The sequence below is a fragment of the Toxorhynchites rutilus genome, chromosome 1 (assembly GCF_029784135.1).
Source record: "Toxorhynchites rutilus septentrionalis strain SRP chromosome 1, ASM2978413v1, whole genome shotgun sequence".
Taxonomy (NCBI): domain Eukaryota; kingdom Metazoa; phylum Arthropoda; class Insecta; order Diptera; family Culicidae; genus Toxorhynchites; species Toxorhynchites rutilus.
This window is the reverse complement of record NC_073744.1, coordinates 11,328,852-12,356,928: the sequence shown is the minus strand read 5'-3', so window position 1 is coordinate 12,356,928 and position 1,028,077 is coordinate 11,328,852. Positions and strand designations below refer to the sequence as shown.

The 1,028,077-nt window shown below is 38.8% G+C and overlaps 20 protein-coding genes, 4 long non-coding RNA genes and 1 other non-coding gene across 46 annotated transcripts in view; 9 read left to right on the top strand and 16 right to left on the bottom strand.

Annotated features, from left to right (window-relative positions):
- LOC129779127 (uncharacterized) overlaps positions 1 to 9,240 on the bottom strand; it is an 87,640-nt gene extending 78,400 nt beyond the window's left edge. Inside the window, exon 1 of the mRNA XM_055786406.1 lies at positions 8,219 to 9,240. Within this exon, the coding sequence (XP_055642381.1) occupies positions 8,219 to 8,309 (91 nt within the window). The 5' untranslated portion in view covers positions 8,310 to 9,240. The remainder of the gene's footprint in view (positions 1 to 8,218) is intronic.
- Positions 9,241 to 77,492: 68,252 nt separating this feature from the next.
- LOC129763669 (5S ribosomal RNA) lies at positions 77,493 to 77,611 on the top strand. Its single transcript, XR_008741006.1, has one exon. It is a non-coding gene; the product is annotated as a 5S ribosomal RNA (ribosomal RNA).
- A 24,141-nt stretch (positions 77,612 to 101,752) lies between these two features.
- Positions 101,753 to 622,610, bottom strand: LOC129766673 (collagen alpha chain CG42342). Of its 10 annotated transcripts, none has more exons than XM_055767263.1 (18): positions 622,455 to 622,610; positions 620,703 to 621,572; positions 370,522 to 370,601; positions 347,770 to 347,805; positions 346,031 to 346,066; positions 238,537 to 238,572; positions 238,291 to 238,362; positions 221,803 to 221,871; positions 206,214 to 206,393; positions 206,047 to 206,152; positions 205,900 to 205,988; positions 164,000 to 164,186; positions 163,776 to 163,936; positions 163,503 to 163,712; positions 159,612 to 159,674; positions 112,533 to 112,613; positions 111,771 to 111,971; positions 101,753 to 102,730 (listed from the first exon to the last, which is right to left on the bottom strand). In XM_055767263.1, exons 2-18 carry the CDS (start codon positions 621,307 to 621,309, stop codon positions 102,569 to 102,571), a joined length of 2,376 nt encoding a protein of 791 aa, XP_055623238.1. In that variant the 5' UTR covers positions 621,310 to 621,572; positions 622,455 to 622,610; the 3' UTR covers positions 101,753 to 102,568. The 10 variants fall into 10 exon arrangements, with proteins under 10 accessions (XP_055623238.1, XP_055623251.1, XP_055623246.1 ...); XM_055767276.1 differs by having other exon boundaries at positions 620,703 to 621,593; positions 622,455 to 622,609; XM_055767271.1 differs by lacking the exon at positions 622,455 to 622,610 and adding an exon at positions 621,890 to 622,068.
- LOC129766765 (tigger transposable element-derived protein 6-like) lies at positions 240,874 to 241,962 on the top strand. The gene is made up of 2 exons (XM_055767366.1): positions 240,874 to 241,242; positions 241,301 to 241,962. Exons 1-2 carry the CDS (start codon positions 241,212 to 241,214, stop codon positions 241,876 to 241,878), a joined length of 609 nt encoding a protein of 202 aa, XP_055623341.1. The 5' UTR covers positions 240,874 to 241,211; the 3' UTR covers positions 241,879 to 241,962.
- On the bottom strand, positions 241,972 to 242,939 carry LOC129766796 (uncharacterized). Its single transcript, XR_008741477.1, has 3 exons — positions 242,546 to 242,939; positions 242,361 to 242,485; positions 241,972 to 242,302 (listed from the first exon to the last, which is right to left on the bottom strand). It is a non-coding gene; the product is annotated as an uncharacterized LOC129766796 (long non-coding RNA).
- Positions 483,491 to 483,868, top strand: LOC129766792 (uncharacterized). Its single transcript, XR_008741476.1, has 2 exons — positions 483,491 to 483,721; positions 483,788 to 483,868. It is a non-coding gene; the product is annotated as an uncharacterized LOC129766792 (long non-coding RNA).
- On the top strand, positions 490,698 to 492,885 carry LOC129766734 (putative nuclease HARBI1). The gene is made up of 5 exons (XM_055767337.1): positions 490,698 to 490,950; positions 491,544 to 491,732; positions 491,798 to 492,233; positions 492,302 to 492,446; positions 492,508 to 492,885. The coding sequence occupies exons 2-5, from the start codon at positions 491,617 to 491,619 to the stop codon at positions 492,786 to 492,788; spliced, it is 978 nt and encodes a 325-aa protein (XP_055623312.1). The 5' UTR covers positions 490,698 to 490,950; positions 491,544 to 491,616; the 3' UTR covers positions 492,789 to 492,885.
- On the bottom strand, positions 492,717 to 495,817 carry LOC129766742 (uncharacterized). 2 transcript variants are annotated; one of them, XM_055767347.1, is made up of 4 exons: positions 495,570 to 495,817; positions 495,400 to 495,491; positions 495,137 to 495,323; positions 492,717 to 495,078 (listed from the first exon to the last, which is right to left on the bottom strand). In XM_055767347.1, coding segments are annotated over exons 2-4 (765 nt in total). In that variant the 5' UTR covers positions 495,402 to 495,491; positions 495,570 to 495,817; the 3' UTR covers positions 492,717 to 494,502. The 2 variants fall into 2 exon arrangements, with proteins under 2 accessions (XP_055623322.1, XP_055623318.1); XM_055767343.1 differs by having other exon boundaries at positions 495,400 to 495,817.
- A 59,951-nt stretch (positions 622,611 to 682,561) lies between the features above and the next one.
- LOC129766652 (cadherin-89D-like) lies at positions 682,562 to 846,897 on the top strand. 4 transcript variants are annotated; one of them, XM_055767250.1, is made up of 11 exons: positions 708,390 to 708,571; positions 708,726 to 708,825; positions 757,432 to 757,745; positions 764,329 to 764,778; positions 764,843 to 765,096; positions 772,345 to 776,239; positions 786,846 to 787,216; positions 787,278 to 787,346; positions 787,400 to 787,603; positions 846,225 to 846,518; positions 846,580 to 846,897. In XM_055767250.1, the coding sequence occupies exons 2-11, from the start codon at positions 708,801 to 708,803 to the stop codon at positions 846,632 to 846,634; spliced, it is 5,931 nt and encodes a 1,976-aa protein (XP_055623225.1). In that variant the 5' UTR covers positions 708,390 to 708,571; positions 708,726 to 708,800; the 3' UTR covers positions 846,635 to 846,897. The 4 variants fall into 4 exon arrangements, 3 of the variants coding, with proteins under 3 accessions (XP_055623219.1, XP_055623209.1, XP_055623225.1); XR_008741469.1 differs by lacking the exons at positions 708,390 to 708,571; positions 708,726 to 708,825; positions 846,580 to 846,897 and adding exons at positions 682,562 to 683,234; positions 787,797 to 787,909 and having other exon boundaries at positions 846,225 to 846,339; XM_055767244.1 differs by lacking the exons at positions 708,390 to 708,571; positions 708,726 to 708,825 and adding an exon at positions 682,563 to 683,234 and having other exon boundaries at positions 764,332 to 764,778.
- LOC129766724 (uncharacterized) lies at positions 706,466 to 708,253 on the bottom strand. Its single transcript, XM_055767327.1, has 3 exons — positions 707,888 to 708,253; positions 706,889 to 707,818; positions 706,466 to 706,823 (listed from the first exon to the last, which is right to left on the bottom strand). The coding sequence occupies exons 1-3, from the start codon at positions 707,927 to 707,929 to the stop codon at positions 706,650 to 706,652; spliced, it is 1,146 nt and encodes a 381-aa protein (XP_055623302.1). The 5' UTR covers positions 707,930 to 708,253; the 3' UTR covers positions 706,466 to 706,649.
- On the bottom strand, positions 742,064 to 744,683 carry LOC129766714 (uncharacterized). Its single transcript, XM_055767315.1, has 3 exons — positions 744,471 to 744,683; positions 743,789 to 744,337; positions 742,064 to 743,721 (listed from the first exon to the last, which is right to left on the bottom strand). The coding sequence occupies exons 2-3, from the start codon at positions 744,335 to 744,337 to the stop codon at positions 742,618 to 742,620; spliced, it is 1,653 nt and encodes a 550-aa protein (XP_055623290.1). The 5' UTR covers positions 744,471 to 744,683; the 3' UTR covers positions 742,064 to 742,617.
- On the bottom strand, positions 813,294 to 814,633 carry LOC129766776 (uncharacterized). Of its 2 annotated transcripts, none has more exons than XR_008741472.1 (3): positions 813,844 to 814,633; positions 813,501 to 813,783; positions 813,294 to 813,422 (listed from the first exon to the last, which is right to left on the bottom strand). It is a non-coding gene; the product is annotated as an uncharacterized LOC129766776 (long non-coding RNA). The 2 variants fall into 2 exon arrangements; XR_008741473.1 differs by having other exon boundaries at positions 813,868 to 814,633.
- Positions 814,658 to 815,667, bottom strand: LOC129766785 (uncharacterized). Its single transcript, XR_008741474.1, has 3 exons — positions 815,521 to 815,667; positions 815,068 to 815,454; positions 814,658 to 815,008 (listed from the first exon to the last, which is right to left on the bottom strand). It is a non-coding gene; the product is annotated as an uncharacterized LOC129766785 (long non-coding RNA).
- LOC129766732 (uncharacterized) lies at positions 836,550 to 838,742 on the top strand. Of its 2 annotated transcripts, none has more exons than XM_055767332.1 (2): positions 836,550 to 837,764; positions 837,828 to 838,742. In XM_055767332.1, the coding sequence occupies exons 1-2, from the start codon at positions 837,750 to 837,752 to the stop codon at positions 838,326 to 838,328; spliced, it is 516 nt and encodes a 171-aa protein (XP_055623307.1). In that variant the 5' UTR covers positions 836,550 to 837,749; the 3' UTR covers positions 838,329 to 838,742. Both variants share the same exon structure in this region; 1 of them encodes a protein (XP_055623307.1).
- Positions 846,872 to 847,864, bottom strand: LOC129766752 (glutathione S-transferase 1-like). 2 transcript variants are annotated; one of them, XM_055767352.1, is made up of 2 exons: positions 847,705 to 847,864; positions 846,872 to 847,556 (listed from the first exon to the last, which is right to left on the bottom strand). In XM_055767352.1, exons 1-2 carry the CDS (start codon positions 847,718 to 847,720, stop codon positions 846,916 to 846,918), a joined length of 657 nt encoding a protein of 218 aa, XP_055623327.1. In that variant the 5' UTR covers positions 847,721 to 847,864; the 3' UTR covers positions 846,872 to 846,915. The 2 variants fall into 2 exon arrangements, with proteins under 2 accessions (XP_055623327.1, XP_055623331.1); XM_055767356.1 differs by having other exon boundaries at positions 847,617 to 847,860.
- Positions 847,865 to 868,250: 20,386 nt separating this feature from the next.
- Positions 868,251 to 871,292, top strand: LOC129764777 (uncharacterized). Its single transcript, XM_055764255.1, has one exon. It carries the CDS (start codon positions 868,251 to 868,253, stop codon positions 871,290 to 871,292), a length of 3,042 nt encoding a protein of 1,013 aa, XP_055620230.1.
- A 12,849-nt stretch (positions 871,293 to 884,141) lies between these two features.
- LOC129765703 (glutathione S-transferase 1) lies at positions 884,142 to 889,959 on the bottom strand. Of its 3 annotated transcripts, none has more exons than XM_055766129.1 (3): positions 889,800 to 889,959; positions 889,571 to 889,707; positions 884,142 to 884,715 (listed from the first exon to the last, which is right to left on the bottom strand). In XM_055766129.1, exons 2-3 carry the CDS (start codon positions 889,703 to 889,705, stop codon positions 884,215 to 884,217), a joined length of 636 nt encoding a protein of 211 aa, XP_055622104.1. In that variant the 5' UTR covers positions 889,706 to 889,707; positions 889,800 to 889,959; the 3' UTR covers positions 884,142 to 884,214. The 3 variants fall into 3 exon arrangements, with proteins under 3 accessions (XP_055622104.1, XP_055622098.1, XP_055622111.1); XM_055766123.1 differs by lacking the exon at positions 884,142 to 884,715 and adding an exon at positions 884,791 to 885,384; XM_055766136.1 differs by lacking the exon at positions 884,142 to 884,715 and adding an exon at positions 885,458 to 886,041.
- Positions 889,960 to 915,328: 25,369 nt separating this feature from the next.
- On the bottom strand, positions 915,329 to 930,533 carry LOC129770181 (glutathione S-transferase D7-like). The gene is made up of 5 exons (XM_055772850.1): positions 930,231 to 930,533; positions 929,934 to 930,137; positions 916,129 to 916,270; positions 915,799 to 916,050; positions 915,329 to 915,745 (listed from the first exon to the last, which is right to left on the bottom strand). The coding sequence occupies exons 1-5, from the start codon at positions 930,443 to 930,445 to the stop codon at positions 915,683 to 915,685; spliced, it is 876 nt and encodes a 291-aa protein (XP_055628825.1). The 5' UTR covers positions 930,446 to 930,533; the 3' UTR covers positions 915,329 to 915,682.
- A 12,847-nt stretch (positions 930,534 to 943,380) lies between these two features.
- On the bottom strand, positions 943,381 to 944,164 carry LOC129770205 (uncharacterized). Its single transcript, XM_055772902.1, has one exon. It carries the CDS (start codon positions 944,085 to 944,087, stop codon positions 943,428 to 943,430), a length of 660 nt encoding a protein of 219 aa, XP_055628877.1. The 5' UTR covers positions 944,088 to 944,164; the 3' UTR covers positions 943,381 to 943,427.
- A 724-nt stretch (positions 944,165 to 944,888) lies between these two features.
- LOC129770188 (glutathione S-transferase D7) lies at positions 944,889 to 954,919 on the top strand. 4 transcript variants are annotated; one of them, XM_055772882.1, is made up of 6 exons: positions 944,889 to 945,122; positions 945,209 to 945,308; positions 945,443 to 945,648; positions 951,181 to 951,322; positions 951,401 to 951,652; positions 954,738 to 954,918. In XM_055772882.1, exons 3-6 carry the CDS (start codon positions 945,449 to 945,451, stop codon positions 954,798 to 954,800), a joined length of 657 nt encoding a protein of 218 aa, XP_055628857.1. In that variant the 5' UTR covers positions 944,889 to 945,122; positions 945,209 to 945,308; positions 945,443 to 945,448; the 3' UTR covers positions 954,801 to 954,918. The 4 variants fall into 4 exon arrangements, with proteins under 4 accessions (XP_055628857.1, XP_055628847.1, XP_055628837.1 ...); XM_055772872.1 differs by having other exon boundaries at positions 944,893 to 945,122; positions 945,439 to 945,648; positions 954,738 to 954,917; XM_055772862.1 differs by lacking the exon at positions 944,889 to 945,122 and having other exon boundaries at positions 945,140 to 945,308; positions 945,439 to 945,648; positions 954,738 to 954,919.
- Positions 954,405 to 956,434, bottom strand: LOC129770214 (myosin regulatory light chain, smooth muscle). The gene is made up of 3 exons (XM_055772913.1): positions 956,104 to 956,434; positions 955,284 to 955,420; positions 954,405 to 955,214 (listed from the first exon to the last, which is right to left on the bottom strand). The coding sequence occupies exons 1-3, from the start codon at positions 956,287 to 956,289 to the stop codon at positions 955,031 to 955,033; spliced, it is 507 nt and encodes a 168-aa protein (XP_055628888.1). The 5' UTR covers positions 956,290 to 956,434; the 3' UTR covers positions 954,405 to 955,030.
- Positions 956,435 to 967,416: 10,982 nt separating this feature from the next.
- LOC129772841 (phenoloxidase-activating factor 1-like) lies at positions 967,417 to 969,831 on the bottom strand. The gene is made up of 5 exons (XM_055776357.1): positions 969,008 to 969,831; positions 968,732 to 968,947; positions 968,248 to 968,671; positions 967,971 to 968,185; positions 967,417 to 967,903 (listed from the first exon to the last, which is right to left on the bottom strand). The coding sequence occupies exons 1-5, from the start codon at positions 969,672 to 969,674 to the stop codon at positions 967,476 to 967,478; spliced, it is 1,950 nt and encodes a 649-aa protein (XP_055632332.1). The 5' UTR covers positions 969,675 to 969,831; the 3' UTR covers positions 967,417 to 967,475.
- A 12,602-nt stretch (positions 969,832 to 982,433) lies between these two features.
- On the top strand, positions 982,434 to 983,738 carry LOC129762962 (phenoloxidase-activating factor 3-like). Its single transcript, XM_055761602.1, has 2 exons — positions 982,434 to 982,986; positions 983,057 to 983,738. The coding sequence occupies exons 1-2, from the start codon at positions 982,685 to 982,687 to the stop codon at positions 983,694 to 983,696; spliced, it is 942 nt and encodes a 313-aa protein (XP_055617577.1). The 5' UTR covers positions 982,434 to 982,684; the 3' UTR covers positions 983,697 to 983,738.
- LOC129768711 (serine protease easter-like) lies at positions 983,730 to 989,019 on the bottom strand. The gene is made up of 4 exons (XM_055770519.1): positions 987,515 to 989,019; positions 987,024 to 987,447; positions 986,762 to 986,958; positions 983,730 to 984,211 (listed from the first exon to the last, which is right to left on the bottom strand). Exons 1-4 carry the CDS (start codon positions 988,401 to 988,403, stop codon positions 983,763 to 983,765), a joined length of 1,959 nt encoding a protein of 652 aa, XP_055626494.1. The 5' UTR covers positions 988,404 to 989,019; the 3' UTR covers positions 983,730 to 983,762.
- Positions 989,020 to 1,018,110: 29,091 nt separating this feature from the next.
- Positions 1,018,111 to 1,024,092, bottom strand: LOC129764715 (uncharacterized). The gene has a single exon (XM_055764106.1). It carries the CDS (start codon positions 1,024,090 to 1,024,092, stop codon positions 1,018,111 to 1,018,113), a length of 5,982 nt encoding a protein of 1,993 aa, XP_055620081.1.
- Between the last annotated feature and the right edge of the window lie 3,985 nt (positions 1,024,093 to 1,028,077).

Genomic DNA, 1,028,077 nt, shown 5'->3' with positions numbered 1-1,028,077 from the left:
GAGAGAAACAAGAGTGCGTTCATCAATTGTTGGTGACGTCTAATGAAGACATTCCGGAGGTTTTTGTGTGTAATTTTTGGCTTGTTTCATCATATTTGGCAGGGCTCGACAAAGTCATATTCAACTGAGGATAGCCAGTGAACTATGAAGAAATTCCACCTAAAATTAATTCGATTCTTTCTCTCTTGTATCCCGTATACACGAAAATATAAATCAATGTGCAGTGTTGTGTTCAGAAACACTGACAAATTTGTGAATATTGTTGATATAAACCCATTTTTCTGGATGTTTTCGACGTGACGTCTTTCAGGAAGGGTGCCAAATCAGAAAACAGGTTACGTTTTTATGAAATAATGTAGACGTTAATAACTATTTCCACTGTGAACGAATTCTCATGATTTGCATACCAATCGAATTGGAAATTTTCTAAGATTTGTTAGATATACTATACATTACAATTCGCTAATCTCTAAACGGTTTAAATTCATGAAAACTGGAAGAACTTCCTTTTTTTCATACATTTGTTCCGCTGAACTCTACCCGTAATTCGAATGCTTATAAATCGAACATTTCTTAACAGATCGGAAAGATGTTTGCATCAGTTGAGAGGAAATATTTCTACGCGTCAATCATGTTATTTTTCATTAGATGAACAATTGAATAACTGTAAAATGTCAAGCGTTATCTAAACGCCCCAACTGCCAAGTTTTGATTGGCCCGATTTACGGTTTCCCCAACACAGACTTCAAAATCGATGTACCTGTGGAAATCCACATGTATTTTGCAAGTCGGGGTGTATTTGTTCCCACCGAGCTGTGTTTCTCTAACACGGGCTTCAAAATCAATGTGCCGGGGGGAATACGCTTTGCAAATACAAGCAAGTCGGGGGTATTTGTTGGTGTTGAGTACTTTTGTACTCGCTTGTCGTTGTGCAGACCGGAATATGTTTCCCCAAAACGTACTTTTAAACTGAGAACCCTGGGAAAATCGTCATTTCAGATACTGAAGGTGAATGAACTTTCGCGGTTTGAAAACTACGTAAACATGTGCAATAATTTCAGAGGTAAATGTAAAATACGGTAATATGCAAATTTTTCCGTTCACATATTTTGGAAGTCCTAGCCATCATACCAAACGTAAAAGGGCGTTTATCACATTTATTTGTAACGAAGAACATAATATATTACAAAAATTTCGATGCATTCTAAAATAATATTTGAAGTGGTAAACAAGTGATTTGCATAATATAATTGCGTAGTTCTACGTCGAAAATATGCGGTCGTGTCCTAGATACAACCGCTTACAATTTTATGTTTTTCGAAAAAATGTAAGTCAAAATCCAGATGTCTGATTAAAATAAGATGTTTGACAAAGTTGTTGGAAAATTAATAAACTATTAAGAGAAAATATCCCGTGTCGGGCACACGTACAGAGCATTGGAGACAGCAACATCCCAATTACGAAAACACTTGTAATACTAACCTCGAGCCAACCGCGAGTAATCGGTTACATATTACTAACATAGATAATAAGAAAAATTGTCAAAGTATTGAACTCCAGGCCCCGTGAGGCTAACGCCATATGAGCCTTTATAAAAATATTTATTTTGGAAAAAAAAGAGAAAATAACATTTTAACTGCACTTTTTTTAAATCTAACTCAAAATTTTTATTAAATAATAGAAACTTTTATATCTCAAAACACCCCGCTTCAATATTTTTTTTTGGATATTTTTATTGGAAAATCCTTCCAATTTAACACAGTTCGACATACAGCCATGGTAAGCTCACCAGAATGGAGATATGAATTTTTGAAAATTTATGAAATTTCAATACTTTGTGAAATCGTAACCATTCGAGAACAGTAACTTTAAAAAAAATAGTTTACATGCGATTCTACGTGAAAAACTAAATATAACGCTTTATCCTAGAGAACTAACCGTTCTCGAGATATAACAAATTTAATATATTTAAAATAATGTTCGTGAAATAAGAGAAAACGCATACTGCTACTGCTAAGGTTCCGATATCTTATGGAAATTTCACTAGCATTATGTTCACTTTGAAAACAATGGTTATATCTCGAGAACGGTTAGCCATAGGATAAAACGTTATATATAGCTTTCCATATAGAATCGGATGTAGATTTCATTTTATATGTTACATTTCTAGTATGGTTACGATTTCACAAAGTATTGTAATATCATAAATTTTGAAAAATTAATATCTCCATTTTGGTGAGCTTACCACGGCACCACTGTATGTCAAACTTTGTTAAATTGGAAGGGTTTTCAAATGAAAATATATATAAAAAATATCGTGTTTTGAGATATAAAAATCTTTGATATTAAATCCAATAATTTGAATAAGATTTTTTAGCAGTGACTTGAAAATGTTATTTTCCCTAAATAGTTCATGAGGCTTTCAACAACTTTTTCTAACATCATATTTTAATCAGACATCTAGATTTTGATTTGAGTTTTTTAAAAGAAGGATCGATGATTTTGAATACACCCTTTTCAAAAATCGGTCGTTATTTAAATTGGTCATATGATAATGAAAACTGTGATTTGAGGTAATTTCCATCATATGTACAAAGTTTAAAAAAAAATAGAGATGATTAGGTCGGATTTGATTTGGGGTGGAATTATTCTATGTATAAATTAAAAACTAGTAGTAGGCTGGGAATAATTTTCGCATACCATTTTTGAGGTAGGACTACGTTTTTCATTTATATACTGGGGTGTTAGTTCAAAGTTTCGAAAACGAGAGCATTACGCAAGAGCACAAGATTTTGAGCGTTAATACCTCCTAAACAACTGAACGAAATGGTATGATAAACACTGCATTGAAAAGATAAAATAACACTCCGTTGAAAGAATAAAATAAAACATCGATACATGCATACGTGATACATGAGAGTGAGAAACGAATTCATTTTGAGGGAGTCACTTCAATATGCATTGAAGTAAAGTGAGATAGCAACTAAACGCCCGAATGACTGTTGAGTCATGTTGACGGGGAAGCTGCTGGAAGAAGCCAAAACTCATTTCCATTTGAATATGAAGGAGAATTTCTTCATAGTTCTCTGACTATGCCCAGTTGACTATGACTTTGCCGAGCCCTAATGAAATACGGTTACTAAATTTTATTTATCAAGAGACTATGGGACCTATTCCCGTACACACTTCACACTGAAAACGAAATGAACAGCACATCATTGAACTTCATTCTACGAGTTAGTGAAGCGTTAGTAGTTTTTTAGGCAGAATGAACACTTTTCAAATAAAAATTATAAATGGACGTGACGTGATAGAAAAGAAAATATATAGAGTATCGATAAACGAAATTTTCACTATATTGAAATGTGAATGCAACTATTCAATTTTGAATATATTTGGCAACACTGTAAAAATGTTGGAAATCCCATTCTTGTATATTTATCTTTCTTGATTATTTTCTTCCTCAACGAATCAGGAGCCAAGTTCCGAGTGGTTTTACTCAGGGTTTACCCAACAATTAGAACGCATCATATTAGTTTATTTTCCGGAATAACCTTCGTATCAAAATCCTTCCCCAATATTCATTTAGGTGTGTATCAATCAAAAACTAGTAGTAGGCTGAGAATTTTTTTTCCATACCATTTTTTATCATCGAACAAAACGCGAATAAAAACAAAACTACCTAGATTACAGTTTAGTGTCTCCTGATTTTGCAAGTTATTTTCTGCACCCAACAAGTTATCGTTCGTTGTTCAAAAATGAATATCACCATCTAACATGACGTCAACGTCTCCTTCAACCGGCAAAAGTCACAATGGGCTTACCGGATTCGAATCAGGTTAGTGCAATCAAATGAATGTCACGAAAACAAAAGGTATCTTATCATGATAGATATGAATTAAAGGCGACCTCGATGAGTCATCTGCTGAGACCACCTTCGCAACAATGTTTCTTTGAGCGATCGAAGCAAAGTTTATTCAACGCATTCATCCGCACTTACATAATGAATAATTTACAACTTGTATTCAGGGCCATCATTTACACGATCTCCTTCCAATAGCCCCACCAAAAAGTGGTAACCATTGAAAACAAGAACGCCGCAAAAATACGAGAAAGGCAAACAAATTCCTCCCATTTACACATCGCTCAAAAACCATCAATTCGATTGTTCGCTTCGTTCCTCCCATATATTGATGGGGAGGGGGCGGAAAGTGAAAACGAAACAGTTTGCAAACTTTAACCAACAATACCAACCCCCGCCATTTAGTGCGCCAGCTGCGTTGTTTGTTTGATTGCAAATGCTGTTTTTTTTCTCTTCTCCCGGCAGGTCGGTTAATCAAACAGTTGCCATTCAACTTCATAAGTTTGCGAAGCTCAAACTTGATCGACCAAAAGGAACTAATCAATGTCTAACGGGATGCAATCGATGGTCAAAATTCCGCTATACACACAGCCAAATCAACAAACGCGTGCTTCGTTCATCGACCGTTAAAAAAGCGAGCGAGCTTGATTGGAAAACCCTTTCGCGGAACGCGAAAAAAAAAGCGGAATGGATGTGAAAATGTGAAAAAAGTAATACCATCGACACGAATTCAGTCAAACCATCCCCAAGTTGGGCTCGGTTTCGGTTTCAGCTGATTGAAGCTAATTTGGCGGCAGGCAGAATCCGTTTCACTGCCGCCGCCTGCTGCGAGCGAATCACGCAACTTTTGCTGAAAGGCATAGGGGAACTGGGGGTAAGACAGACAACCCTTCAGTTTTGCTAGAAAACTCTAATTTTTGAACACTGTACATGTTAGTATTTATTATTTCAGACGTTTTACCGTGATTCGTCAAATGTTAAAATATCAATCAAAACAAACGCGAGTGCCGATGATGTGCAACCAGATGTAATTTTTCGGTAGTGCAATTTAAGCTTTTATTCTTGAACGAGGTTTCAAATCCTTTTTCGTTGTTCTACAGTTTGTTCCCTGGAACAATCCAGAGAACAAACAGGGATCCAGGGAACAATAACTATCACTGGGATTCGAGTTGAGTTAAGTTAAAGCAATAAATTAATAGAGATAGTCTTCTTATAAAATGTATGCTGTTGGGGTAATACCGTAAAACCCTTTGAGTGGAGTAAGCCCGGCATGGTTTCCGGTTAGTTGAAGGTTATTGGGACATAGATTTCCATATATTTCAGATGCCTCGCAGCTCCCGAGGAAATCGAATTGCGAGAGTGGATCCCAGGAGAACCTCACACTTGCAAAAGAGGTTATCGTTGGTGGAGTTTCTGTCAAACGTGCTTCCAAGACTTTGGATTCCCCAGGTCTACATTACAGGATCACGGTGGTAAGCTCAAAACTAGGACCTAGATTCCATCGAACTAGTAATTGAATTGTGGTGTGGTTTGAGGTGCCACATGATAGATTTGCCTAATATCAAATAACTTTCTTTTCATAACTCCATGTTCATCGGAGTTTGTTCCGACCATATCTCCGGAATCAGTAGAGTGATTCGACATCTAGAATTAGAATATCTTCCATTTGGCGGTTGTCACATTCAAACTGGTTCAGCCAGGGTTGCCAAAAATATTTTTCAAAAAACTGGTAGATTTCTCTTAAAAAAACTGGATCCTGTGAAAAGTTTTTATTAAGAAGTTCGGCTTTGATTTATCTAAAATAATTTTTTTTAACTTATTCAAAGCATTTCAGTTTAGCAATACACCGGGTTTTTTTTTATGAGCAGTAAATTATTGTCTAATGAAATGTGAAAAGTTCCCCTCACTTGAATCAATTATGCTTGATTAGAAGTATAAAAATTCATGGTAGGACAGCTATGCCCTAGAACAATAACAACTTGATGAACTTGATGTTGTTTTTTGAAATACTGGGAACAAACAATAAGTTTTTGAGTGTTTTCCGAAAGATTATGCATGGAAACATCGTTTTATGAAGAAGGGAGTGATCTGCAACACCTTAGCAGAATATAAATCTCATTGTTATTAGGCATTTACTAACAAGATGTACACGTGTTCTATTAAACTTTTTTTAAATTTTTTTTTTGAGAATTAGTTCGTTCTTCCAAACTAGAAATGAGTGCATTAGCCCTGCTGACAGCGTGGCATCAAATTATTGTACTTGAACCGACTTATTTATTGTGGATCTACAAAAAACATGGCGAGACAGTTATGTCTGGAATATCAACATGGGACAATTGAGCTTGGTGTTGTTTTTTTAAAAGCTGGGAACAAATAATAACGTTTTTTTTTGCGTTTTTCCAGAAGATTAGAGATATATACATTGTTTTATGGAGACAAGGGGGAATTGTCAAAAAGTAACATGGGACAACCATGCGTAGAACGGCAGTATAACGTCTGATGTTTATATAAACTCAAAGCCAGCATAGTACGCGAGCTCTATGAACCGTTTTGGGTAAGATTCCTCGTTATGAGCATTGCACCAGTCGTGGTTGAAATGGTAGATCAATTGATCTGAACTTCAGAATGTTTTGTAGGACCTAAAATACATAATGTTTATATAAACCCAAAGACATTGTAGCACGTTGCTGCTTAGGTAGGCACCATACGCATTGCGCGCTCAACGTACTTAGACGGTGACCAGGTATTCTATAGGAGTCCTCGCGTTAGTGTTAGTAAATAGCGTGCAAAATTGCCTGAATTTGCATGGATTTTTTAAAACTTTTTTTGTAAATTGAAGCCAAAAAGCCTCATATTTGATGTAGAAATATGTGTTTTAAACGATTTCATGTATTTTTTCTATATATTCACAATGGAAAATGAGATTTATCAACGTTTCTCTACTGCAGTCTGACATGGCTGACTTAAAACCCAGCATCGTATGCCTTGTTGACAGCGTGTTACTATGAGGACCCAATGCAACGTTGAGCTTCCAATCATATTCGTACAGTTCACATCTTTGGTGTTCCAACTCACTCTCTTTTTGACACCTAACAGCATGCAACTCGAAATGTTTTTGTTTAAATTCGAGGAACACTTTTCGCAAGTTATATCAATAAAATGTTCTGTCCCGTACATATTCCTCTATATCCTTAATGGGCACTTCCATATCATACTAGAAATCATCAGCAGCGATTGATAAACTTGAATCGTCCATGTGACCTTATGTTAATCAATTTCTAGGAGGAGCATCTCTTTGTTCGACATTTTTGATGAGCAAAATTCAAGCGTTTTCTAAACTGAAACGCGGTAGAAGTTATGACTTTACGGTTAGTTTTTTCCTCGAGTTCAATTCTGTGAGAAAATATAACCGGAAAAACGGGTTTGAAACAACGAAATTTATGAATTTGTTAGATTTTATGAACAAAATGTCGTGGTTCTGCACGCTATTTTATCTGTGTGAGTAATTTTCGTGTGATGATACAAAAAATATGATACATATACACCTGTAGTATATGTTAAACAGCGTTGCTACGCGCTAACCGTATTAAAATTCGGAAGAGTAAACAGGAGAAAAATAAGAGAGTGTGTAAGAAAAGATAGATCGATCCAAGGTAAATACACTTTGGATCGATCGAACGAAATATGTCAAAAACATTTGATTGGTCAAGGAATAGAAAGGGTGAGGGAGTGATAATTTTGATGCATTGTGAATTTAAAAAAAAACTGGATAAAACTGGACAATATTTTTAAAAACTGGAAGATTTTAAAGTTTATCTGTTTGACTGGATCGAGGAAAAAAAAACTGGAAGAATCCAGTTTAAATTGAAACTTTGACAACGCTGTGTTCTGCTGGTGTCAAGTATATTCATTGGCAAATTCAGGGTGCCGGTGTTACCCCCATGGGGCGCCGGTGTTACTCTCACTCATTGGTCAACTCTGCTTTTATGTCTGCTTTGAAAATTGACTATTACTTGCAAAATTGCCGTTTAGAAGCACTGATATTTCTTATATCTCATGGAAAATAATCTAGACAATGATTCTGTGAGGGAAACATAACAATATGTGCCCTCAGATCTCGCAAAACAATACTTTCCCTTGTGGGGCCGAGCTTACCCCCAGTTCCCCTACATACCATCGCATGCAACAAACATCACATGCGTTCGACGCGGCATGTGTTGGCTGAGGGCCCTGAGGGCATATGAAATCGAGGGAAAAATCTTGGGTTGGCACAGGAAATGGACAATTTGTTTTTCGGTTGACAGAATCAGACCGTTGGGTGCTTGGGGTTGGGGAAAAGCGAAGTGCGGTACTCACTTTGTTTGATTACTATCAGCAGCAGTGTCAGTATGGGCAGCGGCACAGGTGATACCATAGCCCATCTTAGGGTCCCACGGAGGGAAGCCATCGTAGTGGTGATGATGATGATGATGATGATAATGATGATGTTACTCTTCTATCTGTTTATTCCGATGAACGGCTGCGAGATTGCTCGTTACCGGAGCTTTTGTTTCGATTTTCGAGGTTTTTATGACTGTTTCACTATTTCAACAGCGCGGCATTCACTTCACCAACTCTTTTCACCGTTGCTTTTTTTTCGAGCTTAGAAATTAATGTTTTCCATTAGCTTCTTCCAATGGAACCGACTGTGAGCCGAACAACACAATTTTTCTCACAGTGCTCCGGAGAGATATTTACGACTGACTCAAACAATCGGTTTTCCTAATACATAAATTAAGTAAACCTTAATAAATGATACATTTTGTCTTCCTCGCGAGGTCTACGATGAGTCAATTTTTTCACTCGTTCTCCTCTCAAATGTCCGGTAGAGATTTATCTATTTATCTCCTCGTTTCGTGATCACAATGGCGCTTCAAAGCTCCAATTAATAACTGTCTGACCTCCAAATAGCGTTTCGTGCAATTGCACAACCACCTTCGAGTGGTTCTCCCGTATCGATCGATCGCGATCTGTGATAAACTACCGATCAGTTTACATCTCGGAAGCTGTTTACAGTCCGTTCCGATTCCTCCAACACAAAAACAAACACAGAAAATCACTTGGCACTTACGGCCTTACGACATCCGACAACTTCAGGACACAATCCAATCAATGAACAACACCACGCACAAATGCCCAAAAAACGAAAACAAGAACCGGCGATTCACAGATTCCGAAAAACGAAACAATTGCTCGCCGCCGCGTGAAACGTGTTCAAACACGATCTTCAGCTCCGTTGTTATCTTTGCGTAGCGTAAGTTCACAACCTATGCGCACACCTCTCGTCCGCGTCTACCTTACGAGACGAACTGTTTCGAACTAAACCATATCAAGTAAAGTGACTTCTCCTCCGGTGGTGGCTTTCCTTCGCTGTTATTGCCTCTTCTCTCATTCTCCGCCATTCTCGTGTTTGTGTGTGAATCGGTTTCTCTTCGGAAAGGGGCTCTGTTTTAAGAATGAAAATGTTCCACACAGAAATGAATGAAAGGTGATTTTACCCCGTCTCCTAGGTTTTCTTTCTTTCTTCCCACTCTGCTTTTTAGTGTGTTTATGATTGCTAATGTTGTCAGGCGTCGTGGGCAGCAGCAGCAGAGACGGGGGTGGCGACGGGGACAGGACAGGCTGGTTGTATTTACATGCTCTTTCGCGTTAGCAAGTCTCTCCTGCTTCTCGTGGTTCCGATTTTCTGCTTCTCCGGAACTCTCCTTGTGGCGTATGCTTTGTGTCGTTATTCATTCAATTCACATATTACTTACTGTTTGATGATTTATTTTCCTGTTTGATGCATGTATTTGCCAAAAGCTAGAGGGGCAGGGGAATGCGGGGGAGGGGAATTGATCACTGCATACCGACAGGTTGTGGCCTACTGCGACGAGGTGCGCTATGGGCGTAAAGCCCGCTCTGTCTCTTTGAGTCACGATTGCGAAGCCTTTGGAGTTGCCCAAGAATGGAATGCCGATGATGGTTATCAGGTAGAAATCGAAGTGCGTAATTGCTGCTGGAATTGGTTGGAAATTGTTTTGGTGTTTTCGGATCGTGTTGATCGATTTGTGCTTGTTTTTCATCAATTTGATTCACTGATGAAATCTACAAGCCGAAGACGAGATGCGTGAACAAGATGAATCAGAGCGTTATACATCATGAGAGGGATATTAAAAGTGTCATGAGCAGTATGTGGAATGTAACTTCATGGTAAAGTGTATGAACCGTTCTGAATCATATTTCGGACACTTTGTTCTAATATCTGGAAATACTTAATGCACCGATGATATAACTATAAAATTAATATCACAATTGCTTCTTTAGAGTAATACATTGGTTCCACTATCATTTCATATGAGAACTACATTTGCATTATAACATAATCGGCAAAAATATGACAACACTACTCATTGGGCCTGATCACGAACATCACTGCCACGTACGCTTTCACGTCACTTACACTTCACTTAATCTTTTTGTGTCTATCATCATTGTCACGGACAGTTGCGTGTAAAAATGAACTCCTTGAAGCGAAAGTGTTCATTCCCGTTTATAAGAGACATGTTGGTTGCATAATGTCGGGTGTTTGAACGTTGTGTCGGTTGTATAATTTCGAACGTTTGAACGTTATGCAGGTAAAATTAATACATCATATGAGATAATATCCCATTTAATTAATCGTATGTTTTCGAATGACAAGTTTGCGATTATACCTCGATGATTAGTTTGCTGAATCAAATGCTGGCTCAAAGATGAGGAGGCATACTTGGCTCGGGAATAATGTAGTTGTTGAACATATAGAAATGTAATTTTTCGCCAGAGATAAAACATGACTATTATGTTTAATAATCGAAATCTCGCATACTTTTGTACTTAGCTCTGTCTTACTCGTTTGAATAGTGAGAAATATTTAGAATCATTTTTTATGAACCGTCTCTACAATTTTGATGAATAATAATATCTTCTATATCTCAGAACAAACCCGAATTTATCCACCTCACGATCAGTATAATCTTAGCTACTCCCATACGGGATTCTGAAGTTTAATCCTCTTATCCTTTCCATTCTCGTGTAATTTGATACACGGGACACGAGGTTTGATTTAATTATTTAAACAGAAACTGGTCAGCATGTTTTTAATACTCTTTCATTCAAAGTATGTCTTCAAAATAATATCGTTGAAAATATCTATAACGTAAAAGGTATAACTATCGTCCTGATTCAGGTCTGGTCCGCCAATTGTGAATCTTTGAATTACAAAAACTAAAACTGTTGGAAAAACTTTACAGTTATTATTTTATATTCAAAATGTCAACAAATCAATATTATACATAATCAATCATAATGATCGTATTTGGGCCAGTGGCCTTCATTGCCATTTCATGGTATTGCTACTCTCTCTGTGGGTTATATCTATGGTATAACCGCAAGGGTGACGTAGGACTATCGTTGATTTAGAGATCATTTGTTTGAAGTTGAATCTAAATCCATTCTGAATGAATGAATAAATGAATATTTGGGGGACTTCGAAAACGAGAGCGTTACGTTGGAGGCACAAGGTTTTATGCATCCAATATAGGATACGAAAAACCTTGTTCTGAAGAATAATCTTCAGAAGCTTTCCTGCTAACTGTACTTGATTGACAAATCACAAACCCAAATGTATTATATGGATATTTTATGGATAGAAAACATTAAAATAAACTCTTTCGCTTGAATGTAATTTTCAATTCCAAGGGGAACTGGCAGATTATTTTCCAGCAATGATTAGATATTTCCACATTTTCCTCGATACTGGAAGCCTACCAGTGGTTAATACTAACTCGATAACCACCTGTTAATAGTACTTGATTGAAAAATTTTTGGTCACAGTGTTACATGGATAGAAAACATTCAAATAAACTCTTTCACATGAATGTATTTTTAAATTCCCAGAGGAACTGGCAGATTATTTTCCAGCAATGATTAGATCGTTCCGGAACTTTCTCGATGCTGAATGGCATCCAAACGGAAAGAATTCTGCGCGTGTATGTGTCGATCCTTCGCCGTCCACCTCCTCCAGCACGTTAGGCAACGATGTTGTCTTGTCGATGTCCTCACGAAAAATGAATGTGTCTCACCACCAGAATATCGCTTAAGTATGCTTTTTGTGTGTGATTGAATCGAGAGAAGGTGTGGTTTACGATGGCAATTTGGATGGCAAACTAGAGGGGAATGAACTCCCTGAGCTCGGAACTTTCGGCGACTGAGCAATAATCGATTGCGGGCGCATACAATATTGGATACGGAAATATCCTACTGATGGGGAAGAATAATCTTCAGAAGCTATCCTGTTAATTGCGTTTGATTGTAAAATCACAAAACCAAATGTATTTGGTCACAGTGTTACAAGGATAGAAAACATTAAAATAAACTCTTTCGCTTGAATGTAATTTTCAATTCCAAGGGGAACTGGCAGATTATTTTCCAGCAACGATTAGATATTTCCACATTTTCCTCGATACTGGAAGCCCACCAGTGGTTAATACTAACTCGATAACCACATGTTAATAGTACTTGATTGAAAAATATTTGGTCACAGTGTTACATGGATAGAAAACATTCAAATAAACTCTTTCACATGAACGTATTTTTAAATTCCCAGATTATTTTCCAGAAATGATTAGATCTTTCCGGAACTTTCTCGATGCTGAATGGCACCCAAACGGAAAGAATTCCGCGCGTGTATGTGTGTGTAGCGATGTCTTCCCGGGGAACCGTTTGTGGCATCACTCTCCTCTTGATGGATTCCTTTCTGGCCTAGGGTGCACAAACAGGCTCTTGGTGACACCGTTCATCCGCGCTTTTATGATAAACGAAGAGCTTCACCACAACAGCGACAACATGCTCCAATCGCTGTTCAATTAGAACTGAGTGGATTTCCGAGCGGCGCTCGCTTATATACCGATTGGTGATTTCAATAGCCTGTTTTGGAAGCAATTTTAAGACTATTGAAACAAGTTTTTGGATCAAAAAGTAACAAGTATAGAACGCGTAGATATTTTATCTTTCGAATGAAGTGTTTATCATACCATTTCGTTCAGCTGTTTAGGAGCTATTAACGCTCAAAATCTCGGTCTCCGGCGTAACGCTTTCGTTTTCGAAACTTTGATTTTACACCCCGGTATAGAAATGAAAGACGTAGTCCTACGTCAATAGAAACAAAAAATTTCTGTTCATTCAGGACGATTCAAGATCTTCGTCATGCTTCAATGGGCCTACGGGAGATACATTTTTAATCCTTAATTACATCCCATAGCGCATCTTCTTCTTCTTCAATGGCACTAACGTTCCTAGAGGAACTTCGCCGTCTCAACGTAGTATTACTTGCGTCATTTTTATTAGTACTTAGTTGAGATTTCTATGCCAAATAACACGCCTTGCATGCATTCTGAGTGGCAAGCTCTAGAATACGCGTTATCACAGTGCAAGTCGGAGGAAATTTCTTTGACGAAAAATTCCCCCGACCAGAACCGGAATCGAACCCGAACACCCGGCATGTTAGTTATGACGCTAACCACTCGGCCAATGGAGCACATAGCGCATCTACCGAATTCAAATAAACGAATTTACGTCCTCTGGATACGTCAGAATTTCGTTCTAAACAGGCCACTAGGCGGGTAAATTGATGTTTGTTCATCTTTTGTTTCTTAAACAAGAGAAGACAATATTCAAAATATTAGCAAAAAAGTTAAATAAATGCGAAATTAAACTTACTCCATTCCGCGTGACTAGCTTTCACTATCTAAAACACAAGTGACAAATATACCAGCTTTTCTCCGTGACATGACAGTATAGTGGTACAGGGAAACTTCGATATAACGTACCCTCGTTATAACGTACCCTCGATATAACGTCACTCGATATAACGTACATTTTACCTCGATATAACGTACACATTTCCAAAGTGTGAAGGAAAATTTTTTTCAATATTTTTTTCTGATAGAACAATGAATTATCTGTATTGTGATGCTAAAACAAGTTTTGTGCCTTCAATCAATTCCGAAATACAGATGATTTTGTGATTCCAGATTCTGAATGAATCAAGCTTTCATCAACAGTATGAAGAGAAACATCATGAGAAAGGCTGGCTTCGTCTTCTGATTGAAGTTATTCATTAACTTTATTAAAACAGCAACACAATAATGTATTATAGACTACGTTTGTGAGTACTTTATTATGCTTCGATATAACGTACAATTCGATACAACGTACAATTTTGAAAGTGAAATGTACGTGAAATGTACGTATTCATAATAACACCGAGTTCATCAAAGTTGTCACGACGGATGAACTCTTCTGGATTCTACACACACGGTGACAGCCGTAATAAGGTTGTATACAATTCATTTCGTTTTTACCGTGAAGTGACGTTCGTGATCAGGCCCATTATCGTTTGTGTTTGACGTTTGCTTAGCATGAGCACGTCGAATTTATCCGTTCATCAATATTTAAATTTCTCCCGTGTTTCATCAGTTTTCATCATCGTTAACAGTTTACTGTGATTGCTTGGTAAGTGTTTCACAGTTCACTATAAAATATAATCAAGTGTAATGTAATTTTCGTTCAAAACATTACAAAATAAAGTGTCCGAAATTTGAATTCAATCTGTCTGAAATTTGATTTTTTTATAAATAGTGTCCGAAGTTTGATTCTTATTCTCTTGATTTGAAAAGCATTTTATCCGATGATTTTTTTATGTTTTCAATCAAATAGGTACCAAAGTAGAAAGCTTAAAAGCATATTGAACTAATTTATTGAAAATATCAACCAAATAATTCCTGTGCAAAAAGTGTAGATCTGTTTTCTGCATCATATGCCTTAAGCGTCCGAAATTAGATTCAGAACGGTACTTCTTGCCAACATTTTCAACAGATGTATGGTGATTCATTACTATCCATCTGCCTGGAAAGTGGTGAAAATAATACCTGTGGTCAAATCGGAAAAAGATCCTACATCCTTCTCCAGCTATAGACCAATAAGCTTGCTCTTAGCAACCAGTAAACTGTTCGAGAAACTTATTCCCAACCGTTTGTTAGCATTCGTTAACACTTCGCGGACCGCTCACGAGATTTCTCGTTTTCGCGTTCCTTCTTTACGGACTTTTGTGAAATTAGCAGATGAAAGATGTTGCTGCGTGCAAGTTTCTGTTCAACGTCTTGCTGGATTTAATGAACAATGAATTATTTCAACTGAAATAACTTGATTGTTTACCAAGTGACAACCTTCAAAATCATACTCATTAGATAGAGAATTGAATCATTCATCTTTCCACATAATTCTTTTATTTTCTTGTTCGTGACAGAGAAAAGTTATAGACTGAAACGTGAGCATGGGTCAATATAGGAAAATATACAGAATTTTGTATATCAAAAAAAGTTGTTCGAATAGAGTCATCGAAGTTATTTAATAGAGAAATATTTTACCTATCTTCCAGTCACAATTTTATTAATCGAAAAAGGGTATGAGAAAAGTTATAAGCCAAGTTGTGTGGAATAAATTATTAATGTTAAAGAAAATTGAAAAAAAGTTATTTGAAAGGACCCAAAACACTTTGACGAGATAGTAGTTATTCGATATAGAATATTTTTATCTATCTTCAGCAAAATTTCCATTGGTCGGAAAAGGGTCTAAGAAAAGTTATAGCCCAAAACCTATACAACATGTATGGGGGAAATTAATTAATTTAAAGAAAATCGAAAAAAAATATTTGAAATGTCCCAAAACACATTTTTTTCCGCGGAAGGCTCATCCGCTATCTTTACACATAGAGGCGAATGAACTGTAAAGTTTAAAGCCTCTTAAAAACTTGCAAGCAAAGCAAGCCAAAACGTGCGGTCCCTGCCGTATGTATTACAGATTTCTTCCCGGCCCTTGAAGTGTTAATGAAAATAATATTATTCCCCCAGAGCAGTTTGGATTCCGAAGGTGTCACAGCACAATCCATCAACTGCTACGATTCAAAAATAAAATTCTTGAACATAAAGCAGTATCTTAGTCTACAGCTATGGCATTGTTGGAGGTTAAAAAAGCATTAGACAAAGTCTGGTACGATGGGCTTCTTCACAAGCTTTGCCTTCTCAATACTCCAGTTTATCTGGTGAAAATAATCCGTAATTAACTTCAAGATCGAACATCCAGAGTTTCTCTGGGTGTTGAGTCAGAAAACTGTCTCTGCAATGCTGTACCCAAACTAGCGTTGGCTGAAAATATTTCATCTTTGGCAGAAATAATGCCATTTCGTGTGTTGGAGGGTCAATTGCGCAAATAATGAGACTTTTCTTTCTGTTTTTTTGTTTTTCTCATTGCATTTGGGATTGCGCAAAAAAAAGTCCATACGACGTTAACGGGGATTGAACCAAGGCCGGCTGGAATGCAAAGCTATTGCACACGATCACGCTATCCATATAGCTGCCAGTGCTGTTATATAAAAGCGCGATAATATTACACCTCATCATAAGATGAAGTTGTGAAGTGTTTTCTAAGAGGATAAAAAAGAACATGAACGAGAATATATCTTTCTCTGTCTGCGCCGTGTATTTGGCAAACTATACGAAAAGCTTTTATATGCTTTCATTTAAATGTGTCTCCTGTTTCGCTCGCTCATATTAGCTCTAGCATATAAATGTTCTGATCGTTTGTGTACGCGTCAAAAACTCCAAAAGTACGGAACCGGAGCTCAAAGTTGGACACAATATACAATCCACATCAAGGAGTGTTGCTACGGCATAAAAAATTGGAAAATTGGAAGAAAAATGATTTTATATATGACCAGAGTGCGTTTCTGAAATTGAGCTTCTAATGAAAATCGCCTATTCCGTAATGAATATGTGTTCTATGTGATACTATGTGATACATCAATATATCTTTGGCACCGCATGTAAACAACAACAATGACAACACTATATAGCACATATAGCAAGTATCAAATATCATGCTATATGTTATTTAGTATTGCCTCAAAGGAATCGTACCTCTAGATATCGTTCGTACAAAACTAAGCGTAAACCAAGCGCCAAACAAGCGTTCACCATAACATGCATACAGAGCCATACATTGGTGGCTTGAAACTACTAGCAATATAATAATTTTTCATCATTTTACGCTATTCTCAAAAGACACGCTTCTGTTAATAGTACTGGCCTCGAAAAGAGTTGCATTACTTTCTCATGATCGAGAGAAGCGCTGTTGTCACCCTTAGTGGAGGAAGTTTTGCTACTGACAAGCAAAACCTAATCACATACAAAATTCCAGAACATTTACTTTCTTGATGACTAAACAAGAGAAATAAACACTTTTTGTTAATAACAACCTCGAAAACAGTAGCAATGCTTCATTATGATCAATATTAGCGCAAATGCAATCCTAGTTGAAGGCAGTTTTGCGACTGGCACGCGAACCAAAATAACTTATAACATTCCAGTAAGACATTCAAGATGCTTGGTATTCTCAAATAATTTTTTGGTGCACAACCTTAACGTCTGCTTCGCCATAACGTCAGTTTAATGCATTGATGCATTCTCAAAGGCACAAACGAAGCCCTTATGAAGACGGAAAATAAACAATGTTAACTGCTTGGAATGCCACATTATGCCACACAGCTTGTACTCTTCTGTAACACCCATCGATGCGAATTCGCTGATGAGTTTGTCAAGAGCGACCGCCTTCACCACCAGCGGGGTGAGCTTGATTTTGGTTGCTGCCCTGGCGTTTACATTTTTGACCGACGCGCTGAAATCGTCTACTTCGCTGTTGTTCGGTGCGGTGTCACATTCGCGAAGGATCGGTTCTGTGCGAGCGCTTTTCACTGCACCAACACCGCGTGCATCATTAGATGACGCTTACCTCGAAATTTTATTGCCCCTGGCAATGCGTTTGTTTTTTGCAGGGCTCGAGCCTACCTTCCTTTTCTTCTTGCTCATCGCACACTACGCGAAGCGTCCAATTTATGACGCGGAAAGAAGAACACACGATACGAATAACGCGAAAAACGAACATAAAAATCAAACGACGATTTCCAAGTTGGATTACCACTGGTGGGGTCCAATCTTAGATCGAAGCGCAGCGAAAGCAAAGTGAACTGGATTACTCAACAGTCCGATGCCGAATGAAAGTTTGCCTCAGCGAGATCCTCTGTTTATATTCTAGGCAAGTATTCCCCTTCATTCTTCTACTTTTCCTTTGTTCACGGAGACTTTAAATCCTACGATTTCCCCTCCGTTGGTTGTCGATAAGTTGCTCGTTATTGATAGCTCTGTTAGGGACAGCATTCAAATGGACAGAACAAATGTATGGGAAAATAGAAACACTCAAAGTTTTCATGAATTTTAACCATTTACTAACCAGGGGATTCTAATGTATGGCATATTAAACAAATCTTACGGAATTTCCGATTCGTTTAGTATGTAAATCGCCAAAATCCGTTCGCGGCAAAAATTGTTATTAACGTTATCTTTATTTCATAAAAACGTGACCTGTTTTCTGATTTGACACCCTTAATGAAAGACGTAGTTCTACGTCAAAAATGTTCTGTTCGTTTGTGTACGCGTCAATGAACTCGAAAAGTACGAACCGATTGAGCTTAAACTATGATACAATATATAAAACAATCAAACACATCTAAGATTGTTGTTACAACATAAAAAACAGAAAGTGGGTTATATCTATGGTATAACCGCAATGGTGACGTAGGACTATCGTTGATTCAGTGATCATTTGTTTGAAGTTGAATATGAATCCATTCTGAATGAATGAATAAATGAATATTTTGGGGACTTCGAAAACGAGAGCGTTACGTTGAAGATACAAGGTTTTATCCATCCATTATTGGATATGAAAATATCGTACTGATGGGGAAGAATAATCTTCAGAAGCTTTCCTGCTAATTGCTCTTGATTGAAGAATCACAAAACCAAATGTATTTGGTCGCAGTGTTATATGGTTAGAAAACATTAAAATAAACTCTTTCGCATGAATGTATTTTTCAATTCCCAGGGGAACAGGCAGATTATTTTTCAGCAACAATATCATCTTCCCAGACTCTCTTCGATACTCTTCGATAGAGTTCCGCGCGTGTATGTGTGCGTGTGGCGGCTGCTCCGATCTCTCCCCGGGGAATCGTTTGTGGCAGCACTCTCCTCCTGATGGATTAAACAGGCTCTTGGTGACACCGTTCATCAGCGCTTTCATGATAAACGAAGAGCTTCACCACAACAGCGACAACATGCTCCAATCTCTGTTCAATTATAACTGAGTGGATTTCCGAGCGGCGCTCGCTTATATACCGATTGGTGATTTCAATAGCCTGTTTTGAAAGCAATTTTAAGACTATTGAAACAAGTTTTTGGATCAAAAAGTAACAAGTATATAACGCGTAGACATTTTATCTTTCGAATGAAGTGTTTATTATACCATTTCATTCAGTTGTTTAGGAGCTATTAACGCTCAAAATCTCGGTCTCCGGCGTAACGTTTTCGTTTTCGAAACTTTGATTTTACACCCCGGTATAGAAATGAAAGACGTAGTCCTACGTCAAAAAGAAACATTCAACTCAATCATGCAACCACTATGTGTCACAGCAAAGCGTGGCAGGGCACAGCTAGTGTGATATAAAAAGTGCGTCAAAAAGTACCAGTTAAATACGCATATTTTACATTTCATTATGAACCGTAGAAAGAAAAAAAAGGTACTTTCGTATTAGCGTCACCGGAACCGAAATACAATAGATAGCAATTACTTAACCGGGCAAACGTATACCGTTGACCTAACTAAAGGATCGTCTCCTATGTTTCAAACTGACCGGGCAATCGGTGGAACACAGGTTTGTTTGCGAAAGGCCGCCGCTTCCGACGGCGGGTCGGCGGCCGACTCGGATTGCGTCACCTCGGCGGCTTAGGGCAGTCTCTGTTTCTTATCCTCGATTGATGGGGACTACGTCCCCATTACGTTGACCTCAGAATAAACTTAACTAAGAAAAACCAATTCATAATGAAAATTGCGCTCCGGTGGCGTTTAACCTTAAATACCCCAAATACGCATTTTCGTAGCACTAAAAAATGAAAAAACACTGCATACAACAAGGCAACAACAATACAAATAATATTTGAATGTCAGTGCGAACAATAAAAATGCTATCTATTATATTAGGCTGTCAAAAAAGTCCTGCGGTATTTTTTTTGAATTTTCATTTGTTCATAAAATTAGATACAATCATCTGTTTTAAGTCAAATATGCACCGTTTTGTTCGATGACTTGTTCCCAACGAGATGCCAACTTCATAATACCCCTGTTATAGAAGCTCGCTTCCTTATTGGCAAAAAAATCGGATAGCCAATTTTCACAGGCCTCTTTTGTGGCTAACTTCTGACTACCTAGCTCGTTCGCCATGGACAAAAACAGGTGGTAGTCACTTGGTGCAAGGTCCGGACTATACGGCGGATGCAAAAGAACCTCCCATCCGAGCTCCCGGAGCTTCTGGCGCGTCACCAAAGAAGTGTGTGGCCTGGCGTTGTCCTGATGGAAGACAATGCGGCCTCTGTTTATCAAAGATGGCCTCTTCTTCATGAGTGCTACCTTCAAGTGGTCCAGTTGTTGGCAGTACAGGCCTGAATTGAGCGTTTGGCCATAGGGAAGCAGCTTATAATAGATTATTCTTTGATAATCCCACCAAACACACCGCAGAACCTTCCTGGCCGTTAATGAGGGCTTGGCCACCATCTGAGCCGCTTCAGCGGGCTTCGACCACGACCGTTTGCGCTTCACGTTGTCGTAAGTGACCCACTTTTTATCGCCAGTCACCATCCGCTTCAGAAACCGGTCGATTTTGTTGCGATTCAGCAGCGATTCACATGCGTCGATACGGTCAAAGATGTTTTTTTGCGTCAACGTGTGTGGCACCCATACATCGAGCTTCTTTGTGAATCCAAGCTTCTTCAAATGGTTAATAACGGTTTGTTGACTTATCCCCAGCTCTTGGCCGATGCTACGGCTGCTACTATGCCGGTCTTTCTCGGCTAATTCAGCGATTTTGTCGCAATTTTCGACGACAGGCCTTCCGGAGCGTGGCGCATCTTCGACGACCTCTACACCAGAACGAAAACGTTGAAACCATCGTTGTGCGGTGGAAATGGAAACTGTATCGGGTCCATAAACTGCACAAATTTTATTGGCAGCTTGAGATGCATTTTTGCCTTTGTCATAGTAGTACTGTAAAATATGTCGGATTTTCTCTTTATTTTGCTCCATATTTGCGACACTATAACTCACGAACGACTTAACCAAACAAAACACTGTCAAGGACTATAATACCTTTCCAACAAGCTATAGTATGACTCGATACAATGAATACAACTAGAACTACGCGCATACAACGACATCTCGCGGAAATACCGCAAGACTTTTTTGACAGCCTAATATTTCGGCTCCGGTGACGCTAATACGAAAGTACCGAAAAAATAATAATTGTGACTCGCGGCTATAATGAAAATTCTAATGCGACCCGCATCATGTCTATATCTGGCCATCATTGCCGTATGATATCTTTCAAAATAGCACAAATTGTTTCGGTATTCAATATGAAGCTTCAATAACAATTTACAAAAACAAAAGATTGGAAACTGTAATGTACTCATGGCCAATGGTACATATCACCCTGGCAGCAGCGAACGAATTAAGTTGAATTTCAGCCCCGACATTGTTCGATTGTACCGACCATTCCCAAACGAGAGTAAAAAACAGGCGGACGAAAAATCGTCACAATCGATTGAGCCGAAGCCTCCGGACACAGAAGGAATGCTTCAAAACGGAACGAAACCTACGGTAATCTGAACAACGAGAGAATAATAGAGAGCGAGGCAGGATAGAAAAAAGCAGCATTAAACGTGGAGTAAGCCAGAGGATGGAATCTGTCTTGGGAAGAGATTTAGAATGGGATAAAAAAGATGAATGTCTTTGTCTATATGGATTACGGAACAAACAATCTGATTTCGTAGGAACGTCAAGCGACGGTAGCGCAAGCAGTAGATCTGGGAGAAGAATGAGGGAGTTATACCCCATGGGTTAACAGTTATTACTGTCGTTTATTATGGAAATTTGCCTCCGAACAAAAAAGGTGAATCCTTCTGAGATGGAGATTTTTGATAATTATCTAGCCGAAAAAGGACTCAATATCAAGAAATCCGGAGTAATCCAAAACATCGAGAAATATTATTAAATAAACTTATTGAGCCATCCGAAATCCATGCGAAACGATAAAACAAACTTCAGTTAATCTATCTTAGATGAACATTTGGCGTAAGTAACTGTCAAAACGGTTCTCTTCTCTTGCATCTCCTTCCCATAATAGGCTTAACCAGGGCGATTACAACCCGGACTATCAGCCGTTTACTACGAATCACACGAATAATCGAAACCATGATCTCGCCCAAACATGACGGAATGCTCTCATCCCGAACACAACTCCAATTGTGACAGTAATCCTCTTTTCCAGATCGACGCGGTTTACACTCCCCGATTTCATCCGAAATAAAAGCACAATGGAGGGACGGAATGGAAAACAATTACGTTCTTATGCACATTTATCCGTTTGGACCACTCCCCGTGCTCTGGCCCCAGCATCGCAACGCGACGAGAAGACCGGATTGTGCCGTTCCCCTGCCGCCGATGACAAACTTCGCGCGCGATGCTCACTCATAACGGCTCACAAGGTACCGAAAGGTACCAACAACTGCTGGGTAAGTCTTGAATGTTTCAAAATCGATCGGCAGTGCCCAGAAAACGAAGCCAAACGATAGAGTCATCAGATTGCGTGCGCTTGGTCCTGAAAATGTCGCCCAGGAGCGTCCCACCGAGTCGGTCGTTACTGTGGAAGCAGATAATGCCTATGGCGGAGAATGGTTTTGGTCGAGAGCCTCAATGTAGAGAGTGTATTTCAGCCATCCATCATTCTCTGTGGTGAGGCTCTCTAGCGCACAATGGACCATTTAACCAGGTATCGGCGCGAGAAGAAGAAGGCGAAAACAGAACAGATATTTGATCACTTGGTGTGTGGTTTCCGATGCCCCGGGAGTTAGCTGCCGATGGTTCGATACGTTCGAAAGCCACAAGAAGGCACAAGACACACTAGAGGGAGACGAGTTTCGATATTTGGCATCTCCGGAGGTGGAAGAGTCTGTGGAGGCGAAAAAATACATACCAACCCAAAGCTGGTTTGCAAAATTACACCGCTCCAGAGCAGGCAGAGGAGATGAACTCAGAGACACGGGGACTCGGTCGCATTCCAATCGCAGTTTGTCCACACAGCACACAGCTCAATAGCCACTTAAACTTGATCGAATTCCTTGAACTCGGGGCCTCAACCGAAGGCGCGCTCTGTGTGTGTGTGTGATCAGAATCAGAAGGTTGAACACAAGACACCCAAGAGCACGAGAGAAGTAGAGCGCACTCGTACAAAGTGCATCTTTTCGACCAGGTTGTAAAATGAATTGAACTGGAAATCTTATCTAATCTGGACCGGGAAAGGAAGTGCGCTCAAAATAGAAAGCCATCCTCTTCCCATCGAACCTATTTGTCGTGTTGACTCAAGACTAACTCGATCAACAACTTCGGTCGGACATGAGTATGAAAAGTTGATGATCGCAGTCATAACACTGTCATATTTATCGACATCGACCGGTGTCTTACTCATTCAATTTGCATAAACTCACTGCTATCGATTAGTGCCTCAATTGAGTCGGTAATATTTACACTGCTCGATTGAAGCTCCGGGCGCGCATTCGCTATCACATTCCGTTTGTGCCGTCGTAAAGTGATAAGTTGCCTTTTTCTATTAAACATTTATCGCTCATCCGCCGGAGACCCCCCTTCATTACCCATGCCCTCCGTCAACCGTGATCGAAGTTCATTCAGTAAAAAAAACAATTCTTCAATCTCCAGCTCTATTCAACCGCTCACGTTCCGCTCTTCCCACCAACCACAATGCCGGATGTACCATAAAAATGAGTTTGCGAAATTGGATGCATTTTAGAAACACATTAAGAAATCCATCTCACTTGAAAAGTAATTCAACTCCAATCCATTCATTCAATCCTTCTTCGCTAAATTTTCCATTCTCACTCCCGCCCACAAACCAAACTCGCTTCACTTCCTCTCTCTCTAGCCCCGGAAAAGAGGGAAGAAAAACGCCGCAATGTTTTGTTTTCGTTCCGTCGTTCCAGGGTTTTTTTTTCGGGCAATAAACCAATCGTCATCGACGTCATCGTAGTTGTTGCCGGAGCGGAAGAACGGAATGCCGGACTGCCGAGATTGAGGGAAAAACAATGTCATCATGGCTCGGGACGAAGGCGAGAGCCGAGAGGTCCACACAATGGTCCAAGACATTGTTGAATGATGATGGTTGGGATGAAGGGGAGACGGACTGCTACTCCGCCCCGGGTCTATCCGAGGGAAGCGTCATAAAAGCGGATTGTTTGTGAAACCATCCCAGTGGCGGGAGGTACAATAATGGGAATTGCTTTAAGTAGTAATAGAAAATTTTACAGCGCTAACCGCACCGATTAATTTTCCGTTGAATCATCTTCGAGCTGAGTCCATTTTCACTGTGTGACAGCTAATCGAAGCTCGTTGAGATCTTGCACCTTGCACGCTAACTAGCATGACATCACTGCCCATGTTTGTATAGGAGACGTAAACGACAAAATGAACAAAATCGACTTTTTCGCTGTTTCGCATTCTACACAATGCAATATGTTTGCTTAACATGTAAACGAACATTTTTTTTTTCGAAAACATTTGAGCAATTTTGAAAAAACGTTTCCAAAAAATCACTGTTTGTCAGCATAACAGACGTAGTTCCACACAGCTTTCATACATCATTCTAAAATCAACAATTGTCAATATTATGTGCTATAAGCTAAATCTACATTCTAAATCTACAGAGTCCAAACATGTCTGTCACTATAGTGTCTTATTACTTAGTGTTTCCTAATAGATGAATATCAAAAACCATTGAAACGCTGCTCATATAATTACTATTTTCTGTACACGATAAACAAAGAGAAGCAATTGCGTTTTTTAATGTTATAATTACCTAAATTTTTGCATTTGAATCTTCCAGTAGATAATGCAACAATCAGATCAGATTGGTTCTTAGCATTATAACTCCTCGGATTCAACATTGAATTATTCCACATTCTCAGCATTTACTCATTCCGTTGGAGTAAGTCACTCCACCATCTTTATGTGATTGATCGTGATATCGGTAAATCTTGTTGCTAAAATTGCCAACATTGCAGATTGCCTTTACAAATTCAATTAATTGAAAAAAACACGAACCTGCTGTTTTTATCATATCCAAGAGTAATCTTCAGGAAAAAAGTACTAACATAGACTTGCAACAAATCAAGAGCATCTTTTCCAGACATTTCACTAAATTTCTTCCAAACCTTTTTGATTTTATCCGATAACAACTGAAACTACCGACGGGGACTTTTTGGCTATTATCGGAAATGTAAATACACTGAAGTCGCTTTTTACGCGGTTTAGTTTCACGCGGATTTCGGAATTTACGCGGTTTTTTTTACGCGGCACGCATTAACCACGTAAAAATTCAATATGCTAATTGATGTGACATTTCACGAAATAAGTTTGTATTGTATCACTGATTAGTAGGTGAGAAATAAAAGAAAATACAGATAGCATGATTGTAGCATGCAAAAAAAGAGACAATCAATCAATTGTATGGGTTGCATTTTAAACTACTAATTCACTGTTTGTTAGATTTTTACACGGATTTTGAAAATTACCCAGTTTATTTTTACGCGGATTTTTGAATTTACGCGGTTTTTTTACGCGGATTTTGGAATTTACGGGTTTTTTTCTACGCGGATTTTGGAATTTACGCAGTTTTCTTTTACGCGGTTTTTGTTTACGCAGGATGTATCCCCCGCGTAAAAAGCAACTCCAGTGTACTAATGCTAGAAACAGAGCAACCTGGTGATTACGTCTAGCTATGCGGACAAATGTTCATTGAAACGATTGATTGTCCGCATAAATAGACGCAAACGTTTTCCAAATGGAAAAAAATGCTATAATCCGCAAAATCACCTAGGCCCTCTTTTGCCGATAAAATACTTTAACTGGACAGATCATTTCATCGGAAATTTGCATGGTTATGCTTGTAGGCAAAAAAAAAACAACAAAAATGCTTTTGCCCAACACTAATTGTCGATTACGTCTCCTATGCAATCATGGGCAGATCATCTGAACACAGAGAATGCACCACTGGCACTGCTTTATCAGTAGGGTGATTAAGAAAGACTGATATTTTGAACAATGCTAGTAATCTAGACGAGAGAATCACAGGTCCACGAATCTCCAGCAACAGACCCATTACAGCGTGACGTGACAACGTTTAGACTCACTAAAAACAGTTTTTTTTCCGAATAGTAAACAATGTTAAAGAAAAATTGCGAAAATTTCCTACAAGAATCTTCATTTGGAGAATGTTTTACAGTTGAATTCATTTATTGCCAGCCCAATACATTTGTAATGTGACCACACCTGTCTTTTTGCGATTTCTGACGTTTGAACATTAGTGTTGTACTTTCAGTTCCGTTTCAAAACATACAAATAGGCTTTGTCCTATGATTTGTCAACTAGAGATGAACTTGGATTCTTGTATGTTTAGTTTTTCAAAAAATTCGCAAAAACTTTGCAAAAATCGGCATGCATTCTATGACGTGACAACGCGCTCTGTGCGAAAAAAATGTCTCCACAAAGCGTTGTCACGTCACACAATCAATAAGTTGTATTAAATGACAATTTCACCGTATTGTAGCAAGCTACAGTGTCGGACAAAACATTAAGACCACTCTAATGCAATTAGAGTGTTTAATGCAAATTAATGCAAATTAATTTTAAATACCAATTCAAATAAAGTATACCAGCTGACCCGGCAAACTTCGTCTCGCCCAAAATTCATTTTTCGTTATCACATCCACGTTTTCTTAGCACGTTCACGGATATAATCGCAGAACTTTTCATTGATTGATCTTCTAATCTACCCTTTTAAATTGTTTTTTACTATAACATTTCAGTACTTCTACTAAAACTCGACATTATAATATCGAATTATTTTCAGACACAATTCTCGTGCAAGATTTTTCATCCACTTGTAAATAACATATTTTTTTCGTTACATGGAATAAATGTTTGATACATAAAATATGATAGAACGAAGACAGCTCTAAATCGGACAATTCCTATCTCGAGTTTCGCTCTTATCAACAAATTCGGCGATCCATTTTTATTTATATAGATAGAAGACGATATAGCAGTGCGTTTTATCACATTAAAATCCATTTCCACTTTCGAACGAAGGTCAATTTCGTTACCGCAAACATCAAATAGACTAACAACGCTTGGCAATATGTAATTGTAGAACACATGCGAATTGAATTGTTCGAATTTTCCCATTTCCTTCAGAGTTTTCCGAAAATTTTCAATTGTAATGTTTGGTTGGAATATGTTTGGTTGAAATATGTGCATTGTTTTTACGGGACCCCCTCTCCCATCATAGAAACATTTCTAGTATCCAAAAACCCTCACATCCCACATTTGGTTCCATTTGCTTGACTAGTTCTTGAGTTATGGAGAAATTTCTTTTATTTTATTTTATTGACGTGGGACTACGTCTAACCGGAATATATGGAGGGTAAAATGAAAACCTAAACACAGAACCTGCAGGAAAAAATGAAAGATTTCGAATGCTTATAGCTCGAACATTTCGTACTGGATAGGAGAGATGTTTGCATCACTTGATAGGGAATATTTCTACGCATCTATCGCAACTAACAAAATGTTGTTTTTCATTAGATAAACAATTGAATAACTGTAAAATATTAGGCGTTATCTAAACGCCCTAACTGCATCGTTTTGATTTGCCCGATTTACGGTTTCCCTAACACAGCCATCAAAACCAAGCAGCCTTGGGGAAATCGGCATTGCAAATACATGAAAGTAGGGGGACTTTTGTTCTCATCGAAAAATGTTCCCTAACACAGACTTTAAAACCAAGCAGCGAAATCGGCATTGCAAACACACGAAAGAGCCTAGAGGCGAGTGAACTGAAAAGTTTAAACCCTCTTAAAGCCAAAAAGAATAAGAAGAACACACGAAAGTAGGGGGAGCTTTTGTTCCCACCGAAATGTGTTCCCTAATAGAGATTTCTAAACCAAGGTGCCTGGAGAAATCGGTATTTCAAATTCATGCAAGTCGGGGGTATTTTTGTTCCGACTGGAATGTGTTTCCCTAACACAGACTTCAAATCCATGGAGCGTGGGGAAATCGGCATTGCGCATTCATACAAATCGGGGGTATTTTTGTTCCGATTGAAATGTGTCTCCCTAACACAGACTTCAAAACCGAGGTTTCTGGGGAAATCGGCTCTGCAATTAAATGCAAACTGCGAGTACTTTTGTCCTCGCTTGCCTTTGTGCAGAATGGAATATGTCTGTCCTAACATGATCTTCTAAACTTAGGAACCTGGGAAAATCGTGCAGACACTAGAAGCGAATGAACTTCCCAGTTTCAAGCAAATTCGAGATTCGAGAAGTATGTACACTTTTGGGATGTAAACTTCAGGGGGAAATGTAAAATAAAATAATCGTTTGATAATATTTTTTTGTCTTTATTGGAAAGATTTTCAGCCTTAGGCTGGTTCATCAAACGTTTGATAATTCTTCCGTACATATATTTTGTTCTAGTCATCATACCAAACGTAAAAGGTCCGTCATTAAATTTACTTGTAACGAAGAACAATCAATCACAATAAATGAATTGACTTTACACGGCATTTGTTCATTTTTTTCACTCACAGAGCAAATATATTGAACTCAATTGAATTTGGAAACTGTTTCATTCAATCAAGAATTTATTCAATACAAACGAATGATTGCTAAGCTAAGGTAGTTCCACGTCAACCTTGCGGTTATATCATAGATATAACCCACTCATTTTTTATTTATCATTACAGTGTAAGGTGGAACCTTTTAATTTACTGCAACCAGTTACTAATTCGAGTTCAATAGTACATATCCTTAATCACATTAATTATCTATTTTTCTAATTTATCTATTTACTAATTTGATTTTTCTTTATAGTTGCTGATTTTCCCCATTAATCCAAGCCATGCTATCTCGCCGAAATCCACTGATTGAATAATTGTTTTTTACGAAATTAGGAAGGAGATTCCAATAAGTTATGCCCCTGACAAACAGTGTGTTGCCATAATGCGACGTGTTGAACTGAGGGATTATAAAATTTCTCATTCTAGAACTTCGGAAACTTTGCAATTTTTGTTTTAGATATGGAGGAGATGAATAGTTAAGTATCTTAAAAATTATTAAGCATGCACGCAACTTCAAAAATTCATTGAATGGACATCCCAGTAATTGCTTTTGAAGGTGGCTGACTCTGGAATATCTATTAAGGTTGAAAACGTACCTGACACAACAATTTAAAGCAATTCGCAATCTATCTAAAGCTCTGACTGAAACATTCAGTATAAACTCTGCGCCACATAAGAAATGAGGTAATACTAGCGATTTGAAAAGATTTATTTTAACTTCAGTTCTGATCATGTTAGATGTTAGCCAAAGATGTCGAAGTACGTTGTATATTTTTGAACACATAAAGTATACATGTCTATCAGGATCAATATCAGATGTAATAATAAAACCAAGATTGGTACAATGGTCAACATATTCGATTACATTCCGACCAAGGAGAATATGCGGAAATGGCAAACGACTTCGATTTCGAGATATGAGCATCGCCTTAGTTTTCTCAATGTTAACAGGAAGAAGGTTTCGACAAGACCAAATGTGAACTCTTCTTAAATCATCATTTAGAATGTTAACCATCACTTCAATAGACAGATTAGTAGAGCGTAGATATATTTGGACATCGTCAGCAAACATATGAATTTGGCACGCTTTCAAAATCGTTGTAAGATCATTTATATATAGTGAAAATAGTAAAGGACCTAGAATGGAGCCCTGAGGCACACCAGATACTATATTCACAGAATTGGATTTTTCTTCATTTATCGAAACAATTTGAGATCTGTTAGATAAGTACGATTGTACAAGATTGTACAATCACTACTAGAACTGGATCCATTCAATCGAGATGAAATATAATTCATCTTTGCAACGTGAATCAGCTGTGTTACTTTGTTACGTAAACGCTTGTATTGAATGAAATTCAAAGGATCTCTGGTGGTAATCCATAAGCGATACGCAATATTTCTTTCGACCATGGCATTTTGGATTGCATTGTTGAACCATGGATTTTTCTTTGGCCTTGAGATTTTAATTGGTATAAATGAATTATAAAGTTCAATGAATATTTGATTTAGAAAATCCAAGGCAATATCAGGGTCAGAAATGCTGTACAATAAAGACCAATCGATAAATTCTGTAGCACGGCCTAGACCGATCAAATCAACATTATTATAATCTCTATAACATTGAAATTGATTTGTAGTGTCAGTACGATTGAAATACAACGATGCAAAAATAATGTCATGTTTAGAAAAACCGGGAGCTGATACCTGATTGAAACTTAAGATGAATTCCGTTCTATTGGTTAACATTGGATCAATCAACGAGCATCCTCCGGGATAGTAATGAGTAGGCTCGAAATTGACACATGCTATACCTAAAGAATTCAAATTGCTATCTAATCTCGTCGCTAGAGGTGAAGAGGATCTCAAATCAGTATTAAAATCTCCAACTACAACAATATTTGTATAATTTAGAGATAAAGTACCAAGTTTTTTTTTATCTTCGCTTATTTTTCGTCGGCCTATTTCCGCCACTTCAGTGCCAATCACCGACATCAGGGAGGCGACTCCACCTGTTCCTACCTATCAGACTCAACAACTCATGAGCCGGGCCAACTTATTTTACTTCCCCTCCGAAGGAAGACGTAACCAGAGATTTTTCGCCTCAGAAAATCCCAACGACGCCAGCTGGGATTGAACCGAGGCCGATCGGATTGTGAGGCTGTTACGCTAACCACACAACCACTGGCGCCGTCAAAGTACCAAGTTGATTGAATAATATTTCAGAGCAGTCGTTTCTGGGAGGGTTGTAAATAGTACCAAGAAGAAATTTATTATGATTCATTTGAACATCGAGAAACAGAAATTCAGTGCGATTTCCATTTTCTACACCATTAGAGAAATCAGAATGAGACAAAACTTTGCACAGCAAACATTTTTTATAGTAAATACAGAATCCACCATCTTGGCTGTAAATTCTGTCAATCCTGATCAGGTTAAAATCTTCAATAGCGATCACGTCATCGGACACGCTATCAGAGAGCCATGTTTCGGAAATACAAACTATATCCAACTTAATATCAATAAGCATCATTTTCAATTCACTAAATTTACTCAAATTGCGAGCACACAAACTTTGAATGCTAATGTGGCAAATATTCAGTTTACTGAAAAGTAAAGCACAATTCATAACAACTCGTGGTATACAGGCAAAACTCGTATTTGAGAGGGCATTATCTACATTAGCTAACATCTAACATCATTGAATAACTGCGAAGTAGCATAACCCCAACCCATGAGTGGAAATCGGGAACAAATTTAAATATTGAATGAAACTTCATGTGCATAATATTACAATTATTTCGACACAATTTGTTTATAATATTATCTATATATGTTGTTCGGATTTCTTCCACCAATTCGATGCAAATCAGCTAGTTTTTAGCCTGATCAAAGCTGAAATTATATTTGTCTTTTTACAGTTCAAACTTGAATCATTTTTAAACCATACAAATTTAGTTTCTGAATCCGTGTGGCACCTCTTGCAAATATGATTCGGTTTTGCTGATACAATTATAATGTTTCCTATAGGAAATTTCACAGTTAAACATATTTTCAAGTAATCAACTCATTTACTACTTACAAATAGCAATGGAAATAATCCCTAATTCAATCTATTTTTTTATAATTCTTGTATCTTGTATTTTCACCTCTAACTTTGATTCTGTTCGCTTTGTGATGTTTTCATTTACACCTTATCTTTGTTTTCTCGCCGTCTGTCAAGACAAAATAACTGCCTCACATTGCGACAGGGACATCTTTATCTGCCCTGCGGTTTTGACCACAACATATGTGATTCGTTCATTGTGTAGCGAGAAGAAAAAAGTTCACTCATTTTGAATATCAGTCGTTGCTAGTTTCGAACAACAGCAGCAGATACAGCAACAGCAACAACAACATCAACCAGAAGGCAGCAATCCAGGTCCAAACGATGGCATCATGACTTTCAGGAAGGAATGATTCAAAGGAGAAATGAGGAAGGGAGTCAAGGAAAAAACTTGGGAGGAATATACCCAAACTTATCGGATAAGGTTAAATTTCATTCGACTTTCAGGAGTGGAATAAACAAGGATTAACATGATTGGATACATGGACGTCAGGGCAGGAAATGATAAATAAATAGGGAAAGGTTCGATTTTACTTCAGTTGATCCACGGAATTTATTTGATTTGCAGCAGCATTCGCAGTGGATTTCACGAAAACTGTACCGTCCCTTGTAAAGTCAGAATACAGCTCGCCTGCCTTCTTCAGTTTAACTGCAAGCGCCTTGATCCTACGTGCCTCCATTGTTAAGTTTTCGTTTATGAAAATCCTTTTATTGACAGAAAATCCCAAGTGCGTCAACGAGAGGATGCGAGAAGATAGATAACGGTTGTAAAAGTCATCACGAGCAAATTTCAAACAAAACTGAAACGCTATCAGAGGAGTAACAGAGAAACGGCAGCGATTGGATGTTTAGCTAATCGTTTAGCATAGATGAGCGAAATATTTCTATCGTCGTATCCGAGGTTATTCGCAATTTTCGCGAAATAATGTTGTAGATCTTCCGAAGACTGGGAAGGCACACCAGAAAGTAGCAAATCGTTTCTTTTTTCAGCAACCAATATGCGTGGTGGTAGGCTGCCATACAAATGAAACACAAATTTCTACATTACTCGAGAGTTAATCAAGCAAATGCAACTAAATTAGGCATATGGAGGTTTTATGGTGCAAAAAAAAGTTTCCATGGGGTAGTAAGGCTGCCATACGAATGAAAAACAAATTTCTGCATAACTCGAAAACCAATCAAGCAAATGGAGCCAAATTTGGCATGTGAAGATTTTAGGGGGCACGAACCGTTTCTATGGTGAATGGAATGGGGAGAAGAGGGTAAGGGTCTGTCTTTTTTCTATAATATTTTCTGTATCAAACATTTATTCCACGTAACGGAGAAACATGTTATTTGCAAGTGGTTGAAAAATCTTGAACGAAAATTGTGTCTGAAAATAATCTGATATTATAATGATGAGTTTTGGTAGAAGTACTAGAAATTTTTCAGTAAAAGGTAAATTCAACGGGATCGATTAAAAGATCAATCAATGAACACTTCTGCGATTGGACTCATGATCTTGCGCTAAGTAAGAAAACGTGAATGTTTGAAGGTATTGATAACGAAAAACAAATTTTGGGCGAGACGAAGTTTGCCGGGTCAGCTAGTGTAATATAAGATAATTACCAACGCCGAACACAATTATCATTTTTTCTCATCAGTACAAACATATTACTTTAGTATAGAGAAAACATATTTGAAAAGGAAAAGGTCAGTTTATTTAATAATTTTTACTTTCTGAGTGTTTATTCAAACCAATGCGAATTTTAATTGGACTAACAACACCTAATACTATGTGTAGAGCAATTACGTTTTTACTATGTGTAGAGCAATTACTTTTTCTTAATATTTCTTTCTCGCTGTATAAACTTTCCTCGGGTCAAAATGAACACAACAAAACAGACAACTTAAACCAAACGACCCGTTCTCGAGCAGGAACACACCTTGGTGTACTTATTTATGAAAATTGAAATGAATCGTTTCATATATCAACTGCTACCATATACAATTTTACACTAACACTAACACAAATTTTTCACAATGCACGATCGGTCATTGATATGAAATTTCACGAAGCAACTAACATTAAAGTTCCAAATTTGAATTTTATTTGCTAGAATTAATCGTACCACTCACCTTACATGCAATATAAAAATGCCCCCGACTTTCATGTATTTGCAATGTCGGTTTCCCCCAGGCAGCTTGGTTTTGATGCCTTTGTTAGGGAATACATTCCGGTAGGAACAAAAGTTTCCCCTACTTTTATTTATTTGCAATGCCGAATTCCCCCAGACAGCTTGGTTTTGATGTCTCTGTTAGAGACCCGCCGCATGTGTCGTCAGTTTAGACCAATCAGAAGTGGGTATTTCCGTTAGGATAGGGGTTGAGATTTTTCAATTGTTCAATAGTTAGTTTCATGACAAATGTTATTTTCTTCAATATAAAAAATTGTTATGGAGTGCCGAAATCGATTGACGCAAAAAAATCATCAGTCCACCATGAAATGACTGAGCAATAAGCGTTTGAAATTGGACAATTTTCACGATGTGCTCGATTTTCGATTTTCAATTTGTACCCCAATATGTTCCCGAAAGACGTAATCCTACATCAAAACATTTACTGCATCCTAAAACCTCCACATGCCAAATTTGGTTGCGTTTCCTGGATTAATTCTCGAGTAATGTAGAAATTTGTGTTTCAATTGTATGTCGATGTTCGATGTGTTGAGTATAGAAGGAGACTGATTTTTTTTTCAGAAGATATGCAATATTTATACGCTAGCGACAGCGTACATATTGTGCAAGGGTGAAGTTTATGTCGCAAAAACTCTCTTTTTGTTATCCCATCCGCTGTTTCTATCCTCGCGGCTGCATAAGTTGCCCGTTATTAATAGCACGGTTAGGCAAGCACACAAATGAACAGAACAAATGTATGGAGAAGAGGGAAGTGCTTCCAATTTTCATCCATTTAAACCATTCACGGACTATGATATTGTAATGATAGCATATCAAACAAATCTTAGAGAATTCCCGTTCGATTAATATGCACAATTTTCGAGTTCGAATTCGATTTCACTTTTTTTTTTGTCAAAGTGAATAAACACTTCCAGCTGAATGTCTCCCTCAGGAATGCCATAATTCACCTCTTCCGAGTACGCATCAGAGCCGGGACTAATCTCTTTAGCACTTCCTCCCGATAGTGCTGCACGTCTGAATGAAGTTTCTTTGCTTTTTTTTCTCTCGCTCCTGATTTCTACCTGAGACACGGACTCCACAAGTGGTGCGAGGTGGCAGAGTGAAAGGTAAACAGAGCCATAAAATGCCGAAAATAAACAAAAATATGAAAATTAAAAAATAACACCATGTACCTGCCACGCTGAGGTTCCTCTATTTCGAATGCACTGGCATTCGACCTAAGGAGGACAGGTATTTGCGTTTGTTGGCTTTATTACATTGGGTTGGCATTTGCTAGTGGGATGCTAGTAGGATGAGGGAGAACCAAGTTGAAACGCACATATCCACACACGCACACACCCACAACGGTCCATTGTCTTCGCAGGAACCCTGAAAAAGATCCTACAGAATTGTGTCGCAAGTCTTATCAACACAAACGGCGGTACTCGAAAAGCTAAGGATACTTTTGTTGACAATATCGTTGCTCTGAGGAGAATTCCGGTGAAAAATAACATTTATAATCAGGTTCGTGTATGACTGAATACAACGGATTCAGGTTACAACAGCTTGTTTGCTTGGGAACGGTTGATCGGTGCAGAAGAATGAGGAACTACTAGATAATAGGATATTCGTGCAAAAAGATAGACTTTGAATTAGTTTTACGTAAACCGCATTTTTTTTTTCGGAATTATAGGAGTTTTGTTTCAGATGATTAAGCGAACGGAAATACTTCTTCATTAGAAATTTCAGGGGAGCTCCTAGAACCATTCACCATAATTTTCTGCCTCGCAGGCTAGAGCAAGACGAACGCTTCAAAATAATTGCCACGAATTCGTTTGTCGAAACGAATCCATATCCAAATTAACCTCCCTGTGTTCGTACTAATGGTTAATCTTAAGTAACGGTATTGCGCGCAACGAACTGCCCTAAAACGTTCCATCAGTGGTCTAAATTGGCCAATTTTCGTGTAATAGTTGAATTTTAATCCCACTCTCTTGGAAGAGCGGCGGCGGCGGCGGCAGGAAGGTATGGAATTCCCCTTATCCCATCAAATCGAATCATGCGAGAACGCGTCTTCATCCGGCAGCACTAATTCAGCGGTTGATTTGGCATTCCTGGTACGAACAAAAAAAAAACAAATCCCATGTTTGTGCTGTCTCATCATCATCTACTGCAATCTCCCGACGTTTTGGGGGTTGATGATTGGTTGGCGAAATTTGTAGAAGGTTTGTCGAATTTCCTGCGTTCTGAAGATCAAGCGTAATGGAATCCGGAAGTAGTTGGGCAGCAGAAAATTAGGAATTCAAGTTTCGTTACTGATCGCAACCTAGCTTAAGAAGGTGTATAAAGGGTGTGTCACATCAAATTGCATCAAGGAAAAAACGCTGTAGAAATTCGCCCAGTAGACCGATCCTTTTGAAAATTTTAGACAGTAAAATAAAAACTATTAAACAATTTTTGGCATTTTCTTCTTATTCATACTTCGAGCCCAAGCCCGTATGCTCGCACCTTCCTCTTCACCCCGTTCATAAGGTTCTGTACAACGTCAGGTTGTAGTTTTTTTGAACAGAAATCCATTTTCTCTTGAAGTCCGCCTCCGATTTGACAACTTTTGGGTTCTTCCGGAGGGCCTGCTTCATAATCGCCCAATATTTCTCTATTGGGCGAAGCTACGGCGCGTTGGGCGGGTTCATTTCCTTTTGCACGAAGGTGACCCCGTTGGCTTCGTACCACTCCAACACGTCCTTTGAATAGTGGCACGAAGCGAGATCCGACCAGAAGATGGTCAGGCCCTCGTGCTGCTTCAATAGTGGTAGTAAGGGCTTCTGTAGGCACTCCTTAAGGTAAACCTGCCCGTTTACCGTGCCGGTCATCACGAAGGGGGCGCTCCGCTTTCCGCAAGAGCAGATCGCTTGCCACACTATGTACTTTTTGGCAAACTTGGATAGTTTCTGCTTGCGAATCTCCTCCGGAACGCTGAATTTGTCCTCTGCGGAGAAGAACAACAGGCCCGGCAGCTGACGAAAGTCCGCTTTGACGTAGGTTTCGTCGTCCATTACCAGGCAATGCTGCTTCGTTAGCATTTCGGTGTACAGCTTCCGGGCTCGCGGCTTCCCCACCATGTTTTGCCTTTCGTCGCGGTTAGGAGCCTTCTGAACCTTGTATGTACGCAGGCCCTCCCGCTGCTTGGTCCGCTGGACGAATGAACTTGACAAATTCAGCTTATTGGCGACATCCCGGACCGAACTTCTCGGATCACGTCTAAACTGCTTAACTACGCGCTTGTGATCTTTTTCATTGACGGATCATCCATTTTTGCCGTTCTTCACCTTCCGGTCGATGGTTAGGTTCTCGAAGTATCGTTTTAGTACTCTGCTGACCGTGGATTGGACGATTCCCAGCATCTTACCGATGTCCCGATGTGACAACTCCGGATTCTCGAAATGAGTGCACAGGATTAATTCACGACGCTCTTTTTCGTTCGACGACATTTTTCCAAATTTATGAAAAATTGACAGTGAAGCATGGCCAACGTGATCTATACACTCTTATCTGATTATAAGCGAAAGCTGAAGATATAATTCCTAAAAATTAAATTTCTACAGCGTTTTTTCCGTGATGCAATTTGATGTGACACACCCTTTAATTGGGATTGAATCTGTATTCGACGTTTCAGTTTTAATCAAAACAGTAATCCGTGGGACCGATTCCTAATTGGCCGTCACAAAATCGGTTAATGTATTCTTCGACTCGTACCTTTCCGGTGGACTCCAGAGCTCGACCTGAAAAAAGCGTTCAAATTGTCAGCTGAAAGAGTGGAAGAAAACACCTCATCACCACCATCACATTGGGATCATTTGGAACGGGAAACAAGGAAGAAATTCCTCGATAATCACACACTGTGAGCGTTGCATTGTTACGGAGCACGTTCGATGTCTTGCAAATCCGTGCTGGCTGGCTAATGGTTGACTGAGTGTTGTGATGTTTGGAACGAAACCATTCTCACACCCCAAAAAAAACCGAATGCTGTAATCCATTTTGAACTGAAAACGATTGTGGCATAACGATAAGCCTATTTTCGGCTGTCATGGTTCTCTCTGGTCGAACCCGATGATGAGGGCGCGATAGTTTTGATTTATGATTTGAATGCGTGTGATCCGCCATTGGCAATTAATTGTAGCTGACAATTGGAAGACAAAAAACGGAGTTAGCATGAACATTTTAGGTTTGTTCAGTCAACCAACCGTTGTTGGCATTCCATTGCTGTGATCTCATTTTTGTTTTATTGGAATTACGCCAGTTTTACACAAACAACTAAATGTTTTGTTTGAGCCAAACAATCACCTCTTTCGTTACGCATCCCCAAAATGAAGTACTTGATAAACACACCGTAAAACACGGAAAAACAAAAACAACCCATCAATGCAACGGTAAAAAAGTACCCTCCTGTGTGTGTCTGTCTGTCTGTCTTTCTTTGAACAATCCCGTGCGTTGTCCATTTTTACATTTCCCCATTTCCCCAACAACTCCGGTCTAAGTTGTTTGAGATCACCTCATTACGCGCGGTGTCATCGCCGCCATCATTATCAAAGCAAGCGGTGGCGTATCGTTTACACAAGTTCTCACCTTAAAACGACTTCGCTGACAGACGTGAGCTACTTAAATGGAGATGACCAGTTGTGTGCGCCATCGCCGTCTGGGCTGGGAAAGTCAAACACAATTGTCCATTGGTGTTTGTTTGTATTAGGCAGCGGTGGAAAAAAGTGTGGTAACGGTCAGTACACATTGTTTTGACGTAGGATTAAGTCTTTCGGGAACATATTTGGAGTACCAATTGAAAAACGAAAATCGATCGCATCGTGAAAAGTGTCCAATTTAAAAAGCTTATTGTTCAGTCATTTCATGATGGATTGATGAGATTTTTGCGTTAATCGATTTCGGCACTCTGTCACGGTTTTTTCAATTAAATAAAATACTATATGTAATGAAACTAAGGGTGGGTTTAGACTAGTGATATATTCATGTGAAGAAATATGATGAGATTTATAGAAATCGCATCAACCGTTTACACTAGCGTGAACTTCTATAATGAATATATTCATATTTTCGGTGAATTTATTCACCTGAAGTAGAACTGCATCCAACTTTAATGATTTCTCACCAGTGAGAAATTCACAAGCGTTTACATATGCTGAATTTATTCAAGTTATATATACCTTGAATAAGTATATCATATTTATTCTCACCCGTTTACACCTATTTTCACGTGAATAAATCCATCTATAGCTATGGATCTCCCTAATGTAAACCCGCCATAACGATCGAACAATTGAAAAATCTCAACCGTTATCCAAACGGGAATACCTCGTTCTGATTGATCTAAATTGAAGATACAAGCTTCCTCTCGTAGGGTAGGGAGGGGCTAGTTGGTCATTTTTGAATAAATTCCGTTGTAACTTTGTAGTGCGTAGTTTTGCGTTAGATTGTTATGTAGCACAATGAAGCTTATCTTTTACCCTTCCAATTAAAGCAAACCAGAGCATCATTTATTTGACATTTTTCTTTTATTTAACGTATTTATATTTTAGAATAAATTGACCAACCAACTCCACACATGGGGTAAGTTGGTCAATATATAAGTCATGTCTATCATATAATAGGCATGTCCTTTTTGGTCAAATAATAAGCGTTTTTTCCATTAGAGGTTTCCTTCATTATTAATTAATTAAGTAAATCAAAACAAAAACAGCTAACAAATATCATGTTGACAAGAGAAAAAAAACAAATTAATCAAAATTTCAAATTCTCATCTGAAAACTACATAAAAATCTTCAAAAGTCTGGCTCGGCTTAGAATAGTAGCTTCCGGCTTTTTAATCGATAGCGTTCAGTTCCGTTGGTGGAAATTAGTTAGGCAATCTTTTCCAGCCATTTCGTCGCTCTTCCATGTATCTGGCTAGTGCTCCTCGATAATCGTTCGATTTATCGATTAATCAAATACTTCCTAAAGAAATCGACTATTAATCGAACGAATACTGCACAACCAATAATCGATGCGAACGAATAATTTACGTCGATTAATCGATCCAAACCCAAAGAAAAAAAAAACTACGCTCGCTGCAGTTTTATCCTGAAATTCAATCATTATCTTTGACGCTCCCCTAAACTCAATTCGCGCTGACTGCATTGAGTGTAAAAAAATAATAATTTATTTTCAGGCGGAATGAACACTTTTTTGATACTAGATGGCTTTCGAGCAAATGAGAAATATTAGTCTAACTAATTATTTCTCTCAGTGTGACGATTAATCGGTTAATCGATTATTTGGAGCGATTAATCGCGATTAATCGGAATAGGTACAGTATAAGTATAAGTATAAGTATAAGTATAAGTATAAGTATAAGTATAAGTATAAGTATAAGTATAAGTATAAGTATAAGTATAAGTATAAGTATAAGTATAAGTATAAGTATAAGTATAAGTATAAGTATAAGTATAAGTATAAGTATAAGTATAAGTATAAGTATAAGTATAAGTATAAGTATAAGTATAAGTATAAGTATAAGTATAAGTATAAGTATAAGTATAAGTATAAGTATAAGTATAAGTATAAGTATAAGTATAAGTATAAGTATAAGTATAAGTATAAGTATAAGTATAAGTATAAGTATAAGTATAAGTATAAGTATAAGTATAAGTATAAGTATAAGTATAAGTATAAGTATAAGTATAAGTATAAGTATAAGTATAAGTATAAGTATAAGTATAAGTATAAGTATAAGTATAAGTATAAGTATAAGTATAAGTATAAGTATAAGTATAAGTATAAGTATAAGTATAAGTATAAGTATAAGTATAAGTATAAGTATAAGTATAAGTATAAGTATAAGTATAAGTATAAGTATAAGTATAAGTATAAGTATAAGTATAAGTATAAGTATAAGTATAAGTATAAGTATAAGTATAAGTATAAGTATAAGTATAAGTATAAGTATAAGTATAAGTATAAGTATAAGTATAAGTATAAGTATAAGTATAAGTATAAGTATAAGTATAAGTATAAGTATAAGTATAAGTATAAGTATAAGTATAAGTATAAGTATAAGTATAAGTATAAGTATAAGTATAAGTATAAGTATAAGTATAAGTATAAGTATAAGTATAAGTATAAGTATAAGTATAAGTATAAGTATAAGTATAAGTATAAGTATAAGTATAAGTATAAGTATAAGTATAAGTATAAGTATAAGTATAAGTATAAGTATAAGTATAAGTATAAGTATAAGTATAAGTATAAGTATAAGTATAAGTATAAGCCGCTCTCATCTTCTCGCTGAATATTCGACATGGTTGGAAATTTCGGCTCCACATTTCCGCAGAGAACTCTTCCACATACTTCCGGATGCTATAATAAGTTACCTCATAATACAGCCATTCCATGTCAAACCGTGGTCCGAAAAACCAATTTTTTCCACTTTTTCCCAAAAATGACTTTTTCTAAAAACTCATAACTTTTACACTACCGAACCGATTTAGATAATCGACATATCAAATTGAAGCCAATGAACTAGCCTTTCATAAAAAACAATGAACCTGCAAAAACAATGGATTTAATTTTCGTGATTATTGATTGTAGTCGTTTTTTATTTTTTTCATGGCTTTGGACTAGAGGGCGCCAAATTTTTTTTTAATTTTTTTTTTTGAAAGCTGAGGATCTTTTACATAACATATCTTGATATCAGAGATGTTAATTTTTTCGTTTTTGAGATATGATTTTTCAAAATTAACCGGTGGTCTGAAAAATTATTTTTTTCTCCTTTCATCCAAAAATAACTTTTTAAAAAATTCATAACATTTGAACTATTGAATCGATTGTTGAAGATGGTTGGCATATCCAATTGAAGCCAATAAGCTAGCCTTCACATTTGTCAAGTCACATAGAAATATTCAACGATAAAGCGATAAAGAACAAAATTACCACTTTTGATGAAAATCTGAGAACCACTATATCGGGTTGGCATGGAATGGCTGAATATGCGGTTGATCAATATAAACGGAGTCATAATAAAGGGATTATACTAATAATTATCTTATATTACCTTGGGGAGTTTTTTCCTTCACATCATTCATGCATAACACAGGAACCATCTCATCCAGGGCCACAGAGGGCGGCTTTCGTCATATTTCATTCCACTTCGGCGTCTTCTATCTTGACACGCACCATCCAACGACTGTTCGCCATCCTTCTGTCATCATCACTCGGCTGTAAACACTGGTGGAGTGAACAAACAATACCCAACAGCCAAACAAATCGGTCCTTTTCAGGGCCACCAAATCATCATCGAAGAGATTAACGATGTAATTCTTCAAATTTATCCTAAATCAGCATTCAACAGATAACCTAACGGAATCTTAAGTCAACTATGCGATCGTGTCTCGGACACAACCCTTCTGTGACTTTTTCTTGTATTTCTGGTTTTTTTGAAAAACAAAAATTGATTTTGTATCATCAAATAAACTCAAGAACCTCATCTCATTATTCATTAGCACTGTTGTTTGAACGGGGGGCCAAAAGGGGAGCCGAAAATTGTGTTTATTGACTTCGAATTCCCGGAGAGGGAAAATTACTACCTAGACGCACGTAAATAGGTACATTTGCGTGGAAGAATCGAAATGCGCAGATCTAGAAGTGAACTTTTAACCTTGCTTTCCGCGTGTGAAATCAGGAGGAACAGATGCTGAACCTATAGCAACGTAAGGCTCCCGGCTCTCTATTAGGTTGCTAGATAAACTATATGTTGTTCACATAACAAAGAGGTTTTTTTCCCCCCCGATCTGGCAACGGTTGTTTGAGAAGTGAAACAAAAACAGAAAAAAATCGAAAGGAAACGAACAATTTGGCGTTGCTTTTCCCACTTTTAACTCCACTCGAAGCTCGGGGTGGAAATTTGGCTCTTGTCGGATGATGGAATTTTCGACCGCCGTGTTTACCACAATGCAGGAATAAAGCATAGAAGCAAAGAAATAAAAAAAACAACACTTCTAAAATAAAATATCGCGATAGTCGTCTCAAATGCGTGCTCCCCGTTTCTGTTGTTTGAACGTTTTGATGTTCAAATTCAATTGAAAAGTTTTGCCCTGTTCGTTTTGTCACGGGTACGAACAAAACACATTGGTGGAATTTATTTCATCCACTTCTAGCTTCCTGCTCAGGAAAGTCGAAGGGGTTGACGATTTCGTGTTTGTGCAGAATCGAATAAAGAGGGAAGATCATAGCCAAGAATCGGTTAATAGGGTCACAAAAGAATGGTGATTCTAAAGACGCGTTCGAAAGTCACGAATCAAAGTAGAGTGGTAAACCTTTTTCACATTGAATTAATTCCCTCCGAGGGTTGAGGCACTCATATGTGTACCTTAGGGTGGCAATGGATGTATGGAAAAAATTTCATCATCGAATTTCAAAAACCGACCATATACATTTTGTTTATTGGCCTAAAAAAAATAATCTGTGCAAAGTTTCAGCTCAATCGGACAAGATTTAGGGGTGCCTTAAAGCACTTCAGTTGTAGATAGTTCGAGAAGTAAAACCGCACATTAAACTCATGATGGTTCCGCGTTTCAACTTACCCTGCTCTACGGACGAGTTGAAACAATGCATATGAAAACTAAACATTTTCAAAATTGATATTATTCGAAACATCCAGTGTGAATCCCTATTTTTTAATCGAAAGTCATCTGTCATACCTGGTATATGCTGCAAACAGATTTCAATTTAGTGATTTAGTGATTCTATTCCCGTTCTGGCCGGGGGATTTTTCGTCAAAGAAATTTCCTTCGACTTGGACTGTGGTCACGCGTATTCAAAAGCTTGCTCCTCGGAATACATTCAAGGCGTGTTATTTGGCTTAAGAAATCTCAACTTAGTATTAGCAAATGACGCTAGTTAGTAAATACGTTGAGACGGCAAAACGTTCCACAGGGAACGTTAACGCCATTCAAGAAGAAGAAGAAGAAGAAGAAGAAGAAGAAGATTTAGTGATTTTAAAAGATAACTTTATAGTCGAACTTCGAAAAAATCGTTTTAACCTGCCCCGGTGTACCTTATTTCAGTTCGAGCTGATCGTAATAAGATTGCTACAAAATTTTTTTCTCTCTCTCATGTATCGTATGCATGTATCGATGTTTGAGTTCAACGTGGTTTGACAGGTAACGAGACTCGTCTTAGAGGGAGTAGTACTGGGGATTGAAGTCAGGTTGAATGAAGAGGCAGATTTGTATTCATTAGTCACGTCAATTAGAATAACCATTTGCTAGAACAGTTCATCAGTCATCCTCGTTTCTAGCGCTCATCAATTCATTTCTAATCAATTCAAGGCATGTTGACGGCGAATGCCGAAGTAGTCCAAGTCGAAGAGTAGTTACTGAGGGGAGAGTCGATTTTCATTTTTTATCTTCGAAAATTTCGGGCCCTGTTAGAAAGACTGGTACAAAATTCGTTTCGAATCCGTGACAATCTTGGATATCATTATACTCAACAATTCCGATCACTCCAGATGATCTCAGCAATCGAGAGTTAGTTTCAATGAAACCAAATTTGTTGTTATCACTGTTTCAACTGTCGACAAAGTACAAGCTAATGATAAGAAAAACGACTCGCAGTAGTGGAATAAAAATATCATCATTTTCATTCCAGTGAGAATTTCCAAGCCGGAAGTGTACACGATGAAGGCAGCCGAGGTAGAGGCAGCCCACCGTCGCACCTCGAAGTATACTTCAAGATTATATCTCATCTCCGGACGGACGGAACGATGAAAAGCACAACTGAAAGGAATTTCCGAGCAACATTTTAAGTCCGCTGAAAAACAACGATCAAAACTTCTCCACGTCGGAAACATCTGGCGAGTCTGGTTCTGTTCCTGGGGTCTGCTTGCTTCGGTCTGCGAAAACTGCATCACAAGTGGAAAATCAGCAGAAATCGCTCTCCTGATGGGCTCTCGTCGATAGCTGGCTTTTCGTCCGTCGTCGGCACTCGTTATTGCCATGGACCGACTGTGGAACGAGAAAGGGGGTGGCGTGCTCCTTGCGTGCCAAAGGGACGTTGAAAATGAGGAGACCGACCACTCGAGAGCAGAGCAGCTGCTAGGTTTTATTCGAGTCGTAGCGAGCCGTGGAGTCAAGAAGCTGCAAAGTCGTTTAACCAAACAACAGCAAATTTTATATTATTTTCATCGTCTTTCTTGCAGTTCCTCGTTCGCCGGGGATTTTTTTTTTCATTCGATTATTTTTATTGGATCTTTCCTTTCGACCAGATTACAGTGCTCAAGCCCCGGTTCTGTTGGCTGTTGGCACCGCTTCGCTCTACTTTTGTCCGTTCGCTGCTGACTATCCGACGGCTTGTCGAAAATGCTGCAGGACGAAGTTTATGTGAACTGCGCTCGGAAGCGGAATATTCGGAGGACCATGTGCTCGCTTTCTTGTCCTTGTCCGATGCTGTCATCGTTGGTCGGATAAGACTTTTTTTTCTCGTCACTGTCACCCAGGCTAGGAATGCACGGACTTTGCACGGACAGCTCAAGATGAATTTCGCTTTCTGCTGCCATCCATCACAAGTGCGACAATAAGACAACGGAGCTGGTGAAGTTTTCGAGCGAATACGAAGGTATTCATGTGGCTATTTTGGGCGCATTGCAATTGGCGTATTTTGTTCCGTTTTTTGCCAATTAAAATTTCAACCAAGCGTCGATTGGAAAACCCTAGATCACTTGAAGTAGATCATCTCTAAAGCACGTATCCAAAAATGGAAAAACTTTGCTGAAGAGTTGCATTACGTGTTTGTCTTCGCTTGCTGTCGAATTCCTCCCACTGTGTTAAATCCAATGTTTTCAATTTTAGTCTTGTGTTTTTTGGAATAAACTTCTTGCTTCAATTGCTTGAATTTAGGTGTTCCGGACGCGCGTGAGTGCGAAAAGTTCGAATGTGTATTTTTTCGCCTTCGGCTGCCGGTGGTATTCTGGTTCTTCTGAGGTGCGTCGGTATTTTCATTTCAATTTCCAAGATCAAGATTATTTATTACGCGTCAGTACACTTCATTTCTCCCCCGAGTGAGACTCACCTTCGCCCTTCTTTCATTGGTTTGGAGATATTATTTTCAATCTTTTTCCACAAATTGAAGCACTCTCGAAGCACGGCGGCAAATCCCGATTGATGGAGGCTTCCTCTGCTCCACTTTCCGCTAACCAGCTTTTGCACAGAGTTGATTGACAGTGACAAAGCTTCCAGACAGAGGCAGTAAATTTCGGTCCCATCCGATCCGTTGTCATTCCGCTCTTCTTGTTTTCGGGGGACGATAAAACAAAGACGATTTTTTTTCGCCCAATCGATTATTTCAGGAAAATTTGGAAGAAACATGCATGCATATCCGATGTGTATATGTTCGCGAATGTTACTCATTTCAACCGAATGGGATTCGCTTCGCGTGGGATCCTCGAGGATGAGAATACTTTTGTTTCTCTTTCCCCGAGGCATTTCCGCTCGACGAGGGGAGATTGCTGAACAGAACCCAATTATAACAGATCAAGCGAAGGATGGAGTGAAGATAAGTCATTCGAATAAGATGGGTATCCAGAGGGGATGGGAGAAGTAGGCCGGTGATTGGCGAAAGATCGAAATACATCTGCTTGGGAGGAATAACGTTTCTGGCAAATTTAATCTGATTCTTCATTTGAATTCAATTTTATAGTGCATCTCGTTGATTGTTGGTTTTATTGTTATGAGATTTGGGTTATTTTCGACGATGTTGTTGATACTTACATTTAGTTTGATTACTCCCTCCAAGGGTTCTTGGGGTTTTATTCTTTACTTTATTTTTTAGTACATGAGAAAGTTTAGAGATTTTGTACCAAGATGATGTATTGTCCTTCTTTTTAAATTCGTTTATTTTTACAGGCTCAGTTACATAAGTTTAAAGGAGTCGAATTCTTACATGTATTGCAAAGTTTTTTTTAAATTTATTACTAACTGACCCGGCAAATTTTGTCCCGCCCAAAATGGATTTTTTGTTATCAATACCTTCAAACATTCACGTTTTTTTACTAAGCGTTCATGAGTCCAATCGTAGAACCGTTCATTGGTTGATCTTCTAATCGAACCTTTACTATTTATTTTTACTATAAGTTTCCTAGTACTCCTACCAAAACTCGTCAAAATAATATCAAATTATTTTTAGACACGATTCTCGTTCAAGATTTTTCAATCACTTGCAAATAACATGGCTCTCCGTTACATGGAATACATGTTTGATACTGAAAATATAATAAAACGAAGGCATTTCAAATCGAACGATTCATTCCTCGAGCTTTGTTTACACATTACACAACACATTTGACGATCCGTTTTCATTTATATAGTTATAAGGTATATGAGTGCATTTCTTCACCTGAAAATCCAAATGGACTAACAAGCTTGTCATGTACACCGTTCGTAGAACATATAGGAATTCAATTTTCCGAAAATTTTCAATTGTCTTGTTTGTTGGAATATGGTTGATTGAAATATGTGTAATATTTTATGGGACTCCCTGCTCCTTCCAAAGGAGGAATGAACCATCACATAAATATTTCTCGTACCCAAAGAACCTCACATGCCAAATTTGGCTCCAATTGCTTGATTAGCTTTCGAGTTATGCAGCATACGCTCCACATAAACGCCCCCACCCAAACCCCGGTAGAAGGGAGGGGTGTCGAGCCACCACAGAAACATTCGTTGCCTCTTAAAACCTCCACATGTCAAATTTGGTTCCATTTGCTTTATTAGTTTTCGAGTTATACGCCCCCTCCGAAAAGAGGGGGAAGAGTATGGAACCATCATAGAAAAATTTATTGTCCCCTAAAACCTCCACAAGCCGAATTTGATTCGATTTGCTTGTTTAGTTCTCGAGTAATGCAGCAACAGTTGGGACAACAGGCGTTGCTACGATTTCATCGTTGGCATGACCGTATTTTCGATCGTAATAATCCAACATAAAGTTCGTTACGTGATGGTTCCTTGGTTCCCCACTCGTAGCACTCCGTTGTCGTGTAAGTGTAAGTTTCACGATAGTACTATTGGATCTTCTCCACTTCCTCTGAAAAACCTTGAGATTGTGCAGTTCGCCACAAGATATTTTCCGCCAGTTGCAGTTCTTCACTAGTAATCCCAATCGAGTTAATTGATTTCAATTTGGAAGAGCGTAATTTGTTGATAAAATGACAAACGAACGTCATACAGCGTAGTAGCCTCTCGAATTTCGAGAATATCGCGGTGTTTACTACTGGGTGTACCATATAGTGATTGCAAATAAACCCAGCTCGGAGTTTCATATCGCTTTCATTTGCACACTCTTCTTCACCAGAATCTGCCGTCCATTGTACGTCTTGTTTATACAGAAATTCTGGTCCCTGGAACCATCGACCATCTACATTGCAAGTAGGACCTTTTCCCCACTTGGTTGCTTCGTCATCAACGTTGAACTTGGTTGAAATCCATCTCCGTTCTTGAATATTCAATAAACTGAGTATTTCGTCGACTCCGAAGGCCACGAACTGACGATACCTGCATACGTCAGACTTTATCCATGAACAAACTGTTGAAGAATCAGTCCAAAAATAAGTTTTTTGAGTTTTCAGGGAGTGATTTTGTTCTATGGACTTCCGCAAGCGAGCTCCCAGCAACGCTGCCATTAATTCCAATCGTGGAATTGAAAGCCCTCGAAGGGATGCAACTTTAGTTTTCAATGATACAAGCAGTGTTGCCACATTTTAATTTGTACCAGAGGAGTTACAAATCTTTCTCATCCGTACTTTTAACGTAGAACTACGTCTTTTATTAAGGGTGCCAAATCAGAAAACAGGTCACGTTTTTATGAAATAAAGTTAACGTTAATAACTATTTTTACCGTGAACGGATTTAGACGATTTACATACTAAACGAATCAGAAATTCCCTAAGATTTGTTTAATATGCTATGCATTAGAATCTCCTGGTTTGTAAATGGTTAAAATACATGAAATCTTCAAGCGTTTCCATTTTCCCATACATTTGTTATGTCCATTTGTGTGCTTTCCCGAACAGAGCTGTCAATAACGAGCAACTTATCGACGAGCAACGAAGGGGAAATCGTAGGATTCAAAGTCTCCGTGTGGGAGGCGATCTGGCGTAGTGGTAACATCGATACCTCTCACGCAGAGATCACGAGTTCAATTCTCACTCTCGACATTCTTCCAAAAATGGAAGTAAAAGTGACGAACCAGCCGAAATGTGTTGAAAGTCACTATAATAAAGAAAAAAAAAAGTCTCCGTGAACAAAGGAAAGGAAGAAGAATGAAGGGGAATACTTGCCTAGAGTATAAACAGTGGATCTGGCTGAGGCAAACTTTCATTCGGCATCGGACTATTGAGCAATCCAGTTCACTTTGCTTTCGCTGCGCTTCGATCCAAGATTGGACCCCACCAGTGGTAATTCAACTTGGATATCGTCATGTAGTTTTTCCAGTTCGTTTTTCGCGTTATTCGTATCGTGTGTTTTTCTTTTCGCGTTATAAATTGGACGAAGAAGAAGGCTGGCTCGAGCCCTGCAAAAAACGAAGCGTCATCCAATGATGCACGCGATGTTGGTGCAGTGAAAAGCGCTCGCACTGAACCGAGCCTTCGCGAGTGTGACAATTCAACGCGGGAACAACAGCGAAGTAGGCGACTTCGGCGCGTCGGTCGAAAATATAAATGCCATTACCCAGGCAGCAAGCTTTGTGGCATAATTCAGTCTTTTTTCCAAGCAGTTAACATTGTTTGTTTTTCGGCATCATAAGGGCTTCGTTGGTGCCTTTGACATTGCATGAATGCATTAAACTGACGTTATGGCGAAGCAGGCATCAAGGTTGTACGCCAAAAATCCATTGGGGAATACCAATCATCTTGAATGTCGTACTGGAATGTTATAAGTTATTTGGGTTCGCGAGCCAGTCGGAAAACTGCCTTTAACTAGCATTGCATTTGCGCTAATCTTAATCATAATGAAGCAATGCTACTGTTTTCGAGGTTGTTGATATTAACAAAAAGAGTTTATTTCTCTTGTTTAGTCACCAAGAAAGTAAATGTCGATCTGGAATTTTGTATGTGATTAGGTTTCGCTTGCCAGTAGCAAAACTTCCTCCACTAAGAGATCAGTTCAGTTGCATCCCAATAGGAAGTATCCCGTGTCGAGCACACATACAGAGTACTGGAGACTGCAACATCCCAATTATGAGAATCTTTGTAATACTAACCTCGAGCCAACCTCGAGTAATCGGTTACATATTACTAACATATTCGTAAGACAAAAATTGTCAAAATATTGAACTCCCGGCCCCGTCAGGCTAACGCCATATGTGTCTTAATAAAATATATATTTTGGAAAAAAAGGGTGACAGCTGCGCTTATCTCGAGCATGAGAAAGTAACTTTTTTCGAGGCCAGTAATATAGAGTTGGGGAAAAAGAAATGTCGCATTTCTGATCGAAATTTGACGCTTTATTTAACATACTTAAAATTATCCAATTCAGTCAAATATGCGCCGTTTTATTCGCAAACTTGTTGCCATTCAGAAGGCAACTTCATTATCCTCCCCTTATGAAACCCTCCTTATTTGCAAAAAACTCAGACAGCCAGTTTTCGCAAGCCTCTTTTGAGGCCAACTTAGTATCACCAAGAGCGTTTTGCATGGACCGGATGAGATGATAATCACTTGGAGCCAGGTCCGGACTATACGGTGGCTGCAATAGGACATCCCATCCGAGCTCCCGTAGCTTCTGGCGGGTCATCAAAGATGTGTGAGGCCGAGCGTTGTCCTGGTGGAAAACAACACCATTCCTATTGATCATTTCTGGCCGCTTCTGGTCAATCGCCTGCTTCAAACGGTCAAGCTACTCACAGTAGAGAACCGAGTTGAGGGTCTGGTTATAGTTGAGCAGCTCATAGTGGATGATTCCCTTCCAATCCCACCAAACACACAGCAAAACCTTTCTGGCCGTCAATCCGGGCTTGGCGATGGTTTGGGCCGGCTCACCGCGCTTCGACCACAACTTTTTTCGCTTTAGGTTGTCGTACGTGATCCACTTTTCATCACCAGTCACCATCTTCTTCAAAAATGGGTCGAGTTCGTTCCGTTTCAGCATTGCATCGCAGGCGTTGATTCGGTCTTAAAGATTTTTTAGCGTCAACTCGTGTGGCACCCATACATTCAGTTTTTTTTTGGAATCCAATCTTCTGCAAATGGTTCCAAACGGTTTTATGGTCTATACCCAGTTCCTGGTCAATCGAGCGAGTGCTCACATGCCGGTCTACTTGGATGATTTCAACGATTTTATCGGTTTCCACGACGATTGGCCTACCAGTACGGGATGTATCTTCGACAGCCACTACACCAGAACGAAATCGATCAAACCAACGCTGTGCTGTGCGAATCGTTACAGTATCGGGTCCATAAACTACACGAATTTTTACGGCCGCCTTCGTTGCAGTTTTACCTCGCAGGTAATAAAAATGTAAAATATGGCGAATTTCTTGCTTGGTGGACTGAAAAGGACAATCATAACACTGTCAAAACGACACTTGTAGCACAGATTGTCGTCTTTAAATAGCCGTATGCGATAAGTACAACACAAGATATGTTTAAGTGTTGCCGACATTTCTTTTTTCCCAACCCAATATAAACAGAAGCGTTTCTTTTGAGAATAGCGCAAGAGAAGTGTTTATATCCCTAGTAGTTTCAAGCCACCAATGTATGGCTATGTATGCATGCCGACTGACAGTTCCTTGGTGACAATATGTTTAATTGCTAATTGCTGAGAAGATGACCCTGTATACCTAACTGTTGGATTCGGAACATCACCTTGGTTTGGGAACAACTCAGGATGAATGCGCGAAACCCTCGTATCCCCTATAATCTTCTGTGGTTTATTAAAAAAAAAATGGGTGGGTTATATCTATGATATAACCGCAAGGTTAGCGTGGGACTTCCGTACTCTTAGTAAGCATTTGTATTGTATTCATTAAACTATCGATTGAATGAAACAATTTTTGAATTCAATTGAATTCAACATTTTTGCTTTGTAAGTAAAAAGTTCGAACAAAGCGGATTCCCACAGGTACATTGATTTTGAAGTCTGTGTTGGGGAAACCGTAAATCGGGCCAATCAAAACGAGGCATTTAGGGCGTTTAGATAACGCTCAACATTTTACAGTTATTCAATTGTTTATCTAATTAAAAATAACATTTTATTAAATGTGATAGATGCGTTGAAATATTCCCTATCAATTGATGCAAACATCTTTCCGATCCAATAAGAAATGTTCGAGTTGTAAGCATTCGAAATCTTTCATTTTTTCCTGCATGTTTTGTGTTTAGGTTATCATTTAATCCCCCGCCCCCCATATATTCCGGTTAGACGTAGTCCCTCGTCAAAAACCGAAGGAATGATACTGTCAATAGTAGTGTTCGCCGAAACAGCCCCTCGAAAACGATACTTACGCACCATCACCCACTAACGGCTGAACCATAAACTTTGATTATTATAATCGGATACTAAATTATAAGTAGCTTCGATGCATCATTGTGAACCTTTATTCAATGTAACAAATTGTAGCTTAAAGGTGATAAACACTCGGAAAAGAGCTGACTTTATTCGCTTTATTGATAAAACGTTTTTTTTCATTTGATAACCAATTGAATAACTGTAAAATATTAAGCGTTATCTAAACGCCCTAACTGCCTCGTTTTGGTTGGTCCGATTTACGATTTCCCCAAACACAGCTATCAAAACCAATCAGCCTTAGGGAAATCGGCATTGCAAACACATGAAAGTAAGGGGACTTTTGTTCTCAACGAAATGTGTTCCCTAACACAGACTTTAAAATCAAGCAGCGTTCGGGAAATTGACATTGCAAATTCATGCAGACACTAGAGGCGAATGAACTCTCAAGTTTAAAGCCTCTATAGTATGAAAAGCAGAAGTTGAAGTTGTTGATTCATGCAAGCCGGGGGCGCTTCTGCACCTGCATTTTTTTTTTGCACTTTGAAAAGTGTTTTACTAACACGGATTACAAAAGCGAGTATGAAAACAACGCTTTGGCTCGGTTATTTAAGATTGCATTGAAGGACATGCCTTCATATTATCTGCTCACTGAGTTTCTACGCATACCATTTGATGATTAGACAAATTGTTGATAACCATTTGCTGCGGTAACGCCTATTAATTAAACAATATGTGTTCGACGTACATGTCAAAATCGAAACTGAGTACCTGAAGTTAATAAAATCAAGCAAAATCGCGCTCCGAGAAGTACGTATACATGAGATGAAAACTTCAGAGGGAAATATAAAATAAAATAATCGTTCGATAATTCTTCCGTTCACATATTTTGTCCTAGGCACTAGGCCTAGGCACGTAAAAGGACTGTCATTAAATTTACTTGTAACGAAGAACATAATCTATCACAATGCATGAATTGACCTTACATGGCATTTATTCAACCTTTTTACTCACAAAGCAAATATATTTGATTCAATTTAACTCGTAAATTGTTCCATTCAATCAAAAATTTAATCAATACAAACAAATGATTGCTAAGCTAAGGTAGTCCCACGTCAACCTTGCGGTTATATCATAGATATAACCCAGTCATTTTTTGGGCCTATCGGTTGAAATCATTGAAGGAGGATGCATTTTTACCTGCCGACACCAGCTCCATTTGTCTGTGTCTAGATGCACGGGCGTGTTCTTAACGTAGGACTGTGATTTTTGGAAACAATTGCATTTGGATTAAGCTCTTTCATGATACTTAAAATGGTGCAGGATCAGCAGATATTTCGCATGTTTTACCATAAGAATGATTTACGTACCGCGAAACTCTGGTTGATGTTACTATATAGACTACGGTGTCAACTCCTCATGATCCCTTTAATCGATCGAAGACATACTCGTAACCGATTGACTAGATGAATGATAAATAACATATCGAATTATGGTTTGGCACAGAGACAGCCATGAAGTCTCATGATTATTTCATGTAATTGTATTGCAATTGTGGCAAGTTTTTGCACGTTGAAACCAACAGCCCTGCCTATTTATGCTTCCAACGTGTAAGCCCGGAAAATCGTATCAATTCATATATAGCTTCCATTTTTTTCAATTATCTTACATATAAGATCGCATTGTTAATTCGATGATCATTCATCTTCAAACTCTATCAAAAAACAAACAAAAACTCATCTTTGAGGTGAACCTTTGGCCTGAAATGAGCTGAAGCAAGCAATTGTTATGCCGAAAAATAAAGTAAACTGCTCAAAATTCTTCTACAATTAATTAGCGAGGCCTAATAGAACAAATTCCGCATCCCTTCCGATTTCAGCTCTCCTCTTACCTATTACACGTTCTTCTCCGCCGCATTGTTGCAATTCCAGAGAGCGTCCATTATTTTTGTGGTTCTGTTTTACCATCCCGCCTCGAGAGCATCAATTGTAGACTATTCCATCCGATATCCGCGCGCGCCTCCGAATGGTTTTTATTGTGCCTTTTATTACGGCGAAGAAGACCACGATGATTATGATGATGATGAAGATGAGGATGGTGATGGTGGTGGTACTTTTCTGGTGGATTGGTACTTGTATATTTCTAATTTCGTTACCGCCGCCGCGCAGCAGATCGTCATGAAGATCATATCTTTCGAAGCAGAACTTTTTTGTCACTCCAGCCGATTCGATGGAGATGTTAAATGTGTGACCGAAGCTGCTAACCCACCAATTACTTTAATTGGAGTCGTTTTGGGGTGACATGATTACCCCGTCAAAACTTGTGTCAACTACAACAATAGATGTAATCATTACGTCCAGCAGATAACATGATCTGATTCGAGGCGCAGGAAGTGACCTCTTTGAATTGTCGTTTCACACGCCGGCCGCGCCGGGGGAACATCAGATAAGCAACAGGAATTGCCTCATTTCATAGGGCGTCAAAAATCAAACGTCTCCCCCAATTTCCGAACGAACAAAGTGAACTGTGGTCACTTGTGACGTGTGAAGTGCAGGGCACCGAAATCATGGCTTCATGATCTCAGTTGGCGGCTTCCTTTTACGAGCCTCCGAAAGTATGCGGCGCACAGCTTTTGCATATATTAAAATTGCAGGAGAACAGTGCGCGTGGTTCTGAAGAAAAATGCATTTTCCCTGCCAACACCTCCTCTGCCAGGAAGTTTGACACGACGAGGTAATACGGGCGCACACTTGGCGAATAATAAATTTTAGCGCAGAGTGGCGCAGTTTTCCTTTCTCCACGTTCATTTTTCGGCAGCCAAAAGCAGCCGTTCCAAAGTGATTGAATCCCGGCGGCTTGTTGGGACGAAGATATTGTCCAGTACGCTTGTCGCATTTATAAGAAGGATCGTGAACCTTCATAAAGATACTTTGAAAAATGTGCGATGAGCAAACTCATGGCAGAGACGACGACACGGAGAGGCAAAAAGTCATGAATCTTATTAACATGAAAGACGCGTATCGGAACGTAAAAAGTGCATATCCCCCGATCGACACCGGGACGGGGACGATGCGAATAAATTGGGAAGCATTGCTTCACTCCCCACATTTTTGACACATTTTGTTGCGTCGCTACACTTTTCATCATTAGAAAAAAAGGTGAAAAATCGAACTTTGTTTTTGCTTGGAAATAAAGTGGTCACCCAGTGGGGGCAAAGTGGTCACCCGCACATATCAAGTTAAATAGGTTAGATTTATGCGTTTTTTTCGTCCAAATTTGTTCAAATCATATTTGATATAGTAGGTACATGTATGAAATAAGCTTGGCCTATTTACCTAGAGTCTCAATTTAAATTTTCTCAAGCATACAAAAACGTAGTTAGAAACACATAACGTTCCGCATGATGAGGCTTGGTTAATTTGGAGTGGCATATTTAAAGGGCGAACACGAAATTATTGCGACACAGAAAATGTCATGCCAATTTTCTTATAATGTTTAGAATTAAACCAAAATTTTAGGGTATTTTTATACATGTATTTACTTCAAAAATCAAGAGAAAAGTTAATCGATGGAGCCTTGAGTGTAAAATTGAACACATTTTCGCTTGATGCCATCCATCAAAGTCTTTACAGTGTCATCCGGTACCGGTTTCTCAGTTTTTTTTTCCATTTTCTTAACATGTCCTTCTCGTCTTTGACTGTCTTCTTGCTCTTCCGAAGTTCCCGCTTCATTATTGCCCAGTACTGCTCAACCGGGCGCAGCTCCGGACAGTTTGGCGGGTTCATGTCCTTTGGAACAAAATGAACAGAATTGGCCGCATACCACTCCAGGACACTTTTAGAATAGTGGCATGATGCCAAATCTGGCCAAAATAGCGGAGCTTCGTCGTGCTGCTGCAATAACGACAAAAGGCGCTTCTCGAGGCACTCAGATTTGTAGATCTCGCCATTTACTGTGCCCTTTGTCACGAAAGGCTCACTTCTCAATCCGCAAGAGCAGATGGCCTGCCAAACGAGATATTTGGAGGCGACCTTCGACATTTACTTCTTCTTCTTAAATTTATCGTCCACATCGAACTTGTTCTTGCCGGTGAAAAACTCCAACCCCGGAATTTGCTTAAAATCGGCTTTTATATACGTTTCGTCGTCCATCACACAGCAGCCATATTTTGTCAGCATCTTCTCGTAGAGCTTCCGTGCCCGAGTTTTAGCCGTCGATTGTTGCCGCTCATTGCGGCTTGGGAAGTTCTGTATCTTGTATGTATGTAGTCCAGCTCTCTTCTTTGCACTCTGGACGTAGCTCTGCGACATGCCGATCTTTTTAGCCAAATCACGGCTTGAGACGTTGGGATATGCTTTAATCATCCGCTTCACCTTTCCCTCCGTCTTTTTGTTCTCCGGTCCCGGTTTTCTTCCAGCTTCTTTGCCGTGGTCCAACGTCAACCGCTCCTATAACCGCTTCAACACTCTGGAGACGGTTGAATGGTGAATGTTCAACATTTTTCCCAACTGCCGGTGCGACAGGTCAGGAAATTCCAGGTGTTTTCTCGACTCGCGTTGGTTCACCTCCATTTTCGTTGAATCGAAAAACACGACTTCGAGTTTGACAGCATGTAGACAATACACATCAATGAGAAAGTGTGCAAAATTTGTTTGATTTTTACCCAATGGTAAAAAAGTTATGCCCTGTTTAATGTGTCGCAATAATTTCGTGTTCGCCCTTTATACAGGGTCAAAGCCACAAAAGGATCTTCTTCAAGAATGTGATAAGGTATATCAGCTTTAGTAAATAGAACATTGTATGTTGTTATTCACCTATGATCGCTGAGATTAAACAAAATATATTTTCACCTCTACTAGAATATGTCACACAGTCGTTCAAACTGATGATTTGTTATACATATCGGATTGAATAAACTAAATTTTACGAGAAATTCCTCAGATACCATGCGCACAGAACTACGGCTGAATGGCTATCGAGAGAGTAATTTCTGTTTTTATTTGTATTTTGACATGCGACAGATCTACTGAAGTACAGGGTGAATCAGAAGCCATTAAATTCTTCAAACATAAGGTGACTATCAATACGGCATCTATAGTCAATAGTTATACTATCAAACAAGCAGGTGACCACTTTGCCCCCCCTGACTAATTTGTCCCCACTACCCCTATAGAATTCTTGACGTTGACGTGTAAGAAATATGTATTCGCATTAGTTCATACGATAGTCGATGGACGAAGCGAACGTCACACTTCAATGTTTTGATGAGTTCCTCAGAACACAGCTAGCAAGGAAACATCAATCAATTCGATTTATGCTATTTGCAGGCAGGCTATACCATAGCATACGATGTCATAGAGCAAACGTCTGCTACCAACGCACAGCTGAACATGTCTCCCAATTAGTTGATTACTTTCCGGAAAGGCAAACCTGCACTGACCAAAAAGGGAAATCGATCATTTGGAGTTAATTTGCCTTCCGCCTCATATCCAGCCAGTAGGAACGAACGGATGCTGTACGATCATGAAAACAGGATAATTTACATACGACCATCCGCCAGATACCCAAAACTCATCATTATCGGTCACAATAATTAGTGTTTTGTGCGGAATTCCTTTCGCTCGCATCTTTCCAGATGCGAGCCCTGCATCCCTCATCTCTTTCATCGTCAGTCATCATTATTGGGATGAGCAGTTCCGCAAAGGATTGAACTTTTTCCGTTTGCATGGTGCATTTGTGCAAAGAAAATTTGCATCGCCTGCTGCTGCCAAGGTGTTCCCTGTTTTCCCGCCAAGGTGCATTTTTTGTCCAATAAGGAGTCGGACGCATGATCGCAGCAGTCTGTAATTTTCGGCAGGACCAAGCAGCATCTTCGCGCAGTTGCGAATTTCGGACTGGCTCATTCGGTTCACGGCGACACTGTAATTACGGATTTCGGATGCCAAACACCTTGCCAGTGTTTTGTTAGTGTTCTGTCGATTTTTCTCTGCCCGCAGGCTTTCCGCTTTGGAATGTAATTATCCCAGGAATCTCACAGCAATTAACCACAATTGCCATAAATTTCCACTTCCAGCCGGGACCAATCATCCGCGATTCCGTCATGAATATAGAAGAGCGCCATAATTGGTTCGGAAAATGTTCGCCAATCCGGCGCACTAAATCAAAAACTCCTGTCAGGATGTAACCACACCGCGCTCCACCAAATTCCGCAGGTTTTCGATCTTTGATTGAATCCGGCGTCGGCAAACACTCACACACACACACACACACACATACACACACGTGTATATGTACACACACACAGATACCACAAAACTTATTAAATCCAGCCCAACCCCATTGTCAATTTTGCGTCTAATTTATGTGCATCATCAGCTCTTCCCCCGGTGAACATGTTCCGTTCTTGGCAGCACACCAACAACAAAAAAATAAACAGTAGAATAAACAGAAATTTACTCACAACCTCACATTCCTTCCAACAACAACAACGAGAGGCAGCACAGGAAAAAAAACCCAAATCAATTCCAACGACTACTTCCACCGAGTTTAATCTCAAGCCACAATCTTCGCTCGAGCTTGGATTTGTGCTCTTGATTCGCGTTCGCGCTTTTTGAGTCGTCCGGTTGACGAGAGAAAAAAATGCCGGGTGCTTGGATCGATTCACCCAACTAACAGTGCATGCATGGAGCATCCATGCCTTGTTCGTTTGGATGCGTCCAGATCGGGAGGATGTTTTTCCCCATCTCAAAACCAAAAAATGTGTGCTCGCTTCGATACAATACATCGCAAGGCAAACATGAAAAGCCAATCATCTCGTTCTGTCGAGCCGTGCATAATATCACTGTTTATGTTTGGTTTATGGTGCCCTTTTTGCGCCTTCCAGAGGCAGTTATCGAACGGAAGGATTCGGTATCCGATAGAAAATACCGCGAAATTGCTAAGTAATCACGATAGAGATGATGGGGTGCAATGTGCGCAATCTCCGGTGGCCGATGGCCGATGGTGACGATGCAAAAAGTAATGTTCATTATTTTGGTATCGGTGAAAAATCGTAAAATAGCGGCAGATTTATGGAGATCGAAAATCTCGATGCGTAGTATTGAGTAAAAGTGAAAAGTCAATCGCAATAATCAGGCCAATTTGTTTGAATCTCCCATTGGCCTAAATTTTGAAAACAACTTTACAACTTTACAAACTTTACAACGTCAATATGAAGAAGTTATTATGGATATATCAATATGGATAATCTTATTGGTCAAAGACATTGGGCCCTATTATAGAAATCGAGGCGATAAGAATTTTGCTCGTTAGACCTATTTTACTATTATAGAAATCGAGCAATTCGATAGCACCGAGCGAGTGATAGCTATCGATGCAAGTGTCGGAACTTTTCGAGTTGTTTGGTTCACTTGTTGCATATCTTCAGAGAATTATTTTGTTTTGGTTTGCGTCCCTGATATTTTCCTTTAGGAAACATTTCTGAAACGCTTGAATATATGCAATTTTCAACACATGTTCGTTTGTTTTGATCAGTATTTGTTTTACGGTGCTGCCAGAATAGTCTATACAAGGTAAGTGTTCAATCCAACATTATTCATATTAATTATGTTATAATTTACGATGCAGAACTTACTTCCAGCACATATTTCAGTGGCTGAAAACGAGTGGACAGACAAATTTGAACGACTCGTTGAACCAATGGAAGCGAATGTAAACATAGCTCGAGGTATTTGTGGAGGCAGTTCAAATAAAATTCCGGTTAAGGAAACGTGGGAGGAATTCAGTGAGGAGCTTAATGTGCTGAGACCATCAATGCGTCTTGGTTAAGAATGCCAGAAAGTAAGTGTTTCTTCTACGATACATACAACTTCATAAGTAAATTTTATCATATTATTTGAATTACTATCAAACGAATTTCCTACCTAAAAATGTCTTATTCCTGCTAGCGTATGTTAGTACGTGTTACTTTTGTCAGCAATTTTCTTTTTTATTGCAATACTATACCAAACTTTCTATACCATATGCTAAAGCTGAAATGTCTTGCAAAACAATAATGATTTTTTTAAAATTACAGATTTGGATTGACATGAGGTGAAAAGTAAATAAACACTAGCACACAACAAGCAAGAATTCAGGGCCAAACGTGGTGGCCCAATACAATAAAGCTATTGACGCCGCTACAACAAGAAATCGACGCTAAAAGAGAATTACATAAAAAAAATGTTTTCCTTAAAAAAGTGGAATTTATGTGTGACTCCTTACGGAATTCCATAGATTGCAATTGTGAAAATAAATGAAAAGATTCATTTTCTAATAATTATATTTTGAGGGAATTGAGGGAATATCAGTTTTCTCCAAAACATAACCATATTAACACTTTTGGAAATACATTTTCATAGCAGATGCTTCGAAAAAAGATTTGGCATCCTTTCTATAGTGCTTCGTGAAACATTTCAAGCTTGTTTCAAAATATTTCATCACAACCGCTAACATTCGAGCTTGCTAACGAATCGAGCAGTTTTCCTCGATTTCTATAATTCCAGATTTTACTCGGTGTGATAGTGATAGTGATTGTATGGAATTCTCGATTCGATTTCTATAATAGGACCCATTGTCTGAAATTTAGTGTTGCATTTGGTGACTTAACTATGTCGAAAACACGGATTTGTGAATGCTATAGGGCATTCTGATACGGCCGAAATTAGATGAGCGATTTGCCACGTCATTCATCTCTTCAACTGATGAAAACATAAACAAAACAAAATAAAAGGAATGGTGCTCTGAAATCGTCTTTTTGGCTTGAGAGAGCTAGACCGCGAATTAAATACCTCTCACACGAGACAGATCACCATATTGTGGTTGATGATTTGGGCGTGAGAAAGTCGCAGCACGACTAGTATTAAATGAGCTAAATTTTTTACAAAAATCTAATAGCGATCAAGTGCCTGAAGTGGCTGCTCGAACGATCAAATTCTGATACCACGTTCATCCAACGCATAATTACTAGCGATATGACACCTTTTTTGACGTAGGACTACGTCTAACCGGAGTATATGGGGGTGAAATGTAAACCTAAGAACATAACATGCAGGAAGAAATGGAAGATTCCGAATGCTTATAACTCGAACATTCCGTAAATAGATCGAAAAGATGTTTGCATAAATTGATAGGAAATATTTCTACGCGTCTATCGCAATTCATAAAATGTAATTTTCCATGAGGTAAACAGTTGAATAACTGTAAAATGTCAAGCGTTATCTAAAAGCCTTAACTGCCTAGCTTTGATTAGCCCGATTTGCGGTTGCCCAACACAGACTTCAAAATCAATGTACCAGTGGGATCCGCTTCGCAAATACAAACAAGAAGAAGGTATTTTTGTTTCCACCGAAATGTGTTTCCCTCAGATGGATTTCAAAACAAAGATGCCTGGGGGAATCCGCATTGCAAATATATGTCAGCTGCGAGTACTTTTGTACTCGCTTGTCTTTCTAGACTTCTAGACTGAGAAGTCTGGGAAAATCGTAATTTTAGATACTAGAGGTGAATGCAATTTTGTGATTCGAGAACTACGCAAACATGAGAGCTGCAATAGTTTCAGAGGGAACTATAAAATACAATGATCGTTTGACAATTCTTCCGTTCACATATTTTGGTAGTCCTAGGCATCATATTAAACGTAAAAAGACGGCCATCAAATTTACTTGTAACGAAGAACACAATCTACTATAATGGATGAATTGATCTTACATGGCAACTGTTCAAACTTTTCACCTACAAGGCAAATATGTTGAATTCAATTGAATTCGAAAATTGTTTTATTCAATCGATTATTTAATCAATACAATTCGAATGCAATACACTGAAGAACGTCTGAACGCCTCGTGTTGCACAATCAAAACACTGGCAGTTCTTAAAATAGAATTGAAATACACCTCATTGATTCAACCGGACGTTATGGGCCCAAAAATATTTAACTTATTTACATTATGCTTAGATTGTACCTTAAGTCAGGTATCTTTAAGGTACCTCTGTATATGTATATAAAGTTACTCAGTTACAATACCACAATGGACTGCAACAAAATTTTTAAGTTTCTCAATCACTGAGACGGTTAAGAAACGTTTTTCAGATGAACGTTTCTTACCGTTTTTCGGAAACGGTCTACAACACGAGAAAATTTTGTTGCAGTCCATTGTGGTATACTGTTATTCACTCTATAAGGAATATTATTCGACTGATGAACGATGTTTGAATCTGAGTAACTTTATAGGGAAAAATGATCTTGGTTTGTCCAATTTGGGATGTTTTTACGCAACTAGTAAATGCAAATCGATTTTTCTTCATGAAAATACACATAATCGATACGAGTTTGGGTTTGTTGAAAAGCCCCAAGTCTCTAGTTGCTAATACCACCATAAGGTGTTGAAATTATTCAAGTTTTTATGTTTTTTAACGATTTTCCTTGAAGAAGAATTATGATCATGGTTTGACCACCTCTGATCATGGTTTGTCCAAAAAAATGATCATGGTTTGTCCGGTTTTAGAAATCTCCATTTTTGAATGAAAACATTCGAATTCACAATTAGATGTTGCATTTATCATTGCTTGAGTTTACTGTCATCATATTGATTCATTCATAATTTAGGCTTTCTTCAGAATAAAGGGTGTGTCACATCAAACTGCATCACGGAAAAAACGCTGTAGAAATTTAATTTTTAGGAATTATATCTTCAGCTTTCGCTTATAATCAGATAACAGTGTATAGACCACGTTGGCCTTGCTTCACTGTCAATTTTTCGTAAATTTGGAAAAATGTCGTCGAACGAAAAAGAGCGTCGTGAATTAATCCTGTGCACTCAGTTCGAGAATCCGGAGTTGTCACATCGGGACATCGGTAAGATGCTGGGAATCGTCCAATCCACGGTCAACAGAGTACTAAAACGATACTTCGAGAACCTAGCCATCGACCGGAAGGTGAAGAACGGCAAAAATGGATGCTCCGTCAGTGAAAAAGATCACAAGCGCGTAGTTAAGCAGTTTAGACGTGATCCGAGAAGTTCGGTCCGGGATGTCGCCAATAAGCTGAATTTGTCAAGTTCATTCGTCCAGCGGACCAAGCAGCGGGAGGGCCTGCGTACATACAAGGTTCAGAAGGCTGCTAACCGCGACGGAAGGCAAAACATGGTGGGGAAGACGCGAGCCCGGAAGCTTTACACCGAAATGCTGACGAAGCCGCATTGCCTGGTAATGGACGACGAAACCTACGTCAAAGCGGACTTTCGTCAGCTGCCGGGCCTGTTGTTCTTCTCCGCAGAGGACAAATTCAGCGTTCCGGAGGAGATTCGCAAGCAGAAACTATCCAAGTTTGCCAAAAAGTACATGGTGTGGCAAGCGATCTGCTCTAGCGGAAAGCGGAGCGCCCCCTTCGTGATGACCGGCACGGTAAACGGGCAGGTTTACCTTAAGGAGTGCCTACAGAAGCGCTTACTACCACTATTGAAGCAGCACGAGGGCCCGACCATCTTCTGGCCGGATCTCGCTTCGTGCCACTATTCAAAGAACGTGTTGGAGTGGTACGAAGCCAACGGGGTCACCTTCGTGCCAAAGGAAATGAACCCGCCCAACGCGCCGGAGCTTCGCCCAATAGAGAAATATTGGGCGATTATGAAGCAGGCCATCCGGAAGAACCCAAAAGTTGTCAAATCGGAGGCAGACTTCAAGAGAAAATGGATTTCTGTTCAAAAAAAACTACAAACTGACGTTGTACAGAACCTTATGGACGGGATAAAGAGGGAGGTGCGAGCATAGGGGCTTGGGCTCGAAGTATGAATAAAAAGAAAATGCCAAAAGTTGTTTAATAGTTTTTATTTTACTGTCTAAAATTTTCAAAAGGATCGGTCTACTGGGCGAATTTCTACAGCGTTTTTTCCGTGATGCAATTTGATGTGACACACCCTTTATTGCCTTTTCTTGGGCATTTTAGAAGTGTTCACCTCAACACAATCAACACAGAAAAACCATACTTCTGCTATGCGCGAAGCACACCATAAACAAACATAAACAAACTGCAGCGCGCCAAGCGGTTGCCATAGAAATCATGTGGACAAAACAACATTATTGAATTGGACAACTCATGATCAGAATTGAGTTCATCAAAATGCGTTAGTTTAATGATTTAGCTATGTAAATCCGATACAAATGGTGAGCAAGCATGATGTTTACAATATTTATAAGTGTTGTAATCCAGAAAAGGTGTGAAAACGTGCCAAATAATCATCTGGTGATCGATTAAAAGTTAGCTCGAATGAGGGGCGCATTGACACAAATAGAAGGTGTATTTTATAATCCTTTAAAACATGTGATTTCGTAAAAATATACTATCAAACTACTATAACTCATGTAAAAGGCAATTTCATTTATATGTTTCGAAACATTCGAAGGCCTTATTTGACACAGGAGCGCTGAATTAGAGCATTCAAAAAAGTGGGCAAACCATGATCATATTTTCGACTGGACAAACTAAAATCATTTACCTTATACATATACAGAAGCACCTTAAAGATACCTAACAATCTAGGCATAACGAAAACAAGATAATTATTTTTGTACCCATAACGTCCGATTGAATCAACGAGGTGTATTTGTGTTGTTGGGATTCCAATTCTACTTTGAGAACTGTTCCTGTTTCGATTGTGCAACACGAATAATAAGTTGAAAGTTTGTATTGAGATAGAATTTTTGACGTAGGATTACGTCTTTCGGGAACATATTGGGGTACAAATCGAAAATCGAAAATCGAGCACATCGTGAAAATTGTCTAATTTCAAACGCCCATTGCTCAGTCATTTCTTGATGGATTGATGAAATTTTTGCGTCAATAGATTTCAGCACTCCATAACAATTTTTTGTTTTGAAGAAAATGATATATGTCATGAAACTAACTATCGAACAATTGAAAAATCTCAGCCCCTATCCTAACGGTAATACCCACTTCGGATTGGTCGAAATTGACGACACATGCGGCGGGTCCCTAACAGAGACATCAAAACCAAGCTGCCTGGGGGAAAACGACATTGAAAATAAATAATAAAGCCTGATAACCAATTATTATCTTTTACGCTAAACTCGTAAACGAAGCTCAATTCGCGTTGACGGCATTGAGCTCCCTCGACGAGTTCAGGGGAGCGTCAAAGATAATAATTGAAGTTCAGGATGGAACTGCAGCGGCCGTAGGTTTTTTTTCTCTGGATCGATTAATCGACGAAAATTATTCGTTCGCTTCGATTATTGGTTGCGCAGTATTCGTTCGATTAATAATCGATTTCTGTAGGTATTCGATTAATCGATTAATCGAACGATTATCGGGAATCACTAGTAGGGGAAACTTTTGTTCCTACCACAATGTGTTCCCTAACAGAGACATTAAAACCAAATCATTATCAAAGAGTTTAACGATGTAATTCTTAAAACATATCTGAAATCAACAGATAGCCTAACGGAATCCTACGTCAACTATGCGGTCGTGTCTCAGACACAACCCTCCTGTGACTTTTATTAATATCGCTACGTTTTGTATTAATCTACATGTCTTCAAATGCTTTTCAACGTAACTCCTAAACATATATTGACGTAGGACTACGTCTTTGATTTTTATATAGGGGGGTCACTCTACGAAAAATGTAACGTTTATTAAGAGTTTTCAAATGCATACTACGTAGAATCGTTCTTACGATATATGTTATAATATATACCATTAGACGGCAAATTTATCCACAATTTTTTTCGTCTGAGACATCAACAGTGCAAATAATAAAACAAGTGAACAATTTAACAAATAAAAGAGGTATGTTTTGCGAGCGGGTGCGTAGGTAAATCATGTGTTATGCATTCTTTCTTCCAACTTCGCTCCCATGAATGTTGTATGTAACACAAAATTGCGTGCAATGATTCGTTCTATCTAACAAATTAGCAAGGTGTTAAAGTAATCAGATGCAATATTTCATGCATCACTCAAACTTCATGCGAGATTTCATCAAAGCTACGAGGGAAGTGTCACCGATACAGTGATCGTTCATTAATTAGGAGGAGGCAGCGATTATCATGCGAAGATTTTTTGAGATAATAATATTCTTCATGACTCATATTCATAATTCTCAATGATTCAATTCCTTTTATGATAGATTGAGCAGTAGAACCAATACGACATGATTCTGATAGTCTGCAAACGAATATTATTTCACAGAAAAAGCTACTGCTTTAGACGCCTAATAATAAGAATAAGACAATGGAAAGAAATCACAATACTATAGCTATCCAAATAAAGCAATTTCATGATTTCATGTGTATTTTACCTCAAAATATCACGAAATCGTGAGTATTTTCAACTTGTTTTTTCGTTTCTTCCCCATAAATTTCATATTCAATGTAATCAATGACGATATAATTGTTTACCGATTCACATATACTTCATATACCATTCCAAACTGTTATGTGTCCCACTGATATTCATTAATCATTTTCAATTAGACAGTTGAACAACCTGGCAATAAATTAGAAATATTATTTTAAATACCTCGAGAACGGCTGCATTTAGAAGGAGAAGGATAATGAGCTTTTTTGATTTAAATCACATCAGGATTCATAATTTGTGGCTTAAATTGATTGTTAACATACAAAAATTCCAAGTTTTGAATCCGATGTTCCACAAATTCGACAAAAATAGTTTTACCATCTTGGACTCATTTTTTGAAATTTTCTACATGACTACTATTTTATATGAAAAAAAAATCAAAGAATACATATTTTACCTATTGCAAATTGATGTTTTTTTCCGTAAATAAAAAAAATAGTACTATTTTTTTTTCAATGTTTGTTCGCGACTGACAGCGCGAAAGAGGAGCAAGTGTTCCCTATTTCCAAATTCCATGTCCATCCCTATTCTTTTCTCATACAAACCACACCCTTCCTTCTGAAATGCAGTGTGTGGTACATAACACTACTACAAACAGCCGCAAAACTCGATGCACAGCATAAAATGTAACGAGTACCAAACGAAGTGTAAAGTGCATACTAATCGATACCTACCAACGCCAAGCATGCCATTCCAAATCAACCATTAAATGTGAACCATCGCAATAAATTTCCAAAGTGTTTAGATAGTATTCCAAAGTGTGTTTTTTCACTTCTCCAGTGCAAGTTATTCCGAAATTTCTGAGTTATCATCCAGGCCTCCTTCAGCCGAAGGAACCGCCATCTTCCTCAATGGTGTGATCCACCAGTATTTTTTTCACGATTAAACATCAATACTCTATAACACTTTCTAAGACACTATTTCGGTACGACTCATAGTTTTTTAGATATATGTTATCAAAGATTTCTCTTACTAAAAATCTCTATATACAGCCATTCCATGTCAAAACGATATAGTAGTTCTCAGATTTTCGTCAAAAGTGGTAGTTTCGTTTCTTATCGCAAACTATTAGACCCATATTTTTTTATTTTTTTATTAGGGTGCACATTTTCATTTTAGGGTGATCCGAAATATCGACTTTTTCCCCTGAACCGACTTAGACGGTCGACATATCAAATTAAAGCTTATAAGCTAGTCATTCTTGGATAAATGCTACGCTTGCAAAAATTTCAGGTTTTGGTTTTGTCATTATTGATTGTATTTGTTTTTTATAGTTTTCATGACCAATGGCGCTGTATTTTTTTATATTTTTTATGGAAAGCTGAGGATTTTTCACATAACATATGTTGAAACAAGGGACGCGTTTGTTTTAGTTGTCGAGTTATGATTTTTCAAAGTTACCCGATGGCTCATGAAATCATTTTTCCCAAAAATTACATTTTTCAAAAATTTATTACTTTTGAACTACTGGACCGATTTAGATGAACAACATATCAAATTAAAGCCTACTAACTAGCTTTTCTTGAAAAAATAACACACTTGCCAATTAATTGGATTATAGTCACATACATCCAGTCTAGTCGCATAGAAATCTTGAACGTAAACTGAAAACATGTTAACTTTGAAACATCATAACTTAAAAAACGAAAAATAATACCTCTCTGGTATTCGGATATATTATGTGAAAAAACCAGTTATGATTTTTCAAAGTTACCCGATGGCTCATGAAATCATTTTTCCCAAAAATTACATTTTTCAAAAATTTATTACTTTTGAACTACTGGACCGATTCAGATGAACAACATATCAAATTAAAGCCTACTAACTAGCTTTTCTTGAAAAATAACACACTTGCCAATTAATTGGATTATAGTCACATACATCCAGTCTAGTCGCATAGAAATCTTGAACGTAAACTGAAAACATGTTAACTTTGAAACATCATAACTTAAAAAACGAAAAATAACACCTCTCTGGTATTCGGATATATTATGTGAAAAAACCAGTTATGATTTTTCAAAGTTACCCGATGGCTCATGAAATCATTTTTCCCAAAAATTACATTTTTCAAAAATTTATTACTTTTGAACTACTGGACCGATTCAGATGAACAACATATCAAATTAAAGCCTACTAACTAGCTTTTCTTGAAAAAATAACACACTTGCCAATTAATTGGATTATAGTCACATACATCCAGTCTAGTCGCATAGAAATCTTGAACGTAAACTGAAAACATGTTAACTTTGAAACATCATAACTTAAAAAACGAAAAATAACACCTCTCTGGTATTCGGATATATTATGTGAAAAAACCAGCAGCTATGGAGCACTTGGTCCCGAAACGATGTAAGCTATAGAAAACAAATTTAATCAATAATTACGAAAACAAAATCCATTTCTATCCAGAGTTTAATATTTTTTAAAACTAACTTATTGGCTTTAATTTAATATGTCGATCATCTCAATCGGTCCAGTAGATCAAAAGTTATGATTTTTTTAGGGGAAAAATGGAAAAAAAATTATTTTTCGAACCATCGGTTATCTTTGAAAAATAATAACTCAAAAACGAATAAAAACGCCTCCCTGGTTTCGAGATATGTTATGTGAAAAATTCTCAGCTTTCCAGAAAAAATATAAAAGAATATAGCGCCTTTGGTCCCGAGACCATGACAACTATAAAAGACAAATACAATCAATAATAACGAGAACATAATTCAAATTTTTTGCAACTGTAGTATTTTTTCAAAAAAGGCCAGCTAATTGGCTTTAATTGAATATGTCTTACGTCTGAATTGGTACAGTGGTTCAAAACTTATGAATTTTTTTAAATGTCATTTTTGGCAAAAATGCGAAAAAGAATGATTTTTCGGACCACCCAAAAATGGAAATGGTCACCCTAACAAACAAATAAAAAAAATACGACTCTTATAATTTACGATAAAGAACAAAACTACCACTTTTGACGAAAACCTTAAAACCGCTATATCGGTTTGGCATGGAATGGCTGTATATATAAAAATGTTCTGTTTGTTTGTGTACGCGTCAAAAACTCGAAAAGTACGGAACCGATTGAGCTCAAAGTTGGACACACTATACAATTCACTCCAAGGAATGTTGCTACGGCATAAAAATTGAAAATTTTGGTGGAAAATTATTTTTTAAATGTCCATAGTGCGTTTCTGAAATTAAGTTTCTAATGAAAATCGACCATTTCGTATTAAATATGTGTTCCTGCTATACAAATGAAACACAAATTTCTGCATTACTCGGGAACTAATCAAGCAAATGAAACGAAATTTGGCATGAGGAGGTTTTAGGGTACAATAAATGATTCTATTGTGGTTAGATACTCCTATCCCCTCGCTTAGACTGCCATACAAATGGAACACAAATTTCTGCATTACTCGAGAATTAATCAAGCAAATGAAACCAAATTATGCATATGGAGGTTTTAGAGTGCAATAATTCTATGATGGTTAGCCACTCTAACCCCCTCGCTTAGGGAGGGTTGCCATACAAATATAACACAAATTTCTGCATTACTCGAGAACTAATCAAGCAAATTAAACGAAATTTGGCATGTGGAGTTTTTAGGGCGCAATAAATGATTCTATGGTGATTAGATATTCCTCCCCCCTCTCTTAGGGGAGAGGAGGTCTGCCATGCAAATGAAACACTAATTTGATAAGAGCAAAACTCGAGAAAGGAATTGTCCGATTTAGGGTTGTCTTCATTCTATCATATTTTCTGTATCAAACATTTATTCCATGTAACGGAGAAACATGTTATTTGCAAGTGGATGAAAAATCTTACACGAGAATTGTGTCTGAAAATAATCTAATATTATAATGTCTAGTTTTGGTAGAATTACTGAAATTTTGTAGTAAAAATAATTTTAAAGCGTAGATTAGAAGATCTTCCAATGAACAGTTCTGCGATTGGACCCATGAACGTGCGCTTAGTAAGAAAGCGTGGATGTGATAACGAAAAATAATTTTTGGGCGAGACGAAGTTTGCCGGGTCAGCTAGTTGTTCTATATAAATAAAATATTTATCTGAATTAATTATATTATTAATTATAAATGTTGGTTTTTTATTTTTAATTATTATTATTAATTACAAATGTTAGTTTGGGGAAAAAGTAATCCATTATGGGTGAAATTAAAACCCTTTTCTAATATGCTTCGGATTGTCAGATTTGGGTCAAGTATGACCCTTTTTTTGTGCTCCCTTGGCCGAGTGGTTAGCGTCATAACTAACATGCCGGGTGTTCGGGTTCGATTCCCGTTCTGGTCGGGGGAATTTTTCGTCAAAGAAATTTCCTCCGACTTGCACTGTGATCACGCGTATTCTAGAGCTTGCCACTCAGAATGCATTCAAGGCGTGTTATTTGGCATAGAAATCTCAACTAAGTACTAATAAAAATGACGCAAGTAATACTACGTTGAGACGGCGAAGTTCTTCTAGGAACGTTAGTGCCATTGAAGAAGAAGAAGAAGAAGATGACCCTTTTTTGTTGTAAAATTTGTTGCCATTCTAAAGATAGCTATTATGCAGCCTCTCTCATAGAAGTCTTGGTTCTTATTGAAAAAAACTCTAGCAATAGATTTTAATAATCTTTTTTTAATCCCAATTTCTTATCACTTAGGAATTTTTTACAATGCGAGAAAAAGTTGGTAATTGCTTGGTGCCAGGTCCGATGCATTCAAACATCCCAATGAAGCTCCCGGAGTTGTGTAGCCTTACGTGGTCCTGATGGAACACATCGCCTCCACTTTTGGCCAATTCTGGACGTTTTTGGTCATTCGTTAGCTTCAGACGGTCTATTTGTTGACTGTAGAGATCTGAATTTAGTATATTGCGCTACAAATAAGAATTTTAAAAAATTATAGGAGGTTGTGTCCAAGATACGACTGCATTGTTGACGTAGAACTACACTGTTATGTTATATAAGTCGCTTGTTTATACCTTCGGATATTATTCTATAATGCTTTGGCGCACCTTAACGTCTGCTTCGCCATAATGTCAGTTTAATGCATTGATAAATTCTCAAAGGCACCAACGAAGCCCTTATGATGACGGAAAACAAACAGTGTTAACTGCTTGGAAAAAGACTGAATTGTGCCACACAGCTTGTACTCTGCTGAAAGACCCATCGATGCGAATTCGCTGATGAGTTTGTCAAGAGCGACCGCCTTCACCACCAGCGGGGGGAGCTTGATTTTTGTTGCTGCCTGGGTAACGGCGTTTACATTTATGACCGACGCGCCGAAATCGCCTACTTCGCTGTTGTTCGATGCGGTGTCACACTGGCGAAGGTTCGGTTCAGTGCGAGCGCTCTTCACTGCACCAACATCGCGTGCATCATTAGATGACGCTTGCCTCGAAATTTTATTGCCCCTGGCAATGCGTTCGTTTTTTGCAGGGCTCGAGCCTGCCTTCCTCTTCTTCTTGTTCATCACACACTCCGCGAAGCGTCCAATTTATTACGCGGAAAGAAAAACACGATACGAATAACGCGAAAAACGAACAGAAAAACCAAACGACGATATCCAAGTTGGATTACCACTGGTGGGGTCCAATCTTAGATCGAAGCGCAGCGAAAGCAAAGTGAACTGGATTACTCAACAGTCCGATGCCGAATGAAAGTTTGCCTCAGCGAGATCCACTGTTTATACTCTAGGCAAGTATTCCCCTTCATTCTTCTACTTTTCCTTTGTTCATGGGGACTTTGAATCCTACGATTTCCCCTCCGTTGGTCGTCGATAAGTTGCTCTTTATTGACAGGTCTGTTCGGGAAAGCACACAAATGGACAGAACGAATGTATGGGAAAATGGAAACGCCTCAAGTTTTCATGAATTTTAACCATTTACAAACCGGGGGATTCTAATGTATAGCATATTAAACAAATCTTACGTAATTTCCGATTCGTTTAGTATGTGAATCGCCAAAATCCGTTCGCGGCAAAAATAGTTATTAACGTTAACTTTATTTCATAAAAACGTGACCTGTTTTCTGATTTGGCACCCTTAATGAAAGACGTAGTTCTACGTCAAAAAATTAAAAATTATTAAAATTAAAAAACATAAATTGCACGTATTTTACCCTCCCTCGATTTACACTGGAGATAGGTTCCCGCGAAAACCGTGTAGAATGAAATCTCCGATTTTGTTATGTAAAACCGTGTAAAACGAAATGAGCCCTCAATTTATACTCAACTCAATCATTTATTTAAGTAAAACAATTATAAAAATCTACTTATGGAATTCATTATAGATTCTGGATACAAATAAACAAAGAATTCTTCGAGAAGCTAAATTGCAATAAGTTTATTCGCTATCGCCACTTTAAGGAACTTTCAGTATTTTATTCTATTTAGAGCATCCCCACCGGTGAGTTGCTATAAGCGTTGGCAATTTGACAACTTTAATCGTTACTATTTTGGATAGCAACCCATTTTCGCACCGATCGTTGCTATCATAGTTGCCATTTTACTACTTTCTTTTTCGCACCGGTGGTTATCAAACGACGAAGTCGTGTCGTCAAAATGAAAGCAGAAATGGAGAGTGCGAATGTTTATTCCAAATATCTTTCTGATTCAAGTAACGAAGAAAGTGATTTTACCGATTTCGCAGAACAAATGCTACTATTCGCGAGTGGAACGATGTTTACCGATGGCTCCGCTATATACCGATGATCAGTGTCGACGAAGATTCCGTATGCGCCGCAGGTTGTTTTTAAGGATTAAAACAGCGGTTGAGGAGAGAAACGAATATTTTATTCAGCGACCAGATACCACACGAAAACAGGGATTAGCAGGTTATCAAAAGTGCACGGCTGCCCTTCGTCAGTTAGCCTACGGATCTCCATCGGATGCAATAGACGCATACGTTCGGATTAGTGCATCCACGGCTCGAAAGAGCCAGTTTCAAAATTATCTGATTGAGAACTTGTGGAATGTTAAATGCAATGAAAACCAAGAATTAACTGACTACATATATATTTTCCATGTTACTTTTTAAAAAAAACTCCCACATCTAGCCATCCTTCATCATCTGAATGACTCGAGTAGATGTAGGCTTAGCACCAGTCATGCTTGTATCACTTAGGGCCGACTCAGCAGTTTCCCAAAGTCCTCGTTCTTGGGTAGCCTGTTCCTAAAATAGAATTTTTTTAAATATGTGTTTATTTTAATAAAAATGATATGCGTACCTTCACGGAGTGATACTGCTGCCACTTCGGAACATTTTGTAGTAGCACGTAAAAGTGTATTAACATGAAGAATGATTTCTCCGTCAATGGAAAAAGTTTAACAGCTTGTTTAATAAAACCTTCAGACGAAGCTTCGCTTTGACATCGGTTTTCAATTTGCGCCAGACAACCAACGACTGGTCAGCAATTTTGCTTATATGATGCCACCTGGCTTTAATTCCACTCGGGGCACAAAGTTCTGGGTTCCCTGGTACTGATTTGTCCGTACATATTTCAAGGAAACATCCGCAAACGCGGTACATGATTTGCGCCCGCTGGTTCATGCCAACACTTGCGTCTTGTGATGTATTTAACCATGCTAGGCATAACGGCTCGTCCTCAGGAATCGTCCAGTTGCTTCCTCTTTTCGATGCACTTATTTTGAAGTAATATTATCACGTGAAAATCACAATTTCATAAAACAACTTAATCACAACGGAGAATCAAAACAACATTTCGACGTTTGCTGCGAACCTTGCGATGAGTTGCTACTGTGCTGCCAAATTTCCGAACAGGCTGCTACCGGGGGTGCGTTATTATTTTACTCAAGGCGCGTAGAAGTATATCCTAAGGTGGGCCAACTTGCTAAAACCACTCTTCAGCCATCTTGGAAGTCTACTGTGTTTTGTTTGTAAACAAAACACAATACGCTAGTGCCGAAGCTCGTTCCTGATCAGTCTGTCTCTTTCACGCTTCAAGCAAATAATTCCCCTTCTGCTTTCTTCCGTACTGTTTTCATATACCGCTCCCCTAACCAACTTAGTGACGAAACGGCCTCACCTAGTACCTTAGACCCGTCTTGATTTTACTAACCAGAATGACAACTCCCGGTGTGGTTGCCAAGTTATGGTGGAGGGTTGTCTAATTGTGTTTAGCAACCGAATTTAGCAATTGGTGGGGATACTCTTAGTATAAAGTCATCCTTATCACTTGAGCATTCCTGATGCGATTCTGGTTCAACAGTCGACGATTTGACTTCAGACTAAGTGATACAAGATTCAATTAACAGCTGCGTAGATTTGTTTTGCTTTATTTATCGTTAAATTTAATAAAGAGATTTCCACTCGAAACCCGGAGATATAACTTCTCTTTATTTTTCATTTTTGTCGATATTCTTGGCATTCTAAGGGCTTGAAAAATTGACACAAATTACACATCAAGACTCCAAAAATGCTGGTAAATTGATAACTTGCCAGCTCTGGAACATAAAATCGTACTCGCAGTCGAAACTATGATCCTATTTTACTTTCTTACATATGAACTACAAATATACATTTTTCAAGTTTTTGAAAATTTGTTATTTCATAAACCGTGTAAAACAGGTACCGTGTAAATAGGGGGATAAGTGTATAATCAATATTCATTAAAATAAATTTCAACAATAATACTGTCCGCTAAATTAATAGTCATTCTTATGCGAAGTCGGTTCACATCGTTGCGACCCCTGGAAAATTGCTGTCGACCCAAAGGGGACTACTCTGACAATATTTTGTTTTAGATTTTTTATGAGCGTCTATACAGCGATTTTTCCTGAAAAATAGCTCACTTTTCACAGAAATGACCATCATTTTGGCAATTTTTCGAATTTTGAAAAACTCCTATGTAACGCTTTAGCTATTGTTTCAAAATATTCATTGGAATTTGTTCTGCGACACTCCGATTTTCAGACATCATCTAGGGGAGATGGGGGTAAGACGGACATGTTAAGGAAAACTTCAATTGTATCTTTGGACACTCATGTTTTCCCAGCCTTAAAAGCAGTTTCTTACAGTTCAATATACTGGTTTTCGAAATAATTGCCCAAATGTCTTATAAAAATGTGTGTTTTTTCATGTTTTTTTTTTACTGAACAAGCGGCCCAATTCTATGTTTTAATAAGTTTACCGCAAAGTCATTGGAATAGCTTTGCTGTTGCACTCAAACAGACTCTCGCAACTTATTTTCTTTTCTTTTATTCAATGTTTCTTTTTTAGTCCAAATATCTCTATGTCTCGAACACTACTCTTTCTCTGCGATCAATTGTTGCTCTTCCAATTTTGACTTTGAATTTCAACTCTCTACTCTTCATTTCCTACTATCTACTCTATACTTTGTTCTCTCTTCTCTCTACTCTCTGCTCTTTATTTTAAACTTTCCACTTTCTCTCCACTCTCACTACTCTCTACTCTCTACTCTTTCTACTCTCTACTTTCTCTAATCTCTTTACTCTCTACTCTCTCTATTATCTACTCTCTACTCTCTCTACTCTATCTACTCTATCTACTGTCTACTCTATCTACTTTCTACTCTCTCTACTCTCTCTATTCTCCTTACTCTCTACTCTCTCTACTCTCTACTCTCTACTCTCTACTCTCTCAACCCTTCACTCTCTTTACTCTCTTTACTTTCTACTCTCTACTATCTCTACTCTCTACTCTGTGCTCTCTCTACTCTCCCTACTCTCTCATCTCTCTACTCTCTCTATTTTCTACTCTCTCTACTATCTATTCTCTCTACTTTCTACTCATTCTACTCTCCTTACTCTCTACTCTCTCCACTCTCTCTACTCTCTCTTCACTCCTCATACTCTCCCTAATCTCTACTCTCTACTCTTTACTCTCTCTACTCTCTTTACTTTCTACTCTCTACTATCACTACTCTCTACTATCAGGTCAATCACGGAGAGCAACTACGAATTGTACAGTCTACCCAAGCTCAAGCTCAAGTTCTACTATCTCTACTCTCTACTCTGTGCTCTCTCTACTCTCCCTACTCTCTCATCTCTCTACTCTCTCTTCACTCCTCATACTCTCCCTACTCTCTACTCTCTCTACTCTCTACTCTCTACTCTCTACTCTCTCTACTCTCCACTCTCTCTACTCTCCCTATTTTCTACTCTCTCTACTCTCTACTTTCTACTCATTCTACTCTCCTTACTCTCTACTCTCTCTTCACTCCTCATACTCTCCCTACTCTCTACTCTCTATACTCTCTACTCTCTGCTCTCTACTCTCTACTCTCTACTCTCTACTCTCTACTCTCTACTCTCTCCTCCCTACTCTCTCTACTCTCTACTGTCTCTACTGTCTCTACTCTCTCCTCTCTCCTTTCCACTCTCTCTACTCTCTACTCGCTGCTCTAAAAAAACGCACACACAAACACATACACGCACATGCACGCACAAATGAACTCATGTACACACGCAGACGCGCACAGTCTCACACAACGATCATACCATGTTGAAAACACCGGTTCTCGTCCGATCACCAAAGTTAAGCAACATCGGGCGCGATCAGTACTTAGATGGGTGACCGCTTGGGAACGTCGCGTGTCGTTGGCATTTTTTTTTTTTAGGCCGTGGAGTTGCCGGCCTAGAATAGCACTTCGGGTCTTGGTCCCTGTCCCTGTCGTATGAGGCGACTAATCGGGTGACAACGCGAGTAAGGGCGCGGTAAAGCCTATTGGAGATTGCACGGGGGAAATACCGTGTACAGGAGCCACGAAAGGAGTGCCAAGCACATCAGGATTGACGCCAGTAAGATCCTGATTACGACATACTGGTTACGACATAGAAAACGGACACGATACGGAAACGATTTCAACACGACGCTAAAGGCTGACAGTCGTGCTATCCTGTTCCCTGAGTAAGGAAGGGTGACACCTTCCTGAAACGGCGTGTAGGCTAATAGTGCGATTGCCCCCGTCCCGGTAATAACTTGGCAAGTCTTCGGGTACGTTCAATGCTCGTCTAGGCTCAGGCACTAGGTACTAGGCGTCAGATGTCACATTCCTGACTTGCGCTGATCTGGCTCTGAACACGGTCCCTATGAAGGACCGTGTCAACCCCTGCATGGCCTCACTGCTTGCATAGACAACCATGGGATCACTGATAGCGACTATGTACAACGAGCGGAGATAGCGGCCCGAAGTTGGGACCCAACAGACATGAATATCATCGAACAATTCAACAGACGAAACGACGGTAATGAAGACACACCAACGGGAGAGGCGAGCGTGTTCGCAAGGAGCGGTAAGCTCCAGAGATCACCAATTCGCAACCAGACAACCATAGCGAATCCTATAGGACACCAACAGCATCCACAACAAGGAGAGACTAGCCTGATACAAGTGCATAAAGCCAACACCACCACTTCTTTAGAAGGGCTGCAGGTCGGGAGGTCAAGCTTGATGGAGGTCAAGAAAAAAGTGAACGAGCTCTACGAGTTCATTAAGGACAAAAACAATGTCCATACTAAGATCAAACATTTAGTCACAAGCATCAAATCCGCCGTTACGGCTGCTGACCGCGAACAGAAGGAGATGATCACGCGAGCAGAGGTTGTTGAAAAAGCACTCGCTGAAGCAAGGGAGAAGATGTCCGTCGAGATACAGGAGACGCCTAAGACGCCACGAAACCCACGATCGGACAAAAGGAAGAGGGATACCCCAGGGGATGAAGAAGACCTGAAGAAGGTTAAAAATGACAACCTGGAAAACAAAAAGGAAGGTGAAGGCAGTGGATGGCGAACTGTCGAAAAACAGACGGAGAAACGGAAGAAGAAATAAGAAAAGAAGAAAGGTGTGCAGGAGACAAAAAAAACCAGGCCCAGACGCGAGCGAAGTAAGGGAGATGCTCTGATCGTCGAGGTGAAGGAAGGAGTGACTTACGCATCACTCCTGCGGAAAGTGAGAGACGATCCGGAGTTGAAAGAACTGGGAGAGAATGTGGTGAAAACCAGGCGCACCCAGAAAGGAGAGATGCTCTTCGAGCTCAAGAGGGATCCGGCGGTCAAAAGTTCAGCCTTCAAGGAACTGGTTGCGAAGTCGCTCGGTGAGGAGGCGAAGGTGAGGGCTCTATCCCAGGAATCAGTGGTCGAATGCAGAAATCTCGACGAAATCACGACAGACGAGGAGTTAAGGCGCGAGTTAATAGAACAGTGTAAGCTGGACAATACACCAATGACGATCCGTATGAGGAAGGCGTATGGTGGCACGCAGACGGCGTCGATACGGCTCTCAACAGTCGCAGCCAATAAGATGGTAGAAACGACCAAAATAAAAGTTGGCTGGTCGGTTTGCTCGCTGAAGATGGTGCCCCGGGTGGCCAAGCGGATGGAGAGATGCTTCCAGTGCATGGGCTTTGGACATCAGGCAAGAAGCTGCACAGGCCCCGACAGGTCTGAACTGTGCAGGAGATGCGGTGAGAAAGGGCATGTTGCGAGAGACTGCACGAAGCAACCGAAATGCTTGCTCTGCAAACCAGAGAACGGCAGCGACCATGCGACAGGAAGCTTCAAGTGTCCCTCGTATAAGAAGGCGTTAGCAGAATCGCAGTAACGGAGATAATTCAGATCAATCTGAACCATTGCAACACAGCTCAGCAACTGTTGTGGCAGTCGACAACAGAGACAAAATGCGACGTTGCAATCATAGCGGAGCCGTACCGAGTACCCCGTGATAATGGCAGCTGGGCGACGGATAGCTTAGGGATTGCTGCAATACAGGTGATGGGCAGATATCCTATCCAGGAAGTGGTTGGAGGTTCACATGAAGGTTTCGTAATCGCCAAAATTAATGGAATCTTCATGTGTAGTTGCTACGCACCCCCGAGATGGACAACTGAGCAATTCCACCAGATGCTAGACGCAATGACCGAGGAACTAATCGGCAGAACACCGATTGTCATTGGAGGCGACTTCAACGCGTGGGCGGTGGAGTGGGGAAGTAGATGCACCAACATCAGAGGGTACAGTCTACTGGAAGCTCTAGCAAAGCTGGAAGTAACGTTACTAAACGAAGGTACCACTAGCACTTTCCGGAAAGATGGGCGCGAATCCATCATAGACGTTACTTTTTGCAGTCCGTCGCTGTTGGCGAGTACGGAGTGGAAAGTGTGCGAGTCGTATACGCACAGTGATCACCAGGCGATCCGGTACAGAATCGGTCAACGAAACCACGTGCTAGTTCGGAGGACAACAAGCGGTGAGCGGAAGTGGAAGACGAATGCTTTCGACAATGACCTTTTCGTCGAAGCACTTCGTCTAGCTGGCGGAGCTTCAGATTGGAACGCAGAAAAGTTGACAGATCTACTGGTGAGAGCATGCGACACTACCATGCCGAGGAAAGTTGTACCAAAAAATGGAAGACGCCCAGCTTACTGGTGGAACGACTCTCTTCGCAACCTTCGCGCTAGCTGTCTTCAAGCCAGAAGACGCGTTCAGAGAGCACGAAATAGCGCTGATAGAGAGGAACGAAATACGGTGTACCGAGCAGCTAGAGCCGCCTTGAAACGGGGAATTACACTGAGCAAAGCGAACTGTTTCAAGGAGCTGTGCCGAGATGCAGATGCCAACCCATGGGGCAACGCGTATCGAGTCGTGATGGCGAAGATCAGAGGACCTGTGACGCCCGTCGAATCGTGTCCCGAGAAGCTGAAGGTCATTGTGGAGGGTTTATTTCCGATGCATGATCCTACGATATGGCCACCGACACCGTACGCCGAAATAGCTACCGAACGTTCTCAAGTTTCCAGTGAAGAACTGGTAGCAGTGGCGAAGAGACTGCAGGTAAACAAAGCGCCCGGCCCCGACGGAATCCCCAACGCGGCCTTGAAAACGGCGATTCAGGCGTTCCCGGACATTTTCAGGATAGTGCTACAGAAATGCTTGGATGATGGTCACTTTCCTAAGAAATGGAAGATCCAAAAGTTAGTGTTGCTGCCAAAACCAGGAAAGCCCCCGGGGGTACCAACATCCTATAGGCCTATATGCCTGCTGGATACTCTTGGGAAACTCTTGGAAAGGATTATCCTCAACAGACTGACGAAATGTACGGAGAGTGACCATGGTCTGTCAAAGATGCAGTTTGGATTCCGGAAAGGTAGGTCCACCGTTGATGCTATCCGGACAGTGGTTGAAAAGGCAGAGAAGGCGTCACAGCAAAAGCGGAGGGGCGACCGACATTGTGCTATAGTAACGATCGACGTGAGGAATGCTTTCAACAGCGCTAGCTGGGAAGCCATTGCCGAGTCCCTACACCGTATGAAGGTTCCTGGGTACCTGTGCAGAATTCTAGGAAGCTACTTCCAGAACCGCGTCCTAGTCTACGAGACGAGCACGGGGCAGACAACGTTGAATATAACGGCCGGAGTACCACAAGGCTCTATCCTGGGCCCAACGCTCTGGAACGTAATGTATAACGGAGTACTGAATCTGAAGCTTCCCAAAGGCGTGGAGATCGTGGGCTTCGCGGATGATATCGCTCTCACAGTGGCAGGCGAGACACTCGAAGAGGTGAAGATGCTTGCAATCGAGTCCATCGTCTCAGTAGAGAACTGGATGCAAGCAGCGAAACTGCAGATTGCTCATAATAAAACGGAAGTATTGTTGGTGAGTAACTGCAAAGCCGTGCAGCGAGCGGAAATCACAGTCGGGGAACACGTGATAACTTCTAAGCGTAGGTTGAAATACTTGGGAGTTATGATCGACGACCGGCTGAATTTCAACAACCACGTCGACTACGTCTGCGAGAAAGCAGAGAAGTCCATTAGCGCGATAGCGAGAATAATGCCGAATAACGCAGGACCTTGCAGTAGCAAAAGGCGTCTCCTGGCTGCTGTATCCTCGTCCATACTGCGGTACGGAGCACCAGCCTGGTCGGCGGCTCTCGAAACCCACCGGAATCGTAGAAAACTGGACCGTACGTTTCGGCTCATGGCGATGAGAGTTGCGAGCGCGTATAGGACGATCTCGTTGGAGGCAGTCTGCGTTATCGCCGGCATGATCCCTATTGGCATCACTCTGGCGGAAGACAGAGAGTGCTACAGACGAAAGGAAATCAGGGGTATCCGGAAAACAGCGAGAGTAGAATCACTCTTGAAGTGGCAGCAGGAATGGGACACGGCGGAGAAAGGCAGGTGGACGTATGGGCTCATACCGGTACTATCGACCTGGCTGAACAGGAAGCACGGGGAGGTGAATTTTCATCTGACACAGTTCCTGTCTGGACATGGCTGCTTCAGGCAATATTTGCACCGGTTCGGGCACGCAACGTCGCCACTCTGTCCGGAGTGTGAAGATGTGGAGGAAACACCAGAACACGTGGTATTTGTGTGTCCCAGGTTCACCGCAAGACGCGAGGGGCTGCCTGCCCTTCATGCCGGGAACATAGTAGAGAAAATGTGTCGCGACGAGGGCACCTGGAACGCTGTGAACAGTGTAATCATACACATCATGTCCGAGCTACAGCGGAAGTGGAGGGCCGACCAGCGTAGTAATAACCCCTGACCATAGAAGAGGAACAAATGCGAGGGCTGTTGCAAAGTGTAGTACCCCACGAGAGTCGTTGTGACGGAGTGCGCGTTATGTTGGAGGGCACTGCCTAATCGGCGCTCCGTTGGGAAGAGAAATCCTGCGAGGGTGGCTGTGACGGGGCGCGCGTCAAGTTGGAGGGCGCTTCCTAATCGGTTCACGTCTCGACAGGTGAGAAACCCCGCGAGGGTGACTGTGACGGGTTGCGCGTCAAGCTGGAGGGCAATTCCTAATCGGTACACGTCTCGACGGATAAGCGGAATCTGGAGAGCAGGGTCAAGAAAATGCTGGCAATGCCTGTTGGTGGATTGAGAGAGGAACATTGCGAGGGTCGTTTCGGCGGAGCGAGAGCCTAGGAGAGCATCATCAAATCGGTGGGTACCCCCACGAGAGTTGCTGTGACGGAGTGCGCGTTATGTTAGAGGGCACTGCCTAATCGGCGCTCCGTTGGGAAGAGAAATCCTGCGAGGGTGGCTGTGACGGGGCGCGCGTCAAGATGGAGGGCGCTTCCTAATCGGTTCACGTCTCGACAGGTGAGAAACCCCGCGAGGGTGACTGTGACGGGTTGCGCGTCAAGTTGGAGGGCAATTCCTAATCGGTACACGTCTCGACGGGTAAAAGGAAGCCTGTGCTGCGGATGTGCGTGGCGGAGTACAACGGAAACGTAAATGAGAGGTATAGAGAAAAAGGGAAGGATCAACGCTAGTTAGCGTTGAAAACTCGTGAAGTGCATGAGCACAGCCGCCCCCTGAAGTAGTCGCCTAGATGTGGTCCCGGGGGGAATGAGGCTACGAGTAGAGGGCTTGGTTTTTGTGGGTGCGATCCCCACTCGACGTCTGGGTTATCCCTTCCCAGATAAGGCTGGAAGAGCGTTCCTCACCTCTATAAAAAACAGGAAGTGGGTTATATCTATGGTATAATCGCAAGGGTGACGTAGGACTATCGTTGATTTAGAGATCATTTGTTTGAAGTTGAATCTAAATCCATTCTGAATGAATGAATGAATGAATATTTGGGAGACTTCGAAAACGAGAGCGTTACGTTGGAGGCACAAGGTTTTATGCATCCAATATAGGATACGAAAAACCTGGTTCTGAAGAATAATCTTCAGAAGCTAACATGCTAACTGTACTTGATTGACAAATCACAAACCCAAATGTATTTGATCACAGTGTTACATGGAAAGAAAACATTCAAATAAACTCTTTAACATGAATATATTTTGAAAATTCCCAAAGGAACTGGCAGATTATTTTCAGTAACGATTAGATATTTCCACATTTTCCTCGATACTGGAAGCCCACCAGTGGTTAATGCCAACTCGATAACCACCTGTTAATAGCACTTGATTGAAACATATTTGGTCACAGTGTAACATGGATAGAAAACATTCAATTAAACTCTTTCACATGAATATATTTTGAAAATTCCCAGAGGAACTGGCAGATTATTTTCAGTAACGATTAGTTATTTCCACATTTTCCTCGATACTGGAAGCCCACCAGTGGTTAATGTCAACTCGATAACCACCTGTTAATAGCACTTGATTGAAACATATTTGGTCACAGTGTAACATGGATAGAAAACATTCAATTAAACTCTTTCACATGAATATATTTTGAAAATTCCCAAAGGAACTGGCAGATTATTTTCAGTAACGATTAGATATTTCCACATTTTCCTCGATACTGGAAGCCCACCAGTGGTTAATGCCAACTCGATAACCACCTGTTAATAGCCGCGCGTGTATGTGTGTGTAGCGATGTCTTCCCAGGGAACCGTTTGTGGCATCACTCTCCTCCTGATAGATTCCCTTCTGGCCTAGGGTGCACAAACAGGCTCTTGGTGACACCGTTCATCCGCGCTTTCATGATAAATAAAGAGCTTCACCGCAACAGCGACAACATGCTCCAATCGCTGTTCAATTAGAACTGAGTGGATTTCCGAGCGCCGCTCGCTTATATACCGATTGGTGATTTCAATAGCCTGTTTTGAAAGCAATTTTAAGACTATTGAAACAAGTTTTTGGATCAAAAAGTAACAAGTATATAACGCGTAGACATTTTATCCTTCGAATGAAGTGTTTATCATACCATTTCGTTCAGTTGTTTAGGAGCTATTAACGCTCAATATCTCGGTCTCCGGCGTAACGCTTTCGTTTTCGAAACTTTGATTTTACACCCCGGTATAGAAATGAAAGACGTAGTCCTACGTCAAAAAAAAAAAAAAAAAAAAAAAAAAACAGTCTCACACACAAAAAAACGCATCGCAGCTGCTGACTGCTCACTCTCTCACACTGTTTTTGATTACATCAACCATTCAACTAACCAAAACACACACTCCCGCAAACGCACACGCACACGTACATGCAAACACAAACACACGCACACACAAACACATACACGCAAATGTACACGCAAACGAACACACGCAGACGCACACACTCTCTCACACAAAAAAAAGTCACAGGAGGGTTGTATCCAAGACACGACCGCATAGTTGACGTAGGATTCCGTTAGGCTATCTGCTACATGCTGATTTTGGATAAATTGTAAAACTCTTCGATAATGATTTGGGTCCGTTTTGTCTGGTTGTTAGGTACTGTTTGTTCACTCCACCAGTGTCCATAACCGAGTGATAATGATAAAAGGATGGTGATTAGTCATTAGATAGTGCGTATCACGTACCAAAGCCGCCCTCTGTATTCCTGGACGAGATGGCTCCTGTGTGATGTATGGATGAAATAAAGAAAAAAAAGCTCATCAATCAGCATCGAACACAAGTTTTCTCACCAGAAAAAAAGTGTTACTTTAGTATAGAGAAAATATATATGAAATGGAAAGGGTAATTTCATTTATAATTTTTTCTGAGTGTTTATTCAACCCATTTCCTTTTTGCTTTAAACCCAACGGAACACGATGCTACATTCCTCAAGGCGAATTTCAATTGAGCTAACAGCACCCAATACGATATATAGAGCATATGTGAAATCACTTTTTCGAATACTCCTTCATTTTTCCAATTTTGCTCGTCGCATGAACTTTCCTTGGGAAAAAAAAATCGTTTCATATTTCAAGTAATTTTAACACAATAGCTACCATTCATAATTTTACGCTTACAGTTCTGCTAAAAGTTTCAAAATACATGATCGGTCATTGATATGAAATTTCACGAAGCAACCAACATAAAAGTTCCAAATTTTAATTTTATTTATATTCCATCTAGCATAAGTTCTATTCAGCTCATTGAAACATCATTCTTCAATCTACCCATCGAAAGATTCTTATTGGAACGAAAATAACAAAAAAAAACACTCGTTCATCGCTCCCAACTTATCCGCCAGCACGTATGCAATCAGCAATGCCCACGCTAGTTACAATGAGCATTATTCATTTGTGCGCGTCGTTAGTTAAACTATCGACCACGAGGGTATTTACATGCTGATTTCCCCCAGACACCTTGGATTTGAAATCTCTGTTAGGGAATACATGTCGGTGAGAATAAAAGCTCCCCCTACTTTCATGTATCTGCGATGCCGATTTCCCCCAGACAGCTTGGTTTTGATGTCTCTGTTAGGGCCCCGCCGCATGTGTCGTCAATTTCGACCTATCAGAAGTGGGTATTTCCGTTAGGATAGGGGTTGAGATTTTTCAATTGTTCGATAGTTAGTTTCATGACATATATTGTTTTAGTCAATGTAAAGAATTGTTATGGAGTGCCGAAATTGAATGACGCAAAAATCTCATCAATCCATCATAAAATGACTGAGCAATAAGCATTTGAAATTGGACAATTTTCACGGTGCGCTCGATTTTCGATTTTCAATTTGTACCCCAATATGTTCCCGAAAGACGTAATCCTACGTCAAAACGCATCGCAGCTGCTCACTGCTCACTCTCTCACTATGTTTGTGTTTACGTCAAGAATACGAACATTTACGACCGTTTACGACTGTTCACGACGACCGCGCTTTATTTTTTAGCGATTTAATTTATAGTAAGAATTAAAACAAGCCGAAAAGTACAACATTTTTATCGATGCGGGTATCATGGTCATGTAGTGGGGGGAATAAGGACAGGTCAATAATATACGAAACGTAGAAGTTTATCGCTCGCTAGAGGAATAATTTCGCTCTCTCTCAGTGTTTGTGCGTACAGTAACTGAAATAGAACAAAAAGAGAAAGCAATATAAAAATGAGTTGAATATTCTTCTCTTCACCTTCCATCATGCATCGGATGTGATTATGGACGTGACTGTCCATTTCAGCCAATTATGTGCAATTATTTCAATAATTTAAATTTACCACTTACAAATGAATTTACTTTTCCGTACATACCTGATGTCGCTACTCTGTCAACTCAAAACCGAAATACCCCAGCAAACATTAAATCGCATAACAAGCGTATATATAACATCATATGCCCTAAAATTTGGTTGGCATATAATGCGCCTAACTGGCATATGCATTCAAAAGTGGAGGCCATATACATCATGGCAAATGCTTACCGAATTTGTTTGGATGAATATGCAACTTTGACCGGATAAAATAGCGATTATGTTGAAATTGAATTGCGATCTAATATGAATATATTCATGAATTGTCAAAGCACCAAATACGACTTTTGCCATACTCATATACGATTTATTACAGACATAGAAAAAAAAACAAATGGCGCAAAATATTTTCGTGAAATATTTATTATAGCCTCACGAATCGCCATTTTTATATATGAGTATTTATGTTTGTAGAAATAATAATTGTTTGATTGATTTGTGTTGGGAGTGGAATATGTTTAAAATGGCACAGATTGATGTTTGGTGAAAACTGCTCCGATGTAGGTTCAAACTTCGGTCGTCTGGATTATCATCCACATCTCGCGCGGCTATCTGAAATTTAATTCAAAGGCGGTTAAAACTTTCGAGTGCATCAGCATTTCATTGACATTTCAGTATGATGTAATATGCTCTTTATTAGGATCTAATATGATTTACTGTTTCATGATTTTCTTCAGCATGCAACACGATTTACTACAGTACTTAATCGATTTAAATTATACGCCTATACGACACACAAACTGCATCAGCGTAATATACGCATATGAGGCTGATTAAATATATTTTACGACAATGTACATCATAAAATTGAAGTTCATTATACCGAATTGCGACTTAATTTGTTAATGGTATATAAAATCGAGTTTTTACATTTTATGCGATTGCAAATATACACGACACATACTTTGATTGATATTATATGCGATTATGATTTATTCGGATTTCTTATAAGACTTGGCACGTGCAAAATTATACGATTTAATGTTTGCTGGGACATCCTCACATCCTCACGCGGAATCATGATTGATTTTCGGTTTTTGTTTCCCAATTCCAATTTTGATCAGCATTCATCGTCATGGGATGGTATAAATATTACAGAATAGCATGTAGAAGGGGTTCCCATCAACAGAAATTTGAAATTCATAATGCAACTATGCAAATCGACCACCTGTCCATCATAACCCCACTGTTCGTCTTACCCGCGGTTCCCCTACGCATCCACCTGTCAACAGCGCAATAATCCAGGGGTTAGACATCAATCGAAATATAGGCTACCCAAAATCAATATCAATATGGCGTCATTTGTTTACCAACATATCATTCGCGAGGATTGAAATCGTTGAAATCACGGAGATAGTATGCTTTATTTTTAACTGCATGAGCGATTTTCATATTTCGGTTTCACATGGAGGTGTTTACATTTAACATGGAGTTTAAAGTTAGCCACTATTCGACTATATAACCGGACCGAGTTGTGAACAACAGTAATTGACAGAACCAAAATGTCAGTGAACCGCAGCAATATTGGGTACACTGGCAATATGGGGGATTTGACGTTTTAGTCATACCCCTGCAATAATCATGACTCGTGCACTTTTCACATTCATATTTGGCATTAGTCCTATCCTGGTATCTTTACCCTATAATGCGCTAAGTGATACATGTGTATACCCCATTGCCTATCGGTCAGGCGCATGGTGAGAATACATGTGTTGGGTTCAAATAATGCTTTCAATACATTGCGTTACTTGAGTAGTACTACTGGTTGCCTGCATGTTGGCGTATATATTGGATTCAAAACAACGACAGGTGAATGATGGTATCGGCGTTTTCGAAAGAAAAAGGAATTTTTCCTTACACCGAAAAGCCCACAATTCCCCCTATTCTGCAAGGGTGATGACATATGGTTCGAACCACAGCATTAACGAAAGCAGCGAATGGCGGTACAAAATTTGTCATTGGATGAACTTGTCAGTCGTGTTTCTGTGTTCGACTATGGTATGAAGCAGAAGCTAAAGAGTAGGATGAACTCCAAAATAAGCGAGTGATTTTGTTATCTCACGTTATTCGTGGTGTGGAATAGGGAGGATGTACGCCGCTAATCCATTCTGTGAACACGTTTTTCTGTTATATTGGTTCAATTCTTTATAAGACAGTGGCAACTACGAGGGTCGTTCAAAAAATAAGTTTCAGTGCCTCAGAAATCGCGGAAAAATTAAGTTAGGACAAAAAACAAGGTGATTTTCGTAGTCTACGTTTTATTCTCTATTTTTGTACATAGTCGCCGTAACGTTCGAGGCATTTTTCATAGCGTGGCACCAGTTTTTCTATTTCGAGCGCGAAGTGCATAGCGTCCAACTTTTTGAAGTACGATGTAACTGCGTCACGCATTTCTTCAGTGTTATCGAATCGTTGACCGCCAAACGCCTGTTTCATCACCGAACTATTGTGAAGTTTTGGACCGATTAAGAACCGCGATTAAAAACAAAAGGCCAGGTTTATTGACGAAAGGAGTGTTCCTCATGTAGCGTTGCTTGAACGGTCTTGGCTTTCTTTCATACAACTAAAACACGACCAATCCTGTTAGTTAACAGTGTTAGCGTGCAACTCTCGACTCTTTATTTTATGTCAACTAAATATAAAATTAACCTAACACTATACATACTTAATCCTACAAGCTCATTCGGAATTCAAATTCCTACGGGAGGTGCTTGGAGTCGCTTTCAGAGGGGGGAAAAACATTAACCAATTGCAATCGAATTGGCTATATATAATCGTAAACATTAATTTGGTTACGCGGAATTTGAGTCGCGCGGATATTGAACTGGCCGGCCACGAGTTACATAGAAACCCGAGCTTATTTTTTTTTATTCGCGGTACTGAAGTTAGTGTCAGTAAAAATGATTAAACCTGGTCAGCGACACTGACTACTTCCAAGCACCTTTACAGAATGTTTGATGACTAGGGGCGCTTCACTCATCCACGATAATGCGCGGCCCCGTTCTGCTCGCGTAACTCAAGAGCAATTGGAAAAATTCAAATGGACTGTGTTCGAGCATCCTCGTTACTCCCCAGACCTCGCCCCTAGCGACTGTCACTTAATCCCGGTGGTGAAACAGACGTTCGGCACGACGACGTAAACACTGAAGAAATTCGCGACGCAGTTACATCGTAAGGTAAATGATTTTGGTTTGTCCAGTCGAAAATATGATCATGGTTTGTCCACGTTTTTAAATGCTCTAGTTCAACACACGTTTGTCAAATAAGGTATTCGAATGTTTCAAAACATATAAATAATATTGTCTTCTCCATGATTCACGGTAGTTTTATAGTATATGTTTACGGATTCACATGTTTTGAAGGATTATAAAAACCACATTCTATTGGTGTCGATGCGCGCCTCACTTGAGCTAACTTTTATTGAATCACTAGAAAAGGTATTGGGCGATCTCGGATCGATTCTCAGAAGATCAATCTTTTCCATTCCGATTTCCGATTTTGACGTGGGACTACGTCTAACCGGAATATATGGAGGGTAAAATGAAAACCTAAACACAGAACATGCAGGAAAAAATGAAAGATTTCGAGTGCTTATAGCTCGAACATTTCGTACTGGATAGGAGAGATGTTTGCATCACTTGATAGGGAATATTTCTACGCATCTATCGCAACTAACAAAATGTTGTTTTTCATTAGATAAACAATTGAATAACTGTAAAATATTAGGCGTTATCTAAACGCCCTAACTGCATCGTTTTGATTGGCCCGATTTGCGGTTTCCCTAACACAGCCATCAAAACCAAGCAGACTTGGGGAAATCGGCATTGCAAATACATGAAAGTAGGGGGACTTTTGTTCTCATCGAAAAATGTTCCCTAACACAGACTTTAAAACCAAGCAGCGAAATCGGCATTGCAAACACACGAAAGAGCCTAGAGGCGAGTGAACTGAAAAGTTTAAACCCTCTTAAAGCCAAAAAGAAGAAAAAGAACACACGAAAGTAGGGGGAGCTTTTGTTCCCACCGAAATGTGTTCCCTAATAGAGATTTCTAAACCAAGGTGCCTCGAGAAATCGGTATTTCAAATTCATGCAAGTCGGGGGTATTTTTGTTCCGACTGGAATGTGTTTCCCTAACACAGACTTCAAATCCATGAAGCGTGGGGAAATCGGCATTGCGAATTCATACAAATCGGGGGTATTTTTGTTCCGATTGAAATGTGTTTCCCTAACACAGACTTCAAAACCGAGGTTTCTGGGGAAATCGGCTCTGCAAATAAATGCAAACTGCGAGTACTTTTGTCCTCGCTTGCCTTTGTGCAGAGTGGAATATGTCTGTCCTAACATGATCTTCTAAACTTAGGAACCTGGGAAAGTCGTACAGACACTAGAAGCGAATGAACTTCCCAGTTTCAAGCAAATTCGAGATTCGAGAAGTATGTACACTTTTGGGATGTAAACTTCAGAGGGAAATGTAAAATAAAATAATCGTTTGATAATTTTTTTTGTCTTTATTGGAAAGATTTTCAGCCTTAGGCTGGTTCATCAAACGTTTGATAATTCTTCCGTACATATATTTTGTTCTAGTCATCATACCAAACGTAAAAGGTCCGTCATTAAATTTACTTGTAACGAAGAACAATCAATCACAATAAATGAATTGACTTTACACGGCATTTGTTCATTTTTTTCACTCACAGAGCAAATATATTGAACTCAATTGAATTTGGAAACTGTTTCATTCAATCAAGAATTTAATCAATACAAACGAATGATTGCTAAGCTAAGGTAGTTCCACGTGAACCTTGCGGTTATATCATAGATATAACCCACTCATTTTTTTTTGGATCGATCTTTTGTGCTCGAGAAAATCGATTTTTTGCTTTCGATCTTTTCGATCTTTTTGTAGATTTGTTTTTCAGTGTACATCGATTTTTTATCTCACCAAAGGCCAACTAACATTTCTTTTAAACATAATGTTAACATTCGGATTGCTTCTTCTACGATTTACTTCAGTACAAATGCTGACAGAGACAGAACTAACGGCAGCAAACTGAGGGGATGAACTGTAACAGGCTGCGCATAGGATCAATGAACCTGATGTAATTACTGGTGGAGGGTTGTTTTCTAGATCTGGCTCCAAAATCGAGAATCAGTTTCGCCTAAATGGCAGATGTATGGCACGATTGGCTTTTATAGGATCATTGTTAGCTGAGTTCTGGGCTGTTGTTCAATTTCTAATAATACTTTTTCGATTAATTCATCAAATAAAACGAATACCTGACGGCACAAGATGAATGCCCTGTGGCTGTGGCCTTCATGCTGTGGAACAAGAGAAAATGCTTTTGATATTTGAAAAGAAATATGAAATGTGTATTCCATGTTCAAAGAAACGACAGCTTTTAATTTTTCGAAAATCGATTCGGCAAAGATCGATTCAGCAAAGATCGATTCTTTGGTACCGATTTAATCAGTGGATCGATCCCTACGCCGTTTGGAAAATCGATTCTCGATCTTTCTATAAAGATCGCCCAATCCTACACCAGATAATTATTTGGCACGTATTCAGACCTATTCAGACCATTTCTAGATTATAACACTAACACTAACAGTATTGTAAACATTATGGTTGCACACCATTTGTATTAGATTTACTTGGCTAAACCATGTAATTAACGCATTTCGATGACCTCAATTCTGATCATGAGTTGTCCAATCCACTAATGCTGTTTTGTCCACATGATTTCTATGGCAACCGCTTGGCGCGCTGCAGTTTGTTTATGTTTGTTTATGGTGTGCTCCGCGCATAGCAGAAGTAAGGTTTTTCTGTGTTGATTGTGTTGAGGTGAACACTTCTAAAATGCCCAAGAAAAGGCAATATTCTGAAGAAAGTCTAAATTATGAATGGATCAATATGATGACAGTAAACTCAAGCAATGATAAATGCAACATTTACTTGAAAATTCGAATTTTTCACGTGGAACTACGTCTTTCAGGAAGGGTGCCAAATCAGAAAACAGGTCACGTTTTTGTGAAATAAAGTTAACGTTAATAACTATTTTCACAGAGAACAAATCCTGATGCGGAAACCAAAAAAAGAATAGAATGAAAACACAGATGCGAGTGAGCGAGCATAACACAACGAGTAGATATCATTCATGCTTAATGCCGATTTCACACACATACACACACAGCTCGATACAAGGAGAGGAAACCCTCTGAGGTGTGCTACGACAAAGAAGAGCAGAATACGAGATTTTTTTGTGCTAGTGTGGATATGGAAGAGTATCCAGATTTTTGGAATATAGATATACACTGCATTAATTTAGACAAACGTATATTCCATGAAAGTATACTTACAAATTCCTGCAGGGTAACCTTACTGTTGCATGTTGTGGGGTTCGATCACATCTCAAGCAGAATATAGGAGCAAAAGGGTTCATAGTTTGAGATCGATATCTGAGTGGGAAGGATTAAGTCTTTCGACTCTACTCGACTCTTTCGAGTCTACTGAAGTAATACAAAATTAAATAGCTAAACAGACATTACAAAAAAATCGATGCATTCTAAAATAATATCCGAAGTGATAAACAAGTGGATTGAATAATATAATTCCGCAGTTCTACGTCGAAAACTGCGGTCGTGTCCTAGATACAACCCATTACAATTTTTCATTCGAAAATAGTGATTTCTAAAACTGGACAAACCATGATCATTTTCTGGACAATCCATGATCAGAGGTGGTCAATCCATGATCATAATCTCTCTTTGAGGAAAATTGTTAAAAAACATGAATATTTGAATAATTTCAACGCCTTATAGTAGAATTAGAAACTAGAGACTTAGGGGCTTTTCAACAAACCCAAACTCGTCTTGATTATATGTGATTTTCATGAAGAAAAATCGATTTGCATTTACTAGTTGCGTGAAAACACCCTAAATTGGACAAACCAAGATCATTTACCCTACATCAAAAAGTTGGACGCTACGCACTTCGCGCTCGGAATAGAAAAACTCCTGCCACGCTATGAAAAATGCCTCGAACGTTACGGCGCCTATATAGAAAAATAGAAAATAGAACGAAGATTGCGAAAATCACCTTGTTTTGACGTAGGACTACGTCTAACCGGAAGATATAGGGGGTGAAATGGAAATCTAGGCACTGAACAAGTAGGAAAAAATGCAAGATTTGGAACGCTTATAACTCGAGCATTTCTCAATAGATCGCAAAGGTTTTTGCATCAATTGATAGAAAATATATCTACGCATCTATCATAACGAATAACATTTCATTTTTCTTGAGATAAATAATTGAATAATTGTGAAATATCAAGCATTGTCAAAATGCACTTTGTGCCCATTTTTGATTGGTCTATTTTGTGCTCCTCAAATCGAACCGACCAAAACGGGCAACCAGAGCAGCAGCGAAATAGAATGAAGCACGATTGGGAAGGAAAAACAAAAAAAAATGAACGAAACATTGGTCGCAGTCTCACACATGCGTAATTCTCGAGCCAGCCAGTCAGCTTAAAAATCCCCGCTCCGCTGCCGTAACGATCATTCTCATTCAAACCGTGATCGAGTTAGCCGGCAAAGCTGCTCGCGACGATAAGAAAACTCGCATTCGGAACAGAACACATTCGGTTCGGTGGACATCATGACAACAACAGGCAGTTGCAACGAGTGGCGAGTGGCAAACGCAATCGCAAAACGGCAGCTGGTAGCAGAAGAAAAAAGTTTGATCTTTATACAAACTGCTTTGGTGGCAAATCCAGAACAAGGCGGCATCGAGGGCGTTCGAAATGGCTTTTTTCAAAACCACGAGTACTAAGTTTTCTAAATTGGAACCATTCCATAAAGCAAGGCGCTTTTCAGGGCCATTAAACCTTTCAAGAAAGAGTTTAGGAAATACAGTTCAATGCTTTCTAAAACATTATCCAAAATAATAATAAAACACAAATTGATTTTTTCATAATTTGTTTGCCAGGATATGATGAGTATGTGAATTTGTCAGTTGTTCTGAGCTTATTGATAGTTGGGGACTTTCCTGATTATACAATTTTCATCAATTCTTAAATTGTTTCCAGATTGAAAGTACAGTAATTTACAATTAGTTCGACATTTAGCTAATTGGACGGACATGTAATGCGACTTATTTAGTTGGACATTTTTGTAAACATAGAGATCCAAATTATGACCCCACATTGAAAGTCGACACTGTACCACTGTCATCGCAAATGTTCAATTACAGGTTAAAATCGCCTCCAATGCGACACTGAGTGGCGCTTCGGCACGTCGCATTGAATGTAATTTACTGTACAACATGTCACAAAGCTGGATGGGAAGAAATTTTCCAACTGTGAAAGCTGTGGCGAGTGGCAACAAATCGCTAAACAGGAAGGTTTAGCCGAACTAGATGGGGATATCGAGTGATACCAAAACAATAAAGTCTTTAGATTGAAGATAATTTTGTGATCCTGAAAAGGACCCTTTTTAGCCTGCATGTGAATCCAACGAGCGAACAAATCGTAATGAATGTATTTTTTTGCCATCGCTCCCTTTTAACGCTCATTCGTTCGTCTCGTTGGACTCGCCCCTCTGGCTGAGTCTGCCGATTTGTCTCTATCCTGTGAGTGTGTACCGCTAGAGTATAAAGCACGCGGACCCCAAAAAAATATCTTATTTTCTTTCAAACCGTAAACCCGTGTGGTTGTACGGCATCGGCATCGTGGACGTAACAAAGGAGGACAAGTTAAGGGAAAGGCAAAGTCTCACTCGAACCGTGCAGGTCTCCAGTTCCCTGTTGATCGCATTCACTGATTGCTCCGCAAGGGTAACTAGGCCGAACGGATTGGTGCCGGAGCACCAGTATACCTAACAGCGATTATAGAGTTTCGGCCGTCGGAGTGCTGGAGTTCGCTTGCAAAGCTGTTCACGATAATCAGAAAACCCGCATCAAGAACAGAGCAGCTTCGGTTCGGCGCTCATCAAGGCAACAATTAGTTTCAGTGAGTGGCAAAGTGTTTCACCGGCACGTCCCATTAAATGTAATTTACTGAACAACATGTCACAAGCTGGATGGGAAGAAATTTTCAACTGTGAAAGCTGTGGCGAGTGGCAAACGCAATAGCTAAACAGGAAGGTTTAACCGAACAAGATGGGGATATCGAGTGATTAAACAGTAAACTAATCCATTTTTCAGGTAGATAGGTAGGTATTCACGTAGGAGAAGAAAATAAAACAATATATTTAAAATATATATTTAACAAAAGCTGTCCCCTTTGTATAGTCCTACGTCACTCCGGTTATGTCCCCGACATTACCCACCCGTCTTTTTTGTCCTAACTTTATTTTTCCGCGATTTATGAGGCACTGAAACTTATTGTTTGAACGACCCTCGTATATTGCCACCCACAAAAAATATTTTCTCTCTCTGCACTAGAAATCTCGCGTAACTTTTAAAAAGGTCCAATGTACCAAATGTAAACTATTCGAGCTAATGGATGCACACGATCGTTCCAGTATCTATTCTCTTCATATATTCAAATTCTTGTCGTGCAACGTAATTTGTCCAATGTACAAACGCGATGAGTCAAAACGTCCAATGTAACATTTTTCGCTCACTTTAAACTAGAATCATGAATAATTGAAGCTCTTGCCAATCAATTAGTTTTTCTTTTTTTTTCACGTTTCATGTGAGACAACCTACATTTTTCGACCGAATGATTCACTCATTTCATGATTTTTCATGTGATGAACATATGCATCGTTTTGGCGCACTTTGCGAAAGCGTCGCACGCGATCGGCCGGCGGAACACAGCTTTCCAATAGCTGTTCTCGAAGTACCATTATCCAGCATCAACACGGCCATTGATCACGTCTAGACCCGAAGCGTCGGGAACAGATTCTATTTGTGTACACACATTCAATTGCCGCTTCGACACCCTTTCCCTTCGACACAAAACCCCTTTCGGGAGTATGTGCGCGAGCACCCATTAGCAAGAGAAAACAGAGCACTCCCGAGCACGCGAGAGTTTAATCTAGCCGGTCGCGATCTCTGACGACTTAGGTGCCTTAGGAGCCAGCAGTCAACGCGAGCGATCGAGCCAACGAACGATCATTTCCAGATCCGAGCGAGCATCTGGTGAAAAAGACACCGCACGTGGCGCATTCGTGGCGTGGCGTTCGCAGGAGTCAGCGCTGAGTGCGCGCCTTTCGGCGGGATCAATGTTGGGATATGCAAATTCAACAGTCGCTTGATTGTGCTTCTTCACACCATTCCTCACACATACACACACACACACACACACAGAATACAGAACAGGTCAGCGGAGCAGTTTCACGAGATGTTGGACGTACTCACGGATAAGGTCAGCGGCCGCAAACCAGTCATCATCGGAGGAGACTTCAACGCCTGGGCTGAGGAGTGGGGAAGCAGATGCACCAACGCCAGGGGGTACAGCCTACTAGAAGCCTTCGCAAAACTAGACGTCACACTTCTGAACGAAGGCACTAGCAGCACCTTTCGAAGGGACGGCCGCGAATCCATCATCGATGTAACTTTCTGCAGTCCATCACTGGCGGCTAATACGAAGTGGAGAGTGTCGGAGGGATACACACACAGCGACCACCAGGCAATCCTGTATAGTGTCGGCCAACGGAATCCCGCAGCGGTACGGAATACAAAAACCTTTGAGCGGAAGTGGAGGACAAAGGTTTTTGACAAGGAGCTTTTCGTCGAAGCACTACGCATAGACAGCAGAACTCTTAATCTGAGCGCCGACGGGCTGACAGGAACATTGGTGAGGGCATGCGATACAGCGATGCCGAGAAGACTGAACCCGACGAATGAACGACGTCCAGCCTACTGGTGGAACGAGACACTCAGCATCCTCCGCGCTAACTGTCTACGAGCCAGAAGAAGAGTCCAGAGGGCACGAACCGATGTAGAGAGAGAGGAGCACCGCGCGTCTTTCCGAGCGACCAGAGCCGCCTTGAAACGAGAGATACGTAGGAGCAAATCGAACTGCTATAGGGAGCTGTGTCGTGACGTCGACGCAAATCCTTGGGGTGAAGCATATCGAATCGTGATGGCGAAATTCCGTAGTTCAACGACTCCCATGGAATTATGTCCGGAAAAACTCGAGGTCATTGTGAATGGACTCTTTCCGCAGCACGACCCACCGACGTGGCCACCCACACTGTACGGTGAGGACGAAGCAGAGAACGCACAAGTCACCAACGAAGAACTCATCGCGGTGGCAAAAGGTCTAAAGTTGAAAAAAGCACCCGGCCCCGACGGAATCCCCAATGTGGCCCTGAAATCGGCGATCCTTGCTTTCCCCGACATGTTCAGGGTGGTGCTGCAGAAATGCCTGGATGACGGTCTCTTCCCTGCGGAATGGAAGATACAAAAGTTGGTGCTGCTCCCGAAACCAGGAAAGCCACCTGGAGATCCAGCGTCGTATAGGCCTATTTGTTTGTTGGATACTTTGGGAAAGCTCTTGGAAAGGGTTATTCTCAACAGACTGGTGAAATGCACGGAGGATGACCACGGATTGTCGAAAATGCAGTTCGGGTTCCGGAAAGGAAAGTCGACAGTGGACGCTATTCGGACAGTTATCGAGAAAGCTCAGGTCTCGCTTAAACAAAAACGAAGAGGCGACCGTTACTGCGCGGTGATTTTGATTGACGTGAAGAACGCCTTCAATAGTGCCAGCTGGGAGGCCATCGCCGAGGCGCTACACAGATTGAAGGTCCCTAGCTACCTGTACAGGATACTGAGGAGTTATTTCCAGAATCGGATCCTGGTATACAACACAGACAGGGGACAGATAGTGAAGAATATCTCGGCGGGAGTTCCACAAGGCTCCATCCTAGGTCCTACGCTTTGGAACACGATGTACGACGGTGTTCTAAGGCTGAAGCTACCCAGAGGTGTGGAGATCGTGGGCTTCGCGGACGACATCGTAACAACGGTAATCGGCGAGACGCTTCAGGAGGTGGAAATGTTGGCGACTGAGGCTGTAGACATGATCGGTAGTTGGATGGACAGCGTAAAGCTCCAGATGGCACATCACAAAACCGAGGTGCTGTTAGTGAGCAATTGTAAGGCAGTGCTGCGGGCAGAGGTATCGGTCGGAGGACATACCATCGTTTCGAAGCGGGCGGTGAAGTACCTCGGAGTCATGATCGACGACCGGCTGAACTTCAACCAGCACGTCGACTATGCATGTGGGAAGGCGTCAAAGGCCATCAACGTGGTGGCGAGGATCATGCCAAATAGCTTTGGCCCAAGCAGCAGCAAGAGGCGTCTCTTGGCAAGTGTATCTTCGTCGATACTGAGGTATGGTGGCCCTGCCTGGTTGGCGGCTCTGGAAACCCACCGAAATCGGAGGAAGCTGAACAGCACATTCCGACTCATGGCCATGCGAGTCGTAAGTGCTTATAGGACCATTTCGACAGAAGCTGTGTGTGTAATCGCCGGAATGATTCCCATCTGCATCACTCTGGCGGAAGATAGCGAGTGCTACAAGCGACGGGAAAGCAGAGGTATCCGGAAATTGATGAGAGCGGAGTCGTTGGACAAATGGCAGTATGAATGGGATACGGCAGAAAATGGTAGATGGACGTACAGGCTGATACCGGTACTTTCGACCTGGTTGAACAGGAAACACGGTGAAGTTAACTTTTACTTGACGCAGTTTCTGTCTGGGCATGGCTGTTTCAGGCAATATCTACACCGGTTCGGGCACGCAGTTTCACCCCTCTGTCCGGACTGTGGAGATATGGAGGAAACACCGGAGCACGTCGTTTTTGTCTGTCCCAGGTTCATCGAAAGGCGCGAGGGGCTGCCTGCACTTCATGTCGAGAATATTGTGGAGGAGATGTGTCGCGACGAGATGATCTGGAATGCCGTGAGCAGTGCAATCACACAAATCATGTCGGAGCTGCAGCGAAGGTGGAGGGCTGACCAAAGTGCTGACAACGTCCGACGGTGAAAGGTGAACAACGGCGACGGCTGTTGCAAGAGATGGTACCTCACGAGAGTAGCTGTGACGGGGTGCGCGTTGTGTTGGAGGGCACCACCTAATCGGCTCTCCGCTGGGAAGAGAAATCCTGCGAGGGTGACTGTGACGGGGCGCGCGTCAAGTTGGAGGGCGCTTCCTAATCGGTGCACGTCTCGACAGGTAAACGGATACTGCCGCGGAGAACAGCAAAAGGCCTACCTGACAACGCCTGATCGTGGCCTGGATGGAGGAACACCGCGAACATTTCGAAGGAACGAGCATCAAGGATGAAGCCACGACCAAAATGGTGAATACCCCACGAGAGTAGCTGTGACGGAGTGCGCGTCAGGTTGGAGGGCACTGCCTAATCGGCGCTCCGTTGGGAAGAGAAATCCTGCGAGGGTGACTGTGACGGGGCGCGCGTCAAGTTGGAGGGCGCTTCCTAATCGGTTCACGTCTCGACAGGTGAGAAACCCCGCGAGGGTGGCTGTGACGGGTTGCGCGTCAAGTTGGAGGGCAATTCCTAATCGGTTCACGTCTCGACGGGTAAATTCAAAATGCCTGCGAAGAGGACATCAGCGCAGTGGAATTAATAACGAATGGAAAGAAAAAAATATTGAGAAAAAGGGAAGGACAACGCTAGTTTGCGTTGAAAACTCGAGAAGTGCATGAGCACAGCCGCCCCCTGAAGTAGTCGCCTAGATGTGGTCCCAGGGGGAATAAGGCAACGAGTAGAGGGCTTGGTTTTTGTGGGTGCGATCCCCACTCGACGTCTGGGTTAACCCTTCCCAGGTAAGGCTGGTAGAGCGTTCCTCACCTCTTTAAAAAAAAAAAAAAAAAAAAAAAAAAAAAAAAAACAGAATACAGAACACAGAATTGAAAGAATGATGCGGAAAATGTGGAATTTATAACGCCTGGAAATAAATACGGCATAGCGCACGGGAAATAAATTACACTGCTTCGATACCGAACATTCGATTGGCTGTGGAACGAGAGAAGTGGGTTTGGGAGGGGAGGGAGGTGGAAAAACAACAGAGCATGGAACGGAGAAAAGCGAATGAAAAGGCAACATATCGATGAAATAAATTGTTGTTTTCGAGCCCGATGACATAAATTACTGTCATTAATAGCGCTTGTTAAATTGGAGCGCTATTGAATCAATTCGTTCTTTTTTTTTTTGTTGTTGTTTGGAAAGGGGATTCGGATCGGATTTGAGTGACGTTTGCGAAAAGGATGGCGGTGGGGGAGGGCGATGAAGTGGGTTTAAATTGGATGTCGTTTTGGTGCAATGAGCAAATGATTTAAATTTTCAATGACACTTAATTCGACCCGAACTCGATAAATCAATAGGCACTCGTTTGGCTTGATATTGGGTTCGATTGTCCACCCGTTGAAAGGCCGAAAGACTGGTCTGTGGCCCGAGCTCAAGTGCGGATGATTCGGTACTGTTAATGCGGTTCACTGGATTGTTTATTTACCGAACAGCAAGCGTCCCCATCATTGGTTTGCGGAGTACTTGGGATGGAACTTGAGTAGTTTAAAGTATGCTGTGTCATCTCCGCACAATCTTCCACCACAGTGTTGGACAATAAATCTCTCTGTAACGGTCGTAAACAGCCCATTTGAATCGTTAATATTTCACAACGAAAACAATTCAAACAACTTTTGCTAATGGAATACCACGCTTCGAAATGCGTTCGGTGACGAATAAATTGCACATTTTTGAGGGTTATCGTTCATTTAACGAATGTTTTATTGACTAATGTGTAAATGAATCAAAGTGCTGATGGGAATACTGCTGGCCAGAATGAATAATTTACAAGCTAGCTTAAACAGAACATAAAAATAACGCTCATACTCTCGTATTTCATTATTTTCTACCGTAGGAACTAAATTACTCTCTCCGCGCTCTGGCTTCACTGATTTATGCAGCGCAGATGTATTTTTGTGTTTACAATCGTCACTCACATTTATCGCATTTTGGGGTTGTACACAAAATCTCGGCCACATACAAAAATTCGTTTCATTCATACAATTGACGCTGCATTTCCGCCGTCGCCGCCGCCGTTCGCAGTTATAATTGGCTCCGGAGGCGGAAATTGCGCAAACTCATTCCATTCGCTCGATTTCCGAAAAAAATAAGAGAACTAAAAAAAACATTACGCGAAAAAGCCCTGTGTATGTCCATGAAATAAATAAGAATCGCCTTTTTTTGTTGGTTGGCTGGTCACACTTTTGTGATTGTGTTTTTTCGAGAAACCGCTCGATCCTACGTTCGCACTTTCGTTGCTTTAGTTGCTCGCTTTATTTTTTTTTGCTCGGGGTGTTCCTTTATGTCATAATTTATTATTCCTACAAATCTAGATAGCCATGATTAATACCTATTTTCAATTTGAAGTGGCAGTGCGCGTTTTGAAGTCTAATTTCAGTTTACTTGCGAAACGATCCCAAATTTCTTCTCGGAAGGAAACATTTGTTGAAAGTGCTTTTTCCCAGTGCTCATTTGTGCAACGATTCGGTTTGTGTGTCGAAAGTGAAAATTTACGGTCAGTTTTTTTCTTCTCTCTTATTCAGAGCAAACTGTAAGCAACCAGTGGAGTGGACATCAGACCAGCAGCTGTCCTCTTGCGGTCTGTGCTTACTTTCAGTTTCCGTTTTCGTTTTCCGCATACTCATCCTCGTAGTCCTCGCCCTCTCCGCCGGCGCCGTCGTCTTCCTCTTCCGCGTACTCGCTTTCGTTTTCCGTTCCGGTCACATCGGGCAGATAGTCCTTGTGGGGTGGCGATGGCAGCACTGGCTCTTGGTACTGAGTGAAATAATAGAACAATGTAGAAAAAAATAGAATGTGGGTTATATCTGTGGTAATACCGCAAGGTTCACGTAGGACTATCGTTGGTTCAGTGATCATTTGTTTGAAGTTGAATCTGAATAAATTCTCAATTAATGGGTGAATTACCATTTCGGGGAATTCGAAAAGGAGAGCGTTACGTTGGAGGCACAAGGTTTTGAGCCTCATTACCTCTTTGTCGACTGAACGAAGTGACATGATTACCATATTATTCGAAAGATAAAATGTCCACGTGTTACGGGGCGGACTCGATTATATACAGTCTCGGGTTTGTTTCCACTGTTACTAATTGAATCAAAAAATTTTTGTTTTCATTCGGTTCTCATGCACATATATTCCGTTTTTCGAGCTTGAGCATCAGCTTCAGCTTGGGTAGACTGTACAATTCGTAGTTGCTCTCCGTGATTGACTTGAATCAGCGAAATTGCATAAAGAGCACACTGAATGACACATGGAAGTAGCAAACCATTCTCATTGTGCATGTTTCGGTGATTCGAGCTTTTAATAGTCGATAACGAAGCCGGCCACGTTCTTACAGTCACCAGGGGAAGGGAAAGAATGTTAGTATGAGCCGCCCGAAGGCCAGAAGGGTCGCCTCTAGAGCGTGATTTCCTAGCGATTAACATGGGAGGGATAGTTGTTAGTGGGAGGAATTAAGAATGGGGATTCACTGCGGTAAGTGATGTGATTCGGAGGTATCCATCGGAACCTGAGAAGGTAACCGGAAAAACACATCTAAAGTGAAAGCGATATAGTCGTAATACATCTCGTCGTGAGTTATTTGAGACTTATGATATTAAATTCCGAACTTTTTGAATTTTTAGATCTCAGAATTCAGATTTTCAGATTTGGTGGTTAGTGGTTAGATTTTTTTCGGTTTTTAAATTTTACAATCATACTAGATGACCCGACGAACTTCGTTCCGCCCAAAATAGATTTTTTGATTTGAATACTTTCAAACATCCACGTTTTCTTACTAAGTGAACGTTAGTGAGTCCAATCACTGAACTCTTCATTAATTGATTACCCTTTGACCCTTTACAATTTTCTTTTACTATAAATTGTCTAGTACTTCTACAAAAATTCGTAATATTAATATAAAATTATTTTCAGACACAATTCTCGTTCAAGATTCTTCAAGCATTTGGAAATAACATGTTTCTCCGTTGCATGGAATACATGTTTGATACAGAGAATATTACAAAATAAAGACAGCTCAAATCGGACCATTCCTTCCTCGGGTTTAGGGCACACCAACACATTTGGCCTTCCATTTTTGTTTATATAGATAGAAGATATAGGAATGCGTTGTTCCGTCTGAAAATCCTTTTCACCTTTGAACAAAAATCAATTTCATTAGTGCCAACATCAAATGGACTAACAACGCTTAGCTAATTGTAGAACATATGGGAACTCAATTTTCCGATTTTTCTTTCCGCTATATTGATCTACGGGAAGAGACGAATACAACGAAATATAGATGACTCAAATTGAACCATTCCTTCCTTGGGTTTTGCGCTTACCAACACATTTGGCCTCCCATTTTTATTTATAGATACAGTCAACTCTCCCTAACTCGATATCCAAAGGGACCATCGAGTTAGGGAGGTATCGAGATACAGAACATTTTTTCCTAATTTTTTTGACGTAGGATTACGTCTTTTGGGAACATATTGGGGTACAAATTGAAAATCGAAAATCGAGTACATCGTGAAAATTGTCCAATTTCAAACGCTTATTACTCAGTCATTTCATGATGGATTGATGAGATTTTTGCGTCAATCGATTTCGGCACTCCATAACAATTTTTTATATTGAAGAAAATAATATATGTCATGAAACTAACTATCGAACAATTGAAAAATCTCAACCCCTATCCTAACGGAAATACCCACTTCTGATTGGTCGAAATTGACAACACATGCGGCGGTTCCCTAACAGAGACTTCAAAACCAAGCTGCCTGGGGGAAATTGGCATTGCAAATACATAAAAGTAGGGGGAGCTTTTGTTCCCACCGAAATGTGTTCCCTAACAGAGACATCAAAACCAAGCTGCCTGGGGGAAATCGGCATTGCAAATACATGAAAATAAGGGGAACTTTTATTCCTACCGATAGGTATTCCCTAACAGAGACATCAAAACCAAGCTACATGGGGGAAATCGACATTGCAAATATATGCAAGTCGGGGGCATATATTGCTGCAAGTAAGGTGAGTGATACGATTAATTCTAGCAAATAAAGGGCCTGATCACGAACGTAACTTCACGGTGAAAACGGATTGATTGTAAGCAATTTGTAGGCACTTAATTTAAAATTTTAGATTTGGAATTTCAATGTTGGTTGCCTTCTGAAATTTCATGTCTATGACCGTTCGTGTGTTGTGAAAAATTTAGTGAAAAATGTATGAAACGATTCGTTTCAATTTTCATAAATGAAAACCAAGGTATGTTCCCGCTCGGAAATGGGTCGTTACGTTTAAGCTGTCTGTGTTGTTGTGTTCATTTTCATCCAAAGAAAGTTTATACGACGAGAAAAATTGGAAAAGTGGAAAAAATATTGGAAAAAGTGATTTCTCATATGCTTTAAATATAGTATTAGGTGTTGTTAGTCCAATTAAAATTCGCATTGGGTTGAATAAACACTCAGAAAGTAAAAATTATAAAAGAAAATCACCTTTTCCATTTCAAATATTTGTTGCTTTCATTTGAAAAAATTTTGTTGCTTTCATTTGAAAGATGAGAAAATTTAGTACAGGATATAGTAGTGGAACATCTAAATTAGTGGATTAAACATTTTTGAAGTGGAAAATTTAAGTTTTTTTTTATTTGTAATTATTAATTTTATTTTTTTTTCTTGAAATTATTCATATTTGAATTATAAAAAAAACTTTTTTTTTCAAACTGTATACAATCGAGTCCTAAATTTTACATAATCGAATCATATATAATCGAGTTTGTATATAATCGAGTCCGACTTGCACGAGGCACTAGGTTAACAAAGAAAATATTGATTAAGTATGTTACTCAAACTGAATTGTAACGATCACGCAGGAACTGTTCAATCACAAAGAAATGTTCGAATAGTTTCACAGGAACATTTTCAGTTGATTTCAATATTCCGGACATATTCTTCAGGTTTGATTAAACGTTCGAATTAACATCTCAATAGAACTACTATCTTCAGCGTTTTTCTCAGGTTTTTCAACACTTTCCAGTATATCGGTATCTGGCATCAGATCACAGCAAATCACGTTTTGGTCCTTTTTGCACTAATTATTAAAAGACATTGAGCAATCAAGCGGTATTGTACCATCGACATCGCTCACGACACATTAATTATGCCAGCGGAATATCACTCCCGTCCATGTTGGTTGTGCTTTAACTTTAGGATTTCCCAGTTTCTGGACAAATTCTCAAGCCATATCCCGAAGAATAGAAGAGGGGTAAATTATTTTGTCTAGCTTGACAAGACAAAAATTCATTGACCGCTCCAGCTTCTCGATTCTGACCAACCTTTTATGCTTTTGGTCTAGATACAATTTTCCATTCCGATTCCATTTTTACTTTAGTTTGAGTAGTGTTGATACCGCACTTTGTGCAATACTGAAATTATTTGCAGCTTCAGACCCCTTCCGTCCATATTTTTCGACCTGCTCGATGATGCCCAAACCTTGCGCAATGGTTGGCGTTTTGATTGTTCGCTTGAAAGGTTTCTCGTGGTTTTCCATACTTGAAAAGAAATTGTTTGATGACACGAACACTCCGTCTTCACTTTCAAGGGCAATTGAAATCTGAGGTAATAACGCACAAAAACATGTACGCGAAAATCAATCGAGTTAGGGAGGTGAAAATCCATGGAAAAATGAATCAAAACACATCGAGTAAGAGAGGCATCGAGTTAGGGAGGTATCGTGTTATGGGGAGAAGAATGCTTGTAAAATCGAAGGTGCCATGAAATCCATCGAGTTAGGGAAAATATCGAGATACAGAACATCGAGTTAGGGAGAGTTGACTGTATAAGATATGGAAATGCGTTATTTCGCCAGAAAATCCATTTCCACTTACGAACAAAGATCAATTTCGATAGCGTAAACATCGAATGGACTAACAACGCTTATTATGATGTAATTTTCGAACATGTGGGAATTCAATTTTTCGACCTTCCTTTAGGATTTTCCTAAAATTTTCCGATTTTTCTCTCCACTATATCGATCTACGGGAAGATACGAATACTACAAAATACAGGAGGCTAAAATCGGATCATCCCTTTTTCGGGTTTTCCGCTTATCAACAGATTTTGCCTTACATTTTTATTTATATAGTTTTTTTTTTATTTTTCGATTTCCAAAATTTTTGAATTTTTGATTTTCCAATTTTGAAATTTTCATTTTCTTGGATGGATTTTTATTTTTTAGATCTCGAATCACTTCTCACTCTATTCTCTCCGGGAAGGCAGCCAAATGGCGATTCCTACACCGATCAGCCTAACAAACGTCCCTTCAACAGTACCAACTCCAGGATTGCTATATCAGTGAATTCCATAAAACACCCCATTACACACCCTCAGCAATGCCACCATTAGCGATCAGCAAACATTAACAATCCACATAACAATCCGTTTATGAGAGAACAGCCTCAACAGATTTTCAAATTATAAACAAGTTTAGCCAAGTGATAAGTTTAAGTAATGATGGAGTGAAAGAAGGAAACTTCAAAACAAAAAATTTCAAAATGTTGTACTCGTTGTATAAAACATAGGAACCAACACTTGAACGTTGTCGAGCGAACCGTTCACACACGCGTCGACAAGGGAAATACCATATACAGCGCGGAATCGATTATATACAGTTTCTGATTTCTTTTCACTGTATATAATCGAGTCAAAAAAAAATTTACTTTTCATTCGTTTTTTTGCATGTATCTTTCTTTTTTTTTAATATTAAAGAATAATTTGATTTTTGATCCATCCCCTTGAAGTCAGAAAATACCTTTCTCACATGAAAAAAATAAATTTATCCAGATTCTGTCAGGAGGTGACAGACGATCATATTTAATGAAAGAAATCCTTCTACGCATATGTTCGAATTTCAACAATGACAGTGTTATAGAACTTCTTTTTTGTTTCGGGCTCTGTTGCCTTAAACTGGCTCTACATTGCGAAGTATGCTACGGAAGACGATTATGTTGCTTTCATTCGAAAGATGAGAAAATTTAGTACAGGATATAGTAGTGAAACATCTGAATCAAAGGATTTTAATGACATTTTGGAAGAGGAAAACTTAAAAGTTAGTAATTTTGAATGTGTTATTATTAATGTCATCCTAATTTTTTTTTTATTAAACTAGATTGTTCCTATCAAATAAATTTACGCTTTCTAACCGCTCTACAATTTGTTCTTTGACACCCAACCAACAATTTTTCGTAATTTGGCTGCAATATCGATATAAACAATTTCTGGTGAAAATCTTCAAAAATCACGACTTTCACTCCACTGTACATGAATTAGCCTCTTAAATTATATCTTAACGTTGAAAGGTTACATTTCTTCTTGAAATAAGTCATATTTGAAATATAAAAAAAAAAATTTTTTCAAACTGTATATAATTGAGTCCAAAATTGTATATAATCGAATCACATATAATCGAGTCCGACCTGTAAAGGGTATTTCATTTACGCTACAGAAGTAGATCGATAGGGACAGCAAACGACGCCTTTTTTTCCCGCTCTCTTGATATTTCTCTTCAGTAAGGTTCGCCATTCCACAATGGGAAGATGTACGATCCAGCAACAAGTCGAGATTATAAAAATTTACCTCCGAAATTCGGACTTTAAGAGCGCTACGTCCAATTTATGGTCATCATAATCGTCCTGCTAGATCAACAATTGAGCGTCTAGTGGAAAAATTAGAATCCACAGGCACAGTACAAAATGTTCTCGTGCCAGTGAGACAAAGAAGTGCTCGTAGTGTTGAGAATAGAATCAATCGAGGAAGACCCAAAACAGTCTCTCGCATGTCGTTCTCAGGCGTTGAGCATCTCAGCGACGTCGTTGTGGCGAATTTTGCGAAAAGATCTTCGGCTACATCCTTACAAGATCAAATTGACGCAAGAACTGAACCCGCTTGACCACCAGAAACGCCAAATGTTCGTGAATTGGGCTGAATAATAACTTGAAAACGATCCGGATTTTCCGGATTTCTGGCTGAATGCTCCGCCAATAAGCAAAATATGCGCTATTGGTCAGGCAGCAATCCACACGTACTCCATGAGTCACCATTGCATCCCGAAAAAATACGGTTTGGTGCGGTTTATGGTTCGGCGTCGTCATTGGGCCGTACTTCTTCCGTGATGATAAAGCCCGACACGTTACTGTGAATGGGAATTACTACCGCTCAATGATAACCGAATATTTTTGGCCCGAATCGGATTATATGTACTTGGACAAAATGTGGTTCCAGCAGAACGGCGCCACAAGCCACACAGCGAATTTAACAATCGATTTATTGAAAACCAAGTTTGGCGAGCGTGTTATCTCACGAAATGGCCCAATCAATTGGCCGCCTCGGTCGTGTGATTTGACGCGGTTAGTCGATTTCCAGTGGGGCTACGTTAAGTCTATGGTCTATGCCAACAAGCCAGCGACGATTGATGAACTTCGTACGAATATCGAACGTGAAATTGTAGCAGTATCGGCCGATTTATGCTTGAAAACCGTCTAAAATTGGGTTCAGCATCTGGACTTCTGCAAGCGTACCCGTGGTGGCCATGTAAAAGAAATCGAGTTCCATACATAATGGCATCAAATGTACTTTCACATGAATAAAGAATTTCATTAATATCCAAAACCGTTCCGTTCCATTCTTTGTTTTTGAGAGCCATTAAACTTTGCAGTTCATTCGCCTCTAAGTATCCAAAACTGTTTTTTGTTTTATTTAAAAAACAATCTTTTGTAGCGCTCTTATTGAAAAACCCGATATCAATCATCTAAATCGGTCTAGTTGTCGCTGCGAATCCCAGTATTGATGGGCACCCTGATGACTGGTAGAAACCATTTCGGCCTGCTAAAGAGTAGACTATCTAGGTGACAGGAAAGTTGAAGGAAGAAGATGACAGACAATAAAGGAGGAGAATGTGGTGGTCAAAAGTAAACATAAACAACAAAAAAATATAAAGATAAAAGAAAGGATCGTGAACTATTGTGAGTTTTGAAAATTAAAATTATCTATAGTTGTAGTTAGAAAGTATAATTTAAATTATGAGTTTTTGAAAAAAGTCATTTTAGGAAAAAAAAGTGAAAAAAAATTGAAATTTTTCGGACCACTCTAAAACGGAAATGGTCACCCTAACAAAAAAAAACGGGTCTAATTGTATGCGATAAAGAACTAATCTACCACTTTTCTCGAAAATCTGAGAACCACTATATCGGTTTGGCATGGAATGGCTGAATATGGGTAGGGGAAGACGGGGTAAGACCGCCCGGCGATCTTCAGTATTTTGGTAAATATGCTATGCAAGAAGCATTAATTGCATATTTTTGTCATCTCGAAACACCTTGCAACACTTGAGCGCACGAAATATAAAAATTGTAAACAAAACAAAATTTTCATCCATTGTGGTTGCAAACTATCTAATTTTCAAAGTAACCAAAATAAGGATTTCTCCAGCAAAAACTGTATATTCCATTAGTAGCCAGTATCCCACTCCTTCAGTAGACTGTTCCGGTTCTGCCTGCGTGAAAAGGTATGTGAAATATAATATAAAATGCGTGTTAAGTGCAAAATAATGCAAAAGGTGCTCTGGGGGGAATACGAACCATTTTCGCCGGGTTAAAGGCGCCACACATTGTGATATTGAATGATTTTCATATCAATAAATGCAATGGACGTTGGATAAACTGAATATGGCTAAAGCGGCAGTGGATAACGGCATGTCCATCAGGACAGCATCAGTCAGTTTTGGAATTCCTAGAACCACCAACAAATCAAAGGCAATAAATCATCGACGATGAAGCTCGGATTCTGACGGACATTTAACTAAAATTTAGTTTTCTTAGGAGAGCGGTCTTACCCCGTATTCCCCTACCTGCTTGAAACTTCATCTCAGCCATGATTTATACGCGGGTGATGCAAAACACGGCTAGCAAAGCAAGATTCGTCGTCGAGCAATTTGTATGTAGCGAAGGCAAAATATTCAGCAAAAGAAGCAATCACGCAAAATTGGTGCAAAATTTATTTCTTCGCTGTCTATATGTCTGCCCTATACATAATAAATAATACATTGCTTGTCACTTTTTTTTCAAACATAAATTACAAAAAATGTGTTTGCTCGCAGTATTATTTTTTGAACTAATATCGTTGACTTAGTAAACATTTGTATTGATTAAATTATTGTTTGAATGAAACTATTTTCGACTTCAATTGAACTCAACATATTTGCTTTGTAAGTAAAGAATTTGAATAAACGCCATGCAATGTAAGGCACATTGATTTTGATGGCTGTGTTGGGGAAACCGTAAATCGGACCGATCAGATCGTGGCAGGGAAGGCGTTTAGATAGCGCTTACCATTTCACGATTGTTCAATTGTTTTTCTAATGAAAAATTACATTTTATGCATTGTGATAGATGCCTAAAAATATTTGCTATCAATTGATGCAAACATCTTTCCGATCTATTGGGAAATGTCCGATTCGAAATCTTTCATTTTTTTCCTGCATGTTCTGTGATTAGGTTTGCATTTTACCCCCCATATATTCCGGTTAGACGTAGTTCCATGTCAAAAAGAACAAACATACAACGCGTAGACATTTTATCTTTCGAATAAAGTGTTTATCATACCATTTCGTTCAGTTGCTTAGGAGGTACAAACGCTCAAAATCTTATTGATCCGGTGTAACGCTCTCGTTTTCGAGACTTTAAACTTACACACCAGTATGGAAATGAAAGACGTAGTCCTACACCAAAAATGAAAAAAAAACCCAAAATGAGCATTACGCTTACCACCTTCGGTGCTCGCCAGCCACATCCGGGCAGGGGTAATCCATCCATTCCCAGCGGACAGGGAGCATCCAGTCCGGGCACTCCCTGATCGCCCTTGTCACCACGATCACCCTTGCGGCCGCGTTTCCCAATCGGACCCGGGTCACCTTTGCTTCCTTTCTCACCGCGGGGTCCTTCCTGGCCGGGGATTCCGTCCGTTCCCTGAGGATGAGCAGAACGAGGGAGGGAGAGAGTGCTAGAAAAGCAGCTTGCTCTTTTACGTAGATGTGTGGGAGGGGAAGGAGTTGGTTTTCGAATGGACACTTTCATGCTGCCGGGAAATTAAACACGGGCACACGGATTGAGATGATGCTGTATTGTTTGTACATGATTTGGGGGTTGGTTTCGCAAGGTTGCAATCTGTATTTACAAAAGAGACTACAAGGTTTTAAATAATACAATAGATGCGTGTTGATAAAACAGGCTTTTTATATACAGTGTAAGTAACTTCTGCACGCCCCTCGACGATCCTTTCGCCGTTGACTATGAACCGGATTCTGCCTCTCTGATCTGTTCGATAAATGCTGCAACGGGGGGTCGATCGAATATCGTCGTTCGTTCAGTTCGTTTGTGGATGTGGGAGAAAGTGGGGACAGTGGATGATGATGGAGAAACAAATCATTCAACGCCATTCCTAAGGTCGAGATGATGATAGAAATGTTGTGACAACACTCAGAGCTCTGGTTTCTCGCAAATCGTGCTTAGACAAGAGAGGATATTTACAGGCAGTCCGGGATCACCTCTTTCTCCTTTGATGCCGGTTTCGCCCTGAGCGCCCTTCATCCCGTCCAGTCCGGGGGGTCCCTGCATGAGGATCGAGATGTAAATGAAATATTTATAATTTTTATAATTTTTGATCACATTTCGGATCGGTAGTGCGCTGTGAAATTAGTTTGTTCGGGCTTTCGTTCATGTTGTCCGTTCGTCCGTAGTCGGGTTTGAGTTAGCGGGAGTTAGTTGGATTCATCGTGCTTCGCTGTTAATAGGAGGTTATGGATTAGTGTTGTGATTAGTGATAAGTTATAGGTTTATGAAAGAACATTCCATCGCGGCGATAAGGCATCTTTTCATAAGAGAACTGAACTTCCGTTCGATCGAATGTGCAAGGTGCATGGTCTTGCCATATATTTCATGCATCATGAAATTATTATTTCTACACTTACAAATTATAATCGTTGACATTTTTCACAGCACTAACGTAAGTATCTCGGTGTAGAGTGAATCATTATTACATCAATTTGAACAATTTTTACTGACACTTTTGAGTACAAATGAATAGTGATTACTTCTGAAACTGTTGTACTGTGTTCAATCTATCCAAGCTCAAGCTCATTTGAATTCAACACCTTTTATATGCCTTTTGAGTGAAGAATGAAATGAATCACATGTTAGTTCAATGCAATGTATTGTGGTTGATTACGCTCCTCGTTGTAAGCAATTGTGGAGCTCCGGCATATGTGAGCAGAAGAATTGTTAAACGATCATACCACTTTCTCCATCAATATTTACACCGAATGAAGTTATTTTAATGTAATCATTTGGCACTCGCCAAGAAATGTCTTGATTCTGATGAGTGATAGTTACACAAAGAACAAAAAAAGTTTCGGTCATCGGTGGCCATTTGACTCTGCCACCTTTACAACACAATACTGGCAATCCTAATGCCTCTGCGAGTCGTGATTGCGCTGCTATCTCAATCGTTCACTAGCTGCATCTACTTCTCGTTCCTCCTGCGTTCTTCCTTCACGAAGCTGTTCATTCGCTTCGGTGCGGTGCGACGGATTTATGTGTTCAAAGATCCTTGTGGTCACATTCAACAAAAGCGGCGGAAGGAAGAATACATTACCTTGCGATGCGCTGTCATAAGCAAAGTCGACACAGTCTTTGCTAATACCAGAGCAAAGCGCAATGCATTGTCATGACATAATAGCGTGTGTGTTCAAACTAAAAATGAAGTCTGGTCGGATTCGGTTCCACCTATCATTGAATGTATTCGGTTGAATGAAAGAAGCGAGGATTCCCTTTTACACACATTTTCAGTTTGGGTGTCCACAAAATACGCCCAAAGGATACCGATAGTGTAATTTCCTCACAAATTCCACATCTGTATACTCGATCGACAATTCGACATTGACAACATTGAGCTCCGTATTCCATTTCTGTAAAGCAAAAATGGTAATGGATATTCGGGTAGAAACAAAACGCTTTTAAAACAAAAATTTCAAAAGAAAACTAGCGCTACATCAAATCGAATATGTGTTCTATGTAAAAAAGTAACACATTTTCAGTGGAGACAAATCTTGAACGAAAATTGTGTCTGATGATGATTTTATATTATGGATAAAGCTTTGGTGGGAATGCAAGGAAGTTTATAGAAAAAAGTGAAGTTAGGGTCAGGACTATGTCTTCTATGTACACTCGACAAAAAATTTAGCGGAACAGAGTGTAAAGTCGGAAATTTTAAGAGATTTTTGACATGCTGTAACTTCGTGAAAAATCAACGCATTTCGATGCGATGCGATGTGCATCATTTTGAAGCTACAACTTTCAGGTATTAGAATATTTTACGTACATATTTTTATCTTGGTGTGTGTAAGTGTAGTGGGCAACAATTTCGAGAGGAAATGAACAATCGATTTTTCTTTGTTTTTTCAAGAATATTCTGGACCAACACAATTTTTTACTAATCAACTCAATAGCAAATCCAATTAATCTTATCAACCAGCTTTCATTTGGTTCTTAGATCGTTCCTGTAGGACCTTCCCACACAGAGATATTTCAGTTTGAATGAAAAATTACCCCTTCGTCTTTGATAATGAATAGTTCAATAAACAACCATCGCACCGCAAACCAAAACGCAGTTTTGAAAACTTCAATAAATTTTGCACAAGGATATTTTTTTACTTTGACGAAAAAAAAAATTATTGAAATTTTTTGCATCGATTTAAAAAAAAATGCCAAAAGAGAATTTTTATAGTGCTTTACAAAATTTACTGTAATTCTGCAAAAATCGCAGTAAGTTCTAATGGTTGCAGGCAAATTTTTAGCCTAGTGTATTCCCTAAACATCTGTAAACGTTTCATATTGATACGTTAAGCCGTTTTTTCTAGAAGATTCTTCGAAGTTTGGAGTAAATTAGAGGAGCATTTAATCGCAAATCGTATCAGAAGTACAAAATTCTACGCGACTCTCAGAATGAACGATTCGAATGAAGATGTTAAATCTCCGTGAACAAAGACAAAGAAAAAATTATAGGAGGTTGTGTTCAAGACACGACCGCATTGTTGACGAATAATTATGCTGTAGTTTAATTCAAGTCACTTGTTTATAACCGCGGATATTATTTTATAACACTACGAAAATTTTGAAATAGCTATTCTACCAGTTTGATCGTCCTGAAATGTTTTTTTTATTGTAGAATCGTTTGACGATAATTGTTTGATGATTCATTCTTGTGCTCGCAGAACAATACATGCTCGAGATAAGCGCAGCTGTCATCCTTAGCGGAGAAAGAGCAAGCGAAATCAAATCACATACAAAATTCCAGAACGACATTTACTTTCTTGGTGACTAAATAAGCGAAATAAACTCTATCTACACGCGAATCCAAATGAATGAATGACTTATTATAACTTATTGAATAATTTTTTTTTTTTATCCAAAATATATATTTTTATTAAGGCTCATATGGCGTCTACCTGACGGGGCCGGGAGTTCAATATTTCGACAATGTTTGCCTTATAACTATGTTAGTAATATGTAACCGATTACTCGCGGTTGGCTCGAGGTTAGTATTACAAGTGTTTTCGTAATTGTGATGTTGCTGTCTTCAATGATCTGTACCTGTGCCCGACACGGGATACTTCCTATTGGGATGCAGCTGACCATTAATCAGAAACGCCCCCCAAGTCTGACCCCATATCTAGCGTGGTGCGTCTTCTCGAGGAATCCAGGATAGAATGGTCACTAGCCGGCGCAATCATCAGCTCGTGTAGAGTTGTCATGAGCGGTACAACCTTTGGCTCTTGTTGAATGATCAGTGGACTGCACAACCTTTGGCCCGTTTATCTGTAAAGAGTGTGTGTATGTATTGCCGCGACTAAGTAAAAGTTTATAGATCGGATAGGAGGGATACGAAACAGGGACACAACGAAGGAAACATCATTAAACGTTGACATCGGCGTTTCTGAGGAACAGGTCTAGATGAAGCAGAAGATCAGGATCCCGGCTACCTAAGATATCCCGGACGGGGATATCCGATTGTCTGCCTTGTGCTCTCAGTGCTCTAGAGAGTTGAGAGCGAGCAGCATGGAACCGGATACACGACCAGACAACATGCTCGATGTCGTGGTAGCCATCGCCACAATCACAAAGATTGTTTGCTGCGAGCCCAATGCGATAGAGATGCGCGTTTAGGTTGTAGTGATTGGACATAAGCCGAGATATCACGCGAATGAAATCACGACCTACATTCAATCCCTTGAACCATGCACTCTTCGAGACCTTAGGGATAATCGTGTGTAACCAACGACCGAACTCATCTTCACTCCACATGCGCTGCCAACTAACGAGTGTGTCCTGACGAGGAATGTGAAAAAATTCATTATAGGCAATTTGCCTTTCAAAAAGTGTGCCTTCTAAAGCGCCCACCTTAGCTAGCGAGTCCGCTTTCTCATTCCCCGGAATCGAGCAATGAGAGGGAACCCATGCTAAGGTAATCTTGAATAATTTTTCGACCAAAACACTCAATAGTTGTCTTATTCTTGTTAGGAAATAAGATGAGCGTTTATCAACTTTCATTGAGCGGATTGCCTCTATTGAGCTGAGACTGTCTGAATAAATAAAATAATGGTCGATGGGCAATGTTTCAATGATCCCTAAAGCGTAGTATATCGCACCCAGTTCAGCGACATACACGGAACAAGGATCTTTGAGTTTGAAAGAGGCTCTGGAATTTTCATTGAAGATGCCGAAGCCAGTGGACCCGTTTATGAATGAACCGTCAGTAAAGAACATTTTATCAGATCCAACTTTCCCATATTCTGCCGAAAATATCGGCGGAATAGAATCGGAGCGTAGGTGATCTGGTATTCCATGGATTTTTTGTCGCATGGACAGATCAAAAATGACAGAGGAATTGCAAAAGTATGGGAATCAAACTTGGTTGGAGCTGCCTGGTGAAGGGTGCACGTCGTGGGTAAGGTACTCATGGTATAAAGACATAAATCTTGACTGAGGAGTCAGTTGGAGTAGATTTTCGAAGTTATCAATCACCAATGGATTCATGATCTTGCAACGGATGAGAAATCTGTAGGATAATTCTGTGAACCGAAGAGTAAGCGGGGGTACTCCTGCCAAAACTTCGAGACTCATCGTATGTGTCGAATGCAAACACCCCAGGGCTATACGCAAGCAACGATATTGTATTCTCTCCAGCTTGAGAATATGAATCCTGGCAGCTGATCGGAAGCAAAAGCTGCCATATTCTAACACTGATAATATCGTTGTTTTGTACAACTGAATGAGGTCTCCTGGATGGGCACCCCACCATGTTCCGGTTATTGTTTGGAGAAAATTGATTCTTTGCTGGCATTTCTGTTTCAAATACGCAATGTGTATTCCCCAGGTACATTTAGAGTCAAAATATACTCCAAGGTATTTGAAAAACATCGAGTGCCTGATCGCTTTGCCGGATAGGTGAAGCTGGAATTGGGCGGGTTCGTGCTTCCTAGAAAAAACAACCATTTCGGTTTTCTCCGTAGAGAATTCGATACCCAGCTTGAGAGCCCACGTGAACAGGTTGTTCAGGGTATCTTGCAAGGATTTTTGCAGAACGGCGGGATTAGTACCCGTGATGGAAATAACTCCATCGTCTGCAAGTTGTCTCAACGTGCAATCTCTAGTTAGACAATCATCTATATCATTGACGTAAAAACTGTACAAGAGGGGGCTTAGGCAGAAGCCTTGTGGCAGGCCCATAAAACTGTATCGAGAAGATTTCAAGCTGCCATGATTGAAAAACATGTGCTTTTCTGAGAGTAAATTGTACAGAAAATTATTCAGAATTGGCGAAAGTCCACGATTATGAAGTTTCTCTGAGAGAATTTCCATGGAAACTGAATCAAATGCGCCTTTGATATCGAGAAAAACGGAAGCCATTTGTTCTTTGCGAGCAAATGCGATTTGGATTTCAGGAGATAGCAGCGCGAGACAATCATTTGTCCCTTTACCTCGGCGGAAGCCAAACTGCGTATTTGACAGCAAATTGTTCGTTTCGACCCACTTGTCCAAACGAAGTAGAATCATTTTCTCTAACAATTTACGAATACAGGATAACATTGCAATCGGCCTATACGAGTTGTGATCGCTAGCCGGCTTGTTGGGTTTCCGTATGGCTATCACTCTCACTTGTCTCCAGTCATGCGGGACAATATTCAGCTCCAGAAACTTGTTGAACAAGTCCAGCAAACGCTGTTTTGCCAAGTCGGGAAGATTCTTCAACAAGTTGAATTTAATCTTGTCCGACCCCGGAGCTGAATTGTTACATGAGAGAAGGGCAATTGAGAATTCCACCATCGAAAAATTCTCATAATCGCTTTGAAGTGGAATGTCGCGTACGACGTTTTGTGCAGGAACGGTGTCGGGGCAAACCTTCCTTGCAAAGTTAAAAATCCAACGGTCAGAGTATTCCTCACTTTCGTTTGTATGGTTCCAGCCACGCATTCTCCTAGCCGTATTCCAAAGAGTGCTCATAGCGGTCTCCCTTGACAAACCATTGACGAACTTCCGCCAATATCCACGCTTTTTTGCTTTAATCAAACCTTTTAGTTTGGCTTCTAGAGCTTGGTACTTTCAAAACCATTCCACTAATCCAGTTTTCCTGAATTTTTTGAAAGCGGATGATTTTTCAAGGTAGACCTTTGAACACTCCTTGTCCCACCAAAGTGATGGAGGACGACGTCGGAAAGTGGTAGCAGGAACACGTTTCTTTTGAGCTTGAAGTGCGCTTTCGTAAATCAAATTCGATATAAAGTTATACTCTTCGAGTGGAGGAAGTTCATGCATTGAAACAAGTGCTTCAGATATTATTTCTGCAAATTTTCTCCAGTCAATATTTTTCGTGAGGTCATACGCAATATCGACTGACTCACGAGAACCTGATTCATTGGCGATCGATAAAATTATTGGCAGGTGATCACTACCGTGGGGATCTTGGATTACCTTCCACGTGCAATCCAGGGATAATGAAGAAGAGCAAAGTGATATGTCTAGCATACTTGCCCGTGCAGGAGGGTTGGCTATCCTAGTTGCTTCCCCTGTATTTAAAACTGTCAATTTGAAGTTGTCGCACAGATCATAAATCAACGTGGCACGGCTGTCATCATAGTGTGACCCCCATGCTGTTCCATGGGAGTTGAGGTCACCTAAGATTAGCCGCGGCTCTGGCAATGCCGCGATGATATCAAAAAACTGATGGCGGCCGACCATGGTTCTTGGAGGAATATATATCGAGGCAATGCAGAAGTCTTTGCCATTGATTTGTGTCTGGCAAGCGACAACTTCAATGCCTGTCATCGATGGGAGAGTGACTCTATAGAAGGAGTGACGTTTTTTGATCCCCAATAGTACGCCACCAAACGAGTCATTTCGATCGAGGCGAATAATGTTGAAATCGTGGAAATTCAGCTCATCGGCTGAAGAAAGCCATGTTTCACAGAGGGAAAATACATCACAATTAGAACTATGAACTAAAAATTTAAATTGATCTAGTTTAGGGATGATGCTTCTGCAATTCCACTGTATTACAGTGGTCAAATCCTTGACCTCTTGCACTGAATCAGGCATCGAGGGAAATGAACGCTGCTAAAAAACCACATTTTTCTTTCAAAAATGTTCTCACAATCGGAAGCAAACATAATACTATGCTTTTAAGGGGGTCATTTATATTTAGAGCATTTAAAATGTTGTCCACCAGGTCAGAAAGCGCAAGCAAACCAGATTGTGGCTGTTACCTCGACCGCGAAAATGGAACAGACGGGGTGGGTGCTGGTCCGGGCAGTGCTGAGGACCCCTGGTGCGTAGAAGAACCGCTTAAACCAGGAGGTACTTGCTTCGTTTTATTCTCAGCACGTTCAATTCGAGTTTTCATTCCAACTTGGAAAGTTTCGGTCGTCTTTCTGGGGAGTGAAGGAAAAGAAGTAATTTTTCTTTTCCTGACGGCACCCTGCGATGTACCGGAACTTCCTGCATTGGGAGCGTCAGCAACAGACTCGTCGTTCTGCAGAATGGAGTAGGGATTGTCCTGAGTCGTTGGAACGGAACTCTTAAGCATTTCTGCATAAGTCCGCTTGGAACGTTCCTTTAAGGAACGCTTGATTTTTTCCCCTCGTTGTTTGTTCACCGGGCATTGAATAATATCATAAGGAGTCCCGCCGCAATGAAGACACTTGTGCTCTTTCGTGCAAGGATTCTCATCATGGCTCTCTCCACAATCTGCGCAACGTTTTTTATTGCAACAATAGGCGGCCGTGTGACCGAGTTGCATACATTTGTTGCATTTCATTACCCGGGGTACAAACAACCGAACAGGTAAACGAAGTGCACCTATTGCAACGTAGTTTGGAAGGGCGGAACCCTCAAAAGTCACACGAAAAGAGTTTGTCCGATTGAGAACCCTTTTGTCATTTTTTTGTGACACAGATTTCAGTCGATCGCATGCAAGAATCTTTACAGTTTTTAGTGAAGAGTTCTTGAAGCGACCTACACCATCGATAATCTCTTTTCGAGTCAAACCCTTTTCGGTTATTACGCCTTCTATTTCGACGTTGCAACAGGGCACGTATACGCGATACTCAATCGCAAAGAGGTCGCAGCGCGTGATTTCGTTCGCTTGGGTCCTGCTTGAGACGACAACTCGTAGTTTGTCTGGCCCCATCCGTGTAATCTCGGTAACTTCGGAAAACTTCTGAGTAAGTTCCTTCGAGATACGAATGACATTGGGAGGTTTAGATTTTCGTCTAAAGTATACAATGAATGGGCCTTTGGAGCCTCTAGGGTATTCTTTTGGACGAAAATCCTGTTTTTCTTCAATGTCCTCATCTTCGGAACTTCCAACTTCATATACAGAAGTTTCTTCCTCAATTTCTGCTTCATCTTCCTGCTCTTCAGGAGGAGGATCGGTATCGGAAATATTCAATGGCGTCGATGGGGGATCCTTCCCGCCCTCAGCCATATCAAAAAAAATCGGTCAACTGTTCGATATGAACAGAATATAATGATAATTAAAATAAATAAATAAGTGAAAAAAATTTTTTTTAAAAGGTTATGATGCGAATATTAAATTCAATTTATTTTATGTTAAATAAAATGATAAAATGAAAAAAAAAAATCCAATAAAAGTTCAACGGTATATAAGAAATAATGATCACCCCTAATGCCAACGTTTGCCGATTTGGTTAACACAAAGTTGAACAATGGTGTAAAGTTGAACAATGGTGCACAGAAGGTAGAAGGAATGATAGGGAAACAAAAGAAAAATAGATTTCTACTTGCCGCGGCTGTGTGGCGTGTGTGATGAATGTGTCTGATTTGGATCCTCAGCGCGCACCACTTTAAACTTCGCTCCACTCGCAAGCGCAACCGGTGAAAAAGAACACTATTATTCGATGTGAAGAAAACACCTTTGTTGGATGGATTAAAAACTTGTCCGATCTGCTTGCGAGTTGTCGAACCAATGATTTGGTATTCCCCAAATAATGTTTTGGTGCACAACCTTAACACCTGCTTCACCATAGCGTCAGTTCAATGTATTGATGCAATGTCAAAGGCACCAACGAAGCCTTTATGATGACAGAAAACAAACAATGTTAACTGCTTGGAAAAAGGCTGAATATTTGCCTCAGCAGAGATTCTCTACTAATACCCTAGCGTAAATAATTCCCTCCCGCTATCTCCCCTCCTTGTTTATATTCATCATTATAAATGGGGTTTCAGCTAAGCGAAGATGCACTATTTTTACATACGGGTTATGAAGCACGCACGTACGCACACAAATATCCATGTATCCATGACTTGAAGCATTTAAATATACACACACTTATCTCTGTAGAAGTCCTTCCTGTTAACATTGCCAGTTTAGATTAGCTTATCCGTCATCCTTTGTGGAGGGAATTTCCCTACCGTCACGCGAAACCAAATCACTATAATGTTTTGAGCTGACGATAGCCCCACACAATTGTGTAGCTCAAAACATTAATGCAATGGCGTCAGTTTGATGCAATGATTGCAATAAGCGAAGGGGAATATTTGCCTAGAGTATAAACAGAGGATCTTGCTGAGGCAAACTTCATTCTTCGTGAGGACACCGACTGGACAACACCTTTGCAACTGGACGGCGAGGGATTGAATGGTTTTCTCAAGGCAATGGCAAGGCAAGGGAATTATTTACGCTAGGGTATTAGTTATGAATCTCTGCTGAGGCAAATATTCAGCCTTTTTCCAAGCAGTTAACATTGTTTGTTTTCTGTCATCATAAAGTTGGTGCCTTTGACATTGCATCAATGCAATGAACTGACGCTATGGTGAAAAATTATTTGGGGAATACCAAGTTGTTCAATAAGTAACAATAAGTCATTAAGTTATCTGGGTTCGCGTGCAGATAGAGTTTATTTCACTTATTTAGTTACCAAGAAAGTAAATGTCGCTCTGGAATTTTGTATGTGATTTGGTTTCGCTTGCCAGTAGCAAAAGTTTCTCCACTAAGGATGACAGCTGCGCTTATCTCGAGCATGTATGGTTATGCGAGCCTAAGAATGAATCATCAAACAATTATCGTCAAATGATTCTATAGTAAAAAAAAACATTTCAGGGCGACTAAACTGGTAGAATGGATTTTTCAAAATTTTCGTAGCATTATAAAATAATATCCGCAGTTATAAACAAGCGACTTGAATTAAACTACAGCGTAGCGCTACGTCAACAATGCGGTCGTGCCATGAACACAACCTCCTATAATTTTTTTTGAAAGACAACTTTTGAAAGACAAATAAAAAGCAAGCATAGATGCGTTTCTCCTTCGGAAGAAAATATGAGCGCAATTCGTCAAAAATACTTCTCTCGATAAAAAAAATCCAAGAGAAAGAAATCCTGTGTTAGCTCACGTAGTCTAGCATACTGTTTACAGTTCAACTCTTCAATTGTTCTACACGAACCGTGTAGATATGAAAATGCTGGTAAACTTTCACAACGAAGCGTTCAATGTCGATTGCCAAAAAATAATTTTATGTCGATGACAACTGTGTAAAATTTCTGCGAAAACAGTTTTAAATCCAAATACAAATTCAAAATCGAAAAAAATTGCACGGTGCAACATATTTTTCCCTTTGGCTTCTTTTAATGATATTTTATTTGTATTTGGCTCAAAACTAAACGTCGCTATGTAGTCGTCGCTATCCATCGGTTCTGCTCACCGTTTTTCTAAAGGTTTCTAAAGGTATCTGGAAAGAATTAAGGAAATCACGATGAGATGACTTAGGAAAAAGCACTGTTTAAGGTGCAATTCTTGGCCGATTTCGAATCAGCTTGTAGCAATGCATTGGTAAAACATATGACTGATACCCTTTTTAGCCTTTTGATATCTTGCTCCTAAATATTCTAGAAATAAAGGGTGTGTCACATCAAATTGCAAAATTTGAAAAAATTTTAGACAGTAAAATAAAAACTATTAAACAACTTTTGGCATTTTCTTTTTATTCATACTTCGAGCCCAAGCCCGTATGCTCGCACCTTCCTCTTTACCCCGTCCATAAGGTTCTGTACAACGTCAGGTTGTAGTTTTTTTTTGAACAGAAATCCATTTTCTCTTGAAGTCCGCCTCCGATTTGACAACTTTTGGGTTCTCCCGGAGGGCCTGCTTCATAATCGCCCAATATTTCTCTATTGGGCGAAGCTCCGGCGCGTTGGGCGGGTTCATTTCCTTTGGCACGAAGGTGACCCCGTTGGCTTCGTACCACTCCAACACGTCCTTTGAATAGTGGCACGAAGCGAGATCCGGCCAGAAGATGGTCGGGCCCTCGTGCTGCTTCAATAGTGGTAGTAAGCGCTTCTGTAGGCACTCCTTAAGGTAAACCTGCCCGTTTACCGTGCCGGTCATCACGAAGGGGGCGCTCCGCTTTCCGCAAGAGCAGATCGCTTGCCACACCATGTACTTTTTGGCAAACTTGGATAGTTTCTGCTTGCGAAACTCCTCCGGAACGCTGAATTTGTCCTCTGCGGAGAAGAACAACAGGCCCGGCAGCTGACGAAAGTCCGCTTTGACATAGGTTTCGTCGTCCATTACCAGGCAATGCGGCTTCGTCAGCATTTCGGTGTACAGCTTCCGGGCTCGCGTCTTCCCCACCATGTTTTGCCTTTCGTCGCGGTTAGGAGCCTTCTGAACCTTGTATGTACGCAGGCCCTCCCGCTGCTTGGTCCGCTGGACGAATGAACTTGACAAATTCAGCTTATTGGCGACATCCCGGACCGAACTTCTCGGATCACGTCTAAACTGCTTAACTACGCGCTTGTGATCTTTTTCACTGACGGAGCATCCATTTTGCCGTTCTTCACCTTCCGGTCGATGGTTTAGTTCTCGAAGTATCGTTTTAGTACTCTGCTGACCGTGGATTGGTCGATTCCCAGCATCTTACCGATGTCCCGATGTGACAACTCCGGATTTTCGAAATGAGTGCACAGGATTAATTCACGACGCTCTTTTTCGTTCGACGACATTTTTCCAAATTTACGAAAAATTGACAGTGAAGCATGGCCGACGTGATCTATACACTTTTATCTGATTATAAGCGAAAGCTGAGGATATAATTCCTAAAAATTAAATTTCTACAGCGTTTTTTCCGTGATGCAATTTGATGTGACACACCCTTTATTTAGAAATAAAGGGCAACCTAAAACCGTAAAAAAAATCAGATTTTCAAAAATTCAAAGTGATGTATCGCTTTCCATTAGGGCCAAGGATGGAAAACAAGGGAGCATTATGAGATTTACGATTAATCGCAAACTGCATAGATCGTAATCTGTGCAAACTGCGACTAACTATTAATCCTCTCCCATCATAACCAAATGATTTTCTCTTGGTAACTCTGAGTTGACCAAAGCATTGCTAGACTGAAACTAGTCCGAATAATTGAGTTACTCTCCTTTCTCGTTCTGTTTACAACTCCTAACAAGAATTTGCTCCATGGGAATGAGTATCTCTAAAAAAAATGCGCTACAGCAGATAGGACGACATGATGGTTAATGTTTCACAGAGGATTCCTCAGATGGTGTTTAAATTCATCTACAAGAGACTACAAATAATAACCCTCCTCAAATCGCTAATTTTATGAGTTAATGTAAATGCGTTATTGGCCAAGGCTATTACGATATCGAACACGTGGTCTTGCGAGATATATTTTTCCGCCAGCACAAATACAGAACATTCCTTTTGGGGCCCAGTAAACTTGTGGCTAGAAAAGACCTTAATTATCTTGAATTAATCAAAAACATAAATTAGCGCAAATATGTCAACAAGTGTTTTATGTGTAAGCACGTACATATTTACTCATAACATTTAAGGATTGTGGAACTCTACATAATTTGTGTGCAGATAGACTATCCACAATTTGTGGGGGGAATACTCATACAACTCAAATAGGTAATGATTATCTGCTATCACAAAGCTGAGAAATTTTTTGACGTTTTGTTTTACGTTTATTTTTTTATCCATTTTCGGCGAATAAGTAATAGAGTGTCGTGTTATGAAACATCAGAACAATGGCAAAAACAACATCATGATCATAAGGTGTTGGTTCGGTTATTCCAGAAGGCATTGGAATATATTCCATCTGATCATGTTTAGGAAGGTTAACGACCTTCAAAGGATAAATTTATCTTGGGAACATTAAATTGATGTTCATGACTTCCAGTCGGACGTTTATCCGCTCTGATAATAATTGTGTGGTCCTCACAAAGCATATATTCCAAAGCCGTTAGTTCAGTTAAATTCTTCGCATACCGTTTGATGATTAGGTAGGATGTTGATAAGCATTTTCTGCGATACCCCGATTGTTCCAATAGTATTTATTCGACAATATGGAGATTGATACCTGAAATTAACTAGATTCAACCAAAAAAATCAGCGAACAAAGCAGTATGTACACTCAGGATATGCAACAAGTTTGAAGGGATATGAAAAAAAAAAACATTGGTCGTTCAATAAATCTACTGCCACATATGTCGGAAGTTCACGATATATGAATAACATATGTCCATACTAATTCATTACATTTATTTGCAACGAAAAACGTAACGACACAGAATTGAATTAATCAAATATGTGATTCGTTTTATCTACAAAAGAAAAGGATCTTAAATTCCATTGAATTCGAAAAGTGTTTCGTGAAATCACTAATTGAATTATTATTAGAAAAAAATATTTGAAGAGAAATGTAAATGTTCAGAATTATTGGAATCAAAAAAACGATTTTGGGCGGGATGAAATTCGCTCAAATCTGCTGGTAATATAATTAATCAATTGCATCGATTACCCGTCTGCTGGCTGTCGGACGGGAAACAACAGTAAAATAAAATCGACACGAGACTGAGTCAGCCACTCACTGCGGTCAGTGCTATAGAGAATTAAAAATCCCTCGACGAGTGTCGTAAGATTTCAGTTGATCGTCTCTTGTACACTTTCCGATCAAGAACTCATCATGATAATACTCGTGTTCAAACTGGTTGCAGCACAAGGCCGAACATAGCTTCTCTGAAGGTTGCCAGAAAGGATCTGACTGACAACGACATGGTGTCTTTCTACGTGACCCCCTTCGCCCCGGAACAAAACGAAAACGATTTGAAGCGACACGTTCATGACATCGTTAATATTGATTCATCTCTACTGAAAATAACCAAATTAGTACCACGTGGGAAGAGGCTGGAAGATCTCTCTTTCGTCTCCTTCAAAGTTACCGTATCCAAATCCGTATCCAAAGTAGTCGGCGATGCATGGTATTGGCCTGATGGGATCACCGTTCGCATGTTCGAGACAAATAAAAAAAAACGGGCCGGTGACAACTCACCTAACTTCAACATAGCTACTCATCAAGATGAACTCGATCGCATTGCTCATGTTACTGAGCTTGTTTTCTCAGGTAATTGCTGGAATAGTGTATGTCCTGCCGAAGCAGGAAATGATCACTACACCGTCGTACAAAGTTCTCCCACCTTTCCAGCTACATATCACGATGAACCCGATTGTAATGCTCAAGCTACTGAGCTTGTTTTCTCAGGTAATTGCTGGAACAGTATATGTCCTGCCGAAGAAGGAAATGATCACTGCACCATCGTACAAAGTTCCCCACCTTTCCAGCCGCTTCTCTCCACGACGGAAACACTTGCATCGCATCTTTGATCCAGGAGGAGGAAGTATTGCTCTACTACCAAAACGTCGGAGGCATGAACACAACTGTAGCTCGGTACAAACTAGCGTGCTCTGATGCCTGCTACGATATATACGCCTTCACTGAAACCTGGCTCAACGACAATACGCTTTCTAAGCAAATCTTCGGTACGGATTACACAATTTATCGAACTGATCGTTCTCGGTCTACCAGTACTAAAATTACTGGAGGTGGAGTTTTGCTAGCAGTTCGTTCGACATTTACCTCTCGTTTAATCCACCCTCCCAATTGTACGGGTGTCGAGCAACTGTGGGTGGCTGTTACCCTACTAACAAAAAAAATGTTTATCTGTGTGTTATATCTTCCTCCGGATCGACTTCGGGATACTGAGCTGGTTAATCAACACATCGATTCAATTTTTTGGGTCCTGTCGACGATGAATCCTAACGACGATATATTTGTTGTCGGTGATTCTAACCTGGCTTCAATCAACTGGACCAAAAACGATAGAGCATTCTTACACTCTCACATCAATGGCTCGTGTACTACACCTCTAGTAACATCTCTTTTGGACTGCTACTACACCGCTGATCTTCTGCAACTGAATGGGGCCTTCAATGACAACAACAGGTTACTTGATCTCTGTTTCGTCAGTCGCGAGCTTGCTTCTAAGTGTTCGGTTCTTGAGGCACCTGAGCCGTTAGTCAAACGATGCAGACATCATCCACCGCTGCACATAACATTACGTCTCCGTCAGGCTTGTTCGTTTCGTAGTACTGTAGACACGGTTTCATATGATTATCGTAGAGCTGACTTCAATGGTATGATCACCTTTTTCGATTATATCAACTGGGACGATGAACTCCGGGATTGTGATGCGAATGCAGCAACATCTGTTTTTTTCCAATATTGTCGTTTATGCGATCGATCAATTCGTTCCGAAGAAAATTCCGTCCCCACCTATTAACCCACCTTGGTCCAACCATCGACTGATGCGACTGAAGTCTTACAAACGTGCTGCTTTAAAGAGATTTTGCAAACATCGTACGATCGTGACGAAACGAAAATATAACATCGCCAACAAACGGTATAAGCAACTCAACAAACGGCTTTATCAAGCCCATCAACGTAAATTACAAAACAAGCTGAAAGCGAATCCCACAAGTTTCTGGAGCCATGTGAATGATGAACGTAAAGAGTCAGGTTTACCTTCCACTATGTTCAATGCAGATCGAGAGGCAACTGACACAGTGGAAATTGCTGATCTGTTCCGGTCACAGTTCAGCAGTGTTTTCGTGAACGAACTTTTATCTAGAGACCATATCTCAGCCGCCGCGCGTCAGGTCCCTATGCATCGTGCTATAAGACCGCATCCGTCAATCTCAGGTGAAGACGTACGAAAAGCTAGCCTACGTCTCAAAAACTCTATCTCCGATGGACCAGACGGAATACCTTCGCTCGTCATTAAGAAATGCATTGTTGTTCTGTTCGCCCCATTAGCAACCATCTTCAACCTATCGTTGAATTCTGGAATTTTTCCCGAGATCTGGAAGTTCTCGTTCGTTTTTCCAATCTTCAAGAAGGGCGATAAACAGTCGGTTTCGAACTATCGCGGCATCGCTGCTTTATGTGCAGCTTCCAAACTATTTGAACTGTTGGTGCTGGATTACCTTAAGTACAATTGTTCCAGCTACATTGCCTCCGAACAGCATGGGTTTATGCCGAAAAGATCTACTGCTACAAATCTCGTACAATACACCTCATCAATTATACGCGAGATGGCGAAAGGACATCAAGTCGACGCTATTTACACCGATCTTTCGGCTGCTTTTGATAAAATCAATCATAATATTGCGATTGCCAAATTAGAGCTACTTGGCTTCCACGGTTCTCTCCTCAACTGGCTACGCTCATACCTTACCGGTCGATATATGGCTGTAAAAATTGGTGATCATATTTCTGAATCGTTTTCTGTATCTTCTGGCGTACCTCAAGGAAGTCACCTTGGTCCTTTCATCTTTTTACTATATTTGAACGACGTTCATTTTTCTATTAAGTGCATGAAGCTATCATACGCCGACGATTTTAAACTTTATTTTGTTATAAAGGACCAAGGCGACACATTATTTCTTCAGCAGCAGTTGGACGTTTTTGCTGATTGGTGTCATAGAAATAGAATGGTGCTAAACGCCTCAAAATGTTCAGTTATCACGTTCTGTAGGAAAAAATCACCAATCTGTTTTACATACTGCTTGCAGGATCATATCCTAAACCGCGAGTCGAATATTAAAGACTTGGGGGTCATACTTGACTCTAAACTGGCCTTCAAGGATCAGGTTGCTTACGTTTCCGCTAAGGCGTCAAAACAACTCGGCTTCATATTTCGGTTCGCCGGAGAATTCAGAGATGTTTCTTGCTTGAAGGCGCTCTACTCGTCTTTGGTTCGATCAACTTTAGAATACTGTTCTGTAGTATGGGCACCTTTCTACAGCAACGGTGTGAATCGCATCGAATCTATCCAACGGAGATTCGTACGCTTTGCTCTTCGTTGGTTACCATGGAGGGATCGTTTCAATCTGCCAGAATATAAATGTAGATGCATCTTGATGAGCCTACAATTATTAAGTGTTCGCCGTGACGTTTCCAAATCGATATTTATTGTTGATCTGTTGCGACATCAACATCAGACGCGTGAACTTACGTTCTCATTATTTTTTTACCGTCCCGGCCTCTCGAACGAACTACGGCGCAAATGAACCGTTAATTAGCATGTGCAGAACGTTCAATAGATGTTATCGTTGTTTTGATTTCAATGTGTCCCGTGTTAGACTTAAGAATTTGTTTTATGATAATCTTCTAGTTACTTGATTGTTTCTGTAATGGTCTAAACAAGTTTGAATGTGTTCATGTGTAAGTTTAGATTAGTTTAGATATATATGTATCTGTAGGATTTAATGTAATCTGTTTGATACTTAAAAGATGAGGTTTTACGCCCACTTGTGTGGGCTTTTCCCTCCAAATAAATAAATAAATAAATAAATAAATAAATAAATAAATAAATCCGCTCTATGGGATGGGATTAATCGTTTGTGGCTTGCACTCACGAGTAGCCTTGAGTAGTAGAAGTAATGCTTCAAGAGTGCATACAGTGGGGATTCCTCTTTCATATTGCTTTTTTGAGATCTTGGTAGCTCACCGTTCCAAGTATTCTCTCTGTGTACATATGCAGGATAAAAGAGCATCGCCTGCTGGGGGTGATTTAAAAACATCCGACTAGAGGGATATACTTATTTATTGATCGTTGGATGTGATTTTTTACCATCACTGATTAGGGCTTTGAAAATGGCTCAAACTCAAGGACATCCAGATTTGTGCCGAAGCCCATGAAAAGCCATAGATACAACAAATGGCAGGAGAAAAGTTAATTTTTTATAGCACTGTGTTATTGAAAATAATTTCAAAGAAATAAGTATGTTTGTTTTATACTGTTATTATACAAGTTGATAAAAAGACGAGACAGTCTAAAAGGGTCGAAAAAACGGCACTGTCCCGTTAAAAACGGAACGTTTGGTCAGCCTATCTAAGAGTTCTGGGAGCAACAGATCGGAAAACATATCTGTTTCCACTTCGTGGGGAAGAAAGCAATTGCTATTAACAAACTACGTTCTGAATCATCGTAACCCGCAGAAACAACAAGTCGTTATGTGTTAATGTATACTCATCCGATAAAGTTCGACGTTAATTTGCGGTTAATTACCATTCGTTTGCCGTCCTTCAATACGGTTCATTAAACTCGTTATGTATTGAGGTTTCGGGTAAAGAAGCCATCTCAATTCAATCCGGGCCGAAGTACGCGATTGATGAATCGTTGGATTATTTGATCTGGCAGTAAACAACATACCAGGGCCATATATATATATATATATATATATATATATATGTCTGTGTGTGTGTGTGTTTTTTTTTATCACAGCCATACATCAAGCGATACGTAAATTCAATAACCAATAGATGGCTGATTTACTGCACTTTGTCACTGAGCCTGCCAGCATCGAGCGCGCGCGCTTTCACACAACACCGATTGATTACAGACCTTAAACCTTTTAGGCTAATTGAGCCATTCATCATCACCCCGCTATGGTGAACACGAGAAACAGAGGGATGGAGAGGAACGAAATTCAAAAGACAACAAACACGAGTGATGAAGGAGGGATAAACGGGGAGTAAACATGTTTAACGGCACACCCACCCGCAGCTGCTGCGGGTGGATGGATGGTGGCCACAAAAAGAGCTACAGATCGATGGGATTCTCGTCGAGCCGACTCAATCAGACGAAAATCTCTGAATCACTCCGAGAGCCCGCTTGTTGTGTGTTTGGCATGCCTCCCGTGCCGTACAACGATGTGAACACAGTTCTCAAATTCCAAAGTGTGTTCGGGTTAATTCGATTATTGTCTTGCTAGAGGAAGAAACGACGGAATTATGGAGTGATTACCATCGCACGTTTAACCTCCGTGGATGGAGGCTATTATCATAATAATCATCAACATCATGTATTGTTTTCCCCTGCACCCGAACCGCCTTGTGAACTGCCCAACGCCAGATGTTGCAGAAGATGTGACGCCTTTTTTCCTACATGGGACCAAATTTTACGCGATTGAAAATTGATAGGAAATGAAATATACTTTAAAGCAAAGCCCACGGTTTCCGGGAAGAGTGATATAAATGGTCGCCATTGTGATAGTTGGCCAGGGTTCCTTTTTTTATTCCTCGAATTCTCCGACCCGCAAAATACCAATCTAAATCAAACACAGATGAATGATGGCAATCCAATCGACCCTCGTCTCGACCTTTCACCCTCATAATTCATACGCATTCGGTCGGAATTGCTAGACAACAACGGCAACAATCAAAGCCGGAAGTCGGGTGCGGACAGGCGGAAAATAATACGGGAAACGGGAAGCAAACGGCGGCGAAATCTCTGCACAAGGTGGGGGGGTAGTAGGCTATCGGAATGGATTATCCGGGTTTACCCTCCCAACGCGCTCCACTATCGCACTTCATCAGACTCTGCTGGAGTGACGCTTCGTTATGATAGGAAAAGGTTTTTACTTACCCCACAAAACACCCACAAACAAGTGCACAACTTTTCACTTCGAATATGCATTTCGCAAACAAACAAAAAACGAAAAGGGACAAGACAGCGAGCCACAGACAATGGAAACGAATGCCAGCAGCCACAAACCGCCAGCGCTTGCTTTGATCCTTGGGGAAGTGTGCGAACGGCATAGCGATGGTGGCGGTGCGCAGTGGTGGCCAAGGAGAGGCGTCGTCGTTAATTCTAGAAACAGACACAGAACAAATATAAATTTTGTATCATCACCATGACAGCGATTTGCTTTTGCGAGGCTGCAAAGTTGTAGAGCATCGCGTCTCCTTCCTCTCCCACTGACTGCGTCCGGATTCGAGAATGGGAAGCGATGATGATATCGCTTTAAAATTTAATTCCGATATTTATTAGTTTTCGGCACGCTGTTTCCTTGCTAGTCTTGATCCGGAGGTCGATATGAGGCGGTTTTCTGAGATTTCCCCTCCGCCCCCTCCTCTCTCACTCTCTGCTGGCTCTTCTTCCGGTTCGGAAGGGAAATTGGGACACAAGTTTACGATGGTTGGGAAATATATGGCACATGTGTACCCGGGCAAAAGTTTGCGCTTCCCTTTGCGGGCGAAAAGGAAGAAGAAAAAAAAACTGGTCGACCCTTCGGAGGATTACGTGATTGGGAACATGTGGTTGGAGGAATAAAAATGTGTAACATATTGATTAGCATTTTCGCAGGGAATTCCGTAGATGAAGGTATAATATTCTGCCCTTATTGGCTCTTCGACGGAAGTTAGTAAGCTGTCAAGGACAGCCGGACAGTCGAAACCTTATTGGACCATGTGACTGTGCAGAGTTCTTCGTGTGTCTAGTTTTAAGCACCTGTCTTGTTTTTGGGCAAAATTTTGATAAGTATACACTGCGTTTCACAACTATAGAACTACAATTTTTTTAAAAAGTCGGTTGAATAGAACTATGTTCATTTCTAAGAATGGCCGTTTCAACTTTATTGTTGTGTTCAGGCGCGAATCATTCAAACAAAACTAAAATTCCAGTGTTTCATAACTATAGAACCACATGGATAAACTCTCACTCCTTTACAAAATTAACGTCAATTTAACATGAATTACCATAAGTTTCTAATTCGTAGGTCATCTTTAGTTCTCAATCAGTTCAAATAACCCATTCGGGGTGGTTACGACCAAGTTGCGCCATGTTGTAGTGTTTATCTCGTTATACGCAGAGAATACAACTCGTTTAAGCTCTTCAAATCACTCATACTGCTGGTAAGCTGTATCTACTATTCGTCCGATCACTCCTCATAAGTTCCTGACAGGGTTTTGATTTGGTAAACACGCTGACCTGTCCAGAATCTGAAGCCCCTATTCATTAGACCATGCCATGACCTTCCAGAGTTTATGCATTGATGCCAAATTGTAAATGATTCTGAAGTACTTCGTTGCACTTCTGATTGCTCATTCGTCTTGATGGTAAGATATCTAAACCAGGCCTTTTAGAGAAAATTCTCCCTGACATTCAACAAAAGAAATATTCTTACGCCGAAAAAGTTGACGTAAGAGCAAGGATGGAAATTATGCGATCATGATTCGATCCATGATTAATCGCAAACTGCACAGATCGTGATCTGTACAAGTTGCGATCAACTATTACTCCTCCCCCTTCCCAACAGAATGATGTTCTCTTGGTTACTCTGAGTTTATTAAGAGATCGCATCAACGGATCTAGATAGAAGAAACGAAAGACTCTTTTCACTCGGTTTGTGTGCAAATCGCAGCTATAATTTGCTCCAAGTGTTTCTACAGTATTCGATTCTCAGTATCTCGCCTCTCCGCTCAGTTTAGCTTGCCACAACCCGAATGTTACCGAATGTAAAATTGACTCTCCGAGTGCGTCTTTGCAGGCGAGAACGGAGACGGGTTTGAAGCAAAACCGCACTCGTCATCAGCCACTCGTTTCGGCAACTGAAAATCAGAGCGATGTAATGCTCAGATCATAAATGTTCGTCAGTAGTAAACAGTCCGAACAATATCTGATCGCCAGCTGAGATTAATCGTTTGTAGCATGCCCTCACGATAAACCTTCAATCGTATGAGCAAAGCTTTGGGAGCACAGTAATGATTCCACTGCCATATCGCTTTTGTGAGATTTTGGCAGATCTCCGTTTATAGTGTTCTCTATGTGTAACCATGAAGAAAACGAAAGCATCGCTCGTTGCTGGTGACGTCAATACATCTGACTAGAGGTATATACCTATTCTTGATCGCTCGAGGCGACTTTTTCCATCACTGCGTAAGAGTATTCCTATCTTATCGATACACATCGATAAGACAGGAATACTCTTACGCTCCAATGGCTACTGCGTAATATACAAGAAAGTTATCGTAAGATAAAAATGTACACGAATAAATTCGGATTTGTTACAGCTGAATTGCTAAATGAGACTTAAAAAATAAACAGATGGAATAAATAAATATTTTCGAAGACGCATTAAATTCTCGAGATTTGAAAAAACGTAAAACGATTTGTTAAATGAAAAAACAGGAAGTGTGTTATATCTATGGTATAACCGCAAGGGTGACGTAGGACTATCGTTGATTTAGAGATCATTTGTATGAAGTTGAATCTGAATTCATTCTGAATGAATGAATATTTGGAAAACTTCGAAAACGAGAGCGTTACGTTGGAGGCACAAGGTTTTATGCATCCAATATTGGATACGGAAATATCCTACTGATGGGGAAGAATAATCTTCAGAAGCTATCCTGTTGATTGCGATTGATTGAAAAACCACAAAACCAAATGTATTTGGTCACAGTGTTACATGGATAGAAAACATTCAATTAAACTCTTTCACATGAATATATTTTGAAAATTCCCAAAGGAACTGGTAGATTATTTTCAGTAACGATTAGTTATTTCCACATTTTCCTCGATACTGGAAGCCCACCAGTGGTTAATGCCAACTCGATAACCACCTGTTAATAGCACTTGATTGAAACATATTTGGTCACAGTGTTACATGGATAGAAAACATTCAATAAAACTCTTTCACATGAATATATTTTGAAAATTCCCAAAGGAACTGGCAGATTATTTTCAGTAACGATTAGTTATTTCCACATTTTCCTCGATACTGGAAGCCCACCAGTGGTTAATACCAACTCGATAACCACCTGTTAATAGCACTTGATTGAAACATTTTTGGTCACAGTGTTACATGGATAGAAAACATTCAATTAAACTCTTTCACATGAATATATTTTGAAAATTCCCAAAGGAACTGGCAGATTATTTTCCAGCAATGATTAGATCTTTCCGGAACTTTCTCGATGCTGAATGGCATCCTAACGGAAAGAGTTCGGCGCGTGTATGTGTCGATCCTTTGCCGTCCACCTCCTCCAGCACGTTAGGCAACGATGTTGTCTTGTCGATGTCCTCACGAAAAATGAATGTGTCTCACCACCAGAATATCGCTTAAGTATGCTTTTTGTGTGTGATTGAATCGAGAGAAGGTGTGGTTTACGATGGCAATTTGGAAGGCAAACTAGAGGGGAATGAACTCTCTGAGCTCGGAACTTTCGGCGACTGAGCAATAATCGATTGCGGGCGCATACAATATTGGATACGGAAATATCCTACTGATGGGGAAGAATAATCTTCTGAAGCTATCCTGTTAATTGCGATTGATTGAAAAACCACAAAACCAAATGTATTTGGTCACAGTGTTACATGGATAGAAAACATTCAATTAAACTCTTTCACATGAATATATTTTGAAAATTCCCAGAGGAACTGGCAGATTATTTTCAGTAACGATTAGTTATTTCCACATTTTCCTCGATACTGGAAGCCCACCAGTGGTTAATGCCAACTCGATAACCACCTGTTAATAGCACTTGATTGAAACATATTTGGTCACAGTGTTACATGGATAGAAAACATTCAATTAAACTCTTTCACATGAATATATTTTGAAAATTCCCAAAGGAACTGGCAGATTATTTTCCAGCAATGATTAGATCTTTCCGGACCTTTCTCGATGCTGAATGGCATCCTAACGGAAAGAGTTCTGCGCGTGTATGTGTCGATCCTTTGCCGTCCACCTCCTCCAGCACGTTAGGCAACGATGTTGTCTTGTCGATGTCCTCACGAAAAATGAATGTGTCTCACCACCAGAATATCGCTTAAGTATGCTTTTTGTGTGTGATTGAATCGAGAGAAGGTGTGGTTTACGATGGCAATTTGGAAGGCAAACTAGAGGGGAATGAATCTCTGAGCTCGGAACTTTCGGCGACTGAGTAATAATCGATTGCGGGCGCATACAATATTGGATACGGAAATATCCTACTGATGGGGAAGAATAATCTTCTGAAGCTATCCTGTTAATTGCGATTGATTGAAAAACCACAAAACCAAATGTATTTGGTCACAGTGTTACATGGATAGAAAACATTCAATTAAACTCTTTCACATGAATATATTTTGAAAATTCCCAGAGGAACTGGCAGATTATTTTCAGTAACGATTAGATATTTCCACATTTTCCTCGATACTGGAAGCCCACCAGTGGTTAATGCCAACTCGATAACCACCTGTTAATAGCCGCGCGTGTATGTGTGTGTAGCGATGTCTTCCCAGGGAACCGTTTGTGGCATCACTCTCCTCCTGATAGATTCCCTTCTGGCCTAAGGTGCACAAACAGGCTCTTGGTGACACCGTTCATCCGCGCTTTCATGATAAATAAAGAGCTTCACCGCAACAGCGACAACATGCTCCAATCGCTGTTCAATTAGAACTGAGTGGATTTCCGAGCGCCGCTCGCTTATATACCGATTGGTGATTTCAATAGCCTGTTTTGAAAGCAATTTTAAGACTATTGAAACAAGTTTTTGGATCAAAAAGTAACAAGTATATAACGCGTAGACATTTTATCTTTCGAATGAAGTGTTTATCATACCATTTCGTTCAGTTGTTTAGGAGCTATTAACGCTCAAAATCTCGGTCTCCGGCGTAACGCTTTCGTTTTCGAAACTTTGATTTTACACCCCGGTATAGAAATGAAAGACGTAGTCCTACGTCAAAAACAGAAAACATCTTTGCTTCTCAAAATTAGAACAATTACAGAAAAGCAAAAAAATAAATAAAATACAAATAAAATAAACGTGTAGAAGAAGAAGAAGAAGAAGAAGAAGAAGAAGAAGAAGAAGAAGAAGAAGAAGAAGAAGAAGAAGAAGAAGAAGAAGAAGAAGAAGAAGAAGAAGAAGAAGAAGAAGAAGAAGAAGATCTAATGTTTGTTCTAAAGGATGTGAAAGTATTTCTGATAATAGAAAAGTAAAAAAAATATATATTTTTAAAATTCACAATTTCATAAAAATTTGTAAACAACATTTCAAAAGTTTATAAGACAAGAAAATTACAATTAGAACAAAAATAAAAATTCTAAAAATTTAAATTGAGGGATCAAAATAATGAAATGCTTTCGAAAATTAAAAAACATAAAAAAATTAACAGTTGAGATAATCGAAAAGATATAGAAAATTTAAAATATTTTCAATGATTTATTCGTTATTTTTGAATTCATAAGTTTGCTCATCGATTTCCTAAATTTCATCGAGTTATTCTATTCTATAACACTTGAATCGTCAAAAAGGAAAAGCTACACCATCATAGCCAAGGATAGCGACATGGAATAGGATACTTTAAATCCCACATTATTTTAAAGTTTTGAATGATTTAGGAAAATTGAAAAAAAAAAAGATTTATTGAAAAAAAAGGAACTTTGGAAGAAGTTAAGGATACAAAATATTTGAAACTTGAAAAAAGATTCTAAAGTATTCAAAAAGTCGACAAACTCATGTGATTTGAAGGATGTAAAAAATGATTGAAATGGTATTGAAATGAAGGGCAAATTGGATTTGAAAGCTAAAAGAAATAGAAAAGTTTGGTCTCCTAAAAAGTAAATTTTAAGAACTTGAAAACGCAGCCAAAAGAAAAGAACAATTTCAGAAATTTGAAAAAATAAACTCTTTATCTATTTATCTGTGAGATTTCCAAAAGTTGAAAAAAAATGGAAAGATATACAGGGCGGAATCGTTTATATGCAGTCTCCGATTTCTTTTCACTGTATATAATCGAGTCAAAAAACTATTTTTTATTCGTTTTTTATACACACATTTCCCGTTTTCTGAATATAAAAGAAGAATTTAATTTTTGATTCATCCTCTTAAAGTCATGAAATACGTTTCTCATATAACAAATTCGAATTCTCTCAGGAGGTGATAGAGGATCTTATATTATGAAAAAAAATTATTCTACGCATATGTTCGAATTTCAACAATGACAGAGTTTTTCAATTTTTTTTCTGTTTCGGGCTCTGTTCGCCTAAAACTGGTTCTAAATCAAAAATTACGCTACGTAGCACAATTCTGTTGAATTGTCCTATCAACAAAATTGAAGCTCTCTAACCGCTCTACAATTCGTTCTTTGACATCCAAATTCTATCTTTTTTAATTCCGCTGCAATATCATTTCAAACAATTCCTGGTGAATCTTCAAAAATCACGAGCCAATTAACTTTCACTTCAACGTTGAAATATTTCTATTTCGCCTGAAATAAGTCATATTTGAAATATATAAAACAACTAGCTGACCCGGCAAACGTTGTGCTGCCATATACATTATTCGGCTCAAATTGAAACGTTAATGCAAATGAGGCAACATTGCTTTGATAAAAAAAACAATGTCGAAATAATTCATCCGTATTTGTGGAGCAGATCTGCGAACAATTTAAAATTTTCAACATTAGAATTATGACTCGATGTTATTTGAATACTTAGAGATATAGCCCTGCCACTAACTTTACTATTTTTCTATATTCTGCCCGAACTTTATCCATTATTTAAAAACTATATCAGACACAACTTTCGTTCAAGATATTTACTAACTTGCAAAAAATGTGTTACTCTGTTACACAGCCTATACATATATTTAATACGGTATAACCAATCTCCATTTATATTTTCCGTTTAAAAAAAATATGTTTCTTCGATCCGAACATCCGTTACCATTTTGGGACCGAATACGTGTAATGTTATAACGAAACTCATTAAAAACTTCATTTTTGTTTGAACACACGTGCTGTAATGTCAGGAAAGTGTATTGCACTTTAGCAATAGCAAAAGCTGTGTCAGCGTAGCTCATGATAGCATCAGACTATGCGCGTCTCTGTAATATTGCTATTGTGTATTTTTAGGCGTTATTGGTATTTATTCAAAGAAAAGGATATGATTGAATGAAAAAACACCAGAAAATATTTTTTCTTTAACTTCATTCAGTTTTAACAGTTATTCAATTCAGCCACCTCATTCATTCTCGGTCTGTCAGACCTATGCGCGAGTATGGAGGTTAATCACATATTCATAAATTAATTCGAAATAAGTGATGATTTTTTTGATCCCATTTGTTTATTATATTAGGCTCATTGCTGATTTGCTAAGCTGTAACAGAGCCGGATTTACTCGTGGACATTCATTCATCGATAATCGATAGTGTTGTAAATTATATAATAGACATTTAGGCGTAAGAGTATTCTTATCGATAAACATGTTGTTAATTACACAATGTCGTCTTTTTCGGTTTATGAGTATTCATATTAAAGGGTGTGTCACATCAAATTGCATCACAGAAAAAACGCTGTAGAAATTCGCCCAGTTGACCGATCCTTTTGAAAATTTTAGACAGTAAAATAAAAACTATTAAACAACTTTTGGCATTTTCTATTTATTCATACTTCGAGCCCAAGCCCGTATGCTCGCACCTTCCTCTTTACCCCGTCCATAAGGTTCTGTACAACGTCAGGTTGTAGTTTTTTTTTGAACAGAAATCCATTTTCTCTTGAAGTCCGCCTCCGATTTGACAACTTTTGGGTTCTTCCGGAGGGCCTGCTTCATAATCGCCCAATATTTCTCTATTGGGTGAAGCTCTGGCGCGTTGGGCGGGTTCATTTCCTTTGGCACGAAGGTGACCCCGTTGGCTTCGTACCACTCCAACACGTCCTTTGAATAGTGGCACGAAGCGAGATCCGGCCAGAAGATGGTCGGGCCCTCGTGCTGCTTCAATAGTGGTAGTAAGCGCTTCTGTAGGCACTCCTTAAGGTAAACCTGCCCGTTTACCGTGCCGGTCATCACGAAGGGGGCGCTCCGCTTTCCGCAAGAGCAGATCGCTTGCCACACCATGTACTTTTTGGCAAACTTGGATAGTTTCTGCTTGCGAAACTCCTCCGGAACGCTGAATTTGTCCTCTGCGGAGAAGAACAACAGGCCCGGCAGCTGACGAAAGTCCGCTTTGACGTAGGTTTCGTCGTCCATTACCAGGCTATGCGGCTTCGTCAGCATTTCGGTGTACAACTTCCGGGCTCGCGTCTTCCCCACCATGATTTGCCTTTCGTCGCGGTCAGGAGCCTTCTGAACCTTGTATGTACGCAGGCCCTCCCGCTGCTTGGTCCGCTGGACGAATGAACTTGACAAATTCAGCTTATTGGCGACATCCCGGACCGAACTTCTCGGATCACGTCTAGACTGCTTAACTACGCGCTTGTGATCTTTTTCACTGACGAAGCATCCATTTTTGCCGTTCTTCACCTTCCGGTCGATGGTTAGGTTCTCGAAGTATCGTTTTAGTACTCTGCTGACCGTGGATTGGACGATTTCCATCATCTTACCGATGTCCCGATGTGACAACTCCGGATTCTCGAAATGAGTGCACAGGATTAATTCACGACGCTCTTTTTCGTTCGAAGACATTTTTCCAAATTTAGGAAAAATTGACAGTGAAGCATGGCCAACGTGATCTATACACTCTTGTCTGATTATAAAACCAAAGCTGAAGATATAATTCCTAAAAATTAAATTTCTACAGCGTTTTTTCCGTGATGCAATTTGATGTGACACACCCTTTATTCGAAAGTTCACAGTTTGACCGTTCACAGCGAGACAGTTGATATGAGGCTTCCAATGTAGTGTTATTAATAGAACCAATTAGCGATACAGCTGCAGTTAAGTGGTGACGTTCATAATGAATGAAGTATCTGTGGTAGGATCTCGTTGTTTACCGAATAAGTGTGAATTTCAATTATTCATTGTGCTCATTTGGTAAGGCTTTGAGGTTGCCGGCGATGCACCTGGATTCAACAAAATTTAGGTAACTTGCACATGTGTGGATGAAAGTTCGATGAAGCGGACGTTACGCTATTTGTCATTGAACAACGTAAATAAATTCGTTCTGTTTGAAAAATGAGTGGCGGTTGATTTTTCTATAATTATATATTTTGTTTTTTGGGTATTGTGTATACAAAAATGCTAAAATCGCGAAATGAAAAGTAAAAAAAATGGGATAATATTGAGTGTATAAAAAATAGGGTTTTTATGTTTTTTGAAGACAAATTGAAAAAAAGAATACAAATGAATGATTATTCAGAAAAAAAAATTTTTCTTGCATAGGACCACTCTAATCGATAGAAATTATTCAGTAATCGGTATCCTAGTGGTATGTGATGTAGTTTACGGCCTATTTCATGCCTAACAAATTTTTTGTGTGTATAATTTCATTAAAATCGGGCAAGCCGTTTCGGAGGAGTTCGACCATGAACATCGTGACACCAGATTTTCGTATATAAAGATTATTTTTTTAACTATATATAATCGAGTCCGACCTGTATTTGAAAGATTTAAATGATATGATGTTCCAAAGGATTAAATGAAAAGATTTCGGTATGTTGAGAATACAAAGTATTTGAAACATTAGAAAAATTAAATGATTAGAACATTTTGAAAGATTTAAAATACTTAAATCATTAAAAAATAAGATTCAAAGAAGCTGAAAATATAATGTTTTTGAGACCTTTGGAGGTTCTAACGATTTGGATGTTATGAAAAATAAAAAAAAATTCAAAAAAGATTTGAAGAGAATGAGAATATTTCAGGAATTAAGGGAAAAATTAAGAAGCTAAGAATATATACTATTCAAACTATGAAAAGATTTAAAAGGTTTGAAAGTTTTGAAAGGTTTCGATCGTTGAAGATAACATCATTACATCATTACATCACAGACAATGATAGCGACTTCAAATAGAATCATTAGAAGATTTAAAAAATTGGAACAAAAAAATAAAGGTTAAATGTTCACATCATTACATCATCGTAGATAATGATAGTGACTTCAAATAGGATCAATAAAAATACGAAATATTTGAAAATTATAAATAGTATGAGCTACAAAAAAAAACAATTAAAGTTTTAAAAGATTTAAAAAGAAAAAATAAGAACTTGAGAATTTGACAATTTCAAAAGATTGAAACGATATAAGAGCTATACAAAATCTAAAAAATTTCAGAGGTTTTGAAAAGAAGATGAGAATATGAATATTTGAAACATTTAGAAGATTTAGGAAATTCGAAGTGCACCCGTGGCCGAGTGGTTAGCGTCTCACATTATCATGCCGGGTGTTCGGGTTCGATTCTCGTTCTGGCCGGGGAAATTTTTCGTCAAAGAAATTTTCTCCGACTTGCACTGTGGTCACGCGTATTCTAGAGCTTGCCCCTCAGAATACATTTAAGGCGTGTTATTCGGCTTAAGAAATCTCAACTAAAGTATTAATAAATGACGCTAATTAATGCATACGTTGAGACGGCAAAAGTTTCACAGGGAACGTTAACGCCATTCAAGAAGAAGGAAATTCGAAGTATATAAAAGATTTTGGAGATTAAAAAAATTGGAAGGTGTTGAGAAGAGAAACTGTTTGAACTTTTGAAAAATTTTAAAGGTTTGAATGTTTTGAAAGATTCAAAATATTTGAATGATTCAAAATATTTAAAAGATCTCGAAAATTTAGAAGATTCAAAAGATTGGAATGAGAAAATTAAATGTTAAATGTTCACAGACTATCCCGCGGGTAATAGGGGTTCTACTGTATTTGAAAACTTTTAAATGAATTAAATGAGTTGAAAGTTGTGAAAGACTTAAAATATTGAAATCATTAGAAAAGAAGATTTGAATTAGTTGAGAACATTAAATATTTGAAACCTTTGAAAGATTTAGAAGATTTGAATGTGTGAAAGATTTAGAAAAAAATGAAAAATAAATTGAAGAAGATTAGAATACAAAATATTTAAAAGATATGAAACATATCAAAGATTTTGGAAACAAAAAAATGTCCTGAGAATATTACCTTTTTGAACTTTGAAAAGATTTGAAAGGTGTGAATGTTTTGAAAAATTTCTTAACAATTTGATCGTTGAAGTGAAGCATTACATCATCGTAGACAATGATAGCGACTTTAAATAAAATGATTAAAAAAACATAAACGAAACGAAAGAAAAATAAAGAAATGAGTTACAACAAATTTAAAAGTTTTAAAAGATTTGAAAAACAATTATTTCGAACATGAGAATATAAAATATTGGACACAATCAAAAGATTTCAAAGATATAAGAGTTATACAAAATATTAAAAAAATCAGAGGTTTTGGAAAGAAGATGAAAATATGAATATTTGAAACATCAAGAAAATTTCGGATATTTCAAAGATATAAAACACTTTAGAGATAAAAAAGCTTTTTTTAAAAGATCAAACGTGTTAATTCTTTTAAATATTTTAAAAATTCAAAATATTTGAAAGAATTAACAGATTTAGAAGATTTAGAAGATTTTAAAGATTAGAAAAAAATAATTAAATGTTGTGTATGACGAATTTCATGCCAACTCGACTGGCCGACTTGAAATATTAAAAAAAAAATTATACTGCTTTTTGGAAAGGGCCAAAAATTTTTGCTACATTTTTTGACAGAAATTATAACTCAAAAACTATTATAATACCTAAAAAATTCTGGTCAAAGGACGAAATGTAGGAAATTGTTTAAATTTTCATTGAAACATACCAACATTTTGTATTGGCATCTATTTTTTCAAAATTTAAAAAAAAATATGGCTTCGATGAAATGAATTTTAATTTTCAAAATATATTGAAGGATTTTTTTCTCTTTAAAAAATTGTTTGCTATTTTTTAATGAAAACATAAAAAATTATATACTTTTCATTCTGTGACAAAAAAATTGTGGGTCTGATAATTTTTTTGTGGATAATTTTTTAATATCAAGTTTTTTTTTCAACATTTTTTTGAAAAATTTTAATTTAAAAACCATAAAATCTACATAATGCTGGTTGAAGAATGAAATGTAGAGAATTATTTAGGGTTTCATAAAAAAATAGCAAACCAATTTTTGAGAAAACAAAATAAATGGGGAAAAAATACATGAAGTCGCTATTTACGCGGTTTTTTTTATACGCGGTTTTATTTTACGCGGTTTTTTTCTACGCGGATTTCGGAATTTACGTGGTTTTTTACGCGGATTTCGAATTTTACGCGGTTTTTCACGTGGCACTTATCAACCACGTAAAAACTCAATATGCTAATTGATATGACTTTTCACGAAATAATTTTGTATTGTATCACTGATAAGTAGCTGAGAAATAAAAGGAGATACAGATATGATGATTGTAGCATGCAAAAAAATCCGTTAATCCATTGTTAGAATATGGGTTGCATTTTATGCTAATAATTTACTGTTTGTTAGATTTTTTCATGGATTTCGAAAATTACCCGCATTATTTTTACGCGGATTTTGGAATTTAGGCGGTTTGTTTTTACACGGATTTTGGAATTTACGCGGTTTTCTTTTACGCGGCACGTATCCCCCGTGTGAAAGGCGACTCCAGTGTATTTTGAAAACAAAAAAAATTTTTTTTTAATTCCGAAAAAATAGATATAAATAGCCTTTACAATTTCCACTAAATTATCCCATTACCCATTAAATTACTTTGCAGAGAATAAGTTTTATATATATATATATATATATATATATATATATATATATATATATATATATATATATATATATATAAATGGATTTCTGTCTGTCTGTCTGATTCTTATGGACTCGGAAACAACTGAACCGATCAACATGAAAATTGGTATGTTGCGGTTTTTGGGCCCGGGGAAGGTTTTCGTGATAGTTTGAGACCCCTCCCCCTCTCTAATGGGGGGTCTGCCATACAAATTAAACACAAATTTCTGCATTACTCGGGAATTGATCAAGCAAATGAAACCAAATTAAGCATATTGAGGTTTTAGGGTGCAATAAATGTTTCTATGGTGGTTGGATTCTCCACCCTCCTCTCTAAGGGGGGGGGGGGCTGCCATAGAAATGAAACACAAATTTCTGCATAACTCGAGAACTAATCAAGCAAATGGAACCAAATTAAACATATGGAGGTTTTAGGGTACAATAAATGTTTCTATGATAGTTTGACTCTCCACACCCCCCCCCTCCCCCTCTCTAAGGGGGCTGCCATACAAATGAAACACAAATTTCTGCATTACTCGCAAATTAATCAACAAATGAAACCAAATTTGGCATGTGGAGGTTGTGGAGGCAACTGAAAATTTTCAGAGAACTCTGAAGGAAAAAGGGAAAATTCAGAAAATTTAATTTCCATATGTTCTACAATTATATAGTGACAAGTGCTGTTAGTCCATTTGATGTTTGCGCTAGCGAAATTGATCTTCGTTCTAAACTGGAAATGGATTTTAATGTGATGAAGCGCACTCCTATATCTTCTTCTATCTATACAAAAAGAAGGATCGCCAGATGTGTTGAGCAGAAGTAGAGGAAGGCATTGTCCGATATAGGACTGTCTTTATCCTATCATATTTTCTATATAAAACATTTATTCCATGTAACGTTATTTACATGGCAGTTTCTGTTTTCAATCAGCTGCCAAAACACACCTCATTAAACTCGAGCGAATTCAGTATCTTTGTCTCCGTATCGCGTTGGGATGTATGCCCTCAACGCATACCCTGAGTCTCGAGGTTTTGGCAGGCGTAATCCCACTAAAAGATCGCTTCAATTTATTATCTCTTCGGTTCTTCATCCGGTGTAAGGTCATGAACCCATTGGTGATCGGAAATTTTGAGCAGCTGATCGAGCTAAATTTTCACTCCGGATTCATGAGTTCATATCATGAATTCATCTCCATGCAGGTTGATCCTTCTTCGTATATTCCCAACCGTGTTTGTTTCCCTGACTACATCAATTCCTCTGTGCATTTTGATCTGTCCATGAAGCAAGATATCCATGGATATTCAGATTACCAACGATCGAGGATCGCTCCAACGATCTTCGATGAAAAGTATGGGGGTATCAATTGTGATAATATGTACTTTACTGATGGGTCCACTATAAACGAGTCCACAGGATTTGGAGTGTTCAACGAATTTTTTAGCACCTCACACAGTCTTCAGAATCCTTGCTCAGTGTATATTGCTGAATTGGCAGCAATTCATTGGGCGCTGGACAGCGTCGCCTCACGACCTGTTGAACACTATTACATTGTAACGGATAGTCTTAGCTCTGTCGAAGCTATCCGTTCAGTGAGGCCGGAAAAGCACTCGCCGTACTTCCTTGAGAGAATACGAGAAATTTTGAGTGCTTTATCCAGACGCTGTTATGTCATTACCTTTGTCTGGGTCCCTTCACATTGCTCAATTCTGGGTAATGAGAGGGCTGACTCATTGGCAAAGGTAGGTGCAATTGAAGGCGATATTTATCAGCGTCAAATCGCCTTCAATGAATTTTATTCTTTAGTCCGCAAAAATACCATAGTTAACTGGCAACGCAAATGGAACGAAGATGAATTGGGCCGGTGGCTCCACTCGATAATCCCTAAGGTTAGCCTCAAACCATGGTCTGGACTTGAGTCGGGACTTTATTCGCACCTTCTCCCGACTCATGTCCAATCACTGTTCGTTAGATGCGCTACTCTTTCGTATTAATCTTGCCGACAACAATCTTTGTGTTTGTGGCCAAGGTTACCACGACATCGAGCACGTTGTTTGGTCGTGCGAGCTGTATCTTGTCGCCAGATCGAATTTAGTAGTCACCCTTCGGGCCCGAGGAAGGCAGCCCATGGTGCCGGTGAGAGACGTGTTGGCTCGGTTAGACCTTGATTACATGTCCCAAATATATGTATTCCTTAAAGCTATCGATCTTCGTGTGTGATTGTCCTTATACCCTTAGTTTTTCCTTTTCCTTTTCCTTTGTGAGAGATCGGATCCCTTCTTAAGAATAAGATGAAATGTAAATACATATTAGATATAAGATAGGTTTAAGAATTGAGTGTGATGAGTGTGATTGAGAGTGTGAGTGTGATCAATGTCAACATATCCTCATATCCCCTCCTTTTCCTGAAGAAAATATGTCACCCTTCTAAACTCGAGTTGACCGCGAGTAATCGGTTTCCTATATTATTAACATTAGAATTAAGGAAAAATGTATATATACTAGTAACAATACAGTAAGGAGTTCGGCTCCTTTAAACCTATGTAACTGAGCCTGTAAAAATAAACGATTTAAATAAAAAAAAATAAACGTTATTTACAAGTGGTTGAAAAATCTTGAACGGGAATTGTGTCTGAAAATAATCTGATACTATAATGATGCGTTTTGTTAGAAATACTAGGAATTTTCTAGTAAAAAATAAATTCAACGGAGACGAATAGAAGATCAATCAATGAACAGTTCTGCGATTGGACCCATAAACTTGCTCATAGTAAGTAAACGTGATAACAAAAAACACATTTTTGGCGGGACGAAGTTTGCCGGGTCAGCTAGTCTTTACTATAAATGTTCAACTCTTAACGTTTTTATGTACAAATTATCGTGATTTATACGTTCTGAAAACTTTTTTCTATTCAGAAACATGTCAAGACATATAAAACGCAAGAATTTACACACAAATGTTACGAGTAAAACATTATTTTTTTCAGGAGTATGAACAAAAATGTCTTATTTTTTCCGAAATTATAAAGGATAGAGAGTTGAAGTCTTCGACAGAAGTTCATATTTTAATAAAATCTGAAACTTTTCCGTATGCACTTTATCGCTATCTTGACTTTAAACAAACTTAGGATTGGTTGTATTTTTTCCAATGAAAACATGAAAAAGTTGTAGTTAGAAAACCTTTTTCTCTGCAAAAGTGCCCATCTTCCGAAGTATGGACGACTTGTTGGAAATGGTAAGGGCGATTCATATAATTTCAAGGGCTCTTCATATAATTTTGAGACTATAAAAAAATACGTGTTCGAGAAAAAGGAGTTTTAATTTTGAAAATATTTTTTCATCGACTTTTTTAAATTTGTTGTTGCTATATTTTTATGAAAGTTCAAACAATTTTCTAAAAATTTTGTATTTATCATACTTTTTGAAAAAACATGTTTGGCCCCTCTTTTCTGATTTTTTTTCAAGATTTCAAGCATGCAAACTTGCTTGAATGATTCATGTCTTTATATCCACAACGTTTCACTGCTGTCTGAGATGGTGCTGCCAACTCCTAACACGGGTTTCAAAACCTTTGAAAAACCATTAAATTCCATGGAATTCTTCGTATATAAAATATTTGAAATTTTTTAAAGATTTAAAATATTTGAAAGATTCGAAGGTATGAATGAATGAACGAATGAATAAAGAAATATTCAAATGATATAAACATTTTAAAAAATCAAACAAAACATTTGAAAAGTCGAAGGGTTCGAAAAGATTTTTACAATTTGGGTGCTGATTTGGAAGATTCCAAAGGTTTTGAAATAATTAAATGATATTAAAAAAGATTTAGGAGATTCATAATATTGAAAATATTTAAAATTTTACAGATTTGAGGGATGATAAAACTTTAAAGATTTGAAAGAAAAGATTAAAAGATTTGAAGAATTCAGAAGAACTAAAAAATTGGTTTGATTTCGTCACGCATTTTGCCATTGATTTTTTAGATTTCTACAATTGAATAGATTTCAGAAGATGAAGAAATTCTAAATGAAACAAGCTGTTACTTACACTGAAAAAAAAAAGTGACAAGAAGAGATCCCTGGCTCTAATTCCGAATCGAAAGGTGGATGGGAATCGTCGTAGACGTGATCAAAGCGAAAAGAGAAAACGATAAACGAAATTAGTAATGAGATAAGCAGCAAAACGAAGCACTCGAAACATAGAAAAATTTGATAATTAAGAAATGAATTTCATGGAGTGAGAGAAAAGATTGAAATCAACTCAAGCCCAATCGGTCCCATCAAGCGCTGACATCATTAAAAGGATTTGATTGTGCAGCAGAGAAAAGAACAACATAAGAGGGTAAGAACGCGTTTCGGAAGATATTTTCAAAATGTCATCAATTATGTAAACTTAGCTAAGCTAGGCTGTCCGAAATAAAACGGGTTTTAATGCTTCATCGAATAATCATCATCAGGTTTCAATCTTAAAGTCTATACTGAATGGAACAATTGATTCAATCGATGATCGATGAGTCTACAGATTATGGATGTCGATTGTTCGGTTTGGAAGTTCAACAAACACACAAACAAAGCATAAATGATCTAAGGTTGAACGTAATTCCCGTCTCTTTTAATGGAATTACGGAGCGATTATCCATCTGATTGCTTTTAAACTGTAACTATTTTGATACAAAACAATGACGACTTCCAACTCTCTTGTTGACCCATATGAATTCGACCAATTTCAAATCGATTCCAAATTTAAATGAGCAAGAGCGACGATAGAACACAACGTAAATTGCCATCCCATCCTCCCTTGCTGATGGTGTCTTATCCGATTTGTAAGATTCCGATCTCCTGTGCACGATTATAGGTTAGGTAAGTGTGCTCTGGTTTCTACTTGCAGCACTTATGTGGGTGTGGGTGTTTGCTTGTTCGGATCATCCACTTTCAGGATGTTTCCGAACGATTGTGATTGTGATGCATTTGCCAGCATCAAGTTCATCGATTGTTTTCTGCGCCGAGAAGCAACTGGGATGAAGAGGATGCCTCAAATAGGATTTCACTGAGTGGTGAAAATGGATCCACAATAGTCGAGTTCACCTTGGTTTGCATGAGCTTCTTCCTCAAACAGAATGCACTTTGCATTTGTCTACGCTTGATTTGATTTGGCACCGAGAGAAAATTTACAATCGCAATCTTGGTCCCTTCGTTTCGCTTCAACCTTCTTACGATTCTCGATCGATATCGGAACAGATCAATTGACAATCGAATTAAATTCAATCTCTCCGTTCTCGCCCACACGAAACGTTTATCCAGAGCGACACTGTTCAAGTGCTACCGATATTGAATTTCTTCGGTTCGCATTCCCGGAAACTCTTCCCACTAATTTGCGCATCATTAATTCACGCACTCCAACGTAATCAAAATGCTAATTTCGATTACGGCCCTCAACAAATCGTCGGCCGAAAAGTTCCACATTTTACATCGGCGTCAATGAATAAATTGCGCCTATCATTTCACTAAACCAACATCCATTCCGTGCCATTCCATTCCACAGAACAACAATGCAATCAGCGCTCGCTGCGTGGGTGGGCAAGAAGCCGATTTTAAAATTCCATTTCATTTCATTAATTATTTAATTTCAATTAAATGAGTTAGCAGAGGATGATGATGGCGCTGGTGGCTGATGGTAATGGTGGTGGAGGTGGTGGAGATGCTCCCCCACCTCCATCGGCAGCTAGCTAACTTCGTATCCGAACTACGAGGATAACACCGGAATTGGCTATAGAGCGAGTGTCGAAGAAGAACAAGACGAAGATATCGGAATTTTTCCACTACAATTTGCTTTTAAAAAAGTTCCACTCATTCCTTCGACGCGGCGAATGGAAACAGAGTTGAAGGGAGTGGTTGGTGGAGGAGGAGAAGGTTGTTTTCCATTTGTGCGTCCGAAAAATTAGCCGGAAAATTTCATCCGCAATCTTCTCCTCTGATAATGGGTTTCCTGGGGAAGGAGGAAGAGGAGGAGTAATGAGACAAACCGTGGATGCTGGAAGAATGCTGGATGCGCTTCTCGGTCGTTTTGGAGGAGCGGAAAGCACTTCGGACGATGAGGCTAATCCCGCCCGCGCAGGATTAGGCATTTGACAGTGTAGGACCAATTGAGGGTGCATTTTTAATTATTTCTTCGTAGTTAGCCTTTTATTCTTGAATCACCTTTTGAGATCAAGACCTTTCAAATGGAAGGACACGTTGGGTTTGGTTATTACAAACCATTTCACTACTGTGTGAATTGATAAGGAGCTGCGGAAAATTTCAAATTAGTCTCTACAAATTATGACATATGACAAAAAAAAGAGGGATAGCTGAATTCTGTTTTTGTCGTTTGATGGGAAACATTGATCCAATGTTTGAGTGTTCGTGTTCGCAAAAATGGAAAAAAACGAGTGGAAATGAAATAAATGTAGAAATTAACATAATGCACTAAATGAAAAAAAGGTATAATAAAAAATGTGAAATATTAAAAAAATGAGAAAATATGAAAATGATAGAAAAGAAAAATTAATGAAATAAAAAATAAAAATTAGCAAACTGTAAAGTCAAAAACTGAATAATTGAAAACTAAAAAACTTAAACTCTGGAAAACCAAAAATTTGAAATAATATTAAATTTGAAAATTTTGAAAACGAAAAAAATAACAAAACTAAAATTAAACAATGGAGAAATGAAAAAAATGTAAAAATAAAAATTGAAAAATTTTAAATTGAAGTATGAGCAAAATAGAAAATGTAACAAATGAAAAAAGCGAAAAAAATGAAAATAGTAAAATTGAAATAATGTAAAAATAAAAAAAAATGGAAAATTTTCAAATGCCTAATCCTGCGTTAATTTTAAATTTAAAAATGGAAATATAAAAAATGTGCACGTGAAAAAAAGTAAGAAATTAAAAAAAGTGAACCTGAAAAACACATTCTAATTACATCAAATTAAAAAAAAAATAAAAGTTAAAAATAAGTTAAAGGGGAAAATGAAAAAAGGGAAAAATAACAAAACTAAAAATGTGAATGAAATGAAAATTAAAAAATTAGAGTAGAAAAATAAAAAAAGGAAAAACTGAAAAATAAAAAAAACCGTAAAATTTTAAATTTCAAATTTTTCTACATTTAACAAAATTTAAAAAAAATGAATTTAAAACATGCAAAAAATTCAAAAAAAAATAAAAAAACACTTCTAACTGGAGGCTAAATACTTCTGGTGTTCAGTGACCCGGGAGGCATTCTAGATAGGAAGGCATGAGATAGGAACAGTTGAGACCAACGGGCAGGTTCATACCCTTGCTGATTCCCATTTGAGAACCATTCTGGAATGGAATAATGATAAAAATCCAGATATGAAATACCTTCTTGAATAATACAACAAATAATAACTTCTGGAAGAGCCTAAGGTTTTGAATATGGAGAAGGAATTGGTCGGCATCCAAAAGTCGGCCATCCTTAGCACCTGCGAGATATATAATAGAAAATGTTTCTTTTTTAATCGGAGAATGAAACAATGCAAAATTGAATATAGTTAAAAGGAAAGGAGAAAAAAGCAAATGAGAAATGGGAGAATATAAAAATAGAAAAAAATAAAAATAAAACAAACGAAAATTGAAAAGCAGTAAAATCGAAAAAAAAAACATAAAAAAACTGGAAAAAGTTTAAATTTAAAAATGGAAGTATAAAAGGAAAATAAAAACATAAAAAAAAGCAAACGAAAAAAAAAAATAAATGAATAGAAACAAAATAAAAAAAGGGAAAAACGAAAAATTTTAAAATCTAAGGACAGTTTGAAATTTGAAAATGAGAAAATGAAAAATAAAAAAGGGAAAATTGTAAAATTAAAAAATGTGAATATGAAGAAAATTTAAAAAATGAAAAAAAATCCCGGAATTAAGAAAAAAACAATGGACAAAGGAAACAAAAAACAAATAAAAACTGAATATGCAAAAATGGAAAAACGGAAGAATGGGAAATTGAAGCAATAGAAAATGGGGAAAAAAATAGAAATTGAAGAATGGCAAAATTTTAAAATGAATAATGGATAAATGAAAGTAAAAAAAAATAAAAACTCTAAAAATGAAGAAATATGAAAAATTGGCAAACGAGTCAAACGTAACAAATGGAAAATGTAAAAAAACTTAGGAATTAAAAAAATTGAAAAATAGAAAAAAAAATTAAATTTTCTGAATTGAAAATACGAAAAAATAGAAAATGGAGAATATGGAAAAAAGGATCGAATGAAATGAATGGAAAAATTGAACAAATTGAAAACCAGAAAAGCGAAAAATTGAAAAAAAGGAAAAATATTTAGAGTTAAAAAAAATTGTAAAATGGATGAACGAAAAAATGGAAACATGGCAAAAAGGGAAAAATGAAAATATTGAAAATGAAAAAAGGAACAAAGGAACAGTAAAGGAAAAATGAAAAAAATAAACAATGGAGAAGTGGAAAAATTGTAAAAATAAAAATTGAAAAATGTCAAATGAAAGTATGAGCAAAATAGAAAATGTAACAATTGGAAAAAGCGGAAAAAATTAAAACAGAAAAATTGAAATAATGTAAAAACGAACAAAAATATGTTGTTTAAAAAAATTTAACATTAAAAATGGAAGTATGAAAAATTCAAAATAGGAAAATGAAAAATAAATAAACGAAAAATTTTAAAATGAAAAAAAATGTGAAAATGAAAAAAAGTAAGAAATTAAAAAAAGTGAACCCAAAACAAATTCTAAATACATCAAATTCAAAAAAATATAAAAATTAAATAAAGCTAAAAGGGGAAACGAAAAAAGGGAAAATTATGGGAATTATGAAATTCAATAAAAAAAAGTTCAAAAAATGAAATTGAGTGTGAAAAAATGGAAAAATACTGAGATGAATGGAAAAATAAAAAAATTGAAATGGAAAAACGGAAAAATTGAAAAAAGAAATGGAAAAACGGAAAAATTGAAAAAAGAAATGGAAAAGGGAAATTTTAAAATTGAAGATGGTTTAATGAAAAAATAAACACAATTAAAAAAATTTTAAAAATCAAAAAGTGGAAAAAAATCATAATAATATAAATAAAGATTGGAAAAATAAAAGAATATATAAGTGGAAAAAGTGGAAATTAAAAAAAAAAGAAAATGGAAGTATGAGCAAAATATAAAACGCAACAAATGAGATAACAGAAAAAAAGAAAATTTAAAAATTCAATTAATGTGAAAACGACAAAATCATAGAAAAAGTAAATAAGGCAAATTTTAAATTTAGAAAAGAAAGTATAAAAAATATCTAAAACGGAAAAATGAAAAATAAATGGAGGAAAAATTGTAAAATGAAAAAAATAAGTGAACATAGAAAAAGGAAAAAATAGAAAAGAGTGAACCTGAAAAAAATGGAAAAATTCACCAAATTCAAAACAATATAAAAGTTTAAAAAAGGTAAATGGAAACAAATGAAATTAAAAAAAATTATTGAGCAAAATTATAAATGGAAAAATGTAGCACAAAAAAAAACAAGAATAAAAAAATGGAAAAACGGAAAATAGGGAAATGAAAAAAAAATTAAAATGCGGAAATAAATGTGGAAAATTACAAAATTGAAAAAAAAGGAAATGGAAAAAAATAAAACGTGGGAACGGAAAATTGAGGAATAAAAAAAAAAGTAAAACGTGGAAGGAAGAAAGAAGGTAAAATGAAGAAAAAGAAATTAATATATAAATTAATAAATTAAACCTGAAATTAATGAAAAGAATGAAAAATAAATGAAAAAGATTAAAAAAGGGAAAACGTAAATTGAGTGAAAAAGAGTGAAACAGAAAAAAAATTAAAATGAAACAAATGGAAAGAATGTTTAAAAACTGGTAAACTGAAACATTGTAAAACTAAAAAAACTGAATATTCAAAAAACTAAAACCTTGGAAAACTGAAAATATTTGCATTGGAAATAAAAAACTAAAATGTGAAAGAAAGAAAAATTGAGCAATTATAAACGAAAAATGGAAAATGAAAAATCCAGAAATCAGAAAACTAAAAAACTGAAAAATTGATAAAATTTTCAAACTTGTGAGTTTGAAAAATTAAATTGGAAAAAAATGAAAAATTAAAATCTAAAATTTCAAAAAAATTAGTTTAAAATGGGAAATGAAAAATGGAATATTCCAAAATGGAAAAGGGTAAATTGGAAGAATGGAAAAAATATCAAACGTGAAATTTGAAAATTAAAGAATAAAAAAATTAATTGAAAATATAAAAAATAGTAAAACTTGGAAGAAGTAAAGAATGGAAAATGGAGAAAATGAAAAACAAATGGAAAAACGGAAATTAATGAGAAAAATGAAAAAAATTATAAAAATTTGAAATACGTAGAAAATGTAGATAGAGTGAAAACGAGCGAAAGCAATAAATGAAATAAAAAAATGGAATTAGAAATGAAACAAAAGGATAGAATGTAATTTTTACATGTTTTAAAACTGTAAAATGGAACATTTGTAAAAATGAAAAAAAAATTAAATAAATGAAACAAGAAAAATGTGAAAAAATTGGAAAAAATTAATCATGGGGAAACAAACACATCTGGCTACCGCTCAAAAAAAGAAAAAAAAAATAGGAATGCGTGAAAATGATTCCTGAGAAAATAAGAGAATTAGCCCTGGAAAAAAATGGAAAAATAGAAGAACCAACAAATTCAAAAATGGGAAAATTGATAAAAATGAAATTATAATTAATAATTAAAAATTATTGATTATTTAATATTGTTATATATTGTTTATTATTTATTATTTACTATTCAGAATTTATTTATAATTTAATACCTCATGTTTATTATTTATAATTCACGTATGGAATTAATTGGAATAAAAAATCAAGAATAAAGAGTGAAGAGAAAATTGCGGCTGATTTCAAATTGTTTTATTATTTTTCGTATAAAATTCAATCAGTGGGTAAATATCCTTAATTCCGGGTTTGTATTGTATTCAACTTTGTAGTTCATTCGTCTGTAAGGTAAAAATCAACAGAAATTCCTCTCATATCAGTCGATATTCGGTTTTATATTCTAAACGAACGATATCTGTAATGTCTGTGAGTTTTCATTCCTATTGTATTTAAAAAAAATTGCGTTGAAGTAAACTTCAGAGTAGTTGACTGCCGAGAGAATTTTTTCTACTACATTTTCAAATAAACTATGCTGATCACTGAATTCAATTACTTCTTTACGGAAACAAATCATCCCTTATATAGTTGGATGAACATTTTTGGACAAGAACATACTAAATCCTGCATACATCACATGTTCAACAAACAAATATCGAACAAGTTGTATTGATTATGATAAATAACTTGTTGAACTCTGCAACAAGTAGTCATACAAAAAAAAAACATTTATCTCCTTCACCCTCAGCCAGACCGAGTTGGTCCGAGACATCTCAACCCAATTCATAATTCCATCACGAAAACGTCATTCTTAAAACTTTTGACCGAAAGAGCAACCCCGACGGGTGGCGCCCTCCTTCTTCCAGTGGGTGGGCTGCATAGATATAAGTGATATACGCTTCGGTTCCCCCCATGAAGTTAATTCTGAGCCCTACCACCAAGCACCAAGCAGCTCGGACCGGAATCCTTCACGGCGCTCGCCTTGCAACAGACATTTATGAGGCGTTCTATTCACATAGTCACATAGCGTCGGATCTCTTCTCCGTGACTCCGTGGGATGGAAACAACTCTGCCTCGGCACTGCTGCTGCTGCTGCTGCTACTGAAAATGATGATGATGAAGATGATGATGACTATGGTCTGCCGTAGAGCGTGACGAGACGGGAGTTTGGGGGTGGTTTGGGATGCTTGATATAGCACCGATAATAGCATTTTTGCTGAAGCACTCGTTCTCGGATTGGAGGTCACATGTGTGTAAGACATCGGCAGGCGTTGACTTTGGTACGTGCGGAACTTCCAAAGTGGGTCTCAGGTGTTCGGAACGACCACTTGCCGAATCGAATCCCCTTTGGGGGTTGGGGGTGGGGTGAATGCAGGTGCCATCGATAGCATTGCAATTCGATCATCATTCGTGTCGATGAAGTGGAATATTTATTTATTCATTTGGCGCCCTTGATGCGGAAAGTTTGAAGCGAGTTCGATACGGGCAATGCTTCCCGTTGAGGGTATGCATAATGCTGTAATGAATAGACGCGTGCAAAACTTCAAAGATCGCACGTAATTTCACAAAAGTAACTTTTCCACAACCGGAGTACATCTGTTTTATGGGAAAAGTTTCAGTGTCTTCTGCCGGTGCGTGGGGTTAAAAACTTGGAATCCTACTGAACCCCAAGAGGCACATTAAATTCAACACTTTCGAACATAATTTCCAATTTGAGTCCAAGTTTTAAACGACTTTTCCGATAAATGTAGCCAATTCGATCCTCCCGGTTGATTGATGATGATTGACGTGGGGTTAACTTTTCCACTGCCACGAATCCCACCACGGTTGGCCGGGCAGCAAATCTTCCTTCGTCCGGAATTCCCCAACTCAGCGAAACAAAAAAAAAAAAACAACGAACAAATACGTTCGTTCCGGGAAAACAAAAATTGACGGATCCGGTGTGAGTGTATGAGCGCAAGGGGATGGAATGTTGCTTGGGTCAATTGCTTTCAATTTGCTCAATTAATTTAGATGATTTGAGCCAGCCCGAAATCCTCCCTGTGCTGCCTTATCGGAATCGTAACATACACACACTCGGACCAGATGGGAAAATGCTGCTGGCCGCTCCTAACGAAGTTCAAATCCGGTCGGCCGAAGCGACGAGAAAAAAGGAGGAATGGACGAAAGTGATTTCTGGGGAAATCAGGGAATTAGCTGGCCCTGGCCGCCACGCGGGCCACCGAGAGGCTAATGGATGTTTCTCTGTTTGCAATTGGGCAGCTTTAGGTTCTTGATTCATTTTTCCCTCTTTTCTTACCTCTCTTGTTTATTTGTTGATTTTTTTTTCTTCTTGTTCTTCTATAATGACTCTTTACAATATTTAACAAACATTTTTCTCTCTCTCTGTGTGTGTGTGTGTGAGTTGGGGGGTGGATGGCGCGTATGGATGGATGAACGGCTTAAATCAAATGGACAGCTATTAAGAAGAGGTTATGATGATTAAGATTCGTGTATGCTTTCGTTTGCCTTATTTTCCTTGCTAGCATCGAAAGATAGTAGAATAACTTACAACACGATAGAGTTTAGTTTAGTAGTAGTTTGTTGGTAAGGAAGTTATGATACTTTTTTCTCGATAGATGTTGGTTTTATGTTCCATAAAGAGATATGTTTGCTGGGTGAGTGTATAAAATTTGTTTTCCTATCCTAATGGGGGCTTCGATGGAAAATCTTTAATACAAGGATTGAAACCAGATTCAAAATGTCTTAAAGAAAAGTATTCAACGAAACATTTGTAGTATTTAGATTTGCCTTACTTAACATCTAGCTGTTTGTTGATTCTCATTTTTTGTTTCTTTTTTTATTTTTTTTATTTTGAGTCTTGATGTGACGCTGAATAACTCGAAAAAGCGAAAAAATACACTGAAACAAGAGCAGATCTCGATTACTAACAACAATTTTTGTTTTTTTTTTTTAACTTCTGAGATTTTACATCGCACTTTCTTCGATCTCGTTTTCGCATTTACATCTCTCGTTTACTACTTTTTTTTTATAAACACTTATAAAAATATTTTGTGAGTGTGTTTACCTAATCCTCGTACTTTTTAGACTTCAATTTTTTCCACGTTAATTTCGTTCCCATTCTATACTCGAATACCTAATCAAAGTCTTAGCAAGTTATTTTTTTCACCATCTCTTCTGGTTACTCTGGACGATTAGCTTTAAAAAAACAAATATATCCTCAATACACTATCACCTATATTTGGAAGGGATGAAAATGGTTGCTTTCTGCCCAAGACAAGATCCGTAAATAATACATTTGGAACATTAACTTTTGAATAATACTTTTTTTGGCGCGAGTTTCTCGATTGCTGGTTAACTTATGTCGACAGAAAAGGAAAAACAAACCAGTTGAAGAACAAATAGAACAATAAAATATTTCCCCGAACCGCATCGATTTTGGTATTGGGTTAACAGAAATGGCATTAAGCGAACGGCGTCCTTAAATTAGTACTCCCAACCCTGTGGTCATCACGAAGTCCGGTGTGAGCAATTCAGAGGAAAGAAAAAAAAAAGATTACACCAAACATTAAAGCCCAATAGTTGAGATTTCACACACCCACAAACTGTTAGGCATTGTATACGGGGTGAAAATGCTCGAAATTAGTGAAGCATTTTGTAGGCCCACATAGGAAAAATCAATTGCCAATTCACTTACCGTGTGACCCGGTTTTCCTACTGGACCGACTGGACCGGAATCGCCGCGTATTCCTATTGGACCCTGGAGGTTAAACGAATGATTTGTTCTCAGTATCAGTATCAGTTTTTCACAAGGCATACACTTTGTCCAACTTCTATAAGACCACCTTGAGTATATTTCGTTGTAACACAAACAGTTAGAATTTCAACGGGATATTTTCATACATTGTTGAACGCTTAGAATAAAGTATATTTCACGTTCAAAAGAGTCGTTCGTTTATTTATTAGGCTTAAACATGATAATTTCAGCTGTCCAGTTTTTATATTACCATTTCAAAATTCATAAGTATTTTCAACGAAAAATTCAAAACAATCGGCAGATGTACATGTCAATAATTGGATACCTTGCTAATTCGGTTATTAACCTGGAAAACTCGTATTGGCATACTAGTTACCAAATTCTGCAGATCGGATTTCTCGATATTTTTCCGTATCACCGAAATTGTGGCATTGAGTACATCAACCGTGATGTGCCGCTTTCCCTCAGCTTAGATTCTGCGTGCTAGGATCCCCCGAAGATTTTCAACAAAATTTATGTCTGGTGAGCTGGCAAGTCCAATAAGTCATGTTTTTGGTCCTTAATCGATTACGACGATATCCATTTTGCGACGATATCTACGCAGAAACGGTAGGAGAGGATTCTTGAACATTTAGTCCTTGCTATTTATTTTGATGGATGTGAAAGCAATCTTGAGTTTTCCGGTTGCACAGAATCCCGAGAAAACCATGCACAAGCTTCCACCAAAGTTCCTGGTTGTAAAATACTGTTCAATCCACATTGACCAAAGTCAAAAGTGAAAAAAAATTGCCGTCTTATATTGAAGAACTGTTCGTTATGGTATATAGCAAAATGTATCCTTTCGAAAACATTCCTTGTCATAACACACCTCTCGTACTTCTCATCAACTTCTCGCATGCCGATAATTTTCACGTGTTTTTGCACCAAAGATCGTACACTGTATGACATGAGTAGCGATGTCAGTTAATTGCTCGATTAATTCAAATAATCGAAATAATCAAAATGTATCACGCAAGGGATTCACGTACTGATATCGTGTTTGTCTTGGATCGATCTTCACTTCACGATCACCATTTGATTTCTCCTTGACATCAAATACCATACGATCGTCGCCCTCGCAATTCTCGTGGCACTGGCCAAGGTCTTGGTGTTCCTCGATGATGGTTAGGTCCATCTCTTTCATCTTCGTGTCGTTGGATGGGCGTTTCTCATTTGATAGAAATCTCTTCATCGCTAAAGTTCGAGAATTTCCTAGTTGATGGTTGGGCACGCGGCACGGTAATTGGACCACAAATATTATACACATCATTTATCGCCCGCTCTCTACAATCACGTTTGCAAATTGACGCTGTGTATACGGATTTCTCGGCCGCGTTCGACAAAATCAATCATGCTATCGCAGTAGCTAAACTTAAACGTCTCGGATTTCACGGCTCTTTTTTGAGCTGGTTACATTCATACTTGACAGATCGCATGATGGCAGTAAAAATCAGTGACACTATATCATCTCCTTTCGAAGTGACATCTGGCGTACCTCAAAGTTGTCACCTTGGTCCTTACATATTCTTACTTTATATCCACGATGTTAACTCTTGCGTGGAGTGTCAGAAACTCGCATATGCTGATGATTTTAAGCTATTTACATCCGTAAATTGCACTAACGACGCAGTATACTTACAAAATCAACTCGATCTTTTCTCTGAATTGTGCAATATCAACAGAATGGTTTTGAATCCATCGAAATGCTCAGTCATATCATCCTCGCGGAAGCGTTCACCTGTTGTCTTTTCGTATAAACTACGCAATGAGCATTTAAATCGCGTTGAGATCATCAAGGATCTTGGCGTCATCCTTGATTCAAAACTTACATTCAGAGAGCACATCTCGTATATCACCACTAAAGCACCCAGACTCCTGGGTTTCATATTCCGCATCACAAAACACTTCAAGGACATTCACTGTATCAAGGCTCTCTACTGTGCACAGGTTCGCTCAATCATTGAGTATGCTTGTGTTGTATGGTCGCCTTACTACCAGAATGGTGTCCGGCGCATCGAGGCAATTCAGCATAAATTTGTTCGTTTCGCTCTACGTAATTTACCCTGGAACGATCCTTCTAATCTTCCTAGCTATGAAGATCGTTGTAGGTTGATTGGGCTCGATTTATTGAGTTTACGAAGGGACGTCGCTAAGGCGACCTTCATATCTGACCTAATTCTCTCTAATATAGACTGTTCAGATCTTCTCGAATCCATTAATTTCAATATAACATCACGAAATTTGCGCACTCGCACATTTATTCGTATACCCTCCTCACGTACCAATAACGGGTATAATGAGCCCGTTTCAAGCATGTGTCGCGTCTTCGACCGTTGCTTCACCTTCTTCGATTTCAACCTAACTCCTTCTAATTTGAAGAAGTCTTTTTATTCGCTCTTAGACAATAAGTATATAGTATATATTAAATTTATCATTAGGGCACTAATGTTCAGGCCTGTTGGTAATTGTAATAATAAATAAAATAAACAAATCAACCATCTTCATTACGTCGATACTTTCTGCATAAATGATCCTCTATCTGTTGTTCGTCGCTGGTCGGCACTTTCTCTTCAGCAAGCTCTTCTGGCTCGAAATACTTTGGAATTTCTTTTCCACAACGGATCCTCATTGGTGACACACAACACGCAAAAGTTTCAGTTTCGAACTCATTGAAAACACCTGCAAATACCCATCCAAATTGTGTCTCATACAATGTGGGTAGACCTTCAGCTAATTTCTGTTGAGTTTGCTTTTGGAGAAATTTGGAGAAATAGTTCAGCTTCAATCAGTAGGTCCACTCGTTGAATTTGGGATCGGCTAACACAATGCCTGGCGGAATGTTCCATTCCTAGATGTCAACAGGAACGAAAGGAGCTTTGCCTGTCACCTTCCTTGTCATCAACCAGTTCACGTCACTTTGGAATCCATTGTAATCGGAACATTGTCTCATTATCACACGATGTAGAATTCGAGATTTTGCACCCTACACCAACAACTTTGGAAGTGCCAATAAGTTGACAGCAAACTCAGATATAAGGTTATCTTGAGATCCAGAATCGAGGAGGACACGCAGCTTAAATTTTCTTCCACCTTTCGATGCTACGTTCATCGAAGCAGTCATCAAAAGAACTTGTTTTGCAGGTCGTTTAATGCTGGAACACGCTGTAGACAGTGGACTTTCGGGAATGGCCGATACTGATGCTGTTTTCACTGCGACTCTGCGCACACTTCACACGCACTCACGGATGAAACGGATGTCACAGGATGACATGCTGAGAAACTTTATGGATTCATCAGTTCCCCATGTTCCAATGTTTGCTCCCACTGCTTTCGCGTTTCTCCATCGAGGCATGATGTCAGTGTGAAGTTACTGACATGATCAGCTGCCCCATCAATGTTTTGCTCCATAAATCGCAGCCCCTCTACATGACGATTGCAACTGTCAATTAAGTTTCTTAGTTCTTTCCAGCACTGATCAAAACAATCAAAACGGAAACTCGTTAGAGGCGAATGAACTACAAAGTTTAAAGCCTCTCAAAAACAAAGAAAGAAGAAGAAGAAAACGGAAAATGTAGCTGGACTTATAAAAACTTGACACTTGAAAAATACAAAAACATTTGTTTACGCTCAGCGCTTGCACACACACATATGAACATCATGCAGTGTATGGTAGTTACCAATACCAATACACTAGAAAGGAAATTGAAGCGTTGTTTGTTTGCAATGACAAAATGCAGCTAGATCATCACCTGATCTCATAGAAATTGGACAGAGTGTAGAGTGTATACTCACTGGCAGTCCCATTGGTCCGTAATCTCCTTTCTGACCCTTCTCGCCTCGGTCACCCTTCTTTCCGTCGAAGCCTCGTGGTCCAGGGGGCCCATGGTGTCCAATAGGGCCCGGCAATCCTGGAGGTCCCGGTGGGCCATACAACACTTCTCGATATGGCTCGTCAGCCATTCCTCCTTCCGTGTCCTGTCGCCGTCGCATTTTCCTAAACTTCTGGGAAGATTCTATCAGTTATTTCACGATGGGAAAAAAAATCTCACAACAGAGCGCGCTTACGGAATCTCCTCGATCGCCCTTGTCACCTTTGACACCCGGATAGCCTGGAGGCCCCGGAAGACCGGGTGGCCCCATCAGCCCGGGCGGACCAATATCACCCGGATCACCCTTCTCCCCTTGTGCGCCCTGATACCCTGGAAGACCGGGAGGTCCCTCAATTCCTGAAATCAACCCAATCAAAAATCGTAATAAGAAAGAAACAAAAATCACGGTCTCCAAATTACCTGGTTCACCGGGCATTCCATCCAGCCCTCGTGGTCCGAGCGACCCGGGAGCACCGACCTCTCCCGCATCACCCTTCTGTCCTGGTATACCGTCTCGCCCCGGCAGTCCCGGAGGACCCTGTGGCCCTGGTGGACCCCGGAACTGAGCCAGCATGGCCTCGTCGTAATCGTCATCTTTGCCGGGGCCCTGAATGAGAACAATCATGGACAGACATTACTGAAGACGTTAAAACAGCACTTTCGGAAAAGCTTCTTTCCAGATGAATGGATTCAAAGTGAAGGTCTGTGTGTTGTTTTTTTTCCTAACAGTCAGAGTTTCATTTCACTGGCTGGCGTGGGCGCAAACGATGGCGCGCCTCCAGTTGTCTACTGTCGAGAAACTTTAAAATAATAAAACATTGTGCCAACAGCAAACTATTCAATGAATAAACGATTTCCACAACAATAAGCAAAATAATTAACAATTCTGTGGGATTAAACTGACGGGAAATTTATATGCACAGATTTTCGCACTGTTTCGCGAGCGTAAACCGCCTACTCTCTGAGCTGCACGATGCAGTTTAGAGCCTGTCAGTGGGCCTCCGAAAGCATGGCAGTTTGCGGCGCGGCGGCGTGTGTGAGTTGGTGATTTATTGTTGCCAAATCGCTTGTTGTGTGTTAGCAGGCGGAGGCATGGTTTTCCGCGGATTACTACGATGATGATGACGATGAGTAATTGTGGCAATATGAGAGAGGGAGAGGGAGAGACAGAGACAGAACATATCGTTCCTTCTTGCTGTCGGATTTATTCGTTTTGACATATGTGCTTGAGAGAGAGTGAGTGGATTTATGGCAAAAATAACTTTAACATTCCGTTTGTTATTTATATGTCTAGTCTCATAATTTTATGAAGACTTCTTCTTGCCAACATGTTCTAATGTCAACATGATTCTGCTGTCATCAATCGTGGCATAATCGTTCAAAATGATTTGCATCTTTGCAATATCTAATCGTTTAGAATACTGCTGGCACTGAAACTTGATAAGATGGGGCCACCTTTTACGGGAAGGTATAGGGTTTAAAATGATAATCTAAAAGATGAACATTTTACGAAAAAAATCAACTCTATCATTTCTGGCTGGATTGCAGTGATTTTGGATCTATTTAAAAATAAAATCAGAATGGTGCATTACGTTTGCCCGGTTGATTTTTGTTTTGAAATACAATACCGTGCCACAATATAGCCTACTACACTTTTTCTGAGTGGTTGTTTCTGTTGCAGTCGTTTTCTGCGACAATTTATCCAGGGAACCGATTCGAATAGTTGACTGTTGGATTTCATGTTTATGTTGATAAGCACCCCTCCTACATGTTTTTTATGATATTTGAACAACCCTATAATATGTACGACCTGTCAAAAGTGGGAAAAGTAAACAAAAATAGAAAATCATATGTTTTCTACATGCGGATGTAATTTTTGCGGCCTTGATATTAGGCATTTTCAGTGGTTTAACTTCAAATTTTGATTCACTGGAGCTTATCTTTCGGTAGGTAAGTTTACACTGAAGCGATTTTGATATGTACCAAACAGAAAAATTTATTTATGGGTGAAAAATTCTAATGATCCAAAAAATCGTATTAGTGGAGCGAAACAGAAAGCTGCCAGTGGGGGTGAAATGAACAGTGAAATAGTATTTATGCATTTGATATTTATTCTATTCCCAAGGAGTGCCTCGCGTGTTCAAGCGGAAATCAAATCGCCAAACTTGGGCGTCGAATCAGGTGGCTGCAACCAGAAGAGAAGTACATGATGGTACGTCCGTTAATGGTGTTGCGATTAAATACCAAATCCCTGGAAGTACACTGATCAGACGTTTGGCAGCACCTGAAATGTCTATGCGTATGTGACCAAGAGGGAGAATTTTCACTGCGGAACAGGGACGACATTTGTTGGACTTGGAATGTCGGTTTTATGGCTTTAGGCAAAAAGATGTGTTAAAACCAACATATGAGTTAACTGAACGAAACTCCACTGTCCATCCTTTGAAAACATTATTAGAAAAATGGCAGGATGAGACTGGCTTTTCGGATTTCTACAGCGAAATTCAGAAATATTCCGAAAAGCAGAAGGTACATCGTACTACGCGTGCTCGAGGAATTCATAAACCAGCAGTACATTCCTTCTTCGATCGCTATGAAAAAATATTGAAGAATAAGCGCCTTTCATAATCATCCCACGGGCAAGGATGAACGAAGAATTAAAAAAGGAACCCCGACTGGGATGAAATTCCGATGTAATTCGTTAGGGTAAAGTCTGCTTCATTTAATATTGGAACAAATTCTTTTGCTCATTGTGGCGCTCCTAGTGGACGGATTTGGAAACTTTTTTCACCCACGTGTCGGGAAATTCATTACCTTTCACCATGTATTTATGTCATAACACCAAACGATAGCATTTTGTAAACAACCGCCATGGAAGCCGAACGGAGAGATAAAATTGTGCACAGTTTTCTTGAAAATCAATTGTTGTCGGCATCTAAGCTAGCTAAACAGCTTAAAATGCCCAGAAATACCGTATGACGTGTTATCAAGCAGTACAAGGAAACATTGACGACGGCTCGGAAGCCGCATTCGAAGCGTCGGAGTGGAACTGTCGACCGGAAACTGCGTGGGAAAGTCATCAAGGCCGTCAAGAGGAATCCCAATCTTTCAGACCGCGATTTGGCCAATAAGTTCCAGGCCGCTCACAGTACGGTGCGACGAATTCGTCTCCGGGAAGGAATAAGGTCATTCCGAGCCAGCAAACAGCCAAATCGGACGCTGAAGCAGAACAATGTGGCCAGAATCCGTGCTCGAAAGCTGTACGACCAAGTGCTGACCAAGTTCGACGGATGTATTCTGATGGACGATGAGACCTACGTGAAGGCGGACTTTGGGCAAATCCCAGGTAAAAAATTTTATTTGGCGACGGCTCAGGGGGATGTACCTGCAAAATTTAAGTTCGTGTTTGCGGATAAATTCGCCCGCAAGTACATGATTTGGCAGGGGATATGCAGTTTAGGACAGAAAACCAAAGTCTTTCTCACTGACAAGACAATGACATCAGAAGTCTACAAAAAAGAGTGCCTACAGAAACGGATTCTGCCGTTTATTCGTGCCCACGACCGTCCAGTAATGTTTTGGCCGGACCTCGCAAGCTGCCATTACAGCAAAACGGTTATGGAATGGTACGCAACGAACGGGGTCAGCGTAATACCGAAGGACCTCAACCCCCCAAACTGCCCCCAGTTCCAGCCGATAGAGAAATACTGGGCAATCACGAAGCGGAGGCTTAAGGCAAAGGGAAAACTTGTTAGGAACATGACTCAAATGAAGAACTGGTGGAATCAAATCGCCAAAACGATGGACGAAAAGGGTGTGCGTCGCCTAATGTGCGTATTACGGGAAAAGTACGAGAATTTCTTCGAAACAGCAATGAATAATTTTTTTATAGTAAAGAAAATGCTACATTTGTATGAAAAACAAATTATGAATTCGTTAATAAATGACTGAACTACACGCAATTGTTTGTGTTCCAATATTAAATGAAGCAGATTTACATGCCGACAGAAGTATTTTTCGAATAGTTTGATCATTTCTTGAAATACACCAGGCCAAGTGACGATGTACCAGCTTTGCTTATCGAGGATGGACACAGCAGTCATACAAAGAACCTTGCATTTGCTGAAAAGGCGCAAATAAACTTTGTAACATTTCTTGTGCTACCCTTCCATTGCAGCAATAAAATGCAGTCCCTTGAAGTTACATTCATGGGGCCATTTAAGCGTCAGTATGCAAATACCTCTAAAGTTTTCTTGCTCTAAAGACCAGGCAGAGTGATTGGTATAGGAGATGTTGCTGAATTGATGGGAACGGCATTTTTCAAAACAGCTTGCACGAGTATCGCTGTATCAGGATTCAGAGCATCTGGAATATGGCCCCTCATGTGTTTCCGGATGATTCGTATGCACCATCAGAGGTCACGAATATAACTGAGTTGCAGCCCGTTGAAAAACCAGAAGCGATGCAATCATTTCCCATCATCCCGGAAGCACAGATGGTCGGTAAACAATCACTGCAGGTAAACACATCTCTACTCGAGTACACTAACATCAGCGTCCAAGAATCTAGTTTCAATGTCACACCAGAAGACATTTGTCCACTTCCGAAAATCAAAGGGTCAAGGTATTCCAAGACAAAACGAAAGGGCGAAAACTCAGTCGAAATTACGTCTGACTCCTACTATGAAGAATTAGCGGCAGCGGATGCTCAAAACATGACACAAAAGAGAACGAGATTTCTCTGCTTCGGTTGCACTTCATGATATACGAGAGAGCAAACTAAAACCGTCATGAACGGTTTCGGTGCAGAAAGTTTACATTCTTATTTGCCTCTAACTCATTACATGTCGAACCTCTCCATGCATCATGAAACAGTAGAATCATATGCTACGCAAAGCGAATGATTCATATGCAATTACTGCAACAAATCCTGAACTATAAATGTCAGAGAGTGCAAACTATGTGAATATTTGGCTAGCTAGATAGATCAATATATTTCAAATAGACCACAAAGTTTTACTAGCAGCGCCGCTCCAGCGAGAAACAAAAACTCTCTCGTTATAGCTCTTCTCCCATTCGCCGCTCTCCGCAAATGGTAACCGAATGATGACGTAATTATTCATGTATCATTTATCACTCTGCACTTGTCTGTGCAGCGCTTATTCGCTATAGCTATTCAATATAGCAATTCAATAAATAACAAGGCATTCTTATATCAGAAGATGGGCTTTTAGACACGGAAAGAGTTTTTTTTTTCTAACAACAACAATTTTTTCATGTATTCTTCGAAAAAATTTCTAATCCAAAGGCTAGATAGCGATATGGTGTATTCGGCAAAGTTTAAGACAATCTTAATACTTAAGATAATTAGATTAATGATTATTGTATGGGCTGCTTATTTATAATTTTTCAGAATTTGAAAAAACATGAATTTAAATTTTTTAAATAATTTTTTCAATGTTATTTTTGTTAAATTTGAATGGTATTTTTTGATGAAAATTAAAACAATTTCGTAGAGTTCATTAGTTGGCCACAATTATTGAGGTTTAACAGTTTTTGGGTTAGATTTTTTTTGTTAATATGTAAAAAATCTCAAAATTAAACTGAAAAAAATATTGAAATGTAAGTTGGGTTAACGTTACGAGTAAAACGTTGGTTTTTCAGGAGTTCCCATGCTAAAATGTCATATATTTCAGAAGCTACACCCAAAATTAATTTTAAGCAAAATGACGGAAAATGTGCCACTCCCGAATCTTGGTATAGCATTTTTACAATATATATGCTGCAGCGATATAAGGGCAATATGAGCGAGCGAAACGAGAGACACATTGCAGATAAGCACGCATTAAAGCTTTTCACATAATTTGCTACATACACGGCCGAGACCGAGAAGGATACAAATTCACGATTATACTCTCCTATTTATTCTTAGAAAACACTTTCCAACATCATTTTGTAATGAGGTGTAATATTACCACGCATTTGTACAACAGCACCAGTGGCTATGTGGATAGCTTAGTCGTGTAAAACAGCCTTGCATTCCAGCCGGTCTTGGTCCGATTCCCGTTGACATCGTATGGATTCTTTTGTTTTGTGTACAGTCCCAAGCTGACGTTCAGTCTGAGAGGATGATACCATAAAAACAAATTTTTTGAAACTTTTGAAAAAGAAGCTTTTATTTGCTTCCTTGCACCCTTCAGCATACGAAAAAGCCTTTTTTTCTGTCGAAGATGGATTTTTTCTGCCAACGCTAGTAGTATTATCTACTATTTTTCTGAATACACTATATCACTATCTAGACTTTGAGCAAAATTAGGAATAGTTGCAATCAGAGATTCTCGTTCAGCTGCTAGATAAGTATTCAGTCAATCAATCTAGTTTTCGATGAGTTGTTCAATGTTCAAATTTTCGTCTCTTCCTTTTCACCAAAAGTTCATTTTCTGAGAGAGGAATGTGGGGAAATATCTCTCTGTCTCTCTGAAGTCCAATGAAAATGATTCTTCGTATCTCATTTAGTGCTGAGAATATGGAAAATGAAACAAGGAATGAAAAATCAAAGCTAGCTTGACCAACGTTTTTTTTGGCTAATCATAACTCGCCGAAAAAGAAAATAGGCATCGCGTTTCACGCGGAAATCGAAGCGAGCGTAGAACATCATCCTCGCTTCGCATGTTCTCAACTGTGAGTGAAAACGGATGTTTTTCTTCTCACGTAGGTGAACATTTCGATCTCTAGTTGTAATTTTTTTAGAGAACATGAAATAAGTTGCTGTTCGAAAACTCTTTTCTTGTAGAAGTACCTTTCTTCCGATGTATGGATGACTTGTTGTTTATTGTCTGCGCTATTCACAAATTTTTTTCAGAATTTCGAAAAGTATGTTTTTGAGAAAAATGAATCATAATTTTAAAAACATATTTTTTAGCGTAAAAAAATAAACAATGTCCTATATTTCATTCTTCGACGAAAATAAAATATTTTAGGTTTTATAGTTTTTGAGTCTTCTAGCAAAACGTGTTCTAGTTTGTTTTTTTTTTAAATTTCAAGTATGCAATGTTGTTTAAATGGCTGTACTTCACAAAATGAATCTTTTCCCAACGTATCTCAACTTGCGATTTTGCATACCATTGCCATTAAATCTGGTTAATGTAGTTTTGCATCCCTAGCCTGAAGTCACAACACAGCTCCTGTAGAACTCGGTTGAAGCTCGCATATAGTTTTAATCCACATTTCGTAATCGTTTTCAACTCTTGAAAACCGCTATTAGTTTGCTATCATCTCTTTTCGGAATCTCAGTAAAAGAAAAAGAAAATCTCTTCCACTCTCTCAGTCTCTCGCTCAAATGCCATATTCTGCGCTGAACGGCATCATATATGGACGATTCTATTTTTGGACAATTTGTTGGAAATCTTTTCCATCTGTTTCTGTCCCTGATTGCATGGGCCATACGGAACGCCATTGGGATAGGTTTTCCGCCCATGTCGTCCCCTCCCCTTCACCATACCAAGAAATCTATTTCGATACACAACAATTTAGCACCATAGTTTTCTGTCGCACCTTGTTTCGTGTCAGGTTGCTTATAATCGTAGGAGACATATGGCCAACGTTCAACCCGACTCGACTCGAGTCGTCTCATCGTGGTGCATCGTTTTTCGTTTTCCATCTCATCCCTCCACCCATCTGCCACTCGAGCATCACAACATCGCTCATTTAGTTAGAGACTCAACACATCTTGCGTCGGTGTCGAAAAAAAAAGACGAAATATTTCCGCCTACTGTCGTCAAGTGGTGAGAGTAAATGTGGGAATGCAGCTCATGTGTGACAATTAGAATAACGCTGTACTTACCTTCCCGATTGGTTCCGGCTCCCGTCTCCAAAGCCCCACCACCCAGGCGTTAGTGCGATCAAAGCTGTTTACGAGTGAGGGAAAAAAGTGCTACGATTTCTACTGCAAAAGTGCGTACATTTTGGTGGGCGGGTTTGCGGGGTGTCGTTAAAATAAACAACGATTAGGCTACAAACGAAATTAGAACAAAACACAAAACGGGTTAGAAGAAGCAGTTTTTCAATTAAACACCAAAACCCTATGACAACAGTAATCTACGGTTGTAGCAAAGGACATACCTGCGCACACATACTTACCCTTGTACACGCATCTGTAAAGGGGGGAATTTAATTGGGGGGGTGGGGAGTGGGGGTGAGCAATTCGCTTTTTAATTGTCATTTTGTGGGAGGCGATTTGGGTCCCAATCGAAACCGGATTACTCTTCGGAGAATTGGATTTTATTTTGGCTTTCCTTGCATTCAGGGGGAGTTTTCCGAATGACAGGGAGATTAAATTCAATTTTGAGGCTTCCAGTCAGCTTAACAAAAATAAACGGGTTACGGGAGAGGAATGCTTGTAACGAGAGGTATGATCAAAATTATCGTTAGGTTACGTGTTACGTTTATAACATTTTTTATTACAAATCGAATGTTATTATTTTTGATGTTGGTATTTCTAGTTGAAAACATGATCTAGGTTAGTCCACTTTTTTTGAATGCTCCGGTTTAACTCACCCGTGTCAAATTCTAAAAACCGGACAAACCATGATCAGAGGTGAGCAAACCGCGATCATAATTTCTTTTTGAAGAAAATAATTGAAAACCATAAGCAAATTTATAATTTTAACGCTTCATGGTATTATTTGCAACTAGAGACTTAGGGCTTTTCAACAAACCCGAACTCGTTTTAATAACATGTGATTTTCTTAATGACATGTAAGTTCTAATAATAAATATGCAAATTATGCTCTGTTGAGAGGTTTCAATTTAATTAATTAAATCGACAAATCAGAACATTCACTTTATGGATGCCGTGGCATTCTAGAGATATGATGGTTCTTCATAATTTCTCAATTAAATGGTTAGTGCGTAACACTTTTCTCCAGAGTACCGATTCTTATTTCAGAAACCAAATCCCACGCACCAACATTCTGTTTTGGAACTGTTTGAACTTGAATACATCATTTTTCTGTGGACATCCCTAGCCCCAAACACGCTTGTTGCGCGTTCAAGCAAATGTTTGCTCCAACCAGTGTTGCCACATTTAAATCTGTACCGGAGGGGTTAAACAATCTTACTCATCTGTACTTTTTTCCGAAAATCTGTGCCATCGATAATATATGAGAATGATCAAATGAAAATCTTTCAGCTCTTTATGTTGCATCGTGAATTCAAGTTTTTCAGCCCGGAACAAACGATTCAATCTGTTGATCTGGGGCAAAACATACGTCGCACCGTCCGACGCGAATCCATCCAGACGATCCTTGTAGGGAATTTCGTTCTTATGAAACTGATCAATCATTGCATTGTAAATGCTTTTAAGATCAGCAGCACCAAGCGATACTGCGGCGTAAAGTTGGTATGTACCTAAATGTTGCTTTATTCAAATGTAAAAAATATCACAATTGGAAAAAAATCTGTAGCAATCTGTACATTTTGACGAAAATCTGTACTCTATACCGTACAGAATCTGTACCAAAAATAACGAAAAAATCTGCATCATTCCAGATAAATCTGTACGTGTGGCAACACTTGCGAAGAGGCGAAAAGATTGCCCGTTAATGTGAGCGCGTTTTCCAACAGCTACTGCGATGTGGTTGCAGTAACGCAACGAGTTGCAATTGACACCAAGAAGGACATCACTGTCGGATGAGTGCGTGATCGGGATGAGCTATTGGAAGCTCATTGTCAACATTATCAACAAGGGCGTATGTTGTCAATTGTCGACAGCTGATTCACACTCACTTCTCTGGGAGTCGAGGGGGGAAATTGATGACGACAGCGATGATGGTGATCAACTGGCGCCATATGAAGAAGTTATGGCGAAGATTGAACGAAAACATCTCGAAGTGAAGTCGATGTGAACATGACATGTGTGAGGAATTTCGAGTAAATATGTTCGCGGTGTTCATCTGTCGGTTGAACTGACAGTCGCTGTTTGTTGTTGTTGCCCGAGAGTTATTTTTGCATGATTACATGTGTAATAACGATGAAAAGCCGTTGTTAATCCTCCTGTACTCGCGTGCAATATCATAACTCGTATACTCGCGTACGGTGTCAAAGACCGAGAGTTGAGTTTCTCTGTAATATTGCTTATGTGTATTTTTTAAGCTCTATTGGTATTTATTTGGAGAAGAGGGTGTAATTGAAGGAAAAAACTACAGAAAATATGTTTTCTCAGTCTGCATTCAGTTTTAATAGTCATCTGATTCAACCTCCCCAAAACGGAGTATATTTTTGTACTCCAACACAAATAACGAAATTTGATTTTCTTTCCTGTTATTAACAAAAAGCAAGCAACCGAATATAGTTCATGAAAGTATTAGAGCTTGAGCTTGGGTAGACTGTACAATTCGTAGTTGCTCTCCGTGATTGACCTGAACCAACCAAATTGCACAAAGAACACACAGAATGACGCTTGGGACTAGCAAATCATTCTCGTTGTGCAATTTTCGGTGATTGGAGCTTTCAATGATCAATAACGACGCCGGCCACGTCCTTACAGTCACCAGGGGAAGGGTAGGAATGTTAGTATGATATTCGCCGCCCGAAGGCCAGAAGGGTCGCCTCTATAGCGTGGTTCCCTAGCGTTTATCATGGAAGGGATAGTTTGTTAGTGGGAAGGGGTAATAATCAGGATTCACTGTGGTAAGTGATGTGATTATGCTAACGCAAACTAGAGATCACTTGACGAAACGAAAACTTGAAAACCAAATGCATTTCGTAGCCGTGAAGATATTAAAGGGTGACCTGAAAAGGTCTCTGCAAAAGGATCATAACTCTGGTAAGTGAATTAATTTTGTAAGCGTTGACCCAATTACTCGTTGAAACGAAAACTCGAACATCAAATGCATTTCGTAGCAGCTGAACGGTAACCTGAAAAGTCTCCTCTGTTCAACGGAGCAAAAACTCGAAAATCAAATGCATTTGAAGATTGAATATATTGAAGGGTCACCTGATAAGGTCTTATCAGACTCGGATCGGACTTAATACTTGTGCCTAGTCGCACGTCATGCTCTTCCATTGTAATACACGGAAATCACGGAAGTTTTCCGAATTGGGACTCTAGTCTTGCAATTTATATAGTTCATGAAAGTATTAGAACTATAAAATAAAATAAAAACGTATCAATCGATTGTGGTTTCGTTGGAGTAAGAATCAGAACATAACATAACTGCATGCTCGAAACAAACATATTTTTTGACGTAGAACTACGTCTTTCATTAAGGGTGCCAAATCAGAAAACAGGTCACGTTTTTATGAAATAAAGTTAACGTTAATAACGCGAACGGATTTTGGCGATTTACATACTAAACGAATCGGAAATTCCGTAAGATTTGTTTAATATGCTATACATTAGATTCCCCTGGTTTGTAGATGGTTAAAATTCATGAAAACTTTAAGCGTCTGCATTTTCCCATACATTTGTTCTGTCCATTTGTGTGCTTTCCCGAACAGAGCTGTCAATAACGAGCAACTTATCGACGACCAACGGAGGGGAAATCGTAGGATTCAATGTCTCCGTGAACAAAGGAAAAGTAGAAGAATGAAGGGGAATACTTGCCTAGAGTATAAACAGTGGATCTCGCTGAGGCAAACTTTCATTCGACATCGGACTGTTGAGCAATCCAGTTCACTTTGCTTTCGCTGCGCTTCGATCTTAGATTGGACCCCACCAGTGGTAATCCAACTTGGATATCGTCGTTTGGTTTTTCTGTTCGTTTTTTGCGTTATTCGTATCGTGTGTTTTTCTTTCCGCGTCATAAATTGGACGCTTTGATAGTGTGTGATGAGCAAAAAGAAGAAGAAGACAGGCTCGAGTCCTGCAAAAAACCAACGCATTGCCAGGGGCAATAAAATTTCGAGGGAAGCGTCATCTAATGCTGCGCGCGATGTTGGTGCAGTGAAAAGCGCCCGCACTGAACGCACTGAGCCTTCACGAGTGTGACACCGCATCGAACAACAGCGAAGTAGGCAATTTCGGCGCGTCGGTCGATAATGTAAACGCCGTTACCCAGGCAGTAACTAAAATCAAGCTCCCCCCGCTGGTGGTGAAGGCGGTCGCTCTTGACAAACTCATCAGCGAATTCGCATCGATGGATGTTACAGCAGAGAACAAGCTGTGTGGTATAATTCAGTCTTTCTCCAAGCTGTTAACATTGTTTGTTTTCCGTCATCATAAGAGCTTCGTTGGTGCCTTTGAGAATGCATCAATGCATTAAACTGACGTTATGGCGAAGCAGGCCGTAAGGTTGAGCGCCACAAAATCATTTGGGAAATACCAAGCATCTTGAATGTCTTACTGGAATGTTATAAGACATTTGGGTTCGCGTGCCAATCGCAAAACTGATCATAATGAAGCATTGTTACTGTTTTCGAGGTTGTTGTTATTAAAAAGAGTTTATTTCGCTTGTTTAGTCACCAAGAAAGTAAATGACGTTCTGGAATTTTGTATGTGATTAGGTTTCGCTTGCCAGTAGCAAAACCTATTCCACTAAGGGTGATAGCTGCGCGTCGAGCATGAGAAAGTAATGCAACTTTTTTCGAGGCCAGTAATATTAACATAAGCGTTTCTTTTGAGAATAGCGCAAAATGATGAGAAGTGTTTATATTCGTAGTAGTTTCAAGCCACCAATGTATGGCGATTTATTGAAAATAACAGTGTAGTTCTACGTCAACAATGCGGTCGTATCTTGGACACAACCTCCTATAATTTTTTACATTTCATGCCGTTCTATCGTGTTGTTGGGGTCTTTTTATCGAAAAGAAGAATGTATAACCTTCTAGATAATTACCAGATGATAAAGGTTCTGGAATATAAAGTTTGTCTATTTCTAATATTCTTTGTCTCTGTATTCTTGGTTGAAAAATTGCACACAATTTATTACACATTTTCAGTAATTGTGGAAAGAAACAAGAAGCAATGTAAGTACCAAAACTAGGTCGTCCCATCTACATAGTTTCATGGTGAAATCAATTTTTATCAGCGTTTTTCTCGACTTGCTGTGGCGATTGATATGCCTCTATGTGCAGTATACCTGTCATTGAAGCTAATATTCCCTCCAACACCCACTTAGAAACGTATAAACATATTAGGGAGACCAGCATTTGTATACTGTCGCCCGCTGTGCAGTCGGTTCCCCAGACTTCAATTGACAACATGCACGGAAAAACAAATTCCCATAGAAAGCTTCTTTATATTCAGAGACTGTTTTCTTTTCACGGAAAAAACTATGGATTGTTTAACCAGACTTGCATAATGTGCTGAACTTATAGTTTCTAACTTTCTAGTAAGTGTCTGTGAAAAAGTATTCTGCAAAGAAATGTATTAGGAGGAATAATTTTTGCCGTGCATGAAGGAAATGAAGAGCATTGAATACTGCGACAATGGGTGACATGTTTTGTACATGATGTGTTAATTATTATAACACATCATGTACAAATATAGAATTATGTCAATGATGCAGGACGTGTTTGGAATGGACATTGAACACTAGCGAAATGCATGTTCGTGTACAACAAAAACATGAAATTTGAACAACGCGTGCACATGTGTAAGTGTTTTTCTGAAGACTGAACGAAAATATTGAAATACGGTTTCAATTTAGAGGGTGCTCTAATGTAGAAATCCGGGATAAAAAATAGAAGTAGTTTCTTCATTTTCTGATGTTTGGACATTCATGAATATTGTCCTTGGAAGATTTTTTTTTCGGAATTCTCATTATTTCCCCAGGGATATTCTAGTGATCTAGAACGTCCTTGACTCAATACTTCTTCTAGAAAGGAAGTTTAGAAACTGTTCATAGTGCCTAAAGCTTATAGTAGAATATATATACGCGTAACGATAAATGGAATATTTTTTCAAAAACGGTAAAATATGTACTCAAAACTAGTGAATTATAACCTAATAGTAATATTTTACCTAAGCTATATATACAGCGCGGCGTCTAAGTGTAAATCCTAATGCTACTTAATTCTAATGAATCTTAAAGAGTGGAATAATCATAGAGGTGAAAATTTGCCTTAACTGGTGAAAATTATATCTAATAAAAAATACTTATAAATGTACCCTAGAAAATGCTCATCAGGTCAGGATACAGTATATTCTGATCGGGTGAAGATAGCAAACGTGAGTTACAACAAACTAAGTTCCATCAGAAAATAATCATAACAAATTGTTTTTAATAGGAATTTTATAATTTTTCCAATCTGTGTGGAATAAAGAGAAAAGTTATAAAAACGGAAACCACATTAATTTCGGTACGCCAACTCTCTCTCTTTCTCTCTCTCTCTCTCTCTCTCTCTCTCTTTCTCGCCAACTTTCTCTCTCTTTCTCGCATGAACCAATAAAAAATATATTCATATTTTGAGCTTTTTTTTCGATTTTACGCGATTTTACTTGTTTTTATTTTAAAAAAAACTATGGATGGGTTATACCTATGATACAACCGCAAAGTTGACGTAGGACTGCCGTTGGCTTAATAATCATTTGTGTTTCTTCAATTAGTAATAATCGCACCCGGATGTTTTTTTAATGGGTACGATGTCGTCGCTGCGCAGAGCTATCTTTTATGTGTATTGATTAAATTAGTGAATGAAACGAATTCAATTGCAAACAAATCCCAATCTGTATTGGGGAAACGTTATCGCAGCAAGTAGTTATCAACACTAAAGAAAAAACTTTTGCCTAATCATCAAACGAAATGCGTAGAGGTTCAGTGAGCTGGCAACATGAAGGGATATCTTCCAATGCAGTAACTTGAATAACCGAACCAAAGCGATGCATTTGTACCCGCTTTTGTAGACCGTGTTAGCAAAACGAATTCCAGAGTGAAAAAATGAATGGGGTATAACAGTACTGCTGACTTGCATGTATCTGCAATGCCGATTTTCCCAACTTCTTGGTGTCGGAGTTACGGAAAACGCAAACCGCTGCTTGCATCTAGTTTGCAATGCCAATTTCCTCAGGCCCCATTGTTTTGAAGTCTGTGTTAGGGAAACATTCCGAATTGCAGAAACGCAAGCGAGTACAAAAGTATCCGCTGCTTGTATCTATTTTGCCATGCCGATTTCCCCAGACTACATGGTTTGAAGTCTGTGTCAGGGAAACATCCATTCATTCCAGCGGTTGTACCTCAATCGTTGCGCAATCATAACTGAGTGGATTTTCGAGCGACACTCGCTTATATACCGATTGGTGTGATTTCAATAGCCTATTTGAAAGCAATTTTAGGGCTATTGAAACAAGTTTTCGGATCAAAAAGTAACAAGCATATAACGCGTAGACATTTTATCCTTCGAATGAAGTGCTTGTCATACCATTTCGTTCAGTTGTTTAGGAGCTATGAACGCTCAAAATTTCGTTCTCCAGCGTAACGCTTTCGTTTTCAAAACTTTGGACTTACATCCCAATATAGAAATGAAAGACGTAGTCCTTCGTCAAAAAACTGCCACCATTCCAGAAGGGCTGATATCGTGTACGCCACGGGACTTGGGATTTTTGTTGACCATCCCCACTTTACACGTTTGTAACTTTTTGAACTTAGAATATTTTTTTCCTTTAATAATTTTGTATTTTTAATGATTGCTAAACAGAAAAATAAGATAATGGATATTCAAACTATTATTTAATTTCTGAGCAAAACTAAAAAAAAACGTCCATAAATCATGCCTTTCCCTCTCAGTTATAGTTATGATTCTAGTTGAGTTGAGTTGAGTTTGAGTTCTAGATTCTTGTTTATTGAAGAGAGCACACTTGTATGTAATATCTTGCCCAGTATAAACGTAATCCGAGGAATGTTACTACCGAAGTGATGAGGGTTTGTACACCTTTATTCTTTAAACGGATTCTACATAATGAACACCGAGAAGGTAAAAGTACCTCTTGATGAAGGTAAAGTAAACCCAGAAGGGACTTCTATTCACATACTGTTCTCGACAGTGGCAGGGTGATAAACTGTAAGTATTATGTCCCAACGTTGCTTGCAATAGACATGGAGGAGTACATGGACGATTAGATTGACCCGAAAATAAAGTATTTAATTTCCAGTTCTAGAACATCATTTTTAGGATTCTTCAGGCTATTCGGTTGAAAGATGAGCTGGTGTGAAAAAACTCTTGCCTGTCATGCTATATAACTCAGAATATCAGGTTTTTAATGTGAAACAATAAAAAACATCTTTGCGTCTTTACATCTTTGTTCACTCCAGCAGATTAACCCCCTGGGGAAATCCTTAGCATATATTGAAATCATAAATCCTTCATTTTAAAGTAACGGTTCAATATGACCTGCAAGCCCAACGCGGTCAACATCGTTGATCTTCCCAATAGAATTCCAAATATTGATTCGATATGACTGCTGCAAGCTTATGCATTCTAAACAAATCCATATCCACCTATCCACTCGAACTCCCTAGCGAATCTAAACCGCAAATAAACGCAACCAATTTCAATTAGAGCGCACACGAGCGAACTCCACATCCGCACTCATTCGACCGGATGACCAACATCGACGATAATCGATCCATTTTATTTAAACGCTACGCGCGCTGTGAGAAATTTTCCCCAGAAATCAACGGGGGGGCTTCAAGCCCCCTAAAATCCAAACAATTATGTACCCATCAGCCACGTTAAACGCAGGCGGGCAGGCGACCAAGTACTTCAACGGGGGGCGCCAATCACCAATCAAGCTGAAAATAATATTTCGATATCTAAACGACTCCGATTCGATTTGGCACCGATTTGGTTTGCTCCGAATGAAACTGCTGACAACGGTTTGCGCGCGGTTTTCGGTACTAATTTGAACTTTAATTAAACGCGGTTCGGTTCGAGGGGCTCAGAGCAGGACGCGCTGGCAAACACTGCAGCACTGGGAGCGAACAAAAAAAAAGGTACCACTGAGTGGGCGTTGTGGAAATGGGGAGGAGGAGGAGGACACAAACCATAATTGTGTTCCAATCGAATCGTTCACCCGTGACTTGAATTATTGGCGAGCGCGCGCGTTTTCCATTCCAGTGTTCACTTGCTGTAAACTCTGCGCCAATGGCATTATCAAACCGCAGCTGCCGCCGCCCTTTGCTGAGTAGCAGCAGGCCATTCAGGTTCTGACGCGTGTTCCAAGAACCCGTACAACGTTAGAATTTTAGCCGCCATTATAGGAGAAGTGTGTAATACGCACCCTCTAAGCGAGAATGGATTTATCTTGACCGTGCTCTCAAAATTTAAGGTAACAACTGCGTCAGTACGTAAATTAGTTAACCCTCAGTCATCTGTTCTGTGTTTTAGATACTGAATAACAAAAGTGCTACTAATTTTATTTTGTAAGGCGCCCAAATTCTAAATTTCCAATCATATGGTGTTAAATGGCCCAGCAGAAGTATAATATGCCCATGAGTTGTTTCTCTCAGAGACTATGGGGCTGTCCACATACCACGTGGACAACTGTAGGGGGGGTAGGGGTTACGAGAATGTCCACGCTTGTCCACTGTGAGGGAAGAGGGGGTTCAGATAATGTCCACGTGGACACGTTAAATGAATATTTAGAAAACAATCCCTTATGTATTCAACAATACGTGAAACCTATTCTGCATTTCCTAGAAAAGCCATATTTATCAATAAAAGGGTCTGAACTGTCTGATAGTCGAACATCCATTTTTTTTTTCATATCGTTGAACTTTTTTTTTTCTTAAATGTGTATTCTGAGAATAACGTATCAGAACTGAACGCGTTCGATTTACTTTCATTTAGTTTAGAGAGTCATTGATGAAAGGAAAGGGATGGAAAAGAGAAAACAATAAATACAAGGGAAAGTATGGTAACTATTGAAAATAGATTTCAAAAGGAATAGAAGATCAAAAAGGTTTTAAAGGAGGCGCCCATTACCCAATAGAAAACCCCGATCATTACAATTTCGGAAGGATAGGAGGACAAACCTATTATAAAACCCAAAACCGATTTTTATACCCAAGTACCAAGAACTCATCGTAAATTCGAATATAAATTAGTGAATTGTAGTTGTATTGTGAAATAAAGTAAATTTGTGTGATTAGTCGTTTTTACAAAACGTAGTGGTTCCAAAATTAAATTTACCATCCGAGTGATTGCGAGGGAGAAACCCATCCACAGGGCAAGGGTCCAATACCTAGAGGAAACAACGCCACCAATGTAAAAACTACTTCTTTGAAAGTTTTTAGAATTCCCAAGTTTTGCAAACATGAAGCACGGAAAACAATTCTTTTTCAATGGTGCACAGACCGGATCTCTGGATAAGTGTACCTAGTAACGAAGACAATCTTCGTTGAAATGTAATATTTTCTGAAATACACCTCTATTGGGTTATCTAGGAAGTTTGTGCCACTCTTGATGATGATCAAATCGAGACGCAGATCAAGAATAATCCTCAGTACACGACTCAAGAAACAGCAGACTCATTACAAATATTTATATTTATTGCAATGTATGGCTCTACACTGTTTGCCGGGAAACACGCTTTATAAATGCAACGGAAACTCGCAGTTTCCAACTACCAATGCTATTGGCAAATGAGCTTTCGAACGAGGTTTCCGACTTTAGGGGCAAAAGAGTGGCCACATGGTGGTCAAAATTTACAACGAGGATGTATCTCCTGCCTTAAAACCTTGAAAATACTGAGAGTAGTGATCAACTGCAACCTGAATTTCCAGCACCATGTCGACGAGGTGATGAAAAGTGTTCCGATTATTTTTTGATTTTTTTCAAACTAAACCTCACCGGAGTAATAACCGAATGACAACGGGTGGCCAAAACACTAACTGACGTGCCAACCTCCCACCGATAGCTAAACAACTTTGGTTTGGGGCCAATGGATGATGCTGGTGGTCCGAGTGAAAAATACCACCAGGAACAACTGAGGCGAGGTTAGTGGGCTTGAAGCAAACTTTGTCAAATTTATCTCACTCAAATACCACCAAAATTGTCCGTTGATGCGGCTTGAAGTGGTCCGAAAAATCAAGGGCTCCATAATCATGATCGAAAACGTGAAAGCGATGAGGGAGCAGCGAATCTTGTCCAGATTAAGACCGGCCACTGCAAAATATCACATAACTTTAACAGGAGATTCTTTCGCCCTTTGCGATCTTTGCGAGAACCGCTATTCGGTCGAACACATCGTTTGTGTTTTTGTCTGAAATACCTGAAATACGAGAACCTCCGGAACTTTTACGGGATCAGCGGAAGCATTTGTGGTCATCCTTGAAGATAAGCCTTTATAAACTGCTACATTGCTTTGTTTCCGAAAAGATGCCAAATGGTATTTCAGAATTTAAATAAGAAATTGTGATCCAATGATCCTTGTTTCTTCCCTCTGTGATTCACCAGCATTGGCCTGGGTTTTTGGTAATCGGACATCATCGCCAAATTACCAGGAAAAAGAGTTCAATGTGTAAATGTGTTGAAATTTCCGTGATATATAAATTTGAAACTGTTTATCCGTATCTGTATGTAAAATCGAGTAAACACACTTATTAGGTCGTTTTTGCTGAGACGAACCAGTTTAGCAGAATAGGAGAGGATAGCTTAAAGTCTCAAAAAATAAAGAATAAAAAACATAATATAACGTAATAACTACGTCAATGGGATTTGGAAGAAACTAAACAGCTATACAAATAACGTCACGGGAAATGTTGGGAAACAAATTGAGGACAAACCGTTACTATTTTTAAAGCTAACATTTCTATCAATGTCCAGCCATAGAAAAGAAAATAGGAACAAATTAAAAAATAAATTGAAGCGCAGTTCAATTATTTTATACTTTTTTTATAAAATGGAGAAATGTCCACGTGGACTACAGGGGGAGGGATATAGATAAAGTCCACGCTTGTCCACGCTAGGGGGAGGGGGGTGTCTAAAATTGTGCTTTTTCTGTCCACCTGGTATGTGGACAGCCCCTATAAAGCTCAGAGAAACAGCTTGTATGAATGAGAGGGTGACCGGAATAAATCGCCACAGTAAACAACTGCAACAGAAACAACCGCTTAGAAAAAGTGTAGTAGGCTAGAAATATTTGGCGCGGGAAAAACATCATGTGCCTCACATTTCTATTATAAATTTATTCTCTTGTTCTCGTTTTTCGAAATTTATTCTGAGGACAATGTAATGGGGACGAAGTCCCCATTTGGCGAGGATAAGGAATCGAGGCGGCCCATGCCGCCAAGATGACGCAATCCGAGTCCACCGCCGACCCGCCGTCGGAAGCGGCGGTGTCTCGCACGCAAACCTGGGATCCACTGATTGCCCGGTTAGTTTGAAACATAGGATACGATCCTTTAGCAATGTCCGACCGAGCTCTAGCGAGCGTCGGACGGTATACGTCTGCCCGGGGCGTTACGTTTGCCTGGGGCGATACGTTTGCCCGGTTAATTCTTGTTTTGAAATACAATACCGCGCCACAATATTTATAGCCTACTACACATTTTATAAGCGGTGGTTTCTGTTGCAGTCGTTTTCTGTGGCGATTTATTCCGGGAACCGAATGAGAGATTCCATCAATCTATTCCCTTCATGCCCACCAGCGAAGAGAAGAAACCGTTCCTCCGGTGAGCGTATTCTCCCAGTATGGGACTATCCACATACCACGTGGACAGAATAAGCACGATTTTGGACTCCCCCTCCCCCTCCTCGGACAAGCGTGGACATTTTCATACCCCTCCCCCTGTTGTCCACGTGGACATTTTTCTTCATTTTAGTAGAATAATTCAGGAAATAACTGAATTGCGCATAAATTAAATTTTAATTCCATTTATGTTTATTTTGTTTGAAACTTTACTTGCTGAACCCTGCCACGTTTGCTGTGGCTCATTGATGTTTTATGACAGAGAAATAAGTAGTAAAACAAAGCAAATATTCCATATGAGTTCAATTTTAAAAAATATTTGTAATACTTTTGACGTGGGACTACGTCTAACCGGAGTATATGGGGGGTAAAATGAAAACCTAAATACAGAACATGCAGGAAAAAATGAAAGATTCCGAATGCTTATAACTCGAACATTTCTTACTGGTTCGGAACGATGTTTGCATCAATTGATAGGGAATATTTCTACGCATCTATCACAATTAATAAAAAGTTATTTTTCATTAGATAAACAATTGAATAACTGTAAAATATTAAGCGTTGTCTAAACTCCCTAACTACCTCGTTTTGATTGGCCCGATTTACGGTTTCCCCAACACAGCCATCATAACCAAGCAGCCTTGGGGAAATCGGCAATGCAAATACACGAAAGTATGGTGATTTTTGTTCTCATCGAAATGTGTTCCCTAACACAGACTTCAAAACCAAGCAGTGTTGGAGAAATCGGCATTGCAAATACATGAAAGTTGGGAGTATTTTTGATCCGACTGAAATGTGTTTCCCTAACACAGACTTCAAATCCGTGGAACGTGGGGAAATTGACATTGCAAATTAATGCAAGTCGGGGGTATTTTTGTTCAGACTGAAATGTGTTTCCCCAACACAGACTTCAGAACCAAGGTGTTTGAGGAAATTGGCATGGCAAATAAATTCAAACTGCGAGTACTTTCGAACTCGCTTGCCTTTGTACAGACTAGAATATGTTTCCTTAACATGGTCTTCTAAACTTAGGAACCTGGGAAAATCTTGCAGACATTAGAGGCGAATGACCTTTAAATTTAAAGGCTATATAAGGACCGTATCGTTAATTATGGGTACGCTCAAAACACAGCTTTATTTCAAATATTGCATTTATTTTTCAGTTCTGATATCAAAATATTGTATCTTATGAATGAAAGAAAGGAGTAACAGTAAAAAATAATCAAGATTCTGATTTTCGCGCCAATGATCGCACCTGCTTCTTGATGTCCCTCATTAGGTTCTGGACAACCGTCTCATCGACTTGTTTGCTCACATTTATCCAATCCTTTTTGAACTGCTCAAGGTCATCGGCTGCCTTGTCCTTCTTCCGCAGTCGTCCCTTCATCAAAGCCCAAAATTTTTCAATAGGTCTTATTTGCGGACAATTTGGAGGATTCATCTCCTTTTCCACAAAATCGACATTATTCTCGCGATACCAATCCAAGGTCAAACGTGCATAGTGGCATGATGCCAAATCAGGCCAAAATAGTGTCGGACCAGTGTGCTTTCGGATGAGCGGTAACACACGCTTTTGGAGACATTCTTTCCGGTAAATTTCACCATTCATATTCCCGAGAGTGAAGAAAGGAGATGATTTCATGCCACATTGACAAACAGCTTGCCAAACCAGCACTTTCTTACCGAATTTTTCGCAAAAAATTGACTTCTCCGCGTTCGGGACATCTGTTCCTTGCTTTACAGTGTAAAACTGTGCCCCAGGAAGAGTTTTGTAGTCCAGTTTGACGTAGGTTTCATCATCCATGACGATGCACAGTTCGCGTTTGCTTAAAATCCCATCGTAAAGCTTACGGGCACGGGTTTTCACGGAACTTGCCTGAATTTGGCTGCGTTTGGGACATTTTTGCTTTCTATATGCCTTCAGTGAGTTACGTTCTTTGGCACGTTGAACCATACCGATTGATGTTCCACACTTTTTTGCGCAATCCCGTATCGATAATTCCTTTTTTCTTTCAAATTGCCTGCAAATCTTTTTATCCAAGTTTGGCTTGGATGGCCCAGGTTTTCTGCCGCGACCGGGTAGATCCTTCAATGTATTATACATACCAAATCGCTTGATAGCGTTTTGGACCGCATGGACGCTTACTCCTTCCGCCTTCGCCAATTTTCCCATTGATATTTTCGGAGCAGTATCTGGTCACAATGGATTTTCGTTTTTCTTCTGTTAGCCCTCTCATGATTGCACTTTTAGGAAAAAACGATCTTTTAACAATGCTAACTGAACGCTAACTGTGTCAACAACAGGAGAAAAATAAACAGCTGTCAAAACAAGCTATAGTATTTTTCAGACGGAGACTCTAAGGCGTACCCATAAATAACGATACGGTCCTTAATATAAAAAAGTATAAGTTGAAGTTGTTGGTACATGCAAGCCTGGGGTACTTTTGCACCCGCATGATTTTTCGCACTCCGAAAAGTGTTTTCCTAACACGGATTACAAAAACGGGTACGAACACAACGCTTTGGTTCGGTTATTCAAGATTGCATTGAAGGATATGCCTTCATATCTTCTGCTCACTGAATTTCTGGCACTGAGTGCCTGAAGTTCATCAAATCAAGCAAATTCGTGGTTCGAGAAGTACGTGCGCTTGAGAGATGCAAACTTCAGATGGAAGTGTAAAATAAAATGATCGTTTGATAATTCTTCCGTTCACATATTTTGTTCTAGACATCATAACAAGCGTAAAAGGACTGTCATTAAATTTACTTGTAACGAAGAACATAATCCATCACAATGCATGAATTGACCTTACATGACATTTATTCAATCTCTTTACTTACAAAGCAAATATATTGTATTCGATTAAATCCGGAAATTGTTTCATTCAATCAAAATTTTTATCAATACAAACAAGTGATTAAGCTAAGCTAGTCCCTCGTCAACTTTGCGGTTATATCATAGATATAACCCACCGATTTTTCAATTATCTACGAAGATATAAAGGCTATCTGGTTTGTCAACACGGAAACGCTCAATATCCAGTTGAACAATCCGCATCCGAATATACATAACAAAATTCCAAGGATTGATCTTGAGCAAAGCCAATCGAACAAAGATGAATGGGTTTAAAATCATTATCATATACAATTTAAGCTCACGATTTTTAAACACATGCAAAGAATTTTGTTGCTATCACATAGAATACATATTCAATACTAGAAAATTAATTTATTTTCACAGCTTTATTTCAGAAGTGTGCTTATTTCATCTGGAAATCTTAAACCTTCTTGAGGCGTTGGCAGTAGCAACAACAATTTTTGAAGTGACTCGTATGTTGTGTTATAATATGAGCTCCATCAGAGCTCGAGTTTTCGAAGCGCACAAAAACGAACAGCACAATTTTACATACATAGATTTTGTTTCTATCAATTAAAAAGAATTTCAAAAAAAGGAAATATAAAGTAGGAAGCATGCACTGATATCTATGGATCTTCACTTGACAAAGGATTGAGGAGTAAAGGGTCAAACATTTTCAGCAATTTCGGAACGCCTGTATCTTCGATATAAATGATGACACTATGATAAAAAATACAGCATTTTCAAGCTACAAATTTCTAGTGTGTGATATATACGTTGTAGACAAAATACATGGCAAGAAAAGATAAAGCGTTTATGGTTTGTTTTCAAAGTTTCTCTAGATTTTGAAGATACATTCTCAAAAGCAATCCAACCAACATGATTATATCACTTCCATTTGATTCATAGAGAGTTTCAGTAGAACTATTTACTACAGAGGTATTCTCTATCGAATGAAAAATTATCCTTTGATTTAGAATTAAGAATATTTCATGAAATAATGAACACACAGCGCGACGATGATTAAATCTACTCATCGCAATCTTGGAAATATTCAATACATGGTCCAGTTGTTGCTTTGGCGAATGCATTATTTTATAACAGAGTTACAGCTTTTCATAGATCACTCAAAACTTTCGTTGTCGCATTTTTCTCCTCTATTTTTTTGTCGAGTGTAGTTCTTCGCCGACTTCGGAATACGATCGCCACAGGAAATGTCGGTCCATTTATACAATCAATTCACTTTTAGTCATCAGCGCAATAGAAACCTTTTTCGCAATAGTTCGGGAAATTTTCGAAGGGTACTAATACCTTATTAAAAATATTTTCAATATATATATATATATATATATATATATATATATATATATATATATATATATATTTATTTATTTTTCAACTGCTTATTGATCATTCTGCATTGAGTGTCTAGATAGCTTCCAAAATGCTCGTGGGGAAGAAAAACTCACGACTCACTAATCTTTTACTAACCTTGCACGAAAAGTTTTATGTATTGCTTTTTAGTTTTCCTCCGCTTAAATCCTTATCAAAACGTCACTAACGTCACAGTTTACCAGAGAGCAATTCAACGCCAAATTAATCCTCCGCTGCCGCGATCCTCCCCATTTTATTAATATTTTGTTCATTTTTTCCAAAAATAGCCTTGAAGCCTGTTGCCCGATTCAAACATTTTTTTGGAGAAATCTATTAACCTTCTATTGTTTTTTTTTATAAATGTTTCAACTATTGAGAAAACTTTCTCATAAATTTAATAAAATATCGAAAACTATTATATCTGTTTAAAATATTGTTATATATAGGTTGTTAGGTAGCTGATCAGGTATATTTTAGGAGATAGGGAATCATAAAAAATCTTCCACGCTTATGATCAAATCTTAACTACGAAGAAATTATTGAACTTTTCTTTGAGACCGGTTTTTTGCCTTAAACTGACTTTAATTCAAAAAGTGCCTTATTTTGCACGAAATCAATTGCTTTCATTTGAGGAAATTTTGCATAAAATTCTGTTGTAAACACATTTAAATTAGTGGAAGATAGCAGGAAGGATAATAGTGAGGTGTCAAGGAAGGATGAATGTAGAATGGTTGGAGAGCTTCAATGCTGATAGAAACAATCCAGTTTATCATGCATTTTTGGAAAATTAATTAAAAACACAAAATTTGAAGTTTCTTCTTTACATTTAAAAGTTGATTCTGGGTTCCATTAATTTGAAAGGTTTACAACTGCATTCTATGCAAAATTTTCTTATCTTTCAAATGAACAGTATAATTATTCTAAGAAGCGTACTTTCTAAATAAGAGTCTGTTCAAGACATACAATTAGACTTAAGAAAAGTTCAACAATGTCCTAGTTGAGAATTGACCACAGGCGTAGGATTTTTTCATCAAATATGCTCCTCTATCACCTCCTGAAATATTCTATAATTTATCAGAACACTGGCTCAATTGTTTTAAGTTGACGACTATTGATGCATAGACAAAATATTGATTTCTAGAAATTGATGGAATGAAAATACTTTGGAAAAATGATTTTACACGCCGTTCTGTATGAAAAACTATACAGACATTATTATCATATAGTGTTCTCGAGATATAACAAAATGTATAGAAAATTATATTTGATGAAAAATCATTTACGCATATCATGGAATCCCAACCATTATGGAATCGTTTATTTTTTATAGTTTTGGCTATGAGGGCTATGTATACCCCGTAACTATGAAGGTTCGATCATAGGAAATAGTTGGTCATTCACAATTTACGTGAGATATTTTTATAATACAGACTTCACTGAAGAAGATCCATGATATGAGAAAAAATATATGAAGGTTTGACTGGGCAGCACTCTCAGGCGGCGCAAACCCTTTATTGATAAATACGGGGAGAAAATTCTTCCTGTCCACGTGGACTCAGTCTATACCCCTTCCCCCCTCTCCGTGGACAAGAGTGGACATTTTCTTACCCCCTACCCCCCCTAAAGTTGTCCACGTGGTATGTGGACAGCTCCTATTCGTGCATTAATGCTCCAGTCCGCGATCTTGTTTTCCTGCACTCTCTGAGCACATAATATAGATCCCAGATGTGCAGATATGTTTTTAATTTTGTGAAAACATACTGAGGTTATTTCAAAGTATGTGAAAACAATTGTTTGTGTGATTTATCGAACATGATTTAGAAATATCATGATGGTTTGCTCATTTTTGATAATTATGATTACATTTGAAGACATTTAGGCCTTGTTCTCACTGCAGCGGGGCGTCAGCGTGGATTGGGTGGGGCGTTTGATGCTTACGATTAATCGTGTGTGCTCTTATCGATGTGTTCACACCAGGATGACGTGTCGTAAGCGTGGTTTTGACGTGTGGCTGAAAACACTTCACGCCGGCGAGATTTGTGCTTCTCCGCTTCTCTCTTGCATATGTTTGTTTGTAGTAGTGACATAATTTTATTTTTTTTTTCGTTTTTTTTAATTTATACGTTTTTCACCATCCGATTTTTATCCCGGATACGTCCAACGATGTTGGAATATTGAAAAATAAACCAATTGTCATTCTTTCATTCAAAAACACACATTGACAATTTGTATAAAACACACCGAAGACACGCCGCTGGCACGGTGCAATGTGAGTGAATTAAGATATCGTGGCGAGAAGTAAACACGCCCCGCTCACGCCACGTTGACGCCCCGCTGCAGTGAGAACATGGCCTTATTCGTGCCATGCAGAGATATTTGAAAAAATCATCTGGCATCCCTCACATCCAAGCTATTTCTTTCGTGAGAATGTTTACGGCCGAAAGCGAGCAAATTGCCCCGATCGAGGGTATGCCATACTGCCCGGTGGTAGGCTGTGCGGAAAATATCAAATTGAGAAAGAAAATAATCCTTTCTTACCATTTTCTTCATCTGAGATATTCACTGGGAACTCGACCCAATAAATATGACCCACAGTTATCGCCTCTGAATCGGTTTCAAGCAACAAAAATCTTATAGAAATGATGTAGAAAATTACATCGAAAATCGCTTCCAAAGAAAATTATTTTCCTTATTTTTTTAAAGCATGTTACAAATGTAAAACTTGCATGGTAGGATTCTATCATTGACTAGCACGATTGCCTGTATCCATGGCATTTCTATTCTTGCTGGTTTCCGAGAAAATCAGGCGGGTCAAATTGCCCGGCAGGCGCGTTTTAGACACATCTCCTCTATATGTTGCTGCGGTTTGGGCGAATGTGTGAATCTAAGACAAGACGTGACAACTGGCTTCTTACTCTTTCTCTTCGACCAAGTGCGAGCAACAGGGATGCCGAACCACTCGAGATGTCAAGTTTCCAAATGAGATAAAGTTTCTGAAGACTATTTTTTCACGTTCCTAAAGACGCGTCCACATTACGCCAATCGGCCTTGGCCGTTCGGTAAAGCCGACTCAATGTGGACGTACCGCCCGGGCTTGCCGACGTGCCGAAAACCGACTCGAATCAAACCGAACCCAACCCGAAACAAGTGGGTCCGGTTCGAGAAAGTCGAACCAAAACAAAACGAAGTAAATTAGCGTTGACGACATTGTGCTTCGTGTGTTCGTGGTGGCTTCGTGCATCTGATGGGACTTCGGCTTCGTGCACCCTATGGTGCGTCCACATTACATAACGAACCAAATATGCCGCCTGGTATAGGCCGATCGGCATCGTTCGGCATAATGTGGACGCGCCTTAACATATGTTTTCGTATCTTACATTTTATGAATTGGATACATTTGGATGATGTGAAGCAAAATTGTTGCGTATGTTGCGTATTTCTGTGATGCATTATCATGAAAACTAGTATGAGAGTACATACCATGAATACATTATGTCGAAGTGTATTTTCAAATATTATTGGCAACACTTTAGAATTGACCAATCAGCAGCTGGTCCGAAAACTGGTCCGAAATCGACCCCCTATTGTCTGGTCTTGTCTTAGCGTAGGAACACACTGGACGGCTCTCCCGCGCGGATTTTGCAATGACAGACCGCCGCGGAGCATCGATAATGGAATGTGTATGATATGAAACACACAAGGCTGGGCGGGTGTGTACGGTTCCAAAATCACTGTTGTACGGTTCCCCATTCGCTGCGGTGGCTCGATGGAGATGATGTGCCGCAACGGTTTTGTGAGAGTATTGGTGTTTATGCGCTTTTGAAAGGTGAAAATAAAGCAAGCCAATAATAAATGTACTCTCAGGTGAGCCAATACGTGAAATCCACTCTGCGGTCATGTAGCTGCGGATAATCGTATTCCATCTAAATTGTCGAGAAATGCAATATTTCAGACGTTTGTGATCAAGTTCTCTCTCCCTCTCTCTCAGGTAAACATCCCCTCTTCCGTTTCCCATCATTCTGTCTTTATATACCGCCCCTCTAATCCACTTACTGTCCAAACAGTTGTACCTTGTACCATAGAATCGTCTTGCATCCGTCTATAAACATATAATAATGGCAGATAGTGAAACCGTCGAAAGCCGCTGAATGTGTTTTACATCGAGCTCCTGCTGCGACTTGTCATTGTGAAAATCGCGCGGTAGAGCCGTCTAGTGTGTTTCCACGCTTAGGTGTGAATGAAAACGAATGCATGGACTACTATTTGAATTCCGATGGATAGATTGACAAATCGATATTCCCACAAGGCGTAGGGGAAAGTAGGTAAAGACGGACACTGCGGGTAAGATGGACACTTTTAATATTTCATTAACTAAAATTTTTTGAAATATTTTAGTTATGCAAATACTTTCAATAAAGTGTATCAATACTTTCGAGACACACTGTTGATTTCCAGCGAGCGAACTGTCAAGCTTGTAAACAATACAAAAATTATCTTCGCGGGTGCACCATTCGATGTAATTTTTACTCCGTAGAAAATAGCGAAAAGTTCGTGATTTTTTGTTTTTTACGTGTTCCTCCAACGGGTAAGTGTTTATTTAGTCCATCATTAACTATCCTGTGATAAATCAGAGGTTTTTCAACGCTTATAGGAAGAGCTACGGTCATTCGGACAAAAAAGCTGCCAGTTCGGGCAAGACGGACACATTAAGGTAAGGAAAGACGGACACTAGTATTTTCCTAGGGTATTTAACAAAACTTTTTGGTTTTACTATAAAGATGCCTACAAATTACAAGCGCAAGAGTAACCGGCAGTCATGGACCGCTCAGCAGTTGGAACAAGCCATTAAGGCTGTAAAAAGTGGATCGCCGGTGAAGACAGCAGCAAGAAGTTACGCAATTCCAAGATCCACACTGATTCGCCACCTCACAAGTCCAACTGTATCAACTCGGCTAGGACCTCTTGATTCCGTATTCAATTCTCAACAAGAAGACGAGCTGGTACAATGGCCGAAAAAAATGGATTGCCACACCCGTTCAACAAGTCTACCAAGATGGCTGGAAAAGCTTGGCTAAGCAATTTTCTGAAACGAAATCCCAAATTGTCGCTCCGTAAACCTGAAGCTACCTCTGCCGCCCGAGCCAGAGGCTTCAATAAGCCAGCAGTATCTGCGTTTTACGATTTGCTGGAAGAAGCGCTGAAAGATCCCAAATTGACGCCAGATCGTGTTTTGAACGCCGATGAGACTAGTGTTTGTACCGTTAGTATTTGTTTTGGCATTGTAGTTAGTTTAAAAATCAGTTTAATTTTTTATTCATTCTTTCTTAGAGGTTCCTCCGAAGAAGTCTAAGGTAGCGGCGTTGAAAGGCAAAAAACAGGTTGGTGGTATTACATCTGCGGAACGCGGAGACACAGCTACTGCAATAATGTGTATGTCCGCAACAGCAGCTTCCGCCGTTCTTCATTTTTCTTCGCATGCGGATGAGCGAAGCTTTGAAGAAAGAGGTATCACGTGGAAGCAAATTTGCCTGTAATGCATCGGGTTACATGACGGTCGAAATATTCAATGAGTGGTTCGATCACTTTTTGGAGCGTGTAAAACCTTCTGAAGACAGTCCTGCCTTGCTCATAATTGATGGCCACTCGTCGCACACGAAGAAGCTAGCTTTTACCGAGAAAGCTAGAGCTAACTTTGTTAAGGTTCTAGTTTTACCACCTCACACTAGCAACAAACTTCAATCGCTTGATGTATCCTTTATGGCACCTTTCAAGACGTACTACGCACAGGAAGTAGAGCGTTTCCTACAACAGAATCCAGGTAAAGTCGTCAGCCAATATGACGTTGCCGAGCTCATGAAACCTGCATTCATCAAGGCGGCTACAACGGAAATTGCTGAGAATGGGTTCGAAAAAACAGGAATTTGGCCATTTGATCGCAATATTTTTTCCGATGATGACTTTGCCCCGGCCACGGTGACTGATCAACCCGATCCTGAGATTCTTCGTGAAGAAGAGACGTTTCGATTGCATCTTGAAGGTGCGCCTAGTCAATCGACCGTAAATCGCATTTCCTGTGAGGATAAAGAAATTCAAGTGCTTCCCGAAGACATCATGGCTGATTTCACAGAACCGGACAGCATCTCAACGGCCAATAACCCGGTGTTTGAAATATCTCCGTCGATCATACTTCCGTTACCGAAAATGGTCACCCCGAGAGTCACGAAGAGAAAACGCCAAGCAGAAAAAGCAGCTGACATAACGTCTGCTCAATACGCTGACACTTTGAAGAAGGCGAAAGCATCGAAAGACATTAAATCCATCAAAAAAGAACAAAAACAACGCTCTTCGAAGAAGCCTAAGCAAAATAAGGGCAAAGAGGACACCACATCTGATAATCTATGCGAGAAATGCGGAAGCCAGTTTTCTGATTCAGATTTCGGGACAGGTTGGACAATATGCTTACAATGCCTTTCATGGTTCCACGCTGAATGCTTTACTTCTGCTGCAACTATTTGTCAGAACTGCTCTTGATTCTTCTTTTTTTTCTAGTTTTTTTTTATTCCCACTGAAAATTGAATTAATTTAAATACTCAAATGAACTTAAACCATCGATGAATTGTTTTTAATGCTTTATAAATAAACTTTCGTTTTGGAATATTTTTAAGTGTATCATTAAGCTTTACAAATGTGTTTTACACAGATGGGTCAAAAATTGGAAAATCTACAGGAGCTGGGATTACTGGACCAGGGATAGATGTCTCAATTCCAATGGGACAGTGGCCTACAGTTTTTCAAGCAGAAATACATGCTATTCTAACATGTACAAACATTTGTTTGGCTAGGAAACACAGGTATGCCAGTATCTGTATTTTCTCAGATAGCCAAGCAGCTCTAAATGCATTGAAAGCATATACTTGTCAGTCAAAGCTAGTTTGGGAATGTATTCTTTCTTTAAAAAAACTAGCTGTAACTAATGACGTTAATCTATACTGGGTGCCTGGTCACTGCGGTATAGAAGGTAATGAAAAAGCTGATCTTCTAGCAAGATTAGGATCTTCAACTAAATTCGTCGGACCTGAGCCATTTTGCGGATTATCTACATCCTGTCTGAAATCCGAGCTCAAATCCTGGAAAATATCGATGATTGAAGCCAACTGGAGAGCTCTATCAACATCACGACAATCAAGATCATTCATTACACCTTGTAATAGAATAACACGCAGCCTACTCAGCTTGAATAAAGCCGATCTGAGTATGTTGACTGGGCTATTGACCGGACATTGTCCGAGCAGGTATCATCTCAAAAAAATTGGGAAAATAACGGATGATAAATGTCGTTTCTGCAATTTTGATGCTGAAACTTCGGAACATTTACTGTGTCAATGCAGTGTATTGATTCAGCAAAGACTGCGGATTCTTGGAAAGGGCATTCTTATGCCTAACGAGATATGGTCTGCTGAACCAAAAAAGGTAAGAAACTTCTTAAAAGAAGTCATACCTTCTTGGGGGGAGATGCAAAGTCCTAGTGCGACTATCACTTATTCCTTGAGTGATGGAACGAACTGACAGCGCATATATAGTAAACTGGAGTGCACCACAATAGATCAAACTAATGGTCGCAGTGGTTCAATGCTCCTACAGAAGAAGAAGCTTTACAAATTATTATTGGAGGTCATTTAAAATATGCGTGGACAGGTTGTTGGCTATTTCAGATCCTTTTGCTTCCTTTGCGAGGACAATGGCCCGCAAAAATCCAGAAATTTTTGCATGGAGTGTATGTATTTGACCTCTTCTGTCGTTCCCTTCCAAGGATGAAACTGTCCACGAACAACATGAGTAGCCTTTCGAATCGTAGCGTAATTCAAGAACACTCCCCAATGCTGAAAACACTAAAATACGTACAAAAACTACAACTTTTCCGTAAGTATCCATCTTTCCCACCTTAGTGTCCGTCTTACCCATTCCAGATGTCCGTCTTTCCCGACCATGTGAAGAAATAGTATTTCGATGCACATTTTTCAATGACCCAGAATACATCAATGTTGGAATAAATTTACTAGTATCAACGGAAATTATGATAGAAAAGGACCTGAAGTTTCAATTTGTACAACAACTGCGATCATGAAAGCTATATATGTGTAAAAATTTAGATTACACCTTAGGGTGTCCGTCTTTACCTACTTTCCCCTATGTGGTATTGACGGTTTAAGGAACGGTGTGATCTTCAATTGAACACGAGAAAGACAAAATATCTAAAGTAATTTGAATGACAATACATGTTTGTTTTAACAAAAGTGGAATTTGTGAGGCACAAATGTTGCGGCGACGAGTCGTTCATACTGCAGTGAGCGTTTTATAAAATATTCAAAATGCAGCACTCGTCGGCTGTTTTGGGCAAGTGGCGAAGACCACATGGGATAATACGTTTTTCACAGCGGTTGCAGCAGTGCAGCGGAATCGTTGTCCGTAGACAATAAAATTGAAACCCGCAAACAGCGCGCTTTCTGTTAGGAAATTCCCACCGAACACAATAACTGTCACACCCTTATCCGCCCCTTTCTGCACCATATGTGAATTTGTGTGCACATAAAATTTATATTACCAATAGCTTTTGACCAATTTGTATAATGCGAGATCGATACCTCGCTTCCAATGGTCCCGCCGCTTGCGAGCCCGATCCCATATGGGTGTCTCACACCACCACTGAAATTTGATCCCGACAGCCAGCATTGGTCGAAGGGCGCAGAGAAGCCCCTGGGTTCGGACAATAAATCTACACACAGCGAGCGGCCAATGATTTATGCAAAGTTTTTTTCTCTCTCCCCATTTTGCGCGCATTTTGTCCACCCAAACACGGTGGGGAAAATCGGATGCAAATTTGTCTAAACTGGTGGAACGATGGGCGCGATGGACTGCCCCACCGGCGGCCGTTGGGGCCGTAAATTCCATCGCCGTAACGCCCCGGATGAACGCGCATTCACACCGCCGGAATTGAATTCAATCCCCGGTTCGTTCGGTTGGCCGTTGTTATCATGTTTGCTCATATCCACGGGATTACCTCCGCTTGTAAGGTATAATCTCCCCGCTTGTCGTTTTTTTTTTTATTATTTTTGTGTTCCCAGCGGGGACACTCCGGTGGTGTTGTGTGCGGACAGGAGTCAAATTATTTTCCGGGAAAATATACGCGAGCTATTGGTGTGTCCGGAGATTGAGTGCAACATATTTGTGCGAACAGGGGAAAAAATGTCGTTCTGGTATTATCAACCGTGTATCGAGATGTGCTCTGGCACGAGGCCCGGGGACCGATGCTCAATATCTAATCCACTGCATTGACTGGGTAACAATCTCTAGCTGACCCATGTTATGCCCCGTTTTTATGGGTGTTTGATTTTGTGCTCACTAAAAAAAAGAGCTTTTCAATTGAAGCTCTTTTGTGAAAATGTTTGCCATCGTTTGCACGGTCACCACATTTTTCCCCCAACGGATTCACGCTCCCAAGCGTGGTCCAACCACGTTCCCCGGGGCGAAGTTGAGCGCTCATCGGTTGCAGTGGAAAATCAACAACGAAATGAATAAAATAAATATGTAAACATGTAAACATAATACGCCTAACCGTCAAAATGAATAACATCTAAATTATTTATGAACCCACTTCATTCCACACGGCCATCACGACACCATGTTTGACAGCAATTCCTGTGGGGTGGTTGCGAGGGGGGGGGGTGTGTGCGAGCAGTGCTGCCATCGTCTCGGCTGCCCCGCTTTTATGAGTGGTGCTTGTGTTTGCTACAGGCGATCATCGATGCTGCTCTGTGTACACCTTCTTCTGGATGATGATGAATGCATGAGCGCAACATAATTTATGCACAATACGGTGCAGCGGCAGCAGCAGCATCAGCAGCCGGATGCTTTGCGGTTTTCGTGGTCCCTAACAGCAAACCCTAATCTTCCTCCGCTTCTCCCATGGAGCCTTCCATCGATGGTGTCCGACTGACTGTGGTGTCAAACAGTCTCAACTTGAGAGAAGATACATCGAACTAAACGTGGCGGAAGCAACGCAAAAATGTGTGATATATTTTATCGCGCAAAATATCACAGCTTAGCTCCTCGCCCTCGGCCCCAACTTGGCTTGGTTGCTTCCTTGGTCGCCCGCGCTCCAAAGTTTGACACAGCTCTGCTGTGGTGGCGATGATGGGACAAAGTGCACAAAACTCGCTGATGTTATTGCGACATTCGTGATGACAAATGGACTGCAAAGCTGCTGAAGACTTTGGCCCGGAGACGATCGGAATTGGGGGTACCGAGAATTTTTATTTTATTTCGTGGATGGTTTTCACGAACCTGTTTGATTGTTTGAATTACGATGGTGGGTATAGAAGGGGGGCGAGACGGCGTGTCGGATGATCGATTTTTATTACATAAATATTGGGTTGCAATTTAATTTGTTCCTTTTTTTTGTTGGAACAACACATTTATTTGAATAATGAAATGAATTAAAACATTATTTTGATGCATTGGCCATCGTGAGCCACCATTGCGATAGAAATGATCATCTTTTTAAGCCAATAATGAATCCAAACAATTTTGATGCCCTGTTCTGAAGAAGGGCGTATTCCACTCATAGAAACACGTTTACCCGAAGCACATTTTCCCGAACGACTATATATCTTTTCACAACTTAGAAAAATATGGTATGTTACGTCTCCCTATAATATTATATTATATTATATTATAATTAATATTATCATTTTAATAACCCTTATCAGCAGTCTTCCGAAAAACACTTACACATGTCCACGCGATGTGAAAATTCCATGTTTTTGTTTGAATTCGAACACGATTCTCGCTAGTGTTGAGTGTCTATCCCCAACACGAACAATGATACACAAACATAGACATGTGAAAACAAACACGATATTTATAATTCAAGAGCATCATGTACAAACATATCACCCGATGTCGCAGTATTCATTGCTTTCGTTTCGTTTCTTTTCATACACGGAAAGAAATTATTCATCCCAAAACATTTCTTCGTAGAATACTTTTTCACAGAAACGAACTTGAAATTTAGTTCGCATTTCAAAAATTGCACGAACTAAGAGGCTGTAAGTTCATGCACCAAAATATATATTTTTATTAAGGCTCATATGGCGTCAGCCTAACGGGGCCGGGAGTTCAATATTTTGACAATGTTTGCTTACAACTATGTTAGTAATACAGGGTGGGCCATTTAAAGTGGAAGGATTTGTTTTTGCAATAGCAAAGTAAAGAAGTGGAATTTAAATTTTTTTTTTGGAAATTCATTTATTTTGGTCCAAGGAGATTTGTTCTAACCACTTTTTGATTATGATATCTCGTAAATGACCGCCTCTGGCCTTGACCGCAAAATGTGCCCTTTTTTCGGCATTTTCCATCACTTTGCCCAATGTTTCGGCCGATATGGCAGCAATTTCTTGTCGGATATTGTCTTTCAGCGCAGCCAGGGTCCTTGGTTTACCAGTGTATACCTTGGATTTTAAATATCCCCATAAAAAAAAGTCAGGAGGCGTCAAATCAGGTGATCTCGGTGGCCAGTCATAATCGCCGTTTTTCGATATTAATCTTCCGGGGAACATTTCGCGCAATAATTTGGTCGTGGCAGCCGCTGTATGGCATGTAGCGCCGTCCTGTTGGAACCAGTATTTGTCTAATTCATTTTCACGAACAAATGGCAATAAAAAGATGCCTAACTCTTGCGAACGATGGCGACCTGATTGCGATGGAGTCTCTGCAACACTGGCTCGAACGGCATCAATATTCTCGTCGAAACGTCTTGTTCGTTGTCTGGACAGATGACTGGCATTACCAACACTACCAGACTATATAAATTTGGCATATAATCGACGTATAGTGTTGTCTCCAGGCGATGTTTTAACTTTATTTTTATTTTTCCATGCACGTTTAGTTAACACAATTGAGAAGTTATTTTGAATGTACAGCTGAACAATTTCAGCGCGTTGTTTAGGTGTGTATTGTTCCATGGTTAAAATTGTACTGAAATGACGCTTCCAACGCGGTATGACATTTGTTAATCTGAAATCTCTGTCAAAAGTTATGGGGTTGCCAGATGCTTCCACTTTAAATGGCCCACCCTGTATGTAACCGATTACTCGCGGTTGGCTCGAGGTTAGTATTACAAGTGTTCTCATAATTGGGATGTTGCAGTCTTCAGTGCTTTGTACGTGTGCCCGACATGGGATACTTCCTATTGGGATGCAGCTGACCGTTAATCAGCAACGACCCCCTAGTCTGTACCCCATATCTAGCGTGGTGCGTTTTTTTCGACTCGAGGAATCCAGGATAGAATGATCACTAGCCGGCGCAATCATCAGCTCGTGTAGAGTTGTCATGAGCGGTACAACCTTTGGCTCTTGTTGAATCATCAGTGGACTGTACAACCTTCGGCCCGTGTATCTGTAAAGAGTGTGTGTATGTATTGCCGCGACTAAAGGGTGTGTCACATCAAATTGCATCACGGAAAAAACGCTGTAGAAATTCGCCCAGTAGACCGATCCTTTTGAAAATTTTAGACAGTAAAATAAAAACTATTAAACAACTTTTAGCATTTTCTTTTTATTCATACTTCGAGCCCAAGCCCGTATGCTCGCACCTTCCTCTTTACCCCGTCCATAAGGTTCTGTACAACGTCAGGTTGTAGTTTTTTTTTAACAGAAATCCATTTTCTCTTGAAGACTCCGATTTGACAACTTTTGGGTTCTTCCGGAGGGCCTGCTTCATAATCGCCCAATATTTCTCTATTGGGCGAAGCTCCGGCGCGTTGGGCGGGTTCATTTCCTTTGGCACGAAGGTGACCCCGTTGGCTTCGTACCACTCCAACACGTCCTTTGAATAGTGTCATGAAGCGAGATCCGGCCAGAAGATGGTCGGGCCCTCGTGCTGCTTCAATAGTGGTAGTAAGCGCTTCTGTAGGCACTCCTTAAGGTAAACCTGCCCGTTTACCGTGCCGGTCATCACGAAGGGGGCGCTCCACTTTCCGCAAGAGCAGATCGCTTGCCACACCATGTACTTTTTGGCAAACTTGGATAGTTTCTGCTTGCGAATCTCCTCCGGAACGCTGAATTTGTCCTCTGCGGAGAAGAACAACAGGCCCGGCAGCTGACGAAAGTCCGCTTTGACGTAGGTTTCGTCGTCCATTACCAGGCAATGCGGCTTCGTCAGCATTTCGGTGTACAGCTTCCGGGCTCGCGTCTTCCCCACCATGTTTTGTCTTTCGTCGCGGTTAGGAGCCTTCTGAACCTTGTATGTACGCAGGCCCTCCCGCTGCTTAGTCCGCTGGATGAATGAACTTGACAAATTTAGCTTATTGGCGACATCCCGGACCGAACTTCTCGGATCACGTCTAAACTGCTTAACTACGCGCTTGTGATCTTTTTCACTGACGGAGCATCCATTTTTGCCGTTCTTCACCTTCTGGACGATGGTTAGGTTCTCGAAGTATCGTTTTAGTACTCTGCTGACCGTGGATTGGACGATTCCCAGCATCTTACCGATGTCCCGATGTGACAACTCCGGATTCTCGAAATGAGTGCACAGGATTAATTCACGACGCTCTTTTTCGTTCGACATTTTTCCAAATTTATGAAAAATTGACAGTGAAGCATGGCCAACGTGATCTATACACTCTTATCTGATTATAAGCGAAAGCTGAAGATATAATTCCTAAAAATTGAATTTCTACAGCGTTTTTTCCGTGATGCAATTTGATGTGACACACCCTTTAAGTAAAAGTTTATAGATCGTTCATGCACATTATGCAAGTTTGATTAAATAATCCTTGGTTTCGTTCAAAGAAAACATTCTCTGAATAGAAAGAAGCTTTCTATTTTTTTTTGCGTGCATGTTGGCAATTAAAGTCTGGGGAGCCGACTGCATAGCGGGTGACGTCGTACAAATGCTGACCAAAAAAATAAATACCCAAAATTTAGTTTTAGATGCAACCTTCAGCGGCACACAGCAGAACCAGCAGAGAAATTTCAGCGGCTAAAACACACCATTAATTTCTCGATGTTATCACAAACTGAATGAAGGAAAAAATTAAAAGCTACATTTACACTGCACTACATATGCTATGTGTGCATGCGATTGCATCATCCTTTCTTCTCCTCTTCTCTGCTCGTTTTATAGCTCGGGTCGCGATCGTTGCGAACAAGCAGTATTGGCCATTTGTATTCAAAGATCCAGCCAAAATTGTTGCTCCCGTGGTCGAGAGGTTAGCGTCACGCTTAACATGTAACTGCTGAATAATTCAATTTTAGTACTTGTTCAAATAGCTAATAATAGCGAATGTTACATGAATTCAATATATAAATTGATGCGTGCACTAAATAATGATATCAAATGTGGAAAACTCTCATATCAATCGATGTTTATTTTGGTCAGAACAGAAAAAGAGGTTTATTTTATTTGCCCAATATTTTTGATGAAGCACCCATTGTCATGAAAGGAAAGCATTTTTTCCATGTCAACATACCAACACACCACGCGTTGAGTGGTGGTGGTGTGGTGTCCGATTCGCTTCTTCTACTCTACGCACTGCCGGTGCTTGGGGTGAAAATACAAGAGAAACTGTACACAATGCTCGAACATCATGTGAAACATTGGGATTAAACATCGCATGTCCAAACATACCACGAATACAAACATGTCACATTTTCTAACATAGGTACGAAAAAAACATGTTTGTACTCAAACACAAAACTGTGAACAGCAGCGTGGACATGTTTATTCCGGACGCAGTGTTTTTTGTGAAACATGGAAGACTGCTTATCAGGATTAAATATGAAAATCGTTTCTAATTAAATACACCGTCGATGGGGGTGAGATTGGGTCAAAAACGGAGAAAGTTACTCTTAGACAAATGTGGCGAATATTTTCGAAAGCCGTGAACCGTTTAGCAGGAGACATATTTTCACTGCTTCCAATGCATTATACCTAACTGTAGTACAAGTAATCATTGTTTAATAATTCATCAAAGTTAGATGTGTAAATAGCCAGTAAATAACCCCCCAGAAAAATCTCATGCTTATCATTATACAGCCATTCCATGCCAAAACGATATAGTGTGGAAAAACCTCAGCTTTCAGGAAAAAATATAGAAAATAGAAAAAAAAATGGCTAATTGGCCTTAATTTAATATGACATCTGAATTGGTCCAGTGGTTCAAAAGTTATGAATTTTTGAAAAAAGTCATTTTTGGCAAAAATGCGAAAAAATTGATTTTTCGGACCACCCTAAAATGGAAATGGTCACCCTAACAAAAAAATAAAAAAATAATTTGCGATAAAACACAAAACCACCACTTTTGACGAAAATCTGAGAACCACTATATCGGTTTGGCATGGAATGGCTGTATACAGAACTACAGGTCGGACTCGATTATCCGGGATTCGATTATCCGGAGTTTTTTTTATTTTTGATTTTCGGAAATTTTGAATAATTTGTATAATAATTCTATATTGAATAGCTTATATGGGTATCACAAGAAAGGGCTTCACTAGTAGAATGCAGTTATTTATGAAAAATGCAAGTCCAAGATGGCGGCCACTACAAAATGGCGGATTGCATATTTCCTCACAACCCCATCAATATGGGTATCAAATGAGTGGCTTGGCTAGTAGAACAAAGTTATTTATGAAAAATGCAAATCCAAAATTGCCGCCACCGCAAGATGGCGTCATATATATTTTTTTCACAACTCCATCAATATGGATATCGAATGAAAGTGCTTGACTAGTACAATACAGTTATTCATGAAAAATGCAAATCTAAGATGGCGGCCACTACAAAATGGCGGATTACATATTTTCTCAGAACCCCATCAATATGGGTATCTAATGAAAGGGCTTGACTAGTAGAACACAGTTATTAATGAAAAATGCCCAAAAATGTATCAAAAGAAAGTTCTCGACTAGTAGAACATAGCAGATAATGAAAAATCCAATTTCAAGATGGCCGCAGTCCCCAAACAACTAATTACTTTTTGAATAGTTTCATTCAGCTAGACCTGTTTCTATATATGTTTGAATGTTTGTTGGGTTGTCCCACATTAATAGAAAATTGACCCCGTTCCTATTGAATGATTGATCTGAAATTTGGGACATACATTTAATTCTACTGTCATTATAAAACTGCGTATCCCTTGATCTTGGAAAATTCAATTTGGCCGCCGCAAAAAAATGGCTGAATGGCTTGGTTTGGAGAATACACTACACTATGAACAACATAAACTCAAAAAGGTCGCCGCCACAAAATGGTCGACTATGTATTTTTTATGAGTTTTTTCTTACCACTGCGCGCCCTAGCGGTGATATTGTGAACTAATCTATTGTCTCTCCATCCTAAGATCAACTTTGCTGAAGACACCATGCTTCTAGAAAGCATCTCATAGGAGCTACTTCCTACTTACCCCGTGTTTCAACTTGACCCGGTGTCCCTTATTGAAATCTATTAATTGAAAACTTTGTACTTACCTCAGCAACATTTTTGTTTCGCAAATCCTCCATTCGAACCATCGCATAAACAAAGCATCTCCTCGTTGCCACACAAATAGAACTTACGTCGGTTGGGTTCATGAGGAAGCAATAGCGGGCGAGTCGCCTTTTCACTGTTGATTTCGTAGTCGCGCTCTCTGTCCTAGAGGACAGGATCGACCGACCAACCATCGAAAGCTAAATGCAGTGCAGAGTGCATACCGAACGAAACACGCGCCATCATAACAATTTGTCGCGTGGCGTGCAAAAAAAAAACTAAAAAAAAATCGGGAGCCTCCCATTTGTCACTATCAAAACAAGCAAGCATCAGAGAGAGAGAGAGGATTGCGTTCTCGTCCCGATTTTCATTATTTATATCTATCCAATTAAAATGTATACAATTTTCCTTTGTGTTTTTTGCATGCTGACGAAAAAATAAACAGAGTTCAACAAGCGCGGATGAAACCGAAAAAAAACTGAATGAATGCACTCTCTTTTGATCTCTATAGCTGATGATGGGATGGGGGTGATTAAAAGACTTCTAAAAGCTTTTTTTCTCGATTTCTCGATGACAAAAAACGGTGCTATGCAGGTAATTCAATAGAGATAGACCAGGATTTGTTTTGATAGATTTGAGTGTGTACCACGATTTTTTTTGTTGGCAATCCGTTTAGATGATATGTATATGGGATGGGGGAGAAGCAATTTCAATGAAACAATACTGTGACCGGATTTCATCATGCAAATTGGCAAGCTATCTCGTTCTCGTTTTCAATGCTGGGTGCACATTCCCGTCGTCAGTCACTCAATCATCGGAGTCAATCTGTACAAAATAGTGGTGTTGTCGTCATCGTCACTTATTTCCGCCATCCGCACGATGGAATTTTCCAGATTTAATTGTTTTTTTCTGTAACCGGACAAATTGTACTCACCCTTTTGCCGCGTTTTCCCCGAGGACCTTTTTCGCCTTGCGGACCGGGGGGTCCCTCCGGGCCTATGTCGCCCTTTTCACCCGGTGGACCTGTGTGGAAGGGTAAATTGTACGTTTCAGAATTGGAACCCAATTTATAGCCACTTACCAGGCGGCCCGGGAGGGCCAGGCGGCCCTTCGATGATACCCGCCGGGAACTGATCCCCCTTGAAGTGCGTCGTTAGCCCTCGGTCACCTTTGTCACCGCGGTCACCCTGTTATGGACAAAAATGCTCTCAATCAAACACTCAAGTTCATGATGACATTCAGTCTCACCTTCGCTCCCGGCAGTCCTGGCGTTCCAGGATTACCCACAGGACCTTTCTCGCCTGCCAATCCAGCGTCTCCCTTGGGTCCCGGATCACCTGGCGGACCGGGCCGTCCGTCGAGTCCTATCGGGCCGGAGGGCCCAACAGGTCCCGGTGGTCCTGGTGGTCCAGGTTCACCAGGTTCACCCTGCGGAGCGGTATACGAAAACGATATCAATACGTGTTTTGAGTTACGCATTTTGGTTACGCGACATGCACCGATAATCAAACCGAAACCATCGAGAGCTCCCACACTTAACTGTCACCTTTGCCACCGTTTTTTTTCTGAGAGGTGGTTCCCATTTCAAGTAAATAATTTACTCCGGTTGGTAGTCGCGCAGCGAAAGCTGGATCCATCCATCTTGTTCACGAGCGACAAAAAATGGAAAACACGATGCTCCGGAACGGGCTGTTTTGTTTTGATTCGACAGAAAGTGGGCGGTCGGGCGTTCGTTGGTTTCGGTTTGAGATTAAAGCAAACAACAAGTGGCTGCGAGCAAAGAAATGTACACACTCAAAAACCAGGCTACTTTGGTTAGGTACACATGAAAGTGCAAATAAACGCATGCATGCATGCCGCAGCAGTATGGCTGCAGGGTCGTGTTACGTGGCGCATGTTGCGCAGGGGTGAAACGTGTTAGTGTCGAGTATTTTGTTAGTATATTTGTACGAATTAATTAAGTGTGGTTAGTTGCATATAGAGAGAACAATGAGAAATTTACAATGTCTTTTCATTATTTTTTGTGAGTTCTGTAGAGAACCGATTTCCTGCTAGCGGAATATCCCCGGTTCTCAAAAGATATTTCAGTAAGAAAACTATGCTTTATCAATATTGAAATCAGCAAACTATCTATCTATAAAGTCGTGTACACCAGTGCACTATGGTCCAGGAGGTGCATTTAAGTGGAAATTAGCATCTAGAGCTCGACAGTGATTCTCTAGACAAAAACTGTCTTCGACAAAGTTGTTACATATAATAGAGCGCTCATTTTTATGTTATCAAAAATAGGGTGACCAAAATTGTCGATGAAATGAAAAATCTAACTTTCTTATCTTTATAGATAGATGTAAACATAGTTCGACAATATTGTAGCCCTGGTTATTTTAAGTAACTTTGTGGAACAATATTTCTTTCTATCTCTTCAAATAACCGATATAGCGCTTTTTCTCTAGGTTGAGTTAGGGTTACCATGAAAAAAAAAGGTTTTTTTGCTCTAACTTTTATATGTAAAATTCTACATCAAAACTGTCTTCGAATGACTTTTAGAGCTTTCCAATCCACGCATTTTACGGTGCATAACTTGTATGTATCTTAATTCTACTCAAAGTTATTGATGTTTTTTCCCCGAAAACACGACCTTTTCATTTGCTTGTCGTTCTTTTTGGGGCAAACATAAAAAAAAATTATTGATGGCATTTTAAAGAGCACATTTGACTCTACATAAGGTGAAACTTTCAAAAGAGTGTTATTTTTTGTATTTGAGTAAATTAAATTTGAAATTATGAGTTTTTGCATACAAATGAACAAGTTGCAATTTTTAAATGCATATAGTAAGCGTAGACTTTAAAGCAGCATCACTTCGGTTCTGTCTTATAGCCACTCAACATGGAGGTTCAGAGAAGACACATTGTTGATTTTTTTTTTCGGTGGACGAAATATAGAAGACGTTATACATTTATTACGAGAAAAATGCCAAGATATCTGTGTTTTGAGTGCCAGAAAGTGCCTGAAATTTGAGAAGTTAAAGTTCTCACCACGGTGGTCGAAATGTGCTCGTACACGCTCTCGATTTGAACGGCAAAATGCCACGTGGCTCGAAGAAGTCTTGGTTTTCTCAAAAAATACCTTTTCTAATACTGCTAGAAGGCAAGAAAGGAAATGTTCCTCTGAGCTGAGCCAAAGGATGAAGCGTAACCGTGTTCGAGAGATTACAGAAAAATTTTCTGCTGAAGAACTGGGCTTCGCAACAGCTTCCAGTATCAGGGTTGGTTGGTCCCGTCATTCGGCTATGATTGTAGAAAATTTGGTGAAAACGCCTAATAAGAAAAATAGACGTTCTAAAAGAAGCTCGCATAGAACAGCTCTCACCTCAGAAGAAGCAATTGGATTTATTTGCCGGAATGATTTCAGCAAATCACAATACTTGAACGTGCGAATGACGACAAAACGACAGGGGCTAGATGTATACCCTGAATATAATTCGATTGTGAAAGCTAAAAAGCTGTGTTATCCGTCAAGTTGGTATGATTTGGACATAGTTAAACATAATACAATTCTTTTCAATTTCTTCAGGCATATGTATAAAAACGTCACATGCTAGCATTGCTTTACAGAGTTTGATCGACCATACTATTCAACGTATTCTCGAGTATTTGAGATACGATACCAAAACAAGTATCGAAAAACTGAGTCTAATTGTTAAGTGGGGTTGTGATGGAAGCTCAAATCACAGCAGGTTTGTTTCGGTTATATATGTAATTGTATATGTCTCTTAATCAATTCAGTTGTAATTTAGTACAGTCAATATTCTAAAGTAGATCTTTTTTATTGAATAGCTCTTTATTAGACCCGTGAATTGTTTTGGCCCTTAGAGTACCTTTTCCTTAATTAGAGTGAATAAAATCGTCATTTTTTATTTTCAAAAAAATATATATCTTTTGAGCAGTATGACTGATTGAAAATTTTTCTTCGTCGAATTGAAGGTAAATGATAGGGCTGCAACAAGTAACAAATCCTACCTAAAATAACTCAAACTATGCGAAAATTATGAACAAAATATGTTTTTGCTATTTTTTTGAGTTTAGTTTAGTTTCGTTTTTTATTGCTAATAAAATTTAATATAGAATATCAGAACACTTTTTTTATATTCTTTATTTTCAATGCATATAATTTTAAAAATAAAAAAACTCACATGATAACACTTTTGCTGTTAGGTATCATCAAGTTTTCCTGGATGAAGATGATGATGGTTACCTTCGGGAGTATCAAGACTCGCATATATTTGCTGTATCAATAGTCCCTTTGCGATTGACAAAAGCATCAAATGGTTTCGAAACAATCGTTTGGAACAATGATTACCCTTCGTCGGTTTCGCTGTGCCGACCGAAAACGTTAATTTTCGCTAAGGAGACTGATGAACTCACAAAGGAAGTAGTTTCAAAAATTAATGCGGAAATTGAAGAACTGCTTCCAACTGAAATTGGCAAAGTGTCTATTACAACGAAAATGTGCTTCACAATGGTTGACAACAAAGTTGTCAATGCCTTGACAAAGACACATTCGACAAAATGTTATTTTTGCAGGAGATCCGGTAAAAAACTCAACTTGCCGCTAACTGTAGCAGATACAGACGATCCAGAAAAATACCAGTATGGAATTTCACCGCTTCACGCAATTATTCGAACTATGGAAATGTTTATTAAGATTTCTTCCCGTTTGACCATGGAGGAGCCAGCTTGGAATGTGTCCAAAACAAATCAAATTGTCAAAGAACGAGAAGAAACCGTTTGCAAAGAATTGAAGGAGCAGTTGGGATTATATATAAATGAACCACGCCCAGGTGGAGGAAACTCGAATTGCGGCAACGTTGCTCGTCGATTTTTCGAGAATAGAGAAGCGGTTGCGGAAATTACGGGGTTGGATAAGAAGTTATTGGAGAAATTTTATGTAATTTTGACATTAATCAATTGTAAGGCGCAAATCGATGTAAATGCTTATCAAGCGTATGTAGAGGAAACTCGTATACTCTACAATAATTTATACGGATGGTACGCCCTCTCTCCGACAGTACACAAACTACTCGTGCACTGTGCAGCATTAATCAAACATGCGCTACTTCCAATCGGTATGTTTTCCGAAGAAGCTGCTGAATCCCGTAATAAAAGTATCCGCCAGTTTAGAGAGCGACACGCCAGGAAGTTCAACAGAGAAGTAAACATGGAGGACGTCTTCAAGAGGCTCCTCTTGACGTCGGATCCAGTATTATCTCTTAGTAATAGGCAAACACCAGAGTATTCCGATCTTCTGATTCCAGAAAATGCTAAGCATTTGATTTTGTAGTTTTTTATTTGTATGATTTTTAATCATTACTATGAATTTAATTTCCATTATAACAACTAAAATAGGTTAATATGTATATACGGAAGATTATAAAAATAAATTTGAATAAAACAATAGGAACAACAAAAGTTTGGTAAAATAATGTCATCAATCAACTCATCGCCAGTAAAATATGTCAATACATTACTAAAAAATAACACGTCGAGCCCCGAGTTGTTCTTTATAGGGTTTCCATTCAGGAAGCATTTGACAATTTGTCGGTCCCCGCTTTTCTTTTTATACAATAAATATATTTTATTGTATAAAAAGAAAATAGTCAGACATTTTTCTCGTAGTAATTGTATAACGTCTTCTATATTTCGTCCATTAAAATAGGAAATCAACGAAGACATTCTTTGAACCTCCATGTTGAGTGGCTATAAGACTGAACCGAAGTGATGCTGCTTTAAAGTCTACGCTTACTATATGCATTTAAAAATTGCAACTTGTTCATTTGTATGCAAAAACTCATAATTTCAAATTTAATTTACTCAAATACAAAAAATAACACTGTTTTGAAACCTTATGTAGAGTCAAATGTGCTCTTTAAAATGCCATCAATAATTTTTTTTATGTTTGCCCCAAAAAGAACGACAAGCAAATGAAAAGGTCGTGTTTTCGGAGAAAAAACATCAATAACTTTGAGTAGAATTAAGATACATACAAGTTATGCACCGTAAAATGCGTGGATTGGAGAGCTCTAAAAGTCATTCGAAGACAGTTTTGTTGTAGAATTTTACATATAAAAGTTAGAGCAAAAAAAAATTTTTTTTCATGGTAACCCTAACTCAACCTAGAGAAAAAGCGCTATATCGGTTATTTGAAGAGATAGAAAGAAATATTGTTCCACAAAGTTACTTAAAATAACCAGGGCTACAATATTGTCGAACTATGTTTACATCTATCTATAAATATAAGAAAGTTAGATTTTTCATTTCATCGACAATTTTGGTCACCCTATTTTTGATAACATAAAAATGAGCGCTCTATTATATGTAACAACTTTGTCGAAGACAGTTTTTGTCTAGAGAATCACTGTCGAGCTCTAGATGCTAATTTCCACTTAAATGCACCTCCTGGACCATAGTGCAGTGGTCAGATAAATTGGAAGCCATGACCAAAGTTGATTTTTAGTTTATAGATAGTGTAGAGTAGTGAGAATAGAATATAACCAAATTATGAAATCAACAAACGGCAACAGAAAGATCTGCCGAAAGAACTTCTATATTTGCTCTGACATTGCTCAAGCCTCATTAACCTCATTTTTTCATTAGTCTGATCCGCTGGACTGATTTCCTGGACTCAAGCAAGCGAAAGTTATTAAGGTGAGGTTTTAGGAACATGTTGGACTGACTGAAAATATTTGCTTTCAAAAGATAAGTTTTTTTTTACATAAAATGTAAACATTTTTCTCTTTTTAAGATACATGTTTTTCCATTATTTTGCTGATTTGGATTAATACGCTCATACACAGTCAAATCTAATTTTTTTTATGTGCTAGACCGGTTTACAGCTATTTTACAACCAATACCTTCCATTGGTTGTAAAATAGCTGTAATGTTGTAATCGATGAATTTATCGAGTAAAATGGTAATCCGCGTCTAAAATGCTTTCTCGAAGTTTTGTTTTTTTTTTGAGACCAATGACAGCTTATTTTTTATTTTAAAAAGGTGCTTTTTTATTTGTATGATTCTTTTTCTGAATTTTCAGATTATTGAGTGGTACCAAATAATTTTTTTTCACCACCAAATGTTTAAAAATTCGAAATCTTTTTTCTCACTTTGAAGTCCCAGTACTTCTCTAGTATATATTTAATTATGTTCATACATATTTTTTAAAATTTATGACTTTTGCCAAATTATTTTGAGCATAATATTTTTCGAATCATCGATTTTTTGTGAAATCGATAATTTTATTATATTTTTGAATTTAAATTCGAGAAAATAACAAATGACGAATTTCATGCCAATTCGTCTCAGGAGTTGGCAGCATCATCTCAGATAGTAGTAAAACGTTGTGGGTGTAAAGACATGGGTCATTTAAGCAACTTTGCAGACTTGAAATATTCGAAAAAGAATTAGACTACGTTTTGGAAAAAGCCAATTTTTTCTCATTTTTTACAAATATTTATAACTTAAAAACTATGATACCTACAAAATTCTTGTCAAAGGATGAAATGTAGAAAATAGTTTATATTTTCACAAAAACATATCAAAATTTTTTTGGAATAAAATTTCGTTGACAAAAAAAGTTCTTATAAAAATTGAAATTCATTTTTCTCAAAAACGTATTTTATTGAAATTCCCGAAAATATATATACGAATAGCCCTTACAATTTCCAACAAGTCGTCCATACATCGAAAGATGGGCACTTTTACAGGGAAAAAGGTTTTCGAAAAACAACTTTTTCATGTTTGCTTTGAAAAAAATACAACTTATTCTAATTTTGTTTAAAGTCAAGATAGCGATATAGTGTATTCGAAAAAGTTTTAGATCTTGTTAAAATATAAACTTTTGTCGAAGACATCAACTTTCTACCTTATATAGTTTTTGGAATAAAAGTCATTTTTGTATGTCCTAAAAAAAATAATGTTTTGCTTGTAACATTTTTGTGCGTGAATTCTCACGTTTGAAATGTTCTCGACACGTTTCTAAATAGAGAAAAGTAAGCAGAGCATTTAAAATGCGAAAATTTATACATAAAATGTAACAAATTGAACATCAATAGCATTTTTTTAGAGAAAAACATGAAAAAGTAGTTGTTCGAAAAACTTTTTCAATTAAAATGTGCCCATCGTCCGATGTATGGATAACTTGTTGGAAATTTTAATTGCTATATATATATATATATATATATATATATATATATATATATATATATTGAAAGTATATGTTTTCGAGAAATTTTAATTTTCAAAATATTTTTTTTTCAATGAAATTTTTTTTCCAAAAAATTCTTTGATAATTTCTAATGAAAACCAGAATAATTTTATACATTCCATTCTTTGACTAAAATTTTGTAGGTCTGATAGTTTTTTTGTAGGTTTTTTTTTAAGATTTTGAGTTTTTCAACTTTTTTTCGAAAAATCTCAATTTAAAAACTATAAGACCTACAAAAAGTTAGTCAGAGAATGTGTTCTGTTCCCGAAACGAACGGAAGAGGGTTTATTTCGTATCAATATCACCGCCCCTTTTTCATTATTCGCGATGCACTAACCGAAAGCAAGAACAGCATAAAAAAAGCTTCCAGACTGCACGGAGAGATATAGAGGCGAATGAACTGCAAAGTTTAAAGCCTCTTAAAAACAAAGAAGAAGAAGAAGAAGAAGAAGCACGGAGAGAACAGTCTCCATCCAACCACCCAGCTAGCAACAAGTGCAAGAGTGAAAAAAGTCTACTATCAACCGTGGTGCCAACAACAAAGAAGCAGCAATCAAATCAACGAGAGTAGCAGCAAAAGTAGCTACAACAGAATCGCAAGTGGCGATGACTGTACAAGAGCAGCAAATTCATTTCCACACCAATAGCAGCAGTATCGCAAGACAGTAGCAGCAATAACAACAAGAATAACCGCATCATCATAACCACATCAGCGTTGGCACCAATACAACGGCAGGAGAAATTCAACAGAGACGCAATCAGAGCATTCAAGTGAAAGTACTTTGCATATGCACACATTCAGTGAATTCAGTGTGAAGAGAATAAAAAGTATATAGTCTAGATACCACAAGCAACCATGTTTCCACTCTCTGCAACTCTGCCCCAAGACCAAAGCATTTCCGAAAGAGTAAAAATGCTCTTTTCAGAGCATGGAGCGCGGAACCACGAGGGGCTCCCACCCAGAAAAGTAAGGCGTGAGGAACACGAGGGTTTCTTCCACGCACCCCGTTGTCTTCAAGAGTGGAGCAACGAACTATATACAGTCCATCCCCTAGTTCCCAGCAGACGGAACAGAATGAAATGTAGGAAACCTAAGTATTTCATTAAAAATTATCAGATAGTTTTTTGGAAAAAAATTTCATTGAAAAAAAATATTTTGAAAATTAAAATTCATTTTTCTCGAACACATATGCTTTTGAAATTCTGAAAAAAATATATATAAATAGCCCTTGAAATTTCCAACAAGTTTTCCATACATCGGACGATGAGCATATTTACATGGAAAAAGTTTTTCGAATAACAACTTTTTCATTTTGACCATTGAAAAAATACTATTAATGTTTAATTCGTAACATTTTTGTGTATAAATTATCGCAATTTACATGCTCTGCTAACTTTTCTCTATTTAGAAACATGTCAAACGTGAGAATTTACACACAAAAATGTTACGAGCAAAACATTATTTTTTTCAGGAGTCTTCATACAAAAATGACTTATATTCCAAAAACTATAACAGATAGAAAGTTGACGTCTTCGACAAAAGTTCATATATTCAATAAGATCTTAAACTTTGTTGAATACACTATATCGCTATCTTGACTTTAAACAAAATTAGGATTAGTTGTATTTTTTTCAAAGACAATATAAAAAAAGTGTTGTTAGAAAAACCTTTTTCCCTGTAAAAGTGCCCATCTTCCAATGTATGGAAAACTTGTTGGAAATTTTAAGGGCTATTCATATATATATATATATATATATATATATATATATATATATATATATATATATATATATATATATATATATATATTTTTGGGAATTTAAAAAAATACGTTTTTGAGAAAAATGAATTTTAATTTGTAAAAGAACTTTTCTTGTCAGCGAATTTGTTTCCAAAAAATTTTTGATGAAAATTCAAACAAATTCCTACATGTTATTCTTTGACATGAATTTTGTAGGTATCAACGGCCAGTCGAGTTGGCATGAAATTCGTCAAATATAAAAAAAAACGAATACATCTGAATAAAAAGAATATTACCGGATATTGTTCTGCTGTGCAATGATTGAAAAATTCTGAAAAAAATATATGAAAAATATAAAAAATACGTTTGAAATGAAGGTTTGGAAGTTTCGAAATATAAAAAAAAAATGTTTTTTGTTGAAACGCGCATGTTTCCAAAACTTCTGATAAAATCACAAATATAAATCAATTGCCCAGTCTTAAAATTCATTTTTTTTTTAAATTTCGAAATGCCGAAAAATATATTTTTTTCGTACCTCGCAATTCTCTGAAAGTTTTGAAAAATCACAAATACGAAAAAAACACCCGATCAGACTAGGATTGGGCGATCTTGGATCGATATTTAGAAGATCGATCTTTTCCTTTCCGATTTCCGATTGCTTGAATCGCTTCTTTGCACTCCGAAAAATTGCGAAAATCGGTCTTTCCTTTTCGATCTTTCCGATCTTCTTGATCGTAGAATTTTTGTTTTGTAGATTTGTTTTTCAGTGAACATTGATTTTCACCAAAAACCACCTGACAAAGTTCATAAACATTACCCAATTCTGTCAAATAAGTGATAGTAAATTTAGGAGAAGAAGTTTTGACAAAAATGACTTATATTCCAAAAACTATAAAAGATAGAAAGTTGATGTCTTCGACAAAAGTTTATATTTTAACAAGATCTAAAACTTTGTCGAAAACACTATATCGCTATCATTACTTTAAACAAAATTAGGATTAGTTGTATTTTTTTCACAGAAAATATAAAAAAAAAGTGTTGTTACAAAAACTTTTTCCCTGTAAAAGTTGTTGGAAATTTTCATGGCTATTCATATATATATTTTTGAGAATTTAAAAAAATACGTTTTTGAGAAAAAACATTTTTTTAAATAATTTTTTTTTCAGCGAGTTTTTTCCAAAAAATGTTTGGTATATTTTTGTGAAAATTAAAACAATTTCCTATAGTTTTTACTTTGATATGAATTTGTAGGTATCATAGTTTTTATGTTATAAATTTTTGTAAAAAAATAGGAAAAAAATTGGCTTTTTCCAAAAAGTAGTCTAATTCTTTTTCGAATTTTTCAAGTATGCAAAGTTGCTTAAATGACCCATGTCTTTACACTCACAACGTTTTACTACTATCTGAGATGGTGCTGCCAACTCCTAAGACGAATTGGCATGAAATTCGTCAGTATCTGGTTGAAATTTCTATGCCGAATAACACGCCTTGAATGTGTTCTGAAGTGGCAAACTCTAGAATACGCGTGACCACAGTGTAAGTCGGAAGAAATTTCTTTGACGAAAAATCTCCCGGCCAGATCTTATTTGGTGCTCTATACAATATTTTCCATGAAGTTGGTGATTCGGTTTGGGGGCACTTTTCTAATTTCCCAACAATCTCTTAAACTATGATTTTTATTTCTGGACAGTATCCTGGATTGGTTGTTATCCTCAAAGAACGAAATAGTTTTTTGGAGATTTTATTACGTCCGAGTTGAAATACTGTATACCAAATGCGAAGTAAGGCACACTTGTCTCAGTGTAACTCACTGTTCCGTATAAAACACATAAAAACTTTATCCCTTTTATTCGCGGAGCCAACAGCAAGGGGAGGGGGCGGGAGAAGTGTTAAGCGGAGACAAAACAAGTGATGATAAAGTGGTTACAAATGTTCTACATTACAGTGAGATGAGGACAAAAACTGGGATGGGGGTTGGGGGATGGACATGTTGGTATACCAAATCCTCAGTCAGCCACCCGAGACGGAAGTGACAGAAGTGTATAGCTGTAAGAGCGAAAGGACATTGTAACAAACAATGCAAAAAGCGCGCATGGTTTCCCTTCTCTCCCTCTCGAATGAGACAGCTTGTCAGCAGACAGAGAAAAACCGTGCAACTGCAACATTGGCATGCATGCGATGCATTTGTTCCAAGTGTGCTCCTACACACACACACACACACATACACACCCCCAGAAGCTCACTAGATTTAATTTGCGGGCGCATATGTAGAATGGATTTGAGAGGAAAAAAAAGAAAAACAAATGTGGTGATGACGGAAGGGTGACACATTCGCGACAAGGTGGCGAAGAATATGCGAAGGGATATGAATCTTGGCAGGCCATGACGGATGGGAAGCGCAGTGTTTGTGGTTCGCGCGGCCAAACTTACCTTCAGCTGGATAATATTTGCTGCGGACACATTGTGGCCGGCCGCTTGGAGATCCTGTCCGCCGCCAGCAGGACGAGGGGCAGATCGATTGGGTTGGCGGGGAAGGTGGAGAAGTGGTGCGGTGCAGTGCGGAGAAAGTAAAGCACAGTGGCGGGAAAAAACAAGTGCGCGCCGTCAACGGTTGTGTCGGTTGGTGGGACGAGTAAGGTGGGTGCGAGGTAAAACGTAAAAAGGGTTAAAATCATAGAACTAAGAAGAAAAAAAAAACAAAATGGATAAAGCAGAGTTTCAGCAGGACAAAGCACAAGGAAAACTGATTCCAGGCGAGGATTCGTCGACGAGATTACCGGCCAAAGCGGGATGAAACTTTTCTGAGAAATCCCTTTGGTTACAAAGGGAAGAAATATCTTGACAGCGACATCATGTTTTTTATGGCAGATTTAAAGTAGCCGCGTGGTCATTCACTGCGGGATGAAAGCCAGAAATTTTCTACCCAAACAAACATCGCAACCTGAGAGAGGAGCCAGCTGAATGACAGATAGTTTGTTTTCTTCTTATTCTTCTTACGCTTTTCTATCATGAAAATCGGGCAATTTCAATCAAGCAAATTGTTGTCATTCGTCATCATAAGGGCTTCGTTGGTGCCTTTGAGAATGCATTAATGCATTAAGCTGACGTTATGGCGAATCAGGCGTAAAGGTTGTGCGCCAAAAAATTATTCGGGGAATATCAAGCATCTTGAATGTCTTACTGGAATGTTATAAGTTATTTTGGTTCGCGTGCCAGTCGCAAAACTGCCTTCAACTAGAATTTGCGCTAATATTGATCATAATGAAGCATTGCTACAGTTTTCGAGGTGGTTATTAACAAAAAGAGTTTGTTTCGCTTGTTTAGTCACCAAAAAAGTAGATGTCGTTCTGGAATTTTGTATGTGATTAGGTTTCGCTTGCCAGTGGCAAAACTTCCTCCACTAAGGGTGACAGTTGCGCTTCTCTCGAGCAAGGGAAAGTAATGCAACTTTTTTCGAGACCAGTAATATTAACAGAAGCGTTTCTTTTGAGAATAGCGGAAAATGATGAGAAGTGTTTATATTACTAGTAGTTTCAAGCCACCAATGTATGGCTCTGTATGCATGATATGGCGAACGCTTGTTTGGTGCTTGGTTTACGTTGTACGAACGATGCCTAGAGGTTCGATTCCTTTGAGGAAATTTAATAATATTTCATAGATTATTCTACTAAGCAGATATTTCTAAAAATTTCACAGCATTATAGAATAATATCCGAAGGTATAAACAAGCGACTTATACGAGTGTCACTATTTATATTTCGGGAATAGGAACAAAAACAAATAGTTAAGCTGCGAATATATTTTTATTGTTTTTCAAAGTACTCGCCACGATGATCGATACACTTTTGCATGCGCTTAAACCAATTTTCAAAGCATTTATTTCAATCGACACGAGCCTTTTTTTTTTGAGCGATTGTCAAATTATGTGGGATCCAACGTGAACATAATTTTCGCACAACTAAGTGTTCATGTAAAATCGCAGCTTCATCGCCAAAAGTCAAATTAAGTTGATTGACGCACTCTTGTTGTGATAATCCACGTCGAAAGTCGTAAAAAATCATCGCACGAAAATGTTCACGATTCAGTTCAATTTTTTTGCCGAGACCAAATTTTCAACTAAATATAAAATAAACAAATAGCGTCCGTATGACAAAATGTTCTGGGTACGTATATCGTCAAAAATGTCAAACTTTACGATGGAACCGTCAGATGGACTCACATGACATCAGTGTTGCCAATTCCCGAAATATAAATAGTGACCCTCGTATAAAATAACAGCGTAGTTCTACGTCAACAATTGTTTCGTATCTTGGACACAACCTCCTATAATTTTTTGAATTTCATGGATTCGATCGTTGGTTTATTACTATTTTTGCTTTTTTTTCTTTGCCTACCACTACTTGAACAAAGCAGGGAGTAGACTACCTTGTTATTCTACGTACTTTGCCATATGTCAACCGCTAACGAACGGCAAAGTACGTAGAATAGAAGGTAAGTGATATTACCTGTGTATACACACGGAGCGCGTACACAAAGAAGATAGTAATAAACAATCCTCAATTTGTTCGATGTTCGGAAGATTTTGCAATATTTCTTGTTTTGAAAAGTTCAAAAAATCGTAAAAAGTGACCAAATCGTTGGTCGAGCAGACGATAATCACGATAGTGTACCGCATTTTCACTGCAGATAAGGTTTGATGTGATTTTTTATCGATTCCATACTGAACAGTGTTTGTTTACTCCAGCAATATGTCGAAGTGCAACGTCCCGCGATGCCGGAGCTGAAAAATTTTGAAGAAAATCGGATAACTTTCCACCATTTTCCGACCAACAAATTGTTGAGACGGAAATGGTTAAACTTTTTCGAATACAAAAGCTAGTTCGATACGCGAAACATATTTGATTGTTCGCTTCATTTTTCGCCGGATTCTTTTGGGGATACTGTTTTAACCTATAATCAGCAAAGAAGACGTCTTCGTACTGGAGGTAAGTGTGTTTTTTATATAAATTGTGATGAGATAAACTAATCGGAGATGTTTTCAGCTGTTCCATGCATTTGCTTCTTGGATCTTCCAAAACGTTCCGTTTCAATGGTTTCACACGATATTCCAAATTTATGCATTCACTTCTTGCGAAAGTGCAAAATATTTATTTGCAATCACTTCGGAAGATGATCCGGGATGGAGAAAATGTTTTTCTCGTTTTCCAGAAACGCCAATTTGTTCCCTTAAGTGGCCCCACTACGGCTGAACACTCCAAACTGAGACCAATGAAAGCGTCGCGATGATTCATGATGGATGCTTCAATGAAAGACAAAAAAATCAGCAGTGTTCATCTTTCATCATATTATCAAATTGTGGGAACGACACTGCTTCGATAGAACCTCTCCACACATTTGTTCATCGTTTTTTGCGTTATTTTTATAATACAGATGCGATAATTTCACTGTTTTTAATTTTAAAATGATTAACTGTTGTTTCATCCCCTGGAAACATATTTTAAGACAGTTCTTTTGGTACAATTTAAAAAAATTCTAAAATGTTCGAATTTATATGAATTCAATCGATGGTTTATTACAATTTTTTGCTTTTTTTCTTTGCCTACCACTACTTGAACAAAGCAGGGAGGAGACTACCTTCTATTCTACGTACTTTGAACGAACGGATACTTTGCTAATCGCATCACTGCAGAATCCATTTGACGAATCCGGTGAAGTAAACACAAACACTCCAAGCTCGGAGACACTCGGAGAAAAACTTGCTAAAATATAGCTTTTAATTAAAATCACACTATAAAACATGATGCGGGAAGGAATGTGACCGGAGAGATCCGTCCGGTTGCTCTTTATTAAAACCCACAAATATTGCCATACGTTCGGAACCCCTCGATCCATCCCGTCCGCGTTTTCCCTCTCCCCTCGGGGTTTTACCACTTGGTCGGGAAACAAATTGTTTCCTATTTTCCATCTTGATCCTGCGGACTGTTCCACCCATTTTATGTTATGAATGGGGAAAGGCAGAGGAAAAAAAAAAGCGAGGCGGAGAAGACCTTCCGAACAGAATCCAGGGTACGAGTCTTCCTCCGGGCGGTCCTGCTGTCGGTCAGTGAGACGATTTTTCCATATCTTGTGCGAGAGTGGTTTGTTTCAATTTGGAACATTGTGTGAGGTTAGGTGCGCGTGGCGAGGGGAGGTTAAATGTGTTCATTGTTGTGCAGATTACTTTGTGGTGCTTATTCTCTCTCTTTTTCTCTTTCTCTATGAAAAGTGGTTAATATAAGACTACTTTATCTTGAATATCGGTGCAATAAACTCGAAAGCTTCCGCCAGCCGTTGCCATTTCAACATGGGTTTATGGGTGGCCTCTCACTCCGTGGAATGAGCTGGGGGAAGCCTTCTGCATATGGTTCAACAGATGAGCCCACACACACACACACACACACACACACACAGTGGGAACATGGGAACTATTCCAAGAATTGTTAGCCTTTCGTTAGTGAGAAATCCCCTCACCAATTAGTGTGTGCATCCCTATCGTTTGAGCACAAGTTTTTAATAAAAAAACGAAACAAACAACAAAAGCCTACAGTGTGGGTTACAATGGAATTTCACCATAACAACATCTACTAGGAACTGTGTGCACAAAACGAGTACGAAACGAAACTATGGGAGCCTGGAAAATAAAGCCAAACAACATCAAACTACCACTGCACAGGAGCGCTCCCCTCCTCTCCCCCAACTAAAGTATCATCCGATCCGGGGGAGAGGACAGGAGACAGACCCTTGCTGTTTTTTTTTTTGCTCGCTATCGAAATGACACCGAGGGGGTGGGTGGGTACCTTAACGGCTACAATCTCCGCATATCCCAGTGAGCCGCCCCGCAGTGTCGTAACGGATCGCTTTAATCCCTTCGGAGAGATGCGTTTTTTCGTTCGTCGTTCGGTCGATCCATTATCATCATCCAGCAGGGGGAAGTTGAGATGTGGGCGGGAAAAAAAAAACCAGAGAGAGAATAGAAGATAGGAAACAAGGCAAAAGTTACTGCATGGTGGCTACCAGTGGGAACGGATGATAGTGGTGGGATCTAATGACAAAAGTTGCCATCGACGAGTCGTTGCCTCGCGTGTAATTCGAAGATCCTCCTCTCGTGGTCCTCCGATCCCGTGCACAGAGCAGCAGCAGCGAGAGCGAGGGCGGAAGGAAACAGCAATTCTGAGTTTAATTTTACGTAAATGACCTGCCTGCCATCGTTCGCCATTCGCCAGTGTGACATTATTCTGCTGCGCTCTTAGGGATGTTATTTTTGTTCTCGTTGCCGCCATTCGGTTTTACATACAGCGTTCCGGTCGGAATGACAGACGTATCAACGGTATCAGCCCATATCAGCTGTCGGAAGAGAGAGTGGGCCGTCGGCCGGTCGGTCGGTCGGTCGGTTGGTTCGTTGGTTGGTTGGCTAGTTATCTTGGCCATTATCTCGTGCTAATCGCCCCCTATCGACGGCGCGAAATGACAAGGGCTTCCGTGTCACATTCATGGTGGTCCGATTGATGTGAGAGAATGGTGACTGTCAGTAATGGGTAATGTCATGGTTACCGACGGAGCGGGGGCGGCGGCGGCGGCGGCTCGGTTTGGTTGACGACAACAGGTCGAGTGTGAAAATATGTGACAATAGGCTATAACGCTTCCACATCTCTTCAACACTGTTGTCGCTTGGGATATGGTTACCGTTCGTACGGTGTTCGTGCGATGGTGCGCTCTCACGCTGACGGACGGTCTTTGACGCTGGCCCAGCATTAGCGCCTCAACTCCGACCGCTTGATGATGATGATACGAGGACGATGTGAGATGTGATAGTGTTGACCCCTTCGGAGCCGAGTTTCGGCGTGGAGGAATTTAAGCTGGTTTCAGTTTAGTCCTTCAATAGAATGTTTTTTTTGTGTTCGTGTATTCAGATGTTCAAGAGTAATTGGGAAGAAATGTAGAATTTTGAATTGAATAGAATTTAAAATTGGTTCATATGCTGATTTCGATTTTCGGATTTAAAAACCAACTCTAGATTCATGATTTATCATCCAGTTTAGCAAATTTTGGAATAAGAATTGATTTCAGATTCGGATTACAGATTATATTTTCGAACACACATATTTATTATATACTAGCTAACCCGGCAAACTTCGTCCCGCCCATTTACTTGATTAATTCTCGAGTAATGCAGAAATTTGTGTTTTATTTGTATGGCAGCCACCCCTAAGAGAGGGGGGAGGGGTATCTAACCACCATAGAAACATTCATTGCACCCTAAAGTTTCCATATGTCTAATTTGGTTTAATTTGCTTGATTAATTCTCGGGTAATGCAAAAATTTGTGTTTCATTTGTACGGCAGCCCCCTCTAAGAGAGGGGGAAGGAGTATCTTAACACTATAGAAACATTTATTGCATCCTAAAACCTCCACATGCCAAATTTGGTTTCATTTGCTTGATTAATTCTCGAGTAATGCAGAATTTTTTTTTTCCCCCCTTTGAGTGGGGGAAGGACTTTCTAACCATCATAGAAACATTTATTGCACCCTAAAACTTTCACATGCCAACTTTGGTTTCGTTTGCTTGGTTAATTTCCGAGTAATGCAGATATTTGTGTTTCATTTGTATGGCAACCCCCCCTTAGAGAGGGGGGAGGGGTCTCAAAATATCACGAAAACCTTCCCCGGCCCCAAAAACCCCTACATACCAATTTTCATGTCGATCGGTTCAGTAGTTTATATATATATATATATATATATATATATATATATATATATATATATATATATATATATATATATATAGATATAGATATAGATTTTTATATTTTTTTATTCATATTTTTCAGATTTTTATTATATTTTTCAGATCTAAAACGAAAATCTTAGTTCATATCCAGATTCCAGATTCGTATTCTAGATCCGGATTCCAAATAATATATTCCAGGACGCTGAATATGTGATTCATAAATGTCGGTGGCTAATAGTGGTACAGGGAAACTTCGATATAACATACCCTCGATATAACGTACACATTTACAAAGTGTAAAGGAAATTTTTTTTCAATATTTTTTTTCTGATAGAACAATGAATTATCTGTATTGTGATGCTAAAACAAGTTTTGTACCTTAAATCAATCCCGAAATACAGCTGGTTTTGTGATTCCGGATTCTAAATAAATCAAGCTTTAATCAATAGTACGAAGGAAAACATCATGAGAAAGGCTGGTTTTGTCTTTTGATTGAAGTTATTCATTAACTTTACTAAAACAGCAACACAAGAATGTATTATAGACTACGTTTGTGAGTACTTTATTATGCTTCGATATAACGTACAATTCGATACAACATACAATTTTGAAAGTGGAATGTACGTTATATCGAAGTTTACCTGTATTAAGATTTAGCCATTTTATTGAAACAGAAGTTTGAAATCATCTATGGAACATTACAGGTAGATCTGATTAAGAAAAGCATATCCAAACACCAAAACATTGCCAGAATTTTCGATTGGCATCCACTTTCAAATCCATGCTGGACTAGGTGGTGCAGAAATCCAGTCGCTAAGAAAATTTGGGTTGCAGAAGGAGTTCTTGCGTTTCATACATGTTACTTGTACTTCGGCACTATTGCACTTGATGTTTGATGACTCTGAAACCGCCAAAATTATGAATACATGAATTTCGCATGTTTTTATTTATTTATACCAAATTCAAAATGGTTTGGTCATAATAGTCAGAAACACAAGACATCTGAATGCAAGTCAACTGTGTTCAAATGTGTTAATTGTTTGAAAATGAATAAAGAACGGAAACTGGATTTGGACGTCAATCATGCCGCATTTAGCTCTGAATGTTTAGTATATCAGAGACTTTTGACGTAGGACTACGTCTTTCATTTCTGTACCGGGGTGTAAGTTCAAAGTTTCGAAAACGAGAGTGTGACACGGGAATGCAAGGTTTCGCACGTTAATACCTCTTTACCGGCTGAATGGAGCGGTATAATAATCACTTCATCCGAAAGATGAAATGTCAGCGAGTTATATGATTGTCACTTATTAGTCCAAAAAATCGTTTCAATAGCCTAAAAGTTGCTTTGAAGGCAAGCTATTGAAATCATCATTGCTCATTGATGATGATTGGTGATCGCAATGTGTTCCCGAACACGGACGCAAAATCTAGGCCCCTGGAGAAACCGTCATACCGAATACATGCAAGCTGCGGCTTCTTTTGCTCGCTTGCATTAGTGTTTGGGAAACCACAGCGGACACATGCAAGGCGTGAGTACTTTTACTCGCATCAGTTTCTGTTCTGCTTTCGCATGGAACAGTCATGAAAAATAGTTTGCGTGTGAATGCGTCCAAGCGAAGGAATATTCGCATTTACGCATTCAACTTGGTGTTCCCGTGATGCAATCCAATTGACGAATTTACGCAAAGCTGAATCAGCTCATGCGACACCTACATTAGAGTTCAGAACCACAAAAGTGATGATGTTTGTTTGTTCTACGCACTGAAAAGCAAGATTCGGTCGTGATTATTCATTTTATTTCTATTTAGATTCATTTCAACCATTGAATGTCTTCAGTATATGGGAAGAAAGTTAGGGCTTTGTGTATTTACGATGATTTCAACACGCGATTGGACCAAAATCATTGATAATCTTCGAAAATTTTGTGTTTGATGATGCATACAGGTTATGAATACTGTGGATAATGGTGATGAAATCGATATCATATTGAGTCGGATTATTTCATTGATAATGTAAGGGCCGATACAGGAAGGATTTGCAGTATTTTTAGCGCAACACATGCTACTCATCGTTTATTTAGTTGGAAAAAAATTAAGTTACAACACTTATACCAAGCCATTTTTCAAAATATACAAAAAGAAATTGCGATTTTCTAACGTTTTTAGCGTAGGAAGAATACGTGAAACCGAAAAATTTGAAGATAAGTTCTGATTTTTCTAAAAAATTTGAGTCACCAAAAAAACAAAACATCATCATTTTATTCGTTGCGCCATCTGATTGTATATCTAACGTAAATTCGTCAATAGCATCAGTTTCTGTTCTTCTGCTTTCGCATGGAACAATCATGAAAAATTGACACATCACTATAAAAACGAAATGAATTTTATGCAAGATTTTATAGACTTTATTTCGTTTTCATCGTGAAGTGGCGCCCTCAGTTTCTATTTTGCGCATGGAGTGATTCTGAAAAATCTGAAAACAAAAATGAATAAGGTATCAAACATCTTCAGTTGCTTTTACAAGGCCACTCAAATTCCATCGGTTCGTTTCGGGACCACCAACAAGTTCGACAGAGTTGAATTTTATGTTAATAACAATTCCATACTTATACTCATAAAACCACACACTAACAAGAAAAACTTTCAGCAATCTTTCAAAATATTCATTCATTCATTCATTTAGAATTGATTCAGATGCAATTTCAAATAAATGATTACCGAGCCAAAGGTAGTCCTACGTTTACCTTGCGGTTATATCACAGATATAACCCACTTGTTGTTTTTGATTTGAAAAAAGCAGCTTGCATTTCAATAAACAGCAACCAGGTCCCAGAATAATTGTGAACCAATATTATATTTTGTATTTGAATATTGCGGGACTGTCAACAAACTACGTAGCTTTACGTCAGATTGTTGAAGAAAAGCGTCCACTTTTGGTCCTCTTGTCGGAAACACATATTATTGAACTAGAATCATTTGATCAGTATAGTATTCCGGGTGTTTTTCACATTCTAGACACACTGGCGGTGTTGCTATTTATGTCAGAGAATCAGTTCAATTCAATCTTCGCCTCAACGAAATTATTGATGGTAACTGGTTATTGGGCATTACAGTTGAATTTTTAGTGTTTTGTATCATAGTCCCAGCTCAAGCGACTTGCGTTTTGTTGATATTTTAGAAAACTGGCTTGAAATGTTCCTTGACTCTAGCATATTGAATATATTTGCTGGTGATTTCACTATTAATTGGCGTGATGACTACAATTTGAACCATTTGAAGCGTGTATCCGATATCTTCAATTTGAAACAAACAGTACATGAATTTACGCGCATTTCCAGGCACAGTAAAACTTTAATTGATCATGTTCATTCCAATTTTGATACTATTTACACAGTCACGGATACCAATTTGAAAATAACCGATCATGAGACTTTAATTGTCAATATTGTAGATAATCTCGTGGTAAATGAAGATGTTGTGAAATTAAAGTGCTGGAGGAAATATTCGAAGCATGCTGTTTCGAATCTTGTAGTGAGAAACCTGGATTGTCCATTCGAGGTCGGTAATTTAGATGAATCATCAGCTGTTCTAACTAATACCTTGAAAGAGTGTACAAATCGGCTTGTTACGCAAAAATTTGTTCCTATGAAAAACTCGAACAGCTGGTACAATTTGGATCTTTTACGCCTTAAACGTGAGAGAGACAGATGGTACAAGAAATTTTGTAGAACAAATGATGGAAATCATTGGAATATGTACACAAACGCGCGCAATATATATTCACAGTCGATTAAGAAAACTCGTTGTGAATATATTCAGAGGAAGATTGATCTGCATCAAAGCAACAGCAAGGAGTTATGGAAAATTTTGAAATCTTTATTAAAACCTAGTAATAGCAAACCGCGGTCCATAACTTTTAATGGCACACTTGAACAGTCTGAACAGGTTATAGCATCTAAGTTTAACGATTATTTTGTCAATAGTGTTTCATTGATCAATCAGTCCATTGAATTGGTTGATGAACCTGATGAAATAAAACAGCCGGTTAACAGTAGTTTCACCCAATTACATTAAATGAACTTAGAACTATTTGCTTTTCTTTAGGAAAAACGGCTGGAGTGGATAATGTCAATGCTAGAGTTATTCAAGATTGCTTTCATGTCATCGATCACATCTTGCTGGACCTTATTAATAAATCTTTGCTAACTGGGCATGTGACTAAGATGTGGAAGGAATCTTTAATAGTTCCAATTCAAAAGGTTGCTGGAACGATTAAAGCCGAAGAGTTTCGTCCCATCAATATGTTGCACACGCTAGAGAAAATATTAGAAGGAGTCGTTAAAGGCCAGCTGCTGGAATATTTAAATTGCAATGCTTTGCTAATACCAGAACAATCGGGATATCGGGAAGGTCATTCCTGTGAAACCGCATTGAACTTGGTATTAGCAAAATGGAAAGAGAAACTAGAGTGCAAAGAGAATATCATTGCTGTTTTTTTGGATCTAAAACGCGCTTTCGAAACAATTTCTAGGCCCTTGTTGTTGTACACGATTAAGCGCTTTGGATTTACGAGTACTGCATATAAATGGTTTGAAAGCTATTCAAATGACAGAGCTCAACGGACTATTTTTAATGATTCAATTTCCAATCCCCTAGGGAATAATCTTGGAGTACCTCAGGGAAGTGTATTAGGGCCCCTTTTATTTATTCTGTATATCAATGACATGCGAAGAGTTTCACGATTTTGTGATATCAATCTTTTTGCAGATGATACTGTGTTATTTATTGCAGCTAATGATTTAGATCAGGTCGTTTTACATTTGAATGGAGATTTACATTCTTTAAGTAGATGGTTGAAGTATAAGCAATTGTAATTGAACATAAGTAAAACTAAATATATGGTTATCTCGCGAAATCGTTCAAAAGAAAACGTCTCCATCGTTATTGCTAATGAGACTATTGATCGAGTTCGGGACATTAAATATCTTGGCGTGATTATTGATGACAAACTCAAGTTCAACACTCACATTGACAATGTCATCAAGAAAATTGCTAAGAAGTATGGAATCTTATGTCGATTGAAAAACGATTTAACTATTTGCAGCAAAATACAGCTATACAAATCAATCATCTCTCCTCATTTAGACTTTTGCTCTTCCATTTTATTTTTAGCCAATGACACACAAATATCGAGATTACAGCGCTTGCAAAACAAAATAATGCGGTTGATACTAAAATGTAACAGATTCACTTCCTCATCTTTAATGTTGGACGCTCTGCAATAGTTATCCGTGAAGCAAAGAATTGTTTATTTAACTATGGTGTTCATTTTTAAAGTAATTAACGGTTTGCTGCCTCGATATTTGTGTGATCGAGTTGAAGGAGGAAGTGACTTTCATAGTTATAACACTAGAAACGCGAATGAAATAAGAACACCTAATTTCTTGTCATGTGCTTCACAAAATTCGTTGTACTTCAAAGGAATACATGTGTTCAACTCGATGCCAAGACATATTAAATGCGCAACAACACTTACAGAATTTAAGAGGCACTGTATTTCACATGTAAAAGCTGTGTTCTCTTAACAGCTGAACGAGTTTTTGTTTATTTTTATGACGAAGATCTTTATTGACGAAGTTTTATACGAACGGATAATTTAATGTGGACAATTTTTTTGCAGTTTGTTTTCAATATTTTCAATGAATCTGACGAAGTTTTGACGTAGGACTACGTCTTTCATTTCTATACCGGGGTGTAACATCAAAGTTTCGAAAACGAAAGCGTTACGCCGGAGACCGAGATTTTGAGTGTTAATAGCTCCTAAACAACTGAACGAAATGGTATGATAAACACTTCATTCGAAAGATAAAATGTCTACGCGTTCTATACTTGTTACTTTCTGATCCAAAAACTTGTTTCAATAGTCTTAAATTTGCTTTCAAAATAGGCTATTGAAATCACCAATCGGTATATAAGCGAGCGCCGCTCGGAAATCCACTCAGTTCTAATTGAACAGCGATTGGAGCATGTTGTCGCTGTTGTGGTGAAGCTCTTCATTTATCATGAAAGCGCGGATGAACGGTGTCACCAAGAGCCTGTTTGTGCACCTTAGGCCAGAAGGGAATCCATCAGGAGGAGAGTGATGCCACAAACGGTTCCCCGGGAAGATCTCGAAGCAGCCGCTACACACACACACACATACACGCACGGAATTCTTTCCGTTTGGATCGAGAAAGATCCGGAAAATAATCTGCCAGTTCCTTTAGGAATTTAAAAATACATTCATGTGAAAGAGTTTATTTGAATGTTTTCTATCCATGTAACACTGTGACCAAATATGTTTCAATCAAGTGCTATTAACAGATGGTTATCGAGTTAGCATTAACCACTGGTGGGCTTCCAGTATCGAGGAAAATGTGGAAATATCTAATCGTTACTGAAAATAATCTGCCAGTTCCTCTGGGAATTTAAAATTACATTCATATGAAAGAGTTTATTTTACTGTTTTCTATCCATGTAACACTGTGACCAAATACATTAGGTTTTGTGATTTTTCAATCAATCGCAATCAACAGGATAGCTTCTGAAGATTATTCTTCCCCATCAGTAGGATATTTCCGTATTCAATATTGGATGCATAAAACCTTGTGCCTCCAACGTAACGCTCTCGTTTTCGAAGTTCTCCAAATATTCATTCGTTCAGAATGAATTCAGATTCAACTTCATACAAATGATCTCTAAATCAACGATAGTCCTACGTCACCCTTGCGGTTATACCATAGATATAACCCACTTCCTGTTTTTTTTGAACGGATTATATTATGTAGATTATTTAATTTTTTTTTAAATCATCTTTTTTTAAATTTGTATTGATCTCTATTATGTCTGTCATGATCTTGGTGATGATGGACTATTTTTATTTTTATTTTGTCGTTCTTATAGTTGTATTAGTTTAAAAAAAAAAATAAAAGTAGTCTACAAAAGTTTGAGCGTCGCGCGCGAGACACAGATATAAAGGATATTAAATTGAAAGATTTTTAAGTGCCGGTCTAGGAATTTTACGTAAAGGAAATTTGCTCGATTTCTCTGAATGAGGGTATTCATAGTCAATCCAAAACAAGGCTGGCGGTTGGACTTGTGCTTTGGTGGACCACTTGGCTGCAAGGGCTTCCTCGGGACCGTATCGGCTCTGTGGCGGACATGACTGAGTATTGGCTTGTCTTTTGACATTGAAAATTTTGGAACTTATATCTGTAAATAAAATCAGTTTGTTTTTTATGTTTGCTAAACTGATTTCATTGTTGAGCAAAAATAAATAAATTATCTTTTAGATAACTAGTCTTGCTCAAACCTCTGTAGGGGAAGGAGGCGGGACCATCATCATCATTTATAATATCATAAAAATCGTAACTGTGACAGATGTCCTGATTTTCAACTCTGACCAAATGGTATCCCTAGATCTGGACTCCATATGACAGGTACAGATATAAGTTTTAGGAACGTTAGTGCCATTCAAGTCAAGTCAATGACAGGTTTTATATGCAGACCCATTCACTGCCAGTGTTTTGGTCAGGGTTCTCATAACCAAATCTGTGTTTTCGACCTAAAAAAATCTTTTTATCTTAGTTCTCTTCCAGAAAATGTGTATGAAAATCTGTATTAAATTAATAAGTCCAATTTTAAGCCATAATTTGAGCCTTATTATCGTTGTTTGGCATAGTTATTATACGATGTTGGAGGTATCCACGTAGCTCTAGTAAAATATACATTGTAGTAAAAACACCATGCTTCATTGAGGTGTAACGAAAGTTAAAACAGTTGCATTTTCAAGCTTATTGGCATTGTGCTATGTAAATACTCTTATTATAACTTATTCTTGAGCACACACAGCAATGTAAGGCTTGTAATGGTAGGATACGAAATAACTGCCAACGAATGAAAACGTAGATTTAAAAACTGGATAGCTGGATAATCGTTCAGTGTCATGTGACTATTCGAATTTCATGAATTATTCAACGGCCTCATAAGACACGAGTCTTTGAGATCCTTAGGCGTTATAAGAAATGTTGCATCCGACGAACTATTAATAGGAAGTTTGAAACTCCCTATGAGAGAAAAACTCACATACAAACTGAAATATGTTTTCAAATCAATAGTTTCAATATCGGAGAACTACCAATACCAAGTGGAAGTGAAGCTTCTTCCAGTTATCATGACGCTCAATTCGATTCAAACGTTTTAGTTGAATCAGAAAAATGTACTGCTGCTTGGAAAACTCTAGGTTCATTAACCAACTCGAGTAACAATCATTCAAGAAACAAATTAAAACATTTAACGAATTATTGAGAATTCAAAAAGTTATTCTAAATAAACAAGAACAAAATATTATGACACAAAAAATTCAAGGAACATTTTGTCATAATTACAATTGACAAAAATAAAAACATAAGTACACCTATCCCCCTATTTACACGGTGCCTGTTTTACGCGATTTCGCTTTTACACGGTTTGTGAAATAATACATTTTGAAGAACTTGAAAAGTGTATATTTGTAGTTCATATGTAAGCAAGTAAAATAGGATCACAGTTTTGACTACGAGGGCGATTTTATGTTTCAGAGCTGGCAAATCATCACTTTACCAGCATTTTTTACACATGTGTAATTTGTGTCAATTTCTCAAGCTCTTAGAATGCCAAGAATATCGACAAAAATGAAAAGTAAAGGAAAATTATATCGCCGGCTTTCGACTGGAAATCTCTTTATTAAATTTAACGATAAATAAAGCAAAACAAACCAGAATCGCATCAGGAATGTTCAAGTGATAAGGATGACTTTATACTAATCAGAATAAAAATACTGGTAGTTCCTTAAAGTGGCGATAGCGAATAAACTTATTGCAATTTAGCTTCTTGAAGAATTCTTTGCTTATTTGTATCCAGAATCTGTAATGAATTCCATAAGTAGATTTTTATAATTTTTTTAATTAAATAAATGATTAAATATATTGTATATTCAGGGCTTATTTCGTTTTACACGGTTTTACATAGCAAAATCAGATATTTCATTCTACACGGTTTTATCGGGAACCTATCTCCAGTGTAAATCGAGGGATAGGTGTAATATAAAGTTTGAAATGTATCGCACAACGAGCAGCGAAATATCTCGTTGGAAAAGAACCAAGTTCAGAAATTAAAAACGGAGGAAATGTCTTTGAAACCATCTATATAATATAGTAGTACACTATTATCTTCCACAGATTACAAGCAGGTGGCACTATGGCATAAAGCACATAAAGTGACAAAAATCATCCAACTCGAAATTTCTCGAATGCCGAAACGAGTTCGATACAAAGCTATGATGAAAAAGTCTATGTATATTGGGGTGGCAGCGAAAATGATCATGTCAAATTTCAAAAACCGACCATGTACATTTTGTTTATTGGCTCAAAAAAATTATCTGTGCAAAGTTTCAGCTCCATCGGACATGGTTTAGGGGTGCCTCAAAGCGTTCAAAGTTTTGATTTGTTGATCCTCGAAAATTTTCCAAGGGGGAAGAAAAGGAAATTTGAAAAATCGAAATTTCATTTTCGATGCCGAATGTCTTAAAAATGCATGAATCTGGTGCCTCATTTCGAAAAAAATATTTTGGCCGAAAATCGACTTTTTGGGACTCGAATTCGAATTTGTCGAAGTTTCAGCCCAATCGCACATGACTTAGGGGTGCCTCAAAGCACTAAAATTTTTGATTTTTTCATCCTCGAAAATCTTCCAAGGGAAATTTAGAAAATCGAATTTTTTTTTTCGACGCCAAATGACTTAAAACCCAAAAAACGTCGAGATCTGGTGTTATCACGAAAAAAAATTTTTGGCCGAAAATCGACTTTTTGGGAAAATCAAAACTTTGAGTGCTTTGAGGCACCACTAAATCATGTCCGATTGAGCTGAAATTTTGCACAGGTCATATTTTTGGACCAATAAACAAAATGTTCCTTCAACCCTTTCTTTCCGATTCCACCAGTCTGATCCCTACAAATCAAATGAAAATTTTTGACCTACTAACATTGAAAAAAATGTCCCATTGTAATCTGTTGTAATGAGCCTCATCGGAGACATTCATATGAAAAAAAATAATATTTTTGTAAATATAGAAATTATATCAGATATGAGATTTGGAGTTTTATATTTAAGTAAATAATTTGTTAACTCCGAGAGGTGATCTGGCAATGACTACTCCAAGGTGCTAGAAAGACCCGATATAGATCTGACAGAACTCTCGAAATTTATTTGACAGAAACAATACATTTAAGAGTTTGGTTCCTCAAAATCTATGTAACTGAGTCTGTAAAAATAAATTAATTTCTAAAAAAAATATTTCAAGTCAATTCTTAATCTTAAGAATGCTTAACGCTCGCAAGCTGAAAATTAAAAAGTAATATCTCTTTCATAATCTCATTCAAACTTAAGCTTGTACACGTCCTCTCCTGCTCTGAACTGTTTTTGGCATTAGTGCAAGATCTGCATACTCCTAGCATATTCGGAGAATGCAATCAGAATCAAACGACTTCACGGGACCGATCCGCACAGTAGCAGAGCAACAACGGACGGTTTGTCGCAGCGAAGGCACAGCTTCCTCACCTTCTACTGTTTTTCTCTTGAGTATGAAAATTTTCATTCGGTTCATTGCTCAAGTGCCAAGGTACGATTTGTTTTGCAATGGTATTCATATGTTCAAACTGTGCCTCGCCGTAACGTTTGGTGTTCGAAGCCCAGAACAAAAGTGTGGTGAAATGGAATTGCTTCCATTTTTGGAACCCGCTCGATTAGCGGATGTCGCCATGAACCCCACAATATCGACATTTTTAGAAACGTATCAATGGAAGTTGAATATAGTTTTCTGAGGTCATTCCGGTTTGCTAAAAAATAGAAAATCAACCGGAGACTACCAAAAGACCTGACAGCGATAGTTTTTTTCGAAATAGGTCAGACCAGCGATTTGGAATCCAAAATGGCCACTTTCGGTTAGCTAAGCCGAACAGATTATTATTCGTAAATTGCTGAAATGCCCTACATACAGTATGAAAAAAAAGTTTATCTTCACATGATTTACTCCACCCGCCAACCCCCGTTCCCCACTTCCAATTTACATTTTTTTTTTGTTTTTCTGGTGAAAATTACGTTAATTTGATAAGTGTTCCTCCACGATTTATCAATTTATGTTTGTTTATCACATTGCCATTGAAAATATGGCGCTTTTATCTTTTCTTGAGATTTTATGTTATGAATTATGAAGAAGGGTGAAAGAATACGCAAAAAATGTTAATTTTTGTGGGGATCTAAGGCTACATCCAGCATTGGAGAACTTGAGTTCATCGATGGAATCACGACCAAGGAGGTTTATTTGGACATTTTGAAACGAAAACTACCAGCGTCTACACGAATGCTAATATTGAGGGGCAGTTAACGGGTGTTAAACAAAAAATGAGAATTTTTTCAATACCTTTCAGTAACTCAAATAAAGAGCGTAAAATTTTCTTTCTCCAAGAAAACTGCTCTTTTGGCTCCCTAGAAACAGTAGGCGTGTTTGGTTTTGCTAGTTTGGATTTAGTCAAAGCAAAGATGGCGTCGAAACAGCACGTGCTCCGCGAACGCATTGTACGGTTCTACGAAACGCATTTCCAGCAAGGAAAAAAGTTCACGGTGGCACATTTTAAGGAAGAAAATGTACCTGTCAGTACGGTATATCGTATGCTGGGTTCCCTGAACGTAGAGCGGAAGGTCGGAAGTGGTCGTCCGGTGACGATAATGACGAAGCAGAGAAAGACATCGTTAAAGAAGCTGTTTGACAACAAGGACGCAACCAGCCTGCGAGACGCCGGTCGGAAATATGGCTGCTCCCACGTATTGATCCATCGGACCCTCAAGATGGAAGGAATCGTCTGCGGGAAGAAGACGAGGTCGCCGGAGTACACGGAGGAGCAGATTGAGACGGTTAAATCACAGTGTCGGTGGATGACCAAAAAATACCCCGGGACGTCTTTCGTTCTGGACGACGAAAGCTATTTTCCGCTGTCCAAAACGCATATTCCAGGAAATGATAATTACTACTCCAGCGACAAGTCATCCACACCGCCTGAAGTGAAATACAAGTTCAAGCACAAGTTTGAAAAAAAGGTTATGTTGTACATCGCCATTTCCGACCGGGGCATTTCAAAGCCTTGGTTTAAGCCGAGCGGCCTGGCAATCAACCAACAAATCTATCGAGAAGAGTGCCTCGATAAAATCCTGCTGCCGTTCCTGAACGAGCATCACGCGGATGGGAAGTACGTCTTCTGGCCGGACAAGGCGTCTTCCCATTACGCCAAGAAGACGCTGGCGTATCTTGAGAAGAAAAGGATACCGTTCGTGCCGAAAGATCGTAACCCAACAAACTTGCCCCAGTGCCGCCCAATAGAGGATTTCTTTGGCTCAGTCAGTGCCCAAGTGTATAAAAACAATTGGAGGGCCAAGGACACGAAGCAACTGACTACAAGAATCCGGAATTGTATCCGGAAAATGGACGTAAGTGCCGTACAACGTTCTTGTGAGAGCATCGCGACAAAGTTGCGTCGAACAGCAGACCTTACTCAAATATTCACTGACATTTTTTTGAAGAAAATACATTATGTTTTTAAAAAAAAATACTGAAATCGATGAAAAAAAAAATTATATGTGATTGAAAAAATTCTCATTTTTGATTTAACACCCGTTATACGTTCCAACAAGATGGAAATCTGAAGCACACCTCAAAGCTGGTTTTGCAGTGATTCAAGGAAAAGCGTATCAAGGTTATGGAGTTGGGATTATGTGTCAACAGTACCATATATTGTATATTGTTTATTTGACATCTTATTTTTTTTTCATTTGGACCAGTTATTCAAATGTTGGTTCAACTTTACGCAGCAATTTCGCAATGTCTCAGCTAAAATCAACATTACTGTGTCGTCAGCAAAAAAATTCAAGTTGCTGCTAATCAAGACCTGTTTGATGTCATTGACATAAAGCAAGAAAGGTACCGCCAAGAACACTTCCTAGATGCACACCTACCTCAGTACAGTACAGGTAGTTTAGTTTGGTACAGGTACAGTCATATCGTAACTGGAAAGTAAATTTATTAATTCGTTTCGCTTCAATAGTCTATTTCAAATCAATACATACGACCAGTGTCTTAGAATATCAACAAATATTCACTTAGAATACCAACAAATATTCACGATCCATGCCTCAGGTTGAAAGTAAACAACAGCTGAAATTCATTTGGCTAAATGATATTCAATTCTGGCATCTTGAATAATCAAGATGAAAATGAAACTAGGTGTAAAAATGAACTTCAAAACATATTGAAGAACAAAAGTTCATTTGCTCATATTCACTGGTTGTCTGGATCTGTCATTTTGATTTTCGTTTGGAATTTATAGGTTTTCGATGCAACCTAGCCCGAAAATCTATGCATTTGAGCTTAGCGAAGATGATTTTTTTCAACGACCAAGATATTTTTTTCCTGTTATGCCTGTTTCCAAACAAATTGAGATCCATTTCGCAAGAGCGTTATTTTGAGCCCCACTTAATCATATTTTCTGTTATATGATCCAGCGGTTGATATCTGACAACTATTTCATGGCTCCTCCGTTCATTAGTAACATTTCAAAACAGAATTCGAAAAATGGATTGTAAATTTGAAGTTTTGGATAAGACTTTATATTCTGAACTTTGTTTGGAAATTCGGATTTCAGATTACATTTCTATTCTTCACCATCGCCGAAGGGGTCAGCTAAAATTGTTGAACGAAACCATCCAATTTCACAGCTCAGTCAATTCATTTGACCTCGCCGCGAGAGTTGACTTTTTCCCATCAACTCATCCCATCGCCATCATCGCTATCATCATCATCATCGTTGTAGATGTCACCGCGAAATAGAATCTCTCATCTAGCATAGCTGCAACCGCTCTCTGGCATAGCCGACCGAAACGACCCACGGGAATCCGTGCGTTCATCTCTGCGTTCCTCTTCCTAGGCTCGTGCGACACAGGCCGCAACCTCATATCCCTCCGTACCGTTGTGTGGCGCTTCATCACGCCGGTGGTCCCCCTCTCTCTCGCATCCGTTTCATGGTTAATTAGGCTCCGATTCGTTGAGTGCGCAATACAGGAAGCTCCTCGTGTACCAATTGTCCGCAAACACATCAAAGCAGGCTCGATGAAATTTGTTGAATTGATTAATCACAGTTATTACAGCAGTGCCCTTCACTGGCGCGTTTCATCCAAGTGACCCGAGAATGCTCTTGAAGTTTGCGGCATACCGCGTGCCGACGGTGAAATGCGCGGTTTGCTGCGTTATTATGTCTTTGTGGCACGCGAATCGCATAATCGAACGCTAATTTCAAGGCGGTCTCCATCGGTCTCATATCGACTTAATAGCCGGCTCAGGTGCATACTCAGTTTGATTGATCCCATACCAAAAATAGCAGTAAAACAGGGAAACGAAAAAAACGCAAAAAAGAGTACACATAAACAACGCTTACCTTCACTGTCTGGAACACGTCTATCGGTGGCATTCCAACCTCACCTTTCGAGCCCTTGTCACCGGGTCGTCCCTGGGGCGAAAGAAGAGAGAGATAAAGAAGATCAGCGGTTAATTGAAACATGTCTGCCCACACAAGATTCGAATGAACGCGGTAATACACACACTTAGATTGAGTGTAAATCCAAAGCGCAAAAACTTAAACAACTTGGTACTACTTCTACTGCTGCTGCCAGCAAAAACTTACCGGCTCTCCTTTGGGACCGTCCAGTCCGATTGGCCCCTGGACACGCACAGGCGGGGGTGGGTGGCCGGGAACAGTGTTTTCGATGTTGATTGTTTGAGCAGACAATGGATCGCCGTAACCGTCGTCGCCGTCGGGACATCCATCCAGAGCAATCAAGGCAGTAGCAAGTGTGGGAGGGGGGGAGAGAGAGAAGCAAAACACAATCCGATTAGTTAGTCGGTAAAGATGGATGTGCTCTTGTTATTGTTGTTATTATTGCTCAACACATCGATCCCCGTGAAACATGCACTAGAAAATAGAATAGTTAAAGATTACGGTTTCAAGACAAGGCATGGCTGGTGATGAGATGGGATGCGAATGTATCTAGTGATGTCCGCTAATTGTTCGATTAATCGAATACTTTCTGCAAAAAACTATTATTAGTCGAACGAATACGATTAATCGACCCAAGTTCAAATAAAAAACTCCGGTACGGCCTCTGCAGTTTTAACTGTTTTAACTGTTTTTTACACTATGAACACTATAAAAAGTGTGTGATTTTCACGATTTTTCTCAACGAAAACATAAATTACTATATTTAATCTGATATTACAGTTTTATTAGATACTAGCTAACCCGGCAAACTTCGTCCCGCCCATTTACTTGATTAATTCTCGAGTAATGCAGAAATTTGTGTTTTATTTGTATGGCAGCCACCCCTAAGAGAGGGGGGAGGGGTATCTAACCACCATAGAAATATTCATTGCACCCTAAAGTTTCCATATGCGTAATTTGGTTTAATTTGCTTGATTAATTCTCGGGTAATGCAAAAATTTGTGTTTCATTTGTACGGCAGCCCCCTCTAAGAGAGGGGAAAGGAGTATCTTAACACCATAGAAACATTTATTGCATCCTAAAACCTCCACATGCCAAATTTGGTTTCATTTGCTTGATTAATTCTCGAGTAATGCAGAAATTTGTGTTTCATTTGTATGGCAGCCCCCCCTTTGAGTGGGGGAAGGACTGTCTAACCATCATAGAAACATTTATTGTACCCTAAAACTTTCACATGCCAACTTTGGTTTCGTTTGATTGATTAATTTCCGAGTAATGCAAAAAATTGTGTTACATTTGTATGGCAGCCCCCTCTAAGAGAGGGGGAAGGACTGTCTAACCATCATAGAAACATTTATTGCACCCTAAAACTTTCACATGCCAACTTTGGTTTCGTTTGCTTGGTTAATTTCCGAATAATGCAGAAATTTGTGTTTCATTTGTATGGCAGTCCCCCCTTAGAGAGGGGGGAGGGGTCTCAAAATATCACGAAAACCTTCCCCGGCCCCAAAAACCCCTACATACCAATTTTCATGTCGATCGGTTCAGTAGTTTCCGAGTCTATAAGAATCAGACAGACAGACAGACATCACTCCATTTTTATATATACAGTAATTTACATTTAATGCGACATGTCGAGGCACCACTCAGTGTCGCATTAGAGGAGATTGTGACCTGTAATTGGACATTCACGCTGACAGTGGTCAGTGTCGACGTCTGGTGGCGACTTTCAATTCGGGCTCCGAACTAGATAGTATAATCTCTATTAGATTAGAAGGCACGAATGCAGTTTTAAAATGTTAAAATTTGAATGAAAATTTCTACATTATGTTATTCAATTACTTGAAACAGGTATTTTTTACTCTTATTGAACCGTTTGTCCATACATTTCTGATATTTTGACTGAAACTTTTCATTAAAATTGAAATTGTCTTCAAACACAATTTTCGTATGAGATATTTTCACCACCTGTAAAAAAAAGTGTATTTTATTTAAATAGAATGCTAATTCGATACGGATAGGTTAACTTTTATTCATAATTTTAATTTTGAAAACGTGTTCATTCCGCCTGAAAATTATTTACTATCTTCGACGCTCCCGAAATCGTGGAACAAAGCTCAGTGCCGTCAACGCGAATATCAACAAACACAGCACAAACGAAAAACAGAATGTGAAAAACAAGTTAGAACCAGAAAAGAAAAACAGCAAAATGGACTCAATTTTCGTAGACATTGGTGAAGGATACATGCAAGGAGAATATTTAGATGAACATTTAGAAGATCTACTACCGGCCAACATTCATTCGAGCTGTTCTATTGCTTTAGAACAAATCACCGTCAGCGAAGCTAACAGCAAGCCTGATCAAAATGACCGTCCAGTGGAATTCAAGAGACGACAGTATAATGTCCTCACCATCAAAGATAAGAACATAGTCTGTGAAAGCCTTGCCTACAAAGTCATTGGTTAGTTCTAGCGAAAAAACTGCACCCGGACGCAAGTCGTTGAAGGAGAGACTGACAATTACACCTTGCAGCAATGCAAGTGGTAGCCACAAATTACCCTTACAAGTGCTTGGCCGCGCATCAAATCCTAGGTGCTTGAAAACGCAAGGCGTGCCTGATGGGATACACTATTTTTCAAATAAGAAAGCGTGGCAAACTAGTGCGACGTTTACTGATTGGTCCTACTCCGTTTTCGTTCCTGAGATCAAACGGAAGGCAGCTGCACAGAATAGACCGACTAATGCGCTTCTAATTCTAGATAATTGCACCGCACATTGCAGTAAAGATAAGTTTCAAGTGGATGACGCAGAAATTCAGGTGATCTTTCTTCCTCCAAATGTGACAAGCTTTCTTCAGCCTATGGATCAAGGAATCATCAATGCTTTTAAGGGTAATAATGTCATTACATTTTCAAGTCCAAGTTAGTGAATATTATTTTTATTTTTTAGTTATCTATAAATCGAATTTTCTGCGCCGTGTTCTGTTAGAAACTGACAGCGATCGCCCAGTTACAGAAGTTATCAAATCATTTAGCCTTTATGATGCTATTCAACTAGCGACTGATGCGTGGGCCACTGTAACTCCAGAAACGATTGCTAACTGTTGGCGCAATCTCTTAAGTCAAGATCAAAACTATAACTCGTTCAACGATTTCACAATTTCTTCACCAACAAGTGACCCCCGTGTGTTGCTTTCTAAAGTAGTGCAACTCGTTGATCCAAACTACGAACTGACCGAAGAAGAAGTTCAAGAGTGGCTAAGCAACTCAGACAACATAGATGTAGCGCAAATATATACCGACGAGCAATTGGCCAAGTATATTGCCTCTGGTGGTGACTTTTTCGAGGCCGACCATGAAGAGCAAGATTGCGATACTAACGAAAGTGCTGAGTGTGATCTTAGTACTTCGGTTATATGTACTCTTGGAGCAGTCAATCCGAAAAACGCAATGATTATAAGTAGGCTATCAGCATCATGGATGTACTCAAAAATGTTCTTATTGCTGTTGGTGATGACCGTAAATTAGTGGAAGCCGAAAAATGAAAAACGAATATGAAAATGAAATTATTCGCCTTCTTGACGAATAACAATAGTGAATTTTAATTAAGTATATGGCATGATAACAAAAATACAAAATGATTGGTTGTAACACCATAAATTGTTTTGATTGGAAAAATGGTTGAAAATACTCCTAAAAATTTATCGTGTTGTAAAAACTCGCACAATGGTATATTCGTGTTGACGGCATTGATTCTTCACTTTTAGTTTATCGAACTGTTCCTGATAATTGGGCTGCTCTCGGATTAGTATTGCGACTGTGCCTCATTTCACACCCACTGCTGCTCCCAAGTCTTCCGACTCGGCGTATAGCAATATGGGATATTGCGTTTCTCACAAACAGATGGCAAGTGACACATGATTTCCACTTTTCTGCAGCGAAAATGACAATCCTGTAAAAATTGAGATGCGAATTAGAGACTTCCGATTAGATATTTGACTTTATTCAACTTTTTTATAAATTGCAACCTCCATTTCAACACACAATATACACATTGCTTTCCCTGTTTCATTATTCCGCGGACGCACTTGAACATCCTTTAATCCATATCGTAAATGAGATTTGTGTTTTGAGGCTGCAATTAATTAATATAGATAAGAACATGCGGAAATAACGTTAAAATATCCATCTAAACCTTTTTTGATAAGTTTATGAATGTTCTTGGTTAATTTCTTCGGCGCCATGGGCTGAGTGATTGCATTCGTATTTTTAAGTTTCACATCATATTCTTCCTTAACGATAGTTGTGTCGATTTCGGCATCTGGTTTCTCTACCTTTATATTTCCTATTATTATCTCGAAATCAGGGGATAGTTTAGTTGACCAACGCCTTGCAATACCGCAATGCTATTTCTTGCTTCTCGATTCCGTAAACTATCGACCGTGGAAGGCCCGTTTCGTCAGCCACTTGTAGAACACTCTCACCACGATTTATCAAAATGTTATTCTGAGTCCATTTTGATGTTTTTCTTCTCTGGTTCTAACTTGTTTTTCACATTCTGTTTTTCGTTTGTGCTGTGTTTGTTGATATTCGCGTTGACGGCACTGAGCTTCGTTTCATGATTTTGGGAGCGTCCAAGATAGTAATTAATTTTCAGGCGGAATGAACACGTTTTCAAAATTAAAATTATGAATAAAAATTATCTTATTCGTATCAAATTAGTATTCTATTTAAATGAAATACACTTTTTTACATGGGGTAAAAAAAACCTCATACGAAAATCGTGTTTGAGAACAATTTTATATTATATATAATGAAAGGCTTCAGTCAAAATATCAGAAGTGTATAGACAATCGATTAAATAAGAATCAAAAATACGTGTTTCAAGTAATTAATTAACATGGTGTACAAATTTTCATTCAAATTTTATTATTTCAAAACTGGCTACGTGCCTTCTAATCTGATATAGATTACACTATCGAGTTTTGTCCCAAATTGAAAGTCGCCACCAGACGTCGACACTAACCACTGTCAGTGCGGATTCACCTCTGTCCAATTAGATGTAAACATGTCCAATTAAACGTGTCGCATTACAGGTATGTCCAATTAAAAAAATGTCGCATTAAATGTAAATTACTGTATATATATATATATATATATATATATATATATATATATATATATATATATATATAAATATATATAAGATAAGATATATCACTTAACAAACAAAGCAAAACTGGTGTCAATTGGATTGTGCCCTAAATAGCTGCAACCCTTGCAGCCAAAACCTTGTAAACTGGTGGGAGCTCTACAAGTTTTTCTAGTGGACCGATTTCAACCGATCGAGATAAAAACATTCAGCAAAATTGTAATTTTCAAAATATAAAAAAAAAGTCCGTCGTACGATGACAATAAATTGAGTGGAGAATCTGGGAAACAAATTTCGTTAAAATCGGATGGACCGTTCCGAAGGTAGAATTCCCACCAGTTTGCAAAACATGGTTTCGAGAAAAACGCATCTTAATTTTTTTCCGTTGAAATCTTTTCTACGTTGTGTTCTTTCTAATTCTTTTCTATCGCGTCACTTTTCTACCTTTTCTACTGTTTAATTTCCTTTTACCTTTATTACCACTTTTCAAAATATTCACGTTCTATCCGTTTGAATTGCGAATAATCTGTCAGTTAGATAGACTATTTCAATTCGCGTTGACGGCGGAATGGTGTCGACATCTAGATACGACATTAGTTTGTATGAGGTCAACTCTTCTCTATCAGATTAGTCGGCCCTGAGGCAGTTTTAAATTACTAAAATTTGTATGATATTTTTTTTCTTGGCGTTATTTACCTACTAGAAGTACGTTGTTCTGATCCTAATTTAAACTATTTTCTACGAATTTACAGATATTCTCACCAAAACATACCATTATAATATAAAATTATATTTAAACATAATTTTTGTATGATATTTTTTCACTACTTGCAAGAAAAAGTGATTTTCATTTACATAGAGTACTAATTTGATTTGGAAAAATAAATTTCATTCATAATTTTTATTTTGAAAGTGTGTTCATTTCTTCTGCAAACCCTTATCGTCATGCCCACTCCCCCATTTCGTAATACGAAGCTCAATACCGTCAACACGGATAGACATCAGCGGCGAAAATACACGGTTGCCAGACAGGGTAGCCTTTTATCCCTAACTTGGGCGAAATTAATTTTGCCGCATGGATACGCAAACGTTTTGCATAGTGTGTTATCAACAGATACATTTGTTCCGTTTATTATACGACGTAATATCTTCAGTCTGCAATCCCGGAAGCATAAAACTGTCTTTCAACGCTTAAAAGGTGATCTTCCTGTCGCTTTTTTGTTGCCGAATTGAAATTGCGGGCTTCTCTAGCTGCTTCTGACATCCGCATCTCTGCTCGTTCGATTCGCTCCTCATCCGATTTTCCGCAGAAATTGTTACACTCCGGTCCACTTTCAAGCAGAAGTTCTTTCATTTCCTCCAAAACGTTTCTAGACCACCATTGAAGTTACAAGTTGCTATATTTGCTGCAATTTCCAATATTTTCTTTCAACAATGAATGGTTTTTGAAGACATTGTCCAAATACAAGCATTGACACGTTCGTCGCCCCGTCACCCTGATATGGCTGACTCTTTCCTCGTTCAAATTGAATTAGATTTTCTAACGGAATTTGATAAAATAGGCATCTAAGTATAAACATAGAATATGTTATAGGATATGAATAATAATAAAATTATTACCATATCATTTTGATGTTTATACTATACTTTTTATTGTTATTTTATTTTATTTTATGGAAAGCAAAACATATCTCGATATCAGAGATGCTTCACATGCTTCAAATTTAACATGTTTTAAGTCTTCGTTCAATATTCCTATGTGACTATGTGACCTATGCGACTACAATCCAATTTTCCCACACGTGTGATATTTTTTCAAAGAAGGTCTATGCTTCAATTTAGTATGTCCATCATCTAAATCGGTTCAGTAGTTCAAATGTTATGAATTTTTGCAAAAAGTCATTTATCATAAAAGGGGAAAATGATTTTTTGGATCACCTTAAAATGGAAATGGTCACCCCAACGAAAAAATACGGGTCTAATATTTTGAAATGTGTTATTGTTGTCAATTCGTCTTCAAATTAGAAAAAATATTGCTGAAACACGTAAACTATGTCTACATACTAAGTTGATGACATTTGTTCACAAATCTATTGCGCTTCGATTTTTTTATGTGCTTGTTTGCGCTTCATATTTGATAATTTTATTATTCTATTACCGGCCCTGCTATCTAAGCTGTATTCGTAACACATTTTATCTTCGGCAGAAAAAAATGATTTTTTGTACACTGAAGGGTGAAATGAACAAATGAAAGTATCTCTTTCAAGAGTTTCAGAATGTTTGTACATATGGGAGTAGACATCTGTTATTCTCAGTCAGCTCAGGATTGTACCCCAAAAAAAAAAATCCATACGATGTCTACGGGGATCGAACCAAGGCCGGCTGGAATGCAAAGTTGTTTTACACGACCACGCTATACACATAGCTACTGGTGCTGTCGTATAAATGCGTAATCATATTACACCTTATTATGAATTGAAGCTAGAAAGTGTTTTCTAAGAGTAAAAAGATAAGCATAAACTTGAATCTATAGTTTTCTCGGCCTGTGCCGTGTATGTGGCAAAGTATGCGGAATGCTTTAATGCGTGCTAATTTGCAATCTGTCTCTTGTTTCGCTCGTTCATATTGATCTTATATTGCTCTACCATATTATTCAAATGGTATACCAGTATTTGAGAGTAGCAGATTTTCTGTTATATTTAGACTCATCTAATATATTAAATCGGGATGCCAAAACATGTGCTGAAAATTAATTTCAGGTGTAGTTGCATATAAAACGGAATAGATGATTGTGACCAGTGTTGCCACATTTAAATCTGTACCAAAGGGGCCAAAAATCTTTCTCATCTGCACTTTTTTTTCCAAAAATCTGTACCATCGAAAATACTCGTTGTAGAGAAAAAAAAAATCTATTAGCATGAAAAAAATACTCATTTATTTACTACAAATACTACATTTACATTTGCAAGTCATTCGTGTGTTTGATGATGCTTATACATAGCTTTTTTGAATCTAGATTGGATACTATCATTTATTAAAATGTTCGAGCTGCCGCCACGATGTTTGACTAAATCCTATGATCTCAAAATAGTGTTCATCGTATCGTTGCTGAACCGGTTTCAAAGCTTATTCGCTCAACAGTTGCCGAGGAGTGAGGCACAGTGAGAACGTTACAAACAAGGCATCGAAGCGCCGAAAAGGCGAGCGAACCGTCAATTCTTCTAAGGCATCCCATTTTTGCTTGTTTTCTGAAGTTGTGATTTCCTTACAGAGTGATTTCATCTTTAGGGTACGGAATTAGTTCTCCACATCTTGTACAGGGCTTCCGAAAGTATACAGCCCTGCGCTGACAACCGTTTGACATAGCTGTCAACCAAAGCGTCATATCGTTAGTTGAATGTCTGCCATTTTACAATATGGATCGTTTTAGCATCGCACAACGTGTTAATTTTGTTAAATTATACTATAAAAATGATGAAAAACCGGCAAAAGCATTACGGACGGATTTTGGTCGTCATGGACGGCCTACAGAGCACACAATCGCTAATGTAGTGCGTAAATTCGAACAAACTGGATCCGTAGCGGGTATTGTGAAACCTGTGCATCATCGTAATGTGCGTTCGGCCGAAATTATTGCTGATGTTGCTGCCAGTGTGGAGGATGACCCGAATGTTTCGATTTCACTGCGTGCTCAGCAATTGGGCATGTCAAACACATCATTGTGGCGAATTTTGCATTTGGACTTGCACCTACATCCATATAAAGTCCAACTGGTACAAAAATTAGGGCGTGGTGACCATGGAATGCGTCGGGCATACGTCGATTGGGTGAACGAACAACAGCAGCAAAATGCTGAATTTTCGCATCAAATTTTCTTCAGCTATGAGGCACATTTCGAGCTCGGTGGCTATGTGAACACCCAAAATTTCCGTATATGTGGCTCAGAAAATCCACACGTGATTGTTGAGAGGCCATTGCATCCGCCAAAAGTTACTGTTTGGTGCGCATTATGGTCTGGTGGAGTCATGGGGCCGTATTTCTTTAGAAATGCGGACGGCGAGACGGTAACTGTGAATGGTGAGCGCTATGGCCGCATGTTAACCGATTTTTTTTGCCACAAATTGAAGATATGGATACGGATGACATGTGGTTTCAGCAGGACGGCGCCACGTGCCACACAACACGACCGAACATGGCCATATTGCGAACGAAATTTGAAGGACGCATAATTTCGCGTTTTGGTGATGCCAATTGGCCGTCCAGATCATGCAATTTGAACCCGCTGGACTTTTTTTGTGGGGTTATGCGAAAGACCGTGTCTATGCCAACCCTCCGCAAGCTCTTGAACATTTGAAAGACAACATTTAACATTACCGCAGACTTGAACGTCGAATCATTAAAATCGAATCTTTTTCTCATTTGTTTGATCAGCTCCACGAAAAAACTGCGACAAAAATCCTCTTAGATGATCTGCCTTTCGCTGTCCATTGTTCTGATAATTTCTTCGGCTGTAATTCCAACCTAAAATGCTTGTCGCTTTTCGAATCATCTTCATATTTAATAGCATTGAACATTGAAACAACGTGAGATTCCTCGCAGATATCAGCTCTTCATGTCGCATCGTGAATTCAGGTTTTTCAGCTTGGAACAAACGATTCAATCTGTTGATCTAGGGCAAAACATACGTCGCACCGTCTGATGCGAATCTTTTCAGACGATCCTTGTAAGGGATTTCGTCCTTACAAAACTGATCAATCATTGCATTGTAACCGTTTTCATGATCAGCAGCACCAAGCGATACTGCGGCGTAAAAGTCGTCATGTACCTCAATGTTGCTTTGTTCAAATGTGAGAAATTTCACAAATGGAAAAAATCTGTACCACTCTGTACTTTTTGACGAAAATCTGTACTCTGTACCGTACAGAATTTGTACCATTCCAGATAAATCTGTACGTGTGGCAACACTGATTGTGACAACTTTGCTGTTGGAAGATGGTTCGTTGTTTATTTCATAATAAATAATAGAAAATCCATATCGCAGCTGGACATTAGGGCTGTAGTTTCGAAATTGTGTTAAGCTACCGGTTATTTGACATGGTATTACTATATCATCCACTGATTATAATATTTCGGTGATTTCAGCATCCTGGTGGAATGAATGATTTTCTACTATCAATAGCAATAGCTTGATCGTTCCCAGCATATGTCTTGATGAATATCAAATATATATAATAAGACGAAATAATACTTTAATTATAAAAACTAGGATTTTCTCTCCAACTGGTCCAAAAGGTTACAACAACAAAATAAATATAAATAATATGCAGAATAAAATAATAAACAGAATAAAATAGTATACGGAACAAAAGTGTTTCTGTTTTCAATATTTTAATCGATAGAAATACAGGGTAACTTCGATATAACGTACATTTTACTTTCAAAATTGTACGTTATATCGAAGCATAATAAAGAACTCTGAAACGTAGCTTATATTACTTTATTGTGTTGCTGTTTTAGTAAGGTTGATGAATAAAATCAATAAGAAGACGAAGCCAACTTTTGTCATGATTTTTCCCTTCGTTCTGTTGATTGATGTTAGATTCATTTAGAATCCGGAATCACAAAACAGTTGTATTTCGGGATCGGTTAAAGTTACAATACAAGCTTTAGTATCAAAATACAGATAACTTATTGTTCTTTCAGAAAAAAAAAATATTATAAAATATTTTTTTGGACTTTGATAATGTGTACGTTATATCGAGGTAAAATGTACGTTATATCGAGTGACGTTATATCGTGGGTACGTTATAACGAGGGTACGTTTAATCGAAGTTTCCCTGTACCTCTTTTATCAATGGAAAAATCTGCACTAAAAGGAAACATGATGTAACCATTTTTCTATAAATTTTGTGATATTCATGATTTTTTCATAAATTGCAAAGAATCGTGTTATCCTATCACATAGAAAATATGTTCAATACGGAAGAAGTAACTTTAATTCATACATACATTTAAATTTCAATATTAATTAACATTGTTCCGGATAGAGTTTGTTGCACAATGCACAATGCATAGTATCACTATTAACTGAGAGGCTCAGAATGCAAGGGGTGTAAGTGACTTGATCGATTTCTCTTCATCAACTTTTTATTTAGTTAATAACTCAACTGCAAAAACTTTCCAATTTAAGTTTGCTATAGAATCCGATAGATGATGATCCGACCTATTTTCCACATTGGTAAATATAGCTAGGAATGTATTTGCAGCTAAGTTATGATCCAAAGAGAGAGTCGATGTAGACAAATCGATCAAATCACTTACACCACTTTCATTCTAAGCCCCTCAACTAAAATAATTACAAACATAATTATTTATAACCATGAAGAAATACTAGCAAATGAGTTGAATAAGTCTAGATTATTTCTCTCAGTGTGGCGATTGATCGACTAATCGATTATTTCGAGGCGATCAAATCTAGAGTAACACGTCAAAAGGGCCTATTTTTTTTGTCGATTCTCTTCAGCGTCTTTCTCTGTCGATAACCACGGCCTTTCAGACTGATTTTGCTCCAATTTTGCCACGTGGCTTGATAAACGAGATTACCTCTTACACTTCTTATCGTTGAATACATTAGGAAATACTTTTACCGAAGCGGGACTAATGAAAGAGAATGTAGATGAAGAGAATCGATCAAAGAAGATAGACCCTTTTGACATGTTGCTCTAGAAATGTATCGAATAACGAACAGCTGAAAAATATTCGATTAGTTGATGAACGATTAATTTCAAAAATTGGGGATCACTAAATGTACCCCCCTCCCGATGTCAGAACATTTTAATAAAGAAGATTTCATCAAAAACCGCGTCGAATTCTGGCAAGAGTTTCCTGTTATGTTCAGGCCTAAGATAAGATCAGACAATAGGGGGTCTTTTACGGACCAAATTTCTGTCAGTCGTTCTGATTTCTGATTGGTCGATTTCGATAAATTTTGTAAACAAAGTCGATTTTTCCAGTGTTGCCAATAAAAATAAATTACGTTGGGTTTGTATTGAATTTAGAAAAAAAATGAATTTAATTTATATTACGATACTTAGTTTAGAGGAAATGTGAAGGAATTGTATACACGTTTTACCTAATTATTTTGTTACTATATTTTGATTGAATTGAAAAATTTATATATATATATATATATATATACATCCATTTCATGTCAAACCGATATAGTGCTCCTCAGATTTCCATGAAAAGTGGTAGTTTCTTTCTTTATTGTAAAATATAAGACCCGTATTTTTTATTTTTTCGTTAGGGTGACCTTTTCTTATTTTAGGGTGGTCCGAAAAATCATTTTTTTCAACTTTTTCCTAAAAGTGCCTTTTTTAAAAATTCATAACTTTTGAATCACTGAACCGATTTAGATGATCGATATATCAAATTGAAGCCAATTAATCTTTTTTGGAAAAATATTAGGCTTGCCAAGAAATCGAATTTTGTTTTCGTAACTATTGATTGTAGTTGTTTTTTGTTATTTTTATGTTTTTTGTTTTTATGTTTTTATATTTTATGTTTTTTCTTGAAAGCTGAGGATTTATTACATAACATATCTCGATATCAGATAGGCTTTTTTGTGTTTTTGAGTGACTTTTCAAAGTTAACCGGTCGTCCGTAAAATCATTTTTCCACTCTTATCCAAAAATAATTTTTTGCAAAAATTTATTACATTTGAACTACTGAACTGATTGAGATGATCGACATATTAAATTGAAGCCAATAAGCCAATCTTTTTTGAAAAAATATCACACTTACCGGAAAGATAGGATTCTAGTCGCATAGGTCTAGTCTAGTCACATAAGAATATTGAACGAAGACTTAAAACATGTTAAATTTACAAAATAATGACTCTAAAACGAAAAAAACACCTCTCTAGAACCCTCTTTCCAAGTTCAATACTTTTTTCAATATTTTTTCTATTAAAAATCTACCTCATTGGCTTCAATTAGATTTATTGATCATCTGAATCGGTTCAGAGGTTCAAAAGTTATGATTTTTTGAAAAAGTCATTTTTGGGAAAAAGTGGAAAAAATGATTTTTCGGACAACACTAAAATGGAAATGGACATAAGTTTAGTTTAATAATAATCTATTTGGTTTCTGATACTAATATATTTTATTTCTACCATGCCATGCTCCTGCTATCAAATTTTCGTTTCCTTGTTTTTTTGTTTTCTCCGCTTTTTAAACGAAAAGATATAATTTTTTTTATAATGTCATTCCTTGTTTTTTCACAATGGAATAAAGTGGATGGCAAAACATACATTTCTCCTGCCATTTTCTTCGGCAAATCAGCTTCGTTAGGTTCCAAATGCGATTTCATATTTCGGAATAGAATTTCCATTGCTAAGAAGAAATTAAAAGTCTCATCATTCACTATGCAGATGGGAGAGTTAGAAGCTGTAGCTCGCAAATATGAAAAAAGAGACGGTTGATACAATCTAGGTTGTGTTTTACTGACTACCAATCTCTTGTTACACTGCTGACATGTTCTTTCCCGCTGAATAATTTTTTTGATGATGAAACCAGCTATATAGAACAACGAATTTTGTTCTGTTCTGTCGAGAAAAGTTTTCGCTTCATCGACGGTGTACTCATAGTCGAATTCAATATTCATATCATCCACATTATCACTAGAATTAGATGAAGCTGAAATTCGATATGATGTCGATGCTGCTTCATTGTCCATCAATTTCTGGGCTGAACATTCTTCACGCCGCTTTGATAGCAAATCTATCAATCCAGTAAGATGTTGTTGTGTATCGGCTGTATACGAAGCATTCGGTACTACGGTCATGTATTGCGAAAGAGTCACAATTTTCAAGTTATTGCTGAATTGCAATGGAGTTGGGCGTCGTTGCTTTGCACGAATCAATGAGAAAAGACTCTCCAGACAATCTTGGACGAACCGCGATGTAAATATTTGTGGGTGTCCTTCATGCAAAAGCCGATCTGTCAACCTCACAATTGCATTCGTGCAAACGATTACACTTGTTTGCCATGGTTTCCAATGTCCGTGTCCTACTTGGAGATCATACATTAACCGCACCATGGTCTTCAGATGAGCGATATCCTCGTCATATTTCATAGGATCATTCAAACAAAATACTTTTTCTTCTGCCCTATTATTGATAAGCTCGAACCATCGAGCAAAGTCTTCTATGAAGCATGCGGTAGTAAGAAGCTCCGGTAATTCTCGTATTTCCGCATGAAACTTCAATGCTGCAGCCACCGTCCTGTTGCAATATTTTGTTGCGTTGCATACTTTCATTTTATCTATTGAAGATGTTCTGTTGTCAAAGCACACATCCGAGGCCGTTAGTCTGTGACAAAGCCGCAACGTGTTGTTTATTTCGGAGTTCACGATTGTGGTTAAATGGTCTCGATGAACAATATTGGATGTTAGCTTTTTTTCACGAACATACCAATCCGGAACTTTCAGGTAGACATTGTTCAACCAGCCATGTACTGTATTTTTAAATACGTGTACGGGATCGGGTATGATCTCTAGCATTCTGTTCTCAGCGTTTGGATGAGGTATCGCAGCATTTAATGTCTCATTTTTGCGACGAATATCGATCCCCAAATCCTTCCACATGCGCTGGTTTTCGGACCCGGAATCTGTTGTTATAAAATGGACACGCAAACTGATTCCCTCTGCTCTTGAAACTGCAGACAATACAGCATTCTTCAAAAACTCTTTTTGTATAGAGTTGCCGGTGTACTCGAAAGCAACCACCTGTTTCCAGCGCGCTGCGATTCCAACTAGCATGAATACCAAAGCTTTACAGGCTAAAGTTTGGGACATAGGAAGCGTTGTTGTTCCAACAAACTGCTTCGTATTTTGGCATAACTCATTTGCCTCGTCTATGCTCATTTCGTCTAGAACCAATCCGCAGTCCTTTTCTTCAACCGACATTGTGGAGACTTTATGTTGTAGCAGCTCGAATATATCTTCAAGAATACCTACAAAATATCATTTCATATATTAACATGCGATGAGACATATGATTATAATTACATACCAGGACTGAAACGAACTCCTTCAATTTGGCGTAGTAGAGTCCTCGTGGATGGGAACGGGAAGCCTTTTTGAATAAGCTTGTCGTATCCACCTTGACATGCAAACCGAATTTGTAAATTTTCCGTAATCGTTTCATTGGACCAACGTTTCACTTTTTTAACCTCTCCTGTTAATAGCTTAATTTGATCTTCTCTGAAAAGCTTCTTCAAGGGTTGTTTTCCACGAATTCTCGAGGTCAGATATCCGCATTTTTTCTTCCATTGTTTTACAATTCTATTAACGGTTACATCAATATAAAATATTAGAAAATAACATATTTTTTGACACACTACCTTTTCAGCTTGGAAATTTGATGTTTCAAACGAAATATTTCTTCCTGTAGTTGTTTATCTCCTTCATATACGTCAACCAAATCATAATTGTTCTCAATACTTTGTATCTCTTCCCATTCCTCATTCGCGGATGCAGCTAAGGTCGGAATTTTCGTAACTCAATTTTCATTGTATTTCCCATCAACAAAATGAGCCTGTATATATACTAGTATTAGGATATGTTTTAGAATTAGTTTTTAATACTTACGCTACATATTCTTGTGCTTGATTTGATTTCAAAGAATGGAACTTCTAATTCACTGTTCACGCAAAATCGAATCCATTCTTTCCGAATATTTTTGTCTTGAGGGAACCGATAAAATTTATACTCAGGATGAGTATCCGTCCTTCGCTCACAATTTAAGGCTTTACACTTCATTTTTATTTTTGAATTACGTTTTGTATGAATAAAATGGCTTCCTAACGTTGTTTTGGTTGTATTCCTGCTCATATAATAAGATAGAATGTTTTGGTTCAGACAATGAGAATCTGCATAACGCTGTAACGGTTGTCAGATTAGATTTATTTGCTAAAAAAAAATCCCAAATTTGTTTTGGAAACGATTATATTATAGATATGGGTATTTAAAAGACTTATTTTATCCTTTTAAAGCATATTTTTGAGATTGTCTATTTGAAAATATGCAATAATCATTGAATTCGCACCAACCAAATGTTACGATTCATTAAAATAGAAATTTGAAAAATCCGATATTTTATAATATTTGGCAGCTCTGGCATCTTCATGTCATGGCTTCGTTTTTGGACGACGAAGAAGAGTAAGAAGCCAGTTGTCTGGTCTTGTCTTAGGTTCAGGCAAATTATGCGCTCACTGCACGCTTCGCAGCTAAAGAAATGAGACCGACTTCAGGCGCTCGCGCCAACCAGCATTTGCTGTACAACAGAGGATAACAATCTGTCGCTGAAGCCACAAGCAGCCCTTTTCCTCCGAAACCCTGCGCGCTCTTTACGAGCACATTAAACGTTATCCAAACATTGCGATCTAATTTATATTAATTTAATTCAATTTAATTCAGCTCGGAGATCATACTTTTCCATCTTTCGAAGAGTTTCTTCAAAGTTCACCGTCGCACTGGTAAATTTATTTACTGATCTAGTAGCGTAGGTCTAGGCGGCGAACGACGTTTCCTCATTGGAACAAGTCGACAGCGGGCGAAGAACCACTTTGGCACTGCACAAACCATCATCCTGTCTTCCACCCATTGGCGAAACCAAAGTAGGCGGAGACGGTGGAAAGTTCATTCAATTGTTCCGACTCGTACACCGCGCGCTGCCAGCGATGATGATCAAACTTTTCTCCTTTTTTTTTTGCTCTCTCTCTCTCTCTCTCTCTCTCTCTCGTATCCGCGATGCATTTTTCGCATCTTCTTAAGGTTCTGGGTTGAGGAGCGCCGTAACATGTGTTCCACCGCTGATCCGCTCGCTTCCATCGTAATCGTTATCAACTTCTGGTTTCACCTGGTTCACTCACGCGAACGAAACGAACGAAACGAACGGAACGGGAACAATGCACCATCACTCATCGCATCCGAGACCGGAATTCCAGGGGAAGTAGGTGTTTATGGTGAAAACGCTTCCTACGATTGGCGTGAATTTTTATTTAGGTGGTCGAGACGGATGAGCCGATCTGTTATAGAAAAAAAAAAGGTATGAGACCGGGAACAATGTTTTCTACTGCTTCCCGACGGCAACAATCTGCTGCTGTTGCAGCTTCTGCCTGACTCCGAAATCGACCGCAAGGGAATCGATGTTGATGATGGATGAATGGCGTCCTGCAAGCCGTTGGGTTGCTTTGATGGACATTTAATTGACTTTCATGGGGTGAAGAGTGTTTATTTGCGTGCTATTTGCCGTATTTCGAAGGGTAAAGGTGGCCGTACACTGTTTGCCCGGAGGTCAAATATTTGATATTTTTTTACAGATAAGGTTTGTTTTGATATTTGTACAAACACTATTTTGTTTGCCACTCTCAATTTTCAACAGTAGTAAACAACATCAAACACCGAACATGGAAAAAATCAACTGAAATATTCAAGGTAACCTAACCATATACCGACAGGTTCGAAGAACAGACTGAAAAAATATTTTAGGCATCCAATAATTGAATATTTGCTTGTCGTGTTTTGTGTAGAATATATTTGATCAGTACACGTTGGACAAAATTTATCTGTCAAAAAGAGTCAAATATTTGGCTTCGGTCAAACAGTGTATGAGCACCCTAAGGTAAATGATTTTGGTTTGTCCAGACGGAAATATGAAAGTATGATGTCCACTTTTTTGAATGCTCACCTTTGCCAAATCAGGTATTCGAATGTTTAAAAACATATAAATACAATTGTCTTTTGGGTGATTTACAGTAGTTTTATAGTATATTTTTACGGAATTACATGTTTGAAGGATTATAAAATACACCTTCTATTGGTGTCAATGCACCCCACATTCGAGCTAACTTTTGATCGATCACCAGATGATTATTTTGCACGTATTCAGACCTTTTCTGGATTATAACACTTACAAATATTGTAAACATCATGCTTGCAACCATTTGTATAAGATTTACATAGCTAAACCATTAAATTAATGCATTTTGGTGAAGTCAATTCTGATCATGAGTTGTCTAATTCAATAATGTTGTTTTGTCAACATGATTTCTATGGCAACCGCTTGGCGCGCTGCAGTTTGTTTATTGTGTCCTTCCGCATAGCAGAAATAAAGTTTCTCTGTGTTGAGTGTGTTGAGGATGATACTATTAAAATGCCCAAGAAAAGGCAATATTCTGAAGAAAGCCTAAATTCAAAATGAATATATGATGACAGTAAACTCAAGCAATAATAAATGCAACTGCTACTTGAGAATTCGAATGTTTTCATTCAAAAATTGTGATTTCTAGAACCGGACAAATCATGATCATTTTTTGGACAAACCATGATCAGTTCAATTATTGCAGTTCATTCGCCTCTAAGGCAAACCTAGAAAACTAAACTTCAACCTTTAGCCTTGAGAAAGACAATTATGGACGATTTTTCCGCCGACTGTTTGCTATGTGGTCGACTGCCGAATCGTGATTGCCACTAAAAATTAAAACAACAGGGCAAAACAGTTCGGACCTTTCGCTCGATAAAACGTGACATGTGCGGAATCGATTCTCAATTCTCTCTCTCTCTCTCTCTCTCTCTTTCTTTCTCTCTCTCACTTTCTCTCTTTCTCTCTCTCTCTTTCTCTCTTTCTCTCTCCCTCTCTCTGTCTCTTTCTCGCTCTCGATGCAACGTGGCATCGAGGAAAGAACCCATTCAATGAGAGCTAACACACGAATTGCATTTAATAGTGATACTTGTTGCATTGTGGGAGAATGTGAGTGGCGAGAAAAATCGGTAAAGCTTACCTATTTTACTCGTTTATTTGTTTTGTTGTTCTACTACTATTTCCACCCTCTATACCACCCTCTATTTTTAGTTTTTAGTTTTTAGTTTTTAGTTTTTAGTTTTTAGTTTTTAGTTTTTAGTTTTTAGTTTTTAGTTTTTAGTTTTTAGTTTTTAGTTTTTAGTTTTTAGTTTTTAGTTTTTAGTTTTTAGTTTTTAGTTTTTAGTTTTTAGTTTTTAGTTTTTAGTTTTTAGTTTTTAGTTTTTAGTTTTTAGTTTTTAGTTTTTAGTTTTTAGTTTTTAGTTTTTAGTTTTTAGTTTTTAGTTTTTAGTTTTTAGTTTTTAGTTTTTAGTTTTTAGTTTTTAGTTTTTAGTTTTTAGTTTTTAGTTTTTAGTTTTTAGTTTTTAGTTTTTAGTTTTTAGTTTTTAGTTTTTAGTTTTTAGTTTTTAGTTTTTAGTTTTTAGTTTTTAGTTTTTAGTTTTTAGTTTTTAGTTTTTAGTTTTTAGTTTTTAGTTTTTAGTTTTTAGTTTTTAGTTTTTAGTTTTTAGTTTTTAGTTTTTAGTTTTTAGTTTTTAGTTTTTAGTTTTTAGTTTTTAGTTTTTAGTTTTTAGTTTTTAGTTTTTAGTTTTTAGTTTTTAGTTTTTAGTTTTTAGTTTTTAGTTTTTAGTTTTTAGTTTTTAGTTTTTAGTTTTTAGTTTTTAGTTTTTAGTTTTTAGTTTTTAGTTTTTAGTTTTTAGTTTTTAGTTTTTAGTTTTTAGTTTTTAGTTTTTAGTTTTTAGTTTTTAGTTTTTAGTTTTTAGTTTTTAGTTTTTAGTTTTTAGTTTTTAGTTTTTAGTTTTTAGTTTTTAGTTTTTAGTTTTTAGTTTTTAGTTTTTAGTTTTTAGTTTTTAGTTTTTAGTTTTTAGTTTTTAGTTTTTAGTTTTTAGTTTTTAGTTTTTAGTTTTTAGTTTTTAGTTTTTAGTTTTTAGTTTTTAGTTTTTAGTTTTTAGTTTTTAGTTTTTAGTTTTTAGTTTTTAGTTTTTAGTTTTTAGTTTTTAGTTTTTAGTTTTTAGTTTTTAGTTTTTAGTTTTTAGTTTTTAGTTTTTAGTTTTTAGTTTTTAGTTTTTAGTTTTTAGTTTTTAGTTTTTAGTTTTTAGTTTTTAGTTTTTAGTTTTTAGTTTTTAGTTTTTAGTTTTTAGTTTTTAGTTTTTAGTTTTTAGTTTTTAGTTTTTAGTTTTTAGTTTTTAGTTTTTAGTTTTTAGTTTTTAGTTTTTAGTTTTTAGTTTTTAGTTTTTAGTTTTTAGTTTTTAGTTTTTAGTTTTTAGTTTTTAGTTTTTAGTTTTTAGTTTTTAGTTTTTAGTTTTTAGTTTTTAGTTTTTAGTTTTTAGTTTTTAGTTTTTAGTTTTTAGTTTTTAGTTTTTAGTTTTTAGTTTTTAGTTTTTAGTTTTTAGTTTTTAGTTTTTAGTTTTTAGTTTTTAGTTTTTAGTTTTTAGTTTTTAGTTTTTAGTTTTTAGTTTTTAGTTTTTAGTTTTTAGTTTTTAGTTTTTAGTTTTTAGTTTTTAGTTTTTAGTTTTTAGTTTTTAGTTTTTAGTTTTTAGTTTTTAGTTTTTAGTTTTTAGTTTTTAGTTTTTAGTTTTTAGTTTTTAGTTTTTAGTTTTTAGTTTTTAGTTTTTAGTTTTTAGTTTTTAGTTTTTAGTTTTTAGTTTTTAGTTTTTAGTTTTTAGTTTTTAGTTTTTAGTTTTTAGTTTTTAGTTTTTAGTTTTTAGTTTTTAGTTTTTAGTTTTTAGTTTTTAGTTTTTAGTTTTTAGTTTTTAGTTTTTAGTTTTTAGTTTTTAGTTTTTAGTTTTTAGTTTTTAGTTTTTAGTTTTTAGTTTTTAGTTTTTAGTTTTTAGTTTTTAGTTTTTAGTTTTTAGTTTTTAGTTTTTAGTTTTTAGTTTTTAGTTTTTAGTTTTTAGTTTTTAGTTTTTAGTTTTTAGTTTTTAGTTTTTAGTTTTTAGTTTTTAGTTTTTAGTTTTTAGTTTTTAGTTTTTAGTTTTTAGTTTTTAGTTTTTAGTTTTTAGTTTTTAGTTTTTAGTTTTTAGTTTTTAGTTTTTAGTTTTTAGTTTTTAGTTTTTAGTTTTTAGTTTTTAGTTTTTAGTTTTTAGTTTTTAGTTTTTAGTTTTTAGTTTTTAGTTTTTAGTTTTTAGTTTTTAGTTTTTAGTTTTTAGTTTTTAGTTTTTAGTTTTTAGTTTTTAGTTTTTAGTTTTTAGTTTTTAGTTTTTAGTTTTTAGTTTTTAGTTTTTAGTTTTTAGTTTTTAGTTTTTAGTTTTTAGTTTTTAGTTTTTAGTTTTTAGTTTTTAGTTTTTAGTTTTTAGCTTTTAGTTTTTAGTACAGTCAACTCTCCCTAACTCCCTAACTCCATTGCGCAAGGTTAGCTACTAAAACTGTGTTTATGTGTTCTTTATGTATGTGTTGTTACTGAGGCACGATCTCTGTTAGGTTATTTAACCACGTCCCATAGTGATTGTTGTGTTTATGTGTTTATGTGTTTATGTGTTTATGTGTTTATGTGTTTATGTGTTTATGTGTTTATGTGTTTATTTGTTTATGTGTTTATGTGTTTATGTGTTTATGTTTTTATGTGTTTATGTGTTTATGTGTTCATGTGTTTATGTGTTTATGTGTTTATGTGTTTATGTGTTGTTTATGTATGCGTTGTTACTGAGGCACGATCTCTGTTAGGGTATTTAGCCACGTCCTATAGTGATTGTTTTTCTCATTGATATTTTTACACTATTTTTTTCATTTCTCCGCTTGACTACACTGTTAAACATTTCAGTATTTCACAGTTCACTTTTGTGTCTAGATGGTTTAACTGTTTGTTAAAAAAATCACCTCCTTTTTCTGGAGTAAACAAGATTGAATCCCTTACCGGAATAAATATACAGTGAACTACAGCTGCTCAACTGTTTCTGACCCCCCTAAGGTTCCTTCAAATTGATCTTTGATTGCTGTAGAGCTCCAAATTTGCATACCAGACGACGATGCCGAGCAGTTCGCTCGGCTGCGATAAACGGCCGCATTTATCTCCGGCCAGGTGGATACAGGCTGCGATACAGAGACTCGGAACAAGTGCACGACGGTACCTAAGTGTGCAAACCGTTTTAACCATGAGCGAGACGGAACTGCCGATGGGAACTGTTGAGTCTGTTGAGCAATTCTCAACCCCTTTGCTCTCGCACGAGGCTGGCTGGCACGATAGAAGCTGGGACAGCAAACAGGAAATTTCCATTTTATGACAATCACACACCAAACGCATCCTTACAAACACACACGCACGCACTCATTTCATAAATTAAATATAAATTTTCGTCGCATCCTTCTCCATTTTATGGGAGGGCAAAACTTTGCGTTCCCAAGAGAGAAGTAAAGTTTTCGGGAAACACACACACGAGTATGTATTTGCATTTAGATTAGTTGTTCGGAAAAAGATTTATGACGAGACGTAAGTGCAATCCGATCATTGATAGCGGAGAGTTCGTGACAAAATGTGCGGGGAGTGATAAGCACTTGTCTTCTATGTATGCTATCCATTCGATTCGGGTGAAGCCCATGGTCAAGGAGAATGAATGCTGTCACACAAATTTAATCAGTGCCAAATGCAGCCGGAGGAAGTTTAACCACCGGATTGCCTACCGGACGCATGTGTGTCCGGTGCGGGAAGGGCTCATTCCGGTGGCATCTCTTGCTCGAATCCTGTTGTAAGCTTTGCATGTCTCTATGGAGGATGGGTGCATTACTTTCAGTGTGGGAGTGACAGTTGCGGTTCGTGGAGGAAAAGAGTATCGGTGACTGCGGAAAGTAACTTTTCTTTGCTGTGATCCCTGGCCTGAATAAACGTTCATGGCTTATAGGTGTCTCTAATGGATGACATCGATTACTTTTACATCAATGGTAATTGATAAATTTCGAGATTAAGATATTATATCGGATTTGAATTCCAAACCTCGGTTTCGCGAAAGTCTGAATGCACTGTTTCACTGACCTTACTGACCGGCAACGGTTTTACTCAGGCATATTTGGGAATGAATTTTGTATTTCCTTCCTATCGCACGTTCAGCTGCAATTATGAAAATATCATCCGAACCGAAGTGTTCGGCAGCTTTTCGCCCAAATGCGAACCATAATGAGCGCACACTATTCGAGTTTGTTATATGGTAATGTGATTACGGGGGGCAAAAAAATTCCCCGAACTGCAACACCACCAAAACAAGGAATAAATCTCTGTTCCTTCTTTCTGCCTGAAAAAAAAAATAACGAACCCAAATACTAGATGGATTCCAGAATGGATGGCGCGCAGTCGTCTGGAATTTCGCCCATTTGTGAGAGGTGCACATTTGCATCTGGTACAATTCCGCCCGCAAGCGAAGGGAAGCCGATCGACACAGCGAGAGAAGAGTGGAAAAGTGCACGCGTGACGATGCAACCGCAGCTTCGTACCTTCGTATTCGTAGGATATTCAATTACCAAACACTTGGCCACCGTCCTTGTGGCGAAGAAATTTGCAACATGGTGCAATGCAATGCAGTGGGACACACGGTAGGAACATTCCTTCCTAGATTGGCAATTGCGACGAAAGCTTCAATTTCAGCCCAGTGTGTCAAAGCTACTACCGTTTTGTCTCCAATTCCGAACACTTCATTTTTAAATGTAAATTTACTCAATTTTAATGTTACAAATAACTCAATAATGAGAACCCTGATATTCTTCGGGACACAGACTACATTTTAACATCATTTGCAGGTATCGATACAGCCTATCTATACATTGGAGGAAAAAATATTAAGTGCGAAGGAAATTTTCCAGTAAATTTGATAATAAATGGTACATAAACGGCTTACTTTATAGGTCTTCATATCAGTGTTATTGTTTAAACGTAAATTAACAATTAGTTATAAAAATATAAAATTATATAAAATTAATAAAGGAAGACACTAAAATATTCCACAATAGACGAATTTCATGCCAACTCGTCTTAGGAGTTGGCAGCACCATCTCTGATAGTAGTGAAACGTTGTGGTTGTTGAGACATGGGCCATTTAAGCAACTTTGCATACTTGAAATATTCGAAAAATAATTAGACTACTTTTTGGAAAAAGTCAAACTTTTTTTCTTCATTTTTTACAAAGATTTATAACTTAGGAACTATGATACCTACAAAATTCTTGTCAAAGGATGAAATGTAAGAAAATTGTTTAAATTTTTACAAAAAAACACCGAAAATTTCTTGGAAAAAAATTTCTATAACGAAAATGTTATTTTAAAAATAGAAATTCATTTTTCTCAAAAACTTTTTTTTTTAAATTCCCAAATATACCTACAAATATATATATATATATATATATATATATATATATATGTATATATATATATATATATATATAAAAATTACAACAAGTCGTCCATACATCGGAAGATGGGCATGAAAAAGTTGTTGTTCGAAATATTTTTTCATGTAAATGTGCCCATCATTCGATGTATGGAAAACTTGTTGGAAATTTTAAGGGTTGTTTTTCAGAATTTGAAAAGCATATGTTTTCGAGAAAAATAAATTTTAATATTCAAAAAAAATTTTTTTTTCAATAAATTTTTTTCCAAAAGATTTTTTGATAATTTTTAATGAAAACCTTTCATCCCTACATTTTCTACATTTCATTCTTTGATCAACTTTTTGTAGATCTTATAGTTTTTAAATTAAGATTTTGAAAAAACTCAAAATTTAAAAAAAAAAAACTACAAAAAAAATCTATCAGACCTACAAAATTTTAGTCAAAGAATGGAATGTAGGAAATTGTTTTGGTTTTCATTAAAAATTATCAAAGATTTTAATCGAAAAAAATTTGATTGAAAAAAAAATATTTTGAAAATTAAAATTCATTTTACTCGAAAACATATGCTTTTAAAATTCTGAAAAAATAGATATAAATAGCCCTTAAAATTTTCTACAAGTTTTCCATACAACGGACGATGGGCACAGTTACATGGGAAAAGTTTCTCGAACAACAATTTTTTCATATTTTTTCTTGGAAAAAATGCTATGAATGTTCAATTCGTTACATTCTAATGTAATAATTATCGCATTTTAAATGCTCTGCTAACTTTTCTCTATTTAGAAACATGTCAAGAACACACAAAAATTTTACGAGCAAAACATTATTTTTTCCAGGAGTCTTCATACAAAAAATGCCTTATATTCCAAAAACTATAAAAGATAGAAAGTTGATGTCTTCGACAAAAGTTTATATTATAACAGGGTCTAAAACTTTGTCGAAAGCACTCTATCGCTATCTTGACTTTAGACAAAATTAGGATTAGTTGTATTTTTTTCCCAGAAAATATAAAAAAGTTGTCGTTAGAAAAACTTTTTCCCTGTAAAAGTGTCCATCTTCCGATGTATGGACGACTTGTTGCAAATTTTAAGGGCTATTCATATATATATTTTTTGGAATTAAAAAAAAAGTTTTTGAGGTAAATGAATTTTAATTTTTAAAATAATTTTTTTTCAGCGAAATATTTCTCCAAAATTTTTCATGTTTTTTTTGTAAAAATTTAAACAATTTCCTATATTTCATTCTTTGACAAGAATTTTGTAAGTATCATAGTTTTTAAGTTATAATCTTTTGTAAAAAAATTAAGAAAAAAATGGCTTTTTCCAAAAAGTAGTCTAATTTTTTTTCGAATATTTCAAGTATGCAAAGTTGCTTAAATGACCCATGTCATTACACCCACAACGTTTCACTGTTAACTGAGATGGTGCTGCCAACGGCCAGTCGAGTTGGCATGAAATTCGTCAATATTGACATTTTTCGGTGGAAAATAAAATAGGTGTGAATCATTAATTAAAAAGAAAACATATTCATTGTTTGGAATGAATAGTAGATATGTTCTATTGAGCAAACTTTTAATATTAAGCCGGAAATCCATTATTTTTCAATACAGCTTCGCAACGTCTTGGCAGAGAATCGACAAGCTTCTGGCATATTTCTACCGGAATAGCATATCATGCTTTTTGGATCGCGCTCCACAACTCGTCTCGGTTTTTGTGTTTTATATTCGCTATTTTTCTCTTGAACTCGTTCTAAACAATTTCTATTGGGTTCTATTGGGTTAATGTCACCATGTTCGTAGTCGAACTTCTCCGAAACTGCTGGACCCATTTTCATCAAATAAACTATACATCATACCGCTAGGATACCAATTACTGTATACTTAATATCGATTAGTGCGGCCCTATGCAGAAAAAAAATCATTTTTTGTGAATAAACATTGTATTGTATGTTTTCAAAATTTGGCTTCAAAACATACATGTAACCAAAATTTTTCACTGTCATACCCCCATTCCCCATTTTTCCATTGCGATTTTACTATTTGTTATGAACAATATTCAGCTAATTAATTTGTCCGCCGTTAGTTTTTCAAACGAAACGAATTAATTACGTTGTTGAATGACAAATGGCACAACGTTCGCTTCATTCAACTTTCATCCACACTTGCGCGAATAACCCCAATTCGCCTAAAGCCTGGGGCACGACCGGCTTATTATTGAAATTCATTAAACATGCTCGGGTTGCCAAATGATAATCAAACCATTGTCATCAGTCCTGATTGAACACCAACTGGAGAGCATGTGTGTAGATGCAATGCACATGTTGTTGATGGCGTTGGTAGAATCATGGGAGCCGACTGCACAATGACGCGAGAAATTGTGATTCGAAGATGAAACACACACCGCTCATAAGAAGCTCTCCATCTTATTCTTCAATTGCACTAACGATCCTAACGTTCGCCGTTTCAACGTAGTATTACTTGCGTCATTTTGATTGAGCAAAACGCCTTGAATGTATTCTTAGTGACAAGCTCTACACTATGTGTGATCAAAGTGCAAATCAGAAGAAATTTCTTTGACGAAAAATTCCCCAGCCGGGCTGAAGGGACAAGACGAATCTGGCATAACATTAAACGAGATCCTGCCACAGGTACTTCATTCACTATAAACATTACTATTCGAAGTATATGTGTATAACTAACTGACCCGGCAAACTTCGTCCCGCCCAAAATTATTTTTTTGTTATCAATACCTTCAAACATTCACGTTTTCTTACTAAGCGCTGTTCATGGGTCCAATCGCAGAATTATTCATTGATTGATCTTCTAATCTACCCTTCAAAATTACCTTCAATTATTGCACCCTAAAACCTCCACATGCCAAATTTCATTTCATTTGTTCGATTAATTCTCGAGTAATGCAGAAATTTGTGTTTCATTTGTATGGCAGCCCCCTCTTAGAGGAGGGGAAGGAGTGTGTCTAACCATCATAGAATCATTTACTGCACCCTCAAACCTCCATATGCCTAATTTGGTTTCATTTGCTTGATTATTTCGCGAGTAATGCAGAAATTTGTGTTTCATTTGTATTGGTAGCCCCTAGAGAGAGGGGTGGAGTGTCTCACTACCGTAAAAATATTTATTGCACTCTATAACCTCCACATGCCAAATTTGGTTTAGTTTGCTTGATTAATTCTCGAGTAATGCAAAAATTTGTGTATCACTCGTATGGCAGCAAAGTCCCCCCCCCCTCCACCCCTCCTAAGAGAAGGGGGGAGGGGTATCTAACCACCATAGAATCATTTATTACACCTTAAAACCTCCACACGGCAAATTTTGTTTCATTTGCTTGATTAATTCTCGAGAAATTTAGAAATTTGTGTTTCATTCGTATGGTAGCCCCACCTTAGAGAGGAGGGAGGGGTCTCAAACTGTCACGAAAACCTTCCCAGGCTCCAAAAACCCCTACATACCAATTTTCATGTCGATCGGTTCAGTAGTTTCCGAGTCCAAAAGAATCAGACAGACAGAAAGACAGAAAAACAGAAAGACAGACAGACATCACTCTTTTTTTATTTATATAGATATGGTGATTGAACACGATCAGGCCAACGTCATTCTATGATACCGTGAGCTCTGCCAAAAACTCATGGTCGACATGTTCCCGAAGGTAGAGGGTGAACGATTCCGATTGCTATGACAGAATCAACAGAAGCGTAAGAAGAAATACATCCACTTGCGAGACGCTATCATGAGCAACGCCGAGACAGCCTTTGCTATTGCCGCGCCAAAACGCAATGTGTTGTTATGATATTTCATATGTATTCGGGAAAATGATGATGGATTTTCGTGTGGAATAAACACGCTTTTGAAACAAAAATCATAAATTAAAATAAACTTCACCGTATCAAATATGTGTTCAATGTGGAAGAGTAACATATTCTCTGCAGGTGAAGGAATTTTTTTAACGAAAACAGTATCTGATAACGTTTTTTTATTATAGATAAAATTTTGGCGGAAATGCAAGCAAATGTAAGCTAATGAAATGATGCTTCATACAAAATTGTAACAGTTTAAAATTGCATTCATTCTGCTACTCTGATGGAGAGTACATTGCTCTCAAAATGTGAATGAATTATTTTGACGTTCGATTTGCGTCAAGCAAGGTTGTCACATTTTCATCACACGACTGAATTTGAGTCGAACGGATTTCAGAATGCAAAAGCCGTGTTCGATCGAATTGCGAGTTTGGAACGAGTTTCAAATCAATGGGTTTCTGGAATAGGGGTAGTCACCCCTGTGGTAACAATTATTTAGGTTTTCATTCAAACATATCAAACAAATTTTTGAAAAACAAATTCATTGAAAAAAAAATATTTTGAAAACTAAAATTCATTTTCCTCGAAAACATGTGTTTTCATAATTCTGAAAAAATAGATATGAATAGCTCATACATTTCTCAACAAGTCGCCCATACATCGGAAGATGGGCATCTTTACAGGGAAGAAGTTTTTCTGACAACAACTTTTTCATGTTTTCTTTGAAAAAATACTATTAATTATACAAACCTATCAATAATGTTTTACTCGTAACATTTTTATGTATAAATAATCGCGATTTACATATTTAAACATAAACATATTTTTTAGTTTTTACCATGAATAAATTATGTATTTGTAAATCAATTTTATTCTAGTCAAATGAGAAAAAAAGCTCTATTGTATCCAGAAATCAAACTAAGTTCGCGAAAAAGTACCAAGTCCCGTGACTGAACTCGGTACTTTTTCGCGAACTCAGTTTGATTTCTGGATACAATAGTAATGCTCAAGTGTTCGGAATTTGAGACAAAACGGTCCGTCGCGGAAGCAATGCAACTTCGTCGGGAAGGTGGGATCGGGCGTAAATTTGCGTCCGCATGTATTCTCGCTAGCATTTATCGGCCACAGGCAGTGTGCCATGCGTTCCGTCAGCCCGTCAGTTTGTGTTTAGTTTTTTTTTTGGCCGAGAACGATGAGCCAAGCAGAGCACAGCTTTTAGTCATGCGTTCGATTGAAATGGAGATTGATTGCCGGAGTCGGAGTCCTATCGAAACGCCGCCCGCATCCATTAAAACGCAAATTGATTTAGGAAGACAACCGGCCTTCGATAGATGATAGTTCGGATGCATAGTCGAGTCGACCGAGTCGAAACGCGTGGTGTTTGGTACTATCGATCGATGCTCCTCCTTCGCCTGGGGAACAAAACAACATCCATTAATAACCCCAAGCACTCGGCGCTCTCAGCGCTGGACGAACAACAAACTTCAACAATTCATTGCGCTCCAATGGTAATTTACGATTATGCACTTTTCTGTTTTCTTGCCTCGGGGTGAGGTGGAGAAAAATTTTAAAAGTTCTTTGCGGGGAGGAAGTCAACAACCCCATGTTGTTTGCCACGCTCATAAATCCACAATTTGCTCGGAAAAACCAGAGGCGACCGAGTTTTCACCTGGGGTTCTGTTGAAGGGTGTGTCACATCAAATTGCATCACGGAAAAAACGCTGTAGAAATTTAATTTTTAGGAATTATATCTTCAGCTTTCGCTTATAATCAGATAAGAGTGTATAGATCACGTTGGCCATGCTTCACTGTCAATTTTTCGTAAATTTGGAAAAATGTCATCGAACGAAAAAGAGCGTCGTGAATTAATCCTGTGCACTCATTTCGAGAATCCGGAGTTGTCACATCGGGACATCGGTAAGATGCTGGGAATCGTCCAATCCACGGTCAGCAGAGTACTAAAACGATACTTCGAGAACCTAACCATCGACCGGAAGGTGAAGAACGGCAAAAATGGATGCTCCGTCAGTGAAAAAGATCACGAGCGCGTAGTTAAGCAGTTTAGACGTGATCCGAGAAGTTCGGTCCGGGATGTCGCCAATAAGCTGAATTTGTCAAGTTCATTCGTCCAGCGGACCAAGCAGCGGGAGGGCCTGCGTACATACAAGGTTCAGAAGGCTCCTAACCGCGACGAAAGGCAAAACATGGTGGGGAAGACGCGTGCCCGGAAGCTGTACACCGAAATGCTGACGAAGCCGCATTGCCTGGTAATGGACGACGAAACCTACGTCAAAGCGGACTTTCGTCAGCTGCCGGGCCTGTTGTTCTTCTCCGCAGAGGACAAATTCAGCGTTCCGGAGGAGATTCGCAAGCAGAAACTATCCAAGTTTGCCAAAAAGTACATGGTGTGGCAAGCGATCTGCTCTTGCGGAAAGCGGAGCGCCCCCTTCGTGATGACCAGCACGGTAAACGGGCAGGTTTACCTTAAGGAGTGCCTACAGAAGCGCTTACTACCACTATTGAAGCAGCACGAGGGCCCGACCATCTTCTGGCCGGATCTCGCTTCGTGCTACTATTCAAAGGACGTGTTGGAGTGGTACGAAGCCAACGGGGTCACCTTCGTGCCAACGGAAATGAACCCGCCCAACGCGTCGGAGCTTCGCCCAATAGAGAAATATTGGGCAATTATGAAGCAGGCCCTCCGGAAGAACCCAGAAGTTGTCAAATCGGAGGCGGACTTCAAGAGAAAATGGATTTCTGTTCAAAAAAACTACAACCTGACGTTGTACAGAACCTTATGGACGGGGTAAAGAGGAAGGTGCGAGCATACGGGCTTGAGCTCGAAGTATGAATAATAAGAAAATGCCAAAAGTTGTTTAATAGTTTTTATTTTACTGTCTAAAATTTTCAAAAGGATCGGTCTACTGGGCGAATTTCTACAGCGTTTTTTCCGTGATGCAATTTGATGTGACACACCCTTTAGACACAGTTTCAGACTTTTTAATCATCTAATACTACTCTGTAGTCACCGTTACAAGTTGTTGCAAACATCTTTATTCAATTTTTCAATCAGAAAAACGCCCACAGACAGATGTACTTGAGATGACACAATTGTTACATACAGTCAATCCCAAAATTGAGTATACACCTCGTGCTGCTTTGTTATTTTTGAGTTTTGCGGGGTTGAAATGTGAATGATCAAATGCGACTCACATTCTTCGTAAGATAGATCCATTTTTTAGAAAAAATAAAATGGTCACATTACTACTTTATGTTCAAAATACAAACAGAAAATCTACAACTATTTCACGTGGCATTGAGTGTACAGTCAAGTTTTTCTTGAAAAGAAAATTGAAATCAGTTCAGAAACAGTTAACAGACAACAAAATTCAATCCCCTAGTATTTGGTATGGTCCCCCTTTGGCGTCCAGCATTTCTTGCAAGCACCGAAGCGATATTTCTGGTCACTGTAGACGGAAGTGCCTTCCAGATCTCCGTAATCATCGTTTTGAGTTCCGCTTTGTTCCCTGAATTTTTATTCATTTGATGGTTCTTGATTTCCCACCATAGATACTCAATAGTGTTCAAGCAGGTATTCCGGCACGATGAGGTCAGTTTGCTTCGGGCCATTATTCTGCTGAAAGTAGTAATCACGAGGGAGATCCAATTTCCGAACGGAAGACTGCAGGTTACGGTCTCCGGATGACCTGCAGATCAGTTTTAATATCGATTTATGGAAAGGTATGACCCCGCCTCAGACCCTTGAATTATCCTTCAAATAATCGTAGGTGAAGAAATAATTGAATTTATATACATTTTTGTGCATATCATTCTAGAAAATCATGAAAAACATAGATTGGTCAATTTACCACACCCCCCCCCCTCCCCCCAAACTACATTTTGAATTTTTTTACGCTTGAGGATTTTTTGTAACTAAACTTTCCATAACGTTTTGTTGCCACCAGTACTGGTTATAAAAATAATTGGGTATAAAATTAACCAAACATTTCGGAAATACAGGGCGGACTCGATTATATACAGTCTCCGATTTCTTTTCACTGTATATAATCGAATCCTGTATATGAACGGGTCAAAAAAATATTTTGACGTAGGATTACGTCTTTCGGGAACATATTGGGGTACAAATTGAAAATCGAAAATCGAGCACATTGCGAAACTTGTCCAATTTCAAACGCTTATTGCTCAGTCATTTCATGATGGATTGATGAATATTTTGCGTCAATAGATTTCGGTACTCCATAACAATTTTTTATATTGAACAAAATAATATATGCCATTAAACTAACTATCGAACAATGAAAAATCTCAACCCCTATCCTAACGGAAATACCCACTTCTGATTGGTCAAAATTGACGACACATGCGGCGGTTCCCTAACAGAGACATCAAAACCAAGCTGCCTGGAGGAATTTGAGGCATTGCAAATACATAAAAGTAGGGGAGCTTTTGTTCCTACCAAAATGTATTCCCTAACAGAGATATCAAAACCAAGGTGTCCGGGGGAAATCGGGGTTACAAATATATGCAAGTCGAGGGCATTTTTATATAGCAAATAATGTTATTGATACGAATTATTCCAGCAAATAAAATTTAAATTTAAAACTTTAATGTTGGTTGCTTCGTGAAATTTAATATCAATGAATGATCGTGTATTTACATACATGATCATATTATGTATTACATTGGTGAGTTTTTTTTATCTTTATTTCATCCATACATAACATAGGAGGCATCTCGTCTAGGATCACAGAGGGCGGTTTTCATCATATCTCGTTCCACTTCGGTATCTTTTATCTGATACGTACCATCCAACGACTGTTTTCCATCCTTCTGTCATCATCACTCGATAAACACTGGTGGAGTGAACAAACAATACCCAACAACCAAACAAAACGGCTCTTTTCAGGGCTACCAAATCATTATCAAAGAGCTTAACGATGTAATTCTTTAAACGTATCCAAAATCAACAGATAGCTAACGGAATCCTACGTCAACTATGCGGTCGGGTCTCGGACACAACCCTCCTGTGGCTTTTTTTTATTCGTTTTTTGCATATATTTTTCGTTTATTGAAAATAACAGAATAATTTAGTTTTTGATCCTTCCCCTTTCAAGTCAGAAAACACCTTTCTGACATAAATTTTTTTTTTTCTACAATCTCTGAGAAAGTGATAGATGATCATATTTGATGAAAAAAATCCTTCTACGCATATGTTCGAATTTCAACAATGACAGAGTTATAGAACTTTTTTTTTGTTTCGGACTCTGTTGCCTCAAACTAACTCTACACTAAAAAATACGCTATGTGAGCCAATTCTGTTGCCTTCATTTGAAAGATGAAAAATTTAGTACAAGATATAGTAGTGAAACATCTAAATTAGTGGGTCTAAATAACTGTTTTGGAAGAAAAAAAATTCAAAGTAAGTAATTTTTAATACGTGATTAATAATTTTATTCCAAAAATTCATATGAAACTTGATTGTTTCTATCAATCAAATAAAAGTTCTCAAACCACTCTACAATTTGTTCTTTGACACCCAACTTCTATATTCCTAATTTGGCTGTAATATCGATATAAAAAAATTCCTGGAGAAAATTCAATAAAATCTTCGAAAATCACGATTTTTACCCCACTGTACATATAATAGCCATCTAAGTTACACCTTAACGTTCGAAGCTTACACTTTTTCTTGAAACAAGTCATATTTGACATGTAATAGGATTGTTTTTCAAACTGTATATAATCAAGTCCAAAATTGTATATAATCGAATCTCATGTAATCGAGATTGTATATAATCGAGTCCGACCTGTGTTCACATTTTTCTGAATATCGTGATCAATTTGCCTCCGGTTTACGATACTTAGTTTGACACGTTTGACACACACACACAAATTTCTACATAACTCGAAAATTAATCAAGCAAATGGACCCAAATTTGGCATGTGAAGATTTTAGGGGACAAGAAACGTTTCTATGGTGAGTAGACACTCCTGTCCCTCTCTAAGGGGAGGGTGCCATACAAATGAACCACAAATATCTGCATAACTCGGGAACTAATCGATCAAATCGAGCCAAATTTGGCATGTGGAGGTTTCTATTAGTGCACCCGTGGCCGAGTGGTTAGCGTCATAACTAACATGCCGGGTGTTCGGGTTCGATTCCCGTTCTGGTCGGGGGAGTTTTTCGTCAAAGAAATTTCCTCCGACCTGCACTGTGATCACGCGTATTCCAGAGCTTGCCACTCAGAATGCATTCAAGGCTCAGAATGTCATTTGGCATAGAAATCTTAACTAAGTACTAATAAAAACGCAAGTAATACTACGTTGAGACGGCGAAGTTCCTCTAGGAACGTTAGTGCCATTGAAGAAGAAGAAGAAGAAGAAGAAGGTTTCTATGGTGAATCAACACTCATCCTCTATCTCTAAGGGGGAGGTTGGCTACCATACAGTTGAAGCATAAGTTTCTGCATAACTCAAGAACTAATCAAGCAAATGGACCCAATTTTGTAATATGGAGGTTGTAGGGGGCAAAAAATGTTTCTATGGTGGTTTGACACTCCTCCCTCCTAAGGGAGGCTGCATCACTCGAGACTCAATGACGCAAGGTTTTAGGGAGCAATAAATGTTTTTATGGTGGTTTGACACACCTATCCCCTCTCTATGGCAGCCCCCATGCCCTACAAATGAAACACAAACTTCTGCATAACTAGAGCACTAATGGAATATAATGGTATGACACCTCTCCCTCCTCTGTGAAGGGGGGGCGGGGGTAGTGTGTGGTATAGTCGCAAGTAACGAAATGTGTTTGAATGCCTGCACTGTGTATCCGAAATGATCAGCACTTTTCACTTTCAACAAACAAAGACTTTTTTACATGAGAATATTCAGATGGCATAAGACACTTAGGGAAACAAATATTGTGCTCTTTAAAAACAACTTCTACAACATAATTTAAACCATTAGTTACTCAAAACATGATTTCTGCGTATCCGAAATGATCAGATCTTTTCACTTTAGATGAACAAAGATTTATTCGCTCGAGATACTTATGCGATTATTCAAATAGCATGAGACATTTGTGCAAACAATAGTTCTGTTACTTAGGAACAATCTTTCTCAATAACCCCAAAATGTTACAATAGCTAAATTCTGCTGTTATGATTATTGTCCCATATTCCTATGCATTCAGCGCACTGTGCGTTGTCTTGTGTGAGTGACTACTTTGTTTTACACTGAGTACCGTTATCTATTACTCATAGGAGCACCGTATTGATTCGTGAACAGGTTCACTAGACATCATGCTTCGTTTAGGAACAGCCAAGATGTGTGGAATAAAGGTGTGACCGTGTCGTCATTAAGTGCGCGAGGGGAAACGGTATAAATATACAGAGGACTGTGGAAAGGGATTTGACTGCAAATAGAGATGTCTAAATTTTTCGTTTATTCAATTGTCGATTAATCGTGGGGTCATTTTTAAATATTCGACTCATTCGATTAATTGTTTTTCAGTATTCGATTAACCGAGCGAATATTTATTTCTTGTAATCAAAAAGAACAGACATATTTGTAATAAAAAAGTATGATGTCATAATTTTAAAAGTTAAATATGCGGACGCGATTGTTCTAGCCATCAATTCCAGGGATGGTTTACCTCCATTGGAGGAGTATAACTTCCTTTCTCGTTTGATCTATGACAGCGCGGTTCGCGCTCAAACGAAACCCATCCCAGGCATCCCAGGTATTTGGACCTCGAAAATCAATTTAAAAACTTGATCAAAGGGAAAAAAACGTGCTTATTGGCGATCTTTCGTGGGAGGTTTGTCACGAGAAACGTCAATGAAAAAATTATGGAAAGTGGCTCGAAACATGAGAAATCGCTCTCCATCGAATGAACGCGAAGAATATTCACATCGATGGATTTTTAATTTTGCACGGAAGGTTTGTCCCGATTCCGTTCCTGTGCAAAAAATTGTTCGAGATATACCACAAGATAGGTGCGATCTTAATTCCGAGTTTTCGATGATAGAATTCTCTCTTGCTCTCCTTTCTTATAACAATTCGGTTCCAGGAACGGATAGAATTAAGTTCAACTTGTTGAAACACCTCCCTGATGTGGCGAAACATCGCTTGTTAAATTTATTCAATCGGTTTCTGGAGCATAATATTGTTCCAGATGATTGGAGACAAGTGCGAATTATAGCTATTCAAAAACCCGGAAAACCCGCGTCCGACTTCAATTCGTACCGCCCAATAGCAATGCTGTCTTGTATACGGAATTTGTTGGAGAAAATGATCTTGTTTCGCCTTGATCGTTGGGTTGAAACGAATGGCTTACTCTCAGATACACAATATGGGTTCCGCAGGGGAAAGGGGACGAATGATTGTCTTGCGTTGCTTTCTTCAGAAATTCAAATGGCTTACGCCGAAAAAAAACAAATGGCTTCAGTATTTTTCGTTTTAATCTTGCCGATGGCAATATCTGTGCTTGTGGCCAAGGTTACCACGACATCGAACACGTTGTTTGGTCGTGCGAGGTGTATCTTGTTGCCAGATCGAATTTCGAAAACTCTCTTCGGCCAGAGGAAGACAGCCCAATGTGCCGGTGAGAGATGTGTTGGGGCTCGGTTAGACCTTGATTACATGTCCCAAATATATGTCTTCCTAAAAGCTATCGATCTTCGTGTGTGATTGTCCTTATATCCTTATATTCTTCTTTTCCTTTTCCTTCGCGAGAAAGCAAATCCCTTCTTACTAACAATAGAATAAGGTGAAATGTAAATACGTATTAGATATAAGATAGGCTTAAGAATTGAGTATGATGAATGTGAGTGCGAATGTGAGTGTGAACATTGTCAACATATTCTTAAATCCCTTCCTTTTCCTGAAAAAAATGTCACCCTTCTAAACTCGAGCAAACCGCGAGTAATCGGTTCTCTACTTCATTAACACTAGAATTCATGAAAAATGTTTATATATACTTGTAACAATACAGATAGGAGTTTGGCTCCTTTAAACTTATGTAACTGAGCCTGTAAAAATAAACGATTTAATAAAAAAAAATAATTTAAAAGTTACATTAAATATAATTTTGAAATAAACATGGTGCAGAATAATTGTTTTTGAATGAAATGGTATTTTAGTATATTGATAAATTTACCATTTCATGATTTTTTGAGGACGATTGAAAAAAAAGTACACAATGAGAATGATGCACAATATTATTATTGTACCAACATAAATTTTTTTCTGTTCAAAATTACCTGTTCTTTGAATGTTGAATGAAATAGCTGTTTTGTTTGAATATTTCTGCTTGGTCCTTATAGCTACTAGTTCAAAAGAGGTACATTTATAGAATCATTGACCACTAGTATGGTATATTTTCCTCGGCACTCTGAATTTGAATACTACTATTTTAGAACGGGAGCTGAGACCACCTTCTTTAAGTCCGCATTTTACACCTGCATTCCACCACAAGGGAATCATTTTTATGGTTCAACCGTAAATGATTTAGCATATCCGAAGAATTTCGACGAAACACTATGACGGTTAACACTCCTATACTCGCGTATAGGTCTGAGAGACCAAGAAATCAATAATTCGTTAATTTCTCAGAAAACATCAACACTACGACATTGCGATTTTCTCTAGCTTCGTCATTCGTTATTCATCATCGTTTAGCGTATCGTATAAGTTGGTACGAAGGGGACGTATGTCACTTTTTCACCACCTTCAGTCTGAGACACCGACGCGCGTACAGGAGTAACTTTTTTGGACAAGTGACTTTTTTTCCTATTTTAGAATATTGTTCAATGAAATGTATAAATTAATGTCAGTGGCGTGGAATATTTATTAAATATAATGCATAATATCATTTCGGACTATACTTATTTGAATTTAGGCCTTTTGTCACCGGATTGAACGGATTCATATATTATTCGTCGATATACTCATCGTTAGATTCATACGTGCAAAAGTAAAGTACAAATGTTTGACATTCGTTTAGTTGTTCACTAAATATAATGGTCACGCATATACACACTTGGGAAATAAATGCACTTGCGGAAGAATTGTAAACTGTAAATTATAAATTAATCGGTGGCTTATGGTTATTATTACAGTTACAGCTTCGGGTTTTTTTCTTTAATATATGAGCTGAATAATATGGACGATAAAACAAATCGCAGGAAGTTCCTAGAAATCCTTTTATATCATCTTTTTATGCCCCATAAAAAACAGGCATTAGGGTTTTGTTAACCAAGAACACAGAAACAAATAATATTAGATATAGGAAAACTTGAAATTCCAGAAACCTTACAATCGAATAATTAACCGACGTCTCTAATTGCAAAACGCGGGAAAAATACCTCCATCACCGACCGACACCGAAAGTCGATTTATTTGCTGAAAATCTTGAGCTGAAACATATAAGATAGAGTATATTACAAACCTAACTTTAACCGTAAAAGACTCATCTTTCAACTTTTCAATGATCTTATTCCCACCAAAACAATACCACACACAAAGAGCAAAAAAAAGATATTGCAAAATATTGCAGATTGTTTACATACAAAATCCAAGATGGCTGAAAGGCCTTTCTCATAAGTCGCGCTACCGTATTGTATCTATCGTGGGAACAGCATAAACTGATAGGGGAACCGCGGGTAAGACGGACAGTGGGGGTGTGATGGACAGGTGGTTGATTTGTATAGTTGCATTACGAATTTCAAATTTCTGTTGATGGGAACCACGGAGCACACTGCCGTAATGAAAGGGTTAATTTCAGTAAAAAAAAACATGAAGAAACACATTGAAAAAAAAAACATGTGGCGAATTATTTCGAAAACCAGTATATTGAACTGTAAGAAGCTGCTTTTAAGGACAACTGAAGTTTTCCTTAACATGTCCGTTTTACCCCCTGTGACACCCTGTGTGCATTATATGTGTTTGACAGTTTGTCATTCAGGAGCCGTTGCTAGGAAACGGATAAACAGAAAAAAATTATGCTTGTTATTCTTTCCAACTTATTGCAATAAATGCTGTGTTAAAGTACAACTAACAATTGTATTTAGTTCATCGTACCGCTAAGATCACAACACCCCCATCTTCCCTACTTGGTTTAGGAAAATACAAGATTAGCATGGTTTCTTGTTGTGGTGACTGAGAGCAAACAAATGACCTCGAAGAGTTAATGGAGTAACTACTTCTTAGCATCAGAAATCAAATTTCGTTTCACTCTATATGGACGTAAAAATACGATTGTGTACGTACGTGTGTACGTGTCAGGGGGAGTACAAGTGTGTATTGAAGTCAGGTTGTAAGAAGAGGCAGATTTGTATTCATTAGTCACGGCAATTAGAATAACTATTTGCAAGATAGTTCATCAGTCATCCTCGCTCTCAATGCTCGTCAATTCATTTTCTAGTCAATTCAAATCATGTTGTCGCCGAATGCCGAAGTAGTCCTAGTCGAAGCGAATCTACTGAGAGAAGACTCGATTTTAATTTTTTCATCTTCGAAGATTTCGGGCCCTGTCAGATACAGTATCTATTTAATCAAGGACAATAAATGTTCGAAATATTACTCATCGTTGTACACTATAGCAGCATTACAAATGTTTTTTTTTCTTCATGCTCAAAATACGGTATAAATTGATAAAAAGACGGGTCCATTAAAAATGGTCGAAAAAACGGCACGTTTGGCCAGTTTAACCTGAAGTTAGTTTATTATTGGAACATAACCTGACACCAGAACATACCGGCGCCAATCACGCCATCATAATCCGAACAAAACATTTTATTTTTCAGTTCTCACAATCTTCACTTCGTTCTGGCCAAGTTAATTTTCGGCCAAATGCAACAAACGATGCGGCCCAAACGTACACAAAACATCTGCGCTTGCTGGCTGCTCCTGTGAGCCACAACACTCTCCAATCTGTTTACAGCGCGGATAATTCATGAACCACAGCACCGTCGAGGGGCCCACTAACTCAGGTAAACAGCCAATTTTCTCTTCCACAAACAATTTAATTTCAGCTCCAATCGATCTCAAAGGATAGCGCCCTGCGGCAGTGGCCGGTGAATGGGGGCAAAAGGGGGCGACCCGCGCAGACGAACTGAACAACACAGCATTCATGAATAGCACCTTTCCCTAAGGATAAAATACCAACAGAAGGAGAGCGTGGAGAAGAGAATGAGAAAAAAAAACATACAGGGAAACACCTTCAGCAGTTTTTCCCCGGCACCACACTGCACAGCAGAGCACCACCAAACGCACGCAACCAAACAGACGCTCCGCGCACTTAAATTTACTTGCAAATTCCTATCATCTGCAAAAGGCAACCACACCAAATAGAGGAGAAATGCGTAATACGCACCCCCTAAGCGGGAATCGATATATCTTGACTGTGCTCTTCGAAAATAAGGTAACAACTACGTAAGTACATAGATTAACTAACAATGAGTCAATTGTAACCATTCTGCACTGTAGATACCATATAACAAAAGTGCTAGGAATTTTCTTTTGAAGATGCTCAAATTCTAGATTTTCCAATCATACGGTGTTAAATAGCCAGCACAAGTATAATATGCTCCCAAACTGTTTCTCTCAGCTACGGTGAAGCTCAGAGAAACAGCCAATGTGAATGAGAGAAGAGAGAATTATGGTATTCGCGATCAAAACAAAGGAACAGTGTAGACATCTACACATAGTTTTGAGTCTGTGTGGTATAAACATACCTTCTTTCGGATTGCCTCACCTGAAAGCAGTTCTGAATTATAAACATTTGAAAGAAAATAATTCTTTAACGTTCTTTGAATACTTCAAACACGTAGTGCCAATTCATAATCAACTATAATCTTTCTAGTAATACCACTAAAATGGTAATTTTCATTCATAATTTTTACTATCGTTTCAGACCCACTTCGTAGTGGTGAATATATTCTCACAGAAAGCATATTCTTGCTAATCCAGAATAGTAGATTATAGTGCTTTTACGGCATCTTCATCTATTCACATGAAAAAATGTGAGGACAAACAGCTACCTACATTAGGCATTCAGCAACAAAAGATGTTCTCGAAATTAAACAGCTACTACAGCTATGTATAAGCTTGAGCTTGAGCTTGGGTAGACTGTACAATTCGTAGTTGCTCTCCGTGATTGACCTGAACCAACCAAATTGCACAAAGAACACACCGAATGACGCAAATCATTCTCGTTATGCAATTTTCGGTGATTCGAGCTTTAAATGATCAATAACGACGCCGGCCACGTCCTTACAGTCACCAGGAGAAGGGAAGGAATGTTAGTATGATATTCGCCGCCCGAAGGCCAGAAGGGTCGCCTCCATAGCGTGGTTCCCTAGCGTTTATCAAGGAAGGGGTAGTTGTTAGTAGGTGGGGGTTATGACATTCAGGATTCACTGTGGTAAGTGATGTGATTATGTGAATACGAACTATCGACCACTCGACGAAACGAAAACTTAAAAATCAAAAGCATATCGAAGCGGCAGAAGCTATTAAAGCTTGACCTGAAAAGGTCTCCTTTGCAGTAGGATCGGAACTGCGGTAAGTGATGAGATTGGTAATGGTATTGTATTATAGAGACTTTAAACTTTTTCAGTTCATTCGTCTCTAGCCTTGAGAAAGGCCCTTTGAAAACACTACTCTATTTTACTCCAGCGCTACCACCTCCGCCCTCTTGCCTTGAGAAAGGCACTCGATCCCTCGCCGTCCAGCCCGTCCAGCAACGATGTTATCCAGTCGGTGTCCACACAAAGAATGAAGTGATGAGATTCTGGAAGCGCGCAAACAACCACTAGACGAAACGAAAACTCTGGATTGAAAACCATTTTATAGCGGAACTGAAGATATTGAAGGGTTGCTTGAAAAGGTCTCCTTTGTTCGACGAAATGAAAACTCGAAAATCAAATCCATTTCGCAGTAACTGAAAATAATAAAGGGTGACCTAAAAAGGTCTCCTCTGTAATACTGTGTTACCGAACAAACCGAGAACTCGAACATCAGATGCATTTCGTAGCAACTATTGCAGGGTGTCCTGAAAAGGGCTCCTGTGTTCGATGAAACGACCACTCAAAAATTAAATGCACATCACAGCGGTTGAAGATGTCAAACATGAAAAGGTCTTCCCTGCAATAGGATCAGAGCAGCGGTAACTGATTCGATTCCTTAAGCAAGGACACAACGACTCTACGAAACGAAACTCGAAAATCAAATACATTTTACTACGGTTGAAGATGTTAAAGGATGGCCTGAAAAGATCTCTACAATATATGTTATGCCTAGTCGCACGTAATTCTAATACAAATCAACCGAGAAAGATCATCGCAAACACATCAAATCGACAATATACCTACTATTACTATACGCGCGTAGTACTCTCTCATTCCGAAACGTGGCGACGGAGGATTTCAAATGATAATCTAATAAGCGAACCTACGAAACTTATCTAAGTAGGTTGGACCGCCGATATATTGGTGTTTTAATCGCACTCTTAAAAGATCTTAAAAGATCGAATAAGTAGGGGAAATGGGGGGGAATGTGGTCACCATAAGGAACATGCCCATTTCCTATGACCACGTACCACTACGATTTCCGTTTTTCGAAGAATATTGTAGCTCAACTTATTGACAATCAAGGTAGCCAGCGGTTTTTCTTATGAAAATTGAAAATAGTACGTTTTTCATTTTTAGAAACACGGTTAAAAAAACGAACATTTTTAGTGAAGAGGTAAAGTGGTCACCTGTGGGGGTCAAAGCGGTCACTAGCGCATAACATGCTAGAAGGGATATATTTATGCGTGTTTTATTGTCCAAATTTGTTTAAATCATTATTGAAATAGTAGATACATGTATGAAATGAGGTAGGTCTATTCATCTAGAGTCGTGATTGAAATTTTCTCATAGTACAAAAACATAGTAAGAAACACATAACATTTTTCATAATGAGGCTAGGTTTTGGTTGGTGTGGCATATTTTTTCTGGGTCAAAACCGCAAAAGGTACCACTTTAATAGCAGAAGTTGATAAGGTATAACAGCTTTTGAAACAGGACATTGTCAGTAGTACTCCTCCACTGACCACTTTGTCCCAAAGAAAAGTAATTTCTATGCGAAATAATCGCTGAAATTGAACAAAATATCGGTTCGCCTTTTCTATAATATGTGAAGAGTTGTACAAACTGTTGATTTGTCTGAAATATCAGGTCAAACAAACTAAATTTCACTAGAAATTCATTAAATTCAAGACGCACAAAACTACGGCCGAATGGCTACCGAGAGAGCGATTGTTGTTTTTATTTATATTTTGACATGCGACAGCTCCACTGAAGTACAAGATGACTCAAAAGTCATGGAATTCTTCGAACATAAGGTGACTATCAATACGGTGTCAATAGTCAATAGCAGTGTGATAACCCAACTTTTCGGAAAGAGGAAAATCACTGCTACTTCCAGCTACTACAGCTATGTATAAGGTACATTTATTTGTTGAAAAAAAAAACCACGAGAATTTGGTCGGAATGGTGTCGCACCATCTATGTTAATGCATTCAATGTGGAACCATTCTTTGCATGTAATACATTTCATCCATCCATTTCCGTTCGTTGAAGTACTGAAAAACAAACCACATATATGGCAGACAATATCCTCCAGTTTGTCATCTTCCTTAGATTTTGGATTTCGAGCAGGTCTTTTCTTGATATTTTTTACATCCTTGGATGCTTGCCTCTTAAGCTGCTTTCGGTATGGGGAAGATGTTAGGTCTATGCATCGCTGCTCCTTCCGACTAGCCTTGCGTTTCATTTGGTTCTGCACTTGAGTAAGCTGATGATCATTGTTCGATAGTAAAATACCGACATTTCCAGATCGGTTCGGCGCCTTCAGGAACTCATGATCCCATCGACGGCGTTTTGTTTGAACAAAATGTACAAATGAAGCAACATTCTCTTGGTTATAGGACAGCTTATTTTTGCGGTTGCGTTTTTCTCTGCGATTATGGTGAATATCAGTCGATAATAACGCTTGCTGATTCTTATGTAGAGCCTCGTTCGTAACCATATCGGTTGAGCTGGTGTTAATATGATCAAGTGTAGGCAAGTCCTCTTCTGTTTCATCGCTTTGTCACCAGATAATGTTTCCATCATCATTGTACTCTTGTACGATAAGTGATGTGAACAAACCGGGTTCGTCCATGAAATAAGAAGTTTTGTCATCTATGTTCGATTTCGTAGAAATAACATCTGCTTCAAATATACTATCAACGAATGCGTCGTTATATTGCATGTAAATGCCGATTCTGGAGGTGCTCCCGTTTTTAACGTATCATTCGTTGACGTGGAAAAATAAAAAATGATAGTTTTTCAACGGTCCACAACCGTCTTCTAGTTATGCCATTCGTTTTTCGTGACAAATAAAAGACAAAAAAAACATCAATCAGTGTATTTACATATTTTATTTAGGAATAAATTTCTTACCCTTTTTTTCAACTGCTTTCCGGTGTGATAATTGAAAGGGAAAACACTTAAAGGGTGTTTCACATCAAATTGCATCACGGAAAAAACGCTGTAGAAATTCGCCCAGTAGACCGATCCTTTTGAAAATTTTAGACAGTAAAATAAAAACTATTAAACAACTTTTGGCATTTTCTATTTATTCATACTTCGAGCCCAAGCCCGTATGCTCGCACCATCCTCTTTACCCCGTCCATAAGGTTCTGTACAACGTCAGGTTGTAGTTTTTTTTTTAACAGAAATCCATTTTCTCTTGAAGTCCGCCTCCGATTTGACAACTTTTGGGTTCTTCCGGAGGGCCTGCTTCATAATCGCCCAATATTTCTCTATTGGGCGAAACTCCGGCGCGTTGGGCGGTTTCATTTCCTTTGGCACGAAGGTGACCCCGTTGGCTTCGTAGCACTCCAACACGTCCTTTGAATAGTGGCACGAAGCGAGATCCGGCCAGAAGATGGTCGGGCCCTCGTGCTGCTTCAATAGTGGTAGTAAGCGCTTCTGTAGGCACTCCTTAAGGTAAACCTGCCCGTTTACCGTGCCGGTCATCACGAAGGGGGCGCTCCGCTTTCCGCAAGAGCAGATCGCTTGCCACACCATGTACTTTTTGGCAAACTTGGATAGTTTCTGCTTTCGAATCTCCTCCGGAACGCTGAATTTGTCCTCTGCGGAGAAGAACAACAGACCCGGCAGCTGACGACAGTCCGCTTTGACGTAGGTTTCGTCGTCCATTACCAGGCAATGCGGCTTCGTCAGCAATTCGGTGTACAGCTTCCGGGCTCGCGTCTTCCCCACCATGTTTTGCCTTTCGTCGCGGTTAGGAGCCTTCTGAACCTTGTATGTACGCAGGCCCTCCCGCTGCTTGGTCCGCTGGACGAATGAACTTGACAAATTCAGCTTATTGGCGACATCCCGGACCGAACTTCTCGGATCACGTCTAAACTGCTTAACTACGCGCTTGTGATCTTTTTCACTGACGGAGCATCCATTTTTGCCGTTCTTCACCTTCCGGTCGATGGTTAGGTTCTCGAAGTATCGTTTTAATACTCTGCTGACCGTGGATTGGACGATTCCCAGCATCTTACCGATGTCCCGATGTGACAACTCCGGATTCTCGAAATGAGTGCACAGGATTAATTCACGACGCTCTTTTTCGTTCGACGACATTTTTCCAAATTTACGAAAAATTGACAGTGAAGCATGGCCAACGTGATCTATACACTCTTATCTAATTATAAGCGAGAGCTGAAGATATAATTCCTAAAAATTAAATTTCTACAGCGTTTTTTCCGTGATGCAATTTGATGTGACACACCCTTTATTCAAGACTGGTTTTTGACAGCGACACCGTTCTTTCGCAGAGAGAAGAGAGTTTTAAGAGAGAGAGTGTTATTGTTTCAAGTGCTCAAAACACAGAATCCTGAGCCGTATATAACTATTGTTGAATAAATATATTCCAATTATAATAAGGCCTTTTTATTAAATGAAACTAGCTGACCCAGCAAACTTAGTCCCGCCAAAAATTTGTCTTTTGTTATCAATACCTTCAAACATTCAGGTTTTATTATTATGAGCAAATTAATTGGTCCAATCGCAGAACTGTTCATTGATTGATCTTCTATTCGTCTCCGTTGAATTTACTTTTTACTATAAAATTCCTAGTATTACTAACAAAACTCATTATAATATCAGATTATTTTCAGACACAATTCTCGTTCAAGATTTTTCAACCACTTGTAAATAACATGTTTCTCCGTTACATGGAATAAATGTTTATACAGCAAATATGAATAAACATAGTCCTAAATCGGACAATTTCTTCCTCGAGTTTTTCTCTTATCAACACATTCGGCAATCCATTTTTATTTATATAGATAGAAGATGAGTGCATTTTATCACATTAAAATCCATTTCCACTTTCGAATAAAAATCAATTCTGTGGCGCAAACATCAAATGGACTAACAGCACTTGTCACTATGTAATTGTAGAACATATGGGAATTTAATTTCCCGAATTTTCCCTTTTTCCTTCAGAGTCATCCGAAAATTCTCAATTGTCATGTTTGGTTGGAATATTTTTGGTTGAAATATATGTAATATTTTTATGGGAACCCCTCTCCATTCCAGAGCAGGGAAGGGTGCCATATCATTATAGAAACATTTCTCATACCCAAAAACCCTCACATCCCAAATTGTGCTTGATTAGCTTTCGAGTTATGCAGAAATTTGTGTTTCATTTGTATGACAGCCTACCGTTAGAAAGCGGGAGGAGTGTCTAACCACTATAGAAATATTTATTGCATCCTAAAACCTCCACATGCCAAATTTGGTTTCATTTGCTTGATTTATTCTCGAGTAAGGCAGAAATTGGTGTTTCATTTGTATGGCAGCCCCCCCTTAGATGGGGGAGGTGGAGAGTCTAACTACCATAGAAACATTTATTGCACCCTAAAACCTCAATTCAGTGGTAGACATTCGTTTAGCCACACCCTATTTTTCCTCAATATTTTAAAAAATAAGTCAATTCGTTGTACAGTTTTGCTCATAAAAGAAGATTATTGTTTATTTTCATCGAATTCATTATAAAAAAAAGTATAGATTCACTTTTTGTTTTCTAAGTAATTAAAATATGTGAAATCAGGGTGGACATTCGTTTAGCCGCATCCTAAAATTTCAATAAAAGAAAATTTGTGCGGCAAATTTCGAGTCCAATCGGTAGCTAATATTTAGTATGTCCACCTCTATTTTGGATCACTTTGAAAACTCGATTTGGCATCGAGTCAGACAGCTTTTAAATGGTAATGGTAATGAATTAGAGAGACTTTAAACTCTGAGAGTTCATTCGTCTCTTAGCTTTTAAAGTGTTGCCATATTGATTATAGCCCAACATTCCTGAATTACTGCCTTGAGACTGGAAATGTTGTCAAATTGTCATCCGTTTGCATAGACCATCTCGGCCAAGATTCTCCATAGGTTCTCTATGGGATTGCAATCGACTGCCAGCAGGTCATTCAAGAAGCGGAATGTCTTTCTCGGCAAACCATGCCTTCGATTGCTTGGAAACGTGGATCTATGCGTAATCCTGCTGAAAAAACGACATCCTCGGTAGCGTTATTCTCAATATGGCCAATCAAAACGTCCTCCAGTAATTGAAGATACTTTCCGGAGTTCATTCGGGTGAAAATGAAATAAATAAGAAGCTTGCTGTGATAGGAAACGGCTCCCCACACTGTCAAACTTCCGCCCCCAAAGTTTTGCTTCGATCACACGACATGTCGTTGACTTAAATTGTACCAATAGCAAGTGTAACAGTCCGGACCATCCAAATTGAACTTTTTTCGCCGGAAAATACAACATTTCTCCATTCTAGCTTCCATTCAATGTATTGCCGGGCGAAAATGAGATGGTTCTGCTTATGGGTGGCGGTCAGTTTCGGCTTCCCTTGAAGTTTCTTCCACATTATGTTTGGTGACTCGTTCAAGATGCGCGCAATATGCCTCTTCGTTACTGAAACAACCGATTCTGCCTTAATGTATGAGCAGGACATCGTTTCCCGTTTGCGTGTGTGTGTGTGTGTGTGTGTGTGTGTGTGTGTGTGATTGTGACGCACGTCCTTTCAATAAAAGTGACTTAAATATGCTATCACAACAGCAAATAAGTATCCCGATAAAATATGCTATCACAACATTCCTAGTTGTTTTGTGAGTGTTTCAAGTTTTTTTTCAAGTGCGGCTAAACGAATGTCTATCACTGTATGCCTAATTTGGTTCCATTTGCTTGAATAATTCTCGAGTAATTGAGAAATTTGTGTTTCATTTATATGGCAGCCTTCCCACCCCCCACCCCCCCTTAGAGAGGGTGGTGGAGAGTCTAACCACCTTAGAACAATTTATTGCATCCTGAAACCTCAATATGCCTAATTTGGTTTCATTTACTTGATTAATTCCCGAGTATTTAGAAATTTGCGTTTCATTTGTATGGCAGCCCCCCTTAGAGAGGAGGAGGGGTCTCAAACTATCACGAAAACCTTCCCCGGGCCCAAAAACCCCTACATACCAATTTTCATGTTGACCGGTTCAGTAGTTTCCGAGTCCATAAGAATTAGACAGACAGACAGACAGACAGACAGAAATCCATTTTATATAGAAGATTGATTGTCATCTGACAATATTTTCACCGCTTCGACAACTCGCAAGCAGATCAGTCGAACCTATATTTGATCCGATACAGGTGTTTTTTTTACATCCGTTTCTAGTGTGTATTTTTTCATCTGATGCGCTGCGAGCGAAGTAAAGCTCATAAAAAGTGGTGCGCTATCGAGACAATCCGGCAGCAAGACACATCATCACACACGCTACACAGCGGCGGCAAGTAGAAGTTTATTTTCCTCTTTCTTCTTCCATCATTCTGTATAGCTTCTGTGCACGATTTACACCATTGTTTAAACTTTGTGTTTACCAAATCGGCAAGCGTTGGCATTAGGGGTGTCCATTTTGATACATCACTGTTGAACTATTATTGGAACTTTTTTCATTTTCAAATTACACATAATAACAAAAATTTAAATAAATAAAATTTTCAACAATAACTAATATAGAAATATAATTTCTTTTACTAATTTATATTTTCCAAATTATTATATTCTGTTCATATCGAACAGTTGTCTACTTCTTCGTTTTTATTAATATGGCAGAGGGCGGGGAGGATCCCCCATCCACGCCAAAGAATATATCAGATAATGAACCTCCTCCTGAAGAGCAGGAGGATGAAACAGAAGATGAGGAGGAAAATTCTGTTTACGAGATAGAAAGCTCTGAAGATGAGGAAAAAGACGAGAAGCAGGATTTTCGTCTAAAAGAATACCTTGATGGCGCCAAGGGCCCATTTATCGTATACTTTAGACGAAAATCCAAACCTCTTAACGTCATTCGCATCTCAAAAGAGTTGACACAGAAATTTTCCGAAGTTACCGAGATTACTCGGACGGGGCCAGACAAATTACGAGTTGTCGTCTCCAGCAGAACCCAAGCGAATGAAAAAACGCGCTGTGATCTCTTTGCGATCGAGTATCGCGTATACGTACCCTGTTGCAACGTTGAAATAGACGGTGTAATAAACGAAAAGGGTTTGACTCGAAAAGAGATACTCGATGGTGTCGGTCGCTTCAAGAACTCTTCACTTAAAAGTGTGAAGATTCTTGCATGCGATCGACTGTAATCTGTGTCACTTAAAAATGACAAACGAGTCCTCAATCGGACAAACTCTTTTCGTATGACATTTGAGGGTTCCGCCCTTCCTAACTACGTTGCAATAGGTGCACTTCGTTTACCTGTTCGGTTGTTTGTACCCCGGGTAATGAAATGCAACAAATGTATGCAACTCGGTCACACGGCCGCCTATTGTTGCAACAAAAAACGTTGCGCAGATTGTGGAGAGAGCCATGATGAGAATCCTTGCCCGAAAGAGCGCAAGTGTCTTCATTGCGGCGGGACTCCTCATGATCTTACTCAATGCCCGGTGTACATACAACGAGGGGAAAAAATCAAGCGTTCCTTAAAAGAACGTTCCAAGCGGACTTATGCAGAAATGCTTAAGAGTCCCGTTCCAACGACTCAGGACAATCCCTACTCCATTCTGCAGAACGACGAGCCTGTCGCTGACGCTCCCAATGCCGGAAGTTCCGGTACATCGCAGGGTGCCATCAGGAAAAGAAAAATTACTTCTTTTCCATCACTCCCCAGAAAGAAAACCGAAACTTCCCAAGTTGGAATGAAAACTCGAATCGAACGTGCTGAGAATAGACCGAAGCAAGTACCTCCTGGTTTAAGCGGTTCTTCTACGCACCAGGGGTCCTCAGCCCTTCCCGGAGCAGCACCCAACACGTCTGCTCCTTTTTCGCGATCGAGGCAACAGTCACAATCTGGCTTGCTTGCGCTTTCTGACCTGGTGGACAACATTTTAAATGCTTTAAATATAAACGACCCTCTTAAAAGCATAGTATTATGTTTGCTTCCGATTGTGAGAACATTTTTGAAAGAAAAATGTGGTTTTTTAGCAGCGTTCATTTCCCTCGATGCCTGATTCAGTGCAAGAGGTCAAGGATTTGACCACTGTAATACAGTGGAATTGCAGAAGCATTATTCCTAAACTAGATCAGTTTAAATTTTTAGTTCACAGCTCTAACTGTGATGTATTTTCTCTCTGTGAAACATGGCTTTCTTCAGCCGATGAGCTGAATTTCCACGATTTCAACATTATTCGCCTCGATCGAAATGACTCGTTTGGTGGCGTACTATTGGGGATCAAAAAACGTCACTCCTTCTATAGAGTCACTCTCCCATCGATGACAGGCATTGAAGTTGTTGCTTGCCAGACACAAATCAATGGCAAAGACCTCTGCATTACTTCGATATATATTCCTCCCAGAACTACGGTAGGCCGCCATCAGTTCTTTGATACTATCGAGGCAATGCCGGAGCCGCGGTTAATCTTAGGTGATTTCAACTCCCATGGAACAGCATGGGGATCACTTTACGATGACAACCGTGCCACTTTGATTTATGATCTGTGCGACAACTTCAAATTGACAGTTTTAAATACAGGGGAAGCAACTAGGATAGCCAACCCTCCTGCACGGGCAAGCATGCTAGACATATCTTTATGCTCTTCTTCGTTATCCCTGGATTGCATGTGGAAGGTAATCCAAGATCCCCACGGTAGTGATCACCTACCAATAATTTTATCGATCGCTAATGAATCAAGCTCTCGTGAGTCAGTCAATATTTCGTATGACCTCACGAAGAATATTGACTGGAGAACATTTGCGGAAATAATATCTGAAGCAATTGTTTCAATGCATGAACTTCCTCCACTCGAAGAGTATAACTTTATATCGAGTTTGATTTACGAAAACGCACTTCAAGCTCAAAAGAAACGTGTTCCTGCTACCACTTTCCGACGTCGTCCTCCATCACTTTGGTGGGACAAGGAGTGTTCAAAGGTCTACCTTGAAAAATCATCCGCTTTCAAAAAATTCAGGAAAACTGGATTAGTGGAATGGTTTCTAAAGTACCAAGCTCTAGAAGCCAAACTAAAAGGTTTGATTAAAGCAAAAAAGCGTGGATATTGGCGGAAGTTCGTCAATGGTTTGTCAAAGGAGACCGCTATGAGCACTCTCTGGAATACGGCTAGGAAAATGCGCGGCTGGAACCATACAAACGAAAGTGAGGAATACTCTGACCGTTGGATTTTTAACTTTGCAAGGAAGGTTTGCCCCGACACCGTTCCTGCACAAAACGTCGTACGCGACATTCCACTTCAAAGCGATTATGAGAATTTTTCGATGGTGGAATTCTCAATTGCCCTTCTCTCATGTAACAATTCAGCTCCGGGGTCGGACAAGATTAAATTCAACTTGTTGAAGAATCTTCCCGACTTGGCAAAACAGCGTTTGCTGGACTTGTTCAACAAGTTTCTGGAGCTGAATATTGTCCCGCATGACTGGAGACAAGTGAGAGTGATAGCCATACGGAAACCCAACAAGCCGGCTTGCGATCATAACTCGTATAGGCCGATTGCAATGTTATCCTGTATTCGTAAATTGTTAGAGAAAATGATTCTACTTCGTTTGGACAAGTGGGTCGAAACAAACAATTTGCTGTCAAATACGCAGTTTGGCTTCCGCCGAGGTAGAGGGACAAATGATTGTCTCGCGCTGCTATCTTCTGAAATCCAAATCGCATTTGCTCGCAAAGAACAAATGGCTTCCGTTTTTCTCGATATCAAAGGGGCATTTGATTCAGTTTCCATGGAAATTCTCTCAGAGAAGCTTCATAATCGTGGACTTTCACCAATTCTTAACAATTTCCTGTACAATTTACTGTCAGAAAAGCACATGAATTTCTCTCATGGCAACTCAAAATCTTCTCGTTACAGTTTTATGGGCCTACCACAAGGCTCCTGCCTAAGCCCCCTCTTGTACAGTTTTTACGTCAATGATATGGATGATTGTCTAACTAGAGACTGCACGCTGAGACAACTTGCAGACGATGAAGTTATTTCCATCACGGGTACTAATCCCGTCGCTCTGCAAAAGTCGTTGCAAGATACCATGAACAATCTGTTCACGTGGGCCCTCAAGCTGGGTATCGAATTCTCTACGGAGAAAACTGAAATGGTCGTTTTTTTTAGGAAGCACGAACCCGCCCAATTCCAGCTTCACCTATCCGGCAAAACGATCCAACACTCTATGTTTTTCAAATACCTGGGTGTATATTTTGATTCTAAATGTACCTGGGGGAGACACATTGCGTATTTGAAACAGAAATGCCAGCAAAGAATCAATTTTCTCCAAACAATAACCGGAACATGATGGGTGCCCATCCAGGAGACCTCATTCAGTTGTACAAAACAACGATATTGTCAGTGTTAGAATATGGCAGTTTTTGCTTCCGATCAGCTGCCAGGATTCATATTCTCAAGCTGGAGAGAATACAATATCGTTGCTTGCGTATAGCCCTGGGGTGTTTGCATTCGACACATACGATGAGTCTCGAAGTTTTGGCAAGAAGTACCCCCGCTTACTCTTCGGTTCACAGAATTATCCTACAGATTTCTCATCCGTTGCAAGATCATGAATCCATTGGTAATTGATAACTTCGAAAATCTACTCCAAGTGACTCCTCAGTCAAGTTTTATGTCTTTATACCATGAGTACCTTACCCACGACGTGCACCCTTCACCAGGCATCTCCAACCAAGTTTGCTTCCCATACTTTTGCAATTCCTCTGTCATTTTTGATCTGTCCATGCGACAAAAAATCCATGGAATACCAGATCACCTACGCTCCAATGTTATTCCGTCGATATTTTCGGAAAAATATGGGAAAGTTGGATCTGATAAAATGTTCTTTACTGACGGTTCATATATAAACGGGTCCACTGGCTTCGGCATCTTCAATGAAAATTACAGTGCCTCTTTCAAACTCAAAGATCCTTGTTCCGTGTATGTCGTAGAAATGGGTGCGATATACTATGCTCTAGGGATCATTGAAACATTGCCCATCGACCATTATTTTATTTTTTCAGACAGTCTCAGCTCAATAGAGGCAATCCGCTCAATGAAAGTTGATAAACGCTGATCTTATTTCCTAACAAGAATAAGACAACTATTGAGTGTTTTGGACGAAAAATTATTCAAGATTACCTTAGCATGGGTTCCCTCTCATTGCTCGATTCCGGGGAATGAGAAAGCGAACTCGCTAGCTAAGGTGGGCGCTTTAGAAGGCACACTTTTTGAAAGGCAAATTGCTTATAATGAATTTTTCCACATTCCTCGTCAGAATACGCTCGTAAGTTGGCAGCGCATGTGGAGTGGTGATGAGTTCGGTCGTTGGTTACACACGATTATCCCTAAGGTTGGTTTAAGTAATTGGTTTAAGGGATTGAATGTAGGTCGTGATTTCATTCGCGTGATATCTCGGCTTATGTCCAATCACTACAACCTAAACGCGCATCTCTATCGCATTGGGCTTGCAGCAAACAATCTTTGTGATTGTGGCGATGGCTACCACGACATCGAGCATGCTGTCTGGTCGTGTATCCGGTGCCATGCTGCTCGCTCTCAGCTCTCTAGAGCACTGAGAGCACAAGGCAGACAATCGGATATCCCCGTCCGGGATATCTTAGGTAGCCGGGATCCTGATCTTCTGCTTCATCTATACCTGTTCCTCAGAAACGCCGATGTCAACGTTTAATGATGTTTCCTTCGTTGTGTCCCCGTTTCATATCCCTCCTATCCGATCGATAAACTTTTACTTAGTCGCGGCAATACATACACACACTCTTTACAGATACACGGGCCAAAGGTTGTGCAGTCCACTGATCATTCAACAAGAGCCAAAGGTTGTACCGCTCATGACAACTCTACACGAGCTGATGATTGTGCCGGCTAGTGACCATTCTATCCTGGATTCCTCGAGTCGAGAAAGACGCACCACGCTAGATATGGGGTACAGACTAGGGGGGCGTTGCTGATTAATGGTCAGCTGCATCCCAATAGGAAGTATCCCGTGTCGGGCACACGTACAGAGCATCGAAGACTGCGACATACCAATTATGAGAACACTTGTAATACTAACCTCGAGTCAACCGCGAGTAATCGGTTACATATTACTAACATAGTCTAAGCAAACATTGTCAAAATATTGAACTCTCGGCCCCGTTAGGCAGACGCCATATGAGCCTTAATAAAATATATATTTTGGATAAAAAAAAAAAAAATATTTTCATCCATCATTTTTTTCACTCTTTGCAGAAAATGTATTACTATATTGTATAGAACATTTATTTGTTGCAGAATAGTTAATTTTCATCAATCTTTTTAGTTAGAAAATGTATTTATTCTTCCCAAGATTCTATCATCGTGTTCCCTTCATGTCCGCCGGCTAAGAGAAGGAGTAGTTCTTCCAGCGAGCGGGTTCTCTCAGTTCGCCCTGCATTCTTCATTTCTGCTTTCTCTGAGCACACAATATAGATGTCAGATGTGAAGGCATGTTATCATTTTGAAGACATTTGTTGAAACATACTAAACTTATTTTAAAGTATGGGAAAACATTTGTAAATGTGATTTATCGAACGTGTTTTAGAAATAACGTTATGATATGCTCATTATTGATCATTATGATTACATTTGAAAATATTTTTTCGTGTTAGGGGCTGTCCACATACCACGTGGACAGAAAAAGTACGCTTTTAGACTCCCCTCTCCCCCTCCGTGGACAAGCGTGGACATTGACTATACTCCTCCCCTGTTGTCCACGTGGACATTCTTCCATATTTTGTAAAAAAGGAAATAATTGCATTGTGCCTATATTCAATTTTAAATTAGTCTTATTGGAGTTCTTTCAATGATAAAAAAACAATTCAAGAAATTAACATGTTCTTTTTTTTTGTGAACAAATGAATAGAAAAAAAAAGTTTTTTTTTCGTCTCCGCAAATCACACATTTGAAAAATTAAGTAGGCAAAAGTTCGAAAGCGTATGGTAATCTATTTAATGATTTGTGTAATAATCCCACTATGATAACTGCCTAAACTACTACTTCTTCAAAGCGCTTTTCGAGAACATTCGAGAGAATCAACGTCAAATACATATCTGCTTTTCTAATGGTTTAACGTGGAGATTGTTTCCAAAACAACAATAAAAACTGAAATTAAAAACATTTCTTCGGGGACTTCAAAGGACAGTACAACAGTAAAACTGCACAATCAAGCGAATATTTTTACAATTAAGCATGAAATAACATCTGAAGAAACTTATTTGACAATAAAATCATTCGCTTGCCGATAATTTCCGAGAACGGGTGTCTATCGAAAAGAATTTTTCTGAAGACTTCTGCAATTGTTTAATGCAATTAAATGTTGTTTTATTTGAAGTTAATCGAGGTACTATTTGAGAAAATGTGTCGAAAGCATTCAAATGAAGAAACAACCAATGGATTAGGGCATACTGCTTTACTAACTTTGACTGCAAGATACTAGTTCATATATTGAATCAAAAATTAGAACGAAGAAAACAATATTTTGAATGTTTTATTCCATAAAGCGTATTGATAGGGTTTTCCTCTTGGCTGTGGTGCAGAATATGTAATCTAATCCCGGATTCAAAGCCCCTCTGAAAAAAAATACAAATGTCGTAATAACATGTGCTTATTAACGGAAATTTCATCTGTAACATCACAATCTTTCGATCGGTAGGACAAAGTGATCCTTAAAAATCTGATCTTTGGTGCTGAGTATACCTAACGCAGCTGTATCAATGTGTCATTAACGTCAGATAACATCGCAAAATGGATGCTTAAAAATTCGAGAAATATTTGGGAACGAGGGTGCTACCCAACAGAAAAGGTGGACTGAATCTGCTTCTTTCAGTACAGAGTTCTGCACATAAACTCTGTTTTTGAGCTGGTATTATGAAATTTGAATAGCACTCGTTTCGCTAAGTCCTTCTCAAATTTTTGGAATATCCTAAAAATATTCTGGTCATTTCATCATATTAGCAACATCCCACATATGCTCTGCAGATACAAATGTATCAGCAGTTTGCTATGTCAACGTTAATCTCACGTAGACCTGGATTTAGAACACAGAGTTCAGTTTATGCTCAAATATGACGTAGCTTAGAAGTTGAAAACAAAGATCCTCCACTACCAATGGAAGCTTGATCGCTCAATGTTTATGTGACTTTAATGCAGAATACATATTTCAGTGAAGAAGTTCGATGATATGGAAAAATATTCGACATAACCATTTTATGGATAAATATGGAGTACCCGAAATGGGCGGAAAATGCAGAAAAGATTTCATTTATTTGAACAGATCTGAATGTATTTAAAAAACATCTGTTTAATGTGTCCACGTGGACATTATCTGTACCCCCACCCCCCTCACCGTGGACAAGCGTGGACAGTTTCGTACCACCCTGAAGTTGTCCACGTGGTATGTGGACAGCCCCTTATGTAGAAGTATTTGGAAAGAAAACATCTGGCATCACTCGCATATGAGCTGTTTCTTTCATGATCAAAGTCAAAAGGGGGCGAACTGCCCTGATCGAAGGTATGCCATGCTGCCCGAAGTTAAGCTGATGCGGAAAATATCAAATTGAGAAGGAAATGTATGCTTTCTTAAAGTTTTCTTCATTTGGGACATTCATCGGGCCCTCAATTCACTAAATCTGACTTAAAACTATCGCCTCCGAGTCGGATTTCATCAACAAAAACCTTACAGAAATTATATAGAAAATTACATCTAAATAACTATTCTTATTATTTTTTTAAAGCACATTACAAGTGTCAAACATGCGTAGTAGAATACTATCATTAACCTTCAGGATTGCTCATAACAATTGCATTTATATTCTTGCTGGTTTCCGAGAAATTCAAGCGAATCATATTGTCCGGTAGACGCATGTTAGACACATCTCCTCTATTCAATAAAAAAAAATAACCCAAGGAAAACAAGTGCGGGCACGGGAGAAAAACTTTACAGATGCGTGCCACTGCCACTTTGCCTCTTCCGCCATGTTATAAAAAATGGCTCCCGATGGCAGTTAGCATAATGCCGCCGCCGCCACTGCCATTTACCGAATTTCGTGCGGAAGGGTGGCGGGGAAGAAGGGAAAATGTGCGAAATATGTACGGCATTATGTGGTGAAATATTTGCGCAACTCTCTTAGTTCCGTTGCAAGGCGAATGGGGTACCAAAGTGGGGTATGGGTCGGCCAAGAATAACAATAGCAAATGAGTGCACGGTTTGTGCCGTGCTGTTGTCCACAGGAAGGCGACAGGAAGTGGCACGGAATGGCACTGCAACTACATTAAATTGTGGATTAACTTGTGCCTTCAGATGATGGTGGAAGTTTTTGTCCGTTGTCGGGGAGATAAAGCTACATACGGGTTCAAACTATTAACATCCGACAGGGCTGAAGTGTAGCGATAACGAACACCGGACAAAGTAACCCCGGCAGGGTGGGAACTACAACCCGGAAAATCTTGTGCTCCACTCTTTTGTCATGCAAAGCAGCATAGGGAATTAGCAACCGACATGCACTTTGAGGTTGGTTTTCTTTATTGAGCTTCTCGGTGCCGCTCGTGTGCAGCTCGGTGAGCAGCTAAGGAAAGCAGAACCGTATTACATCTTCCGGAACGGACAGACAAAAAACGACCGACAGCAGCTAATGTATCCTCCGTCTCTCTAGGAAGATTAGAACCTAGCAACCCACACTCGGGCATTTTCTCTCTCGCTCTCACTGGTCTTCGTGTGTGGCACAATCGTTCGCCATGGTAGCCTACTTAGCTCCAAAACCTACAAGATCATAGTAGCCAGCGTGTGAGTGTGAGTAAATTTGTGTGTATGAGGACTAAGAATATATCATTTTATAATTATCCTCATCTTTCAACGCGTGTTGGGATGGATAGCCGACGACGACGAAGACAACAGGTCGGGATGCTATTGTTATGCTTCGCAGGAGGGGAGAGTTCAGTCTGGCGTGAAGTAATTTTTGATCTTGAAGCCCTCCTCCCCCCTCCCGGATTAAGACACTACGAACATCGACAGTGGAGTTGAATTGAGGTTATGAACTTTCGACCGGGAGCTGAACTTTATCGTCAACGCCATCGTCTGGCTGGATCCGCCAAAAGTGGTTTGATGGGGGAGGCGAGATGCTGCGATGCCGCGGATGGGTTGATCGAAATTGAAGAGATTCTCGAGATCCGAACGGCGATGGAGGAGTATTTAAATTAACTGCTGCTCCCGTTGTTATCGTTTTTCATACGCTTCGCTCGCCGCGAATGGGAATAATTGGCGATGAATTTTAAGTTGGTGTCGCGCTTTTTGAATCGATGTTGTTGGGGATAAGATAATACAGCAAAGTTCTTGGGCGCACGAACAGTAGACGGGAATGAGCTTCTACAAGTGCTGTTCAATGTGGGCGATTGGAATCATTGCTTTTTAAGTAGGGGAACTGCGTGTAAAATGAACAGGTGGGGTAAAATGAACAGGTAGTCAAATGACCGAAAAAACAGTAGAAATTATTTCCAAATGCTTATCCACCCTGTCCTATAAGTATTTCAAGTCTTTTGGGCCACCCTGTACCGATCAAGAACTGTCAAAAAGTGAAAAAGGTAAACAAAACCAAAATCACCTGCTCAGTACTGGCTGTGATGTAAATTTCTGCTCGTGATTAATAAGCTTTTTTGAAGGTGAAAAATTGATATCCGTTCAATTGGTTGATCCAGTTTTGTTCACACATCGTATTGTCGTTGATCTATCGAAAGAAGTCGTAGATACCTAAGTATTTTCATCAAAAACCGTTTTAAAAAAGCCCTTGAAAAAATAAATTGCTGCGGGGGCAAAATGAACAGTGAACGATGGGGGTAAAATGAACAGTGTGTCTAATCACAGATTCTTCTCCAGATGACTCGGGGCTACAAACGAAAAACCGAAAGGCAGAGTTGGACAAACACATAAATGGCAGCAGCAAAACATGCTGTTGGATGTGGAATGTCCGTAAATGCAGCATCCATCAAGTACCAGATCCCACGAATAACGCTCGCCAGGTGGATAGTGTCACCACAGAAGAAAAAAGGCCTGGGATCGAAAAAGTCGGTTTTCTCAGCCGAACAAGAGACGGAGCTGGTTCAACACTTGCTGGATTTGGAGGCCCGATTCTATGGGATCACTATGAAGGACGTACAAAAACTGGCGTATGAGTTAGCTGAGAGGAACGGTATTCCTCATCCATTCAACCACAAGCTGAAGATGGCCGGTAGAAACTGGCTTGATGGTTTCCTTCGACGGAATCAAACCCTTTCCTTCCGGAAGCCGGAAGCCACATCTGCAGATCGTGCACGGGGCTTTAACAAGGATTCCGTGGGAGCATTTTTCGACCTTCTTCGGAGCACGCTGGACAGCCATCAGTTTCCGCCGGCGCGTATATTTAACGCTGATGAAACCGGAATAAGCACCGTTAGCTAGACAGCTTTTTTATACCTGCTCATAATTTACTTAACATAAATTTAACAATTATAGGCTCCTCCGAAAAAGCTAAAAATTGCTGCTAAAAAGGGAAAGAAGCAAGTAGGTTCCTTAACATCGGCTGAGAGGGGCGTACTGACGACGGTTGTTATGTGTATGTCCGCAACCGGACAGCATGTGCCACCGTACATGATTTTCCCCCGTGTGCGCATGCACGATGCGCTTAAGAGAGGAGCACCGAATGGGACAAAGTTCAATTGTAACCCTTCCGGTTATATGACCAGTGAAGTCTTCCTCGATTGGTTCGACCATTTCCTGGAGAACGTGAATCCCAACAAGGAAAACCCTGCACTCCTAATCATTGATGGGCACAGCTCCCATACGAAAAATCTGGCATTTGCCGAAAGAGCTCGTGCAAATTTTGTCACTGTTCTTGTATTGTCACCACATTGTAGTAACAAAATTCAGCCCTTGGACGTGGCGTTCATGGGGCCTTTCAAAAGTTACTACGCAGCTGCTTCTGAGAATTTCATGCGTCAAAACCCTGCAAGGACTATTGGACTTTACGACGTCTCTGAGCTGATGGGTACCGCGTTTCTCAAAGCAGCTTCTGGTAGTGTGGCAACGAGCGGCTTTCGTAAATGTGGCATTTGGCCATATAACAGACATGTCTTCAGCAACGATGACTTCGCTCCATCTGAAGTAACTGATCAACCAGAAGCCACTGTGATGCCAATTCCAATGGTAGTTGATGACTCCACTGTGCAGCAAGTACCTCTTCAGGTTTCTACCAATGTTTCAGTTACTCACTCAGGAAACCAATATTGTACTGATGAGGTTCAAACGGATGGACCCGATACTGCTAGCGTTCAAGTTGGCCCAGTTTCTGAAATTTCTCCGAACTCATCGTTCAATATTACACCGTCGGAAATTTTACCTTTGCCGAAGATGTCAGTTCCCAGAGCAACGAAGCGAAAGCGCAAGTCGGAAAAAGCTGTGGAGATTACCGGCGACGTCTACTGTCAAAACCTGGCTTCTGCTGAGGCAACAAAAACTATCAAGTCCATCAAAAAAGGACGAAAGCCGTCAAAGAAGCGAGCCAAGGGTAAAACATCGGATGAACAGTGCGAGGATACTTTGTGTGAGCTGTGTGGAGATTGTTTTACTGATTCGACCGATGGTTATGGCTGGAGGAAATGCCTATCGTGTCTTAATTGGTTCCATGCTCAATGTAGCAACGATGATGGGTTTCAATGCCGCATATGTAACTGATTTTTAATTGATTGTTTTGAGTTTCTTCATGGCAATAATTGCCTTGCAAATGATCGTCCTGTTATTTGAATTTGTTTTATGATTTTTGTTGAACGAATAAATGATTTTACCCCTGATCTTATGTTTTTTTTCATCACATTTTAGAACACATTTGTCATCTTTATTCAGAACATTTTCCTAACGTCTTAATTATTTCTGAAAATTTCCGCCGAAGGTTTCCTTGTGTATTGTGTGTAATCTTAAGTGTATACATTCTTCTATACATTCCACGTTTGACGATAACAGTATAAAACAAAATGTTTGAATAACCCCTATCACATGTTCATTTAACCCCCAATACCTGTTCATTTTACCCCCACTACCTGTTCATATTACCCCCAGTACCTGTTCATTTTACCCGCACACAAAAAAAACAGTATCGTTTTTGGTGTTGTTAAAAATACAAAAATTATCATTTAAAAAAGTCATTATTCAAACTTTGCGTTATGCATGCAATAAAAATAAGACTAGAACGTTAAATTTATGCGATTTCTGCAATGTTTTGTTAGTTTTTCGAAGAAAAAAATTGCTTAGGGTGTTCATTTTGCTTAGGGTGTTCATTTTGCCCCCAGTTCCCCTATATTTGAACGATGCCAGAAAATATATAAATCTTTTGAGGATGGCGTGAAATAAACGAAAAAGTACGTTTTTCACTATAGATTTTATGTTAAACCACAAGAGGTTCAAATAAACCGCCAAAACCTCTTATTTAATATCCTATACATTATTTGCGATACAGCTGGTGATATGATTTGGGGGCACTTTTTACTCCCTCACTCGGCCAGGCCCTTTATTGTATCTTCTGGATATTTTCAAAGAGTTACCGGATGCTTCAAGTTGCGGAAGCTTGTATGGATTCTGGAATTTTAGGAACATTGTCTTCGTGGCTATTATTTATATTTGTTAAGCCATTACACTGCGGTGAGATTTTATCAAAATACTATATTAAATATTAGTATCCAGCCATTCCATGCCAAACCGATATAGTGGTTCTCAGATTTTCGTGAAAAGTGGTAGTTTTGTTCCTTTTCACAATATATTAGACCCGTATTTTTTCATTTTTTCGTTAGGGTGCCCATTTCCATCCGAAATTTTTGACGTGGGACTACGTCTAACCGGAGTATATGGGGGTAAAATGAAAACCTAAACACAGAACATGCAGGAAAAAATGAAAGATTCCGAATGCTTATAACTCGAACATTTCTTACTGGATTGAAAAGATGTTTGAATCGATTGATAGGGAATATTTCTACGCTTCTATCGCACTCAATAAAATGTTATTTCTCATTAGATAAACTGTAAAATGTTAAGCGCTATCTAAACGCCCTAACTTTCTCATTTTGATTGGCCCGATCTACGGTTTCCCTAACACAGCCATCAAAACCAAGCAGCCTTGGGAAAATCAGCATTCTAAATACATGAAAGTATGGGAACTTTTGTTCTCACCGAAATGTGTTCCCTAACACAGACTTCAAAACCAAGCAGTGTTGGAGAAACCGGCATTACAAATACATGAAAGTATTTTTGATCCGACTGAAATGTGTTTCCCTAACACAGACTTCAAAACCGAGCAGCGTTGGAGAGATCGGCATTGCAAATACATGAAAGTCGGGGGTATTTCGACATTTACGACTATTTCGGCTGAAATGTGTTTCTCTAACACAGACTTCTAATACATGGAGCTTAGGAAAATTGGCATTGCAAATACATGCAAGTCGGGGGTATTTTTGTTCCGACTGAAATGTGTTTCCCTAACACAGATTTCAAATCCATGGAGCGTGGGGAAATCAGCATTGCAAATACATGAAAGTCGGGGACATTTTTTTCCGACTGAAATGTGTTTGTCTAATACAGACTTCAAAACCAAGATGTCTGGGGAAATCGGCTCAGCAAATAAATGCAAACTGCGAGTACTTTTGTACTCGCTTGCCTTTGTGCAAGTGCCTAAAGTTCATCAAATCAAGTAAATTCGCGGTTCGAAAAATACGTACACTTGAGAGATGCAAACTTCAGAAGGAAACGTAAAATAAAATAATCGTTTGATAATTCTTCCGTTCACATATTTTGTCCTAGGCATCATACCAAACATAAAAGGACTGTCATTTAATTTACTTGTAACGAAAAACATAATCTATCACAATGCATGTATTGACCTTATATGGAATTATACAATATTTTTACTCAAAAAAGCAAATATATTCAATTCAATTGAATTCGGGAATTGTTTCATTCTATCAAAAATTTAATCAATATAAACGAATCATTGCTACGCTAAGGTAGTCCCACGTCAACCTTGCGGTTATATCATAGATATAACCCACCCATTTTATTTTTTTCCACTTTTGTCCAAAAGTCACTGTTTTCAAAAATTCATAGCTTTTGAACTACTAAACGGATTCAGATGATCGGCATATCAATTTAAAAACAATTAGTTGTTACTTTTTAGAAAAAAACATTACATTTGCTAAGCATTTCGATTTTGTTTCCGTAAATATTGATTGTATTTGTTTTTTGTTGTTTTCATAGCTTTTGACTGACGAGCGCTATATTTTGTTATATTTCTTGAAAGCTTACATAACGTATCTAAAATACAGAAATGTGTTCTTTTTATTCGTTTTTAAGTTATGATTTTTCAAAGTCAACCAATGATCCGAAAAATCATTTTTTCCAAAAATGAATTTTTCAAAAATTCATAACTCTTTACCTACTAGACCGATTCAGATGAACAACACATCAAATTGAAGCCATCGAACTAGCCTTCTTTAAAAAATGTCATACTTGATTTGACATCTTTGATTTTTGGATATGTTATGTAAAAAAACTCAACTTTTAAGAAAAAATATAGCGCCCTCTATCTTAACCCGTGAAAACTATGAAAAACTAACACCATAAATAATTACAAAAACAAAAATCCAAATTTTTCGCAAATGTAATATTTTTTCAATGGAGACTAGATCATTGGCTTCAATTTGATGTATCGATCATCTGAATCGGTCCAATTGTTCAAATGCCATGATGTTTTCAAAAAAGGCTGTTTTGGGAAAAAGGAGGGATTATTTATTTATATTTTTTAAACCATCGGTTAACTTTAAAAACTAATAACCCGAAAAAAAATCACATCTCTGACATTTGGATATTTTATGTAAAAAATCATCAGCTTTCAAGAAAAAATATAGAAAAACATAGCGCCCTCTAGTCCAAAACCATGGAAACAACATAAAACCAATACAATCAATAATGGCGAAAACAAATTCCAAATTTTTGGCAAGTGTAATATTTTTCCAAAAAGTACCAACTAATTGTTTTCAGTTTTTTTTTTAAAAGTCATCAAAGGTCAAAAAGTGGAAAAAAATAATTTTTAGGACCACTTTAAAACGGAAATGGGGGCCCTAACGCAAAAATGAAAGAATTCGGGTCTAATATTTTGTGAAAAGGAACAATAATACCACTTTTCTCGAAAATTTGAGAACCACTACATCGGTTTGGCTTGGAATGGCTGTATATCTTCGCTGATTGAAGGAACTGACAAATATTTTATTCAAAAAACAGTAAAGTGGGTTATATCTATGGTATAACCGCAAGGGTGACGTAGGACTATCGTTGATTTAGAGATCATTTGTTTGAAGTTGAAGCTAAATCCATTCTGAATGAATGAATAAATGAATATTTGGGGGACTTCGAAATCGAGAGCGTTACGTTGGAGGCACAAGGTTTTATGCATCCAATATAGGATACGAAAAACCTTGTTCTGAAGAATAATCTTCAGAAGCTAACCTGCTAACTGTACTTGATTGACAAATCACAAACCCAAATGTATTATATGGATATTATATGGATAGAAAACATTAAAATAAACTCTTTCGCTTGAATGTAATTTTCAATTCCAAGGGGAACTGGCAGATTATTTTCCAGCAACGATTAGATATTTCCACATTTTCCTCGATACTGGACGCCCACCAGTGGTTAATACTAACTCGATAACCACCTGTTAATAGTACTTGATTGAAAAATATTTGTTCACAGTGTTACATGAATAGAAAACATTCAAATAAACTCTTTCACATGAGTGTATTTTTAAATTACCAGAGGAACTGGCAGATTATTTTCAGTAACGATTAGATATTTCCACATTTTCCTCGATACTGGAAGCCCACCAGTGGTTAATACTAACTCGATAACCACCTGTTAATAGTACTTGATTGAAAAATATTTGTTCACAGTGTTACATGAATAGAAAACATTCAAATAAACTCTTTCACATGAGTGTATTTTTAAATTACCAGAGGAACTGGCAGATTATTTTCCAGAAATGATTAGATCTTTCCGGAACTTTCTCGATGCTGAATGGCATCCTAACGGAAAGAATTCCGCGCGTGTATGTGTATGTAGCGATGTCTTCCCGGGGAACCGTTTGTGGCATCACTCTCCTCCTGATGGATTCCCTTCTGGCCTAAGGTGCACAAACAGGCTCTTGGTGACACCGTTCATCCGCGCTTTCATGATAAATGAAGAGCTTCACCACAACAGCGACAACATGCTCCAATCGCTGTTCAATTAGAACTGAGTGGATTTCCGAGCGGCGCTCGCTTATATACCGATTCGTGATTTCAATAGCCTGTTTTGAAAGCAATTTTAAGGCTATTGAAACAAGTTTTTGGATCAAAAAGTAACAAGTATAGAACGCGTAGACGTTTTATCTTTTGAATGAAGTGTTTATCATACCATTTCGTTCAGTTGTTTAGGAGCTATTAACGCTCAAAATCTCGGTCTCCGCCGTAACGCTTTCGTTTTCGAAACTTTGATTTTACACCCCGGTATAGAAATGAAAGACGTAGTCCTACGTCAAAATGAAAGGTCTATGAGTGATATTTGTTACAATCGTGTTGCGACAGCAATCGAAAGGCAACTCACTGTTTTTGACAGCGATACTTTTGTTGATGTATGTATGTATGTTACAAAATGAAATTGGAATTCATTTTTATTCTATCGGAATTCAGATTTTTCTATAATTGCTTACATTTCAGTAACCTCTTCTGTTTTAGCACTTTCAGTTTAGCTGTCCAACTTCGGCGGAAGTTATCTACTAAATGTTCGATATTCATCAATTAGCTCCATGTTTAATCTAACAACAAGTCCATCTTTTCACCTTCACAGGTCAGTAAGTTAATTTTCAAAATTAAAGTTCAGGTTTACAACAAAAAATTTAATAATCATTAATTTGATTAACAGAAAAAAAGTCTTCCATACGTAAGTGCCTAATGGAAAATCACTCATTGGTAGCTTTATTTGGAAAAAATTTGAGCAAAGGGTTAGTTCTATGCAACTAATTCTGCCTAAAAATAAAGGTGGGGTTGCGCTACATGATGTGGAAATGAAATGCAAATCATTTTTGGTTAACAGATTCAAAAGAACACAAATAAACCGTTACATTCATGACACGATTATAGACAACTTTAATGGTTCAAATACAGCTTCCAGTATTCCCAATGAATACGATTACCTTAAAAAAAATTAACCATGAATTAAGAATGTTGCCATCTCAAGTTCTTGACCATATGACCTCAAATGTATTATACAGTTACTACATAGAAAAAGTAAATACACCAGGAATAGAGAAAAAATATAGACAATATAATTGGAGAACAATATGGAGAAATATGAGGAGTAAAAATCTTACGTCGGATGAGCTCTCCTCTTTATATCTTTTTATTAATGAAAAAATACCAAATAAGGAACAGTTTCATAGACAGGGAAGAGTACCTCAGCCGTTCTGTTCATTCTGCATCGGAGTAGTGGAGGATTTATGTCACAAAGTTAAGGATTGTCAATTTAATGCAGATTTATGGCGATATATGATGCAAAGGCTAAATGACTGTAATATTAGAACAGAGAGATTGAATTTTAATAGTCTGAAATTTCCAACACTTGTGAATTATAATAGATTAGAAAAAAGAAAAATCGTAGAGGTTTTTGGAAAATACGTGCATTACATTGTGACAACTGCTCCAGGTGACAGAAATGTAAATGATCTAGCTTTAGTACTAGAATAAGTTTTGGAATAATAAAATTGTGCATTGTGATAGGTGCATAGAAAAAAAAAGTAATATTTTTTCACTCCAGTTTGCTGTGATCGTACGATGGTACCGTAACAATGCGTATCTGAAAATCTGTTTCAATGGCTCAAAACTTGCTTTGAAAATAAACTATTGAAATCACAAAAATCTATATTCATCACGATTGTTCGATGGATCGCTCTGGTCAATCCCGTTCCTATTTTGCGATTATATTTAACGGACGTGCGAAAATTTTCACCTCAGAATGCATCCGCAAAATATGCACGAAACAAGCTCTATGGTATCAATTCCTTAGAATGTTCAAAAATATTTCAAAATATTCATTCATTGATAATCGTTTCAGGTGCAACTTCAAACAAATGATTATTAAGCCAACGGTAGTCCTACCTCAACTTTGCGGTTGTGTCAGATATATAACCCACTCCCAGTTTTTTCACTTTAATTCTTTAATTTCAGCCAGATTCGTTTCTGATTGATACAGGGTGGGCCATTTAAAGTGGAATCATCTGGCAACCCCATAACTTTTGACAGAGATGTCAGATTAACAAATGTCATACCGCGTTGGAAGCGTCATTTCAGTACAATTTTAACCATGGAACAATACACACCTAAACAACGCGCTGAAATTGTTCAGCTGTACATTCAAAATAACTTCTCAATTGTGTTAACTAAACGTGCTTGAATGGAGGAGTGAATAAACAAAATTGTCGGTTTTATGCTACTGAAAACCCTCAATTCATCGAAACGCAACCTCTTCACGACCAAAAAGTTACTGTGTGGTGTGGCATTTATGCCGATGAAGTCATCGGCCCGTACTTCTTTGAAAACGAAAATGGAGCAACGGTAACCGTGAATGGGGAGCGTTATCGGACAATGATAACCGATTTTTTATTGCCATTTGTTCGTGAAAATGAATTGGACAATTACTGGTTCCAACAGGACGGCGCTACATGCCATACAGCGGCTGCCACGACCAAATTATTGCGCGAAATGTTCCCCGGAAGATTAATATCGAAAAACGGCGATTATGACTGGCCACCGAGATCACCTGATTTGACGCCTCCTGACTTTTTTTTATGGGGATATTTAAAATCCAAGGTATACACTGGTAAACCAAGGACCCTAGCTGCGCTGAAAGACAATATCCGACAAGAAATTGCTGCCATATCGGCCGAAACATTGGGCAAAGTGATGGAAAATGCCGAAAAAAGGGCACATTTTGCGGTCAAGGCCAGAGGCGGTCATTTACGAGATATCATAATCAAAAAGTAGTTAGAACAAATCTCCTTGGACCAAAATAAATGAATTTCAAAAAAAAAATTAAAATTCCACTTCTTTACTTTGCTATTGCAAAAACAAATTCTTCCACTTTAAATGGCCCACCCTGTACATTTTAGTTTCTCGAGTTGATGTGAAATCGGTATAGGGGAACCTAGGGTAAGACGCACCGTGTCGGTAAAACGCACCACCATGGAAAACGCAATGATTGTCAGGATTTTTCTGTGCTTACAACCTTTTGACGTAGGTCTACGTCTTTGATTTATATATAGGGCGGTCACTCTACGTAACGTTTATTAAGAGTTTTCAAATGCATATTACGCAGAATCGTTCTTACGATATATGGTATAATATATCGGCTGGTTAAAGCCATAACAAATTACCAAGATCTTTTTCGAATGTAAACAAGTAATTAATGCAAGAGATTTAATGCATCGCTCGAATTTCATGCAAGATTTCATCAAAGCAACGCGGAAAGCGTCACCCATACAGTGATCGTCCGTCATTGGGCCGGTAAATCAATACAATTATCGAATTTTACTCGCTAACTGGATTGCAAAACAGCAAAAGCAATACTTCATATTGAAGATGGCATCTAGTATTGAAACATAACTGCTTTGCAGCCCAGTTAACGTACGCCATGTTATAGAAAAGTTCAGTTGAAGATAGTCCAGTTAGCGAATGACTTCTGTATATGACGGACATCTTAAGCGAGTGTCTTCCGGGCTGCGGCAACATGGGCAATTGTACAGTGAAAAATTATATGAATACTAGGAGGATGGCAGCGATTATCACGCGTTTCATTTATGTGATGCGATATAATGCCGATCTCAATAAGTCCGATCGGCATTATATCGCATCACATAAATGAAACGAAATGATATATCAGTAATCTTCATGGCTCATATTCATACTTTTCAATGCCTCAATTCCTTTTATGATAGATTGAGCAGTAGAACCAATACGACTTGATTATGATAGACTGCAAACGATCATTATTTCACCGAAGAAGCTACTGCTCCCGATGCCTTAGAATAAGATTAATAAAGAGTATAAGACAATGGAAAGAAATAGTTTCAACGAAGGCCTGGTTTAAAGGGTTAGATCTTGACAGAAATTTTATTAGAACTATGTCCAGATTGATGTCCAATCATTCCGCGCTAAATGTGCATCTCTTCCGCATAAGTCTTGCTACTAACAATTTATGCAGTTGTGGTCAAGGATATCATGACATCGAGCACGTTGTTTGGTCATGTAATGAATTTTGCAATGAAAGAATCAAACTGGTTGCCGATTTAGAGGCTTAAGGAGTATACTCACGTATGCTAGCTCGCGATATCTTAGCTACTCGCGACCCTAATTTTATATCTTCCTAAGAAGCGCTAATATTATTATTTAGGTCGCATCTCCTACTCCCACTTGTCCATTCTCCCTTCCTTTCCTATTACATAAGCAGAACTTAGTACCCGTTGAGATAAGATCATTACAGGAGCTATAACATAGCAAGGAGGCAGTCCAAAGGATACCGTTGCTACATCAACTGACGATGTAGTTGTTACGACCCACCACAGGCACTGTTTTAGCTGATTAGACTTAAGTAAATGATTATGCAGTTATAATATATTCAAATAGTTTAAAAATGTACTGCTTGATGATGGCTCTTTATCCACTTGAGCCTAATTAAATAAATAAAGGAAAAAAAATGGAAAGAAATCACAATACCATAGTTATCCATTGAAAATAAAGCAACTTTATGATTGTGTATTTTACCTCAAAATATCACGAAATTGTAAGTATTTTCAACTTGTTTTTTATTTGTTCCCCATAAACATTATATTCAATGTAATCAATGACCATATATATTATTTTGTTTACCGATCTACATATACTTCATCTACTATTCCATCCTGTTATGTGTCACACTGATATTCATTAATCATTTTCGGTTAGACAGTTGAACTTCCTTCCAGAAGTTTATTTTCTTTTTTTGTTCGTTACAAACCGTTTGACGGTTATGAGTACTAATAACAAACGGCCCTTTTCAGGACTTCTATTCTGAGTTTCAAAAGAGTTCAACTAACAGATTTCTGAAGAGAATTACATTTAAAAAAACAACTGTTCTGAACAATCACGGTCCGACGTCAAACTTCCGATCGTGCCCCTACGCTCAGACCCTTCTACTTTTTTTTTATTTGAGAAACAAAAAAAAAAGAAATGTTATTTAAAAAAATATCTTTTTTATGTAGCAAATGATTGTAAATTATATTAGGTCGTGAATTATATTTTCAGTAGCAGTGATCAATCTCTCGCGTAATATCGATCATACAATTTCAACTACATTGCACACCGCTGGTTTTTATTTCATCCATTCAGTTGTGAGTTACAGGGTGTTAACAATGGAAGTTTACAAAGAGAAAATTCGATACATTTTACAATTTTTGTTATCAAGGTGAAATGCAAGCCAGACCGCTGAAATTGTGAATGGTGTTCATGGTGCCGATACTATAACAGACAAATACGCGCGATTTTATTTCAACTTTCAATTTTTAGTTTTATATCATTTTTATAGTGCAATCCACTAAATTCAGACCTCTACTGGTCAACAACTGAACCGTTTGAAGCCAGCGATTGACCAGAAACGTCCGGAATTGGCCAACAGAAGAGGTGTTGTGCTCCATCTGGCCACACATTGCTATAGTGACTCACCAGACACTCCGGAAGCTTGATTGGAATGTTTTAATACAAGTCAGGATCTGGCACCAAGCGGTTACCATATTTTTCTCGCATTGCAAAACTTCCTGGGTGATAAGAAATTGGAATCAAAAGAAGGTTGTAAAAATCTAAATCTAAGGACCATGGCTTCTATGAAAGTGGTTACCTTTAGATTGGGAGCAAATTTTGCAACAAAACTGCACATATTTGACCCAAATCGGACAATCCGAAGGATGTTAAAAAAAGTTTTTCCACGCAAAAATAATGGATCTTCCCCAACCTAATATATTTTTCGCTATATATAGTAAAATATATAATTTTAGAGAAGGGTCGCTTGGTCCGCTGTGGTAGGAGTAGGTATATATGAAGCATCGGTAGATTTAAAGTTCAACAAAAAAAAACAATTTGTATTAAAAAAAAGTGACACTTCCAAAATCGATATGTTCTCGATAAGTTTTCATCGAAAGCCCCCTCGATTGTTTATGTTTTGACATGTTGACATGTTTTGAAGCAAACGGCTCGACCTGGTGCATTTGTGCACGTGATCATATTTGATTCAGTCCTAGAGACGAATGAACTACAAAGTTTAAAGCCTCTTAACACGTTGAGTCCCTGGTCGGGACATACGACATACGATAGCAAAAATTAACAAAACAAAAAAATGGGGAGGCGATCTGGCGTAGTGGTAACATCTATGCCTCTCACGCTAAAGGTCACGAGTTCAATTCTCACTCCCGACATTCTTCCAAAAATGGAAGTAAAAGTGACGAACCAGCCAAATGAGTTGAAAGTCACTATAATACAGATAAAAAAAAAAAGAAACAAAAAATGTAATTCGGGAACTGAACTTCATGTCTGATTTGTCTAATTTCGATATTCGTTTGCCGATAATCGTTGTGTCTGAAGAATAGCAACGTCCAAAACTATTCATGACCTGTATGGGTCTTCAAAAGAGCAACACTCTCCGCAAATGATTAGTCCAAATGTGCGCAACTTCAAACACACTGCATCCAACGGAGGAAAACCTCAATTCGTAACGCCACATCCGCCACAATTTCCTCTCGTTTTGATCTGTTGGTCATCTCACCGAGACAAGCAGGACAAGCAGCAGCAGAGTCCCAGCGAGCCAAGACGGCTTATTAGATTAGCTTCACAGTCGAGTTAATTTATGTATTTAGTCTTACTCCCGGGCAGTAGTGGCTCGGGCATTGGTTTCTCTGTCCTCCGAGCTTCTGGGTGCAGCACTAAATAACCACCAACTTCTTGGTGCTTTCTTGCGCCACTGCATCTCAGCACCTAGAGCTTGCTTGCAGGCGAAATGAGGGAAAAACAAATCGCTGTAGAAAGTCAGCTATATTCTGCTGCTTGTCTCCCTGCTGATCGGAGCCCCAGACTCGGATGTGATTCACACTCGGCACTCGGCTCGCCTTGCTCACCCACTCAGTGCACACTGATTCAAGAAAGATACAGGGCACCACACCTCACTCGTTCGAATGGGAGGGTCGTTAGGCTTCCGAGCATCCTTTCTTCCGGTAGTGGGTGCCTGCTGCCGGAGGTGGCCAAGTGAGACACGTTCTCACTTTCTCATTTTCGATTCAGACACACCTTTTCCTTCACTCGATTCTGCATCCACTAGGAAAGAATCATGAAAAATCTATTACCCCGTTTGCTTTTTTGCGATAGACATCGCCACGACTGGTCACAGAAGGGGGAGACGGAAAATTAAAGGAATAAAAAAACAACTGTTGAAAAGGGGAAAGGCGCAAATGGAGTTGCACTTTGTTGCGGCAATCATTTCTCGGCAATAGTGTGCAGTCAAATCAAATTAGCCGCTCATCGGGTGCTCCTTTTTTCCTCCGAGAGAAGTGAAATTTTTCAGGTACAAATTCGCTATCGCGCTTGTTTTGTCCTTTCCGGTTCTGGCTTCCCAACGACAGTGACGGGAAGAGATGTCCATTCGCTAGAGAACTCGTTAAATGGCATTCAAATTGAGTTTTAATTGAATGAACTTGTTTGCTGGGTACTTCAGTCGGTATTTTTTGAAATGTTATTAGCTATTCAGTGTTTCATTTCACTTCTTAGCTCGGGAGGGGTTGATAAATTGCAGTTGTTGAAATTTACCTCTCAAGCGTAAGCGTTATCCACAGAACGGGATCAGAGCTGTCACTTGAACATCCCAGTGCATGAATTTATCATTCGCGAATTCATTTTACGCGCCCCACTACTCACGATGGAGACATCGTTCAAACGTCAACACCTCCCGCGTCGACTTCAAAAAAGAAAAAAAAAGATGGCGAGATGTCAAACCACACACTCGGCCTGGTTTATTAATCTGTCTCTGTCGTAAACAACTTCCCCCTCGAGGTTCGTCCTGCCGCAAGGAAACAACGACGCCGCCACCAGTGTTATTAATTCACGAGGCGTTGTTTCAAATATATGGAGATTATGTGTGATACATAAAAATGTATAAATTTTCTCCTCCGGCTTCGCTCGCTCTCTTTCTCCTTCCCATCCAATGTGTGGTGTGAAGCTTTGATAAATGATTATCTCCCCGGGGCTCGTCTGCAGGAAACGGTTCGATTACTGTGGGAGGATGGCACCATTTGTCATTGCACTTTCATGTTGAGTGCGGTGTTTTCTCACAGTGGTCTGAAGCACGAGCGTGTTGGGAGATTTTGATAAATTCCGGAACCGAAACCGGAACAGATCCACTCCGCTCATCCACACTGAATCCGACCAGTCGTCGTTACTCCACTTTGCGATGAATGATTGCCGAACGTGGGGAGATTTTTGTGAAAACAGAGAATTTTTATGTAGAACTACTGATCAAACAGCAGTGTAAACAAATGGAGAACCAACCGATCAAAGTAGCCATCGTCTTCCTCCTCTCATCACTCATGATGATGATTTGATGCTCCCTCTCGGATTTGAGCTGAACGATTTATATCATATCGATCCAAATTAATTTTGACGTAGGATTACGTTTTTTTTTTTTCAAAAATAATGCTTTATTCTGCATAAATGGTTACAAATTTAATATTCAAAGTATTGTCCATCGCTAGTCACAACTTTTCCCCATCTTTCGGGCAATTCACGGATCCCTTTGCGGAAATAATCGCCCGGTTTGCCGGCTAACCACGAATCGATCCGATTTTTGACTTCATCAAAATTGGAGAAGTGCTGGTCAACCAAGCCATGTTGCATCGATCGAAAAAGGTAGTAATCGGACGGAGCAATGTCTGGAGAATACGGTGGGTGGGATAGAAGCTCCCATTTCACCGGCTTCGGCATGGTTTGACCGGCTTCGTGACATGCGGCCGAGCATTGTCGTCCTGCAAAATAACTTTATCGTGTCTTCGCTGGTGTTGTGGCTGTTTTTCCTTCAGTGCACGGCTCAAAGGCATCAATTGTCGTCGGTAGAGGTTCCCCGTTGTGGTTTCATTCGGTTTAAGCAGCTCATAGTACACCAAACCCAGCTGGTCTCACCAAATAGACAGCATAATTTCTGGTCGTGAATATTCCGCGCGGCCGTCGATGTTGATGCATGGCCGGGGTATCCATACGTTACCCGACGTTTAGGATTATCGTAATGGATCCTCTTTTTATCGCCAGTAACGAATGATACAAAAAAAACCCTTACTTTTATGCCGTTGGAGCAGTTGTTCGCACTTAAAAAAACGACGCTCGACGTCTCGTGGCTTCAATTCAAACGGCACCCAATGTCCTATCTTTCGGATCATTCCCATTACTTTTAAACGATCGGATATAGTTTGTTGAATTACTCCAAGTGTATCTGCAAGTTCTTGTTGCGTTTGTGACGGATCTTGATCGAGTAAAGCTTCCAATTCTTCATCTTCACACATTTTTGGCGGTCCGGAACATTCTTCGTCTTCCAAGTTAAAATTACCACTTTCAAACCGTGCAAACCACGTCTGACACGTTCGCTCAGTTGGAGCATGGTCACCATAAACTTCCACCAAAATGCGCACAGATTTTTGACGTAGGACTACGTCTTTCATTAAGAGTACCAAATCAGAAAACCAAAACTATTTTTGCTGCGAACGGATTTTGACGATATGCATACCAATCAAATCGGAAATTCCCTAAGATTTGTTTGATATGCTATACGTTACAATTCATAGTCTGTAAATGGTTTAAATTGATGAAAATTGGAAGCATTCCCATTTTCCCATACATTTGTTCAGTTCATTTGTAAGTACGCTGTCGCTAGCGTATAAGTATTACATCTCCTCTGAGGAGACTTCTCAGTATCGTTGCAAACATCGCTTATTCTGCTTATTTTGTGTTTTGTGATTCCACTTTAGCTGTGGACGCGAGAAAATATTCTACTCGCTTTGCATCTGACATTGCAATTAACACATCCGAGCCATGTTTTTGCCGTATTTCCTCTCGTGCGCATCGGCCCCGTTCCGATGCAACAAGCTGGCAGGTTTGACCGAAAGTTCGAGAAACGATTGTTCATAGACGATCATTCTCGCGATGTTTCATTTTTATTGCTGCAACTGTGTGCGTTCTCTGTTAGACGCGTGCTTGGTGCTGGCTGAATGACATTGCACGGAGTATGCATAGAAGTACGATACCAATGAGACAATAATAAGCATAATGAAGCATGATACTTAATAATTGAAAGTACAGGTCGGACTCGATTATCCGGCATTCGATTATCCGGAATTTTAGACTCGATTATCCGGATTATTTAATTTTTGATTTTCGGAAATTTTGAACAATGTGTATAATAATTCCATATTGAATAGCTAATGTGGGTATCAAATGAAAGGGCTTAAATAGTAGAATGCAGTTATTTATGAAAAATGCAAATCCAAGATGGCGGCCACTACAAAATGACGGATTACATATTTTCTCAGAACCCCATCAATATGGGTATCTAATGAAAGGGCTTGACTAGTAGAATACAGTTACTTATGAAAAAAGCAAATCTAAGATGGCGGCCACTACAAAATGGCGGATTACATATTTTTCTAGAACCCCATCAATATGGGTATCAAACGAAAAGGCTTGACTAGTAGAACACAGTTATTTATGAAAAATACCCAAAAATGTATCAGAAGAAAGTTCTCGACTAGTAGAACATAGCAGATAATGATAAATCCAATTTCAAGATGGCCGCAGTCCCCAAAAAACTAATTATTTTTTGAATGGTTACATTCAGCTTGACCTGTTTCTATGTATGCTTGAATGTTTGTTGGGTGGTCCCGTTCCCGTTGAATGATTGATCTGAAATTCGGAACATACATTTAATTCTACTGTCATTATAAAACTGCGTATTCCATGATCTTGAAAAATTCAATTTGGCCGCCGCAAAAAAATGGTTGATTGGCTTGATTTGGAGAATTCACTACACTATGAACAACATAAATTCGAAAAGGTCGCCGCTACAAAATGGTCGACTATGAATTTTTTGCAATCCCCTCAATATTGGTATCAAATGAAATGATTTGACTAATACAATATAATACAGGTCGGACTCGATTAAATACAGACTCGATTATATGTGATTCGATTATATACAATTTAGGACTCGATTATATTCAGTTTGGAAAAATATTTTTTTATATTTCAAATATGACTTACTTCATGAAGAAATGTAACCTTTCAACATTAAGGTGAAGTTGAGGTGGCTATTACATGTACAGTGGGGTAAAAATCGTCATTTTTGAAGATTTTGCTTGAAAAAAGAAACCAGGAATTGTTTGTATCGATATTGCAGCCAAATCAAGAAAGATAGAAGTTGTGCGTCAAAGAACAAATTGTGGAGCGGTTAACGAACTTCATTTTAATTGATAAAAACAATCTAGTTTAATATAAATTTTTAGGATAAAATTAATAATAACACATTAAAAATTATTAACTTTTAAGTGTTTCACTTCCAAAATGTTATTAAAATTCACTAATTTAGTTATTCCACTACTATATCCTGTAATAAATTTTCTCATCTTTCAAATGAAAGCATCAGAATCGTCTTCCGTAGTGTACTTTTTAATGTGGAGCCAGTTTGAAGCAACAGAGTCCGAAACAAAACAAAAAGTTCTGTAGCTCTGTCATTGTTGAAATTCGAACATATGCATAGGAGGATGGATTATTTCCATCAAATATGATCGTCTATCACCTCCTGAGAGAATGTGGATAAATTATTTTTTTTTTTCATGTGAGAAAGATGTTTTCTGACTTTAAGGGGATGAATCAAAAATCAAATTCCTCTTTTATTTTCAAAAAACGAAAAATACATGCAAAAAAACAAATAAAGAAAATTTTTTGACTCGATTATCCGGAGTGAAAAAAAAAATCAGTGCTCCGGATAATCGAGTCCGACCTGTATTTCCATATACGTTTTATATATCTTTGGGTTGCCAAAGATATATTGAAGTGATTAAGGAATGTGGAATAACGGTGCAGGTGGAACAAATATATGTAATCACATGTGTAGTCAATGAAAAAAAGACCGCCGTGATATAAAGAAACAAATTGTGACATATGACCAATTTGTGTTTTGTTCTTGCAAAAGAAAGAAAAAATCGTTGCTTCTCGAACTGATTTTACAAAACCTCGCAAGCCATTAACATTTTTCAGGGTAACCGAAACTTTCTACTAGAGTGTTATTTATGAAGTTTCTATGCATTCTTAAGTAATATCTGAAATGATTACGTAGTCCTACGTAATCGGGGAGTGTTACTTCATTACTTCAATATGAAGAAAAAATGTAGGGGGTTGTACCCGAGACACGACCGCGTAGGGTCGTGTCTCGGGTACAACCCCCTACATTTTTTCTTCATATTGAAGTAATGAAGTAACACTCCCCGCAAAAACACTCTCGTTGGTACGAAATTCAACATATTCGAAGTGGCAAAAAACTATGTTGTTTACGCTTCAATTTTTTGACATATAGTTACGCACCAGACCCGTATGATTACGCACAGGCAACAAGTATTGACATCACTATCGTGTCACGTTATCAACAGGCCGCGCTATCACCAAGCCATGTCATCACTAAGCCACCATCATTGCTTATGTCACCACTACCAACGTACCTAGGTAAAAGAACAACTGGACAGCATTAGAAAGCAGGAACGAGACTTCATCCCGCTCAAAATTCATTTTTGATATCAATATCTTCAAACATTCACGTTTTCTTGCTAAGCGAACGTTCATGGGTCCAAATTTTCAAATTTTCAGTTGTCATGTTTGGTTGGAATATGTTTGTTTGAAATATGTGCAATATTTTTATGGAACCCCCTCTCCATTCCAGAGAACGGAGGGGTGGAATACCATCATAGAAACATTTCTCGTACACAAAAACCCTCACATTCCAAATTTGGCTCCATTTGCCAAATGCCAACTTTGGTTCAATTTTATTGATTAAAGGGTGTGTCACATCAAATTGCATCACGGGAAAAACGCTGTAGAAATTTAATTTTTAGGAATTATATCTTCAGCTTTCGCTTATAATCAGATAAGAGTGTATAGATCACGTTGGCCATGCTTCACTGTCAAATTTTCGTAAATTTGGAAAAATGTCGTCGAACGAAAAAGAGCGTCGTGAATTAATCCTGTGCACTCATTTCGAGAATCCGGAGTTGTCACATCGGGACATCGGTAAGATGCTGGGAATCGTCCAATCCACGGTCAGCAGAGTACTAAAACGATACTTCGAGAACCTAACCATCGACCGGAAGGTGAAGAACGGCAAAAATGGATGCTCCGTCAGTGAAAAAGATCACAAGCGCGTAGTTAAGCAGTTTAGACGTGATCCGAGAAGTTCGGTCCGGGATGTCGCCAATAAGCTGAATTTGTCAAGTTAATTCGTCCAGCGGACCAAGCAGCGGGAGGGCCTGCGTACATACAAGGTTCAGAAGGCTCCTAACGGCGACGAAAGGCAAAACATGGTGGGGAAGACGCGAGCCCGGAAGCTGTACACCGAAATGCTGACGAAGCCGCATTGCCTGGTAATGGACGACGAAACCTACGTCAAAGCGGACTTTCGTCAGCTGCCGGGCCTGTTGTTCTTCTCCGCAGAGGACAAATTCAGCGTTCCGGAGGAGATTCGTAAGCAAAAACTATCCAAGTTTGCCAAAAAGTACATGGTGTGGCAAGCGATCTGCTCTTGCGGAAAGCGGAGCGCCCCCTTCGTGATGACCGGCACGGTAAACGGGCAGGTTTACCTTAAGGAGTGCCTACAGAAGCGCTTACTACCACTATTGAAGCAGCACGAGGGCCCGACCATCTTCTGGCCGGATCTCGCTTCGTGCCACTATTCAAAGGACGTGTTGGAGTGGTACGAAGCCAACGGGGTCACCTTCGTGCCAGAGGAAATGAACCCGCCCAACGCGCCGGAGCTTCGCCCAATAGAGAAATATTGGGCGATTATGAAGCAGGCCCTCCGGAAGAACCCAAAAGTTGTCAAATCGGAGGCGGACTTCAAGAGAAAATGGATTTCTGTTAAAAAAAACTACAACCTGACGTTGTACAGAACCTTATGGACGGGGTAAAGAGGAAGGTGAGAGCATACGGGCTTGGGCTCGAAGTATGAATAAAAAGAAAATGCCAAAAGTTATTTAATAGTTTTTATTTTACTGTCTAAAATTTTCAAAAGGATCGGTCTACTGGGCGAATTTCTACAGCGTTTTTTCCGTGATGCAATTTGATGTGACACACCCTTTAGTTGCCGAGTTATGCAACCCCCCCCTCCCCACCTCTAGAGAGGGGGAGGAGTGTCATACCACCATAGAAACATTAATTGCCCCCTAAAACCTCCATATATCAAATTTGGTGCCATTTTCTTGATTAGTTCTTGGGTTATGCAGAAATTTGTGTTTCATTTGTATGGCACTGCCGAACCACCATAGAAACGTTTATCGATCCCTAAAACCTCCACATACCAAATCTGGTTCCATTTGCTTGGTTAGTTTTCGAGTTGTTCAGCCTGCTCCTCCCTTTGCCAAACCTTTTTGAGTGTCAAACCGCCATAGAAACATTTCATCAAGAAATACCATAACGGCGAAGACGCGGTTTTCTGGCCGGATCACCTGCTTGTTTGGTAGTATAACTATTGGCTATTGACACCGTATTGATAGTCATCTTATTTTTGAAGAATTTCATGACTTTTGAGTCACCTTGTACTACAGTGGAGCTGTCGCATGTCAAGATATAAATAAAAACAAAAAACGCTCTCTCGGTGGCCATTCGGCCGTAGTTTTGTGCATTTCGAATTTAAGGAATTTTAATTTATTTAATTTATTTGACAGATATTTGCGACAAATCAACAGTTTGGACGACTGTTCATATATTCTAGGGGAGGTGAACTATTTTTTTTCTCAATTTCAGCGATTATTTCGCATATTTCGCATATCGTTGTTTGGGGGGCAAAGTGGTCAGTGGAGGATTACTACTGACAACGTTCTGTTCTGCTCTCATAGGAGTCCCTTATGTGGTTTTGATCCAGGAAAAATATGCCACCCCAACCAAAACCAAGCCTTAATTTGAAAAACCTTTTGTGTTTCCTACTACGTTTTTTTGTACGCATGAGAAAATTTCAATTACGATTCTAGGTGAATAGGCCCAGCTCATTTCATACATGTACCTACTATTTCAAAAATGATTCAAACAAATTTGGCCAAGAAAACACGCATAAATCTATCTCTTCTAGAGTGATATGTGCGTGTGACCACTTTGACCCCCCCCCCCCCCCGCAGGTGACCACTTTACCTCCTCACTGAAAAAAAGTCACAGGAGGGTTGTATCCGAGGCACGACCGCATCATTGACGTAGGATTCCGATAGGCTATATGTTGATGTTGATTTGATTTGGTGGCCATGAAAAGTGCCGTTTTGTTTGGTTGTTCCGGTATTGTTTGTTTACTCCACCAGTGTTTACCGAGTGATGATGATAGAAGGATGGTAAACAGTCATTGGATGGTGCGCATCAGATAAAAGATGCCGAAGTGGAAAGAGATATGATGATATGATGTTACTTTAATATAGAGAAAACATATTTGAAATGTTGAAGGTAATTTTCTTTTATAATTTTTACTTTCTGAGTGTTCATTCCACCCAATGCGAATTTTAATTGGACTAATATATACTATATGTAGAGCATATGGGAAATCACTTTTTCTTATATTTTTTCCCTTTTCCAATCTTTCTCGCCGTATGAACTTTCCTTGGGTGAAAATGAATACAACAAAACAGACAGCATAAACCGAACGACCCGTTCTTGAGCGGGAACACATCTTGGTTTTTATTTATGAAAATTGAAATAAATCGTTTCAGATATCAAGTCATTTTTAACACAACTGCTACTATATACAATTCAACACCTACACTTGTGCTAAATGTTTTACAATACACGATCAGGTATTGATATGATATTTCACGAAGCAACCATCATTGAAGTTCCCAATCCAAATTTTATTTGGTAGAATTAATCGTATCACTCACCTTACTTGCAACGGTTTCCCCCAGGCAGCTTAGTTTATATGTCTCTGTTAGGGAACACATTTCGATGGGAACAAAAGCTCCCCCTACTATCATGTAATTACAATGTCGATATCCCCCAGGCTGCTTGATTTTAATGTCTCTGTTAGGGAACCGCCGCATGTGTCGTCAATTTCAACCAATCAAAAGAGGGTATTTCCGTTAGGATAGTGGTTGAGATTTTTCAATTGTTCGATAGTTAGTTTCATGACACATATTATTTTCTTCAATATAAAAAATTGTTATGGAATGCCGAAATCGATTGACGCAAAAATTTCATCAATCCATCCTGAAATGACTGAGCAATAAGCGTTTGAAATTGGACAATTTTCACGATGTGCACGATTTTCGATTTTCAATTTGTACCCCAATATGTTCCCGAAAGACGTAATCCTACGTCAAAATGTTCGATTTTCCAATCATTTTACTAATAATGAAAAGTGTACTATTTTAAATTTTCATAATAGAAACCGCTTACTATCTTGAACTACAATAAGTTGAGCTACAATATTCTTCGAAGAACGGGAATTTTAGTGGTATGCGGACACAGGAAATGGGCATGTTCCTTAGGGTGACTACATTCCCCCAGTTCTCCTACATTTAACGACAGCTCGCGAGAGACTCCCTGCTTCGGAGCAAGGTCTTTTGGTAGAAAAACTCAAGATTTCGGAGACCACGCCTATGCGTTATGATTTTCTCTCCCAGTATCATTTATTTTCTGCAGCCGGACCGAACGGAGCGTTTGCGAAAAACGAAATGTGGATGACAATTCGATACAGATTGTCATTGGCTATGGATTTGATAGCGGACAAAATGAAATGTTCGATACGGTGTAGAAAATATTCCAGCATATCCAAAAACCATATTGTTTGATAAAAGCAGGAGTTTTTACACCATTTGTTGACGAGTGCCACAATCGATCGCTGATTCCAATTTCTGGGAAGGGGGTATTATTTGTGCTGGTTATTTTCGAGGAGAAATCGATTCCTCTTTGAATGTTAATAATTCTTTGTGGTATGATAATCAATTTATTCGGAAGATGAAATGTCTAAGAGCTACATGATTGTTATTTATTAATTGCTAACCCAACGGTAGTCTTCGTCCGCTTTGCAGTTATATTACAGGTATAACCCACTTCTAGTTTTTTAACAGAAACACGGAATTATCTCGCGGTTCAACATGAGTTTTTCCACTTTCCACGAAGCACATTTGACATATAACCACAATGCTCAAGCTACGCTTCAATCTAGAATTGATTTCCTGCGAATATAAAATCACTCACAAAATTATTTCGTCAGAAATCGAACGTGATGTTTGTGTATTTCCCACATGTGCGTTGTTTTGGGAGTCCATTCTAAATAGAAATAATAATGATAATCAATAAACATGGCGCGTGCGGTTCGCTGTGGGGCGCCCGATGGGAAACGTTTAATGGGCCGTTTTGAGCGGCGTTTGTTTCGGGAAAAGCGCGAACCACACAGCCAGAGATCAGGGATTTATTTCGGGCTATTACATCGCGGGCAGCACTTGTGGCATGTGGCAAGCAACGGGATGAAGCTTTGCTGCTGCTGTATTTTTGAGGGTTTTCCCGGACGAATTGCGAGCGGTTGAAAGATGAATGGGTGAGTTTTTATTCCACAAAATTCTTACCGCAGTGAGCAATACCGAGAATGTGGGTTAATCGTGTAAGTGGGGGGTTTCGGATCGCAACCGATCCGAACGATGGGGTTGCATCAATGTGCGAACTGATTGATAACAGTTTGTAAATATCCCATCAATATCGGCGATGTTCCACTCGAACGGATGTGGGTTTATTTTGATAGGGAAAGAGTGATACATTGATGCTGGATTTGGGTATCGTTAATTACTGAAGGTTTGATGTTTGATATAGTTTCTATGGGAAAAGCTGTTCATGGAAATACCAACAAATAGAATAAGAATAATTTTTGGGTCGATACAATGAATGAAGATTCATTACGATTTCCTAATAAATTAATTAATATTAATTGAGGGGCCTAGAATGCAAGGGGTGTAAGTGACTTGATCGATTTCTCTTCATCAACTTTTTCTTTAGTTAATAACTCAATTACAAAAACGTTCCAATTTGAGTTTGCTATAGAATCCGATAGATGAGGCGGTCTCGCGCGAGCAGTCGTCGAGTGTAGACGCATTTTTTTCGTTCTTACCCTGCTCAATTTTATTTCGTGTTCTTTTCCATGACTATGGCTACAAAGCGTCCGTGTAGTGAAAAAGTGATGTTTCTAAAACATTCCGAAATCATTTCGGCGACGTTTTGCAATTGTGTCGGTTATAAACGGTTTCATATTAATTTAGGAATTATTGAATTTTGGAATGTGTGATTGGGGTGGTTCGGCTTGTGCATGGGTTGGGGATACAAATGGCGTTTGTGCTAGATCGTTTGTTTCGGTTATGGTGGTTGCTGGTGAACTTTTGAGGATGAGGGTGGATGATGCTCCTAATGGTACTAAATGAACGGCTTAGGAGATCTAGGATTCCGGTTAAATTAGTGTGCTTTGAATGTGATGGATTAGATTCTAGCACACGGTGATAATTATTTTCGAATTGTGTGCTCGGTTATTCGAGTTTCATAAGCATGTACGAACGTGTACACTGCGACTCTCTCTCGCCCGCTCTATCTTCCTCGATTCATGTGTGTGTATATGTAGTAGAAAAGTGAAATGAGAGAAACGCAACTCTCTTAAGTTCAGTGTGGTGCAGTGGTTCTCTCCTAGCGATTACCTACAAGTAGTGGTAGTGGTTTTACGTATGCTAATTTGTTGGTGTGTTGCTATCCTGGAGGAAGAGACAGCATATCACATGCATTGGTGATGTCTTACAACGTTGTCAAGTAAACAGAGACAGAACGTGATTTGAAAGATAAGTGCCATATGTATATGTGTTTGTATTTCCGTTTACCTTTGTACTGAGCGCATGCATGCGTTAAAGAGTGAAGTCTATTAAGACTGTTTTGTAGAGGTGTGCAAATCAGCTCATCATGATGAACAGCTCTGATCATATCAGCTCATCTAAATGAGCTGTTCTTTATGAACAGCTCTTCAGCTCAGTTGTCAGTGCCGACTTTCAATTTGGGTCCCAAACTCGATAGCCACGAAGCCAGTTTGAAAATGTTAAAATTCAAATGAAATTGTTCACACCATATTATTAATTACTTGAAACACGTATTCCAGACTATTATTTACAACAGACTCGGCGAGTACAACATTTCCGACATTTTTACTGAGGCTTTACATTACAATAGAAAGTTTTCTTCAAAAAAAAAATCTTATGAGATTTTTGCACCGCCTGCAAACAAAGTGTTTTTCATTGAAATAGAATACTCATTTGATACACAGAAGTTAATTTTCATTAATAATTTGAATTTTAAAACGTGTTCATTCTGCCTGAGAGCCAATTATTATTTTTGGCGCCCCCTAAACTGGTAAACAAAGCTCAATGCCGTCAACGCGAATATAACAGTTGAAAAGACGAGGGACAAATGAAACTAAACTGATGTCTTAACACGAAGAGCGAGAGACGGTCAGTTCATTTGAATCTTACAGCTCACACACTCTCTTCAATTCTACAGCTCTTTTCTCTCCTTTATCATCATCAAAGTGAGCTGAAGAGCTGTTTGATTTTTTTTGCGAGCTGTTCCGCGTCAACTCACTTCAAAGAGTCGATTCTTCGGAACAGCTCATGAGCGGATGGCACATCTCTACTGTTTTGTACTTTCATTCATTTTAGTTTGTGCGTGTGCTTCTTTCCATTCCGACGTTCCGTCATTCACTGCATGTTGTATGGTTTTTTTTTTTTATCTGTATTATAGTGATTTTCAACTCATTTGGTTGGTTCGTTACTTGTACTTCCATTTTTGGAAGAATGTCGGGAGTGAGAATTGAACTCGTGACCTTCAGTGTGAGAGGCATGGATGTTACCACTACGCCAGATCGCCTCCATGTTGTATGGTGAGGTGTAGGGCTCCTTTTAGATCTTGCATGACCGTGATGTGTGGTTACGTTTGTTGCGCTCTACGTCACTAATTATTTTAAATTTTTGCCTCCAAGTTCAATAATTCGAATATCTGGATTGTGTTTACAGATAGAATTATGAGTGTGAGATATCTGTCACTAGTTATTTACAGCTCTGGTAGTTTTCTCCAATTCTTTAATTATTTGATTATTTCATTGTTTAAATATTGTATTTATCAATCAATAACAGAACCTATCGCCGGGTCGACCGACTCTAAAAGGGTTCAATTGGTTACCTTATCATGTTTCTCACTGTTAAATCTCCGCCGTCGCAATTGAAACTTGATACAGGATACGCCCGGAGTAACGGAGTATTCCGCCGGGACGATTGTTTCTAGAGGAGTTTTCTTGGTTACCTTCTCAGTTTTCTCAAAGATAATTCTTCACCGTCGCGCAATAAAGTACACGCGCAATGAATGACGGAACATATTGACGATTGTTTCTAGAACGTCTCTATTATCAAGCTCGAATCACCGAAACTTGCACAATGAGAATGATTTACTACTCCCAAACATCATTCAGTGTGTTCTTTGTGCAATTTCACTGGTTCAGGTCAATCACGGAGAGCAGCTACGAAGAGTACAGTCTACCCAAGCTCAAGCTCCATTTTATATTTGTATTCATTCTTTAATTTTTCAATTCTTTAATTCATTGATTATTTAATTCTTCTTTCAATTCTTTTATTCTTTGGCTTTAGAATTCTTTCATTCTTTCATCATTCCAAAAGATAACGCGGAGAGTAATTTCGACGAATAGTACGTACGATAAATAATAGAATATAAAGATTTTTTCCGGTTACCCTTTCAGCTTTCTGCAATCCGTCATAGCAATTGGAATTTAGATACAAATTACTTGCGATAAATAATAGAGATATGTATTGTAGATCTTTCTTACTGTAGAGGGGTTTCTTGGTGACCTTCTCAGGTTTCTCATAGATAACCTTCGTTGTCGGGTGTCGAAATCATATATAATCGTATCATATTCATCGTTACAATATTCTAGAAAGTATAGAGTCGTACGTCCGGCAGTGTATTACCTTAAATATCTTCGATTTTTGAGATTTTGTTTCGTCGAGCAGTTTAGAGTTAGCGTTTACAAAACCACATCACTTACCGCAGTGAATCCTGATTTTTCTCAACCATTCCCACTAACAACTATCTCTTCCATGATAAACGCTAGGGAACCACGCTATAGAGGCGACCCTTCTGGCCTTCGGGCGGCGAATATCATACTAACATTCCTTCCCTTCCCCTGGTGACTGTAAGGACGTGGCCGGCGTCGTTATTGACCATTTAAAGCTCGAATCACCGAGAACTGCACAACGAGAATGATTTGCTAGTCCCAAGCGTCATTCTGTGTGTTCTTTGTGCAGTTTGGTTGGTTCAGGTCAATCACGGAGAGCAACTACGAATTGTACAGTCTACCCAAGCTCAAGCTATAGAATCCGATAGATGAGGTTTTGGCCTATCTTCCACATTGTTAATTACAGGTGAGAATGAGTTTGCAGCTAAGTTATAACCAAAAAAGAGAGTCGATGTAGAGAAATCGATCAAATCACTTACACCCCTTTCATTCTAAGCCCCTCAATTAAAAAATTGCATTTCATGTAGCGTCTTATTCACGTCTGGCCCAATATATTGTTGATTTCCTTTCACACTCAATAAAAATATTTCTTCTTCGGGAACGCACTTTTCATTTCACGTTCATTTGTTTCATTCTTTACAATGGAGCGAAATTTTCATTCGTCATTTTCAGAGCGAATTGAAACATCATTTTGTATGTTCAACTTAAGCTCGATTGAAAGATTCGTTTTGTAAGTACTCAATGCCAATAATCGAAAATAAATCTGACTAAAGTGAAAGAAACGAGGGAAAAAATCCAGCGTTTCCAGGAAGCATTTCATTTTCGGCAGAAACCATGCCATTTCGTGTCTTGAAGCTTCAAATGGGCAAATGAAATCATCTGTCCCCCAACGCTTTAAAATGTTTGTATGTATAGAAGCAGACATCTTTTTTTTTTCTTTTTTCATTTTTTTTGGGATTGCACCCAAAAAAAGTCTAAACGACGTCAACGGGAATCGAACCAAAGCAGGCTGGAATGCAAGGCTGTTTTACACGACCACGCTATCCACATATTTAATGATGCTGTTGAGTAAATGAGTGATAATATTGACGAATTTCATGCCAACTCGTCTTAGGAGTTGGCAGCACCATCTCAGATAGTAATGAAACGTTGTTCGTTCGAAAAACAATTAGACTACTTTTTGTAAAAAGTCAATTTTTTTTCTTAATTTTTTACAAAAATTTATAACTTAAAAACTATGATACCTACAAAATTCATGTCAAAAGATGTACCGCCCCAGTCAAACTCCGCACCTGGCACTGTCCATGACTTGGAGTATCCAGATGTCCGAAACGTGAGAATTTACACACAAAAATGTTACGAGCGAAACATTATTTTTTTCAGGAGTCTTCATACAAAAATGATAGAAAGTTGACGTCTTCGTCAAAAATTGACATTTTAATAAGATCTAAAACTTCTTCGAATACATTGTATCGCTATCTTGACTTTAATCAAAATTAGCATTAGTTGTATTATTTTCAAAGAAAATATAAAAAAGTTGATATTTTCCCTGTAAAAGTGCCTTTGGGACTTTTTTTTCGGAATACGAAACGGAAAGTATGGTTTTGGGTGCCAATAAAAATAGTTATCTCGATTTTTCATTCGAAACTTGCCATGGAATGTCGATTTACACGATAATATACCATATGCAAAATATTAGTTCATTCGGACTTCATTTACTGCTGTCACAAACGTTAAAATTTGAGTTTTTTTTGAAAATCGAAAAATCACCAAAATTCGAGGTTTAAAAAAATATTTTTTTTTGCAAATTGTCGTTTTTTCGCCTGAAAAAACTATTTTTGACAAAAAAAAAATTTCCAGATAACTGTATATCTCGACGAGTACTACAATTTTAAGACATTTGGCATCCAAATTTTTTTCAAAATCTCGATTTCCGGTGATTTCTCAGTTTTCAAAAAACTCAAATTTTAACGTCTGCGACAACAGTAAATGAAGACCGAGTGAGTTAATATTTTGCATAGGGTATATTATCGTGTAAAACAACATTTCGTAGCAAGTTGCGAATGAAAAATCCAGCCAACTATTTCTACTGGCATCCTAAACCATACTGTTTCGTTCGTAAAAAAACAATCCTTGGAGTACCGTTACTTTGAAGCACTCAAAGCTGTAATAATTTTCATGTTTAAATTACATAGGTACAAATAATTATTTTCCTTCCATTTTAGTTTTCTATTTCAATTCTTCAGCAACAACTATTTCAATTCGGTTCAAGCTTCTATCCAGCTATCTATTTATCTATATTTCCTTTTATATAATTCAATTTATCGTAACAATTCAGTTTCGCATAATACCATATCTTTTCATTGATTGTAAACAAATATAACGGCCTCCGGCCCGTACCAAATCATCTCCATCAGCTACAGTGCGCGCTTTACAGATAGTATGGACTTCTCTGAGGAAATATAACCTTTCAGTGTGAGAGCCAAACTAAGAGTGCCGTTTATTTTCCTTACCAAATATCATTACAGTTCAATACCTAGCTATTTTTACCTGCTCTATTCTATTCTCTATTCTGCTAAAATAACAAAACAACCGTCGCTGAGTCATAAAGCATTTCTTCTGATTACGAACCGTCGCTGAGTCATAAAACGATGTTATTGGTACAATCTTCGCTGAGTCATAAACGATGCTGTAGGTAAGCAGACGATGTTGTTATCGTTAGCATAGACCGACGTTCCATTATATCGTACGGCATGCATTACTGATGCAGGTATGAAATTGGGGTGGATGCTAACTCGCGTTCACTGAACTCGATCCGTTCTCAAGTTTACACTGAACGCTGAACAGAACACATACTTTTCGTTTCGTATTCCGAAAAAAAAATCATCGTAATGTGCGTTCGGCCGAAAATATTGCTGCTGTTGCTGCCAGTGTGGAGGATGACCCGAATGTTTCGATTCCACGGCGTGCTTTGGGCTTGTCAAACACATCATTGTGGCGAATTTTGCATTTGGACTTGCACCTACATCCATGTAAAGTCCAACTGGTACAAAAATTAGAGCGTGGGGACCATGGAATGCGTCGGGCATACGTCGATTGGGTGAACGAACAACAGCAGCAAAATGCTGAATTTTCGCATCAAATTTTCTTCAGCGATGAGGGACATTTCGAGCTCGGTGGCTGTGTGAACACCCAAAATTTCCGTATATGGGGCTCAGAAAATCCACACGTGATTGTTGAGAGGCCATTGCATCCGCCAAAAGTCACTGTTTGGTGCGCATTATGGTCTGGTGGAGTCATCGGGCCGTATTTCTTTGAAAATGAGGACGGCTAGACGGTAACTGTGAATGGTGAGCGCTATGGCCGCATGTTAACCGATTTTTTTTGCCACAAATTGAAAATATGGATACGGATGACATGTGGTTTCAGCAGGACGGCGCCACGTGCCACACAACACGACCGAACATGGCCATATTGCGAACGAAATTTGAGGGACGCATAATTTCGCGTTTGGTGATGCCAATTGGCCGTCCAGATCATGCGATTTGAACCCACTAGATTTTTTTTTGTGGGGTTATGCGAAAGACCGTGTCTATGCCAACTCTCCGCAAACTCTTGAACATTTGAAAGACAACATTCGTGAAGTTATGACCGAGATACCGCCCCATATGTGCCGAAAAGTCATCGAAAATTACCTGTTCCGGATCAAGGTGTTCGAGGAAGCCCTAGGTGGACATTTGAATGATGTTGTATTTCACACATAATGGCATAAACCAAACTTTAATTTGAAATAAAAGTTTCATCGAAATTCGAATTCTAAGTGTGTTTAATTTCAATTTACTTTCGGAATTTAAAGTTGGAAAACCCTGTATTAGTTTAAAAAAAAAGTAGTCTGCATAAGTTTGAGCGTCGCGCGCGTAACACAGATGTAAAGGATATTAAATTGAAAGTTTTCTAAGTGCCGGTCTAGAAATTTTTCGTTAAGGAAATTTTCTCGATTTCTCTGGATGAGGATTTTTTTTTTTTTTTATAATTCGTTTATTTGTACAGGCTCAGTTACATAGGTTTAAAGAAGCCAAACTCTCAACTATACTTTTACTATTAACATGTTTTCTTAATTCTACGGTTAATGAAATAGGAAACCGATTACTCGCGGTTGACTCGAGTTTAGAAGGGTGACACATTTTCTTTAGGAAAAGGATGGGATGTAAGGAGATTGTAACCATGTTCACACTCACACTCACACTCACTTTCACATTCATACTCACACATCACACTGAATTCTTAATGGATGAGGATATTCATAGTCAATCCAGTACAAGGCTGGCGGTTGGGCTTGTGCTCTGGTGGACCACTCGGCTGCAGGGGCTTGTCGGGACCGTATCGGCTCTGTGGCGGACATGACTGAGTATTGGCTTGTCATTTGACATTTTTTGAACTTATATATGTAAATAAAATCAGTTCGTTGTTTTTTTGTTTGCCTAACTGATTTCAATGCTGAAAAAAATAACTAAATTATCTTTTAGATAACTCGTCTTGCTCAAATCTCTGTAGGGGAAGGAGGCGGGACCATCATCATCACATCATCATCATCATCAAATTCAACAGATAGCCTAACGGAATCCTACATCAACCATGCGGTTGTGTCTCGAACACAACCCTCCTGTGACATTTTGTTTGTCTTACTTTTGTAAATGGCAACTGAAAAATGACTCGATTCTAATATTTTTTGTTGAGAAACGTGACATATTATTTTTGTCCTATTTTTCTCCGAATTTTGGATGTTTTCTTCTATTTCCGTGGATACTTCCAACAATTGTTTTTTTCATTAGTAATTTTGCGGCTAATGATGAGCTCGTGTGTGTAGTGACAGTTTTTCCGCATCCTGTGAATGGTTTCATTAGTTTCAGAACAACGAATTCCCCAAGCGATGATATACATATTGCGTAAACCTATAGGAGAAGTGTGTAATACGCACCCCATAAGCGAGAATGGATTTATCTTGACCGTGCTCTTAAAATTTAAGATAACAACTACGTCAGCACGTAGATTAGTTAACCCTCAGTCATCTGTAATCGTTCTGTATTTAAGATACTAAATAACAGAAGCGCTACGAATTTTATTTTGTAAGGCACCCAAATTCTAAATTTCCAATCATACGGTGTTAAATGGTCCAGCAGAAGTATAATATGCCCATGAGTTGTTTCTGTCAGAGACTATAAAGCTCAGAGAAACAGCTTGTATGAGTGAGAGATTTCATCAATCTATTCCCTTCATGCCTACCAGCGAAGAGAAGAAACCGTTTCTACGGTGAGCGTGTTCTCCCAGTATTCGTGTATTAATTCTTCAGTCCGCGCTCTTGTTCCTGCATTCTCTGAGCACATAATATAGATGCCAAATGTGAAGACATATTTTCGTTTTGAAGACATTCAATTTTGTGAAAACATACTGAGGTAATTTCAAAGTATGTGAAAACAATTGTTTGTGTGATTTATCGAACATGATTTAGAAATATAGTGATGGTTTGCTCATTTTTGTTCATTATGATTACATTTGAAGACATTTATTCGTGCCATGCAAAGATATATGAAAAAAATCATCTGGCATCCCTCACATCCAAGCTATTTCTCTCGTGAGAATGTTATCCGGCCGAAAGCGAGCAAATTGTCCCGATCGAGGTTATGCCATACTGCCCGATGGTAAGCTGATGCGGAAAATATCAAATTGAGAAGGAAATGAATACTTTCTTACCATTTTCTTCATCTGAGATATCCACTGGGAACTCGACTCAATAAATATGACCCACAGTTATTGCATCTGAATCGGTTTCAAGCAACAAAAACCTTATACAAACGATGTAGAAAATTACATCGAAAATCGCTTCCAACAAAAAACAAGAAGAAAAAATTCGATTCGTCAAGATCGAATCTTTTCTAAGAATCGCCCAATCCTAATCCAGACAATGATAAACAATGTGGGTTCTTGTGTGCAGATTGCTTGGTAAGTGATAAGAAACCAGATTAACAGAAAGATGTCTACCACATCCGGGTTTTCGGTAATGAAATACTCAACTAATCGTTTTATCGTTATGATGAGAAAGACACCTCTTCGCTAAAAGAAAATTTTCTCAACAGCTGCTGCTTTTCCACCACTTTAAAAGCTATATTCACCTTGACGGCCGAAGCGTGAAAGTGCCCCTTCGCACATATCCACTGTGATGCACTTTGACGTGAACGGAAGTGTTTTTTCCACACTTCCTGCTGTATCCTACTGTTTGCGTGTGTGTATGCACGATACGTGTGCCTCTTTGAAAAAGGGGCGAGAGGCATTTTTCAGAGCTATGCCGCTCGAAAACTCCCCTCCCCCGGTCAAGTCAAGTTGGTTCTTTTCGATCCCCGCTGCACTGGGATACGAGATGACTGTCGGTTTCCGGGAAAAAGAGGCCTCCCATTCAAGGAAAAGTTAAAGTTCCGCTTCCAGTTGACTGCCAGTCGCTCTTTCGTTGCAGTGTAAATACAGGAAAAAGCGAATGGCTCGGGCAGATGGGGGAGAAGCCGTATTGTGCCACGTTAATGGCCGTCTGGAAAGTGGCATATTTTAGCCAAAAGCACCCAGGAGGAGCCCAAATTAGCTTAAGCTGTTTAATTATAGTCACGTAAATTATAGCACTCTTGTCAAACGAGCCGAAAAGAGCAGAGCGCACAATGGCGAAGAACAAGTTTCCTCCTTACGTTTCATTTGCTGCGGAAAATTCCACCCCGGATGGGTGAAACGAACGAGGTAGTGATGACTAATGTTCCCACTTTTCCGAGCTCCCGTTTTCTAAGGCGACGGGACGTGAAATACACCTTGTTAGCTGGTAATAATTCCTTATTTGCGAAGCGCTGCTCATTTATTCGTAAGCAGACGACGCAGAGAAAGTGTTTCCCGTGGAATTACACGGCACAACCATGGTTCAATATGTTAACTTTTTGTATCAGAATCACTTTTAGAAGGGGGAAAACAAACTACAATCAGCAGAAGTTTACCACCCAAACCCAAGAACAACTTGAAATTTATGTCCCCTCGTTTGGGGAAAACAGTTTCCGATGACCACATATACACCTCAACACAGCGAGCGGCGGTCGCTACGAGCGGAAAAACTTTCCTTTAATCTCTAATTGCCAATTATGCGGTGAGACAGAAGCTTAAGCCATTTGATAGTTCTGCGAGAACACACTTGGTCGGTCGGTCGTAGCATACCCACACCGGATGCTGCGCAGAACAAGTTTTTCGATGCGCTTCGGGAAAATGTCATTCCCATGCGAACACATTGCGTCACTTCGCTACCTCCGCCCCGCCCCCAACCAACCCATAGCATAACGAACAAATGGAAAACACCCACAGGAGAGCACTTGCGTGGCGTGGCCGTATGCATATTATTTCGAAACTGCGACCACCTTCTCGCTTGTCTCTGCCATCGAACAAGAAGCAATAAAAACCGGTGAATACTTATCTCTATTACCGCTGGGAATGGTGCTTTCGCTGCTGCCGCTCCTGCTGTTGCTTTCCTGAAGACGAAAACAGTTTTCGCACGTTAAAACTGCCCGCCTCCGAGTGTCTTTGTTGTTGGTGGCTTTGATCAAGGCCTCCTTCGTTAGGGTGCGAGAGTGTTTTTGTCGTGTATGATAAAAACCCGGAACAGAAACTGAGCATTGAATAGTGGGGCGACTCCATACAAACTAGCCAAGCAAAAAAAAAGTGTCGTTAAATGCGAAAAAATCATGGTTTTTACTTAATTTCGGGATGCTGAACACAAATCTGCATCGATTTTCTATTTAGAACCGTCTATAAAGCACGTGATCCATTTTTTTTAAATTTAATCATACCCTCCTTCTGTAGTATTTTTACACTTTTTTATATAATTTTATGATCTTCGACCACAAGACAAGACTCCTCAATTCGAACAAACTCTGCTATACATATAAACGATTTTGACGTGGGACTACGTCTAACCGGAGTATATGGGGGGTAAAATGAAAACAAGCAGGAAAAAATGAAAGATTCCGAATGCTTATAACTTGAACATTTCTCACTGGATCGGAGAGATGTTTGCATCAATTGATAGGGAATGTTTCTACGCTTCTATCGCAATTAATAAAATATAATTTTTCATTAGATGAACAATTGAATAACTGTAAAATGTTTAGCGTTATCTAAACGCCCTAACTGAATCATTTTGATTGGCCCGATCTACGGTTTCCCTAACACAGCCATCAAAACCAAGCAGCTTTGGGGAAATCGGCATTGCAAATACATGAAAGTATGGGAATTTTTGTTCTCACCGAAATGTGTTCCCTAACACAGACTTCGAAACCAAGCAGCGTTGGAGAGATCGGCATTGCAAATACATGATAGTCGGGGGTATTTTTGCTCCGACTGAAATGTGTTTCCCTAACACAGACTTCAAATACATGGAGCGTGGGGAAATTGGCATTCCAAATACATGTAAAAATTTTTTGTTCTGACTGAAATGTGTTTCCCCAACACAGACTTTAGAACTAAGATGAGGAAATTGACATTGCAAATTCATGCAAGTCTGGGGCATTTTTGTTCCGACTGAAATATGTTTGCCTAACAAGATGTCTGGAGAAATCGGCTCTGCGAGTACTTTTGTACTCGTTTGCCTTTGTGTAAACTAGAATATTTTTCCTTAACACGGTCTTCCGAAGTTACTTCTGCACTCGCATGTTTTTTTTTGCACTCCGAAAAGTGTTTTCCTAACACAGATTACAAAAGCGGGTACGAACACCACGCTTTGGCTCGGTTATTCGAGATTGCATTGAAGGATATGCCTTCATATCTTCTGCTCACTGAATTCCTACGCATACTATTTGATGATTAGGCAAGATGTTGATAACCAATTGCTGCGATGACGCCTATTGATTAAACAATATGCGTTCGACGTATAATGTCAAAATCGAAACTGAGTGCCTGAAGTTCATCAAATCAAGCAAATTCGCGGTTCGAGAAGTACGTACACTTGAGAGATGCAAACTTCAGAAGGAAACGTAAAATGAAATAATCGTTTGATAATTCTTCCGTTCGCATATTTTGTCCTAGGCATCATACCAAACGTAGAAGGACTGTCATTAAATTTACTTGTAACGAAGAACATAATCTAACACAATGGATGAATTGACCTCACATGGAATTATACAATCTTTTTACTCATAAAGTAAATATATTGAATTCAATTGAATTCGAGAATTGTTTCATTCAATCAAAAATTCAATCAATACAAACAAATGATTGGTACAATAAGGTAGTCCCATGTGAACCTTGCGGTTATATCATATATATAACCCACCCATTTTTTTTAGATTACAAATTGAAACAATCATCATCATCTTCATCTTTTTCTTCTGCTTCTTCTTCTTCTTCATAGCTGTCAACAAATTCATCGCCATCTTCTCCTGATTCAACAATTGTTTTCTTCAATAGACACATTACTTCATCTGGAAGTGTTTTACAATTACTTTTCTCCTTTTAAATATAAGTGTTTACTATTGGATATGTGGAGATAAGAAGATGATTGACTATATAATGATTACTATTTTTACGACTGAATTGTTCTTGGGCATATTTAGTTATTTCATTACTCTTCTCTTGAGTCATTCTTTCTATAGGTAATACTGGGGTTCGAACAATTCTATAGCCATGAAGTAAAATTCTGTGCATAGCAGTAGTCATCTAGCATCAAGAGTACAGATCAACGTAACGTTCTGCTGTTTCGATACAGTAGTAGTTATTTGTTTTCTATAAGAATATTTCGGAGTCTTTTAATCAATTCTAAATCCACGCCAGTGATTTCGGAACTTATTTCGGGGTCGCAAAAAAACCTACGGGCGGTATTGCCATCATTGATGTTGTCAGAATCTCCAATAAAAATATTTAATTGCAAGCACTTTAATTTTTTTATTTTTTTTCCAATATTTTTATTTTATTTTCTAATATTTTTAAAAAATTTTTTTCTATAAGTGTATTGTATTCATATGTTTGTAAAATGTTTTCCCAAATCTTCTTACAAGCGCTATGGAAAATTCTGTATATGGTGCCAAAATTACTTAATTTTTCTGAATATTTACATAACCATATTTACTATAAAAGCTATAGTGAAAAATGTCGTTTTTATTTTTGCCCCATTCTCAAAAGGCGTGAAAATGAAAATATGAAAAAAAAATACTCAAAGTGCGTCTAATATGGTGTACCGAGACAATTTATATTAAAAATTTTATAGAAAATAACATTTTTAAAATTAAAGTCATTTTTTTTGGTGATTCGAAATTTTAGAATTTTAAAAATAAGGTTTTGAGACACAGTACTTTGAAATCTGTTCGTACGTGTTTTTTTTTATATTTTTGATTTTTTTTATAATGTTTCGAGATTTGAACGTACTATTTTTCCTTAGTTTGCACAGTCTGCATTTTTTTATTTTCATGAAATCAATTATTATGTCTATTGTATTGTATTGTATCTATTCGTAGAATAATCCAATTTCGCATAAAAAAAACAAACTGTGGGTTATATCTGTGATATAACCGCAAGGGTAACGTAGGACTATCGTTGATTTAGTGATCATTTGTTTTTAGTTGCATCTAAATCAATTCTGAATGAATGAATAAATGAATATTTGGGGGACTTCGAAAACGAGAACGTTACGTTGAAGGCACAATATTCAACAAAGGAAGCAATCACACAAATTGTGTAATACATAATACATTGCTCGTATTGTGATTGATAGTATTCCATTTCCAATAGACAAAATATCTGTTGCATCAAATCAGTCGACATAATTTTTGCGCTCGCTCATCCTTTCTCACAATACCCATTTCTCGTTTGAGAAATTATTGAGTAAACATCGTTTGCCAGTGCGCGTAGAACGAGAATTCCTTCTTAAGATTCATTGCATCTCTAATAAATTGTCGAAAGACGTGATCTTAAGTTGATCGCACTCGATTGAAAAATCACAAAACCAAATGTATTTGGTCGCAGTATTATATGGATAGAAAACATTAAAATAAACTCTTTCGCTTGAACGTATTTTTCAATCCCAAGAGGAACTGGCAGATTATTATTCAGCAACGATGACATCTTTCCGGAATTTTTCGATGCTGGATGGCAACCAAACGAAAAGAGTTCCGCGCGTGTATGTGTGTGTCTGGCGGCTGCTCCGATGCATCAAGCGGAACCGTGTCTCGATGCTGATACTCTCTTGGTCGCCTTCTCTCCTCCTCCTGATGCATCGCCTTTTTTTGCACTCCCTCACAGTTCGAAACAAACTGAATGCGTTTCAGGTCAGGTCAGGTCAGGTAATGATTCCCTCGATCCCTCGCCGTCCTGTTCGTCCAGCTCGTCCAGCAACGATGTAGTCCAGTCGGTGTCCACACAAATAATGAATTTGTTCACCACCAGAATATCGCTTAAGTGTGCTTTTTGTCCGTGATTGAATCGAGAGAAGGAGTGGGTTACGATTGCAATTTGGAAGGCAAACTAGAGGCGAATGAACTCTGAGTTTGAAACATCTAGCGACTGAGCAATAATCGATTGAAAATTATATGATTTTCGCGATGCGAAACATTTTCTATTGCGCGTGCATCCAATATTGGATACGAAAATATCCTGATGGGATATTTTCGTTCTTCAGAAGCTTTCCTGCTAATTGTATATGATTGAAAAATCACAAAATCAAATGTATTTGGTCGCAGTATCATATGGATAGAAAACATTAAAAATAAACTCTTTCGCTTGAATGTAGTTTTCAATTCCAAGGGGAACTGGTAGATTATTTTTCAGCAACGATGACATCTTTCCGGAATCTTCTCGATGCTGGATGGAAACCAAATGAAAAGAGTTTCGCGCGTGTATGTGAGTGTGTGGCGGCTGCTTCGGTGTTTCAAGCGGAACCGTTTTTCGATGCTTATATTCTCTTGGTCGCCTTTTCAGTGGCATCACTCTCCTCCTGATGGATTCCCTTCTGGCCTAGGGTGCATAAACGCCATCGGCACTTGGTGACACCGTTCATCAGCGCTTTCATGATAAACGAAGTTAGCTTCACCACAGCAGCGACAACATGCTCCAATCGCTGTTCAATTATAACTGAGTGGATTTCCGAGCGGCGCTCGATTATATACCGATTAGTGATTTCAATAGCTTGTTTTGAAAGCAATTTTAAGGCTATTGAAACAAGTTTTTGGATCAAAAAGTAACAAGTATATAACGCGTAGACATTTTATCTTTCGAATGAAGTGTTTATCATACCATTTCGTTCAGTTGTTTAGGAGCTATTAACCCTCAAAATCTCGGTCTCCGACGTAACGCTTTCGTTTTTGAAACTTTGATTTTACACCCCGGTATAGAAATGAAAGACGTAGTCCTACATCAAAATCAAATCGCGAAATGCCATAGAAACTTGAATTTTCTTTTTTAATTTTATTTGGCGATATGTCGTGGCACATCACAGTAAGCACTTTAATTTTTTTCCATGTTTTCATTTCCAAGCTATTGAGAATGGCGAAAAACCACGTTTAGCTCTTGTAGTGAATTCTATATGGATTCAGAAAAATTGCTAATTAATTTTCTAATTTGGTACAATGTTTCCATTGCGCTTGTAATAAGGTTAAGGGTTTTTTACGTATACACCAATACAATAGAATAATTGATATTAGGAAAATAAAAAGACGGGTGGGTAATGTCGGGGACATAACCGGAGTGACGTAGGACTATACAAAGGGGACAGCTTTATATATTATTTTATTTTCTTCCCCTACGTGAATACCTACCTATCTACCTGAAAAATGGATTAGTTTACTGTTTAATCACTCGATATCCCCATCTTGTTCGGTTAAACCTTCCTGTTTAGCTTTTGCGTTTGCCACTCGCCACAGCTTTCACAGTTGGAAAATTTCTTCCCATCCAGCTTGTGACATGTTGGTCAGTAAATTAAATTTAATGCGACGTGCCGGAGAAACACTCAGTGTCACATTTGAGGCGATTTAAACCTGTAATTGAACATTTCCGATGACAGTGGTACAGTTTCGACTTTCAATGTGGGGTCATAATTTGGATCTCTATGTTTACAAAAATTTCAACTAAATAAGTCGCATTACATGTCCGTCTAATTAGCTAAATGTCGAACTAATTGTAAATTACTGTACTTTCAATCTGGAAAAAATTTAAGAATTGGTGAAAATTGAATAATCAGGAAAGTCCCCAACTATCAATAAGCTCAGAACAACTGCCAAATTCACATACTCATCATGGCAAACAAATTATAAAAAAATCAATTTGTGTTTTATTATTATTTTGGATATTATTTTAGAATGCATTGAACTGTATTCCGTAAACTCTTTTTTGAAAGGTTTAATGGCCCTGATAAGCGCCGTGTTTTATGGAATGGTTCCAATTTAGAAAACTTAGTACTCGTGGTTTAAAAAAAACCATTTCGAACGCCCTCGATGCCGCCTTGTTCTGGATTTGCCACCAAAGCAGTTTGTATAAAGAACAAACTTTTTTCTTCTGCTACCTGATGCCGTTTTGCGATTGCGTTTGCCACTCGCTGCAACTGCCTGTTGTCTTGATGTCTACGAACCGAATGTGTTCTGTTCCGAATGCAGGTTTTCTTATCGTCGCGAGCAGCTTTGTCAGCTAACTCGATCACTCCGGCGGCCGAAACTATATAACGCCGGCTAGGTGGACTGGTACACAGGTACTAACGCGCTCGGCCTAGCTACCCTTCCGGTGCATTTGGCGGATACACCTACGGAAAATTGCAGACCACCACGGTTCGAGCGGGATTTTGCCTTTCCCTTCTCTTTTCCTCCTTTGTTGAGTACGCGATGCCGATGCCGTACAACCACACGGGTTTACGGTTTGAAAGAAAATAAGATATTTTTTTGGGGTCCGCGTGTTTTATACTCTAGCGGTACACACTCACAGGATAGAGACAAATCGGCAGACTCAGCCAGAGGGGCGAGTCCAACGAGACGAACGAATGAGCGTTAAAAGGGAGCGATGGCAAAAAAATACATTCATTACGATTTGTTCGCTCGTTGGATTCACATACAGGCTAAAAAGGGTCCTTTTCAGGATCACAAAAAGACTAAAGAGTTTATTGTTTTGTTATCACTCGATATCCACATCTTGTTCGGCTAAACCTTCCTGTTTAGCGATTTGTTGCCACTCTCCACAGCTTTCACAGTTGGAAAATTTCTTCCCATCCAGCTTTGTGACATGTTGTACAGTAAATTACATTCAATGCGACGTGCCGAAGCGCCACTCAGTGTCGCATTGGAGGTAATTTTAACCTGTAATTGAACATTTGCGATGACAGTAGTACAGTGTCGACTTTCAATGTGGGGTCATAATTTGGATCTCTATGTTTACAAAAATGTCCAACTAAATAAGTCGCATTACATGTCAGTCCAATTAGCTAAATGTCGAACTAATTGTAAATTACTGTACTTTCAATCTGGAAACAATTTAAGAATTGGTGAAAATTGAATAATCGGGAAAGTCCCCAACTATCAATAAGCTCAGAACAACTGCCAAATTCACATACTCATCAGATCCTGGCAAACAAATTATGAAAACATCAATTGTTGTTTTATTATTATTTTGGATAATGTTTTAGAAAGCATTGAACTTTATTTCCTAAACTCTTTTTTGGAAGGTTTAATGGCCCTGAAAAGCGCCTTGTTTTATGGAATGGTTCCAATTTAGAAAACTTAGTACTCGTGGTTTTGAAAAAAACCATTTCGAACGCCCTCGATGCCGCCTTGTTCTGGATTTGCCACCAAAGCAGTTTGTATAAAGAACAAACTTTTTTCTTCTGCTACCTGATGCCGTTTTGCGATTGCGTTTGCCACTCGCCACTCGCTGCAACTGCCTTTTGTCTTGATGTCCACCGAACCGAATGTGTTCTGTTCCAAATGCAGGTTTTCTTATCGTCGCGAGCAGCTTTGCCAGCTAACTCGATCACTTCGGCGGCCGAAGCTATATAACGCCGGCTAGGTGGACTGGTACACTGGTACTAACGCGCTCGGCCTAGCTACCCTTGCGGGGAACTCCAGATCAACACGGTTCGAGCGGGATTTTGCCTTTCCCTTCACTTTTCCTCCTTTACCATGTCCAGACATGGCTGCTTGGGTTGGTTTGTTGATGTGTTGTGATGCGAACCGATGCGGTGTACGGTTTGGATGAGAATGATCGTTACGGCAGCGGAGCGGGGATTGTTAAGCTGACTGGCTGGCTCGAGAATTACGCATGTGTGAGACTGCGACCAATGTTTCCCTCATTTTTTTCTTTTTCCTTTCCAATCGTGCTTCATTCTATTTCGCTGCTGCTCTGGTTGCCCGTTTTGGTCGGTACGATTTGAGGAGCACAAAATGGACCAATCAAAAATGGGCACATAGTGTATTTGGACAATGCTTGATATTTCACAATTATTCAATTATTTATCTCAAGAAAAATGAAATGTTATTCGTTATGATAGATGCGTAGATATATTTCCTATCAATTGATGCAAAAACCTTTGCGATCTATTGAGAAATGCTCGAGTTATAAGCGTTCCAAATCTTGCATTTTTTCCTACTTGTTCAGTGCCTAGATTTCCATTTCACCCCCTATATCTTCCGGTTAGACGTAGTCCTACGTCAAAAGAAATTTAAAAAATATGATGCGGAAATTTTCAATGGATTGTAATGGTTTTGATTCAATTAAATTCTAGATGAAATTTCAATATTGAAAAATGGGTAGGTTATATCTATGATATAACCGCAAGGCTGACGTGGGGCTACCATAGCTTAGCAATCATTTGTTTGTATTGATTAAATTTTAGATTGAATGAAACAATTTCCGAAATCAATTGATTCCAATATATTTGCTTTGTGAGTGAAAAGATTGTATAATGACATGTAAGGTCAATTCATACATTGTGATGGATTATGTTCTTCGATACAAGTAAATGTAATGACATTTTTTTTACGTTAGGTATGAAGACAGCTTGGATTTGAAGTGTGTGTTAGGCAAACACATTTCAATCGGAACAAAATTGCTCCCAAGTTGCATGTATTTGCAATGCCGATTTCCCCAGACACCTTGGTTCTGAAATCTGTGTTGGGGAAACACATTTCAACCGGTACAAAAATGCTCCCGATTTACATGTATTTACAATGCCAATTTCCCCACGCTCCATGGATTTAAAGTCTGTGTTTAGGAAACACATTTCAGTCGGAACAAAAATACCCCCGACTTTCTTGTATTTGCAATGCCGATTTCTTCAACGCTACTTGGTTTTGAAGTCTGTGTTCGGGAACACATATCGGTGAGAACAAAAGTCCCCATACTTCCATGTAGTTGCAATGCCGATTTCACCAAGACTGCTTGGTTTTGATGGCTGTGTTGGGGAAACCGTAAATCGGGCCAATTAAAACGAGGCAGTTAGGGCGTTTATATAACGCTTAACATTTTACAGTTATTTAATTATTTATCTGATGAAAAATAACATTTTATTAATTGCGATAGAAGCGTAGAAATATTCCCTATCAATTGATGCAAACATCATTCCGATCCAGTAAGAAATGTTCGAGTTATAAGCATTCGGAATCTTTCATTTTTTCCTGCACGTTCTGTGTTTAGGTTTTCATTTTACCCCCCATATACTCCGGTTAGACGTAGTCCCACGTCAAAAATTAGGTAGAAACAAAAATTGCTATCGCTTTCCTTACGACAATTTACGAAGTTTGGCATAACATCGATCTTACAATTTCAGGTTTAGGCTCGTTGTAAAGAAGACATTTCACACTAAAAAAATCTTTTGCTGTTTTTCGTTTGTTCCATTCAGTTGTGAGTCACAGGGTGTTTACAATGAAGGTGAACACAGAGAAAATTTGGTACTTTTTACACTTTTTCTTTTATAAAGGCGAAAATGCAAGCCAGGCTCCTGAAATTGTGAATGATGTTTATGGTGCCGATACTGTAACAGTAAAATATTTTCAATAAATTTTTTTATTTTAATGTAGTTTTTGAAATTGTTATTTTTTTTAACTTTTTAAAAATTTTTATTGACTGCTCGGTGGTAGGAGCAAGACTGGTTAATAGAAGTTGGAAATTCTGGCTTTACCCTCATACTTAAATTGCAATATTTTGTCTGTTCAAAGTGTCCGTAAAACGAACATTGCAGTTAAATTCCGAGCGTGTGATTAAGATGCGCTTAATTTACGGTTGTATATTTCGATTGTGCTTGGTTGCTGTATTAGTTTGAACTATTCAATAATTGGTATGCGAATCATCATTATCTGTTCGCCGTAAATTATCAATAAAACAGGTGTTGAAGATAAGAAAATTATAATGATGTATATATACTCGCCTCTGTAATAGATGCAAATGAATGGAGCTTGAACTGCAATAATTGCTTTCTCATCAGTGTTCGTAGAGGAATTATTGCATGTTCGATGAGCGATTAACTCGTTACTGATCCGCGGTCATATAAAGTTAAAATGCACAGAACGAATGCATGAGGGAATGCCATTAATAAAAGTGGTTCACTAAGCGCTGGATGAAACAAGACTATGTGCTAGAAATCGTGAATCGTTCCTGTTATACGGAAGAAGTGTGCGGAAGGATCTTATATTGCAATATTTTCTCTCTTCACAACGCTGTGTTTGTTTCGCAATGGTATATGAACATTTAACGTTTCGTTTCGTATTTTATGTTATAGAAACATTATTAGATGTTCACAAGACTTGAGAGACTTGAGAGTGTGCTCCCTTGGCCGAGTGGTTAGCGTCATAACTAACATGCCGGGTGTTCGGGTTCGATTCCCGTTCTGGTCGGGGGAATTTTTCGTCAAAGAAATTTCCTCCGACTTGCACTGTGATCACGCGTATTCTAGAACTTGCCACTCAGAATGCATTAAAAGCGTGTTATTTGGCATAGAAATCTCAACTAAGTACTAATAAAAATGACGCAAGTAATACTACGTTGAGACGGCGAAGTTCCTCTAGGAACGTTAGTGCCATTGAAGAAGAAGAAGAATACTTGAGAGTCGTCCAGATGAATTGTAACTGACAGATGCATAGATAGAACCTTATTGACGGCACGGGTAGGTAAGCACACAATTATGCGGAACAAATGCATGCAAATCATCAAAATTCGTTGAATGTAAAAATAGCTATTAACGTTCACTTTATTCCATGGAAGCGTAACCTATTTTCTTATTCGGCACCCTTCCTGAAAGACGTTCGTAGACGTAAAACAGGAAAAAGCAATTCCCTTGCGTATCCGAAAATTGGTGGTTCGTGATGAGCAAAACAATGAATGGGCTGTCGCTTGGAAGTACGGTATCAGCAAGGCAGATGTTTGGAAAATCGTTCTGTAACTAAAAACATTCAGATCACCCTGGCAGAGGCAAGAAGCGTAAGACGGATGCGAGAACAGACACCAAGATCATGCGTAAAGTCAAGAAGAACCCAAAGGGTAACTGTCCGTGAGATGCAGGAAACCCGTCAGGTATTAGTTTCTGGTCGAACTATTTGTTACCGTTTCGTAGCATAGAGGTTAAATAGCAAAGTTGCCCAGAAGCATCAATTTATCAACAAGTCAAACAAAGCCAAACGGCTTAAGTTTGCTAAGGAGCATGCTGATAAGCCCCTAAAGTTTTGGGAAACGGTTCTCTGGACGGACGAGCTAAAATTTGAATTGTTAAACCCTTTGCAAGGCCGTGCCAACTATATTGCCACCAACAAAAAAAAATTTCGCTGAATTTGGAATATTAATGCAATATTTGAATTAACCAAAAACTTCTAAAGGAAATACTGGAAATACTTCAAATGGGGTGTGTTTGCTGAGTTTGAGTGAAGCGTTTTTTTCCCTTTCATCATATTTTATTCTGTTCTGTTAATTTAATGCGTTTGAATTCATACTGTGGTATTATAGACCGATTTCGTGCCAATTGTTTTTTGGGCTGCTGAAAATGTACGATATTAATTTTGGAGACATTTTCATGCAACAAAACTGCGATTTTAGAGAAAATTCGACAGAAAATTCTGTTTAAATTCGTTGAAAATGCAACAAGTTGACAAGTTGTTCACTGTATTTGTATTATTAAGGATCTACTGTGTGATATGCAGTTTTTTTTTCAATTAAATGAATAGTGTACTCGTATTTCTTATATTTTTTTTATTAGGGTGGTCTGATATATCATTTTTTTCCCTTTTTATTGGACACGGGACTATGTCTAAAAAAAAAAATATTTGTACGCATCTATCACAATCAATAAAATGTTATTTTCCCTGAGATAAGCTATTGAATCATTGTAAAGTGTCGATTGCTATTCAAACGTCCTAACTGTTCCGTTTTGATTGGTTTGATTTACGGTTTTCCCAACATACCCATCAAAACCAAGGTTTTTTTAAATATTTTTTCTTGAAGGTTGAGGTTTTTTTACATAACATATCCTAAAATCAGAGACGCATATTATTCGTTTTTGAGTTACGATTGTTCAAGGTTAACCGATGGTCCGAAGAATAATGTTTTCCCCTTCTATCCAAAAACGACTTTTTTCAAAAATTTAAAACTTTTGATTTACTGGACTACTACTCAGTATGACGCGTTGTGAAAGGTTCTCAAAATTTTCTGAGAGTCTTAAATCTATCGTGATTTTCAACTTTTTGGCTGGTTCGTCACTTGGACCACCGAAAGTGCCGAAACTATTCACGTTCACAACATTCAAATATGGCGAATTTCAGCCTGCCTTGTACTGATAACCTACTGTTCAAGCGAGAGTCGATGAATATGGAACAACCAGTGGAATGAACAGCAACATCAGCTTGCCATGAAGTTCATTTTTCGTTTGCATCTTCATTTTGTCTTTTCCGGATTACTGGTTCTTTCTTTTTTTTCTAAATATGAAAATCAAACACTATTTCAATAAAAAGTTCACTGCAAGCGATAAGATCAACTTAACGTTCGTAATAATCACCTGAAATCATTGACAGTAATGGAAGTGCCTGAATGCAGACTTTGCGAAATTCGTTCATGCTGTTTTCGTTCAATATATCAGACAAAGCTCACGAGTTTCGACTCTGGTGTTATACTCATTATAACAGATATGGTGTTGAGTGTCAACAGAAGAGAACTAATCCGACACTGGGAAAAAGCTAATTCCTTCATTCGAGAACAAATTTAAATAATTTGTGGCACTGATAGCTGGAGACAAGAAAAAAACATTCAAAACCAGGAATTGAAGATTAAAAATGGTTAACGCAAGAAGGAAAGGTGAAAAAGCTCACATTATTGTTCGGAAAGAAGCAACATCCAATTGAATAAACAAGAATTGTGAGCCAAGCTTGGAAAAACCAACATCAATATTGAAACACTATACGGCAAAAATTCCGTTTTTTTTGTCGCAGGAATTCTTACCATCGAGCCTCGATCGCCCTTCGTTCCTTTCAAGCCCTGCGCGGATGGATTTGGGTGATGTTTCGTGCAGCGCCGCCGGTGACCATATGTTGTTTCGTGGCCGAACAGCGATAAATTTTTCATGCGTGCATTTGGCGAATTGGCGTGCAAATGGCGTGTGTTTTTTTTTGTTTGATTGAATATAAAAGAAAGCGATAAGAGAAACAGAGAAAGAAAGGAAAAGATAATAAACATGGTGATAATGAAATATGAAGCCAATGATTCTGTTTACTTAAACAGCTGTCATCCTCGCGTTTACTGAGGATTAAGGAGTATAATGTAAAGAAGGTGGAGGGAAGGATGATTGATGGTAGTGGATAGTGAACTGTCGAGAAGACATAAAAAATAATCAATTTCTCGGATTGGGTTCAATATTTCACTCATCGATTTCATTGCAGTAGGCTGTGATTTTTTTTACAACGAAGAAATACTGGATTCATTTCAATCAGGTCGTGTTCAGATTATACTCGGTATTTCTATATGTCGTATTTTAGTACGGTTTTTAGAAAGATTTTTTTTTCTTTTAAACTTTTCAACAAGTTTCCAGTGATCAAGCAGATCCGTTTCTGTGTTTTTCTGTTCATACATTTCAGATTTCTAACAATTTGATGCCTCTGCAAATATCCAAAGCAGACTGTGATGAATTAGGCCCCAATGAAAAAAACATACCTACAAATTATTGCCCTTGTTAAAATTTTGAATTTATTCAATTCAATTTCGAACCAATTTAAATAATTAAATGCACAAACCCACATGCTTACGCCAATGGGCGACACCATCATCATCACATTATACTGAATTCATTGATGCCTCTCTTTCAAATTAAAAACAAACCGGGCATACCAATAATTTCTGCGTATTTTTTATTTGTGCGTTTTTCTCTCAATTTTGATCAACCGTAAAATAAACGAAAACCCAAAAATTGCACAATTACGAACGCCCTTCGAACCGCCCCTCGCTCCCACGTTTGACATACGCCATCGGGGGGTCCACCAAACCCCGCAACAGCACGTCATAATAAATAGCGTATAAATATCAATTTCGGGAAACACATTAGCATCCACCAACCTGTCGCAGAAATATGTTATCGATGTTCGTTCTGTTGTGTTTGTTTGCCTTCGGATCCTGTTTTTTTTTCTCTCTCCAATCCGTTCTCTCCTGCTGCTTTCTGATTGTGTTTGTTTTTCCTTTTACCCGGCACTTGCTTTCGCAACGGGGGGATGCGCGCTACGGTTCAATATATTTTGCTTCTTGTTTTTTTTTGTTTGTTTCATCAGTCGGATTGAAGCAAAATACATACAGTCTCCAGGCGATACCGGCCGATGTTTAACAACTCAACCTTCGACATGGGGCCCATGGGAACAATCCTGGCGCGCCACGGTTTCGAAACGAAGATGGGAATGACGGGTGTTGGAAAACCTCATATTAATGAAATCGATGAGTGAATATTTTTCAGCATATTTTTTTCGCTCTCTCATTTTTGCGACAGGACAACAGAATGGGTGGTCAAAGGAAGAAAATAAATATATGCGGAGGGGGAAAACGGTGGACCGCCGCGCCGAGGCGTATACAATTAAGGGTTTGTTTGTTTTGTTTCGACGCCTTCGCGCGGCGACCGAAGTAGAGGCAGTCATAATTATTATTTATGGCTCGCAATAGGGATGGAAAGCGGGAGCGAGGAATGTGTTGAGAGTACTTACCGGAAGCCCGTTCTTGCCTGGTGGACCAGTGGGACCCTGAGGAAATAGAACGAGAAATAGAAATAATGAAATAAAAGGGACCCAGCTAAATTTTATGGTATTTATCATTGGTACAATTTGGTGATGAAACGCCGAAGAAAGAGGGAAGAAGCAGCAGCAATAATAATAATAATATGGGAACGCATTTACTTTAAACGACAGCCGTAAACATAAATTGGTCGCACGTTACCTCGGGTCAAATCACAGGGAGCGACCCCAACTACTTTGGACAAAGTCCTCTCTGCCATAAAGCGATAAACTTCGTCGAACTTTCAAGAATCCATTAATGCGTGTTTGAAAAACTCACGTTTCATAACAGAACTGAGGAAAGAAAAAATGCAACAGGGGGGTTGTGTCCGAGACACGAACGCATAGTTAACGTAGGGTTACGTTAGGCTATCTGTTGCATGCTGATTTTGAATATGTTTGATCGTTGAACTCTTTGATAATGATTTGGTGGCCCTGAAACGGGCTGTTTTGTTTGGGTGTTGGGTATTGTTTGTCAACACCACCAGTGTTTACAACCGAGTGATGATGATAGAAGGATGGTGATTAGTCGTTGGACAGTACGTATCAAGATAGAAGATGCTAAAGTGGAATGAGATCTGAGGAAAGTCGTCGTCCGTGGCCATATACAATATGGCTCCTGTGCTATAGAGCAATTCCAAATGAAATCGACAAATGACAAAACATGAGTATTTTTAATTCGAATGAATGTTTGTATTCCGTTTGGGTTTTTTTTACAGTTTTATTTACAAAAAATATGTATCTTTAAATTTTTTTTTGTATTTTTTTCCATATAAAATAGAAGCCAGGTAGAAAATTTAAAAAATCAGTCCAAGATGGTAAAACTATTTTTGATGAACTTTGTGGAATATTTTTATGAATTTTGTTCGTTAAAAATCATTTTCAACCACTAATTATGAATCCTGATTTGATTTGAAACAAAAAAGTTCTTTATCAATCACATTCTAAATGCAGTCATTCTCGAGATATTAAAAAAAATATTTCTAATTTATTAGTTTTTTTTTATGAGAAATAGGCTCTTTTAATATGTTTGTCATGTCATACCGTCATGTTCATAAAATTTGATGAATTTTCTTATAATTTTCAACATCTCTTTAAATTTATTATGGTAAAAATATATGTTTAGGAGTTATCCATGTTATGCATAGGAGTTTTAACCCACATATCTTGAAATGTATTTCAATGTGATACTTACATACAACATATATTTTTACCATGATGATGTATTTGGAAAAGTTATTATAAATTATTCAAAAATTCATAAAATTTCATGAACATCACGGTATAACACGACAAACATATTAAATGAGCCTATTTACTATAAAAAAGACGATAAATTAGAAATATTTTTTTAATATCTATAGAATGACTCCATTTAGAAGGAGATGAATAAAGAATTTTTTTGTTTTAAATTTCATCAGGATTCATAATTTGTGGCTAAAAATTATTGTAAACATTAAAAAATTCGATGTTTCGAAAATTCATAAAAAATCAACGTTCCTCAGAGTTCGTCTAGAACCATCTTGGACTATTTATAACAATTTTGTACATGATTTCTATTTATATAAAATAATCTCAAAAAATTAAAAAATGAATATATGAGTTTCAAAAAAAAAATTTAAATTGAAAACCACAATAAATTAGAAATGTTTATTCAAATATCTCGAGAATGGCTTAAGAGATTTTGCATTTTAAATCACATCAGGCAAATATTCTAGGTTTCGAAAATTCCAAAAAATTCAATGTTCCACAAAGTTCGTCACAAATAGTTTTACCATCTTGGACTATTTTTTTAAACTTTCTACATGATTTCTATTTTATATAAAATAATTTTAAAAAAATTAAAATGCATATATAAATATAAAAAAAAATAAAATTAAAAACGACAATAAATTAGAAATGTCTCATATATTGCAAACTTTTTTTTTGTAACTAGAGAAAAGAGAATTATTTTTTTTTCTCAGTGTAATTTTTTTTCACATTTTAACATCAATACTCTATAACTCTTTATAAGACAATATTTCGGTACGACTCATAGCTTTTTCAGATATAAATTATCAAAGATTTCTCTTACTAAAATCGATACACCCTTACTCAAGTTACACTTGAGTCAAAAAATCTCAATTGCCGTAGAAAACTCATATTTCCTCCAACCCAAACGGAATACAAACTTTCATGCGAATCGAAAATACATGTTTTCAAAATCTGCATTTTCAGAACTACTTCATTTGAAATTGCTATATAAATAAAAACGCTCAAGAATTAGCGTTTAGAGAGTAGAGAGTAGAGAACAGGAAATGAAGAGTAAACAGTAAAGAGTTAGGAGTAGAAAATGAAGAGTAAAGAGTAAAGAGTAAAGGGTAGAGAGTAGAGAGTAGAGAGAAGAGAGTAGAGATTAGAAAACGAAGAGTAGAGAGTAAACAGTAGTGAGTAGAGAGTAGAGAGTAGAGAGTAGAGAGAAGAGCGTAGAGAGAAGAAAATAGAGAATAGAAAATGAAGATGAAGATGAAGAGAGTAAAGAGTAGATAGTAGAGAGTAGAGATTAGAGACTAGAAAGTAGAGAGTAGAGAGTAGAGAATAGAGAGTAGAGAACAAGAAATGAAGAGTAAATACTAAAGAGTTAGGAGTACAAAATGAAGAGTAAAGAGTAAAGAGTAGAGAGTAGAGAGTAGAGATTAGAGAGTAGAGAGTAGAAAGTAGAGTAGAGAGAAAAAAGTAGAGTAGAGAGAAAAAAGTAGAGAATAGAAAATGAAAAGTAGAAAGTAAACAGTAGTGAATAGAGAGTAGAGAGCAGAGAGTAGAGAGTAGAGAGTAGAGAGTAGAGAGTAGAGAGAAGAGAGTAGAGAGAAGAAAATAGAGAATAGAAAATGAAGAGTAGAGATTAAAGAGTAGAGAGTAGAGAGTAGAGAGTAGAGAGTAGAGAGTAGAGAGTAGAGAGTAGAGAGTAGAGAATAGAAAGTAGAGAGTGGAGGGTGAACAGTAGAGAGTAGAAAGTAAAGAGTAGATAGTAGCGAGTAGAAAGTAGAGAGATGAGAACGGAAAGTATATAATAGAGAGTAGGAAATGAGTAATAGTGAGTACAGGCAAACCTTTTTTTGTGCGGGCGATAGGGACCGCACAATAAAGTCGCATAAAAAAATCGTGTAAAACTTCACCAGCAGCTTTAAAAAATCGTGTTCGGTACACATTTTGAAAAAACTTTTTTTGTGCGGTGGATAGGGACCGCTTAAAAAAATTCCCCCAAGAAAATAACTAAAATCCACGCCATTCACCGTTCAATTTCCTTTTGTTTCCCTGTTTTGCGATGGGACACTTTGCCTTTTCGGTTGCGCGTGCCTGTTTCGGCTTTTAGTTGCATGTCGAAACGTGTTGCTGTTAGAAATCATGTCATGCAAAAACTTAGAAAAACTTAGAGCATTTGATGAGAGGAGGGGAAGGATTTCAGAAGTAGTGGATAATTGAGACGCAAATATGTTTTTTTCGCACTGAATGCATATAAACCATCGAAAAAAACTAAATGGATGATAACTTCGTCAAATATGCTTCTTCTTCTTTCTTTGTTTTTAAGAGGCTTTAAACTTTGCAGTTCATTCGCCTCTAAAAAATATGCTTCTTTTCATATACCGCACCAGTGCTGAAAATATTCACGTTCACGACATTCAAATTCAGCGAATTGCTGCCTTCCTTGTATTGATAACCTACTGCTCAAGCGAGAGTCGATAAATATGGAACAACACTGTCAATGAACCCCAGTGGAATGAACATCAACATCAGCTTGCCATGAAGTTCATTTTTCATTTGCACCTTCCTTTTCGTCATAGTATTCGTAAGGTCGAAAAAGAAGATCATTGCGTGTTAGTGAAAATCAAAGCATAAAATTCAATTTCACCAATTGAGAGTAAAATCGATTAATGGTAAAGGATGGCAATCCATCACACAAAATTCTTGTTTTTGGCGAGTTCGGCAATAGAATGTATAGAATAACTCTTGCTACGTTTTATGGATCTACTCACGATTGCCCGGAAATGACATACACCACCATTTATATGTGCAGTGGGTGACACGTTTTCAATAAAAATTCACTGCAAGCGATGAAGATCAACTTAACGTTCGTGATAATCACCTGAAATTATTGACAGTAATGGAAGTGCCTGAATGCAGGCTTTTCGAAATTCGTTCATGCTGTTTTCGATCAATATACCAGACAAAGCTCATGCGTCTCGACTCTTGTGTCATACTCATTATGACAGATATGGTGCTGAGTTTCAACAGAAGAGAATTCATCCAATACTGGGAAAAATCTAATTCCTTCATTCGTGAATAAATTTTGATAATTTGTGGCACTGTACCGCACAAAAACAGAAAATCGCACAAAAAAAAACGCGCAAAAAAACGCACAAAAACAGGTTTTACAGAGTAGACTGATGAGAGCAGAAAGTATAAAGTAGAGAGTAGAGAATGAAAAGTAGAGAGTTAGAAGTTAAAGTCTTAGTTGGAAGAGCAACAATTGAACGCAGGGAAAGAGTGGCAGAAAAGAGACATAGAGCTATTTGGAGTAAAAAAGAAACATTGAAGTAAAGAAAAGAAAAAAAAACAGTTGCGAGTCTGTTCGAGTGCAAAAGCAAGGCTATTCCAATGACTATGCGGGAAACTTACGAAAACATGATACGGAGCCGCTAGTGGATGAAATAAAGAAAAAAAACTGTTGTATCAGGAAATTATCAACATCGAACAAAATTATAAATTTTTCTCACTAGAAAAGAACATGTTGATCTATTATAGAGAAAACATATTTGAAATGGATAAGGTAATTTTCTCTTAGAATTTTTACCTTCCGAGTGTTTCTCCAACCCATTTCCATTACCGTTTCAAACCCAACGGAACACAATGCGAATCTCAATTGAACTAACAGCACCTAATATGATATGTAGAGCATTTGGGAAATCACTTTTTCGAATATTCCTTTACTTTTTCCATTTTATTCGCCGAATAAACTGTTTTTTTTTTCCAAAATATATATTTTATTAAGGCACATGTGGCGTTAGCCTGACGGGGCCGGGAGTCCAATATTTTGACAATTTTTGTCTTACAACTATGTTAGTAATATGTAACCGATTACTCGCGGTTGGCTCGAGGTTAGTATTACAAGTGTTCTCATAATTGGTATGTTGCAGTCTTCGATGCTCTGTACGTGTGCCCGACACGGGATACTTCCTATTGGGATGCAGCTGACCATTAATCAGCAACGCCCCCCTAGTCTGTACCCCATATCTAGCGTGGTGCGTCTTTCTCGCCTCGAGGAATCCAGGATAGAATGGTCACTAGCCGGCGCAATCATCAGCTCGTGTAGAGTTGTCATGAGCGGTACAACCTTTGGCTCTTGTTGAATGATCAGTGGACTGCACAACCTTCGGCCCGTGCAACTGTAAAGAGTGTGTGTATGTATTGCCGCGACTAAGTAAAAGTTTATCGATCGGATAGGAGGGATATGAAACGGGGGCACAACGAAGGAAACATCATTAAACGTTGACATCGGCGTTTCTGAGGAACAGGTATAGATGAAGCAGAAGATCAGGATCCCGGCTACCTAAGATATCCCGGACGGGGATATCCGATTGTCTGCCTTGTGCTCTCAGTGCTCTAGAGAGCTGAGAGCGAGCAGCATGGAACCGGATACACGACCAGACAACATGCTCGATGTCGTGGTAGCCATCGCCACAATCACAAAAATTGTTCGCTGCGAGCCCAATGCGATAGAGATGCGCGTTTAGGTTGTAGTGATTGGACATAAGCCGAGATATCACGCCCAATCACTACAACCTGAATGAACTGTTATTGACTGAAAATCAACACAACCAAACGGACAGCTTAAACCGGACGATCCGTTCTCGAACGGGAACACACATTGGTTTTTATTTATGAAAATTGGAATAAATCGTTTTATATTTCAAGTCATTTTAACACAAGCGCTATTATACACCAATTTTATATTTACACTTGTACTAAATGTTCCACTCCTACTTTCATGTATTCGCAATGCCGATTTCTTCAGTCACATTGGGTTTGAAATCTGTAGTTTCATAATATATATAATTTAATTCATTTTCACTGTCATGAATTGTTTTGGAGTGCCCAAAATTATTGATGCAAGACTCTCGTAAATCTATAAGAAAATGACTTTACAATAATTGAGAGTACATGAAAAAGCTTGTATCTTCAATTTCGATCAATCAGAACGAGGGATTTCCGTTCGGATCTCGGTTGAGATTTTTCAATTGTTCGACAGTTAGTTGCATGATTTATGTTATTTTATTCAATGTAAAAAAAAATGTTATGGAGTGCCGAAATTGATTGACGCAAAAATATCATCAATCCATCATGAAATAACTGAGCAATGAGCGTTTGAAATTGGACATTTTTCACGATGCGATCGATTTTAGTTTTTCAATTTGTACTTCCAATATCTTCCCGAAAGACGTAATCCTACGTCAAAACTCACGCTTTATAACAGAACAGAAGAAAGAGAAAAAAAAGCTGTCGCTCAACTGATTTAAGTGGGAATTGTCACATTCATAAACATTTGTGGCCATCTTGGATAACTTCTTTTGTTGTTCGATTGGTACCTGAGTGCACTGGCTTCTGTGTGAGGCAAACGACGAAATCAAAGCAAGCAACGATCGTCCAGAGCAATAACAATCATTTTGATTGAAAGAATCGTTATCGTTTGCTAGAAGAAGTGGGAAGGTGCTTCGATGTCATTTTGTGTGGAGTCTACAAATTTGAGTGCCCAAGTTTCAGTGGAACTCCACTCAGAGTTTCTATATCAGCCTTTTAAAAGCAATTATTAGAACAATGGTAAATTATGTTTCCAATTAAACAAAGTGGAGACAGTTTTTCCTTCCTCCGGATGACAGAATTAGCAATTATTCCTAACGAAGTGAGAAAAGTTCCCTTCTTTTTATTCCAACTTCCTTTTAATTCGGGCCCAAGTTGCTTGAGCTGTACTGCGGCAGGTTTTCATCCTTCAGTTTATCATGATTGAATAACTTATCCCCTCGTTTTGCCCTTCACCTTCGCCGAAAAGCCCGTCGTTACAATCCAGCTGGCAACTTAAAGTTAAATAGTATTGCTTAAAACCTAACTTCGTCTTCACTTTTCCGGAGGGGTGGCGATTTCAACAAGTTGGCGAAAAACGGCACATCGCAATAGACGGAACCGAACTTTGCTTCTCTTCATCATCATCATCATCAGCATCAGTAACAGCAGGAGTAGCAGTAGAGGCAACTGCAGAATCATAGAACCGTCGGAACCATTGCAACGTGTACAAAAAGACAACAAACTGTGTACGAAACGAGTGAGAGCTGTCTATCAGTAGTAGCAGCAGCAGCAGCAAAATCCTAAACAAACTTTTGTAATTTCATCAGCAGCTAAACAAAGTTTAAACTTCTGACTTGTCTTCAACCGTTCGTTACCTCAGCACTCACCCTCAAAACCACCAACAAAGCTCTCGGAGGAAGGAAACTTATCAAATTCTGCACCGATGCAACGCGCGCTTCGGTGTGACTGGTACTCAAGTTGCCGGAAGAGAGAGAGAGAGATAAAGAGAGTTAAGGATCCGACCAATCCCAAATTTCCAATTGATTGTTTCGGGAAAAAAGTTCCGGAAAGTGGCGGATGCTGAGACTTTTATTAGAAGTCTGTTCTAATAAAAGTCTCAGAAAATGCGTCATGCATTTTCATTTGATCATAAATTCGGAGAGTCCTGCAGTTATTATGGGTATAAAATAAATTTAAAATTTTTCCTCTTTCAGTGCAATATTTTTTGTTACGATCCGTTGATTTTCGGTCTTTCGAAAATGTACCGTGAGCAAAAACGACAAAGTTTTCGCAAAGAGAAAACCGTTATTAGACTGGATCAATAAATAAGTCGTAGTGGCACTTAAGGTGGAAACAGAATGTCTAGAGGCGAATGAACTGCAAAGTTTAAAGCCTCTTAAAAACAAAGAAAGAAGAAGACAGAATGCCACACGTTGCGACAATTGTGCTTTGACACATTTTAAATATGTGTGTTTCCATTTTGTCGAACACAATAATGCGTTGCGTCATTAGCCTCGTTGTACTAAACGCTAACATTTGTTCTAAACTGATTGCGCCGAATTCGCGATGACAGTGGCATGGTGTCGACGTCTGGGGCCATAATTTGGGTCCCAAACTCGTTAGTGTAATCTCTATCAGATTAGAAGACACGAAGCAGGTTTTTAAATTCTAAAATTTGAATGAAAATTTTCACATCATGTCATTTGATTACTTGAAACACGTGTTTCTGACTTTCATTCAACCATATGGCTAAACAATTCCAACATTGTTGCTGAATTTTTTCATCATAATATAGAGTTATCTTCATAAACAATTTTTGTATAAGACTTATTCACCACCTGCAAACAAAATTTTTTTTCATTTAAATAGAATACTAGTTTGACATGGAAAAGTTAACTTTCATTCATAATTTTAATTTTGAAAACTTGTTCATTCCAACTGAAAATCAGCGATTCTTTCACGCTCCCCTAAACTAGTAAACGAAGCTCAATGCCGCCAGCGCGGATATGTCAATGCGTTGTTTTTAAAAACATTCAGCTGATCCGTGGACACAACAAGAACAAAATTTTCATACGAATTTTATTTTGTTTTTGTTTACATGAAAAGTGGTGACGCGAATGCTGGATTGTGACTGCAAATCAACAGACTGCGTTGGGCGAATGTTTTAGTACAAAACGCAAGCAATGACAGCTGATGAGAAACAACGCACAACGCGGCATTCTGTTTCCACCTTCAAGATTGTCAACTTGCGGCGAATGAACTGAAAAGTTTAAAGCCTTTTAAAAACAAAGAACTGTTAAATGTTTATATCGCAAAAAAATATATTTTCAATCAAATTACAGATCTTATAGCAGCAAGCCTTGGGAAAAAGGTAACGTATATTTCAAATCATCACGAATAAATACGTATTTTCCGTTCCTTTTTTCTCTGTGTTTTTCATCAATATTCAAAACGATTTTTGATGGAATTTCGAAAGAAGCTGAAACGATATACTGAAAGGGAGGATTTTTCTTGAAGTCGGAATTATTTTTTGGAGTGTTATGAAGTGTAATGAATCCCCCGATGCTGAAATGAGGGTCTCAGACCCTCCTCCAGATGGTTTTACGGTTTCTCCAGGAAAAAAACAAAAACAATCGCACTCAATCTCTTATTCTGTACCAAATAGTGACTCTGTTCTCCGCTCTTCGACACAATCTCTGCCTAATTCTGCTCAACTTCGACGTATTGGACAATACCAGAACGCTTCCGAATCATCGAAAAACCGTTCGGTGGTATTCTTCCGTCCCAAAGGGAAACCTCTAAGAGTATTTCAAATTTGCAAAGACCTGACGTCTAAGTACTCAGGTGTCCTAGAAATGACGAAAGTCAATAGAGATAAACTTCGCGTTGTGCTCTCAAATTACAAAGATGCTAACGCGATAGTGAAAAACTCGTTTTTCACTAATGAGTATAGAGTTTATATTCCGACTCACATGGTGTAGGTGTAGTGGTGGCGATGGTGTAGTTACGGAAAAATCTCTACAACTAGAAGATTTTGTAAAAGCTAAGGGTATCTTCCACAATGCAAATATTCTACATATTAAAGTTTTGGAGGTGAGATCTCTGAACTCTTCGAAAAGTGAGGGTACAGAAAAAACGTATTATCCATCTGGCTCTTTTAGAGTATCCTTCGAAGGCACAGCACTTCCAAATTATGGGCTTACTGATAAACTTCGTCTTCCAGTTCGGTTTTATACCCCTAAAATAATGATTTGCTTTAAATGCAATCAGCTAGATCACACAAAAACATACTGTTGCTCAAAATGTGGAGACGACCATGATGAAGTCACTAGTAACAGGGATGCTGATAAATGCATTTTTGTGGAGATGTTCCTCATACAATTAAGGATTCTCCGAAATATAAATTACGTTCGATGAAACTCAAGCAATCACTTAAGGATCGTTCGTATCGATCCTTCGCTGATATGCTCAAGGCAGCTTATCCTCGGGTACCCAAGGCTTCAGAAAATCCTTTCTCTGTTTTATCAGAGGATGATGATTCAGATTCTCAATTTGATCCAGTAATCACAGGAAGAGTCAGGAAGAGAAAAATTGCTTCTTCCTCTAAGCCATTCAAAAAAAGAGGATTGATCTCTAACAATCCAGAATCTTCTAATTATTCTGTTCCACCCAAAAATAACCCTCCTGGTTGGAGATCTTCAAATTATGACGTTCATTTTCCTCAATTTACTTCTCAATCTGTTCCTGAACCCTCATCTTTTTCAGGAGGTATTTCCTTTTCATCAATTGTTCAATGGTTTCTTGATTTTTTGACGTAGGATTACGTCTTTCGGGAACATATTGGGGTTCAAATTGAAAATCAAAAATCGAGCACATCGTGAAAGTTGTCCAATTTCAAACGCTTATTGCTCAGTCCTTTCATGATGGATGGATTTTGCATCAATCGATTTCGGCGCTCAATAACATTTTTTTTTATATTGAAGAAAATAATATGTGTCATGAAACTAACTATTGAACAATTGAAAAATCTTATCCCCTATCCTAACGGAAATACCCACTTCTGATTGGTCGAAATTGACGACACATGTGGTGGGTCCCTAACAGAGCCATCAAAACCAAGCTGCCTGGGGGAAATCGGCGTTGCAAATATATGTAAGTCGGGGGCATTTTTATATTGCAAGTAAGGTGAGTGGTACGATTAATTCTAGCAAATTAAATTTAAATTTGGAACATTAATGTTGGTTGCTTTGTGAAATTTCATATCAATGACCGATCGTGTATTGTGAAAAATTTGGCACACAAGTGTAAGTGTATGTGTTTTGTTGTGTTCATTTTCACCTAAGGAAAGTATATACGACGACAAAAATTGGAAAAGTGAAGAAATATTAGAAAAAGTGATTGCTCTACATATGGTATTAGGTGTTGTTAGTCCTATTAAAATTCGCATTGGGTTGAATAAACACTCAGAAAGTAAAAAGAAAATTACCTTTTCCATTTCAAATATGTTTTCTCTATATCAGGGGTGTCCAGACTTTTTTTTATGGCAGAACACTTTTTATAGCAATACTATTTGACGAAGCACCTGCATTTTTGATTCAATAAAACAAATCCTATTTGCATTGACAATATTCAATTGGAAACAATTCTATTTCGGTTGCGCGTCGCAGTTATACGACATCTAATCCGGAGTTGACAAGATAAACCACTATATGCCCCGTGAAATTTGATTGAAAAATTGTTTTTTTTAAGCATTTGCTATAACTTCGCGGAGCACAAATTTCCCGCGGAGCACCATTTGAAAACCCCTGCTCTATATTAAAGTAACATATTTTTACCGATGAGAAAAATTTATAATTGTGTTCGGTATTGGTAATTATCTTATATTACATTGGTAAGATTTTTATTTCTACCATACATAACACAGGAGGCATCTCGTCTAGGATCACAGAGGGCGGTTTTCATCATATCTCGTTCCACTTCCGTATCATTTATCTGATACGCGCCATCCAACGACTGTTTACCATCCTTCTGTCATTATCACTCGGTAAACACTGGTGGAGTGAACAAACGATACCCAGCAATCAAACAGAACGGCAAACGGCAGGAGGCCACCAAATCGTTATCAAAGAGTTTAACGATGTAATTCTTCAAACATATCCAAAATCAACAGATAGCCTAACGTAATCCTACGTCAACTATGCGGTCGTGTCTCGGACAGAACCCTCCTGTGACTTTTTCCTAAAAATGACTTTTTTTTCAAATTCATGACTTTTGAACCACTGAGCCGATTCAGATGATCGACATATTGAACCTACAAAAACAATGGATTTTGTTTTCGTAAATTTTGATTGTAGTCGTTTTTTATTGTTTTCATGGCTTTGGACTAGAGGCGCTATATTTTTTAATATTTTTTCCTGAAAGATGAGGATTTTTTACATAACATATCTCGATATCAGAGATGCTATTTTTTTTTGTTTTTGAGATATGATTTTAAAAAAAAATCTCTGGCTCTAGTCCAAAGCCATGAAAACAATAAAAAACGACTACAATCAACAATTACGAAAATAAAATACATTCCATTTGCGTGTTCAATATTTTTAAATAATTTAATAGCTCATCGACTTCAATTCGATATGTCGATCATCTAGATCGGTTCAGTGGTTCAAAAGTCATGAATTTTTGCTAAAAATCATTTTTGGATAGAAGGGAAAAATTTGTTTTTTCGAACCATCGGTTAATTTTGAAAAATTATATCTCAAAAACGAAAAAAAGCCTCTCAGATATCGAGATATTTTATGTAAAAAATCCACAGGAAAAGTTTCATTAAAAATATAAACAAATTTTTAAAAAAGAAATTCATTGAAAAAACAGGAAGTGGGTTATATCTATGGTATAACCGCAAGGGTGACGTAGGACTATCGTTGATTTAGAGATCATTTGTTTAAAGTTGAATCTAAATCAATTCTGAATGAATGAATAAATGAATATTTGGGGGACTTCGAAAACGAGAGCGTTACGTTGGAGGCACAAGGTTTTATGTATCCAATATAGGATACGAAAAACCTTGTTCTGAAGAATTCAGAAGCTTTCCTGCTAACTGTACTTGATTGACAAAACACAAACCCAAATGTATTATATGGATATTTTATGGATAGAAAACATTAAAAATAAACTCATTCGCTTGAATGTTATTTTCAATTCCAAGGGGAACTGGCAGATTATTTTCCAGCAACGATTAGATATTTCCACATTTTCCTTGATTGAAACATATTTGGTCACAGTGTTACATGGATAGAAAACACTCAAATAAACTCTTTCACATGAATGTATTTTTAAACTCCCAGAGGAACTGGCAGATTATTTTCCGGATCTTTCTCGATGCTGAATGGCATCCAAACGGAAAGAATTCCGTGCGTGTATGTGTGTGTGTAGCGGCTGCTTCGATGGTCACCTTCTCTTCTCCTGAAGGATCGGCTTCTCTGTGCTCCCTCACAGTTTCAAACAAACTGCTTGCGTTTGTTTGCGGGCAGATCTCGATCTTTCGCCGTCCAGCACCATCAGCATCGATGTTGTCTTGTCGATGTCCTCACGAAAAATGAATGCGTCTCACCACCAGAATATCGCTTAAGTATGCTTTTTGTGCGTGATTGAATTGAAAGAAGGCGTGGTTTACGATGGCAATTTGGAAGGCAAACTAGAGGGGAATGAACTCTCTGAGCTCGGAACTTTCGGCGACTGAGCAATAATCGATTGCGGGCGCATACAATATTGGATACGGAAATATCCTACTGATGGGGAAGAAAAATCTCAGAAGCTATCCTGTTAATTGCGATTGCTTGAAAAATCACAAAACCAAATGTATTTGGTCACAGTGTTACATGGATAGAAAACAATAAAATAAACTCTTTCACATGAATGTATTTTGAAATTCCCAGAGGAACTGGCAGATTATTTTCAGTAACGATTAGATATTTCCACATTTTCCTCGATACTGGAAGCCCACCAGTGGTTAATACTAACTCGATAACCACCTGTTAATAGTACTTGATTGAAAAATATTTGGTCACAGTGTTACATAGTTAGAAAACATTCGAATAAACTCTTTCACATGAATGTATTTTTAAATTTCCAGAGGAACTGGCAGATTATTTTCCAGCAATAATTAGATCTTTCCGGAACTTTCTCGATGCTGAATGGCATCCAAACGGAAAGAAATCTGGGCGTGTATGTGTCGATCCTTCGCCATCCACCTCCTCCAGCACGTTAGGCAACGATGTTATCTTGTCGATGTCCTCACGAAAAATGAATGTGTCTCACCACCAGAATATCGCTTAAGTATGCTGTGTGTGATTGAATCGAGAGAAGGTGTGGTTTACGATGGCAATTTGGAAGGCAAACTAGAGGGGAATGAACTCTCTGAGCTCGAAACTTTCGGCGACTGAGCAATAATCGATTGCGTACGCATACAATATTGGATACGGAAATATCCTACTGATGTGGAAGAATAATCTTCAGAAGCTTTCCTGCGAATTACACTTGGTTGAAAAATTACAAAATCAAATGTATTTGATCGCTGTGTTATATGGTTAGAAAACATTAAAATAAACTCTTTCACATGAATGTATTTTTAAATTCCCAGAGGAACTGGCAGATTATTTTCAGTAACGATTAGATCTTTCCACATTTTCCTCGATACTGGAAGCCCACCAGTGGTTAATACTAACTCGATAACCACCTGTTAATAGTACTTGATTGAAAAATATTTGGTCACAGTGTTACATAGTTAGAAAACATTCGAATAAACTCTTTCACATGAATGTATTTTTAAATTCCCAGAGGAACTGGCAGATTATTTTCCAGAAATGATTAGATCTTTCCGGAACTTTCTCGATGCTGAATGGCATCCAAACGGAAAGAATTCCGCGCGTGTATGTGTGTGTAGCGATGTCTTCCCGGGGAACCGTTTGTGGCATCATGTCTGGCCTAAGGTGCACAAACAGGCTCTTGGTGACACCGTTCATCCGCGCTTTCATGATAAACGAAGAGCTTCACCACAACAGCGACAACATGCTCCAATCGCTGTTCAATTAGAACTGAGTGGATTTCCGAGCGGCGCTCGCTTATATACCGATTGGTGATTTCAATAGCCTGTTTTGAAAGCAATTTTAAGACTATTGAAACAAGTTTTTGGATCAAAAAGTAACAAGTATAGAACGTGTAGACATTTTATCTTTCGAATGAAGTGTTTATCATACCATTTCGTTCAGTTGTTTAGTAGCTATTAACGCTCAAAATCTCGGTCTCCGGCGTAACGCTTTCGTTTTCGAAACATTGATTTTACACCCCGGTATAGAAATGAAAGACGTAGTCCTACGTCAAAAAAAATGTTTTGAAAATTGAAATTGATTTTTCTCGAAAACATGTTTTTTTGAAATCCTGAAAAAAAAATGTGTGGGTTATATCTATGATATAACCGCAAGGTTGACGTGGGGCTACCTTAGCTTAGCAATCATTTGTTTGTATTGATTAAATTTTTGATTGAATGAAACAATTTTCGAATTTAATTGAATCCAATATATTTGCTTTGTGAGTAAAAAGATTGTATAATGCCATGTAAGGTCAATTCATCCATTGTGTTAGATTATGTTCTTCGTTACAAGTAAATTTAATGACAGTCCTTCTACGTTTGGTATGATGACACCTTGATTTAGAAATCTGTATTAGTTAAACACATTTCAATTTCCCCACGCTCCATGGATTTGGCGTCTGTGCTAGGGAAACACATTTCAGCCGGAACAAAAATACCCTCGACTTTCATGTATTTGCGATGCAGATTTCCCCAATGCTGCTTGGTTATGATGACTGTGTTGTGGAAACCGTAAATCAGGCCAATCAAAACGAGGCAGTTAGGGCGTTTAAATGACGCTTAACATTTTACAGTTATTCAATTGTTTATCTATCGAAAAATAACATTTTATTAATTGCGATAGGAGCGTAGAAATATTCCCTATCAATTGATGCAAACATCTTATAACTCGGACATTTCCGAGAAATGTCCGAGTTATAAGCATCCGGAATCTTTCAATTTTGCCTGCATGTTCTGTGTTTAGGTTTTCATTTTACCCCCCATATACTCCGGTTAGACGTAGTCCCACGTCCATAAACATAAATTTGAATAGCCCATACAATTTCCCACAAGTCACCCATACATCGGGAGATGAACACTTTTACAGGGAAAAAGTTTTTCGATATACAAGAGAACTTCGATATAACGTCACTCGATATAACTTACATTTTTCCTCGATATAACGTACACATTTTCAAAGTGTAAAGGAATATTTTTTTTCTTGAACAACAAAAAAAGTATCTGTATTTTGATACTAAAACATGTTTTTGACGTAGAACTACGTCTTTCATTAAGGGTGCCAAATCAGAAAACAGGTCACGTTTTTATGAAATAAAGTTAACTTTAATAACTATTTTTGTCGCGAACGGATTTTGGCGGTTTACATACCAAACGAATCGGAAATTCCCTAAGATTTGTTTGATATGCTATACATTACAATCCCATAGTCTGTATATGGTTTAAATTGATGAAAATTGGAAGCATTGCCATTTCCTCATACATTTGTGTGCTTTCCCGAACATAGCTGTCAATAACGAGCAACTTATCGACGAGTATCGAAGGGGAAATCGTAAGATTTGAAGTCTCCGTGAACAAAGGCAAAGAAGAAGAACGAAGGGGAATATTTGCCTAGAGTATAAACAGTGGATCTCGCTGAGGCAAACTTTTTAGAGGCGAATGAACTGAAAAGTTTAAAACCTCTCTAATTCATCATCAGTCAGTCAGACAAACTTTCATTCTTCGTGAGGAAATCGACTGAATAACATCGTTGCAGGGCGAGCTGGACGGCGAGGGATCGAATGCCTTTCTCAAGGCAATGGGAGCGGAGGAGTAATATGATGGATGAAGTAAAGTTTTCCAAGGACCTTTTTGAAGGTTAGAGACGAACGAACTGGACGGTAGAAAAACTCTCTCTATAAAAGATAACAGCTAAGGTAATCTAGACTGGCAATATGAACAGAATGGGCTTTTTTTTAGAAGAGCGCAGGACGGAGATAAGTGTGTGTATATTTAGTTGCTTCAAGCCATCGATATATGGATATTTGTGTGCGTACGTGCGTGCTTCTTAACCCGTACGTAAAAAATAGTGCATCTTCGCTACGCTGAAACTCCATTTGTATCTGCTCTCGTGTGCATTGGCCCTGTAACGATGCAACCAGCGCTTAATTTTTTTATGCTATGATTGACGATTGTTTGGTGTTGCAAATTATTCAGCCGCAATGATAAACATTAACAAGGAGGGGAGATAGCGGGAGGAAAATATTTATGCTAGGGTATTAGTAATGAATCTCTGCTGAGACAAATATTCAGCCTTTTTCCAAGCAGTTAACATTGTTTGTTTTCTGTCCTCAATGCAATGCAACTGACGCTATGGTGGAGCAGGTGTTCAGGTTGAGCACCAAAAAAAAATTTGGGGAATACCAATAGTTATTCAATAAGTTATATTAAGTTATTAAGTTATTTGGGCTCACGTGTCAGTCGCAAAACTGCTTTCAACTAGGATTGCATTTACGTTAATCTTGATCATAATGAAGCAGTGCTACTTTTTTCAAGGTTGTTGAGATTAACAGATAGAGTTTATTTCGTTTATTTAGTCACCAAGAAAGTAAATGTCGTTCTGAAATTTTGTATGTGATTTGCTTCGCTTGCCAGTAGCAAAACTTTCTCCACTGAGGATGACAGCTGCGCTTATCTCGATCATGTATTGTTCTGCGAGCACAAGAATGAATCATCAAACAATTATCGTCAAATGGTTCTACAATAAAAAAAAAAGTTCAGGGCGATCAAACTGGTAGAATGGTTATTTCATACTTTTCGTAGCATTATAAAATAATATCCGCAGTTATAAACAAGCGACTTGAATTTAACCACAGCGTAGTTCTATGTCAACAATGCGGTCGTGTCTTGAACACAACCTTCTATAATTTTTTTACCTTTAATCTATCCCGAAATACAACTGGTTTTGTGACTCCGGATTCTAAAAGAATCAAGCTTTAATCAACAGTACGAAGGAAAATATCATGAGAAAGGTTGACTTCGTCTTCTAACTGAATTTATTCATTAACTTTACCCAAAGAGCAACACAATAAAGTAATATAAGCTACGTTTCTGAGTTATATAGAACTGACGCACGCAATCACAATATAGTGTGATTCGATATCAAGTACAATTCGATACAACGTATAATTTTGAAAGTGAAATGTACGTTATATCGAAGTTACCCTGTATCTCGCAAGGCCAAACAACGTTCCCGATGCCTTGACAAATAACACGTTTGCATTAACTCATAAAAATTGTGATTTGAGGGGGATTGTTGTTCGTAGTATAAAGACCATTACCAAAGACTCTCTTGTCAAACACCACATGAGAATTCCTATGTGGAAAATTGAACATTAAAATCCGTTTTATCTGCTGTAGCGCTTTGTATTTACTGCAGTTTGATCGAAGTAAATGCGCTCGAAGAGGGAAATTGAACTTGTTTTACATCCTTGCAGATGATCATGACGGATTCCGCTCAAAACAAGAGACCCGGAACTGGGAACGAAACATTTTGAGTTTGCGATAACCTAGCGATCCCGTCGGAATTGGTAGGATATTCATCCGAGTGGCTGAAATGTAGTGAAATGTAACGACAGGAACTACTTCATTGCTCCAAGGAGTTGTTAATTTTGTATAAATCAACATCAATTTATACCTGTTCATGTTCCTCTCAGCTAAACGTCAGATGGTTTGAAAACCCCAATCCCGCATTTTCACCGTTACGTAATTTGTGTACCACTCATAAAAAGATTTAATATGGTGATGAATATAAAAATGGTTCTAGGGAATTTCAAACACCCGCTTGATACAACCCTAGCAAATTCATAACCTCTTTCGCAGAATAAACCATCCTATCTCTCGCTCTATCATGAGCAATTCGCAACACTTGGCTGCCCGTCTCAACGAGGAAAGAAAGACTGAGTGGCTCTCAGATGCAGCACTGCACCAATCTCCTCTTAACAGATCAGATGCAGCAAGAGGCGCTTTTCGCTTTCCACTTTTCACTTCCCTTATTTCCCTATGGAACCTTTCGCGTCACACACTTCCATCCACCAACCAACCAACCAGCAAAGAAAATGAATTCGAATATGAACTCGGCGAAGCCCTTTTTCGGAGAAGCATGCTTGGGAAATATTTCACTCCTCGTGTCAGCACACTTCCACAGGGGCACTTTAAGGACGTGTGGCAGGCAGTGAGTGAGCCTTTCCCGGCATTGTTGGACTACACTTTGGACGCCTGCGAATGGTTTGGCGAGGTCGAGGGGGGGGGGTGCTCGGGTAATACCCTGGTAAATCTATTGTAATGCAATTTTGCACACGCCTGTCGACAGCACAACGACAGAAAACCGGAAAGGGTTTCAATCATCATTGCCAGTGCGGAGTGCGGTCCGGTAGACAAAGCTCCGGCCGAAAAACGAAACACAAAAGCCGTTGTCGTTGTCGTTGTCGGCTGGATCCATTGCAAACGGCTCAATTACTTTTCGTTTACATTTCATTGAATCAGCCCTATAGTGAGGTGCAGTGTGGAAACATACACAAAAAAAACACACACGATGAGTAGGCTGTGGTTTCCAGAGATGACAAATGCCGGCTATAGCCAGCGATGGGGACACTATCAGCGCGAGGGAGGGATTTGCGTTACCACAAAACCAAACGATGAAACGGTGGAAATCGTGCGTCAGAGCGGCCGGAACAGGATGAAACAATGGGTTCCGAATGCAACAAATACACACACACACACACACACACACGCGACAGCGACAGAGAGGAGGCCGACAGATAAGTGGGATAGTAATGGAACAAATAATTGAATTTCACTCCCAGTGGACATTGTCCACCCCTTCGGAAAGTGAAGCTACGCCTCGACAACGGAAATCAGAATGGACTCTCGGTGCGATGTATGGACGGGTGAATGGATGAATGAATTGCAATCTCTGCATCTTTTATTCGTAATAATTCTTAATCCCTGCAAGCAGAGAGAAGCATGCACAACGAAACGGAGTGAGATTAGACTTTCGGTCGGTTTGCATGTTTGAATGGGCAAATAAATTCTCATTAATTCCTCTTATCGTGTTTGGCATTTGTGGAAGATATTGTAGTGTTTGCGTTTTGGCTCAAATCCATCTCTACCGGGTCCAACATCACGCCCTCTGGTTGCAATGGAACGACGATTTTACGGGGGCTCATGTGTCCAAATCGGAGTCGATAGTTTCTCTTGTTTAAATAGTTCCAATTATTGTATGCAAATCTGATTTGATCCAAATTAGTCCCATTTCAATTACTTCTACTGTTTCCAATCGGCTCTTCAGATCTGAACGGAGTCATGCTGGTCCTCTACCCAGAGAAACATTATTTTTTCACTTTTGAAAAATTGAAGCCTGGGTTTTAACAACCTGTGCTATAAATTTGATAAGTTTTTTTTGACGTAGGATTACGTCTTTCGGGAACATATTGGGGTACAAATTGAAAAACGAAAATCGATCGCATCCTGAATAATGTCCAATTTCAAACGCTTATTGCTCATTCATTTCATGATGTATTGATGATATTTTTGCATCAAACGATTTCGGCACTCTATAACAATTTTTCACATTGAATATAATAGTATATATCATGTAACTAACTATCGAATAATTGAAAAATCTCAACCCCTATCCAAACAGAGATACTCAGTCCTGATTGGTCGAAATTGACGTCATTTCTTTTTCGCACCCGATTGGATTCTTTCGTTCACCGGCAAGCTAAATATCTGCATGGCGAACGAGTAGGAGGCGCCTACTTCACACATACCAAATGATATAAAAGGAAGGAGCATTCGTGGATCTCATTCATTCATACAACGGACAACAACGAGTGAAGAGCAGCAGCAGTGGTATTCCTCTTCTCATCAACCAATACAATTGGATGTGGTAATGGAGGCAAAGGAGACAAAGGACTCGGTAAAGGAAGAGCGTATCGCAAGGTTCTACATGACAACATCCAGTGTATCAAACCCGCTATCCGTTGTTGAGCTCGCCGTAATGGTGACAACGAAACCCTCGCAAACTGACGCACAGAAGCCGAAGATACCAAAGCCTTGGAAAGAAGCATCGACTGAAACATCACATTACTAAGCAGCAGATTCCACAAACCCATTAAACCCTTCCAGTCCTTTTCAGGACTATCGATATTGCTTTGAAACGAAAGAGTTTAATTTATTGTTTTCCACTCAACATAAAAATTATATCATTAAATCCCTTCTTACTAACAATAGAATAAGGTAAAATGTAAATACATATTAGATATAAGATAGGCTTAAGAATTGAGTATGATGAATGTGAGTGTGAACATTGTCAACATATCCTTATATCCCTTCCTTTTCCTGAAAAAAAATGTCACCCTTCTAAACTCGAGCAAACCGCGAGTAATCGGTTCTCTACTTCATTAACACTAGAATTAATGAAAAATGTTTATATATACTTGTAACAATACAGATAGGAGTTTGGCTCCTTTAAACATATGTTACTGAGCCTGTAAAAATAAACGATTTAATAAAAAATAAAAATTATATGGAACTATGATCAAAAATAATGTCTAGTTTTGATTTTAGAGATGTCTAAAATTTTCGTTCAATTGATTGTGGGATGTTCGTTGGGGCATTTTACAATATTACAATATTTTACAAATGCGGGTGTACGTACTGTAAGTACATTTGGTAGACACATACAAGATTTACAACCGTGTAGAATTGATTTGTTTACAAAATCCATTATTTAAACAGAAATTTCGGGTTATGTTTGGCCAATTCGTAAAAGGAATCTTTGCTCTCATATAATTGCTTTGCTGTGGAATCGATTCTTTCGTTCCCCGACGAGTAAAATATTTGCATCGAGAGCGAGTGGGAGGAGCCTATTTCTCACATACCAAATGATATAAAAGGACGTAGCATTCGTGGATTTCTCATTCTCGTTCAACGCTCAGATCGACAAACATCTGGGTTTCCAGTGTGCATTGCTGGTATTCTCCTCATCAATTAACACGACTGAATGCGGCAAAAGAACCAAAGAAGAGGAGCGAAACGGATCGGAAACAATGTTTGTTTCTAGTGTGCATTGGATGCGGTAAATCCGCATCCGTCGTTTAGCTCGCCGTGGTGGTGTCAACGAAACCCTCTCAAACCGACGCACAGAAGCCGAAGATCTCAAAGCCAAGAAAAGCAGCAGCGACTCCGAAAAAAACTACCGCTGCCAAAAAGTAAACAACTGCTACATCCGACTAAAACATCACATTAACACGCAGCTGATTCCGTACAGCCCATCAAACCATTCCAGTCCTTTTCAGGACTATCGGCATTGCTTTAAAACGAAAGAGTTTAATTTATTGTTTTCCACTTATCATAAAAATTATATAAAACTATGATCAAAAAATATTGTTTACTTTTACATTTTCTTTGACCATGTGCAACGAACAGGGAACGTTTCACGTCAAAAAATCAGCATGCGGCAGATAGCCTAACGTAATCCTACGTCAACTATGCGGTCGTGTCTCAGACACAACCCTCCTGTGACTTTTTCATATTTCCGTACTATGGATTCCGGCACGTTCCCCACTAACCACTGACCACGTTTCCCTGTTGTGCCCGAGCAAACACAGCGCCCTGACAAATGACGGTGTAATTGTGCGTAATTAATTATCTACTTTATTGTCCTTCCTTCTTGTGTGGCCGCCAACGCGTCTTCCATATATCACACAGCATATTTACAAACACATAAAAATCTGTAAAGAGTGAACGAAATTGTCGGTCCCAGTTGGCCATGGGCTCCCATGGCCCTCTTCGCCATGATCTGTCATTCTTTTCCTTTCCCCACTCTCTGACGTTTGGACGTTTGGTTTTTATTTACGATATACGCATCGATTGCTTTCGATTGCTTCCGTGCCGCCACTTACCTCCGCCCCTGGTTCACCCAGGTCGCCCTTTTTGCCACGCTTCCCTCTCTTCCCGGGAGGTCCTGGTGGGCCCGGTGGTCCTGTAGGGGAGAGAAAAGTGGGAAAGAAATTAATTACGGCTGCTCCAGTTAAAAGTGACACATTTTTTTTGTGTGTGTTCTGTTGTTCCTGTGGCGGAGAATTTATTTTGCTCATTAGTCTAGCTTTTCGAACGTTGCCGCTTTAAATCACTCGCGCCCTTAGCGAAAGATTGGGTCTAACCTAGAGATGTTCGGTGGATAGCAGATTTATCCGTCAAATCACAAAAATAAATCGTTTTGAGCCTAGCCGTTCTCGTGAACTGTTTCAAACTAGTCAGAAGATGAAATGTAGGAAATTGTTTAAATTTTCATGAAAAAATACAAACCATTTTTAAGGAAAAATAACAACGAAAAAAACAATTCTAAATTGGAATTCATTTTTCTCAAAAAAAGAAAAAAAAATGTGAATAGCCCTTGCAATTTCCAACAAGTTGTCCATGCATCGGAAGATGGGCACTTTTACAGGGAAAAAGTTTTTCTAGCAACAACTCATTCAAGTTTTCTTCGAAAAAATTACAACTAATCCTAATTCTGTTTAAAGTCAAGATAGCGATATAGCGTATTCGACAAAGTTTTTCGATCTTATCAAAATATAAACTGCTGTCGAAGACATTAACTTTCTATCTTGTACAGCTTCTGGAAAACATGACATTTTTGTATGGAGACTCCTAAAAAAATGTTTCACTCAGAACATTCTCGCGTTTGAACTGTTCTTAACATGGTTCTAAGTAGAAAAAAGTTTACAGACCATGAAAATCGCAATAATTTATCCATAAAAAAATCACGAGTTAAACATTAACCCTTTGCGGTAGTTTGTCTGCACTCAGCCACCACAATGAGGAATCATACTGAATATTTTATTCAACGCTGTAATAATTAAGATTTTTTCTAAATGAATTTTAATGTCTAGAGAACTTGTTAACGAATGTGCCCGGAGTTTCTATGAATAATAGGTATCGGTACTCGGTATAAACAAAATACATTTAGCGTGGAAAGATAAGAGGGTCTCTTTCAAGGGAGATTGATTCCGACCGCAAAGGGTTAATAGTAATTTTTGAAAGAAAACATGAAAAAGTTGTTATTGGAAACACTTTTTCCCTGTAAAAGTGCCGATCTTCCGATGTATGGCTTGTTTCAAATTGTAAGGGCTATTCATATCTATTTTTCTTTTAGAATTAAAAAAACATATTTTCGAAACATATCATATGAATTTTGATTTTCTAAATTTTTTTCGTTAAAATTCAAATAAATGTTTGATAGTTTTGGATGAAACCTTAAACAATTTACTTATATTTCATTATTTAACCAAAATTTTGTAGGTTTTACAGTTTTTGATAGAATTGTTTTTCGAAAAATCGAAAAATCTTAACGCAAAAACTATAGGACCTACAAAATGTTGGTTAGAAAATGAAATGTAGGGAATCATTTATGTTTTCATTGAAAAATATCAAACAAATTATCAAAGCAAAATTTTATTGAAAATAAAATATTTTTTGAATTTAAAATCGTTTCTCAGAAATATGTTGGCATAAAATTTTAAAAAAAATCTTCATGAAGGAAAAATTACACTCCAAATCAGCGTTAAAAAATCTTATACACAGATTGAATTTAATATTAAAAAATTGTGTCTCGAAACACGCCCCCTTTTAATCTATATATTTTTAATAGGAAACTTTTTCAATTCAACGTAGTTTGAAATATATATATATATATTTTTTTAAATATGAAACACAATACTTTGCGAGATTTGTGAATTTAAGAAAAGTAGTATGGAAAATTTGATCTTCATACGATTGTACATGAAAAATTATTTATAGCGTTTTTTCTAGGACTAGGACCGTTCTCGAGATAACGCACAATTAAAATAACGTTTATATTAATTTTGAAAATATTGCACGTGGCGAACAATATTTTTGATAATTTTATAAATTTCTGCAGCACTTCACTGTTTCTATTTATTTTGAGACACTATCCTTTTTTCATTTTGAGAACCTGTACGGCTTTAGTTTGTTTTTTTAAAAATATGTTCTTAAGTGTTTTTTGATTTGTGTTGATTTTCCATCAATTTAGAGTATACCTTTCTTTTAAATTTTGTGGTATTTCTTTTTTTAGTTTACAGAACAATCTCATTTTAATAAAAAGTGTTCGTACGTGTTTTTTTTGTGTGATTTTTTTCAGAATTTTCAAAATACCGGTCGGACCCGATTATATACAGATTCGATTATATACAGTTGAAATTTTATTTATTTTTTTATATTTCAAAAATGACCTATTTCAACGTTAAAGTGAAACTTAATTGATTATTATGAGCACAGTCAAATAAAAATCGTGATTTTGGTAGATTCTAATTGAAGGCTCAACAGTAATTGTTTAAAATGATTTTGCAGCGAAAATAAAAAAGATCGAAGTTGGGTGGCAGAGAACGAATTGTAGAGCGATTAGGGATCTTTTATTTTTTAAATTACTTTTTAAATAAAATAAGAATAACACCCTAAAAATCACAAGTTTTTCACTTCTAAAATGTTACTTAATAGTGGATTTAAGTTTCACAACTGCATCCTGTATTATTTTTTTTTCATCTTTAGAAGGGAAACAACAGAATTGTCCTGCGTAGCATAATTTTCAAATTGGAGCCAGTTTAAGGCAAACAGAGCCCGAAACAGATAAAAAGTTCATAACTCTGCCATTGTTGGAATACGAAAAAATACGTAAAAGCATTTTTTTTTATAAAATATGATTATCAAATCATGAAAGAATTTGGAATTTTTATATGAGAAAGGTATTTTAGAACATTATTATTACATTATTATCTTTTATGTTCAAGAACAGAAAAATTAAAAATATATGTATAAAAAAAATCACTTTTTTTGACTCGATTATTTACATGATTCGATTATATATAGGGAAAAAATCGGAGGCTGTATATAATCGAGCCCGTCTGTATTGAACTTTACAAACATAATATATATTTTTTGATATTTCGTAATAAAATAAAAAATGTTATTTTTTACTGCACAATTTTCTGAACATTCGTTCGTTGATGTTTTCATATGTGTGTATTTTTGAATTTTAAGATACGCGGTACCAAAATGATTCAGAAATGTATTTCGAAATTAAAAAAAAAGGTTTTGATTTTAGTGTATCGATTTTTGACATCGCTAGGGAACCACGCTATAGAGGCGACCCTTCTGGCCTTCTGGCGGCGTATATCATACTAACATTCCTTCCCTTCCCCTGGTGACTATAAGGACGTGATCGGCGTCGTTATTGACCATTTAAAGCTCGAATCACCGAAAATTGTACAACGAGAATGATTTGCTAGTCCCAAGCGTCAGTCTGTGTGTTCTTTGTGCAATTTGGTTGGTTCAGGTCAATCACGGAGAGCAACTACGAATTGTACAGTCTACCCAAGTTCAAGCTCAAGCTCAAGTAAGGTCCAATACTTCTATGATAGAGAAATAATGAAGCTACCTTCAGAATGGCAACAAATATTTCCAACAATACGATGCATATTTGACCCAAATCGGACAATCTGAAGCATATTAAAAATAATTCGGAATCCCACCCAAAAAGAATGGATAAGATTGTGCCGTGCAATACTTTAAAAATTCTGCTCTAAAAAATGTTCTCAAAAATGTTCTGACACGTTCCAAAAATCACGAGCCCACTTGAGTAAAAATTACAACAGTATTGGGTCTCAACATAAAAAAAAACAACTGGGACTCGAGAAGAAAAACAAAACTTTTTTCCAAAACTTCGAAATACCGAAAATACCAAAAATCCACAAACATCCAAAAACACGTACGAACATATTAAAAAAGCAGGCTCTCAAAATAATAAAAGTAGTTGGTTCCAAAATGAAAAAGAAAACATTTTTTGTACAAAATTTCAAATTAACAGAAAAATAAAATATTTTGAGCGCCACGTGAAATTTAGTTCTAATTTTTATTTTCTAAAAACATGTTCTAAACAAACTCGTACGAGCACAATTGAGTCACAAATTAACAGTACTGGATCTTGAAACAAAAAAGTACTGGGAAAAAAACACACATTTTTTCACAACTTCGAAATGGAGCAGTTCCAAATGAAATCGGCAAAAAAAAAAACATGTGTATTTGTTTTCCGAATAAAAGTTTGTACCCCGTTTGGGCTGGAGCAAATATGGATTTTCCACAGCAATTGGGAATTTTTTGACTCAAGTGTAACTTCTCAATAGGGCGTATCGAATTTAGCAAGAGAAATCTTTGATAATTTATGTCTCAAAAACTGTGAGTCGTACCGAAATAATGTCTTAGAAAGAGGTATAGGGTATTGATGTTTAAACGCAAAAAATATATGCACTGAGAAAAAAATTAGTACTCTATTTTTATTCATGAGCAAAAAACTTTAATTTGCAATATCTAAAATATGCATATAATAATTTTTTTAAATTTTTTTCTATTTTGACAAATTTTTGGAACATCGATTTTTAATGAATTTTCAAAACTTTGAATTTTTGTATGTTGATAATCAATATTGGCCACAAAGTATGATTCCTGATGTGATTTAAAACAAAAAAGCTCATTATCAATCTTCTTCTCAAGATATTTGAAAAATGTTTAATTTTTTATTATGCGTTTGTAGCATGGATGAGAAATCATCGAAGGTAATCGTTTCGTTTCGTTTTTGTTTTGTTTTCAAGGACTTAAAACTATGCAGTTCATTCATCCATATATCGAAGATAATTTATTTGTGGAAATTATAATTATCCCGAATATCCTTATTTTCTTTGCTGTTTGGGTGAAACTTCTTTACCGCAAAAAATTTAATCTGATGGCCACTCTTGACTACACCACCCAATCCGCAAGCAACACAACACAACACTACGAAATAAGCTGTTAATACTACAGGATTCATACTTTTGATCTGAATCCGCCGTCATTCAAACACTTCTCTGCATCTCGAAAAGTGACAGAGCAAACACAGTCAGCTACGTAAGAAGCGATCACTACTACTGATGCGCTGCCTTGCGTCCCCCAATTCGTTGGTGCTTTTGTTTGTGTTTTTTTTCTTGAAAATTATAAAAGCATTGTACTTAGAAATTTAAAAAAAAGGTTTTGATTTTTGTGTGTCAATTTTTCACATCTGACATAAGCATAAAATTGTTACTGGCAATAAAAATTCGTTTTTTTTTCTAAATTTCGAAATACCAAAAAAATTATAAAAATAAAAATGGAAGACCAAATGTGTTGCTAAGTGCAAACCCTGAAGAAGGAATGGTCCGATTTGAGCCGTCTTATTTTTTTGTATTCGTCTTTTCCCGTAAATCATTATAGAGCAAAGAGGGAAATCGGATAAATTTCGAAAAACTCTGAAGGGAAATGGGAACATACGACAACACCGTGATAAGCGGTGTTAATCTATTCGATGTTTGCGCTAGCGTAATTGATGTCTGTTTGAAAGAGGAAATAGATTTTTATCAAATTTTCAATGAATCAATGTTATGGAGGGAAAAATCGAAAATTTTTCGAAGAATTTCGAAGGGAAAAGAGAAAATTTTATTCTCATTTGTTCTGAAGTAGCATCGTAGAAGGCATTGTTAGTCCAATTGAAATTCGTGTTGACGGAATTGATCTGCGTGTTACGTTTATGTGAAATGTAAATAATTCTGAGGTGCTCCCGTGGCCGAGTGGTTAGCGTCACACCTAACATGCCGGGTGTTCGGGTTCGATTCCCGTTCTGGACAGGGGAATTTTTCGTCATAGAAATTTCCTCCGTCTTGCACTGTGGTCACGCGTACTCTGAAGCTTGCCACTCAGAATACATTCAAGGCGTGTTATCCGGCATAGAAATCTCAAATAAGTACTAGTATAAATGACGCAAGTAATACTACGTTGAGACGGCGAAGTTCCTCTAGGAAATTAAGACCCATTTAAGAAGATGAAGAATGAATTCTGAGGTGAAATGATACAATTCAAAAAAAAAATTGAATGAAAATTCACTTTTCCGTATCAAACATGTATTCCATGTAATAAAGATGCATGATTTATTTGTAAACAAATAAAGAATCTTTAACGAAAGATGTGGCTGATAACAATTTAAGATTCTAAAGGGTGTGTCACATCAAATTGCATCACGGAAAAAACGCTGTAGAAATTTAATTTTTAGGAATTATATCTTCAGCTTTCGCTTATAATCAGGTAAGAGTGTATAGATCACGTTGGCCATGCTTCACTGTCAATTTTTCGTAAATTTGGAAAAATGTCGTCGAACGAAAAAGAGCGTCGTGAATTAATCCTGTGCACTCATTTCGAGAATCCGGAGTTGTCACATCGGGACATCGGTAAGATGCTGGGAATCGACCAATCCACGGTCAGTAGAGTACTAAAACGATACTTCGAGAACCTAACCATCGACCGGAAGGTGAAGAACGGCAAAAATGGATGCTCCATCAGTGAAAAAGATCACAAGCGCGTAATTAAGCAGTTTATACGTGATCCGAGAAGTTCGGTCCGGGATGTCGCCAATAAGCTGAATTTGACAAGTTCATTCGTCCAGCGGACCAAGCAGCGGGAGGGCCTGCGTACATACAAGGTTCAGAAGGCTCCTAACCGCGACGAAAGGCAAAACATGGTGGGGAAGACGCGAGCCCGGAAGCTGTACACCGAAATGCTGACGAAACCGCATTATCTGGTAATGGACGACGAAACCTACGTCAAAGCGGTCTTTCGTCAGCTGCCGGGCCTGTTGTTCTTCTCCGCAGAGGACAAATTCAGCGTTCCGTAGGAGATTCGAAAGCAGAAACTATCCAAGTTTGCCAAAAAGTACATGGTGTGGCAAGCGATCTGCTCTTGCGGAAAGCGGAGCGCCCCCTTCGTGATGACCGGCACGGTAAACGGGCAGGTTTACCTTAAGGAGTGCCTACAGAAGCGCTTACTTCCACTATTGAAGCAGCACGAGGGCCCGACCATCTTCTGGCCGGATCTCGCTTCGTGCCACTATTCAAAGGACGTGTTGGAGTGGTACGAAGCCAACGGGGTCACCTTCGTGCCAAAGGAAATGAACCCGCCCGACGCGCCGGAGCTTCGCCCAATAGAGAAATATTGGGCGATTATGAAGCAGGACCTCCGGAAGAACCCAAAAGTTGTCAAATCGGAGGCGGACTTCAAGAGAAAATGGATATCTGTTCAAAAAAAACTACAACCTGACGTTGTACAGAACCTTATGGACGGAAGGTGCGAGCATACGGGCTTGGGCTCGAAGTATGAATAAAAAGAAAATGCCAAAAGTTGTTTAATAGTTTTTATTTTACTGTCTAAAATTTTCAAAAGGATCGGTCTACTGGGCGAATTTCTACAGCGTTTTTTCCGTGATGCAATTTGATGTGACACACCCTTTATTGACGAAATTCGTTAGAAGCTAGGCCATGCGGAGTCAATCGAATCTATTTTTCAAGTGCATTTGGCTTGAGAAAAACATTCCTTGCATTTTTTTCCCATGCTGTCAGACGTTTCTCCTATAAAAGGAGCAAACGTTTTCCGAACTCGGGTTTTGTTTATTTACCTTTGTGACCGAACTAGAATTGAAATAACTGTTGTAATTTGGGTAATTCATTGTTTTGTTGAAAGAAAAAAAGTTAATGGTACAATTCTACTGTTCAGAATCATAAAATTCTAACATTTAGTGAAAAGTAAATTGAGTTCTTGTGCAACCGTCTCTCACAAACCAATTAAGGTTTTCACGAGCCCATGCGGAGGATGTGCCGAACCTTCAGATGTTTGGCGTTGTGAAACTAAGAGTTGCTTTCGTATAATTTTTATTGAATATGTGTACTGTAAGTTTGAATCTTTGTGTCATGCGATGGTCATTTTACCTGTTGACTATAAATAAATAAATAAATAAATAAATAAATAAATAAATAAATAAATAAATAAATAAAAAAAAAACAAATAAATAAATAAATAAATAACTAAATAAATACTAAATAAATAAATTACGATTGAGTTTAGAGAATTTTATAAGCGAATAATACTGAAATTTCACTATCTACCGAAATGTCAGTTGGGCTCTTATGATTTTAAACGCTAGCATTAATTGATAAAACATTGTAATTCGTTCATTTTATTTAATTCGATCATTTTCGCATTTTAAAACAATACTTTCACCATATAGTGGATTGTTATATGAAAAGTAACACTTTTTTCCCCTCCTCATTATTGAATCTCTTTTGACATTTCACATTGACACTTGATCCTGACATTTTTGAATGAAAAAACAATTTTCTAGATTTCATTCTTCGACCAAATTTTGAGGTCTTCTTCTAGGTCAAATATATTATTATATTCAAATAACAAAAATTTCTATCTCAAAAACCATAAGACCTACAAAATTTTGGTTTAAGACTGAAAATTGTTTGCATTTTTATTGAAAAAATTCAAACAAATTCAAAAAAATTGTTAAAATGAAAATTAAAAAAAAAATGCGCGTCTCATACTGTTACAGTTTTTATAAAAGTTTGAGGAAAAAACCACGATCTGTTCAAAAAGTCATCCAGATTTTTTTTTTGGAGATATCGAGTATGCAAAGTTGCTCAAATGGCTCGTGTGACCATTGAAAAAGTAAGGTGTTAAAAATATTTCCGCGTAGTCAAACGTTAGCTTATTGAAAAAAACTTGAACAACGCTCGATTTGTGATGTTTACGTAATGGTTGTTTATTATTTCAACTCCGAATGCTGTACTTCCTTCCTAAATTGGAGCCAAGAAACTCTCAAAAAAAACGTAACATCCACCCGTCTTGTTTAAACTGCCATCAAATTTGTGTTTCCTTCAGGCGATTTGCCCCGCGGCTTCGGAAACAACGAAGCAAACCGCTGCGAAAACGATGGCTACAGATTTTGGGAAATTCGATTAAATCATCATCAACCGAAGGCTGGGGGGTCACCAGAAGAATATTCTTTCGCAGCACACTGGGGGGAAATGACGTGGTTTTCTGCGAGTGAAAGCCACTTCCAGCGCAAACGGGAAGTTAAAACTGCTGCTGCGTTCGCATAGTGTGCGCCCGTAATCCACTTCTCTGTGGTGTCACTCTCTCGCGAACGCCGTGCCGTCCTCGCGGTCACGTCTGAGGTCGTTTAATTTAATAATGTTCCGCTGGAGACACTCCCATTCATTCCCCGGTTTTAGCGATGTCTTTTTATTTTCGAGTTTGTGATTCGGTCGTAAATCTGCACGGAAAGCGTGGTGTTCGGGATTGCAGAGTAACGTTTACGTTGGAATATCGAATATACAGTAAATAAAGGAAATCATTGACGTTACGATAATATTATTTAAAAACAAAAAAAAAAATCCGCGGATGCTTGCATATATATGCACGGCACAGCGAACCGTTTGTTTTCGTTCTGCAATTGCTTTTGTGCAAACAATCTGACAGAATAAATGTTATTCTATTCCGCTGTGTGCTATCAACTTCGCCATCCATCCTGGAGGGCTGTGGAGAGCGGAATGGGTGGTACAATGTCGGGCTCGGATCGGTTTTCCTCCAACCGATACTCAATTAGTGCTTTTTACGATTATTGACGTCGCTTTCCTGAAGGACCGACACCCCTCTTTCTTCGTCCGCGTTCGGAAGCGTTGCTCTCAATTTCCTCATCTCATTTTTTTTTTTTGGGTGCTATCGGAACTTTCCTCCCCAATGTTTCGGGTCGGTGAAAGATTCAATTTTCTGATCCTACGCGTGAACAAGTCGGCCAGATCCCCGTCAATTGCTATTCGAAGTGATTCCCACTCGGCGGAAGGCGGAAGGCGGAAGGCATTCGAACTGGATCAGGTTACAAACCGCTTGTCGGCTGGCTGCTTCCCACCCTCTTTCCCCGTGGACCCCAAACTCCACACAGGTCATAAATAATCATTGCGAGTGAGAGGTTGGGACTAAAACGCTCGATTGGTCAATATCAAAGCGGCGTGAGGATATTAAAATAGAGACCATCGACGGATGGCAATAAAGATGGAAACGGGCCGGACTGACAGACATTCGGATGAATTTTAATGAGAATGAACGAAAGAAAAAAATGCACTGAAGGGAACCACCACCGAGAGGCGATGGAGACGTTGAGAATACGTATGGCCCCAAACACGAATCTAGCCGAACAACGAACGGCAGTTTTACGACTTATCGATTGGTTAACAGTTTTGGAATATTATTAAAACCACGCGCCACGCGCCTTCTCCTCCCGATAAAATAAATGGTTGGCCGGTTGGTTAATTACGGATGGCGCGGTGAAAAATTTTATCTTGACACCGGGCTAATTAGGCGATCGGCGCTGGGCGCTGTTGTGTGCAAAGTCTGCAAAGTCAGTAGGCGTTGGATTTAGTGTCTGTCCATTGGTGTCATGGTGGCGATGGGAATCGCTTCGCAAACGGCGCTCGTAAAAATTCAATTCGATGTGTGTTGATCGCGGAGTCCGAGATAGAAAGTGGAAATTATGAAATTTGACAGTTTATGGCAGCGTAAACCGTTGCGAAGATTGAATAACTGAAGTTTGATAAATCCGACAGGCTGTTGAAAGTAAGCCTTTATTACATTGTTTGTTGGTAGGAACCTCGAATTAGGGCAGTATTCTAGTCTACAAAATTGAAAAAAAAAATTAAATGTAGGCAATCAAGAATTAAAAGGTGTCCCACATCAAATTGCATCACGGAAAAAAACATTATAGAACACCACACATTGGGTATATTCTCTTGAAAATTTGGGTAGAAGTAGTTTAGAGTGTATTGTAGTTTACACTGCATTTTTGTCACTGTCAGTTTTTCGAAATTTGGAAAAAAAAATGCGTCACCCAAAAAGCAACGTCGCAAGCTCTTTGAAAATTCTCAACTATCTCATCGGGACAATATTCAGCGTTTATTCTAAGTGGTATTGTTATACAGCGCATTTCATTAAACCTGCCTTGGGGTTTTGAGGTTCATTTCAGTAGGTGTGAACAAAGAATATATTGCGGAACTGCGAACTATGTTTTATCGGGTTTGAAATGATAGTTGACTTGATAAACCGTTGACTGAGTGAATGCAGCCCCAGTTCTTCCAAATTGTTCATTTCAGTTTTGTAGTTTTGGTTGTAACTCACACCATATCCACAGAGCTACTTATTGAAACGGTATGTGACCGGAAAATCTTCGATTTGTGAAGTGGTCGTTTGAAAAATATAGGATAATGTGTTGTATAGTATAGGCCCAACAATAAAAATACAATGTCACAATCATTTGAACTCCCTAGTGTATTCAGACCGCTTGAAGTTCTCCAGAATTCGGAGTAAAAGTCGCTTTGTTGTTGAATTCATTCAATATGCTTGTGGATTTTTTGCTTGTGAAGATTTGATCGGGACGACCGCGCAGAAAAAAAGTACTCCACGTGAAGGAAAAAAGTAGAAAAGGTACGGTTCGGGACGACCGTAGAAAAAATTATAATGATAAGAGTGCGGATCGGGACAACTGTGCTGTGTACTAATGAAAGTAAGATTATATGCGGATCAGGACGACCGCGCAGAACAAGTACGGATCGGAACGACCGTAGAAAAAAAATATAATGGTAAGAGTGCAGATCGGGACGACCGTGCTGTGTAAAAATGGAAGTAAAATTAAATGCGGATCAGGACGAAAGTGCAGAACAAGTTCGGCTCGGGACGACCGTATGGAGAACAAGACTTGACTCGATATTTTGTTAGTTAAACCTCATAAATACACCCATCATCATATACAGGTCGGACTCGATTATATACAGACTCGATTCTATGTGATTCGATTATATATGGTTCGATTATATACAATTTTAGACTCGATTATATGCGATTAAAAATTTTTTTTTTTTTAATTTCAAGTATGACTTATTTCGAGAGAAAATGGAATATTTCAACGTTTAAGTGAAAGCTAATTGACGATTATGAGTACAATGAAAAATGCCAAAATCGTGATTTTGGCATATTTTAGTTGAAGATCCACCAGAAATTGTTTAGAATGATATTGCCGCGAAATTGAAAAAAGATACAAGTTGTGTGTCAAAGAACAAATTGTAAAGCAATTAGAGAACTTCAATGTGGTTGATAGAAATATTTTGGTAAAATTAAAGTAACACCACAAATTTTGAAATTTTTCACTCCAAAAATGTTACTTAATTCCACTAGTTTGGAAGTTTCACAACTGTATCCTGTATAAAATTTTCTTATCTTTCGAATGAAAGCAACCTAATTGTCCTACGTAGCGTAAGTTTTGAATTAGAGCCAGTTCAAGGCAAACAGAGCCCGAAACAGAAAAAAAGTTCAATAGATAACGCAAAAACGATCATTATGGTAAATGGATTTATCTCGTTGATAATAGTTAACAATATTATCAAGCATATAAAAAAAAAACACACAAATGTAGACTGCTGAATTTTGAGGAATGATTGAACAACAGAATTATCTGAAATATGTGCAGCTATTAGGATTTTAAATGCTTGTGGAGCTTTGAGAATATTGAGAATAGTCAAGCAAAATATTACAGTTTACGAGCAATTATTTTCGACAAAAACCAGATGCAGATTTTCACAGTATATGCATAATAATCTCAATAAACTTGGCATACAATTGGAATGAAGGATTGAATGGTTTTTTTCTTAATTGGGGAAATATCATCAATGCTTCTCAGTAAACAAGTTGTTCTGAAACTTGTCAAGCCATTTACAAAATGTTCAAGAAATATCACAACCAATTTTCCCTAGCATGTCACTCGCGACAAAAATATTAACAAAAAAAAAGTCACAGGAGGGTTGTGTACAAGACACGACCGCATAATTGACGTAGGATTCCGTTAGGTTATCTGTTGATTTTGACTAATTACATCGTTAAACTCTTTGATAATGATTAGGTGGACCTGAAAAGGGCCGTTTTGCTTGGTTGTTGGGTATTGTTTGTTCATTCCACCAGTGTTTAACGGGTGATGATGACAGAAGGATGATAAACAGTCGTTGGATGGTGCGTATCAGATAAAGGATACCGAAGTGGAACGAGATATGATGAGAACCGCCCTCTATGATCCTAGACGAGATGCCTCTTGTGATATATATTGATGAAATAAAGAAAAAAAAATCACCAATGTAATATAAGATAATTATTAATACCGAACACAATTATCAATTTTTCTTATCAGTAACAACATGTTACTTTAATATAGCGAAAATATATTTGAAATGGGAAAGGTAATTTTCTTTTATAATTTTTACTTTCTGATTCTTTATTCAACCGAATGCGAATTTTAATTGAACTAACAATACCTAATACTATATGTACACCTGATACTATATGTACTATATGTAGTGAGACTCTATGTTGTACGGGAAAGGGTTAACACAACGGCTATCGTATACAATTTTACACCTACCCTTGTGCTAAATTTTTCACAATACACGATCGGACATTGATATGGAGTTTCACGAAGCAACCAACAAAAAAAAAATTAAATTTTATTTGCTAGAATTATTTGTATCACTCTTCTTACTTGCAATATAATAATGCCCCCGACTTTCATGTATTTCCAATGCCGATTTCCATCAGGCAGCTTGGTTGTGATGTCTCTGTTTGGGAACACATCTCGGCGGGAGCAAAAGCTCCCCCTACTTTCATGTATTTGCAATGCCGATTTCCCCTAGGCAGCTTGGTTTTGATGTCTTTGTTAGGGAACCGCCGCATGTGTCGTCAATTTCGACCAATCAGAAGTGGGTATTTCCGTTAGGAAAGGGGTTGAGATTTTTCAATTGTTCAATAGTCAGTTGCATGACACATATTATTTTCTTCAATATAAAAAAAAATGTTATGGAGCGCCGAAATCGATTGATGCAAAAATTTCATCAATCCATCATGAAAGGACTGAGCAATAAGCGTTTGAAATTGGACAATTTTCGCGATGTGCTCGATTCTCGATTTTCAATTTGTACCCCAATATGTTCCCGAAAGACGTAATCCTACGGAAAAAAAAATTCAGTTCGAACCATTAGAGGAAACAAAAGGGAACTATCCAAATCAGCTTATCAAACGGAAGATAACATGCCTCGTTTTTCAACTGTGTTATGTAAATCAGAGAATTGTGTTCTCACAGTATATAAAAGCGGACTAAATAAAAGAGTAGCAATTCTAGATTCTAAGCATGAATATGTAAAAATTTATTGAAGTAATTAAAAAAAAACACATGGAAAGATAATACATAAATAGTCCAGAAATGATTTTTTAAAGTAAAATAATATATTTATTGTTAATATTCACTAATAACTTGTTATGTAACTGTAAATGATATAAAAATATTGAAAATAAATTTCTTAACACATCAGAGTCATTTTGACTGATTTTTTGCAATATAGGTATATGATAAGTTTCGATCATTCTAGTGTTAAGGAAATGAATCAAAAATTAAACCTTTTTTCATAATCAAAAAACGAAAAATGTGTGAAAACTATATACTATATACAGTGAAATGAAATCGAAGACGGTATATAATCGAGTCCGTGCTGTACATCCCAAAGGTGGTTGAAATATGTTATTAAAACATTTTAAATTTATCCACAACACACTGCCATCAGCAGATCTCCATAGGATATATTCGTTGTTCTCATTCGGCAACGATCCGGGATGATAACTGGATGACACTGGTGACTGCATTTTCATAAATCGACAGCGATCGAATCGACCATGCATGGTTTTGTTTATAGTGGCTCGGAATGACCGCGCAAGATTTTGTCGATAGTGAATCGGGATGACCACGCAATCTTTAATAATTTATATCTCAATAACTATGAGTCCTACCGAAAAAGTGTCTTAGAAAGAGTTATAAAGTATTGATGTCCAAACGTGAAAAAATATACACTGAGAAAAATAATTAGTACTTTTTTTTATTTACATAAAAAAAAACATTAATTTACAATATCTAAAATACATATTATTTATTTTTTTCCATATAAAATAGAAGTCATGAAGAAAATTTAAAATATGTGTTCAAGATGGTAAAACTATTTTTGGCGAACTTTGTGAAACATCGATTTTTTATGAATTTTATAGACTTCGAATTTTTGTATGTTAACAATCATTTTGAGCCACAAATTATGAATCCTGATGTGATTTAAAATAAAGAAAGCTCTTCATCAATCTCCTTTTAAATGCAGCCATTCTCGAGATATTTGAAAAAATATTTCTAATTTATTGTCTTTTTCAATTTTAATTTTTCTTTTAAATTTATCTATGTATTTTTTATTTTTTTTTTTAGTTTTTTCATATAAAATAGAAGTCATGAAAAAAAATTTAAAAATGAGTCCAAGATGGTAAAACCATTTTTGACGAAAAATAAAAAAATACGAAAAATAAAGAAAATTTACTATTAAAAAAAAACAATAAATTAGAAATATGTTTTTAAATATCTCGAGAATGGCTGCATTTAGAAGGAGATTGATAGAGAGCTTTTTTGTTTTAATTCGCATCAGGATTCATAAAGTGCTGCTGAAAATGATTGTTAACATACCAAAATTAGGAGTTTCGAAAATTCATAAAAATTGGATGTTCCACAAAGTTCGTCAAAAATAGTTTTACCATCTTGTACTCAATTTTTTTAATTTTCTACATGACTTCTATTTTATATGAAAAAATTGTATTTTAGGTATTGCAAATTAAAGTTTTTTTTTGTAAATAAAAAAAAGTGTACTTTTTTCTCCAGTGTATATTTTTTTCACGTTTTAACATCAATACACTATAACTCTTTCTAAGACACTATTTCGGTACGACTCATAGTTTTTGAGATATAAATTATCAAAGATTTCTCTTACTAAAATCGATACGCCCTTTTCAAAAGTTACACTTGAGTCAAAAATTTCCCAAATGCTGTGGAAAATATTTCATCCAACCCAAACGCAATGCGAACTTTCGTTCGAATCAAGTTTTTAAAATCTGCATGTTTAGTTCGATTTCATTTGGAATTGCACTATTCATATCAGCAAGGAAACTAAGCAATGGATTAAGGACAACAAACTTATTTTTTTGGACTGGCAAGCTCACTTTCCAGACTTGAATCTTGTTGAAAATCCTAGAGGGGATCCTTGTACGCAGAATCTACACTGAGGGAAAGCGGTACGCAACGATTGATAGGCTTAAGGCCGCAATATCGAAGACATGTGAAAATATCGAGAAACCCGTTTTTCAGAATGTAGTTAATAGTATGTCAACACGAATGTTCCAGGCTATAAACCGAAGTGGCAATGTTACAAATTATTAACATGTAAATCTGCCGATTGTTTGAGGTTTTCCATTGAGCTTGAGCTTGGGTAGACTGTACACTTCGTACTTACTCTCCGTGATTGACCTGAACCATCCAAATTGCACAAATAACACACAGAATGACGCTTGGGAGTAGCAAATCATTCTCGTTGTGCAATTTTCGGCGATTCGAGTTGTAAATGGTCAATAACGACGCCGGCCACGTCCTTACAGTCACCAGGGGAAGGGAAGGAATGTTAGTATGATATTCGCCGCCCGAAGGCCAGAAGGGTCGCCTCTACAGTGTGGTTGCCTAGCGCTTATCATGGAAGGGATAGTTGTTAGTAGGGAGAGGTAGAAATTAGGATTCACTGAGGTAAGTGATGTGATTATGTAAACGCAAACTAATGACCATTCGACGAAACGAAACCCTAAAATCTCGTGTTACGACAGGCTTCTTCTTCTTGAATGGCGTTAACGTTCTCTGTGGAACTTTTGCCGTCTCAACGTATGCATTAACTAGCGTCATTTATTAATACTTCGTTGAGATTTCTTAAGCCAAATAACACGTCTTGAATGTATTCCGAGGGGCAAGCTCTTGAATACGCGTGACCACAGTGCAAGTCGACGGAAATTTCTTTGACGAAACATCCTCCGGCCAGAACGGGAATCGAACCCGAACACCCGGCATGATAATGTGAGACGCCAACCACTCGGCCACGGATGCACTTCGTGTTACGACACGCGGCAGAAATTATATTCCTGAGGTATCCTGAGAAGAAAAACCTGTAAAATTAATTTAACCGACTTATATTCAATTATTTATCGTATGTACGTTTATCGAAGTTCAATCACAACGGCAAAGAGTTATTTTTGGGAAACCTAAGAAGGTAGCCGAGATAAATCCATATATTCAATTATTTATCACACCAACTTTTCATGAAAAATAAAAGAAATGGAGCTATTAATTAAAGAAAAAAACACTTTTAAAGAATTAATTTAGATAATGTGTGTGTATAAAAAAAGAAAACTTATCTCATTTATCTCAGCTTCAGTTCAGACTTAGAAACTAAATACTCGTTGATTGTTTATCGCGTATGAAGAGCGCCAAGCCCACTGTGACAAGCCAGTTCAAAGATTTGCTCTAACTAAAAGTACACTATCCATTTATGCTGACCCAAACAAGTTATGTCGCATTAGTATTAGTATAAGAAGTTTGCAAGTCAACATTACTACATCGTATGATTGGATGGCGCTGGAAAAAAATTGAACTACGAAACTATATTTTATCATCCAATATCTGCTACTAAAATGTTGATCTAGAAATAATTCTAAATAATTGAGTCTGAGGCTGAAACTGGTAAATGTAAATACTAATTGCTGAACTTAGCTGTTATTATTTTGGCATAATACTGCTGGCGGACCGTCACAGACAGCGTTGCCAATGTTCCAGTTTAAACTGGATTCTTCCAGTTTTTTTTTTCTCTATCCAGTCATCCAGTTGAACCCTAAAATCTTCCAGTTTATTGGAATATCGTCCAGTTTTATCCAGTTTTTTCATATGTGTGCCCAAGTTTTATTTATCCATTTTATGTAAAATAAATTTACAATGATAAATATTATCTGTCCCTCCCTCTTCCTATCCCTTATGTAATTTTATTTTCTTACATTTATCATTCGACCTTGGATCGATCTCTCTTTTCTACGACAGGCGAGGTTGTAATTCGGTTTTTCCCATTTTGTTCAATCGGTCGGTGTTTTGTTGAAAATTCCAAAACGAAGAGCTTTCCCGAATGGTGGAAACTTATCAAACTACTTTAAAAACAGGGTATCACTCAATTGTTAATTTTATTTAACAGCCTACCCAAGAATCAATGTGCTACACTGTGTTTCAATTTATATAAATATCGGATGTTCCAACCCATTCTGAAGTTCAGACCAATTGATCTACCATTCCACTCGCGACTGGTACAATGTCCATTGAAAGAAAACTTACCCAAAATAGTTCATAGAGTCCGCGAGCTATGCAGACTCTGAGTTTATATAAACATCAGATGTTATAGATCCTCTAAAACATTCTGAAGTTCAGAAGGTTATAGAGTAAATGGTTTCCATTGACTTTAACTGATATGAATATAAAACGCAAGTAACCTTGCTTCCGTTTACAACAAATGGATATTAGTTTCTCATAGTCACTCGACGGAATTTTAGTTCTAAATATAATTAATTTAATTAATGCAAACAAACTCCCCTATATAGCTAACAGCTAACATGCATAAAATGCATGTGAACCATAGTGTAAATTTTGCAAGAAAGCATACTATGCATATTTTTTCAAAAGTACTTTCTCGAGCTAGAGGAAATATTGAAGGGTCCCTCATCTTGATCTTGATACCGAAATTTGATTTGTACAACCCTAATGTAAGATGTAAATTAGCAATGAATAATACAAAAAAAAAATGAGAAAAATAGCTTCTCAATACCAAAATTTGATAATTTCAATACCAAAGTAATACTTGAGCAACGTTGTTTGTGGTTATTTGAGTATTGAAATAACATTATGAGAAGTTGTTTATGGTATTTTACCTCGTATTTCATACTGATCCGTGCCTTTTTGAGGTACCGACCTATACGCTATGCTCTTTCATCAGCGATTTTATGGATTTTATGAAGCGATAAATACGAAACTCTTCAAGTTTTGCCCAAATAAAAAAATCCCTCAAATATTGTTTCACAGTAATTACAGTTACAGTTTTATGAACTACATACAAACACTACACGAAGCATAAGAAATTCCATTTCTCAAGCATTGAAATGGGTAAAAAAATTAATTTAGATAAATCATTTTAAAATAAAAAGGTTTTTTTTTCCCCCTTGTTGGGTGTGAACCACTGCGTTCATTAGTTTGAACTATTGTGGCTCCATTTTTTGTACTACGCTTCAAGCTTATCTACTGCTTATTGATGAAGAAGTAGACTGAAAGCTATAGCGAGATAGGTGCCAATCAGGAATAATCTGTTTGATAAAATCCAAACCAAACTTCCTTGGGCTCCAGAATAGCCTTATCAAGGTGTTGAAGTCTGCGTCTTGTTAGTGCTCCGCATTTGCAGAGCAAATGTTCCGAGGTTTCGCTTTCGGCATTACAAAAGCGACAAATATCATCTTGCACTAAACCTATGTTTTTGAGATGGTATTTACTCGGACAATGTCCTGTTATAAGACCAGTGAATGTGCTGAAGTCTTTCTTATTAAGACTCAGCAAATGTTGAGTAATTTTAATACTCGGCGTGATAAATTTTTTTGACTGGTTGAGTTGTACAGCCATCCAGTTGGCCATTACTTCCCGGTCTTCCCATTTCTTCAGCTCACTCTTCAACACACATTCAGAAATTCCACAGAATGGTTCTGGACCAGTGAAGGGTGAGCTTGAGCCGCGTCTTGCGAGTTCATCTGCTTGGTCATTTCCCTCTATACAGCAATGGCCAGGAATCCAGTACTGTTCAGCATCTCCTTCAACAAGCAGAAGTGGAGCAAAAGGAAATTTCCAGTCAACAAGTCAAAGTGTGGATGAAACGAGTTGAAGCAGCGAACAACGACTTTGACGGTTATCATCAGCAAATAGTGAGTGGAAGTCCAGCGTCGGAGCAAGAAGAAATTGATAATCGTTATGTGCAGTTTGAGGAAATATACAACGAAGTGACAGTGAAATTAGAAATGTTGCAAGAGCGACAAACACAACCAGCTGCTTCACAACCCATTATGAATCCGCCGCCATTAGTGATTCAGCAATCGCTCCCACGTATCATACCAACATTCGACGGCAGATATGAGCACTGGGAGAAGTTTAAAATAATGTTCCGAGATGTAGTGGATCGAAGCAATGAGCCTCCTCGCATCAAGCTGTATCATCTAGAGAAGGCTCTAGTGGGAGAAGCTGCCAAATTGATTGACGCCAGGACGCTAAACGAAGGAAACTACGACAGAGCCTGGCAACTGCTAGAGGAGAGATACGAGAACAAGCGGCGATTGATCGATTTGCATATTCGCGGGTTGTTAAGCATGCAAAAAATAGTGAAAGAAAATTACAGTGAGCTGCAAAAATTAGTTTTTTAGAAACTTTCAGCAACCATGTAGAGAATTTAAAGTTCCTTGGACAGGAATTTACTGGTGTTTCAGAGCAAATTGCTGTTTATCTGTTAGCACAAGCCATTGATGACGAGACGAAGAAACTTTGGGAGGCGACCATACGGCGAGGTGAACTACCAAATTTTGACTTAACAGTCCAATTTTTAAAAGATCGAGTGTCAATTTTGGAAGATGTCAGCCAACCGAAGAAATTAAATTCAAGCAGCAGCGCATTTATTCGAACCCGTCCTCGGAAGAACCTTCGATTCAGCGTTTCAACTCAGCGAATTCTCCTGCAGTGCAACAAAGTCAATGTGATTTCTGCAGTAACATCCATCCATCTTACAAGTGTCCGGAATTCAACAGTTCTACATTGAGTCAACGTCTGCTGAAGGTTAAGGAAAGGAACTGCTGTTTAACTGCCTACGTCGAGGCCATCGAGTAATAGAGTGTCCATCGAAAAGAACGTGCATCAAATGTCAACGGAAACATCACACCTTGCTTCATAGCGACGGAACTGTACCGAAGAGCAATGTTGATAAGAGACAACATTCCCAAACCAGTGTCGCAGTGGAACCGACAACAACCTTTGAAGAGAATGCTGCATGCCAGTCCACAGTAACATCAGCTCTGTCCAATACACGGTCAAACCCAGTCAGCCAAGTGGTGTTATACACTGCTTTAGTCAAAGTTTTAGATCGAGATCAGCAAATACATCAATGCCGTGCCCTGTTGGATTGTGGCTCACAGGTGAGTTTCATTTCGCAATCACTCCAAAATAGTTTAAATCTTATCATAGAAGAAGTGAATGTTCCCATAGCTGGAATCGGTAATGTTAGGTCGCTTGTGAAGCAGAAGTGTTCTGTTCAAATTCGATCACATTGCACTAATTTTGAGTTCAATTTGGATTGTCTTATCACGCCAAAGGTTACCGGCAACATCCCGGCTATTCATTTCACGACTGAGAATTGGAACATACCCACAGGAATTCAATTAGCAGATCCCTACTTTAATCAATCAAATAAGATAGACCTACTTATCGGAATGGATTGGTTCCATGATTTGATGAAACCAGGCTTTCTTAGACTAGCGGACAACCTTCCCAGTCTTCAAGACTCACAACTAGGATGGCTAGTAGGTGATCGATTTAATAATTACAATCACAACATAATAACACTACACGCTCTTACTGTGAGCTCGGATTCTCTTGGAGAAAATTTACAAAAAGTCCAGGAGATAGGAGTGTCAGAAAATACTTACTCTACCGTTGAAGAAGAAAATTGCAAGCTACATTTTACAAAAGCATATCCATTTTTCAATCACCTCTGAAGAACATGAAAGGGAAGAAAAAGCATCCATTACAAGCAAATGTCATCGAAGGTAATTTTTACATAAACGACACCCTATTTGATTCCAATGATACGGAAGAAGCGAATATATTTCAAACACAACCAAATGGACTTAATTCCAGCGGAATGAACTTGCAAAAATGGTTACCTTATGACGAGCGCTTCTTACTAACAATCCATCAAGATAAAGATTTCATAGTCAATGTTAGGAACTGTACGATAGCGAAAAACGAAATATGGTGTAATGATTCCCAGTTATTGCGAACAGTAGAGTATAACGTAGAAAGCATCGATGTACCTCCAGATATTGAGGTATTAATTCCCAAACTCAATCATAAATCACCATTTCATTACTCATTGATAAACGAAGAATTTCCGCTTTTCAAAAATGTTGAATTGTATGATCATCTAAAGAAAACTATATCATATTTGTTGCATTCAAGTAACACCAAACAGAATCGGGAACCCAATCGCTATCCTATCGTTTTTAAACATTACCAAGCAGCATCATATATCATTAGTGCAATGCAGTATCATGAATTCTTGAAGGAAATTAAGTGTATATTATCTGGTGTGCCTAATCGGAGACAGGATAATTTGTATGGACCTGAGTTTACTAAGTTTAGTGCTTGTGGTAGAAGTCAAATGTACGACACTTTCAAGCGACCCATTCACAAATTAGCACCTTTAGCTATTTTGGATAATGATCGAAATGATTCCACTTTATTAGAAAAAGCAGCTTTTACCTATTCGTCGGGGGAGTATGTTCAGTCTCACGACTGAAGAAAAGAGAAACCGCAAGAGAAAACATGTCTGTACATGTTCATAAGGAACAAACGCCCCTTTTCTTTGATTCCCCTTCCAGCAGCGCACGTGCATTACATAGCGCAATAACGGCAACAACACAAGAAAGAAAAATGCTGTCCATCGCTATTGCAGCATTACCGCTGAATAAAACTATGCGTTTCAGCCAGTGAGACGCTCTCACATCTATATTTTTTTGACGGCTCAAGAAGTGTTTTACCTCGAACAGTTTTTTTTACAAGTGTTTCTCTTTTAGTCTAGAATAAGTTAGTATAATTTTAGATTAAGCTAGGGCAATGTAAATAAAGTGTATTATAAAAGACAACATTCCGTGTATTGAATTTCACAGTGTTTAAGAGTTTCTATCTAGCAGCTGATTCAACGAGAGTGGTCGTCAGCGTAGATCAGCGAGTGGAAAGTTGCGCAGCACGCAGCTTTTCAGCCAGCTACTTCCCGGCGATTGTGATTGTCGCATGCGTGAGGCATCACCAGCTGTCCAATTAAACCGAGGAAAGGTCACGAGCATCTTTGCCTCCTCCCCAATCATATACAGTCCACCATCGAACCACACAAGTACAGTTGTACCGAACTTCTCTGACACAGTTGTCGTAAAAGGCAAATGCATTCCCAGACAATTTCTGAATAGCACTTGAAAGCATTGAGGGCTTTAAGTGCTGCTTGACTGTCTGAGAAGATGCAAATGTTAGCATGTCTATAATTTCTTTTAAGGCAGACATTTATACATTCTATTATTGCAGCTACTTCTGCCTGGAAAACTGTTGGCCAGTTCCCCATAGCTACAGAAATTTTTATTCTGGGACCATACACTCCAGCACCTGTTCTGTTACCCATTTTCGACACATCGGTATATAACAGGATTGAACCATTACGAACATCGGGACCACCCTCATCCCATACTGAACGAGAAAGTTCGATCACTTTGTATGCAATGTCATAATTGGTCCTTGGTTCCATCCAATCGCTGTTCATCTCTGAGGTTGGTCCAACGGGTAAGAGATTCAGAATGCTCAAGTGACCAGTTTTGTCCCCGTCTAATATTTTTTTTATATCTTTTTAGCTTTAGAGCGCTTCTATTAGCCTCCGGCTGAACATGTTGACCCAAAGGTAACAAGTGAAGGATAGCCTCCAATGCCTTTGAGGGTGTGCTTCGCTTTGCTCCTGTTACAGCAACGCATGCCAGTCGTTGGAGTTTGTTTAGCTTTTTTGTAGCTACAGTCTCCTTAGTCTTTGACCACCATACTAATGAGGCATAGGTTATCCTAGGCCACACAATTGCTGTATAGACCCACATAACCATTTTTGGTTTAAGGCCCCATGTTCAATAAAAAGGTTTTACAGGATCCAGTTTTCTTCCAGTTTTTTTTAAGAGCAATCTTCCAGTTTTTTCAAAAATACTATTGGCAACCCTGCTCCCGACGACTGCCCGATCGAAACTCCGTATAAAATAGCGTGCAATGTTGTGTCCAAACTGCACGCTAGTTTGCACGCTATTTACTAATACTAACTGTTTGAATTATAATCAAAAAGTCGGTCACCCTATGCGCGAAAATTCTGTGGTTGATGATCTTACAGTTGGTTCTGACCGACGCTCATGTTGCTTCAGGGACATAATTTCACCCTTCAAAGTGCAGAAAATTTCTTCCATCTCGGACAGTACCTTCCAATTTTCTTTTTCTCTGGCTAAGTTCAAACCGGTTACGCGTTCTGCCCATTCTTTTTCCGTCTCCTTAGGCTCGGGTGGTGTTTGCTCACTTTCTTCTTCTGCGAGTAACTCGATCCTTTGACGTACGATCTGGAACTCCTTAAAAGTTTCCTCGAGCCGCTGTAGTCGAACGTCCAATTGCCAATTATGTTGATCTGCGTCGAAGTTATGTAGGAAATTTCGTACCGTGTCGAACTTCTTGCGTAAAAACCTTGGGTCTATTATGGGAACCTAGGTCAGATAAATTCCTGTTCACATCTCCCAAATGGAACAGCGAAACCGTCTTTACCAAACGTATAGTTCTCGCTGACGCTGCGCGCCTGTTTGACCTGTTAGGACTAGTGGGTCCTGTGGTAGTCTTAGCGAAAATATTTCTACAAGAGATCTGGAAACGGAAATGTGATTGGGATGATCCGCTTCCAGACGATATGCAATCGTTCTGGATGGATTATCGACGAAACCTGCGAGCACTCTCATCATTATCAGTACCCCGATGGGTGCAATTTTCGAAAAACTTGGAGTTCGTCGAGATACACGGATTCTGCGATGCATCCGATAAGGCTTATGGAGCCTGTATTTACCTTCGTTGCACGTCTAGTGATGGTTCCGTGGAAGTAAATCTTATTACCGCAAAGTCCAAGGTCGCTCCCTTGGAAGACCTCAAACGAAAGAAAAAGACGGGTGGGTAATGTAGGGGACATAACCGGAGTGACGTAGGACTATACAAAGGGGACAGCTTTTGTTAAATATATATTTTAAATATATTGTTTTATTTTCTTCTCCTACGTGAATACCTACCTATCTACCTGAAAAATGGATTAGTTTACTGTTTACTCTTTATGAATATGTTGATGGTTCTGAAAAGAACCTTTGGTGTTGTGTTTTTGTTATCACTCGATATTCCCATCTTGTTCGGTTAAACCTTCCTGTTTAGCTATTGCGTTTGCCACCCGCCACAGCTTTCACAGTTGGAAAATTTCTTCCCATCCAGCTTGTGACATGTTGTTCAGTAAATTACATTTAATGCGACGTGCCGGAGAAACACTTTGCCACTCACTGAAACTAATTGTTGCCTTGATGAGCGCCGAACCGAAGCTGCTCTGTTCTTGATGCGGGTTTTCTGATTGTCGTGAGCAGCTTTGCAAGCCAACTCGAGCACTCCGACAGCCGAAACTCTATAATCGTTGTTAGGTATACTGGTGCTCCGGCACCAATCCGTTCGGTCTAGTTACCCTTGCGGAGCAATCAGTGAATGCGACCAACAGGGAACTGGAGACCTGCACGGTTCGAGTGAGACTTTGCCTTTCCCTTAACTTGTCCTCCTTTGTTACGTCCACGATGCCGTTGCCGTACAACCACACGGGTTTACGGTTTGAAAGAAAATAAGATATTTTTTTGGGGTCCGCGTGTTTTATACTCTAGCGGTACACACTCACAGGATAGAGAAAAATCGGCAGACTTAGCCAGAGGGGCGAGTCCAACGAGACGAACGAATGAGCGTTAAAAGGGAGCGATGGCAAAAAAATACATTCATTACGATTTATTCGCTCGTTGGATTCACATGCAGACTAAAAAGGGTCCTTTTCAGGATCACAAAATTATCTTCAATCTAAAGAGTTTATTGTTTTGTTATCACTCGATATCCCCATCTTGTTCGGCTAAACCTTCCTGTTTAGCGATTTGTTGCCACTCGCCACAGCTTTCACAGTTGCAAAATTTCTTCCCATCCAGCTTTGTGACATGTTGTACAGTAAATTATATTTAATGCGACGTGCCGAAGCACCACTCAGTGTCACATTGGAGGCGATTTTAACCTGTAATTGAACATTTGCGATGACAGTGGTACAGTGTCGACTTTCAATGTGGGGTCATAATTTGGATCTCTATGTTTACAAAAATGTCCAACTAAATAAGTCGCATTACATGTCCGTCCAATTAGCTAAATGTCGAACTAATTGTAAATTACTGTACTTTCAATCTGGAAACAATTTAAGAATTGGTGAAAATTGAATAATCAGGAAAGTTCCCAACTATCAATAAGCTCAGAACAACTGCCAAATTCACATACTCATCAGATCCTGGCAAACAAATTATGAAAAAATCAATTTGTGTTTTATTATTATTTTGGATGTTTTAGAAAGCATTGAACTGTATTTCCTAAACTCTTTTCTGGAAGGTTTAATGGCCCTGAAAAGCGCCTTGTTGTATGGAATGGTTCCAATTTAGAAAACTTAGTACTCGTGGTTTTGAAAAAAAACCATTTCGAACGCCCTCGATGCCGCCTTCTTCTGGATTTGCCACCAAAGCAGTTTGTATAAAGAACAAACTTTTTTCTTCTGCTACCTGATGCCGTTTTGCGATTGCGTTTGCCACTCGCCACTCGCTGCAACTGCCTGTTGTCTTGATGTCCACCGAACCGAATGTGTTCTGTTCCGAATGCGGGTTTTCTTATCGTCGCGAGCAGCTTTGCCAGCTAACTCGATCACTTCGGCGGCCGAAACTATATAACGCCGGCTAGGTGAACTGGTGCACTGGTACTAACGCGCTCGGCCTAGCTACACCCTTGCGGGGAACTCCAGATCAACACGGTTCGAGCGGGATTTTGCTTTTCCCTTCACTTTTCCTCCTTTACCATGTCCAGACATGGCTGCTTGGGTTGGTTTGTTGATGTGTTGTGATGCGAACCGATGTGGTGTACGGTTTGAATGAGAATGATCGTTACGGAAGGAAGGAAGGTCTTGTATTCTAGAGACTTTAAACTTTTGCAGTTCATTCGTCTCTAGCCTTGAGAAAGGCCCTTTGAAAACTCTACTCTACTTTTACTCCAGCGCTACCACCTCCACCCTCTTGCCTTGAGAAAGGCACTCGATCCCTCGCCGTCCAGCTCGTCCAGCAACGATGTTGTCCAGTCGGTGTTCACACAAAGAATGATCGTTACGGCAGCGGAGCGGGGATTTTTAAGCTGACTGGCTGGCTCGAGAATTACGCATGTGTGAGACTGCGACCAATGTTTCGTTCATTTTTTTCTTTTTCCTTTCCAATCGTGCTTCATTCTATTTCGCTGCTGCTCTGGTTGCCCGTTTTGGTCGGTACGATTTGAGGAGCACAAAATGGACCAATCAAAAATGGGCACATAGTGCATTTTGACAATGCTTGATATTTCACAATTATTCAATTATTTATCTCATGAAAAATGAAATGTTATTCGTTATGATAGATGCGTAGATATATTTCCTATCAATTGATGCAAAAACCTTTGCGATCTATTGAGAAATGCTCGAGTTATAAGCGTTCCAAATCTTGCATTTTTTCCTACTTGTTCAGTGTCTAGATTTCCATTTCACCCCCTATATCTTCCGGTTAGACGTAGTACGAAAAAGTCATCTCCAGCACAAACCTACAGCAAACCGCAACGTTTTGGACAGATTCGACCATCGTATTATGTTGGTTGTCTTCTTTACCATCACGATGGCAAATGTTCATAGCAAATCGTGTGTCCGAGATCCAGCACAACACGAAAGGTAGTCACTGGAAACACATTGCAGGTGTAGAGAACCCAGCAGACATAGTTTCCCGAGGAATGTCTCCCATCCAACTTCAGTATCAGCGTTTGTGGTTCAAGGGGCCTCTCTGGCTGTGCCAGGAAAAGAGTTTATGGCCATCCAACAAACCAAGAGAAACAATTGATTCCTCACTTCTGGAAGAGAAATCTATCATAGCGTTACCCACGATAATCGAGCAGCCTAACGAAATATTCTCGTTGCGTTCATCGTTATTTGAACTGACTCGTGTAGTTGCATTAATAAATCGATTCAGACATAATTGTCAGCCTAACGGAAACCAACCCAAACTCACAGGATTCCTCACACACGCTGAGCACGAACATGCTATGATTATACTGATTCGGCTCTCCCAGAGCGAGTCGTTTGCAGCTGAGATTTCCGCTTTGCGAAAGGGTCATCAAATATCAACCAGTTCATCGATTGCTACGTTGAACCCAATACTTATCGATGATGTTTTTCGTGTTGGCGGCCGGTTGATGAACGCGGCGATTTCCTCAGATAGAAAACATCCCATTATTCTCAGTCATCGACATCCACTCACTAAGATGATAATGGTACAATACCACCGAAAACTTTTTCACGCAGGGCTGCAGCTATTGGTTTCCACCGTACGTGAAAAATACTGGCCTACCCGTATTAGACGACTAGCAAACACAGTACTTCACGAGTGCGTATCCTGTTTCCGCACCAGACCGAAGGTTCTGGATCAATTAATGGCGGATCTACCATCTGAACGTGTGTCTCCGGCTCCTCCATTCTTGAAGGTTGGGGTCGACTATTGTGGACCGTTCCCTGTTGTTTATCCTGGACGTCGCGCTGTTCCAAGGAAATCCTTCATCGCTATTTTTGTTTGCCTGGTGACGAAGGCGGTGCATTTGGAGCTCGCAGGAGATTTGACCAGTGAAGCCTTCCTTGCAGCCTTCAAACGATTTATAGCCCGTAGAGGAAAACCTGCTGTAGTAATGAGTGATAACGCCCTCAATTTCGTGGGGGCCAGACGAGAGTTGGACGTACTACGTCAGCTCTTTTTGAATCAACAGTTCCAGGAATCAGCGGTTCGTGAAGCAGCTCAAGATGGCATAGACTTCCGGTTTATTCCTCCTCGATCACCTAACTTCGGAGGACTTTGGGAAGCAGCGGTGAAGTCTTTCAAAACGCATTTTAAAAGATCCATCGGTGTTCGAGTTTTACAGCATGATGAAATGCAGACAGTTGTGGTTCAGATAGAATCCGTGCTAAAATCCCGTCCGTTGACTCCAATTAGTAATGATCCCAACGATTATGAAGCGCTAACCCCGGGACATTTCCTTGTCCAGAGACCTCTGTCAGCTATACCGGAGCCGTGTCTCCAAGAAATACCAGAGAACAGACTCTCTATGTGGCAAGATATGTGTTCTTCCGATCCAGGATAACCATGATGTATCGACGCAGCAAAATTAATGATCCAGAAACGAATCTATACCCAGTCCAGCGTTCTCCAACGATATGAGAAGAAATACAATTTAGGTTTGTTAGAGATAAACTCTTCAAACTCGGCGTTCATCGCCAGTGTTAATCTGCTAGATCAATGCTCGTTCACCAGTGTTCCCTCCGTCTCTTAATCACCACATACCCAGCCAAGCATTGACTTCGCATAAGCAGTGTTCCAGATCAATTTGTACATAATGTCCCACTGTCGGAGGTTCCAGCACAAAAGCACTAGGAGTGACGCTGTTTTGATCGGACGGGTCAGAACTGTCACTCTAAGGCTGTTGTTCGTTAAGTACCATAAACTTTCATCGACATCAGAAGTCATAGAAGCAACCATATGAGTATCCGTAGCAGAAACAATGCATTATACGCAGATGCAGCAGTAAGGAAACCGGCAGAGTCGCTCGCGGACTTGGGTTATCGACGCCGGCTGTATCACAGTTGACGGAGTCGAACCCTAGCTCCCGTCCTCGACGCTACCGGTCTACGTGAAAAGGCAGTCCAATTAATGAGTGAATTGAATTAAAACGTTGTAAAATTTTGTTGAAACCGATACGGCTTTCAAGGCGGCCGGGAATGTTTGAATTATAATCAAAAAGTCGGTCACCCTATGCGCGAAACTACTACCTCCTCAACTAAGCTCAGCTTCCGTTAGTGGTCTCTGTACCAGTAGATTAGCTGAAACAATAGGCCAGTTAGATCATACCCATAGGAGTGTATAGTTCGTGCGCGCGCTTAGAAGAGTTCAACCGTTTATTTGAATATACCGTTTAGCTGATAATCTTTGGCTATTTTATTATCCCGCCACCCGAAATCCAGTGAAATAACATATCCTGTTTGAACACTAACCTTTATTTATTTTATTTGGCTTAATGTCTTTACAACTTGACTTGATTCACAATTTCTCCAATTTGGAATGGTCTAACTTAATATAAAAACTGGAGAGCTGGAATTATCATATTTAAGCCCAACAAAAAAAAAACAAACGACTTTTTTGTACGAAACTGACGTTTATTCCACTTTATTCTAAACATTCAACAATGTTAGAAAATATCTTGTTGAAACTCTAACTGTTTGTGTTACAACGAAATATATTCAAGAGTGTAGTCATTCTTAGAGGAATGCGTTGCCTGTGCAATTTTCCGTCACATGATAGTGTCTACTTCGTTGCTTTAGCTCCTAGCGACGGGATACGGCAATGTCACCGATTGTGTCCTCTCCGAATCGTTACATAATTTACCAATTTTTTCCGAACAGTCGTGACATTCATACGCAACCGCCCGAACGACCCTTGCTATTCCATAAATCCACTTATCCACCCAACAATCGTTCGCTCGCTATCGACGGGACAGCGAAATGTTGTGTCACATTGAAGCCCAATCTAGATCCTCGTTTGTACCATTTAATCTTGCCATTGCCGCTCATTAGTGTCACTCCTAATCTCTGTCCCACGGAGGGGCGTTTGGCCTGCTGCTGGCGCCTCGCATATGTACTCAGGAAACCAACAAGTGAGCACAAATGAAAGCCACTTAATGATTCCACGCGTGGGAGCCTTAATGATTCTCGCCTTTCCCTGGTTCCGAGCGCGCAGATATGTTGTCTGTACCCGTGCAGGAGAGCAATTGTCTCACGCATGTCGGAACAATCTTCTTGTTAGACAGTCGACTGATTACGAGATTTGCCGCGCCAAATGCTGCGCCGCCATGGCACGTGATTACTGCTAACGAGTTTTAAAAACGCTTCGCTGTCGGTTTTACTGTCGCTCATCTCCAATGCGAAAATAATACGCGCGCGAACAAAAGTGTACAAGTAGCTCACGGCAGCACGTCAAAGGTATAACTCACCCGAGAAAAAAAATAAACCAGAACAGGTGTCATAAACGGGAAAAAGTTATGATAATTCAAGGACCTAATGACAAAGCGCTTTCTGGCTTTTCACACGTCCGCTTGTAATACACCTGCGAATTCAGCACCAGCGCCAGTCATCGAAACTGAACTCCGTGAAGTCGTGACTTTCTCACCGAGTTCCGCGAATCCACCGCGCGCCCCCGATTCGCGAAAGGCTCTGGGCTCTGGACCGGCTCTTGGGCTTGCGTGTGTGTGTGTGTGTGTGTGTGTGTGTGTGTGTGTGTGTGTGTGTGTTTTCGAGGCTCATAAATTCTGACCCAGCGCGGAGAAAAGCGCATTCGACGGGGCACCGTTTTGGAATGAAAAACGAACAAAGAGCAGTGCTGCGGTGGTGTTTTATTTATATCTCCGCAAGGAATCGCGTACCCCACCCACACACACACACATGTGCCGCGACGGTGCTCTCCCTCACCAGCATCGAGTATCATTCGACATCGAGAGGGTGCGAAATAAGCGCTGATGTTTCACACGGGGTTTTCCGACCTATTTTCGGTTGACTTTCGGCGTTTAAATTGTGTTCCACTGTTTGATTTGGTCGCCGTGTTTCCATTACGAACTCTGTTCACTCCGAATTAACGCCTCTGGAAGTAATTGCTTTTTGGTGGATTGTTTCAGGGATACAATGTTTGATGACTACTGACTGGAGCTTACATGCACTCATAGTAGCGGTCATCGACTTTGACGTAGGATTACGTCTTTCGGGAACATATTGGGGTACAAATTGAAAATCGTTAATCGAGCAGATCGTGAAAATTGTCCAATTTCAAACGCTTACTGCTCAGTCTTTTTATGATTGATTGATGAAATTTTTGCGTCAATCGATTTCGGCACTCCATAACAATTTTTCATATTGAAGAAAATAATATATGTCATGAAACTAACTATCGAACAATTGAAAAATTTCAACCCCTATCCTAGCGGAAATACCGACTTAGGATTGGTCGAAATTGACGACACATGCGGCGGTTCCCTAAAAGAGATATCAAAACCAAGCTGCCTGGGGGAAATCGGCATTGCAAATACATGAAATTAGGGGGAGCTTTTGTTCCCACCGAAATGTGTTCCCTCACAGATACATTAAAACCAAACCATTATCAAAGAGTTTAACGATGTAATTCTTCAAACATATCCAAAATCAACAAATAGCCTAACGGAATCCTACGTCAACTATGCGGTCGTGTCTCGGACAAAACCTTCCTGTGACTTTTTTTTTTTTTTGAACCAAATTAATTATCAAATGACACAGCAACCTTAAGTTACAATGAGCCGTGTTTATGAATAAGTGTGAGCAGAACAATGCCAATATTCTTTCTCAAAACAGCATAAAAACCCTATTATCTTTTCGAAATGTATTACAACATAGAGCAATTCTGAATGAAATCGAAAAATGACAAAACATGAGTATTTTCGATTCGAATGAAAGTTTGTATTCCGCTTGGGTTGGAGGAAATATGAGTTTTCCACAGCAATTGGGAATTTTTATGGCTCAAGCGTAACTTTTGAAAAGGGCGTATCGATTTTAGTAAGAGAAATCTTTGATAATTTATACCTAAAAAACTATGAGTCGTACCGAAATAGTGTCTTAGAAATAGTTATAGAGTATTGCTGCTGAAACGCGAAAAAAGTATACACTGAGAAAAAAACTGCTCCCGTGGCCGAGTGGTTAGCGTCATAACTAACATGCCGGGTGTTCGGGTTCGATTCCCGTTCTGGTCGGGGGAATTTTTCGTCAAAGAAATTTCCTCCGACTTGCACTGTGATCACGCGTATTCTAGAGCTTGCCACTCAGAATGCATTCAAGGCGTGTTATTTGGCATAGAAATCTCAACTAAGTACTAATAAAAATGACGCAAGTAATACTACGTTGAGACGGCGAAGTTCCTCTAGGAACGTTAGTGCCATTGAAGAAGAAGAAGAAGAGAAAAAACAATATTTTTCATATTTTTAATTTTTTTATATTTTATGCAGCCATTCTCAAGATATTTGAAAAAACATTCCTAATTTATTGTCTTTTTCAATATAATTTTTTTTCAATTTATACGCGTATTTTTTTATTTTTTTCATATACAGGGTTTTTCCATTTCGGGCTTCCGAAAGTATACAGCCCTGCGCTGACAACCGTTTGACATAGCTGTCAACCAAAGCGTCATATCGTTAGTTGAATGTCTGCCATTTTACAATATGGATCGTTTTAGCATCGCACAACGTGTTAATTTTGTTAAATTATACTATAAAAATGATAAAAACCGGCAAATGTTTTTCGAGCATTACGGACGGATTTTGGTCATCATGGACGGTCTACAGAGCACACGATCGCTAATGTAGTGCGTAAATTCGAACAAACTGGATCCGTAGCGGATATTGTGAAACCTGTGCATCATCGTAATGTGCGTTCGGCCGAAAATATTGCTGCTGTTGCTGCCAGTGTGGAGGAGGACCCGAATGTTTCGATTCCACGGCGTGCTCAGCAATTGGGCTTGTCAAACACATCATTGTGGCGAATTTTGCATTTGGACTTGCACCTACATCCATATAAAGTCCAACTGGTACAAAAATTAGAGCGTGGTGACCATGGAATGCGTCGGGCATACGTCGATTGGGTGAACGAACAACAGCAGCAAAATGCTGAATCTTCGCATCAAATTTTCTTCAGCTATGAGGCACATTTCGAGCTCGGTGACTATGTGAACACCCAAAATTTCCGTATATGGGGCTCAGAAAATCCACACGTGATTGTTGAGAGGTCATTGCATCCGCCAAAAGTCATTGTTTGGTGCGCATTATGGTCTGGTGGAGTCATCGGGCCGTATTTCTTTGAAAATGAGGACGGCAAGACGGTAACTGTGAATGGTGAGCGCTATGGCCGCATGTTAACTAATTTTTTTTGCCACAAATTGAAGATATGGATACGGATGACATGTGGTTTCAGCAGGACGGCGCCACGTGCCACACAACACGACCGAACATGGCAATATTGCGAATGAAATTTGAGGGACGCATAATTTCGCGTTTTGGTGATGCCAATTGTGGACGGGATCATTCGATTTGAACCCGCTAGACTTTTTTTGTGGGGTTATGCGAAAGACCGTGTCTATGCCAACTCTCCGCAAACTCTTGAACATTTGAAAGACAACATTCGTGAAGTTATGACCAGGATACCGCCCCATATGTGCCGAAAAGTCATCGAAAATTACCTGTTCTGGATCAAGGTGTGCGAGGAAGCCCTAGGTGGACATTTGAATGATGTTGTATTTCACACATAATGTCATAAACCAAACTTTAATTTGAAATAAAAGTTTCATCGAAATTCGAATTCAAAGTGTGTTTTATTTCAATTTACTTTCGGAATTTAAAGTTGGAATACCCTGTAGAATAGAAGTCATGAAGAAAATTTTTAAAAAATAATAAAATATGGTAAAACTATTTTCGACGAACTTTGTGGAACATCGATTTTTTATGAATTTTCGAAACATCAAATTTTTGTATGTTAACAATCATTTTTAGCCACAAATTATGCATCCTAATGTGATTTAAAACAAAAAAGCTCTTTATCAATCTTCTTCTAAATACAGCCATTCGCGAGATATTAAAAAAATATTTATTGTCTTTTTTTATAGTGAGAACCAGGGTTGCCAACAATAATTTTAAAAAATCAGGAAGAATGAAAATAAAAGTCAGGATAAATCAGGATAGCTCACAATGGATTGTCCGAAAAATTAATATCAATTTTTGGGAAAACGAAAACATAATTTGCATTGAAAGCATTATAATTTAATTTTATATCCATAGTTCTATTTTACAATCTTTTGCCATCTTTCATGCAGCTTAAATATTCTATCCTCCGATAACATGTTTGCTGCCTCGTCAAAAACTGCTGCGAGCCATATATTAGGCTGTCAAAAAAGTCCTGCGGTATTTTCGCGAGGTGTCGTTGTAAGCGCGTAGTTTTAGTTGTATTCATTGTATCGAGTCGTACTATAGCTTGTTGGAAAGGTATTTTTGCGCGCTATAATAAAGTCCTTCACAGTGTTTTGTTTGGTTAAGTCGTTCGTGAGTTATAGTGTCGCAAATATGGAGCAAAATAAAGAGAAAATCCGACATATTTTACAGTACTACTATGACAAAGGCAAAAATGCATCTCAAGCTGCCAATAAAATTTGTGCAGTTTATGGACCCGATACAGTTTCCATTTTCACCGCACAACGATGGTTTCAACGTTTTCGTTCTGGTGTAGAGGTCGTCGAAGATGCGCCACGCTCCGGAAGGCCTGTCGTCGAAAATTGCGACAAAATCGCTGAATTAGCCGAGAAAGACCGGCATAGTAGCAGCCGTAGCATCGGCCAAGAGCTGGGGATAAGTCATCAAACCGTTATTAACCATTTGAAGAAGCTTGGATTCACAAAGAAGCTCGATGTATGGGTGCCACACACGTTGACGCAAAAAAACATCTTTGACCGTATCGACGCATGTGAATCGCTGCTGAATCGCAACAAAATCGACCCGCTTCTGAAGCGGATGGTGACTGGCGATGAAAAGTGGGTCACTTACGACAACGTGAAGCGCAAACGGTCGTGGTCGAAGCCCGCTGAAGCGGCTCAGACGGTGGTCAGGCCCTCATTAACGGCCAGGAAGATTCTGCTGTGTGTTTGGTGGGATTGTCAAGGAATAATCTATTATGAGCTGCTTCCCTATTGCCAAACGCTCAATTCGGACCTGTACTGCCAACAACTGGACCGCTTGAAGGTAGCACTCATGAAGAAGAGGCCATCTTTGATAAACAGAGGCCGCATTGTCTTCCATCAGGACAACGCCAGGCCACACACTTCTTTGGTGACGCGCCAGAAGCTCCGGGAGCTCGGATGGGAGGTTCTTTTGCATCCGCCGTATAGTCCGGACCTTGCACCAAGGGACTACCACCTGTTTTTGTCCATGGCGAACGAGCTAGGTAGTCAGAAGTTAGCCACAAAAGAGGCCTGTGAAAATTGGCTATCCGAGTTTTTTGCCAATAAGGAAGCGAGCTTCTATAACAGGGGTATTATGAAGTTGGCATCTCGTTGGGAACAAGTCATCGAACAAAACGGCGCATATTTGACTTAAAACAGATGATTGTAACTAATTTTCTGAACAAATGAAAATTAAAAAAAAATACCGCAGGACTTTTTTGACAGCCTAATATGTGAGGAACAGGTTGCTTGGTAGTACCTCATAATACATAATACACATCATGAAATTTTCTAGCACTGTTTCGAAAAGCCAAGAAACAATTGAGGGTAGAGAAAAAAATAAGCACAGAGAAATTAAATTTAGAGAATTTAATTTAATGTAAGATATATGTGAGATATATAACCGGAGAGCTACCATGACAGAAAACTTTGACATGGAAACCAATATATTTATTACGAAAAATCTGAAGAGTACAAAAATCAGGAAAAATCAGAATCATTTCAGAATAATCTGGATAAATTGAGTGTTCGTCAGGATATCAGGGAGCGTGCTAAAAAGTATGGGAAATCCTGAATAATCAGGAAGGTTGGCATCTCTGGTAAAAACTGTTCATTGAATGATCTAGTGATCTAATAAATCCTTTAAAATTACCTTTTACTATAAAATTCCTTGTACTTCTACCAAAACTCGTCATTATAATGTCTCAGATTATCCAGATTATTTTCAGAAAACATATTCTCGTTCAAGATTTTCCAACCACTTGCAAATGACATGTTTCTTCGTTACATAGAATAAATGATTGATACAGAAAATATGATAGAATAAAGACAGCCCTAAATGGGACAATTCCTTTCTCGATTTTTGCTCTTATCAGCACATTCGGTGATCCGTTTTTATTTATATAGATAGAAGAAGATCTAGGAGTGCATTTTATCGCATTGAAAGCCATTTCGACTTTCGAACAAAGATCAATTTCGTTAGCCCAACCATCAAATGGACTAACAACGCTTGTCACTATGTAGTTGTAGAATATATGCGAATTGAATTTTCCGAATTTTCTCATTTTCCCCTTTTCCTTCGGAGTTGTCTTCGGATTTCATAGTTTCAATTGTGCGTACATTCCAGAGGAGGGAGGGGTGTCATACCATCATAGAAACATTTCTCGTGCCCAAAAATCCTCACATCCCAAAATTGGCTCGATTTGCTAGATTAGTTCTCGAGTTATGCAGAAATTTGTGTTTCATTTGTATGACAGCCTCCCCTCATAGAGGGGTGGGGGGGAGGAGTGTCGAACCACCATAGAAACATTTATCGCTCCCTAAAATCTCTATATGTCAAGTTTGATTCCATTTGCTTGATTAGCTCTCGAGTTATTCAACCTACTCCCCCCCCCCTGCCCCTTAGAGAAGAGGAGGGGTCCCAAACTATCATAAGAACCTTCCCCGGCCCCAAAAACCCCAACATACCAATTTTCATGTCGATCGGTTCAGTAATTTCCCAGTCTAGAAGAATCAGACAGACAGACAAACAGATACCCATTTATATATATATATATATATATATATATATATATATATATATATATATATATATATATATATATATAGCCAGTGTTGCCACATGTACAGATTTATCTGGAAAGGTACAGATTTTTTCGTAATTTTTGGTACAGATTCTGCACGGTACAGATTACAGGTTTTCGTCAAAAAGTACAGATTGGTACAGATTTTTCCCCGTATCAAATTTCTCTCGAAAATTTCATTTTATTCTCCTCGTTAGATGGTGACCTCGCCCCCCTTACATTGACCTCATAATAAATTTCATTAAGGAAAATAAAAATTGTCGGCGGCGTTAATACATAAGTACAAGTATTTGTAGATTGATTTTTTTCTACAATGAATAATTACAATGGTATAGATTTTCTGAAGAAAAAGTACAGATGAGAAATATTTTTTCCCTTCTTGTACAGATTAAAATTTGGCAACACTGTATACAGCCATTACATACCAAACCGATATAGTGATTCTCAGATTTTCGTAAAAAGTGGTAGTTTTGTTCTTTATCGCAAAACATTAGACCCGTATTTGTTTATTTTTTATCAGGGTGACCATTTCCAATTCAGGGTTGTTCGAAAAATCAACTTTTTCCTCTATTTCCAAAAATACTTTTTTTCAAAAATTCATAACTTTTGAACTACTTGATCGATTTAGATGATCAGCGTATCAAATTAAAGCCAATGGTCTTTTTTATACTACAGTAGATAAGAAGGCGATGAATTTTTGTGCTGGAAAAAGAGGAAAAAAATTATTTTTCGAACCATCGGTTAATTTTGAAAAATTATAACTCAAAAACGAAAAAAAAACCTCACTTCGACATATGTTATGTGAAAAATCCTCAGCTTTCCAGAAAGATATATGAAAATATCTAGCGCCCTTGGTCCCGATACTATGAAAACAATAAAAAAAAAACAAATACAATTAATAATAACGAAAACAGAATTGATTTTTGATTTAATTGAGCAAACCCGAAGATAAATTTTCAGATCATCTACATATGACAGTCGTGGTTCTTCAATTACCAGATTTACTTAGTTGAAATAGGTCAAAACGGTGATTCAATTGATCGGAGGCTGCAGTCAAATCTGTACAAATGGCGTCCGTTTGAGCGTATTGTAACATACTGTCGGTAATACTGAAACTAATTGGGACGAAAGCGTACGAAACGAAGAAATTTTTGGCAATGATTACAATGTATTCCGGCATGACCGTAATTTGACACTGCCATAAATGTAAATTTTACTTCTGAAGAAATTACAACTGAAAAACATAAAGAATTCGAGCATGTGTGGACCAAAGTATCAGTAGCAGGCGAAGTACATATGTTGGCTTCAGTGTACCTTCCATCAGACTACGCACATAAGAAATCATACGAATTATTTTTTCAAACTGTACAAATTATAATGTCAAAATTGGAACCAAAAGCAAAATTGCATATATATGGCGACTTTAATCAAAATAAAGCAGACTTTTTAACTGACATCGAAAATGAATTCATTCTACTTCCAGTCGTCGGCAAAAATGAGACTCTACAATTCATTTTCGACGAAATTGCTCTACTCGGTCTTAATAAAAAAAAAAACACTTAAAAAACAATCAAAATACATATCTAGACTTTTTATTCACAAATATGACCGAAGACCACTGGAAAAACGAGACTTTCCCCACAGCAATAGAATAAAAGGTGTGTTACATCAAATTGCATCACGGAAAAAACGCTGTAGAAATTCGCCCAGTAGACCGATCCTTTTGAAAATTTTAGACAAGTAAAATAAAAACTATTAAACAACTTTTGGCATTTTCTTTTTATTCATACTTCGAGCCCAAGCCCGTATGCTCGCACCTTCCTCTTTACCCCGTCCATAAGGTTCTGTACAACGTCAGGTTGAAGTTTTTTTTTGAACAGAAATCCATTTTCTCTTGAAGTCCGCCTCCGATTTGACAACTTTTGGGTTCTTCCGGAGGGCCTGCTTCATAATCGCCCAATATTTCTCTATTGGGCGAAGCTCCGGCGCGTTGGGCGGGTTCATTTCCTTTGGCACGAAGGTGACCCCGTTGGCTTAGTACCTCTCCAACACGTCCTTTGAATAGTGGCACGAAGCGAGATCCGGCCAGAAGATGGTCGGGCCCTCGTGCTGCTTCAATAGTGGTAGTAAGCGCTTCTGTAGGCACTCCTTAAGGTAAACCTGCCCGTTTACCGTGCCGGTCATCACGAAGGGGGCGCTCCGCTTTCCGCAAGAGCAGATCGCTTGCCACACCATGTACTTTTTGGCAAACTTGGATAGTAGTAGAATTTGTCCTCTGAACAACAGAACCCGGCAGTTGACGAAAGTCCGCTTTGACGTAGGTTTCGTCGTCCATTACCAAGCAATGCGGCTTCGTCAGCATTTCAGTGTACAGCTTCCGGGCTCGCGTCTTCCCCACCATGTTTTGCCTTTCGTCGCGGTTAGGAGCCTTCTGAACCTTGTATGTACGCAGGCCCTCCCGCTGCTTGGTCCGCTGGACGAATGAACTTGACAAATTCAGCTTATTGGCGACATCCCGGACCGAACTTCTCGGATCACGTCTAAACTGCTTAACTACGCGCTTGTGATCTTTTTCACTGACGGAGCATCTATTTTGCCGTTCTTCACCTTCCGGTCGATGGTTTAGTTCTCGAAGTATCGTTTTAGTACTCTGCTGACCGTGGATTGGACGATTCCCAGCATCTTACCGATGTCCCGATGTGACAACTTCGGATTTTCGAAATGAGTGCACAGGATTCATTCACGACGCTCTTTTTCGTTCGACGACATTTTTCCAAATTTACGAAAAATTGACAGTGAAGCATGGCCAACGTGATCTATACGCGAAAGCTGAAGATATAATTCCTAAAAATTAAATTTCTACAGCGTTTTTTCCGTGATGCAATTTGATGTGACACACCCTTTACTCAATTTTTACGCAAAAAATCAAGTGCCTGCGTCTGTGAGTATGTAGAAGTGCCGGAATACAATAAGACTAATTTCGAAGCAATTAAATGTATTCTACGTACAATAGATTGGAAACATATGCTTAGTAATGAAGGAAATGTCAACCAATCTGTACAAAATTTTCACGAATTTCTGAATAACATAATGTCAGAATTCGTCCCGAAGAAAAGAAGACGTAGAACTCGCGAAGACAAATATCCTCAGTGGTCCAATCCACAAATGAAGAATTTAAAAAATCAAAAACAAAAAGCACACAAAAAGTATAAACTAACAGAATCGGATGAAAATTTATTTAGTTGCCACCTTATTTGTCAAAAACTGAATTCGGCCATAAATATCGCATATGAAGAATATAATCGGAAGGTCGAATCTGAAGTCAGATCCTGTCCGAAGAACTTTTTCAATTACGTGAAGTCTAAAATTAAGAGCAATAATATTCCATCACGTATGCATCTCGACGAGAATGTGGGTAACACTTCGAAAGAAATATGTAACCTTTTTGGCAATTTTTTTCAGGAAGTCTATACCACATTCTCCGAGCAGAACCGTGACCGAAAGTACTTTTCATTTCTACCGGAATTTTCCAACGACATATCTGTGAACAACATCACACATCAGGAAATATATAAAATAATAAAAAATCTGAGTCCATCGAAAGGCCCAGCTCCTGACGGAATTGCAACAGTAATCCTCACGAACTTGGCTGACGAACTGATGCATCCTCTTCATCTCCTATTTAATATGTCTTTAAAAACTAAAATATTCCCAGACAAATGGAAACAATCTTTGTTAGTGCCTATCTTCAAATCAGGCTCGCGTATAAATGTACTCATATATGCTGACGACATGAAGCTTTTCGCGGAAATTGGAAATGACAGCGACTTTGAAGTATTCCAGAATGAAATAAATGTATTCTACACGTGGTGTAAAAAAAGCCTCTAAAAACAATTTTTTTTGTATGCACTTCGTAAATTGAACTGGACATCATTCCCTCTTCGCTCATACGAAGCACGCTGCATGCTCATCAACATACAAACACCTTAAGAACGTAGAAAACTTTCAATGCTTTTCTTCGTAAACTATCTTAAAGGGTGTGTCACATCAAATTGCATCACGGAAAAAACGCTGCAGAAATTTAATTTTTAGGAATTATATCTTCAGCTTTCGCTTATAATCAGATAAGAGTGTATAGATCACGTTGGCCATGCTTCACTGTCAATTTTTCGTAAATTTGGAAAATGTTGTCGAACGAAAAAGAGTGTTGTGAATTAATCCTGTGCAATCATTTCGAGAATCCGGAGTTGTCACATCGGGACATCGGTCAAGTACGTGGAATAAGAAGGTAGTCTACTCCCTGCTTTGTTCAAGTGTGGTAGGCAAAGGAAAAAAGCATGAAATAGTAATAAACCATCGATCGAATCTATATAATTTAAACATTTTTTAATTTTTCAAATTATAATACAAGAACTGTCTCCAAAAATGTTTCGAAATGATGAAATAGCAGTTTACTTAATTATTTTAAAATTTAAAACTGTAGAATTATCGCACCTGTACTATAAAAATAATGCAATCCGATAAGCAAATGTGTTGAGAGGTTATATCGAAGCAGTGTCGTTCCCGTTCCCGATCCATGGAGCGAATGCATGGGATAACTGAAAACGTCTCCGATTAGTTTATCTCATTCGAAACTATTCTGTTCCGGCATCGCGGGACGTGGTACTTCAACATTTCGCTGAAGTAAACAAAACCTGTTCAGTATGAAATCGATAAAAAACCACATAAAAACTTACTTGCACTGAAAAAGCGGTATATTATCGTGTTTACCGTCGGCACGACTTGCGATTTTGTCTCTTTTCAGGATTTTTGGAACTTTTAAAATCGAGAAATATTGAAAAAAACTTCAGTACTTCGAACTAATTGAGGATTTGTTATTACTAACTTCGTTGTGTGTGTAACACATGCGCTCTCCGTGTGTATACACAGGAGATATCCCTTACCTTCTATTCTACGTACTTTGGACATCGGTAAGATGCTGGGAATCGTCCAATCCACGGTCAGCAGAGTACTAAAACGATACTTCGAGAACCTAACCATCGACCGGAAGGTGAAGAACGGCAACAATGGATGCTCCGTCAGTGAAAAAGATCACAAACGCGTAGTTAAGCAGTTTAGACGTGATCCGAGAAGTTCGGTCCGGGATGTCGCCAATAAGCTGAATTTGTCAAGTTCATTCGTCCAGCGGACCAAGCAGCGGGAGGACCTGCGTACATACAAGGTTCAGAAGGCTCCTAACCGCGACGAAAGGCAAAACATGGTGGGGAAGACGCGAGCCCGGAAGCTGTACACCGAAATGCTGACGAAGCCGCATTGCCTGGTAATGGACGACGAAACCTACGTCAAAGCGGACTTTCGTCAGCTGCCGGGCCTGTTGTTCTTCTCCGCAGAGGACAAATTCAGCGTTCCGGAGGAGATTCGCAAGCAGAAACTATCCAAGTTTGCCAAAAAGTACATGGTGTGGCAAGCGATCTGCTCTTGCGGAAAGCGGAGCGCCCCCTTCGTGATGACCGGCACGGTAAACGGGCAGGTTTACCTTAAGGAGTGCCTACAGAAGCGCTTACTACCACTATTGAAGCAGCACGAGGGCCCGACCATCTTCTGGCCGGATCTCGCTTCGTGCCACTATTCAAAGGACGTGTTGGAGTGGTACGAAGCCAACGGGGTCACCTTCGTGCCAAAGGAAATGAACCCGCCCAACGCGCCGGAGCTTCGCCCAATAGAGAAATATTGGGCGATTATGAAGCAGGCCCTCCGGAAGAACCCAAAAGTTGTCAAATCGGAGGTGGACTTCAAGAGAAAATGGATTTCTGTTCGAAAAAACTACAACCTGACGTTGTACAGAACCTTATGGACGGGGTAAAGAGGAAGGTGCGAGCATACGGGCTTGGGCTCGAAGTATGAATAAAAAGAAAATGCCAAAAGTTGTTTAATAGTTTTTATTTTTATGTCTTAAATTTTCAAAAGGATCGGTCTACTGGGCGAATTTCTACAGCGTTTTTTCCGTGATGCAATTTGATGTGACACACCCTTTATTCCACAACGTGTACAGTCAGCGGAATTGTTATCTGGCTTATTAAGAACAAGGAGCTTATTTCAAACAAATTATGCAAGCAACGCTCCTGTAAATCGCATGATGCTTGTGTACAATCGTCATTGCGACAAAATTGACATCACAATGAATGAGGATTCGAGTTCGAGAACCGGAGAGATCCCTCCAGCAATTCGATGCCGCGATCCATTTTGGTAAGATTCGATATTTTGATAAGACAATCTTATAGTTTCTAACTACGCATATGGGAGGTTCGGAATAAATCTAGGTCATCTGTTATAATTTTCCTATATTTTTTTGCTTTGTTGACATAAAACATGCTTAAAGCTTCACCTAAAATTATTTTTAGCACATGTTTTGGCATTTCGATCTATTACATTAAATGAGCCTAAAAATAACAGAAAATGCGCTACTCCCCGATAATTGTATATCATTTGTACAGGCTTTTCCAACTTTAAATTCCGAAAGTAAATTGAAATAAAACACACTTAGAATTCGAATTTCGATGAAACTTTTATTTCAAATTAAAGTTTGGTTTATGCCATTATGTGCGAAATACAACATCATTCAAATGTCCACCTAGGGCTTCCTCGCACACCTTGATCCGGAACAGGTAATTTTCGATTACTTTTCGGCACATATGGGGCGGTATCTCGGTCATAACTTCACGAATGTTGTCTTTCAAATGTTCAAGAGTTTGCGGAGCGTTGGCATAGACACGGTCTTTCGCATAACCCCACAAAAAAAAAGTCTAGCGGGTTCAAATTGCATGATCTGGACGGCCAATTGGCATCACCAAAACGCGAAATTATGCGTCCCTCAAATTCGCAATATGGCCATGTTCGGTCGTGTTGTGTGGCACGTGGCGCCGTCCTGCTGAAGCCACATGTCATCCGTATCCATATCTTCAATTTGTGGCAAAAAAAAATCGGTTAACATGCGGCCATAGCGCTCACCATTCACAGTTACCGTCTTGCCGTCCTCATTTTCAAAGAAATACGGCACGATGACTCCACCAGACCATAATGCGCACCAAACAGTGACTTTTGGCAGATGCAATGGCCTCTCAACAATCACGTGTGGATTTTCTGAGCCCCATATACGGAAATTTTGGGTGTTCACATAGCCACCGAGCTCGAAATGTGCCTCATCGCTGAAGAAAATTTGATGCGAAAATTCAGCATTTTGCATTCCATGGTCACCACGACGCATTCCATGGTCACCACGCTCTAATTTTTGTACCAGTTGGACTTTATATGGATGTAGGTGCAAGTCCAAATGCAAAATTCGCCACAATGATGTGTTTGACAAGCCCAATTGCTGAGCACACGCCGTGGAATCGAAACATTCGGGTCATCCTCCACACTGGCAGCAACATCAGCAATAATTTCGGCCGAACGCACATTACGATGATGCACAGGTTTCACAATACCCGCTACGGATCCAGTTTGTTCGAATTTACGCACTACATTAGCGATTGTGTGCTCTGTAGGCCGTCCATGACGATCAAAATCCGTCCGTAATGCTCGAAAAACATTTGCCGGTTTTTCATCATTTTTATAGTATAATTTAACAAAATTAACACGTTGTACGATGCTAAAACGATCCACATTGTAAAATTGCAGACATTCAACAAACGATATGACGCTTTGGTTGACAGCTATGTCAAACGGTTGTCACCGCAGGGCTGTATACTTTCGGAAGTCCGGAATGGAAAACCCTGTATAATACAGGTCGGACTCGATTATATACAGACTCGATTATATGTGATTCGATTATATACAATTTTGGACTCGATTATATACAGTTTGAAAAAACCCTTTTTTTCTACATTTAAAATGCCTTGGAACGTTAAGGTGGAATTTAAGTGGTTATTATATTTACAGTGGGGTAAAAATCGTGATTTTTGAAAGTTTTGCTTGAAATTCCACCAGGAATTGTTTATATCGATATTGCAGCGAAATTGAGAAAGATAGAAGCTGGTTGTCGAAGAACAAATTGTAGAGTGGTTTGAGAGCTTTAATTTGATTGTTAGAAATAATCAAGTTAAATATGAATTTTTGGGATAAAATTAATAATTACACATTCAAAATTACTACCTTTGAAATTTTCACTTCCAAAATGTTATTTAAATCCACTAATTTAGATGTTCCACTACTATATCTTATAATAAATTTTCTCAACTTTCAAATGAAAGCAACAGAGCTGGCTTACGCAGCGTACTTTTTTGTGTAGAGCCAGTTTGAGGCAACAGAGTCCTACACAAAGAAAAAGTTCTATAACTCTGTCATTGTTGAAATTCGAACATATGCGTAGAATGATTTTTTCCATCAAATATGATCATCTATCACGTCCTGAGAAATTCTGGAAAAAAATTGTTTGCATGTGAGAAAGGTGTTTTCTGCCTTTAAGGGGATGAATCAAGAAATCAATTCTTCTTTTATTTTCAATAAACGAAAAATATATGCATAAAAAATGAATAAAAAAAAGTTTGTTTTGACTCGATTATATACAGAGTTTGATTATATACAGTGAAAAGAAACCAGAGACAGTATATAATCGAATCCGAAACAGGAGACGTATTGCAAATAAACTTTGCGTATAGTTAGCCATATACACGGCCCAGACCGAGATGGATACAGATCTCCGTTACTACTCTTAGAAAACAATTTCCATTTTGTGATGAGGTGTAATATTATCACGAATTTACCCAACAGCACCAGTAGCTATGTGGATAGCGTGATCATGTAATGCAGCCTTGCATTCCAGCCTGCTTTGGTTCGATCCCCATTGAAATCGTTTGGCTTTTTTTTTTTGCTTTTGGGAGATGAAAAAAGAAAAAAAGAAAGAGATGTCTACTCCCATACGTACATACATTTCAATGCTCTTGATACAGATGATTTTATTTGTTTATTTGACGCCTCAGGACACGAAAGGCATTTTTGACGTAGGACTACGTCTTTCATTTCTATACCGGGGTGTAAAATCAAAGTTTCGGAAACGAAAGCGTTACGCCGGAGACCGAGATTTTGAGCGTTAATAGCTCCTAAACAACTGAACGAAATGGTATGATAAACACTTCATTCGAAAGATAAAATGTCTACGCGTTTTATACTTGTTACTTTCTGATCCAAAAACTTGTTTCAATAGTCTTAAAATTGCTTTCAAAACAGGCTATTGAAATCACCAATCGGTATATAAGCGAGCGCCGCTCGGAAATCCACTCAGTTCAAATTGAACAGCGATTGGAGCATGTTGTCGCTGTTGTGGTGAAGCTCTTCGTTTATCATGATTATCGCGGATGAACGGTGTCACCAAGAGCCTGTTTGTGCACCTTAGGCCAGAAGGGAATCCATCAGGAGGAGAGTGATGCCACAAACGGTTCCCCGGGAAGATCTCGAAGAAGCCGCTACACACACACATACACGCGCGGAATTCTTTCCGTTTGGATGCCATTCAGCATCGAGAAAGATCTGGAACATAATCTGCCAGTTCCTCTGGGAATTTAAAAATACATTCATGTGAAAGAGTTTATTTGAATGTTTTCTATCCATGTAACACTGTGACCAAATATGTCTCAATCAAATGCTATTAACAGATGGTTATCGAGTTAGCATTAACCACTATAACAGTATCGAGGAAAATGTGGAAATATCTAATCGTTACTGAAAATAATCTGCCAGTTCCTCTGAGAATTTAAAATTACATTCATGTGAAAGAGTTTATTTTAATGTTTTCTATCCATGTAACACTGTGACCAAATACATTTGGTTTTGTGCTTTTTCAAGCAATCGCAATTAACAGGATAGCTTCTGAAGATTATTCTTCTCCATCAGTAGGATATTTCCGTATCCAATATTGTATGCGCCAACAATCGATTATTGCTCAGTCGCCGAATGTTCCGAGCTCAGAGAGTTCATTCCCCTCTAGTTTGCCATCCAAATTGCCATCGTAAAAAACAAACGCACAAAAGCATACTTAAGCGATATTCTGGTGGTGAGATGCATTCATTTTTCGTGAGGACATCGACAAGACAACATCGTTGCTGAGGGTGCTGGACGGCGAAGGATCGAGATCTGCCCTGAAACGCAAGCAGTTTGTTTGAAACTGTGAGGGAGCACAGAGAAGCCGATCCTTCAGGAGAAGAGAAGGTGACCATCGAAGTAGCCGCTACACACACACATACACGCACGGAATTCTTTCCGTTTGGATGTCATTCAGCATCGAGAAAGATCCGGAAAATAATCTGCCACTTCCTCTGGGAATTTAAAATTACATTCATGTGAAAAAGTTGACCAAATACATTTGGTTTTGTGATTTTTCAACCAATCGCAATTAACAGGATAGCTTCTGAAGATTATTCTTCCCCATCAGTAGGATATTTCCGTATCCAATATTGGATGCATAAAACCTTGTGCCTCCAACGTAACGCTCTCGTTTTCGAAGTCCCCCAAATATTCATTCATTCAGAATGAATTCAGATTCAACTTCAAACAAATGATCTCTAAATCAACGATAGTCCTACGTCACCCTTGCGGTTATACCACCCACTTCCTGTTTTTTCTGTCGAAAATTAAACGTTTTCTGGCAATGCTAATTTGGGTGTACTTTTACAGTTTCACAGAACGTTCTGCTTCCGAGAACGAGGATCTTTTTACGATAATATAATTTTCATTTTTCGGACTAAAACTATGATATTCCGTTCATTCTGACTTACAGAGACAAAATTCACTCGTGACAGTCAAAGCGGCTTCTCCTTTCTCAACTGTTGCTCAGTTCCGGCAACTCTTCCCAACTGAACCTTTTATGTACTTTCTGTACGCAGAAGAGGGAGGGTGTGAAGGAGTGTGGGTTTCTTGGTTTTCTCAGCCAGCACGATACAATCAAGTGGTTCTCAAGGATAAAGGGACACACATACACACACATACACAAAAGACAGCGAAGCCAAAGACAAATTATTAAGTAATAAAAGTTTGCCATCGCGCTGCGAAGCGCGGCGGATGGCTGCTCTCTTTCATGTTGAGTGGCATTTTCCGAGAGGACCGCAGCCGCAGATGTTTACTTCCTGACTTACGGCTCGAAATTAATATCTGCGGCGAAGTTCACAAATTTGTTGCGAAACAACCGAAAAGACACACAACGCGCGGGTTTGAGATCGTCATGTGTGTGTGTGTGACTCCCATTATTTGCCACCAGCAGTTAGACTTATGAGCTGTCTCAGTGGCCAGGAATGATACTCCGGTCTCAGTCAGGGTGGTTCCACCCTACTCACGGCCTACAATCTGTCCCTGACAAGACAAGGTTTGGTGAAAAAGCTCAAATGAAACAAAGGGTCCAGTGCTGGGAAAAAATCTCACTTGACACGATAGAAGGGAGGGGTCCTGCCTGCGGTTCCATCCTACGGCGTAATGAAATTCTATACCTCAACGAAAACAGCATCCATCCGAAACGACGAACAAGCCTCTTCTCATCCGCTATCAGTAGTTATTAGCCCTCGGGTCGTGTCTGTAGCTCAAGACAACAGCAACATGCATGACGAGGAACAGCCAAGACGGAGCGTGAGAGGGACCGGGACGGAGGAAGATGTTTATTTACTTCCGATGCTTGCGTTTTCTGAGCGCTGACCTGATCGGGCAATTACTGATCCGCTTGGTCGGATGGTCGCAGTGCCGAGGAGAATATGTGGTCTCGGGGCCACAAGGCAATCTTGGCTATGATGATATATTAATTTCACAGACGGATCCACTTGTGTGTTCAGAAGGGGTTGGTGATTGAAAGATTGCTCCTAGAGACTCTGGGTGAGCCTTGTGGAATGGCTATTCTGCCGCCTGTGATAATATTTGGTTGGGTAAATACATGCAAGTCCGGACAGGCCGAACTTCATGTTTCCGTCATCGTGGGATGTAATTCATCAATTTTCAGCTGGTTTGTCGGACAAATGCGGAAATTCTCAAGGCAGTTGTAGCGAATTGAAGTGCGCCTGTTACTGCCGAACGTGCCGAACGTGACTTACTTACGTTTGCCTGGATGACGTTGACGGATCTTTACGAGTGGAATAGCATTATTGTTAGATTGTTAGTCGAACACATTTGTAATCCTAAACAAATTTTAAAAAATTGAAAAATAAAAAAACAATTGAATAAGTATACCGTTCTATATCATATTTCGGACACTTTGTACTAATATCTTGAAACGCTGAATGCACTGATGACATAACTATAAAATTAATATCACAATTGCTTCTTTAGAGTAATCCCTTGGATTCACTATCATTTCATATGAGAACTACATTTGAATTTTAACATTATCGGCAAAAATCTGATAACACTACTCATTATCGTTTGTGTCTGACGTTTGCATAACGTGAGAACGTAGAATTTACCCGTTCATAAATATTTAAACACAGCAGTGGAACTCCATACAATTCACTAACTAAAGAGTGTGCACATTTTCATCGCTTGTTTACGTGAAGAATATATTTTTTTCAGGCACACTTGATTTGAGTGTGTATGGATTTCTAGCTGTCTTGACGCAAGGTCTTTAATGAAGATTGATACGATGGGAAGGTTGATATAAACATGTTTATAATTGAATAAGTTTATTCAAATATTAATATTGCAATAAATATTAATAGTGCAATTTTATCGAAATTTGATAGAGAAATTAAAAAAGGAATGTATTTTTCAATATTTTTCTGAGATGGTTATCAAAATTATTTATTATTTACCCACCTCCCACCTCCCCATTATTTGTTAATTTTTCCTGCTTTTCGTGCTTTGACCTATCATTTTGACAATATGTTTTTGAGTTTTAAAATTGCGACAAGATCTAAATCAAGAGGCAAAGACCTCTGTATTGTCAGCTTGTATTGGCCTCCGAGAGCTGCGGTTAGCCGCAATCAACTTGTTGACATGTGCTCACTCCTTCCTGAGCCACGATTGATCTTGGGAGACTTCAACTCTCACGGAACTGCCTGGGGGGAACAGTACGACGACAATCGTTCATTGTTGATATACGACCTTTGTAACAGCTTCAATATGACCGTTTTGAATACTGGGGAAACAACACGTGTACCTAAACCTCCTGCTAACCCAAGTGCTCTTGACCTCTCGCTTTGCTCGAATTCACTATCGTTAGATTGCAAGTGGAATGTAATCCAGGACCCCAACGGCAGTGACCACTTGCCAATCAAAATTTCCATCACCATTGGTTCGAATTCTTCTGAATCTATAAACATGGCATATGACCTCACAAGACACATTGACTGGAAAAAATATGCGGACGCAATTGCTCTAGCCATCAATTCCAGAGATGGTTTGCCTCCATTGGAGGAGTATAACTTCCTTTCTCGTTTGATCTATGACAGCGCGGTTCGCGCTCAAACGAAACCCATCCCAGGCTCCACTTTTCGTCAAAGGCCTCCTAATCCATGGTGGGATAGCCAATGTTCCAAGCTTTATCAGGATAAATCGAACGCATTTAAAGCTTTTCGGAAACGTGGAACCATTGAGAATTTTCAAACGTATTTGGACCTTGAAAATCAATTTAAAAACTTGATCAAAGGGAAAAAACGTGCTTATTGGCGAAATTTCGTGGGAGGTTTATCACGAGAAACGTCAATGAAAAAATTATGGAAAGTGGCTCGAAACATGAGAAATCGCTCTTCATCGAATGAAAGCGAGGAACATTCACATCGATGGATTTTTAATTTTGCGCGAAAGGTTTGTCCCGATTTCGCTCCCGTGCAAAGAATTGTTCGAGATATACCACAAGATAGGTGCGATCTTGATTCCGAGTTTTCGATGGTAGAATTCTCTCTTGCTCACCTTTCTTGTAACAATTCGGCTCCAGGAACGGATAGAATTAAGTTCAACTTGTTACAAAAGCTCCCTGATGTGGCGAAACATCGCTTGTTGAATTTATTCAATCGGTTTCTGGAGCATAATATTGTTTCAGATGATTGGAGACAAGCGCGAGTTATAGCTATTCAAAAACCCGGAAAACCCGCGTCCGACTTCAATTCGTACCGCCCAATAGCAATGATGTCTTGTATACGGAAATTGTTGGAGAAAATGATCTTGTTTCGCCTTGATCGATGGGTTGAAACGAATGGCCTACTCTCAGATACACAATATGGGTTCCGCAGGGGCAAGGGGACGAATGATTGTCTTGCGTTGCTTTCTTCAGAAATTCAAATGGCTTACGCCGGAAAAAAACAAATGGCTTCAGTATTCTTGGACATAAAGGGGGCCTTTGATTCTGTTTCAATAGAGGTTTTGACAGACAAATTACACTCTCGGGGTCTGCCGCCTCTATTGAATAATATGTTATATAACTTGCTTTGTGAGAAACATTTGAACTTTTCTCACGGAGATTCGGCAGTAAGTCGGGTCTCTTACATGGGCCTCCCCCAGGGCTCATGTTTAAGCCTCCTTTTGTACAACTTCTATGTAAGCGACATCGACAATTGTCTTATACAAAATTGCAGCCTAAGACAACTTGCAGATGACGGAGTGGTGTCTGTCGTAGGATCAAACGAATCCGACCTGCAAGGACCCTTACAAGATACTTTGAACAATTTTTCAACCTGGGCCATTGGGCTAGGGATCGAATTCTCCACGGAGAAAACAGAGATGGTGGTTTTTTCTAGGAAGCATAGACCAGCAAAACCAAAGCTTCAACTTTTGGGTAAACCGATCACTCATACTATGTCATTCAAGTATCTTGGGGTCTGGTTCGACTCCAAATGTACTTGGGGGGCCCATATTATGTATCTGAGTAAAAAATGCCAACAAAGAATAAACTTTCTCCGTACAATTACCGGCACCTGGTGGGGAGCCCATCCCGAATATCTTATAATGTTGTATCGAACAACTATTCTCTCAGTGATGGAGTATGGCAGTTTCTGTTTTCAATCAGCTGCCAAAACACATCTCATTAAACTCGAGCGAATTCAGTATCTTTGTCTCCGTATTGCGTTGGGATGTATGCCCTCAACGCATACCATGAGTCTCGAGGTTTTGGCAGGCGTACTCCCACTAAAAGATCGCTTCAATTTATTATCTTTTCGGTTCCTCATCCGGTGTAAGGTTATGAACCCATTGGTGATCGGAAATTTTGAGCAGCTTATCGAGCTAAATTTTCATTCAGGATTCATGAGCTCATATCATGAATTCATCTCCATGCAGGTTGATCCTTCTTCGTATACTCCCAACCGTGTTTGTTTTCCTGACTACATCAATTCCTCTGTACATTTTGATCTGTTCATGAAGGAGAAAATCCATGAAAATCCAGATTATCTTAGATTGGGAATCGTTCCTACGACCTTCAATGCAAAGTATGGGCGTGTCAATTGTGATAATATGTACTTTACTGAAGGGTCCTCTATGAATGAGTCCACAGGATTTGGAGTGTTCAACGAAATTTTTAGCACCTCCCACAGTCTTCAGAATCCTTGCTCTGTGTATATTGCTGAATTGGCAGCAATACATTGGGCGCTGGACAGCGTCGCCTCACGACTTGTTGAACACTATTACATTGTAACGGATAGTCTTAGCTCTGTCGAAGCTATCCGTTCAGTGAGGCCGGAAAAGCACTCGCCGTACTTCCTTGAGAGAATACGAAAAATTTTGAGTGCTTTATCCAGACGCTGTTATGTCATTACCTTTGTGTGGGTCCCTTCTCATTGCTCAATTCCGGGTAATGAGAGGGCTGACTCATTGGCAAAGGTAGGTGCAATTGAAGGCGATATTTATCAGCGTCAAATCGCTTTCAATGAATTTTATTCTTTAGTCTCTAAAAATACCATCGCTAACTGGCAACGTAAGTGGAACGAAGATGAATTGGGTCGGTGGATTCACTCGATTATCCTTAAGGTTAGCCTCAAACCATGGTTCAAAAGTCTGGACTTAAGTCGGGACTTCATTCGCACCTTCTCTCGACTCATGTCCAATCACTGTTCGTTAGACGCGCTACTCTTTCGTTTTAATCTTGCCGATGACAATATCTGTGCTTGTGGCCAAGGTTACCACGACATCGAACACGTTGTTTGGTCGTGCGAGGAGTATCTTGTTGCCAGATCGAATTTAGAAAACTCTCTTCGGGCTAGAGGAAGGCAGCCCAATGTGCCGGTGAGAGATGTGTTGGCTCGGTTAGACCTTGATTACATGTCCCAAATATATGTCTTCCTAAAAGCTATCGATCTTCGTGTGTGATTGTCCTTATATCCTTATATTCTCCTTTTCCTTTTCCTTCGCGAGAAATCAAATCCCTTCTTACTAACAATAGAATAAGGTGAAATGTAAATACATGTTAGATATAAGATAGGCTTAAGAATTGAGTATGATGAATGTGAGTGTGAACATTGTCAACATATCCTTATATCCCATTCTTTTCCTGAAACAAAATGTCACCCTTCTAAACTCGAGCAAGCCGCGAGTAATCGGTTCTCTACTTCATTAACATTAGAATTAATAAAAAATGTTTATATATACTTGTAACTATACAGATAGGAGTTTGGCTCCTTTAAACTTATGTAACTGAGCCTGTAAAAATAAACGATTTAATAAAAAAAAAAATATATAAATCTGGTGTGAAAGAGCGAATTGTGGAAAATTAAGTGGCAAATTTTCTAAACTTTATTAAAGTTTTTCTGTAGTATTTAATTTCTGAGTTTGTTTAAATGACCGACTGAAGTTGATCCATAGAAGAATAAGATTTCATTTGATATGTCGATTTTTTAAATCGACTCAATGGTTGAAAAGTTATGACGTTTTGGAAGAAATCTTACTTACTCATCAATAGTCCCCAGTGGCATGTGCTGTACACAAAAGTCGTCTCCATTCACATGAATTTTATATTTTTTTTCCAATTCTCAACTTTCAAACTTTTTTTAAGGATCAACATATCATATCTTTCTATTAATCCGCAAACATGCCTAGTAATTACTTAAAAAAACTAAACGCATAAACGACAAAAAGAAGACTCTTTGTATATTTTTCATATATTTTTTACAGTTTTACAGTACAAATTCACTTATTGGCGCTTTTTTAGTTGGAGTGCTTTTTAATTGGCGGTTCTTTGCTAGTCTTAGAGTGTTAAACTCAAAAAATGAAGGCACAGTATAAAAGTTTTTAGTTTTGCAGTTTGTTTGACAAATATTTTAGAAATATATATACAAATAATAAGTGAATTATATCACATCCACTATTCAAGAAAGTTGATGATACTTTTATTTTCTAGCATCAATCCAAATGCAGTAATCCTAATTATTATTATGGCCGCACTAAAAGACATGAAAAACAACAAGAAAAACGCCAACTTTGAAATTTTTGAGCTATTGCAGTATTATTTCAGCCATTCCATGCCAAACTGATATAGTGATTTTCGTATTTTCTTGAAAACTGGTAGCTTGTTTTCGTTATGGTAAAACATTGAACCTGTATTTTTTTTGGGTGATTCGATTTTTTTCACTTTTCCCAAAAATGACTTTTATCAAAAAGTCATAACATTCGAACCACTAAAGATGATGATGATGAAGATGATGATGATGGCCCGCCTCATACCCCTACAAAGGTTTGAGCAGGACGATTTATCTTATAGATAATATGTATTTTCAAACATATCAAGAAGCCAGTATTATAAAAACAAACACAAAGCGAACTGGCTCTGTTGCAGGCATAAATATATATCAATAGAACATTAAAAATAGGCATAAACTGCGAAAAAACAAACAATGTTCCTATCCATATTGACATTGACATAGTCATAGTTTCAACTTCAGGCCCAAAGTTTTTTCCAAGGCATGTCAACAAAATTTCCAACCCGGGAAGATCCTTGACTGATTGGGAATTGAACCCAATATCCAAAAGTTTCAACTAAGAACATAAAAGAGATCTGCTACAATCAGAAATAATCGATACCACCATCTGGTGAAAGATAGTTTACGACAATTCTGAATGAGCTATCCCAATTCCAGTTTCCACTTCAGACCCTACATAAAATTTAATTGTGTGTCAGTTTACTGCCAGTGTTCATTATTAACATTAGTCCAGGCCCACCAAACGTGCGCGAGGCTCAAACTTTCGTAGACAACGCTTTTTTTAATAATCTACAATACAATAAAAAAAACATCATCATCATCAGTACGAACATGGCAGTTTGAGATACCTGTAAAACTTTAAAATTTCAATAATTAATAAACATAAAGCCGATTCAGATGATCGACACATCAAATTGAAGTTAATTTGCTAGTCTTTTATCAAACTTGCAAGAAATTTGAATTTTTTTTTCCGTAATTATTAAATGTATCCATTTTTTATAGTTCACATGGATTCGACACCAACGGCGCTATAATTTTCTATTTTTTTTTTTGAAAACTGATGATTTTTTACACATTTACATTTTTTACTCAGAATCAGATGTGTTCTTTTTTTCTTTTTTGAGTTATAATTTTAACCGAGATGATCGATTTATCAAATTAAAGCCAATGAGCTAGAATTTTTAGGAAAAATAATGCACTTGCGAAAAAAATTAATTATGTTTTCGTGATTAATAATTGTATTTGTTTTTTTTTCTAGTTTACATGGTTTCGGGACCAATGGCGCTATATTTTTTATATTTTTTTCGTGAAACCTTCACTTAACACAGTAAAAAATCAGAGGTGTGTTCTTTTTCGTTTTTGAGTTATGATTTTTCTAAGTTAACATGTTTTTAAGCTTCGTTCGATCATCCTATGCGATAAGACTATTTATATGCGTATAGAATTCTCCTTTTTGCAAGTGTGAAATTATTGACTTCATTTAACTATGTCGATTACCTGAATCGGTTCAGTAGATCAGTTTTATGAGTCATGAATTTTTGAAAAACGATTTCTTTGGAAAAAGGAGAAAAATGATTTATTTCGATTAAATTTGAAAAATCATAATTCAAAAACGAACAAAAAAAAACACATTTTGGATGTTATATAAAAAATCCTCAGCTTTCAAAAAAAAAAAATATAAAAAAAATATTGCGCCCTTGGACAATGAAAACTATAAAAAACAAATACGATCAATAATTAAGGAAACAAAATTATTTTTTCTTGCAAGTATAGTTTTTTTTTAAAAAAGACTAGCTAACTGGCCAATTTGATATATTGATCATCTGAATCGGTTTAGTAGTTCAAACATATGAGTTTTTGAAGAAAATTATTTTTGAAAAAACGGGAAAAACTAGATTTTTCGAACCTACCTAAAATGGAACGGGATCTAACATTTTGCGATAAGGAACAAAATTACTAATTTACACGAAAATCTGAGAATGGGATATATATAACACTAAAAAAATATAGTTTGGTGTTAATTTCCCCGGCAACTAAAAAACTGATTATTAGAAACTAATTGATGTTAACTTTTCATTACCTTGTAAATTCTAGATACAATACCAACAGAGGGTATTGAAAAAAAATAAATTTATTCAGAATTTTTATGATGTTTTTTAAGCGTACATACTTTACCTAGTCGTATAATTATTGTATCATTCAATTTATTTCGATGAGAATGCTTTAAAATATTTCAACTGATGCTCTTGCCACATTTGATTTTTTTTATTCAATGTCCAGTTTCTATGGCGAAGCATCAAGCTTCATTCGTAAATTACACATTTGGTGGAATAAGACCATGAAGGTTGTTATGAATAGCACAGCAAGTTATGATTACAATACATATGGGTTTATTTTGATAATGCAAATATTAACGACATTATACATAAACCGATAAAAATGCATTATAATATTTGTCCACAGCACTTTCAGCGTCTATATATATATATATATATATTTTATTCAATTTTCAGTTCGTAATTTCTATCCCATTCGACGTGTTAAACGTGTGATGATGCTAACATTAATAACATTATATACGAAGCTCCCACCTTATATATGACGTCTCCCACCGTTTTAGAAACATCTTAAAATTATGTTCAATTTTTAGAGCGTAAGCCATCTGTAAATTTTTTCACAGATTCATTTTCTCGCCACAAATCGTTGCTACTTTTTTCTCTCATGTCCACTTCTCTTCTTTGATTTAAATTTCTCCCGTGTTTCATCAGTTTAGATTATCGTTAACAGTTTACTGTGATTGGTTGGTAAGTGTTTCGCAGTTGATTATAAAATATAATCAAGTGTAATGTAATTTTCGTTCAAAAAAAAAAAAAATACAAAATAAAGTGTCCGAAGTTTGATTTTTATTCGCTTCATTTGAAAAGCATTTTATTCGATGATTTTTTTATGTTTTCAATCAAATAGATACCAAAGTAGAAAGCTTAAATGCATATTGAACTAATTTATTGAAAATGTCAACCAAATAACACCTGTGCATGAAGTTTAGATCTGTTTTTTGCATCATATGCTTTAAGCATCCGAAATATGATTCAGAACGGTATCAAATTGCACGTATTTTACTGTTACAGTATAGGCACCATAAACACCATTCACAATTTCAGCGGTCTGGCTTGCATTTTCGCATGTACCGAATTTTCTCTTTGTTGACTTATATTTTGATTGGTAATTAAACGAAAAAAAAAGTAATAATCGGTAATGTCGTAGACATACACACAAACATATTCGGGAAACCGGTCGGATTTCAAACTTCGTAATCCGATAGAGATAAGCTTTTGCATTCTGCAATCCGTCCGAGATTCAAACCCAATCGACAGATGCAAAAAGTGGTAACATTGCCTTGACACAAAACAAATGTCAAAATCATTCAACCGTATTTGTGGAGCTATTCATTCTACATCACATTTTTTGTTCACGATTTTTCACCACTCGCAAAAAACGTGTTACTCTATAACATAGAGCAGATATATGATACGTGCTAACACGGCTGAACCACGAAATCGAAGAGGCAATTTCAGTAGCGGGTATAAAAACAAACCGTCAGTGTTTGACAGAAATGGTTTGTTTATTCTGGAAAATAATTCGTGAATAGCTGCAGCAATCAAAAGTGTATTTTTATAAAAATCGAAAATTTGTAGTGAAATTTCAAACAAAATATTTACTAAAACAATCGTGTATATAATCAACATTTGAATCACGCGGTTGACACAGATCCTTCGTCCGTAAGTAAACATCCAGAAGCCTGAAATACCTGAAAAGAAAAAAAAAAGAAAAAATGTTATGAGTGAATTTGTTGTTATATAGATTGGTGGAAAACAGAGGTGGAAAAATCGAAGGAAATAAATCTAAATTTGGTGGAAAGAAGGACAGAAAAGCATCGCAAAAGTACAGGATAGAAGCAAAAAAGGAAAAGTATAGTTCGAAGGGCGAAGGATAGAGGCCAAAAGACGGCAGAAAGTTGTGAGCACGAGGTTGAAGAAGAAACTACTTTGTGAATAATATTGCACTTTTATTGTATGAAATTTATATTTATAAAATGAATATATTTCAGTTTGAGCTGATCATCTCAATCTATCTTTGGCAACGCACAAAAACCAAATGTGCGTGCGATGTAAAAATACAAAAGCACTCTCCCCCAGATGGCATGAAAATCGATTCGGTGGTTCAACCGAACAGAATTTCATCACTGAGTGTGTTTTAGAACGATAGCATAAGAACGACTCTCCGGTGAAAACCAGTTCTTGCACGCTTGAACTCGCAAGTCCACAGCGAGGTCCACTCTTTTGGAAAAGTAGTTCTGAAAAGAACTGACAAATTAACTTCTTTTGCTTGGTAAACGGTGGAATAAAACATGAGTGAAGCATGAACATAGCAAAATGACAGGAAAATCTAAACTGGTTTGCTGCTGCAGCTGCTGACGATGTTGCTGCTTATGCCAATGATGTTGCTGTTGCTGAGGTGGATGATGTTAATTTTGCTGCTCTGCTATCGCTCTTGTTGCTTATGTTCAATTTGATTACTCTGCTTTTTTTCGGCTTCTTCTTCCTTTTAGTTGATAAAGTGAATCACACAGAGGTGGAGCTTGCGACGCAATGTTTCGCTTTTCTACAGGAATTGGACAGTGGGCGATATCTGACATTGCATTGAGCGAAACCATTGTAAAGGGTGTGTCACATCAAATTGCATCACGGAAAAAACGCTGTAGAAATGTAGTTTTTAGGAATTATATCTTTAGCTTTCGCTTATAATCAGATAAGAGTGTATAGATCACGTTGGCCATGCTTCACTGTCAATTTTTCGTAAATTTGGAAAAATGTCGTCGAACGAAAAAGAGCGTCGTGAATTAATCCTGTGCACTCATTTCGAGAATCCGGAGTTGTCACATCGGGACATCGGTAAGATGCTGGGAATCGTCCAATCCACGGTCAGCAGAGTACTAAAACGATACTTCGAGAACCTAACCATCGACCGGAAGGTGAAGAACGGCAAAAATGGATGCTCCGTCAGTGAAAAAGATCACAAGCGCGTAGTTAAGCAGTTTAGACGTGATCCGAGAAGTTCGGTCCGGGATGTCGCCAATAAGCTGAATTTGTCAAGTTCATTCGTCCAGCGGACCAAGCAGCGGGAGGGCCTGCGTACATACAAGGTTCAGAAGGCTCCTAACCGCGACAAAAGGCAAAACATGGTGGGGAAGACGCGTGCCCGGAAGCTGTACACTGAAATGCTGACGAAGCCGCATTACCTGGTAATGGACGACGAAACCTACGTCAAAGCGGACTTTCGTCAGCTGCCGGGCCTGTTGTTCTTCTCCGCAGAGGACAAATTCAGCGTTCCGGAGGAGATTCGCAAGCAGAAACTATCCAAGTTTGCCAAAAAGTACATGGTGTGGCAAGCGATCTGCTCTTGCGGAAAGCGGAGCGCCCCCTTCGTGATGACCAGCACGGTAAACGGGCAGGTTTACCTTAAGGAGTGCCTACAGAAGCGCTTACTACCACTATTGAAGCAGCACGAGGGCCCGACCATCTTCTGGCCGGATCTCGCTTCGTGCCACTATTCAAAGGACGTGTTGGAGTGGTACGAAGCCAACGGGGTCACCTTCGTGTCAAAGGAAATGAACCCGCCCAACGCGCCGGAGCTTCGCCCAATAGAGAAATATTGGGGGATTATGAAGCAGGCCCTCCGGAAGAACCCAAAAGTTGTCAAATCGGAGGCGGACTTCAAGAGAAAATGGATTTCTGTTCAAAAAAAAAAAAACTACAACCTGACGTTGTACAGAACCTTATGGACGGGGTAAAGAGGAAGGTGCGAGCATACGGGCTTGGGCTCGAAGTATGAATAAAAAGAAAATGCCAAAAGTTGTTTAATAGTTTTTATTTTACTGTCTAAAATTTTCAAAAAGATCGGTCTACTGGGCGAATTTCTACAGCGTTTTTTCCGTGATGCAATTTGATGTGACACACCCTTTATGTGATATCAACTTTAGAAAAGGCAGTTGCCTGCTTGCTAGCTGGTGCGAGACTGAAGATAACTAGAGTGGAATAACTCTTGGATGGAATGGTATGATGGGTAGCTACGATAGTTTTCGAAGTGGGATTGGTGTATTTAATTTTTATTTCGCAATTGCAATCGTTCCTTTTGGTTGGTTGGTTTAGGAATACAAATTGGGTCAAACAAATTGTGGGATTTAGGCGCTTGACATTTTGAAATTTTTCAATTGTTTATCTAAGAAATATATAGGAAATTTTCTTCATTGTGAAAGATGCGTAGACATATTTCCAAACAATTGATGAAAACACCCTTGCGATCTATCAGAAATTTGTCTAGTTATGAGCGTTCGGGGTCTTTCATTATTTCTTACATGTTCAGTGTTTAGATTTTCATTTTACCATCCATCTGTTAGACATAGGGCCTGATTCTCGAATACACTTCACGGTGGAAACGAAATAAACGGCACGCCATTGAACTACGTTTTACGAGTTAGTGAAGTGTCGAAGATAATGATGAGTTTTCAGGCAGAATGAGCACTTTTCAAATAAAAAATCATAAATGAAAATTAACTTCTTCGTATCAAACTGGTATTCAATGTGAGTGGAAAACTTTGATTTCTTCATGTGATATAATAATCTCATACAAAAATTTCATCTGAAGATAATTTGATGTTATAATGATAAATTTAGTGGGAAACTAATCTCGCATCCAGATGTCGACACCGTACCGTTGTCATCGCGAATGCGTTTCATACCGTTTCCACCATGAAGTGTATTCGTAGTGTATTCGAGAATCAGGCCCATAGTCTCACGTCAAAAATTGGCGGCAGTATTGAAAACAAGCTCATCTTTAAAGTAAGACAAAAAAATTGAGTTATTCAGCCATTCTAGGCCAAACCGATATAATGGTTTTTTTTTTCCAAAAATGACAAAAATAACCTTTTTTTTTTTTCCAAAAATGACTTTTTTCAAAAATTTAAAACTTTTGAAATACTAAACCGATTCAGATGATCGACATATCACATTGAAGGTATATGAGCAATGAAAGAATATTACACTTACGAAAAAAAAAATGGATTTTGTTTTTGTAATTATTGATTGTATTTGTTTTTCCATAATTTACATGGCTTTCAACTAGAAGCGCTATATATTTTTATATTTTTTGTTGAAAGCTGAGATTTTTCTCACATAATATATCCAAAAATCAGAGAGGTATTGTTTCGTGTTTGAGTTATATTTTTTTAAATTAAACCGACGGTCCAAAAAATGTTATTTTTCCGTTTTTTCCCGAAAATGCCTTTTCTCGAAAAAATCATAACTTTTGATCTGGACCGATTCAGATGATTGTCATATCAAGTTGTAGCCAATCTTCTAGCCTTTAAAAAAAAAATTACTTCTTAAATGACACTAACGTTCCTAGAGGAACTTCACCGTCTCAACGTAGTATTACTTGCGTCATTTTTATTTGTACTTAGTTGAGATTTCTATGCCAAATAACACGCCTTGGATGCAATATAGAGGGCGCTATATATTATAAAATATTTTTTCTTGAAAGCTTAGGTTTTTTTTTACATAACATGTACAAAAATCAGAGAGGGACTAGCTCATTGCTTCAATTTGATATGTCGATCATCTGAATTGGTTTGGTAGTTCAAAAGTTATGATTTTTTTAAAAAACAAATATTTGTGGAAAAAAAATATTTTTCGGACCACCCGAAAATTGAGATGGACACCCTAATGAAAAATTAGAAAAAAACGGGTCTAATATTTTGCGATAAGGAACAAAGCTATATCGGGTTTGGCATGAAATGGCTAAATGTCAAAGACACGACCGCATAGTTGATGTAGTCATTTCACAGGAAACTGTCATTTTGGGAGACAACACAACCGAGACGAGCTTAACGCCTCGTTAACTTCGTAAACTCTTCAAACGAAGACATCGATCGAATAAAGCAAGCGAGATAAGCATTGATAAACAGAGCTCGAGATGTGTGACAGTGCTGTTGCTGAAATCCCTCATAAAAGCAGAGAAGCAGCATTCATGTCATCATAAAATAACATGAGATACTCTCATTTCCCCTCCCTGTCCCGAATTGCTGCCAAAGTTTGACGGTAAGAAGCACTCATTCCCAAAACCAACATTCCCGACGCCAACGGAATGGTATCGGATTTCATTAGCCGGGTAATTCCCGGGCTGGGATTGCGTGCTGCATTGAAACCACGCGGCAAACATGGTGAAATGTCGAGGGGGAATTCGACTGTTTCTTTGTTTTTTTTCCGGGCATTCCAATCTTCGTCGAGGGGAAAGTTTAGTGACTCATAAGCAGAGCTGTACATCATAAATTACGCAGTTAAACCGCGGACAGCAGTGGGTGGTGGCGTGGGGTGAATTAAGTTTTACCGATATTAGTGTTTCGACCTTTACTTGTGCCGTGTCTCGTTCCGGAAAATCAACAGCTTTATCAAGAATAAAAGACATAAAATTTACTTTCTGTGTAAGGCGTTCTTGTGACTCGTTTCCACTTGGGTCCCCCCCCCCCCTGGGAAGGTTGAGCGGGAGGTAAATCCTTTTTTGATGTCTGATTGCAGACACACGATGGGAGGAAAATGCGTCACACACTTATTAGATATTCATGGAAGCCGGCGACAGTCGATGTGAAGATTGCAGAAGAGTGGAAGCAGCCGAAGGCGGAGTTAATCCTGTCAGCAATCGCGTCTAAATCCGCCCTAAATTGCATCAAGCAGGCTTTGTGTTTATGGGGCGGAGGGAGCGAATTGCGAAAATAGGGATATTTCTTCGGAGCGAAGGGAACTCAAAACAGATCTGACGGATTGCGGAATACTGTCACGTATTTCCATCCGCCTCGTGTGTTCGCGTCCGTCCCGTTTCCGGCTATCTGTCAAAATAGTCTCTCTCTTCAGCGTGTGGACCCCTTGACGGTTCGGAAACAGGCCAGGGTCAAGGCAGGAAACCTGGCGGTACGTCACGTTCGGAAGATTCTTCCTCAAATAGCAATCAACGAATCAAGTCGTCTTCTTCTTTCGTCGTTCCTTGCATTGGGCTGTCGAGTCGAGTCCTCCGTACACATTCATTACTCACACACACACAAAGTAGGCTTGGCACTGTAAAAGAAGGGAGTTGCTTTGGGCGCCTGCTTCGTTCAGAGAACAAGCGAATTTTTATGCCCCTCACGTAGCTTCCGTTAGGAGCATTAGGCTAATAATTCCATCGGAGAGCGCGTGGCGTGGCGCCGAAATCCTTGAAAGAAAGTTTGTTTTCCTTGCTCGCGCAGGGGTCGAGAGGGGGTACAAATTCCGGAATTCAACCGTCCGTCGTCACGCGAACTGGTGAGTGAGACCGGTGTCGGGACTCACAAAACAGTCAACTTTTTGACAGCGTCTTTTATGTCGTTATCTGTCTCGAGTCTCGACTTACGGATCCCGATTGGTACTTTAAAATTATTACAATTTCACGCTGATTTTGCATAAACCCGTGATTCTCTTCCCGGGATGCGGAGGGGAAGAGCCCGACGAACGAGGATCGGGCAATTTCCGCAGCGTGCTGAGCTGTAATTAATTGCCAAAAACTTTCCTCCCCGGTGTGTATCCAGTTTCGGGTGATCCGACACGAGCTGCCAGCCCCGGCACAGGAAATCCCCTATCTTTCTCTCTGTATCTCTGCCAACAACAGCAGAAGGCCACCGCTGTAAGCGAGGGACATTAAATATTCATGATTATCAGAATTTATTCGCCGAAGGAGGGGACACCGAATGCCCCACGCGAATTCGAGCGCTGGATGTTTGTTTTACTACGTTTCCAATCTTGGAAAAACGGGGGGTTCCAGAAGAAAGCTACGAAGTTCGGCAATGAAAATTCCAACGACTGATGAAGCGTCACTGAAAATTTGCTTTCCGAGTAGGCGGCGTCGGGTGGTGGAAAGTTAATCCTTCATTCGCCTTTTGCCCGCTTGCTTGTGCCCCTCTGATGGGCTGCTCCTTGGAAGAGCAGAAGATTATTTAAAATCGTGCTAATGAAAAGCCACGGACTTCCGCCCACTTGGAAAAATTAGCTGATGCTCGCAAAGTGGATGCAGATGGATCAGAGGAAACGGAACAAAGGTTGACTGGAAATTTAACGTTTCCACTCGCATCTACGCTGTGGAATATTCCACCTCATTGGGGAGCTTCGCAATGATTGGTGGGGAAATGCAGCTCGCATCATTTCGATGTCCGAAATTCGGGACATCGAAGCTGGGTTTGACAGTCAGTATATATAAAGCAAAGATAAACAAAACGCAAAACAAAGTGGTGGATTTTACCAAGCAAGTTTACACGAGTAACAAACCTATTTTCCATAATGGTAAGTAGCAACCGAAAGAATGATTTTCTGCAGACCTACTTCCATTTTTTCAGATTTTATCTTTATACAGTGACTCAAACTCGTAAAAGTACTCCACCATGCAGGTCTGTTTTCCCTTTATTTGAAAGTCGAAAACAAGCTTTCGGCAGAGCTGCGATTTGTCGTGAGAATCAAGTGATGGTACTCACACAAAGATAATCAACAAATTTTGTACTACGATTATCTTTGGTGACCATCCCATAGTCAGTCCAATAGTGTGAGAAGAGTACTATCACAACACTAACGCATGGTGAACTTCTACTTGACAGTAGAAATCCGAGCTCCTTGGTGAGTGTCCTGTCGCTGAAATGTCAGAATAGTGCGACACTCAAAAGTCTAACTGATGGTTTGGTGTTTGGCGATATTCACGACATTCGCCTCTTTGTGTTCGTTCTTCGTGACTAGGGATGCCAGATGTGAATATACAGTTTCATTTTAAATATAATTAGAAGAATATTGTGTTTCCAGGCATGTATTTTCTTTTCAACTTTTCAGATGGCCTTAACGTTTTTAGCGGCACTTCGCCGACTCTACGTAGTAATACACGTGTCATTTGTATTAAAGGGTGTGTCACATCAAATTGCATCACGAAAAAAACGCTGTAGAAATTCGCCCAGTAGACCGATCCTTTTGAAAATTTTAGACAGTAAAATAAAAACTATTAAACAACTTTTGGCATTTTCCATTTTTCATACTTCGAGCCCAAGCCCGTATGCTCGTACCTTCCTCTTTACCCCGTCCATAAGGTTCTGTACAACGTCAGGTTGTAGTTTTTTTTGAACAGAAATCCATTTTCTCTTGAAGTCCGCCTCCGATTTGACAACTTTTGGGTTCTTCCGGAGGGCTTGCTTCATAATCGCCCAATATTTCTCTATTGGGCGAAGCTCCGGCGCGTTGGGCGGGTACATTTCCTTTGGCACGAAGGTGACCCCGTTGGCTTCGTACCACTCCAACACGTCCTTTGAATAGTGGCACGAAGCGAGATCCGGCCAGAAGATGGTCGGGCCCTCGTGCTACTTCAATAGTGGTAGTAAGCGCTTCTGTAGGCACTCCTTAAGGTAAACCTGCCCGTTTACCGTGCCGGTCATCACGAAGGGGGCGCTCCGCTTTCCGCAAGAGCAGATCGCTTGCCACACCATGTACTTTTTGGCAAACTTGGATAGTTTCTGTATGCGAATCTCCTCCGGAACGCTGAATTTGTCCTCTGCGGAGAAGAACAACAGGCCCGGCAGCTGACGAAAGTCCGCTTTGACGTAGGTTTCGTCGTCCATTACCAGGCAATGCGGCTTCGTCAGCATTTCGGTGTACAGCTTCCGGGCTCGCGTCTTCCCCACCTTGTTTTGCCTTTCGTCACGGTTAGGAGCCTTCTGAACCTTGTATGTACGCAGGCCCTCCCGCTGCTTGGTCCGCTGGACGAATGAACTTGAAATTCAGCTTATTGGCGACATCCCGGACCGAACTTCTCGGATCACGTCTAAACTGCTTAACTACGCGCTTGTGATCTTTTTCACTGACGGAGCATCCATTTTTGCCGTTCTGCACCTTCCGGTCGATGGTTAGGTTCTCGAAGTATCGTTTTAGTACTCTGCTAACCGTGGATTGGACGATTCCCAGCATCTTACCGATGTCCCGATGTGACAACTCCGGATTCTCGAAATGAGTGCACAGGATTAATTCACAACGCTCTTTTTCGTTCGACGACATTTTTCCAAATTTACGAAAAATTGACAGTGAAGCATGGCCAACGTGATCTATACACTCTTATCTGATTTTAAAGCAAAAGCTGAAGATATAATTCCTAAAAATTAAATTTCTACAGCGTTTTTTCCGTGATGCAATTTGATGTGACACACCCTTTAGTACTTAGTTTGAGGAATAACACGCCTTGCGTATCCCCTCTATTCCGGCTCCCGATTGGGTTTGAAATTAGCAAAATGATGCATTTTGTAACCCGTTCGACTTTGATTTTTTTACCAAATTTGTTTCTCATCATTGCAAGGATACTAAATCTGCAGACATGTTCGCAATTTTACTGATATTTAATATCCTGTCTATCCTGTTGCAAACTTATATTTTCAGTTGCAGACTGTAGGGATATGGTATTTCTTCTCTTTATGACTTGATTCCCTGCGCTTAAAACCACTTTTTTCAAACATTACTTTGCTATTCTCGCGGTTACAAAAGTATCTGCATATCAGATTTCATCAACATTTCAGAATCTGGCATCTCTGGAGGTGATGCATTTACTCTGACAAAGGTCAACACGAAAACAACAATTCACCAAGTATTTTTGTATTATACATCAAATATTTTTGTGTACAATGGCTCTCTGAGTTGACCGCTACCGATCGCGCCTGCTGTCCAAACTGGACTACCACAAAACGCAAGTTGCGCATCTGATTAATCTTCGCCCCCAGGGAGACTTCCCGCATCTCATGTTATACGGTCCTTCCGGGCCAGTAAAAAAACTCGCATCATGTATCTGCTGTGGAAACTTTACCAACCGGGCGTGGAACGGCTACGCAATGAAATAATACTTCACAACTTCACAACGCCCTCGAACCGGATGATGGAAATCAGTACCATCAGCAGTAATTACCACATCGAGTTGAATTCATCGGTTACCGGGATATATGACAGGGTGGTCGTGTCGGATTTGATCAATCAAATTGATCCCAGCGGGTAGAGTGAATATGAGACTCGTCTTGTCCGTGGTGGATTAGCTGACCAAAGATACCCAGGATGCGCTGAGAAGAACCATTGAAAAGTATGTGTCTAGGTGCAGATTGATTTTGTGCGCCAATTCTACTTGGCGGGTTATTCCCGCGGTGAGAAGTCGTTGCTTCGGAATAAGGAGGCCGGCTCTATCTTAGGAGGATATTTTTAAAATTTTGAATGTAATATTGTCATTTGTTTGTTTCTTGAATGTAACAACACTATTTGCATTTCAGCACATTCCTTCGGAGAAAAGAATTACGCTATCCTCATGCTGGAAGCTTGCAAGCTACAACAGTAACCGTTCACGGTCAACTAAGAAGTACCGGAAATTGACTAGCAAATATTCCATCGAGAAACCGCCAAATTTGGACGTGTTCGTGGCGCAGTTTGTAACACTGTATAAGAAGTTTCTCAATAAAGCCTCAATGGAAGTGGATGATTTTTGAGCGATTATTTGAGATCGCAATTTTCTTTCGTTTTATAAAAAAATGAAATTTTTGTGTTCATCTAACGTTTATTAACTAAACTTCAATAGTTCTGGTAAGGCTTAACTCTAAATAAAAAAAAAAACGCCATGTCGGTTTTCCATTGGATCATTTTCATGATCCGCAAATAATTATGAAATGGTAAATTTATCAATATACTTAAATACCATTTCATTCAAATAATGGTTTATTTTAAACTTATATTTAATATAACTTTTAAAAATATGACACTATAATCTTTTTTATTATAAATGTTTGTTCATTTTAACTGCAAGAAATAAATCCTCGAATACTGAAAGACAATTGTTCGAATGAATCGAATATTTAAAAATGGCCCCACGATTAATCGATAATCGAATAAACGAAAAATTTAGACATCTCTAACAACAACAACTTCTACTTCAACAAACAAATCTAAACCAAGGAAAGTGAAGTGGAAGGTAAAACGTAATATCAGAATTGCCGTTCGGACGTATCCCGTAAGTTTGAATTTATTTACATACATGGTATCCAAACAACACTAAACATTGGCTACAGTTTCGTCGGCACAGTTGATTGCCGTTATGAATCAGCACAAAAAACAAAGCTGCAAATTATGCACCATGTCGGTACCACGATCAAAGCATTCCCTGAATAAATCATATCACATTAGTCGAGCCAGCTGGCGGAAGCATAAAGGTTACTAGGTTACTATTTTCAACGACAACTGTTTATTTATTATACTGCTTCAAATACCTTCGACGAAATCAAATGTAACCATACCAACGTAAGCAATAACATAAACAAATCCAAACCTTTCGTCTTGCCATTCCTCATACGTCTTTTCTTCTTCTTCTTGAATGGCGTTAACGTTCCCTGTGGAACTTTTGCCGTCTCAACGTATGCATTAACTAGCGTCATTTATTAATACTTAGTTGAGATTTCCACAGTGCAAGTCGAAAGAAATTTCTTTGACGAAAATACCCCCGCCCAGAACGGGAATCAAACCCGAACACCCGGCATGATAATGTGAGACGCTAACCACTCGGCCACGGGTGCACTCATACGTCTTTTCTAAATAGTGTAAATTACGAGCCACCTGTTAACTCCACCTTCTTGATCTAAACAACCGTCGCGATTGTCAAAAATGATTGGAACTGTCTGATCACTCACATTACGCCACAACCACCGCTCTCGTAACGTAAAGTTGTAAACAGAGCGATCGGCAGTGAGAGGCATTGGAACCAACCGTCATTTGGTTAGGTGTCAGAAACAAAAGGGTGAGTATCACTACTGAATATTTAGACCTCACGTGCCGTGAGAGGAATTGAGTGACTATGGTCAGCTTTTTTGTGACATTGACGGTGATGGATTGCAGCTCTGGCCTTTCGGAACATTCTATTTTGATAAACTCATAGTGTCATATGAGAGTTGAAAGGTTTGCTATCTGTTTTCAGAATAATGGTTCTTATTTCTCTAAAAATGGCGAATGTATGTGCTAATGAAAGAAAATTGACTCATACTTATATTTGTACGCTGGTTGAAATCTCAACTCAATTTCGAAGGCGTTGGCCAATTTCCGAATTCCATCGATGGTATGGTACTCCATGTTCATTGCAACTATTCTAGCTGTCTTCCGCCTTATCTACGATTTTTTTTGTGTATTCGGAAAGAATATTTAATTTCAACAAGTGGTTTTCAAAATCGTTATTTTTAGAAATTTAATTGTTTCTAAATTTCCTACACAGATAACTTCCTCCGTTTTTTTGCTGGGATTGATGTCGGGAGTTTGTGGAGGAATATCAATCACTTTTGAGCAATTGTAATGTAACCATGTGCGAACTTTATGTGCCTTATGCTTTGGGTCATTGTCGTAGTAAAAATTGAATCCTCGATTCCATCCCATTTTGTTGACACTTTGCCTCATATTTTCCTTCAGGACGTTCAAGTAAACATATTTGTTACTCATATTCAGTAACACATTTGTTTTCCGAACATAATCCCGTCCCAATAGAGGTGGTTCACCGCCTGTCATTACATGAAGTTCTACACCCAAAATTGATTTTTAGCTCATGTTTTGTAATCCCGATTTATGACATTAAATGAGACCTAACATAACAGAAAATGTCATGACTCACAAATACTGGTAAGCATTTGTAAAATATACATGGTACAGCAATATAAGATTAATACGAGTGAGCGAAACAAAAGACAAATAAGCTTTCCGCATACTTTGCCACATACACGGTCCAGACCGAGATAGATATTGTTCTCCTTCATGCGCTCCTTTTTTACTCTTAGAAAACACTTTCCAACATCATTATATAATCAGGTGCAATATTATCACGTATTTGCTGAACAACTGCTGAAGCATCATTAGCCATGTGGATAGCGTGGTCGTGTAAAATAGCTTTGCATTCCAGCCGGCCTTGGTTCGATCCCCATTGACGTCATACGGACTCTTTCTTTTGGCACAATCCCAAATGAAATGAGAAAAGAAAACAGAAAGAGATGTCTGCTCGCATACATACAAACCATTTTAAGCTTTTAAAACAGCTCATTATTTGCGCATTTGACTTTCCAGCACACGGAATGGCATCATTTCTGCCAAAGATGAAATGTTGCCAACGCTAGTTTGGGTGTAGTATGCGCCATACAAATGAAACACAAATTTCTGCATAACTCTAATCAATTTCTGCAATAGCACTAATCAAGCAATGGGATAAGGGTAAAACTCGAGGAAGGAATTGTCCGATTTCAGATGTCATCATTCTAGTATATTTTCTGTATCAAACATGTATTCCACGTGAGGGAGAGACATGTTATTTGCAAGTGATTGAAAAATCTTGAACGAGAACTGGATCTGAAAACTATTTGATATTACAATGAGGAGTTCTGGTAGAAGTACTAGTAAATTTATAGTGAAAGGAATTTGTAAAGGGTCAAAATTAATCAATGAACAGTTCTGCGATTGAACCCACGTCCCACATTGAACGTTCGCTTAGTAAGAAAACGTAAATGTTTAAAAGTATTGATAACAAAAAAAACCATTTTGGGGGAGGCGAATTTTACAGGGTCATCTAGTATTCAATAAAAATTTCCTTACGAATTTTTTGTTTGACTTTTTTTTAGTAGTTTTTAATCAAAGAGCTGATATGTTTTCTGAAACTTTCAATTAAAGATGTTTCAATTTTCAAATTAGGTTTTCTTTTGCATTCTCGGATTTTTTCAGTCTGTTTTTTTAGAAATGCATAATTATGACTATTTTTCGCAGCTTCCTTTTTTTTTTGCTTTTTTTAATTCATACCTAAATTGAAAACAACCAAGAAAAACTAAAAATGAGAAAATCGCAATAGAAAAAATAAATATGAAATTGCAAAAGAATCGTGAATTGGAAATAGCAAAAAAAAATTTAAGTTGCAAAAAAAATAATTTGAAAATTGTGAAAAAAACTTAACAAAAAAATGGTTTGATTTGTAACTCAAAAAAAAAAAATATTTGAAAATTGTAAAAAAAAAATAAAAAAAATGGTTTGATTTGTAACTTAAAATAGTGATTACTGATTACTGATTAGTTACAAATCAAACCATTTTTTTTGTTAAGTTTTTTTTACAATTTTCAAATAATTTTCTTTTAAGTTACAAATCAAACCATTTTTTCTTGTTAAGTTTTTTTTTTTTGCAATTTTCAAATAATTTTTTTTTGCAACTTTCATTTTGTTTTTTTTTTGCAATTTTCAATTCACGATTTTTTTGCAATTTCATATTTATTTTTTCTATTGCGATTTTCTCATTCCAAGTTTTTTTTTTTTGCATTTTTAAATTTCATTCGCGGCCAAACCTAAGTTGTATGAAGTCATTCCCATTGCCATTTATATTTTGAGTGTTACACTTTACCAAAACACTGTTATTTCTTAATCATTCTCTGAAGGAAATAAAGTATGATTTTTGTAAAAAAAAAAAAAATTGTAGTACAGGTCGGACTCGATTTTCCGGAGCATTGATTTTTTTTTCACTCCGGATAATCGAGTCAAAATATTTTTATTCTTTATTTGCTTTTTTTGCATGTATTCTTCGTTTTTTGAAAATAAAAGTGGAATTTGATTTTTGATTCATCCCCTTAAAATCAGAGAACACCTTTCTCACAAGAAAAAAAATAATTTATCCAGATTCTTTCAGGAGGTGATAGACGATCATATTTGATGAAAAAATTCAACAACGAATTTCAACAATGACAGAGTTACAGAACTTTTTTTTTGTTTCGGACTCTGTTGCTTCGAACTGGCTCTACATTAAAAAAATACGCTACAGAAGACGATTCTGATACTTTTATTTGAAAGATGAGAAAATTTAGTACAGGATATAGTAGTAGAACAACTAAATTAGTGAATTATAATAACATTTTGGAAGTGAAACATTTAAAAGTTAATAATTTTTAATGTGATATTGTTGATTTTATCCAAAAAATTTATATTAAACTAGATTGTTTCGATCAATTAAAATGAAGTTCTTTAACCGCTCCACAATTTGTTCTTTGACGCACAACTTCTATCTTTCTTAATTTGGCTGCAATATCGATATGAACATTTCCTGGTGAAAATTAAAGCAAAATCTTCAAAAATCACTATTTTTACCCCACTGTACATGTAATAGCCACTTAAACTTCACCTTAACGTTGAAAGGTAACATTTCTTCATGAAATAAGCCATATTTGAAATATAAAATATTTCAAAATATTTTACAAACTGAATATAATCGAGTCCAAAATTGCATATAATCGAGTCCGACCTGTACTGTATTCTATTAGTCAAATGATTTCATTTGATACCAATATTGAGGGGAATGCAAAAAATACATAGTCGACCATTTTGTGGCGGCGACCTTTTCGAATTTATGTTGTTCAAAGTGTAGTGTATTCTCCAAATCAAGCCATTCAGCCATTTTTTTTGCGGCGGCCAAATTGAATTTTTTAAGATCATGGAATACGCAGTTTTATAATGACAGTAGAATTAAATGTATGTTCAAAATTTCAGATCAATCATTCAACAGGAACGGGGTCAATTTTCTATTAATGTGGGACAACCTAACAAACATTCAAACATACATAGAAACAAGTCAAGCTGAATGAAACCATTCAAAAACTAATTAGTTGTTTGGGAACCGCGGTCATCTTGACATTGGATTTTTCATTATCTGCTATGTTCTACTAGTCGAGAACATTCTTTTCATACATTGTTGGGTATTTTTCATAATTAACTGTGTTCTACTAGTCAAGCCTTTTCATTTGATACCCATAGTGATAAAATATATATGGTGCCATCTTGCGGTGGCGGCCATTTTGGATTTGCATTTTTCATAAATAAATGTGTTCTACTAGTCAAGCTCTTTCATTTTATACCCATATTGATGGAGTTCTAAGAATATGCGCAATCCACCATTTTGTAGTGGCCGCCATCTTGGATTTGCATTTTTCATAAATAACTGTGTTCTAATAGTCAAGCCCTTTCTTTTGATACCTATATTAGCTATTCAATATCAAATTATCATACAGATTTTTCAAAATTTCCGAAAATCAAAAATAAAATACTCCGGATAATCGAGTCTAAAATTCCGGAGAATCGAGTCCGACCTGTATTTTTCAAGTTTTTTATACATATTTATATTTATGTTTGTGACCACAAAAAAATTGCTAATTCAAAAGCCTGCCTCGTTCTTGACAGCGAATGGGTTAAGATTTTCGAAATATTTCGATTGACGATGCTTTACAATTTTTAATTTACGAGTTTTGCAATTTTACATATGTATTTTTTTTTATATTTTCAGGTTGTTTTCAAATTACTTTTTTTTACTGTTCAATTTACGATATTTTAATTTTTTTTAATTAAAACCAGCTTTCATCCTTGCGCATTAATTATTGATTAACATTTTTTTTACATATTCTAATAAAATTTTCAATTTAAACTATTTTTGTTGTTTTAATTTTTTTTTACATTTTCTAGTTAAATGTTTTTTTTTTTGCAATTTTCAATTCACGATTTACAATTTTATATTTAGTTTTCATTTTGCAATTTTCCATTCAAATTATTTGTAGGTTTCAATTAAGGTTTTTGACGTAGAACTACGTCTTTCAGGAAGGGTGCCAAATCAGAAAACAGGTCACGTTTTTATGAAATAAAGTTAACGTTAATAACTTTTTTCACTGTGAACGAATTCTCATGATTTGCATACCAATCGAATAGGAAATTCTCTAAGATTTGTTTGATATGCTGTTCATTACAAAAAGCTAATCTCTAAACGGTTTAAATTCATGAAAACTGGAAGAACTTCCTTTTTTCCCATACATTTTTTCTGCCGATTTGTGTGCTAAGCCTACCCGTATTTCGAATGCTTATAACTCGATCATTTTTCAACAGATCGTAAAGATGTTTGCATCAATTGATAGGAAATATTTCTACGCGTCTATCAGAAATTATAAAATGTTATTTTTCATCAGATGAACAATTGAATAACTGTAAAATGTCAAGCGTTATCTAAACGCCCTAACTACCAAGTTTTGATTGGCCCGATCTACGGTTTTCCCAACACAGACTTCAAAATCGATGTACCTGTGGAAATCGGCTTTGCAATTATACATGCAAGTCGGGGGTAATTTTGCCCCACCGAGCTGTGTTTCCCTAACACCGACTTTAAAATCAATGTACCTGGGGGAATCCGCTTTGCAAATACATGCAGGTGAGGGGTATTTTTTGGTGTTGAGTGCTTTTGTACTCGCTTGTCGTTGTGTCATTTACTAGAGGCGAATGAACTCTCGCGTTTCGAGAATTACGTAAACATGAGATGTGCAATAATTTCAGAGAAAAATGTAAAATACGATGAACGTTTGACAATTCTTCCGTTCACATATTTTGGTAGTCCTAGGCATCATATCAAACGTAAAAGGACGTTCATCAAATTTATTTGTAACAAAGAACATAATCTATTACAATAATTTAGATGCATTCTAAAATAATATTCAAAATGGTAAACAAGTGAATTGCATAATGTAATTGCGTAGTTCTACGTCGAAAATATGCGGTCGTGTCCTAGACACAACTCTTTACAATTTTTTTTAATTGTTTAGTTTTTTTTTAATGATTTCGAATTCCTTTTTTTTTGCATTTTTTAATTTACTATTTTTGAATATTTCGATTTACGATGTTTAACAATGTCAATTTGCATTATTTGAATTTTATTTGTATTGTTTAATAAACGATTCTTTGCAATTTACAATCTATGATTTTCTTCTTCGATTCTTCTACAATTTTTAATTTGAGTGTGTGTTTAAAGTTTTCATTTATTAAATTTTAGCTTTCGCCTTTTTCTTTTTTTCAATTTACGATTCTTAGAATTTCGATTTACGAGTTTTGTTTTTTTTTAAATTTCTGATTCACGATTTTGGCGATTTTCAATTCACATTTTTTTTTATTTGTCAATTTAAGTTTTCTAAAGATAAATTTACGGTTTTTGAATTTTTAAATTTACAATTTTTGGAATTATTGTTTTACGTTCTTTTTTTTTTTTGGATATTTTTATTAACGATTTTTGAAATTTTCAATTTAATTTCTCTTATGCAATTCAATTTGAGTTTTTTGCAGTTTTCATTTATTATATAAAATTTAGTTGATTTGCGCTTTCGCCTTTACTTTTATTTAATTTACGATTGTCAGAATTTCGATTTATGATTTTTGTACTTTTTTTTTATAAATTTTTGATTTGAAATTTTGGTAATTTTAAATCTATAATTTGTTTCATTTTCCAATTTAAATGTTTTAAATATAAATATAGGTTTCTTGGTTTTTTTAATTAACAATTTTTGGAATTGTCGTTTTACGAAAAAAAATTTTAATTTTATTAACGATTTTTGCAATTGTCAATTTTATTTTTCTTGCGCAATTATCAGTTCGTTTTCCAATTTACTATGTTGCGTCGCACTCAACAGTTAATTCCTGATTTTCCTTTCCCGTCGCAAAGTAAGACATACATCAGTTGATTGCAATCGAAGTCTAATTTATTAATTTCAGATTTTATGATCTGTGTGTGTATGTGTGTGGTTTAGGCATCGTTATTAACTATTTAGAGCTCGAATCACCGAAACCTGCACAATGAGAATGGTTTGCTACTGCTAAGCGCTATTCAGTGTGTCATTTGTACAACTCCGCTGGTTCAGGTCAATCACGGAGAGCAACTACGAATTGTACAGTTTAACCAATCTCAAACTCATATGTAGCGTGAAGTACTGCTTTCTCATGCTCAATCTAAGGCGAATAGATGCAAAAGCATGTGTCACCGTCTAGCTTTACAACAAATAAATAAACTGTTCTTCTTTTTCCTACACCCAAAATTAATTTTTAGTACATGTTTCGTTATCCCGATTTATTACATGAAATACGCCCAAACATAACAGAAAATGCCATGACTCTCGAATACTGGTACGTACTTGTATAATATATGTGGTATTGGAGCGAAACAAAGACACATTGCAAAAAACGCATTAAGCCCGCTCACATACATGGCCCAAACCGAGATGGATATAGATCTCCTATATGCTCTCCTTTTTACTTTTAGAAAACACTTTCCAACTTCGTTTTATAATGAGGTTTAATATTATCACGCATTGACGCAACAGCGCTAGTAGCAATGTTGATAAGCTTTTGAGGCATATGATTCTTTTTGCTCATTTGACGCTTCAGGAAACGAAAAAGCTTTTTTTTCTGCCGTAGTTGAAATGTTTTCTGGCAACGCTAGTTTGGGTGTACTCAATGTCCTGGAAAAAAGGTAATGAAGATGGCGGTTTTTCAAGCGACATAGCATGCGCTGCCATAACTATTTCTCAAATAGTTACGTCAGCCGTTGTGTTTATATTTGATCGCCTACCACATCCATCTAAAAGTGCTATTTTCAGGAAGTGTCTTATCAATTAAAAACATACATTTCATTAGAGTTCCCGCTGAATATGAAGCTAATGTGACAGCGTGCAGTGAATATTTGTGAAATCACGTCGAAAAAGCCGGATAAAAGTGATATTTCCATGTGCCATTTTCACTCTCCCACGTTCATAGAAACAAACGAACTTTCATTATTTGAACGTTACGAAGTTAATGATTTGAAGGTTTTCAGTGTCGGTGTGTATATTGTGAGAAATAATCGGCCATTGATAAGAATTTCACCGGAAATGTTACTGCTATCAAGAACTAAGCATACAATTGCTCTCTGGACCTTTTTACTACATAAATAATCGTAATAAGCCACAATACAATTGTCATCTGTTGTAAAACAAACAGTTGAACGGTTTCATGAGAATTTCGGCTCAAATTATCATGCAACCGTGAGTACTTTGGACATTGTTTTGTTTCTTCCATATACATTCCATATTGAATACAAATACCGTTCCGAATCATATTTCGGACACTTAAGGCATATGATGCAGAAAATAGATCTAAACTTTATGCACAGGTATTACAGGTCGGACTCGATTATCCGGGATTCGATTATCCGGAACTTTAGACTCGATTATCCGGAGTATTTTTTTTTGATTTTCGGAAATTTTGAATAATTTGTATAATAGTTCCATATTGAATAGCCAATATGGGTATCAAATGAAAGGACTTGACTAGTAGGATACAGTTATTTATGAAAACTGCAAATTCAAAATGGCCGCCACCACAAGATGGCGTCATATATATTTTTTCACAACCCTATCAATATGGGTATCAAATGAAAGGGCTTGACTAGTTGAACACAGTTATTTATAGAAAATGCAAATCCTAGACGGCGGACACAACAAGATGGCGGATTACATATTTTCTCAGAACCCCATCAATATGGGTAGAGACGTCGGTTAATCGTTCGATTAATTCAAATAATCTAATATCTGTAATTATAATCGAGTAAATTGGTATCCAATAATGAAAAATCAAAATATGAATACATCGAATAGTTATCACAGTAATCGCGGTAATGAAAAAACGAACAATTTTCAAGGGTAATACATTTTTAGGTCAAGAATTAGGCTATGGTTTTTTTTTATCCAACAGCGACCATCTAACATCGGCAGCCCGACAGACAACTTGGTACAAAAAATCATGAAATGGTAAATTTATCAATATACTGAAATATCATTTCATTCAAAAACCATTATTCTACTCCATGTTTATTTTACAATTATATTTAATATAACTTTTAAATTTTTAATATTATAATCTTTTTTATTATGCAATGTCTGTTCATTATTATTACAAGAAAAAAATATTCGCTCGATTAATCGAATACTGAAAGACAATTATTCGAATGAATCGAATATTTAAAAATGATCCAACGATTAATCGATAATCGAATAAGCGAAATATTTAGACATCTCTAAATATGGGTATCAAATGAAGGGGCTTGACTAGTAGAATACAGTTATTTATAGAAAATGCAAATCCAAGACACAAAAATGGCGGATTACATATATTTTCAGAACCCCATCAGTTCAACCTAGTTGAATACAGTTTTTTTATGAAAAATGCAAATCCAAGATGGCCGACACCACAAGATGGCACCATATATATTTTTTCACAACCCCATCAATATGGATATCAAATGAAAGAGCTTGACTAGTAAAACACAATTATTTATGACAAATGCAAATCCAAGATGACGGATTACATATTTTCTCAGAACCCCATCAATATGTATCAAATGAAAGGGCTTGACTAGTAGAACACAGTAGATCATGAAAAATACAAATCCAAGATGGCCGCAGTTCCCGAATAACTGATTACTTTTTAATGGTTTCATTTAGCTTGCCCTGTCTGTATGTATGTTTGAGTATTCGTAGGATTGCCCCACATTAATTGAAATTTGACCCCGTTCCTGATCACTGATTGATCTGAAATTTGGAACATACCTTTAATTCTATTGTCATTATAAAACTGCGTATTCCATGATATTGAAAAATTCAATTTGGCCGCCGCCAAAAAATGGCTGAATGGCTTGACTTGGAGAATACACTACATTATCAACAACACAAACATGAATGAAGGAACGGATGTGATAACTACTAACTGTTACTTGTCTAATTATTTTCTAGCTTTTAGTACATCAATCCGTAAAACCTCCAAAGCTGTTTTATTTATTTTATTTTCTAGTTTTTAGTAAATTATCTGTACCATTAGCATACTACAATGGTATCTCTACAATAAAACCATTCAACTTTTTTTTGAATTTTTATTTCTTACCTAACTTTCTTCGGAATATTTTAATTATATACTGTATTCTATTAGTCAAATCATTTTATTTACTTTCAAAATTGTACGTTGTATCGAATTGTACGTTTTATCGAAACATAATAAAGAACTCAGCAACGTAGCTTATATTACTTTATTGTGTTGCTGTTTGAGTAAGGTTAATGAATAAATTCAACTAGAAGACGAAGCCAACCTTTCTCATGATGTTTCTCTTCGTACTGTTAATTAAATTTGATTCGTTTAGAATCCGGAATCACAAAACAGTTGTACTTCGGGATTGGTTAAAAGTACAAACCAAGCTTTAGTATCAAAATACAGATAATTCATTGTTCTTTAAGAAAAATGCTATTCAAAAAATAATTCTTTTGGACTTTTAAAATGTGTACGTTGTAACGAGGGTACGCTATATCGAAGTTTCCCTGTATTGAGGGGAATGTAAAAAATACATAGTCGACTATTTAGTGGCGGTTACCTTTTCGAATTTATGTTGTTCATAATGTAGTCTATTCTCCAAGTCAAGCCATTCAACCATTTTTTAGGGGCGGCCAAATTGAATTTTCAAGCAGTTTTATAATGGCAGTATAATTAAAGGTATGTTCCAAATTTCAGAACAATCAGTGATCAGGAACGGGGTCAAATTTCAGTTAATGTGGGGCAATCCTACAAACACTCAAACATACATACAAACAAGGCAAGCTGAATGAAACCATTAAAAAGAAGTCAGTTATTTGCGGACTGTGGCCATCTTGGATTTGAATTTTTCATGATCTGCTATGTTCTACTAGTCGAGCACTTTCATTTGATATGCATATTGATGTGGTTTTGAAAAAAAAAAATATTTGGCGCCACTTTGTGGTGGCGGCCATTTTGGATTTGCATTTTTAATAAATAACTGTGTTCTACTAGTCAATCCCTTTCATTTGATACAGATCAGACTCGATAATATACAGACTCGATTATATGTGATTCGATTATATACAATTTTGGACTCGATTATATACAGTTTGGAAAAAAAAATTCTTTTAATATTTCAAATATGACTTATTTCAAGAAGAACTGTAACCTTTCAACGTTAAGGTGAAATTTGAGTGGCTATTACATGTACAGTGGGGTAAAAATAGTGATTTTTGGAGATTTTGCTTGATTTTTTACCAGGAATTCTTTATATCGATATTGCAGCCAAATTAAGAAAGATAGAATTTGGGTGTCAAAGAACAAATTGTAGAGCGGTTTGAGAGCTTCAATTTAATTGATAGGAACAATCCATTTAGTACAATTGTTAGGATAAAGGTAATAATAACACATTAAAAATTATTAACTTTTGAGTTTTTCACTTCCAAAATGTTATTAAAATACACTAATTTAGATGTTCCACTACTATATCCTGTACTAAATTTTCTCATCTTTCAAATGAAGGCAACAGAGTTGTCTTCCGTAGCGTACTTTTTAATGTACAGCCAGTTTGAGGCAACAGAGTCTGAAACAGAAAAAGAGTTCTATAATTCTGTCATTGTTGAAATTCGAACATATGCGTACAAGGATTTTTTTCATCAAATATGATCGCCTATCACCTCCGGAGAGAATCTGGATAAATCAATTTTTTTTTTCATGTGAGAAAGGTGTTTTCTGACTTTTTTTTTATTTGGTTGATATTTTCAATAATTTAGATCAATATGATTTTAAGCTTTCTACTTTGGTACCTATTCAATTGAAAACATAAGAAAATCATCGAATAAAATGCTTTTCAAATGAAGCGAATAAGAATCAAATTTCGGACAGACTGAATTCAAATTTCGGACACTTTATTTTGTAATTTTTTGGACGAAAATTACATTACACTTGATTATATTTTATAGTCAACTGTGTTCGCAGTAATCTCTTCCACATATTAACAGTACACAAACATGCCCATCATAATAAAATAAGATACAAATTGAGAAAAACTAATGCATCTGCCTTTTCTGTAAATATTCATGGTTGCTTGGTAAGATTTTGCGGTTAGTCAATGTTTAAATATCAGTATACTTACACTCTACCTCCACAACGAATCAATGAACTTTATGATCACACTTAATAATCACACCAACATGTCATATTTTACAAAAAATTCAGCCAAAAATTGTGAAAGCAATAATTGGGGCAATATGCACAGGATAAAATATTCGTTACATAGGTTATAAAAACAAACGTTCGTTTTGACCAATGCCCTGGCATGTAACCATTTTTTTTGTGGTTCGCACAGAAAATCATAAGCATAGTAATTACTCCAAGCCGCACTCACATTACGGAACAAACAAAAGGAATTTGACAGCACGACTGAATTGACCACAATCACATTACGAGAAGAACAAAAGAAACTTGTACGCTTGAGCCTTTTCTATGCAGCCTACGCTCAATTTGTGTTGGTTGGGATAGGGATGTCAGCCCTTTGGTTCTGATTTTCTCTCTTCGCTTTGATGATATTAGTTGCATAGTGGGTCTAATTGATTGCATAATGCGATAAAATTGCAACAAGTTTATTGGTTTTACACTATTTATTTGAAATTTTATTCATGTAATGCATTTTCAATAAGCTGTGTCTAGCATCGAATATGTTTTTTTATGAAATATAACAAATAGAAGTACTTTTATTAACTTATCGATAAAAAAAAGTCACAAGAAGGTTTTGTCCGAGACACGACCGCATAGTTGACGTAGGATTCCGTTAGGCTATTTGTTGATTTTGGATATGTTTGAAGAATTACATCGTTAAACTCTTTGATAATGGTTTGGTTTTAATGTATCTGTGAGGGAACACATTTCGGTGGGAACAAAAGCTCCCCCTAATTTCATGTATTTGCAATGCCGATTTCCCCCAGGCAGCTTGGTTTTGATATCTCTTTTAGGGACCCGCCACATGTGTCGTCAATTTCGACCAATCAGAAGTCGGTATTTCCGCTAGGATAGGGGTTGAAATTTTTCAATTGTTCGATAGTTAGTTTCATGACACATATTATTTTCTTCAATATAAAAAATTGTTATGGAATGCCGAAATCGATTGACGCAAAACATTTCATCAATCCATCCTGAAATGACTGAGCAATAAGCGTTTGAAATTGGACAATTTTCACGATCTGCTCGATTAACGATTTTCAATTTGTACCCCATTATGTTCCCGAAAGACGTAATCCTACGTCAAAAAACATATTGAAATTTCGGGCATCCTGCAAGCCCACTGTGTGTGCTGTGTTCGTTTGTTTTGATACGTCTAACCAAGTTGTTATGATGCGTTCTGTCCATGGATTATGGCATTTCACCCAACCCTATGTTCTGAACTGTCGATGGAAATATTTAAAAATCCTTGCAAATTCGAGTATGTTATATCAAATTACATCAGGGATATAATTGGTAGTGATGGAAGAAGTATTCTAGATGTTAAACAGCATGAATCAATTACAAGAAGTGCGGTAAATGACTGATTTGCTTAAATGGTGCGTTTTGTACCACTCTCCCCTAATTACGACACGATATTTTGCCTGCCGATACAGATATACTTCGCCTACTGCTCCACCTCGATATGTACCTCATTGGGGTGTACTAAAGCACAGTGAATGCGAATTCCTACTTGGATGCCATCAACATCACCAAATACATAATAGCTATGCCAATTAATGATACTAAAGCTAACATTATGCTTCAAAATCTAATACAGATTTCGATACAGATTTTCCTAGAAAAACCTAAGATAAAACGATTTTTTTAGACCAAAAACACAGATTTTATTATGACAACCTTGTTTAGAATCTATTTTTTCCTGATTTCGCTGATTTTTTCCTTTCCAAAATATGCACACCTTCCCAGCTCTCGTTTCTTAAATTTTTCATCAAACAACTCGCCGTGGCCCTCACAACAAATTCCAGTGCCATCGTAACTTCACAGTCAACCGCAGGGTTACTCTCCTGGGAAAACATCGCGAAGCAACTTGCACAAAGTAAGCGGGCGAATAAACATCGGAGTAAATTAAGCAATTTGAAACGGTTTCCTGCGAAGCGGCAGCCTCCATCTCCTTCGCAAAGCGACGACAACGATGTCGAAAGGGTGCGGCGGTGGAGCCCGTAATGTGGCAACATGGCTCCTCCTGATTGGAACAGGCTTTCTCCTTTCGACGCTACTTTCACTCTCTGTGGTGGGTGGAGAAATCTCCTCTTTTTTTGTTGTTGCTGCCTTCCTCCTCGAAGCAGCATTTGGGAAGCTGGAAAGGATGAATCTTCTTCCCCCGAGGGACCGATAAAAAGCGAAAGCAGCGAGGAAAAGTTCCACAAACAATATTTTCGCTGATGAGGATACAGCTGCTCGAATTAGTTCGTTTTGTGCCGCCGCTTTTAACACAAGACGAAGTTTCGCTCACTCTCTCTCTATCTCCCGGTCTCTGTTGGGCCGAGGAATCCCAATCATATGCCACCCCCACCACCTCCACGCTAATTCAAATCGACGCAGAGCATATATGCGAGGACTTTTGCTACGCTGCTACTGCTGCTGCTATTTACTTCATGGCATGGCAGTAAATCTAATTGTCCTGATAATCGTTAATTGATCCTCGGGGAGATTACGCAACCAACGATCTCCTTCGACGTCGTTCGATGGGAAGAAATTTATTATTTTCCTGCGATGAAGCAGAACCCTTCAGGGCGGGGCGGGACAAATGAAGAAATATTTTATCGTCGCACATAATTACTGGGGTACTTTACACAATGTGCTGATGCGCGTTCCTTGGTTGTGGTCTGATGGTTTCTGTTCCGTCGGATCAACTTGATGGCACAGAGCGTCTTTCTAGAAGGCGATTCAATTGCAGCTGGATTCACTCACGTTTGAAATCCCTTTCCCGAGTGTTTCTTGTCATCCCATAATTACCTCAAACTCGGAGGAAAGTGATACACCGGCAGAGAAAAGCCATTCCCGGGCTGCTGTTAGCCACTTATCCCTCGATGTAATCAAATCCGTCCACCTTTTCACGTTTCGATGGGGGCAGAAAATGTCTTCCTCGAAAACATCGTTCGCTATCGGTAATCTTTCCATCTTGAAATGGTTCTCTGTTTATCGCATGTCTGGTTGTCATGTCTGGTCAGGTCACTAGAAGCAATCGATGCGGGGGGAGATAAAAAGGGGAATTCGATATGTCTCTCACCTTGAGACGGTTTTGTTGTTGAGCTACAAATGGAACACAAGGTGGGACACTGAAATGGGACACAAATCAGTGTAACGTTACAAAGAACTGTACGAAAACACACACAAACACACAACACCTTTCCATTGAATAAAAAAGAACCATTTCACGACGTGAGTCAAACAGTCAATGCTGCGAAAGGATCAACGACGATTTGCCAAATGCGAAACGAACTGAACGATGACAGAAATAATATTTTTTTTCACTTCTCACTGACAGTGCCAATGGTTAATTCGAAAACGTCGCACCATGGATTTTGGATGTCCAGTTTTCGTTATGACGAAATTTTGGACATCGGAATGATGAGAGTTGTAGGGGAGGGGGGGGGGGGTTGTTCACACCCGGACATTTTTTTTCCTTGATTTTTAATATTTTTTGTAAACTTAAAAAAAATCCTGAATTCATCCTGGTTGTCATTTGGACAACAATCAGGGTGGCCACCCAATTTCAATTTTTGGACTCCCGCATTTTTCCCAACTTTTTCCCGCTTGATTTCACAAAATTCCCGACTCACAGAAATGAAATTTAATAATATTGTGTCGTTTCGTTTGTTAAAATTGATTTTTGAAACCCGAATTGAATTGTGTACTTTCCTTGGCAATATTTAATTGTTTCCTAAGTGGAATGACTTTTTGTTTGATTTTCGATTTTTTAAAATTGATTCGTTTACGTTGCTTTTTGCTACCTTTTTCAAATGTTCTAGAACATTGAGAAACAGTTTACCCGTTATGAAACCGTTAGTTGGGAAATTAGCAAAGACAATGGAGTCAGTTGAACCACCTGTGAGCTAGAATCATGAAAACGTTCTATTCGAAACTAGTTCGATAGCTCTTTACATCTCATCTTCGTTGATGCTGGTTCTATCGGTTTTCCTTTTTGTAGTTTCGAACCATCATTAGGTCTGAGAGTCAGACTAAATTGACACAAATTCTATAAGGTATTAAACAGTGTCCGAATGTGCCCCACCACCATCCGAAGACAAATCATAATTTTATCTAATAAATATACCATTACTAGCTGACCAGGCAAACGTTGTTCTGCCAAATAAATTATTTCTAGTGAATATTTTGGGTGTTGAATAAAACACACTAATGTATTGTAAGTGTGTTTGAATATTTTAACGATCTTTAAAATAAATCGTATGTGACCGATAAAAAACGAATTAAATGATTTGAACGAAAGGTTATATGATGTTTCTTGGTGTATTTCATTAACGAAACTGACATGTTTGATCTCTTAAAAGTTAAACGTGAACTGAAAAAAGTAATATAAGTTTGTCGTAAAGTAGAAAAAATGAAATATAGAAAATCAATATTTATTGCTGTCTCCTTGTTAGAAAATACGTGCATGTGATTTTCAACATGGCTTAGTTTATAACAGCTTGGTCTCGTTCATAAATTGGAAAACAGCGATACGCCAGCTAACTTCAATGGAGCTGATTAATCGGCCTGTTTGGAATCGCGTTATTTTATCGTTGTCATTCAATCGAGGAGTATTCACATCGGTAATCTAAGAAACACAGCCATGTTGCTTCCTTTATTCACGGATGTTTTGATTACTCTTCACCGATTTGCAGAACTTAATATTCATATATGCATATGAGTGATCGGATTTTACAATTCGATCGAAATCGACTTTTGCACTCTTAAATTCATTCGCCTTGTCGCGAAACCATGGTCAAAATAAGTCATCCGTATTTGTGGTTCAATTTACTCTCTATCTGATCGACATAATTCCGGAAATAATTCTTAATTGTTGAAATTTGAATGAAAATTATTATTCGATTTCGTTTGGATGCCAAATTTGTTTTGAATGTGTTTGAATGCTAAATTTTGCGTGTTTATTCCACCCGAAAAACCATTACTATTTTTGCTTCATAGAAATGGAACATGGAGACCAATGTTGTTTACGTCGAATTGCGTGGCAAGGTTGTCACATTTGCTCAACTCGATTGGACTTGAGCTTGAACAGAATGCAAAATTGCGCTTTTTCCATTCAACAGAATACAACCAACAATATGTGGGGACGAATACGATCGAACTTCATTTTGTGTTTGAACACACGCGCAATGTCATGACAATGCATTGCGCTTTGGCCTGGCTATAACTAAAGCTGTGTCGGCGTTGCTCATGATAGTGTCTCGCAAGTGAATGTATTATTCCCCGCGTCGCTTTTGTTGATTCTGTAGTAAGAATTGCAGTCGTTCAATCTCTACCTTCGCGTATATGTCGACCATAAATTGTTGGCACAGCTTGAATTGGCGTTTCTTGACCATGTCAAATCACCATATGATAAACATACAAATCCTTCGAGCGCGCCCTCTGTTTGTTTCGTCGCATGTTCATAAATATTAAATCAAAATGAGAAATGATGTTCATAATGAATTAAGTATCTGTGACGGGGTCTCGTTGGTCTAATGTTTATGCAAGAGATTTTTCGTTAAAGAAACCCTTCTGACTTGCACTGTAGTCACGCGTATTCCACTCTAGAATACATTCAAGGCGTATTGTTCGTCATAGAAATCTCAACTATTTACTAATAAAAATGACGCAAGTAGTACTACGTTGAGAAGGCAAACCTTGGGAACGTTAGTGCCATTGAAGAAGAACATAGCGAGGGTCGTATGAACGGTGTGTGTCAACGATGAATTCCAGATTATGGTTTTTTCTTCGCATTAAATTTCTCGTGTCACCGTGCTATCATGATTCCAGCAGCGCTTGTGCTTTGGATCTACACACGTGCTCTCCAGCTGATGTTTTATCAGGGTTGATGGCAATAGCGTGATTGTCATTTTGTAATCCGAGCAAATGTGATTTGAAGAATTTCGATAACTCATTGTGCTCATTCAAAAAGACTTCCAGCTCGTCGGAGATGCTCCCTGCTTTAGATGAATTGATGTTACGGGCGTTACGCCATCAGTCATTGAACAACTTAAATGAATTCGTTCTGTTGAAAAAACGAACAACGGTTAAATTATTAGAATATTTTTGACACAAAAATAAGAAAATCGCAATTAAAAATAGGGAATTGGGGTCAAAATTTAAGGTTATATGTATGAAGTCAAATTTTTGAAAAAAAATATCCAGATCTTTTTTTCTGCATAGAGCCACCCTATTCGGTATTAAATGTATGGTTATCGGTATTCTACCGGTATCATATATAGTTTACAATCTATTCTCATACCTACCAAGTATTTTGAGTATAATCATCAAAATCGGTCGAGCCGTTTAGGAGGAGCTCGGTAACAAACACCGTGACACGAGATTTTTATATATATAGATTTCCCCGTTGTATGCACTTTTTTTCATTTCATACTAGTTACTAACTGATGTGGTGTACTTAAAAGTTAGCTGAAAGATTTTTATTTTATCATTCTCACTAATATCTGCGAGGAATCTTACTATGTTTCAATGTCCAATGCTATGAAATATGAAGATCAATTGGAAAGCGACAAGAATGTTTAGGTTGGAATAGCAGCAGAAAAAATTATCAGAACAATGAACAGCGAAAGACAGATAATTTCAAAAGATATTTGTCGCAGTTATTTCGTGGAGCTGATCAAGCAAAAGAAAAAAAGATTCGATTCTACAATAGGAATGTAAAAGATGTAGAGAATAATTTCGGTACCCTGAAGATAAAATTACTCCGCAAGGAAAACACAGTTTTGAAAACGAGCATGTGCAGAGTTGCTGGATAAAAATTGAATGGCTAAAAAAAAATTGACGGTTCGCTCGCATTTCGACGTATCGATGTCTTGTTTGTAGCTTTGCCTCACTCCTCACATACTAAACGAATCGGAAATTCCCTAAGATTTGTTTGTTATGCTATATTTTTTAAATTAATGAAAACTAGAATCATTTCCATTTTCCCACACATTTGTTCTGCTCGTTTGTGAGCTTCCCTACCCATGCCGTCAATAACGAGCAACTTATCGGTGAGTAACGAAGGGGAATGCTTTAAAGTCTACTTGAACAAAGAAAAGAAGAAGAAGAAGAAGAAGATCGAAGGGGAATATATGCCTAGAGCATAAATATTGTATCTCGCTGAGGCAAACTTTCAGTATCGTTCTAGATACGAAGCAATAAACGTCGCTTGTTCTTCCTTGTTTCGCGTCATCACAAGTCTTCGTTTCGGATTGAGCTGTGGACGCGACCAAATTACTTACTCGCTGATGTCGCTGGCATTGCAATCATTACATCTGACGCGATTCTATTAAGGTTCTGAACTACACAATTGTGTGGGGAATCATAAAACTAGGCTATTATCGGCTCACCAAGAAAATAATTGTTCAGGAATTTTATGTGGGATTTGGTTTGGCATGACAGTAGCAAAACTGTCTTCACCAAGGATAACAGCTAAGCTAATGGCCCTGCCGCGATGCAACAATCAGCTAATATTTTGATGCTACGATGGACGATTGTTTGGTGGTGCAAATTATGGTAGATTTTCGTGTTACGATGTCTAGAGGTGCGATTTCACTGAGACAACACTAAATAACATATAGCATGATATGTGATAGCGCTCCTGAACGAGAAGGATGCAGCACGCGCAGCCATGCTGCAACGAGCGACTCGACAAAACGTGGAACGATACAAACTGAAACGAAGGCAGCAAACACATCTCTTTCGGGAAAAAAAAGCGCCGCCTGGAAGAGAAAGAGTGTGAGGAGATGGAGCTGCTTTATCGTTCTCGAGAATCGCGGAAGTTCTTCAAGAAACTAAACGCCTCGCACAAAGGCTTTGTGCCGCGGGCCGAAATGTGCAGAAACAAGGAAGGGGGCATCTTGACGAACGAACGCGAGGTGATCGAAAGGTGGAGGCAGCACTACGATGAACACCTGAACAGCGCGCAGACAGGAGACCTAGACGGCGTTGAGGAGGACTACACCGGTGCAATGAACAACGACGACGTACCACCCCCGACGATGGGTGAAGTTAGAAGGTCATTAATCAGCTCAAGAACCACAAAGCAGCTGGTAAGTATGGCCTCGTAGCGGAGCTCTTCAAGGGAGGGCCGAGAAAACTTGTAGAGTGTATGCACCGGTTGATAGTCAGGATCTGGGACACAGAACAGCTACCGGAGGAGTGGAAGGACGGGGTAATCTGCCCCATCTATAAAAAAGGCGACAAGTTGGATTGTGGGAACTATCGTGCCATCACAACCGTGAATGGTGCCTAAAAAATTTTGTCTCAGATCCTCTTCCGCCGCCTATCGCCAATAGTAAGTAGATTTGTGGGAAGTTATCAGGCCGGATTCATGCCCGGTTGCTCGACGACGGACCAGATTTTTACACTGCGGCAGATCCTCCAAAAGTGCCGCGAGTATCAGGTCCCTACACACCACATCTTCGTCGACTTCAAGCCCTTCAAGGCATATGATACAATCGACCGACGACAGCTATGGAGGATCATGGACGAACACGGCTTTCCCCGACTGATTCAGGCAACGATGAACGGTGTGCGGTGCAGTGTGCGGATCTCAGGTGAGCTGTCGGAATCATTTGAGACTCACAGGGGACTTCGACAAGGCGATGGAATCTCCTGTCTGCTCTTCAACGTGGCGCTGGAAGGTGTTATGCGGAGAGCGGGCTTCAACATGCGGGTCACGATTTTCAACAAGTCTAGTCAGTTTATCTGCTTCGCCGACGTCGTGGACATAATCGGAAGAACACATGCGACGGTAGCCGACTTGTATACCCGACTGAAACACGAAGCAGGGCTGATTGGGCTAGGGATCAATGCGTCTAAGACTAAATACATGCTAGCAGGAGGGACTGATCGCAACAGAGTTCTTCTTGGTAGTAGTGTTGTGATCGACGGCGACGAGCTCGAGGTGGTAGAGGAATTTGTCTACCTTGGCTCGTTGATAACAACTGACAACAACAACAGCCGTGAAATTCGAAGACGCATTGTCAATGGAAGTCGAGCCTACTATGGGCTCCGCAAATCCTTGAGGTCCAACAAACTCCGACCCCGTACGAAGTGTACCATGTACAAATCCCTAATTCGACCGGTTGTTCTCTATGGGCACGAAGCATGGACGATGCTTGAAGAGGACTCACAAGCGCTTGGAGTTTTCGAACGCCGAGTGCTCAGAACAATATACGGTGGTGTACAGGAAAGCGGAGTATGGAGAAGGAGAATGAACCACGAACTGACGCAACTCTATGGCGAACCCAGCATTCAGAATGTCCCCAAGGTTGGACGAGTGCGATGGGCAGGGCATGTTGCAAGATTGCCGGACAGCAGCCCTGCAAAGATGGTGTTCGCATCGAATCCGGTAGGAATAAGAAGGAGAGGAGCCCAGCGAGCGAGGTGGTTGGACCAGGTGGAGCAGGACTTGGCTAGAATCGGTGCAGCCGGGAGTTGGAGAACTGCAGCCATGGATCGGGATTATTGGCGAAAAATTGTGAAGAAGATCTAATCTCTCAATGGGATGTAGTATCATTATAAATAAAAAAAATGATATGTGATACTTGCAAGTATTGTCATTGTTGTTGTTTCCATTCGGTGCTAAAGAAAGTTTGATATAGTTATGAGATGTGGAACAAGGTGCTGGTGCAACAAGTATATAATCGCCTGTAGCCGAGTATATGTCAAAAGGCCACCGGAATAGCGTTCGAGGTAGATTTCAATGCATTGTCATGAAACAAAATGCGACATGCGATCAGCTTGTGTATTGTTCTGCGAGGACAAGAATGAATCATCATTCAATTATCGTCAACTGATTCTACAACAAAAAAAAACATTTCAGGGCGACCAAACCATTCTACTAAAAAGTTATTCCTAAAATTTCGCAACATTCTAAAATAATATTCGAAGTTATTAACAAGGGGCATGAACAAAATAACAGCGTAGTTCTACGTCAACAATGTGGTCGTGTCTTGGACACAACCTCTTATATTTTTTTCTGAATATAATCAGAACAAAAATAAGCTTTGAAATCGGCTCAGCAACGATACGATGAACGCTATTTTAAGATCAAAAGTTTTGATTAAACATCGTGGCGGCAGCTCGAAAATTTTAATAAATGGTAGTATGCAATCTAGATTAAGAAAAACTATGTATAAGCATCATCAAATACACGAATGACTTGCAAATGTAAATGTAGTATTTATAGTGAATAAATGAGTATATTTTTCATGCTAATAAATTTTCTCTACAACGAATATTTTCGATGGTGCAGATTTTTGGTACAGATTTTTGGAAAAAAAATGGGTGGGTTATATCTATGATATAACCGCAAGGTTGACGTGGAACTACCTTTGCTTAGCAATCATTCGTTTGTATTGACTAAATTCTTGATTGAATGAAACAGTTTCCAAATTCAATTGAGTTCAATATATTTGCTCTGTGAGTGAAAAAAATGAACAAATGCCATGTAAAGTCAATTCATTTATTGTGATTGATTGTTCTTCGTTACAAGTAAATTTAATGACGGACCTTTTACGTTTGGTATGATGACTAGAACAAAATATATGTACGGAAGAATTATCAAACGTTTGATGAACCAGCCTAAGGCTGAAAATCTTTCCAATAAAGACAAAAAAAATTATCAAACGATTATTTTATTTTACATTTCCCTCTGAAGTTTACATCCCAAAAGTGTACATACTTCTCGAATCTCGAATTTGCTTGAAACTGGGAAGTTCATTCGCTTCTAGTGTCGATGTACGATTTTCCCAGGTTTCTAAGTTTAGAAGATCTTGTTAGGACAGACATATTCCACTCTGCACAAAGGCAAGCGAGGACAAAAGTACCCGCAGTTTGCATTTATTTGCAGAGCCGATTTCCCCAGAAACCTTGGTTTTGAAGTCTGTGTTAGGGAAACACATTTCAATCGGAACAAAAATACCCCCGATTTGTATGAATTCGCAATGCCGATTTCCCCACGCTTCATGGATTTGAAGTCTGTGTTAGGGAAACACATTCCAGTCGGAACAAAAATACCCCCGACTTGCATGAATTTGAAATACCGATTTCTCCAGGCACCTTGGTTTAGAAATCTCTATTAGGGAACACATTTCGGTGGGAACAAAAACTCCCCCTACTTTCGTGTGTTTGCAATGCCGATTTCGCTGCTTGGTTTTAAAGTCTGTGTTAGGGAACATTTTTCGATGAGAACAAAAGTCCCTCTACTTTCATGTATTTGCAATGCCGATTTCCCCAAGGCTGCTTGGTTTTGATGGCTGTGTTAGGGAAACCGTAAATCGAGCCAATCAAAACGATGCAGTTAGGGCGTTTAGATAAAGCCTAATATTTTACAATTATTCAATTGTTTATCTAATGAAAAACAACATTTTGTTAGTTGCGATAGATGCGTAGAAATATTCCCTATCAATTGATGCAAACATCTCTCCTATCCAGTACGAAATGTTCGAGCTATAAGCATTCGAAATCTTTCATTTTTTTCCTGCATGTTCTGTGTTTAGGTTTTCATTTTACCCTCCATATATTCCGGTTAGACGTAGTCCCACGTCAAAAAGTACAGATGAGAAAGATTTTTAACCCCTCTGGTACAGATTAAAATGTGGCAACACTGCTTACAACTTCAAGCTCAAAAGTTTAGAAACGTGTATGAAAAAGGGCACTGTGTTGTTTTCGTAAGTAATAAACGACCAGGAAATGTCAAACCATATGACAGCTGTTGGTGGAAGGGCTGTTAACTCACTTATATTTTGAATTTGGTTGACAATTGCACCACTTAATTTTGACAAGCGTTGTCTGAAACTGCCCCTTTTTCCCCAATATTCGCAGCAATCATGAATGATTTGAGTAATGTTTACACATTTACCCGAAAGACAATTACCCGAACGTGACAGGCACCCGAATGGAACATCCATTTACCCGAATATATGTTTTATTAACATTTACCCGAATATATATTAGCAGTCGGGATAAAATTCATAGAATGAGATATTGTGTTAAAATGTGTTGAAAATACAATAAAAATAGGCAGATAATGCGTTGGAAGGGGATGCAAGTATTATAACAAAGCGATATTTTAGGACATTCACGAGAAGCAAGGTCATTTGAATACATTTTGTCTGGATAGAAAGTTTACCCGAATGGTAATAATTCCGAATAAAAACGAAATAAATATTTAAAAAGTGTAAGGGGTTGTGTCTATGACACGACCACATTTTCGACGTATAACTACGGAACTATATTCAATCCGTTTGTTAATCACTGAGAATTAAATTTTAGAATGCATCGATATTTTCGAAAAAACTTGTCAGTTTTTTCTAGTTATTTTTACTCCTTCAGTAGTAAAATTTTCATATTAAATATAAACTATAGAGCTATCAGTGCTTTTGGTTCTATATTCCGCTTGAGGTGGGAGCGAACCGCATAACATGCAACAGTAAAGTTTTCCTACCCGGATTTGAAAGCATACTTTCATGAAAGATACGTTGTGTCTAAATAAATCAAGTGTATCTTCATATTCTAAGTTTCTGGATACTCTTTCATATTCCCACTAGCACAAAACTTTCCCATATGCCACTGGCACCTACTTTGTCGTAGCACACTTTGACGCGGAGGGCTTCCTCTTCTTCGAGGGTTCGTAGTGAATGTAAACGAAAATGCACTGCTTTTTGGCAATATCTTCCATTCATTCCATTCTTGTATTGAGCTGTGGCTGCATAAGTGTATGAAATTAGTATTAGGAATACATGATGTCCGCTCGTTGGGCTATGCTCGCTAGCTCGTTCGCGACTATGATTTCCATTCAGTTCAGTTCTTGATTTTAAGGGGGTATTCTAGTGTAGAGACACGAATTTTGGACGTTTTTTCGAGACCCGTAAAAATAAAACAAAAATTATGTTTACCATACATTATATCATTATTTGTTTATCTATCTTTTAACAATAAAACAAAAATTTAACGGTGCAAAATTATTCATAGCTAGAGTAGCTACAAGTTGATGAAGTGATGAGGTTTAAAAAAAGGTTTTGCCATGGCGTACCAGATTCCAGCCCTTCTGGTTATCTGAAACCAAAAAAAAATTGAACAGATTCTGAATCAGTAAAGATGCTGCTATTGCATGAACCTCGGACAAGCCAAAAGCATCTTTTTTTTGACAAAATGGCGGCCATTTGAAAAACAAAATGCGGTTTAAAAGGTTTCTTCTTACGTTACCCGATTTTTTAAAAAATAGTAAAATTTGAAAATTATCATTTTTCAGCGGTTCATGTGATAGAGAGATGCATGCAGATTGTATTCATATAAATCGATATGAATCGGTTCAGTAGAACTTGAGATATCCTGTACGCCAGTTTGAAAAAACTAGTTTCGAGAAAAACGCCTTTGAAGTGCATTGTTATGGCCAAACCAGGTTAGATACCCCATCACTAAAATGGCGCTAACTCGGTAAATATTAGGATTCTCAATAAGGTATATTCTCGAACGCTTAAACTACAGAAATATGAAGAAAAAAAAATTTGACTTTCTTCAAGTTTTTAAACTAGAATACTCCCTTAAGGGATTTTAACCCAAAGGTAATTCGTCCCGCAAACGATTTCCATTGTATTCCACATTTGGTTTTAAGAGGTTTTAAACTTCTCCAGTTCGTTCGTTAGCCCTTGTGGAAAGAACTCTACTCCATACTCCTCCTTCACCTGTATAAAGAAGGACAATTTATTCTCGCTCGATGCTCGCCGGCAACGATGTTGTTTCGATGACCACCAAACGAGGAAAGGTGTGATTAAAAATCGCGGATGGTTCATTTATACCAAATAAGTTGAAAACGGGCACAAACGAATGTATTAGTTGCTCGTTATTGACAGTACGGGAAGGTAAGCATTGTGTGCTTGGCAGAAAAAATGGTCAGGAATCAGTTTTCATTAATTTGAACCGTTTAAGGATTAGGGAATTGTAATGTATGGGATATCAAACAAATCTTAGAGAGTTTTCGATTCGATTGGTATGTAAATCATCAGACTTTGTTAACGATTAAAATAGTTATCAACGTTAACTTCATTTCATAAAAACGTGACCTGTTTTCTGATTTGGCACCCTTCCTGAAAGACGTAGTTTTACGTCAAAAAGGATTAAAATTTTGGTATTGTTCTTGATAATAAATTAAAGTCAGTTGAACACCACCCGACAGAGAAGCTCCTTAATTGTTGCATTGAAATATTAATTATATATTTCGAAGCAAAGATTAACCGGGCAAACGTATACCGTCCGACGCTCGCTAACCTTACTGAAGAATCGTCTTCTTTGTTTCAAACTGACCGGGCAATCGATGGAGCATAGATTTGCTTGCGAGAGGATGCCGCTTCCGAAGGCGGATCGGCGACCGACTTTGATTGCGTCACCATATATCGGCGTGGGGCCGTCTCGGTTTTTCATCCTCGTTTATTACGTTGAACTCAGAATTAACTTCATTACGAAACAATAAAATTTATAGCAAAAATTTCTCTGCGTAAGTAGCATTTTCTTTTTACTAATTCTTTTCAGATTTCGAAGACATTTATGCTTTATACAGTAGAATCCGTTTATTATGACGTCCGCTCATTATGACGTGTTCTTCCATTCCCTTCGATATCATTCTAAACAGATTCCAATGTATTTTTCATGTTAAAATTACCTGCTCAATTTTCGAAAGTATATTCCAATGCCCGTATTTATTTCAGAATGATTTCTTAGCCTCAAAGAGCAATACAGAAAGGAAAGAAAAAAAAATGTTCTAAAATAATCATTTTATCTTAGTTTCTTTCCAGAAAATCTGTATTGATATCTGAATTGAATTTATAAATTAAATTTTCATCCATAATGTCAGCTTAATTATTATAGACTTGCATAGTTACTATTGATTTGACGATGTTGATGGTATAGCAAACATACACACTATACAATGCCCTACTGAGATGTAATGGATGAGCTACGTAAATTCTCTCATTATAACATATAGCATAACAATTCGAAATCTGTATAAACTGTCAACGAATATGTCAATATTTATATTTATACTAGCTGACCCGGCAAACTTCGTCCCGTTCTGCCAAATTAATTCTCGAGTAATACATGTTCGTTCTTGCCTCCTAAAACTTCCACATGCCACATTTGGTTCCGTTTGCTTGATTAATTCTCGAGTAATGCAGAAATTTGTGTTTCACTTGTATGGCTTTGGGGTATAGGCTTCATTTGGACATCATTTACAAATATCGATAAAGCCTATTATTTATAATATTAAACATTTGCAAAAAAATGACAGTCAAAACCATTGATAAAATGTTTGCGTTAGCAAATTCCGTAAAAACAAGCATCGCGAATTTTTCGGTTTTTGTAGATGTTTTATCTATTTTGTCTGCTGTTTTCATATTGCTGGAAAAGGAAAAATCTACTATACAGCCACCCTTAGAGAGGAGAGCGGAGAGTCTAATCACCATAGAAACATTTATTGCACCCTAAAACCTCCATATACCTAATTTGGTTTCATTTGCTTGATTGATTCTCGAGTAATGCAGAAATTTGTGTTTCATTTGTATGGCAGCCTCCCCCTTAGAGAGGGAGGAGGAGTATCTTACCACCGTAAAAACATTTATTGCACCCTAAAATCTCCACATGCAAAATGTGGTTCCATTTGCTTGATTAATTCTCGAGTAATTCAGAAATTCGTGTTTCATTTGTATGGCAGCCCCCTCCTTAGAGAGGGGGTGGAGAGTCTAACCACTATAGAATCATTTATTGCATCCTAAAACATGCTTGTGCCAAATTTCGTTTCATTTGCTTGATTAATTCCCGAGTAATGTAGAAATTTGTGTTTAATTTGTATGGCAGCCTGCCCCTTAGAGAGGTGGGAGGGGTCTCAAACTATCACGAAAACCTTCCCCGGCCACAAAAAAACCCTACATACCAATTTTCATGTTGATCGGTTCAGTAGTTTCCGAGTCCATAAGAATCAGACAGACAGAAATCCATTTTATATATATAATGTATATATATATATATATATTTATATAGATTTGAGCTTAATATGTTCAACTGTTTGACGATTCATTGCAGCAGATGAACCTGAAAGTTATTCCAACCCAGTTCGGTAGCTGTTGCTACAGCCCCAATTCAAACCTAAATAAAAAGTAAAAAAAAAAAAGGATTGGTCGAATGGGAGCCATCTTGTTGTGGACGAATTCAGAATTGTCAATTGAGTTAAACTCATTTTTGTTTGCTTTGGATTCTTTTGGAGATTTGGATTCTTTGGATTTTGGAGATTTTTATCCATCAAATATATGTTTTAATATATTTCAACAAATTCCCGATGCAGGAACGAATTTCAGAGTTCTCTTCACACATCGTGACTAATGTATTGTGAAATTGCCACATCTTTGGTCTCCACCGTGATCTACTGGAGTCACGGTCGCCATGAAATATCTAGAAATGTTATGGAGTGCCCAAAATGATTGATGCTACAACTCTCTCAATATATCAGAAAATTACTGAGCGAAAGTTGTGAGCATGAAAGGAATTTCGACCAATCAGAACGAAGTATTTTCGTTTGAATAAAGGTTGAGATTTTTCAATTGTTCGATAGTTAGTTTCATGACATATATTATTTTATTCAATTGAAAAACTGTTATGAAGGGGCCGAATTCGATTGACGCAAAAATCTCATCAATGCATCATGAAATGACTGAGCAATAAGCGTTTGAAATTGGACATGTGGCAAGATGCGATCGATTTTCGTTTTTCAAATTTGTTCCTCAATAACGTAATTCTACGTCAAAAACCGTCGCGGTAGATGTCATTATTGAGCTACTGTTTTCGAAAGCTAGGATGATCATCCGCAAAAATAATGTATCCCAATCGAGAAGCTGAAGTAATTGCTTTCGAGCTTTACGAAAACACCTTATCTGTGCACTCAGGAGAATTTTCACAGTCAGAGCAGAATGTCTCAAAAGTTCGTTCAACAAACAGATGCCATTGGCCTCTTTTGCGATCAAAATTGTGGTGGTTAACGGTGTGGGTCGGTTTGTGCAGTGGGCATACACGACTGAGAACGGAATATTACCAACGGTGAGATCCAAAGAGGCCCTTTGTGCGGTTCAATTCAACCTCCATTGCGTACTGCCCGAGGATATGTTCCCGATTTTCAATTTACTTTTGTTTCTCTGTGCCAAGCCATGCCATTTTGTGGTTACATGCTTCGAGGAACAGATCTTTTTTTTTCTCCCCTGCCACCTAACTTGCGGTTGGAACATCGGCTTTATGATGTTCGCTGGTTTGTGGTGTACAGGAAAACTTCGATATAACATACCCTCGATATAACGTCACTCGATATAACGTACATTTGACCTCGATATAACGTACACATTATCAAAGTCCAAAAAATATTTTTTGAATATTTTTTTTTCTGAAAGAACAATAAATTATCTGTATTTTGATACTAAAGCTTGTGTTGTAACTTTAACCAATCCCGAAATACAACTGTTTTGCGATTCCGGATTCTAAATGAATCAAACTTCAATCAACAGAACGAAGTGAAACATCATGAGAAAAGTTGGCTTCGTCTTCTAATTGAATTTATTTCTCAACCTTACTCAAAAAGCAACACAATAAAGTAATATAAGCTATGTTTCAGTGTTCTTTATTATGATTCGATATAACGTACAATTCGATACAACGTACAATTTTGAAAGTAAAATGTACATTATATCGAAGTTACCCTGTACTTACTTCGAATATACCGGGAAAAAAATATGAACTCACAGTTTCGCAGAAATTGACCCTTTTCGCATGGCTACGCTCTATGCATTTAAATTCCTTAATCACACGAAGCCGCGCCGAACCGGATCCTTTAATCAAAAATTGGAGTGGAAACGGTTGTTTTCACATTAGAGAGCGGAGGGGAAAAGAGCTGGGAAAATTGGGAGAGGGGGAGTTCATTTCCCGTTGGCGTTGTCGTCGCCGCCGTCGTCGGAAGGACAGATGTAAATGGAACGGTGAAAATTAGTAAACCATCTGGAACTGGGAAGTTCTGTTCGGTAACAATAATCGAGTTTGCTCTCTCAGAACGGGACAGCTTTGTGGCAGTGCTGCCAGACTTGGCCTGCGTATAAATGTTAATGGATCTTAAAATCTCCATGCAACTCCATTAGCTAAAATGTAATTGGACTGAAGCAACAAAAGATCATTTCCGCGCAAAATGTTGTGTTGAAAAAATTCGAGTGGCCGCGATTTGAATGAAACGTAGTACCGTTTCGTCTCATATTTCGAATAGCCTCAAATTCCTAACACTTCATTTTCAAATGTACATTCACTAAACTTTTATGTTATAAATAATTGAATAATGAAAACACAGACATTCTTTGGGGTATAGGCTTCATTTGGACATCATTAACAAATATCGATAAAGCCTATTATTTATAATATTAAACATTTGCAAAAAATGACAGTCAAAACCATTGATAAAATGTTTGCGTTAGCAAATTCCGTAAAAACAAGCATCGCGAATTTTTCGGTTTTTGTAGATGTTTTATCTATTTTGTCTGCTGTTTTCATATTAAGTGCTGGAAAAGGAAAATTCTACTATACAAGGATGAATAAATGAGCTTTTATGCAGAAATCTTCAAAAAACTAGCATTTAAGTAGTATCGGAATTTGAATCAAGTTTCGGACCTGGACGTCACCTTATAGAGGGCGCTTGATGTCATATATGTGACCAAAGCCTCAACCCCCACACTCTTAAACTGTCACCTGGCATATGCAGACAGCCCCTTTTATGGACCTTAACTTCCGAAGATACGAGGAGCATATAATTTGCATTTTTGCTGTTCGAAATTTGAGACAGTGACATATTTTTTGTTTTTCACCATGAATATTTATTTATAAATCAATTTCATGGTATTCAAATGAAAAAAAGGCTCTATTGTATCCAAAAATCTAATTAATTTCGCGAAAGAGTAATGAAATACTGTTTAATGACCAACAAAGCTTAAGTATTAACTTTGAAAAAAAAATCATAACTTTTGAACTACAGGACCCATTCAGATGATCGACATATTAAATTAAGGCCAATTATCCAACATGCAGGAGAAATGGATTTCACAGGTTCCTATCTTCTGTCCAATATGCTACCGAAGCCAAAATATCTCAACTTTGGATCTCATAACTGATAATAACTCATCATAACTCAAAAACGAGAAAAAAAACATATCTACGATTTTTGGATATGTATTGAAAAAAAAACCTCAGCTCTCAAGAAAAAGTATAAAAAATATATGGCGCCCTTGGTCCCGATACCATATAAATTATGAAAAGCAAATACAATCAATAATTACAAAGACAAAAATCTCCTTTTTTGACGTAGGACTACGTCTTTCATTTCTATACCGGGGTGTAAAATCAAAGTTTCGAAAACGAAAGCGTTACGCCGGAGACCGAGATTTTGAGCGTTAATAGCTCCTAAACAACTGAACGAAATGGTATGATAAACACTTCATTCGAAAGATAAAATGTCTACGCGTTCTATACTTGTTACTTTTTGATCCAAAAACTTGTTTCAATAGTCTTAAAATTGCTTTCAAAACAGGCTATTGAAATCACCAATCGGTATATAAGCGAGCGCCGCTCGGAAATCCACTCAGTTCTAATTGAACAGCGATTGGAGCATGTTGTCGCTGTTGTGGTGAAGCTCTTCATTTATCATGAAAGCGCGGATGAACGGTGTCACCAAGAGCCTGTTTGTGCACCCTAGGCCAGAAGGGAATCCATCAGGAGGAGAGTGATGCCACAAACGGTTCCGCGGGAAGACATCACTACACACACATACACGCGCGGAATTCTTTCCGTTTGGATGCCATTCAGCATCGAGAAAGTTCCGGAAAGATCTAATCATTTCTGGAAAATAATCTACCAGTTCCTCTGGGAATTTAAAAAATACATTCATGTGAGAGAGTTTATTTGAATGTTTTCTATCCATGTAACACTGTGACCAAATATGTTTCAATCAAGTACTATTAACAGATGGTTATCGAGTTAGTATTAACCACTGGTGGGCTTCCAGTATCGAGGAAAATGTTGAAATATCTAATCGTTGCTGGAAAATAATCTGCCAGTTCCCCTTGGAATTGAAAATTACATTCAAGCGAAAGAGTTTATTTTAATGTTTTCTATCCATAAAATATCCATATAATACATTTGGGTTTGTGATTTGTCAATCAAGTGCAGTTAGCAGGTTAGCTTCTGAAGATTATTCTTCAGAACAAGGTTTTTCGTATCCTATATTGGATGCATAAAACCTTGTGCCTCCAACGTAACGCTCTCGTTTTCGAAGTCCCCCAAATATTCATTTATTCATTCATTCAGAATGGATTTAGATTCAACTTCAAACAAATGATCTCTAAATCAACGATAGTCCTACGTCACCCTTGCGGTTATACCATAGATATAACCCACTTCCTGTTTTTTGATATAAAATGTTTCCAAAAAACAGGAAGTGGGTTATATCTATGGTATAACCGCAAGGGTGACGTAGGACTATCGTTGATTTAGAGATCATTTGTTTGAAGTTGAATCTAAGTCCATTCTGAATGAATGAATAAATGAATATTTGGGGGACTTCGAAAACGAGAGCGTTACGTTGGAGGCACAAGGTTTTATGCATCCAATATAGGATACGAAAAACCTTGTTCTGAAGAATAATCTTCAGAAGCTTTCCTGCTAACTGCACTTGATTGACAAATCACAAACCCAAATGTATTATATGGATATTTTATGGATAGAAAACATTAAAATAAACTCTTTCGCTTGAATGTAATTTTCAATTCCAAGGGGAACTGGCAGATTATTTTCCAGCAACGCTTAGATATTTCAACATTTTCCTCGATACTGGAAGCCCACCAGTGGTTAATACTAACTCGATAACCACCTGTTAATAGCACTTGATTGAAAAATGCGGCTGCTTCGATGGTCACCTTCTCTTCTCCTGAAGGATCGGTTTCTCTGTGCTCCCTCACAGTTTCAAACAAACTGCTTGCGTTTCAGGGCAGATCTCGATCCTTCGCTGTCTAGCACCCTCAGCAACAATGTTGTCTTGTCGATGTCCTCACGAAAAATGAATGCGTCTCACCACCAGAATATCGCTTAAGTATGCTTTTTGTGCGTGATTGAATCGAGAGAAGGTGTGGTTTACGATGGCAATTTGGAAGGCAAACTAGAGGGGAATGAACTCTGTGAGATCGGAACTTTCGGCGACTGAGCAATAATCGATTGCGGGCGCATACAATATTGGATACGGAAATATCCTACTGATGGGGAAGAATAATCTTCAGAAGCTATCCTGTTAATTGCGATTGATTGAAAAATCACAAAACCAAATGTATTTGGTCACAGTGTTACATGGATAGAAAACATTCAAATAAACTCTTTCACATGAATGTATTTTTAAATTCCCAGAGGAACTGGCAGATAATATTCCGGATCTTTCTCGATGCTGAATGGCATCCAAACGGAAAGAATTCCGCGCGTGTATGTGTGTGTGTGTAGCGGCTTCTTCGAGATCTTCCCGGGGAACCGTTTGTGGCATCACTCTCCTCCTGATGGATTCCCTTCTGGCCTAAGGTGCACATACAGGCTCTTGGTGACACCGTTCATCCGCGCTTTCATGATAAACGAAAAGCTTCACCACAACAGCGACAACATGCTCCAATCGCTGTTCAATTAGAACTGAGTGGATTTCCGAGCGGCGCTCGCTTATATACTGATTGGTGATTTCAATAGCCTGTTTTGAAGGCAATTTTAAGACTATTGAAACAAGTTTTTGGATCAAAAAGTAACAAGTATAGAACGCGTAGATATTTTATCTTTCGAATGAAGTGTTTATCATACCATTTCGTTCAGTTGTTTAGGAGCTATTAACGCTCAAAATCTCGGTCTCCGGCGTAACGCTTTCGTTTTCGAAACTTTGATTTTACACCCCGGTATAGAAATGAAAGACGTAGTCCTACGTCAAAGGACTTGCTAATAGGCTTTCATTTGATTTTTTTATCCCATTTATTTATTTAAGGCTCATTAGCATTTTAGCTGTAACAGAGCCGAATTTTAATCGTGTACATGTCACATGGTTATCATATCTATAATTAGCACATTACACAGTTGCCGTTCGCCAGTATTCTTTCTATACCATTACATATGGTACATTCACACAGTAGCCATTTAGGCGTAAGGGTATTCTTTCTGTTCTTCCATTATCCAGTTGGACCACCGGACAGCGGAGACAGTTGATTGATCACTGTTGAGTTATTTATAGAACAGTAGCCCGATGTGTCCGGCAGAGCAGAGCAGTTGTATGGATGAATCGATCTTATTTCGACCGTGGATCGATCTCCATCGCTGATGATTGTTGCGTGGAGGTAGTTATTCTGTAACAACACAAAGATGGTCAATGAGGGCCCTGAGTTTTGAACTCACGATCGATCGCTTACTAAGCGAACGCGCAACCAATGTGGCTACGGAGACCCCCTTCATTTGATATATCGATCAAATAAATCGGTCCAGTAGATCAAAAGTTAAGATTAAAAACAAAAATGCATTTTCGCTGTTCGGAATTCGAGACAAATGCGATTTAACATTTTTTGTAGTTTTTTACCATGAATGTGTATTTGTAAATCAATTCTATTGCAGTCAAATGAAAAACAAGGCTCTATTGTATCCGAAAATCAAATTAATTTCGCGAAAAGTACCATTTTGAGTAATGAGACACAGTTTAGTGTCCATCAAAGCCTAAGTGTTCGAAATATGAGACAAAACGGTGCATGCGTTTGCCTTGGGAAAGAATATTTTCCATTGGCTCATATACTCGAGGGCGCTATATTTTTTAAATATATTTTTTGAAGCTGAGGTTTTTCTACAGAACATATCCAAAAATCAGAAAGGTGTTCTTTCGTTTTTGAGTTATGATTTTTCACAGTTAAGCGATGGTACGAAAAAACACTAATAAAAAACGATGGTACGAAAAAACACTAATAATAATGATAATTTTTTTCCAAAACTGACTTTTTTTTTCATAACTTTTCAACTACTCAACCGATTCTTATGATCGGCACATCAAATTGAAGACAATGCGCGAGTCTTAGTCAAAAAAGTATTACACTTTAAAGAAAAACGAACTTTGTTTTCGTAATTATTGATTGTATTTATTTTTTATTGTTTTCTCGGTTAAAGATAGAGGGCACTATATTTTTTATGTTTTTTCCTGAAAGCAGAATTTTTTTTACATAACATATACAAAAATCAAAAAGGTGTTTTTTTTCGTTTTTGAGCCATTATTTTTCAAATTTAACATGTTTTCAGTCTTCGTTCAATATTCCTATGCGAATAGGCTAGTTCTATGTGATAAGAATACATTTTTTTTGCAAGTGTAATACTAGCTTATTTGCTCCAATTTAATATGTCGATCAACTTTTTTTTTTTTTTTTCATTTCTGTATTATAGTGACTTTCAACACATTTGGCTGGTTCGTCACTTTTACCTTCCATTTCGGAAGAATGTCGGGAGTGAGAATTGAACTCGTGACCTTTAGCGTGAGAGGTATGGATGTTACCGCTACGCCAGATCGCCTCGCCGTCGATCAACTGAATCGGTCCAGTAGACATTCTCACTAATATCAGCGAGGAATCTTACGTTGTTTCAATGTGCAATGCTATCAAAATTTGAAGATCATTTGAAAAGCGACAAGAATTTTGGGTTGGAATAGCAACAGATAAATTATCAGTACAATGGACAGCGAAAGGCAGATCATCCCAAAGGATATTTGCCGCAGTTTTTTGTTCGTGGAGCTGATCAAACAAATGAGAAAAAGATTCGATTTTGATGATTCGACGCTTAAGTCTACGGCAATGTTAAATCCCAGAAACTTTTTCAATTTGACTAGCATTACCGTTATGTTAGAAGCGTTTCCAGGATACTACAATGGGAATGGCAAGTTGTGGAGAATTAATTTTGCAGCCTAAAGATAAAATTACTCCGTAAGGAAATCAAAATTTGAGAAAACGAGCATGTGCAGGGTTGGTGGACAACAATTGGATGCCTAAAAAGAATTTACGGTTCGCTCGCCTTTTCGGCGCTTCGATGCCTTGCTTGTAACGTTCTCACTATGCCTCACTTCTCGACAACTGTCGAGCGTTTTTTTTCCTGAATATAAGCAGAGCACAAATTATGCTTTGAAATCGGATCAGCAGCGATACGATGAACGCTATTTTGAGATCAAAGGATTTGGTCAAACATCGGGGTGGCAGATCGAACATCGAACAAAAAATGATAGTATGCAATCTAGATTAAAAAAAAACTATGTATAAGCATCATCAAACACACGAATGACTTGCAAATGTGAATGTAGTATTTGTAGTAAATAAATGAGTATTTTGACGTAGGATTACGTCTTTCGAGAACATATTGGGGTACAAATTGAAAATCAAAAATCGAGCACATCGTGAAAATTGTCCAATTTTAAATGCTTATTGCTCAGTCAATTCATGATGGATTGATGAAATTTTTGCGTCAATCGATTTCGGCACTCCATAACAATTTTTTATATTGAAGATAAAAATATAATTCATGAAACTAATTATCGAACAATTGAAAAATCTCAACCCCTATCCTAACGGAAATACCCACTTCTGATTGGTCGAAATTGACAACACATGCGGTGGGTCCCTAACAAAGACATCAGAACCAAGCTGCCAAGAGGAAATCGACATTTCAAATACATGAAAGTAGGGGAGCTTTTGTTTCTACCGAAATATATTCCCTAACAGAGACATCAAAACCAAGCTGCCTGGGGGGAATCGACATTGCAACTACATGAAAGTAGGGGGAACTTTTGTTCCTAGCGATGTAATTCTTCTAACATATCCAAAATCAACAGACAGACTAACGGAATTCTACGTCAACTCTGCGGTCGTGTCTCGGACACAGCCCTCTTGCGACTTTTTTTAATGCTAATAAATTATTTTTCTCCCTACAATGAATATTTTCGATAGTACAGATTTTTGGTAAATAAGGACAGATGAGTAAGATTTTTGACCCCTCTGGTACAGATTTAAATGTGGCAACACTGGTTGTGTGTTTCTATTTCCACCCAATGAGGTACACATATTGTGACTTATTTCCATCATTTGAAAGGTAAAAAGGTCCAGAGAACAGTCGCTTGATTGTAAACTGTTTTCTCGAATCACATATACCGACACTGTAAGCCTTAAAAATATTGTCATATTATCGCGAAAATGATAAAAATTTCGTTGTTTCTATGATGGTGAGAGAGTGAAAAAGACACACAAAAATATCATTTTTATTCATCTTCTCCGACATGATTCCACAAATATTCACTGCACACTACCACATTATACTCATATTCAGCGGGAATTTAAAAAAAAATTCTGTTTTTAATTGATAAGAAACTTTCTGAAAATAACGTTTCGCATGGATGTGGAAGGCAATTGAATATAAACACAAATATGAACGTCACAAATCGAGAAGTAGCTATGGCAGCGCGTGCTATCACGCACACTACGCTCGCAAATTCTGCCATCTGCTCCACCTATACTTCTTGCTCATGGGTTTCCACCTACAGGTATTTATGTGTGCGTGGTATTAATGTTCACTGGCATTCAGGGATGCCAGGTGATTTTGTTTCGAGCTTTACCAATGGATGACAAATGTGTTATGTGTTATTTTGATATATTTATTTGTTATTGTAATTTTTCATATGGTAAAGTACCTATGTTTAATAGAAAAATTTACTTTCAAAAGGCTTCATCAGAGTCATGTTCCTCATCATCATTTCACGATTTTATAGATTCCTGCGCTTTTCTGAATAAACTCGATGACGTATTGCCCAGAATGTCAAATTTCAAAACTAACGTTCCTAATTCCGGTTTCCCTTTTTTACTTTTCTAACTTATATTCAAGAGCTCTAGGAATTTTCTGATTCCAAGATTCAGTTTCGATTATACACCCAAATTAGCGTTGGCAGAAAACATTTCATCTTTGGCAGAAATGATGCCATTTCGTGTGCTGGAGAGTTTTCTTTTCTTATTTCAATGGGATTGTGCCAAAAAAAAGTCGGCTGGAATGCAAAGCTATTTTGCACGACCACGCTATCCACATGACTAATGATGCTTCAGCAGTTGTTCAGCAAATACGTGATAATATCGCACCTGATTATAAAATGAAGTTGGGAAGTGTTTTCTAAGAGTGAAAAAGGAGCGCATGAAGGATAACAATATCTATCTCGGTCTTGACCGTGTATGTGGCAAAGTATGCGGAAAGCTTATTTGTCTTTTGTTTCGCTCGCTCGTATTAATCTTATATTGCTGTACAAATTAATCTATATAATATACAATACAAATGCTTACCACTATTTGTGAGTCATGACATTTTCTGTTATGTTATGTCTCATTTGATGTCATTATTGGGGATGAACAAACATGAGCTAAAAATCAATTTTGGGTGCAGATTTTATATCCGGAATTTTGATTATTTTGTATACCAGCTATCCCATTGCCGATTTCACGGATTGTGGAACTGTGTTACGGATTAAGGAATCCATATTTCAAATGCAATGTTCAATTCCGTACATGCAATAATTTTTCAATGTGAGATGTATGTGTACTTTTCTCAAAAAGTGTGAGGTTTCTGGCTAGTATTCCTAATTTCACGTTCAGATTTTGAATTTTGATTTCGATACTTTGGTTGCTCTGGGTTTATTTACAAATTAAATTTTCATTTGTGGATTTCGGATTTTAGGTTTAATGTTAGTATTTGGTATTGTTACAAATTAGACGTGTTCGATTCATTTAACGAGAGCGCGTTAATATATGCATGTGGATTTGTAATTATAGATTTGATAATTTTTTGTTTATCTGCACATTGGTTTATAGCCAAAAGTATTTTGATCTTTTAGACTAATTACTCTAGGTCATTTAGCACTGTAGTTCCTTAGTTGGGAAGTTCTGTAGTTTTTTCGTTCTTTTTACTGCCGCCCCGATTGGAGTTCGATAAAGAGTAGCCACGACAAATAGCGAAATATATCCCTGGTTCGATTTATTCTGAAAAAAATTCTATCGGTTACCTTGTCAGGTTTCACAATAATAATTTTCTGCCATCGTGATTGAATATAGGTTTTCCTTCTCAGGATGCCTGAAGATAATCTATGTTCGCGTTTACATAATCACATCACTTACCTCAGTGAATGCCAATCCTGACCACTAACAACTATCACTCCCATGATAATCGTTAGGGAACAGAGGCGACCCTTTTGGCCTTCGATTATCATACTAACGTTCCTTCCCTTCCCCTGGTGACTGTAAGGACGTGGTCGGCGTCGTTATTGACCCAAGCGTCATTCGGTGTGTTCTTTGTACAATTTCAATGATTACGAAAACAAAATGCAGATGTAAAATTTCATGTGCGATATTTTTTCACAGAAGATTAGATTAATGCCTTTATTTTGATATGTCGATCATCGGAATCGGTGCAGTTGGTCAAAAGTTGTCATTTGTTGAAAAAAGTCATTTTGGGAAAAAAGTGGAAACAATAAATTTTTCGGATCACCCTAAAACGGAAATGAGCACCCTAACAAAAAAATTGTAAGGGGTTGTATCTAGGACACTACCGCATTTTCGTCGTAGAACTACGCAATTATATTATGTAATCCACCTGTTTACCACTTTGAATATTATTTTAAAATGTATCGACATTTTTGAAATAACTTTTTAGTTTTTTTTTATTGTTACAACTTCAGTAGTAAAAATTTTCATTTGAAATTCAAACAATTTCAAACTGGTAAACCTGGCCTGGTAAACTGGTAGAGAATAATATGCTATGCTACTATTATAATATAATATCGCAACCAGACTGTAGATTTACATATTAGATATATAATAATATTAATATATTACATTTACAATTAAACAGCGCTGCCAACCCGCACCAGAATTTCTCATTCCTACTCAGATATCGATCACAAACTATAAACACTTATGCCCCATACTCCGCTTGAGGTGGAATCGAACCCCACAATATGCAACAGTAAGGTTTTCCTGCGGGGATTTGAAAGCATACTTCCATGAAATATACGTTGTATCTAAATAAATGCAGCGTATATCTATATTCCAAAATTGTGGATACAAAAATATGTGAACAGAAGAATTGTCAAACGACCATTGCACCTTACATTTCCCTCTGAATTTATTGCACATCTCATGTTTACGTAGCTCTCGAACCGCGAAAATTTATTCACTTTTAGTATCTGAAATGACAATTTCCCAGGTTTCTCAGTTTAAAAATGCGTTTTAGGGAAACATTTTCCGGTCTGCATAATGACAAGCAAGTACAAAAGCACTCAACACCAAAAATACCCCCGACTTGCATGTATTTGCAAAGCGGATTCCCCCAGGCACATTAATTTCGAAGTCCGTGTTAGTGAAACACAGCTCGGTGGGAACAAAAATATCCCTGGCTTGCATGCATATTTGCAAAGCGGATTTCCATAAATACATCGATTTTGAAGTCTGTGTTGGGGAAACCGTAAATCGGGCCAATCAAAACTTGGCAGTTAGGGGGTTTAGATAACGCTTGACATTTTACAGTTATTCAATTGTTCATCCCATGAAAAATAACATTTTATTAATTGTGATAGACGCGTAGAAATATTTTCTATCAATTGGTGCAAACATCTTTTCGATCTATTAAGAAATGTTCCAGTTATGAGCATTCGAAATACGAGTAGGGTTAGTACACAAATCGGCAGAACAAACGTATGGAGAAAAGGAAACTCTTCCAGTTTTCATGAGTTTAAACCGTTTAGCGATTAGCGAATTGTAGGGCCTTAATCCCGTATCCACGTACACTTACGTTCCCACTACGCTTACATCTCACTTCACTTTGTTGTACTCATTCCCGTTTCGTGAAGTGTAAAAATGAACTTCGTGTAGAAAATGGAGTGGATACCAAAATGACCCTGTGTTCATTTCCAATGTCGTTTCTAATGGCGCGTTTACATTCGGGAGATATATAGCTATAGATAAATTTAATCACACGGAAATAGATGTAAACGGGTGAGAATATGTATGATACTCTTCTTCGAGGTATATATAACCACTATGTATAGGATAAATTCAGGCATATGTAAACGCTGGTGCATTTCTCACTGGTGAGAAATTACTAAAGTTGGATGCAGTTCTACTTCATTTGAATAAATTCACTGAAAATGTGAATATATTCAGTATTTAAGTTCGCGCTAGTGTAAACGGTTGATGCGATTTCTATAAATCTGATCATATTTCTTCACATGAATATATCACGAGATTATACCCACCGTAAAAGAAGCGTCAGTTGTATTTTGTTTTGTTTATCCTCGAGTTGTGTCGATACACCCAGAAAATGGATTACTAAAAAATGCTTCCAGATCTTTTGTAATGCAAACGGTAGAATGTACAAATTTTCTGTAAATATTACCAATCGTTTGTACTATCATACACGATCGTTTGTACTACACGATTCGTCCAACGTTTCACTCGAATGTTGGACTCAAACATTTGACTCGATGAATCGACAAATGTTGTGACCAAGTCGCCTAGAAGTATATCCTAAGGTGAGGCCGTTTCATCACTAAGTTGGTTAGGGAGCGGTATATGAAAACAGTACGGAGGAAAGCAGAAGGGAAATTTTTTGCTTGAAGCGTGAAAGAGACAGACTGATCACGAGCGAGCTTGGGCACAAGCGTTTTGTGTTGTTTACAAACAAAACACAGTAGACTTCCAAGATGGCTGAATAGTGGTTTTAGCAAGTTGGCCCACCTTAGGATATACTTCTAGGCGCCTTGGTTGTGACGAATGTGCTGCTACACGGTGAAGTGAATGTTCGATTCAATGCAATCGGTCCAAGCAATCGGTGAGTATTTGGATCGAATGTTTGTTGTTTTTATTTACCATCAAAAACGTTAGGAAACTGGATGATGATGCGAGTATTGAAATTGCTGCCATAGCAATTGTACTGATATCGGGATGTAAATTGAAAATGCTTGAAATCAACATTATTAAACTGCAATATTTTGCCGAATATTTTGAATTTTATGAATCAATTTCATAGTTCCTTCATCTAAAACTTGTAAACAAACCAATCTGTCAAAGATAGATTCGGACGAATTGTGTAGCGGTGTATCGGATGTAATCGAGTGTCGAATCAACGAATGACAAAAATCCTTTGACTCGCGTTGGAAGGTAATCCACAACAAATGGATTACCTTCCAACGAGAATATTCGACGCTCGACATTGGAGGCTCGTAGTTCGTCCTACACGAGGCGTCTAACCATCGAGCGCCCAATATTTGGGAGTGTTCGTAGCATCGTGTGGCGCCGGTTTAAAATGAATGTCAGATGCAATACACATCCCTACCAACGATGGATTCATTTTACTTCGCGGTATTAGTAATTTAAACGATTGTCATTACTGGCAACCGCGAGGAAAATGTAAATATAACTTCATTAGCCTAATTACCAAGTTGTTAATTGAGTGAGCACGGTACTACTTTCCAATATTTATTTCTTCACAGAAGAAGGTCGTATTCACTCAGATTCGGGACAGGTAAGTAATATTCGTGAAAATCAATTCAATTTATGTTCTTTAATTAATATTGATACATATTGGATAGCAATGATTTGTGCTCGTCTGCTGCGGGAGAATGCGGAGACATTAGTTCAATAGTAAGGAATCTGGGTACTTCGATACACAAAATCGAGCCCTGTCGAGTCCTAGTTCTGCCTTTATGCTGTTGGATTTGGTCAAGGACAACTTCATAAACGTTTTGCAGACGATTGTGATCGGTGGTTCGATCAATTGGATTAAGCCTCACTTAATTCCGCCTGGGTTTTGTCAGCTTCGTGATATCTCCCGAATGTGTTTGGCTGAGAAGTAATTACACGCTGGTCCTGGGAGATGATAATGGTGAGAATTGAGTAGTCTGTCGTAGCCATTTGTAGTAATAATTGCGTATTTTGTTCTAATTTGTAGCCATGGATCAGACCCAATCGATGCAGGATCAGATGTCGATAGTTTAGATAGTTCAATAAATGAATAAAGATACATACAAAAGCTGAATAAGTTTATAACAATATATGCATAAAGGTTGGGTTAACATAACATGTTTAGGGTATATGTTAAACCAACGTTGAACCGACTGCTTATACTGGGTTATACTGGCCGATTTGACATTTGTTTACCATTGTTATCGCGTAATATGTTTACTAAGTATTGGTAATAAATTTACTGAGTATTGGTAACATTTACCAAAAAGCTCGTCATATATACCAACTTTTTGGGAGAGTGTATGATCGGCGATTATGATGAACTCGAGGAATCGCTGTTTATACAAAAAAGAGCGTGAAGTGTAAACCAGAATAACATCGGTGGATGAACTCGGTGTATTGATAATGAATTCTACCAAATGTTTACAGTGGCGTGTATTCCGGAATAACGTTGTACTCACTACACATTGTTTTCACGTGTAGTGTATTCGGGAATAAGGCCCGTAGTGTATAGCATATCAAACAAATCTTGGAGAATTTCCAATTCGATTGGTATGCAAATCATGAGAATTCGTTCACAGTGAAAAAAGTTATTAACGTTAACTTTATTTCATAAAAACGTGACCTGTTTTCTGATTTGGCACCCTTCCTGAAAGACGTAGTTCTACGTCAAAAAATACGTAACGGAACGAAACTACCACTTTTCGTGGAAATCTGAGAACCACTTTATCGGTTTGGCATGGAATGGCCGTTTGTATAAAACTACATGACATCGAAAAAAAAAGGTAGAAGAAGCACTAGCAACACTTGTCCACATCCCAAGTCGCCTGTTGCAATCCGTTTCGAAGGCTAATAACCGACCGCTTCTCCTCCGACCAGTCTCTCTCCCCACCAGCGGGAGCGGAACACAATTCAATTAAAATCCATTAAGCTGATCGAAAAAAACAGGAAGTGGGTTATATCTATGGTATAACCGCAAGGGTGACGTAGGACTATCGTTGATTTAGAGATCATTTGTTTGAAGTTGAATCTGAATTCATTCTGAATGAATGAATATTTGGAGAACTTCGAAAACGAGAGCGTTACGTTGGAGGCACAAGGTTTTATGCATCCAATATTGGATACGGAAATATCCTACTAATGGGGAAGAATAATCTTCAGAAGCTATCCTGTTAATTGCGATTGATTGAAAAATCACAAAATCAAATGTATTTGGTCACAGTGTTGTTACATGGATAGAAAACATCAAAACAAACTCTTTCACATGAATGTAATTTTAAATTCCCAGAGGAACTGGCAGATTATTATCAGTAACGATTAGATATTTCCACATTTTCCTCGATACTGGAAGCCCACCAGTGGTTAATGCTAACTCGATAACCACCTGTTAATAGCACTTGATTGAAACATATTTGGTCACAGTGTTACATGGATAGAAAACATTCAAATAAACTCTTTCACATGAATGTATTTTTAAATTCCTAGAGGAACTGGCAGATTATTTTCCGGATCTTTCTCGATGCTGAACGGCATCCAAACGGAAAGAATTCCATGCGTGTATGTGTATGTGTAGCGGCTGCTTCGATGGTCACCTTCTATTCTCCTGAAGGATCGGCTTCTCTGTGCTCCCTCACAGTTTCAAACAAACTGCTTGCGTTTCAGGGCAGATCTCGATATTTCGCCGTCCAGCACCCTCAGGAACGATGTTGTCTTGTCGATGTCCTCACGAAAAATGAATGCGTCTCACCACCAGAATATCGCTTAAATATGCTTTTTGTGCGTGATTGAATCGAGAGAAGGCGTGGTTTACGATGGCAATTTGGAAGGCAAACTAGAGGGGAATGAACTCTCTGAGCTCGGAACTTTCGGCGACTGAGCAATAATCGATTGCGGGCGCATACAATATTGGATACGGAAATATCCTACTGATGGGGAAGAATAATCTTCAGAAGCTATCCATTTAATTGCAATTGATTGAAAAATCACAAAACCAAATGTATTTGGTCACATTGTTACATGGATAGAAAACATTAAAATAAACTCTTTCACATGAATGTATATTTAAATTCCCAGAGGAACTGGCAGATTATTTTCCGGATCTTTCTCGATGCTGAATGGCATCCAAACGGAAAGAATTCCGCGCGTGTATGTGTGTGTGTGTAGCGGCTGCTTCGAGATCTTCCCGGGGAACCGTTTGTGGCATCACTCTCCTCCTGATGGATTCCCTACTGGCCTAAGGTGCACAAACAGGCTCTTGGTGACACCGTTCATCCGCGCTTTCATGATAAATGAAGAGCTTCACCACAACAGCGACAACATGCTCCAATCGCTGTTCAATTAGAACTGAGTGGATTTTCGAGTGGCGCTCGCTTATATACCGATTGGTGATTTCAATAGCCTGTTTTGAAAGCAATTTTAAGACTATTGAAACAAGTTTTTGGATCAGAAAGTAACAAGTATAGAACGCGTAGACATTTTATCTTTCGAATGAAGTGTTTATCATACCATTTCGTTCAGTTGTTTAGGAGCTATTAACACTCAATATCTCGGTCTCCGGCGTAACGCTTTCGTTTTCGAAACTTTGATTTTACACCCCGGTATAGAAATGAAAGACGTAGTCCTACGTCAAAAACCTCCGAATATTCAACGCTTGCTAAGTTTCCCAATGGATCCACCCGGCCGTGAGTTGTCACTTGACAGGCTCTGCTTTCGCTTTGTGTAAATTCCCTCTCTACGTTTTGCTTAGTTCGGTTTTTTTCGGGGTTTCTGTCTGCTTGTTTCACTGGATTCGCCAGGTTCTGCTGTTACTCCTCGTTCCCTATGGGAGAACTTCCGTGATTTTTTGTTCCTTCGGTTCTGTTGCTGCTGCTGCTATTGCTTGGATTGCAGGGTCTGCAATGAATGCAAATTTTCACCGGGGATGCATCGATGGAAACCCAAATCGCTACAAACAGTACAAGTGTTAAGCCGGGTTCAGACGGTGCGAGCAAGCATACGAGTCGGTCTAGTCAGTTACTGCAGTGCAGCTACTCACACCGTGTGAACACATCATGCCAGTTATTGTCATGTGTGATCCGGCGTGCGAGCTACTTCAAAGTTTTTTGAATTTACTCGCACTCGCATGCTTCAAAACGTCAAAAACAGAATTTAGCGTTCGAATCAGGGATGCCAAATGTAAAGAAATGTCTCTATTTTTAAGATATTTGAAAATATGCGAAGATATTTATAGACTTGAAAATTATTGGAAAAACAAATAAAACCCTCATAGTTTCTTAACGAAATCATTGTTATTCTGTTTTGCACGCTGGCGGGGCACGCTTTCTTTTTGAGATAGTTTTCTGGAGAATGTCTAATATAGAATCATTATCAGGCACAATTTTCATTCAAAATTCACTCACAACTTGCGAAAAAAAGTAAGGTTCTAAGAAACAGAATACATATTCGATTTAAAAAAGTACATTTTCATTCATTATTTTAATTTTTGACGCGTGTGAATAAAATTTTAAAAAGTCTTCTAGACTATCATTTAAAGCATCACATACTTCCGGAATTATCTTAGCTATGGATGCTTTCGAGATTCTAAAAAATATCGACAACAATCTGAACAATATTCCAGAAGAAAGGCATATCAATGTCATTTATATTATCACTCTTGCAGGTACAGCATCCTTCATGAGTGTATCTTGGCGTTGTATTTGTGGAGCAATTAAATTCAACAGTTTTTCCACTTGTTCAGGTGTTATTCTCAACACTGCTCTGTAATCTCTATAAAATTGTGTAATGATACATTCAACTGAAAACCTAAGATGAAAACTACCAATAAAGAAGTCGATTTCGGACCAATCATTTGACAAATTCGGACCTGATTGCTGTTTCTGACTATTTGATGGACATTTGAAAAATCGCCTGGCATCCCAGGTAAACCCGTGCCGTAGTATCTAGTTTCTCGCCAGCAGCTCACACTATGTGAACGGACAAGGCGAGTCAACCAATTGTCAAGCGAGTCCACCGGGTCAGTAGCTGCTCATTGTCAAGTCAGCTACTAGCAACGTATAAATGGGCCTTTATTCACGAAACAATTCTGACCATCTCCATAAAGTTTTCAACCGAGTCATCCTTCAAACTGGAGAAAGACAGAAAAATAGTCCTGCATGAGTTGGGCGAAAACGGCGGAAGATGGAAGCAAACATGACGGATGCCGTTGGAACACAGCCATTTCCAGACATTTCAATTTGAGAATCGAGGAGGATTGCATCCTTCCCCTCGACCCGAGCCCTGACGACTCATCAGAGACGGCATGGAAAGCAGCTCCAGAAGAATGTGCCAAACTTGTTCGATTGGTATTTTTTTTTTCTCTCTTCCATTTTGGATCTGTGACACGAAATTTAGAATTCGATTTATGGGCCATTTATTTTTGGAAACAACGTGATTTATCCATCCATCCGAGCGAGCAACAAAATCGGAACAGCTCCCGTCATGTTACCCTACAAAATTCAAATGCTGGCGCGCTTCGTGAAGCTGTCAAACCATAATGAGGCTTCCCCTTCCCCCGGGGTCTTACTTCTGTGCAGATCCGTAAGCTAACAGCAGTATCAGCAAATGATTATGTTTTTCCGGCTGTCTCGAATCCTCGGCCTCTCGGCGGATAAACACAACCAACCAGTCTAGACTAATTGAAAGAAAACACTTCGACATTATGGTAGCAATCCGACAGCATAATTACATTATTGCAAGGCTTGCTTCCGTCAAACACCCTAAAACCGGCCAATTTCCATCTTCTGCCGCATTAACTGAAACCGTCGAATGAGTCGGAAACTGCACAGATCCAATTTCCACTAAATCGGAACGCAGCTGAGCTTGGTGAGCATCAAAATGGGACTAATTATTTCGATAGGCTGGATTGTCCGACATCGACAGCGTAAGTCCTAAATTCGAAGGCAAACAAATTTGATTTGGCCGGAATCGATGACAATAAATCATTTGTCAACTTCATTTGGCGCACACAACCTTCGGAACGCACACTCAATTTGGGACTCGGATCTCGCTCGCACCGGAGAACTGCTGCGGAAGTCGCAATCAGTCAGTCAATCGTTGGGTTGACTTCATATACGATATACCAATGAGCATGTATCAGCGAACGGTTCGGTCACATCATCCGTTCCGGTCGGTCGTCCCGCCAATATGTGGGTAAGCACTGGGCCTCGTAATCATAGCGGCACTGGGAGGTGTCTGTCCGTTTTATTCTCATTATTGGATAGAATGGAGATTTGTTGTGTTGTTTGATGGTCGAAGGGTGCAAAGAGAGCGTTGACGCGTTGGGAAAATAATCCATTTCAGCTGATGATTGGACGATTATTTAAATTTGCGAATTTTAATACTTTGGTGCTGCCATTGTGAGTAAATGAAGTTTTTTTGACGTGGGACTACGTCTAACCGGAATATATGGGGGGTAAAATGAAAACATAAACACTGAACATGCAGGAAAAAATGCAAGATTTCGAATGCTTATAACTCGAACATTTTCTACTGGATCGGAAAGATGTTTGCATCAATTGATAGGGAATATTTCTACGCATCTATCGCAATTAATAAAATGTCATTTTCCATTAGATAAATAATTGAATAACTGTAAAATGTTAAGCGTTATCTAAACGCCCTAACTGCCTCGTTTTGATTGGCCCGATTTACGGTTTCCCCAACACAGACTTCAAAACCAAGCAGCGTTGGGGAAATTGGAATTGAAAATACATGAAAGTAGGGGGACTTTTGTTCTCTCCGAAATATGTTCCCTAACACAGACTTCAAAACCAAGCAGCATTGGCGAAACCGACATTGCAAATGCATGAAAGTAGGGGCAGCTTTTGTTCCCACCGAAATGCGTTTCTCTAACACAGACTTCAAATCCAAGAAGCGTGGGGAAGTTGGCATTGCAAATACATGCAATTCGGGGGCATTTTTGTTCCGACTGAAATGTGTTTCCCTACCACAGACTTCAAATTCATGGAGCGAGGGAAAATTGGCATTGCTAATACATGCAAATCGAGGGCAATTTGTTCTGACTAAAATATGTTTCCCCAACACAGGCTTCATAACCAAGGAGTCTAGGAAAATAGGGATTGCAAATTCATGCAGGTCGGGAGTATTTTTGTTCCGACTGAAATCTGATTACCTTTAAAGACTTCTAAACCAAGGTGTCTGGGGAAATCGGCATTGCAAATACATGCAAACTGCGAGTACTTTTATACTCGTTTGCCTTTGTGCAGACTCGAATGCGTTTCCCTAACACGGTCTCCTAAACTTAGGTACCTGGTAAGATCGTGCAGACACTAGAGACATAGCATTTGTTCAAACTTTTTACTCACAACGTAAATATATTGAATTTAATTGAATTCGGAAATTGTTTCATTCAATCAAAAATTCAATCAATACATACAAATGATTACTAAGCTAAGGAAGTCCCACGTCAACCTTGCGGTTATATCATAGATATAACCCACCCATTTTTTATAGTTTGCATTGAAATACATTGTGCAGCGTGTCAGAGTGAAATCCGTTCTGGAACGTTATTGTTTACTCCAGAAATGATGCGAATTATTACATTTAAGGGGGTATTCTAGACTATAAATTTGAAAAAAATCGATTATTTTCTTCGTATTACAGGGAAACTTCGATATAACGTACCATCGTTATAACGTACCCTCGATATAACGTACATTTTACCTCGATATAACGTACACATTTCCAAAGTGTAAAGGAAAAAAAATCAATATTTTTTTCCTGATAGAACAATGAATTATCTGTATTGTGATGCTAAAACAAGTTTTGTACCTTCAATCAATCCAGAAATACAGCTGGTTTTGTGATTCCGGATTCTAAATGAATCAAGCTTTACACCCTTATTCTTGTTAACGGCCGTATCTGCTTTCGTTCGAACGCTCTGATTCGAACACGTTCGGAGAAGGTATCATTGGTTTCGTTCGAACCTGGCTGAACGAATCCACTTTCGAATGTAAACACTGTTGGTGTTACCAGATGTGTTTCGAAATTTAAATCTTATCTAGGGAAGTTGAATTGTCAAATCGCTGCAAAGAATCAATGTCGCCGTCTGCAAAATAAATAGTTGTAAAGAAACAAAGAAAAACAAACGATGTATGTTTCACTTTGTTTTAAGTGCGATAGTTTTCAAAATTTTATTTGAATTGATAAAAGCTGTTCATCAGACAGTGAGAAATGAGTTTTCATTGATAGTTTTAGTTTTTGAAATGTGTATTTTTCCCGTCGCAGTTGTAATGAAGCAAAGATAAACAAACGATATGTGTTTCACTTTGTTTTAAGTGTGATTTTTATTTTATATTTTATTTGAATTAATAAAAACTGTTTATCGAATAGGGAGAAATCAAAGTTCATTGATAATTTTAGTTTTTGAAATGTGTATTTTTCCCGTCGCAGTTGTAATGAAGCAAAGATAAACAAACGATTTGTGTTTCACTTTATTCTAAGTGCGATTTTTGTTTTAAATTTTATTTGAATTGATAAAAGCTGTTCATCAGACCGTGAGAAATGAATTTTCATTGATAATTTCAGTTTTTGAAATGTGTATTTTCCCCGCTACAAAAGAGCGTTTGTTTTGTATGAAAGATTTCAAGAGGATTATATTTTTTAAAATCCGAATGTCACCAATGGTTTTGCCGATTGTACAAATTCGACTTCTTTACAGATCGTTGGTTTATTTCTTTTTCTAGATCCGTGTTGATAAATTGGTGGAAATCGAGTGACTTGCTTGTGCAGTTGAAATTGTTGTTCTCAAGGCAAAAGATGGATACTGTTATGCTGGGTTATGTCGCAATGATGGAAGACAACACCCCCTCTTTGAGAATGAGTAGAAGTAACCTTAGAAAGAAAACCAACATCATGAATTTATCAACAACACAGTAAGAATGATCAATTCTTAGAGCTAGATGATTTATTATAAGACATTTTAATTTTTGATTTTCAGATTCAAGAAGAACTTTCGTTTGAATAAAACAGCATTTCGATACATTGTACAAGAGATAAAAAATGAATTTCCACGTCAAAAGAAAGGCGGTCTATCGGTGACTGATAAACTTGCTGTCTGCTTGCGTTTTTTCGCAGAAGGGAGCTATCAACATGGTGCTAGCAAGGACTACGATGTGGCTATAGCCCAGTCAACGTTTTCCAAAGTTCTCGACGAGATGTTGATTATTTTGGAAAGGAAGATTTGCACCAAATGGATAAATTTCGAAATGACACAACAAGAAATGAGGGAAGCAAAGCGATTTTTTTATGAAAAATCGGGAATTCCGGGCGTTATTATGTGTGTAGATGGCACGCATGTTAAAATTATTCCGCCAATTGCAGACCGGAATCTATTTTATAATAGGAAAGGGTTCTATAGTCTGAATACTATGATAGTAAGTTGATTGTTATTTGAATTTTTCAATAATATCCTTTCTTGTTAAAAACGTAAATTTTTATACAGATATGTGATCACACCCAACGTATTCGATTCGTTGATGCAAGCTTCCAGGGGTCTAATCACGACTCTCATATTTGGAGTTTGAGTTCAGCAAGAGCACGTTTACAGGAAATGCATAGGAATGGTGACACAAATACCAAAATTTTGGGTACTTTACAAGAATAACATTGATGTACATAATTTACAATCATTTTTCTGTTATTTTGCAGGTGATGCCGGTTATCCTTCCGAGCCGTGGTTGCTCACGCCTTATCGAGCTCCAGAACTAGAAAGTCCAGAAAGCGAATTTAACAGCAAGCATGTTTTAGCAAGGGGGATAATAGAGCGAACGATTGGAGTTCTAAAAAATCGATTTCGATGTATCCTTGGTGCTCGTCAGCTCCATTATACGCCTACCAAAGCGGCAAAAATTATCAGTGTTTGCTGTGCCCTGCACAATATATGTTTATATTTTAAGAACGACAATGATGAGGTTCAGTCAACTGAATAGATGTTTTAAAGTGTCGAATTCCTATATTCTAGATTTTATATACCCTTCATATATATGTTAAATATTTACAAATAAATATTTCCTTCACTGACGAAAACATTAATTTACATAGTATAGTTTAAAACACATTCAATTATATTTATTATCGTGAAATATTACATCGAAAAACGCATGATTTATTCAAGTTGAGGTAAATTCTATAGTTTTCCATCATTGCAGCATAACAGTATCCATTATTTGTCTTGAGAACTGATTCAAATCGTATAACTTGCATATTCTAAGTTGTATATAAAGTTGGATTAAATCACACTCGTTTGTAACGTGGATTAAATTATACATCGTATATATCTAAAATTGTATAAAATGGGAAAACCCGATTTTATTTATCATGATATGACTAAATCGTAATTCGATAAAACAAACATCGGTTTTATGATATTCTTGAATGGCGTTAACGTTCGCTGTGGAACTTTTGCCGTCTCAACGTATGCATTAACTAGGGTCATTCATTAATACTTGGTTGAGATTTCTATGCCGAATAACACGCCTTGAATGTACTCTGGAGTGGCAAGCTCTAGAATACGCGTGACCACAGCAAACCGGAAGAATTTTCTTTGACGAAAAATCCCCCGGCCAGAACGGGAATCGAACCCGAACACCCGGCATTATAGTATGGGATATATAAATAAATTTCTCAACCACTCTGCAGACTGCCTATTGGACTCAGGAGTGTGGGATTGGATCCACGTTTCATCCATTGTCACAAAACGTAGAACGAAGTCAACTCAATTTCGCTTCAACAATGCCAAACCGACTATTGAATCATCAACTCGCCGCTGTTTTTGTCAGCAAACGCGGCACCCACCAAAAACAATATTTGATCCAAATACAATGTTTTTCTGTTTTCATTTTCTATACGAATACTCAGGTAGAACTTAAACAACAGTAGCAACGATCCTGACCACCTACATTCTTGTACCAGCGCCATAACGTATCACATGTTGAAAACATTAACAAGTTGGACCACAAACATGCACCGAGTCACCAACTACCACCTAGTCAGTGACGTGATATCTCACATGTTGATGTTAGCATTACTTATTTAACGTGTGTTGTTGTTCATTGACTTGACCGATCTAGGACAATAGGCCACTTTGTTTAATATAAGTAGCATTGAAAAGTGAACTGTATCTTTATAGCTCAGACAGGAAATAAAAATGATTCTTAGTTTGTCAATCGAACTGTGTAGTTTTAACTCGATCAGGTTCGTCACTAATGCTATCAAAGCTTTGAACAATCAGAAAACCATAACGGCGACACGAATCAAAATGAAATCTTCAGCATCTTATTAAAAATTATAACAAACACTAGTACTTGTATATTTTATAAGACACTACAAAGAATCGATTTTTGGTACTCTGAAAGATTGGTGTTCGAATTTTATATTTATCAAAGCAATAAGTAGACCTTACATAAATGTAGTTTTGAAATTATGTATTTTTTATTTGCATGTGATAATTTCTCACGAAGGTACAACCTTATTTAAATTTTCGATATCGCACTTCTAATTTTTCGAGTAGTTTTTAACTATTACATTCGAAAATGTAATATATTCACATTACAATATATACTTTTAAAATTCATGTCATTAAATTACAACATAGCTTAGCATTCACATTACATTACATTCACATTTGTTTTAAAATCGAAATGTCTATTGTAGACGGCTTAATTCCATCTCAAGAATCCTTTTTTTAATTTTCAGTTTTTCCAGATTAATTCTCTCTAATTCCAGATTGTGCCTCTGATTTTCCATCAGCACATTGTTGATAGTTTCGTTTATGTTCTCTAACTGTTTCGAAATCTGTCTGTTATAATGAACCAAATCAGCAGTTTTTTTTTCAAAGCATTTTAGAATATTGGTGACCGAGTCATGAAACGTTGCTTGGTTTTGCACTTGTGTCTCCAGCAATGTGTGCATTGATGTCCTCCTCTTCTTCGATGTATGCGTCTCATTATTCTCATTGGCTCTATCCTCCGGAATTCGATTATCTTCAATCGACGCAGATTCCCCACTGTCATGAATTGATTGATTTGCGCTAGGTTCTAGCCCGAAACTGCAAGTGTCGGCTATGCCCTCAACTGCTGGAGCAAGTCCTGCAAGAACAACAACTCGTTCCTCCAGCGCAGTAAGTTCAATAAACTTACTAGGACCCCCACCTGTAGCAAATTGCTCGCGACGGTTGTGGGCTAGCTTGCGTTTCGTGTTCGATTTCCAATCGAACCAGACCTGCAAAAAAACTGGTTTAGAGAAACGAATATAAATACAGAACTTTGAATGTATCTACCTTTTTCCACGCAGTTGAATCTTTAGTTGGTGGCCCAAGACTGTTCAACTCGGCTGCCACAGAATTCCAGTAGGGAGAAGCATTGCATTTCGCGAAACCCTTCGCGATATCCGGCTGCTCTTCCAAGAGATCAACCAGTCGGCTGTATTGATCCTTGTTTGTGCTTTTGGATTTCGATGGTTTCGACCTAAACAGTCCGATGGGAATAAAATGATTAGGTTAAAATAAAAAAAAATGAATGGCTTAAAACATTGTTCACTTACATTGTTCTATCCAGGTTCTGTTTCGTCTAGGTTTTAGAGTTGAAATATTCTATTGGAAATGTCTTTCTTTCTGCTTCTACAGCAATTTTTCACTGTAATTCAAATAAACATTAAAGCACATCACATAGAATTTCAGAATTAAACATAAAAGAAAATGAACTTTTACATACCACATCACCTGAATAAACCACAAAAACGTAAACATCGATTGAATTTTCTTCTACGCTTCGTCTGATTCGCAACCCAACATTAACGTTTGACTGACAGGCGAAAAAACACTTTCGTACGAAAACAAGGATAGGACAATTCGTTCGAACGAACGATGTTCGAAAGTTCGAATGGATAGATTTCTTTCGTACGAAACCAAGGATACGAATGAGGCATACTTTCGAACGTTTTCTATTCGTACGAAAACAAGAATAAGGGTGTTAATCAACAGTACGAAGGGAAACATCATGAGAAAGGCTGGCTTCGTCTTCTGATTGAATTATTCATTAACTTCACTAAAACAGCAACACAATAATGTATTATAGACTACGTTTGTGAGTACTTTATTATGCTTCGATATAACGTACAATTCGATACAACGTACAATTTTGAAAGTGAAATGTACGTTATATCGAAGTTTACCTGTATACCCTAGAAAGGAATTTTCGAAATTCTCATTACTCATTACAGGGTAACTTCGATATAACGTACATTTTACTTTCAAAATTGTACGTTGTATCGAATCATAATAAAGAACACTGAAACATAGCTTATATTACTTTATTGTGTTGCTTTTTGAGTGAGGTTGATAAATAAATTCAATTAGAAGACGAAGCCAACTTTTCTCATGATGTTTCACTTCGTTCTGTTGATTGAAGATTGATTCATTTAGAATCCGGAATCTCAAAACTGTTGTATTTCGGGATTGGTTAAGGTTACAACACAAGCTTTAGTATTAAAATACAGATAATTTATTGTTCGTTCAGAGAAAAAAAATATTCAAAAAAATTTTTTTTGGACTTTGATTATGTGTACGTTATATCGAGGTAAAATGTACGTTATATCGAGTGACGTTATATCGAGGGTACGTTATAACGAGGGTATATTATATTGAAGTTTCCCTGTATCTACCGAGTTATAGGGATTTTGTTATACGATGTTATCCAATGCGAACTTGACACAAAACTTCAAACGCGTTTTTCTCGAATCTAGTTTTTCCAAACTGGCTCACACGATATCTAAAATTCTTCTGAACCGATTTATTCTAAATATGAAGTGAATAAATCTTTATACATCTCTCTATCGTATGAACCAAAAAAAACTATTATTTTTACAATTTACTAATTAAAAAAAATCATAACAAAGTGCAAAAAAGCAATTTCTTTTTCCAAACGGTCGCCATTGAAAAAAATTATAGGAGGTTGTGTCCAAGATACGACCGCATTGTTGACGTAGAACTACCCCTGTTATTTTATATAAGTCGCTTGTTTATACCTTCGGATATTATTCTATAATGCTGTGAACGTTTAGAAACAACTGCTTAGTAGAATAATCTCTGAAATGATTTTTGAAGACGGAAAATAAACAATGTTAACTGCTTGCAAAAAGACTGAATTATGCCACACTCTGCTGTAACACCCATCGATGCGAATTCGCTGATGAGTTTGTCAAGAGCGACCGCCTTCACCTTCAGCGGGGGGAGCTTGATTTTGGTTGCTGCCTGGGCGTTTACATTTTCGATCGACGCGCTGAAATCGCCTACTTCGCTGTTGCTCGGTGCGGTGTCACATTCGCGAAGGCTCGGTTCAGTGCGAGCGCTTTTCACTGCACCAACACCGCGTGCATCATTGGATGACGCTTACCTCGAGATTTTATTGCTCCTGGCAATGCGTTCGTTTTTTGCAGGGCTCGAGCCTGCCTTCCTCTTCTTCTTGCTCATCGCACACTACGCGAAGCGTCCAATTTATGACGCGGAAAGAAGAACACACGATACGAATAACGCGAAAAACGAACAGAAAAATCAAACGACGATTTCCAAGTTGGATTATCACTGGTGGGGTCCAATCTTAGATCGAAGCGCAGCGAAAGCAAAGTGAACTGAATTACTCAACAGTCCGATGCCGAATGAAAGTTTGCCTCAGCGAGATCCACTGTTTAGACTCTAGGCAAGTATTCCCTTTCATTCTTCTTCTTTTCCTTCGTTCACGGAGACTTTAAATCCTACGATTTCCCCTCCGTTGGTCGTCGATAAGTTGCCCGTTATTGACAGGTCTGTTCGGGAAAGCACACAAATGGACAGAACAAATGTATGGGAAAATGGAAACGCATCAAGTTTTCATGAATTTTAACCATTTACAAACCAGGGGATTCTAATGTATAGCACATGAAACAAATCTTACGGAATTTCCGATTCGTTTAGTTTGTAAATCGCCAAAATCCGTTCGCGGCAAAAATAGTTATTAACGTTAACTTTATTTCATAAAAACATGACCTGTTTTCTGATTTGACACCCTTAATGAAAGACGTAGTTCTACGTCAAAAAAATATTAGATGTACCGGTAAGTTTCTTCGGTTTTACAACAGATGGCGTAACTTGATTATTATTCCAGTGAATCAAATTTCCAGACATTCGTTGGAAAGCTACTGTCATTGCGCGTCTTTTTCAGTATATGTCAAAAAGTTGAAGCGTAAACAACATAGTTTTTTGCCACTTCGAATATGAATATGTCGTACCAGGGAGAGTTTTTTTTTACGGGGAGTGTAACTCCATCGCCTCAATATGAAGAAAAAAGCTGCGGAGAGCCATCGCATTTTAGACAATGCTCGGTCGCATGTTGCGAAACCGGTCAAAACATACTTGGAAACGCTGAAATGCCACCCGCCGTATTCTCCAGACATTGCTCCGTCTGATTACTACCTTTTTCGATCGATGCAACATGGCCTGGTTGACCAGCACTTCTCCAATTTTGATGAAGTCAAAAATTGGATCGATTCGTGGTTAGCCGACAAACCGGCCGATTATTTCCGCAAAGGGATCCGCGAATTGCCAGAAAGATGGGAAAAAGTTGTGATTAGCGATGGGCAATACGCTGAATATTAAATTTGTAACCATTTTTGCAGAATAAAGCATTAATTTTTGGGAAAAAAAAAACGAAGAAACTTACCGGTACTCCTATTAATTTATTAGATTTACTCAATATTTTCATAGAATTGGATTAATATTGAAATATTAAAAATATAAAACTGTTTAAATTTGTCCTATTGTAGAAAAAGGAATGTCTACTGGTCGTGCTCCAATTAATGTAAATAAACATGTAATAGTTGTTATTGCTCAAAATAAAATTCGGTTAAGAGGATAAAATTGAAGTCCTTGGAATTTACTTATATGAGTGAAAGGGAGAATTATTAAAGTTGCGATAGATATAACTAAGGTAATTACTCATCCTAATTTATAAGGAATTGATCGTAAATTTGCACAATAAAAAAAAATAATACATGGATCAATGGATCTATTAACATACAATTAAATCTATATAAATAAAAATGTAAGGTAAAATCTGTTGGTGAGCGGAAAACCCGAAGAAGGGATGGTCCGATTTTAGCCTTCTTCATTTTGTTGTATTCGTCTCTTCCCGTAGATCAATACAGTGGAGAGAAACCCCAGAAAATTTCCGGAAAACTCTGAAGGAAGGTCGGAAATTTGGAAAATTAAATTCCCAAATGTTCGAAAATTACATCATAATAAGCGTTGTTAGTCCATTCGATGTTTGCGCTATCGAAATTGATCTTTGTTCGTAAGTGGAAATGGATTTTCAGGCGAAATAACGCATTACTATATCTTATATCTATAAATAAAAATGGAAGGCTAAATGTGTTGGTAAGCGCAAAACCCGAGGAAGGAATGGTTCAATTTGAGTCATCTATATTTCGTTGTACTCGTCTCTTCCCGTAGATCAATAGAGCGGAGAGAACAGAATTCCCATATGTTCTACAATTAGCTATGCGTTGTTAGTCCATTTGATGTTGGCGCTAACGAAATTGAGTTTTGTTCGAATGTGGAAAAGGATTTTCAGACGGAATAACGCATTCCTATATCTTCTATCTATATAAACAAAAATGGAAGGCCAAATGTGTTGGTGTGCCCTAAACCCGAGGAAGCAATGGTCCTATTTGAGCTGTCTATATTTTGTAATATTCTCTGTATCAAACATGTATTCCATGCAACGGAGAAACATGTTATTTCCAAATGCTTGAAGAATCTTGAACGAGAATTGAGTCTGAAAATAATTTTATATTATAAGGACGAATTTTTGTAGAAGTACTAGACAATTTAAAGTAAAAGGAAATTGTAAACGGTCAAAGGATAATCAATTCATGAAAAATTCAGTGATTGAACTCACTAACGTTCACTTAGTAATAAAATGTGGATATTTGAAAGTATTCAAATCAAAAATCTATTTTGAGCGGGACGAAGTTCGTCGGGTCAGCTAGTTTTTAAATAAAAATAATAAATCCCACAATGTCTTTATAAATAAAATATGGATGGAATGGAAAGTTTATCAATTTTTTATTTTATCTATTGATCTATGTTCGAAAAAAAAAAGTTGATGGGTCTGAACCTAGGAGCACGGACAAGATCTGGACATAGGACTGTGATTGTGTGTAGCAATTGCCTTTGAATTGAGTTTTTTTTCATTGTTCAAAATCTGTAATTTTTTCTCTTTCGATACATTAAATGGAAGTCTTGGGGAAAAATCGTTTTCTGTATGAACTTGTATCCTTTAACGGATTAGATGAGATAACGTGATAGAATCCAGAAACACATTGCGTTCAAAAATGTCTACAAAAATACAATTAAAGCCATTACTACCCTTTTTCTCCTGTTTATTGAATTATGCAGAAGAAGACAAAAAGTCATCATGTATCATTTTAAATACAAATCTAAACAGTAAAGATCTACATAAGTCAAAGTCAAAGAAATCTATGACTACAGAAATATATTATAGATAAATATAGCATTTCTCCTTAGTCCCCACGTTGTCCGGAACATTGTTTGTAATAACTTTATAGCTCGGTGATGTATATATATTGAGTATTCTATGACCATGAGTGCTCTCTTGGGAAGTTCGTGTAGCTGCTGTAGTGAATTGATCGTATTGGGTGCTAAGTTCTGCTCATGTATAGGAAATGAAAAAGAGAATGGGCATGTGCATTCGAGGAAATGAAGCGGGTTTCTTAGAAAGACATATATGGGGAGCATAATATTAGGATCGCAACTATTCAAGCTGTCATATTCTGATATGCGCGAGTATACCCTCTCGATCTTCTGAATCAGCAGCCAGTTAAATTCATTAATTGCATTTTTTACATAACCAAATAACATGATCGATAGTATGACATTCTGGATCACAATTACATCAATTGTTAGTAGCAAGACCTACACGATGAAAACTAGAATTTAGCACGAATTGATTGGGCAACATACAATACAAGAACTGATAAATGCCTATTTTCGGTAAATGGAGAATAATTCATTATACGCATCAACTCACATTGTGTGCTAACGCCCGAATTTAGGCAAAAAGATTGCTCGTTGCGTCGGGGAGGAAAGCAAGTGGTTAGTGCAATCGAAACAAAACATACCCATTTAAATCGTCAAATTGTAAATTTTTTTGCTATATTCATTCTTTATGCGAAAAAAATGCTGGATAAATTTCCTTTTTAATGATATATAACAACATAACATAGGTGTATCTTTGTCTCCGTATTGCGTTGGGATGTATGCCCTCAACGCATACCATGAGTCTCGAGGTTTTGGCAGGCGTACTCCCACTAAAAGATCGCTTCAATTTATTATCTCTTCGGTTCCTCATCCGGTGTAAGGTTATGAATCCATTGGTGATCGGAAATTTTGAGCAATTGATCGAGCTAAATTTTCATTCTAGATTCATGAGTTCATATCATGAATTCACCTCTATGCAGGTTGTTCCTTCTTCGTATATTCCCAACCGTGTTTGTTTTCCTGACTACATCAATTCCTCTGTACATTTCGATCTGTTCATGAAGGAGAAAATCCATGAAAATCCAGATTATCTTAGATTGGGGTTCGTTCCTACAATCTTCAATGCAAAGTATGGGCGTGTCAATTGTGATAATATGTACTTTACTGATGGGTCCTCTATGAATGAGTCCACAGGATTTGGAGTGTTCAACGTATTTTTTAGCACCTCACACAGTCTTCAGAATCCTTGCTCGGTATATATTGCTGAATTGGCAGCGATATACTGGGCGCTGGACAGCGTCGCCTCACGACCTGTTGAACACTATTACATTGTAACGGATAGTCTTAGCTCTGTCGAAGCTATCCGTTCAGTGAGGCCGGAAAAGCACTCGCCGTACTTCCTTGAGAGAATACGAGAAATTTTGAGTGCTTTATCCAGACGCTGTTATGTCATTACCTTTGTCTGGGTCCCTTCACATTGCTCAATTCTGGGTAATGAGAGGGCTGACTCATTAGCAAAGGTAGGTGCAATTGAAGGCGATATTTATCAGCGTCAAATCGCCTTCAATGAATTTTATTCTTTAGTCCGCAAAAATACCATAGTTAACTGGCAACGCAAATGGAACGAAGATGAATTGGGCCGGTGGCTCCACTCGATTATCCCTAAGGTTAGCCTCAAACCATGGTTCAAAAGTCTGGACTTGAGTCGGGACTTTATTCGCACCTTCTCCCGACTCATGTCCAATCACTGTTCGTTAGATGCACTACTCTTCCGTTTCAATCTTGCCAGCAGCAATCTCTGCGTTTGTGGCCAAGGTTATCACGACATCGAGCACGTTGTTTGGTCATGCGAGGTGTATCTGGTCGCCAGATCGAATTTAAAAAACTCCCTTCGGGCCCGAGGAAGACAGCCCAATGTGCCGGTGAGAGATGTGTTGGCTCGGTTAGACCTTGATTACATGTCCCATATATATGTTTTCCTTAAAGCTATAGATCTTCGTGTGTGATTGTCCCTACATCCTTATACCCTCCTTTCCTTCCTTTGCGGGTAATTCGTCCCCTTGCTATAAATAGTAGAATAAGTTGAAATGTAAATAAACTATAGATATACGAATAGATTTAAGAATTGAGTGCTCATCAACATTGTTACAATTTCCTTATATCCCATCCTTCTCCTAAAAATATGTCACCCTTCTAAACTCGAGTACACCGCGAGTAATCGGTTTTCCACCTTACTAACCATAGATGTAAGAAAATTGTTTATATATATATATATATATAGTTTTAAAAATATATTTAAGAATTCGGCTCCTTTAAACTTAAGTAACTGAGCCTGTAAAATTAAACGAATTAATAAAAAAAAAAAAACATAACATAGGTCGCAATAACGATTTTGAGTAACATGCCTTTGGAAACTCTTAATAAATCGTTACATTTTTCGTAGAGTGACCCCCCCCTATATAGAAATCAAAGACATAGTCCTATGTCAAAATATGACCATGTGTGCTTCAATGACATCGTTGATATTCCCACTGGATTTCGCGTTTGTGGAATTATGCTTCGTGTTCCGTTGGTGCGAAGCGAAAATGGCAATGGATTCTCAGATGTGATAACACGCTTTGAAAATTAAAATCATGAATTAAATGATACTTTTCTGTATGAGAGAAAACTCCATGTTACGTAAAAACATTTTATTTGTAAGGCAATCAAGAACCTTTAGCGAAAATTGTGTCTGGAAATAAATTTATATTATAATTACGAGTTTTGGTAGTAGTACCAGGGAATTTATAGTAAAAACAGGGAAGTGGGTTATATCTATGGTATAACCGCAAGGGTGACGTAGGACTATCGTTGATTTAGAGATCATTTGTTTGAAGTTGAATCTAAATCCATTCTGAATGAATGAATGAATAAATAAATAATTGGGGGACTTCGAAAACGAGAGCGTTACGTTGGAGGTACAAGGTTTTATGCATCCAATATTGGATACGAAAATATCCTACAGATGGGGAATAATCTTCAGAAGCTTTCCTGCTGATTGCACTTGATTGAAAAATCACAAAACCAATTGTATTTGGCCGCAGTATTATATGGGTAGAAAACATTAAAATAAACTCTTCCGCTCGAATGTAATTTTCAAGTTCAAGGGGAACTGGCAGATTATTTTGCAGTAACGATGACATCTTTCCGGATTCTTCTCGATTCTTCTCGAAGTCCACCACCAGTGGTTAATGCTAACTCGATAACCACCTGTTAATATCACTTGATTGACAAATATTTGGTCGCAGTGTTACATGGATAGAAAACATTAAAATAAACTCTTTCGCATGAATGTATTTTTCAATTCACAGGGAACTGGCAGATTATTTTTCAGCAACGATTAGATCTTTCCGGAATTTTCACGATGCTGAATGGCATCCAAACGAAGAGTTCCGCGCGTGTATGTGTGTGTGTGGCAGCTGCTCCAATCTCTTCCCGGGGAACCGTTTGTGGTATCACTCTCCTCCTGATGGATTCCCTTCTGTCCTAAGGTGCACAAACAGGCTCTTGGTGACACCGTTCATCCGCGCTTTCATGATAAACAAAGAGCTTCACCACAACAGCGACAACATGCTCCAATCGCTGTTCAATTAGAACTGAGTGGATTTCCGAGCGGCGCTCGCTTATATACCGATTGGGGATTTCAATAGCCTGTTTTGAAAGCAATTTTAAGACTATTGAAACAAGTTTTTGGATCAAAAAGTAACAAGTATATAACGCGTAGACATTTTATGTTTCGAATGAAGTGTTTATCATACCATTTCGTTCAGTTGTTTAGGAGCTATTAACGCTCAAAATCTCGGTCTCCGGCGTAACGCTTCCGTTTTCGAAACTTTGATTTTACACCCCGGTATAGAAATGAAAGACGTAGTCCTACGCCAAAAGAAATTGTGAATGGCCAATGAAAAGATCAATCAATGGAGAGTTCCGCGATTGAACCCACCAACGCTCGCTTAGAAAGAAAATGTGAATGTTTGAAAGAATTCATACCAAAAATCAGTCTTGGGCGGGACGAAGTTCGCCCTAGCTCCGAAGTTCAGCTAGTATGAAATATTCACAGATGGACACCTAGCCATCCTTATTGTGTGGTTATGTGGCTAAAAGTTACAGCATACAGCCTCTGCACATCCTTGGCTGCTCGCCTATGTCATTGTGGCCCCATCGAAACGCTAATTGCCAGTTAGTGGGGCACTCAATCCGCCGCTGGATCTTGTTCATGGCTCTGAGCGCCACGGGGATTAAAGCCACTGTCGTTGTAAAGCACCGACACGACACGCATGGCGACTTATGGCGACTCACCTGGACTCACCTTCACTTGCAGTTTTTCTCTCAGCAGGCCTTGTCGCAATTTATGGCACCCATTGGCGACAAGTGCTGGTGAGCATTAATAACAGAGCAGTAGGCGGACCGAAGATGTCGGAGTGATTTTTATTGTTATTTTTCAATTTTCTGGCCACAGAAAGAAGGACAAAATACGCCAACTAATGGACGGCTAATAAAGTTTTCATTTTCATGAGTCACGCTTGGAACATTCGGTGGCGTCTCTTGTAGTAGTTTCCAGACACCTTGGAATACTCAATACGCATGGTTTGTGTATATATTCGCACAAAAATTGGGTTCACCCATTTGGTAACATAACTTAATTCCTGCGGCCTCAGTCTCAGCTGAGCACGCACCAACTACTGGCGAGGCTACCATCTGTGTCGTGAATCAGAACCAAAGTAGGCACGTTTGCTACACTATCAATTCAACACGCAGTAGGCTTCTTGCTCCTCGATACGTTAATTCGCAGGATGATACATCGTTTACTCATCTTCCGAACATCTGTTCTTTTCCCGCCAAGCGAGACGTGTTCGCATCCCACCGAAGACACAAAATTAAACAATTCTAGGATACCAAGACGACGTCGGTGGGAAGAGGAACAGACGGAGGGATAATTAACACTTTCGATTTAATTTAGATTGACGTGAACAGGTTCTGGGGGCGTACGTGTGTGTGTGTGTGTGCCTATGTTTGCGAAATGAGGCGTTTCCTGTTTTTTTTTCTTCGCCCAATCGGATTCAAGTCAAACCATCTGAGCTAATCAATGCAACCGAATAAATTACGGCTTTGGCGAATGAACCGCGCGAGGGCATATTTAAATTTTTAATTGAAACGTTGTGGAAACCAATGTTATGTTTTCTGGAATCACGGAAGAGTAATGCGAGGTGTGGGAGAGGGAAGGGTTCAAACAAGTGTCCTTTCTCTCCGGTGAACCACTTACTTATACTTACTGTTCGGAGATGCGAAAAAATCAATGTTTATTCAAATTAGAGCTTATTCAGGTCCAGCCCGAAGCGGGCTGCGGAAAGCGCGTTCTGTGAGTCACTTTGCCGTCCACTCCGATTCGCACACAAAGCTGACGGATTTCTCGCCAACTCGGCTATGGGATTGGCATGACCCTCTCAGAACTTAATTTTTTAATTAAGCAACTTGGCATACTTAGTTTTCCGAAAATTTATCAAGACTAACATATGGAAAGGGCCAAATATTTTTGACCATTTTTTTATAAAATTGTTTTACTCGAAAATGGTAGGTCCTACAAAAAAGTGATCTATGGAAGAGTTTTAACAAAATAATTGAATTAAAAAAAACATTTTTTTTTGAAGTTCCACACTAAAAAAAATCGATTTTAAAAACTAAAAGTTGATTTTTTCAAAATGGTCATCTCAGATTTTGATCAAATGGTAGATAAATGGTAGATAAATATTTGCCCTACAACTCTTCCAAACATCGTAACTTGTGCATATTTAAGGCAAAAAAGTATTTTTAACAAAAACTTTTTCAATATTTTATCGAAACTAAGTTTATTTCTTTTTTCAGTGCAGAAAGCCAACCCAAAATTTTAAAAATAAATAATAATAATAAAAATGTTGATCGAGTGTTTTAGTGGTCTTTATTTCAATCCAAATCCAATCCAAATTTATACATCTGATCTTATACCATGTACATGTTAACTTATATTCTAAAAGATTCAATCATCATATCTTTTCTGTTTTTTCCTTTTTATCTAACATTTTGAGGATTTTGGGGTCATCTACTGAATTTGAAAACCTTTTAGCTGCGATTTTATTTTCATCTACAGGAATAAAGCAATTAAATTTTTGTGTTCCCGATATTGTTTTCGCGTGATTGAATGGTTCCTCAAGTTCACTAGCCTTTTTTTAATGCTATATTTTGGATACGTAACATAAATTCAATTTCGTGATGCATTTGTCATTTTGTTTAACTAACCAATCATAAAGATCTAGTGCTGTTTTGATTGTGTTTCCGTAATCTTGGGTAAGACTTCAAAATGTTAGATAAAAAGAAAAAATAGGAAATATATGATGATTGTATCTCTTAGAACATAAGTTAACATGTACATGGTATAAGATTAGATGAATAAAAATGAATTCAATGTCAAAAAATGTCATAAGTTTTATTACATTTGAATTGAAATATAGAGGTCTTTACTCACTCAACACTCATTCCACATTCTTATTATTATTTTTTTTAACTTTGGGTTGGCTATCTGCACTAAACAAAATTTAATTTCAATAAAATATTGAAAAAAGTTTTTGTTAGAAAAACCTTTTTTGCCTCAAATATGCACAAGTTGCGATGTATGGAAGAGTTGTAGGGTACATATTTATCTGCCATTTATCTACCATTTCATTTGAATCTGAGATGACCATTTTGAGAAAATCTACTTTTAGTTTTGACGTAGGACTACGTCTTTCATTCTTATATCGGGGTGTAAAATCAAAGTTTCGAAAACGAAAGCGTTACGCTGGAGACCGAGATTTTGAGCGTTAATAGCTCCTAAACAACTGAACGAAATGGTATGATAAACACTTCATTCGAAAGATGAAATGTCTACGCGTTATATACTTGTTACTTGTTGATCCAAAAACTAATTTCAATAGTCTTAAAATTGCTTTCAAAACAGGCTATTGAAATCACCAATCGGTATATAAGCGAGCGCCGCTCGGAAATCCACTAAGTTATAATTGAACAGCGATTGGAGCATGTTGTCGCTGTTGTGGTGAACTTCGTTCATCATGAAAACGCTGATGAACGGTGTCGCCAAGAGCCTGGAGAGTGATGCCACTGAAAAGGCGACCAAGAGAGTGTCAGCATCGAAAAACGGTTCCGCTTGAAACATCGGAGCAGCCGCCACACACAAACATACACGCGCGGAACTCTTTTCGTTTGGTTGCCATCCAGCATCCAGAAGATTCCGGAAAGATGTCATCGTTGCGGAAAAATAATCTGCCAGTTCATCTTGGAATTGAAAATTAAATTCAAGCGAAAGAGTTTATTTTAATGTTTTCTATCTATATAATACTGCGACCAAATACATTTGGTTTTGTTGACGTCGTCGTGGATGTGTGACGTCTTTCGGCAATTTATTAGAAGTGCAATGAATCTTAAGAAGGAATTCCCGCTCTACGTGCACTGGCAAACGATGTTTACTCTAGAATTGCTCAAACAAGAAATGGGTATTGTGAGAAAGAATGAGCGAACGCAAAAATTATGTAGACTGATTTAACGCAACAGATATTTTGTTTGATACAACTTTCGTGTGATTGCTTCTTCTGCTGAATATTGTGCCTTCAACTTATCGCTCTTGTTTTCGAAGTCCCCCAAATATTCATTTATTCATTCATTCAGAATTGATTCAAATGCAACTAAAAACAAATGATCACTAAATCAACGATAGTCCTACGCCACCCTTGCGGTTATATCACTTCCTGTTTTTAAAATCATTTTCTTTTTCAGTGTATGATTTCAAAAAATATTTTTCAGTATTTTTTTATGAAAATTCAGTTATTTTCCTAAAACTCTTCCATAGATCACTTCTTTGTAGGACTTACCATTTTCGAGTAAATAATTTTATTTAAAAAATGATCAAAAATACAGTGAGGGGCAAAATAAAGTATCCAAATTATTTTTTTCCATTTCTTTCATTTTTCTGGTTAAAATTCAACACATCGTAATCATTTTTAAAATATTATTTATTATGTTCTTTTCAAGTTAATGTTAATGTTGCATTAGTAAAAAAGAAAGTTTTTCTGATAGAAAAAAAAACAGTTAATATCCCAAAAAAAAAAAAAACGGAGCAAGATAAAGTGTCCAGATCAGTACAGCTTCAAATAAATCAAACTGAATGCAAACAAGAATGATTTAATAAATAAACCAAACTGAAGGCAAACAAGACCGATTTAATAATGGGTATGGCCTCCTTTAGCCATCAACACCTCCTGCAAGCGCTTCGGCATACTCTCAACAAGGTTGTGCAAGTGTCGGGGGTCGAGTTCTTCCCACGCGCGCTCCAGGGCATCAAAATAAGTATTTTTATTTGTCACACCAGTCTTATAAATCCGAGCATCAAGGATGGCCCACAGATTTTCGATGGGGTTCAGATCAGGACTTTGTGGGGGCCATTCAAGGGGTTTGATGCGGCAGGAACGGAAAAATGACTTCGTCAGCTTGGCCGTATGCTTCGGATCGTTATCCTGCTGGAAAACGAAGCGCTCTTCGAGACCCGTCTTGATGAGGGATGCCTCGAGGTTTTCCCGCAGGATATTGCAATATGACTCAGCTGTCATGATTCCGTTAATTTTTACCAAACTGCCCACCCCACCCCAAGGAAAGCATCCCCACACCATCACGTTACCTCCTCCGTGTTTGACTGTTCCTTGGATATGGCGGTCTTGGAGCTCCTCACCCGACTTGCGCCACACACGATCCCGCTTCTTCCGGTTGAACATCTCGAATTTGGATTCGTCGGTCCACAACACTGTTTTCCAGTATTCGAGCGGTTTATCGCCGTGTTCCTTGGCGAACTTGAGCCGCTTAGCCTTATTCACCTGGCTGATGAAAGGCCTTCTCACTGCGATCTTGCTATGGTACTCATTCGCTTGGATGCGGCGACGGACAGTACGACGCGATACCGAAAGTTGGAGCTCTTCCCGTATCTGCCGGATCGTAATTTTTGGGTTTTTTCACCTCACGAATGATTTTCTTGTCCGTTCTGGGATCTGTCTTGGGTTTCCGTCCTCCTCCCGGGCGATCCACCACCGATCCGAACGTTTTCATCTTCTTCATGATTTTCGATACCGCTGTCTTGCTGATTCCGTATTGCTTGGCCACTTCCCGGTGCGTTTGGCCGTTATTGACATCACGAACAACCAGTTTCCGGATGGACAACGGGATGGAACCGGACATTTGTGCGTTCTCCATATTTTACAACTTATTCGAATGTAGACACCTGTTTGAATGCTCCAGAGCCAAACCAGTTGTTTATGAAACGTCAAAATACACAAAACAAACAAATTCGAGGGGCCTCACGATGGAAACTTATCGAAATTATATCGATTTTCGAGTTGGACACTTTATTTTGCCCCTGTTTTTTTTTTGAAATATTAACTTTTTTTTTTCTATCAGAAAAACTTTCTTTTTTACTAGCGTAACGTTAACAAAACTTGAGAAGAACATAATAAATAATATTTCAAAAATGATTACGATGTGTTTTCGTTGAAATTTAACCAGAAAAATGAAACAAATGGAAAATAAATAATTTGGACACTTTATTTTGCCCCTCACTGTATTTAGCCCTTTCCATATGTTAGTCTAGATAAATTTTCGGAAAACAAAGTATGCCAAGTTGCTTAATTAGGTAAGATCTTCACGCCCAGAATGTTTTATTAAGTTCTGAGAGGTTCATGCCAACATCTGGTCGAATTGGCGCGAAATCCGCCAGCTACCGAATTATCTGGGTACCTACTGTTCTGGCCGAGTGGGGTGCGAATCCGGAGACGAGTGAAAAAACATTTTTGGTGTAAGAAACTTATGTTGAAAGTTTTTATGCAAATAAGGAACCGATGTTATTCTTGTGGCGTGGGCAGTGCTGCCATAAAAATCGATAGATGCCGGCAGAGAGTTCCCAAAATCGCTTTCTAATAATCCGATAAGCTGCATCCGACAAGTGAGCAGTGCTTCCTTTTATGGGATACATATAAACACGAACAATAAAAGCTCGTAAAAATAATAGAATCCCTCCGCACCATTCGTACCGAACAAGCAATAATTTTTCCGCTTCTCAAACCGATGAACAGAACGAAAGTGGCCATAAATAATCTGGCAGCGAAAATCATATGCATACAGTGAGAATATCTACATTTTTATTATGATCTCCATCCCTGGCGAGAAATGGCTTCTCTTCTCTTTTCTCATGTTGCCTTCGAGCAACTGTTTTCTTTCGTTTTATTTTTATTTGCGCTAAAGGAAAGCGGAGGAAAGGTATTTCGCTGAAAACGATCATACTTATTTCGCGCAGTTCATACAATTGTGGTTTATGTTATTGCTGGTTCTCAGCTATTTTGTGGTCGTTGTCCCGAGCCAATAAAAATGGCACTTTTTACGTCTGCTTCGAGCGAAATATGCTTTGCGGTTATTGGGGGCGTTCTATTTTAACGAATTTGAATCTCACTTAGTTAAAACACTCGCCATAATTAGCGGTTCGGTTGTTTTGGTTTAAAAATACTCAGAGGACATTCCCCCAAAATAGCAAAACAAAACAACGAAAAGCTATTGCACGCGCTAATGCACCATGAATTTTCAATGGCTAAATTCTGGCTCATTGTACGAAATTCACCATCGACATAATCACAGCAACCCAGCATAATAACAACCCGCGCGCGGTGCAACTTTTCCGAACAAAACCGAAAACATTTTCATGGCTTGCTGTGTAACGCCAATCTGATTACTGCGCCCCCTCGCGCTGAGTTTTGGACTAGCAAATACAATTTCAGTTCGCCGAAGATATGCGTTGTCATTACGATTCCCGGTACTCAACCAACCAACCTCCCTCTGCACTGTTATCCTTCGTTATTGTTTTACACAAAACTGTTGTTCGAAAGCGAAAACGAAGGAAGAAGAAAAAAAATAGAACAGCAAGATGAACGTTATTATTCTCCAGCCACCACCTCCCCCCCCTTGGTTTTATCCACAAAATTTGCCTTGCAGTCATAAATGACTTCAAGCGTGGTTGATTTTAACGAGAAAACATTTGCTCCTCGTCGTCCTCCGCGCCCGACCTGCGTCACTGAAGGCAGTCAAAAGTTTATTTTTGGTTCATTTTCAGGGCTTAGGAGGGGTCGTTGGAACTGCAATCGAGTGTTCCGGAAATGGGATTGTAGATACCATCGAGTATTGGGAGGATAACTTTGGTCGGGAAAAAGTGGTGGCATTGTTGCCAATTTGGTTTATTCAAGGGAGAAGTCCTGTGTGCTTCAGTTGTGTTTTTATGTTCAAATCTGATATGCGAACTTTTACTTCAAATCATCCCATAACCTTTTCAGATTGTTGACGTAGGATTACATCGTCAAAATGTTCGATTTCGAAATAAGATCTGCCGTAACACTGAGAAATATCGTCATAATTATCTGTTTAAATGATTAATTTACTAAGATTCTATTTTGGGTGATTCTTCCCCGTTTGATGGTTTCTTCGGGTTCTCCCCGCATTCCAAGGTATCGCGTCTAGCTGGCTCACGTTGCCATTGTGAAAGACCTAGAACCTCTGGAAAGTTCGACCAACACTTACAATCGCACAAAGCCAACATCTGGGTGGAAATTGCCAGTTTACGTGTTGTAATGTTGGTAAAAGTCATGTGACAAGCAGCAGAGTATGGTCGATGGCAATGTATAAAAGATGTACGAGAGTAAATTATCCGGTTTTCAGATATACTAATTAAAACATAATTTCCTCCAAATATTTTGATTCGAAGTAATCCTCGTTTGATTCTACTCACACTCACAATTAAACCTTTTTTTTCGACCCATTTTTCGACATCTTTATATTCGACAAGTGTATGTCCCATTAACACTAAAAGAGGTGATAATCTGACGAGGCCTGGTCCGGAGAATACTGCGGTTGCGATAACGTTTCCCAGTGAGGGGTTTCTATTGTGTCTCCCACGAAACGATGTGCTTCGAACGATTTTTCCTTCTAATGAAAAAAACAAAAACAAAAGTAGCGAAGGCAGCAAATGATCTGTATTCGAAACGAAGCAAAATTATAAGAAAAAGAAATCGAATAATATTTTTATAAAATAATAAATTGAAAACTGCAAAAATCGTTAATAAAAATTTATCAAAAATCGTAAAACGATGATCCCAAAAATTGTAGATTTGAAATTCTAAAAATCGTAGATTGTAAATTGCAAAATAACGCAAATTAAACAATTGCAAAAAATAAGAATCATAAACTAAAAACTGCACATAAATTGAAATCAAATATAAAATTGTAAACTGAAGATTGTAACAATCGAAAATTTCCATAATGGTAAATTAAAAAATGCAAAAAAAAACGCAAGTCGAAATACAAAAACATGAAACAATTGAAAAATAACTCAAATGAAATCTACAAAAAAACGAATGGAAAATCGGGAAAGACAAACTGAATATAAAATTGCAAAAATCATAAATTGAAAATTGCAAAAGAAAACATTAATTAAAAGTAGAAAAAAAATTAAATTGAAAATTTCAAAAAGGCTTTAACTGGAAAATTCGATGAATCGTAACTCATAAATTGGAAATTGGTGAAGAAAAATTTTAATTGAAAGTAGTAAAAAAAACTTAAATTTGCTAAAAAGCGCGAATCGCAAACAAAACCTAAACTGAAAATTTAAACATCGTCAATTGAAAATTCCAAAACTCATCGTAACTCATTAATTGAAATGAAAATGGAAATTTCAGAAAGAAATACAAATTGAAAAAAAAAACAAACTAGAAAATGCAAAAACTCATAACTTGAAATCTACAAAAAATAATTTGAAGTAAAAATTGTAATAAAAAAACTTAAATGCAAAATTTATGAATTGGAAACAGCAAAAAAAGACTTAAATTCAAAATTGAAAAGAAATTCAAATTGAAATTTGTAAACAAAAACATAATAAATTGAAAATTTCACAGCACAACAAATTGAAAATTGCAAAAAAAACCTTAACTAGAAAATTCAAAAAAGAAATAGAACAACGAAAATAATTTAAATTACAAATTTCAATGGAAAACTATTAAAAAATGCGAAAGAAAAATTAAATTGGGAATTACGTAAACCGTTAATCAAAATATGTAAAAATAAAATGTAAATCGATAATTCAAAAAAAAAAGTAAATTAGAAAATCCAAAAAACCTAAATTCAAATTGTAAATTGCAAAAAAGTGTAGGTTGAAAATTGCCAAAATTGGGAATCAAAATAATAAAAAAAAACAAAAACAAAAATCATGAGTCGTTCATTTAAAACTGTAACTCGGATTCATATTTCTCTTTCAATCTGAAAATTGCGAAAGAAATATTAAAGATCGTACATAAAAATATACAAAAAAAAACGTGAAAAGAAAAATTTATAAAATTGCAAATAAAAAAAGATAAAGAAATCCCAATTCGAAATTCCAAAATAGATTAAACTATTAAAAAAAACAATCGTGAATTCAAAACAACACAAATAACTTAAATTGGACATTGCAAAAATAAATCATATATAAAATTGCAAAAAATGGTAAATTAAAAATTGTAAAAAATTTGTGAGTCAAAATATTTCAAAAATCTTAAATTGACAAATGCAAAAAAAAAAAGTATAGCTAAGAGTTCGGCTCCTTTAAACCTATGTAACTGAGCCTGTAAAAATAAATGACTTAAATAAAAAAAAATGCAAAAAAAAACGATTTGAAATTCCAAAAATTGAAAAATACCTAAATTGGAAACAAAAAAGAAAAAACTTAAATTGGGAAAATTGCGATAGAAAAAAAATAATATAAAATTGCAAAAATCATTAATTGACAATTGCGAAAAAAAACTGCATGAAAGTTGCAAAAAAAAATTTAAATTAAAAATTGTAAAAAATTTGTGAATCAAAATATTTCAAAAATCTTAAATTAACAAATGCAAAAAACCCGATTTGAAATTCCAAAAATTGAAAAATACCTAAATTGGAAACAAAAAAGAAAAAAACTTAAATTGGGAAAATTGCAATAGAAAAAATAAATATAAAATTGCAAAAATCGTGAATTGAGAATTGCGAGAAAAAAAAACTGCATGAAAGTTGCAAAAAAAATTAAATTAAAAATTTGCAAAAAGACTCAATCAAAAAAAAATGGTTTGATTTGTCACTCACAATAAAATGAATGAGTTGCTATGATTTTCAAAATATTCAATTACCAATATTTCAATTTTTAATTTAGGAATTTTCGGATTTCTAGATAATTTCATTTTTTTTTTGTAATTTTAAATTTTGATTTTTTGCTGTTTTCAATTTACGTTTTTCCAGTTCTAGTTTTTTTTTACTATTTCCAATCTAAATTTTTCTTGTACAATTTTCAATTGATTTTTTTTTAATTTTTAATTAACTGTTTTTTGCAAATTTCATTTTAAGTTTTCTAAAAAATTTTTTTTTGAATTTTTGAATTCCAATTCAAGTTTTTTCTTCAAATTTTCACTTCAAATGAATTTTTACAGTTTTCAAATCACAATTTTTTACATTTTCCAGTTAAAATTTTGTTTTTTAATTTTCAATAAAAAATCTCTACGAATTTCGTTTGTTTTGTAGTTTTTAATCAATGAGTTACCATGAATTTTGAAATTTTTAATGAAAGATTTTTTAACTTTCAGTTTAGGTTTTGTTTTGCATTCTCAGATTTTTTCTGTCTTTTTTTAGCAATTCATGCTATGATTATTTTTTGCAGTTTTGCAGTTCAAAAAGTAAAAACACTGCGAAAAATAGTCATAATTCTGGATTTGGCAATGGACAAAATTTACTGAAATATCCGAGAATGCCCAGAAAACCTAAATAGGAAATTGACACATCGTCAATTGAAAATTTCAGAATTCGTAGTAACTCATCAATTAAAAACTACAAAGAAAAAACTAAAAACGAAAAATTCGTAAAGAAATTTTAATTGAAATTGCAAAACATTGTAACTTGGAAACTGCAGAAAATAATTTGAAGTGAAAATTTAAAAAAAACTTGAATTGGAAATTGCAACAAAAAAAAGTTAACCAAAAATTGCAAAAAATCGAAAATTGATAATTGCATTAGTAAAATTTAGGTTGAAAATAGCAAAAAGAAACTTGAAAATTTCAAAAAAAAAAACAGTAGGTTGAAAATTTTAAAAATCGATAATCAAAATTAAAAAAAAGGCAACAGCAAAAATCATGTGTCGTATATTTAGAACTGCAACTCACACTCATACTCAAACGGAAAACTGCGAAAGAAATATTAAAATTCGAACATAAAATGTATAATAAAAATATAAATGAAACAATAAGAAATTGCAAAAATCGTAAATAAAAAAATAAACAAAGAAATCTAATTCAAAATTTCGAAAATCGTGAATAAGACAATTACAAAAAAAAAAGTGAATTGAAAACAACTCAAATAACATTAAATTTAAGTTATTTGAGTTGTTTTCAATTTACGTTTTTACGTTTACGCAAACAAAATCATACATAAAATAGCAAAAATTGTGAAAAATCATGAATTAAAATATTACAAAAATCTGAAATTGAAAATGGCAAAAAAAATGCGATTTGGAATTGCAAAAATCGTGAATTAAGAGAAAACTAAATCAAAGTTGCAAAAAAATTAAAATTGAAAATTACAAAAAGACTTAACCAAAACAAATGGTTTGATTTGTAATTCACAAATTGAAAATTGCACAAAAAAACTTGAGTTTCGATGATTTTTAAAATATTCAATTAAAAATATTTCAATTTAGGATTTATTTCAAATCTCCGCTTTTTCTTGTTTTGCAATTCATAATAATGATTATTTTTTGCAGTTTTTAATTTAGATTTTTACAGTTTTTTCTACTACAGGTAAACTTCGATATAACGTACATTTCACTTTCAAAATTGTACGTTGTATCGAATTGTACGTTATATCGAAGCATAATAAAGTACTCACAAACGTAGTCTATTACATTATACATTATTGTGTTGCTGTTTTAGTAAAGTCAACGAATAACTTCAATCAGAAGAAGAAGCCAGCCTTTCTCATGATGTTTCCCTTCGTACTGTTGATTAAAGAATGATTCATTTAGAATCCGGAATTACAAAACCAGCTGTATTTTGGGATTGATTGAAGGTACAAAACTTGTTTTAGCATCACAATACAGATAATTAATTGTTTTATCAGAAAAAAATATTGGATTTTTTTTTCCTCCACACTTTGGAAATGTGTACGTTATATCGAGGTAAAATGTACGTTATATCGAGTGACGTTATATCGAGGGTACGTTATAACGAGGGTACGTTATATCGAAGTTTCCCTGTATTTTCAATCTAAATTTTTCGTGTCCAATTTTCAAGTATTGTTAACTTCAAATGGTTTATGGTTTTCAAGTTACAATTTTTTCCATTTTCTATTTTCTTTGTAATTTTCAATAAAAATAAAATCAATGATTTACTATGAATTCTGAAATTTTCAACGATGTTTCAATGTAGTTTTTTTTGCATTATCGGAATTTTTCAGTCTGTTTTTTTTTGGCAATTCATAATTATGACTATTTTTTACAGTTTTGTAGTTCAAAAAGTAAATAAAATAAAAACTGCAAAATAGTAATAGCTAAAAATTTTCAAAGAAATAGACGGAATGATAAAGTCATCCCAAGCTAACATTCGAAACAACGCTTATTGAAAACATCATAATTCATAGTAACTTATTAATTAAAGACTGCAACAACAACAAAATTAACTGAAAAAGGCAAAAAAATTTAACTTGAAAACTGCAAAAAAACATTAAAAAAACAACAACAATTAAAAAAAAACCAATTGGAAATTGCCAAAAATACGTATTGTATTGTATTTGTATTGTATTTGTATTGTATTTGTATTGTATTTGTATTGTATTTGTATTGTATTTGTATTGTATTTGTATTGTATTTGTATTGTATTTGTATTGTATTTGTATTGTATTTGTATTGTATTTGTATTGTATTTGTATTGTATTTGTATTGTATTTGTATTGTATTTGTATTGTATTTGTATTGTATTTGTATTGTATTTGTATTGTATTTGTATTGTATTTGTATTGTATTTGTATTGTATTTGTATTGTATTTGTATTGTATTTGTATTGTATTTGTATTGTATTTGTATTGTATTTGTATTGTATTTGTATTGTATTTGTATTGTATTTGTATTGTATTTGTATTGTATTTGTATTGTATTTGTACTGTATTTGTATTGTATTTGTATTGTATTTGTATTGTATTTGTATTGTATTTGTATTGTATTTGTATTGTATTTGTATTGTATTTGTATTGTATTTGTATTGTATTTGTATTGTATTTGTATTGTATTTGTATTGTATTTGTATTGTATTTGTATTGTATTTGTATTGTATTTGTATTGTATTTGTATTGTATTTGTATTGTATTTGTATTGTATTTGTATTGTATTTGTATTGTATTTGTATTGTATTTGTATTGTATTTGTATTGTATTTGTATTGTATTTGTATTGTATTTGTATTGTATTTGTATTGTATTTGTATTGTATTTGTACTGTATTTGTATTGTATTTGTATTGTATTTGTATTGTATTTGTATTGTATTTGTATTGTATTTGTATTGTATTTGTATTGTATTTGTATTGTATTTGTATTGTATTTGTATTGTATTTGTATTGTATTTGTATTGTATTTGTATTGTATTTGTATTGTATTTGTATTGTATTTGTATTGTATTTGTATTGTATTTGTATTGTATTTGTATTGTATTTGTATTGTATTTGTATTGTATTTGTATTGTATTTGTATTGTATTTGTATTGTATTTGTATTGTATTTGTATTGTATTTGTATTGTATTTGTATTGTATTTGTATTGTATTTGTATTGTATTTGTATTGTATTTGTATTGTATTTGTATTGTATTTGTATTGTATTTGTATTGTATTTGTATTGTATTTGTATTGTATTTGTATTGTATTTGTATTGTATTTGTATTGTATTTGTATTGTATTTGTATTGTATTTGTATTGTATTTGTATTGTATTTGTATTGTATTTGTATTGTATTTGTATTGTATTTGTATTGTATTTGTATTGTATTTGTATTGTATTTGTATTGTATTTGTATTGTATTTGTATTGTATTTGTATTGTATTTGTATTGTATTTGTATTGTATTTGTATTGTATTTGTATTGTATTTGTATTGTATTTGTATTGTATTTGTATTGTATTTGTATTGTATTTGTATTGTATTTGTATTGTATTTGTATTGTATTTGTATTGTATTTGTATTGTATTTGTATTGTATTTGTATTGTATTTGTATTGTATTTGTATTGTATTTGTATTGTATTTGTATTGTATTTGTATTGTATTTGTATTGTATTTGTATTGTATTTGTATTGTATTTGTATTGTATTTGTATTGTATTTGTATTGTATTTGTATTGTATTTGTATTGTATTTGTATTGTATTTGTATTGTATTTGTATTGTATTTGTATTGTATTTGTATTGTATTTGTATTGTATTTGTATTGTATTTGTATTGTATTTGTATTGTATTTGTATTGTATTTGTATTGTATTTGTATTGTATTTGTATTGTATTTGTATTGTATTTGTATTGTATTTGTATTGTATTTGTATTGTATTTGTATTGTATTTGTATTGTATTTGTATTGTATTTGTATTGTATTTGTATTGTATTTGTATTGTATTTGTATTGTATTTGTATTGTATTTGTATTGTGTTCGTATCGTATTTGTATTGTATTTTTTTCTATATTTGCGGTTTCGAAATAACCAAATCTGTCTAGTGTTAAAATTCTATGAAAATAAATTACGATTGTTGTCAAATCTCTTGATGACGAATAAAATTAATGCAATACAACGTGTAATAACAGCTTGTTTGTTAATGAATGAATAATTGAAAATTAAAATAACTGACCACAAAAAAGAAGATTTTTCTTTGCATATTTTTAAATTATTGAGAACGTGTTTCTAAAAAGTCGCAAGCATTTGTTTTCACAGTTCCATTCGCAAAAACAGGCTTCATTTTCCAGGCTAAATTCGGCTCGATAGACATCAAGTAAATGAGCCTCTTCAATGGAAAAGATTATAAAGAAAATACATATTCACATTGTGTGGAGCTTCCGCGCCGGCTGATAAGCCGCTTCGCTGGAAATATTTTTCGCATAATCATTACACGCGTTTCGTGCTCTTAAAGAAGCATCATTAACTTGCTTTTTGTTGTCACCTTTCCTGTGAAATCACTCTGGAGAGATGGAGGCTGCAGAGGACCCACACAAAAAAAAAAAGTTCGCTGGCCCACGCACAAATTCTGGCCGACGGATTCTTCCTTTCCTGGGACCGGTTCGTTCGCATCATCTGAGACGACAACGACTCCGTGAAGACCGTGGGGACGTGGAGCGAAAGGGTGTCCGAAATCAAAGACGGCTTCGGCACTTGTTCGCTCCGGTTGCTCAGCCGCGCACATTGAATATTGATGAAATTTATGCAAATGAGGGAATAATCGGTCGATAGATTGGGTTCTGTCAGAGCGAGTTCTCGGAGGCTAGCATCGACGTGTTGACGAGGGGAAGGGGGAGTTGAATCATGATTGGCAAGACTGGAGCGGAAGAACGGTTCGGTTGTGGAGTCCGGACAATTTCACCAATCTCGTCGATGTGGACAGGCGTAAGCCGATGGTAAGGAGAAGATTGGATAAATTTATTGACAACATGATTTGGGACTTTTTCACGCATTTCAGCGAAGCCGAAACGTCGAGAAAATAGACGAAGAAAGCTCTTTAGGATGCAAAGCTTTTAATCACTTTCGGCTTTGGCTCCGATGGTTTGACGAAATCTTCGCCCGACACATTTAGCATTTTTCTTTCATCTCTCCGTCTCCGTCTCTCCCATTTGACAGAGAGATTAGATTGGGGAAAATCTGAAAATAGAGCCATTTTTCAGTTGCTTTTGGGGATTACGCTTCGCTTGATTCGCACTCGATAAGTATTCGTTTGTCTAAATTCGATTTACCATACAATGAAAACACTCGACAAATGCTCTTGGTTTGGTAGCTAAATTTAAATTCAGATTCGACAGAATTCTCCCCCTTCGCGTCATTTGAACCCCACGAATTTAAACGTACGAAACCCCTTTTTGTTGATTTCTGCCCCTGGAGGCCTCGAGGACGAAAAATTCCCGAACAACGCCCGCACGTATCAAGCAAGTCCTCTAAATTAGGGGCTAAAGCCTCCCGCACAAAGCACACCGATGTTTACGTGCTTTCCGCCGGGTTGGAAGCCTCTTCAGGCGACTCACATCCATCGTGTTTTCGCCAACAAACATCGGAAAATTGCCCGAAGGGAGGATATCACTGAATGAACCGCTAATGCTTCCCAAATTTCCGCACATTTAGGCCCCCTCGTTTCAGCCGCCCCACGTCGAACGTGTCGTGGACCGACTCCACGACTTGATGAATAAACCTTTCCCCAACCCTCCCCCCCCAAACCGATAACAGTTGGTTCTGCAAATGAGGTGACAAAGGAAGGGTGGCATACCCCCTTCCGCCGCGGTGCTCCTCGTCATCACCGGAAGTGTTGTGTTTTTTTGCGTGTCGTCACACTTCAGTTGGGATTGACGAAAACATTGAACTGTCGGAGGAAAGTTGAGAAATTTATTTACCTTTCACTCGGGACGGAACCGAGTTTTTGCAAATTTACCCCCGTTCTGTCGCGAGCGCAAGGGGAACACATCGATTGTGTCGAGAAGTGGAAGCCGAAATCGAATCAATTTGCTCCAAGCAAAGTTTTTATTCTTTCGGAAGAAGCAGTAACTAGAGGCAGGAAGAAGCAGGGTGACATCGACAATTTTAGCATGACGTCATTCAAGATTGGTATCTCTTTCAATCTAGTTGATTCACGACAGTTGAGAATTTTCGCGAAAATTTTGTGCAATGCCTATACTGCCGTTCTACGCATAGTTGTCCCGTGTTACTTTTTGACTATTTTCCCTTTTTTCATAAAACGATGTTTTTATGCCTAATCTTCCGGAAAAACACGAAAAAAAAGTTATTGTTTTTTCCCAGCTTTTGAAAAAAACAACATCACGCTCAATTGTCCCATGTTGATATTCTAGGCATAACTGTCCCACCATGTATTTTTTGCAGATTCATAATAAATGGATCGATTGAAACACAAGAATTTTATGTCACGCTATCAGCAGGGCTAATGCACTCATTTCTGGTTTGGAAGAATAAACTAATTCTCAATTGAATAAAAAACAAGAAGTGGGTTATATCTGTGATATAACCGCAAGGTAGACGGTAATTAGTCAGTTAGTCTATCACAGTCCATCGTACTTGAAAACATTCTGGATGAACCTGGACTTGACTTTCATCGAACCAATACTGAAGGCTTACTAGAAGCCCTTCGCCAAACTGATTGGCATTTCTTAGAATCCGCTGACGATATAAACGTTGCAGTTGATTGCTTTACAAGCTTGCTTAAAAGTCATTTGGTTGATTTCATCCCACTGCGCAGACCGTCTCCTAAGCCACCCTGGGGAAATGCACACCTAAGACATCTAAAATGTCTAAGATCGAAGGCGCTTCGAGTTTATTGCCGATCCCGGTGCTTATATACCAAGCAACATTTCGCGCGGGCTAGTGACAGTTACCGAATATATAACCGCTATTTATACAAACGCTACAGCATACGGACTCAAGAAGATTTACGTAGACACCCTGCACATTTTTGGAAATTCGTGAAGTCAAAACGGAAGGATAACAATGGGTTGCCCGCGGAAATGTTTCTGGGCAACGAGGTTGTTCATTCAACTGCAGAAAAATGTAGATTGTTTGCAACTCACTTCAAAAGCGCATTCAACGACACGATTTTGTCAAGAATCTTGGACGCTTGTAGAGATACACCAAGAGACGTGTGCCATCTGGGAAACCTCGACATCACACCGAATCAAGTGAAATTCGCCATAAACAAATTGAGATGTTCAATATCCAGTCCTGATGGACTACCTACCTACATCCTTAAAAAATGTTGTGACGAGTTGGTTTCTCCACTCACGTCCATCTTTAATCTGTCATTAAGGCAACGCTGTTTTCCCACAAGCTGGAAGACGTCTATCATGATTCCTGTGTTTAAAAAAGGGAATCGGCAGAATGTTGAGAACTACAGAGGAATAACTTCGCGTTGCGCCTGTTCCAAGGTTTTCGAAATTCTTATGAACGACCTACTTTTCGACTCTTGCAAGAATTACATTGCCATGGATCAGCACGGGTTTTATCCGAAAAGGTCAACTACCACGAACCTAGTTCAGTTCGCCTCTATTTGTATAAAAAACATTGATGCTGGTGCCCAAGTCGACACCGTCTACACAGACTTGAAATCTGCCTTCGATAAAGTTGATCATGGAATACTGTTGGGACGAATAGGGAGAATCGGTTTCTCCGCGGATATTATCAGCTGGTTCAAATCATACCTCTTAAATCGTAGGCTCACTGTTAGCATTGGGTCGGTAACTTCGGAACATTTCTCGAATTTATCTGGCGTGCCACAAGGGAGCAATCTGGGTTCCTTGCTATTTTCAATATTTATTAATGAGCTATCTGTCATACTACGCCCCGGCTATCGACTGTTTTACGCTGACGACGTCAAAATCTACATGGTCATGAGGAGTATTGAGGACTGTTACGCTTTACAACGGCTGCTGAATCGTTTCACTGAATGGTGTACACGGAACATGCTTACGCTAAGCATTCATAAATGCAACGTTATCACGTTCCACCGCAAGCTCAATCCGACAGAGTACGATTACGCAATTGACGGACAGTCTCTCGATCGTGTATATCAAGTTCATGATCTCGGGATCATCCTAGACTCAGCATTCACCTTCCGATCACACTACAACGACATTATTTCTAGAGCTAACCGCCAGCTGGGATTCATGTTTAAAATATCCCAAGAGTTTAACGACCCACTTTGCCTCCGGTCTCTATACTGCACTCTGGTGCGATCGATTCTGGAATTTAACTCTGTAGTTTGGTGCCCATACCAGTCAACTTGGACCGCAAGAGTCGAGGAAATTCGTTAGATATGCCCTCCGACGTCTTCCGTGGCGAGATGCATTGAACCTTCCCCGATACGAAGATCGATGCAGATTGCTGGGACTGCAGACACTGGAACAGAGAAGGAGTATTGACCAAGCTGTGTTTGTTGCAAAAATTTTCAACGGAGAAGCTGACGCACCGGAATTATTAGGACAGCCTCACATCTACGCCCCTGAACGACTGCTTCGCCAACGAAACTTTCTGCTTCTTGAGCCCCGAAATACTTTGTACGGCCTCCATGACCCTGTGCGATTCATGTCGGCAAGTTTCAATGAAGCTTTCGCTCACTTTGATTTTGGCTCTACTGCGTCCGCATTCAAACACAGACTCACAGAACTGAATAGGATGAACCACTGACAACGACATTAACTATGGATAAGGGCCCAGTTCCCAATCAGTTTTTTGTTATTTTTTTTTTATGATTTGACCACAGTTGACGCCTATTATTATTTACTTTTTTATATTTGTTGTGTTCAAAATGTGCTACTTTTTTATACTTATATATGTTTTGCATGTAAATGAAAGGATATGGGGTTTTGGCCTTCTCTATTTGTTTTTCCCCCATCTTAATTCATTAAGACAACAAAAAGTCAGATGAATAGATAATAAATAATAATAATAATAATAATAAAAAAAATCATTTATTTGAAATTGGATCTGAATCAATTCTTAATGCATGAATGAATTAATATTCTGAAAGATTGCTGAAAGTTTTTCTTGTTAGTGTGTGGATGGATGAGTATAAGTATGAAATTGTTATTTACAAAAAAAATTCGACTCTTTCGAACTTGTCGGTGGTCCAGAAACGAACCGATGCAATTTGAGTGGCCTTGTAAAAACAACTGATGATGTTTGATACATGATTCATTTTTGTTTTCGTGAGAATGACACGAGATTTTTCCATACTCCGTACTCCACTCCATGCGCAGAATAGAAACTGAGGGTGCCATTTCACGGTGAAAACGAAATGAAGTCTATATAACCTTGCATAACATTCATTTCGTTTTTATCGTGATGTGGCAATTTTTCATGACTGTTCCTTGCGAAAGCAGAACAGAAACTGATGCGAGTGAAAGTACTCACGCCTTGCATGTATTCGCTATGACGATTTCTCAAGGTGCCTAGATTTTGCGTCCGTGTTCGGGAACACATTGCGATCACCAATCATCATCAATGAGCTAGTTGTTCGAGTTGTTCGAGTAAACCACGAGCAATCGGTCGAAACCTACTAAACATAGTTTTAAGTTGAAATTCTGTATAAACAAATCATGAATTAGTGGCTCCCCAAAGCTCATGCGATTGAGCCTTACAAATGAATGAATTGGAAAAAAATCAATGAGCTAGATTGTTATGATTTCAATAGCTTGCTTTCAAAGCAATTTTTAAGCTATCTTAATGAATTTTGGACCAATAAGTGACAATCATTTAATTCGTTGACATTTTATCTTCCGGATGAAGTGATTATAATACCACTCCATTCAGCCGGTAAAGAGGTATTAACGTTCAAAACCTTGCAGTCCAGCGTCACTCTCTCTTTTTCGAAACTTTGAACTTACACCCCGGTACAGAAATGAAAGACTTAGTCCTACGTCAAAAAAGTTCAACAGAACACGAGTACAACTTGTTAGCGAATGCCTAATAACAATGAGATTTATATTCTGCAAAAGTGCTGCAGATCACTCCCCTCTTTATTATATATGAACCAGACTTTGGCTGAAAATCTCTTTAATAAAGAAAGAAAAAAAAACTCCCCTCTTCATAAAACGATGATATACAAAAACACTCATTGTATGTTTCCAGTATTTTAGAAAACAACATCAACATTACAAAACATTACCAGAAAAACATTAACAAAGTTAGGAGATTGTTGCATCGGAACGGGTCGAAGAACATGATCATGACAAAACTACTACGAAGTCGAGCTGCTGTGTTTTCTTTACGTTTTTATTTATATACTAGTTGACCCGGCAAACTTCGTTAACTTTTCGTTATCACATTCACGTTTTCTTACTAAGCGCATGTTCATGGGTCCAATCGCAGAACTGTTCATTGATTGATCTTCTAATCTACCCTTTAAAATTACCTATTACTATAAAATTCCTAGTACTTCTACCAAAACTCGTCATTATAATATTATTATTAGGGGATTATTTTCAGACACAATTCTCTCTCAAGATTATCTAACCACTAGCAAATAACATGTTTCTCCGTTACATGGAATACATGTTTGATACAGAAAATATGATAGAATAAAGACAGCCCTAAATCGGACAATTCCTTCCTCGAGTTTTGCTCTTATCAACACATTCGGCGACCCATTTTTATTTATATAGATAGAAGAAGCTATAGGTGTGCGTTTTGTCACACTTTCGAACAAAGCTCGCGTAACCTTTGAAAACGTCCTAAGTAACAAATGTAAACAAATCGAGTTAATGGATGCACACTATTAGTTATCAATCATTTAATGCATTGAGAAAACAATCGTTCAAGTATCTATCCTTTTCACCTTTTTATCGCCGATACAAAAAATGACCAATGTACAGATTCGAATTTTAAGCACTCAAACTGTTACTTCGGACTCCACTTTCCTCTGACGCTCGATACATCCGAAGTAACAAAGCAACCAATACAACACGAAATCGCACTTCGGTCATTTTGAGTTTTTGTTATTTTCGAGTGTTGATATCGTTTTTAGTTCAATTCAACGAGTTATAACAATAATGATCTGCTTTTAGCACGAAATGCAAGTATTTGGATCGTTGTTTAGTAGTTATTTTCAGATTCTCATCGTGCAACGTTATTTGTCCAATGTACAAAGCGGGCAGTCAAAACGTCCAATGTAACATTTTTCGCTCGAAGGCTTGAATTTCTAACTAAAATCACATGACAACAGTTACGATTGATTTTTCAGAGTTATTATTGACTGCTAGTGGTAAAAGTAGTGATAAAGATCGATTCCTTTTGAAACAATTCGCGGAACCATATTCCGATCTTCAACTCCGTTTTTCTCGAGTTGATGTGAATGTTACATAGGACCTTTTCAAAAGTTACGCGAGAAAGGTCAACTTCGTTAGCGCAAACATCAAACAGACTAACAACGCTTGTCACTATTAAATTGTAGAACATATGGGAATTGAATTTTTCCATCTTCTTCAGAGTTTTCCGAAAAATTTCAAGTGTCATGTTTGGTTGGAATATGTTTGAATGAAATATGTGTTTTAATTTTTTGGAACCCCCTCCCCCTCTGTTCCAGAGGAGGGAGGGGTGTCATACCATCCTAGAAACATTTCTCGTACCCAAAAACCCTCACTTCCCAAATTGGATTCCGCCCCTCGATAGTTTTCGAGTTATGCAGAAATTTGTGTTTCATTTTTTATGGCAGCCCCCCATTAGAGAGGGGTGATGAGTCTCGCACTATCACAAGAACATTCCCCGACCCCAAAAACCCCTACATACCAATTTTCATGCTGATCGGTTCAGTAGTTTTCGAGTCCATAAGAATCAGACATACAGAAAGACAGAAAGACAGAAAGACAGAAAGACAGAAAGACAGACAGACAACATTCCATTTTTATATATAGACTAGCTGACCCGGCAAACTTCGTCCCGCCCAAAATTTGTTTTGTGTTATCAATACTTTCAAACATTCACGTTTTCTTACTAAGCGCAAGTTCATGAGTCCAATCGCAGAACTGCTCATTGATAGATCTTCTAATCGACCCCGTTGTTTTACTAAAAAATTCCTAGTACTTCTACCAAAACTCATCATTATAATATCAGATTATTTTCAGACACAATTCTCGTTCAAGATTTTTCAACAACTTGCAAATAACATGTTTCTCCGTTACATGGAATAAATGTTTGATACAGAAAATATGATAGAATAAAGACAGACACCTCCCCTCTTCACCCCTTAGAGAGGGGGGAGGAGTGTCTTTTCACCACAGAAACGTTTCGTGCCCCCTAAAATCTTCACATGCCGAATTTGGCTCAATTTACTGATTATGTCGCGAGTAATGCAGAAATTTATGTTTCATTTGTATGGCAGCCCCCCTCCCCTTAGAGAGTGGGGCGGAGAGTCTAATCATCATAGAAACATTTATTGCACCCTAAAACCTTCACATGCAAAATTTGGTTTCATTTGCTTGATTAATTCTCGAGTAATGCAGAAATTTGTGTTTCATTTGTATGGTAGCCCCCCCTTAGAGAGGGGGGAGGGGTCTCAAACTATCACGAAAACCTTCCCCGGCCCCAAAAACCCCTGCATACAAATTTTCATGTTGATCGGTTTAGTCGTTTTCGAGTCCATAAAAATCAGACAGACAGACAGAAATCCATTTTTATATAAATAGATAGAAGATAGATATAGATTTATATGCTACTAGCTAACCCGGCAAACTTCGTCCCGCCCATTTACTTGATTAATTCTCGAGTAATGCAGAAATTTGTGTTTTATTTGTATGGCAGCCACCCCTAAGAGAGGGGGAGGGGTATCTAACCACCATAGAAACATTCATTGCACCCTAAAGTTTCCATATGCCTAATTTGGTTTAATTTGCTTGATTAATTCTCGGGTAATGCAAAAATTTGTGTTTCATTTGTACGGCACCCCCCTCTAAGAGAGGGGGAAGGAGTATCTTAACACCCTAGAAACATTTATTGCATCCTAAAACCTCCACATGCCAAATTTGGTTTCATTTGCTTGATTAATTCTCGAGTAATGCAGAAATTTGTGTTTCATTTGTATGGCAGCCCCCCCTTTGAGTGGGGGAAGGACTGTCTAACCATCATAGAAACATTTATTGCACCCTAAAACTTTCACATGCCAACTTTGGTTTCGTTTGATTGATTAATTTCCGAGTAATGCAAAAAAATTGTGTTTCATTTGTATGGCAGCCCCCTCTAAGAGAGGGGGAAGGAGTATCTTATCACCATAGAAACATTTATTGCATCCTAAAACCTCCACATGCCAAATTTGGTTTCATTTGCTTGATTAATTCTCGAGTAATGCAGAAATTTGTGTTTCATTTGTATGGTAGCCCCCCCTTAGAGAGGGGGGAGGGGTCTCAAACTATCACGAAAACCTTCCCCGGCCCCAAAAACCCCTGCATACAAATTTTCATGTTGATCGGTTTAGTCGTTTTCGAGTCCATAAAAATCAGACAGACAGACAGAAATCCATTTTTATATAAATAGATAGAAGATAGATATAGATTTATATGCTACTAGCTAACCCGGCAAACTTCGTCCCGCCCATTTACTTGATTAATTCTCGAGTAATGCAGAAATTTGTGTTTTATTTGTATGGCAGCCACCCCTAAGAGAGGGGGAGGGGTATCTAACCACCATAGAAACATTCATTGCACCCTAAAGTTTCCATATGCCTAATTTGGTTTAATTTGCTTGATTAATTCTCGGGTAATGCAAAAATTTGTGTTTCATTTGTACGGCACCCCCCTCTAAGAGAGGGGGAAGGAGTATCTTAACACCCTAGAAACATTTATTGCATCCTAAAACCTCCACATGCCAAATTTGGTTTCATTTGCTTGATTAATTCTCGAGTAATGCAGAAATTTGTGTTTCATTTGTATGGCAGCCCCCCCTTTGAGTGGGGGAAGGACTGTCTAACCATCATAGAAACATTTATTGCACCCTAAAACTTTCACATGCCAACTTTGGTTTCGTTTGATTGATTAATTTCCGAGTAATGCAAAAAAATTGTGTTTCATTTGTATGGCAGCCCCCTCTAAGAGAGGGGGAAGGAGTATCTTATCACCATAGAAACATTTATTGCATCCTAAAACCTCCACATGCCAAATTTGGTTTCATTTGCTTGATTAATTCTCGAGTAATGCAGAAATTTGTGTTTCATTTGTATGGCAGCCCCCCCTTAGAGAGGGGGGAGAGGTCTCAAACTATCACGAAAACCTTCCCCGGCCCCAAAAACCCCTACATACCAATTTTCATTTTGATCGGTTTAGTAGTTTCCGAGTCCATAAGAATCAGACAGACAGACAGAATCCATTTTTATATAAATAGATAGAAGATAGATATAGATTTATATGCTATAAAGGTCCTTGCATTAGCATTATTGAATAGCGTGCAGTTTGGGAGGAATTCTAAACAAAAATTTAGTTCGCTTTATTTCCGAATTCAATTTTGCGAAAAAAAAACATACAGAAAAACGGGTTGGATAAAAAAAAATTAACAAATTTTTCACAGTTTTTGAACACAACACTGCACGCTATTTTATATTTGTGAGTCATTTTCGTGAACGATACAAACAAAATCTAGCTCACCTGTAGTATATGGCAAACCACGGTGAACTAAAACATCGATACATGCATACGTGACACACGAGAGAGAGAAACGAATTCATTTTGGGTGGGCAGGGGGTCTCTTCGATATGCAATGAAGCCCATTCGACGGGGAAGAATGAAATGTGATAGTCGAGTCGTAGAGTGAGCTAGCAACTAAACGCCCGAATGACTGTTGAGTCATGTTGACGGAGAAACTACTGCAAGAAGCCAAACCCCGTTTTCGATTGAATACAAAGGTGAATTTCTTCATAGTCTCCTGACTATCCTGCCCTGCTCACCACCCACCTCTACAAGTATCGCTAAAATTGTGTCAGGCTTTTCCTTATCGGAACGCGACAGATAGCATTTCATACGACTTTTGGAAAGCTGACTTCGGTAGAATGAACGCTTGGGATGGGATGATGAAATGCGTGGTTGTGACGTGAATGCTGCATCAAATATATTTACAAATATTGTTGGTTACGCAATCGACCAGCTCGTACCAAAGAAATTCCGCTCTTACTAATTCACGCTCCATGGTTCAACCAACGTTTAAAGCACCTAAAACTCTCTAAGCGGGCTGCTTTGAGAGAGTTTTGCTGACTGCGAACAGAAGAATCGAGGAAGAAATACATACGAATCAACAAACAGTGTAAGGTGCTCAACAAACATCTCTATCGCAATCCTCAGTATCGGCTTCAACATAAGCTTAGAAGCCCAAAAGCTCCTGGAATGACGTGAAAGATCAAATTAAGGACTCCGGTCTCCTTCCACCATAAGATTGTTGTTGTCAAACTAGAGCGGCTCGGCTTCCATGGTACACTTCTCAACTGGCTTCGATCCTACCTCACGGGTCGTCAAATATCCGTCAAAATAGGCGTTCATGTTTCTCAAACTTTTTCTGTATCTTCTGATGTACCACAAGGCATTCATCTCGATCAATTCGCATTTCTGCTATATTTGAATGACATTCACTTCTCAATCAAATGCAAGAAGCTATCTTATGCGGACATTTTCAAGCAGTACTTTGTCATAAACGCAGATTTACTTCGACAACAGTTGGACAAAACAATATGATGATACAGAAGGCTTCTAATTGTTATGTCATCAGTTTCTGTAGGAAGAAATCATCCACCTGCTTTACATACTCTCTTCATGGGCAGTCACTAAATCGAGAGTCTATTGTCCAGGATTTGGGATTCATGATAGACTCTCATCTCACTTGTAAACAACATGTTTGGATTTATATTTCGCTTTGCAAAGGATTTCAGAGACATTGCATGTTGGAAATCCTAGTACTGTTCAACAGTCCGCTCAACATTCGAATACTGCTCAGTAGTTTGGACGCCGCTCTACAATAATGCAGTCAATCGTATTGCGTCCATCCAGAGGAGATTTGTACGCGTTGCTCTTCGGAAACTACCCTGGAGTGATTCCGTTAACCTGCCAAGTTACGAAAGAAGACGCCATTTTTTGAGATAGCAACTTCTAAATGCGCGTCGAGACCTGCCTAAGGTAATGTTCATTGCTAATCTATCACGATCAGATACAGACTGCGTTGCACTTCTTCGACAGTTAAACATACATATAAGGCGAATAAATTTTTATCACCATGGATATTGAATGTATAACTTGTTTGTAATAATTTAAGAATATTAGTGTTACACCCAAACTAGCGTTGGCGGAAAACATTTCAACTTTGGCGGAAATGATGCCATTTGGTGTGCTGGAGGGTCAAATGCGCAAATAATGAGCTGTTTTAAAAGCTTAAAAATGGTTTGTATGTATGCGAGCAGACATCTCTTTCTGTTTTCTTTTCTCATTTCATTTGGGATTGTGCCAAAAAAAAGTCCATACGACGTCGATGGGGATCGAACCAACGTCGGCTGGAATGCAAAGCTTTTTCACAAGACCACGCTATCCATATAGCTGCCAGTGCTGTTATAAAGACGCGTGATAATATTACACCTCATCATAACATGAAGTTGGAAAGTGTTTTCCAAGAGGATAAAGAAGAACACGAACGAGAATATATCTTTCTCTGTCCGGGCCGTGGATTTGGCAAACTATACGAAAAGCTTTCATTTTTACGCGGATTTCGGAATTTACGCGGTTTTTTTACGCGGATTTCGAAATTCACGCGGTTTTTTTTTACGCAGCACGTATCAGCTGCCAACAAATTCAATGTGCTTATTGGTGTGACTTTTCACGAAATGACTTGGTATTGCATCACTGATTAGTAGCTGAGAAATAAAAGAAGATACAGATATCATGACAACAGCATACAAAAAAAAAGTTAATCAATTGTTAGAACATGGGTTGCATTTTTAATTAATAATTCACTGTTTGTTAGATTTTTATTCTGATTTTGAAATTTATCCGGTTTATTTTTACGCGGATTTTGGAATTTACGCAGTTTTTGTTTACGCTGCACGTATCTCCCGCGTAAATAGCGACTCCAGTGTATATTTTACAAATGATATACATGTATTGGGGAGTAGAACAATTTCTGTTATTTTTCAGCTCATTTAATGTAATAAATCGGGATGCCATAACATGTGCTAAAAATTAACTTTGAGTGTATGGATTAGCTAGTTTAAGTAAATTTAACTTGTCGGTTTGTATGTAATCTGTTGATACAAGAATAAATTGTATGCTCTTATGGGCTGGGGCACAGTCTGCTCCGTTCCGTACAGGCTTTTCCTTCTCAGATAAACAAATTACGCCTGCTTTGCGATGGCTCGCTTCGATGTGTTGATTGCAATAATAAGTGAAGTATTCGCTTGCTTCCACAGCTAGTGGAGAAACTAAGAATGCAAAGAATGAGCAGAATGAGAAAGACAATTCATTTTCGCTCGACGCTCGCCGACAACGATGTTGCTTCGATGACCACCAAACGGGAAATGATAATTTTCCTTCTTCTTCTTCTTCGTCTCTTGGAGAATTAGAGAGACTTTAAACTTTTCCAGTTCATTTGTCTCTAGGCTTGAAAAAGAACTTTGGCGAAAACTCCTTTTCGGTTACTCTTTCTAACTCATGCCTTGAGAAAGCGACAGCGTACTTACTGTGCCAGAGTTGAGGTTACATCGCAAGTATTCTCATCTCGTTGTTTCTATTCTCGCGGATGCATAAGTTGCCCGTTATTGACAGCACGGTTTAGGAAAGCACACAAATGGACAGAACAAATGTATGGAAAAATGGGAATGCTTCCAATTTACATCAATTTAAACCATTTCCAGACTATGGGATTATAATGTATAGCATGTCAAACAAATTCCCGATTCGATTGGTATGCAAATTTACAAAATCCGTTCGCAGCAAAAATAGTTATTAACGTTAACTTTATTTCATAAAAACGTGACCAGTTTTCTGACTTGGTGCTCTTAATGAAAGACGTAGTCCTACGTCAAAATTCAATTCAGTGTCACCCATTGGTGACAGCGACAATAATAGGGTGATGTTGCTAAGAATTTTCTCAAGACTAGTGATGGGAAAAGTGGATATACAATCCCCCAAACTCCATTCGTTTCCATTCGGCAAAAAGTATATTAAAAGTCTCATCAGAGATCCCGAGATTGCCAAAAATGCGAATGACAGATAGCCATCACTCAGCACACACCAAATATCGGTAGCAGAGGGGGCGGATCGTCGGTGGGTTTCTTTCACAAAACCTTTGGCGTTAATAATCACCATCACCATCATAATGGGATGGAAATGATGATATATCTATGCACATAATCGTTCGTCTCCGGGACCAGGCGGATGATGGCAGCTGTGCGCATCACTTCCTCCATCCTACCATCACCTCCCCCCCTCCACTTCGCGACGCGTTGGAGGAGGGAAACTTTTCGAATGACATTTTAATGCAATGTTTCTACACTAGTTTGGAAGGGTTTTTATTTCAACGACCCGTCGGCGAAGGATTGTGCATTTAAATTTGTTATTCCACGCTCGCTTGCTGCCGAAGCGTAGAGCGAATCCCCTGAACATGATGGGTGACATTTGTCAATGGTGTGAGAATGTGGCACCGATTGCGGAAAGTTGGATTTTATGTGCGCACCGGGGTCTGATGCGAATCTTGGTTCTTGGTTCAGATGACAAACTTCTGTCCTGTCCGAGTGAGGGGGAAAGACAGAGGGAGGAAAGTTTGATCTGGAATGGATTTCTTACCGTTTTCCGCCAAGCGTTGAGTGCTGTCGTTTTTGTGATACAACAGATAAAAACCACACAATAGAATGTAATTCATCGCAGAGTTTCTTCTCCCTCTCTGCCGTTGATAAATGCTCGGTAATCTTTAATAATTTATCACAACGTTAAACTACAATTCCGCGCTCATTCCGACTCATTGCTATTTCCAGGGGGAATAATCGAAGTGAATAAAATTTTATCTAATTTCCAGCCCATTGTGATTACGCGATGGCAAGTGACAGCTATCAGAGCGATTATTTTCCAGCCCTTCGAGTTTTGATCGATTCTGTCAACGTGTTTGGTGAAGTGCCGGCAGGGTTTATGCCAGGTGTCGTTATGATGGCGGAGAACCTGTGTCATCCAACAGATGGAAATCGATTCCACGCATAATATTGTTTGAGAAAAAAGAGATTATTTGAAATAACTTTAGAAATGGGAAGTCAATTTCGGTACTAATTTCGAAATGAATTTCTTCTGAAATATTATTTTCGGCCAAAAAATACTATTCAATTGTTCCATAGATTCCTGGGAACAATATAATTTTGTTTAAATTAATTAGTTTCTGACAAGTTCTTACTCGTTACATAACATTTTTGATTATCAGGTCAAATGATTTTGATGTAGGATGACGTCTAACCGAAAGATGTAGAGGTAAAATGAAAACCTAGGCACTGAATGAGTAGGAAACAAAATTAAAAATTTCGAACGCTTATAACTCGAGCATTTCTTAATAGATCGCAAAGATGTTTGCACGCATCTATCACAATGAATAACATTTTATTTTTCTTGAGATAAACAATTGAATAATTGTAAAAAGTCAAACAATGTCCGAATGCACTATGTGCAACGTTTTGATTGGTCTAATTTGCGCTCTCCTAATGGTTCCGACTAAAAGGAGCAACCAGAGTAACAGCGGGATATTATTTGTATACAAACAAAAAATTATATTGTAAGCCACTCCCCTTGTGATTCTACCCCAAGTCGAATGAAATAAGTTCGGCTGTTGCTGCCAGAAAATATCATTCATTTTCTAACCGCGAAGCAGTACTGGTATGCTAAAAACATCGTTCTAACATGTAGCGGCAGGCAATCGGTCCTGTGGCTGCATTCAGTTTGTCGAGAAAAGTGCATTGGCAAAATGCGGACAATCGATTTTGGAATTTTTGTTGCCGTTCTGCGGAAGATGCTGAATAGTATAATTTGTGAATTATTTGTTTGGAAATGATGTTTTTGAAAGCGTTGAAGATGATGATTTTGCTTATAGGAACAGAAGAACAACTTGGATATTGGATAAGTATTTTAAATTGACAGGCCTTGGCGTAGTCCTACGTCTCTTCGGTTATGTCCCCGACATTACCCCATCCGTATTTTTTTTGCAATAAATACCAATTTAAAAATACTTATCCTCGCAAACGTTCTGATTTTCATGAATTACGTGTTTTTAACTTTTTCTAATATGTTCTGTTTTTTATAGTTTTTATTTTATTTTCAGAATCTTTCTGTTTTTGCTTTTATATTTTTCTGCATTGTTCTGATTTGTTCTGAATTATTCTAATTTTTTCTGATTTATTCTGACTTTTTTCTAACTTTCATTGTTTTTTCTTTATTTTCCCGAAATTTTCTAAACTCATTCAGTTTTTTCTAAACTTTCTGAATTTTTCAATTTTTTGAGAATCTTTCTTATTTTTCTGAAGCTTTCTTATTTTTTTAGAATAGTTTTGAAAGTTTTTTAGAATTTTAAATTTTTTTTAAAATTTTCTTAAAAATCTTGAAAGTTTTTAAAATTTTCAGATTTTATCTGAATTTTTCTAAATTTCTCTAATTTTTTCTATTTTATTGAGTTTACTTTTTTTAATTTCTTCAAATTGTACTATTTAATTTCTAATTTTTCAATTCTATTTTGCATTTTTCTGAATTTTCCCTAAATTTTTCTTTCTTTTTTATTTTGAGTTTCTAATAGATTTTTTTATATTTTCTGATTGTTTTTTTAATTCTAGAAATTTGTTGCTTTTTAATTTTTTTAAATTTATTTTCAGTTTTTATACTATTTTCTGAATTTTATCAGAATTTTTTTAGACTCCTGATTATTTCTATTTTATTTCCTGATTGTTTCCTTATTTTTCTAAATTTTTCTGAACTTTTCTGTGTATGTCTTGTTTTTTAGAAATTTAGTTGCTTTTTATTTTTTTTATATATTTTCAGTTTTTATACTATTTTCTGAATTTTACCAGAATTTTTTCAGACTCCTGATTATTTCTGTTTTTTTTCCTGATTGTTTCTTTATTTTTTTAAATTTCTCTGAACATTTCTGTGTTTGTCTGAACTTTTTCAAACTTTTCCATACTTATTAGAATATTTCTGATTCCTTTCGATTTCACCCTGATTTTTTGAATTGCTTTGGAATATTCACAAATTTCCTGAATTTTCCAATCATCCTCAATAATTTTCGTTGGATTGTTTTCAGAGTTTTATGAAGTTTTGTGTTTTTATTTGAATTTTTTATTTAAGTTTCATTTTTTTAATTGTTTCGATTTTTTCTTTTGATTTTTTTAATTTAGTTTAGTTACACCGATTTTGTTAATTTTTCTGAGTTGTATTTATTGTTATTGAATTTTCAATTTTTTTACATTTTTCTTCAGAAATTTCCTGGGTTTTTCTAGATTTCTCTGAGTTTTTCTGACAGGTCAGTATAGTTTTATTTTTTTAGATTTTTTCTGAGCAGTACTTTATTTTAATTTACCCTTTCTTGTTTTTATTTTTTATTATGTTTTCAGTTTATTTATGAACTTTCTTGAGCCTTTAATTTTTCATACTATTTTCAGAATTTTCTTTAAACTTTTTAACACTCCTGATTTTTTCCTTTTTTTTTTCTCTGAAGCTTTCTGTGTTTATCTGAACTTTCCAAAACTTCTCCATATATTTTTTAGAATATTTATGATTTTTTCACGATGTTTCCTGATTTTCCTGAACTGTTTTGCATTGTTTTGGATTCTTCACAATTTTTCAAATTATTTTCTCATAACTTTTGCCTGAATTTTCCGAATTTTATAGAATTTCCTGATTTTTTTGTTATTGAAAAATTGAAAATTTTTAAATTTTTTAAATTTGTCTGTTTTTTTAAATTCATTTTTATTTTATTTTATTGAGTTTTACTGATTTTGTGGATTTTTCTGAGTTCTACTCCTTGTTTTACATTTTTTCATATTTTTTTTTAATTTTTCATATTTTTCTGATATTTTTCAGTTTTTCTCCAGAACTTTTCTGGTTTCTTTTTCTAGATTTCTCTGATTTTTTCTTTTTAAAATGACCAATGAACTATTCTAAATTCTTCAAAAATTTCCCTGGATTGTTCTTTTTTTTTTTAATTCACATTTTTTTTATCTTGTTTATATTTAAAAAAAATCTCCTGATGTTCCTCCAAATTGTTTCGCATTGTTTTTTTTGTATTTTAATTTAACTAATTTTTTTTATATTTTTCATAATATTTCTGAATTTTTCGAGTTTTTGAAAACTTGTTTTAATATTCTTTTTATTTAATTCATGAACTTTTTTTTAAGTTTTAATTTTTCTGACGGTTTTCTGATTATTATTCGAATTTTTTAACACTCATAACTCAAAGAAATTTCCTCCGACTTGCACTGTGATCACGCGTATTCTAGAGCTTGCCACTCAGAATGCATTCAAGGCGTGTAATTTGGCATAGAAATCTCAACTAAGTACTAATAAAAATGACGCAAGTAATACTACGTTGAGACGGCGAAGTTCCTTTAGGAACGTTAGTGCCATTGAAGAAGAAGAAGAACACTCATAATCTTTTCTGATTTGTTCTGTTTGTTTTTTTTTATTTTTTCTAATTTTCTCGGAACATTTCTGTTGTTTTTCTTTGTGGAAAGTTTTAAATATTTTCATTTCTGATTTTTTTCGTGTTTTTTTCGATATTTCGGGAACTGTTTTTCACAATTTTTCTGAATTTTTCACAATATTTTTCATAATTTTTTATATTTTTGCTTCGGAATCTTCACAATTTTTCTGATTTTTTCACACTATTTTTCATAATTTGTTAATTTTTTTCCGAATTTCATGAAATTTTCTGATTTTTTCTGAATTCAAACTTTCTAAGTTTAATTTTTGAATTCTGCTTTTTTTTCTGAATGTTTGTTTTTATTTAATTTTATTAAGTTCTACTGATATTGTTAATTTTTTTAATCAATGTTTTTCGTATTCTTTTTTTTCTTTATTCTTTTCAGTTTACTCGTGAGATTTTTTGATTTTTTGCGGTTTTCTGATTATTATCCGGATTTTTTCACCCTCATGATCTTTTCTGATTTTTTCCGTTTGTTTTTTTAATTTTTTTCAAATTTTCTGGAAATTTTTCTGTGTTTCTCTGATTTTTTCTAAACTTTTCAATATTTTCATTTTTAATTTTTTTTCGTGTTTTTCCGATTTTTCTTGAACTGTTTTTCGCATTTTTTCTGAATTTTTCACACCATTTTTCATATATATAATTTTTTATTTTTACTTTGGAATCTTCACAATTTTTCTGAATTCTTCACATTATTTTAAATTTTTTTTTAATTGTTTTCAGAATTTTTAGAAATGTACTGATTTTTTCTGCATCTTTAACTTTCTATGTTTAATTTTTATAATTCTGCTTTTTTTCTAAATGTTTGTTTTTTTAAATTTTATTGAGTTTTACTGATTTTGTTAATTTTTATTAGTCAATGTTTTTGATATTCTTTTTTTCTATATTCTTTTCAGTTTATTCATGAGCTTTTTTGAAGTTTTAATTTTTCTGACGGTTTTCCGATTACTATCCGAATATTTAAACACTCATGATCTTTTCTGATTTTTTCTGTTTGTTTTTTAATTTTTTCTAATTTTCTCGGAACTTTTCTGTGTTTTTCTAAACTTTTCAATATTTTCATTTCTGATTTTTTCCGTGTTTTTCCGATTTTTCGTGAACTGTTTTCACAATTTTTCTGAACTTTTTACACCATTTTTCATATATATTTTTAAAATTTTTGCTTTGGAGTCTTCACAAATTTTCTGAATTTTTCACATTATTTTCCATTTCTTTTATTGTTTACAGAATTTTAAGAAATTTTCTGAATTCTTCTGAATCTTTGACTTTTTAAGTTTAATTATTTTAATTCTGCTTTTTCCTGAATGTTTGTTTTTTTTTCTAATTTTATTGAGTTTTACTTTTATTTTTTCTGATTGTTTTTTTAAATTTTTTATAATTTTTACGGAACTTTTCTGTTTTTTTCAGAATTTTTCTAAACTTTTCAATATTTGTATTTCTGATTTTTTCGGTGTTTTTCCGATTTTTCGTGAACAATTTTGTCAATTTTGTCAATTTTGTCTATTTTGTCAATTTTTCCAATTTTGACAATTTTGTCAATTTTGTCAATTTTGTCAATTAGTCAATTTGTAAATATGTCAATTTGTCAATTTGTTTTTTTTTTATTTTTTTTAATTTTTTTTTATTATCTGTATTATAGTGACTTTCAACTCATTTGGCTGGTTCGTCACTTTTACTTCCATTTTTTGGAAGAATGTCGGGAGTGAGAATTGAACTCGTGACCTTTAGCGTGAGAGGCATGGATGTTACCACTACGCCAGATCGCCTCCACGACGTCAATTTGTAAATTTATCAATTTGTCAATTCTCATGGCATTTGTTTTTATTAGTTGACCACTAACAGAGTCAGAGGTCAATAAGACACCGAGAACGCCGTTTATTTAATATACAATTGACAAATACTTTGTTCAAAAAGAATAATTTCGGAAGGGCGTGTTATGCTTCGTCGCGCAATGTGGCAGGTGTATTTACACACACTACAAACTATATATCATACTCACTTCTCGTTCCAAACGATAGATTGAAACTCACCTAGAAGAAAAAGAAAGAAAAAAAACAATAATTAATACAAAAGCTTCCATCACTTCAACATCGATCCGGGGAAAATATTTAATTATCCTTCGTTATTCAATAACAATCCATTAGCGGAAGATTCCACTTGTAAGTCTCTGTTATCCCAGAAAAAGAATCTTCCAACAAGCCCCGGGGCAACCGTTTCCGTCGTCCTTCCGCCATTATTGTTCGGTGGACTTTTTGTGCGAAACATTCCACAGTATACACATTCACGGTCTTGAGTGTGGAGTGGCGAAACGATGGCCGCCTTCCGTTTGTCTTTCCTCCAGGAATCGAAACATCGCCGAAAAAAAATGTAAGCGGTGGAAAGCTTTGGTATCAAATAATTCCACTCATCGGTCTTTGTTTTGCCTGACTCGTATTGCCAAACATCGGAGGAGGGTGAAACAATATATCGGCACCAGAGGCATCAAGCTGGTCAGGGTAAACGAGGGTGGTTTGAAGGATAGAATAGATTCTGCTGTCGTATCGGTTAGAAGTTTTGTCACCCCGAAAAAAAAGGAGAACATGTTTCTTTTGTTGATGATTGGTCGGATCGAAGATGACGACGTTTTGACGTGTCGAATTTTTTGGGAATGAGCGTTGCCAAACGTAGCGAAATAAAATAAACATCGTCAAATTGTGATGATTTACGCTGACGGACATCCAATAAATTTGGCCGAAGAAAGTCGAAGCTCATCCCGGGAGAGTTAATTTGACAAATTCGTAAAAATCCATTACATCTTTCATTGCGTGTCGTCATCCTGAAGCAACATTCCACCCGAGATTCTGTTCTGAACACCTCTTCTTTTGCAGGAGATACCACCCAACCCACCGAAGCGTGCATTCCAGCATCATATTCCTCAACATTACTGAGCAATTTATTTCCAACTTTTTGCCTTCTATCGAAAAATGTTTCATGTTCATACCCTCCCGCACCGCCACCGATCCCTGATCAAGGGGGGTGATGGGTCGGTATCCGTGCGGAATCGTAGCTCTCAGAGAAAAATTTAATAAATATAGCAATATTATCCCTCCAGCAGTTGTTTCCCCGCATCGCATCGCTTCGCTCGATCTTCGATCCATCCATCGCAGGCGAAGGTATCCGTTGTCCACCCGCATCACCCGGTGCAAGACGACTACGGAGGGAGGATATATTCCGAAATAAAAACATGGGATAGTACACAACACCATCCAACACATTCCGTTGGTTGCATAAATTTAAATTTATGATCATGGTCAGAACCCAGTCAGGAAGTCAGTTGGTCCAGTGAATGAACTCAGGACCCCGAAACTTTGGCAGATCTTGTTTAATCTTGATGCCCTCACATCCTTCTACTCCTCAGTCAGTCAGTATTGTTTAACTTCTTAAGACCAGCCACCGGTTTCCACGAATGGCGTCTCCGCCTCCGGCTGAAGCGCTGCAGGAATACTAAAATACCTGTCGTTCTGAAGAAATTAGCATTCCCGGGCGCCACGCACGTGAGCATTTTTCGCGTGTAAAATGTCTCCCACACCACGGAAGGCCACGGTCAACAACAGCAGCAGCAGCAGCAACAACAATGGCGGCGGCGTTGGATATTGAGTTCGGTTCCAAATTTTTACGACCTTTGTTGGACTTTTATTCGCACACATTCCGATGCGGGGGAAGCCCCATAAAAGCAGGTAGCACCGACACACAACAGTGACACTTTTATGTGATTGTTATTCGGAAAGTAATTTGCGTTCGTATTTTTTTTTCTTTTGTCTTTTGCGGCTCGTAACGACCTTTATGTGCTTCGAACGGAATGGAGATTTTATTGGGCGGCCATTGACTTTAAGGCGATTACATAATGTGTTCGGGTCAAATTTTAACCTATTCTGCCCACGTTATGTCACGTTATGTCTTCCGAAGAAGGGCAGACACCGATAGCGTTGGGGTCGTTCGATAGCGCCAACGACAAGTCGACTCGTCGAAAGAAAAGTTTCTTTGTTCTGCCGAAACTGTTCAACCTTCTTGACATTGTCATAAAATTAACAAACTCCTTTCTGCTGTCGTATCCTTCCCCTCCTAATAACTCCTACACAGTGCCCCTTACCGAAATCGAAGCAGGCGGTGCCGTTCGTTCGTTCGTTGGTTCTCATCGAAGTTCGTGTGTCAGTTGGACCGCCATAGTTTCCCGCCTTCGGCTTCCACCCAAGTTCGACATCTTCGCCAATAGTTCCCCGGTACAAGAAGCACTATAAAACTCATAACGTTATCCGGACAGACAAGTGCAAAGCTTGTTCACGTCTGACGTCGTGGTTGTATCGAGAGCAAAAAGAAAGTCCTATCAACGGCAGAGCAGCTTTCGATTTTTCTTTGTTTTGTTTATCTTTTTTCACCACCCCCAAAATGCTCGTACTTCGTTGCGATGCCGTGTTGGTGCAAAGGTGGAGAAATCGAAGGACTTCCCGAGTTCAATCAGGATAAAAAAAAAATCTAGCTGTCAACGTGTTTTTCGTTGTAGATCATTTTAGAGATCAAACAAACGTGTATTTTTGACAATTCCTGCTATTATTACGGTAAGTGAATTTAGCCATTACAATTTTGGAATCAATAATCGTTTTTTTATTATTTTAATGAGTTTCCGTCTTCGGGACGACGCACAGTGCGTTGAGCCATAGACAAACATCAATTTTCAAGTTTTTTTTCGGGTGTCCAATGCACTCATACTGGTTTATGTATGCCTAAAACTATGTAAACAAGTACATACTGGTAAACAAGATAAAGCATCACGACTACTAATAAAAGCAGCTGAACTTCTGGTGGCGAGATTGTTGCATGCGATATTTGTTGTGAAATTTCAAACGGATTCCAACTTGTGTGCCATCAAATCAACTGAAATGGAATGGAATTATCAAGGTAAATGGAGAATATTTTAACCCATTAGTGCCCAGCGTATGAAATTTAATACGCAAAAATGCCCGTTTTTGAAAAACTGTTTTGATGAAACTAAAGTGTTGAGCGCATTTTAAATAATACCACATGACAATTTAAGAGTGTTTTTTTGTGTCAGTGTCATTTTATCTGTCACTTTTGTTGTTTTGTTGTGTATTGAAGCTTGCAAAGTTCGAGTTTAATGGAGTCGCAAAAGTAAACATAAATTTATCAAAGTTTTACCTTTTAAAGGATTCTGAATTGCTTAAATCTGTGACACAAACGAGTGAATGTCAAGAGCAACATTGAACGAGGCCAATCACAAGAATGTTCCTCGGGCAGTAGCAAGAAGCGGAGAGCCAGACACTGGGAAAAATGACCTTATATTCGGATGAGTAACATAAATCCAGCAAGGATCGAGTTCATGCAGATCAAGCCTAAACACTCGAAAATATCGGAAGATTTGACGTTTGACGGAATAAATCATTTCATTAATACGAATCCAACTGGTACCCAACGAAGGTGTGCGTATTGCAACCGATGTACGACGTATATTTGCTTGCAGTGTGATGTGGGTTTGCACCCTCCGGAGTGCTTTTTCCGGTACCATACTCAGTGATACTAAATACGATACACTGTCGTTCTACGCATAACTGTACTATGTTCTATGCAATCCCTATGAACCGTGGGACAATTATGCGTAGAACGGCAGTACACGAAAGTGCTAAAAAACCATGAAAATGGTTGTTGAAGTTGAATTTTATGAAATAAAACCGCTTTGTTCGATATTCAAATGAATTCCATTTTTCATACTGTATCGGCTCAGCCTATGAAATTTCATACGTCAGATACCTCAATTTCCAAAGAACTCCAAACCAAAATATTGCGGGAAACGTTCTTTGAATTCAAAAAAAAACAAAAAAAAAAGACAAAAACTATGGATGGGTTATACCTATGATATAACCGCAAGGTTGACGTAGGACTGCCGTTGGCTTAGTAATCATTTGTGTTTTTTTCAATTAGCAATAATCGCACTACGAATGCTCCTCATTGGGTACGATATCGCCGCAGAGTTGTTGATTAAATTATTGATTAAACTAGTGAATGAATGAAATAATTTACGAATTCAATTGCAAACAAATCCCAATTTAGGTCAATTCATGCATTATGGTAGAGGTTATCGCAGCAAATAGTTATCAACATTTTGCCTAATAATCAAGCGGTATGCGTAGAAGTTCAGTGAGCTGGCGACATGAAGGGGCATGCAGTCTTGAATAACCGAGCCAAAGTACTGCCGAGATCTGGAATGCCGATTTTCCCAATTTATTGGTTTCGGAATCTGTGTTGGGAAAACACATTCCGGTTTGCAAAAACGCAAGCGAGTACAAAAATACTCGCAGCTTGCATCTTATTTGCAATGCCAATTTTCCCCGGCTCCATGGTTTAGAAGTCTGTGTTAGGGAAACATTCCGATTTGCAAAAACGCAAACGAGTACTAAAGTACCCGCTGCTTGTATCTTTTTTGAAATGCCGATTTCCCTTGGCTCCATGGTTTTGAAGTCTGTGTTAGGGAAACATTCCGATTTGCAAAGGCGCAAACGAGTACGAAAGTATCCGCTGCTTGTATCTATTCTGCAATGCCGATTTCCCCAGGCTCCATAGTTTTTAAGTCTGTGTTAGGGAAACATCCATTCATTCCTGCGATGGTACCTCAATCACTGTTCAATTATAACTGAGTGGATTTCCGAGCGGCGCTCGCTTATATACCGATTGGTGATTTGAATAGCCTGTTTTGAAAGCAATTTTAAGGCTATTGAAAAAAGTTTTTGGATCAAAAAGTAACAAGTATATAACGCGTAGACATTTTATCTTTCGAATAAAGTGTTTATAATACCATTTCGTTTAGTTGTTTAGGAGCTATTAACGCTCAAAATCTCGGTCTCCGGTGTAACGCATTCGTTTTCGAAACTTTGATTTTACACCCCGGTATAGAAATGAAAGACGTAGTCCTACGTCAAAACTGTCTTCGACAAAGTTGTTACATATAATAGAGCGCTCATTTTTATGTTATCAAAAATAGGGTGACCAAAATTGTCGATGAAATGAAAAATCTAAGCTTCTTATCTTTATAGATAGAGGTAAACATAGTTCGACAATATTGTAGCCCTGGTTATTTTAAGTAACTTTGTGGAACAACATTTCTTTCTATCTCTTCAAATAACCGATATAGCGCTTTTTCTCTAGGTTGAGTTAGGGTTACAATGAAAAAAAAAGGTTTTTTTGCTCTGACTTTTATATGTAAAATTCTACATCAAAACTGTCTTCGAATGACTTTTAGAGCTTTCCAATCCACGCATTTTACGGTGCATAACTTGTATGTATCTTAATTCTACTCAAAGTTATTGATGTTTTTTCCCCGAAAACACGACCTTTTCATTTGCTAGTCGTTCTGTTTTGGGCAAACATAATAAAAAAATATTGATGGCATTTTAAAGAGCACATTTGATTCTACATAAGGTGTAACTTTCAAAAGAGTGTTATTTTTTGTATTTGAGTAAATTAAATTTGAATTTATGAGTTTTTGCATATAAATGAACAAGTTGCAATTTTTAAATGCATATAGTAAGCGTAAACTTTAAAGCAGCATCACTTCAGTTCAGTCTTATAGCCACTCAACATGGAGGTTCAAAGAAGACACATTTTTGTTTTTGTTTTCGGTGGACGAAATATAGAAGACGTTATACAATGACAACTTCAAAACCATGAAGCCAGGGGAAATCGGCATTGCAAGATAGATGCAAGCAACGGATACTTTTGTACTCGCTTGCGTTTTTGCAATTCGGAATGTTTCCCTAACACAGACTTCAAAACCATGGTGCCTGAGGAAATCGGCATTGCAAAATAGATGTAAACTACGGGTACTTTTGTACTCGCTTGCATTTTTGTGTTTCCTCAATACAGATTCCGAAACCAAGAAGTTGGAAAAATAATATTGCACACCACACTCCGGAATTCGTATTGCTAACACAGTTTACAAAGGCGGGTACAAATGCAACGTTTTGGCTCGATTATTCAAGACTGCATCGGAAGGTATCTCTTCATGTCGTCAGCTCACTGAACCTCTACGCATACCTTTTTATGATTAGGCAAAATGTGGATAACTATTTGCTGCGATACCTACTACCTAATGCATAAATTGACTTAAATTGGGATTTATTTGCAATTGAATTCGTCCATAGTTTCATTCATTCACTAGTTTAATCAATAATTTAATCAATACACACAAAAGATAGCTCTGCGCAGCGGCGATATCGTACCCAATGAGGAACATCCGAGGTGGGATTATTGCTATACAATTGATTACTGAGCCAATGGCAGTGCTACGTCAACCTTGCGGTTATATCATAGGTATAACCCATCCATAGTTTTTTTTACTATCTTCCTTCTCTTTCTCTCCTAACGATGCATATAAGCCTATTTACCACGCGCCATGCAATATGTTTTCTATTTACATTATATACACATTATACACATATACTTTGCTTTCTATTGAAGCCTGATTCTAGAAATTTCTGGAGAATTGCATTATGTATTGTAATAAATTTGTTCTGTATGACTCATCGCAAAGCAAAGGATCACTCGGAAGAAAAGGAAAACTCTCGATTTGTATGGATTTGTATTTTTCATAAATAACTGTGTTCTACTGGCCAATCATTCATTTTGATACCCATATTGATGAGATTTTGAGAAAATATGTAAAATATGTTTTGTAGCGGCCGCCATCTTGGATTTTTAAGATCATGAAATACGCACTTTTATAATGACTGCAGAGATAATGGTATATTCAAAATTTCAGATCAATCGGTCAACAGAAAGGGGGTCAAATTTCTATTAATGTGGTACAGACAAACAATTTACAAACATACATGTTACAGAGCAAGCCAGATAAAACCGTTTGAAAATTAGGAACACTGCCAAATCAACAGATTTTTCCGGAAGTTTACAGACTCTATTTTATTAAGAATCGAGAAGAACTCTTTCGTACCGAGATGACCTACCGATTCAGGGTTACATTCTAGCCGGTTATGATATTTGGATTCGCACAACCGATTTGTCAATCTACGACACTACACCATAGTGTAATAGAGTGCAATCGGTCCAGCATGTACCGAGAATGAGTCTATTGTCAGTTGCATGACTGAAAAAAGTGCTGGAAAATGCTCTTATTTTTCTAGCCATTTTTTTCGGCTCGTGCAAAGCATCTGAAAATGTCTATAATCATCTATACTATGGATTGTATCTGATACTTCTTAACTATTATTTTGTAGCATATACTTCTTCTTCTTCTTCTTCAATGGCACTAACGTTCCTAGAGGAACTTCGCCGTCTCAACGTAGTATTACTTGCGTCATTTTTATTAGTACTTAGTTGAGATTTCTATGCCAAATAACACGCCTTGAATGCATTCTGAGTGGCAAGCTCTAGAGGATACGCGTGATCACAGTGCAAGTCGGAGGAAATTTCTTTGACGAAAAATTACCCCGACCAGAACGGGAATCGAACCCGAACACCCGGCATGTTAGTTATGACGCTAACCACTCGGCCACGGGAGCACAATACTGAATGTCTATTGATAACATTGCTCAAAAACCTACCTTATTATGGAATATAAATGCTCCATTTAGTTAAATTATTAAACACGTTATTTACCCGCTTCAGTAATATGAGGCCGTGCTCTCATGGCCGATTTGTTTAATCATGCACTATGGTCTAGAGCAGGGGTTCTCAAATTGTTTTGGGCAAGAGACACCTTTTCCAGAATTAAGTCATACCTTAGACCCCCATAGCCAAATTTCTTTGAAAATCCTATTTTTAGCTTTTTTCCTTGCTGAATAATTATCAGTTTGAAAACATTGCATTTGGTTAAATGAATAAACTTGACATTATTTTCTCACGGAGGCGATCTGGCGTATTTGTAATATCCGCACCTCTCACGCAAAAGGTCACGAGTTCAATTCACACCCCCGATATTCTTCCAAAAAATGGTGTTGAAAATCACTATAATACAGAAAAAAAAATTTCTCATCATATTCAACAAAAAAAGTAGAGAACAAATTAGGGTAGGGCGGGGCTAGTTGGTCATTTGGGTAAGTTGGTCAGTGACGATATCTTGGAATCTGAGCGTCCAAAAAATTAGCGATCTATGGATGAAAAATAGCGAATTGCTGATACGAAAAAATAAGCAAATCGGAAAATCTTTTTATTAAGTAGGTTGAAAAATACGGACCTGGTTCCGATTTCGCCAAAAATCATTCACGGTTTGCGCATTATCAAATGTGTTCTAAAACTGGGTAATAACCATGAAAAAAATCGGCTCAAACGTAAAACAAAGCTTTATTGTACGTATTAGCTTTAAGTGTTAATGGAAATCGCTTTTAAAATTATTTTTGTTGAATTTTCATGAATATCCTTTTTCATATATAGAGGGGCTAGTTGGTCACACAAATTGATCGTTTGAGAGCAACGCACATAAAATTTTCAGGTATGCTGTGTTTCATTACGCAAGCTATACACAAATATAGAAGGCATATGTTTTACTGCTAAACCCAGTGTATTTGAAACGAGACAACCACCACACAAACCACTTGCAATATAATTGTCATATTTATATTTTTGTTGTAAAATTTTCATTAAATATAATAACATTGAATATCAGAACTCACAATAATGCATTGAGTAATGTAGCATACCTGGAGGCTATTTATATATACTTTGGGGCGAACGGCACAAATGTCATCAAAACAAATGCACGCAAGAATGCAAGCGGCTGTGCGTCGCAGGGATGCCAGGTGATTTTTTCAAAAGTCTTGACATGGTACGAGAAAATGTCTTCATCATAATATCGGAGGAAAGTTTTTTTATTTGTTTATTTTAGCTTTGAAATTTTGGTTGTAACTCAAACCATTTCCATGAAACTAATTGTAGAAAAGGCATGTAACCGGAAGACGATTTGTGAAGTGGTCGTTTGAAAGATCTAGGTTAATCTATTGTATATTAGGGCCAAAATAATAGAAATTCAATGTCAAAATCATTCGAATTTTCGAGCGCAAATGATCTAATGACTTCTAGAGAGAATATGTATTCGGACCGCTTCGATCGCTGAGACTAAAGCCCTACGTTTTTGACGATATTTTCGGCCAATAGTTAGAATCTCATAGAAATAATATCTTTTAAAAATCCACGTAAGCTATCATACTGAAATTTCTTCACATATTTCATAATGTCTTCAAAATGTTTTCACACAATCAAATGTCTTCAAAATGAAGACATGGCTTCAAATCTGGCATCTCTGGTTCGCCACAAAGTGGAAGAGAGACAAAATCGCTAGAAAAGATTGTCTGACTAATTTTCAACGATGATAATTTGAAATTTTCATTAATTTGTTTTATTACTTGCTATATGATATTAGTTAACTGTTTTTGTTTTGATTTAATTAATTTATTTATAATGAAGGAAACTTCTAATGGAAAATGATTATTATTTGCTCAAAAATAACATGCCTATTATTGACCAATTTACCACGTGTGTGGGGTTAGTTGGTCAATTTATTCTGCAATACAAAGGCGTTAAATAAAAGAAAAATTTCAAATAATTGATTCTCTGGTTATTTTTCATTGGAAGGGTAAAAGGTAAGCTTCATTGTGGTACATAACATTCTAACGCAAAACTTCGTACTACGAAGTTATGACCAAATTTATTCAAAAATGACCAACTAGCCCCGCCCTGCCCTACTCACAAACTATAAAAACAATCAAATCGCAATTCAATCTATCCACAACTACCAAAATATCAAAATACCGTTCAATATTGGTTAGTTAAAGCCTTAAATCTCCGCGTTTGTTCATTTTCAAATGGTTCCTTCGGTTTTGCGTTGTTTGTAACCATAATGAAGCCTTTTTCGAAAAAGTACAGGGTTTTCCAACTTTAAATTCCGAAAGTAAATTGAAATAAAACACACTTAGAATTCGAATTTCTCGAATGAAACTTTTATTTCAAATTAAAGTTTGGTTTATGCCATTATGTGTGAAATACAACACCATTCAAATGTCCACCTAGGGCTTCCTCGCACACCTTGATCCGGAACAGGTAATTTTCGATGACTTTTCGGCACATATGGGGCGGTATCTCGGTCATAACTTCACGAATGTTGTCTTTCAAATGTTCAAGAGTTTGCGGAGAGTTGCATAGACACGGTCTTTCGCATAACCCCACAAAAAAAAAAGTCTAGCGGGTTCAAATCGCATGATCTGGACGGCCAATTGGCATCACCAAAACGCGAAATTATGCGTCACTCAAATTTCGTTCGTAATATGGCCATGTTCGGTCGTGTTGTGTGGCACGTGGCGCCGTCCTGCTGAAACCACATGTCATTCGTATCCATATCTTCAATTTGTGGCCAAAAAAAAATCGGTTAACATGCGGCCATAGCGCTCACCATTCACAGTTACCGTCTCGCCGTCCTCATTTTCAAAGAAATACGGCCCGATGACTCCACCAGACCATAATGCGCACCAAACAGTGACTTTTGGCGGATGCAATGGCCTCTCAACAATCACGTGTGGATTTTCTGAGCCCCATATACGGAAATTTTGGGTGTTCACATAGCCACCGAGCTTGAAATGTGCCTCAACGCTGAAGAAAATTGGATGCCAAAATTCAGCATTTTGCTGCTGTTGTTCGTTCACCCAATCGACGTATGCCCGACGCATTCCATGGTCACCACGCTCTAATTTTTGTACCAGTTGGACTTTATAAGGATGTAGGTGCAAGTCCGAATGCAAAATTCGCCACAATGATGTGTTTGACAAGCCCAATTGCTGAGCACGCCGTGGAATCGAAACATTCGGGTCATCCTCCACAGTGGCAGCAACAGCAGCAATATTTTCGGCCGAACGCACATTACGATGATGCACAGGTCTCACAATATCCGCTACGGATCCAGTTTGTTCGAATTTACGCACTACATTAGCGATTGTGTGCTCTGTAGGCCGTCCATGACGACCAAAATCCGTCCGTAATGCTCGAAAAACATTTGCCGGTTTTTCATCATTTTTATAGTATAATTTAACAAAATTAACACGTTGTACGATGCTAAAACGATCCATATTGTAAAATCGCAGACATTCAACTAACGATATGACGCTTTGGTTGGCAGCTATGTCAAACGGTTGTCAGCGCAGGGCTGTATACTTTGGAAAAACGAGAAGATATTTTCCAGCAATGTCTCACATCGCAGGATACTGTTATTCAATGTTTCGTTATAACTAGAACATATGACAACCTTAGTTGTACCCCTGCCTCATCTGTGCTGATGATAATCAATTTTTCTCGCATTTTATCCATTGAGGAAATAGAAAATTTTGGAGATCTAAAAACATTTTAGTAAAATTCTTGTGTAATGCATCCAAGTGAGTGACATAGGATAATATAACATGGTCTTGAAGTTTTTGTGATAATGTTGACAAACGCGGAAACTGTGAATATTCTCTTCTGCTTAAATTTTGTTTTGAAAGTTCTGCCAGAAGGGTATAATAACGACCCTTCTGGATATTGTTTCAATCAAGTTGAAATCGTCACCCTGCTGCTGAAACACATATTCAAAAATGCTGTAAATCTTGCTATGCAAGAGACTCTTGGCGGTCAGCGAACTTCAGCGTGTAGAAATAACCGAGTAACCGATTTAGCTGAGCAAATAATCGAGTGTTCGAAGAATTGCTTCGAAGATTTTTGATAGCACTCATAACATATAGTAAAGGCTGATACGATCTAGGGCTCAGATTTTTTGCTACCAAATGCAGTCTGTGAATCTCTCAATGAATGGCCAGTACCTGACGCAGTTGTAAGTTTGAATGAGCTGTAAAACCACGATGACAACCAACCATTGATGGTGCACCATCAGTCTCAATTTTCTTCTATGGAATAGCTTTTTCGGTAAAAAAAACCGATCGAATCTCCTCTGGTATCAATCTTCATATATGTAGCAAAAATCATTTCTTGGCACACATTTTCATCTTTGAACATATCCTAACAACAGTGCTTCATTGCTGGGTAATGTAGATTCGTCCAGCTGGAGAGAAAATCTGTTGGTCTATAATAAATTGAATAAAATTTTTCTCTCTTCGCGACCCATCTCAAGTTTCCTGAAAAAAAATTAAAAAAATGTTTTTGTTACGCCATGCACATAGATGACCAATCATTTCGTATTTTTTTTCAATCAATTTATTCAAGTTCACTTCATTAAGCTATGTAAATACCTTATAATCTCTTGAATTAAATTAGAAGTTGAGTAAATTATCATTCAAGCTCTAACGTATTTCAGAACGCATACGATCTTGCAACCTAAGGGCAAGCTTGTTATACAGTAAAATATCAGGAGCATGTTTGGACATGAATTTGATGATGACTTGCTTCGTGTTAAATCGCGTATGTGTTTACAATATAGAAAAACACATTATCTTGCACGAACCTGTTCACGTTTTTTTACATGCCGAATTTTTCATCTTACACTCTTTGTACTTTCTTATTTTCATGTTGTGCTCATCGTCTTGTTGAGTTTTCTAAATGTACAGCAATAATATTTTCCACTAATATATTGGTCATTCTCAGGGGTGCCACATACACAGAATATTCTGTATTTTACAGATTTTTCACCAAATTCCAGATACAGAATTAAAGATTTTCTTCAGAATTTAAAGATATTTTTTCAAATTCAAATTCAAATGTTAAATTAATTACAATAATTACATTTTCTCTGTCTACCTTCTTATTAATAATTTTTAACGTAAGACTACGTCTTTCATTTCTGTTCCGGGGTGTAAGTTCAAAGTTTCGAAAGCAAGAGAGTGACGCTGGACTGCAAGGTTTTATTCGGAATATTCGCACCCATTTCCGCATTCGATTTGATGTTCCCGTGATGCAATACAATAGCACCAGTTTCTGTTCTGCTTTCGCATGGAACAGTCATGAAAAATTACCACACCACGATAAAAACGAAATGAATTTTATGCAAGGTTATATAGACTTTATTTCGTTTTCACCGTGAAATGGCGCCCTAAGTTTCTATTCTGCGCATGGAGTGATCCTGAAAAATCTCGTGTTATTCTCACGAAAACAAAAATGAAGCACGTATCAAACATCTTAAGTTGCTTTTCCAAGGCCACTCTAATTCCATCGGTTCGCTTCGGGACCACCAACATATTCGAAAGAGTTGAATTTTATGTTAATAACAATTCCATACTTATACTCATCCACCCACACACTAAAAAGAAAAACTTTCAGCAATTTTTCGATATATTAATTCATTCATTAATTAAGAATTGATTCAGATGCAGGGGGTCTTCGTAGCCTAATTGGTTGCGTGTCTGCCACTACGCGAACAATCATGAGCTCATAACGCAGGACCCTCAACTGCCCATCTTTGTGTGTTATTCTAGCTACTACGTCCACGGAACAATCATCATGTGTCGGTAATCCCAGTCCTTACCGCTCACATTACGATCTGCTGCATCGGTAGTTTGTAACATAACAATATTGTAACATAACAATAGATACCTCATATCAACAATCACGCTGTGTATATAACCCAACTGTGAACATTCCAACAATAGGAATAATCTTAAGCCGAAAAAATACTCTAACGCCTAAACGGCTACCGTGTAACAGATAAAATGTGTATCGATAAGATAGGAATAATCTTACGCCTAAAAATGGCTAATGTGTAACATACAACATGAGAGAAATGAGATGCAATTTCAAATAAATGATTACCGAGCCAACGTAAGTCCTACGTCTACCTTGCGGTTATATCACAGATATAACCCACCTCTTGGTTTTTTCTATAGTTGAGTCATGAAGATATGTACCTTGATTTATAGAAATGTTGAACTATATGAAATGTCACCTCACTTCTCCATTCCTGCTGAGGATGTTTGTGGGACATTTTTTGATAATTCCACATTCATCATTCATGAATATTCTCGCTTCACAATGCCAACAAAACAAAGTTCTGAAATCGGTTGGCTTCCACAATGATGGACTCTATTTTGAAACCAAAGCACTATGTATCGGCTCAAGGAGGAGCGTCAAGGATGAAATTGACGTAAAATTTAAGAAAAGCAAAGTTCAACAAAACCATGTATAAACATCATGCGATTTATTATGAGAGAACTTTTTTTATGATTTATTTTGTTGTATTGATACGATTTAAGCAAACCGTAAATAAGAACAATAAATTCAAAATGAAAATAAACCTATCGTTCCATTTTTTCCGTTAGTTAGCTAAAAACACAAATATACAGATTTTTCAGAAAATTCTACAGGATCAAATGTGGCAATCCTGGTCATTCTTAGAACAGAGTGGTTCACGTAGCACAACTTATGGAACATGTTAAACATTTCAAAGCAGAACTTGTGTTATTTTATAGGGGTCCATATTTAGACCCCGTCGACCCCCAAAATCAATTTCCGTGTCTGTCGACCCTTGGGAAACCGAAATCCTGAGAAACCCTGGTCTAGAGCGTGTTCTAGGACTTGCCACAATACCATCAAGGAGTGTTATTTGGCATAAGAAATCTAAACTATGTGCTACTAGTAATAAAATTACGCCAGTTGACGCCTGGGTTGAGACTGCGAAGATTCCACTAGCAATGTTAGTATCATTCATGAAGAAGTAACATGAGGCCGAGCGTTGGGGATCTTCGTAGCCTAGTTAGTTGCGTGTCCGCTACTGAGCGAACGATCATGAGCTCATAATGATCAATTCACCAGTTTTGTGTGGTACTCTAGCTACTATGTCCACGCAACAATCATCATGTGATGGCAATCCCAGTCTCTTACCGCTCATATTTTCGGTCTGCTACATCGGTAAATGGTACTATTGATAACACAACAATGGAAGCATCATATCAACAGTCCCGCTGTGTATGGTCCAACTGTGAACAACTCGAACAGTAGGAATATTCTTACGCCGAAAAATGCGATATGTGTATCGATAAGATAGGAATACTCTTACGCCGTAAATGGCAACTGTGTAATATACAACAAAATTATAATTTATTATAATTTATTATAACAATGTACACGAATAAATTCGGCTCTGTTACAGCTGAATTGCTAAATGAGCTTAAAAAAAATAAACAGATGGGATATTACATTTTTTTTTTCGAGTACAATTTTCAGTGTCGTGGATGCAGCAAAACCCACTTCATGCGCTATTCGGATAATCCATATTTCGCCACACCTTCCCCTCAACACGCTCAGGCTCTGGTGCCATTTTGAACCCCCTTCCCAAGAGAGCACCTCCATGAACACCGAGCTACCGGACCAAACCAGTGCTTCTTACGAGTGATGAGTAAGTGGCTCCACGTACGATTCACAGACTGCACTGAACTTCCCTGGACCGTGGGGTGAAAAACCGGAGGAGTAATAGAAGTCAGGAGCGACGAGAACCAGCACTCGTGACTTTATGATCCCTCAGGTTCTTCGCTCTAGGAGTGGGGTGGGGGGAAGAGTGTGTGTACTTGTGTTCCGGCTGACTGCAGTAAGGTCAGACAGAGACGGAGGTTCTCCATTTGGCTCCAGATAAAAACAGAAACATTTGATGTTCACTCTCGGAGAAAGCTATTTACATTTTTCTTGTTTCTATAGATAATTAATGATAGTAAAACGTGCTCTCTGCTCCAAGAGTGTGTGTGTGTGTGTGTGTGTGAATCACAGAACTGACCTCTCTTAGATGTTGCATTTTCGGAACTACCTTCGCGCCAAAGTACCTCAACTTCAGCTATTTGTTTCACAGAACATGGCGTAGCCATTTGTTATGCTCCCGCTGTTGGCCCCCTTCGGACAGGAGGACAGGAGTCACACACGCGGCCACTGTTTGCTCTCACTGGTCGTGGTACACTTCGCCCACTTGAGCCTCGGCTTTGGAGTGTTCCTTCATAGTGACGTTGGCGTTTCAAGTCGAAGGCGATGGGTGTCTCTTTGTTTGTGGCACCTTCATGTGTCCCTGTTCTCCTTCTCGCCCAGGCGCGCGCAGGACATTCAACGTTTTTTCCATCCCCTAAGCAATTTGCTTCCGTAACCATTCTGTTTGCAGAGGTAGTGTTCTCGTTTGTTCCTTTCATGAAGTGTTGTCCAGAGCAAACGTTGATTTTTATTGAATCGAAAATACTTCCGCTTTGTTTGACTTTGTTTGACAGTTAATTGTGGCATTCGTCAATTTTTCTGTGCGATCCTGTGTTGCTCCGGAAACGAGCGTATTTGTAATTTCACCCCAATCCGAAAAAAACACACGCGAACGTAAGCGGGTACCGGTGAAAAGAACCAATTTATTTCCTAAGCCGGAATTCTCCGGAACGAGGGATGCTATCATCAAAGAAACTGCTGAATCGGACAGGCGGCTTCCAGCTCTCACGTTCGAATCCAGCGAAAGACGAATGCGATAATGGCGACGATGATTGAGTTAATTCATTTCAATTCTGGAAGAAAACGAGAAGATTGAATTCTTTATCACCTTCCGTCGTTTATCGCCGCTGGTAGCGACGAATTACTCCCTTTTATCCGGTTTTATTGGGCAAATCCTCTGAATTAAGCATTCTTTGCTGATTGATCCAATTCAGGCTGCCTCGAGCATCTCTGTGTGAGTGCGAGTCTTCTTGAAGTGAAACTAAATCTCTGTCACGTCCATCCAGGAGAGATTATTCCGCCTGAAATGCATCCTCACTCAAGCATACATTCTAAACGCAAATGCTAACTTTCTATCTCAATGTCAACGCCACCGACGCCCGCAACTTTCGCATATCTCGCGCTTCGCTTGACTGCTAAAATCCCTGACATGACAGTCATAAAACCATCTCCGCTTCCTTCCACCCCTCCGAACACACTCTCTCTTTTTGTGCAAATTTACGCACCCATCAAAATGCACTTTTTAATTACCTTATATATAGAACTAAGCGGTCCATATGCTAAGCGCTCACACCAGAGCACAGAGAATGCGAAGAGGGCGGAGACTGCCTTCTTGATACTATAATTTATGTCGGTTTAATGAGTGTCATAACGTATTTTATGGGTTTGAAACGCGCCGTATGAATGTGCACTTGTCATGGCCCGGAACTATTTCGACATCGCAACGCGCGCGCCCTCACTCTCCACTGGCTTGCAACCGTTTGACGGACGAAAGACGAGATTCCGCTGTGTTTGCGACCGTCATTAGCCGCAATTAAAAGTTTTATTTTATCCTTTCTCCTCGCGGCACCACACTCAGCGCGCAGCTTCGCGTCATTTCGCGAATGTCTTCATTTGCTAACTCTTTCTCTTTCTCTCTCTGTTTCCCTCCTCATGCGATGATCCGTGTCAGCGGTCCTTGAGACCTTTTGCGGTGTGTTGTGCAAAAATAAAAGAACGTACAAAACGGCTTGATGTTGTTTGAGGAGTGACACTCCACGAGAGAACGAGTTGTCATAACAAATCCGAAAGGCGTGAATCGAGAAATCGCCTACCAGAGGCAGCGTTGCTAATGGAAAAATGCAGTCTGATTCCCTATAAGCCGATTGCGTTCGGCTGTCAAGTCTTATGCTATCTTCTCGCTCGCATTTCTGCGACTGGGGCAATGAAAACGAGTTCATGTAAAAAATTCACCTTGACGCAAGGGTTCATCGCAAGGTGCTTTTGACGTAGGACTACGTCTTTCGTTTCTATACCGGGGTGTAAAATCAAAGTTTCGAAAACGAAAGCGTTACGCCGGAGACCGAGATTTTGAGCGTTAATAGCTCCTGAACAACTGAACGAAATGGTATGATAAACACTTCATTCGAAAGATAAAATGTCTACGCGTTCTATACTTGTTACTTTTTGATCCAAAAACTTGTTTCAATAGTCTTAAAATTGCTTTCAAAACAGGCTATTGAAATCACCAATCGGTATATAAGCGAGCGCCGCTCGGAAATCCACTCAGTTCTAATTGAACAGCGATTGGAGCATGATGTCGCTGTTGTGGTGAAGCTCTTCGTTTATCATGAAAGCGCGGATGAACGGTGTCACCAAGAGCCTATTTGTGCAGCTTAGGCCAGAAGGGAATCCATCAGGAGGAGAGTGATGCCACAAACGGTTCCCCGGGAAGATCTCGAAGTAGTCGCTACACACACACATACACGCGCGGAATTCTTTCCGTTTGGATCGAGAAAGATCCGGAAAATAATCTGCCAGTTCCTCTGGGAATTTAGAAATACATTCATGTGAAAGAGTTTATTTGAATGTTTTCTATCCATGTAACACTGTGACCAAATATGTTTCAAGCAAGTGCTATTAACAGATGGTTATCGAATTAGCATTAACCACTGGTGGGCTTCCAGTATCGAGGAAAATGTGGAAATATCTAATCGTTACTGAAAATAATCTGCCAGTTCCTCTGGGAATTTAAAAATACATTCATGTGAAAGAGTTTATTTTAATGTTTTCTATCCATGTAACACTGTGACCAAATACATTTGTTTTTGTGGTTTTTCAATCAATCGCAATTAACAGGATAGCTTCTGAAGATTATTCTTCCCCATCAGTAGGATATTTCCGTATCCAATATTGTATGCGCCCGCAATCGATTATTGCTCAGTCGCCGAAAGTTCCGAGCTCAGAGAGTTCATTCCCCTCTAGTTTGCCTTCCAAATTTCCATTGTAAACCACACCTTCTCTCGATTCAATCACACACAAAAAGCATACTTAAGCGATATTCTGGTGGTGAGACACATTCATTTTTCGTGAGGACATCGACAAGACAACATCGTTGCCTAACGTGCTGGAGGAGGTGGACGGCGAAGGATCGACACATACACGTGCAGAATTCTTTCCGTTTGGATGCCATTCAGCATCGAGAAAGTTCCCGAAAGATCTAATCATTGCTGGAAAATAATCTGCCAGTTCCTCTGGGAATTTAAAAATACATTCATGTGAAAGAGTTTGTTTGAATGTTTTCTATCCATGTAACACTGTGACCAAATATGTTTCAAGCAAGTGCTATTAACAGATGGTTATCGAGTTAGTATTAACCACTGGTGGGCTTCCAGTATTGAGGAAAATGTGGAAATATCTAATCGTTGCTGGAAAATAATCTGCCAGTTCCCCTTGGAATTGAAAATTACATTCAAGCGAAAGTGTATTTTAATGTTTTCTATCGATAAAATATCCATATAATACATTTGGGTTTGTGATTTGTCAATCAAGTACAGTTAGCAGGTTAGCTTCTGAAGATTATTCTTCAGAACAAGGTTTTTCGTATCCTATATTGGATGCATAAAACCTTGTGCCTCCAACGTAACGCTCTCGTTTTCGAAGTCCCCCAAATATTCATTTATTCATTCATTCAGAATGGATTTAGATTCAACTTCAAACAAATGATCTCTAAATCAACGATAGTCCTACGTCACCCTTGCGGTTATACCATAGATATAACCCACTTCCTGTTTTTTTAACTATGAGTGGGTTATACCTAGTGATCCCCGATAATCGTTCGATTAATCGATTAATCGAATACTTCCTACAGAAATCGATTATAAATCGAACGAATACTGCACAACCAATAATCGAAGCGAACGAATAATTTACGTCGATTAATAGATTCAAACCCAGAGCAAAAAAAAACGTTCATTATCTTTGACGCTCTCCTAAACTCCTAAAACAAGCTCAATGCCGTCGATGCGAGATGAGCTTCGTTTACGAGTTTAGGGGAGCGTACTTGCTGCCAGTGCTCTGCGCCGGTAAGAGGACTAGAGTTCGTCAAATGCAACGGTTTCTGCCAACATTTGACTCATATGAAATGTATTGGTTGGAAGCGTGCAAACCTGGATTTTCTCACCCAAAACGATAATTTGCTATGGTTCTGCAATGACTGCATGAAAATACTCGACTGCGTGAAAACTAACGGTACCGTCCCAGCCGTACAAGACGTGCTAGCGAAAAAGCTCGACGACTCGTTAAAACCTATTTTAACCGAGCTTGGTGAAATTAAAACATCTATTGTCCAAGCTCAACTTCCCAGCACAGTCGCATAAACAGTCTGGCCCAATATAAAACGGCCTCGCGCTGAATTGAATGTAACGCCTACAAGAAAGCCAACAGCAGCTCTGCGAATAGGGACTAAGTCAGCAGCACCCACTGCCAAGACTATCGCAACTGTACCCAAGCCTGCTGACAAATTCTGGATTTATCTTTCACGGATTGACCCGCAAGTCTCTGAAGAGGACGTTGCCATGTTGGTTCAGGACTGCTTAGTATGCTCAGATACCGTCGTTGCTAAGAAGCTAGTGAAGAAGGAAACCGACCTGACAAAACTTCAGTTTGTGTCATTCAAAATTGGAATCAATCCGAACCTGAAGGACACGGCAATGGACCCTTCTACCTGGCCAGCTGGAATATTCTTCAGGGAGTTCGAGGATGTTCGTCGTTCCCAGGTTTTTCGGATGCCGAGCACGACAAAACTGCCTCGTCTAGACCCGTTCACTCCATCCGATGCTCGCACACCTCAGTTTATACAACTGTCGAACACGGTAGCCCATTAACAGCTCTACCACCGGAGGATATTGAGGGCCATCGGGCCCTCATTCCAGATAACTCATCACCTCCAGTTGATCCTGTATTCGTCATATACTACCAAAATGTGAGGGGATTACGTACGAAGACCACGGAGCTCCGATTGATGCTCTCGACCTGTGACTACGACGCTCTAGTTCTCACTGAAACGTGGCTTCGTGCGGACATTTCAGATTGTGAGCTATCCTCTGAGTATCAGTTCTTTCGCTGCGACCGTAATCCAGTTACCAGCCAATTTTCCAGAGGAGGTGGTGTACTTATCGCGGTAAAATCCAACTACTCGTGTGCTGTAGTACCGCTTGAGGACTGTGGCCATCTCGAGCAAGTGGCTGTGCGCATTAGTCTGCTGTACAGAACACTATACATCGCAGCTATCTATTTGCGCCCCCTCTCCAGTCCGGCTCTCTACACGTCTCATACCAACGCGCTACAGACGATCATGGATGGATGTTCGAGTAAAGATGTAATCTTGGCACTAGGCGACTACAACCTCCCGCTTTTGAGTTGGGTCTTCGATGAGGACATGAACGGCTATTTACCATCTAACGCATCTACGGAACAGGAACTGGCACTTACTGAACCGATGCTAAGTTTGGGATTAACTCAAGTGAATTCGCTTTCAAATTCGAACGGCAGACTTCTCGACTTGGCGTTCATAAGTGAACCGGACATCGCGAATCTTCTAGAGCCTGCGGTCCCGTTATTGGCAGCCGATGAACATCACAAGCCCTTTGTTTTAAACATGGACGCCCTCTACAGTCCGGCCAACTTCTCTGACTATGCGTCTCTTCCACCTGAATTGAATTTCAGGTTGTGTAACTTTGACTCGTTGAACAACATACTGTCCTCTATTGACTGGCTTCAACTGCTGGAAGGAGGCTCGGTCGAAGTTATAGCTGAACGTTTCTACGACAAATTGTATGAAGTTCTTTATGCGCAAATTCCCCTCAAACGACGTGTAGTGAAGCCAATTCCGACGCAACCTTGGTGGACCTCTGATTTACGCAACTTTCGGAACGTACTGCGGAAGGCACGCAAACGCTATTTGAGCACAAGATCAACAGAAGATAAAAATAGTCTCAGATTAACAGAAACAAATTACAACGCATTATTGAGGTCCAGGTACGGAGAATATATACAACGAACTCAAGCAAATCTTAAGCGAAACCCATCGGCATTTTGGAATTACGTGAAATCGCATCGCTCAGGCAATCGTATCCCGGATACAATGGAGTTCGATGGAATCACTGCCAGCTCTCCTGGCGATGTCGCTAATCTGTTTGCGAGCTTCTTCCAGACAGTGTACAATTCAACTTCACCGCCTTTGCACGGTGCAAGCTTCGATCGCATACAGGAGCACAATCTCTGAATATGCCAACGTTCAATTTCTCTCCGGATGAAGTCTTGAAAGCCTTGCGTGATCTAGATGCATCAAAAGGGCCTGGAGTCGATGGCATTCCTCCATCTCTGCTGAAACACTGTGCTCACTCACTCGCTTTTCCCGTCTCTTGCATATTCAACCGCTCGTTGAGGGAAAGAATTTTTCCCACCGTTTGGAAAAAGGCCTCAATAGTACCAATTCACAAAGCGGGTAATCGGAATCACGTGAAGAACTACCGTGGAATATCACTTCTCTGCTGCTTCAGTAAAGTCTTCGAAAAGTTAGTGCACAACGCTTTGTACAATGTGGTGCATCCACTCATATCGGAGTTCCAGCATGGTTTCATCCAGCATCGGTCCACAACAACGAATCTGCTTTGCTACACAAATACATTGTTTCGTGAAGTCGAAGCTCGTCGGCAGGTCGACTCCATCTACGTCGATTTTTCAAAAGCTTTCGACACCGTGCCGCACATGTATGCATGCAAAAAATTCAGCGCTATGGGATTTCCAAGTTGGGTGGTTGATTGGACCTTTTCCTACTTGACCGGTCGCCAATCCTTCGTGACGATCAATGCGGCTCACTCAGTAATCTTCTCAACTACTTCAGGAGTTCCGCAAGGAAGCGTGCTAGGGCCAATGTTATTTGTTCTGTTCGTCAACGACCTGTGCCCCCGTATTTCATCATACAAACAAATGTTCGCTGATGACCTGAAAATGTATCGAATAGTCAGGACAACGCTCGACTGCCTCGTACTCCAAAAAGACATTGACGAAACGTTATTGTGGTGCAACGTAAACGGCATGAGAGTAAACGTGAAAAAATGCAAGGTGATTTCATTCACCCGTAGGATCGCCGCCGTAAAACATCAGTACCACATTGGGTCTGTGCCACTGGAACGTGTTTATACAATATGCGATCTTGGAGTTACTATTGACTCCAAGTTGAGATTCAACGAACATGTTGCGCTTATCACTGCTAAGGCTTATACGGTACTTGGATTCATACGACGATCTACCTGTCAGTTCACCGACATCTACGCCCAAAAAACTTTGTTTTGCGCTTTAGTCCGAAGCATCCTGGAATACGCTGCACCTGTGTGGGCACCTTACCACACATCGCTGATCATCAGAATCGAACGCATTCAGAAGTGTTTCATTCGATTTGCCTTGCGGAATCTCCCTTGGAACGACCCCTCTAACCTGCCCGATTATTCCGCACGCTGTATGTTGATCGGTATGGAAACACTACGTGCGAGGCGCACTCACATTCTGCAACTGATGATCTTCGACCTACTGCGCAACAACATCGACTGTCCCCAACTCTTAGAAAATGTGCCTTTTCACGTTCCTGCACGGCAGTTAAGATTCACACAGCTCATCTCTGTACCTGTACACCGAACCGGCTACGGCTTCAACAATCCATTGGACTCATGCCTACGTGCATTCAATGAAATCAGTGCTCACTTTGATTTTACGACTAGCAAACCTACTTTTAAAAATAGTATTAAAAATATTAGATAGAGTAGTCTGTGCGAGTTTTATCGAAGACGAAACAACAAATAAACAACAAATAAAAGATAATAATTGATTTTCAGGCGTAATGAACACTTTTTTGATTCCAGATGGCTTTCTAACGAATGAGAAATATTAGTCTAACTAATTATTTCTCTCAGTGTGACGATTAATCGATTAATCGATTATTTGGATCGATTAATCGTATCGAATAAGAAATTGCTTAAAAGTATTCGATTAGTTGATGAACGATTAATTTCAAAAATCGGGGATCACTAGTTATACCCAGGGATGCCAGGTGAGTTTATCGAATGTCTTCACATGGTACGAAAAAATGTCTTCAAATGTCTTCACAATCATATCAATGGAAATTAAAATTCATAACTTACTTTGGAACAAAGTTTGATAGCTTATTCAATGTTTATTCTAATTCTCGAGCACAAATGAACTAATGTCTTCTAGAGTGGTTTTCCTGCTTGAAAAAGTTTGAAAAAAAGAAAGTGAATGACCCCGAAAAGTCTCCACTGATTACTTAGAACAAAAGTAAACAAGTGACACTGAGACAACCCCTACTTCTTTTGACGACATTTTCGGTCAATAGTCAGAATTTCATAGAAATAATATCTCTCGAAAACCCACGTATGCTATCATACTTAAATGTCTTCAAATATTTCATAATGTCTTCAAAATGTCTTCACATATTTCATAATGTCCTCAAAATATCTTCACAAAATCAAATGTCTTCACAGTAAGTACAGTGTCTTAAAAATGAAGACATGTCTTCAAACCTGGCATCCCTGGTTATACCTAAGATATAACCGCAATGTTGACGTGGGACTACCGTTGGCTTAGTAATCATTTGAGTGTATTGATTAAACTATTGATTAAATCAGTGAATGCTGCAAATTTAGAAGTGAATGAACTGCAAAGTTTAAAGTCTCTCCAAAACAAAGAAGGAAGGAAGGAAATCAGTGAATGAAGAAAACAATTTCCATTCCCATTCATGCCTTGTGGTAGATTACGTTCTTCGTTGCAAGCCTGGTGTATGGGATGATGTATTTTATTTGTATTATTTTATTTAATGTATTTTACATTTCCCTCTACAGTTGTTGCATCTGCCAAGGGTTGTGTCCCATTCACCCGAATGTCAAAAATATAATTTAAATGTTAAGATTGTGAGTGACAAAGTTGTTTTTAACGAATTGTGTATGTGTATACGTATATGAAAGAAGGAACTGCCATCTTCGTCTCAACAATAATGAAAGATTATTTTGTATATGTTTATAGAAATTAAAAGGAAAAAAGAAAATAGAAAGTAGTCTACATAAGTTTGAGCACGCGCGCGTTAGGGCAGCTATGAGAAATCGGAATTGTGATAGCGATTCGAACCTAGTACAGTTTGTTTTTATTGTGGCATTGGATATGTAAGTCTTGATAAAAAAGAACACAGCTATGCTTGAGGTTTGGTCGAAGATCGAGAGAGCGAATGTTGTCGAGTAAAGATGGCCCACGAGCGATTTCTGAAGGATCAAGCAGACAACCGTCAGAATGAACGGATAGGCTACAACCTGAAATTCATTCAACGGGTCAAATTTTTGATTAAACTGGAGATTAGAACAGTTAGTCTGACAAATTTGGCATTCAGGTTACAGTGAACTCAGAAGATGCTATAGCTTGACGGGACAGCAAGCGTTTTTTCTTGTGACTTGGCTAAACTTTTTACAAGCATGCCCAAAGAAACGTTTGAATAGACGAAGCTTAGTGAAATATCGGTATCACAAAGAGGTGCTTTCATATCTGTAGGTTGAATCAGTTCGGGTTTTTTTTTTGTAAAACTGGTTATGTATTTATTTATTATCAATTAGATAATCGACCAACTCAAACCTATGTAGGGGAATGAGGCGGGACCTTCATTATTATTATTATTAAACACATACCCGAATGACATTCACCTGAATGTAACAAATACCCGAATGCAAAAAATACCCGAATGTAACAAATACCCGAATGCAACATTTACCCGAATGAGAAGGGAAGATTTCGACAAATCAGATTGTGAGTTTCATTGAATCTCCTGTTGATAAAAAGGATTAAATCAAAACAACATGAAAAAGCAACAAAAATGCGAAGTGATATAAGAAATTGTAATGAGGAAATTTGAAAATGATTTTGAAGAATTCGCGGTGTAATTTTTTAAAATTAGTATAGGCACAATTGACATGCCGTCTTCTTTCCAGTCCGTGTTGATCTTTAAGGCCAAATCATTCAAAAATGAGCATGGGTTATGGATTATTCCGAAAATTAAGCAGGTAATTTTAACATAAAAATATAAGCATAAATGCTATGACAATGTGAACGGAATTGATAAAGACGTATTTACCGCCTCTGACAAACAAACCTGTGTTCCATCGATTGCCCGGTTTGTTTGAAACATAGGAGATGATCCTTTAGTTAGGTCCGACCGAGCGTTAGCGAGCATCGGACGGCATACGTATACCTGGTGCATTACGGTCGGCGACCAACTCAGATTGCATCCCCTTGTCGGCTTAAGGCCACCTCCGATTTTCATCCTCGTTAGATGGGGATATCAATTCGGTAGATGTTACATTTGGGTAGCTGTCGCATTCGGGTATTTGTTACATTCGGGTGAGTGGAATTCGGGTGAATGTCTTTCGTAACTGTCTTTCGGGTGAGTGGATTTCGGGTAAATGTGACACAATCCTGCCAAGTGTACGTACTTCTCGGACCGCAAATTTGCTTGATCTACACTTTGCCAAACGGTATACGTAGAAGTTCAGTGAGTTGAAAACATGAAGAGATATGTTCCAATGCTATCTTGAATAACCAAGCCAAAGCGTTGTGATCATCCCACTTCTGAAGTCCGCACACATCCAAAAATTAATGCGGGTAAAAAAGTACCCGCACCTCGCATCTATTTTGCTATGTCGATTTCCTCAGGCTCATTGGTTTTGAAATCTGTTAGCTTGAGCAGTAAAGATTCCCGTTCTGGCCGGGAGATTTTTCGTCGAAGATATTTCGTCCGACTAGCACTGTGGTCACGAGTATTCACTTCAAGGCGTGTATTTGATGTGGGACTACGTATAATCGGAGTATATGGGAGCTAGGGTGGCAATAGGTGTATGGAAAATTTTTCATCATCAAATTTCACAAACCGACCATGTACAATTTGTTTATTGGCCCAAAAAATGACCTGTGCAAAGTTTCAGCTCAATCGGACATGATTTAGGGGTTCTTCAAAGCACTCAAAGTTTTGATTTTGACGTAGGACTACGTCTCTCATTTCTATACTGGGGTGTAAGTCCAAAGTTTCGAAAACGAAAGCGTTACGCTGGAGAACGAGATTTCGAGGGTTAATAGCTCCTAAACAACTTGACGAAATGTTATGATAAACACTTCATTCGATAGTTAGAATGTCTACGCGTTATATGCTTGTTACATTTTGATCCAAAAACGTTTTTCAATAGCCCTAAAATTGGTTTCAGAACAGGCTATTGAAATCACACCAATCGGTATATAAACGAGTGCCGCTAGGAAATCCACTCAGTTATGATTGTGCAACGATTGAGGTACGATCCCTGAAATGGATTGATGTTTCCCTAACACAGACTTCAAAACCATGGAGCCTGAGGAAATCGGCATTGCAAAATAAATACAAGCTGCGGGTATTTTTGTACTCGCTTGCGTTTCTGGAAATCGGAATGTTTCCCTAACACAGACTTTAAAAACCATGGAGCCTGTGGAAATCGGCATAGCAAATTAGATGCAAGCAGCAGGAACTTTTGTACTCGTTTGCGTTTTTGCAAATTGGAATGTTTCCCTAACACAGATTTCAAAAACATGAAGCCTGGGAAATTGACATTGCAAAATAGATGCAAACTTCGGGTGCTTTTGTACTCGCTTGCATTTTTGCAAACCGGAATATAAATTCCGAAACCAGAAGTTGGGGAAATTGGCGTTGCAGATACATTCAAGTCGGCAATACTTACATACCTCAATGCATTTTTACACTCCGGAATTCGTTTTGCTAACACGGTCTACAAAAGCGGATACAAATGCAACGCTTTGGCTCGATTATTCAAGACTGCATTGGAAGATATCCCTTTATGTCGCCAGCTCACTGAACTTCTAAGCATACCGTTTGATGATCAGGCAAAAAGTTGATAACTATTTGCTGCGATAACTACTACCATAATTCATAAATTGACTTACATTGGGATTTGTTTGCAATTGAATTCGTAAATAGTTTCATTCATTCACTTCTTTAATCAATAATTTAATCAATACACACAAAAGATAACTCTAAACAGCGGCGATATCGTACCCAATGAGGATCATCCGAGGTGGGATTACTGCTACTGGAAGAGATGTAATTGATTACTAAGCCAACGTTAGTCCTACGTCAACCTTGCGGTTATATCATAGGTATAACCCATCCATAGTTTTTTCATCCTCGAAAATCTTCCAAGGGAAGTTTGCAAATCTTCCAATCTTTCAAAGAAGGAAGTTTGGAAAATCGAATGTTTTTTCGATGCCAAATGACTTAAAAACGCATGAAACGTCGAGATCTGGTGTGATCTCGAAAAAAATTTTTTGGCCGAAAACCGACCTTTTGGGACAAACTCAAAACTTCGAGAGCTTTGAGGCACCCCTAAACCATGTCCGATTGAGCTGAAATTTTGCACAGATAATTTTTTTTGGGCCAATAAACAAAATATACGTGGTCGGTTCTTTAAATTCAATAATTATTTTTTTCTCCATACCTTCGTTGCCTCTAAGGCTAAGTCCCAAAAGGGCGATTTTCGGCCAACAATTTTTTTTTCGAGATTACATCAGATCTCGACGTTTCATGCATTTTGAAGTCATTTGACATAGCAAATAAATTTCGATTTTCCAAATTTCCTTTACTCCCCCCTTGGAAGATTTTCGAGAATCAAAAAATTAAAATTTTGAGCGCTTTGAGGCACCCCTAAATGATGTTCGATCGAGCTGAAACTTTGCACAGGTCATTTTTTTGGGCCAATAAACAAAATATACATGGTCGGTTTTTGAATTTTGACATGACCGTTTTCGCTGCTACCCTAATGGGGGCGAAATGAAAACCTGAACACAGAAAATGAGGAAAAAAAAAGAAAGAATTCGAATGCTTATAACTCGAACATTTCTTAATTGATCGGAAAGATGTTTACATCAATTGATAGGAAATATTTTTACGCATGTATCACACTTAATAAAATGTTATTTTTCAAGAGATAAACAATTGAATAACTATAAAATATCAAGCGTTATCTAAATGCCCTCACTGCCAGGTTTTGCTTGGCCCGATTCACGCTTTCCCCAACACAGACTTCAAAATCAATGTACATGTGGGAATCCGCTTTGCAAATACATGCAAGTCGGGGGTATTTTTGTTCCCACTGAGCTGTGTTTCCCTAACACGGACTTCAAAATTAATGCGCCTGGGGGAATCCGCTTCGCAAATACATGCAAGTCGGGGGTATCTTTATGGTGTTGAGTACTTTTGTACTCGTTTGTCGTTGTGCAGACCGGAATATTGTAGCACGGTATCGATTTCAGCATTTGGAAGCCCCTCGTTTCGTTATTTTGAAGTTCAGATCCAACACAATCTTGCATGTGTGAAACTGAACCTCTCCCTTCTGTATTTGTTTTGGATGAATGGCTTAATGTGACTTGGCGGCTGAGTTTAGCGAAGACACTCACTGACCAATACGTATTTAGAAGACTCATGCTTTCCTTTTTTTTTTTGTTAACACATTTCCCCCAAAAAAGCAGAGTCTTTCGGCGGGTTTCTTGTTCTTGAAACTCCAAACCCGGCGAACTCGATTTGGACTGTATTCGGGAGCGTAAAAACCGCGAATGTGGGAAAAACGAGACGGGAACAACCACAAAGAACTTCGGGTAAAACTGTGGAATTATTAACATCGTTAATAATTACGTAGTTCCGGTTCCAAAGAATGCCGGGCTGATCTTAGGATCAAACCAGATACTCGCCCATTCCGACTTTGGCTGTGGAAGAGGCGAAAGCGGTGTAGTTTAGTTTAGATCCGCGAGTTTGAAACCGGAAGTGTGATAGGATATCCATCTAGTTGATTAGAACAAATTCCGCCTGTGCATCCGTTAAATTATAATTGAGGAGGAAGAGCTGTTTTCGACCCCACATCCATCGTTGGATTCTGGCCCCGTACGTAGGCTAGATAGTCAAGCTACGGATTACAAATCCCATTGCGATAGAGTGAATGAAATGTGTTTGAGGAATTTAGAGGCTTAGGAAAGAACATTGATGTATTTACTGGCTGGCGTGTAGCCGAAATACCGACATCTTTTTCAGGAATAGGTCTCGAGTCCAGGGTTGGGACTCCTCTTCTGTTGCTGTAGCAGTATTTCAACCCCCGTTTCGTTCTCTGAAGCTAGTTTCAAGGTGAGTGGGATTGACGATATTTGAATTTGGTCCTGTGATGAGATTCTCGGACTAAGCGGTGTTCTTGGAACCAGCCGAGGTACTCAGTTTTGTGGTTGTATCGCGGATCGCGGACCAACGGTGTCGCGTGTCCTCCAGAGAGCGCAGAAAAGGTCGCGTAATAAACTGGGTTTGTGAAGTGAAAGGACAAACCCGCCCTCAGTGGGTGTCTCATTGCCGGGCAATTAAGGTACAACACACGGCGGTCGGTCTCCCTCGCGGAAGTGGCGCTTAAGCTGACGGCTTATCTGCGCAAAATCCCCGGTTGCGACGAACTCGCGCGCTTCCCCGGCGTCGCGGGTGACAATATGTTTCCCTAAAACGTACTTTTAAACTGAGAAGCCTGGGAAAATCGTCATTCAGATACTCTTTTTTTTTAAATTCGTTTATTTGTACAGGCTCAGTTACATAGGTTTAAAGAAGCCAAACTCTCAACTATACTTTTACTATTAACATGTTTTCTTAATTCTACGGTTAATGAAATAGGAAACCGATTACTCGCGGTCGACTCGAGTTTAGAAGGGTGACACATTTTCCTTAGGAAAAGGGACATTCAGATACTAGAGGTGAATGAACTTTCGCGGTTCGAGAACTACGTAAACATGAGATGTGCAATAATTTTAGAGGGAAATGTAAAATACAATAATCGTTTGACAATTTTTCCGTCCGTATATTTTGGTAGTTCTAGGCATCATATCAAACGTAAAAGGACGTTCATCAAATTTATTTGTAACGAAGAACATCTAATAATATTCGAAGTGGTGAACAAGTGGATTGCATAATATAATTTCGTAGTTCGACGTCGAAAACATGCGATCGTGTCCTAGATACAACTCCTTACAATTTTTTTCAGTGTAGGATTTAAAAAAAAAATTTTTTTCAATATTTGTTTCTAAACATTCAATTATTTTCCTAAAATTCTTTCATAGACCACTTTTTTGTAGGACTTACCATTTTCGAGTAAAAAAAAGTATAAAAAATGGTCAAAAATATCAGGCCCTTTCCATATGTTAGTCTAGATAAATTTTCGGAAAACTAGGTATGCCAAGTTGCTTAGAGTGCTCATACACTGTTTGACCGAAGCCAAATATTTGACTCTTTTTGACAGATAAAATTTGGTCAACGTGTACTGATCAAATATATTGTACACAAAACACGACAAGCAAATATTCAATTATTGGATGCCTAAAATATTTTTTCAGTCTGTTCTTCGAACCTGTCGGTACATTGTTAGGTTACCTTGAATATTTCAGTTGATTTTTTTCCATGTTCGGTGTTTGATATTGTTTACTACTGTTGAAAATTGAAGAGTGGCGAACAAAATAGTGTTTGTACAAATATCAAATCAAACTTTATCTGTCAAAAAATATCAAATATTTGACCTCCGGGCAAACAGTGTACGGCCACCTTTAGTTAGGTAAGGTCTTCACGCCCAGAGAGTCATTCTATTTTGAGAGGGTCGTGCCAACATCTGGTCGAGTTGGCGTGAAATCCGTCAATAACAAAAACAAAACTCTAATTTTCTGCGGCGAACTTCGTCCCACCCATAATTGATATATTGATATAAATCATTTGGAACACTCAAGTTCCCACGCAAATTATTTTTATGTACGTAATATATACTCGCGGTATATAATTTCGCATCTGACGCATCAGTCCTGATACTGACTGTTTAAATCCGTTTCTCCGTTCTTGAGTTAAATCGTGAGGAACGGACACCAAATCATTTTTATTTATATAAATCATGTTTATAAATACATAGTTACCTTCACTTGATTTATTTGAAACTCATTGTTGAAAAAAACAATATTTATTTGAAGTTTGTTTTGAAAACATAAACATAAACAAAACATAACCGTTATTGAATTGAATGCATGGTGAAAATAAAAACATTTTTCATTTGCAATTCATGTTGAATTATTTTTAAGTAATTGTTTATTTTTATTTCTCATCTTGGATTTCGGTTCTGAGTATTCCGACGCTTTGCCTTGGAGCGCTGATGCTTCGTTGTGCTGTTGTGGGGTTCGAAGAGACAGACGATGGTTCCTCATGAAGCAATATTCAAAATCTCTTCCTGTCAGTTTTGCAACTTGGTTGAATTCGTGCTGGAGGTTGTAGGCTTCCGTAAAATCAAACGCCAGACGCCGTAAATCTTTGAGAGTCATACCATAGAAAGCTTTGTCCAGTGCCCTGCAGTGGTCCGCCGGATCCTCAGACTGCTCACTCGCAAATACCTATCTGAGCCGCCCTAGGTGCTCGCTGACACATCCCAGCAGAAGTATAATTTTCAATAAAAGAAGATTCAAATCATAAATCACATACTGAAATGACCAGCTTCCTCAGAGTCGATTCAGAAATACCGAGGTCTGCCGCAATCCGACGCTTCGAGACTCCCTCCCGAAGCCTATGTCGGGCCATTTGAGCATTTCTAGGGTGCTTTGCTTCAAATCAGTTTTTTTTTCTTGTGGGTCCCGTTAAAAAATTTGTTGAAAATATTTTATAAATTTTTCAGAGCAAAACTCTAGTGCGAACTTTTACCCCACAGCCACTGTGCACCTTTGCCCCACAAGCAACTTTTAAACTAATCGAATTTTTAAAAAAAAGCTCTTGAACATTTTCACAAAAACGAATACGTACTATTATCTACTATAGAATGAAGGTTTCCTTGACAATGTAGTTTCGAACTTTTCAGTTATTTTAGGTAAGTAAATCGTCATCTCCAAAACTGAAAAAAAAAATAGATCAAAACATCGTAAAGCTCTCTTCACCTCATAACTTTTTGCCACTTTCATGAAATGTATCTTGTTTATATGTGTGAGCTGCTGGTGTAATAGTGTATCAAACGAATACACTGTTGTCGAATTTTTATGCTCGTTTGCTTCAAAAAGGCCAATGCGCACTTTTGCCCCGTGCGCACCTTTGCCCCGCGATCAGCAGTTCACTTTATGCCAAGACATCAGAAAATTGATTCGTGATTTCCATGATCGTAAACTCGAGCTCTTCCAGAAAGATTAGAAAGGTTGCAGCGAGCGATGGGTAATAATTCGAATATAGTTGCATTTTGATAAAGAAGAACAAACTAATGTTTGATCCCCTATGATCTTATTGTTGGAATTCCCTCACAAGTGTCTCACAAAGACGATTATTAAATCGTTTATTTTCACAGGCTCAGTTACATAAGTTTAAAGGAGCCAAACTCCTATCTGTATAGTTACAAGTATATATAAACATTTTTTATTAATTCTAATGTTAATGAAGTAGAGAACCGATTACTCGCGGCTTGCTCGAGTTTAGAAGGGTGACATTTTGTTTCAGGAAAAGGATGGGATATAAGGATATGTTGACAATGTTCACACTCACATTCGCACTCACATTCATGATACTCAATTCTTAAGCCTATCTTATATCTAACATGTATTTACATTTCACCTTATTCTATTGTTAGTAAGAAGGGATTTGATTTCTCGCGAAGGAAAAGGAAAAGGAGAATATAAGGATATAAGGACAATCACACACGAAGATCGATAGCTTTTAGGAAGACATATATTTGGGACATGTAATCAAGGCCTAACCGAGCCAACACATCTCTCACCGGAACATTGGGCTGCCTTCCTCTAGCCCGAAGAGAGTTTTCTAAATTCGATCTGGCAACAAGATACTCCTCGCACGACCAAACAACGTGTTCGATGCCGTGGTAACCTTGGCCACAAGCACAAAGATTGTTGTCGGCAAGATTAAAACGAAAGAGTAGCGCGTCTAACGAACAGTGATTGGACATGAGTCGAGAGAAGGTGCGAATAAAGTCTCAACTTAAGTCCAGACTTTTGAACCATGGTTTGAGGCTAACCTTAGGGATAATCGAGTGAAACCACCGGCCCAATTCATCTTCGTTCCATTTACGTTGCCAGTTAGCGATGGTATTTTTACGGACTAAAGAATAAAATTCATTGAAAGCGATTTGACGCTGATAAATATCGCCTTCAATTGCACCTACCTTTGCCACTGAGTCAGCCCTCTCGTTACCCGGAATTGAGCAATGTGAAGGGACCCAGACAAAGGTAATGACATAACAGCGTCTGGATAAAGCACTCAAATTTTCTCGTATTCTCTCAAGGAAGTACGGCGAGTGCTTTTCCGGCCTCACTGAACGGATAGCTTCGACAGAGCTAAGACTATCCGTTACAATGTAACAGGTCGTGAGGCGACGCTGTCCAGCGCCCAGTGTATTGCTGCCAATTCAGCAATATACACTGAGCAAGGATTCTGAAGACTGTGTGAGGTGCTAAAAAAATTCGTTGAACACTCCAAATCCTGTGGACTCATTCATAGAGGACCCATCAGTAAAGTACATATTATCACAATTGACACGCCCATACTTTGCATTCCCCAATCGATGATAATCTGGAATTCCATGGATTTTCTCCTTCATGAACAGATCAAAATGTACAGAGGAATTGATGTAGTCAGGAAAACAAACACGGTTGGGAGTATACGAAGAAGGATCAACCTGCATGGAGATGAATTCATGATATGAGCTCATGAATCCAAAATGAAAATTTAGCTCGATAAGCTGCTCAAAATTTCCGATCACCAATGGGTTCATAACCTTACACCGGATGAGGAACCGAAGAGATAATAAATTGAAGCGATCTTTTAGTGGGAGTACGCCTGCCAAAACCTCGAGACTCTTGGTATGCGTTGAGGGCATACATCTCAACGCAATACGGAGACAAAGATACTGAATTCGCTCGAGTTTAATGAGATGTGTTTTGGCAGCTGATTGAAAACAGAAACTGCCATACTCCATCACTGAGAGAATAGTTGTTCGATACAACATTATAAGATATTCGGGATGGGCTCCCCACCATATGCCGGTAATTGTACGGAGAAAGTTTATTCTTTGTTGGCATTTTTTACTCAGATACCTAATATGGGCCCCCCAAGTACATTTGGAGTCGAACCAGACCCCAAGATACTTGAATGACATAGCATGAGTGATCGGTTTACCCAAAAGTTGAAGCTTTGGTTTTGCTGGTCTATGCTTCCTAGAAAAAACCACCATCTCTGTTTTCTCCGTGGAGAATTCGATCCCTAGCCCAATGGCCCAGGTTGAAAAATTGTTCAAAGTATCTTGTAAGGGTCCTTGCTGGTCGGATTCGTTTGATCCTACGACAGACACCACTCCGTCATCTGCAAGTTGTCTTAGGCTGCAATTTTGTGTAAGACAATTGTCGATGTCGCTTACATAGAAGTTGTACAAAAGGGGGCTTAAACATGAGCCCTGGGGGAGGCCCATGTAGGAGACCCGATTTACTGTCGAATCCCCGTGAGAAAAATTCAACTGTTTCTCACAAAGCAAGTTATATAACATATTATTCAACAGAGGCGGCAGACCCCGAGAGTGTAATTTGTCTGACAAAACCTCTATTGAAACAGAATCAAAGGCCCTCTATATGTCCAAGAATACTGAAGCCATTTTTCGGCGTAAGCCATTTGAATTTCTGAAGAAAGCAACGCAAGACAATCATTCGTCCCCTTGCCCCTGCGGAATCCATATTGTGTATCTGAGAGTAAGCCATTCGTTTCAACCCAACGATCAAGGCGAAACAAGATAATTTTCTCCAACAATTTCCGTATACAAGACAGCATTGCTATTGGGCGGTACGAATTGAAGTCGGACGCGGGTTTTCCGGGTTTTTGAATAGCTATAATTCGCACTTGTCTCCAATCATCTGGAACAATATTATGCTCCAGAAACCGATTGAATAAGTTCAACAAGCGATGTTTCGCCACATCAGGGAGATTTTTCAGCAAGTTGAACTTAATTCTATCCGATCCCGGAGCAGAATTGTTACATGAAAGTAGAGCAAGAGAGAATTCTACCATCGAAAACTCGGAATCAAGATCGCACCTATTTTGTGGTATATCTCGAACAATTTTTTGCACAGGAGCGGAATCAGGACAAACCTTCCGTGTAAAATTCAAAATCCATCGATGTGAATATTCTTCGCTTTCATTCGTTGAAGAGCGATTTCTCATGTTTCGATCCACTTTCCATAATTTTTTCATTGACGTTTCTCGTGACAAACCTCCCACGAAATTTCGACAATAAGCACGTTTTTTCCCTTTGATCAAGTTTTTAAATTGATTTTCAAGGTCCAAATACGTCTGAAATTTTTCAGGGGTTCCACGTTTCCGAAAAGCTTTAAATGCATTCGATTTTTCTACATAAATCTTGGAACATATGCTATCCCACCATAGATTGGGAGGCCTTCGACGAATAGTGGAACCTGGGATGGGTTTCGTTTGAGCGCGAACCGCGCTGTCATAGATCAAACGAGAAAGGAAGTTATACTCCTCCAATAAAGGTAAACCATCTCTGGAATTGATGGCTAGAGCAATTGCGTCCGCATATTTTTTCCAGTCAATGTGTCTTGTGAGGTCATATGCCATGTTTATAGATTCAGAAGAATTCGAACCAATGGTGATGGAAATTTTGATTGGCAAGTGATCACTACCGTTGGGGTCCTGGATTACATTCCACTCGCAATCTAACGATAGTGAATTCGAGCAAAGCGAGAGGTCAAGAGCACTTGGGTTAGCAGGAGGTTTAGGTACACGTGTTGTTTCCCCAGTGTTCAAAACGGTCATATTGAAGCTGTTACAAAGGTCATATATCAACGATGAACGATTGTCGTCGTACTGTTCCCCCCAGGCAGTTCCGTGAGAGTTGAAGTCTCCCAAGATCAATCGTGGCTCAGGAAGGAGTGAGCACATGTCATCAAGTTGTTTGCGGCTAACCGCAGCTCTCGGAGGCCAATACAAGCTGACAATACAGAGGTCTTTTCCTCTGATGTTTGCATGACAAGCAACAGCTTCGATCCCTCCAATAGGAGGAAGGTCAATTCGAAAAAATGAGTGGCACTTATTGATCCCCAATAGCACCCCTCCGTATCTGTCATCACGGTCCAAGCGTATAATATTAAAATCGTGGAAAGAGAGATCATCTCGAGAAGAAAGCCAAGTTTCGGACAGAGCAAAAACATCACAATTGAACTTATGAATTAAAAATTTGAATGTATCCAATTTAGGGATAAGACTACGACAATTCCACTGTAAAACAGTGATATCTCCGACCTCTCTATTTAAATTAGACATCAAGAGAGATAAGCATTGCAAGGAGGGGCCATGTTTGCATCAATTGTTGCGTCAGGAAAAGCAACAGGCGCATCACGCCACGTTTCGCGCCAATGAACGAGTTGATAGCTAAAACTAATAATCAGCATTTTTAGGCTATAAAAGAGTTAGCGCCATGTGGCTCAACCTCTTTTTCGCGTGTAGATCGGTGCAGTGAGGTTTAAGTATTTGACTTTAAGAAAAGTGAATAATAAAGTGTTTTTTTAAAAACTCGTTTGTTCAAAGAACAAACATAACTGGCGCAGTCGGTAGGATAAGTATCGAAGTGAACTAAAAGAGACCCAGCGACAGGAACCGAGAAAAGCCACGTCATCCAACAGGGGATTAATCACCAGGAACGACGCTTCATCGAGGAACGACAGCTAAGGCCCGCTTCGATCTTGTGAACACATGTGGAAAATAATAACGTAAGTCATTTTATCCTTTTACTGTGGAAAAATTGCAAAAGCAAGAAAATGCCTAGCAACCGATCAAGTGAAATTGAGCAGCTCCAAGCTACTGTGGCTGAGCTCCAAGAAATGCTGCTTAGCAGTGGAAGACAGTTTGACAATTATAGACTGCCTGACCCGATTCGAAACATGTCTGAATTCACAGGCATCAAAAAGGAATTACCTGCCTGGCTTGAAGAGCTAGAAGAAATATACCAAATGTACTTAGTGAAGGGAGACAACAACGCTCCCGACACGATACCCAGCCACTATATGAGGGCTATTAAAAATAAAATAAAAGGTGATGCGCGCACCGTTCTATGCGCAAACGGAAATCCTAATACCATACCTGGCATAAAACGGGTTCTGTCGGAAATTTATGGCGATCAGAAAGATCTAGCCACAAACTTGTCTCACCTATTTCACATGAAACGAGGTGATAGAAATAACCATAAATTTTATACGGATGTAAAAGAATTATCCACAAAAATCAAGATGAACCTATCGCTTAATCCACTGCAAACAAATGATCTGATTGAAATACTAATAGTTACCAAATATTTAGACAACATAGGCGAGCCACTCGCATCCATAATAAGACAATCCAAACCTACCACATTAGAAGATGCATACCAATCGGTATGCATCAACCAAAACGCTGAGGTGCGAAATCGCCCATCATACAGTAAATTCCCACGACAAAAAGACAACTACAAAGACAAACCGAACAGCAACGGCGAAGCGAAATCCAATCCCCCTCGCTTCAAACCCGCGGCAAAACCATTTCATAAGAACAAAGCCGAAGTTCACAATAACGAAGTGAACGACGACACCGACAACGACAAAGACAATGACGATGACGATGACACTGCAAGCGAAACAGGAGACGAAATAAATTTTCAAACCGTTCGTGTAGCAAACATGCCAACATGAACTTTATTCCATACCTGCGCCTGTCCACCACGAAGGGATATTTAAATTTCCTAGTGGATACTGGCGCTAATAAATCATACATCAACCCTGAGCACGTTAATATATCGACAAAAATTAAACGACCAGCCGTTATAAATAACAAGAACGGAAAGTTTCTTATAGATCGCGTGGTAAACACAAATTTGCTCCCGGAAGTATCCGATGAAAAACTTCCGTACTATGTCTTCAGATTTCATGATTTCTTTGACGGCCTTATAGGCTATGAAAATTTAGCTGCCATGGGTGCGGTAATCGACACCTCCAGAGCATTTGTTACATTTAGTAATCGTAGATACACGGTGTCAAAATATTTCCCCACTTCTATCAATTTCCACGGCACCGATGAAAACCTATTCGAAATCTGCACCACAACGAACGGCTCATTTTTAATTGATAAGGAAATCAGTTTGAATCCTAACGTAATTTTAAAACCAGGCGTTTATGAAGCAAATAATTATAAAGCTTTCGTGCATCTAACCAAGAAAGGTGAACAAGGCCACACGGCACTTCAGCCATTCCCTAGTGACGCTTTCGAACTAGAAATCAATCATCAGAAGGTAAATCCTCGTTTGAATTTCCCATCAGAACACCTGAATAACGAAGAGAAAAATGCTTTGATCAAAACACTCAGATCATTCAAAGACGTATTCTTTGCGGATGATGAAAAGCTAACCTTTACACACGAGGTAAAGCATTCTATTAATACAACGGATGAAAAACCCATCCATCAAAAAACATATAAATATCCTTACCACCTCCGTAAGGAAGTTTCAACCCAAATTACAAAAATGTTGGAAAACGGTATAATTAGAGAATCCTCTTCACAATGGACCTCCCCCATCTGGGTCGTACCGAAAAAACTCGACAACTCTGGGAAACGAAAATATCGCATTGTTGTCGATTATAGAAAATTGAATGAAAAAACCCCGGCGGATCGATATCCGATTCCTGAGGTGAGCGAAATCTTAGACCGACTAGGAAAAGCTCAGTATTTTACAGTGCTCGACTTAGCTAGTGGTTTCCACCAGATTGAAGTCGACCCTAAAGACATCCCGAAAACCGCTTTCAATATTGATAATGGCAAGTACGAGTTTCTTCGTATGCCATTTGGACTGAAAAACGCGCCTGCGACTTTTCAGCGTCTTATGGATACAGTGTTGAGAAAACATTTAGGGATCCGATGTTTCGTCTATATGGACGACATCATCATTTACAGTACTAATCTTCAAAGTCATTTAGAGGACATCAAAAAAGTTCTCCAAACCCTTAGGGATGCGAACTTGAAAATTCAATGTGACAAATCCGACTTCCTTCGAAAGGAAGTAGCTTTCCTAGGACATGTCGTCACAATAGACGGGGTAAAACCCAATCCTAATAAGATAGAGGCTATAAAGTCTTGGCCTCTACCAAAAACCTCCAAAGAATTAAAATCGTTCCTCGGAACTATAAGTTATTATAGACGATTCATTCCTAAATTCGCCCATATTGCAAAACCCATGACTTCAAAACTCAGAGGTAAAAATAAAATCATCGATATTGATCATGATTACGAGAGAGCATTTGAAGAGCTAAAAACAATCATGACAACAGAAACACTTTTGGCTTACCCTAACTTCGATAATCCGTTTATTCTTACAACGGACGCATCAAATGTTGCCATTGGGGCAGTTCTAGCTCAATTACATGACGGAAAGGAACGGCCTATTGCATACCTATCCAGGACATTGAGCAGAGCTGAAGAAAAGTATTCAGCCACGGCGAAAGAGCTTTTGGCCATTTATTTTGCTGCCAAAACCTTTAGACCGTACCTTTATGGTAGAGAGTTCACGATTTATACGGATCACGAACCTCTTACAAAGGAATTAAAGTTAACAGATTCCACGGGAAGAGTTACAAGACAAAGGCTCTACTTGGAACAATTTGATTTTAAAATAATTTATAAGAAGGGCAAGCAAAACGTTGTTGCCGATGGCCTTTCAAGGATTCCACGCACAGAATTGAACCTAAACGAAGAACTATCTAATCAATTTTTCGATAATGACCCGATCTATGGACCAGAGATCATTAATAAATATGCGAACCAACTACTTATTTACAGAGCAGATGATGCTGCAAAGAGTCCATACCTTGCGTGTATGGTTTTTCCAAACCATTTTCGTCATGTATTTCACAAACCTGACTATACGGAAGACGACATAAAAGACATTCTGACAAGACACTTAGATCCGACGAAACTAAATGGTATTTTTGCCGACCTGAATATTGCCCGAATGTGCCAACACATTATCGATACAAATTTTAAAAATATTAAAGTTCATTTAACTAATATCAAACTTCCAGATTTAATTTCAGGTACCGATCAGAACGAATTTATAAGAAAATGTCACAGCTTCAATCATCGTGGATACAAACTAACATACGAGGAAGTACAGAAGTCAGTCTTCTTTCCCCGCATGTTGGCTAAAGTGAAAGAGTTCGTCAAAAACTGCGAATCTTGTAAATTTGCTAAGTATGAACGAAGACCATTCGTTATACCTCATTCTAGACGAATCTACAATGGACCATTCGAAAATGTTTTCATAGATGTCTTTATAAAGGAGACTGAAAAATTTCTTACTGTTGTAGATTCATTCTCAAAATTTGCACAGATTTATAAGATCATGCATGAGACAACAGATGAAATTCAAGAAACACTAATAAAATACTTCAAAACGTTTGGCATTCCCAAATTAATTACTTGTGATCAAGCCACAAGCTTTCGAAATTCAAAATTCAAAGAATTTTTGGAAAATTATGGCATCTCCTTGCATTTTGCCAGCTGCAGTGACAGTAATGGTATCGTGGAACGATTCCACAGTACTTTGCTAGAAATGTACATGGCCAATCAGAAAAAAGTAGAGAATCTAAATTTATACGAAGGTCTTGCCATGATCACAGCGATTTATAACGAAACCAAACATTCGTCAATAAATTTAAAACCGAGAGAAGTTATTTTCGGCACTTGTAGTTCTCTCAATCCAATAGAAATCAACCTATCAAAACAAAAAACATTACAAAACGCAAAGGACTCATTAACGAATCAGGCACACAAACAAAATTCGAAAATACCTTTAGTAACTAAAGAAGAATTCAAACAACTAAACAAACAAAGATTATTGGTGAAAGGCAAAGCTAAGCCCACACCTAGAGGACATAGATACAGACTAATAGACATTACAAATGAGACAGAAAAAACAGTAACCGACCAGGCCGGAATTAAAACACATAAAAAACACATTAAGAAAAACTTTACAGATAACTAAGACACAGACTTTTCTATTACAGACTATGGCTCTGGCTTTGGACAACGACGAATGGCAAAATTTTAGTACACGATTTAGACAAGAGCCCGGTAGCAATCATACATTTAGGAAAAGCTTATGTAAGCAACAATTATTTTAGGATACTGCACCGAGTAGATCTCATTAAATTACAAAACTCTGTTGAAACACTTTTATATCATGCAAAAACAAATATAGATTCAGCTGATTTCCTAAGCGTATTAATTCAAACTAAAGTAACGAAACTAGAACAGACATTTTTGAAATTAAAACCCTCTACTAGAGTTAGAAGATGGGAAAAACTAGGTTCACTTTGGAAGTACATTTCAGGTAGCCCCGATGCAGAAGATTTAAGGATTATAAACTCAACTTCAAATAGTCTGATAAATGCGAATGAAAAGCAAATCAAAATTAATCACATATTCGAAGACAGAATTAATAAATTAACAGAAAAAGTGAATAACGTAACAATAATACTGAATAATACAGCATTGAAAAACGATAAGGATTTCAGATCAGTAGGTTTGCTCTTTTGCTTAGATGAACTCACACAACAATTAGAAGATTTAGAGGAGGCAATAGTTTTGGCTCAACACAACATCCCAAGCAGCAGAATTATCAATGCAGAGGAAATCACGAGAATTCATCATCTTCTGGAAGGAAACAATTTTATAGCAGGAGCCTTGGACTTCGCTAGTGCATACGTGGTTTCATCCAAGGAATCCATTGCCTACATACTGAAGGTACCACGAATCAAGGATGCTGAATATGATCTCAACTTCATCGAACCAGTTATCTTCAATAACTCCCGTATATCCATCTCAACCAACTATTATCTACAAGGTCCGTCATCTTTTGCGCTAAAATCCCTCTGCGAAATGAGTAGAAACGTCTATGTATGCTCAAGTACGCAGCTTGAACCAATAACCAAATGCATTCAACAATTGATGAGAGGTGAATCAGCTACATGCCCAATGGAAAGAACCTACACCAATGGTATTATCAAACGAGTCGATGACTCAAACGTGATTATCAATGACGCGGAAATATCAATAACATCGAACTGCTCATCGAATCATAGAAAACTTAAGGGATCTTTCCTCGTACAGTTTTCAAACTGCACACTTTTTATCAACGACGAAATGTACTCCAACATTAATAAAGAAGTTCAACTGGCATCATTCGTTCCAACAACGGGATTGACGGTAAATTTTACTACGATTACAAACAAATTCCCTATAGAATACTTACAGAAGTTACATCTGGAACAACGTGGTCATATCAAACACATCAATCTAAGGACAGATAACATCCAATGGAAACTCGAACTCTTTGGGTGGACATCGTTTGGATTCGGTTCAACAATAACAATTATTTTCATCGTAGCTCTATCATTTTGGATCTGGAATAGACTCCCATCGAGATCATCAATGTCGCATCTAGAGGAACTTCAAAGTCATCAGAACCCGGAAGAACCATCGGAACCTAACAGACAAACTCGCCCGAAGATCACTATGGTACCGCAAGCATAAATCCAGAAAACAGAAAGCCGAGGACGACTTTCATCCCAGGGGGAAGCCGTCAGGAAAAGCAACAGGCGCATCACGCCACGTTTCGCGCCAATGAACGAGTTGATAGCTAAAACTAATAATCAGCATTTTTAGGCTATAAAAGAGTTAGCGCCATGTGGCTCAACCTCTTTTTCGCGTGTAGATCGGTGCAGTGAGGTTTAAGTATTTGACTTTAAGAAAAGTGAATAATAAAGTGTTTTTTTAAAAACTCGTTTGTTCAAAGAACAAACATAACTTTGCAAAATTGTCTTTAACACTGGAAGCATTGAAATGACAATGGTTCTGATGGAGTCGGAAACATTAAAACACTTGAAGATTTGGTCCAAAAGGTCAGACAACTTCATAAATCCCGATTGGGACACAAAGACGATGGATGGATTATTTGGAAAACGATGTATGATATGTGAAGTGGTTGAATCGGGTAGAGTACGACTTCGGTTGTTAAACATATTCCACATATTTCGCAATGTCGATGATCGCAAAAAAGTGAGCTGATAGAACAAAACTAACAAATTCCATTTCACTGCGGAATGGTTTCCTAAACAAAACTCCTAATTTGTATCCCAAACATTCGCAACTGGCATTTCAATCGACACATTTTGGTGAATTCTCCCCTTCTCGAGCAGCAAATTAAACAAACAGAGGCATCTTTTTTTTTTGTTGGTCGGTTTCCTATTTGCGTCGGTCCCAATCAACATCTGCTTTCTGCATTAGTCGATCTCCCACGCCACCGATGGGTACCAAATTCCGTCGACCAGAACGCAGTCTCTCCAGAATACCAGACCCTCGGGGCTGTGGAAGATCGAAAGCATGCGAAAAAAAATTTTTACCCCGGAGTAAATAGCGTTCGCATCTTTGTGCGCGTCAGAAGAATGCGATAAAAACAGCAGCAATAGTTGATACTGCCGCCCTGCAGTAGTGACTCTGGATTTTGTCTGTCTTACCCCATTCTTTCGCAGTGGGGAAAAACGCACACACACACACACACGAAACAAGGATACGATCATCAACGGATGCCATGACTCAAAGTAACTAATGTTTGATTGGAAGCAGAAATCCTAGAGTGCCATGGATGGTGGCGGCGTTTTTGACGTGGTTGCACATTTGTAATACATTTTATCTGAAGCAAACACGAATTCGTGAGCAAATTGTGCGCTATCGACTACCCCGTTCGCAGATACGTGATATCAAACGGGAATGGTCGGGGAGAAAAAAAAATCGAAAGGCAAAATGGTTACAAGAAATGTTAACATCAGGAGCCGACATCAAATGAAGGTTCTGATTCTGATGGGAAGCTGACGCGCAGTGATATCAACACACACACACACACACACACACACACACACACACACACACACACACACACACACACACACACACACACACACACACACACAGACACACCGACAGCAAACTTGGAAAATGCGTCCTTTTTCCGCTGCTCCGTATCTCGGACCGAACGAGCATCACACTCTGATGGGGGGATTCCCATCGCAGCAAAGTATTGATTGGAAAAGTGGACCACAGGAAAGCGGGGGCTGAGAAAAACTTTCCAACAAGCATCCGGCGGTCGTTGGTTTACTCGTTTCGCAGATAGTGCTGCCGAAGGTGTGAGAGGGGGTGGGGTGTGCAGAAGCGAAGCAAAACCGAGAAACTGCTGAACTGATACGATAAGGGATTATCAGCCGGATTACAGTGAAAATGTTTGTTGTCAGGGTTTTGATGAATGGTAATACGGATGTAGTGCCGAGCGCTTTGGTCGTATTTTCCGGTGGGAGATAGTGTTCTCGGTCCAACGTCCTCTCTGGAATGTGGGTACTGGCAGTAGTTGAGCAAACCTAACCTTGAACCTTTTTTTTTTTTGCAACTAATAAATAATTCTTTGACAGATTAATTTAACTGAACAAGAGAGGTAGAAGGCAAAAATATAATCAAATGGCAACGCGCGCCAGGAGGGAAAAGCGAATAACAGCAAATTTATACGTTTTATTGTTTACACTCAAATTGCCACCGCTGGCGCTGCCGCAGCCGAGTAGAGTGGAGCTCAATTTGGATCCTGTCGATTCCCAGACAAAATACTGACAACCGGAGAAAAGGGTCAAAAGCAGTGAGAAGCCATTTCGCTTGCGCCCGGATCGTAGGTGGCTTTGAAGTGTGTCTTGTTCCGAACGATTCAATTTTCAATGGGCGAAGCAAGCACTCCTTCCCCTCGTCGCCTTTCTGACATATTGTAGAATTGAAAGTGTCGAAAGGGATGTGCCTCGATAAATGGGGGGGGGTGCGCCGCTGTGATGATCATTCCAATTTGGGTGGCAGAATACGGTGATTGTACTGACGGATGGTGGTTTACTCTGTCAATACGAAGTACAAACTTTTCCGTTCGCATCTGGCTGAGGGGTGGTAACTTTATTTTCTTTCCGCACCGAAGAACTTCCACGCATTTTCATCAAAGCACAAAACGAACGAATTCGGCTCACGCATCGATTGATGCGCTACCTCGGAGGAAAAGAAAAAATTACAGAAGGGTTGTGTCCGAGACACGACCGCATCGTTGATGTAGGATTACGTTAGGCTATCTGTTCCATGCTGATTTTGGATGTTCAAAATTCTCATCATTCTCAAGCAACCAAAACATCTAAACTTTGAAAAATCGTAACTCAAAAACGAAAAAAAAACACCTTTTGATTTCTAGGGTTATGTAAAAAAATCCTCAGCTTTCAAGAAAAAATATAAGAACATATAGCGCCCTTAGTCCCATGAAAACTATAAAAAAAAACAAATACAATCAATAATGATGAAAGCAAACTCCAATTTTGACGTAGGATTACGTCTTTCGGGAACGTATGGGGCGTGAAAATTGACCAATTTCAAACGCTTAATTCTCAGTCATTTCATGATGGATTGATGGTATTTTTACGTCAATCAATTCCGGCACTCCATAACAATTTTTTACATTGAATAAAATAATATATGTCATGAAACTAACTATCGAACAATTGAAAAATCTCAACCCCTATCCTAATGGAAATACCCACTTCTAATTGGTTGAATTTGACGACACATGCGGCGGCTCATGTAGTTATAATTATTGGTCAGTTATTTCCTGATGGACTTACGAGTTATTTGCATCAATCGATCTGAGCACGCCACAACAATTCATCACAATGAATAAAATAATATATCATACTAGGTGACCAGGCAAACGTTGTTCTGCCAAATAAATTATTTCTAGTGAATATTTTGGGTGTTGAATAAAACACACTAATGTATTGTAAGTGTGTTTGAATATTTTAACGATCTTTAAAATAAATCGAATGTGACCGATAAAAAACGAATTAAATGATTTGAACGAAAGGTTATATGATGTTTCTTGGTGTATTTCATTAACGAAACTGACATGTTTGATCTCTTAAAAGTTAAACGTGAACTGAAAAAAGTAATATAAGTTTGTCGTAAAGTAGAAAAAATGAAATATAGAAAATCAATATTTATTGCTGTCTCCTTGTTAGAAAATACGTGCATGTGATTTTCAACATGGCTTAGTTTATAACAGCTTGGTCTCGTTCATAAATTGGAAAACAGCGATACGCCAGCTAACTTCAATGGAGCTGATTAATCGGCCTGTTTGGAATCGCGTTATTTTATCGTTGTTATTCAATCGAGGAGTATTCACATCGGTAATCTAAGTTTGAAACACAGCCATATTGCTTCCTTTATTCATGGATGTTTTTATTACTCTTCACCGATTTGCAGAACTCAATATTCATATATGCATATGAGTGATCGGATTTTACAATTCGATCGAAATCGACTTTTACACTCTTAAATTCGTTCGCCTTGTAGCGAAACAATGGTCAAAATAAGTAATCCGTATTTGTGGTTCAATTTACTCTCTATCTGATCGGCATAATTCCGGAATTATTCTAAATTGTTGAAATTTGAATGAAAATTATTATTCGATTTCGTTTGGATGCTAAATTTGTTTTGGAATGTGTTTGAATGCCAAATTTTGCGTGTTTATTCCACCCGAAAAACCATTACTATTTTTGCTTCATAGAAATGGAACATGGAGACCAATGGTGTTTACGTCGAATTGCGTGGCAAGGTTGTCACATTTGCTCAACTCGATTAGACTTGAGCTTGAACAGAATGCAAAATTGCGCTTTTTCCATTCAACAGAATACAACCAACAATATGTGGGGACGAATACGATCGAACTTCATTTTGTGTTTGAACACACGCGCAATGTCATGACAATGCATTGCGCTTTGGCCTGGCTATAACTAAAGCTGTGTCGGCGTTGCTCATGATAGTGTCTCGCAAGTGAATGTATTATTCCTCGCACCGCTTTTGTTGATTGTGTAGTAAGAATTGCAGTCGTTCAATCTCTACCTTCGCGTATATGTCGACCATAAATTGTTGGCACAGCTTGAATTGGCGTTTCTTGACCATGTCAAATCACCATATGATAAACATACAAATCCTTCGAGCGCGCCCTCTGTTTGTTTCGTCGCATGTTCATAAATATTAAATCAAAATGAGAAATGATGTTCATAATGAATGAAGTATCTGTGACGGGGTCTCGTTGGTCTAATGTTTATGCAAGAGATTTTTCGTTAAAGAAACCCTTCTGACTTGCTCTGTAGTCACGCGTATTCCACTCTAGAATACATTCAAGGAGTATTGTTCGTCATAGAAATCTCAACTATTTACTAATAAAAATGACTAGTAGTACTACGTTGAGAAGCTCCAGCTCGTCGGAGATGCTCCCTGCTTTAGATGAATTGATGTTACTTGTGTATTTGTAGATGGATGTTCAATGAAGCGGGCGTTACGCCATCAGTCATTGAACAACTTAAATAAATTCGTTCTGTTGAAAAAACGAACAACGGTTAAATTATTAGAATATTTTTGACACAAAAATAATAAAATCGCAATTAAAAATAGGGTATTGGGGTCAAAATTAAAGGTTATATGTATGGAATGAAGTAAAATTTTTGAAAAAAATATCCAGATCATTTTTTCTGCATAGAGCCACCCTATTCGGTATTAAATGTATGGTTATCGGTATCCTACCGGTATCATATATAGTTAACAACCTATTCTCATACCTACCAAGTATTTTGAGTATAATTTCATCAAAATCGGTCGAGCCGTTTCGGAGGAGTTCGGTAACAAACACCGTGACACGAGATTTTTTTATATATAGATGAAACTAACTATCAAACCATCGAAAAATCTCCAAACGGAAATACCTCGTTCTGATTGCTCGAATTTAAGATACGGAGAAATCGGCATTGCAAATACATCAAAGTAAAGGGAACTTTTGTTTCCACCGAAGTGTGTTCCCTAGAAGAGACATCAAAACCAAGCAGTCTGGGGGAAGTTGTGTCCCATTCACCCGAAACACGTTTACCCGAAGCACATTTACCCGAAAGTAACGCATACCCGAATGACATTCACCCGAATGTGACAAATACCCGAATGCAACATATACCCGAATGGACATTTTCCCGAATGTACATTTACCCGAATGCGACATTTACCCGAATGGGATGTTTACCCGAATGAAGAAGGAAAAATTCCGACAAATCAGTTTATGAGTTTTGTCGAATCTGCTGTTAGGAAGTTACGAAGTAAACTGAGAAATTGTAATGAGGAAATTCGAAAAAGATGTTGAAGACTTCACTGTGTCATTTTTAGAAATTAGTGTACACACAATTGACATGCTGTCTTCTTTCCTTTCCGTATTGCTCTTTAAGACCAATAGATCATTCAGAAATGAGCATGGGTTATGAAATATTCCGAAAATTAAACAGGTAACTTTAACATAAATTTTTTTAATGAAAATGTGAAAAGAATAGATAAGAAAAAATGGTACTTACGTATTTGCCGCCGCAGCGCAATTTTTAGCATGAGTTTATTATTTCGTGATGAAATTTATTTTGAGATCAATGTAATGGGGGCGGAGTCCCCATTTAACGAGGATAAGGAATCGAGGCAGCACCAAGCCCCCGAGGTGACGCAATCCGAGTAAGCCGCCGACCCGCCGTCGGAAGCGGCGGCCTCTCGCAAGCAAACCTGTGTTCCACCGATTGCCCGGATTGTTTGAAACATAGGAGACGATCCTTTAGTCAGGTCCGAGTCAGAACCGAGTGTTAGCGAGCGTCGGACTGCATACGTTTACCTGGTGCATTACGTTTGCCCGGTTAATTATGCATGTCATGCATTTTGATCGCCTGGTTGCAAACGTGATGCACCAGATAAACGTATGGCGTCCGACGCTCGTAAACGGGCTGCGTCATCCATAAGAATGGATGGACCTACAAATACGTTATAAAACTGCATTCTTTCACTTTTAATTATTTTGAAAAGGATTTTATTCAATGCCAGTATTTCTCGAATTGTATGAAAAATACTTTTTGAATGGAAATGAAAGTATGAGACAAATATGGTCTTTTATAACACTGATCAGAATTAAATATACAAATACAAATACAAATATAGTAAAATTTGTGTATTATTTGAATATATCCTTTTGGGTAAGTGTCGCTTTCGGGTAGATGTTACATTCGGGTAATTTGTTGCATTCGGGTAAATGTCGCATTCGGGTAAGTTTCAATTCGGGTAGATGTTACATTCGGGTAGCTGTCGCTTTCGGGTATTTGTTACATTCGGGTGAGTGGAATTCCGGTGAATGTCTTTCGAGTAACTGTCATTCGGGTGAGGTGGAATGGTATATGAAGTATGTGAGGATCGGTAAACAAAAGAAAATTATATCGTCATTCATTGCATTGAATATGAAGTTTATGGGGAAGAAACAAAAAACAAATTGAATATATTTACGATTTCGTGATATTTTGAGGTAAAATACACATGAAATCATGACGTTGCTTCATTTTCAATGGATAGCTATGGTATTGTGATTTCTTTCCATTGTCTTATTCTTATTTTTAGTCTTGTTCTTAGAATCTATAGCATCAGCAAGGCATTTTGGGTGAAATAATGTTCGTTTAAAGACTATCACAATCAAGTCGTATTGGTTCTACTGCTCAATCTATCATAGAAGAAATTGAATCATTGCGAATTATAAATATGTGTCATGAAGATTATTAATATTTCATTTCGTTTCATTTTTTAATGCGATGTAATGCCGATCTCAATAAGTCCTCAAATGATAATCGCTGCCATCCTCCTTGTATTGATATCATTTTTCGCTATAGAAGGGCTCATGTTGCCGGAGCCCGAAAGACACTCGCTTAAGATGTTCGTCACCCCGTCATATACAGAAGACATTCGCTAACTAGACTATCTTCTACTGGACTTATCTATAACACGTTAACTGGGCCACAAAGCAGTTATGTATCAAAAATAGATGTCATCTTCAATTTGAAGTATTGCTTTTGCTGTTTTGCAGTCCAGTTAGCGAGTAAAATTCGATAATTGCATTGATTGCCCGGCCCAATTAACGAAGGATCACTGCATGAGTGATACTTTCCTCGTTGCTTTGATGGAATATTGCATTTGATTACTTCAACATATCAAAAAGGTCTTGCTAATTTGTTTGATAGGACGAATTATTGCACACAATTTTGTGTTGCATACAACATTCATGGGAAGTTGAAAGAAAGAATGCATACTACATGATTTACCTTCGCATCCACTCGCAAAACATACCTCTTTAATTTGTTAAATTGCTCAATAGTTTTATTATTTTCAATGTTGATGCCTCAGGCGAAAAAAATGCTGGAAAAATTTAATGGGATGTATTATAACATATTTCGTAAGAACGATTCTGCGTAATATGCATTTGAAAACTCTTAATAAACGTTACATTTTTCGTAGAGTGACCCCCCTATATAGAAATCAAAAACGTATATTTCATGAAAATATGCTTTCAAATTGCAGCAATCTCACTGTTGTATGTTGTGGGGTTTCATAGTTTGTGATCGATATCTGAGTGGGAAGGAGAAAGTCTGATACGAGTTGAACCAAATAAACGAGAAGTGCTGATAGCTTTCGACTCTACTCGACTCTTTCGAGTTTATTGAAGTAATAAAAAAATAAATAGCTAAAACGACAATACAAAAATATCGATGCACTTTAAAATAATATCCGAAGTGATAAACAAGTGGATTGAATAATATAATTCCGTAGTTTTACGTCGAAAACTGCGGTCATGTCTTAGATACAACCCAGTACAATATTTTATTTTCGTTCTAATAAGAATCTTTCAATGGATGAAGAATGATGTTTCAGTGGACTGTTCTGTTTGATAGAATATAAACAAAATTTAAATTTGGAACTGTTATGTTGGTTGCTTCGTGAAATTTCATATCAATGACCGATCATTCATTGTAAAACTTTTAGCACAAGTGTAAGTGTAAAATTGTATATGGTAATTGTACACAATCGCTTAAAACGACGAGAAAAATTGGAAAAATTAAGGAGTTCCGTGTTCCGTTGGGTTCAAAGCGAAAATGAAAATGGGTTGAATAAACACTCAGAAAGTAAAAATTATAAATGAAATTACCTTTTCCATTTCAAATATATTTTATCTATAATAAAGTAACACGTTTTTTCTGATGAGAAAAATTGATAATTGTGTTCGGTAATGATAATTATCTCATATTACATTGATGAGTTTTATTTTCTTCATGTAATCATAATACAGGAGCCATCATCTCGTTCAGGGCCACAGAGGGCGGCTTTCATCATATCTCTTTTCACTTTGGCATCTTACGCACCATTTGGCATGATACGAACCATCCAATGACTAATCATCATCACTTGGTTGTGAACGCTGGTCGAGTGAACAAACAATACCTAACAACCAAACAAGACGGCCCTTTTCCGGGCCACCAAATCATTATCAAAGAGTTGAACAATGTAATTCTTCAAACATATCCAAAGCAACAGATAGCCAAACGGAATCCTACGTCATCTGTGCGGTCGTGTCTCGGACACAACCCTCCTGTGACTTTTTTTTGCAACTATAATATTTTTGTTCAATGAAGATTATCCCATTGGCTTCAGTTTGATATGTCGATCATCTGAATCGGTCCAGTAGCTCAATAGTTATGATTTTTTCATTCCTGGAAAAAGGGGGAAAATTTGATTTTTTTAACCATCGGTTAACTTTAAAAAACCATAACTTCAAAACGAAAAAAACAACTACTCTGATTTTTTGGATATATTATGTAAAAAACCCTTAGCTTTCAAGAAAAAATATAAAAACATAGCGCCCTTGGTCCCGAGACTATGAGAACCATAATAAAAAATCAAATACAATCGATAATTATGAAAACAAAATCCATTTGTTTGCAAGTGTTATATTTACGCAAAGAAGAAGAAGAAGTTCATGGCCTGTAATTTGATATGACGATCATCAAAATCGGTGTAGTAGTTCAAAAGTTATGAATTTTTGAAAAAAAGTCATTTTTGGAAAAAAAAAAAAAAAAGGAAAACATTTATTTTTTTGATCCCCCTTAAATGGAAATGGTCACCCTAATTGAACAAATAAAAAAATACGGGACTATTGTTTTGCCAAAAAGAACAAAATTACCACTTTTCACGAAAATCTGAGCATTACTATATCGGTTTGACATGGAATGGCTGATAATACATATCGCTAGGATACCGATTAGGATTGGGCGATCTTTAGAAAAAGATCGATCTTGATGGATCGATTTTCTAAACGGCGCAGGGGGTCGACTCACTGATTGAATCGGTACCAAAGAATCGATATTTGCTGAATCAATTTTTGAAAAATCGAATGCCAATGTGAATATTTACTTGTTCTATATAAGTATTGTCTTTTTCTAGCATGAAATAAACATTTCACATTTCTATTCAAACATCAAAGGCATTTCAGTTTGATTCTCAGAACGTAAGTCACAAAAAACTTGAAAGCCTAGAAAAAATGTATTTTCCACAGCATTTATCTTGAACCGTTAAGGAATTATTTAATCAAATAAATTAATTGAAATTATCATCAGAAATCCAACAGCTGATGTTCATCCAGAACTCTGCTGACAATCATCCCGTTGAATTCAATCGTATCATACGCCTGGCATTTAGTCGTAATCTTGCTAGTAATCCCTGTTCTAGAAAAGAACGCTTCAGCTGGACCTGATGTCACCAACCCATCTCATCACAATTTTCACTGTCAGCCTTGTGGATGTGATGCTGTAAATATAACTTGTGTTTTTGAAATTTGTGGATTTTGGTGAGAATCAATGTTCACAAAAAACAAATTTACAAAAAAATTTCTATGGTCAAAAAGATTGGAAAAATAGCAAAGAAAAGATCGATTCCCGCAATTTTATTTGGAGTAGGAAGAATCAATCCGAAAAATCGTAAATCGGAGAGAAAAAGAACGATCTTCTAAATATCGATCTTGGATGGCTCAATCCTATTCACTATCACTAATTTGACATCCTCGAAAGCTATCCAAATGTTGACATTATGTTCATAAAATTTGTCAGGTTAAGATTAAAATCGATGTACATAGAAAAAAAATCTCTAGGATCGAAAAGATCGAGAGAAAAAGATCGATCTTTACGAGTTTTTCGGGTACAAAGAATCGATCCAAAAAATCGGAAATCGAAATGTAAAAGATCGATCTTCTGAAAATCGATCCAAGATCGCCCAAACCTAATACCGATTACTGTATACTAAATAATGATTTTTTTTATATAACGAGTTATTTTCGAATATTTTTTCAAATTTTCTTTAATCGTGATTTTGTTTTTTTTTTTGTATAAACTATATATAATATTCTTTTGTTGACAAATGGCGCTACATCTTAGAGACACCTTTATCTACGATGTCGCGATTAAACCTATAATTCATGGTCGAAATGTACACAAAGGTAGAGAGCGAACGGCTGCGATTCCTACGATACAATACACAGAAGCGACGTGAGAAAAGATACATTCACTTGCAGGATGCTGTCATGAGCAATGCCGTCACAGCTTTCGCTCACTACTGCCAGGCTTAAATACTATTGATCGTCATGACAGCACGAGTGTTCAAAAAAAAAAAGTCTTGAACCCTCCTGTACTCGCGTGCAAAATCATAACTCGTATACACCCGCACGGTGTCACAGTCCGAAAGTTGACCATCTCCGTAATATTGCTATTGTGTATTTTTTAGGTTTTATGTATTAGGTGTACCGGTAAGTTTCTTCGGTTTTACAACAGATGGCGTAACATGATTATTATTCCAGTGAATCAAATTTCCAGACATTCGTTGGAAAGGTACTGTCATTGCGCGTTTTTTTTCAGTATATGTCAAAAAGTTGAAGCGAGAACAACATAGTTTCTAGCCACATTTCAAATTTCATACCAACGAGAGTGTTTTTGCGGGGAGTGTTACTTCATTACTTCAATATGAAGAAAAAAGTTGCGGAAAGTCATCGCATTTTGGTGGAAGTTTATGGTGACCATGTTCCAACTGAGCGAGATCGTTTGTCGTCAGACGTGGTTTGCACGGTTTAAAAGTGGTAATTTTAACTTGGAAGACGAAGAACGTTCCGGACCGCCAAAAATGTTTGAAGATGAAGATTTGGAGACTTTACTCCAGCTATACTCAACCTGTGGCCCGCGGGGCGCATGCGGCCTACCGGGCTCTTTTGGTTGGCCCATCTGATCTGTTATCATTAAGTAATATTAGTAGATCAAATATTTATTTAATATATTTAATCCGGGCTAATCTTGTTGACGTTAGTGAATAAATATGAAATTATTACCTACTACCTTTTCTGATTTATATAATTTCGAACACTCACGTTCCCCGAAAATTATTTCTCTGTGCTCGATCTATATTCGCAGCATACAATTTCTTTTGACGTAGGACTACGTCTTTCATTTCTGTACCGGGGTGTAAAATCAAAGTTTCGAAAACGAAAGCGTTACGCCGAAGACCGAGATTTTGAGTGTTAATAGCTCCTAAACAACTGAACGAAATGGTATGATAAACACTTCATTCGAAAGATAAAATGTCTACGCGTTCTATACTTGTTACTTTCTGATCCAAAAACTTGTTTCAATAGTCTTAAATTTGCTTTCAAAATAGGCTATTGAAATCACCAATCGGTATATAAGCGAGCGCCGCTCGGAAATCCACTCAGTTCTAATTGAACAGTGATTGGAGCATGTTGTCGCTGTTGTGATGAAGCTCTTCATTTATCATGAAAGCGCGGATGAACGGTGTCACCAAGAGCCTGTTTGTGCACCTTAGGCCAGAAGGGAATCCATCAGGAGGAGAGTGATGCTACAAACGGTTCCCCGGGAAGATCTCGAAGCAGCCGCTACACACACACACATACACGCACGGAATTCTTCCCGTTTGGATCGAGAAAGATCCGGAAAATAATCTGCCAGTTCCTCTAGGAATTTAAAAATACATTCATGTGAAAGAGTTTATTTGAATGTTTTCTATCCATGTAACACTGTGACCAAATACATTAGGTTTTGTGATTTTTCAATCAATCGCAATCAACAGGATAGCTTCTGAAGATTATTCTTCACCATCAGTAGGATATTTCCGTATCCAATATTGGATGCATAAAACCTTGTGCCTCCAACGTAACGCTCTCGTTTTTGAAGTTCTCCAAATATTCATTCATTCAGAATGAATTCAGATTCAACTTCATACAAATGATCTCGAAATCAACGATAGTCCTACGTCACCCTTGCGGTTATACCATAGATATAACCCACTTCCTGTTTTTTGACATATGCATTTGATGCAGACTGAGACACTTAAATTCTGATACTGACTGTTCAAATCCGTTGCTCCGTTCTTGAGTTAAATCGCGAGGAACGGACACCAAATCATTTTTATTTATATAGATTATTTGACATACAACTATGTTTATCGTTGCGATCAAATCAGAAAGCACGTCACATTTTTATGAAATAGTTTTAACGTTAATAATTATTTTATCCCTGTACGGATTTTGATGGTTTGCATTCCTATCGAATCGGAAATTCTCTATTTTTTCCGGAACGTAATACATTACGGTTCCCTAACCCCATATACGTTTAAAGTTTAACGAAAATTGGAAGAATACACTTTTTCCTATCATGTTCCAGTGGTCGAGGTGCAATATTTAAATATCCCTGCTAATCGGATGAGCATAAATCTGTCATTCGAAATGCAAATGCAGTATTCGTTCTAAGGACAATGTGGATAGACAAAACATTGCAATCTAAGCTCCACCGTATTCTATGAATTGAGTGGACAAGCCATTCGCGAATTCAAATTACAGTATTCACAAATTATCAGCCATCTAACTAGCGACCAGACAGCAGGGAGGCTTTCGAAATGATTTTTCCTAAGGCCGAGTGTTAAGTTTACTTTTTCAAGTTGAACTTTTTCAAGGCTAGAGGCGAATGAACTGATGAATTTTAATGCCTCTATAATTTGAAACAACAACATCATCAAAGTCATCTCGCTCCAACTATCAGACAGCAGTCTTTCTCAATGCTGATGTCACACAGCGGTTTTGCTCGATTGAAGGAAGAATGAAAGATAGATATCGCTTGGCATGATGCCGTTTTGTTCGGTGGGGACACAACGTCGATTTGTACGCCGTCCGGTGAGAAGTGCCTCTGTTTTTTTCGAATCCCATCACATTTGAATCTGTACTGAGGTGTAGGTTTAAAATTTCTAAAACCAGAACGTTACGTTTAGGGAGCAACGCACAAAACCGTTAATACTTTTTTGTCGGTTGAACGGTTTCGCCTGATAACCACTTCATTCGAAGAATCAAATGTCTACGAGTTACGAGGGCAGTCCAAAGTACTTAGCCTACAACAAAAAAAAATTAAAATTTTGGAAAAGTGACGATTTATTTCTCAACATAGTCTCCTTTTAGCTCGATACACTTGAAAAAAGTTACACGGGGTCAAATCTGGAGAATACGGAGAATACGGGCAGCAGTTCGTTGTGCAATTCGACCAATTTGGCCGTGGCGACGGCGAAATTTCCACGGGCGAAACAAAACTACGAGTCCGATTCGGCTGAAATTTGGACAGTAGTCGTTTACGAGAATGTACTACATGATAAGTAATCTCTCTTGCGATACTGACACCATCGGGCGAAGAGCTATGTACTTATCGGACCGCTCTCGTATATGCTGGTTATTTAATGACCCAAAAGCTTGTTACAATAGAACTATTTAAATCACCAAAATCTATAAACATGAGTCCTTCGTAGTCGAGATTTGTTGATGCATGTCGTTGGCTATCAGTGAATGTTCTCTATATATTGTGCTCGTCCTGACCAATCTCAATTTAAATTTTGATACTGTGTTGAAAATTTTTTTCAGAATGGATCTTCAAAATATGCAAGAAACAAGCATAGTGTAGAGCAAAATTAAAGCAGAAAAAAAATTCGAATTTCCTGTTGCCGTTCTACGTCTCCTGAGATGTTTCATTCTGCGTTAAAGATGTAATTTTGCTAAGAGATACTGAAAAACTATCTGGAAATTCAAGAAGATCAGTATTTCAGTTTCAGTTCTCCAGACAGCGAGCAATCAACAGTACATTTCAATGCTTGGAATCAATTTGACAATCTTCTCAAATTGCTTCGCGAAAAGTTCGCGCTCTTCACTCAGTGAAAGCATTTATTTATCGACCCTTGTCATTGCTATCAAATATTTGTATCAAATTTTTTTATTAATAAATTACTTTGATGTTTCTACTCTCCGGCAATGATTGTGTAGTTCTAAGTTAACAATGTGGTCGTGGCTTGTGGAGATCATTCTTCTTTATTTATTTATTTGCGGCCCGCGACACAATAATAATACGTGTTTGTGGCCCCTATGAAAAAAAGGTTGAGTACCGCTGCTTTACTCGATCAAGATCCATCACAAACGCCAACAAGAACTTGCAGATAAACATGGGGTAGCTCAGCAAACCATACCCGATCGCTTAAAAGCAATGGGAATGATCCAAAACATAGGAAATTGGGTGCCGTATGAATGGAAGCCACGAGACGTCGGACGCCGTTTTTTCACGTGCGAACAACTGCTCCAACGGCATAAAATAAAGGGTTTTTTGCATCGAATCGTTACTGGTTACGATGAAAAGTGGATCCATTACGACAATCGTAAACGTCGGGAAACGTATGGATACCCCGGCCATGTATCAACATCGACGGCCACGCGGGATATTCGCGCCCAGAAGGTTAAGCCACAATACGAGCAATGGCCACGATAAAGTTATTTTGCAGGACGACAATGCTCGGCCGCATGTCGCGAAACCGGTCAAAACATACTTGGAAACGCTGAAATGGGAGGTCCTATCCCACCCGCCGAATTCTCCAGACATTCCTCCGTCCGATTACTACCTTTTTCGATCGATGCGACATGACCTGGTTGACCAGCACTTCTCCAATTTTGATGGAGTCAAACATTGGATCGATTCGTGGTTAGCCGACAAACCGGGCGCTTATTTCCGCAAAGAGATCCGTGAACTGCCAGAAAGATGGGAAAAGCCATTTTACCATTAATTCTTGAAAAAAAAAACGAAGGTACTCCTATTATTATTTTCTCCAATATTATAACGGGTGTTGAATAAAAAATGAGAATTTTTTCAATACCTTTCAGTAACTCAAATAAAGAGCGTAAAATTTTCTTTCTCCAAGAAAATTGCTCTTTGAGCTCCCTAGAAACCTAGTAGGCGTGTTTGGTTTTGCTAGTTTGAATTTAGTCAAAGCAAATATGGCGTCGAAACAGCACGTGCTCCTACGAAACGCGTTTCCAGCAAGGAAAAGAGTTCACGGTGGCACATTTTAAGGAAGAAAATGTACCTGTCAGTACGGTATATCGTATCCTGGGTTCCCTGAACGTAAAGCGGAAGGTCGGAAGTGGTCGTCCGGTGACGATAATGACGTAGCAGAGGAAGACATCGTTAAAGAAGCTGTTTGACAACAAGGACGCAACCAGCCTGCGAGACGCCGGTCGGAAATATGGCTGCTCCCACGTATTGATCCATCGGACCCTCAAGATGGAAGGAATCGTCTGCAGGAAGAAGACGAGCTCGCCGGAGTACACGGAGGAGCAGATTGAGACGGTTAAATCACAGTGTCGGTGGATGACCATAAAATTTCCGCTGTCCAAAACGCATATTCCAGGAAATGATAATTACTACTCCAGCGACAAGTCATCCACACCGCCTGAAGTGAAATACAAGTTCAAGCACAAGTTTGAAAAAAAGGTTATGTTGTACATCGCCATTTCCGACCGGGGCATTTCAAAGCCTTGGTTTAAGCCGAGCGGTCTGGCAATCAACCAACAAATCTATCGAGAAGAGTGCCTCGATAAAATCCTGCTGCCGTTTCTGAACGAGCATCACGCGGATGGGAAGTACGTCTTCTGGCCGGACAAGGCGTCTTCCCATTACGCCAAGAAGACGCTGGCGTATCTTCAGGAGAAAAAGATACCGTTCGTGCCGAATGATCGTAACCCAACAAATTTGCCCCAGTGCCGCCCAATAGAGGATTTCTTTGGCTCAGTCAGTGCCCAAGTGTATAAAAACAATTGGAGGGCCAAGGACACGAAGCAACTGACTACAAGAATCCGGAATTGTATCCGGAATTGTAACCGGAAAATGGACGTAAGTGCCGTACAACTTTCTTGTGAGAGCATCGCGACAAAGTTGCGTCGAACAGCAGACCACGGCCCTTACTCAAACATTCACTGATATTTTTTTGAAGAAAATACATTATGTTATTAATAAAAAATACTGAAATCGATGAAAAAAAATTTTTTTTATATGTGATTGAAAAAATTCTCATTTTTTATTTAACACCCGTTAAATTTTGGTGGAGTACCGAAGCCGATTGACGCAAAAATTCCATTGATCCATCATGAAATGACTGAGCAATAAACGTTCGAAATGGAACATTTTTCACGATGCCTGCTCCTGAAAGACGTAATCCTACGTCAAAAAACTTGGTTCTACAACATTATAAAAAAAAGGCACATCTGTGAATCGTACACAGAAGAATAGTCGTTTTGACGGCATCTCTTCCTGCCAATCAGTTTAGCAGAGGAATACCAAGACAAACAGAAAGAAAAGGGCCAGTAAAAAGTTTGGTTGAAGCCTCCGGTGCTTTGGGGCACCCCCAAACAAAAAAAATAAATAAAAGTATTTCACGCCCACTGGAAAACAGGAAGCCAAACGGGAGATCCTACCGTCGAGATAACGAAGTTGAAGCCGTAAAAATTTTGATTAATTGTTAGTGATTTGTCTGTCCGGTCTGCTCCCGTCAGGGTCTCGTCAGGAAAGTAGCAAGACAAATCGAGAAGATATGCTGCGAGAAGGCGACTGGTCCTCTGCCCCCGCTCCCCCTCTCCCTGTCAATCACCTGGCAGAAAGAACAACTTCTGCTTTATTTCATCATTTTTTTTCTCCTGTTGTCCTGCTTTTGAACTGCAGGAATTTATCACTGCCATCCCAGGGCTCGGGGCTTAGACGACGAAGCGGGCTCTGTAAAGTTGCCAATATGATATGGGAAGAGGCGGAGGTGACAAACAGTTTGACGATGATTTAGTCCTCCCACACAAACGTGGGGAGCTGTACAGGGGCAACAAGATGAAATAACAAGTGAAAATTGACCCTTGTGCGCCCATCCCATATCCCCTGGTCGGAGCACAAAAGTTTTGTTGGTACAGTCGTCCGTGTCACTCTATTGGATTAGAAGATTGAGTGCTTACTCTCCGGGCAACGCTTACCAGTCAGAGGATGAAAATTATTCTCGAGGGGACACATAATGGACGACGTTTTCGGGAAGACAAAAAAAAATTGTACGTTACTCTGACAATTTCTGGAAATGAAATCCGCGCTACTGCCGGAGCGTTTAGAACCCCTATAACCGTGCTGGAAGTGAGTGAAATGTTGACACAATAACAACACCAACAATAATCTATTCGAGCCGTGTCAGCGAAACCGTCACTGCAGGGATCTCCGATGCGAGGCACGAATGGGACCCGAGGATAAACAAACAAAAAAACACACACCCACACACACACCGGCGAGCGGTTTGATGGTTCCCAAGCAACGAAGTGAATGCGATTCTTCTCGCCTCGAACAGCATTCTTTTCGGCCCTTTTCACACCACTTAAGCCGTTTAAGCCGATTCCAAGTGTTGTGTTGTATTAACTGTAAAAATATGCAACGCTTTGTTGGTTCCCCAAGATGATGCTTTTGATCTAATTCAAGTCGGTTCGTTTGCAGCTTAAATTCTCTGCGAAGGCGTTGGCGGTGGGAATTGTTTGTTCTGGATAATGGACTCATTCCGGGAGACATGCTGATGTTGTTCTGTGGATATGGGTTCCCTTTGAAATATGACCATCCTTAGCAGCAGCATCCCGCCCAGGATTGTTTTGATTCTGTACGCAAGCAGATCAATTTTCTCCCAAATGCGAAGATTTATCAGATTTGGCGCTATTACCTTTTACTGGGTGCTATTCGGCAATGGAAACCCAGCGTCACCTGCTTCGAACCAACCTTAGGGGCTGTCTACATACCACGTGGACAGAAAAAGCACGGATTTTTACTCCCCCCTCCCCCTCCGTGGACAAGCGTGGACAATTTTCTTTATTTTGTTAGAATAATTCAGGAAATAACTGAATTGCGCAATAAATTTTAGTTCCATTTAAGTTTATTTTGTTTCAAATTTTACTTGCTGAACCCTGCCACGTTTGCTGTGGCTCATTGATGTTTTATTACAGAGAAATGAGTAGTAAAACAAAGCAAATATTCGATATGAGTTTAATTTTGAAATACTTGTAATACTTTGCTTTTCTATTACCTTCGAAGATATAGGGGAAAGTAGGTAAAGACGGACACTGCGGGTAAGATGGACACTTTTAATATTCCATTAACTAAAATTTTTTGAAATATTTTAGTTATGCAAATACAAAATTCAATAAAGTGTATCAATACTTTCGAGACACACTGTTGATTCCAGCTTGAGAGTTAGCTTGTAAACAAAACAAAAATTATCTTCGCGGGTGCACCATTCGATGTAATTTTTACTCCGTAGAAAATAGCGAAAAGTTCGTGATTTTTTGTTTTTTACGTGTTCCTCCAACGGGTAAGTGTTTATTTAGTCCATCATTAACTATCCTGTGATAAATCAGAGGTTTTTCAACGCTTATAGGAAGAGCTACGGTCATTCGAAAAAAAAGCTGCCAGTTCGGGTAAGACGGACATATTAAGGTAAGGAAAGACGGACACTAGTATTTTCCTAAGGTATTTAACAAAATTGTTTGGTTTTACTATAAAGATGCCTACAAATAACAAGCGCAAGAGTAACCGGCAGTCATGGACCGCTCAGCAGTTGGAACAAGCCATTAAGGCTGTAAAAAGTGGATCGCCGGTGAAGACAGCAGCAAGAAGTTACGCAATTCCAAGATCCACACTGATTCGCCACTTCACAAGTCCAACTGTATCAACTCGGCTAGGACCTCTTGATTCCGTATTCAATTCTCAACAAGAAGAGGAGCTGGTACAATGGCCGAAAAAAATGGATTGCCACACCCGTTCAACAAGTCTACCAAGATGGCTGGAAAAGCTTGGCTAAGCAATTTTCTGAAACGAAATCCCAAATTGTCGCTCCGTAAACCTGAAGCTACCTCTGCCGCCCGAGCCAGAGGCTTCAATAAGCCAGCAGTATCTGCGTTTTACGATTTGCTGGAAGAAGCGCTGAAAGATCCCAAATTGACGCCAGATCGTGTTCTGAACGCCGATGAGACTAGTGTTTGTACCGTTAGTATTTGTTTTGGCATTGTAGTTCGTTTAAAAATCAGTTTAATTTTTTATTCATACTTTCTTACAGGTTCCTCCGAAGAAGTTTAAGGCAAAAAACAGGTTGGTGATATTACATCTGCGGAACGCGGAGAAACAGCTACGGCAGTAATGTGCATGTCCGCAACCGGACAGCACCTTCCGCCGTTCTTCATTTTTCTTCGCATGCGGATGCACGAAGCTTTGAAGAAAGGGGCATCACGTGGAAGCAAATTTGCCTGTAATGCATCGGGTTACATGACTGTCGAAATATTCAATGAGTGGTTCGATCACTTTTTGGAGCATGTAAAACCTTCTGAAGACAGTCCTGCCTTGCTCATAATTGATGGCCACTCGTCGCACACGAAGAACCTAGCTTTTACCGAGAAAGCTAGAGCTAACTTTGTTAAGGTTCTAGTTTTACCACCTCACACTAGCAACAAACTTCAACCGCTTGATGTATCCTTTATGGCACCTTTCAAGACGTACTACGCACAGGAAGTAGAGCGTTTCCTACAACAGAATCCAGGTAAAGTCGTCAGCCAATATGACGTTGCCGAGCTCATGAAACCTGCATTCATCAAGGCGGCTACTACGGAAATTGCTGAGAATGGGTTCGAAAAAATAGGAATTTGGCCATTTGATCGCAATATTTTTTCCGATGATGACTTTGCCCCGGCCACGGTGACTGATCAACCCGATCCTGAGATTCTTCGTAAAGAGGAGACGTTTCGATTGCATCTTGAAGGTGCGCCTAGTCAATCGACCGTAAATCGCATTTCCTGTGAGGATAAAGAAGTTCAAGTGCTCCCCGTGACATCATCGCTGATTTCGCAGAACCGGACAGCATCTCAACGGCCAATAACCCGGTGTTTGAAATATCTCCGTCGATCATACTTCCGTTACCGAAAATGGTCACCCCGAGAGTCACGAAGAGAAAACGCCAAGCAGAAAAGGCAGCTGACATAACGTCTGCTCAATACGCTGACACTTTGAAGAAGGCGAAAGCATCGAAAGACATTAAATCCATCAAAAAAGAACAAAAACAACGCTCTTCGAAGAAGCCTAAGCAAAATAAGGGCAAAGGGGACACCACATCTGATAATCTATGCGAGAAATGCGGAAGCCAGTTTTCTGATTCAGATTTCGGGACAGGTTGGACAATATGCTTACAATGCCTTTCATGGTTCCACGCTGAATGCTTTACTTCTGCTGCAACTATTTGTCAGAACTGCTCTTGATTCTTCTTTTTTTTCTATTTTTTTTTTATTCCCACTGAAAATTGAATTAATTTAAATACTCAAATGAACTTAAACCATCGATGAATTGTTTTTAATGCTTTATAAATAAACTTTCGTTTTGAAATATTTTTAAGTGTATCATTAAACTTTACAAATGTATTATCGTCTTCCTAGGAGGTCATTTAAAATATGCGTGGACAGGTTGTTGGCTATTTCAGATCCTTTTGTTTCCTTTGCGAGGACAATGGCCCGCAAAAATCCAGAAATTTTTGCATGGAGTGTATGTATTTGACCTCTTCTGTCGTTCCCTTCCAAGGATGAAACTGTCCACGAACAACATGAGTAGCCTTTCGAATCGTAGCGTAATTCAAGAACACTCCCCAATGCTGAAAACACTAAAATACGTACAAAAACTACAACTTTTCCGTAAGTATCCATCTTTCCCACCTTAGTGTCCGTCTTACCCATTCCAGATGTCCGTCTTTCCCGACCATGTGAAGAAATAGTATTTCGATGCATTTTTTTCAATGACCCAGAATACATCAATGTTGGAATAAATTTACTAGTATCAACGGTAATTATGATAGAAAAGGACCTGAAGTTTCAATTTGTACAACAACTGCGATCATGAACGCTATATATGTGTAAAAATTGAGATTACACCTTAGGGTGTCCGTCTTTACCTACTTTCCCCTAAAGGCTATCTGGTTTGTCAACACGGAAAACCAGTTGAACCAGAATCCAGTTGAACAATCCGCATCCGAATATAAATTACAAAATTCCAAAGATTGATCTTGAGCCAAGCCAATCGAATAAAAATAAATGGATTAAAAATCGTTATCAGATACAATTTAAGCTCACGATTTTTAAACACATGCAAAAATTTTTGCTGCTATCACATAGAATACATGTCCAATACTAGAAAATTAATTTACTTTCACAACTTTATTTCAGAAGTGTGCTTATTTCATCTGGAAATCTTAAAGCTCCTTGAGGCGTTGGCAGTAGCAACAACAATTTTTGAAGTGTTATAATATGAGCTCCATCAGAGCTTGAGTTTTCGAAACGCACAAAAACGAACAGAACAATTTTATATACATAGATTATTTTTTTATCAATTAAAAAGAATTTCAAAAAAAAAAAAAGATAAAGTAGGAAGCATGCACTGATGTCTATAAATCTTCACTTGACAAAGGATTGAGGAGTAAAGGGTCGAAATTTTTCAGCGATTTCGGAACGCCTGTATCTTCGGTATAAATGATGACATTAAGATAAAAAAGACAGCAAGCTACAAATTGCTAGTGTGTGATGCGTATATGTGTTGGAGATAAAAAAAACACATTGCAAGAAAAGATAAAGCGTTTATGATTTGTTCTCAAAGTTTCTCTAGGTTTTGAAAATACATTCTTGAAAGCAATCCAATCAACATGATTATTTCGTTTCCATCTGATTCATAGAGAGTTTCAGTAAAACTATTCACTACAGAGGTATTCTCTATCGAATGAAAAATTATCCTTTGATTTCGAATTAAGAATATTTCATGAAATAATGAACGCACAGCAAATCGATGGTCAAATCTACTCATCGCAATCTTGGAAATATTCAATACATGGTCCAGTTGTTGCTTTGACAAATGCATTATTTTATAACAGAGTTACAGCGTTTCAAAAATCACTCAAAACTTTCGTTGTCGCTCGTTTTGCTCCTCTATTTTTTTGTCGAGTGTAGTTCTTTACAGGGTATGTCGGTTCATTCACCCAATCAATTCACTTTTAGTCATCAGCGCAAAAGAAACCTTTTCCGCAATAGTTCGGAGAATTTTCAAAGGGTACTAATACCTTATTAAAAATATTTTCAATATTTGTTTTATTCTTCAACTGCTTATTGACCATTCTGCATTAAGTTTCCAAAATACTCGTGGGGGAAAAACATCAGAAAACTCAAGACTCAATAAATTTTCACCAACCGTGCACGAAAAATTATTTGTGTTGCTAGTTTTCCTCCGCTTAAATCCTTATCAAAAAGTCACTAACGTCACAGTTTACCAGAGAGCAATTCAACGCCAAATTAATCCTTTCAATAAAATGGAGAGGATCGGCTCCACTTTATTAAAATTTTGTTCATTTTTTCCAAAAATAGCCTTAAAGCCTGTTGCCCGATAGAAACATTTTTGACGTAGGATTACGTCTTTCGGGAACATATTGGGGTACAAATTGAAAATCGAAAATCGAGTACATCGTGAAAATTGTCCAATTTCAAACGCTTATTGCTCAGTCATTTCATGATGGATTGATGAGATTTTTGCGTCAATCGATTCCGGCACTCCATAACAATTTTTTATATTGAAGAAAATAATATATGTCATGAAACTAACTATCGAACAATTGAAAACTCTCAACCCCTATCCTAACGGAAATACCCACTTCTGATTGGTCGAAATTGACGACACATGCGGCGGTTCCCTAACAGAGACATCAAAACCAAGCTGCCTGGAGGAATGGAGGCATTGCAAATACATAAAAGTAGGGGGAACTTTTATTCCTACCGATAGGTATTCCCTGACAGAGACATCAAAACCAAGCTGCATGGGATAAATCGACATTGCAAATATATGCAAGTCGGGGGCATTTTGGTATTGCAAGTAAGGCGAGTGATACGATTAATTCTAGCAAATAAAGGGCCTGATCACGAACGTCACTTCACGGTGAAAACGGATTGATTGTATGCAATTTGTATGCACTTAATTTAAAGTTTTAGATTTGGAATTTCAATGTTGGTTGCCTTCTGAAATTTCATGTCAATGACCGTTCGTGTATTGTGAAAAATTTAGCACAAGTGTAAGTGTAAAATTGTATATGGTAGCAGTTGTGTTAAAAATGACTTGATGTATGAACTATTTGTTTTAATTTCCATGGTTTTCATCAAGGTGTGTTCCCGCTCGGAAATGGGTCGTTATGTTTAAGCTGTCTGTGTTGTTGTGTTCGTTTTCATCCAAAGAAAGTTTATACGACGATTTTTGGAAAAATTGGAAAAGTGAAAAAAATATTAGAAAAAGACGGGTGGGTAATGTCGGGGACATAACCGGAGTGACGTAGGACTATACAAATGGGACAGCTTTTGTTAAATATATATTTTAAATATATTGTTTTATTTTCTTCTCCTACGTGAATACCTACCTATGTACCTTAAAAATGGATTAGTTTACTGTTTACTCTTCATGAATATGTTGATGGTTCTGAAAAGAACCTTTGGTGTTGTGTTTTTGTTATCACTCGATATTCCCATCTTGTTCGGTTAAATCTTCCTGTTTAGCTATTGCGTTTGCCACTCGCCACAGCTTTCACAGTTGGAAAATTTCTTCCCATCCAGCTTGTGACATGTTGTTCAGCAAATTACATTTGATGCGACGTGCCGGAGAAACACTTTGCCACTCACTGAAACTAATTGTTGCCTTGATGAGCGCCGAACCGAAGCTGCTCTGTTCTTGATGCGGGTTTTCTGATTGTCGTGAGCAGCTTTGCAAGCCAACTCGAGTACTCCGACGGCCGAAACTCTATAATCGCTGTTAGGTATACTGGTGCTCCGGCACCAATCCGTTCGGCCTAGTTACCCTTGCGGAGCAATCAATGAATGCGACCAACAGGGAACTGGAGACTTGCACGGTTCGAGTGAGACTTTGCCTTTCCCTTAACTTGTCCTCCTTTGTTACGTCCACGATGCTGATGCCGTACAACCACACGGGTTTACGGTTTGAAGGAAAATAAGATATTGTTTGGGGTCCGCGTGTTTTATACTCTAGCGGTACACACTCACAGGATAGAGAAAAATCGGCGGACTCAGCCAGAGGGGCGAGTCCAACGAGACGAACGAATGAGCGTTAAAAGGGAGCGATGGCAAAAAAATACATTCATTACGATTTGTTCGCTCGTTGGATTCACATGCAGGCTAAAAAGGGTCCTTTTCAGGATCTCAAAATTATCTTCAATCTAAAGAGTTTATTGTTTTGTTATCACTCGACATCCCCATCTTGTTCGGCTAAACCTTGCTGTTTAGCGATTGCATTTGCCACTCGCCACAGCTTTCACAGTTGGAAAATTTCTTCCCATCCAGCTTGTGACATATTTTACAGTAAATTACATTCAATGGCACGTCGCATTACCACCACTCAGTATCGGATTGGAGGTAATTTTAACCTGTAATTGAACATTTGCGATGACAGTGGTACAGTGTCGACCTTCAATGTGGGGTCATAATTTGGACCCCGAACTCTATGTTTACAAAAATGTCCAACTAAATATGTCGCATTACTGGTCCGTCCAATTAGCTAAATGTCGAGATAAGTGTAAATTACTGTACTTTCAATCTAGAAGCAATTTAAGAATTGGTGAAAATCAATAAGCTCAGAACAACTGCCAAATTCACATACTCATCATATCCTGGCAAACAAATTATGAAAAAATCAATTTGTGTTTTATTATTATTTTGGATATTGTTTTAGAAAGCATTGAACTGTATTTCCTAAACTCTTTTTTGGAAGGTTTAATGGCACTGAAAAGCGCCTTGTTTTATGGAATGGTTCCAATTTAGAAAACTTAGTACTCGTGGTTTTGAAAACGCCTGGTTTTCGAACGCCCTCGATGCCGCCTTGTTCTGGATTTGCCACCAAAGCAGTTTGTATAAAGAACAAACTTTTTTCTTCTGCTACCTGATGCCGTTTTACGATTGCGTTTGCCACTCGCCACTTATCGTCGCGAGCAGCTTTACCAGCTAACTCGATCACTTCGGCGGCCGAAACTATATAACGCCGGCTAGGTGAACTGGTGCACTGGTACTAACGAGCTCGGCCTAGGTACCCTTGCGGGGAACTCCAGATCAACACGGTTCGAGCGAGATTTTGCCTTTCCCTTCACTTTTCCTCCTTCACCATGTCCAGACATGGCTGCTTGGGTTGGTTTGTTGATGTGTTGTGATGCGAACCGATGTGGTGTACGGTTTGAATGAGAATGATCGTTACGGCAGCGGAGCGGGGATTTTTAAGCTGACTGGCTGGCTCGAGAATTACGCATGTGTGAGACTGCGACCAATGTTTCGTTCATTTTTTTCTTTTTCCTTTCCAATCGTGGTTCATTCTATTTCGCTGCTGCTCTGGTTGCCCGTTTTGGTCGGTTCGATTTGAGGAGCACAAAATGGACCAATAAAAAATGGGCACATAGTGCATTTTGACAATGCTTGATATTTCACAATTATTCAATTATTTATCTCAAGAAAAATGAAATGTTATTCGTTATGATAGATGCGTAGATATATTTCCTATCAATTGATGCAAAAACCTTTGCGATCTATTGAGAAATGCTCGAGTTATAAGCGTTCCAAATCTTGCATTTTTTCCTACTTGTTCAGTGCCTAGATTTCCATTTCACCCCCTATATCTTCCGGTTAGACGTAGTCCTACGTCAAAAAGTGATTTCTCATATGCTTTAAATATAGTATCAGGTGATGTTAGTCCAATTAAAATTCGCATTGGGTTGAATAAACACTCAGAAAGTAAAAATTATAAAAGAAAATCACATTTTCAATTTCAAATATGTTTTCTCTATATTAAAGTAACATGTTTTTACTGATGAGAAAAATCGGTAACTGTGTTCGGTATTGGTAATTATCTTATATTACGTTGGTGAGTTTTTTTTTCTTCATCCATACACATAACACAGGAGGCATCTCGTCTAGGGTCACAGAGAATGGTTTTCATCATATCTCATTCCACTTCGACAACTTTTATCTGATGCGCACCATCCAACGACTGTTTAGCATCCTTCTGTCACCATCACTCGGTAAACACTGGTGAAGTGAACAAACAATACCTAACAACCAAACAAAACGGCCCTTTTCAGGGCCATTAAATCATTATCAAAGAGTTTAACGATATAATTCTTCGAACATATCCAAAATCAATAGATTGCCTAACGGAATCCTACGTCAACTATGCGGTCGTGTCTCGGACACAACCATCCTGTGACTTTTTTTTTTAGAGAAATCTATTGACCTTCTATTATTTTTTTTTATGAATGTTTAAACTATTGAGAAAAACTTTCTCATAAATTGAATAAAATATCGAGAACTATTATATCTGTTTAAAATATTGTTATATATATTGTTATATATGATCCGGAATATTTTTATGGGATCACGAAATATCTTCCACGCTTATGATCAAACCTTAACTACGAAAGAATTATCGAACTTTTCCATGAGACCGGTTTTTTGCCTTAAACTGACTTTAATTCAAAAAGTGCGCTATTTGGCACGATTTAATTGCTTTCATCTGAGGAAATTTTGCATAAAATTCTGTTGTGAACACATTTAAGTTAGTGGAAAATAACAAGAAGGATAATAATGTGGTGTCAAGGAAGGAACTGTAGAGTGGTTGGAGAGCTTTAATTTGGCTGATAGAAACAATCCAGTTTATCATGCATTTTTGAAAATTAATTAAAAACACAATATTTGAAGTTTCTTCTTTACACTTAAAAGTTTATTCTTGGTTCCATTAATTTGAAAGTTTTACAACTGCATTCTATGCAACATTTTCTTATCCTTCAAATGAACAGTATAATTATTCTAAGAGGCGTACTTTCTAAATCAGAGTCAGTTCTAGACATACAATTAGACTTAAGAAAAGTTCAACAATGTCCTAGTTGAGAATTGACCACATGCGTAGGATTTTTTCATCAAATATGATCCTCTGTCACCTCTTGAAATATTCTATAATTTATCAGAACACTGGCTCAATTGTTTTAGGTTGACGACTATTGATGCATAGACAATGTTAATGTAAAATGTAAATAAATATTGATTCCTAGAAATTAATGGAATGAAAATACTTTGAAAAAATGATTTTACACGCAATTCTGTATGAAAAACTATACAGACATTATTATCATATACTGTTCTCGAGATATAAAAAAATGTATAGAAAATTATATTTGATGAAAAATCATTTACGCATATCATGGAATCTCAACCATTATGGAATCGTTTATTTTTTATTGTTTTGGCTATGAGGGCTATATATACCCCGTAACTATGAAGGTTCGATCATAGGAAATAGTTGGTCATTCACAATTTACGTGAGATATTTTTATAATACAGATTTCATTGAAGAAGATTCATGATATGAGAAAAAATATATGAACGTTGGCTGAGCAGCACTCTCAGACGGCTCAATCCGTTTATTGATAAATACGGAGAGAAAATTCTTCCTGTCCACGTGGACTCAGTCTGTACCCCCCCCATGGACAAGAGTGGACATTTTCTTACCCCCTACCCTCCCTAAAGTTGTCCACGTGGTATGTGGACAGCCCCTTAGCAGGTCATATGAGTGGCAAAGCGAAAAGCAATCAAACAAAGGAGGCTTCGGTGGGTCGATTATAGGCTCAAAGCTGATCCCAGTATTTGAGAAGAAAAAAAACCAGGGATCAAACGCTTGCATTGATGCTCGCTCTCCCTCGACCATATTGCTTGCGGATTATTTATAAATACAAAACCATTAGTGCCCCTCCATTAACCCTTTTTCGTTGACTTTCGCTTTGTGCGCTTCCCGGGCTGACTTCGGGAAAGGAATACCCAGGGGAACTCAGGGGTACTCTCTGTGTGCTATCTTCCGTTTTTTTTTTTTTTGCGCGCGTCTGTTGCGGCCGATGATGTTCTTCTGTTGCTGCTTCAATCTGCGAGTTGGTTGTGGAAGCACCCGTAACCAATGGTTTGCGGTTCAGTTGCCATGGTGGTTCTCGGGACGAATACGCGCCGTATTCTCCGATATGGGAACACGAATGAATTACGGTGCTTTTCAATTAATCATCCCGTATCAATGGAATGGTGATATCAACGTAGACATCCAATTGTTCATTGTTCCGCGTGATCACTAGCATCCTTAACGTTTCCATTTTGTACTATCGCCATGAGAACAAATTGAACATGTAAATGGAATGCTGAAATGTTCACGTGATAGCTTGTGCGATTTAATTGTGTTCACTGTTGCCACTTCACTATAACTTTAAGACTTCAAAATTTTCCGAAAATTACAGCATTGGGGCTGTCCACATACCACGTGGACAACTTAAAGGGGGGTAGGGGTTACGAAAATGTCCATGATTGTCCACGGTGAGGGGAGAGGGGGTATAGATTACATCCACGTGGACACTAACAAATATTTTGAAAAATATATATATCCGTATTCAATAATATTAGGCTGTCAAAAAAGTCCTGCGGTATTTCCGCGAGGTGTCGTTGCAAGCGCGTAGTTCTAGTTGTATTCATTGTATCGAGTCATACTATAGCTTGTTGGAAAGGTATTTTTGCGCGCCAGCAGCCGTAGCCGTAGCATCGGCCAAGAGCTGGGGATAAGTCATCAAACCGTTATTAACCATTTGAAGAAGCTTGGATTCACAAAGAAGCTCGATGTATGGGTGCCACACACGTTGACGCAAAAAAAACATCTTTGACCGTATCGACGCATGTGAATCGCTGCTGAATCGCAACAAAATCGACCCGTTTCTGAAGCGGATGGTGACTGGCGATGAAAAGTGGGTCACTTACGACAACGTGGAGCGCAAACGGTCGTGGTCGAAGCCCGCTGAAGCGGCTCAGACGGTGGCCAAGCTCTCATTAACGGCCAGGAAGGTTCTGCTGTGTGTTTGGTGGGATTGTCAAGGAATAATCTATTATGAGCTGCTTCCCTATGGCCAAACGCTCAATTCGGACCTGTACTGCCAACAACTGGACCACTTGAAGGTAGCACTCATGAAGAAGAGGCCATCTTTGATAAACAGAGGCCGCATTGTCTTCCATCAGGACAACGCCAGGCCACACACTTCTTTGGTGACGCGCCAGAAGCTCCGGGAGCTCGGATGGGAGGTTCTTTTGCATCCGCCGCATAGTCCGGACATTGCACCAAGTGACTACCACCTGTTTTTGTCCATGGCGAACGAGCTAGGTAGTCAGAAGTTAGCCACAAAAGAGGCCTGTGAAAATTGGCTATCCGAGTTTTTTGCCAATAAGGAAGCGAGCTTCTATAACAGGGGTATTATGAAGTTGGCATCTCGTTGGGAACAAGTCATCGAACAAAACAGCGCGTATTTGACTTAAAACAGATGATTGTAACTAATTTTATGAACAAATGAAAATTCAAAACAAAAACCGCAGGACTTTTTTGACAGCCAATATATAAAAATGGATTTCTGTTTGTCTGTCTGTCTGATTCTTATGGACTCGGAAAATACTCAACCGATCGACATGAAAATTGGTATGTAGGGGTTTTCGAGGTCGGGGAAGGTTCTGATGATAGTTCGAGACCCCTCCCCCTCCCTACTGCTGCCATACAAATGAAACGCAAATTTCTACATTACTCGAGAATTTATCAAGAAAATGGAACCAAATTTGGCATATGGAGGATTAAGGGAGCAATAAATGTTATTATGGTGGTTTGACACTCCTTTCCCATCTCTCTTTAGAGGAGTGGTGAGTGCTGAAGAACTCGAGAACTAATTAAGCAAACGGAACCAAATTTGGCATTCGGAGGTTTTAGGGGGCACGAAACGCTTCTTTGATGGTTCGACACAACTAGCCCCTCTCTGGACCCATGAATGTGCGCTTAGTAAGAAAACGTGGATGTGATAACGAAATATAAATTTTGGGCGAGACGAAGTTTGCCGGGTCAGCTAGTATAAAAAAAAAGAATGTACGTATATAACGCTGCACATCGCGATGTTAGGATGATTGTTATACCGATATACGACTTAATCCATCAATGGTATTGAAAATCGTGTTTTGCATTTCATCCGATTGAAGATTCACATGCTGCATCCTTTGATTGATATTCTATGCGATTGTAATTTGATACGAATTAATATGCGAGCTAGCGTGTGCTAAAGTAACACAACCCAGCAAACATTAAATCGTATAATTTTGCACGTGCTAAGTCTTACAAGGAATCAGAATAAATCATAATCGCATATAATATCAATCAAAGTATGTATCGTGTATATTTGAAATCGCATAAAATGTAAAAACTCGATTTTATACATCATTTTCAAATTAAGTCGCAATTCGGTGTAATAAACATCAGTTTTATGATGTACATTGTCACAAAAAGTATTTAATCCACATCATATGCGTATATTACGCTTATGCAGTTTGTATGTCGTATAAGCGTATAATTTAACTCGATTCAGTACTGCAGTAAATCGTGTTGTATGGTGAAGAAAATCATGAAACAGTAAATCATATAAGATCCCAATAAAGGACATATTACATCATATCGAAATGTCAATGAAATGCTTTAACATTGACAAGTTTCATTTTCATAACAGCAATGTCTGAACACATATGGAAGAATAAAATAATTAAATTCAAAAAAAGTGGCTCTTATAGTCGATTACTCACAAAACATCGCAACCGCTGGAGAGGAGCTAAACGGATCGAAACAAATATGAGCGAAACTCATAACCAATTAACAGAAGAAAATGGAATGTGAATTGGTGTGTTGAATGAATCACCAAAACAAAACAATTTGGATTTTGATTTGATTGCAGGAATAGAGCAACTCAATGACTTCATTGATGATGGTAATTTATTTTTAATTTTTAATGATTTCATAAAACGTGTTTAATTTCAATCTATTACAGGACACCATAAATTTTTTATGGATTTACAAAAACGGGCTTCTGAATATCAGCACTCGAAATTGCTGATGTTCGATGAAAGTAACAACGGCAAACATCCCTTCTAATGAAACATGCAGCAAAACGATAATACAGACGACCGGAGATCGAACCCACATCGGATCAGTTTTCATCAAACCTCAATCTGTGCCATTTTAAATATTTATATTCCACTCCCAACACAAGTAAATTTAATAATTATTATTTCTACAAATATGAATACTCATATATAAAAATAGCGATTCGTGTGGCTATAATAAACATTTCATGAAAGTATTTTGCGCTATTTGTTTTTTTATATGTCTGTAATAAATCGTATATGAGTATGGCAAAAGTCGTGTTAGGTGCATTGACAATTCATGAATATATTCATATTAAATCGCAATTCAATTTCGCTATTACAGTCGGTCAAAGTTGCATATTCATCCAAACAAATTCGGTAAGCATATGGCCTCCACTTTTGCATGCATATGCCAATTAGGCGCATTATATGCCAACCAAAGTTTAGGGCATATGATGTTATATATACGCTTGTTATGCGATTTAATGTTTGCTGGGAATTTAATGTTTGCTGGGAAGCGTTCGAAAAATCGAACAGCAATTTCAGTGTTGGTATCAAATGATAGCTTAGTTTATTAGCTACCACTTACCGTCAATTTCATTTGGTTTTGCATAACTTTATTTGGTAATAAATTCGGTTTAAAGCAAATATGTGCGGAAAGTAGGGGGCTGTCCAAATACCACGTGGACACAAAAATCATGTTTTTGAACACCCCCTCCCCCATCGTGGACAAACGTGGACTTTTCCTATACCCCTCTCCCTGTTGTCCACGTGGACATTACACCAATTAGGATTGATAGGTTTTTCGGACATTGTGGACTTCATACTAAACACGTTAAAAATTCAAGACCCCCTCAGAAGCTTTATTTCTGCCTTGCTTCCATCTTTAAAGTCTTATCTTAAGCAATTGACTGCTTCATGGCCCCACCTTGCATCAATCATATCATTCGATGGATAATTCCCCTAGCGTAGTAGAAGATATGATCAATGTGCTACAATGGAACTGCCGTAGTCTAGTGCCAAAACTAGATTCGTTCAAATTTTTACTTCAAAATTATGATTGTGATATATTTGCCCTCTCTGAAACATGGCTTTCTTCTGACACTGAACTCAACTTCCACGATTTTAACATTATTCGCCTGGATAGAAATGATTCTTATGGAGGAGTACTTTTGGGGATCAAAAAGTGCTACTCTTTCTATAAAATTCCTCTCCCAGCTCTATCAGACGTCGAAATTGTCGCGTGTCAAATAACTGCAAAGAGTAAAGAACTTTGCATAGCTTCAGTATACGTTCCTCCAAATACTAACATTAGCCGTAGTCATCTTTGGAATCTAGTCTCGATTCTCTCATCCCCAGTTCTAATTCTGGGTGATATGAACTCTCATGGTACTGGATGGGGTGATCCTTATGATGACGCCAGAGCGGCTATTTTTTACGATTTATGTGACGATTTCAACTTGACTATCTTGAACACTGGTGAAGCGACACGAATTCCAAAACCTCCGGCTCGAGAAAGTCGTCTCGACCTTTCTTTTTGCTCAAGCTCGTTATCATTGGATTGCCAGTGGAAGGTCATCAATGATCCCCATGGTAGCGATCACTTGCCAATCAGTATATCAATCAAGTGTAGCCCGCAATCCACTGAACCATCTCGAGTTCCATTTGATCTAACAAGGAACATCGACTGGCAAAAATTTGCAACGGCGGTAACAATCGGTGTCGAATCAATAGATATACTTCCACCATTGGAAGAATATCGATTCTTTGTCGATTTGATGTATAAAAGCTCACTGGAAGCACAAAAAAGAAAAGTTCCAAGTGCTCCGTTGAAAAGAAAACCAGCCACTCCTGGCTGGGACGATGAATGCACAAAATTGTATTTGAAAAAATCTGATGCTTTCAAAGCTTTTCGTAGACATGGAACATCCACACACTTCGAGGAATATTCAAAGCTTGAAATACAGCTGAAACAATTAATTAAAGCAAAAAAACGCGGTTACTGGCGCAATTTCATTGAAGGTCTTTCTCGTGAAACCTCAATACGTACCTTGTGGAGGGTAGCTCGCAACATGCGTAACCGCTCATCTACCAACGAGAGTGAAGAATACTCCAACCGATGGATATTCGATTTCGCGAAAAAGGTCTGTCCAGACTCAGTTCCAGCCCAACATACTCTTCGAGAAACGTCTCCGAGCAGTGGACCTCTGGACGGACCATTCTCAATGCTGGAATTTTCTATGGCTCTTCTTTCATCGAACAACTCTTCACCCGGAAGCGATATGATTAAATTCGTTCTTCTAAAAAATCTTCCCGATATCGCGAAAAGACGCTTGCTAGACTTATTCAATACCCTACTAGAAAACAACATTGTGCCACCCGAATGGAGACAGGTCAAAGTAATAGCAATTCAAAAGCCTGGCAAACCAGCGTCTAACCATAACTCATACCGTCGTATTGCTATGCTCTCGTGCATTAGAAAATTGTTGGAGAAAATGATCCTTCGAAGACTCGATCAATGGATCGAGACAAATAATTTGCTATCAAGTACACAATTTGGGTTTCGCAAGAGCAAAGGAACAAACGATTGTCTAGCGTTGCTTTCTACAGATATTCAACTGGCCTTTGCGCACAAGGAGCAATTGGCTTCAGTATTCTTGGATATTAAGGGAGCTTTTGATTCGGTTACCATAGAAATTCTGTCAGACAATCTGGACAGATGTGGACTTCCTGGAATTTTGAATAACTTTTTGTACAATTTGTTGTCAGAAAAGCGAATGAACTTCACCCTTGGACAACTGACAACTTCCAGAAATAGTTATATGGGTCTACCCCAAGGCTCATGTCTGAGCCCCCTTCTTTATAATTTTTATGTGAAAGATATTGACAGTTGTTTGGCAGAACAATGCACGCTAAGACAGCTTGCAGATGATGGTGTGGTTTCCGTCAGAGGTCTCCATGCCGAAAATTTGCAAAGACCATTGCAAAATTCCTTAGATAACTTGTCTTCTTGGGCAAGGAACTTAGGGATCGAATTCTCGCCGCAGAAAACCGAACTGGTAGTGTTTACTCGAAAGCGGTTCCCAGCCCAATTGCAACTTAAGCTTTTGGGCAGAAGCATTACCCAATCATTGACTTTCAAGTACCTTGGTGTCTGGTTTGAATCAAAATGCACTTGGAATACCCACATTACGTATTTGAAGCAAAAATGTCAAAAGAGGGTCAACTTCCTCCGCTCGATTTGCGGCACGTGGTGGGGAGCTAATCCGGGAGATCTCATAACACTTTATAAAACAACTATTCTATCCATTCTGGAGTATGGCTCTTTTTGCTTTCTCTCAGCAGCTAAAAGTCACCTTCTAAAACTGGAACGAATTCAATATCATTGTCTGCGTATAGCTCTTGGCTGTATGCACTCAACGCATAACATGAGTCTCGAGGTTCTGGCAGGAGTAACTCCTCTACAGAACCGATTCTGGGAACTTTCTCTCAGAATACTGGTGAAATGCGGAGTCACGAACACACTTTTGATTGAAAAGTTTGAAAAAATTCTTCATCTAAATATACAATCTCGGTTTATGAGAATTTACCACCACTATATTTCGTCAGATATTTGTCTTCCATCGTTTACTCCAGACCGTGCTCACTTCACCATCAGCAGTTCCTCAATTGAATACGATCTGTCGATGAAACAAGCAATACTTGGAATCTCAGATCAGCTTCGATCAACTTACATTCCCCGTATTTTTAACCGAAAGTACTCAAAAGTCAATTGCATGAAAAGATACTTCACTGATGGGTCTCGCCTCAATGGATCCACTGGCTTCGGTGTTTTCAATGAAAATTCGAGCGCCTTCCGTAAACTGCAGGAACCTTGTTCCGTTTATGTTGCTGAGCTGGCAGCAATCGACTTCGCATTGGGGATGATCTCCAACAAGCCTGCAGACCATTACTTCATTTTCTCGGATAGTCTCAGTTCGCTTGAGGCTCTCCAGTCGATGAGAACTAGTAGGCACCCATCTTATTTCCTCACAAAAGTGAGGCTGCAGATGAGTGCACTGATCGAAAGATCTTATAAGATAACCTTTGTATGGGTCCCCTCTCATTGCTCAATTCCTGGCAATGAGAAGGCGGACACTCTAGCAAAGGTGGGTGCCCAGGAAGGCGAATTGTTTGATAGACAGATTGCATACGATGAATTTTTCCAATTACTGCGTCAGAGTTCCCTCTTGAGTTGGCAAACCGATTGGGACACTGGAAGTCTTGGGCGGTGGTTATATTCAATTATTCCAAAGGTTTCTTCGAGAGCGTGGTTCAAAGGTTTGGACGTAAGTCGTGACTTCATTCGTGTAATGAGTAGACTTATGTCCAACCACTACTCGCTAGATGTGCACCTCCACAGAATAAATCTTGTTCAAAACAATGTCTGTCGGTGTGGAAACGGTTACGATGACATCGATCACGCAGTTTGGCAATGTACGGATAATTACGCAGCCAGAGAGTACCTTTTGAATGCCCTTGAGGTCCAAGGAAGACAACCCTATGTTCCTGTTAGAGACGTGTTGGGAACTCGCGACATCTGCTATATGCAGTTGATCTATATGTTTGTGAAACGGTCTAGTATAAGAATTTAATGCTTTTGTGTTTTTTTTTCTTTTTCGTTATTAGTTTGTTTGTATTGTCCCCTCATCTCACCGTCGCCCACCCTCGACAGCTAGTCGAACACCAGATGCTATCCCTGGTCATTATGCACAATGCTACAGTGCGTGCGGCAACCCTCGGTTGAGACAATGATACCTCATATCCATATCCCTAACCTGACCCGTCCCACAAAAATTGTTGCCCCTCTAACCTCGAGTAAACCGCGAGTAATCGGTCGAAACCTACTAAACATAGATTTAAGATGAAATTTTTGTATAAACAAAACTTGAGTTAGCGGCTCCGCAAAGCTTATGCGATTGAGCCTTACAAATAAACGAATTGGAAAAAAAAAAATTACACCAATTATTTCTAAAAAAAAAATCAAAATAAAATTGAACTTCGCTTAAATTTCATTTTGGGATTGCTTCTATTTTCTATTTTATAGTTTTATGGATAAAAATGTTAGCTTTATCAATAATAACTGTTTATTTTAAATTCATTTATTCGCTTTCCAACATTCCCCGGAAAGTATTGTATCGCTATTTAGATTCTTCCAAATCCCACTTATGTTGTCAGATTGTTTTCACCACTAAAATCCACATAAAAAATTTACTTTTGTATCTATTCTCGGGAATTTTTTACTATTATTCCATTTTTATAAAAATAATATGTATTTTCATTAATGTATTTTTATGGAGCAGAGAATTAAACTCCCAAATGTTAAGCGAAGAATTTTTCATGATACAAAAAAATCACAAATGTTCACAATTCACAAAATAACCATCATCTTCAGAAAAACGCACCCAAACTCAATGAAATTCAAAATGCCGGACTCACCTGGTGGACACATGCACTCGCCTTCCATCGGTTGGATCGAAGCCTGGCGAACCGCTCGCGACAGCTTAAGTGTGGAGACGTCGCGCCGTATCCGTGGCAATTCGGCAATTTGCAGCGAAATCTTCCGCACAATATCCGAAACGCTTTCCTCCTGCTCCTGGTCCTGGGACGACTGGAAGCGCCCCCGGGACCCGGCGTGCATCCGACCGCTTCTATATACATCCCGGATCTGAGTCTCCAGCAGACTCAGACGCTCTTCGATACTAACTAGGCTAAATAATCTATGCTCTAAATGTGATTGGCGGATGTTTGAGTAGATGGTAGCACCGAGCGAAGTGATGCACAGCAGGTAGAATAAATAGCCGATCAGACTGGATGCTGACGAGAGGTTTGATTTGGCTGGGTGGTTGCCATTTTCCAGGCCGCTGCCACTACCCTTTCGGCTGTGGCCATGGCCGCCAGTGTTAGTTTTCCTGCAAGGACTTCTCCTGTGCGCTTTGGTGTAGCCAGCTGTAGTGGCTCTCTTTTTGGTGTCCTGCAGTTCGGCGCCAGCCGTCGTCTCTGGCTGTCGCAGCTGCTTCGACGGAATGTCAGAAAAGGTTTCCATATCGCATCGGAGGGGGGAGGGGACAATGAATCCTACACTGCACTGTTTCTCAATTGTTTTACACTGATGCTACTGCACGCGGCTGCCACTTCACTCTTCACTCTGCACACCGGCATTTCCATTATTCTGCTGCCTCATCTGCCGGCTTTTCTCCACTCATTTTTTTCACTTCGCTCTTCAATCACTTTTCTCGATTAATCTTATCTTTATATTTATTTTCCACTTTACTTCACCTCTTCAATTCTCCGACAATTTTCGAATCCCTGCCGAAATGAGACCAAAAACTTTTTACTTTAAATTATTGCACCATTTGATTCAGAGGGAAAACTTTTTTCTCTCCTCCTGAAGGCGATAAATTTCTTCGACATTTCGCTCTCCCCTTCAAAACTTCCGAAAATTTCACACAAAAGAAAAATGTCGAACTTAAAACAAAATGAAAATCAATCCTTCGAGCCTTCCCCGAGTGTTTATTCCACAATCTCCACTGAACGCACTCCTTCCGGTTTCCCGCGGTGCGCGGACCTTTCCGGAGATCTCACTTTGACCCGAACCGCACTCAATTAAACCGCTGACTACTGACCATCATCCAATTAATCGGCAAACTTTTCACAGTGCCACCCACGAAACGGAAAAACTCAAACGCACGATCCGTCGGAGGAAGCGACTCGACCTTGATGCCAGGGCTGCCGAAGGCGTGTTGTTCGTTCCACTCGTTGACACCGACTAAACTCTCGAGTGAGAATGCCGAATGGAGCTGCTGCTGCTGCTGCCGTTGCGTTGGGAGCATTGGAGCATCATCCAGAATCCCGTCCAGCACTCAACCGCGCACACACACACACACACACACACACGTGGGCAAGGGGGCATGGGGGAGTGCCGTCGGAAGCAGCATGGAGACACGACACACAGTGCAGCATCCACATCTCATGCACATGTGGCCACGGATTATTCTCCTCCTCCTCCTGCCGCCTCCACACGGCGTCACGCACCCTCCAGTGTGAGTGATTTTACGGTTCAGCCGAAATATTTATCATCGCCGATGAGGTGAGGGGGGACCGGAGTCAACCTCGGGGAAGGGGGAAGGATCCACAAGAAACAGAACACAAAACAAATTGCATCATTTGCAGTAATAATTCGAAACACACCGGCTCTCACACGGACGACAATTTTCCGGCACGAAACGGCGCAACTCGCGGGTATTATTTGTGAGACTTTTCACACCGAACGGATGGAACGGATCCACCTCAATCAAACAACTTCGAACTGTCAACCTCGCGGAACCGAGTGCGACGAGAGACTGAATTTCGGTTCCGTGCGGTCCCTCTGGAAGGCATGGCGAGCGCCGAGCGAACTTTTCTCTGTTTTGATGCCGTCCGAGACGAGGCGCATACGGACGGGAGTCCTTTCTGCCGTCTGCTGAAACACGCGGCTCTATGCGACACGCGCGAGAGAGTGAGAGAATCGGATAAGAGAAAAGAGGGCAGCGAGTGAGAACTCATTCTCTGCTCGCCGCAGATATCGAGCGAGTGAATTTTACTGTGCTACGCAGTATAACAGTTTGCGAGGGGAAGTGTGATTGATAGCGTGAAGTTCGAAATTATTGTACAATCTGTTTGCTTCATTGCAGCGCAAAATATTAACCCATTACTGCCCAGGTGTACAAGAACTTGATCCAAATGGCATAAAACTTTTGACGTAGGACTACGTCTAACCGGAAGATATAGGGGGTGAAATGGAAATCTAGGCACTGAACTAGTAGGAAAAAATGCAAGATTTGGAACGCTTATAACTCGAGCATTTCTCAATAGATCGCAAAGGTTTTTGCATCAATTGATAGGAAATATATCTACGCATCTATCATAACGAATAACATTTCATTTTTCTTGAGATAAATAATTGAATAATTGTGAAATATCAAGCATTGTATCAATATGCACTATGTGCCCATTTGCACTATGTGCCCATTGCAAATATCAATATGCACTATGTGCCCATTTTTGATTGGTCCATTTTGTGCTCCTCAAATCGTACCGACCAAAACGGGCAACCAGAGCAGCAGCGAAATAGAATGAAGCACGATTGGAAAGGAAAAAGAAAAAAATGAACGAAACATTGGTCGCAGTCTCACACATGCGTAACTCTCGAGCCAGCCAGTCAGCTTAAAAATCCCCGCTCCACTGCCGTAACGATCATTCTCATCGAAACCGTACACCACATCGTTTCGCATCACATCAGATCAACAAACCAACACAAGCAGTCATGGTTGGACATGGCAAAGGAGGAAAAGTGAAGGGAAAGGCAAAATCCCGCTCGAACCGTGTTGATCTGAAGTTCCCCGCAAGGCTAGCTAGGCCGAGCGCGTTAGTACCAGTGCACCAGTCCACCTAGCCGGCGTTATATAGTTTCGGCCGCCGAAGAGATCGAGTTAGCTGGTAAAGCTGCTCGCGACGATAAGAAAACCCGCATTCGGAACAGAACACATTCGGTTCGGTGGACATCAAGACAACAGGCAGTTGCAGCGAGTGGCGAGTGGCAAACGCAATCGCAAAACGGCATCAGGTAGCAGAAGAAAAAAGACGGGTGGGTAATGTCGGGGACATAACCGGAGTGACGTAGGACTATACAAAGGGGACAGCTTTTGTTAAATATTTATTTTAAATATATTGTTTTATTTTCTTCTCCTACATGAATACCTACCTATCTACCTGAAAACTGGATTAGTTTACTGATTACTCTTTATGAATATGTTGATGGTTCTGAAAAAAACCTTTGGTGTTGTGTTTTTGTTATCACTCGATATCCCCATCTTGTTCGGCTAAACCATTCTGTTTAGCGATTGCATTTGTCACTCGCCACAGCTTTCACAGTTGGAAAATTTCTTCCCATCCAGCTTGTGACATATTGTTTAACCTGTAATTGAACATTTGCGATGACAGTCGACTTTCAATGTGGGGTCATAATTTGGACCCCGAACTCTACGTTTACAAAAATGTCCAACTAAATATGTCGCATTACAGGTCCGTCCAATTAGTTAAATGTCGAGATAAGTGTAAATTACTGTACTTTCAATCTAGAAGCAATTTAAGAATTGGTGAAAATCAATAAGCTCAGAACAACTGCCAAATTCACATACTCATCATATCCTGGCAAACAAATTATGAAAAAATCAATTTGTGTTTTATTATTATTTTGGATATTGTTTTAGAAAGCATTGAACTGTATTTCCTAAACTCTTTTTTTGGAAGGTTTAATGGCCCTGAAAAGCGCCTTGTTTTATGGAATGGTTTCAATTTAGAAAACTTAATACTCGTGGTTTTGAAAAAAACCATTTCGAACGCCCTCGATGCCGCCTTGTTCTGGATTTGCCACCAAAGCAGATTGTTAAAAGAACAAACTTTTTTCTTCTGTTACCTGATGCCGTTTTGCGATTGCGTTTGCCACTCGCCACTCGCTGCAACTGCTGTTGTCTTGAAGTCCACCGAATGTGTTCTGATCCGAATGCAGTTTTTCGTCGCGAGCAGCTTTGTCAGCTAGCTCAATCACTTCGGCGGCCGAAACTAAACACGGTTCGAGCGGGATTTTGCCTTTCCCTTCACTTTTCTTCCTTTGCCATGTCCAGACATGGCTGCTTGGGTTGGTTTGTTGATGTGTTGTGATGCGAACTGATGTGGTGTACGGTTTGAAAGAGAATGATCGTTACGGCAGCGAAGCGGGGATTTTCAAGCTGACTGGCTGGCTCGAGAATTACGCATGTGTGACACTGCGACCAATGTTTCTCTCATTTTTTTTCTTTTTCCTTTCCAATCGTGCTTCATCTATTTCGCTGCTGCTCTGGTTGCCCGTTTTGGTCGGTACGATTTGAGGAGCACAAAATGGACCAATCAAAAATGGGCACATAGTGCATTTGGGCAATGCTTGATATTTCACAATCATTCAATTATTTATCTCAAGAAAAATGAAATGTTATTCGTCATGATAGATGCGTAGATATATTTCCTATCAATTGATGCAAAAAACTTTGCGATCTATTGAGAAATGCTCGAGTTATAAGCGTTCCAAATCTTGCATTTTTTCCTACTTGTTCAGTGCCTAGATTTCCATTTCACCCCCTATATCTTCCGGTTAGACGTAGTCCTACGTCAAAAGTTTGTTCTTTATACAAACTGCTTTGGTGGCAAATCCAGAACAAGGCGGCATCGAGGGCGTTCGAAATGTTTTTTTTTTCAAAACCACGAGTACTAAGTTTTCTAAATTGGAACCATTCCATAAAACAAGGCGCTTTTCAGGGCCGTTAAACCTTCCAAAAAAGAGTTTAGGAAATACAGTTCAATGCTTTCTAAAACAATATCCAAAATAATAATAAAACACAAATTGATTTTTTCATAATTTGTTTGCCATATGATGAGTATGTGAATTTGGCAGTGTAAACATAGAGTTCGGGGTCCAAATTATGACCCCACATTGAAAGTCGACACTGTACCACTGTCATCGCAAATGTTCAATTACAGGTTAAAATTACCTCCAATCCGATACTGAGTGGTGGTAATGCGACGTGCCATTGAATGTAATTTATTGTAAAATATGTCACAAGCTGGATGGGAAGAAATTTTCCAACTGTGAAAGCTGTGGCGAGTGGCAAATGCAATCGCAACAAAAAGGTTTAGCCGAACAAGATGGAGGTATCGAGTGATAACAAAACAATAAACTCTTTAGATTGAAGATAATTTTGTGATCCTGAAAAGGACCCTTTTTTAGCCTGCATGTGAATCCAACGAGCAAACAAATCGTAATGAATGTATTTTTTTGCCATCGCTCCCTTTTAACGCTCATTCGTTTGTCTCGTTGGACTCGCCCCTCTGGCTGAGTCTGCCGATTTGTCTCTATCCTGTGAGTGTGTACACGCGAGTATAAAACACGCGGACCCCAAAAAAATATCTTATTTTCTTTCAAACCGTAAACCCGTGTGGTTGTACGGCATCGGCATCGTGGACGTAACAAAGGAGGACAAGTTAAGGGAAAGGCAAAGTCTCACTCGAACCGTGCAAGTCTCCAGTTCCCTGTTGGTCGCATTCACTGATTGCTCCGCAAGGGTAACTAGGCCGAACGGATTGGTGCCGGAGCACCAGTATACCTAACAGCGATTATAGAGTTTCGGCCGTCGGAGTGCTCGAGTTGGCTTGCAAAGCTGTTCACGACAATCAGAAAACCCGCATCAAGAACAGAGCAGCTTCGGTTCGGCGCTCATCAAGGCAACAATTAGTATCAGTGAGTGGCAAAGTGTTTCTCCGGCACGTCGCATTAAATGTAATTTACTGAACAACATGTCACAAGCTGGATGAGAAGAAATTTTCCAACTGTGAAAGCTGTGGCGAGTGGCAAACGCAATAGCTAAACAGGAAGGTTTAACCGAACAAGATGGGAATATCGAGTGATAACAAAAACACAACACCAAAGGTTCTTTCCAGAACCATCAACATATTCATAAAGAGTAAACAGTAAACTAATCCATTTTTAAGGTAGATAGGTAGGTATTCACGTAGGAGAAGAAAATAAAGAATATATTTAAAATGTATATTTAACAAAAGCTGTCCCCTTTGTATAGTCCAACGTCACTCCGGTTATGTCCCCGACATTACCCACACGTCTTTTTAGTCCAGGGTTTCTCAAAGTGGTCGATATCCCCTGGAGACGATTTCGGTTTCCCAGGGGTCGACAGAAACGAAGATCGATTTTGGGGGTCGACGGTGTCTGAATATCGACCCCTATAAAATAACACAAGTTCTTATTTAAAATATTTGAGATTAGGGATTGCATTACCGTGCCAAAATTTCAATAACCGGCTATTCGGTAATGAGAATATCATTACCGGTGAAACCGGTGAATTACCGGTAAAAAAATACTTTGAAAAAAATCATTTTCTTGAAGAAACGACTTTCATGGATAGTGGTTAGTTTACAAGAAAACATTTTGCAAGTTTTTGCTACTTACTTTGTTGGTTGACGTAATACTTACTTCAATGATGTTGTGCGTACAGTACAAAGAGCATCGGATACCATTGTCACGTATTTGCTTCTGATACGAAAACTCTGGTCAGAGCGTTTTCGTCAATCTGTTTAAAGACGTTGAGCTTGGGATGTTGATCCCATTGATTGCTGCAGTCATCGTTCAAGTTTTCATTCAACTATTCTGCAGGTTCTGCATCGTCCAGTGGATTTTTTCCTCCTGTTGTCCAGCTACTGAATCAATACCACAATCGCCAAATTTCATTAAGGCAGTATTCTAGTCTAGAAGGACTTATCGAAAAAACTATTATTCACCGAGTCAGAGCCATTTTAGTGAACATACTTTTTGACAAAACGGCCGCCATTTTGTCAAAAAATATGTTTTCAACTTGTTCGAGGTTCATGCTATAGCGGCATGATTCAGAACCTGTTCGATTTTTTGTTCCAGATAACCAGAAGGGCTGGAATCGTGTACGCCATAGCACAACTTTTTTTCGAACCCTCTCACTCAATCAGCTCTCAACTATTCTAGTTATGAATATTTTTTCTCCGTTCAATTTTTGTTTTATTCTTAAAAGATAAATGAACAAATAATGAGATAATGGTCATCATCAATTGTGTCACAACCACAAGCAGAAAGATAATTCATATATGCGAACAAATCTGCATGGGGAAAAATGGCAACTGTGTAATGTGCTAATTATAGATATGATAAACATGTGACATGTACACGATTAAAAAAATTCGGCTTTGTTACAGCTAAAATGCTAATGAGCCTAAAATAAACAAAAGGGATAAAAAACAAATCTGCATATATGAAACGGTTTTCTGCAATCCTTTCAATCAGAACTTCAAGCAGTTGCTTCAAAATTTCTGATGATTGCTGATTGGTTGTGTCTCACCTTCAGATCGAGCATTAATTTTTGAACTGAAGCTGTTTTTAAACGGTATTTTCGATCTTATTTTGATTCTCGAGTAATATTTCAAAGCGGTATAAAAGCAAATATTTATCGTGTGAAAATTAAATTAAAAATTACCGAAATTGTCGGTTATTTATTGTAAAATTACCAGTTATTCGGTAATGAAAAATGTCCCGGTATTACCGGTAAAACCGGTAACGGTAATACCGGTTAACAATCCCTATTTGAGATGCTCCATAAGTTGTGTTACGTGCACCACCCTGTTATAAGAATGACCAGGGTTGCCACATTTGATTCTGTAAAATTTTGTGGAAAAATCTGTATATCTGTATTTTGAGCCAAAAATCAAAAAACGGGGAAATGGAAAGAAAGGTTTATTTGCATTTTGAATTTGTTGTTCTTATTTATGTTTTGCCTAAGTCGTATCAATACAAGAAAATAAATCATAAGAAAGTTTTCTAATAATAAATTGTATGATGTTTATACATGGTTTTGTTGAACTTTGCTTTTTTTAAATTTTCCGTCAATTTTATCCTTGACGCTCCTCCTTGAGCCGATACATAGTTCTTTGCTTTTAAAATAGAGTTCATCATTGTGGAAGCCAACCGATCTCAGAATTTTGTTTTATTGGCATTGTGAAGCGAGAATACTCACTCAGCACACGCTGATGAATGTGAAATTATCAACAGGTGTCCCAAAAATATCCTTAGCAGGAATGGAGAAGTGAGGTGACTTTTCATAAGCGGACCTTACACGGTCAATATTATTGACAATAAGATGACATTTGAGAGCATAATGACAGTTGAGCATAGCCGACGTCGCAGAAATCCGGATTTTCTGATTTTCGAGTATCAATATCGTGACATTTCATACAAATACATGACGTTGACGTTTTACCTCACGGACTTCGAGACTGAGTTGCCAGATTTCCAAGCATGACGGTAAATTTGCAGTCATTTCATTCTTGTTAGTCTTTTTTGCAATTGTAATTGAATTTTATAAACTTCCGAAATTCTCGAAAGCATAAATGAAAGCATTTAGTTTGGAAAACTGATACTTTCAATAGTAATATACGGTACTTTTAGCAAGACAAATCAAATCCTCAAAGTAAACTGACAATGTGATGGTGAGAGAGTGGATGAAATGTAACAACGTTTCAGGAGTTTTTTTAATGTTGTGTTTTTTTTTTGCGCTAACAAGCAGGGCAGCCACTTAAGTCTAAGTTGTGAGTTTCTTCATACTTCACTATGAAATTTGGAGAATGAGAATTTTTTTTCTGGGAAAATCACAGGCGGAAGAACATCATGTGTTATTTCAAGGCTCAGTAGAAACCCTTTTATCCGCGGAATAGTCGGGCAAACTCACCGCGAAATACTAAAATCGCGGATGGCGTATTAACACTTTGACGGCCATGAGGTTTTGGCCAAAAAGTTTGTAAAAACCTGGAGCGTTCAATGGTTGATCCTTATAATAAATGGTGCGAGGAACCCTTCTAGCATAAAATTTCAACCCCATCTGCATATAAGGGTAAAAACTAACCGTGTGCAGTACTGCACACGCGGCCCCAACTCAAGGTAAACGAGTAAAATATCAATAAAAATCTTTATAAAACAATTTAGTTTTTCGAAAATACATTTTTTATAACATTATTTCTAACTCGTAAAATGTCTTCTATTAAAACAATCCAGACATAAAAACTTTTTCGGAACATTTCGGGCAGTAATAAATTGTAATTGGTAGAATAATACATGCAGTGATGCCAAACTATGATATCGAAGTGTCCTACTATGTATTGTGGCCAGTAGAGAACAAAAAACACATTATTTTTAACGTAAAACATGTATTGTAGCGCACACCTTTGAAACTTTGGAAGATTTCGCGTGTGCAGTGCTGCACTCATGGCCCCAGCGGAATATTTTTTTAGTGCAGTACGGCACTGAGTGTTCAAGGGCCAAAAAAAGAGGTGCAAACACGAAAATAGATGTTTCAACATAAAAACTATGTTTTATCAATACAGAAATCATTGAACTATCCATCTATAAGGTCGTGTACACCAGTAGCTAAATAATGTAAAAACCATAACCAAAACAAAAGAGCCTACCACTCACTAACAAATTCCGGAAAGGCCTATTGTTTTACTATTGTTTTACTATGGAATTGACTTTATATTATAATAATAAGTTTTAGTAGGATTATCTGAAAATTCAGAGGAAATATGTTAAGTTAGGGTTAAGGCCACGAGCTTCAAGTAATTAAATAATACCAAGTTCATTCAAATTTTACCAATTAAAAATTGCCTTTGAGCCTTCTAATCTGATGAAGAATAGCTTGGATTCCAAACTCGAATGTCGCCACTAGCCATCGCGGATACTTCCGTTGTCTCGGGTTAAGGGCGATATTGACCATGTAAGGTGGCAAAATATTGATTGAGGTTAGATCGGATGTCGAAAGCCTAGCTGTTACGATATTGAAGACACTTATTGTCAATAATTTTGATAGTGTGAGTTGGCCAATATGGTTCAATATTTTTAAAAATCAATGTACCTTGATGACTCATGACTAAACGATAAAAAAAAAGACGGGTGGGTAATGTCGGGGACATAACCGGAGTGACGTAAGACTATACAAAGGAGACAGCTTTTGTTAAATATATATTTTAAATATATTGTTTTATTTTCTTCTCCTACGTGAATACCTACCTATCTACCTGAAAAATGGATTAGTTCACTGTTTACTCTTTATGAATATGTTGATGGTTCTGAAAAGAACCTTTGGTGTTGTGTTTTTGTTATCACTCGATATTCCCATCTTGTTCGGTTAAACCTTCCTGTTTAGCTATTGCGTTTGCCACTCGCCACAGCTTTCACAGTTGGAAAATTTCTTCCCATCTAGCTTTTGACATGTTGTTCAGTAAATTACATTTAATGCGACGTGCCGGAGAAACACTTTGCCACTCACTGAAACTAATTGATGCCTTGATGAGCGCCGAACCGAAGCTGCTCTGTTCTTGATGCGGGGTTTCTGATTGTCGTGAGCAGCTTTGCAAGCCAACTCGAGCACTCCGACGGCCGAAACTCTATAATCGCTGTTAGGTATACTGGTGCTCCGGCACCAATCCGTTCGGCCTAGTTACCCTTGCGGAGCAATCAGTGAATGCGACCAACAGGGAACTGGAGACTTGCACGGTTCGAGTGAGACTTTGCCTTTCCCTTAACTTGTCCTCCTTTGTTACGTCCACGATGCCGATTCCGTACAACCACACGGGTTTACGGTTTGAAAGAAAATAAGATATTTTTTTGGGGTCCGCGTGTTTTATACTCGCGTGTACACACTCACAGGATAGAGACAAATCGGCAGACTCAGCCAGAGGGGCGAGTCCAACGAGACGAACGAATGAGCGTTAAAAGGGAGCGATGGCAAAAAAATACATTCATTACGATTTGATCGCTCGTTGGATTCACATGCAGGCTAAAAAGGGTCCTTTTCAGGATCACAAAATTATCTTCAATCTAAAGAGTTTATTGTTTTGTTATCACTCGATATCCCCATTTTGTTCGGCTAAACCTTCCTGTTTAGCGATTTGTTGCCACTCGCGACAGCTTTCACAGTTGGAAATTTTCTTCCTATCCAGCTTTGTGACATGTTGTACAGTAAATTACATTCAATGCGACGTGCCGAATGCCACTCAGTGTCGCATTGGAGGCGATTTTAACCTGTAATTGAACATTTGCGATAACAGTGGTACAGTGTCGACTTTCAATGTGGGGTCATAATTTGGATCTCTATGTTTACAAAAATGTCCAACTAAATAAGTCGCATTACATGTCCGTCCAATTAGCTAAATGTCGAACTAATTGTAAATTACTGTACTTTCAATCTGGAAACAATTTAAGAATTGATGAAAATTGTATAATCAGGAAAGTTCCCAACTATCAATAAGCTCAGAACAACTGACAAATTCACATACTCATCAGATCCTGACAAACAAATTATGAAAAAGTCAATTTGTGTTTTATTATTATTTTGGATAATGTTTTAGAAAGCATTGAACTGTATTTCCTAAACTCTTTCTTGGAAGGTTTAATGGCCCTGAAAAGCGCCTTGCTTTATGGAATGGTTCCAATTTAGAAAACTTAGTACTCGTGGTTTTGAAAAAAGCCATTTCGAACGCCCTCGATGCCGCCTTGTTCTGGATTTGCCACCAAAGCAGTTTGTATAAAGATCAAACTTTTTTCTTCTGCTACCAGCTGCCGTTTTGCGATTGCGTTTGCCACTCGCCACTCGTTGCAACTGCCTGTTGTTGTCATGATGTCCACCGAACCGAATGTGTTCTGTTCCGAATGCGGGTTTTCTTATCGTCGCGAGCAGCTTTGCCGGCTAACTCGATCACTTCGGCGGCCGAAACTATATAACTCCAGATCAACACGGTTCGAGCGGGATTTTGCCTTTCCCTTCACTTTTCCTCCTTCACCATGTCCAGACATGGCTGCTTGGGTTGGTTTGTTGATGTGTTGTGATGCGAACCGATGTGGTGTACGGTTTGAATGAGAATGATCGTTACGGCAGCGGAGCGGGGATTTTTAAGCTGACTGGCTGGCTCGATAATTACGCATGTGTGAGACTGCGACCAATGTTTCGTTCATTTTTTGCTTTTTCCTTTCCAATCGTGCTTCATTCTATTTCGCTGCTGCTCTGGTTGCCCGTTTTGGTCGGTACGATTTGAGGAGCACAAAATGGACCAATCAAAAATGGGCACATAGTGCATTTTGACAATGCTTGATATTTCACAATTATTCAATTATTTATCTCAAGAAAAATGAAATGTTATTCGTTATGATAGATGCGTAGATATATTTCCTATCAATTGATGCAAAAACCTTTGCGATCTATTGAGAAATGCTCGAGTTATAAGCGTTCCAAATCTTGCATTTTTTCCTACTTGTTCAGTGCCTAGATTTCCATTTCACCCCCTATATCTTCCGGTTAGACGTAGTCCTACGTCAAAAAAAAAAACAAAGTTTATTAGTAAGAAGGTAGACAGAGAAAATGAACTGTGATTAGTTTAACATTTAAATTTGAATTTGAAAGAAGAATCTTTAAATTCTGTATCTTTGCAGAAAATCCGTGATTCTGTTTGGCGAAAAATTAGTGAAATACAGAATATTCTGTATATGTGGCAACCCTGAGAATGACTAATATCTTAGTAGAAAAAATTATTGCTGTACATTTTAAAAATTCAACAAGACGATGAGCGTGCACAAGATGAAAATAAAAAAGTACAAAAAGTACAAGATGAAAAATTCGGCAAGTAAAACAACGTGAACAGGTTCGTTCATGACAATGCGTTTGAGCGTACGAGTCCTTCAGGCATGTTTAACATTTCTATGTATTAAAATACATATACGCGATTTAAGACGAAGGATGTCCAAACATGCTCCTGATATTTTACTTACCCTTAAGTTGCAATTTCATATGCGTTCTGAAATACGGTGGAGCTTGAATGATAATGCACTCAACTTCTAATTTATTTCAAGAGATTACAAGGTATTTACATAGCTAAATGAAGTGAACTAGAATAAAGTGATTGAAAAAGAATTTACAAAATGCTTGGTCATCTATGTGCATGGCGTAACATTTTTTTAAAATTATTTCAGGAAACTTGAGATGGGTCGCGAAGAGGGAATAATGTTGCTCAATTTATTCTAAGTCAATCACATTACTCCCATTTTTTTGAAGAATGTCGAGAGTGTGAATTGAACTCGTGACCTTTTGCTAAAAATAGGATACTCAAAGAAATTTTGCTATGGGGGTCTAATGTATGTCTTAATCTTAATTCTGGAAAAGGGGTCTCTTGCTCAAAAGAGTTTGAGAAACCCTGTTCTAGTCCATCTAGGTTTGTCCCGAAACGGGGGGGAAGCGCAATATTTTGGTTTGAAGTTCTTTGGAAGTTGAGATATCTGACGTATGAAATTTCATACGCTGAGCCGATACAGTATCAAAAATGGAAATCATTTGAATATCGAACAAAATTTGGTTTTATTTCATAAAAGTCAACTTCAACAACCACTTTCATGGTTTATTAGCACTTTCGTGTACTGCCGTTCTACGCATAATTGTCCCACGGTTCATAGTGATTGCATAGAACAGTTATGCGTAGAACGGCAGTGTATCGGATTTTGTATCACTGAGTATGGTACCGGAAAAAGCACTCCGAAGGGTGCAAACCCACATCACACTTCAAGCAAATATACGTCGTACATCGGTTGCAATACGCACACCTTCGTTGGGTACCAGTTGGATTCGTATTAATGGAATGATTTATTCCGTCAAACCTAACTTCCGATGACTTCGAGTGTTTAGGCTTGATCGGCATGAACTCGATCCTTGTTGGATTTATGTCACTCAACCCAATATAAGATCATTTTTCCCAGTGTCTGTCCCTCCGCTCCTTGCTGCTGCCCGAGGAGCATTCTTGTGATTGGGCTAACTGAATGTTGCTCTCGACATTCACTTGTTTGCCAAAACCGGAAGGGCCGTCCTCCGAGTCACTAGCTCCAGCATCCACATCGCTGTCTCCACCGCTTGTGGGCACGATGAAAAAGTCAATATCATCTGTTGACACTAGATTCTCGAAAGCGTCTTCGTCCACATCAATCAGATAATTGTACAGCTCCTCCGGATTATCGGGAAGCTGATATATCCTATTGAGAAAAAAATATACCGTAGTTGCACAACGTATGAAATTTCATACGCCCAAAAGTAAACATAGATTATTTGCGGTTTCATAATTTTCTTCGGATTTTTGCTAGATATATTTTTTACACTCGTCTAGTAGTGTTGTGTCACAGATTTGAGCAATTTAGAATCCTTTAAGAGGTAAAACTTTTAAAAAATTAATGTTTACTTTTGCGACTCCATTAAACTTGAACTTCGCAAGCTTCAATACACAACAAAACAACAAAAATGACAGATAAAATGACACTGACACAAAAAAAAACACTCTTAAATTGTCATGTGATATCATTTAAAATGCGCCTAACACTTTGGTTTCATCTAAAACAGTTTTTCAAAAACGGGCATTTTGGTATTAAATTTCATACGCTGGACACTAATGGGTAAAATTTATGACTGTTTGTATTATTGAATATGTCTTGAATATTCAAACGTTCCAGGAAAGACTAATTTGACATCGTCTCTTTCCAAAGCTTTTCTACCTGTTCGCATGACTCCGCTCCTAATAGTCAATCTTAACTCCCGTAATGAATCACGACGCTGATTGCGCATGCAATTCCTCGAATGGAATCCGTTGGTCCACAGCTTCGACATCATTTGGCCACAAAAATGCATGCTAAATCGCTCCGGCCGGCACATAAGTCCATTCCCTCGCGAATGGACCCAATCCGGTTTCGTTTTTGTAAACCGCACCGCTGTGCAAAGATTCGTGTAATTTGATAATATTTCAAACTCCTTCATTGCTCACTTTTCAATTTGCATTTTCTGGTGCCCTCCCTCCGGAGGCCTTTGTCTGACCCAAAAAAGAAGCAGAAGAAAGAAAAGAAACGATAAAAAAAATATAAACATTAAAGTCAATCGTTTGAATTATCTCCGTCGCATGCAATTTGTAGCCTTTTTCTCCTGATGCCTTCGGCTGCGTGTTTTCTCCTAAGTTTTTCCCATCGTGTGGAGCACTCTCGCGGTTCATTATAATTTAGCGCGCGGAGCAGTCACTCATTGCTGCTCACAATTACTCACGGTTTTCTCGCTAACAACAGAATGAACTTTTTCTTCAATGGAAAAGAGAAAGGGAGTCATCTCAAATAATGGGGTTCAACATTATCTCAGGATGTAAATTGTTTGATAGACTACAAATAGCATATTAGTAGATTAATTCATCGCCTCCACTGTACACTAAGGGGCTGTCCACATACACTTGGACAGAAAAAGCTCGATTTAATCTATATTATATCTATAACGCAAGGTTGACGTGACCTTACCTTAGCTTAGCAATCATTTGGTCGGTGTTAAGTCAGACCGGACCATGTGACATTTTTATGATTTCTAGAAAAACGAGTTTGATGTTTGGTGCTATAAAGGGTTTCTATTGAGCGTTCAAAACAATTTCGATAAGTTATTCTTGCTGTACGCGTGATTTTCCAAATCTGAAAAATGTGGAATGCAGTTTACAAAATGTATCCTAATGCAATCAATAAAACTCGAAATTTTTAATTTTGTAACTTAGTCCGCTCTGACTAAGGGACTTTCCACATACCACGTGGACACAAAAAGCACGACTTTAGACTCCCCCCTCGCCCTCCGTGGACAAGCGTGGACATTGACCAGACCCCTTCCCCTGTTATCCACATTCCTGAATATTTTTTAATAAAAAATTACCAAGTGAACACCTCGATTGCACCCTTATTCCATTTCAAATTTATTCCATGTTAGATTTTGTTTCTCAGAAAGGGCTGTTTCAAACGACTTTTCCACTCGCACGAATAAGAAGTTAGGAGTTCAAGGGTTAATAGGCGAATTAACTGAAAAGTAACTCTTTAAAACAAAGAATGTCAATAGGAGTTCAAGGAAGTATTCCTGAATCATTTCCTGCCGTTTTTGCATCGAAACCACCGTGTTATTCCAACAGAATAAAGCATCATTTCATAAAAGTCGGAAGCCCTTTACATGGTTTATAGCACTGGGGCTTCGGTTCTAGAGTACCCTACTTTTTTACCAGTTCCAACCCCAATCGATAACTTATATAGATTGATCGCACGAATAATAGAAGAATAGAACTGCCGAAGAATAGGCAGTATGTGAGTTTTATTGAGCTTAAACGAGCAGCTACCTCTGCGTGGAGCGTGATTCAAGTTTCTGCATGCTGTAGTTTAGCCGAATACCTTGTTTAGATAGATTGGAAACTAAGGATGACCTACGAATTATAAACTTGTTGTAATTCGTGCGAAATTGTTGTTAATTTTGTAAAGAAGTGACACGTTATGTATTTTTTTTTTAATTGCTCAAATTTCAATTCCTCGCTAAGTTGCATATTTTGGAAAAAGTAATGCAAGTGAAAAATTAAATCCTCGCCTTCGTATGTCTGTTCTCAGGCAACAAACATTTTTTACCGTGCAGAACTGTAGTTGAAAACCAGGACCTCATTTTGACGGACTGTTTCGAAAAATGGTACACGAACGAGAGTTTTAGAATACATTTTTCATAAAAAATTGCATTTAAAACACATTAAAGTTCACAACGAATTGAAAAATTTTTTGTTTATCTTTCATTATCATATAAATTTTACATCTTTCAAGCAAAAATAGTTCTGACCAGTAGGGCACCCATGTCCAAATTGAATACGATCGCAACCGGTTTTTTTAAAGAAGATTGTTTGGACCGATTAGAGTAAGTTTGAGGTCAAAAAACACAAAGAAACGACAGCCTGAAGTCTGAGCTTATCAGCCTACTCATTCAACAGTTAAACACGGTGAAGGATCACTGCTTGTGTGGGGCTGTTTTTTTCTTGGAATGGGTTGGACAATCTCGTCAAGATCGGTGTAAAGAAGACTGCTCAGTCCTACGTCAATGTCTTGAAGGAAAACTTAAAGCCGTCACTCAGGAAAATGAATATTAAAGGCTATATTTTCCAACAGGACAATGATCCCAAGCTCACCTCGAAGGTTGCAAACGCTATTTTCAGTCCAAAAAGATTCAAATGCTTGAGTGGCCGTCCCAATTCCCGCACCCCAGCCCTATTGAGCATCTATGCACAATACTGGATGAAAAAATCCAATAAATGGGAGTTTCATATAAATTTGAAAATGAATACAAACAATGTCTTGTTTACATCCTTTCCATTGTTAGAAATACGTTCATTTTCAAAAAAAAAATCATGCAAAAGTATTTTGCGTAATGCTGTTTACTTTTTTCTTTCCAACACTGTACATAGGATATTTGGTAACGTATCGAAAAGCTCTCGATCAACCTGGTGAATCTTCACAAACTGCTTTATGATTATAATTCTCCGACGCTAGATTATTTACTTCCGTAGCAAATTAATTTTAAGCTCCTTCAAAAATCACGAATTCTACCATTGTGTTCACTCTGACAAGTATTTGAAAAAAACATCAGGCGGCTCAAACTTTTTTTTTTGTTAAATACGCAGAACAAGCATGATGAAAGGTTGAAAATTCTTGAAAATGAAAAACAGATTTCGTTGATTTTTAACACGTTGAGCACAGCATCGGTCCCTAGCGGCCGACATTGAGCTTTTTGATAGGAAAGTGCTGACTGAGTGGGACGGACAGTTACAAAATAATAACATAAAAATATATACGGTTTGTTTTCGAATGCCCAATAAAATTTGACTACTTCCTAGACAAATTGCTGACTATTTTTTTGGCAGACTTATCTCACTTCTTAACTAGGCGAACCTAGCCAGAATTTTCACCTGCCCCCGGGCTTCTGAATGCCAAAGGGGGACTAGGCTCTGCGGAATGCACGTATCTGCATGCTCGTGCTGTTTCAGTCCTGACCGAGAAATTGTCGGACAATCGCGCAGGTGCTAAGGATGACCGACTTTTGGATGCCGGCAAATTCCTTCTCCATATTCAACACCGTTAGCGCTTCCAGAAGTGTCTTCGGGACAATTCCAGTTCCAGAGAGAACGACTGGAACAATTCTTGGGACCTCCCTTAGCCCCCACAGTTCCTTGAGCTCCACGGCCAATGGTCGGTACTTGCAGATTTTGCGACCGTGGGTCTCCTCCAGATTCTGGTTCAGTGGAATAGCGACATCGATGATGGTGACTTTGCGGTCGCTCTTGTCGTAAACCATTATATCTGGCCGGTTGTGGTGGATCGAGAGGTCGGTCAGAACAGTGCGATCCCAGTACAGCTTGAAACGGTCATTTTCCAGGACAGGTGCAGGCAGGTACCGGTAGTTTGGTACGTTGTCTTCCAGTAGAGCACATTGGAGCGCCAGTTGTCGATGAACAATACGGGCCACGTTGTTGTGGCGCTCGGTGTAGGCTGCGTTGGCCAAAACGGGACAGCCTCCCATAATGTGCTCTATGTTTTCACCTGGTTGATGGCACATCCGGCAAATGTCATCAACGTCTTGATGCCAGACGTACCGCCTGCAGTTTCTCGTCGGCATTATCCTGTCCTGGATGGCTATCATGTCGGCTTCTACTACTGAAGAGAGTTCACCACGCGTTAGCCACAGATTAGATGCGGCCTTGTCGACGTGTGGCCGATCCAGTTGATGGGGGTGGGCACCATGCACTGCCTTCTGCTTCCAAGCTGCAATCTTCTCCTCCACTGTCTGCAGATTGCAGTTGAGTTGGTACTCCGCTTGCGCCAAGTGCAGAGCGCTGTATCCTCTGTTGGCGGCGCAGACAGCCCGGTATAGCGCGTTTTGGTTGGCGCGTTCTGCGAAGTACTCGCGCAGTTGTCGTACCTGGGCAACACACAGTGCAGATATGTCGACTATTCCAAGTCCCCCTTCTTTGCGTGGCAGTGAAACTCTCTCCAGTGCCGATTGAGGATGGTGCATTCCGGCCTCTTTAAATGCTTTCCTCATCCTCCTCTCAAGGTCCTCTAGGTCAGTTTTGCTCCATTTGACTACACCAAAACTGAAGGTCAGCAGGGGAACCGCGAATGTGTTGATCGCGCGTACCTTGTTCCCCGCGTTGAGGAAAGTCCTCAGGACACAGTTCACTCGACTCAAGAACTTGTCTCGCAGCTCCGTCTTGATGTCGGAGTGGCGAATCCCGGTGAGCTGTCGGAATCCAAGATATTTATAGGATTCGCCACGAACCATGTCTCTTATGAACTCGCCGTCATAGACCTCGTAACCTCCGGATTCGGTAAGCTACCCTTTCAGCATATGGACACAGCGGCACTTGTCAAGGCCGAACTCCATGCAGATGTCCCTGCTTATGTCTTCGACAACCCGGATAGCTACACCTAGACGATGACGTGAATCAGCGTAGACCTTGAGATCATCCATGTAGAAGGTATGGGTCACTTCTTCGTGGGCGCCGTCGCCATACCTTATTTTATAGCCATGACCGTTTCTATTGAGCGTCCTACTGAGGGGGTTCAGTGCCAGACAAAACCAAAGCGGGCTGAAAGAGTCGCCTTGGAATATCCCCCTCTTTATCTGCAGCGTTCTAGACTGCAACACATTTTCCCCATCACTGAGGTGCAGAGACGTACTCCACTGCCTCATCGCATGCTGCAGGAACCTAACGACGACGGGATCAATTTTGTAGAGCTCCAATACCCGGACGAGAAACGAGTGAGGTATGGAGTCATAAGCCTTCCTGTAATCGATGTAGGCCATACTTAGGTTCCGCTGGTTATATACCGCCTGGCCGACTATGGCTGCGTCGATGATGGCCTGGTCTTTGCAGCCATGCGTATTTTTCCTGCATCCTTTCTGCTCTTCTGCGATGATGTGATGCTGTTCGCAGTGAGCAGAAACTTTGGCGGTAATTATGCTGCTCAGTATTTTGTACAGACTCGATAGGCACGTTATCGGTCTGTACTTTGATGGGTTCAATAGTTTTTTTTTTTTATCTTCGCTTATTTTTCGCCGGCCTATTTCCGCCACTTTAGTGCCAATCACCGACATCAGGGAGGCGACTCCACCTGTTCCTACCTATCAGACTCAACAACTCATGAGCCGGGCCAACTTCTTTTACTTCCGCTCCGAAGGAAGACGTAACCAGAGATTTTTCGCCTCAGAAAATCCCAACGACGCCAGCTGGGATTGAACCCAGGCCGATCGGATTGTGAGGCTGTTACGCTAACCATACAACCACTGGCGCCGTCTTGCTGACTATTTTCTATCTAGACATTAAGTATTTTTGCGAACTGGAACCGACACTGATATTGTGCAAACGCTATCGATGCGCGCTGAATGGAAAGCGCAACAAGAAAAAATTACAGGAGGTTGTGTCCAAGATACGACCGCATTGTTGACGTAGAACTACGCTGTTATTTTATATAAGTCGCTTGTTTATATCTTCGGATATCATTCTATAACGCTTTGGCGCACAATCTTAACGTCTGCTTCGCCATAACGTCAGTTTAATGTATTGATGCATCCTCAAAGGCACCAACGAAGCCCTTATGATGACGAAAAACAAACAATGTTAACTGCTTGTAACACCCTTCGATGCGAATTCGCTGATGAGTTTGTCAAGAGCGACCGCCTTCACCACCAGCGGGGAGAGCTTGATTTGGTTGCTGCCTGGGTAACGGCGTTTACATGTTCGACCGACGCGCGGAGATCGACTACTTCGCTGTTGTTCGATGCGGTGTCACACTCGCGAAGGCTCGTTCAGTGCGAGCGCTTTTTTTTCGGAGCCTAACGTGTTAAATATAGATGTGATTGTTTTTTCCACGTTTTCCACGTATCCACGTGGACATTTGCTATATCCCTACCCCTTCCCCGTGGACAATCGTGGACATTTTCGTAACCCCTACCCCCCGTAAAGTTGTCCACGTGGTATGTGGACAGCCCCTTAACACCGACCATTTGTTTGTATTGACTAAAATTTTAATAGAATGAAACATTTTCCCAATTCAATTGAATTCAATATACACCCATACCTCGCTATACGGCCACTCTTTATACGGAATTTCGTCATAACGGCCCTCTTCAATTAAGGCACGTTTTCAATTTACGGCTTAAAATGTTTCGCTATAACGGCAAAAAATTTTTATTTCGATGTCGATATTAATACATAATTCATGGAATATGAAGTTGTTTCATTTTTGTTTATAGATTATTGTTGGTTTCTGGAGTCCGTTATTATAATAAAACACAAATAAAATAAAAAGATAATATGTATTTTGAGTGATAAACCATGTAACATAATTTCCGTATTTAGAACCGATCCGATTGAATTTGTACGAATTGGTATTAAAATAATTGATTCCTTATACGGCTTTTCCCTTTGCGGCCAAGTTTCGTGGAACGTATCTAAGCCGTAAAGCGAGGTATGGGTGGATTTGCTTTGTGAGTAAAAAGATTGCATGATGCCATGTAAAGTTAATTCATGCAATAGATTATGTTCTTCTTTACAAGTAAATTTAATGACGGTCCTTTTACGTTTGGTATGATGACATCTTGGTTTTGATGTCTGTTAGGCATACACATTTCAGTCAGAACAAAAATACCCCTGACCCCTGATATGCAATGCCAATTTCCTTAGAAACCGTGGTTCTGAAGTCTGTGCTGGGGAAATACATTTCGGTCGGAACAAAAATGCCCCCCGACTTTCATGTATTTGCAATGCCAATTTCCCTAGGGCTGCTGAGTTAAAATGGCTGTGTTGGGGAAACCGTAAATCGGGCCAATCAAAACGACATTTTACAGTTATTCAATTGTTTATCTAATGAATAAAACAGGAAGTAGGTTATATCTGTGGTATAACCGCAAGGTTGACGTAGGACTATCGTTGATTTAGTGATCATTAGTTTGAAGTTGAATCTAACAAGGTTTTATGCATCCAATATTGGATACGAAAATTTTTTACTGATGGGGAAGAATAATCCTCAGAAGCTTTCCTGTTAATTGCATTTGAATGAAAAATCGCAAAACGAAATGCATTTGATCGTAGTATTATATGAAGAGAAAACATTCAAATAAACTCTTTCGCTTGAATGTAATTTTCAATTTTTCAATTCCAAGGGGAACTGGCAGATTATTTTTCAGCAATGATAACATCTTTTAGATTCTTCTCGATGCTGGATAACAACCGAACGAAAAGAGTTCCGCGCGTGTATGTGTTCATGGCGGCTGCTCCAATGCCTCAAGCGGAACCGTTTTTCGATGCTGATACTCTTTTGGTCGCCTTCTCTTCTCCTCCTGATGGATCGGTTTTTCTGCGCTCCCTCACAGTTAGAAACAAACAAAACGTTTGCGTTGCGAATGCGTTTCAGGTCAGGTCAGGTAATGAATCACTCGATCCCTCGCTGTCCAGCTCGTCCAACAACGATGTTGTACAGTCGGTGTCCTTACGAGAAATGAATGCGTTTCACCACCATAATATTTCTTAAGTATGCTTTTTGTCCGTGATTGGATCGAGAGAAGGTGTGGTTTACGATGACAATTTGGAAGGCAAACTAGAGGCGAATGAACTCTCTGAGTTTGAAACTTTCAGCAACTGAGCAATAATCGGTTGAAAATTATATGATTTTCGCGACACGAAACATTTTCCACTGCGCGCGCATCCAATATTGGATACGAAAATATCCTACTGATGAGCAAAAATAATCTTCAGAAGCTTTCCTGCTGATTTCACTTGATTGAAAAATCACAAAACCAAATGTATTTGGTCGCAGTGTTATATTAATAAAAAACATTAAAAAAAAAATTTCGCTTGAATGTTTTTTTTCAATTCCAAAGGGAACTGGTAGATTATTTTTCAGCAACGATGACATCTTTCCGGAATCTTCTCGATGCTGGATGGCAACCAAACGAAAATAGTTCCGCGCGTGTATGTGTGTGTGTGGTGGCTGCTCCGATGTCTAAAGCGGAACTAGTGATCCCCGATTTTTGAAATTAATCGTTCATCAGCTAATCGAATACTTTTCAGCAGTTTGTTATTCGATACGATTAATCGCCCCAAATAATCGATTAATCGATTAATCGTTACACTAAGAGGAATAATTAGTTAGACTAATATTTCAATGTTTGACTTCATCAAAATTGGAGATGTGCTGGTCAACCAGGCCATGTTGCATCGATCGAAAAAGGTAGTAATCGGACGGAGCAATGTCTGGAGAATACGGCGGGTGGAATAGGACCTCCCATTTCAGCGTTTCCAAGTATGTTTTGACCGGTTTCGCGACATGCGGCCGAGCATTGTCGTCCTGCAAAATAACTTTATCGTGTCTTTGCTCGTATTGTGGCCGTTTTTCCTTCAGTGCACGGCTCAAACGCATCAATTGTATTCGGTAGAAGTTTTATTCGGTTTTAGCAGCTTATAGTACACCACACCCAGCTGGTCCCACCAAATAGACAGCATAACCTTCTGGTCGTGAATATTCCGCACGGCCATCGATGTTGATGCGTGGCCGGGGTATCCATACATTGTCCGACGTTTAGGATGGTCGTAATGGACCCACTTTTCATCGCCAGTAACGATTCGATGCAAAAAAACCACGAACGACGTGAAAAAACGACGTTCGACGTCTCGTGGTTTCAATTCATACGGCATCCAATTTCCTATCTTTCGAATCATTCCCATTGCTTTTAAACGGTCGGATATCGTTTGCTGAGTTACTCTAAGTGTATCTGCAAGTTCTTGTTGCGTTTGTGACGGATCTTGATCGAGTAAAGTCTCCAATTCTTGATCTTAAAACTTTTTTGGCGGTCCGGAACATTCTTCGTCTTCCAAGCCAAAATTACTACTTTTAAGCCGTGCAAACCACGTCTGACACGTTCGCTCGGTTGAAGCATGGTCACCATAAACTTCCACCAGAATACGATGATCTTCCGCAGCTTTTTCTTCATATTGAAGTAATGAAGTAACACTCCCCGCAAAAACACTCTCGTTGGTACGAAATTCGATATATTCGAAGTGGCTAGAAACTATGTTGTTTACGCTTCCACTTTTTGACATATACTGAGAAAGGCGCGCAATGACAGTAGCTTTCCAACGAATGTCTGGAAATTTTATTCACTGGAATAATAATCATGTTACGCCATCTGTTGTAAAACCGAAGAAACTTACCGGTACACCTAATATATTTTTGATCGGAGTGAGCGACGATTTGATAAAATAAATCTGTGTTTTGTTCTTATCAGATCATGCAACGCTGGAATTGTTCACATAACAACTAGAATATGATCCCGGAAAACGGAACAGCTGCATAATTTATCCGAATGAGGATGCAGTTCGAAGATGTCTCAACTCTCACGGTTCGTTGGCATTTAGTCCCTCAACCGTGCGCGTCATCGAAGGGGTTGAGGGAAAATGGAAGCGATTTCACGCTTTGCTTGAACCCAGGCAGAGATCTGACACAGCCGGTCAGACAGTCATATATGCGCCGGCGGAGTGTTTGTAATTAGCTTTTCGATTTAAAGCGTCTCTGTCTCCGGCTCCTAGTCTATCGGGGCGACGTGTTTATGATACGCGATGGTTAACCCGGTCGTTTTCGAGAAACTGCCGCGCGCGCTGGGGTGGGGACGCGAATTGAGATATATTTGAATTCAATTACCAGCTCATCATTATCGTGATGTGTTCCTCCCGGCGGCCTCATAATCATAATCAGGACAACCACAATCAATAACCACAATCTGATTCAACAGTGTGGGGGGAGCGAGGCGGGAAATTCTGAGGAAAGTCATATCGTCCATCGTCCGATTCACGGGGGGTGGGCAGATCAATCGGCAGCATGCAGTAAATTAATAGTAAATATTTTGATTCGATTCTTCAATAATATTGAGTTTACGCTCCGCTCTGATGGGTATCAAAAAGTTACATCAGGAGCACTTTCCGGGGATAAACCATCCTCGGAAATTGGCGCTGAGGCGCCAACCAACCAAATGACGGTTCCCTCTGCTTCGTTCGAAGCAGGCGATGACTTTTTACACCACCGTCTTGAAATTACTTCCACAACGGTTGGAAAGCGCGAATGGCAGAAAGTGTTGCTCTGTGAATTCAGGGTTGCCAATTATACTGGGAGAGTGCTCTTTAAAAAAACTGGAAGAAAACTGGATACTGTGATATCGTTTTATTTTGAAAGGCTTTGATTCATCTACCATGATTGATTACCTATTCCAATGCTTGAGAAATAGAGCTTCCTTTGAAGCTTAATGCAGCATTTATATGTGTCGAAATAAACAATTAATTTATCATATCATTCGAGCAGATCGAAATGACGTTTTCCACCACTCGAATATTACTGTGAAGCAATATTTGAGGATCTTTCCTTTTAGAACATCTAAGAAATACAGTTTTTTTTAGGGTGAAACTTGAAAAGTTTCGTATTTCATGAATTTCACGTATTTCATTTCCATGAATATGTTAAATTCAATAAGATAGAAGATTGTCGGAAAACTGTTCGACAATGTGATTAACTGAGGTGCATGGCGACACGATTTCTGGTTATAGATCACCTGACCTCAATCCTCTGTTCTTTTTCTTCTAATGCGAATTTAAACATTTTTTGTTACTATATTTTTCGCTGGTTTATACGTAGATCCGTATTAGAATTCAGAAATAATTTTTTATATGGTCCCACAAGATTATTCCAACTCATAAATGAGCACATCCAATACTAAATTACTTTGGTATTGAAAAACTGTTTCTCTCTAATTGTTTGGTTTTATTCTTCGGTAATTGCTAAATTTTGATGTCGAGATAAAAGGTATCTGTCGCAACTATTGCGACAACCCTTCAATAAATTGCTCAGTGTATAAACAAGGACGTATACCCCTCGAACCAAACAGTGAAATGCTGGTAGTTTGAATACGTGCAAGAAGGATGATAAATAGATAGAGTTAGAACAAATGAAGAATGTAACGTTTACAATTGTGTACAGAGGAAATATAAGTGAAAAACTAGTAGTTAAAAGAAAAGCTTGAAAGATTTATACGGAAATTATACGGATAATTTAAGAAGATATCTTGCATTGTAACTGAAATGAAATATAGATTTCAGATAATTGCAGTCATCAAGCAAACCATTTGTCATGACAATTGTCATGCGTAAATGCGAAAGCAGAATAGAAACATACGGTATGAGGCCTGATGTCGACGCCAACCTCTCTCAGTTTCTATTCTGTTTTCGCATTTTCACATGACAATTGTCATGACAAATAGTTTGCTTGGCAGTCATACATTAGTCGGCAGTATAAAATACTAAACGTGAATAATTGTTCGATGAAGATTTAAAAATTCACATGTTGATATTTTAGAAAATAAGTAAAATTGTAATGATAAATTGTACTACATTACAAGAATTTTTTAACTCATCCACCAATGAAGAGTTCAGAAAGAGAATGTTGCTGCTGCAACAGTATCCTTAACACTACACCCAAACTAGCGTAGGCTGAAAACATTTCATGGCAGAAACGATGCCATTTCGTGTGCTGGAGGGGCAAACGCGCAAATAATGAGCTGTTTTAAAAGCTTAAGAATGGTTTGTATGTATGCGAGCAGACATCTATTTCTTTTAGATTTTTCGATTTTTCAAAAAAAATCAAACTTTAATGTATAAGATAATAATAACTGAAGTCCGAATGAGCTAATATTTTGCATTGGGTATTTTATAGTGTAAATCTACATTTCGCACGGAGTTCCATATGAAAAATCGAGATGATCATTCTCATTGGCACCCGAAACCATACGTTTTGCCTCGTATTCCGAAAAAGAGCTAAGTGTGGATGTTTGGCAATGACAGTAGATTTTTTCGAGATGACAGTAGATTCTGACGTTTTAGGTAATTCAAAGGCATTTGGCATCAAAAAAACAATTTTCGAAAGCACCATTTGATTTTTCGGTTTTTAAAAAAACTAAAACTTTGACCGCTTTGCGCCATTCTTCCTCAAGTCCAACTGAGCTGATATTTTGCACAGGGTATTTTTCCGTGGTGGTGAACATTTTTCATGGTGTAACTTTTCAAAATTCGAGATGACCATTTTCTCAGGCATCTGCTGCACACCCTCCAATTCAGCTTTTTGTGCAGATAGTTACATCAGTTTCTTTTTTTTTTTTAGTCACATCAATTTCTTTTTTTGACGGTCATTCTTATTCGAAAATGACGACATATCAACATTCTTCTTGTACATTGCTTCTTTTTATTATTGACGAAACTATAATACCTACAAAATTCTGGTCAAATGATGAAATGTAAGAAATTGTTTAAATTACCAATTTTTTTTGGAAAAAACAGGAAGTGGGTTATATCTATGGTATAACCGCAATGGTGACGTAGGACTATCGTTGATTTAGTGATCATTTGTTTGAAGTTGAATCTGAATACATTCTGTATGAATGAATAAATGAATATTTGGGGGACTTCGAAAACGAGAGCGTTACGTTGGAGGTACAAGGTTTTATGCATCCAATATTGGACACGAAATTATCCTACTGATGGGGAGGAATAATCTTCAGAAGCTTTCCTGCTAATTACACTTGATTGAAAAATCACAAAACCAAATGTATTTGGTCACAGTGTTATATGGTTAGAAAACATTAAAATAAACTCTTTAGCTTGCATGTTATTTTCAATGCCAAGGGGAACTGGCGGATTATTTTGCAGCAGCGATATTTGTCCGGATTCTTCTCGAAGTCCACCACCAGTGATTAATGCTAACTCGATAACCACCTCTTAAATGCACTTGATTGAAAAATCACAAAACCAATTGTATTTGGTCGCAGTATTATATGGATAGAAAACGTTAAAATAAACTCTTTCGCTTGAATGTAATTTGCAATTCCAAGGGGAACTGGCAGATTATTTTGCAGCAACGATCACTTCTTTCCAGATTCTTCTCGATAACCAGCAAACGTATAGAGTTGCGCGCTTGTATGTGTGTATGGCGGTTGCTCCGATGTCTCAAGCGGAACCAATTTTCGATACTGGTATTCTCTCGGTCGTCTTCTCTTTCTGATGGATCGACTTTTCTGCGCTCCGTCACAGTCCCAAACAAACTGAATGCGTTTCAGGTCAGGTTAGGCGATATAATAAATCCCTCGATCCATCGCCGTCCAGCTCATCCAGCCCGTTCAGTTCGTTCAGTTCGGTCAGCTCGTTCAGTAACGATGTTGTCTTGTCGATGTCCTCACGAAAAATGAATGCGATCACCACCAGAATATCGCGAAAGTATGCTTTTTGTCCGTGATTGAATCGAAAGAAGGTGTGGTTTACGATGGAAATTTGGAAGGCAAACTAAAGGCGAATGAACTCTGAGTTTGAAACTTTCGGCGACTGAGCAATACTTGATTGAAAATTATATGATTTTCGCGATGCGAAACATTTTCCATTGCGCGCGCAAACTGTATTCGATACGAAAATATTCTACCGATGGGGGAGAATAATCTTCAGAAGCTTTCCTGCTAATTAATTGCACTTGATTGAAACATCACAAGACCAATTGTATTCGATCGCAGCAGTACTATGTGGATAGAAAACATTGAAATAAACTCTTTCACATGAATGTATTTTTCAATTCCCAGGGGAACTGGCAGATTATTTTTCAACAACGATTAGTTCTTTCCAGATTTTCCTCGATACTCGAAGTCCACCAGTAATTAATGCTAACTCGATAACCACCTGTTAATAGCACTTGATTGAAACATATTTGGTCGCTGTGTTACATGGTTAGAGAACATTAAAATAAACTCTTTCACATAAATGTTTTTTTTAATTCCCAGAGGAACTGGCAGATTATTTTTCAACAACGATTAGATTTTTCCAGATTTTCCTCGGTATTCGAAGTCCATCAGTGGTTAATGTTAACTCAATAACCACCTGTTAATAGCACTTAATTGAACAATATTTGGTCGCAGTGTTACATGGATAGAAAACATTAAAATGAACTCTTTCGCATGAATGTATTTTTCAGTTCCCAGGGGTTGAATCTTTCCGGAATTTTCTCGATGCTGAATGGCATCCAAACGAAGAGTTCCGCGCGCGTGTGTGTGTGTGGCGGCTGCTCCGATCTCTTCCTGGGAACCGTTTGTGGCATCACTCTCCTCCTGATAGATTCCCTTCTGGCCTAAGGTGCACAGGCTCTTCACCACAACAGCGACAACATGCCCCAATCGCTGTTCAATTATAACTGAGTGGATTTCCGAGCGGCGCTCGCTTATATACCGATTGGTGATTTCAATAGCCTGTTTTGAAAGCAATTTTAATACTATTGAAACAAGTTTTTGGATCAAAAAGTAACAAATATATAACGCGTAGACATTTTATCTTTCGAATGAAATGTTTATCATACCATTTCGTTCAGTTGTTTAGGAGCTATTAACGCTCAAAATCTCGGTCTCCGGCGTAACGCTTTCGTTTTCGAAACTTTGATTTTACACCCCGGTATAGAAATGAAAGACGTAGTCCTACGTCAAAATATCATTGGAAAAAAAATATTTAAAAAATTAAAATTCATTTTTCTCAAAAACGAATTTTTCTAGAAATTAAAACAAAATATATATGAATAGCTCTTACAATTTCCATACATTGGAAGTCCGTCGTCTATACATTGGAAGACGTGCACTTTTACATTATTTTCAGACACAATTCTCGTTCAAGATTTTCAACCACTTGCAAATAACATGTTTCTCCGTTACATGGAATAAATGTTTGATACAGAAAATATGATAGAATGAAGACAGACCCCTCCCCTCGCATCTACTGCTCCCTGAGGAAACAAAGATCATCTGAAATATTCGATATCGGAAAATCCAGCAATCAGAAATGAGAGAGGTGTTTCCTTTCGGTTTTTAATTATTATTCTTCACAGTTTTATATTCATATGGTTAAAGTCAATAGAGCACATTGACTCTATGATCTTCTGAACTTTAAGGCCCATTTATACTTTGCTAGTAGCTGACTTGACAGTGAGAAGCTACTGGGCCGGTGAACTCGCTTGACAATTGGTTGACTCACCTTATCCGTTCACACAGTGTGAGATGCTGGCGAGAAACTAGATACTACAGCATTGGCTTACCAGGGATGCTAGATTTTTCAAATGTCAGAAACAGCAATCAGGTCCGAATTCGACAGATGATTGATCCGAACTCGACTTCTCTATTGGCAGTTTTCGTCTCAGTTTTTCAGTTGCATTTATGTTTATACAATTTTATAGCGAAATACACGCTGACCGTGTATAAAAACACTTTGTGCTAAATTTCTTCGAACTGAAGGTACTATCCGAAAAAGCAGACAGGCAAAAGGATATGGGCCAGGAATTGGATGCAAGCAAAAGGAGCAACAAATACAATATTGAAGGAACTTTACGATGATGATCCTCTCGAGTACAGAGCAGTGTTGAGAAAAACACCTGAATAAGTGGAAACGCGGTCGATATTTTTTAGAATGCCGAAAGCATCCATAGCTATGATAATTCCGGACGTATGTGATGCTATAAATGGCAGTCTAAGAGATTTTTTAAAATTTTATTTATTTCACCTTGTCAGCAAGTTGTGAAATGAAAATGATAGTAGATTTGCAGTTGGAATAAATACGCGTCAAAAATTAAAATGATGAATGAAAATGTACTTTTTTAAATCTAATATGTATTCTGTTTCTTAGAACAATACTTTTTTTGCAAGTTGTGAGTGAATTTTGAATGAAAATTGTGCCTGATAATGATTCTATATTAGACATTTCAAAAAGAAAACATGCCCCTCAGCGTGCAAAACAAAACAACAACGATTTTGTTTAGAAACTATGAGGGTTTCATTTGTTTTTCCAAAAATTTTCGCATATTTTCAAATATATTAAAAATAGAGACATTTCTTTACATTTGCCATCTCTGATTCGAACGCTAGATTCTGTTTTTGACTGCCATACAAATGAAACACAAATTTCTGCATTACTCGAGAATAAATCAAGCAAATGAAACGAAAATTGGCATATGGAGGTTTCAGATGGCTATAAATATTTTTATGGTAGTTCGACACTCCTCCCCCTCACTAAAGGGGGCTGCCAAACAAATGAAACACAAACCTCTGCATAACTCGAAACTAATCAAGCAAATGGACCCAAATTTGGGATGTGATGGTTTTTGGGTACGAGAAATGTTTCTATGATGGTATGACACCCCTTCTTTCTCTGGAAAGAAGAGGGGGTCCTATAAAAACAATGCACATATTTCAACCAAGCATGACAATTGAAAATTTTCAGAAAACTCTGAAGGAAAATGGGAAAAGTCTTCTTTCTATATAAATAAAAAACAGGAAGTGGGTTATATCTATGGTATAACCGCAAGGGTGACGTAGGACTATCGTTGATTTAGAGATCATTTGTATGAAGTTGAATCTGAATTCATGCTGAATGAATGAATATTTGGAGAACTTCGAAAACGAGAGCGTTACGTTGGAGGCACAAGGTTTTATGGATCCAATATTGGATACGAAAATATCCTACTGATGGGGAAGAATAATCTTCAGAAGCTATCCTGTTGATTGCGATTGATTGAAAAATCACAAAACCTAATGTATTTGGTCACAGTGTTACATGGATAGAAAACATTCAAATAAACTCTTTCACATGAATGTATTTCTAAATTCCTAGAGGAACTGGCAGATTATTTTCCGGATCTTTCTCGATGCTGAATGGCATCCAAACGGAAAGAATTCCGTGCGTGTATGTGTGTGTGTAGCGGCTGCTTCGAGATCTTCCCGGGGAACCGTTTGTAGCATCACTCTCCTCCTGATGGATTCCCTTCTGGCCTAAGGTGCACAAACAGGCTCTTGGTGACACCGTTCATCCGCACTTTCATGATAAATGAAGAGCTTCACCACAACAGCGACAACATGCACCAATCGCTGTTCAATTAGAACTGAGTGGATTTCCGAGCGGCGCTCGCTTATATACCGATTGGTGATTTCAATAGCGTATTTGAAAGCAAATTTAAGACTATTGAAACAAGTTTTTGGATCAGAAAGTAACAAGTATAGAATGCGTAGACATTTTATCTTTCGAATGAAGTGTTTATCATACCATTTCGTTCAGTTGTTTAGGAGCTATTAACGCTCAAAATCTCGGTCTTCGGCGTAACGCTTTCGTTTTCGAAACTTTGATTTCACACCCCAGTATAGAAATGAAAGACGTAATCCTACGTCAAAAAAGATCGCCGAATGTGTTGGTAAGAGCAAAACTCGAGAAAGGAATTATCCGATGTAGGGCTGTCTTCATTCTATCATATTTCCTGTATCAAACATTTATTCCCTGTAACGAAGAAACATGTTATTTGCAAGTGGATGAAAAATCTTTCACGAGAGTTGTGTCTGAAAATAATCTGATATTATAATGTCGAGGTAGAAGTACTGAAATTTTATGGTAAAAAATAATTTTACAGGGTAGATTAGAGGATCAATCAATGAACAGTTCTGCGATTGGACCCATGAACGTGCGCTTAATAAGAAAACGTGTATGTTATAACGAAAATTAAATTTTGGGCGGGACGAAGTTTGCCCGGTCAGCTAGTATTTATATAAATTCGAATACAGTGTATGATGTTGCAGCTTGGATAGGCAGATAAAAGATAAAAGTTCACAATGGAGGTTTTTCTGTAATGAACACAAATCCTTTGCGAAAATATTTTTAGTACTTTCTGGATTAAAGTGGAAGTGTAATAATCACATCTTCTTATACATAATACAAAAAATTCTGCATCGAGTGTGATGAATCTCCTATTACAACGAACCGCATTCCAATTTGCTTGCACGAATGACTACAGCTAACATAGGAGAGCAGGATTGTGTTGTGCAGGGGCAAAGTCGAATTACGTTGATTCAACAACCAGAACGCATGCATTCATTGTTTTACGGTCACTTATCAGAAATGAGACATTTCTTGGAGAGTGTTCTTCTTCGTTCCTTCTGGAACTTCTTTGAACCTGTTTGTGCATTGTGCCAGTCTTTTCGAAATTTCAACTTTATATTCTCGATTATTTTTATCCCTCCCGAAACGTAGTTTTTCGTAGTCAGTACACTTCAGTCTGTTTCTGAAGAGTTACACTCAAAACAATATTCACGTTGAATTTATGTGAAAACTCCTATGCATTGAAAACGGGATTCATCCTGAGTAAATTACATGACTGTAGTGATTATTATAGGAAAGTCACGCCATTTCAACATATTTGTCATTTCTTTATTTGGAAGAGTTATGTGAATTTCCTGTGTGAGAATTTAAAGAATTCACAATGGCGTTTCGATTGCTTGCAGACTTAGAGATTCCAACTGGTTTTATCAATATTTTGATAAATGGTAAGTCTTACTTTGTTTTTATATCTTTGAAATATAAAATGCAACCCGATTTTATTCATTCTGTTGTTTTTTAATGGTATTTCAGATTGAGAAAACGTTGTAAACGAACCTTCCGAGCATAATGTTTCCGGCAAGTTAAGCGATTCTCCTCAGCCAACTGTACTGACTGCAAACTTACTAAGAAACCTGCTTGAGAAAACTGAGTTTGTAAAAAAGATCATTACCAAAGCAAATGTAGAGGAGCTGTCGGAAGCGAAACAATTACAACTGGCTGATATTATAGCCCAATATTGTCTAACGCCGAAAAAGAGGCTAGCGACTGATGATTTGAAAAACATACAGTCGAACAATAGTAACGTTGTTTAGATCAGAAAAAGGTAAAATCATATTTCAATAATATCTAAATTATAAAACTAAAGAAAAACTATATAGGACAAGAACTATATATCACGAGGGGGGATCGAAAAAACCTCGAGTGGCAAGTGCGAATGAACTCGACAATCTAAAACAAAGTAAAAGGAAAAGTCACATTAAAGAAATGGCTCACGAGAAGGGATTCAAAGGTAAATCTCATGACGATCAACAGAGCTTCAATGAGGCAATAGAATGCTGATGCTCAATCAGAACACCTAGGAAACGCACTAATCGGACAAGATCGAACGAACGAGTATTTTCTATCGTACCAAAGTTGGTTTTCTTAGGATGTGAGCTGACTGATCTATGTCATCGGTATTTTGTGCAGTACGAAGTTTCATCGGTAGCGCGAGTAATAGATGTAATTATTAAGTTTTCTGTTTTCTGGGAATACCATATTCGAAGCGGTCCAAATTAGTAGGGTAGTTTATAAGTATTGTAATCTTAAAGATTCCGCAGCGCGACTCCTCCGCTAGTGTGTACAAACTGCGCAATTTTATGAATGCCAATAAGCTTCAAATTGTGCCGGTTAGATCTTGATTACATGTCCCAAATATATGTTTCCTTAAAACTATCGATCTTCGAGTGTGGTTGTTTTTGCATCCTTTCCCCTCCTTTTCGTCCTTTGCGAGTCATCGGTTCACATCCATTAGAATAAGGTGAATTGTAATACATATTAGATGTATGAATTGAGTGTGAAGTGCGAGTATGAATGAGAATGTGAGTATGAGTGTGAACATTGTTACAATCTCCTTACATCCCATCCGTTTCCTAACGAAAATGTGTCACCCTTCTAAACTCGAGTCGACCGCGAGTAATCGGTTTCCTATTTTATTAACCATAGAATTAAGGAAACATGTTAATATGTTCTAGATAAAATATAGTTAAAAGTTTGGCTCCTTTAAACTTATGTAACTGAGCCTGTAAAAATAAACGATTTAATAAAAAATTAAAAAAAAATATGGTTCGAACATCTGTTGAATCATCATTATGTTTAGTTTTATGATGATAGGTTGTGACTGATCATTCACCACTGATCATGTATATGTTAATCATTTTGAGGCAAATCATTTGATACCAACGGAACTCAGGTATCATTGATACATTATCAACCACTTCATGGGAAAACTAAACAACACACATCAAAATAATCCAAAATCAATCCCACATTATTAACAATATCACCGATAAACAATATAGAGATATTTGATAAATTTGCTCTTGATTTTACTTCAGGTTTAAACGCGAAAAACAATGTAATCTATCTATATAAATAAAAATGTAAGGCAAAATCTGTTGGTAAGCGGAAAACCCGAAGAGGGGTGGTCCGATTTTAGCCTCCTGTATTTTGTTGTATTCGTCTCTTCCCGTAGATCAAAATAGCGGAGAGAAAAATCGGAAAATTGAATTCCCACATGTTCAAAAATTACATCATAATAAGCGTTGTTAGTCCATTCGATATATAAAATAAAATAAATAAAAATGGAAGGCCAAATGTGTTGGTAAGCGCAAACACGAGGAAGGAGTTTTTCAATTTGAGTCATCTATATTTCGTTGTATTCGTCTCTTCCCGTAGATCAATATAGCGAAGAGAAAAATAGGAAAATTCCGAAAATTGAATTCCCATATGTTCTTCAATTAGCTAAGCGTTGTTAGTCCATTGATGTTGGCGCTAACGAAATTGATTTTTGTTCGAAAGTGGAAAAGGATTTTCAGACGGAATAACGCATTCCTATATCTTCTATCTATATAAACAAAAATGGAAGGCCAAATGTGTTGGTGTGCCCTAAACCCGAGGAAGGAATGGTTCGATTTGAGCTGTCTTTATTTTGTAATATTCTCTGTATTAAACATGTATTCCATGCAACGGAGAAACATGTTATTTCCAAAAACTTGAAGAATCTTGAACGAGAATTGTGTCTGAAATAATTTAAGGACGAATTTTTGTAGAAGTACTAGACAATTTCTAGTAAAAGGAAATTGTAAAAGGTCAAAGGGTAATAACGTTCACTTAGTAAGAAAACGTGGATGTTTCTAAGTATTCAAATCAAAAAATCTGTTTTGGGCGGAAGAATTTCGTCGGGTCAGCTAGTTAGGAATAGAAAGATTGAAAAATAATGCAATTATTGAAATAATTGACTGAAATAAAAAACTCCGATCACTCCGATGTATAACTACAACGTGAGATTCATTAGTTCATGGGTTCATTATATGTGTTCATTCTTATTAACGTCAATACTACGTGAAAAGTTCGATGGAAAAAAATCACGTATGTTTTCACGTTACATTAACATATGAGGGGCTTAGAATGAAAGGGGTGTAAGTGATTTGATCGATTTCTCTACATCGACTCTCTCTTTTGGTCATAACTTAGCTACAAATACATTCCCAGCTGTATTTGAAAATGTGAAAGATAGGTCAGAACCTCATCTATCGGATTGTATAGCAAACTTAAATTGGAACGTTTTTGCAGTTGAGTTATTAACTAAATAAAAAGTTGATGAAGAGAAATCGATCAAGTCACTTACACCCCTTGCATTCGGAGCCCCTCAAATAAATTTTTTCAGTGTAGCAAGGGATAATATTTATGAATTATTTTTTTACGCGACTGATGCATGCGCGCCAAAAAAACGCGTTAACAAAAATCGCGTAATTTCAAGAGAATCGTATAAAAAAAGATTGTCCCATTACGAGCGCGCGCTTGTCACAACCACACTCGCACACGCTCTAGTGTAAAATAAAATCACGCAAAAAAAATCGCGTAAAAAAAGAATCCAGTGTATTGTGAATTTATTTGACATAAAATGGGTAAAACTGAAGCACACATATTAAAAACACTGAATAAAACTGGATAATATTGCAAAAACCGGAAGATTTTATGATTTAACTGTTTGACTGGATCGAGAATAAGAATTCAGTTTAAACTGAAACAAAAGGGGGGTCTCCGTAGCCACAATGGTTGCGCGTTCGCTTAGTAAGCGATCGATCGTGAGTTCAAAACTCAGGGCCCTCATTGACCATCTTTGTGTTGTTACAGAATAGCTACGTCCACGCAACAATCATCAGCGATGGAGATCGATCCACGGTCGAAATAAGATCGATTCATCCATACAACTGCTCTGCTCTGCAAGACACATCGGGCTGCTGTTCTATAAATAACTCAACAATGATCAATCAACTGTCTCCGCTGTCCGGTCTAACTGGATAATGGAAGAACAGATAGAAAACTCTTACGCCTAAATGGCTATTGTGTGAATGTACCATATGTAATGGTATAGAAGGAATACTGGCGAATGGCAACTGTGTGTAATGTGCTAATTATAGATATGATAATCATGTGACATGTACACGATTAAAATTCGGCTCTGTTACAGCTAAAATGCTAATGAGCCTCAAATAAATAAATGGGATAAAAAAAACTGAAACATTGGCAACGCTGTGCGTATTCTTTTCTCGAGTGTTATGGGAGTGCCACTCGCAATCGAAGCAGGCGGTTTAATTTCATTGGAATCAAATTACCCGCGAGAGGCGCCAAATCCCTTTGGTAAATATTTGCAGGAACCCACTTTCGAAAGTCGAACGGCGTGTGTGTACAAGCTTGCTCGTGAGTTTATCTTTGAGGAATTTGATCAATTTATGCACTGGTAAGTATTACCAACTATTTTTTATCTTCATTCAAGCACTTTTTTGCACAATCACCATATCGTGAATGGCGAAAAATTGCTCAAAATGCTCGGAAGCTTACAATTTGCACCCACAAATTATCCACTTTATTCGAAGATTCTCTCTCTGTCCCCAAGTAGAAAACGCGCTAAGTGCTGAGTGACAGACGTGTCTCACTAAGACTGGAGATGGATTTCAGCAAGATGGGCAGCGCGAATCTGTCGCATAAAATTTCGCTTCCCTCGACAAGTGAGTGCTCTTGGTGGGTGAGAGGCATTATCGTTCAATTGTCGGTGCCTCAGAGAGAGGGGAGGAAGACGACGAAAGTCTCCTCAGGTCATTATCATATTATATTACTTGAATGACTCCTTCCAGCGTTGAGTGTTTCCTTTGGCTTCCGTTCCCCGTTTGGTATGAAGTTTCAGCGTGAAAAACAAGTCAGTTACTATTATAGTGCTGCGGTGGAGAAAAGCCAGATGGAAACTTTCCCTCCCACTCCCCCACTTTCACCGGTGATAAAAGCGGTCGACGGATAGAGAGAGAGAGAGAACGAGAAAAATTAAGAATGTCATTTAATTTAGTCAGGAAACAAAATTCAAATAACGGTATAAATTAAGAGGGAAGTCACCACTTTACATGTTTTCAGAGCAGAGAGTCAAGCATCGACCCGTTTGGCAATGGTTGGCGGTGGAGCAGACGGTTGACGGAACGTTGGCACAATGCACTGTGCACTCCCAAGTTCGAAGCGCTGGTCGCCACTACGCGACATAAACTGATTCAAATGAAAAACATTGAGTTGTCCTCACGCCACTCTGGATCGCCATGACACCCTCGAACGGCGGTAGCGCGTCTACCGCGATGAAGAGCCATCAATTTGCTTCATAACCCCTTCGCACCGAGTGCGGGTGATGTAATGGGGAACGCGGCGCGACTAATCTGCCAGCTCCCCGTCAACCCGTTGGGAGGGGTTCCCCAAACAGACGAAGCGGTTCTCCGCAGACCGGTGGTTGCCGGAATAGTGAAAAGTTTCGCTCCCGGCGGTACAAAACAGGGAACTGCTGCGGTTTTCTGGTTACGATTGTGTTGTGGCGGGAAATATTTTGGGAAGGTAGCACGCGTTACACCGGACGACCACCGGAAGCTAGAGACTGTTGTAACCGTGTAGCTGCCCCGTGCGTACCGTAGCTGATATAATAAGTCGGTAGGGAGATTTTTTTTCTCTAATGAAACTTTTTGCCTTCTCCGAATTGCAATTAATCAGCCACAAAGAAACATCAGAGAAACGCCTGAGAGCGCCTCGCAATGATACCGAAAGAAAAGGAACTCAGTAATTGTAATTATTCACCACCCATCCTCCGCCCAAAGGTTTTTTGTTCTACTGAGCCAAAGTTGTCTCAGCTGAAAAGCGAGGAAAACCAACGACAGGCGGAAAACTTTGCCATTTTTAACCGCAGGGTACGACCGAATTAATTGCATTGTCGTCGGGGTTCTCGGCGGAGATGAATCGACCCTTAAATTGCGAAGAGTTTCAATGCGCCCGGTCGAATGCACTTCCAAAAGTGCACAATGCATGTACAAACGATTAATGATGAATTATGGGCATTCGGCCGGAACGTCCGAGTCCGTATCTAGTCCATTTCGGATACCTGCAGGCGTTTCCTCGCTATTGACATCGCTCGGTTCGCCCTCCTCCCTGTGGTTTCGGGATCCGGCCACGTGTCGTTATGCCCCGGAGGGACAAACACTTTGGTCGTGGTACAAAAGAAACACATAAGGGTGGTCTCGGCGAGTGTTTGTCACCGGCGATTAGAATCGAATCATTGTCTACCAGTCGGTGGTTTATGGTCAGTAAACTTGACACTCTCGCTGGGTTACCATGCGGGTTCCTATTGTACGAGTTTGTCATATCCCAAGCTTACTATATGTTCGGAGAGGTGGGAACCGGAGTTTATATTTGCGGTAATTTAGAATTTTTATCCCTAGAAAGCAAACATCGACTTCATTAATCATCTTGTCAGCATCTCCCCTAATCATCGACATATCGCATCGTAGGCAAACACAAACTGAAAACCAGGATGTTACTGACAGGATGGAGGAAGCCGTTCTGCCCACACAAAGCCGCTCCAATGATTCCCGAAAATTTTCCCCTCTCAAATACCGGTGCAATCCATAACACAGTGAATGTGATAATCGTCAGCTCTTCACAGGCACAGATCATCGCGTTGGAACACGTCGGTAAGCCGTTGGGTTCCTTCGCAGAGGGGATTCGGCAGCAGCGGGCAGATAAAGTGGTCCTCTCATTCACGCTCAATTTCCTCTGGCTCCGGGATGTCGTAAATCAACACGTAGTCAGTGGCAGGATTTGCTTACCCGCTGCGAAATTTCGATCCAAAAATTTCCCTGCCTGCCGCTTATCATCGCTGCCAAGGGTGACACGCAATATCTTTCCAAGAGGATCCCGAATGAGACGCAGTAGGCTAGTCGGAAATGATGCCATCCGGCAGATTCATCCCCCTTCAGAGATCGGCGTGTAACGCTGGGTCACTAATCGAATTTAAGACTCAGGCCGATCCCGAGACTCAATCACTGTCGGGACTTCCAAAAATTTCCGCTTGGATGCTGATTTGAATGCAGCTAATAGAGCGAACGCCCAACACTTTTTCCAATCGGTTATAATTCTGATTGTTCCGTTTCCCATCGGAAGAAATTATCACGTGCAATTTCAAGTTCGGTTGTTTTCCCCTCCATTCACTACAATACTCACCCGACGCAAACATCGATCGAGACAAGTGCGTTTTTAAATATTTACAAACGGTCTGGATAAAAAAAACCCGTAGTCACCCTCGGCAGCTCACTCAATCATGATTGCCCTTATTTAGCTTCGTTGCATCCCCCGAAATGATATTTACAACCCACCAATGTGCCGATTGGAGGACCCCTTCGCTATGCGATGGTTGTTTACTGACAAATAAATGAGGCAGGCTTGCAACACAAAGAAGTGTCACATGTGAGTCACAATGTGCCAAACAGTGTGCCTACTTTGATTTGGGCTCTTGTTTTCGGGATGTAGAGGGGTTGTTCCACGTGTCCCAGTATGTCGTTTTAATGGAATTCAATTATTCATGAACTAAAGTTCTGCTGCACAAAATGGTAATAAATTATCCCATAGCATACGCGTTACTTAAAAATTTTGCGATGAACGCTATTCATCGATAAATGGATCAAATTGAATGCTGAATGCTTGATGAAGAGGCTTTGAACGGCCTTTTGAAAGAATATTCCATAAATCTCATTCCACGATTCTTTCAATCTTTCTGGAAGCACTTTTATAGTCTCAAACATCTGAGTCGACCTTTTCATGATTGCTTCAGATTGGGACAGAGTTATTTAGCAAAAATCCCTCGCGAATATCATTTCTGATCAGGGCCCGAAACCTTCGAAGATGAAAAATGAAAATCGACTCTCCTCTCAGTAGCTTCGCTTCGACTGGGAACCCTTCGGCATTCGCCGTCAACATGACTGGAATTGATTAGAAATTGAAGAATTGAAGAGCGAAATCATCCGTTGAAAATTTCCGTTGAAACTTGAAATCCGTTGGACTTGGGACAGAGCAGTACAGAATGGAAACATGGTGTTTGGAAATATATTTACACTTTATACATTGACTAGCTGACCCGGCAAACGTTGTTCTGCCATAAAAATTATTTGTAGTGAATATGTTGATTGTAAAATAAAAAATAACTAATGTATTGTAAGTGTGTTTAAATGTTTCAAAGATCTACACATAATTGAAACGTTCGTTACTCTTCCTTTCATACTTGTGTTTGACATACCGAGGTATAGAGCACCAAGTCGATGACACAAAAACACAACACAAAACATTCCTTGTATTCCATTCCCGATGTATTTCATTCACGAATCTGACATGTTTGTTCTCTTGAACGTTAAATGTAAATTGAAAAAAGGAATAAATTTCGTTGTTGAAATTTTTTGTTTGCTCTTCATCGAATGTTTTGCTCAACTGAGGCGAATATGGCACTACTGAACGGTTTTCCATGTCAATGTCTGCGTTGTTAATTTTTATGAATGATTGTCCGTCATTATCAGTTTTTATTCGTTGATATATTGGACATCCACCTAGGCTTGCGGTCGTGTCGTTGGTAAAATTTTTATGAAAATGCATTGTACAGTTTCCATCTGCCATGCAAGGCTATAAAAAAGGCTATGTCTGTGGTAACAATATCGAACAATCACCCATATTTCGTCATTAGCAGACCCGAAAGCAATTTAAATTGTTGAAATTTGAATGAAAATATTTATTCGATGTCGTTTAAATACTTAGTAGACATAGCCTTGACCCTAACTCAACTATTTATCTATAAATCTCATTGCATTTCAGCCAAAATATTATCCAGAATATAAAATAATTATCAGAGACTATTTTCGTCCGATATATTCCCTACCTGTAAAGAATGTGTTATTCTGTTACACAGAACACACAATAGAGCCATAGTTCATTTAAAATTTTTGTTTTAAAAGCGTGTTTATTTCACTCGAAAACTCATAACAATTTACGCTTCACAAAAATGGAACACGAAGCTCAATGACGACTATACGCATTGCGTTTCATGGTCGGATGACATTCTTTCTATTTGAAAAACAATCCATGGGTCGATTATTTGAATATTATTTATACCAAATACTAAAATCGCGATTAAAAATAGGAAATAGAGGTAAACCTTTGAGGTTATATGTACTTTTATGCCAAATTTAGAAAAAAAAGAAATAAAAATTATTTAATTTTTTTTTTTGCATAGGACCACCCTAATCGCGTTGGGTGATTCTTCGGTAATTGATGTTACACATTTTGGCGATCCTGCCAGACTGCTGAATTTTCAGCAGAAATTCTGCATATTTTTTTTTACTGAGGAATCACCCACACTGCAAGTGAGTTTTCTAATAGAAGGTGAAATTTTGTGTCGGAAAAATGTCGGAATTTTAAACATGATCAGGAAAGTGAGAAGGGTAGCCGCTGAGCATTTCATCTTTGTGGTTTTGGTTGTGACTCGGACCATATCCGTAGGACTGATTGAAACGGTGTGTAACCGAAAAACCTTCGATTTCTGTTGTGGTCGTTTGAAAAATATAGGTTAGTCTATTGTATAGTATGGGCGCAATAATAAAAGTGTAGTGTCGCAATCCGAATGATTGCTCTTGAAGGCAACTTCGCTGGAAGTTCGCTGAAGTTTGAGTTGGCCGTTGCTTTGTTGTTGAGTTCATATAGCTTGTGGATTTTCAGCTTGGAGAGGTTCGAAAGAGGCAAGTGAGTGACCCCGGGACGGCAGTCTCCGTTGTTTACTGGGAACATGAGTAGACGAGTGACACTGATGAAAGAGCGAGGGAATGACACTGAGACGTAAGTACGACTTATAAAAAAAATGATATTAATAAGAGTGCGAATCGGGACGACCGTGAAATTATATGCGGATCGGGACGACCGCGCAGAACAAATACGGCTCGAGACAACCGTATGAAAAAAAAAAAATAATGATAATAGTGCAAATCGGGGCGACCATGCTGTGTAAAAATGGAAGTAAAATTGAACCGCCAACCTCGCCTAGCGGTCTAATGGTTTTTCTTTATGAATGAAAACACAACCGTCTTCTTGAAACTCCAACTTCCGACTCTCACCGCCGACACCAACCAGCAGACTCCTTTATTCTTCTCTCCTTTTTTCATATATCCCATTTCATGTTTTCCTTATCTTACATTCTATTACCTCTTCCTTGTGGTATAATCAAGCTAAAGGGATTCGAGATAAGCTTTTCTTAACCTAGACCCTATCTCTACATAAAAAAAGTCATACGATCGTAAAAGCAACAGATTAATTTATTTGTTCGGGATCGCTACGACCTTATCATTTACCCCTTCACAAAAATAAACTATGAATCATACTATCTGCGAAGAGAATTGTATGAAGTTTATTCAGGTGCGGCAAGTCTGGTTTATTCAGGTGCGGATAATTCTGGTTTTAGATCGTCGCAAAATTATTTGCGAATCGGAACGAAAGTGCAGAACAAGTACGGCTTGGGACGACCGTATGGAGAACAGAACTTGACTAGATATTTTGCTAGTTAAACCTCTTAAATAAGCTTGTACATCCCAAAAGTAGTTGAAATATTTTGATAAAACATATCTACAACATACTGCTATCAGCAGATCTTCATAGGATATATTTGTTGTTTTCATTCGGCAGCGGGCCGGGGTGGTGGCTGGATGACGCGGGTGACTGCATTTTTTCTAAATCGACAGCGGATCGAATTGATCATGCATGGTTTTGTTTATGGTGGCTCGAGATGACCGCATAGAAATTTGTCGATAGTGCATTTAGATGACCGCGAAAGATTTTGTCGATAGCGGCTCGAAATGACCGCGTGAAATTTTGTCGATAGCGGCTCGAAATGACCGCGTAAAATTTTGTCGATAGCGGCTCGGGATGACCGCGCAAGATTTTGTCGATAGTGGATCGGGATGACCACGTAGGATTCTTTCGATAGCGAATCGGAATGACTGCGCAGGATTCTGTTGATAGAGGCTCGGAATGAGTGTGCGAAAGTTCGTCGATAGTGGATCGGGATGGTTGCGCAGAATCACGTTGACAGTGGTTACAGATCAGTTGCGCTTTTGAAAACTAATAACAAGCCAAATCATTCACGAAAGATTTTAGCGGCGGCTGTATTTTTTACTTACAGCAGGTAAAACGGCGAATTCGTTTCTCTCTTCCGTTCGTTTCGCGAACGGAACAACCTTCATGATCGAACTTATCGAACGAAAACTTATTAAATAAAAATAAAAATTTTTAGGAATTATATCTTCAGCTTTCGATAATAATCAGACAAGAGTGTATAGATCACGTTGGCCATGCTTCACTGTCAACTTTTCGTAAATTTGGAAAAATGTCGTCGAACGAAAAAGAGCGTCGTGAATTAATCCTGCGCACTCATTTCGAGAATCCGGAGTTGTCACATCGGGACATCGGTAAGATGCTAGGAATCGTCCAATCCACGGTCAGCAGAGTACTAAAACGATACTTCGAGAACCTAACCATCGACCGAAAGGTGAAGAACGGCAAAAATGGATGCTCCGTCAGTGAAAAAGATCACAAGCGCGTAGTTAAGCAGTTTAGACGTGATCCGAGAAGTTCGGTCCGGGATGTCGCCAATAAGCTGAATTTGTCAAGTTCATTCGTCCAGCGGACCAAGCAGCGGGAGGGCCTGCGTACATACAAGGTTCAGAAGGCTCCTAACCGCGACGAAAGGCAAAACATGGTGGGGAAGACGCGAGCCCGGAAGCTGTACACCGAAATGCTGACGAAGCCGCATTGCCTGGTAATGGATGACGAAACCTACGTCAAAGCGGACTTTCGTCAGCTGCCGGGCCTGTTGTTCTTCTCCGCAGAGGACAAATTCAGCGTTCCGGAGGAGATTCGCAAGCAGAAACTATCCAAGTTTGCCAAAAAGTACATGGTGTGGCAAGCGATCTGCTCTTGCGGAAAGCGGAGTGCCCCCTTCGTGATGACCGGCACGGTAAACGGGCAGGTTTACCTTAAGGAGTGCCTACAGAAGCGCTCACTACCACTATTGAAGCAGCACGAGGGCCCGACCATCTTCTGGCCAGATCTCGCTTCGTGCCACTATTCAAAGGACGTGTTGGAGTGGTACGAAGCCAACGGGGTCACCTTCGTGCCAAAGGAAATGAACCCGCCCAACGCGCCGGAACTTCGCCCAATAGAGAAATATTGGGCGATTATGAAGCAGGCCCTCCGGAAGAACCCAAAAGTTGTCAAATCGGAGGCGGACTTCAAGAGAAAATGGATTTCTGTTAAAAAAAAAACTACAACCTGACGTTGTACAGAACCTTATGGACGGGGTAAAGAGGAAGGTGCGAGCATACGGGCTTGGGCTCGAAGTATGAATAAAAAGAAAATGCCAAAAGTTGTTTAATAGTTTTTATTTTACTGTCTAAAATTTTCAAAAGGATCGGTCTACTGGGCGAATTTCTACAGCGTTTTTTCCGTGATGCAATTTTATGTGACACACCCTTTATTTTTTTCGTTTTGCTCGATAAATCATATAACTTTATTCTAATTTATATAATGCATATCACGAACACCACTCTTGATGTTTCTACTCTTATTGCAATGATTTCTAAAAAAAACACAATATTACACTAAGAGCATTCCATTTACCATATTTACAGAAAAAAACGACCTTCAATATCGTTGACCATGGCTTATTATATAGTTTTCAGGAAAATACATGCATATGAAAATGAAAATTTTCTTGCAGGTTTTTCCCCATGCACTGTCTGTCAAATGTTTCTCCGATCGAAAAAAAAAAGTTTTCGTGACTCTGGATATTGTTTATATTTTTGGACGAACCTCACTTCGTGACCTGTGTGAGAATCTTGCTAGAAGCAGCTGAGAGACAAAGGTATCGAATATTCATTGAATATTTGCTTGGAGCGTTTATCCAGATTTTTCACTTTGAAAATGAGTTATATTTTTGTTAGCCGCTGTTCGTAGAGCATCAACTAAAACTTTCTCATCGTCCACCAAAGAACAATGGAATATCTCTGCTGGTGTTCTGGTGGTAAGGCTTTCGGTGATAACTAAGACATTGACTCTACCTAAAGCCAACTTCAAGGTAAGTGAGTTCCAATTGAATGTTTATATATATTATTCATTTATTTTTCTATGAAAACAGGCAATCAAATCAAGAAATCCGAAAGAAAACGAAGAAACGATGAAAACAAAATATTGTTTTTCTGTTGCGTTCTGAAACATAAATGACAAACATAACAGGAAAGAACGTCAAATGGCAATAATTGGATCAATCTGAGTTACAGAAAACTTTGAATTAACCTTATTATGAGAGTATGTTTACATCAATCACTTCAAATATTAACGTCTTCTTTATGCCAGAATCGTTCTGGTGTCTAGTGCGTTGACTTCAATAGTTAAAAAAACAAATCACGACAGCCGAAATATGTTCATTTAAGTAATATGCATTGATGTTTTGAATAAACTCGAATTGAATAAATGTTGTAATTTGCGTAATTTGTATTTTTGAATTGTTTGAATGAATGTAAAAAGTTCAAATAATATAATTCTAGCATTCAGAATCATAAAAACTTAACATTTGGCTAGAAGTGAAATTGTACTGCAATTGAGTTTTGAAGAGTTTAAAAGTCAATGATACTAAAGTTCACTTACATGAATTGATTAAAAAATAGTTCGTGCATTTTTATGAATTTGATTATTTTTGATTTTAATAACAATACTTCCTCTATGTTATAGATTATTATGAATAAAGTAACACTTTTTCCCCTCCTGATTATTGGATCTCTTTTGACATTTCTATTGGACTCTTTTTGACAACCAATTTGAATCTATCTGCATGACCTAGGCTTGCAAAATGAAGACATGTTATCATATCTGGCATCCCTGCGGAGGATTGTTTACTTTGTGAGAATGGACTGGACTGTTCAATGTCAAAATGAAGGTCGAATAAAATAAATCAATTTCTCAAGTTTTCGTAAGAAAAGCGTTGTGGGACAAAACTTCGAGACAGTACCGAGACAGGTTGCTCGTTGACAAGCTTTGACAACAAGTTACAACCGAGTTGGGAGTAAACAGAACAAGTAAGTGTATATAAACAACGATTTATCATGTATTAATCTACGTCTTTAATTTGCAACGGATGCTGTGAAAAAGAAGTGGGAAAACCTACGAGACGGGTTCGGAAAAGAACTGCAGAAGATCCCGGAAGGGAGATCTGGGGATGGTGTCCCATTAAACTTTGAGATATACATCACTTCGAGCTGATGTTGTTTCTCCGAGATCAAATGAAACCCCGGAAATCTGGTGGAAATCTTCCGGCCAGAGGAAACGAGGATAATTCAGAAGACCATCTACAGAGAAGTGTTGCAGGAGAGTCCGAGGAATTCAGCGAAAATAATTATCCGGATGTATTCGAGATAGATTAATTAGAGGAACGTCCATTCATTTCCTCCTATCCTCAAACAAGTTCACATACGTCAAACAGACCTGCAAAACGTAGTGCCCATCAGCAGCTGATCGAAATTGAGGCTAAAAAATTTAAGTTGCTCGAACAAAAGGTGAATAAGTCTACCGCAGATGACGACGATGTAGATGTAGCTTTTTTTTTCAAAAGCTTGCTTCCACATGAGCTGGAGTTCCGCATGGAAGGGCAAAGCCACGTTCATAACTATGTTTACAACAAAAACAGATTGCTAAATTGTCCGAATGATATCCTTTGAAATTGTATGCCATTGATCCGGTTCTGCCAGAACATTTAATCCGGATATGTTTTCCGTTAATAAATCCGACACAGTTCAGGAAGTTCAATTTCCTCCAATATTCATCAGCTACTTGAAGAAACGTTTGTTCATTTGAAATTGACATGTAGATGAGCTGAAGAACTCTCCACAAAACCTGACAAGTTTCCAGAACTATGGCAGCAACTGTAGATCGCCCCAGTAAAACCAAGTGTATAAAAAGATGATCCTGTTACGAGATACTTCTTAAACTTACATTTTGGTATATTTTGTATGAGTTATTTAAAAAAGAATGTTCAATTATTTACCGTAGGGTGACGACTAGTCATTCACAATGATAAATCGAACTTTGTTGAAATTTGATCAGTTTTTTTTCGTTTGTCCTCTACCAAACTCAACACTATATCAAAAATTTCAATTCTCATCTTTGTGTAGGATCGAAATAAAGTCTGCTTCATTTAATATTGGAACAAATTCTTTTGCTCATTGTGGCGCTCCTAGTGGACGGATTTGGAAACTTTTTTCACCCACGTGTCGGGAAATTCATTACCTTTCACCATATATTTATGTCATAACACCAAACGATAGCATTTTGTAAACAACCGCCATGGAAGCCGAACGGAGAGATAAAATTGTGCACAGTTTTCTTGAAAATCCATTGTTGTCGGCATCTAAGCTAAGCTAAACAGCTTAAAATGCCCAGAAATACCGTATGGCGTGTTATCAAGCTGTACAAGGAAACATTGACGACGGCTCGGAAGCCGCATTCGAAGCGTCGGAGTGGAACTGTCGACCGGAAACTGCGTGGGAAAGTCATCAAGGCCGTCAAGAGGAATCCCAATCTTTCAGATTGCGATTTGGCCAATAAGTTTCAGGCCGCTCACAGTACGGTGCGACGAATTCGTCTCCGGGAAGAAATAAGGTCATTCCGAGCCAGCAAACAGCCAAATCGGACGCTGAAGCAGAACAATGTGGCCAGAATCCGTGCTCGAAAGCTGTACGACCAAGTGCTGACCAAGTTCGACGGATGTATTCTGATGGTCGATGAGACCTACGTGAAGGCGGACTTTGGGCAAATCCCAGGTCAAAAATTTTATTTGGCGACGGCTCGGGGGATGTACCTGCAAAATTTAAGTTCGTGTTTGCGGATAAATTCGCCCGCAAGTACATGATTTGGCAGGGGATATGCAGTTGTGGACAGAAAACCAAAGTCTTTCTCACTGACAAGACAATGACATCAGAAGTCTACAAAAAAGAGTGCCTACAGAAACGGATTCTGCCGTTTATTCGTGCCCACGACCGTCCAGTAATGTTTTGGCCGGACCTCGCAAGCTGCCATTACAGCAAAACGGTTATGGAATGGTACGCAACGAACGGGGTCAGCGTAATACCGAAGGACCAAACTGCCCCCAGTTCCGGCCGATAGAGAAATACTGGGCAATCACGAAGCGGAGGCTTAAGGCAAAGGGAAAACTTGTTAGGAACATGACTCAAATGAAGAACTGGTGGAATCAAATCGCCAAAACGGTGGACGAAAAGGGTGTGCGCCGCCTAATGTGCCGTATTACGGGAAAAGTACGAGAATTTCTTCGAAACAGCAATGAATAATTTTTTAAATTTTTTTTTATGAAAGAGTAAAGAAAATGCTACATTTGTATGAAAAACAAATTTAAAACAAACAAACTTTATGTCCGGATATTCTCTCAGCTCCTGATAAAGTCGATGAAACTCGTCATCTCTTCTTCTATTTCGGTTGATTGGATACACAGCGAAATCTCTTTTTTTTTATTGAAAAAATAAAAAATTAAACAAAATTTTAGTTCACTTTGTCTCCGAGTTCAATTTTGTGAGAAATACATACGGAAAAACGGGTTCATATCAACAAAATTCATTCAACGGGGAAGAATGAAATGAGACAGTCGAGTCGTCGAGTGAGATAGCAGCGAAACGCCCGAATGACTTTTGAGTCATGTTGACGGAGAAACTGCTGGAAAAAGCAAAAACTCATTTCTAAATTAATACGCATTCTCAATTCTTCAATTCTTTGGTTCTTTTATTCTTTAATTCTTTAATTCTTTAATTATTTAAATCTTTAATTCTTTAATTTTTTAATTATTTAATTCTTTAATTCGTTAATTCTTTAATTCTTTAATTCTTTAATTCTTTAAAACTTTAATTCTTTAATTCTTTAATTCTTTAATTCTTCAATTCTTTAATTCTTTAATTTTTTAATTCTTTAATTCTTTAATTCTTTAATTCTTTAATTCTTTAATACTTTAATTATTTAATTCTTTAATTCTTTAATTCTTTAATTCTTTAATTCTTTAATTCTTTAATTCTTTAATTCTTTAATTCTTTAATTCTTTTATTCTTTAATTCTTTAATTCTTTAATTCTTTAATTCTTTAATTCTTTAATTCTTTAATTCTTTAATTCTTTAATTCTTTAATTCTTTAATTCTTTAATTCTTTAACTCTTTAATTCTTTAATTCTTTAATTCTTTAATTCTTCAATTATTTAATTCTTTAATTCTTTAATTCTCTAATTCTATAGTCATCCATTCAACCGTCGAACAAGTGGAACAAGTTCGTGAGTGGTATGAATTCGGAAGTGTTAAGCCAATGCCAGCCCCCAAGGACCGACATGGGGCTCAACGTGTTAATAACTGTCCTGACTAGCTGAACAAATTGGTTAGTAAGAATAAATAATACTAAATTTTTAAACGTTGCAAATAATTGCGGTGAAATTTTTGGCACTAGTCGTGCTGCGACTTTTCTCAGGCCCAAAACATCAACCCAAATATGGAGAATGGTCTCGTGAGAGATATTAAATTCATATGCTAGCTTTCTCAAACTTAAATGATGATCTCCGAGCACCATTCTTTTTACTTTGTTGATGTTTTCATAGGATAAAGAGGTGGATGATCGTCCTTGACGTGGAAAAATCTTTCGTCTCTTCACAGCCGCCTGTGAATGCCTCGTACCATTAATACATCCGTGTTTTTGACATAGTTGAGTCACCAAATGGATTCTGTGACATTTTCAACGTTTCGGCACAAGAAATCAATGTCTTTGACCAATAGAATTGTCCTTTTCAAAAAAACCGCCGATCAAAACAAAGTTAACTTGTTCGTAATGACGCTGTAAACAAACTGAATGACCGATCGCACTCGAAAATGACATCAAGTACCAACTTTGAAAAAAAAATAGCGGGAGATTTTAAATTACAAATTCCCAGTAAATATTTGAAAGATTGTATATGCTCGACCTAATATTTAAAAGATGAGTGAGATTTACCACAGGATTTCTCAGAATTGCGAGCCTAAGAGAGACACTATTTAACTGAAAATGAAGTTTGGGGTGATTCCATAGCATTAGACTTCCGTCCACATCTTGACTTGGAACTTCTGCTCACAAATGAACATAACACTAGTCCTCCTTGCTCTCAGTATCATATTCAGAAAAATTATAAATTTCTTTAAGTTGTGAATCCAGTTTTGTTCTTGTCGCAGGCTATCTCGTGCCATTCGTTATGTGCTATGTTCTCAAATCTCCGTTCTTCGGAGATTGATTTCTAACCGGTAAATGCAGGTCTTCTACGTTTTCTGTGCAACAATCGGTACTCCGCTGCCAACTTGTGTAAATAATTGTCAGGCCTACTTACTATGTGACTATGTGGTTATCTTAGCTAGATAATCCTGGTCTATTTAGTAATGGTTTCAAGGACCATCGAATGATGGTGAACTTCCATTTGCCTTACAGATTGATTTTATTTGTCTGTTTATGATAACTTTTGTATGATTTCCTGGATTGCCTTGTAGGAATCATGACCTGTGTTCCATATATCACCTATTTTCTCTGCGGGCTGTCCTTCCTGAAGGAAGTCTAGAATTATTTTCGATGCAATTACAGCGTTTTTAGATATATCCTTGACGTGAGTTTCCGATGTAGTCGTTCCGCGTGATTGGAACACCGAAATACTTTACACAAGATGTTTTCAAAATTCGATCACCGATATTTATCTCCGTCTCCTCATTGAGATTCAAGTTCACCTCGTTTGAGTAGTTTTCGAGTACTGGCTGAAATTTCTCCAATTCTTCCATTGATTTAGCAATAAACAAAATATCATCTGCACATACGAGAATAAGGGGAAATTTTAACTTTCCCTTTTGGTTCAGTTCTTCCTCTGTCGTCACCGATATTTCTATTATATCAAAAATGTACGGAGCGATTAAGATAATTAATAATTATATTAGCAATGGCTTCGGAAGTACCATTGGCCAACAGTACATCTAGAAGAATATCTCAATATCTGAGGCCGTAGAAGAAAAATCAACGAACATTGTATCACGTTGTGTATTACTTGTATGAAGTGATACTATCGGAACCAATTGACCCTAATTAAAAATTCAAAGAAACATTCCAGAGACACACACACTCTAATGTCACTTTAATGAATAATTCTTCTCAAAAATAACACGCGACCGGTATTGTCCCGGTAGCATTCCAGCGATCGTCACGATGCAACTTCCCGCGTTCCACAATTCCCGTAATGACCAACCGGAGGTCATTATTACACACTTGTTGTCCGCCACACAGAAACACAGAAACCGAATGCGACCGAGTGAACCCCGAGGAAATGCAACAAAACGTCAGAAACCATAACAGTAATTATACAATTTTTTCCGCCTTTGAATGACCATCGCACGCACAGGAGGAACGAAAGATCCGACGGCAGCTTAATATCTATCTTCCACTCTGCCTCTGCCTGCCACTGGCAAACGACATGATTTCCGCATGTAGCGACATCTGGAAAGAGAAGCAGCGGAGAAATTCTTGATGTAATCATCTTCTTACCGCTATTTACACACGGAGAGTTTTGTTTTGTTTTTCTCCGGTGTGCTGATGGCGGCAAAACAACGGTGTGCTAATGATGATTCACCTTGTACCTGAACGGGGAGTGCAAAGCGGGCTTCCTCATCCACTGGGTTCAATCGCGGCGAAGTTCAATATTTACCGGACCACCTATGGCTGCTGCGATCGCATTCGTGACCACAAGGAAAAAAAATCATGTCAAATTTAACGCACGAACGCGAGACGTTGTTGTTATTTTAACCGAAACCTGTCAACGGTGTGCGAGTAATTAATGACAGTCTGGATGCGTTCAACGGGCGGGTTTTGTTTATTCGCTTGCATCCGCCCCCCTGAAACCATATTTTTTTAACGACGAGAGAAAGTGAATTTCGGGGAAAAAAAAAAGAAACGTCATTGTTTATCACATTATTGGATCGCTCCAGGCAGGATCGAAATTTGGCTCAAGAGTCCAAACTGATTCGTTTTGACGTAGGACTACGTTTTTCATTAATTTTCTGAAATGAAGTTAACGTGATTAATTATTTTTACCGCGAACGGATTTTGGCGATTCACATACCAAAAGAATCAATCAATCCCTAAGATTTGTTTGATATGCCATTTATTACTCTCCATGTGTGTACATGACTTCCTTTGATGAAAACTAAAAGCATTTTAATTTTCCCATACATTTGTGAGCTTCCCTTCCCGTGCCTTCAATAACGAGCAACTTATCGACGAGCAACGAAGAGGAATATTTGCTAGAGTATAAATATTGGATCTCTGTTTAGGCAAACTTTCATTGTTCTTCTGTCACTCGTGCAAGCCAGACGTGTTTAAACACGTTCGTTTTCCAATCTCGTTTCGTTCGTTATATAAGTTGTGTAAATTGCACTGTTTTTTCTCCGGCGATTTCGGTTCGGTCTCATAATATTTCTCCGGCGATAGGCAACCTGCTCAAGATGGCTAGCTTTGAAACTGAGCGTTCTGGTCTCCCTCATTTGAAGACACATTGTAATCGTCTCAAAAAATTAATTCATGCTAGAGTGATGCATCTCAGGAAAATGTTGTTTGCAAATCATCTCCGCTCTTTTCCAGATTGCGCAAAACCTTTCTGGAAACTAGCGAAAGTTCTAAAAAATAAACCAACACTTATCTCTCCGTTTTTCTCCGCTAACCAGAATTGGAATTCTTCTACACTCAATACACCTGTTGAGAAGGACAATGCAATTGGTCAGCACTTCTTAAACTCTCACAACCTAGGTCGCGCCATGATTAGCCCGCACGAGTCTGCTGTAGCAGAGGTGGTGACTAGAATTTCTGAACAACGAATAGTTTTACTTGAGGATTCAAACATATCAGCTGATGAGGTGACAGCGGCCCTCAAATCCACCAGAAACATGAAGGTTGCTGGCATTGATGGAGTGGTCAATCTGGGGTTGAAAAACTTGAGTGTTGACTTCTTTGATCACCTGACAGCAGTCTTCCATAAGTGCTTGGAACTTGGCTACTTCCCTTCGCAATGGAAGTCAGCTAAAGTAATTCACAAGCATGGTAAAGATCGCACCAATGCCGAAAGCTATCGCCCGATCAGTCGCTTGTCCCTTATCTCGAAGTTATTGTATATCGCTTACTGTAGTTTTCAGACCAAAACAACATCATCCTCTAGGAACATTTCGGATTCAAGAAGGGTCACTCCTCTGTTCACTAGCTTACACGGCAGAACAAGAATGCTTTCGAAGTTATAGCGAATGGTCCCACTTGGAAATCCACCTTAAAAAATCTCTGATTTAATTTCACTGGGATAGCAAATTTATCTCGTTCACTCCGGGTCAGATGTCGTGTAACTGCGACGCGCAACCTAAATAGAGTTGTTCCCAGTCGAGTAAAGTCAAGGGAAACAGGATTCCATTGATTGAAAACTGAAAACACGAATTCACTCAAACAAGAATACACGAATTCACGAATTAATTCTGTCACTTTTAAAAGGCGACCTTTTGCGAACAGGTTTCGGTGGGAAGATGGTGTCGGTCGTTAGTTGAAAAATCCGGCTGTATAATAATCGCAAGTCAAATATTGTTCGGACACTCAATCAAGTCAAAAATGAAATAATGCATGATTTTGAATCAGTCTTCAGAAAGCATACGCTGCCCTGCACTTGAGTTTAATTTTCATCAGAGATACCAAATATTTGTGCTAAAAAGTTCATTTTTAAATTTCTATAATGTTTATTCTGGCCGGCAATAAATTTGTATTTCTACGTTAACAATGCGGTCGTATTTTGGACACCTTCATTCTTTTTTTTCCCCATTAATTCTTGTGGCATCCATACATCGAGCTTCTTCCTGTATTCGGCATTCCAGAAAGGTTTTATTCTGTCTTTTTTAGCTGCTGGGTAGTCAGTCGTAGCAAGGCCAATACACAATCAACTTCGGGGGACCCCACATAATCAATTAAAAATGGTATTTTTTTGGAAACGAGAAAAGTTACACAGAGTGCCGAATCAGGTGAATACGACGGATGAAGAGCAAAAACCCGTTTTCAAGCCAAAACTTGGCGAACTTTCTTAATCAAATCGACTGTTCGACTTGAAATTGACCTCCTCTGACCTAGGTCCGGAAAAACGTTTTTGCCATTGGAAAACCCTTGTCTCAGACAATCATCGTCGAATACCACGTAGCCGGAATTCATACATTAATAGTTACTATCTAATGTAAAACATAAGAAACTTCCAAAGGTGTTTGAAGTAGCACAATCGAAAGTTTTATTGGACAAAGACGATCGTCGATCTTAACAACAATTCGCAGAATAAAGAAATGTTGTCCAATCAACTCTTTCAGGATGTTTACAGGCAAAGAAAAGATCCTGTAGATTTGAAGATGTGTTCCAAATAACCTGACCGACCGACAACAAAAAACGGGAAAAGCATTTGACAAATTTTATGTCAACTCGACTGACCATTGGTAGCAAAATCTCAGTTCTAGAGCTACCATTTGGGGTGTTGAATAAGTTAAATTTACGGATTTCTGCACAGTTACAAAATCCCTTCAAAGTCCTACGTCAAGTTTTCGTCCGTGCCTCTAAGCTCAACCATTCTACTTTTTTTTTCTATATTCGAACCAGTTAACATCGATTGTTTTCCGTCATTGTAAGGGTATCGTTGGTGCCTTTGACATTGCATCGATGACGGTATGGCGAAGCAGGCGTTAAGGTTGTGCGCCACATAATTTTTCGGGGAATATAAAGCTAGATCGTGATAAATGTCGCGCTGAGACGTTATGGTTTACGTTGTGCGAATGTCTGGAGGTGCGATTCCACTTAGGCAATACTAAATGACATATACAGTCAATCGCAAAATTTAGTGTCCATATGCTACTTAACGATACTCTCCATTCGTTTAGTGCTAAATATTTTTAAAACTTTTTTTCTTTTGATGTATATTAATAACACACACATTTAACTGCGCGCATGAAAATTTCGCTAAAAATTTTTTGCTAGCTATTTATTCCTAAAAGTTGAAAACAATATCTATTCTAAGCATTGCAAAATTGAGTGTAAAAGATATTGTTACACGTACAATGATAATAAGTAAGACTTCTTGAGGAACGACATTGCGGAAAATAGCAGCTACTGTCGGAAGAATCCACTCTACAGTAAAGAAAATCGCAAACAAGCAGAAATATGAAGGAACCATGGCGTCCCCGGGTAGAGGACAAAAATGTCTTCTGATGATGAACGAAGAAGCCAGCACCATTGGAAGACCTGTCAATGCTGATACTCTCCGAACAGTAGCATACAGGAGCCGTGAAAAGTGTTTCATTTTAAAGGTGAATATGAAAAAACGACTGCAGTTTGCTAAGGCATATGTCAACAGACCTAACTAGGCCCTTTATACGGATGAGATGAGAACCAATCTCTTTGAATCGGATGGAAGACAGACGGTGTGGGGGAAACCACGATCGGTGCTCCATCGAGTTTATCGATTCGACGATGGACAAGATGACTTAATTGAACATCCTGAAACGTACCCTGTAGTCTTCTGTGCAGAAATGTCGGAAGGATTATGACCCGAAACACTCCGATCTCATCGTGCGGGAGTGCCTGCTCTATAATGTACCAATCAACTTAAAAATCTCCGCAATCACCGGACTTGAATACTATTGACTATCTATGAAGGGAAATCAAGATCTGTCTGGAGAATAAAAATCCAGGGAACATAGTGGTACTCGAAACGGCAATTAAGAAGATATTGGAGAGCATTTCGTCTACAGTAACCATAAATCTCGCCGAATTAAATGCCACGGCGCTTGCAGGCAGTGCTGATCCATATCAAATATTAGTGGATTGATTTTTATTGTCTATTAACATTTCTGAATAGATTTAAAAGAACACTTGAACTGTACACTCAATTTTGCCGCGTGTGAATTGAAGGTTTTTTACTTGTTCTATAAGCACGAAGTAAAAATGTGACCATTTAAATTTTTTCTTATCACTACATGTGAGTAAAATGATCGATTATGCGAGTCGTTTTATACAGGGTTTTCCAACTTTAAATTCCGAAAGTAAATTGAAATAAAACACACTTAGAATTCGAATTTCGATGAAACTTTTATTTCAAATTAAAGTTTGGTTTATGCCATTATGAGTGAAATACAACATCATTCAAATGTCCACCTAGGGCTTCCTCGCACACCTTGATCCGGAACAGGTAATTTTCGATGACTTTTCGGCACATATGGGGCGGTATCTCGGTCATAACTTCACGAATGTTGTCTTTCAAATGTTCAAGAGTTTGCGGAGAGTTGGCATAGACACGGTCTTTCGCATAACCCCACAAAAAAAGTCTAGCGGGTTCAAATCGAATGATCTGGACGGCCAATTGGCATCACCAAAACGCGAAATTATGCGTCCCTCAAATTTCATTCGCAATATTGCCATGTTCGGTCGTGTTGTGTGGCACGTGGCGCCGTCCTGCTGAAACCACATGTCATCCGTTTCCATATCTTCAATTTGTGGCAAAAAAGACGGGTGGGTAATGTCGGGGACATAACCGGAGTGACGTAGGACTATACAAAGGGGACAGCTTTTGTTAACTATATATATTTTAAATATATTGTTTTATTTTCTTCTCCTACGTGAATACCTACCTATCTACCTGAAAAATGGATTAGTTTACTGTTTACTCTTTATGAATATGTTGATGGTTCTGAAAAGAACCTTTGGTGTTGTGTTTTTGTTATCACTCGATATACCCATCTTGTTCGATTAAACCTTCCTGTTTAGCTATTGCGTTTGCCAAAGCTGTGTCACAGTTGGAAAATTTCTTCCCATCCAGCTTGTGACATATTGTTCAGTAAATTACATTTAATGCGACGTGCCGGAGAAACACTTTGCCACCCACTGAAACTAATTGTTGCCTTGATGAGCGCCGAACCGAAGCTGCTCTGTTCTTGATGCGGGTTTTCTGATTGTCGTGAGCAGCTTTGCAAGCCAACTCGAGCACTCCGACGGCCGAAACTCTATAATCGCTGTTAGGTATACTGGTGCTCCGGCACCAATCCGTTCGGCCTAGTTACCCTTGCGGAGCAATCAGTGAATGCAACCAACAGGGAACTGGAGACCTGCACGGTTCGAGTGAGACTTTGCCTTTCCCTTAACTTGTCCTCCTTTGTTACGTCCACGATGCCGATGCCGTACAACCACACGGGTTTACGGTTTAAAAGAAAATAAGATATTTTTTTGGGGTCCGCGTGTTTTATACTCTAGCGGTACACACTCACAGGATAGAGACAAATCGGCAGACTCAGCCAAAGGGGCGAGTCCAACGAGACGAACGAATGAGCGTTAAAAGGGAGCGATTGCAAAAAAAAATACATTCATTACGATTTGTTCGCTCGTTGGATTCACATGCAGGCTAAAAAGGGTCCTTTCAGGATCACAAAATTATCTTCAATCTAAAGAGTTTATTGTTTTGTTATCACTCGATATCCCCATCTTGTTCGGCTAAACCTTCCTGTTTAGCGATTTGTTGCCACTCGCCACAGCTTTCACAGTTGGAAAATTTCTTCCCATCCAGCTTTGTGACATGTTGTACAGTAAATTACATTCAATGCGACGTGCCGAAGCGCCACTCAGTGTTGCATTGGAGGCGATTTTAACCTGTAATTGAACATTTGCGACGACAGTGGTATAGTGTCGACTTTCAATGTGGGGTCATAATTTGGATCTCTATGTTTACAAAAATGTCCATCTAAATAAGTCGCATTACATGTCCGTCCAATTAGCTAAATGTCGAACTAATTGTAAATTACTGTACTTTCAATCTGGAAACAATTTAAGAATTGGTGAAAATTGAATAATCAATCTGCCAAATTCACATACTCATCAGATCCTGGAAAACAAATTATGAAAAAATCAATTTGTGTTTTATTATTATTTTGGATAATGTTTTAGAAAGCATTGAACTGTATTTCCTAAACTCTTTTTTGGAAGGTTTAATGGCCCTGAAAAGTGCCTTGTTTTATGGAATGGTTCCAATTTAGACATCTTAGTACTCGTGGTTTTGAAAAAAAACCATTTCGAACGCCCTCGATGCCGCCTTGTTCTGGATTTGCCACCAAAGCAGTTTGTATAAAGAACAAACTTTTTTCTTCTGCTACCTGATGCCGTTTTGCGATTGCGTTTGCCTCTCGCCACTCGCTGCAACTGCCTGTTGTCTTGATGTCCACCGAACCGAATGTGTTCTGTTCCGAATGAGGGTTTTCTTATCGTCGCGAGCAGCTTTGCCAGCTAACTGGATCACTTCGGCGGCCGAAACTATATAACGCCGGCTAGGTGGACTGGTGCCTTGGTACTAACGCGCTCGGCTTAGCTACCCTTGCGGGGAACTCCAGATCAACACGGTTCGAGCGGGATTTTGCTTTTCCCTTCACTTTTCCTCCTTTACCATGTCCAGACATGGCTGCTTGGGTTGGTTTGTTGATGTGTTGTGATGCGAACCAATGTGGTGTACGGTTTGAATGAGAATGATCGTTACGGCAGCGGAGCGAGGATTTTTAAGCTGACTGGCTGGCTCGAGAATTACGCATGTGTGAGACTGCGACCAATGTTTCGTTCATTTTTTTCTTTTTCCTTTCCAATCGTGCTTCATTCTATTTCGCTGCTGCTCTGGTTGCCCGTTTTGGTCGGTACGATTTGAGGAGCACAAAATGGACCAATCAAAAATGGGCACATAGTGCATTTTGACAATGCTTGATATTTCACAATTATTGAATTGTTTATCTCAAGAAAAATGAAATGTTATTCGTTATGATAGATGCGTAGATATATTTCCTATCAATTGATGCAAAAACCTTTGCGATCTATTGAGAAATGCTCGAGTTATAAGCGTTCCAAATCTTGCATTTTTTCCTACTTGTACAGTGCCTAGATTTCCATTTCACCCCCTATATCTTCCGGTTAGACGTAGTCCTACGTCAAAAAAATCGGTTAACATGCGGCCATAGCGCTCACCATTCACAGTTACCGTCTCGCCGTCCTTATTTTCAAAGAAATACGGCCCGATGACTCCACCAGACCATAATGCGCACCAAACAATGACTTTTGGCGGATGCAATGGCCTCTCAACAATCACGTGTGGATTTTCTGAGCCCCATATACAGAAATTTTGGGTGTTCACATAGCCACCGAGCTCGAAATGTGCCTCATCGCTGAACAAAATTTGATGCGAAATTTTAGTATTTTGCTGCTGTTGTTTGCTCACCCAATCGACGTATGCCCGACGCATTCCATGGTCACCACGCTCTAATTTTTGTACCAGTTGGACTTTATATGGATGTAGGTGCAAGTCCAAATGCAAAATTCGCCACAATGATGTGTTTGACAAGCCCAATTGCTGAGCACGCCGTGGAATCGAAACTTTCGGGTCATCCTCCACACTGGCAGCAACAGCAGCAATATTTTCGGCCGAACGCACATTACGATGATGCACAGGTTTCACAATACCCGCTACGGATCCAGTTTGTTCGAATTTACGCACTACATTAGCGATTGTGTGCTCTGTAGGCCGTCCATGACGACCAAAATCCGTCCGTAATGCTCGAAAAACATTTGCCGGTTTTTCATCATTTTGATAGTATAATTTAACGAAATTAACACGTTGTGCGATGCTAAAACGATCCATATTGTAAAATGGCAGACATTCAACTAACGATATGACGCTTTGGTTGACAGCTATGTCAAACGGTTGCCAGCGCAGGGCTGTATACTTTCGGATGCCCGAAATGGAAAACCCTGTATTATTTATTTTTTAACCGCGAAATACTCAAAAACACCGAACCAATTATTTGTGAACACTCAATTTTGCAATTGACTGTATTTGATGATATTTGATACCTGCAAGTATTGCTATCATTGTTGTTTCTATGCGGTGCCAAAGATAGATTGATATAGTTATGAGATGTGGAACAATGGTTCTGGTGCAACAAGTATATGATCGCCTGTAGCCGATTGTATGTCAATAGCGAAAAAAGCCACCGAAATACTGTTCGAGATAAAATTTCAATTCGTTGCAACAAAATGCGTCATACGATCAGCTTGGGTATTGTTCGCGAGGGCAAGAATGAATCATCAATCAACTATTGTCAACTGATCCCACAAAACAAAAACTTTTTCAGGGCGATAAACGATCAAGCTATCCTACTAAATAATTATTTCTAAAATTAGGCAGCATTCTAAAATAATATCGGAAGTTATGAGACAGAATCGAATAAAATAACAGGGTAGTTCTACGTGAGCAATGTGGTCGTGTCTTGACAAAACCTCCTATAATTTTTAATTAAGTTTTTGTAGGAATATTGGTAAACACTTCGATTTGATTGTCGCTCCATCGATCGCCGGATCTCTCCACGACTCTCCACAACCGCAAAAGCTCCCACTGTCAACGCGAGATTAGATCTCTAAAGCTTTATCATCTTTTGCGACTTTATCTCTAATTTCTCTGCAATTTCGTGCGATCGCGATCGCGTTGCACCGGTCTTCAGAGCTTCAGTCCCACTTTCTTCGGAGCAACGCGAAGAGCCCACATTCGCGAGCGAGCTTTTTCTTTTCGCATTCGCGCATAGGCTCCATCGTCGATCTGTGGGCTCGGCCAGGGTTTATTCGCGTACCGTCATCCGATTCGAGCGGACCGAGTTTCTTGTCGTGGTAGTCAGTCAGTCAAAGTATACCGCGGTTGCTTCCGGAACAGGTTGAGTGAGTGAGAGAGAGAGCGGTAGAAATTTGGCGAACCGATCGATGATCGATGGATTGGGTTCTGTGTAAGGCTGCCCCCGAAAAGTGATTGTGAATTAGCCGAATGCAGAAAGCAGGTGGAGTGGAGAAACCAATTTCGATCCCAAGTGCCGCTTGGTCGAAGTGATCGTGTGTGTGGGTTTGGCTTGGGGTGGGTTTGTGCGGAGGATAACCAGAGGAGAAAATGAAATGATAATCAAATTGTTGTTACGATATGTTCGGTGATTGGTGAAATGCGCGGTGTGGCAAGAGGTAATTGATGAGAACCGATCAAATCGGAAACGACGGTGAAAGAATTATGCAACGGAAAAAATAACATGTGATACAACAAAGTGCGAAAGGAAAGTTTAACAATTAAGTGCAATAAGAGAGTACCAAAAATTTACCCAACGGATAGCAAGATGAGCCTATTGGCGAGGATAACACAGCTGCTGCTGTTTCTGCTGTTCTTCAACACGGGCCCAGGAAAAGGTTAGTAACGAAACAGTGACTCTCGGAGGGGGATCCCGAAATGGGTCAGTGAAAGAAAGAAAAACCTGTTGCAAGTGTGCCACACATCGGGCAGATCGCAAGCAATTTGCCGGGATTTACTGTTAGTAGGCCGTGGGGCACCCGATCACCTGCAAAACGTGTTTCCTATTCTGGAGGAGATCGATTCGCGCTCGCTGATTGGCTAAGCCACGGAAAGCGAGATCGGGTGCCGGAAACGTGATCAATCGAAGTAAGCCATAGCGGGAAAAAAGGGTGTCATGCTGCGTAAATGCGTTTTCTCTGGAGGGAAATCACATTATGCAGTTTGTAATCTATACTTGCGAGCGTTTTCCGGTGCTTTACAAACGAAAGTTCGGCTGTCGAATGACGAAGAACACTTGCTATGCACGAGAACTGTTTGTGAACCGAATTGTGTTATATTATATTATGTTATTATTGATTGTGATGTTGTTGCCAGCTGAAATTTACACGTTTTACGAAGAAAGAGTGGAGTGATCTTTCTTGTGGAGCATTGCTCATTCAGGGTATCAACAATTATTTATTTATAGTATACATCGTTTGAAGCTACATACCTTGCGCATATCCGTAATTTAGACATTGCTTGCCTAAAGCTGTCCTAACCTAAATGTGAGATGTGGTCATGCATTGTCAAGTTTAAGTGTTTTGCTTTGACTATTTTATTGCCTCTTAGGTTGTTTTTCTAATATAGCTATCATAGAACAGCTTCGTTCACGTTGATGGACATTGTTTGTGGTAGTATCAGAAATGTATAGTGAACAATGCCGTATTAAATCGGTTTCATTTTGATTGTATCTAATTTTTTGCTTCATGTTTAGGATTCTCCAAATGTAACCATTTTTATGCACATGCAGACAAGTACAGTGAGAGGCAATATGAAGTGTCAAAATTATTTGTTTTCCATTTCTTTCCTTTTTCTGGTTAAAATTCAACGAAAACACATCGTAATCATTTTTAAAATATTATTTATTATGTTCTTTTCAAGTTTTGTTAATGTTGCGCTGGTAAAAAAACAAAGTTTTTCTGATAGAAAAAAAATCAGTTAATATTCCAAAAAAACAGGGGCTAAATAAAGTGTCCAGATCAGTACAGCTTCAAATAAATCAAACTGAAGGCAAACGAGAACGATTCAATAATGTGTATGGCCTCCTTTAGCCTTCAACACCTCCTGCAAGCGCTTCGGCATACTTTCAACTAGGTTGTGCAAGTGTTGTGGGTCGAGTTCTTCCCACGCGCGCTCCAGGGCATCAAAATAAGTATTTTTATTTGTCACACCAGTCTTATAAATCCGAGCATCGAGGATGGCCTACAGATTTTCGATGGGGTTCAGATCAGGACTTTATGGTGGCCATTCAAGGGGTTTGATGCGGCAGGAACGGAAAAAAGACTTCGTCAGCTTGGCCGTATGCTTCGGATCGTTATCCTGCTGGAAGACGAAGCGCTCTCCGAGTCCCGTCTTGATGAGGGATACCTCGAGATTTTCCCGCAGGATATTGCAATATGACTCAGCTGTCGTGATTCCGTCAATTTTTACCAAACTGCCCACCCCACCCCAAGAAAAGCACCCCCACACCATCACGTTACCTCCTCCGTGCTTGACTGTTCCTTGGATATGGCGGTCTTGGAGCTCCTCATCCGACTTCCTTGGCGAACTTGAGCCGCTTAGCCTTATTCACTTGGCTGATGGAAGGCCTTCTCACTGCGATCTTGCTATGGTACTCCTTCGCTTGGATGCGGCGACGGACAGTACGACGCGATACCGAAAGTTGGAACTCTTCCCGTATCTGCCGGATCGTAATTTTTGGGTTTTTCTTCACCTCACGAATGATTTTCTCGTCCGTTCTGGTTTCCGTCCTCTTCCCGGGCGATCCACCACCGATGCGAACGTTTTCATCTTCTTCATGATTTTTGATACCGCTGTCTTGCTGATTTCGTAATGCTTGGCTACTTCCCGGTGCGTTTGGCCGTTATTAACATCACGAACAACCAGTTTCCGGATGGACAACGGAATGGAACCGGACATTTTTGCGTTCTCCATATTTTACAACTTATTCGAATGTAGACACCTGTTTGAGTGCTCCAGAGCCAAGCCAGTTGTTTATGAAACGTCAAAATACACAAAACAAACAAATTCAAGGGGCCTCACGATGGAAACTTATCGAAATTATATCGACTTTTGAGTTGGACACTTTATTTTGCCCCTGTTTTTTTTGGAATATAAACTGTTTTGTTTTACTATCAGAAAAACTTTCTTTTTTATCAGCGTAACATTAACAAAACTTGAAAAGAACATAATAAATAATATTTTAAAAATGATTACGATGTGTTTTCGTTGAATTTTAACCAGAAAAATGAAACAAATGGAAAACAAATAATTTGGACACTCTATTTTGCCCCTCACTGTATTTTGTCTTACCTTCGAAACAGTGTTTCAACGCTCGATGTTAGGATTGGCCGATCTCGAATCGATTTTTAGCAAATCGATCTTTTCCATTTCGATTTTCGATTTTTTGGATCGATGTTTTGTGCTCGAGAAAATCAAGAAATCGATTTTTGCTTCCGATTTTTTCGATCTTAGCAAAACTTTTTGTAGATTTGTTTTTTTTTTCAGTATACATCGATTTCAATTTTACCAAAGACCACCTAACAATTGTTTTAATGATAATGTCAACATCTTCCACGATTTACTTCCGTACAATTGCTGACAGAGACAGAACTAGTATTTTTGCGAGATAGGAACTGTATAGAAAAAGGTCTGTAGCAACATCTATTCGTGAATAAAAATAAAACGCGATTATTATTTTAACATATGTTTTTGGTTCATTGAAGATCAGTACAATGTTTAACAGTAGTTCGGCTAACATAAGTCAAATTATTATACTCTACTAGCTGACCATGCAAACGTTGTTCTGCCAAATAAATTATTTCTAGTGAATTTTTTGGGTGTTGAATAAAACACACTAATGTATTGTAAGTGTGTTTGAATATTTTAACGATCTTTAAAATAAATCGAATGTGACCGACAAAAAAACGAATTAAATGATTTGAACGAAAGGTTATATGATGTTTCTTGGTGTATTTCATTAACGTAACTGACATGTTTGATCTCTTAAAAGTTAAACGTCAACTGAAAAAAGTAATATAAGTTTGTCGTAAAGTAGAAAAAATGAAATATAGAAAATCAATATTTATTGCTGTCTCCTTGTTAGAAAATACGTGCATGTGATTTTCAACATGGCTTTATTTATGACAGCTTTGTCTCGTTCATAAATTGGAAAACAGCGATACGCCAGTTAACTTCAATGGAGCTGATTAATCGGCCTGTTTGGAATCGCGTTATTTTATCGTTGTCATTCAATCGAGGAGTATTCACATCGGTAATCTAAGTTTGAAACACAGCCATTTTGCTTCCTTTATTCATGGATGTTTTTATTACTCTTCACCGATTTGTAGAATTCAATATTTTTATATGCATATGAGTGATTGGATTTTACAATTCGATCGAAATCGACTTTTACACTCTTAAATTCGTTCGCCTTGTCGCTGGTCAAAATAAGTCATCCGTATTTGTGGTTCAATTTACTCTCTATCTGATCGACATAATTCCGGAAATAATTCTAAATTGTTGAAATTTGAATGAAAATTATTATTCGATTTCGTTTGGATGCTAAATTTGTTTTGGAATGTGTTTGAATGCCAAATTTTGCGTGTTTATTCCACCCGAAAAACCATTACTATTTTTGCTTCATAGAAATGGAACATGGAGACCAATGGTGTTTACGTCGAATTGCGTGGCAAGGTTGTCACATTTGCTCAACTCGATTGGACTTGAGCTTGAACAGAATGCAAAATTGCGTTTTTTTCCATTCAACAGAATACAACCTACAATATGTGGGGACGAATACGATCGAACTTCATTTTGTGTTTGAACACACGCGCAATGTCATGACAATGCATTGCGCTTTGACCTGGCTATAACTAAAGCTGTGTCGGCGTTGCTCATGATAGTGTCTCGCAAGTGAATGTATTATTCCTCGCACCGCTTTTGTTGATTCTGTAGTAAGAATTGCAGACGTTCAATCTCTACCTTCGCGTATATGTCGACCATAAATTGTTGGCACAGCTTACGATATCTTGAATTGACGTTTCTTGACCATGTCAAATCACCATATGATAAACATAAAAATCCTTCGAGCGCGCCCTCTGTTTGTTTCGTCGCATGTTCATAAATATTAAATCAAAATGAGAAATGATGTTCATAATGAATTAAGTATCTGTGACGGGGTCTCGTTGGTCTAATGTTTATGCAAGAGATTTTTCGTTAAAGAACCCCTTCTGACTTGCACTGTAGTCACGCGTATTCTTGAGCTTGCCACTCCAGAATACATTCAAGGCGTATTGTTCGTCATAGAAATCTCAACTATTTACTAATAAAAATGACGCAAGTAGTACTACGTTGAGAAGGCAAACCTTGGGTACGGTAGTGCAAACACCGTGACACGAGATTTATATATATGTATAGATAGTACGAACGCGCTTTCGACGAAAGACCTGACATCAAATTTTGCACAGTAGCTGTTGTGCATTTTATTTATTTATTCATTAATTTATATTTGTAGAGTAAGGGTTCACCCTTATAAATATTCTACAATCGGATACCTTGTTGTTCACACCACATTCAATTGAAAACAATCCAAACAAAATTTAAACGAAAGAAAAATAAAATTAACTTAAACTCTATCATGCATGTTGACCATCTTTAACATTCCAAAATTAAATCCTTGCTAATTTCTTTCATTCAGCCAGCCGATACACTCACGATGGAATCTAGGGAAATAATTAATACATTTTATGTCAGTTGGAAGCAGATTCCACCAAATAATTGCACGTACAACGAAAGTATTGCTATTGCTAAGATGTAATATGATTTGTGAGAAAGTGGCGAACTCTAGCGCTCCGAAAAGATTGTAATTTATTGAAGAGATAGTGAGGACCGTGATGAATAATTTTAAATAATGTGACATAGCATCTTAATTTGAAGAAATTATGAAACGAACATCCCACCAGTTGCCGTTGTAAGTGTGATACGCTAGAAAACCTAGACAAGTTGGAAACCCATCGAACATAGTGGTTAACTGCTAACCTCAATCGATCATAAGCAGAGACTGGGGCGTTCAAAATCAATTCGAAACCATAAGAACAGTGAGGTAAAAGAAGGAGTTTTAAAAAAAATATTTTGGTTGAAACGTATAGCATACTCGCTGTGAGTCTGGTGTTTTCCCGCATTGTGAATTTACTTGCACATTCCATTCAAGGTTTGATTGGAAAATTACACCAAGATTGGTAGCTTTATCAACATATTAATTTTTTTATTATTATTGATTATTATGTCTTGAAAATTTGTGCGCGTGTGACTTCTAGCAATAAACATTGCTTTAGTTTTTGATTAATTATTAGGAAGCAGATTATCCGAGGACCATTTCCAAACACTCTTCGGGTCAGTGTGATTAACTGAGCCAAGCCTTCTAAATTAGCATAAGTTGGACAAATATAAAGTTGTACACCCTCTGCAAACATGTGGATGACACAAAATTTCAAAACTGATGGTAAATCGTTCATGAATAATGAAAAGAGAAGTGGACCTAAAACAGATCCTTGGGGTACACCAGATAAAATATTAATTGAGCTGGATAATTTTCCATCAATTTCCACTATCTGAGTACGAGAGTTCAGATAGGAACTGAACAGAAACAGCTATACGACTAGAGTTAAACTGACAGGACAGTTCACGCAATAATTTGACGTGAGAATCTCTATCAAATGCTTTAGAAAAGTCTATCAAAAGCAAAATTGCTGCCCCTTTTTTGTCAATAAATTGATGTATGTCATCATGAGCCTTAAGCAACGCCGAAGTAGTACTGTGAGCGGATCTGAAACCAGACTGATTAGAACTCACATTAAACCGTTGAATAAAGTTTTGAATTTGAAATTTCAAACTTTTCTCAAAAACCATGGACAGCGAACACAGAATACAGTAAAACCTGTTTTTGTGCGATTTTTTTATGCGGTTTTCTGTTCTTGTGCGTTTTTTTTTGTGCGGTGTATGAAAAGAAGCATATTTGACGAAGTTATCGTCCATTTAGTTTTTTTTCGATGGTATATATGCATTTCAGTGCGAAAAAAGCATATTTGCTTTTTTGCCACTTTTGGAATCATTCCCCTCCTCTCATCAAATGCCCTAAGTTTTTCTGAGTTTTTGCATAACATGGTTTCTAACAGCAACACGTTTCGACATGCAACTAAAAGCACAAAACAGCCACGCGCAACCGAAAAGGCAAAGTGCAAAGCAGTGAAACAAATAGAAATTGAACGGTGAATGGCGTGGATTTGAGTTATTTTCTTGAGGGAAACTTTTTTGTATGCGGTCCCTATCTACCGCACAAAAAAGTTTTTTTTTAAATGTGCACCGAACACCATTTTTTAAAGCTGCTGGTAAAGTTTTGCACAATTTTTTATGCGACTTTTTGTGCGTTTCCTATCCCCCGCACGAAAAAAAATGTTTGCCTGTATGTTTTTCGGTGTTTTTGTTTCCCTTTTCCACGTTTTATCAGTATTCATTGCCATGTGATGATCTAAATATTATAGAATAACATGTAGAATGTGTTCTCATGAACAGAAATCTGAACTTCGAAATGTATCTATACAAATCGGCCAGACTATTATTAACCACCTGTCCATATTACCCCCACTGTCCGTATTACGCTATTTTATTTCCTAGAGAGTTTCCGCTGGAAAAACTGCGAGTTCGATCGTCCAGAGGCAAGTTCCATCGGGGAAGTGGGCTCCATCCGATCAGAGTCTCTGCTTTCGTGTTATCGATCAAACACACACACAGTGCGTACACTTTTGTTCGTTGGAAGCATCGCGTCGATTTTCATGCTGTCTGGTGGAGAGTGCCTCTGTATTCTGGCATCACACGCACACATTGTTGATGTTTTCATGCACTGTCAAAAGTGCTTCTACGAGACCACGCAGCCTATCGGCGCTTTTCAAGGTCACAAAAACTTTCTACAAGCAATCGAATTGAATAAATTAATTTCGTGGTAGCTATGGAGAACCATGGATGAATACGGCTTTCCCCGAAAGCTTATAAGACTGATTCCGTTAACGATGAACAGTGTGCGGATCTCAGGTGAGCTGTCGGAATCATTTGAGACTCACAGGGGACTTCGACAAGGCGATGGACTCTCCTGTCTGCTCTTCAACGTGACGCTGGAAGGTGTTATGCGGAGAGCGGGCTTCACCAAATGGGGCTCGATTTTCAACAAGTCTAGCCAATTTATTTGCTTCGCCGATGACGTGGACATAATCGGAAGAACACATGCGACGGTAGCGGACTTTAACCCGAAACCCGAAGCAGGGCTGATTGGGCTTGGAATCAATGCGTCTAGGACTAAATCGGCAAATCGTTGAGACAGTGGCGTCGAGTGAAGCTTTTGTACCCGGGGCGGAAAAGTTTATTTGCCCAGCATCCAGGAAGTCGTCAAGGCTGGACGAGTGTCTGACTTGATGACTTTCTTACGATAACACTAAGCGTAGATAATAATGAGTTTCATGACCATACTTACTAATCAACGTTACAGGTGATCAGTATTCAACGCAACTGAGTATGAGCCGCGTATTGGTTTGGAATTACGCGGAAATACAACAGGAGACAGGGTAAAACGATTTAGTAGTATGACAATGCCCAACTGAATGATGCGATTCCGTTTCTGTACTACGAAACGTCTAAGTCTTCGTAATATGCCTATGTGCCACTCGGCAGACTGCCTATTGGACTCAGGAGTGTGGTAATGGATCCACATTTCATCCATTGTCACAAAACGTCGAATAAAAGTCCACTCGGTTACGCTTCAACAACGCCAAACCGGCTGTTGAATCATCAACGCGCCGCTGTTTTTGGTCGACGGTCAGCAAACGCGGCATCCATCGCGCGGATAGCTTTTCATGTCCAAAATGTCGTGAAAAATATATCCCACTCGTTCTTTTGAAATGTCTACGGTCTCAGCTAATTCGCGTAACTCCACTTTGCGAAAAACGAGTCGATACACTTTCTGAATTTGTAGCCTCTTTTGTCCTACCAGAGCGAGGAGCATCTGCATGCTTGTATGGCCAATTTTAACTTCAATAAACCATCGGTAAACTGTTTTTCTCGAAGAAGCAGAAGTGGACTAACATTTCGTCAATCACTGCATCGATTGTTCACGAGTTTTCCCATCAATAAACAATGTTTGATCAAAATACGATATTCTCTTTTTCCAGTTTCTATACCAATGTTCAGATAGTGACACTTAAACAACAGTAGTTTATGAACAAATAAACGAAATGTCATGAAACCTCACACATAAGCTAGTGACAGATGAACCTCTCGAAGTGAATCTTGTTCATTTTTTAGTGGCGCCATCTTTTCAGCCCATGTGGTACTTTGAAACGTTCAATCAGAGATGCCAGGTTTGAAGACATGTGTTCATTTTGAAGACATTTGCCTTACTGTGAAGACAATTGGTTTTGTGAAGGCATTTTGAAGACATTATGAAATATGTGAAGACATTTCAGTATGATAGCGTACGTGAGTTTTGGAGAGATATTATTTCCATGGAATTTCAATTATTGGCCGAAAATAACGCCAAAAGAAGTAGGACTTTTGTCTCAGTGTCATTCGCTCACTTTTTTACTAGTGTTTGCTTTTGTTCTCAGTAATCAACGGAGACTTTTGTATCGGGGCTTGCTTTTTCTCAAACTTTTCCAAGCAGAAAGTCCACAAGCATATAACATGATTTCAACAACATTTCCTTTTCCATCGGGTCGGGAAGGTTTATGAACCCTGGTTTGCTAATTTTATGAGAAATTCTCCATTGAGTAGCAAATTTTTAATCGTTGAATTTTAATAAAACCTTTTTAATGGCCGTTTCGACTAAACTGTCCTTTCAACAGCGAAACAAATTACCAGTACATTGAGACTGTTCACAACGTTACTCAGAGATGGTCTTTTGGTTGCAAATATTCTGCGCTAGATCTTCTTCATGTAGTACAACACATCAGAAGTACAGATCACACAGAAGTATTAAGTCATAAAATTTTGGTAGGAGGCACCGTGTACTTGATCCAGTATTTGAGTAGCACAATACTCCAGTGGCTGTGATCAGCCCATCTCAACAGAACCTGAACTCCTTCATTTGATCTTGCCATGGTTGGATAGCCTGCGAACGAAACTTCATGAAAACTAAACTCTGACCTTCCAGTTGTTGAAAGATGTCGTTATTCAAATCTACAGCTAAAGCCAATCCACGTTAAATTTCGGACACTTTTCTTTCAGTGTAGTTTATGAAATATTTTAATAATCAATGAAATATTTCACTTACATGACAGCTGAAACCCTCCTCTTTATTTCGATGTCCAACATGTTTACATTCCTCTTCAGTTTGGTAAAATGGCGTCGAATCAAGTGGAAGTACGCAAACGCATTTTGCTCGAACGGCAGCAAAATCCAACACTGTCGGTACGCGATCTCGCCAAAAAGCTAAAACTGCCGAAGAGTACCGTGTTTAGTGTGTGCAAATCGTTTGACCACCGCTTAACTGTGGATCGGAAGGTTGGAAGCGGAACAAATCGAAAAGTATGCTCCCGACAGATGGACCGAAAGGTGGTTGCCATTATTGAGAAACAACCCAAACTTTCAGTTAGAAATGTGACTTATGTACAAAAAGTGAAGCAGACGCATGGACTGTAGGTGTACAAAGTGAAAAAGGTGCCCAATCGTGATGATAAGCAAAATTTCACTGCAAATAGCCGTGCTAAGGTGCTCTTCATCCAGTTTTTGCAAAAATGTTCATGCACCATAATGGACGATGAAAGTTATGTTCTCGAAGACTTCAAACAGCTTTCGGGTATCGAGTGTTTCCGGACCAAGAAGCAGTCTAAATTCCCCAAAAAGTACTAAATTCCCCAAAAATCCAAATATTTCGTCTCTACCGGCACTATCAACAAAGATGTCTACTAGAAGGAATGTCTCCAGAAGCGGTTGCTACCATTCATGAGAAGCCACGACTCTCCAGCGTTGTTCTGGCCAGATTAGGCCTCTTGTCACTACGTAAAATCCATCCTGGAACGGTATAATGCACATGAGGTCAAATATGTGCCAAAAACAACCAATCCACCGAACTGTCCAGAACTTCGCCCTGTGAAAAAGTACTGGGCTCTGATTAAGCGAAAACTATTCGAAACTAAGAAGAAAGCGGATGGCATTAATAATATCTAGAGATGGAAAAGCGCCGCCGCTAGCATATCTGAGGATACTGTACGAAACCTAATGGCAGATGTTCCCAAGAAATTTCGTGAATTTTACAGACAACATAATTAACATCGAAGCAAGCTTTCCTTGTTTTAGATATAAGTCTATTTTACTGAAATAAACTAACGGTTTTGTTGTATTATGTGAATTTTTGTTTTACTGGCATCATCTTGGTGTCCGAAATTTAACGTGGACAGGCTTTATTCCCACCCAAAACGGGAAAACTAGGAGTGAGTTATATCTGTGATATAACCGCAAGGTTAACGTAGGACTACCACTGGTTTAGTAATCATTTGTTTGAAGTTGCATCTGAATCAATTGTCAATAAATTGATGAATGATTATTTTGTTTCCCTTGGAACTGTCTTGCATTCTGTTCAAATATATACGAAATCATATTTTTTTCACTTGTGATCTCCTTTTGATGTTCGACACTGAAAATTGCAAGACAACCTTATTGAATCCTCCGTGTATCCGAAATTCCATGATATATAGAAATATAAGAAATAATCTCAAAACTTTGTGCTTCGAACGTAACTCCCTCATTTTCGAGACACCCCAGTATAGAATTGAAAGTTGCAGTATGACGAAATAATGAACATAAAAGTTGATGGGTCTGAGCCTAGGGGCACGGACGGGGCTTGGCATAGGACTGTGATTGTGCGTAGTAATTGCATTTGAATCGAGTTTTTTCATTGTTCAAAATCTGTATTTTTTTGTCTCTTTTGATACATCAAATAGAAAACTAAAACGTTTCCTGTATGAACTTGTATCATTTAAACGGGTTAGATGAGATACCGTGATAGAATCCGGAATCACATTCGGTTAAAAAATGTACGCAAAAATACCATTGAAGCCATTACTACCCTTTTCTCCTGTTTATTCAATAATGCAGAAGAAGACAAGGTTGACACCTTGTCTTCTAATTTTTCATTTTTAAACACAAGTTTAAATAGTTAAGATCTATATAAATATAAGCCTAAGTCAAATAAATCTATGACTACAGAAATATATTATAGATAAAAATAGCATTTTCTCCTTCGTTGCCCCGGTCTCCGGAAAATTGTTTGTAGGGGGTTGTAATAACTTTATAACCAGGTGATGCATATTGAGTATTTTATGGCCATGAGTGGGCCATAAGTTCGGAAAGGGAAGTTCGTGTAGCTGCTGTAGTAAATTGATCTCATTGGGTGCTAAGTTCTGTTTATGTATAGGAAAGGGAAAAGCGAATGGGCAAGTGCATTCGAGGAAGTGAAGCGGGCTTCTAACGAAGACATACATACCATTCTGAATCATATTTCGGACACTTTGTTCTAATATATTGAAAAGCTTGATGCATCATAATATGCATATAACTATTAAATTAATATCACAATTGCTTCTTTAGAGCAATTCCTTTGATTTCACTATCACTTCGTTAGAGAACTACATTTGACTTATTACATAGTAGGAAAAAAAAAACAATCCTAAATCCGAAATCCACTCATTATAGTTTGTGTTTGACGTTTGCTTAGCGTGAGCACGTAGAATTTACCCCTACATCAATATTAAAATTTCTCTCGTGTTTCATCAGTTCTCATTATCGTTATCAGGTTACTGTGATTGCTTGGTAAGTGTCTCGCAGTTGATTATAAAATATAATCAACTGTAATGTAATTTTCGTTCAAAAAAATACAAAATAAAGTATCCGAAATTTGAATTCAATTTTTCCGAAATATGATTATTTTATAAATGGTGTCCAAAGTTTGATTTTTATTCGCTTTACTTGAAAAGCATTTTATTCGATGATTTTTTTATGTTTTCAATCAAATAGGTAACAAAGTAGAAAGCTTAAAAGCATATTGAGCTAATTTATCAAAAATATCAACCAAATAATACCTGTGCATGAAGGTGATATCTGTTTTCTGTATCATATGTCTTAAGCGTCCGAAATATGATTCAGAACGGTGTATGAGGATCGCGACTACTCAAGCTATCATAATCTGATATGTTTAAATATGTTTAAATGCAATCTGATATGTTTTATGTTTAAATGCAATTCATGAATTGCATTTAAACATAATCAATCAAGCATGTCGTTATTATGACATCCTGGATCACAATGACATAAATTGTTAGTAGCAAGACTGACACGATAAAGACGTGAATGAGCCCGAATTGATTGAACTTTGGGGATAATAGAGTAAAACCATCTTCCGAGATCATCCCTCCATTGATTGTACCAACTGATTAATGCATATTATCGGCAAATGGAGAATAATTCATAACACGTATCGACTCCCAATGTGAGCTTACGCCCGTATGTAGGCAAAAAAATTGCTCGTTGCGTCGGGGAGAAAAGCGAGTGGTTAGTGCAATCGAAAAAACATACCCATTTCAATATAGTAAAAAAGTTTAACTTTTATCATATGTCTTAAGCGTTTCAAGCGAAAAAATTGCTGGATAAATTCCCTACCTAATGGTATATAACACAACATTTGTCACAATTACGATTTTGAGTAATATGCGTTTGAAAACTCTTAATGAATCGTTACATTTTTCGTAGAGTGACCCCCCTATATAGAAATCAAAGACATAGTCTTATGTCAAAAAAACCAATAAAGATTCTTTAACATGTACTATTCCCCCCTATAGTAAAAGATACAGAAAACTTAGTGGTAGAAAGACCATCCTGTTTGTTATTCATCACAGAGTCAACGCAGAGCGGGCTAAAATAAGCCTGATAATCACATTTACACTAATAATGATTAGTAGGTAGTCGGTTAAAAGCCCTATGATGCACTGAAAGATATCTGAAACTTCGTAAATTTTATGTGGTGTAGTATTGTATCCTTCAACCACATCAAAGCATAAATATTATAAAATCACACAAACTGCAAGCGTAAACATTGTTGGTTGGCAGAAACGGAAACAAAGCCTAACCAGAGCCAAATGGATTAATTGTGTACCCTTAAAATCGTTGATACTCGTAATTTGCTTATTCAACTATCGCACACTTTGCAAACAATGAGTCAAATCTCCACACAAATAGCTACATATAATTGCCACCATTTCCTCCATTGTTGATGTTTTTCTCCGTCTGTTTCTCTTCAATTAATCATGACTCGAGAAAATTTTCCCTTTCTTATCAACAATTTCCCACCAAATAGGCGACAGAGAGAGAGCGAGAGTGCGGTATGAAGAAAGGAATAATTTTAATTTTTTTTCGCAGCGTGCGTAATCCGAACTCCAGTGTCCAGTGTTCAACGACACTTCACCATCTCGGCGGGAGTTGTAGAACGGAGTCAGACTCCCAAAATAGAACTCTTTGGCCTTTCCATGGAGGTGAATTAGAATTGCAGAATTGCACCCATCTGCCGAATTGGGGGCAAGCAGCATACAAACGACGATTAGAGGGCCAAACTAATTGATTGACCGCAACGCAAACGACAATTTTATTCTGACATGGTAGGCCTCGACCGAGGGGCTCAACAGTTATGACGTTTTGTGTTGGGCTGCTTCCTCCTATCGAAGCAGGCTTGTTTTCGGAACAACGCAATTCCATTTAGGTATACCGTTTGGGAGTGGAAAACAACAGCCCATAGCGGGGAACGGGGTTTGGGAGTGTAAATCGTCGATTCGGCCGCAGACTGACGCAATCTCGGAACGCTCGGTCACGAGACCAAAGGTAAGCGCGCATAGGAAACTAGGTGATCAATGATAAAAATAGACGAGTCATGAATAGCCGTTTAATTGAAGCAGCGAGGGCCGATGGGAGTGAAACAATTATCAATTGAAGCAATTCTCTTGAGGCAGCAGCTGATAATCAACCAAAACATAAATTTCAGTTGAAGGTTCATACACTCCTACAGACGGTGGTTTAATCGTCAACAGAGAAGGGAAAAGATAACATGAATAACAACGCGAATGTGTGGAATGATAGTGATCTCAACTTCTGCAGGAAGGAGAAAGTTTCCTGCTATTGCAGCTGCTGCTGTTGTTGTTCCCGGTGTCTTTTGCGACAGTTCGGAAACGGATACCATTCACAACACATTAAAACCAGTTTCCAATAATCCGAATTCGGGGTTGTTGAGAATGATAGGATTTTAGCGATTCGGCGAGTTGGCTCCAATTAAGTCGTCCACTTTTGGGGCCATGTGAAACTTTTCCTCTCTTATTACTATTATTGGTTGCAGTGGCTGCCGCTGATTGAGTCACGTGTTTGAGGACGAGTAGGTGGGGGTCTGAGGTTTGAGAAAACTGTGAAGTGTAGAAGTTTCTGTGCGCTGTGCGCTGAAATGGTAAGTGAAAAACACATATCCACCCACTATTGTTTAGGATCTAACATACGAGCCGGGTGGAGGAGAAAGACACCTTCGAGGAAAAGGCAATTTTCCAACAAAAGCAAAACAATACTTAAAAGTTGTGATAATTATGAACACTTGTGTTCGCGAAGCTTTTGGCCCTTCGAAGACTGTTGTTGCCTGTGGAGGGTGATAATGGCGCGGCGAAAGTGCGAAGGTGTAATTATTATTCCATCTGTTCTCAGGCACCCAGGTTGTCTCTGTGCTCTGGCTGGCTGACTGGCTGAACCCGGCGGAAGGAAGGAGTGGGCAGACACAGATAAGTATTCTGTCGGATTTCACCCTTCAGCTGGCATTCGAACAAAGATAGCATTAAGTCATTAAGACATGAATTAACATCGCTCGTAACAGCGGCGGAAGATTTGTGGAGAAACCGCACCGAACGTTACCACGTTCCTGAAGATTCAGAACACTCCGTTTACGTTGGTGGTTGTTGCCTGCCGTAGATCAACTGAATAATTTCCCAGCCAACAGACGCCCGCCTACTATGATGCGGTAAACAATGGTTGACAATCGACAGTCTTGGCATGGGCATGGGCGTTGTTGTGGGTTGCAGAATAAGGGAACATACTTTTAGAAAACGGGAAATGAGATCGGAGTCGATTCTATATTACTCTATTACTTGAAATCATTAATTAAATTTAAGGTTCTCTCGGTGCTCGTTTCTCTATGTTATATTGATTAGTGTTTGTGTTTGAGAGTGTTTGTCTATCTGTTGCATGCTGATTTTGTATATGTTGAAGAATTACTTTGGTAAACTCTTTGATAATGATTTGGTGGTCCTGAAAAGGGCCGTTATGTCTGGTTGTTGGGTATTATTTTATCACTCCACCAGGTTTTACAACCGAGTGATGATGACAGGGAATGGTGATTAGTTGTTGGATGGTGCGTATCACGATAGAAGATGCCGAAGTGAAATGAGAAATTTGGCACTGAAAATTGTCAATATAGTTAGTTAAAATAGTTAACTACGTATAGGAAGCAGTTTGCAGAGACGCAAATTCAAAACAAGAGAATCGTGAATCAAATATCGGAGAATTATTATTACACCCCAAGGTGCCAAGTATTTTTGACGTAGAACTACGTCTTTCATTAAGGGTGTCAAATCAGAAAACCGTTCACGTTTTTATGAAATAAAGTTAACGTTAATAACTATTTTTGCCGCGAACGGATTTTGGCCTTTTACATACTAAACGAATCGGAAATTCCGTAAGATTTGTTTAATATGCCATACATTAGGATCCCCTGGTTAGTAAATGGTTAAAATTCATGAAAACTTTAAGTGTTTCTATTTTCCCATACATTTGTTCTGTCCATTTGAGTGCTTTTCCTAACAGAGCTATCAATAACGAGCAACTTATCGACGACCAACGGAGGGGAAATCGTAGGATTTAAGGTGAAGGTGGAAGCTAGCCACAAATGGCTGCCACAATGGCGCTCATTTCTTTCATCTCCCTCCCTCACCCTTCGCCCGAAAATCAATAATTTTGCGAAACAGTGTGGAGAAAATGATCATTTTCGCACACTTCCCATGAAGTAATATCAGCCAAACTCTAATCGATTACTCACAAGATATTAAATTTTCATTTGCTGTCGCACTGTATGGTGAACAACGTCGGAAAACTCGAGCAAGTGCTCCGAAAGTTAAATTTTCATTTTTCAATCTTCGACAATGGTTTTGTTTGTATTGGTGAAAGCATCGTTATTTTTTCGACACTGATGCCAGACAACATCATCGAAACATCTATCAAAACCACTCAATAAAATGTTATTCCTGAGTCATAGCGTTTCATATCATGAAAATCAATAGAATAAAATTGTGTTGATATCAATACAATCATTATTTTTACGTTTAATGGGTCTATAATGTAAGTTTTAGCAACTTCAACATTGGGTAAGAAAATTGTATTGCAGAGCTCGGAACACTGCCACGGCTGCCTATGCTTTCAAAAACAATAAACGGAAAAGTACTACATTCAATCAAAATGTCTCGGCCAACGAAGAGAAGAGTTAAGGCTCTCCAACGTGAATATGTGAAAACAATACGAACAACGAAGGAAAATATGAAGGAATTATCAGCATGCGGAAGAACTTGTTAATATCGAAAGAGGCCCAATTCGCATGTGTTATAAATTTGCTCATGTTACGCTCGCGTATAATCAGTATTGTCAGTGTCAATGAAGCGCCACACAGTCTGATAAGTGAATTGATCTATTTACATGTGCTTCGCTCTTCTCTCACAAACACTATTACCCCATTTTTACACGTGGGTTTACCTATACTACTACAATGGCTAGCTTCCACCTTCACCTTAAAGTCTCCGTGAACAAAGGAAAAGAAGAAGAATGAAGGGGAATACTTGCCTAGAGTATAAACTAGAGGCGAATGAACTGCAAAGTTTAAAGCCTCTTAAAAACAAAGAAGATAAGATAAGAGTATTTTAGAGGCGAATGAACTGCAAAGTTTAAAGCCTCTTAAAAACAAAGAAACAACAACAATAAGAGTATAAACAGTGGATCTCGCTGAGGCAAGCTTTCATTCGGCATCGGACTGTTGAGTAATCCAGTTCACTTTGATTTCGCTGCGCTTCGATCTAAGATTGGACCCCACCAGTGGTAATCCAACTTGGAAATCGTCGTTTGATTTTTCTGTTCGTTTTTCGCGTTATTCGTATCGTGTGTTCTTCTTTCCGCGTCATAAATTGGACGCTTCGCGTAGTTTGTGATGAGCAAGAAGAAGAAGAAGGCAGGCTCGAGCCCTGCAAAAAACGAACGCATTGCCAGGGGCAATAAATTTTCGAGGTAAGCGTCATCTAATGATGCACGCGGTGTTGGTGCAGTGAAAAGCGCTCGCACTGAACCGAGCCTTCGCGAATGTGACACCGCACCGAACAACTGCGAAGTAGGAGATTTGGCGCGTCGGTCGAAAATGTAAACGCCCAGGCAGCATCCAAAATCAAGCTCCCCCCGCTGGTGGTGAAGGCGGTCGCTCTTGACAAACTCATCAGCGAATTCGCATCGATGGGTATTACAGCAGAGTACAAGCTGTGTGGCATAATTCGGTCCTTTTCCAAGCAGTTAACATTGTTTATTTTCCGTCTTCATAAGGGCTTCGTTGGTGCCTTTGAGAATGCATCAATGCATTAAACTGACGTTATGGCGAAGCAGACGTTAAGGTTGTGCACCAAAAAATTATTTGGGAATACCAAGCATCTTGAATGTCTTACTGGAATGTTAGAAGTTATTTAGGTTCGAGTGCCAGTCGCAAAACTGCCTCCAACTAGGATTGCATTTGCGATAATATTGATCATAATGAAGCATTGCTACTGTTTTCGAGGTTGTTATTAACAAAAAGAGTTTATTTCTCTTGTTTAGTCATCAAGAAAGTAAATGGAATTTTGTATGTGATTAGGTTTTGCTTACTAGTAGCAAAACTTCCTCCACTAAGGGTGACAGCTGCGCTTCTCTCGAGCATGAGAAAGTAATGCAACTCTTTTCGAGGCCAGTAATATTAACAGGAGCGTTTCTTTTGAGAATAGCGCAAAATGATGAGAAATGTTTATATTGCTAGTAGTTTCAAGCCTCCAATGAATGGCTCTGTATGCATGCTATGGTGAACGCTTGTTTGGCGCTTGACATGAAATAAATTGCGACATATGATTGTTTTGCGAGGGCAAGAATGAATCATCAATCAATTATCGTCAACTGATTCTACAATGAAAAAATCATTTCAGAGATTATTCTACTAAGCAGTTGTTTCTAAAATGTCACAGCATTATAGAATAATATTCGAAGGTATAAACAAGCGACTTATATAAAATAACAGCGTAGTTCTACGTCAACAATGCGGTCGTATCTTGGACACAACCTCCTATAATTTTTAAATCCTGGATATTTCCCCAAAAATAAAAGAATTCATGGCAACAGCCAAGAAATCAAATCAGCAGATTAAAACACATTAATACGATCGTTATGCAGAATGAATTTCTTCATTACGGGATGATTCCCACAGAAGATTTGAAGATATGTCTAAAATAGACGACATAGTATGATTCATGTCATTTCCATTCAATGATGGAATCAACATAGAAAGAAAAGCTCTAATCGTAAATGAAATCTTTGATTTTAATAGCGATATATTTAGAAAATCAAGAGAGCTAAAGCTGTACTTCACAATACTTATCGGAATTTACATTGTGAGAACATGTTTATGGAAATGTGTTGCATTTTTGATAACTTCTTCGGATTTACTTATACCCGAAAACAATATTTTCTACTATAAATACTATAAAAACATCGCTCTCCTTTGACAGATTACCATTTGGCAGTTCGTTTGCAAATAATTTTGAGTGCATTTGAACAAAAATATGAAAAGCATGTCGAGAACATGCAATATAATGTGTCTAGTACAAAATATTTTGGATGAAATGTATTTAAAATGATACAGTTCGCAGTAAAAATAAAATAAAAATAAAAATAAAGAGCCTATTGTTATTATAATTTGCTCAGTTTTTGAAAAAAAAAATATTTTCGCTGCCCAAAACAACATTTTATATATAGTGAAAGCTCTCCATAGCGACATCGCAAGGGACCGACGTTATAGAGAATTGTCGCTATAAAAGATTGTCGTTATAGAGAGCTTAGATGTCGCTATAAGGGCACCCAAGCTCACGCAAAGCATTCAAATTATATTAGAAACAAAAGCAATTGATGTCTAACCATCTTGAAAGAAAAAAAAAACATTAAACAAATAATATAAAGTTCAACTCATTCGTCCAATACAATTTTTTCTCTAGATAGAGAAAATAGTAAATTGTTAATAGATTTTTTTGTTAATAAACCAGCATAGATAATTTATTCATCACATCGCCAGACAATATATGCCAACTGAGCATCATTGAAGTCAATATTCTTACCCTTTTCACGACTCTAGTCCATATTTTTGATGATGAATGAATTCGCATTGTGCGGCACATTTAATTCATTGTCTTTTCAGTACCCATTTCGAACCTTTGAATTATGTCCGATTTATTTTTAGCGTCAAAGATTTTCGTGTATTTCAACCCATTTTGGGCAGTGAATGTTTTCGAAGTGAAACAAACGATACTTCAAGTTATTGTCTGAATTTGATAACGAAAGCTTTATCCATATAACAGTTGCGCAAAAAATACATTATTTTTTTTAATTTATTGCAAATTTAATGCAATTTCATTCTAGAACGGGATTTTTGTACAACAATTCTTCGATTAATTTGTTTCAATAAGCTTTCCCTATCTTTTATGGTGTAAATTTCTGCTTTTGTAAGTATCCCAAAATTTAAATCAGTTGGGCGTGAACAGATGTTCAAAGTTGAGTGAACCTTATAATACAAACCGTAAACTATTTACGTTCGTAGGCACTGACATTGATACACACACACATACTATGAATGGAGTGAAATTGAACATTGTCGCAATAGAAAATGTTATGTTTTAGTAAATAGAAGCGATAGTGTGTTGTTACAGAGAAATGTTGCAATAAAGAAAAGAATTTCTATGCGATTTTGAAGGGACCTTTGGACATGTCGTTATAGAGAGCTTTGAATGTAACATTTTACAATTAAACTATCACTTATTCACGGTCACTCATAAACATATTGTATTAGTATGCTTTAAAAAAAAAGTCGCCCGTCGTGGTGAAAAATTTGGCCACCCTTGTTCTCTACCCCATGACCAGGATTATTAGGTGGAGCAGATGGCAGAATTTGCGAGCGTAGTGTACATTGTGACGTCAATATTTGTGTTCATTTAATTGCCTTCAATTAAAACAGATCTTTTCATGGAGTTCCCACTGAATATGCGTATAATGTGACAGTGTGCAGTGGATATTTGTGAACAGATGTCGGAAAAGATGAATAAAAGTGATATTTTTGTGTGTCATTTTCACTCTCTCACCTTCATAGAAGCAAACTAATTTTTTTTTATTTTCTCAGTGATATGATGATATTTTGAAGGCTCCCAGTACCGGTGTATGTGATTTGAGAAAAATAGTTTACAATTAAGCAACATTTCATTGAAAATTCTGCTATTTCCGAGGACAAAGAATACGACTGTTCTCTGGCCGTTTTTGCTCTTTAAATGATGGAAGTAAGTCACAATACAAATAAAGGGTGTGTCACATCAAATTGCATCACGGAAAAAACGCTGTAGAAATTCGCCCAGTAGACCGATTCTTTTGAAAATTTTAGACAGTAAAATAAAAACTATTAAACAACTTTTGGCATTTTCTTTTTATTCATACTTCGAGCCCAAGCCCGTATGCTCGCACCTTCCTCTTTACCCCGTCCATAAGGTTCTGTACAACGTCAGGTTGTAGTTTTTTTTTAACAGAAATCCATTTTCTCTTGAAGTCCGCCTCCGATTTGACAACTTTTGGGTTCTTCCGGAGGGCCTGCTTCATAATCGCCCAATATTTCTCTATTGGTCGAAGCTCCGGCGCGTGGGCGGGTTCATTTCCTTTGGCACGAAGGTGACCCCGTTGGCTTTGTACCACTCCAACACGTCCTTTGAATAGTGGCACGAAGCGAGATTCGGCCAGCAGATGGTCGGGCCCTCGTGCTGCTTCAATAGTGATAGTAAGCGCTTCTGTAGGCACTCCTTAAGGTAAACCTGCCCGTTTACCGTGCCGGTCATCACGAAGGGGGCGCTCCGCTTTCCGCAAGAGCAGATCGCTTGCCACACCATGTACTTTTTGGCAAACTTGGACAGTTTCTGCTTGCGAATCTCCTCCGGAACGCTGAATTTGTCCTCTGCGGAGAAGAACAACAGGCCCGGCAGCTGACGAAAGTCCGCTTTGACCTAGGTTTCGTCGTTCATTACCAGGCAATGCGGCTTCGTCAGCATTTCGGTGTACAGCTTCCGGGCTCGCGTCTTCCCCACCATGTTTTGCCTTTCGTCGCGGTTAGGAGCCTTCTGAACCTTGTATGTACGCAGGCCCTCCCACTGCTTGGTTCGATGGACGAATGAACTTGACAAATTCAGCTTATTGGCGACATCCCGGACCGAACTTCTCGGATCACGTCTAAACTGCTTAACTACGCGCTTGTGATCCTTTTCACTGACGGAGCATCCATTTTTGCCGTTCTTCACCTTCCGGTCGATGGTTAGGTTCTCGAAGTATCGTTTTAGTACTCTGCTGACCGTGGATTGGACGATTCCCAGCATCTTACCGATGTCCCGATGTGACAACTCCGGATTCTCGAAATGAGTGTACAGGATTAATTCACGACGCTCTTTTTCGTTCGACGACATTTTTCCAAATTTACGAAAAATTGACAGTGAAGCATGGCCAACGTGATCTATACACTCTTGTCTGATTATTATCGAAAGCTGAAGATATAATTCCTAAAAATTAAATTTCTACAACGTTTTTTCCGTGATGCAATTTGATGTGACACACCCTTTACCATCTATTAAAATACAATCAGTTACAGGATTTCATTAGCATGTGCAAATGAAACATAAATTTCTGCATTACTCGAGAATTAATCAAGCAAAAAAAACCAAATTAGGCAGATTGAGGTTTTATGATGCAATAAATGTTTCTATGGTGGCTAAACTCTCCATTTTTCATTTGTATGGCAGCCCCCCCCCCCTCCTTTAGAGAGGGGTGTGGATAGTCTAACCACCATAGAAACATTTATTGCACCCTTAAACCTCCATATGCCTGATTTGGTTTCATTTGATTGATTAATTTTCGAGTAATGCAGAAATTTGTGTTTCATTTGTATGTCATCCCAATCCCAATTGATCTACAATGACAAATTTACTGCTTTGCTTCAAACATGTATTTCATGTAACAAAGAAACATGTTATTTGCAATGAGGAGTTTTGGTAGAAGTAACAGGAAATTTATAGTAAAAGGAAATGTTGAAGGGCCAATTAGATGATCAACCAATGGAGAGTTCTGCGATTGAATGTTTGAAAGTATTCATATCAAAAAATAATTTTGGGCGGGACGAAGCTCGTCCGGTCAGCTAGTACTCCAAATAAAATAAATAAATAAATATTCTAAACAATTTGACTAAATACCGATTTACTATTTACACTCCTAGACCACAATTCAATTGGATGATCATAAGTGGGTCAATATGCTTTTTAGAGATTTCACAGTCATTGAACCATTCAGTCAGTCAGCCACAAGTGACATGAATACAGAGGATATAAAGAGTGAAAACGACCGAATCGGCCCTCTATCATCATATTAACTCTATCTATTCAATGAGTTACTAGTCTGAATTTTCTTTTTTGTCTTTAAGAGACTTTCAGTCGTAGGCTGGTTCATCTCGGAGTATTAGTCTGAAATGATTACTATTCATATTGCCATTATACTTATTTACGACATCGTTCGCTCTCTCTTTCGCTCTGCCAGGTCATGTATAAAACGTAGCGCTTCTCCTCCTACTGTTTAGATGACTAATATAAGGCAAGCGTGCCAAAAAAAAGTGAGCTATTCCGCACTATTCTTTCGATAAACTTCTTTTTATTTGTACCACATAATAACAATCATAACACTATAAATTTGCTAGTGTATTCGCATCTGATATCGCTGTTTGTGTTTGTGTTTATGTACCCAAATATTCGCAGCTATATGATAATATTGTCCCATCATTTAACACCCCCCTAAAGCTCACCGGAGGGCACATCTCAGTTATAATCTAGCATCACTTGACAGCTCGGCATCGATCGCCTCAGCTGCTGCAAGTCATCATACTGTATCCGTTGAAATCCGTCCCGCTTGTGGAAGAGGAAGCACGAATCGAACACCAGCTGCTTCAGGTATCCCAGCTTCTCGGTTAAGTCATTCAGAAGAAGCGACTCCTGAAAACATTGGCAAGTTAGTGGACAAAAATCCACCAGTTCTGATAAACCAGACCGGAACCTACCAAATGGCACTCCACAAATATCAGCTTCTGAATGTGATTGCGCGGGTTGAGGTCCCTCAGCACACTGGCGGGGATCGCGACGCCACCGAGCTCGAGCGCGTTCAGATAAGGAAACTTTTCCAACGCCGCGAAGATATGTTCGGCCATGATGGTTCGGGCGGTGAAATGAATGCACAGTCGGCTTATGCCACTGATGTTCTCAGCGATCGATTCCATCGATCGCGGAGCGTGCGTTCCGTTGGTGTGAATGAAGTACCGTTTGAGGTTATCGGTTTTGAAGTAAAAGTTCGACTCGTCCGTGACGTTGATGAGCGAGAGGTTCTCGAGGTTCGGTAGATTGATCGGAGGGCAGGGTGGTCTCACGTACGGGTAGTAGTCACTGATGAGCAGCAGCTTGAGGCGTGTCAGTTGCGAGAGGTTTTCCAGCGCCTTCGGATTGGTGATGTTCATTTCGGCGATTACCAAATCCTGCAGGTCGGTGGCGTAGTCACAGATTGCGGCCAGCATCGATTCCTTGAGGCCCATCCCCAGTGGGATGTATTTGGCACGGGTGTCAATCAGTTGGAGTTTTCGACTGCGGAGCAAACGCTCCGAAACGCATGATTCCAAACGCAGATCAGCCATGTTGAAGTACAGCGATTCCGCGTATTGGGTGATCAATCTTACAATAAATTTCACTATCTTGAGTCGTGCCTCGGTCAGGGGACTACCCAAATTTGCTTTCAAAATTATGTTATAGTATTCACGGTCCGATCGCTCGAGCACTTGCACCATCCGCTTGAGCTCTGGCAAGAACTGGTTCAAGCTGATGACCATCCGGAAACGTTTGATGTAAAGCTCGGAGAAAATTATCTGATGCCATCGGTGGCAAACGAGGGAAGCCGTTTTGATGTCCCCAAGCGGCAGATAATCAAAGAGATCGCACAGTATCTGCAAATAAAGTGTTTTATTTCGCGCTCAGACAGTGCGGCACCGCCATTAAAACTTTCAGTCACGAACCTCGAACGGCAAATCGTTGATGGTGAGGGCTGCGACACTCATCTTCGGCACGTACTTTCGGCGTGACCCCTTTCCCTTCTGAATCGCAGTTTTATTACTCACTTTCTAGCCTCCTCTCAGTTGAGGCGCAAAATGAAAACAGAAAATTTCTAAACCACGCAGGAGATGCGGAGAGATGACAGGAGTGGGAAATTTTCCTCTCGGTTGAAAACAATCACTTCCTCACCGAAAAATCGCCAACCCAAAGAGCAGCTTTCTGCCGAATCACTCAAAACGCTGCGAAGTGCACCAATGCCAAGTGCAGTCTATATGGCCTGCTGAGATGCATTCACTACCTTTGTTTTGTTTCGCAAGGCGTGGATTCATCCGAGGAAAGTGCATTGCATCAAAACAAAGTTTACGCTGGCGGAATGAACGCAAAGTACGCAAAGCGCATGTCTATCAGCTGACAGTTCGATGGGACCGCTGGCGCTGTTGTGGCTGTGTTGTGATTATTGCGTGTCGGGAAATAGGTCAATGGCCATTTAGATTGCGCCGAGAGCTGTTGTGAATCGGAGGACTATTGATTTTGCGCAAAGTTTTGATTTGTGTCTTCGTTCGTTGCATGTGTAGAACCATTTGCTCACTCGTTTTTTTTACATGAACTGTGGTCGTGTTGTTGCTTCCAAAGCCATTAGAGATACGGTAAGGGAAGTAATGTAGCGAACAGGGCGCAGTATGTATCGGCTGTCGGTACAAGTTGCCACATGATGTCTGTTATAAATTACATTTCTTTCGAATGTTTATCCAATTACGTCGTACCAAAACAACACACCGGCACATGAAAACGAAAATCAAGCCTAAATCAGAAGCGGCGGCAATCGACAATCGACGACGTAATCCCGCGTCGATTGGAGCCCACAAAATGTGAAGCATGGCACAAGAGCCGACACAAGGCGGTAAGTATAATTAAAAAAAAACGCGTGCGCCAAGCCAAAAAACTGAAATAACACCCTATCGGGAAAAAAAGCTCTCTTCAATTGCAAAGACCCAAATCGGTGCCACTCGAGTGAAGCACCCCGGGCAAATCCTCCAAAAATTCATTAATCTTCACCTCACTCACTCGAGTTCGTAATCGGTGTTGTGGAACCTTTCTCGATCCATTTTGCCGCCTTGTCGGCGAGATCTGCGAACTGTCAAAACATTCTTTTTTTTTGCGTTTACCGCGCAAGCACTATGGACGAATTCCATACAAGCAAGCGGACAAAAATATATTCATCATTTTTTCAACCCTACTGGTATTTTTTCTACTTGCTATGATCGAAACAAGTTGCTATACACTAGATTGCCCAAACAAGTCATTTTGACTACATTTCAATTTCTTTAATGAAAATAATGATGACACAGAACAAAAAATTGTCAGATACAATTTTTGTAGGAGATTATTTTACCACATTAAAACCTATGATAAGATCAGACAATAGGGGTATTTTACGGACCAAATTTATGTCAGTCGCTCATTGGCTGATTTCGACAAATTTTGTAAACAAAGTCGATGTTGCCAATGAAAAAAATAGCGTTGGATGTGTATTGAATTCAGAAATAATCAATTTAAAGAATATTACGATATTAAGTTTAAAGGAAATGTGAAGTAATTATATACAAGTTTATGTATGTGTTTTTTTACAATGGAATAAAGTGAACGGCAAAACACTCATTTGTCATATTAGCTTCGTTAAGTCCGTAATGCGATTTCATATTTCGGAATATAATTTCCATAGCTAGGAAGAAACCGAAAGTCTCATCATTCACTATGCAGATGGGAGAGTGGTTAGCTTTAGCTCATAAATATGAAAAAAAGAGATGGTTGATACAATCCAGGTTGTGTTTTGCTGACTACCAATCTCTTGTTACACCGTGACATGTTCTTTCCCGCTGACTTAATTTGATGATGTATCCAGCTATATAGAATTTTTTTTCTGTTCTGTCGAGGAATTTTTTCGCTTCATCGATGGTGTGTTCAGAGTCGAATTCCATATTCATGTCATCCCCATTCTCACGAAAATTAGATGAAGCTGAATTTCGATATGATGTCGATGCTGCTTCACTGTCCATCAATTTCAGGGCTGAACATTCTTCTCGTCGCTTTGAAAACAAGTCCATCAATCCAACAAGATGTTCTTCTGTATCGCCTGTATACGAAGCATTCGGTACTTCGGTCATGTATTGCGAAAGAGTCAGTCACAATTTTCAAGTTGTTCCTGAATTGCAATGGAGTTGAGCGCTGTTGACAGAAACGAAACAGTCTTTTCGCAAAATGCTTTGTATACAGTGTATAAACGGATTCCATTTTATATTATGGTCCAATTTTGATAGAAGTGCGTATTTTTTTCATATAAGACGAGGAAATTATACATGGATTTTTGTTACAATTCAGCCCCTGTCCCTTTCAGTGGCTGCCGTCCCACTTCTTATACGCTTTCGACCACCTCTAATGTTTAAGGGACATGCATGTTGGTGAATATTGGTCATGGTGTTCCACAAATATGATGGAATATATATATTAGCCATGGCCAATGGCCATCTCGAATTTCAAAAATTTACCCCATATGCACGATAATATACCCTATGCAAAACATTAGCCCATTCGGACTTCTTTTTCTTAGTGTTGCAGACTTTAAAATTTTTTTGACGTAGGACTACGTCTTTTATTTCTATGCCGGGGCGTAAAATCAAAGTTTCGAAAACGAAAGCGTTACGCTGGAGACCGAGATTTTGAGAGTTAATAGCTCCTAAACAACTGAACGAAATGGTATGATAAACACTTCATTCGAAAGATAAAATGTCTACGCGTTATATACTTGTTACTTTTTGATCCAAAAACTTGTTTCAATAGTCTTAAAATTGCTTTCAAAACAGGCTATTGAAATCACCAATCGGTATATAAGCGAGCGCCGCTCGGAAATCCACTCAGTTATAATTGAACAGCGATTGGAGCATGTTGTCGCCGTTGTGGTGAAGCTAACTTCGTTTATCATGAAAGCGCTGGTGAACGGTGTCACCAAGAGCCTGTTTGTGCTCCTTAGCCCAGAAGGGAATCCATCAGGAGGAGATTGATGTAACTGAAAAGGCGACCAAGAAAGTAACAACAACGAAAATTGGTTCCGCTTGAGGCATCGGAGCAGTAACCACACACACACACATACACGCGCGCAACTCTTTTTGTTTGCTGGTTATCGAGAATAATCCGGAAAGAAGTGATCGTTTTTTTTTTTATCTTCGCTTATTTTTCGTCGGCCTATTTCCGCCACTTCAGTGCCAATCACCGACATCAGGGAGGCGACTCCACCTGTTCCTACCTATCAGACTCAACAACTCATAAGCCGGGCCAACTTCTTTTACTTCCCCTCCGAAGGAAGACGTAACCAGAGATTTTTCGCCTCAGAAAATCCCAACGACGCCAGCTGGGATTGAACCCAGGCCGATCGGATTGTGAGGCTGTTACGCTAACCACACAACCACTGGCGCCGTCAAGAAGTGATCGTTGCTGAAAAATAATCTGCCAGTTCTTCTTGGTATGGAAAATTACAAACGTCGAGATCTACTGTCATCTCGAATTTTTTTTGTCGAAAATTTGAATTTAAGGCATCAAAAATTTTCTTTTAAAACCCCGATTTCGTTTGCTCGTCCTTGGGTGATTTTCCGATTTTCAAAACAGTCAAACTTTGATCGCTTTACGTTACTCATCTTTAAGCATTGAGTGAGCATAAGGTGTTTTTTCGAGGTGGTGAACATTTTGTATGGGGTAACTTTTAGAAATTTTAGAGTTGATTTTTCCCATAAATAAATTATATGTATCAAAAAAAAATAAATAAAATAAAAAATACGGGTCTAAAATTTAGTGATAAGGAACAAAACTAGCAATTTTCACGAAAATCGAAGAACCATTAAATGGGTTTGGCATGGAAAGGCTGTATATCAGAGAGCCAATGGATGTACGGGAAAAAAAGTTACCTTCGAATTCTCAAGCGATGCATGATTAAAAATGTAGACTTCTGCGAAAAACTATCCTACGCAAAATTCAGCTCAATTGGGCTTCATGTACTAGTGTCACACATCGACAGCTGCAATTTTCGTATGAAAAATAGAGATAACTATTTTCATTGGCACGCTTAACCACACATTTTGTCTCGTATTCCGAAAAAAACTACTAAATCTCAGAGAGCCGATTTTTGACAAACAGAATTTTTGAGATGACAATTGATCTCGATAATTCATGTAATTTGAAGACATTTGGCATATTTTTTTTTTAATTTCGGAACATCGATTTTGTTTTCGATGCCGAATGACTCAATAAAAAAGTAAAAAAAAACTTTTTTAGTTAAACGGTTTAATGTACTTAAAGCCAGAAAATTATTAGGCAAGTAGCAGTTAATAGTTATCACATCCCTTTCTTCATTAATCTAGGGCAATGATGAGACTAAAATAAAGTCGTGGGCATATGATGAAACAACTAACTGTGGATGATGGAAAGCCGATGTGCCCCACGATTTTATTTTAGTCTCATCATTGCATACAAACAAGTTGGATGAAACCGTTTGAAAAGTAATTAGCTATTTTGTTACAGCGGCCATTTTGGATTTGATTTTTTATAAATAGCTGTGATCTACTGGTCAAGCCCCTTCACTTGATACTTGATTTGATTTTTAATTTTTTTATAAATAACTGTGTTCTACTAGTCAAGCCCTTTCATTTGATACTCATATTGATGGGGTTTTGAGTAAGTATGTAATCCGCCATTTTGTGGTGGCGACCAATTTAGATTTGCATTCCTCATGAATAACTGTGTTCTAGTCGTAAAGCCCTTTCATTTGATACAATATATATCCCCATTTTGTATAACTGTGTTCTACTAATTCCTTTCATTTGATACCCTTATTGATGGGGTTTGGGAAAAATATGTAACCACCATTTTGTAGCGGCCGCCATCTTGGATTTTTAAAATCATGAAATACGCAGTTTTATTATGAGTGCAGAGATAAAGGTGTGTTCCAAATTTCAGATCAATCGGTCAACAAGAAGGGGTTCAAATTTCTATTAATGTGGTAAAGCGCTACAAACATGTTACAAACATACAAATATACAAATTACAGGGCAAGCTAAATAAAAACGTTTAAAAATGGATAAAACGTCGAAAACTGGTGTTATCTAAAAAAAATGTTTGGCCGAAAATCGACTTTCTGGGACTTAGGCCTCATGAGCAGGAATATTATATGGAGCAAATGGTAAAGTGAGGAATAGCATGCGCTACCATAGCTACTCCTCGAATCGTGACGAAAATATTTGTATTTACATTCAATTACCTTCCACATCCATGTAAAAACGTTATTTTCAGTAAGTTTAATATCAATTAAAAACAGATATTTTATTGAAGTTCCCGCGTATTATGAGTATAATGGGGATATTTGTAGAATCATGTCGAATAAGATGAAGAGAATTTCAAGAATTTCACCTTCCTAGAAAGAAACAAAATATGATTACTTTCGCGATAGTTTGACGATATTATCAAGGCTCATGGTATCAGTGTAGGTGATTTGAGAGAAAAGGACAATTAAGATACATTGGACTTAGCCTGAGTGGCAATGAATGTATGGAAAAAAATTATCATTATCAAATTATCATAAATTATCAAATTATCAATAAATTAAAAATTTGAAGGATTTCCAACTATGCGTATGTTATTAGAGTATTGGGAATGGAGAGGGGGTATAGTCCATGAAGAAAGGGGGACTTGATTCTCAATTAAAGCCTGACAAATTCAGCTGGTCAAAAAGAAAAAAAAGGTTAAAAAAACGGGTATTTTAATGTATAATTGTTGAAAATATTTTTGATTTTATATATTTCCTATAAGAATCAAAAATTTTCAAAACGCTATAAAATGCTTCATCGCAATACTTTTCAGAATTTGTGAGTATATACCTAAAATTCGAAAAAAACCCGGCCCGGGAGCTCCTGGGAATAAAAAAAGTCGATCAACGAAGTTGAAATTATGATCTTTATTCTCATTTTCTTCTTTCTCTTATTTTAATCTTTAAATCCACTTAATCACAAGCCTGAAATTTTGAAATTTTCTTAGTTAAAGTGTCTGTTTTCTATATGAAATATAGAAAGACAGATCGGTGATAGTCACTTCTCCAATTTTTGTCCGCCTGAAAAGCCATAGTGCGCATGGTTTCTGTTTTCGCGGTACGCGCTAGGTCAGAAAAAAGCCTACTACGATTTTCTGTGTTCTGTTTTGTTTTGTGTTTTTTTTTTTGTAAGCGTTGATTACAAACAGCTTTGCAAGGATTGTTGAACACACCTCTTGAACACGCACGAGATGCGGCATAGCGTGCGATTTGGACATCGAATCGTAGGAATTTGTGCCCAATCAAAATTCATAAATAAATCCCAAAATATCGTTATCTAACCAAATGGCCTAGTCTGCGATATTTTATAAATAGAACAAACGAATGTGTGTTGGATCGATTGTGAAAATTCACCCCATCTATGCGATCAACCATGGATCGTTTGTCACCTTGATTGGGCGTTGTTTGATTATGATTCTCTATCCTCCCCCAATCTCCCTTTTCGCCGGCTCACCGAAATGATCCAAAGCAAAACAAAACCCGATATTACTAAACAATTTCAACATATATATATATATATATCTCAATGGTCCGCCGACCAATTTTCTGCCTCCGTCGGCACGGTGTATGAATTTTCCCTGGAGCGGAAAAAAAATGTTACGACATTCGGATTAGTCTCAATCACTGATTTTCCCTCTCTCTGCTGTATCTATCTCTCATAAGCCGCAAGCCTCTCTCTCTCTCTCTCTCTCTCTCTCGCTCTCATGGCATGCTTGATTTTCGGTCTTTTTCCACGTGGGTGCGTAATATGGGGGCAATATATCGTTTTGTCTGCCTTTCCCCCCGCGCCCAAGGATGGAAGGGGTGGATGAAGAATGAATATTTGTTCGCCCATCGAATGATTACCTTCCTCCGGAGGTCATTGTGTGATTTTGCATTTAGCATATTTTACCTGGCACTGATCGTGAGGGGGAGTAGAATTTAGTGTATGTGTGTGTGTGTATTTATTTGCATTCCATTCCGGTAATCCTTCGATTTATCGAGGGTTCGCCGAAGCTTACTGAGCCGCTATTGGAACTAATTGTCGAAGGGAGAAAAAATCCTTATGCGGTAAATCTGGAATCCCATCTTCAATAACGTTTTCCGCAAAAAATCACATGGAATATTAATGCGTCTATGATCTGCGGTGATTATACCGAAGATTTAGGTCACATTCTTTCCATGAACTTTTCGGTTGAGAGGTTTCGTTTGGCAGTTATGTTTTGCCATATCAAATCAATAGTACATACAAATCTATTCGAGCGCACAGTTTTTCTTGAAATAGATTCATTGTGTTCATTATTGGTTTAGAAATGAAAATATACATTTCTTTATTCCAATAATTTCGCTATCTGTGGTATTTGGCATAACCGTTACCATTACGAAGGCTTTCGAGTTCAGGTTGAGGCTTTAATTTCGGAAGCCAGGTCTAGAAGAAGCTCTACAATTGAACGAAATAAAATACGAAATGAGATGGTTGCGTTTGAAATACGGAAGAGCATTTCATACACAACTGAGAATTGCGAATCACAAGACTAAACCCCATGGACTAGAATCCAGGTCATCATCAGCTACAGAATTAGGTTTCCATTACGGGGTCCTTGTACTTGCTTCCCAGGATCCCGGACTGAAAGTATTATTCTCGTTAATCAGCTGTGTTTGTTCTGATTGCGACACATGTTTATAGTTTACTCGTAAGTGATAAAGTCAGTGTTCGACATTTTTTCAGAAGAAATCAGGATCCTGTGCATTGCTGAAATAATAAAGGGTGTGTCACATCAAATTGCATCACGGAAAAACGCTGTAGAAATTTAATTTTTAGGAATTATATCATCAGCTTTCGCTTATAATCAGATAAGAGTGTATAGATCACGTAGGCCATGCTTCACTGTAAATTTTTCGTAAATTTGGAAAAATGTCGTCGAATGAAAAAGAACGTCGTGAATTAATCCTGTGCACTCATTTCGAGAATCCGGAGTTGTCACATCGGGACATCGGTAAGATGCTGGGAATCGTCCAATCCACGGTCAGCAGAGTACTAAAACGATACTTCGAGAACCTAACCATCGACCGGAAGGTGAAGAACGGCAAAAATGGATGCTCCGTCAGTGAAAAGGATCACAAGCGCGTAGTTAAGCAGTTTAGACGTGATCCGAGAAGTTCGGTCCGGGATGTCGCCAATAAGCTGAATTTGTCAAGTTCATTCGTCCAGCGGACCAAGCAGCGGGAAGGCCTGCGTACATACAAGGTTCAGAAGGCTCCTAACCGCGACGAAAGGCAAAACATTGTGGGGAAGACGCGAGCCCGGAAGCTGTACACCGAAATGCTGACGAAGCCGCATTGCCTGGTAATGGACGACGAAACCTACGTCAAAGCGGACTTTCGTCAGCTGCCGGGCCTGTTGTTCTTCTCCGCAGAGGACAAATTCAGCGTTCCGGAGGAGATTCGCAAGCAGAAACTATCCGAGTTTGCCAAAAAGTACATGGTGTGGCAAGCGATCTGCTCTTGCGGAAAGCGGAGCGCCCCCTTCGTGATGACCGGCACGGTAAACGGGCAGGTTTACCTTAAGGAGTGCCTACAGAAGCGCTTACTACCACTATTGAAGCAGCGCGAGGGCCCGACCATCTTCTGGCCGGATCTCGCTTCGTGCCACTATTCAAAGGACGTGTTGGAGTGGTACGAAGCCAACGGAGTCACCTTCGTGCCAAAGGAAATGAACCCGCCCAACGCGCCGGAGCTTCGCCCAATAGAGAAATATTGGGCGATTATTAAGCAGGCCCTCCGGAAGAACCCAAAAGTTGTCAAATCGGAGGCGGACTTCAAGAGAAAATGGATTTCTGTTCAAAAAAAACTACAACCTGACGTTGTACAGAACCTTATGGACGGGGTAAAGAGGAAGGTGCGAGCATACGGGCTTGGGCTCGAAGTATGAATAAAAAGAAAATGCCAAAAGTTGTTTAATAGTTTTTATTTTACTGTCTAAAATTTTCAAAAGGATCGGTCTACTGGGCGAATTTCTACAGCGTTTTTTCCGTGATGTAATTTGATGTGACACACCCTTTAAGCTGACTAAACGTATCGTTTTTAACGGGACAGTACAGTTTTTCGACCGATTTTGATTATCCCGTCATTTTATCAATTCGTACCTTTTTTTGAGTATACAGAAAATTATTATATTCCTTAATAATTTACTATCATTATTTTCAATAATTTTATTCGAATGAACATCTGATGAATGAATTGGGATTTACATTGTTATATTCCCTGAGAATTCACACAACTATCTTCAACATGCAATCGTTATTGAAAGTTCTGTTGTGAAACTTTATATAATATGATACTAAATAGCTTGTAACACACGATTCCTTTCTCCTGGACCTTTTATCGAGAGGGTTCTTAGATTTTTTGAAGGCCTCAAACCGTGGTTCAAAAGTCTGTACTTCAGTCGGGACTTCATTCGTCACTGCTCTCGACTCATATCCAATCACTGTTCGTTAGGCGCTCTATTTTTTCGTATCAATCTTACTAGCAACAATCTCTGCGTTTGTGGTCAAGGTTATCACGACATTTAGCATGCTGTTTGATCGTGCGAGGTGTATCTAGTGGCCAGAACGAATTTAGAAAACTCTCTTCGGGCCCGAGAGAAACAAACCATTGTGCCGGTGCGGGATGTGTTGGCTCGGTCAGTCCAAATCTATCTTTTCCTCAAAACTATCGATCTCCGTTTGTAAACATCAAAATTGTCTAAATCTCCTCTCTATGAAAAAAATATGTTGCCCTGCTAATTTACCTGTATTCTGCGTTCAAGCGAATTCCCTTCCTATTAACCGTGGAATAAGCAAATTGTAAATATACTTCTGAATTAAAAATAGATTTAAAATTTGGCTGCATCAAATTTATATAACTGAGCCTGTAAGAATAAACAATTTATAAAAAAAAAACTAGCTGACCCGGTAAACGTTGTTCTGCCGTATAAATAATTTTTAGTGAATTTTTTGGTTGTTAAATAAAAAAAACTAGTGTATTGAAAGTGTGTTTGAATGTTTGAAAAACTATTTATGAAATTAATCGAATTTGATCGATAAAATAGAATGAAGCGTGTTTGATGTTTATGTTGCCAAATATGACGGTGCGCATTGTCATTCGATCAGTGCCACAAATTATCAAAATTTATTCACGAATGAAGGAATTAGATTTTTATCGGATGAATTCTCTTCTGTTGGAACTGAACACTGAACATATCTGTCATAATGAGTATAACACAAGAGTCGAGACTCGTGAACTTTGTCTGGGATATTGATCGAAAACAGCATGAACGAAGTTCGAAAAGCCTGCATTCAGGCACTTTCATTACTGTCAATAATTTCAGGAGATTATCACGAACGTTAAGTTGATCTTCGTCGCTTGTAGTGAATTTTTATTGAGAACGTGTTACCCATTGCACATAATGGTGGTGCATGCCATTTCCGGGCAATCGTGAGTAGATTCATAAATCGTAGCATAAATTGGCGAAGTCGCCAAAAACAAGAATTTTGTGTGATGAATTGCCTTCCTTTACCATTAATATATTTCACTCTTAATTGGTGACGTTGAATTTTATGCTCTGATTTTCACTAACATGCAATGATCTTCATTATCGACCTTACGAATACCATGACGGAAAGGAAGATGCAAATGAAAAATGAACTTCATGGCAAGCTGATGTTGATGTTCATTCCATTGGGGTTCATTGATTGTGTTGTTTCATATTTATCGATTCTCGCTTGAGCAGTAGCACTGCATTCGATAAACAAACGTGAAACGCTCGTAACTTTTGTGTTTTATTGAGAATAAAAATGTCGCACCGCTTTATAATTGTGAAGCAATTCAGACTTATCAGTGCAATCAAGCATTTCATGTCGTATCTTTCCGGACTCGAGTATGATGACGGTTCATCCTTTGATGGAGATCAAACGAATATTTGGGGATGGGATCTATGACATACAGAGAAATGGAGTGCAGTAGACGATAACCCCGACAAAAACTAAAAAACAACTAATTTTCTCAATTCAATCCACAATGGTCCAGAAGATGCATTTAAGTGGAAATTAGCATTTAGAGCTTGACAGTTATTCTCTAGACAAAAACTGTCTTAGACAAAGTCGTTACATATGATGGAGCGCTCATTTTTATGTTATCAAAAATAGGGTGACCAAAATTGAATAAATATCTCCCACAAAGTTGTTTTTAGTGCCTTCTATCTGAGATGCATTAGGGTAACTATGAAAAAACGGGTTTTTACTCTAACTCTTATATTTAAAACTCTACATTAAAATGGTTCCTACGACTTTTAGAGCTTATTAATACCAATATTTTGCGATGCAGAACTTGGCTATATCTTAATCCTACTCAAAGTTATTAATGGGTTTTTATCCAAAAACACATAATTTCAATTTTAATTTACTCAAACACAAAAAATAACATAGTTTTGAAAATCACGTATTATATAGAGTGAAATCTGTTCTTTCAAATTCCGTCAACAAACATTTTTTATGTTTGCCCCAGAAAGAATGATAAACAAATGAAAAGAGCGTGTTTTTTGGGAAGAAATATAAATAACTTTGAGTAAAGTTGAGATATTGAAAAGTTCTGCATCGAAAAATGTTTGTATTAGTAAGCTCTAAAAGTTTTTCGAAGACAGTTTGCATGTAGAATTTGAAATATAAAAGAGCAAAAAAACAGTTTTTTACATGTTGACCCTAACATAACCTAGAAAAAAGGCGCTATATCGGTTATTTCAAGAGATAGAGAAAAACTTTGTTCTACAAAGATGTCTCAAATAATTGGAGCTACAACATTGTCGAAGTATGTTCACCTCTATCTATAAAGATAAGAAAGTTATATTTTTTATTTCATCGACAATTTTGGTCACCCTATTCTTGACAACATAAAAACGAGCGCTCATCGTGAGTAACAACTTTGTCTAAGACAGTTTTGGTCTAGAGAATAACTGTCAAGCTCTAAATGCTAATTTCCACTTAAATGCATCTCCTGGACCATTGTGCATTGTGAAGCAATTCAGAATTATCAGTGCAATCAAGCATTTCATGTCGTATCTTTCCGGACTCGATTATGATGACGGCCCATTCTTTGATGGAGAACAAACGAATGCTTGGGGATGGGATCAATAGACGATAACCCCGACGAAAACTAAAAAAAAAATCAATTTTCTTAATTCAATGTACCTAAAAAATGTATGAATGTTAAATATAAAAAAAAAATCTTACCCGAACGGATAGCAATTTTGCATTCTGAAATCGACTCAGATTTGTGCCATTATTTTTCAAAGTATTCAAATACAGTAAGTTATATCTATTTCGACATGTCGAGGCACCACTCAGTGTCGCGTTGGAGGCGGTTTTGACCTGGCAGTGGTACAGTGTCGACGTCTGGTGGAGGCTTTCAATGTGGATCCCGAACTCGATGTTTACAAAAATGTCCAATTAAACTTGTCGCATTACATGTCTGTCTAATTAGCTAGATATCGAATTAGATGTAACTTATTGTACTTAGAGCACATAGTCCTGACCCTGACTTAACTATTTTTTTTATAAATTTCCTTGCGTTTCAGTCAAAACTTCATCCATGTAAACTCATTGTCAGACACAATTTTCGTTCAGAATTTTTCCCCACTTGCAGTGAATGTGTTACTCTACAACATTGTACACATACGGGAGAGCTTATTTTCATTTACGATTTTTGTTACAAAAGCGTGGCAAAGTTGCCACATTTTACGTCTCGATTGGACTTGATTAGAATGCAAAATTGCGATCCGTTCGAGTAATTTTGACTCGATCGGATTTCAGAATACGAGTGAGTAGTTGATCAGTAAAAGGATCAGGAGTCGAAAAAATTACATTACCGATCTCCTCGAGCGTATTTTTTCCACTAACCAAACTAAAAATGTGTGTATGAGATAGTCCTCTCGTCTGCATTCGAATACTTCATTTACTGTTTGAACATCTTCATGTCAATGTCATGTGTATTGCGCTTTGATCTGGCGATAGCAAAGGCTGCGTCGGCATTGCTCATGATAGCGTCACGCAGGCAAATGTATTCTTCATCACGCCGCTCCTGTTTATTGTGTCGTAGGAATCGCAGTCGTTTACTCTCTACCTTTGCGCACACGTCGTTGGTGTTTTATCAGGATTGTGAACAATAGCGTGTTTGTCATTTTGCAATCCGAACATATGGGATTTAAAGAATTTATTGTGCTCATTCAATAAGATTCCCAGCTCGCCGGCAATGCGCTTGGCTTTAGGCGAATTGAGGTTACTTACGCATGTTCAGATGGAAGTTCCATGTAGCAAACGAAGCGCCATTTGTCATTGAACAACGTGAATTGATAGTATTTATTCACGTTGTTGGTTCCTTGATTGGAAAAATGAACAAAATTATTTGGATATTGTCCATACAAAAATACTGAAATCACGATTGGGAATGGTGGAAAAGAGTGACAATTTGGGTATAGATGTATATTTTGAAGCCAAACATTAAAAAAATAAAAAAGAATATATTATTCAGAAAAATAGATTTTTTTTCCGCATAGAGCCATCCTAATTGGTATTAAATATACAGTAATCGGAATCCATGCAGTATCATATTTTATAAAAATCCATTCCTAACTTACCATTCAAGGTAGCATTAGTAAAAATATTCTTTTTCAGATAAATGGAACCATGTTGTTTGATCACACAACAACTAAACTAATTAAAATTGATGAGATAAGGTGGTGGTGGAGCTAATAATTCTTGCCAACTGTAAATCGTTGGGTGCAAATATTCTCAGAAATGGAAAATAAATTTCTATTGTCTAACTTAGCTTACTTATTATATTTTCTGTGTATCTAGTAGTACCGCATCAGTTGAAATGATTTTTCCATGATAAACAATGTGTGGACAACGGAGAAATCGCGACTCAATATTGAAATCATTAATAATTGTCAAATAGAACTTTTGTCTGGATTGTGACGAAATTTATGAGATTATTTCCAAAAATCATAATTATTTAAATGCAAAGCAGGTACTTGTATAGCCATTCCAAGTCAAAGTGATATAGCGGTTCTCAGATTTTCGTTAAAATTGGTAATTTTGTTCCTTATCGCAAAACCCGTATTTTTTTTTCGTTTTTTCAATAGAGTGGTCTCCAACACTTCACTCTCGAATATAGAACATTTATACCCTCCCATAACGTAGAAATTGAGGGGGTGATAACTGAAACGGGTCTGACGAGCGAACAAATAAAAAAAGAAGGAAAAGGCAAGTTCAAGAAGCTTCCCTCAATGGAAGTAAAGATCTTGGACTCTCGCCAACTCTCCGACTCCATCAGAACCATTGTCACCGCAATGCTTCCAGTATTAAAGACAATTTTACAGCAATTGATGCAAACATGGCCCCTCCTTGCAATGATTATCTCTCTTGATGTCTAATTTAGATAGAGAGGTCGGAGATATCACTGTTTTTCAGTGGAATTGTCGTAGTCTTATCCCTAAATTGGATACATTCAAATTTTTAATTCATAACTTCAATTGTGATGTTTTTGCTCTGTCCGAAACTTGGCTTTCTTCGCGAGATGATATCTCTTTCCACGATTTTAATATTATACGCTTGGACCGTGATGATAGATACGGAGGGGTGCTTTTGGGGATCAATAAGTGCCACTCATTTTTTAGAATTGACCTTCCACCTATTGGAGGGATCGAAGCTGTTGCTTGTCATGCAAACATCAGAGGCAAAGACCTCTGTATTGTCAGCTTGTATTGGCCTCCGAGAGCTGCGGTTAGCCGCAAACAACTTGATGACATGTGCTCACTCCTTCCTGAGCCACGATTGATCTTGGGAGACTTCAACTCTCACGGAACTGCCTGGGGGGAACCGTACGACGATAATCGTTCATCGTTTGTAACAGCTTCAATATGACCGTTTTGAACACTGGGGAAACAACACGTGTGCCTAAACCTCCTGCTAACCCAAGTGCTCTTGACCTCTCGCTTTGCTCGAATTCACTATCGTTAGATTGCAAGTGGAATGTAATCCAGGACCCCAACGGTAGTGATCACTTGCCAATCAAAATTTCCATCACCATTGGTTCGAATTCTTCTGAATCTATAAACATGGCATATGACCTCACAAGACACATTGACTGGAAAAAATATACGGACGCGATTGCTCTAGCCATCAATTCCAGAGATGGTTTACCTTTATTGGAGGAGTATAACTTCCTTTCTCGTTTGATCTATGACAGCGCGGTTCGCGCTCAAACGAAACCCATCCCAGGTTCCACTATTCGTCGAAGGCCTCCCAATCTATGGTGGGATAGCATATGTTCCAAGATTTATGTAGAAAAATCGAATGCATTTAAAGCTTTTCGGAAACGTGGAACCCCTGAAAATTTTCAGACGTATTTGGACCTTGAAAATCAATTTAAAAACTTGATCGAAGGGAAAAAACGTGCTTATTGGCGAAATTTCGTGGGAGGTTTGTCACGAGAAACGTCAACGAAAAAATTATGGAAAGTGGCTCGAAACATGAGAAATCGCTCTTCAACGAATGAAAGCGAAGAATATTCACATCGATGGATTTTGAATTTTGCACGGAAGGTTTGTCCTGATTCCGCTCCTGTGCAAAGAATTATTCGAGATATACCACAAGATAGGTGCGATCTTGATTCCGAGTTTTCGATGGTAGAATTCTCTCTTGCTCTCCTTTCATGTAACAATTCTGCTCCGGGATCGGATAGAATTAAGTTCAACTTGCTGAAAAATCTCCTTGATGTGGCGAAACATCGCTTGTTGAACTTATTCAATCGGTTTCTGGAGCATAATATTGTTCCAGATGATTGGAGACAAGTACGAGTTATAGCTATTCAAAAACCCGGAAAACCCGCGTCCGACTTCAATTCGTACCGCCCAATAGTAATGCTGTCTTGTATACGGAAATTGTTGGAGAAAATGATCTTGTTTCGCCTTGATCGATGGGTTGAAACGAATGGCCTACTCTCAGATACACAATATGGGTTCCGCAGGGGCAAGGGGACGAATGATTGTCTTGCGTTGCTTTCTTCAGAAATTCAAATGGCTTACACCGAAAAAAAACAAATGGCTTCAGTATTCTTGGACATAAAGGGGGCCTTTGATTCTGTTTCAATAGAGGTTTTGTCAGACAAATTACACTCTCGGGGTCTGCCGCCTCTATTGAATAATATGTTATCTAACTTGCTTTGTGAGAAACATTTGAACTTTTCTCACGGAGATTCGGCAGTAAGTCGGGTCTCTTACATGGGACTCCCCCAGGGCTCATGTTTAAGCCCCCTTTTGTACAACTTCTATGTAAGCGACATCGACAATTGCCTTACACAAAATTGCAGCCTAAGACAACTTGCAGATGATGGAGTGATGTCTGTCGTAGAATCAAACGAATCCGACCTGCAAGGCCCCTACAAGATACATTGAACAATTTTTCAACCTGGGCCATTGGGCTAGGGATCGAATTCTCCACGGAGAAAACAGAGATGGTGTTTTTTTCTAGGAAGCATAGACCAGCAAAACCAAAGCTTCAACTTTTGGGTAAACCGATCACTCATGCTATGTCATTCAAGTATCTTGGGGTCTGGTTCGACTCCAAATGTACTTGGGGGGCCCATATTAGGTATCTGAGTAAAAAATGTCAACAAAGAATAAACTTTCTCCGTACAATTACCGGCACCTGATGGGGAGCCCATCCCGAAGATCTTATTATGTTGTATCGAACAACTATTCTCTCAGTGATGGAGTATGGCAGTTTCTGTTTTCAATCAGCTGCCAAACCTCATTAAACTCGAGCGAATTCAGTATCTTTGTCTCCGTATCGCGTTGGGATGTATGCCCTCAACGCATACCATGAGTCTCGAGGTTTTGGCAGGCCTACTTCCACTAAAAGATCGCTTCAATTTATTATCTCTTCGGTTCTTCATCCGGTGTAAGGTCATGAACCCATTGGTGATCGGAAATTTTGAGCAGCTGATCGAGCTAAATTTTCACTCCGGATTCATGAATTCATATCATGAATTCACCTCTATGCAGGTTGTTCCTTCTTCGTATATTCCCAACCGTGTTTGTTTTCCTGACTACATCAATTCCTCTGTACATTTCGATCTGTTCATGAAGGAGAAAATCCATGAGAATCCAGATTATCTTAGATTGGGGTTCGTTCCTACAATCTTCAATGCAAAGTATGGGCGTGTCAATTGTGATAATATGTACTTTACTGATGGGTCCTCTTTGAATGAGTCCACAGGATTTGGAGTGTTCAACGAAATTTTTAGCACCTCCCATAGTCTTCAGAATCCTTTCTCAGTGTATATTGCTGAATTGGCAGCGATATACTGGGCGCTGGACAGCGTCGCCTCACGACCTGTTGAACACTATTACATTGTAACGGATAGTCTTAGCTCTGTCGAAGCTATCCGTTCAGTGAGGCCGGAAAAGCACTCGCCGTACTTCCTTGAGAGAATACGAGAAAATTTGAGTGCTTTAACCAGACGCTGTTATGTCATTACCTTTGTCTGGGTCCCTTCACATTGCTCAATTCCGGGTAATGAGAGGGCTGACTTATTGGCAAAGGTAGGTGCAATTGAAGGCGATATTTATCAGCGTCAAATCGCCTTCAATGAATTTTATTCTTTAGTTCGCAAAAATACCATCGCTAACTGGCAACGAAAGTGGAATGAAGATTCAAAAACTGGCAACGAAAGTGGAATGGTTCAAAAGTCTAGACTTGAGTCGGGACTTTATCCGCACCTTCTCCCGACTCATGTCCAATCACTGTTCGTTAGATGCACTACTCTTTCGTTTCAATCTTGCCAGCAGCAATCTCTGCGTTTGTGGGCAAGGTTATCACGACATCGAACACGTTGTTTGGTCGTGCGAGGTGTATCTGGTCGCCAGATCGAATTTAGTAGTCACCCTTCGGGCCCGAGGAAGGCAGCCCAATGTGCCGGTGAGAGATGTGTTGGCTCGGTTAGACCTTGATTACATGTCCCAAATATATGTATTCCTTAAAGCTATCGATCTTCGTGTGTGATTGTCCCTACATCCTTATACCCTCCTTTCCTTCCTTTGCGGGTAATTCATCTCCTTGCTATAAATAGTAGAATAAGTTGAAATGTAAATAAACTATAGATATACGAATAGATTGAGGAATTGAGTGCTCATCAACATTGTTACAATTTCCTTATATCCCATCCTTCTCCTAAAAATATGTCACCCTTCTAAACTCGAGTACACCGCGAGTAATCGGTTTTCCACCTTACTAACCATAGATGTAAGAAAATTGTTTCTATATATATATAGTTTTAAAAATATATTTAAGAATTCGGCTCCTTTAAACTTAAGTAAATGAGCCTGTAAAAATAAACGAATTAAAAAAATAAAAATAGAGTGGTCCAAAAAATCAATTTTTTGTCCGTTTAATCCAAAAAATTTGGGTCTAATATTTTGCGATAAGGAACAAAACTACCAATTTTAACAAAATCTGAGAACCCCTATATCTGTTTTGCATGGAATGGCTGTATCAGAGTGTTTAATTGTGTGGTTTTATTCTTAGTTTCATTCACTCAATAAAATTCTTAAAAAAGGGGGTTTTGTTTTTTTCTTGCTTAAGCCGTTTTTAGTCCGGAACTATATGGTCAGCCTATGAAATAAGCAATATACGGTTCAGAAGGAAGCTGTCATATCAGAATTCAAGTCGATTATTCCTGTAACGGACCAACAAACGTTTCCAGGAGACTGGTACGGTTATTCCCAAAGCGGTCAAGGAACATACTGGCGTAAATAATCAAAAAGGGCCTTGGATAGTAGGCTTTTAAGAAATACCCAAAAATATCCTATAGACCACAACCTGATTGTATGACAACAATCATTCGGTTACTCGGTCAAGTTTGTTTGTCTGTTATTTTCAGTATAGTCACGTCCTGCTTTAGGGAAACATCACCTCACTAGTAAGTGCTTATATTAACTTACTATTGGACCCATTTCGCTCGACACTCGATACCATTAAGGAGAAACAGAGGACAGCTTTGTCTCTGATCCCTTCCTGCTGACCTGGATCAATTGAAATAAATTAATACATCATTCCAGGTTCCCAGGTTCTCTGTGCAGAGTAAACGGCAATCGCCAGCGCCATCATCGCAGTGAAATGACGTATCATTACGAAGCTGTCGCTGTCACAGCGGAAGAAGCTCCTCATAATGAAAGCAGCGCGGATGTGATGCGCCCTCCGGCGGTGTTATCCTGTTATCGTTTCGCTTGAGTTAGCGAACGGGATGAATTTGCACTTCTGTCTTTCTCGGCAGCTCGCACATCCGCAGGTAAAGCAGGAAGGAAAATTTTCGGTCGGAGAATGAGAATGAGATGCATCTTCTGCCTAGCTTAGCAGGCTTCCGCTGCTTATATTTTGTGATTTCACAGCGATGATGAATTCTAGACTCGATGAAGGCCACAGAGTTGTAATAAACATTCCACAAAAAAAAAACCCAAAAACACACTCATCAAAGGGTCAGAGGCCCCTTCACATTGTCGGTTCGGTGAACCACGAAAAGAGTTTGGTATTTTGTTTCCGTGATGGAAACTCTTCGGCCGCGACGCGTATTGTTCCCCAGGGATCAATAACACGTTCTGTGTATGGGCCTTTCGCAAAAGGTTTAACCCATTCTACATCGCTCCAACTGTCATTAGAGGTGTTGTAAATATATTACGACCGACCCTGTTGTGTGGCGTGGTTACTCGACACTCCAGACGGTGGCCCCGGCACTCATCATACCGTACATCATCATAATCGCCCCCATCATCGTCATTCACATGTCCACTCCGTGGCCACAACCACAAAAAAACCCGTTGCTTCTATTGTGTCTTTTTACGACCCCACTGAGTTCCGTAAAACTTTTAAGCCCACCCATCGAAACTACAACTAGTTAATCTCGTGTACCGCTTGAAACGATTACTTTGTCCTTACACTTTCAAGATAACACTAGCTGTCAATGGCATTTCTCGAAACAATCCCCGTATATCATACATGTGTGCTACAATCTTTCACAAGTTTGAGCTGAAGGACAGAAGCTTTCTGATTTGGACTTTTGTCGTCCGTTTGGAAAAAAAATTATAGGGGATTGTACCCGAGACACGACCGCTTAGGACGTAGGACTATGCATTCGTCTTATTTAATTTGCTTTTTTATCATTTCGGATATCTATCTTCTAAAGGGTATTTCAGAGGGGACGCTACAAAAGTAGACCGATGGGGACAGCAAACGACGCCATATTTTTTCCCGCTCTCTTGACATTTCTCTTCAGTAAGGTTCGCCATTTCATAATGGAAAGATCCAACAACGAGTCGAGAATATTAAAATTTAGTACCGAAATTCGGAATCAATGGTCTCAACTTTAAGAGCGCTACGTCCAATTTGTGGTCGTCTTAGTCGTCCTGCCAGACCAACAATTGAGCGTCCAGTGGAAAATTTTGTATCCACAGGCACAGTACAAAATGTTCCCGTGCCAGTGAGACAAAGAAGTACCCGTAGTGTCGAGGAGAGCACATCAAACATCAAACATCAAACAAACATCAGTTATTGGTCAGGCAGCAATCCACACGTACTCCATGAGTAACAATTGCATAAAAAAAAAAAAAAATACGGCCCCACAGCGAATTTAACAATCGATTTATTGAAACCCAACTTTGGTGAGCGTGTTATCTCACGAAATGGCCCAGTCAATTGGCCGCCTCGGTCGAGCAATTTGAGGGACTACGTTAAGTTTATGGTCAATGCCAACAAGCCAGCGACGATTGATGAACTTCGTCCATCACCATTTTTATTACCATATAATTTATTTTAATTTCGACTCATTTTTTAAAAGGGTGGATGCAGAAACATTTAGATGTCCGATAAAAATATGATGTTAGACAAAATTATTAGAAACAAATGAACTATTTGGGAAAAAATAACATTTTAAATGTATTATTAAAAATCTTTCTCAAAAATTAAACTTAATATTAAAAACTTTTATATCTCAAAACACCCTCCTTTGATATTTTTTGTATATTATTATTGGAAATCCCATTAAATTCAACAAAGTTTGACGTACATTGGTACCGTGGTAAACTCACAAAAATGGAGATATCAATTTTTGAATTTTTTTTAGACTTCAATACTTTGTGAAATCGTAGCCACCGTAGCACCGTACACAAGAAAGTACGAGTAACGTTTGATCCTGGAAATAACCGTTCTCGAGATATAGCCATTTTTTTTAGCGAAAAGTTAGTAAAATTTCTATACGATTTCGAAACCTTAATCGTAATGTCCTGCAGCAGTATGAATTTTCTAATAATTCACTAACATGATTTTAATTATATTAAATCGAGAACAGTTAGTCCTAGGATAGAATGTTATATACAGTTTTCCATGTAAAATCGCCATGTAGAATGTTAAATTTAATTTTTGAGAAAGATTTTTTAACAGCACATTTAAAATGTGATTTTTCGTAAATGGTTCGTTTATTTTCCATCAACTTTTTCAAACATCATATTTTAATCAGACTATCCGAGCGTCTGTTCACCATGGAGGTGCGGCTCAAAACAGCGTCTGATCACCATGTTAGGGGCGGCTGATCACTGTCTTCCTGCCAGCGGGGACTCTGAAAAGAGCTGTGCACGACGGTCCTCCGGCGAGACAGGGGGTTGGTGCAGGCCCTGCAAGCCATCCGTAAAAATAAAACGCACAGGAAAATTCACAAAGAAATTCGAGACAGGACAATCGGACTAGACCTACGCAAAGAACACGGACTAGAGATTGGAAACTCGGAACATGGAACTGCAAGTCTCTCAATTTTCTTGCGAGTACCCGAATTCTTTCGGAAATATTGAGAGCCCGCAATTTCAACATCGTAGCGCTGCAGGAGGTGTGCTGGAAAGGTTCGATGGTGCGATCGTTCCATGGTGGATATACCATCTATCAGAGCTGCGGCAACACACACGAGCTGGGTACAGCTTTCATCGTGATGGGGGAGATGCAAAAACGGGTGATTGGTTGGTGGCCGATCAATGAAAGAATGTGCAGATTGAGGATGAGAGGCCACTTCTTCAATATCAGCATTATCAACGTCCACAGCCCCCATCTAGCTAGCACCGATGACGATAAAGAAGAATTCTACGCGCAGCTAGAGCGTGAATACGATCGCTGCCCAAAACACGACATCAAAATCGTCATCGGTGTTTTGAACGCTCAGGTCGGCCAGGAGGAGGAATTCAGACCAGTAATTGGTAGGTTCAGCGCCCATCAGCGAACCAACGAAAACGGCCTAAGACTTATCGACTTCGCTGCCTCCAAGAACATGGCCATACGTAGCACCTTCTTCCAGCACAGCCTCCAACACTGTTACACCTGGAGATCACCACAGCAAACAGAAACACAAATTGACCATGTTTTGTTCAACGGTCGGCACTTCTCGGATATCATCGATGTCAGAACCCATCGTGGCGCTAACATCGATTCAGACCACTACCTGGTGATGGTCAACTGCGTTCTAAACTGTCAGTCGTCAATAACATAAGACACCAGCGCTCATCACGGTACCACCTACGACGACTACAGGAGCCGAACGTTGCTGCAACATATTCGCAGCGTCTTGAAGCTGGATGAACTGGATGCTGTTCCCCTCGATGAATGCTGGAACTCCTTAAAATCAGCAATTAGCAGCACAGCAGAGACCGTCATCGGGTATGAACAACGAGGACAACGGAACGAATGGTTTGACGACGAGTGCCGAGCGCTCCTGAACGAGAAGGATGCAGCACGCGCAGCCATGCTGCAACGAGCGATACAGACTGAAACGAAGGCAGCAAACACATCTCTTTCGGGAAAAAAAGCTCCGCCTGGAAGAGAAAGAGTGTGAGGAGATGGAGCTGCTTTATCGTTCTCGAGAATCGCGGAAGTTCTTCAAGAAACTAAACGCCTCGCACAAAGGCTTTGTGCCGCGGGCCGAAATGTGCAGAAACAAGGAAGGGGGCATCTTGACGAACGAACGCGAGGTGATCGAAAGGTGGAGGCAGCACTACGATGAACACCTGAACAGCGCGCAGACAGGAGACCTAGACGGCGTTGAGGAGGACTACACCGGTGCAATGAACAACGACGACGTACCACCCCCGACGATGGGTGAAGTTAAGGAGGCCATTAATCAGCTCAAGAACCACAAAGCAGCTGGTAAGGATGGCCTCGTAGCGGAGCTCTTCAAGGGAGGTCCGAGAAAACTTGTAGAGTGTATGCACCGGTTGATAGTCAGGATCTGGGACACAGAACAGCTACCGGAGGAGTGGAAGGACGGGGTAATCTGCCCCATCTATAAAAAAGGCGACAAGTTGGATTGTGGGAACTATCGTGCCATCACAATCGTGAATGGTGCCTACAAAATTTTGTCTCAGATCCTCTTCCGCCGCCTATCGCCAATAGTAAGTAGATTTGTGGGAAGTTATCAGGCCGGATTCATGCCCGGTTGCTCGACGACGGACCAGATTTTTACACTGCGGCAGATCCTCCAAAAGTGCCGCGAGTATCAGGTCCCTACACACCACATCTTCGTCGACTTCAAGGCCGCATATGATACAATCGACCGACGACAGCTATGGAGGATCATGGACGAACACGGCTTTCCCCGAAAGCTGACAAGACTGATTCAGGCAACGATGAACGGTGTGCGGATCTCAGGTGAGCTGTCGGAATCATTTGAGACTCACAGGGGACTTCGACAAGGCGATGTCTGCTCTTCAACGTGGCGCTGGAAGGTGTTATGCGGAGAGCGGGCTTCAACATGCGGGGCACGATTTTCAACAAGTCTAGTCAGTTTATCTGCTTCGCCGACGACGTGGACATAATCGGAAGAACACATGCGACGGTAGCCGACTTGTATACCCGACTGAAACACGAAGCAGGGCTGATTGGGCTTGGGATCAATGCGTCTAAGTCTAAATACATGCTAGCTGGAGGGACTGATCGCAACAGAGTTCTTCTTGGTAGTAGTGTTGTGATCGACGGCGACGAGCTCGAGGTGGTAGAGGAATTTGTCTACCTTGGCTCGTTGATAACAACTGACAACAACAACAGCCGTGAAATTCGAAGACGCATTGTCAATGGAAGTCGTGCCTACTATGGGCTCCGCAAATCCTTGAGGTCCAACAAACTCCGACCCCATACGAAGTGTACCATGTACAATTCCCTAATTCGACCGGTTGTTCTCTATGGGCACGAAGCATGGACGATGCTTGAAGAGGACTCACAAGCGCTTGGAGTTTTCGAACGCCGAGTGCTCAGAACAATATACGGTGGTGTACAGGAAAGCGGAGTATGGAGAAGGAGAATGAACCACGAACTGGCGCAACTCTACGGCGAACCCAGCATTCAGAAAGTCGCCAAGGCTGGACGAGTGCGATGGGCAGGGCATGTTGCAAGATTGCCGGACAGCAGCCCTGCAAAGATGGTGTTCGCATCGAATCCGGTAGGAACAAGAAGGAGAGGAGCCCAGCGAGCGAGGTGGTTGGACCAGGTGGAGCAGGACTTGGCAAGAATCGGTGCAGCCGGGAGTTGGAGAACTGCAGCCATGGATCGGGACTATTTGCGAAAAATTGTGAAGAAGATCTAATCTCTCAATGGGATGTAGTATCATTATAAATAAATAAATAAATAAATAAATAAATAAATAAATTTTAATCAGACACCTGAATTTTCGAAATGAAAAAATCGGAGAGGGTCGGGTCAGCAGCCGGCTGATATGGGATGGAATTACTCTATTCCAAATTAAAGTTTTTCGTGAATAAAAACAAGAGTACTCTTTTTTTCTCAGTGTATATTTTTTTACGTTTGATCATCAATACTTTACAACTGTTTCTAGCCCACTATTTCGGTACGACTCGTAATTTTTGAAATATAAATTATCAAAGATTTACAAATTACTTACTAAAATCGATACGCCCTATTGAAAAGTTACACTTGAGTCAAAATATTGCCAATTGCTGTGGAAACTCATATTTCCTCCAACCCAAACGAAATACAAACTTTCATTCGAATCAAAAATACTCATGGGAATGCTTCCAATTCTCATCAATTTAAACCATTCACAGACTACGGGATTGTAATGTATAGAATGTCAAACAAATCTTTGAGAATTTCCGACTCGATTGGTATGCAAATCGTTAGAATCCAATTGCGGCAAAATGGTAATTAACGTTAACTTTATTTGGTAGAAACCTGAGAGAGAGGAGCCAGCTGAATGACAGATAGTTTGTTTTCTTCTTATTCTTTTTACGAATTCTCATCAAGAAAATTCAAATCGGACAATTTCAATCAAGCAAGTTGTTGTCATTCATTTATAAGAAATGTGTTGAAACTTGACGTGAACTTTTGTTTGTGAGATCATTTGTGCGTTTTTATCCGCGATTTTATTTTTGACTTAGGACTACGCCTAACAGGAATATATGGGGATAAAAATTTGAGCACTTACATGATCAGGAAATAATAAAATATGTACCAGGTCATTTTACTTTTGATAATTCCGATATAGTTGTCTAAAAGAACTATTTCGATGATTTCTAAAAAATATCCGAAATAAGAAGTAAACTGATTTTTATGATTTGCTTACCGGTGGAGTTCTTGTGTGAATTAATGGGTGTTTTGCGCTCATTTGTGACTTTTTCCGATCGTTCATTCAATTTTCGTGAATTCTTTCATTCTTTAACTGGTTCCAGTTTGATTTATTGCTGCAAGCTCGGTGAATCGATTTTTGCAATGTGAGCCATAATTGTATATTTTCCGATAAAATTGAATATGCAGCGTATGTGGAATATACAAAATAAGCGCTAATCTCCCAATGAAAAGAGTCAACATTGATTTCTCCCAGGTGCATTTTGAGGGAATTTTGTTTGTGTCCGATGGAAATAAGAATAGGTTGACTCAAAATGATGCTGTGTCTGCATTCTTAATAAGCACTCTGCCCTTCCTCACAATACCCACTTCCCGTTTGTTTTTCTCAAGATTCATTGTACCCCTTATAAGTTCTCGAAAGATGTAATTTTACGTTGATCGCACTTGATCGAAGAAATTACGAAAAGAATGTATTTGAGCGCAGTATTTGATATACTCTTTCTGAAAAGAACTGGATTTGATTTGCTGAAAACACTCTCGTGTTGTGCGTTATGTGTGGCGACGGTAGTTTTTAACGAAGCTGCTTCTGATTTTTATGGCTTCGGCTTGTATGCAGCGATGTTCGAGGATTTGTTTGACTTTTGCTTCCGGGCAGCCACACCAGCTCGATGCTGACGCTTTCTTGGTCGCCTTCTTAGCGATACTATTCTTCTCTTCGGTGGACTCCTTTTTGGCCATGCTTGAACGAACACGATGCTCCAGTGCCCTTCATTTGCACAAACATGCTCTTGGTGGTGACTCCATTCATCAGGATTTCGGAGCTGCTACCTGCTTATATACAGATTTTTGTGATTTCAATAGCTTGCTTTCAAAGCAATTTTTGAGCTTTGGAAACAAATTTTTGGATCAATAAGTAACACACACCCGAGAATTAATCAAGCAAATTAAACCAAATTAGGCATATGGAAACTTTAGGGTGCAATGAATGTTTCTATGGTGGTTAGATACCCCTCCCCCCTCTCTTAGGGGTGGCTGCCATACAAATAAAACACAAATTTCTGCATTACTCGAGAATTAATCAAGTAAATGGGCGGGACGAAGTTTGCCGGGTTAGCTAGTTTTCTTATAAAATGTTTTGCGAAGAAATATCATGTTAAAATTTTCTACATATTCCAATACTTCCCCTTGGTTCACCGTGACTGGTTCGCGCTGACATAAGGGCGATCACAACAAACGCGAGCTGGCTCCTCTCTCTCAGGTAGAAACGTGTCCTGTTTTCTGATCTGGCACCCACTAGAACATCATAAAAAGTATGTGATTTTCTCGTTTTTTTTTTCAACGAAAAAAATTATTACTATGATTAATATGGTATCACTGTTTTATTAGGTATATATTACATAACAAACGAAAAATATATTGGTGTCCAGTGCTTGGAAATATCAGTTTCACATAATTTTTTTCAGCTGAATTTCAGACCACCTTCGATCATTATACCATTGTATTCTTGTTGTTTCTTTGTTTTTAAGAGGCTTTAAACTTTGCAGTTCATTCGCCTCCAAAATACCATTGTATTCGGGATATCGAAAATGAACCAACGCCAAGCCTCACAATAACAACAAGATTCATTCACTTTCGTTCATTCCCTCTTTCGCTCTGCTCTGCGTTCACGGAGTGTAAACAAAAAGAAATATCCCAAGTTTTGCCATTCATTGATATTAATGCACCAGTTCACTCAATATCAGCATCGCTCTCGGGCACTGTCATACTGTTATAGAAGTTTATTAACCTAAGCAGGGATGCAAATTGCAAACTATAAAAGCGATGCTTCGCTGCAGTTAACATTCAGTTTTGTCTTTCTATCTATGCGATTGATTTGCAAAGAAACATCTACATTCATTCATAATGTCCGATTGGATAACTGGATTCTTGTGTTTGATGGCCCGTCCGCGGGAACCGCTTTGTTTCCCAGAGTGCGAGAGGAAGGATTTGTGGTGGAGCAGTCACAACGAATGGCCATTGATATTCCGTTGAATTATACGGCTTCACAGGCGGATGTAGAACAACGAATGGCTTACTTCCGGGAATATATCGGGGTGAATCTTCACCTGTTCCGGAGCCCTACTTCTCTGAAATTTTGAACAGTGCCACAAACAAGACCTATGCATCGAGGAATAGAAATACATCGCTAAGCGTAAGCATTTCGATATTTTTGATAAAAAATGTTCTATAAAAAAATTGATTACTGAATGTAAATAGACCAGCTGATGCAGTTGGAACAATTTTGGAAATTGAAAATTGAGTTGCTCGATTTATGGATGCAGTCCAATCACGAACAGTAGTTGAGGTATTAAACGTTAATCGTTAATTTGGATATATGTTTCAGTATTTCTCATTTAAGCCGGATGGTGAGCCCTCTCTCTCTCCCTCTCGAAGATAGTAACGGTATAGACATCCCCGGATATCTAATGGAAATTCTATTCTACTCTATTCTATCTGTGAATATACCATACTATGGAAACATCCATTCGATATTGCATAATTTGTTAGGATTCGCTCATGTTCCAGACATTTTGTACCTGGAAGGACCTGGGGTGATCGGTGAATTATCGACAGCGATGTGTGATCCCATTTTCTATCGACTGCATCATTTTATCGATGATCTATTCGAGAAATACAAAAAACGGCTTACACTCTATACTAAGCAAGAAATGGGATTCCCTTGTGTAGGAATTGGAGACGTTTCGGTGCAAGTTACCAATGGAAGAGCGGCAGTGAATCGTCGGCTCACGTCTGCAGACATATGGGTTTCCCGTTTGATAGGTTCATCGACAAGACGATTGTTCAGATGGAAGATTTCGTGAGAGCATTTCCCAACATGAAGCGAACGTCATCCGTGGGGAATATTTTTTACATTATGTATTAGGAACGGTACCTCTGGATTTGAATTCAAATTAGATTGGTGCAAGATTGCGTAACTAAACAAAAAGTGGATTCAGCTACAGTTGAAATAAAAATATTTGAGAAATGACTAAACAAAATTTAAAATTTATTTTATTTTCATTTTACGTAGGAAAAATCGAAGCATTCGAATCTACAATGGCTCAGTTGCCACCGAGGTGGTGACATCCTTCCACTTATATAGTGTTGGTAGTATCTGATCGAAGACGTCTTCATTCAGTTTGACGATCATAATATTGGCCAGAGTCTCTTCCTTCAAGCATGTTCTCTGGTTAGAGAGCACCAGAGCGAGTGCGCTAAATGCCCTTTCCACTGATACCTGACTAGCAAATACAACCTTGACCACTGCGTAAAGTTCAGGATGCGAACTCTTTCTTTTGATCCAATGTTTCCAAACATCGAAGTTATGCTTCGCTTCTGGCGAGGCTCGATATCCAGCGCTTTGAGCTGAAGTTTGAATGCCGATTGATTTGTGTCTATTTCAGCAGCAATTGAACCCCCGAAAAACTCGGTGATGTAGCCATCGCTTGCATCCATGGCATCAGATGATGAAGACGTAGTAGTTGAAGAGGCAGCATTATCATCAGTATTATTGAGTCGACATATGCGGTTCCAAGTTTCTGCGATGAAACCCTAGAATAATCGAATGCATTAGTACAATTTTGGAAATAATTTCTTTTTCAATTTGACATACCTGAATAAGCTCCTTTTCTTCGCCATTGAAAATAGCTGAATTGACAAAATTCAGTCTTGGATCCAAGTACAGGACCATTCTGAAAGCTTGAGATAGTCGTAGCTTGGAAAGCCTGCTCTGACGAGTTTCACAGAGTTTCATAGCCAACGGATTTCTATGATCGACGAACTTCGCCTATAGCAATCAACCATGCTATATAAAAATCTGAAAGCGATACGTGTGAACCCTGCAGATTTTAAGAGCATATGTACACTGGCTTGAATGCTTCTGCATAACTTTCAATAAACTCCCAGTGGCTTGAGAGATCTGTAACGAATAAAATATTGATGGTAAATCAAAAATATTTCACAGAGAACCGGATAGTGCCTAGTTCTGCAAATTGTTCAGCCAACTGTTCGAAAAACTGTTTCTGCTTCAGGAAGCTGCTTACCATTACATAAATGCCGCCCCACCGCGTCTGGCACCAAGTTGGCGGATAAGTGGCATTGTGATGACCGAAATTTGTCGTGTATTTGACGTTTTTGCATTTTTTCGCTATTTCCGTTATTTCCTTAATAGAGTCATTGCTTTTATTTACTACGTTCAAAACAGCTAGCTGCAACGTGTGTGCCGCACACCCGATGAGATTTAATCGCTCTCTGAACGCCTCGCACAGGCTGCTCGTAAGTGTGTCGTTTGTCTCGAAATTTTCTTCGCTATCATCATCTTCTCGCAAAGACAACATGACCAATTCCTCCTTCAGTTTTCTGACGGCTGCCAACATATTAGCACCGTTATCTACTACCATTGAAAATACTTGGTCGAGGGTCATTCCGTAGCTTGTCAACGTTTTCATTATTTTTTGTTTCAGTAAGTTGGCAGTCTGACTCTCATTGATCTCAAGTATGCCTATAATATGAAGCTTTTTATTAACGGTTTTACATAGCTACTCAAACTAAATTTTACCCAACGTCCGAATTGCCATTCTCGTCGCGTATGCAATATTGAGCATTTATGCACAATATGTGGCGGTTATGGCGACTTGCGGAGTCGAGCTTAATCGAGATAAGCTTATTTTTCATCTCGTCAGCTATCGCACTTTTCACTTTTCCCGCAGCTGCTTGCAGATGATTCTTAGCTGTCTTCCCTTTGAATGAAATTCCTGGTCCAACAGCCTCGGACAATCGATCCAGAAGTAGTTTAGTTTCGTCCCATTCGACAAACGAAATGGGAAGATTCCGGTTAGCGATAATTTCGCTTTCTTCGCAGACGAATCGAACTACTGCAGCAAACCGTATTCGGTAGATAATTCCGGGTGTTGCGATCGGAAATGGCGGATAAAATTGCCAACATCCAGCTTTGGTTGGCGAAGTTTGCATTCGCTAGTCGGATCGATTTTGCAAAATGCTTCCTCGCCGTCCAAGCCAATGTAGTCTTTAGCGATTTCTGTAAATGTGCGTGTCGATCTCGCTCTCTTGTTGGCATTTCCATTTAAACCACTGATTTTGGTTGCCATTTCGGAGTAACTTCAGAAATAACGGTATAAATTAACAGAATATGTCACTAAATAATCAATAAACACTGTCTCAATGAAAAAATCACACACTTGTCAGGATATTGAGAATGAACGGTCACAAAATTCCTGACAATTAAATTGCAATGAATGAAAGAAAATGAAGTCTCATGACTCGAGCTTTGTAGAAAGCTCAGATACAACAGAATGAATATGAATGAACACAGTAGTAAATTTGTTTGACGTCGGATGAATGACAGCAGTATCGACAAGAGAAATGAGCGCGTTACACTGATAAAAAATTATTTTCAATATTATTTAATAAGCTCAATATTTCCAAGCCCTGTTGGTGTCAATTGGACTGTCCCCCTGAATAGCCGCAACCGGTTTTTTGAAACCTTGGAACCAAAACCTTGTAAAATGGTGGGAGATCTACAAATTTTTCTAGCGGACCGATTTCAACCAATGATTTTTTTACGTAATACTGGATGTATTTCCTGTCATCGAACGTTAGATTTCTTCAAAATATTTTAACGATTTTTAACGAAATGGCGACATTTTTTGCAAAAATGTGGCGTGTTTGCCTCAAAAACATTCACCGAAATTTTATTTTTCAAAATATCAAAAAAAAATCCTACGTACGATGACAGGAAATTTAATGGAGAATCTGGGAAAAACTATTTCATCAAAATCGAATGAACCGTTCCGGAGGAAGAACGCCCACCAGTTTGCAAAATTTAGTTTCGAGAAAAACGCGTTTTAAATTTTGGTTCCGTGCTCCTCACTTTGGTCCACTAATTGGCTTGTAACTTCGGAACGGAGCATCGGATAAACCTGGGACAAAAACTACAGTAAAGTAGACATCCAGAGAACATTTTAGGTCAGAAATATTGTTTTTAATTTTTTGAAGTTTCCATAGTGTACTACGCCGATAATGAAAAATGAAGTCCTGCGTCAAAACTATATAACTAATATGATTCTATATTTTCTCAATAAATTGAAACAACTCTGATCGATTTTTCATCAGTTTTGTATCACATCTATCAATGTTGGCCATCTGCATTGTATACCCAAGCATAAAAGTATAAAACTACTTTCTGAATAACATTCCATCGTTCGATTAGCAGCTGCTATTATATTTGCATAACAAAATCGATTCCGGTTGGGGCCAAATATATTGCATCTGTTTTATCATTTTCAGCGTCCGGATTTCAATTACGGAACTAATTCACTTTCGAACAATTCCTAATTCACATGTAAATTTGCGCGAAGCAACCTAATCATGACTGATTGTATTTACCCAACAATAGTCGAAACAGTTTCATCAGTGGAAATATCAATGGAAAATGTATCTCTTTGTTGATTGAATCAAAGCGTCGGGTCAAAGCAGTAAATCAATATCGATAGCACCCGCTTAACCCACTTCCTGTCGTGTGCGCGCGCATCGTAAATTTCACCCGGCCCACAAACGGAGTGTTAAAGTACTTCCGGAAGTCACACATCTGTCCGATGCTTTTATTGACCGTGCCAACGCTGAAAATTAATTGCTATTTAGTTTACACTCCACCATTCCGAAAGCCATTCGTCATAGTGGCAATTTTCCTCACCCCACTCTCTTCTTGTGGGTATTGTGGTCATTGTGGGTGTGAATGGTTTTATTTGCTACAAACCGGAGCTTGAACAAAATCTTTTCATTATTGTTCCCCTATAAGAATCAACTCATTAACTTACCTTTTATTCCACGTCCACTTGTGAGTATCAAATCCAAACATACGAAAACTCGGTGTGCAAAAACTCTGACAAGCGGCCTTTTCACTTTTTAAAGTCCCGCCAAGACCACCTCCGCAAGCAACATCCTCTCTCTCTCTCTCTTTATACATCGACAAAACAAAACAATAATACCCTGAACAATCGCGCAGTAGGCTTCGGGGCAACACGCAAATAAAACTGACGTGCGAAATGTTCCCTGCCGTCTGCCTTCCGGTTCTACCCTCCCCCCTGGCTATCCGCTGCTGCGACTTGAAGAAAGTGAAAATGAGACGCGAGCACACCCAACTCAAACTACGAAACTTCAACTCTTCGCGACCTTAACCCCCCGTGAAGCTAGTAGCTAGCTGTACGCACGGTGAATAGTTATAAAATCACAAAACGAATTTTGCGTTTGTTGTTAATTACGCGAAGAAGCAAAACCAAGTGAGATTTTCATCTGGAAGCGCAACAGAAAGTGAAACGGAGATTCCTGAGATATGATCGCTTTTTTTTTCTAGCGAAAGTAGTTCAAATGTCACCACCATGAGAGGAACGTCTTGCCGCCGGGACCGGCGGTTCATTATCGGCTTTTTAGCCGACAAATGGGGATCACCTTGTCATCCCGGTTCTCACCATAAATCATAAATATTCAGTGTGCCAACCACACGCCTTTCACTCCACTGAGTTGTCAGGTTCGGGGGTGTGGGCGGTCTGTAGCATCGTTCGCCCGGTTCTCCCCCGACCACCGAGAGAGCGGTCGTACCGATGAGCGGAGGTCAAATAAAAATAGAAAATTTCACCGCAGGCGCGTTTCCGGCCCATCTCCCCGGGTTAAAGTTGTGCCTTTGTTTCAAGCGGGCGGTGCGCAGTTTTCCAGCATACTTTGTTCGATTGGTTTTTCCGCTGCCAACAGTTGCTCCAGAAAAAGTGGCACTTCTGCTGCTCGCGATGCGTTATTGTCAATGGAGCTGAGGTTTGGTGGTGCCCTTTCGGAATAGGCAGTTTTTTTTTTTATTTAAATCGTTTGTTTTTACAGGCTCAGTTACATAGGTTTAAAGGAGCCGAACTCCTTACTGTATTGTTACTAGTATATATACATTTTTCCTTAATTCTAATGTTAATAATATAGGAAACCGATTACTCGCGGTCAACTCGAGTTTAGAAGGGTGACATATTTTCTTCAGGAAAAGGAGGGGAAATGAGGATATGTTGACAATGATCACACTCACACTCTCAATCACACTCATCACACTCAATTCTTAAACCTATCTTATATCTAATATGTATTTACATTTCATCTTATTCTTAAGAAGGGATCCGATCTCTCACAAAGGAAAAGGAAAAGGAAAAACTAAGGGTATAAGGACAATCACACACGAAGATCGATAGCTTTAAGGAATACATATATTTGGGACATGTAGGGGAAAAGGGGGGAATTTGGGCCACCTAAGCAAATCACCTAATATCTCCAAACCAATACGGTCTAAATTAAAAACGTCACATTGTACACTGAGCTATACTTGTTTTCTCTCAATCATCAATGTTTGATAATCATATTAAGCTTTAAACTATCAAATATATAGTAAAACAAAAGTGATGTTTTTTGGACATTAAATTTTGATGAGGGGTGATTTGGTCCATCTGTGGGGTGATTTGGTCCATCAGTGGGGTGATTTGGTCATAGTTGTCGATCATATGAATAATGTTAAAAATGTGTGTGTTTCATCGAAAAAACATACTTATGTTTATGTCAAGTAATTCAGGATTCTATTTCAATGAGTAACAGTGTTCTGGAATTGATACCAGGTGTCTTGGTCAGAAGCCAGACCAGAAAAATTGCATAGAATCCATGCAATTCCTTTTTCACATTTTATGGCATTACCCAAATTTTTTTTATTTCAAAATAATTTCGAAGTTATCCGTTTATAATACCATGTTCTTTATTATTATTTAACATGACTTGGCACTCTTTCATTTCATTTCACATTGATTTACAACATACATATGGGGCATGTTACGCTTTCATTCTCTGTGCATTGATTGTGATACCATACTTTACAACTAATGCACAGCATCCACCCTAATTGGGACTGACTGAATAATGCTGCGCAATACTCGCATAAAACATCCTCTGTGACATCCGAATCCATTCCCTTCCTTTTACGATTTCTCTTCGGAACAACTTTTTTCTGGACTTTACGCATAGCTTTGATCGACTTTTGAACTTCAGCTTCTAACAAACTTTTACGATGACTTGTTGCTGTCAACTCGCAAGATTTATCAGGTATTCGCTTCCTGTCATTTGATGCAATTGCTTTCGGTAGAGGAATGATGTCTGACGGGCCAACTTCGAAAGAATCATCCGCAGCATCCACAGCTTGATCAACACCGTCGAATTGGGTTTGATCGTGGGAAGATATCGTTTCAGTTTCTGGTTGATTAGTAACTTCTGCGGGTGCAAAATCGTCCACTTCGAATATTTCCCGATTGAATGGACAGATTCCTGTAGCAGAAAAACCGTTCGCAGCTATCATTTGTGTCGCTGCACGCGGAAAAGCGATTCCGACCAAACCCGCTATGTCGTATTGTGTAACTGCTTTGCCTGGAGTTTTCTTCAAAAGTAAGCCGGTAGCATCTCCGTAGAACTTTTTGAAAGGACCCATGAAGCTTACGTCCAACGGCTGCATACGATGACTGCAATGAGGTGGAAGCACGATTACTACAACGTGCATCTTTGCAGCAGTTTCACAAAAATCGAAATTCTTGCTGTGGGAAGAATGACCGTCAAGAATCAACAGAAGAGGGCGTTCCGATGTGGGTCGTGCATGTTGCACAAAATGCTTGAACCATTCCGAAAACAATTCTGTGGTCATGTATCCAGAAGGATTACAAGCAAATGTTGTACCGTGAGGAGCACCAGTTTTCAATTGATCGTTCATTCTCATGCGGGGGAAGATTATCATTGGTGGTATGTAATGTCCCGACGCAGACATACACATTACCACTGTCGTCGACTCGCCTCTTTCCGCACTTGTTATGATGCCCACACGCTTCTGGCCTTTCTTTGCAGCTATTTTTATGCTGCTGTTTGGAACCTTGCGAACCAAAAACAGAATATTAAATTCATATTAAGAAAAATAAAATAAAATAGTTTTATACTACCGTGGAAACACTCGTTTCATCAACATTATAAATTTGTGATGGTGTGTATTGCATTACATTCAATTTGCTCTCAAGAACATCGAAAAACCGTTGGACTGATGGTTTATTGAATGCTCTAGCTCTTGCTACTGATGTTCCTTCTGGCGTTCGCATTGAAATTGTTGGATGGCGCTTCATGAATCCGATGAACCAATCTCTTCCGGCTAAGCGAGTTTTTGGATTGAACGGATGAGGAAGTCTATTTTTTTCGGCTAATTCAAATGCCATTTTCCGGATATCACGTGCCGTCAAACCATATAGCCGACTTTGCAGGTTGAGAACATGGTTGAGCATCTCCTGTTCCTGCTGGGAAGAGAAAACGGTTCTGTGTGTTTCTTCGGATGCGGCCGACGAATTTTGCACAATTCTCATCAATGTTGTTCGAGGAATTGCAAACACTCTCGATGCTTTGCGCAGAGAAAATCCGTCCTTGATGGCCTGCGTTGCCTTTTCAAGTTCCCCCTCCTTCCAACGTTGTCTGTCCATCTTTTTTTTGTATTTCCGCGGCATCTGGAATCAATTAGACCAAAAAAAGCTTTAAACTTGTAGGACCAATTCACCCCACATAAACGTGACCATGTCACCCCACACATCATGCGAAAATTTAAATGCAAATTATTTCATTTGTTGTTATCAAACTTACAGTTTTTCTGCATCAAATAATTCCTCTTCTGTAGACGAACCGAAATGTACTGCACAATACGCGAAAAGTTTGTATAATCAGTGGGAAAAAACCTTAAAACCACGATTGAAAAACTTCTAATTTCATTCAATCAAAGTGCTTGTTTTGTTTATTTCCCGTTTCTCTCCACCTGTCAAATTTTACCAAGGTTTTTTTGCGTTAGGTACGTACGGTTCAACAATAAAAGGAAATACCGTTATAAAAAATCCAAATTGAGCCGTATTTTTTGAGATAAAGGGGTGGTCCAAATCACCCCATATGTCCAAATCACCCCATGTTACCCTAATCAAGGTCTAACCGAGCCAACACGTCTCTCACCGGCACCATGGGCTGCCTTCCTCGGGCCCGAAGGGTGACTACTAAATTCGATCTGGCGACAAGATACAGCTCGCACGACCAAACAACGTGCTCGATGTCGTGGTAACCTTGGCCACAAACGCAGAGATTGCTGCTGGCAAGATTGAAACGAAAGAGTAGCGCATCTAACGAACAGTGATTGGACATGAGTCGGGAGAAGGTGCGAATAAAGTCCCGACTCAAGTCCAGACTTTTGAACCATGGTTTGAGGCTAACCTTAGGGATAATCGAGTGGAGCCACCGGCCCAATTCATCTTCGTTCCATTTGCGTTGCCAGTTAACTATGGTATTTTTGCGGACTAAAGAATAAAATTCATTGAAGGCGATTTGACGCTGATAAATATCGCCTTCAATTGCACCTACCTTTGCTAATGAGTCAGCCCTCTCTTTACCCGGAATTGAGCAATGTGAAGGGACCCAGACAAAGGTAATGACATAACAGCGTCTGGATAAAGCACTCAAATTTTCTCGTATTCTCTCAAGGAAGTACGGCGAGTGCTTTTCCGGCCTCACTGAACGGATAGCTTCGACAGAGCTAAGACTATCCGTTACAATGTAATAGTGTTCAACAGGTCGTGAGGCGACGCTGTCCAGCGCCCAGTGTATCGCTGTCAATTCAGCAATATACACTGAGCAAGGATTCTGAAGACTGTGTGAGGTGCTAAAAAATTCGTTGAACACTCCAAATCATGTGGACTCATTCATAGAGGACACATCAGTAAAGTACATATTATCACAATTGATACGCCCATACTTTGCATTGAAGATTGTAGAAACGAACCCCAATCTAAGATAATCTGGATTTTCATGGATTTTCTCCTTCATGAACAGATCGAAATGTACAGAGGAATTGATGTAGTCAGGAAAACAAACACGGTTGGGAATATACGAAGAAGGATTAACCTGCATGGAGACGAATTCATGATATGAGCTCATGAATCCAGAATGAAAATTTAGCTCGATCAGCTGCTCAAAATTTCCGATCACCAATGGGTTCATAACCTTACACCGGATGAGGAACCGAAGAGATAATAAATTGAAGCGATCTTTTAGTGGGAGTAGGCCTGCCAAAACCTCGAGACTCATGGTATGCGTTGAGGGCATACATCCCAACGCAATACGCAAGTTGTACAAAAGGGGGCCTAAACATGAGCCCTGGGGGAGTCCCATGTAAGAGACCCGACTTACTGCCGAATCTCCGTGAGAAAAGTTCAAATGTTTCTCACAAAGCAAGTTATATAACATATTATTCAATAGAGGCGGCAGACCCCGAGATTGTAATTTGTCTGGCAAAACCTCTATTGAAACAGAATCAAAGGCCCCCTTTATGTCCAAGAATACTGAAGCCATTTGTTTTTTTTCGGCGTAAGCCATTTGAATTTCTGAAGAAAGCAACGCAAGACAATCATTCGTCCCCTTGCCCCTGCGGAACCCATATTGTGTATCTGAGAGTAGGCCATTCGTTTCAACCCAACGATCAAGGCGAAACAAGATCATTTTCTCCAACAATTTCCGTATACAAGACAGCATTGCTATTGGGCGGTACGAATTGAAGTCGGACGCGGGTTTTCCGGGTTTTTGAATAGCTATAACTCGTACTTGTCTCCAATCATCTGGAACAATATTATGCTCCAGAAACCGATTGAATAAGTTCAACAAGCGATGTTTCGCCACATCAGGGAGATTTTTCAGCAAGTTGAACCTAATTCTATCCGATCCCGGAGCAGAATTGTTACATGAAAGGAGAGCAAGAGAGAATTCTACCATCGAAAACTCGGAATCAAGATCGCACCTATCTTGTGGTATATCTCGAATAATTCTTTGCACTGGAGCGGAATCGGGACAAACCTTTCGTGCAAAATTAAAAATCCATCGATGTGAATATTCCTCGCTTTCATTGGATGAAGAGCGATTTCTCATGTTTCGAGCCACTTTCCATAATTTTTTCATTGACGTTTCTCGTGATAAACCTCCCACGAAATTTCGCCAATAAGCACGTTTTTTCCCTTTGATCAAGTTTTTAAATTGATTTTCAAGGTCCAAATACGTTTGAAAATTCTCAATGGTTCCACGTTTCCGAAAAGCTTTAAATGCGTTCGATTTATCCTGATAAAGCTTGGAACATTGGCTATCCCACCATGGATTAGGAGGCCTTTGACGAAAAGTGGAGCCTGGGATGGGTTTCGTTTGAGCGCGAACCGCGCTGTCATATATCAAACGAGAAAGGAAGTTATACTCCTCCAATGGAGGCAAACCATCTCTGGAATTGATGGCTAGAGCAATCGCGTCCGCATATTTTTTCCAGTCAATGTGTCTTGTGAGGTCGTATGCCATGTTTATTGATTCAGAAGAATTCAACCCATTGGTGATAGAAATTTTGATTGGCAAGTGGTCACTACCGTTGGGATCCTGTATTACATTCCACTTGCAATCTAACGAAAGTGAATTCGAGCAAAGCGAGAGATCAAGAGCACTTGGGTTAGCAGGAGGTTTAGGTGTTGTTTCCCCAGTGTTCAAAACGGTCATATTGAAGCTGTTACAAACGATGAACGATTATCGTCGTACGGTTCCCCCCAGGCAGTTCCGTGAGAGTTGAAGTCTCCCAAGATTAATCGTGGCTCAGGAAGGAGTGAGCACATGTCAACAAGTTGCTTGCGGCTAACCGCAGCTCCCGGAGGCCAATACAAGCTGACTACAAGCTGAGAGGTCTTTGCCTCTGATGTTTGCATGACAAGCAACAGCTTCGATCCCTCCAATAGGTGGAAGGTTAATTCTAAAAAATGAGTGACACTTATTGATCCCCAATAGTACCCCTCCGTATCTGTCATCGCGGTCCAAGCGTATTATATTAAAATCGTGGAAAGAGAGATCATTTTGAGAAGAGAGCCAGGTTTCGGATAGAGCAAAAACATCACAATTGAGTTTATGAATTAGAAATTTGAATGTATCCAATTTAGGCATAAGACTACGACAATTCCACTGTAAAACAGGGATATCTCCGACCTCTCTATTTAAATTAGACATCAAGAGAGATAATCATTGCAAGGAGGGGCCATGTTTGCATCAATTGCTGCAAAATTGTCTTTAGTACTGGAAGCATTGCGGTGACAATGGTTCTGATGGAGTCGGAAACATTAAAACACGTGAAGATTTGATCCACAAGGTCAGACAACTTTATAAATCCCGATTGGGAAGTTGAACTTGACGGAAAAACAGGGACAGTTGGGGTTTTTGATGTCCCCTCGAGTGCTGGGTCGTTCGAAGGTGAACTATTACCACGGAGGCCAGGAGGGACCTGATTTTGCTTATCCGCTGCACTCGATTTTTTGGGCAAGCTAACAGGGGGTATCACCGGAGGGACTTGTCCTTGAACTTTGGGAGTGGTCACATTTTTGCGCCGGGGATTCCCTTGAGAAATAAACGACGTGCCCCCGTTAGCTGTATCCGCTTCCATTTCGTCAACTGGCAACGTAGCGAAGACATTGTGTGTATTGATTGGTTGTTGTTCTTGAGCCAGTGGAGAAGCGCCCTTCAAAATTTCTGCGAAAGTGCGTTTAGAGCGTTCCCTCAAAGAGCGCTTCTGTTTCTCCCAGCGAGCCTTGTATGTTTCACAAGCTGAGAGCACGTGTGGGGATCCCCCGCAATATGGACACTTATGCTCAGTCGCACTGCAGGATTTCCCCTCATGTTGTTCTCCGCAAGTGGCACATCGTTCTTTATTGGCACAATAAGCAGCCGTGTGACCAACTGACTTGCACTTTAGACAAGTCATTGGCTTTGGAATAAAAAGTCGCACGGCTAACCTCAATTTATCTACCATCACGTAGTCAGGGAGAGCTGAACCAGCGAAGGTGACTCGAAACGAGTTGGACGGCGTAAATTTCTTTCCTTCTCCTTCATGGGAGACTGTTCCGAGCTGGCGGCAACCCAAGATCTTAACAGTCGTCGAGGGCAGTTTTTTAAAACGGCCGGTACCTTCACTCGTAATGTATTCGCACGTCAAGCCCGTTTCGGTTATCACACCCTCAATTTCGACTATGTGAGAGGGAATGTAGACCCGATACTCAATTGTAAAATGCTGATCGACAACAATCTTGTTTGCGTCTTTTCGATCATTCACGACAACTCGCAATTTGTTTGGTCTAACCTTCGAAATTTCCGAAACGGAGGTATACCTTGCCAGATCTTTCGCGATCTGCATGACTCTCAACTTCTGAAAGCTCGTTGGTGGTGGGAATGTGCCTACGACACCACTACACACAGTCGTCGGTGAAAGCTTACCAGCACTGTCACTGTTGGCACGATGACTCGGCGAAATCTCCAATGTCGGCGAAGCAGCGACAAAACAAAAACCAATGCTTGGCTTTCCGAGGATGAAAGCCTCTATCCACTTGCAGGCAAGGCACTTCACTCACTATCCAGATAGCGAAATGAACTTTTCAGCGGCAAAAAAAAAACAACAATCACGCGGTAACCGATAACGGAACTTGGACGCGACTTTCCTTAGTCTGGTTACTTCGGGCAATCGGCGAAGAATGGAATAGGCAGTTGATGTGCAGTTGTTTGATTAGTTAAATGTGAGTTTTCGAAAACAGCGAACTAGAATGGATGATTTCTGAACAAACTGGAGAAAACAAAAAAAAAATTCATATAATTCGGCCAGCTTTAAATATTTAGCAACATTCATCAAGTGTTTTTTCTGGTGATGTAAATGTTATCAAGATCGAAAAAATGTAAGGTACGACCGCATTTTCGACGTACAACTACGGAATATTATTATTCAATCCGCTTGTTTTTCACTTCGGAAATTATTCAATGCATCGAATTTTTGATATTAAATAACTTTATAGTTATTTAGTTATTAATTAATTGTTACAACTTCAGTAGTAAAAATAGTCATTGAAAATTTAAAACAATTTAAAACTGCCTTCGAGTCTGGTAAACTGATAGAAAATAATATGCGTTACCAGATGTGGGAACCCGCTATGTCTGACAATCTATCTATCTATCTATATATATATATATATATATATATATATATATATATATATATATATATATATATATATATATATATATATATATATATATATATATATATATATATATATATATATATATATATATATATATATATATATATATATATATATATATATATATATATATATATATATATATATATATATATATATAGTGGCACATATATATATATATATATCTATATATATATATAAAAATCTCGTGTCACGGTGTTTGTTACCGAACTCCTCCGAAACGGCTCGACCGGTTTTGATGAAAATAATTTCAAAATACTTGGTAGGTATGAGAATAGGTTGTAAACTATATATTAGGCTGTCAAAAAAGTTGTATTCATTGTATCGAGTCATAATATAGATTGTTGGAAAGGTATTTTTGCGCGCTATAATATAATCTTTGACAGTGTTTTGTTTGGTTAAGTCGTTCGTGAGTTATAGTGTCGCAAATATGGAGTCCCCAATTCCCTATTTTTAATTGCGATTTTATTATTTTTGTGTCAAAAATATTCTAATAATTTAATCGTTGTTCGTTTTTCAACGAATTCATTTAAGTTGTTCAATGACTGATGGCGTAACGCCCGCTTCATTGAACATCCATCTACAAATACACAAGTAACATCAATTCATCAAAAGCAGGGAGCATCTCCGACGAGCTGGAAGCCTTTTGAATGAGCACAATGAGTTATCGAAATTCTTCAAATCACATTTGCTCGGATTACAAAATGACAATCACGCTATTGCCATCAACCCTGATAAAACATCAGCTGGAGAGCACGTGTGTAGATCCAAAGCACAAGCGCTGCTGGAATCATGATAGCACGGTGACACGAGAAATTTAATGCGAAGAAAAAACAATAATCTGGAATTCATCGTTGACACACACCGTTCATACGACCCTCGCTATGTTCTTCTTCAATGGCACTAACGTTCCCAAGGTTTGCCTTCTCAACGTAGTACTACTTGCGTCATTTTTATTAGTAAATAGTTGAGATTTCTATGACGAACAATACGCCTTGAATGTATTCTGGAGTGGCAAGCTCAAGAATACGCGTGACTACAGTGCAAATCAGAAGGGTTTCTTTAACGAAAAATCTCTTGCATAAACATTAGACCAACGAGACCCCGTCACAGATACTTAATTCATTATGAACATCATTTCTCATTTTGATTTAATATTTATGAACATGCGACGAAACAAACAGAGGGCGCGCTCGAAGGATTTGTATGTTTATCATATGGTGATTTGACATGGTCAAGAAACGCCAATTCAAGATATCGTAAGCTGTGCCAACAATTTATGGTCGACATATACGCGAAGGTAGAGATTGAACGACTGCAATTCTTACTACAGAATGAACAAAAGCGACGCGAGACACTATCATGAGCAACGCCGACACAGCTTTAGTTATAGCCAGGCCAACAACATTGGTCTCCATGTTCCATTTCTATGAAGCAAAAATAGTAATGGGTGGAATAAACACGCAAAATTTGGCATTCAAACACATTCCAAAACAAATTTAGCATCCAAACGAAATCGAATAATAATTTTCATTCAAATTTCAACAATTTAGAATGATTTCCGGAATTATGCCGATCAGATAGAGAGTAAATTGAACCACAAATACGGATGACTTATTTTGACCATGGTTTCGCGACAAGGCGAATGAATTTAAGAGTATAAAAGTCGATTTCGATCGAATTGTAAAATCCGATCACTCATATGCATATATGAATATTAAGTTCTGCAAATCGGTGAAGAGTAATCAAAACATCCGTGAATAAAGGAAGCAATATGGCTGTGTTTCAAACTTAGATTACCGATGTGAATACTCCTCGATTGAATGACAACGATAAAATAACGCGATTCCAAACAGGCCGATTAATCAGCTCCATTGAAGTTAGCTGGCGTATCGCTGTTTTCCAATTTATGAACGAGACCAAGCTGTTATAAACTAAGCCATGTTGAAAATCACATGCACGTATTTTCTAACAAGGAGACAGCAATAAATATTGATTTTCTATATTTCATTTTTTCTACTTTACGACAAACTTATATTACTTTTTTCAGTTGACGTTTAACTTTTAAGAGATCAAACATGTCAGTTACGTAAATGAAATACACCAAGAAACATCATATAACCTTTCGTTCAAATCATTTAATACGTTTTTTTATCGGTCACATTCGATTTATTTTGAAGATCGTTAAAATATTCAAACACACTTACAATACATTAGTGTGTTTTATTCAACACCCAAAATATTCACTGGAAATAATTTATTCTATGTTCTTATAATTCCATGAAACGTCGAGATTTACAGTTACCTAAACAAATTTTGTTTTGTCATAAATCGACTTTTGTGAAGAGAAAACGACCGTGTGCCAAAAAGTCAATTTATGGAAAAATGTTCGAGATAACAGTAAAAATCGACGTTTCTTGTAGTTGTAAAACATTTGGCATTGAATTTTTTTTTTATTTCAAAAAACTCAAACTTTGACCGCTTTGCGACACACTTCCTTAAGTCCGATTGAGCTGAAATTTTGAAACTGTATGGAGTTGTAGACTTCGATTATAAGTCTAACATGCCACTGAAAAAATGAAATCTGAAAAACATGCCACTGAAAAAATGAAATGTGTTTCCCTAACACATACTTCAAATCCATGAAGCGTAGGGAAATTGGCATTGCAAATACATGTAAGTCAAGAGAATTTTTGTAATAATAAAAACTATTAGGAATAATTTTCAATCACATTAACACTCCTATACTCGCGCATTGGTCTGTCAGACCGAGAAATCAATAATTCGTTCATTTCTCAGAAAATATCAACACTACGACTTTGCGATTCTCTCTAGCTTCATTATTCGTCGTTCGTCATCGTTTAGCGTGTCGCATGTGTTGGTGCAAAGGGGACGTGTGCCACTTTTTTAACACTTTCGGTCTGACACACCGACGCGAGTATAGGAGTAACTTTTGACGTGGGACTACGTCTAACCGGAGTATATGGGAGTAAAATGAAAACCGAAACACAGAACATGCAGGAAAAAATGAAAGATTCCAAATGCTTATAACTTGAAAATTTCTTATTGGATTGGAAAGATGTTTGCATCAATTGATACGGAATATTTCTACGCTTCCATCGCAATTAATAGAATGTTATTTTGCATTAGATAAACAATTGAATAACTGTGAAATGTCAAGCGTTATCTAAACGCCTTAACTGCCTAGTTTTGATTGGCCCGATTAGCGGTTTCCCGAACACAGACTTCAAAATCAATGTACCTATGGGAATCCGCTTAGCAAATATACATGCAAGTAGGGGGTATTTTCGTTCCAACCGAGCTGTGTTTCCCTAACACGGACTTCAAATCAATGTGCCTGGGTGAATCTGCTTTGCAAATACATGCAAGTCGGGGGTATTTTTGTTCCGACTGAAATGTGTTTCCCTAACACATACTTCAAATCCATGAAGCGTAGGGAAATTGGCATTGCAAATACATGTAAGTCAAGAGAATTTTTGTTCAGACTGAAACGTGTTTCCCTAACACAGACTTCAAATCCATGGAACGTGGGGAAATTGGCATTGCAAATACATTTTTGTTCCGGCTGAAATGTGTTTACCTATTACAGAATTCTAAACGAAGGTGTCCGGAGAAGTCGGAATTGCAAATACATGCAAATCGGGGGCATTTTTGTTCCGACTGGAATGTGTTTATCTAACACAGACTTCAAAACCACGATGTCATCATACCAAACGTAAAAGAACTGTCATTAAATTTACTTGTAACGAAGTACATAATCTATCACAATGCATGCATTGATCTCACATGACATTATACAATATTTTTACTCACAAAGCAAATATATTGAATTCAATTGAATTCGGAAATCGTGCCATTAAATAAAAAATTTAATCAATACAAACAAATGATTGTTAAGCGAAGGTAGTCCCACGTCAACCTTGCGGTTATATCATAGATATAGCCCACCCTTTTTTTCGGACAAGTGCCTTTTTTCATATTCTAGAATATTGTTGAATGAAATGTATAAATTAATGTTAGTGGCGTGGAATATTTATAGAATATAATGCATAAGATCATTACCGGACTATTCTTTTATGATTTCAGTCCCTTTTGTAAATGGATTGAACGGATCCATATATTAACTATTTCTCGATATATTCGTCGTTAGATTCATACGTTCAAAAGCAAAATATAAATGTTTGACTTTCGTACAGTTATTCGCTAAATATAATACACACTTGTGAAAGAATTGTAAACAGTAAACTATAAACTACTCGGTGGCTTATGGTAATTTTTAACAATTACAGTTTCGGGGATATTTTTTTATAATGAACAATATCGACAAGAAAACAAGAAAAAGAAAAGGAAGTTACTAGAAATCCTTTTATATCATCTTTTTATGCCCCATCTAAAAAAAGGTATTAATTCATAGTTTACCAAGAATACAGACACAAAGAATATTAGAAATATGCAAACTTTATATTCCAGAACTTTTATCATCTGGTAATTATCTAGAAGCTCGTTATACATTCTTCTCTTAGATAAAAGACCCGAAAAACATGCGACAACTGCATGAAATGTGAAAAATGTTTGTTTTGAGCATGTAGTTATGCTATGTTCTGATTCTTACTCCAATGAAACCACAATCGATTAATACGTTTTTATTTTATTTAATAACTCTTTATGCTTCCATGAATTATATTCAGTTGCTTACTTTTAATTAATAACAGTGAAAAATTCAAATTTCGATATTTGTGTTGGAGTATCAAAAATTACTCTGTTTTGAGGAGGCTGAATTAGATGACTATTAAAATATAATAAAGACGAAGAAAACATACTTTTTGGAGTTTTTTCATTCAATCATACCATCTTCTTCAAATAAATGCCAATAAAGCCTGAAAAATACACAATGGCAACATTACAGAGAAGTTCAATTTTCGGTCTGTGACACCGTGCGCGAGTATACGTGTTACGATTTTGCGCGCGAGTACAGGAGGGTTAATATTCTATTTTCAACCATCCTTTGCCATTGCGTTGCAATTACTAAAGTAAAATTCATGCTCGTTAGATTGGATTTCTTATGGCCTTCATCTACGCCCAATTTTTTTGGAAGTTTGTTAAGGAAAAATATTAGCAGCAGTAAATGAACACTGCGAAAACTCTCCAGAATCATAGTGAAGAGATATGAATATTTGAACAAATATTCACACGAATTATTTCGGAAATTAAAAATTATCCTCGAAAGGGTCACCATCCTTGGAAACCATTGACACTTAGTTACGTTGTGGGCTTCGGTTGCGGTTGGCAAAGAAAAGCACTCACTTCGATCGGGTGGTCTGAAAAAGGCGCACAAAACACAAATTATTCCGTCCGCCCGTTGATGGATATGAGGTGGTGATGCGGTTCACGGCTGCTGGAAAAAAAATCGCACACAATCGCCCAACAAAAGCCTTCTGCCGCCTCTGCTGACGTTGATGATGACGATGATTGTGCCTCGAAGAGAAGCCTCCTTCAGTTCCGTGGGCGCAATGATATGGCCGTTGGTGTGTTTTCACGCTCCCGGCATGTATTGTTATCGTGCGAAGCAGCAGCAAAAAAAAAAAGCCAACGTAAATTCTTGATGAAAGTCGTGGCCACGGAGGTTTGCATCCATTGTCGGGTCGGGTTTGCCACTTGACGTGCGCCGTGAAAGCAGCAAATTACCCCACAGTAGTTGCGCTTCCCAAAGATGAGCCTCCAGCGGCGGCGGTTTCTGAAAGCGAAAGCTCACTCACTTGTTCGTGACGGACGTGAAGAGAGGTGTGTGCTGCTTCCCCGATGGTCAGTAACCTCTTGAACCCGACAGGCAATTTCCCAGATCTGATTAATGATTTGTTCTGGAAATTAGGATGCAATCTTTCTCTCTCCGCCGCTGCTGGCCAAAGTCACAAAGGCAAGTTCATCATCCCGAGAGACACCAAACAAATCTCCATTAATCATCGTTTCATCTCGACGAGACGCTAGCGATTCGGAGGGGAAAAGGGTTAGGATCTGGGTCCCAATGAATAGACGGAATGAAAATAAAGCCTTTGTGAGGGGAGATCATGCCGACGCAATAAGGCGTGGTTATCTGATTAATTTTCCCAGTCATAAATTTCAACGGACGGTTTGTTGACTTTTTATTTGCTTTACTTTGCTTTCTCGGCCACGTGGTTTATGGTTGACAGAAGCAAGACAAACTGCTCCACAAAAAAAAAAAGGTAACCCAACTGAGCGCTAATGGGTACTGACAAGAGAAATGACAAGCGCATTCAAGTAGGCTGCGGACTTAAACCCTTCCCACATGATGAGTTATAAGTGCGTATTCCGGTTCATCGTTTTTAAGTGGGCTACAGTTTTAAAGAGCACAGAATTTATCTACCTTTTACTCCAGAGAGGGAGGGGGGGTCATTAGTCAGTCAGGCTTGACAAGTGGAGGGCACCCTCGTTTGAGGACCTGTTTTTGGCGATGGGAAGCGAATGGCAATTGTCTTCTTGAGTGTGCAGCAGAAACTGGATTAGTCGCTCGCAAGCGCTGTTTCTCGTTGCTCCAGAAATGTCACTCGAACTATGGCTTGTATGATGCGTTCATTTGAAGTGTTTGTAATTATGGAAACGGAACACAATTTGCGAAAGCATAACCCGTATAAATGCTCTTCAAACAACACAGAATTCAATTTCGAAATAGATCTTCTTTTTTTTTTTTTTTTATCTTCGCTTATTTTTCGTCGGCCTATTTCCGCCACTTAAGTGCCAATCACCGACATCAGGGAGGCGACTCCACCTGTTCCTACCTATCAGACTCAACAACTCATGAGCCGGGCCAACTTCTTTTACTTCCGCTCCGAAGGAAGATGTAACCAGAGATTTTTCGCCTCAGAAAATCCCAACGACGCCAGCTGGGATTGAACCCAGGCCGATCGGATTGTGAGGCTGTTACGCTAACCATACAACCACTGGCGCCGTCGTAATAGATCTTCTTGATCGAGATGAAATCATCTGGGCTTCATTTCCAAGACTCGCGTGAATCATTCTCGGAAACATCAGGTTTCTTACGATTGTTCCACATTCCACATTTGTCAGTTGTGCTGTCTCTTTCCTGCGCAATACAAACTGCTGTATTGATAAATGGTTTTAACTTAATTAATATTAATCTATTCCCAACAGCAATCTTCGACTCGGCATTTTATTTCTCACCCTCCCTCTTTCAGCGTCCAAAATTAGTTCCCCCCGGCACTGATTGAGTCGTTTCGCTCCGTTCACGCGTTCCAAATACCATGACAAAGCTCGGTAGTCAATGTAGGCAGCGCCTATTGGCTGAGCCCAAGCAATTATCAATGCAAAGCCAATCGTAATTAACATCCGATCAAACAAGTGGATCATCGATTAAATAATTTATTCGTTTCTAATCCAATTGATTGCAACAGAGCCCGGTTTCTGCCTAGTAGCGCTAATTGATGTCGATTATTCTACTCTCTCGTTGACAGCCTGCAAACTCTACTCGAAGAGCAACCTGCGCACGAAAGCCGACGGTGTCCAGTTTCTGCGGCTGAAGGAGGACTTCCCGGTGGGCGGCGAAATCGTATCGCTGTATGCCTTTCCCCGCAACTCAATCCTGATCGCCCGGACGGAGAACTCGAGTGACTCGGAGTACTTCAAGCTGAAGGAGGTCAACAACACCGTGGTCAGCGTGATCCTCAACCGGAGCCTGGACCAGCTGGTGGACAACGAGAATCCGCAGAGTATACTGAAGTTTAGCGTGTTCTGCAGCGGAACATCGACGGCGGTTAAGCAGGACAATGTAAGTGGCTTGAGTGTGATGCGTTGGAACTACTATAACCTAGATCTCTCGGTGGAATCACGCGTTACTGATGTCAATTCATCTAAGTTATCTAATGATTTTCGAGCTAAGATGAGCTAAGTTATCGAATGATTTTCGCGATTTCAGGAGATATCATTGATATCCACGATCATTGAAATAATACAGGACCGGTTCTCTGGCTCTTTATACACATAAAAGCTACCGAATACTATAAAAAAATCAGAGTATTACCTGAAAATGTAACATGGTTTTCTTTGAATTCATACTCCAAACTCTCAAATAGTATGATTTAAAACATTACACATGCTTTGACACGTACATAAAACATCATTTTTAGAACATCTTTTGGCATTGATGTAATAACTAAATGAGCCTCAAAACAATGCGCTACTCTCTCATTTTTTTCTATAATATACTAGCTGACCCGGCGAGTTTCGTCCCGCCCAAAATAATTGTTTTGATGTGAATTCTTTAGAACAAATTTCGATACTTTTCTCATCGTAAAATTGTTCTCTGGGCAACAACAGAATACAACAAATACAACAGAATGAAGACGGCTCAAAAGGGACCTTTCCTTCTTCGCCTTGGCCTTCCTTTTCATTCATATAGATAGGAATGCGTTATTCCGCCTGAAAATCCATTTCCACCTTCTAACGAAGATCAATTTCGTTAGCACAAACATCGAATGGACTAACAACGCTTATCATGGTATAACTGGATTCAATTTAACGAATTTTCCGAAATTCCTTCAAAAATTTCCGAAAATTTTCCGATTTTGCAATCCGCTATTATGATATATGGGCCAAGACAAATACAACAAAATAAAGACGACTCAAATCGGACCATTCCTTCTTCAGGTGTTGCGCTTAGCAACACACTTGGCATTCCATTTTATTTATATAGATATGCTATAGTAATATGAGCGAACGAAACAAGAGACACATTGCAAATAAGCACGCATTAAAGCTTTACCATATGTACGGCCCAGACCGAGAAGGATATAGGTTCACTTTTGTGCTCTCCTTCTTACTCATAGAAGATACTTTCCAATCGTATTTTATAATAAGGGGCTGTCCACATACCACGTGGACAACTTTAGGGGGGGGGGGGGGGGTAGGGATTATGAAGCTGTCCACGTTTGTCCACGGTGAGGGGGGGAGGAAGTACTGATAATTTCCACGTGGACACATAAAATGATTTTTTTCAAATACATTACGTCTGATCTGTAAGTTTCTCGTTTCTAATTTATTCAACCAATTCACCAGTTACTGGTACTGTGTATAGAGGCTAACAAACTGTTCGTATTGCTGTATTAGAAATGCTCGACATTGTTTTCTTAGTAGCGGGGTCCTATTCAGCTTCCGTTTGCCGTTCTTGCTGCAAATCGTGACAACAATTTTGAATGGAAAAATTTTGGGAAAATTGACAAAAACCATCAGCTACTTGGTCCTTTCTCGAAGAGAGTCATGCTCTGTGTCTGGTGGTATTGGAAGGGTATTCTGTGCTATAAACTTCCATTAAACTATCAGTCAATAAATTACAATAAATAAAGCTCGCAATTGAACGAATCGAAGGCAGGGATCCATTCAATATCAATCAATATGATGGGCGTCGTGTTAGACCAGAGTAACGTGCGACCTCATGTCTCTTTGACATTCCGGCCAACAATTTGGGAATTTGGCTGGAATGCGCTCTTCCACTCACCGTATTCACCGGATATAGCACCTTCAGATTATTACTTATAACGTTTTCATGACTCTATTTATTTACCTATTGTGACCGAACTTATTGAATAGCGTTAACGTTCCCTATGGAACTTTTGCCGTCTCAACGTATGCATTAACTAGCGTCATTTATTAATACTTAGTTGAGATTTCTTACACCGAATAACACGCCTTGAAAGTATTCCGAGGGGCAAGCTCTAGAATACGCGTGACCACAGTGCAAGTTGAAGGAAATTTCTCTGATCAAAAATCCTCCGGCCAGAACGAGAATCGAACCCGAACACCCGGCATGATAATGTGAGACGCTCACTACTCGGCCATGTGACCGAACTAGAAATTAAACAAATATTTTAAATCAGTTAATTAATATTTTTAAGTTGTTTTAATGAAAGAAAATGGTTCAAATAATATAATCCTAATATTCAGAATCAAAAAAAAAACCATAAAAAACATTTGGCTAGAAGTCAAATTGAATTACAATTAAGTTTACAGAAGTTTAGAAGTCAATAATACTGAAATTTCAGTATCTATCAGAATGTCTATTGTGCTTGTATCATTTGAATGCTAGCATTAATTGATTAAAAAATGTAGTTCATTCATTTTATTTAATTCGATTATTTTTGCCTTTAATAACAATACCGTCTCTGTGTAATGGATTATTATAAGAAAAGTAACCCTTTTTCCCCTCCTGATTATTTGATTTCTTTTGACATTTCTATTTGATTTTTTTTGACAACCAATTTGATTCTATCCGCATGACCCAGATTCAGAACACTGCCCAATTCTTTCAAGCGCAAGAACTGCGACTCTTCGGATAGTATAAAAAACACAATGATAGTTTTTTGACGAAAGATTGTAGAACAACTGCTAGAAAATATATACAGGGGTTTCCAACTTTTAATTCTGAAAGTAAATTGAAATAAAACACACTTAGAATTCGAATTTCGATGGAACATTTATTTCAAATTAAAGTTTGGTTTATGCCATTATGTGTGAAATACAACATCATTCAAATGTCCACCTAGGGCTTCCTCGCACACCTTGATCCGGAACAGGTAATTTTCGATGACTTTTCGGTACATATGGGGCGGTATCTCGGTCATAACTTCACGAATGTTGTCTTTCAAATGTTCAAGAGTTTGCGGAGAGTTGGCATAGACACGGTCTTTCGCATAACCCCACAAAAAAAAAATCTAGTGGGTTCAAATCGCATGATCTGGACGGCCAATTGGCATCACCAAAACGCGAAATTATGCGTCCCTCAAATTTCATTCGCAATATGGCCATGTTCGGTCGTGTTGTGTGGCACGTGGCGCCGTCCTGCTGAAACCACATGTCATCCGTATCCACATCTTCAATTTGTGGCAAAAAAAAAGGTTAACATGCGGCCATAGCGCTAACCATTCACAGTTACCGTCTCGCCGTCCTCATTTTCAAAGAAATACGGCCCGATGACTCCACCAGACCATAATGCGCACCAAACAGTGACTTTTGGCGGATACGATGGCCTCTCAACAATCACGTGTGGATTTTTTGAGCCCCATATACGGAAATTTTGGGTGTTCACATAGCCACCGAGCTCGAAATGTGCCTCATTGCTGAAGAAAATTTGATGCGAAAATTCAGCATTTTGCTGCTGTTGTTCGTTTACCCAATCGACGTATGCCCGACGCATTCCATGGTCACCACGCTCTAATTTTTGTACCAGTTGGACTTTATATGGATGTAGGTGCAAGTCCAAATGCAAAATTCGCCACAATGATGTGTTTGACATGCCCAATTGCTGAGCACGCCGTGGAATCGAAACAGTCGGGTCATCCTCCACACTGGCAGCGACAGCAGCAATATTTTCGGCCGAACGCACATTACGATGATGCACAGGTCTCACAATATCCGCTACGGATCCAGTTTGTTCGAATTTACGCACTACATTAGCGATTGTGTGCTCTGTAGGCCGTCCATGACGACCAAAATCCGTCCGTAATGCTCGAAAAACATTTGCCGGTTTTTCATCATTTTTATAGTAAAGGGTGTGTCACATCAAATTGCATCACGGAAAAAACGCTGTAGAGATTAAATTTTTAGGAATTATATCTTCAGCTTTCGCTTATAATCAGATAAGAGTGTATAGATCACGTTGGCCATGCTTCACTGTCAATTTTTCGTAAATTTGGAAAAATGTCGTCGAACGAAAAAGAGCGTCGTGAATTAATCCTGTGCACTCATTTCGAGAATCCGGAGTTGTCACATCGGGACATCAGTAAGATGCTGGGAATCGTCCAATCCACGGTCAGCAGAGTACTAAAACGATACTTCGAGAACCTAACCATCGACCGGAAGGTGAAGAACGGCAAAAATGGATGCTCCGTCAGTGAAAAAGATCACAAGCGCGTTGTTAAGCAGTTTAGACGTGATCCGAGAAGTTCGGTCTGGGATGTCGCCAATAAGCTGAATTTGTCATGTTCGTTCGTCCAGCGGACCAAGCAGCGGGAGGGCCTGCGTACATACAAGGTTCAGAAGGCTCCTAACCGCGACGAAAGTCAAAACATGGTGGGGAAGACGCGAGCCCGGAATCTGTACACCGAAATGCTGACGATACCGCATTGCCTGGTAATGGACGACGAAACCTACGTCAAAGCGGACTTTCGTCAGCTGCCGGGTTCTGTTGTTCAGAGGACAAATTCTACTACTATCCAAGTTTGCCAAAAAGTACATGGTGTGGCAAGCGATCTGCTCTTGCGGAAAGCGGAGCGCCCCCTTCGTGATGACCGGCACGGTAAACGGGCAGGTTTACCTTAAGGAGTGCCTACAGAAGCGCTTACTACCACTATTGAAGCAGCACGAGGGCCCGACCATCTTCTAGCCGGATCTTGCTTCGTGCCACTATTCAAAGGACGTGTTGGAGTGGTACGAAGCCAACGGGGTCACCTTCGTGCCAAAGGAAATGAACCCGCCCAACGCACCGGAGCTTCGCCCAATAGAGAAATATTGGGGGATTATGAAGCAGGCCCTCCGGAAGAACCCAAAAGTTGTCAAATCGGAGGCGGACTTCAAGAGAAAATGGATTTCTGTTTAAAAAAAACTACAACCTGACGTTGTACAGAACCTTATGGACGGGGTAAAGAGGAAGGTGCGAGCATACGGGCTTGGGCTCGAAGTATGAATAAAAAGAAAATGCCAAAAGTTGTTTAATAGTTTTTATTTTACTGTCTAAAATTTTCAAAAGGATCGGTCTACTGGGCGAATTTCTACAGCGTTTTTTCCGTGATGCAATTTGATGTGACACACCCTTTATAATTTAACAAAATTAACACGTTGTGCGATGCTAAAACGATCCATATTGTAAAATGGCAGACATTCAACTAACGATATGACGCTTTGGTTGACAGCTATGTCAAACGGTTGTCAGCGCAGGGCTGTATACTTTCGGAAGCCCGAAATGGAAAACCCTGTATGTTTGCCAAGCGGATTTTCATAGGTACATCGATTTTGAAGTCTGTGTTGGGGAAACCGTAAATCGGACCAATGAAAAGTTTGCATTTAGGGCGTTTAGATAACGCTTGACATATTGCAGTTATTCAATTATTCATCTCATGAAAAATAATATTTTATTAATTGTGATAGATGCGTAGAAACATTTCCTATCAATTGATGCAAACATCTTTCCGATCTGTGAAGAAATGTTCGAGTTATAAGCATTCGTAATACGGGTAGGGTTAGCACACAAGGGGGGTTGGTCTTGCGTTACTTATTGTTACAAAAGGGGGGGAGGTTTATAAGAGGGCCAAAATCCGCCTTTTTAGCGTTACGTGATGTGTGCACCACGCCTAATAGGCTTTTTATCAGTTGACAGAATCAATGAATTCAAATGCAATTACTACAAACAATCACAGTCCTACGTCAAACACTCGTCCGAACCCTTAGGCCCAGACCTATCTTTTTTTTTTCAATGTTAAATTCAATTATTGAGATAGATTTTTTAACAGTGTAATTAAAATGTTATTTTTCCTACATAGTTCATTGATATCCGGACAACTTTGCCAAACATCAAATTTTAATCAGACACCTGGATTTTGATATTGAATGTTCAAATTCGTTTCGAAACGAATTCGACACCAAAGCGGCTTCGGAAAATTAAAAACAGGCAAGATGAGGCCTTCCTTATTCTAGAATTATGAAATTGTGCGAGGTTTTCAAAATTAGGAATATTTTTCAATTATTGTTATGTCAATCAGCATCCAGCTTATGAGATACGCTGATCGGATGTTTTTTTTATTAATTCGTTTATTTTTACAGGCTCAGTTACATAAGTTGCAAGGAGCCGAATTCACAGATCGGATGTTGTACACAACAATTCAAAGAGCAAAGATAAGATGAAGGCAATAATGCTTTTGAAAAACCAAAATTGCCAAATCTCGATGCTACTATCGAAAATGAGATATGGTATCTTTCTATTATTAGAATATTAAATTATTACATCGATACAAGCAAATGCACAAATAACATCATTGACAGCAAAATGCTTCCATGAATTAACAACAATTCAACCAAACTATACCGTTCAACCGAAAGATAACTTCACTACGCGCCAATTTAAACATGTCAGTCACTTATGTATGATCCAAACACCTTCCCATTCGTAATGCACGCACCCACCGAGTGCGTTCGCTGTGTTTTTCCTCTCAATTAATCTGATTTCATTTCCCTTTCGCTCTTGCCGAACCGAATCGTGACTCGTAACTCCTGACGCGGCTTGCGTGACCATATGCTTCTGGGTACCCGGCCCAACAACCGTAACAACAACACCATCGAAACCTGAACCCAATCGGCGAGACCAGCAGTCGTCATTTTTCACAATTACTGTTTACATTGAAGATATTAATGATAATGATCCCGAATTTATCAATCTACCGTATGCGCTGACGGTGGACGAATCAACGCCAATTGAGACGGCGGTGTTTAATAGAATTAAGGCAATTGACCGTGATAAGCCAAACACGCCGAATTCCGACATCGAGTACGCGATCGCACCGAAGCAGCTCAAGAGCGGCGACTTCCCGTTTCGTCTGGAGAGCGCCCAGAAGCCGAAGCTGATCTTGCAGCGTCCGCTCGATTACGACGCCGGCCTGCACTCGATGAGTGTGCTCGTGATCGCGACCGACCGTGGGAACCCGCCGCGCTCGGCCAACGCCACGGTCAGGGTGACAGTCCGGGACGTGGACGACCTGGCACCGATCTTCACCCGGGCCATCTACCGGACCAAGCTGCGGGAGTCGTTTCCGGTGACGGTAATTTTTGTTTTGTTCTTTACAATCGATGCGTCTGTAATGCTTCAATGTGTTTAATTCACAGGGCAAACCAGTACACGTGCCGATCCCACTCGATCCACCGATTGGCGCGTTCGATCAGGACTCGCTGAATGCCACCCTGATATATGGCATTGTTGGGGGGAATGAGCGGAAAGTTTTCTGGATGTCACCCGATACGGGAATGCTTTTCCTGCAAAAGGAAATTGATCTGGAGGCAGAAACTTTACCGGATAACACTATGGTGTTGCAGATCGAGGCGAAACAGGCAAACGATCAGTCGAAAAGTGCGCTGGCGAGGTGAGTTTACTAATGAGCAATTCCAAATGAAATCGACAAATGACAAAACGTGAGTATTTTTTATTCGAATAAAAGTTTGTATTCCGTTTGGGTTGGAGGAAATGTGAGTTTTCCACAGCATTTGGGAATTTTTTGACTCAAGCGTAACTTTTGAAAAGGGCGTATCGATTTTAGTAAGAGAAATCTTTGATAATTCATATCTCAAAAACTGAGTCCTACCGAAATAGTGTCTTAGAAAGAGTTATAGAGTATTGATGTCCAAACGCGATAAAGATATACACTGAGAAAAAAAATAGTACTTTTTTTTCTATTTACAAAAAAACTTCAATTTTCAATATCTTTTTCTTCTTCTTCAATGGCACTAACGTTCCTAGAGGAACTTCGCCGTCTCAACGTAGTATTACTTGCGTCATTTTTATTAGTACTTAGTTGAGATTTCTATGCCAAATAACACGCCTTGATTGCATTCTGAGTGGCAAGCTCTAGAATACGCGTGATCACAGTGCAAGTCGGAGGAAATTTCTTTGACGAAAAATTCCCCCGACCAGAACGGGAATCGAACCCGAACACCCGGCATGTTAGTTATGACGCTAACCACTCGGCCAAGGGAGTACATATCCAATATCTTAAGTATATATTTTTATTTTTTTTTTCATTTTTTCATATAAAATAGAAGTCATGTAGAAAACAAGATGGGTACAAGATGGTAAAATTATTTTTGACGAACTTTAAGGAACATCGAATTTTCATGAATTTTCGAAACTTCTGATTTTTGTATGATAACAATCATTTTTAGCCACAAATTATGAATCCTGATGTGATTCAAAATAAAAAAGCTCTTAATCAATCTCCTTCTAAATGCAGCCATTCTCGACATGTTGAAAAAAACATTTCTAATTTATTACCTTCTTCAAATTTTATTTTGTTTCTAAAGATTTTTATATGAATTTTTTATTTTATTTTAATTTTTTATATAAAATATAAGTCATGTAGAAAATTTTGAGTCCAAGATGGTAACATTATTTTTGACGAGCTTTGTGGAATATCGAATTTTTATGAATTTTCGAAACTTCGAATTTTTGTATGGTAGCAATCATTTTTAGCTACAAATTATAAATGCCGATGTGATTCAAAATAAAAAAGCTCTTAATCAATCTCCTCCTAAATGCAGCCATCCTCGAGATATTTAAAAAAAACATTTCTAATTTATTGTCTTTTTATTTTTTTTTATTTTTTTTATTTTTAATATAAAATATCAGCTATGTAGAAAATTTAAAAATGAGACCAAGATGGTCACATTATTTTTGACGAACTTTGTGGAACATCGAATTTTTATGAATTTCCGAAACTTGGAATTTTTGTATGTTAACAATCATTTTTAGCCACAAATTATGAATCCTAATGTGATTTAAAACAAAAAAGCTCTTTATCAATTTCCTTCTAAATGCAGCCATTCTTGAGATATTTGAAAAAAAATCTAATTTATTGTCTTTTTTTATAGTAAACTAGCTGACCCGGCAAACGTTGTTCTGCCGTATAAATTGAATCTAGTAAAAATAGTTTGGTCGTTATCTTTCTAGTGAATCGTGAAATTCATATAGATTTTCTTTATTTAAATTTTCTACTTTGTTACAAATTGTTAAACAGTCATATACAATTACACTTCTGCATTAGTTACTATACATTTATAGTAACTAATGCAGAAGTGTAATTGTATATGACTGTTTTAACAATTTGTAACAAAGTAGAAAAATTAAATAAAGAAAATCTATATGAATTTCATTCAATTACTGACTGAAAAATATTTAGCAATTCCGAAAGCAATTTTGCAATTTTGTACTTTTTTATTACAACTTTGAGCAATAATTTTCATTCAAATGTACATTGTTAAAATTGTTGTTTAAATACCTTGGAGACTTAGTCCTAACCCTAACTTAACTATTTCTCTATAAATCCCGCTAAAACATTATCCATAATATAAAATCATTATCAGAGACAATTTTTGTTCAAGATTTTTTCCCCACATTACACAGAACATATATTAGAGCCTATTTTTATTATTTTGGCAGATTATTTTCATACATATATTTTTGTTTGTTTTAAAAGCGTGTTTCTTCCATCCGAAAGTTCATTACCATTGTCCCTTCACATAAATGGAACACGAAGCTCAATGACATCTGTGTCGAATTGTCGAATTGGCTTGAGTCGAACGGATTACGGAATGCAATATTGCGATTCGTTCGGGTAATTCTGACTCGAGCAGAATTTAGAATACAGGAGAGTAGTTGATCAGTAGATGGATATGGATTTTCGTCAAGGCGTATTTTGTCGATAATTCAAACTAAAAATGTGCGTATGAAGCAACTCTTGCAGTTGCCATTTGATCGAATACATCCAGCAACGTGTGGGACCTAATACGTGTAACGTGGTAACGGAGCCCATTAAAGACTTCACGGTTTGGTCTGTGGTACAACACATGTGCTGTAATGTCATGACATTGCATGCGCGTTGGTCTGGCAATAGTGAAGGCTGTGTCGAAGTGGCTCATGATAGCGTCTCACAAGTGAATATATTATTTCTCATCTGTTGATTGTGTCGTAGGAATCGTAGTCGGACGCTCTCTAGCTTTGCGTACATATCGACCATAAATTGTTGACAAAGATCACCACTTCGGATGTAGACGTTGTCCTCATCGCGTCAAATTTGCTTGTTTGCTTCGTCTTCTCTAACCACATGTTCATAAAAAGTAATTATGTTCACAAAAGAAATTTCGTTCGACTCTTTTGGTCACACAGGTTCTAGAACTTGTCATTCAAAATACATTCAAGGCGTGTTTCTTGGCATAGAAATCCAGATTATTGATTCTTCTTCGAATCACAATTTCTTGTCGCCGTACAGTCGCCATCTGTAATTCCAGCTAAGCCTTCAAGAAGATGCGCATTGGATCTGCCCACGTGCCCTCCAGTTGGTGCTTCATCAGAATTGATAGCGTGACTGCGATTTTGCAATTCGAGCATATGTGATTTCAAAATTTCAATAATTCATTGGGCTCAATAAAAGCTTACAGCTCGCCGGCGATGCGCCAGGCTTTAGGCGAATTAAGGTTACTATGTGAAGGCACATGTGTGAATGAAAGTTCGATGAAGCAGACGTAGCGCCTATCACTGGAACAGCCGGTGCGGTTGACTTCCGGTTACGTGGATTCTACTTCACGGGTTCGGTTACGATCTCGTTACCAAACTGTGGGTTCACAGGAGTATCCTACTCCGTTTTCTCAAGTTTCCGGGTTCAATCCGGAAGTACACCTGCACGGTCGAATGCCAGCACTTCAACATAAGCACGGACGACGACAAAGTTAAACTATCTATCGTTACTAGACGATTTAGGTGGGTCTAGTTCGCCTCATTGGCACTTTTCGACCTTGGACTTTTATTTCGTTCGAACAAGTTTAGTGAAACTTCCACTTCACAATTTGAGGTTGAACAAAAACTCTTTTCCTGAGCGCGTCTGGTCTTGTTCCGGTGGCTTAAGTAAGTGCCCGAGTTCCTCATGGCGAAAATCTGAGGAGCCCGCTAAGTCAGGTCGGGTTACACCGCCTGTCGTCCCGTCGTACCAACCGTTGCGATTTATAAGTGTGTCGTATTGTGTTGTATGGGCTGTGTTTAACACCTAATTTTGTGTTGAGCGTATCTAGACCTTATGCCGTCTTCCTACGATCTTGATAACTTCTTAATTTTAATTTATTTATTTTTATTTATTATAATCATGTTTTATTTATCAATAGTATATATTTGTATATGTGTCCTGTCTAGCTATGAGTGTGTTCCACCGTTTTTTGTAATAATTTAAAATCTATTTATTACCGTGGGAGGAGACGAAGCCTCAAACAGCCCGAGCAAACAGGTGACCTGTCACAAAGTTGACAAGTGGACCAATTACAACCAACTATTTTTTGTACGTAATCTTGGATATATTTCCTGTCATCATATTGAATTTTGTAAAAAAATTGCGTGTTTGCTTAAAAAATCGAGACAAAAACATCCACTAAAATATTATTCTTCAAAATGTCCTACGTACGTAAATCTTACGTACGATGACAGAAAATTTAGTGGAGAATCTGGGAAAAACCATTTCATCGAAATCGGATAGACGGTTTCGGAGGTGGACTCCCACCAGTTGGCAAAAAATGGCTTCGAGAAAAAAACACGTTTTAAATTTTGGATCCGCGCTCCTCGCGTAAAGGCTTTGGTCCACTAATTGGCTTGTAACTTCGGAGCGGAGCATCGGACAAACCTGGGACAAAAACTACAGTAAAGTAGACATCCCAGAGAACATTTTAGGCCAGTCATTTTATTTTTTTATTTTTTTAAGTTTCCATAGTATTAAGCGTTAAGCGTTAAGGTGGAAACAGAATGCCGCGTTGTGCGTTGCTTCTCATCAGCTGTCATTGCTTGCGTTTTGTACTAAAACATTTGCCCGACGCAGTCCGTTGATTTGCAGTCACAATCTAGCATTCGCGTCACCACTTTTAATGTAAACAAAAACAAAATAAAATTCGTATGAAAGTCTTGTTCCTGTAGTGTCCACGGATCAGTTGAATGTTTTTAAAAACAACACATTGCCATATCCGCGCTGGCGGCATTGAACTTCGTTCACTAGTTTAGGGGAGCGTGAAAGAATAGCTGATTTTCAGTCGGAATGAATACATTTTCAAAATTAAAATTATGAATGAAAATTAGCTTATCATAATCAAACCAGTATTCTATTTAAGGGGGTATTCTAGTGTAGAGACACGGACGTTTTTTCGAACTCCGTAAAAATAAAACAAAGAATATTTTTACTATCCATTATATCATTATTCGTTTATCTATCTTTCAACAATAAAACAAAAATAGGACGGAAAAAAAATATTCATAATTAGAATAGTTACATGCTGGTGAAGTGAGGGTGTTCAAAAAAAAGTTGTGCCATGGCGTGCACGATTCCAGTCCTTCTGGTTATCTGAAACAAAAAAATCGAACAGATTCTGAATCAGTAAAGATGTCGCTATGGCATGAACCTCGGACAAGTCAAAAACATGGGTTTTAACAAAATGGCGGCCGTTTGAAAACAAAAATGCTGTTTAAAACGTTTTTTTTTTGCGTTTACCGATTTTTTAAAAATAGTAAAATTAAAAAGTTATAATTTTTTATTGGTTCATGCGATAGAGAGATGTATGCAGATTATTTTCATATAAATTTGACATAAATCGGTTCAGTAGAACTTGAGATATCGTGTACGCCAGTTAGAAAAAAACTAGTTCCGAGAGAAACGCGTTTGAAGTTCATTGTGATGGCCGTAACAGGTTAGATACCACATCACTAAGATGGCTCTAACTAGGTAAATAATAGGATTTTCGATAAGTCCTTTCTAGAGTATATTCTTGAATGCCTAAACTACAGAAATATGGTAAAAAAAAAATTTCGATTTTTTCAGATTTCTAGACTAGAATACCCCCTTAAATGAAAAACATTTTTGTTTGCAGGTGGTGAAAAAGTCTCATACGAAAATTGTTTATGAAGACAACTCTATATTATGATGAAAAAATTCAGCAACAATGTTGAAATTGTTTAGCCATATGGTTGAATGAAAGTCAGAAACACGTGTTTCTAGTAATCAAATAACATGATGAAAATTTTCATTCCAATTTTAGAATTTAAAACCCGGCTTCGTGTCTTCTAATCTGATAGAGATAACACTAACGAGTTTGGGACCCAAATTATGGCCCTAATTTGAAGTTGCCACCAGACGTCGACACCATGCCACTTTCATCGCGAATTCGACGCAAGCAGTTTAGAAAAAATGTTAGCGTTTGGTACAACGATGTTAATGACGCAACGCATTATTGTGTTCGACTAAATGGACACACCCTTTTTTTAAATGAAGTGTCAAAGCACAATTGTCACAACGCGACGCATAGCGCGGCATTCTGGTCCCACCTTTAAGCGTTTAGCGTTAAGCGTTGAACGTTAAGCGTTGAACGTTAAGCGTTAAGCGTTACGCAATGGGCGTTTGTCTGTTTTGTGTTTTCGTTTCCGTTTCCGTTTCCGTTTCCGAGAATCGGTACAGAACCATGGGTGGATCGGTTTAGGACCACCATTTTTTGGAGGGTCCAAAAAAAAGAACTTCCGATTTGGTCTCTGCTTCCCTCTTTTTTAACACTCATGAACCACGCCGATCGGTAGAAAACATAGTTAAAGAGTTATACCATAAATTTCAATACCGAAGTTGCCAAAAAACAAGAATTTTATGTGATGAATGGCCGTTGCAATTTAGGATGTCGGGTCAGGGCCACCCTCCCCTATATAGATAGGCTCTTTTAATATGTTTGTCGTGTTATACCGCCATGTTCAAGAAATTTTATGAATTTGTTTATAATTTTCAACACCTTTTCAAACACATCATTATGGAAAAAATATATGTTTAGAATTTACGTTGAAAAACTTTGGAAGACATGTGGGTTAAAACTCCTAAACATAACACGGACAAAACAAATGAAAAAATACATATATAAATTTAAAAAAATTGAAAAAGACAATAAATTAGAAATTTGTTTTTGTTCAAATATCTCGAGAATGGCTACATTTAGAAGGAGTGTGGTAGAGGGCTTTTTATATTTAATTACATCCGGATTCATAATTTGTGGCTGAAAATGATTGTACATACAAAAATTCGAATTTTCGGAAATTCATGAAAATTCGATGCTTTACAAAGTTCTTCAAAAATAGTTTTCCTAACTTGTACCCACTTTTTAAATTCTTTTACATGACTTCTATTTTATATGAAAAAAATTTAAAAAAAAACTAAAAATATGTATTTTAGGTATTGCACATTAAAGTATTTTTTTTTGTAAATAAAAAAACCAGTACTAATTTTTTCCTCAGTGTATATTTTTTCGCGTTTGGACATCAATACTTTATAACTCTTTCTAAGACAGTATTTCGGTAGAGCCCATAGTTTTTGAGATACGAATTATCAAAGATTTCATATACTCAAATCGATACGCCCTTTTCACAAATTACACTTCAGTCATAAAATTCTCAAATGCTGTGCAAAGAAAACTCATATTTCCTCCAACTCAAACGGAATCCAAACTTTCGTTCGAATCAAAAATACAAGTTGTTAAAATCGGCATTTTTAGTTCGATTTCATTTGTAATTGCACTACTTTGCAATTAGTCATTTGATGCATTTTATTCTTTATCGACAGAGTCGAGATCGAGATCGTCGACGTGAACGACAATCTGCCAGAGTTCGAGGTGGATCTGTACAACATTTCGATCATAGAAAATCTACCGAAGGGTTTCAGTATTCTGCAGGTGAACGCCATCGATCGGGATCAAGGTGAAAATGCCGAGTTTTACTATTACCTGGCGTCGGAAGAGCCCAAGGGGGCGTTCGTAATCGATCACGTGTCGGGCTGGATTGTGGTCAAGGATGAAACCTATCTGGACAAGGAAACTCGCAGCTCGCTGCACATGGCTGTGAATGCGATGGAGCGAATCGAGCAAGCCGATCGAAACCGGAACTATGGGACGGTTCAGGTGGAGATCACATTGCTTGATACCAATGACAATACGCCGGAGTTCGAGAAGGGGACGCTGTATGAGTTCAAGGCGAACTGTAGTGCGGCGATTGGGAGCAAGATCGGTGCCGTGAAAGCGAATGATCCGGACGATATGGGCAATGGTCAAGTTCAGTATAGTATAAAGAATGTTCGACCAAATTTGGCGATACCGTTCAAGTTGGATCCGGACACGGGCGACCTCCTGGTAGCGGAAGCACTGACATATGGCAAGATCGCGTTTTTCGTGGAAGCTCGCGATCAACCGTTGAACCCTTCCGAATCAAGGTTCAACGTGGCGCTCGTAACAATCGACATCGTTTGCCAATCGATCGAGCAAATTGAATTTATTGGGGCTCCCTATGAATTTTGGGTTGGGGCTGATGCCGCAGTCGGTTCCTCCGTTGGCCAGATTCGAACAACATTCGATTCCAACGCAGAGGAGGAAATATTTTTCGATTTACTTCACTCATACCCGGAAGGGGTACCGTTTGCAATCGAGGAAAGATCGGGAATCGTGACCGTCATCGAAGCGCTCGATAAATTCGATCGACGCTGTTACGAATTTGAAACGGTTGTGTCCTATCTACCAAATGCCCAGGGGAAAGCTGTTGATCAATTGACACCAGAGGCCTATAACAACCTAGAGAAAATCATCGTAACGAACGTAACGATACATGTCATCAAGAACAACTTTATGCTGCTTCGAGGCACCAATTCAACGCCCATCGAATTCAGAATCAAAGAAAACCAACCAAATTCCATTATCGGACAACTTCAATTTCAGGGTTTCCAAGAGCAATGCGAAGCCGACGAGAAGGGTCCTCCATCATTGATATCGGTCCGTGGTGATCGTCAAATCTTCAACCTCAACGGTAAAAATCGAACCCGATACGGCAGAAGGATCATTCGCGAAGCCAGTGTCGATTACGTTCAGCTCTACCCGTTGGTATCATTCGACGCAATGTACACTACGAACGCATCCCGTAAGGCACGCAGCTCAAAATCCTCTCGGACGCCCACCAGTGGTGTCCAGTATTCGCTCGTAAACAGCTATGACCACGCGGACTTGATCCACCTCACCAACGATGGCAAGCTGATGACCGTGAAAGGTCTCGATCGCGAGAAACAGGACACACACAAGGTCACGATCATCGCGGAGTACTTCTTCAAGCACCGAACCTTCGCCGGCATTTATCAGGTGGTGATCCTCGTCGAAGACGAAAACGATAACCCACCCGCGTTCAACCAGCCCTTCTACCTGGGGGTGATCGCGGAAAACTCTCCCATCGGAACGGAGATCGTCCTGAACAACCCGATCATTATCACCGATTCGGACGTGGGCGCCAACGCTGAATACGAGCTGAACCTTTCCGGCGAGTCGGATTCCTTCGCGGCTCAGTTCTCCAACGCTACGCTTTCCAACTACAACAAAACCGTTGCGCATATCTTCAAGAACCTCCAGATCGCCAATGTAAACCCCGCTGGTGAAGTGATCAACCGACGGATGGATTTTCGGCCGAAGCCACTGGAGGGTGGCAATGGATCGACCCCACACTACAACATCATCTTCATGGGACCGAATAAACTTGACCGCGAGGAGATCGATAGCTTGAGTCTGAAAATGATGGCCACCGATCGGGACAGTCTGACCTCGGAGGTGGAACTGCGGATACTGATTCTGGACGTGAACGATAATGCGCCGATTTTTGAGAAGGTGGCTATTTTTCGTCGGAGCAAATGTGAGATGGTTGAGAACCGGAGCGATCTCGAGCTGTTGTACGTGGATGAGCTGGAGGCGGAAATGCCGTCCGAGTTCGCACAGCCACCAGAGCAGGAAAGCACTCGACTGGGTTATGGCGTTGAAAGTTTGTTTGAGTTGGTGCAGTCGGCCGCGTATGTTGGGATGCCGAGAGTGCTGGACGGACAGCTGATCATGGAGAGCAGCAGCAGCAACCGGTCGACGATGACGATGATAAGAAGGAAGCCATTCTCTCCGAAGAGTCGACTGAGGGCGGGTGTTCGGAGTTCGCGGGAGTTCGGCAAGAAGTCAGGGTTGAAGTTCAGTTTGCCAGAGAATGTGGAGGTGGGGAAGGTAATTCTGAAGCTGACGGCGAACGACGATGATTTCGATAAGAATTCCAAAGTGTTCTACGAAGTTGTAGATCAGGAAGAGTGGCCCTCTCGGAATAGTAGTAACTATTTCAAAATCGATCGCAACTCCGGTGAACTGAAAGCTACCGCACAGTTGCCTCCGGAAGCAGAGATCAGGATGAATATCTCTGCGAAGGACACGGGTGGATTGGCGGATGTCATCAGTTTGGAGTTCAAAGTCTACGATGTCAACGATAACTCGCCCGTGTTTGAGAAGCAATGGTACACATTCAACGTTGAGGAGGGAATCTATTCGAGTAGTGGAAAGGAAATAGGGCAAGTGACGGCAACGGATGACGATTTGGGAATGAATGGGAACGTTTCCTATCTTCTGCTGGCGGGAGACGACCGGAAAGTCCCATTTTTCGTGTCCCCAACGGATGGAACGCTTTACGCTTCCGGTGAGATCGATCGCGAAATGATTTCCTCGTACCAATTCAAGATTCTTGCCTCGGACAACAACCTCGACCTGAAGCGCTCAGCAATGGTCGACATTGAAGTGATCGTGCTCGACAAAAACGACAACAGTCCGGAGTTTACAGCATATGATGAGCTGCGGTACGACGATAACAAAATTACTCGAACCCCCGTATATCTCGCGCACATCAACGTCAACTCGAAGCCGGGAACGTTCGTGAAACAAGTGCAGGCCGCAGACAGTGATTTTAAGGAGAACGGCAACGGTTTGATCATCTACTCTCTGACCGGACAAACCGAGCAGATGCAGTTCGGCATCGATCCAAAGGATGGCGTGATCACCACAGCTTCAAAGTACACGCCACCGGCCACCAAGAAGAACTACCAACATCTGAACGTAACGGTGGTAGCTTCCGATTTCGGTACCCCGTCACGGTGGAGTACCGCGCTGCTGATCATCAACCTGCAGGGAGACCCCGAGCGGGTGAATGGCTCCGAGGAAAAGATTCCTCTCTTCCCGTACCGGTACTACGAAATCGAACTACGGGAGAACGACTCCGCACCGAAAATAGTGCTCAACGTGACGCTCAGCAAGAAGTACGCCAAAGAAGACGCATTCCGGTGGGAAATTGTCGACCGAGATTTCGACGAACGGTTCAAGATCGACGAAAAGAACGGATCGCTCTGGCTGCTCCGTCCATTGGATCGGGAAGAGCGGGCGTCATACGAGATCAAGATCCGGGTGGAGAAGCTGAAAAGTCGCGAAAGTCGGAACATTCCGAGCGTGTTGTATGCGTTGGAGAATCCCGTCAAGAAGAAATCCCAAAAGCTGAACGATAACGAGGTGGAAATCCACGTGAAGGTGATAGACGTTAACGACAATGCGCCGATTTTCAAAGGAAACGACGGACCCATCATTGCGGTGGTTCCGGACCGGGCAAACTATGGCTATCCGGTGATGAAAGTTGAGGTAGGATATTAACAAAAAAAAAACTATGGGTGGGTTATACCTAAGATATAACCGCAAGATTAACGTAGGACTACCGTTGGCTTAGTAATCATTCGAGTGTATTGATTAAACCAGTGATTGAATGAAACAATTTCAGAATTCAAAACAAATCCTAATTCAGGTAAATTCACCTTGTGATAGATTACGTTCTTCGGTGCAAGTCCGACGTGTGACATGACTCCTTGTTCATTTTATTCATTTTTCGTCGAATTCCAAAATATGTGAATGGATAAATTACGAAACGATCAACGATCAAACGATCAAACGACATTTCCGTGTAAAGTTGTTGCATCTTCCAAGTACATCTCAAACCGCAAATTTGTTAGAATTTGACGGCAAAGTCAGGGAAACAGCGTAAGGGATTCGGAGTGGAACCAGCAAAAATAAATTAACACGCGAGAACTACGTTTACACTCGTTTATTCTAGGAAAGATAGTAATACAACTTATCGCGGGAAGCGCTTGGTTTGGAATGAAAAATAGACACTGCTTTGCCTCTCTCGTTCGGTGTAGGTGCAAGGTATACTATGCACGAAGGTGCGCACAGTTGTCTCAGATGTGTGTAATAGTAGGCGATGCATGTTTCCACACTCCTTCTCAAAGGATATCCGCTTCACACAACCCGTACAAACCCCAACATCTAGAAGAACTGCTTGTGTTACTGAGGAGCCAAAGCCTTGGTCATGATTTCTGCCACCATAATTTCTATTGGACAATACTCAATCTGATTCTCCCCACACAGTTCTGAACGAATCTCTCCTTGGTGTCGATATGTTTTCACCGACGACTCGGCCTTTCGGTCTTCACGTATGCTATACACCCTTTGTTGTCTTCTCTCATAATCGTTGGTCTGTTCTTCTTCTTCTTCTTCTTCAATGGCACTAACGTTCCTAGAGGAACTTCGCCGTCTCAACGTAGTATTACTTGCGTCATTTTTTATTAGTACTTAGTTGAGATTTCTATGCCAAATAACACGCCTTGAATGCATTCTGAGTGGCAACCTCTAGAATACGCGTGATCACAGTGCAAGTCGGAGGAAATTTCTTTGACGAAAAATTCCCCCGACCAGAACGGGAATCGAACCCGAACACCCGGCATGTTAGTTATGACGCTAACCACTCGGCCACGGGAGCACTGGTCTGTTCTGAACCTCCCCAAAATCACACAGAAGTTCCCGCAACCAGATTGTCTCTTGGCAAGCTTCGGAAAGTGTCTCCATTGTCGATAGTGTTACACATGGCTGTCGACTACTAGACCAGGATATGGTTTCTCCACCGAAGAAAAATATAGGGCCCAAAATTGATCGCCGGCTCTGGGGATCTCCAGCCCAATCGGAATCAGAATATCCGACTAGTGGTTGATTGCAATGTCCTCCCAACTGTAGGTAACATTCGCTTGTTGCTTTCAAATAGCGCAATACACGCTTAGCGGCGTTCCAATCCGACTCATTCGGTGCAGATAAGTTCCTTCAAAGAATCGTCGTTGAAGCTACTATATTCGACCGAGCAACGACCGACAAATACAGCAATCCGCCAACCAAACTCCTATACATCGTTGGATCTTCCAGTAACTTGCTAGTTTCCTGTATATTCAAGTATCCCGCATTCATGGGAGACTTTGCTATCTTAGCTTCATCCAAAATATTGCTTCAGGTACACTTCATCCTCAGCACGCACCTCCAGTACAAGAAAGTGCCGGATTTTACCAAGTTTGAAAATTTCAAATTAATTGGTCAAGCTTTTGTGAATCTGTTCCATCTCTAATTCGTCCTCCGACGCAAGCAGCATATCGTCGACATGAACTAACAAGAACACTGTAGCTTTACTAGTCTATGAAGCAGACTAGAGACACTGATCCGACGACGATGTCTTGAATCCTAACTCAGTCAGTATACCGTTTAATTTCTTGTAACAACATCGCGTCGGTTTCCGCAGCCCATAGATATTTAAACTGACATACATGGTCCTCCTGTCCTGGTACAGCGAAGACCCATTTGGATCCGACTATATTGTGTCCTTTCGACAAAGGCACTAGGTCCCATGTACCATTGCGATGATGCGTCACTCTAAACAATAACTTTTCGGTAGTTCACTGGTTCTTCGAAATCACATGCCGCTATACTCACGACGTAATAATCGAATCGCTTTGGAACAGCACCTAAATTCGTTCTCTTGGATCATCGAGCTCCACCAGGCGCTTCATCAATCTCATCCTGGCTGGCAGTGTCGTAAGCTTCCTCGTTCACCGAATCGCTATCTTCACTTTCATCAGGCTTTTCCTTGAACGGCAGCAGCTAGATTTCATCCTCAGCATTGCTTACTCCATCACCATTCATTGCATCCGCAATCGAAACTGAAACTCACCAGATGATGTTCCATTTCCTAGCTCAATAAATCTTGCGTCTCGGCTTATTGTTATTACATTCGTCTCACGATCTATATAACGATAGCCCTTATGTTCCATCGAATAACCGACTAAATGCAGCTTGTTTGCCTTCGCATGTAGCTTACTCCTCCTCGTTTCAGAGATATGGACATAGGCTTCACTCCCAAGCACATTGAAATGTGCGAGATCCGGTTTCCTATTCCACCAAAGCTCGTCGGGGGTTTTCCCAACCGACCTGGAGGGCAAACGATTCTGCAGGAAAGTTTCTGTTAGAATAGCTTTGCCCCAGTACCGCTTTTCGAGTCCCGAGTCAACTAGCATGGAGGTTACCATCTCGTTGATCGATAGATTCTTCCGTTCTGCTACGCCGTTGGACTGGGGAGAATACGGAGTGTCTGCGTTGTCTGCATTGAATTTTCTGCTTGACGAAGGTGGTACAGACCAAGGCGCATCTATATATACCAGGTGAAACAATCATATAAAATGCACTTTCAGCCATATTGGAATTGCTGTCGGTATTGTTTACAAACAGCATCAGAACGCTGCCGGCGGCTCTCTACAAACTGCTACGATGCTTATTCGAACGATGCCTACTATGTTCGTCTTTCGCGGATTTTATGAAAAATAAGGGATGATTTTGTAGAATTTCATTCTCATTTCCACTACTCTCCCATGTGAAAATGCAAAAATGGCGTACCCTAGCAATAACAAAACAAACAACCCCCGCTCCACAAACCGTAATCTCCTTCTTATTGAAGTGATGATGTTGTTTCACCTGTTATACATTGCTATAAGCGCCTTGGTACAGACCACCGTAACGAACGCCCGTCGCTACGGCAGATATCTTCTAGTCAATAACTCAGCAGCCGTTACTATTAAAACACACTTCCATATTCTTTTGTGCCAGCTTTTCCATGGAGATCAAGCTGGTTGACAATCCAGGAACGTATTTCACTTCACCAATGGCGATTCTGATAGCCTCTCATTGCCATCAATTCCGTACACAACACCGCTGCCTTCGCGGAGAATTTGGGTTATCCACTCGCCGTCGAACTCTTTCAGAGATGCCGAAAACGTTTTATCGTTCGTCATATGTGCGTTTGCATCACTGCCAATCACCCACATTAGATTTTTCTCGTTACTCACTGTGAAGGCAATGCCTTTGATGTCACTCTGGACCACCATTGCCTTCGCATTTTCACTTTTCTTCGCAGCTTGGAACTTCCTGCAATTTCGCTTCAGATGGCTAACTTTCTTACAGAAGTGGCAAATCCGGATTTCCTTTTCCGATTTGCTTCAGCTGATCGCATAGCCTTTTCCGCTCTTCGCGAACTACCCGATATAACGTTATCACGTTATATCCGTCGATGGTAATCGTCCGTCAACATGGACTTTACTACGTCCAACGAAATGTCATCACCAGACCAGCTATCGGAAGTTGTCACCAAGGCGCTTATATTAATGTATAACAGGTGAAGCAACATCACCACTTTAATAAGAAGGGGATTACGGTTTGTGGAGCGGGGGTTGTTTGTTTTGTTATTGCTAGGATACGCCATTTTCGCATTTTCACATGCAAGAGTAGTGGAAATTAGAATGAATTCTACAAAGTCATCCCTTCTTTTTCACATGAATTCGCGAAAGCCGAACATAGTAGGCATCGGTCGAATAAGCGTCGTAGCAGTTTGTAGAGAGCCGCCGGCAGCGTTCTGATGCTGTTTGTAAACAATATCGACAGCAATTCCAATATGGCTGAAAGTGCATTTCATATGATTGTTTCACCTGGTATATATAGAGGCGCCTTGGTTGTCACTAGTCCTAGCCCTGAGGCAGACTCCGAAGAAGTAAGCAAACTCTAGTGTCTGAATCGAGTGTCGTTCCAGCAGCGTCCAGTCGATCGAACAATTCTCGCATAACTTTTGAAAAGGTCCAATGTAACATTTTCGTCAACTCGAGAAAAACGAAGTTGAAGACCCAAACATTATTCCGCGAATTGTCTTAAAAGCTTCCGATCTTTATCGCTACTTTCACCACTAGCAGTCAAGAATAACTCTGAAAAACCAATCGTAACTGTTGTTCCGTGATTTAAGATTAAAGTTGAAGACTAGGAGCGAAAAATGTTACATTGGACGTTTTGTCTGCCCGCATTTGCACATTGGACATATTACGTTGCACGACAAAAATTTGAAACTAACTTCTAAGCAACAATCCAAATAACAGCATTTCATTCTAAAGGCGAATTATTATTGTTATCACTCGTCGAATTGCATTGAAATCGGCAACAACAGCTGTAAGAAACAAAAACTCAAAACGACCGAAGTACGACTTCGTATTGTTTTGACTGTTTTTTTACTTCGGACGTTTCGGGCGTCGGAGGAAAGAGGCTTCTAAAGTAACAGCCGGGCGCTTCAAATCCGATTCTGTACATTGGATATTTTTTGCATCGGCGATAAAAAGATGAAGAAGATAGATACGTGAACAATTGTTTTTGTAATGCATTCAATGATTGAAAACTAATAGCGTGCATCCATTAACTCGATTTGTTTACATTTGTTACATAGGACCTTTTCAAAAGTTACGCGAGAATTCATCGATCTCGAGCAAATGTTGCTCTAAGTCACCGCGCTCCACGAAATTTGATCGAGCAGAATTTCTTCAATACCGTGCGTGCACAACGCATATAGAACGCATATTGCTCAATCAACGTTATCGCAGCAAATTGTTATCAACATTTGCCGAACGGTATACGTAGAAGTTTAGTGAGCTGAAGAAATGAAGAGATATCTTCCAATGCAGTCTTGAATACCCGAGCCGAAGCCTTGTGTTCATACCGCTTTTGAAGTCCTCACACATTCCGGAGTGCAAAAATGCATGCGGGTACAAAAGTACCCACACCTTGTTACATCCCTCTTTACTTGCCAGACCTGGATATAGGCAAGTGTCAATACTGTGACAGCACCACTTGTGTGCTTACCTTTGAATCACATACTTTGATTCAGTTTGTCATTGCATAATATAATTCCAACGTGAATGAATGTGTTTGTTTTTCTTGCTTAATCCCCCGTGTAAAATATTTTTTCCAAGCCCATCCGAAATACCGTTTCTAGCTAATGAAGAACGCGTCGGGTGATACTGCGGAAGTAATAGAAGCAAAAGAAAGATCGACGGTGTGAATCTTTACTCGTGTCGAGAATCCTCGATTCTGAATTGGAGTACAATCACGATCAGAAGACTCCGAAGAAAGTGTGGGATGCACTCCAGTGGGTGTTTGAGAGACGCAGTATAGCAAGCAGAATACAACTTCGATTCGATGGCGGAACGTTACAACAGCATTTTCTCAAATTTGTACGGGAATATCGAGCTACCGGTGCGGCGCTGGAAGATTTCGATGTGGTGTGCCACCTGCTGTTAATGCATGGAACGTCATATTCGACCGTTGTGACACCACTAGAAACAATACCCGAGAAGAATCTGTCCATCGAGTTTGTAAAATGTAGACTGCTGGACGAGGAGACGAAGAGAAAAGGCGTAGAGTTGTGTACCCCCAAAAATGAGGCTGCATTTCCCCTTACGAAGCAACAACCGAAGACGAAGGAGAAAATAATGTGCTCCGGGTGCAAAGTTGAAGGAACGTGAATTGACCGAGTGTCCGAACAAGAAGAATAATGATTAGAAGAAGAAAAGTGGCAAAAATAAATCCAAGCCTAATGACGGGTTTACATTAGGGAGATCTATAGCTATAGATGGATTTATTCACGTAAAAATAGGTGTAAACGGGTGAGAATAAATATGATACACTTATTCGAGGTATATTAGGCTGTCAAAAAAGTCCTGCGGTATTTCCGCGAGGTGTCGTTGTAAGCGCGTAGTTCTAGTTGTACTCATTGTATCGAGTCATACTATAGCTTGTTGGAAAGGTATTTTTTTGCGCGCAATAATATAGTCCTTCACAGTGTTTTGTTTGGTTAAGTCGTTCGTGAGTTATAGTGTCGCTAATATGGAGCAAAATAAAGAGAAAATCCGACATATTTTACAGTACTACTATGACAAAGGCAAAAATGCATCTCAAGCTGCCAATAAAATTTGTGCAGTTTATGGACCCGATACAGTTTCCATTTCCACCGCGCAACGATGGTTTCAACGTTTTCGTTCTGTCGTAGAGGTCGTCGAAGATGCGCCACGCTCCGGAAGGCTTGTCGTCGAAAATTGCGACAAAATCGCTGAATTAGTCGAGAAGGACCGGCATAGTAGCAGCCGTAGCATCGGCCAAGATCTGGGGATAAGTCATCAAACCGTTATTAACCATTTGAAGGAGCTTGGATTCACAAAGAAGCTCGATGTATGGGTGCCACACACGTTGACGCAAAAAACCATCTTTGACCGTATCGACGCATGTGAATCGCTGCTGAATCGCAACAAAATCGACCCGTTTTTGAAGCGGATGGTGACTGGCGAGTGGGTCACTTACGACAACGTGAAGCGCAAACGGTCGTGGTCGAAGCCCGCTGAAGCGGCTCAGACGGTAGCCAAGCCCTCATTAACGGCCAGGAAGGTTCTTCTGTGTGTTTGGTGGGATTGTCAAGGAATAATCTATTATGAGCTGCTTCCCTATGGCCAAACGCTCAATTCGGACCGGTACTGCCAACAACTGGACCGCTTGAAGGTAGCACTCATGAAGAAGAGGCCATCTTTGATAAACAGAGGCCGCATTGTCTTCCATCAGGACAACGCCAGGCCACACACTTCTTTGGTGACGCGCCAGAAGCTCCAGGGCGCCAGAAGCTCCAGGAGCTCGGATGGGAGGTTCTTTTGCATCCGCCGTATAGTCCGGACCTTGCACCAAGTGACTACCACCTGTTTTTGTCCATGGCGAACGAGCTAGGTAGTCAGAAGTTAGCCACAAAATAGGTCTGTGAAAATTGGCTATCCGAGGTTTTTGCCAATAAGGAAGCGAGCTTCTATAACAGGGGTATTATGAAGTTGGCATCTCGTTGGGAACAAGTCATCGAACAAAACGGCGCATATTTGACTTAAAACAGATGATTGTAACTAATTTTATGAACAAATGAAAATTCAAAAAAAATACCGCAGGACTTTTTTGACAGCCTAATATATAACTTGAATAAATTCAGCATATATAAATGCTTGTAAATTTCTCTCTGGTGAGAAATCACTAAAGTTGGATGCAGTTCTACTTCAGGTGAATAAATTCATCGAAAATATGAATATATTCATTATAGAAGTTCACGCTAGTGTAAACGGTTGATGTGATTTCTATAAATCTCATCATATTTCTTCTCGTGAATATATCACTAGTCTAAACCCACCCTAACGTAGCCGAAAAGAGTGACGTGTGTTTTGTGGGGGCGGAAGAAAGACGACTGAGAAAAGTGCATTGGTATATTGATTCAGGCTGATCCGATCATTTAGTGAACGATAAATCATTATTCGAAGACATGACACCGTTGAAGACTCCTGTCGAGATCGCCATTGCCATTGTTGACGACCGGTCGTGTGTCGAAAGATCTGGAGCTGTGGCGCAAACGTCTTGACCACCTAACGGCGGTGAATACCGGAGCAAGTAGTTTGAAAAGTTCCTGAAGCAGAAAGGTATTATCGTGGAGTGGACGGCTCCGCACATACCCCTACAGAACGGGGTCGGCAAGCGGATGAACCGCACTCTGGTAGACAAGGCCCGGACGATGTTGGAAGAATCCGGAATCACCAAGTGCTTCTGGCGAGTAGACGTGCAGACGACTGCGTATCTTCTAAACCGCAGCCCCACGAGTGCGATCGACAGCAGTAAGACTCCGTACGAGCGATTGGCAAAGCTTTGGGTATTCGGGTGCAGCGTGTTCGTTCACGTTCTTAGGAAACAACGAGGTAAGCTTGATGCTGAATCATGGAGAGGAATTTTTGTTGGTTATGTCATCAATAGTTATCGGGAATGGAATCAGAACCAGCGGAGAATAGTTTATGTCCGTGACGTCGTGTTCCTGGAAGGTTCTTCTCGCACCAAAGCAGTTGAAAATGTGTCGTCCGATGAGTTATTCTTAGTGAAGGCAGCTGACGGTGGTTCAGTGCGCGGTTCAGTGGGGGCTGACTTGGAGATTGAATTGAGTAATGCCGAATTGGAGGTATTTGAGGATGAAGAGAGCAACAGTGTTAGTAAGGGAGACGAGTCCGAGGAAGGAGAGGAGACCGAAACAGCGAAATGGAAGCAGACGGTCCCTGCCTGGCACAAGGATTATGAGCTGAAGTACGCTGCGTACGCGTTGAATGCCGCAAGTTATCTGGAGAAACTCCCAAACTCACTAGCTGAAGCTCGGAAGCGGCACGATTGAGATAAATGGAAGGCTGACAGTTATAAGGTTCGCTTAGTAGCAAGAGGTTTCAGCCAGCAGTTCGGTTTCGATTATAGTGAAACGTATTCCTCGGTCGCCAGATTGGATACCCTGCGTACATTGCTGGCGTTTGCGAACGAGAGAAAGATGGTGGTCCTTGATGGAACCACCTTTTTGAACGGTTCGATCACCGAAAAGAGGGTTTAAAGGTATAAAGAGCAGTAGAGATCTTGTGGTCGTTGAGGAAGTCTCTATACGGACTTAAAGAAGCTTCCAAGGCATGGAACGTCCGATTCGATCAATTCATCCGTGAATGTTTGGGTTTTCAGCAAAACCTGAACGATCAGTGCCTGCACATAAGAATAACGAAGATTGACATCGCTTTGTGGACGACTTTGTGATTGTGGGTCCGACATTGCAGGCCGTAGAGCGCATGAAAAGTTACCTCTCACGTGAATTTGAGATCAAGGACTATAGACAAATCAAGTGTTTCCTCGTGATGAACACCAGCTACGATAGAGAGCATGGGGTGATGCGAATCGACCAGCGTCACTACTTTCAGGTTGTTTTGCGACGGCTCAAGATGGAGAAATGTAAGCCTTGTTTGACGCCCATCGAGAACCGGCTAGAACTTCCGAATGGTGAAGTAGAAAAGTGCACTGTACAACCCTATCGCGAATTGGTGGTTTGTCTCATGTATGCGAAACCCTATCTGGCACCTGCTTTTTCAGTCAATATCAGAGTTGTCCAACTGACGAACACTGGACGCGTTTAGAAAGAAGGCCATCAATGAGCGATAGCGTGTTTAACGTGTTTAGGTCGACTGTGGCATGGATCACTCGGATGCAACATACTGTTGCATTCCCTTCGACAGAGGCCGAACTGACGGCGTTTTGCGTTGCCGTTTGCCATGGATTATGAATGCAGCGCTTGTTTCGTGACTTGGGTTGTAAGGTCGATACTCCCGTGACGTATTTCGAAGACAATCAATCAATGATTCACATCGCTGAGGATTCCAAGGGATTCGGAAGGTTTCTTTCTGAAGGACTTGGAGAAACAAAAACAAAAATCATTCTTGAGTACGTCCCAACATCGATCGATTCAGCAGGCAGTTATTCTGACCGAGGGTTTACCTGTTGCGGCCTTTCGACGGAATTGCATGATCATAGGGTTGGCAAGCTGCAGTGTTTGAGCAGGGTTGTAAAAGTGGTCAACCACTCACTACTTGTCATACCTGGATATAGGCGATTGTCAATGCTGTGACAGCACCATTTGTGTGCTTAACTTTGTATCTTTGCATTTGCTTTGATACTGTTTGTCATTCCATAATATAATTTCAACGTGAAAAAACGTGTTTGTTTTTCTTGCTTAATCCCGCGTGTAAAACATTCTTTTCCAAACCCATATCGTTTTCACACCTTGCATATATTTATAACGCCAATTTCCCCAGGCTGATTGGCTTTGAAATATGTGCTAGAGAAATATACAGATTTCAGCGATCGTACATCAACCGCTGCGCAATCACAACTGAGTGGATTTCCGAGCGGGCATTCGTTTATATACAGATTTGTGTGATTTCGATTTTTTTAAGTTACTGAAACCAGTTTACGGGTCAATAATTAACAAGCATATAACTCTTGGACATTTTGTCTCTCGAATGAAATGATTATCACCCCACTCCGTTCGGCAGACAAAGAGGTATTAACGTCCAAAACCTTGCACTCCAAGCGTCACGTTCTCGTCTTCGAAACTTTGAACTGACGCCCCGGTACAGAAATGAAAGACGTAGTCCTGCGTCAAAAAAATATAAAAGTCATTTGAATTCTAATTCGATTTCAGGCTTACGACGAGGACACCGGAAGTAATGGAGAAGTCCGCTACTCGCTGCTAAATGAACCGGCCCGGCTATTCGACATCGATGCTATGTCGGGTCAAATTCGTCTGCTGAGTTCGCTGCTCACCTTCCAGGATCGGGTCTTCGGGTTTGATGTGAAGGCTACCGATCGAGTGGGAGCCGACGATGGCAAGTCAACGATTGCAAATGTTTTCGTTTATGTGTTGAATTCGAACCAGGAAGTGTGTCTGGTGCTTTCCGGGCCACCCGTTGAGATCGAGAAGCAGCTGGGTATGATTACGGGCAGCTTGACGCTTGCCACCGGGTATGACGTTCGCATTCGGGCGCTGGAGAGCAACGAGAAGGTGGATGACGCGTGAGTTTAAGCCTCTGACTCAAACCATTACCTCTATCTGATGCATTTGGATATTTTTCAGCACAAATCTGTACCTTTATGCCGTAGACAGAAAGTCCAACTCGTTGGTCGAAATGGCTGAGCTGCAAAGGTGAAGATTCTAGAAGCTTCTATTGAAAAAAAAACTAATTTTGTCCCACGCAGATCGCTCGCTTCGCTCGATATGTCAAATTTAAAGCCGAATTTGCCGATCATCGAGCTGTCGGACCTGTCCTCGAATATCCTCGAACCGCATCCGTACGATGCCGGAATGAAGGGTATCGAGCTGGCAACGGTAGTCGTCGGAGGGCTGATATTCGCTGGAGGAACTGCGACAGCGTTATGTATCGCATGCGCTCGATACAGGCGGTAAGTACTGTTTGCTGTTGGCTTCGCATGTTCATTCAAAATTTAAGCTAGGATCTCTGTATCTAGTTACATTTAGGCGATTAGGGCCGGTCTGGAAAATTAAATGTTTCGAATTTCACTCTCGATTACAGTCTCCAATGTCATCGAACTAATCCTTCGTTCATTTTTTTGTTTCTTTTCATACGCTGTACAGCAATTATCGCTATTGATCACATTTCATTCGAAATTAAACAAACAAATCACAATATGCACACATTACACACACATGTCACACGGTAATATCGCGTAGGATAATTTCTAGGTTAGGTTAGTATGCTTTTTGCCGCTGGTATTGTTAATATGTAAAATTGTAAATAAGGATTAGTTGGAATTATTCTAATTAACAGTATCTAAACCATTTTCCTAAAACTGATTTTAATTTGTATCGAAAGTTTCGAGTTTTTTGATTACATAAAGTTCATTCGTCTGTAGCCTTAAAAAAGACCAATCAATCAATGAAGGGTCCCGGGATTGAACCCATGGTTCATCGCTTGATAGCGGATGTGCAGCCATCTAGGATACGGCTAGCATTAAACCTGACGCATTTTTGCCGATAGTCGATTGTCGAACAGTCGATGGTCGAATTTCCATAAAGAACTGCATCGAGATGCAGAAGACAATCTCTAGTTATCTAAGGGTTATCGTCGAGCGGCTCTTCCCAAAAAATGAGTCATCAATGTGGTCCACTACCACTATATGGCGAGGAAGAAGCCGTGTGCAAGTGTGCAACTCGCCAAAGAGGGAATCACTACTGTGACGGAAAGCAGGCATCCCAATAGTACAGCCTATTCGCTACCATCGTTACTCAAAAGCATCTGGGTACACCGGGGCAAATTGGAATGTTTTTTCCAAAGCTCAACTTGAATGTTATCTTCAGAAATAACGAAATCACAAAATTGAAATCTGTTTTCGACATATACAAGCTATGCCAGATGACTTTCGATGAAAAATAGAGACTGACACTGGATGCTCCGAAAAATATTAAAACGAAACAAAAATAAACAAAACTGCATATGACCCATTTCAACGTAACAACGTTTTTACTCACTACAAATAGGTTTTTTTTTCTCGTTCGCATGTATAAATCACACGATTTTCAGATAGAAGATAGAAGTAGATTTTGCTTGATATATTCTGCTTATCCATATTTTTGAGCTCGTGATCAATAAAACTATTTTTCAATTTTCATTTTCTTTCTCGCAAAAAATTCTAATTTGATAAAAATGTGTAATATCTTAGATTGAAAGTTTACAAAACATAGAGAGTTATGCCAAACAAAAAATTAAGAAAAACATTTAAAATGTATTTTTAGGAAAAACCGACGGAAAGAGCTTATTTCATTTATAAACATTCATTTAATGCTCAATTTCTTCGTGGTGTTCATATATGGTCTTAGTGCGCCCGTGGCCGAGTGGTTAGCGTCTCACATTGTCATGCCGGGTGTTCGGGTTCGATTCCCGTTCTGGCCGGAGGATTTTTCGTCAAAGAAATTTCCTTCGACTTGCACTGTGGTCACGCGTATTCAAGAGCTTGCCCCTCGGAATACATTCGAGGCGTGTTATTTGGCTTAAGAAATCTCAACTAAGTATTAATAAATGACGCTAGTTAATGCATACGTTGAGACGGCAAAAGTTCCACAGGGAACGTTAACGCCATTCAAGAAGAAGAAGATATATGGTCTTGCAGAATTTAGCCTTGATGTCGGTTGACAACTGACACTTCCCCCTCGGACTTTAACAGATAAATTCGATTTGATAGTTGCGTTCACAGTTTCTGTAGCGAGACGGTTTCAAACTTTTGTTTTGTTCGCATTATATTGCGAAACAATATGATTTCCATCACTACTATATTTGACACATTTGACAGTAGCAGAAATAGTTCAGTTCAGCACTGTTCGAATTGTCTGAGTGAGTTTGTTGATTGTTACGTAAAATGATCAAATATTCAAAATTCCTTATTGTTACAAAATCTGTTTAAAATCTGCATGGATCTCGAAAAATCGGTAATCTGTATATACAGATTCTTAGGGAAAAAAATTATAGGAGGTTGTGTCCAAGATACGACCGCATTGTTGACGTAGAACTACGCTGTTATTTTATATAAGTCGCTTGTTTATACCTTCGGATATTATTCTATAATGCTGTGAAATTTTAGAAACAACTGCTTAGTAGAATAATCTCTGAAATGATTTTTTCATTGTAGAATCAGTTGACGATAATTGATTGATGAATCATTCTTGCCCTCGCAAAACAATCGTATGTCGCAATTTATTTTATGTCAATGCATTGAAAATTTACCTCGAAGGCTATTCCGGTGGGCTTTTTCGAAATTGACATAGACTCGGCTACAGTCGATTATATACATGTTGCAGCAGCACCATTATTCCATATCTCATAACTACATCAATATATCTTTGGCACCGCATGTAAACAACAACAATGACAACACTTGTAAGTATCAAATATCATGCTACATGTTATTGAGTATTGCCTCAAAGGAATCGCACCTCTGGATATCGTTCGTACAAACTAAGCGTAAACCAAGCGCCAAACAAGCGTTCACCATAGCATGCATACAGAGCCATACATTGGTGGCTTGAAACTACTAGCAATATAAACATTTCTCATCATTTTGCGCTATTCTCAAAAGAAACGCTTCTGTTAATATTACTGGCCTCGAAAAAAAATGCATTACTTTCTTATGCTCAAGATAAGCGCATATGTCATTCTTAGTGGAGAATGTTTTACTACTGGCGAGCGAAACCAAATCACATACAAAATTCCAGAACGACATTTACTTTCATGGTGACTAAATAAACGAAATAATCTCTTTCTGTTAATCTCAACAACCTTTAAAAGAGTAGCTTTGCTTCATTATGATCACGATTAGCGAGCGCAAATGCAATCCTAGTTGAAGGCAGTTTTGCGACTGGCACGCGAACCCAAATAACTTATAACATTCCAGTAAGACATTCAAGATGCTTGGTATTCCTAAATAATTTTTTGGTGCATAACCGTAACGTCTGCTTCGCCATAACGTCAGTTTAATGCATTGATGTATTCTCAAAGGCACCAACGAAGCCCGTATGAAGACGGAAAATAAACAATGTTAACTGCTTGGAAAAAGACCGAATTATGCCACACAGCTTGTACTATGCTGTAACACCCATCGATGTGAATTCGCTGATGAGTTTGTCAAGAGCGACCGCCTTCACCACCAGCGGGGGGAGCTTGATTTTGGTTGCTGCCTGGGCGTTTACATTTTCGATCGACGCGCCGAAGTCGCCTACTTCGCTGTTGTTCGGTGCGGTGTCACATTCGCGAAGGCTCGGTTCAGTGCGAGCGCTTTTCACTGCACCAACACCGCGTGCATCATTAGTTGACGCTTACCTCGTAATTTTATTGCCCCTGGCAATGCGTTCGTTTTATGCAGGGCTCGAGCCTGCCTTCCTCTTCTTCTTGTTCATCACGCACTACGCGAAGCGTCCAATTTATGACGCGGAAAGAAGAACACACGATACGAATAACGCGAAAAACGAACAGAAAAATCAAACGACGATTTCCAAGTTGGATTACCACTGGTGGGGTCCAATCTTAGATCGAAGCACAGCGAAAGCAAAGTGAACTGGATTACTCAACAGTCCGATGCCGAATGAAAGTTTGCCTCAACGAGATCCACTGTTTATACTCTAGGCAAGTATTCCCCTTCATTCTTCTTCTTTTCCTTTGTTCACGGAGACTTCACGGAGATCCTAAGACTTCCACTCCGTTGGTCGTCAATATGTTGCTCGTTATTGATACCTCTGTTCGGGAAAGCACTCAAATGGACAGAACAAATGTATGGGAAAATAGAAACACTTAAAGTTTTCATGAATTTTAACCATTTACTAACCAGGGGATTCTAATGTATGGCATATTGAACAAATCTTACGGAATTTCCGATTCGTTTAGTATGTAAATCGCCAAAATCCGTTCGCGGCAAAAATAGTTATTAACGTTTACTTTATTTCATAAAAACGCGACCTGTTTTCTGATTTGACACCCTTAATGAAAGACGTAGTTCTACGTCAAAACATGCTGAAAATCTGTATCATTACAGGAAAAATCTGTATATGTGGCAACACTGGTTGTCAATCCAACACTTTTGTGACAGCACCCGACTTTTTGCGGCTTCCGACTTTTGAACATTATTGATATATTTTCAATTTCGTCTCGAAACGTACGATTTGTTCTATGGTTTGTCAACAGAAGATGAACCCGGATTTTTGTGGGTTGTTGACCCCCATCGTTGGCTAAAAGAAACCCAAGTATGGAAATGTTTGAACTTAGGCTCATCTGATAAACTAAAAAAATGCTCTATTTTTGTGACGTGACAACGCTTCAAAATACCTATTTTTCAAATGCTGGTTTCTCTTAAATTACAAAATGAAATCTAGGTCTGCCCACGACTTTTCAAACGAGTATTTAATCATCCATTCAATGGTATATAGACATTCAAGTTTGGTTAAGTGCAGAGATATCTCGAGAAACATAAAAACAGTGAAAACCTAAAATATTTAAAATATAATTATACAGTTTTTTAAACTTGCTCCTCTCAAAGGTTGGTACATAAAAATCCAATTCGTTTCATAGAATTTATGTTATAACTAGGTGCTCATTCGAATATCGTTTTCAATTATCTCCTAAAACTAGATTTTAAATTTGGTTCTTTGGTGTTTTCTGGTGGTTTTTTTATTGGGACATTATACGACCAACTTTATAACTGGGTTAAATGCTGTTAAATGTTGCTCCTATAAAAGGAGCAAACGTTTTCGAGACTCGGGCTTTGATAATTTAGCTTTTGTTACCGAACTATGATAGGAATAAATGTTGTTATTTGGGTAATTCGCATTTCGCATGAGAGGAAAAAGTTTAAATAATATAATTCTCGTGTAATAAATAATAAAAACCAAACATCTGACGAGAAGTAAAATTGAATTACAATTAATCTTAGAGAAGTTAAGAAGTCAATCATACTGAAATTTCAAAATCTACCAAAATATCAGTTGTGCTTTTATGATTTCAAACGCTAGCTTTAATTGATGAAAAAAGTTGATGGGTCTGGGCCAAGGGGCGTAGACGGGATCTTGACATAGGACTGTGACTGTGTGTAGTAATTGCATTTGAATAGAGTTTTTTCAATGTTATGTAAAAATGCGTCTGGGAGGAAAGCGAGTGGTTAGTACAATCGAAAAAACATATCCTATTTAATGGTCAATTACTATATTTCCTATATTTATATATATTTTCTATATTTTCTGTTCGTGTTTCAAGTAAAAAAAAAGCTGGATAAATGCTGTCTAATGGCATATAACACATGATATGTAGCGATTTTAAGTAATATGCGTTTGAAAACTCTTAAGGGGCTGTCCACATACCACGTGGACAGAAAAACTACGATTTCAGATACCCCCCTCCACCACCGTGGACAAACATGGACATTGTCCCCTGTGTCCCCTCCCCCTGTTGTCCACGTGGACATTTCTCCATTTCTTGGAAAAAATAATCGTAAAAATAGCTGAATTGCGCCTAAATTTAAGTTTATGTTTGTTTCTTTTCTCTATTATATGTTTGTACATTATAAACATGTGAACATAATTTTATTTTATTGTCGTCAATCTAAATTGTAGACCGATACATTCTTAATACTACTTAAAACTACTTACTTAAAACTAAAAATCTAAAGAGAGCTGGCTGGATAACTTATTCGATTAATTTAAAAGACGATTTTAACAAGTTACAGAATCAATTTTTTTTTATTTAATTATTTCGTCAAACCAGCGTAGACTATATTATTATATATATATATATATATATATATATATATATATATATATATATATATATATATATATATATATATATATATATATATTATATAGCGTGCCCAAATATTACAGTGAAATTTAACGATATCTTATGCTATTCAGATAGTCTTTGAGCATTGACCTTGACATGGTTACATCAATTGTTTCACTGTGTTCGTTACAGAGGCTCATCATACGATTAATAGGACTATATTTGGCATAATTCGTTCTTCGATAATCTATGTAAAAAATGTTAGGGTTTCTCAGGTTCCTAATCGGTGCGTAAAAATTTAGGTTTCCTAATATTTCTTCTGAGTCCACTCGTTGTGATATGATATCAATAATAAATAGAATCATGGCAGAGTTCCGACGTTCTTTTAGGCTTTTAATATTGATTAGCATACAGCGTGCTTCATATGGTGGTAGATGATATGAAGACCAGCCTAGTTTACGAAGTGCAAATAACAAAAATTGTTTTTGTACAGATTCAATTCTGTCTTCGTGTGAAGTTATGTAGGGGGACCATACAATACTACAGTATTCGAGAATTGATCTGACGTATGTAATATACAATGTTTTTATTGTGTACGGATCGTGGAAATGGTAACTAAAGCGTTTAATGAAGCTCAACATATTATTTGCTCTATGGATGATTGTATTATAATGATCCACGAAGGTTAGTTTCGAATCTAAGATCACACCTAAATCTCTTACTCGTTGACATCTAAAGGGTGTGTCACATCAAATTGCATCACGGAAAAAACGCTGTAGAAATTCGCCCAGTAGACCGATCCTTTTGAAAATTTTAGACAGTAAAATAAAAACTATTAAACAACTTTTGGCATTTTCTTTTTATTCATACTTCGAGCCCAAGCCCGTATGCTCGCACCTTTCTCTTTACCCCGTCCATAAGGTTCTGTACAACATCAGGTTGTAGTTTTTTTTGAACAGAAATCCATTTTCTCTTGAAGTCCGCTTCCCATTTGACAAATTTTGGGTTCTTCCGGAGGGCCTGCTTCATAATCGCCCAATATTTCTCTATTGGGCGAAGCTCCGGCGCGTTGGGCGGGTTCATTTCCTTTGGCACGAAGGTGACCCCGTTGGCTTCGTACCACTCCAACACGTCCTTTGAATAGTGGCACGAAGCGAGATCCGGCCAGAAGATGGTCGGGCCCTCGTGCTGCTTCAATAGTGGTAGTAAGCGCTTCTGTAGGCACTCCTTAAGGTAAACCTGCCCGTTTACCGTGCCGGTCATCACGAAGGGGGCGCTCCGCTTTCCGCAAGAGCAGATCGCTTGCCACACCATGTACTTTTTGGCAAACTTGGCGAAAGTCCGCTTTGACGTAGGTTTCGTCGTCCATTACCAGGCAATGCGGCTTCGTCAGCATTTCGGTGTGCAGCTTCCGGGCTCGCGTCTTCCCCACAATGTTTTGCCTTTCGTCGCGGTTAGGAGCCTTCTGAACCTTGTATGTACGCAGGCCCTCCCGCTGCTTGGTCCGCTGGACGAATGAACTTGACAAATTCAGCTTATTGGCGACATCCCGGACCGAACTTCTCGGATCACGTCTAAACTGCTGAACTACGCGCTTGTGATCTTTTTCACTGACGGAGCATCCATTTTTGCCGTTCTTCACCTTCCGGTCGATGGCTAGGTTCTCGAAGTATCGTTTTAGTACTCTGCTGACCGTGGATTGGACGATTCCCAGCATCTTACCGATGTCCCGATGTGACAACTCCGGATTCACGAAATGAGTGCACAGGATTAATTCACGACGCTCTTTTTCGTTCGACGACATTTTTCCAAATTTACGAAAAATTGACAGTGAAGCATGGCCAACGTGATCTATACACTCTTATCTGATTATAAGCGAAAGCTGAAGATATAATTCCTAAAAATTTAATCTCTACAGCGTTTTTTCCGTGATGCAATTTGATGTGACACACCCTTTACTGATGGGTTGATTTCCCAGCTTAACACCATTGTTCAATGGTGTTCTTCTTCTTGTAAAAGTAATCAAAGTGCATTTCCAAACATTGAGCTGTAATAAACTCTTAGTGCACCAATTATAAACTATGTCAACTTCATTTTTGAATGTTTGATAGTCTTCTTCATTCTTTATTTCCATATACAGTTTCATATCATCTGCGTAGATAAGTGCCTTAACACTGTTAAGAAAAACGCAAACGTCATTAACAAATAAAATGAACAAAAGTAGCCCCAAATGAGAGCCTTGAGGAACTCCGGATGTAACAAATATTGGTTTTGAAATTTCCCCATTAAATCTTACCATTTGGGTGCGGTCAGTCAAATATGATTCTAGCCATTTCAATAGCTTGACTTCTATCCCTTTTTTTTGAAGTTTAAGAAGGAGTAAGGGTATATCAACACGATCGAAAGCCTTACTAAAGTCAGTGTATAGAGCTTCAACTTGATTACCATTATCCATTGCATTCAAAGTGAATGTGACAAATTCCAGCAAATTTGTTGTTGTTGATCGTCCTTTGAAAAAACGGTGTTGATTATTCGTAATTCGTGTCTTTAGTTGTAGAAAAAGTTTTTGGTTTATTATGGCTTGAAAGAGTTTAGGAATGCAAGAAATAATTGCTACTCCACGATAATTTCTTACATCGGATCTATTACCGGATTTGAATATTGGTTCAAGGAAAGAGTTTTTCCATATTTTTGGGAACCTTTCTGATTCCAATGACGTATTGAAAAGCCATAAAAGTGGATGAGTTTATTCAGATGCCAAATTTTTTATAAAAACCGGTGGAATTTCGTCAGGACCTGGCCCTTTCGAGACATCGAGCTTATTTAATGCGTCAAAAATTTCAATGTAGGTTAGTTTTCTGACTCCAACATCACATGGAAATTCTGGAAGAAATGCAAAGAAGTCACGATCTCGGTCCTCCTCAGCTGTTACAATATAAACTTCTTGAAAAAATGTTGCAAATTTTTTCTGGGTCATTCCCCACGGTATCGTCAAGGTGCATGCGTGATGGAAAACCATTGCTTTTTAATTTTGTTTTTATGTAATTAAAGAAAACTTTTCGGGTTAGATTTTATGTCCGACTCTGTTTTGACGTAGAACTACGTCTTTCATTAAGGGTGTCAAATCAGAAAACAGGTCACGTTTTTATGAAATAAAGTTAACGCTAATAACTATTTTTGCCGCGAACGGATTTTGGCGATTTACATACTAAACGAATCGGAAATTCCGTAAGATTTGTTTAATATGCCATACATTAGAATCCCCTTGTTAGTAAATGGTTAAAATTCATGAAAACTTTAAGTGTTTCTATTTTCCCATACATTTGTTCTGTCCATTTGAGTGCTTTCCCGAACAGAGCTATCAATAACGAGCAACTTATCGACGACCAACGGAGGGGAAATCGTAGGATTTAAAGTCTCCGTAAACAAAGGAAAAGAAGAAGAAGGGGTATACTTGCCTAGAGTATAAACAGTGGATCTCGCTGAGGCAAACTTTCATTCGGCATCGGACTGTTGAGTAATCCAGTTCACTTTGCTTTCGCTGCGCTTCGATCTAACCCCACCAGTGGTAATCCAACTTGGAAATCGTCGTTTGATTTTTCTGTTCGTTTTTCGCGTTATTCGTATCGTGTGTTCTTCTTTCCGCGTCATAAATTGGACGCTTCGCGTAGTTTGTGATGAGCAAGAAGAAGAAGAAGGCAGGCTCGAGCCCTGCAAAAAAACGACCGCATTGCCAGGGGCAATAAAATTTCGAGGTAAGCGTCATCTAATGATGCACGCGGTGTTGGTGCAGTGAAAAGCGCTCGCACTGAACCGAGCCTTCGCGAATGTGACACCGCACCGAACAACTGCGAAGTAGGCGACTTCGGCGCGTCGGTCGAAAATGTAAACGCCCAGGCAGCAACCAAAATCAAGCTCCCCCCGCTGGTGGTGAAGGCGGTCGCTCTTGACAAACTCATCAGCGAATTCGTATCGATGGGTGTTACAGCAGAGTACAAGCTGTGTGGCATAATTCGGTCTTTTTCCAAGCAGTTAACATTGTTTATTTTCCGTCTTCATAAGGGCTTCGTTTGTGTCTTTGAGAACGCATCGATGCATTAAACTGACGTTATGGCGAAGCAGACGTTAAGGTTGTGCACCAAAAAATTATTTGGGAATACTAAGCATCTTGAATATCTTACTGGAATGTTATAAATTATTTGGGTTCGCGTGCCAGTCGCAAAACTGCCTTCAACTAGGATTGCATTTGCGCTAATATTGATCATAATGAAGCATTGCTACTGTTTTCGAGGTTGTTATTAACAAAAAGAGTTTATTTCTCTTGTTTAGTCATCAAGAAAGTAAATGTTCTAGAATTTTGTATGTGATTAGCTGGTGCAACATGTATATAATCGACTGTAGCCGAGTCTATGTCAATTTCGAAAAAGGTCACCGGAATAGCCTTCGAGGTAAATTTTCAATGCATTGACATGAAATAAATTGCGACATACGATTGTTTTGCGAGGGCAAGAATGAATCATCAATCAATTATCGTCAACTGATTCTACAATGAAAAAATCATTTCAGAGATTATTCTACTAAGCAGTTGTTTCTAAAATTTCACAGCGTAGTTCTACGTCAACAATGCGGTCGTATCTTGGACACAACCTCCTATAAAGCTGTAATCTTCAAAAGCGCTTTTAACAGTTGAGTTGAACTGTTCGCAAATGTTCAGATATTTTTGGAGATTAGCGTCAGATTTGTATTTCTTGTAAAATTTATGTGCCTTCTGTTTTTTATTTTTTAGATTCTTTATGCTTCGATTAAACCAAATCGGATATTTTGTGTTCATATTTCTCCTTTTTCGTCTTGTTGGTATCTCCTGCTCTATAATTTCATTGATCATCGAGTGAAAAGTCGTCACTGCTACTTCAATGTTTTCCACACTTCTAAATAAATCCTGCCAGTTGATATAGTTAAGCTTACACCTAATTGATTGGTAATTTGCTTTAGTGTAATCAGAGACTTCCTCAAATTCAAATGGTTTTTGAGTGTTATCTATAAATATAGAATATTCGATAGCTGTGTGGAAAGCTTCATTTTTCCAAAGTGGAGTTAATGATTCGGTCACACAAAAATCTTCGGTCATATTTGCCAACAAGAAATCCAAGAAGCATTTCTGTCGATTCTGAACATTGTTTATTTGATTCAACCCAAGACCGGCTTTTTTTATCAAAAATAAATTGCAGAGTCTTATTATCACCAACAACTGGAAGCAAGATAAATTCATTTTCAGAATCAGTGATAAAGTCCGCATTTCGTTGATTGAAATCTCCGTATATATGGATTTTTGATTCTGGTGCAAAGGAAGATAAAATATTTTCAGCAACTTCAAAGAATTTCTCATAACAACTAAGTTGAGCACGATCAGGAGTGGGGAAGTAAACAGATGCAAATATATGTATCTCTCCCGCAATAAGTGCTTTGACCCACACTTGCTCCAACTCGTCGAATACTGTTGTTGGAATATGTTCTGAATTTATTAATGAATTAATAACAACAAGGACGCCGCCTCCCGATTTTTTATGGGATTTGTGAAGATTACGGTCATCTCTGAAGACATTAAAACGATTTCCGAATACTTCCTCGCTTCTAACACTATCATCCCAACTTGTCTCTGTGGCCATAATTATCGAGAAAGAAGAATTCAGAACATTAATTTGGATTTGGATTTGGATTAACAGAGGCGATTTCCTCTCAATTCTTTGACAGCTTTGGGGGACAACAACTCGTGAAGCTACTCATATTGCTTTTTGTTTCCTCCCAAATTTCATTTACCATGTGATCACGTTATAAAACATAATATTTAGGTTATAGCAAAACATCACATGTAAATCTAATCTCGGACATTTTCTATCATAAACCGACGCAAGCTGGCTGAACTGTGAGTTTTCAAGAGAATAAGACAATGAAATCAAGTGCTTCGTAATTTTCACATTTCTAAGATATTTATGCTTTATATTTCTAGTAAACTAAATATTTGCCACATTAACTTTCAAATTTTGAGTGCTCACAATTTGAGTAAATTTAGTGTATTAAAAATCCTCCTTATTGATGAAACATGACTCTCTGATAACGGATCCGATGACGTGATTGCTATTAAAGGTTTTAACCTAATCAGGAATGACAGAATTTACAGCCAAGGTGGACTCTGTGTTTACTATAAAAAAAATATTTGCTGTGTCTCATTCTGATTTCTTTGATGGTACAAAAAGTTTAAATCGCACTGAATTTCTGTTTCTCGACGTTCAAATGAGTAATAATAATTTTCTTCTCGGTACTATTTACAACCCTCCCAGCTCTTGGTTTTTCTAAACATCATTTTTGCATCGTTGGATTTAAATTGTTCTGACACTACAAATAAATTTCAATGTTATAAAGATTATAATAATGTTTAATGTATTGGTCTAGGCCGTGCTACAGAATTTATCGATTGGTCTTTTTGTATACCATTTATGGCCATGATATTGTTTTAGATTTTCTAAATCAGAGATTCATTGAACTTTATAATTAATTTTAACCTACTAAAATGTTAAGGCCAAAGAAAAATCCATGGTTCAACAATGCAAACCAACAATGCAAGCCAATATTGCGTGTCGCTTATGGATTACCACCAGGAATCCTTTGAAGTTCATTCAGATCAACTGTTTACGTAATAAACGTAATAAAACAAAACATTTTAAACTTGAACAATTTGCGTCCTATTAGCATTTTGTTTAGTTTGTCAAAAGCATTGGAAAAAAATCTTAAAAATCAAGTTCACGGGTACATCAATTCTTCTAAAATAAATACTAAAGTAAATACTCAGTGAATTTCAATCTGGTTTCCGATCAGGCCATACACTGCGTTTCACAACTATAGAACCACTCATCTTTTCTGAGTTTCCAAAGATATCTAAGAAGTTGGTTGAACTGAAGTGTAGTGCAGAATATAATAACTATCTTCATTTAAAAAACTGGCTATTTGAATTTTATTGTTGTGTTCAGGCGCAAAACAATAAAAAAAACTTAAATTCCATTGTTTCATAACTATAGAACCAGATAAAAAAACTTTCATTCCTTTACAAAATAACGTCAATTTCACATGAATTACAATAAGTTTCTAATTTGTAGGTCATCTTTAGTTCTAAATCAGTTCAAATAACCCAATTCGGGGTGGTTTCGACCAAGCTGAATGATCTCAAATTGTTTCGATAAATAGAGAAAAATCTAATTCTGTGAATATAGTATCTGGTATGCTTTGGGGCTCCATTATAGGCCCTTTACTGTCCTCACTATATATAAATGATTTTATAATTATGTAGAAAGCTTGCCAAATTATTATGTTTGCTGACGATGTCCAAATATATTTACGCTCTGCTATTATATCTATTGGAGTGATGGTTAACATTTTAAATGATGATTTAAGAAGAGTTCACATTTGGTCTTGTCAAAACCTTCTTTCTGTTAACATTGAGAAAACTGAGACGATGCTCGTTTCTCGATATCGAAGTAATTTGCCATTTCCGGATATTCTCCTTAGTCGGAATGCAATCGAATATCGACATCTTTGGCTAACATCTAACATGATGAGAACTGAAGTTAAAATAAATCTTTTGAAATCTTCATTTCTTATATACTGCAGAGTTTATACTGAATGCTTCAGTCAGAGCTTTGGATAGATTGCGAATTGCTCTAAAAAGTTGTGTCAGGTACGTTTTCAACCTTAATAGATACTCCATAGCCGTCATCAAAAACAATTACTGGGATGTTCATTCAAATAATTTTGAAAGTTGCGTGCATGCTTAACACTTTCTAGAATACTATTCATCCACTCGATGTCTAAAACAAAAATTGCGAAGTTTCCGATGTTTTAGAATGAGAAGCACATCGCATTATGGCAACACTCTGCTCATTATGGGCGTAACTTATTGGAATCTCCTTCGTTATTATGTTAAAAATAAAAATAAATCAAATTAGTAAATAGATAAAATAGATAATTGATGTGATTGAGGATATGTACTATTGAATTCAAACTAGTATCTGGTTGCAGCAAATTAAAAGGTTCCACCTTACACTGTAATGATTAATACAATAAAATGAAAAAAATTTCCATGTTAAAATTAACTGCTTGATTTTTGAAAGAATATTCCAAAGTTCATGTTCATTTCTAAATGATCTCTTAACCTCAAAGAGCAGTACGGAAAGGAAAGAAGACGACATGTTAATTGCATCATTTTAAAATTTCCTCATCACAATTTTCAATTTTACCGCGCATTTTTGTTGCTTTTGTTGCATGTTGTATTGACTAAATCTTATTTATTATGAGGAGATTCGACAAAACTCATAACCTGATATGTTGAATTTTTCCTTTTGTCATTGGGGCCATAAATTCTGCATTCAAAATCATTGTCTCATTCGGGTGTTTGTCGCATTCGGGTGAATGTCATCCGGGTATTTATTACATTCGGGTGAATGTGCTTCTGGTAAACGTGTTTCGGTTAAATGGTATTCGTGTAAACGTTCTTCTTCTTATATGGCACTAACGTTCCTAGAGGAACTCCGCCGTCTCAACGTAATATTACTTGCGTCATTTTCATTAGTACTTAGTTGAGATTTCTATGCCAAATAACACGCTTTTAATGCATTCTGAGTGGCAGCTCTAGAATACGCGTGACCACAGTGCAAGTCAGAGGAAATTTCTTTGAAGAAAAATTTCCCCGACCAGAACGGGAATCGAACCCGAACCCCCGGCATGCTAGGTTTGACGCTAACCACTCGGCCACGGGAGCACAACGTTTAACGTGTAAACGTTACACAACCCAAATTCACTGCACGTCAAGGCGTCAATTTTTTGACACGGAAACAATGCTGGAATTCACGAAAAAATATTGATCGATCTTTAGGTCACCAATTATACATTCACGATGTATCAGTCTTCTTGCTAGCGACCAGATGGCAGCGGCAGCGAGGGATTCCGAAAGGCCTATGTCAAGGCCGAGTGTTTTGTTTAGTTACCCAAATGGGACTTTTTCAACACTAGTGGGGAATTAACTGAGGAAGTGTGAGAGTCCAATAAATCCGAACACGCTGCTAAATTTCTAGAAGCACTCCTTCGGCATAAAATCAACCATTCGTACGTGTGATTCAATTATACACAACCTATCTCCACATAACGGTATGAAAACCAGTACCGCATTGGTTGTCATACCCTCATGTGGAGATTGGTATTATTGGTAATATTTCTCTTTCACTACAATAGATCAAACTAATGGTCGAAGTGGTTCAAGCTACCTACAGAAGAAAAATATTAGTAGTAACGTTACTTCAGTTTTGCTTGTGCTGCACTATGCTAACTTCGCGCATATTCTGAGAATACATTTTGAGGCGGAAAATTTTGATTCAAATTCAGCACGGTAGCAAAACAGAAATTGAGGTCGGCTAGGTTGAGCACAATATCCAAACTACTTTCACGACCATCCGGACGTCATGCATCAAGCACATGACTGACTGACGCTGAGTTTTTTGAGATATCATCAATATGTTTAGATTTTTGTAATTTCAAAATAATTTGCTTTCAAAGCAGTTTTTGAATTACCAGTGGATCACTCTATTTAAGAAGTGGCGGATCTTTCGGCTGAAGGAGGCCAGGATGTTGAATAGTTCCAGATTCGGGAATACCCGGAATTTGGCTTGTACATGAGAAAATAAAACACTTTGGAATACAACTAACATACTATCGGATTTATTCGCGATGCTGAACTTATGTCACTTGGATTTGGAATGCAAAAATATTAGTAAAGATCATTTCGTACATTATTTCTTTGTTCGTTGGTATTCGTTCGTATGTCGGGTTTCGCTGTTGGCTGTTGTGGTATTTTGCACCACACATTGCATTTCAGAGGAAAGGGAGTGGTTTGTATGGGAATAAGGATAGGAATGAACATGGAATTGAGATGGGATAATGGAAAATGGGACACTTGCTCGTCATTCGTGCTGTCGGTCACGAACACCTACAGTTTACGAAATTTCAAACATGTACTCCAGTACAGACGCAAAAATACAGAAGCACTCTTCATCAGACAACTAGCTGCTAGCTGGAGCGAGACTGTGAATTGAATAAATGAATGAAACTATCCTCGATAAATCGAAAATTCTGCATTTTCTATTTCTGTTTCATAAAAACAGGAAGTGGGTTATATCTATGGTATAACCGCAAGGGTGACGTAGGACTCTCGTTGATATAGAGATCATTTGTATGAAGTTGAATCTGAATTCATTCTGAATGAATGAATATTTGGAGAACTTCGAAAACGAGAGCGTTACGTTGGAGGCACAAGGTTTTATGCATCCAATATTGGATACGGAAATATCCTAATCTGAAGAATAATCTTCAGAAGCTATCCTGTTGATTGCGATTGATTGAAAAACCACAAAACCAAATGTATTTGGTCACAGTGTTACATGGATAGAAAACATTCAAATAAACTCTTTCACATGAATATATTTTGAAAATTCCCAGAGGAACTGGCAGATTATTTTCAGTAACGATTAGTTATTTCCACATTTTCCTCGATACTGGAAGCCCACCAGTGGTTAATTCCAACTCGATAACCACCTGTTAATAGCACTTGATTGAAACATATTTGGTCACAGTGTTACATGGATAGAAAACATTCAATTAAATTCTTTCACATGAATATATTTTGAAAATTCCCAGAGGAACTGGCAGATTATTTTCAGTAACGATTAGTTATTTCCACATTTTCCTCGATACTGGAAGCCCACCAGTGGTTAATTCCAACTCGATAACCACCTGTTAATAGCACTTGATTGAAACATATTTGGTCACAGTGTTACATGGATAGAAAACATTCAATTAAACTCTTTCACATGAATATATTTTGAAAATTCCCAGAGGAACTGGCAGATTAATTTCAGTAACGATTAGATATTTCCACATTTTCCTCGATACTGGAAGCCCACCAGTGGTTAATGCCAACTCGATAACCACCTGTTAATAGCACTTGATTGAAACATATTTGGTCACAGTGTTACATGGATAGAAAACATTCAATTAAACTCTTTCACATGAATATATTTTGAAAATTCCCAGAGGAACTGGCAGATTATTTTCAGTAACGATTAGTTATTTCCACATTTTCCTCGATACTGGAAGAAGCCCACCAGTGGTTAATGCCAACTCGATAACCACCTGTTAATAGCACTTGATTGAAACATATTTGGTCACAGTGTTACATGGATAGAAAACATTCAATTAAATTCTTTCACATGAATATATTTTGAAAATTCCCAAAGGAACTGGCAGATTATTTTAAGTAACGATTAGATATTTCCACATTTTCCTCGATACTGGAAGCCCACCAGTGGTTAATGCCAACTCGATAACCACCTGTTAATAGCACTTGATTGAAACATATTTGGTCACAGTGTTACATGGATAGAAAACATTCAATTAAACTCTTTCACATGAATATATTTTGAAAATTCCCAGAGGAACTGGCAGATTATTTTCAGTAACGATTAGTTATTTCCACATTTTCCTCGATACTGGAAGAAGCCCACCAGTGGTTAATGCCAACTCGATAACCACCTGTTAATAGCACTTGATTGAAACATATTTGGTCACAGTGTTACATGGATAGAAAACATTCAATTAAATTCTTTCACATGAATATATTTTGAAAATTCCCAAAGGAACTGGCAGATTATTTTAAGTAACGATTAGATATTTCCACATTTTCCTCGATACTGGAAGCCCACCAGTGGTTAATGCCAACTCGATAACCACCTGTTAATAGCACTTGATTGAAACATATTTGGTCACAGTGTTACATGGATAGAAAACATTCAATTAAACTCTTTCACATGAATATATTTTGAAAATTCCCAGAGGAACTGGCAGATTATTTTCAGTAACGATTAGTTATTTCCACATTTTCCTCGATACTGGAAGAAGCCCACCAGTGGTTAATGCCAACTCGATAACCACCTGTTAATAGCACTTGATTGAAACATATTTGGTCACAGTGTTACATGGATAGAAAACATTCAATTAAATTCTTTCACATGAATATATTTTGAAAATTCCCAAAGGAACTGGCAGATTATTTTAAGTAACGATTAGATATTTCCACATTTTCCTCGATACTGGAAGCCCACCAGTGGTTAATGCCAACTCGATAACCACCTGTTAATAGCACTTGATTGAAACATATTTGGTCACAGTGTTACATGGATAGAAAACATTCAATTAAATTCTTTCACATGAATATATTTTGAAAATTCCCAAAGGAACTGGCAGATTATTTTCAGTAACGATTAGATATTTCCACATTTTCCTCGATACTGGAAGCCCACCACTTTCTCGATGCTGAATGGCATCCTAACGGAAAGAGTTCTGCGCGTGTATGTGTCGATCCTTCGCCGTCCACCTCCTCCAGCACGTTAGGCAACGATGTTGTCTTGTCGATGTCCTCACGAAAAATGAATGTGTCTCACCACCAGTATATCGCTTAAGTATGCTTTTTGTGTGTGATTGAACCGAGAGAAGGTGTGGTTTACGATGGCAATTTGGAAGGCAAACTAGAGGGGAATGAACTCTCTGAGCTCGGAACTTTCGGCGACTGAGCAATAATCGATTGCGGGCGCATACAATATTGGATACGGAAATATCCTACTGATGTGGAAGAATAATCTTCTGAAGCTATCCTGTTAATTGCGATTGATTGAAAAACCACAAAACCAAATGTATTTGGTCACAGTGTTACATGGATAGAAAACATTCAATTAAACTCTTTCACATGAATATATTTTGAAAATTCCCAAAGGAACTGGCAGATTATTTTCAGTAACGATTAGATATTTCCACATTTTCCTCGATACTGGAAGCCCACCAGTGGTTAATGCCAACTCGATAACCACCTGTTAATAGCACTTGATTGAAACATATTTGGTCACAGTGTTACATGGATAGAAAACATTCAATTAAACTCTTTCACATGAATATATTTTGAAAATTCCCAAAGGAACTGGCAGATTATTTTCCAGCAATGATTAGATCTTTCCGGAACTTTCTCGATGCTGAATGGCATCCTAACGAAAAGAGTTCTGCGCGTGTATGTGTCGATCCTTCGCCGTCCACCTCCTCCAGCACGTTAGGCAACGATGTTGTCTTGTCGATGTCCTCACGAAAAATGAATGTGTCTCACCACCAGAATATCGCTTAAGTATGCTTTTTGTGTGTGATTGAATCGAGAGAAGGTGTGGTTTACGATGGCAATTTGGAAGGCAAACTAGAGGGGAATGAACTCTCTGAGCTCGGAACTTTCGGCGACTGAGCAATAATCGATTGCGGGCGCATACAATATTGGATACGGAAATATCCTACTGATGTGGAAGAATAATCTTCTGAAGCTATCCTGTTAATTGCGATTGATTGAAAAACCACAAAACCAAATGTATTTGGTCACAGTGTTACATGGATAGAAAACATTCAATTAAACTCTTTCACATGAATATATTTTGAAAATTCCCAAAGGAACTGGCAGATTATTTTCAGTAACGATTAGATATTTCCACATTTTCCTCGATACTGGAAGCCCACCAGTGGTTAATGCCAACTCGATAACCACCTGTTAATAGCACTTGATTGAAACATATTTGGTCACAGTGTAACATGGATAGAAAACATTCAATTAAACTCTTTCACATGAATATATTTTGAAAATTCCCAAAGGAACTGGCAGATTATTTTCCAGCAATGATTAGATCTTTCCGGAACTTTCTCGATGCTGAATGGCATCCTAACGGAAAGAGTTCTGCGCGTGTATGTGTCGATCCTTCGCCGTCCACCTCCTCCAGCACGTTAGGCAACGATGTTGTCTTGTCGATGTCCTCACGAAAAATGAATGTGTCTCACCACCAGTATATCGCTTAAGTATGCTTTTTGTGTGTGATTGAACCGAGAGAAGGTGTGGTTTACGATGGCAATTTGGAAGGCAAACTAGAGGGGAATGAACTCTCTGAGCTGGGAACTTTCGGCGACTGAGCAATAATCGATTGCGGGCGCATACAATATTGGATACGGAAATATCCTACTGATGGGGAAGAATAATCTTCTGAAGCTATCCTGTTAATTGCGATTGATTGAAAAGCCACAAAACCAAATGTATTTGGTCACAGTGTTACATGGATACACAACATTCAATTAAACTCTTTCACATGAATATATTTTGAAAATTCCCAAAGGAACTGGCAGATTATTTTCAGTAACGATTAGATATTTCCACATTTTCCTCGATACTGGAAGCCTACCATTGGTTAATGCCAACTCGATAACCACCTGTTAATAGCACATGATTGAAACATATTTGGTCACAGTGTTACATGGATAGAAAACATTCAATTAAACTCTTTCACATGAATATATTTTGAAAATTCCCAAAGGAACTGGCAGATTATTTTCAGTAACGATTAGATATTTCCACATTTTCCTCGATACTGGAAGCCCACCAGTGGTTAATGCCAACTCGATAACAACCTGTTAATTGCACTTGATTGAAACATATTTGGTCACAGTGTAACATGGATAGAAAACATTCAATTAAACTCTTTCACATGAATATATTTTGAAAATTCCCAGAGGAACTGGCAGATTATTCTCAGTAACGATTAGATATTTCCACATTTTCCTCGATACTGGAAGCCCACCCGTGGGTAATGCCAACTCGATAACCACCTGTTAATAGCCGCGCGTGTATGTGTGTGTAGCAATGTCTTCCCAGGGAACCGTTTGTGGCATCACTCTCCTCCTGATAGATTCCCTTCTGGCCTATGGTGCACAAACAGGCTCTTGGTGACACCGTTCATCCGCGCTTTCATGATAAATAAAGAGCTTCACCGCAACAGCGACAACATGCTCCAATCGCTGTTCAATTAGAACTGAGCCGATTGGTGATTTCAATAGCCTGTTTTGAAAGCAATTTTAAGACTATTGAAACAAGTTTTTGGATCAAAAAGTAACAAGTATATAACGCGTAGACATTTTATCTTTCGAATGAAGTGTTTATCATACCATTTCGTTCAGTTGTTTAGGAGCTATTAACGCTCAAAATCTCGGTCTCCGGCGTAACGCTTTCGTTTTCGAAACTTTGATTTTACACCCCGGTATAGAAATGAAAGACGTAGTCCTACGTCAAAACTTCTTCTGAAAGATATAGCCCTACGTTAAAAAAAAAAAGGTAATGATTTCAAGCATTACGATATTTTGACAAAATAAAAATGAGCGCTCTTGATCCAAATTTCCACTTAAATCTGTTCCTTGGACCATTGTGCACTGGACACAGGCAGAGTGTTTGTTTCATTTGAACATGTCACTGTAAATTAGGCGAGACATACACAATCACAAACAATGTAGAAACTTCTCAGAAAGCTTTCATCTGCAACATCCTAAACCATTAATTGAATTCGCAATAACATGACCAGCATGTGAGCTAACGAACGCATCGGCTGCAATTACCACCAGTGCTGCTACATCTCGTCTCAAACATATTTATTCATCCTGGAAGCATCTACTTCGTTACTGAAAAACATAGAAGAGTTGTTGTTGTTGTTGTCTTCGAGCGCTTCATTACAGCGCAAGCGTTTCATCAAGCTAAATTTCATCAAACCCATTCGGGTGCCCACTTTGTCTTATGCCCCCTATGCTCTATCGGTTGCAATTCGCAGTGAAACCATAGAACCTTCACCCATCAAGGTTTCTTCTTGGCACATGTTAAATGGTTTTAATTTAATCAATACAACCAAAGTCATCTACTCCGTGGGTTTTCGGACGCCAATGTCATGTCACTTTGTCACTGTCTGCAGCCATATTAGGTGTAAGAGTATTCCTTTTATACCATTGCATATGGTACATTCTACAATAGCCATTTAGGCGTAAGAGTACTCTATCTGTTCTTCCATCGTCCAGCTGGACCACCGGACCAGGACCAGTGGACACAGTTAATATGATCATTGTTGTGCTATTAATAGAACAACAGCCTGATGCTTCTTGCAGAGCAGTGCAGTTGTAAGGATGAATCGATCTCCATCGCTGATAATTGTTGCGTGGACGTAGTTATTCTGTTACAACACAAAGATGGTCAATTGAGGACCCTGAGTTTTAAACTCACGATCGATCGCTTACTAAGCGAACGCGCAACCAAAATTTTGGACCTTCAATATTTTTTTTATTGGGGGTCTAAACAAGTGATGAACAAAAATTGCAATATCTGATGATAGCGGGTAGACTATCACATCCTAGTCAAACTCTAAAAATTTTTGGAGGGGCTTCCAAAGAAATATGAGGTTTGGCATTATTCTGGAAGAGGACGCCTTGGCCAATTCTGAACGTTTGTTCTAGATTGACGATTTTGCTTCGTTTAGTTACGAATAGTGCTTGTTGAAGTTTATCGATTTGATGTTTGGTAGAAGCTTATAATGCAGAATTTTTTTTCTATCTCACTAGACACAAAGAATGACTTTCTGCAGGTGAAGATCGGTTTTGGAGAAATCTAATGATGGTTCATTTCGCTCACCTCAAAGATTTTTTTTTCGCTCAACACTGTTGTAAAGGATATTTTCTTCGCCTGACACTATTTGCTTCAAACTGCGAGTTTTCATTGCATTTATGAAGCGAGTTGTTGATGGAGATACGATCCATTTCATGTTTTCGGTCAATAGGTGTAGAACTCATACATTGTAGCGTTTCTTAATCTAGTTTCACCAGGTGCTCATGAACACAGATACTTGTAAGGAACCTGCTAATTGATGTGTCGTATACCGAGGACTTATTCTTCATCAGCGTCTCGATTCGATTATCATCAGTTGCGCACCCAAACTTGCTGGACTACCCAATAACTAGAAGCGTATTCCACAAAATATTATAATTCACCGAAGAAGAGCATCGCTGCTGTAAGACTTCTCTAAAGATAGGTCCCCGTGAATGAATTTGTTGTTCGAGTTCTTTTTTTTTATTTATTTATTTATTTCAGGCTCATTGGCATTATAGCTGTAACAGAGCCGAATTTTAATCGTGTACATGTCACATATTTATCATATCTATAATTAGCACATTACACAGTTGCCATTTTTCGGCGTTAGAGTATTCCCTTCTCTACCATTCCATATGGTACACACATTTACACAGTAGCAGCCATTTAGGCCTAAGAGTTTTCTATCTGTTCTTCCATTATCCAGTTAGACCGGACAGCGGAGACAGTTGATTGATCATTGTTGAGTTATTTATAGAACCGCAGCCCGATGTGTCTTGCAGAGCAGAGCAGTTGTATGAATGAATCGATCATATTTCGACCGTGGATCGATCTCCATCGCTGATGATTGTTGCGTGGACGTAGTTATTCTGTAACAACACAAAGATGGTCAATGAGGGCCCTGAGTTTCGAACTCACGATCGATCGCTTACTAAGCGAACGCGCAACCAATGTGGCTACGGAGGCCCCCCTGTTCGAGTTCTTGAATAACATAAACGAAGCGGTTTTTACATTGAGAGCGGAAACTGAATCGAAACATCGAAAACAATGTCGTGTTTTATTAATATTACAACATTCCAACATGCTTTAGTGGTATCTGAATCCTGCCGATAATAGCGTCCCAATTCTGATCGATAATGATAACGTAAGATTCTTTAAAATCAATTAAAACAAATCGATAGCTCTCAGCTCATGTGCGATACTCTCTGAATACAAATTTCGGCAAAAATTTCAACGATATGTATGAATATAGAATTTCTACCGCGCAGTGCTATCAGACAGCAGAAATACGTATAGATTTGCTTGCAATGCAGAATATTTTTCTTATATTGTTGAACACAGATATATATTTGTTTTTCAAAATAGTGTCCACGTGGATGTGATATAGACCCCCTCCCCCCTCACCGTGGACAAACGTGGACATTTTTGTAACCCCTACCCCCCCTAAAGTTGTCCACGTGGTATGTGGACAGCCCCTAATGAATCGTTACATTTTTCGTAGAGTGACCCCCCTATATAGAAATCAAAGACATAGACATGACATGTATGTCAAAAATGTAATTCATTCTTTCAATTTATTCCGATTATTTTTGCGTTTCACAACAATACTTTCTCTCTGTAGTAGATTATTAAAAGAAAAGTAACACTTCTATCCCCTCCTGATTATCGGATCTTTCTTGACATTTCGATTGGATTCTTTTTGACAACCAATTTGATATACTACTCGCATGACCCAGCTTTATACACTGAGAGGAATCATTAGTAAATATTACTAATTTTTTGGTACATGTTACCAATTCCCGAGTGATTTTCTACCCTACTAATCATTGGTACATTCTACGAAAACAGATTGGTAGGTTTATATGTCAAACGAAACTACGATCCGGACTGTACTACTGGTCCAGTGTTGGATCAATATCAGCTCAATGAAGGTGATTTGTCGGTTCAATAAAGGGCGTTTGTTGATTAACCTTTGGAACGATATCAGTAGAAATGTTGTTTCTCAATTGTAAGAGTTAATCATCAGGGTTAAAATAATATTTTTTTCCTTTTTGTTTTATTTAAAATCCTGTGTTTGATAACATGTTATATAATATTTCACTAATAACTTATTCTATAATTTCAATAGTTCTACAATAATAAAACAGGAAGTGGGTTATATCTATGGTATAACCACAAGGGTGACGTAGGACTATCGTTGATTTAGAGATCATTTGTATGAAGTTGAATCTGAATTCATTCTGAATGAATGAATATTTGGAGAACTTCGAAAACGAGAGCGTTACGTTGGAGGCACAAGGTTTTATGCATCCAATATTGGATACGGAAATATCCTACTGATGGAGAAGAATAATCTTCAGAAGCTATCCTGTTGATTGCGATTGATTGAAAAATCACAAAACCTAATGTATTTGGTCACAGTGTTACATGGATAGAAAACATTAAAATAAACTCTTTCATATGAATGTAATTTTAAATTCCCAGAGGAACTGGCAGATTATTTTCAGTAACGATTAGATATTTCCACATTTTCCTCGATACTGGAAGCCCACCAGTGGTTAATGCTAACTCGATAACCATCTGTTAATAGCACTTGATTGAAACATATTTGGTCACAGTGTTACATGGATAGAAAACATTCAAATAAACTCTTTCACATGAATGTATTTTTAAATTCCTAGAGGAACTGGCAGATTATTTTCCGGATCTTTCTCGATCCAAACGGAAAGAATTCCGTGCGTGTATGTGTGTGTGTGTAGCGGCTGCTTCGAGATCTTCCCGGGGAACCGTTTGTAGCATCACTCTCCTCCTGATGGATTCCCTTCTGGCATAGGGTGCACAAACAGGCTCTTGGTGACACCGTTCATCCGCGCTTTCATGATAAACGAAGAGCTTCACCACAACAGCGACAACATGCTCCAATCGCTGTTCAATTAGTACTGAGTGGATTTCCGAGTGGCGCTCGCTTATATACCGATTGGTGATTTCAATAGCCTGTTTTGAAATCAATTTTAAGACTATTGAACCAAGTTTTTGGATCAAAAAGTTACAAGTATGTAACGCGTAGACATTTTATCTTTCGAATGAAGTGTTTATCATACCATTTCGTTCAGTTGTTTAGGAGCTATTAACACTCAAAATCTCGGTCTCCGGCGTAACGCTTTCGTTTTCGAAACTTTGATTTTACACCCCGGTATAGAAATGAAAGACGTAGTCCTACGTCAAAAAAAGTAAAATATGAAAACAACAATAATTCTCGTCGCAATAACTCCTTCTACTGCATCGCTGTCTCTAGAGAATGGGGCGCTGATTAGCAGGAAGTCGATGACACCAGTACCCAGTACTCTTAGTTCGTATTTATTCCTCTCGTGCTCTGAAGAAGAAAAGAAATATTGATATATTAATGGTATTAAAAATATAAATTTAAGATTTACAGAATGGGTCTACTTACGATCTTGTCGAGGATATTTAAGAAGAAAACGATTACGTTTCCGACCAGGTATCGCCTACCGAAATCTTCGACCCTGCGCAGGTGTAGTTTACTTGCCCATTTAATGAGGCAGTGGAAATGTGTCTTCAGTAGGAATTTGGGACAGAACGACTACATTGGATTGAGGGGTCGTGATTGGTCGTATTGAACAATCGGATTCGATATTTGTGCTCATGCTTATATTGTAGCCATCAAAAGCACACGATGGATCATCGTTCCCCAACATCGTTTCGGAATTGCAGTCCTGCTGAAACAAAAAAAAATAATTCAAACAGATTGTTAACAAAAAACTACTTTTACAAACCCTCATCAGTCCCACAGTCCGTACCTCAAACTAAAAGTATGTCTTTCTTGACATAACAGCATACGTCTTCTCCGCTAGGTGCGTTCTGATGGTTGCGAAGTTCTGTCTGAATGCTTCCGCCGCAAGGGGCTCATTCGTCTCACCAGTTTGTTGGTCCGAATTGTATCCATAGATCAACAGCTTTCTGATAGTCGCCATAGCCGTATATGCTGTACGGAACTGAATGGGAGCTACGATGGTTTCCGTTGTCTTTGTTTAACTTTGTTGAATTCGCTCTTTGTCTCACAAGTTGTGAGTGCTCTCGACCAGCATACCGCCGAATTCTTCCATCTTAGGGTTCAACATCGCAGACAGAAACGCGGAAACCAAAATAAAATTGACAACTTAGCTTCGACGAGCAGCTCATCACCGGAAAAAAAAACATTCAAGTTAGATTAAAATCAAACATGCATTGGCTCTCCATTGAACATAAACCGTATCACCGAGACGCTGAGATCTAGCGTGCAATTCCATTCCTTTTGCGATGAATAGTTTTGTCACGTCCGGAATCATGAGTATGCAAATTATTACCAACGTCATTTTCGCCCCATTTTTACATCCTCAACATATTCAGCAGTATTGGCCCAATTAATTCGCAAACGCGGTGTCATGTTTGTGCACGTTTGTCCGTTATGGTCCATAGTAATTTCAAAGTAACATTTCTGGTACACCCTAGATTCCTCAACACGATGAACGAGGATATTAGGATTACCGACCATTACCAACGCACAGTGAACAAAACACATACAAAATCATCCAATTAAAATGATTTGAGTTAGCAAAATGAGTTTTCCTTGATGACAACCGCTAGTAGTTGGAACAGATATCCGGATATCGACTCCCAACTGTTTCATCACTAGCCAGGAGGAAATCATGAAACCTAGTGACGATATGACATTGATTTTGTCGATGCTTTCCAGTATCAAATTCAACACTCTCCTCCTGGAACAGATCCTGATGATTGCACAGAGCACGTAGTCGGTTCTGACGTTCTTCATGTTCCATGTCATCCTCCGGTTGAGAAAAGCAGTTGATTGGATCTTCCTGACACATCATTATCACGCAGAGGTTATCAGTTTGTAGAAAAAACGAATGACGACACTTTTCCTGGAGAGTTTCGATACATCTGGAAAACGAATGAAAAGATGATCGAAAAATCTACTTTCGTTCATCGGAAGGCCATACCTTGTAAATTTTATGAGCAAATGACTATACTTGCGGTAGCGTAGCTTGCTCCTCCTTCATTGATTCTTGCCTGCACCTGAGCCTGATAGGGATTTTCGATGCTCCAGTGAAGAAACAGAAGAGCTATTCGTGCTGGAATCAGCTGCACTTGTTGATTCGCTGGTCGCTGCCGTTGGTCGACGAAAAGATACGCTCATTTGATACCGTTTGCACGGACCGATGGTGAATCGTTATTGGTTCTTCCTTTCCCTAGTTTGTATCGCCAAATATTAGCATCGAATCATGGCTGTTGTAAAATGTTCGTTTACGATTGATCGCAAATGGAAATGCTTCTATCAGTAGTAGAATAGAAGAAACGTTGTCCAAAATGAGTATATTTCGGAATATCTAGAATTTACCAACATAGAGAAAACATTAGATAAGAACGGAAACATAACAAAAACAAATGCTTACCTCCGAATTGCTTCGCTTCCACAAAAAAATGGCGATTACGAAGTGCGCACTTCACAGTCGCTAGGAATGAAAACATTGAAGGTTACAAATGGCATGAAGTAAAATGTACGAATCTCTGGTAGGGATGTACATTACATCTGACATCAGTTTTACCGAATTTTGGTAATATGTACAAAAAATTTGTACATTTTACCAATGTTGAAACTAAAGATTTGGTAGCTTCATTTACTAATGTTTGTCTCCAGTGTATGCCCATTTGTGAGATCCGCCACTACTGCGTTTTGGAATCTGCAACGCATGAACCATCTGCCGCGCAGCACCGACGGCAGTTCACTCACAACATTATGTTCACCGGAGATCGCTTGCACACAAAACCACGAGATTGTATGCACGATATCTCTGCGCTTGCGTTCAATATTGCATGATGATAGTAGCATGTACGCAAGTAAGAGGCTGAAACAAATTGTGTGCATGAAGCAAACATGGTGATGGATTTCCGAGAAGAATGCATATGCATTTCTGATGGAAATTATGAATGAAAATTACGTTTGCCATGAGAAAAAAAGAATTGCTTTGTAATAGAGTATTTAATGTTCTGTATGTGGCGAAGAAATATTGAATTTAAATTTTGTCTAATAATGACTTTATATAATCGTTATTATGGCTAAGTGAAAATATTGAAAAAAATCTTCTTATGATTTTAAAATCAATGAGGATAAGTACTACGCGCTTCAAGCATTCAGATAACAAAGATCAATTATTTGAATTGAAGATTCGAAAAATTAGACATTGATCCAGGCATGCTAATCCGAAAAGAGGTAAACCTATTTCATGGTAACATAAAATTATTATAGGTGGCGACACTATACCTTTGGGCATGCGAATTGGAAGATATTCAGGATGCTCAAATTGTGTTCAAGTGCTTGATAGCTTGCAACAAAGATTGCATATAAACTGTGGGACAACGCCAACTAATTTGAATATTTAACTAGCTGACCCGGCGAACTTCGTCCCGCACAAAATTATTATTTTGATACGAATTCTTTAGAACAAATTTCTAAACTGTTTCTCATCATAACATTGTTCTATGGGCAGAATACAACAAATACAGCAAAATGAACACGGCTCAAAAGGGACCTTTCCTTCTTCGGATTTTACGATTAGCAACACATTTGGCCTTCCTTTTTCATTTATGTAGATAGGAATGCGTTATTTCGCCTGAAAATCAATTTCCACCTTCAAACAAAGATCAATTTCGTGAGCGCAAACATCGAATGGACCGACAACGCTTATCATGATGTAATTTTCAAACATATATTACCAAATTTTTCGAGCTTCCTTCAGAGTTTTCCGTAAATTTTCCGATTTTTCTATCCGCTATATTGATGGGCCAAGACAAATACAACAAAATAAAGACGACTCAAATCGGACCATTCCTTCTTCGGGTGTTGCGCTTAGCAACACATTTGGCCTTCCGTTTTTATCTATATAGATATACACTGCGTTTCACAACTATAGAACCACTCATTTTTTCAGAGTTTCCGGAGATATGTCAGAAGTCGATTGAATTGAAGTATATAGTGTAGAGTACAATTTTCTCAAAAAGGCCTGTTCTAGATAGCTTACCACCAACACGAATGAACAGTCAGAAGTGCAACGATGTACTTAAGTACCATTTACGGCTGTTTTGCATCAAAAACAATGTGATAATTGGGTAATTTGGCATCAATACATAAAACCTGGAAGGTCATGGCATGGTTTAATGAATAGGGGCTTCGGATTTTGGACTGGCCAGCTCGTTTACTAAATCAAAATCCTGTCAGGAACTTATGAGGAGTGATCGGACGAATAGTAGATGCAGCTTACCAGCAGTATGAGTGATTTGAAGAGCTTAAACGAGCAGTATCCTCTGCGTAGAACGAGATATCCACTACAACATGGCGCAGCTTGGTCGTAACCACCCCGAATGGGTTATTTGAACTGATTGAGAACAAAAGATGACCTACGAATTCGAAACTTATCGTAATTCATGTTAAATTGGCGTTAATTTTGTAAAGGAGTGAGAGTTTTTCCATCTGGTTCTATCGTTATGAAACACTGGAATTATAGTTTTTTTAATGTTTCGCGCCTGAACACAAAAATAAAGTTGAAGTGGCCAGTCTTATAAATGAAGACAGTTATTGTACTCTATACTATGTACATCAATTCAACCGACTTCTTACATATCTCCGGAAACTCAGAAATAATGAGTGGTTCTATAGTTGTGAAACGCAGTGTAGATGATATAGGAGTGCGTTATTGCACCTGAAAATCCATTTCCACCTTCAAACGAAGATCGATTTCAATAGCATTTTTATCCATATAGATCACAGTAGCAAAAATGATGTTTGATTATTTACCACGCTTCTGAGCAATGTCATGTCAAATTAAATTGTTTAAAAACTTTGTACGTAAAGTGGAACATAAAATTACAATTTTTATTATTGTATGGCCAATTTTAATTGCGATTTTTTATAAGGATGTATGAACAATCAACTATTTTCAAAAAATCGTTACTCGTAATTCAAAAGTCTAACTAAAATATTGTGTTAAACAAAGCTTGAAAGTGAATGAACTTTCTAGAGAAATAATAAAAGAAAACATTGCACAAAAGACTTAAAATTAAATTTATTGTCGAAAACTTTTATATCTCAAATCACTATTTATTTTATAACTATTATAACCTTGTCATTATCATCTATATAAATAAAAATGTAAGGCAAAATCTGTTGGTAAGCACAAAACCCGAGGAAGGAATGGTTTGATTTGAGTCATCCATATTTCGTTGTATTCGTCTCTTCCCGTAGATCAATATAGTGGAGAGAAAAATCGCAAAATTCGGAAAATTGAATTCCCATATGTTCTACGATTAGCTTAGCGTTGTTAGTCCATTTGATGTTGGCGCTAACGAAATTGATTTTTGTTCGAAAGTGGAAAAGGATTTCCAGACGGAATAACGCATTCCTATATCTTCTGTCTATATAAACAAAAATGGAAGGCCAAGTGTGTTGGTGTGCCCTAAACCCGAGGAAGGAATGGTCCGATTTGAGCTATCTTTATTTTGTAATATTCTCTGTATCAAACATGTATTTCATGCAACGGAGAAACGTGTTATTTCCAAATGCTTGATGAATCTTGAACGAGAATTGTGCCTGAAAATAATTTCATATTATAAGGACGAATTTTTGTAGAAGTACTAGACAACCTATAGTAAAAGGAAAGGGTAAAGGTAAAGGGTCAAAGGGTAATCAATCAATGAAGAGTTCAGTGATTGGACTCACTAACGTTCACATAGTAAGAAAACGTGGATTCTGGAAGTATTCAAATCAAAAAATCTATTTTGGGCGGAATGAAGTTCGTCGGGGCAGCTATAAAAAATGCTTATAAAATTTATTTATAAAAAATGCTATATAATGGAAATCCTGTTTGTTAAATTTCACAAACATGATTTTCTTCATATAAAATTTGTTATATCTCGTGAACAGTCAATTTTAATTATGTTTTCATGCAAAATTACACGTGTCCTTTTCTATATCAATTTTCTCAATTCGTTGCGCGACGTTCTCATTTTTGACGTAGGACTTCGTCTTACATTAAGGGTGCAAATCAGAAAACAGGTCATGTTTTTATCAAATAAAGTTAACGTTATTAACTATTTTTGCTGCGAACGGAGTTTAACGATTTGCATACCAATCGAATCGGAAATTTTCTAAGATTTTTTTGATATGCTATACATCACAATCCCATAGTCTGTATATGGTTTAAATTGATGAAAATTAGACACATTCCCATTTCCCCACACATTTGTTCTGTCCATTTGTGTGCTTTCCCGAACAGAGCTGTCAATAACAGTCAACCCATGCCGCCGCTAGAATAGAAACAACGAAGGGGGATAGCGAAAAGAGAATATTTGCGAAGTAAACTCCACCCTTACATAGTAAGTAAGCTGTCGCTAGCGTATAAGTATTCCATCTCCTCTGTTGTGATGCAAGAAGTTCCTAGCTTTGTTGACGGTTTTGATCGAGAGTCGAGAAACGATTTTTCACAAACGGTCTTTCTAGCGATGTTTCATTCTTATCGCTGCAACTGTGTGCATCTGTTAGACGTATCTTTGATGCTTGTTAAATGGTGATGCACGGAAGATGCCTCTCGTTGAATACTCAGTGCAATGTGTGCATTGATATAAAGAAAACAATTGAGACATATTACTAATTAGTGTATTGTTTTGCAAGAAAGGCAAGAAAGAATCGTTGCTTCTCGAAATGATTCAGCAAACCACGTGAGCCATTAAACATTTTCAGGTTCCCCGGTACTTTTCACTAAAGAGTTATTTATGAAATTTCGACACAATCGCAACATTTGCACAATCTGACGAAGTCGAACGGATCACAGAATGCGATATTGCAATCGATTCGGATAATTTTTGACTCGATTGGATTTCAGAATACGGGTGAGTTGTTGATCAGTAGACGTATCTGGATTTTTTGAGGAAATTACACTAAAATGTGCATATGAGGTAATCTTCGCTTTTGCCATCCTACCGAATACATCCAGCAAGGTGTGGGACCGAATACGTGTAATGTTGCTATGAAGCTCATTCTTCATTTCATTCATTGTTTTGTAGAACACACGCGCTGCAATATCATGACAATGCATGCGTTTAGCCCTGGCAACAGCAAAGGCTGTGTCGGCGTTGCTCATGATAGCGTCTCACATGTGAGTGCATTCTTCCTCACACCGCTTCTGATTGTTGTCTAGAGTCGCAGTCGTCCCCTCTCTACCTCTTTATCGTTCGCAAGTTATTCTACGTTGAGATGGTGAACATTAGAAGCATTAGGAATGTTAGTACTATTAAAGAAGATGGAGAGCGTCGTTTGAACGGTGTATATCAACGATGAACTTCAGATTATTGATCTTCTACGAATCACAATTTCTCGCGCCGCTGTGCAGTCGCCTACCATGACTTGAGCAATGTTTTCAACAACAGACGCATCGAATGTACACACGTGTTATCCAGCCGGTGTTTCATTAGTATTGATCACAATAACGTGATTGTCACCTTGCGATCCGAGCATGTATTGAAAGTTATGGATTACTTCATAACCGCCCAGCTTTGCTCACCTCTTTCTAATTTATCTCAGGGTCGGCTTCCTAACTACGGGGAATTCCTTGTACCGTGGACGACACTACCACAACCGAAAGAGAAGTTCAATAGGGCTGGTTCGAAATGGAAAATATGTGAAAACTACTAAATCAATTTACAATTACAATTTACAATTTTTATTCAATAATTTCTTCGTTGCGGCGCCGTTCGTCCACCGTTGGGGCCTTTCGATGCCCACGTGGATGTTGCGAGATAGCGAGAGAGGAGAGACGGTACACGTACCTTTAGGCTGATGTCACATTAGGCGGATTCGCCACCGCGGATATCGCGACGGTTATTTTCTCCATTTGAAAACCGCCCCGCTCTGTGTGACATGGGTCATTCACAATACACTGTAGATCCTCCGCTGCGGTTTTACTCGTGGAATCCGCGGCGGCGAATCCGCCTAATGTGACATCAGCCTTATCGTGGTTCGAACTGCGATTCCACTGGTTGAATCGAAAGCCAATGTCGGTTCTGTTGTTAAATATCGCCGAAATGATTGCAGCACTTAACTTGCACACGGGCTGCTGGAGGTTCGAAATCCGGGAGCACGCTTGGAAACAGCGTGGCGTGTTCCGGAACGTCCCTGTTTTCTTCTGTCAGACATTGATTTTACAGGGGGGGACCTCTGTCTGATGGATCGAAAAAATATGGAATTTTCGTGTTTTTTTTTCGGATGTTAGGAATAAAGTGAAGTGGGTATTTTGGTTTGAGTGCACGAATAATGATTCTTACGCTGGATGCGTAGGTGCTGTCTGAAATTCGGTACCCTGCTGGTTGTATCGGTTCTGAAGCAACGGGTTGTCGCAGAACGAATTCCAATGGATATTTTGAAACTTTAGGATAATACTTCACATTGAGCGTTAGCGTTAGCGGGGTTTTTGAAAATTCGAAAAATTACCAGAATGGTGGTCATTTTTGTTAACAATAAATTATTTTTAATATAAAATTGTTGTTTAGAAGCTTATAAAAATCGAAAAAATGAGATATCAAAAAACGACTATGTAACGCTTTGGATAATTCAGTTTTACATGCTGAAAAAACAGCCAAATCGGTCGAGTAGATCCTGAGATATCGATACTATCAGCTGAAAAAATATGGTTACGAGATGAACGCGCAGGGTTCTGCATAGTCATAGTCAACTGAGGATAGTCAGCAGACTATATGTGAAAAATTTCTCTTACTGAAAAAAAAACTTTACGCTTACGTGTGAGTTCTGACTTAAAAAACTACTACCTTTATTTCTATTTTGTTCAAATATATATACATGATTTTCTTACTCATAAAAATTATAGGAGGTTGCGTCCAAGATACGACCGCATTGTTGACGTAGAACTACTCACTTGTTTAAACCTTCGGATATTATTTTATAGTGATGATGATGATGATGATGATGGTCCCGCCTCCTTCCCCTACAAAGGTTTGAGCAAGACGAGTTATCTAAAAGATAATTTTTTTTTTCAACATTGAAATCAGTTTAGCAAACATGAAAAACGAACTGATTTTATTTACAGATATAAGTTCAAAAAATTGCAATGTCCAAAAAAGCCAATACTCAGTCATGTCCGCCACAGAGCCGATACGGTCCCGACGAGGCCCTTGCAGCCAAGTGGTCCACCAGAGCGCAAGTCCAACCGCCAGCCTTGTTTTAGATTGACTGTGAATACCCTCATTCAGAGAAATCGAGAAAATTTCCTTTACGAAAAATTCCTAGACCGGCACTTAAAAAAAACTTTCAATTTAATTTTCTTTTATATCTGTGTCTCGCGCGCGACGCTCAAACTTTTGTAGACTACTTTTATTTTTTTTTTAAACTAATACAACTATAAGAACGACAAAATAAAAATAAAAATAGTCCATCATCACCAAGATCATGACAGATATAATAGAGATCAATACAAATTTAAAAAAACAGGAAGTGGGTTATATATATGGTATAACCGCAAGGGTGACGTAGGACTATCGTTGATTTAGAGATCATTTGTTTGAAGTTGAATCTAAATCCATTCTGAATGAATGAATGAATGAATATTTGGGGGACTTCGAAAACGAGAGCGTTACGTTGGAGGCACAAGGTTTTATGCATCCAATATAGGATACGAAAAACCTTGTTCTGAACAATATTCTTCAAAAGCTTTCCTGCTAACTGCACTTGATTGACAAATCACAAAACCAAAGGTATTATATGGATAGTTTATGGATAGAAAACATTAAAATAAACTCTTTCGCTTGAATGTAATTTTCAATTCCAAGGGGAACTGGCAGATTATTTTCTAGCAACGATTAGATATTTCCACATTTTCCTCGATACTGGAAGCCCACCAGTGGTTAATGCTAACTCGATAACCACCAGTTAATAGCACTTGATTGAAAAATATTTGGTCACAGTGTTACATGGATAGAAAACATTGAAATAAACTCTTTCGCATGAATGTATTTTTAAATTCCCAGATGAACTGGCAGATTATTTTCCAGTAATGATTAGATCTTTCCGGAACTTTCTCGATGCTGAATGGCATCCAAACGGAAATAATTCCGCGCGTGTATGTGTGTGTGTAGCGATGTCTTCCCGGGGAACCGTTTGTGGCATCACTCTCCTCCTGATGGATTCCCTTCTGGCCTAAGGTGCACAAACAGGCTCTTGGTGACACCGTTTATCCGCGCTTTCATGATAAATGAAGAGCTTCACCACAACAGCGACAACATGCTCCAATCGCTGTTCAATTAGAACTGAGTGGATTTCCGAGCGGCGCTCGCTTATATACCGATTGGTGATTTCAATAGCCTATTTTGAAAGCAAATTTAAGACTATTGAAACAAGTTTTTGGATCAGAAAGTAACAAGTATAGAACGCGTAGACATTTTATCTTTCGAATGAAGTGTTTATCATACCATTTCGTTCAGTTGTTTAGGAGCTATTAACACTCAAAATCTCGGTCTCCGGCGTAACGCTTTCGTTTTCGAAACTTTGATTTTACACCCCGGTATAGAAATGAAAGACGTAGTCCTACGTCAAAACTTCGTCAGATTCATTGAAAATATTGAAAACAAACTGCAAAAAAATTGTCCACATTAAATTATCCGTTCGTATAAAACTTCGTCAATAAAGATCTTCGTCATAAAAATAAACAAAAACTCGTTCAGCTGTTAAGAGAACACAGCTTTTACATGTGAAATACAGTGCCTCTTAAATTCTGTAAGTGTTGTTGCGCATTTAATATGTCTTGGCATCGAGTTGAACACATTTATTCCTTTGAAGTACAACGAATTTTGTGAAGCACATGACAAGAAATTAGGTGTTCTTATTTCATTCGCGTTTCTAGTGTTATAACTATGAAAGTCACTTCCTCCTTCAACTCGATCACACAAATATCGAGGCAGTAAACCGTTAATTACTTTAAAAATGAACACCATAGTTAAATAAACAATTCTTTGCTTCACGGATAACTATTGCAGAGCGTCCAACATTAAAGATGAGGAAGTGAATCTGTTACATTTTAGTATCAACCGCATTATTTTGTTTTGCAAGCGCTGTAATCTCGATATTTGTGTGTCATTGGCTAAAAATAAAATGGAAGAGCAAAAGTCTAAATGAGGAGAGATGATTGATTTGTATAGCTGTATTTTGCTGCAAATAGTTAAATCGTTTTTCAATCGACATAAGATTCCATACTTCTTAGCAATTTTCTTGATGACATTGTCAATGTGAGTGTTGAACTTGAGTTTGTCATCAATAATCACGCCAAGATATTTAATGTCCCGAACTCGATCAATAGTCTCATTAGCAATAACGATGGAGACGTTTTCTTTTGAACGATTTCGCGAGATAACCATATATTTAGTTTTACTTATGTTCAATTTCAATTGCTTATACTTCAACCATCTACTTAAAGAATGTAAATCTCCATTCAAATGTAAAACGACCTGATCTAAATCATTAGCTGCAATAAATAACACAGTATCATCTGCAAAAAGATTGATATCACAAAATCGTGAAACTCTTCGCATGTCATTGATATACAGAATAAATAAAAGGGGCCCTAATACACTTCCCTGAGGTACTCCAAGATTATTCCCTAGGGGATTGGAAATTGAATCATTAAAAATAGTCCGTTGAGCTCTGTCATTTGAATAGCTTTCAAACCATTTATATGCAGTACTCGTAAATCCAAAGCGCTTAATCGTGTACAACAACAAGGGCCTAGAAATTGTTTCGAAAGCGCGTTTTAGATCCAAAAAAACAGCAATGATATTCTCTTTGCACTCTAGTTTCTCTTTCCATTTTGCTAATACCAAGTTCAATGCGGTTTCACAGGAATGACCTTCCCGATATCCCGATTGTTCTGGTATTAGCAAAGCATTGTAATTTAAATATTCCAGCAGCTGGCCTTTAACGACTACTTCTAATATTTTCTCTAGCGTGTGCAACATATTGATGGGACGAAACTCTTCGGTTTTAATCGTTCCAGCAACCTTTTGAATTGGAACTATTAAAGATTCCTTCCACATCTTAGTCACATGCCCAGTTAGCAAAGATTTATTAATAAGGTCCAGCAAGATGTGATCGATGACATGAAAGCAATCTTGAATAACTCTAGCATTGACATTATCCACTCCAGCCGTTTTTCCTAAAGAAAAGCAAATAGTTCTAAGTTCATTTAATGTAATTGGGTGAAACTACTGTTAACCGGCTGTTTTATTTCATCAGGTTCATCAACCAATTCAATGGACTGATTGATCAATGAAACACTGTTGACAAAATAATCGTTAAACTTAGATGCTATAACCTGTTCAGACTGTTCAAGTGTGCCATTAAAAGTTATGGACCGCGGTTTGCTATTACTAGGTTTTAATAAAGATTTCAAAATTTTCCATAACTCCTTGCTGTTGCTTTGATGCAGATCAATCTTCCTCTGAATATATTCACAACGAGTTTTCTTAATCGACTGTGAATATATATTGCGCGCGTTTGTGTACATATTCCAATGATTTCCATCATTTGTTCTACAAAATTTCTTGTACTATCTGTCTCTCTCACGTTTAAGGCGTAAAAGATCCAAATTGTACCAGCTGTTCGAGTTTTTCATAGGAACAAATTTTTGCGTAACAAGCCGATTTGTACACTCTTTCAAGGTATTAGTTAGAACAGCTGATGATTCACCTAAATTACCGACCTCGAATGGAAAATCCAGGCTTCTCACTACGAGATTCGAAACAGCATGCTTCGAATATTTCCTCCAGCACTTTAATTTCACAACATCTTCATTTACCACGAGATTATCTACAATATTGATAATTAAAGTCTCATGATCGGTTATTTTCAAATTGGTATCCGTGACTGTGTAAATAGTATCAAAATTGGAATGAACATGATCAATTAAAGTTTTACTGTGCCTGGAAATGCGCGTAAATTCATGTACTGTTTGTTTCAAATTGAAGAAATCGGATACACGCTTCAAATGGTTCGAATTGTAGTCATCACGCCAATTAATATTGAAATCACCAGCAAATATATTCAATTTGCTAGAGTCAAGGAACATTTCAAGCCAGTTTTCTAAAATTTCAACAAAACGCAAGTCGCTTGAGCTGGGGCTATGATACAAAACACCATAATTACCCATCTTCATGCCACGTTCAACTGTAATGCCCAAAAACCAGTTTCCATCAATAACTTCGTTGAGGCGAAGATTGAATTGAACTGATTCTTTGACATAAATAGCAACACCGCCAGTGTGCCTAGAATGTGATAAACACGCAGCAACATTATATCCCGGAATACTATACTGATCAAATGATTCTATTTCAACAATGTGTGTTTCAGACAAAAGGACTAGAAATGGACGCTTTTCCTCAACAATCTGACGTAACGCTACGTAGTTTGTTGACAGTCCCGCAATATTCAAATACAAAATATAATATTGGTTCACAATTCTTCTGGAACCTGGTTGCTATTCATTGAAATGCAAGCTGCTTTTTTTTTTCAAATCAAAAAGTCTCTGATATACTAAACATTCAGAGCTAAATGCGGCATGATTGACGTCCAAATTCAATTTCCGTTCTTTATTCATTTTCAAACAATTAACACATTTCAACACAGTTGACTTGCATTCAGATGTCTTGTGTTTCTGACTACACCTTGAGCACGTTTCAAAATTTTGTTTGCAATCCGTGCTCTTGTGTCCAAATTCTCCACATTTGAAGCATCTTAATACATTAATCGAAGGAACTACGGAGCACCGATCGAACCCCACATTTACTTTTTTCGCGTTCAATAAACAGTTATATGTGTCAACATCTACTTCAATTACAGCAGTAAACTTATTGTAGGTGAAGCGTGGATTTTCGTACACATTTAAAACCTTTACATCTTTTATTTCGATGCCTTCATTCTGACTTCGGAGGTAATCAATGAAAACATCGGAGGAATGCTGATCGCTCATGCCCACGATTTTTAATCTGGGCACCGATATGGGAACAACAGCACTATACTTCTCACCCAAATTGCTTTCGATGTCATCTTTCACATTGTCTATATTAGCTCCAGTTGCACACTCAACAATGATGGAGCCATTTTTTCCATTTCTAAATATATAGTGCTGTGAAATTTTAGAAACAACTGCTTAGTAGAATAATCTCTGAAATGTTTTTTTCATTGTAGAATCAGTTGACGATAATTGATTGATGATTCATTCTTGCCTTCGCAGAACACTAGCTGATCATATGTCGCAATTAATTTCATGTCAATGCATTGGAAATTTACATCGAACGCTATTCCGGTGGCCTTTTTCGCAATTGACATAGACTCGGCTACAGTCGATTATATACATGTTGCACCAGCACCATTATTCCACATCTCATAACTACATCAATATATCTTTGGCACCGCGAGGAAACAACAACAATGACAACACATGCAAGTATCAAATATCATGCTACATGTTATTTAGTATTGCCTCAGTGCAATTGCACCTCTAGGCATCGTTCGTACAACGTAAACCAAGCGCGAAACAAGCGTTCGCCATAGCACACATACAGAGCCATATATTGGTGGCTTGAAACTACTAGAAATATAAACACTTCTCATCATTTGGCGTTATTCTCAAAGGCTCAAAGGCAATTTCAAATTGGTATAATTTGAATGAAAATTTCTACTTGGCATTATTTAATTACTTGAAGCACGTAGTCATAACCCAAACTTAATTTCTATCCTCTAAATTTATCGATATTCCTACTAAAACTTATTATTATAATATAAAATTAATTTCAGACACAATTTTCGTAGGGTATTTTCTCACCACTTGCAGAATAAAAGTGATTTACATTCGCATAGGATACTCATTCGGTTCTGAAAAGTTAATTTTAATTCATAATTTACACTTTAAAATTCATGTTTCCTACTCAAAAACACATCATAATACTCACTTCCCAAATACAGGCTGTTCCTTTCAATTTCAGAGATGCCAGTTTTTTTAGTTTGCGAAAATATACGCAATATTGTCTGTAAGCAAACGTTTTTATTTTATGAATAAGATTATATTAGGGGCTCATAAGGAAAGGGGTGTAAGTGACATGTTCGAGTTTCTCTTCATCGACTCTGGTCACTTTGGTTATAACCTAAGTGGTGCGGACTCAATCCACTTCATTCTCAAGCAAATTCATGCATGTTTTCAAGCGATTTCTTGCAATAAATTCTCAGACCACCAGAGATGCCAGATTTACAAATATGTTTGTAAATTTACAGACATATCTGTAAAACATTCATCACATCTATTCATCACATCAAAAATATTTGACTCACCATATGACATTTTTCCATAGTTTTAATACAGAAAAGTTATTATATTTAGTATATATCAATACACATGACGTTAGACCAGCGATATTCAACCTGCGGCCCGGCAGTCCTTCTTGTTGGCCCATCTGGTGTGTATGATGTTCGGAACTCATACACATAAGTACTTTTGCCTTGACATCATTGCAGACGAAAAAGAGGATACGGTTATTCACAATTAATGAACAATTGCATTCTCTGCAGGTAAGGAAAAATCTTGAACGAAAATTGTCTCTGATAATTATTTTCTGTTCTAGACAAGATTGTTTTGCTGAAATGCAAGGAGATTTATCGAAAAATAGTTAAGTTAGGGTCAGGACTATGTCTTCTAAGTATTTAAACAACATCGAATAAAAATTTTCATTCTATTTTCAACAAGTTACATTCGCTTTTGGGTCTGCTTATGACGAAATATGGGTTACTGTTCGATATTGTTACGACAGACATGGTTCATGGCCGTGTGGTGATCTAAAACTTGTATAGCCTTGCATGGCGGATGGAAAATATACACTGCATTTTTTTATAAATAAAAACGACAAGACCGCAAGCCTTGGTGGATGTCCAATATATCAACGGAGAAATACTGTGTTTTATAAAAATTAACAACGCGTATGTTTGTGTATGTGTGTGTATGTATGTATGTGTAGATCGTTGAAACATTTAAACACACTTACAGCACATAAGTTATTAAGTGGTCCGAAAAATCATTTTTTTCCACTTTTTCCCAAAAATGACAAATGAAAATTAATAACTTTTGAATCACTGAATTGAATAATTTTTGAATCACTCGACATATAAAATTGACCTAGCCTTTTATAAAAAAATATTTAACTTGCGAAAAACATAATTATAATTATTGATTGTAGTCGTTTTTTATTTTTTTATGACTTTGGACTAGAGGGCGCTATATATTTTTATATTTTTTCTTGAAAGCTGAGGATTTTTTACACAACATATCTCGATATCAGGGTTGCTATTTTTTCGTTTTTTAGATATGATTTTTAAAAAAAATAATTTTTCCCCATTTGTCCAAAAATAACTTTCTGCAAAAAATCATAACATTTGAACTACTGAACCGATTTAGATGATCGATATATTAAATTGAAGCCAATAAGCAAAATTCACACTTGCGGGAAGATTGGATTTTAGTAGCATAGGTCTAGTTTAGTCACATATGAATATTGATCGAAGACTTAAAACATGTTAAATTTACAAAATTCTAACTTAAAAACGATAATTATAGCATCTCTGATATCGAGATATGTTAAGTAAATACTCCTCAGCTTTCCATAAAAAATATAAAAAAATATAGCGCTCCTATCTTTAACCGAGAAAACTATGAAAAACTAACTCAATCCATAATTACAAAAACAAAATTAAATTTTTTCGCACAAGTAATATTTTTTCAAAGAAAAATAACTCATAAGCTTCAATTTTATATGTCGATAATATGAATCGGTCCAATAGTTCGAAAGTTATGACTTTTTGTAGTGGGAAAAATGGGGAAAAATTGTTTTTCGAACCATCGATTAGTTTTGCAAAATCATATTTCTAAAACGAAAAAAATAGCATCTCTGATATCGAGATATTTTATGCAAAAATTCTCAGCTTTCAATCCATATTAAAAATAGTATCCATATTATATGCAAGTTAAATATTTCTCAATTAAAGCTCATTGGCTTAAATTTGATATGTCGATCATCTAAATCGGTTGAGTGGTTCGAAAGTTATAAATTTTTGAAAAAAGTCATTTTGGGAAAAAGTGGAAAAAATGATTTTTGGGATCACCCTAAAATGGAAATGGGCACCCTAATGACAAATTAAAAAAATACGAGTTTAATGTTTTGCGATAAAGAACAAAATTACCACTCTTGACGAAGAGCTGAGAACCACTATATTAGTTTGGCATGGAATGGCTGTATATATATATACAGAATACAATCTTACGTGCATCGTGATGTACAAAGTATTAAAGAATAAGTGAAAATTAACGTTAAAAGACATTTCTATAGATCTGCACACTTTTACAGACTTTTCCACATTTTTAACAGACATTCACATGTTTTTACAGACTTTTTTTTAAAATCATCTGGCAGCTCTTCCTTCCACTTTTTATCGAATATTTCCAAATCGCAGGAGTAAACATTTACGTGACTCTGACTTTGTTTGTTTTTATTACGTTCGGAAAAACGTTATGACAAAGAGAGGGGACATTAAAAATGCGTTGCTCAGTGAAAGGCTGAGATGCTCTTTTAGAGATGCAATGGTTAATTAAACAATTGACGGAAAAATGTAGTTCGTTCATTTTATTGTTTGAATTATTTTTGCCCCTGACAACAATACCTCTTTTATAGTGTTGATTATCATAAGAAAAATAACACTCCTGATCGTTGGATCTCTTTTGACATTTCAATTGGATCTTTTTTGACAGCCGTTTTGATTCAGTCCGCACTACCTAGGTTATAACTTAACTGCAAACACATTTCGAGTAGATGTTGAAAATGAGAAAATGATGAGAAAAAGTTGATGAAAATAAAATCGATCAAGTCACTCACACCCCTTTCCTTTCGAGCCTTTAATGTAAATTGTTTAATTAACCATTGCATCTCTGAAAGAGCATCTCAGCCTTTCACTGAGCTACGCCTTTTTAATGTCCCCTCTCTTTGACATAACGTTTTTCCGAACGAAATAAAAACAAACGAAGTCAGAGTCACGTAAATGTTTACTCCTGCGATTTGAAAATATTCCATAAAAAGTGGAAGGAAGAGATGCCAGATGATTTTTAAAAAAAGTCTGTAAAAACATGTGAATGTCTGTTAAAAATGTGGAAAAGTCTGTAAAAGTGTGCAGATCTATAGAAATGTCTTTTAACGTTAATTTTCACATATTCATTAATACTTTGTACATCGTGATGCACGTAAGATTGTATTTTGTATATATATACAGCCATTCCATGCCAAACCAATATAGTGGTTCTCAGATCTTCGTCAAAAGTGGTAATGTTGTACTTTATCGCAAAACATTAGACTCGTATTTTTTTATTTTGACGTAGGACTACGTCTAACCGGAAGATATAGGGGGTGAAATGGAAATCTAGGCACTGAACAAGTAGGAAAAAATGCAAGATTTGTAACGCTTATAACTCGAGCATTTCTCAATAGATCGCAAAGGTTTTTGCATCAATTGATAGGAAATATATCTACGCATCTATCATAACGAATAACATTTCATTTTTCTTGAGATAAATAATTGAATAACTGTGAAATATCAAGCATTGTCCAAATGCACTATGTGCCCATTTTTGATTGGTCCATTTTGTGCTCCTCAAATCGTACCGACCAAAACGGGCAACCAGAGCAGCAGCGAAATAGAATGAAGCACGATTGGAAAGGAAAAAGAAAAAAATGAACGAAACATTGGTCGCAGTCTCACACATGCGTAATTCTCGAGCCAGCCAGTCAGCTTAAAAATCCCCGCTCCGCTGCCGTAACGATGCTCACGGATTCTTTGTGTGGACACCGACTGGAAAACATCGTTGCTGGTCGAGCTGGACGGCGAGGGATCGAGTGCCTTTCTCAAGGCAAGAGGGCGGAGGTGGTAGCGCTGGAGTAGAGTAGAGTAGAGTTTTCAAAGGGCCTTTCTCAAGGCTAGAGACGAATGAACTGCAAAAGTTTAAAGTCTCTATAATACAAGACCTTCCTTCCTTCCGTAACGATCATTCTCATTCAAACCGTACACCACATCGGTTCGCATCACAACACATCAACAAACCAACCCAAGCAGCCATGTCTGGACATGGTAAAGGAGGAAAAGTGAAGGGAAAGGCAAAATCCCGATCGAACCGTGTTGATCTGGAGTTCCCCGCAAGGGTAGCTAGGCCGAGCGCGTTAGTACCAGTGCACCAGTCCACCTAGCCGGCGTTATATAGTTTCGGCCGCCGAAGTAATCGAGTTAGCTGGAAAAGCTGCTGGCGACGATAAGAAAACCCGCATTTGGAACAGAACACATTCGGTTCGGTGGACATCAAGACAACAGGCAGTTGCAGCGAGTGGCGAGTGGCAAACGCAATCGCAAAACGGCAGCAGGAAGCAGAAGAAAAAAGTTAGTTCTTTTTACAATCTGCTTTGGTGGTAAATCCAGAACAAGGCGGCATCGAGGGCGTTCGAAATGTTTTTTTTTTCAAAACCACGAGTACTAAGTTTTCTAAATTGGAACCATTCCATAAAACAAGGCGCTTTTCAGGGCCATTAAACCTTCCAAAAAAGAGTTTAGGAAATAAAGTTCAATGCTTTCTAAAACATTATCCAAAATAATAATAAAACACAAATTGATTTTTTCATAATTTGTTTGCCAGGATCTGATGAGTATGTGAATTTGGCAGTTGTTCTGAGTTTATTGATAGTTGGGGACTTTCCTGATTATTCAATTTTCACCAATTCTTAAATTGTTTCCAGATTGAAAGTACAGTAATTTACAATTAGTTCGACATTTAGCTAATTGGACGGACATGTAATGCGACTTATTTAGTTGGACATTTTTGTAAACATAGAGATCCAAATTATGACCCCACATTGAAAGTCGACACTGTACCACTGTCATCGCAAATGTTCAATTACAGGTTAAAATCGCCTCCAATGCAACACTGAGTGGCGCTTCGGCACGTCGCATTGAATGTAATTTACTGTACAACATGTCACAAAGCTGGATGGGAAGAAATTTTCCAACTGTGAAAGCTGTGGCGAGTGGCAAACGCAATAGCTAAACAGGAAGGTTTAACCGAACAAGATGGGAATATCGAGTGATAACAAAAACACAACACCAAAGGTTCTTTTCAGAACCATCAACATATTCATAAAGAGTAAACAGTAAACTAATCCATTTTTCAGGTAGATAGGTAGGTATTCACGTAGGAGAAGAAAATAAAACAATATATTTAAAATATATATTTAACAAAAGCTGTCCCCTTTGTATAGTCCTACGTCACTCCGGTTATGTCCCCGACATTACCCACCCGTCTTTTTTCATTGGGGTGCCCATTTCCATTTTAGGGTGATCCAAAAAATCATTTTTTTCCACTTTTTCCCAAAATGACTTTTTTCAAAAATTTATAACTTTCGATCCACTTAACCGATTTAGATGATCGACATATCAAATTGAAGCCAATGAGCTTTAATTGAGAAATATTGAACTTGCAGATAACATGGATCCTATTTTCGTAATTATTTATTGTACTCGTTTTTTAATGTTTTCATGGCTTTGGACTAGGGGGCGCTATATTTTTTTTATATTTTTTCTTGAAACGTGAGAATTTTTTACATAAAATATCTCGATATCAGAGATGCTATTTTTTTCGTTTTTGAAATATGATTTTTCAAAACTAATCGATGGTTTGAAAAACAAATTTTACCCATTTTTCCCACTACAAAAACATAACTCTTGAACTATTGGACCGACATGATCAAATTGAAGCTTACGAGCTATTTTTCTTTGGAAAAATGTTACTTTTGCGAAAAAATTTAATTCTTGTTTTTGTAATTATTGATTGAGTTATTTTTTCATAGTTTTCTCGTTTAAATATAGGAGCGCTATATTTTTTTTATATTTTTTATGGAAAGCTGAGGATTATTTACCTAACATATCTCGATATCGGAGATGTTATAATTATCGTTTTTAAGTTATAAATTTGTAAATTTAACATGTTTTAAGTCTTCGATCAATATTCATATGTGACTAAACTAGAACTATGCTACTAATATCCGTCCCGCAAGTGTGATATTTTTTCAAATTTTGCTTATTGGCTTCCATTTAATACATCGATCATCAAAACCGGTTCAGTAGTTCAAATGTTATAATTTTTTGCAGAAAGTTATTTTTGGACAAAGGACAAATGATTTTTCGAACCACCGGATTACTTTGAAACATCATATCTAAAAAAAACAAAAAGATAGCATCTCTGATATCGAGATATGTTATGTAAAAAATCCTCAGTTTTCAAGGAAAAATATAAAAATATAGCGCCCTCTAGTCCAAAGTCACAAAAAAAAATAAAAAACGACTACGATCAATAATTACTAAAATATAATTATTTTTTTCGCAAGTTAAATATTTTTTAATAAAAGGCTAAGTCATTAGTTTCAATTTTATATGTCGATCATCTAAATCGATTCAGTGATTCAAAAGTTTTTAATTTTCATTTGTCATTTTTGGGAAAAAGTGGAAAAAATTGATTTTTCGGACCACTTAATAACTTATGTGTTGTAAGTGTGTTTAAATGTTTCAACGATCTACACATACATACATACACATACATAAGCGTTGTTAATTTTTATAAAAATCGGTATTTCTTCGTTGATATATTGGACATCCACCAAGGTTTGCGGTCTTGTCGTTGATGAAACTTATAAGAAAATACAGTGTATATTTTCCATCCGCCATGCAAGGCTATACAAGTTTTAGATCCCCACTTAGCCATGAACTATGTCTGTGGTAACAATATCGAACAGTAACCCATTTTTCGTCATAAGCAGGCCCGAAAGCGAATGTAAATTGTTGAGAATAGAATGAAAATTTCTATTCGATTTTGTTTTAATACTAAGAAGACATAGTCCTGATCCTAGCCTTACTATTTTTCAATAAATCTCCTTGCATTTCAGCAAAACAATCTTATCTAGAACAAAAAATTATTATCAGAGACAATTTTCGTTCAAGATTTTTCGTTACCTGCAGAGAATGCAATTTTTCATTAATTGTGAATAACCGTATCCTCTCTTTCGTCTGCAATGATGTCAGGGCAAAAGTACGGGTTCCAAACTTCATACACACCAGATGGGCCAACCAGAAAGACTGCCGGGCCGCAGGTTGAGAATAGCTGGTCTAACGTCATGTGTATTGATATAAACTAAATATAATAACTTTTCTGTATTAAAACTGTGGAAAATGTCATATGGTGAGTCGAATATTTTTGATGTGATGAATAGAGCCCTTTTATTTTTCAAAAACCTGTGAAATATTGTTATATCCAAAAAGTCTACAACAAAAACAAAAAGTGTTTTACAGACATGTCTGTAAATTTACAAACATATTTGTAAATCTGGCATCTCTGGTGGTCTAAGAATTTATTGCAAGAAATCGCTTGAAAACATGCATGAATTTGCTTGAAAATGAAGTGGATTGAGTCCGCACCACTTAGATTGTAAGTCGTATATAAAGCGGGATCATATATCATCGTGTATATTTTAAACCGTATAAAATGTGAAAATTCGGTTTTTATTTATCATGACAGATTAAGTCGTAATTCGCTATACCAGCCATCGGTTTTATAACATACACTATCGTTAAATCAGTCTTATCGACATTATATCTAATAGATGCAATTCGTAAGTCGCATAAACGAATATTTTAAATCAATGTAGTACTGCTAAAAATCGTGTTACATCTTGTGGAAAATTGTTTAACAATAACTCAAATTAGATCTTAATGGAGGACATATTACATCATATTATGAATTTGACACATCAAGATGCTTCTTCTTCTTCTTTAATGCCATTTCTAGAAGAGCTTCGTCGTTTCAACGTTGTAGAAATTCCTATATCTATACACTAGGTGAACTATCTTATGCATGGCACTGTCCCGCAGGCTGGAAACTGTGCTCAACCTTGCTTCCAACATCCGTGACCACATTGGATGCACCCATCATGCTCTCGTTCGTACTGAACCACCAACGCACAGATGGGTAAAAAATTTTGCAACGCCCTGATACATCATTTATATCCCGTGAATATTCTCATACATGCTAATGACGATTCGTGAGGTCATAACTGCAGTTGACGTAAATATTTTTCGCCGTTTGTTTTTTCTATACTACAGTCAACTCTCCCTCACTCGATGTTCTGTAACTCGATATTTTCCCTAACTCGATGAATTTCATGGCACCTTTGATTTTACATGCATTCTTCTCTCCCTAACCTCCATTACTCCATGCCTCTCTTACTCGATGGGCTTTGTTTCATTTTTCCATGGATTTTTACCTCGCTAACTCGATTGATTTTCGCGTACTTGTTTTTGTGCGTTTTTAGCTGTCATTTCAATTGCTCTTGAAAGTGAAGACGAAATGTTCGTATTATCAAGGATTTTTTTTTTCAAGTATGGAAAACCAGGGAAAACCTTTCAAGCGAACGATTAATACGCTAACCATAGCGCAACGTTTGAGCATCATCGAGCAGGTCGAAAAGTATGGGCGAAAGGTGTCTGAAGTTGCAAAAGATTTCAGTATTGCACAAAGTACGGGGTCAACACTATTCAAGCAAAAGGAAAAATGGCATCGGATGGGAAAATTGAATGTGGACAAAAAGCGTATAAGGTTGGTTGGGAACGAGAAGCTGGAACGGTCAATGGAAATTTTTGTCAATCAAGCCAGAGAGAATAATTTACCTCTCTCAGGTTCTATTCTTCGGGAGAAGGCTTGCGAATTTGCCCAGAAACTGGGAATTCCCAATTTTAAAGGAAGTTCTGGATGGGTAAGTAAATTTTTAAAACGGCAAAAGATGACATTTCGGAAGCTATGTGGCGAGAGTGCCAGTGTAGATCTCAGTGTAACGGACAACTGGATTTCGCAAACCCTACCCAGTATAATCGCCGAGTATGATGCACGTGATATCTACAATGCAGACGAAACAGGACTTTTCTACAAATGTTTGCCAGACAAAACATTTGCATTTCGATCAGAAACTTGCCACGGAGGAAAATATTCGAAACAACGTCTGACAGTCATGTGTGCAACCAACATGGACGGAAGCGATAAACTACCATTACTGGTCATTGGAAAGAGTAAAAACCCACGGTGTTTCAAAAAGAAGAAATCATTACCAGTGATATACGAGAGTAACACCAAGGCCTGGATGACCTCTATTCTTTTTGAGAAATGGATTATGCAACTTGACAAAAGATTTTCCAAAGAAAATAGGAAGGTATTGATTCGGGAATTAAGTGTAATGGGAATGTATCATACTTATATCTCTTTCTCCTCAAAGGTGGTCATGTTCGTTGATAATTGTACAGCGCACCCAAAATCTCTCCAACCAAAGCTTAAATCGATAAATTTGCAGTTTTTTTCCACCAAACTCTATTTCAGTAGTTCAGCCGCTTGACTTGGGCAAAATCAAGAACCTGAAACAGTACTATCGCCATGAATTAGTAAAACGAAGACTGCTCAAAATGGAGGATACAACGGTATTTTTTTCCTTTTTACATTCATGTTATTCAACACTCATACTGTATTCAAATATACTCTAGGACCCTTCAGATATATCGGTATTGGATGCAATTGAATTACTTTCACGCTCTTGGATAAACAAGGTTAAATCTGAGACTGTTCAAAATTGCTTCAGGAAAGCCGGATTTTCCATAAATGATGATGATGATATTCCGCTGGCAGAATTAATGCGTCGTGAACTTGCTGCTGTCGACAGTGCAGTACCATTCGATTGTTCATCGTCATTTGATGAATATTGCGAAATGGATCAAAACGTGATTTGCTGTGATCTAATGACTGATACCGATATACTGGAAAGTGTTGAAGAAGTTGAAAAAAACGTTGAAAATAGTAGTCCTATGGAGTTAGAGGAGGTTCAGGAAGTTTCAGCTGATTGTTTTGTAATTACACCTTCGAACGTTAAATCGAACCTAAAGAATATGTCCGAAATATTGCAATCAACTGAAAATGTTCCCGTGAAACTATTTGAACATTTCTTTGCGATTGAACAGTTCCTGCGTGATCGTTACAATTTAGTTTGAATTACATACATAATTAATATTTTCTTTGTTAACCTAGTTCCTTTTCCATTTCCAATTCCATTTTACAATAAAATTGGCCTACTAAACAAACATCCTATGTATTTTAAATTTATATTAAAATTTGAGAAAAGAATGTATAATAGTACATGCACTGAGAGAAATAATTAGTAAATATAACGAATTTTCTGGTAAATACTACCAATCTATAGTAATTTTAATAAACACATATGTCAAGCAGAACCATGATTCGGAAGCCCAATATCGGCTACATTTTCCCGCCGAAAATGCAAGTATCAGAATTATATCCTTATTATACCTCCGTATTGCCTTATGAGAACAATGAAAATGGTAAATACGCGCTTTTCTCACCAGTTTTCAGATATGACAATATCCAAGCTTACTAAAGTTATCGAGTAAAATATACTAATCTTTGGTAGGGATGCGGGTTTGTTGACAATATGTACAAAAAATTTGTACGTTCTACTAATTTTGCATTACCAAATGTATTTAGTAGTTTTCGACCGAGGATTTTTCTAAGGGTGCGCATTAGTACATATAGGGTAAATGTAATAATGCACAAAAACAAATCAATTATAGTAATATCCTGTATACGCAATGGTACCAATTATAGTAAACCCCATGGACACTTACCCTAACATCATATATTTGCAATTTGTGGCATAAAAAATAATATGAAAAAATGTTCTGTATCTCGATACCTCCCTAACTCGATGGTCCCTTGGATATCGAGTTAGGGAGAGTTGACTGTAATATTCGTATGACAATTGTCGGATAAAATGCATACACTTATCGTTTATTTATTCAAACTAATTCGTAAGCATTTGCCAAGTATGTATATGCCAGTTATTGTCAGTTACCACCCAAAATATTGGATAAATGATTATGTATACACACTGGTTATACGATTTAATGTTTACTAGGTTCTTAATAAGTCTACAGCTGGTCCTTTTCAACTATTGCACAAATATTGTGCCAGTGAAATTTATCCAATTCTTGTGCTATTCAAACAGTCCAGACGGCACCAACTCGCCAATCATTCTGCAGCAAAATGCTTCCAGCGTGGAAGTGAATCCATCTGCAAATTGCGCCAGCATAAACAAGTGCCCAAGTCCGAAAAGTCCGAAATCCCGAAAGCTCGATCGATGTTGAGCCGAGATTCTGCTATAAATTTTGACTCTTGTGTTTACCATTTACTCACGTAGAATGTACGAATAGTTAGTACGGTAGAAATGACTATCGAATTGGTACTAGATACTATAACATTTGGTATATAAGTACAAATTATTTCTTTCAGTGTATTGATGATTATAGATCCGTGATGCACTGGAGTACCCCTCACCAATGTTGTTGTTTATATTATATTTGACGTTTAATTGATTTTTAACTGGGCTGTAGCCCAGTTAGCGAGCGCCCAGTTAGGAAATAGTCCAGTTAAAGAGCGCTCAGCCAGCGAACGAGTGCTGTACATCCCACTGAGAGATTAGATCTTCACAATTTTTCGCCAATAAACTCGATCCATAGCTGCAGTTCTCCAATTCCCGACCGCACCGAATATTGCCAAGTGCATTTTGAATAACTCTAGAACTAATCAAGCAAATGGAAACATATTTGGGATATGAGACTTTTTGGATATGAGCAATGTTGCTATGATGATACAGGGTGGGCCATTTAAAGTGGAAGCATCTGGCAACCCCATAACTTTTGACAGAGATGTCAGATTAACAAATGTCATACCGCGTTGGAAGCGTCATTTCAGTACAATTATAACCATGGAACAATACACACCTAAACAACGCGCTGAAATTGTTCAGCTGTACATTCAAAATAACTTGGCTTTTGGCAAAAAATCATAATGTCTGATGAGGCGCATTTCAACTTGAATGGAGGAGTGAATAAACAAAATTATCGGTTTTATGCTACTGAAAACCCTCAATTCATCGAAACGCAACCTCTTTACGACCAAAAAAGTTACTGTGTGGTGTGGCATTTATGCCGATAAAGTCATCGGCCCGTACTTCTTTGAAAACGAAAATGGAGCAACGGTAACCGTGAATGGGGTGCGTTATCGGACAATGATAACCGATTTTTTATTGCCATTTGTTCGTGAAAATGAATTGGACAATTACTGGTTCCAACAGGACGGCGCTACATACCATACAGCGGCTGCCACGACCAAATTATTGCGCGAAATGTTCCCCGGAAGATTAATATCGAAAAACGGCGATTATGACTAGCCACCGAGATCACCTGATTTGACGCCTCCTGACTTTTTTTTTATGGGGATATTTAAAATCCAAGGTATACACTGGTAAACCAAGGACCCTAGCTGCGCTGAAAGACAATATCCGACAAGAAATTGCTGCCATATCGGCCGAAGCATTGAGCAAAGTGATGGGAAATGCCGAAAAAAGGGCACATTTTGCGGTTAAGGCCAGAGGCGGTCATTTACAAGATATCATAATCAAAAAGTAGTTAGAACAAATCTCCTTGGACTAAAATAAATGAACTTCAAAAATTTTTTTTTTAAATTCCACTTCTTTACTTTGCTATTGCAAAAACAAATCCTTCCACTTTAAATGGCCCACCCTGTATGACACACCTCTCTCCCCTGCAATGGAGAGGGGGTTCCATAAAAATAATAAACATATTTCCACCAAACATATTCCGACATGACAATTGAAAATTTTCGGAAAAATCTGAAGGAAAATGGGAAAATTCGGAAAAATCAATTCGCCTATGTTCTATGATTACATAGAGACAAGCTTTGTTAGTCCATTTGATAATTGCGCTAACGAAATTGATCTTTGTTCGAAAGTGGAAATTGATGTTAATGTGATAAAACGCACTGTCATATTTTCTTCTATCTAAAGGGTGTGTCACATCAAATTGCATCACGGAAAAAACGCTGTAGAAATTCGCCCAGTAGACCGATCCTTTTGAAAATTTTAGACAGTAAAATAAAAACTATTAAACAACTTTTGGCATTTTCTTTTTATTCATACTTCGAGCCCAAGCCCGTATGCTTGCACCTTCCTCTTTACCCCGTCCATAAGGTTCTGTACAACGTCAGGTTGTAGTTTTTTTTGAACAGAAATCCATTTTCTCTTGAAGTCCGCCTCCGATTTGACAACTTTTGGGTTCTTTCGGAGGGCCTGCTTCATAATCGCCCAATATTTCGCTATTGGGTGAAGCTCCGGCGCGTTGGGCGGGTTCATTTCCTTTGGCACGAAGGTGACCCCGTTGGCTTCGTACCACTCCAACACGTCCTTTGAATAGTGGCACGAAGCGAGATCCGGCCAGAAGATGGTTGGGCCCTCGTGCTGCTTCAATAGTGGTAGTAAGCGCTTCTGTAGGCACTCCTTAAGGTAAACCTGCCCGTTTACCGTGCCGGTCATCACGAAGGGGGCGCTCCGCTTTCCGCAAGAACAGATCGCTTGCCACACCATGTACTTTTTGGCAAACTTGGATAGTTTCTGCTTGCGAATCTCCTCCGGAACGCTGAATTTGTCCTCTGCGGAGAAGAACAACAGGCCCGGCAACTGACGAAAGTCCGCTTTGACGTAGGTTTCGTCGTCCATTACCAGGCAATGCGGCTTCGTCAGCATTTCGGTGTACAGCTTTCGGGCTCGCGTCTTCCCCACCATGTTTTGCCTTTCATCGCGGTTAGGAGCCTTCTGAACCTTGTATGTACGCAGGCCCTCCCGCTGCTTGGTCCGCTGGACGAATGAACTTGACAAATTCAGCTTATTGGCGACATCCCGGACCGAACTTCTCGGATCACGTCTAAACTGCTTAACTACGCGCTTGTGATCTTTTTCACTGACGGAGCATCCATTTTTGCCGTTCTTCACCTTCCAGTCGATGGTTAGGTTCTCGAAGTATCGTTTTAGTACTCTGCTGACCGTGGATTGGACGATTCCCAGCATCTTACCGATGTCCCGATGTGACAACTCCGGATTCTCGAAATGAGTGCACAGGATTAATTCACGACGCTCTTTTTCGTTCGACGACATTTTTCCAAATTTACGAAAAAATTGACAGGCCAATTGGCCAACGTGATCTATACACTCTTATCTGATTATAAGCGAAAACTGAAGATATAATTCCTAAAAATTAAATTTCTACAGCGTTTTTTCCGTGATGCAATTTGATGTGACACACCCTTTATATAAATATAAATGGATCGGCGAATGTGTTGATAAGAGCAAAACTCGAGAAATGAATTGTACGATTTAGGGCTGTGCTCCCTTGGCCGAGTGGTTAGCGTCACAACTAACATGCCGGGTGTTCGGGTTCGATTCCCGTTCTGGTAGGGGGAATTTTTCGTCAAAGAAATTTCCTCCGACTTGCACTGTGATCACGCGTATTCTAGAGCTTGCCACTCAGAATGCATTCAAGGCGTGTTACTTGGCATAGAAATCTTAACTAAGTACTTATAAAAATGACGCAAGTAATACTACGTTGAGACGGCGAAGTTCCTCTAGGAACGTTAGTGCCATTGAAGAAGAAGAAGAAGAAGAAGAAGAAGAAGAAGAAGAAGATGAAGAAGATTTAGGGCTGTCTTTATTCTATCATTTTTGACGTAGAACTACGTCTTTCATTAAGGGTGTCAAATCAGAAAACAAGTCACGTTTTTATGAAATAAAGTTAACGTTAATAACTATTTTTGCCGCGAACGGATTTTGGCGATTTACATACTAAACGAATCGGAAATTCCGTAAGATTTGTTTAATATGCCATACATTAGGATCCCCTTGTTAGTAAATAATTAAAATTCATGAAAACTTTAAGTGTTTCTATTTTCCCATACATTTGTTCTGTCCATTTGAGTGCTTTCCCGAACAGAGCTATCAATAACGAGCAACTTATCGACGACCAACGGAGGGGAAATCGTAGGATTTAAAATCTCCGTGAACAAAGGGAAAGAAGAATAATGAAGAGGAATACTTGCCTAGAGTCTAAACAGTGGATCTCGCTGAGGCAAACTTTCATTCGGCATCGGACTGTTGAGCAATCCAGTTCACTTTGCTTTCGCTGCGCTTCGATCTAAGATTGGACCCCACCAGTGGTAATCCAACTTGGAAATCGTCGTTTGATTTTTCTGTTCGTTTTTCGCGTTATTCGTATCGTGTGTTCTTCTTTCCGTGTCATAAATTGGACGCTTCGCGTAGTGTGCGATGAGCAAGAAGAAGAGGAAGGCAGGCTCGAGCCCTGCAAAAAACGAACGCATTGCCAGGGGCAATAAAATTTCGAGGCAAGCGTCATCTAATGATGCACGCGATGTTGGTGCAGTGAAAAGCGCTCGCACTGAACCGAGCCTTCGCGAGTGTGACACCGCATCGCACAACAGCGAAGTAGGCGATTTCGGCGCGTCGGTCGAAAATGTAAACGCCCAGGCAGCAACCAAAATCAAGCTCCCCCCGCTGGTGGTGAAGGCGGTCGCTCTTGACAAACTCATCAGTGAATTCGCATCGATGGGTGTTACAGCAGAGTACAAGCTGTGTGGCATAATTCGGTCTTTTTCCAAGCAGTTGACATTGTTTATTTTCCGTCTTCATAAGGGCTTCGTTTGTGTCTTTGAGAACGCATCAATGCATTAAACTGACGTTATGGCGAAGCAGACGTTAAGGTTGTGCACCAAAAAATTATTTGGGAATACTAAGCATCTTGTATATCTTACTGGAATGTTATAAGTTATTTGGGTTCGCGTGCCAGTCGCAAAACTGCCTTCAACTAGGATTGCATTTGCGCTAATATTGATCATAATGAAGCATTGCTACTGTTTTCGAGGTTGTTATTAACAAAAATAGTTTAGTCATCAAGAAAGTAAATGTTCTGGAATTTTGTATGTGATTAGGTTTTGCTTGCCAGTAGCAAAACTTCCTCCACTAAGGGAGACAGCTGCGCTTATCTCGAGCGTGAGAAAGTAATGCAACTCTTTTCGAGGCCAGTAATATTAACAGAAGCGTTTCTTTTGAGAATAGCGCAAAATGATGAGAAATGTTTATATTGCTAGTAGTTTCAAGCCACCAATGTATGGCTCTGTATGCATGCTATGGTGAACGCTTGTTTGGCGCTTGGTTTACGCTTAGTTTGTACGAACGATATCTAGAGGTGCGATTCCTTTGAGGCAATACTAAATAACATGTAGCATGATATTTGATACTTGCAAGTGTTGTCATTGTTGTTGTTTACATGCGGTGCCAAAGATATATTGATGTAGTTATGAGATATGGAATAATGGTGCTGGTGCAACATGTATATAATCGACTGCAGCCGAGTCTATGTCAATTTCGAAAAAGGCCACCGGAATAGCCTTCGAGGTAAATTTTCAATGCATTGACATGAAATAAATTGCGACATACGATTGTTTTGCGAGGGCAAGAATGAATCATCAATAGCCATAGAGAACCTATGGGAAATAGTTAAACGTAAGGTGTACACCGAAAAATCAAAAAACAAGCAGCAGCTGTGGGAGAGAATCCAGGCGGTGTGATACGCTATCCCGCTGAGAACGTGCCATAAGCTGGTGGAGTCGATGCCGAACCGGGTGCGAGAAGTGATGCGTAATAAAGGTTATACCACCAAGTACTAACCCTGCAAATCGATCACGGTATGAATTTCCTTTTTTTTTTTTAATTTTTTTTACCATGAATTCTAAAGCGGTCCTATTTTATGTCGCGTTATTTTAGTCAGTAAGTATGCTTAAAACGCATTTTTAAATAAAGGACAATTGGTTTAACTACGGATGATTTTAATTTCTTCGAAGAATGGAATTTACAATTTGTAAATGGTTTGATGCACTTAAATGGAAATTTTTTTCTCAAAGTTTTGTCACTTTCTGTTTTGGATTGAGCTGTGGTCCTATTCTATTGTCCGACACTGTATAAACAAGCGACTTATATAAAATAACAGCGTAGTTCTACGTCAACAATGCGGTCGTATCTTGGACACAACCTCCTATAATTTTTTCTGTATCAAACATTTATTCCATGTAACGGAGAAACATGTTATTTGCAAGTGGTTGGAAAAACTTGTACTAGAATTGTGTCTGAAAATAATCTGATATTAATAATGAAGAGTTTTGGTAGAAGTACTAGGAATTTTATAGTTAAGGTAATGTTGAAAGGTAGACTAGAAGACCAATCAATGAACAGTTTTGCGATTGGACCCACGAACTTGCGCTTAGCAAGAAAACGTAAATGTGATAACGAAAAATAAATTTTGGACGAGACGAAGTTTGCCATGTCAGCTAGTTATTATATAAATTTATTTTTAGACATAATGTTCGCTCAAGATACTCGAATCATTTGCAAATAAATGTTTCCCCGTTAACTGGAATAAATGTTTCATACAGAAGCTTAATTCCGCAAACGCAAATCCAACTAAACTAACAAGGGGATCATTGTTGAACATATGGGAATATTTTTTTCTCGAACCTTCTATCAAAGCATTTCAAATATTTCAGTAGTGTTCCTCATCAGAACATTTATCTACGGACAGAGACGAGTGCAACAAAATAAAGACGGCTCAAATCGGACGATTTATTTTTCGGGTTTTGCGCTTACCAACACATTTGAGCTTCCATTTGTGTTTATATAGATATCAAAGCTGAGAGGTTTGTAGATATAAAACTTTTCAATATTAAATTCAATTTTTGTGTAGAATTTTTAACAATGTGTTATTTTTTCTAGAAGCGCCATTTAAAAAAAATCAGAATTGTTTCTATAATAAATCTTGTATATATTGTTATAATGAGCCCACGCAATTACACAAATCATCTACTAACACACTCCAAAACTTTTGAGAGACTTCCCTTGTGAACAAAAAACAACTTAGATTCTAATGTGATTACCGACGTTACCGGCTTTTCAGTTTGATCCCACTGCCCAACATTAGCGGCGGTGGTGGCGGTGGCTCGCAGGGCATCCGGGCGACAAGCATTCGTAACACCGCTTCCAACCTGGGCGTGAGTAGCGGCTGTAACACCACTGCTGCCAGCGCGATCGGCCGATCGATAGCGACCCGGGTCGACATCCAGCCGGTGATCAACCGTGCCGACCTGAAGAACTCAATCTTCCATCCGAACTTCCACCGGCAGTTTGTGACGAGTATAAACACCGAAGCGAACTCAGCTGCGGTGGCTGAGGTCAATGAGGACAATAATAGGTTTGTGGAGTAGTATTTGAAATACTGTGAGAATATTTAAAATCGGAATGTTTTCTTCCAGTGATAGCTACGAGGATTCGTTGAAGGATTCGCTGGCGTCCAATACGAGTCTATGACGAGAGCGGAATGCTCCTCCCAGCGGGGGGAGCGAGACCCTCTGTCATCCCCGCCACAGCCAACTGTACAGAATAGCCCATAGAACAAACCAAAAAATGTAGCGAATCGGTTTACTTAAGCGTTAATCGTTATCTAGTTTTTAAGGAACTGCGCGGAGTGTGAGAGTGATACGAGTGAAAGGGAACGAATGCTTTCGAAGTGCAATTGATGAAACCAGTGACAAAGATAAGTTGTAAATAAAATCAGATTTTAATTGAAAACAAGATAACACCACCGACAGCTATTTATACTCACAAAACGCTTTGGCCCCTTGCTCGTTGATTGTGGAGCCCGGAGCAACCACTACCATGTGTTTATACCACTCGGTCACATTTTGATAGCGCCTCAAATCGAACTCCAATGCGTTCATCGTGGCAATGGTCGCCAACACGCTCAGGTCGACGATGGTCATGGTCTGTCCCGTCACGTAAGGCTGGCCCTCCAGAAACAGATCCAACATTTTGACTGCATCCTCAAGTCCCTTCAGCTTCTTCACGTCTCCCTCCAGTCCCCCAAACACCTGCTCGTGATAATACTCCGCGAAGTTGTGGTACAAAATGCACGCGTCGAAAAACATCCGCTCGTTGACTTTCGCCCGCTTGGCCGGATCCTTCGGGTACAACGCGTCATCCGTTCCGTACTGGTCCACCAGGTAGATCTGAATCGCTCGGCTCTCCCACAGCACCAAACCTTTGTCCTTTAGCGTGGGGATGCTGTAGCGAGGACTTATCCTGGAGAAATCTGGCCTCCGCTGGTCGACATTTCTCGAACTCAACTCCTTCAGCTTCAGCTCCACGCCGATGGCCTTTGCGGTCATCAGCACAGCCCTTGAAGGTGCCGAATCGAGTGAGTAATACAGCTCCATAATCTCGCGCTGCTCGTCTGCAACAAATCGAATCAAATCAAAACACGCAGAAATAGGAAAATCCGTTCGTTCGATACGTGCTGTCCAATCAGTCGCCTAACAGCGAACTGAACACTGCGAAAAAAAACCGTATCAATCGGTCGCAGCCAGTTTTCTTCTACTTACTCCTGGTGGAGGTCATTCCGATCCTACGGATTTTTGTTTTTTTGTTTTACTCTGTTTTGGTTCGATACTTCATAACGCGCGCGAATGGGTAATGGAACCGAAAAAAATATATTGCAGAACGACTTTCAATCGCTGGATTCTTTTTATTAGCTAACAATCGCGTTGTTCGTTGAAGTGTGCATGTGTGTGTTGGTTCACAGCATCGAGTCGCGCTCTAATCAAGTTTGTGCCAAGATTTCGTAGCCTTTCGTTTTTTTTTGTTTTGGAAGAAGGTTTATACGGAGGACTGCTTTGCTTATCTCGTCTGCTACGCGTTTCAGTCGCCCAGCTGCAATTTGGTTGCAAGCGAAGACGGTAAATATGTTCAGATTTCCGGCTGGTTGTTCACCAATCCCAGTGATTGTTGTGAGTACCGTCGAGTGGAGGGACATCGAACGATATAGTTTTGACGTAGGACTACGTCTAACATTTCAATATGGGGGCCCATTCCAATATTTCGAATTAATAGGGAATATCCTCAGCAATTTTTTGTATGCTCTACATTACTATTTTTCAGTTCATTTAAAGGACAAATTGATGAAAATTGGAAGAAAAAATTCCCTACTTTCCCATACATTTTATCTGCGCTACCGCAGCAAACAGCTATTCATTACAAGCAACCACAGGAACGGGTGACACGTAGGGACAAGATGGAGACGAGTGGCAAACGCAGAAGAGATTATGTATATTGGCGGTCGCTACAACGTAGACTATATCACTATATCTATCGCCGGACGCCAAGCAGGAATGTATGTTCCCAACAATTTCAACTTTATATAAATATAAATGGATCCAACTTTATATAAATATAAATGGATTCATTTTCGTTCGATAACTCGCAAGTAGATCGGATAGGTTTTCGAAACGATCCAACAAAGGTGTTTTTTTCCACAGCGAATCAGACTGTGTTTTTTTTCATCGGTTGCGCTTGCGAGTAGAGCGAAGCTCAAAGTGGTGCGCGACCGAGACGCAGAGGATACAATTCAGACAGATTTATCACACACGCCACACAGCAGCGGCAAGTATAAGTTTATTTTTCTTTTGTCCTCCTATCATTCCTTCTACCATCTGTGCTCGATTTACACCATTGTTCATCTGTGTGTTCACCAAATCGGCAAACGTTGGCATTAGGGGTGTCTATTTTTTTTTGGTTACATTACTGTTGAAATTTTATTGGACCTTTTTTTCATTTTAGAATTTTATATAAATAAAATAAATTAATATAAATATTATCCGCAGCATAACCTTATAATATATTTTTTTTTTACTTATTCATTTTGATAATTATTATATTCTGTTCATATCGAACAGTTGGCCGATTTTTCTAATATGGCTGAGGGCGGAAAGGACCCCCCGTTGACGCAATTGAATATTTCTGATACCGAACCTCCTCCTGAAGAGCAGGAGGATGAAGCAGAAATTGAGGTAGAAAATTCTGTTTACGAAGTTGATAGTTCCGAAGATGAGGAAATCGACGAGAAACAGGATTTTCGTCCTAAAGAATACCCTGAAGGCTCCAAAGGCCCATTCATTGTGTACTTTAGACGAAAATCCAAACCTCTCAATGTCATTCGTATCTCGAAGGAACTAACTCAACATTTTTCTGACGTTACCGAAATTACACGGATGGGGCCAGACAAACTACGAGTTGTCGTCTCAAGCAGGACCCAAGCGAACAAAATAACGCGCTGCGACCTCTTTGCGATTGAGTATCGTGTATACGTACCCTGTTGCAACGTCGAAATAGACGGCGTAATAACCGAAAAGGGTTTGACCCGAAAAGAGATAATCGATGGTGTCGGTCGCTTCAAGAACTCCACACTAAAAACTGTGAAGATTCTTGCATGCGATCGACTGAAATCTGTGTCACATAAAAATGACAAAAGAATTCTCAATCGGACAAACTCTTTTCGTGTGACTTTTGAGGGTTCCGCCCTTCCAAATTACGTTGCAATAGGGGCACTTCGTTTACCTGTTCGGTTGTTTGTACCCCGGGTAATGAAATGCAACAAATGTATGCAACTCGGTCACACGGCCGCCTATTGTTGCAATAAAAAACGTTGCGCAGATTGTGGAGAGAGCCATGATGAGAATCCTTGCGCGAAAGAGCACAAGTGTCTTCATTGCGGCGGGACTCCTCATGATCTTATTCAATGCCCGGTGTACAAACAACGAGGGGAAAAACTCAAGCGTTCCTTAAAGGAACGTTCCAAGCGGACTTTTGCAGAAATGCTTAAGAGTTCCGTGCCAACGACACAGGACAATCCCTACTCCATTCTGCAGAACGACGAGCCTGTTGCTGACGCTCCCAATGCCGGATGTTCCGGTACATCGCAGGGTGCCATCAGGAAAAGAAAAATTACTTCTTTTCCATCACTCCCATCACTCCCAACTCGTCACTTCCCAAGTTGGAATGAAGCCTCGAACTGAACGTGCTGAGAATAGGCCGAAGCAAGTACCTCCCGGTTTACGTGGTCATGCTACCAACCAGGGGTCCTCAGCACTTCCCGGAACAACAACGAACACGTCTGTTCCATTTTCGCGGTCGAAGCAACAGCCACTACCTGGCCTGCTTGCGCTTTCAGACCTTGTGGATAACATTTTAAATGCTTTAAATATAAATGATCCTCTTAAAAGCATAGTATTATGTTTGCTTCCGGTTGTGAGAACATTTTTGAAAGAAAAATGTGGTTTTTTAGCAGCGTTCATTTCCCTCGATGCCTAATTCAGCGCAAGAGGTCAAGGATTTGACCACTGTCATACAGTGGAATTGCAGAAGCATCATCCCTAAACTAGACCAATTTAAATTTTTAGTTCACAGTTCTAACTGTGATGTATTTTCTCTCTGTGAAACATGGCTTTGTTCAGCCGACGAGCTGAATTTTCACGATTTCAACATTATTCGCCTAGATCGTAACGACTCGTTTGGTGGCGTACTATTGGGGATCAAAAAACGTCACTCCTTCTATAGAGTCACTATCCCATCGATTACAGGCATTGAAGTTGTCGCTTGCCAGATACAAATCAATGGCAAAGAACTCTGCATTGCTTCGATATATATTCCTCCCAGGACTACTGTAGGTCGCCATCAGTTCTTTGATATTATCGAGGCATTGCCGGAGCCGCGGTTAATCTTAGGTGACTTCAACTCCCATGGAACAGCATGGGGGTCACTCTACGATGACAACCGTGCCACGTTGATTTATGATCTGTGCGACAACTTCAACATGACAGTTTTAAATACTGGGGAAGCAACTAGGATAGCCAACCCTCCTGCACGGGCAAGCATGCTAGACATATCTCTCTGCTCTTCTTCATTATCCCTGGATTTCACATGGAAGGTAATCAAAGATCCCCACGGTAGTGATCACCTACCAATAATTTTATCGATCGCCAATGAATCAAAATCTAGTGAGTCAGTCGATATTGCGTATGACCTCACGAAGAATATTGACTGGAGAAAATTTGCAGAATTAATATCTGAAGCAATCATTTCGATGCATGAACTTCCTCCCCTTGAAGAGTATAATTTTATATCAAGTTTGATTTACGATAGCGCACTTCAAGCTCAAAAGAAACGTGTACCGGCTACCACTTTCCGACGTCGTCCTCCATCACTTTGGTGGGACAAGGAGTGTTCAAAGGTCTACCTTGAAAAATCATCCGCTTTCAAAAAATTCAGGAAAACTGGATCAGTGGAATGGTTTCGAAAGTACCAAGCTCTAGAAGCCAAACTAAAAGGTCTGATTAAAGCAAAAAAGCGTGGATATTGGCGGAAATTCGTCAATGGTTTGTCAAGGGAGACCGCTATGAGTACTCTTTGGAATACGGCTAGGAGAATGTGTGGCTGGAACCATACCAATGAAAGTGAGGAATACTCTGACCGTTGGATTTTCAAATTTGCAAGGAAGGTTTGTCCCGATTCTGTTCCTGCACAAAGCGTCGTACGCGATATTCCGCTCCAATGCGATTATGAGAATTTTTCGATGGTGGAATTCTCAATTGCCCTTCTCTCATGTAACAATTCAGCTCCGGGGTCGGACAAGATTAAATTCAACTTGTTGAAGAATCTTCCCGACTTGGCTTAACAGCGTTTGCTGAACTTGTTCAACAAGTTTCTGGAGCTGAATATTGTCCCGCATGACTGGAGACAAGTGAGAGTGATAGCCATACGGAAACCCAACAAGCCGGCTTGCGATCATAACTCGTATAGGCCGATTGCAATGTTATCCTGTATTCGTAAATTGTTAGAGAAAATGATTCTACTTCGTTTGGACAAGTGGGTCGAAACGAACAATTTGCTGTCAAATACGCAGTTTGGCTTCCGCCGAGGTAAAGGGACAAATGATTGTCTCGCGCTGCTATCTTCTGAAATCCAAATCGCATTTGCTCGCAAAGAACAAATGACTTCCGTTTTTCTCGATATCAAAGGGGCATTTGATTCAGTTTCCATGGAAATTCTCTCAGAGAAGCTTCATAATCGTGGACTTTCACCAATTCTGAATAATTTCCTGTACAATTTACTGTCAGAAAAGCACATGATTTTCTCTCATGGCAGCTCGAAATCTTCTCGTTACAGTTTTATGGGCCTACCACAAGGCTCCTGCCTAAGCCCCCTCTTGTACAGTTTTTACGTCAATGATATGGATGATTGTCTAACTAGAGACTGCACGCTGAGACAACTTGCAGACGATGGAGTTATTTCCATCACGGGTACTAATCCCGTCGTTCTGCAAAAGTCGTTGCAAGATACCCTGAACAATCTGTTCACGTGGGCCCTCAAGCTGGGTATCGAATTCTCTACGGAGAAAACTGAAATGGTCGTTTTTTCTAGGAAGCACGAACCCGCCCAATTCCAGCTTCACCTATCCGGCAAAACGATCCAACACTCTATGTTTTTCAAATACCTGGGTGTATATTTTGATTCTAAGTGTACCTGGGGGAGACACATTGCGTATTTGAAACAGAAATGCCAGCAAAGAATCAATTTTCTCCAAACAATAACCGGAACATGGTGGGGTGCCCATCCAGGAGACCTCATCCAGTTGTACAAAACAACGATATTATCAGTGTTAGAATATGGCAGTTTTTGCTTCCGATCAGTTGCCAGGATTCATATTCTCAAGCTGGAGAGAATACAATATCGTTGCTTGCGTATAGCCATGGGGTGTTTGCATTCGACACATACGATGAGTCTCGAAGTTTTGGCAGGAGTACCCCCGCTTACTCTTCGGTTCACAGAATTTTCCTACAGATTTCTCATCCGTTGCAAGATCATGAATCCATTGGTGATTGATAACTTCGAAAATCTACTCCAACTGACTCCTCAGTCAAGTTTTATGTCTTTATACCATGAGTACCTTACCCACGACGTGCACCCTTCACCAGGCATCTCCAACCAAGTTTGCTTCCCTTACTTCTGCAATTCCTCTGTCATTTTTGATCTGTCCATGCGACAAACAATCCATGGAATACCAGATCACCTACGCTCCAATGTTATTCCGTCGATATTTTCGGAAAAATATGGGAAAGTTGGATCTGATAAAATGTTCTTTACTGACGGTTCATACATAAACGGGTCCACTGGCTTCGACATCTTCAATGAAAATTCCAGTGCCTCTTTCAAACTCAAAGATCCTTGTTCCGTGTATGTCGCAGAAATGGGTGCGATATACTATGCTCTAGGGATCATTGAAACATTGCCCATCGACCATTATTTTATTTTTTCAGACAGTCTCAGCTCAACAGAGGCAATCCGCTCAATGAAGGTTGATAAACGCTCATCTTATTTCCTAACAAGAATAAGACATCTATTGAGTGTTTTGGTCGAAAAATTATTCAAGATTACCTTAGCATGGGTTCCCTCTCATTGCTCGATTTCGGGGAATGAGAAAGCGGACTCGCTAGCTAAGGTGGGCGCTTCAGAAGGCACACTTTTTGAAAGGCAAATTGCCTATAATGAATTTTTTCACATTCCTCGTCAGGACACACTCGTTAGTTGGCAGCGCATGTGGAGTGAAGATGAGTTCGGTCGTTGGTTACACACGATTATCCCTAAGGTCTCGACGAGTGCATGGTTCAAGGGATTGAATGTAGGTCGTGATTTCATTCGCGTGATATCTCGGCTTATGTCCAATCACTACAACCTAAACGCGCATCTCTATCGCATTGGGCTCGCAAACAATCTTTGTGATTGTGGCGATGGCTACCACGACATCGAGCATGCTGTCTGGTCGTGTATCCGGTGCCATGCTGCTCGCTCTCAGCTCTCTAGAGCACTGAGAGCACAAGGCAGACAATCGGATATCCCCGTCCGGGATATCTTAGGTAGCCGGGATCCTGATCTTCTGCTTCATCTATACCTGTTCCTCAGAAACGCCGATGTCAACGTTTAATGATGTTTCCTTCGTTGTGTCCCCGTTTCATATCCCTCCTATCCGATCGATAAACTTTTACTTAGTCGCGGCAATACATACACACACTCTTTACAGATGCACGGGCCGAAGGTTGTGCAGTCCACTGATGATTCAACAAGAGCCAAAGGTTGTACCGCTCATGACAACTCTACACGAACTGATGATTGCGCCGGCTAGTGACCATTCTATCCTGGATTCCTCGAGGCGAGAAAGACGCACCACGCTAGATGTGGGGTACAGACTAGGGGGGCGTTGCTGATTAATGGTCAGTTGCATCCCAATAGGAAGTAGCCCGTGTCGGGCACACGTATAGAGCATCGAAGACTGCAACATACCAATTATGAGAACACTTGTAATACTAACCTCGAGCCAACCGCGAGTAATCGGTTACATATTACTAACATAGTTGTAAGACAAAAATTGTCAAAATATTGGACTCCCGGCCCCGTCAGGCTAACGCCACATGTGCCTTAATAAAACATATATTTTGGAAAAAAAAAAAACAATTTCAACTTCCGAATAAAGACGATCGATTGTAGTATTCGCTACACCATATCATATCGTGTTCTACCGTTGATCAGCTAAGGTAATATTGGCTCTTACTCTTACTCTTATTCTTATACTCTTATTCTTATTCTTATACTCTTATTCTTATTCTTATACTCTTATTCTTATACTCTTACTCTTATTCTTATACTCTTATTCTTATACTCTTACTCTTATTCTTATACTCTTACTCTTACTCTTACTCTTATTCTTATACTAAAGTGACCAGATGGTTAGAGGTCTAACGCGGGACACGAAAAACAAAACGTTGTGTATATACGTTATGTGAACATAAACCATTGTTTAGTGAGTCTAAACTGATCAGTATTATTTCTTTCTGAGTATCGGCACTCAGTTGTGATTTTTCGGTGGTTTAGATTTTGTTTACGCCCGAAAATCACTCGCTCAATCAGAGCTTTTACGTCTGGCAAGCACGATTCAAATTCTACAATTTTCTGCAAATTACCGAATGGAATGCTCGAAAATTCTGTTGCGTTGAGAGGGAGAAACGACTGAAACACGTCTTTACGTAATGACTTTCAGAAATCTGAGTCCTGTTTATTCACGTTTCTTTGTTTTTAAGAGGCTTTAAACTTTGCAGTTCATTCGCCTCCATCCTGTTTATTATTCTCTCTTTGACATTTATACCCTTGTGGCGTTATACAATATCAAGGTATTTAAATATAGGTGTAAAATTTTCTGTTATTTAAAGGTGTGAACACTACAACCGTCCCCCTTTAAAAAGTTACATTTAATGTAACCTAACGAAGTTATATAATTCAAAATTCATTCATTAAAATTATAATTTAGCCTAACAAAATTATACAATTCAAAATATTTTTACATCGAATTCCAATAAAATGATTGATTGAAACTACTTTCACAATTCACTAAATCTCCATATTCGATACGACATCTTGTTCGCTTCGAACGCCGTGAACTTCTCCTCGGCATATTCGTGGTGGATATTTTTCATACATATAATTTTTGTCTTCAATGCGACGTCTAGTTCGTTTCGAACGCCGTAGGTAGATTCCCGGCAATTCCGCCGTGGAAGCTTTTCTCTTTCTATTATTCCTGACCTTCGCCAGTTCATCCTGCGGGAGTTCCCTCAGGATGTCTTCCTCTGAGCCGCATCCAGCTCCGTCCTCCTCTTCCACTGTTTCCAGAACGCCAGTATTTCTCTGATGAGTGTCCGGTTGCATCGTGACGTTCGGTCGTGCTTCCGGGTATTTTCCCTGAAAGAGCCTAAGTTGATTCCGGTGGGCCATTATTTCCACGTTTTCAATTGACACCTGGAATACATTTTCGGAATATCGTTTTAGAAAAATTGCCTTTAACCATCTGTTAGGTACATTATCATGGTGATTTTTGTACCAAATCGTATCTCCCGCCATCAGATCATTCAAGTCATTTAACTTCTTGTCGATTAACTGTGGAATTCTCTCCATATTTTCATCTTCTGGGGAATCTGGTACGAATAAATAATTTTTATATTTGTTTTTGGGATTTAGAAGATCAAGTATGGTTTTTGGTTTGTAAATAAAAACTTTTTCTGAGGGAAATTGCCCACTGCTTGTCACAATACTATTTCTATAATTCATTAAAAATAAACTAATCTGGTCCTCCAAATCTACATTCGCCATTTCAGGTTCCAATAAGAACTTCTTCAATACTTCTTTCGTTGTCCTAACCAGTCTTTCGGCTTGTCCATTACTTGAGGGATTGTAAGGTGGACTTTTCATCACCTTGATTCCTTGCCTTTCAATAAATTAAATGAATGAATGTGAATTAAAAGGAGGACCCCCGTCCGATACCAGAACATCTGGTAATCCATATCTCGCAAAATAAGCTACCAATTTCTTCACTACTTTTGCACAATCCGTGCCCTTTTTCATCCACTCTACCTCCAGCCACTTTGAGTAGGAATCAACAATCAATAGAAACGTTTGGTGGGAGAAATGGAAGAAATCAATATGAATTCGGCTGAAAGGTCTTGTAGTAGGTGTTCATTTAGACAAAAGTTTAGCTTTTGGTATTGCTACCATACTACCGCACACTTCGCACGTTGTAACATAATTCTCTATAGCCTTGTTTATCCCAAACCAGTATACTTGTTTTCTTGCTAGCTGTTTCATTTTTACTATTCCCGCATGATTGGCGTGCAAAAGCCTTAATATCCCGCTTTGCATTCGTCGTGAAATAACCACCCTGTCCTGATACAATACGCATTCATCAATTATCTCCAAATCATTCTGATTGGCAAAAACGTCCATAAAGCGTTTGTCCAACTTTTTCGGCCAACCATTATGCAAATATGTTATAATCCGTTGTAAATATACATCGTTCTTGGTTTCTTTTGCAATCATTACATAATTAATTGGGAAATTATTACTGAAGTTTATACTTTTTACCATTCTTTGGTCTAATTCAATTGGAACTAACTCCTCCAAAGGAAACCGCGAACAAAAATCCGCATTTCCCATTTTTGCTGAAGGTCTGTACTGGATTTCAAAATCATAAATGGAAAGTTCAAGTATGTATCTTTGGAGTCTAGTCACAAATATTGAGTTTCTACCTTCTTTCCCAAAAATTCCTATCAGTGGCTTGTGGTCTGTATAAACGATGAACCTTTGTCCATATAAATATTTATGAAACTTTTTGATTGTACAAACCAAAGCTAAAGCTTCCAAATGAAGAATTGGATATCTTTTCTGTGCGTCATTTAACGTAAAAGAAGTAAAACATATTGGCTTTTCTATGCCATCAATCACATGTGCAATCACACCACCCAGACCATAGCCAGAAGCATCTGTCACTACCACAATCTCTTTTCCAGGATCATAAAATTCTAGAATGTTGGCAGATATCAAAGATTGTTTACTATCTTGGAATGCATTTTCATAATTACTGTCCCAAACAAATTTAGTATTTTTCCTCAACAAATTGTATAAATAATACAATTTGGATGACATATTGGACACAAATCTGTTATAATAGTTAATCAAACCTAAGTATGATTTCAATTCATTCACATTTTTAGGCACTTTTCTTTTTGAATAGCCGAAATTTTATCTGGGCTAGGCAGTAGTCCTTTTTCCCCAATTATATGTCCCAAATATTTCAATTCTGAAACAAAAAATTTGCATTTTTCGAGATTTACTTTAATGCATGCCTTCGCAAGCCTTTCCAAAACTAAAACCAGTTTACTCCGACAATCTTTCAAGTCTTTACCTCCAATTAGAACATCATCAAGATAACAATAAACATTATCAATTCCGCTCAACACCTGATCCATTGCATTCTGAAATATTGATGCACTAGAAGAAGCACCTTGTGGTAACCGATTGTACATAAACAAACCTTTAATCGTATTAATAACCATAAATTTTCTAGACCGTTCAGTTAAAGCAAGCTGAGTATAAGCACCCTCATGATCTAAAGAACAAAATATTTTGCAGTTTGCCAATCTAGCAAATAAATCATTAGCCAACGGTAGAGGATATGTATTTGGTATCAACACCTTGTTTATCGTAACCTTACAGTCAATAACAAGTCTAATTTGGTTATCCTTTTTCATAACCACAATCACTGGTGATGCCCACTCACTGGTCTTTATTGGAGTTATAACGTTCTCTTTTTCCAGTTTATCCAAATACGCTAAAACTTTATCCCTTATTCTGAAAGGTACATCGTATGCCTTTTTGAAAATAGGAACATTGGTTTTCAATACTAATTCCGCCTCAAACCCCTTTATAGGCGTCGAAAATTTTTTCACAAAAACTTCTGCGAATTCTTTTTTTATTTTCTCAACAAAATTATCACTATTCAGTGTAATCAAGCTGTTTATTTCGTCATTTATCTTTAAATCATTGAAAAAGTATTGCCTCCATTGAGGGAAAAAAACATCCAACCAGTCTCTACCAAATAACGGGATAAATTTTAAGTCAGAATCTAGAATAAGAATTTTCAAGTTGTGTTTAATACCATTCAGTTGGACTGAAACATTTGTTTCTCCTTCAACTCTTAGCTTGGAGCCATTCACCACCTGTAATTTCTTATTGCATTTGCTTAAGGATTTATTAAAAATATTAAAATATTGGCTTTTGCCCATAAGTGTTATTGTTGATCCACAATCAAAATATTATTTATCAAAACATTTATTAAACATGGTTCACTAATGTTATTTAAAAACTCCACAGAAATGCACTGTAATTCACCTGGGTTTCATTCTTCGTAATCGTCATCGTCTTTGTCTGTAGTCGTCATTTTGTCCATTAATGTAGCCAGCTGTTTCTCCGCACTCGTCCCAGGTTTAGCTGTATCCACAAATTTCACTGCATCTCGCTTCAAATTTTTCAAGGAAAAACATTTCTTCTTGGTGTGACCTTTCACCCCACAATAATCACAAATTTTATCAGTATAACTACGTTTAAAATTATCATTATCAAAATTATTGTTTCTTTGTGTGTCACTGTAACAATTCCTATTATTGTTGTACCCATTCATTCGTTGTGAATATCGATTATGTTGTTGAAAATTATTCACATTATGTCTATTGTTGTTCCTTTGTGTATATGAATTTCTATTGTAATCATTGTACGACTGAAACCCCAGTCTCTGATGAATAGGTCTCTTCACATAATTTATTTGTTCTGCTGGAGGGTAATAACCTTGCTGACCATATTGGTCCCATTGTGACCCAACCGAAAAATTATTATTTGTATTGGTGTTAAGTGTACGTGCATTATTTTTGGCTATATTCCATGTTGTAATTAACTTGTCCAATTTTTCCAATGTCAAATTCTCCTCCTTTAGCAATAATTGCTTTAAATTTTCATCGCGGAGTCCCGCGAGAACCCTATCTTGAATAGCTACACTCTTGAATTCGCCGAAACCGCAGAATTCCGCCTGCAGTTTTACTGCCTGGACAAAATCCTCGGCCGACTCATCGAGCTGTTGAATTCGGTGGCTAAACCTAAAACGTTGAACCAAATCCGGTTCTGTTCTATCTATTTTCTGTTTAAGCTTAACGATTATTTCATCGTAGCTTGCCGCATCTAAAGCATTTTTTGATAAAGTAATTTCAACTGCGAGTACACATAGGGGCCACAAAGATTCATGAAATGGGACTTTTGTTTCACTGCTGACACGTCATTCGCAATAAACGTGTACGCCAAACGGTCTGCCCAGTCCCCGAACGACGTACCCTTTCGATACGGTTCGATACTAAAAGCCATTCCTTGACTCATCTCTAATTAAAATAAATTAAATTCACAACCGCTATCCGGCTCTTACCGACAAAATAATACCTGTTTTTGGAACCACCCTGGTTTCCTATCTGCTTCAGCTCTCCGTCCGTGAGAAGTTGGATTGTTGCAAGCCTTTGCCCGTCGATAAAATCACGGTCCGTCGGCCACGTGTGCTCCGCGTGCCAGATCCAGGAATCACCGAACCAAATGGCTGCTCCTTTGTGCTGGTTTTCTTTTCAACCGCTTTGTACGAGAACAAAAGGAAGCTTCAACCACCAGTTATCAGCAGCACTTTTCGGGGAAAAACACTGCAACCACTATTTTTTCTTTTTCAGGCTAATCCTTTCACTCGTTACACTCGGTTAAGTTCAACTAAATCAGCAAAAATAGGAAAAAAGCACTTGAACAAAAGTCCCTTTTTTTTTCTTCGCAAACAAAAGGTTCAAATTCCTCGTCGCCAATTGTTGCGTTGAGAGGGAGAAACGACTGAAACACGTCTTTACGTAATGACTTTCAGAAATCTGAGTCCTGTTTATTATTCTCTCTTTGACATTTATACCCTTGTGGCGTTATACAATATCAAGGTATTTAAATATAGGTGTAACATTTTCTGTTATTTAAAGGTGTGAACACTACAAATTCCAATTCATTCTTCATCGATTTTAGTGTTAACGTATGCATTCAAAAAAATGAACTAATTTCGGATGGCAATGAAAGATAATTTATAGGAACAAATTTTCTTTAAATCTTACGTTTATTAGGTTTACAACAAAATGATTCAAGGCTGTTGATTCGCTGCAGCAGCACTGTCAAGCAACTTGATGATTTTTCCATACTGCAAGCTCCACCCCACAGCGAAAGAATTGGACATCCTGAGGCACTTTGTGTCCGCCAGATATAGCCGATCTGGTAATTACAATATCATCTCTTTGCCGCTCCTTAAGCCGGGAGATCGAAGCAACCGGCCAAACGGTGGAGAAGACTTTGGGCAAAATGGACATTTTTATGCGGAAGCGTCAGACGAGACCGGCCGTATCTGAGCAGCAGGCAATCACCAAGAAGGAGTAGCTTGAGGTGCAGATGAAAAACTTCTTTTCGTACTTATAATGAAAGAAGAGACGTACTTGATGCTAGAATTCAACGAATGACAGGGGACCGGATACTTTACGTTCCCCAGGTAAGCGATCACGTCGAATATATCGTTCACATCAAGTTCTCGAAGAGGGTCCTTCTCTGACAGACGTGAAGGGAATGCCCAAGCCGCTCTTCTATCGAGTCATATGGTGAACGGGGAGAAGTGCTTGCCGGAGTTGAAAAAGTGATGTGGTCTTTATACCGAACCTGGGATCAGCCCATTATGCCAAAAGAACACTGGAGGATGGATCGGCTGGAGATAAACATTGTCGCGAAGACCACCAACCTTCCCAACATTCCCCAGCTGCGCCCAATAGAAAACTTTTGGGCGAATGGTCAAAATAGAGAGACAGACGACCACCAAAGTCACGAAAAGGTAAAATAACACGCCGATATTCATCTTTTCATCGGCCATGTTTCAGGTTCCGGCCAACTTCCGTAAGACCGCCCAGCGCTTCATTTACGATACTTCAACAAACAACTCTGCCTCTTCCTGTCGAGTAAAGTCTGCTTCATTCAATATTGGAACAAATTCTTTTGCTCATTGTGGCGCTCCTAGTGGACGGATTTGGAAACTTTTTTCATCCACGTGTCGGGAAATTCATTACCTTTCACCATGTATTTATGTCATAACACCAAACGATAGCATTTTGTAAACAACCGCCATGGAAGCCGAACGGAGAGATAAAATTGTGCACAGTTTTCTTGAAAATCCATTGTTGTCGGCATCTAAGCTTGCTAAACAGCTTAAAATGCCCAGAAATACCGTATGGCGTGTTATCAAGCAGTACAAGGAAACATTGACGACGGCTCGGAAGCCGCATTCGAAGCGTCGGAGTGGAACTGTCGACCGGAAACTGCGTGGGAAAGTCATCAAGGCCGTCAAGAGGAATCCCAATCTTTCAGACCGCCATTTGGCCAATAAGTTCCAGGCCGCTCACAGTACGGTGCGACGAATTCGTCTCCGGGAAGGAATAAGGTCATTCCGAGCCAGCAAACAGCCAAATCGGACGCTGAAGCAGAACAATGTGGCCAGAATCCGTGCTCGAAATCTGTACGACCAAGTGCTGACCAAGTTCGACGGATGTTTTCTGATGGACGATGAGACTTACGTGAAGGCGGACTTTGGGCAAATCCCAGGTCAAAAATTTTATTTGGCAACGGCTCGGGGGATGTACCTGCAAAATTTAAGTTCGTGTTTGCGGATAAATTCGCCCGCAAGTACATGATTTGGCAGGGGATATGCAGTTGTGGACAGAAAACCAAAGTCTTTCTCACTGACAAGACAATGACATCAGAAGTCTACAAAAAAGAGTGCCTACAGAAACGGATTCTGCCGTTTATTCGTGCCCACGATCGTCCAGTAATGTTTTGGCCGGACCTCGCAAGCTGCCATTACAGCAAAACGGTTATGGAATGGTACGCAACGAACGGGGTCAGCGTAATACCGAAGGACCTCAACCCCCCAAACTGCCCCCAGTTCCGGCCGATAGAGAAATACTGGGCAATCACGAAGCGGAGGCTTAAGGCAAAGGGAAAACTTGTTAGGAACATGACTCAAATGAAGAACTGGTGGAATCAAATCGCCAAAACGGTGGACGAAAAGGGTGTGCGCCGCCTAATGTGCCGTATTACGGGAAAAGTACGAGAATTTCTTCGAAACAGCAATGAATAATTTTTTATGAAAGAGTAAAGAAAATGCTACATTTGTATGAAAAACAAATTATGAATTCGTTAATAAATGACTGAACTACACGCAATTGTTTGTGTTCCAATATTAAATGAAGCAGACTTTATACACTAGTTCTTCCGGCTTATTTAAAACGTTAAGCCCTGACCGAGCTAGGGAACCAAAATTGAGCTTTTCGTCTGACTCACGTTGGTCCCTGCCGATCAATAGGGGACTTTTATAAAAATCATTTTCCAATTTTGTTGCTGTCGCTTCCAGTTGACACTTTCTAATCAAAAAGCCCAATGTCGGTGCGATGAAACCAGCACAACGTATTAATCTTTAGATGCATTAGAAGCGCTCTTGAACAGTCTGCCAAACAAAAGTTTTTTTTTAAGTTCATCCATTTGAGAAAATCAACATGATCAAATTGTGATATTGAAATATAATGATATCGCGGGACATTTTGTTGAAATGCGGGACTGTCCCGCGTAACGCGGGACGTCTGGTCAGTTTATCTTATACTCTTATTCTTATAATCTTATTCTTATACTCTTACTCTTACTCTTACTCTTATTCTTATACTCTTATTCTTATATTCTTATTCTTATACTCTCATTCTCATTCTCTTATTCTTATACTCTTACTCTTATTCTTACACTCTTACTCTTACTCTGTGAAATTCCAAATGAAATCAAACTAAAATTGCAGATTTTTAATTTTTTTTCCGTTTGGGTTGGAGGAAATATGAGTTTTCCACAGCATTTGGGAATTTTTTGACCCAAGTGTAACTTTTGAAAATATTTTTTTTTCATATAAATAGAAGTCATTTAGAAAATTTTAAAAATGAAACTAAGATGGTAAGTCTATTTCGTCAAACTTTGTGGGACATCGAATTTTTATCAATTTTCGAAACTGACGAATTTCATGCCAACTCGACTGGCCGTTGGCAGCACCATCTCAGATAGCAGTGAAACGTTGTGGGTGTAAAGACATGGGTGATTCAAGCAACTTGGCACACTTGAAATATTCGAAAAATAATTAGACCACTTTTTGGAAAAACACAAATTTTTTTTCTTGAATTTTTACAAAAATTTATAACTTAAAAACTATGATATCTACAAAATTTATGTCAAAGGATGAAATGTAGGAAATTGTTTAAATTTTCAAGAAAAAATACCAAAAATTTTTTGGAAAAAATGTTGTTGAAAAAAAAATTATTTTTTTTAATCCCCAAATATATATATATATATATGAATAGCCCTTAAAATTTCCAACAAGTCGTCCATATATCGGAAGATGGGCATTTTTACAGGGAAAAAGTTTTTCTAACAACTTTTTTAATGTTTTATTTGAAAGAAATATAGCAAGATAGCTATATAGTGTATTCGACAAAGTTTTAGATATTATTAAAATATGAGCTTTTGTCGGAGTCATCAACTTTCTATCTGTTATAGTTTTTGGAATATATGTAAGAATTAAACATTAATAGTATTTTTTCATAGAAAAAAGACGAGTGGGTAATGTCAGGGACATAACCGGAGAGACGTAGGACTACGCCAAGGGGTGTCCATTATTCGGATATCATGAAGCACAGACGAATGACCAACTTTTCATGTACAAAATTACAGAAAAAAATCAAAGGATAAAGTAAAACCTCAACACTGAGCAAACACTCAAACGTTTAGCTTCAAATACAAGAAAATCAAAATTTGTCGTGCAAATGTCGTGCGGTACAAATGTTGTTGGGGTTATTGTTCAGCCGGCAACGAACACACACTTGATGGCAAGCATATCGTAATAGGTATTTACCGTCTGGTATCGTGATATAATTGGGCTTTGCATTCCTCATGAATAACTGTGTTCTATTAGGCAAGTCCTTCATTTGATACCCATATTGATGGGGTTTAGAGAAAATGTAATGATGCCCATATTAATGGGGCTATGTGTGATGTAGAAAATATGTAATCCGCCATTTTGTAGCCGTCGCCATCTTGGATTTTCAAGATCATGAAATACGCGTGTGTTCCAAATTTCAGATCAACCGGTCAACAGGAAAGGGGTCAAATTTCAATTAATGTGGTACAGAGCCATAGAAACATGTTACATACAAAAAGTCACAGGAGGGTTGTGTCCGAGACACGACCGCATAGTTGACGTAGGATTCTGTTAGGCTATATGTTGATTTTGGAGATGTTTGAAGAATTACATAGTTAAACTCTTTGATAATGATTTGATGGCAATTGTGTTTGATTGTTGGATATTGTTAGTTCACTCCACCAGTGTTTACCGAGTAGTGATGACAGAAAGATGGTAAACAGTCGTTGGATGGTGCGTATCAGATAAAAGATACCGAAGTGGAACGAGATATGATGAAAACCGCCCTCTGTGATCCTAGACGAGATGCCTCCTATGTTATGTATGGATGAAATATGAAAAAAAGTCACTATTGGAATATAAAATAGTTACCAATACCGAACACAATTATAAATTTTTCTCATCAGTAAAAACATGTTACTTCAATATAGAGAAAACATATTTGAAATGGGAAAGGTAATTTTCTTTTATAACTTTCACTTTCTGACCTTTTAGAGATGCAGTTAAATTATTTACTAAAGAACAAACATATCCTCTATTATCTAATTATTTAGTTTATTATTTTTCTCCTACTTTTTCTTTATTTTTATCTTTATTAATTTGGTTATGTATTCCTTATTTAATTAAATTATATTCTTTTAATTTAGGGGTATTATTTTTTTTTGTATTACTAGATTAAGAGTTTATACTGTTATAATTGCTGGGTGATCTTCTAATTCTAATTATGCTTTATTAGGGGGGTTACGGGCAGTTGCTCAAACTATTTCTTATGAAGTAAGTTTAGCTTTAATTTTATTGAGATTTATTTTTTCAGTGGGGGGATATAATTTTTTGAATTTTTATTTGTTCCAAAAATATATTTGATTTATTGTTTTTCAACTCAATGCGAATTTTAATTGGACTAACCTAACACCTAATACTATATGTGAAAAAATTACTTTTTCTAATATTTCTTCACTTTCCAATTTTTCGCCGTATAAACTTTCCTTGGGTGAAAATGAACACACCAAAACAGACGGCTGAAAGCGAACGACCCGCTCTCGAGCGGGAACACACCTTAATTTTTATTTATGAAAACTGAAATAAATTGTTTCATATATCAAGTCATTTTTAACACAACTGCTTCCATATACAATTTTACACTTACACTTGTGCTAAATTTTTCATAATACACGATCGGTCATTCATATGAATTTCCACGAAGCAACCAACATTAATGTTCCAAATATAAATTTTATTTGCTAGAATTAATCGTATCACTCACCTTACTTGCAATATAAAAATGGCACCTTGGTTTTGATGTCTCTGTTAGGGAATACATTTAGGAAGGAACAAAAACTCCTCCTACTTTCATGTATTTGCAATGTCGATTTCCCCCAGACAGCTTGATTTTGATGTCTCTGTTAGGGAACACATGTCGGAAAGAACAAAAGCCCCCCCCCCTACTTTCATGTATTTGCAATGCCAATTCCCCCAGGCAGTTGGTTTTGATGTCTCTGTTAGGGACCCACCGCATATGTAGTCAATTTCGACCAATCAGTAGTGGGTATTTCCGTTAGGATAAGGGTTGAGATTTTTCAATTGTTCGATAGTTAGTTACATGACATATATTATTTTCTTCAATATAAAAAATTGTTATGGAGTACCGAAATCGATTGACGCAAAAATTTCATCATTCCATCATTAAATGACTGAGCAATAAGCGTTTGAAATTAGACAATTTTCACGATGTGCTCGATTTTCGATTTTCAATTTGTACCCCGATATGTTCCCGAAAGACGTAATCCTACGTCAACATACAAATATGTCACAGCTAAATAAAAAAAAACTCCAGCATTCTATCAAACCGAGCGCGATTAGCCACTCATTCACCCGGCGCGACGCTTCCACCGTTTTTTAACACACTTCGATAGGCTCTACTGCTCCATATCCCATTGAAACTCCTGTCTCTCACTCTTGCGGTATCGCACCGCATACATCCCCGGCAAAGGCAGCGATATCTCTTATGCTGAAAATAAATTTCAAGATAGCGTCTTTCCTGCTTGGCGTCCGATGATAGAATGTGGCCAAGCCCCACCATCGCTTACTGTAAGAAATCGAAAGAATTTAGCAATTTAATTTCAATATCGTAAACGATCGAAAGAAGGACAGAAGAAAAACACTATACGATAAGAGCGAACCGTGTGTAAGATCCTAAAATAACAATCCTATCGGGAGCGGGTGCAATAAAACCTGGTGCAATAAAACCTAGTAGAAAGGAAAGGAACCGAAAACAATCGCACACATTTCTTATCGCGTTAGGCTCCGTTGCTCTTAGAATGCAGTTATGGATATCGTATGTTTTGAAATACAGATAGCGATAGGTAAAGGACTTGTATGAAAAGAAGCAAGGACGTTTATAGTCTTCTCTTTCTTTCGCACGTTAGACTTAAATTTAGGGTAGATTTAGGATAAACTAAAATTGTATAAAAACCCAAGGTTCTCTGAATAAAGTAAGTAGTCTTTGGAATCGTGTCTTACGATTAAGTAGTCCGAAACCACCTCCATTGAATCGACTGACGAGAGTTCTTCAGATTCAAGTCTTCCAACGTTCGCAGCAATAGTTGTATAATTTGCGCTCGGAGTTCGTGAAGATCTTGTACTCGTTGATCCTCCCGCTTAGTTGATGTTCGATATTTTGATCAGCTCCCGTTCGTTGCTCGTTCCGTACGGAATTAGTGCGAAGGCAGTCAGTTCAATTTATTGAAAGGAATAAGTCTGATTAGCTTCCGTTCGTGGCTCGTTCCGTAGGGAATTAGTGCGAAGGCAGACAATTCAGTTTATTCCAGGAATAGGTTATTTCTCGTGACGCTTTTCTTCTACTTCAACTTTGTAAATTGCCAATCCAGACTCAGAAAGGTTGATTCCTTCGCTCAACCGAGTTTGCGTATTGGGCAACTTTTACATTTGGTGGCTCCAGAGAGGAGGAGCCTTTCATTACCAACGAACTCATAAGTGCGTGCTCATCGCCATAAGAATGAGCAAAGGGCCAGTTGGATTGAGAACCCAACAGGATTAAAAGCTTAATAGAAGCTTATGCGCGTGCTCAACGCCATAAGAGTGAGCAAGTTGGATAAACAAATCCAACAGGACTAAAAGTTTAAAAGGCCTTGTGAAAGTGCAAATCACCTTGAAGTGAATAAGTTGGATAAAGAATTCCAACAGGACTAAAAGTTTAAAAAGCTTTCTGAAAGTGTGCTAACCTGAAAGCGAGAAAATAAATCTCTCAAGCTTAAGAAAGCTTAAAAAGGCTCAACGCCTTGAAAAGTGAGCAAAGTGTAATTACAAACAACTGGAAACGGATCCTGAGAATTATACATTATTTCAACGGCTGAGTATCTTGAAAGCAACACCATGATACGTTTCGTGGAAAATCAAAACGGAAATTGCCGTTTGTGCTCGGAACCAGACCATAAACAGGATATGGTTGAATGCGACGATTGTGACCGATGGTTCCACATCGGTTGTGTTAACTTAACGGTCGCGCCGACAGCGGAAGAAAAATGGATCTGCCCGAAATGCGTGCAGATCCAACAAAGATTAGCATCATTGGAAATATCTGCTCGGAAGAAAGATGAGCAGATAAAACAACAACTGGATGCAATGGACAAATTAATGGCGACTATGAAAGGCCAATGCTCAACGTCATCCTCGGGCCAAGTAACAAATCAGCCCACGGATCGATCATTTACCCAAACAGTGAGTATGTCTAGTGACTGGACTATATATTTAAAGAGGCAATCATTGACGACCCTACCCAGATTTTCTGGCGCATCAAAGGATTGGCCAAAATTTAAGAAAACATTCCATGATACAACGGCAGAGGGAGGTTTCTCAAATTTAGAGAACCTCAACCGCCTGGAACAAGTTCTGAAAGGGGACGCGTATAAAACCGTCCAACAATTGATGATTAACTCAGAGAATGTTCCGAAAATAATCGAAAAGCTGGAAGAATGCTTTGGAAGGAAGGATCTTGTATATAAAGAACTTCTGAACGACCTGAGACGTATCAAAAAGGACAGCCGAACCGTAGTTCCGGATATATCAGACGCACTAGATAACATGGTGGTGAATATGGAGGCGCTGGGCCAAAAGGAATATCTACGTGATCATCGTTTAATAGAGGAAATCATAGAGAAGCTGCCATACACGATACAAGTGAAATGGGTTGAAGTGATCCAAAGCAACACTTCGATCCCAACACTCAACGATTTGAATAAGTGGTTATTGCCACATTCAAGAATAGCCCGTATGATGCAAAAGTCTAATAACAGTGTGTCGACTACGGAAAGGAAACCTCGAGTTAATGTTCATCAAACTATGAAATGTGCACTTTGTTCAGCCAGTCATAGGCTATTCCAATGTAAGAATTTCAAACAAATGAAAACATTGGAACGTAGAGAGTTTTTGGCTAAAAAAGGAATTTGTTTCAAGTGCCTAAACTCCAATGACCACATTATGAGAAATTGTAGCATGAAAGGAATATGTGGAATCGATGGGTGCAACAAGGAGCACAATCGCTTACTTCATCAAAGATCGGAGTATAAAAGAAATCAGGATACGGCTGCTGACGTACGACGAGGTCCCGAAGAAACCACGAATATTCATCGACAACGCAAGGAACACCTTTACTATCAAATAGTTCCTATAACAGTCCAAAACGGCGAAAGAATGATAGACACCTACGCCTTCCTGGACACAGGATCATCAGTAACACTATTGGACGAGAGAATGGCTAACATGTTAGAGTTGGAAGGAAAAGTTGACCCGCTTACATTAAAATGGACACAGGATTGTTTAAAATCCTGCTCAAGCAAGAGGGTAAAATTCTGGATAAAGGGCATAGGAAAACCAGTGATGGCCCGGACTATGCATGATCTAAATCTTCCTATCCAAACAGTTGACATGGAACAAATTGCCAAGAATTATCCCTACTTGAAGGACATTCCGCTTCAAGATTATAAGGAAGCTCAGCCTACATTGTTAATTGGATTGGACAACAGCGAATTACTGAGTGCCATCAAAACGGTAAAAGGAAATGGTCCTATGGCAGTAAAAACGCGACTCGGATGGGTGATATACGGAAAGGAGTATAACATAAACCGTCAAGATTATACAATGGTCATCCAGGAAGAACAGGAGATGAGCAAAATGATGCAGCGATACTTCTCAATCGACGATTTTGGAGTGAAATTAGTGGAAAAACTGCCAAGATCACCAGAGGAAGAAAGAGCACAACAGATTCTCGACAACACCATCAAGCTAAAAGACAACCGTTACGAGGTCGGTCTGCTATGGAAAACCAAAGATGTACAATTTCCGGACAGCTATCATACAGCCTTACGGAGATTGGTGATTATGGAGAATAAATTGAAACAAGATGAAAAATTGAAGGATTGGGCTATCAATACCTTCGCTGATTATGTGAAAAAGGGATATGCTAGAAAACTAGCACATTCAGAGCTAATTAACGCGGTTCCGAGAACATACTATCTCCCGCATTTTATAGTTCACAACCAGAATAAAATACCTCCAAAACCAAGATTGGTATTTGATGCAGCTTCAAAAATAAATGGCGTATCGTTTAACTCTAATCTTTTGTCTGGACCTGATGCTACTACATCACTCGTTGGAGTATTGCTGCGATTCAGAGAGGGACGTATTGCAGTTTGTGGAGATATTCAAGAGATGTTCCACCAAGTCAAAATAAAACCGGAGGATCAGCATGCTCAACGATTTTTATGGCGAGATTGTGAAAACAATCGAGAACCTGATGTATACATTATGGAGGTAATGATTTTTGGATCGACATGTTCACCATCATGCGCGCAAGCAGTGAAAAATAAAAACGCTGCAGCATTTATGGAATCGAAACCGAAAGCAGCCCTGGCAATTGAAAAACAACACTATGTGGATGACTATCTGGATAGTTTTACAAACATTCGAGAGGCAACCGCTATTACCAAAGACGTCATCGATATACACCAACATGGCGGATTCTTCATTCGAAACTTTATATCGAACAGTAAGGAATTACTGAGCAATTTATCCAGCGATCGGATCCAATCTACCGACATTAAGGTAATAGAGGATAAGGATTCATGTGCTGAAAAAGTTCTTGGTGTCTATTGGAACACGAAACTGGATTTGATCGGGTATCGATTATCGTTGAAGAAGCTGAGCAATGAAGTAAGACAAACGCTACGATTACCCACGAAAAGAGAGGTGTTAGCATTTGTTATGAGTTTGTATGATCCATTAGGATTGATATCAAATTATACGATAATGGGAAAGATTTTGCTTCAAGAGCTGCACAAAGACGAGTTAGACTGGGATGATGAAGTACCCAAACATTTGAGCAAACAGTGGCAAAATTGGCTTGCGAAAATTCAATAAGCCTCTAACGTAAAAATACCCAGGTGTATAATACCGGATGGAGCAGGAAAATTGGAGCTACATACATTCGTAGATGCATCTGAACGAGCATACGCTGCAGTTATATACTTACGTTGTATTGCAAACGGCTCGGTTTATATACGATTATTGGCAGCAAAGGCAAAAGTCGGACCTATTCATCAGTTGTCTATTCCAAAAATGGAACTACAAGCAGCCTTACTAGGAACCAGATTGACAAATACCATTCAGAACGAGCAACGAATTAAAATAGATAGTATTACCTACTGGACAGACTCGGAAAATGTTTTGTCATGGTTACAACCGAAGAATAGAAGATATAAAATATTCGTCACTCATCGAGTTGCTGAGGTTTTAGATACAACCAATATACAGCAATGGCGTTATATACCGTCTGAATTAAATCCCGCCGACGAAGCTACAAAAGATTTCAAAGGGCAATCTATATGGACAAAAGGACCTCAATTCCTTAAGAAGCCAGTGATCGAATATCCTAACAGGAAGATTAAGGAGTCAACGGAAGAGTTGAGACAAGTAGTGGGATTGCACCAAACAAGTTCTATATTCATCGGAATCAAACGATACTCCAGTTGGAATGTGTTGATACACCATGTATGTGTTGTGAAAAAATATGTTGATTGGCTGCAATACAAGAAAAACCAACGATTGAATATACAATCTAATTTTAATCGCAATATAACATATGAGGATCGAAAAATTGCAGAAAGAGTTGTGTTTCGTAAAATACAAATGACACATTTCGCTAAGGAAATTCATGACATTGAATTAAACGGTTATGTTGATATTAGAAATAAACAGTTATCAGCGGTTACTCCAATACTAGATGAATATAACGTAATGAGAGTTGGAGGTCGTCTCGAAAATGCAACTAAATTGCAAATGAATACAATACATCCTGTGATTTTACCTGCTGAAGACCATGGAACACGTTTGATCGTTGCTGAATATCATCAAAAATACTTTCATCGTTCGGATAACGTAGTACTTGGAGCATTACAATTACGGTATTATATACCACACATGCGTACAGTTCTCAACAAAATAAAAACGGACTGCTCTAAATGCATTATAATGAAAGCTAAACCTTTGCCACCTCAAATGGCACCATTACCGGCAGCTAGAGTAGATTTGTATGCTCATCCATTCACGAATACTGGAGTGGACTACTTCGGTCCTTTTGAAGTATTGGTAAGACGATCAATAGAGAAAAGATGGGGCGTGCTCTTTACATGCATGACTACGAGAGCCGTGCATATTGAAATGGCTGAGAAGTTAGATACAGATCACTTCCTAATGTGTTTTAAAAACTTTCAAAACCGCCGTGGAAAGATCAAACATGTATACAGCGATAATGGCACAAATTTTGTTGGAGCTGAAAAACAACTAAACAAACTAATCCACGAAATCGACGAAAGGATGTCGAAATCTGAAGCTGTAAAACTGAAGATAGAATGGACCTTTAACCCACCAGCATCACCGCACTTTGGAGGAGTTTGGGAGCGACTCATCAGAACTATTAAAGACAATTTATATTATATGATAGGTTGTAGTCGGACACCTTATCCTGAAACGTTACGAGCAGCTCTAATACAAGTAGAGTTTATCTTAAACTGTCGCCCACTAACACACATACCGTGCAATAATGATGTGGAAGAGGCTCTAACACCGTTCCATTTCCTAATTGGACGGGCAGGTGAATACGTTCCACCTCAAAATTTGGACAGCAACAACCTCACTCGAGTTCAATGGGAACTAGTGAACCACTACAGTCAACAGTTTTGGGATCGATTCAAGAAACAATATATACCAACATTAATATCGCGACAAAAATGGACGCATAAAGTTCAGCCCATTGAAATAGACGACATAGTATTGATAACAGACAGTACTATACGTTGGGGCCTATGGTTGAGAGGACGAGTAACTGGAGTTATAAAAGGAAAAGACGGCCAAGTACGTACAGCGTTCGTTAAAACACCCAAAGGGACCTTTAAACGAGCAGCACATAAGCTAGCAGTATTGAATATACGCAAGGATGCCGCTCTGAAAGACATAACGTCTAAAGAAGTAAACAAAATGAACACCTCATTTACCGCACTCCATCAAGTTATTGAAAGAAACAGCAGTGTGAATTGTGAGAAATTTGAGCCGAAGAAAAAGAAACGACGAATCAATCCTTGTACTACAACTGTATTAACAGCGGAAACTTCAAAAGTTTTGGTACAATCGGATTACTCTCAAAAAGGCGAATCTAGAAGGAAAATAAGATGGAAATCAGATACAGTTAACCGGTTAACGCTCATGCAACTGTTGATTGCTGCAATGTTATTCGTGGGATGCAGTGTACTAGGCTCAACATCTCATGGATTGATCGCATACGACTGTGCCAATGCAGATGTAAATATGACTTCATATTCTTTGTTGGATGTGGCATCTTGCTTACCGCCAACAACTAACCTGACAACAACGGAACTTCGGATACAAATGTTACAAAGAAATTCGAAAATTCAAACAAAGGTATTTCAATGTAAAGTCATCATCAAGAGGTCGATTCGACACTGTGGTATGCACTCCCACACTTCTGATTATCAACACGGCTTTGCCTACATCGTGAAGGAGTTTTCATCCGAGGAATGTCGAAAAGCTCACTATAGTGGAGCAGTTACACTAGCCGATAACACTGTTATTCAGGAATTGAATCTCAACAGCACAAATAGAGGTCAAGTATTGGTGGTAGGATCAATAACTGGCAGTTCCTGCAGTGGAGGAGTGTACAAAACGCCGTTATACACGTGGACAAACGCCTTAGTATATTATGAATATACGATTACACTTCAAGATTATGTCGCCTCTGTAGACATTGAAAGTAGCCAGATAATGTTGAAAGGAGGTTTAACGTGTACATACACACATGGACGTTGTTTGGACGCTGAAGAAGGCTATCTAACTTGGGACATCGACATGAACCGTAGATGTGAAGAAAGCGAGTTTGAAGTTATTTTTGAAGGAGTTGTCAACAAAACAACGAATAACCAAATGAAAACCATTGGAGAGGTTGTAGTGTACAGCACAATATCGGAACGACATTTATTTTCGATAAAAACTACAGCAAGGACATATATATGTGGACACGTTGGGTGTAAAACAGACCATCCCAGAATATTAGTTTTGGAGTTATCCAACATGAGATCGCCATTTGTTAGAAAACCTACGTCAGGTTCAAATAATGATCTATTTACTTACTTCAATTCGAAAATAACATTCGTCGAAAACTACATTGGTCAGAAATTAGACGACGTATACAATTCGGTTATGACAGAGATGTGCAAACTAGATAAGGCTCTACTGGAAACTAAATTGACATTAGCAAGAATCAATCCAACGGAGTTTGTATCGAGCATAATGAAGAGGTCAGGATATACAGCAGTTGTTGCTGGGGAAGTGCTTCATGTTATTGAATGCAAACCAGTATTTGTTACGCCAAGATCCGAAGCGCGATGCTTCCAAGAAATTCCAGTTGAATTTAACAACAGGTCGATGTTTTTGGCACCTGTGACAAGAATACTCCAGAACCGCGGGATTGAAATAGATTGCACACCTTTAATACCAGCAAAATTCATGTTCGGAGGAAAATGGTATACAACTGATGGACGATTACGTGAAACAACTCCACCAGAGAAATTAGTGTCGGACATAGTTACAACATGGTCCTACACACCTCTTCCAAATCTAATGCAAAGTGGTGTCTATGATGCAGACAATCTTAAAAAGATGAGGGATATGATTTATGAACAAGGAGATCGTAGAGTGGCAACGAATGTAATACACAAGGTGCTGATTGGACAACGACCCAATGATCAAGGATTCAACTTCGGAGCCTTAGTATCTGGAGATGTAATCGACGATGCAATAACAAGGTATTGGATGCGGCTTATGTCTTGGTCTACATGGCTCGGAAACATCACATCAACGGCGATTGGTCTATATATGATGGGCAGGATGATAAAGTTTATCGTCGATACAATCATGCACGGCAGAATTCTATACGACATATATGGATTCGGCTGGCAATTGATGGCATCTTGCTGGGATTCACTCACAACGTTTCTTTCTCACCGGAATGCAGTACGACATTTACGTGAAACATCAATCAATTCAAGGAAGACTGAACCATCTGATGACATCAATATTGCTACGACTAGGGAGACGGCAATACCTATGGAAGATACGACAACACAACCCATTTGTGGACGAATTTTACCAAGAGTATAAATAATGTGAATTAGTGAATTAAAATAATTAAAAGTGAATTAGATAATAGCTAACAAAAATTTATATAAAAAAAAAAAAAACAACTGAATACTTATACAATTGCTAATTCTTTGAAGTGTAAATTCGAGCAGGTAGATTTACGGAAGGGGAAATGTAAGAAATCGAAAGAATTTAGCAATTTAATTTCAATATCGTAAACGATCGAAAGAAGGACAGAAGAAAAACACTATACGATAAGAGCGAACCGTGTGTAAGATCCTAAAATAACAATCCTATCGGGAGCGGGTGCAATAAAACCTGGTGCAATAAAACCTAGTAGAAAGGAAAGGAACCGAAAACAATCGCACACATTTCTTATCGCGTTAGGCTCCGTTGCTCTTAGAATGCAGTTATGGATATCGTATGTTTTGAAATACAGATAGCGATAGGTAAAGGACTTGTATGAAAAGAAGCAAGGACGTTTATAGTCTTCTCTTTCTTTCGCACGTTAGACTTAAATTTAGGGTAGATTTAGGATAAACTAAAATTGTATAAAAACCCAAGGTTCTCTGAATAAAGTAAGTAGTCTTTGGAATCGTGTCTTACGATTAAGTAGTCCGAAACCACCTCCATTGAATCGACTGACGAGAGTTCTTCAGATTCAAGTCTTCCAACGTTCGCAGCAATAGTTGTATAATTTGCGCTCGGAGTTCGTGAAGATCTTGTACTCGTTGATCCTCCCGCTTAGTTGATGTTCGATATTTTGATCAGCTCCCGTTCGTTGCTCGTTCCGTACGGAATTAGTGCGAAGGCAGTCAGTTCAATTTATTGAAAGGAATAAGTCTGATTAGCTTCCGTTCGTGGCTCGTTCCGTAGGGAATTAGTGCGAAGGCAGACAATTCAGTTTATTCCAGGAATAGGTTATTTCTCGTGACGCTTTTCTTCTACTTCAACTTTGTAAATTGCCAATCCAGACTCAGAAAGGTTGATTCCTTCGCTCAACCGAGTTTGCGTATTGGGCAACTTTTACACTTACTTTATATAGCCATATAGTTAACGTTGTAGCGACCGCCTATATTTATTTATATCTCTTTTTTGTCTCCCTCCTTCACCATCTCCATACGTTTCGCCCGTACCCGTGGTTGCTTGTAATGAATAGCTGTTTGCTGCGGGAGCGCAGACAAAATGTATGGGAAAGTAGAGAATTCTTTCTTCCAATTTTTCATCAATTTGAACAAACGAACTTTTATTATTTTAACGTTACGAAGTTGATGTTTTGAAGGCTTTCAGTGGTGGTGTGTATGTTGTGAGAAAATAATCGGCAATTAAGGAAAATTTAACCGAAAACGTTACTGCTTTCAAGATCTAAGTATACGACTGCTCTCTGGACCTTTCTACGACATAAATAATAGAAATAAGCCACAATACAATTGACGAATTTACGCAAAGCTGAATCAGCTCATGCGACATCTACATTAGAGCTCAGAACCACAAAAGTGAGGGTGTTTGTTAATTTTACGCCCTGAAAAGCAAGATTCGGTGGTGATTATTCATTTTATTTCAATTTAGATTCATTTCAGCCATTGAATGTCGTCAGTAAATGGTAAGAAAGTTGGAGTTTTGTATATTTACGATGGTTTCAACACGCGATTTGACCAAAGTATTAGATAATCTTCGAAAATTTAAAGTTTGATAATGCATACCGGTTATTGATACTATGGATAATTGCGATGAAATCGATATTGGGCTGATATCATTGATTATGTAGGGGCCGATACGAGAAGGATTTGCAGTATTTTTAGCGCAAAACACCCTATTCATCGTTTACTTAGTTGAAAAAATATAGGAGGTTGTGTCCAACATACGACCGCATTGTTGACGTAGAACTACGCTGTTATTTTATATAAGTCGCTTGTTTATACCTTCGGATATTATTTTATAATGCTGTGAAATTTTAGAAACAACTGCTTAGTAGAATAATCTCTGAAATGATTGTTTCATTGTAGAATCAGTTGACGATTATGTATTGATGATTCATTCTTGCCCTCGCAAAACAATCGTATGTCGCAATTTATTTCATGTTAATGCATTGAAAATTTACCTCGAAGGCTATTCCGGTGGCCTTTTTCGAAATTGACATAGACTCGGCTGCAGTTGATTATATACATGTTGCACCAGCACCATTATTCCATATCTCATAACTACATCAATATATCTTTGGCACCGCATGTAAACAACAACAATGACAACACTTGCAAGTATCAAATATCATGCTACATGTTATTTAGTATTGCCTCAAAGGAATCGCACCTCTAGATATCGTTCGTACAAACTAAGCTTAAACCAAGCGCCAAACAAGCGTTCACCATAGCATGCATACAGAGCCATACATTGGTGGCTTGAAACTACTAACAATATAAACATTTCTCATCATTTTGCGCTATTCTCAAAAGAAACGCTTGTGGAGTCGATCTGGCGTAGTGGTAACATCCATGCCTCTCACGCTAAAGGTCACGAGTTCAATTCTCACTCCCGACATTCTTCCAAAAATGGAAGTAAAAAGTGACGAACCAGCCAAATGAGTTGAAAATCACTATAATACAGAAAAAAAAAAAAAAAAAAGCTTCTGTTAATATTACTGGCTTTGAAAAGAGTTGCATTACTTTCTTATGCTCGAGATAAGCGCAGCTGTCTCCATAGTGAAGGAAGTTGTGCTACTGGCAAGCAAAACCTAATCACATACAAAATTCCAGAACATTTACTTTCTTGATGACTAAACAAGCGAAATAAACTCTTTTTGTTAATAACAACCTCGAAAACAGTAGCAATGCTTCATTATGATCAATATTAGCGCAAATGCAATCCTAGTTGAAGGCAGTTTTGCGACTGGCACGCGAACCCAAATAACTTATAACATTCCAGTAAGATATTCAAGATGCTTAGTATTCCCAAATAATTTTTTGGTGCACAACCTTAACGTCTGCTTCGCCATAACGTCAGTTTAATGCATTGATGCATTCTCATAGGCACAAACGAAGCCCTTATGAAGACGGAAAATAAACAATGTTAACTGCTTGGAAAAAGACCGAATTATGCCACACAGCTTGTACTCTGCTGTAACATCCATCGATGCGAATTCACTGATGAGTTTGTCAAGAGCGACCGCCTTCACCACCAGCGGGGGGAGCTTGATTTTGGTTGCTGCCTGGGCGTTTACATTTTCGACCGACGCGCCGAAATCGCCTACTTCGCTGTTGTTCGATGCGGTGTCACATTCGCGAAGGCTCGGTTCAGTGCGAGCGCTTTTCACTGCACCAACACCGCGTGCATCATTAGATGACGCTTACCTCGAAAATTTATTGCCCCTGGCAATGCGTTCGTTTTTTGCAGGGCTCGAGTCTGCCTTCCTCTTCTTCTTGCTTATCGCACACTACGCGAAGCGTCCAATTTATGACGCGGAAAGAAGAACACACGATACGAATAACGCGAAAAACGAACAGAAAAATCAAACGACGATTTCCAAGTTGGATTACCACTGGTGGGGTCCAATCTTAGATCGAAGCGCAGCGAAAGCAAAGTGAACTGGATTACTCAACAGTCCGATGCCGAATGAAAGTTTGCCTCAACGAGATCCACTGTTTATACTCTAGGCAAGTATTCCCCTTCATTCTTCTTCTTTTCCTTTGTTCACGGAGACTTTAAATCCTACGATTTCCCCTCTGTTGGTTGTCGATAAGTTGCTCGTTATTGATAGCTCTGTTCGGGAAAGCACTCAAATGGATAGAACAAATGTATGGGAAAATAAAAACACTTAAAGTTTTCATGAATTTTAACCATTTACTAACAAGGGGATTGTAATGTATGGCATACTAAACAAATCTTACGGAATTTCCGTTTCGTTTAGTATGTAAATCGCCAAAATCCGTTCGCGGCAAAAATAGTTATTGAGGTTAACTTTATTTCATAAAAACGTGACCTGTTTTCTGATTTGGCACCCTTAATGAAAGACGTAGTTCTACGTCAAAAATTAAAGTTACAATACTTATAACAAGCCATTCCTCGTAATGTACATAGCACATTGTAAAATGATGATTTTCTAACCATTTCAGCGTGAAAAGAATACATGAAACCGGGAAATTTGAAGATAAATTCTGATTTTTCTAGAAAATTTGAACGAATTTCATACCAAAAAAAACAGAAAGTGGGTTATATCTATGGTATAACCGCAAGGGTGACGTAGGACTATCGTTTATTCAGTGATCCTTTGTTTGAAGTTGAATCTGAATCCATTCTGATTAATGAATAAATGAATATTTGGGGGACTTCGAAAACGAGAGCGTTACGTTGGAGGTACAAGGTTTTATACATCCAATATTGGATACGAAAATATCCTACTGATGGGGAAGAATAATCTTCAGAAGCTATCCTGTTAATTGCGATTGATTGAAAAATCACAAAACCAAATGTATTTGGTCACAGTGTTACATGGATAGAAAACATTCAAATAAACTCTTTCACATGAATCTAATTTTAAATTCCCAGAGGAACTGGCAGATTATTCTCCGGATCTTTCTCGATGCTGAATGGCATCCAAACGGAAAGAATTCCGCGCGTGTATGTGTGTGTGTGTAGCGGCTGCTTCGAGATCTTCCCGGGGAACTGTTTGTGGCATCATTCTCCTCCTGATGGATTCATGTCTGGCCTAAGGTGCACAAACAGGCTCTTGGTGACACCGTTCATCCGCGCTTTCATGATAAACGAAGAGCTTCACCACAACAGCGACAACATGCTCCAATCGCTGTTCAATTAGAACTGAGTGGATTTCCGAGCGGCGCTCGCTGATATACCGATTGGTGATTTCAATAGCGTATTTTGAAAGCAAATTTAAGACTATTAAAACTAGTTTTTGGAACAGAAAGTAACAGGTATAGAACGCGTAGACATTTTATCTTTCGAATGAAGTGTTTATCATACCATTTCGTTCAGTTGTTTAGGAGCTATTAACGCTCAAAATCTCGGTCTCCGGCGTAACGCTTTCGATTTCGAAACTTTGATTTTACACCCCGGTATAGAAATGAAAGACGTAGTCCTACGTCAAAAACAAAACATCCTCACTTTACTCGCTTCGCCATCTGGTTGTAAATTTGTCAATTGTCATCTGTTAAAAACAAACAGTTGAATGATTTCATGAGAATTTCGGCTCAAATTATCATGCAACCGTGAGTACATTGAACATTGTTTTGTTTCTTCCATATACATTCCATATTGAATGCAAATAATTACGACACGATATTTTGCTTGTCAATACAGATATACTTTCCCTTCCGATGCAAACCAAAGCATGGCTTGACAAACGTCATCGGGACTCTGCTCCAGCAGAGTCATAAAGTATCCATTGAAAGATGGTGCTGTGTGATAGTCAAGTAGATTTTTGCAAGAGGCACCATCTATATGTTAACCTTATGAATATTTTCAGCCGAACTGTTATGTATTATGGCACTGAAGTGCAATTTTGATTATGAATTTATTTTTGACGTAGGACTACGTCTTTCATTTCTATACCGGGGTGTAAAATCAAAGTTTCGAAAACGAAAGCGTTACGCCGGAGACCGAGATTTTGAGCGTTAATAGCTCCTAAACAACTGAACGAAATGGTATGATAAACACTTCATTCAAAAGATAAAACGTCTACGCGTTCTATACTTGTTACTTTTTGATCCAAAAAATTGTTTCAATAGCCTTAGAATTGCTTTCAAAACAGGCTATGGAAATCACCAATCGGTATATAAGCGAGCGGCGCTCGGAAATCCACTCAGTTCTAATTGAACAGCGATTGGAGCATGTTGTCGCTGTTGCGGTGAAGCTCTTTATTTATCATGAAAGCGCGGATGAACGGTGTCACCAAGAGCCTGTTTGTGCACCCTAGGCCAGAAGGGAATCTATCAGGAGGAGAGTGATGCCACAAACGGTTCCCTGGGAAGACATCGCTACACACACATACACGCGCGGCTATTAACAGGTGGTTATCGAGTTGGCATTAACCACTGGTGGGCTTCCAGTATCGAGGAAAATGTGGAAATATCTAATCGTTACTGAAAATAATCTGCCAGTTCCTTTGGGAATTTTCAAAATATATTCATGTGAAAGAGTTTAATTGAATGTTTTCTATCCATGTAACACTGTGACCAAATACATTTGGTTTTGTGGTTTTTCAATCAATCGCAATTAACAGGATAGCTTCAGAAGATTATTCTTCCCCATCAGTAGGATATTTCCGTATCCAATATTGTATGCGCCCGCAATCGATTATTGCTCAGTCGCCGAAAGTTCCGAGCTCAGAGAGTTCATTCCCCTCTAGTTTGCCTTCCAAATTGCCATCGTAAACCACACCTTCTCTCGATTCAATCACACACAAAAAGCATACTTAAGCGATATTCTGGTGGTGAGACACATTCATTTTTCGTGAGGACATCGACAAGACAACATCGTTGCCTAACGTGCTGGAGGAGGTGGATGGCGAAGGATCGACACATACACGCGCAGAACTCTTTCCGTTAGGATGCCATTCAGCATCGAGAAAGTTCCGGAAAGATCTAATCATTGCTGGAAAATAATCTGCCAGTTCCTTTGGGAATTTTCTAAATATATTCATGTGAAAGAGTTTATTTTAATGTTTTCTATCCATGTAACACTGTGACCAAATACATTAGGTTTTGTGATTTTTCAATCAATCGCAATCAACAGGATAGCTTCTGAAGATTATTCTTCCCCATCAGTAGGATATTTCCGTATCCAATATTGGATGCATAAAACCTTGTGCCTCCAACGTAACGCTCTCGTTTTCGAAGTTCTCCAAATATTCATTCATTCAGACTGAATTCAGATTCAACTTCATACAAATGATCTCTAAATCAACGATAGTCCTACGTCACCCTTGCGGTTATACCATAGATATAACCCACTTCCTGTTTTTTGCAATTAAATTTATTCTAACATCAAAATACATGACATACATAATTAACCGAGCAAACGTAATGCACCAGGTAAACGTATGCCGTCTAACTAAAGGATCGTCTCCTATGTTTTAAACAAACCGGGCAATCGGTGGAACACAGGTTCGCTTGCGAGAGGCCGCCGCTTCCGATGACGGCGGGATACGGAAGTACACCTTTGTTCTCTATTCTTTTCACATTTTCATTTAAAATTTTTATGTTAAAGTTACCTGCTTAATTTGCGGAATATTTCAAAACCATGCTCATTTCTGTATGATCGCTTAAAGAGCAAAACGGAAAGGAAAGAAGATGGTATGTCTACACTAATTTCTTAAAATGACACAGCGAAGTCTTCCACATCGTTTTCGGATTTCCTCATTGGTAATGGTAATGGTAATGAATTAGAGAGACTTTAAACTCTGAGAGTTCATTCGTCTCTATTTCCTCATTGCAATTTCCCATTTTATTTCGTACCAGGAGATTCGACAAAACACATAATCTGATTTGTCGGAATTTTTCCTTCTTCATTCGGGTAAATGTCCATTCGGGTAAATGTGCTTCGAGTGCACGTATTTCGGGTGAATGGTATGGTGAACGGGACACAACCCATCATAAACTGCCTGGACGCTGTTGGATTGTTTTTCTGTGGGGTGGAATATACAAATGGCGTGTAGAAGTCATCACTGTTAGTTTGCTAACGAATATATAGATTGAGCTTGAACTCAATTGATGATCATGTTTGTTGTATAATTTTTACACAACCGAGCCAATATCAATCGTCAGAAAGATAACAATTATCGCATTTCAAGTTTCACTTTTGTTCGTCTATTCGCTTCTTATCGCGTCGCCATTGGACGGGTCAATCCCCCTCCACTGAACGGTGGAATTCACGCGTCGAACCAGCAATCGGGTAGAGCTCAAACCTCAAACGCGTTTAGTCACCCGTAGCAACCCCACACACACGTGGCACACCACGCTGCCTGTTGTCCTTGTCGATTACTAATGTGTGTGTGTGTGTGTGTGTGTGGAGCACAGAAAGCGAAAGTACATCGCTTACTTGGATTAAATCGCTTCGGCTTCTGGGAATGCATTAGGTAATGCATGTTTTGCTTAGTTCTTTCTGACAGATTGATCTGCGTCTGCTTTCCAGATGAACGGTTTATTTCGATCGCGTGGGGATACAACAAGCTCGACGGAACGAAAAGCATTAACGTGTAAGCTAAACTTAGCATGGTCCCATGAAGTTGACAAGCGAGTAGTTATTTTAAAACTACCCTCCATGGAACGCGATTATCGTGAAACAAGTTTCCGTGAGACCCACGTGCATCACGCTGCTCGAAAGAGCTTGGAGGCGCGCCTTCGTTTCATTTTTGCATCCCTTCTCTCCTACATGGGGAATTTAACTGTCCGTCGCGTCACCAACAGTTTCCCGTGACTTTATTATTCCATTATTATGCATTTTAAAAAACTCGTTGCTTTTATGGTACACCGGGGAAGTTGATTGGAGCACGTAAGCTGCTGAAATCTGGATTTTCTTTCTTAATTATGTCAGCTCAAATCAGCTAAATCATGTTGAGATTTGTTTTTTATTGTTCAGAAATGCGATGTTGAATCATAACCTAAAAAAACGATAGCGCTGCTTACAGTCCACTCAGGAACTTGGCCTTGAACTCGTCGGCACCGGCCTGGTTGAGGTCATATCCGGGGGCGTTCTTCTTGCACCGCTCGAGCCAAGCCTGCACATTCGGGTACTTGGAGAAATCGAAGCCGGCGACTTCGTAGGTGGCGGCCGAAGCGGCCAGGCTCAGATCGGCAATGGTCAGATCATCCCCGGCGGCATACTGATGGCCCTCGAGGAAGGTGTTCAGGAAACCGACGGCCTCCTCCATTTTCTTGTAGTTGTCTGGGTTGGCCGGCTGCTTGGCGAAGATCTGTGGGTAGTAGTACTCGCCGAAACGCTGGTACAGGGTTCCCATGTCGAAGTACAACCGCTGGTTGACCACCGCACGCTTCTGGGGATCCTTCGGGTACAGCTTATCGTCCTTTCCGTACTTCTCGACCAGGTAAGCCTGGATGGCACGGGACTCCCACAGCGAGAAGCCGTCATCGACGAGGGTTGGGATGCAGTGCTGGGGGTTCAACTGTGGAATAAAAACTCATCTAATGAATGACACATTCAAAGCGTCGTGACTTTCTCTTTCAGACAATACTCATCGTGAGGTGATAAATGATTGTGTTTATTTTCGCAGAGCGAGCGGAACAAACATCAGTCAAGATAAGATAACAGGGTTTAAAACCTATTGCTGAGGTTTAACCTTATCGAAAAGAGGCCTCGCGGCCTCGGCCCACGTGCGGTTCGTATCCGCTCCGGGGGCGATTTTCTGTATTCTACCGTACCACTCGTGAACATTTTTGTGGCCTGAAAAATCGTAACCTGCGACTTCGAACGTCGTCAACGAAGCTAGCACACTCAAATCGGCCAGCGAGAGCGAATCTCCTCCGGCAATGAACTGTTGACCGTCCAGAAAGATGTCCAGAAACTCCAATGCTTCGTCAATTTTCCGATACTTTTCGGGATCTGCCGAAGCGTTTTCGAACATTTGCGGGTAATAGTAATCGCCGAAACGTTGATACAACGTTCCCATGTCGAAGTAGAGTCGCTGATTTACGACCGCACGCTTCCGGGGATCTTTTGGGTAGAGTTTGTCCTCCTTTCCGTATTTGTCCACCAGATAGATCATGATCGCGCGCGATTCCCACAGCGAGAAGCCATTGTCCACCAACGTTGGCACACAGTGCTGGGGGTTAAGCTTTTCGAAAGAGAACAAACCGATCACTTTCAGGATATTCCCCCCAGAGGGGTTACAACGAAAACAAACCATGCATCGCACGCGTTGCTTTTATTCAACACATGATTATTAATTCAAACTCAACAATAAAAATAAAAACAAAACATCGCCCAATCTCTATTCCTTATTGTTCAGATACTTCTTGAACTCCTCGATGCCGGCCTCGTTTATATCTGCGCCGGGCGCTTCCTTGCGCAGACGCTCGAACCAGCCGGCCACGTTCGGGTACTTGCCGAGATCCACCTTGGCCACCTCGTAGGTGGAAATCGTAGCGAGGATGGTCAGATCGGCCAGCGTCAGCTGCTCGCCAGCCACGTAGCTGGCCCCCTCGAGGAACGTGTTCAGGAAACCCAACGCATCCAGCATTTTCTTCTCGTTCTCAGCGTTCGGCGGCTGCTTCGCGAACAGCTGCGGATAGAAGTAGTCCGCGAAGCGCTGGTACAGCGTGCCCTGGTCGAAGAACATCCGCTGGTTGACGACGGCACGCTTCTGGGGCTCCTTTGGGTACAGCTTGTCGTCCTTGCCGTACTTCTCCACCAGGTAGATCATGATGGCGCGGGATTCCCACAGCGAGAAGCCGTTGTCGACGAGGGTTGGGATGCAGTGCTGGGGGTTGATCTGCTCTCACCGTTGAAAGGGTGGTTGTTCGGGGGGTTTATGAGGACGAAGGGTGGATGGTTAGTTGAGTGGTGACAAATTTCGAAGGGAGATTTAACGACGCACACAAAATATGCAAGAAAGCAGATGGGTGAGTATGATTGAGGCTGACACATAACACAACATATAAGCCATTCGAGTGAGACAATGCAGCTTGACACATAGGCGTCGCTTCGGTAGCTCAGAAGATTTTCAGTTGAATGTAGTGTCAGATGCATGCACCAATCACCAAGAGACTGACACACGTAATACTGACATATCACATGTAAATATTTTTCCAACAATCAAAATAATAGAAATAAACAGAACGTATGAAATTCTCATGGAAGAAACACTACGAGACATGTCGTTTTATTAAAGTTGCTTACAGCGGACAAGCAGTATTACAATAGAGCGAACATGATAAAAAAGTAGAAGGGACACGGACGGAAACTTGACGTAGGACTTTGAGGACAATTGCTTTTGAATTGAGTTGATGGCATTGAGTACGACATGATTATACAACAACCTTTCTAGTAAAATCTCTATCAACGTTTAACCCTTTAAACCAAGCCTTCTTAGAAACTACAGCGATAATACTGCATGGACTGAAAAGTCCGGAATTTTTCAACAGACGGCGCCACTAAAAATGAACAAGATTCATTTCGAGGGGTTCATCTGTCACTACAGTGGTACACATTCGTTTAGCCGCACCCTATTTTTCCTCAATACTTTTAAAAATAAGTCAATTATTTGTACAGTTTTGCTCATAAAGACGATTATTGTTTATTTTCATCGAATTCATTATAAAAAAAAGTATAGATTCACTTTTTGTTTTCTAAGTAATTAAAATATGTGAAATCAGGGTGGACATTCGTTTAGCCGCATCCTAAAATTTCAATAAAAGAAAATTTGTGCGACAAATTTCGAATCCAATCGGTAGCTAATATTTAGTATGCCCACCTCCATTTCGGATTACTTTGAAAACTCGATTTGGCATCGAGTCAGACAGCTTTTAAAGTGTTGTCATATTGATTATAGCCCAACATTCCTGAATTAAAGGGTGTGTCACATCAAATTGCATCACGGAAAAAACGCTGTAGAAATTCGCCAAGTAGACCGATCTATTTGAAAATTTTAGATAGTAAAATAAAAACTATTAAACAACTTTTGGCATTTTCTTTTTATTCATACTTCGAGCCCAAGCCCGTATGGTCGCACCTTCCTCTTTACCCCGTCCATAAGGTTCTGTACAACGTCAGGTTGTAGTTTTTTTTGAACAGAAATCCATTTTCTCTTGAAGTCCGCCTCCGATTTGACAGCTTTTGGGGTTTTCCGGAGGGCCTGCTTCATAATCGCCCAATAGTTCTCTATTGGGCGAAGCTCCGGCGCGTTGGGCGGGTTCATTTCCTTTGGCACGAAGGTGACCCCGTTGGCTTCGTACCACTCCAACACGTCCTTTGAATAGTGACACGAAGCGAGATCCGGCCAGAAGATGGTCGGGCCCTCGTGCTGCTCAATAGTGGTAGTAAGCGCTTCTGTAGGCACTCCTTAAGGTCAACCTGCCCGTTTACCGTGCCGGTCATCACGAAGGGGGCGCTCCGCTTTCCGCAAGAGCAGATCGCTTGCCACACCATGTACTTTTTGGCAAACTTGGATAGTTTCTGCTTGCGAATCTCCTCCGGAACGCTGAATTTGTCCTCAGCGGAGAAGAACAACAGGCCCGGCAGCTGACGAAAGTCCGCTTTGACGTAGGTTTCGTCGTCCATTACCAGGCAATGTGGCTTCGTCAGCATTTCGGTGTACAGCTTCCGGGCTCGCGTCTTCCCCACCATGTTTTGCCTTTCGTCGCGGTTAGGAGCCTTCTGAACCTTGTATGTACGCAGGCCCTCCCGCTGCTTGGTCCGCTGGACGAATGAACTTGACAAAATCAGCTTATTGGCGACATCTCGGACAGAACTTCTCGGATCACGTCTAAACTGCTTAACTACGCGCTTGTGATCTTTTTCACTGACGGAGCATCCATTTTTGCCGTTCTTCACCTTCCGGTCGATGGTTAGGTTCTCGAAGTATCGTTTTAGTACTCTGTTGACCGTGGATTGGACGATTCCCAGCATCTTACCGATGTCCCGATGTGACAACTCCGGATTCTCGAAATGAGTGCACAGGATTAATTCACGACGCTCTTTTTCGTTCGACGACATTTTTCCAAATTTACGAAAAATTGACAGTGAAACATGGCCAACGTGATCTATACACTCGTATCTGATTATAAGCGAAAGCTGAAGATATAATTCCTAAAAATTAAATTTCTACAGCGTTTTTTCCGTGATGCAATTTGATGTGACACACCCTTTATATACAATTTTCTTCAATGTTCAAATTGTTATAGAGTGCCCAAATTGATTGACGCAAAAATCTCATCCTCCCCATCACGAAAAGGCTGAGCAATAAGCGTTTGAAATTGGACAAATTTCACGATGGGATCGGAGGAAACACAAGACCCTAAAGAGGCATACTGTCACAAATTTATTTTTGAAAACTTCAATAACTCTGCCATACTTGAGCTTTGCCCATTTGGCCATCTCGTAGGAGGAAATTCAACGAAACTTTGACAACATTGGGAGATTTGTTGGTGAAACGATTGATCGCCAACTATTCGTCATTTCGATGTAAAAATATCGAACATAGCAAAATATTATTCGAAAAATGTTTTTTTTTCAACACAATATGGTTTGCTTATGAATACTGTTTCGGTCGAACACAAAATCTGTCCGTTGAGTGACGATGGCTTTGGTGTGAGCAGCGGAAAAAGCGTTTGAGCTCAAGAACTGGGTATTGTGTGCAATAGGACAGCTCAATCACATGACTTATTTTCAAATTAGACCACGGATCATAATGTAGATTTCACTGCTGATGAGAACTGTGAAAGTTATCCTACAATGATGATTTGTACTGTAGCACCAATCATTTTCATCTAAAACCTAACATGCAAACAAACCGGCAGTAGCGCAGCTACCGCCCGCAGCTTGCCGGAGAATAATTTGCAATTTCCATGCCCTCCTACGCGTCGCGTCCCGTCGTCAGTTCGCTCCCGACACGCTCTGGAATGCAGTTTTTGCCATGTCGTGACCGACCCCACACAGATATGCGCGTTCAAAAAGGCAGAAACTGCACAGAGAGACATTTCCACCAACGGATATTATCACGTTCATTTGGCTGTGGTGAGATGAATTGCAGCACACAAAAATGAAACGAAACTGAATTGATTAAATTGAAGGAAAAAAAAAGTTAAGCTGGGTTGGGCAGCAACACGGAACAGCGAAATGGAAGGTTCTCCATAAGATCATTTTAAGATGGCGTTCGCGGAAACGATTACAACACATGCGAAGCGGATTTTTTTTTGTTTCGTTTTGATTAACACAACATTTTGTCACCACACATTGAGTCACGACAAAGATTTCACAGTCACAAAAGCTGGAGAGCACCCAGAAAAAAAAACAACGCTTACCTTCAGGAATTCCGGCTTCATGTGCTCTCCGGCCATCAGATTGGTGAGCTTGAGGTTAAGCTCGACCCCAACGGCGGCTGCCGTCATCTGGACGGCGCGGCACGGAGCAGATCCTGGCAGGTAGTAAAAATCCATCTCTGCGGATGAAAATTAACACCGTTTATTAGTTTCACTTTGGCCTGAAGGCAACTAAGAAAAAATATCTACAAGTTCATTGTCGGATACTAACTCTGTTAGATTGTTTCTCAAACCGAAAGGTTCCCAACAAAAAAGAAGCTGAACGATCTTCAACCGGCGAATGGAGGCACTCAACTGACGCCAAGCGATCGGTGCGCTTGCGAGATATACGACAAACGTCGCCAAGCCCCCCAACGGAAAAGACACAACATGTGGGGTAATGGATGGATGTAGAGGGGGGAGCTGCCGATAGAAACAACACACGCTCCAATGGCCCCTTGCCCCCTTTACCCTCTGAAAGCGGTATTTTCGAGAGTTCGTTTATGGTTCTCTGCGGAAGGTTGGTTGCGTTGGAGACGAAAACACGCAACACAAACACTCAGATTCGGCTCAATACACTCCCGCGTTGTCCGGCAAATACTGCGACAAACACACATTCAATCGAGACCTGGAGATTCGAGCTGTTTTGGCAAAGAGGCTGAGTCATTGCCGGCTCTTGGGTTTAGATTAGGGGCCGTCCACATACCACGTGGACAACTATAGGGGTGGTAGGGGGTAAGAAAATGTCCACGCTTGTCCACGTGGACAGGAAGCATAAATATTTTTTAATGCATTCAAAATTAAATAAAATCTGTTACACATTCAAAAATGTCAAAACTTTCCGTATTTATCAATAAACAGATTGAGACGCTTGAGAGTGCTGCCCAGTCAAACGTTTATGTATTTTTCTCATATCATTGAACTTTTTCAGAGAAACTGAACGTCAAGTTAAAAAAGGAAAATCATTGAAAATCTAATAAACAACCAATTGTGTACAAAATACATAATCTAGTAAAAAGTTTGAAAACACTCCTAAACAATTATCGTGTTGTAGAAACTTACACAAAGGATGCAATATTTACCACTTGTCGTCAAACGTAAAACAATTGATCCACCATTCTAATAAAAATATACATGGAATTAGTTAGCCGATTTGATATATTTTAGGAGGTGATAAAAGATCATATTTGATGAAAAAATCCTTCATTATATATTATCTTATTTACCAACTAGGATAAAGCTGTTGAACTTTTCTTGAGCCCAATTTTATGCCTTGAACTGACTCTGATTTGAAAAGTACGCTATTCAGAATGATCATGTTGCTCATTTGAAAGGTGAGAAAATTTTGCATAGAATGCAGTTGTAAAACATTTAAATTAATTAAACCAAGTATCTTTTAGAAGTAAAGAAGAAACTTTAATTTCGTGTTTTTATGGGTTTTTTGACGTAGGACTACGTCTAACCGGAAGATATAGGGGGTGAAATGGAAATCTAGGCACTGAACAAGTAGGAAAAAATGCAAGATTTGGAACGCTTATAACTCGAGCATTTCTCAATAGATCGCAAAGGTTTTTGCATCAATTGATAGGAAATATATCTACGCATCTATCATAACCAATAACATTTCATATTTTCTTGAGATAAATAATTGAATAATTGTGAAATATCAACCATTGTCAAAATGCACTATGTGCCCATTTTTGATTGGTCCATTTTGTGCTCCTCAAATCGTACCGACCAAAACGGGCAACCAGAGCAGCAACGAAATAGAATGAAGCACGATTGGAAAGGAAAAAGAAAAAAAATGAACGAAACATTGGTCGCAGTCTCACACATGCGTAATTCTCGAGCCAGCCAGTCAGCTTAAAAATCCCCGCTCCGCTGCCGTAACGATCATTCTCATCCAAACCGTACATGTTTAGAGGCGAATGAACTGCAAAGTTTAAAGCCTCTTAAAAACAAAGAAACAAACAAACCGTACACCACATCGGTTCGCATCACAACACATCAACAAACCAACCCAAGCAGTCATGTCTGGACATGGTAAAGGAGGAAAAGTGAAGGGAAAGGCAAAATCCCGCTCGAACCGTGTTGGTCTGGAGTTCCCCGCAAGGGTAGTTAGGCCGAGCGCGTTAGTACCAGTGCACCAGTCCACCTAGCCGGCGTTATATAATTTCGGCCGCCGAAGTGATCGAGTTAGCTGGCAAAGCTGCTCGCGACGATAAGAAAACCCACATTCGGAACAGAACACATATTCGGTTCGGTGGACATCAAGACAACAGGCAGTTGCAGCGAGTGGCGAGTGGCAAACGCAATCGCAAAACGGCAGCTGGTAGCAGAAGAAAAAAGTTTGTTCTTTATACATTCTGCTTTGGTGGCAAATCCAGAACAAGGCGGCATCGAGGGCGTTCGAAATGGTTTTTTTCAAAACCACGAGTACAAAGTTTTCTAAATTGGAACCATTCCATAAAACAAGGCGCTTATCAGGGCCATTAAACCTTTCAAAAAAGAGTTTACGAAATACAGTTCAATGCTTTCTAAAATAATATCCAAAATAATAATAAAACACAAATTGATTTTTTCATAATTTGTTTGCCAGGATATGATGAGTATGTGTATTTGGCAGTTGTTCTGATTGAAAGTACAGTAATTTACACTTATCTCGACATTTAGCTAATTAGACGGACCTGTAATGCGACATATTTAGTTGGACATTTTTGTAAACATAGAGATCCAAATTATGACCCCACATTGAAAGTCGACACTGTACCACTGTCATCGCAAATGTTCAATTACAGGTTAAAATCGCCTCCAATGTGACACTGAGTGGTGCTTCGGCACGTTGCATTGAATGTAACTTACTGTACAACATGTCACAAGCTGGATGGGAAGAAATTTTCCAACTGTGAAAGCTGTGGCGAGTGGCAAACGCAATAGCTAAACAGAAAGGTTTAACCGAACAAGATGGAGATATCGAGTGATAACAAAAACACAACACCAAAGGTTCTTTTCAGAACCATCAACATATTCATAAAGAGTAAACAGTAAACTAATCCATTTTTCAGGTGGATAGGTAGGTATTTACGTAGGAGAAGAATATAAAACAATATATTTAAAATATATATTTAACAAAAGCTGTCCCCTTTGTACAGTCCTACGTCACTCCGGTTATGTCCCCGACATTACCCACCCGTCTTTTATAAATTTTCCAAAAATGCATGATAAACTTGATTGTTTCTATCAACCAAACTGAGGCTCTTCAATCTCTATACAATTTCTTCTATTATCCTTCTTGTTGTCTTCCACTAATTTAAATGTTTCTCAAAAGAATTTAATGCAAAATTCCTTTATCTTTCAGATGAATACGATTGAATCGTGCCAATCAGCGTTACTTTTTGAATTGAAGTCACTTGAGGGCAAAAAATTGGTCTCAAGGAAAGTTCAATTGATAATTCGTATTATGAAATAAATGAAATTTGGAAGAAACTAAGTATCAATGCTATTGCGGAACAGGTTTCGTATTGCGCTGATGACTAAAAGTGAATCGAGTGTATAGATGAACCAACATTTCCTGTAACCGGTCGTATTCCGGAGTGGGCAAAGAACTACATTTGAAGAAAACAGGAAGTGGGTTATATCTATGGTATAACCGCAAGGGTGACGTAGGACTATCGTTGATTTAGAGATCATTTGTATGAAGTTGAATCTGAATTCATGCTGAATGAATGAATATTTGGAGAACTTCGAAAACGAGAGCGTTACGTTGGAGGCACAAGATTTTATGGATCCAATATTGGATACGAAAATATCCTACTGATGGGGAAGAATAATCTTCAGAAGCTATCCTGTTGATTGCGATTGATTGAAAAATCACAAAACCTAATGTATTTGGTCACAGTGTTACATGGATAGAAAACATTCAAATAAACTCTTTCACATGAATGTATTTCTAAATTCCTAGAGGAACTGGCAGATTATTTTCCGGATCTTTCTCGATGCCGAATGGCATCCAAACGGAAAGAATTCCGTGCGTGTATGTGTGTGTGTGTAGCGGCTGCTTCGAGATCTTCCCGGGGAACCGTTTGTAGCATCACTCTCCTCCTGATGGATTCCCTTCTGGCCTAGGGTGCACAAACAGGCTCTTGGTGACACCGTTCATCCGCGCTTTCATGATAAATGAAGAGCTTCACCACAACAGCGACAACATGCTCCAATCGCTGTTCAATTAGAACTGAGTGGATTTCCGAGCGGCGCTCGCTTATATACCGATTGGTGATTTCAATAGCCTATTTGAAAGCAAATTTAAGACTATTGAAACAAGTTTTTGGATCAGAAAGTAACAAGTATAGAATGCGTAGACATTTTATCTTTCGAATGAAGTGTTTATCATACCATTTCGTTCAGTTGTTTAGGAGCTATTAACACTCAAAATCTCGGTCTCCGGCGTAACGCTTTCGTTTTCGAAACTTTGATTTTACACCCCAGTATAGAAATGAAAGACGTAATCCTACGTCAAAAAGAGAGGTGAAAAATGCGACATCGAAAATTTTGAGTGATTTTTGAACGCTGTAACTCTGTTGTTTATAAAATAATGCATTTGTCAAGGCAACAACTAGACCTTTTATAGAATATTTTCAAGTTTGTAGTGGACAGTGGGCAGTTTTGTCCATCGATTTGCTGTGCGTTCATTATTTCATGAAATATTCCTAATCCTAAATTCTTTTTGACGTAGGATTACGTCTTTCGGAAATATATTGGGGTACAAATTGAAAATCGAAAATCGAGCAATCCAGCATTATTGCTCAGTTATTTCATGATGGATTGATAAGATTTGTTCGTCAATTGATTTCGGCATTGCGTAACAATTTTTTACTTTGAATAAAATAATATATGTCATGAAACTAACTATCGAACAATTTAAAAATCTGAACACATATCCTAACGAAAATACCCACTTCTGATTGGTCGAAATTGAAGATACGGAGAAATCGGCATTGCAAATACATGAAAGTAGGGGGAGCTTTTGTTCCCACCGAAATGTGTTCCCTAACAGAGATATCAAAACCAAACTGCCCGGAGGAAATCGGCAATTTTCTATTGTAAGTAAGGTGAGTGGTACGATTAATAATAACCAATAAAATTAAAATTTGGAACTTCAATGTTGGTTGCTTCGTGAAATTTCATATCAATTACCGATCGTGTATCGTGAAACATTTAACACAAGTGTAAGTGCAAAACTGTATAAGGTAGCAGTCGTGTTAAAATGATTTGAAATGTGACATGATTTATTTCAATTTTCATAAACATAAAACCAATGTATGTTCCTGCTCGAGAACGGATCGTTCGATTCAAGCTGTCTGTTTTTGACGTGGGACTACGTCTAACCGGAATATATGGAGGGTAAAATGAAAACCTAAACACAGAACATGCAGGAAAAAATGAAATATTTCGAATGCTTATAGCTCGAACATTTCGTACTGGATAGGAGAGATGTTTGCATCACTTGATAGGGAATATTTCTACGCATCTATCGCAACTAACAAAATGTTGTTTTTCATTAGATAAACAATTGAATAACTGTAAAATATTAGGCGTTATCTAAACGCCCTAACTGCATCGTTTTGATTGGCCCGATTTACGGTTTCCCTAACACAGCCATCAAAACCAAGCAGCCTTGGGGAAATCGGCATTGCAAATACATGAAAGTAGGGGGACTTTTGTTCTCATCGAAAAATGTTCCCTAACACAGACTTTAAAACCAAGCAGCGAAATCGGCATTGCAAGCACACGAAAGAGCCTAGAGGCGAGTGAACTGAAAAGTTTAAACCCTCTTAAAGCCAAAAAGAAGAAAAAGAACACACGAAAGTAGGGGGAGCTTTTGTTCCCACCGAAATGTGTTCCCTAATAGAGATTTCTAAACCAAGGTGCCTGGAGAAATCGGTATTTCAAATTCATGCAAGTCGGGGGTATTTTTGTTCCGACTGGAATGTGTTTCCCTAACACAGACTTCAAATCCATGAAGCGTGGGGAAATCGGCATTGCGAATTCATACAAATCGGGGGTATTTTTGTTCCGATTGAAATGTGTTTCCCTAACACAGACTTCAAAACCGTGGTTTCTGGGGAAATCGGCTCTGCAAATAAATGCAAACTGCGAGTACTTTTGTCCTCGCTTGCCTTTGTGCAGAGTGGAATATGTCTGTCCTAACATGATCTTCTAAACTTAGGAAAATCGTGCAGCCACTAGAAGCGAATGAACTTCCCAGTTTCAAGCAAATTCGAGATTCGAGAAGTATGTACACTTTTGGGATGTAAACTTCAGAGGGAAATGTAAAATAAAATAATCGTTTGATAATTTTTTTGTTGTCTTTATTGGAAAGATTTTCAGCCTTAGGCTGGTTCATCAAACGTTTGATAATTCTTCCGTACATATATTTTGTTCTAGTCATCATACCAAACGTAAAAGGTCCGTCATTAAATTTACTTGTAACGAAGAACAATCAATCACAATAAATGAATTGACTTTACACGGCATTTGTTCATTTTTTTCACTCACAGAGCAAATATATTGAAACTCAATTGAATTTGGAAACTGTTTCATTCAATCAAGAATTTAATCAATACAAACGAATGATTGCTCAGCTAAGGTAGTTCCACGTCAACCTTGTGGTTATATCATGGATATAACCCACTAATTTTTTTTTGTGTTTATTTTCATTCAAGGAAAGTTCATATGCCGAGAAAAATTGGAAAAGTGAGGGAATAAGTGATTTCCCATTTGCTCTATATATCGTATTAGGGGTTGTTATATATTTACCAGCTAACCCGGCAAACTTCGTCCCGCCCATTTACTTGATTAATTCTCGAGTAATGCAGAAATTTGTGTTTTATTTGTATGGCAGCCACCCCTAAGAGAGAGGGGAGGGGTATCTAACCACCATAGAAACATTCATTGCACCCTAAAGTTTCCATATGCCTAATTTGGTTTAATTTGCTTGATTAATTCTCGGGTAATGCAAAAATTTGTGTTTCATTTGTATGGCAGCCCCCCCTTTGAGTGGGGGAAGGACTGTCTAACCATCATAGAAACATTTATTGCACCCTAAAACTTTCACATGCCAACTTTGGTTTCGTTTAATTGATTAATTTCCGAGTAATGCAAAAATTTGTGTTTCATTTGTACGGCAGCCCCCTCTAAGAGAGGGGGAAGGAGTATCTTATCACCATAGAAACATTTATTGCATCCTAAAACCTCCACATGCCAAATTTGGTTTCATTTGCTTGATTAATTCTCGAGTAATGCAGAACTTTGTGTTTCATTTGTATGGCAGCCCCCCCTTTGAGTGGGGGAAGGACTGTCTAACCATCATAGAAACATTTATTGCACCCTAAAACTTTCACATGCCAACTTTGGTTTCGTTTGATTGATTAATTTCCGAGTAATGCAAAAAATTGTGTTACATTTGTATGGCAGCCCCCTCTAAGAGAGGGGGAAGGAGTATCTTATCACCATAGAAACATTTATTGCATCCTAAAACCTCCACATGCCAAATTTGGTTTCATTTGCTTGATTAATTCTCGAGTAATGCAGAACTTTGTGTTTCATTTGTATGGCAGCCCCCCCTTTGAGTGGGGGAAGGACTGTCTAACCATCATAGAAACATTTATTGCACCCTAAAACTTTCACATGCCAACTTTGGTTTCGTTTGATTGATTAATTTCCGAGTAATGCAAAAAATTGTGTTACATTTGTATGGCAGCCCCCTCTAAGAGAGGGGGAAGGAGTATCTTATCACCATAGAAACATTTATTGCATCCTAAAACCTCCACATGCCAAATTTGGTTTCATTTGCTTGATTAATTCTCGAGTAATGCAGAACTTTGTGTTTCATTTGTATGGCAGCCCCCCCTTTGAGTGGGGGAAGGACTGTCTAACCATCATAGAAACATTTATTGCACCCTAAAACTTTCACATGCCAACTTTGGTTTCGTTTGCTTGGTTAATTTCCGAGTAATGCAGAAATTTGTGTTTCATTTGTATGGCAGCCCCCCCTTAGAGAGGGGGGAGGGGTCTCAAAATATCACGAAAACCTTCCCCGGCCCCAAAAACCCCTACATACCAATTTTCATGTCGATCGGTTCAGTAGTTTCCGAGTCTATAAGAATCAGACAGACAGACAGACATCACTCCATTTTTATATATATAGATAGATAGATTCATTGTATGAATAAATCATGTAACTTGAGACATTTGCCTCTTTTAATGCTACAATTTGGTCTACTTTGTAGAATATGTGAAAACTTATTCATTACTTAAATTACATCGTATTCGTTTCTCAACTACAACAAGCTAATTAACACTATTCAAGTGAAAAAGTAAATCCCGCTTGAAATTGTGTTTAGGTGAACAATTTTTTATATTAGTTAGTAAACGATTCCAATGTACTATGCCTCTAGAGAACAGCGACTGATTATAATAGTGCGATGAATGAAATGGTATTAAAAAATGATTTACTCGTGTATTACGGAATGGAATTAACTTAGAAAATAGGTAATTAGGAACTTTAGTCGTTATCAAACGAGACAAGATAGAACAAACTCGGTACTTATAGAATTGGTTGAATGGGCATCCCAATAATCGTTTTTGTAAGGGCGAAACCCTTCCCATTCTAGGAATATTGAAAACATACCTTAAGCCTTATGCTTCAAAGCTACTTTTAGTCTGTTAATTGATTGTCGAGTGGCATTGGTGTATACAAAATCACCATACATAAAATGAGGAAAAACTTACGCTTTGAAAAGCTTGAGATTGACTTTGACGTCGAAATATTTGGTAACTAAATTCAACTGTTTAAGGTGAAGGTGGAAGCTAGCCACAAATGGCTGCCACAATGGCGCTCATTTCTTTCATCTCCCTTCATCACCCCTTGCCCGAAAATCAATTATTTTGCGAAACAGTGTGAAGAAAATGATCGTTTTCGCACATCTCTCACCAAGTAATATCAACAAAACACTAATCGATTACTCACAAGATATTAAATTTCCATCTGCTGTCGCACTGTATAGTGAAAAATGTCGGAAAATTCGAGCAAGTGCTCTGGAACGTTAAATTTTCATTTTTCAATCTTCGGCAATGGTTTTGTTTGTATTGGTGAAAGCATCGTTATTTTTCCGACATAGATGCAAGACAACATCATCGAAACAGCTATCAAAACCACTCAATATAATGTTATTCCTGAGTCATAGCGTTTCATGTCATGAAAATCAATAGAATAAAATTGTGTTGATATCAATACAATTATTATTCTTACGTTTGGGTCTATAATGTAAGTTTTAGCAACTTTAACATTGGGTAAGAAATTTGTATTGCAGAGCTCGGAACACTGCCACGGCTGCCTATGCTTTCAAAAACAGTTAGCAGAAAAGTATTACATTCAATCAAAATGCCTCGATCAACGAACAGAAGGGTTAATGCTCTCCAACGTGAATATGTGAAAACAATACGATCAATGGAGGAAAATATTAAGGAATCATCAACATCGAGTTACTATGAAGAAGAACTTGTTAATACCAAAAGAGCCCCAATTCGCATGTGTTCTAAATTTGCTCATGTTACGCTCGCGTATAATCAGAATTTTACTTCATATGCAAATGCACCTTCTATATATATTCATATGTGCAATTGTTCATCGGAACATATCGTTCATACATTTTACTTTAGTATTGAATTGTTATTTTTTTTTTCAAATGTATTCAAAGACTCGTGTCAATGAAGCGCAACACAGTCTGATAAGTGAATTGATCTATTTATGAAGTTGCGTTACTTTCTATGTATTAGAGATAGGAAATTGCGTTTTGGGGAGGGGGGAGGGGGGTTTGCTAAGGTGGTGCAAAATCCTGATTTTTAGCGATGTAATATGTATGTAGAATAAAGATGTAATTCTTCGATGATATCCAAAATTAGCATGCAACAGATAGCCTAACGGAATCCTACGTCAACAATGCGGTCGTGTCTCGGGCACAACCCTCCTGTAACGATTTTAATAATAGAAAAATAATAGATGCACATACAATTGTTCTGCTCGTTTATGTGCGCTTCAAAACCTCGAAAAGTTCGATAGTGATTGAGCTCATATATTAAAGGGTGTGTCACATCAAATTGCATCACGGAAAAAACGCTGTAGAAATTCGCCCAGTAGACCGATCCTTTTGAAAATTTTAGACAGTAAAATAAAAACTATTAAACAACTTTTGGCATTTTCTTTTTATTCATACTTCGAGCCCAAGCCCGTATGGTCGCACCTTCCTCTTTACCCCGTCCATAAGGTTCTGTACAACGTCAGGTTGTAGTTTTTTTTAGAACAGAAATCCATTTTCTCTTGAAGTCCGCCTCCGATTTGACAACATTTGGGCCTTCCGGAGGGCCTACTTTATAATCGCCCAATATTTCTCTATTGGGCGAAGCTCCGGCGCGTTGGGCGGATTCATTTCCTTTGGCACGAAGGTGACCCCGTTGGCTCCGTACCACTCCAACACGTCCTTTGAATAGTGGCACGAAGCGAGATCCGGCCAGAAGATGGTCGGGCCCTCGTGCTGCTTCAATAGTGGTAGTAAACGCTTCTGTGGGCACTTCTTAAGGTAAACCTGCCCGTTTACCGTGCCGGTCATCACGAAGGTGGCGCTCCGCTTTCCGCAATATATATCGCTTGCCACACAATGTACTTTTTGGCAAACTTGGATAGTTTCTGCTTGCGAATCTCCTCCGGAACGCTGAATTTGTCCTCTGCGGCAGTTCCTTCACCATTCATTCAAATTTGAATGAACGAACAGTAAAACAGTTCAGCTGCTCTGAAACTCTCATACTAACACACCGAGCAACTGATGTTTGCGCTGAAGATGCCACGCGAGGGAAAAGAGCGAGAACGAATGTTTCCATGCGTATGTGCTGAAGAACTTGTACTCATAACGTTAAACAGCTGTGAGAATTTTCGAAGAGAGTCTAGCAATACTCTCTTGTCCTCTGAACGTAGCCTGTAAGCTGTATATTTGGTTCGGCAGCATATGAGATTCACGGGCCGGTTTGCCGTTGAATCATTCAGATTCAGAGATGGTTACTGAGTCTGAATGCAGATATTTTTCTCTGTCCTATCAAGCGCATTCCATTTGAGCCAGCTAGAAATCATATGTTAGAACTACATGCAACCTACATGCAACTACATTGTGCTCCCGTGGCCGAGTGGTTAGCGTCATAACTAACATGCCGGGGGTTCGGGTTCAATTCCCGTTCTGGTCGGTGGAATTTTTCGTCAAAGAAATTTCCTCCGACTTGCACTGTGATCACGCGTATTCTAGAGCTTGCCACTCAGAATGCATTCAAGGCGTGTTATTTGGCATAGAAATCTCAACTAAGTACTAATAAAAATGACGCAAGTAATACTACGTTGAGACGGCGAAGTTCCTCTAGGAACGTTAATGCCATTGAAGAAGAAGAAGAAGAACTACATGCAACCCGTGGGTCGTTTCTTTAAGTTGTGCGTTCGCTAAATGTGCCTATTTTAAATGACTCTTAAACAGGGCGTGCGTTGACTAGGCTGCAGCCCATTTGTATATCAATAATAGGCGTCATATTCAATTCGTTCTTTTGATTTCGCTATTCTGCAGCTCACTAAGCGAGTGGAGTTCGCTAATTGGATTGAATTTCCAGCCTAGTTAGCGAACGAGTATTGTATCGTCGACTTTTTTTTTTTAAACATGTTCAAAAAGTGTTTCATCATAGGCTGTGAATTCACATAAAGGTAATATGATGCTCCCACTTTTCTTCCTTTGTAGTGTTTATCACTTTTTGTTTAACCGTTTGAGTACGGAGCCATTTTTTTGAGCATGCAGATGAGCTTGGTTATATTTATATGAATTGAAGGATTTGTGCAGAAAAATTCTTAAATCCACCGAAAAATGTATGAGTAATAAGCGATAGAATCCATATTTGTTCAATTTGTACACCCAATGCATCCGTTCCGCCGTAAACACGTTGAGCCCAGCGTCGGTCCCTGGGGGACTGACAGTTACAAAATAAGAAAATAAAAATACATCTGGTTTGTTTTCGGATGTTTTACAAAATGTGACTACTTTCTAGTCGAATCCCTGACTAATTTCTATTTATACAATAAGTATCTTTGGGAGCTGGGACCGACACTGATATTGTGAAAATGCTCTTGATACAGGCTGAATGGAATGCTCAGCAAGAACAATTCGGGGCTCAACGTGTTAAAAAGTGCCAAGTCTAAAATGTTAACATAAAACGAGAGGAGCGCTATCGCGGTCCACGTCCCAAAACGCTCATGGTTGGCCCCTCTTAAACATTCCTATAGGAATTTCGCCGTCTCAACGTAGTGTTACTTGCGTCATTTTTTATCAATACTTGAAATTTCTATGCCAAATAACACGCCTTGAAAGCATTCTAAGTGGTAAGCTCTAGAATACGCATGACCACAGTGCAAATCGAAGGAAATTTCTTTGACGAAAATTTCTCCGACCAGAACGGGAATTCAGCCCGAACCCCCGGCTTTTTAGTTGTGACGCTAACCACTAGACCACGGGTTGGTTCCTCTGAGTATTGAATTTTTCTTTTAGTTGCCATTTTTATCAAATTCCACTAAACGCATAGTCCAAACACGTGTCCAACGTTGAATTTTAATATAGAAAAATAGGAAAGTAACACAAGCAATGTAATCTGCTGACAGAGCACAAGTAAACTTGCTTTCCGCGATAAGAGAAAAATGCTTCCGTTCAATTATCTATCCGTGCACCACACATCATGCTTTCATGCACCACAGCTCACCCGATGCCCGCTAAAAGAGCACATGCGACTACGTTCTGTTTACAGCTGAGAGTGAATGACGTCCACTAGAATGTAGTACACGAAGAGAAGAGAGAATGAGCATTGAATGTTCCCCCTCCACGTTTAGCAATCAAACTTCGAATGTTGATGGTTCACCGACGTTGGTGGTAGTGAATCAAGGCAGTTCGCTCGGCATCACGGTGTTGGATGGTTCAAAGGGAGTATTGTTCATGAATGAATAAACGAATGAATGGCATTGGTTCATATTCAGTTCATTCAATATCCAAGCACTGCTCTGCGGAGAATAACAACAGGCCCGGCAGCTGACGAAAGTCCGCTTTGACGTAGGTTTCGTCGTCCATTACCAGGCAATGCAGCTTCGTCAGCATTTCGGTGTACAGCTTCCGGGCTCGCGTCTTCTCCACCATGTTTTGCCTTTCGTCGCGGTTAGGAGCCTTCTGAACCTTGTATGTACGCAGGCCCTCCCGCTGCTTGGTCCGCTGGACGAATGGACAAATTCAGCTTATTGGCGACGTCCCGGACCGAACTTCTCGGATCACGTCTAAACTGCTTAACTACGCGCTTGTGATCTTTTTCACTGACGGAGCATCCATTTTTGCCGTTCTTCACCTTCCGGTCGATGGTTAGGTTCTCGAAGTATCGTTTTAGTATTCTGCTGACCGTGGATTGGACGATTCCCAGCATCTTACCGATGTCCCGATGTGACAACTCCGGATTCTCGAAATGAGTGCACAGGATTAATTCACGACGCTCTTTTTCGTTCGACGACATTTTTCCAAATTTACGAAAATTTGACAGTGAAGCATGGCCAACGTGATCTATACACTCTTATCTGATTATAAACGAAAGCTGAAGATATAATTCCTAAAAATTAAATTTCTACAGCGTTTTTTCCGTGATGCAATTTGATGTGACACACCCTTTATGACACAATGCAGTAATCGTTCGCTAATTGGTCCTGGTTTAATCGGTCTGCTTTTTAACTGGGCGAACGTTAACTGGTCCTTGGACCAGTTGAAAAGCAGAATTTTGTAAACAATCGACGCCATATTCAAATGGAAGATTTGCTGTGAGGGACATTCGATTGTAATTTGAAATGTTATGAAAGTTGACATTATTTTGGCATGACAAAAACATTGATCAAATTACAGAAAAAAAGTCCTTCTCCTTCTTCTTTTTGGCTTTAAGAGGGTTTAAACTTTTCAGTTCATTCGTCTCTAAGAAAAATAGTTTCCTCAAATTATATTTCATACCTGTTGTCGCACTCAATGCGAAACTTCCATTGGAATCTTTTCGGTTATCCAATTTCATGATCAACGCGAATCTCACAATTCATTGTAGTTCCCCTCGATTTTATTTGACGTTTAACATGCCGGACCAGTTAAAACGCAAATGTCGATAACTGGTCTTCCCCTTTCGCCCAGTTAGTGAATGTTTACTGTATATAGTCCACTTCAAGAATTGTTGTTGCTACTGCCAATACCTCAAGAAGCTTTAAGATTTTCAGATGGAATAAGCACACTCCTGAAGTAAAGCTGTGAGCGTAAGTTAACTTTCTAGTATTGAATATGTATTCTATGTGACAGCAACACATTTTTGCAAGTGCTTAAAAAATCTTAGGATTGTGTATTTCTAGTATCAAAGTATTTCAAGTATTTCAGCATTAAACTCATATGAAACACATGCTTTATTTTGAAAATCATTTCTCTGCCATAAAACCTCAATGTGCCACAGCAAAGCATGGCATGACACAACTAGTAAAATTTGATACAAAATAAACTAAAATGGAATTAATTTATACGCAATTCAGTTATTTCCTGAATTATTGTAATAAATTAAGGAAAATTTCCACATGGACAACAGGGGAGGGGTATGTAAATGTCCGCGCTTGTTCACGGAGGGGGAGGGGGGAGTCTAAAGTTGTGATTTTTCTGTCCACGTGGTATGTGGACAGCCCCTTAGATTATCTGACGAACAAGTGTTGGGATTCGAGCTGACCCAACAATACATGTACGAGAAGCGCACGGGAAAGCGCAATCGCCATAACTGCCGTATCTCCCACCGATAGAATCCGAGAAAAAACACCGTAATGACTCAAAACATCCGACCGAATGGTTTGTTTGAGTGATGTGAAGGGTGCTGTGACTTTTAGTGGTCCGCAATGTGGTCACCAGACAGATACATCATGTTTCCATCTCAACTCGTCTGAGAAGATGCTTTTTACCTGTACTCTGATATGAAAAGTTGGACCCCATAAAAGGTTCAACTACCCTACCCCGTTCGCAAGCATAAACCTCATCTAGAAACTTCGATTGATACAGTTTATCATGCGAAAAAAAAATCGGCCCGTTGAAACATTCCGCTCATCGCGGTTAGCCATGTGTTGAAAAACTCGGACAGCCACCACTCCGAAGGCATGTCAAGGCCCCCTGTATATCCATGGCAATGAATGATGTGCCACAATCTGGATCGAAGCTATGGCGGCTTGTGTTTCGCGAGCTATGCTTAGTAATCCATGAAATTGACTTCCATTGCACCACTACCACTGAGCGCGGCCCCAACACATCGCGTGGGTTAACGCGGGTGAGCGGTTTTTGATTTACGAGTTCCCCCCCCCCTCCTCCAGCTTGCCGGTTGGGTGGTTGCGGATGGTGGTCCAGGGAGGCTTAGAAAGAGCCAAGTCATGCTTATATTTCGATGCGCAAGTGAAATTTTGGCTCGCTCTGATTGCCATAAACTTGGCGAGGGTGTTTGATGGTGTTGAAGGCTGCGGTGGAGGTTATCATGAATAAATGAAACTAGTGTATGTGGCGGCGTTCAACGGTTCAGCTCCGTTAACCGGAATTCACCAGAATACAAATGACGAATCGTTCGTGCTAAATTGGTGAGTATATTGATCGTTCTATGTAGGGCGTATCGGAACTGACCAGGGCCAAAGATTCGACGTCATAAAGCAAGTGGTGATTCCCACTCATTTGGTTTTACCCCACAATTTTAGCCTGTTTGATTTCGAATGATTCGATGTCAATTTCCTTTTATAGAACCACTTTCGCCCCTTATTGACTAATAAGACGTTCTTAGCATTCATTCTAATGTTTGATTTATTACTCCCCGATAATGGTTTGAGGGAATAAAAAGCGTGATGCAACATCCCATTCGCACCTGTCGTTTTCCCGGACAAATAGTGCCGATGCATGATGACAAAGCATTTTCGGTGAATCAACTAAATAAAGCAGTATCGGCTTATGGACAAAATCCAAATATATGATTACGTGTTACGTGGATTATGTCTGTAATAATAATATTGTTTCGTTGCAATTCAGCTCTGCACTATTATTACGGTCTACTGAATTTGGGTTTCGTCATCAACGAGGCACATGTAGGGAAAATGGGGGGAGTTTGGACCCCCTAAACGAATCGCCTTATATTTCCAAACCAATACGGTCTAAATAAAAAAACAGGAAGTGGGTTATATCTATGGTATAACCGCAACGGTGACGTAGGACTTTCGTTGATTTAGTGATCATTTGTTTGAAGTCAAATCTGAATCCATTCCGAATGAATGATTCATTTATTCATTCATTCGGAATGGATTCAGATTTGACTTGACAGATATTTGGGGGACTCCGAAAACGAGAGCTTTACGTTGGAGGTACAATGTTTTATGCATCCAATATTGGATATGAAAATATCCTACTGATGGGGAAGAATAATCTTCAGAAGCTTTCCTGCTAATTGCACTTGATTGAAAAATCACAGAACCAAATGTAATTGGTTGCAGTGTTATATGGATAGAAAACATTGGACAACAATTTGGCATCAATGTATTTTTCAATTCCCAGGGGAGCTGGCAGAGTATTTTTCAGTAACGATTAGTTCTTTCCAGATTTTCCTCGATACTCGAAGCCCACCAGTGGTTAATGCTAACTCGATAACCAGCTGTTTTTTTTTTATAAATCGTTTATTTTTACAGGCTCAGTTACATTAGTTTAAAGGAGCCGAATTCTTAAATATATTTTTTAAAACTATATATATACAATTTTCCTAACACTATGGTTAGTAAGATGGAAAACCGATTACTCGCGGTTTACTCGAGTTTAGAAGGGTGACATATTCTTTCAGGAAAGGGATGGGATATAAGGGAATTGTTACAATGTTGATGATCACACTCAATTCTTAAATCTATTCCTATATCTATTGTATATTTACATTTCAACTTATTTTACTGTTTATACCAAGGGGGGCAATCGCTCGCAATGGATGAAAAGGAGGGTATAAAGACATAGGGACAATCACACACGAAGATCTATAGCTTTAAGGAAAACATATATTTGGGTCATGTAATCAAGATCTAACCGAGCCAACACATCTCTCACCGGCACATTGGGCTGTCTTCCTCGGGCCCGAAGGGAGTTTTCTAAATTCGATCTGGCGACAAGATACACCTCGCACGACCAAACAACATGCTCGATGTCGTGATAACCTTGACCACAGACGCAGAGATTGTTGCTGGCAAGATTGAAACGAAAGAGTAGCGCATCTAACGAACAGTGATAGGCCAACCACTTGTTAATAGCACTTAATTGAAAAATATTTACATGGATAGAAAACATTCAAATAAACTCTTTCACATGAATGTATTTTTCAATTCCCAGGGGAACTGGCAGATTATTTTTCAGCAACAATTGAATCTTTCCGGATTTTTCTCGATGCTGAATGGCATCCAAACGAAGAGTTCCACGCGTGTATGTGTGTGTGTGGCGGCTGCTCCGATCTCTTCCCGGGGAACCGTGTGTGGCATCACTCTCCTCCTGATGGCCTAAGGTGCACAAACAGGCTCTTGGTGACACCGTTCATCCGCGCTTTCATGATAAACAAAGAGCTTCACCACAACAGCGACAACATGCTCCAATCGCTGTTCAATTAGAACTGAGTGGGTTTCCGAGCGGCGCTCGCTTATATACCGATTGGTGATTTCAATAGCCTGTTTTGAAGGCAATTTTAAGACTATTGAAACAAGTTTTGGATCAAAAAGTAACAAGTATAGAACGCGTAGACATTTTATCTTTCGAATGAAGTGTTTATCATACCAATTCGTTCAGTTGTTTAGGAGCTATTAACGCTCAAAATCTCGGTCTCCGGCGTAACGCTTTCGTTTTAGAAGCTTTGATTTTACACCCCGGTATAGAAATGAAAGACGTAGTCCTACGTCAAAAATGTCACATTGTACAGTGAGCTATACTTGTTTTCTCTCAGTCAATAATGTTTGATCATTAGGGGAAGTGGGGGCATAGTGGTCACTCTAAGAAATATGCCCATTTCCAGTATACACATACCGCATCAATTCCCGTTTTTCGAAGAATATTATAGTTCAACTCATTGTTGTTCAAGATAGCATTCGGCTTTTACTATAAAAATTCAAAATAGTACATTTTTCATCATTAGAAAAAAGGGTGAAAATCGAGTGGGATACATTTATGCGTTTTTTCGTCCAAATTTGTACAAATCATACTTGATATATGAAACAAGCTTGGCCTATTCACCTAGAGTATCAATTGAAATGTTCTCATGCATACAAAAATATAGTAAGAAATACATAACGTTCCTCATAATAAGGCTTCGTTTAGTTGGAGTGGCATATTTTTCCAGGATCAATGCCACAAAAGAAATCTCTTCAAGAACAGAATGTGACGAGTTTAATGAACAGAATATTGTAAGTGAATAACACCTATGACCAGGGTTGCCAATAATATTTTTCAAAAACAGGAAGTGGGTTATATCTATGGTATAACCGCATGGGTGACATAGGAATATCGTTGATTAAGAGATCATTTGTTTGAAGTTGAATCTGAATTCATTCTGAATAAATGAATATTTGGGGGACTTCGAAAACGAGAGCGTTACGTTGGAGGCACAAGGTTTTATGCATCCAATATTGGATACGGAAATATCCTACTGATGGGGAAGAATAATCTTCAGAAGCTATCCTGTTAATTGCGATTGATTGAAAAATCACAAAACCAAATGTATTTGGTCACAGTGTTACATGGATAGAAAACATTAAAATAAACTTTTTCACATGAATGTAATTTTAAATTCCCAGAGGAACTGGCAGATTATTTTCAGTAACGATTAGATATTTTCACATTTTCCTCGATACTGGAAGCCCACCAGTGGTTTATGCTAACTCGATAACCATCTGTTAATAGCACTTGATTGAAACATATTTGATCACAGTGTTACATGGATAGAAAACATTCAAATAAACTCTTTCACATGAATGTATTTTTAAATTCCCAGAGGAAGTGGCAGATTATTTTCCGGATCTTTCTCGATGCTGAATGGCATCCAAACGGAAAGAATTCCGTGCGTGTATGTGTGTGTGTAGCGGCTACTTCGATGGTCACCTTCTCTTCTCCTGAAGGATCGGCTTCTCTGTGCTCCCTCACAGTTTCAAACAAACTGCTTGCGTTTCAGGGCAGATCTCGATCCTTCGCCGTCCAGCACCCTCAGCAACGATGTTGTCTTGTCAATGTCCTCACGAAAAATGAATGCGTCTCACCACCAGAATATCGCTTAAGTATGCTTTTTGTGCGTGATTGAATCGAGAGAAGGCGTGGTTTACGATGGCAATTTGGAAGGCAAACTAGAATGAACTCTCTGAGCTCGGAACATTCGGCGACTGAGCAATAATCGATTGTGGGCGCATACAATACTGGATACGGAAATATTCTACTGATGGGGAAGAATAATCTTCAGAAGCTATCCTGTTAATTGCGATTGATTGAAAAATCACAAAACCAAATGTATTTGGTCACAATGTTTCATGGATAGAAAACATTAAAATAAACTCTTTCACATGAATGTAATTTTAAATTCCCAGAGGTACTGGCAGATTATTTTCCGGATCTTTCTCGATGCTGAATGGCATCCAAACGGAAAGAATCCCGCGCGTGTATGTGTGTGTGTAGCGGCTGCTTCGAGATCTTCCCGGGGAACCGTTTGTGGCATCACTCTCCTCCTGATGGATTCCCTTCTGGCCTAAGGTGCACAAACAGGCTCTTGGTGACACCGTTCATCCGCGCTTTCAAACGAAGGGCTTCACCACAACAGCGACAACATGCTCCAATCGCTGTTCAGTTTGAACTGAGTGAATTTCCGAGCGGCGCTCGCTTATATACCGATTGGTGATTTCAATAGCCTGTTTTGAAAGCAATTTTAAGACTATTGAAACAAGTTTTTGGATCAGAAAGTAACAAGTATAGAACGCGTAGACATTTTATCTTTCGAATGAAGTGTTTATCATACCATTTCGTTCAGTTTTTTAGGAGCTATTAACGCTCAAAATCTCGGTCTCCGGCGTAACGCTTTCGTTTTCGAAACTTTGATTTTACACCCCGGTATAGAAATGAAAGACGTAGTCCTACGTCAAAAACTGGAAGAAAACTGGATCCTGTAAAATCATTTTATGCTAAAATGATAAATGATTTATTTTAACCTATTCTAATGTTTTAGAATAAAATTTACTTCGATGCCTCGTGTAGTATTCATATGTAATTCATAAAATAGCGAAAAAAACATTAATTAACCATTCGAGCAGATCAAAATAACGTTCTCCACCACTCGAACATTACCGTGGAATATATTTGAGGATCTTTTCTTCTAAAGGGTGTGTCACATCAAATTGCATCACGGAAAAAACGCTGTAGAAATTCGCCCAGTAGACCGATCCTTTTGAAAATTTTAGACAGTAAAAAAAAACTATTAAACAACTTTTGGCATTTTCTTTTTATTCATACTTCGAGCCCAAGCCCGTATGCTCGCACCTTCCTCTTTACCCCGTCCATAAGGTTCTGTACAACGTCAGGTTGTAGTTTTTTTTTTAACAGAAATCCATTTTCTCTTGAAGTCCGCCTCCGATTTGACAACTTTTGGGTTCTTCCGGAGGGCCTACTTCATAATCGCCCTATATTTCTCTATTGGTCGAAGCTCCGGCGCGTTGGGCGGGTACATTTCCTTTGGCACGAAGGTGACCCCGTTGGCTTCATACCACTCCAACACGTCCTTTGAATAGTGGCACGAAGCGAGATCCGGCCAGAAGATGGTCGGGCTCTCGTGCTGCTTCAATAGTGGTAGTAAGCGCTTCTGTAGGCACTCCTTAAGGTAAACCTGCCCGTTTACCGTGCCGGTCATCACGAAGGGGGCACTCCGCTTTCCGCAAGAGCAGATCGCTTGCCACACCATGTACTTTTTGGCAAACTTGGATAGTTTCTGCTTGCGAATCTCCTCCGGAACGCTGAATTTGTCCTCTGCGGAGAAGAACAACAGGCCCGGCAGCTGACGAAAGTCCGCTTTGACGTAGATTTCATCGTCCATTACGTGGCAATGCGGCTTCGTCAGCATTTCGGTGTACAGCTTCCGGGCTCGCGTCTTCCCCACCATGTTTTGCCTTTCGTCGCGGTTAGGAGCCTTCTGAACCTTGTATGTACGCAGGCCCTCCCGCTGCTTGGTCCGCTGGACGAATGAACTTGACAAATTCAGCTTATTGACGACATCCCGGACCGAACTTCTCGGATCACGTATAAACTGCTTAACTACGCGCTTGTGATCTTTTTCACTGACGGAGCATCCGTTCTTCACCTTCCGGCCGATGGTTAGGTTCTCGAAGTATCGTTTTAGTACTCTGCTGACCGTGGATTGGACGATTCCCAGCATCTTACCGATGTCCCGAAGTGACAACTCCGGATTCTCGAAATGAGTGCACAGGATTAATTCACGACGCTCTTTTTCGTTCGACGACATTTTTCCAAATTTACGAAAAATTGACAGTGAAGCATGGCCAACGTGATCTATACACTCTTATCTGATTATAAGCGAAAGCTGATGATATAATTCCTAAAAATTAAATTTCTACAGCGTTTTTTCCGTGATGCAATTTGATGTGACACACCCTTTATACAAACTGCTTTGGTGGCAAATCCAGAACAAGGCGGCATCGAGGGCGTTCGAAATGGTTTTTTTCAAAACCACGAGTACTAAGTTTTCTAAATTGGAACCATTCCATAAAACAAGGCGCTTTTCAGGGCCATTAAACCTTTCAAAAAAGAGTTTAGGAAATACAGTTCAATGCTTTCTAAAACAATATCCAAAATAATAATAAAACACAAATTGATTTTTTCATAATTTGTTTGCCAGGATATGATGAGTATGTGAATTTGGCAGTTGTTCTGAGCTTATTGATATTTGGGAACTTCCCTGATTATTCAATTTTCACCAATTCTTAAATTGTTTCCAGATTGAAAGTACAGTAATTTACATTTAGTTCGACATTTAACTAATTGGACGGTCATGTAATGCGACTTATTTAGTTGAACATTTTTGTAAACATAGAGATCCAAATTATGACCCCACATTGAAAGTCGACACTGTACCACTGTCATCGCAAATGTTCAATTCCAGGTTAAAATCGCCTCCAATGTGACACTGAGTGGCGCTTCGGCACGTCGCATTGAATGTAATTTTCCAACTGTGAAAGCTGTGGCGAGTGGCAAACGCAATCGCTAAACAGAAAGGTTTAGCCGAACAAGATGGGGATATCGAGTGATAACAAAACAATAAACTCTTTAGATTGAAGATAATTTTGTGATCCTGAAAAGGACCCTTTTTAGCCTGCATGTGAATCCAACGAGCGAACAAATCGTAATGAATGTATTTTTTTGCCATCGCTCCCTTTTAACGCTCATTCGTTCGTCTCGTTGGACTCGCCCCTTTGGCTGAGTCTGTCGATTTGTCTCTATCCTGTGAGTGTGTACCGCTAGAAGGAAGGAAGGAAGGTATTGTATTATAGAGACTTCAAACTTTTGCAGTTCATTCGTCTCTAGCCTTGAGAAAGGCCCTTTGAAAACTCTACTCTATCCTACTCCAGCGCTACCACCTCCGCCCTCTTGCCTTGAGAAAGGCACTCGATCCCTCGCCGTCCAGCCCGTCCAGCAACGATGTTGTCCAGTCGGTGTCCACACAAAGAATGTGACCGCTAGAGTACAAAAACCTGTGCATTCCCTATCACAGCCATCATTTTGATTGTACGATATGTGCATACGGCAAAAGTTGCCCGGCGTTGATAAGTACAAAGGTTTCAGAAAAAAACGCAAAAACACAACGCCAAAGGTTCTTTTCAGAACCACCAACATGTTCATAAAGAGTAAACAGTAAACTAATCCATTTCTTCAGGTAGATAGGTAGGTATTCACGTAGGAGAAGAAAATCAAACAATATATTTAAAATATATATTTAACAAAAGTTGTCCCCTTTGTATAGTCCTACGTCACTCCGGTTATGTCCCCGACATTACCCACCCGTCTTTTTTTTTTCAAAGAAAACATGAAAAAGTTGTTGTTCAAAAAACCTTTTCCCTGTAAAAGTACCCATCTTCCGATGTATGGACTATTCATATATATATATTTTTTTAGAAAAATGAATTTTAATTTTCAAAATAACTTTTTTGTCAGCGATTTTTTTTTCCAAAAGTTTTTTTTGTATTTTTGTGTAAAAATTTAAACAATTTTCTACATTTCATCCTTTGACATGATTTTTTTAGGTATCATAGTTTTTAAGTTATAAATTTTTGTAAAAAATTAAGAAAAAAAATTGGCTTTTTCCAAAAAGTAGTCTAAATATTTTTCGAATATTTCAAGTATGTAAAGTTGCTTAAGTGACCCGCGTCTTTACACGTTTCACTGCTATCCGAAATAGTGCTACCAACGGCCTTTCGAGTTGGCATGAAATTCGCCGTATACAGATTATGTATCTGAAATTTAGCGAAAAATCTGTAATATACAGAATATTCTGTATATGTGGCAACCCTGGTGGGTGATGTTACAAATTCACATTGATGCAATAATTAGCTTCCCGAATGATTGAAATATTTGCGATGACAGCAATGAGTTCTTCGTTGCTCGTTTTTATGGACATAATCAAGGTTGTCATCTATAATTATCAAATATCACGGAAACCGAAAATAAAAATCGGAATAGCTCATATTGGGTTGTCCAGAAAGTTCGCGCCGATTTTTGAGAAAACATAATTTCCATAGGCAGACATACATTTATTCAATTTTAAATGCTCGTTGAAAACTGTTCTAGGTATTTTTCGCGCTTTCCATACAGTCGAAATCTTTCCTCTTGAACAGAAAACGGAGCCTGTGATAATCTCTTGTGCAACATTTGGTTGCTTTGACTGTTGGGATAGCATCTCTCAACCAGACTCCAAAATAATTTGTTGTGTTGTTAGAAAGACGTGAAGTTTGGTGTTGCCCCAATGGAACAAGACGCCTGTCACATTGACCTAACCTGGAAGTTTGTTCTCGATCGCTGCCTTTAGCTTGTCCATTTGCGAGCAGTACCTTCGAAAAGGCTTCTTCTTCTCCGGTTTAAGCTTTGAAGTTCGTTCACCTCTAGGTCGAAAACATAATAATAATACAGATAATGTACTAAAAGCTATAAATGGGGTGTGGTAACTACTAACTGCTATTTGCCTAATTATTTTATAGCTTTTAGTACATTATCTGTATTATTATGTTTAATCACAATGAAACCGTTTAACTCAGAAAGTTGTTTTCCTTATTTTTAAAAAAATAGTGTAGTTATAATGAACATCCTTTTATTGCTCATTTAAGGCTGAAGGACAATCTATACATTAGCAGAGGCTTAGATTTTTTTACGAAAATGTAGTGTAGTATGATTTCAAACCCCGTTCCAAAGTCCATCTTAAAACTCCCAATATACAAATTATCCTTCTCCTCATAAGCAGTTGATTGTTTCAAAATAAATGACTCATGCGTGGTCACTTCAATTTACGATTCCCACGAAACATTCCTCAAGCGCAACTGCATTATTTCGTTAATTGTTTTTCTCCCACATTCGTCCATGCCAACATGCGCGGGCGATATGAATGCACCCTTACATCATGTCGCGCGCAGCTAAAGGCAATAAACCAGAAACCAAAACAAACCCAGTTCTATTCTGATTAAATACGCGACCGTACACAAAGTCGTCGTGACACTTTACGATTTCCCATGAAATCGATATGCGCGCTTATGAGCGCAGTAAGCAATTTTATTTCTTGACACCATTCACATCGAACACTGCATTCGATTGATTGGCTATTCCCCTTTGAAATCGACTTGGCTCCTCCCAATGAAACTCTCCACAAACTGTTGGCTAAGTTAGCTTAAGACACATGTAACTAGCATTAACAGAGTTCTTGTATGACACTCGACGCGGATGCACGCGTGGAGTGACGAGAAATGAATAAAACCTTTTTTGAATAAAAGTATAAAGCAAATATAAGACATGGCGACCGTGAAATTAAACCTGCAATCTTCGGAAGTGATTTATGTGAAGAATATTGAAAATAAGTACAAGGCCGCGTGTGATGAACAATATTGGTGATGTGAACAATATTATTGGCATTACAATATAAACTATATAATTACATGGCGAGTGGTAAACTTGAGTGCAATTACCGCCACAGCTCAATGGAAAAGCCAAAATAAAAGTATGAGAAGAAAAGTTAAGGAAAGGGAGAAAAATCCCCGAAGTTTGTGTAATCAACTTTAGCGCAGACTGAAAAAAAAAAAATATATATGAAATATATATTTATTATGGACAACTGGACAAGCTTAAATAGTGAATATTAAGTGTCGTGCCAACAGGCGAGTAATAATTCGAACAGCATTAACAGAGTTCTTGTATGACACTCGACGCGGATGCACGCGTGGAGTGACGAGAAATGAATAAAACCTTTTTTGAATAAAAGTATAAAGCAAATATAAGACAGTAGCAGTCTATGTTAACATAAAACATCTGTAGAATGAATGACTAAATTTGGAAACAATTGGCAAGAAAACAAAAGGATCATTTTAATAACGCTTATCAGAATAAAGTATAGAAATATCTTCCAATGAAAAATAGTTGTTGATTGTTTATTCGGGTAGATGTTGAACTTGAGTGAATGAAATTTGGATAAAAATTCTGACTAAGGAGTAAATGCTCCCAGTTTATCGGTTTAAAAAACTTGTACTATTGAATCACTTGGTTATCATTGTCGAGGATCCATTGCCTTTGCGACAAGTAGTCTTCGCGTTTGTGCGGATTTTAACCATGTAAAACATTGTGTGGTATCATTTCAAACAACACTGTGCCAAGAATCTTTCGAAAATCATCACAACCACATCAAAATACATTCCCATCCAGGAATTCACTGCTTGCTGTTGGCTCGAAACATCCCCGCCAAAGTGTTCGCTCCCGCTTGATTGATTTCCTGCAATAGTAAGGCTCGTCAATGTATCTACAACATTTGACATTAATCGTTACCTCGTAACCAAACGGCATCAGCTCCTTTTTGCACTTGGCAAACCACGCACAGACCCTCGGAAATGCACCCAAATCGAACTCGAAAGCATCGATCTGAGATACGCTCACGCACAGCGAGATGTCCGCTATCGTGAAATGATTCCCGGCAGCCCATTGGTAGTATTTGAGCATACTTTCGAACCACCCTAGTGCCTCCTCCAGTTTGGCTTTCTTCATCGGTTCCAAGCTGGCACCGAACAGAAGCGTGGGCCACTGTCACGAGAAAAAAAAAGATTCAGGATTTTATCAAACACTGTAGTCGCAATGAATTGTTGTGGAACAAATACTTACGAAGTAATCGACGACGCGTTGATAAAATGTGCCCAAATCGAACTGCAATCGCTGGTCCACAACGGCACGTGCGCAGTAATCTCGGGGGTAGAGATCCGCTTCGTTGCCATATGCCGACGCCAGGTAGGAAAGTATTACGCGACTGCGTAACGAAAGCCAAGCGGACGGAGAAATGAAATGTTTTCAATAGGCGATTGTCAATGAATTTCGTTAACGACTAGTTACTGTGTCAGAAGATATAATTTTCAATGCTATCATGTTCAGATCGATGGATGATTAACCAGTCTTGAAAACCCAGAATTACCATTTTCAGTGTAATACTAAATGGGATCAGATGAGGGTCACTCTTGTTGGCGAAACGGTTTCGCGCCAAGCTTTCCTATTGAAACGTGCGCCTTTCAAATCAAATGAAACTGTGTGACACATTTCACTGGGTTTCACTTCTCCTCGGTTAGATAAACATTAACAGTGATTGATTTATTGCTGTTCTGTTCTGCGTAACAGTGATAACAACGCGTCTCTGTAATTATTGAACAGTTGATGGGAGTTCCGAGTAGAAAGGGCTGTGTTTACATTGTGAATACTGTGTGGCTTATAATTGGGCTCGAGCTTGACCTTGGGTAGACTGTACAATTCGTAGTTGCTCTCCGTGATTAACCTGAACCAACCAAATTGCACAAAGAACACACAGAATGACGCTTGGGACTAGCAAATCATTCTCGTTGTGCAATTTTCGGTGATTCGAGCTTTGAATGGTCAATAACGACGCCGGCCACGTCCTTACAGTCACCAGGGGAAGGGAAGGAATGTTAGTATGATATTCGCCGCCCGAAGGCTAGAAGGGTCGCCTCCATAGCGTGGTCCCCTAGTGTTTATCATGGAAGGGATAGTTGTTAGTGGGAATGGTTAAGAAAAACCAGGATTCACTGCGGTAAGTGATGTGATTCTAAAAACGTGAACTCTCAACTATTCGGCGAAATAAAATTTGAAGAAAATATACATTCTTACCGGACCGGTCATGCACTTCGTTATTCATCATGCGTAGTAAAGGGTGTGTCACATCAAATTGCATCACGGAAAAAAACGCTGTAGAAATTCGCCCAGTAGACCGATCCTATTGAAAATTTTAGACAGTAAAATAAAAACTATTAAACAACTTTTGGCATTTTCTTTTTATTCATACTTCGAGCCCAAGCCCGTATGCTCGCACCTTCCTCTTTACCCCGTCCATAAGGTTCTGTACAACGTCAGGTTGTAGTTTTTTTTTTAACAGAAATCCATTTTCTCTTGAAGTCCGCCTCCGATTTGACAACTTTTGAGTTCTTCCGGAGGGCCTGCTTCATAATCGCCCAATATTTCTCTATTGGTCGAAGCTCCGGCGCGTTGGGCGGGTTCATTTCCTTTGGCACGAAGGTGACCCCGTTGGCTTCGTACCACTCCAACACGTCCTTTGAATAGTGGTACGAAGCGAGATCCGGCCAGAAGATGGTCGGGCCCTCGTGCTGCTTCAATAGTGGTAGTAAGCGCTTCTGTAGGCACTCCTTAAGGTAAACCTGCCCGTTTACCGTGCCGGTCATCACGAAGGGGGCACTCCGCTTTCCGCAAGAGCAGATCGCTTGCCACACCATGTACTTTTTGGCAAACTTGGATAGTTTCTGCTTGCGAATCTCCTCCGGAACGCTGAATTTGTCCTCTGCGGAGAAGAACAACAGGCCCGGCAGCTGACGAAAGTCCGCTTTGACGTAGGTTTCGTCGTCCATTACCAGGCAATACGGCTTCGTCAGCATTTCGGTGTACAGCTTCCGGGCTCGCGTCTTCCCCACCATGTTTTGCCTTTCGTCGCGGTTAGGAGCCTTCTGAACCTTGTATGTACGCAGGCCCTCCCGCTGCTTGGTCCGCTGGACGAATGAACTTGACAAATTCAGCTTATTGTCGACATCCCGGACCGAACTTCTCGGATCACGTCTAATCTGCTTAACTACGCGCTTGTGATTTTTTCACTGACGGAGCATCCATTTTTGCCGTTCTTCACCTTCCGGTCGATGGTTAGGTTCTCGAAGTATCGTTTTAGTACTCTGCTGACCGTGGATTGGACGATTCCCAGCATCTTACCAATGTCCCGATGTGACAACTCCGGATTCTCGAAATGAGTGCACATGAAATGAGTGCATTCACGACGCTCTTTTTCGTTCGACGACATTTTTCCAAATTTACGAAAAATTGACAGTGAAACATGGCCAACGTGATCTATACACTCTTATCTGATTATAAACGAAAGCTGAAGATATAATTCCTAAAAATTAAATTTCTACAGCGTTTTTTCCGTGATGCAATTTGATGTGACACACCCTTTACATAGATATTTTGCTTTTTTATAGAATTCCAATCGTAAATGCGGATGGTAATTATATTTTGGAAACCTAAGAAGGTAACCGAGGGAACTTAGAAAATTAATCATTTTTTTATAAAATAATCTGACAGCCCATATATTCCGTTAACAATCCTGCTACTCTTTATCGAACTACAATCACGACGGCGGTAAAGAATTAAATATTTCAAGAATAAAAGAATAAAATAATTGAATAATGATGGAATTTAAATAATGAACAATCGAAGAATTAATGGAAATGAAAAATTTAAAAAAATTAAGAACGAAAGAATTATAGCATCAAAGGTTTAAAGAGTTAAAAAAAGGGTGGGCTGTATCTATGATATAACCGCAAGGTTGACGTGAGACTACCTTAGCTTAGTAATCATTTGCTTGTATTGATTAAATTTTTGATTTAATGAAACAATTTCCGAATTCAATTGAATTCAATATATTTGCGTTGTGAGTAAAAAGCCATGTCTCTAGTGTCTGCACGATTTTACCAGGTACCTATGTTTAGAAGACCGTGTTAGGTAAACGCACTCTAGTACTCGTAGTTTGCATGTATTTGCAATGCCAATTTCCCCAGACACCTTGGTTTAGAAGTCTTTATAAGTAAACAGATTTCAGTCGGAACAAAAATACTCCCGATCTGCATAAATTTGCAATCCCAATTTCCCTAGACACCTTGGTTCTGAAGCCTGTGTTGAGGAAATGGAAATATATTTTAGTCTCGGAACAAAAATGCCCCCGACTTGCATGAATTTGCAATGCCAACCTCCCCACGCTCCTTGGATTTGAAGTCTGTGTTAGGGAAACACATTTAATCGATCCAAACCCAGAGAGAAAAATACATACGGCCGCTGCAGTTTCATCCTGTAAATCAATCATTATCTCTGATGCTCCCCTAAGTTCGTAAGCGATGCTCAATGCCGTCAACGCGACTTTAGGGGAGCGTAAAAAATAATAATTGATTTTCAGGCGGAATGAACACTTTTTTGATTCCATATGTCTTTCTAGCAAATGAGAAATATTAGTCTAACTAATTTTTTCTCTCAGTGTGACGATCAATCGATTAATCGTTTATTTGAGGCGATTAATCGTATCTAATAACAAACTGCTGAAAACTATTCGATTAGCTGATGAACGATTAATTTAAAAAATCGGGGATCAATATATGCAATGTCGATTTCTCCAACGCTACTTGGTTTTGAAGTCTGTGTTAGGGAACACATTGCGGAGAGAGGGGTCCCCCTACTTTCGTGTATTTGCAAATCCGATTTCCCCAAGGCTGCTTGGTTTTGAAGTCTGTGTTGGGGAAACCGTAAAGCGAGCCAATCGAAACGAGGCACTTAAGGCGTTTAGATAACGCTTAACATTTTACAGTTATTCAATTATTTATCTAATGAAAAATAACATTTTATTAATTGCGATAGATGCGTAGAAATATTCCATATCAATTGATGCAAACATCTTTCCGAGAATATGTTCGAGTTAAAAGCATTCGAAATCTTGCATTTTTTTCAGCATGTTCAGTGTTTATGTTCTCATTTTACCCTCCATATATTCCGGTTAGACGTAGTCCCACGTCAATAAGAATTTAAATAATGTGCATACGAAAAAAGTCACAAGAGGGTTGTGTCCGAGACACGACCGCATAGTTGACGTAGGATTCCGTTAGGCTATCTGTTGATTTTAGATATATTTGGTTTTAATGTCTTTATTAGGGAACACATTGCGGTTCCCCCTAATTTCATGTATTTGCAATGTCGATTTCCCCCAGGCAGCGTGGTTTTGATGTCTCTGTTAGGGATCCGCCGCATGTGTCGTCAATTTCGACCAATCAGAAGCGGGTATTTCCGTTAGGATAGGGGTTGAGATTTTACAATTGTTCGATAGTTAGTTTCATGACATACATTATTTTCATCAATACAAAAAATTGTTATGGAGTGCCGAAATCTATTGACGCAAAAATTGACACTAACACAGACACCATTCTCACTATGACAGTCCTATTCGCTCATATATATGAAAACTGACAACAGAGAAGAGATCAGGGGGTCTTCGTAGCCACTTGGTTACGCGTTCGCTTACCAAGTGATCGATCGTGAGTTCAAACTCAGGGCCCTCAATTGACCATCTTTGTGTTGTTATAGAATAACTACGTCCACGCAACCATCATCAGCGATGGAAATCGATCCACGGTCGAAATGAGATCGATTCATCCATACAATGCTCTGCTCTGCAAGACACATCGGGCTACTGTTCTATAAATAACTCAACAATGATCAATATCAACTGTCTTCGCTGTCCGGTCTGCTGAACAATGGAAGAACAGAAAGAATACCCTTACGCCTAAATGGCTACTACTGTGTGATTTACCATAATGTAATGGAACAGAATACTTAACGCCTAAATGGCTACTACTAACTACTGTGTAATTTATAATTTATAGAAACATAAACATATGTACATGTACACGATTAAAACCCGGCTCTGTTACAGCTAAAATGCTAATAAGCCTAATAAAATAAATAAATGAGATAAAAAAAAACAGAGAAGAGATAGGTGATGTACCCGTTCGAAAATATGGCGTCTTCAACTACATTTTTCATCACTCGGTAGCCACATTTCTATGAATATATAGCAATCAGAAAATATGCTTTTAGGACTCTGTTTTCTTTCTTCATTCTGTTTGAATTTCGTGAACACTTTACACCTTTACTCCATCATTTACAGCAAACAAAATAATGACAATAAAACAGACGAGGACAAAACACTTGTCAACACGTCACACAAATAAAACTCTCCATATTTTTGCACAACTAGAATTTTGATGGCAACACAAGCTATTTAAAAGAATTTTCACGAAATCTCACCAAAAAACCCACTCGAGCTGTAAGAGGAACAGTATTTTTTTTAATACATCACCAACATCTCGATTGAAATAAAAACAAACATGAAGCGACTCTGAATACTGTGTGGCTCCTAATTGAATATTTTAAGGTGGAAGTGGAAGAAAGCCACAAATGGCTGCCACAGTGGCGCTCATTTCTTTCATCACCCTCCCTCACCCCTCGTCCGAAAATCAATAATTTTGCGAAACAGTGTGAAGAAAATGATCGTTTTCGCACACTTCCCATCAAGTAATACCAACCAAACTCTAATCGATTACTCACAAGATATTAAATTTTCATCTGCCGTCGCACTGTATAGTGAACAACGACGGAAAACTCGAGCAAGTGCTCTGAAAGTTAAATGTTCATTTTTCAATTTTCTGCAATGGTTTTGTTTGTATCGGTGAAAGCATCGTTATTTTTTCGACACTGATGCCAGACAACATCATCGAAACAGATATTAAAAACCACTCAATAAAATGTTTTTCCTGAGTCATAGCGTTTCTTGTCATGAAAATCAATAGAATAAAATTGTGTTGATATCAACACAATTATTATTTTTACGTTGAATGGGTCTATAATGTAAGTTTTAGCAACTTTAACATTGGTTAAGAAAATTGTATCGCAGAGCTCGGAACACTGCCACGGCTGCCTATGCTTTCGAAAACAGTAAACGGAAAAGTATTACATTCAATCAAAATGCCTCGGCCAACGAAGAGAAGGGTTGAGACTCTCCAACGTGAATATGTGGAAATAATACGACCAACGAAGGAAACTATTTAGGAGTTATCAACATCGAGTTACTGTGCGGAAGAACTTGTTAATACCAAAAGAGCCCCAATTCGCATGTGTTATAAAAATTGCTCATGTTACGCTCGCGTATAATCAGAATGTTACTTCATATGCACATACAGGTAAACTTCGATATAACGTACTTTTCACTTTCAAAATTGTACGTTGTATCGAATTGTACGTTATATCGAAGCATAATGAAGTACTCACAAACGTAGTCTATAATACATTATTGTGTTGCTGTTTTAGTAAAGTTAATGAATAACTACAATCAGAAGACGAAGCCAGCCTTTCTCACGATATTTACTGTTATGGTATGGTACTGTTGATTAAAGCTTGATTCATTTGGAATCCGGAATCACAAAACTAGCAGTATTTCGGGATTGATTGAAGGTACAAAACTTGTTATAGCATCACAATACAGATAATTCATTGTTCTATCAGAAAAAAATATTGAAAAAAGTTTTCCTTTACACTTTGGAAATGTGTACGTTATATCGAGGTAAAATGTACGTTATATCGAGTGACGTTATATCGAGGGTACGTTATAACGAGGGTACGTTATATCGAAGTTTTCCTGTATACACGTTCTATATATATTAATATTTGCAATTGTTCATAAATTCATCTTCAGTATTGTTGTTTTTTTTTCAAATGTATTCTAAGAATCGTGTCAATGAAGCGCCACACAGTCTGATAAGTTAATTGATCTATTTACATACGAAGATCAAAACAAACGAAATAATTTGCTCTTCTCTCATAAACACTATTACCCCATTTTTACACGTGGTTCTACCCAAGGCGCCTAGAAGTATATCCTAAGGTGGGCCAACCTGCTAAAACCACTCTTCAGCCCTCTTGGAAGTCTACTATGTTTTGTTTGTAAACAAAACACAATACGCTTGTGCCAAGCTCACTCGTGATCAGTCTGTCTCTTTCACGCTTCAACCAAATAATTCCCCTTCTGCTTTCTTCCGTACTGTTTTCATATACCGCTCACCTAACCAACTTAGTGACGAAACGGCCTCACCTTAGGATATACTAGGGTGGCAATGGAAGTACACCCATACCTCGCTTAACGGCCTAGATACGTTCCACGAAACTTGGCCGCAAAGCGAGAAGCCGTTTAAAGAATCAGTTGTACATCGACGTCGAAAATAGTTTTTTTTGCCGTTATAGCGAAACATTTTATGGGCACCTTACACGATCAAACTGATTGACAATAAGTGTCTTCAATATCGTGACAGCTAGGCTTTCGACATCCGATCTAACCTCAATCAATATTTTGCCACCTTACACGGTCAATATCGCCCTCAACCCGAGACAACGAAAATATCCACGATGGCTAGTGGTGACATTCGAGTTTGGGATCCAAACTATTCTCCATCAGATTAGAAGGCTAAATTGCAATTTTCAATTGGTAAAATTTGAATGAAAATATCTTCTTGGTATTATTTAATTAGTTGAAGCGCGCAGTCCTAACTCTAACTTAACCTATTTTCTATGAATTTTCAGATATTCCTACTAAAATTTATTATTATTATATAACGTCAGTTTCAGATACAATTTTTGTATGGGATTTTCTCACCACTTGCAGAAAAAAAGTGATTTGCATTCACATAGAATACTAATTTGATTTGGAAACGTTAATTTTCATTCATAATTTACACTTTAAAACTCGTTTTTCCTTCTCAAAAACACATCATAATATTCGCTTCACAAATACAGACTGATCCTTTCCGTTTCAGGGATGCCAAATTATTTTAGATTGTGAAAATATATGCAAATTATATTATCTGCAAGCAAATGTTTTTATTCGATAAATAAGACTATGACAGTAGAACCCCGATTATCTGTATCTGTATCTATTTCTGTATTGATAAAACATAGTTTCTATGTTTAAAAATCATCCCGACTATTCACGGATAATCGGGGTTCTACTGTAACTTGAATTAACACGTGATGTTTTTTCACCTGTGATTTTCCCAGATCTTCTCATTCTCCAAATTTTATAGCGGAGTGTGAAGAAACACACAACTTAGACTAAAGTGGCTGCCCCGCTCGCTAGCGCAAAGAATGACCGAGTTCAATGTTTAAGACATTCCTAAGACGTTGTTAATTTTCATTCACTCTCTCACCATCACATTGTCAGTTACTTTGAGGTTTTGTTTTGTATCGCGAAAAGTACTGTATTTTGCTATTTTAGGTACAGTAATTTACATTTAATGCGACATTTTTCCAATTGGACAGACGTGTATGCGACACGTTTAGTTAGACATTTTTGTAAACATCGAGTTCGGGCCCAAATTATGGCCCCACATTGACATTCGCCGCCAGACGTCGACGCTGTTCCACTCTCATCTTCAATGTCCAATTACAGGTCAAATTGCCTCCAATGCGACACTGAGTGGTTCTCCGGCATGTCGCATTAAATGTAAATTACTATATCAGTTTCCCAAACCAAAAGCTTTCATTTATGATTCCTACAATTTCAGAAGTTTATAAATTTTAATTGCGCTTGCAAATCTGGCAACTCAGTCTGGAAGTCCGTGAGGTAAAACGTCAACATCATGCATCCATATGAAATGTCACGATCAGGGCTTGGAAATATTGAGCTTATTAAATAATATTGAAAATAATTTTTTATCAGTGTAACGCGCTCATTTCTCTTGTCGATACTGCTGTCATTCATCCGACGTCAAACAAATTTGCTACTGTGTTCATTCATATTCATTCTGTTGTATCTGAGCTTTCTACAAAGCTCGAGTCATGAGACTTCATTTTCTTTCATTCATTGCAATTTAATTGTCAGGAATTTTGTGACCGTTCATTCTCAATATCCTGACAAGTGTGTGATTTTTTCATTGAGACAGTGTTTATTGATTATTTAGTGACATATTCTGTTAATTTATACCGTTATTTCTGAAGTTACTCCGAAATGGCAACCAAAATCAGTGGTTCAAATGGAAATGCCAACAAGAGAGCGAGATCGACACGCACATTTACAGAAATCGCTAAAGACTACATTGGCTTGGACGGCGAGGAAGCATTTTGCAAAATCGATCCGACTAGCGAATGCAAACTTCGCCAACCATAGCTGGATGTTGGCAATTTTATCCGCCTCGCAACACCCGGAATTATCTATCGAATACGGTTTGCTGCAGTAGTTCGATTCGTCTGCGAAGAAAGCGAAATTATTGCTAACCGGAATCTTCCCATTTCGTTTGTCGAATGGGACGAAACTAAACTACTTCTGGATCGATTGTCCGAGGCTGTTGGACCAGGATTTTCATTCAATGGGAAGACAGCTAAGAATCATCTGCAAGCAGCTGCGGGAAAAGTGAAAAGTGCGATAGCTGACGAGATGAAAAATAAGCTTATCTCGATTAAGCTCGACTCCGCAAGTCGCCATAACCGCCACATATTGTGCATAAATGCTCAATATTGCATACGCGATGAGAATGGCAACGTTGGGAAAAATTTAGTTTGAGTAGCTATGTAAAACCGTTAATAAAAAGCTTCATATTATAGGCACAATGCCACTTATCCGCCAACTTGGTGCCAGACGCGGTGGGGCGGCATTTATATAATGGTAAGCAGCTTCCTGAAGCAGAAACAGTTTTTCGAACAGTTGGCTGAACAATTTGCAGAACTAGGCACTATCAGGTTTTCTGTGAAATATTTTTGATTTACCAGCAATATTTTATTCGTTACAGATCTCTCAAGCCACTGGGAGTTTATTGAAAGTTATGCAGAAGCATTCAAGCCAGTGTACATATGCTCTCAAAATCTGCAGGGCTCACACGTATCGCTTTCAGATTTTTATATAGCATGGTTGATTGCTATAGGCGAAGTTCGGCGATCATAGAAATCCGTTGGCTATGAAACTCTGTGAAACTCGTCAGAGCAGGCTTTCCAAGCTACGACTATCTCAAGCTTTCAGAATGGTCCTGTACTTGGATCCAAGACTGAATTTTGTCAATTCAGCTATTTTCAATGGCGAAGAAAAGGAGCTTATTCAGGTATGTCAAATTGAAAAAGAAATTATTTCCAAAATTGTACTGATGCATTCGATTATTCTAGGGTTTCATCACAGAAACTTGGAACCGCATATGTCGACTCAATAATACTGATGATAATGCTGCCTCTTCAACTACTACGTCTTCATCATCTGATGCCATGGATGCAAGCGATGGCTACATCACCGAGTTTTTCGGGGGTTCAATTGCTGCTGAAATAGACACAAATCAATCGGCATTCAAACTTCAGCTCAAAGCGCTGGATATCGAGCCTCGCCAGAAGCGAAGCATAACTTCGATGTTTGGAAACATTGGATCAAAAGAAAGAGTTCGCATCCTGAACTTTACGCAGTGGTCAAGGTTGTATTTGCTAGTCAGGTATCAGTGGAAAGGGCATTTAGCGCACTCGCTCTGGTGCTCTCTAACCAGAGAACATGCTTGAAGGAAGAGACTGGCCAATATTATGATCGTCAAACTGAATGAAGACGTCTTCGATCAGATACTACCAACACTATATAAGTGGAAGGATGTCACCACCTCGTTGGCAACTGAGCCATTGTAGATTCGAATGCTTCGATTTTTCCTACGTAAAATGAAAATAAAATAAATTTTAAATTTTGTTTAGTCATTTCTCAAATATTTTTATTTCAACTGTAGCTGAATCCACTTTTTGTTTAGTTACGCAATCTTGCACCAATCTAATTTGAATTCAAATCCAGAGGTACCGTTCCTAATACATAATGTAAAAAATATTCCCCACGGATGTCGTTCGCTTCATGTTGGGAAATAAATCGAGCAACTCAATTTTCAATTTCCAAAATTGTTCCAACTGCATCAGCTGGTCTATTTACATTCAGTAATCAATTTTTTTATAGAACATTTTTTATCAAAAATATCGAAATGCTTACGCTTAGCGATGTATTTCTATTCCTCGATGCATAGGTCTTGTTTGTGGCACTGTTCAAAATTTCAGAGAAGTAGGGCTCCGGAACAGGTGAAGATTCACCCCGATATATTCCCGGAAGTAAGCCATTCGTTGTTCTACATCCGCCTGTGAAGCCGTATAATTCAACGGAATATCAATGGCCATTCGTTGTGACTGCTCCACCACAAATCCTTCCTCTCGCACACTGGGAAACAAAGCGGTTCCCGCGGACGGGCCATCAAACACAAGAATCCAGTTATCCAATCGGACGTTATGAATGAATGTAGATGTTTCTTTGCAAATCAATCGCATAGATAGAAAGACAAAACTGAATGTTAACTGCAGCGAAGCATCGCTTTTATAGTTTGCAATTTGCATCCCTGCTTAGGTGAATAAACTTCTATAACAGTATGACAGTGTCCGAGAACGATGCTGATATTGAATGAACTGGTGCATTAATATCAATGAATGGCAAAACTTGGGATATTTCTTTTTGTTTACACTCCGTGAACGCAGAGCAGAGCGAAAGAGGGAATGAACGAAAGTGAATGAATCAACTGTCAGTGGCTTGTTGTTATTGTGAGGCTTGGCGTTGGTTCATTTTCGATATCCCGAATACAATGGTATAATGATCGAAGGTGGTCTGAAATTCAGCTGAAAAAATTTATGTGAAACTGATATTTCCAAGCACTGGTCACGATATTGATGCCCGAAAATCAGAAAATCCGGATTTCTGCGTTGTCGGCCATGTTCAGCTGTCATTATGCTCTCAAATGTCATCATATTGTCAATAAATTTGACCGTGTAAGGTCCGCTTTAGATCGTAAATCGAAAACATGCCTTAATTGAAGAGGGCCGTTATAGCGAAATGCCGTATAAAGCGCGGCCATATAGCGAGGTATGAGTGTATGGGAAAAATTTCATCATCGTATTTCAAAAACCGACCATATACATTAGGTAAATTTTTTTTTTGAAAATTTAGAAAATCGAGATTTTTTTTCGATGAAAAAAAATTTTGATTTTCCACATTTCCTTTACTTCCACCTTGGAAGATTTTCGAGGATCAAAAAATCAAAACTTTGAGCGCTTTGAGGCACCCCTAAATCATGTCCAATCGAGCTGAAACTTTGCACGGATCATTTTTTGGGCCAATAAACAAAATGTGCATGGTCGGTTTTTAAAATTTGACCTGACCATTTTCGCTGCCACCCTAGGATATACTTCTAGGCGCCTTGGTTTTACCTATACACTGGAGGAAAACATTAGTAAATGCAGCTACCAAATCTTTAGTAATCGAAACATTGGTAAAATGTACAAATTTTTTGTACATATTACCAAAGTTATGTAAAACTGATGTCAAATTCAATGTACATCTCTACCAACGTTTCGTAAATTTTACTTCATAGCATTAGTAACCTTAAGTATTTTTTTCATGCTTAGCAACTTTGTGTGTGCATTCGCCATTTCTTTAGTGGAAGTGGAGCGATTCGGAGGTAAACATTTTGTTTCTGTTGATTCATTGTACCTAAATATTTATTTTATTTTGTAGAAATACCACTATTCCACGTGTTGCTCGCGGTTGTTACAACGTAAGCCACAATAAGGAGAGCGGAGAGCGTACGACATGCATTATCGAGGAATGATGTTTCGATGTCTCGTCCGACTACATAGGTGAATACGTGGGTATAAAAAAAGCGCTGATGGCCCAACTGCCGCTCACAACAAACTTCAACGAAAACGAAAAACTGCAAAGGTTTGTGTGAATATTAATATTAGAATATTAATAAGAATAAAATTATTTGAATACAGCTTTCGATTTGAAAATTTATTATTCGATAAATATCGTTATTACTGTTATTATCCCTTTACAAATGAGGGCCAACATCTTCATTGATATTGCCCCGAAATTGAGCCAACATTGGATTTACAAACCGTGGTTTTGTTTGAAATTTATGTCTACCAATTTGTTTTGGTAGAATGTACTAATAATTAGTAGGGTCGAAAATGACTAGCGAATTGGTAATATTTACCAAAAAATTCGTCGTATTTATTAACTATTCCTCTCAGTGTACTACTACAATGGCTTCTTTCCACCTTCACCTTAACAACAAACACTGATAGAATACCATCAATATGAATAACAAAGGTAACAAATAAGATTGGATTTCATAGTTTATTCACAAAGTCCTTTGCGAGGACAAAATGGAGATTATTCATAATGAATATCACATGATAAAATAATAGACCAATGATGATAATCGACTATAACTCGGGATAATTACTTCCCTGAATGTATTATTCAATTTGAATTATGAATCATTTCTGTTTAACGGGAAACATTCAATTCAATCAACCGGAACTCAATTATCTATCAATGATTCGGAAGGGAATAGGGAATTCAATTGTCCCATGCGTTTGATTTTGAAAACAAGATGACACGGAAAGAAACCAAAAGTGCGTGTGTTTGCGCTTTCGTTTAGGGAAAACGAATCATAATTATTTCACCATCAGATCGGTATCAATTACATCGAGCGAAATCATCGGATGGATCATTGCTCGGTAAGAGATCCGTTCAACAAATGTTCGTTTGACAATTATTGCGCTGAAATAACACGCCAACCGATAATTATCCGCTCTATTATGGCGAACAAATATTCATTATTCGTTAATTGTGAAATGTGAATTACATTCACATAATGACTATTTGATATTAGAAAACGGTCCTTAATTTGTTGAATTAAAATCATATGCAATATGCAGAAAATCAACAGAAAAACAAACTGTTTACAAAGCAAGTTGTTTACCTCTCCGACAGAACCAGTCCGCGGTCATCCAGCGTCGGAACGGTGTGCTGAGGATTGAGTGCCAAAAAAGCTGGAGCCGTCAGCTCTTCTTCGTTCATCAGCTTCAACTCGAGGTGAAGCCCTATTCTCCTGGCAAGCATCAGCACCGACCGGCAGGGTGGCGATTGGGGCGCGTAATATAGCACAGGAACCATTCGTCCTCCGCTAGTGTTGTCAAAAAAAAAAAAAAAAAAACAAGACGTGAGTAATATGTCTTCAATTTAGACGCCCCCTCCGTCCCTTTCAATTTGCACTCACTTGCCGAACTTGGACTGGACCATGGTGACGCCTTCGATGCAATTCCCCAGCTTGACGACGGTGCTCTGGTGCGCTGTGTACTGCTGTCCGGTCCCAAACGCCCAAATGTCCACACGAAGGCGCGTAAAAACTAACAATGACAGTGCGTGGACGCAATTGGTGCGGAAACAGGACTCGAAAGGTCCCTCCCGGAGAGCATTCAGATTGATTGCCATCCAGTACCCGCTCAGCAAAAGGATCGAAGGGGTGAAGGTTTTGAGTGGTTTGTACGAGGAGTACCACAAATATTGTAACAGGTCATTGAGAGTGTCTCCCATTCTAACCGATTCAACGTCACTGCGATGCCCTGTGCGTTACAGTGCTGTGTTAATAAATTATGTTTATTCCGTTTATCAGATGGAAAAACATTCCTGTTTGGGGGCTGGTGCTTTATGACACGCATCTGAAGCAAACAATGTTTAGTGCTTTTGTCATTTTTCGGTGAATTTAATAATAAACACTCGTTGTAATTGCTACACGTGGAACCAGGGTTGCCAACAATAATTTGAAAAATTAGGAAGAGGGGCTGTCCACATACCACTTGGACAACTTTAGGGCGGGGGGGGGGGGGTTGTGGAGATGTCCACGCTTGTTCACGGTGAGGGGGGAGGGGGTATAGACAATATCCACGTGGACACGTTGAATGATTTAAAAAAAACTGTTCACATCTGTGTTCAACAATACATGGAAATTTCTGCATTCGTATTTATCAACAAAAAGGATTGAGCTGTCTGATAGTGCTGAACATCTATATTTTTCATATAGTTGAACTTCTTTGCTGAAATGTGTATTCTGAGGATGTATTTTGTAGTGTATCTTTGAGGCAAGCAGAATGAACCATAATAGTTATCCCCTAAACTGGTCTTCACCCGCAGAAAGTCATCTTTGAATCTGGTGCGATTCGAACGGAATTCTGCATCATGCATTATAAATTCCAGCAAGTTCAAGTACGCAACTAAACGAACCAAAATTTAAATTATGCCAAATCCCATGTTTCTTTGACAGCTTGAAAAAAATTCTTGGAGTTTGACTGGGATGTGGTACTCGGTGGAGTATATATATTTGGGCCGTACTCACCAGATATTGCATCTTCAGATGCCGTTGGAAAAAAAAGGGCAAGAATTTCGACTCATGGAATGGCATAAAAAGTATCGCGTAGGTTGTGTCCAAGATACGACCGCATTGTTGACGTAGAACTACGCTGTTATTTTATTTAAGTCGCTTGTTTATACATTCGGATATTATTCTATAATGCTTTGGCGCACCTTAACGTCTGCTTCGCCATAACGTCAGTTTAATGCATTGATGCATTCTCAAAGGCACAAACGAAGCCCTTATGATGACGGAAAACAAACAATGTTAACTGCTTGGAAAAAGACTGAATTGTGCCACACAGCTTGTACTCTGCTCAAACACCCATCGATGCGAATTCGCTGATGAGTTTGTCAAGAGCGACCGCCTTCACCACCAGCGGGGGGAGCTTGATTTTGGTTGCTGCCTGGGTAACGGCGTTTACATTTTCGACCGACGCGCCGAAATCGCCTACTTCGCTGTTGTTCGATGCGGTGTCACACTCGCGAAGGTTCGGTTTAGAGATGGGCAAAACAGTTCACTTTGATGAACGGTTCACTCACTAACCGTTCATCTACGTGAATCAGTTCTTTTGAACCGTTCTTTCGTTCAGCGGTATTAAGAACAACATAGAATGTTGGCTGGAACCCAACATCAATAGACAGCTATTAATTGATATCGTTGGATTGGATAGTGTACGTATGGTATTTATGTAATAATTTGATCCGCACAAAATATGTGCAATGTTTCATATTCTCTTTTTGGACAATACACTGGTTCCATGTAAGATTACATATTTCATAATGTTCATTCAGGGAAAAAAATCAACAGCGATTTTCACTAACAATCAATCATACAAACAATCACAATAACACGTACACGCAATAGGCCAATCAATGAATTGAAAGCCACGAAAAAACTTTTTTCTCAACATGCCCTCACTATAAAATTTTATGTTTACCTAATCCATGAATCGCCCCAGCTTCCCCCAGATTTTTTTCTGATAATCACGAAATATATGAATGTTAAGCGGAATTGAAAGAATACATGTAATTGAAAATATATATTTTTGCTTTTAAAACTACGAAAATCTAATTTAATTTTTAACACAAAATTGAGTATACATTAACAAAATAAACCCTGCGTTAGATGCATTTTGCTCATCATGACATATCGTTTTATTTTCCTTACAAGCGTTCTCGTTATATTTGTTCATTCCGTCCAGCGCAAATCAGTTCAGCTGCACTAGTTCGTTCGCAAACAGTTCGCCCGCAAACACTTCGTTCTCAAACAGTTCGTTCCCAAACAGTTCACTCTCAATCAGTTCTTTCCCATACAGTTCACTCGCAAACAGTTCGTTCTGAACCAGTTCGTTCACAAGCAGTTCACTCTCCATCAGTTCACTCTCAAACAGTTCACTCGCAAACCTTTCTTTCGGAATCACAGTTCACTCGCAAACCGTTCTTTCGCAAACCGTTCTTTCGCAAACCGTTCTTTCGGCGAACTAGTTCGTTCGTACCGTTCGTGAACGGTTTGCCCATCTCTAGTTCGGTTTAGTGCGAGCGCTTTTCACTGCACCAACATCGCGTGCATCATTAGATGACGCTTGCCTCGAAATTTGATTGCCCCTGGCAATGCGTTCGTTTTTTGCAGGGCTCGAGCCTGCCTTCCTCTTCTTCTTGCTCATACCACACTACGCGAAGCGTCCAATTTATGACGAGGAAAGAAAAACACACGATACGAATAACGCGAAAAACGAACAGAAAAACCAAACGACGATATCCAAGTTGGATTACCACTGGTGGGGTCCAATCATAGATCGAAGCACAGCGAAAGCAAAGTGAACTGGATTACTCAACAGTCCGATGCCGAATGAAAGTTTTCCTTCTTCTTTCTTTGTTTTTAAGAGGCTTTAAACTTTGCAGTTCATTCGCCTCTAGGGGAAAGTTTTCCTCAGCGAGATCCACTGTTTATACTCTAGGCAAGTATTCCCCTTCATTCTTCTACTTTTCTTTCGTTCACGGAGACTTTCAATCCTACGATTTCCCCTTCGTTGGTCGTCGATAAGTTGCTCGTTATTGACAGTTCTGTTCGGGAAAGCACACAAATGGACAGAACAAATGTATGGGAAAATGGGAACGCTTATAGTTTTCATGAATTTTCACCCTTTACACACCAGGGAATTGTGATGTATAGAATATCAATCAAATCTTAGGGCACTTTCGATTCGTTTGGTATGTAAATCGCCAAAATCCAACCGCGGCAAAAATAGTTATTAACGTTAACTTTATTTCATAAAAACGTGACCTGTTTTCTGATTTGGCACCCTTAATGAAAGACGTAGTTCTACCTCAAAAAACGGTGTACATACAGTACCCTTCAAGAAGTTAGAACCACTCAAGTTTTTAGCAATCAGAAAAAACTCAGTTGAAACGATGTGTAAAAAGACGGGTGGGTAATGTCGGGGACATAACCGGAGTGACGTAGGACTATACAAGGGGGACAGCTTTTGTTAAATATATATTTTAAATATATTGTTTTATTTTCTTCTCCTACGTGAATACCTACCTATCTACCTGAAAAATTGATTAGTTTACTGTTTACTCTTTATGAATATGTTGATGGTTCTGAAAAGAACCTTTGGTGTTGTGTTTTTGTTATCACTCGATATTCCCATCTTGTTCGGTTAAACCTTCCTGTTTAGCTATTGCGTTTGCCACTCGCCACAACTTTCACAGTTGGAAAATTTCTTCCCATCCAGCTTGTGACATATTGTTCAGTAAATTACATTTAATGCGACGTGCCGGAGAAACACTTTGCCACTCACTGAAACTAATTGTTGCCTTGATGAGCGCCGAACCGAAGCTGCTCTGTTCTTGATGCGGGTTTTCTGATTGTCGTGAGCAGCTTTGCAAGCCAACTCGAGCACTCCGACGGCCGAAACTCTATAATCGCTGTTAGGTATACTGGTGCTCCGGCACCAATCCGTTCGGCCTAGTTACCCTTGCGGAGCAATCAGTGAATGCGACCAACAGGGAACTGGAGACCTGCACGGTTCGAGTGAGACTTTGCCTTTCCCTTAACTTGTCCTCCTTTGTTACGTCCACGATGCCGATGCCGTACAACCACACGGGTTTACGGTTTGAAAGAAAATAAGATATTTTTTTGGATCCGCGCGCTTTATACTCTAGCGGTACACGCTCACAGGATAGAGACAAATCGGCAGACTCAGCCAAAGGGACGAGTCCAACGAGACGAACGAATGAGCGTTAAAAGGCAGCGATGGCAAAAAAAAAATACATTCATTATGATTTGTTCGCTCGTTGGATTCACATGCAGGCTAAAAAGGGTCCTTTTCAGGATCACAAAATTATCTTCATTCTAAAGAGTTTATTGTTTTGTTATCACTCGATATCCCCATCTTGTTCGGCTAAACCTTCCTGTTTAGCGATTTGTTGCCACTCGCCACAGCTTTCACAGTTGGAAAATTTCTTCCCATCCAGCTTTGTGACATGTTGTACAGAAAATTACATTCAATGCGACGTGCCGAAGCACCACTCAGTGTCGCATTGGAAACGATTTTAACCTGTAATTGAACATTTGCGATGACAGTGGTACAGTGTCGACTTTCAATGTGGGGTCATAATTTGGATCTCTATGTTTACAAAAATGTCCAACTAATTATGTCGCATTACATGTCCGTCCAATTAGCTAAATGTCGAACTAATTGTAAATTACTGTACTTTCAATCTGGAAACAATTTAAGAATTGGTGTAAATTGAATAATCAGGAAAAACCTTAGTTTTTCCTTTTCCTTTTCCTTTGTGAGAGATCGGATCCCTTCTTAAGAATAAGATGAAATGTAAATACATATTAAATATAAGATAGGTTTAAGAATTGAGTGTGATGAGTGTGATTGAGAGTGTGATTGAGAGTGTGAGTGTGATCAATGTCAACATATCCTCATATCCCCTCCTTTTCCTGAAGAAAATATGTCACCCTTCTAAACTCGAGTTGACCGCGAGTAATCGGTTTCCTATATTATTAACATTAGAATTAAGGAAAAATGTATATATACTAGTAACAATACAGTAAGGAGTTCGGCTCCTTTAAACCTATGTAACTGAGCCTGTAAAAATAAACGATTTAAATAAAAAAAAAAAAAAAAATAATCAGGAAAGTCCCCAACTATCAATAAGCTCAGAACAACTGCCAAATTCACATACTCAGCAGATCCTGGCAAACAAATTATGAAAAAATCAAATTGTTTTTTATTATTATTTTGGATATTATTTTAGAAAGCATTGAACTATATTTCGTAAACTCTTTTTTGAAAGATTTAATGGCCCTGATAAGCGCCTTGTTTTATGGAATGGTTCCAATTTAGAAAACTTTGTACTCGTGGTTTTGAAAAAAACCATTTCGAACGCCCTCGATGCCGCCTTGTTCTGGATTTGCCACCAAAGCAGATTGTATAAAGAACAAACTATTTTCTTCTGCTACCAGCTGCCGTTTTGCGATTGCGTTTGCCACTCACCACTCGCTGCAACTGCCTGTTGTCTTGATGTCCACCGAACCGAATGTGTTCTGTTCCGAATGCGGGTTTTGTTTTCGGCGCGAGCAGCTTTGGCAGCCAACTCGATCACTTCGGCGGCCGAAACTATATAACGCCGGCTTGGTGGACTGGACTGGTGCACTGGTACTAATGCGCTCGGCCTAGCTACCCTTGCGGGGAACTCCAGACCGACACGATTCGAGCGGGTTTTGCCTTTCCCTTAATTTTTCCTCCTTTGCCATGTCCAGATTTGGCTGCTTGGTTTGGTTTGTTGATGTGTTGTGATGCGAACTGATGTGGTGTACGGTTTGAATGAGAATGATCGTTACGGCAGCGGAGCGGGGATTTTTAAGCTGACTGGCTGGCTCGAGAATTACGCATGTGTGAGACTGCGACCAATGTTTCGTTCTTTTTTTTTCTTTTTCCTTTCCAATCGTGCTTCATTCTATTTCGCTGCTGCTCTGGTTGCCCGTTTTGGTCGGTACGATTTGAGGAGCACAAAATGGACCAATCAAAAATGGGCACATAGTGCATTTGGACAATGCTTGATATTTCACAATTATTCAATTATTTATCTCAAGAAAAATGAAATGTTATTCGTTATGATAGATGCGTAGATATATTTCCTATCAATTGATGCAGAAACCTTTGCGATCTATTGAGAAATGCTCGAGTTATAAACGTTCCAAATCTTGCATTTTTTCCTACTTGTTCAGTGTCTAGATTTCCATTTCACCCCCTATATCTTCCGGTTAGACGTAGTCCTACGTCAATAACGTTTTCGTTTTGATGAGTCTGACACAGCACCACTCTATATAAAACTTTATTAAAATGAAAGGGGTTTCCAATCAAATATCTAAGGGGAAATATTTTGTGTTGAAATCATTTTTAATATAAAACTCAATTTTAGAATAAGATTTTCTAACGGTGTATTTGAAATGTTATTTTACCAAAATATTTCATTGCTCTTTCAACAACTTTGCCACATTTTTATATTCATATTCTAATCAGACATTTGTATTTCGAGTTATTACCCTTATAAAAAAGTTGATGAGTCTGGGCCTAGGGGCACAGACGGAATCTTGACATAGGACTGTGATTTTGAAATGAGTTTTTCCATTATTCAAAGTCTGTATTTTTCTTCTTCTGATACATCAAATGGAACCACTGAAAAAAATTCGTGAGTATACCCTTTCGAACTTCTAAATAAACAGCCAGTTGAATTTATTATTTGCGTTTTTTACGTAACCAAACAACATGCTCGATATAATGAAATCCTGGACCACAATTCCATAAATTGTTAGTAGCAAGACCTACACAATAAAACGTGAATTGAGCACGAAATAATTGGAAAACAACCTGAACTTCAATCAAATAAAATCTCTATCAACGTTTAACCTTTTGAGCCAGACTCTCGTCAAATCTTTGGGGAGTATAGAGTGAAATCATCCAATATCATTTTCAAGATCATTCCTAGTTCATCCCTCCATTTTGAGACGAACCAACCCAGTAGGCTGAAAGTCTCAAGAATAAAGAATTAAACAAAATCATCCCTCCCGTGATTCTGACAAATGATGAATGCATATTATCGGCAAATCTAGAATAATTCATAACACGCATCTAATCACATAGTGAGCTAACGCCGAATTGTAGGCAAAAAGATTACTCGTTGCGTTGTGGGGGAAAACGATCGACTTGTGAAATCGAAAAAAAAAACATACCCATTTTAATTGTCAGATTGTTAACTTTTTTTTTATACTATATACACTGTTCATGTCTTAAGCAAAAACATTGCTGGGTAAATTTCCTGTCTAATGGTATATAACACAGCATATGTCGCAATATCGATTTTTTGTAATATGCGTTTGAAAACTCTTGATGAATCGTTACATTTTTCGTAGAGTTACACCCCCCCCCCCCCCCTATATAGAAATCATAGACATAGTCCTATGTCGAACTCAGTCGTTACTTGAATTCGACATCTGATAATGAAAATGGTTATTGGTACATGCCACCATATGTACAACAATTTCGAAAAAAAAATTGAGGATTGCCGGAGCAGCGGCCGGCTGATTTGGCGTGGAATCCCTCTATAATCTGTTAACTTTGTTCTTACACTCTAAAAACTCGTGTTTCATTTATGTACACAGTTACACCTTCCGATTCGCAATTGGCACGGATTCTTTGTTCCACATTTGCATCTCATAAATTAGAATAAGAATCCTTCAATCATTGTCCACTTGTCAAAAAAATTGTAATGGGTTGTATCTAGGACACGACCGCAGTTTCGACGTAGAACTATAGAGGGCTTCCTCTCCTTGTATCGAGCTGTGTGTGTATGTGTGTGAAATCAGCATTAGTCATGAATGATATCCGCACGTTGTTTTATGCTGGCTCACTCGCATCTGTGTTTTCATTCTATTCTATTTTTGTTTTTCGCCTCTAGCCCTGAGCCCTTGTGGAAAGAAACTCTATTCCATACTCCTCCTTCACCTGTCAAGAAAATAATCCTCTCCCGCTCGACGCCCTGTGTCAACCATGTTGCTTCGAAAACCACCAAACGAGAAGTGGTGTGGCTTCAAATCACGGATGGCTTATTTAAACCAAATATGTTGAAAACGGACAGAAACGGATGTATCAGTTGCTCGTTATTGACAGCTCTGTTCGGGAGTGTACACAAATCGGCAGAACAAATGTATGGGCAAATGACAATGCTTCCAGTTTTCATTAATTTAAACTGCTTAGGCATTAGTGGATTGTACTGTATAGTATATCAAACAAATCTTAGAGAATTTCCGATTCCGTTGGTGTGCAAATTATCAGTATTTGTTCGCTGTGAAAATAATTATTAACGTTAACTTTATTTCACAAAAACGTGACCTGTTTCCTGAGTTGGCCCCCTTCCTGAAAGACGTAGTTCTACGTCAAAACGTATGTTCTCCTATTTGGGAGGGAACTTTTTTCACTAATGCTCAAAAAGGCATTCAAAGTAACCTTTTAGGAATGAATTTTAATGCAGTTCATACTCGCAATTGCGTTTCTCCCAGATTAGCCTTCCGATATTGAATGTATTGCAACGCAATGTCCACAATTTAAAAAAAAATAATTAAATATATATTTCACCTTAATAAACTAGAGTTTGAAGAACAGTTTAGTACCTCGCTAATAAAAAATTATCCTCCGCTTTTTTTAAGAATTCTTATAAAATGATCTAAATTATTAACTACTTCATGTTGCTTCTCTTCCAACAAGGTTTCCGAACAAATCACGTAGTACAACAACACATATTTGTTTTCTCTTTATATTCAAAATACGGTACAGTTAAAAAGACGGGACAATAAAAAATGGTTGAAAAAATTATACTGTCCCGTTAAAAACGCTCCGTTTGGTCAGCCTATTGATAGCAGTAACATTTTCAGTGAAATGCTGTTTAATTGAAGACTATTTTCCATATATTTATTAATAAGGTAATAATAATGAAAGTTCGTTTGTTTCTATGACCATGGGGAAGTCAAAATCTATATATATACTAGCTGACCAGGCAAACGTTGTTCTGCCAAATCAATTATTTCTAGTGAATATTTTGGGTGTTGAATAAAACACACTAATGTATTGTAAGTGTGTTTAAATATTTTAACGATCTTTAAAATAAATCGAATGTGACCGATAAAAAACGAATTAAATGATTTGAACGAAAGGTTATATGATGTTTCTTGGTGTATTTCATTAACGTAACTGACATGTTTGATCTCTTAAAAGTTAAACGTCAACTGAAAAAAGTAATATAAGTTTGTCGTAAAGTGGAATAAAATGAAATATAGAAAATCAATATTTATTGCTGTCTCCTTGTTAGAAAATACGTGCATGTGATTTTCAACATGGCTTAGTTCATAACAGCTTGGTCTCGTTCATAAATTGGAAAACAGCGATACGCCAGTTAACTTCAATGGAGCTGATTAATCGGCCTGTTTGGAATCGCGTTATTTTATCGTTGTCATTCAATCGAGGAGTATTCACATCGGTAATCTAAGTTTGAAACACAGCCATATTGCTTCCTTTATTCATGGATGTTTTTATTACTCTTCACCGATTTGCAGAACTTAATATTCATATATGCATATGAGTGATCGGATTTTACAATTCGATCGAAATCGACTTCTACACTCTTAAATTCGTTCGCCTTGTAGCGAAACAATGGTCAAAATAAGTCATCCGTATTTGTGGTTCAATTTACTCTCTATCTGATCGGCATAATTCCGGAAATAATTCTAAATTGTTGAAATTTGAATGAAAATTATTATTCGATTTCGTTTGGATGCTAAATTTGTTTTGGAATGTGTTTGAATGCCAAATTTTGCGTGTTTATTCCACCCGAAAAACCATTACTATTTTTGCTTCATAGAAATGGAACATGGAGACCAATGGTGTTTACGTCGAATTGCGTGGCAAGGTTGTCACATTTGCTCAACTCGATTAGACTTGAGCTTGAACAGAATGCAAAATTGCGCTTTTTCCATTCAACAGAATACAACCAACAATATGTGGGGACGAATACGATCGAACTTCATTTTGTGTTTGAACACACGCGCAATGTCATGACAATGCATTGCGCTTTGGCCTGGCTATAACTAAAGCTGTGTCGGCGTTGCTCATGATAGTGTCTCGCAAGTGAATGTATTATTCCTCGCGTCGCTTTTGTTGATTGTGTAGTAAGAATTGCAGTCGTTCAATCTCTACCTTCGCGTATATGTTTGTTGGCACAGCTTACGATATCTTGAATTGGCGTTTCTTGACCATGTCAAATCACCATATGATAAACATACAAATCCTTCGAGCGCGCCCTCTGTTTGTTTCGTCGCATGTTCATAAATATTAAATCAAAATGAGAAATGATGTTCATAATGAATTAAGTATCTGTGACGGGGTCTCGTTGGTCTAATGTTTATGCAAGAGATTTTTCGTTAAAGAAACCCTTCTGACTTGCACTGTAGTCACGCGTATTCTTGAGCTTGCCACTCCAGAATACATTCAAGGCGTATTGTTCGTCATAGAAATCTCAACTATTTACTAATAAAAATGACGCAAGTAGTACTACGTTGAGAAGGCAAACCTTGGGAACGTTAGTGCCATTGAAGAAGAACATAGCGAGGGTCGTATGAACGGTGTGTGTCAACGATGAATTCCAGATTATGGTTTTTTCTTCGCATTAAATTTCTCGTGTCACCGTGCTATCATGATTCCAGCAGCGCTTGTGCTTTGGATCTACACACGTGCTCTCCAGCTGATGTTTTATCAGGGTTGATGGCAATAGCGTGATTGTCATTTTGTAATCCGAGCAAATGTGATTTGAAGAATTTCGATAACTTATTGTGCTCATTCAAAAAGGCTTCCAGCTCGTCGAAGATGCTCCCTGCTTTAGATGAATTGATGTTACGGGCGTTACGCCATCAGTCATTGAACAACTTAAATGAATTCGTTCTGTTGAAAAAACGAACAACGGTTAAATTATTAGAATATGACACAAAAATAATAAAATCGCAATTAAAAATAGGGAATTGGGGTCAACATTTAAGGTTATATGTATGGTATGAAGTCAATTTTTTGAAAAAAAATATCCAGATCTTTTTTTCTGCATAGAGCCACCCTATTCGGTATTAAATGTATGGTTATCGGTATCCTACCGGTATCATATATAGTTTACAACCTATTCTCATACCTACCAAGTATTTTGAGTATAATATCATTAAAATCGGTCGAGCCGTTTCGGAGGAGTTCGGTAACAAACACCGTGACACGAGATTTTCATGTATATAGATAGAAGAGATATAGATATATAAATGGATTTCTGCCTGTCTGTCTGTCCGTCTGATTCTTATGGACTCGGAAACTACTGAACCGATCAACGTGAACATTGGTATGTAGAGGTTTTTGGGCCCGGGGAAGGTTTTTGTGATAGTTTGAGACCCCTTCCCACCCTCTAAGAGGGGTTGCCATACAAATGAAACACAAATTTTTGCATTACTCGAGAATTAATCAAGCAAATGAAACCAAATTTTGCATGTGAAGGTTTTAGGGGGCAATGAATATTTCTATGGTGGTTAGACACTCCTCACGCTCTCTAAGGGTGGGCTGTCATACAAATGAAACACAAATTTCTGCATAACTCGAAAGTTAATCAAGCACAATTTGGGATGTGAGGATTTTTGGATATGACAAATGTTTTTATAATGGTATGACACCCCTCTTTCCTCTGGAATGGAGAAGGGATCCCATAAAAATATTACACATATTTCAACCAAAAATATTCCAGCCAAACATGACCATTGAAAATTTTCGGAAAACTCTGAAGGAAAAATGGGAAAATTTGGAAAATTAAATTCCCATGTTCTACAATTACATAGTGACAAGTGCTGTTAGTCCATTTGATGTTTGCGCTAGCGAAATTGTTCTTTGTTCGAAACTGAAATTGGATTTTAATGTGATGAAACGCACTCCTATATCTTCTTCTATCTATACAAAAGAAAAAGGATCGCCAGATGTTTTGATAAGAGCAGAACTCGAGGAAGGAATTGTCCGATATAGGGCTGTCGTTATTCTATCATATTTTCTGTATAAAATATTTATTCCATGTAACGGAGAAATATGTTATTTACAATTGGTTGAAAAATCTTGAACAAGAATTGTGTCTGAAAATTATCTGATATTATAATGATGAGTTTTGTTAGAAATGCTAGGAATTTTTATAGTAAAAAGTAAATTCAACGGAGACGAATAGAAGATCAATGAACAGTTCTGCGATTGGACCCATGAACTTGCTCATAGTAAGAAAACGTGCATATTTGAAGGTATTGATAACAAAAAACAAATTTTTGGTGGGACGAAGTTTGCCGGGTCAGCTAGTATCTTACTAAAATATCACTTTTATTTGTCTTTTTCGACGTGATTTCACAAATATCCACTGCACGCTGTCACATTATACTTATAATCCGCGAGAACTTCAATAAAATGTATGTTTTTCATTGATTTAAAACTTACTGAAAATAGCATTTCCACATGGATGTGGTAAGCAATCAAATATAAACACAAATACTGACGTCATCTTCCTTACCTTTTTTTGCAGGACATTGGATCGATGCACAAAAAAAACTAAAACGGTTCAAAAACGTGACTAGCAGCGAACCTACCAGACTTCAACTCCAAAAACGATCGGCCATCCGGTAGCCCAGATTTCAATCCTCTGGATTCACATTAGACCGAGATGGTGTAGCTTGCACGATCTTTTCGAAATTTAGCAATCACTGACAAATTCCATCGTGAAGACAACCAGCGAACTTCCACTTGCAATAATCCGAATGACTGTTGGGTCAAGATTTTACGACGCTGTGTGAAGAAGAAGAGGGTCAGCCTAATCAAATATGATTGTGCGTGGCAACGATTTCCTGTTGCAACCATCGAATGATTTCTCTCCAATAATAACTCCCATGCTTATTACAATAAAACTATATTACAGAAAAAGTTTATTTTCATAATCACTAGTGAATCGCGTTCCGCTCGCCCGCATCCTTCACCACCTGGTTGAGCTGCTGAAATTTGTCGATTGCTACCTTGACGAATTCGGCCGCCCGTTTCACCCGGTCGGCGGTAACCTGGTCTCCGAGGGCATTGAACACTTCCTGTGTGGTTTCGGCCACCCCCAGGAGTTTCCCGTTCCGGAAGGTCAGCGTACAGAACGGAGTGAAGAAGCAGAGCCCAGCGGTCAGCAGTGTTCCCAGCGCGACCGTTCCCAGCGAACCCAACACGAACGACACCAGCTCGGCGAGAAAGTTTACCAGTGACCGTGCGGAAGGCATCACGGAACGAACGGATGCGAACAGAGATGGTGAAGACGCTGGAGGCTTCTCGACGGGGATGAGGTACGTGTCGAAGGCGTTCGCTGGCAGTGCGTTGAACGGCGAGGTGTCAAACTGCGGCGAGAATCCTTGGCTCTTCGGGTAGTTGTGTCCGGTGTAGGATTGCACGTAGCTCTGAACCGCGTCCTGCGGTAGAAATTTGTGGTACATCGTGGGATCGTAGGCGGGGTTCTCCAGCACGGGCCTATCGCTAGGCTGCAACGATTCGCTGGATGGCTGCGGCTTCCCCAGAGTACCAGTCATCAGGCATAACACCACAATCAGAATCACTTTTTGGCACATGTTTGATCAAGGGAATAGCACTTGTTTACAGGACGAGTTTCACCGAAAAACTGATCTCGATCGTTCAGGCAAGGACACCTCTTATAGTGGGCGTTTTTGTGCGAGGAAAGCGAAAGCAGTGCCATTCCATTCTCGAACGGTGTCTGACAGGTTCTAGGAAATTTTTACAACATTCCTCAATTAGATAGCACTAATGGATATTCGAAGTCGCAAAGAGGATGCAATTTTTTTGGTAACACCATCTTCATCCTTATTAATCCCGACAGTGGTGCAGTCGGTAACGGATTGGGATGGACAGGTAACATTTTTCCTAAATTCAAAAGCAGTATCACTTGCAATAAATTTGTCGTTTCTGTTTTGCTCCGGGATTAGAAGATTAGGCGAGATCCAACAGCATAGACAAAAAAAAATGGTACTCTACCTGTCTTTTACAACGGCACAAATGGATGCGTACATCCATCATGGTTCGGTGTGATGGATTAGTTCCCAATCCAAGCTTTGTCTTTGGTAACATCAGCAGACGAGTCTCGGAAGCAAACACTGCCCGAGATAAAAGGATTATTTCCCCCTCTCCCGATAATCGTCTATGCTTTTTGTTTGCTCTTTGGCTTTAGAACCCTATGAACCCCGAGCCAAACAAATGATGACGCAATAGATTCCGCTTTTTAACCCTGCTTCCCGGTTCAAAAACAAAGCGGGCGACGCCAAAATAACATTGCAACACCGTCGTCTCTAGGCAACCGACCCAAACAGAGTGTCAAAAGCACATAATTGCACTCTCCGCGGGAATCAAATGCCAGCGCATCAATCGAAGCCACCATAACAACATCACGGTTTATTAAAAAATAAAAACATGCATCGAAGCGCGAAAGGAATTCCGCTCAGTCCACAGTTCTCGACGACGGAACAGCGGAAGAACATCGCGTGAGTCACAGCAGTGTGAGGGTGGGTACGGAAAGTAATTGGGGAGTAAATCGAATCGGTATTTGTTCGGCTTCGCGCGCCGGTCAGCTGCCTGGCGAAACAAGGAACATTGTATGTATTCCAGTTGGATATGCACATCCACTATTCGAATTTGAACGGTAGAATAGTTCGCAAGCAGTTTGTTTTCCCATCCGCAGGTTTTCAAGAACATCGCGAAAAATCGCCAGCCGTCTTGCGAGTTATCAAGCTGGGGAACTGCATCGAAAGTGTTGCTGTAATTCAGGCCAAATTCGCCAAGTGAGTTGGATGTGTGTGAGAGAGTGAGAGTGGATTCCATGGGTGCGTGCGTGTGAACAACCGGAAGTGTTAATTAAGTGGATCTCGTGACCGCAGAGCGTGTCGTCCAGCAATTAATTTCTCTTCCCAGACAGGGCCAGATGACACCGGTGTTATACTATTTGCCACCGTCGCCGCCTTGCCGCGCGGTTCTCCTGCTGGCAAAAATGATTGGCGTCGAGCTGGAGCTGAAGACGCTGAATGTCCTCGAGGGGGAACAGCTGAAGCCGGACTTTGTGCAGCTGAATCCGCAGCATACAATACCCACGCTGGATGACCATGGGCTAGTGCTCTGGGAAAGGTAAGTTGGGGCGGGGGTGTAAATCTTCCCCATATCGATTATTTCCTGTGCACTGTCTTAGTTTTTGTGCGTGTGTGTGTGCACGTGGCTCTGAAGGGAAACACAGAGGATTATACGCGTGCATTCCCTGAATTGGGGACAATCGTTTGTTCGAGAACGATTCACCGTGAAGTAGTGTATAATTACCGGCACGAAAGGTACGGTGCACCCTGCTGGGAAAACGAGCAGCGGCACGATAAGGATAATTTCATGTTTTTTTTTTAATTTTTCTGTGTTGAAGCGGTGGATTTTGAATCCACCTTCAAGTTCTGCTATTTCTCCCATGTGACACAATGTTGTATAGAAACAATTATCGCTTAACTAAATATTAAACAAAGGGGAAGATTTGAATAAATTATGTCAGACGTTCCCCATATTATTTTATTGTTTTCACGTGTATCAATAAGCATTATATGACAAACTTATTCCTAGATATATTTACGAAGTTCTGTTTTGACGCAGAACTACGTCTTTCAGGAAGGATGCCAAATCTGAAAACAGGTAAATTTTTTTTTTGAAATAATGTTAACGTTGATAATTATTTTCCCTTCGAACGAATTCTGATGATTTGCATACCAATCGAATCGGAAACTCTCTAAGATTTGTTTGATATGCTTTACATTACAATTCCCTAATCTCTAAACGGTTTAAATTGATGAAAACTGGAAGCGTTTTCATTTTTCCATACATTCATAAATTTATATGGGGTTATGTCCAAGACAAAACCATTGCATTGTTGACATAGGACTATGGAATTATTTGATTCAACTCGTTTCGTATCCCTCGGAAATTATTTTAGAATGCATCGAATTTTTAGAAAAAGAATCGGAAAGAGCAGATGGTGTGCGTAGTTTCGTAGAACCAGTTGAAGATGGTTGATTGATAATCCGTTGTTGTCCTCGCGAGAATACTACCCAAGCTTGTCGTGTTGAAATTGTTCCACTAGTACCTTTTTTTAGATTCCTTAACCTTTTATGTCCTAGCGTATGAAATTTCACCCCCTTTTAAAAGAAATTCCATACGATGTAAGGACACGACTGACGATATTATAACGTTTAACGTTGACCATTCGACCATATTTACTTGAAATTTACTTCTATTGCTACTTGCCGTTACGGACCCTACGCATAGAATACATCTCCAGAACACGCGTCCCTGGGCTGCAACTGTCCAATCGTCCCTTACACCCGCTATTAGGTTCCCTTCCCTATTGTTGCACATAACGACATTTCTTATGACGATGAAATATCCTTCGAGAATTCTTCTCTCTCAGTGTCCCGGTATTCTATGTGCTTGAACTGCTCGTTTCGCTTGAACTGCTCTGTTGTTGCTACAACAGAGGATTAACAAGAGCACTCCTCAGCAACTTCTTCAGTTGAGAACCGCTATGTGTTCAACCGTATCTTCCTCGTCGATCTCGATTCAGATAAATTGGATAACAGAGCCCGAATATTACATACAACGAGATGTACTGATCCGAGTCGACATTTTATCCTCGAAAGGTCCTCACGTCTAAGCGTAAGAAAACACTAGGCGGCTCTCCCGCTCGGATTTTGCAACTACAAGCCGCAGCGGTAACTTGGAATTCAGCGGCTTTCATCAGCTTCACTAGCTGCCATTATCATACAGTAGAACCCCGATTATTCGCGGAATAGTCGGGCAATGTCACCGCGTATAATGAAAATTGCAGATAAGGCAATAATGAGCTAAAAACGGAGTGCAAATACGAAAAAAGACATTTCAGCATGAAAACTATGTTTTATCAATACAGAAATCATTAAAATATCCTTTTATAAGATCGTGCGCATCGGTGGTCAAATAGTGTGAGAGTCATGACCAAAACAAAAGAGCATGATTACCACTCACTAGCAAATTCCAGGGAGGTCTATAGATTTAAAATGGAACTCGCCGTCGCGAATAATCCGCTCGCAGATTCTACTGTATTATTATAAACGGATGCAAGACGAGTCTATGGTACAAGGTGCAACTGTTTCGACAGTAAGTTGTTTAAAGGGTGGTATATGGAAACAGAATGGTGGAAAACGGAAGAGAGAATGTTTACCTGAGCGAGAGGGGGGGGGGGAGAAGCTGATCACAAACGCAAAATGCTGAAATATTGCATTTCTCGATCATTTGGATGTTATTCGAGAATTCGCAGCTACATGATCGCAGAGTGGTTTTCACATATTGGCTCACCTGTACCTTTCAAAAGCGCATAAATATTAATACTCTCACCAAACCGTTTCGACTCATCATCTCCATTGAGCTATCGCAGCGAATTTGGAACCATACAACAGTGACTTTGGAACCATACACTGCCGCCCCGCTTTGTGTGTTTTATCTCATTTACAAACCCTTATCGACCCTCCGCGGTGGCCTTTCATTGCAAAATACGCGTGAGAGAGCCGCCCACTGTGTTCTACGCTAAGGTGATGGTTACATTGCTTGCAGATATTTACGAAAATATGACTGAACGAATCGTATGTAATCGTGAGAAGTAAACAACTACATAGAATTGTATTGGTGTGATTGAATTGCTTTCCTTCGCTCCGTTCGAGATCATCTGCTTTGGGTGAACAAAATAGTTTGTTTATTATTGTCAGTGATCGTATTTTTAAGTTTTTGTATGTACTCCGAAGCAATATCACCGCGGTCTAAGACGTCAATCAGCCGCCGAGTCACATCCGGCACCCATTCGTTTCTGTCCATTATCAACTTGTGCGGTATAAATCAGCCAACCGCGAATGAACTCTCAGAGTTTAAAGTCTCTTTAATTCAAAGCCTGAACCTGGAATCACAGTCGCGAGCGAACTAGCAAGCACATCACAACAAGCACACATTCGCTACACACCCTCGAAGAAGAGGAAGCCCTCTGAATCAAAGTGTACTACAGTGATAGACATTCGTTTAGCCGCACTTGAAAAAAAAAACTTGAAACACTTACAAAACAACTAGGAATGTTCTTTTTATCGGGATACTTATTTGCTGTAGTGATAGTATATGTAAGACTCTTTTATTGAAAGGACGTGCGTCACAATCACACACACACACACACAAGGCGGCATCGGTGGATATAAACATTCAAACGTCGTTTTTTCCCGAGACATACGTTTAGCCGCAGGGCATAAAAATCGAGCTTTCGCATCATCACCAAGCCTTTATCTGTGTTTTTTGAAAAAATACTTGGGAATGTTCAATTTACAAGATAAATATTAGATGTGCAACGTAAGAAGTTGGTCGATTAGTGATTTACGTAGAATTTAAAGGAATGGCGAAAGGTATTCTATTGACGGAAGAGGGGCGGAAAATAATTAAGATATTCAGTGAACATAATAGTGCCATAAATATGGGATATCGCGATCAACAAACGGGAACACCAAAGTTACTTTGCGTCTTAAAGGTCGAATAAGACACGAAGCAACCAGGAAACGATGTCCTGCTCATACATTAAGGCAGAATCGGTTGTTCCAGTAACGAAGACGCATATTGTGCGCATCTTGAATGAGTCACCAAACATCATGTGGAAGAATCTTCAAGGGAAGCCGATATTGGTACAATTTAAGTCAACGGCATGTCGTGAGATCGAAGCGAAACTTTGGGGGCGGAAGTTTGACAGTGTGGGGAGGCGTTTCCTATCACAGCAAGCTTCTCATTTGTTTCATTTTCACCCGAATGAACTCCGAAAAGTATCTTCAATTACTGGAGGACGTTTTGATTGGCCATATTGAGAATAACGCTACCGAGGATGTCGTTTTTTCAGCAGGATTATGCATAGATCCACGTTTCCGAGCAATCGAAGGCATGGTTTGCCGAGAAGGACCTATGCAACCTATGGAGAATCTTGGCCGAGATGGTCTATGCAAACGGATGACAATTTGACAACATTTCCAGTCTCTCAAGGCAGTAATTCAGGAATGTTGGGCTATAATCAATATGGCAACACTTTAAAAGCTGTCTGACTCGATGTCAAATCAAGTTTTCAAAGTGATCCGAAATGGAGATGGAGATACTAAATATTAGCTATCGTTTGGACTCGAAATTTGCCGCAGAAATTTTCTTTTATTGAAATTTTAGGATGCGGCTAAACGAATGTCCACCCTGATTCCACATATTTGAATTATTTAGACAACAAAAAGTGAAGTTATACTGTTTTTTAGAATGAATTCGATGCAAATAAACAATAGTCGTATTTTATGAGCAAAACTGTACAAAAAATTTAATTATTTTTAAAAATATTGAGGAAAAATAGGGTGAGGCTAAACGAATGTCTACCACTGTACGATAAAGATGGTTCCTGCAGCATACGGGAAATGTTCTTGTCAGTGTGAATATTGGAGAGCATCCATAATTTTGGAATACGAACATTAAAGTGGCAGTGAAAGTGGGCATGTCAAATTTAAAAACCCGACCATGTACATTTTGTTTATTGGCCCAAGAAATGACTTGTGCAAAGTGTCACTACAGATTCTTGGTTTCAAAAAGTCTGAAAAATCTGTTCAAGTACAGATTATTCTGTAGATATGGTAATCCTGGTCACAATTGAACGAACAATTGAACGTTCGGGGAACGAATGATTTCCGAATTATAGCCTTGACAGACAAATTGTTTCGGAGTCTATCAGATTCACCAGATTTAGAGCCGAGGAATTGTTCCATATTCTCGAATATAACAATTAGCCAGGCGGTTTTTTTCTTTCCAATGATGAGGACAAAATCTAACGTCTTCTTTGACGAATCGGATGAGTCAAAAGTTTTGAGGGGATGTATCCGATTTTAAAGTTCAATTGTTGGAGCCAATGTTGATGCTAGCGAGAGAAGAAAGTTCGCCGCAATCGATACATTCACCCAAAGATAACTGAAATTTGGTATCATGAGTTTAATTTGCTAGAAATCATTGGTCTGTTTAGTCAGCCAAAATATTTGTTCGATTGAAATTGCAATTTCTGATGCTTGACCTAATGCAGACTAGCAGCTTTTTGCATGTTAGACCACCAATGGGAGCCAGACAAGAGACTGGACTGTCCGCTTGATTAGACACTGCCAATCTAGTAACTTTCTGGAATCGAATTGAAGGGTGTAAAATGAACCTCCATCAACGTATGGATATCATTCTCACACGCACTGAGAATGCTTCCAATTCTACCAATGTGGCTCTTTGAGCTTTTAACTTAATTCGCCGAAGTACATGCAGACATCATGTATTCACTAGAAATACAACATCACGTCAGCAGAAGAGCGGAGCGGAATAGAGCAAGTGAAGCCCCGCAGAGAAAGTCACGAATCGAAAGATTAGTTTACACCGCACTGAATTACAATGTTCTCTTCGATTCGACACATTTATTGCCCACCACACGCGACCATACGCATGTAAACACCTTGTCTAACGTGACTGGAATGTTTTTGTTTGTTTGTGTCGCTTTTTTCCTTTGCTATTTTTCACTTTCAATTTTCATTCCCCGTCTTTTCCCATGTCTCCATGTGAATGAATCCAAAGCCGTGTAATACTCTCGTACCTGGTCTCCGCGTACGGCAAGGACGAAAGCCTCTACCCGAAGGATTTCCGTTCGCGTGCCATTGTGGATCAGCGGCTGCACTTTGACCTGGGGACACTGTATCAACGCGTCTCCGATTACTATGTGAGTTATTCTCATTGATGCACCCTCTGGTGAACTTTAATCATTTTTGCTTTCCGTTTTCCCAATGTTGGTTCACAGTTTCCCACCATCACAGTAGGCGCCCACTTGGACCAAACGAAGAAGGCAAAACTGGCGGAAGCGCTCGGATGGTTCGAGGCGATGCTCAAACAGTACCAGTGGGCTGCTGCGAATCACTTCACAATAGCGGACATCACGTTGTGCGTCACCACCTCCCAAGTGGAGGCGTTCGGGTTCGACCTGCACCCGTATCCGAAGATAAGAGCGTGGTTGTCCCGCTGTAAGGAAGAGCTGGAACCCCACGGTTACAAGGTTAGTTCTAGAGCAATTCCAAATGAAATCGACAAATGACAAGACGTGAGTATTTTTGAATCGATTGAAAGTTTGTATTCCGTTTGGGTTGGAGGAAATATGAGTTGTCCACAGCACTTGGGAATTTTTTTCACTCAAGAGTAACTTTTGAAAAGGGCGTATCGATTTTAGTAAGAGAAATCTTTGATAATTTATATCTCAAAAACTATGAGTCCTATCGAAATAGTGTCTTAGAAAGAGTTATAGAGTATTGATGTCCAAACGTGAAAAAATACACTCTGAGAAAAAAATAGTACTCTTTTTTTTATTTCCAAAAAAAACTGTAATTTACAATCCCCTTTATTCCGCGCGGCGGATGAGGTGAGATGGTTCAAGCACTGCATTCCCGTAGACGAATGGCGTGACTATAGTTTGTCACTAGGTGAGATTTGAAGTCGTGTCCTCATATGCTATCGACTCGGTTATCGAAAAGAAGTTGAAAAGTAATGTAACTTCCACAATGAAGCGAGGAACTTTGCTATCTCACGTCACTCGCCGCGTAGAATAAGGGGGAATATCTAAAATATATAGAACTTTTCATATAAAAAAAGAAGTCTAGTAGAAAATTTAAAAAATGGGTACAAGATGGTAAATCTATTTGACGAACTTTGTGGAGCATCGAATTTTTATGAATTTTTAAAACATAGAATTTTTGTATGTTAACAATAATTTTTAGCCAAAAATTAATAATTCTGATGTGACTCAAAATAAAAAAGGTCTTCATCAAACGCCTTCTAAATGTAACCCTTCTCGAGATATTCTGAATTATTATCTTTTTTCAATTTTATTTAGTTTTTTTGAATTTATTCATGAATTTATGCATTTTTTTTGTTTTCAATTTTTTTTATATAAAATAGAAGTATATATATATATAAACGTAGTACTAGAATTTCTCGAGTTTTAATTATAGTTGGATACATACCTATTTTAATGCAAAATGACAAATGCGAACTTTTGCCCCATAGAGCTAAAGGGGCTAAAGCTAAAGTGCGCACCATACGGGGCAAAGGTGCGCACTTATTGAATTGAACTTCTGAAATAACTTGTAACAAAAAATGAATGCTTTATCATTACCAGCGGAAGAAGATTACTAGAGTGTGTAGGCACCATCCAGTGGGGAGGAGGAGGTGCTGAATGACGTTTTATGGCTGAGAAGAGTGGGGTGTTATGGTCGAACATGATTTTGTGATGTGCTGATTGATTCTCGGCACCTAGAAATATGATAACGGGCCATCCACATACCACGTGGAAATTTTTGGGAGGAAGGAACCTGACAATATAAAATGTCCAACATTTGAAACAGAATTATTTTTATTAACAAATCGAGTTATAAGTACATAGTTACCTTCACCTTATTTATTTGAAACTTAATGTTGAAAAAAAACAATATTTATTAGAAGTTTTTTTTGTGCCATACAAATGAAGCACAAATTTCTGCATTACTCGAGAATTAATCAAGTAAATGAAACCAAATTGGGCATATGAAGGTTTAAGGGTGCAATAAATAATTCTATTGTGGTTAGACACTCCACCCCTCTCTAAGGGGGGCTGCCATACAAAGGAAACACAAATTTCTGCATTACTCGCGAATTTATCAGGCAAATGAAGCCAAATTGTGCATATGGAGGTTTAAGGGTGCAGTAAATGATTTTATGGTGGTTAGACACTCCACCTGTCTGAAAATAATCTGATATTATAATGTCCAGTTTTGGTAGAAGTACTAGGAATTTTATAGTAAAAGGTAATTTTGAAGGGTAGATTAGTGATAACGAAAAATAAATTTTGCGCGGGACGAAGTTTGCCGTGTCAGCTAGTTGACTATAAAAAGACAATAAATTTGAAACATTTTTTTAAATATCTCGGAAATGGCTGCATTTATAAGGAGATTGATGGAGAGCTTTTCCGCTTTAAATCACATCACAATTCATAATTTGTGGCAAAACATGATGAAACAAAATGAAAACAAAAATTCCAAGTTTCGAAAATTCCTAAAAACGATGTTTCACAAAGTGACTTCCGTTTTATATGAAAAAATGAAAAAAAAATAAAAATACATACATAAATTAAAAAAAAAATTGAAGAAGACGATAAATAAGATTTTTTTTTTCAAATATCTCGATAATAGCTGCTGCATTCAGAAGGAGATTGATGAAGCGCCTTTTTTATTTTAAATCACATTAGGATTCATAGTTTGTGACTAAAAATAATTGTTAGCATACAAAAATTCAAATTTCCGAAAATTCATGAAAATAAATAAATAAAGTTTTACCATCTTGTAGCCATTTTTAATAATTTCCAACATGACTTCTATTTTATATGAAAAATTTAAAAAAAAATAAAACATACATATAGATAAAAATAATAAATTAAAAAAGACAATAAGTTAGAAATGTTTTTTCAAATATCTCGAAAATGACTACATTTAGAGGAAGATTGATAAAGAGCTTTTTTATTTTAAATCACATTAGAATCATTAATTTGTGGCTGTCACAAAAATACATACAAAAATTCGAAGTTTCGAAAATTCATAAAAATTCGATGTTCCACAAAGTTCGTCAAAAATAGCTTCACCATCTTGGACTCATTTTTTAAATTTTTTACATGGCCTCTATTTTATAAGAAACGAATAAAAAAAAATAATAAGTATTTTAAATATTGCAAATTAATGTTTTGTAACTAAAAAAGAGTACTAATTTTTTTCTTAGTATATATTCTTTTTCACATTTTAACATCAATACTCTATAACTCTTTCTAAGACACTATTTCGATACGACTCATAGTTTTTGGGATATCAATTATCAAAGATATTTCTTACTAAAATCGATATGCCCTTTTCAAACAAAAGTAAACACAAAAAAGTAAAAAAAAAATCCCAAATGCTGGGGAAAACTCATATTTCCTCCAACCCAAACGGAACACAAACTTTCGTTCGAATTAAAAATACAAGTTTTTAAAATCGGCATTTTAAGTTCGATTTGCACTTGAGCGATGGAAGATGGAAGTGGCACCGAATGAGATCGAGCGGATAAATGATTTGATTTTGCAGGATATTAACCAAGTGGGAGCGGAAACACTGGCGGGGCTGTTTCGTGCGAAACTCAAACAATAGGGAAGGCTGTCTCGTGGGGAGCAAACGTGTCAAAGAATTTCGGTAGCATCGGATTGTTTTTTTTCCGTTTATTCGATCACTCTCCCTACTCTTCGTTTACTAAAATAAAATACTAAAGTTGAGGTTGATGGCGACGTTGTCTGATAGAAAGTGTGAGAAATCCGTATCTTTGACAGTTTGGTGCATCGAATGTTGGTGCTCTACGATGAGATAAGCTAGGCTTGTCGTGTTCATTTGTGATCCGTCTTCTGGAAGCCGGAGATACTTTCCGCAAAATCTAAATAATCAAACTTTTCCTCCAGCTCGCCGTCGCGGTTAACCTGCGGACCTCGAGTAACGACCGCATCCTCCAGGGCTTCTTCCGCCTCGTCCGGCGTGAAACGATCACCATAGGACATGATATCGAACATAAACCTTCGCGAAGGGGAGAGGGGGGCAGCCAACGAGTAAATAACTTGTGTAATTAGTTTGAGAATTACTTACTTTTTCTTATCGATGAACCCGGTGTTGGTTTTATCCCACGTGCGTAAGGCGTCCAGCATAACATCCATCGGGGCCAGTCCGTTCGCCCGCTGAAGGATCAACAGCAGGAACACGTCCAGATTCATTGGCTGCACCACCTGGAATCGAGTCCGTGGGCGCAAGAAAGAGACAAGAACGGAAAATTTCATATCAAAAGAGCAAGTTTTGATTGCATTCCCTTCAGGCTCTTGCGGAAGCGATGTAAGCGAAACGCAAAGATTACTGAAGGCAATAAAATTTTACTCACTGGGTTGTGCTGATTACGTCCGACAATGATTTACGATCTCGAGTTAGATTTTTGATTAGTGCAAATTGTGCTCTTCCAAAGATATCAAAATGCTGAACAATATCGGACAACTCTTAAAGCGTCAGCTAGCTTTAATGTGGCCAAGACTGTGCTCATACAAATCGATGAGAAACAGAGATAACATCCGCTTCCTCGTATGGTAATCGCACGCTGCGAAGGGTGCGATGCGATGTTATTTATTCATAGACTCACTTACCACTAGTTCACAACAGATTATCCCATCTCCGCGCGCTCCAGTCGTGACCAAATGATGACACTTATCGTACCGAACCATCCCTCGCTCAGGATTCAAATACGCCAAACGCCTTTCCACTCATAAAAAACAGCTCCGACAAGCATAGAACTCAGACACAACATAAGTCGTAAATAGAGAGCATTTGCATTGCGCCCAGCGCTTGCTGACCACAACTGGTTTTAATTGCTTCAATTGCACACTCAAATCAACACATCAACACATCAAACGCGCAAACTTACGCCGTCAAACATTTTGATTATCTCCGCATCGGACTTCTCCACGCCGAGCGTTAGGAAAGTATTCTTCAGATCCTCCTCGCTGATAACACCGTCACCATCGAGATCGAACAGGCAGAAGGCCTTCTTCAGCTCGTACACTTTCGGCTGGTTTAGATCCTTGAGGAAGTCTTTGCTGCTAGCGGGCATCGTGTCGTAGATGCTGTGGATGCTGCGCGCGCGTTGCCTTTTCGATGCGATAATTTTCTCCTCGATCCGCCGAAACCCCGGATTGGCGCGTTCTGAGAAGCTCACTTCCGCTGGACGACGAATGTGATGGACTGAGCCGTTAATGTTTGAAAAATGCGCTTTTATAGGTTTACAGCTGCTGTGGCGGTTTTCTCGTCATTCTTGCTGACCTCGGTTGCGCTCTATAGGCGGATCACCTGTGTATCTTCTGGAATAGGGATGGTTCTATATTTTGGGTTTCGTGAAAGTGGATCATCTAACAGGTTTTGGTCAAAAAAGTAAATACTTTCTTCGAAATATTTTTTTGTCGATATTTGAAAGTTAATAAAAATAACCTTTCTTAGTAAACTTCAAAAATGTATTTGATAAAAATGACACACCATGTTAGCAATAAAATCTGAAATTGTGACTAAAACAAGTTGAATTTATTCTCATCCGTCATATTTCATAGCAGTTATACAATACTGACGATCATGTCTTTGAAACAGAAAATCATCCGCGAAAACGTGTTGTGTTACCATTAGAATTTAAAAGCTTCACAAATCGTAAACACCATCGTGTTCCATGTGATAACATCCTTCAATAAGATCAAACGACCGAAAGAAATAAAAACAGGAAGTGTGTTATATCTATGGTATAACCGCAAGGGTGACGTAGGACTATCGTTGATTTAGAGATCATTTGTTTGAAGTTGAATCTGAATTCATTCTGAATGAATGAATATTTGGAGAACTTTGAAAACGAGAGCGTTACGTTGGAGGCACAAGGTTTTATGCATCCAATATTGGATACGGAAATATCCTACTGACGGGGAAGAATAATCTTCAGAAGCTATCCTGTTAATTGCGATTGATTGAAAAATCACAAAACCAAATGTATTTGGTCACAGTGTTACATGGATAGAAAACATTCAAATAAACTCTTTCACATGAATATATTTTGAAAATTCCCAAAGGAACTGGCAGATTATTTTCCGGATCTTTCTCGATGCTGAATGGCATCCAAACGGAAAGATTTCCGCGCGTGTATGTGTGTGTGTAGCGGCTTCTTCGAGATCTTCCCGGGGAACCGTTTGTGGCATCACTCTCCTCCTGATGGATTCCCTTCTGGCCTAAGGTGCACAAACAGGCTCTTGGTGACACCGTTCATCCGCGCTTTCATGATAAATGAAGAGCTTCACCACAACAGCGACAACATGCTCCAATCGCTGTTCAATTAGAACTGAGTGGATTTCCGAGCGGCGCTCGCTTATATACCGATTGGTGATTTCAATAGCCTGTTTTGAAAGCAAATTTAAGACTATTGAAACAAGTTTTTGGATCAGAAAGTAACAAGTATAGAACGTGTAGACATTTTGTCTTTCGAATGAAGTGTTCATCATACCATTTCGTTCAGTTGTTTAGGAGCTATTAACACTCAAAAGCTCGGTCTCCGGCGTAACGCTTTCGTTTTCGAAACTTTGATTTTACACCCCGGTATAGAAATGAAAGACGTAGTCCTACGTCAAAAAAGTCACAGGAGGGTTGTGTCCGAGACACGATCGCATAGTTGACGTAGGATTCCGTTAGGCTATCTGTTGCGTGCTGATTTTGGATGTTTGAAGAATTACATCGTTTAACTCTTTGATAATGATTTGGTGGCCCTGAAAAGGGCCGTTTTGTTTGGTTGTTTGGTATTGTTTGTTCCTCCACCAGTGTCTACAACCGAGTGATGATGATAGAAGGATGGTAATTAGTCGTTGGACGGTACGTTACACGATGGAAGATACCGAAGTGGAATGAGATATGATGAAAGTCGCCCTCTGTGACCCTAGACGAGATGCCTCCTGTGATCTGTATGGATGAAATAAAGAAAAAACTCACCAATGTAATATAAGATAATTATTAATATCGAACACAATTATCAATTTCTCTCATTAAGAAAAAACATGTTACTTTATTATAGAGAAAACATATTCGAAAAGGAAAAGGTAATTTTCTTTTATATTTTTTACATTCTGAGTGTTTATTCAACCCATTTCCATTCTCGCTTCAAGCTCAACGTAACACGATGCTATATGCCTCAATGCAAATTTGATTTGCATACCGTATACAATTTTCACCTACACTTGTGCTAAATGTTTCACAATACACGATCGGCCATTGATATGAAATTTCACGAAGCAACCAACATTAAAGTTCCAAATTTAAATTTTATTTGCTAGAAATAATCGTATCACTCACCTCACTTGCAATATAAAAATGCCCCCGACTTGCATTTATTTGTAATGCCGATTTCCCCAGGCAGCTCGTTTTTAATATCTCTGTTAGGGAACACATTTCGGTGGGAAAAAAAGTTCCCTCTACTTGATGTATTTGCAATGCCGATTTCTCAGTATCTTCAATTTCGACCAATCAGAACGGGGTACTTCTGTTTGGAGATTTTTCGATTGTTTGATTGTTAGTTTCATATATTATAGAGTTGTAATGTAATGAGGTGTTATGGAGTGCTCAGAGCGATTGATGCAAATAACTCGTAAATGCATGAGGAAATAACTGACCAATAATTGTAAGTGCATGAGCCGCTGCATGTGTCGTCAATTTCGACCAATCAGAAGTGGGTATTTCGGTTTGGGATAGGGTTTGAGATTTTTCATTTATTCGATAGTTAGTTTCATGACATATATTATTTTATTCAGTGTAAAAAATTGTTATGGAGTGCCGAACTCGATTGACGCAAAAATATCATCAATCCATCATGAAATGACTAAGCGTAATAAGCGTTTGAAATTGGACAATTTTCACGATGTGCTCGATTTCCGATTTTCAATTTGTACCCCAACATGTTCCCGAAAGACATAATCCTACGTCAAAAGTGGCCGTGAAAGTGATGGCGAGGATGGTTTTTGCAAATCCTAGTACCAGCCCAACATATAAATCGGTAATGTCACTAGAAAATGCAACCTGACAGTGAAATTTCTCTAGCATACTACACAAAACATTAATTTTTATCAAATGTTTTGGCATCCCGATTTGATACATTAAATGGGTTTTAAAATAACAGAAAATGTGCTACTCTCCCACACTGGTATTGCATTTGTATAATATACTAGCTGACCCTGCAAACTTCGTCTCGTCTTCTTCTTTGTCTCTGGTTTTTTGTTATAAATACTTTTAAACACCCACGTTTTCTTAATGGGTTCAATCGCAGAATTAAACGATTAAAAAAACAAAAAATTATCACTAGGAACAATTTCAACAATGTTTTCTCCAGGTATATCTTTTTAACGCGCTGATCCCCGAATTATTCTTGTGTAAGATAAGACCAGCCAATAGAGGCTCTTGTACGGACCAAATTTCTGTCATTCGTTCTGATTTCTTATTGGCTGATTTCGATAAATTTTGTAAACAAATTCGATTTTTTCAGTGTTGCCAATAAAAATAAATAGCGTTGGATTTGTATTGAATTTTGAAATAGTGAATTTAATTAATATTACGATATTTAGTTTAAAGGAAATGTAAAGGAATTATATACAAATTTATGTATGAACGGGAAAACACACGCAAAACAAAACACATATTTCGGAATATAATTTCCATTGCTAAGAAGAAATGGAAAGTTTCATCATTCACTATGCAGGTGAGAGAGTTGTTAGCTCTAGCTCGTAAATATAATAAAAGAGATGGTTGTGCCAATTGTCACACTGCTGACTTATGTTGATGATGTAAATAGCTCTATAGAACTACGAATTATGTTCTGTTCTGTCGAGGAAAATTTTCGCTTCATCGATGGTGTATTCATAGTCGAATTAAATAGTCATGTCATCCACATTCCCACTAAAATTAGATGAAGCTGAAATTCGATATGATGTCGATGCTGCTTCACTGTCCATCAATTTCTGGGCTGACCATTCTTCTCGCCGCTTTGATAGCAAGTCCATCAATCCAACAAGTTGTTCTTGTGTATCGGCTGTATACGAAACTATGATCATGTGTTGCGAAAGAGTCACAATTTTCAAGTTGTTCCTGAATAGCAATAGAGTTGAGCGCCGTTGTTTTTCACGGCGAGAAGACTCTCCAGACAATCTTGGACGAGTTGTTATGGATATCATTATTATATTATAGATATGGGTATTTAAAAGACTTATTTTATCTTTCCAAAACATATTTTTGAGATTTTCGAATTGAAAATATGCAAAATCATTAAATTAGCACCAACCAAATGTTACGATTCATAAAAACAGAAATTAAAAAAATTCTAAATTTTATAATATTTGGCAACTCTGGCATCTACATGTCATGGCTTCATTTTTGGACGACGAAGAAGAGTAAGAAGCCAGTTGCCTGATCTTATCTTAGATTCTTGTTATGCTTTCCATTCAGCCCGCATCAAAAGCATTTGCACAATAACGTTTGCATTAAAAAATGAACGCACTGACAAAACTATCCATGTCGCATCAATCATAGTAACCCATGGATCAGTAGAAAAAAACTTGACAGCTCTATTAGTCGAACTTTAACCGTGATGGCGAAAACAGTGAAGCTACTCCGTTCAGAAGTGTGCGCTTTCAAAGAACGGTACCTCGCCACGTCGAAAACAGACATCGTGCGGCACTTTGTGGACGCCGGATACGCCCGTTCCGGCATCTACAACATCGTGGCACTATTGGACAACAATCAGAGCATCGAAAGAAAGCCCGGTTCCGGACGGCCGACGACCCTGAACGATTGGTCAGACTATACAGAAAATAAAGTATTACTTATCATTTATTTAGTAACCGAAAAATATATATATTCTATAGAATAATGTATCATTACATATTCATGACCTTTGTTTTTATATTAGTTCCTATTCTCGAGCATACGGTCTCAAAGACCGAGGATAACAAAATGTTCGAAAGAATTCGCTAAACCAAGATGTATTAATTCACAATTTTTATTTCAACGATAGCAACGAGATAACGTCCAGATCGGTGGCCGGTTGGTATGAGAAAAAAAAAGATCGAGAACTTTGGATGCTGGTTTTTATACTTTTTTGTGTGAGCTTTTACAATTTTTGTGGTTTGTGCATTGGATCGTACTTGACTCTACTATCACTATTTATAGTGTTTAGCTAAGGTAAGCTACTATACTAACACCGAGGATCAATTGTTTTGAGGATGCTGAATTAAGTGGTTATTGTAACTGAATGAAGTTGAAAAAAAAAATTTCTGGAGTTTTTTTTACTTCATTCTATATATTTTTACTTCAAATAAATACCAATAATGCCTAAAAATACACAATAGCAATATTACAGAAAAAAATACAGTTATGATTTTGCGCGCGAACACAGCAGGGTTAAAACTTTGTTTTATTGTCTAGTAGGGGAACCGCGGGTAATACGGACAGTGAGGGTAGTATGGACAGGTAGTTGATTTGTATAGTTTCATTTTGAATTTCAGATTTCTGTCAATGAGAACACCTTCTACATGTTATTCCATAATATTCAAGCCACCCTATGAACACTGATCAAAAGTGGAATAGGGAAACAAAAACCGAAAATCATTCATGATTCCGCGTGTGGATGCAATTTTAGCTGCTTCGATATTGGGCATTTTGAGTGGTTTTATATCAAAATTCAATTCGCTGATGGTTATATTTCGGTTTGTGAACTAACAGAGAAGTGATATTAGGTACCCTACGGAAAAGTAAATTCATTTTTGAGTGGAAAATTTAAATTATTGAAATAATTGTACTGGTGGGGTAAAACGGACAGTTGCCAGTGGGAATGAGATAGACTGTAAAAAGTCTGTTTAGTCTATTCCTAAGGAATGTCCTGCGTCTATAAACGGAAATCAAATCTCCAGATGTGGATTGTTTAGAAGCTGATTGGAACCAAAAGCAAAATAGTTGAGGGTCTGTACGTTTATACTGCTGAAAAGCACGATATCACTTCTAGGTGGATTCTTCATCATTTGGTTCTTCTTCAAAATTTAACGTACATTCGTGATGAGTTCAGACCTTGATTGAATAAAATTATTTCTCTCGCGATCGACAAACCTCTACGCTTCATATATTACAAACCTGTCCATATTCCCCCCCCCCACTATATAGCCATATTACTCGTATCGAAAAAAATGTATTACTTTTTGGTCTGTTTTATACCAGGGACAGACATACAGCTGTACTAGCGCTGTACGTGTACAGCGTTGTACGAGTACCATCGTAGCATGACAGACATACTTTGGTTGTTCATTGTACCGCATGTCAATCTGACAATCAGGAATTCGACCAATTTTCACCAAATATTTCAATGAAAAGGGTTTTTACTTAGCGTCTAAACTATCAAACACAACAAACAAGTCTCCAATCTGAGTTATTAACTCAAGAGGAAGTCAATGAAAAGAATTTTACCAAGTGTTTTGATTCGGTTTGTTCATGCTATCCACCACTAACCGTCTATGGCGCTGCGCACAGTACAACTGTAGCCATGTACAGCGGTGAAACAGGTCGGTACAGGTACAGCGATTGTACCGAGTTGCTTGCATGGTTCTAGCGCTGTACATGGTGACAGACATACAATTTTCGAAGTACAACGCTAGTACAGTTGTATGTCTGTCATAAGTATTAGTTTCAGTAAAAAACATTGAAAAACACTTTTTAGAAAAAATATTTGGCTAATTAGGTATAAAAACAGTATATTGAAACTGCATCAATGTTTGGAAAGATATAATTGAAGTTCTTCTTAACATGTCCGTTTTTCCCCCACCTCCCATACTAGGGACAAAGTGGTCACCTGTTTGTTTGGTATTACAGGGCGGACTCGATTATATACAGTCTTCGATTTCTTTCCACTGTATATAATCGAATCAAAATAAAATTATGTTTTTATTCGTTTTTATACATATAAAGGGTGTGTCACATCAAATTGCATCACGGAAAAAACGCTGTAGACATTCGCCCAGTAGATAAAAACTATTAAACAACTTTTGGCATTTTCTTTTTATTCATACTTCGAGCCCAAGCCCGTATGCTCGCACCTTCCTCTTTACCCCGTCCATAAGGTTCTGTACAACGTCAGGTTGTAGTTTTTTTTTTGAACAGAAATCCATTTTCTCTTGCAGTCCGCCTCCGATTTGACAACTTTTGGGTTCTTCCGGAGGGCCTGCTTCATAATCGCCCAATATTTCTCTATTGGGCGAAGCTCCGGCGCGTTGGGCGGGTTCATTTCCTCTGGCACGAAGGTGACCCCGTTGGCTTCGTACCACTCCAACACGTCCTTTGAATAGTGGCACGAAGCGAGATCCGGCCAGAAGATGGTCGGGCCCTCGTGCTGCTTCAATAGTGGTAGTAAGCGCTTCTGTAGGCACTCCTTAAGGTAAACCTGCCCGTTTACCGTGCCGGTCATCACGAAGGGGACGCTCCGCTTTCCGCAAGAGCAGATCGCTTGCCACACCATGTACTTTTTGGCAAACTTGGATAGTTTCTGCTTGCGAATCTCCTCCGGAACGCTGAATTTGTCCTCTGCGGAGAAGAACAACAGGCCCGGCAGCTGACGAAAGTCCGCTTTGACGTAGGTTTCGTCGTCCATTACCAGGCAATGCGGCTTCGTCAGCATTTCGGTGTACAGCTTCCGGGCTCGCGTCTTCCCCACCATGTTTTGCCTTTCGTCGCGGTTAGGAGCCTTCTGAACCTTGTATGTACGCAGGCCCTCCCGCTGCTTGGTCCGCTGGACGAATGAACTGGACAAATTCAGCTTATTGGCGACATCCCGGACCGAACTTCTCGGATCACGTCTAAACTGCTTAACTACGCGCTTGTGATCTTTTTCACTGACGGAGCATCCATTTTTGCCGTTCTTCACCTTCCGGTCGATGGTTAGGTTCTCTAAGTATCGTTTTAGTACTCTGCTGACCGTGGATTGGACGATTCCCAGCATCTTACCGATGTCCCGATGTGACAACTCCGGATTCTCGAAATGAGTGCGCAGGATTAATTCACGACGCTCTTTTTCGTTCGACGACCTTTTTCCAAATTTACGAAAAATTGACAGTGAAGCATGGCCAACGTGATCTATACACTCTTATCTGATTATAAGCGAAAGCTGAAGATATAATTCCTAAAAATTAAATTTCTACAGCGTTTTTTCCGTGATGCAATTTGATGTGACACACCCTTTACTTTATAATATAAAATAAGTTTTTCTTAATATAAAAGAAGAATTTAATTTTTGATTCATCCCTTTAAAGTCACAAAATACCTTTCTCATATAAAAAATCCGAATTCTTTCAGGAGGTGATAGAGAATTGTATTTGGTAAAAAAAAAATCCTCCTACGCATATGTTCGAATTTCAACAATAACAGAGTTATTGAACATTTTCTCTGTTTCGGATTCTGTTTTCCTTTAATTGTTTAATTCAAAAATTACGCTACGTAGGACGTAGCTACTGCTTCCATTTGAAAGATGAGATAATTGTGTACAGCATACAGTTGTGAAACTTCAAAATTAGAGGATTTAAGTATCATTTTAGAAGTGAAAAACTTAAAAGTTAGTGGTCTTGTGGATGTTATTCTTAATTTTATCCAAAAAATACATAATAAACATGAATGATTCTATCAACCAAATAAAAGCTCTCTAACTGCTCTACAATTCGTTATTTTACATCCAACTACCTTTTTTATTTCTCTGCAATATCATTTTAAACAATTTCTGGTAAATGTTCAACTAGAACCTACTACTTATAATGTTCTGTTTACAAAGGCTAATATATTAGGCTGTCAAAAAAGTCCTGCGGTATTTCCGCGAGGTGTCGTTGTAAGCGCGTAGTTCTAGTTGTATTCATTGTATCGAGTCATACTATAGCTTGTTGGAAAGGTATTTTTGCGCGCTATAATATAGTCCTTGACAGTGTCTTGTTTGGTTAAGTCGTTCGTGAGTTATAGTGTCGCAAATATGGAGCAAAATACAGAGAAAATCCGACATATTTTACAGTACTACTATGACAAAGGCAAAAATGCATCTCAAGCTGCCAATAAGATTTGTGCAGTTTATGGACCCGATACAGTTTCCATTTCCACCGCACAACGATGGTTTCAACGTTTTCGTTCTGGTGTAGAGGTCGTCGAAGATGCGTCACGCTCCGGAAGGCCTGTCGTCGAAAATTGCGACAAAATCGCTGAATTAGCCGAGAAAGACCGGCATAGTAGCAGCCGTAGCATCGGCCAAGAGCTGGGGATAAGTCATCAAACCGTTATTAACCATTTGAAGAAGCTTGGATTCACAAAGAAGCTCGATGTATGGGTGCCACAAACGTTGACGCAAAAAAACATCTTTGACCGTATCGACGCATGTGAATCGCTGCTGTATCGCAACAAAATCGACCCGTTTCTGAAGCGGATGGTGACTGGCGATGAAAAGTGGGTCACTTACGACAACGTGAAGCGCAAACGGTCGTGGTCGAAGCCCGCTGAAGCGGCTCAGACGGTGGCCAAGCCCTCATTAACGGCCAGGAAGGTTCTGCTGTGTGTTTGGTGGGATTGTCAAGGAATAATCTATTATGAGCTGCTTCCCTATTGCCAAACGCTCAATTCGGACCTGCACTGCCAACAACTGGACCACTTGAAGGTAGCACTCATGAAGAAGAGGCCATCTTTGATAAACAGAGGCCGCATTGTCTTCCATCAGGACAACGCCAGGCCACACACTTCTTTGGTGACGCGCCAGAAGCTCCGGGAGCTCGGATGGGAGGTTCTTTTGCATCCGCCGTATAGTCCGGACCTTGCACCAAGTGACTACCACCTGTTTTTGTCCATGGCGAACGAGCTAGGTAGTCAGAAGTTAGCCACAAAAGAGGCCTGTGAAAATTGGCTATCCGAGTTTTTTGCCAATAAGGAAGCGAGCTTCTATAACAGGGGTATTATGAAGTTGGCATCTCGTTGGGAACAAGTCATCGAACAAAACGGCGCAAATTGACTTAAAACAGATGATTGTAACTAATTTTATGAACAAATGAAAATTCAAAAAAAATACCGAAGGACTTTTTTGACAGCCTAATATATTATACCATTCAAATCATTTTGTGGCTTTGAATGTAATAACTTGTTATCTCGATTTTATTTCGTCAAAAATCGACTTTTCAGTCGAAATTCAATTTCATGCAATTCTAAGACATTTGGAATCATTTTTTTTTTGAAACACCCGATTTCACCCTGGAAAAATATCCCACACCAACTAAACCAAGTCTCATTATGCGAAACATTAATGTTTCTTACCACGTTTTTATATGTATGAGAAAATTGAATAAATTAAAAGTCTAGGTGAATAGGCCAGGCTTATTTCATACATGTACATTAGAGTGCCAATGAAAATGGCCATCTCGAATATCCAAACGGGACTTGAATTGTGAATTCCCACGAAAAAATTAACGACTTTTTTTTGGGTACGATCCCAAGCTAACGTTCAAGCTGAGAGAAAGAGATGTCTGCTCCCACATATACAAACATTCTAAAGCTTTTGAATTTATATCTCGATCATATGTGATTTTCATGGAGAAAAAATCGATTTGCCTAATTTAATACCCTGATTCGGAATTTGTATATTTACTTTATTTGACATGATGTGAAATATATCCTCGTAAAAACTGAAGCATAAACACAGGTAAAAATGCATATTTTACAGGAACACATTTAAAAAATCCAGCTGAACGACCCACTAGAATGCAAATCAGCGCAAAAATCTGGGACGCATCGGGCCGCGGTAAGTGTCCGCGGCCCCGGAGTGGAATTTTCGTCATTAGCATCATTTCACCTCGGAAAATACAACCACACACATTGCTGCTGGTCTAAATCATCGCTAGAAAATCTTAATGAGCAGAATGCAGGGCCAGTGCACCCCTTCGCCATCAACATCCCCCCACCCACTCCGCTGTCTTGTTTATTTTTCTTTCAACTAAACACTCCCGCTGGAGAATGGCCCCGCAACGGCTGACGTCAAGTGTGGTTACCCGCCTTCTGGGCCGATTCGAATCAACGACGGATGAAAGATACGAAGTGTGATGGAATCACACTTTGTTGTCGCGCGCGCGATAGTTTGACGGCTATGTGGTCACTGATTAAATCACAAAAAAATAAATTTAGACATTTAGGAGGATGATTTATTTCTAGCGAATACCACAATAAACCCCTCCTGCTTTAGGGGACAATATTTTCCAGAATCCAATCAACGTACAGCGGGACGCGTAGGTAAACCTTCGGAATGGTTCGTGCGATCGTGCAATTGCTCGGTATCATCATCGATATGCCGTACTGCACCGCTCGCAACTGATCGCCCTGGCGGACCATCGAAACCAACGGAGCGCCCAGATGTGGCGTGCAGATAAAGTTGGGTCCCTGGGCCAGCGAGCAGAACATTTTATCGGTGACCCATGGAGTGTAGCCGTAGTCCTCGAAGCGTTCCTCGCACTCCTCCACATCGGTGAAAACCGATCGGGTTTTGTACAGCTCCTGAACCGAGCCCTGGCCCTGGTTCTCGGTGGTCTCGAAGGTGGTGAGAAGGAACTCGGTGGGGAGTGTGTTTCTAAGGTCCTCCCGGACGGGCAAGCAAACCGGTTGAATGTTGTCTGGAAAGGGCGCAGTAATAGGAGATAGGATCATGCAACCAAAGGCGTAAAAATTGGTAATACTCACCCGTGAATTGAACCTTCTGCTCCATGCGAACCAACGCAAAATCGTTACCTCGGAAGGGTTTGTTATGCTGTGGGTGGATCACGAATGGCAATACTGCCTTCACATCAAGCGGGGCGGCAGCGCACTCTTCCACTGTGTTACGCGTTCTAGGATCCGTGAAGGTAGTACAATCTCTGGCTTGATGAATGGTGTGCTCTCCCAAGCGTACGAAATCTCTAGAAGATGCAAAATTGATAAGATGAGACGCAGAAACTTACTCAACTTTGGATCGCCGTACAAATCTTTGTGCTCTCTAGCTTTCAGGCAGCCGGCAGAGGAGAGTACGTATCGGTTGTTTATTAGCGATCCCGTGCAGTATGGATCCTTTTCGGGAGTAGCTCTACTGGAACGAATTAGAGCCATCCACGGGAACTCGAAAACTCCCGCGCGGACAGCAGTCCTGGTAGGTTCACTTCTCTTCGCAACACCACACTCCAGGGGCAACAGGAGCGCGTTCCGATGGATCGCAATTCGCTCCACTTGGTCCGGTTGGCAGCAAACGCTCCGACGAATTCCTCGCAGCTGACACACGGATTGTCGCAAGTTGTTCTTGCTGGCTTCCGAAAGCTGAGGCGTTCGGATGGTATCGAAGATGTTTCTGCACTGTTGGATTGGTACGCAAACGCCGTTTGGTTGCGACGGTGTCGAGCAGGGGACCGTCTCTGGAAGATAATTCATGCTAATTTATGCTAATTTCGTCATTCGAAGATGAACGGGATTACTTTCGATGCCATATTCTTCGCTGAAATCGGTGTTTGTGATTTTCCCGATCCAATCCAGATAGCGAGTGACGTCGGTGAAGACAGTGTATGTCGTCGTCAGGCAGAGCTGTGAACCATCCCTGCTTCTGGTAAAGGAAAGAATTCCGCCCAAATACCAGGCGTCACCTCGTTCGAAAACAATTCCGCCGCCACTGTCGCCATTGCAAGCGGTTGTTCCTGAAAATCATGGTCGTTGATAGGGTCATTCAATCGAAGCAACGGTCAATGTCAACTCACCATTGGTGTATCCCGCGCAGAACACCTTATTGGTCAACACTCGCCCGTACAGTTCGGGCTCCTTACGCTTACAATCAAGCTCATCGACTACCGGAAGCTTCGCGAGCTTCAACCTCGTCGAGGGAATATCATTTTCGGTGAATCCCCACCCAACGATCGCTCCCAACTTCCCCGGTTCCATCTTCGTCTTCTCGCTGAGACAAATCGGCAAAACAAAATCAGTGAACTCGACGGGACTGTCCAACTCGAGTAGCGCAATATCATCCCTCAAGTTATCCAATGAGAATCCACTATGCCGGTGGATCTTCTCAACATTGTAAACCTTCCCTTCCGGGGAACCGACCGCATTCACGCCCAGCTGAACCGACATCTTTGGTAGTTTGTTGGGATTTTCTCCGATGGTGCAGTGAGCCGCAGTCACCACGAACCGCTCGCTTACCAACGTTCCACCGCAGACATACTCCGGACTGCTGCCAGGCCCCGAGTGCAACCGGATCGCCGCGTGCCATGGCCAATCGCTGATCTTGGCGTCCACTCCGTTCACGATCAACAGCGTGGTGGCGTGCTTCGGAATGCCGCACTGGAAGCGCGCATTTTGGAACACTTCCGCACCGAACGCGCAACCCAACAGCGCAACCAAAAGCAGCACAACTTTTCCCTGAATCATTTCACTCTTTATCTGTTCCGCAAAACTGCGTCTTACGGCGTCAAAGAACGCTCAAGAACTGATGCGGCTATTTTGTCCGCGCATCAGTTAAGTGGCGGCTATTTAGCAAACAAATAAAGCCATCCAACCGGTTCCGCCGGTGTCGGAATTATTATGCGGAACTAATAATGCCGCCTCTAGGGCCCCCTGGTTGCCGAGGCGCGGGAATTCCCCATCGCTCGCGAAAGCAAAACAACAACCTGAAGCGTTGACACGCCGTCATTGTTGGAAGATGCGTGCGCGCGATTGTAGGGGAAGGTTGCCCTTACCCGACCGGTGGCCCTGAACCGACCTCCCCCGGGATCTCTGGGATGGCACTACAGCGCGGGCTCGATCATATACAGTCTCGGCTTTTTTTTTTTCACTGTATATAATCGAATTCTGTATGTAATCGAGTAAAAAAACATTTTTTGATTCGTTTTTTATGCATATATGTTTCGTTTTTTGAATATAAAAGAAGAATTTAATTTTTGATTCATCCAAGAGACGAATGAACTCTCAGAGTTTAAAGTCTCTTTAATTCAATACCGTTACCGTGATTCATCCACTTAAAATCAGAAAATACCTTTCTCACATGAAAAAAATATCCAGAATCTATCAGGGGGTGATAGACGATCATAATAGGAGAACCGGTAAGTTTCTTCGTTTTTTTCAAAAATTAATGCTTTATTCGGCAAAAATGGTTACAAATTTAATATTCAAAGTATTGCAAATCGCTAGTCACAACTTTTTTCCATCTTTCTGGCAATTCACGGATACCATTGCGGAATTGTCGTCGGTAGAGGTCCCCCGTAATGGTTTCATTCGGTTTTAGCAGCTCATAGCAGAACCACACCCAGCTGGTCCCACCAAACAGACAGCTGAGCTATTCCAAGTGTATCTGCAAGTTCTTGTTGCGTTTGTGACGGATCTTGATCGAGTAAAGCCTCCAATTCTTCATCTTCAAACTTTTTCTTCGTCTTCTAAGTCAAAATTACCACTTTTAAACCACGTCTGACACGTTCGTTCAGTTGGAGCATGATCACCATAAACTTCCACCAAAAAGCTGCGTGACTTCCCGCAGCTTTTTTCTTCATATTGAAGTAATGAAGTAACACTCCCCCCAAAACCACTTTTGTTGGTACGAAATTCGACATATTCGAAGTGGCAAAAAACTATGTTGCTAACGCTCCAACTTTTTGACATATACTGAAAAAGACACGCAATAACAGTAGCTTTCCAGCGAATGTCTGGAAATTTTATTCACTGGAATAATAATCATGTTACGCCATCTGTTGTGAAATCGAAGAAACTTACCGGTAGACCTAATATTTGACGACAAAAATACTTCTACCTACGCATATGTTCGAATTTCAACAGTGTCAGAGTTATAGAACTTTTTTTTCGATTCGGACTCTGTTGGCTCAAACTGGCGCTACATTAAAAAGTACGCTACGGAAGACGATTTTGTTGCTTCCATTTGAAAGATGAGAATATTTAGTAAAGGATGTAGTAGTGTAACATCCAAAATCAGCGGATTTCAATAACATTTCGGAAATGAAAACTTAAAAGTTAGTAATTTTAAATAGGTTATTATTGATTTCATCTTAGAAATTCATATTAAACATGATTGTTTCTATCAACTAATTTAAAGCTCTCTAACCGCTCTAAAATTTGTTCTTTGACACCCAACTTCTATATTTCTTTGTTTCGCTGCAATATTGATATAAACAATTCCTGGAGCAAATTCAAGCAAAAACTTCAAAAATCACGATTTTTACCCCACTGAAATGGGGGTAGGACGGACATGTTAAGAAGAACTTCAATTGTATGTTTGGAAACTCATGTTTTCCTAAACTTAAAAGCTTCTAAAAGTTCAATATACTGGTTTTCGAAATAACAGGCCAAATGTTTTATAAAAATTTGGTTTTCCATGTTTTTTACTGAAATTAACCCATTTTAGGCCAAGCGTTCGAAAAATCGAACAGCAACTTTGAAAATTTCTCATGTCTTTGGACAGGAACCATATGGTAATGTTTTTGCACCAAAAGATTTCTTAATTCATTAGCTACCACTTATATCGATTACATTCAATTTTGAGTAACTTTATTGGATAATAAATTCGATTTAAAGCAAGTATGTTTGGAAGGTGTTTTCGATTTCAATTAAAAATACAATAAATACAAAAAAAAAGTTCGCAGTATGTTTGTACTTGCAAAAAAAAAAGTGCGGGTTTCGGCCAATGTTCGATTTTTCGAACAGTCATTTCCCGGAAAATAGAAGATGGGAAAAAATAATTCTTGAACATTGGAGTTCCTTTAGCGTTAATAATCGAAAATACAACAATGGCTTTCGTCAAAAAAATTATTTTTACAGCTTGGTCGTTAATGGGTTAAAACAAGCCGAAGAGTAGAACATTTTTATCGATGCGGGTATAATGGAATATGACAGGTTAATAATATACGAAGCGCAGAAGTTTATCGCTCGCGAGAGGAATAATTTCGCTCTCTCTCAGTGTTTGTGTGTCCAGTAACCGAAATAGAACAAAAAGAGAAAGCAATATAAAAAAGGATTGAATATTCTTCCCTTCACTTTCCATCATGTATTGGATTATGGATGTGACTGTCTAATTCAACCCCACCAGTGCAATTGTTTCAATAATTGAAATTTACCATTTACGAATGAATTTACTTTTCCGTAAATACCTAATATCGTTTCCCTGTCAACTCACAAACCGAAATATAACCGTCAACGAATTCAATTTTGCAATTAAACCACTCAAAATGCATAATATCGAAGCCGCAAAAATTACATCCACAAAAATTACATCATGTTTGATTTTCGGTTTTGACGTAGGACTACGTCTAACCGGAAGATATAGGGGGTGAAATGGAAATCTAGGCACTGAACAAGTAGGAAAAAATGCAAGATTTGGAACGCTTATAACTCGAGCATTTCTCAATAGATCGCAAAGGTTTTTGCATCAATTGATAGGAAATATATCTACGCATCTATCATAACGAATAACATTTCATTTTTCTTGAGATAAATAATTGAATAATTGTGAAATATCAAGCATTGTCAAAATGCACTATGTGCCCATTTTTGATTGGTCCATTCTGTGCTCCTCAAATCGTACCGACCAAAACGGGCAACCAGAGCAGCAGCGAAATAGAATGAAGCACGATTGGGAAGGAAAAAGAAAAAAATGAACGAAACATTGGTCGCAGTCTCACACATGCGTAACTCTCGAGCCAGCCAGTCAGCTTAAAAATCCCCGCTCCGCTGCCGTAACGATCATTCTCATTCAAACCGTACACCACATCGGTTCGCATCACAACACATTAACAAACCAACCCAAGCAGCCATGTCTGGACATGGTAAAGGAGGAAAAGTGAAGGGAAAGGCAAAATCCGGCTCGAACCGTGTTGATCTGGAGTTCCCCGCAAGGGTAGCTAGGCCGAGCGCGTTAGTACCAGTGCACCAGTCCACCTAGCCGGCGTTATATAGTTTCGGCCGCCGAAGTGATCGAGTTAGCTGGCAAAGCTGCTCGCGACGATAAGAAAACCCGCATTCGGAACAGAACACATTCGGTTCGGTGGACATCAAGACAACAGACAGTTGCAGCGAGTGGCGAGTGGCAAACGCAATCGCAAAACGGCATCAGGTAGCAGAAGAAAAAAGTTTGTTCTTTATACACACTGCTTTGGTGGCAAATCCAGAACAAGGCGGCATCGAGGGCGTTCGAAATGGTTTTTTTCAAAACCACGAGTACTAAGTTTTCTAAATTTGAACCATTCCATAAAACAAGGCGCTTTTCAGGGCCATTAAACCTTTCAAAAAAGAGTTTAGGAAATACAGTTCAATGCTTTCTAAAACAATATCCAAAATAATAATAAAACACAAATTGATTTTTTCATAATTTGTTTGCCAGGATATGATGAGTATGTAAATTTGGCAGTTGTTCTGAGCTTATTGATTTTCACCAATTCTTAAATTGCTTCTAGATTGAAAGTACAGTAATTTACACTTATCTCGACATTTAGCTAATTGGTCGGACCAGTAATGCGACATATTTAGTTGGACATTTTTGTAAACATAGAGTTCGGGGTCCAAATTATGACCCCACATTGAAAGTCGACATTGTACCACTGTCATCGCAAATGTTCAATTACAGGTTAAAATTACCTCCAATCCGATACTGAGTGGTGGTAATGCGACGTGCCATTGAATGTAATTTACTGTAAAATATGTCACAAGCTGGATGGGAAGAAATTTTCCAACTGTGAAAGCTGTGGCGAGTGGCAAATGCAATCGCTAAACAGAAAGGTTTAACCGAACAAGATGGGGATATCGAGTGATAACAAAACAATAAACTCTTTAGATTGAAGATAATTTTGTGATCCTGAAAAGGACCCTTTTTAGCCTGCATGTGAATCCAACGAGCGAACAAATCGTAATGAATGTATTTTTTTGCCATCGCTCCCTTTTAACGCTCATTCGTTCGTCTCGTTGGACTCGCCCCTCTGGCTGAGTCTGCCGATTTGTCTCTATCCTGTGAGTGTGTACCGCTAGAGTATAAAACACGCGGACCCCAAAAAAATATCTTATTTTCTTTCAAACCGTAAACCCGTGTGGTTGTACGGCATCGGCATCGTGGACGTAACAAAGGAGGACAAGTTAAGGGAAAGGCAAAGTCTCACTCGAACCGTGCAGGTCTCCAGTTCCCTGTTGGTCGCATTCACTGATTGCTCCGCAAGGGTAACTAGGCCGAACGGATTGGTGCCGGAGCACCAGTATACCTAACAGCGATTATAGAGTTTCGGCCGTCGGAGTGCTCGAGTTGGCTTGCAAAGCTGTTCACGACAATCAGAAAACCCGCATCAAGAACAGAACAGCTTCGGTTCGGCGCTCATCACGGCAACAATTAGTTTCAGTGAGTGGCAAAGTGTTTCTTCGGCACGTCGCATTAAATGTAATTTACTGAACAACATGTCACAAGCTGGATGGGAAGAAATTTTCCAACTGTGAAAGCTGTGGCGAGTGGCAAACGCAATAGCTAAACAGGGAAGGTTTAACCGAACAAGATGGGAATATCGAGTGATAACAAAAACACAACACCAAAGGTTCTTTTGAGAACCATCAACATATTCATGAAGAGTAAACAGTAAACTAATCCATTTTTAAGGTAGATAGGTAGGAGAAGAAAATAAAACAATATATTTAGAATATATATTTTACAAAAGCTGTCCCCTTTGTATAGTCCTACGTCACTCCGGTTATGTCCCCGACATTACCCACCCGTCTTTTTTTTGTTTCCCTATTCCACTTTTGATCAGTATTCATTGCCATAGGATGATTTAAATATCATATAATAGCAAGTAGAAGGGGTTCCCATCAACAGAAATTTGAAATTCATAATGCAATCATGAATATCAACCACCTGTCCATTATACCCCCACTGTCCGTCTTACCCGCAGTTCCCCTACATTGAGATTTGTTGGCCGACGGACCGTTCACCGATCTAGGGCCCAAAGAATTGGAGATGTCCAGTTTCGTCTGTCTTGGGCAGCCGTTCTCCAGTCACTCCAGTCACCTCGACCACCAGCAGATCGTGCATCCTCTTCCACCGCGCACATCCACCGAGTGCGAGGCCTGCCACGAAGTCGACGGCCTCTTCCTGGTTCTCTGCCTAAGATAGTTTTGGCGGCTCTCTCGTCAGGCATCCTGGCTACATGTCCAGCCCACTGCAGCCTGCCACGCCGATTACCTTCACTATATCAGAATGTTTGTATACCTGGTACAACTCGTGATTCATGCGCCAGCTTCCAATTTACCGCCAAGTATCGATCACTGAACTCAAAAACTCCGAGCACTCACTCGTCGGTCAGCTTCCTTCAGCGTCCATGCTTCATGTCCGTAAAGGGCCACCGGGAGGATCAGCGTCCTATACAGCGCTAGTTTTGTGTGAGTTTGCAACCTACGGGACCTTAGCTGGTTACGTAGTCCGTAGAAGGCCCTGTTCGCAGCTGCAACTCGTCGTTTCACTTCACGGCTCCTATCGTTGTCACAAATCACAAGCGTACCAAGATAAACGAATTCATCAACCACTTCAAATCGTTCCCCACCAATCTCCACTTTAGTACCAACTCCACCGGAACCTCCACGCTCCCTGCCAGCTACCATGTACTTTGTTTTGGCAGAGTTGGTGATAAGTCCCAAACTCGCCGCTTCCCTCTTAAAAGGCCTGAAGGCCTCCTCCACGGCCCTACGGTCGATACCGATGATAATATCAATGTCGTCCGCAAAATCAAGGAGCATGTGCGATCGCCTAGGACTTTGATGATTAATCCGTTCCGTGTTTCTAAATTCGTTGTTCGCGGTTAGGATGGGTTCTGGTATGCTACCTTACCAGGGTTGAGATACCTACATCCTGCTGATGGGGCTGCCATCTTAGATGTAGCTGGCGGGGTACAACATTTCATTCTTAGCCGCTCGCTCCGAAACAGACGCTATTTGGGCTGCTTCTACTGGAGATCAGACGCATCGATTTTTTGGGCTGAAACGCTTATGGCTACGTCAACTCGCCTTTTAGGAGTCGTTAGGGGAGATTGTGTAGAGCCCACTACGCATCTCCCGGTCCTAACTCCTGCTGCTTGTTCGGGGGTACTTATTCATTGTATCCACAATCTGTGACCCGTCTGATTCCTTGCCGCTAGGCTGTGCACATTAAAACTCACATTGAACAATGCAAGAAGCATATTGATCCCTGTGATGTTATCACTACGACACCCATATTGAACCCTTGTGAGAATCACTATGACACTCTGACACCCTACACATAATAGCGTTTTATTGAATCGCGATGCATATATAACAGAAGGGCGAAAGATACAACATTCAGTCGAACCCCGAGCAGCATGATGAATGTTGAGAGTTTGAGCGGCGCGAAAATGGGCATAGCATAAACTGACCAGACAGTCCCGCATTTCAACAAAATGTCCCACGTAAGATTCCGTCCCGCGAAACGTCCCGCATTTGGCAAAAGAAACGAAAATGTCCCGCGATATCAATATATTTCAATATCACAATTTGATCATGTTGATTTTCTTAAATGGATGAATCTCAAAAAAAACTTTTATTTGGCAGACTGTTCAAGAGATTGTAACCCGCGACGCCGGGGGAGCGTCCGAGCCCTCGCTACCGGGTAATTTGCGCAGATAAGCGGTCGGCTTAAGCGCCACTCCCGTGAGGGAGACCGACTGCCGTGTTATTTTTTCTTGCCCGGCAATAAGACACCCACTGAGGGCGGGTTTGTTCTTTTATCCTCACAAACCCGGTTAGCCTTGCGACGTTTTCCCTGCGCTCTCGGGAGAACCCGCGATATCGTTTGTCCACGAGACATAATGCAGACACAAGGGAAGCTGGGTCGATCCCACTGACTACCACTTATGCTGAAGTCTCCTCATTGTACCAACTAAGAATGCTCTTCCCTCAACTTCAGAGCTCGCTTCGGAGCGTAGGAGTAAGAAAGGAAGTAAAAAAAGGAGTCTCCACTCAGACTCGTGACCTACTCAACAAAAAAAAAACGCAATTAAACGGATTTGTCGGTGCTTAGGCCACCGTGATCCGTGATGTGTAAATAATTTATTTACACAATACCTACATCAATAATTAAATTCATTCACTACGCTACTTAAAAAATTCAATCAATCAAGAAAAACATCAAATGAACATAGAAAAGTTGTACTCACATATACGACATTAAATTTCTCTCGACTAAACTCTACATCCCTAGTTTCGAACTCATAACCTGGAGGCTGGCTTTCTTGGTTAGAAGCTACTTATAGCTCAATATCACTTATCCTACATGCGCATGTTAATCTATGGATAAGGAAAGAGGTACTCACTACCATGACTTTACGTGTTCGATCCGGCGGCGGCTTCTGCTCCAATATGAGTGGGTGTATGATGCTGTTTCCGGTGCGCCTGGCCGCGGCTACAATGTTTCTGGGCGCAACACGTTTTCCTACCAGTGCGGCGAGAATGTTGAGCCTTGATTGGATTACAGGCCAATTCCAACGATGATTCCGTGGGGTCAGAAGCGCCACTTCCTAATACATTACAGAAAAAGCACACACAGAAAGCCATTCAAAATTTCGCCACATTTCACAATGCCACAATGTCTTTCTTACCTCCAAATTTATTGAGCAGATGCATGGGAGGGTAAAGTTTAGCTTCACCAAATTCTTATAACAAACGCTAACGAAAATTAACCAGAAAAAAAGAAAGAACACAACTGAGCACAACTAACACACGATACTAAAGCACCAACTACCTTTTCGAATTTTTCTCGCGGTTCAAAAACAATTAACACCACTCCGACCTCTTCCACGGTCCACGTTGAAATGGACGAACATAATTTTGACGTGGGACTACGTCTAACCGGAGTATATGGGGGGTAAAATGAAAACCTAAACACAGAACACGCAGGAAAAAATGAAAGATTCCGAATGCTTATAACTCGATATTTTTTCACTGGATCGGAAAGATGTTTGCATCAATTGATAGGGAATATTTTCAATAAAATGTTATTTTTCATTAGATAAACAATTGAACACCTGTAATATGTTATTCGTTATCTAAACGCCCTAACTACCTCTTTTTGATTGGCTGCATCTACGGTTTCCCTAACACAGCCATCAGAACCAAGCAGCCTTGGGGAAATCGGCATTGTAAATACATGAAAGTATGGGGACTTTTGTTCTCACCAAAATGTGTTCCCTAACACAGACTTCAAAACCAAGCAGCGTTGGAGAGATCGGCATTGCAAATACATGAAAGTCAGAGGTATTTTTGTTTCGACTGAAATGTGTTTCCCTAACACAGACTTCAAATACATGGAGCTTAGGGAAATTGGCATTGCAAATACATGCAAGTCGGGGTCATTTTTGTTCCGACTGAAATGTGTATCCCCAACACAGACTTTAGAACCAAGGTGTCTGAGGAAATTGGCATTGCAAATTCGTGCAAGTTTTGTTCCGGCTGAAACATTCTTTGTGTGGACACCGTCTGGACAACATCGTTGCTGGACGGGCTGGACGGCGAGGGATCGAGTGCCTTTCTCAAGGCAAGAGGGCAGAGGTGGTAGCGCTGGAGTAGAGTAATAGAGTAGAGTAGAGTTTTCAAAGGGCCTTTCTCAAGGCTAGAGACGAATGAACTGCAAAAGTTTAAAGTCTCTATAACACAAGACCTTCCTTCCTTCCGGCTGAAATGTGTTTGCCTCTAACACAGACTTCAAAACCAAGATGTCTGGGGAAATCGGCTCAGCAAATAAATGCAAACTGCGAGTACTTTTGTACTCGCTTGCCTTTGTGCAAGTGCCTGAAGTTCATCAAATCAAGCAAATTCGCGGTTCGAGAAAAACGTACACTTGAGAGATGCAAACTTCAGAAGGGAACGTAAAATAAAATAATCGTTTGATGGTTCTTCCGTTCACATATTTTGTCCTAGGCATCATACCTAGGACTGTCATTAAATTTACTTGTAACGAAGAACATAATCTATCACAATGCATGAATTGACATTATAAGGAATTACACAATATTTTTACTCACAAAGCAAATATATTGAATTCAATTAAATTCGAGAATTGTTTCATTCTATCAAAAATTTAATCAATAGAAACGAATGATTGCTACGCTAAGATAGTCCCACGTCAACCTTGCGGTTATATCATAGATATAACCCACCCATTTTTTAGTCCTCAGATCAGCGCACTAATCATTAGGACCGGAACTGCGTAATTATTAACGAAGTTAATAATCACGCAAGTCATGCCAAGTTCCCTTGCTCCTACATCGGTCTCATATTCAAACATTCTCGGGCGATCACCTTTAACCTCCCGAGCGCAGTTCAAATCGAGTCGCTTGCCGGATTTTTGAGGTTCCAATAACAAGGAAACTCCCGCCGAAAGACTCTGCTATTTGGAGGAAATATCCAAACGAAAAAAAGGGAAAAAAAAGAAAGCATGAGTCTCTCGGGTGTATTGGTATGTGGGTGTCTTGGCTAAAACACAGCCGCCGAATCACATCCAGCACCCATTATGGCAAGTTGCTCAAATCTAAAAAGAGGAGCGTCACTCGCGTTGCCAAACATCCAATACATGGAAAGAAGAGATAATTCGAGATCCACACAGATGAGATTGTGTTGGATCTGAATTTCAAAATAACGAAACGAGGGGCTTCCAAAAGTCGAAATAAGTACAGTGCTACAAGATTAATCCAAAGATTAATACGTTGAGCTGTTTTTTTCGCACCGACATTGGGCTTTCTGTTTAGAGAGTGTCAGCTGGAAGCGACAGCAACAAAATTGGAAAATGATTTTTATAAAAGTCCCCTATTGATCCGCAGGGACCAACGTCAGACGAACAGTTCATCTTTGGTCCCCTAGCTCGGTCAGGGCTTAACGTTTTAAATGAGCCGGAAAAACTAGTGCATACTCGACAGGAAGAGACAGAATTGTTTGATGAAGTATCGTAAATGAAGCGCTGGGCGGTCTTACGGAAGTTGGCCGGAACCTGCACCATGGTCGATGAAAAGATGAATATCGGCGTGTTATTTTACCTTTTCGTGGCTTTTGTGGTCGTCTGTATCTCTATTTTGGCCATTCGCACAAAAGTTTTCTATCGGGCGCAGCTGGAGAATGTTGGGAAGGTTGGTGGTCTTCACGACAATGTTTATCTCCAGCCGATCCACCCGCCAGTGATCTTTTGGCATAATGGGCTGATCCCAGGTTCGGTATAAAGACCACACCACCTTCCCTACTCCGGCAAGCACTTCGTAGAATATATTTCCCCGTTCACCATATGACTCGAAAGAAGAGCGGCTTGGACATTCCCTTCACGTCTGTCAGAGATCCTTCTACCAGAACTTGATGTGAATGATATATTCGTCGTCATCGCTTACCTGGGGAACGTAAAGTACCCGGTCCCCTGCCATTCGTTGAATTCTAGCGGACACAAAGTGTCTCAGGATCTCCGACTCCTTCGCTGTGGGGTGGAGCTTACAATATGGAAAAATCATTAAATTGCTTGACAGTGCTGCTGCTGCTGTGAATCAGCAGCCTTGAATCATTTTGGTTGTACACTTAATAAACGTAAGATTTGAAGAAAATTTGTTCCTATAAATTATCTTTTATCGCCATCCGAAATTAGTCCATTTTTTTGAATGCATACGTTAACACTAAAATCGATGAAGAATGAATTGGAATTTTCGAGCAATCCATTCGGTAATTTGAAGAAAATTGTAGAATTTGAATCGTGCTTGCCAGGCGTAAATGCTCTGATTGAGTGAGTGGTTTTCGGGCGTAAACAAAATCTAAACCACCGAAAAATCACAACTGAGTGTCAATACTCAGAAAGAAATAATACTGATCATTTTAGACTCGCTAAACTATGGTTTATGTTCACATGACGTATATACATAACGTTTAAATCTTTGTGTCCCGCGTTGGATCTCTGACCATCTGGTCACCTTAGCATAGCAACATTATTCCCATATAGAGAATCACGTTCCTTCGAAGCGCAACATTCCATTCTTCGTGAGGACACCGACTGGACAATATCGTAGCTGGACGGCGAGGGATCGAGTGCCTTTCTCAAGGCGATGAAAAATAAAGTTTTCCAAGGGCCTTTCTCGGGGGCTAGAGACGAAAGAGCTGAAAAATTTTGACGTCTATAATTCATTACCTTACACCTCTATAATTTACACATTACAACATTCATTCACGCTCTGACAAGCTTGATGTCTTGACGTTGATAATTTATTTGGGAATGTTGTTGCTGTGTCCATTGCTCGCCCCGCTCAGTAAAAGCGTTCTGTACAATGAAGGATGCATTATCACTCTGTGGCCGGCGTCGTTATTGACTATTTAAAGTTCGATTCACCGAAACTTGCACAATGAGAATGATTTGCTACTCCCAAGTGTCATTCGGTGTGTTCTTTGTGATGCCAAGGAGTACCAAAATATGTGAACGGAGGAATTGTCAACCGATAATTGTATTTTACACTTTGAATTGCTCTTTTACACTTTCTTTGTCTGTTTCCGGCCTGTTAGTGCCGTTTTCAATGCACCGGAAGCCACCATCTTCGTTTCCAAAATGGCATCGGAATACGATATTCGACATCCTCTGCTATAACCCTTTCACCCAATACCCATACCTTAGGGGGTATTCATCATTGTTGGTCAGTTAGAGCCATTATCAGCAAACCGGAAGTCAAAACAAGATTTTTTTCGTTTTCCGCTCAGCAGTATTTTCACCCATTACCAATATAATTACGATCAATTGAGAGTAGATTCGCTGCAAAAAATCGAAGGTTGTTTTAGAGGACCACCTCACTTTTGAAGTTGTCGACCTCTATTTTCCCCTTTTATTGGCAATCGTGAACCACACCGATCAGTATAAAACATAGTTTAAGAGTTATAGTATTCACTCCAATGTCGATGTCGCCAAAAAACGAGAATTTTATGTCATGCCGTTGCAATTTGAGGGGTCGGGTTAGGGCCACCCTCTCCTATTCATTTGCTTTTGGGCGGAGAAAACCGATGTTTACGACAAAAAAAATCTGATAGTGGAAAAAATCGGTCAAAAATCCCCGAATTGAATGAGCCAAAAAAAACTATGTATTGATAGCGCATCCAAAAAAACAAAGCATCGTTGATCATCGCATCACATCATCGCTAGCTGTTGGCTGTGATGGGCCGTGTCTAGTTTTCTGAAGCCACTCGAGCCTTGCTAAACCGGTTTCCGAGAAAAAATCCCACCCAATACGAGCTTTAGCTTCGGCTCATCGTTTACTTAGGATCGGATCACAATCGAACAAGGCTCATTGCCAGCAGAGGCATCGTCCAAGCCGGTTCACATCAGTTGGACTTTCCAGTGTTTTATCGTTTTCCCGAAAAAAAGGAAGTGCAAAAAAAAAACAGAAACCATGAAGTTGCTCGTGATCACGAGTTTTATAATCGTCTTGGTTCTTGCGGCGAACCAAGTAGGCGCCAACACAAGTCACAAAGCGCTGAATCCATCCAAGTTGGCGCTGCTTCCGCAGGAATGTGGCGTCTCGAAGCTTGGCCCCGGCACCGCCAGCACCAACAGTCTGGCATTCGAGTATCCGTGGATGGCTTTGGTGCGTTTCAACAAGACGCGACGGCCCGCGACCTGTTTGGGCACACTCATCAACCGGCGCTATGTGCTGTCGGTTGCTGGCTGCATGAAGAAGACCAAGGGTGATCCGTAAGTTGCGCGACGTGTGCTTATGAAGAACAGAAATTAATTGTTTTCAATTACTATGCTGTGTGTTCAGGGATTACATCCGTCTGGGGGAGCAATCGGAGAGTTCCGAAAGGGATTGCAATCGTTTCACCGAAGCAAAGACGGGTTACGCCTACAAGGAATGCACCGGGCCAGTGGTAGATGTGGGTATCGAATCGTACGTTATCCATCCCGAGTTTGACGAACCGATGTATACCAACGATCTTGCCCTGCTGCGAATGGCCCGCGAAGTGGATTACAACGATTACATCCGTCCGATTTGTCTACCGACTACTCCGGAGCTGAGAGCCAGCATTCCACGCTACCTGGTGATGACCGCGTGGGAACTCGAAGCGGACGCCCCGAACCATTACGTGGGAGATCTGCAGAAGTATTTTGTGGAAAACATTGACATGGACAGCTGCCAGCGGACCTACGAACGCGTTGGATTCACACCGGATTTCAACGAGCAGCGATTCTGTGCCCAACAGTTGGGACCAAACTATGTGTGCAGTCGTGTCCCGGGATCACCGATCGGAACCGAAATGGACATCGGTGGAACCAAACGCTTCGTCGAGTTTGCTATGGCCAAGTTCGCGCCACTGAACTGCACCCTGCGTCAGTCGGTCCCAATGATCTCCATGCGTATCACCGAGTACATGGAATGGATCACAGAACATCTGGAAGCCTAAATGGGATACATATAATAAAGAAAACGAACAATATTTCATCTATTTGCGACTTTTATATTTCTCTTATCACCCCCTAATTAAGCTTAAATCCGATGGTTTAATGCTGTCGAGGATCCAGTCCAAATAGCGCCCTAAATTCATTGCCAGACCGGGAACCGTCTGCCGAACGGTACAATTGAGAGGGGCAAATTTCCACAGTCCGAACTGAACGAATCGTTCGCCGTCCATGTCGACATATGCTCCTATCGGGGCGCCCGCTATCCGGTGGCAGCTGTACTCCGGACCAAGCTGTAGCGTGCACAGTCGATCCTCGTTGAGGGCAGGAGTGAACCCAACCGATTCCAGAGCCCGCTGGCATGTGTCGATATCCACGGTAACCTGGGGATACCGTCGCAGTTCGCCTTCGTAGATGTTCTGCTTCATCAGATCCATCTCCCAGGCTGTGATGACGAGATCTTTGGGAACACTGTTCCTATAAGGGGAGTACAGAGGCAGACAAATGGGCCGAATATGATCTGAAAACCGAGCAATCGATCGTTAATCATTTTCGAAAAACAGGAAGTGGGTTATATCTGTGGTATATGCGCAAGGTTGACGTAGGACTTTCGTTGGTTTAATGATCATTTGTCTGAAGTTTCATCTGAGTTAATTATCAATGAATGGATGAATGAATGATTGGGGAATCCAAAGCCTCAATATCTCTTTGTCGACTGAACGAAGTGAGATGGTTATCGCTTCATTCGAAAGATAAAATGTCTACGAGTTATATGCCAAGCTGATGAATTTTTAAGTCTCTATAATTCAAGACAACAACTAATTATTGAAATCACAAAAACCTATATGTTACGGACCAAGCTTAGATAGCAGGGTTAAATAATCAAATATCAAATTTGTAGCGCAACGTGCATTTGAAAAACAAAATAGTGCCAGCAGGAGGAAACCACATGTTTCGCTTCCTTTTATTCAATTGTTCTATATAGCACCCAAGATAAGCGCACCAGAGATAGCGTATTAGACGAAGGAATAGAAGTAAATATTTATTGCCGGCAATTAGCTAGATGTTTCCCACTTGAACCTTTTTCTTAGAAAACATGTTTTAATGGGACCCAAGGCGAGAGCGCTGTATGGACCATCCGAGAGGTGATAACATTGCATGTTTAGATCTCGCCCTTTAATGCGCATGAAATGAGCGCGAAGGGCGAGAATGAATAGGGTATAGAACCAAAAATGTTTATTTAGGATCGCACGCGGGTAGCGTAGCTTTTATTTGGTTCTAAGAACGTTGCTGTAGGACCTTCCCACACAGAGATATTTCAGTTTGAATGAAAAATTACCCTTTCGTCTTTGATGATGAATAATTCAAAAAACAATCATCGCACCGCAAATCGAAAGGCAGTTTTGAAACCCCAATAAATTCCACACAAGGATAAATTGTTACTTTGACGAAAAAAATCATTAATTTTTTTTGCATCGATTTAAAAAATGTGACAAAAACAGGATTTTTATAGTGCTTCACAAAATCCACTGTAATTCTGCAAATATCGCAGTATATTGTTGCCCACTGCACCTACACACGCTATGATAAAAATGTGCACGTAAAATGTCCTAATACCTGAAAGTTGTAGCTTCAAAATGATGCGCATCCCATCGATATGCGTTGATTTTTCACGAAGTTACAGCATGCCAAAAAACACTTAAAATTTCCAACCTCGCACTATATTCCTCTAATTTTTTGTCGAGTGTATAAGAGAAAGGCGGAAGATACCACATTCAATCACACCCCGACCAGATTGATGTGTTGACCTTGAGAGTTCATTTGGGAATGTTGTTGCTATGCCCATTTTTGCACCACTCAACACTCATCATGCTGGTCGGGGTTTGACTGAATGTTGTAAGGAAGGAAGGAAGGTTTTGTATTATAGAGACTTTAAACTTTTTCAGTTCATTCGTCTCTAGCCTTGGGAAAAACCCTTGAAAAACTTGTCTCTACTCCGGCACTACACCTCCACCCTCTTGCCTTGAGAAAGGCACTCGATCCCTCGCCGTTCAGTTCGTCCAGCAACGATGTTGTCCAGACGGTGTCCACGCAACGAATGTGAATGTTGTATCTTCCGCCCTTCTCTTGTATATGCATCGCGCTTCGATACAACATGATACTCTGGGCAGCGCGAAAATGAGCATAGCAACTATATTCTCAGAAGCCATACCATGTAAGCTTACTCTCTGATTGACGACTAAAGTCGACCTCTTTCATCGTTACATTGTTTAGTTGTTTTACTATTTCCACTATATATGTCGCGGATCTTTTCCCTCAATTATTGTATTCGAAATCAAAATCCATCCATTAATTGAAGAGATATAAAACTGAAACTATGAAGAAGGCTCCTGTATTGAAAGGTTAGACGAAGTCCCACGTTAAAATCTGATCGTAGTATTTGATAAACTCTTTCGCTTTAAAGAAACTTCTAATTCTGTGAAGAACTATTTGATATTTGATGAATTTGATTTACTGAAAACAAAATAAAATCTCTTGTGTTGTGCGTGATGATGTTTAGCTTTTTTCGCAGTCACGGCTTCTGTGCAGCGATTTCCGGGAATTTAGTTGACTTTTGCTTTCGGTTGTAGTTTTCTTCTTCCTGCTAGCAGCGGGGAGGTAGCGGTTAATGCTTGAACGAACGCAACGCACCAGTGCCCTTCGTTTGCACGAACAGTCTCTTGATGGCGACACCATTCATCAGCGCTCACTTGTAGCAGCGATAACATGCTCCTACCGGTGTACAATTATAACTGAGTGGATTTCCGAGCGGGTGCCAGCTTATATACAGATTTGTGTAATTTCAGTGTTTTCGAACCAGTAATTACCAAGCATATAACGCGTAGACCTTTTATCTTTCGAATGAAGTGATTATCATACCATTTCATTCAGTTGTTTAGTAGATATCAACGCTCAAAGTCTTAACGCTCCCGCTTAACGCTCTCGTTTTCGAAACATTGAACATACACCCCAGTATAGAAATGAAAGACGTAGTCCTACGTCAAAACTGTCGATTTATCTCACAACCTACCTGAATAGGGAACATCGGCCGCCATGCGCACGATGGCGAGGTCATTCGTGTACATCGGCACATCAAACTGGGGATGTCGAATGATTTGTTCAACCTTTACATCCAACACGCGGTCAGCGCATATCCTGCGGCCCCTCTCATCAAAGCTGCAATCATATTCCTTACCTTCCGTGTGCTCTCCCAAGCGCACATGATCACTAGAAAAATGCAACGATCATTTGAGCATCTGCCTGAATCACACCGAAACCCAATCGCAACTTACACTTGAACCGATTTGAGTTTGGACATACATCCGGTAACCGAAAGCACATAGCGGGTGTTCAGCAGTGTTCCCAGACAGAACGGGATCACGCCATTTTTGCGCATTTGGAAGCGCACCATAGCCATCCAGGGAAACTCAAAAACCGAAGTGCTCTGGCCGGCCGCTGGACCGCCGCGAATTTTCGGTCGACCACATTCACTGGGCAGCAGCAAAGCGTTCCGATGCAAAGGCATCGGTTCGATCTGCTCCGGCTTGCAGCAAACCGCCCGCGGAACGCCACCGATGCTGCAAATCGAACGGTTAATGAAGGTAGCGTCTTGCTGTGAGATGAGAGGTGCACGGATCGCATTGAAAATATCCCTGCACTGCTGGATTGGTACACAGGTTCCCGGCGTCCCTTGCGGTGTGCTGCAAGGAATATTCTCTGTTGAAAACAAACAAAAAAAAACATCAATGCTAACTTCGAAATCGATCAATCGCCAATAACTCACTTTCTTCGTTGTACCTGCCGCGGAAATCGATATTCGTGGTTTTCTCAATCCAATCCCAGTAGGCGTTGACGTTGGTGAAGGCAGTGTACGAATCGGCGAGGCAATAGCTGGACCCACTGCGACGAATTTTCGTGAAAGACACAATACCCGCGACGTACCACGCATCCCCCCTCTGAACCATCAAACCTCCCCCACTGTCCCCATTGCATGGGGCGGACCCATTCGCCAAGCCAGCGCAAAACAGTTCCTTGTGGAGCGTTCCCTCGAAAATGGTCGGGTCACTCTTCACACACTCCGACTCGGCAACGACGGGCAGTGCGAGCTTCTTCAAAGTAGGCGACGGTTTATCATCGTCGGACACTCCCCAACCAACGACCGTTCCGATGTCGTTCCTCAGAGTAGCCTTCGCGTTCAAACAGGCCGGCAGCACGTGGCCTGTATACTGCACGGGTTCCGTCAGCTCCAACAGCGCAATGTCGTTCAACAGACTATCTTTCGAGTACGAGCTGGTGTGAATCTTCGCAACCGCGCGCACCTGTTGCGTGTCCTGTTCCGGATTCTGCAAGTCGAACACCCCCGCCCACACCGTTATGTCCCTCGCACTGCGGAATAGCTGATGTCGATCCTCGCTCAGCAAGCAGTGAGCCGCCGTCAGCACAAACTTCTGACTAATCAGAGTGCCCCCGCAGGAGTACTTATCGGTGCCATCCTTCTGCCTAATCCACATGGCCACATGCCACGGCCAATGGCCGTGCCGTGTGTCCTCCCCTCGTACAATCAAAAACTGGGATTTCACCCGCGGGATACCGCACAGGAATTTCTCCTCCGTTGCAAAAGCTGCCCCAAACAGCACCAACAGCACCACGAAGATCCGCTTGTCCCCCATCATTTGCACCCCGAAACAAAAAGACCACACCTGAACGGACCAAGTTCGCGACTTCGACTGACTTTTTAGGTTCCGCGGAAGATGAGCAGCACTTAATGGCGCCCGCAGTGATTCGCATATGGCGGAAACCGGTTCAACTAGAAGTAGTCGGAAGACATCGCCCTGCTTCTGTCGACAATTCGCGACTAGCCGCGAGGATCACTCGAATGACGATGACGATTCTTCTTTTGTTTTGTTTTGTTTTGTTCTGCGATCGGCGGCGTCATTGGCAATGTGTCGCCTGAAGACACGCGCTTTCGTGTGAACCTATGCGGCCCTGAGTCATGGGTTACTTCGATCGCTACCGGTTCTGTCATGATGATCATTTGTTATCGCTGTATTTTTGTTTTTTTTTGCCCGTTATGATTCTCGCGAATAGTGATATCGAGGGGATTTACGATGGTGAAGCTTTGTGTTTCATTGGCGTGGAGCGAAAATGACTCCAACGTGCTTTAAACATTAAAATTATCACTGAAAATTTGCTTTTCTGTATCGAACATGTATTCCATGTAACTGCGAAACATGTAATTTGCAAGTGAATCGAGAATCTTGAGCGCAAAATGTGCCTGAAATTAAATTTATATTATGATGACGAGTTTTGGTAGAAGCACTGGGAAATTCATAGTAAAAGGAAGTTTTAAAGAACCAACTGAAATATCGATCAATGAAACTTAGTAAGAAATCGTATCAAAATTCATATCATAATCTATTTTGGGCGGGACGAAGAAGCTCGCCGGGTCAGATAATGAGAACTAAAACTTGTAAAAATGTTCCAACCAGACAGACCGTGATTTGTCCGATTTGAAAATGAAGGCTTTCACTAAAACCTGGCTCGTTTTTAAAGGAATTACACTTCTGGAGCAGAGATAAAAATTTAAATGGAGCTTGTAAAAACTCAATTTTTATGAAGAATATTATAGACCCATCTCTCGAGATCTTTATTATTCTGTCATTTTTAATTTCGTCATTTTCCCGGTCCTGACCCAACGATCATAAAGATCGTAATTTTTTTTAACGTAGGACTACGTATAACTGGAAATAGGACCCATTAATATGGGTATCAAATGAAAGGGCTTGACTAATAGAATACAGTTATTTATGAAAAATGCAATTCCAAGATGGTGGCCACTACAAGATGGCACCATATATATTTTTTTCAAAACCTCATCAATATGGGTATCAAGCTTGCAAGCTTATCGGACGCATTCTTCAGTCGATCCGAAAGAGGTGTTTTTTTCACATCGATTCTATTGTGTTTTTTCATCCGGCGCGCTTGCAAGCGTGGTGAATCTCAACCAAATAAGTGGTGTACGATCGAGACACTGAGGATCCATTCAACAGATCACATACGTCACACCGCAGCGGCAAGTAGAAGTTTATTTCTTTTTTTCTCCTTTCTATCATTTCTTCCACTTTCTGTGCATAACAAATACCATTGTTTCGCTGGGTGTTTACGTAATCATCAAGCGTTGGCATTAGGGTGACCATCTTCATATATATTGCACTTGAACATTTGTTGGAACTTTTTTTCATTTTTGAATTAAATTTAATAAAAATTAGTTTGAATAACTATAATTTTCTACTGTAACTAAAATAGAAGTTTAGGGGGTCTCCGTAGCCACATTGGTTGCGCGTTCGCTTAGTAAGCGATCGATTGTGAGTTCAAAACTCAGGGCCCTCATTGACCATCTTTGTGTTGTTACAGAATAGCTACGTCCACGCAACAATCATCAGCGATGGAGATCGATCCACGGTCGAAATAAGATCGATTCATCCATACAACTGCTCTGCTCTGCAAGACACATCGGGCTGCTGTTCTATAAATAACTCAACAATGATCAATCCAACTGTCTCCGCTGTCCGGTCTAACTGGATAATGGAAGAACAGAACGAAAACTCTTACGCCTATATGGCAACTGTGTAAATGTGTACCATATGTAATGGTATAGAAGGGAATACTCTAACGCCGAAAACATGGCAACTGTGTAATGTGCTAATTATAGATATGATAAACATGTGACATGTACACGATTGAAATTCGGCTCTGTTACAGCCAAGATGCTAATGAGCCTGAAATAAACAAAAGGGATAAAAAATAAATAAAATAGAAGTTTATCTTATTATATTTATTTTTTAATTTTTTTTTATTACCAATAAATTCTGTTCATATCGAACAGTTGACGAAATTTATTACTATGGCTGAAGGCGGGGAGGATCCCGCAACGACGCCAACGTATATCTCTGATACGGAACCCCCTGAAGAACCGGAAGGTGAAGTAGAAATTGGAATAGAAAACGTAATTTCTGATGATGAGGAGGATGAAGAAAAACTGGATTTTCGTCAAAAAGTATACCCTGAGGGCTCCAAAGGCCCATTCATTGTGTACTTTAGGCGAAAATCCAAACCCCTCAATGTTATTCGCATATCTAAAGAGCTGACAAAAAACTTCTCAGATGTTACCGAGATTACTCGGATGCGGCCAGACAAATTACGAGTTGTCGTCTCCAGCCGGACCCAAGCAAATGATATAACCCGTTGCGATCTCATTGCGATTGAGTATCGCGTATACGTGCCCTGTCGTAACGTAGAAATCGACGGCGTAATCACCGAAAAGGGTTTGACCCGAAATGATATACTCAAGGATGGAGTCGGTCGCTTCAAGAACTCTTCGCTTAAAACTGTGAAGATTCTTGCATGCGACCAACTGAAATCCGTATCTATTATAAATAATAAGAGAGTTCTCAGTTCGACAAATTCTTTTCGAGTAACCTTTGAGGGCTCCGCCCTTCCAAACTTCGTTTCGATAGATGCGCTTCGTTTACCTGTTCGATTGTTTGTACCCCGGGTAATGAGTTGCAACAACTGCAAGCAACTTGGTCACACGGCCGTCTACTGTTGCAACAAAAAGCGTTGCGCAGATTGTGGAGAGAGTCATGATGGGACTTCTTGCGCAAAAGAGCGCAAGTGTCTTCATTGCGACGGGGCCCCCCATGATCTTTCTCAATGCCCGGTGTACATACAAAGAGGGGAAAAAATCAAGCGTTCCTTAAAGGAATTTTCAAAACGGACTTATGCAGAAATGCTTAAGAATTCCGTGCCAACGACGCAGGACAATCCTTACTCCCTCCTGCAGAACGACGAGCCTGTCGCTGACGCTCCCAATGCGGGAAGTTCTGGTACATCGCAGGGTGCCATCAGGAAAAGGAAAATTACTACTTTTCCATCACTCCCCAGTAAGAAGTCCGAAATTTCCCAAGTTGGATTGAAACTTCGAACCGAACGTGCTGAAAATAGACCGAAGCAAGTACCTCCTGGTTTACACGGTTCTTCTACTAACCAGGGGTCCTCAGCACGTTCCGGAACAACACCCAATACGTCTGTTCCTTTTTCGCGGTCAAAGCAACAGTCACAACCTGGCTTGTTTGCGCTTTCTGACCTGGTGGACAACATTTTGAATGCTTTGAATATTATTGACTCTCTTAAAAGCATAGTATTATGTTTGCTTCCGGTAGTGAGAACATTCTTGAAAGAAAAATGTGCCTTTTTAGCAGCGTTCATTTCCCTCGATGCCTGATTCAGTGCAAGAGGTCAAGGAATTGACCACTGTAATACAGTGGAATTGCAGAAGCATCATCCCTAAACTAGATCAATTTAAATTTTTAGTTCATAACTCTAACTGTGATGTATTTTCCCTGTGAAACATGGCTTTCTTCAGCCGACGAGCTGAATTTCCACGATTTCAACATTATTCGCCTCGATCGAAATGACTCGTTTGGTGGCGTACTATTGGGGATTAAAAAATGTCACTCCTTCTATAGAGTCACTCTCCCATCGATGACAGGCATTGAAGTTGTTGCTTGCCAGACACAAATCAATGGCAAAGACCTCTGCATTGCTTCGATATATATCCCTCCCAGAACTACGGTAGGTCGCCATCAGTTCTTTGATACTATCGAGGCAATGCCGGAGCCGCGGTTAATCTTAGGTGATTTCAACTCCCGTGGAACAGCATGGGGATCACTTTACGATGACAACCGTGCCACTTTGATTTATGATCTGTGCGACAACTTCAAATTGACAGTTTTGAATACTGGGGAAGCAACCAGAATAGCCAATCCTCCTGCACGGGCAAGCATGCTAGACATATCTTTATGCTCTTCTTCGTTATCCCTGGATTGCATGTGGAAGGTAATCCAAGATCCCCACGGTAGTGATCACCTACCAATAATTTTATCGATCGCTCTTTGGAATACGGCTAGGAAAATGCGTGGCTGGAACCATACAAACGAAAGTGAGGAATACTCTGACTGTTGGATTTTTAACTTTGCAAGGAAGGTTTGCCCCGACACCGTTCCTGCACAAAACGTCGTACGCGACATTCCACTTCAAAGCGATTATGAGAATTTTTCGATGGTGGAATTCTCAATTGCCCTTCTCTCATGTAACAATTCAGCTCCGGGGTCGGACAAGATTAAATTCAACTTGTTGAAGAATCTTCCCGACTTGGCTTAACAGCGTTTGCTGAACTTGTTCAACAAGTTTCTGGAGCTGAATATTGTCCCGCATGACTGGAGACAAGTGAGAGTGATAGCCATACGGAGACCCAACAAGCCGGCTTGCGATCATAACTCGTATAGGCCGATTGCAATGTTATCCTGTATTCGTAAATTGTTAGAGAAAATGATTCTACTTCGTTTGGACAAGTGGGTCGAAACGAACAATTTGCTGTCAAATACGCAGTTTGGCTTCCGCCGAGGTAAAGGGACAAATGATTGTCTCGCGCTGCTATCTTCTGAAATCCAAATCGCATTTGCTCGCAAAGAACAAATGGCTTCCGTTTTTCTCGATATCAAAGGGGCATTTGATTCAGTTTCCATGGAAATTCTCTCAGAGAAGCTTCATAATCGTGGACTTTCACCAATTCTCAACAATTTCCTGTACAATTTACTGTCAGAAAAGCACATGATTTTCTCTCATGGCAGCTCGAAATCTTCTCGTTACAGTTTTATGGGCCTACCACAAGGCTCCTGCCTAAGCCCCCTCTTGTACAGTTTTTACGTCAATGATATGGATGATTGTCTAACTAGAGACTGCACGTTGAGACAACTTGCAGACGATGGAGTTATTTCCATCACGGGTACTAATCCCGTCGTTCTGCAAAAGTCGTTGCAAGATACCCTGAACAATCTGTTCACGTGGGCCCTCAAGCTGGGTATCGAATTCTCTACGGAGAAAACTGAAATGGTCGTTTTTTCTAGGAAGCACGAACCCGCCCAATTCCAGCTTCACCTATCCGGCAAAACGATCCAACACTCTATGTTTTTCAAATACCTGGGTGTATATTTTGATTCTAAGTGTACCTGGGGGAGACACATTGCGTATTTGAAACAGAAATGCCAGCGAAGAATCAATTTTCTCCAAACAATTACCGGAACATGGTGGGGTGCCCATCCAGGAGACCTCATTCAGTTGTACAAAACAACGATATTATCAGTGTTAGAATATGGCAGCTTTTGCTTCCGATCAGCTGCCAGGATTCATATTCTCAAGCTGGAGAGAATACAATATCGTTGCTTGCGTATAGCCATGGGGTGTTTGCATTCGACACATACGATGAGTCTCGAAGTTTTGGCAGGAGTACCCCCGCTTACTCATCGGTTCACAGAATTATCCTACAGAATTCTCATCCGTTGCAAGATCATGAATCCATTGGTGATTGATAACTTCGAAAATCTACTCCAACTGACTCCTCAGTCAAGTTTTATGTCTTTATACCATGAGTACCTTACCCACGACGTGCACCCTTCACCAGGCATCTCCAACCAAGTTTGCTTCCCATACTTCTGCAATTCCTCTGTCATTTTTGATCTGTCCATGCGACAAAAAATCCATGGAATCCCAGATCACCTACGCTCCGATTCTATTCCGCCGATATTTTCGGCAGAATATGGGAAAGTTAGATCTGATAAAATGTTCTTTACTGACGGTTCATTCATAAACGGGTCCACTGGCTTCGGCATCTTCAATGAAAATTCCAGTGCCTCTTTCAAACTCAAAGATCCTTGTTCCGTGTATGTCGCTGAACTGGGTGCGATATATTACGCATTAGGGATCATTGAAACATTGCCCATCGACCACTATTTTATTTTTTCAGACAGTCTCAGCTCATTAGAGGCAATCCGCTCAATGAAGGTTGATAAACGCTCATCTTATTTCCTAACAAGAATAAGACAACTATTGAGTGTTTTGGTCGAAAAATTATTCAACATTACCTTAGTATGGGTTTCCTCTCATTGCTCGATTCCGGAAAATGAGAGAGCGGACTCGCTAGCTAAGGTGGGCGCTTTAGAAGGCACACTTTTTGAAAGGCAAATTGCTTATAATGAATTTTTCCACATTCCTCGTCAGTATACGCTCGTAAGTTGGCAGCGCATGTGGAGTGGTGATGAGTTCGGTCGTTGGTTACACACGATTATCCCTAAGGTCTCGAAGAGTGCATGGTTCAAGGGATTGAATGTAGGTCGTGATTTTATTCGCGTGATATCTCGGCTTATGTCCAATCACTACAACCTAAACGCGCATCTCTATCGCATTGGGCTCGCAGCAAACAATCTTTGTGATTGTGGCGATGGCTACCACGACATCGAGCATGTTGTCTGGTCGTGTATCCGGTTCCATGCTGCTCGCTCTCAGCTCTCTAGAGCACTGAGAGCACAAGGCAGACAATCGGATATCCCCGTCCGGGATATCTTAGGTAGCCGTGATTCTGATCTTCTGCTTCATCTATACCTGTTCCTCAGAAACACCGATGTCAACGTTTAATGATGTTTCCTTCGTTGTGCCCCCGTTTCATATCCCTCCTATCCGATCGATATCCCTCCTATCCGATCGATAAACTTTTACTTAGTCGCGGCAATACATACACACACTCTTTACAGTTGCACGGGCCGAAGGTTGTGCAGTCCACTGATTATTCAACAAGAGCCAAAGGTTGTACCGCTCATGACAACTCTACACGAGCTGATGATTGCGCCGGCTAGTGACCATTCTATCCTGGATTCCTCGAGGCGAGAAAGACGCACCACGCTAGATATGGGGTACAGACTAGGGGGGCGTTGCTGATTAATGGTCAGCTGCATCCCAATAGGAAGTATCCCGTGTCGGGCACACGTACAGAGCATCGAAGACTGCAACATACCAATTATGAGAACACTTGTAATACTAACCTCGAGCCAACCGCGAGTAATCGGTTACATATTACTAACATAGTTGTAAGACAAAAATTGTCAAAATATTGGACTCCCGGCCCCGTCAGGCTAACGCCACATGTGCCTTAATAAAATATATATTTTGAAAAAAAATAAAAAAATATGGGTATCAAAAGAAAGTTCTCGACTAGTAGAAAAATCCAATTCCAAGATGGCCGCAATCCCCAAACAACTAATCACTTTTTAAATGGTTTCATTCAGCTTGACCTGTTTGTATGTATGTTTGAATGTTTGTAGGGTTGTCCCACATTAATAGAAATTTGACCTCGTTCCTGTTGACTGATTGATCTGAAATTTTGAAGACACCTTTAATTCTACTGTCATTATAAAACTGCGTATTCCATGATCTTGAAAAAATATATTTGGCCGTCACTAGAAAATTGCTGAATGACTTGACTTGGAGAACACGAAACATAATAAACAACATAAATTCAAAGGTTGGCATAAATAACTGCATTGTACTAATCAAGCTCTTTCATTTGATACCTATATTGGCTATTGGCATTATACAAACTATTCAAAATATCCAAAAACCAAACATAAAATACTCCGGATAATCGAGTCCGACCTGTATTAGAATTTGAAATCGCAAATGGTCTGTTTATACTCAATGAATAGAATACGGCGGAGCTAAGATTGCAATCTTTTATCCATACACATTGTCCGTAGAACGAATGCTGCATTTGCATTCCGAGGGACCGATTTAAGCTCGTCTGATTAGCAGTGATATTGAAATATTGTATCTCGCTGATACAGACTCGGCCACGGGAAAACGATGGGAAAGTGTGTATTCTTCTAATTTCCGTTAATATGAGTCATTTATGGGTTAGGTAAGCCGTAATGTATAACGCACCGAAATATTTTTAGAGAATTTCCGATTCGATTGGAATGCAAACCATCGAAATCCTTTTAGAGCCAAAAATAATTATTAAAGTTAAAACTATTTAATGAAAAAAATCTATTTTCTGATTTGGTATCATTACTGAACGACGTAGTTTTTTTAAAAAAAAAAAATAGGTAATGATTCCATATTCATATTTTCATATCCATGAAAATATTTATCCACTAACGTCAACCTTTTAGCCCTAATGATGGGATTGAACATATTCAATACACCCAGGTATTTTTATGCGAGATATATACAGACTCAATTATATGTGAAGCGATTATATACAATTTTAGACTCGATTCTATACAGTTTGGAAAAAAAATTTTTTTTCATATTTCAAATATGACTTATTTCAAGAAGAAATGTAACCTTTCAACGTTAAGGAGAAATTTAAGTAGCTATTATATGTACAGTGGGGTAAATATTGTGAATTTTGAGGATTTTGCTTGAACTTTCACCAGAAATTGTTTATATCGATATTGCAGCGAAATTAAGAAAGATAGAAGTTAGGTGCCGCAGAACAAATTGTAAAGCGGTTAGAGAGCTTCAATTTAATTCATAGATCAAGTTTAATGTAAATTTTTAGAATAAAATTATAATAACACATTGAAAATTATTTACTTTTAAGTTTTTCACTTCCAAAATGTTATTAAAATCCACTAATTTAGTTGTTTCATTAATAAATATTGTGCTAAATTTTCTCATCTTTCAAATGGAAGTATTAGAATCGTCTTCCGTAGTGTATTTTTTTAAGTAGAGCCAGTTTGAGGCGACAGAGTCCGAAACAAAAAAAAAACTCTGTCATTTTTGAAATTCGAACATATGCGTTGAAGGATTTTTATCATCAAATATGATCGTCTATCGCTTTCTGAGAGAATCTGGATAAATTTATGTTTTTGATGTGAGAAAGATGTTTTCTGACTTTAAGGGGATGTATCAAAAATCAAATTCCTCATTTATATTCAAAGAAACAAAAAATACATGCAAAAAAACCGAATGCAAAAAAGAATTTTTTGACTCGATTATATACATGATTCGATTATATACAGTGAAAAGAAATCAGAAACTGTATATAATCAATCCGTCCTGTAATTGGAAAATCCGCGTAAAAAACCAGGTCACTCAAAATCCACGTAAGAATCATAATAGGATGCGGCTCTAATTTCCGTCATAAGCGTTATGTCACTAGCATTAATTACACTCTTGTTAATTACAGTCTCTTGTTACGCGGTTTTATTTTACGCGGTTCTTGGCTTTTATGCGGTTTATTTTTTCGCGAGTTTCGGGATTTACGCGGTTTTTTTACGCGGATTTTGAAATTTACGCGGCACGTATCAACCGCGTAAATCTTCAATATGCTAATTGAAGTGACTTTTCACGCTATAAGTTTGTATTGTATCACTTATTAGTAGCTGAGAAATAAAAGAAGATACAGATATCAGGATTGTAGCAAGCAAAAAAAACTCTGGTAATCAATTGTTAGAATATGGGTTGCATTTTGAACTAATAATTCACCGTTTGTTAAATTTTTACAAGGATTTGAAAATTACCCGGTTTATTCTTACGCGGATTTTTCATTTTACGCGGTGTTGTTTACGCGAATTTTGAAATTTTCGCGGTTTTCTTTTACGCGGTTTTTGTTTACGCGGCATGCATCCCCGCGTAAAAAGTAACTCCAGTGTACTGTCATATTCTGAGGAAGCAACGTGAGCTAAAGGAAAGCTGTGACATTGCGTCGATTGGAAAATTCGCGTAAAAAAACTTGGGTGTAGGTATTTCATCTACTAATACCAGTTAACTAGACAACTAACTAATGTGCAAATGTGTAAGGTAAATGATGTTGGTTTGTCCAGTCAAAAATATGATCATGGTTTGTCCACTTTTTTGAATGCTCTAATTCAACGCAGCTGTTTCAAATAACGTATTCGAATGTTTCAAAACATATAAATAAAATAGTCTTGTTTATGGTTTACAGTAGTTTGATAGCATATTTTAACGGATTCACGTGTTTTGAAGAATTATAAAATCCACCTTATATTGATGTCAATGCGCCCTCATTTGAGCTAATTTTTATTCGATCACCAGATGATTATTTGACACGTATTCAGACCATCTCTGGATTATAACACTTACAAATATTGTAAACGTCATGCTTGCACACCATTTGTATCAGATTTACACAGCTGAACCATGTAATTAACGCATTTCGATGACCTCAATTCTGATCATGAGTTGTCCCATTCACTAATGTTGTTTTGTTTACATGATTTCTATGGCAACCGTTTGGCGCGCTGCAATTTGTTTATGGTGTCTTTCGCGCATAGCATAGCATAGCAGAAATAAAGTTTCTGTGTGTTGAGTGTATTGAGGTGAACACTTTTAAAATGCCCAAGAAAAGGCAATAGTCTGAAGAATGCCTCAATTGTGAATGGATCAATATGATTGCAGTAAACTCAAGCAATGAGAAATGCAACATCTACTTGAAAATTCGATTTTTTTTTCATTCAAAAATGGTGATTTCTAAAACCGGACAAACCATGATCATTTTTCGGACAAACCATGATCAGAGGTGGACAAACCATGATCATATTTTCTCTTTGAGGGAAATCGTTAAAAAATCACAGAAGGGTTGTGTCCGAGACACGACCGCATAGTTGACGTAGGATTCCGTTAGGCTATCTGTTGATTTTGGATATGTTTGACGAATTACATCGTTAAACTCTTTGATTATGATTTGGTGGCCCTGAAAAGGGGCCGTTTTGTTTGGTTGTTGGGTATTTTTTGTTCACTCCACCAGTGTTTACCGAGTTATGATGACAGGAGAATGGTAAACAGTCGTTGGATGGTGCGTACCGAATAAAAGATATCGAAGTGCAACGAGATTGACGCAAAAATTTCATCAATTCATCATGAAATGACTGAGTAATAAGCGTTTGAAATTGGACAATTTTCAAGATGTGCTCGATTTTAGAATTTCGATTTGTACCCCAATATGTTCCCGAAAGACGTAATCCTACGTCAAAACATAAAAATTTTAATAATTTCAACGCCTTATGGTAGTATTAGCAACTAGAGACTTGGGCCTTTTCAACAAACCCAAACTCGTCTTGATTATATGTGATTTTCATGGAGAAAAATCGATTTGCATTTACTAATTGTGTGAAAACACACTCGATTGGACAAACCAAGATCATTTACCCTAATATTGTGTGTAACATGTCACGCTTATTTGTCAAGAGGTGTTTTTAGTCAAAGAAATTTCTTCCGACTTGCACTGTGATGACGCGTATTCTTGAGCTTGCCACTCAAGAATACATTCGAGGCGTGTTATCCGGCATAGAAATCTCAACCAGGTACTACTAATAAATATGACGCATGTAATACCCACGTTGAGAAGGCAAATGTTCCACTGGGAACGTTAGTAGCATCCAAGAAGAAGAAGAAGTGTCAAGCTACATTATTCTAGTCTCATGTTGCCTAGATGATTTCTTATGTTTTCGTGATTGTTACACATACAAAATGCTAACGGGCCAGACGGGCCAAACAGAAGAGCCCAGTGGGCCGCAGGTTGAGTATAGCTGTTCTAAGCCTATCATCGTACCTTAGTAATTGAGGAATTGTGCCATATGATCGTAAACCGGCTTGCCCTCCAGCTTCGTTTAATCGTCTCTTAGTTTAATTCACTGGAAAGCTAAACAGACCAAACGCCCGATCCAATTGATCCACTTACAAACGGTCCCGACTTGATAAACCGCCACATCAATGGGCTTCCAAACGGATGAACATAAAAACACCCGGCATGTTTCGTTGGCTGCCTTCTAGCCCCCACATATATAATCCCAAAACAGGATTAAATATTTTTATGCACGTTTCTTTCCCTCGATTGCCTCTCAGCGTTCGGTGGATTCTATGATGACAAAAAAAGGATATTTTAAATCCGATATACCGCAAATATGAAAGCTGCAGAGCTGCCACAAAAAAAAAACCTAAGGAAACTCTGTACATATGTTACTGCATTTTTTTTGGAACCCCGTTCAGAACCAGGTCGCGTCTTACGGCCACTACTGACTGCAGTCGAGCCATTGTAGCCAACAAATGATAACACCGAGATAGTGTGTGTGTGTGTGTGTGTGTGTGCCTTCACTTACGCCCGCGGTCCATTCGAGCTCGCTTCATTCCGAGCACAAAAGCTGTCATATTTGTGAGGCATCTTCTTGTTTCCCATTCAAGCGGAAGATTCTGCAATGTGTTTGTGGGTATGTGAGCCACACGAACCCGACTTGTTTCCTCCAACGCCCGGGGGGACAAAATGGAGAACAAATATCCTTTCATTTTTGTGTGTTTGTGTGCAAATATCCCTGCCAGCGTTGGGAAAATGTGTGCTCAGTTATATGAACTCTCGAAGCATGAAAAAGTAGGCTTTGGCGAGTCTCGTCACCTGTCAACTACGTTACCAAGCAATGGGAAGGCATTGAAGTGGGGCAAAAAATAAAACACAAAAAGGGTTATTGGAAAAATCCTATTTAGGAGTTTCCCTTTTTACGAACCATTCCGGTGGTGCACTAATTGAAGTATTTAGGTGCGATGAGTCGCCGGAAGTTGTTGCCTTTTCCCTCCCCTCCATCAAGCGGGTAAGTTGTTCAGAGGTAACAAAAAAGCGACGCTCGCGATTTACTCTTCTCTTTTCCGTTTCATTGTGCCAAACGGTGTTTTCGGTGCGGTGTCAACGGAGGCGGCGAGGATAGGGGGAGGGAGATTACAGTGCCTTGCTTTCCGGGCGAGTGCAAGCAATGTCACGCAGAGGTGTGTTGGCATGGTTTCGACGAGACAAAATCTTTCGCCAAAGTCCTTAATGGAAAAGTTGCGGTGAGGGTGTTGAGGGAGAGCACCAAGACGATATGACTTAGAGTGTGTTCTTTTCTGAACAAAGTCTGAAAGTAAATTAACCTCCCGCGGAACGATGGAGGACATGGTGCAACAAAAGGCTTTTGTTTCCCGCGCTGAGCAGCAGACAAAGATTAGCATCTTAATCATTCGCATAATATGTGCGCCGTGTTGCGGTTCACGAATGTGCTGAAGGACCAAGCGCAGAGAATTTGTGCGCACATTAAAAGCAGTGTGTAAGTAAAAAGTTACCAGAAAAGCTCATAAAAGCTTTTGCTTCGCTGACCTTCGACAACGGCGGAATCCGAGAATGTTGGAGCCCAGCAAATTACGACTGCACCACACTGCCAAACCAGTGCCAGCAGCAGTCAGCAGATTTCGCTCCGTACTCCTTCCGATCCGGGCAGCACTTTCGATCGAGCAGAAGGAGCAACGAGGAAAAAACAGATTGTTTCGGTTCAACAAATTTTAAATTTACTGCTGCGGAACTGTTGAAATGAAAGCGAATAAAACTCGGCGCTACATCTCACCTCTGCCAGGGTGGTGGTGAGCATCGAGCTAGGATTGCGAAAAATTCTCGGAAGGTTTCTTCACCGTGATTTTCATCCGAGCGCCTCGTGTTCTGTAATCCCTCCGAATCGACATGGGGTAAGAAATATGGAACATTCCTGGAACAGCAAAACCAACTGGAAGTATGGATGTGGAAGTGGGGATGCGGGATGGGAAGCAGCATGAAAATGTGCAAATCTGTGAATGCATAACAATGGGATCATAATTTGCTGAGACAAAATCCAAACAATAATCCGTGCGGCGGCACAGAGCTTAATGGGTGGAAAGTTGCATTTCGTTCTCCGATAGGATGGAACGTAAACAAACATCTCGATTGGAAATATTTAATTCCGGAGGTGCAGGCTGTAGGGCAGGCGATTATTCGTTTTTGGTTCCGGTACTTGTGAGTACGCAAGGAATGAAGAGAATGTTTATCAGATTGGAATGCTGTTCCGGAGTGTTTTTCTTATTCCGGGTTTCAGACTTTTCAGGGCAAGTGCGATTGAAGGAAAATATGATGATTCCAGTCTGGTCAGTCAGCCTTCGGAATCATGCCTGTCAGTTATTGATTGGTGGTAAAGTTGAGTCGAGCTGTAATTGGAAGGCATGTTTTGAATTGATGAGAATGGGATACGCTTTGTTGATTCCGCTCTTCGAAACGGCTCAATCACAGTTCCATCAAATTATTGCTGTGTTGATCAATTCCAAATGAAATCGACAAATGACAAAACATGAGTATTTTTGATTCGAATGAAAGTGTGTATTCAATTTTGGTTAGAGGAAATATGAGTTTTTTCACAGCAATTGGGAATTTTTTGACTCAAGCGTAACTTTTGAAAAGTGCGTATCGATTTTAGTAAGAAAAATCTTTGATAATTTATATCTCAAAAACTATGAGTCGCACCGAAATAGTGTGTTCGAAAGAGTTATAGAGTATTGTTGGCTTAATTTGAAAAAAATATACACTGAGAAGAAAAATTAGTACTCTTTTTTTTATTTACAAAATAAAATTTTAATTTGCAATATCAAAAAATGTATTTTTTTATATTTTTTTCAATTTTTTCATCTATATATATAAAAATGGAGTGATGTCTGTCTGTCTGTCTGATTCTTATAAAGGGTGTGTCACATCAAATTGCATCACGGAAAAAACGCTGCAGAAATTTAATTTTTAGGAATTATACCTTCAGCTTTCGATTATAATCAGAGTGTATAGATCACGTTGGCCATGCTTCACTGTCAATTTTTCGTAAATTTGGAAAAATGTCGTCGAACGAAAAAGAGCGTCGTGAATTAATCCTGTGCCCTAATTTCGAGAATCCGGAGTTGTCACATCGGGACATCGGTAAGATGCAGGGAATCGTCCAATCCACGGTCAGCAGAGTACTAAAACGATACTTCGAGAACCTAACCATCGACCGGAAGGTGAAGAACGGCAAAAATGGATGCTCCGTCAGTGAAAAAGATCACAAGCGCGTAGTTAAGCAGTTAAGACGTGATCCGAGAAGTTCGGTCCGGGATGTCACCAATAAGCTGAATTTGTCAAGTTCATTCGTCCAGCGGACCAAGCAGCGGGAGGGCCTGCGTACATACAAGGTTCAGAAGGCTCCTAACCGCGACGAAAGGCAAAACATGGTGGGGAAGACGCGAGCCCGGAAGCTGTACACCGAAATGCTGACGAAGCCGCATTTCCTGGTAATGGACGACGAAACCTACGTCAAAGCGGACTTTCGTCAGCTGCCGGGCCTGTTGTTCTTCTCCGCAGAGGACAAATTCAGCGTTCCGGAGGAGATTCGCAAGCAGAAACTATCCAAGTTTGCCAAAAAGTACATGGTGTGGCAAGCGATCTGCTCTTGCGGAAAGCGGAGCGCCCCCTTCGTGATGACCGGCACGGTAAACGGGCAGGTTTACCTTAAGGAGTGCCTACAGAAGCGCTTACTACCACTATTGAAGCAGCACGAGGGCCCGACCATCTTCTGGCCGGATCTCGCTTCGTGCCACTATTCAAAGAACGTGTTGGAGTGGTACAAAGCCAACGGGGTCACCTTCGTGCCAAAGGAAATGAACCCGCCCAACGCGCCGGACCTTCGCCCAATAGAGAAATATTGGACGATTATGAAGCAGGCCCTCCAGAAGAACCCAAAAGTTGTCAAATCGGAGGCGGACTTCAAGAGAAAATGGATTTCTGTTCAAAAAAAACTACAACCTGACGTTGTACAGAACCTTATGGACGGGGTAAAGAGGAAGGTGCGAGCATACGGGCTTGGGCTCGAAGTATGAATGAAAAGAAAATGCCAAAAGTTGTTTAATAGTTTTTATTTTACTGTCTAAAATTTTCAAAAGGATCGGTCTACTGGGCGAATTTCTACAGCGTTTTTTCCGTGATGCAATTTGATGTGACACACCCTTTAGACTCGGAAACTACTGAACCGATCGACATGAAAATTGGTATGTAGGGGTTTTTGGGGCCGGGAAAGGTTTTAGTGATATTTTGAGACCCCTCCCCCCTCTCTTAGGGGGGGCTGCCATACAAATTAAACACAAATTTCTGCATCACTCGAGAATTAACCAAGCAAACGAACCCAAGGTTGGCATGTGAATGTTTTAGGGTGCAATAAATGTTTCTATGATGGTTAGACAGTCCTTCCCCCACTCAGGGGGGGGGGCTGCCATACAAATGAAACACAAATTTCTGCATTTCTCGAGAATTAATCAAGCAAATGAAACCAAATTTGGCATGTGGAGGTTTTAGGATGCAATAAATGTTTCTATGGTGTTAAGATACTCCTTCCCCCTCTCTTAGAGGGGGCTGCCGTACAAATAAAACACAAATTTTTGCATTACCCGAGAATTAATCAAGCAAATTAAACCAAATTAGGCATATGGAAACTTTAGGGTGCAATGAATGTTTCTATGGTGGTTAGATACCCCTCCCCACTCTCTTAGGGGTGGCTGCCATACAAATAAAACACAAATTTCTGCATTACTCGAGAATTAATCAAGTAAATGGGCGGGACGAAGTTTGCCGGGTTAGCTAGTATAAAATAGAAGTCATGTAAAAAATTTAAAAAATGGGCCCAAGATGGTAAAACTATTTTTGACGAACTTTGTGGATCATCGAATTTTTAGGAATTTTCGAAACTTCGAATTTTTGTATGTTAACAATCATTTTTAGCCACAAATTATGAATCCTGATGTGATTTAAAACAGAAAAGGTTATTATCAATCTTCTTCTAAATGTAGCCATTCTCGAAATATTAAAAAAAATATTTCTAATTTATTGTCTTTTTTATAGTAAATAATCTCTTTTAATATGTTTGTCGTGCTATACCGTCATGTTCATGAAATTTTATGAATTTGCTTATAATTTCCAACAAGTTTTCCAAATACATCATCATGGTTCATTTTTTGACTCAAGTGTAACTTTTGAAAAGGGCGTATCGATTCGAGTAAGAGAAATCTTTGATAATTTATATCTAAAAAAATATGAGTCGTACCGAAATAGTGTGTTAGAAAGAGTTATAAAGTATTGTTGGCTTAATTTGAAAAATACACTGAGAAGAAAAATTAGTACTCTTTTTTTATTTACAAAATAAAATTTTAATTTGCGATATCAAAAAATATGTATATTTTTATATTTTTCTAATATTTTTTCATATAAAATAGAAGTCATGTAGAAAATTCAAAAAATGGGCCTAAGATGGTAAAACTATTTTTGACGAAATTTGTGGAACATCGAATTTTTAGGAATTTTCGAATTTTTGTATGTTAGCAATCATTCTTAGCCACAAATTATGAATTCTGATGTGATTTAAAACAAAAAATTATCAATCTCCTTCTAAATGCAACCATTCTCGAGATATTTAAAAAAATATTTCTAATTTTTAATCTTTTTTATAGTAAATAATCTCTTTTAATATGTTTGTCGTGTTATACCATCATGTTTATGAAATTTTATGAATTTTCTTATAATTTCCAACAATTTTTTTTGATTGATTGAAGTTTGTATTAAGATAAAAAAGATTTTTTAGTTTCGCTACGTTTTGTATTAACCAATAAGTCTTCGAATGTTTCGTAACGTAACTGCTAAACATATGTCTTTACCATAACGATGTATTTGGAAAAGTTGTTGGGAATTATAAGCAAATTCATAAAATCTCATGAACATGATGGTATAACACGACAAACATATTTAAAGGGCCTATTTACTATTGAAAAGACAATAAATTACAAATATTTTTTTAAATATCTCGAGAATGGCTACATTTAGAAGGAGATTGATAATAACCTTTTTTGTTTTAAATCACATCAGGATTCATAATTTGTGGCTAAAAATGATTGCTAACATACAAAAATTCGAAGTTTCGAAAATTCCTAAAAATTCGATGATCCACAAATTTCGTCAAAAATAGTTTTACAATCTTGGGCCCATTTTTTAATTTTCTACATGACTTCTATTTTATATGAAAAAATTGAAAAAAAATTAAAAAAAATGCATATTTTTTGGTATCGCAAATTAAAATTTTATTTTGTAAATAAAAAAAAGAGTACTAATTTTTCTTCTCAGTATATTTTTTTTCAAATTAAGCCAACAATACTCTATAACTCTTTCTAACACACTATTTCGGTACGACTCATATTTTTTGAGATATAAATTATCAAAGATTTCTGTTACTAAAATCGATACTACCTTTTCAAAAGTTACACTTGAGTCAAAAAATGAACCATAATGATGTATTCGGAAAAAATGTGGGAAATTATAAGCAAATTCATAAAATTTCATGAACACGACGGTATTATTTACTATAAAAAAACCAATAAATTAGAAATATTTTTTTAAATATCTCGAGAATGGCTACATTTAGAAGGAGATTGATAATAACCTTTTTTGTTTTAAATCACATCAGGATTCATAATTTGTGATTAAAAATGACTGCTAACATACAAAAACTCGATGGTTCGAAAATTCCTAAAAATTCGATGTTCCACAAATTTCGTCAAAAATAGTTTTACCATCTTAGGCCCATTTTTTGAATTTTCTACATGACTTCTATTTTGTATGAAAGAATTGAAAAAAAATTAAAAAATATGTATTTTGGATATTGCAAATTGAATTTTTATTTTGTAAATTAAAAAAAAGTGTTTTTTTCCTCAGTGTACATTTTTTCCATATTCAACCATCAATACTCTATAACTCTTTCTGAAACACTATTTCGGTACAACTCATAGTTTTTGAGATATAAATTATCAAAGATTTCTCTTACTAAAATCGATACGCCCTTTTCAAAAGTTACGCTTGAGTCAAAAAATTCCCAATTGCTGTGAAAACTCATATTTCTTCCAACTCAAACGGAATACACACTTTCATTCGAATCAAAAATACAAGTTTTTAAAATCTGCATTTTTAGGACGATTTCATTTGGAATTGCTGTGTTAGGATATGGAGCAATAGTCGGATTCTTTGGTAGGATGATTTAGTTCAGTAGTACTTTCTTTTTCAGAGAGGAATTTCATTTTCTCGATGTAGTTTACCTAGGCTTACCAAACGTAACGTTTTGAACGAGACAGTACCGTTTTTTCGACCATTTTGGATTAAAGACGAGACTTTTTATCAATTTGTACCGTATTTTGAGCATAAAAAATATTCGTAATAACCTGTTGTACTACGATTTATTTGGAAACCCATGCCTTAAATTAATGCTCACCAGAGATTAGTTAATGATCTTTCGAACCTTTGTTCGCCTTGTCGAAAAAGATGATGGGCTTGATCACGAATATCACTTCTGCATACGCTTTCACTTCACTTACACTGCACGTAATCTATTTGGGCCTTATACACTACACTACATACACTACACGTGAAAACAATGTGGAGTGAGTACAACTTTATTCCGTACTAGCTGACCCGACGAACTTCGTCCCGCCCAAAATGTCTCTATAGATAGAAGATATACGAATGCGTTATTCCGTCTGAAAATCCTTTTCCACTTTCGAACAAAAATCAATTTCGTTAGCGCCAACATCAAATGGACTAACAACGCTTAGCTAATTGTAGAACATATGGGAATCCAATTTTCCGAATTTTTCCGATTTTTTTCTCCACTATATTGATCTACGGGAAGAGACGAATACAACAAAATACAGGAGGCTAAAATCGGGCCATCCCTTCTTCGGGTTTTCCGCTTACCAACAGATTTTGCCTTACATTTTTATTCATATAGATATAAGATATGGAAATACGTTATTTCGCCTGAAAATCCATTTCCACGTTCGAACAAAGATCACTTTCGTTAGCGCAAACATCGGAAGGACTAACAACGCTTACTATGATGTAATTTTCAAACATGTGGGAATTCAATTTTCCGAATTTTCCGACCTTCCTTCAGGGTTTTCTGAAAAATTTTCCAGTTTTTCTCTCCACTATATTGATCTACGGGAAGAGACGAATACAGCAAAATAAAGAAGGCTAAAATCGGACCATCCCTTCTTCGGGTTTTCCGCTTACCAACAGATTTTGCCTTACATTTTTATTTATATAGATTACACGCAACTGCAAACATTTGGTAGAATTATTTATGAATACACCGAGTTCATCCATCGATGTTATTCTGGTTTACACTTCACGTTCTCGTTTGTGTAAACAGAGCGATTCCTCGTGTTCATCGTAATCGCCGAGCATACTCCCTTTTCGACACAAATCATCCACTACATGAGGATAAACAAAACAAAATACAACTGACGTTTCTCTTATAAAACGACATTGGAAATAAACACAGGGTCATTCTGGTTTCCACTCCACATTCTACACAGAGTTCATTTTTACATTTCACGATCGGTGGCAACGGGAATAGGTGCGATTGACAACGAAACGAAACTATAATCGAAGACAACGCTGGCGAATTGGGGGTAAACGAAGTTACACGCCGGAACGTAGCTACACTCTGTCCAACTTCTATAAGACCAGGGTATGATTTTGCTGATTTGTGTCATTGTAAACAAACAACGCTTCAATTTATATTCTAGTGTATTTGTATTGGTAACTATCATACACTGCATGGTTTTTATAAGTGTGTTTGCAAGCGTTGAGCGTAAACAAATATTTTTGTATTTTTCTAGTGTCATGATTCTATAAGACCAGTTACGTTTTCCGTTGTTTTTAGTTATTTTGATAAATAAATCTAAAAATACGTCGAAAGGAAAAGTGCTCATGGATAGAGAAAAAGGACAAATCGATGCATTTCACGAAGAAAATGTTTGAGTTAGAGAAATTGTCGATCCCATCAAGTAGTTCTCAATTATTTGACGAATCCTCAAGGATGCGGTAAAAAGAAGAGAGCTCCACGGAAACCACGTAGAACGGAATAAGCGAGAAATAATTAGAACAGCTTCGAATACTTCAAAATCGCCTGTGCAAATAAAGCAATCATTGAATTTAAATGGGAGACAATTCGTCAAATTTTGGTAAAAAGCCCTTACATAAAGAAGCCTAAAATGGTTAAAGCTCCTAATCTTACAACATCTCACATCGGAAGACGTCTGAGTTTTGCCAAAGCTCACATGAATCAACAGTGGGACATGGTATGCCATGACAAAGAACGTTTTCAAAAGAATACATGTTGCTATATACCATAACGAAAAGTTCTTCAATTATTTTTTACTTTGAATTTTGCTAGATTATCTTTAGTGGCGGAAAAAAGTACAATTTTGATTTACGGTAGGAGGAACAGTATTTTTCAACCATGAATTTTGGTGAAGGTTCGTGCATGGTTTGGGAAAAGCTCAAGATAGCTTTTACATCATTCAAGGATCACATACATGTTCTGAAATCCTCTCTCCTACCGTTTTTGCGTAGATATCGTCACAAAAAATTCACATTCCAGCAAAACAATGCTACTATTCATATCAACAAGGAAACTAAGCAATGGATTAAGGACCAAAAACTTAATTTTTTGGACTGACTGGCTGATCAGGCAGTAGTTTCGAATTTTTCATTGATAATACTTATGAATTTTGAAATAGTCTTATATAAAACTGGACAGCTGAAATTATCATATTTAAGCAAAAACCACTCTTTTGAACGAAATTGGCATTAAATATACTTTATTCTAAGCATTTTGCAATGTATGAATGTATCTTGTTTAAATTCTAACTGTTTGTGTTGCAACAAAATATTGCGTTGGGGAAAAAATAAATGTCGTATGTTGTCAATATATAGCAACACTTAAACATATCTTGCGTGTACTTATCGCATCGGGTCATACTATACTGCTATTTAAAGACGACAATCTGTGCTACAATTGTCGTTTTGACAGTGTTGTCATTGTCCTTTTCAGTCTCAAGTTATAGCGCGTCAAAGATGGAGTCCACCAAGCAAGAAATTCGCTATATTTTACGTTTTTACTACCTGCGAGGTAAAACTGCAACGAAGGCGACCGAAAAAATTCGTGTAGTTTATGAACCCGATACTGTAACGATTCGCACAGCACAGCGTTGGTTTGATCGATTTCGTTCTGGTGTAGTGGCTGTCGAAGATGCACCCCGTACTGGAAGGCCAATCGTCGTGGAAACCGATAAAATCATTGAAACCATCCAAGTAGACCGGCATGTGAGCACTCGCTCGATTGGCCAGGAACTGGGTATAGACCATAAAACCGTTTGGAACCATTTGCAGAAGATTGGATTCCAAAAAAAAACTGGATGTATGGGTGCAACACGAGTTGACGCAAAAAAATCTTTTAGACCGAATCAACGCCTGCGATGCACTGCTGAAACGGAACGAACTCGACCCATTTTTGAAGAAGATGGTGACTGGTGATGAAAAGTGGATCACGTACGACAACCTAAAGCGAAAAAAGTCGTGGTCAAAGCGCGGTGAGCCGGCCCAAACCATCGCCAAGCCCGGATTTACGGCCAGGAAGGTTTTGCTGTGTCCATCATCCAGTTGCTCAACTATGGCCAACTATGGCCAGACCCTCAACTCGGTTCTCTACTATGAGCAGCTTGTCCGTTTGAAGCAGGCGATTGACCAGAAGCGGCCAGAAATGATCAATAATGGTGTTGGTGTTGTTTTCCACCAGGACAATGCTCGACCTCACACATGGGATGTCGTATTGCACCCACCGTATTGTCCGGACCTGGCTCCAAGTGATTTTCATCTCTTCCGGTCCATGCAAAACGCTCTTGGTCATACTAAGTTGGCTTCAAAAGAGGTTCGCGAAAACTGGCTGGTCTGAGTGTTTTGCAAATAAGGTGGGGGGGCTTTTTAATGAAGTTGCCTTTAAAGTTAAATAAAGTAATAATAAGTAATAAAGTTAAATGGCAACAAGTTTGCGAACAAAACGGCGCATATTTGACCCAAATTGAATAATTTTAAGTATGTTAGATAAAGCGTCAAATTTCGATCGGAAATACGACATTTCTTTTTCCCCAACTTTATATAATCCGGGTGGTCTTATAGAAGTTGAACAGAGTGTATGTTCCGCCAGTGAAGAGAAGAAATGAAACTGATGAACAAGCTAGCAACCGTGGCCGGAGGTCACGGTGCTCAAAATGCAACAAATCAATTCACCAATTTGGATCGTGTCCTGCAGCTAACAATAATTGTTATGCATGTGGTGAACGTGGACATTTCGGCTCCACCTGCAAGAAAAAGAGTACCCACGACATTGTAAAAATTGCTATCCCGGAGCGTAGTTAGACGTGGAACAGCCTCGAATACTTCTCTGACTATTCCGGGTAGACTTACTGCAGAGATAGAAGTAAAGGATTTTAAGAAGCCGGTAGTACTATCAAGTTTTTACGTTGTAGACCAAGGTTGCCGTTCACTTCTGGGCTAGTGACCTCAAACTCCTCGAGCTTCAGCCGTTCATAACTGCGACAGGATAAGCAATTTGGAAAAATTTCCAAAAATGTCTAATGTGTTAAATTCAGTATCGATAAAACCGTTCCGCCCGTTAAAAATGCCCATTTCAACATATCATCTGCCTATCGTCAAAGTGCTAGAGATAGATTACAGAAAATGTCAGACCGAGGCATCATCGAAAAGGTTACGAACGCCCCCGATTGGATAAGTACCTAAAAGCAAAGGTGATTACCGCTCAGTAGTGAATATAAGGGCTCCAAATCGAGCAATCAAGCGGGTGTACTTTCGTCTTCCATTTATTGGGCCTTATTCCCGTATCCACTTACACTTACGTTCCCACTATGCTTACGTCTCACGACACTTTCTTGCGCCTATTCCCGTTTCCACCGATCGTAAAGTGTAAAAATGAACTTCGTGTGATAGTGGAGTCTATACCAAAATGACCCTGTGTTCATTTTCAACTTCGTGTCTAAGAGAGCGTCAGCTGTATTTTGTTTTGTTTATCCTCGAGTTGTGTCGATACACCCAGAAAATGGATTACTAAAAAAAGCTTCCAAATCTGTTGTAATGCAAACATTAGTAGAATGTACATATTTTCCGTGAATATTACAAAATCGTTTGTAAAATGGATGTCAGATGCAATACAAATCCCTTCCAACGATCGATTCGTTTTACTTCGCGGTACTAATAACTTTTACGAGTCATTACTGAAAACCGCGAAGAAAATGTAAATATAACATTATTAGCCTAATTACCGAGTTCTTGATGATGATGATGATGACCCACCTCATACCCCTACAAAGGTTTGAACTGGCCGATTTATCTAATAGATAATATTTATATTTAACCAAATTAAGATATCAGTATTATAAAACAAAACAGCGAACTGACTCTGTTGCAGGCATGAATTTCTATTAATCGAACATCATAAATAGGCAAAAACTTTAAAAGAAAAACAATGGTCCTATCCTTACCGACATTATCATAATGATAATCCCAACTTCAGACCCAAAGTTTTTTTAAGGCATGTCAAGAAAATTTCCAACCCGGGAAGATCCTTGACAGATTGGGAATCGAACCCAATATCTAAAAGTGTCTACTTAGAACATGATAGAAATCTGCCACATTCACAAATACTCGATATAACCATCTTATGATAAGATAGTTTACGACAATTCTGAATGAGCTATCCCCATTCCAGTTTCCACTTCAGACACACATAAAAATTTCATTATATATCAGTGTTCTGCCAGTGTTCCATTAACATAGTCCAGGCCGACCAAACGCGCGCGAGGCTCAAACTCTCGTAGACAACGCTTATTACTTTTTTTTTACAATATACATAAACAAAACAAAAAAAATCATCATCATCAGTACGAACATGGTAGTTTAACCTGTAAATAAATTTTATTAATTTTTATCAATTGAAAACATAAATGAATGATTTAGGGAAAAAAATTATAAAACCTGTTTACAAAACAGATTTTACGTGTGAAATACACATTTTCTTGAACTCTGCCATTGTTGCCGCACGTTTAATTTCTCTGGGCATCGAATTGAAGAAATTTATACCTTTATATAACAACGAGTTCTGCGACCTACTAAACATAAAATTGGGTGTTCTTGCATCATTCGCGTTTCTTGTATTGTATCTATGAACATCACTTCCTCTTTCAATTCGATCACACAAATATCGAGGCAGCATATCGTTCAAAATTTTGAAGATGAACACCATTGTCATGTAATAAATTCTCTGCTTCACAGATAGCCACTGTAGCGCGTCCAACATCAAACTGGAGGAAGTGTATCTACTACATCTTAAAATCAAACGCATTACTTTATTTTGTAAACGCTGCAATCTCGTTAATTGTGTATTATTTGCAAGGAAGAGGATCGACGAGCAAAAATCTATGTGCGGTGAAATCAATGATTTATACAATTTAATTTTACTGTTTATTGTCAACTCTTTCTTCAAACGACACAAAACGCCGTACTTCTTGGCAATCTTTTTGATGACATTATTGATGTGAGACTTGAAAGTTAACGTGTCATCAATAATAACTCCTAAGTATTTGATTTCTTTCACGCGTTCTAATGTCTCACCATCTATTTCAAAATTTACGTCAATACTGGAGTTTGCTGCAGAAATGAGCATGTATTTTGTTTTGCCAACATTTAACTTTAGTTGTTTAAATTTAAGCCACTGAGCCAGAGAATGCAAATCTTCGTCTATGTGTTCCGCGGTTTCTTTTATATCCTTAGCTGCGATGAACAGGACAGTATCATCCGCGGACAAATTAATGTCACAGTATCGTAAAACTCGTCGCAGATCATTTATGTATAAAATAAACAAAATGGGCCCTAAAACACTTCCCTGTGGCACCCCGAGTGAGTTGCCAATGGGATCGGGAACAGAATCGTTGAAACGAGTCTTTTGAGTTCTATCGCACAAATAGCTTTCAAACCATTTGTACGCCATCCCTACAATTCCAATGCGCTTCAGTGTTTGTAACAATAAGGGCCTAGAAATTGTTTCAAAAGCGCGTTTAAGATCCAGAAATACCGCAAATATAGTCTCCTTCGCCTCGATATTCTCTTTCCATTTTGCTAATACCAGATTCAGCGCGGTTTCACAAGAGTGTCCCTCTCGATATCCCGACTGTTCTGGTATTAGCAAACTGTTATTATCTATAAAATGTATCAGCTGACCTTTCACAACAAGTTCTAACAGTTTCTCTAATATGTGTAGCATGTTAATAGGGCGGTACTCTTCGGCTTTATCCGTCCCATTAACTTTGGGGATTGGAATCACAAGGGATTCCTTCCAAACCTTTGGCACGTGCCCAGTTCGTAAAGAGTCATTTATCAGGTCCAGCAGATCGTGTCCAATGATGTGAAAGCAATCTTGAATCACTTTCGCGTTGACATTATCGGTACCAGCCGATTTTTGCAATGAAAAACAGATACCTTTCAATTCAACAAAAGTGATAGGTGAAAAACAATCTAGTCTGCTATTGATAGTAATCGGCTGTATTATTTCGTCAGGTTCTCTGACCAACGCAATACTTTGGTTGACCAGCAGAACACTATTAACGAAATAACTGTTAAATTTCTCTGCAATAATTTGGTCTGACTGTTCTTCTGACCCTCCGAAAACTATGGAACGCGGTATACTATTTTTCGAATTCAATAATGTTTTTAATATTCTCCATAGTCCTTTACTATTATTTTGATGTTCATCGGTTTTCCTCTGTATATATTCACATCTAGTCTTTTTCAAGGCCCGTGAATATATGTTCCGCGCTAAGGTGTACATGTTCCAATGGTTTTCTGAATTAGTTCTCAAAAACTTTTTGTACTTTTTGTCTCTTTTGCGTTTGAGGCGCATCAGATCCAAAGAGTACCAGCTGTTCGAATTGCTCAAATCAATATGTTTTTCAACTACTAATTTATTCGTACACTCTCTCAAAATATTAGTTAGAACAGCTGCTTTATCATTCAGATGTCCAGTCATTGCCACAAAATCCAGGCTTGCCGACACAAGCTGAGACATGGATTCTTTAGAATATCGTTTCCAACATTTGATCTTTACATTATTTCCATCACTGTCATGCTGTCCATTCTCAATGTAAACAAAAATTGTCTCATGGTCAGTTATTTTAAATTTGGCCTCGGTCGAAGAATGAACAGTAGCAAAATTTGAAAAGACGTGATCAATCAGACAAACAAAAAACAACTTTGTAACCCGGTATGTTGTACTGGTCAAATGATTCTTCATTAACTATGTGAGTTTCAGAAAGAAAAACCATCTGAGGACGCACGTTTTCTACAAGTAATCGCATTTCTGCGTAATTTGTACAAAGCCTAGCTATATTCAAATAGATTATTGCCAACTTACTTTCACATGTAGTTTTCCGAAATTGCTATTTAGTTTGAAAAATGTTGCTTTTTTGCTTCTCCAGCAATCTCCGATACACAGGACACTGTGTACTCTAAGTTGGATGATTTTCATCCAAATTCATTTTTTTGTTCCTTTTTAACTTTCAAGCAATTTATACATTTCCATTCTGTTGATGAACACTCAGATGTTTTATGTTTTCCATTACATCTTGAACATGTTTGTTCTTTTTTGCAGTCGGTGCTCTTATGTCCAAATTCTCCACATTTGAAACATCGCAAAACATTAAAGGCTTCAATCACATTACATTTATCTTAATTGAGTTGATTAAAGCAGTGCTGTTCCGATATTGATTTCTTCACAGAAGAAGGTAGAATTGACCCAGATTCGGGACAGGTAAGTAATATTTTTGAAAATCAATTCAATGGCAGATAAAATTTTAATATTTTGTGAGTAATCGATTAGAGTATGGTTGATATTACTTGATGGAAAGTTTGAGAAAACGACCATTTTCTACATACTGTTTCGCGAAATATTGAATATTATGAATATTATGAATATTGAATATTCGTGGTTTCCTTCCACCTTCACCTTAAGGTAAGGTGAAGGTGGAAGCTAGCCACAAATGGCTGCCACAATGGCGCTCATTTCTTTCATCTCCCTTCCTCACCTCTCGCCAGAAAATCAATAATTTTGCGAAACAGTGTGAAGAAAATGATCATTTTCGCACACTTCCTATCAAATAATATCAACCAAACTCTAATCGATTACTCACAAGATATTAAATTTCCATCTGCTGTCGCACTGTATAGTGAAAAACGTCGGAAAACTCGAGCAAGTGCTCTGAAAGTTAAATTTTCATCTTTCAATCTTCGGCAATGGTTTTGTTTGTGTTGGTGAAAGCATCGTTATTTTTTCGACACTGATGCCAGACAACATCAGTGAAACTGCTATAGAAACCACTCAATAAAATGTAATTTCTGAGTCATAGCGTTTCATGTCATGAAAATCAATAGAATAAAATTGTGTTGATATCAATACAATTTTTTTTTACGTTTAATGGGTCCATAATGTAAGTTTTAGAAACTTTAACATTGGGTAAGAAAAGTGTATTGCAGAGCTCGGAACACTGCCACGGCTGCCTATGCTTTCAAAAGCAGTAAACGGAAAAGTATTACATTCAATCAAAATGCCACGGCCGACGAAGAGAGGGGTCATGGCTCTCCAAAGTGAATATGTGAAAACAATACCAAAAGAGCCCCAATTCGTATGTGTTATAAATTTGCTCATGTTACGCTCCCGTATAATCAGAATTTTACTTCATATGCAAATGCACCTTCTATATATATCTATGTTTGCAATTGTTCATCGGAACATATCGTTCATACATTCTACTTTAGTATTGAATTGTTATTTTTTTTCATCAAATGTATTCAAGACTCGTGTCAATGATGCGCCACACAGTCTGATAAGTGGATTGATCTATTTACGTGTGCTTTGCTCTTCTCTCACAAACACTATTACCCCATTTTTACACGTGGGTTTACCTATACTACTACAATGGCTAGCTTCCACCTTCACCTTAAGCACAATATATCATCACATAATTGTTTTCTTTTTTCTCTTCAATGATTTCTCCGGAATAATGAATATTTTGAAACAAATACCGCCAATAGCAAAACAAAATTTAACTCAATATTTTGTTAGTTAAACGTCATCAATTAGCTCAAACATCCCAAAGGTGGTTCAATTTTTTTATATACGCTGAAACAAATCCACACTCATTTGATCTTTCCATCTTTCTTAATTCATTTCTTTTTTTTCGGAAAAGAGAGAAGATGTGTGGCGTGCCCAGTTCTGGCAACACGGGTGTTGAGAATTAAAACTCCTTCTGTAGCAGTTCGGTTTGAATCTGCTCAAACTGGAAAAATATGATTTTATTTTTAGTTTGAGAATGTAAGGTAAGTGTTTTTTTGTATTACATACAGATTTAGTTTTTTACTCCTACTACGAGAAACGTGCCTGGATTCTAAGTTGTCTCTGCATAAGTTTTTCGCTGCGTAAGTAAGGTTGGTAAGTATCAGAAGATATAACAAAATAACCAAATTCTTCTTACATACGGTTTTAGAAATCACGCGCTAACTAAAATCGTGTTCTACTTATTAAGTTTCAGTTCAAATAATAGTCACAAAATCAATAACTAGACTCTTTTAAAAATTCACAACCAGTCTTGATTTTTCTTGGTTCTCGAATGTTCGGAAATGAATGGCTTACTTTGACGTTTCTTGCTCTAACTGTTTTCCGGTTGCCAGGGCTGCTGTCACTCAGATGAAGTTAATTTGGCCACTTGGGTTTCGGTGCCCAGTGGTTTCAACATTTCCCCGACCCGTAAACCTCGTCCAGAACCTGCTTCCTGGTCAGATTTACCTGATGACCCGATCTCGATGACTGCAAGTTTAGCTACTGGTCGCCGGAACAGCCCACCGGAAGTGTGAACTTCTGCTTGTCTCACACGGCCATCCTTGCCTGCGATGACTTTGTCCACTCGCCCTCGGACCCATCCATTGCGATTCTGATCGTCTGTGATGAATACTAGGTCGCCTACCTTAAGTGGTTTCGAGTCTTCCAGCCATTTGGTGTGCACGTTCATCGAAGGGACATATTCTTTTAGCCACCGCTTCCATAGTTCATCGGCGATGTACTGAGACCTTTGGTAAGTGCTTCGAAGCGCTTCAGCCTGACGTGTTGGTGCGAAGCAAGGATCCTTCAACTCTGTAACGGTACCACGCAAATAATGGTTGGGCGTGAGTGCCTCGGCATCCGTTGATTCTTGCGGCATGTAGACCAATGGTCTGCAGTTAACGATCTCTTCGGCTTCGGCGATAACGGTCAAAAGAGTTTCATCGTTCATTCTACGGTTCGTGTTCAGTGTTGCCATAGTCGTCTTGACCGTCCGGACCATACGCTCCCATATGCCCCCCATATGAGGGGCCGATGGCGGGTTAAAGCACCAACGTGTCTTGGCATTGGTAAAGACATTGGCACAGCCTGTCCCGATCCGACGTATCTGCTCTTGGAGTTCCTTGTTGGCTGCCTTCAGGTTGGTGCCATTATCGGAGAAAATGATGATTGGTGGACCTCTACGCAGCACAAATCTCCGTATGGCCATGATACACGAGTCAGTGTTCAATTTGTGTGCAATCTCTAAATGCACTGCTCGGATCGTCAGGCATGTAAAAAGTACAACCCACCTTTTTTCGACCCGTCGTCCTAATGCCACCTCGATTGGCCCAAAATAGTCGACGCCGACATAACTAAATGGTCGCAGGAACGGCATCAATCGTTCAACCGGTAGAGGTGCTATAGTAGGTACTTGCGGTCGACTCTTCTTGACTCTACACCATTGGCAATTTTTCATCGCCCTCTTCACACCACTTCGCAGCTTCGGGATATAGTAACGCTGTCGGATTTCGTTGAACGTTGTCTCTCGGTTTGCGTGTCCATAACGCCGATGATATTCCGCTAGCAGCAAATCGGTGATTTCGTGGTCTCTTGGTAGAATGATGGGGAACCTCGTGTCGTAAGGAATAAAGTCCGCATATTTCGTCCTACCGTCCATCCGTAATACATCACACTCATCTAGGAACGGTTTGCAGTGATAGATGGCACTGTTCTTCTCAATCGGAATCCAATTTTCCGATGTCAGTTGACGGTTCTTTTGTGTGATAGCTACTTCGCACGCAAACATCTCACGTTGCGCCGTTTTCCACAGCAGAACTTCGGCTAATTCGTATTCTTCTTGTTTCAGCGGAACAATGGTATAATTTACATCACGGATCACCAATTTTCGCATTCTTTTGGTAGCATCTGGAATGACCTCGATGGGCGTTCGATCAACCCGACGGCGGCAGTTCGAAAGGAACCTGTAGACGCAACAGATCGTACGAAGTAGAACATTCCACCGGGAAAACCGACTAACGTCGATTATTGGTTTATTTGCCTTCGATGTGTGGAGCATGTGACATGCCCGGAGTTCGGTCTTCGTGTTTGGTGCAGGTGTCTTCTGTATCGGCCACATCTCCTCCGATTGCTGCAGAAACTGAGGTCCAGCAAACCAGGGTCCATCAGAATCCAAGCAAGGGCCCTTGCCCCACTTGGTGAGCATATCTGCCACATTATACTTCGTTGGCACCCAACGCCATTCGTCGATCTTCGTCTCTTGGAGAATTTCGCCGATCCTGAAGGCCACGAATGGTTTATACTTCCGCTGATCGGATCGGATCCACGAGAACACATTTTGAGAGTCGGTCCAGAGCGTGCGTTTCATTACCTTCAGTTCATGGTTACCTTCAACTGAACTCAGCAATCTCGCTCTTAGTACTGCACCCATTAGTTCCATACGAGGGATTGACATCAGCTTCAGCGGGGCCACCTTCGTTCTTGCCATCACCAATGAGCACCGGGGACCATCGTCGGTTGTTATTCGGAAAAAAGCAGCTGCACCATATGCCTGTTCGCTGGCATCGACGAACACATGAAGCTGTAAGTCTTCGTAGACCTTCGGAGAAGCACCTTGTAGATAACAACGCGGGATTTTTACTTCTTCAATCATAGGCAGTTTCGATATCCACTGGGACCAACGTGTGTAGCTTTCGTCGTCGATCTTCTGATCCCAATCACAATCAGTACGCCACAGACTTTGTAAAACGATTTTGCCATGGATTGTGAAGGGAGATAGGAATCCGAGCGGGTCGAAAAGGCTCATTAAGCATCGGAGGGCTATCCGCTTTGTCGGTCGCTGATCGTTGATGAGGTACGGTAGCAATTCCTTCCGAAAGTTGGTTGAAAAGGTAAAAACATCCTCGTGGGGACACCATATAATCCCAAGAACACGTTCCGTTGCTCCATCATCATTTAGTTGCAGCGGCACTCGATCCTCAGTTTCTTGTCCACCTAGTGCTCGAGTGAACGATCTTTCGTTCGAGACCCAGCTATGCAGCTCGAACCCAGCTTTCGAATGCACGTAGCGGACCTGCTTTGCTCGATTAATGGCTTCTTCAGCAGTATCGGCGCTGTCGAGGTAGTCGTCGACATAGTGTCGACGAACTATAGCTCTTGCTGCATCTGGGAATTGGTCCGCATGTTGGGAGGCATTTAAATTCTTCACGTATTGAGCGGATGTAGGTGAGCAAGCTGCCCCGAAGGTTCCAACATCCATAACGTACACGTCCGGCTTACACGAAGGGTCTGTTCTGAAAAGGAAACGCAATACGTGTTTATCAGCTTCCCGAATCCGATATTGGTGGAACATTTCGCGTATGTCCGCTTTGAAAGCCACCGGTCGTTCTCTAAACTGCTGAATAATGGCTGGCAGTGATGTTAGAAGATCCGGCCCAGAAAGCAGCAGGGAATTTAACGATGTTCCATTCACTTGAGCCGCCGCGTCCAAGACCAAACGTATCTTGCCAGGTTTGTTTGGATTGACAACAACGCCGAGAGGTAGGTACCAAATCTTCTTGGGATTCACCGACACCATCTCTTCATCCGTCAACTTATGCGCATACTGCTTCGTCTGGTATTCTTCGATTTTTCGGCATACAGCCTGTTCGAGGGAAGGATCCTTCTTCAGTCGTCGCTCAAGACCACACAACCTCTTTAGTGCCATAGGGTAGCTGTCCGGCAGCTCGAAATCATCGTGCTTGAATAATAATCCGGTTTCGAAACGACATTCAACACGAACGGTTGTTCTCTTCAGCAAATCTCTAGCTCGACGAACTTCATCCGACTCAGACAGTTCGTTCACTGTGACTCCAGCTTCTTCTACGACGAAGTACTCACGCATCACGTCGTGCAGTTCCTTGTTTGTAAGTTCGCGGTGACAGCCTAAAAAGCCTTCAATGTGCGAAGCTCCCCGAGGTCCGTAGATTGTCCAACCGAGGAGGGACCTGACAGCGATTGGTTCGTTGATGTTTCCAATTCTTGATTCCAAAGGCGCCATCAGATGGATATTGTTAAGTCCGATCAGAATCTTTGGCTCCTCTCCTGCTTGGTTAGCCGAGTACAGTCCCTGAAGGTGCGGATATTGACCGATAATCTCTCTGAAATTCACGCGCTGTCTTGGGAGGTACAGCTTCTTCACCGTACGAGCTTCGTTCAAGGCCAATCGTTGTTCCATTGTATCACCTGACACTTGCAATGATAAGCACACGGAACCCAGTTCGCGACGGACGATATTTCCTGTCCACTGAAGCGTTAGTGGCTGCGGCTCTCCGCTAGCCTTCAGCTCATCGAAGAGGCTCTCCTCAATAAGCGTCATAGACGAACCTTCGTCCAAGTAAGCGGAAGTTTTAACCGATCGTTGATTGTAGTAGAGTATGATCGGTATAATCCTGAAGATCACCGAGCGCTGCTCCGTGATGTGAGCGTGATGTTGTTCTGTAGTCGGAGGTGCTGTGTGCCTCGGAGTTGAGTTGGCAATTGCATTACGGTGCACCAAAGGATGATGATGCTCACGACAGTTTCCAACATTGCAGGTTATTTTAAACTTACACCAACCTTCGTGCTCGTTTAGACACCGTTCACACAGCTTGTACTGCTCCTTCCATTTCAATCGCTCCGCACCAGTCATACTCCTGAAGACGTCGCAGTTCCTGACTCGATGTCCATCTTTCTTGCAGACTTGACAAACGAGTTGATGTTTCATGGCTGGACTACTGGGGTCGCTGTGTGCTTGGACAAATCCTTTCTCCCTTGACCTTGGTTTGTCTCCCTTGGCAGATGCTGTTCCTTTCGGATCGACGACTAAGATTACTTCAGTGGCCTCCGCTACGATACTGGATGTGAAATCCGCAAATGTCCGAAGAGTTACTCGGTCAGTCAATCTTCGACACTGCACCCACTCGCGCTTCGTTGCAGCCGGAAGTTTCTCGACTAGTTCCTGTATTAGGATCGGGTTAACCAAGTGATCTTGTAGGTTAGCTGCTTCCAAATGGTCACATAATTCTTGGACCGCCATCCCGAAAGGAATAAAAGTTTCTAATCGATCGCTTCTCGGAGCATCCGCCTTCCGGACCTTGTTTAGAAGCGCGTGAATCAACTGCTCAGGTCTGCCGTACAGCATCCGGAGCGTTTTAATCACCTCTGGTACGGAATTTGGCAAAAGTAGTCGACTACGAACGGATTCGAGTGCCGGTCCCTTTAGGCACTCTTGAAGGCGGACAAGATTCTCAATGTTACTAAATCCACAAGCATCCGTTGAGTTAATATAGCTGCTGTAAAATAACGGCCATTCTTCAATTCTGCCGGTAAATGTAGGTAGCTTCTTGGTGAGGATTTGACGAGCGGCGCGTTGTGCCCTGGTAGGCCCCGACCCGTCTCGAGAACTGGTCGTCGACGTTGACAATACCTCCTCATTTCTCCGACTTTCATCCCTAACGGATTCTTGCTTGCGGAATTGACGATTTACCTGTTGGTACTGGAGTGGGGCGATATGTCTCGGCTGTCGCGGTACCTCCGGATTCCGCTTGGGCGTTTGGTCCTCGTAAACTTTCAGAACCTCGTCCACGTTTTCGTTAAGAACCGCTAGTTTTGTATCCGGATTGACATGGTGGATTAGCCAGTCGTGCACTTTTTCCCGGTTGTCGTGTTCGGAAAAATCACCCAAATATTGTCCTCCAACTGCGCCGTCATCGCTTCCTATTTCTTCCAACACCAATTGGTGGCGGTCACGCTGATACTTTTCTTGTAGAGTGCGCTGCTTCCGCTGAAATTCAATTTCTTCTGCCAGCTGCTTCTCTAGCATCTCCTTCTCCTGAGCCAGTCGCCTCTCCTGCAGCTCCTTTTCCTGCTGGAATCGCTTTTGCGCTATCAATTGCTCGATCTCCAACCTCCTCTCGCGGATCAGTTTTTCCGCCTCTAGTTGTTTCTCCTTCATCGCCAATTCCTCTTCCATCCGACGCATTTCAAGCTCCATAACAGCGGAACGTTTGCTGACTCTTGAAACAAGCGATTTGTCATCGCCCCCTTGGATGGCGGAATTTCTCACTCTGCGTCTTGGTTCCGAGATAATCGTTCGAGTCGTAGACGTGGTCATTTTACCGGTAGGTGGTCGATTGTCGAGAGCCACGAACTGAGGTAAGGGTTTCGGAACAGTTCCGGTCGCGGATTTGCTACCGGACTTTTTCCCCTTTTTCTCCCTCTTCGCGGCACATTCCGAGCATCGGAAATCACGATGTTCCACACCGGGTGATTCATTCACGCAAGCGAAATGGAACCATGTCTCGCAGTCGTCGCAGGCAACCATCTGTTCGTTATCCGGGCCATTACATAAGCGGCAGCTTCCCATCTCAAAGTGAGGTTATGTAAATTTTTTGAGAAATGTTGAGAATTAAAACTCCTTCTGTAGCAGTTCGGTTTGAATCTGCTCAAACTGGAAAAATATGATTTTATTTTTAGTTTGAGAATGTAAGGTAAGTGTTTTTTTGTATTACATACAGATTTAGTTTTTTACTCCTACTACGAGAAACGTGCCTGGATTCTAAGTTGTCTCTGCATAAGTTTTTCGCTGCGTAAGTAAGGTTGGTAAGTATCAGAAGATATAACAAAATAACCAAATTCTTCTTACATACGGTTTTAGAAATCACGCGCTAACTAAAATCGTGTTCTACTTATTAAGTTTCAGTTCAAATAATAGTCACAAAATCAATAACTAGACTCTTTTAAAAATTCACAACCAGTCTTGATTTTTCTTGGTTCTCGAATGTTCGGAAATGAATGGCTTACTTTGACGTTTCTTGCTCTAACTGTTTTCCGGTTGCCAGGGCTGCTGTCACTCAGATGAAGTTAATTTGGCCACTTGGGTTTCGGTGCCCAGTGGTTTCAACAACGGGCATCGGGCATCGTCCGTCTAGCGATCAAGTTGATCATTTTCAGTCATCATCTCAGCAGGCAGTTACCGCCCGGTTTCAGGCGATCTCCGATTATCTCTCGGACGCTCATGGGCGCACACTTTCCCTTTCCTATGCATAAGCAGAACTTAGCACCCAATGAGATCAGTTCACTACAGCAGCTACACGAACTTCCCAAGAAAGCACTCATGGCCATAGGATACTCAAAATGCATCACCTGGCTATGCAGATATTACACCTATCTACAAACTATGTTCCTGACAACGTGGCAACGAAGAAGAGAATACTATTTTTATTCACAATACATTTCTGTAGTCATAGATTTATTTGACCTAGGTTTATATTTATGTAAATCTTAACTATTTAGACTTGGGTTTAAAAATGATAAATGATGACTTCTTGTCTTCTCTTGCATAATTGACTAAACCGAAGAAAAGGGTGGTAATGGCTTTCATGGTATTTTTGTGTACATTTTTAAACAGAATGAGGTTCCGGATTCTACCACATTATCTCATCTAGTCCGTTCGAAGGATAAAAGTTCATACAGGAAATGGGTTTTTTCAGGGCTTCCAATTTGATGTATCAAAAGAGAAAAAATACTGAATTTGAACAATGAATAAACTCAGATTAGATGCAACTACTACACACAATCACAGTCGTATCCGTAACCCCATCAATTTTTTTTTCACGTTAGGTGCATACGGTTCAACAATGAGAGCAAATGATTGAGCCGTACTTTTCGAGATAAAGAGGAGGTCCAAAGCATCTTCACTTACCCTAATACTGTGTTCTAATTTCTTGATATTTTCAGAAAACCAGTTGCACACAGCCAAACCAATATATAGTCGGGTACTTGATATCTCTGTGCGTGAACAAGTCATAAGCTTCCCTTCTAAGACCTTGCTTGCCCTAACGAGAGCTAAGCCACACACGAAAATCGAATTGAGTCGGACGGGTGCTCGTCCTCAGTGGCAAATTTGCACAAGAAAGCACATCCGTACTCAGAAATTGACTTTCTGGAAAACAGTTTTCACCACACTGAATGGAAAACAGTGTCCCTGCCGGCTCCACTGTTGGTAAATTCAAAGGAACACCGGGCGAAGAAAAACACAATTCCAAATGCGGAGACAGGGCCTCTCGCTTCTCAGCTTCCATACATAAATCATGTAATCTGTCAGACGGTGCTTAAACCAGGGGTTAGACATCAATTGAATATAGGCTACCCAAAATCAAAATCAATATGGCGTCATTTGTTTACCAACATACCATTTGCGAGGATTGAAATCGTTGAAATCACGGAAATTGCGCTGCTTTATTTCTAACTGCATAAGCGATTTTCATATTTCGGTTTCACATGGAGGTGTTCACATTCAACATGGAGTTTAAAGTTAGCCACTATTTGACTATATACCCGGACCGAGTTGTAAACAACAGTAATTGTCAGAACCAAAATGTCAGTAAACCGCAGCAATATTGGGTACACTGGCAATATGAGGGATTTGACGTTTTAGTCAAACCCCTGGCTTAAACAGTTGCATTTGTTTCTCTCACTCGCACACACACGCACATTGTATTTATTTCGCCCGTTCTTTTGCACTGCAGCTGCATAAAAGACACATGAGCAAATATAACATATATAACAAAGCCTGCTTTGTCTTCCTCCAGTCATACAGACACTCTCCCACACATATTCCTGTCATATTCTACATCCTCAGGTGAAGACTAACTAACGAAGCCCCCTGGAGGAGATGCGTCGATGGCATCCGGAAAAGACCGGTTTGGGTACCGAACCGAACCGGAATTGAATTCATTCAATATCACATCAGAAAGCTAATTTGGCACTCGGATTGGTTTCTGTTTCGACTGAAGGCATAAATGTCAATCATAATGAAATGATTGCTTTCTTAGGGTGCTCATACACTGTTTGACCGAAGCCAAATATTTGACTCTTTTTGACAGATAAAATTTGGTCAACGTGTACTGATCAAATATATTGTACACAAAACACGACAAGCAAATATTCAATTATTGGATGCCTAAAATATTTTTTCAGTCTGTTCTTCGAACCTGTCGGTACATTGTTAGGTTACCTTGGATATTTCAGTTGATTTTTTTTCCATGTTCGGTGTTTGATATTGTTTACTACTGTTGAAAATTGAAGAGTGGCAAACAAAATAGTGTTTGTACAAATATCAAATCAAACTTTATCTGTCAAAAAATATCAAATATTTGACCTCCGGGCAAACAGTGTACGGCCACCTTTAGTCCTGTGTGGGCTGGCATTGCCACAAATACTCCGACAGGTGAAATTGATACACACACACACTAGAGTCACAAAGTCACCATCAATACTAATTTCCCGGTACATGGTAACCCTGTGGAATTGAATGCCTTGTAAGCCATGGTTTCCATTGATTACTTATGTCATTCGACTTTTATAGAATTAAATTAGGTCTAAACACGATTTGCAGATATCATGTATTTCGTGCTCCCGTGGCCGAGTGGTTAGCGTCATAACTAACATGCCGGGTGTTCGGGTTCGATTCCCGTTCTGGTTAGGGGAATTTTTCGTCAAAGAAATTTCCTCCGACATGCACTGTGATCACGCGTATTCTAGAGCTTGCCACTCAGAATGCATTCAAGGCGTGTTATTTGGCATAGAAATCTCAACTAAGTACTAATAAAAATGACGCAAGTAATACTACGTTGAGACGGCGAAGTTCCTCTAGGAACGTTAGTGCCATTGAAGAAGAAGAAGAAGAAGAAGAAGATGTATTTCGAAAAATAAACCGATTGTTGCATAGAATTTCAGTTAAACGTTTAATTTCGGACTTGTGTCCTGAATATGATTATACCAATTATGGTAAATGATCTTGGTTTGTCCAATTTGGGGTGTTTTCACGCAACTAGTAAATGCAAATCGATTTTTCTTCATGAAAATCACACATAATCGATACGAGTTTGGGTTTGTTGAGAAGCCCCAAGTCTCTAGTTGCTAATACTACCATAAGGTGTAGAAATTATTCAAATTTTTATGTTTTTTAACGATTTTCCTTAAAGAAGAATTATCCACCTCTGATCATGGTTTGCCCAAAAAAATGATCATGGTTTGTCCGGTTTTAGAAATCTCCATTTTTGAATGAAAACATTCGAATTCACAATTAGATGTTGCATTTATCATTGCTTGAGTTCACTGTCATCATATTGATGCATTCATAATTTAGGCTTTCTTCAGAATATTGCCTTTTCTTGGGCATTTTAGAAGTGTTCACCTCAACACAATCAACACAGAAAAACCATACTTCTGCTATGCGCGAAGCACACCATAAACAAACATAAACAAACTGCAGCGCGCCAAGCGGTTGCCATAGAAATCATGTG

Coding starts and splice junctions, on each gene's coding strand:
- LOC129770214 (XM_055772913.1), bottom strand. CDS start 956,289: ATGCCCGCTAGCAGCAAAGACTTCCTCAAGGATCTAAACCAGCCGAAA. Junction 955,421..956,103: donor TAATCAAAATGTTTGACGGC/GTAAGTTTGCGC, acceptor ACTCGATTCCAG/GTGGTGCAGCCAATGAATCT. Junction 955,215..955,283: donor GGGTTCATCGATAAGAAAAA/GTAAGTAATTCT, acceptor CCCTTCGCGAAG/GTTTATGTTCGATATCATGT.
- LOC129765703 (XM_055766123.1), bottom strand. CDS start 889,705: ATGGATTTTTACTACCTGCCAGGATCTGCTCCGTGCCGCGCCGTCCAG. Junction 885,385..889,570: donor TGAAGCCGGAATTCCTGAAG/GTAAGCGTTGTT, acceptor TCTTTCGAAAAG/CTTAACCCCCAGCACTGTGT.
- LOC129764777 (XM_055764255.1), top strand. CDS start 868,251: ATGATACGTTTCGTGGAAAATCAAAACGGAAATTGCCGTTTGTGCTCG.
- LOC129766714 (XM_055767315.1), bottom strand. CDS start 744,337: ATGCCGCGGAAATACAAAAAAAAGATGGACAGACAACGTTGGAAGGAG. Junction 743,722..743,788: donor ATGAAACGAGTGTTTCCACG/GTAGTATAAAAC, acceptor TTGGTTCGCAAG/GTTCCAAACAGCAGCATAAA.
- LOC129762962 (XM_055761602.1), top strand. CDS start 982,685: ATGAAGTTGCTCGTGATCACGAGTTTTATAATCGTCTTGGTTCTTGCG. Junction 982,987..983,056: donor AAGAAGACCAAGGGTGATCC/GTAAGTTGCGCG, acceptor CTGTGTGTTCAG/GGATTACATCCGTCTGGGGG.
- LOC129766742 (XM_055767343.1), bottom strand. Junction 495,079..495,136: donor ATTCAACTGCGTGGAAAAAG/GTAGATACATTC, acceptor GTTTTTTTGCAG/GTCTGGTTCGATTGGAAATC.
- LOC129768711 (XM_055770519.1), bottom strand. CDS start 988,403: ATGATGGGGGACAAGCGGATCTTCGTGGTGCTGTTGGTGCTGTTTGGG. Junction 987,448..987,514: donor CGGCAGGTACAACGAAGAAA/GTGAGTTATTGG, acceptor TGTTTTCAACAG/AGAATATTCCTTGCAGCACA. Junction 984,212..986,761: donor GGCCGATGTTCCCTATTCAG/GTAGGTTGTGAG, acceptor CTCGGTTTTCAG/ATCATATTCGGCCCATTTGT.
- LOC129764715 (XM_055764106.1), bottom strand. CDS start 1,024,092: ATGGTTGCCTGCGACGACTGCGAGACATGGTTCCATTTCGCTTGCGTG.
- LOC129770188 (XM_055772862.1), top strand. CDS start 945,142: ATGCACATCCACTATTCGAATTTGAACGGTAGAATAGTTCGCAAGCAG. Junction 945,649..951,180: donor GGGCTAGTGCTCTGGGAAAG/GTAAGTTGGGGC, acceptor ATGAATCCAAAG/CCGTGTAATACTCTCGTACC. Junction 951,323..951,400: donor AACGCGTCTCCGATTACTAT/GTGAGTTATTCT, acceptor GTTGGTTCACAG/TTTCCCACCATCACAGTAGG.
- LOC129766724 (XM_055767327.1), bottom strand. CDS start 707,929: ATGAGTGTCGCAGCCCTCACCATCAACGATTTGCCGTTCGAG. Junction 707,819..707,887: donor TCAACGATTTGCCGTTCGAG/GTTCGTGACTGA, acceptor CTTTATTTGCAG/ATACTGTGCGATCTCTTTGA. Junction 706,824..706,888: donor TATTTGTGGAGTGCCATTTG/GTAGGTTCCGGT, acceptor CAATGTTTTCAG/GAGTCGCTTCTTCTGAATGA.
- LOC129766652 (XM_055767234.1), top strand. CDS start 683,165: ATGAGCCTATTGGCGAGGATAACACAGCTGCTGCTGTTTCTGCTGTTC. Junction 765,097..772,344: donor TCGAAAAGTGCGCTGGCGAG/GTGAGTTTACTA, acceptor CTTTATCGACAG/AGTCGAGATCGAGATCGTCG. Junction 776,240..786,845: donor ATCCGGTGATGAAAGTTGAG/GTAGGATATTAA, acceptor ATTCGATTTCAG/GCTTACGACGAGGACACCGG.
- LOC129770205 (XM_055772902.1), bottom strand. CDS start 944,087: ATGTGCCAAAAAGTGATTCTGATTGTGGTGTTATGCCTGATGACTGGT.
- LOC129770181 (XM_055772850.1), bottom strand. CDS start 930,445: ATGGCAATCAATCTGAATGCTCTCCGGGAGGGACCTTTCGAGTCCTGT. Junction 930,138..930,230: donor GTCCAGTCCAAGTTCGGCAA/GTGAGTGCAAAT, acceptor TGACAACACTAG/CGGAGGACGAATGGTTCCTG. Junction 916,271..929,933: donor GGACTGGTTCTGTCGGAGAG/GTAAACAACTTG, acceptor TTCGTTACGCAG/TCGCGTAATACTTTCCTACC.
- LOC129766734 (XM_055767337.1), top strand. CDS start 491,617: ATGGATACTGTTATGCTGGGTTATGTCGCAATGATGGAAGACAACACC. Junction 491,733..491,797: donor ATGAATTTATCAACAACACA/GTAAGAATGATC, acceptor TTTGATTTTCAG/ATTCAAGAAGAACTTTCGTT. Junction 492,447..492,507: donor CACAAATACCAAAATTTTGG/GTACTTTACAAG, acceptor GTTATTTTGCAG/GTGATGCCGGTTATCCTTCC.
- LOC129772841 (XM_055776357.1), bottom strand. CDS start 969,674: ATGATTCAGGGAAAAGTTGTGCTGCTTTTGGTTGCGCTGTTGGGTTGC. Junction 968,948..969,007: donor CTGCGCGGGATACACCAATG/GTGAGTTGACAT, acceptor CATGATTTTCAG/GAACAACCGCTTGCAATGGC. Junction 968,672..968,731: donor CGAAGAATATGGCATCGAAA/GTAATCCCGTTC, acceptor ATTATCTTCCAG/AGACGGTCCCCTGCTCGACA.
- LOC129766673 (XM_055767263.1), bottom strand. CDS start 621,309: ATGGAAACCTTTTCTGACATTCCGTCGAAGCAGCTGCGACAGCCAGAG. Junction 163,937..163,999: donor TGGAATGCCCGGTGAACCAG/GTAATTTGGAGA, acceptor GGTTGATTTCAG/GAATTGAGGGACCTCCCGGT. Junction 163,713..163,775: donor AGGGCGATCGAGGAGATTCC/GTAAGCGCGCTC, acceptor GAATCTTCCCAG/AAGTTTAGGAAAATGCGACG.
- LOC129766765 (XM_055767366.1), top strand. CDS start 241,212: ATGGATCAAGGAATCATCAATGCTTTTAAGG. Junction 241,243..241,300: donor AATCATCAATGCTTTTAAGG/GTAATAATGTCA, acceptor TTTATTTTTTAG/TTATCTATAAATCGAATTTT.